The sequence below is a fragment of the Pezoporus occidentalis genome, unplaced genomic scaffold (assembly GCF_034315485.1).
Source record: "Pezoporus occidentalis ecotype Australia unplaced genomic scaffold, CSIRO_AGI_Poc_V1 ctg40, whole genome shotgun sequence".
Lineage (NCBI taxonomy): Eukaryota > Metazoa > Chordata > Aves > Psittaciformes > Psittacidae > Pezoporus > Pezoporus occidentalis.
Window position 1 is genome coordinate 1263429 of NW_026915725.1, and position 1131429 is coordinate 2394857.

At 40.4% G+C, this 1131429-nt stretch overlaps 10 protein-coding genes and 5 long non-coding RNA genes across 59 annotated transcripts; 7 read left to right on the plus strand and 8 right to left on the minus strand.

Moving 5' to 3' along the window:
- Window positions 1-1103: 1103 nt before the first annotated feature.
- GPR158 (G protein-coupled receptor 158) lies at window positions 1104-195551 on the minus strand. 2 transcript variants are annotated; one of them, XM_062633560.1, is made up of 12 exons: window positions 193984-195551; window positions 179429-179534; window positions 107402-107504; window positions 103655-103872; window positions 82756-82824; window positions 53734-53843; window positions 24787-25025; window positions 12273-12411; window positions 7979-8084; window positions 6472-6618; window positions 4878-5700; window positions 1104-4751 (listed from the first exon to the last, which is right to left on the minus strand). In XM_062633560.1, exons 1-12 carry the CDS (start codon window positions 194853-194855, stop codon window positions 4258-4260), a joined length of 3426 nt encoding a protein of 1141 aa, XP_062489544.1. In that variant the 5' UTR covers window positions 194856-195551; the 3' UTR covers window positions 1104-4257. The 2 variants fall into 2 exon arrangements, with proteins under 2 accessions (XP_062489544.1, XP_062489543.1); XM_062633559.1 differs by having other exon boundaries at window positions 1104-5700.
- A 530-nt stretch (window positions 195552-196081) lies between these two features.
- LOC134171424 (uncharacterized) lies at window positions 196082-199203 on the plus strand. Its single transcript, XR_009967626.1, has 2 exons — window positions 196082-197240; window positions 198541-199203. It is a non-coding gene; the product is annotated as an uncharacterized LOC134171424 (long non-coding RNA).
- A 54035-nt stretch (window positions 199204-253238) lies between these two features.
- THNSL1 (threonine synthase like 1) lies at window positions 253239-256877 on the minus strand. 3 transcript variants are annotated; one of them, XM_062633587.1, is made up of 3 exons: window positions 256861-256877; window positions 256241-256344; window positions 253239-255622 (listed from the first exon to the last, which is right to left on the minus strand). In XM_062633587.1, the coding sequence occupies exon 3, from the start codon at window positions 255554-255556 to the stop codon at window positions 253334-253336; it is 2223 nt and encodes a 740-aa protein (XP_062489571.1). In that variant the 5' UTR covers window positions 255557-255622; window positions 256241-256344; window positions 256861-256877; the 3' UTR covers window positions 253239-253333. The 3 variants fall into 3 exon arrangements, with proteins under 3 accessions (XP_062489571.1, XP_062489569.1, XP_062489570.1); XM_062633585.1 differs by lacking the exon at window positions 256861-256877 and having other exon boundaries at window positions 256241-256497; XM_062633586.1 differs by lacking the exon at window positions 256861-256877 and having other exon boundaries at window positions 253239-255625; window positions 256241-256497.
- Window positions 256878-257551: 674 nt separating this feature from the next.
- Window positions 257552-269242, plus strand: ENKUR (enkurin, TRPC channel interacting protein). The gene is made up of 5 exons (XM_062633589.1): window positions 257552-257679; window positions 260801-260946; window positions 263980-264206; window positions 266033-266179; window positions 268841-269242. Exons 1-5 carry the CDS (start codon window positions 257552-257554, stop codon window positions 269012-269014), a joined length of 822 nt encoding a protein of 273 aa, XP_062489573.1. The 3' UTR covers window positions 269015-269242.
- A 10328-nt stretch (window positions 269243-279570) lies between these two features.
- On the plus strand, window positions 279571-325423 carry PRTFDC1 (phosphoribosyl transferase domain containing 1). 3 transcript variants are annotated; one of them, XM_062633590.1, is made up of 9 exons: window positions 279571-279692; window positions 283941-284047; window positions 286348-286531; window positions 306058-306123; window positions 319596-319613; window positions 320996-321078; window positions 321479-321525; window positions 323430-323506; window positions 324132-325423. In XM_062633590.1, the coding sequence occupies exons 1-9, from the start codon at window positions 279633-279635 to the stop codon at window positions 324177-324179; spliced, it is 690 nt and encodes a 229-aa protein (XP_062489574.1). In that variant the 5' UTR covers window positions 279571-279632; the 3' UTR covers window positions 324180-325423. The 3 variants fall into 3 exon arrangements, with proteins under 3 accessions (XP_062489574.1, XP_062489575.1, XP_062489576.1); XM_062633591.1 differs by lacking the exon at window positions 306058-306123; XM_062633592.1 differs by lacking the exons at window positions 323430-323506; window positions 324132-325423 and adding an exon at window positions 322124-322723.
- Window positions 325424-330461: 5038 nt separating this feature from the next.
- LOC134171429 (uncharacterized) lies at window positions 330462-339246 on the plus strand. Of its 2 annotated transcripts, XR_009967628.1 has the most exons (4): window positions 330462-330561; window positions 331096-331197; window positions 333271-333359; window positions 335938-339246. It is a non-coding gene; the product is annotated as an uncharacterized LOC134171429 (long non-coding RNA). The 2 variants fall into 2 exon arrangements; XR_009967627.1 differs by lacking the exon at window positions 335938-339246 and having other exon boundaries at window positions 333271-335861.
- Window positions 339247-352659: 13413 nt separating this feature from the next.
- Window positions 352660-465789, plus strand: ARHGAP21 (Rho GTPase activating protein 21). Of its 6 annotated transcripts, none has more exons than XM_062633595.1 (26): window positions 352660-352759; window positions 354202-354506; window positions 401729-401911; window positions 407259-407283; window positions 418287-418379; window positions 421601-421679; window positions 427735-427789; window positions 435822-435851; window positions 437338-439285; window positions 451464-451622; window positions 451770-451872; window positions 451965-452001; window positions 452470-452595; window positions 453409-453693; window positions 454713-454777; window positions 454860-455008; window positions 456518-456660; window positions 456755-456910; window positions 457013-457091; window positions 457616-457689; window positions 457773-457862; window positions 459838-459963; window positions 460164-460205; window positions 460520-460625; window positions 462413-462444; window positions 463211-465789. In XM_062633595.1, exons 2-26 carry the CDS (start codon window positions 354426-354428, stop codon window positions 464942-464944), a joined length of 6000 nt encoding a protein of 1999 aa, XP_062489579.1. In that variant the 5' UTR covers window positions 352660-352759; window positions 354202-354425; the 3' UTR covers window positions 464945-465789. The 6 variants fall into 6 exon arrangements, with proteins under 6 accessions (XP_062489579.1, XP_062489578.1, XP_062489580.1 ...); XM_062633594.1 differs by lacking the exon at window positions 352660-352759 and adding an exon at window positions 353319-353452; XM_062633596.1 differs by lacking the exon at window positions 352660-352759 and adding an exon at window positions 353863-353999.
- A 5408-nt stretch (window positions 465790-471197) lies between these two features.
- Window positions 471198-844151, minus strand: KIAA1217 (KIAA1217 ortholog). 24 transcript variants are annotated; one of them, XM_062633607.1, is made up of 21 exons: window positions 844048-844151; window positions 816217-816331; window positions 644967-645253; window positions 567462-567657; window positions 552316-552514; window positions 547821-547914; window positions 522322-523154; window positions 514118-514222; window positions 513627-513679; window positions 506137-506297; window positions 499429-499604; window positions 492583-492713; window positions 492196-492343; window positions 490061-490553; window positions 489165-489345; window positions 483731-483885; window positions 482960-483106; window positions 479246-479365; window positions 474157-475845; window positions 473559-473681; window positions 471198-472828 (listed from the first exon to the last, which is right to left on the minus strand). In XM_062633607.1, the coding sequence occupies exons 2-21, from the start codon at window positions 816278-816280 to the stop codon at window positions 472334-472336; spliced, it is 5850 nt and encodes a 1949-aa protein (XP_062489591.1). In that variant the 5' UTR covers window positions 816281-816331; window positions 844048-844151; the 3' UTR covers window positions 471198-472333. The 24 variants fall into 24 exon arrangements, with proteins under 24 accessions (XP_062489591.1, XP_062489589.1, XP_062489593.1 ...); XM_062633605.1 differs by having other exon boundaries at window positions 843894-844148; XM_062633609.1 differs by lacking the exon at window positions 844048-844151 and adding an exon at window positions 843826-843842.
- A 72218-nt stretch (window positions 844152-916369) lies between these two features.
- On the minus strand, window positions 916370-919135 carry OTUD1 (OTU deubiquitinase 1). The gene has a single exon (XM_062633626.1). The coding sequence runs from the start codon at window positions 918901-918903 to the stop codon at window positions 917575-917577; it is 1329 nt and encodes a 442-aa protein (XP_062489610.1). The 5' UTR covers window positions 918904-919135; the 3' UTR covers window positions 916370-917574.
- Window positions 919136-920987: 1852 nt separating this feature from the next.
- LOC134171432 (uncharacterized) lies at window positions 920988-922715 on the minus strand. Its single transcript, XR_009967629.1, has 2 exons — window positions 922438-922715; window positions 920988-921059 (listed from the first exon to the last, which is right to left on the minus strand). It is a non-coding gene; the product is annotated as an uncharacterized LOC134171432 (long non-coding RNA).
- Window positions 922716-930608: 7893 nt separating this feature from the next.
- LOC134171433 (uncharacterized) lies at window positions 930609-931140 on the plus strand. The gene is made up of 2 exons (XR_009967630.1): window positions 930609-930673; window positions 930729-931140. It is a non-coding gene; the product is annotated as an uncharacterized LOC134171433 (long non-coding RNA).
- Window positions 931141-981523: 50383 nt separating this feature from the next.
- PTF1A (pancreas associated transcription factor 1a) lies at window positions 981524-983094 on the minus strand. The gene is made up of 2 exons (XM_062633628.1): window positions 982181-983094; window positions 981524-982059 (listed from the first exon to the last, which is right to left on the minus strand). Exons 1-2 carry the CDS (start codon window positions 982803-982805, stop codon window positions 981857-981859), a joined length of 828 nt encoding a protein of 275 aa, XP_062489612.1. The 5' UTR covers window positions 982806-983094; the 3' UTR covers window positions 981524-981856.
- Window positions 983095-1005460: 22366 nt separating this feature from the next.
- On the minus strand, window positions 1005461-1014476 carry MSRB2 (methionine sulfoxide reductase B2). Its single transcript, XM_062633629.1, has 5 exons — window positions 1014353-1014476; window positions 1012839-1012945; window positions 1011798-1011874; window positions 1008025-1008172; window positions 1005461-1006507 (listed from the first exon to the last, which is right to left on the minus strand). Exons 1-5 carry the CDS (start codon window positions 1014450-1014452, stop codon window positions 1006400-1006402), a joined length of 540 nt encoding a protein of 179 aa, XP_062489613.1. The 5' UTR covers window positions 1014453-1014476; the 3' UTR covers window positions 1005461-1006399.
- Window positions 1014477-1014572: 96 nt separating this feature from the next.
- LOC134171437 (uncharacterized) lies at window positions 1014573-1051503 on the plus strand. Its single transcript, XR_009967631.1, has 3 exons — window positions 1014573-1014600; window positions 1033812-1033892; window positions 1050983-1051503. It is a non-coding gene; the product is annotated as an uncharacterized LOC134171437 (long non-coding RNA).
- ARMC3 (armadillo repeat containing 3) lies at window positions 1027590-1088184 on the minus strand. 11 transcript variants are annotated; one of them, XM_062633638.1, is made up of 19 exons: window positions 1088099-1088184; window positions 1083551-1083594; window positions 1074875-1074923; window positions 1069978-1070095; window positions 1067889-1068014; window positions 1066018-1066086; window positions 1065517-1065692; window positions 1064122-1064199; window positions 1062999-1063182; window positions 1057575-1057727; window positions 1057344-1057449; window positions 1043702-1043951; window positions 1042368-1042504; window positions 1039494-1039662; window positions 1038491-1038600; window positions 1037329-1037421; window positions 1032067-1032264; window positions 1029447-1029648; window positions 1027590-1027952 (listed from the first exon to the last, which is right to left on the minus strand). In XM_062633638.1, exons 3-19 carry the CDS (start codon window positions 1074920-1074922, stop codon window positions 1027743-1027745), a joined length of 2427 nt encoding a protein of 808 aa, XP_062489622.1. In that variant the 5' UTR covers window position 1074923; window positions 1083551-1083594; window positions 1088099-1088184; the 3' UTR covers window positions 1027590-1027742. The 11 variants fall into 11 exon arrangements, with proteins under 11 accessions (XP_062489622.1, XP_062489614.1, XP_062489618.1 ...); XM_062633630.1 differs by having other exon boundaries at window positions 1064005-1064199; window positions 1088099-1088183; XM_062633634.1 differs by having other exon boundaries at window positions 1029447-1029606; window positions 1064005-1064199; window positions 1088099-1088182.
- Window positions 1088185-1131429: the final 43245 nt, after the last annotated feature.

Here is a 1131429-nt window from a genome sequence, read left to right on the forward strand (position 1 = left end):
ATAAATGTGCTTTATTGCAGAGAAGTTACATTATTTACATGCTGCAACACATTACAACATAAATCTATCAAGTATTTCATGGTGGATGCTGTTGGTTGTCAGATAGCATTGCTATAAGAACCACATTATAAAGTGAAGAGACTTACAGCTTTATATAGTCTACAACTTGGAGTAGCTAAAATGTTAAAAGTCAAAAGGCAGTGTTTTCTCAGGCCTGCCTGTTGTCATATGCATGCAAAAGCCTAAGGAGAGCAAATATAAAAGTATTGTCCGGTTTCAGGTCTATGATGCCACCAAAGCTGATGATAGGTGTATACTGATTTATATTTTAAAGCATATAATCTTGCATAAATTATACAAGTCTAATAAGACTGGTAGAAATCTAATTATTTATAAACCATGGCTTAGAAATAAAGGAGAAATGCAGCTTGCACATGCATTTAAAAGGACAACCTAGCAAATGTTTGTGACCTTAGTGTTTATTACCTTTTCTCTTAACAGATCTGCTAGAAAACATCTTAATTCTAGAGTTGCACATCTCTTGGCTGAATAATGACAATGAAACTCCAGAAAAAGACAGCTAAGCAATCTAGCCAATATATGCTGGTGGAGAAAAAACTATGAAATACAGAACATTGTTTATGTCTAACTTAGAATGCCTTCATTAAGCAATGTTTCTAGCAGCATCATAGTGAAATAGAATTGTTGAGTGAAGTTTGGCCCCTCACTTTCTTAAGTGTGAATTAAAATCCCAATTGAATTTGTAGCCCATATAACAGTTGCTAAATAAACTGGGGAAAGCTTTGTTGCTTTCTAAAGGGAAGTTCTCCAACTGCATCAGTCTTAGGAGATGTGACTACAACAAGCCTAAAGAACCATACCAGACATTTCTTAAGAAGTGAGAGAAAGGGTCAGGATGAAGGAAAAGAAAACTAAACAAGAATATACAAGCCAATGTCTTCCCTGGTAAATCAGCCATCATCCTTTTGCTTGCCACACAGCTGGGGTGTTTTACACTAGCCAAGGAATGGACTTTGTTTCTGTGTTTCTAATGAAGTTATCTTTTTTTTTTTCTTAAAAAAAAAAAAAGAAAAAAGAAAAAATAAAAGAAAACGACCAAAGGATTGTAGATGGACAGCAGTGGCACAGGTGCAGTCATGCATGAAGGGCTTGATCCTGCCAGCGATGCCACATACCAGGGGCAGTGGTGCTGTGTGGACACCTTGTTGATGTGGCTCCCCTCACCCCTGGTGCACAATGCACCCCAACACAGCTGCTGCTGAGCAAAGCAGAGGCAGTGTGTCCTCACTCAGCACCAAGGTAAAGGATGGAGGGCAAGATGAGTGCGGGTGCCAGGGCTGGCAACTGCTCTTGTGAGTACGTACAAACATCTCCTTTCCTGACTCTCCTACGGACTCCCACTTTTAACCTCAGCACCTGGCTGTGACAAAGTGCTGACTCAGTTAGTGAGTCAGGGCAACCTGCTATAAGTGGCCCCCCGCTCCCTGTTTACACAAACCACTGCTGAGATAGGCTGCAGAACCTTCCTTGAGGGGTAGCAGAGGTGCAAGGTGGTCACCATACTCAGCAGGTTGAAAGTTGTGCCTCTCTCTGCACACAGGGTCAGTGTGCTCTCCTGGAGGACTCACAGAAAGCTGCATTCCCAGGCTGGAACTTTTCCCTTGCAGCAAAACTTAGGGTTACTTTCTCTCTGAAGCACTGATCAAATCCCACTGAAGTTGATGAAAAGGTTACCAACAAATCCCATGAGTTTCTGGGAGTGGGATGGGAGAATCTGGGCACACCAAGTCTAACCTCAGCTATTTTCCACACTAAGCAGAAAGCTAGATTTGGTCTGCATGTAGGATGCCACTGGCACTGTGTATGGAAAGTGGGTGCACAAACGTCCAAAGCAGACTCGTATGCCTGACACTCTTTTACAGGTGAAGAGGGGTTGAAGGGGTCCCAGTTGGAAGATGTGTATTAAAGGCAAAGACCAGATATTCTAGGCCATAACTACACCCTACAAAAGAGGGGTGGGAGAGTCAGACAGGCCCAGGGTAGCAAAGATCTAAGTTAGCGTGTCCCCATGGTGGAACTGAGCACCATTCAGGCTAACTAGGTTAGTTGGGCAGTTTGGCCACTTTAATCTGAAGCTAATGAGCAGAATTTACGATTGAGGCCAATGTATGTAGACAGCACTGAGACCTGAGCCAATGACCTGAGCCAGCTTGACCACAGCTGGCTCAGGTGTTGGCATGTTCTCAGTTTCAGCTTAGCAGAGGCAGTAGGAAGATCCATCTTGATCTATCAGTGTAGACATACCCATAGACTACTGGTAAGGACAAAGAAAGTCCTACTCATGCCCAGCTTAAGTCCCTGTGCTCATTTCATTTCATCTTAAGCCACTTTTTCTATGATGCCACAAAAATCAGTTTATACTACATACATGTAGGTGCATGAGTGTATTAGATAAGACATTTTATATATATTAAACATATATAAATATCTATTTTATATATATATTATATATATTAAACAACACATTCTATTCAATCATCCTCATTTCATGTTCTTCCAATGAACCCCATCACTTCTCTCAAATTGCACAAGTTCTTTAGGACTGAGCTGTCTTTGTTTTGGAGTACTGTATAGATAGCCAATTCTAGTGAACAGCACTTTACTGGCACTGCATTTAGATAGCTGAGGGTTTTTTAGTATTAGTGATACTCCTCAGATCCTTTACAATACGTCCTCAGGCCCTGATGCTGTACCATCACCAAGTTGTGAATGGGCCATCTGTGAATTAAGCTCATATGCACAATGAGGACTGTAGTTATTACTGAAAATTAGCACTGTATTAAGCACTAAGGTTTACTGCAAAAGTATGCGTAAATAAACAAATAAGTGAATAAATAAATAAAATCAAAGCATTTTGGAGAGTGGGAGAGAGATGCCATCATTTCCCTTCCCACTGTCTCTTACAATTGCATACATGGGGGAAGAGTAATATTTTGGACTTCTCTCCTCACTCCATGGGCCAATTCTTTGAGGTTTGCCAACAGAGATAAACAGTACACTGTTGTTTTATATGAACTAGCTAATATATTTCCCAGGGTTATCTGGTTTTAGTAAAATAGGTAATCATTTCTGGGGTATATTTTCATTGTCATTCTTGCTTATTTTAATAGTGGGATATACTCAGTATCACCACTGATATTTAAGCAAGATTTCTGGTTTGTTAGATGATAGCTTCCAATTAGTAACAAACAACAGATAAGTTGTCCTAAGAATAAGCAGCTAAGACGACTGAATTTCCACTATAAACAAAGTCTATGAGCATTAACAGGGAAATGCATAAACAAGTAACTTACTGTGTATAAAACCCCTGAATAATACTGTATCAAACTATAAATAACAGAGAGTAAACAAAAAAAGACAAAATCACTATATAAATCACAGGAAAGAAAAAAAAATAATCTCCAAAGCCCGATATGAATTATGGCTTCCATAGCCAGTGAAAGATTACTGCAATTCTATATCTAAACAAAAAGTCTACAGCAGGTATTTTAACTTGCAATTAGAAGAAAGTATCTGCAGATTGCATAAATGCGCTGTTGTGTCACATAATATCAAAGTTATTTGCAAAAAATTATACAATCTGGAATGCTTTAATATGAGACACAACAATGTACTTAAACACACAGTAATAAGAAAATGAGAGCAATCATTATATAAAATGTGTTTGGGGATGCATTGAGTTAGCGGTGCTATCTAGATTAAATATGTAAAGTGAAAATTCGCCATTTTAATAAGCTGCTCATTGATACCCCTTTTTGCCATCAGGACATTTTGTGTTCCCTACTTCTGCTGGATCTTTAAAGTCCCAAGGGCAAGTTAAAGCCAGTTCTGGCATTCAGAAATAATTCAGTTGAGATCTGTACTGTGCATTTGTTACCACTGCATGTTTTTCTTTTAAAAGAGAAGTGATTTCACAAAGGCAGGTTTCTTTCATTGACACAGTAAAATCCTTGGAGCAGGGACCATATTCTGGACACTGCTAGTCACATTGTTGGCACTCAAGAACTAAACAATAACAACATTAATGATAATTTACTTTGCTTAACTCCTTTGTAGTGCTGATTCCCTTGATTTAAGTGATGCTCCTTAGGAATTTTCAGATCCTTTTGGCCTAAGTCCCCTCTGTCTTTCCTGTTTTCTTCTTAATGTTGCTACTCTCCTCAGTCCAAAAGCCTCTTATTTTCGAGGTGTTGCTGTTTTATTTGCACTTATAGCAGAGGTGTTCGATAAAGCTACACTTCTTCCTGCATTTGGTAAATCTTGTGTATCATACTCCCAAGGGCAGACTTCAGCTCGAGATGCTAAAGGTTGCTGGAAGTAACTACTTGGCTTAAGGGAGTCAGACGAAAGCACATTTCCCTCGGAAGAGGCATTTTTTTTCTGTTCTGCCAATTTATTGAGGTTTTCTTTTTCTGCTGCTCTCTGGGGTAGCTCTTCCAGCTCCCCAGCACAGGTATTAGGTGTATATCTATTAACATTCTCATGCTTCAGCCCAGGGGAAACTGGAGACTTGGAATTTGACTGGGTTTTGTCATTTTGCTCTTGTGTCTCCTGAGCGGCTTCCTCCACCTTCTCTGAACATATTTGATTTGACTGCTGATACCCCTCAGGTGTCTTCAGCTTACGATGAGTCTTCCCCTTTGGCTGAGAAGGGTGGTTTTTCTCTGGCTCTGAGGAAGCAATAGACACGTGTTTTTGAACTTTAGAGTCAGAAGGCACAGGACCAGGAGTTTGGTCATATATCTCCCAAGGACAGACTTCTCCTATGTCGAAATTGTCCTTGTGTAGAGACTTACCTGGGCCTGTGTCTGGATTTGCAGGCGTCTGACTAACCCTTTGCTGCTTCATAATTGAAGATTTATGGGCTTTCTTTGCTTCCTCAGAGTGGGTAGAGTTCTTCTGGTGGGAATCCTTATGCTCACCTTTATCGGAGACCGAGTGCTTTTTGCCAGCCTCCTTACCCTTTGGCTGAGGTTTATGAGACTTAGTGCTTTCTTCCAGACTTTGTGTTTTACCTGTTAGTCCCAGAGTCTTTTCCTTGGCACTAGCAATAACACTGAGGGATTTTTGTAACACAGATGTTCTTGGATGCAGAGGCTTCTTATCGGCACTTAAATTATGTGCACTTACTGATTTGCACACCAAAGGGACCGATTCAGTGGAGACAGCTTCAACCTTTTCAGGAGCATTTTTGGTTAACTTGTTATCATTCAGTGAGTCCAGTAGTGAATTCTCAGCAGCTATAACTTCAGTGCTTTCTGTAGTTAAGCTATTTGGTTCTTCTGTTTGATCCCTAACATGATCGTAAGTGCTGTGGGACTTTTTTAAGGAAAAGACCCTATTTTTCAAAGTCTCCTCTTTTGGCTTTGCAGAACTTGTGGAGTCTGGTGGGTTTTTCTTCAGCGTAGCCACGTTCTTCACAACACTATGCTCCATCAGGTCCTTCTCATCCCTGGAGCACTGCCTGGTGACCGTCTCAGGGATTTCTGTAATACGTCGCATTATTGAGCGCCCCAACCCCTTTTTAGAGCACCTTTTCTTCTGGAGATGTGGGTTATTAGCAATCATCTTTTTCCTTTTATAGATTTCAAGCTGGGCATATAGTTTCTTCAATTCATCCTGCAAAGCAAAGTGAATGGAAAAACTAGCAAGAACAGAGCAAGTACAGTCAAACAAGCAGCCTGATGAATGCATCGCCTACTGCTCTAAAAATGGCATTGAACTTATTCCTGACTTGTCTAATTCTTGAATACGCCATTTCTCCATCAACTTGAATCCCAATTTTAAGTTCAACCCTTACACACAAATGTGTAACCTTCCACAGCTGTGCATCATAAAGCATGCGCAATTCATATACATTTATGCTGTATGTTTCAGATTTCACAGGGCTGTGTGTATGCTTTCCTGCTGAACTCACAGCTGTTCTTTATTCTGGGAACATCAGCCCTTTTATCATGTAATGTAGGAATAAAGTGTTTTTTTTTTTTTCTGTTAATCATGTGTTTTTTTTAAATTTTATCTATATAGTTATGTATAGTTACAGATATGTTATATACAAATGACTGGTCACACTGACACCACATATTGCTTGTACTTCAAGACAATTCAAAGAGGCTATGTAAACTGATAAACAGCTCTTGCTGCGGACGATTCCTCCTCTTTAGCCTCCAGTATGACTTTTACTACAACTAGTGACGCAGTGTCTCTTCACACTAGTGAATATTTTCCATGAGATTTTACATGACCTGATACCACAGTCACTGAGAGACCTAAGCTGGCCTATTTCAGCTGATACCTGCACAAAAATTCAAATTGATGCAATTCAGAATTTACTCATAGGAAAAAGCGTTGTTCTTGAAAATAAATTCTATTTAAATTAATTGTATCTACCCGAATATCTTCAGGATCCAAACTATGTTCACTCCATGCTGAATTGATACTGCTGTTCAGATAGGATCCAGATCGACCCATGTCAAGCTCATCTTCATAAGCTTCTGTAGCTATATCATCTCTTGGGTTATTGCTTGAATGTGAAAACTGCATAAAAAAGACACTGCCATCAGTTCAAAAGTTTACTTCAGCATTACTGTAGGAGTTCACATCAACAGTTTTTATTGCACAATGATCCTTCTATGGAATTCATAAGAAGTTCTGAACTCAAATCACTAGCTATAGACATCATTGGCATATGTAGTATAGAATATCAGTATTGTATGGAATAAACTCTTATTAATAATTGCTTAACTTGATAAATCTTAGAGATTTTAACAAGAAAACCCTCTCCCTGAGCAGTTAATTTGGTGCTTATTTGAACCTCTTTAAAACTGCATTTAAATCAAGCTGGTATGGAAATAGACTTTCAGCCAGTATTTCCAATTAGGCTACTAAAGCCATTAAGACTAGATTTTATAATCCATACAGTTTTATAATCCTGCAGAAAGCAATTCTCCCATTTTAGATCCTGACCTTGAGAAGGAAGATATGAGGTGGCAAAAATGGAAAGGAAAAAATAAAAAGAGAAAGGAAAAAAAAATAAAAGCAGCAGGAAACAAATAAAAAAAGCAGACAAGGTAATTTCTCTCTTCTAAGTTTTAGCAAATGTGTGGATCAAGAGTGGAGAGAGACAGTCAGCTATTTTTTTTTATTCATAGTGATTCACTCATCTGTAGTTACTATTGTCCACACAGTCATCTGACTTCAGGACTTTATGAATGGAACTAAACCTTGTGAATCTTCTCTTAATTCCCTGCATTAATTGGTGTGCTGGAAAAAAAGTTTGTGCAGTGTTACACAGATAATAAACTAAAAATGGAAATGCTGGATCCTTAGTTATGAGTCAACTTCAGAAAGGTCAACACATTTTTTAGGTTAGTGTATGAAATAAAGTACATGGATGTAAAATAGAAAATAATAAGAACATTCTAAAGACCAGACAAATAATTTAAAATAAGGTTATTCAGTATCAAGGCTCAATCGATGTGTCCTCTTACTATGACTGTTTACTGGATGTACATTTGACAGTTGTCAGCATACCCTATTCTGACACATAGGCAAAAGATGGGAACAGTGGCTTCATTAATCTGAAAATTGTACAAGTTGAACCAAATACCTGAAAATAACCATCATTAGGCAAGGCGGGATTCTTTCCTCCTTGTATTAATCACATCAAAATTTTAAGTACTTTAAACTCCTGGAATTTTGAAAGCTGAAAGTAATAATCTTTGAAAACGTGTAAGAGTTTTTTAAAATAAAATAAAAAAAAAATAGCGTTTTAGGCAATACAGACAAATCTTTTATCTTCCTATTCTATCAGTTGCTATTTTATACAGAATTGCTTCTGAAGAACATCTATCTGCCTCAGTCTTGGGAAAAGAAAAAAAACAGGAGACTCAAATACCTTAGGGATCAGAAGTAGCCCAACAGTGACTGTCACAGTCAAGTGCGTGTGTGCAAAGAACAGCATCAGCATCCAGTCAGACTGAAGTCTCGAAGCAAGAATGAATCTGAAAATAGAATTCAAGGCTGCAATTCACTGCCTTTTCTCCAGTGCATTAGATTTAAAATTTTTAATGTTCCTTAGGTTTCTTTTAATTGAAAGGCCAGACACAACTGGTTTTATTCTGCTTTCATACAGACTAAAAATGACATCCTTATGCTTTACCTATATACCACAATCTGAAAACAACTCAGGAAAAAAAACCTCCAATCAACAAAACAAGCCCAAATAGAGTACAAAAGAAACAACAGACCTTAAATTATATTGTTTATTTCACCTTCTTCACCCTACTTAGCTGACTTTTTCGATGGTCTATACTGTCACAGCTTCTTTGGCCTGAACTGAGTTATGGCAGCTTATATACGTTAAGGTTCTCAACAGGTGATTTTAGGTTAAGTAAGCACATGTACTATGATAAATTACAGTGTACTTCATAAATACAGGATGCTCACAGATTGCAGCTACAGAGTGCGGCTGATAAGCCATCAAAGAGAGAAGCAAACTGAAATGCTTTTTAGCAGGGAGCAAAGAAATGGTCTCGATCGCAGGATCACCCAGCCCAATGCTGCAGGGCCAAGAGCCTTGCAAATGCTAGGAAATGAGTGGCTGAACCTCCCAAACTAAGCAATTCCTTGCTGAGCTTTCTCAAAGAGCAGTAGAACAAGCAGTGCAGTTAAAGCTAGCTGGAACATGCTTGGCTTATCTGCCTTACTGAGTTCCCAAAGATAGAAATGGTAAGCAATGCAATGGATGAGTGGATGTACCACTGGCTTGTAATTTGCAAGTTTACAAAAATCATTCAGACAGAAATGACATTTGCAACTTATCCAAGTCCACAGATGCGTATTTTGCAGAAGCTTTTGTTAACAGAAATAGTCTGGCATGAAACACTTGTTTATATGCCATAATAATACAGTCATCATTTCTTGTTTAATACTTTGTAAATGAAATGCTTCATGAACAGAATAAAATATTGCAATTATTTCTTGCAGAGATGTTGCTATTGAGGGGTGCAGGGATATGAAGATGCTCAGACCTGAGGTTTAGCTAACTGAACACAACATGGGAACTATTGAAGATGACATGAGAAACTGCTGGATGCAGCAAACAACAGAGCGAAAAGTGAACAAAACTTGCAGACAGTCCTGATGGTGGATGCCAAAATTTCATAGGTGGTTAATGAGGAGCCATTTGAAGCAAACTTTACAGGTAACTGAAGGGAGCACGGGGGACTCTTGGGGGAGGAGAACTTGCAAGGTCAGTGATACCGATGGAACCATATCAGTAACAGCATGTAAGGCTGTGATCACCTAGGTAAAGATATCATAAATACCAAATTTGAGTACAGATGTAGCAAAACTGGGACAAATAGTAAAAGTTGTTTATTTGGGAGAATTCAAGGACAGAGACAGAGAGAGTCTAAGGTAGGTGGGGGAAGTACAAGCATGGAAAGAAGTGGGGATAAAAAGGGCTAGTGACATGAAAGCAAGTTGTCACTGACTGAGCCCTGCACCAGATCACTGCACTATCTCCTATCTTCTCATTAAATCCTTCTCCTAATGTCTGTGTGATCTCACTTGCTATGCTGTGCATGTGTGTACGTTCAACTCATGACCAAACTTCAGGCTGGACTAGACAACACACAGGAGACCCACATCGGGTAGATCCAAGGTCTCAGCCCATGACAGGCTACAGGGCCCCAGACCTGAAGATGGATATCAGATTGGCTTAAGAACTGTGCTCATATTTGAAGGAACTGTGAACGTAGTGTGACTGTGAACCTACACAGGTGCGTGGTTCATCAGGGAACGTGATCAGCTGCAGAGGAGGAACAGAAGCAGGATGTACGTGGTCCATGTGGCCAGCCATGCATTGCGCATGACTGCACCAGTGGATGTTCTCCGTCTAGCTAGGAAACAACAGCAGCCAAGTCCATCAGGCAGCGAGACAGAGGGGAGCAAGCTCCCAGGTCCTGATGGCCACCAGATTTGGTTAACCCTTAACATCTCCAATCCTCAAATACTGTGAAGGCTTTTCGCTTGTTCTATGTGTGAAACCTTGACTAAGGCATCCATGCCATACCCCTAAAAAACACCCAGCATTTGTAGTAGCCCTTCAGACCTAGCAGAGATGGGATTTCTATTTAAATGAGATGTTTTCCATACAAATTTTGCTGTCCTCAGTAATACAAGAGAAAGAGTAATGCAGGAATTTACTGCTATGCTGATCTGAAGATAATCAAGAATCCTCTGTTTCTGAAATTGGAATAATACTTTTAAAGGAAAACAAAATGCAAACAGTTCAAGGTTTTATTTAGCGCTTACATGAATCTTATATGAGCTTTGTGAGTTTTCAGACTGGATGGCTGCCTTGTAATATAGTAGGTGTCCTTCAGGGCTCCACTGCTTTCAACTTCACAACAACTCAGATATGTCACATAAATCTGAGTCTTACGTTTCCGCCCTTTCAGTTTACATCCAAAACTTGGTGGGGGAAGACAAAGGCAAAAAAGCAAACAAAAATAAAAAGTGAACTTCAAAGAGACTGGATTAAGACTGGCGTATACAGAAATGGACACAATTTTAGGAGGAATCATGTACTTCCCATGCATTTTATTCATTCCTATCCATAAACAGTATATGATATTTCTTCAACAAACTGCCATGTATCAGACAGAGGGCAAAGAATCAATACAAAATGTACTTTTTTATTTTTTTAAAGAACAAGATCAGCAGACCTTTGGCTGAAGCATTCTTGAGAGGACAAACTGAGAGACCTAATCCTTTTGTGTCTCCTTCATAAGGCATGTATTAAAATGCCACATTTTCCCCTTTTCCCCTCTCTTTAATCCACAATTACTTTCATCTGGTCCTACTGTTAAAAGAAACTTTCAACCCACATAATAGCCCTTTGAATGCACTGAACTGTATCTTCTAACATGTCCCAAAATAAGGTTTAGGAACATTAATTAATGGGTGAAAATTTTGACTGAGAAACTTTCATATCGGCTATCATCAATACAAAAGTGTTGTAACTGAATTTCCTACCTATCTACCAGGAATGAAAAGGAAAATGCTTCTACTGAATACAGATTTTAAACACTATTTTTGAAGATGTTTGTGTTAGTTGTGGAGTGAAGAAGATTTTGAGAGTGTGTGGATGTTGAGATGTGGGGTGAAGAGAAGCTGAAGGAAACAAAAAGTTGCAAGCCTGAAAGGTGCAGTGAACTTCGTAACAATGATAAGGGAAAAGAGCACCTGGAAGGAATAGAGATGAAAAATTTGCTTTGCTGCTGTTTACTCAGAAAAAAAATATGCCTCATGGAAGCAAATATCAAGAAGGCAGAGAAAAATGTGAGTTCCAAGACAGACCAAGGAACAGAGAAGTGTTTGAAGACTGTCAGCGGAGCAATTAATAAAAAAAAACCCAGAAGATCTTAGTAGATAAGGTCTGTCAGGAGGCAAAGGAAAGTGTGAGAATGTCACAGAAATTCAGTAGGATCTCTTACAGGATGAGATGAAATTCATGTTATCTTACTATTTTGAGCATTCTAGGATGAATTCTTTTTTGCAGGGTGCTCTGTAGGAAAGGCATATATAGTAATTTTCATGTAGCTCCGGCAAAGACCCTTATTTGTTTGTTGCTACTGTAATAATTTACAAGTGTGAAATATAGAGCTCATTATAATCTTTACAAGACACGCATGCTTTATATTTGTTATAGAATTGTATGCATACCTATTTTTTATATCGGCATATAAAGCACTATGCTTCATGCACAAACCAATACAATTAAAATACATCTGCACCTTACCAATTTTACACACCAGGAAAAGTTCACATAAACCAACATTCTTACCTGCTGTTCTAGGGATACAAACCAGTGAGCAGTATGTAGGTGACTGAAGACAGACAGCAGTTTTGCTTTATCTAATTTACCATATATGCTGAACTTTGAGACAAGATCATAACAGCTAGTTATACTGAAAAAAAACCTAATTATACAATTAACAGGTTGATTGCACATATTCTTGAATCGTATGGGATCACTTTTAAGTTTAGTCATCACTTAATCTGCAGAATTAAATATTTATAACACCTTCCGTTATGCAACCTAACCCATTCACCCATTTTAAGTTGCACCATATGAAACCTGAAAGATAAATAGTTAATTACTAGATCTACAGATCACTTGCCTAATTGTATGGAATATAGCAGAGATAATGAGCTCATTGTGAACTGCAACAGCCATATAACGTGGCTCATGAAATGCTGATGGGACTGTCCGCACTGCATAGCAGAGATAAACACCCCACAAGAGGAATAAAAATTCAGCTGCGAGAAGAACAAAAAGAAATAATTTACAATTAGTTTTATAGATGAAAAAGGAAGGACATTTGAAGTACTACAGTATCTTCTGTATGTGTGAGTATCTATGTAAAGAAAATACATGCTTATACAAGTACACATGTACACACAGAGGCATTCAGACTCTTTCAGATACTGTCGCTGTACATGATAAATTTGGTTTTAATTTTACACACTTATTTTATTCCAAATCAGAAACCTTTGCATTCATGGTGTTTCAGTTTTTCAATTGACAAACTTTAAGACAATGTCTAATAATGTCTTGCTTGCTTTTCAAATTGATATTACAGAAGTTTGACATTACTTAGAATAACAAGCATTTTATTTGTGGCTCTGGTTCTTGTTATAGAGGCAAATACTGGTGCTACAAGCTTTTTAAGACAACAGTTTCATTTCAAAGGTTTATAACTCAGATATAACAATATATTTTGGGCTTAAAAATAACCTCTGTTCATGATAGTTCATTCTGCTGGTGCCCATAATACGATGAGTCATTTCTGAGGGTCTAATATAATTACAACAAATGACGCATTTCTCTGTTAGGAGAAAAATGAGAAAAGGAAGAGAGGAGTAAGGGGTCAAGATCATCTTAAACTACCTCTTAGAACTAACTCATCTGCACGCAGCATTCCTCTGATTTCAGTTTCCACTGGACAGTTTGCTGTGCTTTGTTGTGGTTATGACAATTGAAGTGATTTTATATCCACCTTAAAAAAACTGCCCTTCCAGAAAAAAAACCCACATCCAGCTATAAGTAGAGCTGGTGCCTTTCCCTCTTGCCTTGCAGTCTGGGTTGATGATGGCTGGAAGTGTTTGAGTGTTAACCAGCAACATGCAGTTCCATATTAGACGCCTGTAATGCCAGCACTGCTCTAGACCAGCTTCAGAAATATTGTGTAATCCCTTTGCTATTCATACACTGCTTTTGCCTTGTTGATTTTTTTCTGTAAAAACTACAGTCAAAGGTAGTATAATAGTAAAGTAGTCCCTTTTCACAGATATTTTTTGCACAGTATTAATATACTGTAACTAGAATGGGTGACTGGTGGCATCACCCTACTGTAGTGATCAGCAAATCATTACTGGTCAGGTTTGGATAAGGACACAAATGCTTGTGAGCCCTGCCATTAGTAACAGATTGAAATAAAACATCTGCACTGGATGTTTCATGAGACAGGTCGTCTGGTTCCTCTACTTTTAATAGTCTATAAATGCTGTAAATTACCTATATTATATTGTTACAGCATTTAGAAACTTCTAATTTTGCTGTGAATCTCAGCTAAAATCCTAAGAGACAAGTCTGGATAGAGTGAAAATTAATTCAGTTACACAGATATCTCTGTGGTCTCACAAGAGTTCAGTTTGAATAACACTTTGCCTGTTTCTTACTTCTATCAAAAATAGATGGCCTAGCTTCAAGACCATTATTTTTACTAGAACATATCCTACATAAACCTGTCAGTTTTCCCAGTTACATAAAACCAAGCATCTGAAGACGCATAATCCATGCATGCTGCTATTTTTGTGTTCTTCCTTACCAAAACCCCAACAATAATAAACCTTTTGACTAAGTAATAGTTTGACTTGGAACCTAAGTTTCAAAATGAAGAAAGCATGGTATGAATCTTCTGAAACTGTGAGTTGCAGCTTTTTCTTTGAGCTCTGCGAAAGCATGTATGCGGGTATGTCTTTCCTATACCCCACACACACTCATTGCTTGGGCAAACTGGCTGCTACTTCCATTTCATTCCTAGTTAATTAGCTATGCTAATAGCGAAGTCTCTTACTCTGGTTTCATAAAAACACCTACGCAGGAATGACCTACCACACCGTCTTGCTCCTGAAGTCTTCTCTGAGCGAGTGAAATACAAATTTTGCTTCAATTAAATAAGATTAAAGGCTCCTTTACAAAAGTTAGCAGTTTTGGCTTTTGTCTCTAAGTATATGTGCCTTGGATATGCAGAATCATGGCACTGACATGTACTGCTCTTCAAAGCACTGTAATTTATTGCTTTAATTGCTCTGTATTGATTTAGAAGAAACTGAAAAGGGGAAAATGGTTAGCATTAGGTCACTAAAGCCAAATCACTGTATTTTACCATCCCAGGTTCTATGGAAACTCTTCTTATTAATACGGTTCAGAAGGTATTCCCCAGAACATGCCAGAGAGCCTACTTCCTCTCATTGTGCCTTTCATCCAAAGTCTACCTGCAGTAAAAGACCCAACATTACCAGCAGAACTGAAGAGATGAGCTTTGAAATAACGGTCATAGTCCACAAAACTGCCCATGGCTCATTCTTCTTGCTTTTCCTCAACTGAAGTGAGAAGAGCCTCAAGTCTCTTACTGATTGAAAAGATCAGTTACAAGTGCTGAGGCTGAGAGCTTGAAAACTTTTGTTTTTTTTTTTTAAAGGGATGAAAATACACATATAAAACTCCATATGCTGAAGGTATTCCTATTTGAACTGAAGAGTGTGGGTCAAATTTTGCTTATTTTCAGAAAAAAAACCAACCAATCATCTCTATGTTTGAAAATTTGGAAGATTTTTTTTAAATTTTTTATTGGTATACAGGTATGTCAGAGAGCAAATGAACATGAAAAAGCTGCACCTCCATAATAAAAACCAATTTCAGTGAGCTGGGCTCATGTGACCTCCAGATCTGATTAATTCTGAAAATTTCCATTTTCAGTTTTCCAATCATAGTTACAAGGAGTCCCCAAGACAACAAGAGGACACTTCAACGTATTGAAGCATAACAGTAGTTTGCACCACTTAATGAACAGTGCTTTTATAAAAGCTTTACATTTAGAACAGAGTTGGCATTCCTGTCTGCAGATAATAATTAGTGTGACATCTAGTACACAACACAAATAGAGAACAGCTTTTAAATCACAAGGTAAAGTAACAGAGTTCCTATGCTTGCCAAGCCATACAATATATATGTTACAATATTTTCATTAGCAATAACAAACAAAACAGACTGATAGAAAAATGATTTATTATCTAAACCACTAATTACAGAGCTAAAATGTAGAAGATGTGCTTGAGAAACGTTATTAAGTTCATATAATTTAACTACAAAATACTAGTGCAATTTATAATAAAAATCTGAAGGTGTGACAAAATTTTGCTGTAGTGTTTTTCTACATGGCCTTTTTGATTTCTAAATATAAGGTGACTTATACTAATAAATACTAATGTATTTATCACACCAATGAAAAACACAGATATAACTAACTTCAAATTGAGGTTGGCCTAGAGGATGTCCAGTGCCCCCTTCCAGCCCATTTTTTGACTGTGTGATTCTGGGATAGATGAGACAGAGGGATAGATAGATAGATGATAGATAGATAGATAGATAGATAGATAGATAGATAGATAGATAGATAGATAGATAGATAGATAGATAATGGAGCAAATTTGGCCATTATGCAGCAAGGTTCTTATGTACCACTCATCTCTAAGGTCTTATTAGTTCTGTCTATGGCCCACTAGTGACTGTTTTCTGCCAAATATCTTAATGATTAAAAGTGGTGAGATATGGTACGAAATTTCTATTTGGCTTGCTGAATAATTTTCCATTAAAAGCCTGGTGTAGAAGAGTGACTTCCTGACCACTAAAGGAGTATCTCAGCATATTGCAAACCTGCCAAGACCAAACTCAAAGCTCAAAACACATGATCTTGTTACTTTAAGTATGATTTATCATAAGGTTTATAAATTAGCCCATTTTACACATTAAGAACAAGAGATACCATCTTTTCCCCTTCTGAAAAATGATGGAAATTCCTAGGAGAGAGAGCTGTCAACAGCTGCCTGGACAGAAAATGTGAAGTAAAAAAAAATGAAGCATAAAAGAGCTCTGAAAAAACTTGCAGTAGCTACTCTGTAACTGCCCAAACCAGGCATTCAGATTCGAGGTGCAAATGTCTGACAGATAAAAGAGTAAGAAAAGGCACAATTGCTTTAAAGGCATAAATGGATGCAGATATGAATGGAAGGTAAAGACGAAAATATAATGTGACCTTAATATGTCATGTGCACAAATGAATTAATCTTTAAATATGTCTCTTCCTAGTCACTACTTATTTCTTACCCACATAACCTTTTACCTGGTCTTTGTACCATTTAATCAACCTGCTTAGTTATATTCGTTAGTGTTTAAACCCCATGATTGTTTCTTTTATTTGCAACACCCATCATGTTTTCAGAAAATGTTTTGGAACACTTAGCTTGTTCACCCAATATACTGGACCAGAATCATGCTTAATGCCACCAGTCTGTTACAACTAAGACTGTGCCATGTCTGCTCACCTGGGATTTGCTTAGGCCCTTGCACATATTCTGCATCTTCTGATAAGGAAGGACAATGATATATGTTCACAGTTTGTGACATGCATCTGCCCCATAGAAAAGGGCAGGCTCCGGGTTGGTATTATTGACTTAAACTTTGTCAGAAGATACAGGTTAATATATTCACTAGCTTTTGCTAAACATGCAGTTGTCTGTGTTGCTAATCATTCTTTCATATTTAAAGCCAGTACAAGGCAAAGCCATGTCAAGACAGTCTCTGTGACCTTTCCTTGCAGTGTCCATTCGCTGAGTTGTGTCATGCCTTGCACAGCACAGTGAATGCAGACTGAACTGTTCCCATCTGTCTACCCCCCCAGCACAAGTAAACTCCCATGTTAATCCATATCCTTCCTCATTGCCTGCTCTGCATATGTCTGTAGTTCACCTGACTGCATAGAACTGCAAAGCGAGATATGATGAACTGAAAGCAGTGATCAAGTCACTTTCCTCTCATTCAAGATCTGGAAGTCACTGGGAACTTCCTTACGCTTGGGCAGGTACAGGAAGAGAACACCCACAGCTGACAACTGGAGTAAAGGCAGCAAGGGCATGACTTCAGGAAAGCTAAGAAAAAGCAGATTCAGAGAATGAAAGATCCTATAAAGGAAACATGAAAAATCAAGAAATGTGAAGCTGGGTTTTTGAAGATGGCTTACACACCAACTCTTCTTAGAGGCCTTAGGAAAGTACTTCATCCTTACTCCTATAGCTTTGCTGTCTCTAAGAACTGGACAGCACTAAAATAAAAATACCACATATGCAGCCTTAACTAATTCTCTTTTACATATATAATCTTCAGTTAACGATACAATTTCTTAAAAGACCAAACTCATCTAATGCATGTGACAGAGCAACTCCAGAGATGAATCAAGGCTGGGTAATGAAGAAAGCTCTGTAATTTGTTGCAAATAGCATTCACATGTCCAGTGAATGAGAAAAGACTGCAGGTGATAAAAAAAGCAGCCCTGTGCACGTGCACAACTGAATTCTAACTTTATATTTACCTCAAGCTCCCATGCATATTAAAGAAACAACTAAAGACAAACTTTGCAAAGATGAACACAGAGAACATTTCTCTTGCTATTTGGATGCCAACACAGGCATTTTTGCTGCAATATGCAGCAGAACTAAGGGCTGTATTTGTAGCCAGTGAGGCCATACACAACATGTTCTATATAGATTTGGCTAAGCTTTGTAACTGAGCCAAAGGCATTATAAAATGGGCAGCCAGATTAAATGGACCATATAAACCTAATCTCAATTGTGTCTCAGCTCTGGCTCTATGAAATGGGGATAATGCCACCCTGTCACTGCAAGATGACTGCAGAAATAAATCTACCCACATTTATGAAGAGCTTAAATCCTAAACTGTGAATTTCCTTCCTGCCATGGTCAGGAAAGGAAAGTGAGTTATTTCAGGTTGTCCTGGTTGCTTCTTAGGCCTCCTACCCTACCAGAAATGTCTTTCTCTTGTGCTTCTTCAGGGTGACCTCTTGGTGGAGATGGCTGTAGGCTAGAATTGCTGCAAGGAACTCACTGGAGCCAGGATACCCATCCCCATGCTCACTTGCACTCTGCTATCCAAAAGCTACCTGAAAAAGGAAGACATCCCTGAAGGGTTAAGGCCCGCTTTCATGACTCTGTATGATGTTCTATGTCTGAGCACAAGCATCTTTGTAGGCCAAGAACAGACCACTGCTCTCCAAAGACAGTGACATGCTCTGTGTCCTTTCCTTATTTAACAAGGGAAAGCCCATTCATTACAGCTGTGGCTTGCCTAAGTTCATTTGGCATTCTGAACTTTGCCCTGTTGGCTAAACAGTACTGTTCAAACAGTTACGCCAATCTTTTTCCTCAGATTTTAGACACAAATTACTGATGACAACTTTACTTACATCCACAACACAGTTACAACAACTCATCTACTTCTCCATCAGGCTTCATTTCATACAGTTTAGATTCCCCCTACTGAAATAAAGTGTGCTATGGATCTGGAAGCATGGCTCTTCCATCTATTCATCCACTCAGGGTGCCAGCTGGAGCTGAGCATGCACCATTTTAAAATAGGAAAAGAATTGTGTCCTCAATTGCTCCTGTGCTGCCAGCCAGCACAGCACAAACTCTTTCTGCCTCACTGTGTCCAACCTCCCACCTGGAGAGGTGCACCATGTCATAGAAGAAGTTCTGTTCTTCAGTTCTTTCAGCTGAAAGGATTTTCATATGTTTCAATGAACTGTGATTACATATGGAAGTCTTCAGTATTAAGTTATTCCTAGCAAATTATAAATTACCAGAGCTTTACCTCTCACAATATCACAGCATTGTTTTCATTAGATAGGCACAGCTAGGCACAGCACAGAGACCTATGTATGGAGGAAGAATTAATGGTGCCAAATCCAGACTTTTTTTCTGTCAGAACTTCCATGGCCTGAGCATAGCTGAGACTGACTGTGACTGGGCAAGGCTGAGAAAGAAGACAAGGGGTCTGTGGGCTGGTGGGGGCCACACCACACAGCCACAAGACTGCCTTGCAGGTCCATCCAAAGCAATGTAAGGGAAATGCTGACCTATGGTTTGTGGGCCCCATGGCTTGAGGGTAACCTAGAGACAGCTTTTGCTGACAATGGAGACATATCCGCTGACTTGACTGTGAGCAACATGCCTAGAAGTCTCACTGCATGAAACCTATGCCAGTACTTACATTTACAATCTCTAGGAACTCCTCTAATTTCTGCATTTCTCTTACTCATGCATTCTTATACTCATGTATTTTTTTCCTTTTTCTACACAGATGTGCTGTTCTGCCTTACTCCTTCCACAGTCCACTGTTATTACTAAGGTCAACTGGCCACTCTTCAGTCTTCATGTGTCCCATTATCCGCTTCACTTACATGTGGATGAAAGAGAGAGAACAGGATCAGAAAGATCTACCACCAGCAGCTGAAAGCAAGCTGAATGTGGGACCTCTTCTCTCACATCTTAAGGAAGATGCAAGCAATGCCAATGGCATTCAAAGTATGTGAAGGGCTGGAAAGACTTGGAGCAGTACAAGAAAGATACTGAGGTGCCGGAGAGGGTCCAGAGAAGGGCAGCAAAGCTGGTGAAGGGTCTGGAGCACAAGTCTGATGAGGAACAACTGAGGGAATTGGGGTTTGTTCATCCTGGAAGGCTCAGGGGTGACCTTATCACTCACTATAACTACCTAGAAATGAGGTTGTAGTGAGGCAGCTATCAGTTCTTTTCTCCCAAGTAACAAGTGTCAGGACAGGAAGGAAGGGCCTCAAGCTGTGCTAGGGGAGGTTTAGACAGGATATTAGGAAAAAATTCTTCACAGAGGGTGATCAGGCATTTGAATGGGCTGCCCAGGGCAGAGCTGGAGTCACCATCCCTGGAAGTGTGCAAAAACCATGCAGATGAGGCCCTCAGTAATATGGTTTACTGATGGTCTTGGCAGACCTGGCGTAATGGTTGGACTTGATGATCTTAAAGGTCTTTTCCAATATAGGTGATTCTATGATTCTAAGAAGTGAATTCCAGAAAGGGTGGTGCGAAAGGCAAGAGGGAGTCAGAGCATCTTCTAGCCTCTCATAAAGCAATCTCTTCCCATGGATGGCTCGCAGAAACATTTGAGGACGACATTTATCAATACATAAACATGCAGCCAAGGCAACCCAAATATGATTTCCTTAGCAGAAGTACTTCGTAGAAATGGTGCCTAAATAAAGGCTATGGGATTTCACCTGAATATAACAGGTACCAAGAAAAAGCAACATCACCACAGGCAGTAATACAACCCAAACTGCCCAAACTGGGGGTTCCAGCATCTTTTTCCCCATATCTTTTCGAGATTCACCATATCCTAGAGATGAGGGACATAAACCACACACAGTGTTGGTTATGTGGACTGTGAAAGAGGTGTACATGGTAGCAGGAGACATGGGTTACAAGTAGGAAAGGGACGGAGCTGAAGGCTCCTTTGTAAAACAGGATTCTTTGCCTATTTCTGCTTCAAACATTTTATACAGCCCTGCTATTACCATTTACAGTAAGCTTTTCACAACTGATCACTTATTTTTACATGACACATTTTCAGAGTATTCAATGTGAGAACTAAAGCCAGATCCTCATCAGTATTTAATTCTAACAAGTGCCTCCTGGTTGGGCTGTCCACACAGAGGAGGCTATAAACAGTACTCTCCATGTCTCTAGCCAGACACTCAAAATGGATAGCTACTGTTGACAATTTTGGTTTTAATCTTTGTACATCGATGCTAAGGAGAACATGGCCTAAAAATGCCCATTTTGGAAAGGAACAGTTCTTTATTCATTGCATGCTCTGAACACCACACCCCGAAGATGGCATAGGGCCACAACAAATAGGGATAACAAAAAGAAATAATAATCATTCACTCACTGAATGCAGCAGAGAGCCTGTAGAAAATTTAATAAAGGGCCTTGTAAGGCTGTATTACAATGCCCTAACTCAGAAGTGTACAGGTGGCCCTAAAACCCAATCTGCCAGAGCCTGTCCTGGCAACTCATGTCCTCTTCAGATGCACAGATTATACATGTTAAATATCAACAAACGAACAGTGGGAGGGTGCTCTTTTGTGAACAGTCTGAAACACTCATTTTGTTCCTTTTCCTGGCTGAGGGCATGCAGTAATCATGGTGCAGCCTCGTGTCTGGAATCCTCTTGGTGCCCAAGCCCTAGAGAATGACCCAGTGATTAGCAGGCTATGGCAGCCACTCCAGCCGGCTGCGTGGAAGCAGCACAGCTCCTGCAGCCAAGAGTCAAACAGGTACTGGGGAAAAATACTCCCTGCACTTGGTTAATACCTGTCATCACTTCTGATTTAAATAAAACATGGAAAACCACACAGAATGCAACACTATAGCTCAAATCCTATCCATGCTGGATAGCTGGCTGAGCTGAAGTCAGGAACATCCACCTGGTAAGATATCACCTCTGCTCTTTATTTGTGTTTGTGCATGCATGTTTACCTCTCTGCCTGTCTTTCTCTCCTGCCTGAGACTTTGTTCATTTAACTGGCTATTTTGCTTTTTTTTTGTTCCAGCTTCTGGGAAGTTCTTTTAAACCCTGTGCTGATATCTGTTTCACTTATAGGATCTTTTCCCTCAGGATACAGAATAATAGTTTGATTGGTGACACTGCAAGCCCTCAGGTACCAAAAGTTCATCGCTTTTTTTTTTCCCCCGAACTTGGAATATTGTCTGTGACAGGTGGAGGTATAGAATATATTCAAGCCGTAGGAATAAGGCTTTGTGGGTGAGGTGAGCATTTTCAAGCAACTCCGGTCTTTCTGTAACATCTCAGACTGTCAACCATGCCATCGCTTGTCAATGAGACCAATGCCCCAACCTTGAAAGTAATGCAGAAACAAACACAAAGGAAATAAAAGCGTCTAGGCAAATAACAAATAAGCTACCCACACATATCCAACCTCAAGGAAAATACGTACTAACTTACATTATGTTTGTAGATAAAATAAGATTCATTGAATGCTAATTTTTCTCATCAGCATATCAGAGAGTACAGAGGCAATGCTAGAAATGGCAACAACCCTTGCGTCTAAGTCTACTTCTCTCACAGAGAGAATGCTCTTAAACTTAATGGAAATGTAAATATAAAACATTCACTCCAATAAAAGTCTCCCGAGATAAAGCCTAAGTATCATGATTAGTATGGAAAATGCTTCATAAATCCTAACTCCAATAATCTGGTAGCATAAAGGATTCATCTCATTATGACTTTCTAACAGAGCCTTGTTAATTCTCACTTCACTAATCTGCGACCTTGAAAATTCCCCCTCCGCATTTCAATAAAGTGTTGACAGCTGATTGGAACAGGGAGGTATTCCAGCAAGGGCTACAGGTGACAGGCTATATTCCAAAATACACACTAGTTTTATATAAAATACTGTGCCTGACTAAATTAAATAACACGACTTTCATAAATTATTGCCCAGCATTTTTATTTTAGCATTTTAAATTAAATATCATAATCCATCTTTTGCAAGGCTGCTCCCACTCAATTAAAGAAATAAAAGGGGTTCTGCACTATGGGTATTTATCCTGACATATTTCTGAGATGAAGTATCTGGTTTTGGAACTAGTTCCCATCAGCTGTAAGCTTCTCAGACTACTAACAAGAAAATCTTGAAGTGCATACACACATGTATATTAAATATATATATATACACACACATTAGTACAGACTTGTAGGTATACATCTCCTGGTGCTACTAATGTGGCTGCATAGTTTACTGAAGATTTACACAAACATAACTCTGTTTATAAAGTAGTTTGCGTAAGAAGGCACAACGACAGAACATAAAAAACTCTGCCTGATTTTGCTCAGGCTTGAGCTGGCTTTGCCTCTACTGCCCTTAAGTGTATTTTGAAAAACATTTAAAACCCCTCTAATTGTAAATATACCTTAAAAAATCATTTTGGAGTTTGTTTTTTTTTTTTTCAATACTAGGGAGACAGCAACTCACGTGATTTCTTACCAAAAAGGGACTATTGATCAGAATTAAGATCTCAGTTGTTAACCACTACACTACCATAGTCATGTATCCAGAGGATAAAAACATTTGGTTACCATTATGCAACAACCACCACTATCAAAGTTTTATTAAACTACAGTGTATTACTGTCTGTGAAATGCAGTAAAATTTTGATGCAAACTGGGTTTGTGCAGATGACATCATCGTGTCCTACATTTAATTCTCTTTTGTTATTAATTTTACATCATATCTAGTGACAGCTCTATTCCATTACTGAAAAGTATAGCTATATTTTATCTGTACACCCCCCCAAAAGGGTTCAAATCAAGATAAATTTCAGAATGTCCTCCTTTATACTCCTCTCTGCATGGTTTACAAGTGAGCATATTGACACATGGGGTACCAGTGTGCCTGACTGCCTCTGAGATCTTACACAAAGGCAAGAAGAGCAGACCACAGGGGCACCTTGGAGCCATGGAAAGTACTTGGCAAACCTGGAAGCAGTGTTCTGCCCTTTAAAACTGCTGGCTTTCTGTGCACCACTCTCAGAGAAAACACTCCTCATACCCCCAGGCTGCTTCTATCCATCTCATCCGCACTTCCATGTGGAGAAGCCACCATTACCTCTCCCTAATCCTCAGCAGCCATGCTCTTGTTAGTGGGGTGTCCATGGGGGAAGCAAGGTAAGGGCAGAAAGGCAAGAATTTATTTCAGCTTTCAAAACAGTGATGTATTTGAGATAACGAGTGGCACTGCTGGCCTGTAGCAGAAGCAAGAGCTTTAGGTGCAGAAGCACTGAAGCTGTCCAGTCAGTGGGAGGAAGCACATTATACTGTATAACTGAACCCTTGCACAGGGAAGCCACTGTTATAAAAGTAAGGAAACAAAACTGAGTCATTTTTCTCCTTGATATGAGTTCTGCAGGGTGTCATGTTTTAGCTCCTGCCTATCCCAAGCACTGAGAGCCCATTTAAAAAATACATTGTTTGGACATTAGATGTGCATTTTCTACTCCCTTTATTTGATACTATTTTTTGTAAGCTATGAACAAGTGGTCTGGCAAATTCTTCCCCTCCTCACACATGAGAGCTCTGCTCAGTTCTGAGGTGCAGAAGCAAAAACCATCCATTAATCCAGCCATTATTTCTCACTTTAATAGCACAGAAGAGCAAAGTACCTTTTGCTTTCAAAGATGAAATTTCTTGAGCACCCATCACAATTTATTACAATCCAAGTTACAAACCTTTGAAAGTCATAAAAGTCTCAATGTACTGTAATTATGGTTTACTTCTCAGCCCATTTAAAAACATATATGCCAGTATTTTATTTCCCTGGAAGCTTTTTACATGATATTAGGCAGTCTGACAAAACTTTCAGATATTCTAAAAGAAGAAAAATGAAAAGGCAACCAAGCTTTATTTTAGAAATTAAAAGATAAGCTAGAAAGTGAACATACCAACAGCCATCATGTAATCCCAGCGGTCTATGAGGCACATATTGAAGATCAGGTAGTCAGATGTTTGCCCTTGGCCAATGAGTGGAATGTTTCTCTCCAAATTTTGGGTTACTGCAGAAGTCCAGCCAACGAGAAACCAAAAGACTATCAGGAGAATAACAGCCAGCATCCTCATCACTCGCCCACCTGTCATGTATGGAATACGCTGAGCAGTTCGGGAAAGGAATACCTTCAAAACCCTGAAAAATTCAGACAGAGAGTTAAGATGAGCACTAGCAGTGTTGCAGGAAATGGATTTTCATTTTCGTTCACTATCAGATTATTAAAAAAAAAAAAAAAAATCAACATTCTTTCCCCTGACAGTGTGTACAAGAGTGAAATGTGAAACATTATTACTTTCATATTCATCGTATTTAAATGGAACTGACTGCTGCCCAGAGAGTGCTAGACAGCAATAATAGAAAGTATTAGCTATGCTTATATTAGAGATGCACATTCACATGCTGTGCTGTCAAGCTGTTTTGTACCTTCCAGCTCCCAGTGGAAGACTTCTGTCTTTGGAAAAGGGAAGGTCATTTCCATAAAACAGCAACCACGTGTGTGAGATTTCATTTTGCGTTGATGCTGTTTGCCTGCTAATCCCCAATCATGCTATTTCCAGAGAAAAAAATTAACACTTCTAGGATATATTTCCCATTGGGTTTGATGCTTCTGAGACAATACTCCTTGTAGAAATGACTGTGGAAGGCATTTTGCTCATTATGTGGTTTCTGACTTGCTTATGGACAAAGCTTGCCAAGCTGGGACAGAACCATCAAAAGAAAAGCCACATCATACATTAGACACACACCACTGAAAAGCCACTGAACACATAACACTCAATTTAAAAATATTTGCACTTACTATTAGAATAGGTTTACTCCCACCAAGAACTGTTCAAGGAAAATCACCTCTATTTTCTACTCATCACCACCTGCTAAAGCAGAAAAACGTCCTGCTCGGAGTATGAGTGCAACCAAAATTTGATGAAACAGCCTCGGGAAGACCAAGTAGTTTGACTCTTCATGTAGCACAGAGTATCTCTTTGTGTTGCCCGCAGCATGGGATTCAGAAGCATCTAACCTACTCCTACTGTTTTCCTATGAGAAAAGGAGGCTGCAGGGGCTGCCACTGCAGTGCTCCTGCCTCGAACTGGCCAAGCTAACAGGGCTGGGCAGTGAGGAAACGCTATCAGAACCAGATGGGCCAATGTTCAAATGCTGAGATTAGAATGAGGAGCCTTTTAAAGTGTAAGAGGCAAGCTGCTTCAGTGATTTTGTCCTCAAAACCATGGTGGCTCCTGACTCTTGAGCATGAGCATGTACAGTGAATACTCTTGATATGCATGAAGCGACATTAATGAGGTTTACAGAACTTGAACTTTTTCAGAAAGCTGGGCTTTTAAATGCCCTTGTCAGCTCCCAAGCCTTTTCAGCATACCAAGCACCAAGCCATCTCCCATGGCCAGGCTTAGCTTTTCAGCAAAAAATTAGTATCACTCCAGATTAATATTTATGCTTATATTTGCCTAAGAGAAGGCAGAAGCAACTGGCGTTGCCTCTCAAACAAATAATAGAACAGTGTCTTTTAAGGCAGAAGCACAAAAGCTTTCCCACATCCATAAAAATGAATCATCGTTTGACTACAAACACAGCCTTCACAGTGTGCATTAGGTGAAGTCAGAGATCTGAATATGTTCAACATTATTCAGCTGTTTCCCTCCCAACAGTTAACCCGCAGGGGGTCACAGTTTTTGATCTTTCCATGTTTGATAGATATTCTGCTCTCCCTTTACAGATGCTAAGTGTTTCATGTTGGAAGCAGCTTCCCAAAGACTTCAGGCAGGATAGACAGAAAACTCCACAGAGGCAAGGCGGGCTACTTCCCTCTACATTGCTTAGTCACAGCACTACAGTTCCACAGCACTGGTAAATCCTCATTTTATTGTTCTAAAAATCAGTAAGTGAGGGCTTTCTTCCTCCCTGTTGTAAATGCCAATCAATATTTAGCTTCTCTGAAGGGAAGAAAAAAATATTCCTTTAGTAGTGAACTGGAAAACACCATCTTTTCACAGCTATAGTTTGCAACTTGAGAAAAATTTCATTGTACATGTTTCTGAAGGTTTAAGAATTAGAGAAATTATAGAAACCAACTCAGAACTACCAGAAACATTTATTTTCTTTGTGTTTTGGCTCTCCAAAGTCAATTCTTGGTGATTCTACTGAAAGCCAAGATGTGAGCCTTTTCTGGACGTAACAAGGCAGGACCCATTACATTTTTTCCAGTACTAGCTCATTAACTGCTAAGTATGAGACAGCTTTCTAAGGGAGATGGGTGGGCTGCTGCTGCATTATTGATCTGAGCAGAGTGAAACAAACAACATCTTGGAGTACAGCAGTCAAACCCCCTCCAATTTAGACCATGTTTCTTTTTTTTTCTCTTCTTTTCACCAAAATAAGCATCCGCCACCATTTCTACCTTGGACATGTAGGCCTACATGTAACCCAACCTTGTTTCCCCCAAATTCTTTTTCTGAGAAGCTGTAAGGAAAGCTGGGTTGGACTGGTAGTGTTGACAATCTCCTTTCCAGAGGCTGTGGTATAAAAGTACTCTACCAGAACACAAGCTCCAGAGTCGCAATTCCCTCATCTTACTGTCATCATCTCAACACTGGCTGATGTGCTCCACCTCCTCTCATGACCTGTGTATTATTGAACACGTATGAAAGCAGAGACAAGTGCTGAGGAGTTTCCCCTCCCAGGAGCAGCCCTAGTTACCAGGCTGGAGTGTCATTTGCCTTCCAACGTCTCTGATTCATATGCTACCAAAGTGCACCATAAAAAAGTTGAATCACTGCAATATTTGATCAAAATGCCTCTGCAAACACGTACTGTCTGATGACTAATACTCTGCATCAGAAAACTGGGGAGTTCTCCATTCGAATAACTGCCCTGACTTCTGGGTAGACAATGCTTAGCCCTCTTTTTCGGCACTGTTTTATATCTATGTATTGGATAGAACTAGCTATTCAACAAATGAGAGAGATTTCTCACAGGGAGGTAAGAAGTGGAGCTAGTGGGATGCATGTACATTAGGAAAATAAATATACCCAGGGTTGTCCCTGGCTTCGATGCCAACCAGCACAGAAGAGCAGCCATCCATACTATTACCCTCCAGCACAAGGCAGCTGCATGCCTATGACAGCTCCTGAACCACACTGGGAAACAGTTTGGAGGCATTCAGCTTACCACAGACCAAGGGCAAGACAGGGACCACTAAAACAATTCAGCAGGACAGAAGATGGAGTTCCAGCACCAACGAATGTTTTCTGATGCTGCTTAATTTATTAATATAGATGTAGCCCTGGATTCAAATCCCTGAGCAAACTAGTGTTTTATTATGTCAATGTCAACCGGAAGGACTCCTCTTCCTGTTCTGTCTATCCCCAAAATGCCTGGTAGTGCCAGGCAATGCTCTGGTAGAAGCTTAGGGCATTGTTTGAGATATAGGGACTCTGATCTAAAGGAGAAGAAGAAAGTCAACCATCTTCTTCAGCATCTTCTAACTCTTCTCCCAGCTAAAACCATTCAGCATATGCAATCCACTCTTATGGGCCACTATTGGAAAACCAGCCATTTTCAGTAGTGTGTCATCATCTCTGTTTACAGGCAGATCAGACACAACACTGCAATGTGCCCTACCTGCTTTGCTGGAAGACACAGCCGCCTTCAAAGCAAAGCTTTGACCTACAGACAGCTACTGGCAGCATTAAAGCTGATAGGCAACAGCCATCCTTTCTACAGAGTAAACAAAAGTCACAGTTCAGGCTGAATGAAGCCATCCTTTCTACAGAGTAAACAAAAGTCACAGTTCAGGCTGAATGAACTGCCTGGAGACCACTGCAGGTAACTCCCAGCTCTGCTGGCTGCATTGCCAAGTCAAGTCTGGGGAGACTAAGCTATTGGGTCTGAAGGTTTATCTGGTATGCCTGGCTCCATATATATGAACAAGGGGTGAGCTTGGTTGCAAGCATAGAGCTGAGACCCAAGTGAAGCCCAGCAGCTGGGGAGAGAATTGATGCTGCGAGTGAACCTGAGGCAGAGGGGCAGAGCATGCTGGTTCACAGGACTGGCTTGGAGCACCCGCTTGGAATCAGCAAGCAAAGCACGTGGCTGCTGCTGTAGAAGTTAAATCCTGAGATACAGTGTGTAATCTTAGAAAATAAATAAAATCATACTAAATTCTCATGTCATATCAATAATCTGCCCTGTGAACAGAAAACATGGCCCCCGAACTATCAGCTGACTGAGTAACTGGCAGGAACAACAGGTGAAGGATCCTGTTTTGACAGCCATGACCTGGCACAATTTGTTTATTTTTTATTTCTAGCAGCTGTCATTTTGTGGCTCTACTGAGTCATCCTGTCAAACTGTTCTGTTCCAGACTGATGATTTTTATTGTGATACGAAAGCTACATCACAAAGATAACAGGTCAAGCTCTTATGAAGGATGTTGCCCTCCTGTGGTGCATGGATTATGTCTTATCTGCTTTTCCTGGACTAACAGTGAACACGCTGCTAGTTACTTCCAGTTTGTAAAATGATGTAAAATTACTAAAAGTGAAAAAGTACTGGTGGCACATGTATGTATGGCACTATGTCAATACAAGAGAGCCTACACTTGATACTTGACACACAAGCACACGCACACACAAATAGCGAGCACAGGTTTTATTTCCACATCAGAAAAGGTGACTGAAGGAAGAACATCAACACTTAAGACCCAAGGCCTTATAAACTATAGTTGGATGCACTCATAACACCAGTTACTGGCTCTCAGCTGGGAAAGATAAAACCCAAACGAGAAAACTGAACAGCTTTCTAAACCACATCCCAGCTGAAAGCCTCCAAATCAGTCATCATCTACTTCCCAAGTGATTTCTCAAGACCTCAGCATAGAACAGACTTGAAGTCTGGCACTGAAGAAGATACTGAAATTGGGGTGATCTTTCACTTTACTGTGTCTGATAACCTCAAACCTGAGCAAACCTGGGCTAAGAGCTGTGCCATGTCAACAGCATGAAAACAGCATGACAAGACCTATATCACATGCATCATGTCCTTCCTGTCCAGCCAGAAAGTACGACTAGAAAAAGAAGTTCTGGCAATTATTTGGGTGTATGAATACCTCTGAGAGTCCCCATCCTCAGTGTTGCCAGGAAACTTGGACACATATCACTGACAGAAATCAAAATATCTCAACTCAACTTGCAATAAATAAAAGTATAGATAATAGACTATCTCCCATATTTTTCATTTCAGGAGATATTTTGTATAGCAAATACACTGTCAAGAAGACCACTGCCATGAAAGGTAACAAATTCTTAGATGCACTGACTAACCCTTCCAAATGCACTCAATTTTGTTATGGGCAACAGAGCACAAACTGACTGAAGGCTAGCCTGAACAGTGAGACTTCATCTTCCTTATATTTCCATAGAGTTTTAAAGTGATTTCCTATTGTAGAAAAAGTATGTAATACAAATTTGTCAGATGTATGACTAGAAAAGCAAGCTGTGAAGAGGAGTTACAAAATGCATTTTACCTCAGTGCCTGGTAAAAACTACCATTAATAAGCAAAGACGTATGGGTTGTGACTTGATGCTAACCTACTTTGTAGTTTCCCAGATTAGTTTTAATGCCACATATATAAGGATAATTCTACAGTGCTTAAATGAAAGTTCCCCTTCTGGATCAATGTATAGGAGATAAACTGTGCTGCTGCAATTTCCAAGAGTCTGAGTAGACTGAGGAAGGTAGGAGGGAAATTATACGCTGTTCAAGGGAAGGCTCTGGGTTTTGGGAGGCAACAGGAATCCAATAGATTTCCCACTGCAATCAGAACCACTCACTCATTCCCATGTGAGCAGCACTGGACTCTCAGCTTCATGCATATTTAATAACATGGAAAGAGCCTAAAAATATGACCTGCTTTGATGAAAGTGTATTGATTTGAAGTAGCTTTTGTCTGTCAATCTGTAGTTAAGCCTGGAACAAGCAAACAAAATTATTTGTTATTTCTTTCAATGCAGCCTAGATTCTAACATTTTTCATGCTATTCTACGCTTTATTTTCTTCTTTCACCTTCAAGACTGAATTTCACTTGAGAAACTCTCAATTTCCCAGTGGACTATAGATCAAAAAGCTTTCTCTGTCTGCAGCCAGTTCCAAGGACCATAGCTGGAATCTTTTGACAGACCAGCTGTGAGGTCTGCTTTTCCCCAGTGTCTCCTCTCTCCCCAGCTCACTGCCTTACTGCCCACATCTGTTCCAGCCGCTTGTTAGCTCCCATTGCAGGAGACACTGAAACTGTGCGTGCTTGCAATGCTTTCGTTCATATTACCGTATCACCTAGGTAAGTCTCATCAGAAATGGCCATTCCTCAACTTGATTTGCCCATCCTGGGTGTGTGCTGAGGGATGTACAGAGCACTGAGCAGCTGAGAGGTAAGAGAAGGCTCAAGAAGGGGACTTGCCATGTCACGTAAGGTTTCAGTGATGCAGACTAAGTATCCTTATTTATGAAATCCTCATCTGCTTTGTGCTAATTATCTCTTCTAATAAACCACTTACTGCACTAATACCCCCATGAATCCTGCTGAGATTAGCAGAACTACAGAGCAGTCAGCGAAACATCTGACCATCGAACCCTGACCAGAAAGAGCTGTCACAGAGCATACCATGACTATATAAACCATTAAATAAAAAGCCCATCAATCTGTCCCCAGACAACTAGCAGTGACATGTCTCCTGTTTGTCAACTATTCAAGGTTAAAGCTACATCACACAGTTACTTTGGTGTCACCAAAATCAAGAGCTCAGAGCCACAGAATCCCAGGTGAGATGCCGAGGATTCTGAAAATCACAGGTCCTTGGGCCAGGACAAAGCCATCTCTTTATGGGTCTGCTACAAAATGGCTAACATAGCCAATTCAGTAATTTCTTCCCGATAGAAGATGTTTAAATAACTACAGCCCTCACTAAAAACGAGGTTAACTCCTCAGACATTTTACTCCATAAGCAAACCAATTTTGTTGAGCTCTTTTCTTCATTCAAATTTGAGGCAGTTTTGTGACAGAAACCTTAATTCATAGATCCTGAAGACTCCTGCCACTAGCAGTGTAGACTGAAGATGGTAAGTCCTTCAGCCGATACAAGCTTTGGCTAAGCTAATTATTTGCTTCTTAAAAATCATCAGGTGGTTACTATCTTTTTGCAAATCTAAAGCCATTCAGTTCTTTATCCTCGTCAAATACTTTGACAACAGGCAATCCAAAGGATCTCAAGGTCATTATTCCTCAGAAGTTTACACTGAGAAAACAGACCCAAGAACTGCCTCTTGGTAATCCCTTCCTACAAAAGGTCAAAAACATTTTCAAGGCATTCATTACAAAATTTGCTTCACAAAGCACTGTGGAGTTGCCCGTAAAAGAACCAACTGTCCTCCTGATCCCAGCTTACAGTTTTTCATTTAACAAAGGCTGATGCATAAAACCGGCTGGGATGACACAAATTCCCCTCACTGTTAGTGCTGCTCCATACAGACACCCTCTCCTGCTGAAAACATCCACTGACAATTTCAACAACCTTTTAAAGGTCAGAGACATTTTCTAGTGATCAGCAATAAGGTAGCCCATCAAAACCATATGTCAAATCTTGTATTTTTGTTCTTAAAATAGTCTCACACTACAGATGGCAAGTATTGCCATGGACAAAGCCCAAATCCAGGCCAAAGTAAATTTGGGAGCGGCTACATATCTTGATACAGAAAGATTTTCTTTCCTTTCTTCTCCTCCTTAGCTCTTTGGCACACATTGTTCTTCTGATCAGAGAATGACAAGCCCCACTTAAAAAGACAGTACCTTTATGGCATTTTTAATGTGGCCAAAAAAAACAAAATATCTCCTTCCTTTTAAGCCAAAGACAGCAAATATTCTGAGCTGTTTGCATGATATGAAGAGTTGCAGCTTTAAGAAAAACAATGCATTTGACATTTTCAACAGGATCATAAGAATTTAGTAATCCATAAAAGCTGTGCTACATGTTTCACCACTTTTATAGATTTATTAGATTAATTTATTTAGGTACTATACAAGAAGAATGCAAAGCTTTTCTCTGGATCAAAAAGCAGTGAACAATAATTTAGTAAGCTTGAGTGAATTACAATTCATTCCGCTAGCAGCTTTTTATTGTGAGGACTGAACTATATATTTATAGCATATTTACAGATCACTATACTTTGCTTTTTGAGAAACACACTAAACAGTAGTCAGCAACTGAAGGAAAACAGCATAATTTCACAGCTAAATGTCTTCAGAATGGATGCTTCATTGGTTTCCCCTTTGTATCCCATTACACATGTGGCTAATACAATACTATATCTTTTAGTTCATATGCGTTACATTACAGATTGAATAAGATAAAAAGATTTCAATAAAGACATCTGATTAATTTACTTTTTTATATCTAATTACATAGCAAGTTCCTATGCTAAAGCAGCATAAAATGAAACGTGCTGTTACCTCTTCTGTCTTACTAGCTGTCCTAACAACACTAAACCCTATTAATTTTGCCCTTACAACACTATCACACAATTCTGCTATGGAGTTTTCTGGAGCAGGATCTGAGATCCTATAGCTTGTAGTCCAGATATAGCTCTTCACCCAGGCTGAGCAGTTACTAGCTAACATCCCTGGGACCCCATTAATGCACAGACCAGTACAGGTGTGTTTGCATGGTCCCAGCAACAAGAAGGTTCCCCATCCCTGCTCTAAAGGAACAAACCTGTTGATTTACAAGACCTAATCTCAGAGTCTGAGTTTGGATTTGTCATCACAGGAGCTTCAGTGACCAAATGATTTCTCTGAATACTCCACTTGTAAGAGATGAAAAGCAGAGCAAAATTCAGTTATCTTAGGAGTCAAACTTACACAGTTTCTCATGCTGGTGAGATTTTCCCAAGGATCTTCAAACTCCATGTGACATCGTGTATTAACTATATTCGTAAGATACTAAAGATAAAATTCTTTAAGAAATGATGGAGTGAGTAGACTTCTTTGACAGAAGTGATATTGCCCTGTCTGTCAGGGACTGCTGAGCAAGCTCAGGAAGAGACAGATCTGGGAGGCAGCAGTGGGTGGCAGTAGGAAACCTGGAGCAGATCAAGGAACCTGGAAACAAAATTCCCAAGAAACAGAGAAGACTGTGGAGAGCTTAAGGCAATTTCAAAATTCATTAAGCTGGATCAAATTAAGACCTGGCCTGCAATGGCATCACACACAAGTGAAAAACTGGGCACAAACACTGCTATTTCTGGACTTTTTTTTTTCCATTAAAAGAATCAGTCACTTTGACCACTCAAACAGATGCCTAATTTTCTGAGTTTTCTCTTTGCCTTTCTGGAGGATGTTCCTGCAGGAGAAAGTGCACACAGCTCAAAGCTGTTGCTGACTATGGGTCTTGCTGCATTGTCAGAGGACACTTGAGAGAAGTGTTTTTCAAAATAAACTGTAAATCTATTGCCTTGAAAAAATTCCAGTAAACAGAAAGAGACCAGGAGAATTTCTGTATCTGTGGAGTGCTCACGAAAGCACTATGCATAAAGTTGGCACAAAAGTATCTCCTCACAAATTGACTTACAAGCACTTGTTTCATTTTCTGCTGTGAAATGATGTTCCTACACAGTACTTTAAAATGAAAATCCATTATTAAAGATTCAGGAAGCAAATATCAGCAATTGGAGGGACAGGAACCTCTCCCATCTTTATAAAATGTAATGCATCACCATTTTTATGCCCTCCTATTTCTTCAATATCTTTTGGAATGTGTTTTTTTAACCTGTCGCTTTTCTTCTGTCAGAATGTTTCAGTGCTGGAAGTTACTGTGAACTGGTTAAGAGAGGTTCATACAGCTGCCTTCATAAATGACCAGAAGCATGTACACTTTACATACTCAAGAAAAACCACATAAATTTTTACATTTTTAAGTTACATATTGCTCCCAATCTTATCACTTCATTGCTAATCATACCCAGATATGGAAAGCTTATTAAAAAAGTAAACCAGAACAAAAATCCTGTATTACAGCTAACATTCATGAAAGTCACATACTGGAATTTTCCAAAATTCTTGCTTTTCCTTCAAATTAATACAGTTAATATCTGGAAAAAATCTCTTCTTCTACTAGTCCATATAAATGAAACATGCAGAGTTCTTACATAACAGCCCTCAAAGTTATCTATCTTGCTCTAACAAAATAAAAGTTAAGTAATCATGGACAAGAACAATCCAAATCTGTATTTCTTCTCAACTATGAGGACACTGAGGAGGAGGATACATTGAAAGGTCCAGTCTTTGATGTGTTCTGCTCTCATTTACATGCATTCATTACCATGCCAGATAATTAAACAGCACAGATGCTATAGAAAGAACTTGTCTTACTATTTTATTTCATTAAGCTATAAGAAAGAGTAATCACACCCACTGGGCGCAATCCTCCTCTCAGATCCATAATGCAGACTCCTGTACTTCAGCAGAGCTCAAGAAGAGGTACTGGGTTGTCAACACCCTTATTGTATGATGCAATGTTGACAGGAGTTAATGAAATATGGTACAAAAAAGCTGTAGAGAGACACAACTGTAATATGTAGTTATAATATTTGTTGAGGGTTTTGTGCCCATTTTAATAAAATAAATGTTAACCACTTTATATGTGATTGACAGGCAGCAGTGTTTTATATCAACCCTTCTGAAGAAGCAGCTCTTTATCAGCATTGTGCTCTCCTTCCACTTGTAGAATGAATATTAACTTTATCTTGTGGTTGTGCATACAGGTATCACGGCTAAGACCTTCATGTGTATTTGAAAGGAAAGTTTATTCTTCAGCTTGTCTGCAAAAGATAAGATTCAAACCACTCTTACAACAGATAAAATCAGGAACATCTCCACGTGTCATGACAATCAGCAGTGTTACCACCAATAGAAATTGAGACCATAAACAATGCCAACTTCTTTGGATAAAAGTTCCGTGTGATAAAATTTTGTTATTATTAAGAATATTCCTTTGCAAACATGCACCTGGAGTAGATTACACTGAAGGGAATTAAAATCCTGGCAACGGTATTAAAGCTCATCGGGCATCTGCAGAGGTTTTGTGTCTCTGGTTGATTCATTCACAGAATGCCAGAATAGCCAAGACTGGAAGGGAGAAACTAAGAAATTGCCTAATCCAACTCTCCTGATCCAAGATGGATCAACAAGAGCAGGTTACTCAGGAGCTTGTATAGCTGGGCTTTGAGTTTTTGGTCTACATTACGCATCTCATACAGTGGGGAAAGGAAGAGGTCAGTTGCTGGCAGGGAGAATAAGGGACCCCCTCATAGAATAAAAAGTCCAATGTGCAAGTTAAACACCAAAGGCTTCCACGGAAGCTTCATGTCTTACAGTGAAACTTCCAGGCTCACAGGAGATACTTATGGTGCAGGAACATCACACATAAATATGCCTCCACAGCATCAATATAGATGTGCAGATGTAGCTACTAAAGGTTGCAGAACTACCCACAGACCTCCCTTGCTATGGTAGTCTTTTTCTTTTAAATTTTAAAATCCTCCATTCTTAAAAGCAACAATGATAAAAAGTTGTCATTGTTCAAGCTGCGTTCATTATTTCAAACCCCTCTTTCCTTCTGAACGCAGATGATGCAGAGAACAAGCAGACATTAGTTGGTAACCAAGCTGCTAGTCACATAAATTCCCTGAGATATTGCCCAACTTATTTATGTTTCCTTCTTAGCGTTCACTAAGAAGTTTAGGGAAAAAAAAAAAAAGAATTCTACAGTAAATGTAAACAGACCAAAATAGAACTTTTAAGGCCCAATCTCATTCATACTCCAGTTTGTCAAACACCTCTCCTGATGGAAGAACAAGTAAAGCAACGACCATGTAAGAAAACGAACATCAATATGCGCACAGCAGCTTGTCAGCTATAAAGCAGAAAACAAACTCGGCCAGAGCAAAGTCAAATACAGAAGAATGAGAAGAATGCATCTCTTCTGTTTATAATACTACAGTAAAGGGACAAATAACTGAAAAATACAGCAACAAAAAAGCCCCAGCTGTATAAAATCAATGTCTGATAAACAGCTGAAGAGGGATGGATTCTTCTGCTCTGATTAGCCTCAGCTTGGCTCGTGCAAACAGCACAGTACCCAGCAGTGCAGATCAGCCCCGTGTTTTTGCATATGCTATTTCTGCATGGATCTGGCATGCTACTGATTACTGTTACTGAAACAGATCAGTTATAATGATGCTCTGGAGGAGATAAATTGCATTCTGTATGTTCTTCTTCCAATGTTTTGCATAAAATACAACATACAATTAAAGGAAGTTTAAAGAAATGTAGTCCAGAATCACTCTATAGTGTCAGCAATATCTGGATAAAAATGAATCCTTTCATAAGCTTCCATGTTCTATTGCCAGGTAAATGCCCATTCAACTCTGTTCACTCGATATGTGTATGCAAGTGTAGCAATCAGAAAAAGCTGCTAATTAGGTTAGTTATGAGCCCTTCTGAGGAAGCTACAGTTTCCTGAAAACTAGTTTCTGAATGTCTGTCTGATTTTAAACTTTGTGAAAATAACTAAAGTTGCATGTTTTGACGAATACTTGCTGTCCCTTCCCTGCACTGCATAACGCCACACTGCTAGGAATCTGCCTCAACAGCTAGGGCTATCCCCCTGAAGCAACAGCACTAATGGTGTCCTTAAAAATCACTGCTGATCACGACTTGAGGGCTCCATGGATGGTACAGGCACTTTGATAAAGACAGAATGGAAGGGTAAGTTGCTCTGTTTGCGAGCAGGCAGCTGGGATGCATGGAGCTCTGCCTTGGGACACCAGCTGAGAACTTATCGTGACGCTGTGATGAGTGTCTGCTACAGCTTGCCTGATCAAGAATACAGACTAGGTCCTGACGTAGGCCTTCTTCAGACAACCGGTGGAATTCTTATGCTTGCAGGTTCTGGTTCTCATGAGGGTCTTCAGCAACCTCAGCAAGTGCTGGAAGTGCAACACAGCAGGTCACATGAGGTCTGGGAAGTTTCTGAAACACACTGATAACTTCTTGATGTGGATACTGAGGAACCAAGGAAAGGAGGCACTCTGCTGGACCACATTCTTACAAAGAAGGAAGAACTGCTGGGGCTGTGAAGGTCAGGGACGAGCCTGGCTGCAGTGACCATGCATGGTGGAGTTCAGGATCCTGGAAGAACGGAAAAATACTTCGAGCTCCTCCAAGCTCAGGAATGGACCTTAGCAATCCGCAGGAAATTAAGCAAAGGTGGCAGGAAGTGCACATGGATGAACAGGGAGCTCCTGATTAAACTCAGACATCAAAAGGAAGCATACAAGAAGTGGAAGAAGGACTCAGGTGACTCAGGAGGAATATAGAGACACTGAGCATACAGCAGTGGATTTAGGGAACCCACCTGGAGTTCATTTTGGTGAGGGTAGATTCAACTGGCAACAAGAAAGGCTTCTACACGTGTAACAGAAGCAAAGAAATAAAAGTTTAGGGAAAATACAGGCCTGCATTCAGCAAGATCACCAGGTCCTTGCTGAATGATGCAAGGACCTGGTGGCAAATGACACAAAAGGACTGAAACACTAAAGCCGTTTTCACCTTAATCTGTACTAGTAGGACTTGTGTTCAGGAATCTCCGGTCCCCAAGACCAGTGGGAAAGTCTAGAGCAAGGAAGATTTAACCTTGATGGAGAAGAATCAGGTCAGGGGACACTTAAGTGAACTCCATATATTTCAGTCCATGAATGAGTCATGACAAAATCTGTCCAATGTCATTGTGAGGCCACGTTCAATACTCGTTGAAAGGTCACAATGATCAGGGGAGGTTACTATTGACCAGAAGAAAGCAAATGTCACTCTGATCTTCGAGAAAGGCAAGAAGGAGGATTCCAGGAACTACAGGTTGGTCAAACTCATCTCAATCCTTGGGAATGTGACAAAAACAAATGTTCCTGGAAACCTTTTCCAAACACATGAAGGACAAGGTAACTGGGAGTAGTCAGTATGGATTTATGAAGATGAAATCATGCCTGACTGACCTGGTCTTCTGCAAAAAGATGACTGGCTTGCCAAGGGAAGAGCAGTGGGTGATGTTTATCCTGACTCAGAAAGACTTTTCACACTGTTTTCTATAAAATCCTCGTAGAAAAGCTGATAAAATAGAGGTGAGATAAAGGACAGTGAGCTGGACTGAAAACTGGCTGAACTGCCTGGCTCAGAGGGCTGTGGATTAGCAGCAAAAAGTTCAATTGGAGGCCAGTCACTAGTTGTGTTCACCAGGAGTCAATACTGGGGTCAACACTGTTTAACCTTTTCACTGACAACCTGGACAACGGAGCAGAGTACACCCTCAAGAAGTTTGGAGATGGTACGAAACTTAGAGGACTGGCTGAGAGACCAGACGGTTTTGCTGCCATTCAGGGGGACCAAAACAGGCTGGAGAAATGAGCAAACAGAAATCTCAAAGTTCAGCAATGGAAAATGCCAAGTCCTGCAGCTGGGCAAGATTAACCCTATGCAGCAGTACATGCTGGGGGCTGACTGGATGGAAAGCGGCTTTGCAGAACACAACTTGGGGATAGTGTTGGACACCAAATTCACCATGAACCAGAAATATACCCTTGTGGTAAAGGTGGCCAGCAGCTTCGTGGCTGAGTATACCTGAGTACTCAGCCTGAGGCAGAGCATATCTAGCAAGTTGAGGGAGGTGGGTCCTATCCCTCTACTCAGCACTGTTGAGGCCACATCTGAAGTGCTGTGTCGCCACATCTGGAGTGCTGTGTTGCCACATCTGGAGTGCTGTGTCAAGTTCTGGGCTCCCTGGTACAAGAGAGACACGGACATACTGGAGCTAAGCCCAGTGAAGGGCCACAAAGATAAGTAAAGGACTTGACCATGTTTCAGAAGGGGAGACGCTTAGAGGGCTGTTCAGCCTGGAGAAAAGAAGGCTCAGAGAGAATCTTTTTGATGTATATAAATATCTGATGGAAGGGAGTAAAGAATATGGAGCCAGACCTTCTCACTGGTGCCCTATGACAAAATAAGAGGCAATGGGTACAAAAAGAAATCCAGGAAATTTCATTTAAACATAAGAAAAACCTTTTTTGCTGTAACTGTGGTCAGACAATAGAATAGGTTGCCAAGAGAGACTGTGGATCTCCATCCCTGGGGAAATTCAGAACCTGACTGTACATGGCTCTGAGCATCCTATCTGGCTAAGCTTGCTCTGAGCAGTTAGGTGTGACTATATGATCTCCAGAGGTCTGTGACAACCTCAACTCTTCTGATTCTGTAATCTTTGTGTAGCCAGTATACATACATATCGATAGATGGGAAAAAAAAGTATTTTCTTAGCATGTTTTCTGCAACAGGCTTTTTATTCAAACCTTAAATCTCGAGATTTAATACTCTGCAGAAGTACATTAGCATCAAAAGTATTGTTACCTCTAGAAACCATTTTGTATAAGTTCTATAAACTTCCTCAGAGCTTTGACTGAATAGTCTATGAAGTACCACAGATTTCTGTTCTCAGGGGCCCACTACAGTACACCTTTTCACTTTTATTTTCCAAATTTATTACTAGACAACACTGTCACCCATTTTAATGAAGAAGGTAATGAAATGCTCATACTCCCCTGCAAGGTGATATATATATCAATGCAACATAAAACTTCAAGAAATAAATGAAATGTTCTGTTCATCTGTCATTCTGTAATAAAATATTAAAAAAAAAAAAGTCAACTGGAAGAAAAATGAACTCTCATCTCCTGTGCTTCCTCTCATATGCACAGGTAGAAACAGGCTTTTCTGATGAGCTGGATTCTGGAAAGTGTTGCTTTGTATGTTCATCATAAAATAATGGGGAAAGAAAAAAAGACAATTTAAATTAAGGTCAAAGGTTCTATTGTCATTGGTTCTAAGCCAACCTGGAAAAACAAGAAAAATGTGTCTATTTAAAGACAAATGGAATTAAAATTATTCTGCTGCTTTGAAGAAGCAGTAAGCAAGCATAAGGGAGAGCTAATCTAAATGCTACAGCTCTCAAGAAGAAAGAGGTTTATTGCTAAGAGATAGATGATATACTCAGAGGGTCTCACTGAAATCAAATGTGAAAGATCTAAAAGATGCAGACCCGGGCAATCTACTCACATACCGCAATGGGACCCTACTGACAACAAAATGGACTGTCCAGAACGAGGGGAAAATGCAATAAGCTTGAAGCTCTGTAAAACCTGCAAGGATGAAGCAAGAGTTCCAGCTCCACTTTGAAGTCACACACACAGTAGAAAAGTGTTGATAGCCATGAATTTTTTGTTTAAAGAGAAATATTCCAATCAGAGAGACATCAAATATTGCTAGAAAAGTCCGGTGGTAATGACCTTCCTTCATAACCCAAAGAAATAAATGGGGGAAAAAGGGAGAATTAGTAAGACTCTTTTGTTATTTATAGTAAGATATTGCCCCAATTCAAACTTGGTGACATCCATGCAACAAGAACTAATCACACAAGAAACAGATTTGGACTTGCAAATCTAGCAAGCAGCTTAAATGTGCTGTTGCATATAGCATGAAGACAAAAATAAACCAAATTAGCCCAGTCTAAGTGAACACAGAGATAAAAGGGAACAGAAAAACATGGTTTGTTTTTACTGAAATAGTCTTGAGATACCTAATTTGCTTTCTGTATTCTATCTGACAACTCTTGCAAATGACATTGATGATGCTGACTTTGCATGCTAATACAGATGCATGATGACAGACCTGAGGCTTTCCAGGGCACAGCATGTGGCCAGCTCTTCATACATCACATCCTGCAAGGGCTGCATCCAGGCTGCAACAAGCTAGGAAAACAGCTAAACTTAAATGCCCATTATCTCTGAGAAGATAGCTACAAAACCCATCTCACTAATTTTGATCTCTGGTATCTTCAAGAATCTCTTGCTGCTCTGACAAATAAGCAAGAGAATAGGTAATTCTAGTTCTCCAGAAGGGAAATGAAGACTAGATAAAGGTATAACCCGGTCCCTGTAAGGCTACAATAAAAGTAACGTGAAAGAAACACATGGATGCCCTAACCAGGGTAAACCTGGAAGGCATGGACCAGACCAAATGCTGAGGCAACTGCGCAATACTCTCACCTTCAGGAGGCATTACAGGACATGCTAATCTAATTCATATCTATCTCTAATACAGACAGATGTTGTATTAGAACAAAGCACAGCAGTATCAGGACTGGAAGCACCATGACTTTGTTAGTGAAGTGTGTACCTCAAGTCTTTGTTAAGAGGTAGGTTTTTTTGCTTAAGTTGGCCTCAAGTTGTTCCAGGGGAGTCTTAGATTGGATTTTAGGAAAAATTTCTTCACTGAAAGGGTTGTCAAGCATTTGAACAGGTTGCCCAGGGAAGTGTCTGAGTCACTATCCCCAGAGGTATTTAAAAGACGTGTAGATGTGGCACTTAGGAAAATGGTTTAGTGGTGAATCAATCTGGCAGTGTTAGGTTTATGGTTGGTCTCAATGGTCTTAAGGGTCTTTTCCAACCTAAATGAATCTATGATTGCCAAACTGTTGCAGGGCTCTACTGCTTTCAGGCATCTGCATGACATTGTACTCTGTGGGGGAAAATCAAGTGTCAAGTACCAAACAAAGCACAAAACCCATTCATCTATCTAAGTGTGATTTTGGTACAGGAAAAACTATAGAGCAGTTATCAAAGGCTCTAGGTATCTTTGATGAGAGCTAGGGGTTCTGGGCAAAGATAAATGAATTCCAGTACCAGAATGCCACATGTTGAAAACAGCAAGCACAGGAACAAAGTTCAAAGAGAAGTATAAACAGACAGTGGCTATCATCATCATGTTTCCTCCAAATAAGAAAAGGATATGAAAACACATAGAATGATCAACAAGGATTTTGTATCTTGACCATATTAGCAATCCAGTGGCTCAGCTGTGCAACAAATGTGAATGCAAATCCTAATGAAGAATGAGAAAAACAGTACAAGTTTGTTCATGGCGCTTCCAAATCTGAGGTTTCATCTTAGGAAGCCAACAAATAGAACTGAGCGCCAGCCAACATTTCTGAGGGACACTGACAAAGGTTTCTTAAAAGAGACTAAGCCACAGACAAAACTGGACATTGCATAATATACGTCCTTGCAAACCCCTACATTCTAGTATGTTCAAATGGCAAAATGGTCAATGTGCCTTTTCCATGGATATAATAGGGTTTTATTCAACGGAGGCCAGTGCTGGCTGACGCTCACCAGAAGCCATCAATTGCTACTTCTAAAAAAGAGTTTGACAGTCACCATCTATAAGGTTTCCAGAGCAATACACAGGTTATTTTCTCAACAAGCAAAGTACGATTTTCAAATTGAATAAAAGCTTGGAAGAGATTGGGTCACTGCAGTCACATTCTCTAAAGCAGCTGAAAAAGTGCAGAGGAGCAAAGTCCAGAGCTGGATTATGTTAATCCGATTTGAAAGAAAAAAAAAGCCTGTCCAGTCTAAGATAGAAGGCAGACTTACTGCTGAGGAAAGATCCCGCATAAAGTAATTAAGGCTGTTACTAAGGGATGGCTAGGACAGTGTAATTCCAGCCCTTTTATCAGTGTCAAGGCTCTCAGCACTATATGGAGACTTGTTCAAAGCCAATGAGAGTGATTTCTGAGGTGCTAGAGAAAAATGCCAGAGGAATAAATGATGGTCATTTCTGCACAGAAGGAAATCATAGAACAGCTAGAAAAAAAATGGTTTAATAAGAAATTATTTCAAATATAATGTTCAATACACAACTCTATAGAACAAAACAAACAGTAGCATAAAAAAAAAGTCCTAAAAGCTTGTCACATGTCAAAACTAGAAAGACGAGCAGAAGAACAGAAGATCTGAAAAAATATACACACAAATTTGATTGCAACATATGGAAATAAAGTTTGTAGATTGATAGCCTTATTTCAGTGAGACAATGGTACCAAACAATTCCACACTTATACATATAAACTCTCTTTCTATGTCTGTCATGTGCCTCTGACATTGGACCTTGTATAGAGGCCATGAATTTATGTAGTTGGAACAGAAGTATGATTTCAGACATGTAATGCCAACTTGCAGTATTCACAACTGAACAGTAGAAAATGATGACAAAGTAATGCTGAAAAACGTACCAGAGAAAGACCCTGCTCCACATATAGCAACAAGGCAGCACCAATGCATCTCTGGTTGCTGCTGTCTGACTTTTATTTTTAGAATACAAAGATGAGAACAAGAACTGAAGCCTGCACTGCTGAAAACTGATGCCAGAGTGAGAGGTGCTTAATGGATATATAAAATGATAGGTAAGGAGAAACAAAAACCTTAGGAAGATTTATGGTCACAAGAGCCACTTCCCCACTAATCTATGCAAGCCAATGCTTGAGGCAGAGGCTGCCCACAGCAGAGGCTTCATCACCAGCAGCCCCATACTCACACAAAGTTGAAGTCTTCCCTAGGCAGACCTAGGAGGAACAGGAAGCATCTCCATGAAATCCCAGCAATAAGGGGAGAGACTGCTTCACTCAAGAAGATTCAGAAAAATAACAGATGTTGCTGTTGCAGAGGCCAAGTGCAGAACATGGCTCCATCAGGACAACTGTGCTGCTATGAACTGCCAGAGCACAACTGGTGGTGATGGCTGCGATGAGACCCAGAGGCTCTTGAGTAACTCAGTGCTGCCAGCTAAGTTAATTCCCACATTAGGAATAGGCACTCAACATTTTACCCCAATTCTTAACCGCTAGTACTTTTAGATTTGCCCAGAAACAGAGGCTCCAGCTTGAACCCTATGCATCTAACTGCAATTATGTACAGAGGTTCACATTTGGACCTGAAAGAGGTAGGATGTATGTCAAGAGAATTAAAACTCAGCTGCATGTAAAATCTGCCAGTGCACTGTACTATAATACCCTGAAACAGCAAAAGAGTTTTAATTCTCAATACAAATATTCTGTGGTAATTTTTAATTGTAAACATTATAGATCAGGTCTAAAAGGAATAGTATGGTACTTGCAGCTGAATCAATACATACTGAAGCTTTCTTCAGGACTTATGGATTCCTGAGCCTCAAGCAGCTAAGGCAACACTGTCTTGGCCTTTCCAGTTCAGATCACAGATCTAATTCATTGCATCTAAAATTCTTAGAGCACCTTGGGCATCTTTCAGAAAAGTGTATATGAGGATAACTCACCAATGTGCAGACTGGTACAATGCTGCCGAACTTCATTCCTGTGTATGTTACGGTATGCCAACACACCATTTTACATCACCAGTGGCTGGTTACCATTGGTCAGATAAAGACTCAAGTTTTCAAGAACATAATGGCAATTTTTGGCCTTCACAATAACCCAGAGAAGAAGAACTAATATCTGATAATGCTTGGCCCAGGCACCAGTTTTCCCAGTACTAAAGATCTGCATTAGGGTAAGTGATGAGGACTAATTTCAAAGTTGCTGGTGCATCCCATTAAACAGTACAACTATAAACACATCATCTCACTGTAAGAATATGCTTAATTTCTCACTAGACCAACACTAACATGAATCCTATAATTTCTATCGTATGCCCATAAAATAAAGGCCAAATATAAGACTAACCACTAAATTATATAGCTTGATCAGTTGAAGATCATGACATTTTTCTATAGGAACCCCTATTTGTAGTAGTATTTAACCATAGAGTATCTCTCAAGAAGGGATTAAGCCTTGATCTGAAAGCAGCACAAAAAAATTCCTCATGTCTCTTGTTAGTTTTTTTCAATAGCTAAGCACCCCTCTGAGAAGAATTTGTGCCAGATTGCTCATTTGAATTCCTTCGCCTTTGGCTTCCAGCTACCAGATATTAAACCTCAGTCCAATAGATTAAAGAGTCTTTTGTGACTAGTTTTCCTCTCTCTGTTTGTTTATACACCATGCAAGAAGTCATTGCTCAGTCTTCTTGCTGATCTAAAAACCAGATTAGGTTTCATAGTGTCAAGCACTTTTCCCAGCCCTCAAATACTTTTTGAACCACATCCATCTATTGCATACCTCCTTTAAGAATGCATCTCAGGAAAAGGGCATAATGCATTTGTATTACTCTCAAAGATGTTACCTCCTGCTGCAAAATCAATCTCTATTGATAACCTTTAAAACTCCTCCTCAATTTTGTGTCTTTAACTAGGCCCTAACTATAATTTGCCTTTTGGCTGTACTCAAGTGTACGTCTTTGGCTAAAACCAAGTTGCCAAGCAATAAAGATTACTTTTCATTACTATCCTTTCTGAAACAAAATTTATCATTTCACCAAGCTTTCCATTATCCACAAATTTTGTGATTTTCTGCTTGGTTCTTCATTGGAACTGAAAATGCTAAATAGGCTTACTCCTCATCCTTCACAATAGCCCACCAGAAGCCTCCCGTCCCATCATGATTTTTCACTGACAATCAGTGTATGTGATCTGCAGGTCTCTGCTTCCAGTTAACTCTGATCAGCCCCTGTGTGAGTCATACACTTAAATCCTGCTTCACTCTCCTCCACAAATAGCCTGTAACTCATGTATTGCAGTGCAATGCCTGGTTTCTCTTTCATGCCACAATCCCACCCAGCTGGGCAGCAGATACTGTGTTCAGCCAACCAATTCTGTCCTTCCAATATAATGAGGACACCACTTGAGGGGGCCCTGGACTTGAACAAGGTCTCTGAGCGGATGGGTTCCAGCTCCAGTTCCAAAGCTCTTCTGCTATCATGTAATCTGATGTGCAAAACCAGCCCCTTCTCCCGTTATATGCCACAGTGCTTTTGCATGCCATCAAAAGACATCTGAAAAGGCTTGTGATTCCTGTAGATCATTGCAGAGAGCCTTCCAACCCACTGCAGTTTTTTCCCTAATCATGATAGCAATATAATTTAATATTAAAGCACCAAATACTTTCTTTACCTTCTCTTTGAACTTTCCTAGCCAAACTCAGTCTACTACGATACAGCAAAATGTGTGTTACATTAAGGTGATTTAAAAAAGCAGCCCTTGGAACTGTATGGCTGTATCTACAATATTTTATATAAATTAAATATTAATAGAAATATGTATGACAATATTTTCAGGTTCACTGTGCTCTAACAATCTTACATACTTTATGCGCTGCTTTTTTTTTGCTTAAAGACGTTTATTAGTCCCAATTCTACACTGTGCTCCATCAAGATTAATTCTGCACTGAGTGTCTTTATAACAGCTGTGCTACATTTTATTAGTTTATACATATGAAAGTAGCTACTTTATTCAGAAATATGAAACAGAACCATTGTGCTGTCTAGTTAAGGCTAGTTATTGCTTGGGAATGGCAGGGATACAAAAGACTAAATATGATTTTAATAATGTAGATTTTAGCAGGAAAAAAAGCCGCAATAAAGCAGAATGTGACTCTTATTTAACCTGGAAGAACTACAAAAATGAGAATTCCATCTTCAATGTGCATCATACAGGAATGCTATATGGAATTTACTAACATCTCTAAGTTGTTATCTAAAGCCCTGGGGTTTTTCATGTGCTACAAAAATAAATAAACAAACTAGCAAAGGGTGGCTGCAGGCAAGAGAAATGAATTACACTCAGGAAATGAATTAATTAGGTTAAAACACACTAACAAGAAAACAGATTTTTCCATGACCAGTCTAATTAGTGAAACTTTGCTCCTTATGAACTCCTACTGTATGTGAACACAACGCTTTCGCAGCAAGTCCAGCTCTCTTCCTCCTAAACTGTATCTCCCAGCCTTTCACTCTGCCCCAAACCCTAAAGCCTCTATTTCTCTGCTGTTTCCCCCAGCAGCCAGGCACGAGGCACAGCATGGGAGCCACCAGCAGCACATGGCCACTGACCAGTCAGGTCACATCAGGTAGAAAGGGACCTCCTGATGCCGTGGGTTTTGGCCTTCTCTCTACAGGAACCTTCGTATGGTCTGTTTTCTGCCCCAACACTTCTCAAAGCTTTATAGGACCTAGCGTGCACAACCTCTTATTCAGTGCTATCATTGAAGTATTTTCATCAGAAACAAGCATCAGCAACACAAACTTCAAATAACGCAAATGACATAAGAATGCATTAATATTTTCCATGTCCTGCTCTCCTTGTTTAAACAAAGATGGGTAAATGTGCTGCACGTGGAAAAAGCAGTGGAAGAGGACAGGGATGCCCTGCTGTCATGTAAGACTTACTTTTTCCTAATTACATTAAATTAATAATAAATACAAAAAGTACCTGATGCCTTTCTTTGTTCACCATGTCTCTCTCAGCCAGCTCTAGGTACCTCCCTCTCATCTGAGTCATGAGTACAAGAAAACGAAGCTGATAATAGTGACGTGACAGTAATGAAGGAAGGCTCTTTTTTAATCTTTAATTTCTGCACTGCTGCTGGCTCTGATATTCAAAGCAGTGTCATGGAGCTCTCACATAAACACAAATTGAAGAGGCACAACAAGGAGCTACAGCTGCAAGAGCATCAGAGACATGGAGCTCCAGCAGCCCACAGCAAAACCTATATGGCTGTGAGCCCTTCTCTGCCAAGCACTGGCAAATTTTGGAACCTTCTTGAGATAATTTTCGTTGCAGAAGAGAAATTGGCAGTACAAAACAAGTATCTTGTCAGGGCAGGATGTTTATTTTCTGAAGTCCAGCTGCCCTTCTTCCTGAAGCCGGAATGGTAACAGGCAGTGCTCTCAACAACGTTCAGCCAAGGCTTCAGATCATGCATCTGACCACATGTCTCTCCCCTCTCCAGAAAAAAGTCTTCATGCCTTCACCTCCCTCTCTGCAGGGGTCTGCACAGACTTGTGTACCAGACGCAGCACTTACTGCTTCTCTGACGGGATCTTAACCTCTGACCACATACCCCTTCCCTTTTCCTGCTTAACACAATGTAGCTATGGGACCAGGGAAACAGCACACCGAACCTCCTGCCATGACACTTGTGTGAAAGATACAGAAACATAGTGTCACTGAGCTTTGTTTATACTGTCAGGAATTAAAGTTTACAAAGAAACTTGAGATTACACATTTGTTACATAACTGCACAAAACTAACATGAGTTTTTCTCTGTATTAACTGTTAATTCAAACCCAATTCCTACAAAAAGCCATCTTGGGGTCAATACTAACTCAAGTTGCAGCCTGCACGCTTTCAGCAGGAGATGGAAAATCATCCAGTTATAGGCAGACCCACAAATCCCTCAGAAGGAGAGTCAGATAAATCACCTGTATCTTCTTCCCTTTCCCTAGCTACAAGAGGAGGTTATGCTATGCCCTCCTCTTTCATGTTCTCACCATCAATGCACACCTCCACCCAAGTGCTTCAAGAAGCAAAACAACATCTTGGATTTCTCTGCTAGCACCAGTCTCCTCTCTGTAAGATACCAAACCATAACATACAGAATCACACTCTTTTGGGTTGGAAAAGACCCTTGAGATCACCAAGTCCAACCTTAAACCTAACACTACCAAGACAACCACTAAATCATGTCCACCACTAAATCATATGTGCACCACTGCACACTACCCACACTGGTCTTATCATCCTTTCTTTATCATCTAAAAAGATCTGTCGAAAGGGCCACTACGTGCTCTGACTGTTCCAAATGGCAAGGCACAGCAATGTAATCTTAGCATAGCATTTAAAAGCAGCGCAGAACTGCCTCACAGTGTTAAGATCTTGTCCTCCCACTAACACACCCATCCCACCACTACTTACAAAAAAGCCATTGTATGTCATTGTCTTGTGTTCCATACCTGGAACATTATGTTCTCCATACCTTCTCATTCTCCTCACTTCCACACTTTCCTCTGTTTCTCCTAGTAATGTAAGAAATGGACACTCCCACAAACTAGTGACCCCGTTCCTGGGTTTCATTCTGCTAAACTGTCTGTAAGCTGCCCTCTGTATGCACACACACATATACATATGTCTGTATGGATAAACCTATGGCTTTCTTCCATTTTCATGCTTTAACCCAGAATTAAGGATTCTGTACTAATCCTGACACCAAGATGGCAGAAGTTCATGAAATACTGAAAATAATGAGATAATCTGTCCATCAAATATAGTGCTCATAAAAGGACACAAAGAGTCTTCAGTCACAGAAATATATTGAAAGATGCAACATCAGCAGCTCTTTTAAAACTAAAAGATTAAATCTGAGACATCATTATTTCTTCAGAGAACGATTTTGAAGAATTCATTATTGAGGAAAGTATTTTTATGTTCACAGCTCTACAGGTACATGTCTTAAATTAAGCTCATTTCCTTACCTCCATTCTTCCACCCCCATAAACATCAGCTCATTATTTCAAAAATGCACAGTGAATAAGAAAGAGGCAATTTAAGAGGAGGCACTGTAGAAACTGACTGTGACAGGTGCTGAAAGAATGAATCAGTACAACTTCCCTGTTCTTTTCCTTAAGCATTTGCTTTTGGCTACTTTTCTGATTTCTCCTTGGTGCTTGACTATAACAAAACCTCAGAGAAGGCTGGGAAGTGGGAAGCTATGAGGGAAAAAAGCCACAAAGAAAACAAGTTTTTTGGTGCCTCCTACCTGACTTTGGGTAACTTTCATGTGCCAGTGCTACTCAAAGCACCTCATTTGTTGGGAAATATGGCCTTATACTTTCTGGTTATCCTTAACAGCTGCTTTTACACAGTACTGGTTTTCCCATTAAGCTTAGAAAAATCACAAGTTCCTTGCTAGCAATCAGTTCTTCCTCCAGACAAGACAGAGGCTACATGCAGCAGGGAACCAGTGCTTGTCATGAGTATTTGTGGTGTCTGCAGTAAGCCATTCTTCAACCCTGCAATGATTGTGCATTAGACTGCCAAAAATTCTACCAAATTTCTATTAGTATTATACTATTCCTAATTAGCATAACTTCTACAAGTGTATATAATAAGGCTTATTATCTAACTTGATTCAGTCTTTTGCAAGGCACTCTCCTGGACTGAAATATTAAGTACGAAAAAGACCACACTATCAAGAATGTAGGATATGAATGGTCGGGACAGGACCATCTGAGGAATATGAAGATAAATTCCTAGAGAATATAATTCTAGATTCATGTATTAAATAGTTAGGTCTTTTTTTTCTCTTCATTTTTCAGAAAGAAATATAGAATTACTCAGGTTGGAATTACCCTACGAGGTCATCCAGTACTCACAGCAAATTTAACGCTGAATTGAGACCAGGATGCTGAGGGCTTTATCCAGTTGGGTCTTAAAAAACCTCCAAGTATGGAAATTCACAACCTCATGGGCAACCAGCTCCACTGCCTAATTACCCTAACAGTGAAAATGTTTTCCTTGACCCTGATGCTAAATCATATTGTAAAAAGTTGAAATCTCCCATTTCAATTTGTCGTCACCTTTTGTTCTCCCAATATACGCTGCTGTAAAGAGCTTGGATCCATCTTTTCAGTAACCTCCTTGTAGGTGTCAGCTTCTGCTAGGTCACTCTAATGCCGCCTCTTCTCCAGGCTGAGCAAACCCTGTTCCCTCAACCTCTCCTTCCAGGGCAAGTGCTCCAACCCCTTGTCGTGGTTTAAACCCAGTCAGGTAATTCGTTCGCTCACTTCCCCCCCCTTTCTTGCCCTCCCCCTGCTCCCGGAGGGACGGAGAGGAGAATCGAAAAGAATGCAACTCCCACGGGTTGAGATAAGAACAGTTTAGTAACTAAGGTATAACACAAATCACTACTGCTACCACCAATGATAATAATGATAAAGGAAATAACAAGGGAAGAGAATACATCATCTCACCACCAGCCGACCGATAACTCGCCCCCCCCAGCCCGACCAGGCTCTGACCGATACCTCCTCCAACCCTGCAGTCTCCCAGCCCTTCTGGCTAACTCCCAGTTACATCCTGGGCATGACGTGCTGTGGTATGGAATACCTCTTTGGTCAGCTTCCCCTCCTCCCTGGCAGAGCATGAGGCTCACAAAGTCCTTGGCCAAACCAAAACATCGCTTGTTATCAGCTCTGTTCCCGAGCTGAAAGTCAAAACATTGCACTGCACCAGCTACCAAGAAGGGGAAAAATGACTGCTACTGCTGAACCCAGGACACCCCTGAACATCTTGATGGCCTTTCAGTGAACTCACTCAAGTTCATTGATGCCTTGGGAGAGTCCAAAACTGGACCCAGAATTGCAGATATGTCAAAGGCTTGCTGAGTAAAGTTGAGTAATCACTTCCCCCAGCCTTCTGGCCGCTGTCCTGTTGATGTAGTCCAGTAGGCTCCTAGCCTTCATTCTTTTGTGCTGATCAAGGATGAGGATGTAGTTCGTTCTTTGTTTCCTATTCAGTCTTTGTCGTGTTTGCTGATCCTGTCAGCAGAGGTGACAAGTAGCACCAAACAGCTGAATAAGTAAAGCAGAAGTGCAAGATTTTCTGCCCAATTTTGCAGCCTGTCCTCACTTCATATAAACTGAAGATCAAGTGCCCTGTCAAAAAATTGCTTCCTCACATCATGTAAAATCATATAAACAACCTTTTAGGGCAGCAGAACTGCAATGGCAATGTGAGTCCTCCATAGTCTTAGGCTGTTTCTTTATATAACTGAGCTACAGATAACAAACAATTCAAGCAAAGTTACCAGTTCTGTTCTCTCTTCTACAGTGCCCTACTTGTTACTCTTTTTGCATCAGAAATTGTTCACCCCAGAAAATACCATGAGGGTGTAGAATTTTCTGTATGGATTTCAATGCAAAGATGTGGCCAGACAGTATTATACAGTCAGAGTTTACCAGCCCAAGTCTACGCTTTTAACCAGGGACACAAATAAAAGAGATCTGCAAGAAGAGGCTCCATTTCAATGGGAAAGCAGGGTTTTTCTCCAAAAATGTGACATGCCATTAGTGCAACATAAACCACAAGATAATCTCAGTCCTTCTTCAGTTTACAAGCATAATATCAAACCTTGTCTTTCTAACATGCCAACACAGTAATGAGGTTAAGATAAAAAGATGAACAAGGCTACTTCCTCCAAGATGTCCAATTACGAATATATACACATGGCAGATTTCTTCGCTCCAATAAACATACTTACAGAATGTATCAGTAATTTTTTGCACTTCAGTTTAAAAAGGAAAAAGCATTAAGATTTTATCCAGCATACCCAGAAAAGGCTTCAATTTTCAACGGGACTGTAGAAGTGGGACTTGAAGTTGGGTCTATGAATCACACATGAATGTACTGCCCACCCTGTGGAACCCAGAACTTCCCACACATTTTTGCTGAGAGGCACTGATGTTTGTAAGCATGTAGTCTGTCTTCTGTGATCACCTGAAGAAAGCAGCCCTTGACTTATGAGCCATAAGAAAATATAGTAAGTATATACACCATACTGCATTGTTTTACCCACCATTGCTGTATCTTAGTTTACACTAAGAAATCATCTATGAACACTTCACAAGGAAACTTCTGAATAGTCTACAAACACCTATTTCCTGTGTTCAAGGAACATATATTCACTTCCTGTGAAAAGGAGCTCTTGTACAATTTCACAGCTGATGTATACATTTTTCATCAAATCCTGTCTGCATTCACAGTTCTCTACTGGGATTAGTCACATACAATTTGAGCAATCATGAGGAGAAATACAGAGTAGTTTTAAAAATCAGAAACGGCGCTTGTTTATGATAATGTTTGCAGCTCTTCCATCTACGTACCCACACAGATTGCACATACTCCCACAGAGATGGAAATTAATATGTGAAATACCTGTGAAGTTTGAGGGTCACAGTTCCATAAACAGTAGCAAAGCCCAGAAGACGAACCCATCTTAGGAGAATACAGCGAAATACACTTGGCTCAAAATACAAAATGACAACCTATAGAACAGAAAGATAGAGAGAGCTTCAGTACTGTTTTAATGTGAAAGTGGCTCTTCATTCAAATGCAGAATAGTTGCAAAACAGGACAGCAGACATATTTCAGCTCATATTGCTGTATATTTAGATTTTCTAGTAAAGTGGAAGGAGGATCAGATCACCAGCTGGCATAGTTCTAGGCACCAACTCCTTTTGAAGGGAGCTGGAAAAAGCCCTATGACAGACTGTGAAGTGACAACACTTTAAAATGCAACTCCACTGACTTTTCTTAACTGAGTGAAAACATGTACCCAGAAAAGAGGATAGAACAGACAAGGACATTTTCCTTAAGCTATTCCAGTAATATGCAGCTGGCTTAATTCTGATTCGATGGACTGTATTTCTAGGTTACACCTCCAAGTCACTACTTCTAATAAACTAGCAAAATGATAGCTGGCCATTTTCCTCTACCAACTATTCTGACACGCTAAAATTGATTGCACTACCCTCTCTCTGTCCCAAACCTCCAAACCTCAACGTCATATTTGACCCTTTCTTGTTCTTTCGCATGTATTTTCCCTAAGCTATACTAAATCTCCCTATGCATCACCACTTGCTTAACGAAAATAACCTGTTTGTTCACTTATGGATTTATCTGATCACAACAACAGAAAGGTCCTACTGGCCTTTTACTCTACCTACCAATTAACCACACATGAGAACAGCACTCAATGAATAGTAACATAAAGCTACTTCTGCAAGCACACAGTGATTATAAAAGCATCATTAGCAAGTAAAATGTCACCCTTATCTAAATCAGGGCTACCCAAGTAGTGGACTTGGTCATGATTTGAACCTGGAGTCCATTTCTTCTCATTCCAACAGATGTTTTCCCAGGTGTCCAGAGGGATGATCCCATGTTTCTTCCCACTGGTTCAGCCCCACCAGGAACCTGCAGTCACAGGGATTTGGCTGTACACTGCCCTTACCCCATGTGAAGACCCGGCTTGGTCCAGCAAAGCCAGATCCAGTGTATCCCACCTATCTGACTAGAATGTAGTAAAATGTCCCAAAACACCACAGTACAAATTAATTGGGTAATCCTGGTCTACAGAAAGAAAGCACTGAAACATTTCAGGCCATCTGCCACAGCTTCATTTAGAGTCAGTACATTCTGGCAGTAGAGGTAGTATTGTGCCTACCGGCTGCCACATGATATTATTTTCCTAAGTAAATGCTTTTCTATGTGGGAATTCAAGCCCAGGATATTGGCCAAAAGCCCAGGACTATGTCCTTTGGGTGACACAGACATATTTAGGAGAGTGGGGGCAAAAATGGCAGACATGTGGGCTGAGATAGAAAAAGCTGTTGTGCTTCATTGGCATGTTTTTTTTTTCACAGCAGAATCAAGCTATTTCTTAAAAAAATATGGTTTGTCGAATCAAACCATGGTGCAAAATTTAATCTTTTTTTCACTGTTATTGGACTGATATGTTTCAAGGCAGACATTTTCTGGGAATCTGACAAATTCTGCATGTAGGGGAAGATAACAGAATACAGCAAAAGGCCCACTTCTCCTTGGAAAATCAGCTGGAAAACCAAAATGCATCCAGACACAAACATGAACATGCTTATGTAAATAGAGCATACAGCAAGAAGTTTCTCAGAAGGACCTGAGTAATAATATTGACCTCTTATGCTAATATTATACACATTAGGATAATTGCAGAACCAGAGCAAAGTCTGTAGCAGTAACCCACCTCCTGAAGTTTGCCAGGGGGTGGAAAACACCATGTTTAATCTTTGATTCTTCCAAACTATAAAAACTGTGTCAAAATAGACTAGCACAAAGAGACTCTGAACACATCAAAGCTGATGTGAAGGTAGAATTTTTCAGATTATTGAAATGGGTAGGTCTGAAAACTCTCCTGGCAAAGAATTTTCTGAACAAGGGCAACAGCTCTCTTTGCCATGCAATCTGACACAGCAATTTTATCTGCAGTTGCTTGATGAAATATTAACTGCTTCTGTCTAGAAAATCTCATTGATTTGCATTGAACCATTTGTATGAGCAGCTGAGGCATTTGGCTGGCTATCAACCAAGAAAATACCACTTCAAATGCAGCATGGTGTGAGTGGGTATGTGGCAGCTCACCATGAAGACTGCAGAGGCAAGGCTCTGTTGGTGAAAACTGTTCTCATTTTTCCAGTTTGAATTGTAGACAAATTTTAACTACTTATTTGCCTAGTGGTCAAGTACATTGGAGAAGTAAAACCTGACCCAAGTTGATCCCCTTTTAGGTCTTCGTTGTGTTTATACAATCGAGAGTATCTACTACAGAACCCAGAATGGTTTGTGTTGGAAGGGACCTTAAAAATCACCTAGTTCCAAACCCCCTGCCATGGGTTACAATCCTCCCCAAGGGCCACTACCCATTTCAACCTACTTTTCTGTAACCTGCACATTATAGTCTGGTCTGGCAGGGACAGTTACAAAATGGTCTGACATGGACCAAAGTTTTGAACAGAAAGAATTGCTGTACTTATGTTTTGCCTGCTTTTTAGGTTTTCCAGAAAGTTATTGTAAGAATACTTTATTCCCATTCCCATCAGGGCTCCATGGGATGTTCAGGTGACCACTCTCTCTATGCTCTTGTCAGCATTAAGGCACAGCTTTCAAATTGAATCATCTTTCATGGATTGGAGTCAAGGGGCTACAGAAACACGGCCCTGGAAGCTCAGCACAGCAAAAGCCATGCTCAAGTTTTTCATCTTGCAGGAATCACATTCTTGTAAAGAAAATGTATTTGCTGAAAAGTACGGCCGTTGCCCTCCATCCCTTACTCCCCTTAGCTAGAAAGCAAACAAAAAAAGAAACATAACACAGAGAATCACATAATGGTTTGGGTTGGAAGGGACCTGAAAGATCATCTAGTTCCAACTCCCCTGACATGGGCAGGGACACCTTCCACTAGACCAGGTTGCTCAATGCCCCATCCAGCCTGGCCTTGAACACTGCCAGGAATGGGGCAGCCTCAGCATCTCTGGGCAACCTGCTCCAGGGCTTCACCACCCTCACAGTGATGTTGTTTTTCCTCATGTCTAATGCAAATCTCCCCTACTTTAGATTAAAGACATCCCCCCTTGTTCTACCTCTGCATGCCCTTGTAAAAAGCCCCTCTCCAGATTTCTTGTAGGCCCCTTTTAGGCACTGGAAACTGCTCTAAGGTCTCTCCAGAGCCTTCTTTTCTCCAGGTTGATCCACTCCAACTCTCTCAGTCTGCCTTCGCAGGAGAGGTGCTCCGGCCTCTGATCATCTCTGTGGCCCTTCTCTGGACTCGCTTCAGATGGCCCACATTCCTCTTGTGTCAGGGGCACCAAAGCTGAATGCAACACTCCAGGTGGGGTGTCCTAGAAGAAGAAGTCTTGGTTTTGTTTTTTATCAGCCTGTTCTACCTTCTGGTTATCAAAACTCCATTCTCTACTGTTATTCTCAGATGAAAGCTTCCCTTAAAGCAACAAACAATATGCAGCAAAGGGTTGCTGAGCTCCAAGCTAGGAGCGTAGGATGAGCACAGGATTCACCCACGTACCCTGGCTGCTCTCAGCAGAACAAGGGAATCCCTCTGCAGTTCTAAAATACTCTGCCCACTAAAAATCTGACAATCATTCTTTTTACCTTTTTGCTTTTATAACGCATTAGACCATGACAGCAGCATAAATCTCATTAAAAATGCTTAGATGGAAGCTTTGCTGATGGAAGTCACAAAACCTATTTACTGTACATAAGGAAATGTGATATCCTCTGTTTCACCAGCTTCTGAAATCCATTTAAATACTAGACATCAGTTTCTGTTTGTTAAACACCAAAGATTTGGGGGAAAAAATGGCTGGAAACCAGCAGAAAAGTCAGTGCCTGTTCATATCCCAGCTACTGCAGCTGTGCATGAGACTTCATGAACAGTGGTTCATCTTTGTCATTTGGACAAATGCATTTAGATGTTTGCTTTTAACATCAATGTGTTTTAAGCTATTGTTACCTTTGCCAAAACACTTTCCCAGCAGTCATGCTACCACTTGTGGAGTCAGAGATGAAAAGACTTTCTAAGGTCACCAGCTAACTGTCAAGTATGTTTAGAGCTGGAGACTTACGGACATGGAAGAGAGACCTAGCTTGCTGACACAGCGATCAGCCAGCTCAGTTATTCAGCTGACACGATGAACAGATGCACATGCTCTCTAAAGACAATGGCTAAAGTCGATGCAGGCACCTTGCCCACTACAGCAAATCTTTGTTAGCACGACAGGTAGGACAGTAAAAGTGCAAAGAGAACTAACATTTAACAATTTAACGTTCAAAAGCATAAAAGACATTGTCCTGACACGAAATGAGCAAATAATGAGTTTTCTAGCCTTAGTGCCACTTCTCCTTGAAAGACATAAAACATTTAGAGAGATACTTTAAAAGAAAAAAAACCCAACACAACTTTATCAAACTTTATCAGTGCTCTGTGATGTTAACAGTGAACAATACTTCCAGGCAATACAAATACTCTTTGTTTTTCTGATTAACTGTACTGTGCACATTATAACACAATTAATTTTGCCCTTCACCTTGGTAACAAGATCCAGGTGAAAACGTTTTATTTAATACTGTGCAGTTGCCCAAGGTGCACTGACTGGGATTCAGTCTGCCTAAATCAGGCATATAATTTCTATCTGCATTGTAGGGGTCTAGTAAATCAGCCATACTAATATGAGTTCCACATATAGGCCATGGATAAAAGCAGGTACCTTGAAGGACCTTGAAGAAGTTTAGGACTTCAGCTACTTGGACAGAATCTTTGCCTAAAGGCTTCATATAACCATCGCCACTGACTAGAAAGCTACTTCAGCACTTATTTTAGGGAAGTCCCTTCACTATATGTCAAATAACAATCTGCATTAGGAAGACTAAGCCAAACCCTCTGTAGCCAGCTTTATCAATTTTGTAATGTATTTAAGACAAATTGCTTGCTACTTTGATTCTTAAGCCATAAAAATCACATGAATAGATCAAAACCTCATTTTCTTTTTCAATCATCAAATTTCTACACTCCATGTTGAGGGGGAATGGGCAATGCTATAATGTCTCAAAAGATCAGTAGTCAGACAACAAATATTTTTAAAAATACATGGAATTGTCATGTAAAGTTGTGAGCAGGAGCTTAACTCACAAAGCTCCAAAGTGTTCACTTTTGAACTGTTCTTATTTTTGTTCTCAGTTGTAGAATCATAGAAAGATGTGGGCTGGAAGGGACCTTTAAAGATCATAAAGTTCCTAACGCTGTGGGCAGGGATGTTATCCATGTTATATACTTGGAAATGATATACAGAGCTTAGACTGTGAGCATCAGAATTATCTGGTTATGGGTCTGAAGTGGAAGTCACCTGCACTGGATAAAAGCGATGCAAAATTATTACTTTTTTTTCTCATTTTCAAATAACCAAATTTCTCTTAAAATTGTGCCCCATTAACCCAAAAAAGCTTTACAGGAAAACTACCTACTTCTTTATTTAATGTAAGAATTTCCTGCAAATACTCAGCATAGTTCAATGAAGGACATGACACAGCCATTTAAGATAATGCCTTTTGGGCTAATTCCATTAACAAGCATCTAGGAGATACTGTGAAGAGATACATCCGATCTGTTCCACTGCTCAACACCATCTGCCCTTGCCTGTCTGCAGGAGCTGTCTTGGGCTGCCTCTAGGCAATTCTGCTATGGAACAAGCCATCAGATGCTGCTTCTTGGTACCGTGCTGTGCTTTGAGATGGGCAGTCGTCCATGTCTCAGTAGTTTCTTTCAACATATAAAACATCCTCTAGGGTAACTTAGTACATCAAGTCATCTATTAACCCTTCAATCTCAATACTGAGAAGGGATTTCCTGCAACAGAGATGCTGTTTGTATTAGATAAGCTTGCCATCCAAACTCATAATAGTCTGGCACTATGCTTTCTAGAAAAGGGACCGATCCACTTGCATGTGGGCACACTGCCATCTTAACAGATGGGCATGAATAAAGGGATTCATGAGCCTGTGTACACCACTGGTACCACACACCACTGTTGGAAACATGATTCACAGCTCAGAGCAGCTGCTTAAATATTAGCGATGCACAACTCATTATCCACTCCTGTACCACCAACAAATATTTCCGGTGCAACTACACAAAACGTTTTAGAGGTATGGTAACAGTTAAATATATACTTAGGCTAATTACATAAGAACACTTCCTTCCATCTTCATCCCATTTTTTTAAACCACATGTGCTTTCTAGGCCATAACATTTTATTCTAATAGACCTGTGGACACACAGTACCACCAAATCCTGTTATCCTTGAAAATCTCACAATTTGGAAGCAGAGCTGTGCTGGCTCATTAGCTCAATGCCTCTGTAGAGGACACAGTTGCTGCAGGAAACCACAGTAACTAGTCAGTAGGTTTTATTCTTGCCTTTGAATTGGAAGTAAATTAGCTCCACAGTACACAGCATTTGAGGCTCTCTGCTGCTGGGGGCAATGTGTTTCAGATGTATGCCAAAGTCAAAATAATTACAGCCATTTAAGATCTTTTGGGTTTCTTCATAAAAGACAAGCTTTTTCCTAGTCACCCACACAAAGTCCATCTTGAAATTCTGAAAACCTTCTTTTCCTCACACTATACTTTCAAATGTAGATAGGTTTTCTCCATTGCCTGTCTGAAAACAAACATTAAGCCTCTGGTGCTTTTCAGCAAAGACATGTCTTGCCTGTAAAGTCTTTCGGGGCACCATGACATAGTATATGTGCATAACCACAAGGAGCAGTGTAAGGCACAAGTAGAGACTTCTGGAGCTGAGTTCATCAGAATGCTTTGCTATCACAAAGTTTTGTTACACTTTGGATTCATCCCCATCAGGCAGTAATAGCAGATCTTTTCAGCTCTTTATGGAACATATTTTTTACAGTGGAGCGCATTTAATCTCCTGAGAGATTTATCTGGCAAGTAAGGAAACAGAACCTTCAACATCATTTTGGTTTGATACAAGACTGCATACTTAGCATCATTTTTTATTGGTATGTCTTCAATTATGATGACACTTGACAGGGCACCTCTGAATAGGTTATTTTGAGGGAAATGAACATCCATGTGACTTCCAAGATGGCATCATGTCTTTCTTCCAATTTGAAGAGAAAAAGTGGTATGTCACAGATCCTACCAGCTTTGAAAATATTCATTTGTAAGTGACCTGAATATGTGGCCTGAAAATTCATTTATTTGCCATAAATTCTAGCCTCTAGTTTGTTACTAATGATTCAGCTTCACCATTCCTATTTACGTTGGCTTAAATAGCATTCTCAAGTAAAGAAATACAAAGCTAACACATAATCCACAATATCTTTAAGAAGACACATGCTTGTACTCGGTAAAGAGATTTGCTCACAATAGATGAAGTGTTAAGCCCAACAAGGCACATGCAATAGAGGAAGGAATTCCAGTTTTTTTTCCTAATAAGGGCTACAATTTCACCAGCAAACACTTCCTTAGCTTACGAGAGACATCAGTTGATGACCTGGCTGCATCAGTTATAAATGCTAAGGGTTGTAGGGTTCCTCAAGGGTGAATTGACAACCAGAGAGAGAAAAGGGATACAAAGAAAGACAACGCACTATGTCTGTATTCTCTCTGGGGAAAGAAAAGTGTTAAGAACTAGTACTACCAAAAGGACTGGACCCTTGCTCCATGCAGCTTCAAGAACCGACTGGGGAGCTGAGGAGAAACAGAAATTACCTTGAAACCAAGCTAAATCAAGAGACACATTATCACATACCTTCTCTGTATCTATCCCCACACACAGAAATTAATGCCTAGCTTTTCACTGTAATAGAATAAACTATTTATCTTTAACTGTAGACTTCTCAAATATATAGAGAGATTTCAATGGTACTGCTCAGGAAATGGTGATCCTAAAACAGTAAAGCATGGTCATTCAGAAAGTATTACGCCTCTCAGCCTAATGGGCTATAGGCATTGAGCTGCTGGAGGTGGCAAATCCAACTTCTTGGGGGCAAATATTCGCCCAGAAAAGGTGCCTTCCTGACCATTTTGAGTTATTGGATGCTTCAACAGTCAGATGAATGTCCTCGTTTACCTACTTCATATGTGAAGAAAAAAAAACACAACAAAACCAAACCAAAATAACCCCTTTCTTATTGGATGCACCTCTATAATCTTTTCCTAACAACGATGTGGTCACCAAATAGGCAAAGAGAAACATTTTTAGGAGCTGAAACATCTCTATCAAAAAAAGATAAGACATTAACTCAACCCAGTCATTTGCCAAATACTTGACGTATTTTAACAACAGGGTTAAGAATGTTAGTTTCATTTTATGAATAAATGCACTATGCAGTACAGTATTTTATTAAAAAAAAAGGAAAATCTAACAATTTATTTTAAGACAATGCCTGTGATTTGAAGAAAAAGGAACCTTTGAAAAACATTATGGTAGTCTATATTAAAATAAATCTTGCAAGAGCTGAAGCTAAATCAAGACATAATAGACTAAATTATTCAGAGCAACTTGTCAAGTATACTTAATGCAAGACACAAGTCATAAAACAGCCTCACAGATGTCTGCATTTCATTACAAAATGGCTGAAATCCCTACGAACACATAGTGCAGAAAGGGATTCCATGGAGTATTTTCAAACAGTGACTTCTACCTGGGAAAAAGAAACCATGCAGCTATTTAGAGTTCCAAAAATACCTGGTCTCCTGGTCTTAATCTAACCAAGCCAGTGAAGTATTTAACACCAAGTTTGTGAGAAAAAAATACCTGATGGTTCCAGGAATACCTCTTTCCTGGCTGCATCCTCTCTCTGAACTACACATTGGGCAGATTCAGGAGTTAAGGTAGGAATTTTATTAACATAAACTTTTAAAATGGTTACTTGGAAAAGATAATAGGGACACCAAGTCTTCAAAGCACCTTGTTAAACCACAGCAAAGAGTAGGACAGAAGTGGTTGTTATCCTCTGCAGGAAAGTTTTTGTCAATATTTATTTTGACAACTACTGATTTACAAAATCTCTTTACACAAAATATCAGCTGAACATCTCAGTCCAGCCAATGCTGATTAGTTTACTGCAGACATCATTGCTGGAACTATTGACTTTTCATCTTCAGCTTATATACCTGTAGCAGCAACAGCAGTGGGGACAAGCCAAGGGCCACAGTGTGACAAACCTCCGGTGGAAGTGGTGGGAACACTCCACCTTTTCATGTTCCTAAGTAAAGAACAGATGCCCGTTTGGGAAATCTGCTTTAGGTAAACTGAAGCTATCAGCTTCAGTAGAGGTAATTGGGTGAATTGTGAAAATGAGCGACATACTCTGATGACATGATCTATAACCCCACTGGTCTTAAATCTACATTAACCATATTAAGCAAACTATGCTATTAACATAATTAATTATTTATAGGTAATCAACAAAGTCCAAAAGAAACCAGCCATAGCTGCTATTCCTAAATTCACTCCATAGTGGAAATTATAGAAATAGGAAAAAAACAATTTCTCTTCCTACTGTTTTTCTTATGTTTCTCACAGCATGAAGATATGAATATCGTTGCCTTCCAAAAAAACTGTGGACAGTTGGCTTGGGTAAGAAGGACAGAGTGCTCATGCTCTTTGGTTCTAGTCAAAAGGAAAAAAAAATTTTTTTATATAAGTCCAGGCAAGAAAAATACTTATGCACTGTTGAACGGGTACTGAGAAATTATTATGACTGAGAAATTAAGACAAACTTAGCAAAACAAATTTCTACATTCAAAACAATCAACTCTTTGGAGACGTTCTCTCAGTCACAGAAGATCTAAAGATGATTTTTAAAGAACACATAAATCAGCTCCACTCCTCTCTGCAGCACTGGAGGAGAGCAGACTGCAGAACCAGCTCTTTTCTGCACGGAACACAGGCACATGTACTATGGATCCACTTCTCTGGAAACAAAACCATAGGCAAGTCACCACTTACCTACAGATGGCTCAGGGATGCTGCAAAGCAGTAGTTAAATAATGGCCCAATAAAGGCAAAGTGGATATGATAAATGTATGAGTGGGATTACTACCATGGTTGACTGGAAGAGCAGGGGACTGATCTCAGTGAAGGAGACCTTCTTCTTATGTGTTCCTAAGGCAACAATTTTCCTCCAGGTTTTTATTAACTTTTTCTTTGCAGAACTTGTATTTTGGGATGTATTTCTGCCATTCTGGTTCTTTGGCATGGACAGAAAAGAAAAAAATCAATCACCTCTATAATTAGAGAACAGGTGAGATTAATGGAAGGACTACAGACAAGCAAACATGCTTCTTATCTCCTGATTTCATTTAGGCTCCAAGGTGCAGGTGAATGAAGACTATGGCACTGTGTCTGTCTTCCGATTTTGACTTTCAGTTGGCCATTGAAAACGTACCAGAAACAAATTCTGCTACTGCAGATCTACAGGTAGGAGCTCCCAGCTCTTGGCATCTCAATTTGAACTCAGACATGGTTGGGCCCTTACATACCTTGCTATGCACATGCAAGATAAAGCCAGATCAATTAATCAATAACATTTTTACTTTTCTAGAGATAGGATTTCCTATCTCTCATGGCATTTAACCAGCATACTTAACCCTTAACTGGGGAAATCTGTCTCACCAGCCTTTCAGGTCCCTGCATTAAGGTGAACAACTAGGTCTCAGGAGACACGAGTCCTACTTCTCCTGTCACAGCACTTCAGAGGATGAAAATATTCTTAGACAAATAAAAGCAATACAGAGTAGATACCTGGGTGGTGCAAAAATGAATGCTTTCAAAAAACTTCAAGATCCTATAGACATACATTGACACTATGGTGCTGCAGAACTTTACTCTCTGTTTATGGGTATACGTGTGCATATGAGAGGATTGTTGTAAATAAAACATTAAGAATTTTTTTTGTATGTAAATTCTACATACACAGACATTTCTTAATCCCTTTTCTAGTTGGCATGTATGCACATGTGTGTACATAAAATGTACAAACTTATTCCCATGCTTGTATGAGTATTTATCTATCTATACATTTATATAGAGAATAGATTTGATGCTTTCCTTGTAATTTTTTTGCCTGCAAAATCATGATTCTCTTTCAAAAGTTAGCTACTTTTCATACTGATTCTACAGCACATCGATTCCAAAATAGCAGCATAATTAAATTCAAGTATATCTGTGCCAATGTTTTCTCCTTAATGAAAAGCAACACAGAACTTTATCAGTATCAGTCTCCCTGAAATACACTTTTAGTGCAGAGAGGTTCACAGGCATCTCCATGAGCCAGAAAACACTCCTTCCCACAGTATATGAGAAAGTCATATTCTCTGTCTTTACTCTCTTCCACCCCATGCAACTAGAGTGATTTGATACTACAATCCCTATATTTCTATAGGGAATATAAATCTGGAGTGAAGTTTCTACACATCTGAGCTAGGCAAGACAAACAAAACAACTAAGTCCAAGACAGTCAGTCTAAGATCCCTCTGTATTCAATGGGGAACATCACAGAGGACAACTCACATCATCCCCCTACAAGCCCTAAGGTGGTTTACTAGTGCTGTCCATCAGAGATGCCTACTTTGCTCCTCAAGGCTACGAAGGGAGCCTAGGGGTAAAATGTGACATTCAGAGGCAAATAGCCACTCCGAAGTTTTACTCATGGTTCCCAGCATTCTCACCACTCTCTCCTTCTGAAACGAATTCACATACAGCTGGTAACCTGGCAGACTATATAAATCACATCCTTCAACTCTGAAATACTACAGAGGGGAACAAGCTGGAAGCAGCTTCAGAACTATTTAGCCTAATTTAATATTTATTACTACTTTAAATTGAGTCTTAAAGGAAGCAAAGAACTTAGGACAATTCAACTGTTTTGGAAAGAAATGGGCCTAGAACACAGGGTATGTTTTGTGGATTTTAAGGTAACTACTAGGGAATGCAGAACACAGAAATAAATAAGATGGCAATGAAAGTAACAAAGACATTAGCTTGTTGAGGGCTATGATCTGAATGCACAGGTGTTAGTACCATTACAGAAGAAAAATGCAGAGGTCTTGTAATGACAAGCAGTGATCTCAGACTAGGCGTATTGAATACAATCTGTCAAGAAGCAACCTCAAGCATGTATCAGCAACATAGCTGGATGATCTCAGAGAAGCCTGAAAAGGATTCTTCTTTACAGACTTCAGGAGGAATACTTATTGAAAGATACTAGAACAACATACTCAACTCTGAAAGATCAGTTCTCAAAGCTTTAACACATGTAGGCGGCAATCAACTAAACAGAGCAACGAGTAAGAACACAAATCTCCCTTTGGAAATGCTGCACAGAAGTGTGAAGTAGGAGGAATGAATCTCAGAGCAGATCTTCAGGAAATTTTATGTTGCCTTGGAAAAGTTTAGTCTGTGGATGTCATTGAGCAGTTGGTGAGAAGTCTGAAGTGGTGCAGGTAAAAGAGGAATCAGGTGAAAAGTGGGGTTGCACAGTGTGAAATCACTGAGTGGGGGAAAGTAAGGGTAATAAATTCTCCACCTCTGGAAAACCAAGTTTCATGACAACTAATGATCCATATTACTGCTCATCACCTGAAAAATCAGCAACAGTAAAATCCCTCAGGGATAATAGGCACATCCCATCTTCCAAGAATCACATTTGCTAACCTCTGCATACATTATGGCTTTCCATAAATTGCATTGGCAAATGCACAAGAAAACATATTGATGAGTTCTTGATTGTCTGACATGGGCAATTTTTTTTCAAAAAGAAACAGATAAACCACAAAAAACATTTGAGGTGTAAGGTTGTACCAGTATCTTTGATCTTTAATGTCTTCTTCAGTTGTCATAAAAAACTTCAGTCCTCTCTCTCACATGAGATGAACTCTTCTCAGGTCCTAAAGATTTGAACTCAAACACTCAGTACAGCATTATGATTTGCAATCAATTTTGCTGAACTGCGCTTTCTCTGTAACTTAGGGTTTGCATTTTTGTGATTAAAACTACCTTTTAGTTCAATCATGTAAAATAACTGCAGAAAAATCAATTGTGCATAAGAAACTCAGAGGAGCCGATTTTTGATTATTTTGAAAATTTAGTGGGATTAGGAAAACAACAGACCTGTCCTCAGTGCAACAATCAGCAGGTTTCTGAGGAAAGTCCTTGAGAGTTGATGCTTTAACCTGGAAAACAACCAACTTCGAGCTATGTTTTTTCCAGTAATAACAGTTGAGGTCCATATGCTACTCACTCCTCATACCTAAAAATACCTTAAGTATTCATTGAGGCAAGTATTAGAAGCCAGGTCTCTGCCTTCTAACCAACAGGTAACCTAACCAATAGGTAAAATACCTTCCCTACTACACTGTAGAATTAGATTAATATTTGTGATAAACCTGTTTAATACTGCCTAACAAAGCAATGGACCATTAGCAGCACAAGAGCCTGAACACTTCTCATGCTACAGCATTTTAGAGCCTAAGTATTAAAATCTTCTTCAAGCTAGTACATGTTTGTATCCTCTGACCCAGAGAGGGGAACTGAACCTGAGTGTAATGTCCAGAATGAAAACAGTATTGAGTGGGATACTGGATAAAAAAAGCTATCTATAGATTGCCATTTTTACCACCTATACTGGTTAAGAAAGTAAGGCTTGCGTGTGCACCTGAAGGGAGAGTTCAAATCTGCAGCTCTTTGTGAAGGAAAGCATTTTCCCATGCACAAAACTAGGCAGATCATAAACCACAAATCCTTCTCTCTTCAGCACATCCAACTCATTAAGCTAGCGAAGCGGGTGTGCTGGCTTCTGTGCCTCTGACAGTGAGCACACAGTTCTCTAGTGTAAAGAGTACCTCACTTGACCTCAAGGCACCAAAATTAGGCACTGCAATCTGGAGTTTCAATGCATAACCCCTATGGCTAGAAGCCGAGTCCTTAAAAGACTTGCCATGATAAAAAATGAACCTATGTTAGCAAACAGGTTCCCTGCTAATGGCTTAACTGGTCAACCATCTTTGGTCTCCTTTCAGACACTCACCAAAATAGCTACAACCATACCTGATGGTTCCCTCCTGTGGCTGTGGCTGTAGAAATACGTATTATTTTACTGATCTTTGAGGGCAAGATCTCTCATTTGCATTCCTAACACATCTAACCTTCACAGTCCACAAAATGCAGTCACTCGCAGACAACAAAACAGCTTTCTTTAATGTGCCATTCCTTTCTGAACACAAGGGGAGTCCTCCAAATATTTCACCAATTTATCAAAGAAAAGGCCCACCCTCTACCAGAAGAGACATATTCTACTGCATCTTGCTGTTAGACAGTCTTCTGCATTTAACACAAATTATTTATTTATATGAACTTCTTTCTCCATTCTCCCTACCAAGCTGCTTGGAGTGTTGGATAAACAACTTTACAACAAAAAACAACATAAAAGCAGGACAAAGTCTTTAAGAGCTAAATAAACAGTTGTCACCAGAACTAAGAATGAGATGGGAAAGCGAAACCAAAATAACCAAACCCCAGGGGGGCAGGGAGAAACACAGCAATTTTTATTTTTTTTTTAAAGAGAAGTCAGGCTGGTACAATAGATAGAAAGGATAGAAAGGTGGATAAAACACCCAAGCAGGGAGACCCCATATCTGAGACTTCAAGACCCACAGTTAGATGATAAACTGGGAATACCAAAAAGGCCATGACCTTGTTTTTCTTCAAGGTTCTTGAACACTTACTATATATATCATAACTGCTTATGACTTCAAACAAACCCATGCAGGCAAATTTTGACAAGATTGCTTGTGACACCTCTCAGAAAAATGCAATACTTCAGACGGTCTGCGAGAATGAACCTAGCAGATTCTGTGTATTGTGCTACAAAATTTCATCTACTTTATGAAAGATACACATGGAGGGGGAAAAAGCCTTTCTTTAAACTTGCTTAGGTAACTGAAAAATCTCAAGAACGTCTGCCATGCTCTCTAGACCAACAGAACACTCAGACAAGATTTAGCTACAGGGACTTCTCTATCCTCTATTTCTTTTCCTCCTTTTCACTCTGAGTGGTTTCAACTTTTTTCTTTTCTCTGTACTCTACTCAAATTTCTTAATCAATTAAGATTAAACATTACTTTAGTTAGATCAAGGTTCCAAACTTTTTATGTTTGTTCGTTAAAAATAGCAGTGACTTTTCCAACTTTCTTTTCAATAATTCATTCTCTGACAACTTGTTTGTTTTATATCTGTGGCCTTGTCATTAATATGAAAACTCCATATGCTAATTATGGTATAAAGTCAGATTAGTTATCTACTATGAAATTAACTTCATGACTACAAGTTCTAGATCACCTCTGATGTCTGCTATACACACTGGAGAAACAGAAACGCATGCATTTTACAGTTGCATCATTTGATATGAAAGGCTTTTGATGCTATCAGGTTAGCCCATTTATAGACACTAGAGGAAATCCTGAGACACTAGAGGTTTCTTTTGCACCTGTTGTAAACACTGGTGGCACTTACCCTAAACAGAGGGGATATCCTCCCTGAGAAAGGGAGTGCTCCTTATTAACTCACAATCAACAGCAGTACCTGTAGCCTAGTAGCCTGGCTTGTCTTTTGGTTCCAGAAAAGTTACATAAAGAGCAGCTAAAAATTAAATTTGGATTTTTTTAAATATTCTTGGTGACATCTGAAATTGGCTGACACCTTGTTGTTATCAATGCTAAATCTATTAATCTTGCTTAAGACTTATACTGTAGGTAGAGTACGTTCCGATTCAGGTATATTCCAAAATTCCTGCGTCTTCACAAAATTGAGCATATAACTGTCTAACAGAGCCTTATGCTGAATTAATGGCTAATACACATACTCCTTAGGGTTTGGAAAGACTTGTTATGTCAGCATTTTGCCTTTTCTTCTTGTAGCAATGACTGGTGATTACTTGAACACAGAGTGCCTGCTACTACAGCAGTAACTTATTTGGATTATGATTTCCAAGACATAAATATGCCTCAAGGCTTGGAATGTAGATACAAGTTTAATAAATACAGAAATGAACCCAGTACACAGACTTTTACAGATGAGTTCTTTACAGATTTCAAGGCAATGCCATTAATAGACAGAAAAAATGATGAGCTGTCTCCATGGGCCTGGAAGCTCTGCCAGAGGCTCAAAACAGTATTTCAATGGTTCCGCATGCTATTGACTTTGGGTTAGGAGTGAGCTGAACATTGAGAACACTTGCTCTGTACCTCAATGCATTCTATATTTGAAAGAATTAGGCAGTTAACAAATTAAGTAAGATTAGTAGATCTAGCAACACACTACTGGAACACATAAAATTATTTTCAACTCTAACTAATGTGACAACTTGAGCACTTTGATTGACACGGGAGAAGAGATCTGAACACTAAACCATAGCTCGAAGGTTTAAAACCAATTGTTATATTATTTCCTATAGAAAAATCCCAAATTCAAAATAAAGATAAAACTCTAAACAAGATACAATACTGGAAAGAAAAGTGGAAAGAACTTCCTTATGTCAATAAAACTTTCTTTACTTTTCTTCCTGAATGTTATTATAGTCTACACAAGTACTGGCATAACAGCATATGCTATACAAAATGCCTGTTGGATACACATGTAACAGGTTGAAACATTCCTCTAACGAAAATGACCAAAAAAGTTTTGATAATACAGGAAAATTAGTATCAACATGCATTTCATCGGCGGAGGAGGAGTTAAACAAAAAACTATGCAGATTTCCCTTTATCAAAATTGTTTCTTCACCAAACTTTGTACACACACCATGAAGCAGAACCAAACCTCTTCGTGTAGTAATATGCTCTCAGCCAGCAGGTGCCCGCAGTGGTGATGTGCTGCTGCCCGAGTGGCAGCCAGCCACAACAGCAGCAGAGAGCAAGTCTTCCTCTGAGAAATTCATAACACAACTTTTCTCTGCCACAAAGCACCAAGATTTCAGCACACCCAAGGGACATGCTCCACCTCTGCAGCAGACCTGCCCATGTGCACCAGGACACACTCAAAATTAATCAGAATTCATTAGTATGTACACTATGACTATGCTTTGCATTTTGCAGTGGATCTGGCCCTTCAGATTACTTTTAAAACCAATGACCCCAACACTAATAAATTTTACAGGTATTCCAATGATTTCTTAGGCTCACTTTTACCTGCTTTTTGGCTTACTGCCTTTCTCACTACCTTTGAGTCAATCTCATACCGGATATATAAAGAAAAGATTTTCTATTGTCTGCAATATATAAGAGGAGAAGACGACAAGTAGTCCTTACTTGCCAAGGGGCCTAAGGCATGTAAATGAAGTTACATTAACTTCAAGACTTACACACTGCTGTTAGTCACAAAAACCTTGCCTAATCTTGCATGCATCTGCACCACCCTCCACCCAGCACTACCACTCCACACAAACAAACAGATCTAACTCATGCCAGTGCTGAACTATGGAACATCTAACTCCCTTCTGAGCCCTTGTTAGCTGTTGGCATGTAAGAGCAAGACGTGCTGGCAAGGCCAGACCAGGGAACTGGGCAACCTCACTCAAGCCATGGAGAAGCAATTTTAAATCCCTGTAAAGACCTGTATCTGTAATAGCATGCCAACTGTGAGGCAGCTGAACGATCTGAAGATGGCCTGTTCTCACCCAACACTAGCAGAACAGACTGTGAATGCAGTCCAAGTGGAATGCTTGACTGCATTCAACGGGACAGTCCGTACCTTACAAGTTCAGGTCAGACCCCTAAAATCAGACAAATCTGAGTTACAAATTCAGGGTTCCCTGACTATTCAGTAGAAGACTGAAGAATTCACTTGAGTAAAATTGGGACCTCTTCTGGTTCATGCTCCTTGACATTGCAAGCATTCCCACTATTCCTTTTGTGATCTTAAATCCTCCAGATTGAAACTTTCTAGTGGAAGTGATGTTTTTATTTACTATTGCCCGCTGCTTTCTTTACTATCTAATGTCTTGTCATGCAAGTGGGGTGCAGCTCCATAGAAATCAGTAGAGTAGTTCTAAAATACAGTCCACATGGGACCGGAATCAGGCTTTTTTCTGTTAGCTTTTTTATGGCTTAATCTTTTCAAGCCCAAATCAAATATTCTCAGGTCATTCTCATAGAATACCTATCATCTCTAGCAGTATAAAAACAGTTGCATGCTACCAACCCTTTGAGAAGATGAAAAATTCACCATCAAATATGTCCTTGCTCACATCTTTAATAAAATATTTTTAAACACTTTCATTGTTATTATTAGTAACAACCATTTGTAATGTGATTCCTACTCATTGATCAGGACCCTGCTGTGCACAGCTCAGCTATGCCAAACATCTCTGTACCAAAGACTTCATAATTAAAATATGAGATGAGAAACCGCACGTCAATACAGAGGAAGCACAAGGAAAGAATAAAAGATTTATCTTCTACAATTATGTAAGTGGTGGTTTAGGAAAGGAGAAGAGAGCTTGCAAGAAGTATTGAGAAATAACTGTATGCAAGCGAAGAACAAGCACCGAATGTACAATCTGTGGTTTTACAGGTGTTTTCTGTAACATGTAATCATGACAATGAGAGGAAAGTCAACACTATATCAAAGTACAAGATGTCACTTGTCTTGTTTTCATTTCTCTACTGTTAGCTGCTCAACTTTGGATTAATTTTCCTGCTGCTATATTTGACTTTAGCAGTGTTTTAATTCTCAGGGCAAAGCTCTCCATTTTGTTTTCTCACTAATATCCTTTCGTTTTTCTCCGCATATTGCTTTTACTAATTAAACAATATACAACAAGGTTTTAGAATCCCATCTTATTTAAAAGATTAACACCAAAGAATAATGAAAATTGTCGATGACTGAAATAATTTAATATAAATTTGAGAAATGATACACTATAAGAGAACTGTATAAACATGTTATTTTCTTCCACTTGCAACTTCTTGTGTGATGAAAAAATGTCTTATTTCATTATTTTCTATGGGGTTTTTGTCCATATAATCTTGGAATTACTTACTTTTTGGGTTTTTTGCTTTGAAATCCACCCACCCATTTCCAGTGAGAGTTTTGATTAAATTGATGTATTTCTCTCTTTACTTTTTTTCTTTTTCCCAAGAAAGTGCAGAACTGACTGAACTATACCATACTGCTACAGGAAATCTACTTTGGACTCATATTTCAAGGCCAGATCAGTACACAGATGCTATACATTGGCTATGTACAGGATAATTTTTAATAGTTTCCTCAAAACTTGTATATATTTGCAGATCTGTATTTAGTCCCACAAAGGCAGGGGATCTAGAAATCTAATAGTCTGTATAAAACTGTTTGCTGGAAATACTATTGCTTTTTCTATGTGGGCCTAATATACAGACTTGCATGCAATCAGGTTTGTATCACACCCGAAAAAGCTATTTGTTTGCTTTAGTGAACATCTTCTATTCCACCTCCAGTACCACTGTTATTTGAAGAACTGCTAAGAAGAAATACAGCATATATTATACACTAGTACTTGTTGATGTGCTTGGATAATTTTATATTGCAACTAATATTTTACGTTGTAAACATGTCTCTGCTTTCATTTGCATTACTCTTCCCAGCTCCTCTCTATAAGTGAAAAGCTAATTTCTTATTTGCATCAGGTAAGAATTGCTTTTGGGGTAAAAGTATTGATTTAAATCCCACTTATCCCAGAGTTTAGAAATGAGAAGTTTAAATGTACTACACAGTAATGAAACCTTTCCACTATCATTATTACAAATCTGTAAGATTTTTCCCGTGCAAAGTTTTCACTAGTTATCATAGCATTTTGCATGTAAACTGAGAACTGCTTAACAAAATCTAGCAGTCGGTATTAAAAGCTATAAAGTTATCATTCCCAGCATCTTCTCAGTTCTCAGAATATAGAACAACTGACTAAGGGCAGTCTGATCTCTGATGGATGAAGTCTCGCTTCTTAAGGATCTCTTCCAAAGCCATCAACTTTTTTCTTTCTCCACTGCAATGCATTGAATTTCTCATCCCTCCTAATCATTAATCATTAATCATCTTCCATGGTGTGACACTTTAAGTAGATGGTTAGGAAATACTAATGCATTCACATACATAAAAGAAGAGGGACTGAGAAGAAAAACTGAGTGCTGAAAAAAGCATGTTTCAACTCCTGTATTATTCACATTGAACAGGCTTTTAGATGGAGATTCTGTCTTTCCCTTTTCCTCTCTGTTGATGTACAGCACTCTGAAAAAATGTCATGGAAGTTGATAGGTAAGATATCCTGTTTTATCACTCAGCTGTACATTTTAAAACAGTCTGTGTCTTACCTTTAATATCTTAGCCTCATATTCCAAGGCATAGTGAGTTATCATACTGCTTGTGTCACTCTGACTGCACTAGCTTACAATTGCATTCAATTTCATATCAGAAACAGCTTGGTAATATCAGATTATCTAAGTCAAGTCTTCCTTAGGCATGAACTGCTCCTGCTTTCATTGTGCTTCAGCTTCTTCTTGATGCAGATAGCAATAACCCTGAACTAAAGAAGCAGGCAACAACTGAGTCAAACAAGTTCAGCAAGGTTTAACAACAAGGTTCAGGCTTTTCACTTGACTACAGTTGTTGCTCTGTGCATCTCAGGTATGAAAGCATGAATAAACAGCGAGAAAGCACATTTGGTGTAGAAAAAATATGAACATACCTTTCGTTTTTACTGAAAGACAACTGGGTAAGTGAAAACAAATGATGGAAATCTATCTCCTATCAACATGTAGTCTCTCAGGTGCTAAACTAACTAGTGAAAGTAAATCATTGATGTCAGGACTATGCTATACTGAGAATATGTCAAATGTTGAATACAACTCTTAATATTTTCCTTTCTGTCACAGGCTCATCTATAGTAGCAAAAACTCTTGTTACACTTTAATAAAAAATGTGGTGTATCGTTTTTCATCATTTTTCCTGTAAAAGTTCTATCACTTTTATATACCTAAGAGAGCTTTCTTCATGTGTTGATTTTTTCACAAACTTAAGTCACTGTCGTAAAATCTGAACATATTCTAAACCACTGTGCACAATGACCCAGTTCACCTGTTCAGTGGTCAATGTGATTATCAACGAATGTTCACTTAAGAAAAACATTTCTATCCTTTCCAGGTTATATGTCACTGAGATGCAACAAGAATTATATAAAATACAGTACATAATCATTCAGTAAGACTTTTTCCCTGTTTTGTTACTCTAATTCAGCAGAAATAATGGAGCCAAGTAAAGACTTTCACTGATCAGATTTTTTTTCTACCAGGGGCTGTTCAGTAATTCCTTGGCTTGCCTATGGCACTGCTGTGGTCTTCCACTCAAGTGCTAGCCAATCCTCTAATGGTTTAGCTTTAGAGAGTAGGACAAAGAGGATTAATTATTATAGCATGGTTCCAGGCATTAGTGAAGAGTATTAGCATGGAGCACTATTTTCCTCCATATGAATGTACCCATATTTCACCTGTTGGTAATTTTTGTGTGTCAATGCTTTCTATGATTAGAAAAGAGTCCCCCACAACTTCTACTTTTCAAATATAGCAGATTTTTAACTTGTGCACGTTATTACTCACACTATATCAAATGAAGTTTAAAAGTCCTGGTTAAATACAGTGCGCTGTTTCTCAGGATTGTGGTCTGGTTTTCTAATACTACTTTGAAAAGAAGATGTTAATTTAGGGTCTTCATCTATAAATTCTTATATATGCAAGGAAGTGTATTCATGTGAGTTACTTTAGTAGAATTGAGTAAAGACCACAAGATCTTGCCCTGCTCCCCTCAGCAGAAAGATTAATTTCATTGAATGAAAGGCTGACAAAACTGTACCACATACATCCCTGCGAGCCAGCAGTGCAAGACAGTCATTTAAAATAAAAAGGTCAGTGAAAACTAGATGTGGCAGTCAGTTCAGGTCACTGACTGTTGTCCTTTTTTCTCCAGCTCTAAGGCCCAGCATGCACACATACACTTGGCTATTCAATGAACCTAGATGCTGATGAATGTGTCCTTCAAACTCAGTTCTCAAAAAATCTTTTGGAGTAGCAAAAATAACACTGCTCTCCTACAGACCTCTACTGCACCTTTGCATCCAGGGATGGAGGAAATCAGGTTTTGTCTCAGTATCACAAGCAGTATCACAAGTATTAGTGTGGGAGTCCAAGAAATGAAAGAATAGTAACATCAGTACCCGTACCTTCACTGACCTATCTACAGCCTGTCATTTAGAAACCTTACTATATGTTCCAACAATATCACATATTTCATCATGGTTTAAAAACTACAACCATGTAACTTTATTTTGTGCCTGCACACTGCCCAGGTTTTTAAGACCCATCTGGATGAAGCCTTTAGTAACTTTGTCTTATGGCTAGTTTTATAATTGACCCTCCTTTGCACTGGAGGCCTCCTGAGGTCCCTTCCAGCTTGAGGCATCCTGTGAATACAGCACACAAACATACACAAACACACAGGACAATCTCCTCACCAAATTCTACCTTTATAAGTTCTTAGAATTTATTATGTCATAACTCTACTGAATTTCCAATAACCCAAACATTTGTCATACACACAGAGATATTGCTTTGAATGCAAACCCGAAACTATTAGTTTACTAGCTGCATGCTAACTTCAAAAAGTATCTTTGTCTGACAATGACACTGACTGAGAGAGACAAATTATTGCATAGTATGACAAGGGGCAATGGCTTTAATCTAATAGAGGGTAGATTTAGACTAGATATTAGGAAGTTCTTCACTATGCAGGTGCTAACACTGGCACATGTTGCCCAGAGAAGCTGTGGTTGCCCCATCCCTGGCAGTGTTCAAGGCCAGTCTGGATGAGGCTTTGAGCAACCTGCTCTAGTAGAAGGTGTCTCTGTCCATGGCCAAAAGGTTGGAACTAGATGACTGTTAAAGGTCCCTTCCAACCCAAATCATTCTATGATTCTATAACCTTCTGCCCAGTTCCCTCAATTCTTTTCCCAAGCAAGATATAAAATCCTGGCAACACAATTATTTATAATCTGCCTTATCCATTGGCTAACCCAAATAAAACAGAAAAACCCTTTTCTAGAGTACTAGGGAAATCTGTAGTGATTATTTCAGAGCAGACAGTTACACTGTGTCCTTGGACTTCAGTACCATGAACAGTACACTGAAGACATGCAGGTTCTTCAGCGACTGTGAAACAAAAACAATAAAATGACCAGTGCTTATTGTAAAAGCTTTAAAACCTATTTTATGAATAAAGAAGATGTAGTTACATACTGAAAAAGAATCAAGCTAAAACTTCTGGGGTATCAGAGCAGGCTTGCAGCACTAAATATTCTGGAAAAAAACAAATTTTTTCAATTGGCCTCAGTGAACATCAACATGTAAGAAATAATCAGTGGCTGAGCTCTTGCAATTCATCTTTTATAGGCACACTTGAGGGACAAATGCATAAAAGTATTATGCACTATTCCATTTTCACATTCATTAATGCCAAACCCAGAGGTTTTCAGTGACCTTCTTGCTTTGTTCAGGGCTGTGACTAATGGAGCTACCACAGCCTAATCCTCCCAATACTCAAGGCTCACTTCTTCCATGCTAATGTATGTACATTATGTACGCATGTAATGTATGATTATTTGAGAGCAAGAAGCCTACACCCACACCTAAGCCCCACTGCTCCCTACTTTCTATTCCTTCTCATATCACAGAAGGGGTAGGTAAGTCATTCTAGCTTGAGTATGAAAACGGGAGTAGCACAGTCCCAGAAACAGATCCTAACACCTATTACATGCAACAAGATGTCTGAGAACAGGGTTTATTCCGGGCTTTCCTACTGAACTGCCTTATGAGCATTAGGAAGTCAATGCACTGCCACTCAGAAGCTCCATTTCTCCGAAGTTATAGCTAGATAGCCACACTATAATTAGAGGTTTGGAAAAAGGGATAACAGTGAAGACAAGGAATTTGGATTCTTAAGCCAAAAAAAAAGAGAAGACTGAAGGGAAAAATCCCAATAGTCTTTAAAAATATACTCTGCTGCCTCTTAAACTAGTTCATCTTATGGTCTAACCTCACTGTTACAAAGATTCTCCTCCCACTTTGCTAATATAACTTTCACTTGCTGGAATTTAAACCCAGTACTTCTTATCTGCTATGTCAAGAACATGGAGAAATTATTCCCTTCCTCTTTGTTTCATGGTACTCACTAACTTTTATAACTGGCTGTGGAAAATATATAATACCACTGCATGAATTTTGGAGTGCATTTTGGAGTTTCAGTTAAAGTTGACTAGCACTGTGGAAAATTTTTAATATATCAGTTGCCTAGGGTGGAACTCATCACCAAACACCCCAGGCTTTCTTTATAGTCAATTAAGCCTTGGACATGATCCAAGTCTAAAACAAGTCATAAAAGACCCAGTTTCTTTTCAGTAGCTACTTGGTGAGCATACAACTGTTTCAGCTATGGATACCTATATAAGAAACACAGACTCACAGAAAAATTGCATTTGAAAGGATGCTCCAGATGTCATCTAGTCCAGCTACCTGCTCAAAGCAGATCAGGTCACTCAGAGCTGCGCCCAGCCAATTCCTGTTACCTCCAAGGATGAATACTCCACAAACTTGGAGAACCTGCTCCAGCATTTTACCACTCTCACAGTAAAAAAAACTGTTTTCTGGTATCTAAGCAGAATTTCCTATTTTCCTACTTGTTACCATTAAAGACATCTAAAATCCGCTGAGATTGGACTCCCAATGCAATTAACAGGCTACTCTTTCATAATATTGTGCTTGTGCTCACTTTATTCAATGGTCTTTGCCGCATGCAAAGAGTTTTCAAATCTGTGTTGTTGCAAGATGTATTTCAAACATTAGTAAGACAGGGAGTTAGGACAGGCTAGGAAAAAAAGGTTAGAAAAAAAACCTCAACAATAGTGAGTATTTCTGGAAAAGGAAAGTAATGAGAATCCTCCGATCACATGCCAAGTATAGAAGTTAAGAGGCTCCTCCGTAGACAGTCAGCTTTTGGCTCTCTGTTCAAAATCTAAGAACAAAGAAATATAAGCAAAATCAATTAGAAAGCCCACTGTTAATTTGGATGAAGTCCACTGATAATTGGAAAGACTAAATAAAGGGAAATCAGAGATGTTACTATGAGAACTAAAAAAAATGTACGAAATGAGTGCCTCAGAAATGACAGCTTCCCAGCAACTCCTGGGTAAAATCTATGCATTTATAATAGACAAAGCTCATCTGCCTGCTTATAATTCAGGAAAGATCCATGTGTTGTTATCAGTACAGCAAAATCTGAATAATAAGTTTTGGTGGAGACCATCATTTGCACTTCCCATTTGGTTACAAGGGCATTGTAACAGATGTTTTTCTCACCAAAAGCAGCTGGCTGGTGATATTATTTTTCAATTAATGATACTACACTATGAATAGATTACTGCATGTAGATATGAAAACAATGACGATTAGTGAAAGAAATTAAGCAATTAACAAAGTAGGTTTTGGTTTCTGTTTAATTGGAGGGTAAGGAAAGTCAAAGATGCAATAAAGCCCTTCTGGACGCACTGAAATTTGTATGCTGAAGGCTCTCAAAACAAACCAAGACAGACTGGATAAATGGCTCTAGAAAAAGCAAGAATTAGGGAAATGCAGAGAGAGAGTAAAGACGCAAAAGACAGCAGTGTTGAGAAAATGTATGGGGATTTTGCTTTTTAAATAAGAATGTAATTTTGCACTAAATCCTTAAAAGAACAGAGATTTGAGTTATTTAGAACTGAAATGCTGTCATTTTATCTCTTTACATTGTACATGCAATTACATGTAAATTACATGTAATTATATTACAGCTGTGTAATTCTGCACTTAGTTGAGTGTTAAAGTAAAGCTTTTTGGTTTTTACCCTTTTGAAGAGAAGACACAAAGAGAAAAACAGCCTTATGTTAAAGAACACTTTACTGTAGTGATGCTCGTACTGTAGTGATGCTCATACTGTAGTAATGCTCGTCTGGATCAAACTGCTGAACACCATTCTGTATTTTAACTTGCATTTCATGCTAGGTGTGGAAAACATAACCTAATGCAGGTTCATAAAAGGTGAGATCTGTATCAATTAGTCTTCAGTCTCTAAGTACTCCTCTATGGGAAAATGAAAACTAAATCAAATAGCTGAAATAACTGTACCTCTGTGCAAGTGTATCAGCAGAGATGCCATCTTTAACTACATCACTGAGTTACAGAATACTGCCAGCTCTTCTCAGAAACAAAAATATCAAATAACAGAAAGAAGTAACAAAAAGAATAAACAATGGATATGACCCAGGAAAAAGATGACCTGTTCTCCATGTATGTGTCTTAATAATCAACATGATAATTGATAATCTGTGCTATGCACCTTGCTATGAAAACCTGAGTGTGAATGTCAGCTGGTACAAATGAGACTCTCCATTTAGAGATCAGGTTTTCTTTCGTTCTTTCTCATGCCATCTTGCTCTGCATTGTGTTCCTTTTCCAGACAATGAGGAGGCAAGCACATTTAGATACTGCCCATGTACAGCAAAATGTCAAGAGTTCACATTCCAAGGACTCACACCTTGCAGAAACACAGGCTCCTCTCTCTTAAAGATTATGTAATAGACCTCTCTGGCTATGCTTTGCATCCTTCACACATTTATTGTTCCACTCCCCTGCCCTGGATCAGAGTTGATGAAATCTTCCTTGCAGTGCATTGAGGAAAGAGATGTTGAAATCCTGATATTTTGTATCAGTCCCAATCTTCTCCATTTTTTTACAAAACCATACTCTTGCAGTTGGTGAAATCAGGATTAATTTCTCTGTCTGAACAATTAAGATGAATTCCCAGTACCACACTCTCTACATCTCTCCCCTAACACCTTGAAAACAGAAACAACTTTTTTTCTGTGTTTCAGCCTGATCAGGAGTCACAGGCTGATCAGTTACTACCTATGTAATAAAGAAAGAGAGCCCCAGCAAAGAGTGTGGAAGCATAAAACTGCTGTAAGAGAGCAGTCAGGTTGTACACTTGCATGTTAGCGTCTAACAGAACGTGTTCTCAGTGGACAGTTTTATATTGTATGAGAATGAAAAGTGCAGAGAAGGATAAGCTCTAGTCAGAAATCCATATGCCAACTTGGAGACACACTAATCAGGAATTTTCAGCAAAAGATGCTCCCTCAGAATACACTAAATTGTCAGTACAAAAAAAGCAGGGGAATGTTTAAACATCAGTGAAAAGCTGAGGGGATGCTTTGGTTATCAAACCCCTCCCTCCCAGCCCCATTTCCTTTCCTCTCTTCTCCCTCTGCATTTAAATGTTGTGTGGAGGGCCATCTCTTGTCACCTGAAGCCTGAAGATAAGACAGCTACCAAAGGATGTCCTTTGTGAGACAGAGGACCAAGACAAAACCCAGGAAAGAAACTGAGGAATCACTGACAGGGGAGCAGACTGCAGACACAGCAAGAGCTATGATGAGGCTTCTGGCATCCTTCAGAATTGAGGAAGCCACTACAATGTCCCAGAGTTCGCTGGGAAAGCCACTACAAGGCCTCAGGGTTTTCTGGGAAAGCACAGAGGAGACAGCCATGAACAGGAAACCCCTCACGTTAACACTTTAAGTTGTGACTTTCTATAAATGTTTCATAGCGTTTCCACAAAGGCCGAGAAAGCAGTGTGCGGGCTTTCTGTTCTGCTCATTGGAAAAGAGTATGAAAGAAGCAATTGTGGAATAATATGGAAAACCCCAAAACTTTTCTTCCTGCCATCTGCAAAGTGAAAGATGAAAAACCACATAAAACTATCCTAGAAGTGCACACACTTTTTCTTCAGAACCTGAAAGGCACACACGATAAAAAAACACCCTGCATAAAAATTCCATTGGGGATTGTGTTTATTATGGTATTCTTCACACCTTGTTCTACCACAGTTTATCTGCTACTTGCTCTGCAACTGCTAAGGAGTTCTGTTTTCCAGCTAATTTCTCACTAACTAAATGATGGTCTGTGCAAGCACAGAGGATTCTGACTACTGAAGAAAACAGAATAGGAAAATAATCCAAAACTCCATTTTTGTTTTCTGTCTCCTGATCTGCATGCTATCAACTTCATTCAATGTACACTTTGGTGTCTTCCTTTATCTAGTCAATATATCGGTTTTATGTGGCAACTAACAAACTCATGTTTTCTGGGATTTTTGAAAAGAGAAAAGAATGATATTTCTATGACTTTTGTGATATATTCCTCACATGACTGTGAAATAATTTTTCTCCTACTTATAGCATAGGGATAACATCATTTTCCCAAATACGTGGTATTGCAGATCTCACATAGCTTCAGAAACACCAAAATCTATGCCAATAATACTCTGAAGTAATTACACTTTATACTACATTTCAGGGAAATACTTGGTATAATCAGTGTCTTCCTTTTACACACCTTACGTATTCTTCCCACAAGACAGTGTAGAGAGGTATCATCTTTCAAAGCAAAAACTCAGCTGAACCCGGAACACCTAAAAACTTCTAGGCAAAAAACACTGGAAAGTTCCTTAAACTAAAAATGGAGAATTATTATAAATATAGGAAAATGTTCCAGCGTTCTTAAGAATACTCACTGAACACAGCCCATTTTACAGTCAGATTAAACTAATCGTTACATAAATAGTTTTGACATTTATACGTTCACCAAGGTGATTCAATGTATTAAGATGTCAGCAAGGATGTAATTTTTCAAAAAAGCTATAGTTTGACTTACCGGGAAGTACAGAAGAAGTGATCCAAAAAGAATGGTTTCCAGCAGCACCAGCCCTGAAGCCCTGATACTCTAGAAGACAAAGAACAATGCAAAACATTAGAAAATTCTCTATGTCACATTTACATGCTGGGTTCTTTGCAGAAGGCACCTTCACTCCTGTCAGCATAACTCTTCCACAGTAATGCTTACTAAAGCACGGTATTTAGCTGTCTGTCATACTGGCATGCTCCATGTTCTTTAATTCACAGGCCCATTACAATGGTTGTGTTTTACAAAATCCAATTTACAAAATCATTCTTCCCTATGTTAGATACTATTCAACACACATTACCTGGATACCTTCTGAAACTGCTAAAATTGCTCTCAAGTGTGAAGAATTATGGATCGTGGGAATTACAGATATGAATTTGACTTCAGAATTTGTTCTGTACTATTTAAATACAAGGTTCCAAAGAACTCCTTTGAACATTTTGACTTATTTAATATTAATGACTAGGCTTCTACAAGAGATATGAATAATCTACAATTTTAATGAATACAGAGTGTGCTCTTAGATTGAAAGCACCCTTTATTCTTCCTGAGATTTTGTACAAAGATGTTGATTCAGACATTAACTTGTCAGGCTTGTAAAATACCATGCCATTTCCTCACTGATTCTAATTCAGTCTCTCCATCATTGTTTTCTTACATTTTAAAATTTCAAAAAGTCAATTCTTTTTCCTAATGCAATATATATTCCAATAAGTTTGATGATTTATGTATAGTGCAACTGCACCTTAAAGACAAAACATCAACACTGCTTCCCATTTCTTTAACCATCTCGTTCCCCTGAGATACTGTTTCATACACTGCTCTGGAAGAACACAGTTCTTTCCTGACTGAAAGCACTGCAGGCAGACAGGACAGCAGAAGCAGCTTTGCCAAGAATCTCTTAAAAAATCCCCTCCTTTTGCCTCACAAATTCCTCTTGTGTGCTGGAATTAATGCTTTGTGGTAATCTCTCTAACAGTTTTAGATGGGAGTAGTTTATCTTTCAGAACTAAGGCAAGCACTAGAAATATATATTGTCTATCAGAATGGATTTGCAGACAAACTTTTGGTGCCTTGGGATCCAGTTTCTGCTTGCTGGTAGAAATTGCTAGATAAAATGCAGTGTTTCAGTGAATCTAGAATCTTACTCCGGTTTCCTATGTCATCACTATTTTGTTTTAACTTGTCACTTTTAAAACATCTAAAGTACTGAACATAGGTTGAAAGACATGAAGAAAATTCTTAGGAAGCCTTTTTAGTATGAGACAGTTATGGAGCTACCTAATTTCCAGTGATGGTGAAATTTGCAGCAATGTTTGTCCAAAGCATGTGTATCAGCAGAGACGTTACCAATATCCTACGCAAGTGTTCACCTCAAAAATTATCATGAGAAGTTACTTCCAATGGGAATTCACATCAAAGCTCCTGCTTTAAGGAAAACACTAAAATAACAGCTCCAGGACCATCTTAGTGCTACTGATGCTGTATTAGTCACAATTCAAGCCTGGAGTGAGGATTACGAATGGTTTTCCACTCATTTTAAGATTATAATGGCACCTTTTCTGTTCAACCACTGCAAGATGTTCCCACAAAAACCTTGGGACCACATCTCGTTTCCTTATTTTTGGGCCAGAATTGTTCATGTATTCGAGAATCATTATTATGGCTCCTCTTTTCTAGACCTTTCCAATTCTTTCACTCTTCCTTGTGGATCTTAACCCTAGACTTTCACATTAAGAGTTTCATATTAAGGATAGCAAAACTGTTCTGCCTCCTCTCTCTAAAACTGAACCCTGAAACGAAGATATACATATTTTTAGCAAAATTTCTATGGAAATTGTATCATTCCATGAAATGTTCCTTACCGAATACTGACCAACGAGTGCAGGTTATGTTTACAATGAGTTCCTACAATGCAAGACATTGGTTTCAAGAACCCAAATTTAAATGGTTTGGGTTTTCTTTTTTTTCTATTATGATGTTGGGTAAAGCATAAACATAATCTCAGCGAAAAGCTGGGAAACTGATAACTGAAATGCCAGTGTCAGATTCTTAGGCTCAAGTGACCGCATTGTTCAATGACATACCAAATTCAACTGAGTCATTACTTTATATAATTTGTTTCTGTCACTTGGATAGACAGGCAGCCTCACCCACTAGTCTGCTAACTAAAAGATGGTCCAGCACTTCTGTACTATATTTCCCCATGCAATAGCCCTGCCTCATTTCATACGTAGAAGGATGCTCCAGAGACACTCACAAAGCATTTATATCAACAGACAAAAAAATGACCAAAATGCATTTATTCTGTATTTGTGAGACAGTCATTTGTTATAAGCATCCCTAAACAATAAACAAAACCCAAAGGGATGATACTATCTTCCATAGCTGCTGTAATAAAAATGTTAATGTACCCATATTTCTGTATTCAGATGCACTCAACTTTTTCAAGTGGCACTTTAAAATCAATACATATAGACAACTGCTCAAAACTGCTTTCTGCAGACACCTCTGACCTAGTTAAAAGCAAAAAGACAGAAGTAAATGTTTAGATGCCAGTTATGAAGTCATTAAATGGAATACTTCCAGGTTACCTTAATTAAGGAGTGACTAGACTCCCAATTATTTTACAGCTTAAATGTTTGAAGTTATGGATCATGGACACTGCTTGGACATGCATAATAGGAAGTGCAAATATTTTTATGAATTATAAATGCAGCATGAGTTGTTTCATGCTTCTAATGAATACATAAATTTAGCCTGAGCAAGATGTAAATTTTGTGTGCAGCACATGAAGAAAAAATCTCGGAAAGCTTAGAAAAAGTTAAAATCTGCCTCTGATAGCACAGATTTCACACTGTGTGATGTCAAATTCCCAGCACTATAGGACCGTGTCCACAAGACTCCTTTAGTGGCCTCAACTCTGCCATAACGAGGACCTCCACACATTTTGAGACGGTTTTTCTTCACAGCATCTTTGTAAGACAATGGCACATTACACCATACACAATACTGGCAGAAGTCATTGAACTCACATCTCCCACAATTGATCAATACCCTAACCACTGAACAATCTTTTTTTTTCTTCTTATTTTGTACAATGCATCTGGAAATGCCAGACTAGCCAAGAAAGTAGCTGAAATGGACATCATAAGGAGAAGATGGAAATGATCTAAAAAAGGTGGTCTTCAATCAGTTTCTGTGTGAACACACTTTTCTAAGCAAGTCCTTCACATCCTGATCAGTCATAGAATCATAGAACAGTTAGGTTTGGAAAGGACCTTAAGATCATCTAGTTCCAACCCCCCTGCCATGGGCAGGGACACCTCACACTAAACCATGTCACCCAAGGCTCTGTCCAACCTGGCCTTGAACACCACCAGGGCTGGAGCATTCACAACTTCCCTGGGCAACCCATGCCAGTGCCTCACCACCCTTACAGTGAAGCACTTCCGTCTTATATCCAATCTAAGTCTTTTATATCAAGCTTTTTTCTGGGCGGTGTAATCATAAAATAACCTGCAGAGGCAAAGAAATTTGGTGTTTCCAGCTCTTCTTCCAAAACAATTACTTAACCTATGATTTTCTTTTTACCTGTGATCCGGTATAAACCAATCTCTACGAATTCTGCCTATGCACTTCAGTTTCCTGCCATAAAAGAAGTGTGGCTTAGAGAGCAACACTAGAAAGCAAAATGAGCTTGGATCCATTTTTCTGACCGTGTCTTTGGTATCTGGAGAATGGGACTTTTAACCCAACATTTACAAATATCACAGCTGCTCTTAAAAGGAATTTCAGCAAATGGAGTAGACATTCTGGCAGAGATGAATGCCATCCACGGCAACGAAGAAAAGCACAAAATTTCAAATAAGAAATAGCACAACCAAAGGACTACTTTTGTGTAAGTGTAGAGAAAAAAATAAGAAGGAAAAAAAAATGGATGGAAACAGAAGTATCATAATTCTCCTAAACTTCATTTTTTGAAACTCTTAACTTTTAACTTTCTCTGCTGCAAAGGTATTTTAATATCAAAAAAAGTAACATGGAATCTTTCGGTTTAGAGAAAATACATATGCCAACTGAAAAAATATATGAGACTTTTTTTCTTCCAACAACCCCCATGATAGCCCAAGAGGTATGGTCCAGGAAGTAAAGTTTTCATCCAGCACTGAAGCTTTAATAACAGGGAAGAGCTAAAGAGGAGAAAAACAAAACTAAAGCAGGATGGTTTTTAACTAATTTATTAAAGATACTCTATATCAGGTTGACAGCATTGCCAGCAGTCTCTGAGCACCAATTTTTCCACCAAAAGCTGAATCCTCCATTGTACAAACTTTGCAAATACAGGCCTCTAAGGCTTTGCTGTGGGCATCACCGCGAATGTTTGATTTTATGGGAAAGTGCAACATATTCAGCAGTGGATATGCCCAGGGGAAAAGCCTTCGCTCTTTTAAGAAAACAAATGTAAGAATGGGAACAAATGATAACCTAAAGCCTCCACCAACTGGTGTCCTCCTATACTGTCTGCATGGTTAAAATACTCCACTAGAATTCACAGAAATCAAGGTATTTTAGGAAATAGCCCTGAAATGCCGTGCAGTGGGGTTTTCTTCCACTTACATGTAACATTTGCTCAATTCCTTTTTCTCTTCCTTAACAGCTGCTTGGGGGTTTTTGCATCTGCCTTGCTTGCTGGCATTTATTTTGGTTTTTGCTAATTTATTTCTGGCTGTTCATCTTGTGTACAGTTTGTTTATTGCCACTTCATCTGTGTGTTCATTTCCTTTTGGGGATTTTATTTCTATGTTTACTTATTTGTGTCAGTAAAACTGTCCTTTCTGGTTTTCCTTGTCTCACTTCATGGTTATATATTGCTGACGCTAAAGTGATACTGCAATTTATTTTGCTTCAAGTTTCATACTAACTTTCATACGTAGCTTAGCTACCTCTACCATGTATTTTCCACATTCTCTAGGTTTGTTTGCTTTGTAATTAACTGAGATCTTGGTTAAAACAACATTATGATGTTGATGATGATGTCCAAGGAGGAAAAGTAAGTATTGGAACTAGGCATTAGTTTCAATCCACCCCTCATCCAGAAACACTGGAATCAAACCAAAAAGAAGAAATTTAAACAGTACGGTATGTATTATATTAAAGATCAAGGCCAGCTACGTACTGGTCTCTACCACTTTCTGAAAGAAGATGAAGTAACACCACACAAAGGAGTAAAATGGTAACTCCTGAGAAATGCAAAACATCAATTAGCTGACTTAAAGCAACACTACTTGTTAAAATGGATTAAAATGATGCCAAGGAGGGTCACCAGAAAAAAAAATATTAGAAGTTTCTTGCTCTAATCGACTTTATCCAGAGGAAGTAGATAAGGAAAGTTCCAAGTCTTGATATACTCCACAATAGCCTAATAAAGGGAATACGAACATTACAAACAACTAGTCATGAGCTGAAAGAAGACTGAGATGCCTTTTTCTTTTCACAGTCCCAGTTATCGAGCATGCTTTGTATCTAACAAATAAACACTCTAATATCCACAATGTGCATAATAAAATCTAACTAGTGTCTCCTGCCCCTTAACTTCTTCTTTGCCATCCTATTGAAGCTTAGCTCCGTCAAGCTTTACCAGTACATTTTATGCTCTAGTCCCCACGAGTAGTCATTCACTGGACCCTCTCTGTTTTTTCCACACTCTTTTTGAACCATGGAGCTCAAATATGGACCCAGTATTTCAGAAGCAGCCACACTAGAACTAAGTAGAGAGGAGTAACAGCTTTCCTCTGTCTGCTGGTCATCCTCCTGTTGCCCAGTATATGGTTTCCTGGATTGTGGCAGAGCTCAGTGTTGACTCATATTAAGCCTGGTTTCACTGAAACTTCTGCAGCCAGGCAACTCAGGACATTTGATTAACAGAAAGATCAGGATAAAATAAAGACTTGGACATACAACATATGAACAGCCTTTGTTAAGATGATAGTATCAAGGCAAGGGGTTTTTCACTAAGCTTTCTCATCCATCTCATTCCAAGGCTGCGTTTCAGCCAGGTTTTTTTATCTATTTGACTATGAGTTCCAGTTTTAGATCTGAGGGAGCACAAAACTGGAATTTCATACTCTATTTGAGGCATTACCTTCAGATACTCCATAAAGAAACTGACCAAAACAAGAGGGCAGCTCCTGGAGAAAAGCAGAAATGGTGACTACAAGAGCTGAGGAGCAAGCACACGTATTCTAACTCTTAGATGTCACTGGAGAAGAACAGGTGAAGACAGATCATGCTCATGTCACAACACTTCAAAAGCAAGATTTCAGTGTTGCTGCACTGTTTGGTTTAGTACTGAGACTTTCTCTATGCTACAAAGGAGCTATTCATCAGCTCCATGCACACGATGGACATACATTGTAGACTGCCTATGAAACTAATGAGTGGGTGGGGAGTTCCTAGGTAGGGCAGGCCAAATATCCCCTACCTTACCTTCTGTTTCCCCTTACCAATTGCCTTGGCAGGGCAATTGACTTGACTAGGCCTGCAAAAAAAAATACTGTTTGCAAAGGGCTGCAAATTTCTGCAAATGACTTGGGATTTGCTCAGTCTTCAGTCTATTCCTATGCACTGTTTTTATAAAGTCCATTCAACTTTTCGCCTGGTCTTGCCCCATATAACTTTTCCCAACTACACATACATTGTTACCTTTTTCAGTGAAGTAGCTGCATGGAAAAACTATAGTGCTAATTTCCAGAAATTTTATTTCACTCTAAGAAATAGTATATAGAGATCCTTCCTTCTGTCCCTGAGCTTGAGCAACAGTGAGCAAGATGTTGGCTACTTGGTTAAGAGACAAAAGCTGGACCTGCCAGTTCCCGGGTTTACTGCTGACATTTAGAGAAGAAAAGAGTGGAACTGCATTTCACTGTTCACACCTGGATGAGAATTGGCACAAAAACAACTGGAAGGAGTCCTCTGAATGGTGCTGTCACAATTTTTTTCTTATTTTCTCGATAATAAATTCAAGCCCTTATTAGGACTCCTATCCAGGAAATGGGAAAATTCAAATGCCATCACAAGGCTGTGCTTTCATTTTATTGTTGTTGGTTGACATACGAAATTCAAGCAACTAATTTCCTCGCTAACTGCAGGAAACACTCTTGACTTCAAGTGAGAAAGGGCTGTACCTCATTTGAAAATTTCTCTGTAAAATAATCAAGATGAAATTCTCTGTCCTGTTCAACCTCTTACCACACTGACAAAAACTTCTAATGATAATTGTTCTATTAGAATAATAGCCTCCTAATAGAATATGGATTGCAAATACAGTAAATTTCATAGCAAAGGCCAATTTTCCAAAGACAGACCTACAGTTATGTGCTGCCACTTACGCCATACTGGCAAACTGACAGAAATTTCTGGCATTTGTAGGTTTTGTGCAGTATTCCTAAACCAAATAAATATAATCCTCTTGGGTTTTCCTCATTTCTCTTTAAAGAATACTAACACAAAGGTCTTTTTTTTATTACTAGTTATAGCAGAATTCAAATAAAATATAATTATTAATTTTACTTTATACTTGAAAAAAAATCAGGAAAAGCAAAGGTCAAGCAGCCATCAATCAGAAATCAATTTCATTCAAAGTGCACAAGATGTCAGGGAACCAAGAAACCCCCAAACACTTAATTTTTCCACTCATGTGGCTCTTGATCCTTTCTATTATACAAGTAATGAAATATCATTATGATACATCATGATGAAGATAAAGTGTTACGCATTTTGAAACATGGGTCCTGCTGCATATAAGTTGCACTACACCACCTACAAGACAGATATTTGAAAAAAGACAGTATTTTTTTATGAACAGCCCTCACAATGAAAATTTTTAATATCCCAGGGACATCTTTTCTTGTAAGGGCAGGAATTTGTTCCCTGGGGACATACTGCTTAGATCAAGACACCTGGTTCTCACCAAACAGTAGTGACAAAGGAAAATCCATAATGAGGCAAATAATGCCTGAGTTCAGTTTCTGTCCGTTCACATCCTTATGGGCTAATTTAAAAGCTGAACACATAAAATGATTATCATCAAAATTCTGGATCTTTTACAGTTCCTGTTTCACTAGGTTATGTATTCAATTAATGCAGAAATTAAATGAAAGGAAGATGCAAAAGCATTATGGTCTTCAAGAACAAAATGCACTTTAGTATTGATAGCTGTTTAATCAGCAAGAGACCAAAAGGAATATACAGAAAATGTGATGGAATATGAAACCAAATTTCCTAAGCAGGAGATAGGGCTCAGTTAGCATGTTCCTCGATTTAGTTTACAAATAGCTTCAGAATACCTGAAGTTCAGCTTTCTTATTCAACATGGTGTCACCTGCCACAGAAGGCAATACCATGGCTCACTAAAACAGTCTCTACAAATTGTAGCTCAACCGTGTAGAAAAAAATAATTTATGGTAAATTATGAAAAGGGAAAAAAAAAACAAAAAACACAAAGAAAAACCCTAAAATAACAACCTGACTGCAAAGCTCAAGATTTGTAGTATCTCAGAAAAAAACAAGCTGAGAATGATGTAAGAAGAGAAGGGTTAGAATAAATCTGATAAAGATAAAATCTCATTATTCACATGACTGAGAAGGCAAATGAACTATAGATGAAGAGCATTATACTAATTTCAAACAAAAGCTCTTAATTCTGAAGATTTTAAATCCAATTCCATTTTAATTTATTCACTTTTACTTTACAGGAGCCAAAAGGCTAAACTAATAGCTTATGATTGGATCTGAGAAATGCTGATCCCCAAAATGTTGAGATTTTTTGGCTCATCAGAATTTATTACTGTAAGTAATAAGTTTGGAGCACAGATTGCATGTTTCACTGAAAATAAAAGCACATTTGCCTTTGAAGGAAATATTGCTAGGTATAACTTAATTATCCTTCCAACCACTGTATTGCTGAAAGCCCCAGCCTCAGGTCAGCCTCAAGTTATCATGGGTCCTGCAGAAAAAGGCTGTAAAATAGACTGTCCTTCCTCCACAAAGATAAGGGACAACATAGGGATAAGGAAAAATGGGAACAAAAATGGAAAGATGAGGCAATATCATTTCTTATAACAAGCAATCAGTAGGCCCAGCCTACCAGCATCCCACCTGTAGTCACATCTTTGTTAGCGCTTGGATCTGAAGACATGATACAGAGAGCAGGGGATGCTCTCAGAAAGCCGCTACCAAGCATAAGGGAAGGATGAAGGGACCAAGGGGTGGTTTTGAAAAATGTAACAAGACGATGATGATGGAGGCTGGTGTTGACACCTATGCATTAAAGAAATGGCATCAGGAGGGAGAGAAAAGTTCATGTGGGAGTTCAAAAACTAAAATGTATAGCTCATATACAATGTCAACAGGGAGGTGCAATAGGGACAACACAAAGTGGCAGGACAGCAAATTGCATCATTGAGGATAGAGGCAGGCCATGATTGCAAGGCCAGCTGAAAGGACACTGCACTAACCAAGACACAAGATAACAAGTTGAAACAATAATTTTAGGTCTGCGAACCAGCAGAAAACATGTATTGAATGGGAACTCAGGAGTTCAGTAAGGCTTAGGCGTTGATGGAGGCTAAGTGAGCTCCAGAGCTCAAAATGATGTTAGATAACAAGCAGGTTGCCACAGTAACTAAGAAAGCAGTAGCTGGAATGTCTTAAAGGGAAGCAGGAGAAGATCAAGGCTTCTTTTCAGCTATATTGATATTGATGAGAAGATGTCAGAGAAAAATGTCAAGATTTTATTCCAGACAGTGGGAGGCATGGCTGGGACAGGGAAGGCAGAAAGCAATCTGACTGTGTTCACAGCACAAAGTCCTAAAGAGAAGCTGACAGCATAAGGCAGCTGCTTGTGAGCCATAAACCTACAACTTTCGGCCAAAGAAATGAAGAAAAGAATGAAGAACAGGCATATGTTTTAGTGTGAAGGATCTGTGCTCAGCTTCCACCACACGATATGGCAAAAAAACCCACCACATAAAAAGCAGTACATACAGTTTCTCTGAGGATGCTACCATTAAAGTTTTACAGTAAAAAAAAAGTAAAAAATTAAAGGCTTTTCCTAGAGTAAGGTTTCCAAAACAGTTTTATTTCTGCTATTTTAAAGTTCTCATGATACGCTTTTTCTGATATTGTTTTCCCAATTTCTTAATTAAAGCTATTCCTTCCTTCTCTTTGAGTGAAACTTAAACAAAAAAAAACCCAACATTTTCTCATATTCAAATGTACTTCTTAGTTATACCAGTTTTCAGTGTCAAAATGTTGTCCAGACACTGGCACACTGGAATGTAAATCCCAGCTGTATCAAACCCCTCATTTCAATCTCCAAACCTTGGCCCTGTCTACTGGCCAAGTGTTTTTCCCAGAGACAAAGAGCTCATCAAGCAAATGATTGTCAGTATGAAATTCTGCAGGCCTTCCTGGTTGAAAAGCCCCTCCACAACAAATTTGACTCACACCTCAAAAAGTTCTTCTTAGACCCTTAAAACAAAAAGAGCAGCTTACTTCAGACAGATGTCTGCTCTTGGAGATGGAAGCATGCCAAAGACCTGGAAGCCACCTGGGACTTTGCTATTGTTATTGACTGTACAAGGAAAGTTCACAGCAGCATACAACTCCAAGACAAATAGCAGGATAAATAAATAATGCTGCTGTTATTCTGCTGACGTGACAGGAAGTCCCATCCCAGCCAATCTGCAAACACCCATTCACAAACCCCAAATGCAACTGTCTTGAAGTTACTGCATCAAAGAATCAGCGGGGAAAGCTTTTTATTATGCAAGGTCTACTCAGCTTCCCTACAAGGGCCATGAACACAAGACTCAGCAAGAATTAAAGTCAGGCAGTAACATACAATCAAAAACCTTACCAGTTTGATCAGTTTACTTTTTAGCTCTGAAACAGCTTTGGAAAAATTAGTCTATGTTGTAAAAGTTGTTCTCATCAGAAAACATATGCTGAAATTCAAGGATTCAATTACCTTTACATAATTCATTTTAAAAGCGAAATTATAGTGTAATACAATTAAACTCACATATGCCTTTAAAGGCTACAACAGCCTTGTCTCTGGTGACAGCTATCTTCCAGGCCAGCACCCTACACTGAAAATGCACTACTATCAGCTCCATTAACTTAAACTTTGGGGCTCTATGTTGCAAAGTTTTGTGGACTATTGGTGGAACAGAAGTTGGCAATGATTCATAGACTGCAAGGTCTTAAACAGCAGGACATTAAGGTTATGAAAGTAAAGACCAAGAATCGCTCTCAATACCAAAGCGCAGCAAACATGTCATAGTCCACGGCTGATTCACATCATTTCAAAGGCAGTGCACTCATCGATAAACTGAGTACTGGTGAAAAGTCATTCTTAAGACCTAACTTGTCTATTAAGGGTCAACTCTGTCTAGACAACACTGTATATAGCCTTTTTGTGCTCACTACTGACCTGCTCTTCTCATTATCTCTTCTTCATAAGACTGAACTGAAATAAACCAATACATTTTATATTTAGATCTTTATTTTCTTCATAATTCAGTTTTATCTTGGGCCTAAAGCATCTATAGTGGCACCATGTTTATTCTTCTATTCATAACTACTTCATTCCTCTAAGCCATGTATTAGAATGCAAATTTATACAGATGTGAAGCCTTTGGGTTTATGCAGTGAGTGCCACAACACCCTGCAAACACAGGGCAACACCTCCATTGCAGCCATGCCTACCAATGCCAGCTGTCTTTGGGAACTCCAGCAGCCATTACATCATCCCTGATTCTCAACTGCTGCTGCAGGCTAACAGCTCCTGCACTTCTTATCTTTTCAGTATGGTACTCTGCAATTATTTATGTGGGAGTTAAAAACATACAGCATCCCTAAAGGCATATCTTAGCTACGCAGAAAAATGGAAAAGGACATTTTATGAGTCTTGTTTTATGAATAAAGGAAATGTGAATTCCACTAAAAACAACAGTTTTGAAAACCACATCACCAATGTTTTTAAAGCTGAAAAGCTCAAGACTACAATAAGCTTGCCTGACAAATCACAAGAAACTAGGTTCTCACCCTAGGATATGATGAAGGAAGGGTTTATAAAGCACTGCACAGAATGTGTATGTGCTGAGTGAACTGTCAGGTATGCCCACCAGCACAGCATGTAAAGGCAGCTGCTCCATCTGCGCAAGATCTCTTCCCTCTATCAAGTTTCCACTTCAGCTGAAATGTCAGAAATTGGCATCTAGGGAGAAAAAAGCAGAATGTGCACCAAAGATGAAAAGCATCCAGACAGAAGCACATCAAGATGCCACTGCAGAGTTAAATAAACCCAACAGGATTGGCTGATTTACATTAGCAAAAAAATGTAGTTTGCAAAGCCAGCATGCTTTAATATTTAAACATGTATCACACATCAATAGTCTGTGATTATCTCACTCTGAATGACTGCATCTACCATGACTGCAGTAAGAGAGAAAAGACATTCTTGATTTATTAGTATTAGAAAGGGGAATTACAGCATTAATTTGCATGTTGCCTTTCCATGTATGCACAGTTTTGTGCAGTATTTAAAATCACATTGTTTAGCGACTATATTCACAGTTTTCTAATCAGATTTAGCAGAACACTTAAAAGTATCTACACGAAATGGAAAAACAGGAAAGTGATGGCACAGAACATCTAGCTACCCTGAACTCTAAACACTAGAAATCTTTATTCAACAGAGTGTAAAAACATGTAAAACCAGTCAGTTGCTGTTATTTGCCACAGTTCCCTCAAGAGAAGTAAAATAATTTATTCTTGTTGATGAGCCATGTGGTCTTCTTAACTGTTTGTTCCTTGATCACTGTTCCAGATACAGATTTTTATCCTCTCATTAAAGTACTTATATTTCTGTATTTCCGACAATTCGTGAGTGTTCATAAATGGGGGTAAAAAAAAAGACTTAAGGTCATTTAGTTATAAATTTCAAATATCTGGGATTGGAAATAGTCTTGAATGAGGCAAAGCTCTTCATTTCAGTGGTCTATATTGCATCCCTTCATCACTGAAAATATCATATGATATCACTGTTCCCAACTGCTGTTTTGAAGACTCTCCTCTAAGGATCTTTTCCATTATTTTTCAGAGGTGAAAACACCCTTTGCCAAATGTGCTCGTTGCTGTCAATTTTACCTTGATGCACTGGATCTACATCCACAGGCACGTCAGGAAGATGAAAAGACCAGATTCCCCCCAGTGTTTTCTCCAACACGCCAATGGTTTCCCTAACCCACTCAGACCCTGGCAGCATCACAGCGCATGACAAAGATGATGGCAAAGTAGCTTGGCTTTAGTGCAACTACTCTGAAGCCTTTAGTGTTGACCTGAATTTAGAACTCACAGCAAAGACCCTTCTGAATAGATCTAGTGTGAGTCAAGATTGGCATCACATTTTCATCTCTTCTTCATCACTGAAGTAGCAATTAGCCTCTTCCACACTATGGCTGAATTCAGCTTCCAGAGAAGCTTCTCCTTGCCACTAATGGTTCTTAGCATTTCTTAAGGGCATTTAGAGTTCCTCACAGCAGTTGTGTTCTACCTGATAGCTCCATGTTTGAATTGGTATGCTACTACACAAATGTCTGTTATTTTCAGCTCTTCTTTCCAATTCATTTGAAAAGGCAGCCTGATAACAGATGAGCTCTTCAGGTTTTTTGCAGGCAATGTCCTTCCACAGTCCAGGACTTTCATAAGAAAGTGTCTCTCAGGGATAGATGTTGTGGCCGGTCTTGTTCAACATCTTTGTCGCTGACATGGACAGTGGGATTGAGTGCGCCCTCAGCAAGTTTGCCGATGACACCAAGCTGTGTGGTTTGGTTGATGTGCTGGAGGGAAGGAATGCCATCCAGAGGGACCTTGACACGCTTGTGAGGTGGGCTGATGCCAACCTCATGAAGTTTAACCATGCCAAGTGCAAGGTCCTGCACCTGGGTCAGAGCAATCCCAGGCACAGCTACAGGTTGGGCAGAGAAGAGATTCAGAGCAGCCCTGCGGAGAAGGACTTGGAGGTTTTGGTTGATGAGAAAATGAACATGAGCCGGCTTCAGTGTGCACTCGCAGCCCAGAAAGCCAACTGTATCCTGGGCTGCATCAAAAGGAGCGTGACCAGCAGGTCGAAGGAGGTGATCCTGCCCCTCCTCTCTGCTCTTGTGAGACCTCACCTGGAGTGTTGTGCGCAGTTCTGGGGTCCTCAACATAAGGAGGACATGGAACTGTTGGAACAAGTCCAGAGGAGGGCCACAAGGATGATCAGGGGACTGGAGCACCTCCTGTATGGGGACAGGCTGAGGAAGCTGGGGCTGTTCAGCCTGGAGAAGAGAAGGCTGCATGGAGACCTCATAGCAGCCTTCCAGTATCTGAAAGGAGCCTATAAGGATGCTGGGAAGGGACTCTTCATTAGGGACTGTACTGACAAGGGGTAATGGGTTAAAACTTAAACAGGGGAAGTTTAGATTGGATATAAGGAGGAAGTTCTTTACTGTAAGGGTGGTGAGGCACTGTTATGGATTACCCAGAGAATTGGTGAATGCTCCATCTCTGGCAGTGTTCAAGGCCAGGTTGAACAGAGCCTTGGGTGATATGGTTTAGTGTGAGGTGTCCCTGCCCATGGCAGGGGGGTTGGAACTAGATGATCTTAATGTCCTTTCCAACCGTAACTATTCTGTTGTTCTAAGAATGTGTTTACAATGCAGCTGGTTTCCTTTCTAAGGTTCTGGTAGATCTTTAGCCCTTGTAATCCTATGCTAATTTTGAAATAATTAAAAAAAAAATATCTGTTTTTTTATTTATATTTATTTAAACGCTCTGTTTCTTGCTGGTACCGTACAGCTTTGCTACCGCAAAGTTTGCACTGCATGTAATCAGTGGTCCAACTTGTCACTCTCTGTTTGAGCTCTCCATTGGTTCATATAACACTACTCACATAGATGAGTTCTATTTTATTGATATTTTTCTTACAAAATCACTATTCATCTTCTTACTTTTAAGAATATTTGTTACAGCATCAGTCATTTCTGTCCTTGCGAGTTCAGCCACCTTTTTTACCTTAGCCTCATACTTTTTGGACACTTTTTTAGTAGTAAATGTTTGCATTTCCCAATCAATAATAATGCCACAGCACGCAAGGATGTTTGCTAATGTTTACCTTGAGCTGATTTGGTTTTTAGCTGTTCAGCTTGGAGAATATTTTGCACCTCTGTATACAGCCTTGAAGACGTGGCTGGAGGACTAAAAGTTCTTCTGCAGTATCCTCTTATAGTCTGTCAAGGCTTTTGAAAACTTAAGTAAGAGAAGCCTATTCCTTTATACACTCCTCTACAACTGTTAGAACACAGACTTAGTCCATTCAAAGTGCTGAGTGCCTCAGTTAAGCCTGTTCCTTGCTTTGCAACGGTGTCCCTTTACCTGCCCTGCACTGCAGAAGCCTCAACGTCTCCCCAGCTGCAGTATTTAGCAAGACCACCCTGTTGGGGCAGTCTCATAAAACTCCATGTTTCCACTATTCAGGAAAAAACCTCTTTTTCCCAGGTTTCATTGCACAGCTCCCCAGTGTCATCAAACTGGTGCTGCCAGGTGGTGTCAGCTTTCTGATGGGATTTCGTCCATTTCCATCTCCCAGTTTTTCAGCCTCTTGCAGTTTGTGTCAATGCCAGGCTCAGGGTTTCCAGTTTTCACTACTGCTTGGCATGAGTGCTGCCTAGAGTAGTTAAAAGATTTCTCTGAAGTGATCTGCACATCTGCTTTCCCTTCTGTATTACCAGTGAATATCTTTTGCTTTTTCTTTATTTGGCACATTTCCTCAATTTACTCTCCTGATGAAATGCTTTGTCTTTTCCCATTACAGCAGTAGCATCTGCTTTATCTGTTACATTTTTCATCTTTTTCTGTCTTTCCCTACAATGCTTTTCACTAGTGGTTTAGCTTCTGCTACTCCTTCTGTTCATTCTTCCTTTTTTTTTATTCTTATCATTTTAGAATTCTCCCTTCTCTCGGCAAAAGGCCACATTTTCTGCCTGTGATTTTCTCCAGTTATGACACTTGCAGTTTAATAACACTGCTGCTGAGCTAATCCTGGGCTGCTGAGTCACTTTCACCTGTGTTTGACAAAGCTTCAAATGAAATCCTCGGCATCGATCTGAGCTTTTCTCACAGGATCTTTCTGCAGTTCTATTTTGCGCTGTTTGCCAAGGCTGACTACTGCTTGAAGTCACTAGTTGGCAGTTTCATTTACAGATTAGCAATGCCAAGACTCTGTTCATTGGTACCAGTGGTACTTTGGAGTAACTGTGTCTTGTCCAATGAGTTGAATTTTGCTTTGTCGCTTATCAAACATGCAAGTTTGCATGAGTAACTACAATGCTGTCCAGAAGAGGAATGAAATCTAAACTCTACCGTCCTACTTCAGGTCACACCCTGTGCTGTATTATTAAAGAAGGAGGATACCAGAGTGTGATTCTTTCTCGTCTGTCCTCCCAGGTTCCAACAATAAAAGTTAAGGACTTCCTGCACCAGATGTTTCACCAAAACCCTGTGTTTCAACAGCCAATAATGGAAATATCTTTCTAAACTCTATTTGAATTGATTTATACTTTGGGATCCATGTTATTTTTGGCCTATGAGTGACATATAGCAACTTCAAGTTCTGTAAAACACCTATTTGATATTTTTTAACCACTTGAGAGATGCTTTGAACACCCTCTAGTGATATCTTAAGAGGAACCATGATATTTGTTCACATGTCAACATGTCTCTGTTTTACATGGTTTTATACCGTATTTCCTCAGTCATCTCTTGGTTACCTACAAGAAGTGTAGCTTGGCCCCTTGAGATCATAATTTTTAAAAGCATTTGGTGTCAAACCTTAGCAGAAGTACTCTCATATCCACATGCTCATAACCCACCTTCACAGAGCCATAAATATATTTGTAGGGTGTCACATTCTCACAAAAGCCCACTTCCCACACTCATCCATGGAACAAGTAGTTCTACTTTTTATTACCATTCCTATGAATTTGCAAGTTGTGTAAGTTGGACCTACTGATCTTTAGTACTTGTCACCATCAAGGGAAGTCTTTGTAAACACAGATGTCACATTTCCTATCTTCCATTCTTCCTCTACTGCTATTAATGTAAGCAGTAGCTCACTCCACAGCAAATACTTCAGTAGTTTTGCAGAGCTCTTTCAGAAGCCTGAAGAGGACTCTTTAGAGGAACCTTCAGAAGTGCTGAAAGAAAAGACCTGAAACTTCAGAGACTTCTAAATGTTCCTCTAAAGAGAACGCTTGCTTTTAGAAGCCAGCCATCTGGCTTGATGTAGGCTTTGCCTATTTATTAGCATTCATTTTGTCAAAATCTTTCACTCATTGAACCACTTTGGTAGCAACTGTTGAAAACATCTCTGTTCCTATTTCTATGTTCTTTGGAAGAGGACCACTAGATCTTTTTTAAGTACTGTTTGGTCATAATATGTGTAACCACTGTGCAACAAATATCTGAAGTATTTCTCCTCTAAAATACTTCAGATGTGCATCTGCTCTTACTGATCTGTTGAATTTTTTGCAACAAAGGTTGTCACTTCCATCATGATCTAAAGGGTCCTTATCATTCTCTGAATTATACTCACAATATCACAGTCAAAATGCCAGGGGTGTTTCTTCCCAAGGTGCTTTCTGTTTGCAGATCGTAACCTCTCAGGACCTTAGTTAACATTTACCAGAAGCCTCTAGAAACTACAAGCACTAAGTAGTGTTTTGCACAGTCACTTTTCTACAGTGGTAGTCTGATCCCATTTGCCTTCTCATTTTACTGAGCCCATTTTACTGATCAATAAATGTACCAAAATGCCACATATCTACTCGTCATTCTTTCCAGCACTGTGGCCTTATACATTATTCTTAACCCACATCCTTTGCTCTTCTAATAGGCTGAAGATAGTTCCTTGATACGGTAGCAGTACGCAGCTCTTTCTGTTAGAAAGCTGCACCAAAAATTACTTTTTGCAACTATTTGAATATTATAGTGCCATATGTAAGACAGAATCCCAAAAATGTTCTTCTCTGACAACCACCCAGCGCAATGGAAATGAGGAGTTTAACAGAGTAACTTTAATCACAGACAGATATACTAACCTAATTAAAATTTGTTTCACTACCAGCTGGAAATTCTCAAAATGAAGATACTTTGAATATATTTCAGTATCTGCTCTTTCATTAGTCTTCCCCCTTGGCGGAGAGTACACAACCAGTTACTTCACTCCAAATTTGTGTCATTATCCAATGTAACTAGAAGTTTTCTCATGCAAATACTCATTGTTCTCAGTGTGTTTGCCCTCCATACAGCTTCTCATTTAATGGTAATCACACAAGATCTTTTTCTCTTTAAAATCATGCTGTACCAACAAGATAAAGAACATAAAAGGAATCCAAGAAAAAAACTCAGCTGAACGACATGAAAAGCAATGGAACATCTATTTATCAGTTTCTATTCCTTGAAAACATTGATCATGCAGGAAAGGACTGTTCATCACCAATTTTTATTTTTTTTTTTTTGTCTCATTTTTCCTCCCCTTTTCCTTGTGGGATATACGGTTAAAGCAAAGCGAACACTCTTCTAAGGTAGCAAAATTATAAATGAATCCATCTCTGTTCAACTGAATGAAATGCAATGTCTCAAAGGCATCACATTCTTTTCTGGAAAAAAAAAGGGTTTGTTTTATGTCCAGCTCTCATTCAGATGTTATAATGTAAGTAATCTAGAAGAAAATAAGCTCAATCTTTTTCATAAAGACTGAAAAGTTCTTTAGAAACAAGGCAAGGTGTGTATGTGCCTCTCTGGTATTGACTTATGGCTTGGCTTCGCGAACGAAGATTCGGGAAAGGCTTTACCCACACTTATGACAAGTGCAATGATGACTAAAAGGGCAACATAGGACAGGCAAATCCGGTTGGAAAAAAAAACTGCTTGGTCATTCAGGATGTTGCCAAATAAGACTGTCATCTCCTGGGTCAATCTTGAGCGACCAATGTCCTGAACAGCCTGCATGCGGGGTTGGGTCTGTGGCTTCCAGTGCACCTTATCACCTGCCATTTCATCCCTCGCCTGTCGCTACAGGGCTCTGCAAGTGCGAGTAAACCCTTTGGGCCTGCGCAGTGGGGTATTACTTAGGTATTAAATATTCAGATCCCATCTGCTTCTTTTCTCATGGCCTACTTTGGAGAAATGGCTAATCATCACAAAAGTAAAAATGCATCTTTCATTACTAGCAGGCTTTGTGAAAGACAAGATTTCTGTAGTATGTTTAATAAAGATGTATCTTTTTCTTACTCTAGTGGATACGTGTATCAGAAGACACAAGTGTGCAAGTGCAAGAGTGTACGCAATTTTACTCATCTGAGATCTCTAACTATGTATCAGAAAGCACAGAAATTTCTTACAAAACGATCAATATTTCAGTGTGAAATAATAATCAAGCCAAACTTGCAATACCTGCATATCAAGTGATCTAAGTGATTTACTCTGTTTCACTTTGCAGGTCTAGAAGGTAAAGTTTTGCAAGAAATGCTTCTTTCAGGATCATGTCTATGACATTAAAATCGAGTTACATTACTATGTGGACTAAAACCTCATAAAACTGGAATGAAGTTCTCCTAAGTTAATGTTAAGCAAATGAACAGATGCCTACAACAGATCTTTCACAATGAAAACTTTATAAATACAATTAAGTCTGTCATTTGAATCATTCTATGCAATATCATTAAATACAAAGACTGTCAGAAACAGAAGAGAATAAAACAAACACTCTTACTGCTCATTCTGTGATTTCCTGCCAGGATATTAAAGTCTTTCAAAATGAACCACGCATTTGTAACACAGACACTGTAGGAGTAGGACTGCAGGACCAAGCATACCAAAAACCCAAAAGGAAATGCTTATCTAGCTATGGAAAGTGAAAGAAGCTATCAGTTTCAACAGCATAGCATACTACTGTGTGCACATCTACATCTCCCAAATACAGGTAGCAAATATGTACCAGCTTCTACTTCTTTTTTTTCTTTTCTTTTTTTTTCCTAATTTGGAAATTTCCGAGAATATTCTGCATTTACTGAGGCAACAGTGAGATTCTATGGCATCTTACATGTTAGAAGGTTCCAAGTGAGGTAAAAGCAAAAAGTTCATTAAGTTAGTATATAAAACATAACCACAGCCTGCAAGAGCAATTTATAAACACTCCTTAGTATATTCACACTTTAGATAAAAAAAAATCTTTGACCATGGAATCGAGATTAAACTCTCTAGGAACCAGAATTATTTGGAAAGATTTCTCTTTGATACAATTATCTTCCAGCTAGTCTCTCGAATTCATTGAAACTAAACATCATTCCCAGCAGCAGTAAACCAGACTTTCAAGATCCCGAGGTTATAAATACCCACGTGCCTCCTTAGATACCCATGTAATTGGCCTGATTTTCCAAAACTACTTTGAACACAGTAGTTTCCTTGATTTTTGCTGATCATCCATAAATGTAAGCAGATTTCAGTGGGAGACATATATTGCTCAGATTCCCAACATACCCCGCAAAAAAAAAAAAAACAAAAAACACATTAACAATTTAGGTACCTCCATGCCTAATGCAAAGCATTTCTGTTTGTAAATCACACCCTGTCCTTCAGTTGAGCTCCTCACTTGAGAAACTGACTGCCTCAGTCAGTTATAACATGAGAAGCTATAACATAAATGAGTCCGTACCACACCATGAGTCGAATATCAAAGTAAAACATGTCTGCTTACCTTTGCCTTGCGAAAATGGTAGACTACCAGCATGCTTATGAAGTCCAGCAGCATACAGAGCGTTTGGAATGAGATGATAGCCAGCCGTAAATACTTGTCCTCCTGTGCATAGCAGGGAGTATCATCTGTACAGTAAGAACACCCTTCCCTGCAGGGCAGGCAGGTATAGACTTCCTCTGACAATTCACCACCGGAAAAGCGATTTTCTGCATCCTTTCCTGAAAGATTCAGGAGAGTAAAGGGGAGACACCTTTAGTTGTACGGGATGGGCAGTTCAGCTATACAGGAGAAGAAGTCCTGTGCTGACTCTCTCTCCCTCCCTGTTGGCCTCTCTGAGTTACAAAATGGCTTGCCTCGACTGCTTTTCTTGTTCACTCTCCTTTTGTCACATTCAGAAAACAGACCGATTTAGACATAAGGGAAAGTGATCTTATTAATTGCCAAACACTTTCCTACTGAATTTAAAGTGGACTAAATCTGCATGGGAATCCTTCAAAGGCGAAAAAATTACATCAAAGACTTGGGAATAAGGAAAGGACTTTACACAGGCACAGGAAGAGCAGACCCATTAACTACTTAACGTTCACAGTACAAGCTCTGATCCTATTTCAGATTGTTCCTCAATTTCATAAATACGCTATCTAGTGAATTAATTGTCTTCAAATTAGATAAAACCCTTCTTAATTAACATTTGTTCATTGTTCTGTTGCATGACTGCACTACTCTGTCTCCAAAGCAAAACCAGTGTGCTTACACTAAGCATAATTCTCCATTATTCATACAGCACACCAGGAAATCTGGAAAACCTATTGGCAAGTTAGTATTTCATCTACAAAAATCAATGATTCTTGGGCTGACATCTTGTCCATCAAAGTGCACACAGCAACAGAGCACAGAGGGGGATTCCTGTTTTTTCTGATCCACAAATACTTGCCCATAACCCCTGTGTAAGACTGCTTACCCTACAGGCAACAAATTGAATAAAAAGGTAAAAGAAAAAGGGGACAAAAAAAAACAACCCAAAAACTATTGTTAAATAAGAAGGAAAACTGAATTTGCTGAGGATGTTTCATGTAAGCAAGACAGCCTTAGGAACTTCCAGAAGCAAGAGAACGTGGCTGAAGCCAAATCAATGGTGTGTTAAAATGTGCGATGACACCCCTATTTTTCACAAGACTTCACCAGTCTAGCTCCACAAAGAGATCTTCTGTCAAAACTGCTTGCAGGATTCATATCTAGAATTCCTGTACTGGTATCAGTTTGAACCTCCAAACACATACTACAGCCGTTCTAAGCATGTCATCTTTTCTTTTATTCTTTTTACAGAATGCAGCTGGGTGACAGGGTTAAGTTTCCTTGAACCACTGTCTTTTCTCCCATTACTTAAGCCATTTCTAGTCTCACAATAGCTGTCTTACTGTTCACTTTTTGAAACCACCTGTAGAGCTTGGCAGATCGAGCTGCATCTGAATGAACTGAAGAGGTTTTTTATTACTAGCTGTATCAAAACTCATGTTTATGTTAGCTCTCATTAACGTATGCTCAAATCAGAGTGACCCCAGATCATGTAATTACACATCATGTAATTACACACCAGATCATGTAATTAAATATCAGCACATGAAAAAACTTTAATGAGACCAATTTCACTTTATGTTAGCTATTCAGAGGCTAAATGTCTAATCTAAGGTAGCTATATAGGCTCCTCCTTCTATACTAAATGGAGAAAATAAAGGTTATTTGCCTGAAGAGTTACTTTTCCCATCTAAAGACAATTTCTGCCTTTCTAAAGCAGCAGAAGTACCCTCCAGGGGAGCCCTGCTCTTGGTGTTGACTGCAGTTGAAACCCAGGGGACTAATACATGCCAAGCATACACATTTTAGACAGCTGATATAAAATAAATCTCATCCTCATCCCTAATGATCAAGGCTGTTATGATCTCTACCCACATTATTTTTGTGTGCTCTGTAGCATTTGGTATGACAAAAAATTCAAGATTTTTTTTTTATATAGTAGTTAAATCCCAACTCCATCATAACTCACTGCAGTGCAGAATCCTTACTCTACCAAAAGATTCAAACAACCAAGAGAAAAAGCACTATCACAAAGCTGCCTTCTGCGAGACTCCACAGTATGAAAAGGGAAACAAATACTCATCAGATAACCTGTTGAACAAACCATGCTATTTATGCTACATATATACAGGACACGATATATATGTCTCTCTCATATATATATGAGATACTGAGTTATCTTGGGCAGTCTATATGCAAACCAGATCAAATAAATAAAAAACAGGCCAACCCATGACATAGGTCAAAAGATTTAGTATCTGGAACTTGGGGCTGTGAACAAATAGAGAATTTTAAAGCTTTCCTAATATCAAAAGTTACTCACCTTTCCTCTATAATCCCCATCACATTTTACATAAGAAAGCAGAGGTCAAGAGTAACTAATACAGGAAGGAACTTGGAAGTTTCATTTGCAGATCTGTAGTATGGGGGCATGATTTTATATGTACCATATCATATAATCCCACACGATTTACCAGTACAAAACTCCTGAATCTGTATCTAGGATCATCACAGGGGTGCACATTAAGTGTGGAACAATATTAAAGGTATTTCTGTAGTGGAACAGGAAAAGCTAGGGTTCACACAAGGCAGGAAATAATACACGCAGTCATGGACCAAGCTTGGTGAAAGCTACTCATCCCCAGGTATTTATACAAACTGCTCCTGCAGCAGAGAACTGATGACATGAACCTTTGGCTAAAGGATCATGTGAAGAAGCTGGGGATGGTATTCACATGAAAGCAGGAGGCAGAGAAGGATGCCTTGTTACACCTACAAGCAACAGCTTTACACCTGTGACTGTAGCATGAGCTCTATTACTGTAACTGCAACAATTTCGGCACAAAATCTGTGCAGCGATTACACTTCGGTCATATGATGAAAATAACAGACATCAGCTTTGGGCATGCAGGTTATGTATCTTCCCTGCTGAGTATCAACAGAGTTCTGTTTCCCTTACTATAAGCAACTCAGTCTAAGTACCACACAATGTGTGTCCTGGGCAAGTGTGGGCTGTATGTCGTTCATATCATAGAGCCAGTCAGACTCTCAGGCCTGACCCATTTCCAGTACCTCATCAGCAATTATTAAAATTTGAATGCTCCTTTGAATTCTCCTTTGCAAATGAAGTAAAATGAAAACGTGTTCAAGGCCAGGTTGGACGGGGCTTTGAGCAACCTGGTCTAGTGGAAGGTGTCCCTGCCTATGGCAGGGGGGGTGGAACCACATGATCCTTAAGGTCCCTACCAACCCCGACCATTCAATGATGATTCTATGAAAACAATTAAAGCCTACACAAAGCCAGAGGCTAGGACATTCTTGTTTGCTCTGGCCAAAGAGAAAACTACTGGAAAATTTCCCCAGTACTTGTGCTTGAGCACAGGTGCCAGAAATCTCTGTTTCTCCATAGCAAGAGTTCTTTTCATGCTTTTAAATTTATTTACAAATCAAATATTCTTCAAGTGAGTATGTTTTACAGGATCCCCAAGAGCATCATGAATGGCAAACCAAAGGGCTAGAACTCCTTAAGTGATTATATAATCTGAGAGTTGCAAACCACTGGGATTTTACTGTATAACCCTGATGAGGACAAAAAGGAGCCCTGCATTATTAATATTAGCTCTGTTTTATTTTTTCTATTTTTAAAAATAAAACTCATGCAAAAGCACTTACTCTGAAAGCTGTTCACTGAGAAGATGTTGGGATCATAGAATCCAGCTTTGCAAATACACTTGTAGGCTCCAAGCACAAATCCAAGGCCTTTAATTGGCATGCACTGTGAGAAAGGGAAGAAGGAAAATCATGTAGATGATTATACAACTGTATACTCAGATGTACATTCAAGCATAAACACATTACAAGATACTGTGAGGAGACTTCTAAGTAAAAATAGGCAGCCCTTCCAGTCTGACAGTATTTTCTTAGTAACTTTTCCCCCAGTCATATACCACTCCAGGTTTTTTTCTTGTTGTTCATCACGACGAAGAGCTGTAATCAAGTCTGTCCCACTGATAAAACTACCAAGTGCCAAATTTGACTCTTGTACTTCGGCTGTAGGTGGGACAGCTGTGTAGATGAGACGGCTGTGCTTTTTCCTGAGGAGTTTCCAGCACTTTTCCCCAGCACATTAGGTAGGTTTCAGATGGCTGGAGCTCACACTACCTGAGGAAGAACACAGACACCTGCAGCCAAGTCACCAACCTTCTGCAAGCAGCATGTGCTGGTACTGGTGCCCCCACCACAACAGCAACCATAGAGGAGTGGAGGCTGACCCAGTCAAAACAAAGCCAACAGCTGGTTAAAGAAAAGTGCTGCAGACCTAAATCCAGCCTACATGAACGACAGCAAACCTACACCAACAGAAGCCTCATGTTTCTGAGCTCTCTTGTCCCTTTTTGAGGAAGTGATGTGAAACAAGTTTTATTTTAACTTCACTTTTGCTTAATTTTGACATCAGGACAACCACAGCAAATTTATTACAGTGACAGAACATCTACTCTCAGACCACTTCGGTACAACAAATAGACCCTGCCTAATACAGAGGAAAGAAACAGTTCATCAACATAAAGGTAGAAACACTGGTAAGATGGTTTTGCCCCAGTACAGCTTATTTCACTTTATCAGATCAAAGTAGTTTACTGTACTAGTTGCCTTTCCCTTCCATATAGGTGTACCTATATCAACTTGCCTCCATGAACAGGAACAAGACGCTAGCAGTTCCTCAGTGAGCAAGTGAATGATTTAACTAAAACACCCTCTGTTCTCTCACTTCCTTACATTTCACTTGTCTGTGACCGTGACTTTAGAATACACTTGAATCTCTTAATGCCTGTGACGGGGAAGAATATGCAGAGGACATGCCTTGTTAAAAAAACACTTCATTACAAAAATCAAAACCACACCAAGACAGGACAAGTCTGCAATGACACTCAAGAAAAACTGAATTTTCTTATCTCAAATTTCAGCTTTCTGCCGTAATTCTGCCTGATGTTAGGAAAGCCACTCTGCTTTTCTTTGCGTCAGTTCCCCAAATGGCATTGTCTTTTCTTTCACCCTTTGCCAATCTGATGCCCATGCACGCACTGCGGGTCTGTAGGTGCTATTGGAAAACAACTAATAAGCAGGAAACTGGAATGCAAGAACAGTGAAAATTCATTCAGCCCTTGTATAAACATGAAAGCAAGAAAAAATGGAAAGAGAAGGCACAAATCATTTTCCTTCACACTTCATCTTCACCCTACAGAAATGTGACTATTGACAGGCTGGAGTACAGGAGAAATCAAAGTGGGATGAGTGTGTGTGAGAGTCCAATAACAGCAAAACTTCCTTAACCAAGCACAAAAATGAAGTTAAAGTAATAAAAAGAATTTTTCTAGGGAAAAATCTGTTCTGGCTTTCTGACATCTTGCTTTGTAACGAGAAGGTACATGCTGTTAGAGAGACTGCATTTTCTTTTTGAAGGCAAGGAAGAAAAGAAGTAGCTTCTACTGTATTCTGAGAACACAGCAGCAGCCTTAATACCAAATCCATAATCCACTTCCACTGAACAAATTCTTCATATAAAATGTATCACAGACGCATGAATCTGTTCTGCCTTAGAATGAATGCCATATTGATGATCCCTTCAAACACATCCAATATCACACCAAAAAAAATGCAGTCTATAAAAATCTGTAACTTTTATTGCTGCTGACCAGTCTGGAACTTTAAATTCAGCAGAATACTACAAAACATTGTCTTTCCTTGGTCTAGAAAATTATCATTGTTTCCAGTCTTTGGCAGCTGTAACGCACACCTTAAAAAAACATTGGTCAAATTCTGTTTCTTGCAGTCTATATAATCCCATGCAAAGGTGTACTAGGGATCAGAAGGTCAGTCTGCTATAAGGAGAGACGAAAAGAAGGAGAGAAAGCAGCCTAGATCCCACTAGATGCAGTTTCAAACTCTGGAATTCCATGTGGCGTAACATTACATGGAAACAGAACAACTTACAGCCTTACTTTTTTTAACAAATTGCAGCAGCTATGCAAGGAACTGCACTAAATATCATGCGGCCAAAAATGCAGAAAACACTTTTCCTGGAAAGAAAAAAATCCCCTTGTTTTTTTGCCAGTGATTTAACGGTTACTTATTATATTAACCAATGGTGGAAATATTATGGTGAAAAAAGTAGTAAGTAAACTAAGAGTTTGCTGGTACAGAAGGAGTTTAGCAAACCAAGCCCAGATTTGTTTAATCAAGGTTCTTTTGTCAGATATAGAGGCTTTTCCTGGCTGTCTGTATGCGACTTCACATAATGCATAGCAGGCACATCCAACCAACTTTTCTCCTTGTCCTGGCAAGAAGCACCCTGGTTTCCAGCGACCCCATGGCAGATCCCAAGACAACCTTGCAAAGGTGTACTAGCTCAGCCATGGCAGCCTACAGCATCAGTTGGGGGCTTCAGACTGTCAGGACCACAGAGACTGAGCAACTCACAACAGACCATGCAGACACAGCCAGTAAAATATTAATCTGCTGTTAAGTTACTTAAGATTTGACCCATAAAGAACTTAGCGCTAAAAAAAGCACATGTGTGAAAAAGATCTGCCTCCACATAAGCAAAAAAAGGAAGCATACAACTGACCTGATTTCAGATTTTGTTATAAATGTGAAAGCAAAGCTCTGGGAATAAAACCAGCATCTTCCTGCGTACATTTTTTCTTCATCAGCAGTCATCAGCCTTTTTAAAATCATGCCTTATTTAATTCATAAGAGCAGCTACCATAGGTTAGATTAAAAGCCTCATTTACTCTTGTATCACATCTCTTATATGCCCAGCAGTCAGCGTCAAGGCAAAAAGTGAAAGATGCAGGGTGGCATCTTTCCCCCCATATACCCTTCAGGACATCATTCTCCTAAATGGAATTTGTATTGCTTTACCTTCCAGCCATTAGTACTTATGAATGGCTTGGTTACATTAAGATCAGCTTTATCATAATCTGTGCTAAAAAGAGAATAATAGGTGGCTGTACCATTCATACAACACACTTATTTCATCTGTCTATTCCCTGGTATTATATTTTCAGCTTTAGAGTATAACATAACAACTCCCAGGCCTAACAGAGTATACTTCAAAAAAAGTCAGCTCAAAAAGAAGATATTCAGTGATTACTTATCTTGAAATTATTTATAAATATATAGCTCCTGAAGCAACACAGACAAAACATCTAAAATTTAAAAATAGTAAAAATAAAAATAGTTGTATTGGTTTAATTTTATGCTGCTTGTTGTAAAGGACAAAGTTAGAAAAATCTAATGCGATAAAGAATAACTCCGTTGGAAAGAAAATAAAAATCCTTCACATAACCTGTGCAATTGCTTTGGAAGTCTGAGACAAATCTTCAACATTTAGACAGGCAAAGCTCTTCATCAGATCTGATAGCCAGAAACTAAGAGACAAAGTATTCAGCACATACAAAAGCAGGTGTCAGATCCACATCAGAAAACAGAAGAGAATGGGCAAAAGAAACTAGCAGTTTAAGAGAAAGTGTGGGGCATCACATCCTATATGTAATTTAGAAAAGGAGATAAAACACTAACACTAAATAAATCCATTGCGTGGCATTCTGGAACAGAGAGGTTAAACCAGAAATTTTAGATTTTATTTTTTTTTTAAGTCAAAAAATAAGCCAGGCTTGACTTGAGTATTTCAATTTTTTCAAAGAGCACCTCTGAAAACCTGTATTTCCACATACAGCAATAAGGACATCTCCCTTTTCTAATGCAAACTCCTTGTTCCAAGGATGGAATACAAGCAAAGTCATGACAGATAAAGCTTTATAGAAATAATGCAAATAAGCCCATATTCTTTGCTCTTGTCAGGAGTAGCATATAGGGATTTTCTAGAAAATGCTACATATGTAATAGTCATTTTGTGCCTGGCATATGATAGCAGTTGGAGCAGACTGGTGTCCTGAGACCTTCTTTCTGATCATATTTACCATGTGGTCAAGCACGCTCACTCATAAAAATAAATGAAAGAAGATAAAAGAGCAAATTCTCTCTGCCAAAGTCAGTGACAGCTCTGTCACTGAAAAGGCTTTACCCACTGCATTGTCGCATTTCATTTACCCTTCAAGAGCAGTTTTGTGTTGCTGTGTGTTTGCAGCCTCAGAAGTGAACAGCGAGCACTTCTGTGCATCCGAGAGCCTTGTGCATCGCCCGGGAGCCCTGTACTTGCTTCCAGCCAGCTCAGGAGGCAGCCAGCCTCCCAGCAACACTAGTCATAAGCTTTTTCTTTTCACATACAAACTTTTGTTTCAAAAGGACAGGACAGTGGTTGCTACTCCATAATTTACACTGCATGGTTGCATGATAGGCCCTATAGCTTTCGTTGTCCCTTCTGAGTGCACTAGTGGAGTTAATTATTTTTTAAATTCAAGTTTAAAAATGTGTTTTCCAACAACAAGGGATTTCCACTGACACTGAGTTGGTTAAGCCCTGAATCAGGCAAATCACGGCGACAGTTGATCTGATTCAGCTTAGAGCAGAGGTAGCCGTCAGGACAATATTTGCCTTGATAGTTTGAGGCTTTGCTAAAAATTCCCCACTGTTTTTTAATGTGACTTTTCACTATTTCAGTTTTGTTAAGCCATGGGACAAGAGTCAATACCAATGGTAAGGAGCCTCAGCCCATTTACACAAATAATTATAAATTACATGTGACTACTGACAAACCACAAACAGAAAAATCACCAGTTGGAGCAGAAGGCATTCACTAAGCATAAGAGACGGCAGCGTCTTTAACTTCTAATTGACATCTTCTGCGATGTGAATCAGTTTGGTGACCAGACTCTATGTTTGGGGACATACAGGATTCCCTTCTGGGTCTCATTTCCTATGATGCCAGCGTTATCAGCCCACTGGTGGACAAACATGACAAAAATGCAAGTGCTTGTGAAAAAAATAAATAATGGTGGAAATGGAGCATTTTGCAAAGAAACAGAAGAGAGATCAGAAATATGCACAAATCACGGCACTTGTGTAGAAGACAGTGAAAGGGGGAAAAGTTTAATTTGGCAGTGTCTGAAAGCAAGTTGCCTGGGGGCCACAGAGGGGCTAAACAGAAAACTCATTATCAACACACCTGGAAAACCCAGGGTCAGCTTATGAACTGTGCTTCCCACAGTCAGGATCCTTTACAGAATGGTGAAAGCACAACAATTACAGCAGTTTTCAGAGGATGGGTAGCTCGGACATTTCAAGGTTCTCAGCAGTGACAGTGTTGCAGACAGATTTTTCACTATTGCTGGAAATACCTGTGCAGGCTACAGTCAGGCTCCTTTAAAAAAATAAATCTTTTAAAAAGTCTCTTCACATGACAGACTGGAACTGTCACTGGTAACCTGAATATCTTTTTAGAACACATTGAACTTTGTTTCCAACTAACATACTAAACAACTAAATTATGATCTCTCCTAGAAAACTGAGCAGCAATTACAGGGGAACCTGTTAACAGACACCAAAGGGACTGAGAATTGTATAGCTATTAAATAATGTAGCACGATTAATTTAAAGGCACATTCTCAGGGCCACATTTCCTCAGCTTTGAGGATAAAGTAAGACTTTTTTCCACTACTAGCACAGGTTAAACTGCATTTAGAGCAAATTCTAATTCAATTCCTTAGCATCTTACATACATTAGAGGGAATTATCTCAATACTGAATCTCTACCCCTTTTTTCCTATCACCAGGATATTTTGAGCTTTAAACACAGGCAATGCTGGAAATACCAAACATTATCTGCAGAATACCTTCCGGATGCTGTTAAGGACTATGCCAAAATACACAGAGGTCCTTTACCTCTGGATATCTGGTTCTGTCAACTATTTCTGCATTCATCTGTACTTGGCAGCAAATGTTGCAGAAGTTTTCACAGTTGGCCTGCCTCTGCCAGTAAATGCAATTATCTGCACTGTGACAATACAAATGACTTTCATTCTGAAATTCATTTTGCACATTTATAAACTTTATTAAAAATATTTATTCCTAACACTAAGAACACCCATTCACATTTTCTTCTAAAGGATGATAAGAAATTCTAGAATAGCCACTCCAAGACAGTAACTCATCAAGAGAATTGTGGACTTTAAGCAAAGAAAACTCATTTAGAACAGGAAAGAGAGTGCATGGGAATTGCCCAGATCATCTCACAGAAGTGCACAGCCAAACATCTTGTAAACTGCACCATTCCTTTAAAACAGTCTGACTGTTAAGAGTACTGCCAGCATGGATAGCCTGATGGCCCTGCTAGTTGGAAAGGGAAAAAAATCCTACAGTTAATCCAAAAGGTAACAAATAGCTACTATAATAAATGGATAATAGAGATGCATAATTCAAAAAGGGGAATTGCTGTAATTTCTGTTGCATTTCCCAGCAACCATTGATGTAATTATTTCTTGACCCTTACACATTATTTTTAGGCTGATTCCATACACTAGGAAGACATATGCGATCACACTGGAATGGTGTGTTAACAGTTTCTGTCTGTTTTCCCAACCCAGTATAACTTTTCAGACCTACTGGCTGGTTCCAGACAGTGCAATCAGGGTGAGAAACTTGCTAAGTTCCTACAAGCTTCATGAAAATAACATCCTGGTAGATAAGAGGAACCTTATCAATGTCCCTGATAAGGGAAAGACTATAACAGAGAATCATAGAATAGTTAGGGTTGGAAAGGACCTTATCAAGTTCCAACCCCCCTGCCATGGGCAGGGACACCTCACACTAAATCATGTCACTCCAGGCTCTGTCCAACCTGGCCATGAACACCGCCAGGAACGGAGCATTCACAACTTCCTTGGGCAACCCATTCCAGTGCCTCACCACCCTTACAGTAAAGAACTTCCTCCTTATATCTAACCTGAACTCCCCCTGTTTAAGTTTTAACCCGTTACCCCTTGCCCTATCACTACAGTCCCTAATGAAGAGTCCCTCCCCAGCATCCTTATAGGCTCCCTTCAGATACTGGAAGGCTGCTATGAGGTCTCCATGCAGCCTTCTCTTCTCCAGGCTGAACAGTCCCAACTTTCTCAGCCTATCTTCAAATGGGAGGTGCTCCAGTCCCCTTGATCACCCCTGTGGCCCTCCTCTGGACTTGCTTCAACAGCTCCATGTCCTTCTTATGTTGATGTTATCACAACGACATACCTTTTACTGGACACTAGAGAATGCTCTCTGAATATCAGTCATAAGAAAAGCTTTAGCACTGGTGCCTTCTTAGATGTTAGCTAACAGCATAAGAAAATGTATTAGGAAAACAAGCTACAATAATCTGATGTTCCTGTTCCTTGGCATTTAGTCCATCTTCAGGACAAGCTGGCCCATTTTTCCAGAGGTTTTTATTACTCAGGACTGCCAGGAGTCTTGATTTGAGTTCAACTATGCGAAGTTCGGTAAATGATGTTCCTAGTCACAAAATCACTTCTTATTGAAGTTCTACTGGAGTATTTTATGTGAAATATTATTGAGAAAACAGCTGCATAAGGGATACAAATTTTATTATCTTTGCTCAATTTTGCAGTATTCTCTCCTTTTATATTAGTGCAAAATTATACAGCAATTGAAGGAAAATACCCACCTCACTGGTACTTGAGTGAAGACACAGCATCTTTTATCACAAAACTGAATCTGACAGGATCAATTAAATGAGCTTTTCTCTTTACTTGGAGGTCATTGGTAAAACACAACTCCCAGCTAGGCTCTGTCCATCAGGAGCACACATTTTGAAAGCATATTTCTTTCATTCAAGAAGGCAGTCAGGTCCTGTAGCAGGGTGACTGCTCCATCCATGACTTGATCAATACCCTTATATTAATTTTGCTTTATTCTGGACTGTAGTCTCTACAGTTTCAAAGTGTGTCAGCTCACCAACAAAGTTAATCTTGCTTACAAGACAGTATCAGAGTGTGAGTTCTTCTGCTTGTCACACATGCCTCCATGTTTCAGCCACAAGTCCCCCATCCCCTGGGTTGGTTGGGATGTCCCCTAGAACCAAAGTTGAGAGCACAATTTGCTAGCTCATGCAGCCTCTTCTTTAGCACTAGGCAAACACAAGGATTTTAAAAAATGCATTTGGGCAAGACATATAGGTATATTTTGGGGTAACGAATCAGAAACAAGAGGTTGTAACTAAAACTAATATGAAACAGCAATACACTGTCTAGTTGCTTACTGCTTCACCCAGGACACCATGGGTACACCATGAAATCCTGTTTTTTTGGCACTGAACACTATTTTTTTTCTTTCAACTGTTACCAGTTTTGAGAAAAAAATGCTCTAATTTTGAGTAGTAACTGTCTTATAGGTAAATCCTCACTTCGAGGTCTAAGGCTAGCCAGAGGACTGGTAATCCAGCTCCCCATATGGAGCCACTATATTCTAGGCACATACATCAAAAAATCTTTCCTCTGTTCTGCTTCCCTTATCTCAAATCTGGACTTCTTATCTAAAGCCACTGTACCCATAGCAACTCGTATCTCACTCCTCCATTGCCTTCTGGAGCTGGAGGGGTTGGCCATAAATATAAATACCATGGAAGGCTCTCTCTAAATGACCACTTTTGACATTTAATGATGCTTCTCTCTGCAAGTCATTATTTTTCCCTCAGGTATGCACTTAATCCAACAAGGCTATTCCTGTGCCCTGATGATTAAAAGCCACTTTTTCCATTCCTGCTCAACTGCCATTTTCTACCCAAGCTGAACTCCTCCTGTATACAAACTACAGCCACTCTCTGTTTAACATGACAAAACCCACCCATTAAAAAGGTATTCTTCTGAAGCTGGTGGTGTGTCCTGGGTTCAGCAGTAGCAGTCATTTTTCTCCTTCTTGGTAGCTGGTGCAGTGCAGTGGTTTGACTTTCAGCTCAGGAACAGAGCTGATAACAAGGATGTTTTGGTTTGGCCAAGGACTTTGTGAGCCTCATGCTCTGCCAGGGAGGAGGGGAAGCCAGGGGGAAGCAGAGACAGGACACCTGACCCAAACTGACCAAAGAGGTATTCCATACCACAGCACGTCATGCCCAGGATGTCACTGGGAGTTAGCCGGAAGGGCTGGGAGTCTGCAGGGGTTGGAGGAGGTATCGGTCGGAGCTTGGCTGGGCCTGGGGGGGCGAGTTATCGGTCGGCTGGTGGTGAGGTGTTGTATTCTCTTCCCTTGTTATTTCCTTTATCATTATTATCACTGGTGGTAGCAGTAGTGATTTGTGCTATACCTTAGTTACTAAACTGTTCTTATCTCAACCCGTGGGAGTTGCATTCTTTTTTCGATTCTCCTCTCCGTCCCTCCGAGAGCAGGGGGAGGGCAAGAAAGAGGGGGAAGTGAGCGAACGAATTACCTGACTGGGTTTAAACCACGACATGGTGTAACACCAGCTTTGATACAGACCTGTAAGAAGCATTCTTATTTTAATAGACTGAGCATAAACTATTGTGTCTACACATGTACATGAAATATTTCTTTGCCCTCTCCAACACAACTCCCTGTCTTATAGAACCCTCTTGTATCTAAAGAAACTTGAGGCAGGTGTCTAACTGGAGCACAATGCTCATAGCTTAATGAGTCCCAGGGCTCTGTTGGGGCTTTGAGTCAGTGAAATGCCATAACATCTCCAGAGAAGGCAGGACTCAAAAGCATTCCAAGGTGGCTTAAAAGCTTGGTAGTAGCCCTCCTCCACTGCGAGATGCTAAGCAGGACAGCTTTATTCTTCTATAAATTCTTTGTCGGTGACATGGACAGTGGGATTGAGTGCACCCCCAGCAAGTTTACTAATGACACCAAGCTTTCAAAGACACAACTCAGAATGGTTACGGGTAGAAAGGATATTTGATTTATTTCTAAATAAAGTGATTTGATTTGATTTGATTTAGTTTAGCTGAGTTAATTTTAGTCTGGTTTAGTTTAGACCCTTCAGTTTAGCTGGAAAAACCCTCCCTTGCAGCCTGAGAAAGGAAAGCCAGGGCAGGAGCAGTGCCATGGTGGTGCGAGAGCAGTGCAAGAAAGAACCCAGCCAGAAAGGGCCAGGGAAGAGCTGACGAGGGCTGGTGCTCAGTACTCCAGAGGACAGCAGCGAGTCCCGGGGCCACGCTGGGGCCACCCTGGGAGTCCAGAAGGCTGCCTCCCCCCGGATGCGGGGCACGAGGGCCACCTGCGTGGAGCACGAGCAGCTGCCTTTGGGACACCATGACCCAAAGGAGCCCCGTGAAGGGGCTGTGCTCGGCTGCAGAGGAAGGCAAAAAACCCCAGGGACGCTTGCTAGTCCAGCCTGGGGGGAAAAAAGCACTTCCCTCCCCCAGCTGCAGGACACGAGGGGCCGCCTTCGCGGAGCATGAGCACCGGGTGATAACGCAGCCAGAATGGACCGAGGAGCCCTGACAAGGGGTCATGCTCAGTGCTCAGAGGAAGGCAAAAAACCCCCGGGGACCGGTGCCAATCTGCCCCAGGGGAAAATTCCTTCCTGACCCCAGTGCTGGCGGTCGGCTACTCCCTGAGCACGTGAGCAAGACCTGCTCCCGCTCCACACGCTGGTTACGCCTCTAAGGGGACAAGGGGACACTGGCACTGCTTTTTCTGCTTCCACCTGAAGTCATCCCAGGGGCTTCCAACAACAACAAAATGCCATTGGCCTGATGAATCCTTGGAGCACGAATCCTTCCTGTTCTTGGCAGTGGGGGAGGGCACAGAGCCGCCTGTGCATCCTTTTTCTTCTGGCTACTTCCACTCTCCCCCCAGGAGGTGAGGACGGCGAGCTCCCTGACAACCAAAGCAGGATCCCTCGATGATGCTTTGAGCGTGGCCCCTCCAGAAGCTGGAACCGCAGCACAGAACCTCCTGCAGCTTCACAGCTTCAAGTGTTCTCTCCTTCAGTCCCCCCCTCACCTAATTCCCTGGTGCTCAGCAGATGAGGATGGCAAGCTCCCCAGTGACTGAAGCAGGATTTCCATCCATCCATAGATCCGATGAGCTTTGAGTGTGGCCCCTCCAGGAGCTGGAACCACAGCACAGAACCTCCTGCAGCTTCGCCGCTTCAAGTGTTCCCTCGCTCGGTCCCCCCCTCACCTAATTCCCTGGTGCCCAGCAGATGAGGACAGCGAGCTCCCCAACGACTGAGGCAGGATTTCCATCCATGCATCCATCCATAGATCCGATGAGCTATGAGCGTGGCCCCTCCAGGAGCTGGAACCGCAGCACAGAACCTCCTGCAGCTTTGTGCAGCTTCAAGGGTTCCCTCCCTTAGTCCCCCCCTCACCTAATTCCCTGGTGCCCAGCAGATGAGGATGACAAGCTCCCCAGTGACTGAGGCAGGATTTCCATCCATCCATCCAACCATCTGATGAGCTTTGAGCGTGGCCCCTCCAGGAGCTGGAACCACAGCACAGAACCTCCTGCAGCTTCACAGCTTCAAGTGTTCCCTCCCTTAGTCTCCCCCTCACCTAATACCCTGGTGCCCAGCAGATGAGGACGGCGAGCTCCCCAACGACTGAGGCAGGATTTCCATCCATCCATCCATCCATAGATCCGATGAGCTATGAGCGTGGCCCCTCCAGGAGCTGGAACCACAGCACAGAACCTCCTGCAGCTTCGTGCAGCTTCAAGGGTTGCCCCCATCAACCCCCTTCCCCCTGCCAGGAATTCCCCCGGTGCCCCAAGGACTGCCTCTCGGATGCCCTCCGCCTGCCAGCTCTGTCCTGGTGGCAGCGCCGGGCACTCTGGCAGTGGGGCAGGGGAGGGCGCTGGACTCATACTGCCCCGGAGCATTGTGATGCTGCGTGGCCGGGTGCCGGCACTATGACACGGGGGTGACGGGGCCCCTGCAGCCCTGCCCACCGCAGCCCTGCTGCTGCTGCTGCCCCTTCACCCAGCATCCCTTGGAGAAAGGCCTTTGTCCTGCTGGCCCTGAGGCAGTGCCTGTGCCCAGGAGGCCCAGGGGATGTCCCTGCCCATGGTGGCCACACACTGGGCATCGCCATGGGGTGTCACAGTATCACAGTATGCTAGAGATTGGAAGGGACCTCAAAAGATCATCTAGTCCAATCCCCCTGCCGGAGCAGGAACACCTAGATAACGTTACACAGGAATGTGTCCAGGCGGGTTTTGAATGTCTCCAGGGAAGGAGACTCCACAACCTCCCTGGGCAGCCTGTTCCAGTGTTCCGTCACCCTCACTGAGAAGAAGTTTCTTCTCAAGTTCAAATGGAACCTCTTGTGTCCCTCTAAATAAATCTGTATGTTCATACTGTATCCGTAAAGGCTTTTATACCACGTGCAGTCACTGGAGTGTGGCGATCCCCAAGGTGAAAGGAAAGGGGTTTGGGTTCCATCTGCATGAACTTGGCAGAAACGTAGAGAGCATGCAGCATTTCCTCACCATTCCTTATCAATGCACCAATTGGCATTTGCTACTACCCTGCCTATGGTGAGGTCTTCTTGGAAAGGAGAATTCAAGAAATCTCTTCCACATTTGTTACACAGGGTAACGTTTGTAGCAGAGGGTGTTTAGATATTTGCTTGTGTTTGTTAACATTCATGTGTCTCATCTGGCGGTTTACCTCTTGTACTACTATTTGAACGCAAAACCTCACTGACTGCTGCCTAATTCCACGCTCTCAAAAGCTCAACAAAGGTTTTTGATCCCAGTTTGGTTTAAACTGTCTGGGCTGAGCAGGTTTTCCCTGCAACACTCATGAAACACAAGTAAGTGACTCAGGTCTGGAGAATAGTATTAAAACCCTCAGTGAAGTATCATGTAAGAAGAACATGGAGCTAGGAGAGGATCTGCTTCGAGACCATCTTAAGAACCTGAACGTGCACAAGTCCATGGGACCTGATGAAATCCATCCATGGGTCCTGAAAAAGCTGGTGAATGAATTTGCTAAGCCACCATCCATCATATTTGAAAAATCATGGCAGTCAGGTGAAGTTCCCAAGGACTAGAAAAAGGGAAAATATAACCCCCATTTTCAAGAAGGGGAAAATGGATGACCCAGGGAACTACAGAGCAGTCAGTCTCTGTGCCTGGCAAAATCTTGGAGCAGATTCTCCTGGAAGGCATGCTAAGGCACATGGAAAACAACAAGGTGCTTGGTGACAGCCAAAACATGGCTACACTAAGGGGAAATCCTGCCTGACCAATTTGGTGGCCTTCTAAGATGGGGCTAGGGAACTGATGGACAGGGGTAGAGCAGCTGATGTCATCTACCTGGACTTGTGTAAAGCGTTCGACACTGTCCCGCATGACATCCTTGTCTCTAAATTGGAGAGACATCAGTTTGATGGATGGACCACTAGGTGGATAAAGAACTGGCTGGATGGCCGCACACAAAGAGTTCTGGTCAACGGCTCAATGTCCGGCTGGACACCAGTAACGAGTGGTGTCCCTCAGGGATTGGTGTTGGGACCGGTCTCGTTCGACATCTTTGTCGCTGACATGGACAGTGGGATTGAGTGCGCCCTCAGCAAGTTTGCCAATGACACCAAGCTGTGTGGTTCGGTTGATACCCTGGAGGGAAGGAATGCCATCCAGAGGGACCTTGACACACTTGTGAGGTGGGCTGATGCCAATCTTATGAAGTTTAACCATGCCAAGTGCAAGGTCCTACACCTGGGTCGGAGCAATCCCAGGTACAGCTACAGGTTGGGCAGAGAAGAGATTCAGAGCAGCCCTGCAGAGAAGGACTTGGAGGTTTTGGTTGATGAGAAAATGAACATGAGCCGGCTTCAGTGTGCGCTCACAGCCCAGAAAGCCACCCATATCCTGGGCTGCATCAGAGGAGCGTGACCAGCAGGTCGAAGGAGGTGATCCTGCTCCTCTACTCTGCTCTCGTGAGACCTCACTTGGAGTGTTGTGTGCAGTTCTGGCGTCCTCAACATAAGGAGGACATGGAACTGTTGGAACAAGTCCAGAGGAGGGCCACGAGGATGATCAGGGGACTGGAGCACCTCCCGTATGAAGACAGGCTGAGGAAGTTGGGGCGGTTGAGCCTGGAGAAGAGAAGGCTGCATGGAGACCTCATAGCAGCCTTCCAGTATCTGAAGGGGGCCTCTAAGGATGCTGGGGAGGGACTCTTCACTAGGGACTGTAGTGATAGGACAGGGGGTAATGGGTTTTAACTGAAACAGGGGACATTCAGGTTAGACATAAAGAAGTTCTTTACTGTAAGGGTGGTGAAGCACTGGAACAGGTTACTCCGGGAAGTTGTGAATGCTCCATCCCTGGCAGTGCTCAAGGCCAGGTTGGACGGAGTCTCGGGCAACATGGTCTAGAGTGAGCCGTCCTTGCCAATGGCAGGGTGTTTGGCACTAGATGTTCTTAAGGTTTTTTCCAACCCAAACCATTCTGTGATTCTGACCCTATTCTATAAAACCGCTATAGAAATAGCACGAAAGCCTTGCCAGACTTAATGTGACACACACATGCACACATGAAAGCCCATCCTCGCTCCACCCATCATTGTCTCACTTTTTAACTCTCACTTGGAAATCAGTTGAAGAGGTTGCAACACAGTTATCACTTCTATCAAGTGGCAAAATCACTGAGATCAGTGTGTCTAAAGCCAGAACACATGAAGGCAGAATCAGGTTGCATATTACATGCATAGATTTTATTTGTTAATATGTAGATATTATAAAGGTGACAAAAGGAAACAACTTTCAGGTTAAGAGAGAAAATGTTTGGCTAGTAAAGTAACTTCATCAACCTGCAGTTAATGGCATCAGTCTTTTCTTTGTATTTAGAAATAAATCTTACCTATCTTCCTTCTGTCAGCTCCACAAGAACAACAATATTATACACAGGCTTCTAAAATTAACTTACTGTTACATTTTATGTTACTGCTCTCCTGTCTCTGTCCTTTCTACTGCAAAACACAACATGTCACTAAGGACATGAGACTTGTGACCCACCTCCCCAGAGGTCTCAAACCTCACCCTCAGGAATGGCACAGACTGCCTCACTCCAACAGGCTCTTATGCCAACATTTATGAGGCAAGTGGCAAATCAGGCACCAGCCCGTTCAGTAATCAAAAAGCCTTCCCTGTTCAAATACACTGACCAGTACTTTTCCAAGTCTAACAGCACAAATAAGACACAGATTGGGACTTACAAATTTCTCTTCCGAGACTTCTAAAATTCTGTGTTGACCACTGACTTCATTTAAACAAACAAAAAAAAAAACCTCCCAAAGGTAAATTGTATTAACATGTTTCTGTATGGTAAGTGAATTACAAACAGCCAAGTTTGAAAACAAGTTTCTATCAAGCTTTCTTGAGCATGAGGCAAAGTCTCCCAAGTACTGCCATTGCTTCATAGATTCCAGGAAGTTTCTGGATCCTATATACAAAAGTTATAATTCTATAATACATTGAATACAAACCTATAATATGATAACTATAACCAAAAATTAAAAACTTAGTTATCATATTATAGGATTGCATTCACTGTATTATAGAATTATAAAGCTTCATGAATTGACCACGGTAGAAGCTTATGGTGAAATCCTGCTCTTGCTCACCTCAGCCTTCCAGAGTCAGCTGCAGAAAATGTAATGAAAACTCTAAATCCCAGAAACAGTGTTTTGAAAGCTCAAAAAAGACAGAAACATCAAGTGAAAAACCAAAGCACTCTATTATCAGCATGAGAGCCCTACCGACCTTCAGAGCCACAGGCTTCCAGCTTCTTGATAAGGTTCAATATACTCAGGTATAGGTTCACAGGCACCTGCATAGTCACTCCAGGACATGTACTTCAGCAGATTGTTAGTGGGACTTACCTACTAGGCATCCTTACCTATCTCTCACCAGGAATATGGTTTCATTTACTTATCTACAGGCTTCTTTTTTGTTTGTGTTGCAAATGATTTATCTTTTTCTTACCTATGGACTTTGGACTTCTCCAGGTGTGGGACTTTTTTTTGAGCCCACTTGCAAATCCTCAAGGCATCTGAAGACTGGGCATTTCATATGGCATTGTACCATGAGAAGTATTTTGGTGAACGAGTATAAATACCGAGACATTTACCCAATATCACACCCATAAGGAAATGTGGGTGGGGGAGAGGGGGGAGAGGGAGGAGAAGGGAGGATCTTTCAAATAAAAAGCAGTAACTTGCTCACTGTAATGTAAATAATTATTAAAGTATTGTGGCATAGAGAAGGTTACCTGACAAGCTAAACTGTACTTGGATTTTTCTATAATGCTTTGCCCTCTTTATTAGCTCATTTGAGACTGGTATGAGGCTCATAATTACCCCAACCTGTAAAAAAAATTAATATTGTCAGTGATGCTGGTACTGGCAGAGCAAGTTACAGACCCTGAAGTTAATTATATTCAAAGTAAAGTAAATTTGGGAAATGTACTGGGATGCACTCAGCATTTGGCTACTTTTCAAATTACAATCTACTGTAAATGCACAATTTCATTTCCCCAATGAACTTTTATAAGCTTGTGTTAGAACAATTAGCAGTTTTGTGAAGGAAAAGTTCCCTGCTTCAGGACCAAATGTAAAGAAGTGAGGGTGAAATGAAACACCTCCACCGACAGAACACATCCTTCCCCCAGAAGCTAGGTATTGCCAGGTGCCCTTTCATCTACCTCCAGCTCGCAGGTGAAAGAGGGGAAGGATGGGCAATTATGTACTGCAGCCATCATGCTTTCTCTCATAGTTTCCACAGCTTCAAGACAGAAACATTACTTTCAACAACACTCTTTAGCGCCTCACAAGATTTTACACCGGCATTCACAGAAACTATTAGTAGCCTGAAAACTGTCTCACTCCCTTAGAGATATGTTACAGGCTCCTCAGCCACATCTCATCACTAACTCCTCTTATAAGACTGAAATAAATACATGGTGGAGGGGAAGGGAAGACATTGCATTCTGCACTCATCTCTTAGTAATAAAAGTGAATACTACTGTTAATTTGAAATAATAATTACATAAATTTACACAAATACCAACCATATAAACTTAATATTAAAAAATACATAATTCATACTTAGCCACCAAAGAAACATGCCTGCATGGAAACCTGCACTGAAAATACCCAACATAATTACTAGAGTGGATTTTTATGATCACCATCAGTTAGCCATAGCTAAAGCAACAGAGAGCACCCTCACGGATTACTTCTTATGCTCAGGTCAGAATCTGGATTAAAGGCTGGTTTGGCAGTAAGAAATTTCTGACTGTAAGAGTGTAATATAGAACAGTATCAAGCAAAATCCCAAGAAAATGCAGAGAGAATTGAATGTAAACATAAATGTTGCAGGGGGAGATGGGCTAGATGATGGGAACAAGCCTGCAGCCAGAAGGCAGCCCGCTGAAGGAGCAGAGAGGTGCTGCAGCCCAGCCATATATTGGGGTTGTCTCCTTGCCTTTCCTCACCTCGTTGAACATAACTGATATGTGCCCTCAAAAAAACCACATCAGTTGAACCAGTATTTTCTATGAAAACCTCTTTCATCAGAAAACTGCAGCTCTTATTTTAAACTCCTCTTATTTTAGTTTTTCTCACTTCAAAATTAACGGGGGGGGGGGGGAGAATTTACGACGTCTTATTATCACAAGGACCCAATCCACCATCATCCTCCCCTTACTTCTTCCCCCACCTTGTAATCATTAAATCTTCCAAACAAAGCCATTTATCCTCACTGGCAATTGTGCTGCTGAATCTCAAACTACAGCTGAGGAAACACATTTGAAAGACAAACCAGCTTCTAGTGGCATAATGTCAAAAGCAGCTGAAAATACACAGTGGTTCATCAAAAAGAACAATTCTTCAGGAAATGATTAGTGGTTATTTTCAGAATCACAATAACATGCTTCTATGATTCTATGCTCAGAGCTGTGCAGAACAAAAGACATATATGGTCTCTGTCACATTAGGTTTATTGTAACAGACACTTGAAAGACAAAATGAGAAGGATCCAATTCTGTTCTCATTTGCTGTCATATTAAATAAAACAGAATTCCAGTGACTCCAATGCTTCCAGTCACCTTACTGAAATTACTAACTAATGATGCCAGAACCAAAGCCACTCCATTTCATTCTGCTTTTATACTTTAATTTATACTCAATTCCTTTAATATAAATTCATTTGTTGAGACTAATAAGAAGTTACAAAACCTAAAGAACAAAGACCACCATCGCCTCAGGTGCCACCCTAAATGCCAGCTTCCAGCAGATTCCAGAAGGACACCAGGTAGGGCAGCTTTGCTGCTATTGTCAATTAGCAAATAACACTCATTAAGCTACATGACCTCCCAGGCCCTCAAAAAATTCCAGCTTTAACAGTGAATACTTTCCTAAAACTGTTTAATCCCCAAATCCTGTTTTTCAATCCACAGTTTCAGCAAGCCCCTCTCCTGCCTGTAAAGTAAACTTGCCTTGAGATGCCAATCAATTGCTAAGTTTTACCACTGAAACAGCTGGATTTCAGTGTTAGCAGGTGGAAAAAATCCCTGAGCTATTCTTGAAGTCAATAAAGTGGACTGTGGGATCTTTGAAGGATGAAGAGAGTTATGTGTGATTGTTAACAGCACTTCAATTACTTTTCTTGAACACCCTACTCACCATAATCAACGCCAGAAAGATTATTGACACAGCCTAAACTTTACTGGTAAGACTAACAAAGATAGGCTCTTTCCAAGAAAAAAAAGAAAGATCCTTTGGAATATCTATTTGTAGCATCACTTGAGATTATGGAAAAAGCTAGCTCAGAACATAACACTGTGTCATGGCCTGATGCACATCTTAATAAGACAACAGAAATAGCTATTAAGTTGCAAAAAGCCTGTCTCAAAAAAGCAGTTCTACTGGCAGAACTTCTGACAGTCCAGAGGCACCTTTTCACTCTCAGTAGATCAGCCAATTTTTATGCAGCAGCAACTCATAGCTGAGCTATGAGAATTTCAGTTTCAATAATCACCTACATCTCTCCATAGACAGCAAACTCTCCCTTTATCATGTATACCCATCATACTTTTCATGTCCTAAATTATCCTTCATGCAAACTGCCCACTAGATTGGAAAGGCCATGTGCCATAACACACATGTTGGGTTTCTCTACCTGCCCAACTTGAAATGGCGTCAGTTACAGTTCTCTCTTCTCTGCCCTGCTTCACATATTATCTTATTTCACTTTTCTTTCTGGTCTAAGACACACTTCTTAATTTATAGCAAAATTGGGGAAAAGTTGCTAAATGTTTTTAGGCCATTATCCTGGCATTCACACTCACTACACACATCTCCTTAACTGAACATTTCAGCAGGTTCTTTGAAATTAAGATCATGCAGATTTCAATCAGGACATTTATTACAAAATTTCATCCTTCAAAATAACAAAATTGCATTAAACTTATTGTCCAAATAAATTACCTCTTTCACAAGAGGTAACAGGCACTCCACAAATGAAGATACTAACTTCTGATACATTTTCTCCCCATTTGCTCTCAGAGAATTAGGCATCATAGATGCATATGTCTTACGGCTACAACAGAAATTCCTTCTTTGCATGGGAGATTATGCCATCTTCTCTATACTGTTTTGATGCTTACTCTGAAACAACTGCTTGGATTTTCATGGTTGCCTTGCTGGAACAAGAAACTACCAAAGTGAGCAAGACAATCAAAACATAGTCCTAAAATAAGGTGCATAACAAAGTTGTTATTCTGTTATCTTTGGAGACGTCTAGCGCTCCTCAGCTTTTGGAAGAATCATTTATATAAATATTTAAGCCCTCAAAGCCAACACATTTACCAATCATTTAGACATAATCATCCTGTCACTTACATACAGCTCAACAAACATGTCATTGGGGAAACCCTACAGTGTAATTAACACTGGGTTGAATGACAGTCGAAGAAAAAAACATTATAAGCATTTTCATTCAAACCTGAAAGGCAATACCTAGCACGTCAACACTCGCTTCACCACGAAGATTGATTTTTCCCCATTATTATTCTTAATTGTACGCATGTAGCTTTCAATTTAATTTCACTGAGTGTTTTAACCATGGCTTGGCTTTAAGGTTTCCTGTGTAGCAGTGCAGTCTACATTTTTATTCTCAGGAACGGAAGAGATCAAGCCACATTGCCTGATGGCACTATTGTCAAGAGATCCAACAGTCAGAGAGAACAGAAAAGAGAAAAACTGACTGCAATTTTTAGGAACCTTCAATTTTGTAGGTAAAATTTTGAAACGAAACAGTGCCAGCTCCACTTCATTAACCGTATTTTCCCAAATATATACTGTCCAGTCTTCTGAAGGAACTGTGGCCTCAAAAGGTCTTTTTTTGCTGCCAGTATTATATTTCACAGTGAAACAACTTGCAGTCATGTTTACCTACGTTATATTTCCTCTACACTGACTGCAGAGATGTAAGCGGAGCTGTCAATGTATCATTTTTAAATACACACACAACTGTTCTCTAAGCAGCACAACAGCCCAGCGCTCCAAGATGCAGCAAAGTCTCACCAGCGCATCTGAATTCTGCATAAAGTACTATTAGTGTCTGATTAAATATTAATTACAAGAATGTAGTTGTACAGCATTTAACTGGGGAAAGGTTATTAGCAAATTGCATTTTTTCTGCCAAAAAACACCTAGCATAGCACAATTTCCTCCTTTCTGCCCTACTTAATATAGATCATAAGGAGGCAGTAAGTGGCCTGAAAGCATCAATCCCACCAAGTGGCAAAGGCTGTGGTCCACTGTCCTCCTCAGTTTTAACCAGATCAAATCCTGGCTAGAACACATGCCTGGGAGACACAAATACTATTTTTGTTTCAACAGAAGCAAGAGGAGAATGCTCAGTTTCAAAGAGAAGCCAAGTCTGTAAGGAGGAAGCCAATCCCACAGCTACTCCTGACCTCCCCTATCCTCCTCCTCCCCTGCTGCCTGATGCACTCACACTCCAGCTCCTAGCCATGCAGGGGGAACCTACTGACCACACATGGACCACAGCCATCCTTCTCCACGAGGGAAGGACCATCTCAGCTACCCACACTTACTATTTGCAGATAAGACCAAGAACGCTTCCCATGCTCCCTGCCTTGCCCAGCTGATGATGAGGGGGGGTGAGCACCAGCTGTGTCAGTAGCTACACAGCAATGACACCGCTTCTTCCCCTAACAAACTTATGTTGTGTGGTGGGTGTATCACAAAGACTCAAGTTCTACCAACAGGAGAGCAGAACTAGTACCTCCAACAAAAAGCTGGGGTTGTTCCTTTTTGCTAATTTGCAGTGATGAGACATGGGCTGAAGAAAAGCTCCAGCACTTCTATGGGGAGGGCTGAGCAAATACTTAACTATTATTAGCAAAATAAGAATAGTTTGGGTAATATTTAAACTGTTTATATCCAAACCAGTAAAAAATATTGGCGAGGAGAGGGAGAGCTTAAATTCTGTATAATTAAAACACTGGTTCAACAATGGCTGCAGGAATGGTAGCCTTCCAACTGGCTACTGACAAACCAGGACTACCCATACCTACCATAGTGCTGTGGGCATCACAGGTCCAGATGTCCCTCGTGCTTAAGGACCCAAGTTTGCATCTTGCATCCCTAGAGATTGTTGTAACACTCAGAATTTTTCCGAGTTTCTCTGAGGCTCCTCTAAGCATTTTATTTCAAGTCTCTGAATATGCCTTAGAAAAGGTATCTCACCTCTCAGATGCACCCTTTAGCTACCAGGCTACTGATCCATTCACACCTCCTCAGCACTTCTATGCCTCATGGCAGCACTTAAATAAAGTGATTTATTAAGTGACACTAGTGGGGTAGAGCTGAAGTGTAAAATTCACTTCCCATTTCCTCACACCAAAATAACACCCTTACTTTTTTTTCCTCACACACTTTCCTCCTGTTCAAGGTGCCCTCTAGGCTTTCACATGTTTGAACTGAGCACTGGAATATTTTATAGCACTCAGGAGAGCAGCGGATGGCGGAGACACACGGTCCGTGTCCAAGGGACTCACAGCCTAAAGAAGCAGGCAAGGGTGATGCAGCAGGATGGAACTGCTTGGTGTCACAATTTCTGGGACACCATCTGGGCATCTCTGGGAGATGCCCTTCCTGGGCTTTCCCATTTAGTGCTGGGTCCTCTCCTGTCTGCCTCCCTTGCCTTTTGGGAGACATCTTTACAGTCCAGAGCTGCACCTGTAGGAATTACTGTGCTCATCTTTTCTTTGTCTTCTTTCCCTGTTTTTAATTTCCTTCAGAGTCTTTTTCTGCTTCTGGTTTTTCCCACATTTTCCATTTCTTTGTTAGATCAGTTTGATATGACTGAAATCAAACCTATTAGCACTTTTGATTAATGAATGAAGGTCAAACTCAATCACAACGTTCTTCCCCGTAAGACAGGACACATGAAACGCTTAGGAATTAAAAGTCACCAAGCAGAGGTTTATATGAGCTAACTATTTTTTCAGAGAAACTTACGCAATCAAAAAAAGGACATGAATTCAGAAGCACCTTTAGCTTGGCTGGAGCAGCTCGGCATCCTCAGTCAGGATGAACCAGCTTCCTACAACCCTGTGCCACTTCTGTCACCTTCCCAAGGCACTTCCTCTCAAGCGATCCGTATACCACATTTTCAGTGTTTTTTGTGTAGTCAGAGAGGTTGCTATTGGAAAGCTGGTAACTTCCAAGAAATGTGGCATGCAACCTGATAGAGCACCATCACATTAAAAGCTCCCAAGGGCTCTGTAGAAGTGTCTGCCCCGCCTGGGGCCCATAAGAAACAGTGCTGCAAATAGCACCATGTGCGGAAGTACGAAACTATGCTTGGGGACAGAATTTGAGAACATTTTTTCATTCCAGTCATTTTTTGCCTGCAGCTTCCTTAAACATGTGTGGAATTGCTCCACATGACCCATCTTCCTCAGTTTCTACACTAAAGTTTTAGAGTTACAGAACAAGCTGAGTCAGAGATGTTTTGCTTTAGTAGTTGCCTCTGCATTACATACGTTATGTTGAATGCTGAGGGAGAATGAAGAAAACAGATTTCTTCTTAAGTGTTATCAGCATAGGATTAGCCTACTAGGAGATGAATGCCAAGGAGCGTCTCACTAGGCAGCCTGGATTCAGGAACTCTGGAGCTGCAAACACCCTGGGAGAGCACAGGCTTTTATTTGCAGATACACTTGATCCTAGCTTACACTTGTAATTATTTGTCACTGCTCATCTCCATAGAAATTAAAGGATTTACATATTTTTCAATAACTGATTTAAAATAATATGTAAGGGTTTGATGAGTTTTCAAACATATCATACAAAGATAATTAAAAGAGCTCAGTCTGCATTACCTAAAAAGCAGCCAACAAAGAGAAGCAAACAAACCACTATTCTTTCCCCTTCTTTTACTAATGCTTTTTTGTGTTCTGCACACCTCAATATTTGGCTATATACTTTTAAAATTGAACATTACAACTAGGATTACCGTGCCATTTCTCAGGAGTCTCAGTTAAGATTTTTAATATGCTTTTCCTTCTGTTTATCTCCTTTGCTATGTTTTTCAACTAATACTGGAGCATTTGAAAACAAAAGTGACCCAGAAAGCCCAGGAATTAATTCCAGAAGCAGTGATTGCAACAAAAACTTGGTATAACAGATTTTAAATAGGCTTGTGCTCTAATGCCCCTGCCTTCCACAGTCAACAGCCATAAATCCTAACTCATTCTTTGAAATTAGAAGCAGGTTGCTGATGCAGACAGCTCCAGTTTCACCTGGGAGGTAATGAGGTGAAGTCATTGCATGGGAGAGAAGAAAAATACAGCCAGATGACTATGCACCATTTAACTCAACAGCTCCTCAGTGGGAAGCACCATCAGCAGGGGTGCAGCTGACAAGTAAAATGCTGCTTTGTGTAACACTTTACTACCCATTTGTGTACTATCGGTATAGCAAATAGTCAAAAGGCCACAGAGGAACAGAGCCCCATCAAAGCAGTCCGCAATCTGCTGAACCCAGGGCATACCCTGAATGGTTAGTAGGCAAGAATTCAGCAAGCTTGTGGGTTAGTACAAGGCTTTGTCCTTTGAATTTTGTTAGAAATTAAGTTCTCTCAAAAATGCCTTCTCAGATAGTGCAGTGCTTGACAGTACTGACAGGATGCAAAGTCTTTGCTTTTAGACCTCAGACTATATAAAGGGTGGGTGACAAAAGGATTTAACATCTCTCTTGCCTCTCTAGATGCCTTTGTTACCACCTAAATAAAAATTCTACAGGCAGTACAATGAAGGAAGTCTGGCTTCTTAACAGATGTACCTCATGTGAGGTTTACTGTGAAGGTCGTGAGGCACTGGGAACAGGCTGCCCAAGGAAGCTGTGAATGCTCCATCCCTGGCGGTGTCCAAGGCCAGGTTGACAGAGCCTTGGGTGACATGGTTTAGTGTGATGTGCCCCTGCCCATGGCAGGAGGGTTGGAATTAGGTGACCTTAAAGTCCTTTCCAACCCAAACCATTATGTGATTCTACCTTTCACTGGGAGCTCTCACGTAGCCGGGACACTTACAACATGCTCTGCACTTGTGCAGCTTCTCCTGTCTGAAGCAGATGAAACCACTCCACACCTTTCACTTCATGGAGAGCTTTCACTCTTCTCCACTCCCTTCTCTTCGCAAAGCGCGTAAGACCATAACGTATTTGTGACATCCATCCCACTGTCATATTGGCAAATTGGCTCAACATTTTCGCTGTGAGACGGCCTGCCAGTCACACAACACAGTCGCGAATGTATCTTTTCCATGGGAAATGAGGCTATAAATGCAATAGAAATATATCCAACACAGCTTCCTCCAACTCCCATCACTCACAAACCCTAGATTCTGTGCTCATTACCCATCAAGCTGCAAGACTGCTCCCAGCTACCCCGGATGACTGACCTCCAAAACACTTTGAAGCAGACTCCCTGTTTAGCACCACTGGGGTATTGCAGTGTGCCCACAAATCTACCAGCATCTGAAATTTTATCTCAGGGCAGGTCTGAACACCATTAGAGAGCATTCAATTTCAGCACTTTTCTGCTGTTAGGCTTTGCACATCTCTGCAATCACAACTTCAAGGGCATGACGTGGATAGAGAGGTGACTGCAGTTACCTGAAACAGAGGAGTGACCAATATATTTGATGCTTTACCAATTTAACGTAGTAATCATCAGAAGGATACCCATTCTTTTTCTTAGGATCATTTATCTCCACCATAGCTTTCATGTCTCTACAAGCACTGCCACAGCTGCAGGTAGGTTAATCTCACTATAGCTATGCTGATCTAAGCATTTCTTGTGTCCAGTTCCACTATTTGAGTCAAGTGCAACAGATAAACATTATGACATTAACATGCTAACAGCCTCTGTAACTATCCAGCAGCAGAAAGAAGGGCTCCTACTGAGGGTATCTTCAGAGGAAAGGGAACAACCCAACACCACATGCTTTCTGAGCAAGGGGACTATACCAGCCAACCAGCGACCCCATGCAGCTGACCATCAGCTGCTCTATTTGATAGCACTCTGAGGCACTCATGCCCACCACTGCTGCCATGACTTCTCCTTCCAAGTATGGCTCCTGCCCTGTTCAAAGCAGCAACTAAGCAAGGACAATGATATAATAAATACTAATTGATTATTAATCAATAATTACTTTGATTATCATCTGCAGAAAACAGCTTCCTGAGCAAAATAAACAAGAGTGTAAGGGCTTCCTCATGGACTTTTCCCAACCAGGGAGTCACTTGTCTGCATCCTAAAAGGATCTGCCCCAAAATCCAAAGGTCCAAAGATGATACAAAAGCTGCATATGCAACTTGGTATGCATCATTGACCTACACCCAGCCAGAAAACACAGTAGCAGTTGAACCATCCCTTGCCACATTTGTAGCATTGATAGCAAGATGAGCAGCCTCAATGGCACCATTTCAATTCACTGGAAATGTCCTCCCATCTGGGGGGCTGCTGCACCTTGTTCAGACAAGCATTGTTAATCAGATGGCCCTCAATCTTAAAGAAGGCTGCAGCTGCAACTTTACAGACAGAATATGAGGATGGACCACAGAGAACTGCTTATGAAAAACAAAATGTACTTTCTAATCTTGTTTTTCCCAATGGATTCAATTCAGAACATTCTGATTTGCTATGTTTCAAAGCAAGCGCACAGTAAGAAACCTATATTCTTTCCCCACATAACAGGAACATGTCTTTGCTGTCCCCTAAGCAATGCAACAGTGGTGTGAAAAGATTTCTAGGAGAAATAGGAGTCAGAGCCTAGAACACAGGCAACAGCTGTTTTCTTTTTCCTCTTAGTAAATCCCCAGAATTTTAATAATTATTACATGCCTTCACTAAGAAAGAGTTTCAGTGTCAGAACAGAAACTCATAAACAGCAAGAAAATGCAGGAAATGAAGTGTCAATTCACTAAGGTAATTTTTTCATTAAAAAAATAAAATCAAGTTCAAGGTTGAATAAACCACTATTGGGTTTTGCCATTATCGTTACTGACAAATAAAAATGTCCTTGATTTGTGTGCTGCTACTCTTTCCAGTGAAGATATGGGTACACATTTGCATTTGTGCTTAGCCTTCTGTCTGAATTTGCTTTCTGGTGCAGTGGGAGATTCTAATAACAGTCTAATAAGATTTGTAATTACCAAATACATATTTACACTTTCAGCCAAATTAAGGATGAGGTTTTCTGTCTGGGAATTACATGATTTCTTATTTCATGTCTCAGTGCCTGTGGACTGAAAGCACACCATGCTGATACTTCTCTCAAAGTGGCTTTCCTTAAAAGGTTTAAATTTTATATACCTTCTTCATTTCAAGTCATTCGGTTCAAAAACACACTTGTCTAGAAACTAATGAAGTGTTTACATTAGGATCATTGTATTGTTTTCATAAATAAAAAATCATGCTTTCCTTAACCAGCTAGCAATATAAATATCTGTCATTCCAAATATGCATTACCTTTATTATTCATAAGAATGGTATTAAACCATTAAATACACATTTTGACATCTTTTCATTGTGTTTTTCACTAGTACTCTAGAATGATTGAAAGTTTCAGTGAATCTTCTCTAATCCAAACTCCCATATATATTCAGCCAAGCAGTTTCCCAACAGAAATAATGGTGCGAACAATGAAAACCGAGTGGCAAATGCCTAATAGCTAGACATTTACAATATAAGTAAGCGTACGGAACATATGCGACAAACATGTTCCAAGAAAACCAGAAGAAGTGGTTTGAATTTGCAATATTAAGTTGTGGAGAAAAGCTAAGGCAAACCAAGAATTAGCCACCAAAATGTTGTGTGAATGTCTCTGCAAAAAAAAAACATACCTAAGAAGTCAATTTTTAAAACCAATCTGTTTTTCAGTTTTCTCAGTTCTAACTAATATACACAAAATAAAAGAAAGAATCAAAAATACCAAAGTTGTGCAATAAAGAATTTAAATCAAATACAGTCAAGATTAGTGGAAAAATTCCTCTTACAGTGTTTAAATCAAGCTTTACATAAATGTCAACATGAAGACACTAAACAGATTTCTGAAGAAATATAGTCCATAGCATTCTAACTGCATTTTCTTTTTGCTTTAGTAGCTAACTCAGTTGCACAGGATCTTTGCTGTCTGTAACTTAACCATAACTCGTTTCATCACTCCCTTTGCTGTTTGTAAGTTAATAGTTCCCCATTTCATCACTCCTTTACATCACAAGGCAAAGGTTACTCAAGCAGTAGTAGCTTCCTTCTTTTATTTTTCATTTTTCTTTTCTTCCTGTGATTAATTGCATATTCATATATTAAAACAAATCTTCCCTAGCTCATATGGGAATGATTTCAATCTGCCCCAGGATCATTTCTCTACTCTGCTCTTGTGAGACCTCACCTGGAGTACTGTGTGCAGTTCTGGCGTCCTCAACATAAGGAGGACATGGAACTGTTGGAACAAGTCCAGAGGAGGGCCACGAGGATGATCAGGGGACTGGAGCACCTCCCGTATGAAGACAGGCTGAGAAAGTTTGGGCTGTTCAGCCTGGAGAAGAGAAGGCTGCAACCTCATAGCAGCCTTCCAGTATCTGAAGGGAGACTATAAGGATGCTGGGGAGGGACTCTTCATTAGGGACTGTAGTGACAAGGAGTAATGGGTTAAAACTTAAACAGGGGAAGTTTAGATTGGATATAAGGAGGAAGTTCTTTACTGTAAGGGTGGTGAGGCACTGGAATGGATTACCCAGAGAAGTGGTGAATGCTCCATCTCTGGCAGTGTTCAAGGCCAGGTTGAACAGAGCCTTGGGTGACATGGTTTAGTGTGAGGTGTCCCTGCCCATGGCAGGGGGTTGGAACTAGATGATCTTAATGTCCTTTCCAACCCTAACAATTCTATGATTTTATGATTCTATTACTGACTATTCATTCCCATTAGCAGCTGTTATCCCATCCTGCTATTCAACATAAAAATGAACTCCTGCATTATCCAATCATTGCATCATAGGACATGAGTCTGTCTCAAATGTGATATATACTTTATATGTTGTATCTCAAAAGGACTACAGCATAAACTGTGACCTGTCTGCTCCAAGTTCTGACCAGCTCTGCTGAAGCTTCTGACTGATGGGAAGAAACAACAGTTCAGAATGTGTTTTCAGCAACAGTCCTACACTGCACCATGGCTCCCAGGAGCCCACTTTCTCAGTCACAGCTCCTTCCTACGGGAGACATCAGTCACAAAGGTTGCTCCCAGTAAAGCTTTGGAGAGCAAACTGCAGCCTTGCTCCCCTCTTGCAGTTCCCTTGGCTTTCTGACTTTCCAACACCATGCCTGACCAATTGACACCATGCCAGCGGGTAGGGCCATTCCTGATCACCACTCCATAACACCACTGGTGATGTTCCAGCCATAATGAACCACATGTACCTCTCTGTTGCAGGCTCCCTGGGCTGTCCTTTCATTGCCATGTCATTAGCTGCATTTCTGAGTGCCCTACACTGGTTTCTTTCTCTATCATTTCCTCAAGCCACGTACCATAAATATTACACATCTACCTGTCTCTGAATTGATGTGACTGATTGTTCCATTTTACAAATCCTGCTCTGTCCTGGTGCCATTTCAGCTAAACCACCTGGGCTTCTTTTCATTTTTTTTGAACATAGCAATAGACTTCCTGGGATGACTTGTCTGCCGTTGTCTTCCACCTCCATCACATGGTCCTGAAATTCATGTTTCTGTGGCCCTTACAGCACTGCTCTATCTGACACCAGAAGCAAGGAGAGGAACCTAGGATGGCCCGCCTAGCAAACACCAAGACAAAGACAAGAATCACAGGATAAAATATATCTGTATAATCCCAGGCTGTCACCCCTTCTTCATTCAAGACACAGGCTAGACCTGAACTTGGGACAAATCCCAGTACTTACTGACAATGCCTGCTGTCTGAGTAACCCTTGCTTCATTTGTTGGGGTAGTCGAGTAGTGCGTTAGAGGACTTGTCAGATGATTTTGGGATTCAGATAAGAATGTACTTCCATGAAGAACCTGTTTCTATTCCTGCCCAGACTGTAAAGGGTATATGTAGTCAATCTGGCAGAACTGAGCTCACCCTGCCTCTTCTACAAGTCAACATGAGGTCACCCTGCCAGTGAGCTGATCCAAGGCCATGTACCTCCACAGCACAACACCCAGGCTTATATGCCCTGTGCAAGAAGTCAGATATTTGGCTGCATGTAAGGTGCCTGGAATCAACAGTCAAGTGTTTACCAAGAATGCTGTCTTCTTTCTTACAGGTCGGTTTGGTTGGACCCCATCACACTTTCATTGCTGCTACAAAAAAGGTATGCTGCTCAAGGCAGTTATCCTGAGTTCTCCTGACAGCTCTCCTATCAAGATAGGAAGCAAAAAAGAGTTTTCTGAGAAGCAGACATCTGCTGAAGCCTGGGCATAGCGAACTTCAGTTAAAACAAAATCAAGAGAAGCAAAGCAGCAGAGATCAGAAGAAAGAAACAGGCACCCAGCAGATGACATTGCACTCACATGTTTTTGCTGCTGCAGAGGGAAGCCAGCTGAAGCAGTCTGATAACCACACACCGTATGATCAGCAACTTCTGTGGCTAGACAGATGGGAGCAGGAAGCAAAAAAAAAAATGGCACAGAAACAACACCCAGGAGTAAATAATGAAAAATAATTCCAGTGAGAGCTGCCTTAACAGCGCCTCTAAAATTTGTGTGTACAGAGTGCCCCAAAGGCCACTGCACAAGGAATCTGAAATAAATAGCAGCATCAGAGTGCTCAGCAACCTGCAGCTATTTACAGGTTAGAAGCACCCTACACACTAAGCACCAGAGTAACAGACTCACTGGGTGCTTGTTCACCCTTCCAGCTGCACAGCAAGAGGCACCAGCAGCAGGAGCAAGCTCTGCTGGCTTCACTGCACACCCCGCACACATCAGTTACATCTTGCCGGGAGGTCAACTCTGCCCCTGGCTGCCACCTCTGCCAATGGATAACAACTGCTGCAGTTCTTCCTATATATTTGCATGCAATAATATGACTCCACGTATTTCTACATGGCCTAGCAAACACAAGGTGTGTTGCTGACTTAGTTTTACTTGCATAATGCTAAATCTAAACTAGTATTCCCAATGGTGTTTTATAGCTGAATTAACCTGTAAATATTCTAGGAGACAAAACACTAAAAGGATGTAGACTGTGCTGTTCTATTTTTAAAGAGGCAACTGTTTTCATTTTAGCAAACACTTCTCTTCATTTTCATTAAAAGGAAAAGCTGTTTTCACAAGGTTTGATAGAAACTGAGTAAAGGATGCTACATGCCTTGTGAATCCCATGTAATTCCCAGCTTTCACAAGTCTTCAGAGTTACCATAAAAATAGGAAACACCCAGCCGGCATTTCCTATAATTTAGCCCCAAAAAATCAGAAACTAGTGTTGGGGGTTAATACGCTCAGAATGACTCCAACAGTAACCTTAGAATAAAGCTCTGAACAGGGTTTGATGATCAGATGGCATGCACCAAAGTGTCAAGAAATAAGTGTACTCGAACACTGTGAGACATTGTTTTCCTCCCCCTTCCTATGATCTCTGACCCTGCTCTGCAGTGATCATATGCCACAGCTTTTCTTTTATCTAAAAAAAATCCCCAGTAAAGTCACAATAGGTGAAGTGATAATACTGTAGACATAGCCTACTTCTCCTTTTGTATGGCAGTTCTCTGAAACACTCATAAAATATGCATGTTTTAAGCTTCTTCATGGCACAGACTATTGTGCTAGTTAGCTTGATGAAAACAGTGCAGCAGCAAATTTAAAGGGACACTGCCAGTTGGTTTGAGGCCTTAATTGTTTCAAAAGACTCAAACTGGACTAAAAATGGACTCTAATTCAGCATCTGCATTTGGAGGTGTTGGGTACTAAACAAACCTAATAAATACAAAAATGCATGTTGCAGCAAATATCTTTAAGAATAATTTGAATTCTTTCAAGTTATATTCCATAAAATTGTGAAGCCCCTTCCAAAACATGACTCTCAAAATAAGAAGAAAGAAGAAAGAACTGTTTGCACCACAAACCTCTGCAACAAAGATCTTTGCCTATTCCACTGACTTGCTATCTTCTGAAAAAAAGTAAAGATAATACTGCAGGGAAGTTCAAACATCTTGGTTAAGTCTGAAAACTTTTCAAGCCTTGGTGACAAAACCTTCAGAGAAGCTAACCCCAGCCTTCAGCTCTGAGTATCCTTTACCTCAGACCACTCTGGAACATACCCAGAAATGGTAGATGGACTTCAGTCTTAATGCTTCTTCCATTACTAGCCTTTTTGACCTACCCATCCATTCCCTGCAGAACAAGTGCAGAACTTGGGTCATGAAGGCCCAAAGCCTGTTGACAGTTTTCCTTAGCAAGAGCTAACCAGGCTTGTAAACTTTCTGAACAGATGCTGACAGCCAAGGAAGGCACTGAATCTAAGTACTCCTGACGTTGCTGCTCCCCCCCATACCTGGCACACAGCCTGGCAGGCACGCAAGTACTGACAAAGCAGGCTCCCTGCAGAAGGCAGCTGCTGCAGTTGCCTGGTTGAGAATCTGCCCTTCTCCCCCATTTTTGTAACAGTTTTTAGGCTAGAGCAGTTGCATAGGACATGGAAAGACATAGGTTTAGGTCCATCTTGTCAGCACCACATTCAGACATTTTTTAAATCCCAACAAAGAGCATTAACTGCCACACTGGACTTTGTGAGTGTGAAAGGAGATGAAGGGCAGGAAGAGATGAGGAGCACTCCTTAGCCGTGTAGCTGAAGCATTATCAAACAGAATTAAAGATTCATCATACAAGACAAAGAAATTACATGGACAGCAGGAAGAATGCAAGTCTCCTCCCTAACTAGGGAGGTCCCTATTTGGCTACAGACCAGCACTTTCCTGAACCCTTTTCTCCTGTGTGATTCGTCTTGAATGCTTGGTTACACAGTAGTATCATGTATACGAGAGGTTAGTGTCCCAGCTAAGAACATCATCAGCCTGGTGGCATACTAATCCTCTGATCTGAGTGGTTTTGTGTTCACTCAGAAAGAAGAATATTGGAATTTGGTCTCCTTCATCCTGGGTGAGAGTTTTAATTACTGAGCCACTGCAGAACGAGGATACCAGTAACAGCTCTTCCTCCAGCTGTGTTTTAAAATTAAAAGAGTGAGGCATTGTGAGTTCTATGGGAAAAAAAATAAGAAAGGCTGACCATAACAAATAGGGAGGCTCAGCAGCATCTAAAGAAACATGCCCTCACTGGCTTGCCAGAAGTCATACAATAGGTCAGCAGCAGAGCAGGGAACTAGATCTAACCTGTCCCCAACCCAGTGCCTCTTCTGCCGTATCTTCTGAGCTCCTAGCATTGAAGTAAAGCTCAGCGACTCAAGATTGCCCAGCTTAACATGAGTTTGCCTCACAGAGTGCTGAAGCCCTTCAGCACATTTCCTCTTGGACAAAGAAGACATACACACACTATTCCTCTCCTGCTGGTTTTATGTCTTGGTGGCATTCCCCTACTTTGAAGAAAAGGTACAAAGATGCAGAAAGACAACCTGCCCAGCCTCTGGGGAGCCTTCTCAGAGTGCATGGCTACAGTGAAATGATCAAAGTGAAACAGTTTGTGCTGCTATCACTCTTCTCTGGGTCCTTTGACGAAAAGAAGTAACAGCTCACAGAAAAAAATTATTGGGTATTTACTCTTGCAGTTTACACAGCACATGATCACTATCCAGCTTCTTTGGCTTTTGCTACAGCTGGTGACACGCTTTCTCCAGCTATTGGAGGGAAGAAAAGCTTATTTTCAGACATCAGCTATTTCAGGCTCTTAAGGGCTATTCACTTTCCTTCTCACAGTTAACTGGCAAATAATCTCTCTAAAGCACTGTCTTACAAATTGCTGCTCATGGAGCTTGGCAGTCAAAGGAATAATATCTGATAATGTCAAAGGAATAATCTATAATTTATCACCATCACCTTCTTTCATCTTCCCCTTCCTGCAAAAGGATAAATCAAACTAACCATTACCTACTTAAAGATTTTCCCTCTCTTTTGGTACCCCTCTCTAATGTCTACTTAAAACTGTGGCTCAGAACATTCTTCGGTGTATGGCAGATAACACACTGATAGACAGTAGGACAGTCTTAAATGCCAGAAAATTTGGAATGACTCATCTTCATGAAAGCAAGCTATGTGAGTCACTGCCATGATGACTCAGAAGCCAGAGGAGAAGGCACCTTTCTGAAAGGAAGAACTGAAATTGTACTACTTTTCCAAATATGTAACTTGGAGAGGAGCTTCCCATAGGGGTAAACCTGGGGGTCAAGGAGTGAGTGGGAATTACATCACCAAAAAGTAAGGGTCAACATGTATATTAGTAGCACAAAAGAAAACCACCGACATCGTGACTCACCATATTTTCATTATCAGACCTCCTATTTAATAAATGGCATCTGTCTTTTCTCGTTATGGCAAATTGTGTTAGGCTTTTTGTTGAAGTGCTTGATTGCCTGACTTCATTGACCATTCAATAAATGACTTCATGAGTGACCACAGGAAAAATAAAACTCAGAAGACCTACAGTTCACTAAAGGTGTCAGCAGAAGTGGATAAATACGACACATTGAATAACAAATTGCAGTGTTTCCAGATGTAAACTTGATACGACATTTATCCATCATGCTTCACTTGATGGCAGCAGCAGTTTCAGATTGGATCATCTAAAACAAATAGTATGACCTTTTAAGTCTACTTGTCATAATTTATATATAAGCCATAAATTATAACTCTGCTTATTAGAAATCGTGCAAAGATCAAGCACCCAAATGTGATGGCAGAAGTCATGCAAACTTCCCTGAGAAAATGTGGTCATCTAGGGACCACATGTGCTCCAGGCTATGTGAATCACAAGGCAAAACAGTCTTTGTAGACCTTACAAGGCTTTTCTTTCAGGGTCTTACACAGAGCTACAAGAGAGTAAATCCATTAAATAGAAAAATTCAGCTACTACAGAGACAGGTAAGCTAGAAAACTCCATCTGATTATCTGGTCTGAGCCATCAAATTTCAGCTAATCTAGCCACCTGGTGCTGAAGCAGGTACCCCAAAATGGTCTCTCATAACCTGGACCTCACTGCCAGCTTGGTGCCAAAGCTGAGGGCACACTGAACAGCATCGCACAGTTCATCATCCATTTTGTTGCCTGATTAATGCACTTCCCTACCTCAGGCTTTCTATCTGTCTTTTTTGTCTGCCTTGTATGTCCTTAAACTCTTTAGGTAGTCTCTTCTGTGATCTCACCTTCCACATTTTCAGTTTCCTTTTCTAAACTCTGTGAAGACAGTTTTGTTTGGTTTTTTTTTTCCAATGATGCCAACAGGATCTGCACTACTGTTGACTAAAATGTCCTTTGAATGCTTCCAGTGTTAAAATCACTTTATTTTTCAAGTTTCACCCCTTGCTGCCAGACTGGCTGTAGAAATCTCATTTTTCTTTCTTCAAGTTGACCATCCTACCCCTGCAGCTGTTCTGGCCACATCCTTTTACACTCTCGCATGGACTAGACTGATCAAGGGCAGTCTCTAAATACCTTCTCTTCAACCTGCTTCACATTCCCTTGAATTGATTTTGATATTTAATTTTAGTTGGGAAGACCAGAAACACGCAAATGAACCCCAGAGGTCCCTTTCAATCTGAGCTGCTCCCTGGGTCTACTGGGTTCATAGCCACTGTGCCTTAAAAGAAAAGCAGCAGTTTCTTCCCAACCAGAACCTAGCTATTTGTCTGAGAAGGCATCACCATTTGAAGACACAGTTTACAGTGCATACCTACCACCTAAGCAGTCACACAAAGAGATGCTTTAAAAGGCTGTGAGTGTTCAGATACTTCATAAGGAGAAGTAGCACATGAGCATGCAAAACAAACAGGTTTTGCAGATGTTCCTGAAGAATTTACCTCTTATTAGTTATTTTGAGTATTTAACCAGCCAGCCAGCATGGCTGGCTCTAGCTGATGAGGATATTGCTGCCCTGGGTGTTTATTCTGCCATAGTCACAGCTGAATTACTCAGTTCTCACTCTGTCCTTACCATCAGCAGCTGGTAAAGGTGGGTTTGCATTAAAGAGCAGGATAGAAAACTGATGTCCATAATCCCTTGTCAGCACCTTGTCACAGAGATGCGGGCCTCCGACAGCAGGGATAGGTAGAGGGCTGGGGCAGCAGTGTTGCAATCTACCACATGTAGGTTTGCCAGCAAGCATCTATTACAGTGTGGAATTTCTCTGGACTTCAATTCAGATAACTGTTTGTTTTCTTATAGGAGACTATGGATGCAGGCAGACCAATGCTTTCCTCCCATGTTTCTATTATTACCTCAAAGGTATGTATAGATCTTGCCAACAGTCCCCCAGCAGCCAGCTCTTGTACATGTTCTGATTTCAGGATGCCTCAGCTCGATTTGCCTGAAAAGGCCTAGTTACCAAACGCACCAAGTGCCAGCTCTCTCCAGAAGCAGGTTGTGTATATTTGAGTAAGTAGACTGATATTGCTAGCACAGTAGAGAGTGACTTTTTACAAGGGCGTCTAGTGACAGGACAAGGGGAAATGGCTTTAAGCTGACAGAGGAGAGATTTAGATTAGATATAACGAAAAAATTCTTCCCTGTGCAGGTTTTGAGGCACTGGCAGAGGCTGCCCAGAGAAGCTGTGGCTGCTCCATCCCTGGTTGTGTTCAAGACCAGGCTGGACAGGGCTTTGAGCAACCTGGTCTAGTGGAAAGAGTCCTTCCCTATGGCAGGGGGTTTGGAACTAGATGATCTTTAAGGTCCCTTCCGCCCCTAATCATAACATGATTCCATGATCCACATTGAGGAGGCTGAGCTCCCTCGTCCCTCTGCACAGCCAGAACACTTGATCTGTCTCCCAGACTCTTCATCAGGCTAGATACATGGCAGGCATGAATCAGCAAAATTCTCACTGGCTAACAGAAATTTTAATACCATCTTCTGACAGGTTTTCTACCTCAGTTGTCATAGACATATTGCCCTTCACTTTTCTATAGCTTTCAGTCACCTCTTAAAAACAAACTTAAGGGCGCAGCACAGAGCGAGTAAAGGCAACTTAGAAAAAAAAGCGTGAAACAGAAGTGAAACCAAGCCAAAATGACTTGCTAATCTCTGTGTATATATGTGATTATATGGTATTGCTACTTTTGGTGAGGCACACTAATAGAGTCAGTGGTTTTGGGGCTGCCTTCAGAAAGAGAAGTAAATAAATTCCTCTGACACAATTGTGTTTGTGTTTATAAAAGTGTGATTTCCCTGAGCACAGAAGTAATCAAACAGCAGGAGGCAGTGGGTGTGCTGGTGCCATAGGACACAGTGCATCTTAGAGAGATACCATCTTCAACCAGGCTGGCCCAAATGGCAGCACACAGCTCCCATTTGGACCAGTACATACATTCAGGTTTGCAGGTTAACTCCTTAACACTTTCAACATCATCTTTCTTTGGTCCCTGGCTCCCTGGCTGTAGCACTAAAAGTGAAGGAAAACGTGATGGGAGCAAGCTGAAGCAAATTGCAGTGGCAGTGTTCTCAGCCCGTGTGCAAGCCCTATGGAGCTGCTCAGAGAGGGTTTGAGTAGTGGCACAGTCAGAGGGCTGCCACCCCCAGTGCTCTTTGCAGGGCAAGCAGCGGTGCACTCAGGACTGAAGCTTAGGATGCTCCAAGAAAGCACTAAAGTTTCCTGAGCCAGAGTGACTATTCCCTAAACTGGGTGATGTTGTATTTAAGCATTTCCCAGTGCCACTGCATGTCTTGCTGCTTTTATTTTTCCTACCCATCCAGAATAAATCATATGAGACTTCAGGAGCTATTGCAAGGTAAGACTGGATGCGGGAACAATGTACTCACTGTACCTTAGAAAACATATTTATACCTTAGTCAAATACATGCATATCCTTAAGGAATACCGATAAAGGGAACTTCAGTGGCTCTAGGAGCTAAAATCTGGATTAGCCTCAGGCTTGTCCACACTCTTGGCTCAGCCTGTGAGCCCCCCTGTCTCCCAGTGCCCAAGCACTTTTGTTCTTTCCATAGCTGCTGTCATTCCCTCTGGAAAAAATCACTCAGAGGTGCTGAATGTACAGCGAGGACATTTATTATGCCCTGCACCACACCCCACCTTTACAAGCTGCTTCTGCAAGCAATTGATAAGATCCTAAATTACATCAACAACAGAAATTAGCATTGCTGCACAGCAGTGTTAATGCCTCTATTAATTCACGACCTCCATGAAACCAAGGCCAAAATTCACAGTCATCACTTACAGGAGATTTCAGGCACAGCCCAAATCAGACAATCAGCAAACTGTATGGCTAATGATAAGATATTGATACTATTTGACATTGAAATTACTTCAGAACTCCACCCCACAAAGGCTATATATTTTAATTATGAAGTTATTTATAGCCTTGATAAGAGGATAAAACTAAGTCCCTTCTGCCTATCCCTAGTTGCTGAGCACAAGGATGTTACAGATCCTTCCTTGCATTCAGTGATCAGGATAACCCATCTTCTCCAAAATAACACTGCTCTCAAAACTCAGTTCACAAGTGTTGACTTTTTTGGTATATATTTATTTATATTCAAACATGATGACATTAGTGACAACTGCCTACACCTTAAGGTACTAGAGCAGCATAACGTTAAATTGTTACTAAAGTAAACTGTTCTGTTTTCATTGGTTAAGAACACAGCTCAGGATACAGCAGTTAATACAACAGCTGTATACATACCATAATTATAAACATCTGTTCCGATTTAAAGAAAATAAAAAGTAATACTTTTCATAAAATGCTGTTTACTACAAAAATAAACATGCAAAAGTAGATTATATTGTGCTTTTTCTTGTGTTTGCAGATAGCTGAAAAATAATGTGGAGTTATAAAGAAGCAACATACATGAATTTACCTCTCGTCATCTTAGACATAGGGCTGCAGTGCAACTGGAAGGACCCATGGAAACCAGCAGTACTTCAAATTCAGAATTATCTCCCCAAAACCACTTGCACAGTTTATCAATTCTGACAGCATTTTGCTGCACTTAAAATGGTCCCACCATTTTTAGTGGCTGGAATTACAGCATGATATTAATCTTTAATCTGTTTTTTTTCAGAAAGGGGGTAAAAGGGGACAGGACATGAGGAAAAACAAAACTCCTCCAAACTACTTTCCATTGCAAAGCATTCTTGAGTTCAGTGTCCAGAAACTGTAAGTGCTTATTTCAGTTACCAAACAGGCAGGTAAGAATTAGGGAGAAAACACAAATTACAAGCCCAGCTGAAGGAGAACAATCCTGCTAGAGCCAGAAGTCAGAGGTGTGCCTTTCAAAATCCAGCCTTGCTAAGCCTTCCTGAATTAGTAAAAAGATAAGTTAGATATCTTCCTATCTTTCCCTTTTCCACAATTCCCAGCTCAAAATATGGGTTGGTTGTGCAATCTTAAATTCCCACTTGCTCTGCGAGAACTAACGCCTTCCTCCCTATCCAAGATTTTTTACAAATAGATCTTCAAGAAATACCCTACACAACAAGCAGAAGTTCCAGAACATTTGGACGGGACTGCTCAAATAAACATTAAGGACATCTGTTCTGAAAACTAAACCGATCTTTGTGGGTTTGTATGAGTAATATGCTAAAAACAGATCATAAGTGGCCAAATTCTGTTCTCAATCAAACTTAACTTAATGATTTGAACACTACCACCCTAATTATCTCAGCTGATATGCACTACTTCTGCCCATTGGCAGATGCTGCAGTGTTCACTATAATTCAGGATGAGGTGCTTTTCACAGCACCTCATCCTGAAATTCTCTCCTTTTATTGTCATCGAGATTCTCTCCTTTCATTGTCTCTCCACTGACAGTTTTATCCTTCCTAGTCTTCAATCTACTATAATTTAGTCATTTCATTTCACTTTGCACTTTTCTTCAAGTTGAGAATTACAGTTTGAAAAAAAAGTGCAAGAGGAGAAAGGCAGAAAGCTAGAAAGGCTAGCATTAGCATACATTTAATCCACTCAAATCACACCTCCGTTCAGTCCAACAGCAGACTATGAGCTAGTAACAGCCATGAGTAACACAGTGGGATAGATTACCAAAGGAACTAAGGAATTTCTCATTGATTAGACTCTTTAATTTCACACTGTAGTTTGTCTCAAAGAAATGCCTGAGATCAGCTACAATTTATCAGACTTGACAGCTTTTACTTACACCCTAGAAAGATGAATTTCCTCCACAGCAGGAATTACTGAGTGACATTTTGTGCTTTGATTTATGCAGGTGATCAGACCAGTTATTGGTATCTTCTCCATATGGCCTTGAAATTGGTGAATCACAGCTGAGCCTATGATACCTGATTTTGAGTCGCCTAGACTTTCCAAATAAGTCTTTTACTTTATAGGCTAGTCTTTGCCTCAAACAATTGTAAGGTGGCACAATTTCTCAAGTAACCAGGTTCTGGCTGATTCCAATTCTTAGTATTCTTGGATAGGAACATGTTTCTTAGCGTCGGTTTAATCCAAGTTCAAAATTAGGAAACTTCATGTATGCACAAACCATAGCCTGGAGGAAAGCAATAATCAGTTTTAAGTTGTAGACAGGAAAGAAAACACAACCCACCAATATTTTATTTCAATACCATCAATACACCAATTCTGATCACTGCTAGCTTTCAGTTATTGTGAGATAGAGGAATACAAAGTGATTTTGTAATCTTCACTGTATTCTTTTTTTCTTTGAAGAATTAAAAGGAAAAAAACCTACTTTAGTGCAAGACTCAGTGAATTCAAATTTCCACAGCTCCCCAAAGAAAATCATTCAAGGCCAGGAAAGTTAATATCTCACAGGCCATCATCAGCAGAACAACTCCTGCACTAATGGAACACAGCAATTCTCAATTATCAAATGGTAGAAAGCATTCTATGCAATTCCTGGCAAAGGGCACAATATCAGACATATTAAATCACATAATTTCATTTTATAACGTTTTTACTTTCCTTCCCCCTCATTTCAATTTGGATGTGATAGTAGCAACCAATAACTCAAGAGCAGCCAGAAATAGAAATCAGATCCTTGTACTATCCAAGAATAGCTTAAAAAAAGGAAAACCATTTCAAAGGGTATGAAGCATTAACCTTCTCCTTTAACTTTTTTTTTTTAAGTATTATATACTGGAGCCTTAAGTCATATGGGAAATGGGAGGAGGCAACGTTAGAAGTAGGTATCAAAAGATTACATCCCACAATTCACAGTAAATAATTACTTTGGCAAAGACAAAAATAATACAAGGTTACATAAGAATTTCAAACATTATTTGTACCCTGTAATCTCTTCCAATAGCAGTACCATAAAGCACCCTGCAACTGGCTGCAATGTATTCCCCTGTCTCATTGCTTTTACACTGCAGTAATCAGTGCAACAGCAACAAAAAAAAAAAATGTAATTATGGATGAATTTGATGAGGGGACATCCACAGGGACCAAAATCAGCCCTCCAGTGAATATCACACTCCAGTGGCAGCAAAAGGGGATAAATATGAGGCCCTGCTTGGGCCTGATGTAGAAGAAATTGAAGTCAGTGGAGTTAAATAAAATTTTCCTACTTTGTCTCACCCTAAGGGATTCTCAAAATTGACAAAAAATAGATTAGAAATTTTTTTAAATTTCATAGAAATGATACAGCAGTTGTAGCAAACTCCCAGTGATAACCTCTACAACACATCTGAAGTCTCTGGTGTTTTTTAAATAAATTTTAAAAGGATGATTTTTCACTTTATGCCTCGACTTTACAGTCTTATTTTGTTCCAGAAGTAATCTAGAATGATATTCTGACTTTTGTAGAGCTACTGTGAGAAACCATGTTCAAGTCTCCTTTCAAAAACAATGCAAACCCAGCATCACAGGAGAACCCAGAGGATCTCTCCATAGCAGGGAAAGGATTTATCACCACTTTTACATTGCTGCAAGGACCAAAGGTCTTCTCTCTTCACCGTTTTCATCAAAAGAAACCACTTAAAATGACTGTGGGATGTGGCCAGCTGAGAATATGTATACCAAGCACTGAGATTTTTAGCTGTGTTATTATGACAGCACAGCAAGGTCTCAGACACCTTGATATTACATGCATTAAAATAACATATAATACACCTGCCAACAGGCAAATTGCTTTACATTGAAAAATGTCTATGCTAACTGCACAAACCTGTAGAGGAGTTAAGCACTAATAACAGTGATCCCAGCAGCATGGACAGCACTGAGTAAGCAGGTGGAACTAACAAAGCTAAGAATAGGACACTTTAAATTGATACATTTATGGGTTTAACTGAAAATAACTATATCTGGAATCATGGTACATATTACTTGCATACCATAATAATTTGAAACAGCTAGAAACTTGCATATTTTAGGTGCACACAAAGGACTGAAAGAGCAAACTTGGCACCTTCTTTCCCTGTGCACAATGAAATGCACGTAGTGTATGAAAACCATTGTTAACAAAAAATAAAGCAACAAATGCATTATATGATATACTGGGATGTTTATTGGGTAAAGGGGGAGCTATAAATCCAGTAAGATAGTTAAACTGAACCAGTGTGGGCTACTTGAGGTGCTGTGAGCGGTAATTCTGCTATTAAATCATGCTCATCGCTTAACAGGGCTGAAACTGTAAAGGCTTGAAGAGTAGAAGCTTACACCTTGCCATGAAAAGCTGTACTGTGCTGAGCTACTGCTCAGCTCCAGAAAGATGCTGCATGTAGCGAGTGCTGCAGACAAGTGAGTAAGCCCCCTTGCTGGCAAAAGTTACCAGCCCAGGACAGCCAGCTCAACAAATATGCAAAGAGTAAACAAGAAACGCCATCCCGCTTGTTCACCCTGAAAAAAACAGGGCTGCATGAAAGATCCTGTATCACCTGCTGCACAACCCCAGACTGAGCATTCAGGAGGGCCAGGCATGTATTAGGAGCCACTCCTTGCTTGAGGGACACGACAAGTTGTCTGTAGCAGAACTCAAGAAGCTATCCACAACCAAAAGATAATCATATGGAAAGATGACTTTATACTAGGAGCTGTAGCACAGATATCCAATTTTAGCACAGGTCTTTATAATTATTCAGCTTCTAGAAGATCACTGCACAGCTGTGTGTGTCCTGTCCAAAATGATGCTTGTAAAAGGATCTCTTGGAAAAAAAAAATAAATCCACAGGTTTATGACTCAGTAATGTACGGTGATAGGCAGAGAGCAAGGGGAGACTTCAGGAAGCTAAGTCAGAGAGAAATCACTACTGGTTTTAACCCTTCCCATTCTCCACTAAGGTGGAAAGCTGCCACTACATGGTGCCAGCAACCACCCCAGCACTTTCTGTTCCATACAGCTAGAGATATTAGCTGGCTTTCCTGTTATGAGCATCCTTTGAAAAAAGCCATCAGGAGCACAGGACAGGACATTATATCAGACCAAAGCTGCAAAGGCACCTAGCATCCTATCCGGTACCTTTCGCTAATAGCAAATGTCCCATAGGGACTGCAATAATAAACAGCAATACTTCTCCACAACACTCTCCCAACTTCCAGCTCAGGAATAAGAAGTAGTACACCACTGGATTTCATAATCCCCATTTGATTTTGCTTCCATGTGTACAGGCATTCTTTGAACATGTGAACTGTTAGCTTCCACAATGTTCTCTGTCAAGGAAATTCAGTGCTGAACTATTCAGCACACAAAGGAATCCTTGCTTCTTTTTGTCACCTGCTTCATCTATTTGGTATCTTTCTTCCCAATATCACTGTTATTGAAAGAGAAAGTATCTCTGGCACCTAAGCCACCACTTGTGGGGAAAAAATAAAAAGAAAATCAGACAGATCTTGGCGTCCTTGTACACAGTAATAAACCAGTGCTGGAAGAGAAGGTTGGTACAGGATGGCATTCTCCAAGCAATGTGAGAAACCAGAGCCACCTTCTCCAGGACAGAGTTGTATCCCAAAGGGCTACAGAGAAAAGACCATTAAAGCTGGAGGTTGTATCTGTAGTCAGTAGCAGAGATTGCAGAGCTCTACCCCGAGCTCTTGTGAGGAAGTCAACTCATTGCCACAAGTATCATAGCCAGTGAGGAACCAGAATTGTTTCTGGGTCTGCCAGCCTGTTTGGGAGGGATGGGAGACAACACTGAATACACTAACAGACTAATCAATAAAATTACTCACATCCAAAGGAGTTACGTGCATGTTCCAGTGTGTATTTATATGCAGCCATTTAAGAAGATTTCTATGCAAATGTTGAAATACTTCTGACTGAAACAGGAATGTGCAACATATTTTCCGCAAAAAGCTCCTTATAACTGCGTTTCTCATCTGAACATGGCAGACAATTAAACATATGAGGGTAAATAAGCATAGACCTCAGAAAGTTATCTAATATAAAGCTATTCCCAAGGAAGGGAGCTAAAAGTAATGAGGAAATAATCACCCTACAACAAGAAGCAAAATTGCAGAGGTTTCATCAGCACAGGCTTCCAATAGTCATATAATGTCATAGAATCCTGGGAGACAGACAGCAGACCTTGCTTAAAAGTAACCCTTGCTATGAATTCATGATAAGCAAAGCTGATCTGTACCAGAGAGCCTACAAAAGGCACAGTCTTGTCTGATGGCACTGGTAACAGATAAGACACTTCAGGCTCAGAGGCAGATGGCAGCCATCACATGCCTTCTGGCTCCCATACCAACACGAGGTACAGTCTGGCTGCACTTCTTAACACACTCATACACTAAATCCCCAGTAGACATCTAGTCTATACTGTACAGAACTATTTTTAAGAACCTCTGAATTTAAGAGATATTCACCTCCCTTAAACAGAAAGCTCCACCTTGATTCTGCTACATATGTTCTAAGTTTCAATGATTTTGCATTTTTCCGGTTCATTATTTGGGAAAAGTAGTAAGTGGCCTTTTCTGTTCACCATTCTTTGAACAACTGTTTCTCCAAAATAAAATGCAAATCCTCAACAGCTATGTTATGTATACATACATACACACACATCCTTTTCACATCCACTATTGATTTAATGAAAAATCAGGCTATTTTCACCAACACAAACAAGAACATGGACATATTTGCTAAGAAATCCAAGATGTCTCCTTTTCTCCTTGCACACCATCTCACTTGACTATTAATTTATTGTGCACATTACACTATGTGCTTCATCAAAATGAAATTCAATTTAATGCTTAAATAAGAAATAAAAATAACCAGACATTTATAACTACAACAACTTGAGGGTTTTCATTATGATTTTTTTCCCCATTTGATTTAGTTCCAATTACTGTTTACTGTTTTAGTAGCTGATTGAATTTGGGAATGATGCTTGCTGACAAATTGTACATTCTGCTTTTCAAACATTATCCAGTGGGTTCTGCTGGTGTTTACCATACCAGACGTGCGTGTTCCAAATTGTGCTTTCATTGACTTCTTTTTAAACTAGAAAGATCATTATCTGAAAAACTTACCCAAAAACAGTGCTAAAGTACTAGCCTTGATATTCTAAGTCCTTTCAAACATTAAAGACAAACAAGGGCTGGGGGGCGGAAAGGCCCTTCCAATTCAAACCATTTAATAACTCTATGATTCCATTCCATATACTCAGTGCAGTTACTGTGCAGTGGACTAGAGTGCAAGGGTCAAAGTGGAATCCAATGCCAACCAGCCACCACCAGCACCTGATGCTACCCACTACTCCGGACAATGCTTTCAAGGAGGCAAGAGGAGGAGGCTACAACTATGATTATAGCTCTCATGCATGACCATGGTCTGCTACTTGAATAAGGATGCTAAGATGTGCCCTAAAATCAGAAACACTTAATAGCTCACATGATATTTTCAAGATTAAAGTGGACTATGGCACAGGTACTTTAAGAGAAAAACAACTGCCATAGAGATAGGCATTGCCTCTCTACACTGCAGTCATTATTCTTACAGCAGAATGCAGTGCACTGACATATAACCCAAATAACACCACAATCAAGGAAACTGCTGCCAATTGCAGCCAAACCTCTACAGTTCCTGGCCTCTATAAACACAGCCAACACCTCATGGAAGCCAAGTGGTCAGCACAGGTTCCTGATGTCTTCTTAGGCAAGAGAAAAACTACCTTTTCCCCTGCGAAATGTGCTATAGTAAGCAGGGGCAGGGAGCTAAGACACTTCACCCCAGTCAAGTCAGCATTTAACCCTCATCAGCCTTGTGGGATTTTGTGTGCATTGGCTCTAATGGAGAAATCAGACATTGATCTTAAATATTAAGTTAGTGGTTTTGTAGTTTTCAAGATACCAGCGTTATCAATTCTAGGAAGACTCCTGCAGAAGATCAGAAACAAAACTTCACAATATTAAAGTGCTTTCAATTGTTCTACAGAATTACCTTTATTCTGTTATGTTAGTGACAGCCTAAGTAGATCATAATTTTGCTTAAGTTTTGAAATATGCCTATCAAAATCCATTACTACAGCAGCAGCCTTTCCTACTCAAAGCCATTAGCCAGCAGGAAATAACAAAACTGTTCAGACACAAGCAAGAAAAAAAAAGAGCAAAAATTAGAAATGTGCTAAGACAAGAACAGGCTAAAAATATCAGTGAGCAAGTATCCAGATATAACTGAAATACAGTTATAGAAAACACATCCAGCTCCCAAGAAATGCTGATGCTTGCTGTACATGGGCAACAGTCACTAACTTGAAGCAAAATTTTACACTATGTAAGAACAGAGTAAACTCTCACAACTTGGTTGAAGAAGCTAAGAATACTTCTGAAGATCACAGATCTACTTTCTCTGTGCTAATAGAATAAGATCTGCTTCTCTCAGGCCATCAGTCACATGAACGTGAAAACCTGTCCTATCTGTGCAGACTGAAAAGGATACACCATTTTTCATGAAGTCTTCACTTAAAAGATTTTACAGGATTTATTTTGACCCACCAAGTCTGCGCTTTGGTAATAGTTAACTATATCACAGAGATGGCAGCATTTTGCTTTTCTGTTTGACAACAGTAGCTCAGGGCTGAAGCAGATCAGCATCTTCAGGGTAACAGAGATCCAGGTACTTTATTTGGAGCATACTGGGCCAAGACACCTAGAAAGTCACTGTAAAAGATGTAGTCCTAACCCCTCTATGAATCATTCCCACTGCTGACCACTTACTATGATCTCCGCACTCCAAAAGACTGACTGAGGAGCAACACAAGCACTGCATAGCAGTGCATATGGGTGTATCTCACAACAAATCAGTGGGTTGCAATAAAGGCTACAAAGCAGACAAAGGACCAAGACAGCTCAGCCTTGCTGTGATGCTGCATCTCTTTAATTGGTCATTCATTTGGATGGACTTTACCAATTTGTAGGCCTTCAGAAGTTAAGTGCTGCCAATTTTAAAAGGTCACAGAACATGTGATAATCACTTTTATCAAAAAAGATTTATAATGAACAGTAATATTTTAGAGAAAATTCAATTAATAACCACAGGAATTTGCAATAGGAATACAAAGTCATTTCTTTTGTTTCAAAAACATATGCTTTTTTTCTGTTTGAGATTTTTGTACTTTTTTTCCCTATATTCTGTATGACTACGTAGCTCATAAGACCTCTTCTCTGACAGGTTCCACAACCCTACAAAGTCATCAGTTTTCACAGTCAAGGCTCAGAAACAGCTCCATTCCTACAGCTGCAGCTAGGGGGTGAGGGGAGTTTGTAGAAAGAAGATCTCATCCTGAGAAAACACCAGGACAAAAACATCCTGATTATTTCCATGAGGATGGCAGTACCAGGACATTCTGTTTTCAGAACTGTCCCAGCCAGACAGGGACGTCTAGACATATTATGTAGCTACTACAAACCAGAAGCTTCATCTATACCCCAGCACCACCCTCCTGCTGACAACCTACTGCTGAAACTACAAAGGAAAAGGGTGTATGTCCAACAGGCACCACTGCTCTTCTGCTACAGAAACATCTGCAAAAAAAGTCTCATTTACATGAGCAGAACAAAATTTCACCCAAAGTAATTATGCAAAATACTTCAGTTCTGGATATCTAAACACACTAACTTCTAGTTGCAAGAAATCAAGGGCAAACAGTCTAGGTAGGGTTAATGGAGTCTTCTGACACTTAAAACTAAAACCAGGCTTGGGCAAGTAACTCCAATAATATGTCAAAGATACCCAATTTCAATTGATAGACTCAGTCATAGAATCATAGAATAGTTAGGGTTGGAAAGGACCTTAAAATCATCTAGTTCCACCCCCCCTGCCATGGGCAGGGACACCTTACGTGAAATCATATCACCCAAGGCCTCGTCCAACCTGGCACGAACACTGCCAGGGATGGAGCATTCACAACCTCCCTGGGCAACCCATTCCAGTGCCTCACCACCCTAACAGGAAAGAATTTCCTCCTTATATCCAACCTAAGCTTCCCCTGTTTAAGTTTTAACCCGTTACCCCTTGTCCTGTCACTACAGTCTCTAATGAAGAGTCCCTCCTCAGCATCCTTAGAGGCCCCCTTCAGATACTGGAAGGCTGCTATGAGGTCGCAGCCTTCTCTTCTCCAGGCTGAACAGCCCCAACTTCCTCAGCCTGTCTTCATATGGGAGGTGCTCCAGTCCCCTGATCATCCTCGTGGCCCTTCTCTGGACTTGTTCCAACAGTTCCATGTCCTTTTTATGTTGAGGACACCAGAACTGCACACAATACTCAAGTGAGGTCTCATGAGAGCAGAGTAGAGGGGCAGGATCACCTCCTTCAACCTGCTGGTCACGCTCCTTTTGATGCAGCCCAGGATATGGGTGGCTTTCTGGGCTGTGAGCGCACACTGAAGCGGGCTCATGTTCATTTTCTCATCAACCAACAGCCCCAAGTCCTTCTCTGCAGGGCTGCTCTGAATCTCTTCTCTGCCCAGCCTGTAGCTGTGCCTGGGATTGCTCCAACCCAGGTGTAGGACCTTGCACTTGGCATGGTTAAACTTCATAAGGTTGGCATCAGCCCACCTCACAAGTGTGTCAAGGTCCCTCTGGATGGCATTCCTTCCCTCCACCATATTAACCGAACCACACAGCTTGGTGTCATCGGCAAACTTGCTGAGGGCGCACTCAATCCCACTGTCCGTGTCAGCGACAAAGATGTCAAGCAAGACCGGTCCCAACACCGATCCCTGAGGGACACCACTCGTTACTGGTCTCCAGCCGGACATTGAGCCACTGACTACAACTCTTTGTGTGCAGCCATCCAGCCAGTTCTTTATCCACCGAGTGGTCCATCCATCAAATTGATGTCTCTCCAATTTAGAGACAAGGATGTCATGTGGGACAGTGTCAAACGCTTTACACAAGTCCAGGTAGATGATATCAACTGCTCTACCCCTGCCCATCAGTTCCCTAGCCCCAACATAGAAGGCCACCAAATTGGTCAGGCAGGATTTCCCCTTAGTGAAGCCATGCTGGCTGTCACCAAGCACCTTGCTGTTCTTCATGTGCCTTAGCATGCCTTCCAGGAGAATCTGCTCCAAGATTTTGCCAGGCACAGAGGTGAGACTGACTGGTCTGTAATTCCCCGGGTCAGCCATTTTCCCCTTCTTGAAAATGGGGATTATATTTCCCTTTTTCCAGTCGTCGGGAACTTCACCTGACTGCCATGATTTCTCAAATACGATGGCCAGCAGCTTCGCAACTTCATTTGCCAGCTCCTTCAGGACCCGCGGATGGATCTCATCAGGACCCATGGACTTCTGCACGTTCATATTTTTAAGATGGTCTCAAACCGGATCCTCTCCTACAGTGGGCTCAAGGTCTTCATTCTCACGGTCACTGCATCTGCCTTCCAAGACTTGGGTGGTGCGGTCAGAGCCTTTGCCAGTGAAGACCGAGGCAGAGAAGTCATTCAGAACCTCAGCCTTCTCCAAATCCCATGTAGCCAGTTCTCCCGAGAGCTTCCTGAGGGGGCCTACATTCTCCCTAGTCTTTTTTATTTGCTATGTACCTGTAGAACCCCTTTCTGTTATCTTTAATACCTCTAGCTAAGTTTAATTCTAACTGAGCCTTAACTTTCCTAACCTGGTCCCTAGCTTCCCGGACAACATCCCTGTACTCTTCCCAGGTCGCCTGTCCTTGCTTCCACTTATTATAAGCCTCTTTTTTCATTTGAATTTTCCTCAGCAGCTCCTTATCCATCCAAGGAGGTCTCCTGGCCCTCCTGCTGCACTTCCTTCTGTTGGGATGCAACACTCCTGAGCTTGTAGCAGGTGATCCTTGAGTCACCTTCACTTAGTATCAAATGCATAAGTAGCTACTATAAAGAAAGTAGACCAGAGAGATTTTGATTCTTTTCATCTTGCAGGAAACTCCTACTGATGTCCTATGAAATAGAGAGCCAAACTTGGAAAACTATGGTTTAAAAGGAAGGCATAATCAAGAACAAATGCTACTAAAATTACATCGGAAAATAGAAATGTCACAGCCAGTTATGAAGGTTCAAAGAACATGAAATTTAACATAGCTGTGCTTGAAACTGTGTAACTAAAGGAGCAAGATGCTAAGGTAGATGATGACAGTGTTAGGGAAAACAGTTACACAGAACACGACTGAAGCTCAGATCTTCATAAAAGAGTCTGATAACCACTGAACTTGAAATCAGGGAAAGGAAACTTATGGACTTCTGAAGGATTAGAAGTTAGTAACTAGTAATTAAAATCCATCACCAATTACTACTGACTGCTAAGACAGCAGAGTTGAACCTGGCATATATAATCAGGAGTGAATGCTGCAAGAGTAAGCAGACAATACTAATATAATATGGCATTCATGAGGCCATAATAAAGACAGTAGCCTGTCATAAAGAAAAGACAGTCTTTACATTCAAATTTCAGAAAAGATATGGAAATTAAATAAATGTCAGGAACAGCTATAGGAATAAGTCAAAGCTCGGAAATACACACAGTGATAATCTAATTCATTAAAAATAATAATAACTTTGTTTCATAAATAGTTCTCTGCCAGACAGACTTCTAGTACCAGTTGCCTCTTTATACAGCAAAATGACCTGGCTCATTCCAATTATTAAAAACTGAAGTTACATAACCTCAAAATAGATTACATGACATCAAGCACTAGCACAGTGACTCCAAGTAACACACCAAAGATTACAGCATCCAGTTCAAACTGAAGTAAGGATGTTTGGAAAGTTTCAAGAAAAACTGATACTTAAGCATGCTATATTGTTAAATATTGTCTCCAAAGGATGTTCATTAATACTATTTGGTATTATGCCATCTACTCTTTCCAGTGGCATGTTTTAAATGCTGCAAGATGTAACAGACGTATTAGCAATAGGCCAACCAAAAAAATAATTATCGTTGGTTCCAGTAACCCACCCACTTAGGGAGGCATCCTAGGTAAATACTGAAGCATCACAGGCCTGCAAGTGCAGTTCACTTCAAATTTCAAATTCTTTTTCTTATCAGTTACATATATAAAAACACTGAAATGTGAAATACATGCATACAAATTTTCAAGATGCCCTGGGTTCAGCAGTAGCAGTCATTTTTCTCCTTCTTAGTAGCTGCTGCAGTGCTGTGGTTTTGACTTTTGGCCTGGGAACAGCACTGATAACACCAATGTTTTTAGTTGCTGCTCAGTAATGTTTACTCTGACCAAGGACTTTGTGAGTCTCATGCTCTGCCAAGGAGGAGGGGAAGCCGGGAGGAAGCAGAGACAGGACACCTGACCCAAACTCTCCAAAGAGGTATTCCATACCACAGCATGTCATGCCCAGGATGTAACTGGGAGTTACCCAGAAGGGCTGGTTATCAACGGGTGGTATTGTATTCTCTTCCCTTGTTATTTCCCTTATCATTATTATTATTGGTGGTAGCAGTAGTGGTTTTGTGTTATATCTTAGTTGCTGGGCTGTTCTTATCTCAGCCTGTGGGAGTTACATTCTTTTGATTCTCCTCCCCATCCCTCTGGGAGCCAGGGGTGGGGGGCACAGAGGAAGGGGGGGGGGGGGGAAATGATCAAGAGGGCTGCATGGCTGACTTATGGCCTAGGCTTAAACCACAAAACAAGCAGAAAGAAAATGAGTAAAAATATCAATATGTACAAAATTCTTGAAAATCACTTCCTATTTCACTAAAAGCTATTTTCAGTTCATGGTTTGAGTAAAGATACCATCCAATTTGTTTTGTTTATTTCCCAAAAAAAAAAGTTTGAGCCACTCAGAAGCAAAGGTAAACATTCCATTCCAGTCACCTAAAAGACTGAAAGAGAATATAATATTTGAATATAATACCAGGAAAAATATGAAATAGTGAAGTCAGGAGATGACACCATCTCTGAATGCAGCAATGGTGAAGCACATTCTGGGATGTGTGCCCATTCCTGGCATGTATGTTTTGTGAAGGACCAGTGGTACACTGGAGTAAATTCAGAAAGAGATCCATAAAAATAAACTGAACACCAGAAAATGGGCCTTACTGGAAGACATCTTCATGATAAAAAGAAAGACTGAGTGGTTCAAATTGAAATACATTTTCACAAAGAAGGGAGATTTTGTTTTGAGTACCAACCAAGTATCTATAGTGGAAGAAGTTAACAGTAAAGGAGATTTTTAGATACAAGGTCTGATGAGGTTGATATTTACATGTTATCTATGAATCTGCATATGACATTTATGATAAAAAACAAACCAAAGTTAGAAAAACACAAATATGGAATAAAAGATAAAATTTATCATGCCACCAAGCAGACTATTGAAATACAAAAAAAAAAAAAAAGAGGGGATCTCCCTCTCCAAGTCATTTCCTTGTGGCCTGCTGATTTCATGGAGGAATTTGTAGGTAACTTGGTAACCTGTGCTGCACAAGGGCTTGGTTTTTTTGATTTCTTCCCTCAGGAAATTACTGCAGAGAATTGTTTCACAAATGATGTAACAAAGAAATTCTGGAATACTCTCTGAGTAATAATGTAAGACAAGAAGGTTTCTAGTCTAGATTTTTAACTCTGTCAGTTAGGGCTACAGCTGGTGCCTTTGATTTTTGATTGCTTGACCTTGAAATAATCACAGTCTTGGCATTCTGTAAAGGTAGAAGACTGGAAGAGCAGCTGCAGTTTATTACAATGATAATACAGTGAAAACAACCACAAAGACTTTCCTGAAAGCAAGAGAAAAACTATCAGAAATAAAAGTGACATCAGACTGATGGAATATGGTTATTCCTTCTGCAAAAAATGGATGACAGAATCCCTTAGCTTTTTCTGAGTTAAAAAACATGACTTTACTTTGAACGCGCATGGTAGGTCTGGGTAGCTGGGACGAGGGTGGCAGCAAGAATCATTTCTCCTAAGAAATAAAAAGATTAGGATTATTCAGCATTGCTATTGATTAAAAATATATTTTAGATGCCAAAAAGACATGCACAAAACTATGTATTTTTCTTGCTCTTATGAAGCCTTTATGAAAAATGTGTCTCCACCCAATGGCAAACCAACTGATCTTAATTAAAACAAGCTGTGGATGCAGAGTGTGATGGCTCTGATCTGTGTTAACCACCCAGTAAACATTTCTCTTTCCCTTCTAAGCAAGGAATCCCTCGCAATCACCTAGTATCAGACCCTGCAAAAATGACTGTCCAGACTGAAATGTTTCTTTATTACAAGGTTCCTGCAGGCTGACTGAAGGTGGAAAGACAAAAGAAAAAATGCCTGAAAATACCCTTTAATAATTTCTGATTAAATAAAAATGGATGTTTTAAAATCACTTTATAGTGATTGACAAAAAAATGAGGATTCCCAAATTCTGTGACTCTTACATTAAATAGCACTTTTTTCTAATATCACTATACCCAGTAGAGCTGTCTATGAACTGAGGTGTAACTGAAGTAGAGCAATAACCATCTTTTTCAGAGAATGCAATAGGAATGGTCCCGTATTGCATTAAATTTATATTCATCATGCCTCTAACAACAGAGATGTGATACAATTTCCACATCATTTCTTCTTTCTATTGACATAAAAAGATTTCCCTATTTCTACTAAACACTGGTAGGGACCTGTACAGTGGTCCACATCAACACAAAAATTCCAGTATTTCTTTCTGGTCTATTAAAACTAATAATCAGTTCTACTGCTGTGTCAGTGCTGACAAGTTAAAAAATGCAAACTCTACTCAGTAGGGAAATTATAGTTTTTGCAAGAGAACTGAGACTAAAGAGATTCTCAGTAGATAAAAAAAAAAAAAAAAAAAGAGATCCACAGGGCTCAACCCATCTGTTTGATTTCCCCAACCTTTGTTGCTTCCCCTCCCCACCATGAAACAAACCCCAAACACATGCGGTTTCCTTTGCCTGGGGAGCCTCACCAAGCTCACTAGGTGATGCATAAGCACTCTTACCATTCTTTGTATGCCTTTCTCAGTCTCCAAATAAAAATGGTTTGCTTTGTGTCTGTCAGACCAGAGAGGATTCTAGTGTTCAATTACTTGGACAAATTCTGACACAACCTTTTGACTACCAGACAAGATTGTGCCATCCATTGTGGCATTTTTCTCAGCTTTTTTTCTCCTTATATAGTTCATACTTTTTTCACATTACTTATGAAGTATGGTGCCCTTTAAGTATTTATGCAACACTTGGGAAATTGTATTTTCAGCATGAAGAGGAAACTACTCAGCTACCTGTACTTAACCAAGCAACATACACACATGTTGGCATAATGTGCCCCAAACTGCATTACCTATCTTTCTTCACTACTGCTGCCTGGGATAGGTAGATGGAAGTTGTCTTACGGACCAACTTTTGTTACTTTTATCCTTATTTAAAACTGAAAATACCTTTGCCAGAAAAGAGTGACACAAGATGGACCTTATCAAACAATCTTTTTCACTATTACAAGCTTCCTCCCAGAAGTGTGTGAAAATAATCACTATAAAGATGGGTAGTCCATACATCAAAAGAGAGTGGTCTTGTACCCTTTTCTGACTGAAGACAAGTTTTACAATGCCCCATTTCTTCAATCATCTCTAAGTCAGACTTCCTATCAGGAATGTAGTTCAGCTTGTGCTGAGAATTAAGGTTGTATTTCAGTACCATTGAGGTTTAAGTCCTATCTTGTTCCTGATGTTTTCCTGCCCCAAAACCTTGAACCAGTACACAAGCAGATTCAAGATCAGTCTTTGAGAGCGAAAGACTTCAGATAGCCAACCTAACTGTTGGCTCCTTCATTGCTGGTTCTCTTCTGTTTGCAGCCTTATTCAGAAATGAGGCTCTCAGGCCTTCCTTCCTAGCATTGTTTTGTTGATTTGTTGTTTTTTTTTTTTTTAACAGGGTCATGAAAGTCTAACCACCCTATAGCCACTAAAGATAACACAGGTGTTATCCTTAAACTCCTGAGAAGCGCAATTCTTCAATTTTCCCAGTACATTCTTAGGGAAAAAAAAAAAAAACAAAAACAAACCACAAAACTTTAGCATGCTCAGAATGTAACAGTCACAAAAGAACAGAACTTTCAAAGTCTCCAAGAACTGAGTTCTGCTTCCAAAACTGGCTTGTGTATTTACCGTCATGCCTTCTGACCTACTTTTCTTATTTTCCAATGGGAACACACAACCTAAAAGCCCTCGAATTTAGTTATAGTAATGGTTCATAAATAAAAATTCCATTTTGGTACAGTCAACCATACAGGGTAAGCCCTGCAAGTCCTTTCACAGTCTACAAGTGCGTACTACTTTGCTTTCCTTTCATTACTGGCATTGCTACCTACTGATTAATTGACAACTCTTGTACACAAAGTGCATACAAATACTTGAAAAAAGGTCAAAGCAACATTAAAGCTGAAACATTAAAACACTGCACTGTTAACTGTTTAGATACATTATTTGCATTTAACACTCAGACACAATACTGAATTGCTCAAGCTATTTGCAAGTTTGGTCCTGCTATAGATCTAGATAGGAAGAAATATAGCACTTTTTTATCCAGGATTTCCCTCCTCCCCTAACTTTACCAGCAATACACACACAGACCTTCAGAGAAAGGTGCTCATCAAGTACCTAAAGACCAACTTACTTAGTTTCAAATGGATAAAAAATTGAATTCTTAGTTCTGAATTCAATCATTGGTATCTAACTGATACACGAATATGATCGAACTTGAACCTGATTTTGTTTTATATAAAGAAGCAAAAGCAAAGAGCATGTTAATTTTGAGATTTCAAGTTGAGGTTTTTACGAGTGAAAAGTTAAAGTGAAAACATCTGTAAAAAATAGTAAATACAGAAATTAGACAGTAGCCACAAACGTAAAACACAAAAGCAGAGAAGGAATAATTAAAAAACCTCAAAGTCATATTCTGTGACTCTTGGGGAACTAACTACCTTTCACATGACAGTTGCTAGAGCAATGCCTCAGGTTGAAATTGCTAAGGAACGCAAGGTTCGGTGATGATTTGACAGCTTAACTCGGAAGCAGTTCCTTGGAGTCTATGCAATCATATTCAAGTAAACCCCGTGTAAGCAGGAGGAAAAAGGAACCCTTTACTAACCTGTCAGTATTACTCTTCAATAACCTTCAAGTATTCTATATCTTCCTGACAGGGCTAGAATGAGACATAAACCAAACAGAAAGATACACACAATATTTCAGTTGGGCTCTTTCTTAAAATACCCAGTTCTCGAATCGGTTTTTCTCATCTCATCCAGACACGCAATTATAAAAGCAAACTCAGTTACTGTAGCAGTAAAACAGCTCTCAAGAGTGATGTCCACTGCTGGAGTTTCTCATTCTAAAACTAGGTCCAGCCTTTTATGTTGGGTAAACTGGACTGGACACCATGACCCTGATCTGGCTTCTTTCAAGCCAGCACCAGCAACAACACTGTTAAATTTAAAAAAAATAAGATCTAATAAAAATGCAGGTACAAGTGGGTCTTAGCTTCTTCATTAAATGGAAGGAAATAGATCATATACAAAATGCATGAACTGGGAGCAAGAGAGATAAATAATGTATCCGCTACTTGTTTGCATAATGGAGTCATTTGATCTGCTTTGACTTTTCAGGCAGAGCAAAAAAGTAATGGCTTTCCCACTTTCTTCCAAGAAAGTCCTGAGCAAGTCATGTCCTCCTAAAGGCCACAAGAATGCTGATAAACTTCCAGCTGCTGTGGGGACACCTGTAAAATAGCACAGCAGATTTTGCCACTTGCACTGGGAAAATACCAACTGGTGGACATCTGCCTCATTTCATGAGAGAAGCTGAAGTACTCAAGCCATCCATTTGTGCTCAGGTGGCAGGAGGACTGCATGGGGAAGTAAAAAACAAAGGCATTTCAGAAAGGTCCTTTTAAATGGAATTAGGGTCCTTTTCCCCACAAACCAACCATACTCTTGTGAACATACATATACAATAGTTTCTCCGCAAATTAGCGTTTTAGAAAGCTCTGAAAACTTCAATAATGCTTTCAAAGGCCTTTAATCAATGCTTTTGAATTCAAAGGCCATATGGTAACACCCAGTCATTTGTAGGGCAAAGCCCTGCAATGGGAAGTTCAGTCCTCAACTGAAGTCAGCTGCAGCACTGTTCAATGAGGAGCAAAGCTGAACATTTCTAAGACCCACACCAGACCAGCTTCTGTTGATGTTACATGTAGTAGCTGTACTTGCGCAGGTACACGCTGCATTGCCAACTCCTATGGTCTTACGGCAACTTTTACACAATTGCAAGCTTCAGGTCTTGGAGTTCCTGCAGTGATCTCTCCAAACACCTTTTCGCTCCAGTATTCAAACCAATAGTATTTGGCCAAAATCAAGTACCGAAGTAAAAAAGGTTTTCAGAGTTTTCCAGTTCAAGGAATTGGAAGACAAAGTATCTTGGCCTCTGAGTGATAAAGCCAGTTTTATGCACTAAGAATTTAGTTGCATTCTTTTAGACTTGCACAGTTAATTCTTTGCTCCTAGCATCTTCTGGCATGAACCCTGAGATTCATAAATGACTCAGCAGTGTGAACTTTTACAGCCAAACATCAGTGAGAGCACAGTAAAACAACAGAACTCTTCAAACATAGCAGAACTTTTTGTCCTCATTTCATCCCAAAATTTAACAGTTGCCAAATTTCTGGGGTCATTCAAATTGTGTTTAAAGTCAGTACCAGACCCTTCAGAAGGTTTGGTCCTGCAGCTGAAGAGGACTGCCTGGCCTGCCCAAATTGTTACTGTGGCTCTCATGTAGGAATTTAGGGTGCAGGCAGATATTGGTGTACTTGAAAACCCTGAGACCACCTAACTATACAGGTGCTCATTAACATCTTTATGGGGATACTTCTTGCTCTGCTCTTTCTAAAAATTTCTTAGGAAGCCATGTCTCCTGTAATGGGAAAATTATACTCCTACTGGGTAAAATTATGTCTTATTACAGAACAGCTTTGCCATTACTTTCATTCTGGATAACCTAAAATTAACATTAAACCCTGGGATTTTCCAATTAAAAAACTGTCTGATAGAAGTCTATATACAAGAGATATCTAAACTTAAGAGTCTAGAATGTAAGTTAGTTCTAACTTGCACTGTAATAGCTTCCTACATAGCACTCTACTGAATAAAACTGGCTCACTTTCCTTAATGAAAACAATTAAATTATAGGACTGCATTTTTCTCAGTGTTTACAATTTTAAATTTAATAAAATAGCTTTTCCCCCCATCTGATTTGTTTAGTTAATATCCTCACTATGCTCTGTCGAATAATTACATCCTCAAGTAAGAGGCTCCTGTTATCTTTCATTACATGCTGGCTTTTTTTTAGCTAAGATGCCTGCTGATCTCTCATCCTCATAGCTTCTCATACTTGAAAGCACCTTTTATTTTATCAATAGAATATTGTTGTAATTTTTAAGTTCTAGGCTGAAAAAAAAAAACAAACAAACAATAGGAAAGGATCTTCTCATTGTGACCTAGAAGATGCTGAGTTGTATTTTACAAAGCAATAGCACACAGCAAGGTACACTGGCAATGCATCAATACCACTTGGCTCCTCTGTCAGAATTCACTTATGTATGCTGACAAACTAGGCATTAATGCTTTAATCACTCCAAATGTGACTGTATACAGCCAAATAGAGCCCCACTTTTAAATTACTGTCCTTATAAAATAACTAACTTAATGGCATCATTTTCATGGACAGAGCTGACAAAGTACTTACCTTTAGTCACTATAAATATTTTCAGTGCAAGCCATAAGAGCAAGCAATTTGTTTCCAAGTTTCCTATCCAGCATGAAGAAATAGATCATCCAAAATTGCCCACCCAGGTCTAGACCCATCCCAGTACTGTTAATTACTGCCCTAAACACTTGCTTTGTTATTGCTAACCAAATTCATTACAAAACGTAAAATACCTGGAAAGGAAAACAGAAAAACCACGGGCCTTTCCCACGAAGTGGCATGTTTTCTCTGTCATCCTATCCTTTTTCCTTGGTTTGAATACAGCCTATTTGATTGCAAACTTTCCAACCTTGATTTACATTTGCTTGTGGAACATTTACTTTCAGGGTAATAAACATGTCTGTATACCTTACATCTGTGATGTAGAACCCATCACACATTTTCCTGGTACAAGCGGGCGTTTTTGGGGAAGAGTTCTTAGCACTGGTCTCCATAAAAAGGAGAGCAACTCTGGCACAAGGCATCATGTTACAGAACACATCCTCATTGTCATCTCTCCTGAACAGGTTATGTGAGGGGCCCTTCCTGTGAAGATTAGATAGTGCCTCAACATTCAGGACCATCAGATCTGAAATGTCTGTTAATGGCATTTTGACAGAGACAAGAGAAAGCAATTCTTTGTGAGAAAGGGGAACAGATAAAAACAACACTGTTTTGAAGGAGTGCTGAAAAAGTACTCATTTTGGAATCTACATTGTAAATATTTTTATATGCTTTGACAACTCATCATTCCAATAGGTAATCTTTACCTTTCAGTCAGAGCACAGTATCTCGGGTCAACTCTCACAAAATCAGTGTTAGCAGTGGTTTACTTTATACAGGTAGGGAGAAAAAGAGAAAAAGACAAAGTTTATTAAGCCTGAAGCCTGCCGTTCTGAACCAGGACTTTTTCCTTACAATGCCTGCCCACAGTGCTTTGAGGTGAATGTGCAAACTGTGCAAGCTGCTTTAAAATAGTTGTGCTCTTTCTTTAAAAACCTGTTTTCTTCTGCATAAAGACTGTCACTATGAGGCTCCACACTTCATGTATCTATCCTGAACAAGATTCACTTAGTTCATACCTGTAGCTTTTCCTCTCCAAAGCCAAACTGGCAGTCTCAGGCAAGCATCCAAAATCTAGTAGTTATTTTCTTTCTTATAGTCTATTTTCAGGGAGAGAGAAATGTGACCAGTCCAGTGGTGCTCCCCACAAGGCTCTCAGGTTGCTATAGCATACCAGTGCATTGCTTCATTTCTCTCAACAAGACACAATGGGGAAAATACGTAAGACTAATTCTGTAACTGAAATGTAGCAGGATATTTAAGAAGGCACAAAGAAAATAGTTAGAGGCTGACTGGACATCTTTCCTTAATTTTCATTACAGAAACAAGCTGAATTTGAATTAGGCTTTTAACTGTCTAACAAGTTACTAAGTCTGAGGAAGATTCATGAAGGAAAAAAGGTTTCTTCTGTTATTCTATTTTTGTTCAGCTGTGCCAAGAGTTTTCATACATATGAGCAGAACTGGTTCAAAATAGAAATGGTGGCTGATTTGGCAAGTCAAATGCTGCCATTTCTGCATTTTCACCACTCATGCTTTCCCAGTACCCACCTGAAGCCACACATCCTGCACCAGCCTTTGCTCTACACTCTAGTAACCAGGAGTTTTAAGCAACCACATTAGCTCCTGTTGTCTTGAAATTCATGACTAGCAGTAACATTTTAAAACTTTACAGAAGTTCTGGGTGGTTTTCCCACACACAGTGTGCTGTTACTGGCAAAAACTTCACAAATATGAGTGGCTGAAGCAAAACAGAAAACAGTTCTAAAGGAAAAGGCTCTCAAAATGGGTTAGACTAAAAATTGTACAGGATTGTTGCTAAATTATCTGGGTTTGAAAGACTCTCCACCAATTTGGTTTAGAAAAAGACATCAAAGGCAGTGAGGCATTTACTGTGTTTCAAAAAACATTCATTAACTGAAAGAATAACAGGACCAAAGGTACATATGATGAAATGATCCAGAGCTCCTATGATTTTATTGACTGTATTTTAAGTCAAAGAGGAGTATTAGACCACAGCGCTCCAAACAAAACACCTCTGCCTGGATCCCAGCAGCTACTAAAGACTGAATAGCTACTAAAGGTCTTCCAGAAATATATATGGTCTGTATTTGAAAACCAGAGAGAGATGTTGGACCATTTGGATTTTCATAATTAACAGTGCAAGTATCACCACTCTACAAAGCATTTGCATTCATTGTCATCAGGGCAATATAACATATACAAATGCCTAATTATACCATCAGCCACCCAGCCTCCTCAATGGCCCTTTATCAGACAGCAGAAGGAATTTCATACAGATAAAGAGGAAGGCCCATGTCCAAGGGAGAGTGCAGCAGTCTTCTTCCCTGCCTGCATAAGCATTTGCACACTTGTACAGTACTCAAGTGTCCGCTGGTTTCAAAAACCACTTCAATCCAATACATTCCACCATATTTGCTAGAAGCACTACATGAGCTGGTAAAAAAAAAACCACAAAAATAATAGGAAGAGAGTAATAGATCAGAAATACAGCTAGAAAGGAAAGCTGAAACTCCAAAGCATTTCACTGAAGAGTCACTTTATAGAGGAGAAAAACCAAAAAGCAGATTTATGGCACAAGCTGGCGCACACAAATAGCTTCATTTACATTTGCATACTTCCCCATACCAAGAATACAATATAAAACTAAGGCTAGGCTAAGCTTTATTTCTTTAAAGTAAGATGCAGAATCAAGAGCACAAATTTATACAGTTTCTGGAATTGCTGGTTTTGGGGTTTGATTTTTATTGGTCCACCTCCTCCCCCAAAAAAAAGCATAACGTGGATTTGGCAGGCGGGGAGAAGGTAAGAGGGAAAGAGTCTGACTGTCCCAATTATGACACTGTATCAAAAGGCAAAAATAATTATGGGTAAAATCCAAGACAGCCAAATAGCCCCAGGGTCCCACTGCACCAGGCACTAAACAGAGTGAGATTTCACCTCCACTCAAAGACATCTCCAGTGAAAGAAAACATTAAAAACACATCACTACAGTGGTGGCTGTTAATACAAAGCTGCTTCTTGAGAGGTAAAATATGACCACTGGGAAGTCTGCAGTCATTCCAAAAAATGAAGGGAAATGCCACTAGTAAGGTAAGTGGTTACTTCATTTCAGGAAATAAAAGGGTTCTTTCAAAAAGAGGAAGCAGAAACTGAAGACATTTTTTTTAACCTGCACAGAGGTGCTCCAGAAATCAGAATGAATGCCTGACAGAAACCAGTCTGACCTCAACAATTTGGACCATGTCCACAGAGCTATACTTAAAGTGAGTATGTTGCTTGTACTGATGGTTAAATTAAACAAGATCAATAGTACCTGAGAAGGTGATGAAGGGAGAATGATCCAATGAATGGTGTGCTGATTAGCCTTTGTTACAAGAGGGAAGAACATATCCCATTTGCTTTCATTCTCCATCCAAGATCTAAAATGCCTCATTACAGAGAATACTCCAAAAAGCTGGTCATAGAACAAAGCACAACAGGGGCTCTGAGGGCCAGCACAACAGGTCAGCAGCTCCACACATCTTTGCAGAGATCACAGATTACTGCTTCTGTTCTTCCGGATCAAACAAGGATTGAAATCACATTAGTGAGAACTGTCTGCATGGTCCAGACTGAAACACCAGTTCTTAATGGAAAGCTATTGCTATGAAACCACACAGCTATGGAACATCTGAATGGATAACTATAAACATACTGACATTTGCATCTCAAAATTATTCATTACTTAATCAAGGCAAGAAATAATATGGGGGGAGGGGAAATACCCAAGGACTGTTCTTTGTAACTGTGTTTATATCTTTGGAGATAACAAACGGAATGGAATAAGAGCACAGAGTCAAATGTTCTGTGTTTGCAATTGACAACCGAGACCCTACTTCACTGTAAATAAAAGTTAATGTTAACAGTGTTATGTAACTCTAAGTAAACTCTTACTAAGGTAAGTATTTAGCTGTTGTACAGAACTTTTCCTTTTCAAGCCCTCCTCCTTCTTCCATGGCTCTTCTCCTGACAGGACACTGAAGCTTGTAGCTGTAGCTTAAACGTAGTAGCCTTTTGCAACCATAGCATCTCCCTGACATACATGGTGCTTCACACTTGTAACAAAATATCCTCTTATAATGTATTATTTTGTTAAGCCATAATAGAAAGCAGCTAGAATAATCCATTGATGCATAATTAAAATCAACTCTCAATCACCTATGGAAATGAAACATAACTGAGATAAGCACTAAATCTATAAAACAATTCTTTAAGTGTCTTAATGAGTAATACTTCATTAAAATTGCTTTTTAGGATTATGCAGAGTATGCAGCAGTAAAGCAATCCCCTTGAAAGCAATAATTATTATGGAGTCCTATCTTGCAAGAAAACTCAACTTTAAAATTAAACTTCATTCCATTATCAAGAAAAAGTTTTTCACAAAACTACTCCAAGAAGAGTCATATCGGGATGATTGGAGCACTTCAGACATTTATTTCAAACGAGCATCCTATTAGTTATCCATATAAAAATTCTGTATAATTGAAATACCAGGAAATGCCTCCTTCAGCTATTGTAATGCAGTATTCACTTTGAAGGGCGCTGGAACAATATGAATTCAGGAGTTTAAGCTCTTCAGGGCAAATGTTTGCCCTCACCTGCTTAAAACCAATTTCTGCCATGTCTTGTACATATTGGAATATAAAGATATTTTATTGTGCCTTGTAAAAGTTTACAAGTTCTGGAGTGCTGCTTTATTTGACTCCCTTTCTTGGATGACAGACAAGCTGTTCTGGCTGAGCTAAAAAAACACAGGGGTATAAGATATGATTAGCGATGGAACTGGGCAAATGATATCAAAAGTTTCTAAACTGCTCAAGAGGGAAAGGGGACATTTTTGGTGTGCCTGTGACTGGTAGAGAGGCTTCTAGAATCGCTCAAATGTTATCACCAAGCCATTTTCCATTATCATAAGACTTTGTCAAAATGTCTTTATCTCATTTTCCCCCCATAAGAAAGCATTAAAATTAATGCACATTTTAAGTATATGTTTTTTTAGTATTTAGAATGATATCATTTCATAGGGCAGCTCTCCAAAATACACACTTACATACTTCCAAATGAACTTTTTAATGTTAGCTCAGGAATATGCGCTGCTGGTGTTGGTTTCACTCCATTTCAGGATGAAAACAAGAACTGAAATGTCAATTTCAAACAAGCCAATAACAGCTTACTGAATAGCCTTAGCAAATCTCTAAGACAGTATCCTATACATTGCAGACCAATTTCCCCTACTTAGAAAACTCACATTTGATAATGCAGGGTATGTTCCCCAAATAAATCCCACTAACACATCTATATTACAGATCTTTACCCCTTTCAAAGCTTTAATCATTAGATACTTAGATAAATAAAGAGATACATACATTTCAACCCTAGCGTAGCAGAGAAAGCCTGATCCTGCTGCAAGAAAAATAGTGCAGTATTACAAATACAAAATTGTTTTTTCTCTACAGTAATATCTACTTTTCCTCATCATCTCTTGCAAATAAAGGAGAAATCAGATAGTAAATATTTATCTTAAGATGTTGAGAAGTATTTTTTCTTCAGTACTTAACTCACTGAAAAAAAGAGTAAAACCTTGAAGGAGCAGAGTAAGAAAGAAAAGCAGTAATACAGTGAAGCTCAATAATGGCTTATAAACTATCCAAAACATAAAGAAAAGAAATAAAGATTAAAAAACAAATGTTCTGCGTTCCCATCTTACTACTGGTGCTTAATATATTCATGACCTAAAACAGCACAGGATGACAAAGCAATGAAGAAACACATTAGATATCAAGTACAATAGGAAAGACTATAGCAAAGAGAAATGCCTAGGAAACCAGCCCCTGCTCCTTGAATGGATGACCCAAGAGTCACCAGTTTATAGTACTGGCAAATGCAAACTAGATGAATAAAATTAATTGCAGGGATTTGAACAAAAGCATTGGTAAACCAAAAGCAATTTTTTTTTCATTGGCAAAAAAAAAAAAACATTCACCGCCTACCAGAAGTCACCAACAAAAATAATGGTATTTGAATGTCTAGTGCTATAAAACTGTGCTCCAAAAATAAAACTAAATGAGCATGTTTCCATTAAGGCTATTACCATGACTCAGTACATAGCTTTGAGTATGAAGATTCAGCAGCTATTCTCTCTAGTTTTTCAGCTCGGGATTTTTAATATGTTTTCAATCTAATTTTAATTTGCTAGAGAAAGAGAGGAACGAACTTTCTTCTCAAGGCTGATTTAAACTTGTCTCTTGTGCAGGTATCACGAAGTACAAAAAAAAAGGCAACATTTGCTACATTTAATAAAAGCTTTTTTAAAATAAAGGCAAACCATTTTTTCCCAAGTGGTTTACTGTTTCTCAAGTCCATGTTTTTCCAACAAAAATTGTTAACTGCAGAATACGTGCATGAGCAGAATTTTCATATTTTATCAGCCAAAAAACCCCTCTGCAGTATGTTGCTTGAGTAAGCAAATAGCTAAATATGCAAGTCAGGAATGGAGTCTGCACAGATCATAGGATGCTGGTGTCCTTTGCAATGACAGCAAGTGCAGCAACAGTGCGTTCAGCTAAAAGGAGATTAGGCGCCTTCATTTTTTACCAGAAAGCTATCACAAATCAATATCATTGAAAATTAAGAAAAATATAATAAACAACACTGTGAAGCTGGCTGGAAATAGGTTTCAAAAATATATCAGGCTGCTTAACTCTTATCTGAAGCATAAGGTGGGTGCATGCTGTAATGCACCCTGAAAACTCATTCTGAAGATGATCCAGCCTGGGCCTGGCTAGAGCACATCAGGACTCCTTTTCAGGTCAAATGTTCAGCGCATCATTCTGCAGAAACCAAACTGTGGAGAGGATAATTTACATGCCTGGAGATACTACCTCAATTTGAGCCAGGTTTAGAGATGATAATTTTACCTCTGTATCGCAGCTGTAATATGGGGGTAACAGTCTTTATATTACTGCACAATATATGGGACTACTTGCATATCTTCTAAGATATCAATTCTTTAGCGTGAGGTGTCCCTGCCCATGACAGGGGGGTTGGAACTAGATGATCTTAAGGTCCTTTCCAACCCTAACTATTCTATGATTCTATAGGATGGACCAGAAGCTTTGACACTGAAATGTAGTATATTTACCCAATTGTGCTTAATGCTACTAGGGACATTCTTCAGACATGGCACAGTCCTCCAAATGTAGCGATGACAAATTAAAGTCCACACCAAAGCTGCACTCTATTTATGCCTAGGTCTGATACAGCGACTGCCACTTCACTCTGAGAAAGGTAACTCACAGCCATGTCCAGCCTGGCTACAGTGCCCAGGCTCCTTGCTGCAAGGTTTTCTGTGGCTTCCAACAGACCCTGATATTCCTTTTCTTGCCCCAGCCTGCCAGTTTCTCAGTCTCTCCCCATGGAAGAGCTTTTTCCCTATGCCCATTCCCCTCTCTGTGACTTCCCCTTTGCTCCCATCAGGTATATTTTGTCCATGTCCCCGTCCGTCCGTGTGTCCCCCCGTTGTCCCCTGTCCCCCCCGTGTCCCTCCCCCCCCCCCCCCCAGCTAACTCAACTTCTTGGGCCTCACCTCTTTCCTTCCCAAACACAATGGGGAGAACCACCAGTTCAGCTAATAGGTGATGCCTAACAGGATGCTCTGTCCAGCAGAGAAATATCTGAAAGATCTGAAAGCTGGTTACTGATGCAATGCTGTCATCGCCTGTCAACTGCAAGAGAAACCAAATACCTTCTTGCTATTTTCATTCTCGTCAAACAGCATCATTCAGCCAATCATCTACTGTTTCTCATTTCTTAACTCTGTGGGAAGGAAAACAGTAGCAAATAGAACTGACCTGGATTAATTGAAATGCTCAAGTTAACACTGCTAACTAGGATGAAAGGAATTGTTGGAAATATTTTCTTTGAGGAAAATACTGATAACCAAAATTAGCTCCTGCAAAACTGAGGCATTTAAAATCTTTGTCTAAAAAGGCAAAGATGCTGTAGCTAAGCAACCTCACTCTTCCCTAAACTGAAAGTTGGTTTTCATAGCACCTTGTTTATCACTGAAAGCTCTGACAAACCACCACCCTGTTTTATGTAATTTTATGTAATGTCTGGGGGAGTGCCAGATTAGATCTGGTATACTGTCAAAGGGACTTTTCCCATGAACGCAGATGATGGCAAGGTTATTTTTAAAATGGCATTCAAAATGTTCTTTTGTCTACTGCATGTTCTTCAAATACACTGAGTTGTGCAAGCAGCCATCAGAGAATAGATATGCCTTTCTACTTTTGGAGTCAAGAATCACGGGCTACATTTTCTTTATCTGTGTACTGAAATAAGATGCTCCCCTTTCTGGTTCAGATTGCTACTTCAGCACAGGATTTGATATAGCATATAGTATTTGTATTCTGCCACTAAAGATCTTGTTCTCTTCTAAGAGAAAATGTATTCTGATGTATGCTCTCTACCTTGGTTTGGGTACTTCTCTTGCCCTACCTTGGATATAATCTGTAACTCTAAGGATGATGATTATTTCCAAGGTAGAAGTTAACTGTATTGTGTAGATCCTGTTCACTCAGTTTAAATCAAACAGCTTTCTTTTAACTTTTTTCTCATTCTGACTGCATTTTTCCTAATGGATAGGACAGAAAAATAAATGCAAGTAATAAGCAAAACTAATGATACTGGATATGACCCACTGGGTTATGACTTGGGATGCTTATCTCTCCTCATGCTTCCCCTCCCAGAGTATGAGTATTAGCAGCCTTTTCACAGTTTGACAAGGGTATTGGAAAGCATCTGTCCAGCCTCTGCCTTCCCCTTTTTTGGTAGTCTGTCTGTAACACTACATACAGTACAATAAAATATGATGGTCCCAAATGTTTTGCTAAACAGAAAAAGAACAGATTTTGGCTGTACTGCTCATCTGTTTTCTTTTCTCAATTGGTTTTGTGTTTGTGCAGAGTACACACACACAGAGTAGGCCTATGCATCTTCCTACACAGATATACACACACTATATACAGAGAGCAATGAAGCTTTTCTGTTTACTCTGCCTCTCTAATTCCCTCTAGATATTTTTGCATACTGTCATTTGTGGAATACTGTTGAAAAGCAAAGGGATGTCAGCTAAACCTGCCTCGCATTGCAAGCTATTGGCAGCCTTACTGAGGATGGGGGAACAGTGTGGAGTCCGCTGCCATTTTTCACAGACTGATGCTGCTGGTTGGAAGCATTTGATTCAGTGGGCTTCAGACTCTCCTCAGCCTTGATTTTATGTTGGTGTCTCAACAAGGACTCCAAAGTTGTTACTAAAAGTGCAAGCAGGTGCTGCCACCATGTATGAGGAAGTAATCTATTTAAAAAAAAAAAAATGTATATTAGAAGGTTTTAAAGAGGGCAAAAACCACACATTTTCTTACAGCATAACCAGCCTTGCCTGTACAATGAAATTAATTTGGATTTGTTATAGGGTAACTATATTTTTTTCAATGTTTGTTAATTTCAAAGTTATCTGCATCATTTTGTTCTCTACCCAATTCATTTTGGTTATCTCTAACTCTGCAGATATTACCCACCTCATCTATTATAGTCCACATCTTTTGCTCATGTATCTTTTCAGGGAAACTGTTGACTATTTGGGTGTCAAATTAGAGAGGGCAAGAAGGAGAATGCAATTCTGTGCTTCACAGGTCAAGAAAAGACAACCTGGCCTCTTTTTGGCTAATATAATTAAAGGGGGTGGGGGGGGGGGTGGGGGGGTGGGAATCAGAACTGAAAGACTTCAGCCACTGCTACAGTATGACTTTCCTGTGTAAAGTCTCACCTAACTTCCTGCCCAAACAGACTGGGCAGTTTCTATTCATCCTGAGTTTGAAGGAGGGCACTCTAGATCTCCCAGTTCATTTAGGCTGCTGTGAAATCAGGGATATATGGTCCTGTGCACAAAACAGAACAAATCTGGAAAAAAAAATATGACTGTATTAGGAATTTAGGTCATTAACTTAAAATGGGGAATCTAAAGTTCCCACTGCTTGCACCTAAATCTAAGGACACACAAAATCTAAGGAAAGAAAGACTATGTCTAAGTATTCTGTGCCTGACCCTAATATTCTTTAATTCCCCAATCACACACTATTTTTCTTTCAAGCAAGGACTAGCACTACAACTATTCCATCTCATAATCAGGTTACTCTTGATGACGATCCAAAACTAAATCTCCATGGCACAGTTAGCATCATCTCCTAATGATTCTGTGCCTCAGCACATGTACTTTCAACAACCACCTCTTTATTTCCTAACAGAAGTTGGGTCCCACCCATTCCTTCCTTTTTTCTGTCTAGCACACTTAGACCACTGGTTTATCACATGTTTACATCCACTGTGACATACCTCCATCTCCCTCCTTTCAACTGATTTTTATTTAGAAGATAAACACTTCAAGACAGCACAGAAAGTAGGAAGATGTCTTGCCATGTGCCTAGTAGATTTTAGCCATTATAAAATTAACTGAAATGTAAGACAAAGCAAGGAAGCATTTTAGTAACCCATAAGTTGTTTTTCCTCCCTCTTGTCCATTCTCTAAGTCACTCCTTTCTCCTTCATCTGTCATTTGCTATATTTTCATAGTGTTAGGGAAGAAGGGAGTTGACTATTTAAAATATGGAGCTTTATGCCTTAGATTTAATGACACTGGCTGCCCAGCCATGTAGTATGGGCTATGCAGTATACAGACTCAGCACCAAATCAGAAGTTCCCTATAGCAAAAGGCTTACAAGTCACTGGAAAGGCTATGCTGCACTAGTCATCTAAAAAACTAAAGAGAGAAAGGAGGATCTAACTTCAGCAGAACTGGAAATCCAGAGATCTCCATTCTCTTCCTTAACCTGCTGGAAAGAGACTTTGCAATCTGGAACAGAGCATTCCAGCATCAGCAGGTATTTCTGTATCTGCCTCTAAGAAGATAAAAGAGAGAATGGGGAATATCATTTCATTAGCATTTACGAGGCAAACTATGTGGAAAGCATTGTCATACAACTACATAATTTACCCTTATTCTACAGGGTAAATTCCAATGAAGCCACATGTGAAAAGCAGCATATGGGTCCTGCTTGTAAAGAAGTCCCTATCAGTCTGAGCTCTCTTAAAGTGGTGACCATAAGGCAAAAAGAAAGCTTCTCTACAGATTGTTCCCAGCAAATCCCCATCCATACAGTCACTGTAATTAAGCAAGGAGTCTCATCCTCTTCAAGTGCAATAAAGAAAGACACTCCCTGCTTGCAACTTCCATTAGGAGGAGATTTGTATTACCTATATATCCTCTTAGCCATGAAAGCATTGGTGATTTAACACTCTAATAAAGTGCCATGGAGAAGGAAGAACAGCTGGTAGGTTTTTGCTCTACATACAAGTTGAAAAGCCAGTCATAAAGTGACATTCATTTCCTTACCTATGTTAACACCTTAAGGTGTAAACATGAGGCAGCTGCATACACAGTATCACTCATTAAAGAACTTCTGCCCTAGGACGCATTTTAATTCCTTTTTGCATGCCAAGAATTCTTAAGGACTACAGCATCACAGTAAGCTTATTTAAACAAATACAGGCAACTGGCCAGTATGAAAAATAAAACCTCCTTTGTAATATCAGCAAACATCGTGCTTCCTATTGCTTCACGAAACAGCATTGCTTGAGCAGAGCCAGCTTTACAACACCACACCCCAGAATCCCAACATGAAAAATTGATCTGTAATTTGAATTCAGAAGTTTAAAAAAAAAACAACAACAAAACATGCCACCACATTTTCAGAAATATTTAAAATTAATCTTGGATAAAGACTACTCAATTCCTCATTTCAAGTTTATTGTAAGGAGAATAAAAAAAAATACCAAAGAGGAGGTTTACAAAATTTTCAAGTTCTTCTTGAGCAAAAATGCAAGTAGGTGAATGCATCAAAACCAACTCTTTTTCCTAAATTTAGATTTGTCTTTGATAAATTGGCACAGGAGTGCATGAGGTACCTTCTCTCACAGAAAATAAATGGGTGTCTTCGAAAAAGACATCATATGCCAGAATAAAAATAAAAACCATTGAATGCATTTTGGTTTAAAGTTACATTGAACAAATACAACTAGCCAGGCTGAATGATCTATGATATGCCGACAGAAGGAGCCAGACACAGACCTTCAAAAGAAAGGGGAAGCAGGAAGGAGCTGAACAGAAACATTTAGTCAGCTCAGTCAAAATGTCGGCATTCCTATTAAGAACTAAATACAGTATCCAAATCTGCCTGTTATTCTGTATCTTTCTACCAAAAGCCCATGTATTTCTGAACAACTATTATTAGCATTTGAGATACTTTTACTGTATTTCACAAGGCAGTCCAGTCAAAAGTGACACTGACATTAAAAGCCTATTTTGATTTTGACTGCAAAATAACTGTTTGACTTGCAAGCAGAACTTCCATCAATCATTCCACTGGTAATATTCTTTTTTCCTCATACCTGTGATTTCTGCACAATAACTTCGCTTCTGTTTTATCAGGAATATGAATGCCAATACTCCTGAAATGCAGGCACTCCTGAAACTCATGCATACCATAATGCATTGCACAGAAAGATCTTTTCAGTCTGCAAACCACAGTTAAAGTCCATAAAACAGATAGCATTTATACTACAGAAAATTATTCATACTGGAGAGACTTGTTCTTGAAGTGTAGCTCAGTCCCTTAGGGACAGACATACCTCAGAATTGTTGAGATGACACCTGTGCGTCCCCGAGAACCACCCCTCACTCGAACACTGGTCAATGTCCACCTTCTGCAGATTGATGTCCACTTTGACAACACCTCTGAAAACACAGAAAAACAGCCTTGAACACAGCAGCTACAGAAACAGGTTTAAATTTTATGATGCTGTAACCTGAAAAGTGGAACTACCCTTTTCTTCAAAATACAGAATTTCATATAATGGTTTGGGTTGGAAGGGACATTAAAGATCATATAGTTCCAACCCCCCTGACATTGGCAGGGAAACCTTCCACTAGACCAGGTTGCTCAAAGCCCCATCCAACCTGGCCTTGAACACTGCCAGGGATGGGCAGCCACAACTTCTCTGGGCAACCTGTGCCAGCATCTCACCACCCTCACAGTAAAGAGCTTCTTCATAATATCTTAACCGAAATCTCCCCTCTTTCAGTTTAAAGCCATTCCCACTTATTCGATCCCTACATGCCCTTGTAAAAAAAAGACCCTCTCCAGCTTTCTTGCAGGGCCCCTTTAGGTCCTGGAAGGCTGCTCTAGGGTCTCCCCTGAGACCTGGTATAACTCCCATCAGAAGGTCAGCACAAGCCAAGAGTAGGCCATTGAGGTCTGTGAAATTCCCCAAAGAAAAAATGTTTCCTAACACACAAGCCCTAAAGGACTGTCTGAACTGTGTTAGCTCTATGCCAAGAACATTCAAGTTTTCATCGTTTCCCTCAAATCTGTTTGAATGAAAAGCTAACAATCTGATTTCAAAGCCAACACTATATAAAAACATCTCAGAAATCACAAGAAAAAAAAGCTGTAAGACTGCAGCTGTATATTTTTAAAAAGCCTTCAAAATTTTCATTATTCTAAAATAACCTCCACAATTACTTTGTATGTAGAATATTCATAGCATCATTTTGTGAGAACACACATTTTGACTGCTTCACTGCTGTCTAGCTTAGCAGAAACATCACTATGCAGCTCCTGGTAGTTAGATCAACACATGGAGTCACTCATAATGAATGCTCTTTACCAATTTCTTAAGTCTAGGTTACCATTCCTTTTAAGCCAACCATTTCAGCCACTCCAGACAAAAGTTTCTATTCCCAGTCTAAACTTCCACAACTACAAACACCCTTTCACACTGTGGACTACCAAAGGCATGACCCAACCTCTATCTCAAGAATACATCATTCGCCTCAAACCATATTTTGTCTTTTAATTAAAGCTCAGTGTATACAGAACAATAATAGTAATGGAACTACAGAGCCATATATCTGAGAGAGACCACTTGTGAACAAAACCAGAACAGGAACAGGAGTGAGCTTGATCAAAACCGAGGACACTATTGCTCCCTCATGCCTGGCCCCAGTACAACCAAGCGCAAAGTGTCCGTAACAACTATATTTAGGCATTCTTTTTCAGACATGCTGTACAGTCATTGGAAAAAAAAAACAAACACACAAGCACATCATTTAAGTGATCTGAAGAAGAATGCATTAGGAAGTTATGTAGGATTACCAGTAGGAAGTTACACAGTATAGGTGCACTTCATGCCAGTCCATCTCCTGCCTAGAATCTAAGTAATCTTATGCTGGGCATACTTAGAAACTATGTGAAATATTTAAGTGCTGGCTCTAGCAAGTTCAGTTTGAAATAGCACACATCATGCTTCTTAGAATATTCAGAAATATTTTTAGTTTACAGCTCTGTGCCTTTCCACTCTTGTTTTGAACAAGAGCTTCTCCAGGGAGTGCCAAAATCACACTTCCCCCCCCCAGTGAAATGTTTTTTGGTTTTTGGTTGTTTTGGTTTTGTTTGGGTTTTTTTTGATGTTTTCTGGGTTTGTTGGGTTTTTGTGGGTTTTTTTGGGGGGGAGGCTGTTGTTTTTTTGGGGGGGGGGTCTTTTGGGGGGAAGGGAGTGTTTGTTTTTTCCCCCCCTTGATGGTTCCAGGTGACCAATGACTTCAGGAGAAAAATCTGCCATAATATACAAGCTTATCTTAATCTGATAACTGGCTATCTGTCTCAGATGCGCTTAGAAACAGAAGCGACTAATTCCTCATCTGGTCACATGCAGACCCCACCAGATAGGGTTTCTAATTTTCTGGACCTTTCTGAGCATAAATATTACTGTGGGGGCTGAGACAAGACCTGTGCTGCAAGTGCATCATAGAATGCTTAGGGTCAGAAGAGAATAATCTCACTGTGGCTGCTTAAAAGCACAAAGCAGGTAGTGGGACCAGGACCAACAGTACTCCTTGCTCTCCTAGTTCATGTTATACACAAAGCAACTTGCCAAGGCGGTCCAAAGCATTAGCACCATTCTGACTGCACTAAAGAAATCAGTTTATACAGGAGGAAAAAGTGATGATTCATCCTGATTAGGACTGCAACAGACTTTCAAGCACCTTAAGGAAATGGGTCTTTATTTTCTTTACAAAGAAAGCTTTTCCCTTGTGTACATTTTAACTGGTAGGACAGGAAACTCCATTTTCCCTCTACAAATATTTCTGCCAAGAGAGGTACAGACTGCAAATCAAGGGTAAACTAATCACTGCTAGCAGAGGAAAAACACCTTAAGACTTTGGTGTGGGGTATCAACAGCAGGCCCTGCAGAAGCACAGTGTTAGTACAAAGGGATATAAAAATTTCCAAAAGAAAACTTACCTAGAGGTCACTTGTAAGAGAGACAACAGATACAAGCCAGAGGAATTACGGACGGTACACACACTGAGCAAGCATTAAGGTATGGTCTTGTACCAGACATGCTGCGGTCTGAGGAATTAGTGGCACGTTCTAGTGGGCAAAAGGCAGAAAGCAGAATAGCATCCTAATGCCCAGAGCCACATACTGGAAAGAAAGGAAAGGTACTTCCAGATTTTTCACATTAGAACTGATTAAATAGCTTGCATCCTTTGAAAACTCTTTGATATGATTATTTTGTTCAAAACATATGTGGAAATCAGATTTATATAGCAGCTGTCACCTCTTGTGATCACCTTGTCCACCCAACCACCTGCCCAAAGCAGGCTCAGTTCAGTTGGGTTTTTTAGTACCTCCAACAATGGAGGCTTCACCACCTCTGGGAAACTTGATCTAGTGTCTGACCACCCTCAGAGCGTCAAAATAAGTTTTCTGATGTCTAAATGCAATTTCTTGTATTTCTTTCTGTACTTTCACCAACTGCCCCTGAAAAGAGACTAGCTCTGTCTACTTTACACTTTTCCCTCAGGTATTTACACACATGTGTAAGAACTCCCTGGAGCCTTATCTTCTCCAGGCTGAACAGTCCCAGCTCACTCGGCCTTCTTGCCTGTCAGCTGCTCCAGTCTTTAACCATCTTTGTCAACTTGCAGTAGGCTAGCTCCAGTACATCCATGTCTCTGGGACTGAGGGGCCCAGAAGTGGACAAGCATCCACCACACCTCCACACCCCCCCTATCAGGCTGGACAAAGAGGAAGGATCACTTCCCTCAACCCATCAGCAATGCTCTTCCTCTCACAGCCCAAGAGACCATCAGTCTTCTTTGATGCAAACACACACTGGTGATTCATGCTAAATTGGTGCCCACCAGGACCACAAAACAAAAATGTTAAACATAACCAGCTCCAGTATCAACCCCTGGGTTGCACCAATAGTAACTGGCCTCCAGCTGGACTCTAGTCATCTATACACAAAAGGCTACTCGGTTAGTTAAACACTATTTCCCCTTCAGAAACCACTGATAAACTCCCAATCATATCCTTCATGTGTTTCAAAGTGGTTTTCAGGAAGGTTTGTTCCATTGCCTTCCTAGGGACTGAAGTGAAGCTGATCAGCCTTGAAGTTCTTGGAAGACATGAAGTACCTTGGCCTTTTCTACATCCTCTGTCAAAGTCCACTGCACCACTCAGCAGCAGACCCACATTCTCCCTAGTTCCCTTGCTGCCCTTCATATCCCTCACCAGATTCAGCCCCATATGGGCTTTGGTTTCCCTAACCACACCCTGACATAGAATCACAGAAACAGAATCATTTAGGTTGGAAAACACCCTTAAGATCATAGAATCCAAGCATTAACCCAGCACTGCCAAGTCCATCATTAAACCATGTCCCTAAACACCACATCTACACCCCTTCTAAATACCTCCAGTGATGGTGACACCACCACTTCCCTCAGCACCCTGTTGCCATATTCAACAACCCTTTTGGTGAAGAAATTTCTCTTAGTATCTGACCTAAACCTCCACTGGTGAAACTTGATGCCATTTCCTATCATCCTATTGCTTATAACTCAGGTGAAGAGACCAACACCCACCTCACTACAACCTCATTTCAGATAGTTGTAGATAGTAATAAAGTCTCCCGCCAGCCTCATCTTCTCCAGGCTGAGTTCCCTCAGCCATTCCTCATCAGACTTGTGCTCTAGACACTTCAGCAGCTTCATTGCCCTTCTCTGGACCCGCTCCAATACCTCAACACCTTCCTTGTAGTGAGGAGCCAAAAACTGAACACAGTATTCAAGGTGCTGCCCCGCCAGTGCTAAGTTCAATTCCCTAGTTCTGCTGGGCACACTACTTCCAATATAAGATGCTCGTGTTCACAGTCATAGTCATGCTCAGACCATGTCTCCTTATTCTTCCTGGATGACCTGACCCCGCTTCCATTTCTTATGCACTTTCATTTTATGCTTGAGTTTTGTCAGGAGTTCCCTGTTAAGCCATGCAGGAGGCCTGAAAAGCATCTAATTTAAAAACACTTTTACACTACTTCCTCCAGAAACAGTACAAAATTATTTCATTTACAACTAAGTGCATTCTACTTTTGCTTCTCTTGTGTTAAGATCTTTCTTACATGAATGTTTGCCTTCCACAAAACCCAGTCTTTATGAGCTCAAGACACAGATTTCTACTTACACTCTCCTGTCTGCACCTCTTCGGTAGCACGACCTCAACTTCTGATATGATTAAAGTTACCCTGTTTTTAACTTTCCTCAGAGCTTTATGAATTTATGGGGTGAAAAACCTACAGGAAAGAAATGCCATATAATCCTGCAGAAGGCATATGAAAACAATCTCTCCTGGCAGTTACAATCTACCATAGGCTTTCCATTTTTCAACCCAATGGTGTGTATTATTTTGTTTTCACTAGACCTCTGCAATTTATGTTCATGCTTCATGGCAATGTCACAGTTCTGCCAAGGTAGTAACAGGGTCTGCAACTACTTGTTGACATAATGCTTTCAAAAGAAAAGTTTCTTTAAGCATACATGTGGCATTTAGAGAACTGCATTCATTTGGGATGCTTTGCCATTTTAAAACACCACCTCAAACTTGTACCACACCGCTATTACACACAGAGTACACCAGCATGCTGATATATTTCTGAAATTCATCTGTGATTAATACAGTAGCTGGCACAGCCTGTTTGGCCACCCACATTTTCAGTTATTTTTTGATTCAGCACTCAGAAAACAGAACATATGGAAGAACACATCCTCCTAGAATATAGATGGACCAACTACCTGCAAGTGTTGCATTTACTGAATTAACTGGGAGTAATTGCAGCTCTGCTATCTTGAGAGAAGAGATCAAGACAAATATCAATGGCTTAAGAGTAGATTCAGCTTGTCTGCATAATACATTAATCCACACTGACAATGCTGTCTGGCTGAACCCAAGTCACGGTGATATGTTAATAACAATATTACTGGTAATTGTGTACCATCTTGCAAGTAAGTATATTGTTATAAGGAGATTAACATTTGTCCTCTGCCACAATTTTACAGTCCTTACACAAAAAGAAAAAAAAACCCAGATGCTTAAGGAGTGCACATTCAAGTCTAACATAGAGTTGGAAGAATTAACTGAATTCTACATAATAGACAATGATTCATGATGGCATCAAGGATTTTCTGTCAGGTCCAAGGTTTGATTTAAGAGGCTTTCACGTCTGTCTTAATTTCCAGTACCACTGTTTGTTGTCATGCTGTTTGCCTTGAAATCTGTGCCAGAAATTGATTTAAGCTTATTTTCCCAACCTACTAGCTATCTTGATAGTTTCAGTACTTATAATATTTCATTGTAACAATGTGTGGTAAAACCTGTATCTACAGAAGAATTTTTTTGCCTATACTGTTACATCATAAAAAAGCAGAAGGAGAATATTCTCTTTCCTCCCAGCCAGCTTAAGCCAGAACTGCACAGAATAGTAGCCTGCTGTCAAAAGTCAAAAACACAGCACTGCACCAGCAACTAAGAAGGAGAAAAACTGACTGCTACTGCTGAACCCAGGACACCTGCCAGCACTTACATGGTGATAAACAGTATCTTTGTCCTCTAGATGTTCAGAAGCTTTTTGGCACAGAGGTCATCACAGCTTAACTAAACAGGCACTCGAAGTTTGTCTTCTAAGTTTGTACACTTATGTTTGTGTTCGTAAGCACTGCACACAGCCATAATTAGGGTATAAGCCATGGCTGAAATTGACACCATCAACCAAATCTAAATGTCTGCCTAGATTCATGCTGCCATGATCACCCAGACCTCCATGCTGTCCTTCATAAGTCCTCCTTACCACAAAACAAGGAGATAAAAACCTAAATACTCTACAGCCATCCCAAATCTGCAAATGCCCACACTTCTAGGTAAACACACGCTGTAATTAGTATAGCAAATGTTTCCAGAGCAAGTATTTTTTTCTGACCGTTCTCATTTTGGAGGCTGATACTTTCAAGAATATTAATTTTCAAACAGTGCATACTACCTGACACCTGAGGCTCCTTTAGTGTATCATCAACTGAGCATCCCAGAATAAACCTGGTGTCAAATGCGCAAGTGACTTTCAGCCTCAAGTCTCACTGGCACAATCGGAAGCTTCTGCAGGTTTCTGCACCACTTAGGCATTTTTGAAACTATTACCTCTGCATATCCAGCCAGATTCACAAAAGGCCACTGGGACATTACATACAATGTGATTTTGACCTGGTCATGCAGTTACCACTAATTTCTTACTAATAGGACAGAGACAGACTTACCTAATTTCTCAGCGATAGCATGACTGCTGCTTTTAAGCACACATTTTCACAGGAGAACCAGCTTTCATTAAAAATAAATTTAACTGAAATGTAAGGTATATCTGTGTGGGCACATGAATTAGGATTCACCTGCAAAAACAAAAAGTCCCTCTAGGCCATTTGGAATAGTACTACAAAGACAGAATACTTAAAGACGTACCCTCTGCCTGAAGAATTATTTCAGATTGAAACCTGCCTTCAGATTTATGGCATGCAGTGCTGCCTCTCTGGGGATTTCCCTGCAGTTTAGTCAGAGAGCTTCCTAGGTAGAGCTTCCTGGCTTCCCCTGCTTTGAGGGACGATTTCTTTTTTTGCTTGACGATATTCAAGTTGCTGCTATCGTCTTAACTCTGCCACAAAGCATCACCTTATATAGGAATGCAAGGTGTCAGTGATGGTGGGGTACCACTTGCTCTAAATTTGCCCTATAAAAACAAAAAGTCTTGCAGCTAAATTCAAGCTATTTAGTAAGAAACGAGCATGGCTTTGTAATGCTGCCATTACTATCCACAGAGTCAAGGAGACAGGTAAAAGAAAGGGACCTCAAGGAACAGCATAGAAAGTGATCTAATAAAAGAGGCTGGGAATAGGAAAAGCTTTTGAATCAGAAGGATCCTACATGGGAGAGATGGCCTCAGCCTAACTATCTAATCTTCTAACAATGAAGACTTAGAGGTAACAAGTTAATTTTAAAAATGAAAAGTGGAAACCAACATTAAAAAACAAAAAAAAATAATAAAGGAAAATGGCGCATCATAAACCTGGGCAAGGAACATACAAATCTACAAGAATGTAAGACAAAACCAAGACATTTTTAGAAGCAGCGTGTTAAAAGCTTAGGCTCTACTACTAAAAGGCTTTTCAATACCTCAGAAGAAGAAAGCCGGAAGTAGAACCTATAAGGCCAACAGACAACCAGGATATAAAAACTGCTTGCAGTAGAGACAGTCTTTTGCAGAAAAGAAATTATTTTCATCACTGCACACTTCAGAGCCAGGAAGGCTCCAACCTTTGCACAGCCTTAGAGTGTATCAATGTAACAAATGTCAGCTTTCACATGCAAGGACGTTAACAAGCTGGGCACCACAACTACCCCTTCTTTGTTCAGTGCATTCACAGATGACCACAAGTGGGTGACCAGTGACTTCATATAATTCTAAATCTGACACAGATAAGATGAACACTTTCCAAAGTATTTTTTTTTAATCACAAGAATCTTCATTAGATTAATGAAGTAAATTTAAAACCAGGAAGCCACTTTTTTTTTTCCAAACACTTATTTATATTATGGAAGCCAATGCCAAACCACATTGCAGAAGACAAAAAGGCTTAAAAGTGAATTAGGATCATAAAGGTCAATTAAAGCCATACTTACCATCAAGACTCAAGTCTGAAAAACTTCCTTTTTTATTGCTTATTTTTCATAAATGGGACAGATCCAAGATAAGAGAACTTGGCACTTCTGCTGCTCTTATGTTTTTCCCTAAGTACCTGGCAGAAGCTGCTTTTGGAGAGAAGGCTAGGTAAGTGCTTCATCTGGCTTAACACAGCAATACTTTTGTTCTTACCTTCAGGAACTTTTAATACTCTAACTCAGCCCACCTTCATGAATAGACAGAACAGGTGACAGTCCTGGAGCAGAATCTCAGATAGTAAGGATTGTCACGTGTCCATTCCTGTCAAAAAGACTTTCATAACCTGCTGCCCTGGAAGCCTTCCCCAAAGGGGGTGATGGCAGAGAACAGGAGTGAAAACAGCAGTTTGATCCAAAAAAAGTAGTTCCTTCTATGGCATCTTACCATGTACTACATAACTGTGGACATAAATGTAGTATGTGTTTCAATCTTCCAGTCATATTTAACTTCTTCTTTCAAAGACAAACTTCTGTTTCTCCAGTACTGAAGATAGCTGAACCATGTTTCTAAAAAAAAAATCCCTATTTAGTGTTCCTTTTGTTACACTGCCATCCAGTTTCCTATCTATCCATACAAAAAAGGCAGAAACATAATAGGTTGCTACAGAATACCTGAAACATGTTGGACATTTCTATATGCAGACAGTAAATATAGGAAGAGGTTTCTTCTCACCTCTTTCCAGGAATATAAAACCAAGACTTTCAGAAGTTCTAGGAAATAAGTTACTTTTATTTTTAAAACCTGTTCAAAATCCACCTACACCTTCAATCATTTTGTATAGGCCATGGCATGTTATAGAGATAAATGCCTCACCATTTAAAAATGTTTTTAGGATTATAAAACTAATGCATCATGTCACAAAAAAAAATAGAGCCTGTTTAAACAGTTAAAAACAATTTTCTTTCTGAGTTCAGTACTGAGACTAAAGGGAGATGGGGTGGGTGGGAAGACTAAAAAAAGAGGGCTAGAGGAAGAAATTAAGCCGTACTTGAAAGAAAAAAAAACAAAATGATTTTTACAAACTTTATGTCCATATTTGTAGTTCTTTCACCAAACAATTTAACAGCTATGAAATATTTAGCAGAAGATGAAATAATGTGTATTCCCTAAGAAATTACTTGTCACATATACTTCTACCTCCACAGTTTAATTTGCCTTCAATAATGTTTCCTTAACTAAGAGCCCCATTCACAACTAAGAGCCCCATTATGGCCTAATGCTGGAGTGGTCAGAGTCATTGTTAATGGTTCAGTGGAAATCACCACATTAGACTGCCTTTAGGGAAGAAACAGCTAAATTTAACTGTGCAATGAAGATTAAACTTTGCACTCCAAAACATTTCTCTAATAATTGAGAGAAGCAGCAAATGTCAGGAAGACAAAAAATATTAAGAGGTAACACTTGGTTCAGCCGTGCTTCAGAATGAAGTTATCAGCAAATGCTCCAGAACACATCATAGTTCAAAATGAAAATAATTTTTAAAAACCTTACCTTGTTTATAGCACACCTTTCTGCCAAAACAGCCATTATTCCATTGTGTTCTCACAAAAATCCTTTAAAGATATTGCAAATATTGCCTTGGATTTGGTGAAAAAAACTACCTGCCCTTGATGGAACATGGTGGAAGGGGAAAAAAAAAGTCCCTAAAAAATCCTAAAGGTATTCTGACCTCCTAGATGAAAAACAGCACAAGAACAATGACCAGTTCCCAAAATGTTGACATATTACAACACAACATTAAGGAAAATGAGAACAGCACACAAGAGAACACTTTGAACTACAAAAGCAGCAATTCATTCATCAGAGTTTTGGGATAATTGATGTCACTGCACAAGGCTGAAACACTGCACACAAACCTGACTAACCACATTCAAGAAATGCTGGAACAAGACTTGAGAAGAGGGACCATGGCAACAGAGAACTTGTAATGGGAGACTAAAGAAAGCTGGTTTGTATAGTCTAGTAAACAAAGATGGAAAAGGGACTATTGCCTATAAATAGGTCAGGGCAACAAACATCAGTGCAGAGTGCTATTTCAGGCAGAAGGCAGCTCTGGAATAGAAATAAATGGATGAAGACTAACTTTAGATCTGAAATCAGAAGCAGCTATGCAACCATTAGGCCCAGCAGTGGACTAGAGAGTCAAGAGGGAAACCCACCTACTTTAAGATGGATATGGGTCAGATGATGACACTAAGAGGGTTTGTGACAGCAGGAGATTGACTCATCCACGCAGGAGGATCTTTTTTAAGAAAACTTGCATGTTCCTATTAGCTGACTACTTGCACATCTTTCTTCCAAACCAAGTGATCCTCCCCACTGGCCTTCTAGCAATGAAGGCCTCACTTCCTCTCCAGGGGACAAGCAAGTACTTTTAGAGAAGGAAATGTGCTCACAACATGCAGCTTCTCACACCCTTCTGCTTCCACAATAGGACTGCAAAGAGACCCCCTAAATCATCCTGGGCCATGAAATATAGTTCAGTCTCGTAATGGGAAGTAGGAGAGGAGGGTCTCCAAAGATCAGTGACAAACTTATGGTGCTTTACCCTCTACAGCAGTAGAGTTGTAGAGTGATTAGGCATACTAGATAGTGAATTCCAGCTGCAAACTGCATCAAGCTTAGACTTTTTAAGAAAGCAGATAGGAATGGTTAACATCAAGTGATGACTCCTAGTCTCTGTGGATCCTCATTTCCAAATGAAAGCCTGAACTGTATTTTGCAAGCAGGTGGTGATGTTCTCTGCCTGCACTTTGAGTGATTCAAAGTCCCATGAATACAAACACCAAAACATTAGCAAGCACTGCTAAGCAGCTGTGGACAGTCAACATGCTGGCTTAGCATCGAACTGGGCTCATGTGGTCCCTTTCACTTGGACAGCTTCTGTTATGTTTGTCAGCACAATCAACTTGTCTTTAGTTTCTCCACTTCATCTCAGTATTAGCCTACAGTGCTAGCCCTGGCAAAGCAAGCATATTCTCTTACCTTTCTTGGCCTTCACTTTGGACTGTTTGGCTCTCATCTCTTGAAAAGGAAAGTGGGAGAGGGTGGGAGGTGAAATTTAAGACGGATAGCAAGCTGTTTGCAAGGAAACCCCCCAGCTGTGACATAAGCAGTATAACCCTTCACAACATGAAAAACAAAGCTTTTTTTTCCCCCTGCCCTTTCAGAATGTCATTGACAATGGCACTATAGGAGTAGCATGTATTGAACACACCAGCAGAAATCATCAGTATTGCCTTCATTAACTCTTTCCATTGCTATACCACATGACATACCAATGAAACAGAAGAGGTGCCAAGAAGCAGAAGCAAGTTTTTCCTGAAAGAATTATTTTCCACTGAGATAATGTGTTCCTAAAGGTCTCTTAACCTAATGTACCATGTCATAAACCTAATGTTAGCAAAGAAGAAGGTACATAAACTGTCAGAAGAAAATTCAAGGCACATGCACTAAGTTACCACCAATGATCTCCATGCCATACTATTAGATGTAAAGAGCATGTAAACTGATCCATTAACATGCTCCTAACAGATGGTTCAGAGATACTTTGCTGGGAGAACCAATGTAGCTTTCTCAAAAGATGGAGGTTAATACATTCCGCTTTTTACCATATGAGCCTTAAACAGGACTTTAAAGTTAAACCACTGTGTCACAGTGAGGGGAAATAAAGCTTATTTCTAGAGGCATCTTATAGTAGTAATGCTAACGTTCCAATAGCTCCATTAGATTTTGCATTTTTGTGTTACATGCTTATGCTTTAAACCATTTTTTCTCTTAAGAACTCATGCTGAAGCTGTGTGTCTACCATGTATAGGAAATATTGTGCAAATACTCAAACATCCCACAAGTCTTGTGAGTACTTTGTTTATAGGATTTCCTATGTATTTGCAATAAGCTTTTATTAGAAGACCACATACCTCAAACCAGGAACAGAGGAACTATCATTTAGCCATGCCAGAATACATGCATACGTGTGTATATATATGTACTTCTTCCACCAGCTTCCTTATACAGTTACCAAAAGCACACTGACCCATTTTCTTAGAAATGCTTACCAGGTCATCTCTGGTTCTGATGCAACAAAACTTTGTTAGTTTTGTCCTAACTATTGCTGCCCTACAACAACACACTTTGACCTTGTAGCAGTATGCCCCATCACAAGATCTCCTAAATTAGAAGAGGTTCTCCAAGCTTACGTGTGCTTAATGGATGCCCTTTGAAGTATCACAGTTACAACAGGTTATTCTATTTTTTCAACTGAAATGACTCTCAAACAGTAAACAGAGGCTGAGAAGATGAGGAAGTGAAGGCAGTGCTTTGTACTGCGCCCAGGAGGACCTCTACTGGTTGCCTTGGTTGGCTAGAGCTACTCCAAAATGGACCTAGTGCATTCTCACACCAGAGCTACCGCAGCAAAAACCAACACCACTGCGATGCTTCCTGGCAACACAGGATCTTGGCACAGAGCTGAGATCGACCCTTTAGACTCTTCTGCTTAAAAGATATGGGTTTGTTTTTTTTCTCTTCACTGAAGTCAAGACAGAAGTTTCTTCGATTTAAATTGATATCAAGATCTAAATTCTCAGACAGCTGGTTAGTAGCTGCCACCCTACCCCAGCCTGGTAGTTCTTCAAGTTATGTGAACCTCTGTCCCCAACAAGAGAATATCAGCCTACCCTAGTTTTCATCTGCATCATGAAGCTATAGAATAGAACACTACATTTCTATGATCTATGAGAAGTGCCATGAACTTTTCTGGACCACCTGCAAGGTCCAGAAGATCCCTGCTACAGAGCTATTCTTGAGTTTTGGCCTAGAGAGGAATTCGGCAACAAGCAGCCTGCAGATGAGCTCATTGTACCTTAACCCTGCCAGCCCTGTAAGTGTGAGAGTTTCAGAGCAAAAGGTGATTCCATAGAGAAATAAGCAGCCACTCTTTAGCCAAGAGATGTTTGGGGGTCGTTTTTTTTTCCAAAAGAAACATTCATACCTGTTGGATACCACCAGATTTCAGAGTAAGCCAAGACAACCAGTGTTCACAAACATTACTGGCTCACCACCTAGGTATGGCAAAATCTCTTCAGCATCTGCTGCATTCTTGGCTACTTTTACCTACTACTGATTTGCAGCATAACACAAGTTCTGTGCTCTTCTCACCCCTGACAAATGTCAGCTGCTTCTGGGCAGTGGGTATTCCACAATGGATAAGGTCATTCATGAGCACCACCACAGAAGTGCTAGTAGGAAAATTTGGCATCTCATACAGCACAGGTTGTTCTCATTCTTTGGACAAATACCCCTTTGCTAGAAAGGCCCAAGAATGGTCCTTTTCATACCCCCCTCTCTGCTAGTCACAGCCCTGAGGTAAAGTCCTGGGGTAACAGGAATAAAAAAGTAAGCAATTCTTTACATATGCCAAGTATCTGCTCCACAGCTATGTAAACCAGGGGCGTCCCTAAAGCAAGCTTTCCAACTGCCAGTTCAGGCTGTAGCCACATGCACTATGACAGAACTGCAGTCACAAATACTTATTCACCTACAAACATATTGACCACTGACCAGGCTTGAGCACCCCACAGTGGATATGCTCTGGAGGCCAGAAACCAGTTTACCAGCATAACAACGTTGATTCCCAGCTAGTTAAAAATCACAGCTGGGGTCAAACTATGCTTAATTACACAGTGTAGCAAGAAATTGACACCTCGGTAAACATCTCCCTCTTGCAGTCAGAAATAACTGTAACTGGCAACTGCTTTTCTCCTCTCCCCACCTGAAGCACACCAGGAGCACAGCCCACATGTACACCTGTTCCAGTGCATGTAAAGCAAACACTGTCTTACAGACGGAGAGAAAAGTGATTCTTCTAGTGAACAACTGCTCTCTAAGGCACACTAAGGTAGTGCTCAACTGGAAGGCCTGAGGTTGCTCTGCGGTGTGACTGAGCAGCCAGTCTGGCAAGCATTGGTCAGGTCACTCCAGAGACACAGCATGCCCTTCCCTAGGAAGAGAGCATAGCCAAAACCCCATTCTACCCCCTTCTCGGTAAAAAGCAAACAGATGAAGATTCCTCCTACCTGAACTCAGGAAGGAGGTTCGGCCGAAGCCCATAGAAAGCCGCTGAGAGAGTCACCAGCCAGCCGGGTTTGTAATTCCCATTCTCACACTCCAGGTAAGGCGAGGACCACCTGATGTGGTTCTTATCGGCAGTGAAGCTCTCCCATCTCTTCCAGCTGTTCTCTAAAGTTCTGGGCCCCGTGTTCAAGACCTTCCTATGCAGATGTGGCCTCCACTTGCGCTTCAGGCTGTGGAACCACTCCGTTTCCACAGAGGCGTTGGCCAGGCGGTGAGCCGAGGAGGATAAGTCCTGCAAGAGGACTTGGCTCTCGTGCCTGCTGGCCTGAAGGAAAACCTGGGGTGTGGAGGAGAAAGGCTCCGTGCTGAAAGTGATAGCTGCCCTGGAGATGTTGGGGTCCCCCTCCAGGAGGCTCCTGATCAAGGCGCGGTACCACTCCAGGTCCTCCTGCAAGTTCTGCTCCCGCGACTTATTGCTCTGGAGGATCGTGTTGAGAAAGTTGGTGGCGTGGGTGAGGGTGTCCAGGGCCCCGTGCAGGGACGGGTGCGAGGTGAAGCGCGACTTGCCGGCCAGGCTGGCCAGCTCATACCGCCCGGAGCAGTTGGCACGCCCCAGCTCCCGGGAGTCACCCGTGTAGAGGAACGAGGCCACGTCCTGGGGTACCTCCTCAGCGAGCCGCTGCGCCAAGATGGTGCTCGCCGTAGAGCGGCTCCGCGGGGCCGGCGGAGGCTCCCGGCTCTTGATGTGGTTGTAAAGAGGCTGTCCCCCTCTAAGCGCCCAATCCTGGCTGCGCACCGCCTGCCCTTCGCCGGCGGCGGCCCCGAGCCCCCGCTGGGCGAGGAGCAAGAGGAGAAGGAGCCGAAGCAAAGCCATGTCCCCCGGCGCTCCTGCAGGCGCGGCGAAGTGGCTGAAGACGGGCTTCGCGCAGGCGGCCGCGGCGCAGGGGGCACGAACGCGCAAGGGCAGCCGAGCGGCAGCGGGGCGAAGATCGGCCCCGGGCCCGCGAGTCACCTGTGGCAGCGCCGCCCGCGCCTTCCCCAGCGCGGGTCGCCGCGCAGCCCCGCCGCCGGCGCGGAGCGGCTCCCAGCCCCTCCAGCGACGGCAGCGGCCGCAGCGAGCCCGTCTGCGCCTCCTCCTGCCGCGGCCACCGCGCTCACTGAGCTGCTGCCCAGCGCAGCGCGCAGGGGCGGCGGCGCCCGCGCCCGGCGCAGCGCAGGGTCCCCCCGCGGCGCCCCGCCGCCGCCCGCGCTCCACCACTCCGCATCCTTCAAGAGCTGCTGCCGAAGAGGGGTGACCGGGACTGCTACTTGCTGCGGGATCAGCGGGCGGGGCTGCTGCCGGGGAGCCTGCGGGCGAATGCCCGCCTCCGCCAGCGCTCGGCTCCCCGAGCAAGGACTCCCACCTAGGTGAGACTGCTCACCCTGCAGCTCCGCCGCGGGCAGCTGGGCTCCTCTTCCCCGCCTGCCCTTATAGGTGTACGCCGGGCAGCTGCCGCCCTGTGTGGCCGCCTCGGCTGTCAGTCAGCCGGCAGCCATTCACGGGCAGGAGGATGGCGCCGTGTGGCGCTGAGGTGGGGGCGGTACTGCCGCCGCGGAGAGACGTCGGGGCACCTCTCTTCACCTGCCGCCGGCTCAGCGCGGGGCAGGGCGGGGTGGGGGGTAGCCTTCCTCCGCAGCGGCAGCCGCTCCGCTTTCCCCCCGGCCGAGACCCGCATACGAGGAGCCTGCCCGGAGCGGGTGCCACAGCGCCGGCTCTGCCGGGGCCGGGGCTCTGCGAGGGGCTTGCCCGGGGAGTGTGGCAGCGACACCTGCTGGCCGGGCGAGGGTCGCGCCGCTGCGCCTCCACGCCGGGGGCGGTAAGGGCCGTGCGGTGACCCCTGGGGCTGTAAGAATTCCCCTGCCGTGGGGCACAGGAGGAGCCCGGCGCTCCGGGGTAGCGCGGGTGCAGCCAGAGCCTCGCAGTGTGGGGTGGTGTTTGTCCTCCCCTATGAGGGAGGCGCGCTCGCTTCAGACAGTGCTGAGGTGGGTGGGAGGGTTGGTGTAAGTCTGAGCTTCGGTTTCCCTCGGGAGGCGTGGGTCGATCGGGGTGCACCGGGAGAGAGGAGGAAGGCGTTTGGCAGAGGGTGTGGCGCTCGGGTGGGAACGGGGAGCTTTGTCTTTTCCCGGCCCATGACCCAGATGCCCCCATCGTGTGCAGGTGCTGCCACGATCCCCAGGCTTCTTGCATGGTCTGTCCCGCGTCACCTCACACATAACCAAGAATGGCCTATACACAGCGTACATCCCACCATAATGGGAACTGAGTCACGTCCCCCTCCCTTCAACCACAGTGGCTGGCTGATTGTATTTCTGTAACCAAAACCTTTCCTCCTTTTTCCCTTTCCTCCTTTTTTAACTCCAAGATGGTAATTCCTACTGCTGTCTTCAAAACTAAGCAAGCCCTTAATCCAGTGGCTTTCAATGCTGACCTGCAGAGCACCTGCGTGGAGTTAAAACAGCACTGGTTGATCACCTAGGTTTGCCACTTGCTCTGCTGAAACCACCCTTGGAAAAGCACAGATGCATTCAAGAGGTTGTTGGGATTTTCCAGATAAGCTGTGAGTCATAGTGCCATCATGATCAGTAATATGGATCTAGTTTGCAGAGCATCTAAACAGATGTTTAACTTTGTGCATCATCATTGGCAGAAGTATTCACCTGCTTGATATCTTACTGTTGGTGAGGGGTTTGTGGCAAGAGGCAGGTAGACAAGGCTGAATTTTTAGAGGAGGAGGCCCGCAGCAAAATCTTCTAATTACAATTAATTCAATTCTGGCTTAATATAAAACTCAATTTTGAAATTCAAAAGTGCAGATGAAAAGAGTTGTTAAAAGAGGATCCTCTTTTTTTTCTTTCTCCCACACACACATGTGCATGCACATCCTATAAGGAGCAGATTTCAGTCATGCAAAATATATGATCTAATTTTAAACCACTGACAAGATGTGCTCCTTAAAGCATACTCTTATTTTAGAATTATTTGAAACTATACTTAAAGGAATGGTCATCCTAATACAGCTAACTATAAATCACATTTGCAATCCATAAATCCTAGTGATGTGAATGCACTTTATCTTTACATAGGGTGACCTTTAATAATTATAGTATCACATGTGGATAAGAGAGAAAGTTATAAATGCGTCTTTTTTTCTTGTTACATGCAGATGATGAGCATATTCACTGCTTAAGAATAATTTACTTGTTCTGAACTTTCTCTCAAGTGACTAGCCTGTGAGATTATTTAGAAAGCACATATACTTAGCAACTCAGAAGCTGATATTTATGGTTTAGCACAGCACAGGGAGTCTGTGTTTCCAAGTCCGCACTGAACAAATACCTAAAGATGCATTATTTGCTGTGGATAAGCGAGAACCAGGGCTTTTGACAGGAGCAGCTGTCAGGACTGAGCTAAACTAACATGGGATCAGTTACATGGGGAGATATCAATGGAAACATAAACAAACAAGCATTTTTTTTTAACGGTGTGCCTGTGCTGATTCTCTTTACTGACTGTCACAGGGTGCTCTAAAGGAAAGGTCAGTTCCCTGATGATAATTCGCTTCCCCTAATGTAGCCTTACTATTAATATCCATCTAAACTGCACTCAGCCTGCTAAATGGCCACATTCACACATTGCTAGGACAATCAAAAATCCTTTAATGTACCTGCATAGGAAGCTCCTTCTATTTTTTGACCTCAGAAAATCATATCATAGAATGGTTTGAGTTGGAAGGGATCTTAAAGACCATCTAGTTCCAAACCCCCTGTCATGGGTAAGGACACCTTCCACTAGACCAAGGTTGCTCAAGGCCCTGTCCAACCTGGCCTTGATCACTGACAGGGATGGGGCAGCCACAGCTTCTCTGGGCAATCTATCTGAAGAGGTAAAAGGCTCTTCTTCCTGTTACCTGTTTCCTCTGTGCTTGTGCTCTCTGTACTACCGAGTCAGAGAGGGAGGAGGAGAGGTTAACTAGAGGACGTTCTTATTAAGGGTGCCAGGTTTATTGCTCAGTCTCATACAGCTGCATCGCAGAGGGTTCAGTGAGCCTTTCTTTATCGTCTCAGGCTCCCTCCTGCAATCAGTTCAGATCTGCTCTCTATCAGCTGTTGTGTACAGCCAGGACCAAAGTAAGGTACAAACAGATTTTAAGCCATTGCAGATGTGCATCTCCTTATGGCTTTGTAAAAACTGTGCTGTGGGACACAAAGCCCACCATTCAGTGCTCAGATCCAGGGCACTGGGAACATGGAAAGATAGTACCCTCTTACATTAAGGAAATCTACCAGGCATTTTATTTACCGGAGTTTACTAAGGATTGGAAGAAACGTAGGAACCTTTGATCATTGTATTTTTTTGTTAATACTGAAATGCAGTGATGATGCTGGTGTGTCATTTATAGTCAGTTGACCATGTCAGGAACCTGTTCAGCTGTGACCAGTAAAATGTGAAAATGGACTTGGGAGTCCCTGAGACACACAATTGCTGTGACTGAATAATGTTTTCTTTGTTTCTGCCTCAGTTCTTCCAGAGCTGCTGCTTCAAGCCATCCACCAGCAAGGAATCGAGGCATCTGGCCACTGTCCTGCGTACTTCTGAGTTTTTACAACTATCACAATTGCTGCATGCAAAGTACCTGTGATTCATTGTATTACCTATCAGGCTAGAAGTCTGCATTTAGATGTGGCCTGAGCTAAATCTGGGGTCTAATTACAGTGTAGAAAAACTAGCGGTGCAAAATGTTACAATTTTTTAACAGCTAGAGTAAGTGTAACCTACTTTCTCCAAATACTGTCTATACAAAAAGATCTTGGTTTATCTGAACTATTTGCAATACTAGAAGCATCAGGATTACTGCACTCTTAAAATCAATTGGAATGAAGGAAAGACTGTTGTAGCTGTGAAATGTATTTAATTTATTAAATATTTATTATTATTTGTCCTAAAGTATTTATTAATATTTGTCCTAAACTAATTAGGTGATACAAAGAGTATACTCACTAAGAGTAAGTGCTAAAATTCTGAGAATGATGTATTTTATTTCTCTCACAAAACAGAAACAGAATGTTTATCAAAATCATTGCTAATGGTATTTAAAAACAGACGAAAAAGAAAGTGATTTTAAAATAAAAGTACTCTTACTTTTAGCTTGATTACCTAAAGAAATAATGTTCTTGCAATCATATTTTTGTCTGTCTGATGAGTCCCTTCTGTCTGCCAATAGCTTCTGATCTCATTAGTTAATTTCAGCTAAGTCTGACAGCATTACAAAGGCCTCAAAGTTTCTATAAGCTTCTACAAATCTTGTGAAACTCACATGTGGATCAAAGAAAGCAATGCACGTTAGGATTTGTGCTGCAGAGTGACTTCAACAGTTACACGGCCTTTTTGTTCTTTCTTCTGGCTGCTCATATTGGCCAACAGCATAAATATACCCCCCAAAAAACAGCTGGAACACATGGACAGCCTCCCCGCTCAATAGACAGGGAACACCTAACAGGGCTGGTGGGGGAGAGCTCAAAAAGACAAGGAGGAGCTGGAGGTACTGTTGATGGTGGGCACAGTGCCATGAGGCTTTAATATATGATGCAAAGAACACATGGGGGCTGGGAGATATGCTGGATTTATTGCAGGAGACGATGACAGAGATAGTGAGCATGAATCCGTTGTAAACCAGGCTTCATTAGTTCTCTTTTTTTTTTCCTCTCACAAATGAGGTAAAACCACCACCTAAACATTAAAATAAGTAAATAAATAAATAAATAAATATGAAATAGCCAAAATGCAGAGTACAAAAGTTCTTTCTTAGAAGCTGATGGAAGAAGATGGAAGAGCTTACATGTAAATCAACTTGTAGTGAGAAATTGAAACCCACTGGATATTTTCTTGGAAACAGTGGGACAGAAGGAACCTCACATTGGTTACCCTGTCAGCACTCCTGCACTGCAGAAGCATTACATGCAACACAGCCGTCTCTGGCAGGAGTTTATCTACCTTCTCTCAGAGAACTTCCAGGCAGGTGGACTTCACAGCCACCCTAGCTACCTTGTTCCAGGTTTCATCCCCTTAGCACCAAGTGTAGGGTGAGGGGGGTCTCTAACATGCTCAGTCTTCTTTATTTTTCTTTGTTTCTTTGCTTTCTTCTCAGAGTACAATCAACGTAAGCCAGTATCTGTCTGCCAAAGACCACTTTGACTTACTCATTTTTTCTTTTTTCTGGGCTAAATTAAGTGAATTTCTATGCTTTCTAAAACTGTTGTGGGCCTTCTGTTCTCTTCTGGACTGTCCATTTTGTTAGCCTGTTTCTCTTCCTGTCCCAGGCAAGGACATAGCAAGCCTGCTATGAATCTTCTGCAGGCTATGTAAAATTCTCTGTTAATACACCCCACATTGAGGATTGCCTGCTTTTTCACCTTCCCCACTGTACCGGCAACTACTCAAGTCTGTAACGCTATGTAATCTTTATAACCTTTCAAAACATATTGCTTCCTAGTTATCCATTTTCTTTTTTTTTTTATTTGAGTATTTGAGCTCTGCTGCTGGGTAGTAATTTGCACCTGTATTTGCTGAATTTTACCTTACTGATTTTTCAAGATTATCTTTAATTCCTGTTCTGTTCTTCAAAATGCTTGTAACCATCTCTTTGTTTGTTGTAGTCATTTGCTTATTTTATGACCTTACCAAATTTGTTCATTGTGGCTGAGATCAGAACCCTTCAGGAACCTGCCTGAAATGTCCTCCTGGTTTGACAAGTGTACAACTGGTACTTACTTTTTGAGAATGACTTCAGAGGCAATTGCTTACCCACTCACGAGCTGCCTACACAGTATTTCCATAGCTTCCTGGTGAGAACCTCATGCTAAGTATGTAATGATTGTTGCTGATGTAGACATATAGCACATCCATTGCTTCATCACTATCCATGAGGTCAGTTATGAGTCAAATAAGAAAATTCGGTTTGTGTCATATGGAGTTTTCTTGACAATCCCATGTTGGCTGATTTTCATCAATTTATTATTTTCTACATGATTGCTACAATGTAGTTTAATAGTTCTTTTCTGAATCTTCTGGTGATATTTATTTCATGGGCTCCTTTATAATCTCTCTGATCTCTTTCTCTGAAAATATGGAGTATGATTTTTTCCAACTTTAGAATCTTCCTCCGAAACACTTGGAATGGCAAGTGGTAGTTTATGTTTGGAAGAATCACGTCTTATCTCCAACAGAAAATGTTATTCTAGATTAGGAGAAAATTGTCTGTTAGACAACATATTGATGGCTTTGACTCCTAATTGTTTATGGAGAACTTGCATCTGATATGCAGATGTATCTAATATGCAGATGCAGGCTCTGCATTTTAAATAAACACTATTCAAAAGCTTTATAAGCTTATCCACAGTTGGGAAAAGATATGGGGATGCTGAAGTAAAGGTTGCAAACACAGTTCAGTCTGCTTGTACTTTACAGACATGATTTGAATGTTGGGAAGCATTGCACACGTAGGCTGAGAGCTGTTAATGCCTTGGGACTGTGGCAAGGACACACAGCATAATACCCTTATGCCAGGGAAAGCAAAACTGCAACTAAGAGCACATACCAAAAGAAGTCAGACCCCTAAGACAGTTTCCATTAATTTCTTTATTTTAAATTAAAGCAAAGGTAAACCATAAACGTCTGTGGCTATAAAGGCAGAGGGCAATAAAAGGAATAAATAACACAGAGTGAATCCAGCTTCCCCATAATTTCCAGTATAAATGGTGTGCCAAATAAGAACATTAAGTGGGCAACACCCCTAATAACGGTAGAATAAGACTCAGTGCTGTATCCAAAAGGAGATAGTAGTGTTTCAAGCCGTACATTACGAAGCCTAAAAGGCAGCCTAAATCCTCAGACTCTGTAGCAGAATGAATAGCTGAGCTCGGCCTCTCAACCATCTCTAGGAGAGCAGTAACAAGCATGGAGGAGCAGGACTACTCACTCCCCTGTTAATATGTTCTGGCTGCAGCAAGAGCAGCATTTGACTGCAGCCTCTCACTCAGATGGTAAAAATACTTCTTGTGCTTAGCCACTGAAATAATGTATTTAGATACAGATTAATAGATGTCTACCTCAGCCAGAGGTTGTGATATTGGTCACCTTCAAATTAATAGCCAGTGCCTAGAACATTTCAGTGGCAAGTAAGAGATGAAGGACCTTCCTAGCAAGAGCTTCACAATCACAGCTTTGAGAAGACAGCCCAACAGCAGACTGCCACCTTCTCAGGGCCAGAACGGAGTGAGCAAGAAATTAGTACCAGATAAATGCACAAAGACAAGATAAAGGAGGAATCATCTGAAGAGTAAAGTTTTAAAAAAAAAAAAAAGCATCAAGAAAATGAAATCTCAACTAGCACATGCTATACTGAGTAGCTAAGTTTCCTATGAGTACCTTGCCTTCAGTAATGAACCCGTTGATTACAATGAGCATCCTAATCAATACTGTGCTTTTGAACAGCTTAATATAATTCCTTCAGAACTATCAGGGAATTGCTGGATAAGAGCACAGACAAGGTGGGTTTCTTTGTTCTTTTATGACAAGAATAACATTCATAGTATTTCCAACAATATCTCAACAAAACTTTTATCAAGCAATAAATCATGAATGCACACTATACTGCCAAAGTCTTATCATCCTATCCTAATCCAGTCTGTACAGCAGTAAAATGCTGTCTGTTGTCTTCTTCCCTGGTTTCTCTCTGCTTGGAATTTAGGATATTGTCAACTTTTTGGAACTTTCAAAGGTGTGACCAAAATACAACCGCATGGTGACTACTTTGGATTTAACTGTATGTCTGGACCCTTGGAATCCAGATTCTTCCTCACAATTATTCTACCAATGCCTTTTTTTTCCCCCAACTACATTCCAAAACTAAAATCATCTTGCCTTTGCTTCCAGTTACATAAAATAAATTGTCATCTGATGTAGATTAGCATATCTTTCCTGAAGCAAATGAAATTACATGAGTTTATATAGATAAGTATTTGCCCACTCGCCTTATATACAGAAGGCAAAATCCAGAATTCCTATTAAAATGTTTCAAAAACCTACATCCTGTTACATTTTGTTCTAAGGATCTGCAGATGTCAGCTAATGAAAATAAACTTCAAAGGGTGGAATTGTTTGAATCAATTGGAAGCTAAATCACAATCTCAAAATAAGTTCTGTTTGTAAATCGTTGTTTTATACTGTGTGGTTGAGTGAGTGTAGCCTTTTAACAGCTCTGCTCTTTGATGCAGAGCTGTCCACTTGAAATGAGAAGAGCAGAAGCTACTGACTGTGGACCTTGAGGTCTGAGGCAGCCCTTCCTCATGCTTCCATGCTGATAAAGTATTCAAACAAAGCACTCAGTTAAGATGATGCTTTTTATTTTTCTTCTTGGAAAAAACAAGATTCCTTCAAGAACACCAGATTACCCTTCTTCTGCTCCTGTCCTTCTGCCCCATGCCACATTCACAGTGAAGCCAAAGACGAGATGTGGTATCTCCTCTGACTCCTATCAACAGTGAATGAGAAGGGAATACTAATGATATCAGAGAGGGAAGGAGAAAGAGGAGCAAGGGAAATTTCAGTTTCTGACTCTTTTTTAATAACTTGTAAGAAGAGAGGCTCTGCTTGACTATATGTCAGCCAGATTACACTCTGGAGGAGAAAGGTGATGTGCTGGAGGCAGCGCAGTGAGGAGCGAGGGGAATAAAAATACAGCCTCTTGTCATATGTACAGGCTCCAAAACATCCATCTTTTTATTTATGTAAACAGTTTTAATGGACAACAGGGCACACGGCTGGAGAACCATAGGGCAAAGTCTTCAACAGTCGTCCAAAATCTATAAAGCAAGGACAGCAGACAAGCAAGATTACACAGCCATTTCCCACTGTAGCATTGGGGTGGGAATTCTGTAGGCTTGATCTAGACTTAGAAATCCTCTGGCACTGCAGAGGGAGGCCTGACATGAAGAAATAAGGCACACAATGGATAGGAATGGGCTGGCAAATAGACTTTCAGGTCTCCACTGAGATTGTCATCACTAGTGTCCTTTATTTGTGACTGTGACATTCATACATCCTCATGTGACCACTTGGACTTGTAATGAGTAATGATGCACAGAACTACATCCTTCATACAGATGGTAAAGAGGTCTTTTGGGGCTAACAGCTTTTGGTCTTTGAACTCTGAAAAACATCCTACAGATAAAGAAATTTCTTCAGCTAATCCAGCATTCCCCTAGAATCCTCTTCAAAATGAACAAACAAAAGCAGAAAGAGAATTTCTGTACATTTCTGTAAAAGTGGAGATGCTCAAACCTATGGTTCAACTGAGCAAGGATGACACTCAGTGTTTTTCACCAACTGATTCTACAAATTGGTGGCTTCCATAAAGGTTGGAAGCTAATGCAAATGACATAGAAGGAGGATTCAACCATTACTGTCAAGAAGGAAGCTAATTTCAGAGGAACATTTCAACTTACCTTCTCTAGAAAGAGTGATGATTTCCTGTGAGAAAAGAAAAAAAAAAGGACTACTCAGAAATAGAAGAGGATAACTGGTTTTCAACACATAACCTCATTCTGTAGCTCCTCTCCCTAAGTCATATTACAGTCAGTGGTTCAGTTTTTACATTATCTCAATCCAATAAACATTCAATAAGTGTTCGCAGCAGCAGTACAATACCGAACTTGATGGTGTGTCTTTTTTGCCAACGTATGCTAAAATACCAACTCTGACAAAATCTGTGGGACTGATGTCCCTTGAAAACATTTAATGAAAGAGAGTGGAAGATACGGATAACGTAGCTCTTGACACTGTAAGTCCTAAGCCCTTCACTCTATCCGCCCTTGGTGCATGTTACATAGATTGAAACAGGAGCTGGATAATACTGCAAAGGCAGCTCAAGTACATCCATCCCATGCTGCTGGGCAGGATTTGTGGAAAGTGGGCACCCTTCACATATAACTATGCTGAGGACAATTCAGGTCAATGTATTTTTCTTACTTACTTGCAAGAGAAGGTCTTCCAGTTTTACCCTGTGTAACCTTCAGCTTTGCTCTGAGCATCAATCATTTACAGCTAATATTTTCAGCAAGTGTAAGCAGCCTATGCAGCACTGAGCCTTTTGAATCATGGTGTTTTAGTTAAAATCATTCTGGAAAGTGAGACTTGGACTCTTCAGACTTGGGCAATTCACAACATTCTACTTTTTTCCTCCACAGATCTCTAAGAGTTACATTAAAAGATATGTAAAGCATCTGTTCTCTTCCACAAACAGGAGAGGCATCTTCTGTTTGATAAGCCAGAGCTTATCACCCATCTTATCTCAGACCTGCTATTTATACTGCCCTTCTGCAAATGTGTTATGCCTGCCCTGCACACTGTTCTAAGGCATTTACCACAGAACCAACAGATTTCCACATCCAAAATGAGCACAGCCCAGATCAAATTTATACAGAGGCTGGAACTCAGTCCTCATTTTGGATGGCTGCACGTGGGAGTGCATGCACGTATGTGTATTTGTGTGGGAGTATCAGCATTCATTTCATAAACTCTGTTCCTGCTGCAGAAATGACTTGTATCGTGGTTTATTTTAATACCAAATTGCAAGGTTAGTTCATTTGCAAGATGGCAATTTAACACACTGAAAGAAGGAGGGAGAACAGATTTCTCCTAAGATCTGCAGTGTCTGTGATGCTCCGCAACAAAGAGAGCAGAACAAAATTCTGGTGACCATTTTGATGAAAAAGTGAATGTGCTCAGTGAGCCAACAAGGAGCAGTCAGGGAAATCAACTGTGAGACTTGGTAATTTTTAACTCTTCCAGCCATTCCATCTGACTTTCTGTAATCTTATTTAAGGCAGAAATATTGTACTTTAGGGGCTTTAATGCTTTTTTTTTAATTAAATATGCTCAATTAGTTTGTGAAGAAATGTTTCCCTATAAAAATCATCTGCGATACTCGATGAGTTCCTTCTTTCCCTAAAGCTAAAATCAGCTTCAATAGCTTCACTCTTAACTTTAGAAAAACATTCTATAACTTGGGCACTTTAATCTCCACAAAAGCCTTATTGAAACAATCACAACAAATGAAGATTGAAGAATAAAAGCAAGCTGGCTTTAGGGCTTCATTACACTAAAAATGGGAAGAGAAAGGAAGTACGCCTTCAGAGCCTACACAGTACTGTAGCATATGCTACACAGAAATGAAGACCTCGGTGGCCTGCAGCTGGCTCGGGTCCCACTGTTGCTGTGATCTAAGGCAGTGTGAGTCTCCCTGATTTCTGCCCATATGAAAACTTTTCACTTGTTATTTTTATGTGCCTACTGGGTAAAATTCACATCCTCTGCTCAAAGCCCGTCACACCTGCACGCTCTCAGCGTCCCAGTGTCAAGGTTACGTTTCAGCCTCCCACAGGCTCAGACAGGAGGGACCCATCCTTTAGGACCATATCTCCCAGCAACCCTACCCTGACTCATGCACTTGTGTATTCTCGGCTGGGGTTCCCCAAGCTCTGCCTGACACCGAGGCACTGCTAGAGGAGGAGGCAACACTATACACTGTAACACAGACATTGGCTTAGGGTCTGGGAGCAGTGCTGCAGGTGGATCTTCTGCTGCCTTTCTCTTTGCAATGAATAACAATGTACTAGTGGAATGCCACAAGCACAGGGTACCTTCATTAAACTATCAAAAGCTACAAAAATAATCCAACACTGAAAAAAAACAAAATCCCTTTTCTTCCCTTATTTTCATATTCTGTTTCACAGCTCTGATCTTGCGATACTCATTAAGTTCTCTGCTTTTGCCTCTTTCATTGCACTCTTAATGTGTTCATCTATGTGCGCACACACATCCATACACCCTCATGCTTTGAGCCCTATGAGACTGACTTAACCATGTTCCTTTTCTACTCCGACCCCTTTATCCCACCTACATTTTTAACCCTGAGAGACTCCCTTGCTCAGCTGAGGCAATATCACAGCAAGCATTTGCAAAGATGAAACGAGCATGGTGCAGCTGGCTCACACAGCTGGGAAGCAGCAGGGGACAAGACTGTTGGAAGAGCTCTCTCAGCATTCCCATTATTCCCAGAATTAGTGCCTGCTGGCTATAACAAAGGCTGCAATGTGAGAGCTAAGGGTTAAGTCAGCTGAGGTCCAGGGCACATCCTCTGACTGAAGTTTGCAGTGCTTTTAGTTTCTCCTTCACCCTGTGAGCTCCCCAGAGGTTTGTAGCTGTTGGCCAGCTCTGCTGTGCTTTCTACCTGTTCTGCTCACTGCGCTGCAGATATTCACCTGTCACTTTGCGGTAGGCCATCAGACTTGATAAATTCCTATAGCAAGCAGAAGATAAGCTCCATGTTTAGCTAAGTGGAATTATACCAAGTCTATTTTAATTTCCGCTACCCAAGGAATATGCATTATGCATATGTTTTACATTTATGCCAATTGACTCAATTCTGCATCTTCCTGTTAGCTGAAATGATTACCTTTGGTTTTTTGCAGTGGTGTGATGATGCTGTATTTGCCTGAACAGGGATTTTAACTCATGACAGCACTCAGTAGCTTCATGTATTCTGCTTCAACGCACCTTATTTTGAATGGGGATGTAGAAATTGACATGGTCTTATCAGTAACAATGGTAGAGCACCCTCCATGGTCCTTCCATCTTTCCCATCTCTTGGAGTTTTGGCCTCTGTGGGGACCACCTGTGACAGGGGAAGCAAGGGCACGGTCCTGAGCAGCAGCATCCAGCCTGCAGAGGTAGATGGCCTTGCCACTACCATTTCTGTTTGGAAACACCACTTCCGTGGAAGTGTTTGGGCATTAATGTCAACCTGGGGCCATTCCCAAGAGGCTTTATGGCCACTCTGTTCAGGGGTCTAAAAGCATTTAGCCCTACAGGTGCAAACTGCAGTGGGCCAGTCAGCTTCTGAGTGGTCCCTGAGCTTTCAGAGTAGGCAAACACAGCCTACAACTCTTGTGTGAGTTTGCTCTCATCTTTCCTATTTTCTCCCCATAGATTCAGCCATTTCAAACTAAGCTGCACCTCTCTAAACAGGCACATTCTGTCTCTCCATCTCTGCATTCTCATTTTCTGCCAGCACTCGGATGTTGCCACTTTGCTCCCTTTCCAGCATTCAGTTTTGCCGGTCCATGAGCTCTTTGTCCACCATCTTCCATTTGTTGTCATCTGAAGACTCTTTCCTTCAAATCTTCTGTAAATTCCTGGTTATCTCCACTTTTGCTATCTCACTTCTTCTCTTTTTGTCCGTTGATTATGGTGGCAGTACCTTGGCAATAGCACTTTTTGCTGGGAAGCAAAGACATATAATAGTAGAGGCTTTAAATCTCATAGTTCTTCCTTTTCTCTCTCAGTTCTTTTCTCTTGGTTATCTTCTCCATTGACTTGCTTTCCATGTCATTTGATATTCATTTCCCACACCTTTTTAGAATTCACCAGCACTCTGCTATTCCCTCTGCTTTGCAAGCTTCTTTTTTCATTTCTTCTCTTTTTTCCCTTTTTCCTTTTTATAGGTGAAGGCCACTCTTGATCTTTGCAGGAACTAAACATCTCTGTGCAGCACCTGACACCTTTCATGCCCCAGCTTCTCATTTTACATTTGGTCTGCATTGCATAGCCTAGTCTTCAGCTGGGTTTCCTGATGCGTTTCATAGCTTTCCCCACATCATTTTAAATCTTTTCTGTACTGCTTCTCCCTTCCTTTTTATGTCAGAGGCAGAAGGGCCCTGATAGTTAGTTCTGTTTCATAGGAAATTCACTTTTAACAGCAGAGAATATCAGACTGCAAAGCACTGTTAAAACTCGCTCGCATCTCTCTAGGTCCTGGTGAGTTACAGTGTTGGAAAAAAGATTTATGCCCCAAGATTTCTTATTCATCCTTGGAGTTGAATCAACTTTGTCTAGCCAATCAATTTTGTCTAGCCCAGAGGTTTTGACACTCAGTTGATCTCATTTTCCATGTCTGTACCTCTGTGTCAGCTTTAAAAATCACTGTTTCACCAAAAACCTTGTCCTGCTGTTCTCAGTCACTCACATTTGCCATTAAATGTATACTTCATGTTCTAGGATAAAATAGTTTCTTAGAATTTCAAATTTGTAGAGCTCCCACAGCCTTCCCAAGCAACACGACCCCTGTCCCACCAGCCTTGCTTATCTTTGTTGCAATGTCAGCCGATTTTTCTTGTGCCACCACAGTGGATGTGGTGAACTATTCACTCCTTCCTCACTGCAGGTACCATTTACATTTTGCACATATCTGCTTTCAGCCTTCCCTTCTTTGGATTGAGCTACCACAGAGATTTCAATCCTTTTTCCTTGGGTCATGTTTTCTAGAGCTCTGAGCATTCCTGTATTCTCTCCTCAGGTCCCTCGGGATCTCTCTCCCTGCCAGGTTACTCATACTAACACACTAACCCTGCTTTACCAACAAGAAGCATTTGCCTCTCTCTTAGTCTCCTCATTCCCCATTAAAGTTAATACTTACATTCTTCTGTATTGGAGAGGAAGTCTCAGTTCTCAGGTCTGTGGTTTATACATGATCTAAATCCAAGTGTGAATGCTTGTTAATGTATGTAGAAGCATTTGAAATAATTGTGATATCGTGTAGAACAACCTTGCTTCACTCTTCTGTCATCCTTATCCCATAGGGTACATTGCTTTTTCCTAATAATACTTCTCTTAATTCCCTTAGTAGTGACTTTGGGCTGAGGGTACCCTTGGTTTCACTGTCAATTACTGTAGTCTGCAAGATTTTACATTGAAGCAGCTCATTTCGTTTTCACTAGCAGCTTTCTTTCTCCCTAAAACAGCAGGAGTTAAATACAGGATTTGTGTTATCCATCAGTATTTAATTCCTAGAATTTCCTGAAGGCATATAAAGGGCCAAACACACAAAGTTCAATGCTGTATTTCTATCTGAAATAACCAAAGGATATAAATCCACCTACAACCAGTGACCTTTCAGGATTTGCAGCATTAGATGACATTGGAAAAACTTTGACAGATGAAAAATATAAGCATTGGGGAAAAGTAATATCTGGGATCCCAGGTGAAATGTCTGGAAGAAAAGATTTTATACCAGTTATTTTACCCCTTGATTTATTCACAACTTTTGCATCTATCCTCAGGCCAAAGTGCTCAAACTCTCCATAAAAATTTCACATTTGGCCAGATTTTTCCTCTAATGAGATGCTGGCTGCCTGTGGTAGTTTTTTTCTGAGAGACCTAAGTTTTTCCTCTGACAAAGGTTGCAGCTAATGTTAAGCCTGTAATTTCCTTACAGCATCTTTGCTGCTCCTGAGAATACCGTAGGAAATGAGCACACCCAAAAGGGCAATGCAGTAAAATGAATGAATTCAAGACCAGGTTGGACGAGGCCTTTGGTGTTATGGTTTAGCGTGAGGTGTCCCTGCCCATGGCAGGGGGGTTGGAACTTGATGATCTTAAGGTCCTTTCCAACCCTAACTATTCTAGGATTCTATGATTCAATAAGAATCTGCTCTGAGTGATAGGTAAGACCTGTCAGAGGTGGGTGCCCATTCACAGACATGCACAGACACACACAGAGTGTATTAAGGTCACAACAAACTTTTGCACTGATGTTTATTTCCTTTTTATGAGGAAACATTTCCTGTTTAGGAGTCCTTTCTACCTTTTAAAACTAGGTTAGACATTAATATGAAAGACCTACAAATGCTGAAATACCATTTCTTATGATAGATAAATCCAAGACAATAAGCAACACCATTTCTTTTACCCAAGATTCCTTCATCTCTAGATTTGCTTCGAGTTTTGCTCTCAAGTCACGCAAACTCAAGGAAGCATTTCTAAAATTTGTCTGGTTCCCTTCTTTCAGTAGTTGGAATAATTTATTAATTAAATAATACTGCTATATATAATAAATAAATATACATAATAATTAATCTATATAATAATTAAATAATACTGCTTGTGGATGTTGTCTACTGAGATTTTAGTAAAGCTTTTGGCACTGTTTCCTACAGCATTTTCCTGGAGAAACTGGCTGTTTATGGCTTGGGTGGGCATACACTTCACTGGGTAAAAACTGTCTAGATGGTCAGACCCAAAGAGTGGTGGTGAATGGAATTAAATCCAGTTTCTTATGGCTCGGTGCTGAGGCCAGTTCTGGTTAATACCTTTATCAATGATCTGAATGACAGGATTGAGAGCAGCTTCACTTGGCTCGGGTGCAGATGACACCGAGTTGGGTGGGACTGTTGATCTGCTGGAGGATAAGAAGGCTCTGCAGAGGGATCTGGATAGGCTGGGTTGATGGGCTGTGGCCAATTGTATGAGGTTCAACAAGGCTCAGGGCTGGGTCCTTCATCTGGGCCACAACAACCCCATGCAATGCTACAGGCTTAAAGAGTGGCTGGAAAGGTGCCCAGAGGAAAAGGACCTGGGGGTGTTGGTCAACAGCTGGCTGAACATGAGCCAACTTTCGCCCAGGTGGCCAAGAAGGCCAAGAGCATCCTGGCCTGTATCAGAAATAGCGTAGCCAGCAGGGCTAGGGCAATGATCATTCCTCTGTACTCAGCACTGGTGAGGCTGCATCTCAGATACCGTGTTCAGTTCAGGGCACCTCACTATAACAAAGACATTGAGGTGCTGGAGTGGGTCCAGAGAAATCTCTGCTATATTTCTCACCACATGACAACATATATCAGCTCAAGCTCTGCCAGTAGGCAGCACAACTCAGATAATTTACCTAATCCAACCACAAGTCTTGCCTAGAATGCTATCCCCTCCAAATCACACTAATTCCTTAAATACTCCTATGCCATATATAGCTTACAGACTTTTGCAGGCTTCTGTGCCTCTGAATGAAAACAGGAATAATCCATACAATAATTCTTACCTGTTGATGTTCCATGAGAGAGTCTTCATCTGTAAAAGCTTGTGCACTTCAGAGTTCTTCATTGGGCTTTAGAGATGAGATGATTGAGCGTGTGTAAAGTAGGGTAGATTTTATTCTCCATAAACAATGTTTTCATTTCTTCTTGTGGAAGCAGGCTTAAAAAGAAAAGAAAACCCAACCAAATGAAAAAACCCACCCAAAGCAAAAAGAGCTTCTCTTTACTACATAAATCCCAGGATCTGCCACAGGAATCTGTGGCTATAATAAAAGCAGCCATCATGCCTGAGATCCTCTAGGCTGATTAAAGAAACATTACATAAAGCTGTGTTCAGGGACTAACAGCAGCTGAATAATTCTACGTTAAACAATACGCTGGGACCTGCAGTGGCAAAAGGCAATCCTCTGACATGTCAGAGTGTTGAATTTGCCTTTAATCCTTAAAGGTAAGATAGAAATTTAGTTTTCACTTTGTTCCTACTTTAGAGTTCTCAACCTGAATAGCTATGAAAAGCTTTTCCTAGGAGGCTTGACAGCAGGAATAGCCATTAAACTCTTACATGGCGCAGTCTTATGAGTGGAACCAGCTATCATCTTTGGGGTGGGCTAAGGAAGGCTCCTGACTCAGATGCAGTACCTCTGTGTGTGAGCAAGTATGCGGGGCACCCACAGCAGCACCCAGAAGGCTGCCCACCCTGGCCTGGTCTCTCCCCTCCCAGCCAGGAGCCGTAGGAACCTGCAGCCCGGGGGATGTATAATATAGAAACAACATTAGGGGGAGCTCCATTACCTAGTCCAGTTTCTAAAGAGGGAGCGTTTGTGTGAGTGACAAAGCAGCGCCTTCAGTTCCCGGGAAATCACTGCTTTCCTGTTCAGGCTCAGGCTGCTGTGCACGGATAACGAGTGCTGGTGAGTAATAAGAGCAGGCTGATTAAAGGCATTTGCTTATTGGAAAAACTGGCGGGCAGCTAATGCCACCCTTCAAGTGGCCAATTGCCAACGGTGGTTTTATGATTTCTGACAGAAAGTCAGAAATGCCACAGAGTTACTTTTAACTATAGATAGTCTTTACATCCACAGACTGATTAGCCAGTGAGATCAATAATTAGCCATGGGAACTTCATGCTCCCAGGTTGTGGTGCCTCTACAGTTAAATGTTTGGGCAGTTTCCCTGCAATTTTTAGGGCTCATGACCCAGGCAGTTTACCACAGTAATTATCCCAGAACATTCGTTCTGTAATGCTGCAATGTGCATAATTTAATTCATAAGCGCTCGAGAAGAAATGGAGAAAAAGTAAAGTTAAAGTTCTGATTCAAAGGGGATGGAATAAATCTGAGTTAGAGAGAATAGATGTGGGCAGATCACAGCAAAGCAGTCATGGGGAAGGGCAAAGGACGGGTACTCTAGGACAGTGGAGTAGAGCAGCCGAGACTGGAAGAGACAGCAAAGTCTATGTAATACTGCCAGAGAGATTATTATTGTCTTTATTTCTTCTAGTGCTGGGACACAAAGATCAACTCTAGGCCAGGAAAAATAAAATGCTTTTTACTAAATGGTCTCTTACCCATCTTAAAGTGCTTCCTACCCTTACAAGTCCTCTGAAAGCTGTGGTAGTGGCCACACAGCAGTCCACAGTTATGCCTTGAAGCACATTTTTAAGCACCTAAGACAAAAGGAGGAGGCTTTGTTTTCAGGTTCTGTGTGCACCATCTGCTGAGAGGAGACACACAGACTTTGAGAAGGCTGCCAGCTGGCTGGCCATTCCTCTCGTTTCAAATAAACATTCAACATGTTTTCAGTAAATTCTGAATGATGGAAGTCTGCTTTTTCCTCTCTGCACTTCTCACTGGAGAGGGTGACAGCTTTTTTTCCCCCCCTTGGCTATTTTTGTATTTCCTTCAAGATGAACTTTCACTTCAGATTGTTATCTCATAAAAATAGCACACACATAGTAATGCTCATTATTAGGGTAATATATTAACTTTGAAACAGTTACTGGCTTTCTAAAGCAGGCTAAAGAATAAGATCACTTAAAGATCCTTTACTGAGCCAATACCTGAACTGTTCCAAGAATGTTCCAATAAATGAAGTTATTTTAAAGAAAGATCTTTCTTCCAAAAGTGTTTCATTTAGAAAAAGTGAGGAATGCAGGCAGCTCTGTCATGAAACACAAACGTTGAACTACTATCATTGCATAGTGATCCAAGATATCAAGTGAATGTCATGCCTATGTACAGGACACTGATAAGTACCATGACTCAATCACTGTATTTAGCAAAGACCCTGCAGCCAGCACTAGTGTCTTTAGGAGTTAAGACCTCAGTTTTATGTCTCCAAGGATGCTCATCATCCATACACGTCCAGATGTTCATGCTTGAAGTGAGCAGGATGGAGCAGTAGCATGGGAGAAGACACTTCTGTAATCTAAAAGCGACACACACCTGGGCCGCACTGTCACCCTCAGTAGGACTGCAATGCTGTAACACCGCTTTCAACTTTTATCTCAACATATTCTAAATAAAATCATAAGGAGTATAAAGGTTGTTGGAGTACCTGACTCTCCCCACCTCTCCTTTTTAATGCCTGTGAGAATATGCAAGGTGTTATTATTAGAGGAAATTCCAGAGCATCAGCTATTGTCTGATAACTGCTCATCTGAATCCTCTTCCTTGCAGGACATGTGAGGTCATTTTCCCCTCTTTCATTCACAGATAAGCAGTCCCAGACCCCTTGATCTGGAGATTTACAAACAGACAAATACCAGGTAGCCCAAACCCTATCTCCCATTTTGTCTGCTCTCCTACGAACGGGTGCCTATGACCATACCAGCACCATTATTCACACAGACATTAACACCCAGTTTCTGTTTCTTAATCTGTCCTGGCACTTTCTTCCATCTGCTGCTTTGCATCTTGCATAAGAGAACATAATATTTGTTCTAATGTTTTTATTTTATGAGCCATGCACTATATAAAAGGTTTCATTGTACGACCTCGAGTGTAAGTACCAGGTTTATGTCACAGGATTCAGAGTATTTTGGGTGGCAAGGCAGGTGGATAGACAGACATAGAGAACACTGTGTACTTTGAGAAACCTGGGTAAAAATACTCTACAGCCTGATCCTTCAAACAAACATTCAGGCCGACAACTTTTCTTGGGCATATTCTCTTATCACCTCGATAAGCTCCTGTAAAATTATTCACATGCATAAGCATTTACATAAGCTTTCCGGGGGTCATTTCACATCACCCAGTATTTTAAGCTCATCTTTTTCTTTGGTGAAACATATTGTTCACACACAAGAAGCTAAATCAAAAGCACAGTGGTATTTTACTGGTTTAAAATCTTTTGGCTCAAACCATAGGACAACTTCCTTCCCAGGAGGATGTGTCATTTAAAACAAGTTCTGACATAGCCTTTCACCCTCCACCCACCCCAAAAATGTAAGACATTTCATATTTGGCTCATTCCCTTCTGGGACAGAGAAATAATGTAAGTGAGAGTACATAGGAGATTTGTGTTCATTAATTTACTGGCAATACTGATAGCCTGTCCAATGAAGTAGGAAGGAAGTATAGTTCATTTTAATGGCGATTCCTGTTGTAAGAAATGTCTCACATGCTGAAATGTTCCATGTGGCCATGAAAATGCATCCTTGTGCTACTAAAAACAGACTAGGAAATTGTTACATACAGAAACATAAACAAAAATTCCCAAAATAGTCTAAAAGAATGAAGAAAACAATGAAGTTAAGGAAATTCCGAATGAAGGTGGTAACTACATTAGGCAGTGGCATAACAAATACAGCGCACATAAATAAACCGAGACATAATAAAAGGTAAATTTACTGAAGTGCATTCCACACAACTCATATCCTGCTGCATTATTTCCTGTCATTAATTACCCCATCTACATCTAAATAGTATCAATCACCCAACTGGAAGCACAAGTTAATGAACAAAATTTCATACTCAGGGGTCAAGTTCCTTTTCCTTCATTTGTCTTCATTAGCAGCACCTCTCAAGGTTTTCCCAAAATAGAAGGCAGTGCATTAGTCAAAGAGATTTTAAAAGTCACACTCAAGCATGCTCAGAAATAAAATAACAGGATTAGCCTCAGAGCTCTTTGAGTGAAATGGAGGTTGTTATTGTTATTAAAGAAGATTACCAAAACTACGTGTGTTGCCTTCCTAATAGTTTTCACCACCTGTACTCTTGACTGGGTGTCACATTTGCCTGGCACCTTGGCACTGAAGGATATATAAATGCTTTACAAATTACTGCCTGATCTGTAAACCATAACGACTTTCCTTCTCTGGTTAATCCAGTACATTGCAGTCAGTGAGTTTCCCTTCATAGAATCATAGAATAGTTAGGGTTGGAAAGGACCTTAAGATCATCTAGTTCCAACCCCCCTGCCATGGGCAGGGACACCTCACACTAAACCATATCACCCAAGGCCTCGTCCAACCTGGTCTTGAGCACTGCCAGGGATGGAGCATTCACAACCTCCCTGGGCAACCCATTCCAGTGCCTCACCACCCTAACAGGAAAGAATTTCCTTCGTAACACACTATCCTTCCTTGCTGTCCAGTTAAACTGGCCTTGTCACTTTTCTTCTCAAGGACAAAGCAGGAAAATCAGCCACCACTGGTACACCATAGCATCTGCACAGAAATAAGGAGACCAACACAGCCATGGGATGGCCACACAGAGATCCTGCTTCTCCACACCCCCTCTTGGGGACTTCCAGTCTGTGCAGAGTCAAACAGGAAATTGGGAAGTTCCTGCATTCATTCTACCACGATACCAGGAAGTACCTGCATACATTCTACCATTCATTCTTCATCTTATGTCCTCTCTGCTTATAAGGTTCCAGAGAAAAGGAGGAGGCAGCATCTCAGGGAACCCTTCTTCACCAGTCAGCTTGAAACCTCTGCCCTTGATATATAAATATAACATAACCTTATAGTCCTAGGAAATATTTTGGTCACCACAGATACACACCAACATGAGGTGAAAATGTGGCAGTTATTGAGCAGCTCCAGCAGTCTGCACTCACATAGTGAGGTGAAGCATCAGCATCATTGTGAGCCCCTGTGGACCAGGGCAAAGGAGGTACTACGGGAGGTCAGTGGCAGGACATGGTTCTTCTGTAGCACTGTGCAGAGCGAGGCGATCCCCATTCAAGGAACAGGAATGATTGAAAAGTTCAAGGTGCCCAGTCCTACTTCCAGCCTGACATGGCTCTGAAGAGAGAAGAAAGGCTTGGTTTGGTCTTTTTTCATTTATAAAAAGCCTCAGTTACGTGTCTGAGTTGGTACAGAATCATAGAATCATAGAATAGTTAGGGTTGGAAAGGACCTTGAGATCACCAAGTTTAACCCCCCTGCCATGGGCAGGAACACCTCCCACGAGACAGGTGGGAGGTCATATTTAATAGATGAATCATACTTAATAGATGAAATAGAAAAAAATATTTACTTAATTTCATCATCATTTTTCTGGAGAAAGCTCAAGAGAGTTTCCATGCCAGACTCTAGATAGAAAATTCGTTCTGCAGGAAAACAGATACCGAGCTGTAAATCTGGGCCCTGGAAGATTAGCCCAGGTCCTCATAGAGCAGTCTGGGTCTTCTTTTGAAGAAATCTTCCAGATGCAGTTTGAACAATTGGCTCATCTCTGCTATTTCTAGATCCATACACAGTTCCTGCGAAAGGAAAAAGAACAGTCCAGCCAAAGTTGTGGCGCTACAAAAAAGCCAGATTAGTGACACTGACAGCTGCTAATAAGACAGCTATTATTGCTATTGATTTTCTTCTACAGAAGTCTGTAGCCAAGCCTGATAAAAGGGATATAAGACTGATTTTTGTACCAACTGTCCATCTTGGTCAGTCATTTCTGCTGGCAGATTGATAGTGAGTGGAATCATGGTTGGTTTTGGAAATCTGTCTATCAGCAATTTATAAATTCGCAGTCAAAAATTCTGTTACAAACTCATAGCATGCGATAGCAACCACACATTAAATTGCAAACTTCAGTTCGTGAGGCTGATCTGACTTTCTTTCCACTTTTTCCCAGGAGCAGATGCCACCACTGATGACAAAAGATAAATGCCAAGATTTGCTGAAGCTTTTGTGCCTCCCACTCAAACAGAAACCTTCCTCAGCAGAGAAGGTGACCAGGTGAAGAAAAGCTTGGGTCTACCCAACAGATCCATTGCTGTGAAGACTTTAAGCATCCGGTGATGTTGATTAAGGGTTAGATGATAGGTGTAAGTGATACCCCAAAGCCCTAAAACTGTGAAGCCTTATGATTGTACCTGTACAAATGAAGTAGTGGTGTACTTGAGTGTGTTACAAGTCAGCCATTAGACATTATGCCTGTCTGTGATCCATCAGAGAGCTCAGAAAAGCTGAGGCAAGAAAACTGTGGTACTGCTTTGAGAGTGACCAGAAAATGGCCCAGAGTGGCATTACAAGACATGCAGCATGAACTGCACACACAGATGTATACATTTATTGAATAATCTTAATTATTAAATATATCTCCATATTCAATATTATTGTGAGTTTTGGTGTAGCAAATAGTGTAAAATAACATAGAAGTTGTTTAAAAAAAAGAGAAGAACGTGACTGAATGTTACCACAAGCCTCAGCCTGACTTCAATCATTCTAATTTAGGTTAATAGGAAATAAAGTAACAGGAAAGCATTAAAGGCAAAGAGTGAAAGATAAGCCTTGACATCCTATCCGCTGGATTTACAGAAAGAAGCTGGACTGCAAAGAGCAAGGAGCTATATCTTCCAGCCTTGAAAAGACAATTTCATATTAGAGATAAGCTATTATAGGAAGAACTCAACCCATATCTGAGCTCATGTTCAAGGAAAGATTCATATCTGCAAATGTCTTGGGAGCTTCCTTAGTGCTCAGGCAAGTTTAGGTAAGATTTCTCTCCTGCCAGAGAAACTGGCTGCCTTATCAGTGAGTGATCTTTAAGTCAAGGATCATGGCTTTCATCTGTAATTCCCACTCCTGTATCTGTTATCACAAATTTAGTACTGTTTATAGTTACTGTTTATTTAGTCCTGTTATAGGAACTCTTATGCTGTAGCAATATTGCATTGTCCTTTTTTTACTCTTTTTATCATGTGTTCAAAACGAAAAGCAAAACTCTTTTGCCATCCACAACAGTGAGCATATTATTTCTGTGGAGTGCATTCCTTGGACTTTCTTCCTTTCAGCTCATGTTTACAGATCAACAGCTGCTAATGACAGGATCCCGCTTAGCGCATGCTTAGTATGTGGGTAATGTAATTAAGCCATTAGAAAAATGCACCATGGCAATAGGAAAACTAACAAAAGAATGTATGCTATGATGCATATGGATGCAACTGAACTGTATAAAGGACGATCACTGGCTGCACCTCTGCACCTCCTGGCTGATCAGCTCTCTGGTCATATCAGGTGAAGAAATCTGCATAACAAATCCAGTGTCAGGCTGAAGTGAAGATGGCAAAGGGAGGAAGAGGTGTCCCAGGAAGAGGTGTCCCAGAAACAGGTATCTTTAAACCGGCTGCAGCACAGCTCCCTGTGCCCATGGGGGAGCAGTGCTAATGGTGACCAGTGCTCTTTGTCACCACCAGCTGATAGGAGTCAGCCCTGGAAGGGACATTCACCACTCAAGAGGATGAAAGAAGGCTCCTTCACTTCCCAGCTGGTACCTGGCAGCCAGGTAGGCGTTTCCATTGGCGCTATGAAGACAAGCTAAACCACCCAAAAGCTGGAGCTCTGGGAAGAGACATGCCATGAAATATGTGAGGTGGAGGGCTTGTTTCCTGCAAACCTGCAGCCAGACCAAGCAGACACCAGGATGGTGCAAGGAAGGCAAATGTCATGAAACACAGCCATCAGGTCAGCATCTGCACAGGGCACTTAAACAGGACCACTTGATGGTGCGCAAACCTCTGGAGTATAGAGGCATTGCTCCAGCATGCCCTGGAAGCATTGCAAAAATCCCTGAACCTATGGAGATCTGAGCAAACATTTCCATCAGCTCAGTGCTGCTACCAGCTTGCACCTTGGTGGCTTGATCCCATTTATGTTGTGCTCCATTTGAAAGGGAGCCAATAAGCCTCTTGGTGGAATTTATTAGCTTGAATGAAACCTGACATCTCTGTTGGGGGGACAGGGAGCAGCTATTGAAGTGCCTATATAAAGGTGCACACGCTTAAATGCTTCTTGTCCCATAACTTCTTTGACCTGTCTGCAGTTGCATGGCACTGCATGGTCACAGCTCACCAGCTGCCACATCTGACCAGCTGCCCTGCCAAGATGCCTGCCCCATCTCTCTGTATCAGTGCCCACAAGTTCATTGAATTTTGAACAGTTGGACAAACACAGACAGCCATGGTCCTTGTAGCCGTGGCCCTTGTCATTGTGGGAGAAAGCTTTAGCATATGAATTGGGTGAATCCACAGCCTGTGAAACAAACAAAAATGAGCACAAACATATTACTTAGAAAATTTTGCAATTTTAAGTCAATCTGTTCCCTGGGGATCATTGCCAGTGTATAAATACAGCTAAATGAAGTTTACCTATCCTGAAGGAGTAAGTTCTTTACTGTGAGGGTGGTGAGGCACTGGAACAGGTTGCGCAAAGAAGTGGTAAATGCCCCATCGAGACCAGGTTGGACAGAGCCTTGGGCGACACGGTCTAGGGTGAGGTGTCCCTGCCCATGGCAGGAGGGTTGGAACTAGATGATCTTAATGTCCTTTCCAACCTGAACCATTCTAGAAACCAGTTTGGTTAGGTTACGTGAAGGGTGCTATACATGGTAGAGCCATGACAGATAAGTCTTCTCTCCTTCTTCTGGAGTCTGCCTACATATGAGGCCAAATATCCAGCTTCCAGGCCCATCGCGCAGCTGGGTGTCCCATCAGCTGCTGACAGTCCTGTTTCCTTCACTTGAAGTGAGGCTAGTTTCTGGCGATGTTGGAGCTGATTGAAACTCTTCACAAGACCAGCTGATGAACCAAGACAACAGAAACATTGATCAGCAGGAAACAGCACATCATGAATATTCAGGAGTAGAATTTCTTTAATAAATGACACCCCCTCTTTCATGATGGCTGGAAGTGTCTCATTTGTGACTACTGAGGGAGTAGCTTTCCCCCAGCCTCCTTGCACAGCAGAGCACTATCGTGCTCAGGAAATATGCTGAAAGTACTCAAAGAGGGTGACAGAGATCTGTCATGCACTAATTAAGTCTCCCAAGAGAAGGCAATAACCTAACCTTGACTGATAGAAGAAAGAAACCTTTTACAGTGAGAACAATCATTCACTGTACAACCTTCCCAAGGATGTGCTGGAGTCCCCATCACTGAAGATTTCCAAATGAGCCAGTCCCAGGGTGCTAGATAATAGGCTCTCTTTCCCACAGAAGGTTGGACCAGATGGTCTTTTGAGGTACCTTCCAACCTGGGCTGCTCTATGATTCTGTAATAGCAGTGAATATGAACTCCTGAAAATACAAAGCAGGTGATCGCACTTTGTGGGTCTCTGTTTCTCTGTTGACTTTGACCAAAAGTACCTCTCGAACCCACTGCAGCCTGGCAAAGCAGGCACAGGAAATGTTGGAATCCCCTCAATCACAGCATCTCTTTCCCAGGCAGCAGCAGCCAGGACTCTGCAGGAGCTGACAGTCCTGCAGCATGCCAGCACCCAGCCCCATGCAGAACAGCTCCAGCAGCAGAGACAGGGGTGACATCTCCAGGGCTGAAGACCTTTTCTCTCCCCTTATTGTGAGGGGTAGATACAGGTAGTTTGGCATATCCCTGTGCACAGGAAGTCTGATTGGATTCATTACATCAGCATTTGCATACATTAGCATCTCCACTGACACAGAGCAGCTATTATTATGTAACTGTCCCCGTTAGGAAGGGGCCGTCAGTCGGACACCTACAGCGCTGGCAGGAGGCAGTTTGTTGGCGGAGAGACTGCTGCAGCCTGCTCTGCATGACATGTGTTTGACAAACAGCACCAGATCTGCCAGGAGACTTCGCGATCTGTCACTGAGATGACACATGTCTGCTCTACCACTGAAAGGGAAATCTCTCTATATTGGTATGTGTGTGAATTAAAGAGGCATTGTTTCAGCAGCTTCTTAACCCAGATAAATTATGAGCAAGGTGAATACAGATTTTCCATTAGACTTTTTTGTCCTGTTTTATAAATCATAACAGAAGATTTGACATCTTTCATATATGACTTTAACCAGAAGCACATGCTGAAGGAAAATTTCTTATCAGTTATTCACAGCTTTTTGTAGTATATGGAAAATGGTAAGCTCTGTAAGCATAATTAATAAGTAGTGGGCGTTTTCTGAATTAGAAGAGTTTTCATAGAATTATAGAATCATTTAGGTTGGAAAAGACCTTTAAGATCATAGAATCCAACCACTGACCCAGCACTTCCAAGCCCAGCACTAAGCCATGTCACTAAGCACCAAATCTACATGTCTTTCAAATACCTCCAGGGATGGTGACTCCACCACTTCCCTGAGCAGCCTGTTCCAATGATGGATAACTCTTGGTGAAGAAGTTTTTCCTAATAACTAATCCAAACCTTCCCTGGCACAACTTGAGGCCGTTACCTCATGCTATTGCTTGTTACTTGAGAGAAGAGACCAACCCCCAGCTCACTCCATCTTCCTTTCAGGTAGTTGTAGAGAGTGATAAGATCTCCCCTGAGCCCCCTTTTCTCCAGGCTGAACAACCCCAGTTCCCTCAGCTGCTCCTCAAAAAACTGGTGCTCCAGGCCCTTCATCAGCTTTGTTGCTCTTCTTCAGACACACTTCAGCACCTCAGTGTATTCCTTGTAACGAGGGGCTTGATGGGATTGGAGTAAATACTCTGATTTCTAAAAGGTTTTGTCTGTTTTCTGTCACTGAAAACAAGCACACCGTATGACACTCTTAGAAACACAATGTTAATCTCAGCTCCTGACAATGACATCATCCGTTCTGTGGGTCCATATGAGGTCAATTCTGCTGATGGAAGAACAGAACATTTCTGAAACAGAAATTGTAATTACTTTTTGATACAGAATCTGCCTCGAACGTTTTGCAAACAAGACAGATACTACATTTAAAATGATTTTTATTTGTACAATACTATGTACTTGGTATGCAAATGCATGTCTCATGAAAATTAAAAAAAACGAAACAAGAACCTTATCAGCCTGGGAGGTGCACTCATTTATCACACAAATGTCCTCACAAACAGGACTGAAGATCACAGATAAGAAGCAAAACCTGAGCCATTAATGGTTGTATGGATAGTGCAGCTAATGCAAACAGCAGAGCAGCTCTTCAACCTGCAGAAGCCAGGGCTTTGCAGTTACATCTTCCTGATGCACTGGAGGACTTTGCTGATGATTAGAGTGCTGTGGACCTAAGAGAGACTGATCTGTGACAGCCACATACACTGGGTGCTGCTGATGGGTCCTTCCAAGAAGCTGGGGGTAATTCTATTTGTGACAATGTCTGTGATAAGTGCAAAGCAGCCCCTATTCTCAGCCTCATTACAGATAAAACTTGTGATGGGGAAATAATGGGAAAGGTGGTGAGATACTGTCAAACACCTGTCAAGGCAAAAGCCAAATGTCATTTCCTATGCAATGCTGCTGTGTCAAACAGGAGCTGTAACAGAGTGCTTTATGCAGAGGAGGACGGAGATGGACAGTCTGGAAGCAACTCAATTACTTTGGAGGGGCAGGTCACTGCCGGTTTTTCTGGAGGAGAAGTATTCAGCTAATTGATAGGAAATGCCAATGAAGGAACCTACAAACCACAGACCAAACTCAAAGCTTTGTTTGATTGAGGAGATCTACCAGTTACACTGAAATACAAGATGACACTATACTTTTTGCTAAGAGAGGTTTGAAGCAAGGCTGGTTTATTCTTTCTGAAGATACATGAGGATTAAAGAGGGAAGACATGATGATGCTGTCACATTCCCATTTCGGGTACCTCTTCTGACAAGACTGTTTTGGTACAGCCCTCACCATTTCCCAACAGTGGATTGCACATCTGATAACATATAACGTGTTTAGTCTGTTCTGTGGACACTTCCTCCTCACCACAGAAAAGGAGCCACAACACAGTCAAATTTGGAAAGAATGTGAGAAACTGTATTAAAACCTGAGAGGAAGTGCTTCAGAGAGAAAAATGCAGCTACCAAAGTGAATTCAACCATGATGTTCTCCAAAATGTGCTCTGGGTTCCGTCATGCCCACAAACAGGAGAACTACACTTTTGCAGAGCAAAAATACCTCCTGCCAGACATTTGGAGTGTGCTGCAAAGCTTTCTCAGATGCAGAGCCAGATCATCCATCAGGAGAAACACTGAGCTCCATCTATTTGCAAAAAAAAAAAAAAAAAGAAAATCAGCATCAGGCATCATTAGAAAAATACAATGGGGGGGGGGGGGGGGAGGAATTAATCACAACTTGATAAAAATATATAGCTTTTAGAAACAGAGCCATGCTTTGGAAAGCAAACAGCTAACACTTTAGAAACAAGCTGTTCTGCCCTTTGCTCTCCTTGAGGGAAGGTAGATGGCAGCTCTCTGCTGCACAGCATCCCCACAGCCCCCTCTCCAGAGGACACAGTGCTGCAGAGATAAAGAAGCTGTTAGAGCAGCAGTCGCTTCCCTCCCAGATAAGGATGACTAATAACTCACTCAGCGGGGCCCTCTATTTTGGAAGTGCCATTCTTAAAGGCTTACAATTAGTCAAGTCTGACTGAGGAAAACAACATTTCCTGGGGAGTGGTAACCAGCTGAGAAAGCTGGTGGCCCCAGATGAATCAATTAATCCTCATCAGCCAGTCCCCAGAGCAGTAGATTGGTGGAGGTCACCCGAGCTCTGCATGAAAGCCCACTGCTACCGAAGCATGAGCCACTGTGCGGTGGTACCCTGGGCACTTTTAGAGGGTGAGCCCCCATCCATCTTTCCACCAGCGTAAAATCCTGTCATGACTTACCTGCCTGCAAGAGAGACCCTCGAGTTTGCTGAGCCCTAATGTGACATTGTCTTGATGGGTGTCCCAACTACATTTTTACTCAGAGCTGAACCTGCCATTCATGGGTATTGACCAGAGGAACGCTGGCTGTCAGCAGCCCAGGCCCATGTGGTCTTGGCAGAAAGGAGGGCAAAAGCATCTTCATGCCAGGGCCTGCTGTCTGGATCCTGGTTCTAAAGAGAGGTAGCATCTCAGCTGCTATCACTAATGGTTCATGAAATCTGTGCTGGCACATCAACATAGCCACACTTTTTAACCCCTTCCTGACTTCAGTTGCTGTTCCCCAGTGCTGCTGCTAAGGCACATGATTGAGGAGGCACGAGCTCCTGGAGAAATCTCAGCAGCAAAGGCTGGGGTTGGTGATGCCTGTCAGGAGCAAAGCAGTGCTTTTCCTGTTGCTGCAGAGAGCTCTTGCTGTCAGCCAATTCCTCAGGGAAGCAATGCCAAAATTTAAAGGCACAAAAGCAAAGAGGATTTGTGTCTGATAAAGAAGGCAGGATGGCACGGCTGCAGCCATGCTACTGAGGGGTCTTGGCTCTCCCACTGCACTGATCCAGGCACAGTGACTGCCGAACAAGAAGAGACAGGAGCAAGCACCCCATTCCCTGTGTGTCAGTAAAGGGAAACAACTGAAGTCTGCAGGATTAAACCCTGCAGAGTTCAGTCAGCACCCACTGCTTACACGGAGGATTTTGGGCTGCAGATAGAGGTGGTGTAGATGTTTACATGCAGCATTTTAAATTTGTTCCTGTGACTCACCATGATACAAGTATTTTCCTCACTGAATGCAGGCATATAAAGATTACCTGTGGAACTGTAGACACACTTAACTACTGCCATGTTGTAAATATCAATAATTAAGTAGTAACCATTCTGAAGATCACAGGAGACAACAGCCTGAACTTATGATGCTGTGAGAAAAGAAGATTTTCCTATAATAGCTCTGAGAATGTCTTAAAAATACATCTTCTGAGACTGCGTGTTTTCCGTGATCTATGTAGCAACTCTTTAGCTTTCAAGTGAGAGCAGTATAAAGGATTAAACCAAATGTAACTAAAAAAAATTAAGAGGAAAACACTCATGAAATGGCACTTTCATTTTACAAGTAGTACACGCTCTCTCCTGCTTTACCCACATTTCCCACCCACAAAAAATGATTTGCCAGCTCTATGAATATAGTACAGGAGTTGTGCAGCAGTGCCTGCCTGCCCTTTGCATCGTTGGGAAAACCAAATGCTGCCTTCTACCTTTCAGATACTGATGTGCAGGTACTGCAGAAAACCAGCCTGGCTTTCCAGCATACAGGTTATGTTTAAGAGGACTGGGATGAAAAAATGTCAATTGTATGCCAAGCAAATAGTCTGTGGTGTTTATTAAAAAGATAATAGGCCACCCCACAATCGATAGCTACAGTTATGGCTCTAATACTGCTTGTTTTACAGGATAGAGGAGGATTGGAAAATGGTCCTGAAACACAAAACCAGGCAGGCAACCTTTTCAAGGCAGATTAGGTAGCTACATTACGATCAGTATGAAATGAGTTGGTAATACCACCCCACTTCTGGAGGCAGTAGATACTCCCATTAGAAAAGTCATCATCAAAGCTATCGTCTTTCTTACTGGAGGCAGGCAATTCAGCTCTGAGCCTCCATCCGTTCCCAGAAATGGTTGGGCAAGGATGCAGATGCTCAGGCTGCACTCCTGGTGCTGCTCAGCAGGCAGGCACAGGTATTTGTCTGCCTGGAGTCTCAGGGCAGCAATTCTACCTAGGCAGCAGCTCTTACAAGTGGAAGAGCTGTACCAGTTCATGCTAGCCTGGCACTGCAAACCATTACAGCCATGTTGGTAAAACTCCCTCAGACATAGTTATATTCAGGATCAAGGTCACTTTTTTTAACTTTAGCACTGTGGACTAGGAATCAGTTTATTCTAGAGGTGGGGTTTCCCCATGGGGATTTATACCTGTTCATCCATATTGGCTTACATGTACTAGAACAAATACATGGTAAATGGTAACTGGTAAATATCCCTAAGTTGCTTGGAAGTATAAAATAGACAAAAAAGGCCTGGGGAAAGGGGGAGAAAGGGAAGAAAGTAGAAGGAGAGGAGGCAAAGGGCTGGGCTGTTTAACTGCTCTCTAAAGTAGGAAACCTTGGAGCTACATCCTTAAAGTGAGGTTTGCAGGGGGTGCAGACATCCCTTTCACATGCACTTTATCAATTCCAGGAAAGCTGATGAGACTCTCTTTCTGAGAAAGCAGGTGGCTCTGCTCCATCCAGCTCTTTGCAATCACCTAATGAGATCATTTCATCCAGGAAGGCTGAACTGAAGAGCCCACGCTGCACAGCAGCGCCGAACAGCAGAGCAATTGGAGAGTGAAGGGCGTTCAAGGTTTCAGAACCACATCCTCCCACATCTCAACATGATCGAATCAGTGATGAGGTGGCGTCTGCAACAGCCCTTGTCAGCGGTGAAGACAGAGTGACCGGTCCATCAGCCAGCAACCAGCAGAGAGCATCCCGGTCCTAGGGAGAAAGTAATGAAGCTTCATTTCCACTGCCGTCTGCTTTGTGACAGATAAAAACTAGATTTTGCTGCTGTGTTTGTCAGGTGATAAATTCAGGCTAGTTTAAGGCAGAAAATCTGGAAAATGCTTATGAATGTTGTCAGCTGTGAGTGCACTGCAAGGGCCCTGGCAATGCCCTTCCCATGTAACAGGAGTGACCTGAGCAATTGCTATGCTGTAGAAGTTTGAAAGCCAAGCAGAGACCTCACATTTAATTATCATAAAGTTCAGGTAATATACAGCCAATGTCATCATCCCTGTAGCATCAGATCTGTTCTTCCAGCCACTGATCTTTTTATGCCCTTAAAGAAACAACCCGTCCATCTCGTCAGTCTGGCAGGATTTCTCCAGTACACCTCCCTGGCTAAGGGGGAGCCAGCTGGAGTTCAAACCCTTTTCCTGGTTCATCACGTCCTCCTGGGAAAGGGAAGAGTGCCACTGGTAAAAAACAAGCTCAAAGTTCAGGTGCTGGATTTACAGCCATTCCTTGGGGTCAGTCTTTGGCTGGGCAGGAGAGCGGGAAATGTCTTCATGCTGTTATTCCTTAGCAGATGACTTATGCCATAAGCAGTCATCTTTGACATAGCCCTCTTTTCTATTCTCAGCTCTACAGCAGGACTTCAGGGTTTGAGAGCTGATTTCTCTCTTCAGCTACTGCTTTTCCTGGCTGCCCATCAGTGATCATGGAGGAGCTCAAGGTGGGAAATGTATTCCTGAGATGCCACTGAGCATCTTCAAAGCATGAGATCTTGGGTTCGATAGAAACAGTTTAATACAGTAGCTGTTTCCCACTGAGCTACAAAGCACGAAGATAAAACAAATGCCAACTGTCTAAGTCAGAGTTTGGGTTGCTGTGCTGCAGTGAAATACTGATTTACCTGGTTTTGATGTGGATAGTGTTTTTTTTTGTATACAGATAGAGTAGGATTTACTCTCACTTGGGGATGAGCAAGTTTGGGAATGCTGAGTATTTGAAAATGCATTACTGGCTGGGGCACAGAGGGAAGCTCTCCTTGAAGGTAGAGAAGAATAGAGGCCTAGGGCAGACAACAAGGTCACTAAAGTCCCATCGCCTGCTTTCACACAGCCCAGATTGTGTCATCCCTCCAGATGCCGGCCACTTTTCTTTGGCAAAACAGCAAAGCATTTGCTCTGTGAGCAGCTTGGAGGGCTTATTGCAAAACCTTGCTTTACAGGGTGGTAGAAACTTTCTGACTTAAATATACTCTCTGTATGTCTTCTCTGTATGCTGGTTTGTGACAGGATACCACCCTCTTCTTTTCCCAGTGTTTCCCCTTCGGTGTATCAGCAGGCAGGGATTTGGTTTGCTGGGCTCATCCTGCAGCCACACAGGACACTGGCAACCCCTAAGCAGGCTGGACACGTCCCTGAGATCACTGACAGAACTCCGCACAGAGCCCATGCAGTCATCCCTCAAACTGCAGAGTAGCCTCGCTCTCCAGTTCACACTGATGGGATAAAGTCTCCTGGGTCTCCCTGATAAAATCACCCCAATGTAAAAGAGATCATGAGCCAGAAGAGGGTCAGGACAGGATGTGTGAGCCTGCAGGGTGGCTGAGGCAGCCTTTCCTCCTGCCCATCACTAAACTTGCTGGTGAAAGTGAGTTTTCTATTGCGATTTCTTCTTGTTGCCGTTATCATCAACAAAAGGAGCTGTGTTTAAAAGAGGTTCATACAAATATTTGGTTAACATGCTTTAAACATCACTGCATATTCTCCCAGTATGAAGAAATATTTCAGGGCTCTGTTTTGATCAGGCTTTTCCCTTGTGAGACATCTTCTACTGTTAATTTGGGTGCTATGTAGTATCCATCCCAATTAAAGCCACACTGCAGAGCTATGTAACTGTTCCTTCCCCTTTAAGGACAACACCTGAGCCACCCTTAAAGGATGCAGTGACTCCACTCCTGTAGTGTGTCCCCATGCCATTGTGCCCAGGAGGAGAACCCTGCTGTGGCAGCAGGCAGGTGCAAACAGGCAGCCTTGCTGGGAAGGCACCAATGTTTGTCACAAGGTTTTGCTGTTCCTGTTCTGCAAAGCTCCTCAAAGGCTCGAGGTCATTCTTTAAACTCCTTTCTCCGTGCCTGTTTTTTGATAGCCCATATATAGCTCCTTTTCAAACACAATGCTGAAAGCCCCAAGTTATGAGCCAAGAGTGAGAATGTTTCAGTATTTAAGCACTTTATTGTATTTGAGGAGGCCAAAAGCTTTAGGGCTTTTTTCAGCTTTTAGTTTTTATCATATTCAAGAAATGCCATCTAGCTCCTGAGATTCTCATAAAACAGGGCTGTTTTCCTTCAGTCATCACAAATGACTGCACAGCACCAAAGGTTGTGAAAATAGCAAGGATGAACTGAGCTGCAGCAGCTCTGTGCTTTCATGAGGTCAGCTTGAAGATCATGGCCAGGGGTTTCACATTCAGATACCTAAATATAGAGCTGTGCATTGCCAGGGGCCTTTATGTTCAGGGCTGGAACTTGGTCAACAACTTCTAAAAAATTCTCTATGTCATCTAATTTTGGGTACCAGAAAGCAAATGTATTTCAGAGCACAAGTTACTTTTGGAAATATTGACATTTATTTTCTTTCATGTGTCATTCATGGGATTATTTTGTTCCATGACTGTGAAGGCAAGACCAGGGAGCAGTGACCTGAGATTTCCTAGTATTAATATAATATTACTTTACAAATATCATACCAGTAATAACCTGGCTATCCCACCCTGTTCCTTCAGCACCTCCTCAGAGCAACATGAAGTCTATTATTTTCTGGCTTTAAGGTAAAGCAGTGCTTCTGGGGAAAGCACTTTCCAAAGGGACAGAAACATGTTTTGCCTCCCTGGAGACTTTTCAGCTGTGCCAGTGTGTGTTGTGTTAACTGCCCCGTTTGTTGCTGGGCTGTGCTTCTACTGTACATCCATGCACAGTTCACTGTTCCTGAACCCTGTGCCACTGATTAGTATTATTAGGAGTAATTTGATGCCATCACATGATAATCCATGGACTATAACAGAGTAAAATATCTATTACCAATTTGGCTCCGGGGTCTAAAAATGCTGACTAGTCTTCTTTATCCTGCCGAATCTGACCCTTCAGTAGCACAATCAACATTTCACACTAAACAGCCCTTGATATCAGGGATGCTTCTTTAGCCCCTAGCCTAGCTTTACTCTGAAGCATGTGTTTACCTTTCCACCTAGGAATATTCCTTTTAAATGATAGGGCCTGTGTGATTAGTTTCAGTGCATGCTGAATTGCTGAAGTAGACAAGGGTCTCCAGGAGAAATATCGTCCCCTTCCCTGCATCACTGCCAAAGACCTCTGCACCCCATTCATCTTGGAGCAGACTAAGAGACTGAAGACATATTGCACTCGTTTCGGTGATAGCTGCTATAAAAAAAAGTGTGCAGCTGGGAATATCCTGCAGGAAGCAGCCATGATATATAAGTCATGATAAAAGTACTAGAAATGCCTCACAGTTTGTCAGCTGATGTATCTTTGCAGAGGAATTAAGCACAAGCAGCAGAAAAGTCATCCCCAGTCCAGTCACTCTCACATAATTTTCTTGCATTGGCAGGAGGTGGTTGAAGGTGTCAGTAGGTCTCGATAGGTCTCATTGTGATCGCTTGGATCCCTGTCCCTGGTCCTAACCTCGGCCATCCACTGAAACACAGCCTGGGAATTTGGAGGTGGGACTCTCCCATCCCCACTTTCCAGAAAAAATTCCATCTGTCTGCCCTGCTCAGGATGCTGCTGTCCCTCCTGCTTCCTGACAGGGAGAGAGTTGTGCCACCCTGAGGTTTCCTCTTCCACTTGCCCTCCAGTGCTGTGAGGTCGATGCATGGAGGACCTTATTCTTCTACTGAACTGCTGCTGCCTCCTGGTTCTCCCCTAATAAAATGACTTGTTGGTTTTAGATGAAGCTGTCTTTCAGGTCCTCTTCCGATCTTAGCAAACGAGAGGACTTGTTTTGCAACTTGATCCATAACTTTGACAGTTTAACCAGTTACTCAATCACATGCAAGACCAAACATTATGACATTTTTCTTCCTTCTACAGAAGGCTGTAAATGCAACTTTTTCCAAATGTCTTCCTACTTTTATCTAACCATTCACTCACACATCATTCATGAAACAAAAATGGGCAGGAACTGTGAAAAACTAAAGATTTAAGACCTTCAGCTGGTACAAATGGCATTTCTCCAGTTGGCCAGTGGAGCACTGCAGCCTGTAGAGCAGCCAAGCAATTAGCCCTTGTGGTCCCTGGACCATGAGGACCTGGCATGGTGTGTATCACACCCCGACAGGAGGGGTAGGCACTGGAGACATCCTCAGCCACAGGAATCAGATTTGAGACAAACCTACACTCACCCCACTTTGGAGGAATGGCAAGAGCTACTCCTAACACAGGAAAAAGGGGTGCACCTTAATGCACTTTGCAACTTTAGGCCCATAAACAAGAGAAAACTGCAGTCCTTTTTATAAGCAAGAGGACAGACAAGCTCCATAAAGGTTACTGGGTGCTTCCCTATTGCTGAACCTATTGACCTTTGGCTACAGTGGTGGGATCTGTCAAGGAGCCCATCACAGTGTCACACATTCCTAAGGAATGCAAACGAGAGTGGTTTTGCTTTACCATGTGTAAATATCTCTGCCTTCTGCTCCCAGACTGTATCTGGTAATACCCAAACCTAAGAGATAAATAAAGATTCAGATTAATTTCATTTATAGGATGACATTAAGGAGTCAGAGGAAAAAATATGTATTTTCCCTTCTTTTGGGATAAAATCTAACATAAAACAGTCTCATCTTCAGAATTCATATTGCTCTAGTACAACAGTCAGAAGTAGATCAGACAAAAAGCCTCAGCTGTACCAGAAGGAGAAAGTGATCCTGGCAACTATTTGACTATCCATTCAGGAAGAGGAATCCCCTCCAGGCCAATGTGGAAATGAAGGGTGAAGAGAGAGTATCTTTGCTGTGGTGATATTAATTGCTCATTTGCAAAGTTTTACCCAAATCTGTTCACTTCAAAAGCTCAGCTTGGGGACTGAGAGAGATATTTTTTCAACAAAGCATTAGTCTCAATTAACTAAATGTAACTAAGGTGAAAAAAATGCAATAAAAAAGGAAGCAGATAAAACTGGTGGGTCCATTAAATCTATAAAGGGAAGATGCTGAAACTTAGAAGGAACCCAAATATAATCCTGCAAGGATTCCAAGGAAGGGTCAGGAAGGGATAACGGGGCCCTCCCAGGCCAGGGATGCTGAGCGGCCAGACGGTATTGACACAGACAGTCAAACAACAGCGCAGCCCACAGCAAACACTGTGCACTAAGGTGGCAAAGAATTTTAATGAGCAATTTCAGTTTCATACGTGCTAGGAAAAAGGACTTGGCATCGTTCCCAATGACAGTGCCCTCCAGATGAGAGACTGAGTCGCAGCATCCCCAAGGGAGGATGAAAAGAGATAGCAGCAGAGTTTCTTTCTTTCTTTCTTCCTTTGATCCTGATACATTAATAATAACGTGTGCATATGAGCTATGCTGGAGCATAAAGAGCAAGCTGAAGAATAAAAAATAAAATAAAGTAGAATAAAGTAAAAAAAACCACCAAACATAAAGTACTATCTAAAATAAAATAAAATCTAAAATAAAAATTAAAATAAATAAAATAAAATAACATAAACCAAAATAACATAAAACAAAACAAAATAATGTCAACTGATTTTTAGGCATTAATCCACAGTTTTATGAACACCTATAGCAGGTCACGCACTCTCAGGTAAACGGTAACTTATTTAACCAATAGTGCCCCTTTAAAAGTCTTTTCTGGCATCTTCAGAAGGACCAACATCCCATTTCTCTCAGACAAGGCAGATGTACAGAAGCGAGCAATACCTTGTCTGATGAGAGGTTCTGCCCTCAAAAACACAGTGGAGGAACCGGTGTGTACAGTGAAGGCAGAAGGAACAAAATGCTCTTCAGGGGGCATCAGAAAGCTCAGCTGCCTCCTGCATAATATCTGCAATACGTTATTAGCCCAGGGTAAATGAGTCACATGCTTCCCCCAGGAGCCACTGCACCCAGGCGGGACAGGGGACTGGCAGATGGCTGCTGGGGATGCCTTTCTGTCCGGAAAACCAGGAATGAACAGAGCGTGCCCCTGAGCACAGCTGATCTCTTAATGACACACTCATGGCAGCTCATCCCCAATCCTAGCATGCCTGGGAGCTCTCCTACCCAGGGCAGTGTCAGCACCAGAGCTGTCTTTGCTCTCCTGAGCAGAACACAGGCTTCCACAGCATCTTTGTGGCCTTTATCCTGCTTTACGCTACAGAAGCAAGATGAAAGTTGGCAAAACTCCTGAAAAAGCCTACTAACTAATACCATTTTAAGGCTGAAAGAGCAACATGAACATCATTTCCCCAGCTCTGCATCACAATGTACCATGTAAGCCCTCTGGGAAAGCAGCATCTTTACATTTTTGTGCAATTTTGCTGCCATGCTACTGTGGGCTCAGCCCCTTGTGAGAGCAATTCCCCATCCAAGCTGCAGAGCCAGGCAAGGCCAGTTTGCTTCATCTGCTACTGCCAGGGCTTGTTAAAAGGACGGACTCCCTCACTGCTATTCCATTCATTTCTATTTGATAATATTCAGTATTTGTAACCAGCTTTTTATAAGTCAGAGTCCTGAAAGAAATCCCCAAATTGAGTGTAACGGAGACCCAGGCACATCCAGTGCTTGCATAGAGATAAAGAAATGCCTGTTAAACTGCAGATGGCTCTGTGTGACACTGAATATACAACCTTGCTGCTATTCACATGGCTTCAAACATAGGTCTTTCAGCAACCCTGACCCAGCTCACACAGCCAGGACCACCATGAGTATCATCTGGGTGTCGCACAGACACACTCATCCTTTCAAATTTTCCTATCAGGAATTGGAACACTTGAAAGCAACTAAAAGTTTGAAAGGAAAGATATGCAAACCATTTGTTCCTCCACCAACTTGTGAGTGGTGACATTTTTCTAGCTGTTTGGAGGGGCTGTCATTATATTTTGAGAAAATAAGGTAAGTCTTTCACAGAAAAGGCTTTAAACTATTCATTTTTTCCCTTTCCTTTTTCCCTAGGTAGAACAAAAAGCCTTCAGTGTTTTCCACATCAGTGGCTTCCCTCAGATTTTTCACTTAAAAAATCAAAAAGGTACAATTTTACCTCAGTAGATTATTTCCTATTATTTATTTGCACATTTTTCTGCAAACAAGATTGACTACTCAATGGAAAGTTATCTCCTGTGTTTCTCAAATAAGAAAGTAGCTGCTGTCCCAGAGGCAGCAATAATTGCTTGAATGGCAGTGAATAATTGCTTGGTAACAGCCAGTGCAGGGCTTTGCTTTTCATCATGAAACTATCCCCTACACAGAGACTAATTAGCTACTGCCAAGAGGAAAAGGGAGACTTGCAGAGCTGCTCGGCCACTCTCATTCCCGGTGATTTGCAAGGTGTTTCCGTACAGCTCCCAGGCTCAGACCAGCCATGGTCTGGCTCCAAACCCTTCCTTAGCATGCTTGGCACCTGCTCTGTACCCTTCCTCTGCGATAAGGTTTACAACCACACTGCATTTTTCCAGTCTCTGGAGCAAAATGGAATCCCCAACCGTCAGACAGCAAGGAGGAGCTCTTCCAGCCAGGCAAGGGGCTTTTGGTTAACCAGTAAGTGGTGGGGCTGTATTGTGAAAGAGGCACTGGACCATCACTTTAATAGAATCCTAGAATGGTTTGAGTTGGAGGGGAGCTTAAAAATCATCTATTTCCAACCTCACTCCATGAGCAGGGGCACCTTCCATGACCAGGTTGCTCAAAGCTCCATCCAGCCTGGCCTTGAACGCTGCCAGGGATGAGACAGAGAAATGTAAGGGAGAAGTGAATGGGACAAACAGACACATGGCTCCTTTCTCTCCTCTGAAGGCTCCCCACGACTACCCTCTGTCATGTCAGATTGACCTAACCCTTGAAACTTTAGGAAACCAAGAGTTTAAATCAAATCTCTCTCTACTGGCTTCTAACACAATGCATTCTGTGAAACATGAAGACCAAGCTTATAGGGCTATACACGTATCCACAGACATAACAGGAAGAAATTTCAGGAGTAAATTATCTGTGATGATATAATTAAATACTATATTCTAAAGAGTATATACAAGGAAACTGAGCTAAGGCTGCCTTGGAAGTTATGACTTGGTTATTTCCTAATAGTGAAATGTATGATCTTGGAACTGTGGCATTTCTTCACCCAAGTTTTCAAGTGTCATATTAGTAGGGAGCTTCAGTAGTCTCAGTCACAGACTTGACAAGTATCTCCAGTGATCAAGTCCCTTGTTGTGTTTCAGCTTCATTACACATGGCAAGCATGAGGGAGATGCAAAGTGTGAATAAGAATTTTAATTGCTTTGGAAAGCATGATGTTCTGTTCATGTTCAAATTTATAGAGAGTCACTTGTTGGGGTAGCTCTTTTAGCCCGTGTAAAACAATAATGAAAAGGTTAAGAGGGAATGTCATGGATAATGATCTTAAAGTTAATAAATGTATAATTCTTTTCCAGTCTGCATTTTGCAATAATCCAGTCTTACTCCCACTGAAATCCAAGGTAGTTTTGTAATTCACTTGAAATGAATTAGGTGGCAGAGCTATCAAAATGTAAAATCCAGCATTTAAATAAAACCTTATTCTGAAATTCCAGGGTCTTCTTCAAAGATGAATAGTACTATTACTCCCATTTATACACATGTAGAAGCTAATGTTACAGTCAGCCAGATGGCCAGGTGATGGACAAGAAAATAATAATTTGTGGCCTGCTTAAACAAATGAGTTTCAGTGAAGCTACAGATTGCGTTTCCCAATGATAACATCATTTTCATCATTTACAGGGGAAGTTCAGCTTCTTCTTGCAATCTATTTTTAAACACTATTTGGAAACTGCATTTTAAATATTTATTAACAATTAAAATATTACCTTATCTTTTAACTGTTATCTGGTATTGCCTCCCTAAATACCCAAATTAGCCCAAGGGCTCTCAGCAGTGCAGGTAAAACCACTCACTGCAGGGAAGAACAGCGGTACCAGGCAGCTGAAGTACCACAGCAAGGGGAGAGGGCAAAGGGGTTGGGATGGAATGGGGCAGCTAGCACTGGCAGTGCAGGGAAGTAGGACCCAGCACCACACTCAGCAGGTGTGATACTCACCTGCTCCCCACGGCAGGGCAGTGAAGTTTCCCAATTCCTGCATTGGCGATGCTCTGGGGACGAAGCAATAGTTCTGCTGCACAACAGTCACTATGGCAGCACACGGCCTCTCTTAAGACCTCAGAGTCAGGCTTGGCATCTGCAGCTTGTGAAAGCCTCTGATGAATCAGGAGCAAATCTTCCTGGTTTTCTCTGCAAGTGCCTGGCAAACACAGCTGCATCTTCCAACACAGCCTCCAAGCTACTATTTGTTGGGTCTTTTTCCCATCAGGCACACATACCAGCGGTCTAGGATCAAGATCCCTGCCAGCCCTCTAACACACACTTATTCCTTTTGGATGGGCTGTGTAAATCAATGGGTATTTGCTTTTCATCATTATCCTTGGTCTTGGTTCCCAGCTGAGCGCTGTTTGGACTTCTTGTGGCATAACAGCACCCGGTCTCCTTCCAAAAGCAAGATGCAGATTTCTGGTAGCTACTCCACAGTAGTGATTGCTGATTTTGTCTCACAGTAATGAGTTAATTCCCCTCTCTCTGATAACTCAAAGTGTTTCAGTTACAAATTATGTATTAAAACTGAAAATTAGCAGTGTTTTTTTTTAATAATGAAAGCAACCAGAATTTCCAAAAATATTCCTCTCATTTACGTATCAGTCACCAGGCAGAAACTGCTCTTGAATTATCACTGCTTGTAGGTAACTGCCTTAACTTTACAGATAGCTGGCCAAAGTGCGTATTTTTGTTATCATGAAAGAAAAACTCGTATGTCCTTCAGCCTGCCTGTATGTCAAAGCCCATCTAAAGCAGAGCAGCAGGTGCAGCAGTTTCTCGTAGTCAGTTGAAAATACTGATGATGAATGGCATATATGCCCTCAGATCTCTGCCCCTCCTCCAAAAGCCAATGTTTCTGACTAGGCTGAATGCAAACTGGGCTGCACAGGACCACCTGCTCTCCTGTGCTACGTAATATGTTTTCCAAGCCCAGATGCGGCTGGAAATTTAGTGAATCCAACTTCAGATGAAGCAGCTATGGACAGTTGGGTATAATGGAGTGGGCTGCAGAAGAGGATCATTTATTTTCCAGCTGTCAGACTGCTGCGAGTCTGGCTCTAACATCTACCTTTTGACTGTTCAGCAAATGCCCAAAAAATAAATGCTATTGTATACTGTGCAGCAACATTTCTGGCTTCAGCTTACATATTGATTTTCTTAGGGAAGCTTGGGCAGCAGCAGCTGCTACAGAGCAAGAGCTCGCAGTGTGACTAGGGAGCCTTCCTTCCTGAGTGCCTTCATCTCTTTCTTCTGTATGAAGTCCTATTTCTCCAGGTTCCTGGGGGATTTAAACAAGTTGGCAGCTTAGTTCATGGGATACATTTTCCCACTTTTTGTCTGTATCTAGTTCACACTTTGTAGCTCTGGAGATCTCTCACCAATACCATGTCTCTTTGCCACTTTGCAGTTAACATTCATGGAGGTTTTGTTTGACTGCAGAGGGAAAATCATCTGAGAACAAAGTTTATAGGCCAAATTGAGGTCACATCTTTCTCTGTAATAAACAGACTTCCAACATGACTGCCTCATTTCTTCCCAGATGAAAAAAGCTCCTTTTTCAGCTACCTTTTGTTTCCTGCTTTTTCCCCAATTATCAGCCTAATGAGCCAACTTTCCACTTATTCCATTACTCTGCATCAGAGACATTGTACTGTGACCTGAAACTTTGCCAAATGCTCTAAAAAGCTATTGCACTCCCCCTGTACACCATGATATTAATATCTTCAAACAATTCTGCTACATTAATGAGTTACGACCTTTCTTCCTAACACTACAATCACTTCCCCATCTTCTGTCCCTACTACTTGGTTGTTTTTCCATCACTTGTTTATTCCTCTCTTTAGTTAAGAATACTCTGAAGGAATTTCTTAACCACTTCAAGTACCAACTCATATCTCTATTTCCCTGATGGTTTCTGTTTTCTAACTTTTGAGATTTTTCTTTAAATATCAGTTGGAAAGTAGTGAGCATCATTCATGCACTTGAAGTTACAGGTGAAATTTACACAATCAAATTATATATTACAGTAAAAAATGTATCAATTAGTCTGATTGAAACTAGTGAATAAAATGTAATTTTCACCATACGCCAGAAAGGATACTCTAGGCAAAATCAGAGTTAAATCCCACTTCTAACCTGGTCCTCAGAACTGCCATTACAGGGGCACTGAATTGCCAACCATTTTGTGTTTGCAACCTTATGAAAAAAAACCAACAACAAATGCAAATAAACCCAAATAAGCAAACATCCCCCCCCCTCCCCCCCGAAGCTAAATGGATGGAACCAATGTATACGGGAAGTCTAGCTTGAACTATCCAAGTGGTCCCTTTTAGTCTAATGCCCTTCTGCTTGCTTATTCACCTCGTTTGAGAAGTGAGATGACGAGATTGGCAACACGAAATATGATGCTGGCAGGAATGAGCCTGCTATGAAGGATATGCAGATACAAGGAAACACAGCATCTCCAGTTAGGTTTAAGGAGCTTCAGAGCATGCGCCAGATGGCACACACATTTCTTCCATGTCTGAACCAAGTGAAAACCAACACAAGTTCAGTGAGGCTTTGCTGCATCTGAACAACATCCAGTTATACACATAATATACCCAAGCATTAAGCCTATAAAGGCAATTAGGCACTCCCAAATGAGATAACTTCTTTAATCAGAAGGATTTGAAGGCAGCTGAGAGTCTACTTCAGCCACATGGTACGCTTCTGGAGACAGCTGCTGCCTTTGGCCATGGCAGCAAGGGGGAACCTGTGCCAGGGCTCAGCAGCCCTGGTGACTGCCATGACTGGAAAACAGAGGAATTTTCATCTGGGTGCTTGTGTAAGCAATAGTGCAATCTCTTTTGTCCTTAGTGCCTATCCCAACCCTGGATATGCACATCAGGGCTGATAATATTGCTCTGGCTCCTCAGCCCTGGTGCCAAGCTGCGCACATGCACAGGTAGCCAGAGGGCTGGCTGGCCACTGCAATGCTCCAGGGCCACCACACCAAGCCCTACAGTGTGGACATTGGGGTCAAGAGCAGTGGGAGTGCAGCACCACGTGCCAAGTGTGTCTTCAGAGTTATATGACTCAAGTGATTTCACCAAGTGACTTGAGAGCAAAGCAGTAAAGGGTGATAAGAGGCACTTTTGACGAAAGGCTGATTGGAGAAGCATCACTCAGGTTAGGATGGAGCTGACAAGACGAGATGAGGATCACTGCAGAAAAGTATATGGGAAAGGAAAAGGGAGAGAGAGAGAGAAGAAAAAAGCATATGAGGTGGTTTCTGCTGCTTTTTATTGGTGTGTCAGATTTTATATTTAGTAAGAGAAGTATTTCAGTCATGCCAAAATACCCCAGTAAATCAGTACAAGTCCTCAGCTGCAGACATGCCACCTTCTCAGTGTTTGCTTTCTCCCTCAGGATTTACAGATCCCATGTCAGTATTTTGTCCCCCAATCCCCAAGACACACTCGGCAGCTTAGCACTTGCAGTTCTGCCTGGTTTTACTTTTCCTATCTTGCATGGTCTCAGTTTACATAGTCTCACAGCTCAGCGACAATCTTCTCAGTGACAGTGAGCCTAGGTCAGGCAATGGTGCTGCACAAACCCAGCCAGGGGTCAAGGCCAGCCACAGCCCTGAGCCATGGACCATGCCACATTCCTGAGCCTGACTGCAGGGCTCAGGAAGGTCATGAGGTCCCTCTGTGACATTTTACATGCATTGTGTAGTGGGGACAACCATATAGGCCAGATCCCACCTGGACCTGCTGGTGCAGTACACTTGTACCTACAGGGACGCACCTCTCTTTCAACACGTGATCTGAGATGCATCAGTCAAGATGTCTTTCACAATGATCCTGGGAGCATGATAATCGGTGCACACAATAAACTGAAACAGACATACAATCTGTGTATCTGTATGTTCCAGTACTGAAAGGGTGGCTACAAAGAAGACAGAGACTCCCTTTTTACAAGGAATCATGGAAAAGATGAGGGGTAATGGGCACAAGTTACTGCTGGGGAGATTCTGACTAGACACAAGAGGAAAGCTTTTCACATTGAGAACAATCAGCCACTGGAAAAATCTCCCCAAGGAAGTGGTGGATTCCCCAAGACTGGACACTTTTAAGATCCAGCTGGACAGCATGCTGAATTTACAGAGATTTTTCAAGAAAACCACAGCTCCATTTTTACAGCAAGATTTTAATGCTAGAGGTGGCCTGGTTTAGTCATGGCCATGTTCAAAGGAATTGTTTAAGGGGTCAGAATTTCAGTCTTGGGCATTAATTCACACACACCTGGCAGAATGGTGTTCAGCTTCTGACTATTCCCTGATTTTATTTTTGCAATTGTTTCTCCCCCCTTCTTACTTTCTACCTATCAAAGTCTAATTTTGAAATAGCTCTTAACTTTTGTGTCACTCATTTATGAACATGGGGAGGAGGAAAGCAGGAAGAAAACCCCAACATCTCCTAATCAGTTCTAACAAAAAGAAATGTTGCAAAAATCACCACTTTCAAGTTTTCTGAGAAAGCTATCAGCTTATCAAATATCAGCACACTCACGAATGTATGCCTCTCCTCCTCTTAGGTCAAGCTACAACAACATAATAATGTCTTCTGGCTTTCCTCTCCACTGAGAATTGTTGTGTGCACACACGTTTCCTTCCGCTCAGAATTCATGGCAATTTGTAAAATCCTGCCATCAGACAGCCATCAAAAGGAGAGTTAACAACAACACAGTTCACACAACTTCAGTGTGAACATTCCAAAGGGTACCTGATTCCTGTGCGGAAATAAACCTCTTGATTTGCAGTTCCAGCATCAGCCCGAAAGGAACTTAATTACATGAACTACAAAATGCTTATTACAAGATTATTCTTTTTTTAAATTTTATGATTCTGGTATTTTGAGTTGTAATATAAAGTTCAATTTACAAAGACTGATTTTAGATTCTTCTGTGAAAAGAATGAGAAAATTAAAAACCAGTTATGCTAAAATGGCTTTATGATAATGGGTGATGGTGAAGAATTTGAGGGCATTACACACACATCTGCTTTTCAAACCAAGAAAGAATTACTGAAGTGGTCTCAATGACACTCCAAATGTGGCTTATTTCTCCTGTCTGGCCTGTAAATTCAGTTCTACAAACTGCATCCCCACTAACAACATCTACTGCAGCTGGCAAAGAAGATAAAAAAGAGAAAAGGCAAAGGAAACACAAAAGCATACAGAAGGGAATTTAGGAACATGAGACTGGGCAACTGTTCCTGAGGAACAAGAACCAACTGCATAATGAAACTACTTTCATAAGTTGATCAAAACCCATCTTAAATTAAAGTGACAGAAAACTCATTGGGGGACAGTTAAGGGACATTGAAGGTTAAAGAGACCAGTTTTTGCCTTTTTTGGTCTTTACCCACACAGCTACATAAGGCACAATAACTAACCAGCTTCTCAGCTGCACAATTACTTTTAGGCTGCTCCATTTATATGTAATTTGATTTATGAAGCACATCATGCAATTAACACAAGGAACAAAACCTCATTGCTAAAGATGATGTTTCTGCTGCCCCGACCTGACCAAAGAGCCACCATGGTGGGAGGTGGGAGCACTGCTCCTCACCCTGTAGGCTTAGCACCACAAGCTAACTGCTCACAGAAGGCACATTTTATTTCGGATGGATTTAAAAAGAAGAGAGATGTAGTTTATATTTCTTCACTTCCCTGCATCAGCTGTCAGCTGTGCCTTGCGGAAATGAGGAACACTTTGGGATATTGGGCACTACAGAAATCTTAGTAGTTTGTGAAGTAGTTTTCATCTAGCTTTTATACCGGCTCTGGCAAGTTCACTTTGCACTCAAATCTTCCTGCTCAGCTTTGCAACTCTGAATTTTGGAAACAGCTTGTCTGTATATGAGGTCTGATTCATCTTCTGTAAAGTAATTCTAGTGCCAAGCAAAAGTAACAGAGTGGACAATTGTGTCTGTTTCATATTCACATGCCATTGAGAAGAAAGGGATCTTGTAACTAACTCTTTTCACAATTATATAAACGAATAAGAAAGTAAAAGCTCTACCTTCAGTGACCCTGGGAGCACAAGGAACAGAGATGCTGGCAATTCAGGTCTTGCACACTTACACACTTCCTGGAATCTGGACTTACAAGCAAGTCTTAACAGTTTGAAAATGTAACACCTTTTCACTTTTTGTAAAGTAGGCAAGGACTTGTTTTCCATTTACAGTAACCATCAGTGTATCTTCAGCATCCAATATAAATTCAGAGAATCCAGCATGTTTTCTTGATACCAGATACAGTAAAAATCTATTGTTTGGAAGTATATTAAACACTTAAGTATCTGATAATTTTCTAAAATGTGTATTTCTGGAGTTCTGAGGCTGAGGAAGAGAAAGGGAAGCAGTGAAAGAGATTCTATGTTACTGACTTGGGTAAGCAATTACTCATGTTGCATAATGACCTCTGTATCCCAGCTATTTAAAAACCTCACAAAAGTGCTTTATAATCTAACTTTTCAATAGGCAAACCTGGTCATCTATTGAAGGCAAACAACTAATTTCCTTTGGAGCACAATTATTCCAGAAAAAAAGTTCATTAAAAATTGTAATCCAGGGTGATAAATCATTTAGAGCAATAAAGTCCCTTGCATGAAAAAACACAGCTTCTGTCAGTAATTGTGCTTGCCTGCACTAGGCATAGGTTTATTCCTTATGGGAAGTGATACTACTTGTGGTTATAGTTCCCAGTATCACATTTTCCTTTCCCTGTTCACACTGATAGCTATGCTTATCCAGCAGCAGTTACATAACATACAATTCCAAACATTTATAATCTACCGCTTGCAAACACTAAACTACACCAAATTAGCCCCTGACGTGCTTTGTACTAGCAAAGCAATTTGCAGATCCATCATGAAGCCTCAGTACTATTATTTGTCAGCAGTCAGTATGGCCATTTTTTTCTGACAATGTTACCTGCAAGGGATTGGTCATATGAATTTATAGTGGCTGTCATGTAACTGACAGACCCTCAGGCAAAAGGACAAAGTCAGTGTCATTTATTTCCCCCATTTATGGGAGCTGGAGTACCCATCTATCTGATTAGACATCATGAGATGTCCCAGAACCAACACCAGCAATGGCTGAGATCACTGATTTCTACTGGTAGGGCTCATCGCACCCTACTCATTATGGCATTTTGGGGAACCCTGAACCCTTGCTGTCACCTTGGCTAACCTGTTTCACTTGTTTGGCTGTGTATATTTCTACTTACAGACTGTCCTTCAGGATAAGCCCCCTCCACAGGACAGCCATCAGCCTCTGAGAGCAGGGCATGTTTCTTTCCTCAGTACATTTGTTTTTCCTTTTTTTAAAATCTCCTCTGTGGGACAGGCTTCTCCTCTTCTCAGTGGAATCCTGTCCCCATCTATTCACCTAGTGCTACACCTAATTACTACCAAAAATATTCAGTGCATAACTTAATTAGAAAGCTAACAGCAATAAATCAAACAACACTGAATAATTATTATGCATAACTTTGTACTGCAATTTCCATATCCTTGAGACAGTAATTTTCACTTTACCACATTTCTTTAAAATTTGCAGCAAGTGGGAGATGTTCAGGCCTTCAAATTTCATTGGTACTCAACAGAAGATACTATTAACTCAATAGGTTTGCCTCTGCAGTCCCTGTGCCAGCAGGCAGGTTCTACCAACCTATCATTCTGAAAGTGCTTTTTTTACCAAGTATTGCTTTCAACAAACAAAAATTCATATTCTGTTTTGCATAGCCACCTTTGAGAGATGATAGAGGTATAATGGCATGTTAAGGTAAAGAACATCTGCTTAATGTAAAGCAGTGCCCGCTCGCTCAGCAGACTGTCATTAGTGTCAGCAGCAGATGAGCCACTACTCTGTCCCCTCAGCAGTGTTAAATGGTAGGAACCAAAAGCAGAGGACTTGGGCATCAGCAGCGGGGCAGCACGTGGAGCAGAAGGAATAGCAGTAAGTGTATACATGCATTAGAAAAAATGCCACAGAAGTTTTGCTACCACAAAAAACAAAGAGAAGAAAATGAGTCTATCATAATCCTTTCTGTTGACTTGAAATAGACTTGAAAAAATTCCACAACTTACATTGTATTTCAGTTTAAGCACAAACTGAAGGTAATGCCTTTTTTCCCCACACCAAAATGCAACTAGGTCACTAGCTAAAATGAAAATGATTACTTAGCTGAGGTCTGATCTTACAGAGTCAGCAAAAATGAGCAAAGTAAGATCAGGACCTTAACCATGGTGGTGAGTGGGGTGGGGAAAGCAAGTATAATATGCATGTCTGTGTTACATAAAAGTTCATGCACTTGCATTGGTTTAGTAGGTTGCACTGTGCTCCCTTCATACTTGTATTTAAGGACAAAGAATAAAAAGGTTTTGAATTTAGCATGCAAAGATTACAAGGAACTGAAAAAGATATAAATCCAGAAAGAAAGCAGGGCTGCCTGTGGACTGTTATCAACCTGGATGACCAGCATTTGAAAATACACCGCTTGGTCATTTTAAGATTAAGCTATAAAAAAACCCTCCCCTGAACAGCAAGACATAATATTTATACTGCTTTTTCCTGTGAACACTGTTATCTGCTCTTCTTTATCCCAAAACTCACAAGTCCTGTATGCTGCACCATATTTGAAACCACAAACACTTGAGTTTAGCATAAAAGACCACGGTTTTATTTCTGCTCTTGTTTAAAATACTGAAGAATTGCTTTTTTTTTTATTATTATTAGATTCTTATATTAAAGCAAAATTGATTCAAGAGTTACAGTTGAAAAGTCTGTAGCAGCATATAATGCCATGAATTAGTCTGGTGTTTCGCCGACCTGGAACCATCACATCTTTCTGGGTACTCCACATATGGAGTATTAATCTAATTATCATTAAGGCTTCTTAGTTAAATTGCTGTTAATTAAATTTTATAAAATGGAAAATACAAAAAAGCTCATATAACATTTACAAATGCTTATGCCAGCCTTTCATTTAGAGCCCTTCAAAACTGCAAGAAATTACCCTTCTAGCAAACTTCTGTTAGGAATGCCATCTTGTGGTTAAAAGCTGTATATAACAACGCTTCGAGGTAATTTAAACTACATTTTTTACTTGCAAAATACTGCTTTTGCAGAAATGAGCTATTCGTGTATAACTTTTCAGAACTGTGGAGTATTCTTTTATTAACTATTCTGGATGAAAACAACCGTGAATATGGCTTTCCTGTCCTCATTTGTGTACAATGCTAATTAATCATGCAGGGAGCACAAGTTTCATTAGGAGAAGGGATGCATTTATTAGCATTTTAAACAGAAGCAGATTGCCACATATACATACTACTCTATTTAAGACGTAATTTAATGAATTATTCTAAAATGTATAGAAAATTTATTTTTCTCAAAATACATTTCTAGAACAGAACCCTATGAGCACACTTTACCTTCTTTATGGAGCTTTACGGAGCACCTTTGGTTGGTATATAAAAGGCCGAGTTTAACTATAGAAAGGAAACATTGAATTTTTCAATCTGTTTCATACAGATCTTATTATGAGCTGAAAATGAACTGAAAATGGCCATCTGATTGCAACTTGCTCATGAAAGCAGACAGAAATGCTAAGTAAACAAGAATGGTAAGAAGAGATCCAGAAGCATCTAATAAACTCCAAAAGATCTCCAACTTTCAAGAGCTTGGAAAAATGAATAATAATTAGCTGTGTTCAATAAAGCTGACATTTGCATAGGCACTTTCCTCCTGTGTGTGTTCGCCTCATTTTCATAACAAAAGCATATATTGCCCAAACAATCACAACACATATTGTATAATGAAATTTAAAACTAATGAGCCATACCCTCATAGCCATGAGTCAAGTCAGGGTGTGCATTAGTAGTCCATTTGAAATTGTCTAGAGACAGAAAGAACAAGGCTAAATACGTCCAGTAGCCTATTTAGTGCACAACTTGTTCTGTATACTGATAACAATGCCACAGCAGAACTGAAATGAGAACTCAATCTCTAGCACTCAAACCTCTGCCAAATACGGCTCATACTTCTGTTTGCATGCAAGTTACTCCTGTGGAAACCAAATGGGACTGCCGGGATTATTTAGTTTGACCTCTTGCATAGCGGATCTGATTTAGTCTTCCTTCTATCAAATCATATCTTTTTAAGAAATTATCTAACACATCCAGACTAGAGCAACCTTTACCATTCTCTTATATGCCTTTATCTCTTCTTGAAACGTGTCCAGCTTTTACTTACAATCTTGGATGATTTTCTCTGCTAGATGGAACAGACCTTTATTATAAAATTTTTGCTCCAAAGATGGTTCTTCTACGCTCTCTACCTTCACTAAACTAAATAGATTCTGCTTATTGAGACTCTCAAGTCATTGATTCTTTTTAATCCTTTTATTGCTCTCATGACTCTCTTCTGTCCAATTTCCCAGCATTACTGGAAATTGTGACTGTTGGAGTTGGGCACAGTCTTCTTCGAAAAGGTTACACCAAAGTTAAATATGACAGCAGTATTACTTCCCTGACAGTATTCCCATTTCTAAACCTGAGGATCTCACTGGTTCTTTCGGCCACAAGTCATGCTGAAAATTCATGTTCAGTTAAGTGTGCACATCTCCAGACACTGGTCAAAGTCAGCATTTCCTACAGCAAATAGTTCTACTTGCTAACTATGTTCTCAATCCTCTGCTCCTAGACACATAGGTCTGCTTTAGGCCACTTTAGGCCACAGTGAAACACAGACTGCTTACAGCTCCCAACCAAGCAATTCACCTTACCCTCTTTAAGTGGCTCCTTAGTATTTAAGTTTTGAGGCACCACAGATGTGTGCAGCCTTTTTTTTAAATTTCCTTTTGTGCTAAACACTCAGTTAAGAACCAATTCATGTGTCAACTCAGGTAACAAAACTGTTCAGTCACAGTTGTCTTTTCAGATATACATTTTGACATACTCAATTAGTGTCATGATGAATTTTAAATCTGGGGGTGATTCACTGCATGTTGCTATAGCAATAACTTATTTAAAAAAAAAACAACTATTTGAGAGTTTAAGGGTATTTCAAGTACCAGTGATGAAAGATCTAAATAAAATCATAGAGCAACAATTCCTGTGTGCTATGTAACCGATTTTATGAAGTTTGAGATACGCTTTTAATGAAAAATGTGTTCTTGTGTTGCACAGGAAAAACAGTGTGATTTCTGTCTGGTTACATGTTCTATGGTATTGTACACAAGCAAGTAAATCAGGCATTTTCTTAATTCTGCTGAACAATTATCGTATTAAATATTTTATTTCCTGTGCTGTTATGAAAGAAGCCAAAGATCAGCTTAAACAGTTACCAGGGAATAAAATGTTATAATGTAAAAGGCACAAACAGTATAGATCTACCTCCATGCCAGAAGTTTTACCTAAATTGGAGAGCAAGCCCAAGACTGATGTCTTTTTAGATTGCTGCATTCTGAATTGTTGAAGCGACAACTTCCCAGTTCCAACAACTGTGCTGAGCATATTTAAGACTACTGTGAAAAATATAGAACATTCAAATTCCCCTCAAGCTGCTCGTACATGTCCAGGATTAACTGTTTGTTCACGTTAATTCACTGAAATGAAGTACTCATTTCTTATTGTTTATTAATTTAAGAAATTAAATAATTAACTTAAATATATTTAAGTCATTCAAAAGTTACTTTGGAAAGTAATTTTTAAACCTATGATCCTGAAATCATATTCCAACTGAAACAAAGTTGCGCTGCAACCAGCTCATCCCTCCACTGAACTAAACATGACTAAGAAAGCTTCCATATTAACTCCCCAGAATACAGACTTTCTGTGCAGCACCAGACAAGTCTGTGCTACAACATAATGCTTAGACATTTGCTATGATTGAAAAGGGTTTATTTTTTTACACATACTTTCCTTCCAGGATGATGTACATGATGTAAACATCTGTCAATCTCAGCAAAGTGAATTACTAGATCATTTACTATACACCTAATTTTCAAGTAAACACAGATCACCTCTTTCAAGATTTACTATCAAAACCTGAAACCACTCCTTTTAGTGGTATCAAATTGATAAGGATTTAGGAACATATTTGCAATGAAAAGTGCTACAGGACGGATCCCACAGTATTTATTTACTAAAAATAATAGTGGATACAAATGACTAATGCATATTTCAGGCATGCCAAACATGATATACTTAATAACAATGTGTTCTTGACGTCCTTGAAGAGCAAGGTTGACCTCCTGAAAAACAAGAATCTTCCCTTTAGAGCTGTTTGCTAAAATATTTCATCATCTCAAAAACAGAAATAACAATTCTAAGTTGCTACATAATAAGAAAAAACAGAATTATCTTCTGCAGTCATCCCTAACTGCTCTATTCCCCCTTAACCTCAAATCAATCTCTGCCACCCTGAGAAGCAGGACTGTGACTAAAGGCAAGTAATGAGCAGCTGGCAAATCTGTAAGCAAAACAAAAATATTTTCCATCTAAATATTCTTATAATAAAAAGTGCAAATATAGACATTTCATTTGTCCTTAAGTTTTATTCATGTAGTATCAGTGTCCAGCAAATATTTATCTATACAGAAGAATAACAGCTTAACTATAGCTATGCTATTACTGCAGGTCAACAAAGCCGGTGGAAATGCGTCCGTATGCATGCCCACACTCTGTGTAAACCTGGCTTATATTGATTTAGACTGCAAAATCCTACCTTCAGACAAATAGGAACAAACTGTGTATACATCAAGCCTGAATGGCATAAAGAATCTTGTTAATAATTCTAATGTAGATTTGCTTTTGTATATCATTAGCACACCGTTTTGCCCTAAGAAGTTAACAGAAAATACTGCATGACAGCATTCATTGTACACAATGTCTGCAAAAGACAAAAAACTGGCACTTGTGTCCAATCTTAATCATTAATGCCCTTTGAATCTTCCATAATAGTGATAGAGTGGGGGAAAAAGTGTAACAGGAATATAGTATTTGTTGACCACAGCATTTTGCTGACTTTCACAAAAACTGAGCTGTGAAGGCAGGACTGCTTCCCTCACTATCCTATGCCCCCAGCAGCCAGCTACACCGAGTATACCTGAAACTCCCTCCTTCCCTTCCATTCCTCCAGGCACAGCAGGACAAGGCAAGCCAGAGAGACTGTACGTTACAGCTACCACAACACAGCAGAAGCACCTGGTCACAAATACTGTGTACATCTAGGATCACGTTCCTGCAGCTTTTATACTGCCCATTACTAGAATCCACAAGCAGATGTGGTGCACAAAAGTAGTTCACTGAAGTCATAAGAAAGTGCAGAAATTAATTAATTATTTTTTAAAATCAGTAGATACTGTATTGTAAAAGCCCTTAGGCATTCTGGGAAATATACTAATACCACAGGTACTCTTTAACCACTACCTTTGTAAACCAAATATACAGTGAAAACTGTAACTAGGAGCAACTTACTTACTCAACTCATATCAACTGCTGTAATGGAAAATAGCACTAGAAATTTTGCTAGTACTTTTTCCTTCAAACCAACCTTGAGTTACTGCCACAGACTTTGAAATATCATTTGAGTCATGGCATAATAAATCCTCTGCTAGTTTAGCTCTGGCTGGTTTATCTAATAATGAGCTAACTCAAGGTAGAATTCTGGCTTCTAGCCTAGCCTTTTAGAATCTCAGTTTTTCTCTTTTAGGTACGTTCTAGGAAAACAAGCTCTTCTTTGTAGATATTTCTATAAAGTATCCTGACAGCATGTGACAAATTGCCCTGTGACATCAAATGGTATTAAGCCCCACTGAACCAGGTACTACAGGATTTCCAGAATCCTCATGATGAAACCAATTTCTGTTGCAGTAATTCTGTCAGGACAGTTGGGTATGTTTGGGGGTTTTTGTTTGTTTTATTTTGTTTTGTTTGCCTGTTTAATATTTATAATTCTGGTTTTGTACTGAGCACATTCAGGGAAATCACACATTTCTCCACTTGGAACTACTGTGAGAATCAGTCTGAAACATAGAAATACAAGGTGGACGTGCACTTACCACCTACACAAGCCATGCTTTTTTTTGGCAATGTGTTTATGCAATTTTTTTTAAAGAACTCAGATTATATTTTGAGGTTTTTTTTTTATTATTACATATTTATGGTCTTTCTCATGCTGTGGTTGGAAAATTACAAAAATTCCTCTGCCCTATGAGGAGAGACTGAGTGAGTTAGGAGGATCAGGGGGCATCTCATCAGAATTTTCCAGTACTTAAATGGGGGCTAGAAAGAGAATGGAGGCTCTCTCTTTGCAAGGAGCCACATGGACACAACAAGGGGAACTGGGTACAAGTTACACCACAAGAAGATTCATCGTAAGACAAACAAGTGAAAGCACTCAGTCACTGGAACAACCTCCCCAGAGATGTGTTAAGAGTCCCCATCACTGGAGGTTTTTAAGACCTGATTGGGCAGGCTACTAGGTAATTTCATCTAGGTTGCCATTCCCATGAAAAGTAGGACCCAGTGATGTTTTGAGGTCCCTTCCAACCTGGGCTGCTCTATGAGTCTGTGAAAACAAAAAACTTATTTTCCAAGGTTACTGCGGAAATAGCAAACAAGGATTGAGCAGAGAAAAGAATTAGAAAGATCCTAAAAAGACATCAAAAAACAGCAGAATCTAGACAGCTACTGTATCACACTTTTGTTATCAGTTACTTTTGATTTTATTGTATAATGTACTCAGTATGGCAAATGCACATCACACTTGGGTCTTCTACCTTACACTACAAGAAATGACAATTCTATAAAAGTTTGCTAGATGGTGTCTTCTTCACCTCTAATGTAGCGAAAAGTACAAGCAGACACACAGAGGAAGCTGGTGGCTATGGCAACAGTTCAAAGCCTCAAGTGAGTCCTGACATCTAGGAGATGTTGCCTCTCAAAAAGGCAAAAGACATTATCAGTTACCACCTCTCTTGGTAATAATCTCCGTGTTTGAATCTTGGTGGGAAATACAGTCCTCACATCTGATGGCTCTTAGCTCTGTACCTGTAACTGCACGTCATTCAAAACTTGCCCACATATCACTTCAACATTTCTCTTAGTGTGAAATCTAGCTATTATTTTATGTCCTTGCCAAATATAATCTACATTTAGCAGAGTACATTTGTCTATTACCACAGGATCACCTAGGACAACTTGCTCTATTTTTCTGTGATGCAAAATAAAACCCCAAAAACCAATAAAGAGCCTGTCATTAGCAAAACCAGATTGCTAACATAGGTTTATTTTAGGTAACACAATTAATACCTCTGATGCTATCATGCTTTCCAGACACTGGAATTCAACTTTCACTTCCCTTGATGAGATGCCAAGCACTTCGGGAAGATTCTTTCTTACACTAATTCATGCTAAGCATGAACATAATAGAATGTCAAGGAAATAAAATTTAAGAGAAAATATAAAAATGGAATTAGAACAAGCAAACTACATGACCTCAAAGATAAACCTTATATTCTAAAAACTCAGAATACAGGAAAGAAATGTAAATAGACAATGAAGTCTGGTTTTTACTTAAGGAAACTGCAGCTACTACCAGAAAATTCTTCTCTAGCATTAACAAAGGACTCTGAAGTTGAAAATTCAAATAGAAAAAGATCTAAGGAAAAGACCACAACGCACTGGAAGAAGAGTTACACCTCAAAGACGACTAAAAATTTTAAATGAAGGATTCTATTTCACACAGGAAAATATCAGGGGGATTTTTTTTTTTTTTTTACATAAACACTGGCCTCACAAGACATAAAAAACATACAAGATAACATACCACCAAACTGAATGGTTCAAGGACTAACAATACAAGTCTACTTCAATCTTTGTAGTGAAATCAACCCTCATTTAATAACGTCGGACATCATTACAGCATCTTATTATGTTTTGGTGCCATAAGTGATGTGAGTTAAAGTGTAACTAATCACCCACTGACCAAATAATTGCATTGCTCTTGCAACAAGAAAGAGTTACTAGGTTTAGAAAGGTCAGACTTCATTATCTTCCTTCCTCCATGGAGGATGCTTCAGGCTTGCAAAGGAGACAGCACTGCCAAGGAAAGCTGGCAGTACTGGTGTCTCTGCTATGTATGATCTGCAAAAAAGTATTCCAGTCTTTTACACTCTCAATTCACAACCTTTCACCACTACACGTGCTACTTAAAAACACTGCTGAAAACTCAACAATAGAGTATAAAACTGCAGGTGGTGTGCTGCGGACTGGACACAGGCCAGGCAAATCATCACTTTGTTAAGACATGCGGCTTGCTAAGTAGGTATCACAACTGACACCATGGACACCTGATCAGTTGCTCAGTGCACTCTCATAAAATGATTCTGAATTAAGGTTTCTATAGTGGACATCAGCATACTCATATCAGCAGCACAGACCTGGTAATCTTCGTTGCCCTTTTTTTTCAGGGTCTCTAACAGGCCCCAGTGGACTGGAGGGAGAGGGCTGTAAGAACTCAGCAAGTGAAGCTGACTTAATGGATTCTGGTTTATTTCTGCAATCTTCAAGGCCCTCAAGATAGCAGGTGCAAACTTAGAATAATGAGCTGTAGATGAAATAATAATTGGGCAGGTTCTGTCTTGTAATCTATCTGCAACTACTTTAGCGATAGCTGTGTGTGTATCCAAAATATACCCTGTAGTACTGTACACAGAGTGAATGGCGGCCAGGCAGTCTTCCTCAGAGCACCATCCAGCCACAAGGTCTTGCTGAAGCTTTTTGAGTAGATCTTCCTGCAGCTGGAAGTGGCCCTGATTTTCCAGCTGGTTATATAATTGTGTCACCAGCTGTCCATCTTCATTAGCAATCAGGTGCAAGTATCGCTCAAGATTGGAGGACTTCAAAATATCTACTGCTGGTGAAAAAGTTGGGATTAGTTTTCTTCCCCTCAAATCATAAACACCTGTCCTTATGAAGTCGGTCAAAACATTATTTTCATTGGACGCACAAATACATTTTCTAATAGGAATTCCCATCATTTTAGCATACAAAGCAGAGAGTATGTTGCCAAAATTTCCTGTAGGAATGCAAACATCTACAGGGCTTCCAAAAGGAATAACATCTTGATGAACAAGATCAAGGTATGCAGAGGCATGATAAACTATCTGAGGAAGCAGTCGTGCCCAGTTTATGGAGTTTGCTGCAGCTAAAGCTGTTCCATATTCTACTGTAAGAAAGCCAGTATAATCAGAATTAGTAAAGATTTGCTTTATAGCCGTCTGGCAAAAATCAAAATCAGATTTGACACCTACTGACAAGGCATTTTCCTTCTGACAGCCAATCATCTGTGATTTTTGAATTGTGCTTACTCCATCCTCAGGAAAAAAAATCATCACAGCAATTCTCTGTCTGTCAGTGTCATGGAGACGACTAAAGCCATCTAGGACAGCACTTCCTGTGTCACCAGAAGTGGCTACCAGAATCAAGTAATTGCAGCTTCTGGGAATGCAGTATGCAAATATATGTGGCACTAGCTGTAATGCAAAATCTTTAAATGATGCTGTTGGCCCATGAAATAACTCAAGGAGAAACTGATTGCCTGTCAGATGCCTGACTGGGGCAATTTTAGAACATGCAAAGTTTTCTCCATAAGCAGTTTCAATAATTTCTGCCAGCTTAGAAGCAGGAATATCAGCAGGATGTATACATCTTTCTAGTATCACCTGGGCTCTTTCAACATAAGTTGCTTCTATTAGGCTCTGCCATTCTCCAGCAGTGAATTTTGGAAGTCCTTTCTCAGGAACAAAAAGTCCTCCATCAGAGGCTAAGCCCTGCGTAACAACATCACTGAAGTATTTATCAGCGTCTTTTTCCATACTCCTTCCAGACCTACTAGACCTAGTTGAAATGAAAGTTTCCAGTTCTGAGTTTTGGTATCTCTTCACAGCATCAAGTACCTTTTCTGCTGCAACCTCTGCTGTAATATCCCCTCCACAAAGAACACGGATGTCACACCACCTCCTGTAGAACTGCTTCCTAAACTGAAGTATGTCCTTGAGAGAAACACTAGGAGACTGGCCCACAATGCGATCCACTTTCATTGACTTCAGCCTGCTCATAATGACTGTGGTGGGTACATCCAGATAAACAACTATTCCATTTTTCTTCACATGCTGCATGCCAGCAGCATGCATTGGATTGGACCCAGTAAGGGAAATGACACTTCCAGATGCTGAGAACTCCAACAGGGCTTTTCCTTCCTCCTCTAAAAATTGCTCATTACCAACATCCTGCAGTTTTTCCGACACACTCATATTCCAGGTTGTTTCAAGGACATCATCATCTATGTCTATGACAGGGCAATCTAGTTTCTGACCTACTATTCTCCCAACAGTTGTCTTCCCAGCACCCGGAGCTCCCATCAGGATAATATTTTTGTTTCCAACAAGAGAATAGCTTGAGAACCGTGACTTCCATATCTGTGCAAAGGCAACAGGTCTTGAAGGCATCAGTTTTAAACACATGCTAGAAAGACTGGTTTGGGTTATTAGTCTTAAAGGCTGATATTGAACAACTTGAAACATCTTCTGCTGGGCTGTGGAGAGTTTTTGCTTTGGCTTTTTTTCAAGCCAACTTGATAATCCACTTAACTGCTTCAAAAAGAAAAAAGACAGCATTAGCCGTTCAGCAAACATCTGGGAAAAAAGCCTAAATGACAGGAAATTCAGAAAAACAAGAATGCAAACATAAATCCAGTTTTGATTTCATCAGTGCCAGGAAGGTATTTTTCATAGTGAGACTCATTCCCCTCTCCTGCATAGCTCACTTCCACTGTCAAATCTAACCTCAAGCAGTCCATGTTCTCAGGGTAAACAAGGACATCCAAACCTAAGATGACACAACTGTTTGCAAATAATAATGTTTAAAGGAATTCAAAACCAATCAGTTTTTCCTTTCATAGACTTACTTTTAAGACTCATAGACTAGTTAGGGTTGGAAAGGACCTTAAGATCATCTAGTTCCAACCCCCCAGCCATAGGCAAGGACACCTTGCACTGTGCCACCCAAGACTCCATCCAACCTGGCCTTGAACACTGCCATGGATGGAGTATTCACAACTTCCTGGGCAACAAACACATTTACAAATAACAAAAATGAACTAAATTACCTTCTCATAAGCAAAATGTTAACAAAATATGCATCTGCCTTCCCAACATACCACTGATTTCTTATACTTGTTTTTAAAAAGAATAAAATGCAAGACTCACTTAAATACACAGAAAAAGCAGAGGCTTGTGCACAGCAAGGCTGGAAAAGTTGCATCCAATTCTCCTCTGGAGGGATGGCAAACCAAGTGATTTGTGAAGAGCTCCTGTAATAGCATTATACTGAGTGTGGTTTGTGTAAAGCAGGAGAGAGAGAGAAAAAACACATCATGAAGACACTCTACCCTTAAAACAAACAAAAAAGGTCACTACAAAAGTTGGATCTCCAACAAAGTTTAAGCAAGCAGCTCTCAATACTGTACTGTTTGCTTAGAGAAATCAATGTGTATCAGCACGAACTGCAACACATGATTGGTGTGTGATGTTTCAGGCAAAATCTCCATGAAAATCAGGAAGAAGAGGGGGGTGAAATAAGCACGAATTTGCACAGAAAACCCTTATTTTTTTTCATTTTAGGCAGGCTATTGGTATAGACACAAAGTTTGCAACAACACAACATGTGATTCGAATTCAGTAACCAAACAAGCCAGTGGCAGTTTGCAGCTGCCAAAGACCTCAAGGTAGGTCAAGGCTGATAATTACCGTAGTTCAAATCTGTTAACACGGGACAACTTCCATCGACTTCTCTCAGAACTTTTATGTAGAGAAAAAAAAAAACACACCTAAATCCCAAAGCAAACCACTCAACTTCACCCATCCCACAGACCAAGCTCCTGCACTGTTCTGAGGCCCCGAAGGCGTCAAAAGTGCGATGGGAGGAAGGGGCCGGGCCGCGCCACGCCGCACGGCAGAAAGGTGGCACCACAGAGCCGAGTCAGTCGTACCCTCCCACCCGGCCAACTCCCACCTCCCGTCGGGAGCAGCAGCCCTGCAGGCTCGGCTCGGCTCGGCCTCGCTCCCGTACCTACCTGCACAGGCAATAACCAGCTGCCACAGGTACCGCGCCTGCCCGCCCCCAGCCTCCCCTTCCCCACTCCCCTCCACGCGCACGCGCAGACATCTGCCGGACCCGCCCCCCCAGCCGCGACCCCGCCCTCAGCCTTGACGCAGGCGCATTCAGGCCGCCCGGCGCCCCTGGATTCTGCGCTGCCGGCCTCACTTCCCGAGTTGCGCCTGCGCGGGGCCGGGCGCTGCTCGGAGCTGGTGCGCCTGCGCTGTTTCACGGGCCCTAGCGCCTGCCGCCGGGGGAGAGGCGGAAGCGTGGTGGCGTAGGTTCCGCCCCCTCATGGCGCTGTTGCCTAGCAGCGGTTTCCCCGGTAACCGCGAGACAACAAGCGTGTCGGCCCGTGCGGAGGAGGGCGAGGAGCGGCGTCCGGGAGCTGCGAACGGCGAGGGGACGCTAGCGGGGTCCCCATGTTCGGGTCCTCCCCGCCAGGCGGGCGCTTCTCTGTGTCCGGCCGCAGGGCGAAGAAGCCGTATGCCGAGGAGAGTATTAGTAACCTCCTGCCCCTCCTGGAGGAGAAGCCTGTCAAACCTCCCAGGTAGGTGGGTACCGCAGTGCCATTTGCACACAGGGTGACTTGTGCTGGGAAGGCAATGCTTCTCACTGGTAACAGGTAGTTTAAGGAAACCAAACTAGTCTTTGCACACTTATTGCTCCTCCCAATGAGTCACTAACAAACATCTGCGGATTTACAGCCTGCTCCGTGAGCTGATGATTCAGTTTGGTGAATGCCATCTTATTCATTGACAAAGAATTTGCAAAGCACTCTGTCCACACAGGGGAATTACATGACATCCTTGTCACTCACACACAATTTTTTCAGTGAGCAGCTGGCAAGTTGGCTTTTTAAATTTTTTTTTTTTTTCAGTGTCACTCTTTCATTCCTTTCATGTGTTAGGTGTCTCTTCTGACATTGCTGCTTTGCTTCTCTTTCTTACCCCTTACAAACATAGAATCAGCATCAAACATAAATCTTTCTTACCTTAGAAATATTTTTAAAAAGCCTTTTGCCCCCTCTAGTATTAATTCTTTTGAGAGCTTTGGTAAAATTCTTATTTGATATTATGGAAACATGTTTTCTCAAGTCCCTATTACATTATATGAAACAAAGGTGTTACAGTTAGCATTTTCAGAGAAAGTTTAAAGTAGGTCATAATAGCTTGAAGATGAGTAGAAATATCAGTGACACTCGTTAGAACAAAGATAATTATCCCCTTTCAAGTAAAAGGGTTCAGACTTGTGAGATTCTCAGTTATGAACCTTTTCCATGTAAAAATAGCTCGTACATCTTTTTTTGTTTCCAATGTAAATGAAAGATGCCTTTGGCAGGCAGAGGAAAGTGAAATGACAGTATGGCAAGGCACACAGCACACTAAATCCACTCCTCTCCTAATCCTATTCAGGGATTTGGAGACTCCATGACCATCAGGTTCAGTTTAGGCAAGAGATTCCTTAGGTTGGGTACAATCTGACTAAATCCCCTTCTGATCTCATTGACTTCTGTTGTCATCCCACTTTTGGCTTTGCTTCACAATGTGCCCAATATCCAGCTGGTAACAACAGTGTTGAACCTGGTTAATAGTGTGATCTGACCAGTTTCAACTAATGCATACAGAATTTAGGGTCTTAAGAAAAATAATAAAAAAAATCATATATGTTTCACTCTGAACTGGCCAGTTTCACGCTACTAATGAAACCACAGCAAACATCCCCATTTCCCCAACTTTGATGTCCCAAGCTGCCACCTAGAAGAGTAAGTCTTTTTTCCCCTTGGCATATAATAAGTGGGTTAAGGTTCTGAAGTCCCCCATGATCATGTTTTTTTCCTGCCAACACTCTCTAACCCTATGATAGTGGTGTATGACAACATTTAGCCACTTTCTTGGCCTAAGAAGTCACTGAGAAGTTACAACTGCTACATCCCTTTGTCCAAAGGAATGCCTGTAGCTGTCTACAAAGACACCTTTACCGTATGCCAATATGTAGTAAACTGAATATCTTCTCATTCACTTTTGCATTCCAAGGCTGTGTGAACCCTGGTAGGTCAAACTCCTCATGAAGTCACTACCTTTCTCTACTGTGTGGCTACAATGCAACCCCTAGCAAATGGTGAGAAGTGTAATGATTTATGAATGTGGGGGGTTTGTGCCTATGTCTATAGCTGTTTACCAGGAACTTAACAGAAAAAAAAAAAAAGCCCAAACAAATAAAATCTCATTCCTTATAATTAGAGGTATTTCTGGAATTATATATATATTATGTACATAATCCTCTTTCTGACTTTGGACACCAAATCTCCATAAGACAACATTACTCCGCATTTTCAGTAAGTCCAATACAAATACATCCATTGGACATTTGCAGCTAACATACGAAACCTTTTATCACTGTTGCTAATATGATTCCCCATTCACTAGCTCATCATTACACTGTTTCTTTCAAACTGTTTCATTACTTGTGTAAGATAGGTTGTACTATGGATTTTTTTTCTTACATGAAAACATGATTTTTTTTTTTCCATAAACACATTTTTTTTTTCTGTGAAAGAAAAGCACAATTGTTCATCAGCTTTTGCCCTCCATAAATTAATCTCACATTTTACCTAAAGATGGGCAGATTTTAAAAGGTACAATGAGGTAGCCTTAGCCTTAGGAGCAGGAAGTTCTGCTCCCTAAGAAAAACATCTGTGACAGCTCAGTCCTTCAGATAGATTCAAGATGCTGTTAGCAAGCTAATGATCAGCATTTGGCTTCTTTTGGGGAACACGTTTGCATGCTTTTGATTAAAGTAGAAGTCACAGTGCCATATGCAACACTAAATGAAAAGAGCAGCGTGTGCTTACTGCATGTGTACATCTTTTCATGTCTGAGGCCTTACCAATTTTCACATTAGCCGTTTCAGTTTGTGCCAAACCCACCGCTGATTACAATAGCTCGGGACCATAGTTTGAATCTATTTAATATAAGAAATACACAGTTTGCTGGGCTATTTTAGAGCAGTCATCCATCTCATCTAGTAACTTACAGTACAGACGGTTCAACAGGAACATTGAGACAATGATACAGTGGACAGTCAGTAATGAGATACTTTTTTCATACTACAAACAAGTACAGAAAATTAGCAAAGTAGGTTCATTATTATTATTTTCCTGTAGATGCACAACAGCTTTATATTTTGGTTGTGGTTTTGGACAGAACAAATACCCACATTAAAAAAAACTTCTCAAAATTGAGTGTATTAGAAAATAAAGACCAAAGTTTGTAATGCACAACATCAAAATTAAGTCATGCAAGCAATAGTCAAAGCAGTTTATTTCCAGAATTTAGGTTTTGTTGAGTTTCAAATGTCTGTTTCGGTACCTATATGAACAGTGCATGCAGGAACCATTCCATAAGTGTGATATTACTGACCCTGGAGACGCGAGAAGGAGGAAGAAGCAAGCTGACTTCAGAATCAAAGAAGCCACTTGTCAGTGCAGTCCTGGGCTTAGCCTTAGTATGAAAGTTGTATGAGTGATGGCCTTTATTTGGGAGAGACTACAAAACAAAATAGCTTACAGCTTTTGGCATGAACTATTGCAAAAATATGCATTCTTTTGAGAGGACTTTTAATAATTTTCTGACCCTTAACTTCTTTATGGCTATTTTTTAATGTTTAAGGTATGTATCCATATATAGACCATCTGTGAAGTGTGAAGCAGAGAAAAACAAAGCTCAGTGGAAAACTATGGGACCAGCAAAAGTTGCAGTGCCATCTCCAAAAAATTTTCTGCAGAAACATTCAAAGGAACTCAAGCTACCAGCAAGTGAGTGTAGACATAAAATACATGGAATGTAATTTTTTATTATTGTTATTTTAAAACTGATAATATAAGTGTTGAAAGTAACAGTTACAGAGAATCTTTTTTTTTATTATTTTTAAAATAATTTTTGTATGCTGGGATAGTTTCTATTGTTTCTTTTATGGTACTTATCAAAAATATTTTTTTATTTTACAAAAATGTTTCTTATTGTGCAAAATACTGAAACAAACAACAAGGAGATTATATATGTGATTAGAAAATACAGTAAGTATTTACTGCCATGCAGTACAAAACCAGCTGAAACAAAGAAAAATTCTCTCTCTCTTGGCTGCAGCTATCCAGATGTTGAAGATGTGTTGTTGGTATGTTCTATCTTGCTGACATTTCAATTTGTAATTATATAGTATAGATTTGCATGACTTTTCTGCAACTGATCATTAATATTAAAGTAAATAATATGAAGGGGAGTATTAAAGTGAAATAATTGTTTTTAATGCTTAAAGAGGTACAGGAAAAAATGTATGCCTTTCTGAATGTTATAAGCTTCATACAGCTTTTACTTTTCAGCACTGTCAGCTCTTAATCTCATAGCATTGAATTGGCTGGCAGTGTTCATAGATTTTTTGGGTGAGCTGCATGTCACAGAAATAAGAAAATTGGAGTATTTAGTTGCAAAATGAATCCTATCTTTGGGCACCAACCATAATTCTGGATATAAGGAGTGGACAGTTCTAATGTTCAGGCGTATGGACAGGTCTGCAAGTGTGGCTTGACCTTCTTAGTACTGCTGGAGTTCTAGGTACATTGCTGTCAGAATTTGTAATTGAGTTATAAAGTTTCAGCTTGAAGTTGGTTTTAGCCTGGAAATATAGAAGATCTTAACATACAGCATATATATATGTATATTTATATATATATTGAAAAATAAAAGCTCTCTAAGAGAATGGAGGAGTCCAGCACTCAAATTTGCATGGCACATGCAAATGGCTTTAGCACTGAAAATACAGGTTGTCCCAGGAGCCTTTGGAGGCTTAATGCCTCAGGCAATACAGATTATTAGAACATGAAGGTAAGCTTTGGTCCCAGAGATCCTGTAGGCATCCTGGGTCAGTTTTAAGTAAAGCCTTCACCTTTTCAGGAAACCTGAACAGCGTTCAGTATACTGGAATGTAATACTTCATGACATCTAACCATGAATGCTTCCAAGCTCAAGACCTTGTTAAATTACCACACTAGCATTTTAGATGGCCATAGGAAAGAAGGTTGATTCACCAACAAATTGGAGCAGTCTGTAAGATCCCTTTTAAGTACTTGTAAGATTAGTGTTGTCTGCTTTAAATTTGCTATAGACAAAGACATACAGCACTCGGTCTCATTTTTCTCAGGCAAGCACCTCACAGTATTTCTATTTCAACTTGTTAATTCAGGGCTTCATAATAGCAATATGTGTTTTGGTGTTTGCATTTGGAGTCAATGTTCCAAAGCCTCAAAATAACTATGACACATCATAGCTTTAATCCAGGCTAGTAATTTCATTGCCAGGATTAGATCCTCACAGATCTTGAGAAGGAACTCTACCTTTAACACCAAGAATTCTTGTACCTTTGTTGGCTGGAATTTCATGCCTGCCCTAGAGAATTTACACTGCTCCATCACCTCCTTTAAAACATGTCACTTTCATCACTTGGAATTTAATCGTCAGTTTTCTAAATGGGATTATAGCACTGTGTTTGTGGTATATGTGCTGCCTTCAAAACTGGGTTAAAAAATACATTGCAGGGACAAAACAAAAAGATTGATTTCCTCCCCCCCAATAATATTGTTTTAGAGTCTGATGACACACCACTTCCTCACAAAAGGTGTGTTTCCTAACTCCAGCTGATTCTTGTACTACTGAACTCTGGCATTTGTTTTAACCAAGCTCAGTTGCTGGTTCCAGAAGTGAGGGTTCTTATCCAAAAGACATCCAAAGAGAAATAAAGATTTAAGTCTGTGTGTTCTACAGTACTAAGTTATAGCAAGCCGTCATGTTGTGAAAACAAAACCCAGGAAAACACTGGTTTGTGGGGTCATCATCAGGAAACCAGCTGTTGTAGGAATGAACTCTGTCACTAGTGACATTACACTTGTTTTCTGCCAAAGAACATGAACTCAGACAACCCAAATCAAATCATTATCTCTGATAATCGCTGTGATTTAAGAGTTATGTCTGGTGGGAAATGAGTTGTCTCTCATCACTCCCCTAAAGTGAGACTACTCAGGAGGCTACTGACCTTCTGTTGATGCCTTGGAGAAATGATAACACTGAAAAGGAAGAGTTTCTGTATTATCAAGACAAAGGATTGTGAGAAGTTGTTTGCAAGTGTGAGGGAGTAGCAAGGGCAGGGCTTTTCCCTACAGGGAGGTGAGCCAGAAACGGTTGCAGGCTGGGCAATGACCTCACCAACAGGGTGCAGTCCACCAAACCAGAGTCAGGCAAGCAGAGCTGGGGTGGTGATGAGATGTGTCCTATCACTGGCCTAGCAGCCATCAGGCTAGATGGGCCAAGGGTTAGGTCCATCCACTGATTCCACATAGCTTTTCAAGAATAGGACTAGGGGCAGGCATGGCTGAGACAGCTCAGCCAGGCACTGACAACACAGAGCTGACCTGAAACAGGGTTTCTGAGCCGTAGGGTGTGGGGTAAATGCCCCAGATGAGACTGGGCAGAGCCATTAATGTCTAAGGGCATTAGTTAACAATGAGCAATTCTGATAAAAGTAGTTTTAATTGAAAAAAAGTCCCATACTACTTCAGTTAAGAGGAAATGAGTGGCGTATTGTAAGGAAAACCCATCTAAAGCAACATAGCATTTCTTAGATTATAAAGTTTCTGTTACGCCAAACAATCATACTCGTTTTTATTATAGTACATTCCTAGCCAGTTCTTAAATTGTTGATACAGTTGATTTCTATTTTGTATGTAATCTTGTACATTTTTCCCTTTTGAAAAATCGTCATGGCTATCGCTGAGAATGTTTACATGCTCAATTCACAGGAAAAAAAGAACAGGATCCTGAGAAATTGCCTGAATTATCAGTGCCACGGAGGACAGATCGCCCAGTTATGGGAATTCAGAGTAAAAAGAATTTTATAAATACAAATGCAGTTGCTGTTATCACAGGGCTGCCTAAAAAGCCTCAACCTATTTATGTTGATAGAAGACAGGGAGATAAATACCTACTTGAAACTTCAGGACTTCTTCCAAAATATGTTAAGAAAAAGGTAAGCTGTATTAAATTATAGTGGAAATACTAGTAGCAATGCCTGTTTTAGTTTTTCTATTGCATTCTCCTATGGAATGTTTATGATTCTTTCTGAGATGTTTAGATACCACTGCTATTTGTGGTAGACACCTGAAATTCATCAAGGAGAAATCACTGGCACTAGAGTTGGGCCTTGCCTTGCTCTTTATTCACTCGCTTATGCTGTCAGCAAAACACTGGCAGAATGGTGCTGCTAAAGCAGTAGCATATGTGTTGCATTGGGAACCCAGGGAGTATCTAATGGGCAGACAAATGGAGTTCTGTGATGAGTGAATACGTGGTCTTTAGGAAAGATGGGCAGGGATGAAGAGGTAGGGTTGCCCTTTGGATAAAGGAGCTGCTCATATATACAGAGGTCTTCTGTGGAACTGGCAACAGGCTGGTTGAGCTTGTGGGTCAGGATCAAAGCAAAGTCCAGTAAGTGTCAAAAGTCTATTTGTTATGGACTACCCAATCAGGTGAACAACTTGAGGAAATATTCAAATCACAGTGCAGCTTCTTGTGGAAGACTTCGTCCTCCTTGGTATCTGCTGAAAGAGCAGCACAATGGGATGAAAGCAATCCAAATGGGCTCCTGAAACATGTCAGCAACAGCTTTTTAACAAAGATGGTGGATGAGCCAACCAGTGGTCATGCTTTTCTGGTTCTACTACTTAAAAATGAGTAAGAACTGGTTAGAGATGTGATAATCAGTATTAGTCTTGGTTGCACAGGCAATAAAGTACTTCAAGATCCCCTCCTCCTCAGGGAGGCAGGAGGTGGTGTACAAATCCTGTACTTCAGGAGAGGTAACATCATTTTATTCAGGAAGCTAGTAGGTAGGACCCCGTAGGAGACAGCTATGGAAAGCAGAGGAGGTTTGGAGAGCTAGGCTGCCTTTAAGGACCAGCTCCTCCAAGCACAAAACCAGTCAATTCCACTACTCAGAAAAACAAGATGTATCAGGAGTTTGGCTAATCTAAATAGATAACTCATGACAGAGCGCTATGCAAAAAGAGACATGACGCATGACGCAACTCATGACAGCGAAGGTAAAAAAAAAGTGAACTGGCAGCCCTTGCAGTACTTTTGCATGGCTAAACATACACATAAACAATGCTAGTCATGGTGCTGCCCAACACTAAAAGATTTGCGATCATTTAGCATTTGGTAGAAAGAAGGTAGACTCCAGTACCTTCTGGCAGAGCTAGGCAGGCTTCATTTTACAAAGGAAAAGGCAAAATAAATGTGTTCCCCCAAATACATCTGGGATATTCAGAAATTATTTTTTCTCCCAGAATCACAATTCTGCTACATCCAGTACGGGATAGTTTGTCATCTGTATCTAGTCCAATTTCCTTTATGTGTTAACACTATTCACTCTCTTCTGCGGCATACAATGTTCAGCAAAAATCAGAACGCAGGAAGGGCTTTCAAAGAAAGTAAGGAATGTGTTTCAGAATGTAGGATCTGGCACCATATAAAAATGTAAAATAGCTTGCTGTCATTAACAGGTTCCAAACTCCACACTCAACCATCAGTTCTTATGAATAGACATTTTGGTTCCTGTGTCCTGTTGTCTTCCAAGGTTGTAAAAAGAAAATGAAGGGAATTGTTTATGCATTTTGCTTGGGCTACAATCTTGTTTGATACTTCAAAGAAAACAACAACGTGAGATTTTATTTCTTTGTCACACAAAATTCCATTTCAAGCTGTCTTTGCAAATGTAATGTACTATGGATGGCAGGTATGTCTTTGTTTCCTTCTTAGAAGCATATATAAGAAAATTCTTCCTTACCATTATAGGATTATGGTGTTATACCAAAATATGTAACACGGAGAAATGAAGAAAGGGAGAGAGCTCAGAAAGAATATGAGACCAGTATCTTGGAGAATCTCAGGAAAAAAGCCATGAAACGGCTAACTGATGAAGAAAGGAAAACTCTCCTGCAGGTGCATATTTTGATTTAGTGTAATTTGTAACATCTATAAAGAGATTAAACAATGTAACGTAAGTCCATATAAATGATAGTATACTAGATTTTAATTAGCTACTTTTTCGCTAGATGGAGCTATAGAATAGTTGTAAACAGAACAGAACAGAGCTGATACAGCTAGTTCTAGTCCAGTTTTACAAGGAGTTCAATTCCAGTAGATAGGAAGGGTGAAGATCAAGATATTTTTATGGGGGGAAAGGCATGGGACAAACTGATGGTCCAACAAGTTAACTATGCAGCAAAAATACATGTGCAAAAAGGCATGTGAGTTCAGCTGCTCACAATTCTGCATTTAGTTTGATTAAAAATATGTTCTATATTTTTAAAATACAGGAGTGCACTGAAATATTTTTTAATTTAAAAGGTTGGGGGTTTTTTTTCATTAACTCAGTATTTTCTTTTAAATTTTTCAAAAATGATTGCTCTTTCATGGGCCAGATTAGTTATACAGTTATATTGTCAGGAGGAATTAGTGCCCCCAGGGTATATGGCTTCTACCCAGTGCTCAGCTGTAGACAGATGGGAATTCCTCTCTTTTAAAATAATTGACATTGTTAGTGAACACATGTGCTCTATCTGATTTGAAAGAATATGTGGCAATAGATGTTTGAGAATAAAATCAAGCTTCATGAACTCATAAAAATAAAGGGGAATAATTTGGGCCAACATCTGTTGAACTCTCCATTACACTTACTTTGGTTGGGAGCATAAAAGAGAATGTTGATAAATGCAGTACATACTTCTCACTGATCCAGCATGTAGAAGAATTCCTTATATAGAGTTAGATATTCAGTTTGTGATCTAGCCCATAGCAATAGTGGTCAGCGTATTACATTGCTGTTAGAGGAGCTCTGAGGGAGATTTTTATAGAGGGAGTTACAATCTGATTTTGATCTCCCCACTCTGTAGGGGCAGAGTAAATTATGATGAGTGCATGCTCCCATGTGTTTAAAAATTCACATTTTTCAGTGATTTCCAAACTAGTTTTACTAATGTACACAAAGACCAATTATTTAAAAGAAGCTATAAATGACTCTTCCATGAAAGTTTTGGAAATACAGTATTTATTTTCATGGCTGTGTATTCATAAACTATACCTGATGCCTTGTAGACTAGGAGATTTACTTTAAGTAATTTACAACATTGTATTGCAGAGACAAGTAGCATTGCAAGGAAGTACATAAATAGCCTTGTTGCTCTAAGTTTCACATGTTGAAGTAGGGTTTTTAAACTTATGTAGATATTTGTACGTGAGTACTGTTGGAATACCTTTATGGACAACACTTAGATGCTTAATACAAATATGCAAAAAACACAAACTGCTGTGCAATAAATACACTGCTTTGAATATTAGTTCATATTTAAAAGTGTTTTTCTTATTATTGACAAGGAGAGGTCTTCTTTTTTTTTCTGTTAAATCAGTTCATACAGTGGACAAAATCAGACAAGTTTTTAAGTGAGTTCTAAATAAAAGCAACAATCTTCAAAGCTAAATAAGTATTAAGAATAATTCCTCTAAATTTAACTTCAGAATGTTAATCAATTAGCCAGTCTGGGAAAAGAGGTGCTTGATGACAATGGAGAAGAAGGATATGAGGTTGGAAATCACAACATGCCATAAAATCAATGTGTCAGCTGAATCTCATTTTAGTTATAGAGGAAAGTTGAAAGCTGCAGTTCCCAGGAGAGTAACTTCAGTTCTCTTGGGGACTGAATGGTTCCTAAGATCTCCACTAAGGAAATAGAACTGACAGCCAAAAATGCTTTGGAAAAATGTTTTTTCATTGCTAGTCATACTGTATTATTTAGCAATTGCTGTATGAGTCCCTTGTAGTAGGTGTGATTGATAAGTTCACCCATAGGTCTCAAAAGGACATTTGATGCACTGAATAAACTCTACTAAATCCTCGTATATGCATGTATAGGATGTGTAGATTTTTAATATCCTTTTGAGGAGATAAAGTAAGAACAATTGTTGCAGTAATTGTGAGGATATAAAGACATGTTTTACATTTAATTTTTCTACCACAGCCTGGTTCCATTCAGCATATGTTGGCAGATAAAAGTTTGTCTCTGCATGATATTTTTTTTAAAGCAGGCCTTTAGTCTTGGGGGTTTATATATGGAAGATACAGTTCACTTTATCTAGTAAGGTGATTCTTTGCATAGCAGCATTCAGGAAAGCTAACAGTTATTGAAATTATTGTTGATAGCATCAGTGACAGTGAGGGGTTTCACTTCAAATGTTAAATAAGCTGCCCATAGATGTTATCATATATGTAGATTAGGAAATGCAATTATTTAGAATTTTTGCAAAGTATTTCATTGAAGTTAAAATATTGTGGGATCAGTTTGGTGTCCATGATCTCAGCAAAGTCTCAGTTATGGAAAATGAAGCTGGTGGTGAGATGAACTGAAACTGCCGTTGAATTTTGGCTGGAGTTCCAAGTATTGGTGCTATTTGTGATTACTTAAAGTAGTTAACACCACTCTGTGTGATGTGGCGATATCTGTGGTAGCCAGGTTGCTGTTTACAGGGAAGTGGTTTCTGTAGTGCAGTTTTTAAGATAATTCTTGTTGCATTTTCATATATTTCCTTTTCATTTAATGGCATTAGGGGCTGAAAAAGAACTGGGAGGAAGTGCATCGTGAATTTCAGAGTCTTCCAGTAGAAATGGACACCATTCCCAAGAAGTTAAATAAAGAAAAGCTGGAAATACAGATGAAACAACTGGAGCATGACATAGATGTAATTGAGAAGCACAAAGTTATCTACATTGCAAATGAGTAAGGACTGTTTTTCAGATATTCTCTCTTTCCTCCTTTTTCTCTATCCATGCATCTCCAAGAAGTGCCCCTAAATTCTCAGAAGAAAGTGATGCTGCCAACTATTCAAAAGAAAACATTCAACTAATATAACTATGTAGCTTCTTATAAAAGTTGTTACATATAGCTCTCATCTGTACAATTCACAAAATGTTTTGAAATAAAATTAAACTCTTAGATTTTGAGTATAAAACTGTGAATTTAATCTATTATTTTTCATAATTTTTATTAACTACTAAGATTTCCGTAAATGTACACAACACATAAAAAAGACTGTTTCATATGTTTGGAGCATTTCTTTTCTTGCATAGCCAAAACAAAGTGAAACAATTGGCTGCTGAAGAGATCTTGGTAAATATAACTTCAGGGTGAAATGGCTTCTGGACTAGTCTCTAAAGAGCTGTTGCACTTTACTTAAAAGCTTGAGTGATAGTATTTCTAAAAAGCTTAACTTCTGCATAACATTTTGTGTAATAATTTTTTGTTACAAAAACTCAGTTTTTATAGTGGAAGCCTGTAATGACATAGACTTCATGCAAGACAGATACCACATGTAGCTTTTCAGTGTGTGTTTACGTATAAATAATTCTGTAATACTATAGTAAATCTACAACTAAAGTAGGAAAGTATGGTTTGATTTCTATTGTGTGTAATGTTACAATGAAAGCAATATTCCAGCAAGTGAGTCAAAACGTAGGCAGAAATTGTATGCGCACACTACAGTGCAATTATTTGCATAAAAAGAGAAATTTTTTTTCTTTCCTACACTTAACCTTAGTTTAAGCAAAAGGTTTTTCTGGATGGTATCAATCATTAGCACCATCAGCTGCTGTGACATCATAGTATCTGACATCAGCAGAGGATGAAGTAAAAAAATTCAAATGAGCTATTAAAAGCCAATTTTTCACGTACATTAAGTTCCTTTCATGAATGTGTCAGGGAATGGCTTTGAAGACTCCACAGTGATTCTAGGCTGTATTTCTTGTGCATCTTAAACTTGTCTATGACATGCACTGTGATAGCATGGGAGAGCAGGAATGTGTATTTTGTTCTCTGTAACTTATTGTTCAGCAATCATGTTTATTTTTGAGAGATACAAGCTGGAAGCAAGCTGTGGTTTTGTAAAGTATGAATTTCATTTACCATTTACTCAACAGAATGACTTATACTGTATATTTTAACAAAACTACACCAATTACTGGCACTTAGTAACATGTCACATTATCTTCTAGTGAAGGACAAGATGCCTTTCTTAAGAAATTCTATATAATCAAACATGGCTCTTTCTTGTGGCTTAAAATAAGATCCTGGATTTGACTCCAGAACAGCATGCATTCCCACTGCCTCACTGTCCTGGGTTCAGCAGTAGCAGTCATTTTTCTCCTCCTTGGTAGCTGGTGCAGTGCAGTGTTTTGACTTTCAGCTTGGGAACAGAGCTGATAGTGATGTTTAGGTTTGGCCAAGGACTTTGTGAGCCTCATGCTCTGCCAGGGAGGAGGGGAAGCCAGGAGGAAGCAGAGACAGGACACCTGACCCAAACTGACCAAAGAAGTATTCCATACCACAGCACGTCATGCCCAGGATGCAACTGGGAGTAGCCGGGAGGGCTGGGAGACTGCGGGGTTGGAGGAGGCATCGGTCAGAGCTTGGTCGGGCTGGGGGGGGCGAGTTATCGGTTGGCTGGTGGTGAGATGATGTATTCTCTTCCCTTGTTATTTCCTTTATCATTATTATCATTGGTGGTAGCAGTAGTGATTTGTGTTATACCTTAGTTACTAAACTGTTCTTATCTCAACCCGTGGGAGTTGCATTCTTTTTGATTCTCCTCTCCGTCTCTCCGAGAGCAGGGGGAGGGCAAGAAAAGGGGGGGAAGTGAGCGAACGAATTACCTGACTGGGTTTAAACCACGACACTCACTCTCAGCTTTTAGTTACTTGTAGACCATTTGGCTGGATTAGGTTAAGGATGTGGGTTGGGTTCTTCCATTTATCATCAGTAAACTTTATGGAAATGCAAAGTAGATGATGGCTTATCCCAAAATTTGTGACAAGTAACTAAGCCACACTTAGAAACATTCATCATCATGACTCTTTTTTTAAAACTGGTAGAAGGATATTAGTAGATTATGGGGAAGTTAGGAAGTGCATGGGAATGGATGCAAAAGTATTCCTGCTTAACAGGAAAGACCAAAGCCAGTACACTTCTGTAGCTGCGTGGGCTATTACTAGTGTGCTTCAACAGTGTTGTGGAATTTTTTTGCATAAAGCTTTAGAGGTAGCTCTGCTGCCATGCAGGATACATGAATCTCTTGGTACATGTGAATAGCTTCTGTCATCCTGTGAGGAGGTTATAACTCCTTCCATCTATTTTGATGTGTATTCCACGTGACCTACTAACACTTCTGATTATGGACCAAATATATTATAATGAAAACCATTGAAAATACACACAGAAGGATATCTTACTTACCCCTTAAATCTCTTTGGGAAGTATGATAAAATAAATTTACAGAATCAAAAAAGAAAGCAATTTATTTATATATTTATGTATTTATATGTTCAGCAAATGCCAATAATTGAAGGTGTAATGTTCATACATTGACTCATAATTACCATCAGTATAACTAAACCAAAAAAGTGAATAAGCCAAATTATTCTGATAGACTTTTTCCTTCATAAAAAATTAAATATTAAAAGAAACAAGTCTATCCACAGGCTAAAAAGTAGCATTGCTAGTTGAAATATTCTCTGAATTCACTAGTCAATTACTGATAATCAATGAAATAATGAGAAAGAAAATAATCAAAATGCTTCTAGTACCTCATAATTACCAAACTGGTATTTTTAAACAGTCCATATTAAATTGGATGACCATCAAAAAACACATGCTAAACAGGGTATGAATTATGTATCAGTCAGTAAGAACTATGTTGTCACAAACAGAAAATATTTCCTGTTGGAAGTTGTGCATGACAAACTGTGTATCTATTTTTTTAAAATAGCAACATGAAATTATGATAAATATCTCACTGGCTGTTCTTCAGAATGAAACTATTTATATCCAGGAAGGAAGGGATCAGATATGGCATCATCACAAATGCAGGGAGTTCCTGATTGTGTGGCTCCGACAGAGCTGCCTCGAGCAAGCATCAGGTCTGACCAGAGCATATGGGCTCCATGTGGCTGGTCTCAAGCACGGTGGTTTCTTGGGTTCTGCATGCACTCCTGGTGACCACGTCTGGGACAGTTCCTCAAGAATCTTCCTTGTAGAGGGGTAACCGCATATCCCCCATGAAACACTAAGGGCAAAATTCTGTGTGAGAAATAATATGGGACAAATTCCTCAGTGATTTCATTTTGCTTAATCTCTGCAGGTGAGTTTTATTTTAGGAGGGCATGTTCTGTCCTGTTGTGTATTTGTGTGAAAAGTCATCATCACAAACTGCTGCTATGATGGCTCTGCCACACAGCTAAGACCTAGTCCTTTCACTGGCATACAATGTATCCAACAACTTCAGCCCTAATGAAGGCAGACATCTTTCAGATAAGAAAATTTCACATATATGCAGATTAATGGCAGTTCTAGATAAATGCTAATCCTAGTCAACACTTTCATCCTCAGCTTTATGATGCTTATAATAATATAATTACAGGAGAGACAGGTGGCAAAGCATATTATTAAGGTTGCCTGACATTTCCCATAGTTTAAGGAAGCCAGTTGCTGAGCCCTCTAGCTGATTGGGGTTGTCCACCTCAGTAACTTAGAGGCATACTGAGCCTGACTAAGCGAAGTATCACTGACCATTTCTCCCCATCAGTACACATTTGAGGCAGTGATGTGTACTTGACTGATTGCAGTTTTGTTTTTATTTTCATCCTGCCTCAGTCTTCCTTCAGCTCCTTTTTGTTATGCAATGTTATGTAAATAAAATGTGAGCAAATTCTGGGTTTTCATCCTCCAGGCTAAGCAGTGGCATTGTGGCAGGAATCCAGGGTGTGCTAAATTTCTTGTTTGTGTTTTTTTTTCTTTACTGTTTAAAGGGTGCTGAAGTAAATGTGGCTTCCATTTCACCAAGTTATAAAAAACATACTTATTTTTTTCCTAAACTGTACCTCCAACAAATGGTTGTAGATGAGCAGGCATAGCCAAATAGTAGACTGCATTCATGTCACCTGGCCTTGTTGACGCTACTGTGAGGATGAACTTCTGTTCAGTCACAGTACAAACCTGTGTTGTTAATCCATTATTCCATGCCTGTCTCCACATTGACTCCACAGCATGGAGAAATTCACACAAACATGCAAACACTGGAGTAACTTTGTCTTCAAATCCTTCCTCAAATATTCCTTGCAGTGGTGCCCACCAAAATTTAACAGCAGCCTAGCTGCTGCTGAGCTGAGATTAGGGTTTATCTCGCTGATCTGTGCAGTTTTCTTGAACTCCCCCGGCACTATAGCCAGTTGTTTCTTGTCTTAGGCTTAGATTGTAAGTTATCTGTCATGGGGATCTTTTTTCTCTCTTTGCTTAGTGTCTGAGACAATAACGTTTTTGTCTGTAAGTAGAGCTCCTACATGCTTACAATAATAATAATAATAAATATGATAATCTGGGGTTGAACTAAGACCATGCAATAAAGGGAACAGATTCAAGTAGTTTACTAAAAGGATGTTTTCCAAGAACCACATATCATTTGTTTCAGCAACTGGAAAGTAGGAGTTGAAGGAAGAGAAATGAGATTTAAAGCACTTAACTTATTCCCTGGAGCAGTATGATTTATTCATGTCTTTGTCATAGAATGTTTTTGAAATGCAATGGTAAATGACCTGTGTTTTTCACTGGTAGGCATTGATACTGCATTTCTCATAGTTGGGGTTCATGACTTCTGCAATTTGGGCCCGTATGTTTTAAATACAGGATCTGTGTGCCTAAAGTTCAAAGCTATGCTTTGAACCAGGACAGTGCTGTATAATAGTTTGAAAGCTATTGTCTCAAACTAGTCACTCGAAATTCATTAAATTAATGACTAAGTTACTCTTCCTAGGTGGAAGCTCCCATATGGAAAATTCAGATGACTCAATACTTTAATTCCCAAAGCTGCTATAAAGGTAGACAAGCAGAACAGTTCCCATAATATTCCAATGGCCATATTAAAGCTGAAGAAGCAGTGTAACAATTCTCTCTTCAGAGGAAAAAAAATCAACAGTATGCAACACGTGGCCCCAATCACTGTACAGTTAAGAAACAATCACGTTTTGCTGTTTGCTGAGGAGGAATGGTCTGTCTTTTACACAAACAATACAATTAGCAAATGGTCTGGATCCAGGATTCTGGCACCCTTATGGAGTGGGTTATTCTGTGCGGAGCTCAGGGTTTGGCCGGCCATGAACATTTCACTTACCTACGCTACAGGAGAACTTGCTGGACCAGATTCTGCTTTCCAATACACTTCTTTCCCTGCACTGTTTATTCTAGGCAAACTGTGAAGTATACAAAATTACATCAAGGTTACTGGGGTATTTGGAAAAAACAGGCTTTAAACTGCTACTTGTTTGCATGTTCAAAACACTCAGAATTCTTTTGTTCTGCAGATTTTTCCAAAGTTGCTGGAGTTTCTTAGAAAACAAAAACAAAACTAAAAAAAAAAAAGGGGGGGGGGGGGGATGAAGCCAAGAGGACAATCTCTTTTAGAAACAATAACAGTTAAATTCATCACACTGGGTGTGACCCACTATATAGTTACAATTCCCTGGCTCGTCTTCATGGCTGTATATGAAGAATTTGTCATAGGATACGATGTGAGCAGCATTTCTTTAAAATAATGCTTTACCACTCAAACATCAATGCACCGCAATAGCTGGCTATGGGAAATATCTGCATAGTATTATGAAAGAAATAAAGCTTATTCTAGTATTAAAGAATAAGAGGAAATTTTTGTTTGCATTTATTTCAGCTATAAAGAACTCTATTAATAAGATGAACCTGAAAAGCAGGAAGAGAATCTTCAGGAGCCAGGAAACTGCAATATGAAGCTCTCGCTGCTCTAGTCTGGCACAGTGAGATTAACAACAAACAAAAATGTAGTTTTGTATTAAAGATATTTATCATAGACCATATTAGTCAAAGCCCAGAATTCTGTCTAGCAGTGACTTTTAAATCATTAAACGATGATTTAAAAGTCACAAAAATTTATAAACCACACGAACATCTTGAATGGCAGCTTTCAGCCATTTTCTTCACGTCAAAGTTACTACAATTAATTTTCACAGCCTGAGTCAGTCTGTAGACTCAGAACAGGTTAACTGTGGTAGCTAAATGGTCCAAGTTTCCCTTGTGGATCTTAGATGCTGCAACTGCTTTAAGGCTGAACTTTCAAATTCCTCCAGGTGCTAGTTATGCTGAAATTGAAGGTAGACAGAACTTAGATTCCAGCCTGTAGTGCCAATCCATCACCTGCTGAATGTAGTACAGTAGTCACAAAGGGAAAGTACAGCATCTATGCTACTGCATATTGTAGGATGCTTCCTAGGCCTGCCTAATTGGATAGCTTTCTGTGAGGTGTCCCTAGGTACTTGCATGTAAGGAAATTATCTGAAACACTGCTTTGTGTTCTCCCAGATGCCTGTAATGCTTTCTGGCAAATATGCTCTGCTGCACTCAGGATCTTCAGCAGCCACCCTTTGGGCTGGGTAACTGCCTCAGGTAATGTAAAAGAACTCAAAATTCTGGAATATATTCAAACTGGATATGAAAGCAATTTAAAATTGTTTTCAACATGCCCTAAAGTACTGTATATGCTAGACTTTATGTTTTAATAGCCTCTTCAGTGATTTTTTTACCCAAAAATGTCTTTCTCTGCAACAACTGGGGAGAGATCCCTTACCTTGTAACCATTGAGAAATGCAGGTTCATGCTTGATAAAACTGTTTACAGTTCTGCTGTTCACATAACAGCTGCAAGGAACAGGCAGAACCAGAATAAGAGCTCTTACTTCATCCCCTAATTGTCAAGCTTCTATCTAGGTAAGCCATACCTCTTGAAATATTCTGGATTTTTGTGCCTTTCTTGGCTATTTTTTGGTGTTTACATATAAAACTGAGTTGTCAAATCTTTGTTATGACTTCTTGGAAGGAGAATACATACTGGAGTTGCAAAGGTGAACAGGTAACTCCATGATAATGTTTGTCTTGGGCTGCTTTCTTCATATATCCCTGCCCCCAAGATTCTATTTTCAACATTTCTTTACATTAGAGTTGTGAAAAGGTAGATACTCCATGTCCTGCTTTTATCAGTAACAGGGTAAGAGAGGAAAAGATGTTTTACTGAAATTATGAAGTTCATTCTGTAAAGGCCCAAGGTACAATAATCACAAGGGATTTGCATATAAGTCCAAACTCTGCTTTGTTTCTCTGTGTCACTTCTTCTATCTGCTCCTTTATGTCTTTTGACTATGTGTCCAGACCTACCGAGACCTACTTGTTAGTATGATCTACCCTATTTTATTTGTTCTTTTCCTCTCTTATAATTTTACGTGGTTGTATATCTAAAAGTGCTTATTCTTTTCCTTCTATTTTTAGTTTATAAACAAACAACTAAACAGAGATAATAGAAATGCTCTACAGAATGCTTACAGTCTTTCTCACAGTTAAGGCCTCAATATCAAGTTTCAGATAATCATCTTTGGCCTTAATAAAAAAAAAAGGCTTTGAAAATCCACAGTAAATTCATACATTCTACACCAGTTCATACTGAAAAAATCAGTGTTACTAATTAGCTAAATCCTTGGCAGCTTCATTTCCATCATGTACAAAGAACCTCATTAATTCTGGTTTCTGTTAATTCTCTTGGTTTACAGAACAAGGGATTTGTCTCATTTGCAAAAGAAAAACTAAAAAAAAAAAAACTAAAATAATTACATTTTATGCCAATGAAAATATCTTACATGGAGAAGAGCAACTCTGTGGGTTGGACCAGTGGCTGCTGATAGTAGCACTACCCTTCAAATGTACCCCAGCTAAATATATCTAGCTTTTAATTTCCATACTCATATTTACTGTTATTAGCAAGACATGGCACTTCATTTTACTTCTTAAATGAGTCTTGGGAAATTGTCGGAAGAGAAGAATACCAAATTTGGTATTGGTTTTGTCATCCAATCTTGATGACAAAATGCAGTCATCCAATCTTGATGGGAAGAATAAGCATTTCCTGCTTACGTTTTTCAGTACAATGCCAGAGGAATTTATTTTTTAGCATCTAATTCATGTTAGTATTTTTTAAATTGTTAAGCTTCTGTCTGTGGTGTAGTTACAACAATCTCCTGTATTGCAGTGGTCTGATAAAGAATGTAGTTAAAAAAAGACAGAAGATTGTAATAGTAACGCAACTAGTCCCAAAGTTAGAAGAAATCAGTACTCATACAGCAGTGGCAAAATTGATCTGAGTTTCTAGCTGTAATCCAAATAGCTTCAGAACTATAGAGCCCAGTTCTGTTTCTGCAACAGCAGTTTTATCTGTAATGTGGTGGTAACCAAGTCAGAATGCATTGGGTCTAGAGTGAATGTGGGCTTTAGGAGGGGTTTTTCCCACCTCCAAGCAAGAAAAATCTTCAAATCTTGAAAACTGGTTGTGGGTACAAATCAGTAGCATTTAATCCCCAATTTTAGATGAAATATTCAACTTTCTTTCTCAATATTTGTATGAAATGTTTACATGCAATTGAAAGGCAAACATCTTTAGGGATTTTGCCCATTATGAAAATCTCCTATATATTTTACAAAAATATTTTTATTTACTTTATGTAGGTTTGTGCAAGTCTGTATATGCTGTTTATCAAATTCACTACTTTTTATTAAGTTTATTTTAAAGCACTATTAAAGGAACTGGTTTTTTTTTCTCCAGTATAACTCAGTCTTCATATAGAGGCATCACTTCTGGGGTAGATATTCTGGAGTCAGCCAGTGCCACTTTGTAAACCTGGTCTTCTTTCAGACATGTCAATTGTAGCAATAGTTCATCTAAAAATAGTTCCTTAATCCACCAAAAAGCAAACAAATCTGGCTTCATATAAGAAACAAAGCATCTACTCCAAGATGATTTTTAATTGCTTTAGTATTTAGCCAGATTTTAATTGGTGTTCATTTATAGAAGTTTTCTTAACACTAGATGCCTAAGCTATTAATTGGCTATCAGCTCTAATGCAAGTGCATTAACAAGATACAACTAAAAGCCAGCCCATGTTGGACAACAAACTCCTGTTGTATACAGACCCATAGTGTCCTCTGGATTCATCTGTTACGACTTCTGACCTACCTGTCTCAATGACTATATTTTAGAAAAGTAGTGTACCAACTTGAAATGTCTGCTTACTTGAACGGTAAAAGCCCCTCAGGTATCAGTAAGCATATTTCGTTATACCCCAGTCTCCCCTAAAAGTAACTTCTTCTTCCTTTAATAATTTTCAGTGCAGGAATGGCAGAATTCTACCAGTTGTATATTTAACAGATAAATACCAGAAATCATAACCAACTTTCACTTTTAAGAAAGTGAAAAGCCATAATTTTCCCTGCAGTGGACTGGGAGGCTGTTAGCATTTTGCCCAGAAGCCATGTTGTGATAGAGCAAGTCCAAATTTGAACTTCTTACATGGGAATGTAAAGGTAGACTATGATCAGAACAACCCAAGACAAGAAAAAAGGTCCCACTCATCTGTGAGGCTGTTAAAGCTAAGTATTACTAATGATGTTAACAGAATTGGAAGGGGGAGGAGGAGAGGGGTAGAAGGCTGTGTGGACCCTGATCAGCTTTCCTTCTGCTGGACCAACAGCATGAGCAACATGGCAATGGGCTGAAGGCTCTGGGAAGACACAGCTTCCTCCAGCACATACACAGGGTTGTGGAGGAAGGAGCATCCGCTCATAAGTCAGCAAGGATGGAAAGCAAGATTAATGAACTACTGGAATTTTGCTTCCTGGCATCCTTTTTTTCTCCATAAAGCATAAGCAAAAACCTGTTAAAATGTCAGTTTAAAGCACATCAGCTTAATCTTCTCGACTAATTTACTCAGCCCAGGCCTACTACCTAGCTGTCCAAACCCTTCCACCACCCTGCCAGCCTGTCACTGCCGCTGGCTTCTCCAAGCCGGTAGCTTCTTCCCCCTCGTACCCACCTCACCAAGGCTACCTGTGCCCTGTGCAGTGCTTTCTCAACACCCATTCCATGACTCCACGTACCCCTCAGTTCACAGGTTACAGCCCGTGTCTCCTCTCCTCTTTAGAGACCTTTACCGATCCAGCCTATCGTGTCACGGCTTAAGAAAAGATGTCGAGCGCCCGCCTGGGGAGCCCCGGCGGCCGGCGGGCACACCGCAGGCTCCGCTCCCCAGGGAGGCGGGGAACCCGACCCCAAACACAAGGCTACAGCCCGGGGCCAGCTCTAATGAGCACCCCCGGCGCGGCGGGTGCCAGCCTCCCCGACACCTCCTGTGCCGCGGCCCAGCCCCAGCCCCAGCCCCAGCCCCAGCCCCAGCCGCTCTCCCCGCCGGCGCCGCCCCGCCCCGCCGCAGCCCCTCGGCAGGGCGCAGGAAGATGGCCGGGGAAGGCGGGAGCGGCGAGGCGGCGCGGAGCGGCGGAGGCCGCGGCGTTGTGGTAAATGCAAAGCGTCGCCCGGCCCGCCCCGGCCGCTCGTCTTCTACAGTTCGCGATCCTCTCCCCGACCGTCCCCCCGCTTCCCTGCCGCTCCTTCCCGCCCTCTGCCGCCATGCGCTGCGCAGACCCCGCTCCCCCATCCCTCAGCGCCGTACCCCACGGATGTGGCTCCCCCCGGCGCTTTGTTCTTGACCCCCCCCCCCGCCCTGCCCCGGCCCGGCCCTTCACTTCCCTGCCGGACTCCGGACCCTCTCCGCTCCTTGCCTTGCCCCTCTGCTTGGCCCCCACCCGAGGCCGCTCCCAGCCACCGCCTGTCCCCTCACGGAGCCTGCTCCGGGTTCCCCCGCCGGCACTCGGGCCGCGGCCCCTCACTGCGCTGCCGCAGGGGACAGCCCGCTGTCCCCATCCCTGCGGGTCTGCCGGGTGGGGACGACACCCGGCGCCGCCGGGCTCCCCGGACTACGGGTGGGCAGGCTGGCCGGCTCCCCAGGCTTCACCGGGCTCCTGGTTTCCGCCATGAAAACGCAGCCCTGAATTACCCCGGGCAGTGGCGGAGGTGGCTGTGCGCTTCACCAGGTTGCTTGAGTAACTGAGGTCAGGATGCCCAGGGGTAGCGCTCACCAAAACGCTTAGAGGCCTTTGGGGCCCCGCGAGCGCTGTAAAAACACGCTGTCCGGCTGCTCCTTATCCTTCTGTGGTGGGAAGAAGCCCGAACTTTGGCAGTGCGCTTTGAGTACCAGTGGGGCTAAATAAATCGTGCAAAAATGTAGGGAAGAAATTCTTTGCTATGGGAGTGGTGAGGCACTGGCACAGGCTGCCCAGAAGCTGTGGCTGCCTTATCCCTGACAGTGTTCAGGGCCAGGTTGGACGGGGCTTTGAGCAACCTGGTCTAGTGGAAGGTGCCCTTGCCCACGGCAGGAGGGTTGGAACTAGATTGTATTTAAGGTCCTTTCCAACCCAAACCGCTCTATGAAATGAATAAATATGCTCCTTATTCTGAGGGACAAACCAGATTCTCCTGTGAAGGAAATTCCATCGCTGTCACCACCTTAGGAATGTTTGTATTTTATTGTGGCATTGGGATTTTAACCAAGTTGTAGAACTGCTACCCGGATCATGGAGCAGAGTTGGGGGCTCTGTGTAGGCAGTGTTGCGTCCTGTCCCTACCAGCCTTCACTCCATCCCCTGCCAAAGAAACCTATTGCTGTGTGTTGGAGCTCTGACTGAAACCACTGCGCATCAACCACCTCTCCTGGCACCTGTGTAATGAATGACTTTTTTTTTTAAGTGGGTGTCTGTGTTTAGCACCAAAGCAACGTGAGGATATTGCAAAGGAGGCTGTGAATTCTCATAACCATGTTCTGCTGTACTGATTTCTTCTGCTTACTATGCATAAATGTGTGCATGTGATCCTCAACCCCTCTCTCCGCCCAACCAAAAGTAAGGCTTTTGCAGCATGATTTAAGTTTACAAAGCTAGATTTTGCTAGATGCTTGCTCCTTTGTTTAATATCAAAGCAGAATCCAGATCCTTGTTGCTTTGAAGTGAGTACTGTGCTGAGACCTCACAACAAAACTAGCAGTGTTCTTCCAAAGGTGTTGAATGTCTCCAGCCTCTCTCTTAATGCCTCAAAGGAGCGCTTTTGGGTATTGCCATGTATTTGTATACCTTTTTGTCTATGTTCACATCAACTTCTGAAAGACCTGCTGGAGAATTTCTGCTGGGCTGCTTGAACATGCCAGGCCTGAACTTTAAAAACAGACCTTTCTTGCACTGTGGGGTTGTTTTTTACACATCTGTATACCGATATATTCAGTATGTATATTTATTTATCCAGTTGAATTCTGTCTTTATATTGAAACAATCACAAATATTTGCTTCACATTTTCAAGGGCTAAAGCCAGAAGTCAAAAGAAGTTGAACTTAAAATTTAATTTGAGGTGGCTATTTTTTGATGCTTGGCTATTAAACTGAGGATAATCACACTTTTTTAATTCACAAGCAGAATACTCAGAAAAATTTAGAGTTACATGAAAATTGTTCCATTGCATAACAGTGTGAATAGCTTTAGGGTAGATGACAATTTCTCCTTAATGTTGGGAAGTGCCTTAAAGAAGAATATGAAATAGGCTTATCGTATTAGAAAGATAATTAATTAGAAAGTATATGTGAATTTAATCTTATTGGTCAAATGCCAGTTAGCACTTGTAACTGAGAACTTCTGTATTATTGCAAAGCGATGCAGTTTATGTTCTTTTATTCAGATAGGATAGATAGGAGAATCAAAATTTCATGCTGATCCTGTTTCCTAAAGGACTTACTGTAACCTAAGTGAAACCTGTTGGTTTGGATGAGTTCTGAAGAAGTTTCCATCCATTTAGTTTAATCTTCTGCATCACACTAAACACGTGGAATTTGACCAGGATGCATCAGTAGCGGTATTGACAAGGGTTCTTAGTGGGTGTTTACAGTCCTTAGGCAATTTAAAACGCTATCTGAAATTGTTTCTTTTTATGTTAAGATACTTTTGAACAAAACCCTGCCAGGCAGCTCATTGCTACAAAATGTTTAAAAAGTTTCAGCCACCCTTATATGCTGAAAATGAAGATGAGAAAATAGGCTTCACAGGCCTTGTGCAGCAGGGTTTCTGGAGCAAGATTTGCCTCTTAATTAAAAACCTTGCCAAGGAGGATATTTATAATCTCATGTTTCTGTGGAAATGAGGAACATAACTAAGTAACTTTTTTCTAGTTTCAAGGCTTGTGTAAGTCCAGTGATCTATGAGCCATGCTTTTTATGGGGGAGTGTTCAGTGGTAGTTACCAATAAAAACCTCTTTTTGGAATAAAGAAGCAGTTGGGCAGAGTTAAGAAAACACAGCAGCTGAGGCATCTGTAGATGTCGGTGAATATGCAAAAAAAAAAAAGCCAAGCAATCGAAAATCCATGAGATGGAACAGTGTTTCTGGACAGCATGAGGCAGGGCTATGGCCGAAGTTCATGAAGACTAGATGTGGAGGAACACCTCAACATCAGATAGCTTGTGTTAGCTTTGAGTTTTTTTGGAGACATGATTTATTGCTATACCACATGAAATTACAAGCAGAGGTTAGTTTCAGTGATGGGCCTTTAAAGGTTATATTTAGCAGACATGCCATTAAGATTTGCACTTTACAAAGACAAGTTTCTCACCATTTATCCCTCTACTCAAGGTTCATGTGGGCAAGCTTTAGAAAGAAGAAAGAATACGTGACTTGAGGAACATGATTGTAAAAAAACCTATTAGATGTTGCTTTTTGTTGTGAACCGATATTGAAGCAAAGCTTTGTAAAGATTCCAACATGCCTTGTGAGCCTGCAGGTCTCATCTTTCATAAGGAATTCTGAAAATTGTTGGTTTACAGTGTGTTTAGTTCTTGTGCTGATGAGTTTGCATCTTCATAGCTTTCTGAAGCCTTTACCTGTCGGCTTATTTTTGATCTACTTAGTCCCTATCGCCACTCAGTGCTCTGGGATCTCCTAATTGTTGTATGCTAGTACTTATAAAACTAAAGTATATTAAATCTGTAAAATATTTTTTTTCTGTAAATGTATGGGCTTATAGAGTAGCTAATCATAAATTGAGAAGTAGATATTTTGTAATCACTCATCTTTGATGACTTATGTAAATTAAGAACCTCATCTTTGGCAAGAAGTACAATCTTCCACTGATTTGTACAGATACCTTCCATGAACCACATAATTTTTTCTCCCTGTCCTACATGCTATTTCATCTATAGAATATTTATTTATGTATGACTTTAAAGTACCTCTAAACCAGAAAAGTATGATTTTAATGTAAGATTTTACAACTTTCAATCCCACTGTCTGAATCTCCCATTGGAGAACCTCTTCTTAGTGGTAATCTCACATTTGCCTTTCGAATTTGAAATTAGTAAGAAACTTAGTCTTGCCACTAGTTTAGTACTAAATACTTATTCTGCCTAGTTGTTTGTAATTTCAGGTGAAATTTCCCACATTCTGTGGGAAAAAAAAAAACTGTAGCATTTGATTTCTGAGGTGTACTGAGAAGCAAAATAATTAATAGGAAAAGTGAAACAGTAAATTATGAGTGGAAGAGAGCATGTCATATGATTAATTCAGCCAATAAACTGTACTAGAACAGCCAAAAGAATGTACTAGAACACTGATTTTAGTTACATATTGTCAAACACCATGAAGTATTCTTAACAACATTATTTGATATTTCAGATTTCAGACAATTGGCCTGGATACAGTCTGGATTTGTTCACTTATCCTCAGCACTACTACGGAGATCTGGAGTATGTGCTCATACCACATGGCATTATTGTTGACAGGTATGTGTTGGTTGAATGTTACTAAATAAATTCTTTGATCAGTAGTATTACTCTGTTTTATAAAGCTTATCATCCACAGACTGTGTATATGATATTTGTCTTAAAATATTGTATTAGCAATTATAAAAATACTTTATTTCATTTTTAAAAGAAAAAAAATACTTGAAAATTAGGAAATACCAGACTTGTAATTTATTGCTTTTACAACTCCCTGTCTAATTTCTTTCACTGAATATCTGATCTGGGCATTAAATCAGACAGGTGCCACAAAAAGGTGAGTGATCATATAGTGAAATTGGCATTGGAATGTAAACTGCAAGGGAGCTCAACTCAAGGTGAAAGAGCAAGTACAAAGGTTTGAATATAGTTATACTTGAAAGCCTCACTTGCACTCCAACCGTCCTGTGTTTTTAATATGAAAAGGAGAAAACCCAACATTGAGTTATGTACAACTTTGACAAGTCCCTAGTACAAGTCGTTAATGCCAATTAACCTAATAGTTCCTGACTGCACTATTGACTTCTGCCATTCAATGCAACCAGAAAGTGTGTCAGGGACTGTTTGGGTCCAGGTGCTAGGTCTGGAAGGTAGCAGTGGGAAAGCTTGACCAGCCCTCATTCCTTACCTTGTAGTAGTCCCCATGTACTCTCCACGTGGGCACCTGGTGGTGCTTTGGTATTTCTGCTGAGTCCAGCTCAGTGTTCATGCTCACTAACAGTTTATGATGTGCTGTTAAAAATCTTATGAAAATGTTACAAAATGGAAATGGTAATTTTCAACAGTGTATTTATTGGGAATATCTGAATAGAATTTCATGGGACATTTTCAGCCTGCAGCTTTCTGTCTACCACATTTAAACAGCCAGTTGCAAGTACTGAATTCACTGGAACTCCTTAAAAGAATATTGTAGACATGCATCATAAGGAAGAGTTATGGCTGCTTTATTTTTAAAACACAAGCTTTCTTTCATTGCATTTTCAGTAACCATTGTGCTGAATTTTTCATCTCTTTTGGTTAGAGTCAACTGACTCTTAATTCCTCCTTTTAAAATAAATATGTTCCAACTGAAGTTCTCATAGGATTCAATATAAATTTGTTTGAAGTAAGTAACTCTCCAGTGGTGTTTTTGTACTCCAGCAGAATAAATGCCACTGGTTTTTTCTTACTCCAGCAGAACAGACTGATACTGTTATAATGGAAAAGGACAAAGAACCGAATATACTGTGATCATGCAAAATTTTCATGTAGGAAGAAGGTTCAGCCCTTGAGAAAATTCTCTAGATTGGTAGCAATTAAATATAAGTTTAAAAAATGGTATGTCTTTTATTTAGAAATTGAAATTAGTACATTTTTGTCTACGCTGGAGTTCCTACTTTTTTAAAATATAAAATGGTCTTTGGCAGTTTTTGAAATTTCAACTCATCAGACAATCTGAGGAAGAGTATATATATAAAAAAATCCCTAGAGAGATGTTTCTTTTTTATGGGAGGTTTTCCCCGTTATTTTCAGACTTGATAAGAGATGATAAAAGACTGGTTTACTAATCTTCAGTAAAGGAAGTGAGAGTCATTTACTAATCTTCATTCTTACATGAGTAAAAGGAATTACGTATAAGAGGTCAAACAAGATGATCTAAAGATACCTTATATTTTTTAAATCTAAAAAATGCTAATTACTGCTTGAGCATTACAATTACAAAAATGTGATAATGAAGTGACAGCTTTTGTTCATAACTAGTGTATTCAATTTAGAGCTTATTCTTCTCTGGTAAATGCACACATGTAGATTTTACTGAAGCTCAATGTATTTATGTAGTGTCAAGTGGCTAGAGAAAAAATAAAACCAAAAAATGGAATCCTGAAAGATGTGGTGTCTATTACAGAATGTGTATCTTTTGGGTTCAGTCATCTGTCATGATGTGTTTGAAATGCAGAATTGTCAAAGAGAAGACAGATATGGGAACCCTGCAGTTCCAGGTTCTTTGGGGCATCACCTTGATTATTCTTGTGTGCCTGACCTCAAACAAGTCACTTAAGCTGTTTGCAGTTTTCTCTTTTGCTGTATGACATAATGATAATGTACACTTTTTATAAAATTTAAGGTTAACCAGTTTGATTCACATGCTTTGCATTTTGCATCCATCACTCTGCCTATTGTGAATTCAATCCAGACCAAGCCATGACACTTAAACATACTGTCATTCAAGCCACATACATACTGTTTCTTTGTAACCACATGGAAACCATACCATGAGTTTAGAGAATCTGCATCTAATGTTATCCTTAATTTTTTTGCCCCAGGACAGAACGATTGGCCAAAGATATTATGCAAGACATTGGAGACAATGATATTGTGGTTCTCTGTGTCCTCAAAGGTGGCTACAAGTTCTGTGCTGACCTTGTGGAGCACATTAAAAATCTCAGCAGAAATTCAGAAAGGTTCATCTCTATGAAAGTCGATTTTGTTAGACTGAAAAGTTACCACGTAAGTCAACAACTCATTTACGTAGCTTTATGTAGATTCTTGTTGTATGTTAATAATAAATAGTGGACTTTTGTAAATGGAAAACCTGTTTTCCCCCCCAAATTATAGAAAAAATGTGAAAAATATTTTTGTTTGAAAAACCTGTAAGGTTTTCTTTCAAAATATTTGTCATGTCCCTTTATGCTTTATGGATGGTATGAATAAGGATACGAAGCATCCTCAAGCTGTATTTTTTTATTTAGTCTGTCTTCACTTTCAGACAGAAAAGTCAGAATTCCATCATGTAAAATGTTGGCATGTTGTTTGTTCTCAAAATCTTCAACAGTTATGTCAAGTTAATTTCATGTTACTTCATTTTCCACCCTCACCCCCACATAGTTTGGCATAACTGTAAGGTAATAAATCTGTGTCTTATTCTAAATGTTTAATGCTAACTAAATGAAATGCTTTCATCTTCATACCATGCAGTTTATATAGTAGCAAAATACACCACCAGATGATGATAGTGTTTTTTAAGAAAATTAAATAAACCATTGAACTAAATCCAGCGTTGAAGTAAGGATCAAGACTTCCTGTTATCTTCAGAGGAAATTATGCAATAGTGATTCATTTGTTTCAGTGAGGCAATGATAGTGCGATTACTGGCCTTTTTTTAGAATGTGTGATTACAATTTCTATTTGCGTAATCTCTACATTTATAGTCTGCCTTGTAGGATAGGGAGGGCACATTTCTAGAAGTTGTCCTAGAAATATCTGAGGAAGTACACTGAAGAAATGGAGCGATAATACAGTTTCTCTCTGAGCACAATGCAACTTGCTGAGTCCAGTTGTACTCACAGTAACTCTATGTCCTTTCCGCAGACAGTTTGTTTGTTTATATGGTTGGTTGGTTGGCATTTTGCTCTGACCCCAGTAACCATAAACTTTTCCTATCTTTCACAAATCCAGTCTGATCTTTTTTCTATCATGGAAAAAAAGAGGCTGAGAAACTATAGCCATTTGATTAGGATTTGGTACTGGGGCCTGTCTTTCAAGAATTAGTCAGGTCTAGGAAGGACATATGCAATACTAATATTATACAATTTCTAGCTATTTGTCAGTGTTAAAGAACTAATAAATAAAATAAAATACAATGTTTGTCTCACATAAAAGCACATGGAAATTATGCAATCTTTTTTCTTTTTCTTTTTTTTTTTTGTGTAACAATGGCAGCATTTCAGTAATGCTGATTGATGAATATTGTAATTACTTAAACGTTTTTTTATACTGTATTTGGCATATAGGTAATACACGTGCTTTTCCTGTTGTGATATCTCTTACCCAGCATGAAGATACCCTGGTTCTAAAATTTCTTTCCTTGGAGACAAGTGAACTCTTATTATCCATACTATCCCATAACCAGTGAGTGGCAGGAGATGTGTACCATAAAAGTTTAGAAACTTTCACATCGTTGCTTAGGAAATCAAATAAAAGCATGCTATATCAAGCTGAAACTGCAATACAAATTTTGTTATGCAAGGATGTCATTATCAAGACTAAATCCTGGATATCATTATCAAGACTAAGTCCTAGATAGCTTCTAGTGGCTGTGCATATTTTGGGTCTTGGCCTCATGTTTTAGTAGGAAGCTAGCACCTTCCCTAGAACTAGTGCTTGCATCTAGTTTTTAGAAAATAAATAATTTTTTTCTTATAAGCACTTCCAAACAGGTCTCATGTGTTTAGAGCCTGAAGCTGTGCTTGATGGAGTGCTTGGAACAGTGCTTGACACCTGCCTGGTCTTGAGAAGCTAAATGACACAGGAGTCAATATAAATTTGAAATGACATTGATACTGGTAGATTCGTTCCATGAGATATGCATAAATGTAATGCCGACTAAAGTACCAGTACCGCTACCTGCCATCCTTTGTATTTTGAGTTATTGTTTTGTCCTAATCAGGTTTTAGACGAAGTACCCTTGTCAACATAGCTGTGGTCAGAACACTTGAGGAACTTGCTGTTGTAGTTTGAGTGACTCTATCCTAACCTTATATGAGACTCCCAAATCCCCCATGTCACTTTATTCTGTAATAACATACCTTTCACATTGTTTTACACTTAATTAGAGGCAAATAACTACAGTCTTAGAGGTAATACTTGCACATGGAGTCTTGGACCATCACCAGTTCCACTTCTTACCTTCTCTTTGCCTTTTCTGTTCCATTTCCTTTTAAGACTTATTAATGCTCTCTCCTTTTATCCTTTTTTAATTTAGTAGACTGCTCTTCTCATATTATTTATCCCACTTACTTTTACTAACTGTTCTCTGTTTCTCTCCTAAAGGGAGTCCTGCTGCTCTCAGTATACTTGCTTCAGATATGTCTCCCTTCCCTCCTCCAGCTGTTTAAATCCAACAACTAATTTGAGCTCAAACTCATGGGATTTTTGAATTGTTTCATTCCAACTTCAATCCTGAAAGGTTAGTTGATTTTTAAAGGTTGTAACTGAAAGTGGGATTTCTTGGTTTAATTGTGTAGCAAAAATGAGTGGTAACTGTGACCCAAAGTCAGATCTTGGCATCAGTAAAAGTATATCTTAACTGCAAAGTATCAGTGGAAAATGTTGTACTTTGATGTCTGGCGTATGGACGTGACTACAGAAAAGGAGATGGCAAATCTGACCAGCTCTACATGACTTTTTGTTTTTCAAACCTGTCATCATATTCCAGAATTTAGAACTGTAATTAGCATGTTAAGATCTGCTTTCATATTATGTAGCTGAAAGTTGGACATGTAAGTAGGTTTTTAGACTTCTTCATAAGAATTAATTTATTAAAAGGAAATCATAATACATATAGATTCTTAGGATACTAATGAGGTGAGTGGTTGCTTGTACTTCTGTAGTCAGGATGGTTTTATCTGGCTTGAGAAGTTTAACATACATGCATAAGCCTGGTCACACTTTCCTGTATTTTATAAGTGCTGTCTTCTTTCATTATCTTAAATTGGCATGTCAGATTGTTGAATGTAGTATACAGGTAATATGGGAAAACACCATTAGCTTATTACTTTTAGAGAAAACAAAGTGGAATCCAACTTAGGAAACCATAGCTTAAAAATAATGTGGTTGTACTGTATATAATGTTTATATTCTGCTATAATGTTTATATTCTACAGATATCAGTATTAGGTGCTAGACCTTCAATAGAATTTCTGCAGCTGCAACTGGAGGTGCAGCCCTGTCTGAAAGCATATTTTTGTTTCCTCTAGAAACTGAACTGTATTTTTCCATTTCTTTAGTTTGGGGTGGGGGTTTTGGTTTTTTTTTGGAATTTGTTTGGTTTGGTGTTTTTTTTCTTTTTTTTCACTAGAATGCTAAAATGAGTCAGTAGAGAAAGTTACGAAGTTTACACATGTGAACAGGAACTTACAGGCCCAGGTGTAGATTGAGAAAAAATTTGGTGTGCTTAATTGTAAACAAAGTTTGTATCAGTAAATTGAGAAATAGACAATTTACAAAGAAACACAGGATAACATTTTGTAACTCAGATTTTTAAGGCTTCTTAATCAGTAAGAATGGTAATAAAAATAACTGTGAAATGGGAAAGAATCATGACTGGAAGAAAGGTGGATACTTTTCCTCCATAAAATATGATTTTCGGAGAATGCTGTTTCTTGTAAACTTACAGGTGATACAGTACACTTGTTCTCATTTTATTTTGAGTATTTACATGAGTTCAAAATAAAGGAGATTGTTTAGGTGGGGATTTGATTAGAGGCTGTATGGTGATTTTACAGGCTTCTAGCACAGCAGGCAAGTTAAAGCACCATCATGAGAGTCAGAATATGTGATTTCAGAAATAAGCATATGGAAGTACCATATAGACTTAAGAGTCAGGAAGTAGATGAAGACAAAAATAAAGTCTAATGATGGAAATTTGAACAAGAAGCTGCAGCTCCGAGTTTTAAGAGGCAGAGAACAGAAAACATACACTTTTCTGAACAAACTCAAGAGTAATGAGGCAGTAAGTATAGTGGGTAGACACGGAAGTACTAGAATAGTCCTCACATGAAATATGATGCAGGTATGGAAAGCTGAATGTCAGGTTTTTGTAGAAGACAATGTATTCTGGAAACACTGACATAACAGCTGATAGAATTTGGCAGTTAGCAACAGTGGAACTGACTGCAGAATTTTGACTTTAAAACTGGATTAATAAAATTTAATATATTCAATTTTCACTATACCAGAATTTTCCTGAGTGATTGCTCCTCCATCAGAGCTCTGATGTTGAAAAGAGTTGAGAGTTTCAGGTTGATAGAAGAATTCAAAATTATTTTCAAAAACATGCTGGGTTGAATTCAAGGATGAAAAATAATGGAGGAAGAAGTTAGGCTTGGGAATGTCATATAAGGAGAATATGACACCAGCAGGAGAGGTAAAAAACAGGGATCCAGAAATTCTTTCATATGTTTGGGATATTGATAACTTTAGCAGATCAAAGAACTAATAAGAATTCAGAAGGAAGTACAACAAAGAAGGCAGGAACGTATTTTACTAGGGTGTTTACAAATTAAGGGGTAGGGCTAGATAAGAAAGAATGTTTGAGGATAAACCTCAAAGAGTGAACAAAAGAATACAAGGACGTTGATATCATGAAGAGAAGGGCTGAATGTGGTGGTTTAGTAAAAAAGCGTAGCATGAGAACCATAGCTGAAGAGTGTTCACAAACAATAATTAAAGTTCCTCTTTGTTCAGTTTTGAAGAGACAATCTAGGACATGCTGATAAAGGTTGAAATAGAGATTGACACAGAAGAGTATGTTCTGGCTCATCAAATCTAATCCCCTAGAAATAGATGCAACAGTATCGCCTAATCCTGTTGCATGGGTGTGACAAATATGATCTTTAAACCAGAGCTCAATTTTGAAATTGAATTGGAAAAATTAAGTAGAGAAAGTATACAGAGTATTGGAAAAGTAGAGGAAGTATGCAGTCTATAGACTTTCTTGACAAGTTCTCAGCAGTGTGTCAGTAGAAGGGAGAGTGAATGTGAATTAAGACTTCTTTAGTGGACAGATAATGGAAGCTAAAAATTGAAATACTCATGCTAAGAGTTGTTGAAACTGGTGGCAGGGGCTGGGGGAGGAAAGGGAAGTAAACCCCTGTGTGCTTTCTACATGCATTGTAGAATCTACTGTTCATGTGAAACATTTAGTATTCCCATATCATTTTCCATAGATGTCTATTTAACTTTCTTAATTACTGTAAGTATGTTAGTGAACCTAATGTTTTGGGGAAAGGCAAGTGAATCTTGGTGACATAGCTTTTTTTTTTTTGCCACTGAAAACCATGGAAAGCTAAACTAGTAGTTAGACTGATACTTTTGCTCGAGACTTCCGTGATTTCTTTGGTTAATCCTGTGTGGACTAAAGTGACAAGACCAGAGTCATCTCTGAAATTTTATTTTGAAATAACACTGTTATAATAAGTGCTGTTATTCTTAGTAGCTTGGAGATACTACCTGGAGTACTGCATCCAACTCTGGAGTCGTCAGCATAGGAAAGACATGGACCTGTTTGAGTCATTCCAGAAGAGGACCACAGAAATGATCAGAGGGTTGGAATACCTCCTGTGGAAAGGCTGAGACAGCTGGGGTTGTTCAACCTAGAGAAGATAAGGCTCCAATGAGACTTTATTGTGGCCTTTCGATACTTAAAAGGGGCTTATAAGATGGGAACAGAGTTTTTACCAGGGCTTGTAGTGATCGGACAAGGAGCAATGGTTTTAAGCTGAAAGAAGGGAAATTTAGAATAGACATAAGGAAGAAATGTTTTACAGTGCGGATGGTGAAACACTGGCACAGGTTGCACGGAAAGGTGGTAGATGCCCTATCCCTAGAAACATTCAAGGTCAGGTTGGAAGGGACTCTGCGCAACCTGATCTAGTTCTGCTCAGTGCAGGGGGGGGGTTGGACTAGATGACCTTTAAAGGTCCCTTCTAACTCAAATTTTATTATGATTCTATCAAATTGTGCAACGCACTTCTGAAAGAGGTTAGTAGATGAATTGCTGGTAATAAGATTATATCATAGTTGTTAATTCCATCTTGATCAGAGACCATTACAGAATATTGATCTGTTTTCCACATAGTATCTGAATTATGGATTCTAGATGTGTATTTTTCATTTTCTGATGTCAAGAAGGCATTGTTGAAAATCATCCTGAAAAAATATGAATGAACTTCAAAGGAATGTTGATTGCTAGTCATTTGGAGGAAACTTCTGGAGAATTATGTGGATTGAGTCAATTAACGTAATTCTTTAAAATTAGTACATTATTTATGGTTTTCAGGACATAACTAATAAAAAAGTGACCTCTGAATTGTAATCCATGCGCAATGATTGCATTGAAGTCTGTTCACAAGCAAATCCATTGATACGATCTGTTTCCTCTTCAGCCTCCAGTTGTTTGAAATATATTTACAACTGTTAGTTATTAATCTTCACATAAACAGGACCATTAGTGCTGCAAAATTCTGAAAACAAGTAACAAAACAAGCATTGTTTAGTAGAAATCTGCATGGTTTTGCTGTATGAAGCCATCTCAGTAAACAGTTTTGCTAATTCTCTCTACTGTAGGAGTAAGGAAACAGAGGGATTTTATAATGAGTAAGTTGAAAGCCAGTTGGTAAATTTAGTAAAATAATTTATTTTTCTGCCATGTAGCTTTATTTCTCATACACCATTACTTTAAGCTTTTTCAGATACATGGTTTGTAGTTAGCATTGTAGACAGTGAACACCTGTACAGAGAATTTTGCAGCATGATATACATTTTGAAGCTAATGTGCCATAAAAATAAAACATTAATTTAGTCACAGAAGCTGCCAGTGTCAAGGATATAGACATTAAAGTGACCTTAGTGCTATTCTGAGAAATATCTTCTAGTGATTGTAGGCAGTGCTGCCAAACAGGTATCTTACGGGCAAGCTAAAGATGTGGGACTAGAAATGTACTCCTAGAATTGCGAAAGGAATTTTATCTCTGTGTACTTTTCCATGACTGTGAGTGGATAAAATGGCATTTGCATCCTGATGTAGTAGTATCTTTCTGAGTGAAAGCTCTGTGAAATGCTCATACCTGCTAAAATGAGTAAAAGGTTCTTTACAGTTGCAAGCCAAAAGTACAAGTCGTAAGCAGGCAAAGATGCTGTCTCTGTATTTCTGATGCTTCAGTTATTTACTGAAGCTTAATAAGGCCTGAGATGATTAAAAAGGTGAGGAGCATTGGAAGCAGATAGTATTTTGTGTGGACAGACTGTTCGGAGATGTTACAATTGTGTGCAAATGTTCATTTTCCAAGTGTTAAGGCTGCTTTAAAAATAGGATATTTTTCATGAAAGAAACAAAAAAAAAAACACTTATACAGGCAGCAGTGTCTTACTGCAAAATGTCAGCCTTAGAGACACTAAAGCTTTTCAGAGAAATAGTTGAAAATGTGTCAGTAGAGGAAGTTGTCCCAAAAGCTTATTCTTGCAACTAGATGATGACTTTTTAAAAGACATTTACAAAATTGTAATGAGAAGAATAGCAGTCTCATTGGTTAAATTGTGGCTGATGTTATTAAATATTAACAGCACCACTCAGGCAACTGTAGAATAAACTCTCCTGCAAGATTCATCTGAACATCAGGTACAGATATTTGGGAATTTGGTCTCTTATTGTATCTGCACTGGCTGAAACAATGACAGCCTCCAATTCATACCGTAGCAACTGCAGTGCCCTCTGGCCAGTCACACTGGCCAGCTCAGCTGTTTCTGAGCATTTCCTAACCTGTCTCAGCCCAGGTGAGACCAGTTAGGAGAGATTTTCTATTTCAATAACTCCAGCCTGCTGTATTCATTTTTAGTGACCCAGATGCACACATGCATCTCAGCTTGCCAGTATCCCCTCCCAGGGCAGTAACTTCTTTAGTTAGCACAGCTCTAGTCCAGAGGTCCTTGTTACCAAGCGTGCAAGCCTCAGACTCCCCACTTCTTTATCTGAGAGACGCTGCTCAGAGATATCAGAGGAAGCATGGATATTTCAAACCTTTATTATTTTTGTAAACCAACCTACTTTTCATAATGTTCTAAGGCAAACTGAAGAAGGCTGTACTAAATGTAATAAAATGTGACCTTAAAATTGTGTTGTGAAACTTCTCAGGTCTTGAGACAGATGCTTTCCTTTCTAGGCATCTACAGCTTCCATTTGATGTGATGGCAGAGTTGTGAGATATGAGAGCTTAAATTCATCACTTGCTCAAGGCTGTCTTGAGTGTAAGAAAGAAGGTGTTTCTAATTTAAGTTGTTTTAATTAAAACGCAGAGTATTTTCCTGTTGGACACTGCTTTGGGGCTTGGAGTGTTACTAATAATACAAGTAGGTGTTAATCTGTGGGCATAGTTCAGGAAAGGTCATAATAAGCTGATCATACAGTCAGTTTATCAAGTTTATCTGTAATGTAAAACTTACTCATGGAGGGATGATCTATGTAACTGTATGCATCAGATAACACACCTACACACCACTTAAATATGTTAGCACCATCTGAATTCTTAGTGATTTTTTGTAAGTATGAGTAAGTGTTTCAGTGACTCACATATAAAAGATTTGGGGGAACCAAACAAAGCTTAGCCGGGGGAGAACTGAGTAGGAAGCGGCCTGATTGCCATGGGGACAGAACAAGAACAGATGTGGCAATGAAGGTAGAGTGGTACTGAACTCTGCTATGGCTCGCCAGCAGTATCAAAATATTGGTTTAAGGCATTTATGGGGCATATTAAAGCAAGTAATTACTTGCCTTACCAAAAATACTTTTCATTTTTATCTGTTGTTCCCTGCTTAGGTATTACCTTCCTTTATACTGATTTATGATTTTTAGCTGTGGAATTCCTTTCTCTAGCAGAAAACATTTTATGGGTTTGCTGTGTTATTGGTTGGTACTCTGTTACTCTGGACTTCAGATCTAATGCAGGCTCCACAAGAGGTATTTTCTAATCTTTCTGGAGAAATTTGTCTCCCCAAGGGTCACATTTTTCTAACAAGCTGTAATGTTTTCTTTTGAAAAATGTTTTCCAATTTGAAATAAATGTTTCAGATTACAGTATGTTGCAGAGGGTACAGCTACTATGGAAAAATGGAGTGTTAGGTCTGAAGTTCATTTTTCTTTTTTTTTTTAATATGGGGGGGTGTTTGTTCGGTTGTTTTGTGTTGTTTGGTTTTTTTTTTTTTCCTTTGTGAGTTTAAATCTTTGTAATTTTCAAGCAATCCAAGTTTCTGGAACATCTTAGCATTTGAGACCATGGATGTTTTTAAAACTGGTCAGTTTCAGAACAGATTCAAAGCATCAAGTGATTTTATTAAAAGCCTCCAAGTGGTCATCTCTTAAAAAAATTCGATTCTTAAGTTCCCCTGGATACCGTGTTTGTTGTTAAGCAGTGGCTTGTTACAAAGTCTAAGAAACAGAAGTTTGGTTTTAGTATTCTGTTTCATATTCCACCAAAAATACAGCAAGCTACTACTAAATTATGACATTTGCAGCAATACTGTATGTCATCATTAGGAGAGACTGTAGTCTGTTTTCAAGTCTGCTTCCCAGAGTTTTACAGTGACTAAGGAGATAGGCTCTTAGGTATCAGAAAGGCCTAGAACATAATGGTTGTTAATCCTGTTGCACAAATAATATCTGATGAGTTTGAAAGTACCATGACATGTTTATGCATTGGAAAAAATATCACCTTGATTACTTATTTGGGTGCTAATTATACCATTTAGCATGTGTTTTTTTTATATTGAGATCTGAAATGGTGCAAAATTAATTAAAATAAGCTGGAGGGCTCTAATTTTCCCAAGGAATTCTATGACTCTCTTTAACTGGCATCTTAACTGCTGTTTCTGAAAACAGATCATAGCATGTGCGATGTTCATGCAGTGCCACACCCCAGGGGTGCTGTAAGGCATAGACCAAAAAGGTTACTTTGAAGGAATACAGCAGTAACAAGAAGTACTCTTATTGCAGGGCTTATCTGTGTGACAAATACAAAATTATTTTCCCTCCTCATTTGCTAGACAGAAGTTAGAATATTTAAATAGAGAAGAATAAAATAACCTTGCAAGAAAACACAGAAGAGTACATGTGTTGTCAAAAGTTTCCTACTTGTCATTAGCCAAGGGACTAATCATAGTAGTATGAAAGAGAGCGCTACTGAGCTGTGAGTCAGCGATAACACTAGAATCCAGATTACTGGAAGGGACTAAGCATTTGAGGTTTATATCAGTCTCATCTTTTGTGAATTTGCTTACACCTATCTATCTGTTTTCTCAGCCTGTGGCTATTTGACAAATTTGAAGATTCTTCTCCTACCTTCCTTTTATCACCAGATCCTGGGAACTGCTGATAGTGAGGGTCAGAAGGTTAGTCCTTTGTGCTTAGTTTAGAGAAAGCTGTTTTCTCTTGTGCTTGCAGAACCCTCGAAGGGGCAGGGTTTTTAATATGGAGCTACAAATTTCACTGTATGATATTTCACAATGTGCATTTACTTTTGTTCGCTACTTTACAATACAATTTAAAAAATGGGGTAAGATGGTACATACAGATCTAGTAGTGTTCCAGCTAACGTGCTGAGACCTTCTGTTGGTGCTGGAAAACACAGCTTCTAGTTCCACTGGTGTAATGTTCGTGTATTTAATTCTAAACAATAATTGAGTAAAAGAAGATAACTCCAGTTAATGTGGACTTGAAAGCAAATTAACCTTTTCCTAGCTGAGTCCAGGAGAACTGGCTACAGCATGCTTGATGTCCTTTATGATTTTTGCATTGCGATAGCACAGAAACAGAAGGAAGATTTTCCCTGCTCTCTTCAGTTTATGGTGGTCTTCTGAGAGCTGAGGAAGAAAAGAAACCCAAGTTTCCTATTCCAAGAGTATGGGCTTATATTACATGACTACCACAAAAGGTGAACACTCATAGTAATGCCTCCTGGCAGTCCAGAATGAGTTACCTGAGTAAGATTATGGCAGTTCTGGAGAGTACACTTGCAAATTTGTTCTTTTGCCCCTAAGTTTTAACTTTTATTTGCCTCCCATTTCTGGAGACAAAGTATGTGGTCTGAACCTCACCTCACGTGAGTGAACAGCGCTACAAAATTGTGAGTACCTTTTCTCATCGTGGAACATATTCAGGTCTTATTACTATGTTTTAAATATTATTTTACAGAATAAAAAAGACGTTAAGAGTACAAGGAAACCTCAGATTACACTCTGTGGAAACTAACCCAAGTTTTGAGGATATATTTTGTTTGTGATTTATATATGATTCAAAACATTCTCTATCACATGTTTTTGATTTCAGTTCTTGCTGATCTTTTTAAGTGTATGGGCACTATTTGTGCCATATGGTTATATGTGGTGCTGCAGTCTTGCTGCCTCATCCTTAAACAAAATAACCCATTGAACCAATACCAAGCAAATGCATAAAACAATTACTAAACCAGAAAGGAAAGAATGGAATAATTTATTGTCTATAATCATTAGCCAACTTAACTGGTCTAAATTCTGCTTCAATTTACAACAGTTTGAGCCTTTTCCTGTAGAGTTACTTCATGTTTCTGCTGATAAAACTGAAATCATTCTCTGTTTAGAGCTTTTAAGGAAAGTTTTACCAGCAGTATAATTCCAGATCATGTAAGCAGTCATGGGTTTAGAAAATTTTCTTTATTTGAAAATATTTGAAATATCTTTATTCTGTGTATCTACAGAACTTATTAATAGGTGGAAAGATACGTACTTCCAGCAAAATAAAAGATTGTAAATCATTTACAGCTTGTAATAGTTGCCCCTCGCAAATATATCCTTAGTTGCAGTTATAATCTATATTAGCTGTCTTAACTGCATTAACACTGCATTGAGTTCACCTTTGTTGATGTTGGAGAGTACACACTAGAGATCAGTTCCAGATACTTTGACTGGGAAGGGAAGAGCTTCAGTGGCAGTTTATACTTCACTAGATACCGGAGGATCTCCATGGAAGCAACTCCTATAGGGGATGAATTTTCTAGCATCTATTTCAAGATACTTTACCTTCTTTGGATTAAGTACAGAGAGGGCATGCAGGAGTCCCAGCACACAAAAAGTTAGTGAATGTGTGAACAGATAATTCTAAACAATTCAATTTATTAAGTTTAATAACTTACTGTTGCCCTGAGAGATAGCTGAATGCTCTGCCTTGCCTTTACAGCAGGGAAGAAACATACACAGGTGTTACCACAGGTCAGCTGATAAGAAGTACCTTGCTGTCAGTAAGTTTGCTGTTTGTCTTTCTCTGTCCAAAGCCAACTTCCTCATTGTAGAACTTTGGCCTTCCCTGGAACTGGATAGACTAGCCTGAATTTGAAGTACTTCCAAACCTGTGTGATGGAGCTTTTAGTTAAGGAATAACAACAAATAAAAAGATTAAAAACTTAAAGATATCTTCAGATGATGTTGTAGTTCTAACCATAGAGAAGTAAAGTATATCTTACACTTGTAGTAACAAGAGCTCTAATAGATATACCTACACCAGTTTAAAATTTACTGTAGCAGGTTATCCTGGCAATAGCAGTAAGGCAGATCTCAGTGCAGCAGTCAGTGGTGAGATTACCAAGCAGCTCAGGAAGGCAGCTTTAAAGCTAACAGAGATTCAGAAAACCATCAGTCCTTCAGTGGAAATGTACCTTTACTTTCCCTGCTTGATAGGTGAAGTTCTGACAGTGGGTGTAGGATGTGTTTTATTTCCAGCTGGTTCATCACTGTTGGCTTGTTTGCAAGGTATTCAAAGCACCTCTTACAAATATATCGGTGACCTGACACAGGATTATTTTGAATATGGGTGTGCCCTGGAGGTTGCAGACTGCCCTTTGGTATACATTTGATTCTGGGAAAGGAAGGCATGCTTTCCAGTCTTCACTGGGAAACAATTCATGTTATTCTCATTCCTTTGCACAAGTCTCCAGCTTAACAGTACTTAACTAGTTGTCCGCTGAATGTTGCTACTTAAGCCTGGAGAGTCCTGGTTGCTTGCCAGCAAAATCACGACAGTCCTTGACACTCTTGAGGTTCTTTGTTCTTACCTGTTGCTCTTTAGAGAAGAAACACAAAATGTTGTCCGTTCAAGTGGATGTTGCTTGTAAGTACAGCATCATATGTATTACCACTCCACCAATGTTCTTATTACTGCTGCTGCTAAACTAGTTTCATAGTCTATACTTTATATATCTATTTGACTTTACCTAGAAGTCAGAATACATTAACAGATGATGTAGATGCCATACGGGCAATTACCCTGACCAACATACTCATATGTTGAGTACTTCTCAGGAGGGAGGGTGCAAAGCAATTAGGTTTCATACCAGGGTGTCAGCATCCAAACTGGAACATCAGAATTTTCATTTTAATTTCTATGTTCCTGACTGAGATGGTAAAGCAGGGTTGTAGAATCATAGAATGGTTTGGGTTGGAAGGCACCTAAAAGATCATCTAGTTCCAACCCCCCCTGCCATGGGCAGGAACACCTTAAACCATCCAACCTGGTCATGTAACAAAAGATATCATAACTATTGAACAGTGTATAATTTCAAAGCAGAAGTCTTTATAATTGCAGATAACATCTATCTGAACTCTGCCAAGACCTGCAGTTAATTCTTGCAATGCTATTTTTTAAGTGTAGAAAGCTTGGTTAAATTACGAATGAGTTTGCTGCATCTGAGTCACATAGAGGTAATAATTTTCTATTTTGAAGTGAGAGATATTGCTTCTGTGGTTTCATTTTTGAAAGATATTACCTGGAAAGTAAATTCTTGCTGTATCTGCTCTGTTTTCATCTGAGCATTATCTTTTTCCTTCACTGAAAAACGTACCTGTAGTTAATTTGTATGCCAGAGTGTACGCTGCTGCTTGGGTTTTCTGCCATTTTCACTTACTGTTGCAGCAGTGTATGGTAGCCATTTCTCTGAAAATACGTATCCGTTTCATAACCATGTGATGGTTCAAAGTCTCAGCTTTTCTTTACTGTATGGAGTACCAAGAATTATGTTCAAATCCTTAGCATTCATTAACATGGTAAATGTCTTCTCCCCTTTGGCTGTAATGCCATCCACCTTGTTCCCTCATTGCCATTCGAAATGTAGCTGTTCAGATCACCTTTAAAGTTACTGTAAGGGTAGCAACTACTCAGTTGGTATCCTTCCTCCAGTATCAAATACAAATTACTGTTTAATTGAGGTTTGTTGAGACTCCATTCTTCATGATCATGAACACCACACCATGAAATCCAATTATTTTCATTGTTCAGTGGGTAAACCCTATAGGTAAATTTATATTTCTGCTCCATGATGGTTAGAGTTTAGAGCCCTATTAATCATCCAGTATAATGTTTTTGTAGAAAATCTGCAAAGACTGGTTTCTATTATTTTACTTATACTTTTTTTTTTTTTCTGACACAAGTTGGAAGAAATATTAGAGTGGTTGTATCTTTTGAAATCTCTCCTCAATTATATTTCACCTAGATTAAAATGAGTCCTGTGGGTAAACATGCAAGCAATTTATCCTGGAGTGGTACCAAAGAGAATTGTGTTAAATGTTTGTGTGAGGCAGAGCCTGAGTGGATAATTCAGGATGTTGCTTCTTGTGTGCCTGTGGTAAATGCAATTGAAAGTAACCTCTTTCTGAGGGCTTAGTGATGTTTTTAGGAAGAAAATATTGATCTCATCTCTTAAGCTGGGATTTATCTCATCTAACTTCAGATTTCTCACAGTTAGATGTGTAGATGTAAGTTATTTGCTGTAGATTTCCGATATGGTGAAGTAGGTGATTTATGTGATCTATCTTGCATTCTCCATTGATTATGAAGGGAGCCCAGGATGCACAGATTTAGATGACTTAACTTTCAGATACCTAAATTAGGATCAGAGTAATCCTGCCTTTAATGAAGCTGTTTCAAAGTCATGGGTCACCCTCTGTGAATAGAAGCAGCAAAGATCATGTGCAGTTAGTGACAGTTTTAATGGAGAATAAAAAGGTGAGGCCAGAATGAATGCGGAGGTTGAACTCTGCTCTGCTTTAGTGGACATGCTGCATCAAACCTATTGGTGAAATTGTATTTGCTGCTTTTCAAACTGCCAATTGTGGGTAGAAGTCAGAAACCTTACAGGCAGTAATCCTGTTCTAACCATTTTGCTTAGCCATTAGGGAAGGATAAGGGAAGCCTTGGAGATGCTCTGTATTCCACAGTTTGAGGTTCTGAGGGGCAACTGAAAGTGATAGTCTGTCAGTCACTTCTTTTTGGTCAAAACCTTCTTAGAAAACTCAGTTATAGGAGATGGGGTGGTGGTGCAAAGTGATAGAGCTGCCCTCACAGGAATCCTCAGGTTGACACACCTGCTGATACAGGGGTAGAAAGCAAAGTAGAAGAGGCCTGAGGATCAAATCCTTCTTTGTTAAGAGTTTCCACAATGAATTTGGGGAGAAAAAGGCAATTATGCTTTTTTCAAAGAAATTCCACATGAACTCTGCAGACTATAATAACTAGATGTGTGATAATGACTTGGTGTTCATATTTCATAATTTAGTTATGCATTCAGTTTGTTGTGTTAGAGCTACTTTTTTTGCCATGATTAAAGAATCTTTGTTTCCCTGAGCCCAGTATTAGTGTAGCCCAGATTCTATTTCTTTAGAAGAGTAACAGATGTTCACAGTTTGGTGCAATTTTCAGATGAGCAGTGCTGTATATAATAAATTTTCCTGAGACCACCCAACTCATTTCACTTATAACTTGAACTATGTCCAAGTGCTGATCTCAGGAGATGTAAGAGATGTAATAATCCTGTGCCCCACCCAGTTAAAAAGACATTACTTAGTATAGATGGAATTTAAATATCTATATTTCCAGTCAACATAGAAAGTAAAAGTTTTATCTTGCATGTCATGAAAAAGGGAGGTTGAAATAGGAACATTCTTGCTTTCATTCATCAAGTATTCATCAGATCTGAAGATGTATATTGACAAGGTCTGAATGAAATAAAATTATAATACTAATGAACAGGTGAAAAAGCATAACAGCAAGTTAAAACAATTGAGATTTATACTGGAAAAATGCAGATTTATTAAACACAGGGGAAAAAACAGTATTAAATATAGCTTGGAATGCAGTGTAGGGATGCAGCACAATGCATCCTGTCTTGTTAGAAACAGCTGCAATAACTTTTGTGCTGCATTAACCAAAACATAGTGTGATTTTGGTATGTCTCTATATGGCACATTATATTTAGTGTCAAGCATTTAAGCACAAAAATTGTATTGATAGGGTTTAAGGATTAGATAGGGTTAGGAAGCAAGTACTGAAGAACTCTGGGTGATAGGAAGTGAACTTTATAGGAGACCCAGTCTTATAAATTTTGTCAAGGTAGGGGACAACACCTAAAGTGAACAAAGAAGCTCTGAATGACTTGAGACCACGAGATGAAACAAAAAGTTCTGAACTGACAGGTACTGAATGGTACTGAATGAAACAGATTTTTTTCTTTTCTAACATTTATCATACTTTATACTTAACATTTAGTGCAGTGTTATCTTGAGATTTATAAACTGAGAACTCAGAAAAAAAGCATTGAGAGGTTCCTATGGCAACCACAGCATGTACATTATCTATATGAACTGTATGGTTACAGTAATGTGACGTCATGGTATTGAATCTTGCTGTTTGCAGGTATGTATTTTATAATATGAGTTAATTCATGAATGAAGAGATAGATAAAAATGTCATTAAAACCAATGATCTGACACCACCCCCCCACACCCCCCCCAAGAGAAGTGCTCTCCTGCATGATGCAAATTATTTCTTTAAATTTCTTGAAAGCACCTTGCCAGGAAGGCTCTGAGCTGCATTTTCCTATGCGTTTTTTAGGCACAGTGAATACTAAGCCCTGTCCTTTGACAGCAATCATTCCTCAGTTAGAACACAAGGATTTTCATAATTGTGAGCAGTGGTGGCACAACAGCCAACGTGTGAATGTGCAATTGACAGGATGCTGTGGTCCCCCAGCTCTCAATGGCTTTTGTGTTTGCTTAACTGCTTGCCAGCAGTGAAGATGCTATTTCAGCATCTTCCTTTCAGCTGGAGCCAGAAATACCAAATGCAAAGGAAACAGTGCTGCTGTGAAGACTGCTGAAAGAGATCTTTTTTTTTTTTTTAAGTTGAAAATAAATTCATTAATCATTGCATCTCGCTGTTACAATTTTTTTTTTTACCCTCTCTTTTTCAGCTAGCAACTAAGGGCAAACTGCCTCTTCAGTAATTCTTGTGTGTTTGCTGTTAATGGAATTCCAGACTTTCTTATTTGGAAATGAAGAAATATTTTGTCAGTGCCTTGGTTACACATGCCATGGTAGACATTAGAAACTATCTGCTTTTTATAGTCTTACAACAGTCTTGGCCTGAATATGTCCCTGACTTTTCAAGAGTGACCCATCTTGCTCTACAACAAAAGGTTTATGCTTTTAAGCCTGAACTTAAAATCCTCTCTATCTCCACTTTTTATTTAGTTTCAAAATAATTTTCTGAGGATGTCTGTTGGTTTCTTTGTTTTTTTATTTATTGTTTGGGATTGTTTTTAATGTTTTTCTTTACAAAAATAAATGTTGAAACTTATATTAGAAAACATATGGGATGTAACCTTCGTTCTTGCTGTAGCTCTGTTTCCCAGAAAACAAATCAGAGCAACACGAAAAGGACGTAAAGCTCCTAGATCCGGTGCAGAAAAGGTGAAGGCAGGTCTAAAAGCCATCTGTTAAGGCAATGATGACTAAGGACCTCTTACAAAGCTGTGGTGGGAGAGTTTATCAGCGAGTGGAGTTTGAAAGGGGAGCCTTTTGGTAGGTCTGCAGTATGCAAACCTGGAGAAATTGTCATCAGGGCAATTCTGCAGCCTTTACTTACAGGTACTCGGGAAGACTGTATTAATTTAGACAATCCATTCCCATGGGGACCATGAATAGTTCCTGGGGTAGTCAGATTGCTTACGTGTGATCTGACACCTTTGCATAGCTGCAAATGTGCCATGGAAGTCCCTGCACTTCCGCCACATGGGCTGTGAGCATGGGCAGATGCAATTCCCATCTGCATGGGCATGCAGGTGTAACTGTGCCACATGGCAGGCATATGTATGCTTCCTCTGCTGGTGATGCTTTGGTGCTTTCTGAGGGAAAAAAGAACTGAAAACCGCTTAGCCCAGTGTATTCTCACCTACTTTGTAAGTCCTGCTGTCCTGTTACTTACTTGAGGAAAAATATTTGACTTCAGAGCACTGGGTTTATGAAGTAGAAAAGTATTCAAGTATTGCATTTTTGCCAGTTGTTTGTAATGATAAAGCTTCCTGATGTTGCTAGTAAACTACAGTGCCATGTTGTGGTACTGCAGCTATTATGAAAATTGGACTAATTTTGTCTTCCTATGAGTAGGGAGATTAGATTAGCACATGCACTAATTTGGCAAAACCCCCACATTAACTGTCTTAAGTTTTCTCTTGCTTTCTCTGGAAAGTTTGTATAGCCTGGCCAGGACTGTATATTTTTAAACTTGCCACCTTCCTTAAGGCGTCTTTTTAATTCCCTTGCAAGTAGGGCTTCCTTATGTCTCCCTTATACAATCTTAAGTTTGCATGCCATTGGTAATGAATTCGAACTTAGAGCGGGTTGAGAATTTTCCATCAGAATGAATTTCAACTGGAAATGTCTGTAAAAAAAAATATTAAAAAAAAAGTCTACTGATTTTGTGGAAAAATACCTTTTCTAATATAAAAATCAAAGGATACCATTCTGTTGTGTTTAGTTTGACCTGATCAACAGTATTTTATTTTATGAAGTTGACCTCAATGATTTTATCTGTGAGTTAGTTGAAAAAGCAAAACCAAAACTCTTGAAATGGTATGGCACACTGAAACTATTCCTGATAACAAGGGATAATGTTTGCAAACTTTTTTCCCTCAAAAAAGTATGGAGTGAATTTCTTCAAAAATAGCTGAGCTCTCTGTGTGAGTGACAGATGTAAGGACATTTTGCCTGTGTTTCTAAAGACTGTTCCAAAAAAAAAGAGTGTGCTTACAGGTGTTTGGTCGAGTGTTGAAATGCTTCTGTCCTCCTTTTGTGAAAGGGACAAGTATGTTACTCAACACTTGTCATATTGAGAAATAGCAAGCAAGGAAACATGATTTATTTTAAAAAGAAAGATGCAACTTTTTCTAGTTCAGAAAAGCCTGGACCTCGATGTCAGCTTAAGTACAACCAGATGAGAGAAGCCATAAGAACAAGTGAGAGTGTGGTTTTGTCATGCACCAGTACTAATGAGCATGAGAAAATGTTGGTAACCAAGACTGTGAAAGATCTAAACCAAGTTAATGTGTTTATATTTGTATTTTATATTGTATATTGTATTTTATATTTATATTGTAATTTCAAAGTTTGGTCTTTCTGTTTTTCAGAATGATCAGTCTATGCAAGATATGCAGATAATGGGAGGAGATGATCTTTCAAAGCTGACTGGGAAGGTTTGTTAATTTTAAATTTAAGAAAGAAAATACATTCACTAAAAACACTTGAGAAAAGCTGTGTAGTTTTGCACATGTCACATACTAACACTGGAATCAAACAATCTGTTAAATTAGAATTATAGAATCATAGAATCATAGAATGGTTAGGGCTGGAAAGGACCTTTAGATCATCTAAAGATCATCCAACCCCCCTGCCGTGGGCAGGGACACCTCACACTAAACCATGCCACCCAAGGCTTCGTCCAGCCTCATCTTGAACACTGCCAGGGATGGAGCATTCACAACCTCCCCTGGCAACCCATTCCAGTGCCTCACCACCCTAACAGGAAAGAATTTCCTCCTTATATCCAACCTAAACTTCCCCTGTTTAAGTTTTAACCCATTACCCCTTGTCCTATCACTACAGTCCCTAATGAAGAGTCCCTCCCCAGCCCTATAGGCCCCCTTCAGATACTGTAGGGCTGCTATGAGGTCTCCACACAGCCTTCTCTTCTCCAGGCTGAACAGCCCCAACTTTCTCAGCCTATCTTCATACGGGATGCTGTAATATGATTGTTTTCAGATTGTAGATGCCTAGAATGTCAGAATGCAGCCCCTCTGTGCTAGTGCAGGCATTTCCCAATGGTTATACATGTACCATCAGTGAGACTGTGGGAATAAATTTGTGCTGGAATGCTTCCCCTGAGCTTGTTTATATTTAAAAGCCTTGGTTTTTCTCCCTTCAGTGGGTACTTGCAGCAAACTGCATGTTGAGTATCCCTGTTGAATTCAGCATATGAGGATAATACTATAGTTTTGCCTACTGTGTGAGATTGAGTTGTGGAACCTTTCACTCAGAACAGCAGTTGGGATTTTTTTCTTCTTTCAACATGAGGCTGGCTGTATGACTGCATTTGCTTTGCACTATGCTTGAACATTCTGATACTGTGAGTGGTTTGAGTCCGTGAAAAAGCTATGAAAAAGCTATCCAGCCATGATAATAGAAAGTAGTACTGTGAAGAGGAAGGAAGTCTAATTTTATTAGGCAAATGGTTTATGATGTGGAAAATGGTCAGAAATGGATTTTTACTTTTGCATTAAGTCAACATAATACTTATCTTGTTATTTGTACTGTACGTGCAGTTACTCCTTTATTAGGTGGCACCAAATAATACCAGTTTCTTCAAAGCACTCAAATGTAGCACCAGCAAACTCATCTGTTCTGTTGTACTATAGCACACAAAGAAAAGATTGAAAAGCTTCACTTTATTTCATAAATATTAAATAGGTTTTGATGCAACTAGAACTTAAATGAAAAAAGTGCTGTTATACTTAGAATATTTTAGTGATATGTATGTTCTCAATTTGCAATTCTAAATACTCCTGCTGGGTGTTTGTTTCCAAATTATCACTAAAGCATTAATCATGTTCTTGGGAAATATTAATTCATTTGCTACTAATATTCAAACACTGGAGCTACCTGTTTTACTATGACAATTTTGCATATGTTTCTGTACCTCACAGGCAGAACCATCAGCATGCCTATTCATTTTACCTAACATTTCTCTTTCCCAGATAATTCAAACACTTTCTAAGCTTCCAGGCCCAGCTCCCTCCCCATCTTTATATCCCAAATTTTCTTGATGAATGGTTTCATTTATTAATATATTTTCCAGGTGTAATCTTTCTAGTATAATTTGAATTCACTGGGGGAAAACATTATTTCCTTTCACAGGACTTCTGTGTATTTGTGTGTGCTTATGTGTTTATAGGAGAGAAGGAAAATTTCACCCCAAGTAGTTCTGTTCTTTCCAAAAATGAAGTAAATTGCTTTCTTTTACTGAAAATCCCTTTTTCTCATTGGCACAGCCCTCCTGTTCCCAGGTATGGAACAGGACATAAAATTTGGCTGTTGGGAGGCTAGGAGATACTTGGGGAGAGGACTTAACAGCAATATATTTTAAGATTGCTGGGTAAGGAAGCTGGGATCTTGGGTAGGTGCAAAGGGCCTGGGTTGGGTATGAAGGTAGCTGCTGAAGAGGAAGGGAGCCCAGTGCTAGAAGCTGGCTGTGGAGAGAGTAAGCAGAGCAGGAAGGGAGGGCTGGGACTGCCAGGGGAACAGACTTGCTGGAAGGGCATATTGGGTGGTTGTTTGAATGTGGGGTTGTGTGTGACACAGCTGATGTATGAATAATTAAGTAGCATTTTCACTGTAACACGTGAGAAGGGGGTTTCCTTAAGACTTACTTTACTGATTGAAGAGCTGGGCCACAAAGCTTGAGCTCAAATCTTCATACTTTACATGTCTAAAGTTGGATATATGAAGGAGTGGCCTTATGTCCACAGATGCCAACTCCTCCATCTGTTGTTGACTTAAGCAATTAGTGCAAGTATTCAGCACATTTTACTAATCAGCCATTTGCAGACTGATTCAGAGCCTCCTACAGTCAGTGTAAATCTTTCCTTGAAGTGTTTTTTAGTACCTTAGTTTAGCTGCTGCCTCATAAAACTGCTAGCTTTAGTAACCATTCAGAGTCACTGAGTGAACTAGTGGAAGATTTAATGATAGAATTCAACTTTCCTGCTTTTGAGTGAGCTACGTGCTTCTTCTGCCTGCTTGGAATACTTACTAAGAAAAGATTGTAGTTAGATTGAAAAATTAATATGCCAGGTTAAGTCCCATTAACTTAATGATTATGGAAGGTGTTTTCAGAAGTGCCAGCATGAGTTTGGAATGGAAAGTTCCATTAATTTTCTGTAAAGTTCAAAAGCATCAATAACATAAACAGTTTTGAAACCTGCAGAAAAAAGATTCTGAGCTTTTGATCTTAAAGTGCTCTTCATTAAGTAATAATCTCTGGAACCTTGGCTAGCCTATCATCTTAGCGAACAACTAAATCTTTTCTGTGTGCTATTTATTACTGGGGAAAAAAAAGATTATTGAGTATATTCATGAATATGCTAATCTAGAACAATGTTTTTTCTGAAGAAGCTTAAATAAAGCAAAAAAAATAAAAACTAATTAAAAAGAGGCTGTTAAGGATAATAGCTCTTCAGAAGGAAAACTATCTCCTCTGTACTTCTCTACAATATGCTTTTGTATATAAAAATATTATAAGCCTGGGAAACATGTATAATGATCCAAACCATGAAAAAAGAGAAATATTTCTGAGAGGAGAGTTAGCATACAGACTCCAACTGTTACCTGAAAAAAATCATCCATGATATGAAATTCTTCTTCTGTGAAGAAGGTCACAGAGGCAAGAAGGAATCACGAATAAAGGTACTTGAAGAATGGGTCCTGATAATGGCTTTGAGACACTAATACTTTGTAACTATTCATTTCTATGCAGAAAAAATATAATTTCAGAATCTCTCCTTTAATGATGTAAGTGATGAACATAAAATTTTTCAGTAGTTGATTTCATAGTTAAGTAGCTGCTTAGTTTTCAATTACTTTAAAGCTGAAATGCTCATTTGGGTTAAAATTATCGTTAATATTTGTACAGAGAAATAAATTTCGAAAAATGGAGAGATAATTAATAACTGTCCAGAAAACCAAGGGCACTGTTTCAGAGTAAGGTGACTGTGGAAATTTATGTAGATGAGGTGAAAGAACAAATAATATAACCCTGTATTAATACTGTAATCACATTGTATAATACTTTAAAAATTCATAACATTTTGAAGTATTTGTGGTATTTAAACAAAGTAAATTTTAAAACATCTAGAAACTTCAGTAGATTCAGCTGCACCAGAGTTACGAGTTATCACTGCCGTTTACCTCTTATACTTGTATGGGTATATATTTTACCCCAAGAGCTTTGGAGCTGGTTATGTAGTCCAGAGTTTCTACCTACAGGAATCACTGTGTATGTCATTCCTTATGTAATATGTCCTGTAACCTTTCAAAAAAGCTCCTGTACCACTTTGACTTGTCTTTTTGCAAATGAGACAAGTTGGACAAAATCATAAACTTAGTCTATATAATTTTGCATTTAATTATTTCAGTGGAGTAATGTATTTGATGTCAAAATTAGATCCATATATTTTTGGCATTATCACTATTTCTGCATAACATAGAATGTAGACAAAATCTTTCTTATTTGATAGGTTAATAAGAACTTCCAGTTAAAACAAAGTAGTTATGTAGTTAGTATGGTAAAATTATGAAGCCAGTGAACTTCTGATATTCGATCTGTCTGTAATATGGATCAGTGATTATTATCTTCTCAATGAATCCCCTTGTTCATATTAAGTAAATCTCATTGACACTCAGTGGTTTTAGCATTTTTAGAGAAGTGTAGCAATAATCAGCATAGTGTAGTAATCAGTAGTGATCAGGAAAGTGAATGTCTTATATTCTCTTTGCACTTCATTGAGTTAGACTGAACACTCAATCAGTATTCTGAAGCTCCACTAAAATGATTGATCAGCTCATATCAAAACCAGGTTTCACTCAGAGGAAGATATCCACCATGCAGTACTCCTCACTTTCTTCTGGCAGGATTTGTGCTATAAAATCTCCAAACTTTCCTTATACATGTCACCTACATCAATTTATCTATTGTCTACCATTTTCTTGCCCCACTTGTCATACAGGAAGATGTTCCAGGAACATACTGCAATCTCATGTTCTTTTCTTATGGTTAAGTTCTCTTATTCTACTGAACCACTTTCTCTGCATGTCCTAGGTTCTCACAACAGTTCTGAGAGCTGTTTCCCTAGCATTCTCCAAAGTGTGTTAGCATTTCAGTATTTAATATGGCAGCTGTGTAACACATATTATCCTCTACTTCACCATTCTGAGTTTGTTTCTCAGAATTCTGTTAGTTTTATACTTATTATTTTTTCTCCATCAGTATTCACTGCCTTGACTAATGTTGTACTTTCTCTCCCTGTATGCATTCCTCTCTGGAATAATGCCCAGAAATTTGCAGAAAAAAAAAACAATTAATTCACTTTTGAACATTATGTACATAAGAGACTATATAACAGTGGAGGGATACAAAATCCACTATATGCTTCTGCAATAGTCATGTCCTCCACTCATCTCTGCATCTTACTGTATTTCTATCAGATGTGCAACCTTGCTTTTTCATCTTTTCAAAGGTTAGTTTTATGTGCCTTGAAACATTCCACATCTTCAGTACCTCTACTTAACTGCCATCTTTTATCACTTTTGTTGTTCTGCTTTTTTTCTTAATTAAATTTTATACTGCCTGCTCTTCTGACAGTTGCCATCCTTACGTGCTTTTTCCACAGTAAAAGACACTGGTTTTTTTCCTTCCCCAAAGTCAATCACCTTTCTTTGCACTTCTTTCTTAGGTAATCTGGTCTACTGCTTGTCATTATTTACTTATTTCGGTGTTTTGGAGGAAGGAAAGTACAAAGAAAACTTTCCAGTATTGCTATCCCATTTTTCACATGGGCTCTGCTCACTCACTGTTTACCTGCTTCTACGTCATACGTGTTCATAATTCTATTGATTTAATCTGTGTCCAGAAAATCCTCTTCCAATTCCAGATGATCAGAAAAATACACTTTTCCCCTCAAATAAGAAGATGGAGACAGTGATTCATTCCTGCATTACCTTTAGATAGTTTATGGTAATTTGCTCTACTTCTGGTGCACAACAGAAGCATGATGTAAATATGGCTGTAAGCAGAGCATGTGTGTGTACAGCATTCAACACAATGCTCTCTACGAGCAAAGCATCATGAGAGCGTATCATCATGCTCCATTATGTCCCTTACTCTGTTAACTCTTGGAGGAACTGAACTAGTTTTACAGACTTACAGAAGCTGGAGTCTGTGTGCATATACTCTTAACACACTGACCAAATTGCTTCCATCAGCAGCTGACACTGATCAAACTGAGTCTCTAAAAAAAAAATAACGGTTTTGAGATATGGTATCTGTCCTTTCAGGAATGCCCTAAGATGTGGATAAGTCCAGCAGAAAAGATTAAACTCAGACATTCATGACCTTTCCTAGTACCCTGTAGAAAGCTCCTACTTATTTGTTCAGTTTCTCAAAAGTATTTTATATTATTTTCTAATGTCCTGATGAAGTGTTAGGATGCATGGATTTTGCTCCTGTGCATACCATAAAATGATTTCATTTCTAACAGCAGTCCATGTAGCTTTCTTTGGACCTCTTCACTGAAACTCGATACATAATTGTTTAACCTTTGTTTGCTTTGTTGCTATGTATTTTCTACCCTTGTAAGACCACCATTACAACCATACTAAATAGGATGAAAGGTCTGTCTAGACTTGTATCACGTCTAGGGAAAAGATACAAGACACACAGCAAGAACAGAGACTTCCAAAATCCAGTTATATGTGGACTATCATTTATAATACATGCTGTGCTAGAATTGTTATCCATGTCTGTGTCATCTCTTTGTAACTCCAGTTATGCCTTTAGTCCCACGGATTCTATGGCAAGGAGTTTCATATTTAAGTAACCTGAAAAAGTTCTTGTTCTTTCTTTTAATCTTGCTACCTGCTCACTTTCAATGAGCTTTGCAAGACTGGTGTAAATGTGCCTTTTTGAATTGCTTCCTTAAAAAATTCTGAAAATCTTGCCACATTAAGGTAAATTTCCTTTTATTTTCTTCTTTTTTTTCCATTAATTTGTTCTGATCACAAACAGAGCTTTGTTTAAAGATCCCTTTGTTTTAAGGTCCACAAGTGCCATTATATTATGTCTGAACTTCTATGCAATTAGATTGAAGGGACCCAAATGATAATTTCATCACTGTGCCTACAGTTTCTCTTTTGAGCTACCAACTAATTTGATTTCAAGACTTGATGGAGAAGCCTCCATACTTCAGGCATGTTTTACCAACAGTAAACTGTCATCATTGCTAAAATGGTGAGCCTAGTTTTCTCTTCTGAATTTGGATAGCTTTTTGCCTTTCATTGTTGCCTTTTTTAATACCTTTGCTATTAGATTGAGCAGCTTGCTGTTATCAAATTTACATTGCCATATGGTTGCATATTTGCCTATCATCCAGTCATTACTTAAGTTCTTTTAGATAAACTAATACATTGGGAGGCTGCTGTAAAGTACTGGCATACTGTAGGATGTAAATGAGAGAAGGTTTGAAGGAAGAATTAATAATAGGAAATTAATTCTAGGCAATTGAATTAGTTGGAAGAAAGAAAATCTCAAGCATGCAGATCCTTCTGTTGGTCTTAACAGAATCAGCACACTTCAAGCTAAGTTACATATTGGGAGAAACTCCTCATTATAACCTATTATGATTATTTAACCTATATAAAATTATATAACCTATAATCAGACAATTTGGGAGAAAAAAGTGATTGCCCTACATGATCACCTGCCTTATGAGCAGAGGGACAGATAAAAATGTTAAGAATTCCTCTGAGCTAAAATAAGAGAGCAAATTATCAGCTGTGGAACAGTGATAAATGAGGTGGAGGTCAGCTGCAGTGGAAGATCAGAATGCGCTGTAAAGCCAGTGTTATATCGAGTCATGATTTCTGGTGCATACAGCAGTTCTGGATGTTTGTTCCCAGGCTCAGCTGTTGCAGGTATTTTGTGGTCTCTCTGAGGTTGTGGGCTGAAAGGTCAAAGTTCTTTTATGAAAAATGTTCTCCCACTGGGAAGTGGGCTGTTAATAAAATAAGAGCTATTACTTCCTGCTACAAACCTGACTTCACTGTAAGCTGGTTTTTTTCCAGGTCTCAAATCCTTCTTCTTTTCTCAGTCTTAAGTTCTCTCTGGTTTGGTTTTGGACTTTTTTAACAGCTTTAAAAAAAAAAAAAGAAAACGAAAATGTGTATGCTGATTTATTCTGCTGATTTATGCTGAAACATTTAAGGAGAAAGTACCCTCTTTGTGTACCTACCTGAGTTTTGTGCTGTACATGCAAGGGCTGTGTTTGTCCTCTTAGCTGTAGTATTGCAGTAAGTAAGGTTGTTTATTTGATTACTTAAGTAGGGTTTCTGCTTTCCAGGAAATACTCCCCCCTTCTAAATATGCAACTTAGCATTTTATCTTGTTAAAATCTTACATTTTCTGTGAATTCAAAGACAGCCTTCCCCTCAAACTTTTAAGCAGTGCTAATTTCAAAGCACTGCTATTGCACAGCAATTTCTCCTTTGAAGTCTTCTGAATGGAACATAAAACCAAAATCCAGAAAAAAAAAAGTTATCCTTTTCCAGGAAGGTGAAAAATAGTTTCCATAGTACTAAACACTGTCAGGCAGGAGGCTTACATGATCTCATTACTCTGCTTGGTCTTGTTAGCTGACATTGTTCCATTTATGACTGACCTGTAGGAAGGTAAACAATGGAAATGTATTGACTCAGTGCTGGAGTATTTTTCAGCTTATTACAAGTTAGGTTTTTTCTTACGTGTTTTATAATAACAGTCTACTTTCTTGCCATGTGTACGCTCCTGTGGCTTTGAAAACCAGTAAATTAATAGATTTTCAATGTTTCCAGACTTCCAGTCCATTATTAAAAATTTTTAAACTCACAGATATATTGACATTTATTATAAAAGTGAAACTGTGTCTCTTTAACATGTGAGACAAATTCACATGGAGTGCAGGGATTAGAAATTATTTCTTCTTCATTTTATATAGTACTAATACTGTCAAAAAACTCCTGCTTTTTCCAGATGTCCCTAGACATGCTGCTATGAACTGTTCTAATACTGTCTGAAAAGGGATATGCACAGAAAAAAGGGACCGCACAAATTTTATTGTTGTGTAGCTGCAGCTCACACCACAAATACTATTTCTGCTCAGTACAAATGGCCATGTGCAGAGTCACAAGTTGTGTGCACCCTTATCACTCAAAACTGGAGAATGTTAAAATTCACAGCACCCCTTTGCACTTGACACCACAGAGTACAATTTTAGGACTGCTTTTACGGGTCCTTTCCAACTTCAGATATTCTATGATTCCATGATTCTACTTTGCACCAGCATACTTCCTGCCAGATATGTGGTAGAAGCATCTGTAAACACAGGATGAATCACAGTCATCCTTATCATCAGCTCCCAACCATTCCTCTGATCCATCACCAGCAATGAAAGTTCCTGATTCTCTTGCAACGATTCAGTAGAAAGGTGTTTCAGTCTCTGAGAGTTGAGCCATAGCCCTTTCTTTATTTGGACTCCATAAGAAATCTTTCCAGGACATATTTTAAAAACCTGACTGTTCTCTGTTTCTCACTGTAAGATATATTAGTACCATTATTAGATTTCTGGACATACTTCACGACTGAAGCAATTGTATTGGTGAAGATGGCTCTACTTGGAAATTAAGCCATCTTAAGTCTAGTCAACATGTCAGTAAATATTCCTATTTCCTGTTCTTCAAGCTCCAAAAATGGACAGAAAATACCAAGTGCATGCCAGAAGGCTGGATTGTTTTTCTTTTCATGTGGTTTCCTGTTCTGAAATTGCCTCAGATATGTCTGAAAGGACAAAACAGTCTTGATCTATGTGGTAAAGGAGCTTCAAACACACTTGAAAAAAAATCTTTAGCATCCTTTAGCTTCCTATTGTTTGCCCAGCTGTTAGTTACTGCTGTAGCACCCCAAGCTTATGAGTTTCACTAGTCTCCTGCCCACCAGGTCACAGGTGGATTTCATGATGAAGCTAAGTAGCGTCCTTCATGTAGCTATGACCTTTCACAAATGTGCTGGATGCAGCCAGCTGTGCATTTAAGATGGTGGTGACATTGCATTCTTCTTATATCTTTTTCTATCCGTCTGCTCAAGGATAAGTTAATCTATTTCAACCCGTTTTAGTTACACACCACCACTCTCTAGCCTTGGATACTGTATATCAAAATATTTCTTGGCAGTTTGCTCCTCTACTAGTCTGCTATGCCATCCCTTTTCTGGAACCCTTCCATCAGTAGCCTGCTTCAACAGGAAGGGGAAGGGAATAGGCAGCAATAAAGTCAGTTTCCCAGCACATCATGTTGTTTTGTAGGAGATGGTTCCTGGTACAAGAGGATGGCAAAACAGTTTGCATTCTTTCAGTCATAAGCAACACTTAAATATGATGACTTTAGTCACAGTAACCCTGCCTAATCAAAACAGGGATTAATGTATCACTCTCAACAATCACAATGCCTGCTTATTTATATATACAAAATGTTTTCATATCTAAATATTTTGTGTGGCTTTTCCACTACCCACCTGCTTACATACAGGATTTCTCCATAGCATAGAAGATCCTCCTCAGTGTTTTGAAAATCATATGTATGATCAAAACGGAGTCTGTGTTTCCTGACCTAGGCAGCTGCCTGATTCAGGGGACTTTCAAAGGACCAAATCTCCCAGTGTATATCATTTGCAACTGTTGGACTCCTTGACTCTGAGGAGAAGAGGCAATTAACAACAGAATGCTGTTCAGACAATTCTAGGGTCTGCCAATATCCTTCTTTCTCAAGTTAGTCAATAAATATGAGATCTTACACTTCAGCTGAAGTCATGCGCAGGTGACTATCACTCTTGTGGCCAGACAAGCCCTTCAGGCATGTCTGGATCCATGTTAGTCTTCTTTCCTTCACTTGAGTCATTTGTGATCAGGAAATGTAGACAAGATTAAATTTCTATTAGACAGACGTATAACTGGTTGGAAAGCTGTTCTCAAGAAACAGTTAATTATGCTTCACTGTCAGACTGGATGTGTTAAAGCATGTTCTCCAGGGACTATACAGTATTTAATTCACGATTGAAAAGATGGAATTAGCATTTACTGCTAGTGATACTACCTGGAAAATACTACAAGATGATCTGAAGAAATTATTTTAAGAATTTGGTTCAAAGAATGACATGTAATGACAATGAAGATGAATAGTAACTTCTGTGTTTATATAGAAGTAATCTTTTGCATAAACGCAGGTGAAGAAGGATTGACAAAGCAACAGGTCTGAACTGGAGATGATAGGTGGATCATAAGTTGCACATGAGACAACATCATACCTTCATAAAAGACGTACTAGAATATATAGAAAGCAGTATTATTTGTAAAGCATATAAAGAGGTTCTTTTATTCTTCTCAACCCTGGAAAAGGCTTCTCCCTGGTTTTGGGCACCACAACTGGAGAAGGATTCTGAGCAACTGGACAGGTTCCAGAGGAGAACAAAAGAATGATCAGAAAGCTAGGAAATCTGATTTGTGAGAAAATACTGAATAAATAAGGCTTGTTTAATCTGAAGAAGAGGAAACTGAGGCAATACATCTTCATTCAGGCAGCAACCAGCCTTTGCTGCACCTTGACATAGCCTGCTAATGCAGGGCTTGGCAGCCCTCTGCCGTGTCAGTTTTGGTATGTCCCATCTCATGCCATAGCTGCTGGAGAGGACTTGTCACTAGAAGATCTGTGCTTTTCCTTTGGGAGGAAACTCCTTGTTAACAGTATGAAGAGCAGCAAGAGATGCACAAGCCTGGCAGAATAGGTCGTGATGCTAAGCTGATGTCAGTTCAACTTCTCTTACCAGGTGTCGCTCACAGTCATCTTGGACTGCTTGCTGATACTACAGGATTTCATTTCCGTCTTCAGTTCTAGTGACATTCTTTCCTTGTCAACTCTTCTGCTCTCTCCCTGTATCATATATATGTGTGTATATACACACACATAAATATTTACATGTATTACCAGCTGTTCAAGTTCCCTAGGGATGGTTAAACCATTACTCCTGCACTTAATCTTCAGGTGTCCACTGACTGCATCAAGTGATTTGCTTATGCCTCAGACCCAGGTGTCCTGGGCTACTCTTTGGAAGTGTTTTTCCTAGTTATGACTTCATCCAGGAAGCCAAATGAGAACCAAACCCTTACTGGCTCCAAACGGCTTCCTTCAAGAAAATGTGCACACCTGTCATAACCATCTCCTGAACACGGTTTTGGTCTCTTCATCTTACTTAGAGGACTGACATACTGCCATTCTTTCTTGAGGGAAGAAACCTCTAGAGGCAGGGCATCTTTGGACTTGTTGTTAAGAGGCCTTTGATTTTTTACCTCCACAGGACTAGGTCTTTCAGATCCAGAGCTGTTTGTGTCAGCAGCTGAGAGGTTGAAAGTCAGGAGTGCTGAGCAGGATAACCACCAGTGAAACCTGTTATGAAAACACCAAAATGGAGCCACCCTCCAAGATTAATACACATTCCACCAGAGCTCAGTCTAAATTAGTGGCTTTCTTGAGCGATATCTCCACTGCTGACACCTGCTGAACTACTACTGGGAGTTCCCTCCACACCTTTACCAAGTGTTTTTCCATTTAAGAAACGTCCAGGTATAACACAGTGTGTGGTAACATGTTTCTGCAGTGGTTGATGCATGAAGCATGCTATGTCTTCCTACCAAGCACTGTGATTGTTAGGAGGAACTGCAAGTATGAATATAAATATGGATAATCTAGATTAATAATTTCTGTTTTGAAGATTAAAAAAAGATGTACAATGTACCTATCCGTTAAGGAAAGTGTCTAAGGTGTGCTGTTAATGAGCACACTCCCTTCACACACTTGTTTTCCATGGTGTTTGAGTCATTCTCAGAACTCAGCCTTGGGATTCTGTGACTCAAAAGGACGTTAGACCGTCTCCATGTTATGTACATAACAATGCCAACAAACCTGAGAGAAAAGAATTGGATTGTAAGCTAGTCTGGTGAATACTGCATGGATATGAAACTGTCATAGTTTTATGGGATGTACAATGTGTGCATGCATGCAAGATGTATACATACATACATAGATATAGGTATTTGTGAAATTACTTTCCTCTTGCTATTGCAGGTTTCACCTCAGAAAGTAGATCATAAAAGACCACTCTTTTGAACATGCACATGATAATGCTCATTAACAAATAGATTTTTATTTCTCCTAATAAGGACATGATTTATTACTGCTTTTGATAGAACAGAAGTCATTGTGATTCCTGAAACCATTTCAGCAAAAAGATCAGCCAGTGTGATCATGCTGTCTTCACATCACTGCTCTTGACTGGACCACTCGCCTTCTCTTCAAATAGTACTATTGATTTCAGCAGCAGTATTTGAAGAGAAAGAGCGTGAAGGGAGAAAGAGAATGTGTGGCACAACTTAGCCTGTAATCCTTTACTGTGAGGTTTGTGGGAGGTGGGGGAAGGGAGGAAGAGCATTTATTTCTGAGTAAGAATATTATTGCTGTTGTCTCATTAAAATTGGAAATAGTATTTTAGCGAACTATTTGGTACACTCTAGTACACAGACAGGTGTACTGGAATGAAGATCATCCCATTTGGGATGCACAGATAGGGTAATCTAGATAGAGCTGAATAAAGTGGTAGCCCCTGACTGCAGAGATTAATCTTATTAGCGCACAAAAATGAAACAGGAAACTTCTTGTGTCCTGCCGTGTTGCATTATCTTCATTTCACTTTTCCAAGCATTTGTTTCTTTTAGTTTCTGAATAGTGTGTAATTGTGTTCCTTTTTGTTTGTTTCTTTCAGAATGTCCTCATTGTGGAGGTAAGTTGGGTGCTTATGTCATATTGTACTTGGATAAAGTTACATAGTCAAGTCGTCATTGTGTGTTCAGTATCTAAAACCGTCTGTGTTTATAGTTCTTCAGCTGGGAGGTGGTGAAGAGGGAGAGGGGTTGATTTGCTTAATGACATCTCAGTCTTCTTGCAACTGCATAACACTGCATTGCTGCCTCTCTAATTGGTACTCTGCCTTGTGATACCAGGGAGTCTTTGTTTCTACGTCATTTGACTTGTTCTTCCCATGGTTTCACCAACTCCTGTTCTGCAAGTTGTTCTGTTCCTTGGAGGACAATGAATCAACTGCTGTGATGCCCTGCACTTCGCAGCTGCATAACTTTGAAGCAGTAGCATAGCCCTGCATGTGCTTTTACAACTGCAGGGCTGTTCACACACTGGTTGGGAATGTCAGTCATTCTCTCAAGTCCCACTCCTTAGCACTGCATCCCGCAGTGTCTCCTGGGGAAGGCCCATCACAGGTACATTGCTGGTGTAAAGCAACAGATTTTCAGTTCTAGAGAAAAAGAATGTATCACCTCACCAGTGCTGCAAATTCTCTCTTAATTAATGTAGGTGATTCTCTTTCAAATTGTTGGAGAAGCAACTGGGATGGTTAGAGAGCACATCAGGCCCGATGTGCTTGTGTGGGAAGTAAGCTGGACAGCATAATGAAATGTCTTTTTTAGCAAAGGTGGGGAAAAAGGTCATCAGCCACAGAGATGGCTGATTACCTGCATAGCTGCTAGGAGCTCCATGTTTGATAATGCTTACTGAAATGAAAAACGTCCACAGCAAATTTTGTTAATGGTATTAGACAGCTGGGGTGCAGTGGTCAAAGTGAAAAATCCACACCCAGAGAGTTCAGGACCAGCAGCTGCTCTCTGTGTCATGGTCAATTTTGTAGTCAGGTATCTACTGATCTCATTCAGATCAGGTTGGGTACAGCAGCTCTGGAGAACACTCATATGTGCTGGACTGATAAAACAGCAAATAGGACAGATATAGCTCTGACATGGAGAGATGTTGACATATTGTAATCTTGAGCATAGTATGAGAAGTCTGATCCCTGCAGCCTTGCAGTGCCCAGTAAAGTCATCTCCAGTTCCATATTACATCTCAAGTACTAGAAACATAGCTGTTTTCTAGAGGAAGCGGGCAGTCCTTTAACTGGTTATGTTGTGAGTAGAAAGTGCTTGCTTCAAAGAGTGTGAGCTCAGTTATAGCCTTTTTTGGAGCGGCTTGCAATGTACTGGGAAAAATACATCATTTCCACAGAATAAGAAGGTGGAACTGCTCAGTCATTGTCCAGATTTCCTCTTTTCGGTTTTCCTTTGTTTTTTACTTGTTCTGTTTTTCATGTTTTGTAAGGATATTGTTGGAACTGGAAGGACTATGAAGGTTCTGCTTAATACTATAGAAAAATACAAGCCAAAAATGATTAAAGTGGCAAGGTGAGTAAATCACAAAACTTAGTAATTAATTAGTCGCCCATATTTCGCAGTGGAGGTTCCCATTCTGAGATCTTGCTTTAATTTGATGCTGTGATTGCATGGGGAGCTCTGGAGTGGAGCTTCCTGAGTCACTAAGAGGAGGGTGGAGGAAGGGAGAGGAAATGCTCTTGTATTGTTCTGCAGTGGCAATGACCCTTCAGCCATTTAAGGCTGGCACTGATGGACTTTGAAGGGGAGCACACCCATTATTTCCCTGCCATCAGGACATTGTTGGGAGAAGCAGAACAAGAACAGTGATTCACATGGCTCAGAAGTTTATTGGTAAAAGGAATAGGTTTTATGCTTGTTATTCAGGTAGATACCTAGTTTTACATGGGGTTTCTTTTGTTTTTAATTACAGTTTGTTGGTGAAAAGAACATCTCGGCCTGATGGGTACAGACCAGACTGTAAGTATCTTTGTGAAAATCTGTACATGACAGTACAAAAAGTTAGCACTTTTTCTACCACTGCCTTTAATAACACTCTCTGGACTGCTGGAAGCATTTTAAAGTATCAGTTGTCAATGGGACCATGGGATGCAATGGAAGGATTTGTATAATTGTGGTTTGGAAAGCCTAGCCTCCTTATAGTCTGATGTTTTCTGCGGAGTACTAACTTTATAGGGAAGTTATGAAAGCATTTAATTTTGTCCGTAGAAGGTGAGTGCTTTATCTTCTGTGTCTGAAAACTATATGGAAAAGAAAGTCCACTTCTTCCTTTTCTTCCTCACTGCATCTCATTGGAGGAGCTGCAGGATTGATTCCATCTGAACATGAGAGGTGTTTGATAATATCAGTGATATTACTATAATTAGATCCCACTCTCCAAAAAGCAAAAGATAGACTGGGCTTTTTAAACTTCTTCCTGCTGCTCTGTTTGTGTCACACCAGCACCAGTTATCTCAGAATTATTGGTACTTGTACTGTGCTATGATGAAGCCATAAGTGGAGCTATACCAAAGCTATTGTAATTTTAGATTTACTAGAATGAATGATTTAATAACAGGTATGTGGCTAAATACTGAAAATAATAGATCCATCTAGAAGAGATCAACCAGTATTTGCTACTGAAGAAGGCTGTGGTCAACTGAGCTGGGGAGGAGGGTGGAAGGAGAGTAGGCAGGTGAGTACCAGGAAGCAGCCTGAAGGGCTTTGATTTGGATTGTGGGAGGAAGGGAATCTTTATGAAACAAAAGTTACTTAATGTTGGGCATGGCACTGTGGTTGTAGCCCAGTAATCTGAACTGTGACCTAAACATTTGTTGTACAACTTTTATACAGTGGTATTTTTAACATTTAGAATTTAATCCAGTTAATTTAAGTGTACATTTACCTGGATTCGCGAATGTTAAACACATTAAAAATGCAATTAAATTACTTCATGAAGAGTAGTTTAATATTTTTATGTAGTAACTTGTAAAGTGAAACAGGTTTTATCCTTTTTTATTCATACGGTGATGAATTTTATAAAGCATCAAAGATCTCCCTTGTAAATCACTGACAGTGGTGTGTCAGTTCCTCACCCAAGTTTATGATTCCAAAGTGTCTATTACCCACAATTTTTAACAATGGAACAAATTCCTTACTTGAGTATGTGTAAAATCTTATGCTGACCTGCTTTTGTGTCCATAAGGCTGTGTTTTGCTCTAGTTACTTAGTGAACCATTTGGAGAGTCTTGTTTTGTATAATGCTGATGCTGCACAGACTTTCACCACAAAAAGACACATGCCTGTGCTTAGCTTCAAGTGTGTGAATTGTATGATTCAGCTACGCTGCACGCATTTACTTTTTCAAGCATATGCATGAGTCTTCAAAGGTTGGGCTTTCAGAAGCATTTCACATGTTTTGGTAGCATAATAGGCAAAATTGGTTTTGCTGATCTCAGAAGAAAATGTATAAATCTCTGAAAGTTACTTCTGAATTAAAATTGTACATTGTTTTCATCATTAGCGTGATACTGGACAGTTGTCACCACACTCATAAACTAATGGAGCTTCCAAATGTAGGCAGAGTTTTTCAGCTCTGATTTTTGGCTTCCTTCCACAATGTGTCTGTTGTGCCAGTGACAATTGTACACAAGTCTCCTACTCTCCACTGCCTATTCAAATCCTTGTCACTGATGGGAACTGTGAGTTGAAAACTGATTATAGGGCTACTGCTGACCTTGATGTATCAGAGTCAAAAGCAATATAACCTCAACTGACTGCATAAATCTATAGTTTGCTTGTCAGAGAACCAACACATGACTTTAAAGGCTATATAATTGCCACTGATCCTGTATTGATGGTGTTTGTTATTTGTCTCAATACAGATTACGGATTTGAAATTCCAGATTTATTTGTGGTAGGTTACGCCTTAGACTACAACGAGCATTTCCGAGATCTAAACGTAAGTTTCTTTAAAAAAAAATAAATTTTAAAAATCATTGGTTTACTTTTTCAGGGTGTCTTAAATACTCTGTAATTCACCTCATCCCTCGAGCCTTAATGTCATGGCTCAGGGAGTGTAGAACTTCCTGAAAAACCTCGAATAATCCAAAGGAGTGACTGCTTAGCACTGTGAATGCTTTCTTGCCATCTTTTCCCCCTAAAAGCAGAAGTCATACCTCCGCTACACGTCTGTCTTCTGCGAGCCTAGGGCTTCACTGGTCCACCATTCCAAGTGTTGTCCAGAAAGAGTAGTAAAAAGTGAAACATGGCTACAGTTCAAACAGGTTTGGACTTTTACTGCTATGTGGCCTGCCCCTTTTCTCAGTGGGATGATGACAGAAAAATGTGCAAGCCTTGCCTTTGCTTCCTGTGGTACTCCCAGGAGTGGACCTCAAAGCTGGGAACTGCAAGTGGGAAAACTTGCAGTAGCTAGAAGGAGAAACCAAAATTCAATTTGAGGTCTGTGGAAAGGAAGAGGTAATTACAAGATCATTAGATTGGTCAAGCAAAAGTATTTCTGAACAAATCATTAATTAATAATGTCATCAACTATGCTGTTGCAATCAGTGTTATATTTTTTTCAGCACATATGTGTTATCAATGATCATGGCAAAGCAAAATACAGAGTCTGAAGCAGTAACGTCCTCGCCTGACGATTTGTAAGGTCAGTGAAGCAGAAATTTGACTACACTCCCTCAAGCATCTCCCAGAAGAACACTTCAACTGGCTTGTGTTTCTTTCAACTCAATATAAGGGGTTTACTCTAGAGATACTGATTAATATTTACAGAAGTGAGAGTTTTTATCTAAAATGGGGAGTAGAGGGCTTTTAAAGCTATACCTTTTTAAAGTATTAAAATCACCACGTAAGTTGCCTTTTGACTCATAATTTGTCTGTTTCAAGTCTCACTGTGAAAGCATCTTTTCTTTGCTCAGTCCATCATTCTATCATTGCAATTCATGTACTTCACCGTGTTGCATAAGATAATTCAAAAGTACCATTCTGCATTAAGATTATTTTACAGAGTTTTATTGACTTCAGCATCCCTTTAGTCTTAGTCAGATATGCTGCTGCCAAATTGAAAGCATTATTTTGATTTAATTCCACAATTCAAAAGTTTCAGCTGACACTGTATGTTACATGGTCCATTTATGTATGAGCTGGTCCATGTCTAGCAGCTCATTACTGCCCCTTCCTAACCGAAGTTTTAACTCTCAGAATGTGCTAAATTAGAGTGCTGGTACAAAATGAACCTCTGCAAGACACTGTTGAGGTGAAACTGGAAGATGCCATTGTGTTGGTGTATTGCATAGCCGTGGATGTAACCTGCTGAATTTGTTGAATTTTAATCAAGACAAAACAATGCCAGGCATTGTTTCTGCATGGTATCCTCTTACTTCTGTAGGACACAAACAAATGAAAACATTAACGTAGTGTTCTCCTGTGAGTATATTCTTAATTAAACCTCATTAAGCACAAAGGTTTAATGCCAGTCAGATAATGACTCACTTATGATTTGATTTTTGTAGCATGTCTAAGTTGAGATTTTTTTGTAACCAGATTTCACAGTGTTGGAGAAGACAAAAAAGAAAAAAATGTGTAGGAAAACATAGAAAACCAGTTAATGCGGGAATACTGTAGACTCTAGAGGTTATTTCCTTCCCTTATACATGGTGTTTGAAGAACTTTGTTAATCTACATGCTGTATTAAGGGTGAAAAGATTAATTCTGTACTGTATGTAGTTGTTCTCAACAACTTCCCAAGGGAAGCCAATGCAAAGTAAGTAGGTGTACATCAGTGGCTCTGAACTATAAGATGCCAATTGTTGTAAGAGGCTTCAGGTTCCTTTAAACTAATAAAATAACATTAAGAACACTTATTACATTGCACAGTTGTTTATCTTCCTGCTTCAGCGTATTTCACATGTCCTGTAAAAGCTCCTCAAAAATATGCACTTAACTGGTAATCTAAACATCCCTTGTGTATGCATCCTGGGGCTCACAAGCTATTGTTATTTGGATAAAATCCATGATGTTAATGCAGTGAAGAAGATAAAAGAGTTATTGTGATTGCTAGAGAAATCTTTATTCTTTTCACCTAGATTATAAAAGAGTTCTGTGGAGAAGGTTTCCTTCATAGAGCAACTTCCTTCTGTTTTAGAGGAGAAAGCCCACCCATAGCACATGGGAGAAGATGGTGAAAAGTTTCATCTCTTTTTCTTCTATGAGAGTGTTAAAAGTTTTTCTTAACACTTCTGATTTCTATGGATTTAGTAGTATTGGCACATTGCATAGGCAGGTAGGCTTAGGCTTAGCCTAAGTCCAGGAGATCCATTAGGTTATTTCCCTTTTTCCCTTTCTTCTTAAAAAGTCACAATCCAATTCCTCTTACTGCAATGGTCAACAACAACAACAAAGTGTAACACATGAATTAGTGTGAAATGAGTGTGAAAATATGAAGTACTGTAGATGAGCATAATTCAGACTGTGTTAAAGTTCTTTCGTTAAAAGATTCAAATTATTAACATCTACATTCTTAATAGAAAAGACCAGATTTATAGAAAAGATAAAAACTGAAATGTTTCTTCGAATTAGTTATACTTCCTCCTGCTATCATATTTTTAACATTGTGCAAAAGCACCAAACAGATTTCACTAGTGAATTTGCATGTGCAATTATACTGTGAATGAGAGGTATTCTTCTCTTCTAATGTCATATTTGAATTTTGTACCTTTATATCTCTGAGCATATGCAGATGTCTCAGTTGCCATCCATGTTACTCTTTGCTTGAAGCGCTTTCATCTGAAAAATTAGTTTTCAATTACTTTAGTAATCAGATTCCAAAATACCATTAGTGTAACTGAGGAAATAGGTAATTATGCATGTAAGCCTGATTACTATGGGGTCTAGGTTTTTCAGTGTGCTCAGAGAGTTTAAAAAAAGACTATCATTTTTTCTGTAGCTGTCTCCTGGTTCAATAAGAGCCTTGATTCCATTCCTTTAACTAAAAAGGCCACTAAACATGTTTTCAGTTGTGGTTGAACCCTATGACCCATACAGCTATGTATTGCTTTTAGATCAGTTCAGCAACATCTGTTACTGAAGAAGAGAGGATGTTCTTTACAATCCACTCGTTTTCTGGACATCATGTTTATGCATTTGGTAGGCATCCATTTTTATCTCAGTTTTTCTTCTCATGCATTCTTAACACAAGCATCCTTTCCCTACCTGTTGTTAGTACAAGCTAACATGGGCAGTAATTTGGTTTAAAATTACATAAACATTTAGCAGCTATCAGGTTTCAGACTTTATCCTGTTCATTCATGCTTATATATGGTCCAATTCCAAACTAGCTGAAAGTGATTTTCTGGAGAGAAAGCCAAAGTAGGAACAATAATTCCTGCAACACTGTTAACTGAATATCATTTAGGATTCCATGTTGCAAGCTGTATGTACAGTCTGAATATCAGGTAGTTTCTGGTTAAAATATAGCACTTAAACAGTCTAAAAGGTCTGTAATTGAAATATTTCTTTCAATTCAATTAGCTGCTGCATTCTTGTACTTACAGTTGAGCAAAGTAGAAAATAGTATTTGGGTTTTGACTGCTTACTATTAGTGTTATATTTCCTGACCTTATTATGCTAATCCTCAGTTTTATTAATAAATTCTACAATGTCAAATGCATTTTCCCCCAAAATACAATATTAACTGTATGTGATATCAGGCAGCAGAACAGTTTCTGATCTGTGAAAGAGTCAAATCATCGCAATTTATACACAGTAAAGCACTTGGAGATGTACTTATGCCATGAGATATCGTTACTGCTTTGTGGTAAGAATAATCTTTATTTCAGTAAAAATACTGGAGTTTTAAATTTTAACATTTCTTTATACTGAAGAAGAGAAAGGCCAAAACAGTTTTGCTGCGTATGTTTGCACTTTAATTTTTTCAGATAAAATAGCAACTAAAACCCCTGTTTTAGTCGGACTTGTTACACATTCATGTAATTGATTCTAGCTACTTTGGAAACTTCAGTTTTCAGTTGCAGTTAAAAAAGAGAATCTCAAAAGAAAAACATTGCAGGGTGGTATAGCAAGAGGTAGAGGCTGATCCTTGCCCTTCTGTCAAACCATCACATTTGGGAAGGTTTTTCTCTTCTTTTATCTTTTTAAACATTTTCCAAAGCCTCTTGTAGTCTACATATAAAGATCTGAGATGAATGCAGCATCTAAGTGTACCGTGAAGGGTATCTTACGTACTTTTTCTCCTTAGATTGGAGGGAGGAATTTACACATAGAAGTTAATGTGGGTGTATGTTACCTCAATTCAGTCTTCCAAAAGTTAGCTGTGGTTGCACTCCCCAGAGCTCACAAAGTAACTAAGGAGGATGAGTCATTGTCTTCCTTTGCTTTTTCCAGTGGTCACCTTTGAAACCTCATAGGTGAGAGAAGCAGTGCCAGGTACTTTACTCATCCTCAAAAGAGAAAAAAAATGGAGGGAAAATAAAAGATTTAATCCTAATCTCATACACCTTTCACAGTTACCCATTTAGTGCTATATGCGTTCCTCTGGGCAGCCAACCACATACAGCTATCCCAGTAGCTGAACAGTGTGTGCCAGTAGGGACTGCTGTGTATGCCAGGGATGTTCCGAGCAGTGAGAACACTGCAACAGCACAGTGCTAGCTAGAAAAGATTGATCACAAGCCATAAACTATACTGTGGGATCATTTTGTGGTGTTAAAAGGGTAATCTTTTGTTAAGAAAGAGCAATATTCCTCACTTAATATAAATTATGAGTGGGGAAAGATAACCAAAATGGAACAGGGAGTGCTAGCATACTGAAGAAAGGTTGTAATTTATTTTGCAGAAAGCACAGAGAATAGCCAATACATTATAGAAGGGAAAAAGGAGACATCAGTTCTGAGTGAGCCTCTGTAGGCTCCTTGAAGGATGTCAGCTGTAGTTTGGATACTAACTTGTGCTGCTGTGATGTACTGGCTGACACGACCTCCCTTTCTGTCGATAAACTAGTGCTCGGTTTCTTTGTACCTTCACATGAACACATGTATCCGCAGCTGAACTTTTCACTGTTACCAGCAGTCATTTTGGAACACAAAGGGAGTTCCAAATCTGCAGAAATTTTAGAGTCAATTAATTAAATACTTGCTGTCATGCCTTGTTCCTTCTGCTGCTGCATGGAGCAATGAACTACTGACAAACTACTGGACTTTGCAGTACAGCAATTTGTTTGTAATACTAAGAAAGAAAAAGGTTTGGATACTACTCAAAGGATGACCTTTAGTTTCTTTCAGGAGTGGCATGAAAGATTTCCCCTTTTTTCCATAGCAGAAAAAGATAAGAATGACTTGTATTATGATCTGGCAGTCTCTCTTATGCCTGCACGATTGGGCATCTGATTATGGTAAGAAAATCTCATTTCTAATCATCTCATTACATTAAATCATTACTACACATGTTCCAAACTCCATTGGTCCTACTGTTAGGAAAGCTTTGTACATTTGTCAGCACTATTAAGTCATGAGGTTATACAAGGGACAACTCTATTGCTGGAAGATATATGCTATGCCTTCATAGCTATTGAATTTGCATAGAAAAACATTGGAATTTAGCTAAGATCTTTTGGAAACAGTTCCAGAAAACAGAGTTATCTTAAAGTGCTTTTTTTTTTTTTTTCCCCAGTAATTTTCCTAAACAATCAGAAGTTTTAATGTCTTTTCTTCAGATTGCTTTTCTCCAATTACACCCAATTTTTATGTTGTGTTCTATCCTGGTGTCTTTTAAGCACATTCTTGCCAGTCTTGTAGGTTTTAATGACACTCACAAATGTATGTTGGTTTCCAGGAAAGGTAAGCCCTTGTTCTGAGACATTCAAGGGCAAATTTTCAAAGGTGCTTAAGCATCAAAGGAAATTTGATGGGACTTCACGTGCTTGGGTGGGTGCCCCGCTTCATCCTCAGTCATTTTGTGTCTTTGAAAACAGTTTCTTGCCTAATCTGGATAGACTGGGAAAACATGCATTAATATATCTTGGAGGGAAAACAGGAGGATATCAGAATAAAAAGGAGAGGCGAGTACTACTGTGTCACTCTTTGATGTGGGCATGAATATCTCTGTTTTTCTGAATCACGCTAGTGTTGTTTAATTGATTTATTTGTTTGGGTTTTCATGAGAATTATTGTCATAGTGTTTCTGGCTTTTCTTGGGAACTTTGGAATGAGGTGAGAGTGTTCAAAATTTAGCTTTTGGAAATAATAGCTCAGCATAAACACTAGCACAGAGAGACAAAAAGCAGACAAGATACAAAGGAATTTTCAGCAGTAGCATGAGCAGTGGAAAAGGCAAGGTGGGTAAGAAATGGAGTGCCATTAAAAACTTTAACTATAGAGTGTTGATTGGAATGGGTCCACCAGTGAGTGTACAGGAAGTATATTAAGATGGTTAAATATGACCTGCTGAATGAGTGCAGGGATGGAAGGCTTTCTGCTGAGAGGCAGTTTGGTCCTGGGCCCATTTGTGAGAGAATGGGAGAGAAAACCATAATAAACTGAAATTGTTTATCTTCCTCCAGAAGGCATTCCACATAATTACATGATGCTATTAACTGCATTCGAGCTTTTAATTACAAACACCCAATCTACATTTCCAGTACTATTTTGCCTAAATAGTATCTGAGGCAGTCTCAGCTCTTAGGTCAGTCTGAATCCCTCTGTGTCTTGAATTTAATCAGCCACATCAGATGCCTATGTTACTTCATCTGAACAGATCTCAGTGTTGTTTCTAACATGTTGTTTCTAAGCCTCTCCATCTTATTTTCGGAGGTTTTTAGGTCTTCCCATCTCAGGCTTTACTCTTTTCCTTAGATTTTTATTTCCATTCCTTAGATCTTTATTTCCATTCCTCTTAGTCTGTGTTGGGCAGAAACCATTTTCCAAGCTCAGGAGGTGCTGGGAGCGAGGTGAAGGATGACTTGGAGAACCAGCACAAACACCGGTGAGTTCACACCCCCCCCCCTTAGAGAAAACAAACCCATGAACTGACAAGACAGTTGACTGGGTGGTACTTACTGGTCTTTCATGGGGGATTTTAAGAAAAGCAGCAAATACTTAATTTAAAGACAAAAAAAAACCCCTGGTTTGTGTCCAAAAGTATCAGAGTGCAGAAGCTAACCTGCTTGTGAGGAATGGAGACAGGACTTCATGTGCCACCACCATCAGTCAGCGTGGATTCCTTTGCTCCTGGAGCTTAGGCAGCAGCTGTGGCTAGAGGAAGAATCCGCCACTGAGACACAAATCAGCACAGCAAACTGCTTTGCTGCAGTATTTCTAGCTCCAGTACTCAGAAAAGCACACAGGAGGGTTTATCCAGATTAGGTCTGGCACACAGTTGATTCCGTCAGGCTTCAGCCATATCTTGTGGCAGCTTAGCCAAAATATGCCTCAAAATATTTGGTATTTTCCCCACATGGGTCACAAGCTGGCGCCCAAAGCTAGAGAGTGTTTTCCTGATTGTGTTCCATTCATTTAGAAAAAGAGTCAAGTATAAAAACGTATTTCCTGTGCAGAAGGGAAGAAGGAAGTCAAGGCACATCATGGCACTGCCCCAGGCTGATCTGAAATCTTTGGCCAGGTACAGATTTACTGCAGTTATTTTCTGTCCCTCAAACTGTGTGTAGACAGTCTCAACTTCAGCAGCCTCTGAGACATGTAAAATATTATATGCAGGGCAACAGCATTTTGTTAAGTCAAAATAGGTTGTGAAAACTGCATATAAAGCTGTGCATATAAAGGGAGCTCATGTTCTCTGTATTTGAATAACAAGCTAATGCCATAGTGTCCATATGGGCCCCTTTTCTATGGAGAAATACAGACCAACTGAACACAACTGCTCACAAGCCCTGATTTAAGCCCCCACCAAGTCTTAGCAAGATTGGAGCCAGTTTTTAGTTTGTATAGGTGTATGCATGAAAATCACATCATTTTCAGTGTGACTGTTATACCAAATAGTCCTTTAGCCTCCTTTAGTATAGAAAAAGAAAATATGATTCTTTATACTATTGTTACCTACGAAAATTTAAGTTATTGGTACAACATTTAATACATTCCTAAATAGTACCGAAATGCGGTCGTGCAGCTCATGGTAAGCTCACCAAATGTTCATTTACCAGTGTCCTATGGGAGTCACAGCTCTTGAGGTAAATCTTCATTACCTGAGTGTCAGCATTATTCTCACCCTAAATCAAAACCTGTACCAGCTACTAGGAAGAAAATTAACTATCCCAGCCAAAACCAGGACACCGAGGAGCGAAAGATGTGTCATCACTGTTCTCAGTCACCATTAAGCAGACATTCCAAAGGTCATACTAAAACCTTAAAAGTCCCATTTCTAGTAAGAAAAAAAAAGAGTAGAATATAAAGTCTTGGTTATGAATCATAACAATCAGCATGGAGCACAGCTGCTTTTCTCTGCTCTGTATTTCACCTGCTCATAAATGCCAGAGATTTCTTCCTGGAGGTTCCTGAAGGCCAAACCCAGCCTGCCTAAAGCCATAGTTCCATCCATGCCATAACAGCCATTATCCTGACAGAGCAGGGAGAACCTCTCCTTCTTCCACCTTAATTTGCTAAGGGAAACCCTTCCCCAGCCGAAGCACTAAACTGTGTAAGATTATTTTAAGTTATATACTGCAGGAGTGGCCACCAAGTACTAGGTATCAGCCAAGCCTACGGGGTAACAGACTTAGGTTGAATCAGGATGGGGTTTTACCTTGCCATTTTTGGAAGGGTTGGGTTGGGAGAATGACTCTTGGTAGCTTCTGGCTTACACAGCAGCTCAAATGCCATGCCAGAAGCACAGTGCTCCCTCAGGACTCAGAGGCTGTCATGGCAGAGGAGAGATGGCGATGCAGCTACCAGTGTCAGCTCCAGCACCCTGCCAAGGTTTCCTGGTATTTTCCAAGCTCAACCCTCAATGTTAGAGCAGATGGGATCACAGCTTAAAGCTGTAAAGATGTAGGAGTCAGCTCTTCACCGAGAACAAGCTCTAAATAAAACTGCCATGAGTTAACTTCTTTAAACATCCTTGCCCTTCTCCTGAGGGTTTAGCTGCCCTCCCTGACTGCCAGTGCCACCTTCATTCAGCTTCTTTCCAGAACCAGCTTTTCTCACCCTCTGCAATCTCTTGCTCTTGCCCTCAGACTGCTTTATAAACATGTATTTAACAGTCCAAAAATACCACTCCTGACTTACCATTCCCTTGTTGCCAGCCCATGGCTCCAGCTGAAATAACTGAGTGGGTTGGAAGTTATTTTGAAAACCAAGGAAGTAGGTGATTTCCATGTTTAGGTTTAATCAAAATTATAGTACCAAGATACGTGAAACACTAAGGCAACAAGGCCTGGCTAATGTCCTCTGCTGCTGCTGAAAAGAGCTGCTGCTTTCACTCTTTCAGATGGTTTTGATATATAGGGAAATGTAGTGCCCCAGTAGACAGGACTGTATTTATCCAGTAGCTAACACATAAAGAGCTGCAAACTTACAAACAATTATTTAAGAACTTAGGGTTTGGAGACATTTTGGCTTTTTTTATGTTATCCCCTGCCCTGACACACTTTGCAAAGCCCTTTGCCAGCGTGTTTCCAAAAGTCTCCCAATTAGTCATTCCAGGAAAACAAGCATTTATGATTTGATCTTTTGTCTATAGGTTCATCTAAGGTGAAAAATCCTGGGAAGCTGCCATCACTCTGCTGAGCTAATTCAACCCAAAGTCATCAAACCAACATGGCTTTAAAAGTTAAACTATGCAATCAAGCATTCATGTGTCACCGTCTGCATTAATGGCTTTCTGAAAGACAAAAATTAGTTCTTATTTAGGTATAATATTCCTATAATAATAGTTGTTAGGAGAAATGTGGACATGAAAAAACAGCCAAGAATAAAAATCAGGAGGTTTGTCTCAGCTAAAAGGTATTTTTCTATTTTTGATATTCTCAGTTATTTTCCAGAGCTTCTGTGATCAACATTTTAAGTCAGTCACAGGATTCCTGCTTGATTGCCCACTGAGTGTACTTCATTAGCTCTACTTTATTGACCTTAGAAATTGCCGTTAAGGGAGCCCTCACATGTCTGGTTTTAACTAGGATGCTCCCTTGCCTTACTTCCAACCAGTATATTTCAAACGTGGCACCCAGATCGCTCATCCAACTTAAATGTCTTTTTGTTCTTCTCATGCTTTCCACAGCAGGTCCACTCGCCCCATTTCTTCTGATACATCTTGTGGGTGTTGATAGTGCATCGCAGTGCCCCCTTTTAAATGCTGAATTATTTCAGCAACTAGGAAGTTGTTTTCTCTTGCTCCAGTGATATTTTATGGCACAGTAAGGTAGCCTTAAAGTGAGAACTACTGGCTTTAGAGGACTGTCCTTCATCATTTGAGCCCTTCTGGCCATAACAATAGCATAAAATATACACTGGGCCTCATCTTAGTTCCTGGCCCAGATTTCTGTGGCAATGCCAGAGCTTGCTGATCTGCTTTTCTCAGTGCATTCAATTGAGAGTTACCTCAGCAACCCCGGGTTTGCTCTCCCTAACTCTGCAGGCTCCTGCACAAGCCTTGCATGGTGCCAAGATGCTGTAATAACCCCCACTTCGCTCCCACCCTCGGGACTTGTGTCACACACAGCCTGATGCCTCATACTTCTACTACTACTAATTCTTAGCAACACCTGGAGAAAGAAGACTAAAGAAGCAGACTTCTGGGTCTAGAAGACTGAAGTTCTGCTTCTGGTTGTAGCCTTCTTCCCCTCCACACCAGCTCGCTCCTCTTTGTCTCTGAAGGTCTGTCAGTCTTTTCAAAAACAAGAACTTTTTTCCCTGACAAAGCCAGATTCTTGGCACATTCTTCCAGCATTCCTTTGAACATCCAGTCAGCAAACAACAGCGCAAACACTCGCCTGCCCTCTCATTGTTTTCTGACCCTGATTTACAAGAGGTCAGCATGATAGATGTTTAAACTAACCACAGGCTTGGTTTGTGCCAGGCCATTCCATCTGAGCCTTCATGTCATATTAATTGTGATTCCCTTAAAATCTATTGCAATTAAAATCAAAAGCAACAGTTGTGTGCTTTCAGCACTTCCCACCCAAATACTACATATTACTTGAGGCCAGATCCTACCCCTCTCTTTCTTTCTGGATATCATCTTCCCTTCTATTATTCATATTTTCAAATAGCTCTTGAAAACCATGGAAGTTCATCTAATCGAGTGGACAGCCAAGTGTAGTGACATCCAAGAGCAAAGTGATACTTCAGATAAGCATGTTACAAGCTGGCCCTTTGCAGACATTTCTATGCTGGCTTTCACAACATAAATATGTGATGTGGGCAAGCAGACAGTCTTAGATTTTCTGTTTTGAAAACCAAGAAGTTACAGCCCTGATTTTAGAGATACATCTCAGATCTACTTTCAGCCTAGTAGGGAGTGTGCCACAACAAATGAAAAACAGGGTACTGTAGGGGCTGCAGTTTGAATGCTTTTTCATATCCAGCACTGGCACTGCACATGGCAAAGGGTCCTACCTAGCAGCAGCATCTTGAGAAGATGCCCTCGTTGCAGCATCAGCCAGTTGTGCTGGGATTGAGCTATGTAGCTCCTTGCCTGGTAGGGCAACTGCTAGCTCAAACTCTGATCCTGCTCCTTGGCCTCTTCCTAATATCACCCGCTTTTTCCCTCACTGTGTTTCTTTCACTGTCTTCCTTCATTGTTTGCTGTATGTTTAATTCTGCTTTGTCTTGATTTCACTGGAACTAGCAGCCTTCTGCTGGGCTCAGACCTTGAAGGATCTGCTGTACTTCCTCTCTGGTCTTGCAGGGCTGCTGCTGAAGCTTCTGGCAGAGTTTCTTTCTTGTAGCCTTTTTTCTCCCAGACTCCACTGAAATAGCTGTTTGACTTTCCAACAAGAGATGCTGCCTTACTACCAGGAGCAGGTGGTTCTCATTGCAGAAATTTCAGTGAAGAAACCAAAGCATGTGACATTTTGTGAATCACAGATTCTTGCTTTCTGTCCTGACATTTCTCTTATCTTTCTGAGTGGAAGGCTGATCCTTAAAATGGATAACTAAGTGAGACTGCATACACACCACTGCAGCCCAGCCAAATAACATCCAGACAAATGGCTTAGGTGGAGTCACTGTAACATGCAGAATTAAAAAAGATCGCTGGATTTTGGCCTGTACAGTATTTTTCTGTTTGTTCTACTGCTTTCCAGATGAAATAAAAATGACACAGCCTGACAACTCCTAAGTCAATGTTTAAAACCTCCCCATTTCTTATCTGTTACCATAACCCCATATTTGTTTTCTTTTTCAAAAGGTTGAACCTGAGACCCTATTTGCCATTTTGCAGCATTTCTTCATTCCTGCCTGAGAACTGGAGTGCTGGCAACCGCAGCCAGCCACCAGCTGTTTCAGCTTGTTCCACGCTGTAGGAAGTCAAACTGAACATGCAGCACCTTGTAAACCTTATAATATAACCTGTCCAATGGGGAAAAAATGCATAAAGAAAAAAGGCAAGAGATCATAGAGAAAATCGGGTTTTTTAAACACACATTAGAGAGGTTACCTGCAGCAAGAGAGGATATTGAGTTTAAATATCTAACATTCAAAATCTGAATGTCTTATTTTAATAAAGATCTCCAGGCTTGGATGACTTTGGCTTGGGTCTATCTCTCAGTTTGGTGTTATCTGGATTGAGCTAGTTGAAAGGAGCTTCTTCTGTGTCTCCAGACAAGTTCATCCAGTTTCTATCACTAGCCCATCCCATAACAACAATAACTTTACACTTAGCTCATGAAGACATGCCAGAGAATCTTCTGCACCTCGCTGCAGTCCAGGCAGGCTGGAAGGCAAAGCAGTGTCCTGGGAGTAGCTGTGCCTGAGCCCATAACAACCGGTTTTTTTTTTGTCCTACTCAGTATCGGAATGTTCTTTCTGATTTCAGTTGTGTGAAAGGACAACAGCTTGGAGCTCGTGCATGTGCTATCTGAGTGGCCCTGATAATGTCAGTGTCACAGTTACAGTCATTATCCTTGATAACAGTAATGTTCTCCTGCTGCCTCCTGAGTGGATTCACTGTGAAAGAGGACATAGCCCATCTGCAGGTGCAAGGAGCAATGCTTCCCAAGGCTACTTTAGCCTTTCCCACCTTAAGAAGCCTGTCCTTGACTCCAATTGTTCTCCCCTCCTTGCTGTGGGTCTGCTCCTTGGGCAGCACATCTACAATCACTGCTCAGTTTTCTTCTTCAGTTCTAGCCTAGATCTTCCCTGATTTGGCTTCTGCTTCCTGTGCTCCACTGAATCAGTGTACTTAGCTCATGACTTCCATAAAGTTCAGAAATGGTGGTAAGACGAGTCTTTCATTCTGATTTTAAACTGTCACTTTAAAAACATTTTAAACTGTTACTTGTAAAAATCGGTATTTTAGAGACAGGAGCTGCTGGGGGAAGGAGAAGGAATAGTGCATCCCTCTCAGCAGCTTCCTTACGATGAAGGCAACAAGGAACAGACTGTTCTATTGATGCTGCATTTCAGCCCAAGCTTCTGGAAAAGCCAGTTGTCTCTTAAGGGTCCCACAAAAGCCTCTATTAATTTATTTCTAGCTAACGCTACTGCTCCCTCCTCTGAGCTGTCTCCTGCTTTCAAGAGATTTGCTCAGGTTACTCTTCATACTTTCATTTGGCTTCCACAATTCTGTTTCGGCTTCCACATCTTTAATCTTTCTTACAACGCCTTCAGGGGTCCTCATTCTCTCCTCAGCATTTTCTGCACATTCAAGAAATAGCTGCACTCAGTCACCTTTTCTTCCCTCTCTGTACTTTGCCTCCAAAGGATCTCAGCACAAATATAATTTCAGCAGCTTGCTCCATGCTTATGATTCACCAGCCTTTCTACTTCGGATCTGTCATGTTCTTTCCAAGTGAAAATTTTGACTTGTCTCTCTGGCATTAATTGCCACGCTACTGTCTGGTATTTCCTAAGCTGAGCAAGTGCAGCACCCACATTGAGGTATTTTGAGTAATCTTCTTTAATGCCACTCCACTAAACACATTTTCTAACAACTCTTTAGCTTCTGTGTCCTCTTAATATAGAAACCTGATTTTGGCTTCCCACATCCTTTACTCCCACCTTGTATAACTTGTGTTCCCATAGTTCTGATACATGTAGGAAAGAGGTGACAGGTTTGCATGGGGTCACCAGTCACTGTATCCTAAAACACATGTGGAGGTCTCAGTAGATTTGGTGAATGAAAGTAGATTAAGTCTGAAAACATCCTTTGAGACTAACCCAGACCACCCTTTGCTCATTTTTTTTGGTCTTATCTCTGCATTTGAGAAGGTGAATAATAATCAAGCCTACCAGAGTTTTCTAAAGGCAACTGTATCCAACTGTGAAGGTGTAAACACAAAAAAGAGGGGCTGAGCCCTTAGCACTGACCAACGGGGAATAACTGGGAGTAATGAGATTAAACTGAACAAAGGAAAACCACTGAAGGTTGAACATCAAGAAAATATCCTGGCGGTGTCTATCAGACCATGGACTAATTTCCCACGGGAAGCGTTGGAAACTCCATCTCTTGAGTCTTTAAAATTAGACAAGATAAATCACTAAAAAACAGAGGGCTGGGGACAACCCAGCTGGAATTGGAAAGGGATGAGCTAGACTGTTTCAAAAGATGGTTTTAGTCTCTGTTTCTCTTATCCTGAAATTAAATAACATGACTTGCATAGAGTCTGCTCAGGCAGGACTGACAGGCCTGCAGCTGCACTGTGTTCTCCTCATTATGGTCAGGTTGAAATGCTAATGTGACTCTCGCTGATCATTTTTCTGTGTTGTGGTAATGTTACAGCTCAGGCCTGCTAGGGTAACCGGAGGAGTCCCCCATGGGCCCTCCTCCTCCCCGCATCGCAGACCTGGTTGGGGAACATCAGAGGATTTTTCTGCCAAAATGCTTCTTTGTTTTGGACTGAATCCTCATTATTTCCTCGACCATGTACCCTGTTGGGCTGAGCTCCCCTAGATGGCAGAGCTGAAGCGATTTGAAATGCAAAATGCTGTATGCAGCCTTGCTGTAATAGGGACTGCCATAGACAGCTCTTGTTAGAAACAGCTTCTGTTGTTGCATTTCACTCTTTGCCGCATGTCAGAGATTGTCCAACTCCTCTAACAGTTACTGCAGTTAGAATCCGGACCCAAAAAGCCATTGATTCCCATGAACGATTCAAGTTTCCAGTTCTCAGAAAGATCAAGCCAAGAAAATGGTTCATTTATGGTTGTGTCTTTAGCAAACCCCCTTGGTCCAGCTGCATGGACTTTTTGAGAAGAAAAATCAGCTTTGATACAGTTATGCAAATGCTTGCTAAAAGAAATGAATGTGAGAGGCAAATTCAGAGAAGTTACAACTGACCTTCTTGTCCACTTGCACTTTTCAAGCCTTCTGTTACGTAAAACTATGGGTTACCTCATGAGCAGCGTTAGTCTGCACAGTTTCTCTTTCTGTCCTCACACAGATGTTTTTCCAACTAATTAAATTCTACTGCAATGCATTTTTTTGTGTTGAAGTGCTGAAGAAAGCTGAACCCAAACCGAGTCACATTTTGAGGATTTCTTCTGAAATTGCACACATCTTTTTTTAAGCTTAAGGATCTGATAAAAATTATTTGACTTCTGTTATCTCCAGAACTGTCTTCGTTTTCTGCAGTTCACAGAAAAGGACAATAGGTCAGGGCTTTTTTTGTATGCCATTTCTTTCTCAGCTGAGCAGCTCCATGTGGTGTGTTGCATTTCTTCACTGGCAAAAGACTTCATTTTTCTGTTTGAAATATTGTTGGATTAGCACAAGGTGCCTGGGAGTTCCCCATCTCACAGTCAGAGACAAGGTAAATAAACTGATAAGGGCTGTGGTAGATATATATAGAGAAAAAGGAAATTACTTGGGAAGCAAGATTGTTCTGAATGACTTCAAGAGTCTCCTTTTCTTACATATCTGAGCACATAAGTTTAGGTAAGTAATGCAACCCAAATCGAGAGCTGTAAGTAGAGCATAGCAAACCAAATAGATTATTTTACCTGTGTTGTTAAGTCACCAGTTCAGAATCGGGCTTCTTAGCTCTGAATTTGTCTAGCTTTACAGTTTATTCCTGAAGATTTTTTCTTCTTATATAATGGTTACTCTGCTTGCACCCAGTTTTTTACTGATCATTTCCTTATTACTCCTTCCATCTATTTCTCTTTATTTTCATCTCTTTTTTACAAAGAGTTTTACCTTTTCTCATTTCTTACTCATCTTTGATTGTCTCCAGCTCATTTCACATTTACTTCTCCTATTTTGTCAGCTTTTGTTTCCTCCCTTTATCTGTCTTATAATTACTGTATATCTTTTTTGATTTTCCACAGCACAGTTTCACAGTATCAAATACTCATATTGCAAAATTTCCCCTCAAAAAAAGATCAACAATAAGTTAGCTGGAAGTCATCCGTATTTCATTATATTTGGCACTGAGAAGTGCAGCTTTTAAAGAGCCTCCACCCTACAGCTGCATCTCATCATTGATCCATTTAAATGCACTAATCTAGCCAAAAAGCAAATGTTTCCCATTACAACCTGTCTCTAAGTGACATCTATGTGCTAGTTTAGGAATAGATCTTCATAATAGAACTACTTTGGAGGTAAAATAGGAAAAGATATTCTTCTGGTTCAGTGCTAAACACCTGCATGCTTTTAGCCTGAAATAAGCATGGAGACATGTATATAGTGGAGCCAGTTATATAGTGGGTAAAATAAACATCATGAGTGTTGCTTACTGAACACAAATCCTGTCATTACAGGTTATGTGTGTGACCAGTTAGGTGACTAGAAATTGGCTCCTACATTTGTAGGAGTTTCTCCACTGAAAAAGAAAATGATGAAAAAAACCCCTCTGAAGTTCATAGTGAACACAGGGTAAGATATCTAACATGCTACTAATATCCCAAAGGCCCTCCAGTCTTTATAACTGTTATTATACTGCTATAGCTTCATGAAAGGAGTAATGAGGCCTGATCTGCCCACAGGCTAATACAAGAGTGTGTGAGATGGCTTTTGTGCTTGTTTGACTTCACTGACATAGTTTTACTACTGGGAATTCTTCTAATCAAGATGAAGTGTCTTTAAAAAAAGTGGGGTTTGCAGGTCCTGTAACTCAGGAGCATTTTCATGTCAACCTCAAGAAAGCTGAAAAAGGTGTTTCTTATAATTAAGAAGGACAATACACAGTATAATCAATACTACAGTCATTATTTCATATATGCATATGCTGTAATAATAATCAGATCCTCAGCAGCCTGAGGATCTTTCAGTCCTCAGGCTGCCTTCATACTTCTTGGCTGCCAGTGGGCTGCAGGACTCTCCCCCAGCACTGTTCCATTCCAATGGCTGTCACAGGAGAACCAGAGGGTTTTGTAACAAGAGAGTGGGTAGCTGTAATTTTGGTACTCAGGAACTTGTGGGAGTCTGTTTCTTGACACCAAAGGCAAGCAGATAAATGAGAAGGTACCGTGATGGATGCACAGGCTTTGGAGCACTTTGCAGGAGCTGCTACCAAGAGATCCACAGAGGCTGTACCCAGCTACTTACGTGTTCTGGCACCTTTTGAATACTATGGTTTCCACTGAAGGCCTTTCTCACTGCCAAATGCTTTTTGCATGTGCTAGATGCCTCCCTGAATCATAGTTTCTACAGTGCTAATGCTCACAAAACTAAATCTATTTTTGATCACATTGGCATCTCCTTTTGAAAACTTTACTGATCCGCAACTGTAGTCAACAGCACCTTTGACCTCTGACGTGCCTTCCCATACACTCAACCTTAAAACAGACATACTTTTAAAACCCTGAGTTATATTTGCTTTTGGAATTAACATCCCAGCTGTGATAAATGCTCTTGCATAAGCAGTTCTTGGATAACAAAGTTATTGTTTCAATGCTGTTTGCTGGCAGTATCAGGAAAATAACTGCTGTCGTCTCAGTTCAAGTCACACACACCAAAGGCTACAAAGACAGGAAAATAACCTGCTGTCAGGAGGCTTTTGTTCTCAGTCCCGGTTACATGAAAAGGACACATCTCCAACTACTATCTTGTCCAGCAATGAACAAGATAAGGATTTAGTCACTCCTTGCTACAGAATAGTTTAGAGAAGATCTGTACTGAAAATCTTCCAATAATGCTGACATATAGAAGAGCTCTCCAATGAACAAAAAAACCCCAACCCTTGTAGGAGTGTACTGTGAAAAGACAAGATTTGAATTCAGTTTTAATGCATTTGGCACATAGTAGATGATGCTTAACTCTTCACCTCAAGAGAGGTCAATCGTATCATGTCTCAGTATTTTACTTTACTCTGGCCTTACACACAAGTCAGTTGTGAAACAGATCTTATAATAATTTCTTATGGAACTGGACACCACTACTCAATTCTTCATTACTATTAAATGAACTCAATTTCTATGTCAATAAAAATGACATATACTAGGCATATTGTTCCCAGGGTCACAACCATTCCTGGTATAGTCTGCCACAGACTGCTAAGTTTTGTAACATGATGAATGAAACTAAACTGAAAATCAATATTTTCTTTTACAGAAGCTTTCAAAATACAAGTCCTGGTGCCTTGCTCAGAGTAAAGCATCCTTTCTTATTAAAGGCAAACCTCCAGTAATACAGATCCTGAATCACAGTCACACTGTTGCTCTCACCCCACAAACAGCATGACAATTTATAAAGTGATAAGACAAAGAATTAGGAAATAACTAATTAACATAATTGAAATGTCTCAGTTAATACACTTGATGAACAGCAATGCTACCAGGAGAAAATTCCCCCTACACACTTGGATGAAAGCCTCACTGGCAACTCATGTCAACCTTATTTCTTAATATAGAAATAATTAATTCTTGTATATGTGCAGTTATATAGAGCAGAATTGCACAGCTGTTCTCTGCTAGTCATCAAAGGGGTGCTAGATTATATACAGGAATAACATGCTACTTTCATTGTAATTCTCTCAATACAATGGTGGACAAAAAGGAAATAGGCTACTAATATACCATTACAGTTACAGTAGTCTGGGCTCTCCCAGAAGTCAGTGGAGAGAAACAAGATCCCTAAGAACTTGATGCAAACCATGTCAACTTGTGTGTGTCTTCATTGACTATTGAGAGAGCCTAGCTGATTAGCTCAGATCAAATGAATAATTTACAGATGGGTAAATCAGGCATCATGAATACCATCCTCGGTGTCTAGTGCACTTGGGATGCCTCAGGATGAGCTATTAGGCTCCCTCTTTGCCCAGAAAGAATCCTATTGCAGCCAGATTTGTAAGGATTTGTTTACATCTGGAGATAGCAACAGTGGCTATAGCTCCATGTGGAACATCTTTATCCACAGCAAAAGCCTCTCGTTCTTGCCTTCAAAGTAAGCTAGGTGAATAAGACATTCATATTTTTCAAACGGAGTACCCAGCATACTTTGCTAATCCATTAATTTTTTCAATATTTCAGCAGTGCTTCTGCTCTGAATTGGAACCAAAAGCAAGTCTTTTCATTATAAGCCAGAAGGAGAGAGGGAGAATGAGAGCCATTTAATTAAAACGTTTCCAGCCAATACGCAAAGGAATGTTTAGATTCTGCACGTATCTTATGCATAGTCAATGGAAATTGCATGAGCAGAGGCTAAAAAGGCTTGGAGGAAGCCAATGTAAAATGAGCAAAGACTATAATAGTCTAGACCATAGATTGCAAGAATAAGGCTCTGGCATTTACCAGAGAAGAACCAAAACATTTAGCTACTAAATGGACCTGCTGTCTGTTGAGGGGTGGCAAGTGAGCCCTGCCACAGTTGAGAACAGCCTGCCAGGCTGCTCTGTGCTGAGTGACACCCTTTCCAGTAATAAGATGTTCCAGCCACGCTCCTGCAAAGGATGCTGCAAGAAGCAGTATCACGGACAAGCAGTGACAGTCTCCCTATAGATGGTATATCCTCTGGCTGGGTGAGTTTTTCCTAGACCCTCTTTCAATGCAAAGTAGCATAAATGGTGGAGCACTATTTCATTAGTCCAGCAGTCTGTGAAATAACCATTTAGCTCTAAGCATAGCTAAAGTAGGCAGCTGTTTGAGGTAGCTGTCTTTAGGAGACACTAACATGGACCATCCTTTCCCAGTGATCCAAGCAGCATGCCTTGCCCTCTGCCCTCATCTTTGTTCTTGTAAGAATAATATTGTCATGATCAAGAAGAACGTAATCCCCTAAACTGGAGTTAGAAAACATCTTGCAGGAGGAAAGGCCAAAAGATGACTGCTGCAGTGTTTCCACTCAGTTCATCCCCTTTGCTGTAGCAGCTAGCTATTGGAAAGGGACCTGAGCTCTGCACAGCTGTTATTTACTTCTGTTTTGAAATGCAGAAAGTTGCAGTAATCTGTTTATTTTTCTTTAACTCTTTTGTGCTTTGGAAGTATCACACAGTTCAAAAGGCAATATGACTAAATTTTAAGACAATTATTGTGCTGGCAATGTTTTAACAACTGTTTCTTTGCAAAAGAAAAACAACACAGGAAAGCAGATTAAATAAACATAGAAGCTATCAACAGCATAAAAAGAAGTCTCACTGAATACAAAAGTTTGACAAATGGCAACTAGTGCAAATCTCTGCTTTTTCTCTGGCTTTCAGCAAGATTTTCCTAAACTTCAGGATTTTTCCAAAAGAGGAGCTTGACACATCACAAATGGAACAGAACCTGTGGCTCCTGCAGCTGGTCCTACAGGTCTGGAAGTGAGAAGAGTGAACAGGAATACAGCATATCAAGGAGGAGGGTTTCCCCTCTAGATTTCTTTTTATATTAATCAGATGCAGTCATTAAGACTAATTACCTTTACAGAAGTTGAAGAATGTTTGTGGCCCTCACCTCAGGCAGTTGTATAGTCCTGAAATCTAATAGTCTGTCCCCACCAGATCAAAAGGAAAGACCACTCTTACTGTACCAAGAAGATGAAGCCCTGTCCTTAGACTCTGCAGCAAAATGCTTTGCATTGCTGTGCTCAGAGTTTGTTTTGTATTTTGCTCAGGGCTTAAGGACCGCCTTGAGAATTAAATTAACTTGGACTGTTTCCCCTGGCCTCCCTTGTAACGCTTTGGTCTAATGCTGCACATGACCTTTGTGTGGACATATTTTGCATCCACATGGAGACATTTGGAGTCTGGTGCATGTGAAACAGCACAGTACTGCAGTGAAGAGTTCAAGTATATCTAATGAGTTAAAATATTTGGCTGCTGCTTTCTTATGGGAAAGCAGTACTGAAATGAACATCTGAGGGTGTCTCAGCAAAAGACTGGGCTGAAAATATTCTGTAAACGTGGCTTTGTTCCTTAGCTCATTACTTTCATTTTGACTTCTCCCAGCATTATGTTATTGCCGATCACATTTCTGGATTGATTTTTGTCTAGATTTGCAACTTTAAGTCCATTGCCAAAGAAGGACAAACTGGTGGAGGGTGCTAATAATTAATTTAGTCACACTAGAAACATGTTATATTCAATGCTTTCTTCAGTCAATTCAGAAGCATGTTTCTTCTTTACATACTACAGTTTGCATAAGCAGTCAGCATAGCCTATTTACAGAAAATTAAGGAGTGTTTCTGTTCATTAGTTGCAGCAATTTACACGTCTGAGTTTTTTTCTGTACTGGCACATGAACTACTCGGAAGCTGAACCCAACCCCAGGTATCCCTATTCTCACGCTTGTCTCTCTTGGTCCCCAAAAATAGTGCAGAACCACTCATTACCTCTAACTCTGATCAGCCAGCATCTTCTGCAGCATTTGACATTTGTTCAACACTGAAAGAGAATGAATCCAATACGTTCTTCTCCTTGAAAGCAACATCCATAGGCAATCCTTTCACTGGAAGTAGGATGTAGCTTGCTGGGGAATTTATACTACTTCCAAGAAGTGAAGTAACAGTTTAGCTCTGTCAAAATACTAAACATATTCCTAATCCAGCCTCTCCTGGAAAATTCATACCATACAGACATAAATACAATCCAGGTTGCTTCACAGATTATTCTTGCGGGGGAGGGGGGGGGGGGGGTGTCATGCTTTCCTGGTACTGTCTCCCCATTTTTATTTCACTTTTTAAAAGACAGAGCAGGAAAACAGGTGGTGGGAAAGGAGTGGGGAAAAAAACAAACATTGTAATATCACTTTCAGAGCCTACTCCCCATAAATAGTAATCAGCTTACAGGTTTAAAGACCTTCTGGCCTTTAGATGGCTCCTTCTGTCCCAGAGAACATCTCTTGTGTCTCTCTTCATTGAAAAGAGAGCTGAGCAGTGGTCAGTCTGAGTAAGTAGCAGCATGTGGAGTCAAGTTTAGAAGCCAGTAAGAGCTGAGTATGCGGTTTCTACAGGATATATGGGAGCAAGGTTTTGAGGAGCTCCAAGTGAAGCAAAAGCTCTTCACACAGAGTAGGCCAAATAAGAAAGCAGTAATTGATACACTGTCCTTGGGTGGAGCATGTCATTGTTGGAAGGAGGTGGGGTTCTGATGAAATCAATATACATGATACAAACGTAACATTTTTACTCCTGAGCTTTTTTTCAATGCCTGAAAGCTATCTTGATCCAGCCCCAGCTATAGAGAAAGTTCTGTTAAATGGCAGGGCCCGGGAGAAAGCTCTCACACTTTGTCCATATACAGGGAAGCTGTTGATAGTCAGTAAAAATACAACCTGGATGTAACCTGGATTTTGGAGACGGCTGTTAGCACCACTGTGCTACTAAAAAAAGATTTCACTAATCAGCGGATCAAGCTGCTGACTACGTGATAAAGCAAGGAGACAGTGATAAAACTGTTGTCAATTCATTACCGGCTACTTCCACCTAAATTGTCAGTTCAGTAGTTAAACTAAACATTTTACAAAGCAGGGCTGATTTACCACCTCCCAGCTGATAGCACAGAAGAAAACATAGAACTGTTATTTCAGTAGAGGAGCTAAGGTAACCCCAATTGTCATTTCACTTTTCTCTGTCATTGAGCACTTAAACCTTTTCTGTCACAGCCAGTTTTAAATAGATTGTATATTTATTGTGCTGAACTCTTTCAAACTGTGCGTGTGTGGGAGGGGAGGGTTTCTGAGGGAAAATGCTGCATAGTCCCTGCTGGCTTTCTAAAACAAGTTAACATTGTTTGACCTAAAGTGAATAAACCCGCAGCAGAGATGAGGCTGATGACTTTATCTGTTAGACTCTGACTCTGCTAATTTGAAACAAATGAAAGAATGTAGATAGTTTAAGTGAATGCAGAAGAGATGGGAGTGATATTTTTCTTCCCCTAGACCTTTACAGAATTAGGAAATCTTGCTGTAAACAGGCATGGCATTTTCAGAAACAAGTTGTTATTCCACAGCAACAGTTTCCAACAGCAAAACGTGAAAAACAGGAGTTTTGCTTTGCTTATGGTTTCAGAGTGTTTCAGGAGATTTTCATTGCTAAGAACCCAAGTTAAAGTAAAGTGAGTTCTGCTGGGCTCCTCCTAGCCATAATCATACTTGCTCAAATTTTACACTGCAACTCATTCCCCTGGGCTCACTGAATTATACTTGAAATTGCTTTTGTCTCTGGCTGGATGATGGTAAATTCCTGCAGGCTTGAACAATTTCGTATTTCTTTACAGAGTAACAAGTTTGCTGTTGGAACTGACATACTAATGCCCCAAACCCACCAAAACGTACCAAACTCTAGACAGAACAGCAGGGGTGATTGGTGTGAACAAGAGGCTTATTGCTGGAGGAGTCATGCATCAGCCTGCCTTGATGCCTCAGGCAAACACCTCCAGTTCTAGTTCAAGGTATATGCAGGCACACAAGGGAGTATTAACAAGTACCAAGTTAGGCTGTGAATTCAGGAAACATCAGAAACTTTCTACCATCTCTGATTTGGATACATCTTTCATGGAAGAATAACCCACCTCACTACTTGGTCATCCTTGCTCTGAGGTGAAATGAAGAACCACGAGCCTCTTACCAGAACTCAGCTTCCTTCTGTTGGTGGTGGATCAGTGATGTTAGCCAGGAGGAGCAGGCACCTTGCTGAGGTGTCCTCAAAGCAGTGTGTGGGGGAGTTGTCTTGGCACAGGATAGGAAATAAGCCGTGGTAGCTTCTGCATGGAAGGGGCAGTCATCTTCCCTTGTATATCTCTTACCCAATGGACACACTCTCATGACACGGGTCCGGGGAGCTGCTCCTCACAGCTTCACTGAGCATGCCCAGTAGTGATCTTTCCCTCATGGTCCTGGACTTACCATGCATTAATGCAAAGGCACGCTCAAGCTGCCTCATTGCCTCAAGTCATTTACAGCTATGGCAAGAAGGAGCATCACAAGGGAAGGCAATAGGCTGCACTGCACATCAGACTGGCTAGCTAAGTGCTGGAGGATATTCTGAGGACACACAAGTCAGCAGTGACACACTTCTGGTCTTACAAATAATTGCTTTCTCTCCCCCTCACCTGTATTCAGCAAGTCTAGTGATACTGGCTCTGGTCTGCTTCAGTGGCCAGGCATTCACAGGAGACTAGTTCCCACAGGCTTGCCCTGTACCTGCTCTACACATGTCATTATTCATGGGTGCTGCTGGCAAACAACCTCATCTCTCAGACTGGAGCCCCTGCTATACATTTTCCCCGTGCCTTCAATATATTCTTCTTTTTGTAGTATTTCCATTTTATTTTAAGTTTATCCATCTGAATTTTGCTCCAAAATGTTAATCCTTCTCTGGATGTCTGACCCAAGTATAGTCCTCTTATGTCGTATCTCATTTCTTGTGCCTTGATGGTCACCTCCTGCAAACAGAGCTACCTCTCTGTTCATAAGATTTTTGGATGCCTCTGATCAGTGGTCTTAAGCTGACCACTGTTAAAGCTCATAGATGACACCTTAGCACTCTTAAGATGTACAGCTCACCACATAGCTTAAGCATCCTCCTTGGCTTTCCAGTAGGCAAATGCCTCATTTTCACCATAACTTTGGACAGGAGGAGATCTTTCCTAAAGGTTAAGCCCCACAGAATATTGTATGCCCTTAAAATGGTGTTCCTTCCACGGGATATTGCCCAGCACCCTGTGACTGGTGGAGACAGCATGACTGAAGCTTCAGGATGCCAAAATCCTCTCTTACTAATGGACCCAGAGGTAGGTCTGCCTACAGTTCTCTTTGACAGTGCTCAGGAGCACTTGAAAAGCATCAGCATCAGGGGCCAAATGAGGTAGGTGTGATCTCTTTTAAAAAGAAGATTGAAATAAAAGAAAGGAGACACTTTGGGCATAGTTCACTGCGTACATGGGAACCAAGATGTAGGCATGGCAGTGATTACATTTATTTCTGTTGCCAGAGTGTAGGTGATAAGAACACCTGTAGAATGAAAGGGGATATTGTGGTACAGTTATCGAGAAAACAGCCATCACTAGTGATGTTGAAGATGATAATGTAGTAGTGCTGGAAAGGAAACAGATGCTTGTGTCATGACTGAATCACAGGAATCACAGTGCAGAAGTCTGTAAAGCAAATACAATTGCAAAAAATGGTCATATTACATCACATCTCTAGTCAAGATTTTATGTCTTTTACATGTCTAGGAAGGGACTACTAGCTGTAGTATCTTGCAAATATCGATTAATGAAAAATGTATCTGTCATCCACTTCTCAACTGCCCATTTTGGGGAGAATCTAATGAGTCATCCTCACTCAGGGCACCTGTCAACATCCTTGGGAGTGGGGAGTTGTTAGGCTGATGCCAATCAGTGTTTTGGCCATGTTCTGAAGTGTCTGTAGCCAGGGTGCTCACAGCAGTGCTTGCAAACACTTTCAGGGAGGTAGCAGCATTCATTACCTCCAAAACAGAAGATATTGCAGACGTGTCCATGTTCAGCCTGAACCTCTCAAAAAAGGCCCTAACTGTGAGATTTAAGCAGCTGGGATCCATGGTGAAAAGTGTTATCAGAATGATCATTGCCCCAGCAGCTCCAAGTGACAATTTCTGAGAGCAAACATCAGTGCAAACGTCTACTTCCTTAGAGACGTATCTCCACTCACTCTTCCTTTCGTTCCCAAATTCAGGCTCTGTTAAGCTCAGACCTTTTCCTACATAACTTTTCAGACTTTCTACTCTTCTCCTTATCACAGCATGAAATACCCAAGATTTACTGCTATCTTCCACTACTGCCTATCTAATCTTCTCTACCCAGGTACTCCAAAATAATCTAATCTAAAAAGACCTGTAAGAAACCTGCTTTCACTTTAACTCCTGTTTCTCTCTACTCGTGTTGTTCTCTGTCCGAAACAGGGCAGCTGGGACTCGCTATGGCCAAGCCTCCTCACTGCTCATGGCACCTCAGGTCTGATGTACCATGGTGTGCTGCAAATGGTGAGAAAAAGAGAGGGCCTTCAAGATAGCAAGAACAATGTAACTGCTTGGGAAGTGAGTTGCCTCACAGTGGGCTAGATGCAGGTTAGATGTCTAAACACGTCGTACATGTGAGAGAAAGGCATGGCCCTGGGACCCGCTAGAGGCAGATATTAAGGACCACATGGGAAGGAGACAGGTCCTTAAAACATATTTAGTGTAATGAACTTCAGTCCTCCAGACTACCTTGCCACGTGACTTTCGATGTCCACAATTTAGCCTCTTGAATTTCTATGTTCTCAAGATGTTCATTCAGCAATTGCCAATTTAAGAAGATAGACCCCCATTATCATGCCACCACTGACCCAGGGAACAGGAAGAACAGAATGACTGAGCACACCTCAGGCCCTGGACAGCAGTGCAGGCTCAGCTCTGCCTACTGCAGCAATTTAAATTCAGCTGCTAGACTTTGCACTGAGGCGGCTGAGATGCGCTCAAAGATGTCTGCACTAACTCTCCTGGGGGGATGGTACTCTTTAGCAAGGAGTGATAATAAACAGTAGGATGGTGCTAACGCTTTAAGCTGCTGCAGCTGTCTGCTAAGTGAGTATGTGTCAACACCTTCAGACTGGAAGGTGAGAAAGTGAAATTACAGCGCTGTTACCCTAATTCTGCTTTTGCAATCTCTTTTATTAAACCACTTTCAAGGGTGGTTAAGGGACTCCGAGGTTCTGCTTGTGTGTTAAGAATCCAAGATAATAGGCATATTCCTGAAAGGTTGCTTGCTTCTCTAAGTTATTCTGTTCTAACTATGGCACCATAGTTAGAATGAAAAATTACAGCACCATAGCCTTATACGTGAATGTCATAAGTACATCCCAGCACCTCAGACAAAAGCATCTGTCACAGAAAAATAGAACACTCTGATTAAGAGGAAGAAAATGAAATACACAGTTCAATAAAGATTTGCTAGTGTAAATACTTTTGATAATTACACAAATATAACCTTTTCAGTGTTAATAAGAAGATCTATTTCCTCAGCCTAGCTATGAAGTAATTTATGATTCTAGGATCACATTTTCCTCTGTGATATTTTCATCTCCCTGTTATAGTTTGAAAGCTAAAGCTAGAGAAACTGACTGGCAATGTAAGAAAAGTAAAAATGGAAGATTTGTCACTGTACTGATGTAGCTGTGCTGATATAAATAGAGACTTGATAGATACTAAATGATCACTCACAGTCTACTTCTGGTTTAATCTCTTTGAGATATTTTGTGAATCTGACGACTTTCTGCGTGGATATTAGTGACAGTGCTAATGCAGATTTGGAGTCAGCACTGTGGTTCCTACAGAAAAAAAGTAATTATTCTGAATACACAGAGCTGGTTTTAGATATATCATGGGTTTTTGATGATGTTCTGTGGATTGACAAGATGACTACAGTGCAGAGAGCAGTATGCAGCCAAGCACACAGCTACACTTTGTTCTGTTTGCTAACAGCTTCTAAACAGGAAAAGTGCTCCCACTGTTTCCCTTCTCCACCCTTCAAAAATCTCAAGTGATTTTAATTCTGGTCTTTTCAACTTCTTGACAGCCATGGACTGGACTATATTACAAGAGTTTGCTCAGGGCCAGGACAGCAGTGAGAAACAATTAGAGAGCTGGACAGAACCATCTGTGGATTGCCAGCTGGACAGCAGGATGCTTATTTAAAATACGTATATATAATATCCGGCCCAGGTCAGGTTCATCCACAAAGTAGCCATTAACATCAGAAATTTATGAGAAACTCAAACTCTTCAGAAACCACTACAGGTTCTTAACTGCATATACACTTGATGAAATACATGGCAGCACCTAGATGTAGATAAGCACCTGAGAAAGTGCAACGGGCCTCGAGTTGTAACACCCTTTTAAACATGGCAAATGTTACCTTAGTTGTCAAGAACCAGCACATGGACTGACTTTTTCTCCAGCTACTGGATGTAAGCTCCTCACCCAGATCTTTGGATACCAATATTCATACCTGCTGCCAATGTGAGGGATAACCAGGCCAGTCACCTCTTTTCAGAGATTACTTAAGAGTAGCATAGTAAAAAAAAACACCCAACCCAAAACATCACTGTTTTGAGCCCACAAACCAGACACGACCTTTCATTTCCCAGAAGACCTTTACCATTTATTACAAATGCCTTGCTCTTCTTTTCCTTTCACAGAGACCTCACTTATCCAGCCTCTATGCTGAAAATAATCATTTAAGGAAACAAAAAGTAAAAATCACACTGACAACAGATGAAGTATAGAAATGGTTTTATTTAACACCTTCAAGGAGACAACGAAACCAAGCTCCCCACACACTGAACAGCGGTCTCAGGACTTCGGCATGGCCCCATCCCGCAGACACAGCCGTCTCCACCGCCAGCCGGGCCCTCCCGAAGCCAGGTGCCGGTCAGAGCTGGCGAGACAAGCGCTGAATTCTGCCTTAGGGCGGAACACCAGATTACTCCTATGTGACCCACCCCCCGAAAGCGCGGGTAGGGCGAGGGGGGGGCAGAAGACGCCGACGCCTCCGCCTCAGGCGTCCTGGCGGGCAGCGGACGGAGGCCGGTGGCGGGGTGCGGGCCCGGCGGGGCTCTGCGCTCCCGGGCCGAAGGGGGGTGCCCTGGAAGGCAGCCGGGAGCCAGTTCCTGTCCTTGCGGTGTCGTCTGAGGAGGTGGGTGGATTTTTGGAGGGAACAGCAACCGCCAGCTTGGAGGCGGGGGAACGGGACGGGGACGGGCTCCCCACCCGCAGAGGCAGCGGGAACCGATAGAGCCGGGGAACACTTCATCGCCGCCGTGAGGCTGAGGTGCCGGAGACCCCCAGGCTGCCGAGTAAGACTGGGGCAGCTTGAGGGCCGGTGAGCCACTGCCGCCCGCCGCGGGGTCGCGCTGCCGGCCTGGGCTTAGCGAGCTGAGGGGAGGGAGAGGGGCTACCGCCCCTGGCTCCTGTCAGGGCGGGGACCACCGCGAGGCGCTGGGTCAGGCACGGGGCCTTCCCCTGGCGGTGGTGTGACGGGACGGGGGAAGACGCGACCCGTGTTCGGGTGCTGGGGCCGCGGACGACAAGAGGTGCCGCGCTGGCCCGGCGAGAGATCGCGGCCAGTAACGCGGAGGAGGTTCCGCGGGGCGAATCCCCGCGCCTTCAGCTGGGAGCTGGCTGTAGCTCCTCAGCGCGGCCACTGCTCCCCCTCACGTCGAGCCCGGAACGGGGCTGGAGTACAGCGAGCTGCCGCCGCCTGCGGCGGTGGGCGAGACCGGTGCGCAGGTAGCCGGGGGAGCGCGGCGGGCGCAGCTGGCTCTGCGCGATGGCCCCCAGCGCCGAGACGCCCTAATTGGCGGCGGCGGAGCTGGCAGTGGGGGGCAGGGTAGGGCTGGCCCTGAGCGGCCGCCTGCTGCCACGGCCGGGTCCAAACGGCGCGTCTGTGCCGAGAGAGGCGGGAGGCCCGAGGGAGGGGTGGCGGGCGGGGCGTGGGGCGCGGTGGTCTGATCGCGAACGGCTCCGGCTACGTAGATGGGGGGAGGGAGCTGCCTGTGAGCGGTCTAGGCGCGTGTGAGAGACAAAAGCCCAGCTCTGCCGAGTGAGGATCTCGGCCGCAGTGCTCCCGGGAGGGCTCTTTTGTTGCCGTTTTCCAATCGGCGTTTGTGAGTTCCCGCCGCCCCCCGCCCGGTCACACCAGTGGTTACGGCCGGGACGAGGACCGTGAACGGGCGGCAGCTTCCCGCCGGCCCGGCGAAAGAGCGGCCCCTTGGCTGCCTGCTCCGTATTCCACCAGTTGATCAAAGTTCGGCTGGGCCAAGGCGAGGAGAGACCGGCCTGCTGTCCTCGGTAGCCACGGCTCCTCTCCTCTTCCTCTGCGGCCGGGGGCAGCGCTCCCCCGTCGCCGCTCCCTCCGGCGGCACGAAAGCCTATGTGTAGCGAGGTAGGAGGGAGCGGGCGCCTCCCGTTTCTCCCCGCCTGCCCTCTCCTCCCCGCGGCTGGGTCTCTGGATAGGAGGAGCCGGAGGAAGAGGAAGATGACGAGCGGGTGCAATTAGCCTAACAAGGGACTGGTGCCGGAGGAGGCGGCAGCGTCCCCGCGCCGAGGACTGACACATCTGCTCTCTCTCTTCTCCAGCCATGAAGGCAGAAGCTGGGGAGCGCAGCTGAAGCCCAGGGTCGTCCCGGCGCGCTTCCCTATGGCAGCTGCGTGAAGGGGCTGAGCCCCCCTCCCCCGGCGGCGGGGCTGGCCTTGTCGCCTCGGGTGTGCGCGAGCGGCTCTGGTTCTTCCCTCCTCTCCCTTCCCTTCCCCGATGTGGGCTCCAGAGGATTTGCTTCTCCTTTGTAACCGGGAATGAAATAATGGCGACCCGGTGGGCAGCGGGGCCACCCGGAGGAGATGGAGACAACGAGCCCCCCCCGGGCGGCGGCAGCGGCGGCCAGGTAAGAGCGACGGGGGCGGGAGGGGCGCGGGTTGCGCGTACGCGGCGGGCAGGGCAGGGCCGGGCTGGGCGGCCGCCTCCCGCCGCGGGGAACGGCTTGGCTGGAGCGGGCTTAATGGCCGCCCCCTCTCTCCCTCCCTTTCTCCCTCCCGCTCTCTTCCTGCCCGCCCGCCTTAGAATTGCTGGGAGTTGGACGCTGGGAGCGGTGCGGGCGTGCGGCTCCCCGGCAGAGGGGGGCCGGCTGCTGCCCCGGCTGAGGGCTCCCCTCGCAGTCGGGGCGTCGGAAGTGTGTGTGTGGGGACGCCTCCGCTGCCTTACGGCCGGGCGGCGGCTTCGCTTCCCGCCCTGCGGAACGGCCGGCGTCCTCGCCCTTGGGGCGGCGGTTTCCGTGGGGTGAGCCCCCAGTCCCGCGGTCAGATCGCGGAGTGTCGCCCCACGCTCAGCCCCCCTGCGCCCTCCCTGCGCCTGTCCGCCCCGTCCCAGTCCTGTTCCCGGGGGACGGTGCTGGGGTACGGCTTCGTCGTCCCCGTCCTGCACCGCCTCGTCCCACTCAAACTATGCTGCTTTTTAGTAGAAATACGGGCTTGGCCTCTGCCTCCTTGTAGGTAGTACTTGTCACCTTCCTATCTGTATGTAGCGCTTGTATTAAACTTATTTCTGTTAACAGCATTTGTTGCTGGAACAGTCGTCTGTGTGCTTAGTTTGAAAACTTCATAATATGCCCTATGGTGGCACCACTGCATGTTTGGACTCGCCACACAGAGTTTTTAACACAGAGCTGTGCCTGATGCTTCCTTCTGTGCTCTATTAATAGTAATAAATGTCTGCGAAACAACTATAATTTCAGATCCAACAAAATATGTGTAACAGTTTTAGTGGCCTTCTTCTAAGATCTGTCCTAAACTTTATTTACAAAGACAAACTTGCTTTTGTATTTATCACAGTTAAGGCATGTTTTGTCAAAGACAAAACTGCTCTAGGTCTTTGTAGGGCTGTGAAATGGATGCCTTTTATATGGATGCCCTGCTTTTGTTTGCTTAAACTGATATATAGTAGAATGATTTTTAAATCTACAGAACTGAAAAAAAAAGTGTGGATTGGTTTTGGTTTGTTGTGGGGTTGGTTTGTTTTTTTTTTGTTTTGTTTTTTAAGGACATCAGGTTTTAGTTTAGTGCTGTCCTCAATTCACCCTTTTGCCTTGGTTTGCAAGTGGCACATATGGATTTGTGAGATACAGTCTCTTAAAGCAGGTAGGTTAGGTGAGGACAACATATGAATGTTAATATCATCTGCTTTCTTATTTAACCTTTAAGACCGTGGTCAATTATGAGTCTTAATTTGTATGTAGATTTAAGCATGCATTATTCTTGTTGATGTCCTTTTTAAAAATGTGACTGAAAGCAAGGCCATTTTGGGAGAACCTGCCTTTTAATACTGTTCATATAATGTGGGAAGAGGGGGGAAACCACATGTCTAAGTGTAAAAATTAAAACCTGATTTTTAATTCTGTCATATTGCGACTGCTGGTCTTTTGGCACTGGCACTTGTCATAATCCACGTATCCCTACTGTGGTAAACCCTAACACGGCCTGTGGCGCTTTTGGAGATCGTTATGTTAAAGCTGTCTAATTGGGGACTACTAATAGGTGTGGAATTGCAAAATGGACTGCTCTGCCTGTTGTTTTGCCTGATACTTACATGTTGCAGTTACATTTTAACTGCTAGAAAACATGCGCTTACACTGATGATTACCTTAATCACAGCAGGCCTGATGTAATCTTTGCTTGAACGTAGATACCCCTCATGAATGCCTAATCAAGGTTGCAGTGCTGTCACAGTAACTTTAGTATGCATATTGCTGCATAGCTTAAAGTTCAGAGTACTTTCTTATAACTTTTTTCATAGATTGGTGTACAGTGCCAAGAGAGTGAGAGTTTGTGATGTGGGATCTGCTGCCTCAGTTCAGTTGGTGGGACAGTTACTGTGTACAGTGTCTGTGCTATATGTGTGAACAAATCCCTTTAACTGAAGTCGTATTGAGCAGTAAGAACTGCTTTTCTCTTGGGGAAAACAAAAAAAAAAACAGAAAACATCTTTAATGAGACACAATTACTGTATAAAAGGAATTTGAAGTTTGCAAGAAGTCACTGGAGTTGCAGGCTTTTATAGTGTGCTCATACTGACATGCAAGGTATTAGCAGTTTTGGGAAATGATACAAGTTTTTGGGATGCTGTATCCAATATGGTGCTTGTTTCATAATGCAGTATGAACATCTACATTTAGTGTTTAGCTGTAGACCTGTATGCACAGCAGATTGTTGTCACAAGGGAAGCTCCAGGCATCGCTGGTGCTCATCACTGGCAAGGGAGTTGCAACAGAAATTAGGATTTTCAGCCAGTTAAAGGTTTTGGAAATGTACAGCTATAATCAAGATTAGATCAAATACTGAAAAACCTGCCCTCTGGCTTTAAGATCAGTGGTCAGTCAAAGGGAATTTCTGACTGAGAAGTTATGCTTCTGTGTGTCTGTGCATGCAGAGGTAGGAGAACCGAGGACAGGAGATTTAACTCCCTTAGGTCACACCCGTGGTGGTTGATAATAGTTTGGTGTGTTTTGTTCTTTTTTTTGAATGCCTATCTGCTCTGATATTATGTTCTATTTGGTCATGCCTTGCCATGATTTCTGTTTTTATTTTCAGTTCACTTTTTCTGTTCTCCCTTTGACACTGTACCTGGTGGTCTTTCTCACTTCAGAACCCCTTCACTGAAATAAGCATTGAGAACAAAGATTGTGCATTCAGGCTTGCAGGCTCCCGTCTGAACATACAGCGCCTGTTCAAAGGGACGGATCACGTATTCTGAGCTCCTGGGGGAGCTGGCAGAGAGGGCCAAAGATTCTTAGGGCTGTTTGCCATTCTGTTTGAAATCTGACACACATTTGCAAATGGGTGCAAGAATTACTGAGCTTATGCTCATAAGGACAGATAAGTGAGAGCGTGTTCTTTCTGGCTTTTAGATTAATGGGCATATGCTATCTCTGTTTCGTCAGGTTGTAGCAGTGTTTTGCTGGAATGATTAAGACCTGCTGAGGTACAGGCAGTACTGCTTCAGTCACAACGTCCCATCTACAGGCTTGTCCAGATTTGAGGCTGGAACTGGCTTAGTCTTTAGTGCACTTTTAATCTCCCTTCCTCTGCCTAGAAAGGCAAAACAAAAAGTGCTTTTGTTTGTTTTTCTATTCCCACTATTTTGTGTTTACTTTAAAAGAATTGCTAAGTTTGTGGTATAGTTTACTGTTAATCTGTATTAAAATTGCATACAAAATGTTAACTGTAGGATGAAAAAATATTAACCACAGCATGTGTGGTTTTAGAAGTAAAATTTTTACTGTAAGCAGTAGTTTCCTTAGTGTATGAATACTAGAAGTATTTTATAAAATAATTTTAAGTGTTTGATATTTTTCTGTTGGATCTCCTCAGAACACACATGTGTTTAGGTGTTTGTTGCAGGTTTCTAGTACCTTACTGCAAATTTGCATTAAGAGTGGGGGCTCTGGGGTTTTGTTTTTGTGGGATTTTTTTTTTTTTTTTTTTTTTTTTGTTTAACAGCTGAGTTGTTAGAAACAGTTGACCGTCTTTAGAGATTCTTGAGAGGGTCTGTATTTGGCAGTAATTAGGAAATACATTTCCAAAGATTTCTGTAAAAGAAAAATCGGAGGTTATTTTGTATTTGCATAGTAACCACAAATACTTGATTTCAGAAGAGGGGAGAAAAAAGGATTCTTGCACATACACCTTATCAGAGAGAGCACAACTGCATAAACTGAAGAGAAGCTTGTGCTGGAAGGGTCAGGAACCAGAGAAGGGCAGTGATGACACTAAAAATAGAAAATGATCGGTGCTCCTGCTAACAATAATTAATAGATCGTGCACTATTTTAACAACCCAGTTGGGTTGACATTGGTAAACTTGAAGTGAGGACTCCCAGGTGCTGTGTCTCTCTACTGCAGGACCCAGGCACTGAAGGACTGTATTTTGATCCTTTATTTAAATATCATCTTTATGTAAATATGCCTGTAAACATGTAAACTGTTGTGGAACTCTGTGGTTGGATATCAATACTTTTCTTATGCCTAATGCTTAAAGGCAGTACACTTTAACCATAATGTTAAATCCAAGTTGGGGAAATGCATTTGTAAGATTCTATGTCAAACAATACACAATACCAGAAGTAGTCATTAGAAGTGTATATTCCTTATGGTGATGATGAACTCTATACAAACCTTTTGTCAAGGGAGAATAAAATTCACTATAAATACCAACATTACCAGGAGTTGTGGTTATAGCTGTTTAAAATGCTTGGGTCAAATCCTGCTTAATTATGTGAGCATAATACTGACTTCTGCTCTCATTTATGTTGTGGTAAGCCTAAGATAATTTGAAACAACATGGACCTCTTCCAAGGGGTAATGCTAAGTATTTAAGTGACAATATAAAGCAGCAAATAATTCCTTCAAGAAAAGTAAGGGATCTGCCTTCAAATGTAGCTGCACATGGTGGGTTTTAAAGTGACTTTTTGCTTCCCAAAAATACACCTGTGTTGATGGTACCACTTTCCTAATTGTCGGGGCGGGGGAGAAACCCCAAACCAAAAAAAAACCCTAAACCAGACCGTCAGTTTTTGCAAGAGAATCGTGATGGACAGAGGAATATCTTGAACTGGGTCAGTACAAAATAATTCCAGTTACTGCATGCAATATATGCATTATAAGAGTGAACTTTTTTTTAAACAGGTTTAACAAGCATAGAATCATAGAATAGTTTGAATTGCACTGGGTTAACTTTTCCTTGTGTAAGCTATTTTTAATAGTTTTCATTCTGATACTTCAGATGTATTATTTCTAGTCTATTTACTTGCTTACAGAAGAAAACCCAATTGAGAGAAGAGTTGAAGGAGGGAAAGTATTTAATCTTGTGCACTGTATTTGTGATCTTGTCTCTCGTGATCTTGTCCCTCTTGAATGTATGAAAACATCTTTTGTGTAGATGGATGACCAAATCGTAGCTCAGCAGAACAGTATGGGCTCTGAAAAGAGTAGATGCTGGTCTTTTATTTTTAATAATAATCTTGGGAATACATACATCTGTTGCTGTGTAGATGGTGATTAGAATATAAATGTGTGCAACCTGTGAGCCTTATTAAAATGAAAATCTTTCTGTATCTCTTCCTAAGGAATTGAGTGTAGCAGTGTTAGACTAACGTGTCAGGAATATATACTGATGCTTTGCAACTGGCATGTGTTTTTTTTTTTTTCTTTTAATCTGACAACAACTGGAAGAAAAACAAATGTTTTCTAGTATTGGGGTGCGTGTTACTCTTCCTTGCAGTTGTTTGTGTATTAAATTGCATAGGATAGGAAGCAGATATAAAAAAGTTAGGAAATGATGTTAAATGAAAGCAGATTTATTTCCTGTTGTTAACAGGGGTCATGGTTTTTAAAAAGCCTGAGTTAGCCCTAGTATAAATGGGGAGGCTTTTAAATTGGTGTTGAAACAGTCTGAATTGACAGCAGTCCAGAAGTCAGTCTGATGAGCTGTTTGGTATAACTCCGTGGTTGTAGAAGGCGTCAGAGCCTATGATCTCATCAGATCCTTGAATTTAGGGCCTTGCTACAGGGGAAGTGATTGTCTGCCTCCCATAGTAGATAATATATGTATATGTACTAAATAATATGTTGTGCTGAGCATAGGAGGTAAACAGTGGATGAGAATTATGCTGTTGGGTCAGATTGGTGGATGAAAAGGGATGATCACATCAGCTTTGCCTGTTTATTATACAGAGTGTAGATTAATGTAAATGCTGTACCTTTCTTCTGTCCAAGTCCTTCTTAAGTCTTGTCATTTTTAATATTTTCCTGAAGACGCTTCCATGGTACTTTTTTCCCCATCACCTAGTAGTAGGTACATACCGTAGAACTGATGGGTGGACACAGTGATGGCAAACATGCTGTGACTGTGTTCATATCAGAGGCTCAGTGCATCTTGTAAACCTGAAAGTGCCTAGTCTTACAGTTGCAAAGTGGGATAAGCTGTTTCATGTATACAGTTCTTAAATACGTAAAGATTATTTAGTAGGAAGGCTTCCTCTATTGTGTTTTCTTTTCTGTTCCCTTTCTAAGAGGTTGAAATACGTTCTTTTTTTTTTTTTTTCCAGTTATGTGGGAATTCTGGCTACTCCCTGAATTGTTGTTTACTGTCTTTTGTTAGTAATGGTGAAACAAGTTTCTGAATTTTCTTAATGTTCTATTGTTGCTGTTAGATTTGAAGAGAATCTTCATGGAGGTGGTGCTAGAGTTTAGAGCTTGGATCATTTGGTAAAAGGAAAGTAAAAACTAGGCACAGCTGCATGCTTTGTTCTCTGAATCTCTCTATATGGGGGGCTAGAACTACTGCATCTTTCTGAATTGGTGTATCCTGTTACCGTTTTGTATTTTGCCAATGAATTGTGTTCAGCAGGAAATGTTGCTGCTTTATATTTTCTATTCTTGATTTTTTGCATTGAAAAGTTTAGTAAGTATTTATGAGTAGAGAAGCACTAGGAGCTGTTGCTGCAAACTCTGAACAGCATGATGCTTGAGAGAGCCTGATACAAATCATGTTAATAAATATTTGGCATTGGGCATGAGAGGTTCTGTGTGGGCATTCTGGAAAACAAAAAATAATCCGCCTAGATTTTGACTCTGGCTTGGGCATACACCTTTAGGAGTTTAGGTAGTAGGCTTATTTTTGTTCTAAATTTCTTTATTTCCATTTGCCAGCAGCTGCTGCTTTGCTGAGAGTGAATGAGGTGCCTCCTTAGAGGACATGGCTAATTACAGATTGGCTGTTGGTGGAGGGGTGCACTTTGAGATAGACACTTTCTTTTATGTGTGTGTCATTTGCATAATGTGTTAGGACACACAGTATGGACTGCATTAAGCACTAGCAAATACTCTGTAGGGAATAATCTTGCCCTGGTATCGCTGAGCTGGCTGGATGAAATAATCTCCCTTATTTGAAATTTTGAGGTTTATTCTTTTTTGTTTAGTTGGTTTTCTTGGAGGCACAGGGAGAAGAAATCAAATAGAAAGCTATAAATTTTATTGAGGAGGGGGGTTTTAGACACTTCTGAGTAGCTGTTACAGTTTGTACAAAGCAGTTGAAAAGAGAAACCTGAGCCTGTTTCTGAACTGATTTTTTTTCTTTTATTAACTAATAGAAAGGGTACTGTGGCATTCTATTTATATCTATGTATATTTCTTTGTATACTTTAATGGAGTCCTCTTTCTTACAGGAACTGAATTACAAATGACTGACCTGTTAAAAGGCTGTATTTTATTCTATTTTAATTTTTCATCTAAGTATATGGGGGTTTTATGTTAAAAAGTTGATAAAAACATAAAGAATGAATGCTTCTATAATAAAAACCCTACAGAAAAATCAAAGCTTTATAAACTCCTTTAATGTTAGTGTTGAACACATAGGTCTTCTCTACTTATTCTCTTTTTTTATTCTAAGTGTGAGGGCAGAAAAGGCTAAAATAAAAATATGTTCTTGTGCTGCCATTTAACACTGAGGTGAATAGTTGTCTTGGGTAGGACCTGCTCTGACCATGGGATGAACTAAAAAAGAATCTAAGTTCTCAGAAATCCCTTTGTGATCATTTGGCTTGTGACAAATAGATGTAGCCTACCCAGTGGTATGTTCGTGGTATTAAGATGAACTTCTCAATTTTGGGAACTAAAGCTGAGCTCAGTCTACAACTTGTTGCATTTTTGTATTGGAAAATTTTATAGGGAGAGACTGTTCAAATGCTATTTTATGGAGCTGAAGTCATGTGGGTTTTAAAGATGGTTCCAGTTATTTTTGAGGAAAACAACATTTTAACTTGTCCAAGGTCTGCCCTGTTGTAATGGAACATGGAAGTGGTTGATTTCCTAAGAAACTTGACTGATACTTAAATATAATTATTTAAAGTCTGTTAAACACTTTAGATGTGTTTAAAGTCATATGTCCTGAGTTTTATCATGTTTTAAAGGGCTAGAGTTCAGCCACTGCTGGCAGGGGTATGCAAAACTGCAGGAATTGAGAACAGAATGTTTTGTTGTTGTTTTGTCCAGCAAAAGAAGCAGCAGATAAAGTAGGTGCACCTCAAGCAGGTGGCTCTTACTACCTGTAGGTTCTGACCTGTTTTTGGAAGATAAAAATCTGGTTAAGTTTATCTCTGAAAGGAATGCTGCAGTTTTTGTGTAACAAGCTGCCCCATTGCAGCTCATGTTTGTTATTGTTGCTGTGCTTCTCAGCTCTCCAGTTTTGATGCAACTTGAATAGGGAGCCTGTGACTCTGGCAAAAAGTATTCCCATGTGTAGCCACAAACATTTCTTATTCATCAATGGCTGTAAAACCTGACTTGTTCTTTCTTGCATGCATTTTAAAATTTTATTATCCTCAATCACCATGGTAAAAGGTGAGTAAGTAAACTTTGCCCGGAGTAATCAATTTTCATGGCAATTCTACAGGCCTTCTGCTGCATTCTGTGTACTTACACCATTTTCATATGGGTCTGTTTGAATACAGTCTCCCATTTTCTAGTCAGTTATTTATTTTTTTTCCTAAATTATGTGGGAGAAATTGTTTTGGAGCTGTTCCTTAAGGAAGAAGAAATGGCTTGTGTATTGCTCTTACAGTATTAAAGTAAGCCATCTTGCCAGCTTAGCATTAATATGAATGTTCAAAGAGTGAAACAAGTTTATATGAGTAGTCTTCAATGTTTATTGCAGTCTGTGCATCTGAATCAAGATGCAGGAGTAATTGAGTAGCCGTGAATGGTTTGGCAAGCTGGTGTACTGATGCTCATGTCATGGAGGTAATTTTACAAGCTTGTTAACTGCATCTCTTATTAGAATTTTTCTTTTTTCTTATTAAGAGTAGTATTACTGCTTTTGAAAAATACTGCATACCTGACCAGAATGGGCCTTGTAGCCCTGTTTGTGGAACAAAGGATTTTTCTGTATGCAAGATTTGCAAAACATGACGTTGTATAATGGATGCAGGCCAATACTGATAGCATTTCATAGTCCATACACTTTAGGTGTTGTTTTTGTAGATGTTTTTGAGTAATTTTCTCTGTTTGCACTGTGACTGCAAATATGATTCAACTCTGTATCTAAATAGGTCTCATAGCTTTCTGCTGTTTTCATGAGTTAAATGGCAGTGGACAGGTAACATGCTTATTTTTCTGTCTTTGTACAGAATTCTTGCTTGCCTATTCAGGCTATGTGAAGATGAATTGTCTATGAAGAAATGCAGAAGGACCTTGTGATGTTCAGTGCTAGTTGATAAAATAAAATCAAACTTAGTGTGCATAAATGTCACATGCAAAATACTGAAAGCTAATGATTAATTAGGAGCTCATGGGTGAGGTCTTAAGAGTTGTGATAAGTAAGTCTAAGAATTAAACAGCAGCTTAATGCTCAGTGTTGGTCAAAAAAGCAAATTGTCATTCATTTCCTAATAATTTTGAGCAGTTAATGTTCTCTGTCATGCCTCGGTGTATAAATCTGTAGTGCACTTGGAGCTGATGTGTCTAGGTCTAATTCTGTCCATTCATTTTTTCCTTATCTCAGAAACAGTAAAGTAGAGTCTGAAAAGTCTCAGAAAAGGTGACAGTGGTAATTCAGTATATGGTGTTGTTTCTGTACCAAAACTGAGTAAGGAATCTAGGAATTGACAATTTGGGAAAGAGGAGACTGTGCAGATGGAGAGATGATTTGGAGATGGGGTACCTTTCTCCATCTCTCTAACTTCTGCAGGTAGCTTTTTACTATCTACCCTAAGAACTAGGGGGTATCAGATGGGCATGGTGGATTGAGAAAAGACAAAGGCGATAGCCCTTTGCATGAAAGTTATTTAAGCTTGTTATTCTGCACCATAGTACTTTGGAAGCTAAAAGTGTGTATGTAAGCTGAAGGATAACCTAGATTTATTTTTTGAGGAGGAATACAGGTTAAATACCCTTGTAGTGGCATGAATTTGTGAATAATTGAAGCTGAGAGGATGTTCTAGTAATGCTTGCTTTTGTGTTCTTTCCTAAGTATCTGCAGCTATGCATGATGTCCCTGTTAAAGATGAGCTAGGTAGACGTTTGGTCTGATCTACAGGTGTTTGTATGTGTTGTAGTACCGGTTCCATGATAGTTCATCAGGATTCCTCCGTCTTTCAGGAAGTTTTGTATTAGACCTGCTGAAAGAAGACAGCTGTTTGTGATCAGGAACAGGAAGTGCAGTTTTTCAAATGTTCAGGACTTGGACCTATTTTTGCTTCAAAAGTTTCAGGCTAGATATCAAACTTAGGCTTTGGGTTTGCTTACCTTTGTAGAAGTTGCTATTCTGGCTGTATCACACAGGTCTCATGTTCTTCAGTTTTGGTAAGTTAAAATGAAATGCACAGTTACCTGCTTTTGCATTCATCTTAGCCCCTCCTCCATCCCGCCTTACCAGTTGAAGGAGAAGGCAAGGTGATTGTGTGGCTTGAGCACAGAACTTACATAGGCTATTGTAGTTCTCATTTCCTTTCTACTTATTTGCAATTAGGCAAGTACTTTTTTTTTGTCTGTCGAGTTGTTTTCTGCATTACTTCTTTTGGTGGACTGGATTATATTGCAGGACTTTAATTCCAAGTCTAGCAAATACAGCAGCAGCAAACATCAATTTGATGGATGGACCACTCGGTGGATAAAGAACTGGCTGGATGGCTGCACACAAAGAGATGTGGTCAGTGGCTCAATGTCTGGCTGAAGACCAGTAACGAGTGGTATCCCTCAGGGATCGGTGTTGGGACCGGTTTTGTTCAACATCTTTGGTGGTGACATGGACAGTGGGATTGAGTGCGCCCTCAGCAAGTTTGCCAATGACACCAAGCTGTGTGGTTCGGTTGATATGCGGGAGGGAAGGAATGCCATCCAGAGGGACCTTGATACGCTTGAGAGTTGGGCTGATGCCAACCTCATGAAGTTTAACCATGCCAAGTGCAAGGTCCTACACCTGGGTCGGAGCAATCCCAGGCACAGCTACAGGTTGGGCAGAGAAGAGATTCAGAGCAGCCCTGCGGAGAAGGACTTGGGGGTGCTGGTTGATGAGAAAATGAACATGGGCCAGCAGTGTGCACTTGCAGCCCAGAAAGCTGACCGTATCCTGGGCTGCATTAAAAGGAGCATGACCAGCAGGTTGAAGGGGGTGATCCTGCCCCTCTACTCTGCTCTTGTGAGACCTCGCCTGGAGTATTGTGTGCAGTTCTGGTGTCCTCAACATAAGGAGGACATGGAACTGTTGGAACAAGTCCAGAGAAGGGCCACGAGGACGATCAGGGGACTGGAGCACCTCCTGTACAAAGATAGGCTGAGGAAGTTGGGGTGTTCAGCCTGGAGAAGAGAAGGCTGCGTGGAGACCTCATAGAAGCCTTCCAGTATCTGAAGGGGGCCTACAGGGATGCTGGGGAGGGACTCTTCATTAGAGACTGTAGTGATAGAACAAGGGGTAATGGGTTAAAACTTACACATGGGAATTTTAGATTGGATATAAGGAGGAAATTCTTTCCTGTTAGGGTGGTGAGGCACTGGAATAGGTTGCCCAGGGAGGTTGTGAATGCTTCATCCCTGGCAGTGCTCAAGACCAGGTTGGACAAAGCCTTGGGTGATATGGTTTAGTGTGAGGTGTCCCTGCCCACAGCAGGGGGCTTGGGACTTGATGATCTTAAGGTCCTTTCTAACCCTAACTATTCTATGATTCTTTTCTATGATTCTAAACCCAGTGAATCCCTAAGAAGTAGTGGAAAATTTATTTCTCCTGTGGTGAATGATACTACTGGGTATTTTATTAGCTCTAAAATACTTGCTCCTTTTCCACTCCAGTTCTGTGGTAGCAGTTTAAGAAAAGGAAGGAGCTATATTGCAAGTTAGGTAGCTTCAAAGACTGCTGAATGGGATTGAGTGGTGTACAGATAGGGAAAGCACTGGAGGGAAAAGCTCTACCTGGCAAAAAGGAACTTCTTTCTTCCCTTTGCCAATCCCAAAATCAGTTATCAAGATGGTTAAACAAAACACAACAAAACAGGTAAACTTTTATCTAAAGAACTGTGAAATGAGGTGGCCACAAAATAATTTTGCTGAGTTTGTGTTTTTTGTCTGTTGTGAGTGGGCAGACCAGCAACCCACACCCCCAAAACCTATTTTTAAAACTAGATCTAAAACACTAAAAGGCATCTGTGGCTAAGATGGTCTGCTCTTGTAATCAGTGATTCATGACTGAGAAACTAAATTCTTTGAGGTGAGTAGATGCATTGGTAATATTAGACAGCTACTCAGCAAGGCGTGTTCAGAGTAAACAGTTCTCACTGGTGAGTTTGTATGTAGAGAATCATTTTTTCCTCATTTCATTTAAACTTGGGAGTTGTACAGACCCATGGAAAAATCTTGCATTCTGTTTAAGGCTTACTGTGTAGAATTCAATGATGCCTGTTTTTAACACTGCGTGGTGTGAGTTTGTTTGGAAAAAGATCCCCCCCCCAAGTCTGTCAGCATGTTGACCTTTATCCATTCCATGGCCAGTTGTCAGTATTAAATTATGGATGATGCAGCATTAGTCAGTGATGTAATGGTTGTCTCTAGGCTTCCTTGCAGCTCGCAATGGGAACCTGAAGTTTGGAAATAGAGTTTTATCTGTGTGTTATGTTTTGTGTCTGCTTTTAGGGAGGTGAAGCAAACACCACAATCATCTCTGTCTCATTTTGGATAGTGCCAGAAGGGTGAATCATGTTTTAGTGGGGAGGGGATTGATTCTAGGCTTGGGTTAGTTGGGGATTGATTCTAGGCTTGGGTTGTTTTTTCTGGGTTTTGTGCGTGTGGTGGTTTATTTATTTATTTGTTTCCTCCCAGGCCATTAATGACAGCAGATGAATTGAGGGGAAGGCATTTTGTGTGAGATTAAGAACAGGATTTGTGGGAGTGACTTGACCTGAAGTTCAGTTAGTACTGTGGTCACTTCCCTCACTTAGATAATCTGCCCTTGCAGATTTCTCTCTCTTAGGAGTCAAGATACCATGAGCTGTCCTTCTTGGAAGGTGCTTGGAGTCTACTTTCTCACTTACAATAGAAGGGAAGCCTTTTCAACCCATGAGGAGAAGTGGTGGGTCTTCCTCAGTTTTCTTTATCCCATGGTGCAGTTGTTTTATGGGGAACTTGGTTTCTTTCTTGTAGAGGCTCTTGCTTGGGAAAGGAGCAGAACTAGTTGCATTTTAGAATGACTCACTTCAGAAGGACTTTCCAGTTAATTGTTAGCCCTTAAGAAAGCCTTTCTCCATAGTTGTATTTTCTTTCACAAGCCTGTTTTTTCACTGTTACTTTATTTTACAGATTGCTGCTACAAAAATGGTACTGTTTCATTACACTGTTTTGTACTTTGAATTCAGTCCAGTTGGTCCCCAGAACTTTTATCGTACCATGTATTGTTTAAAATGATTGTACTCTATTTTTTCCTTTAACTGTTAAGTGCAGATTTAAATGATTTTGGAAATTACATGTGTGTAGGAACACATTTTGTGATGACTTGTGTTAATAAAAGTTTTTTTTTTTTTATAATTGGGAGGAAAAATAGTATTCACAGTCTAATTTAAAATACTGAAATAGGTAGTTATGTAGAGGGAATGGCTGTAAACTGTCAGAGGGTAGATTTGAATTAGATGTTATGAAGAAGCTCTTCCCTGTGAGGGTGGTGAGACACTGGCACAGGTTGTCCAGAGAAGCTGTGGCTGCCCCATCTCTGGCAGTGTTCAGGGCCAGGTTGGACAGGGCTTGGAACAACCTGGTCTAGTGGAAGGTGTCGCTGCCCGTGGCAGGGAGGCTGGAACTAGATGAGCTTTAACGTCAACCCAAACCAGCCTGTGATTCTGTGAAATGGTGGGAAAATGACATCATTTCTGTTTCATAAAGTAACCTGCATTAAGTTGTTTCAGCTGAAGATTCTCATGTATTTCAGCATGCTTTGTATCATCAGTTCTAATAAATGAGATTTTGAAAGTGTACCAGTTGTGCATATTCTGTTCTTGTTCTTTAACACTCACCACTTTTATATTCTGTGCTAGAATATAAGTAAAGAATTTGCATCACATCATATACTTCCTGCGAACCTTTTGAAAGAATCGGTGCCAGGTTTAATCACAGATACCCCAAGCAACTAAAATTTTTTTCAAGTATTAGAGTAAAATCCTACCAATGCAAGTTCTATTTCTTTTTATAATGCAAAACTATAGATAATGTCTAAAACATGACATGGTGTTACATATGAAGTCAAAGAAAATGAAATTATGACGAATGCTGTAAAAAATAGCAGTATTTTGAAGTTAATTAAACACACAGTGGAAGTAGATGTGTTTGTTTCTGGAAGAAAAAGTTGATCCTTCTCTATCTCGGTCAAATTTGGAGGGGAGGGGAAATCTTGCTTCTTTAAAGGAATTCTGGGAAGAATAAGGACTGCTTTTTTGAATCCCTGCAGCTTGAAAGAGTTGTAGATGCTTTTCTAAAACCAGGCAAAAAAAGACTTCTTGCTGTAAACATATAGTACAGATTGTGAATTTTTAAACTGTAGATTTAATCTAAAATTAAATATCTTAAGCATCTTTCCACAGCATGTCATGGACTGAAGTATAATTATACTTCATCTAGTGTCTCTTTCCAGCATTAACAAAGTCTGCATATTATAAGAGAATTACCACTTCCTGGCTTTTGTTTGTTTCCTTGTTTTGGGGGTTTTTTGGTTGTTTTTTTTTTTCTTTTTCAGCTTCATAAAACTAAGATTCTAATCTTGGTGAAGTAAAGCTTAGAGAAGTCTTGTGTGTGAAGGGCATAGGTATCTCACCTGGAAATAACAGAGTGGTTAACTGCCTAAGCACTAGGCTGGGAAAGTAGTAAGAACATACTAAAGCTTTGCTAAGAAACTGCCTTAAGGGGTTTGCGTTGCAGTTGAATTTTATCTGTCTTTCCACTATGTGATCCTTTTGCAGCTTTTTGTGGGCAGCTGTGAATATTAGAAGCATTTTTTTTTTTCCTGATTCCTTTTGGGCTTTGAGTAATGAGGTAGATTAATGTGAAAAGTCACCTTATTAAAGAGCATACTTACACATTTGGTAAGTAGATTTTTGAATATCCTGAACTTGAAAGTAGGAGGTAGTCAGAAGACTGCCCACAATGGCAAAATACAGGGATCAGCTGATATGTTACATGATAACTGGTTGTGGTACGTAGAAAAGGCTTTTCTGTAGTATTCATAGGATTTCATGTGGAGCCTAGAAAACACTGCTACCTGCTGCAGTTAGTCTTTGGTATTAGCTCTTTCTATGACTCAAGAGTTTCTGGCTTTCTGATGTCAGTATCAGAGTGAATTTGTTCTGTTTCTTCCTTTATTCCCTAAACACATGTCATTATGTGTTGTCACTGTAGGTCCTAAAAGTGGTTGCTGAAGCCAGAAGTTTGAGAAAAGGATGATAGTTGCATGAATAACGTAGTTTCCATAAAGTTAGATGGATATGACAGAGAAGGAACTGATGCACCTTTACACTTATCTTAAAGGCTTACACATGTTAGCCAGACTGTATTAAATATGAACAGTTAGGGAATGTTAGGGATTTGAGCTAGAGTGTAGTGCAGCCTGAGCCAAATTTGTCTGCAGCAACTGTTTGTGTAGCCGCTGTATAATGCATTCTCACCATTGAAAATAACGCATGGAGTTAAAAGCAGTTTTCAAGAATCAGTGAATCACTGAGGTTGGGTGGTGCTTCTAGAGATCATTTAGTTGAACCACCTGGAGCAGGCCACCCAGGACTGTCTAGGCTGGTTTTGATTCTGAGTATGAAGACTCAGCAGCTTCTCTGAGCAACCTGTTCAGTGTTTGATCATGCTTACAATAAAAGGGTTTTCTTATGTTTAAATGGGAGTTCCTCTGTTTCAGTTTGTGTCCACTGGCTCTGGTAATCACATTTTTGGCAAAGTTGAGTTTGGCGCTGCTTCTCCTGCTTCTCCCATCAGGTATTTGTACACATGGATAAGTTTCTGCCCTGCCCCCAAGCTAAAATGTTCCCAGCTCCCTCAGCCTTTCCTCGTGTGACATGTGCTCCAGTCCTTTAATCATCTTTGTGGCCCCCCGCTCGACTTGCTTTAGTATCTACATATCTGTCCTCCAGTGGAGACCAAAGAACTGGACGTACCACTCCAGATGTGATCTCACCAGTGCTGAGTAGAAGGGAAGGGTCCCCTCCCTCAACCTGCTGGCTGTGCTTTGCTTTATAGAGTCCAGCAGCTTGCTCATGATACAAAACTGGAAACTTGCTGAGGGTATACTCTGCCCAATTATCCAAGTCATCAGTGAAGAGGTGAATTTTGGTTCCAGTATTGACCTCTGGGGGTATACCACCAGTGGCTGGCCTCTATCTGGAGCTCTTGTTGGTTATAACCCTTTCAGCCAGGCAGTTTAACCAGTCTGCAGTAGAGTTCACTGTCCATTTATCTAGCCCATACTGTGTAAGCTTGCCTATAAGGGTCTGTCTTTTCCCGGACAGAAATCCAGGTAGGTGCTGGTTGTCCTAAACCCATCGCTGCATGCTCAGGCAGGGTTTCTGTTCCTCCTGGATCCATCTGGGTCTTGCTTGCAATGCTTGTATGCTTCCTTTTTATGTGTGTATTCAGTCAGAAGCTTCTTGCAGGTCTCCTGACAACTTTGCTTGATTTTCTGCAGACTGGTATGAGCCGTTCATGTGTTAGGAGAAGGAAGTACACTAAAATCAACCAGGTCTCCTGGACCCCTCTGCTCTCCAGGAGTCTTCTGTGGGATTCTTTCAAGCTGATCCCTGAACAGTCTTGGTTCTTCTTAAGTCTAGGGCTGTGATGCTGCTGTTTGGTTTTGTTCCCTTCTCTCAGGATACTGAACTCCACTGTTCATGGTCACCATAGCTAAGATTGCCCCTGAACTTTACACTCTCAACAATTCTTTGTTGTCTGTAAATATGAAGTCCAGCAGATTGCCTCTTCCTTTTTGGAACTTAAGTCGTCTGTGTCAGGAAGTAACTGTCAGTACATTCCAGAAACCTACTGGATTGCCTGTGACCTTCTGTGATGTTAATAAAATTATGATATTAAATACATTGTTTGTGGATACTTTCTTAATTGTTTTTGTACAAGGTGTAAAATGGGAACTGCCCTCACAGGCTCTTGGCCAGGAACTTGTACAGGAGAAATAAACGCAGAGATGAGGAAGCTTCATTAGGGGATTAACCTGTTTCATCATACACTAAAATTTAAATGCCAGCATATAAAATTGGTTACCAGAAAAAAAAAAAGTGAAGAGGTTTGGTAAAGGGCTATTCAATAAAACTGAACCAAAAGCTTACATTCCTACTTTTAAGTGTTTTTTGATGGATAGGCCACTTAGTGGGTAGGGAATTGACTGAATGGTCTCACTCAGGGGGTTGTGGTCAATGGCTTGATGTCCAAGCGGAGACCAGTGACAATTGGTGGTTCTCTGGGGTTGGTAGTGGGACTAGTGCTGTTTAACATCTTTGGTGGAGGTATGGACAGTGGGATTGAGTGCTCCCTCAGCAAGCTTGCTGATGGCAAGCTGTGTGATGTGGTCAACATGCTGGAGGGAAGGCATGCCATCCAGAGGAACCTAGGCAGACTCAAGAGGTAGGGCGAAGCCAACCACATGAAGTTCAGCAAGGCCATGTGCAATGTCCTGCACCTGGGCTGAGGAAATCGAAGTACATAAAAAGGCTGGGTGGAGAATGGACTGAGAGCAGTCCTGAGGAAAAAGACTTGGGACTGTTGGCTGGTAAGAAGCTCAAGATGAGCCCAGAAAGCCAACCGTATGCTGGGCCTCATCAAAAGAAGTATGACCAGCAGGTTGAGGGAAGTGATTCTTCCCCTCTGCTTTCGTGATAACCCACCTGTGGTCCTCTGTTCAGCTCTGGGCCCCCACCACAAGAAGGACATGGACCTGCTTGAGTGAGTCCAGAGGAGGCCATGAACATGAGGCTGGAGCTCCTCTGCTGTAAAGACAGGCCGAGAGAGTTGGGCTTGTTGAGGCTGGAGAACAGAAGGCTCCAGGGAGGCCTTAGGGCAGCTTCCAGTCCCTAAAGGGGCTATAAGAAATCTGGAGAGAGACTTTTTACATGTGTATTTAGTGATAAGAAAAGGGGGAATGGCTTTAAACTGACAAGAGGGAAGATTTAGGTTAGCTACTAGGAAGTAATTCTTTACTGTAAGGATGGTGAGGCACTTAACAGGTTGCCCAGAGAAGCTGTGGCTGCCCCATCCCTGGAAGTGTTCAAGGCCAGGTTGGATGGGGCTTTGTGCAACCTGTTCTAGTGGAAGGTGTCCCTGCCCATGGCAGGAGGGTTGGAACGGGATGATTCTTTTTGTTACTGGTTTATGTCTGTTGCATACTCAAAATCTGGTTGAAAGTTTTTGCCATCTTCATGTCTTGCTGCATGTTAGTGGTGTGCTTTATTGTATCATTGTTTGACATGCAGTAGTTACTTTGTGCAAACGCCTCTTCCTTCTTTTTGATCTTGGAATTTCTGCCATTTGGTCTGAAGTAGCAATGTGGTGATTTATTGAAGTAATTTCTCACTGGAAAGTTTAGAAAAGTTAGGAAATGCATTGTTCTTTTACAGACATGGTAAAAGAAAGAAAACAAGACCCTCCAGGAGAGAGCCACTTCTTTAGTACCAGCTATTTTTGTGCAGTCCTATTACGGTCACTTATGTAATGAAGAGCTTGGCATGTGCGTAGTAGAGTTTGTGATTGATAGGTCACTGTGTGTGTACTCACGGTGGGACAAGACTGGTAAAAGACGTTACTAACATATACTCTGAACGTAACATGACACTAAGTGATTCTTTTATTTATTTTTTTTTTTTTGTAAAGGATTAGGACCTGCTGTTGACTGAAAGAAGGTTGCAGCGATATAAGGCAGACTTTCTGCTCAAACATAAGCAATTCTGAATTCGTTTCCCTGTACTTACTGTTTGTTCTATAGTCAAGCTGCAGTCTTCTACTAATAAGCCTCACTTATTTCTTGGTTTCTGCTGCTGTGTTTGGTTTTGTTTTTTCCCTGTGTTCAACACTTTCAGCTATGCATGTTTTTTGTTGTTTTTTTTTTTAATTTCTTTTGAATGTTGGAGTATTTAATAACTTGTTTTGTAGGAATTTTTGGCTGTAATATTAATACTTCCCTGAGCACCGACAGAAATCTGATATCAGATACATCATGATTGATTTAGGATTTGCTTGTTAAATCGGTATGTTTTTCTTGAAACTGTAATTTCATTAGGTTTCATTGACACATTAATTTCAGGCCTTGAATATAGCTCTTATAGACTGACTAGAACTTTCTGATAGCATTTTGCCTGGTGTGTTCTTTCCCATACAGAAAATGTATTGGTGAGTTAATAGCTTTTTAGTCTGTTGAAGTATACTGGTTCAGGTAGTTTTATGTGCTCTTTGCTTGGATTGTGTACCTGGATTTCTGGGTTTGGTTGTTTGATTCAGTCTTTAATCATTAGGAGGTTTTTTGAGATTTTAAGTGCTTGTGTATTTATTTCATAACTGCTAGGAGCATTTAAGTGTGGGATTTTTAAGCTTTTTTCATTTGTTTTGCATTGTAGCCCTGAACTTTTCACTTAAAAAATAAAATATAGAAGATCTTTAACCCTTAACTCTCTCCATCTTTCTCAGAAAGGGAACCTGTTAGCCTAAAACTGAGGACATCGTTATGTCCTCACTCACCTTACACATCCTGTCCTTTTCCTAATGAACCAAACTTCCTTCATTGTTGGGTTTTTTTTCCATTACTTATTGTGTGGCAAAGACTTTTAATGGGTATATTTTAAGGATGAAGGTGTTTCAGGGATATGAAACAAAAAAAAGGATGATTCATCTTGATCTTAAGCCTGGCTGAAGAATTTCAATGTGATGACTGAAGAGAGATGGCTTTTCATCATCCATCATTATTTGTGACTAGGGTGATGCTTAGGTCAAACTTGCAGTTCCTCTTTATCACTTCACTTTAGAGGATGAAGTTTTGATAAGGAAAATGAGAAGAAAATCAGAATTAGGTTAACTTCATTAGGAGCTGCCTTGCCTGTGTGACTTCTGTATTAATTAATTTTTTGCAGAAACAGTGCTCAAGTAAAGTGAAGGTACATGTCTGGTTTCTAGAGGTTTCTTTCTTGTCTTATCCTTATGTTGGGGAATTCCAGAAATGTATTTTAAAATAAGATCTTGGAATCCCTTTATGTTTTTTTTCATCATACTTTAACTTCATACTGTAAATTGTTGAGATCTTGGGAATAAGGAGTAGGAAAAATGGTTGTGAGATGAACGTGCGTCTCAGATTGGTAAATCTTGATGATGATGATGAAGTTATGATTTTGGCCATCGGACAACAGATGCAATGCCATTCTTGTTCTTCATTTATTAGTGAGGTTACTTCCATGAATACTGTTAATGGTTTCAAAATGTTAAAGCTGTGTGCATATTTGTGTACAATATTTTTAAGCTAAGAAAAGTGGTATTTTGTGCAATCTTCTCCTGTTTAGAAAGTTGACAGGAAAGCAGTCATTCAGTTGAGTTAGTCCTTGCTTCTAGAATTAATTTCGGATTAGGCTTTTTATTTATTTTTAGGAATTGAACGAAGATCAGTAATGCTCAGAAAGCAGTTTCCTCTACTCCCTAGGGACTTCTCAGCTCCTCTGAGGCTTGGCTCATTCTGGTGATGATCAAATCAGTCCCTTGCTGAAGTGGTTCCCTGAAAGGTCAAACAGTTGGCTGTTAGGTTGGCCAAGCCCGCTTGTTTATCGTTAGATTTTTCTTTTTGTGCTGATGAGTGTTAACATGCTAATACGAGCAAGCTTCTCTTTTTTTAAGATGATGCCTGCTTTTGACACTTCCTACATAGAGGGGAAACTATAGCATTCTGTTTGTCTTACCTTTCAGAGGATGCACTAGCTTTTTTTCTTTTACGAGTTTCGGAAGGATGAATTGTGCCACCAGCATAGCGAGGTTTAAAAGTATAATTCTAAGTGACACGTTATTACTAAGATATACTTAGATACCATCTCTGCGGAGCTACATGTGTTGAGCCTGTGGTTTTTTGCAATCAGTGTATTTCCCTTTAGTGGTAACCACTGAAAATTACCCTGGGTTCACAGCATAATTGAAATTTTGAGGCCAGAGGGTGAAGCCATCGACTTCCTCCATAAATGTAAGAGGGCAGTGCTTCTAGTTGAGAAAAAGCAGGTCTTTACCAGTGCTGCACTGGTATTTTGCATACTGTTTGTTTTTGTCATAAAAAGTTTCTTTTATCCTGTGGTTAAGAAATTAAAAGATTTTAAATTCCAGTGTAAGAAAGCATTAAGTATCATGTCAAGTCTCTTTCATGCCACAAGTAGTTGCCTGTTACATACAAATTCAGACACCTGGCTTCTGTGCTTTTGATCGTTTAGGCACACATTACAGCAGTGCTTTAATTTTACACAGTTCTTTTCACATTCTACCTAAAAATAGGTTCAGTTGTCTGAACTCTAGAAGTAAGTGGGATTTTGGATGTACTCCTTTCTTGAGCATAATACGTTTCTGCTTTTAGCATCTGCCTGGGCCATACTTCGCTATTTTGAATTTCCTTACTAGATGCTTATCTGAGCACTTAGATGCTGAGATAGGAACCTGAGCTCCTCACATCCTAAGTGCCCCTCCTAGAGCTACGCCCCGTAAAGTGAAGTGCAGCACCACCTTTGCTGTGCCTGTGTTTTTCGAATTTGAGCATTTGTTTTCTAGAAAAGCATGCTTTCTTCAGCTCTTTTGTTGGTTTTCCTTACAGACATACAGAAAATGAGGAGAGCAGAATTTAACCTATTGGAAAACAAAAATTGATCAGAAAAAAATAGCTTATTTTTCTGCCTGTACTCATAATTTTTTTGACAAGAATATGGCTGTAGGCCTTTTCTGACTTAATCATTTTCAGTTTCTATCTTTTGGGTTTTTTTCCCCTAAGGAATTTACATGAGGATTATAGGCTTGAAACATATTAAAAGCACTACCCTAGAGTTCTGAAGTTTCTTTTATACTTCTGATGAGAAGATCATGATCTCTCCATTTCTGTAGGACAATTTCAGAGTAATAATCCTATAGGATTATGGAGAAAGTTTGAATGAAGTAGAGAATTGGTTTATTATTAAAAAAAAAAGGATATGGAATGTAGCTCATGCAATAACAACCGCATGATAAAGAAGCGTAAGCCCATACAGTTGAAAATGCAGGGCCAGTGTTCTTTAGGCAAAAGACATGGTGGGAAGCAAGTGATCTAATGGAGTGCAGAATTCTTGAAGCTGATCTCTGCCATCAGTCTGCCCATCTGTTAGCTCTTCTGCAGTTGCTGCAAGCTCATGGACTGATTTTGGTCAAATTTCAAGGCAGGAAAAAGGTCTCACAAATAATGAAGTGCCTGGAAGTTTGCAGCCACTCAGTAGCTAGGTGCAGGAGCAGCCCATGTTAACGCTTCGCACTGAAGATGAGATGGGGAGCTCTGGTGGCTAGTCAGCACATGCATGGCTGCTGTGTGGCCAAAAAACCTTATTCTTTCCATGATGGGGGATCTGATGGGAGGAAAGGCTATGAGAGGGAGATACGACACGTATGAGACCAAAGTCAGTTCTACTACTCATGTAGCAACTTGATATGTTTGTTTCTAAAATTAACCTTAAGCCTTCTTAGAATTCCAAAGCTTGCTGGAAAATATGTTAACTTTTTAAGTCGGTTTTCTTCCAAGTCAATCCACCTTTGGATCAACTAAAGTTTCAGTAAAAGGCGGAAACTTGCACAGCAGTGTGGAAGAACTTTGATCAAATGCACATATTTTCTACAACAAAAGATACTGTAAGTGATTAAAGTTAGCCTCAGAACATGTCAGATTACTGTTCTGATAAAATGGTGCAAAGCTGGGTTTGGTCTACATGAAAAAAAAAAAGATGGAGAAATTGAAGGAAAATTTGGATTTTTTAATTTCTTCCAATTGCCTAAATTGCCTGGAGAGATTCCTAGATAGGTAGAGTTTACAGAATTTAACCTTTGAGTTGTTTTTTTAAAAGTAAAGACTAGAGTTTGAAAACTGTATGCTCTGAAAACACAGCATATATAGAAGTAAGGTTATAGGGGCTAAACTAAAATGTTATTTGTAAACTTGACATGCAGGGGTGTTTGATTTTTCTGTTTGTTTATCTGAGGTATCTCAGCTTCATCTAAAGGGTTTTATGATGATAAGGTCCATCAAAATTTGTGCCTCTGGCACTTCACAACTTATTCTAATTGAGGCAGTCAAAAGAGAAAGCTAGACATAACAGTCACCAAGCTGTATTAGTTAACAAGCTGTTTTTATTTAACTTCTTCACTTAGGAGTGACAAGTGGTGATACTCGTTTCTCTGCTGCGTTCTGTAGCTAGAGTGTGATAGGAGTTCTCTGTGCTGCGTTCTGTTGACTGTAATCAATACAACAAATTGTCTGACAGCTTTGAAAATCTAACCTGTAGTAGCTTTATTTGGTAGCATATGTTAGCTACTATATTTACACTTTTATCTCCCTACAAAAGAAAAGTGGAAGTGCAGATGTGAAGAATATTGCTCATTAGTAGTCTAATATCTTTGAATCTGTCTCCTGTCCATCGATCTATAGGACAAACATGCTAACAAATGACTCTTGTTTCTTCCTTGACAAGCTGTAGGTTTCAAGTCAATGGTGTTCACTTAAGGACCCTTTTCTTATATATTCCCTATATATAGGGAGTGGTAATTTTTAAATATCATGTTTTTAAAATTTGCTTGGAAGTGGGAGTGCTGCTGTAATATTTCAGAAGGGTTTGGCTTCAAACTGCAGTAAATGATTCAGTGTTAATGCTTCCAAGTGGCGCCTTTCTCTGTAGCATTTGTATAACATTAAAGATGTGTGAGTTCTACTCAAGCTTTAAATTTCTGAGACCACAGGTGGGAAAAGGGGAATGGCATTTGGAAAGGTTCCTGTGAAGAGTACTTTGAGGTCTCTCTTGGTGTGGTGGTGAAGCGGTCAAGGAGAGTGTTCAGCGTGCATGGGCCTTGCCCGCTGGAGTGTAGCTGCCTTCAAGGAGTTTGCTGTAAGAGCTTGGAGCTCCTGCTGCTATGGAAACCTCTAGCGAGGTATTAAGAAATGTGTCCACTAACTGCATGTAAAGTTCACATGCAACATTTTTTTTCTAGGATTTTTAGGACATAAGTACCATGACTCTGACCATTACATAAATTTCGAGAGCTATTCTAAAACAAATTTAATGTTTTCATTCTGAAATCAAACACTTTGAAGAACTAGAGCTCAGTGTGAAATTGTGTACCTGTGTTTGAGTCTTTCTGACCTATGGGTTCTTATTTGTTGGAATTGAAGTAGAATGGGCATGTAAGGTCTTTTCCTTCCTTCTTGATGTGAAAATTGTGTATAAATCATTATAGCTCTAAAATTCCAGTCTCTTATGCCTTTTTCATGTTTGTTTTTTTTCATATGGTTATGTTTGTACCACTGAAGGAATTTAAAATGACAGGATTCTATAAAGATATAGGGAAAGGTAAGACTGTAGATAAATAGTGCAAAAATACCTTGTGAACTAAGATAACATCATTAAAACCAGTGTTCTGATAGTGCAAGTGTCAAAGCTCAGAATTATGGAGATTGACCACCTGCAAGGGTAAGTTATCATATAACATAAACATGGTTTTGTTACTCCAGTGCCACTGTGTACAGTATGTCTTCTAGGGATTTACATGTAATCTAGACACAATTAGTGATGTAGTTTATAGCTGTTGTTTTTCTGAGGACAAATACAGTGATGGGGGTATACAAAGGTAGCAATAAGCTTTGCAGTATTTTTTTTCCCTGTTTTGATTGGACTTGGAAAAATTACTGTGGAAAGTTCAAATTAAGTTTCGTTGCATTTCCTTTATGAGTGGAGTTGCTGTGAAATAACCAGGTGGATAGCACTGATGTGACTTAAAAGGCATTCAAGAAATACACTTGTTTAGAGTTTTTCTTGGGTTTTTCATTCTCTGTTGACATATAAAACTGAGGATAATGAGAATAAGTAGACACCGAAACAAAACTGATAGAGTTGTGTGGACACTGGGTTAGACAAATTTTCAAGGGAGCATAGTGTCTGTTTTCTGTCACCCCAGAATTTTCAGGTGGAAAGTAAGTGATCTGCTCTTGTGAGATGTTGAGCTGTAGGTAGTAGTGAGGAAGGCTTGAGAGAACTTCCTTATTCGCATGAGTTTGAATTCATTAACACAGTAAATGTTACAGAAATCCTTAATAGTATCACAGAAGCGTACTTTGCATAGCAGAATGTATAGCTTGTATTTCTTACTCATTCCCCACTGGATTTGGATGTGCATTTTTTAAATGGAACTGTGGTTTGCTTCCAGTTTCTAAAGATTGACAGCTGCCTTACTAGAGTTCAGTTTAGAGACTCATATCCTTTTTTTTTTCCCCAGTATATTAATTTTTGTGGAATATCATACAAAATTGCCATTTCCTGTAGCTGAAGTTAGTAAAAAGTTAATTCTTATTTGGGTATCTGATTATCCTTTGAAACAAAGGAAGGGATCTGAAACTGAATAGGTCAGATAAGGGGGAAGAGAAAATGCATCTTGTATGACATTCTGAACAGAAGCTGGTTAGAACAGGGAAACACTGGATTAGTCCCCTGAAAATGGCTGAGGCTAAAATCCAAGCAAATGGGGAGTACTTCAGTTTAACTGGTGGAGATGGCTCAAGAGAAAAGGAGTTTTCTTTGTCATGACTCAAACTAACTCTTGATGATCAATATTGCTATCCCATGTCCTTGAAGCAGACAGGATGATGATGAAGTTGTCTGAGAGTAGTTGCAAGAGGATTTTTGAAGAGTTAGGGAACCAAACTATTGAGTGCCTCACTCTGTGTGAGTCTTTAAATTGCTACTAAACTCCTTTTACATGACTTAAATATTGTGAAGTTGTTTGCAGGAGACGGGAGGGTGGGGTGTTTACAAAATTAATCACAAAAATACCTTGTTTGATTAATGAGCTTACATGTTTAATAAAAATGAAGAAAAATGTCAGTTAATGCTAATCTTGGTTATTTTCTTTTCCCTTTTCCCCTAAGTTTTTGATGGAAGTGTCGTAAGTCTTGCGTGCTTCCTTGTTTTTCTGGTACTTGGGCTGCTAGGAGGGTTATAGGACACTGGCATGAATATATTAAACAGCCTGAAATGATGCTGTGCCAGTGTTCTGCGGTTGTATTTTTTCTTCCCTAAGGATATCTGTTGAGTTTCTACTTCTGTGAACTGTGTTACATCTTAAAAGGAAGTTGATCTAGGGGGAAGGAAACACTCCAGATTTTTTTTTAATATGAAGAGATATTTTTTGTATTTACTGTTTTTTCCTTTTTTTAATGTTCATAGCTTTTTGTAACAATTTCAATGATAGGAAAGAGTTCAGAATGGAAATCGTATTTCAGCCTTTTCCTGCTCTTGACTTAGTCTGTAGGAACTTTTCTTATTGTAGTCCTGTGAGGTGAGCAATGTGTTTTTTCAGACATGCTTTTCCTATTTGTTCTCGCACGATTCTTAATTTCATATACTAAAACAAGCCAGATTTTCTCTGGAGTTTCATCATCATCATCAGTCTACATCTTCTTGGTAACTTCTGAAATAAATTTCAGTTGTTTTAGAAATTCTTAACTGCTGTGTACAGCTGTGGTTAGTGGTAGCAAAGAGGATTGAGAGGTATTATAAAAGGCTTCTACCTCTTACATATTTGGGACAACAGGGGTGAATAGAATCTCTTTCCTAGGACCTTGTAACTTCTGATGCTAAAGAATTGCTTTCCAGATTTGAAAAACGTCTGATATGGAAGAAGGGAGGAACAAACGAAGATGCTGATTGCTGTTTGTGTGTGTGCATGTTTTTGTTCTATTTTTGAAGCCTTTAAAATGTACAAGGAAGAAAACATTAGTTGCTTGGTGCAGGGTACAGCAAAGCATTTGGTATTATATTGGACAGAAGTGCCACTGAAATGACTGTCACTGGCTCCAACTGTGCTGAGTTCTTAACCGGATCGATGATGTAATAACTTGGTTTGCCTGTAATGAGACTTTCTCAGTTCAGTTGTGTTCTCAATCCAGTCCTCGTTTACTGAAGTACATTTTTCGTGCTTGACTCTTGAAAGACAACCTTAGAGAGTCATTGTTGTGCATTAGCATATATAAAGATTCACAGTGCCTTCTTACACAGGCGTATTTTCTAATGGTAGCTTAAATAGAATTTGCTTAAGGGAGGAAAAAAGGGTTTCTTTAGTAAAGGATATCCCCTGTCAAAGAATTTCATACTGCAAGTTCTGAATGGCATGTTTTTGGGACCTGCTTCAGTGTGTGCTGACAGTGTGGTTGACCCTTGTAGTACGGGTTACATATTTGCTCATGTACAGAAAGGATCTGGAGTCGTTAGGAAATAGAAGCCCTTCCTTTCTGTGAGCAGGAGCTGTGTTTTCTATTTTGGAAAAGCTGACTGCTGTTTTTAGATGTAAGCCTAGATAATAGGGGCAGAATTTGAGGAAAATCTTGCCTCTTCTCTACGATTTAACCTGCAAGAGTTTGCATACAAGACTGACAGATTATGAGAACTAATGAGTTGAGGAAGTTACGTTTCTGACTTTTTTTTAGCTTAGTTACCTCAAAATACTGAGATCTTAAACCTGCAGTTTTTAATCTCAGGAGGAAAAACCTTAGTCTTTATGACAGGCAGTGTTTGAGAGGACATGATGGCTTTGATAGGCTCTTATTTTTTAGTTAATAAATTGCATAATTAAGCTTCAACTTGATTGTGTTACTGGACTTTTAAGTGGTCTCCTCATTATTTTAGGGGGGAAGAAGATTAACCAGTGGAGCTTCAAAACCTGGATGTCACCATCTTTTTTGGTCAGTCAAAGCTTACTGTGTGACAAGGAGCTCTTTGGGCAGTTGGACATCGACACCTTTGGAGCCTGCTAATGTTGCTGTGTGTGCTCTGTCATTCTTTAGTTGTGCAATGAGTGCGTCTTTAAATGCTCTGTTGACCTTTTTAGACTCCAAATTGGAAATTCAGTGTGGAAGCCTTGCTTTTAAATTTGGGGCAAACTTCAGGAAATTTTAAAAAGTTTAAAATGTTTACAGCACAAATTGTTTTGGTTTTGGTGTTGCATTAAACTTCTTGAAGGAAGGCATTATGAAATTCAGTGTTGAAGGCAAAAAGGGAAGCCCTTTGTTTATTATATGCGTATTTAAGGAGGTTCTGTCAACCTTAAGGAGGTTCCATCTTGTGCACATGCACAAGACTTTTCTAAGCAGGATCTCCTAAGCATAGTACCTATGCTCAGGAGAAATAAATACGGTCTTCCAAAAAACATGTTAACAGTAAAGGAAGTAGGGATAGAACAGAGGGAGCACTAAGCTTCTGGCATTTGGTTTAACCTTGTACCCAAAGGAGATTGTCTCTTGCAAATGAGAGAGCAATTATCAGGCTAACTGAAGATTGTCAGGAATGGCTTTCAGTAATGGCAGATCAAATTTGTAAATATACAGGCTGACCTGGAGGAAATTTTTGAGAGTCAAATTTTAAGCAATAATTGCAACTTACTGTTGAAGATGCTGCTCTTGCAGCAGTTCCTGAGCTTCTTTTATCTAAGGGACTTCAGTCAAGAACAAAACTTGCAAAGACTTTGGTCCTCACCTCATTTTAAGTCCCTTGAAATATGGAAGCATTTTGATACTGATTTTTGGTGACAGCTGTTAGGCCAGTACTGATTGTTTCTGAAAATGTTGTGCTACTGCTCTGTATTGTTAGTTATGTCTTTATCTGCATGAATTGTGGTGGTGTGTAAGCATTGGCCAGATTGGAGGGGGAAAAAATCCCACCTTTATCTCGGAGTTTCCTTAAAACAGATTTGAAAAAAAATGCCAAGAAGCAACAGGTTAATACTGGCTGCTGAATGTATTGGAAGAGTTGCACAAATTAGATTCTGAGGTTTAACTGACTTTTTTATATATCCCACTGTACTTTTAATATACTATGTTGAATGCTATGAGTTTGACGACATCATAGGGAATTCTGAGTACTACTTCATGGATCTTAAAGTAGATACTTGATAATAGAAACAATCACTGCAGAATTGTACTAAAATGCTATTTAAGAAGAAACTGGTTGACGTTTACAGTGGAACAGCAGTTTTTTAATTTTCATCTCCTTTCCCTTTTTCCCTCTGCCTTACTTAGTTGATGACAGCATTTTTCCAGAGGGCAAGTAATGTGCAGCAGGCTGGTTATCTAGCTGTGTGTAGGCTGACCCACATGTTTTGCCAGTATCCCTGCTGCTGGTCCTGCAGGGTGCCAGGTCCTTCTTCATTCCAGCATTGCTGTCCTGGAGACTTCTCTGCCTCATTCTGCTCCAGCATCTCTGCAGTAACCCCCTGCTCTGTAAGACCTTCCCAGACATCCTCTGTTTCCAAGATTTCTTAGTCTTGCATAGTTATGATGTCTGTTGTGAGGAAGTTTATCTGTTCCACCTAGTAATAGTTGCTAAGCAGGACATTTCTTCTAGCCCCTCGTCAGCACTGGCTGCTTCAGTGCAGACCATTTAACTTGTACAAAGAGATTTTATTGTTTTAATATCTCAAGGTCTTTAATCCCCTTCTTTAAGTGCTTTTTCTGAGGCTGCATCCATTTTGTGCTGTGTTGTACTGATAATGCTGTTCTCCCTTTTTCGTAATTAGGTGTTGTAAGGATAATGGAGAATCTCTGCCATGTACATCTTAAAATGAACCAGAATAGATTTGTTGCACACAACTGTTGAGGAAGTTTGCAGGCTGCTTACGTTGGTGAGAAGGGAAGGGGTTGCCTTGGTCTGGCATTTATTCCCAGAGCCCTTGGGATGAGAAACTGGGACAAGATTTTTTGTTTGGTTTGGTTAAAACAAACGAAGCCTTATCTGTATAACTGTTTCAAAGTTACAAGCTGCTGTTTGGCCATCCCATTTATTTGACCCTTGTGTACAAATTTGTTTCATTTCCAGTCTGCTTTTATAGCACAGATTTTCCTTTAACATTTGAAGTTCTCTTCAGTCTGTTGGTTATTACTGAACCCAAGAGTGAATTGGCCCCCTGTTCGTGTAGCTGTTCCTCTGTCCTTTCTCAAGATAGAAAAGTTATCTTTGCTGGTGCAAACAGAAAGCTGTCTTTCTCATACATGTCTCATCTCCTGTGTTACCGTTATTCTGGTGTTACTGAAGGAGCAGCTGAGCCTAGGAATGAGGGGACCCTGATGCCCGTTTTCTGCAGGACTGTCTCTGCTTGTTCGTTGGCTTCAGGTGAGAAGGTTTGGGTTCCTTCTCTCAGAGAAATGCTTGGTATCTCAAACACATTTTCAACAAATAACATGTTTTAGTTTTCATAGAATCACAGGATAGTTTGGGTTGAAAAGGGCCTTGAACACTTCCAGGGGTGGGCCATCCACAAGTCCTCTGGACAGCCTGTTCCAGTAACTCACCATGCTCACAGTAAAGAACTTCTGCTAATATCTAACCTAAATTTACCCTCTTTCAGTTTAAAGCCATTATCTCTTTTAAATTATTTTGAATTATACCTGTTAGATAAAGCCTTGTGTCTCTCTTTCTGAAGCATTTATTAGTTAATTGTGTTTAAACTGCAAATTATTGTGACTACTCTAATAGTTCATTTAATCATCAGATAAACCATGTATGTTTCTGTGGAGACAAATTTCCTGTATTTCTGAATCTCACCTTTGAAGGGGAAGGGGGAATACAAGGTAGGCAGTCAAGCTGCAGAATATGAGCGCATGCTGAAATAGGGTGGTTGTTTGCAGATGCAATAAAAGAAATATGTAAAGGAAGAAAGAAGCTCTTCCAGTATTTCTGCAGATTTTCAGGATCCCTCTGGTGTTGCAGAGTTCCATTTCTCTATCAGTAGGGCTGTTGTCCTTTATTACAAAAGGCAGCATTTCTGTGCAGTGCTCTAACAGTACTCTGCCATTTAAGAACCTGAAGAAGATGAACCCATACAATTTTTGTGAAAACTATGAAGTTCTCCTGAGTTTTGAAAAGTTGCTCATGTTTAAACATGCTCATGCTGGGTTTAAAATAGAAACCCTAAGCTTCTAAATCTCATGAAAACACAGAAGCCATCATCACAACTGTGCCTAAGCAAGGTTAAGAGTCATATGATATAAATTATTGCACTAAATTGTGGATATTTGAACTGGTTGCAGCAGCTGCAGAAATGAAGTGGAGGGAAGCAGTTTGAGAGTGCCTTTCTGTGTTTGCTTTAGTGAGATTTCTTAGGATGTTCTTACTTCCCATTTCTTTTTCCTAAGAGTACATAATTTGGCAGCTTCGGAAGTATTATTTTGAAGAATGTTATGCAGTTCTGTCAGTTTATCTTTTTGAGTTGACACATAGTTGGGGTGGGAAAGGAGCCTGAACAGGAAGGAAGGTCCTTGTTCCTGAATGTCATTACTGCATAGCTCTCATATCCTCGAGGATCACTGGGACAAAAGCTGAGTCAGAGTACAGCAGCAGTCTGCGCTATAGCAAGACATGGCCCAGTTTAAGATTTTGGACTGCATGATCAATCACAAATGGAGTTTCATATGTAACCTGTATTGTGCATGGAGTGATCAGGTTTGTTGTTTGCTTATTCTTGCATATTTTAATACGATGACATAATTTACTACTGGGGGGGGGGGGGGAAGGCTCTGGTCAGTCTCTTCTCCCTACCCTCAATCTTATTGAGGATGCAACATTAGAAATGTTCCCATTTACTAAGGAGGTTTTTTGAGTTGTTAAGTATACAAAGCATGCTTTAACTATATAATTGCTTTTTTAACACTTTGAGTACTTTAGGTTGCTTTCTTAGAGTCTTGAACTTTGTGGGCTTTTTATGAATTGCACAAAAAGATAAAAATTAATAGAGAGGAAGGGGGTGATATGCCAGGGTAAACTGCATTGTTAACAAATACAAAGCTGATATGTTTTCCTGCCTTAAAAAGCCTTAAAGCAGTATTTTGAAATACTTCAAAATACTTTATCATATATGATTAAAAAAAATAGTATAAGGGGAGGTTGTTGCTGTTTTTTTAAATGTGCAGGGTAAAATGAATTTTGACAGGATGTTAATTCAGTTCTTAATGTGGACTGGGTTAAGTCTAATTGACTGACTGCAGACCTTAGGAGAGGGGGGATGACAATGGCCACATGACACCAAGCCCAAAAACCTGCCTGGATTTTGAATGGAAATGTTTTAAAATGGAATCCACTTACTAAAGGATTTGAAGTAATGTATGCAATTGTAATATTACTTTAAAAGTATTATAGGTACTATCTGTGTCTCTTGTGTAACATTCAGACAGTCTTCTATGGTGAAAAGGGAAGGTAAGCACTTCTTGCAAAGTTGCCCTTTTAATGCTGTAACTAGAAGCAAGTGATTCAGAAGTATTCCCACCATACACAGAAGTCCTTTTTGAAACAGTATGCCATTTAAAATACAAGCAAACCCTACTAAAAGTTTGTAATCAGGAAAATACATTGTTGTGGGGTGGTGGTGTTCTTGTAATTTTCGGTGTTTTGTTTGGGTTTTTTTAATGATGCAAAAAGTGATTCACAGCGTCGGGAGGTTTTGAGTCATCTCCTTAACCTTACAGGTTGAAAAAGTCTCCTGTTAGATTTGAGAAAACTTGAGGAATTCTCCTAAAGTCTTAATTTTTGCAGGCGCATAACTGTTTCACGAAGTTTAATGCATTTTGCTTACCCATATATCAGAATTCACCTGTATAGGCAAATTCAATGTGACAATTGCTTACCATAATACAGAGAAATCAAGAAGAAATAAGAAAAGGCTTTGCTTATTATGTGGGTCAGTCTGTAAAGTCTTGAAATAAGTTTGATTATAACTAGAGGGAAGGGAAAGGGGGATTGAAGTGAACGGCTTAAAAAACCCCAAGCAACAAAACCAACCCACAACACAACACCCACCCACCCCTAGCCCCCAAACCAACAAAACCCACTCAGAGAGGGTTCACATAGCCTAAACCCTGTTTCTTACCAAGCTGGAAAGAAACACCAAGCCATAGATAGTATACTTCAAATTACTTGCATGCTTGAGTTGCTGCTGGTATTTTTGTTTTAAATGAAGCTGAAAGTTTGTTCATGGGATATTACAGTGCAGCTACTCTCTTCCTTCTGCAGCTGAAATGCCATGGCCAAAGTGGAAGCTGTCAAGCTGGTGAGAGATGCACGCTGCTTTGTATAGCAGTGTTGCTGTTTGACGTTCTCCACTTAACAGCATCCAAGCTGGTAAGAAAGCAGATGGGTGACCTGTGAAGCCTGAGACTAACAGCTCTCAGGTGTAACCTCAAAGCACAACTCTGCTTTGGCTCATGGTATCTTTGAATTAGCAGAAGTTACAGAGGTTTCTTGGCAATTTCCGTTCATCCTGACCCCAGTAAAACATCAGGGGATGAATTACTGCTTGTGATCTGAGAGGTGAATTAAAGATTTGCCTTATAGGAAAACAAATTTTCTTCTAAGGAGTCATCAAAAATACATGTTAAATAAGAAAATACAAACTTGTGTTACTGAGTAAAAGTCTTATTTGGCACTTCCATGCATTTGTTGAATAATTACTCTGACTTGGATCACAGCTAGTATGCTAAGTTATGTTTCTGAGACAACTTGTACTAGATGCAGAAGGAGCTACCCCTTCTGTCCTTGTAATGGTATCCTTTATCAGCCTTCAGCATGCAGGTGAACTCTCGAGGTTAGTATGTCTTTCCACCTTGTGGCCATGGTGGGGTATCTTAGAGCAAATATGTCTAAAATAATACCACTCCTTCAGATGGTTGAAAAAATTACTGGTAGGTAATATAAAGTAGACAATACAGCAGTTTTGGGTTTTGATCGTTGCATCACAAATACCTTGCTTTCAAGTGTTAAGATAGGGCACAGTAGAACATAAGTTGAATGTAGGTTGCCTTCTTACCAGCAAAGAGCATACATAGGTTGTCACTGCGCTTTAAGTGGGCTTTTATTTGTTTGAGGTGGGCCGATCTTCTCATGTGCTGATCTCATTGGTTCTTCACTGATCAAGAGCTGGCTTCTGTTTTTTATCTTATCTCTGCATCTTAACCTCTAAAAATAACAGTAATTTTTTTGAGCCCTGTAAATACTTAAATCTTGGTTTTCTCAGCCAGAGACAAGTATTCTGCAAAGTTCTGTAAACTTAACAGTTGGTCAAATTTCACTGCACAGGGTGGGCCTGACCATTGAAGTTGTTAGGCTTGGAGGCACCTTCTCATGAAAGACTGTATTGATGTACTTGAAAATACACTAGTATGTTGTGACAGTATAGCAGCCAAGATCTCTTATTTCTATATTTTTGAGCTTGAGTTCATTATTGCAGTCTCTGATTTTTGTGAGGCTGTATGTGGAAATGGGATGTTGCAGCACAAGCCTGGCTCTCACATTGCCTTCAAGCCCCAGGACGCAGCAGTACTGCAGCAGCTGCTGCACTGCAGCTATTTCTCTCCCTTCAGAGAATCTGACAACACTAAAACAATCTTTCAGTCTTCCAGGTTTGTCACTTGGAGGATGAAATAACAAAGGTGGCTGCATTCCTTCTGAGATATCTGCAGCGGATAATGGTTTTGAAATGTGATACTATGCTGTTAGCATGCTCGCTCTTCTGTTCATCTGCTGCCTCGGGGAGGGAGGGAATACGATAAAAATCTTGTCTCTTCATCACACAGTGCAGGGTGTGATGTTTTCAATTTTATTGAGTAGAAAATGAGTATATGTAAAATCATTGCAGGAAATAGCTGGTGGCTTTACTCGTTGTGGGAATTTACACTGCTGGAGAAACATTTTGTAATGTTCAGAGGTACAGGGAAGTAACTCGGGAACAGTGAGCAATTCAAGCCATAGTAGTAGACATGTGAAAATGAGTAGTTATTAAATAAGGAAATAGATTTATATTAAAATAGATTTCTTCTCTCTTCCTACCCCAGCCTCCCGACAGGGATGCAAATGTAGATGCAGTCAATCTATATGAATCATTCCTACTGACATATTCAGTGCAGACTGTGAGGAAATACACAGGTCATGTATAACAACATTGTAAGTCAACACTGAAAAGCTTCTGGATGTGCAGCTAAACTGAAAATCCTGTGGACAACTTTCTCCTCTCTATCCTCTTAGTGATATTTAATCTCTGGGCATAAAGATTTAAGATTCTTTTTTTTTTTTTTTTTTTTTTCAGGTTAATGGCGTAACAGTCCTTTTTAAAGCACCTTTCTTTGCATTGTAACTTTGTAAATGAAGTGTCCTTCAGTGAAAAAGTTTTGTTTTTTTTCCCCTCTGTTGCATATACACAATGGATTACAAATGTAAGGGTTTGATATACTTTTAACTTGGGTATTTGGATTTGTGGCTTTGCATTTATGTATGCTATTTTTTTATTTGTACAGACCTCAAGCCTTTTCAGTTCTGAGTTTAAGGCTTTTAAAACTTCCAGTGCGTTGATTTACATGTTATATAGTCTGTTCAAATTAAATATCTTGAAACACAGGGCTAGGATTATATAGAAGTGGTGATTTTGTCTGCAGGAGTTTATTAATAGTCTCTGTATTAGAAAGCTTTAACGCTGAGAAGCTCAAATTGTATATTTAGAAGTTAGTTTTGAGGTGGGAAGCTGTCTATGTGATGTAAAGAATCTTGACACATTTGTTTTCCAGGTTTTGGTGTGTTTTGTATTAAACTTCTGAAGAAGTTTAGGTTTGATATGAATAGTTCCTCTCTTGAGTCAGTTCTTAAAATTCTCCCTGTGTGTCTAGGTAAATCTTCTGTAAACAGAGGCAGACTCTGGAATACTAACTCACAAAAACCATATTTTTAGGGTGACAGGTTGGATTTTAACATTGAGGGTCAATTCCCTGATGTTCCAGATGTTTCTGTTTGGCTTTGGGCAGGTCAGAGACATTTCTGTTGAACATGGACAAAAAATCTTAAGCTTTAATATTGCAGAATTGAATGATCTTAACAGCTTGAATTACCAGCAGGTATGGTGATGTGTTTACGCAAATGAGGTGGTGTGGATAGTCTCTAAATGGTCTCATTTTCTTGGGTTTGTTTTAGAACAGGAATGAGCATATTCTGCTTATGTTGAAAAGTTCAGTAGCTTCAGTACAAGAAGATCAACCTCATACTTACATTTGATAGAGAGCAGGTATAAGGCATTGCTGAGCCTATAGAGTAAACCTCTTACTCAGTGTTGTAGTTGCATCATGGTGTAGCCTAATCCAAGTACAGAAGTTTGCAGAGGGGACAGAGTGGCTGTGGAAAAGCGGATGTTCTCTTGGGTGGTTTGGTCAGCTTCGATTCTACAAGTGACATAGTTGATAGTTTTTTAAATCAAGAATATAGCTTCTGGCTACAGTGGGGAGAAACTGTATAACAGAGGGAAATGTGTAGGTAGTTTCAGAGCTAACATGAGTTTAAAGCTGTGGTTTGTCTGGTTACTGAAACGGGGTCCGTGCAGGTCAGGTTTTACACTGTGCAGTGATTTTGGTTTTCGTAATGGATTCTGCAAAGCTATTTCACATGTTAATAGGTATGTTATAATAGTCTGGTGAAAGTGTAGTGGAAGCTATCTGGAAGGTTGTGTGTTTGATAATGTCCACGTACCTCTGGAAAGCAAAAGAGCGCAAACTTTGTTGAAAGTTGTTCCTATTCTTGCAGTAGTGTACTTAGCTGGGGGCACTGGCAGTGTTTCTTACTGTTTGCTCCCTATTTGTAGGGAGGAGAATGGGTCATTGGGCAGGCAGCTTGTATTCTTGAGTCTATCAGAAAGTTCTCATAGGCTGAAAGAAGCAGTGTAAGGCAGTTCTTGACAGCCCGGTGAGTGTGCAAACCACTCTTTATCACTTCTGTCACACTACTGAGAAGGTTATTTTATCATGCATGGAATAACCTCTAACATTAAATAAGGGCAGAAGCATGTTTTTTTTGTCTCCTGTTTCTGATATTTCAGATTAAACTGTAAGGTGAGGACAAAGCATTTCTTATTCTTAACAAGCAACGACCGAACAAGCAGAGAAGGAAAAGCTTCAATTTAGCTAAATTAAGATCACATGACATTTTGCTGTTATGCTACCAGCCCTGCAGATGTTTCCTTTCTTTCCAGTTTAAGGATGTATGTGTTAAGAGGGGAGGCTTTTGCTAATGAGTCTGTAAGAAAACAAGGAAGCTCTCAGTTTCTTTTTGTTTTTCATGTTTTTTCTGACTAAATTTTAATACTATGAACTCCATGTTTATTATTGTAAATACTGCATTTAAGATAAAAACACATTGTGAAAATAGTTTGCGTCTCTGCTGTGAAGTCTATGCTTTTTACTCTGTTTCTTGGTGATGTTGCTTGAAATCGGCATTCAGTCTGTGGAGTATAATGCATGATGTAAACTGAGGCGTACTGAACTGGCTTTGAAAAGGATCTTGGTAAAGTAGTATAGTTTTTGGATGTGGACAAGCTACTACAAAGATATGTGTGTATATATATGTGCACATAAAAATACAGTATACTTTTTGTGTACGTATTTGTATACCATAGATGTTTATCTGGTAGATTAGGATCATTTTAATGAGTTAAAGTATGCTAAACTTGCTAGTATCTAGTGTTTAAAGGGAGATCTGATAAGTTAGTTTATGTATACATCTGCATAATTTGAGGATTAGGTGTTAAGTCTGGAAAAGTCCCATTTGAGTGCACTAGTCATGCTGCCAGACCTAATCTTGCTCTTTGTGAAGGTAAGAGCGTACTGCAAAATGTGCAGATATCAGAACTACAGTGTAAGAAAACCAAAGCTTCCTCTGTGTAAAAAAGCTATTTCAAGTCTAGCCGGACTTAATAGGTTGGGATTCTCCCTGCTTCAAAGTAGAAAAACTCTTTCTGGATCCCCTCTGGCCTGGGAAGTTACATGTTCCCTTCATTCAAGCAAGCATGTCCAGCAGGGCTTAGTTTACAGAGCTAATTGGCATCACTGTGTTTAATCCAGAACTAGGTAAACTGAATGATAATAGACACATTGAAGCAACACCTTTGTGATCACCCATTTTTGGACTGTCATGTGTCTCTAAATCCTTGAGTAATTTGCCATTGTAAAGCCTAATTACTCATGATGGTGGGATTTGATTTCACATAAAGAAGATTAGGTTTTTCAGGTATAAGCGTCCTCTAACTCTTGGCTTTCTCTATTTGAGTTCAGGGAAAGTGCAGTATAAATGTGTGAGCATTCAAGGTGAGGGAGGAAAGTAAAGGTTGCTGTAGATAGCCATCAGCTTTGCTTTTCAGGACTTACGGAGTAGTGATGAGACTGACATGAGAACCAACTGGAATGCGTTACAGAGCAGCCTGTCGTGAACAGCACGAACACAGTAAGGAAAGTTTAAGCTGGGTAATAAACTGCACAAATAAAAGCCTGTGGAGGCTTTTATTGTGTGTTTTCTCTGTGTGCCTTGACCTGATTGAGAACTGAAATACTTTATCTTGAAAATACTGTTTCTCCTTTGGATGGTTGTGTTTACTACACCATAGTTATGAAAGCACATGGAAACGTGTCCCTCTGTCCTCCTTCCACCTCCAAGCCAGCTTTGTGGCCTGCGTGGTGCACAGTAGTAATGCATTTCTCTCTCCGCGTGCCTCCCAGCCATCTGCTGTGCTGGCACAGAGACTTTGTTTTTGAAAGGTTGCAGACTTCCCACTTACTTTCATACATTTGGAGTAGTCATGTGTTGCTTTCTTGAGCCTTTCTCCTTGCCTGGGCTTGGTTTGCGGACATTATTTATGTATTTTATTGACATAGGTTATTCATTTCTTAGGTGCTTTTCAGTATCTGTGTTGGTGTCCTCACCAGTTTCTGCTGCAGGCAGGCAGCAACTGCCTTTGTTATTGAACTAAAAGAATATTCAAGGCTTGTATTCCATCTGGGTAGGGTTCACACTCCTAAAAGAAAGTGGTAGGTTTGCTGCCAGAACCACCACCCAATAAACACCTGAATTAATTTTGGTTAGTCTCCCAAAAATGACCTGTTGCCGTGCCCACCTGGGCTTAGTTTAGTGCCATAATGGTGCATTAAAATGATGAAAAGCAGGCTTCCGTGAGGGAAACACCTAGAACTGTGGTCAGTCTGTCAAGTGATGTTCAAATCTTTATTGCCTTGCCCTTGTTTTGAAATGCCTTGTTACGGCTATTAGCAAGACCCATTGGGGCTGAGTGAGGGTGAGCTGCTCAAAGAGACATTCTCTGCTGCGGCTGGCGGCTCATGGCCCACCTCGTGTGCTACTCAACCGAGGTGAGTAGCGCATGAGAAATAGCATTGCCTATCCTTGCTCTTAGTTTTATGGCAATCACTAATAACTTATTTCTGCTTTCTGGTTGTTTGATATTGAAACTATTAATTGCAGTAACTTTCTGTCCATATGGAGTCATAAAGGATTTTGTTCTGTATAAAGGATCATATTTGTCATTTTGCTCATATTATCATTTTGTTCATAAAGGATCTTGTTCTGCATCACCCTCAGCTGCAGCTCGGGAAGTGTTTGATAGTCTTAGGGAATCTTAGCAAATGCACTACATATACGTAACAACAGCCACTCTGTAAGAGGTGAATGGTGTCCCCTGGTGACTGTTGGAGTTGATGCTTTGCTGAGTTTCACAGTTGGGGAAGTCTTCCTGTGGAGACTGATTTTTCTCTCTTCTCTCTGCCCCTTACGGTCATAAAGAACTGCTGCATTAGAAAAGACCTATGCCCCCCCACCCCCCAGCCCCAAAATCAGACTGTGACTGTTTTCTGCTGTTAACAGTGGCCTCAGAGAGAAGGCCCTAACTGAACCAGTTCTGTCTGTCTTTCTGAATGCTATCTACTAATGGTTGTATGGGTGAGGGCTCAGGCTCCCTTTACACCTCAGCTTTCTCTTGTGGTGAGAGTGGCTCTGTAGCTGTTTGATCTTTTGAGCTTTGAGGGCTTGTTTACATCTTCATTTCCAGTTTCAGGTGCTTTGTGGCAGGGCAGCCTCCTCCTGATAACTACTGAAAACAGGCTCAGCAGTTACTAGCATTGGGCAGCCAAATCATTCTTGCAGCTTTCTTATATAGCACTGAACCAGGCAAGATGGAGACAAATAGCTTCTGTCTCTTGCTCCATGGGCTTGCTACTAGTGAGTAGGTCCAGCATGATCTGTTGGGTGGGATCCATTTCCCTGTGGGCTGTTCCGCAAAAGAATGGAGCAACACTTAGGGATATTCTGGGGTAGGAAACAGTTTCCTCTCCTGGGCTTCAGTATGTCTCTGTGCTTCAAACTGCCTGACTCTTCAGAATGTGCTCTTACAGTGTCATTTGGTACATAGAAGCCTGTTCATCCTGAGTAACTTTCAATACAGTCTGGTATGTTGTGGTCATGTGTAGTTTTAGTGAAGTGCTGTTAATAAAAAGTCCATGTCAGCACATAATAAATGTCAGGAGTTACATAAATATACTATATATTCTGTTGTGTTATTGTGGAAGGGGTATTTTGAGAGCTCAACTCATTGGATAGAGGGAAGCTGTTTTAACATTATAGTGATTTATTTTCTGCTTAACAAAGTTCAGTTTGACATACAAACAGGAGGTGATTACACTTAGCCATGCCCAGGTCATGGTCTTATTTTTAAAAGGTAGACAAGAAAAAAGATGTCCTTTCTGATTAAATTAGAACTCACAGACATGCTTAATGGCAACGTTTGGACATGGTAAGAATTTAGTTTTAGAAGGGAGTATGTACACAAGAGTCAGAGATTACACAGGCAGACTCTCAAAGCAGAACTATTTATTGAAAAAATATTTAAGGTGGAGGCTTTGCATACAGACTTCTTTACAGCATCAAGGGTGTTTAACATCTTGGTATGTGGCAGGAGAAGGAGTCCGAGAGAAGAAAGTCCTATGGAGTTGATAGAGCATGTAGGTAGATGGCAGCTAATTCATGTTTACTATGTATTTGCCTAAGCATAAATCTAGATGTAAATTAAGCAGTAATTAGTAATTACATTTCCTTAACCTTGTTGCTTGTTTAGTGTGAACGGGGTGCCTTGGGGTAGCATGCAGAAATGAGTGCTCTAGTTTGGTGCTCAAAATACTGGAATGTGTGGGCTGGTTTGTCAATAAGCCATACAGGCTATTTGTGGTGTTAGTAAAGGGGCAGGTTTTTCGGTATTATGCGTGTATTGCTGCAGGCACCTTTGGAGTTTAGCTGAAGTTTCTAACAAAGCCTAGTGCATACAGCAGTTAAAAATTTAATTGATGTCTTTTTTTGTCCTTTTTTTTTTTTTTTTTGCTTCTCTTCCCTCTCACAAATTCTAGATGCGTTTATTTTTTTTATGGTGTCAGCTAGCATCCAAGATTATATATCTAGGACTTCTAAAGGTTTTCTTTTATCCCACCAATTTGCAGACTGATTTTTGAACATCGGCATGGAGTTGGAGATGCTGCTGATTATACCTTGTAGCTGCTTGGCAAGGACAGAAGATGAGGGAAGAACACTGTCAGTACATACACTGCCAGGTTACACTTCTTGCCTGAATTTCTGTCCTTGCCAACATCCTGCCTACCTGTTTAGGGGAAGACTTAAGATTTTGTTGAGCGTGGAAGTCAGTCAGAAGTTTTAACAAGTAGATATTTGACATGGAGGCCTAATACTGCTATGTAGGTTTTGGAGTTTCTCCATTCCATTTTATTTTTTTATATTATTTTTATTTTTTTCCCCTCTTCATAAGGTATTTGCTGAGGCTGAAAGTTACAAAACTCATTTGTTTTGAGGGGAAGACTGTCCTGGATACCTGGAGAAAAGATTTAGTTAAGGTGTCACCTTTGTGTCAGTCATAACTTTTCTTCAACTGGGAATGACCTACATCTGTAGAAGATGTTTGTACATTCCAGTTTGATTTAAAGATGTGAGAAATGTTATATCTCACTATGGCTTGAGACTGTTTCAGCATGTGATCATAGTGTTTGTCTTTATAAGTGTGACCCATCTGCCTTGAAATCCTTGATTTATAAGCTTGAGAACCGAAAGGAAAAGATTTGTTTTGCACCTTGTGTGAATGATCCTGCTTTTGAGGTGCTGCTAAGATAAGACATCAGCTGGCTTTCTCTGGGTGCTGGATATGCCTCCCTGTACTGCAAATGAGGATGGGGAGATAATGCATCTCAAACAAAATTTGCATAACCTCTTTTTTGGCTGTCTTAAATGTCTGTTTTGGACATTTCTGAAAGGAAACGTTACAAGCTTTAGGAGCACAGGAGCTGTGTGCTTTGGAGGGTTTGTGGTGCTTTTCTGTTATGTCGGAGAACCAGGGAACCATGTGTTCTCCAATGGATTAAATTTTTACTCTGCGATTTTTATATGCAGGAGTCCAGGTCTGTAACCACAGGAGAAAATGGTAAGGGTCAAAGGGACATGGTGTCCTCTAGCTATTCATTTGCTTCTTCATCTTCTGAACTAAAAGGATACTAAAAGAGTCAGTAGCTTGTTAATAACTTTATTTAGAAATCATCAGTGGAAGAACCTGGTTATTACAGAAACAAAGACTGTTCTGTGGGTAACTTTTCCTTGCCATATAAGCAGGATTTTTTTCTTCCATTCTGTAACTTCAGCCAAAAAAGACTTTTTTTTCCTTCTCTTTTACTCTTTAAAGGACCTTATGCTTTGCCCCATTTAAATAAGATCAGACTGTTCTAGAAAAACCTTTTCTGTTCAGCATTTATCTGTCTAGCCAAACTGCTATTTCAGGTATCACATTTCTTGGTAGATAGCTACAAAATGAACACTTCTAAATGCAGCTTAAGCAGGCCCTGCTACCCACAGGCTGTCTGCAAGCTCTTGTTGAGGTATTAATAGGTATGTCCCCTGGTTGGTCTGGTGGGGTTTTCTTCTTTTTATTTTTAATAGAGGTTTAGGCTCCAGAAAACAGTGTTTGGCTAACCCTTACATTTTCAATGAGATTTACATAATTTACTTGTGAAGTGTTACATGTGGTAAAAAAAAAATGCTAAGTGTTCAAAGATCAGTGTAGAGTAAATCTGGATGCTAGTACTAAGAGTTTTTAGAAATAATTTTGAACCTGTGCACTGAACACAAAGATGAAGATGAAAATTGATTATTCACACCAACTTTAAAATGGCTTGAATGATTTATCAGGAAGAAATAGTGCAATATATCAGTGATTTATTGTGCTTAGTGTTACTCATCTATGAAGACAGTCTTTGGAACTCTGAGAATACTTGTTTATCTGTCTAGATAGTCAGGAATACAATTCTTTATTGATAGCTTGTATTGTAAGTGCTTATGACTGTCTTTTAAAGATTTTTAGTATGCTCAGTATAGGTCTGTCTGTAAAATGATCAGAAGATTAAAAATCAAATGTGATTTGGACAGCATGCAAATTGGATGTGTTCAGCTTTTTAAATTTTTTAGACTGATATAACGGGATGTTATTGATTGTAGATTTGCTTTTAATTGGAAATAATATCATTTACAAACATCAGTGCTGTTTACTGAATTTACATGATTCTTATATTGTGTGTTAAGCTCCCAGTGATTCATGTAGTTCTTTAAGGTGCCATCTGATATTTTTTTCATGGATGTTTTCATTGTTCAGGAAAAAAGGGTTAAATACAATATTAAAAACAAAGTATGCATTTTACAATGCAGTTAAGCATCTGTTGTATGTCCTTGAAATTGCATATAACAGGAAATGATGCTTTGAGATACTTTGCACAGAAACCTTGTATGAAGAACTCCTCAGGGAAATGATGCTTGAATCATTTTTAGTACCCTGGGATTTTTCAGTCCTTGAACTTGATTGTATGTATTCTGACTTCAATTTTGAGCATTGAATCTGTGGTGAAAAAAACATGCAGAACTTCAGTAAGGAAATGGCAAAATAATCTCTGGTTTGCTCAATTTTATATAAAATGAGAATAAAATAAAGCATTCATTTTTCATTCTCTTGAAATGCAAATGAGTCTACCCAAAAGACAAATCACCTTAAGGATATGAGATGTATGTATTCGGAGCTTGATTGCTGTCATTTTTGGCTCTAAAGGAAAACCATGTAGGAACTCTGCCTTCAGTAACGCATTCTTGTCAATGCTAAACATCATCTGTTTCTTGCTCGCTGTCTTGAATCCTTGTTTTGTATTCTGTATTTGAAAACTTTCCTTGTTCCTTTCTAAAGCTTCTCTGGCAAGGGATGTTCTGGTGGGTGTGCTGTGCTTGGACATGTCACAGGGTTACTCAACAGATGTTGACTCTTTACTTCATAATTCAGATTCTTTCTTGTCCATAGTGGTGGTTGAGAGTTGCTGTTACTGAACATGTCTCACATTTATTATTAATATTGGCTTCTTTTGTTGCCCTGTTGGCAGACCTTGCAGGGGATCCGAGGTTGGCATGAAGATAACTTTTCCCTTCTGACATGCTTTTTCAGAAATAATGATTTGACTGGGGAATACTGTTGTTTATGGATATCTGTTAGTTCAGCAGCTTCTGTGAATGCTGAACATTTGCATGAAATGACACGGAAATGAGAGGTTATCTTTTTTTCACCACAATCAAATGCTGCATCTCCCATTTCTCACACCTATTGAAGTTCTATGTATGACTGTATTTTGAACTCAGGTTACAGTATTTCTGTATGTAAACATCAGTGAACAGTTATACATATTAAAATTACCTTTTAGCCTAACTAGGGAGGGTTTTGTCAGAAAAAAAGATGCAAGTATATTGCAGACATATTTTGTCAGTGCTAAGTATATTGCTGTTCACATATTCATAACAATAGCTATTTGCTTATTAACATTTTTTGCTGTTGTGTGATACCTGTGGTTGCTCATGATTGTTCAAAACTCTTGCATCAAGCGTTGCTTATAAATATTTGAGAGGATGAATAAAAGATTGCAAGGGAATGTTAAATAGATGGGCTGCTGCCTGTTGCTTCATGGAGGAAATCACTGTCATATTTTAGAGGCCAATGATATTTTTTTATTCAGAGCTATTTCTTTTGCCAGTTTATTGGAATCAAAATGTTCTTACTGGCTCCAGTTTCCGCTCATGTAATGAGATTGAAAGACTGAGAAGGGCCGTTTATTTGTGCAGAACTGAAAAAATGCTGTTATGTTTAGAAGCTGAACATATTGCTGGGGATCAACTCAATAACAAACTCCATCCTTAGGCTGAAGGATTATGTGGCTTTCACCTTAATCTTTGCATTGATTGAACTTTAAATTAAAGCACTTATCTTGGCAGTTCCATGGTTCTTGCTCGTTTTTTGTTAGTCATATAATTGCAGTCTTTTCAGTTTCTCACTAATGCTCTAAAACATGAATGAAGATGATAGATGAGGGCAGACTAGGCTGAGACTGAGTCCTGTTTATTGCTGCTCTTCCCAAAACCTGCTGATAATCCTTCCAGACTCTTCAGAGGAGCAGAGTCTTGTCAGGATGCTTTGGATTCTCTGCATTTTCTGCTTCCAGAAGTAGCACCAAGACCCTTCTCCATTTGTTTGTTTTCCTTGCTGAAGAGCAGGGTTGTTGGAGCCTGGTCTTTGAAGCATTGGCTAGTATTTCCTTGTCTTCCCCGTTGGACATACCAAGATGTGGGTTTTCAAGGACAAACCATAGCAACTGTAGAAATGTGTCATTTTTATGTACCTGAATGTAGAGTATTATTCTGATGGGTTAACTATCTCACCAAGCAACTTCAACATATTGCTTATTGTAATATGTGTTACTATCATTGTGCTTAGAGTAGAAATGCTTTGTCCTCTCTGTAGATGTTGATTGGAGTTGGCTGGACCCACCTTCCCAGTAAGCATTGCAGTTTGAGATCCCAGATGTAAGACTAAAGCAAAAAGGATTATTTGGAGCAGCCAAGGGAGAAAACCAAGCAGTAAATTCTGACACGTATCAGCTAGTTCCTAAGCCACAGCAGCAGAGCTATAGGAGGACAAGAAGACTATTATTTCTGTTTGAATACCCTTTGAATAGGCTATAGGCTGTGGTATCTAAATTTGTTTCATGCATCGTTGAACTGGAATATTTAGAGGAAGGTCATAGGCTTTTGTATGCTTTCTTTGTACGTCTTCTGCCTTTGATTTGAAATGTTGTGTGTGATGTGGTACTCACTTTTAAAATCGAAAAGGAAGATTTTATATAAAGTTGAAAAGATTATTTTTTTTAAAATATAATAGTATGTTTCTTGAGTCGTAGGTATATAAAATTTCCCTTAAGAAAATAAAACCCACAAGATGTCTCATAAGACAAGGGATTGCAGTAGGACTGTAAAAAGAAACACAGAAGTAAAAAAGTCTAGTTTAGAATTCTCATATTGAAATGTTCATGGAAAGTAGCTAAAGGTGGAGGAAGCAAAGTCAGAGATATGACTGGAGAAAAAGTATGTCTTGCTGAGGAAGCCTAACCACTTGACTGTGTTCTTCAGTTCTGTTTTACTTGTTCTAAGTGAGGACATACCAGTCAAGAAAACTGTGCTTGCACTGTAAGTGAGGAAAAGAGTTGTTTTGTATGTGTGTGTGAGCTATGTGCACTCAGAAATGGGGTCCCAAAAGACACGTTTGTATCTAAAGTAGAAAGCAAATAAAACATGCAAGCTGTACACGTTTCTTGCAGTTCGTTTTGAGCCTTTCACTGTTGTACTTTGACTTCCTTAATATCTAACTTCATTTAAAATTAAAGGTTAATTCTGTATGTAATATGACCAGAGGTGTAATGCTGTAAGGGGAGCTGCTTTACGTTATACATTTCTTTTGATAAGTGATCATCAAGGTATGTTGGTTATGGGGGAAAAATAGTAATTTCAAGTGCACATGAATATTTTGGGGGGAGAGGGGTTTGTTTGTTTTAAATTACCCAAATTACGATTCTTTGTGTGCCTCTCTTATTTTAGGCGTCAAAAAACAAAGATGGAAAAGAGCAGAGTGAAGCTGTGTCACCATCGGAGGAAGAAGAAACTTTCTCATGGCCTGGTCCCAAAACTGTCGTGCTTAGGAGGACATCTCAGGGTTTTGGCTTCACCTTAAGACACTTCATAGTTTACCCTCCAGAATCTGCAGTGCAGTTTTCTTTCAAAGTAAGTGAAATTAATGCAGAAGCACTTCTATATAGCTTTATTACACTTTAAAAAAATCCAGCATGCTTGAAAGTAAACACATGTATAGATGTGCTTTCACATCTATATCCTGTGTGTGTAAGGTGGCCGTGCCACTTCATTGTGTGATAGATGTGCACTGATCTGGTCCAGGAAAATGCAGTTGACTGAGTACAAGTTCACCCGAGTTAAAATATTTGTTACCATGGCTAAGACCAGTGATTATTGCAGAATATGGAACTATTTCTCTGTACAATTTATTATTTCTTTTTTTACCCAAAGCCAGTGTCATTATTTCCTTTAATAGTGATAGAATTTTAAATATTGAGAAAGGGTTTTCTAGTGAGTTCAAATAAGACTTGATCATTTCAGAGTCATAAAGTATCAAGTTCTCATCATCCATGCTACCTCTCTCAGTTTTGCTTTTGCTTTTCCGCTTAGGTGGAAGAATAGATTCTTGCCAAGATGGGGAATGGGTATCGGAGCTTCACGCTCTTTCCAGATAGCTAATTGACTTGTGTCTTTGCAGGAGCCTTTCATTAAAGTTGCCCTTTTTGCCTATTCTCTGTGGCTATAAGATTTCTTTTGAAGTAGAAAAAGCTTTGCAGGACAAAGTTGGCATATTTTTCTAGTTAACTTCATCTCTTCAGTCTGCACTTGAAAGCCTGGATTCTTTGCCCTTGACAAGGAGTCACTGAAGCTAACTGGAAGTGAGACTATTAGCAGTATCAGGTGATCCAAGTATTTCTGTCTTTCAACACAGGTTATAGAGAGTCAGCCAAGAGCAATCTCTGGTTGAATTCCAATGAGAAACAGAGGAAGGAGGGTGGAGAAGCCTTAGCTGAGCAGAATTAATTATGTGCACTTGTTAGGATCTCCCAACAACCCTATTCATGCTGAAGGTGAAGATAAACAGCATGAGCAGGATTAATCTCCTTAATTAAGAAGTGACTGGATAGGTTTCTTCCTTGAATGTATCACTAGATCTCTCTGAGGAGGTCGATATCTTTTTCACATGCAGAAGGAGATAGGCGGAAGGAAGGGCAAGTAATAGAAAAGAGAAAAGATAATGTCAGCCCCTCACTTCCATTTCACACCTGATGGTGTCTGAGAGAGACCTAAACGGTATGTAGTGAGCCTGATACCTGTAAATCCTGAGATGTCTTGGAAGTTCTGTCTCCCTCTTTTTCTGCAAGAGAGCTCTTAGCGCCTTTTCTCTTGTTTCTTCTCCAGTATGCCAGAATTAATTCATTCTGGTTAATTCATTCCTATTTCTGTCTAGTTTTATTTGAAAATGAAAATAATGAGATTATTTTAATATCTGTAATACCTTTATTAGGGATTCAGATACATCTAAAGATGCTAAGATTCATTTGCACAGAGTGAAATTCACCTCTTGTCAGCCTCATCCTGACATGCGGCAAATCGTGATTTCTCTGCCCTTCGGCCCCCTACTAGTTTCTCAGAGCCACAGTACTTTCATTATTCCAGGCATCAACCTGATGATGGCACTTTCCCTATAGATCAGTGCAGAGGTCTTTTTTTACTACAGAGAAGTCTTTGCGTTCTAGCTCCTTTCCTTAGAATTCTTGCAAGGCAAGCTGTTTTGTTAATACCCACTCTTGGTTCCAATTCAGAAACACCTAGTGAAAATTTCTGCTTTGAAAGTTTGGCTCCTGTTGCTTGCAGTTTGTGTGCCTTTGAGAAAGCTGTTGACAGGTCAAGTGGAATCCTTTGGGGAGAAGAGGACAAGACTCGTCACATGGGGAGAACAGTGGGTATCTGTAGGACAGAGAGCATATAATGCTTCTAGACTGCAGCGTGTGGTAAAGCTCACACTACAGCTGGATATTCTGTGGGGAAGAAAAGCTTCCTACACACTAGAGAAGGATGCAGCTTGGAAAGCCGCTGAGGTGAATTTTCTTGGAAGTAAAGAATCCTACCCCGAAGTATGTATTGAGTAGAGAAGAGAGGATGTTATTTTATACACGTCTTTAATTATGCATATATTTAATAATCTGTTCTCTGTGTGGGTGTATTTGAGGTCTTGGGGTTTTATTTACTTCTTAATAAGTTCAGTGTTCTGGTTGTTAATCTAATAAAACCTTTGTTCAGTTGAAAAGTCTTTTGGTTTTAGTTTTCTGAGAAGCTCACTGAAAGTAAGAGGACTAGGTTGAGAGTTCCAAAATACACTTGTCTTAATATATTAACACCTGCCTTGAGTTATTTTCAGTACTTCAGGTGACTCTTCAGTTCTGCAGGGAAGGTGAACCTTCCCTTAATATTTCCCAGACTGGTGGCACAACTTTCCCTTGGTATTTGGTAGGGAGATTGCTGTGAGGCTTTCTCCTCCTGATACGCAGAAGTACAGAGCACCAGATTAGCAGAATGAGGGTCACTTTTGTGCAGAAGCAAAGTCCAGCTTACTGTCAAACAGCTGAAATTCTACTTAACCTAGTCCATCTCATGGATGTTTCTAAATGTTGCAGAACTTCAGCAAGGATTTCGTTTCAGTGCTGATCAGAAAGACAGTGCTGAACTTTATTATTCATGATGCTACTGATTTTTTTTTTCTAAAAAGAACTGTTCAAAACCTGAGTAAAACAGGTGGAATCATGTTAACCAAGAGACTTAGGGTTTGGTGAGGGTAAAATCTAGTTGCAGATATTTCTAGCCTTATAGACATCTGCCTTTCTTAGACTTCCACTGCTATCAATGTGAAACTACAGTTCCTGGTAAAGTAACTGTACCAATGCTCTAACTGGTGCTATGGGCTACCTCAGTTAGATGTGAAACACAATTGTGCAACACATGAATAAGCATGGTGAGTTTCAAGAATAAAACTAGATAACTTAGTGACAAGGGAACAGTGACCTGCACAACTGCATATGAAGGGCATTCATAAAGCTTTGTTTTCTCCATTTACATCTGAATGGAAAACAGGCCATACTTGGTGTCATCGAAATGATTGAACATGATTGGTCATAATCAATTCAGAGAAGTATCTCTACATATTTTAATCCTAAATATCAGTATGCTAGATTTAATTTACACTATTTGTATTTTTATTACATATATTCTATTTTTATACTAGATTTACTTTCATCTAACATTCAACATGTACATAGTACTGCAGGTCAAGGTCAAATTCAGGGTACTGTGTTAAGTTCTAGTATCTGGTTCCTGCACAAGACAGCTCATTAACTACAAATCAAGGGTGTCTTTGTAATTTTTATTAATTAAGTAATTTAAAAACATTGTGATGGAGAACACTTTTGGAAGGAAGTGTTGTCTGGTAGGTTTGTTGGGAGGGACAGCCCTGTGTGAAAGACAGTGTGAAAGATGGTCTTGGAAACTGCAGCTTAACACATTTCATTTTGGCAGAAGTGCTTGGCTGTGCTTGTGTGGGGCCACACACCAAACTGGGAATAGCTGCACATTCAGGAATAATCCATTATGTATTCTCCTTGCTTCGCATGCCTCCTTTCCCTTAAGAAAGTGAATAGGGAGTGCGTGAAAGTTTTCTTAAGCTAGTGTTGCAAAAAGCTGACATGAAATTATGCTGTTAATAACAGATGTTTATTAGGATTTGTTAGCAATGTGAGGATTTTTTTGCATATGAAGTCTGCTCTCCAAGTTCAGTCAGAGAAGCAAGAAGATGATAAAAGAAAACCTTCTCTTTAGGTATGGAAGCAGCATATACTAACATTGTGCAGTGTGTAAGAGGTAAATACAGGAGGGAAAGCTAATTCCAAAACATCTGCGTTATAAAGCATTCTGGTTTTAAATGCCTGAGTTCACTGGCTTGATACCATGAAAAAATGGTGTTTTGCAGCTGTCTTTTATTACAGAGCTTTGCATACCCAGTGACAAACTGAGAAACCCACTGCAGCATTTCATAAATGATGGCATCTCTGTATTAGATAACTTTTCAATTCCATCATTATTTCTGTTTGTTTTATAGCATCAAAACAGGTAGCCTTCCCTATGCATGACCCCTGTTTTCCAGACTATCAGCTCTAATATTTAAAGTCCTAAAGTTGTTTTTTCACTTGACAGATTGGGTGGAAACTAGAGACATGCAGATGTTAGCCTTTTTGAACAACTGTTTGCTGCTGATCAGAGTTCAAAACCAGGTGGCTGTTACAGGGCTTCAAGAGATACAGTGATAAATTTTAACAGTATTCGTCTACTAGTGCGGTACTTCTACCAAAGTACAGAGCAGGCAGGACAAGCTTGAGGTTATATTGTTTGCTGCTGTTAGAGTTTGGGTGATAGTGACAATAACAGTGGCTTTTTAAAAGTATAATGAGTACCAATTCTTTAACTTGGTGTTTTGGGGTATTCCTGTGTTGTCTTTTTTTGTTTCTTAAAGTTAGCTTTCCATGGTATCTTATAAAAACGTCCAGCAGAACTTCTGTACATCCTGCAGGAAATGTATTGTGCCTAGGAGAGACTTGTCTCATGCTCATCATTAGTGTTCATATCGAGGTCTTAACTCTCTTCAAGTCTTTTGAATGGCTTGCTCAGATCAGCTTACAGTTGCTTCAAAAATATTTAATATGAAAAAGATAGTGATTTGTCTTTGAATACAAAGAACTAGAAGTTTGGAATTAACCCATTTAAAGGTAGGAGAAAATATATAGATGAAAATAACTTCTGCGATCATCTCCTTGCTCCTCTTTAGTTCAGGATGAAGCTGTTTCAATTAGCTGAGGTGAACTGCTAGAAATACTTGCCAAATAATACATGCATATTAGTCTAAGAAATTGTATTTAAATTGAAATTTTACTATGCTGTGAAAGAGTTGAGAAAGAAAAGACATCTTTGCATCCTTAAACAATATGGGTAGTAGTAGCAAAAGCAAAACAAACTTCATATTGCAAATTTCAGGAAGCGTACTCCAAGCTTGCAGAATACTTTATGTCTCTTGCATATTGTTTAGCTTTGAGTCCTTAGATGATAAAAGTATAACCTTTCCTGCCTGGCTTCGAGAGTGGAAACATGCTTGCAGCAACACAGTGCAGTGTTAGGCTTCATGGCGATGTTTCGAGGGTTTTGGTATGGTACATTTGTTTTCAGGTAATGCTGTCCATGTTTTGTGGGAAGTTTTCATAAAGCTGTTTAGTTGTTTTAAGACGGGTATAACTCCGCATTGTCAGAATGAAAACCTTAATTCTATAAAGCTGAGTATTTGTAAAAGTGCAAGGTAGGAGAATGCAGGCTTAATCTTACAAGTTCTCTGCAAGTCTTCATAGCTGATAGATGCCTGTGCATTTTTTTTCCATTTATTGATTTTTTTAACATGAACTCTTTTCTTTTTTCTTAGGATGAAGAGAATGGGAATAGACAAGGTATGTCTTAGTTTCATTCTTTCGCAGATCCAGTATGTTGAGCATTTCAGCTGTGTAATACATTTCAATAGCTATCTAAGAATTTGAAACGTATGATCACTTCAGTGTGACCATCAAGCTGATTGAATTCCATGGCATTGGAGCAAAAGAAAGAAAATACCTGTCTTTTATCTTCACCTATTTAGTGTAGGTGTTTGTTGGACACTATTAATTAAAATGTTCTGTATCACTTCTGTGCTGTGTAGATATCGCCTTGTCATGTATATGACAAGACGACAAGAAACCTTTTTAGTACTAAACTTTCACACTCCTAATTTGATCTGCATGTAAGATTCAGAGTTATCTGTGAGAAGTACTATTGTAAAGGGTTTGAGTCTCATGGATATATTTATATACATGCATTTTAGAGTGCTTGAGAGCAGTCAGTGTGAAATTTTAATTTTGCTGCAGCTTTAATAAAAGCAACACGTTAAGTATATGAAACCTCATGTAGGTTGTGATGGTAAAAATGATCCACAGAAGTGGTACATAACTGTTCTAAAAACAGAAGATAAAAAAATGTTACCTCATTAGCTTCATGATGCTTTCTTCAGTATTTAATAGCACTGATCTAACTTATTTCATCAGGTTTGATACTCTTATGTACATTTTAAGAGATCTGTGAAACATGCTTCAGTGATGTCAGATAAGATGTGTGAATAAAATTCTTGTACTTAATTTAGGAGGGATGGAAAAATCACTTATTTCAAGGTTTAGGTTGTGCCTGTCAGTTGTGTGTCCCATCCTGTTGCCCCCCCCCGATTTTCTCCACTCACATTGCCTGTGTCTGCTCTTTCTTAATTCAGGAGTTTTATTAATTTGTGCTACATCTCAGTCCCACTTAACTTAAATTTCTGTTTGTTATTTAGCTACATTTTCATCCAGAGTCCCTTTTGCTGATGTCTTACTTTTTCCTTTAAAAAGTGAAAAATGTGTTGATTTAAGTAAGGTTTTCAGGTTGAGAGCCCTGTCCCACTTTCTGTTCTTCCCAGTCTCTCATGATAGTAAGGCACACAGCAGAGGTGGGATTAGCTGCATATGCAAGTGTAATGTGCTTCAATTTGTGATTCATTGGGCAGTGCTGTGCAATTCACTGAGGACAGGCCTGTTCAAAGGTGGGACCTTTGCTCAGGCAGTATAGGGCAAATGATTGTTTCACTGGTGGGTTATGATTTTCCTTAAACTGTAGCAGAGAATGGTACCTGGTTTCAGTGTACTTTTAAAAATCTGGTTTGTTTGGAAGACAGAGAACGTGTCTCAACTTTTGTTTCAGGTTTTGAGGGCTCTTTTTTTGTGTAACTGATCTATTAGAAGCGTTCTGGGAAATATGAATTTGCTTGAACTTTCTTACTTTTCTTATGGAAGCAGGTGAGTTCATACATTTCATCCTCTTTTTACTCAGCTGTCATCATCTGCTTGTTAAAACAGTGAAAAGTCAGTGTTTTCCTGTTCCTTATCACCCTTTATTCACTCCCCAAACTTGTAACCTCCTTTGTGCCTTTTGGCATATAAAAATAAAAAGCATAATCTTTTAGGAAGAGAAAGGAGTCAATCCTCTGTGCCAAACCAGCATGGAAGATACCACTTGTGGTCTGGAGAAAAGGTTCTGCAGTATACTTCTCACATGGAGAACTGGGTCAGATAAAGATAAACAGAGCCACATTTGTATCTAAAATGTTACCCGAGATTTGTTTTTCATTAGAGGAACAGCCGTAAACAAACATACTCGATTTGCTATGAGAGCGGTGCAGGTGGGAGCAAGATTACTTTCTGGAAATTTTTGTGTAGCTACTTAAACTATGAATCATAGCTCAACTATGGCTTATTTATAGCAACGTAGTACGTTGTATGCCTTGAAATACAGATTAGAGGGCACAAAGTGCTCTGGGAAGATAACATTCTCATTAGCAGGAGAGGAGGTTGGACTTGTGCTCCTTCTGGAAAGGGAAGATACGGCTTTGAGATGGAGTATGTAGGTGTCAGTAGAACTTAACCTGCCAGTTCTGTGTGTTACACCTTTAAACATAACAAAATGGGACAAAGTCTGTAAGATTTTTCTCCAGCATTCAGCCTGATCTTGGGGGCTGGGAGTGAATGGAATGATGTCTGTTTACATTGCTGTAAGTTGTTCGTCTTCCCAAATGAGGTGTGTAGGTAGACTGTGAGGAGAAAATCAGAAGCGTATCTTGCTTTTCATGTTCACAAACATCATGTTAATTTAGCAAAAGTGGATACGCCAGAAATTCTGTGACGGATTATCACAAGGGTTCTTAAAATAATTAACACTGGAAGATCAGATCGAGCTACTTTGGAGCAGCAGGAAGCTGTTTGTTTGGCTGCTGGCTGTGGCTGGAGGGGGTCCCTTGGTGCTGAAGCACCAGTTGCTTCCACAGCTTGAGGAAGAAGAGCATACTGCTGGGCAGGGTGCAGTGCATATGTCGTGCAGAAGAGCCATCTAGTGGCAAATTTCATGTATTTTCTTTCAAATTTGGTGGGAAAACTTGCCTGTGTGAAGCTCTGTCTTAATTAACAATGAAAGTATCTTAATGATAATTTTTCTTTTGAAGTTTGTAGATGATAATTCGCTTAATTCACTTGAGCTTTCCTTATGAAGCTAAGAGGATTCGAGCTTTCCATTTTTGTGAAGCAGTGTGCGCCAGTGCAAAATTGTCTTTTTTCTCTGTCAGTTTTGAGTGAGGATTTCTAATTACTTGCATTTTCTTCTTTGCCCTTCTCACAGGTTAAGCTTACCTTTAGAAGTTGAGATTTTTATCAGGTTCAGCGTTTTCAGGTTTGAGTAGGTGAGTGTGGAGAAGAGCATCTCTGTTGCTATTGCCTTTTATGAAAGCACTCGAATACTTTTTTCAAAGGAGCTGAGTACCTAATTAGGCCTAGAGGGCAGAAGATAAAAGGGTGTACTAGGTTTGATGTATTCTAGCAGTGAAATAAATATTTTTATCTGGCTTTATGTTCTGGTATAGAATTTTAGGGCAACTTTCTTAGTATATCTTTAGATTGTGCTCCTGGCTTGCATTAATCTTGCTTTTGGTAAGCAGTAAGATTTCACAGCATTTAGAATAAAAGGTAATGCAAATTTGTTCAGCTGAGCTCTAAACTGGGAGTGAGACAGGAAAGAAATGATGGCCAAAAGCAAGTAAGGAAGTGGTGGATCAGGTTGTCAGGCAAAGAAGAAGTTAGGATGCTGTGGACAGGAGACACTTCACGGTCAACAGTTGGGGCAGAAGGGGACCACCTCAAGTGTATGCACGTAAAAGAATGCTGACAGGACAATATGATGGTGAGAGCTCCCATGTGTTTTTTGAGGGCCTTTCTGAATCCCTTGTGCACTCAAATAAGCAGCATGGGGAGCAAGCAGGAGAAATTGAAGGTCTTCATGCAGTTGCAGGTGGGATAGCTTGCAGGAGCTGGCTAGAGTGCTGCAGTGGATGAGGACATGCTCTTTGGGAAGGACAGGTTGGGAGAGCACAGAGGCCAAGTTGCCTTTGTTCTCAGCTTGTATAAGTATGTAGAGCTCTGGCTTGGGATGGATGCCAGCTTAGAGCTTATGGTCATGATTTGCAGGCAGACCCACGTGGGCAACATTTTGATGGGTATCTGCTACAGATCACCTGATCAGGGAAGAAGTAGATGAGGCTTTCTTAAGACAAGCAGTGGAAGCTTGACGTATGCAGATCCTGCTCCTTATGGGGGACTTCAGCCTACTGTTACCTCCTGGAAGGGCATCATTGCAGATTTACCCTAAAAATTTTGTAGTTATTTGAAAGGTTGCTATTCTTTTATACTTCTACTGTCCAGGTTGATGACCTTAAGCAAAGCTATTAAAATGATTTTCTAACAGGTTAAAGATGCAGATCTTTGTTTATGGATTCCATTCTCACTGCATGGAGACTTTAATCAGCTTCTACTGTTTTCTTGAGAAATTCTGTTATACTGACCGGCTTGTATTAACTTGGAGTTGCTCTATTTCAAAATTCTGTTTAAAAGATCTCACAGATGGAAGTCTCCCAGGAAAGCAATGTAGGACTATTTGGAGACAAGCTGAAAAATACCTATACCTGTTAAAAATATTAATATTTCATATTAAAAACTTGTACTGTCAACATGTGATAAGAGGTACTGGAGAAAGCAATCTCCATTGCCATGCTGCCTCCATGCCATTTCATTGTGTACTTAATACGGTGGATGTAGTGTTGTCCTTTAAAGACTTCCTGAAGCAAAATACACATTTAGTACATGTTAAACGGGTTGGTCATTTCTCGTATCGTGTCCTAAACCATGTTGTTCTTCAGAAATGTGTGGCTTGTGGATCATGATTAAATACATTGCAAGAAGCATATAGAAATAGCCTGAAAAGAATTTCATCTTTCATATGAGAACTATTTTATGTTTAATACAGTGCCTGGGAATCTAGTATAATTATAGTTCAGTATCTTTTTTTCTTTTTTAATATGGTATTCTTGCTATTCTTCTATTTCTGTGTAGAAGTATCTATAGCAACTAGCTGCTTATCTTCCCCCCCAAAAAAAAATAATGAAAGGCATCTTAGGTGTATTGCTTGGTGTCCTCTTCTGTAGAGCCTGAGCATGTGCTTCCTAATGACACTTCAGACATCTGTTTTCACTGAGGTTTCTGGATTGTTAATTTTTGATCAACAGGCTATTTTTTGAAATGTTTTTATGGATTACAGTTTCTACCCTTCAGTAGTCTAAGCTAAATAGTTCCAATATATGACCTGAGCTCCTTCAGCTCTGTGCAAGTCTGGTTTGATGTTATAGAACTGAGTGGAAAAAAAAGGAGGAAGAGTTTTTTTTAATTCCTTGCTGCAGCTTACATAATGCCTCAAGTATTTTATGTTTCATTTCTTTCAGCAGACTGATTCCTGTGATGTAGTTTGTGCTCTCCCAGGAGTTAATTTAATCCCACGTTTTTTAACATTATCGTCTGTCAGCTCAGTCTGTTACAAAATAAACTAATTGTGCCGGTGGTAATGGAGCAAGGGAATGAATGTGAAAGCATCTTTTTGGCAAAATCATAGGTTGCTGGGATGATACGGTCCTAGGGTGTATTATAGTGGAATTAGGAGTAAGGGACAAGAGGTACGTAACACTAATGCTTTAGGATAGTGCCACAGTAAATTGTCCTTTTTAACGGATTTTTAATCCACCTTCATTTTTTAACACTAAATAGTGAGAGTGTTGGAAGAGGGCTCATTTAAATTTTCCACTGAGGCCAAAACCTGAGGATTTCTTTTTCCCTTAAAATACATCCAGAATGTCCAGCAAAGTGGCCTTCCAAGTTGTCACATAACGTAACATCTCTGAGTAACTACTGTTGAGTTTACCTCATCTTTGATTTTTAATAAAAATGCAGTGCTGTGTAAGTAGAATTTCTGTGGATTTATGGGAGAGTCTGTAGGTTCACTAGAACGGATATAAATTGAATGGCTATGCGTTTATCTCAAAACTACAGTAAATCCTCTAGACTGTTAAATCATAGGTCAAGTTTTAAACTTGAAAAGGTTTTCTTTCAGGTTTGAGAGAATTGAAAAAACTTTTAATAATATTGGCAAATAATGCAAAGGGGAATCATGGTTTTGAAGAGTTTGTAGTTAAGTTGAAACTGTGTTACATGTTTTCCATAACAGTGCCAGATTGTTTTTCTTTTCTCCCCACCCTGCCATGAAGATAGAATTGAGGTTCTATTAGTCAAATGGTTTAAGAGAAGAGTGAGTAAAACAAGAAATATCTTCGAGTTGCCTAATCAAAATGTCAGAGGTGCTTTGAGTAATAACAGAGGGTATGTTTCCTCTGTCACAGAGTTGAATGCCAGGTGTTTCTCTGCTAAATGACTCAGCAGTGCTATTTGACTTACTATCATCCTCTTTTAGAGGCTCATCCCTGGCACTGTATTTTGACAGTGAGTGCAATAAACTGTAAGGGCTGGGCTGTGACCTTTGGGCTCATTCTCTGCAATGGATTGCTAGTGGAGAAATGCTTACTGTGTGTGAAATTCAGTTTGCAGATTATAAAATCCAGGATTGTCTTTAGTTGGACTCTCTCTGTTAAATGTAATCCTGCCAGTTTTGTGATTTTATGTTTAATTAAATGAAATATCAATAAATCTAAGTACTGCTGTATTGTCAGCCATCTATTTTTGAGTAGCTTGGGAAATGATTAGCATATTTTTGATTCAGGGTTCATATAGATCTCACTTTATCTGTATGTATTGTCCTCCTTTGCCTAAAAGGTGTCCCAAGAATCAGTGCCACTCAGCACTGTTGCATCAGTGGAGTTCAAATGCCATGGCTGTCCGAAAGCATACTTGTAGATCTTCATGTTGAAGAGGAATGTTTCTCCCTCTTGAGTCAAAGATGTACATAAGAGCCTGTCCTGATTTACTAATTTGAGGGTTTTTATGGCATTGGTAATTCTTTAATATAAAAATTACAATCACCCTTTTGCTGTCTGCTGAGCATAGGGCCAGGAGTAAAAATACTCTGCGTAAGGCTAACAAAACTGTAGCCTTCCTACAAAGCTGTAGCATTCCTATGTGATGAGGATTTCTAAGCACAGATCAGCTGTCCTGGGCAAAAGATTTTTTTCTTTTTCCTCTAGGAAGAGAAGAAATGGCATGTTTTTAAGCAGAGGATTCTTAAGAGAGTCTGTATAAGGAAGTATGTATTGCCCTGTCCCCTGCAACACTTGCAGGTTTGTGCTCTTCAGGTCATAAAGACAGCACTTTGGTATGGGGGTTGGTTGGTTTCTTTTGTGGGTTTTTTCCCCTCTTCAAAATGTAAAGTTTTCTTTGTCAGAGAGTTGTCCTTTGTGTAGTTTTTATGATTTGGATCTTTTTATCTGACTGTATTATATCAGAAGGTTAATAACTAAAGAGAAGTGATGTGTGTGTTGCTATTTTGTAGCGTTTAGGCAGATTTGGTAATATAACTTCTGCCATGTCATTTGGTTTTCCAGAGTGCTCCATCCCTGGCAGTGTTCAGGGCCAGGTTGGAGAGGGCCCTGGGCAACATGGTCTAATGTGAGGGGTCCCTGCCTGTGGCAGGCTGGCTGGAACTAGATCATTGTAAGGTCTTTTCCAACCCTAAGCATTCTGTGAATTGTGGAGCAGTATATTAATACTGTCTGATCTGCAGAGAGTAGCTGAAAAACTAACTCAAGGTTACTACATTTGGTAGTAGTACTTATGTTCCCTATGCAGCAGCTGTATTCCAAACTAGCATTTTAGGGGATTGATTTAGAATTGGCACCTAGATAAAACTGATTTATTTGTGAAGTAAGGGGAATTAGAAGTTTTGCTGTATATGACCCCCATCTAAGTAAATTATGAATGTTATCAACTCTCATTTTTACAGTTCTGTTTAAGGGTAGTGATTTTTTTAATATTCCCTTTTATTAAAGGGAAAGAGAATTTTATTATTAAACATGAATCTTATTTTATTTGACGTGAAAATGTTTGTATTGGCTAGGAAAAATATTGTTGCAGTAAACTGCTTTTCAATGTATGTCTTGCATTTGATTTAGAAGTTCATGCTTCTTCAGATTACTTTTCTTAATTTCAGTTGCATAGACTAAAGACTGTATTTGATTTCTTACTACCCTTGTTTAAGCCAATGAATTTTTGCCTTGAGCCTTCTGTATACTTGGTGATTCATTTTTATTTACTTACTTCTGATGGTGTTCAAATAACAGTTGCCTGCTCTTGAGGTTTGTTTTTGTTTGAATAGCATCACTTAAGCTAGTAGTTGTACTGCACAGAATATTCTAGTTGTTCTGTCAATAAAACTACATTACTGCCTGCACAGTAACTTGAGTTTTAATTTTTCCTGACTGGTGACCATTTGCTCATACTTGAGATCTTTCCGTGCTAACAAGACTGATAAAGGAAAAGACATCTTGATCTTTATGGACTGTTTTCAGTTTCTGGTCTGCTAGCTTGTGTACTTAGCAACTTTATATATTTGTTTCTTTTACTGCTCTTATGGAAGACTGCACCTTTGCTTATAGCTGCACTAATGGAGAAATGAAGTAAACATGAAATTCTTTTTCACAGAAATTGTGGTTTTCATCTCTGCTGTCTCCTTGTGTATGTGAGTGTTCCTGGCATCCTGTGCTTTCCCGTTTTTTGTGTGTGTGATGTCTTGTTTTTCACTTGCAGTTGAAGATTTGGGAGAAACTGTCTTATTTCATGCTAGCCTGCCGTGTAATGTTCAGTTGTAAAGTTGTTTACAAAAGTAGGGAGGAGGTAAAGTAATATACAGTAATGAGCACAGGAAAAGCACTGGCAAATAAGACTACATGTCTAACAGACTAGTAGTATGAGCTGCTTTACTGCTAATTGTTGTATCACCTTGTAAGGAATTGCTGGTGTGTTCCAAAAAATTAGGCCTGTCAGTACTAGAAAGGAAAATTGTGAATGTGATCTGGTACTATGTAGTGCAAAGCCAGAGAACTTAGTGTAAAAGTTTCACTGTTATAATCTGCTCTAGATGATGGACTTTGGAAGGTGGGGAAGTTTAGGCTCGCATTCTGAACAGTATCTTGCTTTTGCCGGACGATTGGGTGCAAAAAGGAGCCAGTGGAGATTTAGGCACAGTTAAACTGAAGTGTAGCAATTGTTAGATTTTGAGACATTAGGCAAGTTACCACATTGTTCATTTTACTTGGAATTTATTTCTGTAATGACTGAGTGCACATCCACAAGGTTTATACCCACTCAGTTGGTCTGAAGAAAGTGTTGTTGGCTTCCACTCTCAAAAAATACTGTTTAACTTCATTTGCATTTCAAACTCAAAAATGTATAAAACATACACGTTGAAGCTATGTATTCAAGAAAGTTTATTTTTATGTTACTGATGGGAAAAAGTTTTGGCTTGTGTCCAAATATGTGAAAGACCAAGGAGAAATGACGAACATGTATTAATCTGCTAAAGCCTGGGAGTCCTAGCTTTTCTTTTTGTCTTGTATTTGGATGTTACTGAGCTGTAAAATGAACCTGACAATGTAAATAACACTTTAAACCTTTCATGCCAATTTTTTGCTTCTACATTGATCTTTAGGGTGGGGGTTCACCTTCTGGGGAAGAAGAATGACTGTTTAATATAGTGTCCTTCTGCATTTAGGACAAAGAACCAAGTTTAATGCCTAATTAGCTTTCAGAGTCTGTCTATCAGATAGCTGTGAAAACCTGAAACAAGAGCCTATGGTGCTGAAGAACCTCTTGGTGTAGCTAGCAGGTTTGTCAGAAATCGGATGCTTAGGGAAGCCTTCAGTCTTTGGTCTTCATAAATTGATACAGTTGTCCCCTCTTACGTCAGAAGTGGGAAGTGTATGAAAGGTATTCTGTGTTGGATGTTGAACAGGAGTAACCTTATCTGCATGACCTCTTGCTTTGCATGTTAAAGTATGGACAAGGCATGAAGTAGCAGTTGAGTGTTAAGCAAACTGGCAGTAGGCCACTAAATTATTATTTTTTTTTTTTGATGAGCATTTGTAAAGGAAACTGAGGTAGCCCCTTGGTCTTTGAGTTATGAGATATTAAGTGTTATAAATGAAATGTGCCATGGGAGCTGCATTAGTTTTATTTTTCTTGATATTTTTGGGATCGTGTATCTCTTCACTAAAAGGTTGAGTGGCAATACTGGGAGGATGTTTGGTGGTCCTATGTAAGGTCATATATCTTGTAAGCCATTGAAGCAACCTTTTGTTCATGGCATCTGGGTAAGTTATACTTGACTAACCTTGTTGAAACATGACTGCCTCTCACAGGATGAGACGCTCTCACGTGTTCAGTGTCTACTTAATTCATCAGATTAAAGATGACAGATATTAGCTTTGGCTCACAAAGAGCATTTTGTACGTCTTGTAGCTGTGTCCTGCTAATAAAATTTTGAAGTATTTGGGAACTGAGCTGCCAGCTGGAGTTTCTTGATTTATAATTCAGTTGCTTTGGATTTAGCAATTACCTGATTTTATCCAATCAACTTTGTGATTGTTCTCTACCAATCTGGAGTTATTTTGAGAAGGTCATTTAGAGCCATATGAGTAAGCCATCTTGTTCCACTGTTTTGTGGTAAAATGGCAGGACACTGAGGGTCTGCAGAATGAAGGCAATAGGCTAAAATGTATATTTGAAAAATGTGAATCAGAGTCAGAGGGAGGTCTGGTTTTGGGCAATTTATTAAAACTCTTCAAATGATGAGCTTTTTTCCACATAGAAGTTGAATCAAAAATACACTGTAAAAGTATACTGGGAAGGCAAGAATACAGAGGTGTTACGTTTTTTAACTACTGTAGACTAACTTCTGCGTTGTGTATATATGGATACTACATATACTACAGTACATGCAGACATTATAATTTGCTTTGAATTCTACATTACTTTTTGATTTTTGATAAATCTTCAAGAAAATGTTAGACTTTATCTTGGAGCATCTGAAAAACAGTGTTAGAAGATCGGTTTCAGTTCCATGTGGGCTATAAGCCAATGTTATGGGTTTTTTTCCCGTCTAAGGAAAGATGCAAAAATTTTATTTTCCAGTTTGCACTGCGAGTTCTTACTCAGCTTGTCTGGGTTTATATCTTATGTCAGATAGCAGTCTAGAAGAGGAATTCTTACTGAATAGTGTAAACATCAGCATGAGGATGACATGAACCTGAAAAATACTACTTACTGGAACATATTCACAAGTTTAAGTTTGAGATACACCTCCCCCCCCCCCTTTCCTTTTTCCTCAGACACATAAAAGATGTTCAGTGTAGTTGCATTTAAAACTCCTGGTCTCTCTTCCTTCCCTCACCCACATTGATCCTGAGTCTTCAATATAATGACGAACATGGCAGGGTTGCGTTTCATAACAATTCTTAAAGTGAAAACATTTGTAATGCAATCTAATGGAATGCTATTAACAGCTATACTTTCTTCCCCAGGGAAACAGAGAAACAGACTGGAGCCAATGGATACCATATTTGTTAAACAAGTTAAAGAAGGTGGACCTGCTTTTGAAGCTGGACTGTGCACAGGTACTGCTTTTCTGTAACACTGATGACATGCTTGTGTATGTGATGTAAACTATATAATATGGTTTAAGCTTCAACACACAGTTCTGTCTTCCTTTTAAACGTAGTTCTTTCCTTTATAAGTATGAAACTTCTCTTAAATTGTTCTCCAGTGTTTCTTAATCTCACAAGCGCCATTGTGTTCTCTCAGGAAGTGTTGTATAAAATACATTAAGACATTAAAGCCTTAGTCTTTTTGGCTTATTATCTTTTAAAAAAGTAATAAGTAGTACAAGATAAAATATGTGAGGAGGAAGTGAAAGGGGAAGAAAACAGCACTTTTCAGCTCCTGTCTTTTGCTCTGTGACAAATGAATAACCTCAAAGCATTCATGTTTTTGTCCTTTAAATTATTCCACCTCCTTAAATCAAATGGAAACAATCCATGTTTATATCTCACAAAATTTTGTTCGGTTGTTCAATTTAATCAAACTGGAGAGGAGAAAACTTATTTTTTCATGAAGTGCCAGGTACTTTGTCACACCTTTACTTAAATGTTGAAGGGAAAAAAAGCTAGGTTAGAGTGGGAGGTCTTACAAATGTTAGTAAGTTACGTAGATGGATGCCCCCACAACACAGGTTTCTGTTCTTAAAAATATGGCAAAAGATAGGTTCTGTGAAAGGATTGTGGTTGTGTTGACAATGAGATGTTATTTTCTTTTTTAAAAACAGTTATTTACATGCATTTGACTGGAATAGGATAATTTTTGTACGTTTCTTCCTAAGGAAATACAAAGGTTCTAGAATGATCAGGAATTTAAAAACAGTGCTGGATCTTCCTTGTACAGAATAAGGCATTTTTCTTTTTTAACTCCTCCTTAAGTAGTTATTCAGGAAGGGGCTTCTTTGGCATTCTTTTAATGCTGTTACATAAAGAAATGTTTTGGCTTGATAAAGTGCAGCATATGTTGAAGTTGTACTGAGGAGCCATGTTAATTTTCACTCTGTTCAGTGTTTGCCAAATTGAAAGAGATGAAATCTGTACAGAATACTTTATTTTTAGACATAGAAGAGATTTTTAGGAGCCAAGGATAAAGAACAGAAAATAAATTTTTAAATTACCAGAATATTCTTCTTAAACACGTTGCTGGGAGCAGTTATATCCAATTAGGTCATGCCACTGTTTCTTGTTGGAAACTTCAGGGTGAAATATATTGCTATATCTGTATCTTGAAATCATATTATAAAACACTCAGGGAATAATCATCCAGTTGGATTGCTTGGCCTCTGATACAGACCCTGTATACATTTCTTATTTTGTAGAATCATCTTTGTGGTTTTCTTTTTTGTTTTGTTTTTTTTTTTTTAATTTCAACTTGGTTTTGTTTCATGGTCACACTAATGGAAAAAAAAAAGTCAAAAATATCATATTAAAATACAGCCAGCCAGATTTCCCATGTTTTGATCTTCATGCTGCTTTTTATGTCTTTTAAGAAATCTGGAGAGGGACTTTTTACCAGGGCATGTAGTGACAGGACCAGAGGGAATGTTTTAATACTGAAAAAGGATAGATTTAGATTAGATATTAGAAAGAAGCTCTTCAGTATAAGGGTGTTGAGGCACTGGAACAGGTTGCCCAGAGAAATTGTGGCTGCCCCACCCCTGGCCATGTTCAAGGCCAGGTTGGATGGGACTTCGAGCAACCTAGTCTAGTGAAGGGTGTCCCTGCCCATAGGAGGGGTTTGAAACTAGATGAGCTTTAAGGTCCCTTCAGCCCAAACCATTCCATGGTTCTGTCTATATGCAAGAATATAAAGAACTAAAATGTTTGTGGAAAGGGAGGTGGTGTGTGTTCATACTAATTTCTAGTTTGATCAGAGGTATCTAATGGAACATCAGATTGATAGACAGCTGTTAGAAAAAGCTTTCATGCTTAAGTATCCTTTTTTGACCTACAGGAACTGGCTTTCCCCTTTATGTACTCCTGAAACTGAGCAAAGTTGTATTTTTCAGAATTGCCTGTTCCCACTTCTTTCATGTAACCAGTTCTGCACTGTCCTACACACAAGATTTTTGACAGGATCATTGGATGTGTACTTCAAGTAGGCTTGTTCCACTGCTGTGTGTAACCTAGTTTGTTTCTTTGAAAAAACCCCAAACCTGCACAAGAATGGGTAAGATCACATGGCCTGCTTTACAGATGTTCCTAATTGCAGCTTTTAGTGGAAATACTGAATAAAGATCTACATCCACAGGCAAGTTCTGGAACAGCCTGGAAAAGAGCCAGTTTTCAGTTCCAGAGAAAGATCTGGTGTTTTCTGAGGCAGTCTTGCTACAGAACCTAGCAGGACATGGTTCAGAGCTTGTAAATAAGAGTATTTTTTGGCACAAACTAAAGCATTTATTTTCTTGCAACTTTTTGAAAGGATTTACTTTGGTGTTGTACTGAGCATTTAAAAATTAACTTTGTATTCATTAAAGTCCAGTTTCTCATACCTAATTGCATAAGGTATGTGTGTGGGAGGGATGGAGTTTGCCATCCATCACAGGTGCCTGGCAGTCATGTGGATTGCTGGCAAGCATTGAATGTTGCCACCAGCCTTTCTTTCGTTGCTTAAGAAGTTAGACACAAATCTCTTTCAGAGTTCTTTCAGGTGAAGAAGAGGGTGGTAACAAGCTGGTAGAAGTGCATACGTAAACTGAAGCCTTTCAAAATATCCATCCTTTATTTCTCAGTAGTACAGAACTGCAGTATTTGCTGCTATTAAAGGACATGTATAGAGCTACACCTGGCAGTGTTCTGATGTAAAGTTTGGGTTTATTTTGAGGTTAAGTGCTGGAATGAAATGTCTACTTACAGTTCATTTAAGAATTAGGCAGGGTTGTCAGTATATGTTGCCATACATCAAAAACTTTATTTTGAAGCCTTTACTTTGAGCCTTTCTGTAGCTTACACCTGCTTGTGGTTTTCTTTCTGTGAGTTTCTAAGTAATTCATTTGGAAGGGTAGAATGAAATACCATACCTGAAAATGTTCTGAGAAACGAGTAGAAACTTGGCATCCTGTATAAGGTCACGTTGTTGTATTGTGCATCTTTTGTTTTCTTCTTTTTTTATTTTGAATGATGACTAACCTTAGTTAAATGTATTGGTGATCTTGAATATCATGAGGTATGGGCATACAAAATGAAAATGATCAAAAAAATGTGTAGACAAATTAATTGAAGATAAAACTTTTCCTTTTCAGGTGACAGAATTATAAAAGTCAATGGAGAAAGTGTTATTGGGAAGACATATTCTCAAGTCATTGCTTTAATACAGAACAGGTAAGATAATATATTTAATTATGTGCCACATTTTTTTGTATATTAAGCAGGAAACGACCACATGATGGTTCTGAAAAAGTCACTGTATTTTTAAATTTTCCTTAATACACACTGTTTTACTATTACTATAGTAAATAGTAATACTATAGTAATTTACTATTACTATTTACTATTATTAATTACTACATTACTATTACTATTCTGTTTTCATGTATTTATTGAATGCTGAGAAAGGTTTGAGTATGGATGTGCTGAATTGGGCACACAGTCTTTTCATTTCAGTATTTGTCCCTTGTTAGCAAATCACACTTAAGGGTTACAGAGGAAGCTAGTTTGAAGTTAAAAGAGGAGGATTAGGTAGATGCATACCACATCTGTCAATTTAAAAACAACAACAGAAAAATCTATCTTGCTTATGAGATCTGTTAACTAGAAATCAGTGTATCTGGTAAAGGCAAAATGTTATGCTAGTGCACACCTGCAAAACATCTGCAGTACATCTTGGCTTTCCTCTGTTTTGCAGTAAGTGATGAGCCTTGCAGAGTTGAGGAAATGCTGATACTTACTTGCTCCTGCAACTCACAAGGGCTTGTTAAATCATGTCCATACACGAATCTAAATACTCCTTTTCATGCCTCATATCTGCCTCCCATTTTTACAGTTTTCTCAGTGCCAGTTTCTCTTCTATAGCAACAAGTTTCCAGTATAATAATATGTTATCTAGAAAGGTGTATTATGATTAGCATGCAGAAATGTTCTCTAAATGCATCTCATATCACGTTATATTTTTAGTAAATCTTCACACATTAAGACTCAGGTATGCTTACAGTTAAAGTATGAAAATGAAGTTCCTGATATTACAATTACAGTGGAATCTTTATTCAAGATTTCATTCAAAATAAATAGATCCCTGCCTTTTATTTTTTCTCTCCCCCCCTTTTTTTTTTTTTTTTTACCTGTTCAAAGTTATGACAGCAAGGTATAGTGAAATGCTTTTTGTGTCATTAGTACTTTCTATACAAGAGCTGGAAAGATGGGGTCTGTCTTTTTTTAATAACCTTTCCTGGAGGTAACACTAGCCATGTATTGTTTTTTCATTTCGTATTTGTACAGACAGAACTATTGTACCGTAGTGTATCCCAAGATACGGGATTTTATTTTACATGCCCAACAGGTACATCAGTCAGTTAAATCAGAGATTGGGTTGGAAGGGACCTTAAAGATTATCTAGTTCCAACCCCCCTGCCATGGTTGCCCCATCTTTAATGGCCTGTGTGGCCAGAGATTCTTAACTGTAGGTCTCCTTGTGTATAAAGTTTCATTTTCAACCCTGTGACTGTACATGGCAGACTGTTCCAGCAGAATGCAACCCCTGCCCACTGTGGATAAACCAGGGACACCTGAACAAGGCCTTATCAGCGGTTATCTAGTGCAGCCAGGAATGGCATAGTGCACTGCTGCATCTGTCCCTCTGATTTCCATGAGTGCAGAGAAGATGAAGGGATGCCATTGTTAGTTAGAAGAACAATTTGTTGCCTTGAGCCAGATGTGTACATCACAGAAGATGGTAACAAAAGTTCATGTGTATCTTTGAGTGTTTTATGCAGAACATATAACCATCCGGAAGTCTTGCAGCTGGACCTCTTAAGATAAATATTAATCCTGATCCATAGGGAGAGCTAAAACTCCAGATCAGGTGTATCTTCCTTGTAGGCAATACTCATGTGACTAAAGAATAATCTCTCTAATTCTTGAAAATGGTATTTTTATGCTCAGAGCAGTTTGTTCTGCACATGTGCTGCCATTTCCTGGCAAGTAAAATTATATCATGGTGTATATGTGTCGTTTTAGCATGTTGTTCTTGCATCAGCATAGCTATTCTCGGTCAGACTAATGATCTGTTTACGTCAATATCCTCTTCGATAATATCCAGAAATGGATTCTTAAGACTGTGAAAACACTGAAACTGTTATAGAGTGATATTTGGTCAGGTAATACTAGCCCACTTCTCAGAAATCCTTGGTTTAGGAACTTGCTGAAGCAAAGGTCTTATCTCCATCACTTGATTTAATAGTTCTTGATAGGTTTATCTTGCACAACTTCAGTTCTGAGTGAACTCTTCGTACTGAAAAATACCCACTGACACAGTTCTTGCTGGTTTGTGTCTCAGCTGATCTTCCATCAAGCACACCTTAGTTTATTCAGTAGGCTTTGTGCAAGCAACTTGATGAAAGGCCTTTTGAAAGGCTGAGTTGTCCATTGAAATATCCTTTATTCATGACTAAAGACAGTTTCATACAGAGTCTCAGTATGTTCTGTGATGCTTTTCTAGACATTTTAATTACAGAATTTGTAATTCTCGTTTTCAGTTGCCCTTTCAAACTTATTGCTGACTGTAGGTGCTTATTCTTTTGTTGTTTTTGTGATCATCTTCAGAGCAGTTTTTAAGGATATGACATATTTTATCATCTCTTATCTCTGAGGAGGGAGATCGCCCCCACACTAACTGTTCAGCTGTTTTGAAGTGAAACTCAGTCTGGACTTAGTGATTTTTGGATTTTATCACTCAATTTCCATAGCTGCTGACTGTTTTTCTAGAAAAGTTGTTCAACTGTAGCTGTTTGTCCTCATTATATAATGCTGCAGACATCAGAACTTAGCTACCTTAAATGAATGAATCCCATAAATTCTGGTGGGGCTTATGATGAAGTATGATTCAGCCATGTTTTGTATTCTCATAAAAGTTTCAAGCTGTGTCTAGAATGTTACCTATTTTGCTCTGGTTCCATAGCAAAGCAATACTTAGACTGCTTCCTCTGGAAGGTGGAGGGCACACCTCAAAAAAGTTGCTGGAAATAACTGTGTCCTGTAAGATTAATTATGAAATCACTGTTAAGTCAGGGTTTCCTACTGTACTTTACCAATAGCTGTTAAGTTTGGTCCATGAAGAATTTATTCTCATCTGTTCACATAATCAGCATGGAGTTACATTGATTATTAATGTAAACTCTGTTAATTATTTATAGTTCTAAATAAAACAAGAAACAGATTCTGATTCCCAGCTTTTTTTTTCTTATTTTTTTGAACTGTGGGGAATTTGGATTATTAGGTCTATTCTGCTTGTTTCTCCTTGCAAATTCTTGAAATTGTTTGGTTTACTTACAAATGTACAGAGTTCAGCTCTTGAATCTGTTTCATTAATCCAAAATAACACATCAAAAGATAGTCTTTGTGATTAATGCTTTAGTTTCGTGACTCTGAGACAATAAATTTAAAAACTCTCAAAATGTGTAATGAAAGTCGTTACATCTCTGAGAATTCACAATACTGTTTCTAATATTTTAGTGTAAACAGCCATTTTGTGTGGTGGTTTTTAATAACACTTTATAATACAGAATTTGCATGTAGTATATACACCAAAAGCATTCTGTAATACTTTTTGTTTCTGATCTAAGAATTGAAAAAACACTGAGAGCATGTCATAAAATGTAAAGCAGGAAGATCCAAATACTCTCCAGAAAATTCTGCAGACAAACTGAAATAAAATACTTATGTATCATTCAAATAACTATCTACTTAAAATATTGTTCCTGAGTGGAATCCTTTCCTCTTTTGGGCAGCTACTAAGAAAGTGTTAGACCGTGTAAATCGATTTCGACACTTTTTTAGAAAAGCCGCAAAGTATTTATATAAGAGTTCTGTGTCAAGTTCTATTCCTTTTTATAAAAAGTACTTGAAGAGGAGCAATGTATTTGTCATATTTTTGACTTCCAAAGTTGACACTACTTTTGAAGAATCATTTTAAGTAGCTTTTGCTGTTTGTGCATTAAGTCAAAGTGGGAAATACTATTGTAAACACACATTAAAAAGTCAATACTTTTGTGTTTCTTAAAATTCAGTATTCTGAAAAAAAAAAAATTTAAAGGCTTTTGAAAACTTACTTTTTCCTAGCAGTGCATAGGCTTAAAAAGAAAAACTTAAGTCTATCACTGCTGATCTTTGGTCTTTAAACTAATTTATGCTGCTTGGAGATTTATTTCTTTTTTCCTACTCCCAAATGAATTGTGGTTTAAGAAGATTGTGAAACCAAATACCTTTACTCTGCTATTTTGGAATGCAGCCTTATGTCTGCAGTTGCTAACAAATGGAAAAGGAACCACATTATAAACACATTTTTCATATAAGAAAGCATAATAATCCCATGTTACACTTGTGAGAAGATGGCTTTCTGCAGAAGTCAGAAACTGAGGTCCTTCTCAATGCTTTCACAAACTGTTCTGTGCACCCTGAAGTCAGTGGCCAGTGTCTGTGCTGGTTTTGTCTTTTCTCAGCCTTGTACCCTGGAGATGACAGTTTCGTTCAGAGTGCGTGGGTGAAGGTCTTCCCGAATCTTTGTTAGCGAAGACAGGCCTTCCTCAAAGGAGAAGGAAAACTCCTATCTTCAAACCCGGGCTGATGGCACTTGTCTAGCCCTGTATGGTCTTCCATCAAAGAGAAGGACACTGTTACAAAACCTACAACCTGTGGACTTTGCTGTCCACACTTAGCTAGCTAGGCCATGGCAGTTAAACCTCAGGTGGCAAGGGTGGGGCCAGTCATGCATGCGCAAGCCGTGCTTCACCTAGGAGATCCACTGCACAGGCTGGAAGGGCCTGCTCTCCCTTGTCTGGAGAGGCGAGGGTCTAAACGGTAGGTGACAAGGTGCATGGGTAGCTGCAGATCCAGCCTTGCATGCGGGCGGACCAGCACGTGGGTAGCTCGAAATTGCTCAGGAGATGACAGTCCTGGTTGGACACTTCCTGATTTTCTAAGGTGCCTTTCTTTGATTTGCATATCCCACTTGCCCTTGGCCATCGTGCTTGTAGTAAGCGTGGTTAAAGCCCTTCCCAAATCTTCGCTTGCGAAGCCAAGCCATCACTGACCAGTACAGATTAGGTGATTTCTAGTCTGATATATCAGGTTACGTTGTATGCACTTTTTCTTGTGCTGGTATTGATCATCTTGTCCAAATACTCTTTTCTTCTTGTGACGTGTTCTGTGAGATTTCTAAATAAAAGTCATAATCTCTCCATTTTCTATTTCATTAAAGCTAGTTAAGTCTGTACAAGCTGTCTCTCTTGTAGCCCTTCTCTGTACTGTTCCAGTTTACATTTAATGGCTGTGAACAGAGTATTCCTCTGTCTCAGATGAGGTAATGAATTCAGGTGTTCTGTATCCAGTGTTACAAGCATATACTTCTTTCTTGCTTGTGAAAATGCTTTTTTCTGGTAGATACTAGCTGCAGGTTCACTATTTTACAATATTTGACTCTGGATAACTGAGTAACATTGTACATTCAGTGTCCAGATTTTGCCTGTATTTAAATTGCATTGATTGAACTGTCTGGATTTCTGTATCTTCATGCCGCTCCTGCTTTTGGTTTCAGCAATTCAGACTGACAGGCTCAGCACTTAAAAATAGCAAATGTTTTTCATCCATATTTCAGATGTCATCTGACCGACTAAATATGTTTAAGTTGATTCTGTTAGGAGGTGATTGGAGTGGAAAGGTGTAAGTCAGTGCTTGCCTTGCTGTTGCTTCACTTTTCACATGATGTGGCAGTTACAACATTTCCCCAGCAATTTTAGAGTGCTAGCAGACTTTAGTTTTAAATGGAATAAAGAGAGAACTTTTAACTTGTGTTCGCAGATTTGACACCCTGTTTTGTCTGAAAAGCTCCAAATGTCTAATGAACCTTAGGGCTGGAGGAAATAAAAACACCGCAAAACAAATAAAATCAAAACTGACAAAGCGTATTGGCTTAATAAACTGACTTTGCTGAGTACACAGATGTAGTCTTCAGTCAGGTTCCTGCTCTACTCATATTTGCAAAGGTTCTAGTGGAAATCAGTGGGTTTCTGTTGTGTTAAGTAATTTGATATTGTAACTTCGTGTGGGAGTTCCTGAACGGGTTTACTCCATGGAATTTAATGGATCACCTTTGTAACAATAACTGAAAAGCTTTTCCGAAAGTTCATGTCTTATGGTTGGGTTTTTTTTTTCCTATTTCTTTCAGTGACAGCATATTGGAACTTAGTGTTATGCCAAAAGACGAGGACATTCTTCAGTTGGTATGTTTATGAAGCTTATATTCAGACAGTATATTGACTAAAGAAAAATGTCTTGCTGTTGGTTACAAAGTCTTCAAACTGTGCTACCAGCAAATAATTAAAGAGCTAAGATCTGTCATTCCTTAGATACTGTACTTGCTTGACATCCCTTGACGTTTCAGAGGAACCTAAATATAGGGGAGAATACCTTTTGCATGTGATATTTCTAGCTTCTTGTAAAAAAAAAATCTTGTTAATAATGTTTGTATTTTTATTACATTTTTGATTAGTTTCCTTATGTTAGAAATTATAAATTGGGTTGCTTTAACTAGGTTGTCTAATTCTCAGTGAGTTGGGAATCATTACTAAATCTGAATTAAATAATAACATATGGTGCTTAGAATTAGCTTTTGATAATAACTCTCAAACTGTGCATTTCCAGGAAGGAAGCAGGGGGAATGTGCTGATGGTCGTTCACAGAATTTTTAATTGGAATTGCTGTAAATATTTTGTTACGCTGGTGCCTATATGCCCCTCATTTGAGCTGAGGTCCTGCATATATACTGAGTTAGTTCCTCTCCTGTTTAATGTCTCTAAGTCCAAAAGATCTGTGGATAAGATATGATGTGTGTCTTGTGAAAAATCAGAAAAATACCTATTGTATTGATATGCTCTAGTTTATTTGTAATTGGAAGTATAGGAAAGGGGTACACTTCCTGGTTAGTGGTTGGAAAATTGTATTTTGTAATCCACACAGTGTCGTAAGAGTTGACTTTAACATTTAAGAAAAATCTGCGGGTTTCAGTAGCTGTTTTCCAGTATTAAAGGACAAATTAATGGGTAAAGAAAAAAACCCAAGAATCTCTGTTTTGAGTTGAAGGTGAAGATAGAGTCTAGTGTAGGAACTCAGCCAGTTAGGCCAGCAAGCCAAGATATTAGAATAGAAGTGATATTTTGAGAATATTTGATAAAGAAATACTTCAGTAATCCAGGACAGGGAATGTTGGGGGCAGCGGATGGTTTTGGTTGCATGAATAAATGGGAATGAAAAGCTGTTTGGCAGTGGTGGTTAGGGTGTTGGTTTTGGTTTTGGTTTTGTTTTTTTTGTTGGTGTTTTTTTTTTTTCCTCTGTAATTGAACTATGAATAAATAAAAATGTAGGAATAGCTCTAACTTTTAAATTATTTAACTGGCTGTTTGCATCCAGTGCAGTCTTGTAGCCATAACAGTCCAAGGATCTTGGCAAGGCAGGATTCGTATTTGTATTTGACCGGGCAAGGATTCGTATTTGTATTTGACCAGGCAAGAAGCTCTCAGGCACATCTTCCTTCTGCTGTTGAAACAAGAAGTGCAAGCTTCAGGTGAAGTATATATTTAAAATGATTGGAATTTAAATTGTTTTATCAACGAGTGAAATAATGGTGGCAGAGGAAGATAGTCAGTTGTTGCCTTTGGGCTATAGAAGGTTATGAGTAAAAAGAAAATACGATCATTCTCTTGGAGGAGATTGAGTGGTACAGGAAAGAGAAAAAATATCTGTGGGAGTTCTGGGAAAAGAATTAAGACACGTGTAATTTCCAGGTGTCATTTAAAAAAAAAACCTTTCTTTTGCATTGTAAGATGTGGTAGAGTTGTGAATTCTGTTTGTGGTGCTCCTCTTTTGAAGATAGGAAGAGGATTAGCTGTGAGTGGCGGGTCTTCATTTTGCAAAAGATGCTTTGCATTGCCTCTATAGCTTTGTATGAGTTCCTACTAAGAATTGTTTGCTGTTGGGTTGGGTTGGTATGTGATTATGATACCACATGAAGGAGATTATGCTCCTGTTTGCTATGAAGTGTGTTTATAGGTATAAGTGGGTTTGTCTTGAAGACTGTCAGTTCCACATGGCGTCTGGTAGAGGAAAGCCATGAAGAGACATGTTTTCTGCAGTCCACAAGACTACGCATTGCATGTACTCAGACCTGTTGGAAGGGCTTCTGATGGCTGAAGTTTTCAGTCTGAACTTCAGTATATATGTTTTCAAGTGTCAGTCTGATGGCAGAGTTGCAACATGTCAATATACAGGTCATAAAGATAAATTGTATCCTATAATAGAAGCTGGCAGTTAATGGCCTGCAGCTTTTCTTTTAGACCGCCACAAAGGAGGAAAAAACTTGTAAAACAGCAGTTAGCAGTATTTTGAGACACAGTGCACCACTGTAAATGAAAAATTTATGCAGTTCTTCTGAAGATGGTAATTATTCATCTTAAGCCTTCAGATGTTAGAATCTACTGTTCTCATTACAAGATCTGGTGAAGAACTTTGCTCTACTCAAAGCTGAACAGTCATTTTGAACAGCATAGACTGTTACTCCTTTCACTCAGCGTGAAAAGATGGTAACTTTCTGTTTTCAGCTGAGAGACTGCATGCTGGTTTGGTTTTGTTTTTCACTTTTTGTCTTTGTCATTAATGCTGTATTAGCTTTCGTGGAAGTCTCTAAATAAATTATAAACCTCAGAGCAAATTCTTATTCCTGAATGAAGTACAACTCCTACAAGTGATAATAATCTCTGTAGTGGTAGGGTCAGTGTAAGTCCAAAGTGACCGAAAATGGGAAGGTGCATTATGCCCTTCTTAGCTGAGAGAAAACTTACACTTCTGTCACTGAAATTATGTAAGTTGCTGTCACTCATTGTAAACTGTTGATGTTAAATACAGGTATGTTGTAAAAATAGAAGAACTCAAAGCACTACTGCATATTGTAGTAGGAGTTAATGAAAGGTTTATCTAGTGCAACAAGCATGAAATAGTTCCATTATATTCAGGAACAATGCTGGTTGTGGTAACTTTTACAGTACTTGGCAGTCTGCTCCATATGGTGATGACTGATTGCTAGGTTAACTACATAAAGACCACAGTTGCTTGTTTCTGTCCTTAGTCTGCTATTTATAAACCTTGAGTTCAGTCTGCAGAAATATCCATATATATCTGTGAACCTCTGGGTATATTGAATTTCCTGAAAACGGGGTTAAACCCATTCATCAATAGTAACAATGAAGTGGTCCAATCCACAGGTCGTCGCCCTCTGTGGCATGTGCACAGTGCTTACTTTGAAGGCAATTACATGTGAAAGCCTACTGTTAGTGTAATCAGTATCAGTCGCTCATTGGCTGGTGTGATCTTGGAAATGTCACTTTTGGGATGGGGGAGAGGATATTTAAAACATCTCTGCCCATGACAAAAACATGAATTCTTGGCAGCTATGATTGTGTTGTGTTTTTTCATGCTTCTTGTAGGTTTTAGTACCACTGACTTCATACAAATGGAAAGACACATTTAGGTTGACTACAAATAGCTCTTAAGTGTGTTTAATGGAATTGTTGCTGGTTTGTAATCTTTGCATAACAAATTTAATACTAAGAAGTTGTTCAAACTGTGACACTTTCCAGTCATCCAAAAGCATTTTGTGCTGCACAGAACGTACTGAATGTAAAGGTGCTCCCGTAAGAGAGAAAATTGAAATTCCTAAGTCCACTTACAGGTCAGCCGTGTTATGATTCTTGTCAGTAGTGTTTTTAGTTTCTAATGTGTACATGTTAGGGTGTTCTTCATATGCAGTATTATTTCATGTGGGAATTTGCTTGTTTGCTAATCATTCCTTGTGTATGTGAAGAAGAATATAGCTTCCAGGTCACTGAATTTTGAAGTATCAGGCACTTGAAAATATCACTCTTAAAAATTGCATCTTTGATATGGTCTACCCTAGAGCTGTTCATCTAGAAGGTTATTTGTTATGTAGCATATTAATGATTATATATCAGGTCTGCTATATGTAAATATATGTAGATATTTATTTGTAAATATGTATATCTGCTTTGTGTGTGTGTGTATATAAACACACATGCTACAGGCAAGTTATCCTGACTTTCATCTTTTGTTTTCTGTCACTTCCCAGACTACTAACTCAGAAAATCAGCTTTCCTAACTTTTATCTTACCTCCAACAGTTTTCCTTTGAATAAGTTTTAAGAATTCATTTCTTCATACGAATTGCCCTAAAAGGTAGGAGGTTTACTTCTAGTCCTAGGTGGTGTCATCATCCATTTTAGTAGCATGTGAATGTGTTGAAACACGCCTTAGCATTCCAGAGGGATCTCTGTAGTTTCATTTACAAAAAGATTTTACTGGGCATTCTGTGAATTATGGGAAATGTGGAAATAAAAAGGGGGCTGTTTATATATTTTTTATATGTTTAGTTCCCTCTTGCATATCTTTTATTTTACATATTTCTGTAAAATTACAGGCCACTGAAACTGTCTGCTGCTAACTGAAAGTTGACCATGTTTGAATGGAAATGTTTCTCTTGTCATAGGTAGTAGGGGAACAAAAAAATCCTAGATGGGAGTGATCAGGAAAGCAAGTGAAAGTCAATTGAAGCATCTCTTTTTTTTCCCTTTTTTCTGATGAGGTGATGTGGACGTTTTCAGTATGTTGGGTAGTTGGGCAGAAGAGTTGCTGCTTTGCCATTTCTGATACTTACAATATCTATGGAATTTTGCAGCTCTCAAGGCTTTGTGGTACCCTGAAATTGCCAGGGATGCACCCGTATTAAAAAATGAAACTAACTTGCATAAGGGAGTTTATTCTAGAGTTTCATATGCCACAGTAACCTCATGTCTCTGACTACAGGTCTGCTCATAGTCAACTTGAACAGTATTGTCTTCTTTTTTCCTGAGACTGTCCAGTTGCATCAGGCCCAATGGAGCAACATGGCTGTTTCATTGGCAAACTGTAAAATATTTTCATTTGCCTTACTTTAATAAACAGATATGTTTTAATACATAGCTGTGTTTAGACCTGAGTCTTGGACCATTTGTTTACTTCCAGATTTTGAACTGACACAGTTACTTATGTACTCAGAGGTTAATATTAAAGCTCTGACAGCAAGTACAATGGAAGAAGGGGTGTGGCGTGAAGGCGTAGTGACCTAGGAGACTTAAACATCTTTATCTAACATTTCCTATGTTAGAAAATACCATTTGCGTCAACCCTCCTCATCTCAATACAGACTAATACTCACAAGGAAGTCTTTCACACCTCTTGTATTTGGAAATTAAATTTCTTGGGCTTAAGGCATTAAATTTGATACACTAAAATTTCACTGCTATTGAGAAGGTGTGTATGGGTTTTTTTGGTCATTTTTTTTAGATAACATTATTTGACTGTAGTGATTGCTAGGTGTCTCTGAGTGAAATGAAACTTCTTGAGCTGCATTACTGGCATTCTTGCCAGAGCAAATTGTAATTGGAAAGTGTTTCCTTTAAGACAGCTGACAACCTTTTAAGATGTTCAGTTCCCGTACTCATGTTAAATGTGAGAATAGGTTAGGGCTGGGGAAGAGAAACATGATCAGAAGTCAAAGTGATTGGAGAAAGAAGGAAGAATGCCTCAAGTTTAGTCTTGCAAGGTGCTGGGCATGTTAGCTTAATTCACCAAAACGCTTATCTCCAATTTTTTAAGTAGTTCAGTTGAAATCAGTGTTATTATTTATCCTCTAGTGAAGCGTAGTGAAGCATGCTTATCCTCAGTGAAGCATATGCCTATGTGCTTTTATGGGTTTGGACTAAGGGGTATAGGACATGGTTGGTTAAAGTTCTTGAAAGTGTGGGGTTTCACTGTGATTCTTACTAAGACATATCCTTGTACGTTAGCTGTCATTATTCTCACATAAATGGCATAAAACCAAGTGAGGCAAAAATGCAAGCAAAACTCTTAGCTGAATTTTAGAGGGTTAATAAAATGCCCTGTAAAAATACTTTATATAATGTTCTATTGGCTTAAAATTCATTTTGTATATCATACACGAATGTATTACCTTAACAGTTAAACCCTTAATGTGCTAACGGTTATACAGATTCACAATAAGAAATTAATTCTTTGCCACAGATGTTTGCAAACTTGGTGCAAACAAAACCAAATTGCAAGGTGGGGAAGAAATTGTACACAGTAACTGGAAACACACTGAGTTCTTTCCATAAGCGCAGCAGTTTTCTTCTAGTAATTGTTGCAAAGCTGTTATCCATCACAGCTCTTTATGTCACTCTGAATTGGTGTATTTGTATGGTAAGCTTTCCATAACTGCTGTTGTTTTGAGAAGGTGGGAAATGCTCATAAAACACCATGTTTTCAGTTGTGTTGGACCTTCTGAGTAACTGCCGAGTACCTGGCTCCTGTCGGAGTTTGAGTGGCTTGGCTGGTGTCTGAATCAGGAGCGTTAATGATCTGGATATTAAATTTTTATTTTTAAGTTGGAAGGCTTTTTTTCATTTAATTTATAAGGCTCTTTAAAGACTTAAGTTTAAGCCCTACCCTAATGGCTTTTTGATGAGTATATCCTCTGTTGCAGTCACTTAGAGATTAAGGTAGTATTTCCACATAGCTATATCATTTGAGGAACTAAAGGGAGAGGAGAGTAGTATTTAAACTGTGGTTTATATATAGTTGCAAAACATTAAAGTGTCAAAATAGTGTATGAAAACTAATAAATACGTTGGCATGCTTCATATTTTTTAGTCTCCAAAGCCTCTTCTTAAAATTTAACTTTACTTTCTAGTTAAAGCAATTAAAATAGCTCATAGTAAAAAAGTGGATGGTGCAGCATTTAGTGTGACATTATTCAGAACAGATCAGTGCATTTCTTTGCAAGTTGCAGTATTCGTTTTTAGGCCCTTGATTGGAATTATGAAGCAAAGAGAATTAATATTCTTTGTTACAATGTCACAGCTCCCGTTTATAAACTTTATCTTGCTTGGAAGAAAGTTTAGCTTTGTTTCAGTGATTTCTTGGGAAGTGGGTGGAATGAGCTTGAAAGAATGACACTTCCCTCATCATAACCTTTCTTCCAGTAACTGTCTCATTCAGAACTGGCAGTCTGTCTGGATACACCTGCATCATGGAAACGTACTCTTTACTGGAGGGAGAAGAAAGCCTGGCTGATCTAATTTTGAGCCCTGTGAGAATGCTGGCTTCTGAAGAGATGTATCTGTGATACATTTTGTCAAGAGTTCAGACCTGATTTTTAAACTCATTTGTAGTCTTCAGCTATGATCAGATCACGCTGGTTTTGGAATTCAGCCTTTCTGCTGTCAAAGTCAATGAAGCATTGTTTGTGAGGGGCATGTTTTACAAACACATAAACGCAGTGCATTTTATATTGGTGTAATGTGTGTGTATCAAGGTTTTGAACTGTTTTATGAGCTGTATAAATTAATAATTGTTTTCTGATTGAGGTGGTGATTATTTTTGTTTCCTTTGCATGACAGTTGTCTCTTGCTCTATATGTTTTCTGGGTTTTCAGCATCTTTTCCATTTACAGATACATATATATATATTTAATTCTTACAGCCTGTCAAGTTCCTAAATAGTCATTTATTTAAAGACTTAGAAATATTTATCTATGTTCTTCCCCTCCATTAAATGTGCCAGTGGAAACCTGGCTTGATTTTTTACTATGAGTGGAGGAGGAAAAAAATACAAATCACATGAGTAGAGTGTTTCTGCAGCATCATTCCTCTAATTTCAGATACAGAGCATGAAAGCAGCTGCAGTCAGCTGACAGCTTGTGGTCATGTTCATATATATGTGGGGAAGGGGTGTGCTGTTATAAATGCATAATAAAGCCGTTGTTTCGTCACCAGGAAGGCAGGGATGGTAGCAGCCCAGGGGAAATGAGAGACAGTAGCGTTGCTGTAGTGGAAGGGAAGTCTTGCTGCATAGAGCCAGAGCTCTCTGCAGGCAGCTGTAGGGATGCACCAAGGCAAAATGGCACAAATGTATTTCGCTTTCTGTAAAGGTAGAGGATAAACGCAAGGAGCAGATGAAAGCCTGAGATGGATGTGCTCACAAGGAGGGTGAAGTTATTTTTTGTGCTCTACTGCCCTTTACCTCTCTTGGTACCTTCCAGTGAAATCAGTGTAGTTGTATTTTTAGCTTTCTGTATTCAACATCAGTATGACAAGATAATTCTGTCTTTACATCTGTAAGCAGCTTTTACTGTTTTCCTGTTTTCTGCCAGCTGCAGTTTACAAAGGATGTCACAGCACTGGTAAGGAATGTACAGTAGCCATTTCTCTGATGGTTTTATAAGGCATGTTTTTCTTAAGAATATGAAACAGCAAGTTTGCTGGAAATGAGATAGATAGTCTGAGCTGAATTTTCTTCATAATGCTAATCTCCTAATTTGCGGTTTGTGCCTGTGTTACTTGGTTGGTTTTCTCTCAGTATGCTTTAATATTTTGCACTTCACTAATGCTCGGTGTAACATTGCAGCACTGTTGTAAATGCCTCGCCCTCCTCTGTACTTTGCTCTGTATTAATTTTATGGCTGCACTTGGGCTTTTATAACCTGTCTACTGTTAAGACAGAGCACATTGATATTCTGGAATTGAGCATGTTATGATTTGGACAGGAAATGCTGTGATATGATACCACGCCTAAGTGTGTAAAAGCCCTGAGAAATCATTTTAATCTTCCGTTGCATTGGCAGGCTGTGCGTTGGCTCTTTATCTCATTATGTTTAAACTGAACAAAGTCATGCTAAAGTTTTTCAATAATAAGATACTGTTTAAATATGCTGTGTGCTTCTCATTGATTTATTATTTTGAACGTTCTGTTAATTTCACAATGATACATACTGCTTTTTTAAAAAGTAAAATAAGTGTAATAGAACCGTTTTTTTTTCCTCAGGAGTCAGGCTTTTAATCATAAAGGTGCAAGTAAATGCACCAAGGAAATTAATTGGAGATTTTAATACTGTGTGGACAGTAGTGGATAAGCATGAATTTTCATACTGCTTGTACCTTAAAGTTAAAAATGTTAAATATTAGTAATATTTTTGCAGCAACATTTGTGTGCCATATGGTGGCTGTCTCCTGTAAAATGTAAGATGACTTATAGGGTGTTGGCTCACAACAAAGATATTACTGCTTCAACTTACTTGTTTTATGTTTAGGAACAGTAGCTTTTATGTACAAGACAGGGGTGTGTGTATGTATTTTCATGTGTAGTTTTCATATGTACTACATTAAGTGAACATGGGTCTTTTGTACACTAAATGAAGAGAGAATTTTCTAGTGCTAGTTGAATTTATTATGCAGCATTTTAACCTGTCAGTTGCTGTGAAATTTTGCTTTCCAGCAAAGTGAAGCTTAAATGGGAAGAATGTGTGAAGCATCATGGTAGAAAGCAAAATTAAGGGAGAGAAAAATACTGTGTTGTGTGCTCATGGATTTTGGGAAACTTGCCTCAGTGCCATGCCTGCAGTATTTCCTAGAATTGGTCTTCAGTTTTTTTTTTTTTTTTTTTTTTTGGGGGGTGGGGGGGTGGAATTAGGGGGGAATGTGTGTAATGATCTTGCTTGTTTTGTTTCTAAGGGACTAAGGGGGTGGAACACTATTTTTATCTTTTTTAACTAACATCTAAGATTATGTGAATTCTGTACTTGTGTTTCCCCTCTTGAAGCTTGGTGGTGCAAATGGAGAGCTTTTCCATTTCCCTCACTACTGAATACTCACTTAATCTTCTCTCCACAGGCGTATTCCCAAGATGCCTACCTGAAAGGCAACGAAGCCTACAGTGGTAATGCCCACAACATACCTGAACCACCGCCAATATGTTATCCACGCCTGACATCCGCACCTTCTGTGATGGCACAAGCTGGTGACAAGCTATCTTCTGACTTCTCACTAGGGAAACAGCAAGTCAGTAGACCAGTACGGGCAGTGACACAGCCAGAAAGGGCCTACAGAATGGAAATACAAGTGCCTCCATCACCAACAGACATTGCAAAATCAAATACAGCCGTGTGTGTTTGCAATGAAACCATAAGGACTGTTATTGTGCCTTCTGAGAAGGCTGTAGATTTGCCATCCTGTAGAAATAATCATGCTGGTCCATCACACAGGACAGAGGAAGTAAGATATGGCTTGAAAGATCAAACCAGTCTAAAAGCACGGACAACGTCACCACCTTCTTCAGTGTCCACTGCCATTGTACTTCCCCAGACTCAAATAACGAGGCCAGCTGATCCATCTGGAGCACTAAGTAAAGCTTCAAACTATGTAGTATGTCCAGAAGCAATCCCAAGCACTAGACCTGCTGCTCAAGTCACAGACTCATCCTCAGTCTCTACTAATCATTACAGTTCTCCAACCTCCCACCAGCATATAGACTGGAAGACCTACAAAACTTACAAAGAGTACATTGATAATAGGCGCATGCACATGTATGGCTCCCGAACAATACAGGAAAGGTTGGATAGCTTAAGAGCAGCTTCTCAGAATACAACTGATTATAATCAAGTGGTGCCAAATCGCACTGCTTCTCAGGTACGGCGCAGGAGCACCTCTCACGACAGGGTTCCACAGTCTGTTCAGATCCGGCAGAGAAGCGTATCCCAGGAAAGACTTGAAGATCCTGTGTTGATGAAAGAGTGGCCACGAAGTGCTTCACAAGATACTCTAACTTCACCTTCAGTTAATGCTAGGAACCACAGGGCTCGGTCATGGGATTATCTCAGCAAACAGGGTGAAGTGCTAGAAAATTTCCACTCTGAGAATCTGATTGCAGATACAAATGGAGATAGGAGAAAGACTTACAAGTGGACAGGGTTTACTGAACAAGATGATCGGCGGGGTATTTATGAGAGATCTAGACAGCATGCGTTTCATATGTCCCTTAGAGGGCAAAATTTTCCTGTGGCTCCTAGTGCTTATATTTCAGACAACAGGAGAACAGGGAGTAGAGCTTCTCTGCCTGGTTCTCATTTTCAGAAAGTTGCACCAGATATAAAAATGTTACAGCCTTCTCGAGATTTGCAAACTCCTGGGGGAGTTTCAAAATCTACAACTGTTTCACAGGAGAGATTGTCTCTCACGCCAGCCAGAAGTTCTAAAAGTAGTTCTTTGAAGAACTCCGCTCCCTATGCAGCAAAACCATCATTTCCCCTTAACCAGGGCCTGGATGCTGTTGCCAGCAAAGACCAAAGAACAGTGAATCACTTGCATCAGAGTGGTCTGTTAAACCAACAGTCAAGGATCCGAGCAGAAGGTGCCCCAGATCACAAAACAGAAACTGGCAAAACCATCCCACCCTCCTCTCTGTCTCCAGCTTCCGCCAAACTTGTCCAGCCAAGTGAGAGTTCAACTACCTCTGACAAAATAGATGGTTCCATGAGACAAAAAATTCATGGTTTCGAAAGGGAAGATGTCCATGAGCCTGAAACTCTGCAAACAGATGTTCAGGAAAATGACAAAGACACGGTGGTCATGCGGGACAAATCACCTTCTGGCCACCAGACTCCACAGCCTTTGAGGCATCAGTCCTACATTCTTGCTGTAAATGACCAAGAGGCAGCCTCAGACACTACCTGTTGGTTACCTAATGATGCTCGGAGAGAAGTCCACATAAAAAGAATAGAAGAAAGGAAAGCATCAGGTTCCAGCCCACCTGGTGACTCGCTGGCTTCTATTCCATTTATTGGTGAGTTCAGCCATTGGAGTGTACATAAAATGCTTTTCGTTGCTAAAGATGATGGAGAGCACCATGCCAGGTAGTGTACTGCTGTTCCTGTAAACCCTGAGGTCAAGGGGCATGGAGGTTCTTTTCTCATCTAGAGCAATACTATTTTGGTAAAACTAAAAGCACTCTTCAGTGGAGAGGAAAAAAAAATGTTCTGCTTTGGAGTCCTGAATGATCAGTGTAAAAGAGATACTCTTCCAGAGCTTTCCTTAACTCCCTGGAGAAGCCTGCATTATATAACTGTGTCTGGTTAACACTCCACATAACGCTCTGATGTTTCGGATGTGGACAGCTAGCATTTGCAGCACCTTTAAAAATACTTCTCTAGTATAAAATGTATTTAGAACCCAGTAAAAGAGAGAATATGCATGTGAATCTGTAGAAGGGTGATTTGTAAAAAAAAAAAAGTCAGCTGAATGGGTAGGGTGAAAGCTTTCTGAGACAGATGTGGGATACAGGAACGGTGTTTCAGGTGAAAGGATAGCAGGAAAATGAAGTGAATTTGCAAGTGACAATGCTAATGTGGGTATGAATTGAAGACTTTGTGGAAGCAGAATGTGAGAAGCTACAAAGTTTTGCTGGTGGGCTGTGACACAAACAGGGTTGGAATTACAGGGAGATCATAGGAAGGGGGCTGAGAGCACTTGTGAGATCATTTAGAAGCAAAGAGGAAATGGGAGAATTGTAAGTAATGGGGGAAAAATAATCCAGTTTTGGATATGTGAAGAACTGGAGTCATCTGCTGAAGAGAATTTCAGTGGCAGAGCGCTTCTGTTCTACTCAAGTAGTGAATACAGAACGTTGTCTTTGCTCTTGTTGTTGAGTTGAATTTTCTTTTGTTGTGGCTGGTTTATCCTTTGGAGTCTAGGTATCCATGGACCATTTTTCACAGGGCTTGATTTATATATTTTTATGTGTTCTTGAATTTAATATAAGTAGTATTTGGAAAATACTAAATTTTGATTCTCTAATTCATGTATATGAAAACCAGCTCTTTTTTTTTTCTTCATATTAAGGGAGTTACATTGTCTTAGCACAATTGTCTTCTGTTGTGGATCTGCAGCAGTGATGTTTTTCCCCATAGAATTATCTGTATCATAGAATCATAGAATGGTTAGGGTTGGAAAGGACCTTAAGATCATCACGTTCCAACCCTCCTGCATGGGCAGGGACACCTCACATTAAACCATATCACCCAAGGCTTCGTCCAACCTGGTCCTGAACACTGCCAGGGGTGGCATTCACAGCCTCCCTAGGCAACCTATTCCAGTGCCTCACCACCCTAACAGGAAAGAATTTCCTCCTTATATCCAATCTAAACTTCCCTGTTTAAGCTTTAACCCATTACCCCTTGTCCTATCCCTGCAGTCCCTAATGAAGAGTCCCTCCCCAGCCCTATAGGCCCCCTTCAGATACTGTAAGGCTGCTGTGAGGTCTCCACGCAGCCTTCTCTTCTCCAGGCTGAACAGACCCAGCTTTCTTACGTGATACTGCTTTAAAGTAAATATCCAGAATTAGTGCAGAAGGTTTGTGTACATGGAAGAATGGAAATCATGCAAGAAATAAAATGACAATTTTGTTAAGATGTAACAGAAACAGTTTCTTAGCTAGCAGGTGGGTTTTATACCGGGTTTTCTTTTTGGAATGGGATTTGAATGTATTTTTTTATCTATTTTTTTTATTATTACTGGATGTATCAGTATCCAGTAGAATTTTGGATTCTTCCTTAGACTCTGTCAGTCTTTAAGGATTAGTACAGGTTTGTAAGGCATGTAACCTGTCTTTGTGTAGGGTTTTTTAATACAGTGCCAGAAGTCCATGTTTGGCATTTGATTGAAGGTATGTGCAGTATTTGTGCTCAATCAGAAGTGCATGCTGCAAGTTTTCTGATTTCATACAACTTAAATGTCGTGAAAATCTGATCAAGATTGTCAAATCAAACCCAACCTTTTCTACACAATCTCCCGTATTGATTTTGACAAAGATTGGCCATGAGCTCTTACTGATGTGGCTTGCTTCCAGAGTTTTAGAGAAATGTGATGATTAAAATTCAAAGAAGCCTTAAACATGGCAATTGTACTGCATTCTGGTAGCAGCTGAGCAGTTCAGAAGAAACAATTGCAGCCTTGGGTGTAGCACCACATGGGATTGTGTGAATTCTTATGAGCTTCCATAGCCTCTTTGACTGTAACCTCCGGAATACTCTAGACTTACTAAAAGGTGGTGCTGCGAGAGTGTGGTCATGGCCTGAGCCGACACAGTACTTGTGGCTGAATTCCTAGCAAGAAATTCTTGTGCTGGTACAGGTGCTGTGGAAAATTTCCACCACAGCTCCACCACTTTGAAGATGAAATAACCCTCTATGAAAAGAAGGAGCATCAAATGTCATTAAGAGTGGGCATCTTCTAAAGTTAGAATTAATATGTATGATTCCAACTTTGCTTGTTCCACTATCATTATTCCTAATTACAGCCTCATTTGTTAAAAGGCTTACTAAATCAGGCAGATAAAACCCTACATCTACTTTGAACCTCAGTTAAAGGCTTCTGAAGGAAAATCACTTGGATTTTTCTGTTTTGTGTTTTGGTTTGGTTTTCCTCCTGTCTGATGATTGAAAAGGATGTTACTGTGAGTTAAGACATACCTTGCTGTTGGCGACCCGTCAGCTTCCATTGTTTACATCAACATAATTGGTTTTTGCAGTATTAGGTTTTATTAGGTATGGTTCATTTCATAAATGCACTTCCTGAAGTTATTTGTATGCTAGATCTTTGGGGTAGTGTAAAAAATGTCAATTTGGGGGCAATAAATATCTTCCAAGGTTACATATTATTACCTTTTAAAATACTTTGTGGTGTATTTATTTTTGTTATCATTTTCTGCGCATTACAAGTAGTAGATAGGGCCAGACTATATTTTGATAGAAATTCAGCCAGGAACAACTGGCTTTTGCAGCAGTATTTTGTGACTTATGCTCTTGAGAACAACACAACATCAGGATGATTTTAGCTATTTATAAGTATCATGGTGACCTGTACCACAAAGAGAAATCCAAGCAGAGTTTCCATCAAGCTTGCTTATGGCAGATTCTATAGGGATTGCAGTGGGTTGCTGCAGAATGATTTTGCACATTAATCCTGTCACAAAAGGCTGTTTCAAGCAGAGAGATCAAATTTTTGTTCGTATTTGCTTACAGAAATGAGAGATCTGATCTGTTCAAAGCAAACCTAGTAGGTAGGTGTAATACATTTTATAGGAAAAATAGATTTATTTGAAAAAAATAGGCAAAATACTGTGTGCTCAATCTCTTTTTCAGGTAAGCACATGTTCTTGGGGGATGAGGAACCTGATGGTTTTACATGTACACATACCCTGGTACTGCAGGCTTCAGTGCTTCCCATGTAGCTACTAAATGCGGTGTGTTGTTAGCTTGGAGCTGGTGTTTCTATTTCAGGTTCTCTCTGTTGTTCCAAGCTATACCAGATAGCCTAATGAAAGGCTATTCCTTTTACCCTGAAACAGTCTCACCTGTTCTCTAGACTAGTAAAAATGCCATTATCTCTGTCATTGGCTGTATTCGCAATTGTGGTGTTTAATGTATGGTTTTTTCAGACTTGTAATTTGTACACAATTTCTGCGTTAGAGAACAGCAGATGATAAATTTCTGACCTACAGGGTGATTTTGTACATGTTAACCTGCACTGGGATGGAAGCTAGGAAGCTACTTAACATTTAAATAACTGTCGAGAAAAGGTTGATTCAGAATATAGTTATTTTAATACATTTCTTGGATATCTAGTGTGCATGTCAGAGCTCTGCAGCTAGCTTGAAACTTTTTTTTTTCCTTCTTAACACCATTTATTGTAGAGCAGAAAGCAGTTTCTTAGAAAAGGATAATCCAGCTCCCAGATTTAGTTGAATGAACTACCTCTATGAGTGAAATGGAGAAACTGCTTCAATACTTAATTGCAGTGTGCCTAGCTGACAGTGCAGTTTAATGCTTTGGCCTTTACTACTGAGCGGATGTTCTTTCTAACCTTGCCAGCTTCAGGTTTTCATATGAAAATTAATTTTATATGAATATGTTTTAAAATAATTGTAAATAAATATAATCTTGAAATATTTCTTTTTTTAATCAAACAAGTTTACAGTTATCCTATTAGACCTTTAGGCATGCAGTAGTATCTGGTAAGTATGAAGACTTTCCCTCAGAGTGTGATCCCACTTTTGAAAATATCTAGTACATCCTTACCCTAGAAAAATTTTAGGTCACTTCATTGTACTGTTAATTTGTGAATAACTGAGAGAAAATTAGCCAGATAAAAATATTTGACCAGACTTCGATAACACCAGAGTGTTGCAAAAATTAGATGAGTGTCCTCTTTCTGGCTGAAACTGATACTTACGGAAAGGTGTAAGAGCAGGACAAGGATATGTGATACTTAATGCTGGTACTTTCTGTTCTCCAACCATTTGCACTTTACAACATCCCTGAAACAAATGTGATTTTAAGTGCTCTGTAAACTTATCAGTTCTCTTTCATACGACAGTAAAATTTTGCTATCCGATCCCTGTATTGAATTAAGTAAAGATTTGCCAGGGGTTTAACCACGTGGTATTCATTCCCTTTTGTTGGGGAGGAGGAAAAGTGTCTGTTTAAGACCCAAATTTCTGATGCAAATGTTGTATGAGTGACCAGCAGACCATTCACCCTTTCCATGCCACTCATGGTTTTATTGTTTTATTGCTTCTACCTGTGGCACTGGCAGACAACCATAGCAATTTCTGTGCTAGTGATCAGGCAGATTCTGATTTTCATCTTGCTTCAGGAGCTGATCTTCATGATAGTATTCAAAAACAATTTTTTTTTTTTTTTGTGTTTCCATATCTATTTTTCTACAAACTTCTGTAATAATAAAAGTATTTGGGTACTTGTTAACAAATAGGATAAATTTAGCTGGCTTCTAGTGAATCCTGCTTTATTTTTTTTTACCCAAATACTTTAAATAAATTAACTAGGAAATCAGGAGGTGAAACATTCTAAACTACCCAGTGTTAGTTAAGCTCTTCAGGTATCTTTATTGTACATATGATGGCATTCTTTTTCTCTAGTGGTGGAAGTAGAGGCATATTAAGGGTTCACCTTCCCAGTACCTACCCTTAAATGGTAAGTGTGTGCACAATTCCAAGAACCGTTTTTGAAAGTATAATGAGTTTACTCCCTTTTAGTGAAATATGTGCCATACCTTTCCATTCCTCCCCATACATCTTTTTGTCTCTCTGAAGGATGCTTAGTCTCTGGTGAAGAGTATGACAATGTCAATGCATACATACTGAATGCAATTGTATTCTTGAAACTAGAAAATGATTCACCTCACAGCGCACTATAAGGGTTATGATGGTAGGAATAGAGAAAGGTTAGGGGAAACAACCAGGGACTTCTCACATGCAGTAAAGAAACAATTGAAAGAATGTGCTCATTCCATTTTCTCCATGTGAGAAGAGGTAAGCTTCAGGTAGAGAAAAATCCAAAACCTCAAATTTCTGCAGCAGAGATTGTGGCTCATCAGCCCAAAATATGTGGTTACCTTAAGGGCAAATGGTGTCTGAATGAATACACATGGCTGATACAGGATGTTTTAGGGAAACTTTAATTTTAGTGAAAACTGATAGCAGTCAAGTTGAATATGAAAATGTAATTTTTTATTATTTTTTTTACAAGTTACTGCCTAGCTATTACAAACCATGAAAACATAAATGTAACCGCAGTAGAAATTAGAGCTGACAGATGTTCGTTTTTGAGGGGCTGTTGCTTCCATTATTTTAGCGGTAGCATTGGCACAGCTTTTAACATGTCATCAGTGTTTCTAAGATAAGCATCAGTCTTCTGTTTTATTTTTTTTTCAGGGTTTAACAGTGTGGCCTGCCAAATCATTGTTGCTTCAGGCTTGTTTTCTTAGCCAAAGAACAATTTTCAAATCATTGTGGTATTCTGAAGCATAGCAGCCAAAACACAAAATTACAAATTAGCATTTAAAATACCGTTGAAATGCTTTGGGAACTCAAAAATCCTTTTTCTAATTAAAACTTAAAATTTTAAGGCAGTAACTCGTAACTTCTAGAAGGCTTCTGATTCAGTAGAAGCATCAGATTTGTTTGCTAATTTGTAATATTTTCAAAGCATACATCAATCCTTAGTATATCATTCTAACTTAAACTAACAATTACAGGTAATAAAGGATTACTAACAGTGTTCTTCACCAAAAAAAATCCCTAGTATACTGGGAATTGTGCTTTTATTATGTTGCAGGGTAATACTGTGAACGGGAACCTTTAGAATTGCTTTGTATTACTTCACATAGAAAGATAGTTATGTATTTGTTTAACACTGCAATAAGTAAATTGCTGCCATAGATAAGGTTTTCAGAAAAGTTTCACGTTGAGAATAACCTTGGGAAGCCTTTTTCTGTTTGGGCGAAACTCAGTATACTAAACGTATGATTTATAGGTGCGCATTAGCAGAGGACTGGATTTGATGATTCAGGGGGCTTGTTCCAGTGCTGTGTTTGTGGCTTACAGAAATGAATGCATGCTCAGCATGCAGACATGTTTCCATTATTTTCTTTTGGCCCCATGAGGCAAATTACGTAAAGTAGACATATGAAGTTCTTCGTCCAGACAAGCAGTTCTGTCAGTACTTAAAAACTAACACGCAAACAAACAAAAAACTTTTTAAAGGTTCTTCTTGAAAAACAGGGTAGCAAGTCAAGATGAACCCAGCAGTAGTGTATCCTCTTTCCAAGTCACTTGGTTTAGCCTTGGAAGTATTCAGTTACTGGAGCTTTCACCTTTGCAGTCTGAGTAATAAGATGCAACAGCTTGTACTTCAAGATCTGCAACAAACTCACTGCTTTGGGGTATTTATTAGTCCTTTATGCTGTCCTGTATGATATCAGGGTTAGCTCCATGTAGTTTATTTTTGACTGAAAAATTAATCTTTGGTTTATTGATTGTTTCTATCCTTCTCACTATGCATAGGTGAAATTGTATACATGTCTTTTTATTTGATTGCCTTCCTGACAGGCTTTTAAGAAAAATGGCCTATGTCTGTGCTTGCCTTAAATTTAGCGCCTTTTGAGGTTTATTGGAAATGAGGACCTCAGAGATAGACTTTTTTTTAGCTCTGTGTAGATGAAGATCCTCTTTGTACCTCTAGTATCCTGTCCAACCTCACTCCTTTCTTACTGAATTCCTCTCACTGTTGCTTCTTCCTTGCAGCCTTTCTCTCCCTGCTCTGGTTTCCCTTGCTGTGCCTGTGCTTCAGCAGTGTTTGCTTGACCCTTCATGTCCTGCCTGCTGCCAAGGTCAAGGCAGGGAGATGTGGTCCGCATGGCTGCACTATATAGGAAGTGCTGCTTTATAGCTAGCTGAAACACACCTAAACTGAGAGACACAGAGGAAGTATTAGACATGGGACAAGATTTTAAAGCTTTCAAATACTGTGTTTAAGAAGAACACTTTAGCAAGGTAGTGTATGTTGTGGTGATGGAGAGCCTTTTGCATGCAAAATGGGTGTTGACAAAGGGCTCGAAATAAGGGAGTGCCTCTGAAGACTGGCTTGCTGCAGGATCTGTTTGTGTCATTGGCATGTCCTGTTGTCAGTAAAGATTTTTTGGTGTTATGATAAGTGCTTGATAGTTTTGTGCCTTCTTGTCTTAATATTAAAGTATAGTTACCCTCTCCAGTGTATGCCACTTGGGAAATTGTATGTTGAGTAGTGGGGGGGGGCGTATGTCGTATGTCTGGAGGTCCATGCTGTCTCAACATTCTTCTCATGAAAAGCAATTTAAAGCTGTTTTAAGTATGTGTTTAGTTAATAAAACCATTTCCTTGAAATGAAAAAATCCACAAAACCAAACCCATAATCATAACCAACTTGGATAAACAGGGGACTCTTAAGACCACTCCAGTGCAGCTCAACCCGTACATGTCTGTCCAGTACAATGAAATTCATCTGAAGGTGCTAAGAGAGTTGGCTGGTGTCATTGTAGAAATACTGTTTATTAGTTATTATGCACCTGTCTTGAAGAAGAACAACCCAGTCAATCAGCCTTATCTGAGACCTTGGGGAAATCATGCAGTTAGTTCTCTTCGAGCTTATTTCTGAGCACATGATGGAGATGTTTGGAATAGCTAGCGTAGATTTACCAAGGGTAAATAGTGCTTCACCAATGTGATTGCTTTTGTAATGAGATTACTAGATCTGCGAATGAGAGGAGAACACAAGAGGATCAGCAACCTTGACTTCAGCAAGGCTTTTGACCTTTTCTGCGATACCATCCTTGTGCCATAGTCTGGGTTGGATGCATTGCAGATACGGAGGAAAACTAGGCCATCAGGCATAAAGGGTAATGGCTAAGGATTAATATTCTACGTGAACATTGATTACAAGTGGCATTCTTCAAGGTCCATCTTGTTTTAATATCTTTATCTGTGACCTAGACAGGAGATGAATATTCTCATCAAGTTTGCAGACAGCACCAAGTTAGGGGGTGCAGCCACCCTCCATAGGTGGCATATTCAGAAGGACACAGCCTAGAGGGGTGATCTGATAGGAACCTTTTGAAATTGAAGGACAAATGCTAAGTCCTGTTACTGGAATAGGCTATTCTCCTGCAGTAGTACTGGCACCTTGATGGTGCTGAAGGCTAACACCATACTGGTCTGCACCAGTGAGCACACAGCCAGCATACTGACGGAAGAGATCATTCCCTTCTGTTTGGCACTTGCTGGACAGAAGTCCTGAGCATTGTGATCTGAGTTCAGCACTAAACCTGCTTGGAGAAGGAAGAGGTTGGCCTAGGGGACCTTCTGAGGTTCACATCCACCTCAATAATTCCGTGATTCATTTATATTATATTTAATGTTTTCAAAATGTGCTCCTTTTTGTGCTCAGGTGATCGGGTTGTTATTTTCAAACTTTCATATGTAATCTGGGAGGACTGTTCAGGTATCAACATTAAACAAAGGCATTAAATATTAATCATTGTAAAACTGTATTGTAGAGCATAGTAGGGTATGATACAGATCTGTGCTTTTCTTTCACTGATTTTGGTGTTCATTCCTTTGAATCTTCAGAAAACTGATCAGTACTTCTTCCTCAGTTTTTCATCCACAGAGTGGGGTAGTATGTCCTCTTTGTCATGCTTTCTCACCTATGTTTTGAAATGTTTCTCGGCTCAGTTTTGAAATCTCTAGTTCTGCCTCTTAGCCCATTCAGGGTAAATTTGTTTCTTTGCAGAGTCAGAAAGTTAGTATTTGTCCAGATCACATGGTGTATGGATGCTCCCTCTCTTTGAAGGTCCCTGATCTCCAGCTGCACTGCAATACAATGTGTATTGCAATACAAATGTGTATTGCAATACAAATGCAATACAAACTTTTTGCTAGCTAAAGCAAAGAGAAATTTGTGTACCGAAGTGTACACAAATCTCTCTTTGCTTTAGCTAGCAAATAAGTTAATGCAGGTTGGAGCTGTGATGCCTGTTTATTGCAAGTTTGCAAGTGTCTTACCCCGTGTTTTTGCATTGAAAGGCTTTTCCTGACAGTCACTATGTGTGACTGTTGACCAGTTGCATGCTCATGTTCATGCAGGTGACAAGCAGCATCTTCCACTTTGCCAGAGATGATCTGTTACCATGCTGGTTCATTGTCTGATGTCTGGTCTCTTGGGTTGCTTCATAGACAGCAATGCACAACAAATAGTACTTGTATCCTTTTCTCAGAACTTTAAATAATCCTGGAGTCTTTGACCTTTTTGTTACAAATACTGAAAGGGACACCAGTAAACTGTGAGATAACACACTGGAAGACATTTTGTGTGGCTTCTCCTCTGGCTTGTTTGTTCTGTACACTTCACCATGTTTCAGACACAGGCATTTTCATTGATTGGGCTGAACACATCCTTTTACATGCTGTGTGAGGAGTTTTGAGGTGCAAATATACTAATTAATCAAGGAAACGGTAAAGGGAGACAAATACTGCAAGCACTAAAAATACAAGGGATACATGTAGTTGTTTGGGGTTTGTTTCTTGCTGGACAGCAGCAGTGGAGTTTGCCAGTGCGTTAAATTAGTAGGCAGTAACTCATACAGAGTATGTCATAGCTTGCTTTGTAATCACTTCATGTTATGTAAAAGCTTGCCATTAGCTAGCCTTCAACCTCTTTAGGGATTGAACAGTTATTTCCTTCCTGTACCAATGTCATTTGCAGTTTTTCTAAAGCTTGACTATTTCTAAAACTACTTTAATTTCGATACATCTGGGGATTAGATTCACTGTGAAGTAATGATTTGAATAATTATGGTTGCTTTCAAGGACTTAGAAACTGTTTTCCTCAGCTGAATTCTTGGATTTAAGTGTTGTGGGAAATGGTGTTGCCTTTAGTGTTGCCTAACATTGTTGTGTTCAGTGATTGCACAGATTTCTTTCAAGTGCTAACATTTTTGTAGCTTGAGTTGCAGACTATGACATGTTGAGATAAGTCTGTGATATAAATAACCTAAAGCTGAGCGCTTCCAGTTTGAGTGCTACAGACTAATTAATCGTACAGTGAGTGGCTATGTTCCTTAGTCAACGTTAGCGTAGTTCTTAGGGTTTGCTCAAGAAAGCTGAGCAAATGAAAAAGGGATAAGACAGTGAGCTGTTGTAGTCTTGAAATGGAAATGTAACTGAGGTATTTCCTATTTCCTGGTTGCTGTAGGGAACAGATCTATAAATGTTTCTAATTTATCACTGAGGATATTTTTTTTTTAATTACAGTATCACAGGTTTGCTGCGAGTTCTTTTGCTTTCCCTTTTATTAATATTTATAGCTTGAATGCTTTTTAGGGGTATGTTTGAGTTTTTTTTAAATGTAAAACTTTAAAACTCCAAAAAGTACTGTAATTTCCACACCATACAATTTAGAGGGGTGCTGTTACTAAACCTTTCTGTACTTTGTTTACTGCCTTGTTTGAAATTTACATTGCCGAATTTTGATGGTACAAGTGCTGCCTTAACAGAACTCTTAGTGACTGCTGGAAAAGCACAATGCAGCACACGCAGTTGTGTTTGCACAAAGCAAAGAATAAACCTCTGTCTGTTGAGTGTTCATTGATTTCAATAGGCTTTTCAGTAGCTCTGCATATTACAATTCTTAGCACCTAGAACACATTCATATTCATTATGGCAGTGCATTTCAGCCGCTGTTTGTGACTTGATCCCCCTGCTCCATTCCCTCTTCGCCTGGAGCATGAAGTAGAATTATTTTCCTAGCACTAGTAATGTGTTCTAGAAGATGTTACGGCTCTTTTCTCAGAGTGATTGGAAATGCATCTTTCAGCTTCCTCCATCCTGTAAGAAATACGTTAAATACTAGAAAGACTTAAAGCTTTTTGAAATCTTTCATGATGACCCTTGTGGCTGTTGAGACTGTGAGGTGTTGGGCATGTACCGCATGCAGTCGTTTATATGAACAATTAGTGGAAGAGCTAATTGGTATGTAGTGGTACCATCTTTTAACAATATGAATACTTGCTGCTTTATTTCAGTGTACAGGGGGGTTGGGGGATTGGTTCTTTGAATTCTAGATAGCTGTTTGAAATGCTTTTTTTATTTGCTTGTAACCTGTCTTTATTATTTGAATGCTTATTTAAATCAAATGGTTTTCAGTCGTCTGCCCATATTTTACTGTGAGAAATTGATTTTCTGTCTCTTGAGTTTAGACTTATTGATGTATTAATTGTCTTTTTTCACTTATGCACATAAACAAAAGTAGTCTACTTGAAAATAATATTACAATGGTTTAGAAAATAATTCCTGTTCTGTTCTCTCATGGCAGAATCTGTAATCAGGTATGCTTTCCTTTGCTCTTATCTCTATGCGCAAGTAATATCTCTACAAAATGAAACAGGCCCCTCTTTAGGAGAAAAAAAGAAGAGTACATTTGATAGTGTGGATTAATTGGACCCTTACATTTGTTTGAAAGACTTCATGTTTAAGATAACTGATACCCCAGTAATGAGAAGTTCAGACACTTTAGTTTGAGCATTTGATTAATGCATTTAATATGTTAATATATTACATATTACCTTTGTAGATGAACCAACTAGTCCTAGTATTGACCATGATATTGCACACATTCCTGCTTCTGCTGTCATTTCTGCATCTGCTTCTCAAGCACCAGCTATAACAACTGTTCCTCCCAGTCCCGCATCTCCAATCCCTTTAATTCGGCGACAGCTTTCACATGATCATGGTGAGCGTTGATTTAATTTTCTTTCTCATGCAACTTTTTCCTTTTATTCTCTGGAGAAATGAAAACTATGTATTATTTATTGCTTGAAAAATATTGCAAATACGTGATTCAGGTTCCTACATATGCCAAAATTTCAATTTGTTTTAGAATCTATCCGGCCTAGTGCCCTGGATAGCCAGCCTGCCGCAAAAACAGAGAGATCAAAGTCATACGATGAAGGACTGGATGACTACAGAGAAGAGGGAAAATCGTAAGTTGATGAAAAGATAGCAGTTAATTTGGAGATCTTGTTTTTAAAGTGTACAAAATCTCATTTTTAACATCTGTTTTTTCTCCCAACAGAACCATTAAGCATGTATCTAGTTTAAAGGGGATTAAGGTAGGTAAACATATATATAACAACTCCTAAGAATTACGCATAGTGCTCTGACAAGTTGTATGAATTATACACCACCGTTATACAAAGTGATGTGTTAAACACAGGCATGAAGTTTATTGGAATTGCCACTCATCAAATTGTTCATGCTGTGTGCGTAGCGTATTTAAACATGGTCTTTTTTTTCCTAGGCTCACCACATGGTCCTTGATTTCATTTTCCTCAGCTTCTGTAAACAAAGCGTACCTGTGTCGTGCTTTTGTAAAAACACTAATGAGAATCTCAGACTCCTTCTCAAAGTGTTCTTGGGACGTGTAAGGCCCCTGTTGTTGTACGGGACACTTCAGAGATTGTATTTTTCCCAGGAGAACATTCCTAGGGGCATTTTTAAAATGAGAAACATCTTGAATGTAAGGAATGTAGAGAAATGTGTTCAGAAGTGCACTGTGGGGTTCTTTCTGTGGTGTTTAGGTCCCAGACAGCCAGAAATCTTCAGAAGACTCTGGTTCCCGCAAAGATTCTTCTTCAGAGGTCTTTGGTGATGCTTCCAAGGAAGGATGGCTCCATTTTCGTCAGCTTGTTACAGACAAAGGGAAGGTACCTGTCATGTTTGGGTTTTTTTAACCTACCACAAATACTAAGGTGGTGAAACACTAAGATCACAGTATCACAGTATGCTAGAGATTGGAAGGGACCTCAATAAGAGATAAGAAACTTCAAGCCTTCCTGTTGTGCTTTTTTAATAAATTTTTTTGTGATGTGAGCCTCAGTAAGACTGGCAAAATTTTAGACCTGTTAGAACATTGACTTCAGTGAATTCCTTAGCTTCTTTTACAGACTGCTTTCTACATTGTCTTAAATTCTACATTTCAAAGCATCTGTGAAGTAATCTAATTTCTAATAACTAATTAAGTATTAAGAATCAGTCTCTTGATGATTATAATTTCTGGTCTTTTTTCCCTCTCTGCTAATTATGAAAAAAGCTATAATTTTTTAGGATGTTTTGGAGTTGAGTTCAAATTAACCTTCTGCACAAGTTTAGGCTAACAAAGAACATTGGGAGTCAGGAATTGCAGTGGTGTGTAGGAGTGAGTCTAAATTAGGCAAGAGTCCACTGAATGTTTTTTCCTGTATTTGTATTAATGCCTCTGTGGAATTCTAGTCACATTCTGTTTCTTACTACTGTCATACATGAACACATTCTTAATGGGCTATCAGGGATTGCAGGGTAATTCGCTCCTCTAATGGAGAGTAATTAGTGAATCCCACTTTGTGTAGTCTCTCTGCAGGCCATTCTGACCGCCTACCATAAGGGTAGGCGGTCAGTCTGTATTTTTAAAATACAAGTAATTTTTGTAACCATTAGTTCTAACAAATAAGCAAACTAATATATTGGTTGATGTTTTTCAGCGAGTCGGTGGAAGCATTCGGCCATGGAAGCAATTGTATGTTGTTCTTCGAGGTCATTCACTTTATTTGTACAAGGATAAAAAGGAGCAAGTGACGCTGTCTGAAGAAGAACAACCTATAAGCATCAATGCTTGTTTGATAGACATCTCATACTGTGAAACCAAGAGGAAAAATGTATTTAGACTCACCACATCAGACTGCGAGTATCTGTTTCAAGCTGAGGACAGAGATAATATGTTAGCATGGATTAAAGCAATACAAGACAACAGCAACTTAAATGATGAGGTAATCATAATGTATAATGCAAAGGCAATAGTTCTTGTCTTTTAATTAAAAATTTATTGTATTTTCTTGTAATTAGTACTTCAACAAAAGAAATAATTTTCAATTAAGTAATAAAGACAAAGATGTGTACAGCAACGTAGAAGAAAATGAGGTGAAAGGCAAGGTAACTGAGTGTAAAAAAGCCTTACGTACTCAAAATCAGTGAACAGGCTTTTGAAATAAATGGATTGATGTTGCTGTTTTGACTAAAGATACACTTCATCTTACACTGATCTGTCAAAAATCTCTAATCTTTTTAGAAGATAATTGCAGGGTTAGAACAAGTGTGTTCTGTCTTCAGAACATTGCAAAGTGGTGTGTGCAGTGGCGCAGTATGACAAGTTTCTTAGTAGTTAAAAAAGTGAAACTTTGAAGGAAGCCTGTGTCTGTGATTAAATGTTGATACTTCTGTGAATTAAATGTTAATGCTAATTACAAAAGGCAAACATACACTGTTGTACATAGCATATCGATACCTGTCCTAGTGTTGTCAGTGCATTTTCATTTCAGTGATGAGCCACAGAGAAGTATTTTCATATCTGTGGTCATGCACATTGCTCAGATGCGAAATAATTATCCGAAGGATAATGGATTAATAAACACGATTAGACAGATGGATAAAAGCACATTTTAATCCATGGTCATTTCACCTCTGTGTGTAGCAGTAATTGGTCATAGAAGTACTGTGTGCACATACAGCTGTATTTTTCAGAGTATTAGGGTGTGTTGACTTTCAGTTTAATCAGGATTTAATCATGTTGTATTGCTGTGAAACAAGTCTCTAGCAGCATTTAATTTGTAATCACTCACTTCAGTTTTCCTCATTTTTTTTAAACGTTCTCAAAACTGTTAGATTTTTTTTTGACTGTACTGAGATATTAATGCGGTCTGGTGACAAGAAGAGTTAATTGTATCCTGAAGATAAAAAATATCTGTTGCCTTTTACAAGATTGTAAAGTAGATCTCAATTTGCTTTATAGGACACTGGTGTCACTAGTAGAGATCTAATTAGTCGAAGGATTAAAGAATACAATACGATGATGAGGTAGGTGAATTATATGCCGCTAGTAATTTTTGTAGGCTTCTTGCCTAGCATTTTTTTGCTGAAGTAATATATCTTGTTCCAGTTCTTCAAGCAGCAAAACAGAGCCATCTCCCAAAACACCTCGCCAGAGTCTAAGTATCAGACAGACTCTGCTTGGAACTAAAGCAGAACAGAGGACCCAGAGTCCACATTCTCCTAAGGATGAGTCTGAAAGGAAGCTCCTCACTAAAGGTCTGTATTTTTGTGTATTTCTTTAGTTAATTATAGCCCCAGTGCAAGGTCACTGAGGTGTCTTTCTCGGTTTTTCAGACTCATGAATATACAGATGCAAGCCAGTCATTAACCAGGTTTTTTTTTAAGCTGCAGCTATAACAATTCGTTTCTTGTAGCTGCTTCATTTCGATATAATCTCAGATATACTTCAGGTCTTCTCAGATCCCTGAAGCTTGCTATTTCAGTCCTCTCCCAAGAGGGTCCTGGATTTTTTTCCTATAGCTATATGCACTGTTAGCAGTACATTACAGACATAATGCTTCTTGTGACCAAAACTTCACCAAGCTTTGGAAATAATTTTGTGTGTAATTCATACTTTTGCCTCCACCTCACTTGGAAGTGAGGACAAGGTAAATTCATATTTCAGATATGCTGTTAAGAAACCAATTTCTACTGAAGTTTTTCAGGAGTAGAGAAGAACATATTTTTTGCTCCTAGTCTTTAAAATACAGATTTGAAACTATATTATTTTCTTCCAGAACAAAATTAATAACCTGCTAGATTCTAAAACCTAAGTTCTGATAAGCTGGCACTGCAAACTTAAATCAGTAACTGAACTCCATCAAATAATTTCACAAGCTACCTTTTTTGTCTTTCTCCAAATGTATAAATGTATTGTGTTTCTGATAGACTGTTCTTGTAAGGATGCGTATAAATTCGTGCAACTGGCTGAGCAGTCACTTTTGATGAAGCACTTTTAAACAATTCATTCTTGAATTTAAGCTGTGAGTGAATTCTGGTTTATGTTACCAGCAAATGTCCCTTTGCTCCTGCAGTGCTGCAGATTATGTATCTAAATTGCAGATGTCAAGTAAAAGTCAAATCTTCTGAAAGAATATTTCCAGAAATAGTAAGGAGGAAGTACTGCTGTATAGGTGACTTGTAGTATGGGATAAATGGGAGAGGTAAACAGAGCGACTGAACTTTTTATCTGACTTTTGGATACATAGTACTTTTAAGTGTCTGGGTCCTGCTTGGAATGATTTAGGAGTGACTATAGTCTGGTAATTTTTGAGAGTGGTCTGCACTGTGACCATAAACATGGCTGCATGGGCATACGCTCACAGCCATGAGCATGTATAGTCATAGGTATCTTGTGTGGAGCAGTGATTAGTAGAGACTGGCTTTACTAAATGTTGATTTTAATATTTTTAATTGAATTTATTTACCTTTAGTCTTTAAATGATGAAATTCCACAGTTCTGTCAGGCTACTTGGTTTTCTAAATCTGGGATGTATGTTCAAATGTATCCCTTGAATCACAGAAGAGTAAAAAAGGTGTGTTTAAGGCAGATGAATGTTTAGTTATCTGTTGCAGGAAGCCAGGCAAGGAAAGAGGTCAAAATGCAGTAGGTGTCGCTTGATCTTTGAAAATCTGTTAACCTGTATTCACAGTGGGTTTTGTGACTTAATGTTCTTGTTTTCTTTTTTTATATTTCTGTGTTTGCATTATACTAACAACAAAAAGATGAGACAAGCCCACCAAAGGACAAGGGAACATGGAGAAAAGGCATTCCAAGCATTATGAGGAAGACATTTGAAAAGAAGCCATCTGCTGTAGGAACATTTGGTGTTAGACTAGATGACTGCCCCCCAGCTCATACCAACAAAGTATGGAAGGATAATTTTGCTTTCCATTGTGATTTAAAAATACTTTTTGTATGAATTATTTTAAAATGTATATATAACTTTGCTTTTTCTTCAGTATATTCCACTGATTGTTGATATATGCTGCAAACTGGTTGAAGAAAGAGGTCTTGAATACACAGGTATTTACAGAGTTCCTGGAAATAATGCTGCCATCTCAAGTATGCAAGAAGAGCTCAACAAAGGAATGACTGACATTGATGTTCATGATGATGTAAGTCTTAGATCACACTATTTCCAGGTTGAACTGCCAAAAACTTCTGATTCTGTTGTGATTATACAAATATAAAGCATGTCTGTCCTTCTAAATGTGTAGAAATGGCGAGACTTGAATGTGATAAGCAGTTTGCTGAAGTCGTTCTTCAGAAAGCTCCCAGAACCCCTTTTTACCAATGGTAAGTTATTTACGTTATGTTGTTTACATTGGTGATTGTGTTTAGGTGTTATCATTGATCAGGGTGTCTTACAACTTCCAGATGGTTTGAGGGAATATCCAGTGAAATCCTCCAGTAAAGGCCCCTTTCCTCCTTAAAGAGCAGGGAGTCATGGTGATTATAGAGCTTAAAAATGAGAGCTGTAGATATTATTTCTCTGATGGTGAAAGAATTATGAATTTGGAAAAAAAAGCCTGAGTAAAATTTGCAATTTTATTGTTGCAATATTCTATGAAAGCTGGTTTTTTTTACCATTGTCATCATATATTTTATACAGTCTAATAGGCCAATTCATGACTCACAAAGGCCATTCACAAATATGTCTCTGTGCATTACCTGTATTTTGGGAAACGGGGCTGGGTGGTGGTGGTGATATATATGCATATATATATGCATATATATATATGCATGCATATATATACATATATATACACACATATATATATCTAAGCTCACATATGGTTAATTTCTGCTTTAATTAACAGACAAATACGCAGATTTTATAGATGCCAATAGGAAAGAAGATCCTGTTGAGCGTCTGAAAACACTAAAGAGACTGGTAAGCTGAAGTTGTGTGTTGTAGGTGCACTACAAAATTAGCACTAAATGTTTAATGTTCTGAATAGCAATTGTTTGTTTCAGATTCATGATTTACCTGAACATCATTATGAGACTCTCAAGTTCCTTTCTGCACACCTGAAGACAGTAGCAGAGAACTCAGAAAAGAACAAGGTATCCAGAAGCAGTATAGTGTTTATTTCATTTATTAAGCATGAGAATTATGCAGAATTACCACTATTAAGTGGTAATGTATTACTGTAGGCAAGATTAAGATCTTTGCTATGTTGAGGAGATTTTTGGGTTAGACTAAGGACTCCTGAAAAATATGCACCTGTTCAGTGTGAATTAAGTTTATTCAGGCTGGTATTAATTCTTGTGTGAATAACTGCCTATATCCTAAATTTATCCCCAAATCTGTAAATTTCATATAATCCCATCTAGACATCAGTAAGAGTGTGCTTGGGCAGGACACATGTGAATGTCTGTGACATGAATGAACCTGCCATGAATGAGGCTGTCACACCAGCTTTGTGTGAAGTCTGGGTTCTGGGACACTTGAGTAATTTTTGAGACTAGGACTTGCTGTAATTACTCAAATATTTGATAATGCTGTAGATTGTGGTTTGGCTGGTTTTATGAAAGAAAATTCACTATATAAAAGGTGGTAGTTCACCCCTATAGGGTCTTAGTCAACTACTAAGAATAGCTTTTTGTCATTTGTGTGGGGTGGGGAAGAGTTTACGTTAAGTGCTTCTGTGCATGCTATAACCCTGCAGTAAATGCAAATAATAGTATCCCCTTTTTTTAGCTCTTAGGGAGGAGTAGCTTAGTGCAAAGCTGTGCACAATATGAATGTGCTTATGGATGCTTACCTAAGGGCAGGTAACATGGTGTCTTGTTACTTGGCTACCAGTGTGCAAGATACAGAAAAAAATTTGATGTGATTGATACAATATAGAGGAACCTATGTTCAGTCTTAAATCATCAAAAGATCAGAAAATGCCTCAGTTCAGATGAATATGGTAGGTTCCAACATTAGTTCTGCAAATAATACCTTCTGGCTAAATACGAAATAAAAAATTATTTGTGTGTATATAAAAAAATATTTAATAAATTATAACCTGTAGTGGAATTATAGCTGCCATTGTAAGGAAATGTTGGTAAATGTCATTTTTAAGTGTAATGCCTAAAGCAGACATTTTATTTATCATTTTAATGGTTTTGGTGGGCTGTATTAATGTTTAAATAATGTTAAGATTGCGGAGTATATAAGGCTAGATAGGTGAGGTGATACTATAATTGTATGAATTGTCAAAGGCCATAATTCAAGTCAAAGTGAGCATTAGAGGCTTGTGTCATGTTTGTGGCTTCCTTCTGGTAAGCACAAGGACCTTGCCTCCTGTATATCATTGGTCTGTCCTATGTCACAACAATAAACTATGTCGGAGTAAGCAAAAACAGAAGGTAAGTATTCCTTTGATGCTTTCTTGGAATTATTTGTCAGAGATGTAACATTAAAAGTGAACTAAGTGGATGATTAACGTTGTGACACGATCGCATAGCTCTTGAGTCTGTATCATGAATGGGTGAGTTGGGTGTATGATGTTGGTTGCTGCCACCTCTTCCAGACTGGATGAGAATTGAATGAGCTCTTTGTCAGTAAACACAACGCAGCATTTGATTACCAGGTCAGTTTTCTTGTGTGCCATGTAAACATTTTCGGGGAGGAAAAAAAAAAAGAAGTACCAATGCCTTTTTATATGAAAAGGTAATAATTTTAGAACATCAGTGTTTCTAAGCAAAACAAATAGTCTTTATGGGGAAAAAAAACAAAGACCTGCTGCAAGTGTGAAGAATATTTCAGAGTTCTTGATTTTTCTGTGCTTGTTGGACCTGTTTACTTGCAGTGAGTTAAGGTTGAATTCTGAATTGCAGAAATGTTGGAAGCATGGATTGCAGCTGTGTGAAGAGATTTAGTGTAATGTAACATGATACCTGAGTCAGTAATGTGTTTTTAAAAACCTTTTCTTTATCCTTACTTAAAATACCATTCAGATATGTTAATAGTGTTATATTACTATACTTTGGCCATATTATTGTATTTTCTCATTATAAATGTATGATGTGGAAATATTTCATTTCTTAGATGGAGCCAAGAAACCTGGCAATAGTGTTTGGTCCAACACTTGTGAGGACATCTGATGATAACATGACACACATGGTTACGCACATGCCAGACCAATATAAAATTGTAGAAACACTCATTCAAAAAGTAAGTGGATGCATTTCATTATTTACAAAATAAGTTCGTACACAGATCGACCGGCTTTTCTCTCATTGGGCCAGTTTGGATCTGGTAGTTATCCGCCCAACTCCAGGATTATCATTTTTAGTAATGTCCATGTCTGATTGTTCCACATTTGGGTTTTGTGTTTCTTGTGGGGTTTTCACCTTTTTTATTTTAAATCGTAGCATGACTGGTTTTTCACAGAAGATGATGCTGAAGAACCTCTTGTAAGTATTGTCTCATAAATACTTGTGCTCTAATGATCTTAGTTTAGAATCTGCTTCTGCTGCTTCTAGAATGTTTTTATATTTCTTACTACATCACTGTATGGTTTTCTCTTCAGAAGCAGTCCTTGCAGTGATGACTTTTTTTTTTAAATGCAATCATTCATTTGTTTTAAAAACATAAAGCAAAATGGGAAAATAAGAACACATGAGGAAAGCGTGTCCTTAGGTGAATAATGCAGTTTTCTAAATGCTATTGAATGGTAATGAACTATTTGTGAAACGATGATGAAGAGATCTTTGTTTATTAACTATAGACAGCAGTTCATGAGGAAAACACTGTAGAATCTCAGCCAGTGCCAAACATAGATCATTTACTCACCAACATTGGAAGAACGGGAGTATCTCCTGGAGACGTATCAGGTAACTCTGCCTGGACAGTGTTAGTCCATAGGCTAGAATAACTTACCCTGTTACCTCACTGTAACTCTCTCTTCCTATTTTCTTTCACTAATAAACTGTTTTTCTCTTTTTTTTTTCAAAAGATCATTAACACTTCTTAAAGACTTGAATTGATGATTTATCATGCATGAAATAATTTGGAAAACTTTGTCTAACAGGAATATAATCATTAAAAGATGAGGCTTGCACATACTGTTTTATTTATTCACAGTAACCCATGCAGTCATCATCGTGAGGTGAAGCAGATATGCTGCTGTAAAGTGGTTTGTTGTGATGGCAGAAAGACTGATCTTCAGTGGTATTCTAATATTGCTCCTTCCCAACGTTAGGAATGCAAAAAAATTGAGTTATGTTTTCTTGTCAAGTGATGGACACTTTAATAAGTATGTTAAAGTATGTCTCTATACTAAAGCTGATTTCCTTCTGTTTATAAATGCCAACCTCTTTTGTGGCTAAGGACAAGCATTGCAGGCTCTTTTTTGGTGACTTTTTCCCTTCTTCCCTTCACTATACTGTTGCACTAACCCAGCATGTTGAATCCCACAAATGTTACCCCTTCGTCTCTAGCTTTTGTTTCAGTTTTCAAAGGGTTGTCCAGCACTTACTGAAACAGTCACTTTATACTGATGTTGTAACAGGCGAAGTGGGAGGAGTCTATCACACGGTGATGTCATTAGTGGACTCTGTGATGTCACTGATGGACAGCTGGAACTGTAGGAAGAAGGAGGACTGTTGCCCACACTGTAGCTGCCTTGTCTGCAGAAACCCCCGTTTCTTGTAAATGGAAATTTAAAAAAAAAAAAAGGTTGATCTGTGCTGTAAATTTTCTTTCAAGAGTATTTTAAACAGATCAATGCTACTTTTTAAAAGTTTTTCTGCTGTTCTTGTTATCTCTGAAGCAGACCCTGAGGAGAAATAGCATGGTATGGTCTACCAGTCTTTCTAGTCATAAAGCATTAGCCATGTGTCAAAAAGGGGTGTGGCAGGGGGCTCAGCTCTTTCTTCCTAGGGAAAAAGTTCCTAAAGGTGGAACACATCCAAGTTTATACTTTTTAGTCATTGCGCTAGCCCCTTCCTACCCCCTTTGTAATTGTATAATCTTGGGTTTTGCGAGACAGTGAAACTATGGTGTCCATTTTTCATTTCATATTAGCGCTTGTTACAGAAAAGTACAAAACTGGTAGCTGCTGAAATCTAGCCAACTTAAAAATGCAATTTTGCCCATTCATAGTCAGAGGTGGAGAGAGATGTGTGATTTGGGTCTTACACACAAAATATGACCTAATTCCCTTAAAAACTCACAAAAAGAATATGACTACATGAATCATGATTTGTACCTAGGGCAGCCAACAGTGCGTTCAATTTTGCTTTGTGTATCCTGAATCTCAGGAGGGTACACAGTATGATCTTGAAAAGGTCTCTCAGCTGCGGTTTTGCAGAGGCTATACACTTAAAATATTGAATAAACATTAGTATTTCTGGTTTTTTATTTAGAAGAACAGGGCTCCTTTGCCATTCCTATCATTGAGCTGGTTCTGCCTACAATTCACAGCATCCTTTCATGGCGGTGGCTTTCTGTGGTGCAGCTTGCATCTTTGTGAGCTCTGACTATTCACTCTGTTCTGGTTTTATTTGCTTCACATTTTGTTCTGTGCTTGTCTTTTTCCATAAGTCCAGCATTGTCTGTAGCAACAGCAAAAAAATTTGCACAGAACTGAGCAGAATTGTCTTTTTCAATTTTTCCACAGATTCAGCTACTAGTGACTCAGCAAAATCTAAGGTAAGTAATTTTGTGAAATGATGTAGTTACAAGCTTCTGAAATCTGTTAGATATTTGCTTCCTTTACTGTATCACTTAGGTATGCAGTACAGAGCTTACGTGGGTTTGTTGTTTTTTTTTTATAAGTGGTAATACTTTTTCTCGTCAAATTTTGAGTGTTACATTGGAAAAGTATCACTTGTTTGCAGTTAGCTGCATCTGCCAGAGCAGTCAGCTGCACACATAAACAGCTTTGTTCCATACTGTTGCAACTGGGAGCTCTTACCTCCTTTCTGCACCTCATTCAGTAGAGATAAATGTGTATAGTATGTTCCCTGTCATTGTTGGCATACTGTTTACTCCCAGACAGTATTTGGTTTTCACTAGTTCACTGAGAAAAGTATATGTAGAATTTAGCCTTTCCTGCGTCAGAAAGTAGTAGCTCCTCCTCTTATAAGAAGCAGTTTTTGTTGCAAACAAGTCATGCAAAGGTTGTCTTCCTGTAATGGAGCCTGCTCCATTAGTCTGTCAGAAACTGCATAGCTCTGTATACACAAACCAGACTTCATTAAGTTGAAGAGATTCAGGTAAAAAGTGGAATTCTCAGGAAGCAAATTTACTTCTTGGGCAATGTCATGTAGACTATTGAAAGAGCATGGAAATATTTCCTGAATATTTCCTGAACAAGACTATCCGCTGTGAAACTCAGGATGTGTTTTTACTAAGCTCAGGCTAACAAATGTTTCTTTGTGATTTCTGATCATGCTCTCTCACTTTCCTTTAACAGGGTTCTTGGGGTTCTGGAAAGGATCAGTATAGCAAGGAACTGCTTGTGTCCTCCATATTTGCAGCAGCTAGTCGCAAGCGGAAAAAAACAAAAGAGAAACCGCAACCAAGCAGTTCGGAGGATGAGTTGGATAATGTGTTTTTCAAGAAGGAACTTGCAGAACAATCTCGTGGTGAGATGACAAAAGAGGACTTAGCTAAAGGGGAATATGAAAGAGAGCGAGACACAGGGAGAAAACAGAGGATGTTTGTCCTGAAGGAAAAAGAGAACAGCAGTAAAAAAGATGTGAATGTTGTAAAGGATGAAAAGAAGTCATTAAAAAAAGAAAGTATCCTGTCGGAGGAACCTTCACTGCCTTACCATGAAAAATGTACAAAATCACCGAATCTCAGCTGTCTGCAAACCACGCAGAAGAATAACCTAAAAATGCCTATTTCGCAATCTTCTTCCCAGGTTGAGGAGACAGTGTCTGACTCTGGCACTATGCTAAGCACTTCCTCCCAGGCTTCCCAGCACAAATACTCATGCAAAAAAGTAGCCAGCCCTGAAGTTAAACACAAAGAGTTTTTAGCAGCTGATGTCAGTTCCATCACCTCAGATTATTCAACTACTTCATCTACTATGTGTCTGACTGGTTTGGATGCCAGTATGCTGAGCCCTGAGGTACAGTCAGTGACAGAAAGCAAGGGAGAAGATGCTGATGATGAAAGAAGTGAATTGATCAGCGAAGGGCGCCCTATGGAGACGGACAGTGAAAGTGACTTCCCTGTCTTCGCCACCAGTGCTGCTGCTGAAAGGCTGTCCAAGGGGAAAGTTGCAGAAGTGGTAAAGACCAGTCGGAGGAACTCTGAAGAAAGCGAAGTAAGTTGTACTGAGGGAAGTTCAACACCAAAGTTAGAGAGTCGCAGACTTTTTAGCTCACACAAACTTATTGAATGTGATACACTGTCTAGGAGAAAGTCTGCACGGCACAAAACGGACAGCGAGTGTTCAGGAGATGCGAAGAGTGAGAAGGACTTGCCTACTGTGACCAAAATGTTTGACATAATGAAAAAAGGAAGGTCAACAAGCAGTTTAGCTACATCAGCCAGAAGTGAAGCTGACAAACAAGAACCTACCTGGAGACTTAAAATTACAGATAGGTTAAAGCTGCGACTCAAGTCATCTGCAGATGACATGTTTGGAGTTGGGAATCAAAAAGCTAACTCTGCAGAGACCGCAAAGAGAAAAAACATCAGGCGAAGGCATACGCTTGGAGGACAGAGGGATTTCGCTGAAATAAGTGTCCTGAATGTTTGGAAAGCTCAAGAGCCAAGTCAGAGTAGAGAGAGAGAATCTGAGCTTTCAGCTGTGAATCGGTTGAAGCCCAAATGTCCAGCGCAGGACCTCTCGATCTCAGACTGGCTTGCACGAGAACGTTTACGCACTAGCACAACTGACCTTAATACGGGTGAAACTGGAAAGCCCAGACTTGAGAACACTAGCTTAGCAGATGCATCAAATGTAGATCTGCCTTTATCTGCAGAGATGCAGGCAGATGAAGGCAGTTCTTCCAGCAGCTTGACTTTAATTAACAGAACACCACCTTCGGGACCATTTCCACCACCAGACCAGGTAAATGGTGAAAATTACCAGAACGTGAACAAAAACAACTTTAGCCCAGCAGTTGATGCCCATCCTCATAAACTGTCTGGGGCCCAAGTGGTAAGATCTCGATTCTACCAGTATCTTTGAAATGGGGAGATATGTCCACTACAGCAATTCATTAACTTACTGTTACACTTCCCAGTAACTCTCTGTGTGTGTGTGTGTGTGTGTGTGTGTGTGTACATATATATATATATTTTCCTGTACTGTTGTTGTTATGCAGCCTTCATTTGGGCTGGTTTCATCAATATGCTCTGTGGAACGTCTTCACAGTGCATTACCACAGCCAGAAGAACACTAAAGTATATATATATATATATATTTTAAGAAAAAGTATATTTGATGGCTGCATACAAATGTTGAACAAAGCATCTGATGCAACATGCTGTGTAGTGTATACATGGTTTTCTGACTGAGAGTTGGCCTGGCATTAGTATGCAGAAAAATCGTTCTTTTGGTTTAGTCACTAACAAGTGCCTCATCATAAATTCATTTGGTTTGTTAGGGTGCCATATTGTTAAATTAGAGAAACTTACTACAAACAAATGAATGCATTTTACGGTTAACAAGTTTCATGACATTTTACAAATGTTAACACAGGTGGCTACAGAGCTTCCATTCCTTAGGCATTCCAGTAAATATTGGAGTTTTATATTTCCAATTTTAATACAGATTTTGAGTTTTATGTGACTTGAATTTTTAATCTTTCTGTAAAATAAGTAACTTAAATGTACATATTACATGTGTATCTTTTCTTCAGATACCAGATTTGATATAAATGTTGTAACATAGGCGTGTAGATAGTGGATACTGGATGGAACTGGTTTCTTTTATTGAGAATATAATTCTGCATGAAGACCTAATGAATCCAAACCTGTATCATGCCTGTGTGCATACCCACTTAAACACTGGAAATAAAATTGTTTTGGTGACTCTTTGCATGATGTGAATTCATTCTAACAAATGCTTACAAGTTGTAGTCGGCAGCTGCTCTTGGGATCACAAAACTGGCTGTTACTCCTGGGTGAAGGGTGCTTCTCTTTAAAGCCTTTTGTTTGTGGGACAGCGTTGTGGAGGTTGGCATGGGAGACACACTCATTTGGATAAGTATTTTCATCTTGATATATAATCTGATTCTAAGGTATGTAGCAAATTGGTTTATGGTTAGTATGTGGGGTTTGTCCATAAACATGTCTGTGTTTGTCACCAGATCATAACAAGGGGGTACCAGTATCTGCCAGTCAAAAGAACACTGTATGATGGGTATTGGACTTTTTATAGTTTTAGCTATGAAGGTGAGTTTCTGGCCTAAAACCCTTCTCTGTGTGAACTCTCTACCAGTTATATGTCTTCCTTATATTTTCTGGCACACCTATTTGAAAACAAAGCAGCTGTTCATCACTTTGGGTATTCCCATGTCTTGCACTGTCACTTGGTAGAGGATTAAACCCATATCAATAATACGTAAGCAGTGAACATTTTGAGCATAGAAAAAATCCATGCATGTGTTCGTTAACTGCAAAGAGAAGGAATTAGAGGAACCAGGATGCGTAGGATGACTCCATTTTAAGCAGACTTTGTTTCTTTCCATAGTGACTGTAACAGTCACATGCTTTCATCTGCTGTGGCTTTGATCCTTGTGGGAAACCATTATAAAAATGGGCTGTGAAGAAAAGCGTCAGATACAACAACTGAGATCTGTGGAAGTTCTTACCATAAAAATGGGTTATGTTGTTGTGGTCTTTTTGCAAACTAAATGTCTTCTTCCCCACCTCCTCCCCTCCCCAGGTGAACAGGAAGCTGGTGCATTAGCAATATTTCTGTATGCAGTGCGAGGAAGGATGGGTATGATTCATGAAACACAGACTAATTGATGATGATTTTTGCTGCAGTCCTGATAGTAAAGTGTATTTGAACAAGGGATTTCAAACTGTGGCGTTGCAGTGCCTCAGTACTGCTATTCATCAGCACATCGTATTTACTAGAGGCATTATTTTTTGCCATCAGTAGTCTTAAAAGCTTGTCTGTGTGTGCTGAGCATCTACAGCAAGTCGCTGGGGTTTTCTCAGTGAAGCAGTACACTGAACAGAGGTATGTACAGGGTCCTGGGGGTCTGTATTCTGATCTGGCAGCCAATTTGATGATTAATCAAATTGTTAATTTTCACTCTGTTGTGTCTATAGATAACAAATTATTTTAACTCCTGAATCTAGATGCATTGTGGCCAACTCTTAGGCTTGAGAACTTAAACTTCTATCCTATTCACTGGAATAGGGCACATGATCTTTGGAAAAAGTAGGAAACATCCACAAGACAGGAATTGTACTGGCTGACAGTGCTACAGGGACAAATTCCAGGCCATGCCAGCCTCCATGGTTTTGTCTGCTGCTGCACTGGCGGGATTGAAGCTGCAGAGCAGTTGCAGGAACTGTGAGAGATGCCAGGGACATCCGAGGGGGTGTAAGAAAAGGGATCGTGGCAGTTGGAACCATCGCTGCCTTGCCTTTGCTATGTACATCAGGTCATGGGGGAGATAACGGGGCAGACAGAGTGGGAGGGAAAGAAGCTCTGAGGAAGCGCTTGACTTGAAGGGGAGATGCACAGAGCAATCTGTGTCAGGAGCATGAGAGAGGAGATGACCAGGCTCCACCTGAAGAAAGTGGCATGTGGCAATGCATCTGAGGCTGGGAAAACTGATGCACGTTCTGCTCTTTGGAGGCTGCCAAGATTTGGAGCCACATTGAAGTCTGGCAGTTGAGGTGACAGACATTTTTAGGAGCTGTTGCTATGCTCTGATCTTAGAAGCTATTTCAGACCCTTACCTATGGGGCTTTTTACTCTGTGTATTGGGGGGGGTTGGGATTTTTTTGCTGGAGGTGACGGCATGGGGGAGTGTGGGCTTGGTTTTTGTTTGTTCTTCCCCTCCTCTGGAAGAGAAGGGGGATAGTCTGATAGACACGGGAAAGGAAATGTGTGTGCACAATAGCCTGCCCTGACATGAATACTGTCAGTACCAGGATTTCCTCTGGAAGCTGGATCCAGTGGGATGGGCAGCTCCATAGGGTCACAGAGCAGTTGAGGTGGGCAGCGACCTTGGGATCTCCTTGTCCTGCCCCGGCCCAGGCTGATGCAGCCAAAGGAGGTTGCTAATGGTTGGGGCTGGTGGGTTTTGAGTGTCTCCAAGGGTGTTGGGTCCACCACCTCTGTCACTGGTCTGATCACACAGTAAAAAGGAGCTTTTTTTAAATGTTTAAACAGGATGTCTTAAAACTTCCATTTATGGCCATGGGTTGGTTTTTGGTTTTATACTCGTCATCGGGATTCCGATTGGTTTGGAAAGTACTTCTGGTTGGAGGACTGTTTGGAGCCGTGTAGCTCCAAGTTTGTAGAAACAGGTCTAAGCTGAGAGCTGATGGGGGAATAATGAAAGGATGAACTGTGGGGGGAGCGATAGTATTTGGATTTTTAAAATGGTTCTAAATGGCAATTCCTGTTTCTGTGGGGATCGGTGGTGGTAATTTGAAATCCCTGTTCTGGGATCTGGTAGCCGGCATGTGCTGTACAACTGCTTTTTAAGACTCTAAAGGGCTTGTTATGGTCCCTGCTAGTATGGCTCAGAGCACTGATAATGTGGAATTAACACATGGCCACAGTCCAGACAGCTTCCTAATTTCTTTTGCTCTGCTGCAGAGCCGAAGGAAGATCCTTTTCTGAAGTTCACCTAAGTGTTTCATCCTGTCCACAGCATCTGGGAAAGCCTCTCTCCACTTTGTCCAGGCAGGACAAAAAGAGTTTGAAATGTGGCTTCCTCTGCTACAAAAAGCCAGGTCATTGCACCATCCTCATGTAGATGGTAATCGAGCAATTGATCGTGCCAGCCTGAGCAAAGAAGGGTGTAGGCTGTTGTGTGTCTGGGAGGGGGAATGACTTGGAACAGACCTGCCACCACTAAAGCGGTGTGTGTACCTGCACCTCACAGTCATGAGACCATGAGTCTGCCTTCATCATGTGTTAGCAAGCCTGTGAGTGTTCAAGCATGCAGGAAGAGCCGCCTCAGTGCAGATCAGTTGGATTTTGGCCCTGTACATTTATAGGCAGAAATGTCTTGCACATCCTTCCTCTTCCCTGCTCTATGTATCCTCTTCTGCTCTGCCTTCCCATCTCTGTAGCCTGCCCAACACAGGGGCTTGGGGCTGTGTTTTGCTGCAGTCCCAGTCAGTCCTTGCCATCCCAGCCAGCTCGCACCCAGTGATGGCACTTACTCTGCTGTAAAGTCGTGGGCTGGTTTGGACTACAACAGGCAGCAGGATGGTCCCACTCACTTCCAACTCTCCCACCTTGAAAGGGAGCAGTGAGCTGCTTCGCTACTGATTCTTCAGAGCAGTGAAGTCCCACCCTAAGTGAATCTTCTTTAAGTTGCCCAAGAGCTGGTAAAGCTTGATCTTAAGTTGCCTGTGCTGGAGTGCCCTGGTGACAGCAAAGATGGTTTGAAGCATGGCTCCTTTTTGAAGACAGCTGGCTGTGGGGGACACAGTTGGCCTCTTGCCCGCTATGCGGTAGCTGCAATTGCCCAGTAGCTTTGTCCCTAACTTGGGTTGCAGTACCCTCCACCAAAGCTGCCTCTGCATTAACTGGCTTACAGTGAGAACTTGTCTCTAATCAGTGGCCTGAACTGTTCCCTTCTGCATTCAAGGGATTTACTTAGACTTGATGATTTTCCTAAATACTCTGCCCAGTGTTCAGAAGCATCCTGGTGCTGAGCTACAGCCTGTGCACAGCCCTCCACTGCCCGTGGAAGGGAAAGCCCCTCATTTCATTGCCGTACAAGCGGGATGGGGAGGGAATGGATACGGCCTGAGTGCCAGCAGTCCCTGCAGCGGTGCCTCCGCAATGGGTTAAGCGCTGTCTGAGCTGTGGTTGATTTCCTGGCTGGTGAGACACGGACGGACGTCACAACACAGGGTGGCTGCTGTAAGACGTGCAGGATGCAGTGTAGCTGAGGCCAGGAGTGGGTGTTTTTATGCTCACTCCCTGATGCAGATCATCACCACCACAAGCAGCAATTACCTGTTGGGCACAGTGCTGCCTTGCTGCCTGCTGCACGCCCAGTGACTGGGCAGGTTATTTATACAACTCCTGTCTGCCTCCGAGTTCCAGCAGATAATGAGGATGTGCTGTGGAGGCCGAGAGAAGCAGCAGCAGGAAGCAGTGCCAGAGCAGCTCCCATAGGTGTGTGCTGCAGGGCAGAGCAAGGCCATGGCCAAGGGCTGCTGTCAGGGACCCTGCCCAAGTGCACAATGGCTGCTGGGGGAGCAGCTTTTGCAGAGCTGCAGAGATCAGGTATTAGCAAGTTCCTGGTTTTCATTAAGTGTTGGATCCCTGGGCGATCTCAGACTGACAGTTTAAGATACAAGGTACAAGATACAAGATGCAGGTTGAATTGTGCATTTGGCTGCGCACTGTGAAGGAGATGCCTCCTGGTGCTCTCTGGATTTACTCTCTGTTGTATGGGGACATGCAATAGCCCTACCTGGTAACAAGATACGGCACTGGATCGGGCCGGTTCCTTTCAGAGCACGGGAGTGATGTACTCGACACTTCAGAAAGTAGAATACACACTTGGAAAGTGGGGGGCGTGCAATGTGGCAGAAGCTTTGGGAGGTTCTTCCCACCTAACTCAGCTGCTCGCACACCGGGCTTCAGAGCCACCGCTTTCCTGCAGCTGGAAGGGTCTGAGAAGTTCCCTTCAGCTGGATAGGGAACTGTTGTCACTCAGTGGTCCAGTGTGAGCGCTCTGCGCTGTGCCTTATGCATTGCTCCATCTTTGGAGCCACCCAGCTTGTCCCAGGCTTGGCTCAAAGTCTGGCACTGGCTCTGCATGTACCTGGGGCCGTCACTGGCATGGCAGGGCCCTGGTGGAATGAGGGTGTGTGTTGTGCTTATGAGGGGTGAGTTCATGTTTATGTCCTTTAGTTACTCCTGGGATGCTCCATCTGAGGGGATCAGCCCTGAAATGACACTTCTAAGACGCTTCCCATTTCACAAGGAGGAATAAAGCAAATACTTGGAGGTGGATGAGGTGGTGGCTCAGACAACCAAAGATTTGAGTGCTTCTGGGTTTGTTTTTTTTTACTAGTTTTCTAACACGGAGTTCCAGCAATTGGCTTTTGTCCAAGTAAATCTGAAAGACCCCATTGTAAAATTAATACTTATGGATGGCTTTAATCTAGGGAAAATAAAGTCATTTTCTCTCCTGCTGGTTTAGTGCTCTCAGGCAAACCAACAGCTCAACAGCTAATCGAGACCATTATAAAAGTTACTAGTGACAAAATACAAAATATATAAGCATGCAGCCCTTTATTTTTGTAAAGATCTTTGCTCATCATAGTTCTGTATATTACATTATGGTGTTATACAAATAAATTTATTTACAAAACCAGGAGCTATGCAAGCTTCTTGCTTTGTTTTTTTTCCTATTTGATTGATACCCATCTTTTTCAACCCTTCCCCATATATATTTTTAAGCATGCATAAAAATTAACTTTGGTGTGGTAAAACTACTCTATGTGCCCAGCCACATACAGTATTTATAGATATTTATAGATATGTACAAAAGTTTGCCAGTATACAGAACAGTACTGAAGTGTACATTGTAAAATCCACAATGCGGTACATTAATGGGCTACCAGGTCTCAGTAAAAGAAACCGGAAGGAAAAGGGTGGATTTAGCTAAGGAAAAAGAAAAGAGTAATCAGCAACTACCTCTATGTGTGAAACAATTTATTATTATTATTATTTTTTTCCTGGCTGGCAAATTCTTAAATATAATCTGAATGGCAGTGCAATAGGTTGAGTTGCCTCATACACACTCAGACCAGTCCGGTCCTGTGTCTTGTGTAGAGGTTTACTGTCCAGCATACTCCTTTCAAATGTACATTACAATAGTATCAAAATGTTTTGGCAAAAAGATCTCGAAAGGAACCATGACATTTGTTGACAAAAATAGAAATCTGTAACAAAGCTAAATAACACCAAAATAAAAGAAAAATAGTTTAGTTTCAGTTTTACAGTTGTGTATAATCACACTTTAGTATATCTCTGTTCACTTCTAGTCCCCATAATGAAAAATAGCTTTATACAAAACAACTTACTATATTTTTTTACCCACACATTTCCCCATGCTCGGTACACCGCCGTGCACACGCAGTCAAGCTCACTCACACACCTTCACACGTCACTGTAAGAGGTGCTGCCTATAGGAAGGAAACGCTCTTTTATCATTACAACGGTAAGAGAGTTTTCCAAAAAGCTCCACTCTATCCTAGTGTAGTAACTCAGTGTTTAGCACGTGATTAGTATTAAGCCTCCAGCAATACAGCAAAACGGTTACATTCTCTGGTTAATAATATTGGCTGCGGGTTCTTTGAAACTGAACAAAAAGCCTTGGTGAGCTCGCAGGCGGGCTGTGCTCAGCCTTTAGGATGGCTCCTTGGCCGTGGATGGGGTGGACTTGCCGGCATTTCCGTTCTGTGCCTTGTAGCTGGTGAAGCTAGGTGTGTGGATTGTCCTGATGCTCTTCATACCTTGGCTGAGGGAAGTGAGAGAGGTAGAGGAGGGGGGGGAGGCAGAGGAGGAAGGAGGGGGAGCCCGGCCGTTCTGAGTCTGTAGTGAGAACGAGGGATGGTGACCTTTCCCTGGGTAAGTGGGGCTCTGGAACTTGGAGGAGCCGTTAGAGACGGAGGGGATGAGGGAGGTAGAGTAGGTTATGCGACCTGTCTGAGGACCGAGAAGGTTAGAGGAAGGAATGGAGGTTTTAGTGGGTGGGTTAAGAGGGTTAGAGCTGTCACCGCTAGAAGCAGGTGCTGAGCTGCTTTTCCCAGAAGTGGGAGAAAAGGCTGGGATCTTAGAAGCAGGTAAGGTAGGGGAAGTAGCCTTATAGTCCCCACCAGCTTTCTTAGCACTTCCATTAGCCTGCAAATAAAGACGGCAGGAGACAGTTTGTCAGAAAGCCAGTAACATGATAAACCAACAGGACCTGGGAAAATAGCCCTACAGAGAGTAAGAATTAACAGTTCAAGGCCTGAGCTAAGTCTTGCTGCCATGGACTGGACCTGGTAGAAAACCCAAAGTGCCCAACAAGGAGTGCATAGAAAGAGATAAAGAGACAACAAAGCGTTTGTGAGAAGGTGCAACCTAGGGGTTATAGACCGCTCACTACATCGGCCATGCTTCTGGGTTATTAACGTGTGAAGAGACATGTCCGGCCGCAGGGTTAATGTGCATCTACTGCCACCTATTACGCCAGTGGGTTAGTGTCCAGGGGCTCCTGTAAAGACTCTCTGAACAGAAGCATTCCCAGCTCTCCTAAGGAACCGCCGCATTGACCAAAGGGATAGTAAACACGTAGTTGACATCTTAAAATTACAGATGAATACCACAGTTTAAAAACAAACCAAAACAGAAACAAACCAAAAAAGAGAAAACAAAAGAGCAGCAGGTGTTTTATTGCAGACATGCATGCACAAGCATGGTGAAAAGATCAGTAGATACTGTCATGCCCCCAGGATCCAGGACGTCCAGTTAGACCTCACTCAAAAGTCAGGCTTCCGATATTTGGTATAATCTCAGTCAATTACTGGAGGTTTTAAATAAACAAACAACACCAAATGTCCATCCAAACATGGGTTTAGGGTAAAACTACCTGTCTGTATTGGCGTGGGTCCTGCAGCTTGTGCTGTTTGCCTGCTTTCTCCATGCTTCCTTGCCTGCTTTTTGAAGCCATAGGGACCGGCATCCGGCTTGTCTGGGAGGCAGCGCTGGAGCCCTGTGGAAACGAGTGGAGGGGCAGAGAGGGGAGACAAAGGAGGAGGAGTGATCAGAACCTGTGTGCTTGAGGAGGAGACTGCACACCATGCGCCAAAAACAAAGCCACAGTACTACATGCAGGGAAAGTTCAGGAGCTTCACACCGCAGGTGTTAATTCCCAGAATCAAATGGAGAAAACGGCTCAGCTACTGATCAGCCTGGATTTCATGTCAGTGACGCTTGTCATTTCACACAGCGGATTATTTGGCCCAGCTCCCCGGCATTTGCCCATCACCAATCAGCAGCAAAGATTAAAAACAACAAAATAAAACCAAACGACCAAACCGATGGTCTATTAGCTGTTAGACACCTCGTGGGGAGCCCAAACAAGCCACCTGAAAGGAAGCAAACCAATCACAAGACCCTTGTGTTTAATGGTGATTATTGCAGATTTTAGAAAGCAGCTGGAGGTTTGATTTCTCGGACTTAGGTACCTTACGTGCAGTGGCTGGGATTGACGGAGGGGGCTCTACGCCAGCAAGGCTCTCATCCAGCACTACAAGCTCTCGGAGTGGGGTCTCTGGTACTATCTGGGCAGAGAAGGGGACAGTGCTTCCCTCTGAGCTGAATGTGCTTTCAGGGACAGATTTTGGACTCATTTCACTGATGGTGTTTTCCAGCTGCTTTATGGTCTGCTCAAGGCTGTCTAGTGTTCGGTATGTGCTCTGGCGAATTTCATCCGTCCTAGACAGGGACACCGCAGCTCCCGGGGCTCCCTCGTGCTTCCCAGAAGGACTTTTGTCACTGTCCTCGCCCTGAGACCTGGTGATTTCAAATCTCTTTGCTTCCTTGTGCTGCTTTAGGGTCCCATCTTCCTCCTCCTCTTCATAGACCACAACCTGCAAGGTCTTCTTCCCAGTCTTGGTTCCTGTCCGTATTGCTTGCGTTAGAGCAGCCAGCTGCTTTTTAGGGAATTTGAACTTAAACTTTTTCTTGGAATCCTGCCTGCTTCCAAACTGGTCAGCAGAGTCCGAGCTGGCTTCTGTGCTTAGCCCATAGATCTGGCGGTACTTGTTGAAATTTGTCTTTGTGCCTTCCTCCTCTCCAGGCGGTTTGGTTTCCGTGGAGTCGGAGGAAGACTGAAGGTTAAACACGTACTGCTCATTGAGACAAGGAGCTGCTGAGTACTCTGTGATGGCTTTTCTGTCATTAACTACTGGTGGCTCTTCCTTCTGGCTCTCAGAGATTTCATGTGCTTCATTTTCTTCCTCCTCTTCCTCTTCTATCTTTTCATCTGTCATCATTTTCTCCAGCTCCTCATCGCACTCCTCAAAGATTGTAGAAAGCCTCTTGTACGCTGACCTAATATCCATTGGTTCATCAAAAATGATGATGACGGGTTTTTTGTCCAAACACACCACTGGCTCTTCACTGTCCGTGCTTTCCAGGGTACCCTTCTCCGACACCGCGTCCTTCCTTGCATCAATGTTCACTGTCTGCACATCTCCCCCTTTCCGGCTGACTATGTCGTGAACTTCCCCGCTCGACAGGACCTGGACGGCTGTTTTGGTAATCATGAAGGCGATGTTTTCTGTGGGTGGGTTGTCTTCACTTGGAGAGCTGGCCGGAGGAGAGTCTGCCTCTTCAGTGCTGCTCACGCTGTTACTCCTGCACACTTTGGGTCTTAGCACAACCTGATTGTAGTTGACTGCAGAAGCTTCTTGCTCCTGCGAGGAAGGTTGAGGCCCCGGAGCTTCCTGTGTGTGCCTCATGAGAGGGGCAACGCTGCTGATGGGGATATACTTGCCCGTGCTCTGCAAGGCTTCATCCTGCGGCAGGTCCTGGTGAGCGTCTTGTGAGAGTCTGTAGCTTGGCTTTTGTTTTCCAGTTTCAACAGCTGGGAAATGGGAGCCTAAAATATCTTGAGCCCCTCTCCGTTTGTTATCCTCTGGCAAACTGACGCCAGACAGGCTTGCGTTCATGTTCTGAAGGCTTTTCTTAGAATAGTCTCTACTGTCTACAAACAAACCCTTGCTAAATGTAGGACTGTCATTCATTGAAAAGCCAATTTTACTGTCATCTGTGCTGGATGAATCAGAACCCAATCCTTCTTCAGTTTTCCCTTCCCTCTTCTCTTTAGGATGGTCACTATCTGTGGGAGATCCTGTTGTAGCCCCATACACCTAAGGGGGAAAGTCGGATTACTCAGTTATTCAGGGCTGTCACCTTTACAGGACTTTTTTCTTTTCCCCCAAAATCAATCACCATATTCTCAGGGGAAGCGCAGACCTCATGAACTCACCACTCTGTGTACTGCTGCAGAGGCAGGGCTGAAGTTGGCATCCGATTCCTGCCTGTCTTTGCGCCAAAATTCCAGATTCTGGCAGAGCAGCTTGCAAAGTTACTGCTCTGTGCCCTATGCGTGTGGCCAGCACGGGTTGTCACCTAGGGCTTCTGTTTTAAGCAAGGCCTCCAGAATATGCGAAGGCACCCTCATTACCTTATTTCCAGCACAGAGCTACCTCGACCTGTTCACTTTCCAGCTAAAACCCCCCATATCCCTACTTTGTGTAAGACTGAAGTTGGAAAGATTCACAGCATCTGATTGAGTTCTGCTGGGACACATCAAAGGGAGGCTGATGTGGAAGGGCTGACAGCAGGGCCCTGCAGCTGGCTAGCTCAGCAGAGAGCCAAATGCAAGAGTCTGGCTGGCCTTGAAAGAAAGTTGTGTACTGGCACAAGCTGATTGTCAAGCTCAACACTTTGCTGCTTCTAATGTTGCTCACACCTGAGCAGCAGTGCTCCGTCACAGTTAACAAATAGCATCACAGTCTGTGCGTTGTTTGCAAATCCTTCCTGCAGCTTTAAAGTACTCCTTCAAAATTATTAGTGGCACCCTCCAGCACCCATGGAAGTGCAGAATGAAACATTGAGCTACATTCATTTATAGAAGCAACTCCAAACATCACACAGAGCAGTCATCCACTAGCTCAAAAGTAGCATATTCCCAAAATGATGTCCCCTGGAGATGATGTTTCATAATACCAGGCTTTTCTTTGGGCCTTGGCTTGTTAAGTCATCATCAGGATGAGGGAATGACCTGAAGAGACACCATGCCTACGTATGTATAAGCAAGACAGAAAACTACAGCCAAAAGATGGCTCTCCGAGAAGGAAATGAATCCAGCCTGGAGTGCACGAAGGCATAAGCCAAAAGTATTACTGCTGACATTGCTTGAGACTAGAGGCTGACTTCTAACACACAAATTGTACTTATGTGAGCAGTGAGACATGCAGAAGATCAGTCAGGAGAGTGGCTCTCCCAGCTGAGATGAATGAGTGATGGTACGGAAATCCACAGGTTGGCTGGTGCATGCACTCCCCACGCATACAAAGGTTCACAAAGCAGAGTTTCTACACCTCGTGTGGTATTTTCTTATACGATGTCTGAGGATTTTACAGAGGAAAACTTTACACACAATCAAAATGCAGGAGTGAGAAAGTCAGCAATAGACCAGAGTCACGCTTCATCTCTACAAAGGCTTACACTACCAGTAACATGGCTGTGCAGCTGCTCCAGATACCTTGACATCCCTCGTATTTCTAACTAAGGAGGAGCCATCGCACAAACCGGCCACAAGCAGTGAGGCATCAGTGGGCAGGCAGCCGCTCTCTGCACTTCATGCTGAGAGCTGGGATCAGAGCAAAACACCAGGGCTTGTGATCACCTCAGGCCCAGACTTGCTAAGTGGTAAACAAACAACTCCCAGTCCTGCTACATGTCCAAGCGCCCAGAATTAGTCCAGGACATTTAATGACACCTGCTGCCTGTGGATATGCTCGCTCAGTGACTGAGTTCCCATTGCTCTGTATCTTTATTAGCCAGTTTTCTGTCCAAGCACCAGTGCCCCATCACGTAGGATCATGGCTTATTTTAGCAACTGCTGCCATTCTACTAAAAAAATAAAAACACAACAAAATCCATTTCCTGTATGAGTTTATCATGACCATAAGGCTCCATATTTAAAGGCAACAAACACTCCGTCACATCAGATGACAAAAACATATCCCATCATTAATCTTAGTTTCCTGTACTCCGTGTTATTCACAGAAATAGCAGTTTATAGCAATTACTTGGCAGCACCTTTCGAAGAAACATTTGTGCTGCAGGATGTGTAGTGTCCTGAGCAGTGACCCAGGTTTTGGTGAAACAGTCTGATCTTCTCATTCTGACACCAGTGGTAACGAGGATGAATAGGGGTAGGTATTCACACTTCTTTTCCCCTCCATAACGCTGTTTGTTAAACACTCCACAACAAAGCAATTTTTTCCCTTTTACTCATACCCTTGAACTTGCACCCTCTCCCAGCCAGGTGTTTACAGCTTTAGACCAAAGCTGCTGCTTGGGCAGCTCCAAGCCAAGTCCCTGTGTGCAATGCCCTGTCCTGGCAGCAGTACCTTCTGGCAGAGATACAGATTTGGATGCTAAAAACAGACCAGACACCACCATCTAGGTGTCACCTTGTGCTTTATAGCTGCAGTGCCCCGTGCAGATGCAGCTCACTGTGGTTAGGGCAGCTGAGGTTTTCTCTGCCTTGGAGACCTGGCAAAGCCATTTTCTCTCTCCCTGCCTCACCTTCTCTCCTCTCCCTGCCTCACCTTCTCTTAAATGAAATTAAAGTGCAATGTCTCGTATAAAATTCTTGGGAAGCTACTCATGATGCTACATCAGAGAAGGTGTTGCTGCTATTTCTGACCTGCAAACACACACAAAATGCCTAAAAAATTAAAATGCTGTGCCTGCATGACCGCCTAAACCCAGCAATGATTCAATTCATTATTCTTAAACTTTAAAAAAGAGGTGTGTAAAGGCAGAAACATCTGTCATTTTCTTCATCCTGCACACTGGCTGCCCACTAAGACCAATCAATCAACTCAATTGGCAACTCCAGTCCAGACACAGCTGTGAAATTCACCCCAACTTGGCTCTAGCCCCAGACATGTGGCAACTCTTTTAAGTGTCATGACTGAAGAGTGAATATTGGGCATTAACCTTCAGAGTGAGGACAAATTCAGCCCATTCACCTTGACTCTGTCTTCCAATAAACTGAACGTGACTTCTCAATATCTAGTAACTATTTATGGGACCAAAAAATTAAACAAAATAAAGCAGAAATTCTCTAAAGTGGCTCTTGAGACCGAGAGGAACCAGTAGTTCTCCGCAAGACAAGAACATGCCTTAGGAGAGATGCTTCATCATCCATTGTCAGAACAGCACTGGAAGAATGTTCTCAGGAGTATGAGCATCTCTTTGGCAGAAACTGATGGATCCTCTTTTAATTGTGATTTCACAGCATCATATAACTTCATGCAACCATTGTTCAACTGCTGATGAGACACATAATGCAGACCGATATAATGTTCCTTATGGGCATTTCTGAGCCATACTGAGATAAAAGGAAGAAAACCACTGGGCAGTGGTGGGTGGGGTTAGAGAGAACAGGACACGAGATATAAGATTAGTTTTGAAGAAAAGAAGGTTATGCCAAGACTGGGTGGCATGTTTACAAATGCCACTTGTTACCTTCTTTTCCTTGTGATGCATTAAAGTCCCAGGCCTTATGTCTTTAACATGTGTATCATTTCTGGACTGTTCAGCATGACTGTTTGAGTTTACATCCATAAAAGAGCACTTCTGGAAAGCCTAGGAAATAAATACTGCAGGTTATCAGGAGACCAAGAGCTTTTACACAGGAATCTCTGGAGATGACCAACTACAAAGAGAGCATTTATTTTTAACATTCACAGCTCAATAATACTATCTACAAGCTCATGAAATAATAGAGATTTTAGAGTATCAGACTAAGAGAAACAGGGCATCCCTGCCAGTCTGCCAAGGTTGCACTTTAACTCATCACATTGACCTCAACACTCCCTGAAGGGAGATGAGCTTGATTTCTACTTTTACAGATGAGGAGATGAAGGCATACAGAGGTGATACAAACTTATCCAAACTCCGGACTTGTGACAATACCTACTGCCTAGTAGCTGATAATCATGGAAGAGCTACATTAACTCCACTTATCCTCACACAAACCGCCTTTGACTTGGACACGTGTCTTTGCCACAGTCTTCTGTAACACGTCAGATGCTGACAGTCCCAGCATATGGGCTTGTGGACCACGGTACCCCAGGGCACAGCCTGGACTTTTCATCCCTTCATCTTGCTATCTTCTTTCCATTTCTTTTGGGTTTATCTATCCAACTGGCTCCCACATCCAGAGGAGAAGAACTATGAGTGCCACCAGTGTGTAGTGCTGGCTGCAAGTGTGCATCACTGGCATTTCTGCAGGCCTGTACTGGCATGGTCTGCCTTTGGTGAGATGTACAGGCAGGACACATCTGCCAGCCAGAGGAATGAGGGAGGAGCGCTTACAGGAGTCACACTGTGACATGCAAGATGATTATATTCTTATATCAGGTATTAGGGAAATGATTTAATTCCTGGCAACTCTCATTAAATTAATAGCCCTGATTACAAGTTAGAATCAGGCCTGTTCTTTAACTATTATACTCATATATATTGCATTTTTATGCAAAACCAGAAAAGCAACAATCATGAAAAAAATCCTGTGCAAAAAATGAGGGTGTAGTTCCTTCTGCTTTTCCATTACATCCTATTTGTATACACTTACAGACCAGAGTACCTAAGATGACAGGGAACTATTAGAAAAAGTACTCTAGCTCCTCATAATACAAGATCATAGAATCATAGACTGGCTTGGGTTGGAAAGTACCTTAAGATCACCTAGTTCCAACCCCCCCGCCATAGGCAGAAACACCTCACCCTAGACCATGTCTCTGAAGGCTCTGTCAACCTGGCCTTGAACACTGCCAAGGATGAGCATTTATCACTTCTTTGTGCAACCTGCTCCAGTGCCTCACCACCCTCATAGTAAGGTACAGACTTTCTGCAGCTTAGCCATGTATGAGACCAGTGATGTGTTTCTGAGTTACACATGCCAAAGGCATCCTTAAAGTCCTTTAGACTTTAAGTGACAAAGAATACACTATTTCCCTTGGTAATTTGTTTATTTATCACCTTTGCTCAGCAATATCTATGACAGTGTCCAAATACAGTTTACACTACAGCAGCTGATTACTGATTATTATTATTATTAAGCCCTTTTCTGCTAGATTAAAAAGGTACTTCCCGTGAAGGTACCTCCATATTTTATTCAAGCGTCTTCTGAACTTTCACATTCTTAACAGCCTTTTCAAATGGGACATGCATGCACACTTAGTCATGGATGCAGCAGCCCAGTGCTGATCTCACTGATCCTGTACTCAGAGATAAAAACACTCCCTCTTCTCACATCTAACCCAAAGCAGACGCTAACTTGTTACTGCAACTCCTATTTCTTTCCAAGACACGCAGTTGTGGTCTGGCCTATATTTTGTTGTTCTGCATGTGGACTTTGTATTTCAGTGAATGTATTACTACCATTAAGTGATTGCTATCATCTCCCTGCTCTCATACTTTACTAGTTTAAATTAAACTGATATAAACAGTAAGGATTTGAAACTTATTTCCAGGCTGTTGATGAAAATACAGTGACACTGGGCCTGTAGCTGATTCCTATGGGACCTGACTAAATACCTGCACCAAGAGCAGCATTTTCAGAGTCAGACAGCTCTCAATTGTCCTATGATAGGTTTTGGGTTATTTATACTCTGTGATGCCAGATTTTTATCAGAATGTTGTATAATATTTGATTAAATGAACGACTTCCTTACAAAAATGTTTATAGGGATACAATTCACTTTAAGCAGTCAAACCTGTTGCCTGATCAGAGAGTGTTTGCTTTGACAGATCTGTGTTCCATTACATTGTGTTTACGAGAATAACTATTCACACCTGTCCTTCAGTTCTTCACTGATGGAATCCCATAAGTGATTTTCCATTATCCTGCCTGTGACTGGTATCAGACTAATGAGCCTCTTGCTCCTGGATCAAGTAGCTTGCCCTTTCTAAAACATGGTACTCCGTCAACCTTCTAAAGTATACCTGCTATTTTGGTATTGGTTTAAAAAGAGCATTGCTTGTGTCCAAAAGTAGTGTAGCTCATTCCTTACTGAGCTACCTTAGCTCCACTCAGCCCCTCGTTTCCAGACCTTAACCTCCGCTTCACTGTCACCAGTTGCAATGCAACCAGGTTGCTTTCTGAGAGACAGGAGAGGATGAGACAGTTTCACTGTCCCCAGCTCTCCTGTTGCTCTAGCTATTAACATACAAATGGGGGGATAAGGGTCAAGTGCTGCTCTCGCTCCCTGCAAACCAGCTACTTGAAGGACCGATGGTTGAGAGCTGAGCAAAGGGGCACCCACCACATGTAACAGTTACTAGTGCTTAATATCCATGTCTCCTGTGCTGCACACGCTCCCTAGGCAGCATCAAGCTCTCCTTTTGGCAGCTGGACAGCAGGAATCATCTCGTATCATGTCAATGCTCTGAAACACCCCAGCATCAGAAATTATAGCCAGTTAAGCTGATCCACATCTGATTTCCTCATATGGGCAAGGAAGAGGGCAGAAGGTGCCCCTGGGAAGCTGGAGCTCTCTAATGGTAGGTAAAATAGTTGGCTTTTACTGCAGCATCGCCATCACTGAACTAAATCAGCTTATGCACTATCAAGTGAAGGACCAGCAAGAAAACACTACTTTTATGCCACTGGCAGAATAATGTACCAGTTACACAACAGCGAACAGCAAATGATTCATGTTCAAACACTTTGAGAAACATTGGACCCTAGCACAGAACAAGTGAGCACAGCCCTCCAGGAGAAGACCCCATATTCTCTGTTCCCACCAATGTTAACACAAATGATGGGCTCTCAACACCTGGCATGAAGCAAGAAATGCTAGGCCAGGGACAGCCACACCAGATGATAGATGCACACCAGTATTTTAATGTCCCACCTATGTGTGTAAGATCCTGCAGTGACGGCCACTGCATTCTTGGTCACTCTCTCAGCTCCAGACCTCTTGAACAAAATCTGGGGGGTGCTTACAGAATGTGCACCTCCCAGTGCAATGAAGTGGGATCATGTGAAACTGGCAGATCTAGTTTCCTTCATGCTCTGAGCTAGAAATTGTGCTGAGGCCTTGAAGTGATATTAGGTACAAATGATTTCATGTCTTCCTGCCTCCATCGCGGGAGCACTGGAAATACATGATCCTTAATGTCCTTTCCAACCCAAACCACTCTATGATTCTCTGTGCAGCCCAGAAGGCATACCTGTAATTCTGCCATTATTTTATCTCCTTCTTCTTCCTCTTCATCTTTTGCAGCTGATGCTACAGCATGCCCTGTGCTCCGAGACAATGCCTGATCCTCTTTGGGAGCTTTGGGTTGTGCTATTTGCCCAATGTCTTCACTGCATTCCTACAAGGGGATGAGAAAGCACAGACAGACAACAGGCTTGAGCCCTCCTGACGCAAGCGAATGCAGGAAAATTCAACACTACTGCAATTCACCCATTGCAATGTCCCTCTTCCTTTTTAAGAAGACTGCTACTTCATCAGTTTAAAACCAACCAGTATTGCTGATGGGATAGGATGTTCACAGATTAAAAGGCTTCCTATCCTGGACTTCCCTCTGCTTGGTTCAGAGAACAGAACAGATGGGGAAAGGAAGCCCACAGAAACTAATTCGCAGCATTTCTGTTAAAACGCTCTCAAATCTGAGCTGATTATCCCCATCTGTATAAGGCATGCTTTTTTTGTTTTTAATCTTCTTACCACTCCAAATGAAAGCAGCCTGTGGCTTGCCTTCTACACTGCTAGGAGATATGAGCAGCAAGACTCCTGTAAACAGAACTAATAAAACCTCACTTGCTCATTTGGCCTAACAGCAGTTTTTCCTGGTAAGCAGTTTCAGTATCTCTCCAGGATGTAAGCTCTGTCTCAACTTATTTTGTGGTTTGCAGACACAGCCCAAGCCTGGGAATGTGTCTCTGTGCCAGCCACTCATCAACAGTGTGATTGCCTAGAGTCTGAATCATCAAACCTTGCCAGCAGCAGCTTCTTTTCTGGGTGCATAGATGACATCTCCTGATCTCGTTGTGGTTAGTCCTGACCCTGGCAGGTAACTGCGCCGTGGAGGTGGAGGAGGTGGAGACTTGGTCAGCCTGTCATTATCCTGCTCTCCATCAGGAACTTCTTCTGCAAGTAAACAGAGCAGCACAAAGTGAGCACAGGTGAAGGAGGGGGGTAAGTATTTGCATCCCTGCCTCAACTGTAAAGGAGAAAAATGTCTTAAAGGGTCCAGATTCTGAATATATATGAATAGAAACACATTTTGGCTTCAAGTGGAACTGCCTCAAGTGAAAGTGAACAGTGCTGCACTTGTACAAAGGAACTGGGGTCACTTCACCCAGAAAACTTCAGCAAAACTGTCTTCCATACCCCCGTGACTTGGTTTCAGCCCTTGGTGTTAAAGTGTGATAGCTGAGCGCACATTTGTAAATCAATCCCTTGCAAAGAAGTATGTAAAGTACAGGTCCAGCTGGGTACTTGGTTACAAACAGTACTCCACAGTCTCCTTTGAAAGCGTGGCAACAAACCTAGGCACCAAATGCGGAGGCCGCCCATTGCTGTCAGCAATTCTGAAGCACCCAGCACACACTGCTCTGCCTGGGAGGTGCTGCCAGCAAATTGCTAAGAAAGGAGCTGAGGAGTTTTGTCCATCCTATAGCTGGACAAAACTAGCTAAATTCACATAAAGGCTGAAAGGGAAAATGTGAACACTGCTATAGAGATGCCACCTCTGAAGTTCATAGTCCTCTTGCCCCAGAGCAGGGCAGGGGAACACCAGGGGCAACTGCACTTTCTCCTCTCCTAAGACAGCATTTATTTTCACTTTACTTACTACTAACTATTCCAGGAATGCACAGTTTTGCCTTTGAATTGCAATATAAGAGGCCTACATATATTTTGCTAGCCTGTGAAGATTCAAATACCAAATACAGCAGCTGAGCAGAACCAGCCCTTGCTTTCTGAGGAGACTCTTCCCAGGGAATACCAGTTTCTCAAACTGTCACCTCCCTGCACACACACGACGCTTCCCATACAGCTGCCACTTTCTCTTCCCAGTGTCACTGGATGGCATTTTTACCAGAAGCAGCATTACCCTGCTCATGACCTGTCCTTTTGTACTTCTGGTCACAGGCCAAGCATCACACATGGCAACAGCCACCATTTTCACACTGCTGTTTCCAATGTTTGTTTTCAAGAGCAAGAGAACGACCTTTCTGCAGCTACTCAGTGTTACATAAACAGCTGGAACAAATATAATCCAGAACGATAAAACCTCCTGCTTTTGTGATTACCCAGCTGTTTAGGGCTAAGTGCTCCCTCTAGGCAAGTTATTGCATAACTATCCACTCCTGGGGCTGTGTCAGGTTTCTTCAGTATGCTGCCTGACCCCTGGGGCTGGATGGAGCCCTTGTCTGACCCAGCTTCATCTTTGCTCCCTTCTTAGATCAAATGTTCCTTGAAGCCGCTTAAGCTTAAAGAAATGCTCTGTTGTATTATCTCCTTCTCTGGTTATCTGGCACTCACTTGATGATTGCAAGATGAGTGAAATTCCAGGTGCACTTTACATTAAGCCACTTTGGTCAATTCACACCACTCCATTTTTTGTAGCATCAGATACACTTCTACCAGCCCAAGGCAGTATCTGCTGCTGTAAAATCAGACTAATTCTCTAAGATGGTGTTTAGCAGACTATGATGTAGGGCTTGTGCGAATTCCTACTCATTTGAATGGGCTCAACTCATTTAGTTTTTCTCACACTTACTAAGCACAAGTCTGTATGAGAGACATGAGGGCCACAAAGAGAGACTGATTCCTGACATCTCTTTAACATCTGTGAGACATTCATCCATGTCCATCTTCAAAAGGGGAAACAAAAGGGAGAAATACGGGCAACAGAAATTTTCAGTGAGTGTGGCAGGAACACAGGGCTAATCCCCCTCACATCCTTTAGCTGGAGTCATTAAGGAGAGGTTGTGATGGGGTTTGCTCACAGACAACACAATGACACTGGGCAAGGCAAAACTTCAAAGCTGGATTTCTGTTTTCTTTACTAAATGATTAGATTTCCCCAATCTAAATGGGAAGGAAACAAAAGCTGAAACAAAAGCAAAAAAACTTGGGAGAAAAAAACTTTAGGAAAAACCTGATTCAAATGCATTTTTTCTTATGGTTGGGGACTTGTAGCATATTTAAAGAGGGAGGAGTAAATGGACATGTACAACTTGCTGAGTCCAAGACTACCCAAGAACAAAAAAGTTACTTCATGGAACCTTCTTTGGTGCCAAAGGGCTAAGCACTTCTGTTAACAAAATGGGAGTTGTTCATTGCCAGCTGTTCCACTGAACCAAAACATTCTTCAACACCGAGCTGAAGCATTCTTCAACAGGCACAGACAGACTGGAATTAATTTCTCCCACTGTACAAATTTCTACTTGCACCAAAAGAATCTATCACGTCTTAAAAAGATCTCAAAATAGTAACGCCTGCCTTGAGGCAGCCTTTGTAGTCAGAGAAGCAAACTGTCTTTAATGGAAGTTACCGATCACTCAGCACGTGCAAAATCAGAGCATTCTCACATATGAAGGCACAAAGACAGATGAAGGAGCCCAGTTTCTAACGTGCATGCTAGAGAGAGTCCCCATATTTTTCATTGAATAACCCTGATAAAAAAAGGTGAGTTGAAGTAAAGACATTAAATAAGTATTTACAGAATCATCTGCAAAGTTGCACAAAGTGTGTAATTTTACATTGTTTTGTTCTTTTGCAGGGTTAAAAACCAAAGTTTCTTAACTGGGTTCTGTTTCGAGAATGGCTGAGACAACATATTCTGGCAATGCGATCTACCTGGGTTCTGCAGTGAAGGCAACAGAGGACTTCCTTTGCTAATTTATGGCCAAAATATCTTATGCACTGTGTGCGTACATAGGTGGTCTCTCTTTCCTTATGTTGCTCAGCCTTCTAGTCTACAGCACACTAATACTGCAAACATATCTTGAACCGTAGAAGAGTTGGGTGGCATGTGAGAAATTTAGTTAGATATTAAAGAAAAGTTTTGCTGTTCCCTTATTTATGTTACTATTACAGGGTTCATTATGCACAACAGAAGGCAAATGTCTCAATCTCATCAGATTTCTCCTTAAATCTGCTGGCTACACACTGTGCAACATTGCATTCTAGAAGTGGATTAGTTAACTACACCAGTTAGTTAGCAAACTTCTCTGTTACTGTGCTCTGCACTTTTTAAGATGTCACAGCTCACTGCACCCATGTGGTATGCATTTTCAGTCACTTTTATGCCACACACACATTATAGAAGACAACCGTGTTGATCAATAGGCAGTAACCTGACTGAATACTCCCAGAACTCTAAAATTATTTCATGAGGTTCAACAGAGATTTATTTTTTCATATGTTTGTTGTGAAACATCCAAGGGCCACAACTTGCCAATGTCAAAGATGCGCCCGGACCAAAATGCTGGATCTGGAAAAAGCCCTATGAATCCTACATGAATTTCTGTACACAAACCCCAGGGCATTGCTTTTCAGCTATTTACAACTTTGGCATGCCAATGCCTTGGCTGCAGCATGCAGCCATGGTCTCCACAGCTCCAGAAGGACACAGGGGAGTTAGAGAAGGGCAACTGAAACTAGCCAAGGGAGGAAGCAGCTGGCATAGATGTAGGGACCAGAAAGGCTGCAAATTGGAAGCCTGGAGCCTGTGGGGCAGGCTGACACCTCCAGGATATGATCAAGGTTATTCACTGCCTTCATGATTTTATAAAGGGAATGCAAAGCTGTTGTTTGCCAAATTGCAGAGTATTAGAACTCTGGGGATCTCAATGAAGCTGGTATGAGATCAGTTTAAAATAGATGAAAGAAAGCTCCTACACAAGATGGGAAGCTTGTTGCCACAGCAGTGGGGATGCAAATGGTATAAGCAGGTATAGAGGAATAAAGGAATAAAAGGTCCATAACAGATATGAAAAGGAGGAGGTTGGGATATTCCCCTTAATACCAACTGGGAATGCTGGGGAAGTACCCGCAGACTGCTGAAGGTGGCCTTCCTGGTTGAAATTGCTAACTTCAATTGCTGTTCTACCCACACAATGCAAGTTAGTCTTTCCTTTTGAAGGAGATTCTTATGTATTCAAAGATAGATACCTTTTTAATTTCTCAGCCTTTACTTCCTCATGCTAAACAAAACTAGTTCTTTCTTTTTTGTTCCCCAGAGATGATGCTTTTTTTAGAGCTCTGGTGATCATCGCTGTCCTCTTGACTCCCTCCTATTTGTTCAGTCTTCCTTGAAGTCCAAACCATTGAGTCTGGGAATTTCTATGGAAGAGCTCACCACTTCTGAGCAGATCCATGTGTCTTGTAGATATTCCTGTTCATTTCATTATGTTTGCTTGGGTTTTGCTACAGGGTCACAGCCTGACTCACATTCAACTTGAAACTCTGTATCTGTAAAGAGCCAGAATGCTTACTGTGAATGTTGCTCTCGTTCATTCCTACGTATCTATCCACTTCCTGAAGAGAACTTTGCTATGTAGCATCACAGGTCATTTTCAGACCTCTGAGGAACTCATTCAAAACATTGGCTGTATTTATAGTTTAAGACTATGAAGTTAGCAAGGATCATTAAGTTCAAATAGTCCCATTTTCCACTTAGGTTCAATGACTTCTATAAGCAGGTCTTGATTCATGCACACAGCTTGTGCCTGAGCAGCCCTTCAGAAAGAAACACAGTATTGCTTGAAGATCTGAAGTGGCAGAGAATCCCATATGTTCATAATTAAACTTTAGTGATAAGTTACTCTGAATGTTGAAATTTGACAGCTAACTTTTAATGTGGCTTTTTCTAGCTTCAGCTTTCAGTTGCTGGAACTTGGAACATTTTCTGCAAAGTTAAAAGGCCTCCTTACCCTCAGAAACCTCAGGCGTGTCTTGATCTTCTTTTGGTAACAAATCTGTCTACAAAAGAGTTTTTTATGTTTCTGATGGTACAATCATCTGCGTTCAATCTTTTTGTGGTTCTTTCCAGAGCTCTCTGTAATGCTAAACTATTAAGTGCATAACTGAACACAGTACATTAGATATAGATATAGTATCTCTGTCAAAAGCAAAGTGTACTCTTACTCTCCTGCTAATGCAGAGTCTTTATATCCAGAGGACAAATTCTCTCAGTTGCAATATGGAGAAATCTGTCTTCAGCTGGTTACCCACACTGGCACTGGAAAAATCACTGCATCCTGTGCATAGGACTGCATTATTCCTCAGAAACATACTCACAGCTACGATTAAGAACACAGAAATCTGCAAACTGAAACCATTCTAGAAGGTAGGAAAAATATAACATCTTTCCAGATATGCAGTTCTTTAGCATCATTTATTCTAGCAAACCTTACCTGAGACATCTAGCTTTTCCAATGCATCCCCTTTTGGCAGGGCTGCTGGCTGTGGAGGCATCTCCAAGTTAGGAATTGACTTCATTATATTGGCTTGGGCCTCTTCCAAGAGCTTTTCAAATTCCTTTCCATTATAGTGATCGAGGTTTTGTCTTTTCTCTTCCCATTTCTTTTCAGCTTTCTAGACAAAAAATAGTAAAACATCTCTTTATTTCTCTGATTCCTGTTGTGATCACTTATTTTAAAAAGAAATAAAAAATCCATATGGAAACATTCTAGGTAAATACGGATAGATTCTTACAGCTATAATCAGCAACTAGAGGAGTTAACACTAATTGTACACTGGTTCTGACTTCTGTTGTGCTAGAGATGGCACAAATACATGACTGACAGTGGCCACTGCTCACTAAAGGAACAAAGGCAAAATTTAAATCTGGGTCACTCTTTTACTGTATCACACTGGTGATTAAAGTGCATGTCTGTAATAAGACATGAGAGTTCATTTGTGGATTTTCTCAATACCTCTGTGTGTGAAACCACTGGAACTTTACACTCTTTCATTTTTACCTCTCGATAATGAGGGATATGAAGATTTAAAGAATGAATGAAATCCACGGATGCAAGTGTTGCCAGAAATAAGGTATTCTAAAAAAGATTTTTACTTTCTAATTTTTTTATAAAGGTCAGTTAAAAAACACCGTTACGCATTTTGATTGCATGTTATTATCCTGTTGCATTTAAGATCAGAGGGTATCTTCAAGAATGCATGGTGTAGTCAGGGGTTAAGCATTTAGGTCCCCAGAAAGCATTTTAAAAATCCCACCTGCAGTCTCACAAATGAGACTGGGAGCTCAGACCCAAAGAGAGGACAACTGTTTGAGTGGAATACGCCGTACCTCAATTGACACAGCTCGGTTTCTGGTACTTGCATTGTGAATTTCCTCAATGAAAAGACTTTGCATGGTGGTGCCATTGACAGAGACCTGTGGTGCTGGTGTGGTTGGTGTGGGCTGGGATCCTGTTGCAGGCTCTTGCAGGGGAGCTGCTGGGGTGGCTGAGGGGTGGCCATCTGCTGGCACACCTTCACTGTGGCTGGCTGCAGTGGGTGAACCCTGGGCATGGTTGACCAGTGCTGAGGAGTGCTGAGACTGATGGATGACAACAGGCGAGCTCTGCACATGATGGACTGTCATTGCAGAGAAGGGGATGACTTCTGACTTGACCGATGACACCTGGGACTCTGATGTGAGGTTTTGCTGTGCATGTCCCTGGGCATGCTTGAACTCCTCCTGGTTTTTCAGAGTCTCAGCTGCAGTGGTCTTTTCCATAGTGGAGTATTGCACGGCTTGGGATGGATCCACACCCCGCAGCAGTCCTTCTGTAACATGTCTGCCCAGCCAAATTGAACACAACAGCATGACACATGGTTAGCAAACAGGCAAGTCATGAGCAATAATTAACAATGAACTTTTGCAAGGGAAAAACCTGTATCAAAAATATCCAAATGGTGGGTTTTCTTCCTGATCCTCTCAGTTGTGTGATTTTACAGATTTCTCTCAGTCAAGGACTCAGAGTTTTAAAGAGGCCACTCTAATTAGGATGTTTATGCCTTTTGAAATGTTTACAGGCCTTCATGGATGTACTAGCACGTTTTGACCAAACCATGAGTTACAGTGGGTTATTTTAGAGAGATAATGGAAATCAGGTGACTTAAAGTTTATATGCTGCATGTAGCTAACAACATGCTCCTGGACTATTAGCACAGAAAGTAGGATATGAGGCAGCAGTCTGCCAAATGCCAAAACAAAGCCTTCAAATGATACTTCATGAAGGTCTTGTCTGTGAAGAGTTTGCAGTAGGATGAGCTGAGGATGTAGTCAACTATTTCTGGTAGCTAGCTGTGAAATGACTGAGCTTCAGATTGTAGCTAGCCAACAGATGCCATCAGTTTTTCCATTACTGAAACAGAGTTTATGAGGCTTGCTTAATACATAATTTCACTACAAAAAAGCTTTTGGTAAAGCTTTTGCATACATAACTTATTGCATTGTTTTCTTTTTTTCCAAACAGGGTGAGACAGGAAATAACTGCAGTAATTTTTAAGAAAAGGAGACTAATATGAAAGGATATAGATGTTTATCTACATGGAAAAATAAATGATTGCTCTTGTAAGACCTGTTACACAAACCATTTTATCCATCTGCCCGTACTGGCAAATCCATTTTACATATGCTCCAGGATATATGGAAACAATAAGAATCCTACATTCCTTAGAATAATGCTTATGAGTTACATTTTCTTGTAATTGAAGTAAAATTGCAACCACCACCACTGACAGTTTGGCCTGATCCACTGGTTTTGAGTATAAAATTAATCCAATGCCTACTGCTTCATATAAATCAGCAGTCATTTGTTGCTCATATATTCTGACAAACATAGCTAAAACTGGCTTTAGTGGACACAAATGTTATCTAATATTTCAAATCTGATGCATACCTTGCAGAGAACAGAATAAAGAATTTGCATGAATTCAAAGGCATATTGAAAAATATTTATTTCTTTCAGAAGGTTTAGGGTACCTTTATCCCCTTAGAATCTTTTCTGGTTTTGTTTCTTACTGTTACATTTTTGGGGATGCATGTTTCAGTCTCAGGGAATATTTCTGTTAGTTTTGATTGCAGTGATGGCCTACAGTTAATTAGCTCACACATGGGACTGATGCCACTCTGCAAGCTTTCCCATCCAGGTACTTCGCAAATCTGGAAGTCTTGAGTTCAGAGGGAGCTAGTTGACTGAAAATCATAAGATCTTGATGACTGGGCCTCTTGGTCAGAACAGAACCACTGCACGGAGCACAGGAAAGACTAGTTTGATTTCCCTTGAGGGGGCTCTAGAAAGAGTCTATAAAATGCTACAAGGAAATTGCCTGATAAGAGGGGGAGAACCCAAGCCCAGAAGCTGTTTTAGCACTGCTTGAGGAAATGCTTTAGCCTTGAGGAAGGAAAAAGACAAAACAAAAATCCCATCTCACCTCCTGAGCATGGTGAGGATATCGGTCATGCTGCGCACACGTTTCAGCAAGCTGTCAAGCTTGTGTGGCTCTTCCTTTAGGAACCTCACGGCTTCTACCTCAATCCGGAGAATTGCACGCATTTTATTCTGCAATGTTGGGAACTCTCCTGCAAAGATAACACCTGTGAAGCTCAAGAGGAAATGATAAAAGCCCTGGGACAAATGCATGATGGGGTAAATGTCAAATAGTTGAATGCCTTCCTCTCTACAGGGGCCATGCAACAAGCTCCTTAATTCCCACTTTGTATCTTTTTGGAAGTGAGTTAATGCTCCCAGATTGAAGGCAAAAAACTGTTCTCAGCCACCGTGGTTAAAAGAACCAAAAGTGCAAAGGAGAAGTACATACCTTTCAGGGTGGCAACAGCTTCTCCCACTTGACGCAAAAGAAAGGCTCCATCTTCAACATCTTTCAGTGTAACTGCCTTGCTGGAAGCACTGGAGTCCTTCTTCAGGTCCTCAACAAATGCCTCCAGCTCACTGGCAAAACAAAAAAAGTGGCCATGAAATGTAAGCAGGGCTTTCACATTACAGTCAAATACATGTAAATGAATGGACTAAACTAATCCAGAAACCTCAACTATGGCGTCTTTAAATCTGACACCACAGGCTGAAAACAGCAGGGTACCACAAGGGGAAATGAGGATGCTGGAAACTCACAGCATAGGAACAAGCTGACTGATTGATTTCTCTGATAGGCTGAAGATGTGCAGTGCATACTGACCTTCAGGCAGCTGTGCTATAAAGGGCAGGGGGTGTGGTGAAACACATCTAAGAGCCAGACCTCTGGGGATGCAAATCCTGGGAGGGTACAGACACACTCTACCACTACCATCCAGTACTGGTTTGCACCTGGGATTTTCTCATTGCTGTTGACATGCAAGGGAATTCCCAACAGTGAAGTAAGAACCCAAAACCTGGCATTAATGGTCCCTTGACGCAACCTTATTTATCTGCAGGGTCCTCTTAGACAGGATACAGGGTCCTGTTACCAAGAACAGACAGACTGAAACAGCAAGTGTACATTGTGTGCAGTTCTCACTCAGCATTTGGATTTAAGAATTAATTACTTCAAATGTCTTTTTCCAACCAGTGCTGTCCCATCCTTCCTCCAACTCCATCTGGTGATTCCTCATCACCTTTCCCAATATTTTTTCCATGCTTCCATATTTATGCAAATTTTCACAATCCTTCAGACATATACACTTTATTTTTGTTTAGGGGAGCCACGTTTTTTTTCCATTTAAAGTTGAGACCACATTGCTTTAGCTGGAGTTTCCACACAGAAGCTTAAAAATTTCTAAAGAAACCCTGAAATGCATTATGTGCAACTATATAAACATCCATGCAAATACCTTAAAAGGATCATAGATTCATAGAATGGTTTGGGTTGGAAGGGACCTTCACTCAGTTCCAACCCCCCTGCCATGGGCAACGACACCTTCCACTAGACCAGGTTGTTCCAAGCCCCATCCAACCTGGCCTTGAATACTTTCAGGGATGGGGCAGCCACAGCTTCTCTGGGCAACCTGTGCCAGTGCCTCACCAGCCTCAGTGAGGATTTTTTTCTAGTATCTAACCTAAATCACCCCTCTTTCAGTTTAAAGCCATTCCCCCTTGTCCTTTCACTACATACCCTTGTAAAAAGTCTCTCTCCAGATTTCTTGTCATCTCTTGAATATATATTCTAAGAGAAATTCACCTCTATTAAAATATCAAATTTCCTGACAGGAATATTCTGAGAAGCCTGATTAATTGCATGGTAGAAAATAATGCAAAGCAAACTCTGAATTGACAAATTGGCTACTCATTTTAACCTATTTGCCTCATTTCTTGCATCCACTTAGGTAGCAGTTTTGCCATTGCTGTAAGAGAACCAAACTATGGGCTGATTGCCTGAAAAGGGGTAGGGGAAGACTGACTTCTGCACCAACTTCAGGCCTTGAATTTCTTTATACTTCCCTTGTACCAGCACTGCCACAAAGATCCAGCAGGAAATTACTTATTTTCAGCCAGGTCACTTCCTAGATCTGTCTCAGTGCACAGGTGACACGGGGGAAAAGAGAGGAGTAGGTGGACAGTAACAGGATAAAAAGGAGAAAATCCCTTGCAGCACAACTCCACACTTACGTCAATTTAAAGTGGAAGCAGAGTTACACAGAACAATAGCAACACAATAGTACTTCTGATATACAGAAAACCAAAACCAATATTAGGATCCGGACACCAAGTGCACACAGCAAAGAGTTCATTTCAATCCAAAGACTAAGAACTTTAGAAACTATAACAAAAATTTTGAATTAAGAATCAGAAGTTTCTTCTGAACAGATCACAGAGAAGTGGAGGTAAATGATCCTGTTCCCATTTTAAGCCCACTTCTAAGACTCTGCCTTGAGAAAACTGAGGGAGTCAGTATTTCCACTAGCACAAGCATACTTGCAGGAAACAATCCAATGGACCACACGATGGCAGCAAGGGAACGTTTCTCGGGGTATTTTTCTAGGGGAAGAAGCTGCGATAATGCAGATTGCTGTCTCTGTGCTTGCCTTTGCTAGCTATAAAGGCAACCAAAAAGATAAGGGCAGAAGCTTAAATTTGTTCACAGATGGAAGGAAGAAAAAGGAGCACAGACAGAACAATGTTACGATGTTTTAGTAGGTTTCTGATTGTCGGACATATAAAGGGAAGACTTTCAGGTAGCTGACAGGGGCGTTCTTTCCCCTTTGTTATTTGAACAGAAAGGTCATCATAAAGCCCCTTGAATTCCATTCAGTGATACTATCAAACAAGTCAACTGACCCTGAAATTACTCAGGGGATAACATATTACACTGCCTCCTGTGGTAAACTGCAAGGGAAAAGAAACTTCAGCCTTCAGAAGCTGAAGCAGCAGCCTCCAGCATTTCTTTTCCATCACTGAGGAAGCAATTTGGCTTTATAGATTGGACTAAGCAAACCCAATTAACAAGAAACTCACATTAATGCAGTTTCAGAAGGCTAATACAAGATGAATGATTTTTCTGCATCTGTGTTATACCCAGCAGAGCCAAGGCAAACTCTTATGCTGAGATCTTTCTTTAGGCAAAAAAGCATCAGAGGATCTGTCTCAGATTGCAGTATCAGTAGAACAGGTTATAAAACAAACTGACAAAATTAATAGTAACAAATCACCCAGGCCAGATGGTATGTGCCCTGAAGTTCAATAGTAGCATGAGGGTGAAACAGTTGAACTATTAATATTAAGCATCTAAATTCTTGATTAAAATTGCTTTGGCACCGGCATAGTGGAAAGTGTCAGGGATGATACAAAAACATGTTTAAAAGGGGATGGGACTATCCAGGGAACTGTACCCTGTTGAGACTGACATCTAGGCTGGTGTAATTGATAGATACCAAAATGAAGAGTACACAGTAAAGAATTAGTGGACCAATGGATAAATATGTTGTGCTCTGGAGTAATTAATGTGATTTGTGTAAAGCAAAAGTAAGTCTCACAAATCCACAAGGAAACAACAACAGCATAGGGACAAGCTATAGCCCCAAAGGCTTTCAGCAAGGTACCTCAGCAAAAGCTTTCAAGAAAACAAAGTTGCCATGTGACAAGATAAAAATTCTCTCATGGATAAAGTACTGGAAGTAAAGGGAAGGGATCAGTGAACTGCTTACTCAGTGAACGTAGTTTGCTGGTGAGTTCCATAGGGATTGGTGCTAGGGCTGGTGCTTTTCAACATATTGTAAATTATTTAGAAAAAAGGATGAATAGTATAGTAAAAAAATCTCAAAAGAATATTACATTATTCAGGAGAATAAAAATGCAAGGTGACTGCAGAAGGCTGCAGATGGACCATCTGATACTAATTGACCAGGAAAAAGCCAAAGATTAAATTAACTCTTAATAAAAGTAAAGTAATGCTCATGAGGAGAAAGAAAACCAAACCCAACCCCACCTAAAACCAACAAGCTCCCCAAACCCTAAGTTATTATACACAGTAATGAACTTTGAACTGATAATCACCCTTTGTGAGCGAGATGTTGGATTTGTAATGGAAAGCTTATGTGGAACAGGACAGGGAGGCCATTGCATGAAGTCATGGTGTGTCCATGTCTGATATAGCTGTTGCAGGCTCTGCTCTCCCTATCCCCATCTCACAGACGTGCCCTAGAGTTAGAAAGGGCATAGAGAAAGGCAACAGGATGACAAAATTTATAGAAAGGCTTCTACAAAAGGGAGTAACTAAGCAGACTATGACTTTTTAGTCTGAAAAAGGCATAAGTGGGGGAGCTTCTACAACATCATGACCAGCACGGTGAGAGTGAATATTCTGCTGCGCATGATTTAAGAGTTTGGGGATTGATTGACAGATGAAAGATTCAAAAACAAACAAAAAGAGACTCTTTCAACCCAAGAAAAGGATTACTCTATAGAATTCATTGAGCCTAGACGCTGTAGACAACAAAGTTTACATACATTTTTAAAAATGCATAAGTTCATGAAAAGTAAACAATCCATGTAGAGGTTTTGCATATGAAGATATCATCTCTGATTTGGAAAATCCCTGAGCTGCAAGCAGATGCACTCTGAGCCACGTTCTTGTATCTTTCCCCAGGTATCTGCTACTAGTGGCTCTCTAACACACTAAGGAGGGTTTTGTTTTTACTGAGTTACCCTTTTACAGTTACTCTTATAAAAAAGCCTGATACTTTTCCTAACAAACTATAAATTGTAACTTCGTATGGATCATATCCAATTAGACAGATTGGCTGTGGCTATAATTTAAATTGCTGTGCTTATAAACCCCCCCTCTATTAAAGTGCTTACAATAATCTACAATCTACAATATAGTAGTCATACCTGCTCCTCACAACATAAATACTTCATTAGCCAATGTGTTGTATCATCATCTGTCCTTGGTCAGGTAGATTTTAAGGCTAGCATCTACGACACCAAAAGCATTATAGGACATCTCTAATGCTGAATCAAACGACTAGATGGAGAAAAGCTCTACCCGGTTAATTCTGAGTGTTTATTTCACGGCTACAAGTGTGCATAAACACTATGTGTAACTGTGTTACCTAGATTTCATTAGGTATCTCTGAACTGTAATCCTGCTACAGCTGTGACACACATGGGCACACTCCTGTAGACAACATCACAAATGGTGCTCCACAGAAAACTTGCTTTGAAACGTACACCGACACTTCTGCTGTTTACAACATGAAACCACCAATTTTCTTATTTCTTTATTTCCCAGACATAATCTTCAGAATAGCAGAAAGGAGAACTTTTAAAGCTGAGATTTATCACTTCAGAGCAGTAAACACACTTTAGTAAGTACTGCAGAAATCCTTAGGCTGTCCTGTCTTGCATGAGGCCAGTCTACTGATTCAGTTGCATGATTTAGAAAAGGTCAAGAGGACAACAGTTGAAATTCTAAGCAATGGTCCATTTTTTGCCCTGTTGTTTTGCATTTGTTTATATATCTGCACTGGGATCAGCTTAAATGAAAAGTGCCTATATAGAATGTTAATCTTTCTCAGCGACATTTGATGTTTAATTTTGTGGTATATGCTGTTCATTATTAACAGCCATCAGCAGCTGAACTGATACTGTCAGTTGTTGTCAGATGTGACACTGGGCTCTGATCCTGAAAACGTGCGAATATATGACAAAGAAATCTTGTTGGACACCACTGATGATTTTTTTTTGTGTGTGTGTGATTTTATGTTTACTTCTAGCATGTCTCCAAAAGGGTTGAACTAACATTTACAGCCTATGAATGATCTAAGCAAGATGTTTTCCTGTAACATTAACAAATGAAGCTGCACAGAAGCAGCAGAAACTCTGCAAACAGAAAAAATTCCAAACACTGATAAACCAGAACCATATTGCAGTCAAAGTCATATCCTAAATGAACAGCTGTAACAGCTATTGCCATGTGCACTTGACCTCACTCAGTATCCATTTTATGAGGGCAATGCTATAAACACTCATCACACAAATTGTTCTTTCCACAGAGAACAAACAATCTAGAAGCTAAGCAACGAGGTACACAGGAATAACATGATGAACAGGAGGGTAATTACTTAAGACTATAACACAATGTTATTTAAGACTTCAAATTAGATGAGAGGATTATATACACTAGCACGGACTGTTACTGCACATTCAACTTCTCTTCACAGAAAACAGACTCCCTTAGTAACAGTCTACTTTGTCTTTACAGATGCATCATTTTTATTACAAATCTTGTTAATCTGACAACACATTGATCAACAGGAAAGATTTACACTCCTTAGCTGTCAAGAGCTGTACCCTTATGACTCTTCCATCATCTTTTCCAGTAAGAAACTGACTAGAAAGTTTCTCTGTATTATGGAGGAATTCTTCAGATGTGAACTACATTCAGTAATGAGAAATAATTAGTTATATAGCATCTTCCAAATGTGAATGTTAGAACTAGTTAAACTGCTTATTGATTTCAGCTTTGTCTTGCCTCCTGCTGACTCTGAACATAGACTACAACAAACAACTGGATCCCATCAGTCTTGGCAGACCAAAGTTTTTTGGGAAAAGGTCTTACAAATGACATACACAGGAATAAAGAGCCTTTACAAAACAACAAATAAAAAGAAAAGTATTTTTATCTAAAATTAAGTGTATGGAAATCCCAGTAAGTAAATTTTAGATGGAGACTAGCACTGTTGACTGCAACTAAATTAAATCCCCTATTTATGAGCTTCCCCTACCTCTTCTTTGTAACAGCCAAAGTACTTACTAATGAAATCTGATTTTCATACTTAAAGCCAAACTCATTACCTTCTTTTGCAGCCATTTGTTCTTGAGGAAATTCCTCCCGCCTTCCCTAAAGCATAATATACATAAAGCTGAAGGTGAGAGCTAGAGTAGGGGCTTTCAGAAGACAGAGGTGGTCATGGTCCTTATACCCCCTTTACAGGAGACTTCTGAGGAGGTTTCAAGAGGTAGGACTTACCTAGTGGCTGTGCTAAGGAGGACTCCCAGGCAGGACCAGTGATTGTACAACACAAAGTTTTACAGTCAACATGAGCGCAAGCAAACACATCTAAAAACAGCATATGTGGGTGCAGTTTCACTGAAGACAGTGGTGAAAGTTACTACTTTATGGAAAAACAGAGCCAGGCAAAAGCAACAAATTGCAAGAGTTTTCTCAACCCACCATAACTTCTTTACTATCTTTTCTTCCTCGTTGAGGTATTTCTGTCTTTCTTGTTCCACCAGGTTGCGCTGTCGCTGCACAGGATCTTCAAGCCTCTTCACAGTTTCAATCATTTTGCCATTGATTTCCATCTCTGCTTTCTTCACCATTGCTCTCAGCATCTCCTGGTTCTGCAGCTGTTGCACAAAAGAAATCAACTTCAGTTTTTCCTGCTTGACTGACATCCCTGGCAACAGAATACATTGTAGATACGGAAATAGTTTGGGATAAACACAGCCCTACTGTGTGAGAGAGAGCTTTTACCTTCTCATTTCCCTCTTTACCTACAAACATTATTCCGTGGGGCAGTGTTGGAGGTGAGAAAAGCCTAAATCTGATTAACTTCTAATGTATATGTCTACCTTCTAATGTATATATCTAACTTCAAGTTGCAAACTGATCAACAAAAGATGCTTGGATCAGTACACCACCTTAGGTACGTAACTTCTGCAAGGTTTGTGGGCCTTTAGTCTGCTCGGTCCAGCAAGAATCAAGAATTAATCATGACTTAGGAGAATGCCGGAAACCTGACTTCCACTCTGTGTGTATCTCGCAAGCCTATGCATCGCACTGCCCATACGTGCCTAGTGGATAATCCCACACATTAATGTCAAGGCTGGAACACACTGCTGTTGTCAGAATGGAATTTTTCAGTCTCTCAAGTGGCAGAGGAAGGATTGTGCCATCCGGTGTAATTTAGTACAGACATACACCTCATCTGCAATACATAAAACCTCCTGTACCCACCAAAAATCCCTCTTCATAATACGGTCATTTTCCTGAGAACTGTAAAAGTCACACCTTCTTCCTTAACTTAGCCTTATATTAAGTACCTAAAGCATTGATTTTCTTACTGATATTGTTTGCAGAACAAAACACAGCTAAGAAAACGAACCAGACTGTATGCTTTTGTGGGAAGCCCTAGAGAAGCTATGCCCCCCACTCACACAAACCAAAGTGTGATAAACAGGGCTCCATCTAGTCACAGCTTTAGGATACAGGCAACACAACTCTGTCAGCCCAGCAGCCATCTCATGCTGTAAGTTTTTTAAAACACCTGTGTCAACTGGGAGATGAAGTTCCAGTTTTAAAACTAGCAATTGAACTGTCAGCTGTCTTCTGAACATCCAGGCTTAACAGCCAAACCACATGTAACAAGCAAAGTAAAACCACTGCCTAACAGGAAGAATCACAAAAATGGGTTACCTACAAGACAGTATAATGCAAAGTGACTTCTTTTTAAGTTGATTTAAGAGAATTCATGGGATTCAGAGAAAAAAAAAAAAAAGGAAAAAAGCCTTTGTCCAGGCCATTCTCTCCAATCAGTGTGGGAATTGGAGGAACAAGCTCAACTCTCCCCTCCCAACTGTTCAGTCCTTGTGTCTGACTCTGCCTTCTCCAGTGACACACGTGCAATGAGAGGGAGGGTGACACTTCACTGAAGTGTAGGAGTGGGGCTGAGCTGCAACAAGCAGAAAGTGTTAGCTCAAAACTCTGCTGAAGATAAGCATTAGCTGTTAGGGAAAAAAAATAAGATGGAAAACATTTGAAACAGCACAGATTTATAAACACTGTCAGCTGCTTTATACCAGACTGGATTCTTTTGAAGACAGTGCATATGTGTATTTTTCCCCGCTACGGGATTAATGTTTCGATTTGATAAATTAAAACCTCTTACAGCAGGGCCAGCACAGCTGAGACATGCATCTCTTTCACTACACCATATTTTCAGGAAGGAATTCATAAATGAATGAATGAACGAGTGAATGAGCATGTAACACTTCAGTCATACAGTTAATTCACAGCTCTTTAAAAAGTGGGAAATTTGACACAGGGAAGTGACTTGGGATATGTGAAACAACTGATCTGAGGTCAGTGAGAAGGTCAGTGAGAAGGAGCCAGACTTAAGTCTCAGATGTCCAGAATGTAAGTCTTTATGTTCCTCAGCTAGTAACAGTGACACCCAGTAATACCAAAATTAAGTATACGTGAGTATCTGAGGTTAGGCAATTGCAAGTACAATTCTTTTCACCCTATTATGAAGGTATATAGGGGATCTGTATTTATTGTAGTGACATCTACAGCTAAGGGGCTTGTCACTTCCATTTATGCAGTGCTTGAACAGTATTAGAACGTTCCAGTCACAAAAGTTCATCCATTTCTGATTACAAGGTTAGGGAATAAAAATAAAGCTCTGCAATATTTCAGAAAGCTTGTATGATGAGGACTCCCAAACCTCAATGTCTGGAGTGAGCTCCTGAAGTCTGGGAAATGACTCATCTTGGAATCAAAGAGATGTTTTTGCCATTTCTATGAAAATTCATGCAACACTTGGCTAATTCTGGAAAACCTGGTTTTGTTCATGCTTGGGGAACAGGGACAGAAGAAGATGAGAAGGAAGAGGTACAGATGGTTACAGAGAGAGAAGAGAAGGAACCAGAGGAGTAATTGTGGGTTTAAGCAGGGCAGAATCACCAGCCAAAGGACAACATAAGGCAGGGCAAACATAAGGCAGGAGCAGAGGGGAAGAGCTGGCTGAGGAACAGGAGGCAGTCTCTGGCAGCTATAGCACATTAACCTCCACATTCTGTAATTGAACCTGATTCTTACCTTTCTTCTGCCAGCAGTACCAGATCTCACACCCCCTGGAAAAGGGCATACCCCATTTGGCCTTCAGACCACCTCTACCACTTATTCTAGCACCACAAGTGGAAGAACTTTTATGGACCTGCCAAAGTTATTCTGGTTCCACAGAGTAGAACTTTTTGTACTGTAACTTTGCTTAAAAACAAGCCAAATAAACAATCTTAGACCCTCATACTTAAAAAGAAACTTCATTGAAACAGTCAAGTTCCAAAATCAAGCGCCCAAAAGTAAGGAAAAGCAATGCAGGCTTTCCTGTTACCACCAAATGTCAATTTCTGCTAATTAGAATTAACTTGACTTGTAACTGCTAGCAGCAATCAAACAGAAATATCACATGCTTTTTTAGATTTCTAGCATCCTCCTCTACATTCATAACCCTTGGCTCTCACTCCCAGCCTCACCAATTCCTCCAGATACCTACCTTGTCCCTCTTCTTCGTCTACTGCTTTGGCCATTAGCTATTACTGCTCTCTCACAAGTACCCCAGCACTGCCTCTGGCACCCACTTCAAGAATAATCTGAACCAGTTTAGATGACTTTGAACCAGTTATTATTCATGAGACCTGAAACTGGGAAATCAAATATTAGTTCACAGTCTCGCTTCTCATTAGGAAACAAGTATGACCTGTCCAGTGGGAGCAGGACCTGTCCTGCTGGGAGAGGCTTCTGGGCCACCCACCTCCCCACACACTACAGCACACAGCCACAAACAGGGACTGACTGCCTGCAGCTCAGGATGTCTGTAGAATCTGTTTATCTAATTCCTAAATTTGTTACCATACACAGATTAAATGAAGTCTCACCAATTCTATAATACAGCTCAAAACACATTTGAATTTCTAATTCAAAGTTACACCTGGGAGACCGAATATCATATACCATTCATGACAGTATTGTTATTATATTTTCCATCCTTTTCATAGCACTCATTTCCCTGCAAATAATACATTAAGTGAAGAAAAAGCATGCACATATACACATTCCAAATGCTGAACCTTAATCACGTCTAACTGCTTTCCCTTAAAATGTGTTCAATTAAGGAAAGGAAGGAATAAACAAAAATAGCATCCAACATACATATAAGCTAATGATCTATACCATAAACATGAGCTCTAAGCTTTGGTTCAAACCTGCCACTAAGAGTTCTCATTGTCTGGGAGTGCAGAATGAACAACCCCACTGAACTCATCATGGACTCCTGTCTTACCAACAACAAATGCAGTCAGAACATAGGCTGGGTGATAGCTTATCTCTGGCAATGAGAAAAACTCCATGGCACCATGAAACTATTCTTTCTTGAGTATCTCTGAAAATGCAAGTACTTAAGGAAGATGCTAGTGAAGTAGCTAGAAGCATATCTAACCTCTAACAACAGCCACAATGCAAACATCTTTAAGAATCCCTGGTGAAAATCCAACCACAGAATAAAACAGTCTTAACTGTTTGGTTGCATCTGGTAACATACACATTCAACTGGTATGTGAATCAATACATCTGGATCAATTGCTGCTGCATATGGTTCAAAGCCAGGTTTTGCTAGAACAGACAAAGGCTATAGGAATGAACGGGTGTTTTCCACCATGTGTTTCTCTGATTCTATTAAGCAAATGAGTAAGAACTTAAAGTGGTAACATCAAGTGAAAATTGAACCACAGAAAGTGTTAAATATATAGTTTTATGCCCTGTTCTTGTTTCTTACTTATCTTGCAAACTTTTTGCCTGTGCAATCATCTCTGAGTTCTTCGAAAGTGTTTCTTTTAGTCTGTCAGTGTATGAAAAATTCACACAAACAGGAACAAACTGACTGCCAACCCAGTAGAAACAGTGAAAAATATGAAGTAGTCACACATAGTATGCAAACAACCCAGAAAAACAGAAAAATACTTTTCTCTTTTACTTCAAATTATTTTCCAAAAAGACAGCACAAAATCTTTTCATTAGACGTGTGATATCTCCTCACTCTTCAGTTTAAAATACCAGCTGTTTCACTTACTGCACTACAAACTGGGAGCTCTTTTCAAAATAATTCCACCATTTCAGGAAAGCCATGACAAAAACTCACTCTCAGGAATGTAATTTATATGTAATATACTAAGGTTTCCCTTGAGCTACAGGTTCTTCCATCCGATTATCACAAATCTGCCCGCTTCCTACTGCCACATTGCACTAAATTCGCCATCATTTCTGAAATAAGGGAAGCCAGCCAGAGTTAATTAACACACTCGGGATACATCCTTTTTTCCTTCTCAATACTTCCTTGGCAGCATTGATTTACATAGATGGTACAAGTTTTTTCACTCCTGTGTGCTATAATGCTGTATCTGATCAAAAGCAAGGTCACCATCCCAGGCAGGGCCTGGAGCCAACTTGCAGCTGGGGAAATGTCACCTCCCTGGTGAGCGGGCCCTGTGAGAACGATGTGCACTGCCTCCAGCCCAGCACTGTGACCTCCATCCCACTTTAGGAAGCCACATGCTGTGGAAGCACAGCTGGTGGCCAGGTGTCTGAGATACCTCTGCATTTGGCACACGGGGTTACAGAAGGACAGAGGGGCTGCAGTGGTTTGCAGCACAAATGCGTAAGAATATGCACTTACACATAAAGTGCCAGGGCAGAGATCCCAAACCAGAGTCTTGCAATTAGATGGGGACCATGATGGCCGGCACGTAGGCAGCACTGCAGAGAACAGCTTTTAAAAGATGCATTTGCTATAGCAACATACTCATTATAAGCTGAAAATGTAAACACATGGGTGTTGTATCACAGGCATAGGTCACCTCGCTGACACAACTGTTTGCTCTAAATGCCTTTAGACACCTCTTCATTGCCAGAAAACTGAGAGCAGGACCTTGTCATAGCATCTTCAGTCTTGGCCACGTTTTCTTTACTCTGATGTTTACCTCACCCTTCTGCTCCCTTGCCCTGTAAGTGGCTCATAGTTTGATTTCCTTTAGTTAAAGAAGCAATGGCAAAATGTGCTCTGAATTCTGATGTGTATTATCATTATTCTGTTAGAAAACTAATCAGCAAATCAAAGGAGATTCACGCAGTACCACTCCCATCTTCAAAACCACCTGGTTTTGTAGCTGCAGCCCTACAATACCAAACATGTGATGTCACTTTCCAGGCAAGAAGTACTGGCAGAGTATTAAAGTTTCCCCTGCTGTCCACTTTGTCTTACAAGAAATTGCTTTACCTCCTTCTGCATCTTCTGAGCTATTCAATTTCCAATTAAGTGAAGGGCTGAAGACCTGTACAGCTGCATATGCTTATTTTCACAGTGTCTAACATGAACAGCATATATTTACATTTGCAGCATGATGGTATGTGTCAGCAGAACATTTTGGTTAACTCACCATTGCTCTTATTGTTTCTTGCAGATTTTGAAAGGTTGATGTGTATTAGGAAGATACTGGTAAAATCTGAATACAAGTAAGGCACAACCTTACTTATATTCAAATATATAAAACCTTGGCAGCAACTTTTGAAATATCTTTTTTCCTTGCTGCTTAAGTTGGCTATTCTTCTGGATTCTGTAAATACAGGGCTCAAGCTCTGCCTTAATGCATATCTACTGATCCTTAGCTACATTTGGGTTTCCTGACATCAAAGCTGTTTATTCAGGAACTTTAAAACTGTCTCAATAGTAAACAGTATGGAGCAGAACATGGCTCTTCCAACATGTTTATACAGCACATAACATTGCAGTGTCCAAACTGTAATCACAGACTTGCTATTATTGTAATATAAATACTGTTTAATGTCTAGAGTCATCAAGCAAAGCCAGAAAGTAAGATTTTTTTTATCAATATCAGTAGTTAAACTGAACTAATTCTCATCCTTTTAGGACTATGTAAGTGGTGTATGCTATAGCAGAATACACTTTTGTGTCTGTAATATGCGGGTCTTCTCTTTGCTTAGAATTCTGCTATTAAGAATCACTCGTACATATGGGGGAGCAGAGGAGAGGGAGAGAGAAGGGAGGAAAAGGGCATTTGCTGACAATTACCCTGATAAGCATACCTGTAGCTGCTTCATCTGATGTAGCTGCAGCCGCAGATCTGACACGTTGCGTTTCATCCCATGAAGGCTGACTTGCATTGATGGGGCTCCAGCAGAGTGATGGATGACAGCAGATTCCAGAGTTGCCAATGCATTCTTCCCACCAGATATGTTAGCAGCACCTACAATAAGCAGCAGCACAAGTTGAGCTCACCAGCAGAGAAGGTGCAAACATGATCTGTCCTCTGCCTATTGAACTCACATGTATTTCACGTAGATGGGCGAGAAAAGTAAATTATAGTTGCCAATGTTCAGTACTAAAAGGGGACTGGCACCTCCTTATCCATTATGTTTTGAGGGAAGACTCTAAAATGTCAGAGTGAGTCTGTGCTGGAGCCTCAGCCATACCTGAGTACTGCATTACCACAGGACTGCTTCCTAACACATGTAGTGGAGATGGGATAATAAACTATAACTGCAGATTACAGAAAACAGCAGCAAATCAAATTGGTGCTGAAAGTAGCTTCAAGGTTGTCTTCTCAGGAGGCATCCAAGACCTAGTTGATGCACATTCCCAGGAGTCCTGAACTGTGTATTTGTTGATTAATTATCACTGAAGAGATATTCAGTCAATTGCCAAGTGTGGGGGAAAGTTTTCTATAGAGAATCTTGCTTTGCTGCTTGAATTACAATTGTGTGACTTCTATCAGGCGTCTCCAACTGCTACTGTGTAAAACCAGAAGAGAAAAGTAACAATGGTGTGGCAGAGAACTGCTCTCCAGCCGTGTTTCCTCCACCTATTCCCTTTAGCCTGACATTTATTCAAGACTGTGTTCACAAAGGAATACAGCATAACACAAGGAAGTGAGCTCAGCCATACTCTGAGAGTAACCATCAGTATGCTCACAAGACTTTCTTCATTAAATAATTCTGTTCCCCTCATCAATGTCAAGGTTGTTCTTTTCAGTCTCAACTAACTGGGAAGAAGCTTTATTCACAGAGTACAAGCAAATTCCAGCTAATCAGTTGACAGTCATGTTACAGCTTCTTCTAGCAATTTGCACTTACACACCTGTATGTGTTCCTTCCCTTTCCTACCACCAACAGGGAAAATGACAGACTGTTGGTAGGACACACTTCATTTTCTAGGTCCAGGACTATGTTGATCACAGTACCAGATCCATCTTGTCCCTTGGGTTCAGACAGCTGCCACTCCATGAACTACTGCATTATCAGCCCCTCATTGCAAGAAAGACCTTGACGTGCTGGAGCATGTCCAAAGAAGAGCAACAAAGCTGATGAAGAGTCTGGAGCGCAAGTCTTATGAGAAGTGGCTGAGAGAAGTGGGGTTGTGTAGTCTGGAGAACAGGAGGCTCAAGGGAGACCTTATTGCTCTCCACAACTACCTAAAAGGGGAGGTAGTGAGGAGAGTGTCAGTCTCTTCTCCCAAGTAACAAGTGATAGGACAAGAGGAAATGGTCTCCAGTTGTGCCAGGGAAGGTTTAGACTGGATATTAGGAAAAATTTCTTCCTCAAAAGGGTTATCTGGCATTGGAACAGGCTGCTCACGGAATCGGTTTAGTCACCATCCCTGGAGGTATTTAAAAGATGTGTAGATGTGGTACTTAAGGCCATGGTTTATTGGTGGACTTGGTAGTGTTATGTTTATGGTTGGACTTCATGATCTTAAAGGTCTTTTCAAGCCTACATGATTCTATGATTCTGTTCTATGCTTATGTCATTCACACTTCATTTCCTTCCTGCTCTATGAATAAAACAAAAAATCTGAGGAAACAGAATATAAGTCATCGGGGGATCTCCACAGGAATCTTGGTTATCGTTTGTTCTCACAAGCGCTCATTCTATCAAGTTCAACAAAATCAAACAGAAACTAGTGTTGCGAGCTTGCCTTTGCCTGCTGAAGGCAAATTTTCAGTGCTCCAAAGGGCATGACACATTTTTCTGGCTGGAATGAATATGAACCCATGAGGGGTAAGTTTTATCCCTGCCCTCTCATCACTAGTTGTCTTTTTAACCAGCAAAACCTCCACATATGCCCATAAATACAGCTCAGCATAAAAACACATTGTTATTCCTTTGCCATTAGGTGTGGATGCCTCAAATATAGCCTTTGCAAAATTCATCTGGGGGAAGCATTTTCAAAGGATGGAAGTTACACCTGACTGTTTTTATTTAAAAATGGGCCAAGAGGTTTCTGAAGAATCATGTTTCTTGCTTTACCTACGTTTGTAACTGCTGTCAGTAAAAGCACAGGCTCCTCTGGCTGCACCCATTCTATATATGGGGTGCCATGCCATAGGCTTCCAGGGACTCGCTCAAACAAAAAGCTGTTCTAAAGCTGGTGCTGGCTGTTGTAATGCTATACCTTACCCAAACTTGCTCCAGCTAGATCTACTCGGTGCTTCAACAACGGCACTTTTCATTTGAGTGCTGAGCAAGCTGCTGCACATTTTTGCTATACTCCAGTGTGATTCAATGCTCTCTTGACTTTCAAAGAGCTGCCTAACAGAAAGCAACGCTCAAGAAATAAACAGTCCTTGTTCACTGCCATTCTGTACCCACTCCATGCTTCAGTCTAATATATGCTAATACTTGTCTGTCTACATGTACAATGCAGTTTTTCCTACAGTCAAGCATCTATTTCCCTCCCACGTGCACTATTTTTTTCATTTTTTTTTTAAGAAAAGGATATTTAGTTCATAAACCCTACAGACAGAAACCCCCAGATAGTCTGAAAAATGTGGATAAGCCTCCAAGAGTTCTGATCTCCAGCCACAAATCTAGACTATTTTTGAAAGCACATCTACCTTTCTGCTATTTTTTGCCTCAAGCAAAAGCTCCAAAACCTCAGCCCCCGACCCTGTGATGATGCAGCCAAGGCATGAATCAGACCCTGACATTCTCTTCCCCCATGCTGGACCCCAGTCAATTCACATATTTTCTCAGGAAGGGGTGCCTGCTTTCCTCTTAGTGTAGATAGACTGTGATCTGCTTCTGTAAGCAATAAATGTCTCTGACTCCTTACAAAGCAGCTTTCCTCCTCTTCTGCTGCCTTGGCCACCTCTTCTCACCATTACGTACTCTCTGCTGCCACAGAGTCCCTGCTGCAGAGTGTGCTCAGAGCCTGTGAAGCATGACATGGGACTCTTAAGGGTGTGAAACACCACCACAGTTACCGAGTGAGCATGGGAGCGCAGTAAGGATCAGCAGCTGATTTCTCAGATACATATTTTCATCAAAAAGGAATAAAAGGGCAGCTGAATGAGGGGTTGTTTCATCTAGGGAGTATTGCTCGCTTTTGGAAATAGTCACAGACTGTAGCTTTGTGAGTAGATGTACGGCCAGATGGACTGAAGAAACAGTACTGGCTCTCAGGTTTTTAAATAAACCCTTGCTGGAGCTAGGTATGGTGGCTTGAATGCAGAAACCCTCCATAACTCCCTAATACTCTGGACAAAAAACAAATGTTAACTTTTCTTTTTCCTTTTACAAAGGCTAATGAACTAAACTGACATTTCTAAAGCACAAATAGAACTGATGTGCAAAAAGGGAAATGGTTTACTATTTGTCCAGGCTCAGGAAGGTATGCAACACAACTTTCACTCCCTGACACTTGACCTTTGCTATGGTTGCAAAGACTGCTCTCCTTCTATTTTCCACGTTTTATTTTTCTTTCTAAAATGTTGAGGTTTTATTTTGAGCAGGCTAGAAAAAAGGCCATCTAAAGATACCCAGCAATGTTTCTTCACAAATTACTCATATCTTCATCAAAGAACAACATTTTCAAGCATCATTTGGGTAAAACACCTGACAGTTATTTAGTTCTCTTTCCTTCCAGTTAGAATTCACTAAACAAACAGGTAAATGCAATGTTAATGTTGCAATTCCATCATTAACAATCTGTGATGGCCAGGCACTAAAGCACCCTTAAAAGACTAAAATATTACACATATATATTACTGTGGAACTTCAGCTCATTGATTCAGAATGGAATCAGGATCATGTTTTACCTGCAAACACTGGCAGAGTTCAAAGACTGGCGTGATCTGTCTTTGAATCTGAGATAAGCAAGTAGGCATGGACAATGTTTTTAATTTACAGATCATCACAGCAAGAGTCATGCATGTGAAAAAAGCACACAGGTATACAGAGATGGCAAGACACCTCGTAACGACCAAGGAATCAAATCTGGGCCCTACATGTGTAATACTTCTCCCAGCTACCATCTCTCTCTCTGGGTTTGTACTTATGGTGTGACTGCAGAAAGACATACTCCTTGATGCCTTTTCAGGAAGTACTGAAATTCCCTTCTTCCTCTTCCAACCAGGCATCACCTAGCAAAGAACTATTGCTCTTTTTTTTTTTTTTTGGTAATCCATGATACAACAGATCTTATTTTAATCAATGAATCCAGGATTAATCTATCAATCTCACCACTTGATGAACAAATATATGACAGAAAAGAGACTGAGCATTTCCCAGCATATTTGTTAGTAATCTCAAGGAGACTCTTTCTAGAACGGTTTGGGTTTAGAGTCACATGCCATCCTTATGTGAAGAGTCCCTTGTGTGAAAAGCCATTCACTTTTGATGAACTGAAGAAGGTTATAAGGATTCAGTCATGGGATTTATCCTAACATTAGTAGAAGAGACACAGCCAGTCTTTGAAAGCTTACTGCTCTTTGAACCTACCCCCCATGAAAGAACTGAGCCTAAAGCAATAAAACATAAGAAATGCAGACAAGCACTATTGTTAAAGGCTCTTTTTCTGCAGTGAAAAAGCATTTTTATTTAGGCTCTTTAATATCTGAGGCTGAAGAATCCACGACAGACTAGCAAAGCAAAAACATGTTAAATACAACAATTCGGTTTATATGAAAACCAGAGTATTCACAATCTAGCTATATAAAGTTATCTAGGATGTAGAAATGTTGGTTTCTTTCCCTTCCAAAGTGAGCTAGTTCCCTATTTTTTGTCTCCTATCATTGGAACACATACTATAAAATACAATGTTGGTTCAACATCGATGAGCCAATTTTATCCTGCACAGATGTTTTATTGTTCAGGATGGGAAGCTATTCACGTTTCTGCTTACCAGTGCTCTAGAAAGGACTGCTCAATCAACATTTTGTACTACTTTTTCTTTCAAATAGACTTTGAAATTGCTAAAACTGGTATCTCAGTTGTAAGTGCACAGTTGTCAAGTGCAATTGTGTACTACAAGAGTCAACAGTCTAAATAGCTATACTTAATAAGGATTGGGGTGAACTGAAGAACAAAACAGCAGTCGGCAGGAGCGTTTTTAGATGCTGCTGACACGTTTAAAGCAGAAACATTATGTAGTATATTCTGGCAGATTGCCTAATTTTCAAGTAATCAGGGACTGCATCGACTTATTAAATTCAAAAGCAAGTGCAAAAGCAAAATATTCTATTTATACAGGGCTATTCTATTATGCAGCAGTCCTTGGTAATAGCCAATGTGCGTTACAATGCTGTAGTGTATTAGGGTCAGCATCACACCTTGTTTCCCTTTAACTTAATTTAAAGGCAGTTTAATCTGGTGGCTGAGTCATGCTGGGAAGACTGGATTTAGGGTTACAGATGCAGGAGTTACAAGTATACTTCCTAGCACTGATAGGTATCCTTGCAGATGAGTGGCTGTATTGCTTGCCCCCACTGCCCTACCCTCATCACCCAAGTGATCAGAAAGGCATCTGTTGCATAACCTGAATGCTGGTATCCTTACTCACATGCTGGATATGGGCATGGTCATGTGACAAAGTAAATGTCTCTGTCAGTACGTGACAGATGCTGATCTGCTGTCTGACAGTAAATTACATGCCCCACTCTCCACCCCCCATGCTTGGACATGCAGCTGTTAGCTGTAATTTTGCCATTTCGGGGACGTGTGTTCAGTCATACGGTAAGGTAGTGAGTGAGGAATCTTTAACAACAGTGGCAAGAAATGGTTGCTGGTCAGATGAACCAGCATTCTGTGCTGATGGGCTGGGCATGACTTCCACACCGTGGAATTCCCACCTTTGCTTTGTGCAGGCAAATCACTGGATAACTCAGGTTGAAAGAGACAGCTGGAAGTCATCTGGTCCAAACTCACAGCAGGGCACTCTTAGATCAGAACCTTCAACTCAGTGTTCCCCACAAAGTATATATCTGAATTAGTACAAACACAATGCAAACAGAAAGGCCAAACAGCAATACAGTACAAAGAGGAACACAAGGCATTGTGTGTGCAGGTTTTGATGGTTTGATAGGTGCCTTGTATAAGACCCACGTGAGTAGGGAATACCATAAATTCTTAGTGTATAATGACACTGAAATAGGGGAAGTCTAAGAGCATTTTGCAGCTGTTTTGAAAAATGATGGACTTCTCAGTAAGTTGTCAGAAACTGATGAATTACAACTTCTTTCTTCACAGCCTTAAATATTGCTCTCTCCATCCAGGGGCCAGCAGGAAGGGAAGAGCTGGAACAGGACCAGAGAGTGGCTTGGGAGAAAAGTTCCAGTACCAGGATTTTAGCGCTTTCTCTCTTGTATATGCTTGATAGTTTCCAGGTCTGGTTTGATTTCTGTCGGTTAGGAGGACATACTGCAATTCCAGATAAACAGGAATCCCGAACGTGAACTAACAGCTCCAACCGAAAAGCTAGTTAAGAGCATAATAGGTTTGCTAACAAATGCGTGTGATTTACTACCTGCCAGCGCACAGACCTCCCTGTGGGAACAGCATTGCCAGGAAGTAGGGAACTGCCTTTATTTGCATACAGTGCATGGCAAAGGGTGAAAAGAAGGCATACAAACATACACACACCCTGCAGACATCTCCAGCAGCAGCCCATACACAAAGAGCTCCAATCACATGGAGATCTTTTTTCACAACAGCCTTAACTCCATCTTTTAAACACTTAACAGCTCTCCAAGAGGGAATCTAAAATAAGACCAACTCATATTGGCTTCATAATTGATGCTTGCTCAAAAAAGTTTAGGCACAGGCTAACAATTAGCAACAGATCAATACGGCTTAATTAGAGAAAGTGCTATCTTGCTGACTGCTAAATTACTTAATGTCATTACATCCGTAGCACCCTACTGACAGAACTTCTTAGAAAAGTTCAGATGACCAGAATAGGAATGAAATATTTAGCTGTCCACAGCAATCTGGATACATCTGCTTATGTTAATGACAGATACACACTATAGATGGGATGAGTCACTGGAAAATTCACTATATGCAGAGACTCTGTACCTCATTTAAACCATCCAGTGCAGGTGTGAAATTCATTCCACAGACCACCTCAACCTGTCAGAAATTCCTCTCTTAACAAAGATGTGATCAACTCCCATATCCTGAACTTCAGCTTCAGTTCTGACACTAGAGCAATGGGAATTTAAGTAAATTTCACATTTCTATAAGGGATGCTAGTAATGTTAGAGAGGCAGAATTTGTAAGTTAGAAGTGAATTATCTTACCTGCAGTGTCAGTGCTGCTCTTGCTGGACACAATTTTCATCATAATCTTCTCACTAAGTAATAAAAAGAAAAATGATAATTTTAACATACTAACAATAAAACCGTATTGAAGTTTATAATCAGCAAATTAAATGGCCTTGTCTAGCATATATATTTTTGATTTAAATCACCAGTAGCTTGTCAGTTGCTTTTTTTTTTTTTTTTTTTACAATCAGCTTTTAATACAAGTTAAGCAAGGAATGCAGTATAAGCAGTAGAAAGCACAGAGATGTAGCTACATTGATTCGTTTTAACACAAACAAGAGTAATGCAGTTAATCTCCATCTATCATTTGGCATATTCTTCCTCTCTGCCTAGCATTCTCATGGGGATGATGAAGATATTTAAAAATGAGCATTAAGGATTTTTTTACTATTACAGTCAAATATTATTTTGTTGATTGATTACTAAAATAATTACAGAGAAACAGATTTAATGAATTCTTTTTTTACCTAGAAGCATCTTTGCTATTACTTGTATTTGGCCCTTTAAAAAGCGCAGACTGAACAAGACCAGTTAAACTGGCAATCTGTTTCTCCATGGCTTGTATCCTCTCTCTGTAAGACAAGAGAATCGTTTGTTAAAGCCAGGTATATTTGCTTTCAGACTTGTTTTTCTAGGTGAACGATTACCACAGGATTGGAAAGACACTACAGAGTTTGTGCAAAGGCCCACGGGTACCAGTTTGCATATACCTTGTTGCAGCAGCTTACCGCATCTTAGTTTGGACAGCTTTTGCATGGTAACAGACAACAAAAAAAGACATCTGCTTCGTTAAAAAAGAACAAAACAAACAACCACCCAAGTAATAAACTTCTAACGATCTCACAAGACAGGCATCTAAAACAATGAGTTAACGCCTCTTGGAACTAGTGAAAATAATCTTTTTCTGCATTGCATGTATTTTCGCTTTTGCATACACCAGGAAAATAATTCTGCCTGTATATAAGGTTTCAGGATTAAAGACTTTAACACTTCTTCTTGTTACTATTTTTACTTTCCCCAAACCCAGGATTTTTGTCTGCAAAGCATTTAATCTGCCCATGCTGACTACTTCTGAGGCCAAATCCTTTGCACCTGACATCACAACTGTCTGCCTTGGAAAGGACAGCAATGTGACAGACAGGCACAGGACACCAAATGCAGACTGTACAGCAACATTATCATAAAACAGATTGCTTTCATGCACATATCCTGAAAAATTCATAAAAGGGAGAGAATGAAGAACTGTAATAGGTATGGTCAGTGTTTTCCATAGGTGCCAAAGGTCACGAAAACAACAAGGTCTATTTTGGATATGAAGGCTAACATTTGTGTGTTTATCTGTTTACATAAATGCATATATTAGTCAAGTACCACGTGACTTCCTCAATGGCCTCCAAAATAGCCTTAAGCTCACACAATGACACACAGCCACACATCAATATGGGAGATCAGACAGGACCTTCTGAAAATACACCCCTATATGCCAGCGGTTAAGTGACTGGGGAGACATACAAAAGCAAATCCTAACAGTGGGCTGTGAATTTGGAAGATGACTCAGAACAAAACTTCTCAAAAAGCAAGTGACTAAGACCAGCAGCAATGATGCATGGAAGAAGATGGGACAGACACATGCAGCCCCAGACTCAGCCTGCTGCAGGAGCCATCCATCACCACTGCAGCATCCTGGGCACATGGTAGCAGCTGAACTCTGGCTACCCATCTCCAGTTGAATGCCAATCAGTAAGGGCCATGTAAACTCAACAGTAGGTACCAATACCAGGCAAAAGCAAGCTGACATGGTACAAAGAGAGTAACCAGCCCATCTTGCAGTCAACCAGATTACCAAGGCTAATTATTTCATTCACATGAGATTGAAACAGAGCTTTGCTGGGATAGTGCAGAGACACCATAGCCAGGAGAGACACCAAGACACTCTGGCATTGTGAAAACAGGGCAGCAAAACAAGTAATGAGATGCTAACAGACACAAGGAGGGAAGAAATGAGTGCTCAGTCAGTTCCCAGCCAGCAGACATGCTCTTACTGCAATTTGATACAGCGGGAGCATCTCACTTTTCTGTCTTCATGTTGAAAGGTATTTTGAACGGTGGTGAGAAGACTAGTGAATCTGACCTAATTCATTTCAAACCAAGAAATACGTTACAGAATTTCCACTGTCATAAGCTTTAAAATAAGAAACTGGTTCAGGCTACAGTAAGCTTTGGAACAAAACAGGTACTAAAAGCCTGGGATAAATATATTCTAACAAACTCTAATGCAGCATTTTTGACACTTAATAATGAAACTTTTTTTTTTTTCCCAGATAATCACCACAAAACCTTCCTGGAAATAATCTCAATTGGAAGTCTATCTGTTTTACTAATTCATAAATATGATGTTTTTTCCATCCCACATTCGATAATCTGGAAACAATTTTCTGCTTCAAAAGAGATTATGGTAACACAAAGCTGATCTTGTCCTTTGCCATGAAATCTAGGAAAATATGTTGTTAAGAGGGAGAGGGATGTTCCAGAGATAGGAGATGATGAAAAACGAATGAAATACTGGAATCAATTGCACAGAGCACATTATTTTTCATGTGGTAAAAGCATTAAGAATGTGAAGAATCTGCATGTGCTCTGGAGTTACTCTGTTAAAAGACAAGGCAGGATTTTCCTGCAGTCATTTCACTGTAATACCCAGGCTCGTTATGGCCATCAGCACCAAACATCTCAAAAACAGGTGTCTGAAAAGGAGGTGCCTTTTAGGCATTAAATCAAATGACCTGATTTTGGAAGACCTGGTAGTCTGACTGATGGCGGTGGGAGGCAGCGTGCTCCAGCACTGGCAGGCAGGGACACAGCCAGCCTGGCAGCAGGGCTGTGCTTGGGGCTGATGTGTCTGAAGGGCTAGGGGCTCAGTCCTGCCACCCATCACACGGGGTATGGACGCTGACTCCTTCCACTTTGGCTTCCCTGTGAAAGGCTGGAGCAACCTCTGCTCCAGAGAGAGACAACGAACACTTTCTTCATCTTGTGCCAGGCTGGGGTCCATCAGGGATGCCGACACTGTCATGACAGTTGTACGTTTTTTGGTTCTCAACACTGTATTCTCTACTTCTCATTGTGCTCCTAATGGAAGGAAGGCGGAACAGCCTGCCCCACCATCCCTTCCTGTAACGGGCAGCATGGGGCAGACCAGCACTCCAGTGGCATGGAGCAGAGCAGGGTTCCCAGGGCACAGGCCAGGTTGGCACTCTAGTGACATAGGGCAGGCTGGGACATGGAGCACCAGGAGGGAGGGTCAGGCAGAACAAAATGCAGGGTAGCATGTGAAGGCCAAACTCCGTTTCCAGATTGATTTCCCAGATAACCTGCATCTCTCCACCACCCAGGAAGAGCAGGGAGGGTCTGCTGTACAACAGTTGGGAAAGAAATGGCTATTTTATCAGCCTGAACACAGACAGGCATTGTTTTACATTGTTTTCCTGTGAATACTGGGAGAGTCAGAGGTAGTAGCATGGTAGGGGAGGTAAAGAAGGTGCAAGGTCAGAAGCAACTCCCAGCCCTAGCAGGCCCCTCTGTCAGCCTTGGCTTCAGCTTGGGACAGGCCTTGACCAGCAAAGGAGGCAAACACCAGCCTGCTCTCCCTAGCAGCCTGGTCCACAGCTCCAGGTCTGGGTACATCCAGGGCCCTGTGCTAGCATCTCACTCCCCAGATTCAGCAGAAGCAAAGCAATCCCTTTGTTTCTCCAGGGACTGTGCACTGAGGCATCAAATTTCATCACCAGCTTTCTTCCTTACAGCTTCACTGAGGTTTCATGTCATTCCCTCTACTGCAATTAACTGGAAGTAATCCCAAGCAGGATACATCATATTGATGAACTGGTACCCACTTCTCACAGCAATGCTATTAAAGAATGACTTGCATGTGTCTTCCCTTTCCTAGGGATACCTTTAATATTCACATCACTGAAAAGATACTTCATACAGACACAAACTAGAACCTGGCTGTGTAACCGTTTGTGTTCTTGTCTGACCCTAGGCTGTGCCACAGAAGACTGGCACTATGAACTAACTGGCACACTATTCTGGAGAAAGATTTTCAGTGACTTCGTATTTTATAGTCAAACCCTGCGTGAAGCCTGTACAGTAATCAAAAAGAGGGTCAGAGACAGGGGAAAAAAAAAACATTTATTTCTACATTACCCTATGAGAGAAACATTTCATTAGAAATTTTTCTATCTCACTGGGAAAAGAAAGCAAACAGGAGTTTCCCAATGGCTTCCCTAGAATCAAGTGAAAGTATCACTGCCAGACTTTACCTCAAAGTCCACCCAAAACAGCAGAGTATATATCCTGGAAGGGCATGATGCAAAAACCAGCAGAACTCTTCTGTACTCTGCTCTCCTCCCAGGTGGAAGATACACACCAGTGAATACTTCCATCTTCCAAAGATAAGGTTAACTCAAATTTTCTACAGCTTGAAGCTAAAGGAAAAAGGAAAGCTCTGAAGCACTGCCAGCTGTGATACTGCTTGACAACTATTATCCAGGAGCCTGCATCTCATTTTCTACAAACAGTTCCTCCAACAGAAGCCAAAGTACAGTTTACCTTTCCTCCACCCTATACTGGTCATTTGCATTCATCTTTTTCTGCCTCTTCAGAACATTCAACATCTTTAACAAAGGAAAATGCAACTTTGGCCTTATACATCTGCAAAGTCCACTTTTCTTATACAATTCTCAGTGCATTCTGATGAAGTCTCCCACTGTCCATGACTTTACAGAGCATGACCATTTTTTCCTAATGCACAGGGAGTCCATCCATACTTCAACATATCAAACAGTAAAGTGGTTTTCTGATGGGAACAATACCAAATAACCTACATGTTGCCATTACACCTGAGTCTTGAACTGCAAGCCACAAGCTGTAAGTGTGATCCCATTTTCTGATCAGTTCTGCTATCACCTTTTCTCACTAATGTGGCTTTATGCCACATTAGAAGAAGAGGAAAAAGTTGTGTTCAGGCAGAAGAGAATCACAGTACACTCCTGAAATGCTTTTGGAGAAAAAACATCCTGTAGAGCTATCTTGCTATTCTAACGACTGAATTTTAGTAAGTAGCAGCATTTACTATACACATATTCAGCACTATCAAATAACCTAGACTTTTTAACACAACACGTGTTTTAAATGCAAAGGATGTAAGTTAAATGGCATTTAATTTAATGCACTTTTGGATAAACAGCTTCTTTTCCAGTTTATCAACATTTAAACATCTACTTTGCCTGTAGCAACTGCCAGAATGGTCTACTATAAGATATAAATGGGCCATCAAAAAATATGATAGTAAATTCCTGTTTAAACAACTCATGCTCACTCACAAGAATTTACTCATTCTCCCTGCAAACCTCTGTTTTAAGGGTTAATGACTCCTCGAAGATGAACAACTTCTAATATTTTTGCGCCTATGAATAGTAACATACTTTATTTTTTTAAATCTCCCTGAACTGGTATCTTCTCACTGTTCTAAAAGAGCTTTATATGGAACTCTTCTGGTAAATGAATTACTGTAAGAATTTATTCAATGCTTTATATGGCAGAAATAGCTACCTTGAAATTACCTGAGGTAAAACAGATACAAGAATGAATTACATGAAGCAATTAAAACCTTCTCAAATCTGGCTTAAATAACAGGCTTCCTCAATATAAAATTAAAATGGGAACCTCCAAAAGAAGAGATTGGAAATACCGGGTTTTATCTTTTGTTCACCCAAATCTGCCATAATTAACATGCCAAAGGAAATGGACCCATTTTCTTCCACAAAATCAGGATACGGTCAAAGAGAGGTCTGGTCTGCTGTAAGTATTTGACATATTCTGATAAAATACACATATATCCCTCTTCGGTCCCAGACTGGAAAAACTGAAGGAGAATGAACAGGGAAAGAGAGATTCAGTTTAACTTCTGGTATTGTGACTGTCCGTTTTAATCTTTTCTATGATCTATACTTAAACTATGCATTGTCCTGAGGTTGTGCCAGTGCTACTTCAAGGTAATTTCCATTAAGTGATGGCACAAGAGATGTTTTCAGTGTTCTCAACACACTCCACTAGGGACTGAAGGAACAGCAGTTCTGAGATGACGGGTTTGGTGCTTGCAGGGTCCTCAACCCACTCCTGAGTGAGTGGTCTCGGTTAGCAAGTGCACAAATGCAAAAGACCTCCCTCTTCAGTATTCCCAAGCCTATGAGATACTCAACATTGCCTTTTGCTGATGCCCCACACCTGACAGTCTCTGCATGCAGGCTGACTGAACGCACCAGTCACTTTCTGTGGCCTGATGTTTAGGCTCTTTGCACAGTTATCAGCAACTGGAAAATGTGCATGACAGAGCAGCATATGCCTCATTTTAGCATGCCTTAAAGAGGATGAATTCAGGCCCATCTCTTCAGTCCCAAAATATTCTTACAGAAGCAAACCTAGCTGTACTGCTTATAGGTGTAAACTGTAACCCATTCACAACAAGTATAGGATGCCTTTCTGCCATTATATATGTCACTTTTCAAGTGTTCATAACAACCCTTTCCTGCTGAAGCAGGAAAAGAGTACTTCAGCCTGGATACCCTTAGTATTCCTTGTTTAGTTAAGATACAATCTCAACAGTATTTGCTTTCAAAGTTTATGAATTTATTACAAAGCTAAAATAAGGCTTAGAGCATTTTGTGTCTACAGAACTCAAACCCAAGTCCCAGTATTGCAGCGGTTAGAAAGCATACCAATTTGCATGAACTGCTTTGGTATTTACAACTATTTTTTAAAAGTCACACCTTCTCAAAGTTAAAAAAGTTACAACCTCTAAGGGCAGCTTCCAAGAATGATTTTTTTCAGTGACATGTGGCAAATGCACACCATGCTGAATATTAAGGTCATGTATTTATTTGGAAATGTAATTATGCAAATGCTATTTTCATCACTGTAAATATATTCTGGGTCCAGGACTAAAACACCTGGTGCAGAGCTCCTCTTAAGGAGCTACAGAACTATCTGTACAGTTGCTCTTTATATATTCACAAACACAAAGCCTCATACATATCTGAGTGAACAGATGAGATGCCCAGAGGGGAGAAAGAAAGACACAGATTGGAAAGTTATTGGTGTCCTCCCTCATTTTCAACCCCCTAACAAGAAATTTGTAAAATTTTTGATCTGAAGCTCTCTCTTGGATTAGAATTGGCAAATCATAGAATCACCTGGTTTGGAAAAGACCTTTAAGATCATCAAGTCCAACTGTTGTCCCAGGACTGCCAAGTCCACCACTAAACCATAGCACTAAGGGCCTCATGTACAGGCCCCTACAGGTTTAGTGGCGGATATATACTACAAATATAGTACAGATTATTTAAATATAGTTCAAATTATTTCCTATTTGTAATAATGAAAGCTTGAAATGAAATTCCAGACACCTACACCTATTTTTTTGAAATAAATACATACAAATCAGGTCTCACTGACCCTAGATTGCAGTATGCCCTAACTCATGCTCTTGTGTCAACATAACCAGCAAGCTCTAAGTCTGTGATTTTTGTGGATGTCTGATTTTGTTCTGTCCTCCATTTTTTTCCAACCAATGGATCTCTCAACACATTCATTTTTCTGGCCAAGTGTGGTCAGAGGTGGTTGATTCTTGAGCAAGTTGCTCAGGTGGAAGGGAAGTTTGGAGGCTATATGAAGCTCTGTATCTCCACAGTGGTTAAGGAAGGCACCAGTTACCTTTGGCCTCTGTGAGCTCAGTTTTTTCCAGCTATTCATCTTCGCTTCCCTAAAGAGCTCTATAAAAGTTAACAGCACAAACAATACGCTAGAGATTAGTGCAACTCATACAAATACACAGCAACTGACTGGCAGCGTAACGATTTTTCTCTCCTAGGGCTGGGTCTATGGCAGGAGAAGCCTTCACAGACCTTTGAGTAAATCTGGTCCTTAAAGAGACAGGAGAGATCATTGTCATCATTGTCAGTGCATAAAAGTTAACAACAGTCAGGTCACCAACTATTTGTGATGCTGGAAAAATCACTTGGAACAGCATTCATGTTTCAATTTCTTCCCTGGCACAGAGTCACTCTTCTCAGCAGTTTCCCCTCAAGGAATATTATTGTAAACAACTGTCCTATTTTTATGCAAATTCATGTTTTACAGGAGATAAGACACTAATGATAAATTCTTTCCATTTCCTAACAGTAGATGAGAAAAACTCCACTCCATAAAGAACCAAAATTGTAATATCAGAGTGTCATTCTTAACGGGGGTGAAATATATTCCCTTATTAGCAGGAACAGAACATCATTTGTTCTTGTAACATGATCTGGTTGTCTGGAAAGAAAACCCCTACTTAATCATTTTATTTTATTATATTTTTTCCAATGACTGAAATTTACACAAATGAAAATAACTAGGGATTCATCATGGGTTGACAATACTTTCAGATTAATATCGGGCGGTGTTGCATCTCCTCTAAATTACTAACTACCTTGTCAGATGGCTAATAAACGCTGCAGCCCAGTGCAGCAGCCTCCTACACATTACACTGTCCCCTGGGTGCTAAACGACAGAAGATGTGTGGTTTAGGAACATTTCTCGTTGCATAAATTACGCCCCAGCTCTGCCTTACCTTGTCTCCTTGTCCTTGGGCATCGCAGGTGACCCATAGCCAAAAGGCTGCTTGTCAACTGGAGAGGGCACCACCTCAGCCATGCCTGGGTGGCCAAGGGTACTCCGTGCTTTCGCATCCACAAACACAGGTGGTCCTGGCTCCTTTTTGAAGGACTGGCGGCTGGGGGAAGACCTGTCAGGTTGGATAGTGTGGGGGGGAATGTGAGCGCTATGGTGAGGATGAATATCAATCATTCTCATGTCAGCCATCCTGTGGGGTGAGGCAGGAGGTGTTTTGGAGCCAAGAGTGGGCAAATGGCTCTCTGGGTACTTCCGTGACTTTTGTCTGTACAAGGACTGCTCCAGCATTTCAGGCTGCATAGAGGGGCTGCAGTAAGTGCTTGATGACCTCATGGCACTTCGATGGTAGGCTACAATGTGATCGGGGACATCGAGGGGGTGTCCGGTGTGGGGTGCAGCCAAACTCATCCTCCCCTCGTGAAACAAGTAGGGGTCACCGTACAGACCTTCATTTCGGATCAGGGCAAGGTTTTTGTTACTCATGTCCTCATCTGGCTTCACATCCCGTCTCTCCAAAATGGCGCTTGGGCTGGGAGATATCGAGCGTGAGGCTGGCACACTGGAGAGCCGGTCCCTGGGGATGGTGGCGTTGCCTGGCACACCCACGGGTCGGCCCCCGCCATAGGGAATCCTGGATGGAGAGGGAGGCATGGAGTGGGGTACCGGGGTGGAGGGTGGAGAGCTGCGCATCGTGTGTGGAGGGTGCGTGGCAGATCCAGGGCGAGAAGTATTTGGGCCATCTCGGCCCATATAAGCAATTTCCCTCTGCATCTAGAAAGAAAAGGAAAAAGGTATGAGATATAATATTACTGAATGTGTAAAACATGATGTGGGTTGTGACAACCTTGACATCTACAAAAAAAAACAATGGAAAGAAAACAAACCCTCAAGACCAAATGATTTTCCATCTGCATAAGTAAAATACTTTGGGACCTCAGTGCCAAAGAAAAAGAATAGCAACTATAAATAGCAGTAAAATGGGCTGCATGTTAAAGGAATACAAGTTTTAAAAATGCTTTTATTTACACAAATACCATTTTATCTCAATCTGATATTCATAGCTACCGAAGCTGAAGTCATGGGCTTCAGTGCGAAGGTGTTCTAAGTACATGTAGCCAGTGACAAATTGAAGCAGTTTATTGATCAAACACACAGGCTAGAGTTCAGTGATCCCAAACCAGGAAGAAAATGCCAATGCTCTGGCATCACAAACACACTTGAAATCCTTAGACAAGAAAAATAAATATTACAACTAATAAGCCATTTGCTTCAGAACAGGATGTAGCCTTTTGCTAATAACTTGATGCAGTCTTTGTTACACAAAGCACAGGAGAACAATACACAAACCTTTATTGACTGCAACACAGTCAGGTTGCATGAAAATGGTTTGACCCTATACTACATGTGCTATGGGTTTCCTTCATTGCAAAGATAACAGTACTTCAAAGAGTTTCCAAAGCACACACTCAGAAAGTTACTGAACATTTTATCATAGTATTCTAAGCAGCAGCGGTAACTGCCAGCAGTAAAGAATGAGCAAACAAGGAAAAGAAAGGGAAATCTTCCATACCAACATTAGTGCTTTGTTAACAGAGGCCTTGGCAAAACTCTGCAATAGATACATGTGCTTCTGAGACTGTAGCATCTCACCCTGCTCAGCAACGACCTCTCTAGATGGCTGAACACTGATGGGTGCCCATGAGGAAGACAGGAGAAATTCTCCCTCTAGCAAGCATCGTGCCTGCTCTGGTGCCATTAGGATAAGGTGGATAAACAGGGAGATGGAAAAAGTCAGCTGGGTTCCATCAACTACATATGAAAAGAAAAAAAAGAATAAAATCACAGCTTCTAAAACTTGTGTTGGCAATTTCAGCTTCCCTCTCCATCACTGCCAGGGGATTGTAGAAAACTGAGCATCACCAAGCCCTACTACACGTTCTTAAAGTTACAGAATACACACTAATGTGCAAGTGGAAGCTGCTGCTCTAAGTCTTCACCATTTTTCTCTCCTCTCGCTCCACACTTTGACTGGAGCTTGTGACTGGGTTCACTGCAGTTACAGTGATCCATGGCTGATGAAGCAAGAAATTATGCTCTATTCCTGCCTCACCACAGGTTTTTTCACTGCTAAGGGAATTGCGATGGGGGTGTATAAACAATAGCTGCTCTGATCACAGCAGTCTCCACACTTGGGAATTAAAAATGACATTCCCCAGGGCAAGAGATCAACAATCTGGAGTATCAGGTATCAGAAAGAAGAAAGGAGATAACCTGATTATGGCAGCAGCAATAATAAGAAAGTGTAACAGAACAAAGGAGCACACTGGGATGGATCACAAATGAGGCAGACAAAAGTCATTGAGCCAAAGGGGAACGTGGGATTATTTATTTTTTTTTCATTTGCACAGAGAATCACTGTAGTTTAAAATAAAATATAACTAGACAGTATTAATAAAATTATCAGTGGGTATTGAACATAGTTTTCTATGGGCTTGAAGAAACACTGCAATATACTGAGCTGCATTGTACATTCAGACTCTGCACCTGGGCCAGCAGAACAGGAAGACTCCTACTGACTTGAGCAGCTTTGGGACCGTGACTCTGTGGATAGGTAGTGGCAGATGTTTTGCACAGAGAGAAGAGCCCAAAGAAAGAAAATCTTCCCTGGTTTCTGCTGGACAAGCTATTCCATGCCCTGTTCAGTTGCTTCAGCTGAAGCTATAACAGATGCAGAAGTACCTGGGACAGAAATCATAGACATATGGGATATGCTGGGTTGTAGTGAGAGGAAAATTCCAATGTTACCTTGTAGAGAGGAGAATATTTCCATGGAAGCTTTGAAAGCAACAGGTTTAACTTCCCCTAATGTCTGGACTTCATATTCCCATATATGCTCATACATTTCTCGTAAATCAAAGAAATCTGTCAAAAGAAAATTCCTATTTTCCACCTTAAGGTATTGCTATACGTTGAGATGGAAATGAGGAATTCAAGTATAGGTCTGGGCTATTGCTCAAAGTTCTGTGTCTGAGTACTGCTGTGTATGTAATACTTTTGCTTTAAAATAGCACTTGGAGTACAGCACCTGAATCAAGACCCCACTGGGCTGGGCAGGGTGCAAACGCCTGGGCAGACAACCCTTTCCTGAACAGTTCACTTTCTATTTTAAGCCATGACTCAGCCCTTGGGTGTAGGGTGCAGAAGGGGGGGAGCAGTCGAAGCCATACAGTCTAGGGTGCTCAGGGCAGGTGCAGGGACTTGGGCTGGTGACTGGGAGTCAGGCAGCCTTACTGCTGCATTACAGTGTCTTTTGCCACCTTGTTATTTTCTCTCTTCTCCAAAATCTCCAGATTCTTCACTGATGGCAACTTTAAAAATGTGAATGATGTCTTTTCTTGCCTCTCATCTATAAATCTTCTGTGTGATATTCCTGGCACACTGTTCTGTCTCATATGTACCCCACTTTCTGTGCTGATTTTCTTCTCCAGAACTCCACTACAAAACCCCCACATCGCTCAATGAAAACAAGCACTCACATATGCAGAATGTCTTCGGCCACATGTTCCTGGACTTCCACTGCATGACTCAGGAACTGAGAAAGAGAATATTTGGCTTGTCTGAGCCTCTAAATACGAGGTGATATCACAGCCAATTGCTTTGAGGGCAAAAGGAAGAAGATTTTTTAGTGCAGTCATAGGATCACCTGCTTTTTGCCTGCAGCCATGTAATACATTTGCCTGAAGGTGTGTTCTTCTTTAGCACACAGTTCTTCATTGTTCTTACTACCTATAGGCTTTACATCCTTGAAGTGGAAACGTGGCGTCTTAGTCCTTAGATTAAAATATGGTAAATGGCTAGCAATAATTTCTGTATAAAACATTTGAAGTAAAAAGACATCACTCAGACTCTTTTGTTTTCTTTTTTAAACAGAGCAACAGAGACACTAAAGAGTGTCTAGAGTGAACATCATATAAAACCAACTGTGTTCTTTATTTCAAAAAGTAGTTGGCATACCCAGTAACTTGCTATATTTTTAATGTGATTATGTGCAGAAAGGTAGCAAACCAGCTACCCATCCACCCAAATGGATGACCTTACAAAGAGTCTTTCTCCTGGTAGCTCATATAAAGGGTAAGCAGACCCAGTTGCTGAGCATAGAGCAGAATACAAAGCTCGTGGCAGCTTCTGGCCTCTTGAATAGCACTTTTACCCTGAAAGAAGGAGAGAGCTGAGGTTTCACAAGCCTTATAGATACCAAATAGCAAACTGCTGTATACTGGTTCATCAGCTGTTAATTTCTGCGGTTCAACCCAGTCTTCCATCCATCATCAGGACTAATACAACACTATGCTGGTCTTTATTCTAAATTTGTTACAGCTCATGGCTTGCCCCAACACGGGCATCTCACAATGAAAAAAACATCCTTACTTCTATTTCTCCAGCTGCCTTCAGCACATCATTCGCACCTGTGGCACACGAGGCGGGGCACGCGTTGTGCCTGCACGCACATCAGGGCAAGGCCAGCACTAAGCCTACACTGATTCAGTGGCACACACCAACACTTCATCTCACCATGCAGCTGGATACCTGAAGTACAGCCTGACTTGTGCCATTATCCGCTAACATCTCACAGCAAAACAGGTGAAGGGAAAAGTAGGCCAGAGTTTTTGACCTGGCAGTCATTCCCATCGCTCTCCCAGGCCTCCTTGACATCAGTAGAGAACACAGCAACTGGCTTTGACCCAAGGATTTTAGCCTGCCAAAATACCTACAAGGAGCATGTTCCCAAGATAGAACTTATCCAGGCATCCTCTTGGAGACACCCTGGAGTTCCCAGCAGACTCCCTTAATCACCTCTCAGGCATGCGAAGCTATTACTTTTCTTACTTTCCCATTGACACCCTGAATTTCCCTGAGGAAACTGCTCCTATGCTCCTCAAGCTGGCTCACCCAACAGTAAACAGAGGACAGCTGTAAAGAATTTTATTGAGAGCTTGCAAAGTCTTTGATCTAAAAGCTAGAGAAACACTAAGTACTGATGCAGTAGTGATAAATTCAAGTATCTGTAAAGTGGCCTTTTATGAAAATTGCTCACCAGAAGAAAATCCTCTAAGAAAGGAGGCAATCCTTCACTTTTCTAATCAGTAAAGACGTCATTAAAGAGCCCCAAATCCAATAACAATACAATCCATTAGTGTGTTCTTTCATCATAAAAATATAAATTGACAGCTTCAATATACTAGTTGTCCAAAAACCTCAGTTTAATCAGTAGTTGCACTGCGTGATATAACTTCTTTCATGCCTGATCTTTCATTAAGGTTGGGTTTGGACAGCTGAAAGCACAAACCATTTTTTGCAAAACCTCAGTCAAATGCAGCTTGAATATTTCTGAAATAATATAATTTGCAATAATAAATAGTGCATTTGGAAGTTATAGAATAACTAAACAGTCTGAAAAGAAATTTTTTAAGTATCTGTACCATGACTATATGTCTGAAGCCAAATCCTTATGCTATCAGACATCACTGAGAGGTTCCTCCAGCTTCCCATACTTGAAAACTACAAACACATTAGCATAATCTTTAGCTTTTTCTGGTCAGGAACTTTCCAATGAAGAATTATTTCAGCAGACAACATTGATCCAAAAGTTCTAAAACATTTGGTAAAAAAATCAGTAAAGACAAAGGTTGAAAAAAAAACCCCTCAATCCACCCAACAGATTTCAGTCAAATACCGACATTATTTCTTATCTGACATCCTTGAAGTGCTGTAGAGTTTTGGCTTTCCAGATTCATAGACCTGGGACAACTCAGATTCTGCCCTTGAGTAGGGACCCCAGTTCTTCCATGGTCTCTTCAGCAGAGCCAGTACTTGGTAATTTTGGGTTGATCTTCTAGACCAAATAGTAAGACATGCTAGCGGTTTCAATGTCCATCTCTCCTCAGTAGTGGACTAGAAATGTATTCGGCAATTTTGGCTAAGAATGTGTCTTCTGATGTTCAAAAGAGAGAGTTGAGACCATGACAGCTAACCTAGGCTGAGATGGAGACCTGGCCTCAGCTGACTCTGGCCCTGCAGTAAAAGGCTCTAAGTGCTGCCAGGGTTCACAATTGTTTTGCATTACGGGAACCACATGCTGGTAAAATAAAACTTATTTCAAATGTTCAAACTTCCCATGAACGGGAACTCTAAGACCCAGCTAGCTGTTCTTAAGATGTCCCAAATATTTCCATTGTTTTTTCCTGCATAATTTTCCAGACAAGGATTTGTAGAACTCCCCGAGAAATCTCTACACTTATTACAAGAATGGGAAGTTAATTAGCAGGCATCTAGGTTTCAGTTCTTTAGCTCCTTTTGCACAGTTTTGGTATATGCCCAGCTGTAAAATCTCTGTATTGTGGTGAAAGAAGAGTTGAACTAAAAACTCAGAACACCCATGAAACTGTAATTTTCTGGTTCTAGTGACTGATTACACCAGAACAGAATACCTAACTGCACATATATGGATATGGCAAGAGAATCATCGGAGTTTTCCTCTTCCATTTATGCGCAATTCTATGTTTGTTTCTCTTCCCTTGATCAACAACGCTGCCATCAAACAACATAAGATGTTGTTTTAGGATGAACCTGCGATGATCAATGGTGGTGAATCCACGCAGTCTCTCCAATTTCTATGTTCATAGTCTTTTCTTTTTTTTTTTTTGCCAGGCTCAGCTGCCTAGAAGCTCGCATGGACAAAACAGGAGAACCAGAAGATGATGTTCACTGTTCCAGGAGGTGGAATTCAGAATTCAGAGCACATAAACATGACCCTCCAGGAAGAAGGCATCCTGAGTGAACCATATTCAGGTGTCATTTCCATGCTACTCAACATCACTGTGACATCCACTCTCCATGCATTTCTGCCAGTTGTGCAGGTGTACACAAAGGCTATGGCATAAGCATGATTTCATCTTCAACAGCAGATTTTTTAGGATACCATACTGTAACTGCCACAGAGCATCAAACACATTCTTAACATTACTGTCCCTTATTTTATATCTATATCTTTAATGCACACTTGTGCATGAACCCAGTCCCTACAGCAATACAAATGTTTTACCTCAAGGTATTTTACATGTCTCAGTATGTCCTTTTATATCCCTGACTACATATAAACTTAATTCATACCATATCCTAAAGCTCCCATGGGGAAAACAAAGAATACCTAGTTCACTTTTTACGGAATGTAAAACAGATCCGTAAAATACTAAGTAACCACAAAACAAATTTAATGGTAATATCAAAAATAATGTTTGATTGCTTCACCTTGCCTTTAAGTCAATGTGCACACTGAAGATGGATCGTACAAACAAGCAGAAGGGAGAGTTTCAAACCAAATCATACATAGCCTGCTTTTTCAGGCATAATTTCTTCATCTGTCCTGATGCTACTCTGAGTACTCGTTTTTACAGTTAAAAACACCAACAGTCTTATTACGCTCTTAGACAACATTGTTACCTATGGACAAATAAAGCAATCTTTGATAAGGTTTTTTTGCTCTGAAACAATTAAAGGCACTTACTGTTACTTAAGGAAATCACTTGTATAGCTACAGCAGTGAGATGAACATTTAGTTCCACTTCTTCTAATAAAGCACTTTCTGTTTTCAGCCTTGAATTTAAATCCTCAGTCTACGGTATAATATTTTGTATATCCATGCCTTCTGGGAAAAGGTTTTTGAAAGAGTGAAAATGTTCCTTGTTCCCTCTGCTCACAACAGGGGCAGGCCATCTTGCTTTAACCGGTCATCTAAGTAACGCTGCTTCAATAGACTGAAGTACTTTTCCACATGACAAGCCTGCAATTTCTCCTCCCCTTCAAAATTAGTCACTAAATAACCTCCTTGGCATGTCACCCAGTCACAAACTGTGCAACACTATGTGATTCAATCGCTCAACCATTTTTTAATGTGTGCCCATAAGATGTATAGAAAGAGACTCACATCACAGAATAAAGTACAAGAGAGACTCACAAAGGGGAAAGCCATAAATAAAATAGCAAGTAACCTCTGTTTAGGTAAGAGAGTGCATTTCAAAGGCAACAACATGAAACACATACACATTAATTCCCCAACAGGTGAATAACTCCAATTATTTAGAAAATGCAGTACTTACAATTCTAGGAGAAAAAAAAAAGAATAAAAATACAGCACTTATAAACTTAGAAGCTTTTTTCTTATTCAGATTTGGCAGAAGGAAGTGCAAGCCCCTCCCGTGGAGGAGGCTGTCTATTCATTAACAAAGCACCTGAGCTGCTTGGCTAACCTGAACTTTGGGGCCCCTATAAATCAATTTCATAGTTATCTTTGCAGCACACCACAGTAGACGTGATGATTTTATTTTGTTTTAAAAGGTTACAATAGAGAAGGCAAATGTAAAAAAAAAAAAAAAAATTTGAACAGAAAGCATGCTTCCCTCTCATCCCCTCACCTCAACATACCACAGTATACAGAAAATGTCTTCTTAAAAATACAGTACTCACAGTCTAAAAGAGATGGTACTTCAACATCATAGGGAAAAGTCTCATGATATGAACAATCCAGTAGTTACCTTCTGGTTGTGGGGTGGAGGGGTAGGGTTTTTTGCTGTTGTTTTTTTTTTTGGGGGGGGGGGGGGGTTAACTTGTTTTTGATTTTATGTGAGCAAAAAAAATGCCTATATCATAATGACTGGCATTCAGAAGAAATGAAACATGATTTAAGCACATGACCATGAGCTAATACTGCTGTAAAGAACCAGTTGTAATGGGACCTTACTGAAGTAACATTTCTGTATCACAGTACTGCTTTCAGTCCCTCAGCCATTAGTGAGGGAGGCATCATTCACTTCCGCTACAGAAGGGCAACCTGACACAAAGGGTGTAGGTAATAGGACAAAGATCAGGGCAGATCCGGTAGCCAAAACTAAAAATCTAGGTGTTCCACCCCTTACTGTACCCAGCCCAACAGCAGAGAAGTCCTCCAGCTTTGCAGACAGCTGCTGTGCATTCTCATTCGTAATGTACATTGTAAATTTATATGCTATTATTGGTCTTGACCAGAAATTCATGAAATTATATGTAGTGTAATATAAACAGTCTTTTCAGAAATGTGAAAAGTACTCATTTTGTCTTAAATGTTTAGTTTTCAGTAAAATATTTTTAAATATTATTTTTATTAAATATTTGCACTAGAACTATAATAAAGTGGTATTACAGCACAGAAACAATGTTAAACCTATTTATTTTTATTTCAAATATAATCAGTCAAGGCTTGTTTCTTGCTGTATAGGAGTAAAGCAGTATTTACCATTGAAGCATCTGGTTTATATTTGGCAGGTTTAACTAACCAGTCAAGCATCCTCTTTTAATGAATGGATGTATATACTTGACCTAGTTAAAAGCTGCTTAGGTATGCTGACCAGCCAGACTCAAAAACACCAAGAGTAAGAAATACGAGCAAATTATCCTAGTACACTTTTATGCCACACATGCTTTTCAACAGTTTCAGAGAGTATGTTCTTCCATCTATGTTCTTCCTCACAAGCTAACAAACCTTCAGTGAGAAATCACATTATTATGCTAATATGCAGGATATAAAAGACCACTTTGTTTCATTGCAGTTTCTCTGCAATGAATTGCAAGCTGGTAGGATGCACATTTTCAGTAATTGGACTCTAGCATGATAAAGTATATCCCAGAACATCAGACATACTATAACTAGTTCTCCATACATCTGGCACTATATGCAAGAGTCTTCAAGTACGTCTGATGCATATGAAAAGTTTTTCATTAGTGGAATGAATCTTCTTTTAATTTTAAAATACATCAGGCACAACATCATAAATATTACACAGATATATCATTACCAAGGGTGTAATTTAACTTGTAGGTTCTAACAATGCATACAAACCATTCAAGCATCACTTTCCATTTCAATTACTTTATCAGAGCCCTCAAGCGCAGCCTAACTTGCCATGTATTATCCCATGTTTAATTACTAGCCATATATTTGTTTATAACATACTGTACAGAACAAGAGTTCCTGTTCAGTTTAACCCCCTGTAGAAGCAAAGGGCATGCCCCTAAGAGGCACAGCACCCTATGCTTCCATGAGATCAAGCCTGGAAGTTTAGGTTAGCTTATTACTTTAAAATAATGTCTATGTTAATGACAGACCCAAGTTACCACTGAGCTAAATCGCCACTCACCCTACTTTCTTCTCTGTTATTAACAATCTTGATCTGTTGGACCTTTCCACCAGTTTGCCCAACACATTAATTCTTTGGGTTTTTTTTTTTCATTTTTTGTTTGCTTCTTTAATTTTTAAGCAGAAAAAATGTTAGAGACACAACATCAGTAAACCACACAACTATAAAGACAGGGAATATTTACTGTGGGGTATACACATGTGGCACAGATGTAACTTACTGCTTGACTGCTGATCAAAATTCTTTGTCCCTGATAACAGCTCTTTTGGTTCCTATTCCCTTAATAATATTTTCATGCATGGAAATAATTAAGCAGTTAATGTCTTGTACTGCTGTAAACAACCATTTCCTTGACAGAAAACAGGGAAGCACTTACAGGCTGGATTGCTAGTCACCACCTCAGGACTTGGTTTTATTCTCAGCACTATGGAGCAAAGCTTGTGATGGAGGCAATGGGGTTTTGCTTAAATGCAACAAGTTAGTGCAGTCCAGCAGAATCCAAATTGAAAGTTTTTTATATTTATATTTATTTATTTATTATTTATATTTATATTATAAAAATACTTTTACAGCTGTATTACAAAAGAAGCATTTCTCCTGTTGTATTTTAGGTTGGGTTTTGGTTTTTTGGGTGTGTTTTATTTTTTCTTTTTTTTTTGCCAAGAAAGTTTTCATGCCACCCCACCAGTTCTATAGCCTATTCAGCTTCTAATTCTGATCCAAGAAACTAACAGTTTAGGAGGACAAACACCTATGTACGGACCTGTATGCACAATCATCTCCCAAATCTGCAGTCTCTGATACACAAGACGCTTGAAGGTACCTGGAGAACCACCATCAGCATCTTTCTTCCATCTGCTTAGGCAGGCACCATGACAGAAACCTCTCAGTGTGGCTATCTACTTTCTGCAGTGAAAGGAGAGATATCAACCCTTAGCTTTGCCTTCAGACATTCAGCAGAGGAAGAAAAAAGTGGTCATATCCAATCCTGATCCCTGAGCTTCAGAACAGAGACCCCTGAGTTGCTGTCCTTCACAAAGGCACCACGGTGACATACACACTAGCACCCAGCCAGGCTGCGCCGGTGCCACGCTGCACTCCACACTGTTCTCCACAACCATGAATAACTCTTCCAAATTGGCCTCAACTTTCCCACATCAGCTCCCCAGCCCACTGCCCATATTTATTATACCTACAAGATGTGTGTGGTGTTTCTCTGAAGACTGAAAATCCTACAGAAGCTCTTTGAATTTGAGAGGCCAAGCTAAACAAACAGGGAGGGAACAGAACAGTTCTGGCTGCCTGACATATGGGATTTGAGATTATGTACAGACTACACTATCTTCTCCTAAACATACACATTGTTTGTTATTCCCTCTGTTTACTGATTCCAAAAGCATGCAGTAAAACCAATATGCCTTGGTGTACACATAAGCACCATAAAGTTCTCTTATACTCATTCCAAGCTCCCTAGTTCTTAAAAAAAAAAAAAAAGCACACAAACAAAAAGCCCTCGCACACCTCAAAGCACATAAGTACTAGCTAGACTGAACCACTATAAAGGGGACAGGCAGCTCTATGGCTTCACTGCTGGCAAAGCAGCATATTCAGAAGAACAGCTGGAGCTGGTAGTGTGAAGCAATCTACATGCGAAGCCTTTGAACCAGCCCACAGGTGAGCATCTAAGCTCCAAGAGAACAGTGCTTCATTGTGATATGTAGATTACATTATGTATACATGCATACATACATGTTTTCCACACCAGCAGTACATTTTTGGTCTATACTTTGGTGACGGCAGACCAACATAATCAGGAATTTTAGATTTTTAGGGATTTCAAAAATTAAAGGCAAGCAAATAAAAGTGGGAAATCCTGTGCTGGAAACTCCATAAGCCTCTCAAAATTTATTTTAAGTTTACAAGAGCAAATATAGCCAACTCTCACTGGAGTTGCATGAGGAAGGTTCTGCAAAACTGAGCTATTACGTCAGGTCTGCAGTCTGTCTCTCTACCCTGTAATTTAAACCTCATGCTTCCCCCTCATTTCTGTACTGATTTAAACAAAGATTTTCCTAGCTATAGGAAAGTATCACAGTATGTGTCACAGGCATATATGCATTAAGCACCTCTCAAAAGCTAAGACAGCACTATTAGTTGTGAGAATTTGTCTCATCTAATATTGCATTAAAAGACAATCAGCCAGGCACCCTCCAGAGTCAGCTCACACCCTCTACAGCCAGCTAGGGCAAGATGCTCTTTGGCTTTCCCAGCCTCCAGCCACTGGCTCCAGTGGGCAGCAATTTCTACCCTAAGCTTATAAAGATCAGACTTTGTTCTGAATTGTCTCTGGTGATCTTACTTGTTTGTCTTTTCATTTAGCTCACTTTCTGCTCTGTTCTTCATCCCGGTTTTTCCCTTTCTTTTCTTCTTTGTAAGTGAAGCTGAGATACTGTAACTAGAGGGGATAATGGCAGCTTGGTGGATCCAGCCTGGCCTGGGGTTTCTGTTTGACTGAGCTAAGAATTAAGGGTCTCTATCCTGAAGCTGGTAATAAATATTATTCTTCAACAGACCAATATAGAAGCTCTCCTCTTCCTACCATTAGCACTTCTACTTCTGCCAAAATTTTTTAAAGCCTAAATGTAGAGGACTGAGTACGTAGCACGAACTTCTTCCTGCTTCGTCCAGATGTAATGCAGAAATATTAATAAAAAATAGCAGGAGTCATATGCTGCAAACATTAACTAATACACAACTCACGACTTGGACTTAGTGATCTTGAAGGTCTTTTCTACCCTAAATGATTCTATGATTCTATGACACTGGGAAGAGATGGCTATGTAAAGAAGAATTACATGAGACGGTAATAGGGAATTCTGAGTGTAAGACTACACAAGAAAGAGGAAAAAAAGACAAAACAAAAAGGGAATGAGACAAGGTGAAGGACAGTAATAAGAGTTTGTGAAACAGTCTAGAGATGAAAGAGAGATGAGAGATGGAGTGCTGAGAACTAAATAGGGAAATAAGAAAGGGATAATAAATAATAAAGAAAAAAAACCTCAACTAAAATAGAAGACCTAAACTAGGAGGTGAGGCACTGGTGGGAAAAAAAGGGGGATTAAAGAGACTGTAGCATATGAAGAAATATTCAACAAAAACAAAAAAATCAATGAAAGAATGAGCAAACAATGAGAATGGGAAAACATGAACTAATGCAAATTTTCTTTAAGACTAAACAATTTTGCAATAGTTCTTCTTATTACAATGCTGTAGTCTATCACAGCAAGCGTGGGAGAGTGACAGAGGAAGAAGGGAAGGAGAAGAGGAAAGAACAAAATACATCCAACATAAACTTCTTTAGTTTGTTTTAACATTCCAAGGCTTTGTGGGGGTTTTGGCAAGGGTGGTCAGAACATGAGGATGATGAGGATGGTTTTTAGGAAAGAAGTGAGCAGATCATTACCGGTAAATGCCAGTTGAAGTGACTTGTGAATGCTTGAGGGGAAAGAAGCTATGACCATCACTTGCCTTTGTAATCCACTCTCATATTCAAAACAAAGATATTTGAGATGCACTTTAAAGTGACAAATGCCTTTTGAAACCTACCACTTAGTTCAGCCTTTTCCGCTGAAGATGTAATTAAGGTTCAAAACAGCTACATACCCTTCAGACAGTGCTGAAAATAACAGCTTTTTACAAGTCAGGCTTTAGTGCACCATCTCTGAGACTCAACATGCGGTGGGACTGAGTGCTGAGAGAGAATGCTGAGGTGGCTCTTACGCTCTGTACATGTCAGTCATTAGTGTGGGACAACAAAAATTCTGGTTTGATGAAATCACCCCCAACCTCTGACAAGTGATGAGACTTGTCACCTGTATGTGTGTGCATGCATATGTGCACACAGCTTTTACTTCTCAGTAAACTTTTTCCTGTATCAATTCTATCATGTTATCAATGCCCTGACCACAGACTTATGACCCCAAGCGCATCTGTGCAGCAAGGGCTCTTTGGCCATCATAATGTCCAACTGCTCTTGCCATTCTTAGTCCAAGACCACCTTTTTTCAGGTGTAAACCAAGAATTCAACAGAAAGATAAGGGGAAAGCAATGTTACACTTCTTGCCTTAAAACGTTGAGCTTGTAACATGCACCAGCTTAAATCTAGCTAGAGGAGCAGGCTTTATATTTGGGCTAGCCTGGTTACACCTGTACTAAACCTGTTGACACTCCCTAGGTGACACTGTCACAGATTAGTGGTCAATGAGACAACTTCAGTGACATGCCTGGTGAACTCTGCTTGGAAGGGAAGGGAGCATAAAGCCATGTAGAGCCTGATGCAGAGAAGTCCCATGAGAGCTTCCAGCCTAGCCACACTTTAGGCAACCTGAGCAAAAGGATGCATGAGATGCAGCACATTTTGCATTGGCCTGACTGAAATCGCAGTGCCTCTGTGTGGTTTACTCCTCCAGCAACATTTCATTGTTTGAGCTATCAGCCTGCTACCACTCTGCATTACTTCATTCCTGGTTGGAAATACAGGAAACATCTAGATCAGTGAACAGGCACTCATTTCTGCATATTTACAAGTGTATTTCATTTCTTACAAACAAATGGAATTTGAGAGTAAAAAAAAAAAAGTTAAAATTATCCAATTAAGCAGAGAGAAGTTAACAAATCTCTCATGTTTGATTCTGCTATGCTTCTTTAGCGTACTCTCCAGACAGAATAGCGTGGTGAGTACACTAAGAAACCTCTTGGCATTTCAGCCAAGATTTTTCAGGGTGTTATCACAAATTACAAAAATATAAACACACTGAAACATAACACATTTCAATCCTAAAAAGGTTGGATTTACATAATTACATCATTGGTTTGCCAACATCCACATTTATCTCATCAGTATAGTATGGCCCACCCATCCCATAAGCTATTAGACTGTTTAGACTGAACATATAAAAGCTGTTACTGGGGTTTTTTTTAAAGTTAAATGATGACACCCCTCATAACTAGTGCGGCATTCTAACCAACTCTTTCTTTTGCTTTCAAACTGTTTATTTCTTTTGTGTTTCCACAGATGCTTTTTAGGTAAAATTTCCTGAGAACAAACAGGAGTTGTGTAATTCATGAAGATGTGGCAAGCATTTCTTCTCCTCTCCCCATTCTCCTTGAAGAGATCAAGCACATCACATACATAACAGACAGCCACCACCAAAGCAGGAAGCCAAACCCTTCAAACTAGTCTCGGTTTCAACACTTCCTCAGGGCACCACTGAACTGATGGGGTCATCCCTGTTGTTTTTTTTCCAAAAAAGGAATAGTTTCAAACACGTACAGTTCTGGTACAGATCAGCATATTTATTTGGTTTAAATGTGCTCTATATCAGATTTATGCTCTTTAAAAAAAGAGACACTCTTAGAAATACTGTCATAAATCAAAATAAATGCATGGCTTTATGGCTAACTACTTGGCCCTTATTTTTGTTCCATACTCTTCACACTGCGCTGAAGCCAAATAAAACTGAATAAATTGATATGGTTAAATGAACACAAAGGAAAGCATAGCTCTTCGTTTCATCTGGCATTACCAAGCAACTAAGTCAAAATACAATTTCTGCTACAGATATATAGAATAGGTTAGGATATAAACAATATAAAAATGCTATAAAACAGAGCTGACAGTTAAGACCTAAGAAGTGTGTTTACACCTGGTGCCTGCGGTATTCTGTTTCTTCCAATGAGGACATAGCAAATCAGAGGAAGTAAGTTGCTGTGCTGAGTTTAGGAGTCAGCAGTATCAGCAGGAGAAATGGTCATGAAAGCCTTATATACAGCTGAATTTTGCAACGTAAATATCCAAGCTGCACAGCATCTCACAGTTGTAAGGCCCAGCAGTAATTACAGTTTTAAGTACATCTTTTGCAAGGTTATAAGTGCTATCAGTGCCTCAATTAAGAGTTGTCTTAGATAACAAACTTCTTTCTACACTGCTTGAGCCCTATGTTTTCATTTAACTTCTTTCTATCAAAACCAAAAAAATATGCAAATTGGTCAGTGGGGCTGAAGTGAACAATCTATTTTACCAGGGTCAAGATATCTATAGTAAATATTGAGAAACAGTGGGACTAACCCTTTACCCAGCACACCCTGTGGGTCTTTGGACTTAGTCACAAGGAAATCTAATTTGCAATGATGTAAGAAAGACATATATTCACACAAAAAATAATTTCAGCATCACATCATTTCTCATGGATTCCTCTTGCCTGCTGATATTTGCAACTGTCTTGCTTTTGCCAGCTGAGGCTTTTTTTAACCCTAGATCTTAACATGCATCCAAGAAAAGATATTTTTACTGCTCATATTTTCAGAAGTCTGATTAGTTTTCCAGAGCCCTTATTAGAAAAAGTACAATCCAAAATGGAGAAGAATCAAGGTCCTCAGATATGTAGCTGTGTTCTCCCAGACATCAGGTACTGGTTTAACTCGTCTTTGTTAAAAGGCAGATAGGGACAGAATTAATTTTCTTTAGCATTCATTAGTCTTATCTAGAGGCAAGTAACTAATAATGTACTTAAGTGAAGATTCAGTGGAAAGCAGAGGATTTGGGTCATGATTTTACATTTTGGATATGCAAAAAATTTCTTGGGAAAGCTAAGGTCCTGAATGACAAACAGATGGCAGGTTTGAAGCAAAGAAAATCAAAACTATGTCTTCTAGCCTTGCTTGGGTTCTAGGAAACATGGTACCAAAACATCTACCTGCACAAAGTGATTTTTAACTCCTGTTTGAGTAACAGCTCATTTGGAATACTTACTGGAAGTCATAAAGCTTGGTTGGACTTTGGCTTACAGGACTCCAGCAGTTCAGATAAGCTACCTGGTTTACAAAGGAGGTAATGGAGGACATCCCCTCCTAATAAGGGAGGTCACAGCCATGAGCATTTTTATCATCTGTCAGCATGTTTAGGGAGGTCTGGCAACATCTGACTCTGTCAGCTACTTAAGAATTTCAAGTAAACAGCCAAATTAGTGCAAATTGTTCTACTAAAAGAAAGGGCAGGGAAGAAAAAAAAGGAGCAAAACTTCTAAAGAATTGGAACAAGGAAACATTATGTAAAAAGAGATGAAGCAAGAATAAAACCAGAAAATAGCAGACAATAAAAATGGACTCGAATCCAATCCTTACATTGTTATTCAGGGCAAGCTACCACTGAAGGCAGTGAAAGCTTTGCCTGAGAACCTCAGACTTACGTGAGAGATAAGAATTCTAATTTTAATGAAGGGCAGAAAAGACCTTCACACAAGACAGATCATGTGTTGTTATTAAGTAACTTCATCAGCTCCAGGGCAAGCTCTAAGCAAACCTCAACATGAGAGGCAGGTTAGCTTGAATACAGGCCTGTTACTGGGAAATAAAGAACTCGCTCCCTAAAAATTCCACTGAAACAACTGCACTGTGGTTGCAAGTTGATCTGTTTCCACAGACGAAACTCTGGGAGTTTCCAGGTTTGTGCTATCTACCAAATGACACTCCTCTTATACTAACTGTAAGATTACTGCATGGGTGAGGCAAGCTCATGTTCCTTGGATGGTTCAGTATCAAGAACATGACACTTTTTTTCAACGGCCAGCTTAGTATAAACTTAAAATCCATCCTCATTATTTGAATATTTTGTAAAAGATATGTTTTAAAATGTTGGTATAGTAATAGGATCTATCTAGTTAAATTCCTAACACATGATGTTTGTGAAATAAATATAATACACCAAAGAACATAGCCATCATATTAAAAAAGCCACAACCAGTATCCATCCAAGTGTAACACAGGATCTGCATCTTTAAACAGACTGAGTTTTTGCCAGAAAATATTTGAGATTTATATATCGGTTTATGTGTAGCTAAAATAAAAAAAAAAGATATTTTCCCTTATAACTCTATCCACTTTCCCAGTAAATTTACACAGGAATAGGTATTGTATATCAAAGGACATATGAATAAAAGAGAACAGGTACATTTACAGTCTTTCATCACAGTCTGATTTGATGCAGCTACTTCTCAGTGTCTGCAGCTCTGTAGCTGCATAAATAATTGGCAACTACTGACAACCCCTTCAAAGCAAAAGTAGTAAAAATCAGTAAAAAAAAAAAAAAAAGAAATCCACAACATCAGAAACTTCTTTTATATATTTTGTTCAAATCTCAGCAAGATTTGTAATGGCAAGTTGGAAAATAACTGTTTAATACATAAACTAGACATAAAATCTGAGAGTAGAGTTTGGTGATTTAGAGAGCAATTAAACATTTATTTTCTCATATGGCTCAAGGAAGAAGAAACAGTTTTCATTGTTCTGATTTAAATTCCCAGTTTATATGAAAATATCTTTTCATTTGGGAGAAAAGAAAAACCCACAAAAGAAAAAAGAAAAGGAATTAGATATTTTTCATTATTTATAAGCATCATCTTACCTTACATGTCTTGCTAAGTTCCGTTTCTAAATGGCTTTGGCAGGTATTTTAATTCAGAATTCATTTCAGCAATACATGCCATTACATCTTCTCTTTAAAATAAACTGCTTTTTCTCTTTTCCCCAGACAAAGTATGTGGGCTAAATGAGCTGCAGCGTCTCTGTTCAAGAGATTTCATGGACACTCAGAGGCTTGCTTTCTACTGTATGAAAGTTAAATCTGAGTAAGGAAGGCATTTTTCCTGTCCCGGAAATCAGTATAACCAAAACCAATGCTGAGCTAATGAGAAATGTTTCTTCCATGTGTTCTGTTTGGCAGACACTGCAAGTCATATCAAGGAAACACGTGATGTTTATAAATACAATATGGCTCATGTTGTCATAACCTCTCAATGACAAAAAGAGCATTAGAAAAAGCAGACAGCAAAACAGCAGGAAAGATGAGATTTGTATCATTTGGAAGGTCTCTATCAGATAATAGAGGTATTAGTGTTTGCTTTTTCTTTTTTCTTTTCCTTCCCAAAAGAAAACAAAGTTTTATAGTAATAGGATCAGTAAGGCAAACACATGGCAACTTATATAAATGCTTTCCTATAGGCAATCCTAGCACTAAAATGCATTTACTCAATTTATTGCTTGAATTCTTTTCCAATAAATACTTTTGTTCTAAATACCTCTATGTAGTTCAAGGAGCTGTTATATTTTTCTAGCTGTAGTATGCAATGAACAAATGTAATTCTGGCAGCATTTGCAGCTTTGTGTTTATTGATGTTAAGATCACAATCCCATGAAAAGAAGTTAGTTAAACACCTCAAAGAAGCTGGATGTACGTTTACAGCTACCTTAAGAACACAGAAGGATGATCCTACTCGTATTATCTCTATCTTTCCTGCAAGCCAGCTTGAATTTCAGGGTCCTTGAATGCTTTAAATACTTGGGGAGCTGTTTGAGGGGTTTTAGCACTTGTAGGGATTTTTTAAGTTCACAAATTTCATCTAACTCTAGAGTGTTAAAATATTAGCAACCTGCTAGCCAGGCACTTTCAGGGGCAAAATGAAAAGATGCTGTTGTTCAATTTCATTAATAAAAGCTATTCAGCACAACAGCTACCAAACTTATCAAATGTTTGTCTTATTTTATTGTATAACTAATCTTAACTCATCCCCTCTCACTTTGGCAGCCCAAACCCCTATTGCTGCCAGCAACATCATTGCCTTTTTGCCATTCTAACTCCTAGATGTTGTTTCCAGGTACCCCCACCCCTCCAACTCAGCTCTGACTCAACTTGCCCTAATGTTTTTACTAGAGAAACAGTCTCTAGAAAAAGTCCAAATCACCCCAAAGTGTACCCTGATACAACAGCAGCCACAACAAGCATTCTTTGGATATTCTGGCCTTGCCCACCAGCAAAGGCCTGGGACAAAGCACTGACCTGGTAAGGTCTTGTGCAAGTCAGGGAATCGAGCAAAACCATGGTGGGTCTAGGACACTTTAAAACAAAGTGTAACCCACAGACTTGAGGGCAGGTGGCTGGGAGGAGAAAGACTGCCAAGCAAAACAGCCACTGGTTTGTTATAAAGTAAAAATTCCCTCACAATTCTCAAAACTGGCAGACAGATGAAGCCCAAAAACTACTGCATAAACCAACATTATTAGTATCCAACTGTGACACCAGGAATGCAGACAAGCTGCAATGACAGAAGGTGGAGATTGTAACTTAGGATTCTTCCCATTTTAGCCACTCCATAAAAGGAAGGTCTAGGGAATGAGGATAGAATATAGGCTATGCACATTTGGTGGGGGAATCACTTCCACTTGGAGTCACCAGGGGCTCACAGCAACAGCCCAGGATAAAAGGAGCTGTGACACTTTCAAAGGAATTCAATTCATTCAGCAACATACAAAATCCACTGTCAGTTCTTTAGTGTCATCTACTGATTTCAATCCATACACCTTCCTGAATATGAGAAGACAGGCAACCTGGACCCTACACCTAGTTAAGTCTCAAAAACCCTCTTCCCCTTCAAGTCTACGTAAACCACAAATCACATTAATTCTAACGGCATAGACCAGCATGGCTGTGTACATGCATTTACACTGGAATTCAAAACAATGCCAGAGAGAATAAAAAGTTCATCTAAACATTTGGATACAAGACAGTATTTTGTCAGAAGAAAGTATTGTTGTACAGAGAGCTAAAAAGTGCTGTAAATGTTACAAGCTCAGGGAAAGGATAAATGAAATGCAGCACCATGAAGATACATTTTTCAAAAGAAAACTGCTACAGATTTTCAGCATACATTTTGGGAAAGGAGTAACAAAAATCAGAAGAGCACAAACACAAATATTCAGGGAGATGGCACTATGTGGATACTACCTCTTGCTTGACCACCATTCAGCATGGCTGACTTGTCAACCAAACCATGCTCTTCCAAGATGTAAATGGCCATGGCACAGTTATCAGTAGGCAAGTAAGGAACTCCGAAGAATCCTATCTGAAGAGAAACTGTCCTTAAGAGCTTGCTTAGACTGAGCAAAATCCCTTTTTTCAAACACAACCGATTCAGAAAAACACATGAAACAGAAGACCACAAAATCAGAATTAATGGACATGAAAGCTGAGCGGTTTGATAGGAGATCTGAATCTGACAGATCCCATATTCCTCTTGCACATTCTGAGTCTTCTTGTCCATATGGATAATACTTAATACTTCAAGTGTTACTGCCAATTCTTATACAGGTCTCACATCTGTTTGGTAGTTAAAACAGGTGTCCAAGCTGGCAGCTAACATTATTTTCTGAGATTATTTTGGGTCTGTTACATGGAAATGATTATAAATCACATGGATAGAAGCCTGAACATCATCAAACCCAGGGATAAAGGTTCCAAAGGGACAAGAAGGCAAACAGTAGAAAAATCTGCAAAGACAAAACTTTTCCAAACCTCAAAAAACTGAAGCTGTAACTCACATATGGCAGGAGATACAACCACACTCACAGCATCACCATGGAAAAATGTACTTACAACAGTTAACTCATCATATTCTAAATAGTGTTCTTTCAACCAGTCTGACAATAAATTGCTTTCCTGTAGGTTTTTTTGAAACAGTTAACCATGATGCAGTTATTCCTTACTTCCCACTGTAGTGAATTTAGCACTCATATCACATGAAAGAAAAGAACATCAACTTACCTAATGCTAAGATGCATAAACACAAAAGGAGGGATGAGAAGCAAAGGATTTTCCACAATATTTTGGGCACCATGCAATACCAATACATAAAATGCACGTTTCTTACTGCCCCCACATTTCCATCCCCTTTAATCTGATTTGCTAAGGAAAGAGTTATAGATAATCCATCTGCTTATTGGTGGGTGCCCCCCCCCCCAACCTACTAAACTGTGAATCTGCAGGCAAATTTGAACCAGATTTAATCAAAGTGCCGAAACCATTAGACTATTACGTCCCTACCAAGAGATTTGTGAGAACACCCTACAGTACTTCTACCGAACAGAAGAAAAGTTGCAGTGTGTACTCCACCTTTTTAGACACTGGAGGATGAGCATCAGAGAGAGCACTATTACAACTCTCTACTTTGAAAGAGCCTCGGTTAGGATCCAAGTGTTGCTGCAAAGGAAGAACCTAACCAGAAGACACACATCCTTAGACAAACAGGTTTCATTATTTCCAGAGCTCAAGAAATCACTTGTTTCCACGCTCATAACTTTGAAGTGCAGAAGTTCACACAGATCAAAGGGAAGATTTTTTGCATGTTTCTCCACAAAGTCCCTATGAACATCCTGGCTTCGATTTCAACTCTCAGACCAGAAAGACTAGAAATTTGCCAATGCAAAGGAAAGGCCATATAAGAAAATAACTGTTTTGTTGGAGGCACAAAAATTCAAAATGGCACCTTTGGCATTTCAGCAGGGAAAAATACAATATTTTACCATGTAACCACCACTTCTGCCAAGGTAATCACTGTGTCACCATTATTTCTGAGTTATGACCAAAGGAAGATAACTCAGCCATAATCAGGAGATGTCAAGTGTGTATGTTTGTCGTACAACATATATTTTAAAATGAGAAATAGATATTATTACAGTTTTTGCACAGAAGCAGCACCTGTGTTTAAAACAACTCTGTTAGGCAGTAAATGCCTGGCAGAGGGCCAAAGAAGTAATCTTTACTTTTGAATGTATGTAGCTAAAACAGTAATTAACCATATCTGAAAACAGGTCTAGAGAGCACAAATAAAGCCTCAGTAACTATATTCAGCATCCACTGTGCATGGAAAAAGAATAGTATAGCATAAATTTATAAAGCCACAGTGAAATAGTTTCATGAGTTAATGTCATAATGGACAATGATATTATGCCACGCCTTCAAATATGAAAGAGATGCATTGACTACACCCTGTTATTGCTACAGGAATATAACCATAATTGAATAATGTCAGGACCTTAAAGAAGACACTAAAAGCTATCATAGAATCATAGAATAGTTTGAGTTGGAAAGGACCTTAAAGATCATCTAGCTCCAGCCCCCTTGCCACAGGCAGGGACACCTTCCACTAGACCGGCTTTCTCAAAGTCCCATTTAACCTGGCCTTGAACACTGCCCAGGGATGGGGCAGCCACATTTTCTCTGGGCAACCTGTGCCAGCGCCTCACCACCTTCACAGTAAAGAACTTCTTCCTATTATCTAATTGAAATCTACTCTCTTACAGTTTAAAGCCATTACCTATTCTACCTAGACCTATCACTACATGCCCTGGTAAAAAGCCCCATCTACAGCTGTCTTGTAGGCCCCTTAAGGCACTGGAAGGCTGCTATAAGGTCATCTTGAAGCCCTGTCTTCTCCAGGCTGAACAACCCCAGCTCTCTCAGCCTTTCTTCATACCAGAGGTGCTCCAGCTCTCTGATCAGATTTGTGGCCCTCCTCTGGACTTGCTCTAACAGGTCCAGGACCTTCTTAGGTTGAGGGCCCCAGAGCTGAACACACTAATCTAGGTGGGATCTCACAAGAGTGGAATAGGTGGGAAGAATGAGCTCCCTTGGCCATGCTCCTTTTGATGCTGCCCAGGTATGGTTGGCTTTCTGGGCTGCAAGCACAAACTTTTGGCTTATGTTGAGCTTTTTGTCAACCAACACCCCCAAGTCCTTCCCATCAGGGATGCTCTCAATCCAGTTTCTGGTCAGCCTTTTTATGTGCTTGTGATTGCCCTGACCCAGGTGCAGGACATTCATTGCACTTGGCTTTGTTGAATTTCATGAGGTTAGCACTGTCCCACCTCTTGAGGCTGTCAAGGTCCCTCTGAATGACAGCCCTCCAGTGTGCTGACTGCATCACAAACTTGCTGAAGGTGCACTTGATCCCACTGTCCATGTCACTGACAAAGATGTTAAACAGCACTGGTCCCAGTACTGACCCCTGAGGAACACCACTTGTCATTGATCTCCATTTGGACATCGAGCCAATGACCACAACTGTTTGAGTGTGACCAACCAGCCAATTCCTTATCCACCTATCACATCAGCCATTTGAAGCATGTCTATTTGCTCTCCACTGTTGTGTGTGCAACAGTACGGATGATCAAGTAATTAGATTTCTGACCTATCAGAAGGACATTTCATAATTGAAGTACATAAATGAAAGGTGGTTGAGAATAGTGCCTGTAAATAAACTATTGCAATCTTTCTAAAATAATGAGGACCTAACTGTTGAGGCAGCAGAAGTGCTTACATGAAATATTAATAATAAAGCAGTGAGACATGCTCAGAATTGATAACGGAACCAAGAAGCAAATCAACAATTAAGCAAATTACTTCACAGGAAATTTTCTGCTCAGTTGAATCAGCTCTGGAGCACACATAAAAGCCACAAAGCAGGAAGGACAGTAGTGGTATTCCCTTCTGGCCCCATCAAGCTGATTTGGTTGTACCATTTCCTGGGTACAGACCTAGGATGGGTGCGGAGAAGATGAGGTTGTTTAATCTCAACACCAGCCCGTGCTGCAACATTAGCTGTGGATAACACACTGGAAGAGGTCTTGCACAGCTGCACCTCCTGCCTTCTTGGCATCAAGGTGGGAGATAACAGTCCAGTGAAAGACTGGGACAGTGACAGAGAGAAATTGAATATGCTTCAAATGCTTTCTGCATAGTCTCCCAGTACAAAATGTTTACTTGAAAAAGCAAATATACCAGTCTTTGCTCAGTATAGGTAGAAAATTTTAGAAAAAGACAAAACCATTTACAGCACAATGGATATTTTTCAGAATTTCCTATTTGAAACCATCATTTACAATATGTTTCAACAGACTCCAAGGAAAGTACATCTATCTGCTCAGCCACTGCAAACCAGTTCATGCTGAAGCCTTGCTGGAGGGAACTAACACCATGCCATACTTCACCATAAAAGGTTTGAAAACATGAAATAAGAAGTTGTATAAACTCCGAGCACTGTCTGTATCTGAAATAAGTAATTAAAAACTATGTTTTGGTTTACATGCTTTAATCATTGTAAAAGAGAACAAAAAAAGTTAATGCTCAGGGCAAGTAATTGGAAAAAGCAAAGCAGTTAAGAAATACTACAGTAAGCATTATCAATTCTCTCTTTTGTGTATGTATCATATATATATCCTTGATTTTATGATTTGTTTTCTACATACTACAGTTAAGAATTTAATAATTTAGCATAAAAGCTAGAGGAAAGAGGAGTACAAATACAGGACTAGTACTTACTCTTATATCTCCATTTACAGCTCTGGAAGTGTGATTAAATGCGTGTGCAGGATCTTTGTTGTAAACTTTAAGGAAAGATCGGTCTTGAATATTCCTGGAATCAAAAGAATCAGCAATGATAACAGATGAAAGTAGTTTTTTTATTAACTTTGTTGCCCAAAAGATTCAGGCAACAAAGAAAGAGTAGGTCTGCAGTGGACCTATAAGAAAAACCTAAATGCCATAACTTAGACACACACAAACAAACAAAAGCCTACTTTGATTCTCTTTCCCATGGGAAGTATCATTCTTATGCTACAACTCCACACCCATAAAAATTAGATACTGTTAAGTTTCTTTCAAGATCCTGCCATAGAGTGAAACACTTTGAAGACAACAGAGCTTCAACATTTACACAGCGCTCAAAAGGATTCAGTTAATATTTACATGTTTTATTGTGCACTCAGCCCACGTGAATTTTTGCTATTCTGAGAAGCAAAATATCAAAAGAAAAGCAGTCTTTCTAACTGCAGTTATTCTTGAGGCAATTCTAATTATCAGCTTGTTCACAAACCTGAAAAAAATGCACAAAAGCTAAAAATTCAGTAGCAAATAAATCCTTCCTCTAAACTTTATCTTTAATAAAGACAGGTCTTAAGGAAAAAAAAAAAGGAATTACAAAAACAAATAAACAAGCAAAAGTTTTAATGAAAGCTACCTCACAAATGGTTTAGATGGAAAGCCAGGAAATAGTATTTTTGTTTTATTAGGATCTAACACTTTGTCATTGATTAGCAAATTTTTCAGCTACTAGGAAATGGTTAGATGACAGTAGTTTTCTGGTTTGTTTCAAAACCTACCTTCCAATAATTTTACAGTTTAGACACTCGCACTGAGTCCTGCTGATTTCTTGTTCACATTTAATCAGTAGCAAATCCAATCTACACTCACTCACATCCTTTCAAAGCTATGATGCCTTTCATTTCCCAGTAGTGATCTCTAGAGAATTTACTTACACATGTGACTGAATTCCTTTCCTCCAGGTGCAGATACAAGTCTAGTGAACTGATCTTAATCACTGGGATTATCATTTAAAAATGAAGGAAAAGATTCTTGGGCAGGTCTAATTTCTTTCTTACAATGTCATATTACAATCAGTGATTGCTTTGAATGAGTAGCTAGTCAGAACTTGTGCTGCTGTGTAGATGTCAAGTAGTTATTAAATAAACCCCACAGCATAAGAGACAGATCAGTGCCTTCTGTTTAAGAACTGTAGGGCTGATGAGAAGTTTAGCATTTATGAGTGTTTTCTTGTAGACTGCATAGGAAAATAGCTACCTTGCGGCAAGTTCAAGTTCTTCAATTATTTATGGTAACACAAACTGTTTTCCATCTTGCAAACGTGACCCTTTCGCATTGAGACTTGCACTGGGATTCTCAGTTACCATTTTCTGTCTCAGACTTGGAAATACATTTCTTTCAATACAAAGCAAGCTCTCTCATCTTCAGTTCAAGAAGCAGTACATTATTCATTTAAATAAATTGTATCTGCTGTCTTTTCTGTCTGACAGCTATGAGATGGTACCCTCAACTAACTGAAGTTTGTTTTAAAAGCATTCTCCATAAATATTTCTTGTAGAAACATGACACTTTAAAGTAAAACATTGCTGCAAGGCAAAGCACCAAAATACCAGGCATTTGATCTCTGAGGTGAATTCTATTTCACCTCATGTTGCTATTCTAAGATAAACATTGCTGATAACAGGTATATATTACGGTACTTTTATTATTTCTATTATTTGCGTTACTGTAGCTCCCAGATATCCTTGGCATGTTCAAAAGCCTCATTGATCTGTGTGTGCTGCATAAACACGCCAGGAATACCACCTCTTCACCAGCTTACAAGGTGAATAGAAGACAAAAGAGACAACAGGATAGCTGCAGAAAGATAAGGGAACAAAAAGAAACGAGAAGCCCATAGTGTTTACAGCCAGAAGAGCAATAAACAGACTGTGGGACCACAGGCATGCTCTGAGTAGGCAGTGTAACACAGGGAGAGGGAAGGAGACCAATGTAGTGGCTTTGCAGATGTCTGTGGAGGACACCTTCCAAGTGTATTAGAGGGCTGCCCAAGAGAGAGCTTGAAGGCACTTGTTAGAAAATTAAAGACATCTACAATAAAAGTTGGCATTATTTGCCAAGTGGAAGCAGATGCTACTTGGTACTAAACAAGAAATGAAAAATGGTGTTGAAGAGGGCTTGGAGGAGCCTTCATAATGAAGACAAGTAGTTTATATTTAATGAGATGGAAAAGATACAGCCAGAGGACAAATGAAAAGAAAAAGCATGTGAAACAGTCTGCTTATGAAACTAGGAGAATCATCTTTGTTGCTTCATTTGAATGGGTGAGAGTGAACAAGATTACCTGTGTCAACTGCTCGGAAAAGACCATTATAGCAGTTGCTATTAAAAAGCTGATGAAGTTGCTGAGTGTTTTCTTCAGTATGTGGAAAGGAAAGGCTACACCATAGGGATGTTACAGAGAAAAAATCAGAAATCTACACTGGATGTAAAGACTTGAACCACTGTAAGAAAAGGACCGGGTTATGGGCTTAAGTAAAAAGATAGTGCTTTGTCCCCCGGGATTCAAAATATAAAAAAATAAAAGGAAAAGGACTGTGATGGCCTAATGAAGGAGAACATAAGCTAGGCTGAAACTAATCATCCATGAGACTATATTAAAGAGAAGACTAAGATATTAGTTTGGACAGAAGAGGTAGGATTCATGTCATCCAACTACAGACATTCACAGTTGCTGGGATTTCCCTAGTGAGAAGGGTAGCAGAACTGAAGAAGGGAATTTTGTTATGGAGGAAGTCAGCTGGGTCATGGGATTTCCTCTAGAAATGCTCTACAATACAGGCATAGGAACAGAGGAAGCAGATGTTGAGACTGAGCCAGGTCTGAGGTTGGCAGAGTGACGCCTGCAATGAGAGCAAGAGAAAAAAAGGTGGAGTGGTATTAAGATAATCAACAATCATATTCTTGGGGGCAGGGAGGAGATGAAGTCATAAACTGTTAGTCTGAAACTCAAGGGAAGATGGAAGGATAAAGTGAGACACAAGGAGCTGATGAGCCAGATGATGGTTGGCAACAATGCAATCTGGCAACAGAGAAATAGTAACCCTCATCTTGATTCAATCATTTGATCAGATCTTGTGAATAGACTGATGTATAAGAAACTTGAGTACCTGATGAATGATGATGATACAAAAGAATCAGATGGGTCTTAACATAGGTATTACAGTGGACAAACAGAGGTGTGGGGGTCTGCAAAGCAAGGAAGATAAAAACCAAAAACTGAAACAGGCTGGCTAATGACAAGACACTGGATAGGCAGCCTGAGGAGAGCAAGGCAGAGGTGAGAAAATGGAGTGCAGTACTGTTCAAAGACTGAGGAATGGGAGAATTGGAAGTGTCAAGGCTAGAAAAGCTCCAGCTTGCTCTTTTAACTACAAGAAATGGAGAAGCACCTCAGCCATAGGACCTCCAAGAGCAAACAAGGCAGCAGTGGACAGTACACTTCTCTTACTTTCACATCATTTTTTTGCACTAGTGGAAGATTGGGAGAGATGAAACACCTTTTCTGCTTTTTCCTTCATCTTATGCTCCTCTGTTCAATTCTTTTTAACATGTAACTTCTTATGAAAAGGATGGCACAAAGGACTAGCATATTTTCTTGTACAGATTTATAGAGTGCAACGTGTCTGAGGTGTGCCTGAGAGCTTTGCTGCTGCATAACTTAGGACTTTCTAGGGACTCTGAGAACTTGGTCCTTCTGCTCATAGAGCACAGACATCAGGACTGACAGAACCTGGCTAAATAAGCTGCTGCACTCACACAGAATAAAGGATAGAAATTTGCTCCCAGATGTTAGTCAGATGATTTACTGACCAAGCTCTAAATTCGTGAAGGGAAGTGACTGCATTACTTGCTGCATCCTGACATAAAACAGGAAGGTGGTGGGGCTGCTGCAGCAGGGGTCACCAGTGCCACACACCTTTGGCAGTGCTAGATGATGCATAGTTGGCACTCTTGTGAGGATATTGGTGACATTCATGTTTGCAGCTTCAGGCTCACAAGGATCAGGCTTTGCACTACCAGTAAAGAAAAAGAACAGGTTTTCTGTAATTGCTTATTTTTTGTTCCATATTTTAAATATTTATGTCTCAGTTAGAATTCAATAAAATATTAAATATGTGAACCTGTTTATACTATAAGAATATTTGAACAAGGTACTCCATTTATCAATGTCTTGTGCAACAGATACTGCACCTACAGCTGACGGCAGTGTCAGACCAGACCTCCCGTATTACTCAGATACCACTGAACATGCCTTTATGTGTCAGGCCACTCTCTGTCAGATACTTATCAACTCCACTCCTTTTTATTCTGTTAAGTGCACTACAGAAAAACCCACCCCAACCCCAACAGCTGTAATTCTTTGTCTACTTACCTCACATCACACAGTTCATAGTATATGTTTCTGCTCTCATCCTTGATGTAAATGGCCACACTGGGTGATTCCAGCATTTTCATCGATAGCTGCTGGGGGAAGGCACTTACAAAAAGGGCACGAATTGTATCTGTGCTTGTGATCTCATTCGGCATCCTTAACTGCTTTGTTTCATCTCCATACTGAAGATATAAAACACCTACAAGCAAAATATGATAGCACGTTACATATTCTTAAGTGCACAGTAATGATCTGGGTTTCAAAGTCCATGTGAAACACTGACCAATCTCATGAGAAGAGAAAAATCAGCTCACATTCTTTACTCATAAATCACATACAACATTTTCCTTTTCAATACACTATTGGCATAGAGCACAGAACAGTGATATGGCTGTACCTTGATAAATATGCTTGCCCAGTACTGCACTTTGCTGAGAAGCCTGTTCTTCAGTTAGATAAATCTGAAGTTTACCCTAATAAGACTAAGGGAGAATCCCAAATACACCAAGTCTGCTCTGCAGTAGAAAGTGTTAGTAAATCACAAGGTACTTTTTTTTAAAGCAGCTGAGGAAGAATTTTATTCTCTTATAGCAACCAGTTTTGTTTAAACATGAATTGTATATTTTAGCCTAACACCCAACAACACCCCCACTATAGCATGAGGAATTTTATATTCACAATTCAATATGCATTATCTCTGAAAGCACATTGTGCTCTTTCTGGGCCATCTCAGGTGTCTCTGTACCGCACTGCATTGTGCCAGGAAGAAAGGCCTTCACTCTCTTGCCATCCATAAGAGTTGCAGCAGGTATAGCTTCTACAGTGGTGTAAAAAAACAATGAAATGGCAGATCACAGAATCACAGGGTGGCTGAGGGTGGAAGGTAGCTCTGGAGGTCATCTGGTCCAAGCTTCCCACTCCAGCAGGGCCACTGACAGCCACTTGCCCAGGACTGTATCCAGACAGTTTCTGAGTACCTCCAAGGAAGGATACCCCACAACCTCTCTGGGAAACCTGTGCTAGTGCTTGGTCATTCTCACAGTGAAGAAGTGTTTCTGAATGCTGAGAGGAAACCTCACATATTCCAGCTGGCTCTCACTGCCTTTGGTCCTGTCTCAGGGCACCACTGAAAAGAGCCAGTCTTCTTTGCACCCTCCCTTCAGATGCTTTCATACATTGATTGAGCCTTCCCCTGAGCCTTCTTTTCTTTAGGTTGAACCATCCCTGCTCTCTCAGCTTCTCCTCTTAGCTGTGATATTTCAACCAAGTTAATCATCCTTGTGGCCCTTCAGTGGACTCTCTTGTATGTCCATGTCTCTCTTTTACCAAGAAGCCCAGAACTGGACACGGCACTCCAAGTGTGGCCTCACCAGTGCTGAGTAGAGGGGAAGGATCACCTCCCTCAACCTGCTGGCAAAACTTTGTCTAATGTAGCCAAGGATACCACTGGCCTTTGCTGAAATGGCGCACCAGGATCCCTAAATTCCTTTCTGCCAAGCTGCTTTCCAAATTCATTGCCCTCAGTATACGTTGGTGCACCCACTTTGCAGACATTTAGCAGCCCAGAATGAGATGGAAGAGAAAATATGTAGAAAAGACAGTAAAAATACTACTGAAGTTTGTATTTCCACCAGCTGTCTGAGAGGTACAACCAGAGACAAATGGCTCAAGAGCTATCTAGCCATTGGAAAGCATTTGGAAAAGGAAAACAATATCAGAATTAGTTATTACAGAAACATCTACACTGAATTCTGGCAGTTTTATCCCACCCTGAACTGGATGTTGAATGTGGCTAGTCACACAATGGTAGAAGGACAGCACTCAGGCTAAACTGCTGAAGCCTTTATTACATTTTCAGGCGCTGCCATGCCTTTGCATCTACCAATAACCAACAATGGTAAGCTAAAATTAGGCACAATATTTTACGTATGCACCATATGTTCCCTAAGGGTCAGGGAGCCCTAACCCTCCCTTCCAATACAAACAGGAGGTTTGAGAACAAAAGGGTCATCACCAAATCTCAATAAATCACAAAACTTTGATGGTAAGTCAGTGATTCTTGCTTGAAAGTCATCAGCAATGGCATGGGCAGTTCACGCTGCTGAGATACAAACACTGAGCAAAAGCGACAGGAAAAGCTAAGGTCCTAGAATATAAAGGCATTTAATGAAAATAAGGCATTTTAATCTAAAATGAGCCCTCTTTCTCCTTAGACACAAGTATTTTTGCCCCTGTGTTATCCATAATTGCTGGAGAGGAATGAGCCCTACGTCGTCAGATGTTCCTACAATCAGTGGGTAGATAATTGTGCTTGTGTTTAGGGAAGGAAGATGTTAATTTTTCTGAATAGTAAACAGACGACTTAACATTACCTAACTATTATTTGTTATTAGGCTGCTTTTATAAAATGGAGCTGTCAACATCATTTCTCTACTATTATCAAGAGCTGAGAGCTCTTCTTTTGTTAAGACTGCAATCAGACCTTTAATGAATTCTACTCCAAACTCCCATTTTATTTTGGCTGGAAAAATTGTTTCAGACCAAAAAGTAACCAGTTTTCTTTCAGAGACTGAGGAGAATTTTCCTACAAATTTTATTTTTAATGCCATTATTTAATGAGTTCCAACTATTTTCCTTTTTTAAAAAAAAAATTGACATCCTTTATTTCTTCTGGGTAAAATTGGCTTTTCAGTGCTCATTCAAATATTCTATGCAGCTGAATATTCATTAGAATTCAGAAACTAACTACATTCGTAAAAAAAACCTAAGCAAGCATAGATTATGGGACATGTACCTGCCCATGACAGGTGAGTTGGAACTAGATGATCTTAAGGTCCTTTCGAACCCTGATTATTCTATGATTCTATGTTTTTAAATGATTGCACTTATTTCACTGTTCCAAGATGTGCAAAACCATGTTCATTTTTTACGATAGCTTTCAGTTCCTAGGAAGAACATATGGAACCTTCCATATATTGGCATTTGAAACTTTTTGGGGTTAAATGGCAAAAAATGATTTTTTGGCTAAAATTACAGACTTTGAATATCAGCTTTACAGTTGTGCATGACTCTTTTCTGCCCAGTTTAAAAATTAGTGCAGAATGCAGAAAATGCACTTTTTGCATTTCAGGCCACTAAAACCATGCTGAATATTGAGCTACTGAAACCATTAATAAAAAGGAAATAGTAGAGTTGAAAAATGTTCCTTATACAGAAGTCTAAATCTTTTCAGGACAGTTTTGACTCTGCCTGTCCTCCAGTACTTCCACAAAATATTGATCCAAAACAAAATTACAGTTGTCTTTAGGTATTGAATTTTTGAAGCAAATATTCATGTTATCCAAAAAGATCATGCCTTAAAATAGACAGCTTTAACATAGAACTCAGAGAAATATTTTGGCCACAGTCTCACTGTAGAGGAAAAAGACATTTTCAAAGACATAATAAATTCTTTTTTCCTTACACTCCCTTAAATCACATGCCCTTAAAAAATACTACTGCCTTTTCTCTTGAGTTGTTTGATCTGTATCATGATATAGCAATGCTTCAGGGCATTTCCTATTTGACAAAACTAACTGCTCTCTTCTAAAAATCCTGTTTCAGCATGACAGAATAAAGAGACTCAAAATCCATTATTTTAAGTCATTGACATTATTTTTCTCCCACACACTGCCTGGTTGAAACTCTGAACACCAGCAATACCCACAGGCCCAGCTTCATGGAAGCTGCTGAAGCTCTGAGGTTTGTTTTACCTTCAGCTGAAAAATTACTCCCATGGAGAATTAAAGCAAGAAGAAATAGAATATAACTCAGGCATAGCTTTTGTAAGGGCACAGTATATATTCCAGCAATGCTGCTGGAAAGAAAGTTATGCACAATGGATGTTAGTATCTCCAAGCACCCTGAAGTCCCTCTTTCACTTATGCTTCTGTTACAATGGATTTACCTGAAACACGAAGATTTTCCCAAGTTTTATAAACCAAAAAGCACATACGCCTGCAAAATGCCCTGCTGCCCTTGGAGGACAGATACAAAGATCAGTGTGAACAGGGAAACTACACCATGTGAATGTTTTGAAAGCACAAGTCAGACAACACTGTGGCCACCACTTCTAGCTGCTCCTAGGTAATCCCAGCCCTGGCCTTTCTGACAGCTACAAGGCAAACTGCAGTGTTAAAAGACTTCCCCTTCATCATAGTGGTGTAACTTAGCTTCAGAAATAGCTCTGGAATTTCTGATTATTCTTCACCCATTGGCAACAGGTCATGGTATTAAATACAGGCCACAGCAGAAAACACTTACATATAAGCCAGGCCTTAGAAAATTAAACCTCTTTACAAATTGCTTCACAGCATTCCTGTCAGCAGAAAGGTTTGTTTTATAGTAGGGGAAATTAAACACCCGAGAGGTGAAAGGACATGTTCAAAGAAAGGTTTACAAGCATAAACCCCAGATCTGATGATGGTCATACGAACACACCACATGATCACACTTTTCTTCCCTGCATATAAAGCTCTTTCAAACCCAAAAGGCTTTCTGCTCCCCTTTTACCAAGGGCCAGTGACAGAAGGACTTAGAAAATATTTTGTCATTTCTCTCAGGGATGGTCTACGTGAAATGAAATGCAGTGCAATGAAAGATGCACCGTTAACCTGACTTACATAGGCGATGCCTCCTGCACAAGCTGAACACACCAGTGCTAGGTTTAGAGGGTGCCCAGAGCAGCCATCCTGCACTTTTAGTCCAGCCAACACAGCTTTGAGGACTGCCTATGCTGCTACTGCAGCTCACACAGATGCATCAGATGCATCGCAAGCTGCTCAGCTCAGATACTGCCACTGGGCTGTAAAACATACTTAGCAGTCAAGGATGTGCCCAAATGGTGTAACAGTGAACCATATGTGAACTCACGGGGTCAAGGCTGGCTTTAAAGCAAGGAGCTACAGAGCCAAAATGGCTCAGCACTGTACCCATACAGGTAAGATCATAACTCTTTAATCACAACTGGTAAACGTTTTTTCCTTATAGCAAAAGCTAATGTTACACAGGTGGCATGACACCACCCAGCTCGTATCTCTCAGCACCTCTGTCTAATACATGGTACTGACCTAACCCTGACTAAGCACTGTGTTATCATGGTTATATTGCTAACAATGACCTCAGTGCTGGGGAGCTTAGATGCTTAGAAGAGCTTTAATCACAACTTGCTTTTATGTACAGAACATGAATTACCCTGGTTGTTTAAGAGAGAAAAATATGGAGCACACAACAGTAAAGAAAAGCTAAATATGTGATAAATCAATAATAAGTTAACAAACATGACTTAGTCACCTCCTGTGACCTTTACAAACATCAGTCAATCCTCTCACACAATGAAGTTCAAAAGGAAAAATACTGGTACTCACAAATTCTCTCATAATTTTTTTCTCAAGAATGAAGAAGAGAAAACTGAGGCAGAGGAGTTAAATAACTCCTCAATATTATAAAATAAAATACAGTCCAAGCTTAAACTGGAGTTCATGATTTTCTTTCCTGTGAAGCTACAGGACACTCCCTGCACAGGCAAGACATCTTACAAATTTTTGAACTGACAAACCTTATTAAGATTTGACAACACTTTCATCCATGGGCTCCTATCTGAAGAAAAGTATTAACCTATGATAATATCTGTATTTGGCTGATGTTGGATGCTTGAGTGCTGCAGCACTGAAACCTTCCCATAGAACCAGAAATCACTGGTGTCATCAAGGCACTGCTACTCTCTTCCAACATAGCTACTCTATGTACCCTCTGGAAATTTCATGTCCAATTTGAAAATTTCAGGTAATTAATAAAGCTGGTTGAACTACAGCAACCAAAACCTGGATGCATTGGAAGCTCTGGAATTTCTTTAAATCAAAGGTGGAAAGCTAGGTATAGCTAAAATGGGGTGGGGAGAGAGGAATATGTACAGGAGACCTTCAGATCATGTTGGGTTAACATAAAAAAAAGTATACTAGGAATTAGTACAGGATATATAAGGGATGGAAAATTAGATAAACTAGCAAAGAAAGCTGTTATCTTAAGGTGAAGAAATACAGAGTACCTGGTGAGGAAACGAAGTCAGAGCTGCCTAAAATCAAGTTGATCTACGTTTTGTAAATTAGATAATACAACATTGAGTCAGAGGTTGCCAAAATTGTCATTAGACTTGTTTCACTCTTTACCTAACCATCAGTTAACTGTATCTTTTGGAGATGATGGACAATATTTGTCTTTTCATGCTGGTTTAGCTTGATCTTCTACTATATGTCCATTGAGCAACCAGCTCTATCTGCATTTTCCCTCACACTGAGGTCAGCAGCAATGCTAGCAAGCAAAAGTGAAAAAATGCCCCCTTGTTTCTTCCTCATATTTACATTGAATCATTAGTTGAGACTTGCATCAGTTTCAAAAACTAAGGATAATTTTTAAAATCTTGATAGCTATTTTGTTGGAATATTTAAGGGTAATCCAGAGGAGATCACAATAAAAACTGCCAAGAATTTCCACAAAATCCTGTTTACAAATTTACTTTAAAAAACCAAAACAAACAACAAACTATTTGACAAAAGTGTAATATATTAAATTGTAAGGATGGCATAGGGTCATATTGTTCCTCCCCCCAGCCATCAGATAAAGGGATAACACATAGGTGATATCCTTATCACCAAATCCTGCAAAAGTTATGCAGACATAAGTTTATTACAGTGACAGCTCTTGCAGTGTGGAAGAAATTCCTCAATATGAATTTCTTACTTTACACATGCTCAAGACTTGACTCTCCTATTTCACCACATGCATTTTCAACTAGTCTGAGGTCATTGTCATGATCCTTGTGGTATTTCTAGCCTGAAGCTCTCATACTAGCTTCCATTAGCTACTCCTTGCTGATAATCTGTCCTCCACATTCAGAAAATGTCTATAAATATCCTTAGCTATCTTAAAGCACCAAGAGAATAAAAAAGTAGATCTTGTAATGAAATAAAAACAATTACTTATTTTATATATCCAGAATAGCCTGAAGAATTTTACTCAAGGTATTGTTTGAGAACAATTTCAGTAAGAGCAGGAACTGTTTCATTTAGTCCAGTACTATTTCTTACTGCTATTTTGTCCTTTTCTGCTATTTATAGCAACTTGCTAATTCTGCAACAGATTTATTACCTAATGAGAAAAAACACATGAAAAATTCAGTAATCACATAAAATTTCTACAAAAGCATATAAGAAATAAAGATTTTTAACCGCCACTCAAATGCCAGCACTTTTTTTACAAACTTACACATTCAAATGGCTAAGAAGAAAAATCAAAACCAAAAGCAGAATTGATAATTGACAAAGAAAAACTGGTATTTGTCCTATTTGATTGCAGATAAAGCCTGTGAAATAACCTATTGCTAAACCCCAGCTTTGTCCATACACCTAAGTCAGCAAGTCCATCACATGTAGACAGTTACTTCCATCATCTGAGTCTGAGGGAACATTTCAGTTTAACCTAGTTCCCCAGATGGAAAACAGTGTTCTGGCAGGGTGGCTGTTGGACAGTAATTGCATAAAAACCCTTGGTCTTGCCAGAGTAGCCCAACTGACCAGCAAGATGACTTTTTCATATCCCTAACTGACAAAACAATGTCAGTAAATGTGGAAGAACACAAAAATCCTATGATACTCTATGACAAAATATAAAAAAGACAACTGAACTGTTCAGTGAGATGAACTAGAAATTTCATGAGCCAGAGCTGCTTTTCAGACAGAGGCCCCACAGGCTCTGCCATGATGCATTTACTCTGGTTTGCATTCACCAATTTACCTTGTTGTCAGACCCTAAGTCTTCAAAGCTGCTCCAAAGCCAGTCTGTCCATGCTGAAGGCCTGCATTTGCCTCTGTGGAGCTTCATGAAGTTCCCACTAACCCATTCATTCCCCTGGCTCACTGGGGTCCCAGTGAATGGCCATCTGACCCTCCAGCGTATTGAAAGCTCTCCCAGTCTAGCATCAGACTTGCCTCTGCTGACGGTTCATTCAATCCCAACAGCCATGTTGCTGATGCCAAAAATTACTGGCCCCTAAGGAAGAAAAACAGCTGAAAAGCAGCTGCCAGTTAGACTTCAAAGCATTAAGCCCTACTCACCTTGAAGGCTACTGGTATCAACCCTACGTGGCTACAAGGAGACTATGAGAGACATGCGGAATTGCCCTTATACCCACAGGTGGGCTATTCATCACAGAAGGTAACTGGGTAGAAGCAATGCTACAGAGTACCTGCCTTTTATGAAACACTTGAGTAGTTAAAAAACTATTCAGAAGGGCTTCCATCTTGAGAGTTGCTCAGACCATTGCCCCATTGTCTCAAGAGAGTACCCTAATCAGTCCGCTATCAACAAGTCTCTTGAGGCAAAGATTAATCTCTAACCCTGTTTAAATAGGGCAACTTCATAGCCAAAAATGCAAAAGAGAGAGAGAGAGAGAATGAAAACAAAAACAAGAGATGGCCTTAGTATTTTCCTCTGAGAACAGAAACCTGAACTCAGGCCCAGCATAGTAAGTATGCATTAGGATCACTACCTAAATATATAAACAATATTGGAAGCAATAACTACATCCAAGAGCTGTCCTCAGAGACTTGCTGTCAGCACTGGCAGCAAATCCTAAACTGTACTGAGGGACAGGCTAGTACTATGCTTAGCCAAAATCTTGCACTTCTTGCAATGCATGGAATTGTAATACACTTTTTAATTTGCATGCCCATGTGTAAATGGAAGGGTCTGGTGTTTGTGTGACTTACTATATGAGAGGTAGACTTAGAAATTTTACCTAACGTGAAAATTAGATCAAATTTGTCCAAGTGATGGCTCCTGTGCCAGATATGACCCATGAGACAACTCCATCTGGCCTCCTACCTTTCCTCTGAAGGGTAGTTTGGCCTGCATAAGCTATTTCAGCTGCCAAATCCCTCTTCCAGCTGACAACAAATGCTGAAAACCCAAATTGCTGCTGCTAAATCAGGGTAAGTGGTGATAGAGCAGGACAGTGACATTGCACCTTCTATGTGGGCATGATTTGGGGTAGAGGAAAGCCATTGCCACCCTGGTGTAGCTTTATTCAGTTTATCAGTTTGGACCCTAATTACTCTACCTCTCCCTTTATCTTCACCACTTTTACTTCTGGTTTGTCCATGTCACAAGGCCATTCAATATGAGTATTTTCTTAGGAGTGTATTACCCAATACAGTGAGGTCCTGGTTTTAGCGGAGGTCCTTTAGTATTACTGCAGTGCAAATAAATAGAAAGACTGCACTCAAAAACCATTTAACAGATATAGCAGTGACAGATACAGACTTGCATAGCTAATGGTTTTATTTAGTACACTGCACATCTACTCCAGTATCATTGCAATAGACTCACTGGATCCATGCTGATATGGCCTATTGCAGTGGAGTCAAATTCAGCATCATACACTGCTTACCGGCTTCTTTGTGGCAGACTGAATGTGCTTCTGCTGAGACAGTATGTACTAAATAAGACCTTGCTTCCTGGAAGCATTTTTTTTTTCAGGTACACATAAGACATTCTCTTACAGGAGGAAGAATCTGTTAAGTAAACAATAACCGAGTGCATGAGTGCTAGCCTGGGAAGGGCTGTCTTTCCCTCTTCCTGTCTTTCACAAACCCTGTAGGGACAATAAATGAAACAGAAAAAGACTCTCAGTGGTACGATATGTCAATATGATTGTTTACCTTCTTTTGCTTGTCTGATGAAAAATATTTCAGGTAAGAGTTGTGTGTTTTTTTTTCTTTCCAAGTCTAGAAAATTCAGCTATAATTTAAAAAGAATTCCTGGACAGGAAAATTCCTGGTACCTTAGTATATTATAATTTCCCAGGGTTTGTGTTTCAATTCAGTAATTGAAAATAGTTGTTTCAGGCTGTTTTTCCTATAGACCTGCCAGCCAATGTGAATGTATCTAACCATGACAGCAAATATTTACGTGACGGTTTTGCAAGTTGGCTGCTTTGCATACACTGTAAAAAGACAAGATAGGGAAAATTTCTTTAAGATGACTGAATACATTAAAGCTTTACTCAGTCTTACTTGAAATGCAGTTCCCAGGGAGTTCCTCTCCCATGAATTAAACTGAAGATCCTGCTGACTTCATTAGGCTTGAATCATGCCCTAAGGAACCAGAGAGGGCAGTGCCACTGCTAAGAAATCACAGGCTTCTCTTTTAAGTCTACGGCCATTTACACATCTGCCCGGTTTAACATGCATATTTTAATTTCCAGCTCATAAATAGTAAATAACAATTAATTACCACCAATATAACATATAAGCCTACCTTTAGCATTTCTATTTTTCTGTGTAAGTCTTACAGTACATTGCATACATATGCATTGAGAGTTATTTCTACCACTGGGTGACTGCAACCAAGACACCATCCCCCTCTGCAGTTTTTCCTATGTGTAAAATTGTAACTACAGCCTGACTTTCTTTTTAACCTGCAAGAAATGCTACAGAAGTTCCAGGTGTTACTACTATATTCAGTAACAGCATTTCCATGGAAGGTGGCAACAAACTAATTTATCAGACACTAAAATCTGTGCCTGCTAAAACTTGGGGTTGGGGCGCTAACAAATAATACTCAGAATACTCCGTGATTGTTTAAGACTCTCCTCATGCCAATCCTTACGCATTTGTGCAATTTTACTTGTGCAAGTAAACCCTCCAAAGGCAAATCAAAGGCAAATGCTGGCAGGAGCAGACATCTCTGCAGAGGCCTTTCCATATCACTTAATTTGAGGCACAGGTTTACCAGCAAGGAGTGTTGTCATTTTCTGCTCCTTATCCATCTGGACTGGAGTGGCTGGGCATCCTGGCTGTGACACCCCAAGAAGGTGCTTGCTCCACTCAAGCCATAAAGCTCCACCCTCCTCAATAACTTCTCAAACCCAAATCCTTCTGCATTTATGGAAATCCCTCCTTGTACCATATTCTACCTTAATCAAACCCTACATTAGGTACAGCCCGATCCTGCAGGAGCCCCTACAGCTGTTACTGCAATCAGAGGTTGCAATCGTACCCTGCCCTTCAGGGCTGTGGCTGATCACATCAACCGCCCTACCACAGAGGATGCCAGCCCCTGCTCTTAGAAAGGATCAGGCCCATCATTTGTACAGATGTGCCACATGAGAGACTACAAGTGAAAACATCTGCCAGTCTTCATTTTCTTGTAGAGGTACCAGGGCAGTGACAGTAGCAAGCTGCAATGCAGGCACAGGTTGGCTGCCTCGCTGGGTGCTTGTCAGGTTCTGCTTCCTCCAGGCAAATTGCAAGTGAAGTTTGTCGAAAGCTTTTGAGCACTTTCCAGATTTCAGCTGATTCTCACTCTGACAGTTTTGGTAGATAATTTTTTTCCCACAGTTATCATGCTGGAAAACCTCCCAGCTTTCAAATAGATATTCTAAAATACATTTCATTTTCTCTTGCACAGTGAATTAATTTACTTTAATATCCTGCTTTGTCTACAGGCTGCAGATTGATGAGACAAGTGCTTATTTCTGATGGACCTCTTAGCCAGAAAAGACCTTCATTTTGAAAGCTGCAGCTGAAATTTTTAATGGGCCCACAACTGGAATTCTGTTTTCTGGGTAGACTCCACATGAATACTTTGTCCCATTAGATTAGTCAGAATACCATGTCGTATAAGATTAGTCCTGACTGACAAACTGTGATGTTGGGGTAGCCAAAATGCATTACCACTATTCCTTTTCAGATTCCATGTTAAGTCAGACCACAATTTAAAACCAGACTGACTCATATATAGTTAGTAAAATAGGAACCTACAGAAGAAATAGAATTTAAAAAAGAAAACATCAGGTTTCTAAAACAATGACCTTGAGATATTAAGTGTAGGATTAATAAAAACGTACAAAAGTCAGTCATTTTCCTCACTGAAAATATGTTGGCTGAGAATCAAAACATAATTTGTATTTAAATTAGATTAAATTAAAAAATTAATAGAGCTGGAAAGGAAGGTGATTATATGCAGCTTGTTTATAACCATGTGAACACAAATATTTTCATGATGCTTTAAAAATTGAAGTTATAAACAGTCTCCTGTTTCTTAAAAATAAACACTCCCCTTGCATTGCTGGAAGTAAAAATTCCAACAGGGCCACAGTCTACAAAAAGTCTCAAAAGTAAAATTTCAAGACATTGCTCACGGTCGTGTTAGAACACACTGGCAGAACAGAATGAAAAGGACATTATTGTAGAAGAAATTCTTTGAAGATAATCGTTTAAAACAGAACTATTTTCAAATAATTTTTAGACTATATTCTAAAACAAACTATTTGCTATTAATAGTTCCTGGAACAACTTGAAAATGATAGACTGCAGGTGGTGACAACATGTTACCTCCTTTTTGGCTAGTATGATGATCCCTTAAGCCACAGACATAGCTGTGACCCCTCTTGCAATACAGGATAGAAAAGACTTATTTTGCTCCAGTTTTGAATCTAAAAATGCTCAACTGAAGTGCTTCATGTTACACAGTTTCCTTTTTTTTTTTCTTTCCCCACTGCATTTTGCCTGTCCATGCTGGGCTAAGCCAGGGTCTTGTCTCTAGTCTATGAAAGACAGGCTGAGATAAGGTGCCTTGGAGGGTCTTGAAATCCTGGCCATTAAATAAAATGGTACACCTTCATGCGACCATCCTCCATTAAGAGCTGGACAACACATTTCAGTATATGCAACAGATGTTTAAAAAAAGGGATTTAAAAGTGGACCACTTATCAGTAAGCTTCTGATCCTCCCCCTCATTTCAGCAAAGATACTGAAAAAAACTGGGAAAAGTGCAAAGAAGGGCAACAATGATAATCAAATGTCCAGGATCTGTTCTAGACAAGGAGCAAATGATTACAGCAGCACTTCTCAGCCTGGAGAAGAGATGACCTGAGGGAAATGACAGCCCTACAAAATCAGATATGGGCCAGGGGTAGCAGATAGTGATCAAATGTTTGCTGTCACGTCCAACACAATGACAAGGGGGCATAACTCAGAGCAGATAAGCCAATACAAAACAAAGCAAGAGGAAAGTGATGGTTGAGCAATAAACCAACTGAAACTTGCTGTCCAAGTCACAGATGCACTGTTGCGGATGCATAAAATTTACATGGGTTCAAAAGGAAACTGAAAAAATACCTGGAGGAGGTATCTCTTAATACTTATTATACAGGAAGAAACCATAACCAGAAAATCCCTAAGCTGAAGATAGCCTGAAGCTGGGGGAGTACCTGGGGAAAGGATCATAAGTACATACCAAATTTACCTTGTTCTTACTCTTGCCCAGACTAGCTGCTTATGGTTTCTCTTGGAGACAAAGTACGGGACTAGGTGGCCTCTTGGTCTAATCTAGTATGGCCCTTCCTACGTTCCTGTTACCAGGTTTATTCCCAGCGATGAGCACTTAAGTATTTTTCAGAAACAGGGCTGTTACATTCGTTTCAGCTGTACATGCTGACAGTGAGAAAGCTGCTTCCAGTTCAGCTTTCGGGAGAGAAAACACTGCACAAAGCACTGGTGCACAGCAGGTCACCCCCTCTTGATGCCAACAAAAAGCTTCCTGAAAGCTGTTTATCAATTCTCAGCTCACATCCTAAGCAGAAGTTCAGAGCTGAGATACCCTACCTGGCCTGGGGTAAACCCTGGATGCCAGCTGAAACCCACATGGTGAGGCTGCACTGTGAACTGCACAAGGACCTGCAAAGGCCCAATCCACCTAACATCACAGTGAAGCAAATTCATTTTTTCCAGGATGTTTCAGGTGAAGTAAGCCACTTTGAGGACACCCTAGCATACAGGCAGAGATGAATCCTCTCTGTGTATAGTAAACATATATGTGCTAGCTGCTTGTTCTTAAAAACACCTCTGAAACAGAGAGTCTTGTCCAGGTTGGAGTCTTCAAAATTTCTCCCCAAAAAGCCTGATGGCCCACCAGGCTTCAGGAAGGCAGCAGTGCTACTCCATGAGCTGACACAGGCAGGAATCTGCCCCTTGTCCCCAGCCCCACTGTGAGGGCAGCAGGGACCCCTTCCAGCCCTGTTTTCTTCTCATTTGTTGTGTTTGTCAGATATCATAATACTTTTGACAGAAACTGTCTTAGATTGTTGAGGAACGAGTAAACCGCTGTGACAAGCTTACAAGCATGGTATGATTTACATCTCAGCCTTCAGTTTATGTCACTCTGTATGTTAGAAGATGAGTCTACAGGAAAGCAGTATTTCACTTTATTACCTCCAAGCAAAAACCTGCCTTCCTCAGCAATCCGCATGCAACTTCTGGTATCTTCTCACAGCAGTTTAACTGCTCTCCGGTGTCATTCCTCAAGAAAACAGACTTTACTTGTACCATCCATCAGCTGAGAGCAGAGTCTCCAGGACAAAATCCACCATCATAAAAGGAGCTCCGGTTCACAGCCGGGCTTAATTCAACCCTGAGATATGGGAAGAACGCAGGAAGCAGAGCCATCCACCTGCACTGACATATCACTCGTGTCACCATGCAGATGGAAGGGCCTTGCCCTGAGTAAAGGGCAACCCTGTCAGCATACCTATTCAAATCCTCTGCCTGGAAAGCTACTGCCATGTAAATATCAAACCTTTTTGCTAAGTGCTGGATCTGTCAGGTACAATGTCTAGGTTTCTTCCAACTAGGTCTGGCTTTGAAGAGATGATAAAGTCAAAAAGCCTGTGTCTCCTGTCTGAAAATGAGTCTGAAATGTGCAATCTTGTATTTAGTTCATAGCCACATAGCATGCAGGCTCAGCAAAAAGTACTTGCAATATTGGGTGTTAACTATTAGTCAGCATTTCATATCAGAGTCTGCATCTTCCTCCTTGTCTACCATGTTCCCAGCACACTTTCGCATCTTAAGAAAATAATTTCGCCATTCCCCCAAGTTACCCAGCAGCCCATACTGATCTCATTTCCAAACAATAACCTGACATTAGAAATAATGTCCTACCAAAGTCTTTACTTTTTTAACTGCAAACTATTTTAAACCTATTTTAAATGTACAAATGGAAAACATGGGCTAAGAGCAGAGAGGAAAAGGACTGAAGTAGGGCCTTACCCAGTGATCTTTCCTTGGTTTGGTTTGCCGACCGCACTACAGGAAGACTTGCTCGTGTGCGGCTGCCCCTTGAAAAGGGGGTTGGCGAATCACCTTCAGACATGGCCTCTAAGGAATCAACAGATGCTTCAGAGAGGTGCTCTGTCTGGTCACCCAAATTGGGCTGTGGGCTCTGGGATGGTTTGGGGCTTCTTGTCTGCAAAATAGAGTATTTCATTATTAGTCTACTGAAATCATAATATGGGGAGAGCGGAGAACAAAAAGGAAGAAGTCCAAGCTTCTTAAAAACTGGGTAAGCTGAAGGTCACTTCTGTGTAGGTTATTTAGGAAAACAGTGTTCTTGGGTATTCTGCTACAGTTTTTATGGTTGCACATCCACATTGCAAATCCTGTTGCTAACAAGACCCTGAGGATAAGGCATATGCTGAGGAGATATATGGTAATCTCATTCTTTGCTGCTCAGGCAACCATTACAGCGTAAGCATGTCCACACACACACACTTTTCTGTTGACAAGTCTACTAAGAAAAATCCTCTGAAGAGACATGGTGGTGTAGTTGTGAGCTATCAATCTCTCTACATTCCACTGCTGCACCTATGAAAGGTACAGGTCATGCAGCAAAGCCAAAACAGGCATCCAACATTTACAGCTGAAATCACAAACAGTTATTTTACTTTTTGTTTCACCAGCATAAATCAGAAACATCTGCCATTCACTGACCAAGTTAACTGTGAGTTTTACTGGGTAGTCATACTAGTAAATTGCTAAACACAGTATCCGGAAAAAAACTGTCTCAGGAAGGAAGATAAATGGTTTCATTCATGCACTTCTAGTGACTCTCTATTGTAATAGAGACTCTTTATTGTAATAAAAACACACTCAACAGGAGATACAATGTTCTGAACATTTTTCTTATTAGCTGTAAGTGGCATTCTAAGTGCTTTCTACAAAGATGGGTTGCTTTAAGAAGTATACTCAATACTGTTTAGTGAAACTCCCCAAACCACATCTTACTGTTAGTTTGGAAGAATAACTTTCCAGTCTCTCAAGGAAACTCTGTATCACAACAAACTGGGACAGACACGGTCCAAGTAGAAATTCAAAGCAAAACAAGTTTGCTGTGTCGCAAAACCAATATGTGAATGTTATAAGGGCCTATAATCAGCATCAGGCACAAGATATCATAAGACCTATATACTTTCCTCTTCCCTATCATTTAAGGTCAGATGCTAGTGTGTTAAAAATCCCCTGTATTGAAATAAACTTCAAGCTCTAGGTTTGAAGATGCTGTCAAGATCCAGAAAAGATTAAGCTTCTTTCTGGAAAGCCAAGATGACTTATCTTGCTGACGTCTGGTAGCTTCAGTGGTTTTTCAAGTGAAATGAGATGAGCTCATTTCAGCAATAGCATTCACTACATAATATTCCCTATGTGACCTTGACTGTATGAAGAACTTTAACTCTATTAGATTTTAATTAGCTGGCTGTAGAGGCCTCTTGTTGCCAAGTTGTGCTGTTGCGCACAAACTACAATAGATCAGAAATACCTCACAAGAAAACTAAATCCCCCAGAACTTTTCACTTTTGAAATGCTAATTTTAAAATATTAGGTATTATCCAATGTCCCACAGTGAAATTGTTCAAGAGCACTGAATTTTTGCAGGACTTAAAGCTAGGAACATTTATTCTCAGTAAACTAAAGTATGCTTTGAAGTGCCTTTGACATGGTCAGCACTTGTCTGCAGGTTGTAAATACAGGGACTTGTGCCTGAAAACTTACAGAGGTGGCAAGTGACCTGCACACACAGAGAAAGAATTTGATTAGTCAGTACTTCTTGATGCAACTTCTCAAAATGGTGTGGGAAACATCAGTGCTGAAGTATTTTATTTACACAGGCTTATAATGGAAGTATTACCAAGCCATTACAGCTTTGTATTTCTTTGTACTGATTAATAACTTACCTGTATGTATCCATTAATAGGGAGCTAGATGGCACACAATTCTCACTTTGTAGAAAACCATAACTGAACCCAAAAGAAAATGCAAAAAAAGCAACAACATCAACCCTCAAAAGGTCTTTAACTTCAGACAGGGGCACATCATGGATTCTGTTTAGACATGAACACCAGTCGTCCTCTTGCCATACACCAGTGCAAATCCATAGTGGTTTCACTCTAGTAAGTGGAGTAATACACATGTAAAACCAATACAAGCTATTAATGAGGTCCATCACATATATACACAATGTTTATGAAAGGCTTCAAGTTATTTGTCATGCTCAACTCCTCTAAACATTACATTTCAGGAGTATTTGGAACAGATTCTAAAAAAATCCTCAAACACAGCATCAGTGGCTATTTGAGCAACTGAAATATATGAACACATTTTGATAGGAAAGAATTTTTATTATAGGCAGTGAGCAGAAGGCTTGATGCTACTTAATAATCAGGTGGATTCCTAGGCAGGACTTCTTGTGAAAACCAGCTCATGAAGGGAAGACACGCGACATTTGTGGAGCTATAACCTACAAGGACTTGTAAAGATAACTGACAAAACCAGGGCCAAAACAAAGTAAAAATTCACCATATAGCCCATGTTTCACCACCCATCAGAACCCAATGAGAGTTACAGTATAAACTGCGGCTACAACAGTCAGGATTGCATAAATCAAAGGAAAGCAATGAACAGGACATGACTGTGCCTGGGTGACTGCCTTTTTAATGAATCTGCTAGCAAAGGGCAAAAGCCATAATACCTAGCAGGGAAGAAACCTCAAGACATGCCCACTAAGGAGTATCACTATCCAAAATTAAAACATTCATAAATAGATACGTGACACAGGCACACAAAGCCAAGGAAATACCAGCACTTTCCAAGCCACACCTCTGGGATAAATGCCAGTAAACAGAAGAAGGTTCAGAACTAGGCAGCAGGACTCTCTTTTCCCTTGTGCCAGTACTAGTCAACTTCCAACAGCACAATTTCCTCAGTCAGCCATGGACTTTTCCCCTCCCATAGGCTAGGAGACATCCCCTTGCATGTTTTCCTTGTGCAATAGGCTTATTTTTCAGCCAGCTGAGTAGATCTTAACTCCTTTAAGGACTTCTCTGATAAAAGATCTTGCCTATGGGTAAGTAGCTAAGCAGAAAGGAAAGGCCAAAATAAAGATGATCAATTCTGGTGAAAACTTACATATAAGTACATAGTGTTTTGACATTACTATTTTATTTAAGATATACTATATTTACAAGGATATCGATTCTTGTAATTTTTTCAGGGTATATAATTAAATATAAGGTACCGATTACAGAAGATCCAGAGTTTCCCAACAACTCTTGGGATCTGAACAAGAATCAAAACTGTGGTTAATCATGCCTCATGACTGATGTCTGTCTGTCAGTCTGTCAAAGTATGCATTTTTAATATATCTACTTTATTCCTTTTACTGAATCATTAAAAAACAATTAATGAGGTTTGCGCTGGCTCACATCTCAAGGTCCCTCTGGCTGACATCCCTTCCCTCCAGTGCACTGACCACACAACACAGCTCAGTGTCATCAGCAAACTTGCTGAGGGTGCACTCAATCCCACTGTGCATGTCACCAACAAAGATGTTAAATGGTACCAGCCCCAGCACTGACCGCTAAGGAACACCACTCGTCCCTCATCTCCACTTACATATTGGGCTGTTGACCACAACTGTTTGAGTGTGACCATCCAGCCAATTCCTTATGCCCCAAGTGGTCCATCCATCAAATCCCCACTAATCTTCTCTCTCTTTTGCTCTACCCGGTTTCATAGCTCCGCTCTTCATAACATCCTTCTATGCTCATTTCCAATTATTTTCCATACTAATCTACATAACTGAAACTTTTTTTTCCTTCTTTTCCTGTTTAAAAATCTCTCCTGCTAATTTGCTTCACACATTTTCATAGACAAAAAAGAGCTAGAAAACAATCCCATGACCTGAAGAAGGATTTAATTTCATCTCTTAATCAATTCACATTTTTTATTCCCTGTCTGCAGGAACTGCCTTTGCCTTTATCTTGACAGAAGCTTATCTCTTCAGGAGTAGAATCTTATCATACATCTTCGAAGTTGCTAGCGCTGCTGGCAGTGTACAATTGGTAAACAAGACCATCAGAAAATAACAGTGCCAGTAAAATAACCCTTTCCAATCATGTGCTCTGAATAATATGTTTAGCATAGGAGAAAAAAAAAAAACAAACAAACCACCTTTTGAGAGTCTTCTTGACATCTCAAATATAGAAGAAAATTTTAAAGAAAAGTGGAAACCTGATTTTCTTGGCCTTCAAAGTAAATTATCTGTCCTGTGAGTTGTGCTGAAGACAGCTACAGGATACGTGACAGACTGCAAATATGCACATGAACAGGCTGGTTTTAATGTATAATGAGTTTATTAATTCTGATACTTTGTCACACACGAGCTCTTATTACTGCAACAGCAATGGTGCTTCCTCACATTTGTGTCAGATCCAAATTCTGGTTCTTTGAAGGAAGGATCTGCTTTTCCACAGGTTTTCCAAAGAGTCTTTGGGGTCCCATATTAACACAGCTACAGGGTTTTACTTGTCTGGACATGCTATTAGTGACATATTGCTGCCACATTTTCTTACCTTTAAGCATTTATTGTAACAATGTTTTATTGTAACAAGCATTTTCTCAGAAAAGAGAAATATGCCTAAATAAAATAAAGTTCATATTACATCTGTGCAATGGATGCCTTTGGATACTCTGTCTCACTGGGGGAACTGGGGGTGGGAAGATGATTCAGCAGCTGAATGCAACATAAAACCACCTTTCACAAGCTCACTTTTGTCTTTGTGTTATTTCACCACTAGGAGAGGCAAAAATCTATGGCATCTTTCTTTCAGACACCATCAGTTGGAAATGGTACCATGCCAGGAGCAGGCACGTGCCAGCTTCTGTACTCTCAAGAGCTGAAGAGAGCAACTGCCTACTCGGCAATGTGCAGACTCTGTAGGAGTTAGTTACATAGGAGTTAGTTATACTGTTCCTGGTGTGGGCTCATGGGCTAGCGATGTCTGGCTTTTTTTCCTGTATTTCAAACATATTTCACTGTTTTCTGTTGAATCAATGACAACACATTACAAAGCTAGTCCTTGCTCACAAGTATGCTCAGTTTGGTGGCAATATTAATTTCTACAGTATGAATGGGCAGAAGTCTTTCTTGATAATGAGAGACACAGTGCCTGAGCCACAGCTGTCCACCATCCCTCGCGCTTGGTGGGCAGCCAAGGTACCCCACTCGCCTGCAGCCTTTCTGACTTTGTGGCACATTCTGCATTGGATGCTGCTCAAGCTCTCCCTTGGCTGTGGCGCTACCAGCCTCCTCCTGCCACTGGTGTACCTGAGGAAAGCCTGAGCTCACCATACTCACCACAGGAGTAATGCAAGCAGAGCACAGATCCCAGAGCCCTCCCCAGGCCACCTGCAGCACAGTAATTAAGCAAAGCATTGAAGTCAGTGTACGTGAACCTGAAGTACAGCCCCAGAGCAGGTCTTTTCTTGCTCTGAGGAAGGAAGGAAACATACCCTGAAGAATTTTACCAAGGAAGGTAAAAGAAAGCCTTCCCCTTCTCTCTCAGTGTGAACGAGAAGCAGAGGAAGATAACTCAGCCAGTGGCACCAGCTGCCACAGGAAGGTGCTACATTAAAACCTGGTAGGGCTCAGGCACAGCCATGCATTACCAGAGCCCATTGCTATGGCGGCGTTAAGATGCAACACTGAGTGTTTTACTCAATTCTGTGAATTTATCTGAAAGCAAAACTCCTCTCTGCTTATGACAGGATCTTTATCACTACCCTTCATATTTGCTGATGCTGATCCCAGTTTCTTTCACCTAGTGGAAAAAAACATGTCTAATGATGTGTCAGAATTTATCTGCCGTATTTTTAGGTTGGAATGATAGCCAAATCATCCTAAAAATCTGCAAGTTTTCCCAGGAGCCTTGCTAGCTCCTGTTGGTGGCCAACTGCAAGCTCCCAGCTGTGGCAAGCTGCCAAAATCCATGTCTTTTAATCCTGAGTGCTGTGAATCACCAAGCAGGACATCCACAGGCTGCCAACTCCTGCTCACCCTTCACAGGACTCAATCTTCAGCAGAATGATCCCCAGTTAGCGGAAAAAGTTTTTCATGGATCTCTGTTATAAATGACTGACATGAAGCAACATTTTCAAACTGGTTTCTAACTGCAAGCACCTAGATAAATTGTTTTTCAGGAAAGCTGTGTGTTTACAGGAAAGATATTCATTAGAAGCAATAAAAGCTGTAGGTGCTCAGCAGTTATACTGCTGGACCTCTTATTCAGACGTTAAATTGCAGGAACTTGCATTTGAAAATGTTGCCCTAAGGAACTCAGCAGCCCGTCTAAGAGCCGCTTAATTGGTCCAGACAAGTCCAGACTGAAATATGCAACATGCTGTGGCATCTCTTTGGAATACGTGAAGTATCAGAAAAACCCAAGCCATCCAAGTTAAAGTATAAAAATATTTCTCAGCATGTTTCTGTCCAAACCCAAGGCTTTCTCTTTCTGAAAATGTCAGCCTTGGATTTTAGAGTAGAAACCGAAGTAAAACAACAGACAAAACTAACAGTCACCACTGGTAAAAAGCAAAAATCACACTTGAATGAAGGAAACCTTTAATTTTAAAATAAAAGCATACAACTGTCTGCTTCATTCTAATGCTTTGTGATACAAAGTATTTATTTGAACGTGACAGCCAAATTTAAAAAATGACTGATCACCTCCCTATGTTTGCACACAAATGCTTCTATGGCTCCATCAATTTTGATCACAGCAAAATTTGTTCTTTCACAGTCTCTGTCATATCCTTGCATCATAGGTTCGGTTTATTATTACTTTGGTTAAATAAGTTATCCATAAATTCCAGCCTGGACATCAACATTTGTCTTAATTAAAATCTTGCGACAGTTTCAGTTGGAAGCTATTTCTGTTTTTACTCCTAAAAATCCTACTGTGAAGCATACATGAGCCAGCATGACCCCTTGTTCCATCCGGGAGATGGCTGTGTTTCATCAGCAGCGGGTGAGGTAACTCCTACCTACAACAATCCCCCAAACCATCATGAGAACTCTGAAGATTAAAAGGGATGATTTAAACAAAAACCGTCATTATGCTGATTAAAGGGGAAAGATCTTTACATGCTTAAAACCACATGCAAAAAAAAGAGGGGGAGGGGGAAATAAATATAAGTATATATATACCAGATGCCTAAGTGTACCTAGGGAATAGTGTGGTCAGATTCGAAAAAACAATTCTTTACCCATCCCTGTTCTCCCTCACATGTCCCTAAGGAAAACAGGAGTCTGTTTTTGTGGTGTCGGTTTCCCAAAGCGAAGGAAGGCAATGCAGCAGTCCTGGAAAAACCTGTTTTTCTGTTTCTACAAGCTAAGAAGGAGCTTACATACTAGAAGGAGTTAACATACTACTTTAAAAATAACCGAAAGAAACCAAATTGCCATCAACACGGAGAAGGCTGGTGAGTGGGAGTGGGGACTGCAGGGCAGGGTGTGCGCTGCCCTCGTTGCGGGCCAGCCCTGGCAGCCCCCAGCAAGAGCAATCGCCCGGGAAAAGCAAGCGGGAGGCAGAGCTGCCGCCGGCAGCAGCACACCCACACCGGTGACTTATTTTTAGCTTCTACTCATGGAAGTAAACGTGTGATGAACCACTTATCGGAGCTTTTTGCTCTGGCACCCAGGGAGAGTTTGGGGGCTGCTGCATGAGAAGTGCTGCGGAAGAGAGGAGCTTCCTCTGCTCTTCTCTTCCAACTCATCACCATGGCCTTTTCACTTCTTTTTCCCTCCCTCTAGGCCATCTCCCTGGCAAAGGAGGGAAAAGCTCCTTTGCTTTTCCCTTGCTGCTCTCCACACCTCTGCCTCTCCCTGTGGTCGGCATGTTTATTGGCCTACTTAAATCCTGTAAGTGGAAACAAAACAAGTTGGGAAGGGACAAATCAGGTGCAAATAAGCCACTGTGCACTCTCCAAGCCCTCATTCAGTGCTCACAGCACATGTTACCTGAGTGCTTTTTGTGATTGTGCTTTTGACTGCAGTAGAAACCATGAAGAGGCACCTTTTAAGTATGTATCTAAAAGGCATGTGCACATGCACTGTCTGAGAGGGCAAAAAAAGTAGCTGGACATCCATTCTATATGGTGTTACACAAATGGAAGAGGAGCTCAATAGGAAGAAATGTGACATACAGGTGCAGAGTGTATATATATAATTTTGCAAGTTGCAGAACTAAGCTTTTATAATATGCCAAATTAAAAAAAAGTATTTACTGATGTGCCCACGGAGCTGTCCTTAACTTTGCAGCAAGACTCGTACCCCTTAAACCAGTTTCAAGAATGCATAAATGCATAAATAAAGTTAGACTTGAGACAACTGGTAGGGATCATATATTTATCTAGGCCCTCCCGCTGAATTTTACTGGATTTCAAATCATTTAAGACAAGAGTGTGAACCTGACATCTGTCATGCCATTAAGGAAAAGTCAGAATTAAAAAAAACGTCAAAGGATGCACATGCATCACACTCCCATATACAATTAATCTGTATCAGTGACACTTTGCTGCTGTGAAATACACAGTGAAATTCAAGCATGCAGATCCATATTTATTTGAGAATGCTAGTGTGAAGCAAGACACACACAACTAAAGGGTAACAAACTCAATCCACAGCAGAGTGCAGAAAAAAGAAAGTACAGTACTAACTCTCTGAGAGGACTCAATTTTCATCAAGTACCTTTGAATGTCAAGTTCTGAATGAAGGGAGACCAACAAGCATTGCAAAACCTGTGGATCAAAGAGAGAAAAGAAGGGAAGGGGGAAGAGATAATTAACAGGAAAAGAAAAAAGGAGAACAATAGAAATACTGAAACAATAGAAATACTGAAAGTATACAGATAGAGAGGGAGAGGAGATGGGGAGAAGAGGGAGAGGAAAGGCACTGAAAAATGATGAAGGAAAGGCATATTGCCACGGAACAATATGCTCTATCAATACTTAATATGCAATATTCTCAGGACTCAGTTCAGATGTACTTCATCTGGTGGTGTGTCAAAGAAATTAAGAATGTTCTTGTGAGATAAGAGTTAATGGCAGAGAGTTAAGCCACACAGATTCAAATATGTATCTAGCAACCATATCTGACAATAAATGGCAAAATATGCATTCTTCCTAAGAAATGATACAACTTTTAGCTGGAGTTAGCAGCAGTCATTACACTTCTGTGTTGGTTTCACACTTACTACAGTGACATGGAATCCTTCAAGCAGAACTTGGAAATACTGCATTACTCTTGATTAATCACAACTTTAAAAAGAATAAAAGATAAACTATGGTATGATTAAAAGGTAGACTCCAATCACATCTCTCTCTACTATTCTACATCTGATCTTAAAGCATACAGAATGTATGCCAAAAGGAGTTCAAGGGCCAAAAAAACCCAGCTAGCTTTTCACCCCAACACATAAGTGAAATGCAAATTGGAGGGGAAATCGCCTACTGCTCCTTGAGTCCTCGTAGATAGAGGTCCTATATTTTCCTTAATCTTCATTTGCCTGTGGGGTAGAGGTAGGGGTAAAAGAGTTTTTGTATAGTGCTCTAAACCTTCTCTGAGCAATCAGTTCCTCCTTCAGCCAGTCAGACTTCCACAACAACTGTTGCTGCCCCGTTCAGAGCATGCAGCTATTCATACCAGGCAAAGAAATCCAACTGCTTTGATAACAAGGACAACATTGTTTAAAAATCTTATTTAGCCAGTCATTATAATGCCAACATCATAATTAAGAGAATAATTCAAAGAATCTTTTGAATTTTACAAACTCAGAGGATATGAGCATATGAGAGCTGATTCTGGGGACAAGATAAGCAACATATAAGTATGCTGTGATTTTTCATGTTTTTGCCAATTGGATACTTTCGAAGGGCAGTACCATTTTATTTAAAGAGAACAATAGATCATTTTTCTCCCTATGATAAATGCATCATTTAGAATTGTTCAAGTTAAATGCGATTTTTACAAATAAGCTATTTATGCAAACACAGTACAAATTAAATGTAGCCTTCCGGCAACAACTGGATGAATTCCAATTCCAAGCCACAAAGACAAAACAGTCTGTTGCTAATGTCTCAGTAATATTGAAACTGTATTAGGGTTTTTCATGTTTTTATAATGTCACCACCTCACACATTCAAACCTGAGAAGTTCTATTTGCCTTTAATTAAACTATTCTCCTGATTAAGAAGAAAAAAGTTATGAATTCTCTAAGGACTAAATCCCACCTCAATGCCAAATACATGAAACTTCCAAAGGAAAAAAATCATACTGCATGTTTGCTTGACATTCTGGCATCATTACACATCAAGACCATGCTTTGGAAGGGACATTAGTGAATTGCAAGGAAAACCAATCATAAATGGGGGTTCTTCCAGGAAAGTTGCTGCTCCAGTCTCCAGTGGGCAGTTCCCCAGAATGGAAGGGCTGATCTTACTCCTGATCCTATGGAAAGGAATTCTAATCCATTTTTACAAGAAGTAAGCAGAGAATCCTATGACCAGGACTAGTGGGGTCCTGGCTCCAGCTACACAGAGGAGAGGGATAACTGGGTGTACAGGACTATGTGGATAAGGGCCTGGCATATCAGTCCCACAGGACTATAATAAGGCTCTAGTAGACACTGGTTCACAGTGTATCCTAATGCCATCAAGTGACAGAGCCCATTTGTATTTCTGGACTAACAGGGGAATCCCAACAACTAATGGTATTGGAGGCTGAAATCAGCCTGAATGGGAAGGAGTGGCAGAAGCACCCTACTTTGACTGGCCCACAGGCTCCATGTGTCCTTGGCACAGACTAACTCAGGAAAGGGTATTTCAGGGGCCCAAAAGGGTACTGGTGGGCTTTCTTTATAACTGCTTTCTTTATAACTGATGGAGAAAATTAAGCAGCTGTCTATCTCACCTGGTCTCTCAGAGGACCTTTCTATTATGGGGCTGCTGAAGGTCAATGAACAAGTGTCAGTCACTACCACAACAGTGCACTGGCATCGGTATTCCCTAAAGGCATTGCCTAGGACCAACTTGAGCTAGTTTACTCAAACTTGGTCACCACATGGGGAATTAAAACTGCGTCACTTTCTTCTGGATTTTTCTACTCCTAAAGGAAGTGAATTATCAATTCTTACCTAAGGCTGGGTAAGGAAATGAGGATGCTTGACAAAACCAGAAATACTTGCCACCCTCAATCCAGGGAAGATGTTGCCTGCATTCTTACCTTTCCCCCTCCTCTTATCATAACATTGTATTTAGTTTAATTTTAAAGCAAGTAGATACATGAGGATTTGCAGTTAAAATATATAAAAATAGCCCACCTAGATCCAGAAGACTCACACTCCTCTTACAGGAGTTGATCTGAAATTACATGGATGTGATGCAGAATTAAGAATTCACATTCTCTGAATAAACACTGTCTTGTAGGGAAAAACAAACCATACAAATGCAGAACCATAAGAGCAGCGCAGTAGCAGGCTTCACAGATTCCTGCATAAAGTAGCACAAGGAGGCAAACAAGGCCTCCACAGTATTACATAACAAACTTTGGATTACCTAAAGAAGAGCCAGACATGCCAATGTGGGGGAAATATAATCAAGACCATTATTGCAGACCATGTAAAGACCTTATTATGAATGAAATTTGAAGACATTTCGGTCTGAATCCAACTCTGCTTCCTTTGGAACTTTCCAAAATATTTCTAAACTTTTTCCAAAATATTTTCTAAACTAAATATTCCTTTCCAAACTCAACACCACACTGATACCTTCATCAGCACTCTGATGACCTCAAGGGTATGTAAAGAGGGAAAACAACAATGATCTATTTCTTCTTTTCCTCCTAGATTGAGAGGAATATCATTTTCTTTCCATCTGTGGGCATGCATGTGGATATATATAGTCCACAATGATGGGAAATGAATTCAAGGAGAGCTTTGCCATTTCCAAATGCGGCAAGGTCTGCAATCTCACCCACCCCAGGGACAGATTCCTGGGACAACCCCCAGTCTCCTGCTTCCCTCGCCAACTCCATAATTGTTCCAGAAAGGTGAAGCATTGGAACAAATACCAGCATGAGGGGAGAAACAGGATGTTGGAACAAATCCCACAGATTAAAAAAACCCAGACTTCAGTTACTGAGAAATAAAGAGCTGTAGAGTGCAGAAGACTCAGATAACGTGCTCTGAGCAACCTCTGCTGGCCAGCAGATAGGATCCCATGCCTCCTCCTAAATGGAGTTGTACAGAGCCTGCAATTTCATTCCCATATATGAGCGTGCAGCTCCTTAGATGAATGAACATTACTTGACTTGCTTGAACAGCATGAAGACAACCTATAAAAGGTGGGCCTGTCCCAGTGAGCTGGAAGAATGACAGCAATTTCTGCAGTCTGTTACCAAACACCCTTAGAGCAGAGAGGCTCGTTGAAACTAGCGTTAAGACTTCCTGAGTTGTGAAAGCATGTAGCCAGAAGACAAGAGGTACCAACGCTTGTCCATGTTTGATTTGCATGCCAGGAAACAGATTAATGCAGGCAGGTAGACATTTAAAGGTAACATGGAGAAAATCAACAAAACACCAGAAGTTATTTCCTTCAGAAAAAAAGTGGAAAAAGTTAGAGGCCAAGGAAGAGAGTGGAAATGAGGGCTGGGAAATGGAATGGTTGCAGAGCCTTGCTAATGTCAAGTATGAGCAGGATGGGGTGTTACAGGAAATAAAACTAATTTCAGGAGCCAGTCTTTATTGTAGGGAGAAGGGTACTAGAGACAAAGGGAAAACTTGCCAAACATGTTGCTTTTGAACTTTAAGCCTAAACAGAGCAAATGGTGGCCCTGGAAAAAAAAAGTGGAGAAAGCTAACTGTCATAGGAGGAAAGTAAAGTTGCCAGGAATGTCCTGAATGTCAGTCATAAGAATAGTCTGGTGAATACCACTTGCAAGGTAGTACCCAAATGATTAGCATGAAGTAATTTAGGGAGGACAAGGATTAATATCTCGGGGCTGACTGACTCATTATCCCAGGGTCTTCAAAACAAGGGTGAATGAACTGTGAGTCTGCCTTGTGGGATCTGCTTGCTAAGCAGATCAAAGGAAAGTATTCACCATTTTAAACAGGATTGGGCCTGTTGAACACTAAAATTCTAATTCTCTAAAGGAAAAGGCAGATGCTTGAGACAGTTGTGTTGATGATTCAGTAGGAAACATCTGTCCCCCTGAGTTAGCCTGAAATAATGTCACAGAAGGTTGTTAGGAGCGCAATGTGCTCCCACTGCAGGAACTGCTACTCTTGCTGGCAGTGACAATACAAGCCGAAGTGCCTTTTCAGTGAGGTACTGGCATGCTGAGAAAGTGGAGAAATAGAGGAGCACGTTAAGCTTTCCTCTTTCTTTCCATCTGTGTAATATGTGCTAGATTTATGCTTCTGATGGATTTGAAAAGGAAAGTCCTTATGAAGTCAGAATACGTTAAACACATTACATTTATCATGTGTCACCCAGGAAGATGACACAGCCACTAAGAAAAGAAGTGGCTAAAATCAGAGAAATGCATACATATAGTATGAAGCAAAGCCAGGTTAGCCAGGACATTATGATGCCAATTAGCGTTCCCTAGGTTTACAGTCTCTGGGTGAGATCCTGCAGAGACATGCAATCAGCTGGAGGGAAATGATAATGAAAACACAAAGGGCTAGCGATAAGTATGCAGATGATGATATACAACTAAAGGAGATGCTGATTCATAATTCCTCTTAAACAGCTTGAAACTGAAGGAAGGAAATGAGGATCAACTGCCTATTTCCTGTGCACAATGGTTTTGGGGGGAGGATGTGAAAAAGTGATGTTACTCAACAATGCTGGGATGGGAAAAAGACAGGATGGTAACTCAGTTGGGTTCAGGCCAAAGAGGTTCTTCCAACAGAAATTTTAAGTACACAAGTATTTGCCAAAGAAGGGAAAGGGTCAAGTCTTTTATCACATGAAAAGACAGTCAATGTACAGGATCAACTGCAAGCAATCTGCAAGGCAGCATTTAAGTAACTGGGGAAAAAAGATGGCCAATGACAAGAGGAAGCATGGAAACAAAAAAAGACCAGTGAAATGTAAACCAGGAATGCAGTCAGAGAGATGAGAACAAAGGAAGAGCTCTGCACAAAACATTAGGTCTTCTTATGTTTAAGGATTTACGTTTTCCAGCACACTATACATCTACAGCATCCCTCACACTGTATGTTCTTTGGCTCCAACTCACTGAACATTGCAGCTGAAAATGACACATGTTAACTTGGCCAAATTTTTTTTTAAATTTCCAAACAACAGAAAATTGTAGAAGAGCCTCCTCCTCATTAGTGTTTGGTTTTAACCAGTTTTTGTCAAAAACTCCTAAAAACTTGTGCTTCATTTAATTTTAGTGATGATTAAAGCCAATATTTTATATAATTTCATATAGTATTTAATAAACAATAAAATCAAACAACTAGAATGAGACGATTTTTAAAACATTTCTCAAATAGAGCTCATACTCCAAATCACACACTTTTAGAGATATAAAATAGTTACACCTTTAAAGTTAAAAAGTGTCTTGCATTCAAGAGGTTCAGAAGTTCCCCAGGGTCACATAGCCTTTCCCCATTTGCTGTCTCTCCACCCATCTAGAGATGCTATGTTGAAGCTCCATATTTTTGCACTGTCTCAATAGAAATACAATATTAAATCCATACTCCACGTGTAATATAAAGGAAAAACACAACTTCTTGTTCAACTTAGATGACTTGTGAGTTTAGGGGGTTTTAAACAAGATCCTGCAGGGTATTGTGTATTTCAGTCCTGAATCCATCATAGAATTATGCTTAAAAGTATATAATTAGGCACATAATTAAGAATAATAATATAAGAAGTCCATGAGACTATTTTTATTAAGAAAGTTAGGCATGAACTGATCATTTGGTTGTTCTTACGCTGTAACACCTGCAGTGGTGAGAGTTTATCAGACTCTTTGCTTTCCACATTTCACATAAAAGTAACCACAAAAATAAATAAATTGTTGATGAGAAAATGAACATGAGCTGGCAGTGTGCGCTTGCAGCCCAGAAAGCCAACCGTATCCTGGGCTGCATCCAAAGGAGTGTGACCAGCAGGTTGAAGGAGGTGATCCTGCCCCTCTACTCTGCTCTTGTGAGACCTCACCTGGAGTGTTGTGTGCAGTTCTGGTGTCCTCAACATAAAAAGGACATGGAACTGTTGGAACAAGTCCAGAGAAGGGCCACGAGGATGATCAGGGGACTGGAGCACCTCCCGTATGAAGACAGGCTGAGGAAGTTGGGGCTGTTCAGCCTGGAGAAGAGAAGGCTGCGTGGAGACCTCATAGCAGCCTTCCAGTATCTGAAGGGGGCCTATAGGGATGCTGGGGAGGGACTCTTCATTAGGGACTGTAGTGACAGGACAAGGGGTAACGGGTTAAAACTTAAACAGGGGAAGTTTAGGTTGGATATAAGAAGGAAATTCTTTCCTGTTAGGGTGGTGAGGCACTGGAATAGGTTGCCCAAGGAACTTGTGAATGCTCCACCCCTGGCAGTGTTCAAGACCAGGTTGGACGAGGCCTTGGGTGATATGATTTCGCGTAAGGTGTCCCTGCCCACGGCAGGGGGGTTGGAACTAGATGATCTTAAGGTCCTTTCCAACCCTAACAATTCTATGATTCTATGATTCTTGTTTTTTATGATTTGTCTGCCCCCTGCTACAGTATTTAAGTATCACTGTGCAATCCAACATGCAAACTCAGACTGGTTGGTGCAGGATGGAGAAAAAATGATGGTTGGATTTAGTTTCTCTAAGGTAATCTGAACCTGATTTGAACCTGTGAATCTGAACCTGTACCACTCTTCCATGATGCAAAATTCTGGATGCGAAAAGCCTACAGGCATGGAAAACTGAAAAAACATTGGCTGAGGATCTCAAAGTTGGTTGCCTAATGAGGCGTACAAGTTTACAAGGAGGTACCTCACTGCATCACCTACTAATTCTGGCCAGATTCATAGGGAACAGAGCAATTTTGAATTAGTGGTTCAATTAGGACTTTTCAGTCACTGATATGTAATACCTGAGATACCTCTCAGTTTAAATATGGAGTCAGACACTAAGTTTTATTAAGTGGCAAGAATATTGTCTACCATTTTTTCTGTATCTGTCCCGCAGGTAGAAACAGGGACAACTGGACAAACACAGTATGTTTCCAATATTCTGTCTCTCCTATTATTCATTCCCTTCCTCCTGTTGTTATAATCCTTTCTTGGAATCACAATATATGGCTGAAGATAAACAAAAAAAAATTTTATCAATCTTCATAAATGAATAAAAGAGCAATGATGACCTAAGAAGGAAAAGATTTTCTTGAGCTGTCTCCAGTATTTTGAAAAGTAAGAAAGAATAATAGACAAAATATGATGTTTAAAGAACATAGCCGTTCCTCTCTCTCATTTTTCTGTATTTTACCCTCAATTTTATTTAAACAACTGCCTGACCTGGTTATTCATACAGTAACCATCACTGAAAAGCACAGTATGGTGTATATAATGACAACTGATAGTGCACTGAGAACAACAGCCTCTGAAGTGCAGAAAAATGCACGGCCTTGTTATCTTCCATCACTCAGATTTAATTGTAATACTGCTTTTATAAGTTTTTTCTTTTAGATATCATTTGATCTTTGCTACTGATCAAATTTACCTTATTTTCTAGGCTGTGATTAGCTCATCCAATTACACCTTAGAAAAGCTACTCAAAGTGATCAAAATTTGAATGAATTCCTATTCAAAATGATAAGGTTACAGAAGTTGCTACAACACGATGAAAAAGAAAAAAGAATAACATTATGTGGTAATTACTCAGAAGACAGCATAAGCAGAAGTGTGGCTGTATGTTCATTTTGTTCCACCTTTCTGCTGTGTTTCTCCATAAGACAAAACAATGTCCATGGACAGGCCTTCTAGCAACTCAAACTCCAAAATTCCAAATGTTGGAAACTGCAGGTCTCTGCCAAGAATCATCATTTTAACTACTTCCCTAGACATCTTTAGCAAAGCAGTTGTGCATTATAGTACCTGTCTATGTCAGCATGCTAGGGGACTGCACCCAGTAGCCTGCTTTTGCACTCTGCAATTATGGAAAGCTGTAAAGTACTTAATTTAGGTGCTTCAATGGGCCTTCTCTCTTTGGGGAAAAAAAAAAAAAAGATTATAGAGCAGAAAATGTAGAGAACACCCATCAAGGTGTAATCTGGGCAAGACAAATCAATGCAGAACTGTAGTGGCAACCCTATTCCTTGGTGAGTGTTCTCTTACCAATTATTACTTCTTGGTATACTAAAGCATTCTTAGAAAACTTCCATTAATCAGAATTCCTTTGACCATAGAGAAATGGGTGAATAAATTTGGTTATGTTCACTTTATATAGAGTAGTAATCTTCTGAAGGTGCTCTAATGCCCCCCAATCCAGTATCTTGAGAAAAAAAACCATAAATTTAAAAATCCTGAAGTCTTGTTTAAGTGGGCCTGCAAAGATGTCCAATATAGCTTTCTATATTCTGAGAGTTATCAGGGTTTGGTTCCTGTTTCAGTCCTTACAAAATCACATCTCCTGTTGCCCTGGGACACCATATACAACAGAATTTACGGTACCTGTCTGCCTTACAAGGTTTCTGCAATAATTAACTCATGAACAGTTTCCGGCACACTTCAGGGAAAACTGCCATAGAAAAGTATTGCATCTATACACCACATTAAGTTTGCTCTTAACCTCTTGTAAGGATCAGAGTTTCAGTGCAGTAGTGAGGTTTTTGTTAACCACAGTCTCCTAGATTTTCTCTTAGAACACCTAAAACTTTGAACTACAACATCAAACATAAAAGGTCTACCTCTCTCATTATTAACTGAATTTATTACCTTCCACCCTTTCTTAAACACATACCTGTCATCTACACAATTACAAGAGAGATATGAGCTCAGAAATGCCTTTGTGCAGCTTATACCAGCTTACACTTGAATAGTCATAGAGTAATTAGAGTGGAATTCAGCTGAGTAAGTCAGTCATTATCTCATAATATCATTTATCTCATATTAGTGACATAGAGAAATATAGTAAATATAATGCTATACACAGTGAGATTCTGCAAGGTCCTGAGTGAATCCTGGTTTTGACACAATCAGATAAAACTGCTGTTTTTCTAGGGGCTAATTAATGCCAGCCGACATTAGATTATGAAAAATTATCTTGACACCACTGTTTCAAAATAACACTGTAAGTTTTCATTGATGACGAAATATTAACATTTATTTCAATTTCAGATTTATACACAGAGATATTAAAATCTCACATATCATTCAAATATCCTTATTGCAATGTGTTTTATTGCATACTGTAAAACCTACTTCTTAAAATTATCTACTCACATTTAAGGAGTACAATGTAAAACCAATAATAAACAAACCATAATGTCAGCTCATTAATCAGAAATGTCAGTTCAAATATATCCCATTTGGAAACAATAGATGGATGCTACTGGCTTTATAAGCCTTACAGAGCAGAAATAGAGCTAGAGTTGGATTTCAAGAGCTGATGTCATCATTGTTCACATGCCAGCACAGGGCTTTAAAACCGAAAAGAATCTACAGCACATAAAATGTTTTCCAACTTGTAAGGGGTCCAGGCCCCAAGCCAGTGGATAATAACTTGCAATATAGTTCAGGGTTTTTCAGAGGAGAAACTGGGGGACAAGACATAATACATTCATGCAGAAAGGAATGTGCAATTCCATATTCTTATGTGGTACAAAGACAGATGTCTTTCTAAAATCTTGTTTTCTTGTATTGAACATATCCTCTTTTCAAATCCTTAAATATTTTCCAAGTTGGGATATTTACTTTTAAACATCTTTGTTCATCAAAAATCTTTCTTTATAGTTACAGTGCTAGCACCACTCATAAATGACAAAGTATCAAAAATCAAGAGAAAACAAGCCTAATATAAGCCAATAGATATATTTTCTGGTATCGGAGGGAGATGCAGTGAAAAGAGTACGTACATTTGTATTTCTCTTCGCTGATTTACTTTCCTTTTACCACATACATATTAGTATTCTTAGAACTGTTGAAAATTTATCAAATCAAAGGTTAAAAACTTTGAAATGAAGTAACCTTCAGTAGACAAAACCGGATGCGCAGTACAGTTTCTTCTGCTCATGCATGAACATTCAATGACCTCATATTCCTCTGTGCCCTTCCCTCCCCTAAATACAGCAAAAGACAATATTATCTCTTCAAACAAAGATACACACAAATATTTGAAAAAGCTGTGTCTCAGTCTTTCCTAACTACATGTCACAGTCTTTACTGGCCAATAAATACTGTAGCAAGAACATGATGTAGGTACGTACTTGGGCATTATCTATGTGCCTAGTCACTGAAAGTATTGTGAGCATATACATCTCATGATTTACAGGTATGCACACAAAAGGAATCCTGCCTTCACAGAAGCCCATGGAATGTATTTTGCTACAGGCATTAAAAGGGGGCCAGGATTTAATCCCTGCAGTGTTACCCTCTTTTAATGCCTCTAAGCCTTAAAAATGGATTTGAAAGATTTGAAGTGAAGAAAGAATAGGTTCTAACACATAGTTCCTTCAAGAATTTTCTGAGAATAATTAACTTTCCAACAGTCGATTCTGTAGGAAATGACTTAGAAAGCAAAACATACTGGCAGTGGTCCTTTTTATATGTACCTGAACATGCGTGAAGGTGCCTAAACTCGTGAAAATAAATGTTAACAGATTGCAGACATTTCATGGTAGTTTTTGCCTGCTCTGTCCTGTTGTTATCTTGGAAACTAGAAAATAATTCCTGGTTTGGCCAGGGGGGTCTTTGTTCCTCACCATTCAGTTGCCTGTTTTTATTGGATAGAAACACATCCTTATTCTCCGAACAGGAGTGAAATGCATGTTCTTTATTTCCAAATATCAAGACCTCCTATTCTTTGATGTAACTGCTAGTAAGGAAAATTCTGCGCATGGTAGGTTACAGCATCTAAGCATGTATTGTAGGGGTACTTTTTTCCTTTCAGTATCCTTAAAAGATTACTGTGCATCTTGCATCAATTCTGATTGAGAGAGATGATGACCCTGAGATATACTCAGCAATGCTATACACTCAACATGCTGTTCACAACATAAACTGATAACACAGGTGTAGTTGGTCTCATGAATAATCTGCAGGTTGTCTAGAAAACACAGCTTTTATTCCCATCCACACAGAAAGGAGATGCAAAATGGTTTATGTCACAGATAATAGGTGTGCGGCTGTTCCATATTACAGATTCTTCCAGCAGGTTGCTGCAGAAGAGAGACTGAGGAATTTTTAAAATTCTTTTTAAATATTGAAGGTTCTGGGCAAAAGAAGTTCAAAACTGAAGAGATACTTTGGTCTGAGTAACTCAAGTTGGAATACTAAGGTCTTACGAAGACATGAAAATATTCCAGACTCCTATTTACACTAACTACGTTACCCCAATATCCTTTTAGCTCTCTTAAATGAGTTCCTATCATCAGTCATTTTCTCTAGTTACTGAAATTCCCAGAAGCATCATTATTTCTCTGTTTCCAAAAATCAAACAGAAAACCCAATCTGACAATGAAGGTGGGTTAAGGAGAACTCTGTGAAAGCAGATGTTAAAGGGAGTTCACTGAAGGTTAGGTAGTGTAAGAAAGCCAAGTGGAAAAAAAAAATCTAGCAGATGATCATATTGGCTCTGGCATGCATTGACTGAGCTTTCAGTTCTGTTTATCTCAGAAACTGAATAAATGGCTAGTAATTTTGATAGTATCCAATAAGGCAAGGGAGTAAGTTGTACAACACGGCTGAAAGAAATAAATATGTTTCATTTTTCTGAAGGAACACTGAAGTCTAAAAAGAAATAATCATTTGATTATTTCAGAAGCTATCAATAAATAATATCATGTCATACATCTTCGTGCCAGAGCTCTAACAGGAAAAAGCAGGGCATAGCAAAAGGACCTAGCAGCAATACCTAGATGCCTCTTCTGATTCACTGATGTAATTCAAGAAAGTTTTGGTTTCACAGTCTGCTTTGGGATGTGAACTGAGGAACTGTTTGTTGATTTTATAATTAACTGCTTTGATTCCTTTGTAATATCTATTACTTCATCAGTTTCATTTAAATCTGCCTCTCCAGAAAACTGAAAGCTTTTAAGAAAATTCTTAGGGAGAATTTTAGGTTCTAAATGGTACTAATTGTAAGGACAGCATTTGCTGAATTTCAGAACTCAAAGGTGTGAATTTTAAATGCATGTGGTCACTTGCTTGGAGGACACAGAGCTGATTCAGTATCAGATTATACGATTTATAAATGAAGGGTTTAAAATGCTACAAAAAATAGCTTTTCATTAAAAAGAGAGCCTTCTCTAGGAAAGGTTTGACAGACAAGGGCAGAGCTCCCCAGCAGTATCGCTTATATTGAAGATTGCAAATATAACTTCTGTGTAGAAGGAAGACTGAAGTTTTTCTACCAACAGAAATGAGAGAAAGGCAGGCAGTTGAATAACACAGGTTAAAAAAACATAAGTGAAGAATGCTAATTTGGAAAGACACTATCCCATCATGAAGCCTTTCAATCCAGTTAATACACTCCTGTTTACATGAAATACTTAATGGAAAGTTGAAACAAAAACAATTCTGAGAGCGGGCAACTCTATGCCTTAGTAAATACTAGACAAATTATGATAATGTATGGCCTAGAATTAATTCATACTAGATAGCATTTAAAAGGGGAGGTGGGGGAAGAGAGAAACACAAAATAGTACTTACCCTTTGAAAACTTTTCTCTGAGGAACTACGATAGATACCAGCTGATTAAAGTCTGCAACACCAGCTACACTATTTATTGTTCAAGGACTGAGAAAACTGTATTAACAACATGGTCCAAGTAACACCTAAAACATTTTGCAAACTCCTGTTACTTTGTCAAATGTATACCCCAAGCCAGCAAGCAAAGGAACAAACAAAAAAGCCCCTACTTAATGTTAACCTTCACAAGAAGAACCCCTTCTCAGATAAGCTCTCAAACTCCAGACCACATATTAATAGGTGGGATACGCCTGATTTTGGCTCCAGGGATGATGAAGGCAAGTAGCTATCAGCTACTTTGAACATCCTCAGCTCCTTGAAGTGGAAGCCATAAAAGCCATGTTATGGCTCAGATAAGTTAGGGTGGCTACAGAACTCTCCTAAATTGCCCCACACGGGGAAGTTTGAAGGAAGCTACAAGTAGTGGGAAAACACAGCTCCAGCCATACACTATTTACCTGCCTGGTGCTGCCTATAGAGCTGCATATGTTTAAAACTACAGGCAAAATTCCAAGCAGTAGTTTTTGCTAGCTCTCAAGATACTCAATTCATGTTAGTGCAGGGCAGATCACAAAGCAATACAAGGACCACAGCACAGCACAGCAGCTCATCCCATCCAGTCATGGCCCCTGTGATGACATCTCCTCAATTGCACTTGCATGTATTGCTTGCATCAAATGCTGCAATTACTTATATGGGAAAATACTGTATGAAATAGATTTACCTTCATTTAATTAACATGCAAGAAAAAAAGTCAAGTCTCATGTGAAGCTCCAGGTCTCTCTTTCTCCACACTGCCACAAACCATTCACAGGCCACAGCTAAGAACATCTGACAAACCATACCTAGCCTTCACATATGCATTATCAACTACCTGCTATTTACTGAGTGGTTTTAATATTTGCCTTTTTTGGATAACACACTTAAAAAGTGCAATCACAACATATTACAATGTTTGAGAGATTCTTCTAAGTATCTGTTGTCTTCTATAGTCAAAACCATTGGCAACACAATAAAGGGAAAACCAGTAACTGCAAACTTAAAAGTCTTTATGGTGGGTATGCATAGTGGGATCAGGGAGGGCAACTCTTCCTTTGGGTGGCATAATTTGCAAAGACTATTTTCTTTGCCAAAAGGGGGTCTTTTACTTCTTTATCATGGGAAATGAAATAGCAAAAAAAGTTAACTGATGACGACTTGCAGAAAATGCTATGCAAATTGCTGCAAGCACAGTCACAACCTACCACCTCAATGTGCTGTATTCCTAATGCCTAAATCTGCTATTTCACAACATCCTGTATTCACAGTAAAACACATTTCCAAATTGTAGCTCTCCATTTTCTGTGAATTCTTTCCAGACCAGGCTTAACTCATTAGAACTAAGAAAATGCCCAGAGGCAATTTAGATTTCCTCTGTCTACTGAAAAAATAGAAGCCTCACAAAAAACTTTGTATCAGTGTGCTATTGGGAAAAAAAAAAATGCTAGGAGGCAGCAATGGGATAAAGTCCTTCTAGATGTCCTTGGAGTTGGAAACTGGGTAATTCAAAGAATAATTTCTAAAGCAACAGAACATGCTTCATCTCTTTTCCAATTACTCTTTTCTGGTTAATAAATATGGCCCCCTAGCAAGTACTATAGCTTTCTAAAGGCACTGTAGATTCAAAAAAAAAAAGATATTTTAGTAAACTTACTGGTAAAGAAACACATTTCAGTACAAAGCATAAAATGTTTGCGAAGTATGTTTCAGGCTACTGTTCCTTTTCTTGAATCTCTTATGTTAACTGGAGTGGTTCAGAAAAGCACACAAAAATGCTTGTTGTGAAGTTTACGTTTTGCTGGAAGGAAGAAGTCAGCTATTCATATATTTGAATTTGCTGGTACAGAGCTAATATAAAATTGAAAGCACTAATGCTGTATTTCTATAAACTGTAAACAAAAGCTTGAAGCTCTGCAAATAAGTAGCTTTAACAGTCTGGCTTTTAAAACAAGAGTCACCAAATCGGTGTTAGCTATCAATTATTAGTTTGATGCCCCAGGGAATAAAAGAAATTATGTGGACTGTTACCTGCCTTGACTTTGAATTTTCAACGGCTGTTTTGTACTGACAAAGAGCTCTTACACTAATATACCTTAATCTACTTTCTAAATAAAGCATGCAGATCCCATCATACTATTTACACTTCAGCTGTAACTGCTTGCCTTATCCAGGACCAAACACGACAGGCCCAATCTGGCAATAAATATTCAGATCTTAGAGAAGAGAAAACCAACTGCTTACTATTTTCTAAATCAGATATTAGGTAGTAGCAACTATGTACAAAAAAACCCAGAGACATGTTTTGGTTCTCAAATACTGTCAAGCTGTCAAATTCTGCTGGCCTAACTCATGTTGAGCAGTGATTAATCCCACAGTAAATCTCTCTGAATTTCTCGCACTGAAAACAAACAAACAAAAAGTCCGGGTGCTCACAAGAGGTGATCCAACTACTTTCAAGTAGGTGGAGGCACATCTGGTGGTGTCAGATGTTTTAGAGGATTTCTGCATATCTTGTCTTCACAAGTTTTATATCTATATTTTCATCATTCATTACTACTTTCATACCTCTCCCTGGTAGTTCTTAGGGCCATGTCTTATCCCTGCAATACTGTGAAGACATGCAAAGTCAAAATGTCGCACGCATTCACTGGCTGTCCATTCTCATAGACCACTGTGACAAGGGGAGAGGTTTGCCACATAAAGTAGCTCAGTGGCAACCAGCATGTAAAAAGTACCCTAATTTTCACAGCAAATTGTTATTTTCTCTAAGGATTTGGCTTTGCTGGTAAATAATGCCCCCATACCAGCTTTCACACTGAAATATACTGGATATATTTCAACATCCAATGTTAAAACACTTAGCAATACTCAATTACCACTCTGATGGCATGTGGTATATCATACGAGCATGGTGTCCAGGGAAGGGGATGCCCTTAAAAACTTTACACCTGTTGCTGAATGTACATGGGGTCACACATAGCAGTTATACAGGGCGTGATCTCAGCTAGTTCTGCCTGGCAAGCTCTACCAGATGTGGTTGTGAGGAGGCCCCCTGATTTGTAAAACTTTCAAAAGATGAAACAGATACAGAACACTGTTAATAGTATTGCTGAAATACTTCAGATCTTTAGCACGGCTGAATTATTCGGCACTGTGTCCCTCAAACGGTCTGAAAGCTTCCATGTTTATACAAAACCAGATACCCCTTTAGGCAAAGAGCGCTCCACATTTCAAAGCAAAGTCAAATACCAAAAAATTATTCATTTGGAACCACAGCGAAAGTTCAGGCGTGTTACTGAGCAGACTTCACTGAAGGCTTTAATGATCTAATCAGGATGACTTAATTGCATTTGGCTTTGAAGCCAAAGCACTGCACCCAAAAAGAATGAAAAGAGAGGGTTGTCCTGCAGTACAGTAGCAGCTCCCAGCCGTAAGAGGAACTATGCGAAAAAGGATCCACACAGCCCACAGATAACTCCAGCAGAGACTCAGTTGCCATAACAAGATCATATGGAATTGCAAGCACAAACAACGTGCCTATTTTTGGAAGCAGGCTTGATCTATTGCACATGTGGGGATCTGAACACCTTCTGAGAGAGAGAAAATGATGAGGTTATGAGCATTTGCACAGCAATTTGTATAAAAGCTCAGAAAACTCATGAATAATAATCTGGTCTAACCTTTCAGTAATCACTTTCTTCCTGCTGTATAAAAATATATTATTTGAAAACCATCATCACTGCTATCTTTTTTTCCATGCTCCCTCTTCTCCAATATGTATCTGACAATTACACTGCTACTGCACTCTGAAGGAAGACCCGAAGACAACTTTTGAAAATTCTCTTTGTAAATCTGTAAACAAAAAAGAAATATAAAAACCCTGCAGCCCAAATAGCCCCTTCTATTGATTAGAGTGGAAAGTAACACTGCCTTTATTTTAACTCAAAGGGTTGAATAGTTCTTTGTTCACAAGACTATTTCTCCAGTCTGCTGCGCTATTATCGGAAAGTTTTCATCTCCAAGTATGGCAGAAAAGCAGAAAAGCGAGTATCCCACAAACTGTTGTTATAAATTTTCTAATTATTTAAATAGGTGAAAATTAGAAATGCTTGCATTCCTCCTGAAAATTAAAACACACAAATCAAGATTAAGAGAACCCACTAGTCTGGACCCAGGCAATGGGGCTAATCCAAATTCATTTCTGTTAGAATAAAGCGCATTTTACAAAAAACCCAACCAACTGACCAAAATTCACCTTGATTTAAAAAATAAAAAAAAAAAAAAAAAAGAGAGAGAGAAAGAAAGAGAAAAAGAAAGAAGTCAGTGCTAGAGAACTCCTCACACCCCTTAGCTAGCTATTCCAGTGGATAGTTTTCCTCATGTAAAAACAGAGACTCCAAACAGCATGCATCTTTGTATTGACTTCCAGCTGTTTGGATCATGACTAAAGGTGGGAACTCCTGCTTACTGTGATGAGTAATCTCCTCAGGCTATTAACTAGAAGGCTTTTCTGGGTCTCCACCTTTCAAAACTATTTCTGAATTGGGGAATAATTCCTTCAATTCCAGTCAGGTAAATAATCTTCCTAGCATTACTCAAGAGTTCCCTGCTCCTACTCCCTGTTCCAGGGCCATGAAGGCTGTCTTACTTCAAGTCATATAGGGAGGTCACAGCTGGTTGAATATATAATGATAGCTCCCAATTTCTTCTGAAGTCAACGCTTTGCAGGCCTGAGTCTTCAGTATCTTGCATTGCCCATGTTCTATGCTCCCGGGTATACATCTTGACCCTTGGCTGCACTGAAAATTGCATTATTGTTTTGAGTTGAGACAATCAGTTGATGGTGATAATTTTGTAACAAGAACCTTCTCCTTGCTGACTATTTCCCCATCTTGTACTGCCTGTAAATTTTCCCCACTAGCTGATTTTACTGTTTTCCTCCAGCGGAAACCCCAGTAGGTATCACAGGCTATCGTGAGCAAAACTTCCTGTAACTACTGGAAATTAGTGTGACCAGTCTGGAAAACTAAGCAGAGTTTATCACATCTTCTCCATTGTGTGCAAATTTTCTGGAATCCTGGGTGTTTCAATCAATACTGAAACAGTCCCTTTATTCTCAGTGGTCAGCTAATAGTATTATGTAAAAAACATTACGTCTCTATCATGAAAACCCCCTAAACACATAGGCTGTAAGAAGAAAACTCCCTAACCTGAACAGTAGTGTGTGTAAGTAAAATACTCAGACTAGATACAATGAGTACAAGACCAACTCAGAGAATGGAACATAATTCTGTCCCTTAAAAATAGAAAAAAGTTTAAAAAAAAAAAAAAAGGAAGTAAAGAAAACAGTTTAGGTCTGGGAATACTGCTAAAATAAAATAAGTCTGTAAGTGCATATGCACACATATTCAGATAATAGATTCAGTACCTGCTTGTTGGCCCATTAAAGACAGAGGTTTTACTGGCAGAATACAAAACCACCGACAAAACATAAACATATAAACCCTCAGTCCCAAAGCTGGACTGGCTGCTTTTGACACCCTAAATGCCAAACGCTTTGAATTCACATGCATGCAGAGTATGGTGAGAGACATGAGACCTTCCTGTGGAAATTTTATACATAGACATGATCCTCACAGATCTATCCATTCAGCATATTGCTATATTTATACATAGAAGTCTGTACTAATCAATCAGTGTACATAATGATGTGTGACTGCATTAATACCTACCCTCCATTTTTTCACAGTTTTCACTTGTGTATCATCTCCGACAGGCACCTCACTTTGAGCTTTATACCTTAGTTCCTTTGCCACAACCATCAACAAGAAAATGTCTCCCTGCTGAACTAGAAAAATATTAACGGACAAAGTTTCTTGACCAAAGAAAGTTTAGCCTCTTGAGAGATATTCAGTCTGTCTGCTGTTGAACTCAGCCACATAAGAAGATGGATCATTAAGCATCAATCCATATCTGAGTTTATAATGATCTCTCTTCTACCTCGATGCAGAGCAGGTCAAGTACTATCCTTTTTAACCTATTCCAGGAAAAATAATGAATGAGGAAGATAAAAGAACTGCTGAAAGTTTCTGAATAGAACTTTCTGGTTCAGATCAACATTTGAAAATCATTCCCAGCTGTTAAATCTGAATTCTTAATTGTACACAAGAGGTTGGGGAGAAAATAATCAGCAGATGCAGCTACAGTTTGTTATATCTGTGATTATCTATTCTATACATGATTTACGGTTTTCAACCATTTTTGGACAGACAGGCACCAAATTTATTCTTCCAATACTGCTATCTGTGCACAAGTGTTTAATTATAGGCTCCCTCGCATTTTCTATGGAATAATTCTTGAGTGCAGAATGCTGTATTTCAATTCCTGGAGCTTATACTCTCAGAGAACAGGGAAAAAAAGTAAGTATCAGGAATTTGTGGTGGCAATTCCAAGACGCTAAAAGCTCAGACCTATTCCCTGTGCTCTTCTGTCCCCTAACACCTGCTTTCCCCAGAACTCAAGCAAACCTAGCAACAATAAAAAAAAATCATTTAAAAAAGGAAAGAAAGAAAGAAATGCCTGGGGACGAGAGGATGGGATGGGGGTTGTTTCTTCTTTTTTCCATCACCTCACATATTCCATCTGCATACCCCAGGTCTCATACAGATCTGTAAAATTACACTCTACATGTGCTCCAACATGTTGGTTGAGGGCAGCAAGTTTACAAAGAATTCAAGCCTGAACACTTCTTCATTTGCAGCCTTTAATCATAATGTCTTCCAAGCACATTAACCTGAACAGTAGGAATAGCATGATGCTTCCAGGTGTGCTGAAGTGCACCAGGGTCTCCTCATGTCTGGTGGAGCCTGCATGCAGACATGGGGGTGACAGTATGGACTTTCAAGCTCACAAATATGTTAACAATTTATTGTATAGGTCTATCACACTTTCATGTCAGAGGCAAGAAAAATGGATACTTAACCCAGTAAATTGTGTTGCTCCGCAACACAGAAGCCATTACAATATGGATGAGATCTGGAATCTATTAAAAGACATAATGGAAAATAAAAGCTAAACACATAAATAACTCATCCACTTGGAATTTCTTTTAAAAATATTGAAAGGCATTAGATGCAACCAAGATTAAGTGTCTGTAAAATATATTTTTTAAAGACACATTTTTTTTTTCACCAGGGCATATGAGAACAAAGCAGCATCTAAAACCTCAACAAAGAGAAGCTTTATTACTTTTGCCTAGAAATTTTAGGCTCCAGCCTTAATTCAGTTTGTTCCTCATGGCTGTGGTTGGAAACTCTAGCCAGTTTACTTGGCATGCACTTTATCTATTCTGGCAAAACATTCATTTAGGGCTAAAGATGCCCAGAGACTGCAACAGTGAACCTTTCAAACCCAAGGACTGAATACTTCAAAGATACACTGAGTACGTGTTAGATCATGGGAGTTCCTCCTCAATGACTAAATATCATGTATTATTCATAGAATCATAGAATCATAGAATAGTTAGGGTTGGAAAGGACCTTAAGATCATCTAGTTCCAACCCCCCTGCCATGGGCAGGGACACCTCACACTAAACCATTCAAGACAAGGTCTCTTTAAAACAAATGGGTCAGTGGTATAGAAATATTTCTGCATACACTAAAACCTTCTGACCATTAACCATAAACATGCAATGAAAATTAGTTCCAGCATGCTATATTTTATGTAAGAGAACTTACGTCTCATAAAACACTTAAAAATACTTTCCTTGTTAAATTATTCTAATGGTCACTTAGCTATCTTTTGGAAGCTATCAGAATGAAAAATGTAAATATACATGAATTATGTATTTATACTATGGCACTGATTCAATTAAACCTTTAGCAATGTACTTTAGATGAAATAGCTACATATGGAGAGCAGATGAAGCAAGCTGAGATTAGTTTAATTTAAAATCCTAATTAAAAAAGCATATATTCAGTAGAAATACATCTTTTGGTAAATACACCTTTGTTCTTCAGTGAACTGTGGAGTATTTCTCTGATCACATACACATTCTAGGAGCACTACCCTAAGGCAGGAATCTATCGGACTACTTAAATAACCACAATATATAAGCTCCCCCAAAGGCACTTTGTTTGTAATAATTTATAGTTTTAACATTTCCAGACTACACAGAGGTGGTGGGTTAACATACCAACATAGCTCTGGACTTCAGACATTTAAAATAAACACTGGGTAACGACACTGTGGCATGGCAGTGACTACAAGCATGGAAAAGGCCACACAGCAAGCGGCATTCCCTGCCACAAATGCTCGGGCACTGCTTGAAGAGAACATGCCTCAGAACAACTCTGTTAATTACACTTAAAAACTACAAAAAATTAGGAAACTTATGGTGGTGGATGTACAGTAGGGGGGCACAGTAAACAGAAAGTCCCTAGCCAAAATGCATATTACTGTCTTCATATCAAGTTTCCTGTAGCCATGGCTCACCGGCTCTCTGAACAGCAGAAGGCAGGATGTCAACCTGGCACCCAACAGGGGGGCTGCACCTAACGCCAGACCTGCCGAGCCATGGGACTCACTGCTGGGTGAGGACATGGGCTCAGTCAGGGCTGTAATTTCAGATGTTAGATAGGACCCTGGTTTCTAGACCTCTAGAGTTTGATGCATGTTCTGAAGGAAAAAAAAAAAACAACAAAAACCACCAAAAAACAAAACCCCCACAAAAACCCAGCCCCAAAATAATAATTAAAAAAGTTTCTCCCCTTCTCTAAACAAATGGGAAATTGGAAAATGCAGCCTGGGGGCAATACCAGGTGACTGGGAAAGGTAAAAGCACATCTGCAGGTACAAAAGGGAACAAAACACACACACAGTAAATGGGACAACCTGCTCCCCTGGAGATGCACAGTATCTGGCCCAACAAAAGTCCCCAAAGTTCCTAAAATAATCATTTTTTTGACATAACAACTTGGTGAGCTTTTCCTACTAGCACAAAAGTTTCCATGATGCAGGTCCCATGCTGAAATTTTACCTGAGCCCTACATCTTTATAGCAGAGAGAAAAAGAAGCTGCAAGACTGAGCAAGACCTGTGAAGTACTTAGCGTCTGTTCATCATAAAAGATGCTTTAGTAAACTTGACAGGACTTCTAAGGTTTGGAGAGCATCTATCTACCGGGGTCTGACAATTCTCAGATGCATTCCCAGTGAGGACATGGAGGTGTTGTAGGAGCTCAGGCACTGGAGCACAGCAGGCTCTACTGATCGGGGAATGCTAAGTTAAAGGAGTGCCAGGACTGAACCACAGGAGACAAAACAGTCACTGAGAACAAACTTTTAAGTGCACACTTGGAAGTCTTCATCTTCTGCTGTTTGATCTTATTTTTCAAAAAGGAAAAAAAAAATTATAGTTTCACAGCCCTAACAGTTGCTCTATAAATAATGAGATAAAAGGAGAATTTGTAACAATAAGCACTTAAACATTTGCCTCACAAGTTATTACTAAGGAAACACAGAACTATGAGAGCAGTAGGTCTGGACACCAGCACTAGTATCCTGCTCCGTGTATCATGTAATGCAGATCTATTGCACAATTCAATTCATACTGCCATGGCATATTTCATGTGCTGGTAAGAGACCATCAACTGACAAAGGACTGTCCTAAACCCATGTATGACCCCTATACATAAGGAAGCATGTTCAGAACAACATTACGATGGAGCAATGTTAAGGATAAAACATTTATTCTCCTGAGCAGCCCAAGAAGAATGAATGAATAGATGGTAGACTCAGTAAAACTGGTTTCAGTACAGGTACAGCAACATCCTGACTGCTGACAAATTCGTGCTTCATTTTTTCCAGTTCAAAATGAAACAGTACCTCCTCACTCTTTAGAGATATTGTAGAACTTCAATTCTTTATTGGCTGTGACAACAGTCAAAAACCTTAGGGAAATCATAAATTACATTACTGATTATATGACTGTTGATATGCCTTGACATCAGTTAAATATTTTTGCTTAGTAATGTAGACAGATTTAGCAATGTAAAGAGCTAATTAAAAAGCTAAATAAAGACTAGATAAGTTACATTTTTTTCCCCCTTCCATAATTAAGTTCAGGAAATTTGGGAGGCCTTTGCCGGTTCTGCCACTTAAAAATGACAGTCTTTAAGATAATGGGTTAAAAAGGCAAACCAACAACAGACCAGAGACTCCCAATGCTATGCTGCAATAAATGAATACAATATATGAAGAGAATTCAAAGTAGGAATGTAGGAAAGCAGCATTACTCCTCTACATGGCTCTAACAGGACCATTAAAAAAAAAATATCAAAGTTCTGGTGTGTATATCTCAAAAGTAATGTTGAAAAGCTTCAGCACATTCAGAAAAAAGCAAAAAAAAAATCTGAATTATGGAAGATGCCAGAGATGTTATCCCTGCAGGCTTTATCCAAACGAATATAAAAAAGTGACTTTATCGTGTAATATTCATACGTGCACTTTAATTCAGAAGACAAAAGCACATGAGACAGGAAAACTAAGTTATTACAGCAATCAGATTGGCCCTAAAATGTACAGATGTACTTTTTTTAATATTAGATTATATTTCTGGAGGTGAAACTGATTTTAGCCAATGGAAAGAGCTGGGACATCAGCAGGTCAAAATTCAGAGGAGCAAGATTAGCTTTCATTCATATTATTAAAGAGAGCTTTAAGAACTGAAATTTGCTCATTATACTTCACTTTGTTACTTATTACTAGTTCTGGTTGCCATAGTATGAAACAAAAAAGACAATCATAACAGAAAAGGCACAGGATATAGTGGTTTGCAACAATTTAAGGTGTTTAGTAAGAAATGGATGGAGGTCAAAGTTATTTGTGTTTTTCAAGTACATTGTTTAATGGAAATTAAAGGTATTGAATAACAGCTTTTAGTAATATGAAAGTATTCCTTCTGACTGTGTTCACATTCCACTGAACACAGTCAGAAGAAAATATATCATAAAGAATGATGCTAAGCCAGCTGCCTGTTGGTCAGGATTTGGGTTTTGTCATGATTATGATTTGACATGCACGACTGTATCAACCTACTCAACTGGTATCAGGGCACCACCTTTCTGGCTGAGTTTGGTTTCAGCAAGAACTAGTGACACATGGAAAAAACGTATTCAATGAAAGCTCCAAATTTGTGCATTTTCTCTTCAATTCACAGTCACTAAGAACCCTCCTCACCAGTAAGTCTCAGCAGCTTTCTACTGTAAAACAAGGCCCTCCATAGGTTTGAATTGGGTTTTGTGATGCAAGATTACACTGAGTCTCATGTTAATGGAAATGTCAAAGTGAAGCTGAACCAGTATTTCCTTTGCATCTGCATCATGCAAGCAAGCCTCTCCACAAACAGAACAAAAGAACTAAAGACTGGTTATATTAGAAATCAGTCAGGCACTGATGAGACAGAGAAATCTGTTTTGAATGTAGATGTCTAAAGGTATCTGTGTTCTAAGAGCTTTGTGGCTGCAAATTGCATTATCTTGTTGCTGTTGCAGTGGCTGCATCATTAACAGAAAAAATCCTTAGACCTAGTCCTGTCTCCTGGCAAAAAAGACAGTGCCATCTGCAAATACGTAATTAAAGCAAATGCCACTCAACAGTAATCATCCACCCAAACTCCACTTCAGTAAGGAAACTGAAGGGAAGAAAAGATACTTGCTGGGAAAACCACATTTTCATCTTTTTAGATGATCTACATAGTGAGAACCACAGGAAGCAAAATTTGGCTTGCTCTGTTCCCTACATCACTCCAGTAAAACTGAGTTGGTTTAAATCAGTAAGACTGCAGAAGTCTGACCAGAGTCAGTGACTGTATGAAGTCATGTCTGACAGCATTTTCCTCTAGCAGACTATTCTGCATGAAAAAGTGATGGGGAACCAGCAGAGTTCATGCTGAAAGGTCAAAAATAATGATTACTCTGTAAGCAGTATCGCTCACAAATATTTGTATCCATCATACACACTGTGTTTAATTGGTCTGTTGATATGCCTTGCCTTCAGTTTTATAAGCTTTCAGTCTTGCTCTGCAACAGCCGCAATGAGAACATTAAATCTCCAAGCAACCCAGCTCTTGTAATCCTGCCAACAACCGTACCGCTTAGCTCCAGATACATCAATGTCTAATTGCCACAAACATATATTTGTTTTTATCATCGCTGGCAGTCCACAGTTCTATCACCGTCTATGTAACAGGCAGCTAAAACAGACAGCCATGAGAAACCCTGGAGCTGACTCAGCTGTTCTAAGGAACTCAACACAGAAATTTCCAAATCATTGTACATCCTTCATGCTGGGCTCCTACAGAGAGGATAAAGGGAGTGAAAATGTTAGAGAGCTCCATGTTTTAGCTCACCCATTGCTAACAACCCCAAACCACATTATTTGAGTTTCAAAACTAACTTGAATTTCTTTTTACAGTCCCCTAAAAACATTCCAATGGCAGTTCATGTACAGCAAATTGAAACTTCACAATAGTCTTCTCTCTCATGGAACTTTGACACCCAAAGGAGTGGGGTCCATGGCTCTCCTCGCTCTGCTGGGATACTGGAATCTTGACCACAGAGGATTAAGTGTGACATCTGGCCATGACCACAATCTTTGGATGCCCTTTGGAAACTTCATTTAGTGAAATTTGTAGATTGAGTCCTGGTTCCTGTTCCAATGCTAGAGGTGGTTCCAGAAATCAGGGGGAAGGAAGCCGGCTGCAAAAACCAGCTTGCAGAGGAGAAGCCACAAGAGGTGAGACAGGAGGTGTCTCTGCACACCCAGAACGATTCTGAGAAGTGAGGAGGAAAGTGCAACACACAGGATGTGCAGTACTCCAGTGAATTTAAGATAGCCACACTCAAGCACTTTAAAAAAGATACAAGTTTAAAAATATCCCTGGAACTGCCAATATGAGCAGCAGAGACCACATGCAAATCATGCTGTTCAAAGCCCTTGGAGGCAACAGCTACTGAATTTAGCAAGAAAGAAGCTGCAAACAACTGATGTTGCTCATCTTGCTGTATTAAAATACATAGAACACATTACTGGTTAGAGACCCAATAATAGTATCTTCCTGATAGAGCACATTTTAACAGATTTTTCAAAACTGAAGAGGCAAACCAATATGTGAGCAGAGTTGCTTCAGAAATATGTAAGCTGCTTACGGTTAAATATTTCCCCAGTAATTGAACAGCACAAAGAAAAAGGTAAGACTGTAGATGATCAGAAGCACCCCTTCCTCTTTATTTAAAGCTGTGCAGTTTAACAAGTACTACTCTCTGAATGAGGAAAGAAGAGTACTATTTAGGTCCTGCCTTCAATCAACATGCTTAGTCTGCCTGCCTTAGACCCTGCACAGGGTCCTTCTGAGGCAGCAATGGGTGCTCGGCAGAGCTGGCCAGAGAAGCAGAAGAGCAGTACAAGAGCATTTCGCTTAGAAATGGGAACCAGGGTTAGGACCATCCAGAATAAGTTCCATTAAAACTTCTTTTCTTCTAAACCTACTTAACCACTATCACACAACACAGTATTTGGAAAATAGCTTTTTTAGAGCACCTGGTCTACCACACTATCTCTCCATGTACTCCCCATCTCCCAAATTATTTTTATTCAGAAGTCAGCATTTTTCTTACTCCAGGCTCCCACATGCCAGTGTGGTATGAAAGGAAAGATACTTTGTTTCTGTAACATCACTAGGCTTACCATTTTCAGCACTGACAAAGTGTTTGTCTTAAAAGAAGCTTCTGTGCCTCACCTTTTTTTTATATTCAAGAAAGTTCTACTGTCGCTATTAGCAAACTGTGATACATAGACTCTAAAGAGTCTAACAGTAGAATCCAATTTTTTTAACTGCAATTTATGAATTAAATAACAAAATATTCTGTTACTTTACTTTTCCAGACTCTCATGATTCCTGCTTCCTGCTTCAACTATCCTACCTGGGCATCCTGCACAGTATGAACTAAAAACACAGACCCCTTTGAAGTCAAAAGCACGGGATAGTTAACAAAATGTTGCAAGTATGGCTAGTAGCTATGCAGACTCGTAACTAAGAAATACATCGAACCAAAAATTTTAAGTGAACCATTCTGAGACAAATTACTGGGAAAAATAAACAGTACCAGTAAGCAGAAAATATCAGACTCTTTCTGCAGCACTGACACCACTGTCACTGCTCAGGTTATCAACAGCAGGTAATGCTCAAATCCTCCTAATGCCAGAAGCCACCTCTTCCCTTCCCAGTGCACTGAAGCCCTGGGTAGCTGCTGGGAGGGAAGTGGAGAGATTTTGACTGGCTACAAAGTAATTAAAAGCCCAAACTCAAAATCATAAACCTCATACACAGCACTAAACAGCAGACATCATAAGAGCACGAAGGGAGAAGGAACAACTGCCTTGGCTAAAATGCAAGTTAATAGCCACTGAAATCAGTGACCTGCCTAGGTCACTGGGACATTTCATGGCTCACAGGTTGGCTCACAGGGCTGAGCTGTCCCCTGCCTCAGTGAGGCCAGAATTTCACCTCATCGCGACTCTTGCTTATCTGGTAATCATCTCTCTTACTTTTGGAAATAAATGAGACATGCTGAGAAAAGTAGCATAACGAAGTGATGACTCCGTATCTTTTCCAGCATCAGCATTTTATTAGAGTGGGTTTGTTTGCCAGCTTATTTTTACAGGAGCTCAAGAGGCCTGACTGCGTATTTGAGAGCCTGTGCTCTGCTCCAGTTTTTGATGACAAAATGCCAAAGTTGAACATGCAATGCCAAACATTCCAGAAACCTTCAGCACAATAGCTGCTTTAAATGATGTCTTACTTTTCCTGCTCTGTGAGGCACAGAGAGTAGCAAAAATGTTCTTTAATGCAATAAGACACGGTAATGGTAGAGAGTTACCATTTCAACATGGGAAAGTAAATAAGCTGACTAGCCCAGCTCTTCAATTCCGTGTTTTGCAAAGCTAAATCAATTCACACATCTCACCTTTCAAGTAGATTAGCACATACTGTGTATAGAGAGTGTCACAAATCGACCCCCTAATCCATATATATACAGGGATTTGTTTCCTATGCTATGTCGTGAATTATTTGTAAAACACTGCATTGTCTCCCCCAAATGAATTGCCTAAAATAGACAGAAAATCACTGTAAAATTAGTATGTCAACAAAACCTCTTTTGAATGAGGCCAAAATAAGACCAAAAATATTGAAATACAATGTATTTGTCCTGCACTGTTAGGGGTGGTCCCCAGTTGGGGATTGGGTCTCATTGCTCAGGGTGCTGTACACAGATGTTGCACAGCTTGAAGAAGGCTGCAAAATCCACTCCAGAGCTACAAAAATAAAAATGTATGGTCAAAGAGAAAATGTGAATATAGAAAAAGGTTGCAAAAACAAAAATATACCTACCACTATGGACAGTTCAGTAAAGCAGCAATTAACATACTGGCTGCACAGTCATTTGTGAGCACTGTACAGGCAACATGATAGACCTGAGTTACCAAGAACAATTGGAAAGAGGGTGTGTAACCAACTTTGAGGATATCCTAATAAAAAATGGGAAGAAGTATGTGGGAGTTTGAAAATGTTGATGGAGCCTAGGGACTGTCAGCACATCTCTCCCACAACTGTCAGTACAAATGGTTTAATGAAGCACAATGATTCACAGCAAAACAATGTAAATGCTTTTGAATGTGAAATGCAGTGGACCAAACCCAACTAAATGAAGGTAATTATGGAACGGCCCACAACGCTGTGCCCCACTAAACCTTCCTGTGCTGAGAAATTCACTGAAAGACTAACTCATTGGAAGACACTCACCGAAATCCACTGCATGTCTTTCTAATGGCTGCACTGTATTAAGTCACCCACTTAAAAGAAGTTTTAATGGGCCACTTCATTCCTCCAAACTAATGTATTTACATTTTTTTAAGTTATCAAAATTGCTACCAAATCAGAATGTAGATTTTGTGCTTAAGTGCAACTGGGAAAAATATGGATGCAAGTGGAGTCATCAGTTAGAGATGCCAAACGGGGTAATGAACAAACTTGAGTCTGTTTGGACAGAGGAATATCTGGGTGATAAAATACATGAAAATATTGTAGCTCATGCAATAGTTTTCACTTAAATGATGTTTTTTCCTTTTAAAAATATAGAAAAAAGAAAAAAGCAAGTAAAGAAACAGAAGTAACTCCTATTGTTTCACATTCTGTATATTGCAAATGAGAATACCTACACCTCTCTAATCCCTCTTGCTCACAAATCTGCATCCCCACATATTAGAAATTTACCATCTTCTCAATTTTTAGCCAGACAAGGCAAAAGCTGTTTTTCTCCAAAATCTACAGCTTGTTCACTTCAGTGACTGAAAGATGCACCACCTTCCAGATTCCTAAATTGAGAACTAACAAATGGTACCTAGCAGGACATGGAACTGTTGGAACAAGTCCAGAGAAGGGCCACGAGGATGATCAGGGGACTGGAGCACCTCCCGTATGAAGACAGGCTGAGGAAGTTGGGGCTGTTCAGCCTGAAGAAGAGAAGGCTGCATGGAGACCTCATAGCAGCATTCCAGTATCTGAAGGGGGCCTATAAGGATGCTGGAGAGGGACTCTTCATTAGGGACTGTAGTGATAGGGCAAGGGGTAATGGGTTAAAACTTAAACAGGGGAAGTTTAGATTGGGTAAAAGGAGGAAGTTCTTTACTGTAAGGGTGGTGAGGCACTGGAATGGGTTGCCCAGGGAAGTTGTGAATGCTCCATTCCTGGAAGTGTTCAAGTCCAGGTTGGACAGAGCCTCGGGTGACATGGTTTAGTGGGAGGTGTTCCTGCCCATGCAGGGGGGTTGGAACTAGATGATGTTATGGTCCTTTCCAACCCTAACTATTCTATGACTGCCTGAAGGCTGAACAAGGTGTTTGTTACTACTTGATACCCTTACATAAGCACCTTCAAAGAATACTCACAGTCCCAGGGCAAAAGGAAGGCAAGTTCTGATACATATTGATGTGTGTAAAAAACTAATTTATAAATGAACATAAGCATATATATGAAGCATATGAGCTGCAGTTACGCTGTGTTCCAAAGACCTATAAAGAGTAATTTCTTAAGGCAGGTACAAAATACAAAGAACATGTTGCAATCAATTTTATGTTATTCATTTTGGTTTATGGGACAGTCTGACATGTTCAATTAGTTCATTTCAGTATGGAACTCAAAGAAGGCACAAAATCAGTACAAAGAGCTCACTATTGCAGTATGATTGAGTTAGGCAGTCCTAAAGCAGACTATCTGATTATGAATCACTCAGCAGAAAAATCCACATAGATGATGAGCTATTCTAGGCAAGTAAGTTGTATGTATTTTTTTAATCAAATAGATTTAAACTATTTTACAATAGCCTCTTTTTCCTTCTATATCCCCCCCCCCCCCCCCAAACAGGAACAGATTATGATGATTATATCCAAGATTTGTTATTCAAGTTCTAATTCGTTGATGATAACATACAAAATCCTTCCTAAATTATGGCCAAGAAAAACAGCCTTGCCCACTTAACAATGCAAAGCATTACTTCACACGTCTGGAAGATTCACAGAGCTTCTGCTTCTGTAGTTCTTTCAGTTCCTTTATGGTAGCATATCCAGCTATGCAGTATCTTGTCTATTTTTATAAAGCTTTTGTAAAGCTTTTCAAAGTTATTTGCACTCCTTTCTTGTCAATTTTTAAGTGCCTTTGTTCCCGATGCTCAAACAATTACTAAAATCTGTTTTCCAATTAGCTTTAGAACCCAAATCTGTTACTTTGCTAGGCTTAAAAGTGGCACAAACTTCTTAGGAATTTGTCTTTTTTGTCTGCATAAATTTTCAAACAATCCCGTATCAGAGATCAAGAAGTTTCCTATTTTCAATTAGGTTCTTCTTGCTTTTTGTAAAGTCTATTGGGCATACTGAGATGCTTAAAACAAGTCCTGTAGTACATAAAAGCTTTATTCATGGCATCCACAAGCATCTGAGAGCACCTATATATTAAAAGTAGACAGGGACAAAGATATTTAAATAGGTTATGCCACCTTATCCATGTTGTTAACTAAGTTTAAACTAAAATTCACCATATGCAGTTCTGGAAAGCTTATATGTTATTTATACACTGTGATTATTTTTGCAGTATGCTGACACTACAAAGTAGTAGTGTAACAGTACTTACTAGTGTAACCCTACACTGAAAGTGTACCCTATAAGACAGTTTCACACTGCAAAGGCTCCACTTGGTTTACTCCACAGTTTCACTTGATAAAAATGTAGTTTCATGCTGGAAACTCAACAAAAAGGTTGCAAGAGTCTTCAGATAGATGGCTCTGTGCTTGTGCTAGTGACTCTGGAACACAACACTACTGCAAAGGTCCCTACACAGCTGGCTGCTTTCAGTGAAAACTCACTGACTAATGTACAAAACATGATTACAGGGTTTTACATGAAAACAAGATTAATGCAGAAGTCACAGGGAATAGTGATTTACAAATTCCCTCTTCAGTCATTATTGTATAAAATTTAAGTATATAGTCAATTTTGCAATTACTTGTATCTACATTAGCTTCTGCCTATGGTCAGTCTACTCCAACTATAGCATGAGGGACATCAGGCCATGAACAGGGATATACTTTAAAACAAACCTACCTCCGGGACATAGTGGATGCTAAATAGTGTTTTTCACTTCCAGGCTTACCAGCTTCTACAGAAGAACTGCTGCAGTTCATTGCCAAAGAATTCCTGCCTTACAGGTAATATCTATATTGGTCACAGAACACCCAAGTCCAACTTTTTTCTTTTTTTTTTCCTACACTGTTTGATTAATTGCAAATAAGATAACTTTACTGGAGATAACAAATGCAGAACTGACTGCCATCACCAGCAGCTGAAACCAATGAGGAGCTGAAGGTTGATTAACAGAACTGTAGAACGGTTTAGGTTGAAGGAACCTTGAAGATAACCTAGTTCCAACCCCTCCTGCTATGGGCAGGGACACCCTCCACTAGGTTGCTCAAGCCCTGTCTACCCTGGCCTTGAACACTGCCAGGGTGGCAGATCTCAGCATCTCTGGGCAACCTGTTCCAGTGCCTTACCAGCCTCACAGTAAAAAGCTTCTTGCTAATATCTAATCTAAATCTCCCCTCTTTCAGTTTAAAGCCATTCCCCGTTGCCCTGTCACTACATGATCTTGTAAAAAGTCCCTCTCAAGATTTCTTGTAGGTCCCTTTAGGTACTGGAAGGCTGTTACAAGGTCTCCCCAGAGACTTCTCCAAGCTGAAGAACACCCCTCTCAGCCAGTTTTCATAGGAAAGATGCTCCAGCCCTCTGATTATCACTTAGACAAACCTCAGACATGACAAGAGCCGCAACCACGTGCAGCTTCCAGGAAGACAACTGGTGAGCCAGGTTCAACTAGGTCATCTTTCTTTCACAGACAATAACAATGTTTTATTCTTCCCAGAAATCTGACAAGAGTAAACTTGAATGGTTTTCCTTCCAAGGCAAACAAGAGACATGCCTCTTCTCTAACACACATTAGTATAAAAAGAAAATACTCTTGATAATAGCCATGTGGTGATAAGTCACCTCATTATTACCAGGGCTTTGTCATTTCAAGACTTCCCATTTCCTTAGAATATCAAAGCAGGTAAAATATAAAAGGTCCATTTGTGTAGCACAGCAGTGGTTAATGTTCACTATGGAAGTTGGAAGTAATCCCTCTTTTGCTGTAGTCTACACGCTGCTGCAGTAATTGGCTAAAAGGCTCCTGGCTACTCTTCCTGTGGAAAATAAATTATTCCCCTCATATCTGCAGGGCAGAAACAGTTAATGTGGAGAACAGTGCCCATTTCTCTTTGGGTTTGGGTTTTTTTTTTGTGTGCGTGCCTAAAATAAAATAGGTATTAAATAATGAACAGAAAGGAAGACCTTCAAGGCAGTAGCTTGTCTCTAGAGGAGGCACCATATAAGCGCTAAATTACTCTGTCTACTTCACTCAGGAACCCTTATGTAGGACCCTTCTGACACAGACAGATTGGAGCAGTGGGCAGTGTAAGCAAACCAGCTACCCATCAAACCAAAAAGAAAGACTCTTTTATAGAAGAGAAATAAATAATAAGGGAGTAAACACTACAACTGAATTCTCCTTTTAATCGGAAACATATGACTATAATTTCTGATTACACCCAGTACATCCTTTTTTTCCTACCTAATTTCAGGCACAAAAGAACCACAAGCTTGGTTTACAAGATCGAAGAACTATGAATTTTCTCCTTACTCCTTTAATCTGCTGGTCAGCCAGCTGTCTGCTTGCCACTGCTCTGCCCTCAGTACTGTGATATATAAGAATAAATGTATTTATGCCCTGATCTAGCAGGCAAAAGGTGCTCATAGATCAGTCCCCAGTGCATTTGCTGTCCATGAAACCTGTCTACAAACTTCCAAGGAAGATTTCACTTTTAACCTGTACTGAAAAGGAAGGTATTTGTTACTCAGATGTCAGCTCAGTGTCTCCCTGTTTCTCCTTGCACCTTACAGAAACACATATATGCTTAATTTCAAGAAACCTGCCTAACTTCCATAGTACTATAATACTGGTGCCTTTAAAGATAAACACATGTACAGGAGCTGCAAAATGAGTTCTTAGGTAAGACCAGGTGAAAAAAAACAGAATGAAATAAAGGAGTTGCTAAAAACTTCACAACAAGAGGGAGTAATCAGTAGATTAGCAGCCAGTCATATGCCTCTTGAACACCCACAAATACTTTGAAGGCAATGAATATGGGTACACATATTACAATATATGGGAATATAGGGAATAAAAGAAGGTACAGACAGAACATACACCTTATTTTTTTTCCAGCTCATACTCCCTGGCTTTAAGCTACAGCTGAACCAATGGAACACTAGATATTTCACATCAGTCAAATAGCAATAATTGAGCACAAAATATGTAAAATGTATATATTTGGAGTATTTATGCAGGTTTCCATATTGTTTTATATCTCCAAGGATAGTAAACGGATTACCATTTGTATATGGTAATATAGTATACATTAATAGAAATTAATTTTCTTCAAGAAATAAGTCTTCTAAGTTTTACTGCTATAGACTAATAATTATTACTTGTGAACTATTTTGCCTTTTCTTGCTTCCATCAGCTGAAGTGCAAATGAAACTCAGATACCTTTTGCAAAGCACAGAAAAAATTGCAAATAAGCTGTTATTGATTTGCCACCAATAGACAGACACCTCTTAAATAAATGTAATCAGCCACCTTGGTAAAGATCATGTTGCCACCATTCAGTGGAAAGAGATGAAGTCACATCAGCTGTTGGAGGAAGGAGGGAAGAGTACTGCAAAGCACACAATTCTGAAGCATGTTTTGCATTTGTGTCCTTTGTCCCCTAACCCCTCCTCACTTACCCACCACAACAGTGTGAAACCCAGGCATGTTCCTATTGAGGAAGGAAAGACCCCTGTTTTGGTCAGTCTGGAGTAACGTATGTGCTGCATGCAGTCAGCTGCTGGTAATGCTGCCGCCTGCTTCCTTCCCAAGGTGGGTCCGGAGCAGCATAGGGTGCTCACTTGGGGTTGCCTTCTCTGCCCAGGGACCTTTAGGATAGCTGTTCTCCCTTCAGACTTTAATAACATTGTCCAAATTGGTTTTGCAGACAAAAAGAAACTTAATTAAGTTTGTTCCTCCTATGATATGAGCCTACAAGCCAAATAAGCCAGTGCACCTGATGAGGCTGTGTACTGTAGACAAGCCAGCAAGAAACAGAGAAGTGGCTTCAGGAGGTACATGAAAAAAAGAGGTGGCTGATGCTGAGAGAGAAATCTAGCTGAGCGTGTTTAGTATTGTCCCAGGAGCTGATCATATCACCCATGGCAGGGGAGGGGAGAAAACAGGAAATCCCAAATTACTTACTTTGCTAGTAAACTAAGACTCTAAGCACATTACCAAAGAAATCCTGGATCTATTGAAGTCAAGTGGTACTATGACATTAATGTCAATGCACTTACAATTTCACCATCATCTGCATTATGATAACAGCATGACATTTACTATTACAGCCTGGATTATAGGGTTTTATTGGGTGTATTGGCTTTCACTTAATTTTTAAAGTCTGATTTAAATATAACAAATAAATTGTGACTGTGTATTAAGTTTCCATGAATTTTAGTTCATGGCGTAGCATTTTGGCACAGGACTGTGGATTTAACTCACTCTAATTAGGTGCACAGAACTCTCATTTACTTAAATGGGATTTACCCAGCATCTCTGGAGAGACAAGTGAAACAAATGTTATCTTGTATCTGAATAAATATTTCTGCTATTAGTAGAAGAGCTTCAGCAGTGACTCCTGCAAGAGAGGCAGGGCAAAGATGAAGGATTACATCCTGAAATAATCTAAGGCTGAAGACGTATTTATGGCTCAGCTGATCTAACAGCTCTGTGCAGCTGGAAGGTGGGGGGGGACTCGTCAGTTCTCCTGCCCTCATCCCAACCACATCTCACCCTCTCCTTCCCTATGCAAAGGTGGAACCATTTGCTTCTCCTCTCATTCCCCAGCACCAAGGTTAATTTTCTGCTGTTGCAGGGAGTCTTTAACCAGCATGTGGGAAACGAGGGAAAGAAGGATAGCGGGTTGTTAGATTGGTATAGACATAACACGCAATTTTACTGTTAGCCTTGCTGCAATAAAAGTTAATATAAACAGCTGGTTTATACTTATCGGACAAATGGCTGGTCCAAGGTCACAAAAGAAGAAGCCAGTGGCCCTGGATACCCTCATCTCTCAACTGGCACTTAAATGCTTCATTCAAGCCTGTGCCTTTCTCCTTCAACAGACACATTTCCACAGCCATTTGCCTTTAAGAAAGTAAAATCCAGAGAGATCTCATTTCCTCAGCTAGATGCCATTACCACCGGCATTCATGGTATTCCTTATATCAAGCACAGACAGAGCCACTGGGAGCCACATCCCACCTCTTGGCTCTTCCAGCTGCCATCTCCGCTTGCCCTGTCCCCACCCACCAACCTCTACCCTGGTCTTGGTGGGAACCTCCACCTCTACTCCCCATCTGGGGGCTGCACAGCACCCTGCAGACCAAGGCGCATTATCCAGGCACATGCACAAAGGCGACAGATGCAAGCGATAAAGCCAAAAGGAATCCAATATCTCATGCTTTGCAGCAAAAGTTAATAACTGAGAAAAGAATATAATGATATGGTACAGGCACATAAACTTGATGGAAAATTCACCTAAAACCACCTGTAAAACTGTTTTGTTAGTGATTTTCCCTATCGGCATTATCTGCACAGATTTATGGGCTGAAGCATTTCCAACAGCAAATACAAACGCTGAGGGAAAACACTGTGTCTAAGCTTTTATGCCAAATCCAGCCTATAATTAAGTACGCATAGTTTTGACAGCTGAACTACAAGATTCTGTAAATTCTCCAGATCATATTTCAGATTGGGACTGATCAAAAACATGAACTGTACTCATGGAGGTATGTGAACTCCTGCCCTGCTCAGGCAGCTGAGCCCCATGCCAACACCAGCACTTTGGTGGTGGCACTGGCTGGTCGGGCAACATGGCCCTGTGAAACTTGCTTGAGGAAAATTGAGTTTTGAGGCAGAAGGTTTCCCAAAGTGGCCTCTTGAAAACTGTGATGGCTTTTTCATCATCCAGCCCTATCCTCTCAGTAATCCAGTCACGTATTTACTAAGGAGGATGGCACCAGGACGGCTCAGCTGTAACGGCCGTAGGAGCACAGAGGCATGACTTTTGCTGGATTGTCACGTCCATTCCTTGCAGGCAATCAGGCATAGGAGGTGACTGATTTTTGGAAGCAACCTCTTTGCTCGCACTGCTCCAGAACAGCATTCCAGCCACCCTAACAGTAAGAGCCTCTTGCCTAAATTCACCCAAGCAAACACGTACCAGCTGGCCTTATACCAACACGATCCTCTAAAAAGGCTCGCTGCGCCCCTCTTTTTCATCCATCTAATAAATTTACAATCAAATGCCTCCTGTATCAAGAAGGAATACCATTTGCTCAAGATACGCTGCTTGTTCCCCCTCAGCCCATGAGTTACCCATGAGTTACCAGGATGGCCTGTGTGCCCTTCTCACTTTGGGGTAATCTCTCTCATTAAAGTGGATAGCTAAGTTAGGAAACGGGACCCATCACCATGAGCAACAGAAGCCCCTTACCAAAGGCAGGCAGGAGTGCAGATGTCAGCAGGGCCCCAGCCTGGACCAGACTGAAAGTAGCATAGCTGCTTGTCCCAGCTGCTATGCAGAAAGGATAATGCTGATGTTCTCCCTGATGTTTACTTAGTGTCTATTCCTGACTCATAGATATTAATCACAGGTGAAGGACTTTCCCTATCTAACTATCACTTTGAGGCCAACATGAAAAAATATCTCGTTTTCTCTTCTTCCCATGTTATGGCTTGTAGCTACCACAGGTTCATTTACCCTTCAGGATATATCTTCCCCAGCCTTCAGGTCTAGCACTACCATGAAACTCAAATTATTTGTTGGTAGCTGCTTGGGAAAGCTCTGGGCCACACCACTCTTCAGACTGAATTTGAATTGTGTTCTTCTGTTTCAATAGATGGATAAAATTATGAGTATGGTCTAAATCCAACATTGGTCTTCCCATTAAATTAATGAACTCTGGACCAGCATTATGTTAAATTCCAGTGTGAAAGGTATTTTCTGTTTCAGTTTCAGCATTTGATTAAAGGCTGATTAGACATTAACATAAGAGATGCTGACATTTAAAAAAATGCCATTGTAATTGCATCAATTTACATTCTAAATACAATTATCCAAATGAGCAAACTGTAGTGTTAAACTGTTAGCTGCTACTACTAACCAGCAACTGTAATCTGACCTATTAATCAATTACCTAGACAAAGGTAAAATAGTCTCAAGTTTCAATTATACACAAGAAAGTTCCATTTCAAACAATCGATTTATATGCAAGTCAAAGTTGCACTGTAGGCATGAAAGAGTATAATATTTTGGATAATTGGTTTTAGGAAAAAATACAAATTACAAAAATATCTCCAAAAGAAAGTGTCTTTAATTGCATATAAAGTAGTTTATGATTATTTCCTGTAATTAAAGCCATGATACGCTGGGACTAAGCCCTTCTGCAGATGAGTAAGGTATTTTTGACTCACAGAGTCCTCACTAAACCAGAAAAGCAGTGTAGTTGCTCTATTTAAATGCACAATCATAGACTTGGCTTTTCATGCATTATTTAAATCCAACCCAAATGAAATTACAAGCTTTTGTGTAAGATCTGAAAGGACCGTGACAAGGCTGACCAGCTGGTTTCTTCCTTGCCACACCACTGGCCCTGATCAGAAACCCCAGGTTTAGCCTGGGTCTCCCTCCAATACTGTGTGGTCCCTCCAGCAAGATGGACACAGCAGCAGGAGATGGAAAGGACTCTCCATACCCCTGGAGGTGATGACCTCATGGAGTTAGCTCTGCTGATGTCACGGTGCTCCCTTGAGTTGCAGAGCAGCCCCAGCTCCTGCCTTCACTGCCACTCCTTCAGAGTCCTTGGGCAAGTCCACAAACTGCCTAGTCTTTGTCTACATTTTTAACAGTCATTACAGGCCACCCACCTTCCTCCTGGGATTCTCTCAAGGTGAGTTAGCTTCTTAAATTTGGTTATAGAGGATACTTTGTGGAGATCTGAAGGAAATGGCACCGGAGGAAATAAGCGAGATGTATTTTTTGCTAGTGCGGAGCAGTCTAAGACAGTGGGCAAGCTTCTCTGTGGCCACCAGATACTAATATGTTTGAGGACTTGCCTAGTTTGAAGGCAGAACCCTCTCCTCCATTCTGCCTGCTTCCAAGACCATAAGTAATTAACTGCCTGGGTTTTATTCTTAACACAGATTTACTTGTTAGACTTAAGCTAGGATCTTAAACTTTAAGTTGTACTTCAATCTCTAAAGAACACTGTGAATAAGAACCATCTACTTCTCTCCACCTAATGCTGTCAGTGTTCTGGTATGCCTCTCCATTTCCACATGGTCCATGACAGGCTAAAGCACATTTAAGCCAACCCTGTGATCTTTTAGTGAACAAGAATCCCAAAAGAGGAGGAAGCAACCTTGCTGTGTTCTCTGCCTAGCATCCTCCCAAACCTCATGTCACTATACCAGGGACATAGCGCACTTGCCCACCATGCAGATCCACTGTCTCAAGCACAGCTGCACAAGAGTAGATCTTAAAATTTAAACACAGGGGCAGGACAGCATATCTTGAACCGTATCTATGAGAGAGAGAGATCCACTTCCACATCCTTCCAGTCACCTTTGTAGCAAGTGACAGCGCCTTCCCTCAGGTCTGCATCAGCATTGTAGCATCTCCACAAAACTGGAAACCAAGATGCTTGATTCCAACTCAGCAATACTGTCCTTCTTTACACTTACGAACAATCACCAAATTTGCTCTTTAAAAGACCAATATTTTTCCAGAGTAAGAAATATCCATGCCAGGATGAGATACATGGACAAACTGGGCAGCACCAGTAAATGCAGCCACTTCCACCAGATCTGAGTGTCAAAAAAGTGAAATGCTAAGTTCCCTGCCATGGGCCTGAGTGATAGAGTTTGCTCGCCTGCTGTATTAATTATCCCCATTTGTGCTTCTTGCTGCACATATCGTCACTTCAGTGTCTGTGCCCTTCCTCAGATGAAGGCACGCTCTGGAAAAGCTCCTGGCAATAGCTGCAGAAGAGTGGAAATGGGGGTGCTCACCAGGGTAGGGAGGCACTGATCTGTCACTCTGGCATGCAGGCTTGCTAATCAGATGTGACATGAATAAATTCAGGGCACAGTTTCATAACCACTGCTCAGCACTACACCGAAGGCAGCCAGCGAGACAATACGTTATGTATAACTCAGTTTCTGACTCGCCTTTTATTTCCACCCTGCAGTTACAGACTGTTTCCAACTTTAGCAGATAACGAAGAAGTTTACTCTTCTTATATACAGCTGTGCTTGCTGTGGATCACAGCAACACACATAAGCATGTCCAAGCCTCTCTTTGATCAAATCATCCCACTTCATATTTACACCTTGCGAACTGCAAAGCTAGTGAAGCCACAGGACATGAGGTGATTTCACCTTGCAAATGCTCAGAGGCACAAGGACAAAGACAGAACGCCTTTGGGAGCTACCTGAGGAGCTAGACATTGATACACGCAGTGCAGCCAAGCTGTGTTTTTCTGCTGCTAGGAAAGGATTAAACGTAATTTGTTTTAACCACAGATTCTATTTGAAGGCTCATGTTTTTCCTGAAAAGTCTGGGGTTTTATTTGCTGTGTACAATGGTTACACTTCACAGGGAATGCATTTATGGCATTTCCTACTGCACAGAGGAGGAATTTCCCTTTGTGCAGTGAAGTATCCCAGTCTAAGCTGCATCCTCTATTTTATTACAAAGGCTTTTCCATGAATAAAGTCTGCTACAAAAATAGGTAAAAAACTGTCAGAACCCTCTTTCTATACAATTAAAGGTATCAATTACTGTACTTCTTTCTTGTGTCATTTTTCCCCCAAGACTTGTTCCCCAGAGACCTGCTCCTCCAGAAATGCTATATGGCCAAGGGACTGGTCTGAGCTTTACTCTCTTACTGAAGAGCCAGGAATTAAGTAAGGCAGCCTGTCCCTGTCCTCTACTCCTCTCTATCTCCCAGAGGTACTATGTTCAGTATGACTGAACCACAAAGAGCAGGTCACAGGGCACCTTTGTTCTCAGGTCTGGAGGAAAAAAGCAGCTTTAAACCTGGGTGTCTTTTTGTTCATGCCCTCTGAGCCCACCTTTCTGTTCAAAACACTCCTCACTCTGTGCCACTGAATTTGTTAAATTTTATCTGTCTTAGCCCTTCCTTCTATGATGAGCTTTATGGTTTATACAGTGGGAGAGGTGTGTTGACGTAAGTGACAGCCAGGCAGCCAGGCTACACAGTTAAAGGCTGCAGCTGCTGCTGAAGAGGAAGCTGCAGGTCCACACAGCTCCAAAAGGTCTTGCAAAAAGACAAGTAGAAGAGGTACCACCTTCTTCATGCTCTTCTAGAAACTGGAAATACCCCTGCCTCACTGGAGACATGAGGAGCAAGTCTTTCTTCTTTCTGTTAATCTAATAAAAGCGAGCCAGAAGAATACTGCTTTTCCCAGGGGTGAGATTGGTGCATTAGTGTTGGTGATAAGTGCTGGAAATAACAGTAAGCATGCATGAACAGTGCACTTAAATAGCAACATTCACAAGAGCTCGGACAAGATTTCCAAGACCCAGAATAGGAATGGGTTATTTTCATTTTTAAAAACTAATGAATTTCTTTCTTTCACTCTCACATCTTACTGCATCTCCTCTATAAATCTCACCAAAGCCTTCTTTGGTTGAGATTTCTTCTGAGGCAATCTCAGGAAAAAGCAGCTCAGGAGTTAGAAAGCATCAGCTCAAGAGCCTCATGGTGGCAAGAGAGGGACAGTAAATGTGTTCAACAACAGACTCTGTTTTCAAGCTTGAATTCAAAGAAACCACATGAGGCTCACATCAAGAACCAAGTTTGCATGCAGCTTATTACATCCAAGTAGCAAGCAACAATTTAAACACCGCTGAAAACTGTCCACCTCTGCATGTAATTACATGCACTCAAAACAAGCCAGAATTATGATCTAACTAAACTAAGCTATATACCAACTACAGTCAATTTTACATAGTTTCATATTTTTTGAAGGTTTGACACAATGTTCTTGTTCACTAAGACAAAAACCCCTACTTATTCCCTGCTGGTCACAAAACCTCCAGGAAAGAAAACCAGAAAGGCACTTCGCCATAAAACCTCAAAAGCAGCTCAGACACACTTCTCTTCCTCACTCTGCAGGCTTAAAAATCAGCTATCTCAGGCAAAGTTTTACAACACAGGCCATGAAACATGAATTTATTCCATCTGCTCTTTAGCTAGAATAATTTCTCAGTATTTAAAGTCCACATGCTGCTCTTATCAACCACTATCAAAGGCAGATTTAGTTCAGCAATAAGTCCATAGAAAGAAAGAGATCATTGGTTACAACCAAATTCTTTGCTGAGTTCATTTGAATTTTGATGACCTCCTCAATTTGATTTCAACCAAAGAAACATACAGTGACAAAGTGCTGAAAAGCAGGACAGAGGCACTAAGGGAGTGTCCTAGCAAAAAAGATAAACAAGCATCCAAATGTATACATAGCTTGCATGTGGGTAACAGCATTACGGAACAGTCAGAGTATTTTGACAAACTATGCTACAAAGTAAGTTTTCTATTGCGTATGTATGCACTTTTAGTGGAGAAACAGAATTCAGACAATTGAATCCTTTTAGCATGAAAAATACACATTAGGTAATGTTAACTTACTCTAAATCGAATTTGTAATTACTTCTGTAAGTATAGTTCCTTTTCTAGAACTGCACCAAGACACCTCCTCTTTCAAAAGAAGTCAACAAAGGAAAATTGATTTACAGCTACTGGGTTACTTATTACTGCTGTAGATTTACAGTTATGTTTTCTTCTGAAAACAAAAACAAAACAAAATCCAACAAATCAAACAAGAGATGAAGTATTGATGAAATATACAACAAATACCAGAAATAGGATAAATAAACTGAAATAAAAAGGAAATTTTTCTCTAAGCTTGCCATCTAAGGATTTCATTTACCACTTGCACAATCTTTACAAGACAAAATGTTAATTATTAGTCAACAGTGTTTCTCTAAAGGCAACAGCAGCTATGTATAGTAAATCGTAAGTTTAATAGTAGGGCTAACTTATGTTCTTCTGCTGCTCTGACCTGCTCTAGCCTTCCAATATTTACAATTCACAAGTTCAAGCTCGACTTAGAAGGACAAAGTCAAAGGTCATATGTAAAATGATATAAACTGCATGCCACTAAGTAGGCAAGAGTGTGACATAAGGATGGATGGGACCGGAAAAATTTTAGCAATACCTTCTTGCCTCCCACTTCTCTGACTTTCATACTGGAACACTGCAAAGTGGCTGAATGCAAACAGGTTTTGATTTGTATCACAGATCAGCTACTGAAAAAAAAAGAAAAACTGCTTCTCTGGTTGCCCAGAAAGGTGGTAGATGTCCCATCCCTTGAGACATTTGAAGCCAGGCTGGAGGAGGTTCTGGAAAACTTGATCTAGTTCAAGATGTCCCTTGTCATTGCAAGGGGAGGTTGGACTAGATGACCTTTGGAGGTCCCTTCCAACCCCGCCTATTCTATGATTCTTTACTGCTTGTATATGCAAGTATTTTACTTCACGATGTTCTCAAGCACCTACATCATGGGGAGAACTCAATAAATGTTTGCAATAATTTTTACTTTTATATACAGACACATATAACAGATAATATAGAGCATAATTACATATATTATATGCATATATAAAGCTTTTATATGAGCATGTATATTTAGTACACCTTAATGAGTTATTTTAGTTTAAGGATTTCTATAGGTCAAAAGGTCTATGTATAATCATGGTTGTTATCTGGTCTTTACATAGCTTTTCAGTGAGTTTTCTGCACAGTTTAAGAATACTTACATATTCTTATCTGGATTATATTAGAATAAACAGAAGTGCAACCAGTCCCTGGTCAACAAACACATCTAGCAGAAACCACTATGACTATAAAATAATCATCTTTCATTGCAAGCAGCTGTTTACTAATAAACAACTACATGAGAGGCTCTTGAAGGAAAAGCCATAGGAATGAAAAAAAAAAAGGTAGTTTAATTGAAACAAAAACCAAGCAAACATAAAGACATGTAACTAAAAGCACTTCTGAACTGAAACCATAAGTCTTTCTGGCATCCTTCCCAGCTACTATTTGATTCTGTGCCCTGTGTGACATTTTATATATCCTCATGTTTGAACTACCCAACCATATTTTGTTTCTTCCTTCTACTGGTTTTTGAACTGCAGCCATAATAGTGTCACTATATAAAGGAAATGTACCATTCCACAGCACTTTTTTCTTTCTATTTGTAACCTGATTGATGCAGCTGTTTAAAAACTGTAATTTATCTAAAAGAATCTCAGGTATCTCAATATTTTTCATGAAACAGGACAGGATCCTGCAGTAAGAATTCTGAATTTTGAACTGAGTTTTGCAGCCCTTACGTTGCCCTGTAGCACCTGTAGTCTTGTCAGCCTTGGCCCCAAGTTCTGAAAATTGTTATTACCCTAATTAAGTAACATTATGACAGTACCCACTATACATTAAGTGCTGGGCAAATATGAAGTCAGGCACCTTCCCCGGAGAGCTCAAACTTTAAGAAAAATAAGGACAGCAATGCATTAACTCCGCTAATTATCATTTTTTAGCAAACAAAACTATTCAAACACTGATCTTCCCTAATACTAACCCAGGACACCTAAGTTGTAGATTCCCACGGTTGAGCTTGTCACTCTGAGTTCCCTTAAAAAACAATGGGCACTTTTAAAACACGTCATCTGATCCATTTTACATAGCTCCTAGAATTGTAGATGCTACTCCCTAAGGGGAGCCTCTACTAATTAGTGAGATTGCTCGTGCTATGTGTTAGTCCACTAAGATGCCATGGTACGCACTGATCTCACAGAGGAATGTGCCAGTCGGCAAGAAGGATTTGAAGGCAGAAAATCTGAAGGGACAAACTTATTCAAGCAGCTTGTTCAGGGCTTAACGGGTGCATAAAAGAAAGTGGAAGAAGCAAACAGAGAAACGTGTTGCAAAACAAAGGAAAAAGTATAATGAAGTCAGTAATAGTAAATGATCTCTCACAATTAGTTTACTGGAAATAATACTTGGAAACGGAACTGAGAATTTCAGAGAAATGCCTAGTGCTACGCCCTGTCCACAAAGAGAAGACAAAATCCAGCAGGAAACAGTTCATATTTTACTAAGCCATCCCTGTAAAGGCAGGGAAAAAAAAAAGCCAAACCAAATGTTCACAAATATCTAAATTACCCCAACATACTCAGCTTAAGCAAGACATCAATGCTGTGAACTTACTGTGTGCTGCCCTGCTGTCTGGGGGTCATTCACATCCTGTAAGTCCTGAAGAAGTGTTTAACTCCAAACTTCTCATCTTGTAAAAAAATATATCAGTGTCACCCTTCTTTTGATTGTCCCTCCTGAGCGCACGTACACAACTGTCCAAACGGATCAAGTTTCATTTTGCTAAGCCGTTTCAGTTGTGATGGACCCCATACTGCAGTCTATAAACAGCCTTAGGTACATCTTTACTTACGAACTGGTTTATTTCCTAACCAACATCATTAAAATACAAGGCAGTTCACTGAACTTGGAAAATACTAAGAAATGCTCTAGAGTGTAACATCTGGTATAAAGGAGGAGAAAAACACTGTTTTCAAGTGCAAGACATGTAAGAACTGGAGGCTAAAACAAAACCTATTAATCTATCTCCACCCCCATGTTCAAAATGAAAAACAGAAAAAATACCCTTTGGTGCTTCACATTAGGACGACACAAATCTGAGATGTCTCCCATCTGGTTTGCTTGCTGTTTTTTAATAAAAAAGCAAAATCACCCCATCCTTTTTCCCTGCTTTCAGTAGCTTTCAGATCTGTTAGTTTCCAAGATGTTTATACTGTTCTCATCCCATTTTATTTGTGTGCCTGTCAAATTTAACTACTCTGCTTCAGTGAAGCAGTACCTGAGATTTTCAGGTTATCATGACCAAACTTACACAAATCACAGATCTGGCTAAATACAGGGAGCTGAGTGGGGAGGTAACTACCTCTGTGCTCCTGTAATAAACTCTTGACCTCCCTGGTGAAACTGTGAGTAGGCCACAGGCTTTCTAAGCTCCTACTGTCCCCGGGAAGCTGCTGGCAGCCATGGACGACCAGACACTGACAGCTCTGGCCATGACTCCTCCACCTCATCCTGCAGTACAGCCACAAGAGAATTGGGTAGAGTTGGATATATTGGCTTTAAATCACCTGGTGATTTCCTTCCACGCGAGAAATTCCTGCCATCCAGTCAGAGCTTATGGCTTATGTGCCTGGTCAGAGGCATGACTTGCCATGCTGCACAGAGGCATGCTGGGAAGGCTCCTTGGACAGTACCCTTAACCCTCACTGCTCAAACACTGCTGTACACACTATCAAAACTTACCTACTGATGTTGGACGAACAGCTAAGACAAAAGTTGTCCTTCCTGGGGACAGGAAGTGTTTGAAGATGGCTGGTGGACACCTTTCTGTCTAAATGCGTCTCTGTTGTGCTCACAGCCCTGAATGTTGACCTTTGGCTCAGCTCTGTCTGGATGAGATTTTGTTCTATTTCTCCTTTTGTTTTGCAGAGAAAGCCTCCACGCTAGGGCCCATCAGCTGAAAGAGTACTAGCTCACTTCACAAGGCTTAAAATAGCACCTGTAATAGGTGCTACTGTTCCTACATATTTAAATCAAATATAATGCTGGTCACAACTCTTAAACATAAAAATGCTATTAAAATCTTTGTGTGACAATGTCAAATTCTCTGTGATTCATATGACTTAAAGCTCTAAATTTTGGATGTGCATAGACTATAAACCAAGGCTGAAAATGGATTTTAATATTTGGTTTTGTTTTTCTAACATGATGATTGCCATATAAACAAACACAACATATTATAATACAGATCTCTAAAATTCTCCACCAGTTGTAGGTCTGGTGGAACATGTCTTGGCTTTTTTTTTAAGATACCAATTGACATTTTGATGTTCATTTTAATTCAGGACTATGAGTTTCCTCAAATTTCAGTGAAAAAAAACAGTTAAAAGTAGACGCATTCTAAAATTTGCTTCCCACAGTTGAGATTTCTTTCTGCACAGTTGAGTAAATAATGTCTCTCCATTCAGGTAAAATACAATGACATAAGTTAACTTCAATAGTAAAACTCTGTAACTGTTCTTCAGCCTCTTGCCAACTTTCCAGGCAAGCGGCTGGAAAGTTATTTCAATCTTATTAGAAAGAGGACTATATTTTTAAGGTCTCAAGTAAAATGTTTCACTCTTGCGACACAACAGCACACAGACATTCCTTCACATAACATTTCCAGTACTTGAAAGAACTACTTTATGAACTTTAAAAGTGGTATGAACTCTGATTTCCTCATCTTGGAGTCTTATTATCCAGAAAGCATTATGCTATGCAAAATGCTTCACTGGCAGCAACCATCAGTATGTTCTGTTAGCATAAACAGAGGGTAAAAACCCCCTCCTCTCCAAGCCTGAACACAAGAGACTTCCACAAATACGCCGTGGGAGAAAGCTTTCCCCTGGGAAAGGTCACACGGTGATACCACTGACCCTGGCTACTGACATGGGATAGCTGAGGGACGCCAAAGGTCACTGCTGCCCGGCTGCACTTGGCTCATAGCACACAGGTCCACACGCTGCCCCCACCACTTTGTCAGGCTTATCCGTGCTCTCACAGCCATCCCTCCTCTTCCCAGGCTCTCTACCCTCATCACAGCAAGGGGAGGCAGCAATCCTTTGAAATGTTATGAAGGAAATAGCTTAAAAGTACTATTTTTATGTGGAAAAGATACTGCATTAATTCAAATATACAATGTGCTTGCATTTCAGAGAAAAATTTGGTAGCACGCATTCGATCATTGTCCTCACTGCCGTGCTCTGTGGCAGGAGAGAGCCATGCAAGTCAAGCACACGTCCTGGAGGGAAAAGGGGTACTACACTCAACACTAATACCTTCAGACCATGGAGAAATGGCCAGAAGCCTCCAGAGGTGATGAAACTGAGGCTTCACCAAGCGGTGGAAACAAAGCACAGGGTGGGTATTTGTGGAGAGGATGATTAGTGAGATTGTGCTTGGTCTGTAACAGGAACAGAGTAAAGGGGATGGAGGAAAAAACAATTTGAGCACCAGCATGCTTTTCAAGGAGCTTTATAACCTCAGTCCCACTGCCTCATGCTGGTTAACATGTAATCTTAAAGGTCTCCCATAAGCTTAGTGTTATTCACAGTACTTTCATGGCACCAATAATCCACAGCCTGAGAATAGCAGGCAGAAATGATGACAACTCAGGTCAAGCAGCATAAAGCAATGGAAGCACATTTCTCACCAGTCACAAAGAATGACAGAGTGCATTTTGGTGTGGGTTTTATCCTTTTAGTAAGTAATTTGTTGGCTCCATCACCCACAATTTACAGGTGTATTGCAGTTGTTAGCAAAGCTCAAAAAGCCTGTGCCAAACAATATTCAGCCCCATCGAGAACACTGATAAAAAGCCAATGACTCATTAGCACTCTATCTGGACACTTTGTTTTCCTTTAAATTATTTCTTTCATGCTAGATGGAGAATTAAAACACTTCTAATAAAAACTGACATGTACATTAGACTTCTGTTTTACATAATAGAACATTCATTCCTTTTAAAAGGGATGAATTATTGCTTGAGATTAACATTACAGGGAATTGGACATGCTTATATATGAAGAAATGTTTAAAATCAGAATTATCTGCAAAACTTTCATCTTTAGAAAACTTCAATTCAAAGGTGCTTCTTTTTATGGCAGCCTAAGGAATGACACTCTGGTAGCAGAACTGAAGAGACTTAGTTTAACAAAGTATTTACCACGTTTGTGAATGAACTTCTGTATTCTTAGTTCTTGACTAATCTTTTTAGATGTGGCAAATTTTTCACCTGAAACTGACCCAAATTTACATAGTTTATATATTAAAGTAGATACTCCTCATGAAAAGATGCACTTTCAAAGCATTCCAGTATTCCTGCTTTTCTCTGAGAAAAAAATTCCTTCACAGCAATTCATATTTCAGAAATTCTGTTTCCAAATCCAGGAAGTACCATTAAAACAAAGACCCAAACCATCCCACCTCTCCTATTTCAACACCAGCAAAAGAGCCTAGACATGAACTCCTCTGATTATTTTGCAGGGCCAACGCAGCAGACAGTGAGACTGCAAATCTCTGTGGGAGCACGCATACAAACTTTGAAGGTCCACCACTGGGGCACTGGGAAAATTTAGTTGTTCTGCTTATTACTGTCAAGCTTGCACAGTTTAATGCAATAAGAGGATATTTATGAATGCAGACTGTCTAAGCTACACCAAGTATAAACTGAATTGAGACAAGGGTTTTTTTCTTAGGTTATGTTTTGTTACAAATTTGGGTTTGCTCAGAACAGAAGCAAGATCTGAGAAGGAAAGGAAGGCATTACAGAAAGAAAGCAGGGCTGGACAGCAACTTTACAACTGACAATACCACCAATTTATCCCTCACTTGATTGGAAAATACAAATATAAAAAATCTTTACATTTTTTGGATGGTTTCAATAAAGTTTTAAAATAAAATAATATATTCACACGTAAATGTATTTTAAAGTAGATACAGTTCAGATGATCTCTGGAACCATTAGTCCAAACCCCACCCTATCCATGCAGTGGAGTGGCAGTCCCCACACCTGCCTCCAGTTGGGCTACACACAACCAAATCAGAGACTCATTTCCCATAACATACAAACCTCCTGTACATCATTCAGTGCATCCATCTCAAGCTACTAGAACCAAGCTCCTCAGCACGAGTAGCTTTGTGCAGCACTCCCTTAGTCACTGGGTTCACAAGGCTCCTCTCCTGCTACAGTCAGCTCAGCAGCACAGCAGGAGTTCCCTTAGCCCCTTCTAAACTTGTACATGCTTTTCAGCAAGATCCACACTATACCTCAAGCATATCACACTACAGAAGCAATACAATGCTTCCCGTCCTTTTTTTACATACTGCTATAAGAGCATATCAAGAATGATTTTCTGCTTACATATTTACCATATTACTTTAGCAAGCACAGCATTTTCCCTTTTCTCGTCCTAACAGAAGCTCCTCATTATCAGACTACGCCACTTTGTTTTCATTCTCCCTCAGAAAACTCATTCTGATTTCTGTCACCTTCCATCAGACTGCCATATCTCATTCTGCTGTGCCAACAAATAACTGTCAATTTGTTGCCATGTCCCATTTTCAGGTACACATCTGTGCACTGTTGAACATTGCTCCAGTGAAGGGGTTTCTTTGTCTCTTCCTTATCCCACCATGCCCCAGAATAATTTGGCTGTGGGTTATTTCTTGTTTGCTTTAGGGTGTATTGCAGTTTTTTCCATGGTCAGAAAAATTCACTGTAATCAGATCCATTACTTACAAGCGATGGTACATGAAGCAATGGGGGACTTCAGTGGTACCTTAGAAAGTAACAATTTCAGGGTGGACAGAGATCTCTTAACATTGCCAAAGCTTTTACTGATGTAAGAAAGAATTCGCCCAAGAAATATCTGAGTAGAAATTGATCAAAGAAGAAAATTCATCTGAATTAAGGGCATCTTAAGTCCAGGAAAATTCTGACGCAGCGACCATTCAGGCCCTTTTTGTGCTTGCTTATGATAGCTATATATTGGTACCCTGACTGGGATGTATCATTATTCTAACTATAAATGGTAAATTCTATTTACCCTAACTCTACCCTAATTCTATTCACTCTGATTCTTTTTCTTATAGCATTTCACTTACAAATTTTATCTGTATCTTGAATTTTCAAGTAAGCTAAATTTCTAAATACTAAAGCCATTTTTTTTTCTATTTCTGAAACAGCTCATTCTTGTTACAGTGCTATATTCAAAAGCAGCTGGGTCAAATTCAGTTCCTTATGAACAGCCCTTGAAACATTAAAATTGCATGAATAGCCAAGAGCCTCAGTTGCATAACCAAGGCCAAGGAGGAGCCAATAAATCTCTGCCAGTTAGCCCTATTCATGAGTAACTTTTGTTTGACTAAAGCATATCAGCTAGAAAAGCAACCTGTCATAGTTCGAAGATTTAGAGAGATGAAGAACCTCTTGCTTCCCTTGATAATTTGTCAGAATAATGACTCATTTCTACTGTGAAAAATGTTGTGCACTACTCCTGATCTGAATCTGCCCAACTCTCTAGCTATAACCTTTAGTTTGTATTATGATTTTTACTGCTGTTCTAAAGAACCAATATAAAACCGGTATATTTTTTCCTGCTTTAAGAGACTTACATTTTTAAATCAAGGAGGCTCTTTATTTTGATAGGGTCAACAGATTAAAAGGAAAAACAAAAATCATGGTTCTCAGAAAGAAATAGCTTCATCAGATCTCAAACCATTCTGGCTTTCTTCTGCAGTGGTTCAACATCCCTTCAATAAATTAAGCCTGAAACTACAGCAAGCATTCTTGTCACAGTGCGGATCCAAAGATAAGGCTATTGTTGAGTCCTAACCACTACCTTCCTGGAAGATATCTCCCTCTCCTTTCATGAGTGTGTTGCACTAAGAACTTGCAGTTCAAAAGACCCCTCCATCCTTTCCAGACTTACCTCTTTCCAGGGTACAGCTGACCCTGTTCCTGGAAATTCTGTCTGGAGAAGTGGTGGAATCTCCTTCACAAGGAATACTCAAGACAGCTGATGGGGTGTGGATAACCTAATCTAAGACTTTTTCTACAGTTTTTCAGATGCTGTCCAGAGGCCCTTCCCACCTTAGGCTGTGCTATGTATGACACATGACCACACACTTGATCAAATGTAGTTCATTCATTCTCCATTAAAATTTTCCAGAGCTAAGGCAAAAGTTTACAAAGCCATTTGGTCTTGTAGGTTTGTAATGCCACTGCTAGTTCTCTCAATTCCAACTTGGTATCTTCTTTTAAGCTCTAATGTGTGAAAATTTTGACTCATGTAATATTGCAGTATATATTGAACAATTACCATAGATACATCACATATTTACACTTTGTCATAATCATTAACTGACTCTACTCTTCACCACCAGAAAGTGACTCTGCAGGCAGGTGTGTGCTCCTATAGCACCAGCAGTAGATTCAGCCATGCAGGAACTGTGTGCAGGTCATACCTTTTCCTGCACACAAACATGCGCACACTGTTCCTAAGATGGTTACTTGGGTTTAACAGTTACCTCTGGCTTCATCTCTCAGCCCAAAGGTTATATTTACACATCTGACTAAAATCTTTTGTCTGTTGTATTTGTAATTTTCTTTGTAAAATCACTATTCTAGCACTTGTCTCTCTTCACATCTTTAAAGAATTGCTTGCCAAGCTTTTTTATGTATTTTAATGATGAAGTACTCAGGAAACAAAAGATAATCTCATATTAAAATACAACGTCACAAGTCTCTGAGGTTGTGATAGTCTCTGATTTTGTAACAAGATACTGTGTACCCAATAGAACAATATGTCAAATTTCTATGGCAAACGACTGTAATGCAACTGTTGGCAGCTAATCACAATGAATTTCTTCACCAAAGTCCAGATCCCAGTAAAAGCTACATTTCTATAAAAGCTGCCTTTTAACATATTCCCAACAACTCTTTCGAGAGGTGACCACATTTAACATTCTTCTAAATAAGAAAATTTTAGCTTCTAGCTATAATTACCTCCTCCCAACTGATTTCACTACAAATTCACAAAAAATATAAAATAAGGCTGACCACCCAAATTCAAAGTTTTGGTAAACTCAAGTGCGCAAACCAGGACCTCTGGAGCAATCCACAAATTTTTTCAAATGTTACATGTCATCTACTTTTCCCACTGCTAGTACCAAGGGGCAGAAGTCTCAAGGCACCCTGATCATTTTCCTTAAAACTTCTGCAGGGAAACATCCAAATAATGGCCTTTCCCTGCCTGCATCTGCAAGTAAATCAGTTCTTTCAGTTTTCCAGGAGGAGGTGTAGAAACTATGCTGGTATCACTGAGCAGCTATTTCCCAGAAGTGAACCAATGCCAGATGACCTGTTCCAATGGTCGAGCCATGCTGGATGCTAACACACCTATAGCTCCCCTACAAGGGGTTGAGGTTGGAAGAAATGTGTATCTTTTTGCTATTTCATTCTTTAGATAATTTCCTGGATGTTATAATAATCTTCTCTCTTCAGCTATCAAGACACTGATCAGTAAGAACTTGCTACTGCTACTCTTTATGTAAAGGTCACTGCACTCTACAAACGATTTGTGGCAGCCTGTAACACAGCAGGGAAGACAAAAAAAAAATACCCTGCAAAAGACAGAAAAAGCAAAACAATTGCATCATGGTTTGCTTTCATTTTGTTTACCTAACACTGTGGCTGAACAAAACTGAGACGTTTCTTGGCCTGTGAAATAGTATGTGCAAGCTGTTAGACAATGAGCTTGTTCTTAATGGTTGGATTAATTCAAACTGTACAAAACTGCTTAGATTAAGACTGCATTGCTTTCATGTGAAGTAGCACAGCAATGTGCAGAGAGGCAAATACAGGTTTTGTCCTGTTGACTCTCAGCCTGCTAATTATGAAAAAGGGGGAGAAAGGCCCTGTTACGTGGCCTGTGATCTTATCCCTTTATCCTTTCTGACCAGCGCAATCTGGCAGGAAAGAAATAGCTCTACTGATAAGAAGGAATATCTCCCTCTCTTTTAAGTGAAGGTATAGTAGCTGTTCTCCTTTAAGTCAAACAGAGCATGTACTACAGTACTTATTTAAGAAATTTACCAGTATGATGAATTTTTAGCTTGTTTTGATTGTGCCTGTTTGGATTTCTGAGGAAAACTGCAACTCCAACAATGCCTCCATATCTCGGCATCCCTTACTTTTAAGCAGCACACTTTCGACTCACAGAAGCAAGTTACAGTCATATTATCAGTCAAAAAACACTGTTGAAAGGCAGCATATTTATTAAAAATTTAATCAGATGCTTCTGAAATCATCTACAATGAACAGCAGTTAACCCAAACACCCACCTGGGATGGTGAAGTCAGTTTGACGTTTGTATATTCCTACTTACTGAAACCTTCGAAGAGGAAGAGCTTAGTTATTACACACCATCTGCCTTCATCACATATCTACACGAGCATTTAGGAAAGACAGTGGGTAGAAAACTGCCTTTATTGCACTATTACTGCTGACAACCAACTTCACTTCCATGGGGGATATTTGAGCATCATGCCTAATGGATGTCTGAAGCAAGGGCTTAGATGAGAAGCAACTGGTTAATCCTCCTCTTAGATGAGAACAAAGTGAGAGGAGAGATAAGAGAAATCACACAGGCTGTGGGGCTGGCAGATTTGTTCTTTGCCATGCTTCTTGGTGCCTGAACTTCTAATGATCAAATAGCAGAGCTACGGTTATGACTGCTTACCTGTCTGTTAGCAACAAAAAAATTGGAAATTCTCCCTTTCTTTGTGAACCCAGGCAGTCTAGTCATGTAAAAGACAAACCATGTGTTTTTATTAAGCACAACATCACAATATACTGTTAACCCTGCAGTCTGTGTTGGTCATTAGTTTTCAAAAGGATTTTAATGGTTCCGCTCTTAAGTGCAACACCCAACACACCCAGAATTGACTCAAGCCAAAACATTTTCTGTAGCTAACCAAGGCCTTTCTTCCCCATAGAACTCTTATTCAACTATCCCTCTCTCCAAGACTTCAGATAAAATAACTTAATTCTGCCTATTGCAACAGGATGCTGCCAGACTCAGCTACTTGACTGAATTTGGGTAAACAAATGCAGGTGATTTTGTGGGTTGGCAAAGATATCAATATGAAATCAGGCTGGCTGTTCTAGTTAAATGAGCAGTCATCAGTATGTAAGTTTATGTTTCCAAACACAGGTCCTTGCCATATATTGAGGTAAGTAAAACCAGATCATCACCCTCGTCTCCACTGAAACTATTTGAAGGCAGAGTTAACATTTTGAAATGATGACTGCATTTTTAAAGACCTCTGAAAGATCACAGAACCCAGACATTCAAGAAAGTTTTCAAACCACAGGGAAGATAAGCTAGAAACAAAGCAGCAGTGGCTAGACAAACCTTACTTAAAAGGCTTGATAACTTTTGTCTGACTGCTTTTTTCAGAGGATGTTGTAAGTTAGAAAAGCTATTCCACCCTCAAAATCCTAAAATTAAAGAGAGAAAGACAATGAGAAAAGCATAGACTTTTTGGCAGTATCCAGGGAAGTTTGACAAGCAGCAGCAGAAAGCACAGATCAAAAGAACAAATAAGTTCTTTCATTGTAGAAAATACCTAGAATTCCATGTTTATCTTACCACAATAAGCTACTAAATGGTTATCTAAGCTGCCCTTGTTTTGCCAGGCGACTCAATACATCTGTGGGTTTTACCCTGCATTAGTTTTAGTCTGGTGTGTTTAAAATGCTACACAGCAAGTAAATCTAATCTAAAAGGTTATACATCTCCTCGGGAAAAAGAGCCTTCACAGAGAGCGATCACCTTCAACAGAAAAACTTTTTGGTATAAACTCAGAATTATTGGCCCCATTTTCTACATTGCAAGCCCCATAGCTGTGATACATCACAAAAAGTTCAGCTCCTTCTTCCTCTAGTAACATATTGCTAGCAATTGTGAGAAATCCACAGAAGTACAGTAAAAAAAAAAAAAAACAACCCAGCATGAGAACCATCTCACAAGTACCTAAGTACTTGTGAACTTTTTAAAGATTCATTTCCTTAGTCCTTGTTTTAGAAACTATTAAGAGTTTCCGTAAATTCCAAGCTGGCTTTTCCTGTATATCACAGTCACAAAGAAATCTGTCTAACATATTATAAGTGGAAGTATTCTGGGCAAAATAACATCTCTGAGACAGGTTTAAGGCATGCAGAAACAAGACTGAACTTGTGAGTTCACAGTTTCTTTAAAACAAAACAATACCTGCTGTCACAGCATGAGGAAAAAAAAATATCTCAAACCCAAAACATGACAGCAGAAGCAAGAAAAATCATGCGGGAAAAAGTAGCTCACTCATCTTCACTGTCCAAATACCTTCAGAGTAGAAGTCTACTGTTCTCTAACCCTTCAATTCAGAAGAGGCCCACAAAGTAGCAGTTACTCCAGACTCCTGGAAGACTTCCAGTAAATAGATTAAACCTTACATATAAACACCCTCTATAATTAGAGAAGAAAGCATCTCGGGTTTTGGAAAGCATATGACAAATTTCGAAACCATGAGATGAAATCAAATTGTATTTTAACATGGTTCAGAGGAAACCTTTCTTCTGTAGACTGTCAGTCTCTCTCTCAAGAAGTTCGATAACTACTGTAGTAACCTGAAGTTTTTTGCACCTTTCAAAACTAACCTAGAAACATGGATAGACAGACAACAAGATGATGCTAATGAACACTTCAGGAAATTCCTTCTTAAAGGGAGCAGTCTTTTGGGGTTAAAGAAAGAGATCCATCTAAAAGATTCCACCAACTTACACAAGCACCGTAAAGGAAAGACCTGACTTTTCCTCAGAGCTGTACCTGGCTTGCAGAAGAGGCGCCAGAGGAGCAGCAAAGAGCTGAGAGGCTCCTCTTGCTTCTTGGTGGTGCCATGGGAGCACGAGTGGTTACCTCCTTCTCAAAATCCATCCCCTTAGTAGCAGACTGCCACCAGCATGGATTGACAGAACCAGGAACAGCATGAATCCCTCTTCTTTCCAGAGCAGATTTTCTATAGGTGTGCATATGCAGTGGAGCCTCATCTGATGGGAAATTCTGTAATGCATCCGGGTGTACGAATGATTCATATACACAAGAATACTGGTTTCTCATGGTTGCATGCTTGCATACGGGTGGGGATTGAACAAATACACATTTGCACATTGGCTAGAACTACCTTTTTGTGATAGGATTAATACCCAAGGTGATGATTTAGCAATGAAGAAAGAGGGTAAAACATGCACAATAAAACCACATATACAAGAAGCCCAAAGTAATACAAATAGTTACTGCCATGGTGAAATCTGTTGTGGAATTAAGCTACAGCAACAACCAAGTATCATACGTGACCTCCTCAATGGTCCTGCATTATTGAAAGCTATTCACTGGCCTCAGGAAGAAACTTGACTCCCACTTGCAGCAGGGTCCCAGGCTTGGTAGGGGATTAACCCAGTTGTTCAGGATGGGATTAGAACGCTGTGTCCAGGAGCCCTGCCTGTGCAGCAGTGACCATCAGCTGCCGCGTGCCAGGGAGCTGTGCGTGCCCGGCGTGCCAGGGAGCAGCAGCAGCAGGTGCCTGCAGGACCTGCCCATGCGGGAAGTGCCGGCAGCAACGTCCGGTGCGGAAAACACTTGGTAAAAATAAAGCAGGAGGGAAGTACACATGAGCCAGGAATGAAATACTTGCATCTGATACCAGAGGAAGAGCACATCAGCCAGACAACCTGCGCGGGGTTCGAGCCAACTGCACTCCGGTCAGCAGAAACAGCTCCACTGACATCAATACACATGCTATGGGGGCCAAGACAAACACTGTGATCTGCACCTCCTCGCTCCATCCCACCCCACCCTCTTGCAATGTTCAGAAGGGGTAGGTTCTCCACTGATTCCCAGACAGCTTCTGATGCTGTTTCTATCATACGTTTTCATTTAAATTATCCAGCGACAGACACCATACTAATTGCCTGTGGCAAAACAGAGAGTAGTCCCCAGGTTGCACAGCACAGGAACGTTCCTCAGCCCCCCTCACCCACACAGGAGCATGCAGAAGATACCATCCTGCCTGTATCCCCAGTGCTGGTTTTAGTATTAGCCAAAAAAGATGTCAGCTTGGTTTAGCAGCTGAAAAACAACAGAAACAATAGTGATTCTCAGTAAAAAAAAACAATACTGACAACCATCACTGACAATCAGGGTGCTTGAGATACCACAGTGATTCCAGTCTAAAAACATGAATACTGAGGTTCTCCATATCCATAGGTAGTAGATGCTTACAGAAGGTTGTCTTTTTAATGCAAAGCTATTAAGCAATTTTGATAAAATAGCATTTTTAAAAATAGAGAATGCATGATATGCATAATGAAAAAGTTAAATTAGCACACATCTGTGAAGGTTTGGAGCGGTTTGGGTCTTTTTTCTTTTTTAAAAGACTTGTAGGGAAAATATAACCTAGATCAAGAAATTACTGAAATTATAATTTCCCAGGAAAAAAAAACAAAAAAAAAACAAAACAACAGAAAAGAAAATAGCTTTTTAAGGTCTATAAGATATTTTATAGATGTCCTAGCTCCCTAGCTTTTCACGTACACATTTTTAATGGAAGTGTTTATGTTACATGTATATTTTTTAATTATCTTTTTACTTTATGCTAAATAATTCTTCCTTCCAAACAATATTTACTGTTATTTAAACCAACCAACCAATGTCATGCCATTATTTATTTATTGAGCCAATGGAAAAAAAAAGTGACATTTCTTCTTTCTTACTCTAATCAAAGTCAAATATTTGTTCCTTCTGTGAGTAATTTATTACTAATTACAACAGTCTGATGTGTGGTATTTTGTGTTACTAAAAATAAGGCTACGAATGAATAAATGCAGCCAAAATTATGCTTTCGAAGCACAGTGCACGAAAGCCCAAAGCTCATACATAGACGTTGACAGCAGGTCTGTTTCCAGACTTTGGACACCCACATACCCACAAAATAGGTTCAAATTGGGAAAGCCTCTATTTATTCATCTAGCAGTAAATGTATCTGCAAGTGAATATATCATGTAAAATTTTAAATCAGGTTCAACTTATCTCAAACACAAACCATGTTTTAACTCCTGTTTTTCACTCTTTACTTCTTCTTGCTGCCTTTCTCCTTCTTTGGAAGACTGATATCTTCCTCCAGAATGAAAAAAATCTTAGCTTCAACTGAAATGGAATCACAATTAGTTTTTCTATTTTGAATGAAATCAATGCAAGAGCATGGAAACAGTCTATTAAATGTATATGTAAGAGATGTAAACTCCTTAGAGGCTGAAATATTCTTAAAACCTAGTTGAGCCCTGGAATTTACAGTCACGAGACATCAACACAGTCAAGAATTTAGCAATCCAAAACAGAACAGGACATTCACGCAGGTATCAAGCAGATCCAGTCTTACAACTAATAAGAACACATTTTTGGAAGATAAAATGGGTCTCAAAATGCGGGACAGAATAACCTGTGCCTATGAAAGATCAGCAGATACATGATGTACATGGCCAATTATCCAACATCCACTTCCTGAGAGGTTGTTAGAACATCCTTAAGAACCCATGGCAGAAGCCATGGTGAAGAATATATTATTGGACTTTCTGGATTTCAGACAGAATCTATTAAAACAGCTTCTCTATTCATTTCTTTAACAACTAATTTTGATTTTTAGCTTACTTTTTTTTTTTTAGTGAAACGCACCTATGGCAGTGTATTAAACAGCAAGTCAAAACCTTTCCTAAACTTAAACAAAAGGCAAAGCTCAGTGTTTACTAAGGCAGCAATCTCCTGGTGAGTGAATGGAATCACTATAACCCACAATACAAGAGACCACACAAAATGAAGCAGTACAAAAGGTACTAATGACAAAACCCTCACAAAACCAAAAAAAGACACCTCAAAACAATCTCAACCAACCAGAAGGCCTGTGTTGGCTTGATGTGTCAAGATGTAAAACTTAATACCATCAGGTTCTGAATTTACTGAACTGGTACAATTACCATGATTGGGTGAATGTTGAAAATGCACATTTCAGCAGCCGCTATCGGAGTCACAGGTGTTGGCTGCAATTTTAACAATACCACTGTTTCTCCTGGTGCACTCAACTCATTTGAAGAGAAAGGAAATTGGAATATAGGTTTATAAGCAATTTGCTTGTCTTATTTACTCTTATTCTCTCATTTGAGCCCAGAAAGACAGACTTAAATCCCAGGGATTATGGTTAAACCAAGGCAGTTAATCAGGTGACTTTGGTGTAATCTGCCTTTATTAGAGAATCAACCGAAAAATGCTGTCATGCAGCAGCAATGGTCCAGAGGTGCATTTACTTTGCTAATGATTGACATAAATATGTGCTCCCCTCTCAAGTGACAATGTGCAAAAAACACAAAAATGTTCCCAGTGGGAAGCTAACAGGACTGTTCAGATGAAAAGAGAACAACCCAAGCACATTCACAACCATTTGCATGGAAATGACCTTGAGACAGCAAACATTCATCACTGTTGAGGCTAATTACATTATTATTGAGGCTACAGAAGGAACCCCTGACCAACAACCAGAGAAACTATACCATAACCTCAGCTATACTACCAGCAGGACTGTTGCCCTCACCCAAGCCCTCTGTGATGTCCATCTGCCAAACAAGTGATCCTCACACCTTCTGCGACACACCTCCACAACTACAGACAAGAGTGAACATCAGCTCAAAACCAATATGGCCAAAGATGACTGTAGACCATGACTTCATTTTCACTTCTGTCACAAACTCCTTGTGTGCTTCTAAGCGAATAAGAGGCTTGAAATGAACTCTGAGGTCACTGACAAGCCCCATCTAATATGGTGCTCTGAGGATGTCTCCCAGGCTGTTCACCCCTGAGCTGGGCATGAAGCATAACAGCAACTTGAGGTGCTTTGGTTTAAAAGTAGAGTTGGAAGAGGAAGAAGTGGCAAAGCACCCTCCATACAACAATCTACTTCTGCGGGATATGCAAAGGAGGGGAAGATTCAGCTTTCTGGTTACTTAAGCCTAAAGCAAGTTCTCTGTCTCTGGGCAGAGGATCTTGATAACCAGGCTAAAACAATACCAAAGGCCAAGGTTCTCTCAATCACTGACTCCTGAAATATTGCTGCACAAGGTCCTCATGGTCAGGGAGAGCATGTAGAAAGGAGCTCAATTTTGCAGCCCTGTTATGAAGTTCATTTCACAGCTGACTTCAGGGGCTAACCACAAGGCTACACAGACAGAATTCTGTAACACGTCATTGCCCAGTGGCTTGACTTTAAAGGGGAAAATGCAGTATTTGCCTATCCCATCAGGTATTGGGCACAGGTTCCGGGGAGGCAGGAGGTGGCTCTGCCACAGCGGTGGTCACTGCCAAGCCACTGCATAGGATGTGGGCATTCCACCACCCCTGAAGGACCTAGTCCTGCACTGAACCCATCCACCAAATAAGACCCTGATGTCTGCTTTGATGCAGTTTTTGGTGGTCTTATACAGAGGCAACTAAACCAAGTATGAGCAAAAACACGTGTGTAAATGCCTTGGGATATTTTTGGATAGAAAAGCTAAAGTTTCTGAAACCTAAAGACTCTCAAGGGTCTACAATAACTGGGAGAGGTTTCTACACACAACTCTTGAGTGCAGCTGGCTGAACTGTGCTTTAAAGGATACCAAAGTCCTAGATTCTTTATTGGATCTAACCATAAGTACTAAAACAAGATTGCTGCAGGCATTTATTCAATCAATTGAAACACAGGATTCAAAAAATTAAGGTAGAAAAATATATGTGCAAAATTCATATGAACAAAGGTAAGCATGTAACAACTACCTGGGTCTTCTGAGTTACAAACAATACATGCTATTTAAAATGCAGAGGCGTTGCCACAGAAGAAAACTTACTAATCCTGTCGGGGCAAAGTAACTGTGCTGGTGTGTGGTTTGCATGGGGGGAGGGAAGGAAAAAGAAAAGGAATTGCTTTATTAGCCTTTTTGCAGCTTTGTTTTGTTTGCTTTTTCAAAATAAGAGCTTTTTTTATTACTTTTAAATGATAGATACAAATGAAGAAACTTACATTTAGCAAAGCAAGTATCACCGCTCCACTTAAACTCCCCTTACTCCCAGAGATACATATTAAACTACTAGCCCTAAGCTATCTGAATGCTTTGCCTTACTTTTTTGAACTAAAGAGTAATATTGAAAGAGTTTCCACATTCTACCAGGAATATTCTTCTTCCTCAATATTTTCACTTCTAACGAATACAAAGTAAATCAACTTTACTTTGCTAATGAACTAGCTCTTTGTTCATTTATCTATCGAGCTATTTATAAATATCTCGCAATCACAGCATTATCTGGGGGCTAAAGAGCATGTTTCAACCCAAAACAAATGGACATGTCATCTCACGTCCTTCCATAAACAAAAGCCAAAGGTTTGGAATCCAGCAAAGATTTAAGCTTGCAATCAAGTTTCGTATGTTCATTTTCATAGCTTTTCTTAGGTGCTTTTTACACCGTAAAATAACAACAGTTGCCCTTAACACACAGCGGCACTGGAAAGCAATAAATTGCTGGACCAGATGGTACATGAGACAGAGGACACGTGTAGATGCTGGGAGGAGAGAGGGGCATTCCCCCTTTCCTGAATGTGCAACATGTTGCTCTCTTGGGCTTACAAAGATTAAGGGGGCATCCTCCATCTCATTTGGGCAGGGAGGTAGTACCCATCAGTGGAGAGGAGGCAGAAACTCACAAAAATATCTTTAAACAACTTCTGAAACTTATTTTCTCTCTCTGAACAAATACCTACAGCCTGTACTGACACAATAGCAAGTTCTAACTGTATGACACTGATCTCTGAGATAAAAACAGGCATTTTTTGATGACACATTATATACAGCAGTATGTGAACCAAGTACTAATTCAACAAAATGGATTTTCTAAACCAGAAAAATCTGCAGCAACATATACCCAGATTAAAATCATGTTCTTCACAGAAACTGTGTACATTTTAAAATCAAATGTAATTTTTTAACTCCGTTTTTTAACTGGTACAGACCACAAAAGTATTTGCATAATATTAACACTAAATCAATTTCTCCCTCTATGGCATCAACCAGCAACAGTGTAATGCGCACAAAATACTCTAGTTCATTTGACACTGTCATTTATACATATTCTAACTAATTCTAAATAATTAATGATCATACTTTGGGAGAAAGTTTAAATTAAAATGAATTCTAAAATATTCCCATGACTGCCTTAGTTTCAAGATACAACTAGGAGTAAAAGCAAAAGAGCTGCAACCAAAGAATATTAGTCACCGATTTCTTCCCTTAATACTCCTTTCAATCCCTTCACTTTACTAATCAATACATGTTCCAAAAAAGGTTTATTTAACCAATTGTCCAATCAAGCAATGCAGAATATCAGAAAACCTTTAAACCCTGGGTTTTTAACTGGAATTAAATAATGTGCTTACCATATTCCGCAGCCTCCTCATTCCCTAAATCCTACTGAGGATTTACACTGAGCTGACGTTTCTCTCAAGTTTACATTTCTCAGGTGGCTTTAGGCAGAACCTAAGATTTTTCTCTTTTTGCATTTTTAAGCTCAGACATTAACTACTGTAAGTACCCACTCCTTCCTACTACATCTAACCCTTTTCATACTGAGTGACTTAAGCCAAATAAACTTTGTAGCCCTAAACCTGCATCCCGTTATCCTATCACAGCAGTGCCAGTGGGGGGGCTATCCTTTACCTACTGATGTTAACTTGGTCTGTTGTGATTGATGTAAGCATGAAAGTGGCTGCAGCTAAGAACCCAGGGATTTTACTCTCTCTCCAGGGGGACTGAAAATATCCCCCTTTGTTTATAGTTAAAAAAACCCTTACAAGTCTCAGTAGCCTTTCTGCTGCTGGACTCTTGCCTCCAAATGTGTTTACCCTTTACTAATGTACTTTTACCCAAGAAAAAAATCTATTAAGAAATGCGCCAGCATTGCCCTATGATATCAAAGCACATACAGTCATTTTAACCGACTGATACTATGATCCATTAAAAAAGCCTTGGCATTTTTGCAGATATCAAATCCTGGAATGAATGCTGTTGTAATTTTAGGGTTCTATTTGAACAGTTGAAGGAGAGACATCTGGCAATAATCTACCAATAAATACAGTGTCTCCATTCTTAGTTTCTCCTCCAAAACACTACCTAGGCCATTTTTGCAGCATGATTCATATAATCAACATAATACATTACAATGTCTTTCAAATAATTCCGAATTCTCAGTTCATTCAATAAAGAACTCATTTTCGAAAGAGAAAAGGGAACATGCCATGCAGAAACCTCGCTTTATTGACTCAGCCCTGCTGCCAAAGGAACAACGTGGTGAAGCAAACTCCACAATTTCAAAAGCATTTTTTTACATCAGGGGGAGAGAGAGAAAGAGGCTTATTTACCGAAATGTGAGATTCCACAGGTGAGGCCAGAGACGTCTGAAATCTTCTTCCTTTAGTTCCAAAAGTTTTACTTTATGGTGAAGCCTGTAATAATCCTTTCAAGCTGCCAGGTAAAACACACGCCATATCTCAGCCGTATTTTCTTTCACCCTTTTGCAGAGCACCTTTGTTATTTGCATAAAGCTTAGTTCTGGCCTATGGGACTTTCTGAACATCTACATGTTAGATTAGCTGTCTTGACACGCTTTATCAAGCATGACATCATGGATCTCCATGGTAACCTTAACCACACCTGCCCAGATGCCAGAGTTACCTGTCATGTTTAGACCTAACTGAACAAAACAAGAAACCCTCAACCACCATTTTCTAGGCACTCAGCCTTGCACAGGCACCGGAAGGGTGGCTGTTTTCATAAACTGATGGAAATCGGATTTCATTTGCCAACAAATTTGTTCTTCACAGAGCACTGGCTGAATCGCTAGAGCTGTTCCTGACCCTTCCACATCTCCCAGTGCATTTCCTACTCAAACAACAACAACAGCAAGCTGTGGCAAACACCTTCCAGCTCATTTTCTAAAAGGCATGTTCATAAGCTCCGGCTCTGAAAAACTTCTACACACTCATTTTTGCTCTCTGCCCCTCAGAAAGCTGCTTTTTTTTTCAGCGAGGTGACTTGTAAAACAGGTTCATGGCAGGGACTACCCCCCTCCCATGGCCCGGTTAGTACTTTAACCTCTTAATTGCTAACTCTTTTTCATCCTTGCTTTTGCACTTGTTCCTGCTTTTTCCCTCTCTGCTGATGGGAGTCAAACCCCCTAAGCAGGTGACAATGTCCTGCCATGAGCTCAGCAGCAGATGATCACCCCATCTCAAACTTCAGCAGACTGTTTTCCTCCTTCCTTTCTCTTTTTTCTAGCTTTCCTGGGGATTACATTAGTGCTCTGCTTTCATTAATGCAGGCAAGACAGCCTTGGCAGAGGCAAGGCATCCAAAGCTCCTGCCGAAACTTGCATTACCTATAAAGGATTTAGTTCCTTGGCTTTCTGCCTATCTGCAGGGCTGTTTTGCAGGGGGGAAACCCCGCAGTGTGAGGCTGTGAGTCACAGAGCTGTGGCCATGGGGTGCTGCATTCCCCTGTGGGTGTTTAGGGGTTCACAAGGCATGGCACGCCTGCACCTCCCTGGCTGCTGCAAATTCACACCCCAGTTTACCACACAGACCAGCTCAGCTGCAGGTTATTTGCCTTGTGGCAGTATCCCAAGGACCTCGTGCAAATAAAGACAGCCCCCGTCCCTGTGAGCTTTCCTTTACAAAGTAAGATATCACAAACAGGGCAACAAAGCTGCAGGGTGGAGGAGGGATGATCTGTGTGCACAGCTGGGAGGTTTCAGGTCACCAGTTAGTTAGCCATCAGTAATCCCTACTGGCATTTTACCTGGCCATGATTGTACTTCTGATTTGTGGCAGGCTATCAAGAGTAGAAATGGGTCCTCAGGAGGCATATTCAGAGAGGGATTTATCTGAATAAATGAAGCCTGGAGGAAACCATTAATACATAGTGCAAGATACGGACAGCATTCAGTGCAGACCTTGCTGGTGGAGGCTGATACAGCATGATCTGACAACACCAAGTATTTTCTCTGGATGTTTATTTCCTGCAAACCAGGGGTCAGTTTGCCATACTCAGATACTGATGGTTAAAACAGACGAGAGAAAAAAGTCCAAAAAAAAAGACAATTACCAACCAATCTTGATTTTCTGGCTCATTTTTGTGGTTTACGGACCAGACAGGGTTTAAAGCAACCTGGAAGACAAATTATATGATAACCAAGGGGCTACCTCCTGACTGTAAATACCAGGATGTTTTATGTTTGAGGTGTACCATTTGACACAGAGATTAGGAAATGGTGTTGCACTAGTTACTTTCCTTGATAGATCGCCCACAGTGGGGAAATTCCCACCATGGATAATGTTGCCACTTCCCAGATACTGGAGCAGCTGGAGAAATAAGAAGGGAGAAAAAGAACCCGGAAAATAAATCATGACATTTTAATTCATGTCTTCCCATACATCTTAAGGATTTTGTATGTGATATATATGTCACATACTCTACATACCTACTCTATACTACTGTTACACATACATATATGTATGTATGCTAAACAAACATACACCCTCCAAAGCAAAATTATATTATGGCCTTATTCATGGAGCAGCTAAGTTAACATGCATTATACATACACATAAATACGTACGCACACATATAGCTGTGTATATATATATACACAATATCTTTGTGTATCTATACACAGAGATAGATATGTATAAACACAAACACACTCACAAAATAGAGATACGTGTGTGTGAACGCGTAGACACAATTGGCAAGAAGATCCCCTTCTGAACTGTAATGCCATGACCATAATAATTTTACTACATCTGATGAGCCAGACTGTTGATGCATTACATTTCAACTGAGAGAATTTCTTACAAGCAACTGGTATAACTTATTTCTGCATGTTTTTGACGAGGCTTCTATTCAGTTTATCTCTTTTTTTTTTTTCTTTTTTAAGATATGTGGAATGGATGGAGCCTCCAGTTTTTTCCATTCCCAAGAAAGGTAGCTTGATGCTCTAGCAGTAATTTTAAAGTTGTTTTTTTTTCTTAAATTATAAAAACCCCTCATTATATACAGTATACATGTCTAATCATCAAAAAATAGAAGCAGGAGACATTCGCATGAATTTTACCCTCAATAAATTAGCGAGGATGACACATTTTAAACAAATAGCAGGAACAGTTACTGCATTCCTTCTGTAATTTATTGCCTTCAGAAAAGGTTCAAATTACAAAATGGGTAGGGTGTAATGCTGTAGGCTGTTCAAACTGGGTTTGCAGTGTCTGCAACACTGGAACTAAATATTTACATGACTCTAAAAGATCTAATCTCTGGATTTCACCCCCCTCCCACCCCCTTTATTTAATTTGTATGCTATCTTTATCCACCACCCAGCACATTCCACACAGTCACTAAAGTTCATGAAAGAGATAAGTGGGGAGAAAAAAAAAACTGTTACAAAAAAAAAATCAGACTTTCAAAGGAAAGGAGGAAAGCTGGTTAAGGAATAGATCATCCTCATTAGAGCTGAAGTCTTGCAGCAACTTTAGTTGGATACATATGGATTCTAGCTGTTGTGTTCAGAGGCAGTGATAGCACCTGGGATCACTACAGACCCTGTCAAAGAGAAGTTGTAGTGGGGGAATCACCAAATGACAATCTTTCGAAACCTGCAAAGGTTTGGAAAGCTTTAAAAGAGGCTAGAAATTCAGTAAGAACTCCCATAACACAATGCAATATTTTTCCAACTTGTTTTCATTCCCTGCTTACAATTAATTTGTTGTTAGTGTTGAAATAACTATAAAGCACTAAGGAAAAAGAAATTGTAACACGTTTGCTGTCAATCATTTGTTAAATAGGGAATAACGGGCACAAGATTTTTCGAGCCTGAACTCTGAATTCGGCTGGTTAATTGAAAAAAAATAAATTATGGAGTAGAAGGTAGATTGTCTGTAAAGCTAAACAGATTAAACTCTAACACTGACCCAAAACCAGAGCATGGAGTTAGGTGGTGAAGAGACCCTTGTATGGCATTCCCTGAATTCAGAAGGTCAACGTGATGGCAGCCTTCACCTGCTCTGAGAAATATATCAGTGTGTCAGTGCTGCTGAAAAGCAATTGCAGGCAGGCAAGAAACCACCTTAAGGTACGCTGCTGACAGACCAATGTAGATGTCAAAACAGCTTGGAGGAGGCAGCTACCTGTGGACAAGTCTGTTCTGTTTGTATTAAAAGACTCAAAGATAGAAAAGAAAGCAAATGAAAGGGTAACAGAGCCAGCTAAAGCACACAGACACACTCCACAGATATTTTCTTTTCTCCTGGGCAGTAGTGCCAATACTTAAAGTGTAACAGAAGTTAACAGCTGTTCCATATTTTCCCTTCAGCTGTGAAAAGTAGATGGAGACCCATACACTAAGATCAAGAGTCTCACCTTCACCCTTTTCTCTGTGTATTCTCTAAAAGAAATTAAAAAATCTCTTCAAAAAATGTCAGTTTCAACAAACAACTCCAAGGCAATATTGAATAGTTTCATTTTTATTATTGTTTCTTCGAATTTCAGGGGAGCAACTGAGTCTTTGGCAACACAAAAAAAACATCTGTTTAATGCTTTGCTACATTCTCACCTTTTGTAATGAGGTAACACTTGATTTTGCAGGAGTTATAAGGACTGTTTAACAAAAACCAAGATATGAATTTGACTTTCATACCTGATCTCTCAGTCTCTCCTGGTGTCCCATTATTGCTGTAGCATGGTGGGGATATTTCTGTTTCAGATGCTCAAGAAAAGCCTCTCTCTTCCTGTCCATTTCCGAGGTTTGCATTCCCAGTATTTCTTTGGAACTGCGAGGGCCACCTACTGTATGTCTTCGAGGGATGTTGCGGGTGGACTTTGAATTAGAGGAAGTGTGACTGTTTGGGGTCGAAAGGAGCTCTTTAGATCGAAGACATTCTGCATCGTCTAGTGATGTTACATGCAAATTGGTTTTTGCCTGGTCTGAAACAAACAAACCGAACAGTGTATTATAAAAACTCAATCTCAGCATTCATATTCATAAAAAATTAAAATTGTTGATGTAAAAGGTAGGTTCTTTTAAAAGTCTAGTAGCATTCAATGGCATGTTCTGCATCATTAAGCATATACGTGTTGTAAGAAGTGGCCCGGAAATAATTGCTTATATAAGCTATGCACAGTACTTACACACTTTTGACACACAACCACAGTACTGCCTTACAGAAAAGTGAGCATCATTACAGTAGATGCTCCTTTTATATCATCTTTACCACTATGTGACTTGAAAAGAAGATCTGACAGGGCCCTTATTCACTCATCTTTAAAATCTACAGGATGCTTTCTAGGAGAAGAAACAGGTTTGTTCAATAGGCTCCAGGACACTTAATGGCCCTGTAACTACTATCCTTAAGGATATGAACCGATAAAATTACTTTGACAAAGCAGATTTGTAATCCTTAATCTTTTTTTAGTGTGTTTTCAACATGCTCGGAAACACCTATGAAATAATAAGAGGGTTTTCCAGGCCTTTTTTCCTGATTTCTGACTGTGGTCTGGTTTTAAATTTCACGAATCTCCCTTGGATTTTATACGTCTCAGGACAGCAGGCTGGAAAATACTACATCACTTTTTCAATACACCATTTCTTAAGAAACGGAATAAGAACAAGTTTTGTGTGATATAAAAAGAAAAGGGGGGGGGGGGGAGGGAGAAAGAAAGAAACCCAGATAAATTTTACAACTTTAAAATTTACTTTAAGACCAAAGACCATGATGACATTTGTGAAGAGACAGGCAGACGGGGAGGGTATGTAAGTACTGGCTTATCTTCAGGTAACTGTGTAACAGGAACCCTCTGGTGCATGAAAAAGTGTAGTCTGGAGCCTTGTTACCCAATACCTTTGAAAAAATCCCTCACTTCTTTGTCAGGAAAGGAAAAAAAAGAAAGAAGCATTGAAAAGGCCTCTCCAATTCTGATGTGGCTGATGTGGCCTTCCCCATCTTTCCCAAGCAGCCTCACGTGTCCCTGGGAGTGTTAACCCTTTACAGCACCTCCCCAGGAGCAGGAAGCTCCTTCCTTTATCTGTTTTTAATGCATCTCTATTTCTCTCCATCTGACACTTTTTTGCCTCGGAGCCCTTTATCCTCCCACCGACTCCCCCGCGTGCTGCCATTTATACGGCACTGCTGTTTGGAAACAGGCACCTACTCACTTCTTTTTATGGTTCAGTCAGTCAGTTTGACACCCTGCCTACCACTTGCCTCAGGATTTTATGCTGAGGATTTTTCAGCTTTCTGGTGTGCATTGTCAATTGCCTGCCAAGTCCCACGTAACATCAAGCCCTGGTAATAAAGTAAAGCCTCTATCAGTGAAGCTGCTGCTGGTGAGATGTCCCACCAACTCACACAGAGAACCAGTTCTCTTGGATTTCACAGGACGGGGCCCTAAAAGGTCCTCCAAAGCCTCTGCATCTTTCTGTAAACTCCCTGTAATGCTCAAGGACTTCAAAATACCAATAACACTCCCTTGTCCACAATCGTGGAAACCTATCCTGAACACAGAACGAGACACAAGAACCCAGACTGCAGGTGGTACCACCCTTCGATGAGCACCGATCTAGGCACAACTTTGGAAACGGGTTTGGTTCAAGGGGAAATATTACTCTCATGCAGACACAAAATGCCATCTGTGATCTCTGCAGCTCCTTCTAAGACCTTCTTAGAAGCACAATCCTGCCTGGTTAAACCTTAAGAGCAGCAGCCTCACATGTATGCATACACACACATACACACTCACACACTCAACTTTTCCAAGCACAACCCAATTAAGAAGCACCGAACCTCACTGATTCCTGAAAATTCAGAGCACCGACTGCTAGGTACACTCAGATTGTTTGAGAAAAGTGGCAAAAAGGAGAGTTTTGCTTGTAAGCAGTCAAACTGATTTCTGAAAGCTGCACAGTCCTCTCAAAGGAAGTTACAGAGGAGGAAAAAGAGATGGGATGGGGCTGGCTGGAATATACCATCTTTAATTTGTTACATCAAGAGCCCAGAGGTTATATCCCTGAGGCAGCTGGAACAAAGGCAGCAGACATAAATAAGGGATTTCCTTGGAGCTGGAGGTAGCCAGCGTGAGCGTGGGTGACTGACTGCAGCAATTTGGTATAAACCCTTAAAGTATGGTCACAGAGGCAGTTTCAATCACTGAATTGGTGGCAGGTAGTTCCTCAAGAAGGCAGGTAAACCTACACTGGCAAACACAACCGAGAGCTCATGAATGTGTATTTCAGGTCCTAAATCTCTCTCATGTAAAGCCTTTCCCTACTCTGCACTTCAGTCATTTCAACAGTTTAAGAAAGCTAATTTTTTGGAACATAAAGAGACATATCAAGTGTTTTACCACTATTTGTTATTGGGTGAAACCTTGAGAAGGAATCAAAAATAATGTACTTTTCTTGCACTATATTAGAAAGATCAACAAACTCTCTTATTTTTCTTTCATGTATTTGGAAAATACTGTATAAATAGCAATGAAAAGAAAGGAATGTAAACTATGCAAACTAATTGCTAGTCTTGCCAGTGTGCTGACCTGGGCATTCAGCAGGATCCGGCCGCATTACAGCACACAGCAGCACATGACTTTCTTTGCAAACCAAACTCTGTGTTTGAAGGTCTTTCCCCTTGTAATTGCTGAAAAAAAGTCTTCCTTGGCCACCTCCTAGAAAGGAGCAAGTGACTTTGATGAGGAGGTTGAAAGCTGGGATGGTGAAACCCCCGCTGAGTAGCTTGGGGCATATAAGCTCTACAGCTGCTGTGTGTGCCACAGTGCTAAAGGGAGGAGAAACTTGAGAGAAGTTTCTTGGATCCTGGAGTTGCTTAATAACAGTGTGGGCAAACTTTCCATATCTTCCAAGTGAAGATAGTAGGCCTAGAAAATCAATCCTCACAGATAACTGTGAAATGTGTGAAGGATCATGTGATGGGTCCCAGAAGAGGGCTAAGAGATGCAAAAGGATAAATTATGCAAGTACCCTCCTTGGAAAAGGAGTAAAGAGAAGCCATTGGAAAACACAGAGGTGTGAGAGTTTGTCTCCTTCTTTCTCTCCCTCATATTCAGAAGCTAAAAGCTGAAGGTCTTTCTGTTCAATAAAGTAGCAAGTCTACAGGAGAACAAAAAGCATGACATGCTGACTGACAGGGGAGGACTTCGGTTATCCCAGGCTTGAGTAACCCTTACACTTGAGCTGCTTCTCTGATCTGAAAACAAATTTCAGGATTTCTTAACATCACCAATTACTACGGCGGACATAGGTACAGGAAAGGCCAAGGTCTGCAGAGGTGAAGTGGTATGTCTGGGATTATCAGGAAGATTATAATGAAGGATTAATTGCTGTGAGCTAGAAATGCAAAGAAAAAAAAATAAAAAAAAAAAGAAAGAAAGTCCTCCAACATGTCCTGGTATGCAATTCTTCTAAGTCACACCCTCCATGAAGCCTACAGAGGTCAGGAAAGCCATTTTGCTTCATTATTTTAAATGTTGTGAAGATTTTAGTAGCCCTGTTTTGCAATCCAGGTGACACGAGAGAACATTGTCAGAATAATTTCAGAAAGGAACAAGTATGGACTTGGCCCATACTGATACTATGAAACTGAGCCCTGAAGCAAACCACATGCAATACTTAAAGTTTAACGAAAGAATATAATTTTAACAGCATGCATCAAACCCATCTCTGTTATATTTATGCTAGCAGTAAATTTGAGATTATTTGGAATCTTTCTAATTTACTCCACTGTCTTTACAACTGGCTCTTTTTCTAAGGAACTCTCAAATGTAAATTCTGGATATGGGCCAAAACTACTATGTTTGATTATGAGCTTTCAGCATTCAAACTTCAATCATAGGATTGGTCTGGTCAGACCTCTGTTGTTCCAGCTCCACAAGTATCTCAGGCATCTTCATACAGCCTATACAGAAGAAATGTTACTGAAGGCTTTTTTTCTCCTGCCTATTCAGACACATGAAGATTTCCATCCCACTAAACATAAACATATACAGACACAGATGCACGTGACTCACATTGCCCAGGATTTTAACTTGTAGAAAATGATTCAATAGAGCATCAAGCAATTAATGAACCCCCAAGTTAAAAGGGGGTATTTTTTTCTCCTAAATTCTCTATGCACTATTTTCTGGTATTACACACTTGTAAACTTGTGTGATTTCTTTTAAAACTGCATGTACCCAACCATGCACTATTCGTTTCAAAGCAGCACAGTCACAACTGTCTCAAGTGCCTGTAAGGAATACAATGCACACGAACAGAGAATGTCCACAGGTGCTCCACAGCTACTGTAACAGATACAGATTAGATCAGGCGTTTAGTCAAGCTACCTGAACGTCGTGCTCCACGTGGAATAGCCCACGTAGAATTCACCAGGAAATAGTTTCTATTCACTTTTAGACAAAACACATAGTGCAACAGTGACTGTACAACCGCCCCACAGCTGACCCGCCGTGAAAACCAGCTCATCACGGCTTGGCTTGGCTTCAAACCAAACCCAACGGGTTTCACACGGAGTACACTAACCCTGTGACAATCTGCCGCCAATCTCCCTCTTTCGAAAGTCACCCCGAGGAAAAGATGAGCTCAAACCCACTTTTGTGAAAGAGGAGCTGTTTCTCTACCATAGATGAAGCCGGCAGCGCATTTAAAGGGGACGAGACTTTATTTCTTCCCCCATCCCCGCGGGAGCAGCACCCTGCGCCGCGGGCAGGGTCCTGCCTCTGTGACAGCGGTGTAGCGTGCTCCCGGCTTTAGATGTTAGACACAAATCTCTATAAAGACAAAGTTAAACTCTCAAAGTCGGAGTACTAGGGCAATCTGCAGAGCCATAAGCACAAGAAAGACATGCTTTTTTTCAGTCCTTTTCCACGCATTCTGCCTCCAGTTATAACAAGCAGCAACGAGGGGTCCGTCTAAGCGCAACTCCATCTTTGCCTGATTCTCTTACTTACCCTTCATCTGCCTGCTGTCTGCTGAGCAAGCCCGGCACAGCTCAAGTTTCTGGCTTTCCTTTTCCTCCATTGTCCCTGCCTACCGCCCGGGCTCCCCTCTCCAACTTGGAAGGCGCAGCGCCGGGGCTGTCAGCGCCGGTCCCGGGGAGGAGAAGCGGAGCCCTGCCTTCCCCGGCGCCCCGCCGCACGCCGCGGAGCGGGACCGGGCTCCGGGGCAGTGTGAACGGCGGCGGCGGCGGGCAGGCAGTGAGCCCCCCCCGGGCCGGGGCCCCAGCAGGTGATGGGCTTTCCTGCCGGCTCGCCCCTAGCCGGCTCGCTTCCCGCGGCAGCCGCCGAGCCTTATGAAAGGCAACATTTCAAACGTGATTACAGGCCTGAGTCTCTGCTGGAATCCGAATCCATAGCCTTTTAAATCTCTGTCATGGGACAAAAGGCTTTCCACCGAGTATTTTTTTAAGCTCGTAACCACCAAGCCCACAAACATTCCTGATAAACGCTCCTCTGTCTGTTTTAGAGTCTAGTTTAAAAGTAATTCATTATATAAGCGCTTTGAGGTTTTGTTTTCTGTTGAATTCTTTCAGGCTGCTCAGAGAATGAATTAGGGTGGAAAAAAAATCAAGATACAGGAATTTAACTTTAGTGAAGCCAATAAAAATGAATGGTAGCAAGATGTAAGAAGGGACTTGGGTTAAGAGGGATTTTGAAGCCTCAGTAGCAAAGCATATAGAAACATATAACTAATTCTCTTTTGGCAGATCAGAGGCCAGAAGCCTGCACAAGTTCCAATAGATCCACCAGGCTGCAAGGCAGAAAAATAATATGGCTGAGAAGAATGAGATCAAATCCCACAGATTCCACCAGATGCCACATGTGTTGATTTAGTGGAGAATATATTAGACCTAATTAGTCTATCAAAATCATAACTCGGAGCCAGAGATGGTGGAACAAACTGAGGTGTTGAGTTACAGCACCAAGACCAGAAAGTTTATCCGCAGACAACTTCTGAATTAGGTTAAGAACAAAGCATAACTGGGATATTAATGAAAATATGCAATTTCTCATTTAAATCAACCCTGTACTGCAACACCAGATAACAGTTAGTATCTTGGATGTCTTTTAAACAGACCTAGCATAATCTGATCCTCCAAGCTGTCTTTAACTCTGACTTCAATATAACATCAGCTAAATTGCTTGCAATGACCTCTCAACTATCCAGTCCAGACAGGCTAGGAAAATTCCCCTACATTTCCTTCTACATTTCTATCTGGCAGAAATGTCATCCCGTCTACTTAGATTATTGAATGCAGAAATGTTTTGTGTGTATATAAATTCAATACAGAAGCTCAAGAAGAATCCTCCTGCCCCAATCCTCCCCCTTCCAGACAGAAAACCCATTTGAGTAAATTACAACTAACAATTGATAAACAAACAGAACTATTGTTCATGATATCATACATATTTATTCTCTAACACTTAATAGATATTTATTTTCATTTTTAGCAATTAATTCTATATGGTCTTGGAGCCTGGCAAAGGTCCCAGAAACCTGGCACGGAAAACACAGAAAAGATGAAAATACAATCTAAGCATTAGCACTGCTATTTAAGGTCTTCAGTACAGTGCTCCCAACAAAATACTCCTATATTTGTCCTGCAATATAAAAAAAAAAGAACCAGTGTGATACACATTGTAGTTAGAATAGTGTTTTTACTGGCCTTGGGTTACTGCTCATTCTGATTGTGGACTATTTTAGGAGGAGAATTGATGGCCAGCCATCCCACTAATCTGATGTTGCTTTTTGTGATATGGAGGAATGTGCCTTTAACACTGAGGTTTTCCAGAGTCTGGACAAGCATGATGGGCCTCTTGCAACTTACATTCACAGCCAGCTGGAAGGAGGAGAGGGCTCTTACAGGAACAGTGATCACTGAACACGAATGACTTCAAGAAATGTAAAATAACTCAGAAACCCCTGATGGGAAAAGAAAGCCAGTGCAGTTGCCTAGAGTAGCAACATGAAAGCTGCACCAAAACATCACCTGTAGGGCTCAGAAACTGAGTTAGGAAACTAAGGGCATTTAAAAATACCTTATCCTGAAATAACACAATGAAAAGCACAAACCATACTTGCCTACAAATGCCTAAAAGGAAGGTGTTTTTTAGCCTTGTGCAATACCAGAGTTCGTTCTGGAGACCAGTACAGTTTGTATGCAGATCAAAATCAGTGTACTCTAGCCCCTTAGGAGGCTTTACCTCCATCCACGGTGGGGAACAACAAAACAAAACAACAAAAACTTAGAAAATTAGTTAAAAAAAAAAAATTGTTAACATTAAAATGCCTACTTTTAGCCAGCACCATTAGTTTCCACAGCCAAGAGCACAAGACAGAGAGTTGGTCTCTTGACTCCCCCATGGACATGTCCTAGTGAGCAGTCACATGCCCCTTGTGGTAGTGCCAGTCAGGTCTGAAACTGCTGCTTTCATGGAAACAAGATGCTCTCACTGCTGAGACTAACACTAAATGGCCTTGCTGATGCTGCTAAAGGGCCTCAGCAACATGGACCCCCCAAAATGCAGAGATGAGATTGACACCCAGTTAGAACATCTGCAGCTACAGAAGTAGTTTCTTGAACAGGATTAAAGAGCATTGGCAAAGGGTGAGGCTAAACATGGCATGCTTCAGTATCACCAAAATCATACAAAACAAAAGAGCTCACCCAGCCTCAGAGGAACCATAATCACCTCTGTGGCTGCTCAGGACAGGGGACAGTTGGGATGGCAAGGTCTCAAAAGCATGTCCTCACTTTAAGGGAAAAGTCCTTGGTCCCAAATGGGATTTAATTAATACATGTAACAATGCTATTCTTAAGAGGTTACCTAAGTCTGTTTAAAAGAATTGGTGAAATTCCTTTAGCAGCTGAGAAACTGGAGACAGCCAGAATCTTATACTGTTAGGATCAAATAAGGAGCTCCCCAGCACAGACATTGGGATGAATCACTAACGACAAGTTAAATAAACTTGAGTAACAAGTTCACTGAATGCAATCAGCATTTGTTTATCTGCAGAATCAACAATAACAGTGGTTCCTTTTAATTAGTCTGCTCAGATCTGGACCCATCAATATCAAAACAATGCATGAAGAATAATTGCTAACAGGTTATGCTGTTTTAATTGTGTTTAAAATTAATGTCCCAGAGCAACTTAAACACTTCTGGGTTTAGTGTGTATGTAAAAGGAACGATTAACAAATACTGGCTGCACTCAATTAGTCAAACTTACACGACAATGACTTCATGGTTCTAGCAATTATTCATAAGGAAAAACCTGGGAAGTTAATTATTAATAGTTAAATCAGAAGAAGCATCCTGTATATATTCAATATCCATGTGAAATCATGTAGCCACTGAGAAAAACGCCATGAATGCTCTGTGCAGGAACCAAACTGTCTACCCTACTGTAGTCCAGAAACAAATATTAGACCTGGTGTGGTGATGCAGAAGCCTGGGAGGAATTCCAAGCACTCAAGCAGGTCACACTGTGGCACTGCCATTATGCAGCTAGAGCCTGCTTGGGCCTGCCCTGTAGGAGGGCAGCACCAAGAGGATGTTACATCGGGTCAGGAAAGGTCCCTCCACACTAGGAAGTCACAGGTGGCCATTCACTACCAACAGATTAGATCTTAAATGGAGAAAGTAACTTCAGTTATAGAGAAACAGCACTTAGGGTGGCAAAACTCTGATTTCCACCTCCGCCAGCAGAGAGCAGCTTCAGTGTTGCAATTCACTGAGCACATCTCTGTTCTCAGTGAGTTCACTGCTGTCCTTGGAGCGGTCTCTCAATGCTTAAAACTAAAATAGACTCACTCCTAAAAGAACAGGACCATGTTCAGATAGTATATTATCAAAGATTATACAATACTAGCCACTAGCTTGTACAAGCAAAATGAAAAAAACCTCTCCCTGCAGGTAGATCTGTGGGGAAAGAGGTTTATACTGTTTTAAAATTAATTGTGTCCTGATTTGATCTTGTACAACAAGGAATCAGAGGGTTTTATTTAATAAGTGGAAGGGGGCTTTATAATCATTTGGTCTTATTAGTTTAGTAAGGGATTTCAGTAAACTGGGTTCTATTTCTAATGCAAGGACAGTGGTTAAACTAACCCATGGTTAAAGGAAAACATCTGAATTTTATTTTAAAATTTATGATGACAAACAATCTAATACAACCTCTGGGATTATTTATCATTAAATTACCTTTGCTGCTATGAAGTCTGTGGAGAGTTCCATTATTTATGTTCCATGCATTCCAGTTCAGTTAAGAACTCTCATACACGAGAGGAAAAAATTGCCCAAGGAATGAAATGGCAACACTGCAGCTGAAGCAAGAAATAAAATTGAGTATGAGGTTCTCTACACGTCTCCATGACAGAACTTCAGTGTGTCTTGTTAGACCTAGAGATTTTAGCTCTTCAGAGAAGTTCAGAGACTGAGTGGTGCCAAGAGCCACCACCAGTTTTAATCGCTAAAACAGCTATTAAAAAGAGTCACTAAGAGGTTGAACACAGATATTCAGGCAGTAGATACATTCAACTTTCTAATTCCATTTCAAATGGAGCTCTGGAATATAGGTGTAATCACCTGCCGCTTGTCATCACTGAGCTGTCACGTACAAAGAAGTGTCCCAGCTCACCTCCTGCCAGCAAGCACTGTGCTGTTAAGTGCCTTACACATCTCCAAGTAACAGAGATTCATTCACTCCACAAGACATTTTACTCAAGCTCACAACTCTCACATCTGGACATCTACATTATGTTTCTGTTTTCCAAGTTTTATTCTTGTTTCCTTCCTCCCCCTCCCAAGTTTTTGAACAAGTGAAAAGGTCTGAATGCAGTAAACACCTGTGCATGTCCTAAATCAAACTGAGAAAAAAGACTTTTTGCTGCAAAGAAGCTCTAACATTCAAGTGGGGAGGAAAAAAAGAAAGACAATTTTTCTCTTCCATAACTTTATCTCCCTCTCTGATTTGGGGCAATCCCAACAAAGCTAACTCTAGATACACTTTAACATGACTTCCCTATCTAACGTTAATATTAGCATATTGCCACCAACACAGCCAACTTAGACCTTGGCATGCTACAGCTCTTCCTTATGCTTGCCAGCCTGGCCAGTCCTCCACACATAAAACTTCCCATGCAGGATCACCTATGGTAAGCAACGAGATCTGCATGCAAACAGAAATAGAAAATATGAACATCTGTTTTTGTAAGGTACCAAAGAAATCAATGTGAAAGGAAAATGTGCTTTACATCACAGAAATTTTAATCACTAGAGTTTAATTAAATAAAAAGCAATATGTGGGTGGGAAGGAACAGTAGGGAATTGCTTCTGGGGGAGGTGGAAGAAAGGGAGTGGAGGTCACTTTTAAGTCCATCTGCTCTACATTCAAAGTCTATTTCTCCCCAGTGTAAAGCATTTTGGTTTGGTAAGTTCCCTTTTGGATGAATTCCCTCAAACAGAGCTCTGGTGAGGGTTTGAATTCAAACTGGTCCAACCTTTTAGCGGTACCAGAACAACAGACTTAATGCCTGACACATTGACTATTGCTGGTTTCACAGATGTCTGCAGGATCTGGTTGTAAATGTACAAGACGGCATGCTTTAGTGATCAAAGGTATCAAGGATTTCTCTCTGCAAAGTACAATTATACTTTAAAAGAATCACAAGAGATCCTTTATTTCAGCTTGGTTACCAAGTATACACAGAGTTTATAAGATTGTCAGGTAACCGCTTGAATTAATGTGAAATACAGAGTGTACTTTGATGGAGCCTGGGTCCAGAAATAATACAATAGTTTAAGTTATGTTGTGATCACTGTAACTACTTACTTACCAACAGTCAATTCTGATAAACATTCTACCACAAAATAATAGTTTAAATAAAGTAATTAGTAAATAATTATTAGAAATTAACACAATGGTACCGGTATTGTCAACTCACAGCATTCAGACAATTCATGTTGATGGTCTTTCTTAAAAGTTACTTTTGGGGAATATTATTCATTTTATTCACCTCTGGGCTGTACACAATCATATATTTGACTTTTCTCCACAATGTCACTGGCAAGAACTATGTTTTTTTCTGAGCCTCGGACTAAAATCACAGGAGAGGTCAGCACCAGTATGACTTCATATATTGAACATTTTTAATTGTTCTTACTACAGCTTGTCTCCTGCCACAAAAGCGGTACTACACAGCAAATGACAATCTAAATGTCTGAAAAGAGATAAAGATAAGCAGAATAAATTCTTACAGCTTTGTTTCCATGTGGAGCTGATTTCTAACCCAGCATGGATAGTCACAGGTCGCAGCTTGTAAAGCTTTTGTTTCTACTCCTTGTAGAGCACCAACTCCTGAAGGCATATGTAAGAGCACAAGGATAGTGTAGAACTTCCTCTCCAACACTTTATATATCCCCTTCCTTCAAAAGTGCCTCTCTGACCTTCCCAGGCCACACTGATGCTACCATTAAGACAGCTGATTAGTAAGAAAGCAATCAGAGCTGACAGCAGTGGCACTCCTGTTCTTTCTCAGGCCTACCCAATCTGTTCTGCCAGGGTGCACACTTATTAATTCACTCTTCGGTATCGAGGATTTCATAGCTTTAGGGCAACAGGGACCATTTGATTATCTTGTCTGACTTCCCATCTAACACAAACCATTAAATTTGATGTGGGGTCCTCACATGAAAGCCAAACACTTAAATGAGGTGGAGATGACATTACTGATCTCAAGAGACCAGTGTTGCATCTGCACTAGCATTTGTTTCAAACACCACCACATGTGCAGAGATCTACCCAGATGATCAGCATAAGAAAGGGAAGAACATCAAGCTCCCAACTAACTTAACCCAGAGAAAAGTTCTTTGCCTTTAATTTGCCAGGTGAGACATCCACTTTAAAAAAAAACCCCAAACTATCCTAACCTCAAAGCTGCTGTGTGGTGCACACATCCAGTCACTGTCTCCAGCACAGTTAGTCTCTTATGCATGAAAAAGAACTGAAAGGAGGAAGAAAAGCACCCTGAAACATACTTAGCACAGTGTACATGAAGGGGAGCAAATCCACCTGAATGCTGCAGATTACCAGCTAAAAGCTGATTATAATCATTGTCTTTAACACAGAGCTGCCAGTGCTACAAGCATATTATTTGAGGGCATTTTAGCACGGAGGCCCACAAAGGTGGCTGATGGAGCTGACAGCACAGGTATACCACATCCAGCAGCAGCAGGACTGCCACGACCCTCCACCCTGCAACAACCACCGCCATAAATACAGGCTTTCTTCCTGCACCTGGCCCAACACGGCTTTGCAAATATACTCATTTCACAGCTATGTTATAGTTAATTGACTGATGTTTAGTTACCCGCAGTGCTAAGAAATTGCTTCCTATTTCTTCAGGGTAAAGTTGACTTAACTTCTATTTCCAGCAATCAGAGTAATTCCTCCTTTGCCAGCCATACACATCAGTGCTGTAGGACCTGCACTCGGCAAGAAAGCCACTTCACAACCTCCTCTTCAATCATTCGCATCAGCTGGGCTCCTGAAGTCTTGGTTTTCATCTTGGTAAACATCTTCATTTTCTTTCTAGTATGCCAGTCGTCTGCTAGCAGGATTATCAGAGCCTATTCTTCTGAACTTAATATGCTAACAGTAATAAAAGGGTGTGTGATCTAACTTTACCTCTGAGAATACCAGTGCAGCTGGATGCTGCACAACAGCAGGGAGCCCCCAGGGAAAGGGGTGTAGGGCTGGAGCACTCCTCCCAGCTGGGACAGGGAGCCTGTGGCCACAGCTACCTCCTCACAAAAGAGGGACAGGGTGCTTTGGTTTGGCAAGGGCAAAATGTCCCAAGCACTGAGCGAGCTGCAATGTCATGACTCTGGTGTCATATCCTATTTCTCCTACAAGGGGAAGTCTGCTCCGTCTGTACAACACTACTGGAGAAGATAAAAAGGGAGAGAAAGTAACAATGATCTGTCTCATCAGGCTCCAAGAAGCACACAGAATTGCCTGAGGTGAAGGCAAGAATAAGCAACGTCAGCACAGAAAGGTGTTATAGAAGGTTTAAGCTTATTCAGAAGTAGAGCCTCTGTCTCTCTAATGAATAAATACATGACCCAAGACAATTTAATTCCAACTGGTTTGTATTTCCTACAAAAACTTCTCAAACAATGTGGTGACTCACAGGTGAGCTCTCCGCTGACAGCGTACAATGACATCCTATTAGTTATCTCCCTTTACAAACTGTAAGTCTGCACTGGGATAGACGAATATGTCTCATAATATAGCACATGCCTTTACATGAAGTGTAGCTGAGGAGAGGGGACAGGCAGTAAGTAGCAACAATGACAGGTTCTCTTCACTCCAAAGGAAAAGGTTGTTAAACACTAATTGGTAACATATGTTTACTGAATACACATGTATCCCAATAATCTGATTTCCAAGACTGATCTGCAGAAGTATAACTTTGTAATTTATTCAATTTTATTTATGATTTTCATGCTATTGCCTTACTCTTTCATAATTAACACAACAAGGTCCAATGATAAATTCATACTTTTCCCCCCTGTTTTTGCTTTTTGCTGCCATTAAAAGATGCTACTTCAAGACTGCAGCTGAATGGAACCTAAACCCTTTTACCAGCTGGAGAAAATTCTGGGCAGCTGGAAGGAAAGAAGTATCAAAATCTCTTTGACACAAGATGACAATATTACTTATATGCCCCCATTTATTTTTATAAGCTCATATAAATCCTCTCTCACAGCAGAGAGTAATGCAGGAGTGCCCTTGGAAGAGGGCATTGGGTAAGCAAAATATGAGTTTGAAGCCCATGAGTAGTATTCATTCTATGCTTTTAGTCTGCTTTTTTTGCAAGGAGTCTTGATGTAATAGTGCAAATGAAGAATAGCTGGATCCTGCTAGAGAAGCTCTAGCCAGAGCTTTCCTCTATCCAGGACTATGGGAGGAAACCTAAGTGCAGAAGATGGTCTGAGGAATGGAAATTAGGACAGAGGGCTTTACAGGTCTGACATCACTTGAAACATCTATGTCAAATCTGAACAGTTTTCAAAAGAAGTGCCTAAATGCAATCAGAAAATACAGGTTGAATACCGCAATTAGGGGGTAAAATGCTACAGGCAGTAATTATCTACCACTTTCTTTCCTCAGCCATCAAAGAAGATAATTTGTTTGTTTTCCCTGCCCTGCAAGGAAAAGACTGGGTGGTCTTCTGACTTTAAGAGCCTGAGAAATATTCCTCTCTAGGCCAAGGCCACACCGAACCTCCAGGGCATCATGAGGTCCTTTTCAACACTGTCTTACACTGTACTTGATTTTAGTCACAGACATTAAGACTGTGGCAGTGCTTTGCAAATCATCACTAAATACCTTTTCTTCATAGCTCCATGCAAATCTCAGGAGTGTTTCCAAGACACGAATAAAGCCTCGGTTGTTGAAAAGTAGCGTGTTTTCAGTTCCTCAGCTGTCTTCATCAGCATGGGACTGCCATGATGCAGGGATTCTTTATTTTTTTAAAGACTAATTCCTCTTCATCTTGTGGTTGTCACCAGTTGTAAGAATATAGCAGCTTTATTCTATATATGATAAGTAACTATGAATTTTGATGAGGTGACATCTCAATAAAATACAAACATAAAATCTTGGCCCCTTGCAGACAGCTTTAAATCATCCACCTTCAATTTTTTAAATAAAGCAGCTAATATATTGCTACACATTCAGGCTTTAAAAAATTAACTAAAAAATTTTGTATCTTCAGCCCCGTCTCAAATAACATACATCTGATAATACCTATGCTCAAAGCCAGGCCATTTAAAGACTAAGTTGTCTGCGTACCAAAAATCCTAAGTCATAGAGTGTTCAGTGTTGCAATTCAGCTTTCCTTTTGCAGCAAGAGGAAGCTAGGAGAAAATGGGGCAGGAACCAGGCTGAAAAGCTTTCTGAAAGCTGCAGCTGCAGCCAACAGCTGAAATTTAAAATCAGACATTATTTTCTCTCGTCATCTTGTGGGCTCTGCCACAGTATTCAATAAACCACAAATTCAGCCACAGAGGCACTATCACTTGTAATTTTCTTTTGCTGATGGAGCTAAAATAAGAACCAGAAATACTTCCCCCTGACTTCAGAAACCAGTGTATGTCACTCCGCAATAGACTCTTGACACGTTCCATGTGGACAATGTGTTAGGCAAGTAGCAAACCCCAAATGTGGTCCTGTGAAAATAATAATTTCATGTTGCAGAGAGAACCTCAAACACAAGATCATATGGGCTGGGGAAAGCAGAAGCAAGAACTGCATTTCCATTTCCCAAACCAGTGAGCTAGCATGTGATAGCCAGCAGATACCCTTGGATTTCCACAGGGCATGTGGCAACATCCCTTGGTAAAGAAAGAAACAAAGAGAGGAGATACTCCTATTGATAAAAAAATTGAATAAAGATATTAAAGATGCTATAGGAACAACAGCCAAATTCCCCAGGGGATGGAGATTACCAATGACATCACAGAGAAAGCATTGGTCCAGGCAGCCCTCAGCATTAGCGAGATGGAAAAGAGGGCCTAAGTGAGGTGGCAGAGCTTCCTGAGAACATTACAATATTCAGTGAAGTAAAGACAAGGGCTGATTATGAAGAAGAGACTTCACAAGATTCACTGACTAGCTGGTAAAGTGACAGATGAAATCTCATGTAGATAAATGTAAAGTGATGTACATTAACTTTGAACAGACTATTACCACGCAGAAAGAGAGTTTGAAGTTATAACCATTTAATGAAAATTTAAGCTCAGTGCTCATTAGTGATTAAAAAAACAAACATATTAGAAAATGCTAGGAAAAGAATAGTGAACAAGACAGATAATATCATTACGCTACTGTACAAATCCACAACCTACCCACATTTTGAATATTGCATGCAGTTCTAATTCACTCCAGGTCAAAAAAGATAGAGCAGAAGAAGAAATGTTAAGAAAAAGGCAGCATGGATGATCAAAGTTATGGAACAGTTTCTGTACAAGGAACAACTAAATTATGTAGGAGTCTCCATTCTGAAAACAGATGACTCAAACATCTGTTTGAGGTCTATAAAAATGAGAGACAGAGAGAAGCTGAATAGGAAAAGACTGTTCATTGTCTCTCTCAATACAGACTGTAAGGTCATCAAATGAAACAGGTAGGCTAATGACTCAAAAGTACATAGATGTGAATATAATTTTACAGATCACTATGGAACTGATGGTAAGCTGGGGAACTTCTTGATGAGACACTGCAGTTGCTGAGTTTAAAAAATAAAATAACAAGTTAATGGAAAAAAAATCCATTAAGCACTGTTTAAAAAAGGGATATAATCCTTGTTTTATTTAATGTAATCTCCTAATCATATATTGCTGGGATCTGGGAGGATATTCCAGAAGTATCACTATGTACTCTCACTGATCTTGTATTCTTCCCTAGGTAACCATCATTTAGAGACAGGTTGTTGGGCTGCACCTCTGGTCTGACCTCCTACAACTGCTCTTACACTTGACAAAGTATGAGAAGCCCTAGTGCTGACAGTAGCACTTTGTCATACGTGATAAACATAAAGAAATAGAAGCACTTACAACAGAAAAATAACAAGCCCAGATGTAATCAAAACACTGCTGTGTAGTGCGAATCATACAGAAATCTCTTCCTGGGGTGAGGATATGGGAGAGAATGAATGGCATACAATACGTTAAGTCATATCATCTCATCTATTGTATAAATGGCCTTAAACATTTGTCTACACAGGGAAGTTAGTGTAGTGAAACCTAAAGAATGAATTTGCAGTGCTTCAGCTATTCCACAGAGGTGGCAGACAATGCAGGGTAAATCTTACACGGCATCAGCATCTAAAGCTCTGGCTACCACCAAGTGTCAGAATGCTATTAAACCTTTTGTGCCAGGGATCTGCACAGCTTTGGGGGCTGAGATCATCTTTTCTCCCTTATTAATCCCCCATTATCGAGATGCCACGCTGGAGGACTTTAGGTGCCATGACTCAGGCTGAAGCAGAGAGCTTCCCTCACCCTTCCCCATCCTCTGTAATACAGGATAGAGAGTAAGGGCAGGTAAGGCTGTGCAGATCAGTGCATGGTACTCCACAGTGTAGTACAGGGATCAGTAGGATCTTTCACAATTTGCTTATTTAGAAACAGGAAATCTGAGTATCTGCCCACACTACCACACACAACCTCCCCATGAAGGCATCATGATGTCACATGATTTGTCCTTGTAGTTCTTTGGAATTTGCCTTTACTATTTCCTTCCCTTGCTGTGGGTGTTTAACCACTTCCCTGTTTTCCTACTCCAAGAAAACAGGAGAACTGCTTTTTTTTTTTTTTTCAGTCGAGAGATTTTTGAAGGGCAAAGAATAATACACCTTTTATTAAGCAGCTATGCACAGTAAGAAACTTTTTACTAGCAATTTCTCAAGGAATGTTATGACTGGCTGACTTGAAAGAGGCCTATCCAGAATCTCATTAGAGTTTCAAGTACTTTAGAAAGCAGTTCTTACTGAATTAACAAACTTTCAGAAAAGTAACAGCAGTTTCATTCCTGAGATTATGTACTTCTGTGCTAACTGCAGAAACATATTGGACTAGTGATGAGTGTCGTGCGCTTGGAGGTACCACAGTAACAGGGAGCTGCTGGGATATGTTGGAGAAGACTCTCCATAAACATTTTATTTGCATGATTAAATACTGTTTTTCAAAGCGATGCACATATGACATGATATACAGTGATGTATCTCAGTAACTCTTGATCCAGAAAATCTGATGTGGTTGAAAGAACAGACCAAACACAAAAGCTTCATGGGTGTGGAGTACATACAGTTCACAACACCTTGCATAAGCAATCTTTGCATACTGGTGTTTAGACAGAGCAGCCAAATCTGTCCTCTGTTGGCGACAAAGGCCCCTGCATACAAACTTGGAAAGGTGGCTGCAGGCTGGCAGAAGCACTGCTTGTTCTAGAGTTGGTTTATCTGCAACATTGACACTGCAAGCAATTGAAAATCAGAGTGCTACTTTCTAGCTGACGGGACTTAGATACCACCAAAGAATCCCAGAGCTTCCTTCTTCTGAAGGGAAGGCAGCCTGCCACACCTCATCAAGTCTCAGCTATAGAAGTACAAAAATAACATCAAACTAGTGTCAGCTATGTACCTAGGTGAAACAGGAACCTGCTGCAGGTTACTCATCCCACTCATTCTAGACACCTATTATAGGATGGGGTGAATTAGTCTCCTGAGATGCCTCTCCATAACTGGAAAGCAGCATACACATTATTCTAAATGACCAGCACTTGCAAGGCCAGTGTTACAGGAGATGACTCTTACACACAGGCAGAGCAGAACACAGGTTGTTCAGAGGACAGCTCTCCATTGCAGGCAGTGGTGGTCTCTTGAAAACATCTGCACAAACGTTTTTTGGATGGTATCACATTTCCTTAAATAGTTCTGAGAATAAAATATTTTTTGGTTTTATTTGGAAAAACATGTACTGTCTATACATGGAAATATCTTCTAATACCCTTCAGCATTTCCACAATGTTTTAGACAGTGGGTGATTCCCATGTAGACTGTTTTCCTCAAGAGCCAAGCATATATTTAATCCTAAATTTTAGACTTGTGTTCCACATTCTCATATGAAGACTTTCCTATTTCTATTTTTGCCCAGCACTTTTTGTCATACTGTTTTTCTGCCAGCAGACTAGACAATCAGTTTCTTGAACACATCTCCCTTGAAACAAAACTATTCAGCTCCGATTGTATTCTAAGGAGACTCTCACCATCATAAAATGCTGTTTTACAAGGCTAAGGACTGTCTGTCTTTCCTTTGCACTACATTTCTGTTTGCAATTCCATACCAGATGGAGTTGTTGCATGACTCCTGGCCAGCCTTTGAAAACCAAAGCATGAATCCTGCTCTTAAACTTCTGTCCGTAACACTTCACGAGTGGTTGCTGTGGCTGTGCCAAAAGAGTTGCAAACCGCACTTCCTTCTACACTTTGACCCCAATCCATGTAGACACATCGTGGCATCCACACCGGGCTCTGCTGAGCAGTGCCAGGATCTCAGGTCTATGCAACATACGGCACCACACAGAGAAGGTAACACTCCTTCCTCTCACGTAAACACACACACACAGGCTGTGACTGCCTGCTTAGCTCTTTCTTCTCTAATCTTTTGGCTTGTCTTCTTCAACATATTTTGCTGACAACTTATCTTACTTTGCTCCATATAGCCCTTTTTATTCCCCCACAAAACACAGGAATAAAAACTATGCCAGTATGTAAAAGGTTGACGTTTCAAAGCTGTTAGTAGCTGGACAGGAATGGATAGTTGGCCTGTTGAGAGGCAGCGAGTTGGGCTGGGGGTTTACAACAGCCAGAGGCTGTTCAGCATCAGTGTGACTACCTACAGGGAAAGCGAGCAGCCACCTCCTGCGGGCATTGAAGCTGCTATCCCTTAAAGCACACAGCCCAGCAGGACGAGAGGGAAATCACTTCCTGTCTTGCTATTCTGTCTTAAGACTTGTCCCAGGTTTTCACTTTGTGGTCATCTGACGGCTATGCTCAATGTCCTGCCAATGAAATACATGCAATTTTTGCAAAACTAAACAAACAGTTTCTTACCATGGAAAGTCCCAAAGCACTGAGAAAATAGGTTGATCTCCACCCATTGTCTGTTTCAAAACTTCCTTTGCAGCTTCAAGTTACAGCCCTCTAATGAAAGTGTGGGGAAAACAGATGAACAGAGAAACCAGACTTTGCCAATAGAGATATTAACAACATGCAAACCACTTTTTTTTTAAGATTTTTTTTCTTTTTTAAGATGTTTTTAAAATAATTTGCCTCTCCTCCTCAGTGAAACAAAATGAGCTCCAAAAGAAGAATATGCAGAAGCATGTCCTGTGTACTCCCTGTGTCTGGTGATGGTGGGAGCTGTGCCATAGGCAGTGGGCAGACTTCTCCTCCCAGGTAATTAAGGAAAGTGCTGTGCACAAACCCAAGACTGAAGTCCCATCATAGCAGATTGCTAACGGAAGATCCCCATCTGAGAGAAAAGTCCAAAAGCTTTATCAGGCCTGGATAAGAAAAGTTAAAGTTATCTTAGATGCTGTTTGGGAAACCTCAAACTGTGATCTTCTAGTTCTCTATAAGGAAGGCATGAAACGATTTAAAATATCTGGTGCTGCCTCTAAGACCTTATTTGTTCTCAGAGGGAAGCCTCAGACGTCTGGCTTTCACCACAGCCCCAAAACTGGCTACACCACAAGAGGATCTGCAGCAAGCCAATATAATTAGACTGATTAACCACTAAAACTCTACTTAAGATCTCAAAATAGGTCTTATGTGGAAGATGGTACATTTTAACTCTGTAAAAACTCATGGCACTTGTTTTTGCAGTTACACTGATGATGCATGGAGGCATGCATGCTTGGCACTTTGCTCACTCACTACAATGTCATCAGTATGAACTGCTAAGTTCTGAAGAAAAACTAAACTTTTATAACTGTATTTTAGTTGCTGGGTTTGATGCCTGGTTGGTGATAAAAACAAAACAAAACATAAAACCACCAAATACCAGCTGTGATGCTGGAAGAATTTTGAATTGCTCATATAAAGTACCTGCACATGGGACATTCTGCTTTACTTCTTAACATTACTGCATTTTTTTTTTTTCCCAGGGATGGGGCTGGATTTAGACCCCAAGAAAATATTAGCATTGCCTATGGAAAGAAAAATACCAATTAATATATAGCTGATACATGTATATTAAAAAAAAAAAAAAAGAAAAAGAAAAAAAAAATTAAACTTGGCAAAGCCTTTATACATATTAGATAAAAGTCTTAGAAAACAGATGCTCCTTCTTACCAGCAGCCAAGATCTTCTAATAGCCCTACAACTTGTTAATCAACTAACATATGGTACCGCTTTAGGAAAACACACCATTCTGATTTTGCATTTACATGGTCTGTTTCCTACAGAACTATTGTCAAGATTCAGCCATTATACTACAACCTAGTAATCTTATACCTTAAATTAATCAATAAGCACAGAAATAAGGAGAGAATTGATTTAAATCTAAACAGTAAGCAAAACTAATTTTCACATGGTTTCCAATGATGGATGAATTTCCTCATATAATGATGAACCTCACCAGTCTGTAAAAAAATCACAATTCGCTGCAAAACTACAACCTAAACAGTCTGATGACTTTGACTTAAAGCCCCTGAAAACCTCATACATTAAGTGCAAAACTAAACTGTCAAGGCAAAGGTTAATGTGGCTTTGTAATACCTGCAAAAGGTGGTTCCCACATATGCATAACTTTATTAATGTGTTTTAACTTCTTACTTCCTTACTGTCTCCTAAAAAGACACTATAATTCACTTACAGACAATGTACTTCTAAGCACATACTAGGTTAAAAAAGAAAGTAATTAAGGTTTCTTTTTTAATGGACTCTGTGCACTTATGTAAGTTTTAAACCAGTATTGCTTTGCTTCCATACTCTTTCTCAGCCTGCCACTGCCTTCATTTACCAATACTACCAATACTATTAAGCCCAATGGTTTTGCACTGCAGACAGGTATGGTTTGGCTGCTGTGGTTCTTTCTGCAGTGCCACTGCAGCTCTGCAGCCCAGAGTGTGCAAGCCCTGGCAAGGGTCCATTAAAGCTGTGGGGTACCAGATGCTGTGGGCTTTGCAGCAAGTGGCACGAGTATTTTGGTGTGTCACCCCATAGACACGGTGACATCCAAATAGCTGCAGTCGCAGTGTGGAAGGGAACAACTGTCTCTGCCCAGACATGGAAACTGTAAGCAAGAACAATGAGATTTGGTAAAGAAAGTCTATAAAGCAGTAAAGCTTGTGGAGAAAGCTTGGGGGGGGGGGGGGGGGGGGGGGGGCATTTCTGGTTTATGTTTGCTATTTTAATTAAAGATAGGCAGTTTTGAATATATACGGCCTATACAGATTCTGCCCTTTTTTGAGGCCTTTAGGAGGGCTTGGGTTTTGGCTGGTTTTTAATGCTTTTAACAACAGACGCAGATGTAGCACAGTTCAAAAAGCACTTTCAAAGTACTGTCATATAGAAGCTTGTTTAGAAGTACAAAAAGAATTGCCTTACTATGCCACTTCTCAACACTTGGAATGACAGTGGGTGCAGTTCTATATAAAAGAAGAGATAACTGGAAAATTTCTAAATACCTGAAACATACTAAAAGCGCCCAACATTTACAGACAAATTACCGATTTTCTGTCAGGATTTCCAAAGGCAGGATAGAAATGAAAGTAAAGCACGTCAATTCCTGAAACTTCCTAAGTTACAATTTAAAAGTTGAAATCTGAGCTTTCACTTCCAAGAAATACAAAGGCCCAAAGTTAAAGCACAAGAAAGTGATGCAAGAAAATCAAAATAGAGAACATGCAGCAACCTTTAGTTATTCGACAGGTTTCAAAATTTTATAGATTTGTATAGATAGGCTGGAAACAATCTGACATTCTCAAGTTATTCATGATCAAACTTTGAGCTATCCCATACATACACCTGTATGCACAAACACATAGAGCTACACCTTTGTGTTTCACAGTATATCTCTCTTTCTCTATATTGCTCACCATCAACTAAATTATAAACTGTACCAAAAGGTCCAAGACTTTCTTGTACAGCGTGTGTTATAACAACAGTCCACTGAATTCTGGTATGGGTTTCAGGCTACTACTCATAATAAAATAAATGATACTTTAAAATTGATTGCAGAAATCCTCTCTCAGTTAAATATTTAATTTTCATTTAAAAGTAGCAATAATCTTCTTGAATTGATGCATGAATGAAATGAAATTGATAGCTTCACATCTTGGTGTGCACATCTCACAGACATCTGTAAGAAATCCAGAGCAGGTGATACCACCTGTGGAAGATAAAAGGGAAACAAAGTCTCCTCCTGGGCAAATCCCAAAGCAGAACATAGGATGGGACAAGACACTCAATGCTGGAATGTGCCTCCCCTTGAAAGCTAGCACCTATGTGAGAGGGACAGTGTGTGAGGGTGGCACACCTGGGTGTGCAAGCAGCTTCATGAGCAAACTAATTTCACACCAGCAACATTTTTGGCCAGAAAAGGGTTGCAAAGAATAAAAAAGAATACCTTAAAGAATACCTTGATAGATTATCTGGTGGAAGATGTTTCTTCCGTCTCCAGGTTCTGGTTTTTTTTTTTGTTGTTGTTTTTGGTTTTGTTTGGGTTTTTTTAAGGAATTCTTTTCCTTTTAATTTTGCTGCCCGAAAGTTTAAGAAAGTCCCTCATTTGCTTAACAACCCCCAGCTCCTAGGGGCAGAAAAAAGAGAACAAATGTGGATTTTCAACCGTTTAAGACTTACGGGCTGCAGAGCCCCTTTGGCGTTTATCTACCAGCTCCTACAAGACCCAAAAGCAGCAGTGGGATTTCCAGTCACCGGAATAAAGATAAGTTCCCGAGGAGCAGTCAGGGAGGTATGGACCCTGCCTGACATGGCTGAGAGCCTGTGCTTTGCCTCACTTTACCCAAGCTGCCTCCTCACCGAGCCAGCTCCGTGGGGATGAGCAGGGGCAAGGGGACTTGAGGAGCACAAAGGCTCTCATCTCCCCTCCATACCCAGGTCTCCTGCCCACAGCCTGCAGTGCCGCCTGCTTTCAGCATGACAGCACGGGCTTCGGGGTAGAAGTAAAGAATTAGGTATTCCTTCAACACCTCTCTACTTTCGATTAAAGCGAAGAAGAAATGCATCTAGACAAACACTCTCATTCTAATATGCTCACCCAGGATATCTAGCTCTGCCTTGAGGGAGATCTGGATTGCCTTGCTATTGATATTTAAACAGAGCCCTTGATTCTAAATTGTTGATGGAAGTACCCTAGAGCAACGTGAAGCATCTGAAAAGATAAGAACATTACAGATGCATGGATGGGCAACGTTACGTCTCTCTCTTAATCCAAGCTCCTGGATAATGAAATGCGCTGCTAATGTCTCTCTCAGAGGTACTTCATCAGTTTAGGCTGACGCTTTGTCATACAAAGAATAGCTGATCTGCTATTGTTTTATTTTCTAACTGAACATTTCACACTTGCTATATCACCAAACTAGTATCTGCAGAGTTCAAAACAATACACAATACCCACATTTCCCCCCACCTCTTAACAAAGAAGATAAATCATACTATGCAATACAGACAATGAAATTTGGAGATAATAACAAGATGCATGAAATCAAAACTTCAGATAAATTTTTAACTTACTGAACTATTCTCCTCCTCCAGCAAAGCGTTCTGCACCAGCTACTAGCAACAAGAAGGGGATTTCCTCCTCCTCAAACTATTCTTGAAATAGATTGCAGTAAATCTTTCTTTCCAGCCTCAGCCTTCAACAGCAAAAGGAAGCAACTCTCAATCTACAAGCAGGAACAACCTCAGGAACTGAAAAAAAAAAAATCCCAAACAACCAACCCCCTCCCCAAATTTTAGCTATCACTTTATTAAAGGTCAACACCACCATTTAAGAAAGAAGATCTCTGTGAACCGTTTTTAAAGACTTCTTAATGCAGAAAACTAAATCACAGCTTAATGCTCACTTGCCTTGCCTTTCAAGTCCGGAAAGCTCTTTGTTAAGATCACTTACAGCAAGGAAACAAGTTTTCACTCTCTCTGCATGTGTATTTTTATATGCCCATTTTGTAAATAAACCAGTGACACTTTATGGAGGTCAGTAGTGGACAGATTGCTTTTGGTGTGAATGTTAAACGAAATTTTCCACATCAGCCCCACACAGCCTGGCAAGATCTGGGAATTCACACCATATGACAGGGCAAACAGGAGAAACCACCACCAACAAAAAGCTCAGGTAGTAACGGCCTCCTGACAACTTTACTCCAAGCAGCTACCATTAATAGGAAAGGAAAAGGCAAAATATTTACTGAGTGGCTGTATAAATGTGCACTGCACGGCACGCAACACTGTGTTTTGAAGACCTCAATTGAATGGAAGCCAAATCAATAGCTAAACCATATGCTAGATCTTGAGATCAGCATCATCTACAGCAATGATAAAAGGTGGCATTAGCCCGCTTATCAGACTTCTGAGTTCAGTGACTGAGAAAATAGAGGGGTCCTCCATTTGGGGCTTGTTTGGGGTTTGTTTGGATTTTTATTTGTTTTGGTTTTTAGACAGTGTTCTCTGTATCTTGTTCATTTCCTCATCCTGGACCAGACCTCTTCACCTCTTCAAGGTTGAGGAAGGGGCTTTGTACAACAGCTCATGAGACTCCCTCTTAGAGTTCCCTCTGTATCAAGGGATTTTGTCAAAGAGAGGTTGGTGGTCTGGTCCTAGCTAAAGCAGCCTCAGCATCACTTACAATCTGAAGAAGGGTGGATGGCCAGAATAGTCCCTGTGTAGTCCATGCTTTTGCCCTGGGATTTGATAATGGAGCTTGAAAGCTCTGCTGCGCTATGAGCACTTCAAGCCTTGACACAGCCTTCCCAGGAGTCTTCTGTGGAGACTGTTGACAAAAAAGTTCTCCACCAGAGTTTCAGTAGCACTGGATGGGTAATCACGTGTATCCTCAATATGTCATACCACTCTTAGATTTGCCATCTTAGCATGGTTTGGGTTGGAAGGGACCTTAAAGATCATCAACCTCCAGCCCCCTTTCCATGGGCAGGGACACCTTCCACTAGACCATGTTACTCTTTTTTCAACCTTGCTATAGACTTGAGAAACAGAAAAAACATGATCTAGCCAGAAGAATTGTAACAGCATGACAGAATCATTTCCTTCCATAAAAAGCAAGAGTTAAAGAAAGTACTTCCTGAGGACATACCTTACCCTGCCCCAAATCAATTTAGGACAATCTGACCCACGATCAGGAAGACCAAAGTGCTCTGGACTTCTCTATGGAGGTTTTATTGCCTGCATTCAGGAGCCCAGGCTGGTCATGCAGGCATTGAAGTTAGATGATCAAAAGTCATCTTTTAGAATAACAGACTGAACTATAATTAATCCCTGACTCAAAGCCTCAGTGAAACAAAATGGCTTTTCACAATAGAGAAATGCAAATTATGGGCAGATGCTCCATCAGTGCAAAAGAATGATCACAAACTGAAAACAGAAACTTGGAAAAACAAAGCATGCAGGAAATCCAGACGGAACAGCTTTTGGGTCAACATGACAAAGGAAAATAGCTGAAATTGAAAGATACTCTCTATTGGGAAAAGTATGAAGAAACACAGGAAAAATATTTCCACAAGTTATTTGGCAAAGAAATCCCCCATTAGGAAGCAGGGAAATAAAATTAAGCATGCTTCTGGGAGAAACGCAGAGGGAGGCATTAGATGGCTCATGGCTACCTGCCATTGATTAGCAGTGAGTGCTCCTACCATATAGGCAGAATATACTGAATATACTGAAATCCTGTTCTGGGAAAGCATGTGACAATACTTTAATTAACACTGGCAATGCTCGCACCTCCCAGAACGTCAGTAACATTTGTTACAGACCTATTCAGTTGATGGTAATTTTTATTTCATATGAGACAATGGAGTGCTGTCTCAGACTAATTATGTTTCCATACCAAAATCGAGGTTCATCTAACTGCCAGACTAAGTGCGAACAGATGCTATCTTGATTTCACATTTAAAATCCAAGACCGTGGTTTCCAACATAAGGTCCCTAGCTCCATAGGGTCTGTTGCAGGTTACTCAGGACTCTGCAAAATTTCAATCTTATTTTACAAAGCCCAGGAAGTATCTTTTGGGAATAAAGAGAGTGCAGTTACCCTTCCTAACCCATGGACTTTGCCCATGATGGGAAGAGAGATGGAAGGAGAGTAATGGCAGGACCTAGTAATGGGCTGCATCCACAGTTTGCATGAAATTGCTCTTTAGTGGTGAATGCAGTTTCCGCAAAGCTCTTTATCATATCCTCATTTTATTCATCATGTTATCTCTGATTATGAAGTTACAGAAGGTTTGTTTGCTGCTGCTAATGCTTTATTCTGTTTTAATTAAAACCATTACTGACTGTAGCCACTCCTGTCAGAGTCACCCTGGAGACAGCTAGGATGTAGGTGGGGAGAAGCAGCCATTGCCAGCCCCATACACCGCAGATGAAATGGAGACTCAGAATTTCATCCCAGTTCTTCCAGAAACTTGGTGTGTCCCTGTTTTGCCTTAATTAATTTCTAAAAAGTACTGCTGTAACCTCTGACAAACTGCTAGGGCCGCGCCTGCATGTTTTGCCAAGGCTGCTACAGAAGTATCCTTTCATAACCTTGCACATCTCAAGAACAGTCCCTTGAACAACCCACTGTGATGCATTTCATAAGGGTCCTCTGCAAGGGTAACATGCCAGTATCACTGGGGAGACTTTTTTCAATGACACAGCTAATGCCTTTACCTCAGTTACACCATTAGTTTATCAGTTTATTAGTTATGCTAATATTAATGCTTATAACTAATGCTTATATTTCTGGGTTTGACAGTCCTTAGGACACAGAGAGCAGATAACCTGCCTATGATGGACTGTCTGGCATCACAAGGGGCAGGTCAGTAGATCTGATGCTGAAGACGTTAAAGACTCATTATAACAAAGGCTTCTGAGGGTCAGTGACAACATTCACTCCTGTGTCCTCAAAAGGAGGTTTCTAAGATTAGAAGTTTTTTAGAGTCATTTGACTTAAATTCTTGCTCTCAGCTGGCTGTCCCTGCAACAAAGGACAAAGTACAGCCACTATTAACTGACACAGGAGCTGCACAGTACTTGGAATACTTCTGAGAAAGAAAGGAAAGAAAAAACTTGTAACTTAAGAGCCAGCCAGAACAGAATAACAAGAACTCCACCAGTGGGTTCAAGAGCAAGCAAAAGCCAAATGCTGCTTTAGACTGGTGATAGCTGAAGTAGAACAAAGCATCAGAGAGACAGGAGACAGGGAAGCTGGTTCATTAAAACACAATAAAATGAAAATTCATTACAGTGAAAAAGAAGAGCGTCCCTCTAAAGTCTACAAGACTATTAGGAGGATATTTCTGAAATACAATTGTTTTACTGTGTTAATATACCTTATTAAAAATAAGGAACATTGACTACCATCGGGATTAAGCTCAGTAGTAAATGTATGACCCTATAATACAAATTACAGATAATCAAGTGACTATTGAAACTTCTGAAAAATGCATTTGTGCTTTCTCTCAGAGGAGGCACTCAGAGCTAGGGAGAGTTTTCAAATGTGAGGGACAAGTTGAATGCATAGGACACCAGACTATCCTACCTAGCCAGCTGCAAAAGCAGATCTCGGTTGATATATTAGTATTATTACATGGAAGTCTGCAGTGCTGTTACACACATGCTAAGAGTGTTGCAAGTGTTTAATGCTCAAAGCCATGAATTTACCAAAAATACAATTGGAAAATGCATGGCTCCATTTATGCTGTCTTCTTTTGCCTCTACTACAAATTTGAGAAAAAATAAAAAATTGCTCTAATCAGAAATACATTATCAGAGTTTGGAAGCAGACCTCAGAGAAAGCAACTCGCATCTTGAAGGGAGCAAAATCCAACTAGTAAGAAGTGAAGGAAGAAGCAGCCACAAACATCTAAAAATAGAAAGTCCAGTAGGAAGTTCCCCTACAGAGATTTAATCTGCTATTGTACTCAGATCCTGGCATTGCAAGTTCACATCTACAAGAAGCTATCATCTTTAATACATCATCTCCTTCCTACTGTTCTTTAAGGCAAAGAAGCTGATTAAACATCCTGCCACACTCCAGTAACCTTAATGGTACATTTCTTCATTTTGCACTGTAGAAGGTCAGTCACATGTTAAATTGCTCTTCTTAGTGTGAATTTACACTCAGCACAGGAGTAAGTCAGTAAGAGTTGTACTTCAGTCTTTCCGACAAACCAAGCACTAACAAGTAGTAGATTTGGCATCTCATTTCAGAGAGATGTTAAAAATTCAACTATTTCTCACTCTTTTGAAAAGTCTGACTTTTACATTTGCTTAGTGAAGCTCCAGATTAACTAGTGTGGGAAGTATTTTGCTAGCATATGAGTATCTCTCAAAGCACTAGAAAAGCAAACACCATTACCCTTCTTTTGCAAAGCAAGTAAGAATCTTTAAGGTTACGGCTTTATAGTTCCTTAAAATGTAAGTTTAAAATCCAGAAAAAAGTTTTAAAGCTTTTAATGAAAAGAAGAAAACCAACAATACAAATTTAAAAATATTAAACATTTAGCATATATTACCATTTATTTTCTTTAAGACCTGATATTCCTCCATACACACCTCTATGAACAGCTGAACTACTGACTGGAAGAAGGTAATTTCTATGCAACTGCCAAAATCCTGTTTCAAAAAAATGTAAGACTTGTTTTTTTTATTTTATGGGAAATACAGCTGTGGGGTCTGTGAAGAGCAGTTTTTGAGATCCTTGCTGCTGCCTGACAGCTTTTGTGCTTTTGGGTACCCGTTGAAGTTGGTGGGAAAATATGTTTGTCTTTTAGAAGCACAAGTCTGGAGCTTTTGCTGGATGTTACTTTCCATGTGGGATATCAAGGGATGTCTCTTTTAACCACCATCCTTTTAAACACTTCCCTCTCATCCTCATGAAAATAAAAACACACAAGTCATTTCTCCAGACTGTCATGACAGCACATGGAGCCAAGAAAACAGAGGGGAATGGGGGAGGATATTTCCAAATAGTTCCCTACACAGATAAACAGGCTGGCCATAACCATTTCCACCCTTTCAGTACAGGAGATGTTTCAAGTGGTAAAGGTAAATGCTCTTTGCACAGTGGGAATGCTACTATTCTGGCTAAGGAAAGGAGCGACAGACCAAACAGTTTTCCAATATGCCCCTTAAGAATGAAAACCAATCTGTTTTTTGAGTCAGAGACCGGCAAATCTGTGAGTTTGATTGCACACTGCTGCTGTCTGGGACAACAAGGGGTTGGACTGGACACAGGAGTCCTCCCTCTAGCTGTGGACTCCTAAATAAAAGCAAGATGCCAGCACTTCAGAGCAGCCCTAAGGTCAGGCACATGGACTGAGGAGCTCCAGCAGCCCCTGGCATCATCCCTACCTCCCAGCCCAGGGGGGCTGCAGCTGCTTAACTCTCTACAGGGCTGTGAGGCATTCTGCACTGCTATATGTCAGGTGTTCTGTAGATTAAAACCATGGCATATTTGGCAACATCGCCAGGGTCACCAAATACAGCCTGCAGTGTAATAGTGATTAGTGGACATCCATGCTCTGAGTTTCACAGAATCTGTCAAATGAAAACGAAAGGCTGACCTTCCCAGCAACTCCCTTGGTTTTATGTACTTAACGTACAGTGACCTAGATGAGTAAATGGATGGTCTCCGTACCACACTGGAGTACATTAGCTGTGCTCTCCTACCTGCATTGCAAGTTTATCCAAAACCTTTAAACTACCCTCCCCCTTCCCTTCTCATTAGGCTTTAAAACAATATTAGGTACCATGCTTTGGTGCACAGTTGGGTTGTCCCCTTGGTATATGTGACAATAAGAAAAGGACAGGCAATTATTTACAGCTATCCACAGTTAAGTGCACACAGAACTCCTGATTACAGAGCAAGCGTAAACCCCATCCTCACAGGATGAAAAGGCAATATATCACCATCCGAATACACAATGTACTTACTGCTTTTGGTATTTGCATTTGCTAAACTTTGACTCTAATAATACAACATTAATATTCTATTAATACAATGCTTATATAGAATTTCCGTTCTTTTTCTTTAGTACACAAAGAAAACAATTCTGTATTGTGAAAGAGCTGGCCAAGATACTGCTGGAGCATCAAATCCCTTATTGTTTCTCAGAACGATGCACAGAACTCCTAGTGTACTCCATCACTACATTTCATGCTGTGCAACACACACACCCACTGCCCAAAGAAAGTGGGCACACTCATACCAAGCACAGAGGTGATGGTGCAGATTGACAGCACCCCTGGTAACTCCCCCACAGGATGAGAACGGAGAGGGTCTACAAGAGCCCATCAAAGGGCAACCACCTTTCCAGAGGTAAGAAATGAAGCAAACTAACCGTCTAAGAGAGGAGCAGCTTTGCAGGAGTCACCTGCAGGAGTAGGGCCAACCTAACCTATGCAGCTTGTCCCCACCCAACACCACAGTGGTTTTCTGCAATGGAGGAGCCTCAACATGGAAGAGAAATTAGATTACTATTTTTTTAAATTCTGGGCTCCCAAGACACAAGCCATGGTTTAATGAACTTTAACCTGGCATAAGGTGGCAATGCCACTGCGAGAAGACATCTCTTCTTCCCTCAACCGCTCAATTCCTGTCCCTGTCCCCAGAAACTTCTGCACAGCCACACACAGAACTGTGACAGCTCAGGGACGTGGCCCTGCTGAAATTATCCTTCTTTTTTAAAGGTTAATAAAAAAAAAACAACAAAAAACCTCCCCCCAAAAAAAAACTCAAAAAACAAACCAAAACCAAGGCAACAGCAACAACAAAACTCAACAACTCATCTCTTTTTCTGTTGGTTTTTTGGGGTTAGCGGTTTCACTGAAAAACATAACTCACACTGAGACTCTATTAGAAAGAAGGAAATGATTAATTGCAAATTGGGTTAAATACTAAAATAGTGAATTGCTAAAAATATTATCCCCTATACTTTGTTGGAAAGCTAACCACAATTTTCTCCACCAGTTCCACTGGCAGTGTGAATAATTTTTAATGCTTTTAAGTTAATTTAAATTTTCTTTGATATTGCACCTGTTGGAACACTTAGTAGGTGTGCTGAACGTAAGGCACAGAAGATAATTACTTTGCTCTACTTGGCAGATGTAGCCTATAGGTATGCTGGTCTCCCCACATCCAATCTCATCTACTCTCAAAAGCAAAGTGGTCCTGAATGCGCTCAAGTCTGAGTTACAGCTTCTACTCCCCACAGAAATGCAACCACTTCTGGTGCACCATATGGCAGCAATCCTGTGTCAGCAACACTGTACAATAGTTTTTCAGAAGAAGAATGAAGAACAAGTTCTCTGCTTGAAACCAAAGAGAGTTTTATCCTACAAAAGTATGCAACACATTATTATCCATACTGGAACGAAGGCAGGACATCAGCACTCAAGTGTTATGGGAACTTCAGTGGTGAGGAATCAGGGATTCGATCTGATGTCCAAGCAAAATGCCAATTATAGTATGCACAATGCCATCAGACAGACAATACAGTTTTGCTGAGAAACAATCTAATGTTATGGAAGCAAAATGTTCAGCTACGAGATTCCATTATACTTGGAGCCTTTGACCCTGGTTTATCCTGGAGTTCAAGCCCTGATAATCTATGTGCTTGAATCTCATCTTGGTGGATAATGGAAAATTCTGCTCCATTTCCTTTGGGACTTCATGCTCATTAGTCACAGCATACCAATTAAAAGCTTTGTTAGAAAACCAGAGGAATGTGACACAGCACATGTACAAACCAGGAAGCTTCATTCACGTATAACATGGATGAATGGCTCTCTATGGAAAGCCAAGCATCGCATTAGCAGGTCGTGTGCATCAGCATGCAAGATCAACAAAAGACGTGCAAGAATTTTTAAGTCAGCGCTCTCAGTAAGCAGCGGATTTTCACTTTGAACAATGAGAGTTACAGTATTTTGCACAGCCCTCACCTTCTTTCTCATCAAAGGTAATATAAAATGTTTTAAAGTTGTGTTTTCTTGCATTGTTACTTTGACAATCATCTAGTAGGAAATTGCTAAACATCACTACCATCAGATTCTTTTCCTAACCAGCAGAGGTGAAGCTGGGGTTAGTGCCCTGGCAAGCTACTCATGAACTAGAATAACAGCCATTTTCAAAAGGGATTATTGCCACTATGAACCACTGTCAAGTATCTGTAACAGCAATTCTCAATTAAGGAAAGAATAGGACTCAGCGTCTGCACTCTGATCATGCAGTTAATAACTGACTCCGCCTCAATCAAATCTAAAGTGGGATTTAGCATGCGGATTTATTTTTGCAACAGTTCTTGTAACCATTCTATGTTAAATCACTTGTTATAGAACTTGAAAAATAATGGTCAGCTATAGCTGTAAAAAAGTCGATTTGTTACATTTTATTAACCCTTAGTTCTATTCCAGCATTTTCCCAGTGAGCGAGCTGCTCCCAGGAGGTTTTAGGGTTAACAACTCCCATCAACAGCATGCCATAAACCCAGCAGAGGCAATAGCTCTACCTTTCAACTTATATTTTCATTTCTACATTTCAAATGCAGCATAATGGCGATGTTTAGCATATTTCTTATATTATAGACAGACTACTTTGTAAAATAGTCCATCTGTGACAGGAATGATGACATTATGAAAACTGCAGCATGAGCAATGCATCACAGAGGAGAAAACATTTTTGAAGGATAAAAGGGTCTTATAGCCACTTGGAAAAACCTTTAGGGAGGGATTTGGGACACACTGCAGCAAAGTCCTTGTCAAGGGCAGCAGACCCTCTTTGCCTCCACCATCCCTGCATCCCCTCATGCCCCAGTGAAGCCCTTGCACTTCATCTGCCCCTGTCTGGCACCTCCCTGCTCCCACCCATCTCTGTTGCTCAGAAAACTGTCTCAAGGAATCCATCCAGTGGAAAACTAACTAGTAATACAAACCCAGAAATAAATCCTTGGGTGACTAACTCTCAGCTGTACCTTATTAATGTGAAGTCACTGACTAGATGACAACAGTCCCCACTTAACCAGTTCCAATAGCAACATCTGGACTGTGGTCCCATTTGCACACACACAGCTATGGCAACTCCCGTGCCGTGATGGGGACCACAGCTCTTCACTGCACAGAATCTAGCTGAAAACTCAAAGTTTTCCTGCCCTTTTTCTTGCCAGCACATGGCTACATCCTTTACCCTCAGTGATGGCAACCCACCTAACAGTGCTGTGAGCCAAGGTGGTGGCCACATCCCCAGCACTGTTGCAGCCCCCAGTCTGTCCTAGGGATGCAACAAAGCCAATGACAATTCAAAGGGAAGCTAAGCAAAGTAAAATACGTTAACAAGACGGGTCCTTCTTCTCTAGACCCGCCTAGCCACAACTGACACGTTCTCTTAGAAAGGCTGTGGTTTTCCTTACACTTAGGTCCAGTATGAAGCTGCTCAATGGTGTATTTAGTGAAGGTAGAAAGACAACATGAACAATGAAATGGCAAATAGCTAGCTTCTTTGCTTGAATTCAAACAAATGGATTAAAGCTGCTCAGATCTCCTATTTTTTCTGTCAGTTTTCACAGAGCTTTTATTACAGATCCACATCCACCTTGGGACATGTGGAGAGGAAACAGCAGAAGCTCCTGAAAATACACTGTGGTATTTTGAACCTAAAGAGCTAAAAGGTTCTTGAATTAAGCACATTCCTGCTCCCTTCCCCAGTGAAATCCAAAATAAATTTTGGATTCTTCATTAGCTTTTTGGATTTTGAGCATTTCAGTTATAGGAAGGTAATATTTCCAAAATTATGTAACTCTAATGATTCTTGTTTCCTGAAATCAGAGGTTTAAATCCACTTTTAGGATTCCAGGAGCCCAGGAGCTGGAACACCAAGAAAATCAGAAGCTGGAAAAAGACATGAGATTGTTTTTCTGTCAACACTGAAGATGTCTTACTTAAAGCGATACATTTATGGGTTCACAGTCATACTAAAGTAAATTAATAAAAAAAGTAATAAAAAAATATTTCCTTGCCCAAATATCTGTTACTTTGAATCAGTCTGATGGCTGCTAATACACCATGCTAATGTTAAGTAGATGCAGGAAGGCAATTTTCTCTTAATGTTCATCAGGGCACGTCACACACAGTAACTCTCTAAAGCAAAGTATCTGCGCTTTTATGGCTCTATTGTTTCAAGTTACCTTTCTACTTCGTGTTTGATGGATATAGCTGCAAGTAAAAATAAGGCCATTATCTTGAGATAGCTGTAGTCTCATTCAATGACACATTAAACAGATTCTCATTTAAAATGGAATTTTATATTAGTGTAAGCCAAAATAACAAAAAACTTACTAGTAGTATGTGCCCATCCCTCTAATCATCTGCTTAATAAAAAAGTGGAAAGAAATTACTCACAAATAAGTGGAACAGAACTTCAGGATAAAACACTCTGATTCAGATGCCTGCTTACAGCCCATACAAAAACTTTTACTAATAAAAAATAAGAATACGTGTATCTAGATAGACAGGTTGAACTAAGCCATTGTCATCATCAGAAAGGTGGAAACAAGTTTCAGTACACAAAACATAAGTTAAACTAATGAATTGGTAAAATAATTCTTCCTGTACAGGGAAAGTATTTTACATTTTATTTACAGTAACAAAAGCGAAAAGAAAAAGTACTTACTTGCAATTTTCTTGTTAAAATAATCCAGAACTTCCAGTTAGTAAACAAATACAAAGCACCTGAGAGTTACTTTGAGACTTTTTTTCCTTAGGGGGTAGTGAAATCTTTTGAACTTTTTCACATTACATTTCTCATCATATCCCATTCTAGCTTAAAAAAGTATTTTTTAAAAAAGCTTTTATTTAAAATATATATCTTTTTAAAGGATAAAAAAAATTAACCCATCAGAATCTCCCTGAGCCTTTGAACGGTTCCCTTGTACTCCTAGTGACATTTATCGTCACCTAGCTCATGGTATGTTACAGCAGGGTGAGGTCATCTGAAGAAAATGAACCAGGCTCTGAAGTTGTGTGTGCTAAAGGATTTCCTGCTGCAGCCTCCCTGCTGAGGCACAGATTCAAAGGGTGAAGAATTGACTTGCTCAGGATGTCCGTTTGCAGGCATCCAGAGCATGAGCGCAGCAATGAAAGGGTACTACTGCTGTCTTGGTGTGCCATCCCCTTGTCCTATGCAATGCTCATCCCTAATGCTAAAGGAACATTTTCCACCTTCTAATGTTTTTAACATTTGGTAATTTGTCATTTTTCTGCTCACATTTCAGTTTATAAAAACCACATAAATATATTTGTGTTGCACCTAGAGTCTGTGCTTCGCTGTTTGTTTCTCTTTTTCCTGTCCACAGACATCTGTCCTTCCCCTCTATCCTTATCTAAGATAAGCAGCTTCAGTTTACACATACAAACCTTGCAAAAGCATGGTCTGGAAAATTAATTCTTGAAAGGATTAATATTTTTTTCCCTTCCATCACAAATATGTTTCTCCTCCTGGTGACAACATGTTTCACTTCACAAACAGAAGGGGCACTGCCTGCTCTGGCATACAGGAGCATTTCTCTTCCGTGCAAAGAAAGCTGCACACAGCTCAGCACAGGAATAACTCTAATCGCCACACTAACATGATCTGTCATATTGATGGGGCTGAAAGTAAACAAAACAATTCCTCTTACAAAAAAAAAGAAAAGGCTTCTGCAGGCACTGTCATACTTTCAGGGAGAGCTATTTCTGTTCTGTAGTCATTGCAATACCAGCCTGGCCATTGGAAAAATGAAGGAAATTTCTACCGCTCACTTTGACTTGCTTTTAAATGCTTTTCCTTTATGTTTTGCACAGCACTGAAATTACATGCAAAGGCTTGTCCTCCAAATACCTTATGCAAACCATGGGGAAAAACCTCTCCTTGCCTGCCTTTCAATTCTCGATGCAGTGCAATGGAAACCCTTTCAAGGAGGCCTCCCATGCTTCTGTCCTGCAGGGATTCATTCTGCTATCCCATACCAGCATCCTACTATGTGCAAGAATCAGCAATTTTCCTTTTGAGGACTCAGATAAATCCCTCAAGCTAGTTTTTTTCAAAGGTTTCTTTCCTACCACCAGGCTCCCATGTCACACACATGCTCCTCTGCTTCTAGGGCCACAGACAAAATCCATCCAGACATTTGGATCACTCTCAAGAACAACCAACATTATATTATGCAATTGCAGGTAAAAAAATGGGCAAACCTCCCCACCCCTTGTTTTAAGAAAGATGTGGTCTTCTGCCCTCCACAGCCCTGAGCCTGACTGCATTGTTTTTATAGCTACCAACTTGGCCATCAAACTTTTCACTGCCAGGACCATGTTCACTCATTCTCAGCGCATCCAAACACAGTGAGTGGTCCATACTACAAAGCAATACAGGGTAAACATTAATGACAGAAAGAAAAACATGCAAAGAGAACAAGAGAAACAGCAAAAACTGAAGCCAGACACTGTTCTGCAGCAAGGGGAAATAAAAACCTTTTACAATGGGGAGAATAAAAGGTGAGAAAGCTGAGGGAGGACAGAAGCAAGGGAAGAGAGTAACATGAACTAAAACTAAGAAAAAGAAACACATGACAACAGTGAATAGAAATAAGAATTTTTAATCTTGAGTACAACACAAACTTTGACAGCCTGTGATATGTGCAACCACAAATTTTATTATACAAACCTATTTTCACAGAGTGATGCTGAACTGGATACTCCACTGATACTGTATTCTTCTCTTGAGGCTCAGTTGTTCAGGGTCTAAGACTATGTAAGACATAAATAGCAAGTAGGCAAAATGGGTAAGCTGTAAATCCAGATATAAAAGACAGGAACTGTCTTTGGTTATGTTGACAAGTGTACTACCTAAAGAAAAGTTATATAACTTCATCAGTGCTAAAATAAAAAAGCAAATAGCAAAGCTGGCTGTTACAGTTTGCTAAGGCAGGATCCTCGTCTCTATTTATAAATTCCAAAAAGGAAATAGAAATCTTTAGATGTCATTTCTCCATTGCTTTAGGGGGCTTTTAAAACAAAAAATGAAACATGCAACTTGAACTGTCCCACTTTCAAAGTTGAAGCTATGTGGTACATCTCCCCATACTGACTACTCTCTCAAGTAAAAATTTGCAGTCTCTCTCAGTAATTGAAGCAAAGGGAAGAAGATTTAAGCTTTGATAATGATTGGCGAATTTCAAATAGTTTGGATAAGCAACCCCCCAAAGTTCAAAATGAATATTCAGATTTTGTTGTGCAGCATGGTCTGCAAATTGAGGATAGAAATCTCTGATGATAACTATCTTAGATCTCCTACAAGATCCTCCACATGCCCTAGTTATGTCTAAGTAGGAAATAACCCCAAACCAGCAACATATTTAGTTATAAAATGCACGGATGTCTGAATTTTCAAAATGAAAATATTGAGGAAATAGAGTCACTTAAAAATCCGAAACTTCCAAATAGTTCAGCTTCATACTGGGCCCATTCCCACACCACCTAGATCTCTTAACTAGTTTATCATTTGTAACTCTTGAAATAGGCAGTCTCCCACCTGCAGCGGTTTTCACAGGTGACTCATCATTGCCTGCCAGAGAAAATCCCCATGCTCGCACCCCCTGGTGACCTTGCAGAAAGACTGAGCACAGTGTGAATCAAGAACAATGGTAGACGAAGTTCTGCATCTCTCCAGCGGCTGAGTGCTTGACTGGGGCCCTACACCAGATTCCCATCTTAGCTATACCATCATAACTGAGCTGAAAGCAACGCAACAGCATTGACATAGCCAAAACCCAAAAGGTAACTATGTGTGAAGCAGGACTACCCATCTGCAGAGAAAATGCCAGGATAGAAGGAGCACAGAAGGGTGAGGAGCTTATGGCTGGCTTTTGCCCAGTGGCAGCCATCACAAACACCACCCTCCAGGAGGAATAATCTTGTTTCTCTGAAAACACTCACTCTTCTAAAGAAGACTATGGGCAACAGCCTAACATTTTCCTGGGATTCATTTATTCACCCGACTCACTAAGTCTGTGTAAATTATCATCATTTACTTGAAAAGAATTGGGAAAGAACCCCAAACAAGCAAAACACTTAACCCAAAATACTCTAGTTCCAGGAAAACATCACTGTATTCTTATCTTTACCCTTACAAGGCTTCCACCATATATCACCTCCAAGGATAAGCATTTGGCAGTGGGAGAAATCACACAGCATGCCATTGAAGTTAAAAGATTTGGTTTTGCTCTCATAGTTGCGACTTACACATTTCACAAAATCAACAAACAATTTATGCTATTTCAGATATGGGTCTTTTCCATCTCAATGGGACTTAATTCCTCCAAGCTGAAAAAGGAAGCCCAAAAAAACCTGAATAAGTAAAGTGACATTATACAAAACATACCCTAAGGCTGCCAATATTTTTCTGTGCAATGAAGCAAAGACTGCATTATCGAGCTAGACCAAACGCCATTTCCAGCAGAAACCTTTCCTTCTTTGCTGCCGTGAGAAGGATTACATTACACAGCACTGCACTAAGCCCATTTATTCCATTCTATTTTTTTAATCAGGCTATAAAAATAATCAGCTCAACTACTCATACTAATCATAGAAATATTAATACAAGACATTAACTACTCTTCTGCTGTGATATTTTCTTCTCTATGCTAAATATGAGGGCTATAAAGTTTATGCTTCCCATAAGTTGCAAGAAATTGTGTTTTACTGCAGAAAGCTAACATCAAAAATAATTACAGTTATAAACATACAGCAAAATACAGTCACACTTGGCACCTATCAAGGTTTTATGTGAAAGATATAGCACAATGCCAGCTGCAGTACGGTTTTGCTTTTTTCAGATGTATAGTGTAAAAATCACTTTTCCAAATTACAGAAGAAAATAATAACAATAATAAAAAAAAAGAACAAAACAAACAAACAAAAAAACCCTTAGAAACATCAACACCCTTTAACAAAACTCTCCACATAGTAAAAATGGGCCAAATTAGACTCCCCAGACAAACAAAACTGTTTAAAAAATGATTTTGATATTCTTTTGATATTGATGTTCTTGGAGACATCAGAAATACATGGAGTTTTTCTCCCTTCTGAATCCAAAGCACATGAATTTCTTAGTTTACAAGAGTATCACCATGCTACCTTTACCAGTATTATTTTAAACAATCTTCCCTCCCCATCTTCCCAGGGCCTCTTTTTATTGGGAAGAGAAACCCTGTTTATTACCATATCCGCTCCTGTAGGCACTACATCATCTACAATTTTTTAATGAATCAACACAGCTTCTTTTAAAAATTAGTCAGGTGCCTTGTCCCACCATGCTTCATAATTGGAAGCTGCCTGTATTTCCACCCCATGGATTCTCAAGATCAGTTTGTAATTACTTCTTTTTTGTGCTACTATTATCTTTTATGTACAAATCCTCCTCTGTGTGAGACAGCAATTGTATTTCCTCACAATTTTCTGTTCTACAGAGTCAGACAAAGCGAAGATTTTAATCTTGCCTCATGAAACAGTCTCTCAGTTCCACAAGGCATTTTAGAAACCTGCCTTGGCAACTAATCCAATTTGAATTTACTTTTTTTAAGTACATATGATGACATTTTTCCATGTAACACCTTACACATACCTTATTCAAAACAGCATTAAGGCTTCCTTGCATTGGAAACATTGTTCCTAACACTGAGATGCGAGATGGTCCATACTACAATCCAATCTGCCCATTTTCCACAAATGTATCACTGATAGCCTAATTGTTTTGGGATTAGCACTCCAGTGTCTGTCCAGTCTCTCCCCACAACCCTGGTGTAAGTCCTCAAGTGCATGACCCTCTGCTTCTGACAGCAGCCTCTCATCCCACATGCACTGTTTTTCTAATTTATGTATTCATCCCATTTCTTGTACATAAAACTCCAGTCTTCATCATAATCCTTCTGATAACTTGTATCGTCAAGATTTTTTTTTTCCCCAGTATCATTGCTTTAGTCGTACAACCAGTAATGGAAACATTATGTTAGACTGATCCCATAGTCAGTCTTCAGCAGCTCCTTTGGTGACCTCCAACCCATTCTCCAGCTCCGATTTTGCCTCTAGGTAATTTTTTTATCCTCTTTTCTTTCCTACAACTCATTCTTAATTCCTATGTTAGCAAATCTCTACACAGCAGATGACAAACAAAGTATTTTGTTCAAGTCCATATGGATTTGATATATGATTACTTCTTTTGCTTAGAGAATTAGCTTAGCTATCTTTTCAATTAAGGATATCTGCTTAGTCAGGCATGACCTTCTTGTGGAGAATCTACACTGTATTTTAACTCATTTATCTTGTTTTCTGTCATTTGCTTATTCTTTCCATAAAACTTTTTTTGTAAGAGATTTGTATACAATTGAGATCATACTAATGTTCTTTAACTGAGCCATTTTTTTTTTCCCCGATTTAAGTACTAGTTTTTATTCCCCCAGGTCATACCAATTCCTGATGTGATATATTTATTAAAAGTACTTGCTGTTGGAATTGCAATTATATTATGAAAGTTCTTGGATGTGGATAATATGGTCTCTTCTGATTTAAACAATTACATAATTTAAGTTATGCTTCCCCCTGGAGGTGAGAATTTCCATTTCTGCATAATCATTCCTATTAGCTGCCCTGCATATGTCCCAGGTTCAATAGCATTATTAAAATATGAGGAATGCTACCTATTAAATCTAAAAACTATCCATACATCACTGCTAAGGTCAAAACTTTCATCTTTTTACACTGACTGTACTTCCATTTTTATATTTTATAATTTTTATTATAACAAACCAAACTTGCATCTCAGGTGAATTCTTGGAAATTTACAATTCATTTCCATTTTTTCTGATTTTTAAGGTACGGTTCTCTGTACTGGTCAATCTCCTTTCCATTCCTAGCATACTCCTTGCTTACCCTTAATATTATTTTTAGGGTGATCATTTAGCCAGTGTAATATGGGGAATATTTTTACAATGTAGATTAATCATACATTTATATTAATTCCCGCAGTTTTTTGAACCTTTGAGTAAAGGTGACATTCAGGCGTGCTTTATATAGTAGTCCTTGCACTTTTTATTCCAGATCATTTAACTACTGTCTGCAAATTCTCAAATATTTGTCCTTTGGAAGCCTTACAAACCTATGGCTGTTTCTCAGTCATTCTCTACCTTACTAAGGATGTCTTTATTCCCATCCACCTTTGGCTCCCTGTAACACTACTTCAGTACAGCTTTTATCTTAGTTTTTCTTCCAGATGTTTTTTTTTAATTATTATTATTATTCCAGGAGGATCTATTTCATCCCATCTTCCCTTTCTCAAAGCTTTATGCCTTTTGTGTGCACAGACACCCAACTGAATCCGCTTGCCAGTACAAGCCTTCCTGCACATATTTCCATGTTTCGGATAACACCTTTTTTCCCTTTGGCACAGATGGCCCTCAGGTTTCCATGCACCTTCCTCGATCCTTAAATTAATCCACCAACACTTCCACGATTCACAGTGACCTCACCCAAACTCCCAGACAGTTGAGGTGGGATCCTTTCACTAACTGTATCTTTACATCACAATTTTTACCAGCAGTGGGACTTGGTTGTGGTTTTTTTTCTTGCTAGCTATCTCCTAATAACATTGTTCCTTTATCCATGTCTGTAGTCTCATTTATCCAATTTTAATTTCTCTGTGCCCTCAAGGCTTGCATAGGCATCACTTGGGTTTCTCACTTTCTCCTATATCCCATTTCATCAGTTTAAAACTATTCTCATCAATCCCATAAAATGAGGAAGCTGCATATTGTGCACCCACTGACAATAACTTTATTTTGTTACTAACATATAACACTGAAACAGCACAAAACTTTATTGCACAGTTCATTTCACAAGCTTCTCATGTCTTTGTACTCTTTCTCTAGAGGCCAACAGATCTACTAGAGATTATCTCAGCTTTCACTTGTACCATCCCCCATCTTTTTACTGTCACTCTCGATCTACTCCAACATGAGCCTCACAATATCACTCCTCACTCAAAATAGTGTTTGTAAGAACTTTTCCCACTCCCTTCTGGTTTCTCTTCAGATTCAGGTATCTTACACCCTTGTAAGCAGATTTTCTTTTTGCTATCTGGATCCCCTTTAATGTTTCCATCTGTGCTCTGCAAGTAATCTGTAATGATCACAGTCTAAACCCAACATGCGCCAACGTGCATTTTTTAATGCCTCACATTCCAGGTTCCTCAAACTGGGGCTAAAAAAGAAAATGTATACTGCCTGATTCCAGGTATCATTTCAGCTTTTCTGAGGCAGTCACATTTTCTGCTATTTACTGTCCAAAGTAAAACTCTTTTCAAGATTTCCAAGCCATTTTGATAAACTGAACTAAAAATACAAATTCTTGCATCCATCTGGGTTCGTATGTCCTAAGAGCAATGGCTGCAGCATGAACTCAATTATATTCAAATATGTTCTATATTTAAATACGCTGACAAAATCTACATTACACCAATGAAATCAAACATAACAGTACAAAAAAAAAAAAAAGTACTGGAATTTTTTAATGGGAAATTTCTTCTTGCTAATTGCACAGTCAAGTACACCATCATAGTGAATGTAACCATGTGTTTTCCAGTTTTGCTTTGATACCGTGTTAAGAACTTCCTGTGATTCTTCCTGAGCCTTAAAGTGTCTGGCCATTTTTTTTCAAGCTTAAACATATAAGGTGTGCAATTTTACTAGATACCAGCTTCCTTTCAATATTACTATTTAACCTTTTTTTCACTGTCTCTAAAATAAGCTTCTGGATATCATGTATGAAGCACATGTATGGTATTCTCAAGTAGAAATACCAAAACCTCAAAAGCAGAGAACAAATAATGAAGAACCCCATATGTACACATTTAAAAAACATAATAATTCTTAGTTTAATAATTCTGGTGTCTGTTTTGAATAGATTTTGCATGTTTTATGTCAGCAGCTCTCACTGCTAGGACCACTGAATTTTCCGGTGAAATATGTCTTAATAGTTCACCGTTTCATACATTTAGCTAGCATGAGTTTAAGCTGAACTTAACCCCACACTGATTCAATTCCCAGACATTTATACCTTTACTAAAGATGATTCATTTTACATTGAACACCAGGCTTTGGGCAGACCTTTAAAGCCCTGCAAGAGTCAGAAGAAAAACAACTCCAATTGCATAGATGAGGAATTAAGTTTGGATATACCAAAAATTGCTCAACTGGGATGCACAATGAGGGCTGCCATTCAACTGACCTTTTAAAAAGGATTCCTTATTCCTTTAAACATTTTTTTTTTCTGTATTCTTCTAAACACAAGCAACCAAAATGTAATATTGCTTTGATTCTTGGGAGGTTTAAAGCTGCATATGGATATAAGAAACACTGAAGTGCTGTGAGGGCCTACACCAGTACCACAGGTGCCTATATAGGTTCAGAACATCCACTTTAATGAAAACAGTGCAGCTCATCAGCTCCTCTTCCAGACACCCTGACACCTCACATCCCAGCTTCATGTCAACCTGCTCCATATACATACTAAGACCAACCACAAATATTATTTCAGCAAATCCCCGTAGCTCCTACTTCTGATCTTTATTTGAGCTTTGAAGAAGACAGGATAAACTTAACCCATCCAAGAAGGAAGCAGTCTTCAGAGCATATGTTTCTCTAATGCTCTGTTCCAGTCCAAGGAGCAGCTCTCAAAGTATTGCTCTCCTTGATGGCCCTGGGAGAAGCATTTTATCTTTGGATGAAAGTGCAACAGAGAGCCCACAAGATATATGACACACAACCAATGTATTTATGAGGCCTACATGACTTTCTCATAGAAGTGAAATTGTACTTTAGCTTATAATTAAATTGCCCATCACCTTGCAAGGCAAAACTCTATTCTCAAGATGCTCATCATGAAGTCCTATATCTACGATGACCTTCCACAGGCATTAAACAAAAGTTAAGTTTCATTTAATGAGCTACAAATTTTGGTTTGCTACTTTGCTATTATCAGATTGTGGGGGGGGACACACACAGGGAAATACCCTCTGAAATGACTTTTCAGGGAGTAGATATTTACAATGAGAAGACTTTCAAGAAACCAAAAGATTGTCTTTAGATGCATTATTCTGAATTGCCCAGACACAACATTTGTAAGGCATCTTTCACCATACTATAAATATGAGAACACAGCATAGTAGGGAGGAACACGCTCCTTCCAAATATCTATTTATTTTAAAGTCAGCATTATAACATTTGTTAAGTGAACTCAGGGAGACTGAATACCCATGTTATTTAGCTGGAGCAGTTTTTAAAAGATGAAAGGAACATTCTTCAGGATGCCTCACAGGATGCAATTCCTTTAACAAATGGCATGTCTGGCTTTAATAAGTGCACACATTTCTTTATAAACTGCAGAAACAGTCAAAAAGGTTTTCTTTGGAGTCAAACGTATTGGAAAGAGGGTGAAAGAAAAAACACAACCTTTAAAAGGTTCTCAAAAGCACTCAATTTGCTATATTAATAGGAAATCTTTCATAATAGACAGCCATACTTTTAGATTAACCAAGCTGCAATTTTAAAAACTAATGTTAGAGACAGTAAATACACCCTAAGCCAGACTGTGTTCTATTATTGTGATGCTTCGAGCATGCTGATACGTTGCTGGTCAATGTTATTTACTATCATTATGTACACACCTGCTGGACAGCCACATCCAACACAGCATTAGTGCTCTCATCATAGCTCAGTCTTGCAGCTCATCAATTGCCCAGATGAGACCGTGGCAAGATGGACAGGCTGCAAACATAACTCACTGCTTCCCACGGGACACAATGCAGAAATGAGCCCTTGCATTCTTCATCTTCTGAAATGGGTGCATGCATCCATCAGAAGGTACCTGGGTCAGAAAACATCTCCCCAGCTCCCAGCATCACAGGGGGGCTGAAACGGTGCTAATTACACACAAAAACTGGTGCTCAGGCTGCCAGCTAATGACAAATGAAGGGTACCCTAATTCATGGATAGGCGAAGCTGAGAGCAAAAACAGATGAATAAGGAATTGCATTACTTCTGTGTTGTAGAACCATTTTTTTTTAAGGCTAGGAGAAATCATAATTCTTGTTTGCTGTCAAGCAAAGCCTAAGGACTCAGTGTTGCCTGTATACTGAGTCAAAAAATTATCCTGGCTAGTGGATAGCTGGGTAAACATTTGAATTACCTGCTGCAAGTCATTCTTCACACATCAAGATACATTAAAAAATGAAATCCATTTATCTGTTAACTATGAACACTTATAGAACTGCTGAATACACATCACTTTGTTTTAGTAAAATTGTCTGACAATTAACAATTTTCATGACAATGTTTAGTACCGATGCAATTCATATTTCATTACCCAAAACCAATATTTTATTTGGTTGTTTGGTTGAGGTTTTTTTCTCTTTTTTGAAACTGAAAAGAGCTCTGAAACTTTCATAGCACTCCCCTTTTGAAAAAGGTATAAATATCTTGGTTACCTTTCCCTAGCTACCAGGATCCCAAGGAGCTTAAACGCACCACTGATTTTACAACATTTGCCCAAGCTAAGATTTCCTAATACAATAAATGTTTGGGGTGCTTTCTTTGTTTATGTCAAGTCTATTTTAAGTCCAGTTGCAGTGAGGTGAGAAAGTAAAAGAGAAAAGCCCAGGGCTCAGGCATACTTCCTTCAATCCTTGGAAAAAGCGAACATTCAATTTTTCTCAAAATTCAGAAAATTAAAGCTGAAGTATTTAGAAGCAGTTTTGATGTTGCTGAATGTATTCTTTAGAAAATCACTGAAGACTAAAAAGGCATTTGTCTCAATTTCTGGAGGAATAATTTTGTGGAAATTTAAGAGATCTTATACAGTATTTTTACCACATTCAACACAAGTGTTATCAGACATTTATTAATTTTTTCCATGGAAAGTATTAGTAATGTTGTCTGCCTGTATGTCAGCTTTCATTTAAAAGTTCCAGAATTCTTTACATAGGCTTTAAGTACTTTTAACCATATATCAACATGGTGAAAAGAAGGTACAGATTTTGCCACCAATTCTGACTCAGTCAGCTGCTGAAGACTTTCCTAAAACACACCTCACCCCCTTCCTTTACAGTGTGTTTCACTTACCACCCAAACCTTGCTATTGCTGAAGTCCTGTTCTGTCTAAAGGCACCCTGGTACCCTGGTACATGGCTAAGGTGAGGGAGTCCTCACAGCTCCATCCACAGCAGGCTGTGCCTGTATTTTCACATACTGAAGCACACATTTTTCAATGTGTGCTTTTGACCAGGGATTCTCAGACCTCACAATGTGCGGATGGCAATTCCACATTGACACTGTCTGCAGGTCAGCCGCTTCTACCGTCATCACATACCTTCATGACATCTACAGCAAACATATGCATGGAAGGTGATTTAAACTGTAAGTGGATCTGTACTTACTTTTAATGTCCTTTAAGCAAGCATACAGATGAAAACGAGAAATGAACTTACTCAAAACCTTTTTAGAGGGTTAAGAAACTCTCTTTAAATAGTCCTGTCACAATCTACGGGATCTTTCATCTCATATATTAGCTTTTTTAATGATGCAAGAATATCTAGTCCCATCAGCTGGTTGCATTTCCTTACTGCTCTGAGATATGATGTGCCTCCTGAACAGATAAGGACACTTGGGCAAACTTCCTCTCGTATCTCTCCAGAACACTGTCTGAGAAACTACTGAACACATAAGCTCATAGGCCACACATGCTATCAGCACCATTTTAAAATGATCAGTAAATGTTGGGTTTGGCTTTCAAATATGCAGCATGACAAGGCTTCTGCTTGAAAGATGACATTTAATCAGAATTATTATATGTAATAAATATGTAGATTATATAGGACATAAAGATATGAGCTGTTACATGCCATGGAGCAGCACAGAAGAACTCCCAACTGTTGTGGATATAGCTTAAGTGAACATATTGACAAGCATTACACAACTTCTTGAGGAAGATAAAAGACCAACTGGTGTTAGGAATGCATATTTAAACACACAGTGATGAGGAGCAAAAATTAAGGCTGCGCCTGCTTATGTTCTACCAATATTTTCACAGAGGGCTTGGAAAAATCTTCACCCTGTCATCTGCAGTACAACTTGTGTTTATGGACAGAAAAGAGACTAAAGAAATCCAAACTGGTGCTTCTAGTTGTAACATACCATGTGAAATTTAACTCCTGTGTTGCTACTGAGAGCAAAATACAGAAATCATCATTAAACTACAACTGCAGTTCACCTATGAGGATCTTTGTGGGCCAGCTGTGATGGAGTGATGTTCTGTACCATGCATCAGGGAAGTAGCCTGGAACTTCCCACATTTTCTTCTCTGAAGGTTTGGGCTTTGCACTGGTAGAAACTTCCCTCTTTTCACAAAGGATGATTTTCTGCATTTTCAGTGACTATTTGACTAAAAAAAATGCAGTCCATTCTGACTTCTTGAAAAATTACAGTTTTCAGGCAAGGCTGAAAGGGAATTACTAAATAAAGATGATGATTACGGACCACCATTTTATCTGTGGATGCATAGTACAGATTTAGCATGAGTAAAAGGAGAGATCAAGGCTATTGCCACTGTTCCCCAATCCTTGAAAAACAGGAGGATATTACTGAATGAAGCTCCTAGATGATTTCAGGGGAGTAGCTCCCTAACATACCAGATGAGATAGCAGCCCCTAATACCCTCAGAACAAGCAGGAAGATCAGCATTATGTTCAAGGAGGTTGTGTCAGTAAGGCACCCAAGGGGATTTTGTGCATCTAGGAATACCACTAAAATCTTTAATTTACACTGCTTTAAAATAACTTGCCAGGCAAACAGGAAGGAATTGTGTTGTCCTCTACGAACTATACAGCTAACTAGCAGCAGCTGCCCTGATGCCAAGTATGACTATTCCCTAATTTTGCCAGTTTTGAAGAGAGGCACAGCAGTGGGTTATTTACAATCACTCTCCAGAACTGTGTCAGAATTTTCTAGCAAAGACTAGTTTACTTGTAAGAGTGTGGAAAACAAGCCAAAGATATTTAGGTAAGTTAAACTTCTCTTTGCTATGCTTTTAATTATATTAGGATGTAGCAGCACTTGAACAGAGATATCTTTCATGGAGAAATACCTGTATGACTGATAAGCCTCTGAACTCCTCTAAAAATACAAAACTAGCTTACTTAGCACCAGTATTGTTTCCACTTCTATTTACATGCAGTGATACAATATCAGATTGATGGTATTAAAAAAACCAAACAACCAAACAACACATTCCAAAGAGAATAAGGTTCATTTAAATACATGTCCTCAGGCAATGAGAAAACATTATTTTATATTTCAGGTGAAAAAAGTCATTGTTTTAACTTTATCTTTACATTATGAAAACCTGTTAATAGGATTTCTTGATTAAGTATGCAACCATTCTGCAAACTTCCAAGAAGAAAATAGTGACCTTTCTGTATTTATCTTTTAGATCGAAAGCTCGAGATTATAAAGAAAACAATATTTTCAATATCTAAGATGCTGTTCCAGAGCTATTTCAGTGCCCTCCATTTACCTATTACTTCAACTGTGTCATAAAGGGGATCAACTTAGCAGAAGCTTTCCAGGGCAGCATAAAAAGGAAGAGTGCCAACTCACTTTACCCTGTGAACCTTTGACTTTGTGGCTATTATACTCAAGAACCAAGCTGAGCTGTGTCTTATAACTCATGTAGCTTGCACATAAGATAATAAGCCTCTTAGTTTGGGATAATCTGCATTCAGTGGATATACAAAATCAATTCTGTTTACACATCACAAGTGCTCAGGAAGATGGTTTCCTCTCTGCTTTATTAAGCAGTGCATGGAGCATCCACTTGCTTTGTCAGCTATGTATTTTACAGCTATGTATTTTGCGCTTAGTCATCTGCAAGTAAGTTCTAGTTATCCTGTTTTTTCTACTTAAAACCGTCTCCTGACCAGCTAACTCCAATCTGATATTTACATTGCTCTTACTACTGTGCCCCCCAGAAACTTTCATGGGAACTGCATGTGTTTACCTCATCTGTAGGTGGATATCTTGTGTAGAGGTACACTCTGCATCATGCATAAGTGTTACACTGGGAAATAAAGAAAGTTTTTGGTGCCATAATGATCTATTTTAACCATAATACAAGGCAGCACAATCTAAACCATTTTCTTAACCCTGAAGGGCTTCTGAGGTTTTGCAGATATATCTTTTCATGTCAGTAGTCTGATTTGCTCAAAAGCTGCAGTCCTCCCCATATCAAACCTCTTGTCCAACCATGGACAATGCAAAACACTGCAGAGCTCAAGGCGTGAGCTACAGAGCTCTGCAAAGGAAGAGTTCAGTGAGTGTCAATGAGGTCACGCTGGCATTCAAAGTGCCTCAACTATTCAAGCTTGAAGAAAAGGAAGTGTAATTACTTGAACTGTGATCAAATGGTAGTATAAAAGGTAAATCAGCAGCGCAGAGGTAAACTCGATCATGTAAGTATGTACACTATAACAATGGGAAATACAGGAAGATGGTAGATGAGCCTCAGTTAATTACAAATGGTGTGCACATGATCAGTACAAAAAGCAAATGGCAGAGTTAGAGGCTGGAAAATATCTAAGTGTAACAGGGGAGTTTATATGGCTAGTGCATGAACCAAATGCATGATTTTAACACTGTCTAGAACAGCCAGCATGTGGATGAGGTCACATATCATGCCCTCATGGCTTCATTGAGAAATCTGTGTCACTAAATAATAACTGATAGAGCAGCATAGGGCTTGTTGTGTTGGAAACATCTTTAGGAGAGGTAGACTTTGGTCTCAAACTGCTGGATTAATTTTAACCCCTTTAGGTGCTGTTTGATCACCCACACCAGTGCAATGCTTGGTATTTATCCTCTAACCTAATGAAATTGAGATTTGAAAGAGAGACAGGTCCTAATCACTGGACACAGGCAACCATATGTAATGGGACAGAGGGAGCATCTCGAGCTAGGCAGAACACAATATCCAAAAGAGAAATCTGCAGTGTCAAAAGGAGGCAATGCATGTTTCATGTCCTAACTGCCAGCTCAGGGTCTGTAGGGTTATGGCCAAGATGCAGCCAGGGAGGACAGCTCTTTCTGAAGCTTGCATGTTAGCCAGGCAGTGCCTGCACCTCACACAGCAAGGGCTGCAGCTACCTCTTCTCTGGCTAAACCCACTTTCCTGTGTCTTCCAACAAAAGGTGCAAAAACGTTTGACATCAAACAACTGAATTGAATCTATCGCACATCTCAATACTTCAGATGAATCTGAATTTTGGAAGTCAGAAGGCTGAGGATGTCTTTCTCCAAGGTTTTCACTCCCCAGGAAGCCCCTCATATGTCCAAACTGCAGCAAAGACATTGTCCTGTTCACAAACTCAAAGTATCAGGCTCAAGATAGATGCTATCTAAACCAGGGCAGAAGCACAGCCTATGTCAGCAGGAGGTGGCTATCATAAAACACATGCTCCTCACTAATAGTACAACTTTGCCTGTACTTAGATATCTCTGTATTAATACCCTGTGCATTCCAGATGTTTTGATTTTTCATGTATTTGCAGCTTTGCCTTTTTTCTTTTTTTTTTCCTTTTTTTTAAGCAGCATTAATAACTGCTCCATTTTTTTTTTCAGAGAGAGAAAATAATGTGAAATCATGACTGCTCCCTAACTCTTCTCCCTTTGCTTAAAATGAGCACCAGGCCTGGGTGACTTCCTTATTGCATAAATGCCTTAGTAGTCAGGGGAAAAGCAAAGAAAAGATGGATCCATTACTCAATAGCAAAAGATAGTTTTTAACAAATGGCATGGGGGAAGCAGAATTTTGAATGTCTTTCTCATATCAGACAGACTTCACTAATAGGATCAGCTGTGACCATGCATCTTTTGTAATTAATGACAGCAACAAAATCTAAATAGAGAAAGAATGAAATGAGACAAGGTGCTGGATCTCATGAATCTTTTCCTAGGGCACTCCAAGAGCTAACTGATGAAAATATCTGTGTTCTTAGTATTTATCTGAATTCACTCATAATGGGTGAAATACCGGAAGATTTGAAAAGGGCCAATGTTGTGTCTGCCCTTCAAATACATGAGGGGATTTAGGAATTAAGATCAGCTAGGATGATCATCTTTCAAGGGCAGGGAGAAACCCTCTAAATGCCTAGAAGACTTAAAAGATGATTACCAGCAAAAATGGCTCTAGGAGTTAATCAGAAGCTTAAAACATTACCATGCCATGGTGCAAAACAACGTACTTTCACTAGGATTTACAAATATTTGTCTGCAAGAAATTTAATATAAACCTTTCACTGCACTCAGCCCTGGAATACCATCTGAAAATCCTGTTTCAGAAGAGACATGAGCTAACCTGAGAGACTCCAGAGGGCAACAGGAGTGGACTCTTCAGGAGCTCAGTGTATTGACGCTTCCATCAGCATCACTGTTTGTGTACGGATATCGAGGCCTGCTTTCACCAAGACTTCTGAGTCCACTAAGATTCCTCAGAATCCAAATTCTGGGAAAGATCATACAAAGAAAACTGTTTCAAACAATGCTTTGACTGAAAGACAATTCGTGCCTCCCAGAGAAGCTGAGCTGAAAAGTTCTGACCCTGCCTGATACCAGTTTCTAACAGCCATCCACTGCTGTGGAGCTGCTTGGGTAATCCCACCATACCATAAGCACCCTAAACCAAAGACTCTTTTCAAAACCATGCAAAAGGACTTCAAATAATGCTGGAAATTTGGATTAAATAAAGTTCTTTTGGTCTCATCACTTAACCAGTGGGCAAGAGTAACAACAGAAGATAGGAGCTGACTTTCAGACTAGAATACTACAGTTCATCTACCAAAAAAGAAGAAATACAGAAGCATATCAGATACAAGCGATAATAAATACATAGCCATTGCTATTTCTTTTTACCAAATTTGCATGATGTTCTTTCCACTTCCATACAATAATGTCTTAACTGTAGAACAATTCCTGTATTGTTATCATACAAATAAACTTAGTAAAATTGAATTTATGAAGTATCATTTTACTCTACTAGAATATCCACAACATTAAATAAAGGCATAAATCTGAAAAATTCAACTCCAAACTCTAGCTCCTCTTTTGATAACAGGACACTCAAAAGTTATACACGTCATATTTACAGGGTCAGTTTTGGACAGAAAAGAATTGTTTTGCAGAAACAACTGGACTTGATGGGGTTGTTACAGTAGGACTAATATTTCTGAGCTTTCTCATCCAAATTTTGCAAAGTTAGTCCAGATTTACACGGTACTGTTTGACTGGCATCTGCTGAAACCTCTAACACCAAAATACTATGGTTCCAATTCATATGAGGCACTTAGGTATTGCACTATACTGTCAAACCACTATAATTTTGCATATACATAAAAAGTTACATACTCTATATGAAATACATTCTTACATTCTACGTATGACAAAGTGACATTGGTAAGTTATGTTATAGAACAAGGATTTATTAATGAGGAATATTTAAGTGTCAGCTGTTCATTTCCTTAATTTATTCTAAACTTGAAAACCTCTGACTGATTTCAGGGAGACATAATATAAAGAAAAAATCAGTCTTCAAAAAAATTATACCTAATTTCCCCCAAAATAGTGGCCTTTTCAAAATCCCCTCATCTAGATGATTTAAGCTTTTTTGAGTTGGGGAGGAAGAACTGGTGGAGGTTTTTTCCCCTCCCTATTATTAGACCTTATAGTATAAGAAATGGAAGAGCCTGAGCTTCCCAAGGCAATGCATAGTTCTTTCTTTCCAATCCTGCCAGGTCCCAAAGGAAGAGACTTCAAAGTGGGTATACTTTTCCAATTGAAAAATAGTTCTGCAAGCAGTGCAACTACTGTAACTTGGTTTCCAATACATCTTTTTTTTTCCTGTGATTGACTGCTGACTTTGTAAACTGAATTATACTTTGGGTGCAGCATGCATTCAGTGTGAAAAAGTTCCCATCAGAATTCACGCAATCTCTTCCACACTTTGAATTTGCCTCTCTGGTGAATTGTCTGAGCTGTGAACTACAACCCGAGCTTGTCCCTGGGGTATGGCTTTCATGAGGTCTTACCCACACGTGAACCCTCTGATGTTTAAGAAGAGTTGAGCACACACTGCAGCTTTTCACTGAATATGATATTAATCAGGTCTTCCTTCTCCATCCAGCCAGCAATTTTCCACAAAATTATAGAAAAATATAGGCATGTACCATTTGACAGGTACAGAACAGAGTATCCTATACAGCATACAGTGCATACTGTATATCATAGAAATGCAGTATTTTTGAGACGCTTACCTCTCCATCGTAATTGCACAAATTCAGATAATGGGTAAAAAGGTTACTGATGAAAGACAGCCTGCCAGGGTGTTTTGACATGACCAATTTTTGCAGGAAATCATGCTTAAAAAAAGCTAATGTATACTTCATGCTTGGGTCTGAGTCATGATCTCACAGCAAATAAGAACAGAAGTTGGCCTACCATTCCTTACCTAAACAAATGTCCAGACATTCAGTTTTCAATAACCATAACTCCAGTTTATATACTGCATAATCTTAATTGGAAGGAAGCATGTTCGGTTACCCTATTCATCCTCCAGGTGAGGTCATACATCAACCGCTACAGGAATAAACGCACACAGGCAATGAAAGAATGTCTATTGTCTCATCCCTGTTTCCACACTGCAACTATAAATTCCAAGTTATTTTAATAATGTTCTTTTCCATCTTGAAAAGTTTTTCTATAGATCTCTTTTGCATTTTGATGTCTAATGGTCCATGTTATTTCTTCATTTCTAATACTAATATACTAAAATGAAATCATACATTCCTTACTGATTTGCAAATTTATGTCTCAAGCTTAAAATTTTGAAGAGTTAACCATATTAGGACGAACATATTTGTTACCAACCTTAGTTTCATTATAGTTTTTCAGACTATTCCACAAGACAGCAGAAATTGACAATTTTTATTTATTTATCTTTTTTTTTATTTTGCAGTCACAGTAAAAACTCAGCATTTTAAAAGCAAAACCAATAAAAATATATACTGGCAGTAAAGAAGACAACTAGCATTAAATTTGTGAGATAATGAACACTTACATATACAAGTACTTGTAAGATCCATGTTCTGTGTCTTGATGAATATTAAACAGTTTCGGAGGAAACAAAAATACCGTAGGCTAAATACGAATATTCTTTGCTTTGCTGTTCTTTTAATAATGGACTTCCTTGGAAGACTAACCAGTAATCTTACATGTGTTCTGTATTTGTAGGTATATCTCTGTCAGGAAATGCTGTGAAATTGAAGTTCCTGACAGATGAAGTTCTTGGCCTTAAACATTCCATAGCTATTATTTGAATGCCAAAAAGAATAGTTTCCAAACTTTGCCCATGATTCAATAGCTCTTTATTTAAAAACCATAACAAGCTTGGAGATAATTAGTAATACACTGATGGATTATAGTCATTGTTAAGCTGGAGTTTGTCATAAAAATAAAATGGGGGAAATATAATTAATTCCACTTTCTGTGGTGCTTTTATTGCTTGTTTTGCATGAAAAGGCCATAGATATGAATCCCACTATATCCCTAAAGTCCTTTGGCCCCTATCTAATAACGAGGGATGGGAGAAACAGGTTTTGTCTAGTTTTGGATCCAACTGAACATGAGACCAAGAATTTAGTACAAAGGTATTGGCCTTGCATTCCAATTACCATAGTCTGCAAAGTAAAGTGCAGAGGAGAAACCAGCGAGGAAAATCTAATGGAAAAAAACAGAGTGAAAAATAAAACAAAGTGAAACGATGTGAAGCCAAATAAAGCAAATATCAAAACTCAATAAAATGGGACAGAGAAAGGAAATTGAAAAGGCAGTCATTAGTATATTCTCTGCTTTTCTTGGAGGAAAGTATGGGTGACAGAAATTCATAAAGTTCTTCTATCAGTAACACATCCCAGAGGTAAAAAAATCATATTTTAAGTGATTCAGTCTTGAAAGAGAGAATGAAAATGAAAGGTTTACCTATCTCCATTTTTTTCAAACCAGCAAATCCAGAAATGATGTTGACTTTGCAAAGATAGCCACTTTGCAGATGGTAAATGCCAAAACTGAGACTGTCTCACCCCACGTGCACATGCGCTGAGTCTTTCCCTACCTGCGCATCCCCCATCCTTGATGAAGGTCATTCCCTTGTTCTCTGCACAAAATGAAGAGGGCTCTTTTCACACACATGGAGCCAAACGCTTCATCTTAACTATTCTGGATGTGGACATAGGGTTTACATACCACATGCATGTCAGGCCTTGGTCTGAAGACCAAGCAACAAATTTTGCAGCCTGTGCCTCAGTAGTCCTCATTACTGTATTAAAGTAGGTAAATATTTGTGAAATGCCGTTCTCACACCAGTCCCTATAAACTAAGAATCTTATTCTACCCCTTCTACCCGTTTTAGCAAAATGAGAAGCTAGCATCCAGAGAAATTATGGTCATTAAATTCAGGTGAAGGGTAACAGTTAAATACAAGATGACCTTCTTGAGTCCTTTATATTATATTATAGAGTACTTCATGCAATAAAACCGTAGCTGACATTGATTGCAGTTACTCTTCTGTGTGTACAGCACTGCAAATCAGAACCCATTGTCTCAGACTTACGCATCCAAAAACTAAACGAAAAAGCACATCCACACAGCCAGTACTCCCCTGCAAAAGTTCATAGAATCATAGAATGTCAAATACCTGTGGCCTTTAATGGCTTTACCTATAAATACTAGTTTTCTCTCTGCCACAAGCTGCCCCCCTGCTCATACAATCCAACTTATCAGTTAAGCACAACTCATCCATGCGCAACGCAGGGCAGGAATCCTGTAGAAAAAAAAACAACCCAACACAGAATAGTAATTAAAATGAGTCATCATGCTTTACAGTCCCATTAAAACTGTAACTGCAATTTTGGATTCCCTATCTGTTAAGCACTGAGCTTTGCAGGATTACTGTCTGTTGACATCATTCATGCATGTAATATCTTTGGTTTTAATTTAAAATAATTTGAAAGAAACCAGAAATGCCATCATGTTGTTCATGAAGACATGTAAAGCTCACTAATAGGAACTAGTCCAGCAGTCATAGGTTGATCTCTTGTGCACACAGCAGGATTTTAACACAGACACACAGGGCTATGGGGTTTCAGTGATACTGCATGACAATAGATGAAGGCTGGTCAAACAGATCTTCCCTTCCACATCAAGCTGTTCAGGACCCTGCTTCCCACCTGACAGAGCCTCATGCTCCCACTTCCCCATTCAAGTCCCTCTAACACACTTGCTCCTAAAATCCATTCCTCCTTTGCCATTTTTAGCTCCTCCAGTCCCCAGGCCTCTTCCATGGGAGCTCTCAGCCTCCCCTCACTATGCTCCCTGTTTCAGCTATCACATTCAGCTGGTACCTGCCCTCTGGCACCTCTCCTGCTTTCCCTTTTTCCCTTTTCTCCTTTTCAAGACCGAATGAGCACCTTCAGCTGCTGCTCACATTTAACCTCAGCCCCTGGGCACTGCTCTGCAGCTCCTGTACCCTTCACTGCTTCTTTTGCCTTCTGCCATATCTGCTGCCCTTTCACAATCCAACTCTTCAACTGCTTCTCACAAAGCATCTTCCAAATCACTTTGGCCAGCACTTGGACTCCACTGGGGGCCATCCATCTGGTCCCATTTTCAGAGAAAAGCCACACATTCTGCATTTCCATCACCCTCACATATCCCTTCAAAAATACTAACATTTTGTCTTCAACATGCCTTGCAAAAAAAACTCACAGTAACATCCTGCCTAAGGTACACAAATCATCCCAATGCAGAAAGCCAGCACATAACAGGTATTAATTCATGCTCCAGAAAACAGTAAGTGTAATGCTATAAATACTAAAAGCACATGCCAGGTTGCAGCTCTACTGACAGCCACTAGGTTTTTCTTTTAGAGAAATCTCACCTAAAACACTAAGTGGTGAGTGCAACCCTTGCATTTAGTTGCAAAGCATTGTATAGCCCAAAAACATTTAAATAAAACGAGTAAAAGCAGGCCCCGGTGAGATGCATAAAGATCACATCCCTTAAAAGGACACACTTGCTATTCTGTAAATCCTACATAACTTCTTTTACTCAAGGCACCAAATAAATGAAAGAACACAAAGAATATGAACTACTGCTTCAAAACCCTTAACTTGGTGAAAAAAACAGTTACAAGGCTTTCTGAGAATGTTTTCAAATGTTAAGAACTTGACTGGGAAACATCATTTACTATGGCATCAATAAATACTTGGTTACCAGAGTAGAAAAATTGTAAATCTGTGGGGTTTTTTTGGGTGAGAATAAAGGTTTTAATTTCTTGTGTATTTCACAAGATCAAAAATGAGTTTCCACATTACGTCCCTAAATACATTCAGTGAGTGAGCTGAGAAGTTTAAGCCCTCCCACATCCAGTTTTTCTATTTGCTCTCTTCTGCCTTTAATAAAGTGCTTCAGACCCAGTTTCCTTTGTAGAAACAAACAGATCATCCATCTCCCTGAGTAAGATTAGGTGTCATCACTTCTCCCTTCTTTGTGAAATAATAAAAGTCATACTGCAGAGAAAAAAAAAAATCTTTTAAACCTTATTCAGGCAGGAATAAAAACTGTGACCTTGGATGCCATGTGTGTGAAATGAAAATACACAGTTTCAAGTTACAAAGATCTACAATTTACACGTCTTTTTCCTATGGATTTAGGACAGAGGGGTAGCAATTTCTATCTGAGATTGAAAGGATTCTGCTTCTCATTCATGTTTAAATATAAAACCTATTAAAAGTTCAATTAGAATACTACTACTTTTATTTCCAAATAGAATGGCAACTTATCCTCATTTTTCACCATGCAGATCAAGTGGCTACTTTTAAATGCAGTTGTAAGGACTACTGTAACAAAAACTAAGTTAAAAAGAGGCAATGGTAATGTTCCTGCAGCCCATTGCTCAACAGATCAGTGAAAGTAGATCATAATCTTATATTATCCTCCACATTTGTTTGCATTCTGAAAGCTTATAAGCCTTTCCAAATACACTTGATCTGTTTAGTTTTTATACAAGAAATCAACTCACAGCTGCCTTTTAAGGACCCATGAACAGGAGTTTTACTTGCAAGGTTGAATGAGGTTCTGTGCCTGCACTGATACCTATTTTCTCACGTCATTTAATCTTTCTCATGCTTGCTAATAATTTCAAATTATCATTTCAAATAAAGCTTCACTATACAGGGTCACATATAGACTGTAAAAGACTGTGATTTACCACTTTGACAGCTCAACATTTTTAGCCTGTATACAGCAATCAGCCACAAATGAACAACAAAAATGTTTTGAGTCTTTCTATTTTCAAAACAAATGCTTTATGTACCAGAATCTGTCATTTAGAAACAATACACACACACATATACACACATACATACACACCCCCTATTCTACAACAATTGATGTTTGGGGTTTATTAAAAAGACAGTTATTGCAAATGCATTTGATTATTCCTTTTGCAGCATGAAATAACTGGTTACCTTTCAGGAAAGGAGCCCTCCGTGGCACAAGCCCTTCTGTGATTTCCACCTGCTCTTGCTGATGCTGTTTAACCAGGTTTCCTTCGCTGCCAGCTCTCAAAATCTTTTCACCTAGCCTAATTTTTCGTGATCGGCTGTTAAAATCTTCTTTCCTAGACAAAGGCGATTTAGGAGCTGTGTTAGCTGACACAGGTCGAGCCAAGCGAGAGGGTTTGGACATTCTGCCTATGCAGGAATATACCTGCTCCAAAAGCAATGTCTAAAAAAATCCTTCCCAGCTCACTTTCCAGCACAGAGGCTGGGGAGTTTGTGTGTGCAGCGCAGCTGGATGTGAAGTGCTGTACTGCCAGTCCGATCAGTTTTAAACACCAGGCGTTGGATGGCCACGCAGACAGTTTCCTGGACCTGTGGAATGTAAATGTGTGCTGGGATAAAACAGATGACTCTGCTCTGGTGCTGAGCCCCAACTGTGTTGTGGGGGGCAGATGCTCTCCCAGAGACTGTCTCAAGCTCCTGGCATGCACTGACAAGGCACTCAGCAGCACCGGAGCAGAAGGGGAATGCCCCACCTACGCAGGTACAACATGAAAAACCACCCAGGAGGGGTTATCTCCGCATGTGGGACCTTCCCACGTTCCTCTCCCAGCCCTCTCTCTCAAACAAACACCTTCTTGTTTTAGCAAATTTCTTCACTGTCCACCAAACCTGCACCGCTTCGGTACTATACAGTAAATGCCAGATGTCAAGAATACATTCATCTTTCAGTTAAGCATGGTGCGAGCTCAATTGGAATTAAATGATGCATATTCTCCTACCATTGTGTTTTCTAATTCACCAAAATAAATGATGGTTTGACAGTGAATATCATCTCTTTTTTGAAAAACAGCCCAAATCCTTTATTATTAACTTGCATTGCTTAGGAAATGACACTGTAAAGAACATTGCTCATTACACTTTCCCCTTTCGCTGGCACATATGCACCTAAAAAAACCTGGCTTCTTGCCCACTGCAGATAAGCATATTCCTTACTGACTTTCCAAAGAAAAAATTCCTGACCTCAGGCCACATTATTTCAAACTTCTGTTCCTGGGTGCTTTTCTTTGAAAATGCTTAGGCAAAGGCTGCCTACTTTGCACTTGTGAGTGCTGCCAACTTTGCACTTGTGAGTGCTGCCAAGATGCAGTTTGGTCACATGAAAAGAAAATTCCATTCACCATAATTTTGCAAACAACTCCTAAGGAAACAAATAAACACGGTGTAAACCAGAGAAAACATCACAGCTACAGTTACAGGAAAATCTTCGTGCTGAATTTTAAAATGTATTCCTCAATATCCCAGGCAACCACTGTGCTATATCAATAACAGAATATGAATAACCTTTTTATTTCAGAGCTAGAACAAACATAAGCAAATCAATATTACCAGAGCTAAAGTACTAATAGTTATTTAGGAGAAATGCTTAACAAGCAAAAAGACAGGAAAACATGTCTAAATTATTACAGACATCACTCATTTTCTGAAATGGCAATTGTGCAATGCAGTAAAGTATTTTTGCATGCTATTTCCATATTTTTTTCAAGAGTCCCATTAAAGAGGTAATTGTTTATGCTTCCTCGATAAAGCATATTGCCTATTGCTTTGTTGCCCCACCGAGAATGGAACAGATTTAGTGAAGTACAGCAAGCTTTGCCATGATAGTGATAATATTGTGCATATTATTTTATCAACACAGCATGAACTCTTAAGTGAGTGAGAAGACTTCAGCTCTCAAGGAGGGACTTTGATGGACAGGAGAGTAACCCTGGGCTGATTAGCAGTGCTCAGGTACAGCAGGTCATGCAGAAGAAGATGGAGAATAGAAACAAGAATGAAACAAGAAGATGAATGGAGAGTTAACCACGTAACTGGGGTGAGGAATGACTGAAGAAGGAAGAGAGAAAGTGAAAGCTAATAGGTATGTGACAGCTCAGTTGTACTGAGCCTGAGAAGTATACTGTCATTCCCTCTAAAGATCTCAGGCTGTTTTGCAAACAATTAGTTTGAAGATCTTCCACTGTGATTTCTTTAGCAAACACAAATACTCTGTGCTTAAGAAGAGTTTTTAAGCAGAGACAATAATGCCTCCGATGCTACAAAGACCTATACTAATTTTTCCAAACGCAGGATAATTGTGATATAAAACTCAGCTCTGACTGACAACATAAATAATGGTGTTTCAGTTTCAACTCAATACTGCTAAAGAGAAACCCTACTGAGTTTACTGCACATTGCACGTTCACCCAGACTGAGCACCCTTAGCACAGGGTGCTCTTGGAAAGAGCAGCCCAAGCTGTGAAGCAGGAATCTAACCAGGCAGAACCATTACCCATAAACTTAAAATAATTTAATTTCTAAGCAAAGTAAGGACATCATGGATTCAAGTTTTTCCTAAGGCTCTCTCTTATAGCAACACAGCAACAAGAGATGGCGAAAAGAGAGACGTTATCCATCTGCTTCTGACAAGAAAGGCGTGGGCCCTAAGTCTTGTCTCTTTGGGTATCAGTGCGATACTTCTGTACTGTGAGGCAGCAACAACATCCTGATCAACATTCATTTTTGACAAGAAAGAAGCTCTTTATCTTGCAACAGAGACACAACCATGCAAACATGGGGTGAGTCAAACATGTTCCTCAAACATGGGAAATTCCCAGAATACTCCAAAGATAACCACTTTCAATAGTATCTCGGTGCCTGGATAGCAACCAGGTACCTAAAGGCATCATGTCATGTGAGTAGAGGCTGAGAGTGCTGAGGGGAGAGAAGACTCAGGGGCATCTTATCCATGTGCATAAATATCTGATGTGGGGATATAGATATACAGGTATAGAGCCAGGTTCTTCTCAGTGATGCCCAGCAACAGGACAAGAGGCAATGGGCACAAATTGAAATACAGGAAACATAGAGAACATAAGTAAAATTTGTTACATGTTGAAGGTGGTCAGACACTGGCATAGGTTGACCAGAGGGGTCATGAAGTTTCCATCCTTGGAGATAATCAATACCCAACCAGGCATGACCCGACCAGCCTGTTGTAGCTGAGCCTGCATGAGCTGGGGGTTGGACAAAGTGGTCTCCAGAAGCACCTTCCCACCCCATCTTTTCTGTGGTTCTGTATTATCAAATATACTCAGAGCGTATTTATAATCTGGAAGCTTAACTATCTTTAACTCTGTCCAACAGCAGATGCCCAACCTTTTTTCTCCAAAGTCCCAGCAATTAAACTATCCCATGCCTGATTGCTGTTTCTGGGAGGATTTGCTTCCTTTCTGGTCACTACTCCCTTTTAGCCTCTTGTATTCTGTGGCACAGTGTTCCCCAAAATGTCATCTTTGTTTATGTTAAAGGCTCTGAGATGTGAAGCTGGTGATTCCCGCTATGAGCACTGAACCTCTCAAAAGAACCCCAAAAAACCCCACCCAGGTTGCTTAGCCGATTGTGTTTCTGACTGGATGTAGATAGAGTAGATGACTCATGGGATGAAACAGCATGAGAGCACGCTGCCCAGGGTTGCTGTCAGCTCCCCATCTCCTGCACCCCAACTGCAGGGGTCCTCTCCCCACCCCAACTCCCCAGAAGCCCTGGGCTCTCCTTGCCCAGCTGCAGAGCAGGTCCCTCCCTGCCAACCCGCCACCTCCACCACAGGTTCCTAATGAAGCTCCGCAGGCAGCAAGTCTTTCATCAGCTTTCAGGCTTTCTGAAGCCCCAAGGTACTCTTCTGAAATGCTGAAAATAAACCCATAAAACAAAATAACAACAAACCAAAAGCCCAAAACAAACACAACCCCTTTTCCCTTAGATTCCAGATAGCCAGCTTCAGCTAGGTAGAGATATCATATTGATGTAACATACCATTAAGAAAAAAGCAGTTCTGTTTGTCAGGTTTTGTGAAGTGCTGTGGGAAGTTTTCTAGTGCTTTGGGTCAGTGAATAAACTCTGTCACTGCCTCACACAGCAGAAGTTAATACTAAGAGACCAACAGTGCAGTCTATGCTTTTGAAGAATCACATATATGTAAACAAGTAATATTTTTAGAATGCCATACACTTTCCACTGTTTAAATCAATGTTCTATTAGTTTCAAAACTAGACTCCTCTTTCCTGCCTAGAAAATGAGTTACTGCTGAAATATGACAACAAGAATTTGTTTAGATTTAGCTAACAGAAGGCATTTTTACCACCGCATATTAGATAGGTTATTATACCACTATTAAGTAACATTTGTGCCCCCTGGGATAAAAGAAACATGACTGGAGATGTTATTAATCCAAACAAAGCATTTGCAAAGCTTGAAATTTCCTTTTTTGGGCACCCATGAAGTTCTAGTTTACATTTACACATAAAGAGCTGGGCAGGGTAGAGGATCCTTCACATGCGAGACGGGAAAAATTGGTAGCTGATGCCATATGGTTTAGGATGGGGTGTTTTCTCAGACTCACCAAACCCTCCCCCACATTTTGGCTTGCAACTATCTAAAGAGAGAAAGGCACGTATATACAAATATTTCAACTACAGCAAACTGTTTCTAAACTATTGAGAGGCAAAAACAATTACACCAGTAAATGGAAGTTACAGGTGCAGGACTTAAAATCGTAAATTAATGAAGTCTTCTCTTTACAAAATTAAGCACATAACCAGATGGCATAACATTTTCAGCATGAAATGAAAAATGAATGTATAGGCACCAAAAGAACAAGATCAGTGATGAAACAATTTCAGATGCAAGTCATAGATAGGTATGTAATGGGATAAAAAAAAAGTTTAGTGCTTCAGAGAGGTAGATTTTCTCATAACTGAAGCATGCAAAATTAGTGACAAGTTAATTTTGCAGATGCTAAAGCTTTCTTAGAACAATGTGCCAGTGTTTTATTTTTCCATATATGATTTCTGAAATAGCTGCATAATAACGAAGGTGCTTCATGTTTGATGTATTGAGATCCATTTTAAAACATTTCACACGAACCTAAAAACATTCTTCCTGGAAAATAGACCACGCAAAAGGAAACTAGTCAGTCATTCAATGACAGGTAAAACCCCCAACAGAAAGCAAGCTGTAATTATGGCAAGTCCTGTTAGTCTTTAATAAGGTCTTAAAAAGAAAAGTCTGTTAAGGGTCCTGCTGTAATATAATAGCTGCCTAGCAGATGCTATAATTAAAGCAGAGTTGTCTCTGCTTTAGGAAACCCTGTTCCAGAGATTTACTACTCAGCCATAAAAATTTAATCTCAGCTCCAAGACTAAAAAAAAAGACAAAATCAGAAAAAAACCCTTCAGGTCTAGTTTAATTCCTTTTCTTCAAGTTTTAGAAAATTAAACCATAGCAAAACCTTTCTTAAAGATAGAAGACTTTACAGCGGTGGAATCTGAACACTTTATTCTGCCCCAAAACCAGAAATACCATCAATAAGGGCAGAATGAATTTTCTTTATTATCCTTTCATTTCTGCATCTTATATTTGGCTTTGATTCAAGACCTTCGAAGTCTGGAATTTGCCTGAGACCACAGGTCCGTGGCCTACTTAATAAGGTGTTTACCCACATTGAACTATACCATGGTTACGGTTTTTCTGAAGCGGTATAGTTATAGCACTACTGTCCTTCATCTGGTGGTGCTCTGTCCTCAGGGGTTTTTTTTTGATGACTGCACTTGGTTCCCTTCCCCACCTGAAGAATTATAGGATCCTAAATATACCTTCACACATGCAACTACATCTATCCATGGAGGGATGGTGTAGAAGAACAAAGGAATGGAACATTGCATGCAAACACAGCCAGTAACACTGAACTGTTTGCTGAGATTGTTGCTGAGATTTCCAACTGGTGCCAACTGTAAAGGCATGCTCAGTACATCATCCTGATGAGATGATGTTAATCGCTAAGCAATTCCAGAAGGAGAAATCAGCTGTGAACAGCTGCCCATGCAACTCATACTGCAAAAAAATGCATTTTTTACATTACATTTTTCTGTAAATCAACCATTCATGGAAGAATACAAAATACAATGATTTGTTCCATATGTAAATTATTACTAAACACTACCACTGTTCTGTGATTTGGATATTCTTAGTGCTATACTGGTTGGCTGTAATGACTAAAAGAGGTAGAATTTATACAGTCTTGGTACAAAGTCGTTCAGAATTTATACAGTCTTGGTTCAAGGTTGTTCTACTTCTGCCGGTGTTTTAATCAAACCCAATGAGAATTTAGGATTAATACGTTCTTAAAGGAATTCCCCTTAGCGGTAAAATACAGCAGATCATTTCTCTTATTATTTCTTTGTTATATAATATATGAAAACTGCCTTTCACATCTGCAGCTATTTCACATTAGATTCGTAAACATTTTAAAAATGGACCCCAAAATATATTTTTTAAAATTTGCAGCATCTGTAGCTTTTTGATGAAAAAGTGTCCAAGTTTCAAAATTCCTTCTGAAATTATTGAAGTGAAACTATGTCTGGCTTAGTCTTTAATGCCACTATGAAAAGGAGAGGGAGAGAAACAACACGAAACACTACACTGACATTTTACTCTGGAGAAAATGTTGGTTGCTAAATTGTTTTAGCATCACTGCAGCCTTCTCTAGGTTTTTACATCATCTTTTTCAAATGACCAGCTCTTAATAGAAGAATAACCTTTTAAAGAGCTCTAACAATCTAACTGTATACAACATGGAGAGCTTAAAGTTTTACAGAAGATAAAATATACATTACAGAAAATCAGCTCATACAATGGTTTGAGTGAAATCTTGGAATGAAGAGGAAATAGGCAGGAAGCAAGAATAGACTGGATATACCAGGAGACAAATGCGGTCCTTGACTGACAGAATCCTGCCCATATGGGCAATGGGCAGACAAGCCAATTTCAATGATTCAATATTCCTCTTTTATCCTGGAGTTCTACATCAGGATAGTCCTACATCATGAAGTCCTACATCTGGGTTGGAGCAACCCCAGGCAGAGAAAAGATTCAGAGCAGCCCTGCAGAGAAGGACTTGGGGGTGTTGGTCAATGAGAAAATGAACATGAGCCGGCTTCAGTGTGTGCTTGCAGCCCAGAAAGGCAACCGTGTCCTGGGCTGCATCAAAAGGAGCGTGACCAGCAGGTCGAAGGAGGTGATCCTGCCCCTCTACTCTGCTCTCGCGAGACCTCACTTGTGTACAGTTCTGGTGTCCTCAACATAAAAAGGACATGGAAGTGCTGGAGCAAATCCAGAGGAGAGCCATGAGGATGATCAGGGGACTGGAGCACCTCCCATATGAAGATAGGCTGAGAAGGTTGGGGCTGTTCAGCCTGGAGAAGAGAAGGCTGTGTGGAGACCTCATAGCAGCCTTCCAGTATCTGAAGGGGGCCTATAGGGATGCTGGGGAGGGACTTTTCGTTAGGGACTGTAGTGACAGGACAAGGGGTAACAGGTTAAAACTTAGGGCAAGTTTAGGTTGGATATAAGGAAGAAGTTCTTTACTGTAAGGGTGGTGAGGCACTGGAATGGATTGCCCAGGGAAGTTGTGAATGCTCCATCCCTGGCAGGGGTCAAGGCCAGGTTGGACAGAGCCTTGAGTGACATGGTTTAGTGGGAGGTGTCCCTGGGGGGTTGAAACTAGATGATCTTAAGGTCCTTTCCAACCCTAACTATTCTATGATTCTATGATCACATGAAAAAAAAAAAGTAAATAAAAGAAGTAACTGAAAGGAGGGCAACCTTTGGGTGTGAAGGAAATCCACTCATATCCCACATGAAGAATTTTAACCATTTCTCATCCAGTGAAGTCCCATCAATAACGCTGCTGAATGGGTGCTGCAGTTGATGCTTTCCTACTGAGGAGCCAAATTGCAAAGAAAAGAGAGAACAATGGGAAGATAAAGGTTGTTCTCTGAAGACGGTGGTGAGAAGGAATAGCTGTCTGGGGCAGCCATAGCTCTGGCACTCTTTGCTAGACTATCACAGTTTTTTCCGCCACAGATCTTGAATGTAAAGAAAATACTCCAGAACTCCATGGAAATAGGATGGCAAATAAGGAGATACAAAACACTCTTTATAATCAGATACTACAATAACAACTCAGACTAGAATTCATTTTGAGGCTTTTTTGTTAAAACAAAAAAAAAAAGGCAAAAATAAGTAGCCAGAGTCACTACCTAAACTGAGAACAAGCACAGAAAGAGTGTAGTACCAGTCCAGTGTCTTTTTCTTGGGCAGCTCTGAAAGTGATGATTTAGCCAACAGCAGAACAAAAATGTGTTTGTCTATTTGTGAGATGCAATTTTTTTCAGAAACACATTAATGACTATTTCAAGAAATTATTCTGATTGGTTTTCTGTGATTTTTGTGCTTTTTCAGTGTTTGGGGAGAGACAAAGCAAGAAAATGTGACAGCTGTATTTTTGCATGTATTTTTGACCGCCACAGAAAAAAGTCTTTTTTCTGTAAGTCCCATTAAGATGTGTATCATCATGCAAGCTTCACTTTTGCACAGTGTTACTTAAGTCAGTATAACATACATGATGCACAAGGTTCTCTGTCAAAATTGGAAGTGAGTGATGTTGAATCCAGTCCCTTCTGTCGCTTCCTGTCCTTACAGCACCATAACAAGTGCCCCATAATGCTGACTGCATAGATTTGAGCCAATTGTCTACAGTCAGCTGCTGTCTGAGCAACTCTGGAGAGATTAACATGTTTGTTACAACAACAATAAAGAATTCTGCAACTCAATTTATTTGTGTTTATATAGCTATATATGACAGCTCAGGTAATTTGAGTTTACCATTACTCCCTTAAAAAGCCCATGCAGTGCATCCTCACGTGCTCAAGCCATCTGGAAAGACATTTCTTGGTTTCAATCTACCCATACTTGTAGAGACTAAATGTTCTGAAATCTGGAGATTTTATGCAGATGACTTAATATTCTGCTTTTCATATTTGATGATTCATTACCTTATTTACATAAGTGCCAACAAATGGTCCCAATTACTAGCACTAAAGTCTGAAAAGGCTGCGGCACAGAGCATGCTTTAGGAATGCAGCAACTGCTGTTTTCTTTATTTCTGGCATATACTTGGGGTGGTGTCCAGGTTACCCTAATGGCTGCTCCAGCCTCCATCATTAAGTATTGCTCTTCAGGAACATAAAGGGAAAATCCAATACAGTCATCAAACCACAGACAACAGTGGATGACAATGAAGCAAAGAAAACTGAAACAGTAGTCTTTCCAGGCAAGAAAAACCTTGACGAACCAATAATACTACCACTAAAACATAAGGGCCTATGAAGTACGTTATTACAACCTCAAACTATTTTCTGAATAGAAAACTAAACTAGTGACCATGCCAAGTATAATATATAAACATAAAATCTCCTTTGAAAAAAAGCTCAGTGGCCATTTGTGAAGACAGGTTAACATAAGTTAAAATAAAGAGGACACTGCACAACTAGCATTTCTGCCTAGGACCATGAAGGAAATTGGTAAATGATGCTCTGAGTGCATACTTTATATCCCCCAAAAGCAGATTATTTACTACACTCTACCAAAAAGTGTTTTGTGATCTGGCTCTTCTTGGTGCTGTATCAGTTGGCTGTAATGACTAAAAGAGCTTAAAATGTACAGTCTCAGTGCAAAGTTATTTTATTTGTACTGATGTGTTAATGATAGAAAATAAAAATTTAACTTTGATACATTCTTGATTGATCTTAACGTGTCAAAATAAAAATGATGCTATAAGGACTACTATATAAAGAGCAGACAGACACATGTACTCAAAAAACACATATAAAACAAGAGAAACAGAAAGAAAATAGGCAGAAAGAATAGGAAGGAGGATGGTAACTCCCCTCCAGTAAGCCCTACTGAGCTGTTAGGCACCAGTCTGTTATCAGGGAGGCTTCAGCAAGTCTGACCTGAATTCCCTGCACTGAAATACAACCACCAAGTCTACCATGTTATTATATGAACCATAAACAGAATAATTCAGAAGTTATTAAAAATTAATGTTATAAATTCTGACAGCAACCCTTCATGACGTCCCTCATTTTAATAGTCTTTAAAATGCCTTTCAGTGAAATGGTCTGTATTGGGGAAAGTCTGGAATAACTTGGGTCAAGAAAATCAGTTTTTTCAGCTCAAGACTCCTTCAAAAGAGAAGGATCTGAGTAACTTCCATATTTAACATTCGAATTAAATTGATCTTTTTCCATCTCTACTGGCCTTTAAAGACCAGTTTGTAAATTATTTACTCCCACATCAAGTTTTGCAACTGGGAATTAAAATAGTTTCCAGATAAAGCACAAAACTAAAGAAAACTATTGCCTTCTACTTTACATATAACAACTCTACAATGCCAACAGACACTGAACACAGTAAAAATGGAGGCAATGACCACAAAGCTAGCTTCAAGTAAATAATCCTTCCAGGCCTAAAGATTAGACCTGAATATACTTTCACATATGGTGATGTCTTCAACTGAATAAAATAATCCATTCTCAATCACTTGCCAAGGTTGTATGACACACATCTTAATAATTTTGAAGATCAATATTATAAAATGACAGAAAAAAATATTTTTTAACTGACAATGGTTTGGAACATTTTCTGCCTAAACTTTTCCTTTCAAGCTTCCCAGCAAGTTTCTACAGCACAAGCAAATTAGCCATCTTTTTCCACTAGCAGCAACTACCTCTGTTCTTTAGCTAATAAGATCACAGTCACTTAGCCTTTAGAAACACCAATATCATTCTAGTGATTAAATCCATCCATTTAGGGTTCTACACTCAAACATAACTGTACAGGTAATTTTATTTTGGTATAGCCTAACCACATAACAAGAGTCTGGTCCAGATTCAGGTTTTAATCCTACACTTTCCAAGTACATTATGGCATACTTAAATTATCTTACAGTCGCTGTCATACTACACATCAGCCTTGGTTCTATCTCAGCCATCAGATTCTGCAGTTGGAGTTGCTCCTTTGATTGTTCTTTCCATTTATTTGACTGGGCATCAAGTTTTACTGTGCTAAATACACTACAAAGCCCATCAAAAGGAAGCCTTGCACTTTGCAGGGTGATGTCACCCACCAGGCGCACGTGAAATGCGATGGTAAGGAAGCCTTGTGAGTATCTGTGCAGAGCAGTCCCTGGGACAGTCTGGGAAGCTTCTGGTGACAAAGAGGCAATCTGGGCAGAGAAAAGGGTAAAGAAGCAAAGAAGGCAAAAGTGAGAATAAAAAAAAGGGGGGAAATTCTGCCAGTTATCATGGCTGTACAACATTAGGCGTATTTTTAAGTAGGAGAGAATACACGATGTTGCTACAGAAAAGGACTCTGGAAATTCAAGAGAGATGTCCATTAGCCCACTCTCATGATTGCAAGGAGTTGTCCTGGGCATTTTGCTGTGGAGCAGCTTAAAACTTTTCTCCTTTGCAAACGCCTGACGGTGTTAAGGAAGAGGACCCCTTCACCACTCTATCCCTGATAGACTGCAGCCCTGAACAACCCTCAGGACCAGTCCAGGTCAGCACAAAATTCACTTAAAACTATGCTCAGTCAACCCACAAATGTTATCCCCAAAGCCTCCTTGACCACAGTTGTGATTATCATCCATTATTTCCAGAAAGTTTATAATTTCATAATCTATTTATTTTGGTTACTGTAAAAAAAAAAAAAAGGTCAAATTTCAGCATGGTTCTAATAGACACCGAAAATCTGCAAACCACAAATCTCAGCCTGGCTCTGTGAGAGATGAAAGAAAAAAAAAACAAACAACCAACAATCTGAAACCTTATTTAAGACATTTTTCTTTACAGCTAATATTATTGATGAATCAAAGTGTGTTATTTTACCCGTGGTCCATAAAACCCTATTAAAATCATAAATATACCAGTTAGACTTCAGGGAACAGCATCGTTTTACCCATTTCTAGAAAATATACACTATTGATGAGGAAAGGCTTTCCTAGCAATACCATGACAGAGTGGCAGGCTGGAGTGATGGTGTACTTCAGGGTGATTTGTTCAGCAAAAACAACAGGTGCAGCTGGCTTTTTCCAGCCATAAGTTCTTCCATTTGCAAGCTAATAGTAGGTTGCTAAGTCAATGTATGCCTCTGTAGTTTGTATTACACAGAAAGCATTTTTTTAAAGTTGCGTAATTGTCACAGAAGTTTAATTTTAGCCAAATGAACAATTCAAAGAACAGTTAATTAAACTCTCAAAAGATAGCTTTTATTAATTTAGGGGAAAAAATGCCCACTCCATTCACAGAATAGCAATTAGGAGAAAAGATAAATCAATACATTTGCATTTATCAATTACTGTTATTCACCAAGCAGAATCTGGGAACTTTGATAAAGAATCTTCAATCCCGTCAGTACTTAATTACAACTCATTAACTTTTCATTAACTTCAAGCTTAGCAAAAAGCAACAGCAAGTCTTTGATGGTACCAGGGTTGGCAATGTCCCATGTTAGATATATTCTTTGTTTTGGGGAAGTTATTCGTGTTTAGCCAGTTTTGCCATTGCTGTATAACAGCAACACATCAATCAGTGCTAAGAAAATACCCCAGGACTCTTCCTTTAAATTGACTCTACATACACCTTAAAGCTTTGAAGTAACTTTTAAGATAACACATGACACCACTTGGACTCTTACAAAAAGGATCGTGAACTGTGAAAGATACGTGGAGATTATTCAGGAATGCTTGCACTGGAAACATGCAGCCAACCTCTCCCCATCCCAGCTGCAAAGGTTTTGGGACATGGGTGGCAGTTGTGCAGGAGAACTTGCAAGAACCTGGGATGCTAAAGACACAGAGGAAAAGAAATGAACACCCACTGAAGAGCAGAGCACTGACTAGAGTTACAGGAAATCCTTCACCTAGAAAAACCTCCTGCTGAGAGCAGGGAAGCTGTGAAGTCTGACCAGCTTGCTCAGGCCTTGGAAACCTCCACAGATGAAGCACGCACAAGCTCCCAGGGAAACCTCTGCGGCTGCTTCAGCCTCCTCAAAGTGAACAAGGTTTTCCTTCTATCCACTCAGAACCACCCTCGTTTCAGTTGCTGTCTGTTGTCTCTTGGTTGCTCACCACCTACTGCTGCAAGCAGCAGTAACCTCCTCACTGTGACCTGAAAGGCTGCTGCAAGGTACCCCTGGTCTGCCCGTCCTCTTGCTAAGCCAGACCCACTTCTGCACCCTTTCCACCCAGGGCAACTGTTCTAGCCCCCACCATCTCGGTGGCCCTCTGGTTTATGGGTGTTTGCTGTGCTGGAGGGCCCAAAACTGTATAGTGTCGACGAGGTTTAATAAGCGCTAAGTAGAAGGCACTGATTCCCCCCTCTCAGCCATGGGATTGTGCCCTTTCCATGGGACCTACAGTGCTGCTGTCCCTTGCTGTCATCATGACCTCAGGTTCTGGGGGGGCAGCGGGGGTGTCACCCCTTCCAGGGGCAGGACTTGGTGGCTATCACTGCCGAATCTCATGAGGCTCCTCTTGGCCGCATCCCTCTGGCCTGTTTAGTCCCTCTGGATGGCAGCTCTGCCCCTAAGCTTCTCCCATCTAGGTGTCCTTTCCAAACTCAATGAGGGTGTTCTCTGTCACCTCCTCTAGGTACCTGGTGGACCGGTAAAACACAAGTCCCACCTGGACCCCAGTGGAACCATCCTGCCACTAGCCTCCAGGAAGAGTGCAGCGTTAACCACCACCCACTGTTGTTTTGCCCACTCAGACTATGGCCCAGCCTGAGCACAAAAATACTGTGGGGAGAGAGTGTAGGAAGCCTAGCTAAAGCCATGATAAATGGTGTTCACAGTTACGCCCTCCTCAGAGCAGTTGTTCTGCTGCGGAAGACAGTGGGGTTGGTCAGGCATAAATACCTGCCTTTGTACTGGGTACAGACGTCAACAAAATGAGCAAAAACCTATCTCCTATGGTAATGACAGGTAGATATGAAAAATGGGGGAAACAATGAAAAATCAGGCCAAGCAAAGATCTTTTTTGTTATTTTTTCTTTTCCAAAAGCGTGTGCACATTCTTACTATTGATTTTGGTAGGACAAAAATTCCACCTGAACAAAAAGTTCTGAAATGGACAAGTACAAGCATATAGAGAAACCGCTTTTTCATTTAGACATCTGACTCAGTTATAATTATGAAACTTTTTCATTTAAACTAAAGGTGACACTAGAAATCAGTCTTAAATGCAGCTTTCACAATAATCAGCACAAAAGCTGTAGGAGATGGAGAGAGAGGATGAAGGAATAAGCGCTACCCAGAACCAGCTTTTCACACAGTGTTACATATTTTCAGAGGCATTTCAAGGCTAGAGTGTAAACTTAAATAGACAAAAGAGGAAGTTAATTTTAAGCACTAAGAAAAAGCTCAAATCATCTTAATACGAGCATAAACTATTTTAGCTATATTAATTTGAGATTTTTTTTTCCTTCTTTGGTGCTGCACCTGATGTAACTCCTGTCTGTGTTAAATGAGAGTCTTATGCACTCCAACTGAGTAGCTCACAGTTTAAAAAAAAGCAGAAAAATTTTGTAAACCATATAAAAAATAAGGCTGTACTTAAACTAATCTGACATGGCAGTAATCTTATTTTTCTGACGTCAGGTTTTCCATTATTATGGACATATTTAAATGCATTGCATTTCAAAAATATTTAAAAATGAGACCTTTACTATTAGAGGAAAGAATACTTTTACTTCTCCTAGACCAGGATCAGATACCAGATGACAACAGTTTTGTGCATTTGTGGCTTTGGCATTATTGGAGGGTAAGCTAGGTTTTTAAGCTGATGATGTGACCTGGGCTGTTCCAGTTTCCTTGTTATACGCATGAGTGTGAGAAAAAAATAAATGCTATTAAAAAGAAAACAGCTATCACCCAGAACCCATAAAATGTGTGGATTTAAAATTGAACTTAAACATACTAAATTAGCCACAGTTTCTGTACTTTGTGGAATATTTTTTCCACAAAACCACAAGAATCTTTTTTAAAAATAGTGTTCTCTCTAGAATTTATTCAAGAGCTATGCTTATTTTGCCAGCGGCATGGAAGCACAAGTGCTTTGAACAATTTTATGTTCAGTGGTTAGACTGTCCACATTTTACAAATGCCCTGTTGAACTATGTATAAGATGATTTCAAAGCATACATATCTTTTACTAATGTCAGATACACACCTATATAATGTGGTAAGATATGATTACCATTAAATCTTTACCAAAAAAGAAGAAAATAATCATGAGCAAGTGGAGCTTATTTATTTATTTCTCAAATTAAACTGCAAGCCTGACATGTATTGTCAAATTCCCTGCCTCGGATCTGACCACAACCATCAGACGTGGCTGAACAACTGTGCTCCAGACCTGAGGTCCATTGGAGCAGGAAGGAGGGTTATAGTCCTCTCACTCAGAGGGTAAGATCTGTATGCTAAATCAGTACATATGCATGTTTTTTCTTTGTAAACATGAAGTTTTACATTACACATACTTCACAGTGTAAATGCTGACTGCTGAAAAGCAAGATCTATTCTTCTTCCTCCAAGCCAGACCCAAGACCTTGCCTCTGACCTTGAAAGCAAGCCACAAAACATTCAATCCCTCTCTGAGTGGCCATGGTCCCACCAGCCTGGCTGGTTTAACTGATTCACCCTGAACCCCCATGTGCACTAGATACAACGCAAGGGAAGCTGAAGGACTACTCAGTTAAGGGCAATAGGACCCCTGTTTTCTCCATGGCCTGTAGTTTCATCAATTAGACACAATGTCAGTTTGTTCCCTAAGTCAACCTTAAACAATCATTAAATGCTTTACACCATTATTTTAAACTTCTCACAAACCATACACCTTTCCCTGCATAGGAATGTCCTATGAGGAGCAGCTAAGGATTTTGGGCTTGTCCAGTTTGGAGAAAGGAGGCTGAGGGGTGACCTCATTGCTCTCTACAGCTTCCAGAGGAGGGGAAGTAGAGAGGGGAGTGCTGATTTCTTCTCCCAGCAATCAGATGTATGGGAATGGTCTAAAGCTGTGCCAGGGGAGGTTTAGACTGAACATTAGGAACCATTTCTTTGCCAAGAGGGTGGTCAGACACTGGAACAGGCCTCCTAGAGAGGAGGCTAATGCCTCCTGCCTTTCAGTGTTTGAGAAGCATTTGGACAAGGCTTGTAACAACATGCTTTAACTTTTGATGATCCCTGAAGTGTTCAGGCAGTTGGACTAGATCATCACTGTAGGTGCCCTCCAACTGAAAATATTCTATGCTGTCCCACACAGACACCAGTCTTTCTTCAAACTTTTAAAACTGTGCAGCAAATTTAAGATCATTCAAGACTATAAGGAAGACATACAGTAAAGGTAACAAATATATTATTATGAACACTGTATTAATTCAGTCTCATTTATTCCTATGCAACAACACACATTTGCACAAATACGGAGTGCCACAGAATTTGGATCTTGTTTGTGGCATTATACACAGAACTTTGCACAAAACCTCTGTGCCTGTGAGGTTCTTATTCTGTTATTCAGATGTCAGCAAATAATACACAGACAGAAGCAAACTGCTGGATGTTTGCATGAAATACATATTTACCAGTCACCCCAATAGAATATACAATGCTGTAATTGTAACTAAATCTATGAGCCAGATTTGTACTTTGGGGGATGAGCTGAAGTACATGTCTTCCTCTGACATGAGGCACCTTCTTCAGATTTTTACTTCCCCTGCTATTCACAAGTCCAAGACAGACAGAAGAGCATTAGGCTCCTGCCACAAGTTTGCAGACTGTTTTCCGTGCCATCAGGGCAGCAGCGGACCAGCAACATCTGGTGCATCCAACCACTTATTGTGCACCCTTTACTTTTTTACCAGGTCACTAGGAGTAGCATTGACAAAAACACTCCACAACTTTAGCATCACAGCTTTTGGCAAGAATATTGTCACTGTTTCATAATGAACAGCCATAAAGGCCACGCTGACAAACTGGAGCAAGACTCGGCTCCAATGAGCTGTCCCCAGGATTAAGTTTCCCCAATACAGCTGTCTCCAATCACAAAGACTGCACTTCCTTTTTCGGCATTATTAATCTTATGAAAAATGGTAATTTTCCTTGTGGTTTGACATATTCCACGTGGCTATTCAGCAACATCTTACATAGATGGCCTTTTAAACCTTTTTTCATAATAAATGCCATATGGGAAGGATGGAGATACAGGTGATGTTCAGTTTGAGTCAAACTAATGCTACTTTAATTCCAGCCCTCTAATGAAAACGGGACTGAACATACCCTATCAGCTTATCATTCTCACCGACTACACTGCTCATGTGGAGGTCTGGTCTGCAGTACTGTGGCGGAGGATGGGTAAGTCCCGACACAGCATCACTACTAAAAACATGTGGCCAGATACATTCAAGTAATAGCCTGTCAACTTCCAGGATAGGCAAGAATTTTCAAGCAAGTGAAAGTGAGCTAGTATAAGCAGAAGAAAGAACTAAATTTTTTGAGGTGTTTCAAAAGAAAGGAGAAGTAAAGGCTGTCAAGGAAAGGAGAGGAATACCTCCCCAGGACAGCACTTACTGCGTTAACATAGACTCAAATTTTGCAGTATCAGCAAATGCACTGTTTACTTCAAGGCTGCTTGCTTGACACCTGTCATTTCTAGACAGCACCATATTTGTTTTATTTCAGAAATTCCAGAAGTCAAAATGCAATTCATGTATTATACAAAAATAAAAGGAAAACAATTTACATCTAAATACAATACAATGTTTTTTGTTTACTAAACAATTTAAAAAAAGACTCCAGAGATTGAAGCTTCCTAAAAGGTAACACCAGGTAAAACTGGAAGATTTTTTGCTACAGCAGAGGCAGAATGCAAAGGAGAACAAGGAAGCAGAAGTAATGTGAAACATTTCAAAACATGAAGGAAACATGAACTGCAAGTTAGATGTAAGGGTTAGAACTCCAGGAGGCTGTCAAAGAACACCAATTGATTTAATTTTCCTCATGGGTAAATAATGAAAAAGTAAAATTTCCAGAGAAAGTAAAGCAAATGTACCATTGTATATACAGAGTGAAATGGGCATAACAAGGACTGCGTTTTTACTACTTGATGCAATCAGCTCAAATAGCTTGTCTGTCACATCTTCTGATTGCTCAGAAAGTTTCTTTTAAAAAAATCAGGACATCACCTGCTATTTCTTACCTATGCCTATGAACTGCACAGAAATCGAAGATAATGACAAAGAAGCCATAAATCAGGTGAAGGTGTCAGCATGGTCCATTATTTTCTCCAGGAATTTCACACAATGTTCTGTTAATTAACAAAAATTACAACTCATCTTTAGTCCAAGATTCTCATCTGACTGATCAGTCATGACCCTGAAGTCAAATAAAGGATTTCTTCCCAAGCTTCACAGACTTTAAAGTGACTTATCTCAAGAATGATCAAAGTTGTTATCCTGAGTATCACGGGTATGTTCATGACACACTGCTTAGGACATCCTACTCAACAAGGGTTCAGATATGCACTGTATATTGACAGGTCTTTGCTTTCATACCATGTAAGTAATTGGCTGGGATACCTTCTCCATTTGCTTGACTGGTTTTTAAGGAATAAGGATGAAAACCTGATACAAGTCAAGACATCATGACTTTGCAAATTCTTGACATTTTCTAAAGTAACTGAACAGGAACTGAAACACAATCAAGAAAACAGATGGAGATGTTCTGCCCCTCAGCACAGTGCTTCACATTGGGCAGATCACAAAGGTGCCAAGAAAACAGTCAAAAGCTATGGTGCTCTGTGAGGTGTTGAGACAGTCTCAGCTCTTCCTCAGATGGCTGCTAGCATGAACTGAGACTCCCTGAGCTCCTGATTTGAACAATTAGATCTTGAATACAATCTGATTCAAAGCCCATATTGAAACCTTCTGACTTATTCCCACTAGGGTTGACTCAGGTCAGTCTTCATCAACTTAAAATCTAGCTTAAATCACAAGCGAAAAATGCCTCATGTTTTGTCTACTGAAAAAAATGGTATCTGATTTTCAGGACCCTCAAATCTGATTAAGAGTAGATTCTTGTAAAATGACATTAGGAATCCAAAATACAAATCCTAGAAAATAATTTTAAGAACAACTGAAATTAAAATATTTATTAGCAAAGCAAAACATAACTTACTTTAAAAAAATATAAGGCTCCTTATTTTCCTCCTTCTTATTCTTTTTACAAATCAGCAGCTCTCACCAATAATATTGTCACTGCTGAGTTATTGCTGGAAGTCACACCTTGAGGGTGAAATCTGCTTATATTAACCACGCTCAAATATTACAATATTTGTAATAGCACAGGTACCCCACAAAGGGGTTTGCCTGTTTCTATGGTTTATTTTGCAGATAAGAAACTTTCTACATATTGCATTGGGTTCAAACAGATGATAAGGAGCCCACTTTGGCACTGGTTTGCAGCCTCTTTGACTTAAAGTCAGTTAAAAAACTCAGGGAAAAACAGCAGGGGGTTATGGTAGGATTTCAAGTCTCCTCTGAGCACATGCAGCTGATCTTGCAGTAGCCAAATCACAAAGAAAGCAGACGAATAAAATACTGGCCTAACGGCCAACGTGATGCAGCGCAATACATTATTGCAGATACTATGCCCCTTCTTACTGTAACAGAGTAATGCCCATGTAAAATACCAAGTTAAATAATGAGATCTGCCAAATGTGGGCACCCCTGTCCCTTAGTTTCCTTGATCTCAGGCCTCCTTAGGAATAGCTGGGCTCCTTCCAGCCTCATTTTACTCTCTTCTCCTCTGTTTCACTTGACAGAGACTGGAGAGAGTCACAGACACCCACAGATCCTACCCAATACCCCTGCAGATCCTCAGATAAGAATAAGCTGTGGGGCCCCTCCATGGAGGTTTGGTTAATTAACCCTTTCCTTACGGCACCAGCCCCAAGGCTCATGCACTCTGTCACAGACACTCAAGGTAGATTTAAAAGGTCATTTCACACTCAGCTCCCAGTGACCTCAAAGGAATCTTCAAATACTTATTGTTTCTGACAGGTCATGTATTTAGATTGATAAACACAGCCCTGTCAGATGAAAAAGAAGGAGTTTCTATTTTCATTTCAATTAGAAAGAATGAAAAGCATTCAGCATTTCTTGGTGCCAAGTTTAGGCACTCTAATTCTAAATTCTAGCTAAAATGCTCATTAAAGTGATCTATGTCACCTTATCTTTTCCACCCAGACAGCTCCTTTGGTATCTGTCTTTAGATCTTTACATTCTTAACAAGTGTTTGTATTCAGGCTAATTTTGTATTCAGTATCTCCTCTCCATCAGGTGACTTACTCAGTTTAGTTTCATCCTACCTATATAAGAGACAATTTTTCAGATACAATGACCGTATATGATCTGTTGCTGAAGAAATGACTAAAGACCAACATGAAAAAAATGCTTAATCTGAAAAATAATATTTAACTAAATGAAACAACCTGAAATAGACAAAACAAATTCTGTTTTTACAGAAAACACCTTTCTATTGCAATGTCATGCACAGATAATTTTTTGCCATTTAATTATTTATTTTTTTTTAACGATGTGAAATAATTTGCTTTATGTGGGGGGGTTGCAGATATGCTTAGCTAAAGTAATTGCCAGAACCAGACTGGCATTCAGAGTGTGAGTGCTCCAATAAGTCTGTACACAGTGGGATAAATTAGCTGTAAACTAATGACTAAAAAATTAAACAAACCAATTAATTCAGATGATGATGATTACATTTATTAAGAGCCTGTGAGTAGCTCTGCAAAATCCATTGCACTGCACTGACACTACCTAAAGCCTGCGTGATGTTCTGCAGTCATCTGCAGTCACAGTATGGTGTCCCAAAGTCATCTCGGAGGTACAGGAAAATAAAAAGTTACACAGTAATGTCCTTCTCTCTATCAGGACACTAATGGAGTGTGAACTATATCAAATGAGCACAAGGAAGAACATTTGCTGCAAATTTTACTCAACAGCAGTTCAAGCTATCATACATCAGGAAATGAAAATAAGAGGTGAAGAGTACATACTTTATTATTTCAACAACCTACTGTACTAATGGAATAAAACCTTTCCTCATAAAAAGACATTAGTCTATGCTGACCGTACACTTTCTCTCTCCCCAGGAATGAACTGATACACAGCTGAGTCTACTTCAGTACCTACAAAATGAATTGTCAGTTGGAAACAACTAATATTCTTCTACTATATTTCACAGACTTGTTTTACAGCTCCTATTTTATGACCTGCAGGTTAAAACCAAGTTCCTACAGTATGTGAGAATTTTTTGTTCTATGACCTTGAACACTACAGAAGTTATCAGACATTTTTTGTCAAACTTTCATAACATCTGCAGCTACAATATATGTCTATCCTATCTTTCAGGAATACAGATTGATGCTATTGAGCTGCTTAACATACCAGCTTAAAGGCAGCAAAGTAAATACTCTTCAGAAAGAAAAAATAAAGGTAGTAATAAGGAACGGGTGTTCAGATTTATCAACTCACAATGCAACATGTGTTACGTGTATGGGCTTGGGGGTAAGATCATTGGACTTTCACTTACATCATCTTAAATTCGTTGTTCAAAAGGCTGATGGAAATATTTCTGGATTACAAGCAGTTGCTGAAATTTTCAAGTGAAGTAAAACTCCTACAGCTGTATAAATATTATGGAAGTATCTATGTTACTCACAGACTTTTTTCTTTTTCTCATGGGGACTTTCAGACCACCAGAGGACTCCGAGTTTCTACAACTCTAGAGTCAGACCAACAGCATTGCATGCAGGGATGAGAATTCAAGTTTAAGGATCCCTTTGCTAATCTGGGCCATGCAAATAGTTCTTGTTCCTCCCTTCATGACAAATATAAATAAGGTTGTGTGCAGACATACTATGGAAAGCTCATATTAGGGACAACCACTATGAAGGAGCATTGAAGTTTTATCAGTGGTTCTGTATCAGGAGAATTGCTCCCATATAGCATCCATCCACACTGTAATAGACATAGTGTTTTATCAACTTTTCCCTTTTCCAAACCCCCTTTTGATTTCTCTTCTTTCCATCTTTCTGTCCTTCACCACAAGCACTAAAGTACCCTGAATTTTTCTAAATAACTTGAACCTGGTATTCTCTACTGCTTCTTCCTCCTATCCACCTGCTTTGCACGGTGTATTCCCATTCCCCTCAGCAAGCCCAGGTTTTCCTCTCCACCTGCAGTGGCTGCTGTTCAACGTGGCACTGAAGAAAATGCCTGTCCCCACGTGTGCAGTCTGTCCCTGTTTTCATTTTTAGAGAGGAATTACATAAAAACAGGGAAGTTAGCTAAAAGAAAACCTAGGAGAGTGATTAAAAGATTAAAATAATTGCATGTGCCAGGACACTCTATGAAGATACCATACAAGAAAGGCACAGCTATAAGCAGAGCATGAGAGTAAAAAAAAAGCAAACCCAAACCCAAACAAAAGCAGTCTAATAAATCTTCCCAGTCCTCCATTTCCAAAAGATATTACGAGGAAAAGAGCAAAAAAAGCTATCAAACATGAAAAACATTCTAAAAACATACCTTGTCAAAAAGGAAAACAGAACTCATGAGCGGGAAAGGAAAAGATTATATGAGTCTCAGCAGACAAATATGGGGAGTAAGTAAAGCAAAGTCATTATACTTAATGGACATTTTTAAAAGACACAAAGTATTATGAAACAAATGAGGAAACAATAGAAAGCTTCACTCTATAATAAAGCGATGACAAGTATCAAAAGCCATTGCATCAAAACAACCAAAACAAACAGAAAAATCCCAAGCTATTTAGATTTTTAAAAGAGTCATTAAGAAAAATAATTTGCAGTCTGTTCCACAAGCAACAAAATGATATTAAGATACAAAGAATGTGAACTAAAAAATGACGCATTGAACAAAGGAGCAAACATTGAAAGCAAGCGTTTAGTAACCTCTCCTAATCAGGCTTTAAGAGCTCTGGTATTTTGTGAAATGTTTGAAATACGCACTGACCTACTTAGGATGTTCACAACCAATTTAAAAGAAAAAAAATCCTGAAGTCTAGGAGCTGCTCAGTAAAGCCAGTGATTCCCCCTCCATTTAGTGCTGTGATAACTTTGAAAAGTACTGCTTTCCCTGCAAACGCTATCTTACTGACACATTACTAATAATGATTTGGGTTCCAAATTAATCTTAAATATCCTTCTTCTGCCAAAATGTAATCACCTTCAAGCCACAGAGTGCTGCACTGCTAAAAGCTTACATCAGCATCAGGCACTTCAGGGCACGCGTCAGTCTGTCCTGGCACCTCTCCCTGGGGCACCCAGCAAATAGGAGCAGCCAGTGGTGCTCGGGAAGTGTCAGCAGAGCAAAGTGGTACCCCAAAATCTGAAGGCTGTCCACATACCTCCAAAGGTTAGGCCATCCTGGCCTAAGTTATCAGCTAGACAAGCAGCCAACCCACGAATTCAAGGTGCGGGCTCCATGCTCATGAGCAAGCTTGCACTTCATGCTGTCCTTTTGTGCCCCTCCCTGTGACGCTGTTCTGACCCCTCAAGCAGCTGCTCACAGGGTAGCAAGGAGTCAGTCAGACCTGGTGCTCCGGCCCCCTGCAGACCAGTGTAATGCAAGGATTGTGGCACCAGCAGACAACTCACAAAAGCAGCAAAGTCAATTTTGAGCTCTACTGATTTCTATATTTTGCCTTTAGGTCAGGTCTGCATCTCTAAAAATAAGTTCCTAACCTCTATCAGGTGAAGGTTTCTAACAGCAGCACCAAAAAGAACCACCACTGAATGTGTGTTACCTAAACTGATGGAAATGAACTCAAAACCTTTCCAGTAATGTCAAAGAGAAAGTTTAGAGGACAACTGAAGGAAGAAATAGCCTGACATTCTGCAGGGCAGAAACCCACTGGGGATTCTGAAATTAGTCAGGTAACACACACCATCTTCTGCAGTTAAAAATTGAGAATAACATCTTCAAAACTAAGATATTGAAAGAAGCAGTTATCAGAGTAAATATTTGGTTCTACAAAAAAAGAAATACTATTTTGATACCAAGGAAAATTACTACAGCTCTAACAAGGAAGTAAACACTCCTGCTGTCTTCCTGGGTAGATGATGCTGAAGCAGTGGATTAAATCATACGAAAAGTTATCTACTATGTGGGGTTTTTTTCTGGGAAAATACAAGCACAGGGATTCATCTCTGTGTCTTCAGCACAAGAGGACAGAAGCTGGCTTCACTGAGCTAGGTGCCTACAGATGCATGGGCTACAGGCCTGCTGAGGATGCAATCAAATTACAGGAGGAGATCATTCCCCAAAATACCAGTATAACACAGAAGTGACAGATGGAAACACATTATGCTACTAGGTTGTTATATAGGATGAGAATCCAACATTTTGATTATCCATGCTGAAAAAAAAAACCCAAAACACCCCAACAAACATACCAGAAGTGGCCTGGCCTAATTTGAGGACCATTTCTCTTCTGACTCACTACACAGCATGCATTTGTCTGAAGCACTGACAAGTGTCCTCAGGACAAAGCCTGAAGCAACTAAGGCCAGAGTAGAAGCAGGTACTGGCAGCCAAAACATCTCATCCAACATGTGTGCAAACCTCAATTTATCCTCTCCAAGCATATTTTAAACATCAACTTTTAAATAATGGACTTGCTTTACTGCAATGAACCCCATTAAAATCTGAGATACAGGTTTCATCCATACGACTATGTAATGCTTATCCAGGTGTCACCATACGCAATAGCACAGAGACTGATGTACCACCAGCAGCATGACAATGCAATGTTTTCTACTCTTCCACTTAACTTTGCTTCATGCTGGGGAATGACCAAAGATAGCAAAATCCTAAATAGGCACAAAATATTTTTTGATCACCAGCTCTAGAAGGTGGGACTGTCACTCACTGCTTGTCTGCACACGTTGTACCCAGCTCCCAGGTTAATACCATTATGCACCAGGGTCCAGTACAATGCAGACTCATGCAGTAGGGTTTGGCTTATGCTCAGTACTTGAAAAATGAAGAAGAGAAATTCCCAAGTCAGCTGTCCCCCATTTCCCCAGAGGCCTCTTGTGGCCTTTTTAGAGCTGCACATGGCCTTGCACTGAAGCAGAACTGGGAAAAGCTCCTGCAAAGGGGACAGCAGGAGGCTGCAGCCCCAGGGAGTTCCTATAAGGGACAATTGAGTAAAACCACCCGATCAAGTCAAGGACACTTTTATTGTAACGTCATTAAAATCCCTGGGCTATGGTATGGGCTGCTTCTCTATATGGGCACAGAATGCAGTAAAGAGGAACGTTAATTAATTATTTGAAACGTGAGTGATTGTGCTGCCAGACACTGCAGCCTTTAAAGCTTACCTACAACAATCCTGTAACTCCCAAGAGCAAGTTTTATGAAGACATTTCCTCTCTTAAGCCTGAAATCAGCTTCAGAAACTACTTTAGGGTTAATAATAATGTAGGTTTTTTGTATGGCAGTGAAGTTACAGTCAAGACTGGGATGGTTCTTTATTGGACATGCTTTGAATACTGAAGATAGACTGTTTGCTCTGAAGATGTTGTCCTTTGTACTAGACTGTAAATTACAGGGAAAAGAACAGGAGCAAGGGACTGTCAGGATCTTACAGTGAGTCAGGAGCAGTACCAAAAGCAGATCTTGTATCTTTTACCCCCTGACCAAAGCTTGATTCATTAAAAACACTGACTATTTAAATATGTGAATGTAATGAATACCTTATAGCTGCAAATACTTTTGCCCATATTCAGACAGTTTTCATTTACTATGACTTTCAATGGTTGAATAGGCAAGATGTCATATTGGGCATAAAAATAATAAAATTATGTGTAATGTTTTTCAGCCGCTATAAAAATAAACTCCCCTGACTCTACCTAATGTTCCTACAATTTTCCCCCCTCTCAAAATCCACATAGCAAAATAAGTATAAATTTGTGCAATACCAAGTTTGATTTTGTGAGACACTGAGCTTTAGAGAGTAAGATAAAACCCAGCATTTTAAGTTGATCATGGAAATGAAAGCACTAGGGGAGCAAAAAAACCTACAGCTTTTTCACTTACAGCCAAATACTTACCTTTCCTAATTTTAAGCAAACCTTAATTGAATAGACTTAAGCAAAGTATCAATAAAATAAAGTAACTACCTTATGACCAAGGGAAGTACAAAATGAAATACACTCTTTTGTACATAAATAAATTTAGTTCTGCTTTGTAGCTAAGCAATGTTGACCTTGATGGCAAGTAATAATAGCAAGAAGGAAACATTTTGGGTAAATGTTGCACAATGACCTGTTAGAACTGGACTAGTGGTGGGCAGCGTGACAACGGGATTTTCCAGTCCTAAAGTTCAGCCAAAGAGCAAAGTGACGAAGAAGAAGATGATGAAGAAACGACCACCAGGGGTCCCAAAGACCACTAGCATGTTGTGCTCATGCGAAAATAGGAGTAAACCTATGTAAAGTAGTTCTGGGAAATGTTATATGTACATAATTTAATGGAAATAAAATGAATATGTACATTAAACAAGAATATCATCACAGCCTGATTGATGCTGGGATGAGACACGTTAGGAGGAGATATCCTCTGTCTCTCCCAGCACTGCAATAAAGAATACGTGCTTGCAAACAAACTGTGTTGGCAAGTTCTTGACAAGTTCTTTGAATCAATGGTTTTGAACCTTTAAACAAAGAAGATAAAAATCTCTATGTGGAAATATTGTGATATGTTTAATTGAATTCAAACCTGTTTCTCTTTTCACTAACACAGGCAACACGCCTTATTCTGGCAGCTGTGGCCTGCCTCCCATTGCATGAATGAAATTTTGAATTTAGTGCAGATGAAGGGGCAAGGGAGAATCCCTGGGAAAAAGATGGAAACAAATAACTGATACCAGAATAAATAATCTTGGCTGCAGTGCATTTCATGCCCACTGAGGCCAGGGCAGAGGGCTGTGCTGGGGGCTGAGAACTGTTCTGGCAGCCCATGCACAGCGCAGGAGCCCAGCCTCAAGCACCAGAGACCAGGGCAGCCCAAACCTAGGTCTGCTGCCAACCCACCACATCAGCTCAGGCACTTTAAATTACAGGGTTTGTCCTCTGGAAAAGGAGAGCATAGCCATAGGAGAGCATAGCGTTTGCATTTGATAGCAAACACCTATCAAAGCAAGCAAGGGGTTTGGCTTATTTTATAATTAGCAGCTCTTTGAAGACTTTCTGAGATCTGGAATGTGAAAAATAAGCCTAGTGGCCTGAACAGCACAACTGAAGTTGCCAAAACCATACAAATATATATACTTTGTGCTATTTATCACACTGGCTGCCATGCACATTATACATTTAGAAAATATACTTTATACACACACACACACACAGACCATGTCAAAAGCAACTCAGTCCTCAAATAACTTATTTACAGCCACATGTCAAACTGAATTACCAAGTAACATAATGTTTAAAAAACGTAAATGCATGTCTTCCACATTAGGAGGGATATTTTGAAACAACAGTTCTGTCCCAGTCACTCTTCTCTACATTCAATCAGCAAACATTTGTATGTGCTACACGAATATTCTGTAATGCAAAATTAAGTATTTTTCTTGTTGAGTTGGATGAAAAATATAAAGCACTAAAAAAGGCCAAATGATACACAATAACTGCTGAGTTTTGACATCAGGCGGGAAATATAAATAAGGAAAGATGGCATAATTGTTGTTTCACAGCTGCCAATAATTCGTAGACATTAACAGTCTGAAATAGAACAACATTTGGTGGAAACTCATTTTATGAGGTCTGTAGTGACCCATGAAAATTCTTATTTTTACTGTATTGCAAAGAGTTTCAAATCCTGCTTTCCAAGGAAAACTTCACAACTCTCAGCAGAACCCATATTGCCTCCTAGTATTTCTGTCAGAATATTTATTAATCATGATAGCATTCATAATACACGAAAGCCTACTACTTTTAACTTCCAGTATTCCAGTGCATTTAGTTTGGCTTTCTCCAATGATCCTGTTTCTCTAGTTTCACTTATTTTTTTCTTGTCCCAACACCATAAAGTGCTTACTTTTCATAAATGTTAAATCCAATGCTCATGTATGTTTATTATGAATGACATCCTAGACATTTGTTTGCCTGACTGCTAGTCTTTTTTTAAGTGGACACTTTACAGACAAGTAAACATGACATACAGATTCAGCAAGTTTTCCAGTCACTTTCACTCTTTATTTTAAATCATATCCCAGTTTTTTGTACCAGGTTCCTATTTTCTGAAATGTGTTGAATTAGATACCACAATTGCAAGTGGCCCATAAAATTACATAGATAACAGTAAATACCTTTACAGCTAGCAGTAATTCTTTCGTTAGGAGACTGAATGAAGAAATGAATTCACATTAAGCTTTCAAGAAAGAAGAGAGATTGGTATTGCAACATCCAGATTCTGCCTCAGCATGAAGGAGCCAGTCAGAAACAAGCCTGATAGAAGGGAAAACAAAACCCAGGTGCAGAGGCAGGGATAAGAATATATTTTTTGAAGAACTGTGTTTACTCACTGACCAGCTCCAGGGGGGCAGACTGGAGAGGATGTAAGCATCGAGACACAAATTTCTCTCACTATTCTAATAATTGTAATTTTTTTTTATTTCTTTAACAAATAATTCCTAATTTCATTTTAAGCCACAGGCAGGAAAGAACCACTAAAACAAGCACTTTTAAATACTGCTGCTGACAGCAGCTGTGTCCTAGGAGAATTTGGCACCTTTAGCTCTCCAGACAAGTTTACATTTTTTTTCTGACTTATCAAGGTCATCTTAACAGCATTCAGTTTTGTAAGCACTTGATCTTGTCATCAAGGAAAGGTATATCACAAAGTGAACACTGTGTGGACCCTTCAGCTGTGCTGCTGTTCTACCCTGCAACACAGTGGACCTAATAATCCAGGAAATTTCCCATCTATCCTATGGTACTTGTCCAGCAGCACCCAAGTATTGTAACTGCAAAAATAGCAGTGTACTAACATAAATGTCAAATTACTCCATTTATTTTTTGAAAGCCAAAGCTGAGATAGGAATCACAGAGACCCTGTCAGTGTATCTTTACGAAATACGCGCAATAATTATATTACAGTCTCACTGATTTCTGAATCATTTATTCTGTAAATCTGAATAAGCACGGTTTCTGGACACAAAGGTTAAGCATAATGACTGTGTTTTCCTGACAAATACTAAAATTGATACACCACAATAACATTCTTTAAAGAGTAACATCACCACTGAAATTTGTAGAGCAATACACAGCTGTACAGCATTTAGGAGCTTATTTGTATCTTTTCCAGGCTAACGTGCAAGTTTAATGTTACTGGAATTGCATTACATTTCTTTGATTTAAAATTCATAAAACAAAAACAAAACAAATTAAGGCTCAAAAATAAAAAAAAACTTTTTACCAGCATTTCTGTTATTAGTCCATAGTATTTGCAAGATGCAAATTGATCCTTTTTCAGCTATCTATCATAGAGCCAGCTACAGCACTGGTATTCAACCACAGCACTAAGAAAGACAGAGGGATTGAATCTGCCAGCAATATCAATGCCACCCTTCATTTCACAATCTAAAAATAGGAACACCAAGCAATAATTAGAATTCACCAACATGTATACATATATATGGTGCTGGAAGGAACCTGAACATTGTTTCCCTAGGAAGTTCCATTTCCCAAACCAAAGACTCAAACAATTTGCTTGCTTAAAATAAAATCAGTCTCTCACCAGTTACTGTGAAGCAGCATTGCCAGAAATTGGGAAATTGGCTCATTTATGGGTTCACGCAAAAGGATTCAAGAGAGTGAGCTACTAGGACCTGCCCCTAAGCATGAAGCTGTGCATTTCCTAAACCCCTGCAGCATCCAACTTTTGCTACCTTAATTCAGATGAGAAGAACTGCTTCACTCTTTGTTAAGCCACTGCCACATTTCTCAGAAATGCCCCCTTGGTGGTACAATGGCTGTACATGCTCTACAACTCAGTATCCAAGTGAGGGGGAGCTCTTTTTAACCAGTAAGCTAATATGTATGCTCCTGCACAGCAATGCTCCACCCCCAGATGAACACACTGTGTCCTAACAAAAAACAGAACAAAACAAAACCAAACAAATTGCAGTGGCAGGATTTTTTGCTCTTCATATTGCCTGTTTTGAGAATTTCTCCATGGTAACTTGCTCTTCCTTTCTCGGTCAATATGATACATCATGTTTCAAATCACCAGATGTTTCTTCTTATTCCTTTCTTCAAGATTCATTATTTATTCTACATTAATGTGTACTGCATTGCATCTGCCATCTGTTAACCTAGGCATATAAAATATCAAAATCCTTTTTATACTTATCTGCAACATCCCTCAGAACTGACTGCTTCTTCTACCTCATCTGCCTTCTAGGGATAAAGCCTGGAACCGCTGCCCAGGCTGGGGAGGCCCTATCCATGCAAGCAATCAGATATGCTCACACCAGCCCCAAGGACATCTTGTCATTACTAAGAGTTCCAAACCTGCCCGCTAAGGACAGCATTACTTTCATGCTTACCTTCATTATTTCTTAGCCAAAATGAAATGGAGAAGCACAGCTGTGAGAAACACTCATATATGTCAGAACTGCCAATACAATAGGAATACAAATGGCATTAATGTCTAGATTGATGGCGTACCTGAACATTTCTAGCTTATTTTAAAAACCTCTCACGTTGTGGCTTGTCTGGATTCTAAGTTTCATGATAAAGGAATGGATTTGTACTCTGATAATTATTAAACGTAAAATACAGAAGCATTCCTGGCAGCAGAGAATGGCACAGAACTAGTCTTCCACTAATCACTTAAGTCCTAAAGCATTTCATTGAGAGGAGGTGGGTTGAAATTCTGTCAGAAAAAGAAAAGCATTTCACCAAAATCTAACTTCCAGTGCAAGCACTTTAATCACTGTGTTCATGAAGTGACAGTTAAGATATTTCATCTTTCTGGACATTTGGGGTGGTGGGAAAGGGTAACAGTGGGGTGGTTGGCAATACTCATGACATCTCCATGCTATGTTTGTCCCAAGTGTCAGCTAGGAAGACAACCACACTGATGGTGGGCTTCCAGAAACCTGACACTCACCTTCCAACTCATCAACTTTATTAATGACCTTGCTCTGCAGCTCTTCAGCTTGTAAGGTCTAACTCTGAATGCAGGAGATCTTCAAAGGCTGAACAGCAGCCTCTCGTTAGGAAAGAGAGCCTCACAACTACCTGCTACTTCTTCCCAGACCTGCAGAGGGTCTCTGGTCTTTGTGTGGCACTGAACATGAACACACTCCATAGCTTCATGAAGACAAACATAATGAGAAAGAGGTTACCACCTCCTGCTACTATAATTAGAGCCACTTAATGCTTCTCCCAAGAAGATCCAGCACCAGGGAACAGTCAGTGAGTTCACTGGCTGAGGAAACACATGCAATGCAGGGAAAGCCAGCAAGTTTCCTGCCATCATGGTGGCATCACCAGGACCAGCAATGGGACAAACTGCAGTCTTCAAGTAGACCTGGGAGATCTGGTCACTCACAGCCCCTCAGGAACATAACTCCATCTTCGGCTTGAAACCATGACCATGCATCACTTGGTAACAGTGAGAAACTCCAGAGAAGAGTTTCTCCACAGCAATCCCACACAGTAGAATCCCCACTGATTCTGGTAAAATATTAGGTTTGAGCTTGCTGCATTTTGGTGAGTGAAAACAAAATCTGTGCATTAGGATAAGATCTCAAAGCAAATTCCAAATGTTACGCTGCTGCTTTTCATGAGACTCTCTGTTATATACATGATTAATCAGAACATAGATTCACAACACAAAAAACAGGGAAAAGAAATGACACTAAATACATCTTAGTATAGGAGGAAGAGTGTTGACACTAAAGACCAGAACTGACATAAGTGGTGAAATATATCTATTCTTTGAAGACATAAGGTTTATCTCCTAAGCAATCAGGCTTAAAAGTCTGCATAAAGACATGTAACAGACAGATATAATAATCTGTAGAAGTTTCTATCATCAACCACAGCACTTTGTCTTTTTCCAAACAGAACCTGGGAAAAAGTCTGATTCTATCTATCAACCTTCCAGAATAATCTATTAACCAATGAGATGAAGACAAGCACCCATATTTCTTCTCGCCCTATTCACTGAAAGCTCCATTTCAATTGAAGACACCTTGGATAAAATAGAAGTTTGAAGTTTGTCACTGAAATTAAAGTACATTTCAACTATCGGCCACAAAGAACGAATGATTAAATTAGTACTTCATTTCAAGCCATGCTATAAACCTCTTCACATTATCAGAAAATGAGCATACTGTAGAAAAAGCCTCTTTTCACTAAGTAATATTATATGCAATTTTCTAAAAATTGAGTCTCTAGAGAAGTTAAGCTTTTCCTCCCTATTTCTCCACTAAATGAAAATTAAGCCTGCAATTTCACCTAGGTATCTGAATTTGTTTAGCTGCAATTTTGTACCATTCTGGTAAAAATAATCATTAATAAAAAAAATACAGACACAACTTGTTTGTCCCAAGAGAGAAGCCACCCAATTGTCCCCAGCTGCCAGCCACATGCCCCTGTGCTGTCCTCCTACCCTGCGTAGCTGGGGGGAGAGGGGCAGAACATGGTTAGTGTTCAGGTTCAAAGTAACTTTGAAGGGAAGAAAAAAAAGGATTGGAGCAGGATTGCCTCTCTCAACATCTAAGAGTGTTTGTTTAGAGCTGTCTAGTCCAAAACAACACAACACTTTCTTTATCAAAGACGTATAACCAGTTTTAACATACCTACCAACCCAATGTTTTATCTCAGCAGACATCTTTCTGGCATATAACCTTTAAGCCTCTCAGTCTCTCCAAAAGCAACCCTCCTGCAAAATTACATTTACAGAGACATGAGATATATTTTGGGGGTGCAATACCTGAGTAGAAAAAGAAACATGTACAGACTACTTCTGAAAAACTTCAGATAGAAGCAACTATAGATAGAAGCTCTTTCCAACCTGGAAAGCAAAGCCAGAGGCAGGCATAGGTTCTCCTTCTACCTTCTACCTTTTGTTAGCACAAAAAGGGAGGCAATTGCAAAGGTTAAAAGTCTAGGTCCCTAAAATGAGGAAGGGCCCCTCAGTTACAGTGCAAATGTTGAGGGAATCTATCATTAGATTAATATAGAGTGTAACCTTTCAAATGGGGCAGTCAGGAGAAGAGTACTGCAGCATCATCAGTAACTGTGGAGTAGTAATGGTTGAACACTGTTATGAGATAACCCCTTATTATTTACAAAAAACAATTCTCTTCTGCCTGGAAAGCAGCAGTTGCTTTCTTTTGCGTTAGAAGAAGCAGAACATTAGACAAGCTAAAACTGTGTTAATGCGTTCATGGTTTAATTGCTATGCTAAGAAACATAAAAGATGGTTGCTAAAGCAGCTTTTATCTCTGCTGTGGTCTTGTATAATTTTACACCTCTGCTTTCCCTGTTGTGTGTAACCTGACGGAGGATAGGTTAGGTCGGGCTGCTATTTGTACTACTGGATGCATGTAGGGCCGTGAAACAGACACACAGAGAACCCGAACCAAATTTGCCATGGGACATGACTTTAATATTTCTTGAATTGTTATGATTTTTAACCGTTTAACCTTAAAGTTGCATGAGTGCAATTTTCTGCATTGAAATATGCAGTCATTTAACACAACTTAACACATCTTCTTCTAAACATCATCACTTTTATCATTCCTCAGGCAACCCATCCCTCTCAACCTTCAAGCATCAACATCTAACAATGAGCATTGGTTTTGACTTGTTCCTTGTTTTGCTTTCTTCCATGTTCAGATTCATCATTACACGAGCATTTAGCCCCAGGACACCATCTCAGCCCCATATCCATTTAGTTATGGTCTACAAGGACTTGTAAAGCTTTGCCTAGCATGCAAGGGAACGTAGCAATTGTCCTACGTAAGTTCAAGGAAGAAAAAGAGAATTCTCTCATTTCTTTCATTTCTTCAGTCGTGATCTACAACTTGCATCAAACATTTAAAATAAGCTAAGACAAGAGTCATTATAAAAAATGTCATAAATTTAAAAGGGTTGTATCATATTTATGATCATAGATTATAATCTATTACTATAATTGCACATGATAAAAAAAATGGATTTCTAATACAAGTTTCTTAACATGTTGGACAACACCAACAGTAACACCTGGGCATCACAAAATTGCACTTACAAATGTACTTGAGGTTTTTCAGAAGATGAAGCTTATAAATAAAGGTCTTTGTTCCTTTCATTGTCTCATTTCATTCACCTTTTGGAAACTTATATTCCTCATCTTGAGTAGAACAGACCCACTGAAACACAGATGAATGCAGACTGAGGCCATAACACATGATGTTTATGAGGCGTTTTCTTTAGTGTTTATACATAATTTGAGAGCGGGGGGGGTGGGGGGAAGGAATGAAAGAGCAGGGAATAACCCAGCCATAACACACCTGAGCTTGGAAGAGTAATGGGTAAAGATGTTGTAATTTTGTCACCAAAGCTTTCAGCGGAAGATACCACATTGACAATCTTCTAGCACCATGAAACTGCCCTTTAAATTGGCATGATTTATCAGGAGAAGTAGGGAATTATGTACAAGATGGGGTAGCAAGGACAGAGTTGCCACTTTTCACAGGTCCACAGGCGTTTCATACATTTTCTCATCTCCTTGCTGTCTGTCAGTTCACAGGACATTGTCATGACCTGCTAAGGAAAAGCACAGCAGTCCTAGAGATGTACCTCAGTTCATCACATATGCATTGCCACAAAAGGCACAGCATGCTATGCAAAACCATTAACAGTAGCTCTTGTCCAGTTAGATTGAGTCCAGAAGTTACTTCAGAGTGAGTTCAAGTTTACGGTACAGTATGTGTATATATACACACATGTCAGTTTACATGGTGCCTTTTTCACAGCACACTTCATAGAGCAGTAATATCTATTTATTGTTGGAAAAATCACTGGATTTGAAAGCAGTGACATACAAACAGGCCAAGAGAATAGTATTTTTACAAGAAAACGACATCTTTCCAAAACCATTGCCTTTTGGGTGTAAATCACATTTTCAGAAGGAGAACAGGGACACTGCAAAAGCTCTCTCAAATGAGATTTAATGGGATGGTGCCATCTATCATGAGGAACACAAAAAAGCACAATGGGGCAAAGACAGACCTTTGGAAGCAACATTAAATAGTTTAGCCAGCTGATTTATAAATACTGACACAATCTAATAATCCTTTTCCATGTACACTTCATACACGCTTTACCCCACATTATTGCAGCCTTCATGTTCCCAGTCCCCTCTGCTCACCCGCTTCAGAAATACTTCATCAAGAAAAAACCCTGCAGTTCATTTTCTCCCATCTCTTGGGCCAAACCACTGCCATCTTCAAACATTTTGACTTGCCTCATTATCCTCATCAAGATAAAGTTGCTACTTCTCAGCGATGGAGGCGCAAGTGAGAAATCAAGGCAAGCATGCCTGCCCCATCTCCCAGCCCTGTGAGCTGGCTGCCTCTGGACTCTTACCTTAGTGGTCAGCTTGGTCCCACCCTGTGCCACGATTAACACAGTTAAGACATGTGACATGGCTGGGTACCCCTGGGAGGTGAGGGAAGATGCTGCTGGAGTGATGAACAATAGCTTTGTTTTTTGCAGCAGAAGCTCTGGAGACCACCTCAAAGTAAATCAGAGGCACCAACTGGATCTAGACTGACTGGTTTTCCTCCAAGTTTTGTAACTTGTTTAGCTTGTCTTATCCACATGCAATCATTAATTATTTATTATATAGAGACTGTCAAATATGGGGCCTTTGTGGATAAAAAAGGGGTTGTAGTGCTGACTGACCTACATTCCCGTGAATAAAGTTTCTCTTCCTTTCAAGTTGGTTGTGGTTGGAGGAAATATCTACAAAGTGTACTGTGTTTGGGGAAATAAATTGAACTGATTCTCTATTCCAATACAGCTGGCAATCTTTTCTGAGGTTGTTTTTACACGGGTGTTTTATTAAATTTTCAATTTAGTTCAAAAGTGGAGGCCATTATTTGCTGAGGAATTCCCTTCATAATTTGAATTCAAATAATCTAATAGAGCTGAAGAATAAAAAATGGTGACTACAAATTAAGGCACCTAAAGAAAAAAGCATACAGCAGGACCAGCAAAGCAGGATGTCAGTAAAGAACCAAGAGAGTGGAGCTTGAGCAGCCCCAGAAAGCTGCCCATGCTACTGCTGTGCTGCTCGAACAGGAACTGTCTCTCCATCCATAAACACAGTGCTCCGATACTGCCAGGGCATCTTTTGTAGCCTGTCAACACAGCTAGCAGTTCCTGGCCTGTGAAGTTAAAAATATCCTTGTCCTGAAACAAATGACTTAATTCTGTGGCTTTTTGAAATGCAGAAGCGGGAGGTTTGCTCTTAATAAGCAATCTTCAGTACCAAGAGAGTTGGTCCAAAGAGTGACTCACTATATGCTACTTTTGAAAGCATCAAGATAGAACTTCAGAATATTAACTTAATAACCTTGTTTACTGAACTCTGGGATAAGGTTTGTGAAGTGGATTTTTTTTTTGTTTGTTTTCTGGTTTACTAATGTTTTATATTTTGAAATACTAGAATATTTGTTAAACTTAATTCATTTGTACCCTGTTCTACTACTAATCAACCCTATCTACATCATATTGTTTACACCTCATGCAAAAATGCACATCCTAAGAGAGATCTGATCATTGGGATCCACTATTTCAACTCATACATTTTCAATTTAGGTGACTCTTTGGGCACAACATCCAAGTATCATTCCAAAATCTGATGTCTTGGACTATTACATTTACTAATATGTATATTTCAGTATGTTATAAATGTTTCACAATTGAAAAAGTAATTTTACAGCAAGTAATGGTAACCTCAACTGAAAAATTGTTTTTTATTTGAGTGAATCACAAGATAAGTAACTTTGAATGGTTGTACTACACTCACCATTAGCTGTTGAACAAGCATGGAGGCACACACACTTCATTTGTTTCTCTCTTTGATGTTGGTTTTAATGTCTGTGGGCATCAGTGCAGGAAAATGAAAAGCATCCGCAAAGCAGGAACAGCCACTCTCTGCTGCTGCTTCTCTTCTCGACTTCTTCTAATTTAAAAGAAATGTGCTAACTCTCCTCACTCCTTTACTTGTCATGACCTGGGTAAGGAAGTCCTGGTAAGACTGCCCTCATATGACAGCGACATAGTTAATAATGGGAAATGCAATTAATTTTCCTGGATACTGTCCACATACACTGCTGAGAACCAGAGACAAAACAGGCTGTGTACAATTAAAGTCATATCCATTCATGAGAGCTGGCATTCATTCGACAGAAAACCCCTTTTCCCCATCCTGCCATTTTCCCCTTTAGCTTCTTTACCACACATACATATGATAACATGCTCAAGGCCAAGAAAAAAAGATATAACCAACCCCTTCCTTGATAGACATCAAGAGAAGCTAGGAGTATCAACTCTGAAATGTCTCCAAGATGTGTTTCACTTGGCTATCCCCTGCATTTAAAAAGAATGAAAAATCCTATTTAAGAAAACTCTATAGATAGCACCAGTTGAAACACTCAGTTATTTCAGCTTTCAATGAGAAGAGGTGTGAGTGATGACCAGTAACTTGATGATGAGAAAGGGGAAGCCACAAAGTCACCACATGCTAAGAGCTCTCCTGGGAACCTGGAGGTAGAAGAAAGACAATGTGCCAAGGAAATAAAATATAGAGGTGAAATTTTAAACCTACTTAAGTTGTAGGACAGACATAATTCACTCATTATCCAAAACTACCTAATCTTCTAGGCACTAAAACTCAATAGGTGACTCCTTACTTATGTTTCTAGAAATTCTCTATGCATTAACCTTAATTACCCACACATATGCTTATGGTAGATAGGCATCTGCTGATCAGCTGTGCTCCAAGACGTGCAGACTCCAGCAAACAGCTTAAGTCATTTAAAAACACTGAAAAATGAGATGTGGGCAAGGCTGCAGTAGTGGCACATGTAAGTATTTTACACTTTCAATCATTTGATAAGCATTTTTAAAAACAAGAACTGTCTTGGAAACAGGGACCAGATGGGTAAACACTTCAATTCCTACCTTGGAGCCCCTGGTTCTACCTTCATTTCCTCCATGACTGTTGGAGCTCATGGCTGCAGAGTAAAACCAACTCAAGAGCAGACAATGCTTACAACTTCACCCTCCTTTGGCTGAGATGCTTGCACAAGACATGGCAGGCAGGCATCTGTGTAAGTTAAACTGTATGGATCACTCCCCTGAGGTATCTGTGCTCCTTATACAGCTGACATATCATGGTGAACACCTAAGGCAAGAAGGCAAGATTGCCCACTGCATGTCTCCAGAGATGAAGGTCTCCGACAACTGCCCAGGGAATGCAAGTAGTTATGCTTGCCTGGATAGGAGTGGATAATCCTACTGGAAAGGCATCTAAAATTTTGGTGAGGCAATTTATAGATAAGACATCTAAATAAGAGACTAGATACCATCCCACAGGATGCCCACACATCCCAGGAGAACCAAGTCACAACAGTTGTGCCTCACACATATTTTAACTTGTAGCTAGTTTAACATCTGGAACAGATGTTAGAGTTATTTATCCCTGCTCACACAAAATAAATGTATGCTATACCATAACTGTCTTGTGGGGAAATAAATTTATGTTAATATATATTATTAAATGTAGAATAAAGATGAGGTTTCTGAACTACTTCAGCCACAAACACTGACTGCTTGCATTCTTTTCTAGGCCACTGAGACTATTAATTAAGGATCCCATAAACACAAACCATTGATTTTTTGATTTTTTTATTTTTGCTGCAGATTTTGGACTGAGTTTTCAGAGCAAAATTATACAATTATTTAATTCAACCAAGATTTTTTCATTCCTACTGAAAATGAGATATATAACTACAAAATTCTGTGAAAAGAAGAAAGTAAAATTGTTTAGTTTTTTATCCTCCCTCCCTCCATCCCACCAGAAAAAAGAAAACAAACAACTTAGTTTTACTAGTGGACATAATCTGTAAGAGGACTAGTGAGGCAATGTAGACATATCAAAGTAACAGCTCATGCCTTCATACCTGAATTTCAATTTTTGTGTTGAATGTGTAGTTTATAGATGTTGATCTTAAAATCCAACAAACAAAATGCACCCACCTAAATAAGGCAAAAACCTCAAGAAAACACTTTCCAAAATACTCATTTTTCACTTTGTGTCCGTATGCCTAAGTGTGTAACTAAGTCAGTTTTAATCACTACCTGAACTAGCTCATCACATACCTAATTAACACATAGTACAGAAAGTGGCTTATTAACAACACTTTTCACATGGCAGCCAGCCACAAACCCTTCATCATATGTAACTCAGCTGCTGACTAATAGTTTTCTTAAATAAAGAGCTAACATGAAAGTCTAAAGCATCAAAACAACTTACAAAATGATTAGCTATTATAAAAGCTAATTTATTATCAGTAAATAGTAGGTTGTTTGGTTGAGGTTTTTAAAAATCCCACCATTCAACTCAGTATGTAGAAGGCATTCCCACCTGCTTCTTCAGGTGGAAGTCCAGATCTGCTCATTCATTTGCTGGGAAAACCACAATTGCATAGTGCCTGTTAGGCCAATGTTTAGCTTCAAAGAAGGATGTGATTGATTCTAATGCTGGGCATTTTTGCATCTGGCTTCTCCATACCTAGTGAAGATGCCTATGGTCACTTTACAGCAAGGGAGAAAACTCAACATGTGAAGAGCAGAATGTGCAGATACCAGCATGTTCAGTGGGGACAAGTTTAAGCTTGCAGATGGGAAACAAGAGGAGAAAGGAGGAGCTTACACCAGCCTTTTCTCTTGTGCACATCTGCTATTTCATCTGTGACAATACCCTTCCACTGCCACAAAGCCCCAGAGCACAACTGGTGGAGGCAGGTTCAAATATCCTCCGTCAGGTCCAGCCTGAACCCAAAGCCCAAACCAACCAGACCAAGGCTTCACCAACACTCTGTGAGAAATGCTGACAAGGTCTCTTTGTGAACTAGTTACACTCTGCACCAAATAATTAAATACTTCCCGAGAGATGGAGAGAGAAGAGTGATGCTGCAAACCTAGCAGTTTCCAACACCTACCCAAGAAGAAAGAGGTCTTGCTTTCAATTTCCGTTAACATTTGTTTTATAAAACACCTTAAAAACCCCTCATCCCACAAATTTGTAAGTGAACAGTCCTGCTAAATTTGCATAAATTGGGAATGTGAATGAAGACTGAAGGACAATAAAAAAAAAATCAAGGAAGCATTTCTACCATGGAATGGTATGCATTAAGTTATTTGCCAACAACTTTATCTGCAGCATATTGAGAGCAAACCATAGGGAAAGACAGATGAAGATGTTTTGTCCTAAGTACAGATAAACCCCGGCTTTTGCTAAAAAAAAAAAAAAAAAGAAGAAAAAAGAAGTTGCTATAAAATAAAATGAGTTATAGCTTCATCACCTGTTTAATCTCCTTTACTCTGCTGGTGGACTTTCTATATCCCTAATGCAAGTGAGGAATCACTGCAGGTCCACTGTGCCTCAGGAAATGCATTGATGAAGCATGAGCTCACTACAGGACACTAATATATTTTACTTATTTTTTATTTATCTTATACCGCAATCTTTTATGCCTCATTACATTTCTTTACAAATGTTTTCCAAATATGAAGATTAATAAATTACAAATATTTGTATCCTTATATTAAATACATACTTAAACACCACAAAGAAGAACCCTAGCACTGGAAAATGCAGGCAGAATCAGTTACAATAATTAAAGTACAATCTCAGCAGCAATGGAAAATACTATTAATGCACTTCAGTGAGCTGCAGCTCTATTTGATATGTTAAAAGACAGATAAACATACAGGACCAATCTTCAAAAGATGTTAAATGGCTCAGCTCCATTATATGTCACCTGTCAGACCCAGAGGCTGGCCTAGGCAATTTGACTCATAAAAATTAAAATATGTAAAATATTTGGACAGACAGATGCAAGGTGTAATTTTATCCACTAAATGGCATTTATCTCCTAGTGTTCTCAATCAAAATGAGGTGGGTGTTTGTGTGTGCGTGTGTTACAATCCAAAGTTAAAAGGGTAAAAATCCTCCTTTCTTCTGACAGCAGAGTAAATCCTGCTTGTTAACAGATATAACGTTGGGGTCTCTTCCAAGGAACCAGCCATGTTTTTGCAACTCTGCTTTCCCGAGATGCTCAGCATCAAGCAGCTTCGCCACAGGACATCAGGGATAAAAATTCCCTAAGAATCATTGATAAAATTCTCACCAGCCCCAGGCATTCACGATGAGAATTTAACTCAATTCAAAGAGGCCTTAAGAACTCAGATTTGGAGAGATTTCAACCACTTGGTCCCTGATGCACCAAATTATTTGATTCTTTTATAGTTTAAGTATGCTTTTACTTCACATAGGTGAACACTTCATATGACTTCAACTTCTGCTACATGATTTTCACCTGCTGGCAAGCTAGCATTGGGTAAGACATGATCAATTGTGAAACGTTATTTTTGCATTGATTAAAATAATTTCACACTACTTTCTGAGAAAAAGTAACAGAATAGTTGCTAATTCTTGCAATTCACAGAAATAAGTAACATTTGGTATACAAGATGAGCACTAAACTCTAGATGTCTAACTTTGAAAGAAAAACATATCCAAGATCGTGATCCAGTGAGCTGTTTCAAATTGTCTTAGCTTTAGAGAAAAGTGGTGGAAGAGAATAAAATTTATGTTCTCAAACACTTGCTAAACTGGGTTTACCTGATAAAATTTACTATCTTTATTATCAGAACTGTTACGGGTATCAGTAGCAGCAGAACTGAGAACTCAAACTACCACCTTCAGCTAATTGTGCCAAAACAGACAACTGTTGATCCATTTACAGTATTTCAGAATTGCATCTAATAAAGCTGCACTATTGCTAGGGAACATTTTTACATAAAGATGTAGGGGAATCATGAAACCTATGCCATCTTTTTACATCCATTATCCAAAGCCATTTTTCCCTTTCCTGGGAATTAGATAAGCAGCAGCCTATGTGGAGAGGGCTGTTGGCATAGACTACAAGAAGTTGCACATGACTGACGCATATGATTGAACTGATGCTGCTATTCCTCCTCTCATCCCTCCCTTTTTTAAGGGACTTTTTTTCTGAAACTGTTTTGCAAAACCAAGTCAGGAAGTTGTAAACGTGAATAGCTGGTACCTATATTCCAGCTGATTCATTAATAACATGAACGAAGTATCAACCCAGTCATGAAGTACTTTCTGAAACTTTAGAGCACTTCAAGAGTAGACTAGAGAAAAACCATTGATCTTTGCAGAGTATGTCTCCACACACTATGTTCTTCTACGGCTGCAGCAGGAATTTTAACTGAATTCTGCTGTTGTACTGATATTAATCATATTTTTAAAAAATACATAAATAATATAGTCACAGATACAGACACAGACAGATATATAGCCCCAGCGTGCCAAGCAGTCATCACATGAGATTACCAAACCTGGTCAAATACTTCCAAAGAAGTACGAAGCACTTTAATTTCAAATCTAGTGCTTTCTTGAAAGACTTATTCTGAATTATCAACTAATCAGAGGTTTTCACCTTCAAAAAGTAAAACAGCAGCTGTCCACCACTGTCTGAACTTTTTGAACTGCTTCTCATACTCACATATGTAACAGATACAAATATTTGCTTCCTATAAGCCTAGGAAATACTGAGTTGTACTTAAAAGAAAGTAAGAAGTCTTTATTTGCAAATGAGCTTTTATCCTTTGCATTAGAAACAAAAATGGCATGGAAATAATTATAAACAATGTTCAATAAGAATGGTCAGGTCCTAAGAACAAAAATGTAAGAATGCCTAAAGCCTAAAAAAACAAAGGGTGAATTAGATTTGCTCAGTAATGCAAGGGTTTCTTGAAGGTACAGAGCACTAACAACAATGAACAGTGTCTATAGTATTTTGTTGGTCCCCCAACGTCTGAGCAAACAAAATCGCATGCAAGAAAAAACACAACAGGTTGGATCCCTCTCTATTTCTTCTCTCCCAAAACACCATATGCACCCTCACTCACTGATTGGTTTCTAATCTCCTCCTGCAGAGGAAAACCTGCAGATGGGAAGTTCACTGCAGCCACGTTAAGCACAGGGGCTCAGAGCTGGCTGAAGGTTTTTTTTTTATCTGAGGAAATTCTCTTCCAGTTCCTCTCCCCACCTCCTTTTTATTGCCCGCAACCTCTTTCAAGTCCCTGTTTGGATACTTCTCCTCAATGTTTTCCTTATGCCCTCCAGACTGTGATCAAAGGCCCTGCTGTATCCCCTTTGTAGGCAGGAGCCATTGCTCCTCTCTGCTGCTGCTGACAGCAGTGACTAGGGATGCCTCTGCAGTGCTGAGGAGGCAGCAGAAAAGCTGAGGAGAGAGGAGACGATGCACTGTTATTAAAAAACCACTGAAAAATAGTGCAGGTTTTAGATGCCGCTACTGTTTTTCCCCTAGCCTCACTGTGTATATTCATAAAAGTCAACAACACTGTCATCAGGTAGTCCCTGGAAACGGTCTACAGAGCAAGATCTTCTGCTAAAGCCAAGGACAGTTTAAATAATAACTATAAAGAAGTGTTTTGCTGCTTCTCTGGATGCAGTCTATCTGTCGGCACATTCAAATAGCAGATTGTTAAACGCAGCCTTAAAAGTTCATTTTGGCTCCTGCTGCTTGCTGTGCCTTTGCCTGCTGGCATACAGCAGCTCCCTAATCTTACATTTGAAGCTGGTCTGTGGTACTAGAGCTTAGCTCAAGAGGAGATGTCTTGGCAAGCAGTCTGCCTTGCTGCCGAAACTGGGGTAGCTCCCTAGCGAGAAGAGAGAAGAACAAAGGAGCCTGTAATGCTACAAGAGGACTACCAGGAAACACAGGAAGGAGCTCATTCTTGTTTGGAATCAAAAAGATCTAATCAAAACACTGAATTACCATTATTAATCAGTTTCTTTGCTGCAGCTCAGCAGTCAGATCAGCAACAGAAACAGACCCCAAGAGATGCATCTTGCATAAAACCCCGTATACATAGAATTTACCAGCGCTACTTTGTGCTTCCTTTGGAAACAGAAAAATAACAACTACCACTTAGACTTTCAAAAGAGCATAAATAACTCATGTGTCCAAACTCCACAAAGTTTCAATGAAGTTAACTGCCTTACTTCTCTTGAGGCTTCTCCAGCCTACACAGTTACTCAAACACTTACTGGAGGTTAGACAAATCATTAAGATAAATGAGGTCCAGATTCAGAAGTACTCAGAAAAAAATAAAATCATTAATATATTTAGCTCTGCCTAAAGAGACCAAAACCAAATTACTGCTGAAATTCGGAGCTGATGTGGAAGCTCCACATATTTTGTACTCACATGTCGAGGGTTTCACAGGCAGAAGGTGCACCACAAAGTTGCTGCTGCCCACATCACCTATTAACCAACCAGATTCATACGAGAATGACAAACCATCCAGCGAGATGCAAAGTTCCTGAGGCTGCATTTTGTCTTTTTCCTCAGCAAAAGAGGATGAATAACTCTGTAAAAACCTGTTTCCCCCCTGCTGTTTCTACCACCACCATTAGGACTTTGCAAATGAAGTCTCAGTGTGTTTAGATTTAATCTCCACTGGACATTTGCTTTATTCCCCTGACTGTACTTACAAAGCAGACATAGTGAAAGTGACTGCTGACTCCTCTGTCTGGGCATTAGCACCCAGGCACCAGCAACCAGGTCAACAGACACAAGTTATGCACCAACAAACTATTGTGCCACTTCCAGCATGAGGCCACTTAAACTGCATCTGCTAATCCCACGGTTTTGCATGCCCAACCGAGACAAAGCAGGCAAGGCTGCCTCTAAATACCCCCTTTCCCTTTAGATATAAAGGGGACTTTCCTGATGTAACCCCAGGGATTGGAGTCCGTTGTGCAGCTTCATTTGACACTGTCTTGTTTATCCTACTGAGAAAATCACTGCTTACAATGTACCAAATATACTTCCCCCGTGCATAAGTACAAGGGAGACTAAAAAAACTAAAAGGGTCAAAATATTCTCTCATCCCCATTGAATAAGGGCTTCCAGTGCTGCACAGAAGGAACTGCTGGTGAGGATGACTTCCCATGCACTCCCTTCCCTGGACATTCCTGACAGCTAGGACATATTAAACATTTTAAATTATTAAAACCTCCAGGCACCCTGCAGACAATCCATGCTGCCTCCATACCTCACAGGTCATACCCTTTAAATCCGTAACAAAGGCCAGTAATTTCTCAATGAAGATATTCCAAATATCCAATAAAAATGAAAGATTGTGGAATGGCATCCAGAATGCTCATTGTCCTCTGGGAGGCAAGGTCAGCACAGGCCTTCCCTCAATAAACAGTGCTTTCATAACTCTCATTTATGTCGTCTATATGAAATCAGCTGCTTACTAGATTTAAACTCCACATTTCTTCTTAACCAAAAACATAAGTGGGGGTGAGACAGCAAATGCCAAGGCATTCATGGATCACAACATATGCAGGTTTTATTATTAGAATGCTCAAAGATAAAGAATTGAAATAACCTGTTACACTATTGACATCAATTAAGTGTCCAAACTCAGTTTCTAGATGCTACATGGAATCACACACTCACCAAGTACACTGTCCTAGTTTCCCTTACATGCCTATATTCAGGGGATATCTATATTCACATATAAAGCAATGCAATGGGACTCTTTTAAAGTGCAGGGCTTTGGATGATTTTTAGTAAGATTACTCAGTCACACTGTAATAAGGCATCAAAATAATGGGAACTTGCAGCAGGCTGGAGCAGGGGCATGCTCTTCAGGCATGAGGCTGTACACACATAGCCATGAACACATCTGTGAATTAAATCTAATTTATACAAGAGACTGCTCACACAAAGTAAATACTTAAAATCCTCTAAAAATAGTTTGCTGTAGTGGACGATGTTGAGAAAGGTAAAGAGGCCTGTTCAGCTAAAGTTCTCTTTTCCTCTTCCTTACAAACTAATACAACTTGTACCTTGCCATGGAGGAAGTTTACAGAAGACAAGCTCGAAGGGTAACAAAAAGATAGAGGGAGTGAAGGGGCACCCTTACCCAGCTAGTGCCTCACACTGGCACAAAGTCAGCAGCAGGAGCCAGGCACCCTCGTGAGAGGATTAATCCTGGCTATAGCCCTTCACCATCCTCCCCCTCTGAAGTGCATGGCCATGCACACAGGATAATCACAGGAGCAGGCATCAAAATAATTAACAAACGGCATCAGTTCCATCGCTGTATCACAGAGGAGTGATATCATCATGCAAGTTTGTCAGACTTAGTGTATCTCAGATGAACTAGTACAGAGAAAGGGAGACGTGGTGTTTATATGTCAGCTGCACACTAGGGAGAGGGGAAGGCAAAGGTATTTCTAAAGAACAAGCCAGCAACAATTAGTTAACATACATTTGCAGCATCAGGAACTAGAAGGTGGAAATAACAGTGATGTACAGTTTGGCACTAAGCAAAAAATTAGTTGAATGGTTCATGGAAATAACGTGCACACCTACACACTTGCCAGTTGCATCCAAGTGTGGTTTTGCAGGATCATCCCACTTTCAAAGCATTTCGGTCTTTACTGAAACTTTTCCATATTCTAGGCTATCCTTACATAAACTGTAAATCTGTAGATGGCTTTGCGTATTCCAAGCTATTGTTTTCACTCACTTCTTGAATAATAAGTCAATGCTTGCAGAAATTTATCATTTAACAAGCTGTTTATTAGCAAGAGGTCATCAAGGTTGATTAATTTTAAGAAATTCCCAGTCCAGTTTAATTACACCAAGCAGAGGAACGGAAGTGGCCTCAATACATGTAAAATACTCTGGGGGCTCATAAATATAGCGTAAGAATATTAATAAAATTCTTTAAAATTGGTACGCATATGCCATGCACACTCCATCACACTACTATTACTTATGATTCGATAGGATCAATAAAATGATTGGTATTTTCTAAATATAAATAGACAACCACACCCTCATAAAAAGCATACGTGCACTGACGCCCTCCCAAAAAAGGAAACAGAAGGAAAAAACAGATGAGATAAATAACCAGGTATGATAAGAAATCATTACATTTCTACTTCATCACTCTTACATACTTCAATACTGCATAAATGCTATTTAAAACGTACAGTAGACTGGTCCATGTATCTACATGAGCTGCTTCTTGATTACAAAGGGGAGGCCCCTTTTTCCCATACTAAGACAACATCTGTTGGAAACAGCTGGAGAAAAACAGTCAGATTCACCAGGGTCTAACACTAGGGAAAGTGGGATCCCAAACTATAGGAGCAGTGCAGTTTAAAGCATCAGTGTCCAATAGTACTAATGTCATCTAGGTGATATTATCAAGGCATGCATAACACTGGCAAAGTATTCTTCACCCTCTTCTGGTGAGGAAACAGATACACACTTCCATGTAGGAAAACTGCTTGAGAAGCCAAAGAAATGGAGATTTCTTCAGCCTACTTGAAGAGTTTAAGGATCCAGATGACAGGTCTCAAAACACAGCAGCTTGGTGATTTTTAGCAAATTCTTGGCAAAAAGCACAGGGTGAAGGGATGAAAAAAAAGACCATAAAACAAAACCAGAGGCAGGAAGAAATATTTCAAACACAGAGTCCCCAGATACCAACATGGTTGAGATATCAGAGTTCTGGGTCTGGAAAAGACTGGTGCTCAAGTTGTTTTGTGGTATGGATAGAGAGGTTTTCTACACGCATGCATTGTACAACCACTAACAGTATCCTGGACAAATACGAACTTCAAACTAGTTATTTTTAACTGGAATACTACACATGACTGCAGAGACAGTGACTAGGAAAGTCTTAAGCCTACCCAACACACAGTGATCACTCACTACATGAGTGCTTGTTACCTATACATCACTGCTGCTTATATTCCCCACATTTCCTGACATACTTTTTGAACAAGCATGCTAATAGAAAATATTATGCTCCTCTCACCCTCAGTGAAGACAAGCAAGCATATTGTCAGTAGGCTCCTGTACATTTTCTATACAGGAATCTGCAGACTGGAAGGAGGAGGAGCTGAAAACCACAGACTTAAAGCAATGGGGAAAAAGCAGATGTAAGCCTCTTGTGAAGAAGGAAAGGGTAGTAAGAAGTTGCTTAAGATGGCACTAAGACTCAGGACTGCTATTCAAATCTCAGTTTCCTGAGCAGCATTACAGTAAAGATAAATATCTAGTGGCATATGTATAATGACTGTCATGATTGTGTAGAAATTTGTTTTTAAAAGTTGTCTTAAAAAAGTAATAAAAAATGCATAAGAAACTCATTGAAGACTGACAATATAACTGGTTTTGCAGCTAATTCCAATCTAGATTTCAGGTAGATGAGATATTATCTGGCTTTTGCTTGTCTGATGGCTCCCTGTCACTGGAGCACATCAAAACCAATTGCATTATTTACACTCAGCAGTAAAAATCAGAGTCTGAAATGTCTTCTATAACAGAGATAAAAGAACAGAGCACAGACATAATCCATCACACAAGTGAAACACAATAAAGCTCCAACCCTAGGCAGGACATCTGTCTGCTGTGCTGCAGCATGAAGCTTCCAAAGACTCCAAAGTCTTTGAAGACTGATGTGGTAATTCAGTTTGATGAGAAGTACCATATTTAATTTCTTATACAGCACACAAAGTAAGTTTATATTTCAGTTTTGGTTTCTAAACGTTTAATCATGAAACATCTGAATCAGCAAAACACGGAGGACTGTTAGCTACATCAACATGTTTTCTGTTTTCATAATATTTAATAAGGAGCACATTTATGAATCCCCTTTGTGGACTTCAGTCTCTTTGTGGAACTCAGACCAGAAGCGAGGACACTGAGAAAAGTTTTAAGGCAAAGGGATGAGCTATTCAAAGGATTCCAAAATCTTCCCTACAGAAAACACTTGATGGACAGAATATCAAGCTGGGCAACACCCAAGAAGACCCCAGACTCCCCATCTGCAATGCAAGGCTGGCACAAAGGCACATACAAAAGCTTCAAAGGTTGCAAGGGGCAAGCGCACATTAGGGGACATCTCATCTTTGCATGTTTGTAGGGACAGGAAGGGGAAAGAGAGGTTGGCAACACAGATTTTCAGTCCATACTCCTCTTTTACAAGCACAATGTAAACAGAGTACAAGAGGGTTCCTTTGGATCTTAAGTGCTATTCATGAAATGAGCAATACTTCAACTGGTTTCACTTGTGAAATAGTTCCACTATTTAATGAAAGGTCCCTTTTTATTACAGTATGCCAAATAGATCACACACAGCAGAGAAGGGCAAAAAAGTTTAAACCGGTTTTTCCTGATCCAGCTTTCTATATCACAGGCAAGCAAAGACAAACCACAATATGAACTATTTTTAGGGGAAAAAAAGGGAATGATTTCTAACATAGTAAGAACATCAGCCTCAGTCAGTTGAGTATTATCTTTAACAACACCTCATAAAACTGTGTATCTTTAAACTATTTCTTAAATATCAGAGAGCAGACACAACAATAAATACTGATGGCAGGGGTGTGTTGCTATAGGGAAACATTTTTGGCTTTTCAATTAATACCATAATAATAGACAGCAACACTTCAACACAGCTTTCTGAGACTCTTCTCTTTATACTCCTTTGGAGATCTGTACCCAGAAAGGGTACAGATAACTCATACAGAAATCTGCTGAATTTTCAGGCAGCGATAGTAGACAGCCACAAGGTCTCCATTACTGGTGTACAATACAATGGTTTGTTTTGTCAAATACTTAATGTGGTGGCAGCAGGGAATTTTGGACTGCAGGTGCTTACATCAGTGGAATGTATACAAATACACCCTAGAAGAGCAGTAACTTCCTAAAATCAAGGTATCATTTTAAAATTATCTGCCTACATAAATTTGACAGTGTCCCCTATGGGACAATGTAGTCCTCCTGAAAACGTGCTTCCTGAAACGTGTGCATCTTGGAAAAGCATATACTTAACAAGCTTAAAAAAACCCCAAACAATTATTAACAATGCAAAAACCAGGAATGATTTAGAAATGTATTAAGTATGCTTTTAAGTTTTACGCTGTTGGTTTACACTTACAGCACAGAACGTACCCTTTCTGCTCTGCAGAGGAGCCTGAAGGGCACCAGATTTGTCTATCACAGAAGCTAGCAAGTGAACTTATTTCCACTGAGCACAAGCTGTGCTGATACTCTCGCTTGCTCTCTCTGCTACCCTCTAGTGAGCAAGCAAAAGTAAACGATGGGATTCAAGTGCCTTTGCATAAAGACAATGTTAATTCAGTTTTCCAGTTTCAGCGTGAAGTACAGACCTCTGCAAATACCACTTTTGGCAATTACTTTTCCTGACTTTTTCACTCCATAATTTGAGAAGTATAAGCCTGCAAAATGCATTTTAAAACTCATTTTTATTGAGAGGTAATTGGACTAGTTGACCTTAAGGTATTTCTCTAAATTCCAGACCTTTTTCCTCCCAGTGATAAGCATTGTTTAGTGATCTACAGCATTTATTTTTTTTAAATTGTAACTTGCTTTGCACTATTATGTTTTGCTCATAATGGGGAACTACTTGTCTTCCTTTTACAGGGAATACTCGGGATGGGGGATGCCAGAGGAACTGAACACTGGAGAAAGAATTCTCAGTATTTTGGTAGTCACCATGAGATACAAGAAATGGGCATTTCATTCTAACTACTTAAGAAAAGCAACATTCAGGACATATTGTGAAGGTTACTACACTATTACTGTTTGCTGTTCCTCTACACCATTTCTAGCTCCTTTCCTGCCCTTTTCTGAGGATTAAACAGATGGTAAACAGAAGCTAATGCCAGTGTAACTTACCATCTGGCTAATAGATGCATTTTTGCATAGGCTCATTAGCATGCTTGTTCCATCCCAAATCCTCCATAACAGTTTCGTCTCCGTCTGTATCATCTTCATAACATAGCTAATAAATGCAAAATGCATACACGAAGTTGCAGTCCATGTGGAACATAATCACAGCTTTTAACTAACCAAAACATCAGAAGTGGGACTAGACCAAACCCTCCTCAGCATCAGCTGTATTTGCTGCCTACTCCACTTTTTGATTATTATTATTTTATTCTGCTTGAATGTTTGCCTTTAATTTACAGCTGGTTCTTTGTTTACCTGAGACACACTCTGTAACAAAAAGCAACCGTTGTCTTAATCTTTATTATCTTTGTTTTACTTAGAGGGAAAGGCAAATCATCAAAAAAAAAAAAAAAAGGCATTAAAACCTCAGCTTATTTGAGGTATACCTTGGCTGGCCTTGTCCATTATAATTACCTTCAGATGCCTAAAAGCAAGAAGAATGACAATGCTCATTTTAGTCTATTCAGTAGCATTAGGGTAATTCATCAAGCACAGGGCTTTTTTTCTCCTTGACCAATCCTGTCACCCTGTAATAACACTGGTCAGAAAGTTCAAAACTTGTGTTATTTAAGTGCACTGAATTACTGCTCAGATTCAACAGTGTCACAACAGGCTAATGGACAGAAAAACACAATGACAAATAAAAATACACACAGGCTAGACTGAAAATGGGATTATCAACAGTCAAGTGGAAGTCAAGAACACCAGCACTGTGCATTGTGCTAATTCAGGGTACACTAGTGTCTCTCCTCAGGTATTTGTGAATCATCAACTTTAAATGAAAATGGTAAATATTCAGAGGAAAGAAAAGGCTACTAATGTTTACTAAGTTATCTATCAGCATTTAAATTAATTAGAGCAAGTATTTGGGAGCATGAACTCTTTGGTTAAGTCCAGGGGGAAAGGCAGTAAAACCCGCCTGCACAGGAGGAGGATCCCTCAGCAACACAAGCACTGCCTGCTGTACTCCCAGTCACTGCCCCACACGGCAGCTGTGGTTCACACATACGGCTTTTCAGCCACTGCAGACCTAGGATTAGCCTAAATTGCTACTCAGGTTTGAAAGAAAATAAGCAACCAGCAGGAGACAGACAAGATTATCACTGAACTGAAATGAAACATTAGATTTTTGTTGGTTTAGGCAGCCACATAACTTGGAACTAATGGAAAGAGAATCAAAGAGCAGAAAGAAAATCAATGTGCAAGCAGTAACAAAGAAGAAGAAAGAGAAAGCAAGAAAGAAGAGAAAAACAATAATGAATGGAAATTAGTAGAGAGAGGGGAGAACCTAGAGGGGCACAGAAGAAAATGCTGGTTGCACTAGCCAACAAGAATAAGGTTGGAAGTCTAAATATGGCCAGTAATTTTCAAGGGATTGCATTTGAAATACACCAAGGATACTCTGCAAACAACTTCTTTATCCAGATTCATGCAGACGCAAATACAGCCTACAAACAGTTTTCAGAGAGCCAAACTTACTTAGAAATTTTTCTTTGGTAAAACTGCTGATATGGACAGCAAAACAACCTATGAACAGAACTCCTACCCACCCACCAGTGAGTTTACCACTTCAGTAGCAGCCTGGCAGACTTTGCCTCATTTTATTTGGCAACACTATCATTACTCTTTTATACTTGCGCACTGACTTGAAAGCGTAATAGTTTGGTTTAAGACTAATGAGTTACTAGCATGAATTTAAGAGCGCTTTTTAAAAAAGAGAAGTATATGGAGATTTACGCTGACTCTGAAGAGAAGTGGCCAATTCACATTGCTTTCCGCAAGATGTTGAAGACCCTCAGTTTCAAGAGACAGTATTTTTGTCATAGGTGCTTAGCACCACACAGGCTTTTTGACCTTAGTCATCTAAGTTTCAGAATTCCCATCTGATCCACCAGCAAAATGCTTCAGCTTTTAAAATGCTGCTCTCAAGGCAACAATACATTGCTTAATCCCACACTGGACAAATTCCACACTTCAGCAGCAAGCTTGGATCCAAGCAGAATTTCAATTGTCAGCCCCCATTTAAAAAGAAAAAAGGGTATTTCTGGCCTCTTTTGTAATACCAACAATTTATGTTCCCACAGCTCTTCTCCAGCCCTTTGTGATTTTACATCTTATTTGTGCCTTATGGCTATTGGCCTTACACAGTTCTTCAGAAGAAAATGACAGACAGCAGCATGAAAGGGATGGCTGAGTCCAAAGATCTATTTTTTTCAACTCCAGACTGCAATTGTTTCACCAAGCTCCCATCCATAAACATTGTCCCACACCTAACATGGCAGTGTTCATGCATAAGGCCCACTTCTGTGCCAGTGTCTAAGGATGATGAAGAGAAACCTCCCAAAGACCCAAACCCCAAACCCCAAGAATTCTGCATACAGGACCATTAACTGCAGAAGAGCTAAGCTATCCAAAGTAACTACAGTTTGGGCTTGCTGTCACAAATATAGTGTACCTCTCTGAGCATTACTAATCTGGACCTATTAAAGGTATTCATCAAATAAAGTACTGTGACAGGGGCAGCGCCTACAAAACAAGCCTACTGAGAATAAATCCTTCCAATAGCTGATGATGTGTAGCTGATACTGGGATCATGCACAATTCCAAGGTCTTCACTAGGGACCAAGAACTTTTAGGTCAGTGAGTTTAATTAATTGGCACATGTCCACAAGATAAAATTCAAGAAGGATACATATATATATATATATATTATAGTCACATGGAACATTTTGACATGTCCATCCCAGGTGGGGATTAGAACAAAGGGGATAATTATTACCTTATTAGAGTATAATGTTATGATATTATAGTCTGCAGTTGGCCTGATAATACTAAAGACATAAACCAACCATCCACTTAATTATTTCAACACTTACAGGATACAGAGAAGATGAAAGATTTAAAGATTTTCTAGAACCAAGATTCACCTCAGTGGAAAATTCCAGGTTGTTTTTTTTTTTTAGCAGCATTCCAAACCAGGATTGACAAAAGAGGGGTTTTCTGGGGCAAAAATTAGAGCAATTAAATGGGATTTCAGATAAATTAAAGTACTGTGTGCAGTAAAACTGAAGTTTTTCTTTCAGGTGGTTTCAGCTTCAAGGTGCATACACTCAAAATAAAAAAGTCAATACAAATACAGAAAAATGCAACCTTGCAACTGGTGGTTTCTGTGTAACAGGGCACTGCTGCTGTCTCCCTCCTAACTTCTCCCCCAGCAACCAAAAAAAATCCAAAGCATCACTGATTTTTCCAGGAGGGAAGCATAATTTTGACTGAATGGTATTATCCAGAACAGTGGCACAAAAACCAAAATATCTAAGCATCACTTTCTCCAAACCTATTCCTGTGGCAACGCCAAGAAGCATGCCATGCTGTTTTGTCAGACAACTCTATTACAACCTTTGACTCCCTCCTTTATGCTTCAACAGCATCCTCTGTTAGAGCAAACAGAAAGCATGCTGTCTACCTTTTCCTTAGTTTATTCCCAGCCTGCTGCTTCCATCAAGGGCAAAATTATCTAAAACATCTGGAAAGATTAAGATTATCCATTTGCAAAGGGAGGTCTGGCAGTCCTTTCCATCTAACTCCTTCAAAACAGTATATGAACCCTTCCTTAACTGTTTCTCTTTTCAAGGATTCCAGATTTTTTGTTTTACAATAAGCCAAATTCAGAACCACTCCAGACAGAAGAATTGCCAAAAGTAACATCCACAGACTGACTGAAAAACATTCACCACCCACCAGGACCGGTGCATTGTCTGCCCAGAGCCGGCCCCAGATACTGCCATCCAAAACCAGTCTGACAGGCCTGGTGTTAACCCAACTTCTGTCACTCAAAACCCTAACCTCTCCTAGATCAAAATCCTGAGCTAGCTCAATACCTCAAAAGTTACCAGCTACTGCAGAAGAAATCATGGAATGGTTTGGTTGGAATGGAAATTAAGGATCATCTAGTTCCAAACCCCCTGCCAGGCAGGGACACCTTCCACTAGACCAGGTTGCTCAAAGCCCCATCCAACCTGGCCTTAAACACTTCCAGGGATGGGGCAGCCACAGCTTCTCTGGGCAACCTGTGCCAGTGCCTTACCACCCTCACAGTGAAGAACTTCTTCCTAATGGCTCATCTAAACCTCTTCTCTTTCAGTTTAAAGCCATTCCCCCTTGTCCTGTCACTATAAGCCTTTGTAAAAAGTCCCTCTCCAGATTTCTTGTAGACCCCTTTAGGTACTGGAAAGCTGTTCTAAGGTCTTCCTTGGAACCTTCTCCTCTCCAGGCTGAACAAGCCCAGCTCTCTCAGCCTGAATTCATAGGAGAGGTGCTCCAGCCCTCTGGTTATCTTAGAGGCCCTGCTCTGGACTTGCCTGAGTAGGTCCATGTCCCTCCTGTGTGTTGGGGTCTCAGAGCTGAATGCAGTACTGCAGGTGGGATCTGACAAGAGCAGATTAGAGGGGGAGAATCACCTCCCTCAGCCTGGCTGCTTGGACAATTTCTCTGTATTCCTCCCAGGCTATCTGTCCTTGCTTCCATGCTCTGTATCCTTCCTTTTTGTGTTTGACTTTGTCAGGAGCTCCTTGTTCATCTACGCTGGCCTCCAGTGTTTTTGTTTGACTTCCTCTTCATCACAATTCATCAATCCTGAGTTCGGAGGTGGTGATCCTTGAATATTAACCGGATTTCTTGGGTCCCTCTTCACTACAGGGCTTTGTCCCATGGTATTCTACCAAGCAGATCTCTCAAGAGGCCAAAGTCTGCTCTCCCAAGGTCCATGTTAGCGAGCTTGCTGTGTGCTCTCCTTGCCACCCTAAGGATCTCAGACTCCACCATTTTGTGATCACTGTAGCCAAGCCTTAAGCTTCGCATTCCCCAGCAGCCCCGCTGTGTTGGTGAGAAGAAGGTCCAGCATAACACCTCATTGGCTCCTCTATCACTTGGAGAAAGCCATTATCATCACTGCATTCCAGGGATCTCCCTGATTGCTTATGCCCTGCTGTGTTGTCCCTTCAACAGGTATCAGGGTGGTGGAAGCCCTGCCACAAGGACCGGGGCTTGTGAACATGAGGCTGCTCCTATCTGTCTGTAGAGGGCCTCATCTGCTCGGTCTTCCTGTTCGGGTGGCCTGTAGCAGACATTCACTATAATGTCACTTGTACCTGCCCACCCTTTAATCATGGCCTGTAAACTCTTGATTGGCTCCTCATCCATTCCCAGGCAGAGGTCCATACACTCCAGCTTATCACTGACATAGAAGGTGACACTCCCTTCCTTGTCTCCCCTGCCTATCCTTCCTGGAGAGCCTGCATCCTTCCATTCCAACACTCTGGTCATAGGAGCCGTTCCACCACCATTTGCACAGAGGCATTTAAGCTGGGTCCCCAGTGAAGCTGACTTACTGGGTGGAGTGTCTGGGAATCCAATGTGCTGTCCTTTAGGTGCTCTCCTGCTGACCTGTGATCCCTCTCCAGGCTCAGGGTATCCATTGCTATCACTGCCGTCAAACTGGTAGGACTGGGATGAATTGAGGTTCCCACATCTCCCAGCAACTTTACTTTAAAGCCCTCTTCACCAACTTGGCAAACCTATGACCAAATACTGCAATTCCTTCTCTCTGCAAAGCCATTACTATTCAGGTACTTACACTGTAGCATCAACAGCTTATCTGGTGCAGATAAATCTCTGTATCTCTTCTGATTTAAAAAGGACAGTCAAATGGATTTTGTCATACAGCTCCTCCCTTATTTTAAGCAAGCCCAGAAAAATCTTCTGTTCTCAGACTAGTGGGTACTGGTATAAAACTGCATCTTTCCCTGGTAATATAAGCCTCCAACCCTGCACACTGCTATTACCTATAGCCTTGTAGGAAATAAGAGGAGTTATGAGTAGTTTTTTTGCCTATCAACAGTTTAAAGTGTTAGCAAACATCTTCGTTCCACTACCTTTGCCTACATTTATTGAGAAGAGTATCCAATTGTCCCAGATTGCTACCAACCACCACCAGCATTTCAGAAGATAAAACTAACCTTAACCATGACTATGCTCAAATATGCCATTCACTTACCGTCACTTCCCAAATGTTACTCTCGGAGATATCCTAGGAGAAGTTTCACAGCTCTTATCAGCCAGAATTTAAAGGAGGGAGAGAACAACAGCATGAAGCATGCACAGGCACGTTATGGGAGAAAGCAAAGACACTCCTTCTTGCCTCACCAGGATGTAGCAACTTCCAGTGACTGCAGCCGAGCCCCTTCACCAAACTGGTTTGTGCATTGAAGGGTACGTCAGGAAATTAGAGACACATCATATGCTTCTGTTGTGGCTACGTGCTTACATGTATTTTTTTGCTAATACATATGATCAGAAAATACACACTACATGTTTTTTTTGTTACACAGGTGTAAATAAAACATCATGAATATATAACTAAGTAACCTTTTTCCCCAGGCGCTCAGCCTTTTGCAGGCTGAAAATATATGCTGTTAATGCATGGCTCCTCTACAACAGTATTTACCCTGAAAAAATCCTTAGAACAATATATGTTCAAACCCCTTGGTAAAGGAAAATTTAAGCTTAAATTAGGAGCAGAAAAATGTAAAGGTAGTTTATATGGAGTTACAGAAAATTCTTTGTAATGAATCCACAGACACAACTCCTTCAATAATGATTATTAAAAAAATCCTATCTCTTGATCTTCATTGTTTATAATGAAGTTTGGTTATTACGCAGATTTTAATTAGTACAAGTCAGGATAAGACAACTGTGAAGACAACTTTTTAGCTCAACAATGCTATCCCCTGAATCACTAATTCAGTTTCAAAAACTAAGGAGTTTTTGAACTCAGTTCCTACCTTACCAAGTACAGCAAAATGTGGAAACTTCTCCTGACCTCTACCACGCCAGGATGCTACCCTGATGTCCTGCGCCACAGCTGCACTGACCGAAATCCTCATCCTTGCTCTTTTCTTTGCACACAGACTGAAAACAGAGGAATTGAAAACACAACCATCCAGGAAGAACGTCTGCAGTGACTGCTGGGATACTGCACTTTGCAGTGTAGTGACTGATTGGGATGACAGAAGTTTGCTGTCTCCAGCAGTGATTTCCAAGTGTGCTGCTGTATGTAGGACACTTGCAGTATTCAGATAATACTGAAAACCTACACAGGTTATACTGGCACCACCAGATAGCTACAATAGCCCTCTCTCCCCTGGTCTGTGACTCCTGCCTTATAATATATCACCTCACTTCTAGGGTGATGTAACACCCCAGTTACACCCACTTCTGGGGTGATGGGAGGGTAACAGGAAAGCCTCCAAGTGACAGAGCCCCACGCACCAATCTGTGCTTCTGTATGTATTTTTGTCCTCCTTAAGTTCTATACAGCTCTAACCAGGTACTCTTCTATGTAGAGATCAGCACCCTTTCCTTAAGATTGCTTCCAAGTATGCAACAGACTCAGCCCAAAATCCAGAGCTGGCAAAATCCATCATCTGTGCAATTCCACTCGGAGCAGGGTCCTGCAAGCATCCTCTATCACTTATTCTGGCTGACACTGTACATCTCTGTTCCTTCCCTCCTAGATATGAAAGGAATTAAGCCTTTGGAAAATAGCAAGTGATTTACATGCATTATTAATACCTCTTGGTATAACAGTATTCAGTATGTCACTTTTTGTTGCTTCACATCAATCACAGTCTCTTAGATTTCAGAGGAATATTCGCCCACTCACTGGGTAAAGCCAAATGTTACAAAAGGAAATTCTGCTCATTCCTTGACTGAAATTAATTATGCTTTTATAAATATATAGTCTGGTAGATCACAGGTATTTTGGAATAAATTAAGTATAAAAAAATCATTATAGGCTACATTTTTTATACAGCACTGGCATTTTACACACAATTTCTATCATCAATGATAAGGATTAATCAAAATTATTCTAATCATAAAAAAAAACCAAAAACCTCAAAACCCTTTCACAGTATTTCTCATAAATGCAGTCAGGTTACTTATAATGTTATATATCATAGAATGATTTGGGTTGGAAGGGACCTTATATATCATTCAGTTCCAACCCCCTGACATGGGCAGGGATACCTTCCACTAGACCAGGTTGCTCAATGCCCCATCCAGCCTGGCCTTGAACACTGCCAGGGATGGGGCAGCCACAGCTTCTCTGGGAAACCTGTGCCAGTGCCTCACCACCCTCATAGTGGAGAACTTTTTCCTAATAGCTAACCAAAATCTCCCCTCTGTCAGCTTAAAGCCATTCCCCTTGTCCTATCACTACATGCCCTTGTAAAAAGTCCCTCTCCACATTTCTTGTAGGCCCCTTTATGTACTGGAAGACTGTTATATGGTCCCCCATCCCTTGAGATTTCTTCAGGCTGAATAAGCCCAGCTCTCTCAGCCTGTCTTCATACAAGAGGTGCTCCACCCCTCTGATCACCTTTGTGGCCTCCTCTGGACTCGCTCCAACAGGTCCTCATCCCTCTTGTGTTGGGGTCTCAGAGCTGAGTGCAAGACTCCAAGTGAGGTCTCACAAGAGCAGAGTAGAGGGGCAGGATCACCTCCTTCAACTTGCTGGTCACGCTCCTTTTGTTGCAGCCCAGGGTATGGCTAGCTTTCTGGGATGTGAGTGCACACTGTCGGCTCATGTTGAGCTTCTCATCAACCAACACTCCCAAGTCCTGACTAGCACCCTTCTCAAAAATTTGCCCAATTTTTTTTTTACATTTTTAGGGTACTTCCTTCAAAACCTGTAATTGAAAATCGTTTGGCATTTTCTCCATCCTTTCAAAACTCAAACATACCAGCTTCTAACTCCATGAAGTCCAAACCTAGTATCAATGCATGGTTTATTTTAGCTCTGTGTGCCCCACTTTCAAACAAAAAGCCTCTAATGAGATTAAAAGGAAAAAAAAAAAAAAATCAACCAAATAGAGCAACTCACTTGGGCATCTTAGAAGATCATTTCATATCCACGAAAAAGCTTGCCTGGGACTTACAGCTCTAATACTGAGGAAATACCATATTGGCCACAAGAGCCTGTGGTTTACTTTAGCTATGGGATAATGGAAAAAACAGAACAATAAATAAATGATCATTTGTCTCCACTTTCACCAGAGTTGTATAGCATGTTAGAACAATGTAAGACTCAACTGTGTAAACCTTCATCCCTCAAAAATTATGAGCAGCTTCTCTGTGCTGGAATGTTTCACTAATCCCTGCTAAGTGATTTGCAAGGCTGAGTAGAAAAGCAGAAATGCCTTCTCTGTTCCACATCTAAGGATCATCACCCTTTTCAGTTACCTTAGGAACCAGCTATGTATGAGAGAGGATCAGAATGGGCAGTGGCCCCTGCAAGGCTTATTAAGACTTGGGCTACACTGGTTTAGTTCTATTACCAGAAAACAAAATTAAAACAACAACAACAACAAAAAAAAAAAAAAAAAAAACACACCCACATTTGTCCCAGGGACTACACATACCTAAAAGCAATGTGATCAGTCTTTGCTGTGAAAATGTCACAGTCACTCAACTCTGTCCAAATGACAAAACCAGAAATAACTATTAGAAATAAGTGGACTTGAAATGATTTCTAAGAACATCTGTATTTAAACTCCAGAATAGCTAAACCACAAAACGTGTTTAATACTAGTAAGCTCTGCAATTAAATGACATTTAATTCCTTAGACATAGACCTACTTACCACCTAACAAGCCTTTAGTGCTAATACATTAAAATCTAACTTACATTCTCAAAAGCCAATACAAGGAAATGTGAAAGGAAATACAAGGAAATGCTTACAGGATATAAGGCAACTTTAACCCACGTATCAAGATTACACTTCAGGAATGCTACTCAAGACAAACACCCATTTCTGGTTTGGGGCTAACACATTCCCAAACCTTGAGTGGTTGAAGGCACACCAGATGACTGCCTACCAGTACCACTGGGTGCTGCTGTGGAAGTCTCATCTGTCCCACCATTCCTCCTGAGATACGCTGACCTTCTTGGCTGTAAGTCTCAAGGCAGACACAAAAATTGCTCTGTGTGACTATCTTAAACGTTTCACCTCAGATGATGCTAATCATGTCATGGCAGACACGAAGGGGAAGAAAATGAGTGTGAGGATTTGTCTGAGCGCAGTAAATGTTCTTCCTTCTGCTCTCCCCAACTCCTGCACATGCAAATTACTCCCACTTACAGCCTTCCCGTTTCAGTGGAAATCAGAGGTGACACCTGAATTAATCTGCTTTCTGTCAACCTCTACTTAACCTACTCACACCCAGTCAGCTGCACAGCATCTAAGGCAGCCTGTATTGACAACTAACTCCTGAGCAGGCTTAGCAAAGTTTTTTCTTCCCATACAATCATTCCCAAGATAAATGTTAGGTGAGCAGGTGTTGAATGTAGCCTTCAAGTGTTTCCAACTTAAAAACCTGCATGGGAGGGGAGCATCTTTTTAATAACACAGAATCTAAAATTTAGAGAGTAATAACCATTCAGACAAGATCTTTATCTTCTGTAATGATTCAATAGCTCCTTGCTGCAACTGACTGGAAGTTAACCATCAAATGAATTCAATGTTTAATGTCACAGTACATATTTTTTTCATTGTTCCAGGACATCAGTTCACCATCATACTGAAAAAAAATAAGAATGCAATTTATAACTAGGGAATTGATTAAGACACCTTCATATGACCTCACCACTCACATCACTTATCAGTAAAGCCAGAGTACCAATTCACATATTGTTTTTTTACCTAAAATTCTGCGTACACAAATATTTTAACCTTTCCCTAAGGACCCGGTCTCTCTGCTGCCTGCAGTAGGGCTTCGAAATTCAGTCATAACAAAGCCTTGACCTTAGATGTACGCCTTCTGTCATGTTGTGACATTTCCATCTAGGTTCTGGGAACCGAAAACCTTTACAAACCTTCACTTGCCTTCTCAAAATGAAACACTAGAAGCATTTTTGGCATGACTGAACACAAATCCCTTCCCTCAGTTATGCCTTGCCACCTCCCCTCTCCAGGGAGATCCAGTCCAAACCCACGCTGGCAGCTGATCCCGCTTTCTGAAGGATAAAAGTGGCCAACAAATGGGATGCTCCTACAAAACTTTAACTCAAACAGCCCATGCCAGTATTGAAGAAGCAGCTTCTTACCAAAGGAGGGCAGAGGAAGGAGCAGAATGAATATAGGTCAGAAAACTTCCATCTCCCCCATCATCTTCACTGGGTGCTACCACACACTTTTCCCTAGCTGCAAGCTCCAAAGTGCTGTCACCAAAACATTGGGGCTGAAGTTCCAGAACTTCATGCCTCATAATGGCTCCCAGCTCAAGCAGAGACAGGATTGTCACAGCCCTTGTTCTTACCTCCACCCACATTTTAAAGTGCAGCTTTTCCTGATTGGAAGTTAATACCTGATTCAGAAAGTCCAATTCTTTCAAAAGTGCCAGAAAGTTCATTTATATCTAGTTACAGTTTTATGAACTCTTTAAAATGCAAAAGTTGGAGCTAACTTCAACATTAATTGCCTGAATATTCAGCCAAATTGCTTCCCTGCTCCCAAGTCAGAGGGTAAAAAACCAGGCTGATGCATCTCAAGGTTTGCAAATATAATTGCTTTGGCATCCATAGCTGTGAAGTACTGACAGCTCTTCATAATATCCAGTCTGCTTGAATATTCAAAAGTTAGACTTCAGGGATCACTTGAATTGATGTAGTTTTCCTCTTTTTCTTTATTTTTATTTTTGTTATGGGTTTGGCTCTTTTATACAGTAAACTGGACTTTATGCATGCTTTCCTCTACTAACAGTGATATATTATGATACGGAAAAAGTATACACGAACACACAGCTATCTATCTCATCAAAAAAACATTATCACAAACTCAAAATAGGCAACAAAACTCAGATACAGGAAGAGAGTTTTTAGTTTTAGCTGTTTTTCTAAAAACAATTACCTTTAGGTTCAGTGCCATCCCTTAAATATCATTTCTCTGCTTTCCAAAACAGCTACCAGTGGTGCTCTCCCCTTCTTCAACTAGCAGTTAGCCATGAACTGTGAGAACACAAAATGCGCTCAGCATAATTTGATTAGGATTCTAATTTATATTTGTTAGCAAATATTCCTACATTAAAAATTTATTAAACCATCATTCATCCATTTGTAAGTAATTTCAGTCAATCATGAACACAACATCTCTTTTTCAGCAGCAAAAGCTGCAGTGGTTGACAAGCACATAAAAATGGACTTTTTGTACACACCTACTCTAAGTTTCTGCTTCAGGGAAGGAAGAGTGAACAGTTTTCCTCTGCCCAGATACATACTGTGAACAGTGCAACTGTCTGACAATTTATCAAGTATGATTTGCTAAGAAAAGTAAAAGTCAACTGGAATATCTTAAAAGAAATCACAGGGTTGTTTCTGAAGAAAACCTCCCAGTATTCTATAGGAAATACTCATGGCAGCCCCTGAAGTATTTATTTCTTTTTTAATTCAAGTTCTAAACAATTAGCATCTCCTCTTCCACCTCCTTGCCCCTGACTGGATGAAACACCACTTCTTTTCCTTAGCCTACGCTACACCCACTTAACAAAACTGTGGGTGCCTAAGTGTTGAAGCACTTGACATGTTAAAATCGTTTTTAACAGCTTCATTTACAACTGAATGCCTGTAATTTCCTAACATGTCCTGAGGCAGTTTCCTAAACTGTATCATTATCCCGACAAGTGATCAGGGATAGGGCTAAGCAAGGTTTAAAATCTTATCTACAGCGCTCCTTCGGGGCTCTTGAAGAGTCTTCCTAGTTATGTGGGTTCTTAATACGAATGGGGCTAAAATGTTTTTCTATTCTTTCTTTGGCATTACCTTTCCACCGTATATTTTCCACAACTAACAAAGTCACTGCCCGTTTTAATATGTACACATATTAATTTACAATTAATATGTAAAAATTTTAATATGTACAAATATTTTTATTGCCTCTTTTGAATCTTTTCAAAATGTTCTATCATTAATTTCATAACACCTTCTTCCAAAAGGCTCTTCTCCCTTTTTGTATGCTTAATCTTTCTAACACTCTACCTCCACTAAATTTTACAAGATTATTGTAAAACATTTCAGAAATGGAAAAAAAAAAAAAAAAAGACATTTTGTCACATTAAGTACATGTCTCACTGTTTCAGTAAGGGGAAGTAATCTGCAACCACAAAAAAGCTATACACTGGGGGGTTTTTTCCTCCCCTCCTTGAAAATGCAGTGCAGAATTACTTTGAACATCTGGGCAGCAAAGGGAACTGGATGTTTTCATGTAGTGCAAGTAGCTCAGCAGGGTTATTTTGCCTTCTTTTTTATCTTCTTCACAAACTGATAAAAATGGGGATTGCTTCTTTAACTTATCGTACTGAACACAAAAAAAAAAAAAAAAAGAAAAGAAAACTGGATCCTGCTTCTGCTTTTGACTGAATTTGTGTATTTATTTGAAAATAACAGGATGAACCACAGCTGTTGGACAGACTCACTGTACCTGGGAGAGACTCTGGCCATTCAACACAAAGATCTGTAAAACTACTGAAAATTACAATCAAGAGATAATTTGGGGTTAAAATGCTCATAGAAATAAAAATACTGCTTTGAAAGACATCTCCAGTTACAGGTGTTCTTGTCTATTTGTTGGTTACATCAGTGTGATCATGCAGCACCCACCCTCATCCACACTTTTGGCTATTTATGCTTTCAAGACAGTGCACAACCATCAAATACTTGAACTTTCTCTACTGATGTATAGCCTGAATATGCCATAGGATGACTATGCCAACAGCTGTCAATCAAGGTAACAAAAGAAATACATTCAAGGGCATATTGCATTTCATATGGAGCCTGATTTGAAAGACTTGCTCTAGCTCCCAGAAGAGCATTCTCTTCAGACAAGTGTTAGTACTGATTTTTCTGAGTGGGTTCTGACTTTGTGTGAAGCCAGCTCCCAGGGATGCCTCTGGGTGACTGGTATGGAGGTCTTCTGGTCCTCTTCACAGCAAGCAGGGGCTGGTGATGTCCTGGAAAAACTGCTCAGAGCTGGAGCCAAACAGATGACCTACGCTATGGGGTTTCTACATAGTGGTGCCGTGAAGTCCATAAACACAGAAATCCTGCATGAGTAATATCTGCTCTTCTCCAAAAGATGTCACCAAGCACGTGACAACCTCTCATGCAAGAAATCTGTTTCCTGCGTTTATTGGCTAACTTTGATGAAAAAGAAGCTTCTATAACTTTGCAACATGTCAAAACAGAAGACTGAGCTGGATTCCAGTCAGTCACAAACCAAATTAACATCCAAGATCTAGCTCTAAAAAGCATCAGTGTAATTTTAATTTATAAGTTCCATGGCCATGTTTGATTTGCAAAGTTGAAACACATCCTTCGCCACACTTCTAAACCTATTGATGTCAATAAAATCTAAGATTAAGTGAGAATTAACATTAGTTCTCTAGGTGCAGTGCAGAATCCCATTTTAAATTCTCTTTTCTGATTGTAAGAAACATAAATAACAAAACATAGTAAAGAAAATGGAAAATGAAATAGGGAATCTAGCCCTAGACAGCCACATTTTTTTCCTCACATAATGTTACTTCTGGCACATTTAACTTAAGAAAACAGAGGTAAACAGGAATAGGAATAAAAGAAATACTATTGCTATAAATTTAGTGATAATGCATCATATTTAGTAGAAGACAGGTTGAGTAATAGAGACACCTGGTAGTAAGACAAATTAGGCATTTCTACACTTCATGCTTTGACATTTTTTTTGCTTAAAACACGTTACTCTTCTTGACTACATGTCAAAACTAGCTATAGCTAACATCATTCAAGAGTTAACTGTTTGGTTCTGAAAATTAAATTATGAAATTTAGGGTTTTTTTTGTTTGTGTTGTAGAATGATTTTTCCATTAAAACACATTGTTAATTCAAAGTGGACATTGATTAAATATTAATGCGGTTCTGTAATGCCATTAAAAAAGTACAAACCTAGAAACAAAATATTAATGCTTACAAAATAGACTAAAATATCCCCTTGAGACAGAAATCCACAATTATTTGCATTATAACTACCAGAATAGTATTACTTCTTTTCATAAAATTACAGATTAAATTAAATTTGTCCAAACTGGATTTTTACATCCAATTGTTTTTCTTAACCATCTGTATAGTAGAAGATTCTAATGTTACTTATTCTTCACCATTTTCATATTCAATTCTATTTAGAAGGTAACAGATAGCTTAATGCACTACAGGAGGATTTTTTTGACCTAATTAAGATGACTAGAGTAAGCTTTAACATTTTTCTCCCCAGTTATTTGTTTCACAGCAGGAGCTCAATCAATTTCTTTCCCGTTGGTAGAGGGATCTATATTTCTATCTTCCATGTAAAAATTCTTAAATATTAACGATGATCTAGCAGTTGATTAACTGTATTTATTTACGTATTTATTAGCTTGAACTACTAAATGAATGGAAAGAAGAAAAAATAAACAAACTATAACTGTTAAAGGTTGCTGGAAAGTACTCAGTGAGGAAAGCATTGACAACCACTGACATGAAGCTCCAGCACAAAAACAATTAACACTGGCCAGCAATGAAAGCCATAGGTAAATAATTACTGACAAGCAGAGAAATTAGTAAGAGAAATAAGGCCCCTTGCCATTTAGCTCAAGCACCAGAACAGCTTCCCAGCTGCAGAGCTGCTCAGAGCCCTCTCTCCTGAGCACTAGAGAAATTCCCAAATGGAGACTTGTTCCATAATCTTCCCTGCAGAGTCCAACGCAGGAGGCATTGTCCAGCCCATTCACTGGAGAAATCATTCAAGGCAGGGTGAGAGGAAGAGCACAACAATTAAATAGTCTTTACAAAAAAGGATTCATTTTCAGATATCCATGCAATATATTAACTCAGAAATCTTTTCTTCTGTGCCTCTCCTGCAGATGAAGCATGTGAAAATAAAAATAGGAGAAATGATCCTGCAAAGAATACATGTAGAGCCCCCAGCTATTACAGGCAATGGAGTCACCAGGCACAACCTAAGCTGCCACGTGGAGACAACAGACAGCATAAATCACCTTCACTCCCCACTTACAGTAAATCACTTTTCACCCATCTTGACCTCCCACAAATTTGCTTTGCAAAACCAGAGCTATCCAACAAGTAATCTAATCTGAGCAAGCTGAGGAACAGGAATACCTGCATGTATAAATAGCTCTCTCCAGAAAAGCAATCCAACTTATACTTTTTGCTCATTAGTGGTCTTGCACAAACTGATCAGCTCCCAGACAATTACCGAACCTGGTAAAAAAGCCCAGAAAGTTAAAATAATGGTAAAGTTACTTATGCCCATTGTTGAGGTCAAAAATAGTTCTGTGTGTCACAGAACTACTGACTGATGCCAACACAACTTGTAGCTAACCATCCTTGAAACATTCACTGGGCTAAACTTTCAGCATAATGATTTTATATATGCATTAAACAAGATGTTGTAACAGTTCATCACAAGTTTCTTTCTGCTTCATAAAAGAATGTGAAACACAGGAAATGAGAAGTCAATTGCTTTTCTCTCCCTAGATGAATGTCTGAGACACCAAGGTTGTATAACAAATGCACAAGATTCATTCCCTATAAATCAGTATCTACAGATTCACAATTTGTGTATTCCCTGAAGTGGCAGAAAGGCGTGATATGTTTCGAGGTAACATATATTGAATTTGGAAATCAGTCTAAAATGTGCTATTAACAGGGACATCCAGATACTTACCTTCAGAAGGACTTCATGCTTCTGAATTTCTTCCTCAAACTCTCTCCTCTTTCATCATTAAACACTGACGTTTTAACTCCAAAAGCACCTATTGAACAAAACAACTCTTCCATGAATATCCTTATTGAAAACAAATCTCACTTTGTTAGAACATGCAGGTCTCACAAGGCTTTGCCAGTTTGAAGACAACCAAACAGAACCTTTCAAAGTTCTCTAGGCCAGTAGAAGTCCCTAAGGTACTGGGAACCCCCCACTTGGATGTTTCAGAAGATCCTGCAGCCAGGGGAATCACAGGCCAGTGGCCAGAGCTCTGCTAGAAATTAGCATCGCCACATGAAAGCACCACTCTCGGTTTCAAATTCAGGGGGCAATTTTAGAAATTAAGTCATTCTAAACCTCTAGCAAGAGGTGCCCAATAAAAGCTAAGCATGAGCTTATTATTACATGCTCAGAAGGGACTAATAAATGCTGAAGAATGTAACTTTTAAACAGGAACCTTCCAACACCAGATTAAAATTCCCAGAGCACAGCCCAATTTACTGCCTGCGGTCTGGGACACAAAGCCACAGCCAACCTTGACGAACGCATTACCAGAATGTGCTGGAAACAGAAAGCTCTGAGCCTTTCGAGACCAAACTGCTCTATATTTTGATAGACCTTTTCCATCCTGCAGATGCTCACAACAGACTCCAAGACATCACGATATGCAAAACAGATATTAATTTAGCCTTCAGTGGGGAATGGCAGGTGGTTGCATCAGGCAGGAAAAGCCATGTTTTTATGAGCACTGCTACAAGCTGCTTGTAAATATAAAAGTGTTTACATTTGGGTTTGTGCAACAGTGATTTGAGAGAGGCAGAAGCAAGTCTCTCAGTTTGCTGAGATTTTGATGCAAGTCAGAAAAAAGCTCCATTTACTGATACTATCAAGTTCTTCAAAAAAGAAACAGATCTTCATCTCTGTTTTGTGACAGAAGAAATAGGTAGTACACAGCAAAAGGCAGCTTAGCTTAGCTTTACAAATACTAAATTGCAGGTCTGTTGTTGACAATACCAGAGGAAAAATAAGCCACGCTTAGAAAATCCATGGGATAAACACTATTATTTTGTAAGAAATTAGATTAATAATTCTCAGGAACTAAGCTCTGTTTCTAACAGAAATAAACATGAAAAAGAACCCCACTAAGTCCTAGACTCTCCAGAAGGTGACAATTCCACCAAGAGTACAATTCCACCAACCACCACTCCAAGAGTACAAGTTCAGGTATGTAAATCAATGTACAAGGAGCTTCATATCCACCAAGTTGCTGCATTTTGATGCCTCTGGTTAGCACATTTGCCTGAACACTGATTTTCTTCAGAAGCCTCTGTGCAGAAAATGCATGGCAAAACAGAAAACTCTCTTGGAAGTACAACTCTTTAGCTGAAGAATGAAAATGTAGCCCACAGAAATGCTGCAAGGTAAATTTTTATATATACACACATATATATAAATTGTGTGTGTGCATATATATTTTATTTATTTATTTATTTATTTTTAAGCAAAAATGTTTGAAACCTACAGTCAGGGTTTTTTGTTCTCCTGGTTACAGGACTCAAAATCCTATAGTTTAGAGAGAAAAGAAAAGGAGTGAAACTATTTTTTCCATTTCGGAAATCAGAAGGATGTCACAGTATAAGTGCAAGTTTCTATCCCCTTGTTGTCCCCACATCCCTCAATCCTAACATCTGTTTTCATCACAGTGTCCTGCAGATTTTCTGCTGCAGCCAGTCTGGACAAGATTCCTCCCTCGTCTAAAACTCTTTCTTTTCTTCAAGCTATTCTCTATACACAGACTCTGGGTTACAGCTGGGTTTGTTTTCTACAAATGAATGCTGCTACTGTTAAGGGAACAGACAACAGTTGTTATTTGAAGAAAAAACAACTTGTAATTATGACTTTATTTTTCATATTTTGTCCTTCCATTCTCAGCTCAAGCTGTTCAGAGTAAAAAAGGACTCTTCTTCAAAACAAAATCCAAATTTGAGGATGGATACAAATTACTATAACGTCTACACATGTGGGAGTCCTCACCATTATTTCTCTACCAGTAGTGCACACCACTTGGAAACACATCTCTGGGTATGTCCAGTAGATTATTCTTACTGCAGCTTCCATCACTTCAGGCAGGTCTCAATTCTAGCAATTACTTTCTAGCCACTGCCATTCCTGCAAGCCAGTGTCTTCTCCCCCAGTATCAGAAAGTTGCGCCCTCTAATATATGCTGGCAGACACCAATATGCAGACCCCACAAGCCAGTACCCCTTGGCCATCAGACATATTCTTGTCTTAGAGTTTATTAAAACAGCCTTTTAAACCCAAAGACAGTATAAAACCCCTTCTCAGTAAATTATATTTCATGGTTTGGAAATAGTTAGCTCCTTTGATCTTGAATTAACGGTTTTCTTCTCTTGGTTTTCTCTACATGGGTCACCTTCATACTAGCCATATAAAAAAGCTTAATATAGAGCTATATAAAGGTAGGTTCATCTTTCTCTGAACTACACACACAGGTAGATAAAGTTCAGACTTAACAACAAAGCCACTCTGTAGTGTGGAGTCTAATATGACTATACCCTGACATTAAAAGAGACTATTAGGTCCATCCCAAGCAGCCCACAGGTCCAGCCAAAAGAAGGTCACAAACCATCTACTTACACATTGAACTCTAAGCACATGCACAATCCCAAACACTCTATGCCAAACCCAGGATCTACAAAATGCTACAACAGTCAGGAAGAAGAACCAAACGCATCACTAGTGAAGAACATTACCAGTAGTGGGAATTTCTTAAGTTAAAATGCTCAGGAGATGTTAAATGATAAACCATAATCCACATTCCAAAGCAGTACTAAGTAAATTTGAAAAAAAAAAAGAGTAATTCCTAGATTATAACATCTAGTCTTAAACTCAGTCTAAATTCCACTGCTCCTTGCTTTTTCCCCGCATAAAGCCATCAGCTGTCATTACTACCTTTGGAATTGCTGCTAAGTACCACTGTCTGTGTAAGTTTGCAACCATTACATCCAAGAAGACGACAAAAATGATCATTTAAAAAGAGATAACCTCCTAAAGCCAGATGTGAATGGTTCCCACTGCTGCTGGCCAGAGGCTCTATGCTTGAATCAGAGACTGGCCAAAAAAACCCCAAACAATTAACCCAGCCCAGAAGTCCTGTCCTAAGAACACATGTCCCACATGCAAGCAAAGATCTGGGAAGTATAAGCACAAATACACAGGTATTTCAATGCACATGTACATGCAGCCAGAAGGCAGGACTGCACACGAATGTTGGATATGAAGGTCGGGCTTGACAAACCTGTTGTGATAGGGGGCACCTGTCTGGGGACAGGACAGGAGAGTGATTTGACACAAAACCCCAAAATGCCTCAAGGGGCTACATGTCTTCTCAAGCTAGAACACTGAGATCATTGCATTGTGTGTCTCCAGCAGGGTCCTGTTTTGGCATGGGGCAAGAGAGAAAATGCTGCAGCTACACACTGTGTGCAAGCAGGACAATTCCTTCATTTCAGCTTGGTCAGCTCTTTTTGTATTTCTGGCATTTGTCAGGGACCAGAGATATTGATCTATATCCTTTTTATTTGGTAAAAATTCACTTGTGGTCATACAGAACATTCTTGCTTAATGCTTAGCTAATAAAATGCACATATACTGTCATCAAAAGGAACAAAGCTGTATGTCAAATCAGCAACAGATACCTAAGCTATTTTTCAGACCACAGGCAACTCTATACACTTACTTTAATACTTCTGGAGGAATAAACTGTACATTAATGGAAAAGCTGAACATACATGAAGAGAAACTATAGTGCTAAGAGAACAGCATGAATAAGGCTATCAGTGATCTTCAAACATCAAGTGCCCATCCTGCTTCTCCTGTAACGCACAAAGTAGAGCAGCCCAGATTCAGTCACTCCCCTTTCTTCCACAAGTTGAATACATTACATTTCTTGTCTCCACACACTGCTTATGAGAAAATTAAATTTTCAGAAAAATATTTGAAGTCAAGCTATGCTTCAACTTTTGCCCCAAATTTCAGGAGGATGGGGAGGGAACAAAGTGTTTTCAGGCTTTACAGTAAGCAGCCCATCTTACAAATTCCAACAGCAAAAGAGACTGAAAAAAACCCACCTTTACAGGTGAAAAGTGTATCAGAAATGCTTCACAAAATTCAGAATGTTAATTCCTTTATTTTAGTTAACAAACAAAAATTCCATTATTACATAAGAAAATGTGAATTTCTTTCTAATCATATCATTATAGCTATCCCTGTGGCAGGATAACCTACTAAATGATGTAATGAAACAATCCTCAATTTGTGCTCTCTGCCTATGGAGTAAACAATATGACTCCTCACATAAAATCCACATCTGGTTAAAAGGCCTACATACTGAAAAGTACTTAGCTATCATTTCGAGCTAGAAACCCAGCGACAGTTTCATTAAAATCACCTGATTTAATACTCCCGATGAAATAAGATTCCCCTAAGTATTTCTGTGAGAAAACAACACGCCGCGCATTGCCAGCTGTCCTGAGTTATTACACTTGAGCCTTAGCCACAGATTGCCACACAGCAGTAAGCCAATCTACACAACTACTGCTGTATACACATGTCAGCATTCCTCTGGTGTGATAAAAACTACTTGAATACTTTGTAGGAATTAGCATAGGATACCAGAAGATACAGCATGGCCAACACCCACCCAAAATTCACAGGGGTTTAAAGACCACAGGCTTTAACCTTCTGCCTGGCCCCTCTCCAAGTCCCTATCTTTTCAACTTTATATTTGTCCATGAGGGCTTCAACAAGGTTCTGTCTAATGTTAATGGTAAATATTCATCAGTAGGTTCCCTATTCTGGAGTTATGAGCCATCATAAGTGTTTTTTAAGGAGGTGGAATAAAATTCCATCATTAATCTGTGTGGCATTTTATATATAGCAGCTGAGGGAAAGCAGATTCACAATCTCCACAGACTCATACTCTCAAATCTCTGGATTCCTTCAGGTCTTTGACCTAACACTGCCAATGCAAAAAGTTTCCACTAGATGGTGTGGGATATGTAGGACATGTAACTATTTAAATTATTAATAAATATACATTCTGTAAATGGCACTTCCCCGAGTTTCTGTTGCATTTCTCTTCCCTTCCAATAGAGAGAATCAGCTTATAGGAAAACCAAAACACATACCTTACAAAGCATTAATTCAACCTAGGATGTATGCACACTAGTTTTTCTGGGTGAGGAGAAGCAGCAGCTCTGGAATCCTATTATTCAGTGAATTACCTTAAAAATTAAGAATACTACTTTATTACTGCAACTAGAAAAGAAAAAAAAAAAAAAAATCAGTCTTCCCAGAAAAAAATGAGAGGAAAAAAAAAAGTGGAAAGCCTCTCTTTTATTTTCTCTGTCTTTTAAAGAGAGAAAAAACTAGGAAGCCCAAGTGAATGCAAAAAGCCCCTAGGGTTTGGTCAGCCCCTTTTCAGCCCACATCTGAAGTGCTATTCTGTTTTGAAACTGTGACAATGAAAAGACAGCTTCTTATTCAGGAATCTTCTACTGGGGACCTGATGTGACAAATTCAGCTTTCTCTGGCTATCAGCTGTGTCAGCATGGCACAGCACAGTGCTTCATCCCTGTCCTCAGAGCCCTGACAGCATAAGCTGGGGAAGGGGTGAGGAAATTAATTATCAGAACTGCTAGATATACTTCACCACTTATTCTTTTGTACAAATTAGTCTCAGACGATCTACACAGTTACCACTGGGGACCTGACAAGACTCAGGTACGATACAATTGCTAATTAAAACATAATTCCTTCAGAAAAGTTTGTGTTATTGAGTGAGAAAGAATGAACTCTTCTTGACTCCTGGATCACTAAATGAATTTGCACTGTGTGGAATAAATAGTAATAATTAAAAAGAGAAAAATCATAATCCACACTTATTTTTAACCTAGGCACATAGTAAAATAGAAGCCATTAAGACACAACAGCCATTAAATCCTACTGACATTTTTAGGCAATTTTCAATGCCAAATAGCATGTTAAGCCTATACATTTCTGAAAAAAAATTGAAGCAAGCACACATGATCTAACACAGAAACAGATTTATTCCCTACTGACTAATAATCAGAAACAACTGAATAAATTCAAAGTGGTGCAAAATACCACACCACAAAATACTACTGAGCATGTTCAACAACACAGGGAGAAACTGAAAAGTCCACGTGGGCCATGGCTGAAACATGAATTCTGGGGCAAGAGGGAAGGGAGCAGGCAGGACCAGTGGACCAGAAGGGACTTGGGCTCCTTCTGGCATGGCCCACAGAAAGCTCTCCAGACAAACAGACAAAGTAAAACAGGTATAGCTGTGAATGATCAGTGGATTTTTATGGGTTTTAAATTTGGGTTCACCTCTTATGGCCAGCTTCTGAATGGCAGGCAGTTACAAGGACAGCCCATTCTGAAAGGCATTGCTACAGAAAGCTCCCATTCAACTAGACTGACCTGCTGCCTCCAGATTCCCTTCCTGCCCATGGATGGGTAACAAAGCATTTATTTTTCCATGAAAAGTGAAGTGCATAGACATACTGTGCTTCCATTCTCCAATAAGAGACTAGCCCACAACTTCACAGACATCTTGCCATTCAAGAAACCCACTTTCTCAATTCTTTCAGAAAGCAAGTAATTTAATACCTCCTATACTCCAGATATAAAAAAGAAATTCACAAGGAAATGGAAAAAGAACAAGTAATCATGGGAATGAAAAGGCAGCCAGAAGATAGGACTGCTTTTGAGACAGCCAGCAATCACCAACTAAAAGGACCAGGAAAGAAAGAAAAAAAATAAAGGAAGGAGGCAGAACTCTATCAAACAAGAAAAAAAAATGAAAGCAAATGGAAAAATAGGAGAGAGTGTGCTGTGAGAAGGACATACATACTTTGAAATTTTACGCTTGGCAACTAGGATATTCATTACCATTTAAGATTAAAAAAAAGAATAATTATCTCATAAAGAATGCAACAAAGTTTAAAGAAAATCTGGTGAATTCAAGTGACTTGTGTAACACAAGTAAAAATACACCACTCACTGTGAGCGAGTGAACAAGCTGTCTGGCTAGGTTTAAACCACAACAAAAACTACTGTTGGAACAAGCACACTTATTTAAAAACTACTTCTTCCCCACTCCACAAACAAAAATTATGGTTATGTAAGGAAAAAAAGGGCAAAAAAGGTCAGAAGTAGAAAAAGAAAATAGTTCAAGTAAATAAAGCTTAAATGTGATGAAAGAAAATACAATTTAAAAAAAATCAAGGACTGAATATTCTTACTTTACCCCATTGAAAATGTGAAACGAACTTAGGGTGATTGATTACTATATAAGACTGATAATGCATTATATTACTTCCAAAGAGTAACAAAATGCAGTTATTCCTTCCAAACTTGAAAGCACAGAAAGCACTGAATTCAGTGTAAGTATGAATTATGTAAGCATTTGGCTATTTGCTATTATAAAACCACATGAAAATATCATTACTATATACTCGTGATGCGAATAGAGCAGCCTTTCCAACTTTTTTATGATTGTTAGCAAATACTTCCTTGCAATTAAACTAATTCACCTCTTCTTTCTATGGAAGAGTGGTTAAGAAAGTAATTTTCACAGTATTCCTCTCCTGTTACTGCTCTTGTTCTTTGGTTTTATTTCTTTTTGGGTGCAGCTCTTCCTTTTCCCGTTCTTATTTCCTTTGGTTTCTCAACTCTCTTGCTCGAGTGCCCTGAGCTCTGTTTTCTCCCTCCTCAGATGGTTATTTTTCCCCTTGCAGTTTCTCCAGTGAGGTGTCCAGCCTTTACAAGCACTTCTTTGGGAATCTGGTAACAGCTTCATATTTTAGAATTACTTGGGAGCTATATTTGAGGGTATTTCATTATTACTTTATAGCTCAACACCAAGCAAGTCAGTTACAGACTCAAATGAAGAGGTCATTCAGCTGTATTTTTAAACATTCATTTGCAAGACAGTGATACTTATAAAGCCAGGTTATCTGGCAGCAAATCCACAGAATTACTTTATCAGGAGTTCTCAAAAACTGTCTAGAGTTGGTGATATTCATAGAATAGAATCACAGAATCATAGAATCACAGAATAGTTAGGGTTGGAAAGGGCCTTAAGATCATCTAGTTCCAACACCCCTGCCATGGGCAGGGACACCTCACACTAAACCATGTCACCCAAGGCTCTGTCCAACCTGGCCTTGAACACCACCAGGGATGGAGCATTCACAACTTCCCTGGGCAATCCATTCCAGTGCCTCACCACACTTACAGTAAAGAATTTCTTCCTTATATCCAATCTAAACATCCCCTGTTTAAGTTTTAACCCGTTACCCCTTGTCTTATCACTACAGTCCCTAATGAAGAGTCCATCCCTAGCATCTCTATAGCCGCCTTCAGATACTGGAAGGCTGCTATGCGGTCTCCCTGCAGCCTTTTCTTCTCCAGGCTGAACAGCCCCAACTTCCTCAGCCTGTCTTCATACAGGAGGTGCTCCAGTCCCCTGATCATCCTCGTGGGCCTTCTCTGGACTTGCTCCAGCAGCTCCATGTCCTTTTTATGCTGAGGACACCAGAACTGCACACAACACTCCAAGTGAGGTCTCACAAGAACAAAGGGGCAGGATCACCTCCTTCGACCTGCTGGTCACGCTCCTTTGGATGCAGCCCAGGACACGGTTGCCTTTCTGGGCTGTGAGCGCACACTGAAGCCGGCTCATGTTCAGTTTCGCATCGACCAACACCCCCAAGTCCTTCTCCTCAGGGCTGCTCTGAATCTCTTCTCTGCCCACCCTGTAGCTGTGCCTGGGATTGCTCTGACCCAGGTGTAGGACCTTGCACTTGGCATGGTTAAACTTCATAAGATTGGCATCAGCCCACCTCACAAGCATGTCAAGGTCCCTCTGGATGCCATTCCTTCCCTCCAGCATATCAACCGAACCACACAGCTTGGTGTCATCGGCAAACTTGCTGAGGGCTCACTCAATCCCACTGTCCGTGTCAGCGACAAAGATGTTGAACAAGACCGGTCCCAACACCGATCCCTGAGGGACACCATTCGTTACTGGTCTCCAGCCGGACATTGGGCCATTGACTACAACTGTTTGCGTGCGGCCATCCAGCCAGTTCTTTATCCACCGAGTGGTCCATCCATCAAATTGATGTCTCTCCAATTTAGAGGGAAGGATGTCGTGTGGGACAGTGTTGAACGCTTTGCACAAGTCCAGGTAGATGACATCAACTGCTCTACCCTGTCCATCAGTTCCCTAGCCCCATCATAGAAGGCCACCAAATTGGTCAGGCAGGATTTCCCCTTAGTGAAGCCATGCTGGCTGTCACCAAGCACCTTGTTGATTTTCATGTGCCTTAGCATGCCATCCAGGAGAATCTGCTCCAAGATTTTGCCAGGCACAGAGGTGAGACTGACTGCTCTGTAGGTCCCTGGGTCATCCATTTTCCCCTTCTTGAAAATGGGGGTTATATTTTCCCTTTTTCCAGTCGTCGGGAACTTCACCTGACTGCCATGAATTTTCAAATATGATGGACGGTGGCTTATCAACTACGTTTGCCAGCTAAATTTTTAGAAATTTTAATACATTTTTAGAATTAACTATTGTAAAACAGGTAGCTAAGAAAAAAAAAAAGTTACTTGCTTCTCCCACTTCAACAGAAGCCCTGTGGGAAGAGTTTGCATAGTGCTCTCATAAATCACTATTAACTTTCACAAGTAACTTTCAAAGAAGGGGGAAGAAAAGAGAGGGAGAGGAAAAAATACATTTCAGAATAAACTGGGTTTGCATTCCTACAGGCATCATCCATATCTTCCTCAGGAGGGCCTGATGTAATACAGTCATCCCTGAGAGCCAGTGACAGTACCAAAACCACCTGTCTCCTGCTGCACAGGACTGTGGCTCACAGCTGTTAGGCACTGGCTACAAGAGGAGCATCCTAAAAAGCCACCCGCAAGTGGCTTTACAGCTGCCACTTCTGTTATAAAGTGTGCTAATAGGGCAATTCAGGAACAGCAACTACTATTTTTACCCTCCTCTGTGGCATTCTATACCATATATCAAGTTTAACTTATCCTTGCTTCTATCAAAGCCAATATACAGCCCTCTAAAGGGATTCTCCTATGTCCCTGTGTCCCTGACGCTTCCTGCCCTTCGTAGGGACATCAATTACAGCAAACTTCTCACTACAGGGTCAATTCTGCCTGGACCTTTAGCTTCAGTTAATCACAGTTATCCCTAAAAATACACAGTGGTTTGCCTGTAAAAAACAGAAGTAGATGCATTTCTATTTTTAAAAAAGTCATGTATTAAAAAAATGAGAAGTAAGATGACACACAGGGTAACCTATGACCTGCTTTTAGTGGAAACTGCATCTTTTAGGGCCAGACTCTGGCACCAGAGCTGCAGCAAAAGCAGAGGACAACCTCCAACCCAGAACAAACACTGAACTGGCACATACGCAGCATTAGAGAGCAGGGGACTCCTGGGTGAATTGATTTTTAGATAAGAATTAAAGGACACTGAGAACAAGAGAGATTATTGCAGTGATTACATGATACATTGGAGATTCACAACAGCCAAGAGATGTAATACAGCTTGGTACAACATGGGGAAGAGAAGTGTAAGAGACTAGGGAGCAGAATAAATAGAGCTGTACACACAAGTATTAAAAATCAGGAGGGGTTTAAATCTTATGTATAAATCTATAAAGGATTTAATTACCTGAAAATATTATGCTACAGACTTCTCGCAATATGTTATGAGAAATAAACACCTAAAATCAATTAATGTTAACAAAATCAACTCAATTCTTGGTACATCAAAAGAAAACATATCCAGAGGAATACAGCTGACACAGAAAGGAAAAAACAGCAGACTTGTTCAACATTATTCTGGAGCATTTAAGTGCATCATGCCAGCCTGTGGAGAAGGGCAGCAGTTCTGCACTAAGTCCTTTCTCTCTGGACTAGTTTGGGGCAGGACCCACCTGTCTGAAGCCAGTGGAGCCTTGCACCCACAGGTCTAGCACCTCTATCTCCCAAACAGGGTGACCTCTTGGTGACTTAGTGAGGCACAGGGGCCAGTGCTGGTGGTTCCAGGCCATACTGAGCCCTAACCAACTGCTGGTGCTCACACATATGCCCTGGTCCTGCTTACTAGTCCAGGTGTAGCCTACAGGACCAGTTTCTAGTCTGAGTTAACACTAAGCTGTATCTCACAATGTGATTTGTCTTGCTGATGCCCGGATAAGCCTTGAGGGTGCCACAGCACCGAGACAATTACGACAACTGGATAAAGAACAACACACTAAGCAAGTATAGTACCCTGTTTATCTCCAGCACCATATTTAGCTCCTTTTTAATTTACTTGCCAAGTTCCATATTACAAGCACTTGCAGTTTTTGCCCTTGGCACTCTCACTACAAAGCTACCCCCCAATATTATTTTTTTAGAGTTGCTGTTTTCCATTTCTACTTTAAAATGTCACTCAAATACAATGCTTTGTCCTCCAAAATGTCTCATTTGGCTTCAGATATGCATTCCAGATATGTACTATATCTAAGTAGGGGTATGGGGGAAGGACACAGACACACATGACAGACGAGACTTCTATATTCAAGCAGCACAGCATAACAAACTTAGATAAACTAAGGAATCTGATTAATGTAGTGTGTTCTTTCCAAAACCAAAACCTTACTTACATGCATGTTTGTACTTATCTTTCCATTCATTTTAACTTGTGAGAACTCAATCCAAGCCTATTTACTAGAGCCAGCTGTTTTAATGGCCTCATTACTTACCCAAACCCACATCTCAATAAGCTTGGGGAAGCTGCCAGAGGATTTGGCTGAACCTCTTAAAAGGCCCCAGGACAAATGGTAGCTATCATTTTATTTTCTGTCTCAGTGATATCAAAGTCTGGTTGGATTCTCCAATTCTGGATGATTAAAGAATAGCAACAAGTTACAGCTTTCCACCCATCATTAACAAGAAGACAGTAATTGCTTGTACCCACAGGCATTACTGGTACAATATGAACCCTGGCACCTCCAAGCTCAAACCCTGGAATTCACGGCAAATAAAGAAAAACCACAGGGATATATTCAAATACCAGGGCACTTGCTGCCTGTTACCTTCCTGAAACAAAGAGTTCCAATCTATTAACTTTGCAACCATCTAGGATACTGGTGGTTTTCCACCACAGCAGCTAAGTGGAGGCATTTAGTCCAGCTCACCACAGTACAGAAGAGTGTCTATGAAGGCCAGAGAGCCCTAGAATGAGCTCCCTCAGAGTTTGAGCTCATTTTCCTGACAACTGGAGTTGACTGATGTAGTTTCAGAGAAAACTGCAAAAAATCAGGCTTTTGAGCAGACAGATGGGAATGGCAGAATTTCTGCAGGAAACCCAGGATGGGATCCTTCTGAGGTAAATGATCTTCTTTGGTACCTGCTTTCATTAGACAGATGTTTTGCAGTTACTATTACTGTATTTCAGCAGAGAATGAGCCCCATCCTGAACTTAAACAGAGACAGACTGTCTCAGTTATTTACTCAAGGCATAAAAAAAATATTTTAGGAGACAGAAGAATATGAGAATAAGGAAATTTGAATTGTTTGACAGTATCAATTTGCTCCAGTTCTGCTTTTAGAAAATAGTAATCTTCACTTAATCACACTAAAAAGGAGTCCAACCTAGGAGAAGCTTTACTCTGGGACTTGTCTAAAAGAAAGCCTGATCTGCATTGCATGCCTCCTGGCAGCCTCCTCTTTCCCAGTCCTTTTGTTTTATTTCTATCACTTCTGATGTGTTAGTTAACAAAGCACTACAATAATAATAAGCAAAACACAATGTGGGATGGGAGAGCACAACAACCAGAGTCAATAAAAAAGCCATGCATAAGGCAGGGTGTAGCTGAAAGAGAGCAGGAAATAAGAAACTAATAATCCAAGACACACAGACTGGTGATTCCCCTCAGATGATTTTTACAACCAAATTTCTCCTTCACCTCTGAGCAGTATTTCATCTGATAGCCTTCAAACTGCTTGAGACTGCAAACTTTTCCTGTTACCTGAGAAAAAATACATTTCTGTGGTCCTATACATGATCTTCTACAACATTACTATGATGCAAGATGCTTATTTCTAGAAGACCAAGAAAGAGATTCTGTTAAACATTAAACCAATCAAATGGTCTAAAAAAATCTTCCATGCATCATATGGGTAGGAGTTTCTCTTACTCTGAGTTGTACTCACCATAACAAAGAAACACAGCTCTAAACAACAGTGGCTACAAGTTGAGGGGAGCCCCAGCTCTCCTCCACCAGCCAAGGAGCCAGAAACGGGCTCCCAGCAGGAACAAGCCTGAGTGAAATGAAAAGTCCACTGGTTCCTCCCTGATTTCCTATGACACCCCAGCAAGACATCCTGGAAGTCGCACTACTGACTACAAGTGATAGAGGTCTCTTGCAGTTACTCTTCAGGAGCATGGAAAGCACTCCATCACCAGGATGCATCAAGACTATGTAGAGCCAGCTGAGAGCAGAGGTGGCACCTCTGGAGTTCCAGTTCTCACATGCATGCAATGGAACATGCCACAAAAGTAAATACAAATGGAGTTTACAGCATTAGGGAAAGAGAGGATAAACTAACTCTCTGTGCAGAGACAACTATTTAAAGAGCTGCAGTTCTACAAGAGGTCTCCTTTTTCCAGTGGAACACGTTGAAGGTGGCTCTCCTTCCTCACCAAATAGTAAAAGGCTGCCCAGGATTTACTACCCCAGTCTTTATTACAGGGAAAATCAAATTCATCCTTCTTAACACAGATCAACAGCTAAAGATATTACCCAACAATATTCTCAAATTCCCACCAGTTTCCAGCTCAGGTTTTATGACCCGTTACACAGGCATCTCACCAACTATGTCACAGGTCTCTTGCATATTTATCAACTATTCACATTCCAAGTAATGTTAACATTCAAAAAAAGAAAATTACTAATATTTACACTTTTTGTTCCCAGGGTGCTTTCAGCCATTTGGCTAGAATTCAGATTTTGAATTTACTGCTCTTACTTGCAGGGTGTTTTCCTATCATGCTTCCATATTAGACTGCTGGCGCCTACCAACTCATAAATTTCTCTCTACCTTTTTTAGTATTTTTTGCACATCTTGTCTTAGCAAAGGTTCAAAAGTTTGTTATCAAAATGCTACTTATCTTTCTGCTCACTGAAAAGCCTTATGACAGATAATGTCAAGAAATTTAACACAATTATGACAACTAAATTACACAGCAGTGCATAGATCTTCTAAGTTTGCAGAAAACATTAGGAGTAATTAACTGTTCTTAACAGGTTTACACTGACTCAACAACACATGCTTAGCCCCAAAACTGAACTGCTAATAAGCATGTCAGTAATTTTTGCAGGGACTCAGACTGAATTACTTCATGGCAGGATGTTACTCAGTTTGCTTATCGTTTTCCTAATAGATTACAGTTGATTCTCTGCTCACCCTGAAGGACCTTGTAGAAGCCTTCTGCATAGTGCTAGAAGCCTACCTTTCCCTCTCTGCCCCATTGAAGTCCAGCAGCAAAGTTATAGAGCCACTCTTCCAAAATAACTTTTCTTGGAAAAGATCCAAATGCGGCGGGGAGCAAGCACAAGCTTAGAACCTGTACCTGGAAGAAGTTGTTTTGTTGTAATCGAGGGTGGAACGTGCCATGTGGAACAAAGGTATTCCCAATGCACATAGAAAAGCATATAATGCATGAGAAAACAGGATGGAAGAAAACCTCGCACTATTTAATGGACAGCAATTTACCTGCACAGACATTGTAAAATGTCCTTAATTTCCAAAAATGAATATGTGAATAAATTTTCAAAAATGAATAGGTGAATAAAATTTACTCCTAAAAACAGACTGGCTGTCTCCACTGGACTTCCTTCAGTAAATGCAGGATATTCCATGCAGAACTGAATCCTAATCAACATTGCTTTTACTTGCTAGTCCTTGCAAGGGATCTGTGCAAGGACACTGAACAAACAAAACCACCAAAAAAAATCCTAATTTAAACAGTGAACATGTTCAAGTGCCCCTGTTGGTAATCCCCTATGACTAAATTCTCCTTTTTACACTGGGCGAAAAGACAAACACTTCAGTTGACACAGAATATTTATTTTCAAATGAAGTTCCAAGCTAATCTGTACCCTCCTGGTGCTTGTATCTCCGAAACTCTGTGAGTGACATGCCAGACAGACTTATGCTGGTAACAGCTGAGTGGTTTCCAATTTACACACCTTCAGAAATTACCATCAGCATGTACAAATGTCCTGGTGCTTGCTGGTGATGTAACTTCATAAATAGGAACCTTTAGTACAGGTCAAATAATGACAATTTTTTGTTTGTTTGTTTTAAAAAGAACTAATCAATCAACTCTCCTAGGATATATATAAAAAAATGTTATATATTGTCTCTCATTAATCAAGCTGTCACAGTTCTGTGTTTTTAAAGTGTATTGGCTTTGCATGGCAAAGTTTTGGGGAGAGGGAGGGCAACAGGGCTGGCTTCTGTGAGAAGCTGCTAGAAGCTTCCCCCATGTCTGACAGACAAACGGCTCCAACGTGCACATGCTGCTGGCCAAGGCTGATCCCATCAGTGATGGTGGTCGTGCCTCTGGGATAACATAGTTAAGAATGTGGAAAAAGAAAATTCACAGCTGCAGCCAGAGAGGAGTGAGAACATGGGAGAGGAACAGCTCTGCAGGCACCAAGGTCAGTGCAGAAGGAGGGGAGGAGGTGCTCCAGGTGCTGGAGCAGAGTCCCCTGCAGTGCGGGACGCAGACCATGGTGAGGCAGGCTGTGCCCCTGCAGCCCATGGAGACCCATGGTGGAGCACATCTCCACCTGCAGCCCAGGGAGGACTCCACGCTGGAGCAGGTAGATGCCCAAAAGAGGTTTTGACCCTGCAGGAAGCCCATGCTGGAGCAGGCTCCTGGCAGGACCTGTGGAGTGAGAGGAGCCCACCCTGGAGCAGGTTTGTTGCAGGACTTGTGACCTCACAGGGGTCTCACACTGGAGCAGTCTGTTCCTGAGGGACTGCACCTATGGAAGGGACCGATGCTGGAGCAGTTCATGAAGAACTGCAGCCTGTGGGAAGGATTCAGGTTGGAGAAATTCATGGAAAACTGTCTCTCATGGAAGGGACCCTATGCTGGAGCAGGAGAAGAGAGTGAGGAGTCCTCCTCTGTGGAGGAGAGAGTGGCAGAGATGTGTGATGAACTGATCACAGCCCCATTCCCTGTGCCCCTGTGCTGCTGTGGGGGAGGAGGCAGAGAATACAGGACTTAAGTTGAACCCAGTAAGAAGGGAGGGGTGGGGAGAAGGTGTATTTAAGATCACTTCTCATTACTCCACTCTGATCAGTAATAAATTAAATTGTACTTTTACCACAGGTCTGTTTTGCCCATGACAGTAATCACTGAGTGATCTCTCCCTGTCCTTATTTCAACCCATGTGCCTTTCATGCTATTATCTCTCACCTGTCCAGCTGAGGAAGGGCAGCCATAGAGCAGCTTTGGTGGGTACCTGGCATCCAGCCAGAGTCAACCACCTACATAAAGCCCAGACATTTCACGGGAAGAATGCTGTGACAGGGTGTTTGCCCCAACACTGAAGTTACCCAGAAATCTGAAGGAAAAGGGAACAAAAAACCTCACAGAAATGTTCCAAGTAACTTTAAATTTATTATATTCCTTCCTAGAATAACAACTATTATAATCATGGTTCAGGTATGTGGAAGGACAGGGCAGTAACCAGTCTTACACATATTCTCAACAACAAGATGGAAAACCACTGTCACAAATGTGCTTTCCCATTCACACAAAAAAAAAACCTGTGGATAATCATGAGGTAAAAAGCCTTTTCAGCAGTGTAAATACAAATGGTAAAGTTTTAAATGACTTCATACGATTCTGTGATTAGAGCAACAGTTTCAAGAAAGGTAAATATGACCTTGGGTGAGTTAAAATACATTTTATCTCATCAAGCTACTACTGAGGAAAGCAACGTTCATTAAAATAATGCATTCATCTTAAAGAAGAACATGCACGTGCATACTTGCAACAGTGACAGAAGTGCTCCTAGTTTGACTGAAATAAGGAAACACAATGACTGAGTACTCAGTACTTTCCCAGTAAAACTACTACCACAGCAAAAACTGCTGAATGTCAGAAAAAGATCAAGTGCTAAAGCCATGTGCTTACATACAGCTCTGAAGGGAGTACTTAAAATAGTACTCAAAAAATCTGGAAATAGAAAAAATTAAAAAAGCACTCAGCGCATGTAACACAGACCATTAAAAAAGACAGCATGGACACTAGGATGAACTAAAATGTCTCTAAATGGGAAATCTGATGATTTTCAAGTCAGAGGCAAACAACATCCCGAAGGAAAGCAATTGTTCTGTGTGGAAAGTAATGGAAACAATTATCAGTGGTAGAGCCTTGGCCCTCCAGTGTAGGATGTGTTCTGCTCTTGTTCTCGGCAGTCGACTCAGCTACTCAAAGGATTAAAGAAACAGGAAAAGACAATACTCCAGCACCAGGCAGACATTTCTGGGTTAGTAAATGGAATAATTCGTTCTGTGATCACAATGGCAGCCAGTGTCAGCAGAAACCCAGTTTCATACTAGATACAGCAGCTGGCCCTTCATCTGCAAATTAAGCAGTCTGAAAGACATTACTTAGTGCTAAATCTCATTAGAAATGGCTCATCCTTTACCTTTCCCCATGGAAATACTATACAATTGAAGGCACAAGGCTTCTCAGGACATTACTGGGTGTGGATATAACCACCTCCGTTTACCCTGACACGAACAGCTGCTCTAGAGCTGCCTACAGATACTGCCCTGGTATTCTGCCGCCCTGGCCCATGACCATCAGCAGTTCCTCCAAACACAGCCCTGAGCTCCATCTCCACCATCAATATCCCGCTATAAAAACAAAACACAAACGAAAAAGCCACCCACAGGACCTCCTTTCCTCCAAAACTGTTCAAGGACCTCTGCTTTAGAATATTAAAGAATACAGGGTCTTTTTTTCTCCAGAAAGTTGTGCATGCCCTATCCCTGGAAGTGTTCAAGTCCAGGTTGGATGGGGCTTTGATCAACCTGGTCTAGTGGAAGGTGTTGGAATTAGGTGATCTTCAAGATCCTTTCCAACCCAAGCCATTCTATGATTCTATGAAAATCTTTCCAACCCATCTTTAAACAGAACCAAACACTGCATTCACATATCAATATACATATTTTCACTGGCTTTGAATTAGAGTATTGATATCAGAAAACTAAGCATAAACACGCCAACTGATGAGTGTCTTTCCAAATTCAGGCTTGTTCTTTTTATGCTTTGAAAAGTTAAATCCTTTGTTTGGGATGGAAAGGTTGCTTGACCCTATGGCACCTCATGCTTGGCCTAACTATGCTTCCACAAGATCCATCTTCATAAGCTTTTCCTGACTTTTTTTTTCAAAGCATGTGAAACATGCTGAAAGTTTCAGATGCTCTCAGGTTGTGTGATATGGTTAGGGTTCACCAAATTCCAACTTGAAGTATAAAAGAAGGAAGTCTCACAGAGCGCTCCAGAGGTGCGCAATGATGGAAGTTTTTGATCAACCTAAGGAGCTAGCAAGCAGTTTCATTCAAGTCATTAGCATATCCTGGATCACACACACCATCTCCCTCTGCCATTCTTGTACGCCTTCCTGCCCTCACAGTGCCCTTAAATAATACAGATGTTCCTATGAATCCCACAAGAAGTTTGTTAGATACAGTTAATTATTTGCAACATCTGGTAACACAATACTCATTTGAACTCAGCCACTGACAGCCAAGGTCAGAGCAATGACAAAGCCATCAGCCTCTGCACCACATTAGCTGCTTCTACCCCACTTCTTCAGTGGGTGGATGAGTCTTGCTTATGTTCACACAATAGCTTTGTTCTGATGTTATCTACAGAAAGAGGAATTCACTTTGAAACAGAGACATCAGTTTTACTCTGGACAACTGAGTCATTTTACCAACAATATTCCTTCCCCCTCCTTTTCCTTTTTTCTTTCTTTTTTTTTCATTTTCTGGCTTGAAAACCAGGATGAGCAGGCAGAAAATCTGCCCAAAATCAGCATCTGTGCAGTCACACTTGGGGAGAGAGCAAGCACTATGCCAAGCAGAAAACAGCTGAAGTGAGGAAGTTAGAGGAAGTTAAGCAGAGTATGCCAGCCAGGGCGATCCAGCTGAAGCACTACTTTGCAGCCAACTGTGATCAGAAGGAAAGCTATAGCAAGGAGCTATAGCGGCATAACCTAGAGCCAAAGGATGAAGAACATCATGCTGAAGGACAGGATTAGAAGAAATACAAACATCACAAGATTAGGTGTGCAGCCTCTAAATGTCAGCACATTCAGACCAAAGAACAGCAGCATGCCTGGATCCACAAGGGCCCATCCACCCTCCTCACCACCATCTCCTCCTGTTGGCGCCTACTTTTCCCAGTACCTCCCCAAGAGCAGGAAGCTCCTTCCTCTATATTTTTTTAATATATCTCTGTTTATCACCATATGCCAATTTTTCCACTCACAGCCCTTTATCCTCTCAGTGACTGACTCCCCCGCATGCTGCCATTTTTACAGCACTGCTGTTTGGAAACAGGCACCTACTCATTTCCTTTCATCAGTCAGTCAGTTTGACACCCTGCCTATTGCTTGCCTCAGGATTTTATACTGATGATTTTTCAGCTTTCTGGTGTGCGCTGTCAATTGCCTGCCAAGTCCCACGTAACATCAAACCCCAATAAAAAAGCCACGGCTGGTGTGAAGTCCCACCAATTCACACAGGGAAGCCCTTTTCTGGGGTTTCACAACAGGACTGGGTCCTGGAAGGTCATCAAAGACTTTGCTTCTTTCTGTAAGCTCCTTATAATGCTCAAGGACTCCAAAATGTCAACACCCCCTTCTCATTCACATTCATGTAAACCTATATTAGAAGCAGATCTAAACACAGGAGCCCACACTGCAGGTGTCACCATGCTCTGATGAGCACAGATCCAGGCGCAACTTTGGAAACAAGTTTGGTTCATGGAGAAAATTTGCTCTCATGCAGATCCAAAATGTTATCTCTGATCTCTGCAACATTGGAGAAAGAGCACAACCCAGCTGTTGAAGGGCAGTATGGATAAAGATCAGCATGGAGTAGCCTCACACGCTACTTTATCTGCTTTTGCACCCCTGAGGAACTGGCAGAACAAAATGTAGAACCCTGTAGACTTCAAAGTGAGGTTTCTTTTCTCAATCTTCCTTCTTTCTGTGGTCCTTTAGAGAAGGGCAAGACCGAAAACCACATACAGCATAGAGCTGAAAACATCCACCTCATTTGGAGGAAGATGTTCTTAGAAGCACAATCCTAGCTAAACCTTCACAGTAACAGCCTCACATGTACATATATATATACACACAAACCCCACAGCTGCAGTTGCTGAATTGGTGGAAGGCACTTCTTCAAGAAGGCAGATAGACCTATGCTGAGAAACACAGCTGAGAGCTCATGAGTGTTTATTTTTGGTCCAAAACCTCTCTCATGAAAAGCCTGTCCATATTTCAATAGTTCAAGAAATATCTAATGAAATGAAGCATCAAAGGATGTATCAAGTTAAGAATATTTCAGAATGTTTTAACGCCTTCATCAGTGTGTTTTGTACAGGCTGCTTCATATGCATGAAAGTAAAATCCTTCTCCCTTGTTACCTACACTCGCAATAGAAATACAATATACAAAAACATCCTTCTGCTTTTACAGTGTGGGGCCCTAAAATACTGGCCATACCTCAAACGGCGCTCAAACGGCGCTAGGCTCTATGAAGTCACTGATGGCCACTAATCTACACAGAAGTGGTCACTAGTCGCAAAACTCTTGCATTAGTTCACTTGACCCCTGTTCCATTTTTTAAGGGGGTTCATACCATTCACGTGAAGTCATATAGCTCCAAACACTTCAAAGGGCTAACTACTAATAAAGATTGTACACAAAGAAAAAACCTTATTTTATCTTCTGAGCTTTCTGAGAGTAGGACTTCATTTATATGAATCTTGTATGTAACCAAACAGATTAAATGTACTTTTTATCGGATATATGTGCATTTAATGTAGAATCCCTGGAAAACATAAGCACATATTTCAAAGCAAAAGAGATAGTCTTTCTTTTCTATGAGAATCATATGGAAACTCAAGCAAAATGAAAAAAATTACCACTTTTACCCTATTTTTTTAGAATGTATCAAATAAAAAAGGAAAACATTATTTCTATGCTTAAGCTCACAAATAGGCTTAATGCACTAAGAAGCGGAGAGAAGCTTGGTTTGTTTGGGTTTTAGCAGTAGCTCATTCCAGTGAAAATATCTTCCTTTCACTCTGTAAACTCAGAAACCTAGGTTTACATATTTAAGTACTAATACCATATGCGAAAGCCACCTACAGATACATTGATGCATAACTGAATTCTCCTTCCAAGTAACGGAATTTAAGTTAACTTTTAGGTAAGTAAAGTTGAGCTATGTATAAAAAGTTTATAAACGTATATACATACATATAGGCATGAGATCAACCCTGGTATACACTGGACAAAAAAGAACTCTAGCTGCTACAAAATTGATTGAAAGAGGCAAAAATGAATAAAACCTAAAAATGTTACCTTAAAATAACTTCATTCAAAAATTAATTCAAAGTTAAGGCACTTTATGCAAACACAACTGAAGTACAGTAGCAGCCAAAACCCAAAGTGTTTTATGAATCTCTGCAAGTTTTTGCATACATTCCTAACTTTTTATTGTAAAGGTCAAGAAGCACTAGCAAATTTCTTCAGCCAAGGTTAAAAAAGTAATTTGTGCACCACCTTACCTGCTTTACATAAAAGATACTGTACTTGCATAGAGAATATGCAGTTTATTTTTTGATCTAGTTTACTTAGAAGTCAGGCCCAAAGTTGCCTAAATTAAGTACTTAAAACTGTATTTAGGAATCTATCTGAACATGACTAGATTTCCAGATAGTGTGGGCCATGCAGAATTCCCACTAAAGCCAAAGAAGCTGCAGAGCCTAATACATTTTGAACAAAACCACAGACACATAACAAGATATACTCATGTAGTCCTGAAATAAAAGGAAAACTGAAACAGATCCCAAGATTTAAAAGCAGATCACAATTAACCATTTTGTCGTAGGTACAAGTGTCACTAAGGTAATAGAAATTCCAAAATCTCTTGGATTAAACTCAAATTTCCTCCTTCAAGAAAAAGCACACATGCTTTGTATGGGAGATAATTTCCAACATTTTATAGAATTTTTTTGGGCATCGCTTCCCTCTTAAACAAAAAAATCACTGCTGAAAGCTGCCTTTTCTAACATTTAATAGACAAAAGCATATTTAAAACTATGCACCATTAAAAGTTTTACAGTCAGAAGAAAAAAAAAAACAAAGCCAAACACATTAGAAGCCCTGGGAAAAAAATAAGGTACTTAAGAATACATGGTAAATTGTTTAGGTTCCAGGCACCATTAAATATGAGTAAGTTCACAATCATTTATGTATTTTAGAACAGGCTATTGCAGAATTCCTTGTGGAAACAGGAAAACTATAGACACCACCTGCTTCCACTCACAATCCATCCCTCCCAGACCCATGTTCTCTCTCAGGCACTGGCAGAAATAGCCATTTAATCTGTGCCTGCATGATTTTAAAGATGTGAGAAAAAAATCAAATATTCAGGGGAAAGAGGATTTTTAAGTGTTGTTGGACGCTAACAAGGTGAAAAGGAAAAGGAGCTAGCTTTTAAAATAACAGCAATTTATTGATAGAAAAATGAGCATTTCAGATAGCTGTTAATTCTAAATCCACCAATTTTAAAAATAATTGTTAAATGTGTGCAAACACATTGTTTGTGCAGTACCTAGAGAAAATAAAGAAAATTCATGAGACTGTATTCAAGGTGGTACAGTCTGTAAACTATTTTGGATCTGCTGCTATGTTCCCAGACTTTAGTAAGGATTGTTACTCTTCATATTTGCATATGAGCAGGCAGAAATCTCCAAACTTCTATACACGCTGGCAGAGTGTTCAGATAATACAGATGAGCTCAGAAGCGGTGACTAGTTTCCTACCAAACACTCCAAATTACACAAGAATTAGTCTCATAACAAGTGTCCAGTGGATTTTCTTTCTTTTGTTTACTTTGCTAATATCAGTGACCTCACTAATAAACAATTTTACTCCCTCCTGCTACTACTTTAACCATCAAGTGGCATAGGCATAATTTCTCAGCTTTAGGAAAAAGCAACAGAAGTAGAACAGTTAAATCTTATAAAAGACTTAGCAAAAAAAAAAACCTTCTTAAGAAAAGGTCATTTTTAAAAAAAGTCTTTTAAAAATCTTTTAAAAGATCTTGGTAAAATCTTTTTTTATCCAGAAATGGCTACAATTTTCAAGAGTCTCAAAGATGCAAAGATGCATTTTTACAGAAGGAAAAAGCTTAAGATGTCTTGTAAAGCTGTCATTTATTTAATTCAGGTATGTCCCGAGGTCTCCAATATTAAAGCAATGATCTGGAGTCAATGACAGAATACTTCCTTAGGTGATTATTTAAAAATCAGTAGGTCTTATGTCCAGACCTCTCTCTTGTTATAAATGTTCTTACGGACCTCATTATCAACCTTACTTCAGGCAGTTAAGAAAACGAAGAGTCAGCACTGGCACTGAGAGCGAGCTGTATGTGGTAAAGGACATCCTGGAGACCCTTCACACTTCTCAATTGTATTTGATTTACACCAGAGATCATCTACTACACACACTTCCTTCAAAGCACACTAAACACTAGTAAGTTAAGGTAAAACTAGACATTTGCAAGAAGTCTAGCAACTAGTCCTACAACTGTCATATGCTGCTAGCTGCCAGATTTTATGCTTTTTGCTCACAGTTCTTTTACCACAGAGATCCCTTAGCCCAGCTACAGCATGCACTCAAGGCAATACTGAGCACCTGATGAGCTGTTCTGACAAGAGCCTGCTAAATTTTGAGCAATAAACAGCTAATGTCAGAACAGCACTACCAAATCACATTTAAGGCACTCTAAATCATTGTCATGGGGTTCCAGCAGCTTTACTCCTCTGATTCTTCTGAGGCTCTCCTCGTTTTAAGACCAACTATTTCCAGGTGTGCCAGGTGAGAACAACAGAGACCTCCTGATTGTGAAAACTGAAACGACAGAGATTGCAGAATTCTGGAGAACTCTTACCTTTTCAAGGGGAACTCACATTTGATTCTGAGAAAATTAAAGTAATTTAGAAACGTCTCAGAAGATTAAAAAAGGAATAGAAAGCATTTTTACTCAAAACACTTACAGTTAGCACAAAATGCAAAGAAAATATCAGGATCCTATGAAATTTAAATAATGTCCTTTCAAGTTTGCCACACAGCTGTAGAGAAAAATCATTAGCTAGGAAGAGCTGCAACTCCTCTTTTGGCAGTAAGACTAGAGCAGGGAGTCCTCTGCGATGAGCCAGAAGCACTAAAGCAGGGAGCTCTGTGGCTGCCTCCACAGCTACTTGTATTGCTTTACCTTTTGAACACACCAACACCACTGCCAATCACAGGAATAGTTTCTGAAACGTGAATATGGGTGCTCTGAAAACTGGGCTGAGACCAGTAACTCATTTTGCAGACCTCTAGCTAGTTATTCAAATGTTAATGGTCTTTAGCCACTACAGCCAAGACTGAATTTAAACAAATGTCCTATGAGAGAATAATACCATTTCCTTACTACCTAGCTCATCAACCATCTAATGCTTCCCAAAGTACTAAACATTTTCAAGTGCAAATATTGCTATACCTTTGACTGTTGCTACGCAACACTAGGTCTTATATTTCCTAGAAAGATGTGAAGGAAATTGGACTCCTGATCCTTAGCTTAACTACTATTACTCACCGCCGTACCTGCTATACACAATTTGGATTAATACTCACTGAGGAAACCAGGTTATAGTCTTCAACAATTTACTTTTAGAAACTGGGCTCTGCTCCAGTGTATTTTCCCCCCTCATTTGATATTTAATTCTTTTTTGAACATGACCTGCCCTGCAATTTTCAGAGAAACCATCCAAGTTCTTCATCTAGCTATATTACAGTCATTTTGCTTCAGAATTGCTCCCACAGCGGTATCAGGAATGTCTTAAGGATAATTATGTTTTATGGTTATAAAAGTTAGTATTGCTGGAATGCAAGAGGACTAAAAGTACAGAGCACACACAAGGGTCATAACGCAGCCCTTCTCATACCTATAGAAGAAGGCATACCACCCCATAAACAACCTCCCTCCCCCCACCCAACTCCCCATCTTCAGGCATTCTGGGACAACAAATCACCATATCAATCAGCATAACTTTCAGAAATAACAGCAGGAATTTTTTTTTTCTTGCTAAGACCAATTATTTGCTCCTCTGTAGACATGCAGACATTTTTAGTAACACTTCTGGATAATCAGCTTTATCAGCCAGATGGTACATTTTTTGGAACAAGAGACATGGGCTGTTTGTTTCACCACAAACTGGTGAAATCCATTTTGATAAGAATTTAATTCACAGTTAATATTCATTTTTGGCATCTGGTTTTATATGAATTGATTGCACAGAGAAATCAGGTCAAGATCAGTTCCGAGTAAGAAGACCAACAGATCTAGCGGTGAACTCCTGTCACTGCATGTCAGTGTGGAATTCGGCTAACCAGAAGTTGTCTGTGCCCCGTCAAGACAGAGCATGTTATATGTGCCCCCCACCAATGCATTTAAAAAAGGGAGGAACGGGACAACACTGATAAATTCTCTCCCATTTCACTTGGTAAAACACATTGACAGCAGTCCTTCACGCTGTGACATCAGCTATCTTAATACATGGGCTTTGCATGAAAAGAAAAGATGAGTAACAAGAAGCAATTCTAAGACTGATACAGTTTCACATAAAAGTACACTTTTTTTTTAATTAAAAGTTTTAGTGTAGTAGCTTCTTCTTTTTCAAAAAATAATCTGCTGACCAGGATCACTGAAAGTCCCAAGAATTGCACAACTTTTACATCGTATTTACAGTAACTTCCAGAGTAATATTCAGCAAATCAGTTCACCTTGTTTCTCTCCAAACTCACACTAGGCCTTTTTTTATCATATTAGAATGCTTATAAGTGAAACTGTCTTTGGGAAAACATCATTTCAGAATACATACTTAAGAGTTCAAACTGCAGATAGATTTTGAGAACATGATCATGATTCTATGATTCTATGACCAGATCTCAAAATATTAACTTTGAGATTTAGCATGTGTAGGGTGCAAGACTACAAAACTGAGTATGTCACAGAAGATTATTTTATCCTTTCAATAATAATACATTTGATACATGTTCTACTTTCTATTTACCTTATTTTATAGTACCTGAAATAGGTAATTTAAAAGCAGTTATGAATCTAATACAAACCAGATATTTTCCTGCATATCTCAACTATTTTCTAAGAGAGCTTCTGCTGAAGTCACAACTACAATGAGAAGGAACAAAAATTGTTTCCCATCAAGTGGGAAAAAACAGTTCCTGTTATGTAGTTTCATCATACAAAGCTTTTTCTTCACTGAAAATTAGTCAGGTTCCCAAGTTACAAAATAAGCAGACAAAACAGTATGCTTATGTTGTTTACTGAATTTGAACAGCATTGGAAAAAATGCATTGGAAAAACAGCATGACCCAAGAAAAAGATGACTCATGGTTATTAGAGAAGGAAATTCAGAAGGGTTTTTATTTGATCATGGAGATTTTACCCTTCACAGTGCATACCCTCATGTTTTTCTGCAATAATAACAAAGGCAAAGGATTACTGGCATTTGAAGAACTAAGGCTGCATCTCCCACAGTCTTGAGATTTGGAGATAGGTTTGTAGATAACAACACAAGACAACCAGATAAAATCTCAACAGCTATGAAAAATCAAACAAAACATTTCACAATTTGTGGGAATGGCCCCACACAGCCATTCCCAGTATCCACCCGAAGATGATACCACACTCTTTTGTGACCACAGAATCCGTTACCAATTCATGTAGTGGTAAGTGGACTTCACCACCACCTCTTCCTCTGTGGGTCCCATGCAACAAGCCAGCTCTCTTTTCAAGTTTCCATTAACCAACAGAAAAGCAGGAAGGCACAAATCCTTTCTGTTGCATCTGGGAACAGCAGAGGAGATTGGAAAGAAAAGGAAAAATAGAAAGAAAAAAAAAGAACAAAGCCAGGAAAACAGGAGGCGTGAAAAATTTGCCATCGACTTCATTCAAGCAATGCAAGATGCAGAACATTGGAAGGTCAAAAAAAAACCCAACCAAACCCAAAACTCCTGAAGACTGAATCCGAGTCTTCAGTTCCACTAAGAACTAGTTTTGGCTGACACCTCTATTTCAGCAGACTTACATCAGGATAAAAAGAGCCTAGAAAGTTCAGTGCTTCTGTCTAGTGATCTGCACTTTCTCCTTTCTTTCTTTTTTTTTCAAATGCAGAAGTAGAATTTTTTTTATAGTTTAAGATGTAACTTTCACTGCATAGAGAGCACCATTTTTTTTAATGAAGCATGAATACAAACTTTTGAAAGAAAATCAGCAAAAAATAGAAATGGCACTGCAAAATTGCATTTAGAACATCACTGAGAGAAAAAGTCTCTTAAACCACAGTTAATTACCAAACTTAAGTACTCTATGACAGTAGGTGACATAACCTAAACCTGAATTTTTGTACCTGCATTCCAACTGGTGAAGCAGTGCTGGTTTTACATGGGAACTATTAGGATAGGAGTCTGGAGCTCTCACCAGGCACCCAGGACACAGCGTACATCATCACCCATTACATTAGAAGGAGGGCAGAAAGGTTCCTCTTAAACTCGGTCTCACTTCGTATTGCCTTTGCTTTGAAGGAAGCTAGTCTGTACCACACTTTGAAGGACATTGCAATGAATGTGCACTTCATTGCCAATGTGAAATTTAGCCAGCCAATGTGAAATTTCAGACATTAAATTTATTACTTCCTGCATTTGTTAGTTTTACAGTAAAATAGCAGCAAGTCATCATTAATAACTCCTGGCATCTGATGAAAGTACAACAGTTTGGAACTCTCCAAAATCTTTTAAAATATATTAATATATTGTAAGAGCAGAAAATAATCTCATAAAAAATGAAAAGCAATGTACAGTTCTGACAACATAAATCTACACCTTAAAACTGCAGAAGAGATGGATGGGGGCATTACGTTTTGTTTCAGGAAGCCTCCTGGCAATCTTTCAGCAGCTACAGAAGGACAAGGTCCATTTTATTCCATCTATTTTAGCATTCTCTGAATATCATAGAAAGCCTCTAATAATTTGTGCAACTGGCAATTATTCCATCTTTCTGTTAGCCTGCAAAATGCCTCCAAAGCATGCCATATCCTTCTGTGGGGCTCAGCGGTAATTTAGTCCTCAAAGTCAAGCCCTCAGCAAAACAGATCAACTGCTTCACAGACATTAAGGCCAGAAGGGACTATTCAATCACCTAGTCCCATTACCTGCATTTCATTTCTCCCTCAGTTCCACTTCAAGCCCAGTGACTCTCCAAGATGCTTCAGAAAATGTTTGTCCTACAGGTTAAACGCCTGTATTGCAGACAACACTGATGCTGTAACGTGATAGAGGACTGACAGGCTATGACCAGAGTGGCATGTGGCAGACACCAGCATACCCAATTTGGAGGACCAAAGCAAATTGCCTATGAAATTCAAATCGCATGACCACATCAGTGAAAAATACCACATCTTCCCAAAAAAAAGCACTCCTTGTGCAACTTCCAAGCTTTGACTGCCTCTTGGAACACCTCTTTTGCTGCCAAGGAGAACTGTAGATTCTGAAATGGGCAAAAAAAAATCCCAGATAGAAACCCAGCCCAAATATATTTGGCCAATGGCATGTCAGCTGTATTAAATCCCATCTTGGGCAGCTCAACCCACACAGTAAGATTCACTCATGAGGCACGGAGTGCAGAGCTGAGAGGGATATAAGAACATTTGTGGAAACACAAGCAGTTCTGCTCTCTCCATAGCCACCAGAGAACAGGAGGATGCTCAGAGGCTCAGATCACAGCCCTCAGAGCAACTCACTGCTCATGAAAGGAGAGCCACAGCTACTGAGCTCACAGCACCACGCTTTGCAGTGATTGCAAGAAAATAACTAAATAAGAAAATCAGGGATATCTATGAAAGTACTTTTATGGACTCACCTAAGGATTCATTGTGATTTAAACCAGATAAAATCTAAAAAGTTAAACAACTCTAAAGAGCATGCTTACTCAAGGATTATAAAACAATTATTATTTCCTGGCATTTAATGTACTCCTCAAAAAAAGTCATTAAAAAAAGAAGAAAAAAGAAAAACTACAAAGTAAATAAGTAGTGCATGCAGCTCTGCTTCAAAAAGCTGAATGGCAATCAGTTCACTGATTTTTCTTAATCAGAATAAACATGCTCTTTCCATCAGACTGCTCTCTCTTTTATCCCACTCTTCACACGGTACTACTGCGACTATCACTTCTGCTGGATAAAAAAGCAATCCAGGATATTATCCCTGGGAGAGTAAAAGATAAAAAAATAAAATAAACCCTCAGTCTCTAAACATCTATGTTTTTTTGCTGCTTTAGGTGCTGCTCAAATGCCCCCAGACATCCTACCTTCTCCATTTGCTTTCCTTCAGTTGACAAGGCAATTTAGCCCAATTTGACTAACAGTCTATACAGGATCTGCTTTCACTATCTATTCCTTTTCCTCATTTACTGGGGCTCTTGGACAGAAACCAAACATGCCACATACTGTTTTCTCTTAATACTGTTTCTTCTCTCAGTCTTTGCCAGTTCTCCCAGCATAGTGAGCATGTAGTGTTATGGCTGCAGAGCACTTTATTATTTGCTGTATAATAGCAAAGAATAATACCATGAAACATTCTTTCTCACATCCGTATTCACAACTCCCATGCCTATGTACCTCCCTCATTCTTCTTTCCAAATTGCAGCTGGAGGAAGGCAGAAAGGTAACAGCTTTGTATTTCAAAGAGAAATGAGCATACACAGCACACTGCTAGGATCAACATCATAAATTGGTTGGGAAAGGACAGGCAGATGCTAGAACAAACCTGCACTTCTTGTGTGTCCTTAGTTTGGGGTAAACAGAAGCAGCCTGTTTCATGCGAGGCTGTGCATATACTGTAACAGGAGCAGCAACTACATCTCCTTTCTCCATTCCTGCCTCCCTGGGCAGTATTAGATGTGCCTTGTAGCTCCTGACCATGAAAACATGTGAGGTTCAGAGGCAGCTGCCATGCCTGCCCTGCAGCCTAAGGCTGAGTATGGTCAAAGTCTGATGGGTAACTACGATCACTCCTGGTAGCACCTGCTGGGTGGTACCACACCAATGCTACTGCCACACATCAGGGACCAACGCATAGCAGCAGATGCCACATGGGTAATCTCCATGTCAGGGAAAACCCAGCATCTCTATGCACCATTCAAGGTGGTGTAGCAGTGCCTTAACTCCCACCTTCTACAGGAGGGCTTCATTGTCCTACATACCTTCACACAGGACACACACACACATTCACTCCCCTCCCCATTTCTGTATATTGATACCTTATATCCCCATCTGTGGGCTTGAACAGCTCTAACAGTTAAAGAAATATTTTAATGCAGATGGGGAAAGAGAAGGGTAGAAAATTAAAAAAAAAAAAACAAAACCCAACACACACTGCCTGTTGAGAAAGAACAGAAGACATCCCAACCATCTGAGGGAGCTTTTGGAGGCCAGATGCTTTTTGGATAGAAGGTACTTCTGATTTTGCAAGGTCTGAGAAAGGAAAATTAAATATTTACTATAATGTTTTAAAAAAAATTTCAGCAATACAAAAGATTTTCATCTTGTAATCCAGAACTTTTTCCTGCACTTTTCAATTAATATAAATAAAATTGCTTTGAATTTTATATTGTAGCTAATTGACATTAACAAAAATTCCCTTTTGCTGCCAATGTACAAAAGAAGTCTAAATGCCTGTTCTCACACCAAAAATGGTACAAGTTAAGTATGCAAGAACTAGATTATAAAAAAAAAAAAAATCAACAAAACCCACTATACACAGTCACCCTGTCATTCTCAACGAGTGCAGCCAATTTGTGGCAATTAGCACATTGTGCATAGCACAATTCATCTGGCTGTTTGCTGGGCTGCCAAAGAAATTCTGGGTGGTGGTTTGCCTTAGAGCTTATCAGCAGTGCTGACAAGGGATGCTGGTGCATCAGCAAACACCTTCTAAAACATGCAGCAGCTTGGCTGCTGTTTCTACCTGTCAGCCACTTTTCAGTGAGCTGTTATCAGGAGGGAGAACACTTAATCACAGCTTTCCAACAGCTAATATTAAAGGGGAGTGCAGGATGACTTCTGACACATTAAAGTCGGCTGAAGTTATCACCCTTTCCCTCATGGCCACACAGTTCCCAGACCAGCATGGGATAATTTTCATCCATTGCTGTAAGACAACCAGGTTTTGTTCCCCCCCATTTCAATTGCCTTTTGCAAGAAAGGCTGGGGCTTAGCCAAGAATGAACTTGAAGATTTTGGCTTGCTAATGCAGGATTTGATTCCCCAATCCATAATTTAACTTACACTGAATACTTACCACATGGGTATCGTTATAAAACACATTAGAGATGTAAAATTTCTAAGTACCACCATTCTGAAAAATATTCAGGATATTATTTACTTAGTAGCTAAAAATTGCTCTTGGATACAAAGACCCCTTAACACAGAAAGATCTTAAATATAATGTGTGTTATGGAGAAATTAAAATGGAAGATGTGGTCCTTCAGTGGCTGTGGTCCTCAAATGCCTTTTTACTGATTTTTTAAAATATTTCAATTTGCTCCTTTTAAAAAAGAAAACACCCACCCTCCAAACATGACCTAGAATTCCTTTTCCTTCAAAAACTTCACAGAAATTTATGACAGAAAAACGCCTGTGAATTTCTACCCTTTTCCTTGCTTCACGACTCCTATGTCAAGACTAAACCTGATCTTCCCTTCAAACACTATTTTTCCACTAATATGTTCAAGAAATTACTGCCTCAACAGCCTGACAAAGGCACCCTTGAGAGGTGTGAATGACTACAGATGGGGAGCTGGGTTCAAACTCTTTGATAAATCTGTCTGAGCAACAAGACCCAAAGAGATGCACAGAATTGTGAAATTCATTTTCTTCTTGAATCCATTAGCAGATCTGAATAAATTAGTTTTGACAAAACCAGCACATTTTTGCTGACCACAAAAAAGGAAAAAAAAACAAAACACAAAAAACCAACAACATCGAAACATGATCTAAAGGCATTCCTGGAGCTCTATGGAAATAAAATAACTTCTTACAGCAGTGTTTACACCAGCAGACTGGATTGGCAGAAAACTAGAGGTACATTTTCAAATCGCAGCACCCACACTCTCTGAATTCAGTAGCTTCACTACTCAGCCTAAACACTGTCAACAGCATGCCAAGGAGGTGACTAAAGGATGAGGGTCCATGTCTGGCAAGTGGGGCCATGCCAGCATTACAGCTGCTGCCTGGGGTTGGTCTCTGCATTCTGCAGCAGCATTGTGAGGCTCAGCTGCCTTTATACCCTACAGTCCTCCCACAGCCAAATCGCTTTGATTTGTTAGCAGTGAAGCCAAAGGAGATGGAGGAAGCTATTCTATCCTGGTGGAAGCCAAGCCATTCCAATTGTTGTGTCCTCAACAAAACCCAACATGCATTTGTTACACAACTGACCATGGATAGCACTACAGCAGTGATGACTAACCTGGACAGCTGTGACTCTTCCGCTTACTATGTAGAACCAAAGAAATGTTATGAGAAACAGCACAGCAGCTCAACATGTACAACCATCCCAAAGAGGAGCAAGATTAATTTTAAATAAGACTAAATATTTAAACAAATGTAATATTGAAACAATGAAACAGATAATAAGGAAAACTGAATATATGCTAACATATACACGCATAAACTCATGCCACACTGTGCCTCAACGTTGCACCCAGAGCTCTTCAATTTTTATTGATTTTATTTGGTAGCTATGTCACACAGAAAGCAACACACACAAACTCAGGAACCCTCCAAGATGGCATTTCATCAAAATAAAAAGAATACATTAAGTTTAACCACAGCTAGGGTGTTCCCTTTGATACAGAAAAAAGGTATGTTGCTGTGGGACAGACCACAGCAGGCATTGGCACACGGTTCAGTTGGAAGATGAAGACATGGAAACTCAGGTCTGTGCACCCAGGTCCTGACACAAAGGAGAGGGAGCAGCTGGGCAGCACTCCAGCCAGGGCAGGGGGCTGAGCTCCAGACCACTGCACACACCATGACATTTCACTTGTGTGCAAGCCCATAGCTTACAGGAGCAAGAGGAAAAGTAGGTACTGACTTGTTCTTTTAGCTGCCAAACATAAGAGCTGTGCAGTGTGAATATTCACATGCACACAATTCCTTCCCATCATTGGGGGATCCTGAGCACATAACACCTGTCCTACATAACACCTGTCCTTGCAGAGTGCGCTACAGGGTTCCGAGTGTCCAGGATACAGACTCCCCTTTCCTCAGGGCACTGCATTAGCACATATGTACCCCACTAGTACAAGGGATGGGACAGGGAGGCCTCTTGTTCCAGGTACTGCCCACTGATCACAGCCCAGCTCCTGGAACAGAGCAGTTACTGATGCTAAAGGATGCACCATCAAGTGAGACCCTCTAGCCCAGCTCTACACAAACTTTCCCAAGGTGAGAAACCACAGTTCAAGCTCTTCTGTGACCAGGACAGAGAATGGAATTGAAATTGGATCTCTTCCTTCTAATATTTTACAAACCAAGCTGAGGACATTTTCTGTCTTCAGGCCAGTGAAATGTAATGACATGCAGTAAAAGGAATTATTTTTAAAGCACATAAATACAATAGCTGTGGAACAGTATCACCAATGCTTCAGAAAAACAGCCCACACCAATATTCACATCTTTTATTCATATATTTTAGTGAGACTAAAAGCTCTCATACTTTAAGATTCACATAAGATACAATGTTGGATATGCATGAGATGAAGACTGCAAGGGTTCTTATTGTTCTCAGGTTCCTGGATATAATGAAAAAGACTGATGGGCTCTGGGAGAAGCTTCCCTACGCACGCAGTGCTATTTCAAGGTTTTTCACATCTTCTTCTGGTCTAGATCGTTTGACTAAAGAGACAGAAGAGAGAGTTACTAGAGTGGGCAGTTTTAAAGCTGTTTGCTGTGACTATAAAATTCTTTTTCTTCATTTTGCATCCATGTGGGAGACACTAAAAAAAGTACTAACACAATGGTAGTGGTGAAGTAGCATGGCTCACTTAAACCAAACTACATATTCACCAATCAGGCAAAAGATTTTTGTTTGTCTTTTCTTGTATTTGCATAGCAAGTGCTGCCTCTTTGGGCATAAAACTCATCCCAAGACACTGCACATAGCATGCCCCTGCTTTCTGCCTCAGATGGCAGTACAAACCAGCACTGCACAGCAGAAAGGAGGCTCCCAGCTCCAAGGCTCCATGTGATGCTAATGACCTTCCTGTCCACGATCATCTTCCTGCTTTTTGGATCATAAGGAGGTAGCAATTGTTTAGTTATCAAAATAGTTCTTCAGATTTCTAATCTGTTTTTAAACATGGGATGGACTTAAGACAGGACCTGAAGTACTTCATGATTTTGCAGCTATACACTGGGATGGTCTGAGCTAGATACAATATTTTTCAGCTGTATTTGAGTTTCTTACTACATACCATTGAAAAAGGTGCTAGCTGTAGATGAAGTTGCTCGAATAACCCCAGAGAGAATTTCTGCTGTCTGAAAGAAGGCTCAATGTGATTCTGAGTGAACAAACATTATAAAAAATTTTTAAATAGTGTGCTGGGCTACTCGGGTCCAAGCTGCATGCATGAGGTACCACAACCCCTAAGAATTTCAGTTATCAGCCATAGATTACTGTATCTGTACCAAGCATGTAAGCAGCACTGAGTTTTACATATCCACTGCAGCTAATTAATTCCATGAAGCTGATTCAATGACTCTGGGATTCTGAGAGAATGAGTCCTGAATAAAGTCAGACAGTTACAAATTCACCTAGGTAAAACACACAGAAGAGTAATAGACAGAAAGAGGCTTATAGCAAGTTTGGTTGTGGGTTTTTTGATATCACCTGAGGTACCATTAAACGATGGAGAGCTGGCATCATTTATTAATAGGGTTGTTAATTTAAGAGTCTTGCTAGACTGCATGCATAACAGAAAACACTTGTGCATAAACATAGCACTGTAAATACAGTTTTATTTTGAATGAGATGATTTCCACTTTAGTATTCAATCCTTTCTATATAGAACCCCTTGCTGTTAACACTCACAAGCTGCACCTAAGATGCGCATAAATACTTATTAGGACATGACACCTTGTAGAAAAAGCACATAAAAGCCTTGCTTCAGAAATGATACTAATTTCTTGTGAGTCTGCAGATAGAATTTAAGCTACTGATTTTGACCTCTGATGACCAGTATTTTGCGCAACAGCATTAGCAGACGTATTCACGCTAGAGCACTCCACCAAGACGAACGGTTCCCAGTGCAGGGTCTCCCCTGTTCTCACAGCGCACATTTCTCACCCTGTCTGCCAGAATCCAGATTTGTTTTAGTTACAAGACCATCTGCTTTTTGAAAGACTTTTGTTTTTTTGATGACAGATGGACGAGGTTCAAATTCTTGTTGTAACCAGCAATGAATTTTTACAATTCATTGTCTATGCTGGTTACCGTCCGTCTTGCTTTAATTACTTGAAAGAAAGAAGTCTTATGGGGGAGAGTTTTCCAAATGCATAAAATTTTAAAACCAAAATAAGCTATAAAATACGTTTCTGATGCCTTAACTACAAATAGTCCAGCTCCAGGTTTGTAACCTACTTCTGTAATCCTGTATTAGCTCAGGTTTCTCTTTCATGTCCCAGAATAAAGGGATGTGGAAGCAGAGGGAGTACTTTAATGGACTATCTACAGAGTTATAAGCATCATATACTTCCCCCCACCCAGAGTCTCACAATAACATCTGGCTCAAAAGAGTCTTAGTTCTCTAAGACTGGTGTTTGCAGAAGAGCTATGCTTACTTTTAAAAAGCTCACAAAAAAAACCCTCAAGACTTCTTAATATTTAAGGACTAAAAACTTTAAAGGTTGGTAGACAGATTTATGGGTTTTTGCTTAAATTATTTCATATTTTAAAAGCCTCTTCATTTTTATTTCATATTTAATACCCTTTTCGAAGTGAAAAGCTTGGAATAGCAAACAAGCCTCCATGATACCACTAAAATATAGTAAAGGGGTCCCCACTAATACCATGCTGCCAAGTTGGCAAGCCTTGATCAGCAAGCCATAAGTTATACATCCACTAGCCATGAGCACTCTGCTACATACTTCAGGAGGAGGGAGGCATTGGGAAGTGTGGCACTGAGAATAGTGGGATTTGGAAGCCTCATCCCTGACCATGGCTGTACCAGGTTTGCACCCTGGCTCCAAACCAACATTACATTGCTCTCAGCCTCAGCACTTTACTTACTTGTCAGGGACTGTGATTAACCACCAACCCCTGCCCCACCACAGCTCCCCTGCCAGGCATGCACAGAGACCCAAAATGGGATGCACACATGAGTTAGCGAAAGCTTCAGGCATTTGAAGAGCCCCACGCTGCCCCATCCACTATAACAGGAGACCTAAGCTGTGTGTGAAAGGGGGATGAAAGGAAGAAGAGGCAAAAAACAAATAATTGAGCAAAATGCTAAACAGCCCTCTAGTTTACATCCCTAGGTTATGCCGCAGACTCATTCCATCTGTGCACATATTTCAGTGAACTACATGTCATGTTTATATAAATTTCTTAACAGCAAATAAGAGCTGCCTGTTCAGCTGCAGGCACCGGCCTCACCACGCGCCTCCCATGCCCCGCAGCTGGCATGCCAGCCTCAAAAACATGCGCTGCCAAGAAGGGTCACGTCCATATCTCAAACCAGGCACAGACGCTACAGAAAAATCAAGACCGGATTAACAACATTTGGAATCTCTGTCCTTTATTGTTTGTTCACTATGGAGTCTTTGTAGGCTTCAGTCTTGGTTTCAATGAAACGACTGTTTCAAGGAGACAAAAAAAAAGACAGAGGATAGGAGAAACTCCATGGAGTAAGGGAAAGCCTGACAGCAGATACAGAAGTTTGATCCAAGCAAAACCCCAAAATCTAACAGGTTTTTTGTTCCAGTTGCTTCTTGATTTCCAAAAAAAAAAAAACAAAAGCAGATGCTTTAGTTTACTGTTCCCATAGTACACTTTAGCATGCCTTCATCTACTTCCTGATGTTATTCCCATTTTCCCTTCTCATTTACTAATAAAAGCAATCAAAGATCACAGATATTATAGGCAGGGAAAAGTGGCAGAAGCCAAGGCATTTTTTATCATGTTAAAAATAATTTTCAAGACAAAGTCCCTACTAACCATGATCTCCTCTGAGAATAAATATAAGAACCTATTCCTCAAAATCAGTACAATCTAGATGCTGCCTGTTTAGGGTTGAGGTTTTGGTTGTTTTTTCAATAAGACCACCCAAAACCCAGAACATCCTAAACCCAAGAAAATACGTTTTATTTACACAAGTATTTTCTATCACAGCCATGCTGGTTGTTCCACATTCACATGAACTTCATTGTACTCTGGAGCTATGACCATATTTCATACATTCTTTTTAAACCTTGATTAATTTAACAGAAAAAGAGTAGGCCAGAAGGAAGCTCTCTATTGAAGACATTTCTCCTCAAGTCACATCCAAAGTAGCCATGATTCTATATCACAGGAGCAATTTATTTAGAATTAAGACAGCAATAAAAGTGGTATAGAGAAAAGTATTTGAACAGCACTGACAAACTTCACTGCTGTAACACTTTTCCCATGCTATAAGGCTCATATCCAAAATTCCAACACTGAAGCTTTTTTTCTCTTTTGAACACTGGGATATTCCGGAAGTTAATTTTAGAAGAAATCAGTCAGTAACCTCTGTGGGTGTTAACTTGCTGCATTTTACAACACAGTGTCTGCCTGTGCATTACTTTGCTCCACCACATGCTTTCCTGTACCTAAGTGGCACTGATAGGCTTCCATTCCACTACTTGCACCCCACCAGCCATTATAAAGAAAAAAGTCAATAAATAATATCTCCTCCTGCAAAATTAAAAGGCCAAATAGATGCTTCAGCAGGTGCCTCAGCAATGGCCCAGTTCATGGCAAAAACTGAGACTCCCAACCATCAGCAGCAGTTAAGTGATGGACCATTACCAACCTGTGGCCAGCAAAGAGGAACCCATCAGCAGCTTCACGGCAGGTCCCCAGGCCCTCCTGAATTCTAGAAAGCTGTAGGAGTAACTCAGGTCCAGAGGTAGGTGAAAAGCTTAGGAGCAGAAAAAAACAACCAAATAAAACCCAGAGATAAGCTGGTGTGCTTAAAAACTTCGAGGGAGCTTTGAGGGAGAATAAGAAGATTCATTTATTGTGTTAATGTTGCTCAAGTCATGCTCACAGCAAGTGCTGAGCCCAGCCTCTCAGGATAACATGATGGTAGATAGTCTCTTTATTGGGATTTCATAGGAAGACAAAGCACTTCCACCGCCTTGGGAGGAGTGGGCGGACCTATCGTCTCAGAGAGCTGATAAATTTAAATCTCCAATTAAAATAGATATCCTTGTGTTCTTACCAAAAAGGTACTAGAGCAGTGCTGAGGGTTACAGAACCAAGTCTACAGTGCTACATGAATCTGCTCCAGCATGGAAAAGAAAAAGGGCCGATGTTCCTCCTTATATCACAGCTATGTCCAACGTATCAGGATCCAGGAATCTTAACAGCTACATCTTGGAGCACAAAACAAAGTAAGAAGGATCTTGCTGTACTTATTTTTCAGAGACCATCTGTTTCTTTTAAGACTTTGCAGTCTTCAGAAGAATCATTTTGCAGATTTATAAAATAGATATACATACAAAAATAAAAATGGCTGCAGAGATAGGGAAATGCTCTCAATGTCAAGTCTCTTGACTTGCCAGGTCTGAGAAAGAATCCACACAAACTGACCAAGTAAATATGTTAGTCCATATATATGCTTTTCTTTTTTTTTTTCCCCCAGTAGGGTAGAGCTTAAAAGATTTACAAATTGAGCACTTGCCGAGGATGAATTTCCTTCCATACAACGCAGTCACTTCATGAGAATATCTGCAATACGAGTATCCTATCTCAGGATGGGCAAAATTTACAGTCACCCCAAAAAGGAAGGAAGGAAATTAATAAAAAGAGGAAAGGGCTGATAGAGAAATGCCATATGACTAGTATATTCCCCCTTGAATGTTAATCAAAGAAAGGTGAAAGCAGAGAAGAAATGCAGAAACCACCCCCCTTCCCCTAAACTCACACAAAGTATCAAGGGGATAAAACAGTCCTGAGAGCAGCATACCGGCAAAGGCAAAAATCTATAATGTAAAAGAATTCTGATTCAATTCAAATAACTGAAAGCGAAAATCCTATATCAGGTACAACTGTTTTGCTTATGCACACAGGCACAGGAAAAGCAGGGTGCAAGTGCATTATGCATAAAGTCAATGAAAGCCAATTTCCAAGTTGGGCACTTGCAATACAAACACCCAATATGAATACATAGACAGAGATAAGGACTCGGAAAGAAAACCTGAAGTGAAAATACCATGTGACCCAGGAATACGTGCACACACAACTCCTCACCGCCCCCAGGAAAAAGAGCAGGGAAAACAAAAGTGCCTTCTGAATGTGCAAATGCAGTAAGTGATGAGCATTTAATGCAACTAGCCAAATACATGTACTGAATATCCATAGAATCACAGAATGGTTTGGGTTGGAAAGGACCCTAACATCATCTAGTTCCAATCCCCCTGCCATGGGCAGGGATGCCTCACACTACACCATGTTGTCCAAGGCTCAGGTAAGAGCAATAAATAACAATAAATAATCACAAGATTCTCTTTAACCTCCTCTTTTTTAGATGATTCTCCAAGTGTAAGTCTGGGAGCAATGGAGTGTACCATAGTGACAGGCTGATGAAGGTTGAGCTGCTCAACAGCCTTCACCCCGATACCCAGCTATCACAGTGGCTTCTTCTCAGCTCCTAAAAATCACTGTACTGGGCTGGAGCAAAACTCCAGCTCAGCACTGGGAATCCACACAGGTCTGGTCAAGGCTCTAGAACAGCCCTGTGCTACAGCCCTGGCCCACCACATAACTGTTTCCATTTTGAGATAGGTTGCCTAAAATAGACCTATTTCATTTGGTATAACCAAGTTGTTAAAAAGAGTTATTTGCATAACAAGAATCAACCTGCAGTGAATGCCAGTTACTGTATGTGAATCAACCAACCCTCAAAAAAAATCCACTGTTGGAAAGTGTTCATACATAAAAGCACCATTAAAAACAACTATAAAGTATATTTCTAACCTATATTTCTAACACAACCTATTCCAAATTAAGCAAATTATCAACTATGGAAAGAGTTTAAAAAAAAAATAATCTGAAAAATATGTACTTAAAGCAGATACTAAAGGTTGGAGTGGCACTAAGCAGATTTACAGAGGAAGATTGAGACACCACCTTCCCAACCCCACTTCGAAGTTTTCCTGTCTCCCAGCTTGAGTTAATGTCATGATCCCAAAGGGGACATCACTTGCAAGTACTAAACCTACTTAAAAAAAGTAGTACTTCAGAGTCACAGAAGGTGCCAAGGTGCCTTGCAGAGGCTCAGAGGCTGGCCCTCAGAATTGAAACTCAGTCTACCTGAAGGCAACCAATAATGAATGCAAAGCACGAACAGAAACAACTTCAAACATTTGAGCTAACAGTGGTGGTTCAGTCTCATGAAACCTGGTGGCAAGGTAAGTCCACTAATCAGATCTCAAGAAGAGCAAGGGTTGCTGCCACCACCTACCCAAGAGGCAAGTTAGAGCTCAAGCCCTCCAAGGACAGAGAGCAACCACGGTCCTCATGTTTGTTCCCTGAACAGAACATGGTCAGAAGTTAAAGTGACTGTTACAAGCACGTTGGTGGTGCTCTGCTAACACTGCTTTCACAAGCAGCTTCACATCAACATGGGTGACAACAATTCACATTGCTTCACAGCAACAGCAATCACCCATCACTGCAGCAAGTCTTCCCAAAGCAGCTGCCCCAATGCACCACTCCTCAGGCAGCAGAACAACAGGCCATGGTCAGTGCTATCAATATCTACCAAAGTGATCCGTATTAGCTCTGGTCATGCACACAGACCTATCACCTATGAAGTCTCCATTCCAGGGGAAGGCAGGACAGCAGACTCAACAGACTGTCCTCCAAATTAATGGGTCTCTAGACAGAAAAGCCTCTCCCTCTCAATCATCTTCTGAACACGACAGTGGGACAAGGTGAGATATAATTGATTAACAGCATGACTTTGAAAGATGATTTCCTGAGGTTCTGACCAATTTTCAAAATCAGCAGCATCTTCCCCCAGTAATTCAGACACTGACAATGGATGTCAGTCACTGCATAAATGAGCTGGCACTTACTAAAACAACTACAGCAGTAGACTAAAAATGCAGTATTTGGCCTTAGGGAATTCAGAGAATCAAAAATGCATTCTTGTCAGAGTCTAAATTAAATTCAAAGGGCATCAGTCCATCAGTAATATACAAGTTTGCTAAATCAAAGGTCTGAGGAACTGCCCCAGCATTAGTCTGCATTATCTACATAAAACAGGATAATTTATTCTCAGCTCTGCCTCGTGCATTCAGTCCCCAGACTGTCCAAGAGGATTCAGCTAGACTGCTCTTCATTGTACAAAACCAAGAGACAGTATTACTTTATTTCAGATACATCTCTCTGCCTGCACATACAGTTAGAGCAAATTATCAGATACCAACCAGTACTTCAGCTGTCCTCTCTCTTGGACATCCAGCCCAGTTGGATTAATTCCTAGAGATTCCCCTTAGACCCATGTACCTTCTTGCCAGGGCTGTTCGGATAAGGATCCAAGTCCAGAAGTCCACAATCCTGTCTACAGCTGATAACCCTTAACCATAAGCCCATAATCACTGACACACAAATATCTAGATTTATTCCTGAAGATGGTCATAAGCAGCATTAGCTCAGCAAGACTCCCTAGCAGTCATACTGATCTATACACTGATAAAATCAAAGAACGGACCAATTCCAATATAGGCACTGAAAACAGCCAAATGCCTTTCTTAGAGGATCATAAAGGAAGTTCCAGCTATCCACCACACCTCAGTTTTGCAAGAGGGAAATAATTCAACTGGTATACCACATAGATAGCAATTATTTCGTAACAGGTAACATCACCTAACAAATTTTAGCAACATAAGGAAGATGTTATGGAGCTTATAGTGTGTGAAGGAAATCAACACTGTTTATGGCAGAAAAAAAAAACCAATATCATCCCAGGAACTTATCTTTAAAAGAGGGGAGCAAGAAAATGTTTCAGATGCACCTTCTATAACCTACCTTACCCACACCAATGCTTACCGTTTGTATAAAAAAAGGGACAATGAAGAGACAACTCATATCTTAGTGAGCATCTCTAAGGACTACTAACTCTGCCTCTCTATCCTCCCCATCCATCCAACACATAACCACCTCTCCTGAGGAAACTGTCTTCCAAGCACACCAGAAAGAAAAGAAAATACCCATGCACCCATCACCACCCAGCAGACCTTATTCCAACGTACACAAAGCCAGGAGAGCATGATAAGGCATGCAAGAAAGGGCTGATGACAGCATCCCATGTCACCGGGTTTTTCACAGCTACCACTGTGTCTGAACACAGGAGCAATGTGGGCAGGCAGTGTTTTACACACTGAGGACAAGGTTTCACTTACCCAGCTCCCTACAGGGGAGCGCCACGCTCCAGCGGGGCGGCCGGGTACCTCTGCCATGGGGCATGCCGGGGCATCACAGCACGGCGGCTGCCGGCAAGCTGCGGCTTCAGGAAACCTAAAACAGGAGAGATGCGAGTCAAGAGTGAATGTGCCAAAGCCCCTTTCAAAAGCGGCACTGACAGCCTCCCACAGACATCTGCGGCATTGCCACAGCTGAAAACCCTGCAAGCAACACATCATCAAGGTTGACTAACCAAAACACTGTTTGTTAGAATGCAATTAAAAGTGGAAGTATGAGCAATTTAACAGCTATACACACCAGAAAATATTGCATTGATCTCAAACCCAAACATTTTTAGCCCAGTAGTGATGCCCTGCAGCAGCTGTTAGCAACCTGATGATCTGGCTTTTAAAATATCAGCTGCCCTTCAGTGTTTCGTCACATGGGAGAGTTGCCATATTCCTGAAAAAAAATGTGAGCTCCCAGCCTTTGGAATACTTTCGGCTTTATTTCACCAATACCTATTTGCAAGCTTCATCCATTTGCAAGTTACTTTTAGACATTACAAATAAAACATTATCTCTAGAAGCAAAAAAGCTAAAAGAACAATAACATTATTTCCAGTCATTCAAGAATAACAGTGTGAGTTTGAAGATTAACTACGCTATTAATGAGATGTGGGTTCAAGGTCATTGAAATAATGAGCATTATCAAAATTACACCAAACAATCTGTGAATCTACTGGAAGGCTGAGATATAATTAAGCAATTTGCCCTTTAACTTGCACCTGACAGTAGTTTAAGTGACATTTCCCAAACCTAAGGCCAACAGTCCATATTGCCAAAGTCTTGCAGGATGATAATCACAGCCTATGCTCTCTCAAAACTCCAAAACAAAAAGTAGCGTTAAGAGCACTGCTGAACAGCAAGGAACCACTGGTCACAACTGAAAACTTTTGGCTGCATCAGTGAGTCTCAAGCTACCCAAAAAGCAGATGGCAGAATCCAAGAGCCTCTGCCTCTCCTTGCTCCAGTTTCCCAGCAAAAGAGCATGGCACTGGAAAGATTCTTTGATATTGCCTCCAACATCCACATGCAGATGCACAAGAGGCATTTTTCAGAATTAACCCACAGAATCCATTAATAAGAACAACAGATTCACATTTAGGATTAAAAGGGTTGATGTACTTGAACATGTACAGGTAAGTGAGCCAGGAGAAGGAAGAGGAGCCAGAGAGGTTTGCTGGGTTTATGTTTTCTGAATTGAGAATGGCAACACCGCCTATTTAAATCTGACTGCAGTCTACAAAACTGCAACTGGCATAATCAAAATACTTTGTACAGGATATACTTGATTAAATCAGCTTAATTTTCACCATAAAGTTGGAACATAATTACTGGTTAAAAAAAAAATAATCGTATAAAATATCCTTTATCCAAAGATTGCTGTAGTTTCAGGAGAACACAGTTGATTCTTCATACAAAACCAGAAGTGGCTAAATTGCTTGAACACAAAAGATAACTCAAATTCAACTACCAAGTTGTGCCCAGCAACTCTCTAATAATTGCATACAGAACACAAACATGTTTTGTTGAGAACTCATAATATCTAATCAGCTATAATTGTAAATTTTATTTTCCATTTGTAAATTACCAAGGGAGATAACTAGAGAACAGGGGATGTAAAATAATATTCTAGCTGGGGATATTTTGTTAGCACATAAGCCTCTACCCACCCCTTCCCTAATGCCTGCAAAGCTCTTCTGCTTCTGAACTTATTTTAATTGTTAGCTTCTCTTTGAAGGTATTTCAACTATAACGCAAGCAATGCTCTAATGAATTCTCAGCTCTGTGATATTTTTCCCAAAGAGTTCTTTTATATAAAAAATTGGATGCTGAGATGTAGTTTCCCATGATTGTGCATCTCTGTTTCTGAGGAATGTCAATATTCTCATCAAGTGAGATGTTTCAGAGTTCCTAAACTTAAAAACAAACAAACAAAAAAAAAAAAAAAAAAACAAAAAAAAAATACGCCTTCTGTGGGTTTGTTGTTTTCTCACATGAACCTGTTTCAGCACTTAACTCATTGCTCCCTTCTCCCCCTGCCTACTTACTGACTGGTCCTGCTAAGCTGTGCAGCTCCACCAGCAAGCACAGCTCTCTGGAGCCAGGGGAGGATGCTTGCAGGGTCCAGCTGGTAGCACAGCCCAGCCTGCACCACAGCAATGTACTTCACACCTCTCCCTTAGAAAGTGCACCCTTTGGGCAAGCAGATTTGGTAGTTGGCATCTTTTCCAAACTTGCCTCTGCCAACACTTATTTTTCAGATGCACAAGTAGTTACTGCCATCCTGAACTCCCAAAACACCACCAAGAGCTGCACTAAAGACACGACACACTGAGTACCTCAGCAGAAAGCAGACGGCAGTTGCCTCATGCTTAGAGCATCCAAACACCACAGCTCCTTCTGCTTAAGGGACACTTCTGACATTGTCCCAGGTCATGCCTTCCCTATGACAGCATCTGACTACATTTTGCCACCAACTACAGTCCCACTGTGACAAGGACCCTTCCATAAGGGCACAGACAGTGGGGCAGTACAACTTATGCCTTTGTCTCTTACCCCAGCAATGACAGGCAGACCTTTCAGTAAAGGAAAACTACTGTCAGCTACATCTGTAAGCTGAACTATCCAAAACTAAATATAATTTAAAAGGGGAGTAATATAAAAAGAACCACCAAAGGATTTCAGCCTGCCTTATGAACAGATATGTTTTTTAAATAAGCTTAAATGTGCTTCTTCAAAGCCAGCAGTCAATGGAACCAATATTCCACTTTTACCAGCCCTGCTGCAAAAGCCACACCAAGCTCACTGAAAATGCAAAGACAAACAAAAAGACAGAAATTCCCTGCATTCTGCAGCACTCTGACAAATAATATATAGATGGGTGGAAGAATGCAGCCGTAATTAGCAACCTTGTTGACCCAGGCAGTCATGTTGTGTTTTTTAAAATAAAAAAGCTAGCATTTCCAGGTTGTAAAAAAGCAGTAACAAAAGGTCATTCCTCTGAAAACAGCAGCTGACAACTTTATACAATAAATAATACTATTTTATAGTACAACATCCACAACATGGTAAGCTTAACATATTAACGCTGACAGAAATTATCTCTGTTCTCTATTAATCTGCATTCTTTACAGATGGTTATTCACAAAAATTAAGCATGAAGCTGAAAGGTTATCTATGGCCATATTAGCAAACATCTGCTTGCAATTCTGATTTCATGTTTGCATGCTATTCTTGGAAAAGCAACCATATTTGAGAAGTACCAGATGTGACCAAGTGTTCTTAATCATAAAATATTCTTTTTAGCAAGATAAAAGTTCAGTGAAAAAGCCAGGCCAGGAAAGAAATCATACTCTCTGAACACAGCAACTGCCTTATGCCACTGCTGCTGAATACTCCAGGGGAAGAGTGCTTCCGAAGAGGAAAAATAGCGTTTTATTTGGTGTGCCACTACAGATAATCACTCTTCATTTTTAAATATGAAACATTCAAAGGAATAAACATGAACTCGGTTTCAACTTTAAAGCAGAGAAGTTATGCATTACATGAACTGAACCACCTATTTACTCTCTGGCAGGGGGACTGACATGGTACCTTTCAACCCCCAGTGGCAGGAGCTCAAGCAGCCTCCCACAGATTGACTTGAGGGATCTTGACTTGCTCCCCAAATGACCTCACCAGGATCTCTCACTGTCCACAAGAAGGAAGAAGCAGTTAACTGTGGGCTGGGAAGGTGTTGCAGACAGCAGGCCTGTCTAGCCATACAAGGGAATTAATTTTGGACCAAGGAGAGAAGGGTTAATTCTTTCACAGAGTCTTGCTACACTTAACCTAGTCCCTAAAAATTATATATAAAAAAAACAACCCAATGTTTCTGCACCATCAAAATATTTGTTCATTGTGTTTGATAGCTACACTTTTTGAATGAATAGGACTGCTAATCCAAAATAAACTCTGCAGATAAAGTATCAATATATTTCTATTACAACACAAGATTAAATATGTACTCATGTAGCTTTTTTAATATACATATACACACACAAGTTTAGAAGTATATGTGTATTCTGTTTATAAACTATCATGGACTCCTGTCTTTGCAGAGACAATGCTTCTGAAATTAAAGAAAAAAAGAGAAATGTAAGAATGAAATACTGGAGTGAAGGATTACAAGCCCAGCCACCAACACTTAGTCTGATTCAGGGACATCTTCAAAAGAGGCTCATTTTAAATAAGGCAACCTGCATAAGGAAAGAAAATAAAAACTAAAATCAAAACCCACCCACATGTCCATCCCCTCTTTTCCTCTCCAACAGTTCTACTGGGTTCAAGAATTATTCTTCTGATGAGCCCTTGTGCAAAATGCTGAGCAATGCGCTTGATTTACATCCCTAATAATTGTTCAGAGGAACACAATACCATGTAAAGGTTCAACTTTGGGAAAGTTCAGCTTCCCCCAATACTATAAGACAAGAAACTGTTGCACTCCCAAGCCTATCTTCAGTCTGCATTTATTCTAGTTTTTTGTTGTTTTGTTTTCTGGGGGGGCTTAGGGATTTGTTTGTTTGTTTCGTCTGTGGGGTTTTGTTGTGTTTTTTTTTGTGGGGGTGGTTTGGGTTTCTGGGGGAGTTTTGGTTGGGCTTTTTTGTTTGTTTGTTTTGGTGTGGTTTTTTTTTTGAACTGGCTCATGGATTCAATTTAATCCCAGGCTGATTAAATGACAAAGCCCATAACATTTAAAGTAAAACTAGAGGTGGCAAAGACCTGCATTGTTAGTTGATGCTGCTCATACATTCTTTTATTGAGGAACACTGATCACCACAAATCCCAAATATTAAAAAGGCATAAATTATCTCTTTACCTACAGAAAAAGGAGTTTGATCTGGAAGACTACTGTTTCTTAAAGTATCATCTTAGATCCTTTTCATGTTCTAACAGCTTGGGACATTCACTGAATACATGATTCATATTTTGAAAGTATCTCCATGACATGGCTCCTTGAGCTGAAGGTTCAAGACTACAAGTTATAAGCCTCACAATGAAACTGGGTGAAATTCTGTATTCTGAAGCTCTACTTTTCACTCTCCTGCCCCATCAGTTCACATAGTTCTTTTAAAACTTAGATTAAGAATCCCAGAAGGGAGCATGCAGTGCTTCACACAAAGCTCTGGAAGGTGCAAGGGTTTGACCATGGTGACTGGCAGATCCCCACAAGGTGGCAGGCCCCCAAGTGTCCCAGCCATCACCTCCCAGCCTGCTTTTCCCAGCACTGGAGCAGGAGTGAAGTCTGAGCCTGCAGCAGACTTCTGTTTCGCTATGCCAGACCTGCAGAATATTCCTCACCACCACCACAACAGTCAAGGGAAAAGAAAATAAGATCAAAATTATACGTGTACTTTCCCCTCTTTGCTTCCTGTTCCCTCAAGCACAGGAATTCACACAAGTGGCAAATGATGCAAGAACCTGCCACTGCACATACAAGAGGTCTGAGAGCTGCCCTGAGAGCAGGAAGCTCTGCTGAAGGGAGAGTTGTGTCACATTAAGCCATACAAAATTTGAGTAATTGAATTGCATAGCACAATGTAAATTGGGAATAGCCTGTTTCCCCTCCCATGCATGGGCCAAGCTGAGGTGATGCCTGCAGCCACAAAACAAAATGCAGAGCACACCTTGAGCTACCTCTGGAGGAAGGCATGAGGACTTTTCCTGGGACAAACAAAGGCAATGTGATTATGAAATGCAGAAATAGGCACAGGAGCAATGGAGCAAAGACAGAGGAATAGGAATACCAGGAATCATCCATTTAATGCAAAAGCACAAGCTGAAATTTTTCCAAGTCTCTTCAGCAATGATGCATGATTCTATAAACAAAAGTAGTTCTTAACATACTTTCCACTTGAAATGAATTCCTCCAAATGGAAGAGCAAAGCAGAAAAGCTTCTGTTTTGGACAGATGAAAGCATCCAAAGGCTGTTCCTTACACACCTATACACCCCTGACATCATTTCAGGTGTAAACCAAGGGGTCTAACACCCCAGGAAAATGAGCAAATCACAAACACACTCCTACAAGCAGTGTGTATGTAGCTTCTGTGCACAAGAACATGTGCATTTAGCTATGGTGCCTTGAAATCAGAAATCTAATCAAGAAAAAAACTGTTTTCAGCCATCAGATAAGCTATAAAACTATTATCAATTCATATTGTAAACCTAACACTGCCAAGTACCACTATACCATAAGAATACTTGTTGCATAACTGCATGGCAAAAGCCAAAGAAAAAGCTTCACTTAGTGAAGCTGAGCAAAAGAACAGGACACCATACGCTTGTTGCTGACACCTTAAAACACTTCACAAAGCTGTCAGATGGATCACTCCTACTTTTGCAAATGCAGAAACTGAGTCATAGGAAGAACATAACTCACAAAGCTCTCCAGCCAGCAGCAGGGGACAGTCAAATTTCTTTTACCCAGTGTTCAATCTACTAGGTAACACTTACTAAATCAAAGCTTTTATTTCATGTCTTCCAGTATGCCTCAGAATAATTTGATTAGACATTGGACTCAGGTCAAATTGACAGTGTAACCTAAATTATATAAAGACTACTTTCTTCTGTTCCTGTGGACATTAACATATTCTGAATAAATTCCCCAACGTTACCTGGACCACTATTTTTCACACAGCTCTCAAATGAAGGTATGCCAGAAGACACTTGGAATGATTCCTGACATTGTACTGATGCTTTCATTTCGGCAGCACCTCTAAAGACAGGACAATGGAAACGAACTACAGACTACCATTCCCTCCCCTCTTTATCTGCCATGCTATATTTAGGATATATGTAGATGTAAAGCAGTAAAAGACTGGAAGCAAGTCTTCCCGCCAGTGCTCCTGTTATTGTCAGTACTGGCAGAGCTATACGGCTGCTGAAGTCAACAGCAGCAGGTTTCCAAAGAAACGGAAGTGTATACAAGGATGTTTTACACAGCCAAACAGAAAATCTCCCTTCTAGTTCCCTCCGGCTTCAGGCAAAACCAGCAAATCCTAAATCAACACAATTCATGAGCACATAGGGACAGGCAGAGGCAGATGCCATGGTTTTGCCTGCAGTTGAAAATTTTATGATTAAAAGGTTTATGTTGGTATAGCTCCACTGTGAAGAATCACCAGAGGATCTGAGCACTCCGTGTTGATGATGTAGCATGGGACACTGAAAAATTCAAATCTTACCTGCAAATGCTGCTGCTCCAACACTGAAATGCACATAACAGTACGTTACTGAAGAAGAGAGAACAGCTTGCTGAAAGACAGCCACTTCTATTTTATAAAAAGACGACAAGTAATATATTATTAAACAAAGTCATAAAAATTTTAATCACAACTGTAATATCATTTCTTGTAATTAAAAATAAAAAAAAAAGAAAGCTAATAGTTCTTTCTTGATTTAAAAAAAAAAAATCACAAGTATTAGTACTAAAAATGTTAGTAGTAAAAAGGAAATGTTGAAAGCAATTCATAACTGAATAAAAATCAGTTACTGCTCTATTCCAGTAACCTACAGGAAAGCTGTTAATCTCAATATTCAGGATTCTGCACAGCAGGGTTGGGTTGTGAAATAATCCTTTTAAAGTTGAGTTTCAGCAACTGACAAAGGCAAGTGTTAGCTGAATTCTATTTATGGCATTCATCCAAATATCAAATAAAGTTTTCCTGGCTATGTTTCAGTCATCCCTATTCACAGCTCAGAGTGCTTTTATAAAATGTAGGCAGGCGGTATAAAACCTGTGTCTTGTTTGTATCCAATTTTATACATCCCAAAGAGGGAACAGCATTATTCAGTAATTATCACCTCAAGAAATGGGCCAGTAATGACTTACTGAACAGTCTATCCTGTGCAGTTATAAATTCCAGACAAAAAAACGAGAACTCGCAAGACACCCCTCAACCACCACAGTGAGCAAGGCAGAGCAACTAAGGACAGACAGGACTGCATGTACATGAACATAACAGGGTACCACTCCACTAAATGGCTAACCACTTCAAGCAGCATATTTGAAAGGCTTTACCACATATAAGCAGTAGTATTTAGAGAGGCACATTCCTCTCATAAACAACCCAAAATGGGAGAAGGGTTGCAAAAAAGTAAATAAAAATCCATCTGTTCACAATACCTTAAGAATGACAAAAGAAATAAATCCAATGTTGCCATGTTTTAATCTTCCAGCATGCAGGAAGCCAAGCTAAGCTTATGTTTGGAAAGAATCCAAATATGATAGGTATGAAAAATTCCATTAAGGAATTCAAACAACCTCATTTTGCCATACAACACTGTGATATAACAACGTTGTTATAACAATGGCGTTTCTTTATTTCTGTTCCTACACTAAACTGAATTTTAAGGTTTTCTCCCCCTCTTCATATACTGTCACTGCGAAGACTTCATTTCTCAAATGCTCAAAGAAACCCCAACACAGGATGATCAGAAAATATCAGTAATAGCTGTTTATCAATCCCTTAAAATATTGCTAGTGTTTCAGAACCAAAGTTCATCAGAAGCATAGAAGCAATCAGACCCTCCAGCCAGTTATGCTGGTTCCTGATTTGCAATGCACCATCCCAGTTCAGAGGCACACAGAAACCCACCTGACCCTCAGTTTATTACTGTCTGAGAACAGCATTTCTCATTCTTCTCAGCTATGCACACATTTTTTCCAATTGAGTTATTTTTGCCACCTCTTCCATTTGCCGTAGAACAAGAAATGCAACGCGTGCAATGAAAAAGTGTATGCACTTTTCCTGTCAAGGCTGTACCGCGATATTTGACATGAAGAACAAAAGCGTACAGGTATTCAGACACACTTTCAACACATTGCAGCCCCTCTTGGATTCAGTATTTTTTTAATAAACCTGGATGTCGAGGGTCTGTGCAGGAGACTGGACAGGTCCTAGTAACTCCTAGCATGATGTCTAGCATCAAGCTTACAAACCATCATCATGCTTGTCTCCTTATTCATTTTTATAAGATACTGACATTAAAAGGTATTTTCTTTCATCATTCCCCAAACTGAGATTTATGCTTCCTGCCATCATTTGAATTTCTCATTATAATTCAACTATGTTTGATGATGAACATAACTTTTAAAAGCAAACATGAAGTAAATTTTGACAAACAATATACCTTGGCAGAGTTGAAAGAAAGCTTTGCTAAAACCCTGGCATCTGTAATGTCACTTCTAATAAACTGACTGATCACGTACATGAAAGATACGTTGTGTGAAAGTGATGGAGTCTGAGACTCTTGGATCACACAGTTTGTCTCTCTGGTATTGCAAGATCCCAGAATAGGGGTAGAACTTCATCCATGTTAGAAAGCACTGAAAGTAACCAGAGACAGCCTGGATGCTTGACACACATTTCATACAGTCACAAGGCATCTTGGAGCACTGAACATGAGTCCCAGATTGCCTGCTCAGGTTTCTGTCACATTTAGCACTAACAGCAGCTACTCTGAGCACATCATGCCAGAAATCGGAAAAAAAGAAAAGGGGGGGGGGGAGGAAAAGGAAAAAGAAGATTATAAATAATATCCTTTTTAGCGACCCTGAATGATATAACAGAGTCATGTATGGTTCCACCTTAGGCTCTAAAAGATCTCCATTCTAACAAGCAGTGCTGGTGATACATACCAAGCCTCCATTAAACTGCAGATAAAGATACATGCAACTAATGAAGTACATTCTCAACCACATGCAAACCTGAATGATAAATACTGCACCTGGAAGGAATTCCTCATAGAAATAAAAGATGAAAATTGTATGTAAAAACAGGTTTCAAAACTATTAAGCAAGTTCCTCTCCAAACACTGTCACAAATGGCTCTTGGGAGAGAAGTGGGAACCTCAGCCAATTAATTAAAGGCAAAACACAGATAAAAGATTCCTTTCTGTGGCACAGAGCTAAAACTCCAGTAGGATTGGAGGGAGACAGCAATGAAAGAATAAGTAGTGTAACTGCTCTGGAACTGCCAAGTTATGTGAAACTTAAGGATAGTCATAACAAATGAAGCTAAATATTCAGTTAGCCCACATCTTTTCTCTGATAGCAGCAAACTACAGGGAAAGGCTTACAAGAACCAGAAAGTTAAAAAAAGTATTTCTATTATAACACCTTCTGAAGTCTGACTATCAGCTATAGACTAACTCCTTAGCATACAGGCTTCCCTAAATAGGTATATCCTCTGCAAATCTAACAGCTTCTTGAACTGTTTATCCTTTCACCACCCAAAACATCTGTCAATCGTTTCCACAATTAAATGGTGTATAGAAGAACAAAACAAAACAAAAACAAAACAAAAAAAAAAAGCTAAAATCTGTCCCTCATTTTAAATTGCTGCCTAATCATTGCATTGGGTGTCTCTTCTCTCTGAAATCATGGAAATAAATAAGCACAGCCTATTTATCTGTGCTATATACCATTCATGATTTTCCTCCTCTCCCATTCATACAAATTCTTCAGTTTGGTATCTACAGTTAAACTATGCAACATTTTGTATACGCTAAAGCTTGACACTGATTCAAGGAAAGACAACATAATAAAAGGTAAGTCTACTGAGGGTTAGAGTTTGTGGAGATAATTGGCAAGAATGCAAAGATTATAGCTGGATGGATATAGTGTACCTATCAAAAGCTTTTGAGGATTCCAACATCCTTTGTCTAGGTCTATCCCACCCCACTTCCCAGTAAATTGAGCTATTAGAGTTTGCTATGACCAGCTTCTTGAAAGTCATATGCAGCTATACTTACAGATCCCTTCAGCTCCATTAAGTTGTCTTTACTTCTAAGGGAAAAAAAACCACCCTCGTATTCAGTTTCTTCAACAGGTAACTAGTAACCCACTATATAAACTGTTTGTTTCAAATGCCCATAGTACTTCAGCTGTCCTTCCTCTATGTCCAAAAGGTGAATTCAGCAAAAATAAAGCCTGTTGATTCCTTGACTCAGGGGCAGAAAGGTAGCAATCTTCCTAAATTAATTCTTTTGCTATTGTATTAATGTATTTAAATACCTGTATAGCAAGGAGTACTTACATTTATTCTAGACAATATAATCCCCTCATATTATTTCCCCATCGTATTAAAGAGCAACTCCATTCCAGTACAGTTCAAGTTTCAAGGTGAGGAGGAAGGTGCTGTCTAGAATTCAGATATGAAATTGATATAAGATTTACTCCCAGATGAAATCAACACACAGGCTAAGGAAAGCCACTGATCACACTCACACAAACATACTTACAAGCAAGAGATGATGGAAGTTCTTCATCACTAACAAATGCAAAGAGGAGTTTAAAACTGCTGAATATGCTGAGTGTGCCTGGAGCACAGACCTCCAGGAAGGCCCAGAAAGTCACTCTCAAAGGAACACACTCTTGATGAACAAGTGTAACTCTCTTTCTTAAAGGAGCAACGTGGCAGTCACATCACCCAATAGGTTCTGAACCTGGTAGATAGCCTCAGCAAAACTGGTAATAGGATACAAAATCTCAGTGTACAAGAAAATGAACCACTGTATTTCAGAAGAAAAAACTGACTTAGTGCCCCATAAGAAGATGACTGCAAAGTAACACTAAACATAAGAAATTCTGATGTGGGAACTCACAGATTTCCTAACAACAGTAAAAGCCGTTCAGAGCTCACAAACTGACATGCATTTATGGCCATGAAGATGAAGGGCCTGAAGCATCTTTCACACAAGGAGAGGCTGAGAGAGCTGGGGTTGTTCAGCCTGAAATAGAGGAGGTCTCAGGGAGATCTTATCCATGCACAGAAAATACCCGATGGGAGGGAACGAGGGGCTCTTCTCAGAGGTGCCCAGTAACAGAACAAGAGGCAATGGGCACCAATTACAACACAGTAAATCCCACCTTAATTATTTTAACCATGAAGGCAGCCAAACACCAGCACAGGTTGCCCAGAAAGGTTGTGGAACCTCCATCCACAAAGATAGTCAAAACCCAGCTGGATGTGGTCCCAGGCAAACTGCTCTAGCTGGCACAGTTTGGCAGGGTGGGAGGAAGAGGGAGGCTGGATTAGATGACCTCAGGAGGTCCCTGCCAATCTCAATGACTGTGTGACTGAAAGCTGACACTTTCTCTAGAAGCACTCACCCTGCTCATCTCCCACACCCTGTGCAACTGGGGACATCTCATTGTTTTCAGAACTTTAACCTAAATCAGATGATTCCTGGGGTCTGTAGCATTCAGTTACAAGATATAACCAAGACTATTAGCAACTGTAATTGTTGTAAGCTCCTCAGTAAACCTGCTTTAACGGGAATATATTTTCCAAGCTAAGCCATCTTCCCCGTGCACAAGAAACGAAAACATAGTCAAATATTCTAAATTAAGAGACCTTCTCATTCCTAATACTAACCTGAAGAGAAAGTAAACTTTAAGGAATATTTCTTCACCAAGCATACAATTGGATTGTGGAATTTCTTGCCGAATTCAAAAACTAATCAAAACTCAAGAGAACTAATTCTACGTACTCCTATTATACTACAAATAGTTGAGCATATACATACATACATACATACAAAGGAACTTCACTGAAAAGGTAGACATATCCATACTGTGACACATTAATAGTGGTACTCATGCTGTTCAAATGCATAGATGCATAGTACTGTTTGGCATGAGCTCTGCTACAGGCTACAGCTCAGGAGCCACTGCTGCCATCAACACTCCCCAAGGACAAGCACTAAGGGAAGTGGAATGTAATTTTAACAGAAGCAGATTGTCACTTACAACTCATATATTCCTGCTCCACTTTAAAAAGCAGTTTGCATGACCACTATCAGTTAATAGTCACATTTGTAGGTCATGTTTTCCTATGCACAAGAGAACAGAAACTGTCATAGTTAATAGAAGCTACTGAATTCTTCAGGTTATTATTCTCCAGTCACTTTGTAGTGCTACTATCAAAACTTACAGATGTTTCTGCTGGGTGAATCCATTAAAAAAGAAAAATAATCAGGCCTTTAGTCAGCAAGAGACCTGGTTTGTAATGTCACTTTTTCTGAATGGGATTGCAACTCCAACCCTGAAAACTTCTTATTACTGTCTTTAAATCTCTCTTTCCTATATGCTTCATCTTATCTGGGCATTAATAGGAGCTGATATCCATCTTCCCTTTGTTTGCCAAACACTATGAGCTTCAGTGCAACTCAAATCTGCTTTTAGTATCAAAACTTTGCATTACTTCAGCATATTGCATTAGTTTTATAAACTTTGTAAGGTGAGCTGAAATTCTTTCTAATTATTTACAAAGCAACTATAAAGCTTTCTCACCTGCTGAAGGGACAAGTAATCAGAGGAACTGGAGAAGGATTCTTCAGAGCATATTTATGTAAGCAGTGAAAAAATTCCTTTGAGTCTGGTGTGGTGATATTCACCATACAGATCATTCAGAACTATATGACTTAATAACATAACTGATGTTGAGCATTTACATTTCAAGCACTGCATGCTTTTGGAAATAGCAGTTACTTAAGATTCTACTATGTGCCCACCAAAATATGCTACTACAACCCCCTTAAATTAGATCTGAGAATTCAATTCAGTCAGTTCCTAAAATAATTGCTGTACTTGCTAATGAGAAAACCAAAACTTGCCTGCATATTCAACCTCATCAGTTTGCTCTTTACATAAACACAGAGAAGGTAACAAACATGATGAACTGCAGAGACACAATCACACAGCTTCCTTCACCTGTGCTTTGGACACTCATCAATTCCTGCTAGGGTTTATCAGCATATCTAAACTTCCAATCAATTCAGGCCATTGCCTTCTTGTACAAAAGTAAGCATTACTTCCCTTTCATTTTCTCCAACTCAAAAGAAATGCATTTCTACATAAAACTAAGTAAGCTGTGTAATAGTGCAAAAAAAAGATAAAGGCTCCAGGCGGACAATAATTTTTAGTCAACAGGCACCAAAAATTAACTACGCTGCTGAAAACTCACAAATAAAGATCAGATACTTCACAAAAATTCTAAAATCTTAACCTACAACCTGAGAAAACACATGGTAAAAAAATAATAAATCTACTTCTTGACTATATTACATGGCAGTATCCTAAGATTTCCCTTATAAACAGCTGTAACAGGTTTCAAATACGCAGACCCTGAACTGAAGAAACAAGTACTCTTGACTCCTAATATTTTTATATTCTAAGCATTCTCAGATCTCTATTAGAGCAAGTATCAAAACTGCACAAAGAACTTTCCAGAACAAAACAAAAGTGCTCCTGAGTAGCGTAACCTTGCATCAGAGAAGAATGTGGTAAGCCAAAACCAGAAAGACTAAGGTGGGTGTCGGCTACTCTGACACTTCCCATGCTCATGCTGAGATCTCACTTAAGTCAAATTCAGGCTCTTCATTGCGATATTCAAATCCATCCATGGGATTCAAATACATTCTCTCCAATTACGGGTTCTTCGAATATCTAAATTTAAATGGGACAAGAGAATTGGGCAATGCATGAAGATTCTCTAATAGATAAAAAACAAACAAACAAACAGAAACAAAAAAACCTACAACTTTCATAGAACTACATAAAGTACCAAAACAAGTAAAACTGACAATGAAAGAATCCAACTAGATTTAGAATTAAAGAAAAGGCTTACTTAATTCCTCTTAATTTCCCCTCCTCTTTGATCCGCACCACACATTTACACCTAGATACAAACAGACAAGCATTATGAGAACAAGTTATTCCTGGGGAGATTCTGGTTGAACATTAGACAAAAACTTTTCACACTGAGAACAATCAGCCATTGGAATAATCTCCACAGGAAAGTGGACTCCCCAGCACTGGACACTTTTAGGACTCATCTGGACACGGTTCTGGGACAACTAATCTGAGTCATAACACAAAAAGACCAGATGATCCTTGAGGTCTTTTCCAACCTGGTATTCTATAATTAAACATCAGAGAACCTAAGGCAGGAACATAGTCTGACAGTCTTCCATCCACAGCTGCAGCAGGAGAGGTGCTGCAGCGTTCTGCCCAGCTTCCCAAGCTCCAAAAACGGATTCCCTCAACAAGCCCCAAGAAACCAGCCCCTGCAGGAAGCCTGGCTTTCCTGGTCTCAGCACAAGCACAGGCACAGCAAATGCAACAGAAGGCACAACATGAGGATCATGTATGTCCGTGACAGAGGCAGTTTAGTAGTTCTAGCTCATCCACTACCTCTTCCACCATTTAATCCCAGTCCTTTACACACTCTTCATGGACTTGACACTATTACTTGTGCAGCTGCACAGTAAACTAGACCTAGGAGCAGAACAATGTCAGAAAATCATATTAAAAAAAAAGATTGGTTTCCCAATCCATTCAACTCGCAAACACAAAAAACAATTGTACTGGGACAATTCAGAGAACAGTATATGGGTGAGAACAGATGTCAGGGAAATAAGTCTATTTAAACAGCTCTGTCCCTGGAATATTCAAATTACAGTGCGAAAAGCTGTGAATTCAGAATCTTCCCTCCAGCAGCACACATAATGATCACGCAGCAATGTATTCCATAGTTTTGTTTTTAAAGCTAATAAACTTACAGGATTCAAAGTAGAAACAGACATTTACAAAGCTGACAAAGAATTTAAGGAGCTTTGGTAGAATCCACTTCAGTCGACTCAACCCAGAAAGTTCTGGAGGCAGCTGGAAGAGCTGCACACAGTCCGCTCCTCATGTAATGCTCAGCAATGCCTGTATAATGTGGCACATTCTATGGGCTACAAAAAGAGTCTAAGTATTATTACAAAGAGAAGCTAAGTATTACTTCTATTCCTAAAAAGTGCTAGTACTGTTCAAACCCAAAAGCAGGCTCTTAGTAGTTTTTAAAAAGTATCTGTTCCATATCTTTGGTAACACAGTTACTGTCTTACTGAAGTTATCCCTTGGATCATAGAAAGAAAAAAAGATCTCGTATGGGAAGGAAAAAAAGAAATCACCAAAACCCATGTGTTGTACGAACAATCCTCAGTAAACACAAGTAGATTAACATCATTTAGCATTTAAGCATGGAGAAAAATTGAGATCTGACTATATGACATTTTTATGGCAAAAGAGGTATTTAAGAGACTACTAACTTTTTTCTTGTTGCTACTGAATTCCATAAAGTCTCACAGTTTCATAGTTACTCAGATGTGTAAAGCAAAATCAGGGGGAGAAGGGAAGCATTAATAAAAAGTTCCAATTGGATTTGCTACAGAGCAAAAATGCAGCGTTATTAGTACATACCTGCTCATAGAATCACAGAAATAAATATCTTGCGATTGTTCAAAATGGATGTATTAGCTAAATTAATCACACAATCAGTTCAGATTTAGTACCCAACTGCTAAAATCACAGGTTTTCACTTCTGTCTACAATGAACAGCTACCTTTGCTACACTTGAGTACCGCATATGATGTTCAACCACAGAACAACTAGCTGCAAGGTTTTAGATTTTATACACCAGTGATTTTTCTAATATGTTACTAATTTGTACACACATTTGGGTTGAAAAAGGGCAGCATGTTTAATGTCAGTTTCTTACTAAGTTGAGTAAAGGAAGAGAGGGATGAAGAGTTTGTGGGCTCAAGATGGTAGACATCAAGCTAGGAGTTACTAGGACCTGTCCAGTCTCCTGCACAGACCCTCGACATCCAGGTTTATTAAAAAAATACTGAATCCAAGAGGGGCTGCAATGTGTTGAAAGTGTGTCTGAATACCTGTACGCTTTTGTTCTTCATGTCAAATATCGCGGTACAGCCTTGACAGGAAAAGCGCGTACACTTTTTCATTGCACGCGTTGCATTTCTTGTTCTACGGCAAATGGAAGAGGTGGCAAAAATAACTCAATTGGAAAAATGTGTGCATAGCTGAGAAGGCTGAGAAATGCTGTTCTCAGACAGTAATAAACTGAGGGTCAGGTGGGCTTCTGTGCGCCTCTGAACTGGGATGGTGCATTGCAAATCAGGAACCAGCATAACTGGCTGGAGGGTCTGATTGCTTCTACGCTTCTGATGAACTTTGGTTCTGAAACACTAGCAATATTTTAAGGGATTGATAAACAGCTATTACTGATATTTTCTGATCATCCTGTGTTGGGGTTTCTTTGAGCATTTGAGAAATGAAGTCTTCACAGTGACAGTATATGAAGAGGGGGAGAAAACCTTAAAATTCAGTTTAGTGTAGGAGCAGAAATAAAGAAACGCCATTGTTATAACAACGTTGTTATATCACAGTGTTGTATGGCAAAATGAGGTTGTTTGAATTCCTTAATGGAATTTTTCATACCTATCATATTTGGATTCTTTCCAAACATAAGCTTAGCTTGGCTTCCTGCATGCTGGAAGATTAAAACATGGCAACATTGGATTTATTTCTTTTGTCATTCTTAAGGTATTGTGAACAGATCAATTCCTCCCTCCTCCCATTTTGGGTTGTTTATGAGAGGAATGTGCCTCTCTAAATACTACTGCTTATATGTGGTAAAGCCTTTCAAATATGCTACTTGAAGTGGTTAGCCATTTAGTGGAGTGGTACCCTGTTATGTTCATGTACATGCAGTCCTGCCTGTCCTTAGTTGCTCTGCCTTGCTCACTGTGGTGGTTGAGAAGTGTCTTGCAAGTTCTTAGGTTTTTGTCTGGAGTTTACAACTGCACAGGATAGACTGTTCAGTAAGCCATTACTGGCCCATTTCTTGAGGTGATAATTACTGAATAATGCTGTTCCCTCTTTCTGAAAAACCTTTGCCAAATTCTGCTTGCATTAGAGAACAAGACAAGAAGTTGAACATGTGCAAAAAAGGGGGTTCACTTCTGGGGGATGGGCAACAGAACCCCATTCAAGATAGTCTCCAAGTAGCACAGTCCACCAAAGAAGGGAAAGAGTAAACAAGATTTGTGCTTTAAATATTTACATCACTGTAGCTCATATCTCTCAATCTTAATTTTCAGCTTACTTGGTGCCCTTTACAGATACTTGTTCAGAATTGGTTAAATGTCAGCCACAAAAATAAAGCTCAGAAGAAAAAGTAAAACTTGATCATTCTTTAAAAGTTCCCATCAACTCCAGAAGCCCACTGCGTGCCAGCAGCCTGCATAAGAAAGAGACTCTTGTTCCTGCCCCGCACACAACGTCCCACATAACCTTTAAAACTCTGTTGGATACATAAAATAGCATTGATCCCAACGCGCCAGGAAACAAGGCCCTGCGAATAAGAGATCTCAGCACAGATGCCCCGCTGAGGACAAATCCCGCCTTGTCCTCTCTGCCACAGGCAGTGCCGGGGGGCGCTCCCTCCTGCGGTCCAGGCAGCCTCCAGCAGCAGCCCAGCCTGCTCCAAGTGCTCTTTTGCCTTGGCACAAAAATCCCGACTTTAAGAAGGGGCTGAGGGTGCTGAACTCCTCCCTTTGCCACAGAACTCATGCCCCAACTTCCTTGTAGCCTAACCCTCCCCACAGAGGTCTTCCATTTCTCATCTCAATCCTACTGAAAACATGAGCAGGGTTTGCTCTTTCATAGGCAAAAAACTTAATTGCTGTGCCAGATGGTAGGCCGGGTCAGACGGGGCTTTGAGCAAACTGGTCTAGTGGACAGTGATCCTGCCCATGCCAAGGGGTTGGAACTAGATGATCTTTAAGGTCCCTTCCACCCCTAATGATTCTATGAATGGTCCAAGTTATTATGAATGATATAAAGCACACGGAGGTCTGGTCTTTAGTGAGCAATTCAGAGACCAAGCTCTGTGCCAGAGACCATTAAAAGAATCCCATAAAAGAATTAGTTACAAGACTCACGTTACGAAATTACAAAAGTACAGTAATAGGATCTTAATACCTACCCATGGAGACACTTGCTTTAAAAAGAAAATTTGTAACATTTAGCATCAATGAGACAGCACCTTGAAACCAGTAAAAAATAAAGTGCACCTACCAGTAAACCTGCACTTACAAGTAACAAAGGAAGGCACAGCGACCTTTGTCAGGGAGACACAGAAGAGGCATTTCTCATGTTAGGGATACGCTTTCTACTTAAACAGAATTACCATGCTCACTCCATCATTTGGAAACTTTTAGATGTCATATTGCCATTTCAATAATAACATCAGAAACTAATAAACGGTCATGGGTTGTTAGACACTGAAACAATACTCCAGTCAAACATTCCAGTGCACGCTGGTGCTCTGTTAACATTAAAGCAAACATCAAAAGGAAGAATCTCTCACACGTAGACTCCCTCCGAGTTTTTGTCCTCCAGTTTTCCCTCGGTGAGCTCCATCCATTAGAGCTAAAAGAGGATCTCAGGCACAAGGCTGCATGCAATCTCTTCCTTTTCAACAGCTGTGTCATTTAGCTGCTTTGAGGATAGTTAATGACGCTTATTAGCATGCTGACAGCTGATGTATCCATCATTAATACCGTTAGTGAATAGAGCAGCAGTTAAAAACCAACAGTAACACAGAATAAGCAGAGACTGCATCTGCAGACAGTGAAATCCATTGAGCTCAATGGCATTAGCACTCATCGATCCATTTTCCTCATCATTGCCATCACATTAAAAAAAAATAAATAAAAAAAAATAGCTTTATGCTTTCCTGCCCCCATGAATGTTGAAGTTTGTTCATCCAACTGCAGACTTTCAACAGGAGACACATAAAAAGCCCTTCACGACTGAAGATACTAGGATGCGGGAGATGTGGGTTTAAACCCACATCTAAGCTGAGGAATTGCTGAATGTCTTTTCCATTTTCATGCCAAGTGAAGTGCTAACAAAGGGCTGAAGAGTAGCAACTCCTTAAATCACCACTCACATGACTCCTTCTATGGAAGAACTGCTAGTTTAAAAGCAGCAACATACAAGCTAACTTGAACACTACTGAAAGGACTTCCAGCTAACCTGTTTGTCTTTGGCCTAAGATGACCTGAACTATACATAACCAGGTCCCAAGTTTCCAAGGAGCAGAGGTAGATCAACAAACTAAATGTTGGCTTTTCTAGCTACACAAGATAGAGCAACAAAGCTTCAGGAACTATGTCCTGATCTCAGCCTCACATACTGCTTTGCAAATCCTAGACTTTGGATTTCTTGCACAGCCAATAGCTGGCATTTCCTTAGATGCCTAAGCGCCACACATGGCAATTCCTCACTCTGCACCTCCTGCCCCAGGAAATGAGTTTCATCTTGGATTCCAAGGCACCCACTTCTCTGCATGCAAAAGAAACAGCCCAAGCATACAGGTAGAACACCTAAGCCTGACACTCTTTCATCTAAAATTAAACTGCAAATCTTCCTGTTAAGCAACAAAAACAATGAAGGAAAGATCTAACACAGAAGCACACACCAGGCATACAGGTTGGAGAATTCCATAACCCATAAAACTGCTTTCACTGTAAGGACAGTCAAGTAGCATCACAGGTTGCCCTGAGAGGTTGTGCAGCCTCCATCCTTGGACTTTTTCAAGATATGGCTGGATCAAGCCCTGAGCAACTTGATTTGATACCCCTTCTGTGAGCAGGGGGCTGCTCTAGAGATCTTCTGAAGTTCCTTCCAGCCTGATCTATCCCATGAGTCCTTATAATACATGCCACAACATGTCATGCAATTGGACCTTGATGTTAGTCTAGCCTCTGGAAGGTACTATCATGAAGTTAAACACAATTTAAGAAAAACTGATTGCACGAATGAGACTTTGTATTTCATCACTTTTAAAGTTCCAATCTGGCATCAACTAGTCTTTGTTATTGAGAGGAGGCAATGCAAATAATATTGAAAATACTATCAGCTAGATACTTCTGTTCTCCAATACGATTTCTGAGGCAAGATGCTTGAAAAACTATTTATGTATAGAATGTACTGCCTTCATTAGAATTTTGTCTAACCCCAAAATAAAATAATGAACTGTTCCTACTGGAAAACAACCAGATAGTAGACCACAACTCTTTTCTTTTTAAGAACATAAAGAGATTATCGTTTGCAGAGTCATGAAACCATGAGCTAGATTTTATGATAAACATTAACTTTGCTAAATAAAATAATAATAAGAAAGAAAAAATACTGCATTCATTTAAAGTCCCATATTAGGGAAACAATGCTGTCTTTTTATGGCTATCTATTACATATAGCTGAATCTCAATAATCAATTGTAATTCAGCACCATATCATCTATTTATATCCACTGTTCTCAGCCAACTGCAGATTACTGCACTCTCTTGAAAAGTTTGGCCAGGATTTCAGCATAGCTGGCAAATGCAAACTGGCAAATGCAAGCTGGCAAGCTTTTAGCCAATTAAAGTCTTTAAAATGACTACACCACCACATGCAAGACTGCTAGAAATGGGACTGGACAAAGTACAAATATGATGCAGTCATGCTTATAATACTATATAATAATATTTAAGCATGACTCCTTTGCACTTCAATTTTGTTTTGCTGATATTTCAGTAGTGTACTACAGTTATCCCATCATTCCTTAAACTTGAGACATTTAAATATTAGCTCCATGTTCCAATTACATTAGAAGAGGATTATCCATATGAAAATAGGGTTTATTAGAATAAGTGACAATGGAAAGTTTTTCTTCACTAAATGCATAATACATGTTCAGCCAAAGTACTAATTGCATACTCCATGACTAAGTAACAAATACGTATAATCCATCCTTATGGATTTCAAAATAAAGGCAAAAGAAATCTGCAGAAGTTTTTCCAGCAAACATTTCCAAGTAACCTCCATACAAAGTCATAGCAATAAAGAACAAAGTATTTCCTAACCACAGAATTTAGACTCTTGCCAGACAGAATGCAGTTTCCAAGGTAGGACTCATTGTTACTAAAGCAATACTCAGTCTTGACTACCTTCACAGTCCATATTCCGGGTATGTGATCTCAAAAGAACCCTGTAGCTTTTCCCCATAGGCATCCTAATATACAACAACATAATGCTGAACTCTGACATGTTTGTAAAGAGTCTTCTATCATCCTATTTTATGCAATACTGTAAGAAAAAGTTGGTTTAAAAAGGAAACAGTAAGGCAAAGATGAGAAAAAGTTAATACGCTACATTTCACTTTTGAGAACCCTCCTAAGATGAAAAGCTATACAGTTTCTAAAATAATTAACAAATGCCTGATTATAAGCAGTCTTGCATATTATGGTGACATTATACCCAAGTTATGCAACAAGACTGGATTAGTGCAATACACTTTCAATGAATTCTAAGGAGAGGACAGAATAAGATAGCAACACTAACTATGCAGTAACATTTCACAGCCTGTAACATTTTTTAAAATTCTAAGAACAAATCACAAACTGTCAATAATAAATACATTTTTTGTTTGTTTCCCAGAAAGTCTCTTGGGACTCCAGCTAAAGAGAAGTCTATTTGAATTGCATATCCAGATGTGGGAACAGAGATGACCAGCATCAGCTGGGTCAGCCCTAACATCACACCAGGAGAGAAAAAGAACAGGAGAGATGCATGCATGTTAGGATCCATGTTGTCCAGAACTCTTAAATCTGACAAGACTAAGTTGCATTCTACCAGAATTAAGGGGTCCTTTAGCCAGTACTGTAAGCAGGGTTTCCGGCTCCATCCTTGTAAAGGAATCTTGCATGAGCACAACACTGGAATCCTGTTTTGGGGTACAGGCCAGAGGAAAAATTAATGAAAGAGAAGCACCAGGCAGGCAGCTGAGGGGTAAAGCGCCAACTTTTGTGAGTTTGAGCAGCACAGAGACGTATATGGCATCTTAGCAATAAGCAAACCCCCGAAGTTTTGGTGGTGGTGGGTTTTGTTTGTTTTAAGTTGAATCCTTCATTAAATACTCAGCCCCAGTGACAAAGCCTGTAAGGACTCCTTCAAAATTCCACCTCAAGGAATCAGACATCTTTTCTAGCAATACTGACTGAGCACTGGCACAGAGGGCCCAGAGAGGCTTTAGAGTCTCCACCCTTGGAGATGCTCAAGAGCCACCTGGACAACCAGGTCTAGGTAAGTCTGCTTGAACAAGGAGGCTGAACAAGATGACCCTCCAGAGGTTCCCTGCCAATCTCAACTGTCCTGCGGTGCACTCAACCAAACTCCTACCAACTTCCTCAAAGGCACCATTTCAGGTCTCACCATACTCAAAGAAGGGACACAGAAGAGTAACAGCTTCCCCTGCATCTCATAAGATCTACAAACTGATTTAGTCTGTCATGTATAACAAGAAAAAAAAAAAAAAAAAAAAAATCACACACATACAAATTTAACTTTAGAGAGGGGCAGTTTGGACCCCAAGGCCCGAAGATGCGGGATAGTACAGGAGGAAGGAAGAGATACAAGGAATATTTGTATAGTAACAAACACAAAAGCTACACTGTATTAAAACAAACCACCCATGGACAAGATTTTACAGACTTACCATTAAATTGCATGAACTCAAATACAGTATCAAGTGATTTGGAGATACTCCAATGATTCAGTGAAGGGTTTCCTGAGACATTTTCAATGGGGAGTTCAAGGAAGATTTCCTCCCCTTCCCCTACCCAAGAAAATTGGAGCAAAAGGTATAACAACCAATCATTTTAATATCCCGTTAAGAAAAAATAAACACACACACACCATTACCATCATGGGATATTTCTGGTGGGACCACTGCACTGTCCCAACCCATTCTGTCCCTGCCTGCCACAGAACCTGTTTCTTTTCCCGGCATGGCCCACCTCCTTGGCACAAAGAATATTATTACCCCAAGATCTGGCCCATGTATCTCGGTGTTTTCCTTGATTTTTGTATACATGTTTAAAGTTATTTTATTTCATGCTGGCTTGGAAAACTACAGTTCCATTACTTAATTAATTCTGAGGCATCCAAGAATATAGCCAATTCCAGCTTATGTTACACGAAAAATGGAATAAACACTATTATTCAACTATGTCAAGGAAAAAAATAAAAAATAGGAGCAGTCTTGCATATTTAAACTATGTATACAAGTTCCCAGACATCTTTAGTGAATCCAAATCTACAAACAGAAATCTAGGGAGACTTACAGATAAACTTAATGTCAAGTATCGCATGGAAGTCTTCACTGGATCAAGACCTCACCTTTCTCAGTCAGAAGGATTTAGATGTTTGCTATGACAGAAGAATATCCCTTTATAACACAATATATTCAAGGAAAGGCAATTTAATTTTTGCAGAATTAAAGAGTCGGTGATGCCTAGCTGGAAAGCACTCTTTTGGAAGAGGCAAAGGCTCAAGTAATTGCAATGGACTGGAAGGCCTTCACCCCCAGGTCAGGAATCTACATTCCAGTCAGGCTGTTTATGGGGGACAGCAGTTACTACCAACTGCCCTTCGAACGCACAAGTCCCCAGTTTGTGTACCAACACGTTTGGGCACAAACAAGTACACATAGCATGACAAACCAGTCCCATGAACTGCTTCAGCACACGAGCCCCGGACTGAGGTAGTGTACAAAATCAATCAGTTACCAGAAGTGGACCAAGACAAATAAGTTGGGTCTGCAATACAATTCCTCTCCACAGGCTTGAGCTTCTGTCCACCACAACAATGTCAAATGCAGAATCAGCATAAGTAATGGCAAGTAAAAATAACCTTTCATCCTCCAGCAGATTGTTAACTCATTACAATTTGATATAAGCAATGGTTTGAATAGAAAAAGAAAGTCCACATTTTTCCTCTTTCCCTGCCAGCTAACATTAGTTCCACCCCACTTTCCCAGTTATTTTTTTCAGTTCCCTCCCTCTCAGCTTGCTCTGTGTCCTCTGCTTCTTGCTTCAGTGCTTCGTCCTTTTTCTTAGTCCTAGATTCGCCACCCATAGTCTTTCTCCTCATTGCTTTCTTCACTGCTTCTAATTTAACTTTTAATAGTCCTCTGTAAACACTAACTGATTAATCAAGATAATTACAAAAATAAGCAAGTCTTATCTTTAAGACCTCTGCATCTATAAAACAACCTTTAAGTACATAAGTTCTCAGTATATGCATAAATTTTTTTCATATGTGTGTAAGAATACCAAGTGCAATAATGATGTAATAGTGAAATAAGTGAAAATTTAATCATGGCTGAGAGTCAGAACAGGAGCTAGAATTAAACATCCTCATTTTCAACTCTGAGTGAAAGACAAGCTTCAAAATCATTAACTGTCTCCCTTTGCTTACAGCAAGAGGTCACAGCAAATGTCAAACACAAGAGAGCTGTTCAATTAAGGTCAACCTTACAAAATCCAAACTATTACCAACAGCAGCCTAGACGTCATCCTTGCCCCAACAAAACCACTGCCCAGGCAGCAGCTATTACACAAGACTCCACAATAAAAAGCTGCCAAGCTTTAACCTTCAGTGAAGAGAAACAAATTTATTCTCTCAAGAAACAATTCTGCCATACCAGAGTATTGACTTCCTGGGAAATAAGTCAGAAAAAAAGCAAGCTAACTTTTCCCACCTCTTCCTATAGCCTAAACTAAAAGCTACATATATGGAGTAATAGCACAGTAATTTAACAGAAAGCAATAAACAGGAGATTGCTGTTGCAAATAGAGAAAGTAGGTAGAGAGTAAGTTAGAAGTTCTGAATAGCTATATGGTTTGAAAAAACAACCACAAACCCCACGATGCATAGGAATACAAAGGCAAATTGGGGAGGGGGGAGAGAGGATACAACATGGGACATATTCCAGAAAAAAAAAAAAAAAAAGTAAGTAAATGTAGCGGTTTTCTTTAAATGGCAGCTTTATCATTGTACATTGAATGCTTTAGAAAAGACAGCCAGTCCAAACTACATCAAATTGTCAAAACAGTTTTAGAATAATTCCTCTGCCATACAGGAAAAAAACCAATGTATAGTTCCAGGCAGAGAAGCATTGAAAATACTCAGTACTAAACCCCCTCGTCTAATTTTGCAGTGATCTGTGGATAAAGGTTCTCCACAGCCAATAAGTCTGAACTAACACATTATATAATTTATAACTCTGGGCCTGTGGACATCAGTCAGAGGTCCAGGTACGCACAGCATGAAGTCACTTTGAGCCGCAGAGAGTTCTGCCCTATTAACGCTGCACCCTGGACACTGCACACACAACAAGACCAGCTGTGTGCATAGAACTTCCTGCATGCATTAGCTCAGGTATTTTCAAAGGAATTTAAGATTAGGTCATATTTCTTGGTAAACATACAGTTAAGGCAAAAAAAAAGTTGTTATATATAGTCACAGTTCTAGCTTGGTCACTGTACATAAATGTCATTCTTGGAGAGCTAGATGATACAGACTTCTACACACTGCATGCTCACTGCACTTGGCTCCACGCAGTTCACAAGGTCAGAAGAAATAAATAAATAAATATGGCTTTGATTTTCATCTCTAACTTGCAGAAAGTCAGCTTACTAAAACTCTGCAAGATGACGTCTTAATGTTTGATATTATGCAATACTTGGTTTAATAGCCTAGTTATGCTTTCACATTAAGAAAAAGCTACTGTCCACACAGCCATTTAAGCAACCCGAGCTATGCAAACGATGAGCTGGTGATGTCCCTGGGTAGTACACAATGCTCATCTGCAGAGCTCCAAACAAGTATCTTGAAGGTATCAGAACAGAGAAAGAACAAGAAATGAAAGCGAATCAAGAATGACTCATTTTAAACAGCAGCACAAAAATAAAGCACTAAAGATGACATTTAATATTCTGAAAAACTTGCACCACCATGCTGACCAATGCTGCATGCAGAGGCTGAGCTCTGCCAAACACAGACAAGCCAAATTCTGCTATTCTTGAAGTTAACAATAGTTTTGCTTTGAACTCCAGAAGAAGCAGAAAAAGTTGGCCCTCAGCTGACAGCAGATCATATCTCAGAGCACACACATGGGCAAAGAGACCCGCAAACCATCCCACCGAGCCTCCCCCACCCTCCCGCGGTCCCTGCGAGAGGGGCAGCGAGCTGGGGCTGGGGTCCAGCACCCGGTGCACCCGGACAAAGAGCGGTCTCTCCCTTAAGGCTCAAGGGAAAAGCTTCCAACACAAACGTTCATAAAAGCCTGGGGGTTTTGTTGATTGGTTTTTTTTTTCCTCCAAAGACCACATTAATTCTGTTGTGGAAACCTTCTGACTACAGTGAGCACACACACACACTCTCTTCCCCCACACAGACATTTTTTTTTGGGGGGGGGAAACTCATCTTTTGTGGTACTCCATGCTTACAAATAAGTAACTTCTAAGTCTGACATATTCGCAAGTTTACTTACAAGCAGAAGACACTCAGAGGTCCGCGCAGGGACGGCCAGGGCAGCCGAAGGATGCTGCACTGCCGAACACCCCAACCCGTCCGCCGGAGCACCCCCCGGGCCAAGCCGCCCGGCTCTCTCCCGGCGGCGGCTGCCGGTGCCACCCCTCGCCCGGGCACCCCTCCCACCCCCCGCGTTTGCTGCCGGTGCCGGACGGCGAGGGCAGCGCGTCGAGAGCGGGGCGCACCCCCAACGCAGACCCCCGCCCCGCTCAGCCCCACCTGCCCGCGGCGCGGCCGCCCCAAGGTCACCCGGTCCCCCGGGAAGGCAAACTTTGGGTTCCACTCACTTCCGCGGAGCGCAGCGCAGCGCCGGCACGCAGCGGCCGCGGAGATCCGCGGGGGCGGCGCGGAGTCTCCACCGGCTGCACCGCGCAAGGCGGGCTGCGCGCTTCCTCCTTCTCCGCCTCCTTCTCCCTCTCTCCCCGACGACTTTCACTTCACCTGCAGGCAGCCTGGCTGCGGCGGGGTGGGTGACTCCGCAGCTCTCCGCGGAACTGCAGTCCCTGCCGCAGCGCCCTCCCCTCCCCACGAGGGAAGCCGGACTGGCCGGAGGGGCGGGCCGCCCCGCGAAGACCAGCCCAGCGGCCGCTCGTCCCGCCGGGGGACAGGGTGAGCCCCTGACTGGAACGTAGCCGCAGCCCCTGGGGGAGAACACAGGGAGGACCTTTGGGGTAGCGAGGCCTGCCCCAAGCTCCACCGCGAGCGCGGAGGCCGGGCGGACTCGCTCCGCGCACCCCTCGAGATCCTTTCCCCGAGGCGGCTGCTTGCCTGCAGCTACTGGGTAGGGATTGCCCCCGTGCTGTCAATCACCTCCCCGGTGAGGGGGTATAAATATTTATTAGGCATCCTAATAGCTGCATCAAGCTAAGCAGAGCATTTTGTGCGTGTGGCTCTTGTGACTCAGACCTCCAAAACCACCCCTACGCTTGCTTCATTTAAAGTTGTTCCCGCACTGCTCCGGCTTGCTCCGCATCGGGGAAGGACTCTCCTGCCCCAGCCAGGTGCAGAGGTTTGGTAGCAGAGCATCAGCAAGTGCCCAAGCACCTGAAACCTTCCTTCCTCCTTTTAAAGGGTAGCTGAATGTTTACCGGCTTGAGTGGTTTCCATCAGAGTATATCCATCATCAGAGAGATTGACCAAATTCCGCTGTGGGAACATCGCATGAGTAGACTTGTTTGGACAAACTGGGTTTTTATGCTCTATAATCAAGCTATGAAAAATGTCTTAAGCAAAGTCTGAATGCACAGAGAGCCCTGAAATAAGAAGCTAATCTTGGATGCTATTAACTGTGTCTAGAAAATTATGGTAAGAAATGATAAACTTTCTACAACTGCATAAATGTTCAAAAAACACCAACTGGGTCTCTCACTAAAAAAAGGTGTATGGATGAAAAATCCTAAATTAATCTCTTTCTGTTTGTTTTCCTCCTTACAAAAATGACCCTTGATGCTTGGTGGCATACAACCACACTGATAGGAGCTCCCCAAGCTTTCAATACCTCCTGCAACAGCTGCCATCTTTGTAAATTCTGCAGATAAGCAAAATTTTGGAGTTAAGAGCAGGAAAGATCAAGACAAGCAACATCAAAAGCCCTGATTACAAAGGCAAAATCTTTCCTTGGTTTGTTTCAATGGAGGATGGTGGGTTTATTTTGCAGGTGATTGTTAACATGGAATCAGCTAGTAACACAGTTTTGGTTTCTGGTTTTCTTCACCTCCTGTTCCCAACCAGCTGACGCTTCTGTCAGGAATCTGAACAGGCTGAGCTTGACGGCAGAGTCAAGGTCTCCTGTGGTCTCTCAGGATGCTCCCACACCTTCCCAAATGGGCGTAATGAAGGTCCCACTCCCACACAGTGATAGGTCCAGGGAAAATTACTTCATCTTATAGGAAATTCCCAGTGATGTTCATCAGATTTAGTACAGGACAAAGTCCCTCTGTGTGTTGGCCTAACAAGAAAGTTACAGCCCAAAGCCTTGTTAACATGTATGGGCAACAACTAATTTATACCAGTGGAAGCTGAATGAAAGAAATCGTTGTCTGGTGTTAATTAAAACCCATTTTTAATCAATTTCAGATGACCCTAAGAAAGTATATGCCTGGTCTTCCCTAATTCTTGTGAATTAATACCTAATATTAAAATACTGCATTTCCATCTGCAGACAGGTACTAATTTTTCATGTACTCCTATTGAGGTAAATAGTAATTTTTCCTGCAGGCAGAATAAGGGTCTTAGAGATGCTAAAAATACCATCTTCCCCATTCAGTGCAATTTTTCTAAAGGAATGCTTTGTCAATTTTTCTTTTATGCAAGTTATCATTTGATAACCATTGGCTGTTATGTACAGGTTCTGTAATGGTTACAAACAGCAAGGTGCTGGTTGGTATGCAGCTGTATTGAGTCTAGCTGAGATAAGAGTTAAATTTTCCCCATAGCAGCCCTCATAGTGTGGTGCTAGAAAGGTGTTGATGACACACCAGTGTTTTGGCTGAGCACAGCTGAGCAGTGCTGGCTGTTTCTCCAACGTCCCCCCCCAACAGTAGGGTGGAGATGTCCCTCTTGGGATGGGACATAGCCTGGATAGCTGACCCAAGGTGACTAAAGGGATATTCCATACCATATAATGTCTGCTCAGCAATAAAAGCTAAGAGAAAGGAGGAGGGAGGGTGGGAATTTGTTAATTACGTTTGTCTTCCAAAGCAAGTGTCACATGTGCTGAAGCCCTGCTTCCCAGGAAGTGGCTGGACACGGCCTGCTGATGGGAAGTAGAGAATAATTTAGTTTTATTTTTTTTTCTTTGCTTCCATGTACAGTTTTTGCTTTTGCTTTATTAAAGTGTCTTTATCTTGATCCGTAAGGGTTTTTTCCATCTTATATTCTCCCCTTGCTGTCCTGCTGAGGAGGGGAATGGGAGAGTGGCTTGGTGGGCACCTGGCATCAGCCAAGGTCCATCCACTACTGCAACTATTCAAAAGTGGAAAGCAGTAAGCAAAATGTTGAGTTGGCTGAAGATATTCCATTCTAAGAAGAAGATTTACTTTTTTAACCATTCTAAGAAGAAGATTTACTTTTTAAAAAGTATTTGGTAGGGGTCTTGTGAGGGTGTGTTGTGCTTCACTAAGTATCCCATTTACAAGAAAGTTCTTATTCCCAATTGCACCGTGAGAAATGAAGGGAATTTCTGTAGATGTGATATCCATAGAACTTTTGCATTCACATATTTTATTGCTCTATTGTATTTCTGAGACAAACATGATCTTGCTTTAAGTTAGCATTACATCTAAAACTGTTCAGCCTGAGTACAACATACCAAAATAATCCCTTTTGTTTTCCAAGAGTCAAGTAAAGATAGATACCATTAAAAACCAGCCAAACACAAAAAAATAAAACCTTCCTCAAAGTTTTATCACATTAGAGAAAGGAAGAAAACTCTCACACAATATTTTCATTCCTTCTTTCATCCGTGCCTTACCTTCTGTTCTTCTATAAAGGAATATCTATCTAAAGTGTGTGAATGGGGACCAAGCACATTTGCTTGGTCTCTGGGTCTGCGCAGTGATGTTCATGCTGGGCAATGAAGTATTTCAGGATACCTGAATTGATTAAATATAGGATTGCGCTGCTGCAGAATTACTTGGGAAGGTGCAGTTCCCTGAAAGCGCTGTTCACAGCGACACAGAGCCACTGCAACAGAACCAAACCTCCAGGGAGGCTGCGAACTTGCAGTTCAGCTTCTAAGCCAAATTCATCCCCTTTGCAGCACAACCTGGCATCCACATCAATGAAGAATTCATTTAGACTTTTACATTTTCCATGGCTATAGCAATCACTTGTTTTCATTTCTTTCTTATGGAATGATCTTTAGAATTTTTATATATTTCCCTGGATTTAATTCAGATCTCCGGGCAGGCAGCTCTGCAGAAAAAAAACATCCTTCAGAACTTCCTGCATTTGAAAAGAATACTGCAGGACATGGTCTTATTCTGGCAACACTCTCCCCTGTCTTGGAGCACACAATCCTCCTTGGAACTACAAGTAGCAGGGGAAAAAGAGGTTTTTAGAGAAATGAAGAAAATAGACACAAAATATTTATGTTTATCAAAGAGTATCACAGGCTTTTGTAATAGTATATAGCAAAGCGCTCAGCCCATTTCAACGTTTTAAAGCAAGAGAGAGGTCTCAAAACTTCTCAAAATATCTCAAAAATAATTAAATTCCTATGAAAATCAACTGCTTGACTGATCACACCCAGGTCAAGACAGGCAGGACCCAAATAATTCCTCTCCAGTGCAGCAGCTTTTTCCATGGTGGCTTCTCCCTGAGCTATGAGTTATTCTGGAGCACTGGCACTTTGCAGAGCAGCTCTGTGACCTGCTGGAAAATGCAAGGTCAAGTCTGTGGCAAGTGCCTGGATCTGGGGTCCTGCATGTCAGCTGAATGGACAGAGGTAGAGTCCAGGCTGGGGAATCAGAGGAGAATCTCCAGCTCTAGTGCCATTCTGATCAATATCTCTTGCATGGGTGTTTGCCACAGACTCCTCCTGGTTCTCCCCTAATTCCAAATCTGCATTTTTCTCTGCTTCTGCTGGTGAAAACTCCTAACCAAATATTGAATTTCAACACCAAATGGCCTTTCTGGATCCCTCAAAAAGATTAAACTCTTCTTTGCCTTCCCCCACCCCAAGTATTCCCTTGGTTTTGCTTGAGCCAAAAGAGAACTGATTGACTTCTCTGCCCATTTTGGTGCTGGCTGAAGTGGAGCAAGGCCATTTTCTGTCCTTCCCAGCAATCCAATTTCACTCACTGTTTACAATTTAATTTATTTGCAGGTTTTCTATGAGTTGCTGAAGAAGACTATGTTTTTTTGCTACTATGTAACCTTGGAATCATCTAGTTTTGAATAAAATATATTGAAGATATATTAGAAAATAAAAGCACACACAAAAAAGAAGCTTTAGGTTTGAACTCTGTGCTGGACTATGCCCACTGAAATAACATTAAAATGCTGGAAGTTCTAACAGTTCAGTAAAATGGAAATGAACAATGACACATCAATGTTAACAGGAAGGCAATCCATATATTCTTAATTCTTTTTCCAACTAAGTCAAATATTCTGCTGCTGGCTTCAGTAGAATTTCACATGTAACTGAGAGGAGAAGAGTAATAAGAGGAATATGTTGGACAATGAACCAAAATTTCTTGTAGGACATTGAAAGCTCCTATATACAGCAAATGCTGCATCCTTGTCTCCACTAGCAATTCCTGGCACGTAGCCCAGTTAGACGCTGCTGAAGCATTACTGTCCACAGTCTTGCAGCAGCAATGGACCAGGAACTGTTCTGCAGTGTAGGCAAGATACTGGAGTGAACGGAAAGTGTGTATGTGTACATGTTTAGTTTATGTTTGTCATTTATATGTCTGTTGCCAAGGAAGGAAGGGCAGCTAAACACTCAATATAAAACAAGGTTCTGAAGAGCAGTTTAAAAAAAGGAAGCTCACTCTCTCCTTACCTCCACAACAGGAACTAAGAAAATTTCCAGAGCTACCTAACATGTGACTCCATACTTACGCTGTCAGATTCCCTCCTGGCAAAAGAACCATATATTTTAGCCATGGGGTTTTAACCATGGGCAACTTTTGGTAGGAAGCTAATATCACTTCTAATCACTAAATCACTATTTTATTTTCAGTTGTTTGATTTGACAGGGCTGAGTAAAGCTGTAGATAATTCTTAACATGTTCTGAAGATTACTAGAGCCTGAGTTGTAATAGTGACCCTACAAGAGTCTCATAGGGATCTCACAGGGGTAGAAAAACTCCTGACTGGGGATAGAACAATTTCCTTGCAAAGAGAAACTAAGATGACCAGAAGCCTCCAGTTTGGAGAAGGTATAAGCAAGTTATTAAAATCATGGTCAATATGGAGACAGAAAATAAGAACTCATTATTTGCTTTCCCTCATAATTCAAGGTCTATAGGTAACCAGTTGAAATTATCCAACTTCAAGTTTAAAATAACGAAATGGAAGCCCTCAGTAAGACAATGTCTGACTCAGCCTGAAATACAAATGTTTTAAAAACTCAAATAGTTTTTTACAACCAACATCCAAGCAGGTCTGTTTAATAGACTGCTGTGGATGCAATGTTTGGCATACAAGTCCCTGAACTGACAGAAATCGGTTACATTTTTGCATACACTTATTTACTTTCTTCATAGTGACCTGCCACTGGTAACCATTAGAGACAGTATACTGAGTGAGATGGACCTTTGTTCTTATCCAATGTGATTGCACCTACTTTATGATTAAGCAGTTTCCTTCAAAACGAAAGCACCTGTGATAAAACTGGGGCTGCCTTTTTTTGTCATAGAGAAACCCATGCTAGACACATTAGGTATAAAATGATGGGCTTATATATTTATTTCTAGATTTATAGAGTGTTCTGTTTTATATTTCAAGTAACTGAGCTAATGGTCTGCCGCAAACACCTGAAGATCGAGAGCCATCGTGAAAACATGAAATCAATGCTTAGACCTTCCAAAAGATAAACTCCTGTAAAACTGATTAATGGTACAAGCTTCATTTTATATATTCAGTGATGAGCTACTGATCAACATATCAGAGTAGTTTATGAATACTGACAATACCTGCTTGGTTTATAGGGATCATTATTTCCAAAAGGCTAAAGAGAACATGAAATATGTCAAGACTGCATATATATGATTACTACAGGAAATAAAGTACTAAAGCTATGTTTCTACATAGTTCACACTCAAAGCCAAGACAACATGCTGTCTTTTGAATGCTGACAGTGATGATGTGATTCAAAGCTAAATAAATGTAGATTACACATCCATAACAAATAGTAACATGTTGAAGTATCTCAGAAGATTCTGAGCAGAGAATGTCTCTTAAATTGTATTTGTGCCTGGAGCTGAAGGGGAAACACTACATAGGCAGGGCTTAAGCTCGATAACTATACTGTATTGTATTGGTTTGCAATTTATACTGGATCTTAGATTTCTTTGGTCCACAGAAATCAGTAAATGCAGTAAATGCAGTATTTAGTGATTCCTGGAGAACTGCATGGGCATGCTTGGTTAACATCCCTGCCTAACAACACACTATTTGAAACCAAAAGGCAGCTAACAAACCATCTGTAAACTTGCAAAAAAGGCCATGTTTTGCACCACTTAGAATATCCACTCTAAAACTTACTACAGGATAAAAATTTGTCAGGATCCAAATGAGACGCTTTCTCCAGCTGAAAGCTGCAGCAGCATGCTGTGGGAGAGGAAACAGAAGGAAACCTTTCCAACTATCAGGAACTCTAGCAGTTTCACATACCCAACTCTTTTGCCAAGGCTTCCAGATCACCTGGCAAGCCAAATCGTTTTGCCAAGACCAGAAAAGTTTTTGCCATCTGGGATAGCTCCCTGTGCACGCAAGGTTTCATGGAAACACTGTGTACAGCAATGTTCTTTTCAAACAGTAGAGGTTACTAGGTTTCTCAAAGCAAACTGCTGACACACAAGCTGCTTTTTTGTTGTCTTTTAAGCCTCACCTTACTTGTTTTGCCCTACAACAATTGCTACGGATAAATAAATAATATTGTGACCTAGACAGGTATCCTTTAAGCACCAATGATCTCAACCCTCCTGAAATCACAATGATGTACTTGAGTGCTGGCATTATTGAGATGCTGTGCAGGCTTCCAGAGGCAGCTAATGCAGACTCAAGTTTTGGCCACACCACATCATTGTATTCATTTATTTACACATGAGAGCAGGCTAAAATGGAAAATCTAAGAGGAAGATAAAGCCATTTGGAAAAAAGCAAACGGTGTTTTTAGTAAACAGGAAAGTGCTGTAACTCAGTGGTTTTAAGATGGCTGACTTGTAATTTCAATATTCCACTAGCAAGAAGTTTTTAGAGACATGTTTTTCCTCTTAGATCTGTAGAGTTATTAGAACATACCAGAACTGTATGAAACAATGCTGCACACAAGGAAATAAGAATAGCTAATGTGAAATATTGAATTAATCTTTTATTGCAGCAAATGAGACATTTTTTTAAATTATGCCATCCAGACAAGCACCCTTCTCAGTCTAAGAATGTGAGTTGTCTTTCATATACCTGTTGAAGGTGTATGAAAGCTGTATAATCTGGTTTTAGATTGCAACATGTTGACTGCCTAAAGAAGAAAACAAACTAATCTGAGGTCAAATAAGAAATCACAGAAGAAAGGATTTGTGAAAACATTTCCTAAATTCCTTTATTTCAAGATTACAGACAGGCTGAACTATTTTGATTATGCTCAAGGACTTGGAAAGCATGAAGCAAGGAGTATGGCGTGCTGTGTAAAATGAAGAGCAGAGGCACAGCAATTGCTCATGTCCTCTGGGTGCAGGATAAAATTCACTGTTACATGCATCAATCATCCTTTGCTAGAGGGCCTTCCGAAAGGTATTACATAGCTTAATACAAAGGAGAGAGACATAACTATTTTTCTACTTGTTTATGTTCTGTAGGCTTATGGAGCGTCTTGCAAAGGATAAAATTCACTGCACTGTCCTACTGTTTTGATTGCAAACTCACCTTGCTGTTGTCTATGGTAGCACTCTGCTATTTGAAGTCCTCTCCAGACAGATTGATATTCATTGCTATACCATGCATTGCAAATTCAGTCTAACGTTCTTTTGAGACTAATAAAAATCATGCAAATGGTTCATTTCTTTAGAATTTTGGAACCTGCTAAATTATTTGGATGCCATCACAGTGACATTTCCCCTAAAAATATTTATTATACTATTGAAAGGAAGAAAAAACATAACACAACCAGATGTGATGTTCTTACAGAAAACCCTAAAAAAATCCCAATCTGTCCAAATTCTGTTGCTTATCCACTACTTAGTCTGAAAAGACCTGCTAGCAAGGCAAACATTTGTTCCAAGCACAGAGTCCCTGTAAACTGAGGTCTGAGGTCCTTACTCATGTCATGGCTAAGAAGGACTTTCTCAGCAGGAACTTTCATAAATACACACAGATTTTGTTCAAGGTCTGAGGCAGGTAAAAAACAGGAAAGCAGCTGCTACAGGGGTTATAGGAGGTAACTGCTATTAAAATGATCTGTGCCTGATAGATATCACTGGTGTAAAAGCTCCAATACCAAAGCTGTAATTGCTGTCATCGATACGATACCTTCAGTTCTTCATTGCTGTCATCACACATTTTGGTGGAAACTTAAGCCCTGGCCATCCTTGTATCATCACTGGGGAGCAGTGGGTCCAGGAAGGTTGTTTCTAATTCTATGGGACACATAACAGTGAAATCCAGTTTGGCATGTGATTCTCTCACAGCTGCAAGGATGCCAAATGGCCTGCAGGAAGGCCTATAACTGAATATTCAATTTCAAATGATATGGCTTCCTTTCTCTGTACAATAGCAGCAAACCAACAATAAACAATTGAAAAGTTGTACCATTAATGCACTTACCTCTGAAAATCAAAACCCATTTTTAGGTCACTTTCTTCCCAACATTAAGCACAGAAAATTACAAATTCTTTACACTTATAGAATATTTTGGGAAATTATATACAGGTGAAAGCTTTGCTTTCATTTTAACTCAAAGACACAAGTTGCTGTATTTTGCCAGTTTATGCTCCTTTTACTCACCTATTCTCTGTCCTAACTTGGTAATTTGTTTAACTTTTATTACTATAGCATGGGCTTAGCTTTTTTGTGGCTTCATATGCCAGAATAACCAGGTGAAATAAATATGTCTTTACTCTAAAATTCATGTCTTTTCAGCTTTCCTTATTAAGCCTCCATCTAGTTTCTCCATTTATTATACCAACAGATTCATACATACTTTAAAATATAGAATTTAAAGCTAGTATAGAAATTGTTTAGGCAGAGTTCATTTCAGGATAATATCCAGTGATATTTGAAGATGTTGGAAATGGAACTTGAGTCTATAACATTAAAATAAGGAATATTTATTACAACCTAGAATTCATTAAAAATGCACAAGTTTTTGCTGAGCATAATTCTATTTGTGGTATAAATCAACAAAACAAGTAGTTACTGCAGTCTATACAGGTATCCAAGTGTTGATTGTTCAGTTAGGGTAGGGAGGCTAATCATCATTTGACACCGTATCTTCTAGGCTCCTGTAAGTACTTGAAACCCCGTTTGTTATCTAACTGCCTCTGGTTTAAATCCTGACAATTTTATCATGTTACCAGCCAACATTATGCATGTTGGTATTTTTCCTGTGGTGGGCAATGTCCCTAACATGACGGATGAGCACTTTATTTCACAGGCTTTGCAAAGCAACATTCAGGCAGTAAAGCTTCACTGACCCTACTGACTTGGAATGTATTTGAGCCAATTATGTAAAAGCTGAATGTCTTTGCCAACTCCGTTACCCATCCAGCTCTTTCTGTAATCAGATTATACAATTTTATATGGTTTCTGCACTGGCCACTTTTGGATTTGAGCTCACAGAGTGAAATTCAGGGGTTTTTCTTTTTCTTTCCAGCCGTATAAAAATGTTAATATCTTGAGAATGTACCATAAAGAGTAAGAAGATTCACCTGAGGACAGTGCTAAGATGAATACCACCCCTGAGATGTGCCACTGTTTATTCATATTAGGCTAGTTTCAAGCACTGAATATATTTTCTGGTGACATAAAGTGCCTTAGCAGAAGGTTGCTGCTATGCAGAGCAACCTATGCCTGGCAGCCTATCATCAGAGATGGTGGAAAAATGGATCGGTCTGGTTAGATGTGGCACCTCTTCACAACCATCAGGAGACACATTATTATAGTGTTTCCAAATTTTTTGCAGATTCTGTTAGTTTAGTCCAATATTTTCAATGTGGATTATCAATTTAACTGATTTTTTAGATAATGAAGCCTAATCTTTTGAAGGGCTAGGTACCCAAAACATTACTTGAAATCAATGGGTTATGGGAGTATGCTTAGTACCTCTGAAAATTAAGTCCAAAATTAAATGCAGACGTAAAACCAGTGGCACATAATTAGTTTGAGAGTGCTTCCAAAGAAGCCAATGACTGTAGTTTTACTAATGCTGATGGGTATTAATCAAGCTCCCTATCAGATGTAGATCCATTCATAAAACAATGAGCAGTTCCCATCTCATTTAAGGCTACTCTGTAACACATTCCTACACCTTACCGTGTACTGCCTCCATTGAGGAGACTTTCTGAAATTTTCTACATTAAGACTTGTTCCTACCAAGCTGTTCCTGCTTACTTTTGCAAATAGATAACTAAGCTATACCTTTTTTTAATAAGCAACTGCTGAATATGCTTAGCATGCAGTGTTGTTGCTTAGAGATCCACTCTGGTTATACTGAAAAATAGGAGGACTATGTTATCAAGGTAAATTGCAAAGTCTTCAAGAACTATCAAAATTTCTGGCCAGAGGTAAATGTAAGATACATTGGCAACATCTTATATGAAATGTACCACAAGACATGAGCATATTTCCATCTGGTGCTTTAGCCCTTGCTCACCAGCCTGCACCAGCCCCAGCAGGAAAAGATGATACACATTTCAAAGGGGTTTTCTTACATTCCTCCTAAGTCACATGCTTTAGGAGCAAAGCATGGAATTTAACCCTTGGATTTGGAAAGGACATATTTCTATTAGTGTCCTAGAAGTTCACATTCACATAGAAAAAGTATTTTAGGGTCCAGTTGAGTTGTGATAATGAAAATGTTTGAAATTTATGTTTCATATATTCAGAAATTCGAACTACACCAAGGAATAACAGCAATTACTTTGGGCTGTAAAATAATCATACCAAATCTTTAATTCCATGTTACAGAGAAGCAGTCTGACCTTTATGTCTGAGCAGAGTTGGACAGGTGCTATGATTGTTCAGGAGAAACTTGGGGTCTCGGATGCAGGAGCAAATAGCTCCATTTTCAGAGGATTGCTGAAGCTCCTGTTAGACTCACTTATCCAGCCCTCCTGGAAAAACAACCAATGGGAAACTACTAGTGAGGGATTGTGCTCCTGCATTTTGTCATGTCCTGAGCAAAAGCGAATTTATCCTGGTCCTTGACGCGCCTATTGCAGGACATCACAGCAGTGTAAGAATCTTATCTATGGCTTGGGACTGGTCTGAACAAGGAGAAAAATGGTAGCAGTTTTCCTCAGCTTCAAGGTGTGGTGCTGTTAAGTCTGAGAAAGCATTACACGTTCACAGCTTGACTACTGGGTAGTATCCACAGGAAGCTCACACACAATGCTTCAGCATGGAAAGAAGCTGGATAGGTTATCATCTATTTGTATGACCCAGCACACACTTTTTGCAGCCCACTTTTCTGATGCCATGCTGCCCTGGCTAGGCATGCCCAAAGTCTCCAGCTCTGCCTCAGAGGACCACAGAAACCTCCAACAGCAGCTATTGTGCCTGAACCTGCAACACATCTTTTTGTCCCTTCTCAGGACCCTGCGAGCTGTTTCTTCTGCTTTTTGCCTTTCCACCAAATCACCACTCACATCCTAAAAAAAAACAAATAAACAAAAAACCCCAATGCTCCTCAAAAAAACAGCTCCCCTCCAGAAAAACAACAAACACCCCCTCAACCCCACCAAAGCCTTCACCCGCCAAAAAAAAAGAAGCCCCAAAATTCACATGCACACATAACCCAAAAATCCAATACCCCCCCCAAAAAAAAATAAAAAAACAAAAAAAAAAACCACCCATCCCCAAAACATATATTTGCAGCAGCAGCAAATGCATTCTCTCACTCATCTACCACCACTGGTCTCAGGGGAGCCCCTTCCTCTGGTTAATGCTGAGACCTCATCACACAGCCCAGTGCTCTTATCAGGAAGGTATCTTAGTTACAGCAAACACATCATTTGATTGATAAGCCATCCCCATTCTCATTTTCAGTTTTCTTTCTTTTTTCTTCTTTTCACCATTTAATTTTTATTTTTTTTTACTCTTCTAGGTTATCTTTAATCAAGTTAATTCAAGAACCTAAATGACTTCAGATCTTACAGTCCAATAGCTTTGCTCGTTTCAAAGAATAAATTTAGGAGAGAGAAAAATCAGACAATGAGGCATGTGTGAATGCTCCTTTTTACAGAGAAAATAAACGCATCTTCTTAGGGATCTATGCATTAAGACAGAGTCATTTTAAAATATCTCCTTAGACTGTACAAATATTTTATGCAAGGTAATTCAAACATCTTTATGTAATGCAAGAATCTGGTTAACATTAACATTCATGCGTTGATGACAGAAATACTCTCTGTGTTACGATTTTTTAAACACCTGATCTGTAAATATTCATACTCTTTGGGTTGGAAGAATATTACTACCTGTATTTAAAGGACTTGATCTTTCACTTATCTTCAGTTTGGAGAAAAGGGAAAAGGAAAGTCATTGCTAACTTCCCAGTTTCAAGAGAGATGAATCAGACATTGTCCTAGCACTTTCCCAGGTGGCCACCAAAAAAGAAGCACAGGCATAGAGGAGAAGCAGGTATCACCTTTCTTCTGTTGGCAGCTGAAAGCTTCATTTCTGAATACCATGAGGGGGGAAAAATCCCTGTCTTAAGTGATATTCAGCTGCAACTTTGTTGTATCGATTAGTCATACAAAACACATACGGCAAAAAAAAAGCATTGGTGCACTGGGAAAACTGAATTTCTGTTAAAAGAAAACTGAGGTTATAGTTCACAATGTACAGCGGTTTCAGGGGAGACTGAACAGAGCTGGAATCTGAGAAACAACTGGAGTGTAAGGTGCATTTTAGAAATATCTATCCTGACATTGCTGGAGTAAGACGATCAGCAGCCCTGTTTCTGGCAAATTCTCTTTGCAGGGTTTCAACAAGAATAACCATGCAAGTCCATGTCTTTTTGTTCAGAAGACAGCATATCTATTTACAGCAGCTGAAAACTCCGACTTAGAGGCATATTGCCTTTCCGCCCACTGGGTTTTGTTACTGATACCTCAGTGCTCATTCACACATAGTCTTGCATCACCATTTGCTGGCTTAATACCCAGCATTGCAAAACAGACAACCCCCTGCCCCAAAATTATGCCACAGATTATGCCTCAAGATTAAAGAGCTCTAGCTCTAAAAGTTGTATTTCCCAGCTTTTCTAGCTCATGATACAAAATCAGATCTTTAGAAGAGCTCCCTGTCTACAGCGCCTTTCTTCTCCATTCAATCCCTGCCCATCTCCCCAGACTCTTACATGTTTATGTAAGAAAGGCCATGAAACAATTAACAGTAGTTAACAATTTGATGGATGACTTCACCCTACTTCAGGTAAAACTAACTAAATCCCTTTATGAGACTGATTTACCTGAAACCAATACAGGAAGAATATTAAATGCTAAAAACCCCAGTGCTCTCCAAACAAGATTAAGTAACGCAGCTCTGCTTTCAGCGGTCACCCTTTGTAGTTTGTTTACAGAGAAACTTGTTGGTTATATAATCTGTCAATGAGATGTTTTCTTTTTCCCATAAATTTCATTAGGCTTTGATAGATTCATCAGTTTTCATCTAAATTATTTTTGGTGAATTCTAATTGGTTCCTGCTGTGTCTTGGCAGCCACATAACTGATCATATGCCTATTTAATCCACTCATGGGATATTTAACAAATTGTTAGCTATTTTACTGTGCACTGAAGTGTAGCTTTACCAATCCTTTTTTCCTGTCATGCCACTGGGGCTATTATGACAGTCCATTATGTGATTTATTTTCTGAAATAAATGTGAAGTGTTGTAAAACCAACAATACATCATAATCTTCACCCAAAATACAGTAAGGTCAAGTGACATCTGTAAGCTTGTACATGCAAAACACCAATACCTTTCTTTCCAATCTGTGGACAGTAGTTTGCCTTTTCTGACACTAATGTACTAAGTAAGACATATTGCAGTGAAATAGTTACATGATAATTCATTTTATCCTTCTAAAATAAGTACTTAATTGGTGAAGAGAAAAAGTAATAGGCCTATTTATCAGATGTTTAGGCTTGTCTACCTGGCGAAATAGCCTGGAATACTTATTGCATACTAACTCTTCAGGTGGACGTTCTCAGTCCATAATGAAGATATCTCTGTGTGTTTAGCTTAATCCACACTTTGGAATGAGCACAGACTGTATTTTGCACTTTAAATTCATCCCCTAAGTTTATTCTGCAATAACTCCCCCACATAGACAAATTCTTAATGAAAGTTAGTTAAAGAGTTCAGCAAAATAGCTGTAAAGCTTGGCTCTTCTTTTATGCAGTAAAATGCTTGCTCTCCTTCCCATGATGCAGCTTGTTGGGTAGAACTAGAGGAGATACCTCAGAATGTGGAAAGAAGTTTCCAATAAGAGTATCTGAAGTACAGACACTACAGATACTTTGGGCAGTTATTTCCCCTAACTGCCCAAATCATTTAGCTTACGTGGTGTTTTCTGTGTTTGTTTGGTTGGTTTTGGGGCTTTGATTTTTTTCATGGGACATAGAAAGAGTACACATTATGCTCTGGAATTTATGGTACTTCTATTTTTCATAGTGCAAGGTGAGATGCTTGGGTGCTTGGTCTGCAGAACAGTCCTGCAATACTTCAGCTTTCTACTGGAGATGTGGCACTCACTCTTCCTTCTCTTGGCACAGAGAGGCTGAACTGATGAAGACAATGATTTCTGGTCAGACCTGTCGGTGTGAAACATTTCTCTCTCTCTAAACTGAATATCAGGGTAATGATGCCTATAAAGTGGTGTGAAATTTTGAAAGACAAACATGATAGATGTGAAAATATAATAAATCACCTCTCAGCAGAAACACCAAGTTTTCTTAAAACCTGAAAACTTCAGTGTGCCACAATTCACATACCAGGCTTTAAAAATCCATAACTCAGATATCAGAAAACAAGATGAAGCAGACCTGCCAATATGCTAGTCCAGAAACTACCAAAAGTATTATTATTAAACTTTGTTAGAATTCACGCGTCATAGGAGACAGCTTCTGCATATCCACATTTTCTTAACAGGCTGTAGCAGGTGAATATACAGCAAGCGCAGTAAAGTACTGCCAAACCAAACCATTAGGGATGACAGACCCCAGCAGATTAAGTCATGATGGCAAGGTCAGTGGGATGTGAAACATGGCTAATGATGTCATGCCCTTGTCAGCTTGCATTGGCTAAACACGTTGAGGTTTACCAGCAAGCCCTATGGCTTAGTGCGTGCTACTAAGAGAATTTCAACCTGAAATAGGTCAACATGAGCAGAATACAAATGTTTGCACCTCAAAGACTGTTGGTGAAAGTCTGGCACTGCTGAAGCCAATGGGAGCTTGGCCAATGACCTCAGTGAGGCCAGGATTTTGCCCTTTGGCTTTTACAGGTATGACATTCAATTAAATCCTTTTTCTTATATTCTGCAGATTGATTTTCATCGTATGTCATAAGACATTTGTAGATTGTAAACTGGGTAGCAGGGAACAGCATCTCATTAAAGAGCTGTTCAGATCCCAGGTTAATGGGACCTTGGCCCTTCAGGGTCCACATCACACACACTAAAGAGCAAAGCAATGAAAGAAATCTCACCCACAGTGCAAGAATGATCGTGCTGTATGAATTAGCTAATTTAGCCGTCTGAAAATGACTGCACAGGGTGCTGTATGCAGACAAGCAGAGTGGCATGGTAAGTCTGTAGGGAGCCACCACCACCTTCCCCCTGTCAGAAAGCATTACGATGAGCAGGGGCTTAGCAGGAGATATCTCCCAGCCGAGACAGAGCCACTCTGACAGTTAGCACTCCAGGAGTCAGCCAAGGATTTCCAGAGGGGAAAGGGGCGTTAAGAGAGGGGCTGGACAGCAAGCCAAGGTGAAAGTGGGCAGCATCTCTTTGGGAGACAGAGATCAGAGGTGTGTCTTATGCTTCAAATCAGTGACTGACCTTGAAACTCAGTCTGCCTCACAGAGGTGGATTGTGTTTCATACCAGTTTGGTTTACTTTTGAATCAACAGTCAACAGTAAGCACTAAAGCTACTTTCTTCAAACAGGTTTTGTTTGTTGTGTTTTTTTTTTATTGCTAGGCACAGGCATTGCTAGGCTTACTGGTTGAACAAAGCAAAAATATCCCCCCACAGCCAGAGTTACAAAGGCAAAGGAGGAAACATGCTCACCCCTAAAAGGTGATCAGCAGAGATTCTCAAAACATACAGAACAATGTCTGAAATGTTGTAAGGGCAGTATCTCACCCCCACCCATCATTTCATAGAAACACAGGTCTCCCAAGCTCTGCCTAGCACCTCTGAGGGCAGTAAAAGGGAAAGAGTAAAGACAGTATATTTAACCATTCTTCAGTGTGTTCTGTTGTCACACATTTCAAAGCACACTCCCAAGCATCTCCAAATTTATCTTTAGAAGTATTTTAGCTTAAAATCCTTGAAGTTCAACAGAACACCAATGACCAGTGGCTATGAAAAAGTCAGAAATCCCACTCTGACACTCAGATCCATGCTTAGCTTCCCATGCAGTTATTTTGGGGTTTTTAATTGCAGATACACACTGTTTAATTGCAACATGGATAAGTATTTAATCTACACTTAATTATTTACATTACATGTATTTGCTTAATAAAAAAAATGGTTTATTGTTTTCTCCTCCTAATGAAGTAAATAAAACCAGATGGGAGGAGATGCAATTTATCATTCAAAAAATGCAGGGGCCAAAGTCTTAGATACATTTAGGCAACTAAAACTAAAGAATCATAATGAATTTTTTAGAAGTGCCCAGAAGGCTAGATGCCTTACTTCTGCTAATGTCAATGATGGTTTTACTGTCAAACTGCCAAAAGAATGGCAATCTGAAAGATAAGAGTATTATTAGTGTCAATGCCAGAAAATGTTAATGCAGGTGATATTATGGCAAATGAAATCAGACACAGACAAGCAGGTTTTAGAGAAGGATAATCATATATTGAACAAGAATTTGTGTTCTTAAGAATTCTAGAAGTGCACAATATCTCTAATAGTTGTTTAAGAGACACTTCATGAAATACAGTGACCTCAAAAGATAGTAAGAATTAGGTAGGAGTAATAATCCTCTAGTTAGGAGGCAGATGATGTCAATCAAAAAAAATGAACAGCAAAAAAGGAGTGTAATAAGAGTGCAAAGTAACAAGTTTGTGTGCTATTGCCACAGCTTTTGTGGCTATTCGTGGATAGACCCATGAGACAGCCCTGGGCAAAGGACACTGAAGTTCCTAGTGCTGAGATACAAAGACCTGTATTTTGCTACTGACTTAACCTTCCTCCCACTTTCTGTGCACATACAGATCAACCTCCAAAGCCAGGAGTAAGAAGGAAGATGACGTGTTTCAACAAAAAGACCAACTTTGGCAAAATTCAAGTTATTGTGAGTAGCCAAAAGCAAATAGGAAGTTCTGGTTAATTTACTTTCATTGTGAGCAATAAGAAAGACACAGAAATAAAGGTATGGACAGGGAAATTTTCTGGGAACATGAAAATTTCAGGTAACATGGAAAGCACCATAGAAACCTTCTGTCAACATGAACAAAGATGAAGCAATATGACAACAGAGGATTATTGACATCAGCAGGCAGAACAAAGTGTGACCAGCTACAACATGGTCTTAATACAGAACGAAAACAAAGAAATCGTTTTAATTCACAATGTTCTGTATATCAAAAGTTGATCAGAGTGTCAAAGTTACACACATAGATACACATGAACGAACAATGGAGGTACCAATGACCAGAAATAGTCATACTGGCCAGGAACTGGGCAAGTAGCAAACCATAAGTATGTGAGGTTCAACAGCAAATATCAGCCAGAAGCCAATACAGGGGTGAAAAAGGGTGTGTAGAAGAACAACAAAGCAACAAACTGGCATATGCATAAAGTGAGTTGCAAACCAGTCAGGCACAAGCAGATGAATGAAAAGACATCCACACAGTTTTATTCAGCTAAAGAAAGAGAATTCAAAAATGCTGCTTTTGTGCTTTTTATATGGAAATCCACTTTCCATCCAGAAGCACAATCCTTGGCACAATTACAAGGAAAAAGGTATCTAGTTATTTAGCACATACTAATGTGTTACAGAAAATGTAAAAATGTTACAGAAAAAAGCAGGTTATGGAATGCAACTGCTAAAATAAATATGCATGTAGGGCCAAGAACGTAACAAATTTGGCATAAAAGTATATTCGGTTGCAAATCCATATGTGTGCATGATTATGAAAATCAATAAGAATTTTCCTTTCTTTATTGAAGTATAAATACAAAAAAAAAGATCAAAATGAATGCCTTCAGCTAAGTTCCCTTGTTCCTGGTTTCAGGACAGTAAAAGAGAGTTTGAAGAACAGTTTTCAGAGGGCATAAAAACCAAATAATTAATCATTTCTTCAAACACATCAGGAGCAGGAAGCTATAGAGTTTGTAGACCCGTTAACTGATCAAAGTACAAAAGGAGCTCTCAGAGAAGATAAAGCAGAGAAGGAAAATTAAATTATTTTTGTGCAGCCTTGAAGGAGTTTAGGGAAATTTCTGGGCTGGAACCTTTCTTCGTACATCAGAGGGGATGTGTCAGAGGAACTAGTTCAGAGGTAGTTCATTAGAAGAATCTATAGAAGAAATAGTCAAAATTAAGGTAACAAATTGTCAGGCCCAGATGATTTAAAAGCTGACCTACAAAAGGAAGCTACAAGGCATTTAGAGCAGCCATTGCACTGCAGGAATGGAGAGCGGTGACAAATGTTTAGCAGTTGCAAGGTGTATCTGGACAGCTACAATCTAGGAGCTGTAGCACCTACTAGTCTGACAACAGTGTCAGGAGCACTGATAGGAATTAAAGCAACAAATATTGGGAAGTATAGTACCCTGGAGAAGTAGCTTTCAAAAAGGGAAGCCATGCTTTGTAAACCAGGCAGAGTTTCTTGAAGGAAGAAGAGACCTAGTTAAGAACATTGGCACAAAACCACAAAAGAATGGCGGTACTGAGTTTGCTAAGAATCCTGTCTCCAAAGTGAATGTCTGGGAAAAAGAAGACAACCAGGGCAGAAATACGTGATGTCCCTGATGAGTACTTTTAGGACTTTCAATTGTTTTGACTGTCATGAACTCCTCAACCAACCTTTATTTCTATGTGTTTAGCAACCTCAATGGATTTGTCACCTGTGAACAAGCCCAGTCTGCCCCTTGAATCCACAAATACTACCCACATTATGTGCAGCAATGAATTTTGAAACTTAACTACACATTGCATGAAGAATCACCTGACATTTTTTGTTCTAAGTGTGTCTTCTAGTAGCATCCTCCAGTTCTTGTACAAGAAGAGACAGTGAATGAACAATTCCCACCCCATTCTGCACATAATAATTGAGATTTAATCTCTTGGGATCCCTGAAAAGCATTTGACAACAACCTTCACCAAAAACTGTGCAAAAACCTGTGCTACAACAGGATGGGAAAGGAACTCTTTTTGGGGGTAAATTAAGAGTTAAGGTTCAACAAATGAGGGGTAGGAATAAACAACCAGTTTTCTCAATACAGTGAAGGTACCAGTAGAGCCTTACTGAGGCATGTGTGATAGGTCTGCTGTGTTCAACATACTTCTAAATTATCTGGGAAAAGAGGTGAATAGTAAGATGCCAATGTTTTCTGTTGATAAGAATTCATTCAGTGTTATCATTAAAAAAAAAAATAGAATTGCAGAAAGCAGACTGACTGGATGATTAAGTGGCAGATGAAATTCAAAGTAGATAAATGTAAAGTAGCATGCATGAGAAAAACAATCCTAACTTTACATACAGAGTGACAGTCTTTGAATTAGTGCTATCATTCAGAAATAAGATCTTGGAAATCTAATAGGCAGTCTATGAAATTGTCAGATCAATGCTCAGGAGTAATTAAAAAAGCAAATTGAATGCTAAGAATTATTAGGAAATGAAAAGAGAAGGGAGAATGTCATCCCACACTGCATAGATGTGGGACACCCACACACTGAATACTGTGGGCAGTTCTGGCCCACCCATCTCCAAACTGTGTAGCAGGCCTGAAAAAAGGGTTCAGAGATGGAGTTTCAGGATGAGCAAAGTATCAAATGGCTTCTGCATCAGAAGTGATTAAATAGATCAGGCTTTTTCAGTCTGAAAAGAAATGACAGAACAAGGCTACAAGAAAGGTCTATGAAACCACAAGTGTATAGGGAACATAAATAAGGGCCCTGTGTTCATTGTGTTTTCTAATGCAAAAACCAGAAAGTATCAAAGAAGACTGGAAGATGGCAAATTCAAAACAAATGGAAGAAAAAAAAGTCATCTGTGTTTTCCCATAAGCTTTCACCAGAGTTTCCCTGGCTTTAGAGAGTGATTAGTCAAACCAGGGTAAGAAAAAAAAAGAATCCCTCCAGCTCTATGAAATACGAAGATAAAATATGCAGCCCCGGTCACCAGAAGCTCAGATATTATGGCTTCCCTGGCTTTGTACACATCCCAGTGAATCACCAGTTTGTTGCCATAAGAGATTATTGTTGCTACTAAGATAATGGATTGAATGAATATTCTGGCTGCACAGGCTTAGACTTTCTCATGTGCTTAATCAATACACCCCAGCTTCTAAGATTGACAGCTAATAACATACTTGAATTTTTGTTCAAATAAGATAAATCTATTTGGTATGGGACACACTGTCAGACAGTGACACTTGACTATGAAAGGGATTATATTTTTTCCAGTGGCACTTTAAAGTTTCACATCTGAAAGCTGTAAGATCTGCTGTGAAAGAAATAGGTGAACAAATTGATACAGGAGCAGTGCTTCAACAGGACGTCTAACCATAGCATGTCTTCAAGTCTTCACGGCAGCTGAAGATGGCCAATTGTGTTGACTCCAGCATACTGATTTAGGTACAAATGAAGTTCATTTCACCACAAAACTCCTCAGTTTCAACTATATCGAATACTGAGATGGTATCTTGCTAGCTTAAATCTTGATTTACCACTTTGCAGAAACCTCAGACTGCCAGTTACAGAGCTCAGAGTTTGAAGCTTGCTTTGCATCTACTGAGTTCCGTAATAATGGGTAGCACTATTTAGTGCTATTGATGCCAGTGAATCCTGGGCCTTTTCTGAAGCCCCAGCTGTGAGAAACAAAGTGTTAGTGAATGGGCACATCAGTGGCAGAGGTACAGCGAGCCTGAGGACAAGCCTGAGATTTTGTAGTGGTTTCATAGTAATGGGCAAGACTGAGACACATTTCACCACCAGCCTCTGTTATGTTCAGCTGCAGAAAGAAGTTCTCAGCTCTTTGAAAGATGATAGAGTTTTGAAGCCTTGCTGTTAAATAGACCAGGCTACATTGGAACTTGGCAAAACACTCTATAAAAAAAAAAAAAAAAACCAAGATGTCTTCCTACAGAAGAAATGAAGAGTTAAAAAATGTCCCTGGCTTTGCTCTGCTTCTGTTCCTTCCTGCATGGTGTGTGATGGAGCAGGCACTGATCTCCACAGGAGTGGGCAGGTAGGAACTGGCTTGGAGGTACCCAGTGTCACAAGATCAGGACTCTTGCACATACAGAAGACTGGCACAAGCATGCATGTGCATGCACACACCCATCCCCAAGCAAGGAAGGAATAATCAACCAGGCTGCTACCCATCTGCTCCTGGAGGGGCAGAGGGCACCTCCCCACCGCCTCACCTCCCTGCTGGGAAACTGCTCAGGGTGGGCAGAACTTCTGTATCCGTTCACTGGATATCTAGAGAACCTACTTAACCCTAACTGCATGGGGGAGGTGTGCAGCCCACGAAATTGTCATCAGCCAGATTCCAGGCAGAATTTAAAGCACAGACCTGCTCTAAGCAGTATGTGCCAAGTCATCCTACCTCACTTCTCCAGGCAGGTTTGACAAACCAAGGACCATACTCATCACAAAGACAGTATTGTTTTGAGTTTTCAGGGATGCAGTGCTCCAGCAGTTCGAATTACCTTCAGCTACAATTATCAGTGTTAAGTAGTCTGAAAATGAGAGCCTTGAGGGCTTGATTTTGGTTAGTTGAAAGCAGCTAAAAACGCTCAGCCCATTTATACCATCAGTGGGAAAAGAGACTGGAGTGGTTACAAAATGAAAGGAAATTTTGCTAGAGCTTTCTGCTAGCATTTTCGCAAACTTCCCAAGCAGGAATTTCAGAATTCAAACAACAAGTTGTTCAGAACTGGCAGTACAGAAAGTCTCACAGAAAAACAAGATAAGAAATCTCAACGTGTCCTTTGCCAGATAATTGAAAAATATCCTGCAACTTTTTCTGACATGTTTTTGAACTTGCATTTTACTCTATGAATTGATGTTAAACTGTGACCCTTTGCTGGGCCATTTGCAAACAGGAAGATTGTCACATCAAATCATTATAAAATATAGCCACATTTACATTCCAATTTTAGTCTGCATTTCTCTGGTGAGGCAGACAAAATAAGAGGTTTTTTAATTGAAGTGACTCCCAGAATGCTAATGAATACTTGATTAGGCTGGGACATTTTCATAATTCTGATGTTCATATTTTGCCGACAAAATGCCAAGGAGACAGCTGACCTCCTCCAATATCATCCTGTTCAATGAAGGAAGCACACAGGGAATTGTATTCTTTTTTAAAACTACAAAGATGTTTCGCTGTCCAGAGACTGACAAAAGGTGGCAGGACAAAATAGAAGTGAGAGAAGTTAACACATTTTATGCTCACGTTTTTACTTACCGGTAGAGTATTATTGTGAGAGCACAGGATGTGTTGGACTTAGAAAGCAGAAACATGTAGTTTGCTCATTTCTGCAGTGGCATAAAGTCAGCATTCTTTTCTTTATGGGACAGACTTCACAATAAACAGAAAATGTGAAGTTTTTTTCAGTGTAGTGTTTTGCCTTTACCACTTGACAGATTTTTTTCAGCAGAAACACAGTCATTAGGCCGAATGCTCCCTCTTGCATTCTGCACAGTAATGTACACTCATGCAGAGCAGGACACAGTACAGCAGGAGAATGAGGGCTTGTGGTCTAGCTTTGCAGAGGTGCAAGTGATTACCCACCCAGAGCAGTAGATGAGAACTCTTCTAGTGCGCTTTGCCTTCTAAATGGCGCAGCTGGTTCAATCTGAACTGCTCCTTCTGCCAGGTCTCTCATTTCTCCACAGTGGCACTGCTGCATAAACTCCTTTCTCCAGAACCCAAGGTGTATAACCAAAGATACAATATTAGCATTCAATGCAAATATGCATTAAAGAATCCCTAAGAGTGATGAAATGCAAATAATATGCAAGTAACTTATTCTCTGAAATTTGTCAAGACAACAGCCATGTCCACAGCAGATGGCATCCAGAGACGAAACAGAATAAAATCAGGCACCCAACAGAGGGAAGCAAGTTGATGACACCAGAGCCATCTTGAGCAATGTGGGCTTGTGAGCATCAGGACAGGACACCTCCAATACAGGGACAACCTCCTGCAGTCCCAGTCTGATCTCTCTTTCAGTCTTTGAACAAAACAAGCAGCCACATTATCAGCCTCTTTAGGGAGAGAATGATCCTTAAACTCTGTTTCAGAAATTTTGAAATAGAGCATTGGCATGAAAAACATTTTTCTTTGTTTCAGCATTTTCAAATCAAACTTCGGGAGTTTAATAATTTTAAAGATGAAATGGCAAACAAAAGCAGAATGTTTTCTGCCAATATTTCAAATGTTGATTGGAAAGTAACATGGAAATGGGCATGGAGGAGGAATACCAGTTGTGAGGACAGCATAAGCACGTCTGAATAAACAAGATCTGACACAAAATCTTCACTCAATTTTGTAACCAAAGTGTTACAGATTCAGAAAGCTGAGACCTTTCTCTCTTTTTCATGTCCTGGAAGTGGAAGTCATAAAAGTCCCCAGACAGATGCTATTTCACTTTCCCACAACTAAAGGACAAATGAATCTTTGAGGAAAGGCCTGCCTCTCAAACTGCCAGCTACCGATGTGACAGGCAGAGAAGTTCCCCTGAGATTTAAATGCATAACCAACAAAATTCTGTAATCTGTGCCAACACAGCATTTAGGTGGCTGCTGATATTATACATAGGTTTTCAGCTATCAGCTAACAGCGTCAGCTACAAAAGGGAAAAAAAATCTTTTCCAGGATTAGCCTTTTATTTAGTCTTCAAGATACGTCAATGTGGAAAATGCAAAATACTTTGCTTCCTTACTTAACAAGTCATCATTTGCATTTAAACAAGAAGAGTACTTAACATTTTACCAACAGAGAAGCATTCTGGAACAAGGTATTCCAATAGCAAACCATTCTCAGCAGAGGAAGGACTTTGTGGCATCAGCAGGTTCAGCTGTTGGCTACCCAGAGACCTTACCAAATATTTGCAGTGTATTATAGGTAATTAAATGTTGAGGGGCTCATTTTGGAGAGCAAAGCCTGCTTGTTCTGTTCCTTGAAAATATGCTCATAACAATGACAGGGCTTTTTTTAGTTCCAGCTTCATGTTATCATTAAATGCAAGGTTATATCACACTTCAATTGATTAAGTGCAGATTGCCCCAGTAGACAGATTTGATTACGTTGCAAGGATGAGCTTGGGGAGAGTAATTAGTAGTTTCACCCTCATTCTGCATCTCCAGTTCCACATTTGGATTATGAGCAGAGCCTTTCAGGTTCCTTAATTTATTTTTACAAGATATCGCAGATCCACAGCTGTTTGGCAGCAAACACAGAAGAAAGTGCATTTGTGAAACATATTAAGCCGTTAATAATTAAGGCATTTCTTGTTTTGGTGACATCCATCCTTGTTCAACTTACCTGCAGTCACAGTCAGAAATAGCTGTGGAAGAAAGGGAGCAAAGACAGCTAAACTGTTTAGGCAGCAGCATTAATGACAACTGATTGCTTTCTTCACCTGTTCACTGTTTTCTATTCAAAATTGTCAGGTGGCTGGCAAAGCACTCAGGAAACTGTACATTTCTTCAGTCATGATTTTCACAACACAGGTTTTTTGTTCTTGACTTTTATTCTGTTGTCTTGCAGGGGCATAGGCACAAAATCAGATTCTGAACTGTATGCTAACATGAAGTTAACAAAAGATAAGAATAGACACTAACATCCCAAATAGCTCTATAAAGATTTTGGTGCCTAATACCCAGTAATGCACAGTATAGATGCAATTTAAAGTGTTGAAAAGGAAAAAAAGCATTTAAATACTTTTACAAGAGAAACATGACCATAAGTAGCCCCCCAAAAGGACCAAAGATTTGGTAGGGAGAATTGCTGACCAAACTACAATATGTGTAATTATTAAGTAGCTTACTAACCTCAGTAAATATACTTAAATGCCACAGGTGGAGTGGCTAAGTGAAATATATTTAATGTGGTACTACAATAGCATGTCACCATCTGCCAGTATTTTCTTCCAACATGTTTTGGGGCTTGGAGTGCAGAACTTTGGGTCGCCAGTCTTAGGCATTTGAAACTCTACATTCATAGCAAAACCTCTCTCTAATGATTGCTTAAAATACAGAAGCACCTATTTGTTTTGGAAATCTCTTTCCTGAAGGTGGTTTGTCTTTACGGAAAACATCAGATGGAAATCACAAAACAGGTCTGGATATTTTTTAAAAGCATTCTTGTTTAAAAAGATATGTCGGCAATGTGCCACAATCCTAATTACTGCAGAGAAATTAGCAAATAATTATACACAAATAAATGAAGCTAATCAAGGTTATTAGCACATTTGGTAGTCAGACATTTCATTTGCTTTAGGCTATGTTACAGCATTGGTAGGGGAGAAACTGCTAAAGGAAATAAAACAAGAGAACTTTATTATGTGAGTATCCAACATTTCTATAAACATTTCAAATGTAGTGTTGAATCAGCTAAACTACTCAATATCACACTGGATTGGCTCTGGAAATGCATATTACCTATATTATGGGAATAGTTTTATATGGAAGGTAGGGTTGACAGTCCAATATATGCTATTTTCCAGTTTCTTCTGGAAGTGTGTCTACACAGTTAAAGGACATTTCTATGCCAGGCTTTTGCTTCAGGCTGTATTTGTTACTGGGGCTGTCTGTTTTGAGTCCTGCTGCTTAAATGCTTATGTCATTTCAGGGAGCAAGACTTGGAGAAATCTGTTGGTTTCCCAGTGTTAAAAAATCTGATGGCAGAAGAGACAAATCTGGCACTACCATGTTTTGACACAATGGCTGATTCCTGCTTCTAAGCCACACTTTTTCTCTGGTGTTGCTCAAGCTGCTCCAGCAACTGGGAGGGCACTGTCCCCTTGATGTGACTCATAGCCTCCAGGACATACGGCCAAGGCAGATTTGTCTTTCATGGGTGTTTTGGGCTCTGCTGCTTCTCAGTGCTGTAGCGGAGATGACTCAAAGGCCAGAAGAATGAGAAAGAGAGGAATGAAGATCCCGGGAAGGCTGAGGTTCAGCAGTGGAAGAGAAAAGTATACTGGCTGCCCAAATGTATTGTGGCTGAACCAGATGGAAAAGCAACGCACTGCCCAGAAAAGCCCCAGGAGCACAGGGAACGTGGCAGCAGCAGCAGGTGGGGTAAGCCAAGGGGCAGGTGGCATGCATGTCTCTCTCAATGAAGCTGTCTACATTTTGCTGGTTCACTATTGGAGTCTTGTCCCTGGGGACAAGGTGTGCTAGTAAGATTAAGATTGGACTTTAATCAGTGCCAGTGTGCTGGCATGATGAACAGAGGTGTCCAGATATTAATCCTGATGATACTTGCTGCTTTGTTTACCACAAATACAAGCTCACTTAATTGCCTTCAAAAGATTCACTCTCCCCATCTGTAGGACCAGGTTCTAGGTGACTGTGGTTCAAGAGAATGACAGCAGGATTTATACATGCATACTCAGAAGCACAATAAAAATGTTAGACTTCAAGACTTTATTACAATTCTCATACACACGCTTACTCAGCTCTTATTTTAGAACCGTCTCTCTCGTTATATCAATACTAGTAAGTTAAACAGTTCAAGGGAGCATTCCCAGGCACTGGAGCTGTCAGAGCTGCCTCCAGCTAAAGGTCAGCCTGTGCCAGCACTGGCTCTCAAACTACCCCTAGAAACATATTGAGAGTTAGCACAGTCTGGGTTCTTTCCTATCAGACAGGTCAGATGTGACCCCTTACCCCAAGGCATGGGGCAGTTTAGCAGAGACATGGGCCATTTCACAGCAGCTAGTTGATGAGTTCAGACATAGTTTTTATATGATGCTGCAGTCAACTTCCTGTTCCCTGTTCGTCATGCTTAGTGGGGATTTTTTTTTTTAAATTATGGCTTATTTTTAATGTACAATAAGTTTTAGAAGAGAAACAATTCCACTGGTTAATTTTTATCAGATTTGCCCAGCTCTGCTTAACTGCCTGGAAGCTAGCTCGGACTGAGCATCTTCAAAAACTTCTCACAGGTATTAGCATGCAAGAACATGCTATATTAGTAGTATATCATACAGTTCTATAATGGTGTCGTCCTCATAGTAGTAAATGTATTATTTGTTATATTGTCTTTATCATGTTTGATGTCATTATCATAATTGTAAATAATTGTGATGCTCACTTTTACCTTTGTAGGTTGAGTCCTTCTAGCCGTGACTCAGGTCCACACTCAGAAGATCCTCATTCGTTTTTGAGAATTCTGAATTCATTCATCATTCATTCATTCATTCATTCATTCATTCATTCATTCATTCATTCATTCAGACATGTTCTCATGAGCTCAGCCCTTGTTATGTTGCTCCACTTTTTTTCAGTGGGGTACAACTTCAGGTATTGAAATACTGAAATATTGAATATTACTCCTCACCTGGGAAATGAGAAAGACTTCATTGTATAGTTTATGGATTATAAATGGAGGAGGAGCCACTGTTTTCATAGTCTGCAGTCGCCAGAGGAATGTTTCTAATTATGTTGCAGGTACAGAATGGCAAGATGAGACCTCATTTGGAGTATTGCGTACAGTTCTGGTGTCCTCAACATCAAAAGGACATGGAACTGTTGGAACAAGTCCAGAGGAGGGCCACGAGGATGATCAGGGGACTGGAGCACCTCCCGTATGAAGACAGGCTGAGAAAGCTGGGGCTGTTCAGCCTGGAGAAGAGAAGGCTGCGTGGAGGCCTCATAGCAGCCTTCCAGTATCTGAAGGGGGCCTATAGGGATGCTGGAGAGGGACTCTTCATTAGAGACTGTAGTGATAGGACAAGGGGTAACGGGTTAAAACTCAAACAGGGGAAGTTTAGATTGGGTATAAGGAGGAAGTTCTTTACTGTAAGGGTGGTGAGGCACTGGAATGGATTGCCTGGGCAGATCCCTGGGTGGCATGGTTTAGTGTGAGGTGTCCCTGTCCATGACAGGGGGTTTGAAACTAGATAACCTTAAGGTCCTTTCCAAACCTAACTATTCTATGATTCTATTCTATGATTCTTCCAGATATTAAAGCATTTCCTCCCTGTAACTTTTTAAATTTTTTTTACCTCATTAGTTTATTCATTAAATTTTCGGTTGTTGCTGGATTTAAAAGACTGATGATGTGTGTCAACATTACCATTCAATGATATTTTCTTTTTTCATTCATCAGATTTTTAAGAAAAATCTTTTTCTATATTTATCTCTACTTGTCAGTTTGAAGAACCCTGAATGTTTGATTTTATGTATATTTCCAGCATAAATCACAAGTTAAAAACATACTGCCAAATACAAGAAGAACAGGATATCTTGTGCTTACTACATAAGACAGGACCGCAATTTTATGTTGCTCCTTATTTTTTCTATTTCTCCTCTTTCTAGCCACAGTTAATAATTTATATAAAATTAAACACATTTATATAGCAGATTAATTAGGCGTGCTTAAATTCCAAATAGTTGCCTTGTACAACTAGAAAAATGCTACAGTAAGAACAAAGTAGAGTAACTACTCAGAGCATCTTCAAATCCTTGAAAAGGAGTATTATTTACAGCAATTGCCAGATTAAAGTAATTACTGTAACACTCCACCACTCCTATATATGTCAAAAGAATGTGTATTTTTAAATCAAGCCAAATGGCTGTACAGGCTATTAGGACTATTTTATGAAGCTGCTATAGTTGAGACAACATCTCACAACTTAGATTTATATGTCTAATAATGATCTGCTTTGTTTAATATATATTTTCAGTAATTTTGTGTGGCCTTCCTATTTTCTAGTTTAAATCAGTGGCAATGTGCTTGTTTTAGCAGAGAGGCTCTGCTCCATAGCATTATTTGTGCAGCCTGTGCAACGTTACCCACTAAGTGTTTACTATATGGGGCACTAAAACTCAGATTTATGCTGCATCCTTAGAGGTGGTAGTCAGCTGCAGTTGCTATTACAACAATTCAATTTTTGTATAATACACAGTAAGCCTCCGTTGAGAATGGTTTTATACTCTTTTAATGCACTCCATATGCTGAAAGAAATAGTTCGAGATTAAGGAAGGTTTATAGTAGACGTTTGCTAAACTTCTTGTTTTCATTCAGAAACCCCAGAGGCCTGTTAATAGCCCGGTGTCAGCATCATACCCCAGCTTCTGGGGCTGGCTGCCATCTCTGTTCTCCATCACATACAGATCTGCACAGGGGTTGTACAGGCCAAAAGAGATGAGAAGTCACCATCCAGTCTTATCTGGACCACTGTTTCTCAAATCTCTGCCTCTCCCACCTGCCGTCCTAGCCATCTCATGTGTTTCTCATGTTATTTTCTCTCCTGGCCTCAGTTTTGGACTATTTAATATTAAAAACCGCAATGGAGAAACTTCTGCTCTGATACTCCTGCTCTTTCTTTTATACTGGCATCTTTTTTTTATGTATTACATGCAAATACGGCTCTACGCCATCTTTCTTGCCCACAGACCCCCAACTTCTGTCTCATTTTTTCTGTAACAATAATATGTTTGGCAGAAAAAGAATATAGATTATCTGTGAAATTCTTAAAGGAGAGAAGCCAAACAAAATCATAGTTATAGACAGACTCAGTATCTCAATGACTGACTTCAGAAAATCAAAAGAGAGTCAACATTTAGGGACCTTGTCACGCTTGTGGGGTGGGCTGATGCCAACCTTATGAAGTTTAACCATGACAAGTGCAAGGTCCTACACCTGGGTTGGAGCAATCCCAGGCACAGCTACAGGTTGGGCAGAGAAGAGATTCAGAGCAGCCCTGCATAGAAGGACTTGGGGCTGTTGGTCAATGAGAAAATGAACATGAGCCGGCTTCAGTGTGCACTTGCAGCCCAGAAAGGCAACCGTATCCTGGGCTGCATCAAAAGGAGCGTGACCAGCAGGTCGAAGGGGGTGATCCTGCCCCTCTGCTCTTGTGAGACCTCACTTGGAGTGTTGTGTGCAGTTCTGGTGTCCTCAATATAAAAAGGACATGGAACTGTTGGAACAAGTCCAGAGGAGGGCCACGAGGATGATCAGGGGACTGGAGCACCTCCCATATGAAGACAGGCTGAGAAAGTTGGGGCTGTTCAGCCTGGAGAAGAGAAGGCTGTGTGGAGACCTCATAGCAGCCTTCCAGTATCTGGAGGGGGCCTATAGGGATGCTGGAGAGGGACTCTTCATTAGAGACTGTAGTGAAAGGACAAGGGGTAGCAGGTTAAAACTTCAACAGGGGAAGTTTAGATTGGATATAAGGAGGAAATTTTTTACTGTAAGGGTGGTGAGGCACTGGAATGGGCTGCCCAGGGAAGTTGTGAATGCTCCATCCCTGGAGGTGTTCAAGGCCAGGTTGGGCAGATCCCTGGGTGACATGGTTTAGTGTGAGGTGTCACTGGCTATGGCAGGGGTTTGGAACTACATAATCTTAAGGTCCTTTCCAAACCTAACTATTCTATGATTCTGTGATTCTATGTCCTTGTACAGAGGAAGACAAATGCATTCTTATGCTGGGCAGATACATATAGAACTGTGTATCCAACTTATAAAATTACGCAGTTCCTCATGTGCGTGACCATGTATAATTTACAGGCAGGGACAGCAGCAAAGAGGTTTGTGAGGCAGGTTTTGTTCCCAGAAGAAGGGAATTGTGTGTGCTGATGGAGCAGCTTGGCTAAGAGCAACTTCAGCTAGGACAGACCACAAGAAGAAGAGAATATAAAGTCCTCCAAACCAAGAAAGAACAGTATCACCTCTAACCGTGCAGCATAAATCCAGCTTTTAGTTTCCAATACCATAAACAATTGATGGCTAATGTTGCACAGGCCACACCACTGTGCTCTGGAGCAGGGCCTGTCTATGATAACAAGCATAGACACTAATCTATAGCAGAAAATATGAAGGTCACACAAAATTACCTCATATTATATATTAAGCAAAATAATGCACTGACAGCCACTGACAATACTGGAAGCAGCCTTGTTCAAGAGGAGTCCGGCTGCAGCATCCCAGAAACCTCAGAGCTTAGACACCAAAGATTTAGGAGAACCAGAAACGAGAATTGCAGTAGACAAGTCACATAGTGATTTGGACGTGATTAAAGATTTCAGAATAGCGGCTGGTGCAGATCTGGGTAGAGCAACTCACAGCCCATCAGACAATGCTGAGAGAAAGGCAGGCAGCGTCAAAGCTGACTCCAGGTATCTGCCTGGAGAATGAAGTAGAAGGCTGATTTAAGGGAAATGAGAGTCTCGTTGAGAATGAAAAACCATCACAAAAGTGTTTAAATTAGGAGGAAGATCCTTCAGACAGTGAGCAAGGTTTTCTTGTAAGCTGGTGAGGGAGGCAGTGAAGAGCAGAGGGAGGGCTTGGTTGAAGACAGGCACAACCGTGCTGTTCAAGACAGTTGGAGTGGTACGTTTGGAGACTGCTCTGAGCAACATTAAATTGAATGACATTCCCCATAGACAATGAACTTCAGTGAAAAAAGCCTGGATGTAGCTCACTTGGAAAAATAGTGTGCCAATAAATAAATGTTCCAGGAAGAAACTACATTACTACCAGAATTAACTTATGTGAAATTTGTCAAGTTAAAGGCCTCAGTGTTACTGGTCTCACCATATGTTTGTAATTTTTTTCCTTCAGAGCATCTGGTATTTTCCTAGGATGTTCAGGTCATGCCCCTCTTGTCTAACTATGACTAGCAACATTAAAACATTTCCCAACCCAATAAAGTCTGAAAGCTATTTCTTAACTAGCTGCACATTATTTCATTTCTCTCCCTTTGTTGTTCTAGTGCTGCTCAGAAAAGTGTGCACTCCCTTTATGAAATCAACCCCTCTTTAAACAATTTGTCTTCCTTTTTATTTTTTTTTTTAAGCTTAATCACTTTGCTGGGAATGAAACTGTGAGTTGAAGCGTTACTACCAATGTCTTGAAGAGAAAGTAAACTACGTGAGAAGAAAAGGGTTACAGTGGGTGTTGCTGCTGAAACAGCACTGGGAAGGCCAGGCAGCCCCTCTACAGCTGTGCGGGCTTTTGGCTGCTGCAGTTAATAAACAAGGATCTGACAGGCTGGCATGACTGCTCCCTCCCTCTTGTCAAGAAGCTGCTGCACACTATCATCTGTGACTGGGAAGAAAATGTGAAGTTTATCCTGCAGCTGAGGGAAATCACTGAGCAGTAAAAATGGGGACAGGTCAGTAATGCAGAGTGAGAGAGGTGGATCAATTTGTAAAGCAGGTGGTGTCAGGCTGTGCACATTCTGAATATGTCCAAAGCAAAATTATACATCTGGAAAGAAAAAAGGCATCTTGTAGTATGCATTAATATTCTCTGGAAAATAATTGCCCTGCAGGGGACATTGTGTATAATCGACTGAACATCAGGTCCCAGTGACACAGTGTCATCTGAAGTGTCACTGTGATTTTGGATTGATAAATACATACATACATACCTGTGAGTCTGTGCAAGTCTTTGATGGGAATATGAACTTTATTCCTTGTCTAGACAAGGGTCTGTACAGCTCTCTCCCCAACCAAATGGAAGTTATGTAGTGGATACAGTCCAGAAGTTGTGCTGCATCTAAAAGGTTTGAGCATGTCCATGACATGTCTCATGACCCCCCAAGCTGGAAATTACTTTCCTATGCCCTGTAAATGCATACGGGATTGAGAGACACCTGAAATGGCAAACCTGACAAAGCCTGATGTGGTGCAGTTTACCCGACTGTTGTGCTAAGTGGAACCACCACTGCCATTACCCTGCTGCAAGACTTGGAATTGTTGTAACTCCGAAACCTCCCTTCCAGGGAAGCAGCGGTGTTTCCATCCCACTGCCTGCCCCTGGGGCGTGTTGTGGAATTCTCATCTCCCCTGAGCCAACAAACCCTGGCAAGTGACAAAGTCGGGTTTTAAAGAACTGACGCCTTGTCTTACAGAAAATCGATGGAGCTTGTCCTCCTCAGTCACTTAGATAACCTGCTTATTCTTGGGATTTTTGTCTGAATGACACTCCTAAATCCCTCACTGGAACTAGCTGCCACTGATTGGGGGGGTTGCTATTTCACACTCAGCATTCCCCTACAGACTGGAAGACAGGCTGGTCCCCATCTCCTCCCCCCTCTCCTTCATCCTCCCTGCAAAGCCAGCCAGAAAGTTTCTGGGAGTGGCAGAGGTCAGGACAAAACACTCCCTCGGTGTTCCTCACGGAAGTATGCTGTGGAGCCGCAGCCCCCAGGCAGCTCCGGGCTTCCCTCCCGTCAGTGCTCGGAGCAGTGCCGAGGGGGGCACACCACACGAGAGCGGGTGGCACTGCCAGCAGTGGTCTCCAGCACTCCCTTCATCTCTCCCTGCTGGCTGTGCGGGCAGCTGGAGCCCAGCTGTCCCATTCCGACCTTGAAAACAGGCAGCACAGCAAGAGCTGAGCTTCGATTCAGACCACACAGGCGGTAATCTGGAAATGACACAGCTCTTTCTGGATCCAGCCCTTCAGCAGGAGAGAAAAAAAAAAAAACCTCTCTTTGGCCAGACTCAGCCTTAACTTGGTGTTTGGCTTCATTGCATTCAACATGATAGCAAACATCCGACTGAATTCCTCTTCCCATCTGGGCTGTTCCTGTGGTTTCCCTGTCCCAGCTGACATTTCCTTCCTCTTCTACTTTACAAAGAATTCTTATAATCCTTTCTGCATGTTTTTCAGAATTAACAAGAATTAACAAGCACCTGTCTCTGAACTCTGTCTGTAACTATCTTTCAGCTTAATAAACCCAGTGTTTCCGGCACCTAATTTAAGGGAAAGTTAAATAGAAACATGATGTACCAGAAGCTTAAGGTATTACACAGGAATTACAAATGCTAAATGGGTAGCTAAGTCTGTAATTGAAGGCAGGGCATATTCTCTTTGCTAATGCTCTTGGGATTATTTGAACATCTCAACTGTCAGGAAACACTAAAGACATAATACCCAAAGTTTTTTCTCCTCTCTAGAGAAGAGCTCTGCTTTTCTAGACTATGCTAAAAGCATACGTAGAATGAGGATGAACTACTTTTTAAGATTGCTCTGAAAACATATTTTGGTAATCCATCTGAGAATCTAGGATTTATATCTTGCGGGGGGAGAGTGGTTTGGAATGCTGCATAGTCTGAGCATCTGGAAGTTATATTTAGGGAGCTAATAGATATATGAACATACAGAAAACGTGTGCAACATGGCATCAGGGAATGGCCAATGACTAGAAAGGCTTCAGGAATTCATCACAGAAAAGAAAGGTGGCTGTGGTTTCTAACCTGCAAGATCAGCAATAAGGATTTGGTGATCTGGATGTTCTTGAAACCATTATATGAGAAAACAGACAAAATGAAAGATGATTTGATCTACAGTTCCCATTTAGAAAACCCTAAAATTAGCTACAGCATATCTCAGATGCTGAGTGTATCTTATAGATGACTGAGCAGGTCTGTAATTAACTTCAGTTCTTTGAGTGCAGAAGGACACGTGGTTGCTTATCATCCAGACAACAGGCCCAGAAAATGCAGCATTGTCATGGATATATGGGTGTATAGTGCTCCCTACTAATTCTAGTTCAGTTATATAATGGAATATTTGGATAAATTTCTCAATCTTGGAAAAGACTATATTTAAGACCAGATTGTAATATTAGAATACACTGGATAAAAGTGTTCTATGGAACAAAAGCTAGCAGCAAGTGCTGAAGACACAGACCAAAGCCCAGTATCAGAGCCAGGAGCTCCCATTCATGATCCTGTCCCAAACACAAGAATATTTTGGGGAATCTTCTCAAACCATCTCTGCCTAATGGCCACAAAGTGATACCAGGCACACCCTGCTACCATATCTGCCAAGCACCATTCAATGGATGAGTCAGACAGTCCCTAAAAAGGTTCCCAGCAGGAAAAGTGGCTTGAAACAGCCTCAGCAGAGTCCTGGAGCAGCCCTCTGACAAGAGCAGTCTGAGGGAAGGATTTAACTCCTTCTTGTTAGGTAACACTGACATGTTTACTATATTTTTTACCAAAAATAAAATAATACTTCTTTAGCAAAAGAGACAAACCACTGAGGTTTCAATTCACTTTGCTCAGCTTAGTCCCGTGAAATCGTACATAGTCGCTAAGAAAGGTTCACAGCTCAAGCACAGAAATCGTACGTTGTTTATATTACCACTAGGTGGCCCAAAAATCAAAGAGAAAATACACCCCTGCTCAACCTGTGATTAGAATAAACACGCATCATATAAAGACTACTACGTGCTGTCTCAGAATTCCAAAGTTTCAGTAAGCTGTCAAGCTTCTCTAGGTTAGTGGTAAATACTCCTCTAAGAGAGCAGAGCTGTCATAGCCTCAGATACATTACAGCTCTTAAAGACAGACGTTGCTTGTGAATCTGTGGGAGAGCAACATCCAAATGAATAATTTGTATTTTTATCCTTAAGATCAATTACTACTGAGTGAAGTCAGCTGACAAAGAGCAATGGAGGATGTTCAAAAGCCTCTAAAAGCAGCCTTAGCACCACATTATATTTTAATCTATTTTAACAAATCATCTGAACAAGTAACTTGTTTTGTTTCATAGTGATTACCTTTATTTATAACTGTTAGCAGCTTATGACTTGTGTCTAACCTTCTATTACACATTGCTTTAGATTAAGGACAAACCTTGCAAATTAAACTCATCCTTACTTGAAAGTAACTTACCGATAGGCAAGACCCCTGGGTATAGGTATATCTGCAATCAATCAAACCTGCTGGCTTAACAGCATCTGCTCTTTCCAGGTCAAGTAAAATAAATAGAAAGGACAGTTTCTGTAGAACTTCAAGAAGCAGATTATGTTATCTGCTACCTTACAGTCAGCCATTATCCTACCACTGACTTATGAATTGCCTCCCATTGAAGATGATGGGACTTGTTGAACAGGAGGGTGTCAGAGAGAGAAACAAGGAGAGACATAGAAAGGATTTCTATTTTCTCATTATTCAAATGCCTCAAGTGTTGTATGCAAATCTCCCATTTCTTACATGAAGCAAGACGGGGTATGAACCACAATGAATACCTAGTCACAGTGATCCTTGCATTTCCCACACAAATAAAACACTTTCATAGAAGCTGTAGTCTGGGCAGTTAAAATACACCTGGACAATAAGCATGCTTTCATGTGGTCGCTCACTGACAAAGATTTTGGTATCCATATGTGCTCATCATAGCCATAACTGAGAATTACTGATAGAGTCTCCCCGGGAACAGTATGAAGGCTGATACCAGATTTCCACCTACACAGTCTTCTGTGGCACCTCTAAAAAAAATACAGCATGTGCTTGTTTTGTCTGCCTTTCCTGTTTGACCAGGCATGCTCAAACCTAGGGCTCACGATCACACCTTGGGCTTTGAAAAGAGAAAGATACAGGTTCTCATACAAAAGTGATGGAAGGAGCTTTCCTTTTCCTTCCTACAGAGAAAGGCCTTCGGAAAGCAGCAATGCTGACATAAAGGAAACATCCAGAAAAGCACCCCTCCCTTACAGTTGGAGGCATTGGTCTGTTAAATCAGATACATCTTTAAAATCTTCACAAGTGCCTTGCAAGTTGCCCTATGGGGACAACACCCTGCTTTCTAACCAAGTTGTCATCATGATGCACACCAGCTTCACCCCCCAGGTTCAGAGGCATGACATGCTCACATACTCTGGGTCCTAGAACAAAGCTTCTGCCAAAAAAAACATCCCAGATGGCTCTGAATACAGTACCCTGCTTAGCAGCAGAAATTACAAGCAAGAAGGTAGGAATGGCTCTTACTTCAGGGGCGCTGAGCTGTCACCACAAATGCCAAAATCTTTCTTTGGCATTTTTCCTTAAGAATGAACTGCATCACTGCCAAAACACAACGGAACTTAAACTCCATGGTACAACAAGCCCTGTACCAACCTCATGAGAGGCAATTGCAGACCTTGTGCAAACCTGTTACAACAGGGAATAAGCCGCAAGATGTAGCAACTTACTACAAGTAAAAAAAGCCCATAGGTGCTTATTTTTACTAGTGTTTTAATGCCCTTTGCAACAGTTCTTGGTGTGGATGTCCCTGGCTGAACCCAGGTCCACAGAAACAGGCATGGGGCATTCTGATTGGGCTAAAAACAAAAAGGTCATGCAGGAGAATTATACATCCTCCACACAAGGGCTCTATTTTTTTTTGTTTCCAGCATATCCATCTAAAAACTCTAACCTCTTCAGCAGTATCTTGATAACAAATAACATATGCTGTTCTTGTTTTGTAACATATTGTTGTCTTGAACTTCCATCGTGTTAGATGCATGTGCACACACACATTTGCTATTCATTTTGGTTGTCCATCAGCTGTTGGGAGGTGCTGGTGCTTGATAGTCTATCTTGTTTCAATACATTGCATACTGGTGCACTGCTCTGCACCATGCGCCTGGTGCAGAGTCCACTTTAAGGTCCCTTCCCTGATTTTCAAAGCCCTCCATGTCTGCTTCTGCCTACAGTCACAAATGATTTGTTCCCTTTATGGGGGGGAAAAAAACCCATCACATTATTTTGTTGCTCAGCAGGAGCAAAGTTGTGACCAGAAAAGGCTGAACCTTCAGAGAAGCCAAAACAAGTCCAAAACAAAGTAAAAATAGCCACCACCTTCACCAAATCCAATCCAAATGAAATACAAACTGCACTCACTACTGGAGCTGACTCCCAGTCACACTGCCACTTCCTAACACAGGTGTCTGTACACAGTTTCTTGAAGGGCAAAGGGGGTGCTCTTGGAAAGCACCACCTATGGCACAGTAGGAACGAAAGGGCAAAGATAAGGCTGGAGGATTAGTTTAGGCAAAGATAGTTTGAAGGCTTGGCTGGAATTAAGAGTTGCAGGGGTAACCCCCAGAATTTTGTGTAATGACTGGTTGATTTAGATCTGTTTCTGATAAGCCTCTTTGTGCCCTCCTCATGAGCACTAGAGGTAGATGCATGGAAAGGAAATATCCTGCCATAGGCCTGACTCATCTGGGAAAGCTGATGGCTCCTCAGCCTGGTATCTAGGTGGTGGTAGTTTCCCACATTCAGCTGCCTCTCCTACCCGCGGTGCCGGCAGCCTGCACACTGCGGGGTGTACAGGAGCACGTCTGTCCTGCAGGAAGGGGCAGAGTGCCTTGATACAATCATCACTGCCATCCCACTCTGAGGAAGGGGAGTGCATGTATATTCAGCAGGAAAGAGTGAGAAAAAGGTATGGGAAAATACAGTTTGTATCTTGACAATCAGGGTTGTTTTTTCTTGTTTCAAAGAGAAAGAGCAAGCAGGCATTTATGGTCTTCATTTTCTAAAGAGGGGAATGTCTGTTCCTACAGTGCCACCTTCAGTACTTTCTTGCTTATTGTCTCAATTTTACCTAATCTCTCATTTGCTAACACCTACTACTATTTCTGTTAGTGAAAGACTAGCCAAAAGCATTTGTGTGCATTTCTCTTTGTTAGTAATTTGTATCACTAAAACACAACACTCTTCAGATCCAGAAGGTAGCTCTTGAACATTTCTCAACAGTGTTAATTGTCTCTCTTGCACATTCTGGACTTACGAGGCAATCAGATGTTTGCTGAGAAGGTAATGGGCGAGTAGGAGTAGGGAGGGGTACATCTTGCTGGTGTGTTGCTAAGAAGGCAGGTTTTTTCCCAAACAAATCTGGTAGTTTGGTGTATGCTGTACATAAGATATGGATCTGAATGTCTATTGGGATAAGAACAAGCATAAGCAATAACAAATACAGGTTCTTCTGCCAGAGAATCAAACAACAGAGTTACAAAACAATACGACAAACATAAAATCATGTTGGTTACACTGGCAAAGTCATCTGCAGCTTGACCACTCACTGAACGAACTTATCCTCTGTAATAATAAATTTTATACCCAGATAATTCAATGCAAGTATAGTATTGTTTTGTCAACAAAAGCAGAAATAGAATCTACAAGGAATATCAAATGCATATTATTCATTTCTGTAATCCAAGCTTTTTTTATATGGGGATATCTAAGCAATAACCAATAGCTATTTTAAGTCAAAGAAGGACCACATTAACCTCTCCAGGATATAAATCTGTTGTCACACTCTTCTCCACGTCACATGCTACAAAGAGGATCTGCAATAACTTCTCAGAAGACAGGTTTTTTTCATTAGTTCATTAAAGTACCACAGGCACGTTTACATCAGCACCCGTACTGCGCTCACAGGGTCTTGTCCCCAGGTGTTGAAGTTGATACTGCATGGTCACTGGCACCACCACTAATTAGAAGACTAATTTCAGTATCCCAGGATGAGTCCTGCGCAAAGTGTTTATCACTTGGCAATACACGTTCCATGACTCAGTTCCATGAGGAAGCTGTAAAGATCCAGTTCCAGAACGGATAAAGGAACTTTTTCCAGCACTTTCCCCATCTCCCGAGGCGTGTGTGCTGCCAAGTGTGGGTGCTGAGTGCCTCTGCTGTACCTAAAGTCCAGGGAGAGCCTGAGCCTGAGATGAGCACAGCAAGAGGGAAAGTACTGGTTGCTGCCTGTCCTGGCCCCGGGGAACCCAGTGGGGGTTTAGCCAGTGGGGCTTTGCTTGCTTCAAACTTAGGCAAGCTCTGGTGAAGCACTGAGACTATCTAGGAATACAGGGTTCCAGGCAAGAGAAAGAAAGACTCTTTCCCTGCTTTTGCTGCTGGCAATCATGAAAAGAGAGAAGCAGGGCCACTTAGGTAAAGTTACATGGTAGGACACATAGAAAGCATTTCCCTTGCTGGTAGTGCCAAAAGTACTGTAGGATAGGAGATCCTAAGGACACTTTGTGCTGCTTTGTATTAAAACATCTGGGGTATTTGCTTTGTATTAAAACATCTGAGGTAAAACATCTATGGTAAAGGCCTGAAATGTGCATCTGAACTCGAGCTTGGAATGCCTTCCTGGATCTGTCCCTGGGAACAATCACAGAATCATAGAATGGTTTGGGTTGGAAGGGACCCTAAGATCATGTAGTTCCAAACCCCCTGCCATGGGGCAGGAACACCTTCCACTAGACCAGGTTGCTCAAAGCACTGTCCAGCCTGGCCTTGAGCACATCCAGGGGTTGGGCAATCTGATAAAGCAGTACACATATGGCCAGTGAGACCATGATTTCAAACTTCATGTAGGTGGTTTTTTCCTAGCTAATAAATTAATGTCTTAGTTGTCTCCTGCCTTGAAGCTAGCATAGTTATGTGTGCATGTACAAAATGAAGGTGACACACTGCAGTGTCTGTTTACTAGCATTTTATGCCTGCACTACCCAGCATAAGCGGTTGAAAAAGTTTTCTGTTGCTGTTAGTTCAGACCTTAATGCAAATGCATCAAAGCCAGCTTCTTCTAATGGACTGAAACACTGAAGTATTTATTTTAACTCAAAACATTTAGAAGCTAAATGAAGAAATGGAGCACTTCCCCTCAATGTGACACATACTACCAGAAGAGCTGCTGATATTCAGTTGTTTCCTTCCAGCAGCAAGAGCCAAGGCACCAGGTGAGACAGCCCCAACACACATCTGTAATCCCTGTATTTCAATCTCTGTCATGGTTTCTCAAGTGCACTGTTATATCCCACTGTGCTGAAAGGAAATTACTTCACATGGATTCTACTGATGATTGCATGAAAAAGCAATGATTTTTTGCCTGCCAATAAAACAGGACTCTCCCATGACTGCTACCAATATGTTCCACACTCAGGGTGTGGCTCCTAAAAAGTGCTTCTACCACCAGCTTCCGGAGGAGTGACCTTTCTCTTCATTTGCCTCCCTACATCATAAAATAGAACAGACTTTTTGTTTGTTTCCATCTCCAAAGTATGTCATCAAAATAGCCACATATTTGCTATGGAAGTGAAGATCTGTTCTAATATTTTTATCTAAAACATCAGATTAACAAAGCGTCACTCATAGATGGCATTGGATGCAAACTATTTTAAGGCCATATTTAGAAAAGGGACTAAAGTGTCTGCACCAGATGCTTTAAGGCTCTCTCATTGGTAATTTCTCTTTGCACTTCTTCTGCCAAGTACATTCTGAACTCTGCAGTACAAACCCCCTGTCTGCTAACTGACACGGCATTTGTGCTTCAGATTAAGATCCTCCCAGTTGTCTTTCTGACAATATATTAATGAGCCAACCAGAACAGCTTTGCCTGGGAGGAAATTAATAAAACATGAATTGGAGAGCCAGTCTATAAAGAGAAATTGCTCAGACTGTATAGCTAGTCTGTCACAGTATTGATGAAGTGCATCCATTTCCTGCTGGAGACATTCATCCACCTTCAACACAGCCCACTCGCATCTTGGAACAGTGACTCTGTCTCTCAGTAATACCTTATAGGTTTTCACGTTTTCTGTGATTTTAACACCTTCTGAGATTATATATTTCAATACTATATCATGCTGACAAAGCTAGAAGGAAAAATCTATCTACACTACTTTGGGAAAGCTGGAAATGCCATATTTGTGGGTTAAAAACCGTATCAGACACATATGGTGGATCTGACCCACTGCAGCACCCATGTGTCACACGGATGGCCCGACCATGAACTGTGAGCCCTACATGTGCCTAGTCTCCCAGTCGACACACACTACTGACAGGCAGCCCCTGCCTGTGAACATGTATGGGTAGATTAAACTAGGGCTACTGCACCTCCACACACCAGCTGCCTGCGAGAGGATCCACCACCACTCCCAGCTTTTACATTAATGTTGGAAGAGCTTCGGAAAGGGTTGCATCAGTGAAGAGGTACAGGCTTGCTGCTACCGGCTGAAGTACTGTGGCCTCTGGCATAATGCTACAGCAGTTCTGACCCACTGTTCAAAAAGGCCCTTTCTGAACTCAAACTCTTCTCAATAGAGTAACTGAGTTAATCATTACATAGTGTCTGTCTGACAACATACCTGATGTGATCTGCTCATAGTTCTTTTTCAGATGTACAGCTTCTGTCCCCATTTCAATATTTGCTATCAAAAAAGGAATGTCTGCTGTTAGTTCCAAAGAACTAAACTGATCATCTGAGGCAGGTTGGTTGCTTGGGATTTTTTTCTTCTCTTGAGGGGGTGGGAGGGTTAGGACATGGTGGGAGAGCAGAAGCCAAACGTGATTTTGTTAATTCCCCAGTGAAAAGCAAAGTGGGCAAAGTGAGCACAGGCAAATCCATTTCAGCACAAAGGCAAGGCATCCTAGCAGAGCACGAACCAGAGCTTATGTAAGAGACATTACACACCTCATTACGGAATTCAAAATATTTGACAAGGCAAAGCCTGTTGAGAGCTGTAAATAAAGCATGAAGGTAGGTGCTCCAGGGCAAAAATGAGAACAAGCAGATACCAGAAGATAAAAAGGTGAGTTTAAGCTCCTCCATCTAAAGTCTTTTAAAACATTCTAAAGGTTGGAGGTTTTTCAGTGACATCCTGTTCATTCAGCAGAGCAAGTGACAAGCACAGGGCAAACCTGATTGCTCAGTGTAGAAAACACACTGCAGTAGAACAATTACCTTGGTATGCTAAGTGTCATTGTGGAACATAAAGCTATCTGGCTGGTGCTTAAATGAGTGCAAGAAGAATTTATTAGCATTTTTATGGAGATTAAACCTGTTCTTGTTTTATAATTTAGCAGCAAGGTGATATTGATACACAAGGATCTGAGGATGGAAGTATCTCATCACTGAATCTCGTTTGTGCAAGGCTGCTAAATCAGGCTGTTCAGTCCTTACTCCTGTGAGCAGGTCTGCTCACTTTAGTGGGATAGAAAAGGTCTGCATCCCTTCAGCTTTTATACAAATTCAAAGCCCACAAAACACAGCTACCTCAGTGAGGAGACAGCAGCACACTCAAGAATAGCACACCAACACCCTTGCTACAGGATGGAGTTGCCAATCTGAAAGACATCATGAACTGTTCCTAATCTCAGAAAATGTAATTGAAGCTGGGTTTCAGCAGAGATTAGCTGAAAACTCAGCTCAAGGGCACTTTTTGAAGATGAAGGGCTCAACAAAATCCCCTGGCTTGCAAAATTCAAACCTGCTGCAATGTAACATGAGTAACAATTTTAAAGTACTGACAAGGAAAAAATAACTGATGAAACTGCCTGTTTCATTATTGGTAGAGAAAATAGTCCATATCTTTCCTTTTAGCACAGCTTTTGCTTTTCATTTTTAAAATGCACGTGTTTGTCCAGCAGAACACAATTTAGCATTCGATTTCTATACCAATCACAGTATCAGACAACAGATCACTAGTGGTAAAACAGGACAGCGTAAGATACCACACAGATTTGCCTTATTGCAGCAATTTTACATTACATTCACCTAGCTAATCCATTTGGAGTATCAGCAATCTAGTGTTTCTCTCATTTTGCTGAGGACTGTAATCCTTACAGGAGAATGAAATGAGTGCATACTGCAGAGATTGCTTTGTCCTCCTCTCAAGGCAAAAGAATCATCATAAAAAGTCTCATCCCGTGATGGGGTCAGAAGGCCACATAGCAAGGGGAGAAGGTTTCCCCAAAAAGACATTTTCTTAGGTCTCAGCAGCAATTGCATGTAAAAGGCTTGACTATGGTTTAGGCATGTAACAGCTGGCAGTTTAGAAGGGGGGACTATCTCTTTATTCCCTGCTATACCACCACTTACAGTTAAGCTTGCCATGAGACTCTGCATACAGTATTTCTCTTGGGGCAGAGCATCACACATATCAGCTCCACAAATTATAACAATGTTAGAAATCAGCCACATATGCAGTATTTGTGTAAGAGCCCAAAGACACAAAGCTGAATCTGCAAGTCATTCCCTATGGGCAGCCAGGCACCCTTCTCCTGGTTCAGCATTATCCCTCCTCAGGTTTTGAAGACCAGAGCTCCCAGTCCCAGGACTTCATCTGCAGCATTCAAGTGCCGATACATTACATCTTTGCACCGTGGCATAATCATCTGCTCTCATTTGTTATGAGTTCCTTTCCTAAACATTTTTCTGATTCAATTTGCCTTTGACTCTTGACAGCTATTGAACTGATGCCTTCAGAAAACTACCTACAATAACTCATATGCCTCTTTCTGAGTGGTACTAGGGAATTAAATCCCTTACTGACTATGCTTATACTTAGAGGTATGGTTTTATTCTTGTATGCGTTACCTTATAATTATTGACATTGAATTTCATGTGTTGTTTCATTAATCAGTCAGCTCTGCAAATCTGCTCATCTAATTCAAGATCAGACTATTCTAAGAAAATATTCTGGTTTATCATCTGCATTACTGTCACTCATTTCATTATTCATGTCTTCTTACCATATCCTTTATGTCTCAAATGGCATAATCGTAAGCCCAAATCCAGGTGATAAGCCACAAATAACCTCCTGTTTGCTCCAACATACAGTCATGAAAAACCTAAACATGAAGCAGGTTCTGTCGGAGTCTTCCTCTAAAAGCCCTATGTCCTAAATACTCCCCCACCTTACGCAATATACCTGCCCTTCATGATGTGCCTTCTTGCCGGCTGTGAAACTGTCCTCTCCTGGGTGTGGTGTGGTGTAAAATGGGGGAGGACAGTGGGTTGAGCTGAGGACCAGAGCTCTCATCAACATGCATTAAAACTACACCCCTGAAACTTCCTACCAGCAGCATCTGAGACAGCGGCAAACCTGGCCCAGGACAGATGCATAGCACCTGTCAAAGAGAGGGGGGTGTGAAAGAGAGGGAAGTACATCACTCTGGCTGTCTCTGTGTCTCTTTGCTTAGGGATCTCTTTGGTATCAGGTCTTTGTTTTGTTGTCTTCACCTGTTGGTGAAAACAAGGATCCATGGCAAGAGCCTCCTTATGAATGGAAAGTTGCTACTTCAATCTCCCACTGTCTTTTCAATTGCTTCTACCAATGCCCTTGGCATGGACATCAGACTTCTTAGTCTGTAATTTTCAGATATTCCTCAAACCCTATTTAAAAACTGGTGAGCCATTTGCATCCTATTTTTTTCATCATTAAGTGCTTTAAGGAGTAACTCAAATAGGACAGTTATGGTTCCATAGTTCCATACCAGAATACTTCTTCTGCATGAATTTGTTCTGGTCCTGAGAACTGGTGCGGTTCAGTTTACTGGTTTATTCCAATCAGAGTTTCTCACACTCATCTCTTGCGAAAAATGACCCCAGTGGGAGCCTCACTGACCTCTCCTGTAACCAGCACTATCAGAAACACATCATTTACCTGTGCTGCATGGTCCTGTCTTCACAGAGTGCCTTTTCTACACCTTCATCATGTGTTGGCCTCGTTGACTTTCTGGTCAGCTTCCTCCTCTTATGTTTTGGAAAATATTTTATAGCAGCTTTCACACCCTTATTAGGTTGCCCCTCTAAACCCTCTCTGGTAGTGTGACACTCGCTACAGTTTATGTTCTTTTCTATTTTCGTTGTTCACATAAAATTTCCACTTTTAAAAGATGCCTTTGGTATCATTTAGTGGTTCCCACTGCCTTGATGTTTGACCATGCCAACATTTTGTTTTCCTTTCAGTCCTTTAAAAAATCTTCTCTAGTAGGTGGTATATATTTTCTCCATGCTCCTAAAATAGTGTTCTGAAGCAGTGTCCATGCTGCCAACACACATTCTCCTGGTTTATTTAATCTTCTGTTTTTCTACATCCTATCTCACTGATTTATTGCAGCTCTGCTTTCCAAAAATCCTAAGTCAGCTGCACATATCATCTCAGATTTTTGTTGTTCAAGAATAGAAAAGCTACATTCACTTGAAACACCATCTTCTCGTGGGAATGACCCCAGCGACATGGGCGCCTGTGAGAGGATTATTGTGAAGTCAATGGACTAGCATGAGAAAGGGCTTTGAGGAGCAGAATCCTGTAAACTTTAAGCCAAATAGGAAAATAAGATTTTTTTTTTATATTGCTCTTTTGTGCCCTTGTTGCCTGCCTACCTTCTGCTTGATTTTGGGTATTTACACACCAGAATAATCATTTGCATCTAAATGGCATAAATTAGGCATAGCCTTGTTATCCAACCTTATGGAATATTCATTCTTCAAGGAATTGCAATTAAAAAATTGGTATATAAAAGAAAGAAATTTGTAATTAAGAATGAAATTTAACCTCCTTTTAAAGAGTAAATCTGCTTTCCATATACTTACGAAAGTTGTGTCTACTACCCGCACCCTGAATTGCTTCTCTCAAATAGCTATTTAAATAGCTTCATTAATTATCATCTCCTCAGGATTCAAAACTTGCTGTGGACTGGAAGAGAAGGTTTAATCAGGCCACTCTTTCACTCCCGTGACTCTTTTGCTAACCTGCATGAAGGCAGCTGCTATCTGAGCTGATGTACAAATAGAGGGTAGCAACATCCTACAGAAGAATATGAGTCTTAGAAGTGTTCATTTTTGCCTGTTGGGTGCTGACTGTAGGAACCATGCTTGTCAAAGGTAAAGCACAACTTTTATCTCCTAAGTCTGAAGGAGTGAGTGGCTGAGGATATATATATGTGAAGCCCCATGCCCTGGTGTCCCAGGTGACTGTAGTGGGAAGGAGGTGAGGTGCAGCTCAGGTCCCTTTTGGCCAGTGGTTTTTGTCACCTTCCCGTGGAAATCCAGACTTTGCCGAGGGACACTTCACACTTGGATCTCCATTCATTGGGATGTTGGGACATGCTGGGGCACACAGATAGTCCCAGGAGATACAAGACCTTCTCAGGTACCAGGCTTTTGACCTAAACTGAGCCCAGAATCAAAGATAGGTTGTGGTTGCTCTACTTCATTTCACACTGCTACAGCACAGACTGGGAACATCACCCACCCAGGGACAGCAAAACGAGCCCAACATTCTGATCCACCATCTTGCACCCAGCATGGGGTACATGTCTCTGTGGGGAGATCAGAGGTCACGCCAGCAGCTAGAGAACACCCAGAGAGCCTTTGTGTCCTGAGGAACACTGCCTCCTCCAGGTCAATAAATCCTGCGTATGTGAACCCGTGCAAACTCCTGGTTTTCTTCTTACTTTGGTGTAATTATAAAGTAATTGTCTGAAATCAGAGAAAGCAGAAACAGATAAGCCAGAAGAACTGAAAAAGGACTTTGCCTTTATAAACCTTAACTGACCTTTCCTCCATGCAGCTAATGGCTCCCGTGGGTTTTGTGGTGGTGTTGGTTTTGGGGTTTTTGTGAGCTGGCCTTCATGGTGGTCTTCTTCACTTATGGTTTCCACAGAAGCAAAGCCAAATCATGTATGCTGGCTCCTGTTTTCCTTCAGCAAACAAAATCTGAAATAGCAGCTAATGCCTCACTGACCATGTACAGCAACCAGCAAATTCATCCTCTTATTTCAACATTAACGTGTTCAAACCAGAGCAACCACCACAAAAGCAAGTACATAGGTCTAACTGTATACAAGAGGACTGTTTCTTTTTTCCTATATGTGTTACCGTGGCTCACGTTAACCAGGTGTATGGCTCCCATCAGCTGCAAAATGACTGATTCGCAGGTGTCCGAGTCAGGCTCCCAAGTGTCCCCATGATTCTGGACTTCAGTTTGCAATGACACCTGCAATTTGAAAAGGAAGTGGTTTTAGCTGCTCACAAGATAATATCAAGAGCATGCCAAAGGACATTACAGAAAACATCGCTGCAATCCTGCAACTCCTTCAGGTCCCTCTCGCAACGGTTTTAGGTTTTTTCTTTTGAAATTTATCTCAGACTTCTGCAGAGATAAAAATGGGAGACGACATTACCAGGAGCTGGTGATTTTGTTCAGTTTAAGATCTAAGCAGACAGGAAAATAAAAGCTTATGATTTAAGTGTCAGCTCAACCTTTACCACTAAGAGCACTAAAATGACTCTATTGCGGAAGAAAAAAAACCAACTATCACAGAACTGAAGAGGTTTGATCTCTTCCAATGTACAAGTGACAGAAGTATAATCCTGGATGTATTTCAAACAAGAATGAAGAGCAGAAATTGCCCAACAAAGCTCATAAAACAAAGTTGAGTAAGAAGCCTAGCAACCATGAGCTGTTTTAACATGTTTATCCTGAAAATTGCCTCAGCAACTGTATTCACCCCACTAATAAAGGCTACATTAGGTATGCCCTGAGAAGAGACTTTTAGTTTTAATCACATTTTCATGGACATGCTGTGGGTAGACTGTCAGGTGGTTTTAAGGTTAAGCTGGTTTTGCACTTCAGATCTATACGACTATGGGAATGACAAACAGTACAATTACAACACTGTGGCCCTACCTTTTCCAGAACCAAATCAGTTGCACAACAGGTCATATGTTCAAAGACTGTAAATATGAATCTCAGTAAGCAATTCACACAATTCAAAATTCAATGGAAAAGAATTACCTTCTGCTCAAAACTTAAAGGCATGTCCCAACAAGTTAAAATGTAATATTTCTGTTTAGAAATTACAATCAACTTTTGCTTTCTATGGACATTCTGGCAGGAGTTTTGAATACAAAATATTAGTAACAAATTATAACAGAAAACCCAGCAGAGGAAAAAGCAAATCAGTCTGTACAACGTATTTCTTCACTATCTAGAATAGCAAAAGCAGCCCTTTAAAACCCCATCTATTTATCTGACCATGATGTTGTATAGAACTGGTCTGTGAAAATAAATATCCAGTATTTATGTTTCTTTGCAGTTTGGCATTTTTGGGGATATTTGCAGAACTTCTGGAGAATAAGAAAATTTATTCCACATATGTATTTGTGATTATATTATTTTGAAACTTTATACAGTTATCCTACACTTGCCTTTCCTTTCTCATCCAGCTTACTCGTCACTAAATGAATGAGGGAAGAGAAATATACCCACGGAGTTTTATTCTAAAGACATCTTCACAAAGGAGATCTTGCATATGTTTCTTCGTCTAGCTGAGTACAGCTCTTTCTGCTGATGAAAAATCCCTTAATTGACTTCATTCAAATCACCCCAGGTGGGTGATTAAAAGATTGATTAAGGATTTGTCCCCTGCCTGTCAAGTCTGACTGCAGCTCACTTAGATTAATAGTGTATCTATCTCTCCCTGAGCTTGAAATGATAATGCACTGCTTGATTGACTGAAGTGTCCCTGGGTCAAATCAAATAGGACAAATGGATGCTACAGAACATCTCCCCGGTTGACATACAACATTAGCTAATTTTCAATGCACAGTATATTTATCTTACCTCTACTGCCCTACAGCATTCCATGACCACTGAATCAGAGAAAGAAAATCTCTTTAGAAGTGGGGAAATGAGAAGGGAGGAAAGAAAGTAATCCACAAAAAAAAATGAGTTTATTAACACCTGCTTACCCCCCAAAAACCAATTTTCCTCTGGAAAGATTTTTCTCTAAACACCCACTAGGTTTCTGCTCTTCCCATGCAAGCTTGGCATCTTTAACTAGCAGTTTCTGTCAGGACCTCATGCAAGGTCACAACCTTGCACACGCTTGTGTTCATCTAAACCTTTCTGGGAATAATACATTTGAAACTAATGTTGTTCCTTTATTGCCTAGAATCCAAAACAGGATATTGCAACAGCAGGGAAGGTGGGAAGTTGGTGGGATTAATCTGAGCAGAATGTTTCAAAGGACTTCTCCCAGGAGGAGATTCACAGCTATCTGATACCTACCTTCTGGGGTGAGGCAACGTGATGCCTGCTCCCCAAATGGAAAACTAGTAAATGCTGGGAAAAATGCCTCTGTTAAGTGAAGGCAATCAGAAAGTGGAATAAAAAGACTCCTCAACAGGATACATCTCTCAAATTATTTCAGTTGGTGAGAAAGGCTTGGTGTCAGAAAGGATGCTGCAGTGGTCTTTACGTATAGTACCATGGCCTTCAGTATCAAAGACGACTGTAGAGATTTCCAGGTTCCAGTGAAACAAAAGTCCCCAAAAGTTGAAAAGGTGAATTGAGTGGAGGGTGTTTGTTTGGAGGAGAAACAATATAAACAGCACCACAGCAAATTCAGAGAGAACTGTAACCAAATCAAAGCTGAGGGCACTGAGTCTGCTGGTGGCCAACAGATGAAGCAGATCTGGATGCATTTCTTACAGAGACAGAGGTGTGGATGTGAGGCACCAGTGCCGCAGCTGGCTCTCAAGAGTAGCTGAAGAATGGTGAGCGTTAGAGAAAATCCATTGCTGAACCCCAGACTCTGGTAAATGATCTTTTTTCCTCCACAGAAAGCAGGCCTGGCTGACTGATCTACTGAAAGCCACAGCTCCTTTTTGGAGAAATCACTGTTACAATCTGAGCCATCTTGATCCCCTGTTCAGCTGAACTGACCTCTCTTGTGCTTGGATCATTGCTCATCTGCAGCTCTGTCGAGAGACAAGCTGAAGTCCTTTCTCATAGGAATTTGAAATACAGCCAGCCATCACTGACCTTTCTATTAAAAACATTAAACTTGATTCTCAGGCTAAATACTTCTTGAGAAAGATATGCAAACTGCACATTTCTCAGGGAAGTGGCCTCAAATAAAAACATGTATTTTAACATCTGTCACTTGAGGATCCATCTCCTGGAATGGAAAGGTGCTCAAACCAATGTCTTGATGCCTAAATACTCAGGTGGTGATTATTGTACAAGTTTTCTGGTATTGTCTCATTACTGAAAATGAAACGAGGCAAAATAAGTGACTGCCATGACAAATAATGTGACAGCCTGCACAGAACATCTAGCGGGACATCACAAGTTGCCCTCTCACAACTGCCATCAGAGGGAGCAGGACAAGTAGCATCCAGCTCTCCAGGATGAGAAAGTCCACTCCAACACTCACCCCATCCCACCCCTCATAATAGAGCACACAGCATTCTTGGGGAATACCAGTAAGTAGGCAGGCTGCCAAATCAAGGCATTCTAAAGAACAAATAATCATTGAAAACAAGAAGAGATTTCTATCCCATCATTCGTTTTCTACTGAATGGTTTGCTCTGCTTTCTACAGCAGCCATTCTCTGCCCATAGGGTGACAGAGCACAGCTCCACTGCTGGGAGAGGCAATAAAAGACAGGACAATGGTTGGGGGTGGGATTTCTATCCCTGTGGTAGTATTTATATCACTACTTTGGTGTGAACACAAGAATATACACAGTAGTGCTTGCAATATCAGGAGTTGTGTTGCAACTCCTGAACCTCTCTGTGTTACAATCTCCATTTTTTGTGCCATCTGTTATGAGCTGAAGCCACTACAACAGCCTGGGAATCCTGAAGCATTTCAGCAGTTGAGGAAATACAGTGAAGCTGCTTTTCTTTACAAGGAGGGTAACTGATCAAGTTTTATAAACATTATAGTGTTTTTGCTTTTAATGCTAACTTCTTTGTTTAAAGCAAGCTGGCATTAAATGCAGTGCAAATAGTTCACACACAACAACTCCTGATCAGCTGAAAATCTTAAGAATATTAGCTTTAGAAGGGTCTTCTTAACACAAACTGTCTTAATGCCCTTAAATTCACAAAAGTCCACGTAAAATGCCTCTCTTTCAACATGATTTTATGGCTTTCTCTGTTCTAATTAAAACATACTTAGTGTCCAGTACATTCTGCTAGTACTTTAGTAAAGGCAGATATGAAAAGTAAAATGATTAACGACTAATGATTGACATTTCCCCCTTTCCACCCAATTAACGAAATTTCCAGTCATTTGCTCTATTTAGCCTAATGGTAGCCAGACCTAAGACCATTAAGTAATACAGGTAAAACAGGGAGGCACAATGTGCTGCAGCTTATTAAAGAGCATTTTACATTATCCTAAAAGCTCTTAACCTTAATAGACCTTGAATGTTCCATTAAAAAATTAACTAAATAGTATTTTTTTTAATTCTGTGGATTTTATATACAATGCTTAATGATTTATTCAGCATTCAAGAATGTCCAGAAATAAAGTCTCTGCAGTATCTGAATGATTCTAGAAGCAGGCTTCTTAAGCATGATGATAATGCAGTGATAAATAGCTAATAATGCTGGCAATGTAACAATTTACCTTCTTGTGCAGATGGAATCACTACTTTGTGGAACAAAAATGCTTCCTCCTAGATCTTCCTAAATTTGAGTTCCCTATTTACTGATTTATTTGAATTCTCTTTCTTATTGCATGCTTATGTTTAAGGGGGAAGTGACTGCCTGAATCTGAGAGACAGACCTTAGTTTTCTTAACATTAATTCATTATGCAGCACTTCTGTGTGTCTGCAGTGGCCTTTTGTTTAAACAGCTAAGTTAGAGAGACCTTTAATGTTAATACCAATTTATTTGTGTCGGCTTTATAGTGTCTTAAATTATAACACTGTTACATTAAAAATGACATTTTATAAAGAATTTCTATCCTATTTCAAATTTATTTCTCTTTTATCCAACATTCCCTGCAGGCTGAGAGAGACCTTCAAGATAAAGGTTAATGCTGACATTTATGGTTCAAATGTTTTGTTTGTATTTGCCTATAACCACATAAAAGCAAATTAATCTCATTTCCATATATACTTGGTAGCAACAACAGTTTTCACCAGCATTTTGTACATAGAAGACAAATGTTTTCTTGTTATTACTCAAAAAATTGTGAAGATAATGAGTTGAGCAACCTTTTGAGCAGAGGCAGATTTCAGAGCTCTCACTGCATTATGCAAACTTTGAAAATGTAATTGGGTTACCAAAAATCACATTAAGAAGTTGTCATACGTATTACTTGCCTCTCACATTATTGCTGATTATTGAAGTATTTTGCATGGATGCAATTTTTTATGATGCACTTTTTAAATTCCCTTATAAACTCATTGACTTTAAACTCCAAATCATAATTTTGGTTGTTAGTGATGCAACAAAACACTTGGCCACATCAAAGAGAACAGCCCAAAACCATTCACCATCAAGATTCATACACAATATGCTTTGTTTATTTTCTGCTTCCTGTTCAAAATCCAGTAAATACAAAAAAAAAAAAAAAATATTTATTTTAAATCATACGTTACCTTTAACACCTTTATTTTCTGTAATCAGACCTTTATGATGACTCTCATGTACACATTAGAATAAGAAGCTTTATTATCAGGTTAGTGTTTCATCCTTGCTCAATCTGCAAATACACACAAGCTTCAGTTCAGAGTCCTCTAAATTGATCAGCCATGCCAAAACCTCACTTACCCCACCAGGATTAGCCTCCCTTGATATGTAAGCACAATTAAAAACATTAATGAATCAATTATTTTTTTTTATGGTTAGCTTAGGTCCAACTTTGTTTTGGCAGTAAATGCGATCATTAGATCACTTCTGGCAACTTTAAGAAAAACTTGATAAGAAGCAAATTTAATTCACAAAGCAGTCATTATTATACTTTCATTGAACAGTGTCCAGCATGTGTTTGACCTGCTCAGTCCAACACATGACTGGCTTCAGCCAGTCACGGCTTTCCCAGCAGCGACATCAATCACCAGCAGAAGAGAGCAGCAGAAGAGAAGGCTGTATCATTTCCCCTGGGTTTGCTTCTACTCTCTTTTCTTTTGGTCACCTCAGTTATAGTGCTTGGATTGACTGTTTGTCTGCTGTGACAAGGGCAGCCATGCAGGGGAATACTGTCCCCAGCTACTCCTCCCAACTGCTCTGCACTGCCCACAGTCCCCCAGCTCAACCTACAATAGGATTTGGATCGCTACACTGTGCACTGGACCTGGAGAATCCTGTTTCCCCTTCCCACTACCCCACCTGGACCCACTGTGGTTGCTCTTCTGCAGATGATCCCGGCACCACACTCACAGTGTTTGTGGTCCACCTGCCTTTTGCCAGCCACAGTACAAGAACCCTTCCCAGAGCTGGGAATCTGGGTGGTCAGTGAGCAGGCTCCAAAGGGCCCTGACAGCTCATCTGTTCCTAGGGCCTGGGGACATTAGCCCCAGGGAGCTCAGGAACCCCACCACCTCAAGCAGCCAAGCAGATACAGTACAGCCAGGAGCACTACAGTGAGCACCATCTCCAGCACAGAGGGCAGAGCCACTCTCCAAGTCACCTCACCATGGGCATGGCTACTCTGGCCAGCAATAGGATGGGCTACACTGGGCTGGGATGCAGCAGATGAAGCAAGACAGAACACAGAAAACAAAACAGCAAAGAAGAGGAGGAAAAGCCTTCACAGCAGTACAATACAAGAGTATTGTACACAGATTTGTCTGTCCACAGGGTTTATCTAAACCTTTTCCTACTGTTTGGGTTTCAGCCAACATTGCTTTTCTGTTCAAGCTATTGTCCAACCACCCCTGCAGTACAGCCACTGCCACCACTGCCCTTGCAGTACTGCTGCCACCATGGTATCACTTTGCTTTCAGGATTGTTTCCTTCCCTTCTCTCTCTTTGCCAGTTCTTGTATGAGACTTCCCTTTACGCTGCACATTTTCTCCATTATTAAATCTTCACATTATTCCACATTAAGCTTTAGTTGCATGAAGAATTTACACATTACTTTCATAACAGCATAGAAAGTATGCTCAGTCTATCCCTCACAAAGACAGATCTCATGCCATTGATGCAGTTTATCCTGGAAATCCTGAGCTGTTCTCTTTTGACAGGGAGACACTGGCTTTTTCCTTTGGAAATGGCATTAAAACTATTAGGTCACTGCTACACCAGTAAATATAAGAGTTCAAGGCTTATCCTCTGGCCTTGAGATTGACGGACATGGCCCTGATCGTATGTTTTACAGGAAAGCAGAGCGGTCCTTCCTTTGGGGAACAGTCCCCAGGCTGTCCTCTGGACAGGATCCAAGAACTGGGGGAAAAGTTCTAGTGGGCACAGGCCAAAACTGTGCCAGGAACTGACCTAACAGCATGATTATTAGCCCAGGCTTAGATCCTGGCATTAATTAGATTACTACTGCAGCTGCAGCCTGAAAGACTTACAGAATCTACTCAATGCAGTAAAGGCAGCTAAATTTTTTAACTATTTTGTAACATATTATATTGACCAAAAATTGAAAAAGAATTATCTTCCAGCCATTCTCATCAGATGTATGTAACATGTATTTCATTATGCATTCTCTACTTTTTTTCTTTAAAAAGAAGAAAAAACTTCCAGTTAAAAAAAAAAGTTTTTTCTCAACACGTTCCCTAAAAAATGCTTTTTTCTCAAAGTTCTAAATGGGAGCTTAAAAAAGAAACTTTCAGCAGAGAAGCCAAAGGCCCCAACCCCAGCTTTTGAAGTACAGACAGCACAGATAAGGAAGCCCCAATACACTTTTTGGATGCACAATTTGAGTTCATGTTGCAAACTTACAAGCCCCGCTGGAAACCCACCAGCCTCTTGATGAAGCTCAGAGGTTAGCTGGCTAAAACACAGTTTACTGCTGAATCCTTTGTACTCGATAAGGTATGAGAAATTCAGGTGAATCATTACTTACTAGTCATGCAGGATACATTTTGATTCATGACAAAGCAGCGGACAGGAAGGAATTTTAAGATTAACCTTGAGAAAAATGTCAGATCTTGCAAAAGTAAAGATCATATGAAGCTTGTATTTCATTTTGTTTATGGCTGTATTAAGTTAACGAAATGTAACACTATTTCTGAACCTGTAATTGCTATTAGCAATGTATTTTGACCTATGATAAGCACCTGACTGTTTGTGCATGTGTCTATATCTGTGTGTATGCATGGATACATTTGGATTTGGATTGTCATAGGTTATCGTTATCATTTACCCAGGATTATCAGCCTGGACAAATGTCTTATGATACATATTACTTATAGGCTTAGTTTTCAAAAAGGTAGATGATACAACATCAACTGTGAAGTATATTCCCAAGCAGCAAGCTGGTATTTTGACTGAGCTCTTCATTTCAGTACTCATAACATCATCTGGCTTCATCCATATTCAAAACAACTTACTTTGCATTTGTGCAAGATCTCTGAAGTACAGACTGACTTTGTTATCTGTTTATGCAGTGCTTAACACAACTTTTGTCAGGAGCTCCTGTATGTTATTACTCTACATAGTATGTATAGGCATGTAAAACACCAATTTATTTGAGGTTGTGTTTAGGCATACATCTACACTTTCCCCGTAGCTCTTGATGAACTCTGACTGTTGCTAAACTCAAGTTATGGAAAACTGTTCCCATGTGACATCTAGCATTCAGCTCAGGCCTACACCTACTCTGGGAGGTCCAATATTCCTGCAGAGTTTGTATTTGTCTTCACAAAGAGAAAGACACACTTGCAAAATAAAAGGTATTCAGGAAGACCAGTGGTTTGAATATTTTTTTCTTGGAAATACCCCTCTGAGAACTGGATGGATCCTGCAGTTCCTGTAGCATATGCAGTTTTGGTTTCCAGGTTGAAGCCCAGCAACTTTCATGGTTCAAAGAAACCCCAGTGGATGTTAATGAGATCAGGTGTTGAAATGCAACCTTCCATAACTACATAGTTTTGGAGATGGCAAATCAAACGTAAGAGAGGCCCTGTGAAATCCAAGTAATGCAGTAGGAAGACGGGGGAGTTACCCTGCCCCATCAGAAGGTCACAAAGAACTGCAAAGCCTGTGCTGTTCAGTTTCTGAAAGCTTCAACACACCCTGAGCATCTATAAAGTGAGATATTCTTGTGCAGTAAGGAACAGAAAGAAGTATTTTAAACTACCAGGATTAAGAATATGCTAGGAAGAAAGTGGACTTTTCCAAGCCTTGACTATGACTATATCACAAGGGACCAAAGTGATAAGCATGAGGAATTCAAGCTCTGTGTCACTATTTTGCCACTGATGCTTTTGCTTTCACCAAATGGATTTTCTCAGTTCTTATTCCAGCCTGCCGGCAAACTGCAAACTTTAAATTTAGACCTGCCTCTGAAGCTGATTGGAGGGGTTTTGGGAAAAAAAAAAAAATTGTGCACTTCTGCAAACTCAGGAGATGCTGAGGAACATGTTACTGTAATATTCTCTCCTCTGGTCCTCTCTTCTCTGCTGCAAGTAAACTGTTGTTAGAGCACATTCAGAAAGACACATCTGTAGTAACATACTCAACATTTACTGTTTTCCTTATCTTTTAATAAAATTTTACAGTATAATCCTTGCCTAGTGTCTTCTACTAACACGGATGAAAACAAAAGCTGGCATGTGTTGTTCACCATGCTACAAGACTATCATTCAAGCTGTAAGTTCTTCAGACAGGAATCCCTGGGACAAGGATATAGCCTTGATTTATGACTTTAATTTCCAGCATAATGTAGATAGAGAAAGAAAACATCAGCAAGAGCAAGAAAGCAGACTATGCAGCTGTGGTGTGTCATCTGAAGGTTCCCTTTGGCACTTCCACTGGGAAACTTCATGGCAAAGTTGTATCCTTTGTGCTGTTGTCATTTCTCTTTCAACCCACCAGTGTCTGTGGTTCTTTGCACTTACATGCCCCTCTAGGCAACAGTGACACAGAATAACATCTTTCACTTTGAGACAAACTACAGGAAAGATCCAGAAGAATTATTAGCTCACGAATGAGCTGACTTGCATCTTACTTGGAAGCAGATAGTCTGTTCCACCTATGCTGGCCTAGACCCAGAGTCACCCAGACTTCAATACTAAGAGGAGCTGGACTGAAAAGCTCAGGTGTAAGAGATATAAACCCTAAAAACAGTAGAAGACAAGACATTGGAAGAAATCTAAGAAATACATTTCACCTGGAATTTCATATCTCCAGTGCTGAGCACAGTCTGTGTGCAGATATTAATCACAGATGCACCAAACTGCTAACCATGTGCTTTTCTTTAACATCCCTTTTAGTTGTCAGCTGCAGGATGTTTCACTTGAATGCGTTGCTGGTTAAACCTTTCTTACCTTTCCATTTGTATTAATTTCTGGTTTGGATTTTCAGTGCTCATTAATGCCCATCTACTGCATCACTCAATGTAAAATATTCCACTTTACTAAAACTAGTTACATTATCCTTTTTACATCAAACAACAATTATCCCTCCCTACCACTGTCATTTAATTTTAACTTCAATGACTACAACAGTGTTTAACAGGTTATTGCTGCTTTTTGTAACTAGTACTAAGAAAATGATCACTGACAAAATCTAGAACAGAGAACTCAAGTAGGATAACTTTGGCCATTTATTGCTTCTACTAATTATCCTAACCTTCTTATCATAATTACTTATTGGCCTACTTACCCAGTTATCCTAACCTCACAGCCTTGACTTCCGCTACACTCAGGATTTAGTGCTAGTAAAGTTTAAGTCTTTGTTACTGACACTAAATACAACATAAACATGAAACAAAAGTGAGGAGCAATTAAAACAATACCATTCTTTTGGTAGCCATTTCCTTGGCAGTAGTTGTTACCACCATGAATGTTCAAGGGCATGAAAAAGGGAGAGGCTGTGGAAGAGGAAAATCTTCCATAGACCAACAGACAGAGGGGGGGGAAAGCTTTCAGGTGTGCAAGCCTTTCTTCAAAGAGCACAGTGATATTCAAAGCTAAATACAAGCTGAAGAAGTTCCTCTGAGTTTAGTTAGGTATGATAATCATCTGAGAGAAAAGGTCTGGAGTCTCCAGGGCAGTGTTAGCGAGGCTAGGTGGTGAAATGTTTATCTCCTGCAGGGAAATGGGAGCAACAGCTCATTTATTGCCTGTGGAACTTGAGGGAAAGCCTTTTTCTCTATTTACATTTATAGTTGTAGTTCATCATGTGAAGGTTTAGCTTCATCCTTTTAACGGGTTTTCTTGCTCAGGCCTGAGAGGTCCGAGTTGGCAGTGTCTGAAGGTGTGAAATGCTAGTAATGGGCACCTGAGAGTTGCTATCCCCTACAGCACCGCCTGTTCTGAGCACAGGTGTTGTGCAACTTCACCCATGCAGTTTTCCCAGAGGATATGTGGTGTATGGGGTGAGATACAAGATATTCAAAGGGTGCCACACATGGCCAAATGAAGGTACAAGGGAACTCATGGGATACTGCCCACTGCTTGGGGCATGCTTTGCAAGAGAAGGGGTTACCAAATAGACCAACCCAACAGACAGTCTTCTTAGCTGTGAGTAGTCAGGTATGCTTAGCCTGGTTTTGGTCTTCCTTACAGATGTCAGTTTATAGCTACTATAGCAAAGAGAATACCAGCCACTGCTAACCCATCACTCAGAATCAGTGCAGCTAGTCCTGTATTATTATTCTGAAAAATGGGGATGTAGGTTCCCAGTTGTCACAGCCATGGAGGTGTGCTACTGGTGGGGTTTTTTCCTGAGGCACAGTCTGGATTATTCATGCAGATACTGCTTTTTTCCTAATGGCGAGTTAAGTGACACAGGAGTGTTTGAAGCTGAAAGGGCTATTCTTAGAAAGACTGGAAAAAATCCTGGAAAAGATTTTTATATATATTTAGGTTATAAACCTTAAATTATTTTCTGAATAGGTTCCAAGCTACCAAGAATGTGCAATTGTTTTCTACTGAAACCATAGCTCTGAAAAATGCAGTGATTCAGAGGAGTATTGTTACAGGGCAAAACATTTTTTAAATTGTGGAACTGAATACTGAAAATGTTGAGCTTAGATACCACTCGCTTGGGTTCAAGAGCTCAGCTGCGCTCTTCAAACCAGTTAATTTTCTTCAAAGTAATGGCTGTTGCAATAACTATTTTGATGCACTGCCATAATGACTGCATTATCCATACACATACATCCATCATGAGAGAAATGGAGTTGCTTGGTCTCAACTACAAAAGGAGAAGTTTAAAAATCTTACAATGTAATTTTTACATTACAAACAGTACAAAAAGCATGATTTCATGCAGCTTTTAGCAATTCATGACCTTTAAGAATAATGTCATATGTATGGCATTAAAAGCACCCTATTCAGTAAAAGTTTCTTTAATTAATGTACATTGAAAATAACTTCAAAAACGTTTTCTGTGTAGGTTCCAATTTTTGTTGAAATAAACCTTGTACTTAAAAATAGCTTAGCATATCATTGGGTTTTTTCAATGTGTTGTAAACCCAAACTTTGATTTCCCCCCTCTCTAGCAGGAACAGTAGGTGCTCTCAGTGTGTTTATAATAGGTGTTCTGGGTGTGTTTAGGAATTCTGGCATCAATAATGCTTTCCACATCAGCCAAAACCACATCTACTCATGAAGTTAGAAAGAGCACACCCACATACGTATATCTTTGCAAATCAGGCAATGTAACACTTTAGATTGCTAGTGCTTTAAAACTTAGTCATTAAGAGAGGTTTCTAATCCTGTAGTAATGCTCCCTTCAAACTGTAATGTTAATCTCTTTAAGAAGCTACGGAATTCCTCCATCATAAGCATATGTTTGTAGTGACATATGTAACAAATTAAGATTGTGTCTCTTTTCAAGACTAGGGAACTTTTCTGGCATACTAACTGAAAGCAACGAAAAAAGAAGGTAATGAATTTAGCCAAAAGCACACTTAGCTCACACAGGCTGTTACAACTGAGGTAGACTTCTGCTTGACTAAAACCTGTGAGGAACTGCAAAGAATAATGAAACACGAATCACATCACGACCAACATAACTATTATTCTCATTCCCATTATTCAGGTGTCTGATTCATTTATTTACAGGCTCAGCACTGTAAGGAACAAAAGTTCTGAACACTGGAGAAGTAAGCACGAATTATTATTATTACAGTGGTACACAATCATGTGTGTGACACTTATTTACAGGGGACCAATTTTTCTGCAAGGTTGAAACAGCACAGTATCACAGTATTTCAATATATATCTGTGCCAGTAGAACTGGTACAGTCAATGGTACGCAGTACAACTCACTTTTCTCATTCTATTTTTAAATGCATTTCTGTTGAAGATTATTTATTCACCTACTGCTTGAGAGAAGAACATATGATGGTAATGCTTTTTTTGTACAAAACTGTTTATCCAGTTATGTAAGACAAAAAAGACTTAATCTCATCTGTCAGTGGAATGTAACATACTGAAGGTTTTAATCATGTTTTTTGAAGGCATTGAAAGGATGATGCTGCAATAAACAACACAAGTTTGGGGACAGAAAGCTTTGTGAACATGTATAGAGGTAGAGATAAAATCTTTCATACATCAAATTAAAACAAATTAGTGATATGAAATAGCCTGAGAGGAGGGAATTTATTTTGCAAATTATTATTAATCAAGAGCTGGCATGGTGTTCTGCCTTGGCCGAAGTACAAACAGTATTACTGGTCCTACCAGGGCTGTATGCACAGAGAACCAGATGGTGAGTCTCTGCCTTTTTGAAGTTGTGAACTTCACTGAAACAAATGTAGCTCTAATGGTAACTATATGAAATTTATACATTTTTTTTTAATGGAAATTGTGTCAGGGATATCATCTTGCTCAAATGCAAAACTAGCTTTACAATGTTATGCTCATTAAAGGATTTTCATTGTTATGTATTTCAACATCAGGTACTTCTTTTGGCTTTTATAAAGACTGATTTTAGCAGAACAGTTAATAACTAGATCTATTGTGTAAGGTTTCTGTTTAATCCGCAAATACTTATAGATGCATAAGTAAACAAATGTTATATTTTAGCATACAAATAGACATATGCCCACATACCTACTGAAAAACAAATGCAAAGCAAATTTGCCAGAAAAAGGTTACAGCCTAAAGGAAAACACTGGAAGGAGCTTAACAGAATGGAAAACTGGAAATGTCAAATGTTTCAGCCATGTCTATCATGAATTAGCAATTTACAAGCCAAGAAAAACAAGGAAAAATAAAGTGCGTGTATCAAATCTATCATGACTCATAGCAGCTCTATTGTACTTTCTGTTGTTTATAAAGCCTGTTAGTTCTAGCTCCTGGCAAGCTGTGAGAAAGTTGTTCCTTGCATCTCTGATATGCAAAAATTAAGCAAGAGCAACTGCATGACTGCTGGAGACCAGGGCCACCAATGAAGCTGTGGATAAAGCGGTGCTCTCAGTCAGAGTGACAGTTTTGCAGGGTGACATATGAAATGCAAGCCTCCTCATCCCTGCATCAGGAGAGAGCTGAGTTTCACCAGGGCCTATGCAAAACCCTGGTCCTAGCAGCTCTTCTGCTCTGCCTTGTCCTGCTCCCTGGCCTCCACAGCCTCTCTGTCGACAGCTCCAGGATTACAGCACATTGTAAATGAGGTCCAATAAGGGGTGCAAGGTGGCAATTGAGACCTTTGAGTCCCAAGGATTGGTAAATCAGCTAACTCCTATCAGCTTGGGGTTGGAAATGAGCTGTTGCCATGTAATTTCCTCTGCTCTCCACCAGAATTGCTGAGAAGTGGTTTATGTTACTTATAACTGCTATTCCATTTTCCTGCTTGCAGTTACCATGGCTTCCTATTAAATGGCAATTTAGCTGTATATGGAATTTTTATATGTTTGTAATATAGTATCTTTAACTCTCTCCTGGGGCTACATACTGCTCATACAATTACTGCAGCTTGGTATTGCAAGACTGTTGCCTGGCACAAAATAAGAATACCTTGAAATCTAGTCCATAGAGTTAAACCCCTGAAGGCTTATCTGTGCCCCAGAGTGTTGATGCCAAACCTCACCAGAGTGCCCAGAACCTTGCATGTTCTGGGCCAGGGGAGGCAGCAAAACAATCCCGTGGCTCAGAATCCTACTAAACTCCTTCAGGGACCTGCTTTTTCCTTCTGCCTAATGAGCACTGTGCTGCCATTGCACTGCTGCCCTTGCTGAGCTCGGCAGGGTGTCTCCACACAGCACTGTCTTTTGCAGTGCAGACATACCCCAGAAGACTATCAGAGTAATTTTCTTTCTTCATCTCACTGAGCAGCATAGGAGGAAGAAAATCCAGGAAATGGCATTTCAAATACTGTGCAGGTGATGATGCTGACCTTATGTACACCTATGGCTATTATATTCTCTCCTTCAAGGATCTCCTTTCAAGAACCTGTGTAAACAGACTCTGCACTCAGTTCCCCATCTGCAATAACTAGAGGCGAAGGCAGCTGTCTCAGGGAAGTGACAGGTACAGGATTTTGTTGGGATGAGCTGGCCCATCCACACAGCAGCAAAGAGCCTAAATAAGCTCCAGTTTCATTCTTTTCCCCCCCTAAGAAATTAAATTTGTAAATTTAGAATAAAGTACATAAGAATGAGAAATGTCAGATTTTTATAACATCCCATTCATGTAGTATTTCCCATTCAGAATTCCCTTACTATTCATCAAATTTAACACAGCTGTAAGCACTTACTTAAAAAGCCTATAAACATGGAATTAATACTTCTTTGCAAATTTATTTTTCAGAGCTATGTGCTTGAATTACACCGTAAAGTTTGTGAAATTGAAAACACCACATAAATCTTGTCAGACGTAAAATTCCTAAAATATATTCTGGACTTGACTCTCAAGAGCCAAAACCTCTATTCATATTTAATCTCTGGGTGGGAAAAGGTAACATTTTGCAAAAATGTGAAAAGCTTTTTTTTTTTTTTTGCCAAGAAAATAAATGCAAATTTATAAGTGAGATGCAAAACCCACAGGTCAGACCACTGAAAAGCAAGGCTTCCCTGCACGCTGCACTTTAATCTCAGATAGATACATCACTTTGATTTTTGTTGGCACAGTCCTGATCCTCTCTCAGAGCCTTTGGCAACTGCATGAGTATGTACTCAATATAGGGAATATTAGCAAGAATAAGGCTCTCTAAAGAAGGCTTTTAGTCTGGAATTATTCTCTCCTCTCCTTTCTGGCCTTAATAGTATTCATTATCCCTGGAAACAATCCCCAACATGCCCTCCCTATGCGAAGGGAATAAACACTTAGAGTTTATGAGGGGATTAAAAACATAATAGCGGTAGTAAACAGAAACAAATACCCAAACAGCAGATTAACCTGGATCCAGGGTGGAATTTGGTAGAAAACCTGATTGCATCCCACTGAAGATCTCCATTTGACCAAGTGTCTGTAGCGTTTCTAGAGCTGTAAAATGCCTCCATGGCTAGCTATAAACTCCTAGTAATAGATTTACAAATTGGGGGGGGGGGGGGGAAGTGAGGGAAGAGGGGGAAGAGGGGGAGGGAAATAAATATATCTGGCTTGGCGCAGATGGGAAGATTTTTATCTGAGAGATTTTAAGTGAGTAGTGGGAGAGAACTGATTCCGTGTTCCAGTGATGTATAATTTCTTTTTCCTGACACTTTATGCTAGACAGGAGTGATATATGACACCGTTAGGACAACCAACGAGGTATGCTGGAGCACAAGTTTCCCTACACACTGACAGTATCTGCTTCTTGTCTACCTTTCGATCAATATCAAGTGACTGAAAGAGATTTGATACAGCTGCTGGCTTGTTAGAGCTTAATCCAGAGAGCACTGAGATAAAGCTCAGAGGCTTGAGGAAGCACCAGAAGTCTTAGCAGAGATTAACTCAATCCGTTGACTGAAGTAGAGCAACTACTATTACCTACTTGGTCTCAAGGCTAGAAGCCTAGCTGGCAAAGTGATTTCCACAGATGTTAAGGCTGAGGCCACTGCCAAGGCTTGTGTTGTACAATCTGTCTCTGGGGCAATGGATGCCATGGTTCCTTTCAAATAGTGCCTACCTGGAGCAGTATTTTTGTCACCTGAGAACAGGTCTAGTGCAATACTTCATGTGTGCTTTTAGGTAACTACAACAACAAACTTTTCTGTGGTATCTACTCTATTGCTATTTACTCACCAACTAATATGGCAGAAATTCAAAGGGGAATCCAAGAAGCTGCATTGTCCCACCAAGCTCAGGGCTCACTGGCTCCACTCCTTCGAGCTGTCCTGTCCCAGCCACTGAGCCAGCAGATGCTGGGCTGGGATGCCAGCTCTTGAGGGGCACGTGCCTGAGTGCTTCCAGTGATGGACAGCATAGCCAGAAAGAATCTGGGTCAAACCAGCCCAAAGAAATCTGAGGTTTCCCAGGACACACAGCTGCCCAGATAAATGCTGTAACTGCCTGGTGATTCTTACATGCAATCAAAGTGTGTTTCAAGTACCTATTGCAACTTTAAGTGTGAGCATAGAACTAATAATGTGGTATACAACCTACATCGGTTAGGTGGTGCTCTAGTCCAGTCATGCATCTCTGCCAAGTTTCTTAATTGAAATTATGTGATAAGAATATAAGTGTCACTCAGCTTTTGGACACTGGTTAATGCAGGAGATGGTGGTGGTGTTAGCCAGAGAAAGTTAATGTATGAGCATGCAAGCTCTAGTCAGTTCAAGAATCACATTTTTCTCTCACTCCCACACACCAAGCCTGCCAAGGTTAAAGAAAAATGTTATCCTATGTGTTAATTATCACTTAACTGATAATTTGAAGGACTCCTAGGAGTAAATACAGCAGGAAATTTGTTGTGACAACACCATGCGGGATAGAACGGTTTGAGAATTACTGCAATTCCGTGAGTCATTTTAGGCAGTATTTTGTTTTGAAAGATTATGTACTTTTGGGGTACTATGCTGATGTCAGTGTGACTATAAAATGTCCCAGCAGCCCCCTTTGCAATAATACATTTGGCGAAGCTTTCCACAATAATTATTTCTTATTAAAAGATTCTTCAACTTACCCAGCAGAGCCCGGATTTGTCCTGTTTGTCCATTTTGCAACATGTTTGTCTCTGGCCAGAGCTATATAAAACCCTTCTACAAGGAGAAGAAACTGGCTACACAGATGCTATCAGCTCCATAACCAAATAACTGATTTTTTTAATTAGTGTTATTTGATAGAATTTCTGGCCACTTCAGATGTTACAGAGCCTCTTCAGAGCTACTGCTGTAAAATACTAGATGAAAAATTGAAATCTACTAGGAATCACGTTCAAGCAAATGTTTTACATGAATTATTGTGAGTATATACAAAAGGACAGCTACCTAATTGAGAAAACATCCATAAATATTTACTTCCTGATAAGTAAGATAAGGCACATGCCAACAAGAAAATGAAATGGAGAATAAGTTTTCAGATACCTGCCAAGGGTGTGCTGTTAGTAATACTGCTTCTCATCAAGGTCCCAGTGGGATTGCAGCTTTGTTGTACTAAATGCTCTACAGTATAAAAGACAGTTGTTTAACCAAGGAAATTTCTTATTCACCATTTAGTTATGGGTATAAATCTGAATTAAGGATCTTATTCTACACATATTCAACCTACGAGTTCAGGAAGGATGCAGGCCACATAAACAAACATTCCTTAACTAAAGCCAAAGATTTCTTTCACTGGATAATAGACATGGTGGGAAATACATGACAAAAAACGCAATTATTTCCTGGCTCCTAATAGCAGAACATTATTTTATTTTTTAATCTACCAGTGTTAGTGGTCTCTTGTGTCTCCATTCTCAGTTTAGCAAAAAATGTAACGTGAGATGACATTTTTTATTAAGAAATAATAAACACAACTACATTAAAGCTTTTAGATCAGTGGTTACAATGCTGATCTATAAACTGACATAACCATCTTTTAGAGCAAAACAAGTCCTTTCACAACTGCTTCATTTTGGGCAACACCTCTCCCTCCCTTATACATAAACAACAAAAGAACTGTCAACTCCTGAACTCATTCAAATGTCTCATTAATTAGGTTTTGGTTTACAGCATAACTACTTTCAAAGGTTAAACTTGAATGGGCAAATAACTGACAAAAATGAAAATGGAAAGAAATTAAAAGATTGTAGGTATGGTTTGCAGGAGTTGGGTTGGTACTTAATGAGACAATACTTTTGTCATCACTCCTACCTTAAACTCCAATAGTCAGTCCCTGTGAGTAATCCACTAATCCAGTGGAGCTGAAGTTTGGTAGGAAAGCAAACAACTCATATAAACATGCCAGCTAATTGCTTAATTGCTTATTCAAAGCTCAATCTTTAAGTCACATGTAAGACAGGCAATTTAGATATAAAATATACTGTATGATTTCTTTACCAAAGGGGTACATTTTGACCACTGGCCCTCTCTCAAAAAAATATCAAAACAAGTTTAGGTGGAGTTCCAAAGATCATACGGTTTCTGAAAGCAGTCATCTAAACATGAGTACGGCATCAGCGATGGGAAGAAGTATTACTCTTAGCCATATTAGGTTAAATTGACAGAACTTACAAGGTTCCGAATCCCACACAGAGATCCAAAACCATGGATTTTCTTGCCCAGAAACACTGGTGAGTTGGAATAGCTGAAAAATGGAATTTTACACTTAGCAAAAAATAGTTTTGTGCAGGAAAAATGCTGGATCCTTGTACCCGTGAAAATAATATGGTCTAAATAATGAAATTATGGATTAATTAAAAAAAAAAATGTTTGTCAAGCTTTCTTAGAGTCTCAAAAAGTTGCTATCAAGTGCTTTATCTGATCTTTAAAACTATGTTTTGTGACCATTTTGGTATTCAGTCATGCTGTAGCTCATTGATACTTAGGAACACAAGGCAAGAAAAAAGCCGCATCTTTGTCTGTGAAATTCTTTTCATTTTTGTCTGAGACAATGTTGCATCCCTTCTTCCATTTGCAGCCTCCCAAAAACTCGGCAGGATAATAACTTTGCAGCTAAACATCAATGAGCAATAACAGTGAACCTGATGCACACTGTCACCCGAACAGCAGCAGACTCACTGCCCACCACAGTGAGTCCCGATCTCCCCTGCCTGGGATGTGGGTGAACACAGGAGACAAAAGGATAGAAGACAACCTGAGCTCCTTCACAACCATCTCCCAGCTTCAGCTTTCCCCGCAGCTACCCTCCCCTCCTGCAATAGTCTTCTTCACTGCAGATGCCATTCTTTATGCAACTTAACTGTGCTATAGTGCTGAAGGTTCACACTCCTAACCATGCCTTGTAGTAAGGATACAAGAGTTTTGTTTTCTACAACTTCCAGTAAAAAACAATGGGAAATAAAATACACATTAAAAGCATAATGGTTTAAAAACGCACACTAAAAATGCAGGAAATGCCAAATTTAAGATCACACAGGAAAGATTAGGTCTATGTGTGTATGTGCATCGTGCTGCTACAATTGCACACTCACAGTTTCTCCAAAGAAACCTGATCTTACTCAGTAATTAGGAGAAATGTATGAGGATACAGAACAATAACCACTCATGCAACAGAAACCTGGAACTTGCCAGTGGTTTATTTCTATCAGTTTGAAGTCCAAATACCAGGAATGGGTTTTCTTGTGTAAAAACAAAGATTTTAAATACTAACACCAGGAAAAAAATGACTGAAGTACAGTGTATTACTGCATTGCTGTACCTTTCTATCCATTTATACTATAAACTTACTTTAAAAAAAGACAGACTAAATTAAAACTTAACAGGAAATAAGACCTTCAACATTTTTCAACTAAAATGCACATATACATGTTACAAATCAGCCTGTACACTAGTAAAAAGTTCAAAGTTTAAATTCTTCTGCTTCTTTAAAAGAAGTCCTGATGGCTACAGAATCGCATTTGCCAGACCAAACGGTTGCCCACAACCTTTCTGAATGCTGCATACTTTCATGTAACTGTGCCCTTCAGTAAAAGGGACAATCTTTTCAACACCAAAGCTGAGGCGTTTTTCATTCGGCACCATTTTTCAGCACGTCCCAGTAACACTTATCAATGTGTATCAATGAACTGTTAAATACATATGAAAGAGTATAAACAAAAAACGGTCAACGCCAGGTACTTGTCCCTGTTGTGAGACATCTGTCATCATGTTCTGCATAGATTCAGAAGCTTTGTATGTGCATGCTGACAAACCACTAAACCAAAATTGTAATTTTAACCTCGAAAATCCTATCAATTAATCCTGACATAATAAAAGCAAAATCAGAAGAAATATTTGGGTGCACATGGTTTTCTGCATGCATAAGGAGTCCTGAAATACACCTTTATTTACAAGTGACATCAATGTAACAGATTTATCTTGTGCACATGTAATGTACCAGCCAGGTACAACAGGAAATATAAACCAAATAGCTGGCACTAGGCAACTTTTATGCATCCTAAATAAATCACTAAGCACAGAGTCACCCACTGAACTTTCTGAAAGAAAACCATTGACTGAGATGAAGAATGACACTTATACAAATCTCCCCTTTCCCACTTGCCCACCTTATTTTGGGATGCATTCATTGTACATACAAACCAATTCAGTTCTTGCAAACCTTACATTGTGCAACAGAGTCTGTTCAATACACACAAAAATTCTAACATATCCATTGCACGTTTAGTGACAGAATGCCATAGTCTTGGCAACCTAAGAAACTTCTGAAATGAAGCATCAACTAATTCACGATTGTATTATAAAACACAAGCAAAGATGCTCAGTTCAGAATTAAAGCATTTTCTACTTGACTTAAAGGACCATACAACCAAATATTGAAAATCTAGCTCTCCTTTTCACTTATTGTTAATAATAAAGAGCCTGTTGACCAAAGTCCCCAGACAGGTCTAAGGATTAGCTGTGTTATGCAAGTGATTAGCCAAGGTTAAAATAATCAGGTACTGAAATTATGAGCAAGAATGACATTTGTCATCTCCTTGTTACTGGAATTGTTGAGGACAGTCAAGGAAAACTTATACTTGGGCCAAGTGACAACATTACAACCAGTTCTGTAAGTTTTGTCCACATTAGGATCACTGCCTCTCTAGATGAACTATTCCATGGAACTGACGCTATTGCTACTCAGGCAAGACGCTGGCTTGCATCTAGACTCAAATTTCTCAGCTAAATTTCAAACACCACAGCTATAAAAAGAAGTTTTCACTTTCCATGTGCCTGAAACATCTGACATGCCATTTTTGTCATTTCCTGTCAGAAAAGACAAAGTATGTAATGTAAGCTGCAAAAACAAGTGTGCCGATAGATGCTTCAGCAATATATCCTCACTGTTTTCACAAACTAGTTCAACAAGTAGCCTAGTTTCTTTAAATTTCTTAAAGTTATCCACATGTCCCTGTGACTTCATGCAGTAGCATCAAAATTGTTAATGAACCCTATGGGAACTTATCCCACAGTTCTGCACTGCTCATTTTTAACATTATTGTTGATATTTTAGTGTAAAATATATCTCTCAGAGTGAACACTATGCAGTATCAATCCTTCCTTGCTTTGCTTACTCTATGAGGGTTTCTAAGGTTTGTGTGGCAAAACACAATCAAAATTTGTAAATAAAAGTCATGTAGGCGAAAATTGTAATTTTAAAAGACCTGAAAGTTTAAAACAAACTTTTTCAAAACAAAGTTTGGGATATCCACAACTTCGAATGAAATCATCATCTCCAACCCAAAAGGTAAGCAATTGGATACAAAATTTTTAATCAGTCAAGCACATCACTGATATTTAGTGATGCTGTATTATTTTTGTGCTTATAGCCACCTAAGTAACTGTTTTTCTCAACTATCTCTGTCCTTATGAACACCCATATCTACATCTTCACCTTGCTCTCACCTCGGAACTCAGCTTTTCAGAGATTCAGTAAAGTTAAGCAATAGTGGACTAGCAAGACTGGGACTTACCACCTTTGAGCTTTAAGGAAGCAACATGATTGTGTGTGAAGAAAATGGGGGAAAATACAATCTGTATTAACCAATATTTTGGAACACAATAAACTTAAGTCTGCCCTTTGCATCACAGCACCAAAATAAACACAATCCTGCAGCTCTGTAGCATGACTGTGCTCGATGAAGACTGCTGCATTTCAGCTATTTAGTTCATTTATAATCCTAATTTTAACCCTGTACCCTTCTATCATTTAAGGGTGGCCTTGTAGGATTTTGAGATCAGGGGTAGGTTTGTAACTGCATGCATGCACACCAAGTAAGGTCTAACAACTTTCACTCCCCTTACAAAATGGAAATGCTCTATTCAAGTAATGTGAGAAGGGCTGAGAGGTGTAAGTCGTGACAAGGGAAATCTGAAATTTGGAGCTGCAGAATGGACGTTCGCAATTACCGCAATCCAAGCCCAAGTGCACGCAGACCCCCAGAGAGCTGGTCCAGCACAACCACTGGTATGACCAGTGCAGGTACCACACTTGAGAACTCCCCTCCTAAGGCAAATTAATATACAAAAAATATTTCTTATGTGCAGAGATATGCCAAGATTTGTAATCTTACAGATATTCAACTGGTTTTAAATGCTTGCATTTCTTTCACATATTCACAGACACCAGAATTATCAGTGGTTCACATCTGTGTAGTACCATGCCCTTCTTCCCACCTCTTAACTGGGGAAACTATGGGAGAGAAACTAAATAACAGGTCTTGGAAACACAACTGCAGTTCTTCACTAGGAATAGAAAGAGTGGAAAGAAAGATCACAAGTAAAATTACATTCTTTATTCATTCCACTTTAGCTGTGAATATTCCTATTATACAAATACAGTATAAATTCCAAAATCACAATATATTACAAAATAAAAAAGTACAAACTGCATTACTTAATAAATATATCTAACAAGTTAATCAGAAAGTAGAAGACAGAGTTAAGATTGGAAACATCCAAATGTTTGACCCAGCAAACCATACAAACCTTGATTTAAATACTTTTCCTCCTTTTAAACCATAATGTAGAACAAACACCATTCCTGATTTATTAGAAAATAACGCCAAGTGAATAAAATGTTGTGATCAGATAATGAGTTGTTGGTGCAATACCAGTGCCAGAAAAGCAGCAGGGCTTATACAAAAGACATCATAACCCCAGAAACAAGAACACAAACACCGAGGTGCAGCCAAGGCAATTACTGCCAAAGTGGGAGACTATTATCTAGTCACAACATTCTATTTCAAGTTAAATGTTCTGTTATTACAGATAACTAATATAAATGTAGCAGAGGGTAAGCCAACCAGGCAACAAGAGGCCAGTTTACTCAAAACAGTAATTAAAGAGTCAACTGCTCCCTGTACTGCTCACGTGTAGCTGCATTCCAACTGGCTCAAAGGACCTGTTCTGTGCTCCAGGCAGAGAAAGCAACTGCTCTGAAAAGCAATCTGTTCATACTTTGCTGCACTTTAACAAAAAACATTGGTTTAGTTTTGCAAGAAAATATCCATGATGCTTTCATCATTAGGGAGGGTTAGTCTGACATCAGCTTCATTTGGTAAAAATATAAGGTTTATGGGTAAAAAACACAGCAAAAAATAGCTGTTACATCATAAGCCTTATTTACAAAAACAGTTTACAAACGTTTTGGCTGTACAGCTGAAAGCCAGATACTAATGTCAGGTGTAGAAGATGGAGGTAACAGTTTAAAAATATTGTGCAAAAAAATACATTCTGATAGAAAATAGACAGTGGGGAGACACAAACATATGTGGAAAATCTGCTTGCAAATAATCCGAGGCTGTGTTTTTACAATAGACTGTTACAACACATTTGCATTTATCCCCCCACAATCTACAGTCCTTCTCAGTCTGGGGTGCTGCTGCTGCTTCATTAAGGATTAAGGCATCACCATCACAGCCAGCACACTTTCCATCTGTCTCAGTCCCTGCAGCAAAGCTCCCAGCCTGCAATCCAGGGGGTCTCAAGAGCAGGCATTCTGCTCAATGTACATCTTGGACAAGGACACCGCCATGGACTTGGCCAGCTCCTCATCCCGCCTGCGCTGTACCTGAGTCTGTCTGCACCAGGCCTCGTACTCTGGGTTGGGGCACATGCGGTCCAGCACAGCATCATAGTGCCCATTGCTAAGCCAGCTCAGCCAGATACTGGGCCGTGTTGGGTCCTCGGGCCCCAGGTAGTGAACCATGGTGGAAACAGTGGGGCTCTCGGGCCGGCCACCTGTGGTGAGGTGGATGTTCACGTTCAGCATCTGCCCCATGGCCAACAGCTCCGGGTAGCCAGCCCAGGCCCCGTCCTGAGCGGCGGCGATGAGGAACTCTCCCACGTCGCCCTCGATGATAGGGGTGAAGTGGTCCAGGTGGTCGGCGATGTAGTGCACGGTCTGCTCGCGGAGCTCGCTGTGCAGCCGCTGGTCCCCGTACATCGCCTTGCAAACGGCGCGGTACAGGCAGTTCCCGTCGGGGATGATGTGGAAACGGAACCGGCCCTTCTGTCGCAGGTATTTGTCTTGCTTCTCCACCTCGGCCAGGTACAGAGCCAGCTTCTCGCTGCGTTCCGGCCTAGCTCCCGGCACCCTGCGCACACCGAGATCCGCTCGGTCCTCCTCCTCCTCCTCCTCCCGGGCCGTGGGGCCGGCGACAGGCCGCGCGGGGCTGCGGCTCCGCTCTGCAGGGACACAACCAGGTGTCAGCCCGGGCTGGGCGCCGGCGGCCACCGCCTGCAGCGCCTGACAGTGCTCGCTGAAGCGCAGGCTGCGGTTGCTGGGCTCCTCGGCGGGCGGCGGCAGCGCGGCGGCCTCGCCGTCCCCCCCGGCCTGCCGCATGCTCTCCAGAATGCCCTCCAGCCAAGCCCGGCTGCGTGGCGAGGCCGGGACCAGCTCGCCGGGGGACTCGACTCGCTGCACGATGCGTATGGGCACGATGCGCTCCAGCGGCCGCCGGCGGCTGACAGTGACCTGCGCGCAGGTGCTGTATTGCGGGCCGCCCGCCGGCCGGCTGCCCGGGCCCGCCGCAGGGCCGCTCGGCATCACCTCCAGGCAGGAGGAGAACGCGGGCATGGCGGCGGCGCTGCTGCTGCTGGTGCTGCTTCCCCCACAGGGAACGAAGGCGTCCTTAGCGGAGCTCTCAGCGGCCGGATTCGGACCCGCGGCGGCTGCGCTTGGTGCCTCCGCGGAGGGGTGTCCCGGCGATAAGGAGACCTTGAAGACACCGGTGCTCGGCGAGGCGGCAGCTGCTGCGGTGGCTGTTGCGCCCGCCGGGTAATGGGTGATCACCGAGCTGTAGAGCTGCATCCTCTGTTCCCCGCGGGCGGCGCTTTATAGGCGGCGCCGTCGGGGCCGGGGCGGGGATCGACGGCGGGGGCTGCGCTGGGGCTGCCGGAGAGGATGAGCTGCCCGGGTAAAAATAAACAAGGGCATCACCCCCACCAATCCCCCCGCCCCTGCGCGCCCAGCGGCCGGCTGCGCCCCGCGGACACGGCAACTCGACTGCGCCACCACCTCCGCCACTGCCGACCGGCCCGGCCCGGCCCGGCCCCCTCCGCACAGCTCGGGCGCTTCTGGAAGCTGCTGGAGGCCGGGCCGGGGGCGGGGCCGCGCCGTGTTTACCTCAGGGACAAGGCACGTTGGAATGCGCGGGGGGTGGAGTTGAGCGATGTGGCGTCATCGAGTCCGGTCTGCTGCCGGAAGGGGACGCGGTACGGGCGGGGCGGTTCTTCCGTCAGTGGCGCCGGGCGTGAGGGGTCCGGCCGTCAGTGGGGCCTAGACCGCAGTGGGTCCCTCCGCTGCCCTCGGGGAGGGGCGAGAAGTGTGTAGTAGACATGGCGTTTTTCAGCGTGGTCTGGGTTGGGCTCTTGGTGTAGGGCCGGCTTCCCCTCTCTGCTTCAGCCCCGTGTCGGGGAAGCGGTGCTCAGCGGCTGTGGCGGCGCGGGCCGGCCGGTGAGGGTGGGTGCTTCTGTCTCAGAACTGTTCGGGGGAAAATGCCTGCAGTCCCCTGTGGGGATTCGGTGTGTCACTGCTGCTGTGCAGGGCTGGGCACTGGCTGTGACATCGTTTGGTAACGGGAAGTGTTGAGGAGACTTCAAAGAGGGAACACTGCGCCGGGTGTGCTTGGGGGCCGAGCTGGGAAATGCCACAGGAGGCAGTGAAAGCAGCTTCTCATGAAACAGTTTGTCAGACAAGCAGTTTGGGCTTTAGACTCGCAGCTTGATATTTAGACTCGACTATCAAGTATAAGTTGTTGGAGATGTTCTACCTATGTTTATGATGCTGTGTTGTATCCATGTTACTGCTGAATGATGCTTCTGCCAACATGTAATCAGTGTCATGATTCATAATTTGCAGTTAGGGTAAGAATAATACTCATCAGTTTTCTGACACAAGCTGCTATTTGTCCACCTGCAGCCCTACTTCAGAAAATAGTGCATGCATACATAGAGTATGATGTAAATTGTCACATAATAACAGGAGACACCAAATTTAAAATATAGGTCTCATAAAGATTATTGATAATTGGTTTGTTAATATGTGTAGTGTCTTCAAATTAAGCTATGTCTTTTAGCCTTAGCTGTGATATAAAGTAATATCAGACCCTTTGTCCATGAACAATGACATCATATGTACACACTGGATTTGATGATGTTCTGGCAGGCATGATGTTTCTTGCTGACCAAGGAACACCAGTTTATACTATGATCAAATGCTAACACAGGCATTTATTACTACCAGAATGGAAATACAGTGTATTGATGCATGTAATTTCAAAGTGATAGTTAAAAATAATTAAGTAATTCTGGATTTCATTCCACAGTCTTAAATATCTTTGAAAAAGCTTTAGTAATCCAAACAGCAGAATTTAAAAAAAAAAAAAAAAAAAATTCACCTCTAAATGGATATTCTGAAAAAAAATATTTTCCTTATTCCATTTATGTTAATTGAAAAGATGTAACTAAGAAGATCACTTGCAAAAGGCTGCAGAGTCAAAAGCCGTTGTTTCTTTGGAGTCTTGGCTGTCCTTTGGATCCATGTCCAGGGATGTATTTCCCATCTTCAATTTCTGCAGCTCATTCAAGGGCTACGAGGAACACAATATAGAATTCCATTCTCTTTACACAGAAAACATGTTCTGATCCCTTCTGCTAACTTGCATGTTGAAGGAAAAATGCTGAAATCCTTCATGCTAAAAACTCTGGATATTTATGGGAACAGTCTTCACATCCACCTGTTTTATTCTGGATAAAACACAGCAGCTAATTCCATGCATTATTGGGAACTTCTTGATAAAAAATTACAAGGTCACTATATGTCCAAAATCATTGCCTTCAGAGTTGAAATGCAAGAGGGGCATCAGACATGAATCAAAGCCCAGAAGTCCTTACCTGCTACAGCCAGAAAGTTGGTATCTTCAGAACAAATGGTGATGGGCATTAGGCAGGAGCATTTCTGGCAGCCTGTTACAAGGGGATAAGAGGTTACAACTGCTCTGAAATTACAGAGTGACTCTTGCATTTCAGAATGTTCAGAACTTTGTTATAAATATAGCTTGCAAGATCAGAGAGTATTTCTGGACTAATTGCTGCATGGAGAGGAGTATATATTGATCAGAGAGTGGTAAACTGAAAACTTCTTAAAATGAAGGCTTGGAGCAAAGGAAAGATGCTTGTCTAGTTTTGCTTCTTAGTCAAGACCTGATAAGGTATTCCCAAGTTAAAATGTCTAGTGTATTGATATGTAATTTAATGTAAAATCACTGGAAGTTACTCCCTCCTAGAGAGTTTTCAATGTGCCAGTAGCTGTTCATTGTGAGTTTGTTCATTGTTATAATAAAGATGTACACTACTCCATGCCCACCAGCCTTTCTGCCTTCATTTCCTAGTTACAAAAGGTATCTCTGTGGTTTTATTTAGTGAATTGCTCTGTCTGCTAGTAAATGTCAGAGCTGAGTGCAGGGTGATTGGGTTCAAAATCTTAGTCTAATAACAGAGAGGGGGGGGAGAAGCAAATCTAGCACTCTTTCTGTTAGAGAACAGTAAATGGAGCCAGCAGAGTAAGTGTGCTTCTGTCTTAAATGAGTGCTGTGTTTTGAATATTCAGTACCAGAGTTTTCTTTCTTCCAGGATATTGCAGAAACTCCCACTAATGACTGTTCTGCCTCTCCAAAACCACAGGTTATTTGGAACAGTGGTACATTAACAACTGGGCAGCTGGTTAGTTCTGATTGATGGTTACAATGAAGTACAATGCTTGTGGTGCTTTGTTTGAGGAAAGAAACAGATTTCTTATGTACACCCAAATTACCATCATGTTAGTATTCTGTTGCTCCCTGAGCAAAAAGCCAAGGAGTATCTTGAAATACATGCTATATACACAGGCAGTTTTTAGTAATGGTAGCAGATAGATTGTTCTTTTGTTCTCTTTTCATTTATAAACAGATATTTTTCAGTTAAAATGCACATGGTAAGCTTGCTAATAAGGTTAAAACGATCAAAATCTGTTACTAGGTAACTGACAGACACAACAAACATTTGTATCACTGTCTTAGTAGTATATGACTTTGGGCATGCTTATTACCTCCCTTGTGAAGTAAATGGAAAGAAAAGCTCACAGTGGTGTGGTTTACCTGTGTTGTTATTAAATACTGACAGTGTACTGCAACCACTATTTTCCATAACTGAGCACCTAGAGTTAGTCACATGTACTTGGCCCGGGGGGCCAATGCAGTCTCTCTGGGTGATCAATGACAAAAACTCCATTGAACCGCTGCAATACAAGCATCTCATGGTTGGTTTTCAGCTTTCATATTAGGAGGTACCAGAAATCAGCACTTACCTAAAAGGTAGTTTTCTTACATCTGGTTTTAACAATCATGTCCTAAACTGTGGTCTGCTCCAGAGAGGAATGATCAATACAGTTCTGGTGTAAAAGAAATTGCAAGGCAGAATTTGAATGTCTTCAATGAAAGAGTATCTAAAAAGTCAGGGGGCATGTGGATGTGCCTTAGTGCCTTTTCCTACCAGAAGATGGAGGTTTGCTGCTTCTGTGAGCTGCATAGAAAGCTGCAGCTAATTCCAGGGGGAAAAACAAACAAACAAATAAAAAAAAACAAAAAACAAACCCAAACAAACAAAAACCAACCAAAAAAAAACAGCTTTGCTTTAGTGTGGCCTGGATCAAACATCACGCACAGATTGATTACTTGCAGAATATTCCTGCATGTGCCACTTCTGTCACTGTGGCCTGCATGTTGTGGCCTCACAGGCACTAGAGGGGTATGGAAAGTGAGAACACAGTACAGAGATGCCTTTTCACCGTCTTCCTGGGTGTAACAATCCTGGGCTTCTGGTTCACTCATTATAGGGTAATGTACAGTCCTTTGCTAATACAGAATAGATCTTGAAACAGTCTTTGTAGTAATAAACATCTCCTGTAGTTAAAGTTTCTCCTGACGAGAGTGTTATCGCTGGTTACGCTGCACATTCCAGGAATTGTCTGGATTGTTTAGAAGGCAACCCATGATCACAAGAACAGCTGTGGAACAACAGTGGTATTCACTGACGTAAAACTACATGCCTGAGAGTGGAACTACTTTTAATTTTAATGTGTAGTAGATACATGACTGACATAGAAGGAACAAATTAATTACATCACCAGGAACATTTGTTAGTGAAGAAGGGAGGAGAAGTTAGCTTTAATGATGTATTGAATGACACCGAATAAGCGTTTCCAGTGTCTTTTTTTTTATGCCAGCATAACAGCCCTTCAGCCAAAGATATTTCTGGATGAAGTATTTAATGAATTAATAGCTCTCTGCATGTACTTGGAAAATGCAATATTTAAGTTTTATTAATAGTTTTGAAGCGATTTATCAAGGAAGAAAAAATAAAAATTAATAGAAAATAGAAATATCTATCAAGCATCTTCCAATACAGGGAAGAAATATATACAAGCTGGAACTTATATGTAGAAGGAGCCCTGAATTACCAGTTTTATCCTCTGATACCTGCAGGTGATCATATCAATCATATCATTGTATCATATATCATATATCACATCCTTTCATAAAATACCAAGTTGCAGGTAGCTTACTGAGGGTATAGTTAATGAACGTGTAAAGATGTGACAAGCCAAGAGCACTAGCAAAAGAACCAGTTCTGCTCTTTCCCCCTCCTACTCTTTTTTTCCTTCTCAAGATACTAGCTACTTTGTGATGGCTTAAGTGTTGGTATTAACTAGACTACCTACTTTGTTCAACCCTAAATATACCACTAACGTGAAAAGTGAAAGCGTATCCACTGTTACTTCTGAGGTGTCAATAAGCTGTGTAAAGCAAGGGCTGTATCTCAGAGAGCCTTGCCTCACAATTTGTTGTTCAGCTTCTGATACACTCTTATGTTAAAATCTTATTAAAATCTTATTCACTGTATGGGTGCACTAGTCATTAGAGAGGTAACCCATGCGATGACATCATATGGCAAGAGTTTGTGGAAAAAGGGCTGTTGGTGATAAATATAGACATTTGCTCATATCTCAATGTCTCGGGTGGTATCCCACTTGGTAAGTGAGTCTCTAAATGTGAGTGATGACGCAGGTCACGTCTCTCATTTCTACTCAGAAGTGTGGATGGCATTTGGGGTGGTCATTGTGATTAGAGCCTTAAGATGCTATCAGGGAAAAAAAAAAAAGGGGGGGATCTACAATGCTGTTTCCCCTGGAAAAAAAAGAAAAACAGTAGTAACAATGTGATGTAAACAAGCTTTATAATGTGCATGACATTTAGAAAGGGTCATCTTCTCTATTTTAATAAATGTTGTAAGTATTTGCAATGTCTGTATTTTGTTATCAGTTACAGGAAATCAAATTGTCATCTTCTCTCCCTTTCATGTTGGTTAATGGCAAGCTTAGGGTTGCAGAAAGTACATATTTTAGCTAATGCCAAGAGCAGAACAGATTCTGACAAGGACAGACTGTGAAGGAGGTAGGAGAAGCGGGTAATACAGAAATACCAGAAGCAGGAAACCACCACTCACAATTACAGGAAATATTATTAATAGATTAATCCTGATAAAAAGTGTAAGCATAAAGTAGCTGCGGTAGAAAAGAAGGTACAATGCTCCCTACTCTTGAAGTGAAAAAATACTCCGTTGAGGTAGCAAGTAGCCAGCACTTCCATGTGTGGCCTTGCAACAGAAAGATTTTGGAAACACACCAATTCAATGTAAGTATCATCCCCTCTATCCTCCACAACCTTGCAATGCACACCTTTCCCAACCTTTCTGCCACCAGTAAGCAGCAAAAGGAGGAACCATCACTTCACACAGAGAGCTGAGCAATGCAGAAAACCACATTTCATCATTCATGCTTTGAGAGTCATGGAATAGCATGTAATTACATTAACTAACTTTGTTGTTCCACTGCCGAGTCCTTCCTGTGGGAAAGGGCTGTGGTTACGTGCTACATAACCAGCTCAGCAAGTTGATGAAATGTAGACAGAGGACTTACCTCATCACAATTAAAAACCTGCTCTGTTTCCATCTGTGCAGCACAGAACTAACTGTTACAGCAAGGTCAGACCACAGCTGCTTAGCTCCACCATCTAACAATAAAAATTAATACAGGTAGAGACATTAGAGAGGAGGCATGACATCCTGACTGATGTCCTACTCCGTGTAAATAATTAAGCATTTCCTAACCTAATTTACCATGCCTAAATGTACAATATGGAATTATTATTATGATTTGACATTTCCAAAGTTCTAAAGTGGCAAGAGATGATTTAAAAGAGCATTTATAACAATGACCCCGAATCTAAAGTAATTTTCACTGGAAGAATTCAGAAACAGCTACAGTCCAGTTAGTGGATTTATACTGGTAACTCCAATCAGAATGGAATCTTAACTCAGTTTAGTTATCCTGAAATACAAAGTAGTGTTCCTGATGCTTTGAGTATCTATGGAAATTTTAAAATAGTATTTTAACAACTTTCAGTTCTTCATAATTTTCTCTCTTGAAGTACTTCAGAGAGTTTCAGTACTTACTCAAGCACAACTGAAACTTTAAAATTGTTATAAAGAAGCACTAGTTGTAAGAGTTATATTATCCATGCATGAAAAACATAAAGTCTTCAAGTTTTTATATGCAACCACAATTTTATGAAAATTAAGCTTTAATCAATTAGTAATTCAGAGTAGGAAACCCAAATATAACCAGTTTACTGTCAGACCTGGGCCCTTCAACTGAAGAGAGGTTTTTGTGCACGTCTGTCTGAATTTGATATAAAGTTACTATAGGGAATTAGCATATCTTATCTTGCTAAGGGAGAGATCACCAAACACAATTTAGAGGAATTGTTAACACTGAAAGGAACTAGTGTAGTTCTCAAAGATCCATCTTGGGGCTGACTTTAGTATTTTCATTAATTACACTGGCACTAGTGTGCTACTGACTTTTGTTAACGACTCTGAGCTGAGCAGCATTTTTACAATAAAGATTTTTGAAATATGGGTAACTTCTGAAGACTAGAAACAGCCTTGCTTACATGACTAGATGAAATTCAACAGTGGAAAAATGAAAGAGCATGCACTTGGTGGCAGGCCAATATTGCTGTTATTAGCAGAATCTCATCTGCAGGAAACCATCAGGACAGGTGAAAGAACCACACATTCTATTCAGCTGCAGAATCACTGTAGTTTCTGATGTGACAAACCTTTCAAAAGCACAAACAGAATCATAGAACACAGCAGGTGAGAATGTATCCAAAGTAAGTATTTGTTATAGAAAGGACTTGTAAGAAATAAGTATTTTTTGTAGAGAAGACTTGTAAGACTTCATCTGGAATATCATATGCATTTCTGGTCAACATCACTTAAGGATGTTGAATTTTGACGGGAATGTGAGCAAAGGGGAATTGATCTGGGCACTGGTGACTGTCTAACAAGAGGAGACTAACTGTTCTTGGCTTGCGTTATCTAATGAAGGTTGAGCAGGGATGTCTATAAATACATCACAGATGAGATATAGGGAGTGAGAAGGGCTCATTAAATTAAAGGACAGTGTTGGCTAAAAAAGAAACTGTCAGTGAATAAATTTAGTGTTGACTCAGAGCCTTGGCTTTCAGATATGACATAATTGCAAATGATTTTGTGAAAGGATCCCGGTAACAATATACTAGCAGCAGCATAGTGAAATCAGGATGGCCTATGAATGTGAAGACCATTACGGTTTAATGATAACAGCAGGGCAATAGCATAGTTAAGACTTTGATCTTAACGTGGAATCATATCGTGTCCACTTCTTTGTTCCATTTATCTCTATTCCTGGGGGGTTATGATTTGTCATTCTCTCCCTGCAAATACAACTCTCCTCTGAAAATTCTGCTACACTTTTTTCTTCCAAATTGTCCAAGGAATTAGTCTAATTAGTTTAAACAAAGCGCATCTCTCTCTTACGAAGTTTGCTGCTGCTATACCAGACTTGCAGAAGGATCTGAAGATGCCTGAAGATCTGTTCATTTTTTCCAACAAAGCCAGTGAGAATAAAATAGATAAACTGTATTTCTTAGGTCAACAAACATGGCTCAGATAATAAGGAAAAATAGAAAATGTGTATGGTTTTAATTGTCATACTTGCATGGGACCCACTCTAACTTAGAAAATTGTTTTTCTCTGTAATACAGGACTAAGAGATTTGGAGTTGTTAGAAAAATATCAATAACTGTTAGCACATGAACCTGGTTACCTTGGAGACTTGGTTAGAAATTAATGAACCAACATTAACTCTGGAAGGAAGCAGAACATTAACAACTGGAAGGAGACAATGTGTAAAATGATCACATAATTAGAATCTGAAGCAAAACCCTGAGGTAGCTGGAAGGGAAGAAGAGGAGCCTTATTGGGTGTTGCCAGTTCCATCCTGTCACTGAAACTTAACATTTACAGGCCAAATAGATCAACAGATTCATCACAAGGAACCACAGAAGCTTTGTTCCATTCTAACACGATGTACCCTAAATACTGTATCTTCTTTTAAAAAGATGGCATGTGCAACTGTAAAGATCAGAGGTCAAGTTCATCTAAACTGAGTAGGAAGCCATAGTTACAAAAGAGCAGTGCTGATGCAGAAGCCCAGTTTCTCACTTGTGGTGCCACAGCATTCCCTGCACAGAAAGCAGAAGGCCCAGCCACTGATACAGCAACACTCCTGGAGAGAGAAGACACAAACCAGAGGCACATAGGATCTCATTTTCAAAGATTATAACTAAACTAATTTTGCAAAGTCAAAACCAGTATTTTATTACACCATAAATACTATTCCGTAAGATTTGTCACTAGTACCATTCCAAATCCATTTTCATCAGTACCTAGCTGGTTAAAATATCATAAAGTCCATTTCAAGGAATTTGGGAATTTGGTGAATGAAGACTATAAACAAATAACCTTTGATTGTTATCTCAAATGAGATAACAATAGCCATCAATAGCCATCCTTCCCAGGCTAGACAGCAAAGACGTTTCTAAATAAACAAGATTGTTATAACTAGAGTAGGTCATCAGGGTGTGAGGCATGGAGCTACTTAACATAAAGACAGTAGTTAGAATAGTTACAACCTGACTGTAATCAAAAGTAAGAAAACAACCAACACGGGATGAAATATATCATAAACAGAAATGTTTAATTTTTCAATGTTTTTCAGTGCTCAGAAATAAATGTGAATCTTCTGGTCAGTTCCTCTACTGGATACAACTTGTTCCTTTCATATGTATCAAAGCAATATATGGGATTAAGAAAGCAAGTTTTCTTAACCTGTAATTTGATTCCTACACATCATAAAAGCTTTGATGTAATTCTGTGGCAGTTTTTGCCATGTTTTCCATGTTTCCAGTGGCAAATTGGACTTTTTCCCAAACCAAAATACACTCTTCTCTGCATCATTACTGTTGGAGTGTGACCTAAAATATAGGGTTTACAAATGGTCTTTTTAAGCCAATTAACAATTTCTGCATTTCACTCAATTATCTTTACCATTTTTCTAACTGAAAGATAACACCTGAGAAGAATAGCTGAGTTCACAGTATCACAGTACTCAACATGTGACTTTTTGTATTGCTAACATTTGTGATTTATAAAGACCTCAGAAAAAGATAAAAAAATTATTTTTATCCTTGAAAATAAAGGCACTTTTTCCTATAAGCCACATGAATCCCTGATTCTGTAGATTCACAGAAGTTGAAGTGGTTTTCTCAATGCTAATCACTCCAAATACTGCAAATGGTGATTTATTCTTTTGAGTAAAGGAAAGCAAGTCTGTAACCTGGTCCATAAAAATTACATATCACTGAGAAGAAGTTCCTTAGCAAAGTTTAACTGGAACAGTCACCTGTGTTCCAGCTTTAGTAGATCATTATTTTGTCCTATCATTGTTTGCCACATTGATGTGATTTTTGATATTAAATGCTTGCTATCTCTGCAGTTGTAACTTGAGCTTAAGCAAAGTTGAACGATTTTTAGTGTAAATGCTAGTAACTATTGAGGTCAAAGAGCACAACATATCAAATACAGAATCATAGAATCATAGGTTAGGGTTGGAAAGGGCTTTAAGATCATCTAGTTCCAACCCCCCTGCCATGCGCAGGGATACCTCACACTAAACCATGTCACCCAAGGCTCTGTTCAACCTGGCCTTGAACACCGCCAGGAATGGAGCATTCTCAACTTCCCTGGGCAACCCATTCCAGTGCCTCACCACCCTTACAGTAAAGAACTTCCTCCTTATATCCGGTCTAAACTTTCCCCCGTTTAAGTTTTAACCTGTTACCCCTTGTCCTATCACTACAGTCCCTAATGAAGAGTCCCTCCCCAGCATCCTTATAGGCCCCCTTCAGATCCTGAAAGGCTCAAAGCCTAATTAATAACTTTATAGCTCTTCCAGCTATCCCATAGCTGGGAATCCATCCTACCCTCTGATGGACTTCTGTTAAGGAAGAGTTATGAGAAAATCTTGCATAGCTTTTGGTCATCACACTATTGTCTCCCAGTGTAAAAACTAGAATGTCAAAGCCAAGGTTTGTTATTACAATGAAAGCAAACAGGCCACTCATAATGGCTTATGTTTGACATCATCTTCTTCTAGCCTGCAGTCATAAACTGCTCAAGATTTCTTCTCTTCTTCTACCTCCAGCACCTCAGCCACTATTTCCTCCACATTTTCTGCTCATTCTTACGTAGCTTAAAAAACCCATCCAAATATTTCATCTCGGTTTTCAGACTGGAGGAGGGAGAGGTGGATGAAGTTCAGGGATGTGTGATGGGAATCACTGCATTAGGGTGCCGTGTTATATGAAGCACTCTCTTAGAACTTTATGTGAGGAAAATGTTTCTTAACCCTGTAATACTTGAGTCCATGATCCTCCTCAGGTAACTGCTCTCCAGTGAGGCTCTGACCATTTGTATTTTCAACTTGACAGCACTTTCAGCTTCAATAGGAAGCCTGCTGCTTGTGAGGTTGGGTGAAAGTGGGGAAGGTTCCTGCAGCAGACTACCGCGCGCTGAGGAAGTGAAACATCTAAGAGGGTCTGAGCTCGCAACAGCTGAGTGGCGACAAAGGGGATAAATGCAAGAAAAGCCTTCTGCCTCCCGGGAGATGGGACGCTCCAGTTGGAGGAACTCGCTCGCAGAGGGGAGGTTTCCGAGGCCAGCCAGACGGTGCGGGTTGCTCCCGCGGGCCGCCGAAGGCAGCAACGCCCATGGGGGCCATGACGGAGCCGCTGCCTGAGACCCCCGGGGAACATCCGGCACGCTCACAACGGAGCCGCCAACTGAACGCGCCCCGACGCCGCACGGCCCTGCGCCATACGTCACTTCCTGCCGCCCGCGCGCGGAAGTGTCGCCGTGCCTCGGGCCGGCGCGGCATGTGGAGCTTGCCGGTTTCCATAGCAGCGGCTGCGGGGGACGGCCCGGGCGGCTGTGAGCGTCCCGTCGGGGTAAGGAGGGGAGCGGGCCGCGGTCCTGGGCCCTCCGCCCGGCCCCGCAGGCGCTGCCGTGCTGCTGGGGTAGCCGGAGCCCGAGCACCCGTGAGGAGCGGTGGCGGTGCGCCGAGGCCTGAGCAGGCTTCCCTCTGCGCCGAAGGCTGCCCACGGCGGCGGCGGGCTGCTGTATGAAGCCTGGCTTGGATGGGGACAGTTCCGTTCCGTGGAGATCCCGCCTGGTTTTACAGCTGCAGGGGCCGAGGGCGGTTCCCGGTCGGTCTGGAGTGACACCAGGTGTTGTTAAGGGGGCTCCGATTCACGATGCTTTGAACGCGAAACCAGACATGTCCTGAATTTTACTCTTGTTAATGCTCTTGGGGCGGTTACACACTGAGGTTTCACCTAAATAGCTGATTTACCTATTTGAGAACGTTCCCTGTGTTTTGCTGCTGTTCTAGGGACCGACAAGGATAAGACGGTATCTTGTATACACTTCTGCTTTGGAAGAATCTGCTTGTGCTGTGATTGAAAGTAATCTCTTTGTGCACTAAATTAAGTGTAGCCCACGGTAATTCAGACTTTTTGGCTGAGCTGTGCATCTTACAGGGAAGCCTTACAGCTGGGTGCACAGCTTCTTCAGTGAGGAGTTTCACATAGAATCATAGAATGGTTTGGGTTGGAAGGGATCTTAAAGATCATCCACTTCCACACCCCCACTGTCGTGGGCAGGGACACCTTCCACTAGACAAGGTTGCTCAAAGCCCCAACCGACCTGGGTCTGAATATTTCCAGGGATTGGGTATCTACACTCTTGGTAACCTATTTCAGCATCTCACCACCAAGTAAAAAATTTCTTCTTTATATATAGTTTAAATCTACCGTCTTACAGTTTAAGTCATTACCTCTTGTCCTGTCACAACCAGACATATTAAAAGGTCTGTCCTAATCTTTCTTACAAGTCCCCTTAAGATACTGGAAGGCTGCTGTGAAGTCTTCCCGGAGTCTTCTCTTCTCCAGGCTGAACAGCCCCAGCTTTCTCAGCCTGTCTTCATACGGGAGGTGCTCCAGTCCCCTGATCATCCTTGTGGCTTCCTCTGGACTTGCTCTAACAGCTTGATGTCCTTTGTATGTTGAGGACACCAGAACTGCACACAATACTCCATGTCTCACAAGAGCAGAGTAGAGGTGCAGGATCACCTCCTTTGACCTGCTGGTCATGCTCCTTTTGATGCAGCCCAAGATACGGTTGGATTTCTGAGCTGCAAGTACTTGGAATACATCTAAAAGTTTGCAAAATAAAGAGGTCTTCAGAACACCTCTGACTGAATGGTATTTGCCCAGTTGCAATGACCTATTAATTAGATAGAGCTGGGCAAGAATTTTCTGGCACCGTCTGTTTCTAGCAGAAAGGAATTTCAACAGAGTCAAATGTTAAGTTTTTAATAATCCAATGTTGCGACGTTTTCTTTAAAATGCAACAATATTAACTGTCTTTTAGACTGTGTATAGTATCAAAATAATCAAATCTACCAGTGAGAAAGAAAATCTAGCTCCTAACCAAATCTACAGGCCAGGATTTCTGGACTGACATATTTTTCTACAGAACACTGAAAATAGCCTATTTACTGCAGAAACACTCTTTTCTTTAGCATTTTCTTTTATGTTCCTTAACGTAATGTTTAGTGTTGGTTAACTTATTTGTTATTTGAATAAAAAAAGTCTTCATGAAACAAGCATTGAAAAGAACTGATGTGTTTTATTACACTCTTTTAAATTCCTCTCTGTCTTAAAAAAGTCAGACAAGTGAAATGATAAAAAGTATAAGCACTTTGCCTCTGAATTTCTATTTTTAACAGAAGACTTAGCTTAATGCAAGTAATGTAATATTGCAAGTAATTTTTGTTTCAATTCTGTCTGGTTTTCCAGGCCTTGCATTTCAAATTGCATTAAAAACCAGGATATTACAGCACTGATCATGCTAAGCAAACAGGTATCAAAGAAATACTAGAATTAAAGGAGCTAGCAATTGCTATGCAGGATAAATTAGGAAAGTATCATAACAGAGCCCTCCTTGTGCTATAGAACGTGTACTTTTGTCACTGACATCTTTGCTTTGTGTAATTCTTGAGGAATCTGTTTTGGCTTTTCAGCTGTCTTCATATACCTGTTTCAGCTAAATTATATAAATTTCTGTTTTCAAAACAGAATAATATGCAAGCATTGGTAGATGAATTAGAGACTGGATTACTTGGTTATCTGAATCAGAAAAATATGTAGGGATTAACACTGCTTAATGTACAAAAAAAGATAAGGCACGATGCAGTCTGCTTAACATAAATACCGTAGCAATTTGTGATGGAAGACAGGTTCCTCTAGAGACCTGCAGAGGGAGATCTGTCCCATCAAAGTGAGGGGGTTTTTATCTATCCCTTTGCTGTGTAAGAAATTATAAAGGAAGGTGATTTGGAGTATAAAATAACGTGGGAAAAGGTTGATTTCCTATGGGGAAAAGAAAACAAATCCCAAACCAACAAAAAAAAAGGACAACCTCACTTTTGTTTTTAGTTCTTGGATGGCATATAAAGAGAGAAGAACTAACATGAAATGAAATGCTTTTGATACTAATTTTAGAAGCAATATCTCATTCTACCTCACATCTCTGAAAGACTTCAGAGTATTTTGCTCATCTGAGCCACTGTCAAGCAGAATGCATTTCCTTTAGCACTTCCTCTGTCACTTCTTCTAAAATGCACGTTTTTTTATTCTTTTTAGCATGAAATACTTTAAGAATGTTGAATTAGGGTTTATAAATAATTTTTTATCATTCCCGGGTGTACATTTTGATATCTGTATTGATACATATGTGTGGGTCTCCTTTGCAGAATCTGACTAGTTACCATCTGGCAGATACTTGAGTGTTCTTAAGTTAGTTAATTTTTTAAGAAAGCTAAATATCTTTCCTGCATAAATATTCTCTGGCTGTCAAATACTGAATCCAGATATCTTTAAAGTATGCAATACTGAGGTTTGGAGGAGGAGGGTTTAGTTTCACAGAGAACACTGTAATCTGGAAACAAGGTATATTTAAATGAAGGGTCAGTTCTCATTATGCTTTCCTTGCCTGTGACTAGTGAAATATATGCTTAATATTGTATATTCAGATCTTCTATTTCATGAGTAATAGTTTTCTTAATGTCAGTTTGCAATTTTTATCATCCACAGGAGTGATACAGTGGAGTGGTGCTTACAACGAATATTGCAAAGATGTCATTGATACTTCTGACATGGCAATATATGTTCGTTTTGGCACCTTTGTATAATTTATTCTTTGCTCTGTAAAAGTAATTATAGTTTTCTTCATATAATTACTTAATTTCATCAGACAACATTATAGTTCAGTGTTTCTTATTTTCATTATAGAAGGCTCCCCAAGACATTATTTAACAGTCAAATTTGTTATTTGGGGTGCGAATCAGCTCACAGATTAAGAAACCGACATTTAGGTGTCTCATGGGGGTATTTTTGCCTGAGCAGGGCATCTGAACTTCCCATATCATGGGTGCAGATCTGTCTTTGTAGTCAGTGGAGCATGCCTAAAAACATGCAACTTGGCCTCTGTCTCTTTTTTCAGAAAGGGACAGGTTTCCCTTAGCACTCCATCATGTCTGTCAGCCGTTCATAAGAGGTCTTTCATACCTCATCTGACAGTAAACCATGTGTGCATGAACAACTGAGTCAAGTTCCATTGACTTCATTGCCTGTAACAGAAACTTACTCACCTGGTTCTTATGTAGATGCCTAAATATAGGTGGTTTACTTTGCAGATAGAAACTCCCACTGACAGCCTAAGATATCTAAGGCATTGATATGAAGCTGTGAGCTCTGACACATGTAGAGACCCATACCAAAGTGACTGTTGTAGACCAAAGAAAGAGGATACCATAGGGTGTAAAAATGCATTAGATGCTCATTATGGTGAGTGAATCTAGCCATCAGCATATCAGAGTACTGGAGTATTTGTACTTTTCTTTTGACTAGCTTACTTTATATATGAAAATAACACTAAGATTTTAATTTTTAGCTTGTTCACTACAGCAAGACTTGCTCTTCTACAAAAGTACCATTCAAGCACAATATTGAAGAGCAGGCTTCAAATATTTGTAAATACATAAATGATTGACTAACAGATGCTGAGTTTTTACAATACATGCTCCATTTGCATGTGGCGGAAGAAAGATGACATTTAGATTCCATACTTTCTAATTTGAATTATTTTTACTATACCAGTTACATCCTGAACTCGTTAATAAGAAAGTTTGTGACATAGTTTATGCAGTTTTGCATACTCAAGTATAGTTTTAGACGAGTAACATTATAGTTAGTACAACATAAATATGCTTATAGATACCAGTGGAAGAAAGCAAAAATTGCAGAGTTTTTAATTTCTTGACAAGTGAAAAACAATTGACCATAAAATACTTAAGTAGTGTAGGATTAGACCCAAATATGCACTCAGTACTTACTTTTCCATGTTATGGTGGGTAGTCAATCAAATGAACTTGCTAATTCACAGCAAATAAAGAGAACTTGCTTTAATTGACAATCTATGATTGGGTCTGCTAGGAGGCAGAAACATAGTAAATAATTCACATAAAATGCTGTTTGGTTGGTTCAATAAAAAATGAAAATGTCTTGAAAATTCGGTAATTGAGCTCTTAGGCTACTGGATAGAGAATGATGACCAGTTCTGGGCACTGCAGGTGGCTTTTTACTGCCCTCTAGGGACTATGCCACAAACTTTCTTCTTAGCGAGTTCAGGCTGTAACTGGTACAGTAAAAATTACCCAAATTAGAAAATATGGAACCTAGATTTCATCTTTCTTCCCCACATTCAAATGGAACATGCAAGTTTTTACTTCTTGACAAAACAAAGCCAGTATTGAAATAGAAAGAAAAATATTAAATTACTTTACTTGGATAGTTAGGAAAGTTATTGAGTAAAAATATTTAGCTATCATTATTTTATTACTGGGTTTACATAGCAAAGTCAAATAGAGAGATGTAGTGGAAATTGTGTACAGCATTTTAACAGTGTCTACTGTATAATACAGTATATAGAAAATCATAGAGAATCCTGAAAGGAGAAAGGAATGTGTTTTTTACAGAATGAATGATCTCCTGGACATCTGAAGGGACAGAAGAACAGGTGCACTTGTGAATGAGTTCAGACCAGCATTAATCATGTGGATGTTTCAAAGAATAGGATAGAGAAATGTGAAGCAAAGAAGAAAAGTCCACAGAAAAGATATGTGGAGCTGTGAAGCTGAGGAATTTTAATAAGATGTGAGAGGAGATCAGAATGCTGGAAACACTGAGCAAGTGACAGAAGATGATATGCATTTCAAGAATTTTGCATAGCTTGAAGCGGGTGGTTGGAAGGCAAAAGTGAGGCTTTAACATTAAAGGAAAGGACAGCTGCTGTAAAGAGAGAAACTACAGGATTTATTAAGAAGACAACACTGAGAGTAAAGGTTTTAAGTTTTTACTTTTGTTCTTCTTCATTCCTGGATAATAATATGTAGCGCCATCACTTGAAGCTCCAAAACCAAGTGTAAAACTGGGGGGGGGGGAGGTGTTCATAAGAATTGTGGAATCTTCCTAGCAATCACTGTAATGTTTTAAGCAGAGTTGTTGTTAATCTTTTAAGCAGAGTTAAAAGTGTGCTGTAGACTGTATAGACTATTTGAAAAAAAATACATGTTCCTTTTCAAAAATGCATCGTGAAACACTCCTGTTGGGAAATAGTCACTACAGAGAAAAATTGAGTAACATCTATCTCCTGTAACACTTCATCAGTAATGTAGACATGTTTATGATGCAGCTGTGCTGACCTTGCCTTCTTGATAGTCAAGGCAGAGATCATAAACTAGTTATCCAGATTTGGAAATCTTTGAACACATTCAACAAAGTGTATTTCTAATGTGATTAATTTTATAGGAACATAAGGTTGGGAAGGTACTAGAATGCTATTTGGGATTATCCTATGCTATTGTAAGTATTTTGACTCAAATAATTTGTAGTACACTATTAACGTGACACAAATTTTTATCATTGATGGTCTGACCATGACTTAGTAGTTGTATTCCCCACCCAAATACAGTCACAAATAGCTAATTATAATGGGTAGGAACAGGCTTTATTTCTTCAGTCTGTTGTCTTCAAATGGGAAGCGTAATTGTCTCATATGTCCACACATCATCTTAGTATCCTTCTGTAAAAGAAACACCTCAGTCTCCTTTTCTCTAAACTAGACAAACCCAAAGTCCTCAGCCGCTCCTCACAGGACATTTCTTCCAGCCCTGTCATCAGCTTTGTTGCCCTCCTCAGGTTGCTTTTGAGTACCTTCACGTCCTTCTTGAATTGTGGGACCTGGAACAACGTACAGTACTCAAGGTGAGGCCAAGGTGAATGATAAGTTAATAACTTACGCCATAAGTATATTAATACATTTATGTATGCAAGCAGGGGAGAGTTTATGAACATATAAGAAATATTTCAAAAGCTTGATTTAAACTGGTGAGGAAACTCATTGAGACTTAAAATCTAAACACAATAATATGAACAAAAAAGCTGAAGTCTCCAAGAAAAAAAGTGTTACGTGACCATGAGTCTTATAGTCAAGGAAGGGAACAGCTTTTACTAAAGTCCTGTTTTAGTTTCATGGCAAGGTGACATTAGTAAATTATAGAAATTAAAGCAACATATAGCAAATGTGGGAAAAAATACAGCAGTTAATATAATTAGAAGGTTTTGAAAGATGTAAAATGGACAATGTATCAAATAAAGAACTATAAATAGGGTTTGATCTTCCATTAAGGGGTCGGAAGCTCATAAAAGGCTTTAGTTTGAGACCTCAGGTTGAGGTAGGCCCTTTTGCCTAAAGAGCAAAACCAGGAAGCAGAGAAGTTTTCTCTTCAGTTCACGAACTTCAGTCAAAGTTACATTAATTACATAGATTGTGGAGCTTGTAGAGTAAATATCTACCATTGCCATTTGTCCTTTTAACTCCAGTAGGGTGGGATGCTGTCCAGGTCTTGCACTTTGCATAATTTATGAACCAGACAAAGACATTTTCCTTTGGCAAAGCTCCTGTTCAACAATGAAAGATTTCAAAAGCTACCTGTAAATGGGGAATCAACATTGTATAGGTCTTGTTTGTTTGCTTGTTTGTTTAATAAAGTTTGTTTAATAATAAAGTTTGTTTAATAAAGGTTCCACATCATTCATCAGTGACCTGGGATTAAATTAAAACTTGTAGGCAATACAGAGTGCTAGGTAAGTAACAGCAGCACGTGGCAGTTGCAGCAACCTGTTGTACACTGGGTCCACTGAAAATTGTGTTATACCTCTAGAAGCAAGGAATGTAGCCCATACCTATAGAGCTATCATCAGGAGTACACTTGTCAAGTGAACACATAGTTCACAACAAATTTTGAAAGAGATGATGTAATTCTTCAGTCATTAGGTAAGTGTCTCTGGAAGCTTGTGAGTACTAGTCCTAGTTAGGGACTAGCACGGTCAGGGAACTGAACAAGAAAAATAAGAACATTTTTAAGATCTGAAGGGCATGCCCTAAATTGAAAAGCTCAGCTTAAATCTTAATTACAGAATCTGAATACCTTGCTAAGAAGAGGACTTAGGGGTATTTGACCAAGGTTTGGGGTTTATACAGCATTCTCTTAAGAGGTGCTGTATATGACAACTTCAGTCTCTCTCCAGGTCACAAGAAGCATTCCAACAACAGTTAACAAAAAATCTCTGATTGTCTATTTCTGAGCAGATGAAAAAAGGGACAGTAGAGAAGGCTGGTTGCAATATACAATATCAAATTGGCTGGCTAACCCTTCATCCTTAGGCTCCATTTCAAGGACTGCTTCAGAACCTGTGCAATGTTTAGCTGATCCATACAGCAAAAAATTACCATCACCACCTTCTTCTCCAAGAGGTCTGCATTTAAACAAAACAGAGACATTTGCTGTTCTGTCAAGGAGTTTGCAATGAAATAACTGTTTTCTCTCCAAAGCTGTGCTGTCTTTAATCTTTTTTCCAGCTCCTTGAAAAGGTAAATGGAGCTAAATGATTTGTCAGGCCCTCCTGGGCCATTGCCCACATTCTGTTACATTTTAAAGACCTCCATAGATGACAAAATCAAACACAGCAGCTACAAGATGAAACCTCTATGAGAATGCTTGCTGATAGAGCATATTGTCAAAGGAATAATGGCATGTGGATCTCCTGAAATCGTCAAGACTGGAAGCTCTTACAGAAAATATGCCTTAGCTCAACTGAAGATGCCGGTGTAATAACAGGTGACTGAGAAGTAAAGACTTGTATTTGACCGGTAGCCACACTAGGGGTTCCCTTGTTCAACCATAAACTGCATTTATTTGAAATGTACATTAAAATTATGTAGATACCAGTGTAACACACTATGGATAATAACAATAAACGTAAATAAATATCAAACTGGTCATTTCCCTTGCAGCTCAAAACTGGTGGATTTGTAAATGGCTGTTTTTCATGACAGCTTGTACAATTGCACCCTCTCGTGGTGTGCGTAACGCAGACTTTAAATGCCAAAAGTGCAGCTTAGAAATGGAAAGGTATGTAGTAATTTGGATGACAGATTTTCAATAATGGATTTGTTTTCAAGGCAAATTCCCGATAAATCAACAACAGTAACAACTTCAGTTTATAATTTTGACTAGAATAGGCTCAAATATTTTCTTTCTTCATGTCACAGGAGAACATTAGTAATTTGCATCATATTTCTTTGCAATAAGAGTGCAAAAAGCATAACTGTTATACAGAAGGCCATTTGATTATTTTGAGTGTATGTTAAATACTGCAAGGTATCAAACAGAAATGTCTATTTCTCAGCTGCATAATAAATAGCTATATTTTCTCACCTTTACCTGTTTGGCTAGAATACTATGAGTGGATGAATCTCGTTGAAGTTTGTTACATTCCAAATTATGTATGCATCTCTGTCTAGTATTACTAGAAAAGTGATCCTAAGAGTCTACAATACAGAACCTCAGCAAATAGATAGTAGAATTTATTACAGCTAAAATATTCATATTTTCACTTAAATTAATAAAACTGTTAGAATGAAGGCAATAAAACAGGCAAAGTGAGAAATGTTGAAGCCTCCTACAAAAGCCGTGTTAAAATTGCCTTCCAATCTCGAGCCCTTTTTTCTTGCAACTTAGAAGTTCCCCAGTTTAAGCAAGCCAAACGCTACCGCTGTGGGCAGATGGTAGAGAGAACATTGCTACAAAACCTGCCACTCAAAGTGTAACAGATGACTGTAGCTACAGAAAACTGTCCCTTTGTTCATTTTGCTAATGAGTGTCCTCATTGCAGCAGGAGACTGAATAGTTAATTACTTGCAGTTCTTGGGTTCAGCAGATGGTGGAGCTAGAGCTAAAGGTTATCTGAGTAATGGGCAAAGCACAAGTTTGTGAAGAAAATGGCTTTTGTGGGTTTTCCATCCTTTCCTTAAAACAGTAACAGATTATGGGTACACTTATAGCTGGGGTACCGTTTAAAACATAGCCACAGGGGTAATTAAAACCTTTTTGTTTATGGAAAGGTTCTTCTTTGAGCATCAGCTGTTGATGCTCAAATGCAGCCAGAGCAAAGGAGCAAATGCTTAAGCCTATTAAGAGCTGTAACAGTTATTTAAAAGGTCTTTTGAAATTCTGAGTTGGTTTTGCAGTGGTTTAGAGTTGAGCACCGCCAGAGCAGAGTGTTAGCTAATTACTTAAATATTGCGTGTGCTGTTGCCTTAGCACTGCTGTTTTCCCCAGAGTGTGCTCAGCTGTCTGCAGGGTTTGGTAAAAGTTTTCAATAAAAGCACGCACTCATCAGTAATTGCCTCAGAGGATTAATTTCAAATCTGTTGCTGCATAAAGACTGTCTAGAATTCAATGCTCTTGAAGTATTTCATTAGAATTTATTAAAAAATTACATTATTAAAAGTAACGTTTTTGTTACTCATACTTGGTCTTTATGTAAACTGCTACTCTTTCTTTAGTAAAGGAAGGGGAACCACAACCTAGTATGAATTACTTTCCAAAGCACTTGCATTTAACTTACAGGATTTTTTATACAACCAGTGAAAACTCTGTGGCTAAAACTTTATGTGCATTGATAATTTGCTCTGGTAAATTGGAAATCAAAAATGTCTTTTTTGAGAAAAAACAACTAGTTATGGACTAAATTTTATTCACCAATACATTGCAGTTTAAGTTTAGATGACACTTGAAAACCTCAGAATTTTGCTTTTGAAGACCTTTAACATTTTTATTTTGAAGTAATTTTTAAAAAAGAGTTCATATTTTTATCAAGCAAAGCAAATAATATCCTAAATTTTCCTTAGCAAGCAAAGCAACTGCTGCCTGACTCTTGTCTTTTGTGTTAATATTTTAAATGGTTTTGGGAGTTAGTTAATATTCTGGTATTACTATAAAGATCTGTGCCAGCTCTGAAAGCTTTTCTATAATTTTAAAAGAAATATGTGGCAGTAAAATCTAGACAGCCATAAGACAATATATTCAAATGTTTTCAATAGCTTTGAGACCAACAAGAAAAAAAGAGTAGCTGTCCCAATAAGCTTCAGTTGCATAAGAAGTCTTTTCCATAATGGATGTGGCAAGATTTAAACAAAGGACACGCATAATAAAAATGTAAATGAGTTTGCTTTACTAAAACTATAACTTTAAAGTCTTTTGTTGCATGTTATCCTGGAACCTTCTTACAAGGTAATCACTGTTTGCATAGAGATTTAAACCGTAGTCTTCAATAGCATTAAACCCCTGCACGGTCTATGTGTGACAGGCATGCAAAGCCATGTTAATGTTCAGAATATGAATTGCCTCTGGGTGGCTCCGACACCAAGTAGAAAACCAACTGTGTTGATATCAGAAGGCCTGATGGACTCCATGCGGCTCCCAGCCTGAAAACTTCACCGCTTTGACATGTGATGTGCTCCTCATGACACTGGCAGCACTGTCACTGAGAAATGGCACAAAGGCAACAAGCCCCCCTCCTTAGCCATGCACTTTGCAACCCCCTGGTGTTGCCTGTCCACAGTCTCTCCTGCCTGCCTAGTTACGGACAGCACTTCATAAACACGGGGGGAAGTGTGGGTGGATAGGCCCCAGCTGCCTTCCTGGACACAGCCTCCATAATAAATTGACCTGAATGATGAGGGCACACAAACAGTATGATATGCATTATTCCTGTCAATAAAACGTCCCCATGTGTTATGGTCTTTGTATATAATGTACTGCAGCCTTTCTTCTAGTGGGGACCTATTTAGAGTCTTGACTTTTTTCTATTCATAATATGACTCTGTAATAGAATTCAGAAATTATATGATACTGTGTTGTATAATATTATACCAGTGCAGCATATGTAAATCCCTGATTCCTTACTTACAAATTCAAGGCATCGCAATCTTTCAGGTTGTCTTTGAAGATGATGACCATGGAAAAAAATAACGCTTGAAAAAGAGAATGAGGATTTCAAATAAGAGGTTTTTAAACTGCACAATGAGATTTCTCATCTCAAAAATGCTCTGAAATGCTCAGAAAAGGAAAAATTCCTATTAGGTAAAACTTTAAGCCGATGTTAGAGCAAGATGATTACTTTACATGCAGCATGGAAGAAGTGTCACTAAAGTCAGAATTGTTAACACACTTCAGAAGGATGGTGACTTATATCTGGCCTGTGGTTTTTTTCTGGTATTGAATGCTAATTTTCTATGTATTTGTGGAGAAATTCATACATATTTATTCTAATTTTAATGCATATATTTACATATTTTTAATTTATGACAAAGGAATATTTGCTGAGGCTTTTGGGACTTCTAATACTGCCTAGCAAAGTGGCTAGAGTTCATATTTTGTGACAGATACATGCTGTAAACTTACTGAAATACAAAAGTGTCTTATGTAAATAGTTATATTTTTAATTGATGTTCTACTATTTTATCTTAAGGGAGCTGTGTTAAAAGCAGCTCTCTCTCTAGAGCAGTGTTCAAGCTTCCACATAGTGTCTGAATGTGCATTTCTTCATATATTTAATTTTGTGTTTCTGTGAAAGTTTCTAACACAATCAGTTTCTCTCCAATAAGATGTTACTACTTTTCATACCTCTGCTATATTACAGCTCTTTAAAGGAATTTTTTTCCTGTTAAGTAACAATGTACAGTCTTTACCTGCAGGTTACATCTCATAGTCTCATATTCTCATTTCACTCATTGCCAGAGTAAAATATTTAATGGGGGACTGGAAACTACAGCAATAGAGTAGAATCTGGCTGTTTAGCTTTGTTGTGTTCACATAGATTAGACCTGGTATCACCTTTAGCAGTAAGCAAGATGAATTTGACTCAGGCGATATTCCCGATTCCTGTTTACCATCCGATTCAATACTGCTTCTTATCTTTTGGTAGTTTTGTATGAGCAATAAAGAACCACCTGCTAAACCACTTTGTATTGGCTGTGACTAACAGCAAGGATGTCTAGAGTAAGTATTAATGAAAAGCTGTGGGTACTCAGTCACACTTGGCTCTTGAACTTACTTCATCTCTATCTGACCAGCCAGCTGAACAGCAGGAAGAAGGCTGTGAATGTCAAGGGCAGTGGCGAAGGTCATAGTTCTGCAGGACTCTCATCCCTGGTGCATTCCGCTGTGTTTAGAGACTGACCTGAAGGAAACACTTCGAATACATTAATGTAGGCATGTAATTTAATGGGTTTTCTCTTTTCCCTCCTGTTTCCAGATAAGCAAGTTCAAAGAATGTGATCAAAAATGGAAACAGATGAGCAAATTCCTCAAAGGGTACTGTATTTTTTACTTTTATAATCTATGCTCTTGGCAGAACAGTAACGAGCTTGGGCTGTTGGTATAGTCCCAGTAATGGCTGACTGTAACTTGAATTATGTTACATTTTGCTTTATGGTAGTATAACTCACTGTAGAGGAATAATGAATTGGTATTCCTTTAATGAGTATCATGATTGTGATTTTCTCATCCTGCCATATTTCATAATGTTGTTAAGACAGTGAAAATTCTGAACCTCAATAAACTACAGTAAAATGATTGAATACTTTTATAAAAAAAGTAACACATTTACTTCAAAAAAGGTAAGCTTTTGAAGGCAGGGAAAGATTTGTGTAGGTGAATACCCAGTAACTTCAAAAAAGAAAATGGCTATTTTTTTGTAACTTATGACTTGTTAAATATTCCACTAGTTCTGGATAGAGCTGTTAGTATTCATGAATTATTATTTATATGCTATCTGAGCAAAACAATAACTGACCAAGATATGAAAGTCAATGTTTTAAAAAGCTTGCCAGTACCAATGTTTGTTAATTACTAAATGATGTCAGCAAAAGATTGACAGCTCTCAGTGTTTTCCCAGTATAACATCTAGATACCTTTCCAGTGGGCTTCCTACCTTGTGATAGTTCTTGAAGGACTTTTTTCTACAGTGCATATATAGTTCTCATCCTGAACAGTAAGAAATAGACACAGAACCTCTGCCTATAAAAAATATCCCTTCTGTAAAACATTTCGAAAATGTATTGTAGATAACTCACTTCTTTGCGGTGAAATACAAGGGAAATAGTGGTACTTCTATATGCTGATTCCATGACCACTAAATTCTCATGTAAATTCATATTTAAAAAAAAAAAAATTGTGGGGACTGAGGCATTGGATTTCTAAAATCATTCCTTTCATTGCCTTTACTTGTGACCTCAGGTGTATCTCTTTTCTATGACCAAGTTTCACACTCTGAAAATAGTGATAACTACTCATCTTTACAGGCGCATTGAAAGGGTGAGTTAAGAAATCCAAAATCAGAAGTGGCATATTAATTGATCTGTTGAATGCACTAGCCTATCAAAGAAGGGATGTGTCTTCTGTTAGTTTTTCTCTTTTTCTGTCTAGGCCTGACAGTGCTCAGGAATCCCACTTAGGTTTCCAGTCTCTTTATGCTGGAAAGAAAGGGCCAGTCATCTGTTCCTGTACTGAACGTTTCTTCTTAGTTCATTTGCAAAGTCCAAAGAATATTTTTAGTAGTACTTTTTTTCATCCTGTCACACACAGGAATTTTTTTCTGAAAAGTTACTCTGTATTTTCCTTTCTTTCCCTTCATCTCCACACAATGGAAGATGTTACATCTAGTATCTTCCCACAGATATGACCTTGGTCTGTGGATCTCAGCAGCAGCATAGGAACTCTTTTCTGTATGCCTCTCACGTGACTGGGAAGCACTACGTTTGTGTAAATTTGGGTCACACACCTTCCTCCCAGTCCACCTCCAGTACAGCTACCCATACAGGTAGCCCTTCACGGTCACTGCACCATGTGTCAAGTGAGCTAAACTGTAAGTACTGCAGTGCTGTGAGAAATCTTCGGTGCAGTCCTTCCTTTCTCACTATAATTCTGATAATGAAACTAATTAGATTTCCATTCCCATAAGAAAAACTACAATTCTGGAAAATTAACTACATTGATTCAAGTTTCTGACTATCTCCCTCTCCCCCACCTCTTTGCTGAAGTATCTTTGAAAGATATTCTCTTGATAGCCAGGATGTGCAGAAAATCTCCTCTGGTTAAAAAGCTTTGATCTTTAAAAAGAGGAGCCGAGCATGAAGGCACACACTGCTGTAGTGCCCAGCAGTTTGACATTTCACTCCAGAAAGGGAGCTCACAAAGCTGGTACAGTATCCAATGAACAGTGCTTATGGAAAAGTCAACACTTAAAACCAGGATTCAAAGCAAACACAATCAGTACTGAGTAATGATGAAACATGTTGGAAGCGCTGTCTCTTAACTGGCCTAACCGTAAGTTATCAGATGATTTCTTGTAGCTGGGACTCAGAGCCTGGGTCTTCCTCTTGTGCCCAGGCAGCCAAGCTGTACACTAGCTGTGGGCAATTGCCTCTCTAATTTCTCTTAAAGCACCATAAGAGATGACAAGGACTGATGTTTTCTTAAGTACTGGAGCACTTGCCCAGGGTTCTCATCACGGAACCTGAGGACCTTTGAACCCATAGCTCCGTATACCAATGACTTAACTGCTAGATTGTACTGTGTTCTGGTGGGAAAATATTCTCTTTAAAGCTGGATACGGGGAGAGCAAGTACAGAAGAGCCATAATCCCTGCGCTACATGTTAGGATACTCAGCATAGAGGAAGGGACTTTTCTATAGGTTTGCTCTTTCTTTCTTCACATTTCTTCTGTGTATTTTTGCTTAGGTTTTAGGGGGAGGGTATTTTGTGTATTGTTTTCTTGTAATTCATAGGCTAATGTAAAATGCATAAATGATGTAGCAAGTCAAAACACAATGTTGTCCCTTTCTCATGCAGTCACAGCTTTGGTATGTCATCAAGCTCATGCATGAGTATTTTGTATCTAGTCTCATGAATTTCATATTCTTTGTGTCCAATGGCACAGCTTGATCAGAGCTGGTGGCTTATTCTCATCATAGAGGGGTAGTTAGGCTACTTTTCCATGACTTGAGATATTGTAATCAAGCCCCATAAAACTCCCAGCGGCATACAATGTCAGCTGCCCTGATTTGTGGCTGAGCATTCTAGCATCTAGGTTATTATGCTGAAGGGGAGCATTTCTCCATTTTTATGAAAGAAAAAGAATGTCAGTCTTGCACTCAACATTGTCTGCCTTTAAATATGTTCAAAATGCAAATTTGGTGAGTAGCAAACTCTGCTCCTGGTGACACTGAGAAATATAGATGTTTAACTTACAAGTCCCAAGTGACAGTACCTCTGACAGAAGTGCCAGACAGCTCAACCCCAGCAGAACCAAGGAAGCTTTGCCATGCAATGTAACTGTTTCAGAGAGTTTGATTCTGGAACTTCTAAGACTTCTTAAAGAATTCTGCTTTTAGGCACAACCCTTTGTCCTTGGTGAGACAAGATGTGTAATTTGCCTGACAATGTTTGTCTCATGCGGATGATATAGATGTCTCCTGATCTTTCTACAGATTTACAACACAACAGTGCAGTTGCTGTTCCAAACTGCCACTGCTGTTTGACTGTAACAGCTTTCCACAAATATTCACGTTTCTGAGAGTTTAAGTCATTAAGTCTCTGTTTCTAATGTTTTCGTCATCTTCCCACCTCCTGTGACATCACACTCTACTTTGCTTATGTCTAAAGAACTTCATATGGGTGACTTTTGTGACATTATTAAACTCCACATAAAAGCATCTATCATCTCTAAGTGAACACATCTATCTGTTACCAATCATAATACAAAAATGTGTATGTTCACATGTAGTTTCTTGATCAGAGAGACTGTACTTAGAAAATCCTTTCTGCTTGTAATACAAAATCACCATCAATTCTCATATTTATATTTTAGTCGATTGAAATTCATGAACAAATGAAGGCAGAACTTCAAACTGAAACACCTGTACTTAAAAATCTGGTCAGATTCGTGTACATTGTTTTATGTAAACCACCACTTATTGCAAATGTAATAAAATACACAAAACCTTTTAAATATAACATAGGTGGAATAAACTTGGGGTTTAAGTAGGAAGTTGCTTTACATGTAAAAAAAAGATAGCAAAAATGCTTTACAGTCGTACTTTGTTCTTACAGGATATTTTACAGATGTCAACAATGCCACTAGAAAGATTTGATTTTAAAACTTTTTTTTTTTTAGAAGGGCTTGTTAAATATTTAATAAATGCAACATTATCTGAAAGGATTTGCTGCTGCTGTTTACAAATGTCATAGTCAAGGATGCAGAGTTTTGTCTTAAAATATTTTTGTATTCTGCATTAGTCTCATAAGAACACTGCCTTTTATTTTCTTTTTACATGATCCAGGAACTTTCCAGACGGCTGGTCCTTTATTTTACCGTTTGACTTTTTTTTTTACTCCAAGCCTGATTTCGTACTGGCTTTCACACTGATCACCACTAGTATGTCTTTGTTACAGTAAACTGACTGGGTTTATTATAATAAAAAATAAAACACAGCTTGACTTGCAATCTAAATGTGCTGGAAAAGAATATGATACTGTTTCGAAGAGAAAAGGTTGTGAATAGAAAATCAGTACCACTTCAGTTATTTAAACATTTGCTTTTCTGCAGCTTGTCAAACTTTGTGCCAAGTCATAGCTGCTTTACTTTGTTTTGTTAATCTCAGCACCATGTGTCTTGGGCTTTTTTAATAGGGGGCCAGTCCTGCAGCCCTTACTCAGTTTTCAGTTTCAGTGAGGCTGGGTAAATACTGTAGGACTGCATCTTTTGAAAATCAGAGGGGGGGGAAAAAAAACAAACCCAAAACCAAAATATAGTGTTATAAAGTAGGTCTTTGAAATCAGTTTGTGAAAACTAAAAATCTACAAAATGTTGCCTACTAAATACATTTTAATCAGCACCTTCAAAATGAAAATGGTTTCTAATTTGCATCACATTTTAGGAAAATTTCTTTAACATGAAGATGTAAGCAGGACTGGTTTGGAATTAGGAAACTGTAAATAAAGGATTTTAAAATTTGATTGTCTAAATTTAGGCCAGAGTCTAGACTTTGCTCTGTCAAGGAAAATCTCTGGGGACAAAATGTGCCAGCAGAGAATCCTTAAATACTTAATACTTAAGCTAATACTTAAACTTCCGCTCTGATTTGTGTATTTACCAAAAGCATTTGAAGGCATTATGATAAGATGATATAACTGAGGGTTGATTTGGCTTCATGGTCTGTTTCTGAACTGATGCATAGCATGAAGACAACTCAGGCAGACTTCTGGATCATAGCTGAAGCACCTAGAATTATTTTAAGTCACAATTTGAATTGTGATAGTTCTAGAAATCCCAGAGGGATCTTTAACATCAAAGCTTAAGTAGTCAGGTTTGTGATATCCTTAATGTATGCAAACAAATCTATGTATTAGAAAGCTTTTATTAATTCAGGAGAAAAATAAGTTTTCGATTATTTTTTTTTAATAAATACTGATTATCAGAAATGTTTACTTCTTTTTATTATTATTCCAGAATTTATTCCAATTTTTACCTAGAAATGCTTCATCTGAGGAGAACTTCTTGGATGAACTGGGTAACCTTTCTTTGCGCAGATGTAGTTAACAGTCTGAATTTTGTGGCTTTAACTTTTCACTGCATATTATCAAACAAACGAAAGAAATACAGCAGTAATGAAGGTAAGGTAAGTCAGAGCAGTAATGTGCACACTGAATAACATTGAAAGTGGAATGCTTATCTAGTACATAGCAAAGAAGGAGTAGACTTGGTGACAGCTCAGATGCTTTGCTCGTTGAGACTTCTTACTGGTACTCTGAGTGCATACAAATGTGGAAATGAAAGATGGACAAGCAAGAGAATAAAAACACCCTAAGTACACAGTGCTGAAGAGAAAGAGGAATTTTTGCACTGAATGTAAAAAGTAATTTATAAGTAAGATTGAACCTAAAAATATAAATCCGGTGACATACGATTGGAATAAAACATCTGTGCTCTCACAAGATCTTCTTGAAGTTTTAACAAGTTTTAAAGCAACTACATGAAGACTGTTACATAAATGTAATAGCTGCAATTTTCATACAATTCTACGAACTTTTATTTTCTGACAATAAATAAGAATGCTACTGGTATAAAATGACATTTCCTAATGGTTTAAGTTTTGGGAAATGTACCAATGTTAGATGAAAATAAACAATTACAAAACAGAATCAATAGCAAAGTAGCCAAAGTTGAATCAATAATAAAAACCTGGAATAAATATTAGGGGGGAAAACATTGATTGATTAAATGTTCTCCTTTTGTCATCTTTAATGATTTCATGAATATTCAGTTTCATCTCATTGTCTAAACAACATTGTTGCTTTTCCATCATTCCAGTAGTACAGATTTCTGAGCAATGATGGGCAGTAACAGAGAAGCAACAGGCTTTGTTAAAACTCAGTACAAGCCAAGGACTTGCTGTCACTTTCTAATGTTGTTGACAGTCCCAGCTTATTTCAATAGAGTTTTCAAAGAAGAAGTGTAAGTATTTTTCTCTCTAGTTATTATGTCCCCAGATGGTGAACTGAAAGACAGTTTTTCACGGCCATAGGTCAAAGTGTGAATACAATTAGCTTCAAATCTGCAAAAAGTCATATGCCTTTTGAAAATAATACCATTATAGATTATCTCTTAGTTTCTCATTTTTATACAATTTTTCAATAAACGATAATGCTGGTTAATATTAGACTTTTCCTAAATTTTAGGCCTATCGTTTTGTTCATATTTCTTGGTGGTTGCTTTCAGCAGCAGAAGATGAAGAGAGAAGCTGCCAAGTCAAAAATGTGAAGTGTCCTGGGTGTGGTACAGGAAAAGTATGCAATTTACTTTGTTTCTGAAGTAAAATATAGATTTATTAGCTAATATTACAAAGTTCTGTGCTCATGTTATACCTCTATTTTATATTTTTTTAGTCTTGTTTATCACATTCCACTTGTTTCTCTTAAACTTACGTTTGTGTTTTAACAGTATTTTAAACTTTGATGTTTATTCTAACAGTAACAAAACACTTTGCTTACACTGTACTAGTAACAGGCTACTTTCACTGCAGCTATACTTTTTTAAACAGCGCTTTTTCCCCATTTAACCTAACTGGAGTTCAGTAACATCACTACTAGACTAGACCCTTATCTTCTACTCACCACCCCTTTGAACTGAAAAGTGTACTCCGTGTTCCCTGCCCTTTAATCTAGAGAGAATGAGCATGGCCTATCGAAGGACATGATGTTTAACAGCTGTAATTATTAGGTAAGCCTAAATCTGGGTTTGTTCAGCTGAAATCAATTCAACTGACAAGGTAGGAGTCTGATGGAAGAAATCCCTTTATTACTATTGTACCTCATAAATTGCTAAAAAAACAAGAAAAGCCCACAAAAACATTTAAACAATAGACACTCAATACTAAATTTGTCCACAGGCAGCAATGCTTTACCAAAAAAATACAATTTATATCAATCACAGAGACATAATACCAAGATGCTTGTGGTTTGACATAATACCTACATATCTCAAGACTAAAAGCAGCACAAATTCTACTTCAAGCATATGTCATAGTGTAGCCAGAGACCAACAGCTTACTGTGCTACAACAGTGTCTTCGCACAGCAAGTTTAAAGGTAGTCCAGGTATTTAATAGACTTATTTCCAAAGCTTAAACTGAGAATCATGTTTATCCACATGGGAAAAATATTTCCTGTGCTTCATCACGATTAACTAAGTCGGATGTGATCCTCAAGGAACTGTGGAAATAGAACTTAAATTCTGTTAGGGCATTTGGGTAAAGCTGGCATCTGAGTTAGTAACTGTCAGGAAAATCCTGTGTGGGTCCTAAGTGACACTAGGAGGCTCTTGAGAAATTACTAAGATACTTGACATGCAGGTCCTCTGGTTCCTCTGTGGTTCTATACTTGATATGAGGCATGGTTGGTTATTCTTGCAAACATATGCACTTAAGTGGTCCCAGCCTTCAAGGAACAATATGTGCATTATAATTACATACAGCTGAAGGAAATCTGACAGACAGCTAAATATATATAAAGAGATATTACTGCATTGTAGCTGTCAGTACTTAGGATATTATGAAATCATTGAATTCTCCTGAAAATAAGGATTGTTGCAAAACAAGAAATGTTACTGGAATATAGAAGAGTCTGCAAATAAAGTATACGTGAATACATAAATAAATTTTAAAATGGTTTTGACACTTACTGTAATTTTCAAAAGCCCATAGTGATCTATCTCCCAAACACTTCAAAATATGCCCAGGATCAAGTAAATGTACTAACTCCACAAAGCAGTGAAAAATTCAAGGAATTAATTTGTCCTTCATGAAACTCTAGTTTCATTTAAAATACCATGGGAGGGGGTTCCAGTGGCAGTGTCCTAACTAATTTTATAAGAAAATTATATGTCCTTTTGTTATTCTTGATGTTTAGGGGATAACTCTCCATTTATGCTTTTCTTTTTTCATGCTGAATGATCAAAACCACTTCTTTGATTTATGGAGAGAAAGTGTGGTCTGCTTTACATAAGTCATCCTCTCTTTCCAAAAACGTACTCTTGTAATTCCTTCTATACACTTGCCAACTTTAGAATCCTTTAGATAAAGAACAGATGAGACTAATAAGGAAAAATCTTAACATTTTAATAACATTTGAAGGTTTTCCTTTGAAATTTGTGCTTTCTTCCTTCGTAAGAATGATTATCACTTAGGAGTCTGTAACCAGTTTCCATTAGATATTTGAACTATCTAAAAACTCACTGTACCAGGAGGTTCCAAATGTGACCATAATCAAATAAAAACGTAATTTTTCAACTGTACCGACTACTACAGCCTGTCATTTACCAGAGGTGTGGGGACAGTTAAACTGTGGATTTCTCTTCTGCTATTAATTATATTTTAATCATTTCAGAAAATAATTGCCTGTAAAATGTGTATTTATGTTTGTTGACATTCTTTAACTTTTGCAGAATATTTTTATAATATCAAAATAAATGTAGTGAACCATTATAAGAAGAAAGGATTTTTTTTTGTTTGTTTGTTTTATTATCTTTGGGGTTAGATAGAATTTAGGTTTTACAACGATTTATTTGAGTAAAGGGTTGATGATATCCCTGATCTTTCAAAACTTCAAATAATAGGAAAAAAGAAGTCAGTGCTTAGAAGTTAATATCTAAATCAATGTATTAATCAGTCTTACTTTTTGAAGCTGGATTTCCTTCAACAGTTATTTGACATATCCTATTAATCACAGTTAGATTTGGAAATCTATGGCATGTGGTGAGAACAAGCCATATGCTGAGATAAACTGAACTGAAGCACATCTAGGTTAGCTGAAATATGTATGATGTTTGAAAGTGGCATTTGATTGTATTAAGACAAAAAATTTGTATACTGTTAGTAATTACATTGCTTTGGCACTTACCCAAATCTCTACTTGCCCTAATGCTTTAATAATTACATTATTAATATTAATAATACAGTAAAATCTCAGAGACAACAACATAAAATTTCAATCTCAGTATCAACAATGAAAAACTTCAACAGAAATTCAGCCCCTATACTACCTTCAAAACCTTTTCTTTCCCTTTAAGGACAGATCTTTTTATCTCTTTCATTCTATTATAACTTGATAAAATAAAAAATTCAGTTTTCCACTATTCCATTAGGTATAATTTTTGTGGGTTTTTTCCCCCCCTTGCTTTTTTAAGTATTTTGTGAATTTTCCTGTTATAATTATGTCAAAAATCCACTCTGCATTGACCAAGTCTGTACGTGTCTGAATATAGCTGAGGAGCTCCAACCTGGACTAGTGGGAGGTGTTCCTGCCCATGGTAGGGGGTTTGGAACTGTATGATCTTTAAGGTACTTTCTAACCCAAACAACACTATGATTCTATGAAGAGAAGGAGCCCTTTCATTTATAGTTCCACCTTTAAAATGACCTGGCCTAGTTCTTCTCGTATTAGAAATATTTTGAGGAGTTTGAAGCACGGGTTTGGTTTTCCTGTGTTCCTTTAATACCTGATTCTCCCATCTATCATTATCCTTCACTGTATACTATTTTTGACCAATTTGCTGCTGCTATTTCCCAATCTTTTTTCTTTCTATTAGCTGAATTTCTGGGAATATCCCATCAGTAACACCCCGAGTTCTGTTACGTTACTAGTGCTCATACTATTGTTCTTTCTAATGCCTACAACCCTTCATAATTCCTATTATCAAAGATAATAGGATTTTGACCTTGTGAATTCAAAATTAATTTATTGGAGCTGTGTGGTTTTGTATTGATACTGGTCAATACTGTATTGATCCTGCAAGAGAGTGCATGAATCCTTCTCCTCCTTAATGCACCCTTCTAAAAAGAGCAAAGAATATTTATTCCTTTCAGTCTTTTAAACAAGAAGATAAATGCACAGACTTGACCACCCCTCATTGGCCTCCACACAGGGCACATGAGGATGTCCAGGCCTAACCTGACATCCTTCCCATAGCTCTACAGCCCTGGGAGGACGGCTCTTCTCAGAAACCACATAGACTCTGGCACAGCCTGAGGTGCTTTCAAGATACAATCTGCTGTTAATGAGTAAAACACTAAGTGATACTGTAAGGTTCTGCTGTACAGCCTTTCTAATTTTGAATGTGGGTTTGAAGAAGCACACAATAGCACATTCAATAAAGCTCAACTGCTTTTCAATTACTATCCAATTACTATTAAGTACACATATGGTGCTAGCTGATATTTTACTCGGTGTTTGTACTGTAGCAGATTTGGTTGTGTAATTTTGTTTTGTAGATCGAGCACCAGACACTTGCATTCACCTCTAGAAATTTTTATGTATCTAGATAGGGTTTATATTTACACTGGGAAGTCCATTTTGTTATAAATCAAGATTTTGTAAATAACAGGATATCCATTTATTCTCTGTTTCAGCGGTACCTGGTGACTGCATACAGCACTGTAGATAAAATTGGAGATACATGCAATAAGAAATTTATTATTCTGTGTTTATTACAGAAACAGGAGGCTAGAGGTGGGAAAGTATCTTAGATCATTCTAACTAGTCCCATCAATGGGGAAGATTTTTCATATTGAGTGCTTTTCCTTCTTTTCTTCATTTAAAGCAAATATCCAATGTCATGACGGAAAGGGTATAACTGAGCAGAAATAATGTTACAGGTAATAAAATTGTCACAGTTCCCCTGACATCTATTTCACAGTCTCATGTCACCCAATTTCATTCTGTTTTCTAACTACCTTAAATTCATCCCTTAACTCCTAATAATCGGTACACATTGAATGGTTTTATTCCTCAGTGTTCTTGAAATTCCCCAACATGGAAGATTCCCAGTCAGGTCACAGTATCTGATATTTATGACACTCTTCTATATTAGATGTAAAATGAAAACCTATCAAGCCCTCTGAGCAAGTCTATAAAGCCATTGTAACTTCATTCATCCCCAGGCCTTCATGGCTGTTCAGCAAGCAGTGTTTAATTTTAGAACCTTTGGGGCAATTAGGAGTCTTTTTGAGGGTGAAATCTAATCATATTTCAAAATACAATAGTAATATTTTCAGTAGTATGAGTCACTTTATGTACTGAGTAGGATACACTGTATTTCAAACTTGCATCTTTTAAGATGAAAATGGGATTGGGAGAAGGGGTAGATGTTACCAAAAGACTAGTTGCAGGATGCTTTTTCCTACTGAGTAAATTAGAGTTCTAATGTCTGAAAGCTAAGTGTGTTTCAACAGCGGATGAAAAGCTTAGTGAACATGAAGAACTGTGGTTATTGGATTCTGGCCACGCTTAATTTGCTAAAATTTAAGTATGTTTTTTATTACATATCTGAAATACCTGCAAGGTCTTCCCTGAAATGCAATCCTTATAATCACCATGCTAATATGTAACATCCCAAGTTCCGCTACAGTGGAGCTCGACTTCCTTACCAAAGTTAAATTTGGGAATCCTGTTCAGTAGGATTCTTATTTTTATTTCCAGACTTTATTTGCAAAGCATAGATCAAGGTTCAGTTCTTTTACATTGCCTGAGGTACTGAGGTGTTGTAACCATGCTGAAACACTAGCTAAGCAATTACTTCCTCTGCCAAATAATGTGGTTAGAATTCACCTGTACTAAGAGGTGTATCAAGAAAACTTATGTAATGAAATCTGGTATTTTTGCAAAGTGTTCATTTGCAAATAACATGCTCTTGTAATTCCTGTTACATAAAAGCTTATATAAGGAGATAAATATATAGTTATGTGCTGGGAACACTTCATTAATGACACAGGGAAAGGATTTCCTGTAGAACAGATGGCCTTCGTAGTGTTAACCAAACTGTTCATCTAAACCAGCATTGTCTGGAACCTAATGCCCTCAGGCAAGGATCCGACCCAGTTGTGGAGAGGCACCATGCAATCACAACAGATGGTCATGTGTTGAGGCAGTCCAAAGACCATGCATGTGTACCAAGGGTGCTTGTTGAGAGCTGAAACTCACGGTGGAGAATAGTCAGTAGGCTTATGGCTATGGGCTGTCCTAATCTGAACATCAGTGTAAAAAAATGAAGGCACATGAGAATTTAAACTGAGTGGAAGGAATACAGTGATAGTTTCTTAGCCCTTCACCTGAGTTTCATTGGTTAGATCAATAGGAGGCAGAAACTTGTTTCATTAGCTTCAGCTTAAAGAGGGTATAAAGTTTAGTCCGTCATTCTGCAGTGAGTTGAATGAGTGACAGTAATAAATACATTTCCAGCTTTTGAAAAACAAAAATTTAAATGCACTCCTGGTTGTTGCATTTGTGGTTAGTGTTTCTTATCACTTTTGTATATAAAACTCAAATGAGGCCTGGCTGAGGTTTTAAAGCTGAAAGATATGAAATACAGTTTAAATAGCAAGGGCTTTTCTGATCAAGAGATTGAACAAGATCCCTGTATTGAAATTATGCTTCTATCAGCTGGAGATGCTCTTGAAAAGGGGCAATAATCTCAATTATCTTCAAAAGTTGAATTCTAAACCAGCTTATGATTGCTTTCCACATTTGCAAGGAGATTTGCTCTTCTTTTCAGCTTGGAAATTGTTACCATTATGCTAACATAATGGTAGCAATAGACATTTATGGGGCAGCTTTATCCCAGGACCTTACAGATTTTTTCATGACATTTCCATAAGAGAAACAGAAATCAGTTTTGAAGAAGGAAGAATGAAGATCCAGTCATGCAAGCTGTGTCTAATCCATATTGCATGGGTGTTCCATGAACACCTGCAAGGGTACTTCCATCCAATCATGAGTCATAGAGACTGGAAATGTGCCACAGCTCCCTTCTAGTCTGTGTATCTGGATTTTCCTCTTGCATTTGACATGGGACTGATTTGAGTAAGGGCATCTGCACAAAAGCAAAGATTCGGAAGCGTTCCTGGATCTCAGTATGGACAATCATGAAAATCAGAGTTAGGTCTGAGTCAGGAGTTCTATTCATTGCTCTAATCACTTGACCATATACTTTTCACACACTACTGGTTTTGCCACAGGGAATTTGTGGTGATTGGCCTTGACTTCTCGTCCATTTAATGCAATGGCAATTTTACCATTGCTATCAGTAAGATGAGGTTCAGACAACTCTACGTAGGACAAGATTGCATTTAATTATCCACAGTGCTGGTTTTATTATAGTTGCCAGAACTTTGCCTGTCACAATCCTTAGAAACAAAACCAAAAATATGAGCTGACTTTGACCTACTGACTTAGGCTATAAAACCTTTCCATTTTAAACAGGATGCTGAAACTATCCAAAGGCCCAATCATGAAAACTCATCCCAAGAGTAGCTCTGTGTATGAGCAAAACATCATGTTTGGTTTTGCATAGCTGGAAAAAAATAATGAATGTTTTACTTACTTTCATATAACATATGTAGTACCTGAGCAGCAAGCTGCTGACAGATCCCTGACTGCTGGAAAAGGTCGGGAAAGGCAAACCACAGAATAGTAGTGGCCAAAATTGTGAAGATGTGCTTTGGAGAGATTTAAGAAACCTCTATTTCTTAAATAAATTTAACTACTTCTCTTGACACTTTTTTTTCTACCTTAGAAAGGAAGCTGAGCAAAGTAAAGAGAAATCACAGATTCTACAGATCAGGGTTAGTGTTATTGAATCAATTGCAGTGATAAAATACTGCAGGCCCATAGATTTTGCAAATTGTGTTATACGGTTATATACATTATTCAGTTATGTAGTTGTTAGCATTTGTAATAGCTAGGTTTAGAAGGTTGGAATTAAATATTAATGGACTGAATAACATATTGTTAACCTAATAATGATAAACACTTCAGACAATTAATTTTGTACAGTTGTGTACAAATAGTGCTCAGTTCTTAAAAACAAAACTTGTTTTGTGTGCTGTTAGACTACATTTTCTGTAATGTCTTTCTTATGGCAGTCTTGAATGAGATTTTAAGCTGTTAATACTCTTTTTTAGCCTGTTTGCTTCTTTTGTCTTCTTTCCTAATGCCCCTCTTTCCCAGAATTGTTTTTCATCTCCTATTTCATACTTTACCATTTTCTGTCACTACACTTTCTCTATCCCAGAATCACAGTCATTGCTTTCTTCTGTTTTTCATGTGATGGCAGTTCTTTGTGCAGTTTTCTCCTCTGCTCTATCCATCCTCTCCAGAATCTTAACTTTCCTTCTCTATATACTGAAACATTTTAGCTAAAAAATGCTGATTGTCCAAACGCACAAATTCACTTGAACCATTGAATTTAATGAACTAGCAAAAGAACATGGAGGCTCCCACGGAGCTCTGCTCAGTCACAGAGACTGGCTGAGAACTGCAGCGCTTCTATGTCACACAGCTCCAGCACAACTACTTCAGGGGACAGCTTTCTGATTTGCCATGAATCTGTGGCTGGGATTGAAGACCTTGTGAAGCTATGAATTCCCTTGCTCTAAACCGGGTTCTAGTCTTGCTCATTGAAAAAGCCTTATGTTGTTTCTTGGGCAAGTAGCATTTGGACAGCCAGATGTGCTAGGACTACATCTATACTGACAAATGATTTTTAATATTATAGATACATTTGTCCTTGAGTCTTGGTTCTCTAGCAGCCTCTCTGTGTCTATTGCTTCACTCATGGTCTTTTTTTGGATAGAACAAGCAACCCCTCAGGACAAAACCTTAGAGCAGTTCTGGTGCGGGTTTGTTCCCTATAGGCAGTGCAGATGAGATAGCATGCCCACATAACTCCAGGCCATATCTTAGAACATGCAACGTATGTGTTTGGCACCATGCTATAAAAACAGCTCTCTCATAGGCCATGACATAGCCCAAAGCTATTTTAGGTAGAAAACTACAAAGATTATCTCAAATCCACATATGTGCCCCATGGGAGCCAACCTGGCAAACAATGAATGCAACCAGTGCACTCTGGAGGTCACTAGTACTGAGCAGTGAGGACAAGTTGTGCAGCGTGTCTTATGCCTATGAATTTCTCCCTGCAGCAAAATACTTCAGTAGTGCATATCTTACATAGTGCACTCAGACTGAATTCCACAGCAGGCAAATAAGGTACAAAACTTTGGTAGCCTCCGTTCTAACGAGGGTTATCAGAGCTTCCAGAGTGCCTACTGTGAAATCAGGAACTACAGTCTGAAGGCTCTGGGACAAGATATGGAAGCTGTAGGGGTTGCAGCCACATATAGTTTGCATGTGAGTGTTGTCTGGAATGACAGAATAGTAGAGTCCTAGCAGATGTTAAATGAATTTAATATGTTCTTGGTGGTATCTTTTCCTAATGCTGTAGGGATAAATCAGACAAACTTTAAATTTAGAGAGTCCTGAAGGAATCAATTTAATCATGTAAACATTGTCTTTCATTCTTTCCAGGATTTTTTTCCCCAGAAATTTCAACTTTATTGCAGATTCATCTGGACTGAAAGCAAGTTTTAAAGAACAAAATTTCCCACCAACAGCACATTCTGCTGTACTTCAAACAGCTCTTTTCCTTATATTTTTATCTCCACAACACCAATCAAAGGTGTGGAAATTCAGTAGTTCACATCCTACAAATAGTGAACTGCAATGAAGGCACACCCATCACACAGGATACTCGCTGTATTGTACATTATGCTTGTTTAATTTGATACAATATCTCTAAGGTCAATGGATAGTTGCTCACTAAGTTCAGCATTCATTGAAAAAGGCCCCAACTTATCTTCTCATCTGAAAATGGTGACAATAGACTGTGCTGATAATATAATGGCAGTGTTATCAGTGTTTTCAGTCATAATGCAAGTCTCCATCGAAAAATAAAATTCTATTATTCTTACTAGGTCTACTTTAATGGGTATACACTGTGTTACCTGAATAGGTGGGTACTGGAGGACATTTTAACAGAGACCATTAAAATTATTTGTTTAAATAAGAGATTGATTTGTCATTTTAGATATAGCTAATTGTTACATCATCATAGAAACAGAGACATTTTGATGAAAAGCCAATTAATGGTGAGATATGAATAGACTATATGAACACAGAATCATAGAATGGTTTGTGTTGGAAAGGACCATAAGATCATCTAGTTCCAACCCCTCTGCCATTGGCAGAACACCTCACACTAGACCATGATGCCCAAGGCTCTGTCCACCCTGGCCTTGAACTTTTGATTCATTTCATTCTGACAGTTTATTAAGAACCACACCAATTATTTTCTCATGACAGCATTACTCTCTGGGCAGCAGACATTTGCCTTGAATGTAGCCTGAATCTTGTTATAATTTTATTACACTCATATTTAATATATATATATATAAAATATGTGAGCCCTCTTGTGGCCAAAATATCTTATGAAATCATCAAAGATTGTGTGGGCTGGTGAATGAAGTGCCTGAAAAATATCCAGTGAACATGAAGCATATATTTGTCTAGTTAGCACTTCTGATGTCAGTTCTTTATCATTTTTCATAACAACCGAATTAAGTTTGCCTTGGCATCTTAATTTACTGTTTGTAGCTAAAATGCCTATGAAGTTCTGGTTTTGGAACCAGACACAAACAGGACACAGAACTCCAAAATGTCTAATAACTTCGTCCATGCTGCTGTAATTGCTGTGAAAGGTTCTAGTTAATGTAAAATGGGTTTTGTGGAGATCTTCATTATGATACAGGGTTTTTACTTTAAAACCTTTATATAAAGCAATGATTTGAGTCATATAGGACCAAACATGACAGACAGCCAGAGGTGCCTTTCAGGTGTTACTGAGCTGAAACTAAGCTCTGTGGTGATTTTGAGGAAGAAGAGACATTTCATTGTGAGTTATCACTCATTCGTCACAAATTCAAGGGAAAATGACCCAAACCATCCAAACTACATATTCTTATTTAAGAAAAGCTTTTATCACCTGAGACAATAATTTTCATCCTCTGTGACTTTTTTTTTTTTTTTTGCTTCCCTCCATTAAAAAGGTCTGTTGCTGCATTGTAATACCTTTCTTTGAAAAGAAAGAGGAAAAATTTTACAGCTGTGCAAATTACCTCATGAACTGGGCCTTGAGAAATTAGGCAGTGATATTCATTGATTAGATAAAATAGCAGAACTCTGTGGTTGAAGTGATGGTAAATTTACAGGTAGGAAAATGATGGTATTTTAAACTCAAAATGCGTATTCTGCTCTTCACAGGTTTTCCCACTGCATAAAGTGTGTTACTTTACTCATACATCTAACATAATGGCATTTAAATGTATATATGTCCCTTGTATTGCTGAACGCTTACTGGTTATTTGTTCTAATTTTGCTGATTGATAGTATTTGCTTAATTATTTCCCCTGAGGCCTGAGAAAAATACAAAAATGTACACTTTTTTTTTATTAACTGGCTATTTTACGCTGTGCTGGAGAGTATTGGCTGCAATATCTTAACCTTATTCAGTATCACAGTATTTGCGACACTTGCGTAAAGTTATCTATTTATGACTCAGCTATATATATTTATGTTGAAAAAATGCAAACTATCAACACTTCTGTTAATATTTTCCTGGTTTAATTTGGTCTTATATTTTTGTTTTCTGCTAATTTTATGTCTGTTTATCACCATCTTTTCAGTAGTATGGAAGCAGATTAAAACTGGAGTGTATTTGTTAATTCTTGCTCTATTACGCTGTATCTGTTTTTCTCCTCAAAAACGTAACATACATTCATACCTCAAAAGAAATGCCATATTTACAAATGTACTTGATGTTCATTGTTGGAGTGCATTTTATCATTGCATCCTTGATACAGACTCTCAAGGGAGTCTTTGCAAAGAGTCACTGTAGAATGAACAGAATTAAAGACTTCCAGCACCTATAGAAATTACCCTATAAGAATTACATGCACAGGAACCACACAGGAGTTTGCAGGAAACATGTCAGAGAAGAGGCAAAAATTAGTGCATTTACTGAGGAGAGAAAAAGCCAAACCTCACGTTCATTACTGGTGAGATCACGCAAGTTTCTCATTTTCAAAATATAAATGAATGCAAATATTAACTGGGCAGAGCAACGGGTAATAATCCATAGATACTGATTGATTTCTTTAAATGAGAGGAATTCAGCTGCAGTGTTTTTTGCTCAGCCTTCAATGTTATTTTAAACGGAAGCATCTTAAGATTAAGAGAAGATTAACCACTGATGGTGAAAGTGCTCTGAATTTGAATTCACCTGATTGATTAACAATCATATGAGAGAGGTTGAGGCTACACAGAACTAATATGCTCCACCTATATTTAAGAGTCTTTTATATTTACAACTCTCAAGTGAGTATCAATCATATGTCTGCTTCATCATAGTTATTTTGATATTTTGGAAAGTCAGTTTCAGTTTGATTTTGATTATGTATTGTAAGAATGACAACAGGCTAATGTAGGTTAATTTAATGTGAAAATCTTTTCAGTCTGCATGCGATTAAGGATGAGATGTTTTTTAGAAAAAACCTGTAACGCCAGTTACTAGCACTAAAATAGGAGATCTGTTAGTAAAGAAAAGGTGACTGGTTTATTTTATTTAATGCTTTATTTCTATCAAAAGAAAGCTTTCTAATACAACAAGACACAGAAGCCAGCTCCTGCCATACAACAGCAAAACTATGAAATGGGAAATCCAAGAGGGGCAGATTGTCAAAGCTGGATATGCTCAGCCGCATGCAGCACAATATTGTGTACATAATTTGTGTCTACAAATAGCACGTAAATTGTGCCTTTGCTAGGTAAACATAGCATCCATCTGCAGTATATGAATAAGCCCTAATGATAACATTTTCAATCAATTTGTGAGTTCAGACTCAGACTGTAGGTTGCCTCTTGTAGCCACATGATAGAAGGTAGAGAGACCAGGGACTATGAGGTTGGGCATATTACTCTCTCTGTGGCTTACATTTGTAAGTCCTAACTCATCAAGGACAGCCACCCCTAAAGAGCCATTGGTTCTTCTCTTATGCAAGCGGGTGCAGCAGGCCAGAGTGAAATTAGGGTCTTTCCTTTTTTCCAGGGAAGTTAAACAGGGGAAGATGTATTCTAGTCTAAGTGTAGGACTAGCACAGTCTGCTTACTCCCTGGATCAGGGGAGAGGGCTTTATAAAAACTCTGAGTCCTTTGGGATTTAATTTAAATGTTCTAGATGTCAGAAAGGTCTTCAGTCAATCCTTTGGATAGGCATGGGTTAGCACAACATCACATTGTCTCTGCCTCTGTTCAGTTAGACATTCACTACACTGTGCTTGGAAGAATTTAAGGAAATTGTTTTTGCAAAGCAGAATTGGGAGACAAATGTTTGGAATTCATTTATTGCATGGCAGTTGCCTTAAACAGAAGAATTACTTTAATTCCCTTCATACATGGTTGTATTTTTTGTCCTCTTTTTTGCTGTTCTGACAGCATAGAAAGAATTGCAGGGAGAATGAACAAGAATGGAGCTTGTCAGATTGAAATAATTTTGAGTTTACTATCACTAGCATAATTAATGTTCAAACACAAGTACTTTCCATGGATTTATTTCCCTGATTAAAGTCATATATGCAACTGAGTTCTACATATGCTCAACTCTCAAAGTAAAAGGTGTACAATTCAGGTACAGTCAAGTTAAAATATATTCCCCTAATTTAAGAATGATTATACATTCATGGCAATTCCACATTCAATTAGAGTTAACAAAATGTTACATCCTTTTTAACATCTTTTATTAATGTTGATTTCATCAAACCGTAGAATCATAGAATGTTTTGGGTTGGAGAGAACCTTAAGGATCATCTAGTTCCAACCCCCCTCAGCCATGGGCAGAGACACCTTCTGCTAGAACAGGTTGCTCAGCCTGGCCTTGCAACTTCAGGGATGGGGCAGACACACTTCTCTGGCCAACCTGTGCTACTGTCTCACCACACTCACAATAAATAAATTCTTCCTAGTAGCCCACCTAAATCTCTCATCTGTCAGTTTAAAGCCATTCCCCCTTGCCCTGTTGCTACCTGCCCTTCTCAAAAGCCAGCTTTTTTGTAGCCCCTTTAGGCACTGGAAGCTGCTCTAAGGTCTCCCTGGAGCCTTTTCCTCTCCAGGCTGAAAAAGCCCAACTCTCTCAGCCTGTCTTCATAGCAGAGGTGTTGCAGTACTCTCATTATCCTTGTGAGCCTCCTCTGAACACGCTTCAACAGGCCCTTGTCCCTCTTGTGTTGGCGGCCCCAGAGCTGAATGCAGTAAGGTTTCTCACTTATTATTTTATATGTCTTAAGCTACACTTTCTTGAAATATTTTTAGTATATGATTAGCATGCTACTTACAGGTGGCTTGTCCTGTTTGTGGTGAAAATGATACAAGCAATATGCAGGGATTCAGAGCTAGGTTATATTTGCATTCAAATTTGCTCTGTAACTTCTTTGGGGGTTTTGTTGGTTTTTTTTCCTAAACATAAATATTTACATATTTATCATTAATAATAATGATAATATTTTTGCCAATTTTGTGAAGCATAGGATAAGACTTTCATATATCCAAGAGTCAACATTTATCATTTGCATAATGGAAGATTATTTCAATTGGAGAGTTTCTTAATGTCAGATAATGACTTGCTGTAAACATATACTGAATTTCACATTTCTCTACAGTATGAATTATGATTGTTTACATAAATTTTATATTATTGTTAATTATTTAAATATTTAACATGTCCAAATTTTACATAGCTTTTTTGTTTTCAAAACAATAGCAAGTATTGTTTGAAACATGCAAAAACAAGTATTTGTGAGAAGCATGGCAGCTTCAGTTTTAAAGCCAGCTGCAATATTAAAATAATAATAATAATTAGGTGGCTGCAATTGTAACCATCCGCATAGGAACTGATGTAGCATTGTCCCAGTGGTTAGAAAGGCCAGTGTAAGCCTGATTCATCCAGTCCTAAAATAAATGGGAAGACCAAGATGGTTTAAATAAGAAATGAGTGGGTTTCTAAGGTTATGAACACCACCAGTTGCCTAGCTTGTAAGAGTTTAGTTTGTCTTGCTCCCTTTTAGGCCTAATAGCTCAACCTCAGTGGGTAGATCTTCAGATTACTCCAGGGGATGGAAAATTCTATACACAGTTTTTGAGCACATATGGAATCTTTATGAGAAATGTATGTCACACAACTGGGATTATGGTTTGAAATTTCATTATGTAATGTAATGTAAACAAAGAAGCATATATGATACAATTATTTTTATGACAAAAAATGACAGGGATCCAGGGGCTAACATAGCACCAGAAGTGTCATTACCTCTTCCCAACTAATTTTATTTTATAACCTGGTGTTTGCTGAATCTTAATCCCCTAAAGATAAACCAGTTTAAGGTCTTTAAAAGTACAAACTTAATGACACACCTTGATTGTCTGCTTTGTGGAGAAATTTGAATATTGATTATCTTTAGTAAGCCCATTATTCTGGCTATGGACAAGGGCATCATTGAAATGAAATGAAACAATATGCTGTGTGGTAAGAGCTTGTTATAACTTAGGTATCTATCTTGTGAAAATAATTGCATCAAAAAATCACTAAGGTTCACATGCTTATAGAAACAAGAAGATATAAATTTTATTGGCATACTGCATGGGAGTGTACAGATAGAATAGAAAAGGTAGCTAATTTTGCTTTATGGATTACACAAATCTTTGACTTGGGGCATGAATCAGTCACTACACGTACAAATGCAACCTGAGACAAACAGACTTGCTGCAGAGATAAGTTCAGTCAAAAATGCTTGCCAGCAGGTAAACACCAAAAGCAAAATGACAGGTGGGGGAAAAAAAATACATTTAAGTAAAGGCTAGTGAAGAATAAGGTATTGTTCAGGTTGCTATAGGTAATTACAGAAAAGATACCAAGGTTACAAAGATAATGAGCTTTCTATTTTAACCATCAATTGACATAAAGTTAATAAAGAACAATTTTCAGTCAAAAGCATCCTGAAGTATCTTTTTTCAACTCTCTAAACAAGTCTCTGCTCATCCTGTTCTGATGATGCTTAATGTTTATATTGTATGAGGTTATTTATATCATCCATAGATAGCTTATAAATTCCTGCTCTAAGCTATTTTAAAGCTCATATGTACCAAGGTTCAAAGTTATGGGCATAGGTTACTTCTGTCACCTGTTACAGTACACAAGGTGACCAACTAGGGTAGAGGATGAACTGATCCCACTATTCATAGGAGCCGCTTCTGCCATTATAGCAGTCTAGAACATAGGATGTTAGTATGCCTTGCTCTGATTTTTTGTTTAAAGCAGCAAACTATTTTTCCACCCAGTAGTAATGGGAAATGTTCCTGTAACCTGAATTCTTTCACTGGAAAATGCTTCTATGGTCTGAGAAATTTCGAGTTTCTACAAACCCAAGGACTGCTTTTCTTTGATGTTGTACTGTGGTTTGTTTTCAGCATTTTGAAAGAAAGAGAAAAAAAGGCATTAGCTAGCCAAACAAGAATATTCACCTCAACATCAATTTTACTGAAAGGAAAATATTCCTTGAACTAAAGAAAATTACTAGAAACAAAGTTCTTGATTAATTTCCTTTAAAGCAACCTAACCCTATATTGAAAACTGTGACTCACAGGAGACTCCTCCAGCCTATAGTGATGTTTTGTCTTCTGCATTGATCTTGATATCTTTCTCATTAATAGTTCATTAGAGTGTAGAGTGTAATGTCTACATGCATAATTGAAGCTATACAGAAATAATTGTCCTAATTACCAGTGCTATATAATATCATTCCAGTTACAGACCCGTACCACTGGGTGATATCTGCCCTAGAGGTTCTCCTCAGAAAGGATATGTGATATTCTGAAGGAATCCTTGATATTTTCAATGACTCTTCTGACCTGAAAAGTATCTTCTTGATAACCGATAGGTTCAGTGTAGAATATTCTATAGAAACCAACCTCGTGTGTGCTTCCATACCCAGTGAATTATTAGAAGGTATCCAGTCTATTTGGCCTTATGGATTTTCTGTTTTGTACCCCTGCACCCTCTTTTGTCATGGGCACTGTGGTGGAATGAACAAGACAAGAAGAACTAAAAAAAACGAGCAATTTGCTCAATCTTGCCTCTTCCCAATTTTAAGTATTGACCTACCTAGCTTTGATTGCAAGACACACTTGCAAAATGCTTTACCTTTCCTCTGTCATGGTATTATTGCCACAGGATTTCTGTGAAGATTTTGAACATGCAGCTGTCATAGCATGTACAGATAGAACTTAAGTGGTGTAAGAGGCTTCTTTGCAACATGACTGATTTCCATCTATGTTATTGATGAGGTAGTGATCCATGATGCTGCTAATGGGAGGGCAATCCAAGAGTCTTTATTTGGTATTGGCTGCATGGGTGTATGGACTTTTAGGATGTGCACTGCCTGAAGTCACAACCCATATGAATCTATATATGTAAATAAGCACATACCAAAAGAATGAAGTTATCAGTAACTGTCTTCAGATTAATTCTTTCATGTGTGTATGCAGGTTCCTGTGGTCCAACCTGCCCTCCTACCTCACCTTCTCAGTCCTCTGAAGACTTTAAAACAAACCAAAACAAAAATTACAAGCAGAATGTTTTTCCCAGATCTTAGGATAAGCATGAGCTGAGGATGAGGAAAGAAAAGCCTTCCCTACATTCCCCGTCTTGAGTTCCTAGGTTTGTATGTCTTCAGTAATGGGGAGAGAGCCAATCTTAACCAACAACAGCAATAAATAAGTACCAATCAGAACACACAGGTTATTGAAATAAGATTTTCAAACTGTTAAACACAGTAGATAGTCTGTCCAAACCTGGGCAAGCATTTACTCTTCCCAGAATAGAAGGAATTTCCTTGATTTGCTTCAAATCATCTGCTCAGATGTTCAGGGTGAAAAACTCCGGTAAATTCTAAACTGAAAATACTTCTGAGGAAACATGGTTGGAATACTGCTACTGCAGTGCAAGAAGGAATTGTCTATATGGTAAAAATGTAATTGATCTTAAAATTATCAGGTTTATGTCAAGAATAACAAGCTAGAATTTCTTTTTCAAGACACTGAAGCCCTATAACTTGTGCAAACAGAAAGAAATGCTTCAGGTAAGTGATTCCTATTTAAAATATCCTTGAATTATTCTATTGCAAGATATGAACTTATGGAAAGATTACTAACGTCAGTTCATAAATTTTCACTTAGTGAAATGAATGTGAATTACTTTCATAAAATGGTGCAATGTATCCTTTTGAGGACACTGGCAAACTGTATGGGAGTGAGAACCATGCTGTTGCTCCACATCAAAGCACCCCTGAAATCATCTCTTGGTCACATCCACGGTCCCACGGACAAGTCCAGTGAACTGCATATACTGAGGCAGAATAAATTGAGTAAATCTCAGGTGAGTTCATGGTTTGGAACTTTTTCAGCTTGGGAAATTGTTCTTAAAACAAGATGACACAATATTTTAATGCATAGTTTTTTCTGTTAATAAGTGTGCTGGCATTTAATGAGATAAACAATTATATAAGCAAAGACATGAAAAAACAGGGGCATAGGAATGTATGATAATATAAATCAAGGAAATTTTAGGAAGTGAACTGTTTCTTTTTTCTATTCTTCAAGTTCCTGAATTTGGGATTCAAGTGTTGCATCACTTCCTCCAGCTGTCTGCCTCCGCACAGAAGCTTAATAATACAATAGAATTTATAGTAAAAATATTTTTTCACTTTATTATTTTCAATACAGATTCTGATTTCCACACAAATAGATGTTTATTTAAAATTTATGACGTCTAATGTTAAGCCTTTTTAGAGGTAAATGAGAAAATCATGTTCTAGTTTAATGTCACATGAAACAAAATATTTTATAAGTGCTTAGCAGACCTATTAAACTTCTTTGTCCTAGACAGGTTCCAGCTCATGCATCTGCCCCCACAGTACTTACAGCCTTTTCTTTATCAGATAGAACTTTTTGATTTCTTTGAACCTTTGTAAAGTAGTTTCGAGTATAAGCAGTAAGTCCAGCCCTGCTGGTCACACATCCCCGTGTGTAAGGCTCTGCTGCAGAGGAGCTGGCTCCGGTTTCCGGGAAGTGATCGCTTGGTATTGTGCACGAAGAGGAAAAGCACTGTGTACCTGAACGGATAATGCATACAGTAATACACAGCATAGTCAGGGAGAATTCAGTCAGCATAATAAAGTGAGGTGCCACCTGTAAAGTACCAGGCATTTGCACACTGTCCCTATGCAGTTACCTCCCTCGTCTTCAGAAGTGAAGCGGCGTGTCAGGGAAGATGCCACGTCTACCCTGCTGCATGATTTACCTCCCTGAAACTCCATTCTCTTCTAACGTGAGCAATGAACGGTAAAGGACTGTCGAGTTACTGTGAATGTACAACCCACATACACGAGTCATTAAAAGCAGGAGCTGCAGGAGTCACAGGGGCTACAGCCGCCCGGCGCCTCCTCTGAAGGCAGTCGTTGAAGACACGTTAGTGGGCTCCGGCTTTCCGCGGGGAAGAGACCCCTGCGGACTCGGCAGGTCCCCGCTTCGGGCCGCTGCCCTCCGCGCCGCTGCTCAGCTCCCTGGATACGCCCGGCGCCCCGATTCGCCCGGCCCCATCAGCGCGACCCGAGAGGCGCCGTCCCAGTGCCGCAGAGCCAGGACAGGGAGCGAGCTCTGACCATCGACGTGCCCGGGCTCCTGAGGAGGCTGCCCGACTAGCTGGCAGCGGGACAGTAGCTCACGGCTTCGGCAACCCTTCCCCTTCCAGCTCTCTCGATGGACAGCCGTACTGCGGGCATGTAATGGCACCCGCTGAATGCTCTTTCCAAGCCCGCACCTTGTTTCTCTCTGGCCTCGCTCCTCCGGTGGGAGCGAGGAGTCATCCTCACAGCCGCCCCTCAGGGTAACCCCCCACCGCTTCAGCTCGCTCACGACAAAAAAGCCTTTTCATGTGGATTGGGCTGAAGCTGAGTGGGTTGGGTTGGTTTTTTTCTGGTGTTTTTCTTCATTTCTGTCTCAGTTTAACGTGCGAGCACAGAGGAATACGGGGAATGTATCAACTGAATCCTTTAAAAAAATATAGGCATATAATAACTTGGACACGTTAGGGCAGGAAATAGTGAAAACCTGCTCCTTGAGGCATTTCCCAAGCTGGGGGAACCTGCCCAGGGCCCAGGATCCTTCGGGCGCTTAATGAAGTGCCAGAACTCCACTGGGATCAGTCATCCCTTTCCAGGATAACCCATAAAAGTAGCTGTAACGCCATCCCCTCAGGGCCAGCCGGATAATTACCCATTAGTTACGGTTAGAAAACTCGAAACATTCGTAAAACAGATTTCACTGAAACTTAGAACTGCCATTAAGGAAGGATGATCCCCTTTGGGAATGGCAGAAGGAAGTGTGCGACACCGGGGGATGAAGTTTTGCCACAATATTTACTCTCTTGCTTGTTTCAAGCTGATAAAACCGAACACCTACAAACATCTATGCTTGCCATTGTACAGCATCCACCGCTGCTGGTTCTTATGTACTCAGGGAGAGTTTTCTCACAGTCCGGTGTTTGCATCTATTGACTTTGCAATCTGTAGACATACTCTTAATGAGCAGAAAAGACAAGGATCTCTGAGATAAACCCTTGGAATAACAGTGAGCCTTTATAGCTTGTCAGTAAGAGAAAGCTCAAACACAAATATCTGATTTACAGAAGTAACACAACTTATTTGGGTAGATTACATTGTTTCTGTTTCAAATTACTCTGTCAATCGAGAAAGAAGAGGTTAAGAGGTCATATTGTTTTAAAAAAAATGCTTGAAAGGGCTCTTTCAAGGGATTTTTCATAAACTTCAACCCCATACGTAATTACTTATTTGTGATGCTGCATGCTCTTTACTTTGCCTTGTCAAATGTGGTGGGTTTATGAAACGTTGTTTCACAACCCCCCTCAAGCAGTCAGGAACAGGATCACCCCCTACACGCGGACTGGAGCGCAGTGATTTGCCCCACACGGCAGCTGCTGACAGGTCTCCATCACATCTTCATTTCAAGTTTGCGCTTTTTTTTCCCCCTGTTGGGTGAGGCTTTGTTGTTGCTTTGAACCGTTTTACTAGGGAGGACGCAGAAAACGCCACACGGGCTTTTTAAGGAGGAGCGAGGTCAAGGTTGAGAGTCGTGTGCATTGAAAACTTTCAAACCAGTGACTGCCCAGCAAAGACATGGGGAGGAGAGGGGTTAGGGATTAAAACATCGAGGCAAAAGTCCCCTTGGCCACAGTGGTGCTGGACTCTTAAGTTTGGAGATTGGAGAGGACACCCGCTCCCCGGGGGAGCCGGCGAGAGGCACTGGGTTCCCGCCGTGGGGTTGCGAGGACCCTCGTCACCCACCCCCCCGGCCCCCACCCCCGGCTCCCCACGCGTGCTCTGCCCGCCCAGGCACCGCGGCCCTCGGGTGAGACCCCAAGGCGGACACGCGTGTCCAACACCTCAGGCAAAGGCCCGGGGAGGCGGTGCTGGGGCCCGTGCTCCCGGGAGAAGCGACTCTGCGGCGTGTGGCAGGGGAAGCGTCCCCATCACGAGTGGACCGTCCGGGCACGCCGGAGACCCGGTCGGTTGCTCTCTCCTCTGCCCGCTGAGCCCCTGCTTCCTCGAGGCGCTGCGCTCCCCGGCAGCCAGCAAGGGGAATAAATTACAAACCCGCGTTTAATGTTAGTGACTCTTTAAATGGAATTTTTCATTCAAAGTTTGTCATTAAAATAGAAAGGCCTTTTGGTTGTGACCATACAAGCATACTAAATTGTATATGTTTGCGATACTGAATGAATCTTGCCCATATGCTGCACTGCAAGGCTACATGAATGAAGCATTTACCAAATCAGGCCCACCACATTAAACAGAAAAACAATCTTTATTCATGGTAACTTATCAGTTTCAATTAATCAACCTCAACAATAGAAATTCTGATGTGTTCAAGCAACTTGAAAGCAATAGGTCATCTCCAGGGCAGCCATGTTGTGTCTTTGTGCCGATGGTTTCACACAAAGCAACATCCCCAATAAATGTACATCCCCACACACAGATGTGTGCCTGTATGTGCACAAACACCCGAGGGCCGCCGTGTACACGGACGGCTCCGCGTCGGAGTGTTTCTCTTTTTGTCATACAAAAAGGAATTGTTTTCCAGTATTTTACTTTTTTTTTTAAAAAAAAAAAAAGCTCTGCAAGTTTAAACAAAAGAAAAGAAATTTCCATTGGATGACCATCCTTTCAGTTTCTCTGCTGCTATGTGAATAGCATTGTGCAAACCATTCCAATGGTATTGAAAAGGGGTAACCATTGGTTTGATTTGGTTACACGGTTTCGTAAAGAGCTCCCTCCCACTGCCTTAGGGTCTGTGAAAGGTCCGTGACCTGTTTAGAACTGCCGAGTGAAATGTCATGTCGCCCCTCCCAAATGGGAGTATCTGCATTCATTTGATCAGTATAAAAAATGATTGGGGATGGCGAGATCAGGGCTTTTGAATTGCAATTTATAGCAGTTTACAAAAATGCACATTGTTGGAAAAGAAAACATGGAAGTGTTTCTTTCGAAATTGCATTACCTGTGAAATGTCATTAGTCTTTTTAGGATAGTGCATCCTATTTTTTATGATCTCAGAGTTAAGCAGATGTAAAGCGAAGAAGTTGAGTGTTTGCTTGAGGCCGGGGGTGCAGGTTTGCCCTCGGCTGTTGGAGGAAACGCTTCCCCGTTTCCCCCCAGGCCGCGTTTCTGTCATCATTCGGCGGTACCGGGTATTTCACGGGGTCTCGCCGGTTTAGCGAAACGACACGAGGCTGTGGCTTCCCGGGAGGGTGGTTTGTTCATGTCCGGGTCTCAGCATCCTCCTACCTCCCGCCGAGAGCTTTGACCACCTCCGCCTTGTCCGGAGACGGATGCACTGAACGCTTAATTTGTTACTCGTGCAATTGTCCGCCGTCGCCGCAGCGCACCCGAAAAAAAAGCGGGAGAAGAAATCCCGAAGCAAGAGGGAACGGTTATACTTACGTTAAACTATCCGCCCTTGTATTTGTTCCCTCTCACCCCTTTTCCCCGGGGAGCTGCGCCCGTTACTGGCTAAGCCCGGCCCCTGGGTGCGCACCGGGACCTCTTCGCCCGGTGCCTGCCGGCTGCCCGACGGGACAACGTGTGGGGCAACTCTGGGAGAGGTGCGGGACGGAGAAAAACTCTGGGGAGGGAAGAGCGGCGGGGAAAGTTCTGGGCAGACGTGTGAGAGACAAAAGCCAGGGATGAAGGTGCCTCGGGTCTGCCCGGGACGGCGGAAACCCTTGGCTGGGCTCAGGCCCCGAGGGAGAGCAGGGCGGCTGCCGGCGGGGCAGGCAAACGGGGCGGGCTGCCCTGGGCTGCTCCTCTTTTTCTGCAGGTGCCGGGACAGAGGGCGAAGATGACCCCCATCGCCTCCCCCCTCACCAAGCAGGTACCCCGATGCCAGCAGCCAAAGAGATGGGGTCTGGGTCTGCAAGAGCACTCTGCCCTGTGAGCCAGGCCCCCTGCAGCCTCGTCCAGGGTACGGGTCTCCCTGGGACTATCCTCCCTAGCCTGAACTGTGTGTTGAGGAGCTGAACGCCAGAGACGAAACCCCAATAAACTATGCCTACGCCTCATCGGGAACCTCCGGAGCGGCCCTGCCTCGGGGACCCCGGGCCGGTCCCGCAGGCATGGGGGGCTGGGAGAACCACGCGTGTCCCTGAGTCCTCCCGGGATGATCCGGACCACAGGGAGAGGGGAGCTGAGATGCCGTCGCCAACAGCCTGGCAAAAGCCTGACGCTATTTCTCGGCCCGCGCTCGCTGGGTGCCGCGGAGATGCGCTTTGTAGCTGTCGACAGAGGCTGAAACGTTTAAACGGGGCAGATAAATTATTAGGAGTAAAAGCCTTGAGCGGCTTAATTGGGAAAAGCAGCCCGGTTCCAACCAATGTCCGTACAATTGCACACTGCAGTCCACCATTATTCGAGCTTCATCTACTATGCACTATATACCACCGTCTCCAAAGGATTGTTGCCCTAGAAACTTGTTTTAAATCTCCAGCTATATATCAACACCTTGTTTTAGCAGTCCTTGGCTGAATTACAGTTACACAGTTTGGCGCTTCTTTCAAATTTCCTCCCATCAGTTTGGCCAAAGAAAGGAATTTTTCTCCTTTAGAAATGAATTGGCTTAATTAGTAAGTAGATTAATGGCAATTGCTGGTGAGTTGGTTTCCAGCAGAGTTTCACCAGAGAGGGTTAATCGGAGTCAGGTCTGGAATCTTTCCCAGAACTGGCTGCCAGCCATTTCCGTCAACCAATCAACCCCGTAAACAAACGCGCCATCCGCCCAAACAGGGCTAACTCCGGGGCTCGTCCTGCGCTGAGCCCCGGCCCCGCTGTCCCGAGTGAACCCGGCGCCGCCGGGCCCAGCCGCTGCCCCAAGAGCTTGGAAGCGTCTCCCCGGCACGAAGAGATTTGTTGGGCTCTTCGGCGCTCAGTAAACACGGAACCTGACGGTTTTCTCCCCTAGATAGCTGATAAGTAGAAACAAAGCCAATTGACGTGACAGGACGAGCCCAAACTCTTTTCCAAAGCCACTGGGCAAAGAAGAAAACCCTCGCCATTGACTTTGACATTTTTTTCAGCCTTGCCACTTTTTTCTTCCCCTACGCCGATAAACCGCATTCATACTTGGGCTCGCAGCTGCATTAGCCTTGCCAAAAAAAAAAAAAAAAAAAGGGGGAAAAAAAAAAAAGGAAAAAAGGGGAAAAAAAATCCCTGCTGAGAAATGCATATAATAGGAAAAACAGATCGGCTGGACAGCAGCGTAATTAATGCCAGCGAGGGCTGGGGCCGGTTCCATAGTTTGTCTTTTGAGGATATCAAGACGAGACCTGGTGAAAAATGACGCATGCTTTAGCATCTCAGAGAGCCGGCGGCCAGCGGCGCTCCCCCCGCCGCCCCTCCGCCTCTTTTAACTCCGTGCCTCGGAACAAAGGGGTCGGCAGAACTAGCTAGGGTGTAATGAGTCCTGTGTCCCTAGCACATTAAGTGCATCATGGAAACATATTGTATCGAAATAGTTTGGAGGAGAATACTGGGGATGAAAGAGAAAGGGTGCTTTGATCAGCTCCCTGGGGTCCTGAGTGCGCGCAGACCGACTTGCAAGGACTTATTCAGCTCCAGCGAGACACACTTACAACGCCATTCAAAGAAATTTGCATATCTGTAATTTATCACATTTGTCCCCAACATTTTTGCAAGGTAAATAAAAGTTGTCTGAATGAAAAATATCAATCATCACACAGCGAGGGCGAGCGGGAGAAGGGCGAAGCGTTTCTTTCACCAGGCTCCGTTTGCAAAACTTTTGGCCGACGCGGGGTAAAACCCACCCCAGAGCATTTTTACAGTTGCTTTCAAGCCGGCCACAGCGCGTGTGCCCGCGGCCGGAGATCCGCGCCCCGGTGCGGCCCGGTAGGGCCCCTCAAGGACCTAGCTCCGGCACTCCGCGCCCTCCCGCTCAGCACCGCGCAGAGCCCCGTCCTTTCGGGCCGCTCTTCGGACCCCGCAAGCCCCGGCAGAAGCGCCGGTCAAAGCCCAAAGGGGAAATGGGGAAAGGGGGAGGTAAAAGTGTAACGTCGGGGAGGGACCCCGGCCGGGCCCTGTGCGGCTTCTACTGGAGGCGGCCGCACTACCATCGGCATCTTCAACTTGACCTTGGAGAGGGCTCCGCACCTTCGCCTCATCTGTCACCCGCGCCCGGTGACAGTGATGCATTTCGAGGCATTGTCGGGGCAGGGCACGGGGAGAGCCGTCGGGACGGGAGGGGACAGAACGGGACGGGACGGGCTGGGGTGGCAGCAGAGCGGACGCAGTGCCTCCGGGCAGTGGCGGGGAACCAAAGTGATAGAGAAGCATGTGAGGATAATTCTGTGACAGGCGGGTCCCGGTCCCCCCCCCGCGAGAAGGTCATGGCTGCGGGCTGCGCTCCGCCAAGGGAGCCTCAGCGCTCCGCGCATCCTCGGCACCACGGACCGCACCGTCGGGGCGCGCCCTCCTCTCCGCAAGCCGGCAGGCACGACTGGTGCTGAGACGTCCCGAGGGTTCCGTGCTATACCCCTCTTCCCAAAACTCTGCCAGCCCGAAGCCACCGGTGGACGGGCACCGGCAGGGCTGTCCAAGCCACGCTGAGACTCCTCCGGAGCTCTCCCTTCCAACCGCATGTCGCCCCAAGTTACTTCTCCCTTCTGCATCAGGGATCAGCTCCCTGTGGCCTCCCCCGGATGGGGACCGGCGCCGTTTTGCCCCGGGGGCGTCGCCCCCCGCCATCCACGGAGGAGCCGTCCGCTGCGGGGTAGGATAGAGGTTCTTGCCAGGGACATCGCTTTCCCGAGGCCAGAGCGCGAGGTGCCAGGGCGGTAAGCGGCCGCACTGAAAAGGCCCGGGTCCCCGGGGCACGCCGGGGTAAGGGTAGCCGTCGGGGCGCCCAGTGGGGACATTTCCCACAACAAGGAGACACCGACACCCGCCCAGCTGGTGTGGAGTTCTGCCGTCCACGCCTGCCCTTCGCCTGGCCTTCTTACCGCGCCCCGCGGCGCAGGAGCCCTCGAGGCCCAGTCGAAGTGCGGGACGGCAGCATTCGCCTGCCCATGCGACCCGTCCGTCCTGACTCTCCTTGCGGGACGGGGGCAGCCTCCACCCAGCGGAGCCGCGGCTCGGGCTGAGGCGCTCCAAGCAAGGATTCCGGGAAGGCGGGGGTCGGGAAAGACCAGGGCAGCAGCGAACCGTCCGGGTGGGTCAGGGCATGACCGGGCAGGGCGGCCGGAGCCTCTCGCTGCCCCGGCGCTGCCCCGCGGGGAGCAGAGAGCAGGGGGGGATCGGCGGGGCCGTGCCTCCTCTGCCCTCTCCAAGCTGCTCGGCGTTACAGGTTGCGCAGAGCAGGTGCACAGAGAGAGCGGGGGGCCGCCAGTGGCTTTGGCTGCTGGCGGAAGCTGGGGAAGCGGGGGCCGTGGAGAGGAGGGGGGGGCGGTCGTTCCAGGGGGGGGGCCTCGGGGGCCGGCTCTACGCCGTCCGGGAGGGCTCCGCGACCGCGACCGGAGAGCCGAGCGCTGCCTCCAACACTGCGCTTCCGCTCCAGGGGCCTTCCGGGAGGGAGCCCTGCTCTTCTCGGCGGGGCCGTCGCCAGACGGGGCCCCGCGACGCGGCGCGGAGGCTCCTAGCGGGGCACACCCCGGGGCCTCCCACTGCGCGGCCGCCGCGCAGGGGCGGCATCGCCCTCGTCCCCGGGGGCGCCCGGTAGTCGGGTCCCCTCTTGGAGACCTCCATGCGTAACGCGGGCTGCCGGGACGGGAGAGCCCCGCCGCCGTCGCCCACTGCCCCTCGCCGGAGCCCCGACGGCAGCGAGTCGGCGGCGGGATCGACGGCCGGGAGCCTCCCCCGGCTCGGGGCTGCCCCGCCCGACTCCTCCCGGCCGCTGCGGCGGCGCGGGGAGCGGCGGGGAGCGGCGGAGCGCACGCGCGCCCGCGCGGGGTCCGTCCCCGCGGCGAGGCGCGCGGCGTCGAGGACCCCGGGAGCGGCGCGGGGCCGAGGCGCGGGCGGGCCCGGAGCCGCCCGAGCGGGGGGTGAGCGGCTGCGGCGGGGGGGGGTCGGAAGCCCCTCAGTGCCTGCCGGGGCTGCCCTCGGGAGCTGCGGCGGCGGCGGAGGCGCGCTCGTCCCCGCCGGGCGGTCTCCGGCGAGGGCAGCGGCGTCCGGGCGCGCCTGGTCTGCAGCCGGAGCCATTCATCCGCTGCCCCTTTGTTCGCCCTGAGAGTAACGCTGTGAATTAAAAGAAATGACAATATTTCGTATCTGCTCGGCCGGGCAGGAGAAGGGCCCTTGAGCCTGGCAAAAATCAGGCGGATCATTCATCGTGCCACCCCGCACCTGTGGGCTTGGCATTGAAAACCCTGCGGACCTCTTCCTATTCAACTTAATTATTCCCCCAAGGCGCACAATGGTTGAAATGGAGCAGGTTGGAGTCTGTTTATTGGTCGTAAATGTTTTTCTGAAGATCTTCTGAATCTCATTGTTAGCTCGTTGTTTGAGGCTGCCCTCTTTCTTTCAGACGAGAGTAGCCTTGGACTTTTCAATTTTCAATCGTAACATCTGCTTAATCGTACGGATCAAAATATGGAGACACAAAACATATGTAATGGTTGATTTGTTAAATCCTGGTAATGAGTTATTAACAAGGGAAAACAATGGGGCAGGATGGTGAGAGCCTTATGGTAACAGAGTCACTTTATGTAACGCCTGACGTTTCCCTTCTTGATAAATGGAACTAAGGTCTGAGCGCCAGGTGATAGCAAGAAAATCAATGTCTTTAGGGGCCGGCCCCGAGACTTTTTTTCTATGTGAAAAATTAGGAGACATAAAATTTAATTGGCTGATCAGGGGAAAGCAGTGGTCTTAAGTTTAATTGCCAGTAGGCTTAGCGAGGGAGACAAAACAAGATTTGGGCCTGTTTGTTTGCTTGCATCCCAGCGCCGCGTCCAAGTGTATCGTTGAAAATGTGTTTTATTATAACACATGTCATGCTTTACAGTTCCCATATTGTGTAAAGACAATAGTTAATGGTACATTAAAGACAAGCAAACCATGCCAACACGTCTTGGACACATTGTAAGGGCCTCTCTCTTTGCTCGCTTTAGGCAGCTGCAGTCCAGGACCCAGAAGCACAAAAAGAACAAGTTTGAAATACCAGGTGCATCCGAGAGAACCACGACAGGGATTGATATGTTATAGCCCAGGACATGAACCTAGCAATAAAGATATCATTGCGATTGTTTGCGGCTTCCACGCCATGTAAAGCCGGAGGCGCCGGGGCAGGCTGCTTGCTGGCGGCGGAGGCTCGGCCGCCCCGGGCTCCCCCGGCGCCCTCCGCCAAACCCGAGCACCTGTTGCCCAGACCCCGGCCCCGCCGTGGGAACCGCCTCCCGCCCGGGCTTCCAGGTCCCTGCACCGCGGCTCTCTGCGGAGTTATTTAGGGCCGTTCCCACCGGCTGCGGGATGCTGTGGAAAGCGGGAGGGAGCTTTACCGGGGGACACTCAACTGGTGTTTGTTCGACCTCGCAGCTGGCACTCGGTGCCAGTGAGGGGTGCGTGAATGAAGGAGGGGGTGAGAGCCCGGGATAGGGCAGCCTCTCTCCCCGCGCCCGGCCGCCGGCAGATGAGCGGCCCTGGGAACGGCGGCGGGACCGGTTCACAGCGCCGGGCAGCCCCCACCTGCGTCCGGCTTTGCGAGGGGCCCCGCCCGCATTCCCGGGCCCGTGGGCCGACTAAGCGGTCCTCCCGGTTCGGCCGGGGGGTGCGGTGAGGGCCACCTTGTTGTATTTCTTTATATATGTTTTTTTTATTTTTTTAATGGGGGCTTGCCTGTTCTGCACAATAAAGATGTCTTTTCACCTGGTGCCTCACGGGTGATGCCACTGGAGCACAGCATCACCCCGCACGACCAGAGCCCGCACCACCCTCCCGGCAGCCAGCAGGAACCAGGACGCCTGCTAGCGCCTCCAACATCCCCTGCACCACACGGGGCTGGGGATTCCCTCTCCCACTTTTGTTCTGTCCAGCCCCACTTTGCAGCCCCCGGGGTGATGCGGGGCGGGGGGGGTTAGGGGCAGAGGCCTGGGCCCGAGCGGGCCACCCCCGTCCCCTCGGGGCACCGTCGGGGCAGCGGGGAGGCCCCTGCGGGAGCCGGTGTGTAGTTTCAGGCGGGAGGCCGGGGCTTCGGGAGCGGGGCAGGGGCCCGGGGGTTGGCGGGGAGCGGCTGCCCGAGGCGCGCCGGGGGGAACAGCGCTGGAAGGTGCAGCCATCCCTGCCATCGCCCCGGTGACGGCCGCGGGGAGCAGCGAGAAGAGGCGGCGGGCCCCGGGGCTGCGTGGCTGTCGGTCATGCCTGCGCCACGCTGGTCCTCAATGGACCCAGACGTGCTCTCCCCCAGAAAGCTACCGCGGAAGCCCCGAGCTGGACTTGCGGGAGTGGCCGGTCCCGCTGCATCCCTTGGGCCAGGACCTGCGCAGGCGCCTCCTCCTGCCCCGTGCGGCGGGATCTCGTCGGAGGAGCGCGGAGCTGGGGTGAATGGATGATGAGTCGGTCAAAAGGAGCTGTCAGTCTCTTTGAAGACTGCGTTTAAAGGGACTTGCCAAGTCAAGACGGGAGAGTGACAAGATAGACACCCTGGTGTTTTACATGCGAAGGCCGGCTCTTCCGCTTCATCTGCACCATACTAAAGGATGTGTTGAAGCTTTGAATCACAAAAAAGTGGCACGCCGAAGAAAAGGTGCCACATAACAATGATTGTAGTGTTTAAATTGTGGGAGACCGCATCACCCGAGCCAATTGAGACGGACGGGGCTATACACAGAAGGAAACGGTACAACACTTCCATAACTTATAATTAAGCCGAAGTCCGCCTAACATTTGACTTTCTAATGAGTGTAATGAGATTACATGCCTGATGGAAGCATTTGTGCAAAAGCGACTTTCTGTGTTTAATGAGGTCCTAATACAGGACAAGATCGAATTATAGGTCGGCTCTTTTTCCAGTTCAAAGAGCTCCGTTTAAGTTCAACGACTCCGGTGCCGCCCGCCTCCCGTCCGCTGCAGGACGGGGCGAGGCTTCAGCCGGGTTCGCACGGAAAATGGGCAAAGAAATAAGCAAAGCTCCCCCTCAGCCCCGTCCCCAGCCGAGCCTCGGTCTGTTTTTGTGGGTAAGTAGCTCCTCTAATTGCTATTGGAATAGATCCATGCCATCCGCGCTAGGGAACTAAATGTGTCTAACTAGGTTAATGCAATTAGCATGCATGCAACATATTGCTCCCACTTTGCGGCAGCTTTGAAAAAAAACGAGAGGGAGAGATGTACAGTATATGATGGGTAATAATTATGCCTTGGCTCACCCGGGCCGTTCCCACCCGCCCGGGCACGCCGCGGGGACAGCTCTGCTCCGGCCGGCGGCCGGGCCGGGCATCTGCGGCTCTCCCGGGGGCCGAGCCGTCGGGGCTGAGCCGCGGGTGCCACGGGAAAATCAGCACCTGCGGCACCGGGTCGAGTCCAAAGCCCAGCCCCGGGCCGCCCCCCCGCCCCGCCGGTAGCACTTGCATGCCCTGGTCCCCACCGCCCCCTCCCCTTGCCGCCGGGCAGGTGCAGCCCCCCCCAACACATACACACACCCAGCAGCGGGGTACGCGGGGCTGTGGCTACAGGAGCAACTCTGCCACCAGTTGCCGGGGACAGCCTGGCCCCGCACGCGCAGAAACCAAGCCTGCCCCCCCTCTTTACCCCTTCCGCCCCGGCACTTTTGGGAAGAGCTTTGTCCGGCGGCGTTTGCGCGCCCATCCCCGTGACGGCGGGCCGGGGTACAAAACAGCAGCGGGGGGAAGAGGAGTGTCACACCCTCGCAAGGTTGGTGTTTGAGGACTCGGGTCTTTCAGCTGGAAGCTACAAGCAGAGAGCAGAAGCACTGAAAGGAGGGGACCTCCTAGAGATAGACAAAGACATCAGTTGGAAGCACTTCAGGAGAGGACGTCAAAAGGGGTGGAGAGAGGGGGTAGGTCTCCCCCGCCCGTCCCCGTCCCTCCCAGCTGTATAAGAGCAGCCCGAGCGGGAGATGGGGCAGAGCGGGGCCGGCTGGGGCGGCCTCCAGGCCCCGCATAGCCCGGGCTCACCCCACCCATCTGGAGATCGGGACGGGTGCTTATGGACGGGCTTCCCCGGGATGCGGCGGGACTCCCGGCAGCCGCTTCCCGCAAACACACTGCTCCACAAGGTACAGTCTGGTTTATTATTAACAAACACAGGAACAGTCCACGTGCGGCAATAAATTATTCTCACAAGTTCTGGCAATTTTTTTGTTTTCCCCAAAAAAAAAAAAAAAGTGCTGGTGGAATAAACCTATTGCATATCTTAAAAAAAAATCAGTATAAATTATATAAATTATATATTCAAAACAGACGATTCTATATCATTATCACTACTCCGTAATAAATAGATAAATAAAGTTGATTGCCCTTAGAGTCTGAATCTTAAATTACATTTACAATAAAAGTCTTTACACACAGCATGTACAAGGCTGGCGGGGGCCACCCGCTTGGTGCCTCACGCCACGAAGTCAAAGGGAGGCTCGTTCTCGATATCGTTGAGGGAGGGTTTGCTGTTCACCTTCCGCGGGTCCTCGGGGGTCCACACTTTGGCTGTCCGGATGATGTTTTGTTCCTTGAGTTGCTTTTCATCAGTCCACGACAGCGAGTGACCGGCCAGAGGGGGGAGTCCGTAGTCGGGGTCGCTAGGGGAGGGAGATCCTGGGGGACAGAGGGAGAAAGGCAGGGGGTTATTGCTGGGGACGGCATTCCTGCGGAGAGCCAAGCCGGGCTGAGCCGGGCCGGGCTGTGCCGTACGGGGCCGTGCCAGGCCGCCACTTACTTGTGCCGCGGTGGCAGATGATGATTTTCTTGGGCTGGCTGGGGCTCTCACTGCTGGCGCTGCGCAGCGGCAGGTCGGACTGCACCAGTTCGCTGAGGAAGTTGATGTAGCCGATGGCCAGGCGGAGCGTGTCCACCTTGGAGAGCCGCTTCTCGTAGGGGAGGGTGGGGATGTGCGAGCGCAGCCCCTCGAAGGCGTCGTTGATGGACTGCATCCGCCGCCGCTCCCGCACGTTGGCGGCCTGCCGGAGCTGCTGCAGCTCCGCCTCGGAGCGCACCCGCCGCCGCCTCTTGGCTGAGCCCAGCGCCTGAAGCCGCCCCCCAGGGGACAGCAGCGCTGCGCCCGCCGCCCCGCAGCACTCGTAGGCGAAGCCGGGCGAGGCGGGCGACGGCGGGAAGGTGGCGGCCTGCGGCGGGCATCGATAGCCGCCCTCGAGGTCGCCGCCGTCGCGATAGTACTCCTGCAGCTGCCGGCTGAGGAAGTCCACGTCCGGCTCCAGCAGACCGTCGGCTGCCAGCGCGTCCCGCGAGGGCGGCTCGGAAAAGAAGTCCTCCTCGTCGAAATACGGGGGCGAGGAGAAGGAGTCCAGCCCTCCGGCGAAGTGCTCCAACAGCACAGTCTCCATGCTACCCCCGGCCTCGGCAGGGACGAGCCGCGACGGGGCGGGCGGCCAGCCCCACCGGGACGCGCCTGCAGCCGCTCCCGCCGGCCCGCTCGCCGAGCCGCCCCGGGGGCGGCGGAGCCCCCGCCCCTGCCCGTGCCCGTGGCCTGCCCTCCCCGCCCCTGGGTGGCCGGGAGGCCGGGCCGCTGCCGCCGCTCTCCAGGGAGGAGGCCGGAGCCGGCTGGCGCGGCGGGCCGGCACGCGAGGAGTCTTATAACGACATCCCCGGGCGCGTGCCGCTGACCGCCGCCCACAGCCAATCAGCGCCCGCCGAGGGGGTGGACGGCCCCCCCCGTCGGGGCGACACCTGCAGCGCTCCCGCCGGCCGAGGGGCGGCGCCGCGGCGGAGACTGGGGGGGGTGGTGGAAGGCGGGCCCTGATGGTGACCCCCGATGGTGCCCCCCGCCCTGTCCTGCCCGGCCCCGCGGCCCGGGTACTCTCCTGGAGCCCGCGAAGCAGTTCAGGCTGGTGCTCCCCACACGTCGAGGCTCGCAGCCCATATCCGTCCAACAGCCTTCCCACAAGCCACAGGCTGACAGCGCGAGTTGGCATCGGGAGGATTAGTACCCTGGCGCTAGAAGGGGTCACCACCGCGGATCGTCCCCTTCCCCCGGGACAGCCAGCCCCTGCCGTCAGCAGAGCCGCTGTAGGAGAGAGCATCGGGTGGATGGATGGCGCAGGGTTTAAAAGGCGGGCAGATCTGTCATAACATCGAGCAAGAGCCGAGCGTGCGGCGACGTTGACCTGCCGCGTTTTAGCTTTTCCTACTCCCACAGCACTCTCGGGACAAGCACGTTTGGCGGAGGCTCTGTTAATAATTCCCCAACTGACTCTCACTGATTAAAGCCCTAAAAATTCTCACTGGGGTGAAATGGATTACCCGGCAGATTAGGGAAGGATTATCTGTCATTAGCGCTGCAGTAGCTTGTCCGGCAGAGGCTGTCCGGGTTTATCGAAAGTGACTTTTCAGTGTGGCACCAGTAACACCGAGATCAAACCCCGAGTGGAAACGCTCCGCGCCCTATCAGCAGAGAAGGACAGGGCCAGCTCCGGGAAAGTAATAAATGACTCGACTTCAAAGCCGCTGACAACGCCGTGATAACGGCGGGGAAACGCGTGAGTCACGGGAGGGAACAAAGAGCTTTGCAAGAACCAAATCTTGGGAAGTCCTGCCTGCAGACGGACCAAGCGAAAAAACGAGAAGGGAAGGACGAAACCTTCGCCTGACGACAGGACGCTTTGCGGGGGGACCTCTGCCACCGTTCCGGGACGGCGGAAATGAGGAAGTCCCCCATCGAGGGGCGGTGAGACAGCGAAGTGGCTCCCCGTTCACGTCCAGGGAGCGGGACTGAGGACCCGGGGTGGGGGATGAGGGGAAGAGGCGGAGGCTGCCGGTCCGGGAAACACCAGCTGCAGCTGCCTGCTGCGGGCATCACCGCCCGGTACCCTCTGCGGAGCTGGCAGAGTCCGGCACAGTTGCCCGCGGTCGAACAGCCTCTCTCCTACTCTGAGGGAACGGCTCCGCTGCCTACCCGTGCCGAGAGTCCCGCTGGGCTGCACACTCCCCTCGAGTGGGAACCCAGGCAGTTAGAGAACCTAAGAGGGGTCCAGGGCTACATCCTGCTCCCAACCGGGGCAGCTGCGAGGCCGGACCAGACTTTATCCTGTCTTATCCTGAAAACGTCAGGAGCCTTGCACAAGTTCCCAGGGCAACCTGTGCGGCTGTTTCACCTTCCTCGGTGTTAAAGGAACTGGTGTTGCCCCATGTATGTAGATTTCGAACCTCTCCCTTTTCTCACGGTTTTCCGTGCGCGTGGACTCCTGTTTCCGTTCACGCCCGCTGTCACCTCGCACCATGCACCGCTAGCAAAAGCCCGGCTTCTGCATGCTCCACACCCCTCCCGCCACTGTGCTGCGGCTGCCCCCGTGGCCGCCTCTGCCTCACAGTCTCATGAGTGCCATAGAACACGGGGAATAATCCCTTCCCTCGGTCCTCTGGGCTGTGATCCTGTTTCCGCAGGCAAAGAGATGCCGCCAGCATCCCGGGTGGCCAGGGCATACGGCTGGCTCTCGCCCAGCCCGCTGCTCACCGCCACTCCCAGCACTTCCAGTGGCGCTCCCTATGGACAGCTCCGAGCGGCACGAAGCCCTCGTAGCTTGGCAGAGTCACCGCTGCGGGCGGCCCCAGAGTCCGGTGAGTCCCGGAGTCCCCGGGAGCCGTCAGCCTAGCCCGTCTGTCCCACAGCCGCGCTGCGCAGCCCCTAATCCGTGCCACCCGCCGGCAGCCTGTCCCCCTCTGTCTTGTGCAGAGCCCGGGACGCGGGGACAGGAGCCCTACCTGCGTCCCTCCCGTCCCCGCTGGCTCAGCTGTGGCACACCCGCATGACGGCCCGGCCCTTCCCCAGCGCTTCCCGCGCACCGTGGCCGGGAGGAGCGGGCACGCCGAGGCACGCGTGCAGCTGGAGAGCCTCCTTTTCCCAAAAGAAAAGTGCCAGATCCTTCCCTCCCCACGTGGCACGGCCCTACCCGGGCCAAGCGCAGCCAGTGGATGAACGCTATGGCATCCTAGAGAGGATCACAGGCATAAACCTAGCACGAGATCCTCCCGGATCCATGTAATTCCTAACCCAAAACACACGGAAAAGAAGAAAGCAAAACCTGAAATCCTAACGCTGTGATTTTTTTTTTGACGCATTTCCTGGCCACAGAGCTGTTACTGTTCTCTCTCCTGCATGCCCAAGGAGTCATCAATGGGATTGTGAGTCCTTGCTCATGCCACACTACGGCTGGAGCAGGGGAATTCAAAGCCGATAAGCAAACCACTTCGAGTGGCCCCAGTCACCGTCACATCCACTCGAGATCCACATGCACACACTACGCTGACTCACAGCTTGCCTTGAAGCACTTCCCCTGGGGCAGACAGGCCAAGCACCATCAGATCCAGCGGTGAGCACCCCCTGAAACAGGCTTTTCTCCCCCATGGCCTCTGCTACCAGCCTTTTCCCTAGCGCAGCTTCTTGACCCTGGTCTGTCCTTGTCCACAAGAGTGAGGGAGGTGTCAGGGCCTCTCTCTTTAATATGGTGGTGAGGCATCTTCCCGGTGGCCGTCTGAAGGCTTTAGATTCATAGAATCATAGAACAGTTCAGTTGGAAGGGACCTTATCATATAGTTCCAACCCCCCTGCCATGGACAGGGACACCTTCTGCTAGACCAGGTTGCTCAAAGCTCCATCCAGCCTGGCCTTGAACTCTGCCAGGAATGGGGCAGACACAGCTTCTCTGGGCAACCTGTGCCAGTGCCTTATCACCCTCACAGTAAAAAAGTTCTTCCTCATATCTAATCTAAATCTCCCCTCTGTCAGCTTCAAGCCATTCCCCCTTGTCCTGTCACTACACCCCCTTGTAAAAAGTCCCTATCCAGATTTCTTGTAGTCCCTTTAGGTACTGGAAGGCTTCTCTAAGGTCTCTTCGGAGCCGTCTCCAGGCTGAACAAGCCCACATCTCTCAGCCTGTCTTCATAGCAAAGATGCTCCAGCCCTCCTGATCCTGTTCGTGGCCTCCTCTGAACTCTGATCCTGTTCATGGCCTCCTCTGGACTTGCTTGAGCAGGTCCACATCTCTGTTGTGCTGGGGCCCCAGAGCTGGACACAGTATTCTAGAGGAGGTCTCATGAAGAGTAGAGGAGCAGAACCACCTACCTCGACCTGCTGGCCACGCTCTTTTTGATGCTCCCCAGTATACGGCTGGTTTTATGGCCTGCAAGCAAGGGGTGATGACGAAGGAGAAGCAGGCTCTCTGCTGTTGATCTAAGGACAACAGGTTCCCAGAGACGCTGGGGGGGCCCAGCACATTTTCATCGCCCGAAGCCTGTCTCACTTCCCCAGGGCTGGTGGTCCTGCTTTGCTCTGGCGCACAGCTGGGATGAGCCCCGCAGCGCTAGGCAGTGAATGTCACACTATGGAGGTGGCACGACCGACAACAGCGGCCCACAAAACAAAGGCAGGTGACCTGGGCAGCTGGTCTGTGCGGTCTGTCCATCCCTGCGAGGCAGCTCCCACAGGACGGACAGACATTTCGCAGCGCCGTTGCGGTAGCAGGGGAAACCTGCTGCCCGGCAGCTCCAAATGATGGGAGCTCACTGCTTGGAGGAAGCTGAGGAGTACTTTAGCAACCTACTATGTCCAAACAGTTGGAGACGGAACCTGTCTTGAAACCGTTCAGACCTAGCAGATCTTTGGTGACTCGGCGAGCAGCGCCCCGGGGGAGGTGACCGATGCATGGAGCTGCTCTCGGACAGCTCCTCTCCCCCTCGCAGTGCGCGCTGGCGCTTCTCGTGTGCGCAGGGCTGCGAAGGCAATGAATGGAATATGGCTGCGCGGCTCCCCCGCGCAGTGCCCGCTGCGACGCTCGGCTCTGGAGCAGAAGAGGCGTTTCCCTCACTGTGCCCACCTCAGCCCTCGCCCCTGCGACAATGACGGGGTTTAAAGACGAACAGTTCCAGTTTTGTACATCGGTCTGTGAGCAATGAGCAATGACCGTCCCCGAAGGAACTGTCCGAGGAGTGGAAAGGCTCCTCCCGCGTTGCCTAAGAGGTTACGAAAAAGACACGCGAAAACCAAGAGCCGGTACCTGTGCAGCCCGCGCCACGGCAACAAACTTGGACCAGCACCACCTGTGTCGCAAACGTCCTTTTTTCAATATTTGTCCTGTCCCTCTTTTGTCTACCTGTGTGCTCACAGGAACGGCCCCTCCCTGAGCCACTTTCCAGCAAAGAAAATGCGTAACCAGCGCCTGACACCTCGTTATTTTCATTCCCCGAGGGCAGGAACCAGTAGGGGAGACGCCAAGGGGCACACCGCCTTCCTCCACAGCCAGTGACCACACAAAAGTTCCGCTGGCAGCCAATTCCACGGGGAATCGCTGAAGGTCCATAGATGGGGAGGGGCATGGGGACGGGGAGAGAGGGCGCGTACCGAAATTTAGTGGCCCACCGAGTGGACCCAGAGCACCCGGGCTTGCCAGGCTCTCTAGCCCTCCCTCAGCCGGGATGCTCAGCGCTGTACGCGTCTGGCCCGAGACGAGTAAGGGCTAGAGCCCCACCCTGGCTCGGGAAGGCGGCAAAGATCTCCCTGGGCGAGGGATTCCGCAGTACATCTGGGAAGCCACAGCGGCCCTGCTGTTCTAGGGCAAGAAGAACGTCCGTCCGGCAGATGCCCATCCCTTCCCTCTGACAGGTTTCTTCTCGGGGTCTTCCAGTGCCGGAGCGGAGCCGGGCAGCAGGAGCAGTCCCTCGCCCCGGCGGGACTGCAAAGCGCGCACGACTCCCGGCGATGCTCTGTGTGGGTCGTGGAAGAATGCTGTCTCTGAACTCCCAACACTCGCGGGGCTGAGCGCGGAGGCCCATACTCGAGGGATCGGGTCCCGGAGGCTTCGCAGCCCCTTGGGTCTGCCCCGATTCCCACAAATCCCTTTTTTTTACCCGCACACCCATGGCATGCCGGATGTCTTAGCGGCGGGCGGGGGGTGGAGCGGCTCCCTCCGGGCACCCCGCGGGAACAAGCGACAGAGCACTGCTCCCCAGCCCCTCCGCCGGGGTACAAGCCCCGCGGTGAGAAGCAGCAGCGCTCGTCCTCGGTGCCTTTCCGCTACCGCGGAGCCCCTGGGGCTGCTGCATGGGGAGCGCGGCCCTGCGCTGGTCCCTAGCGGGACGAGGCAGTGGGTCCCTCCGACGCCCCTGAGCTCCCACCCCCGCCGCCTTCCGGCCCCGGCTTCCACTTTCGACTACGTTTTGCCCTGAACAGAGACGGGAACCAGGTAAAAGGTAGAGTTAAGTAAGCAACAGCGAGGTCCGAGGTGGAGAGGAGCCACAGGCCCCCACCCTGCTAGCCGCCTTTCAGTACAGGACCTCGAGAATCCTGTGATAATCCAGAATAATGAAACCTGCTAGCTACACCTAAGGTAACACCCCGGATCCCATAAGGTCCCCAGGTGTGTTGGGTTTCCTCTCCAGGCCTAAAATCCAGCTCTCACTCTTATACCAGCATATATTTCCTAGGTCCTGTTGATCCAATGCCATGAAGCCACAGGAATGGAAATACAAGCTGGGAGAGACCCCCCCTTCCTCCATGGACCTAATATTCTTCTCAAATCATCTGTCAGCGTTCGATGAAAGAGAACTCAGGTCCATAAAGCCACAGTGGGACGAATATCGAGTATGGCTAATATTTTTCCTCAAGATTATAAAACAGCTCACCTATAAGAATTCCTCGGTGTATTGCACTTGCTCAGAGATGTAATGTTTGATAAAGGAAGCAGGAGGCTTTTGAAAGACTACCACTGAAAGTATAATTTAACCTAAGCTTTGCCTCACGGCAACCTTGGGAGGACTGTGTGTTTCCTGATAAACTTTCGACAACCTCCTGTTCTGCAGGTGAAGGAGGAGACCCTCAACACCTCACTGGAGTGAGGGTGTCCCACTGCATACTTGACAGAGGGCAAGTCTGTGCTGTGCCAAATCCTGCAGGATGGAAACCGCTGTGCAGAGACGTCTGCAGGAGCTCTTCTGCTCCCCGAGGGCTACCAAAGCCCCACCAACTCTCACCGCCTGTGTCCCGCAGCACCCCCCGGTCCCCAGAGGCTGGTGCCCTGGACCCGTGCAGAAGTCCCGGAGCAGGGCCTATCCCAGGGGTGCGGAGGGAACGGGACCAGTCTCCGAGGCCGGGCCGCAGCGACCCCACCCCTTCCCCAACCACCACGTGAGGTCCATAAATACGGCGGGGAGAAAGGCTTCTCCCCCCCAGCACTGCTACCGGAGTGAGCGCGGCCCGGCAGGGAGGCAGTTCCACAAAGACGGTGTGGCGGCCTTGGACCCTCACACGCCCGGCCGACGAGGAGGCACCTGCAGCCGGGGTCGGTCCGGCTGCGCGCCCTTCCTTCCGCGCTGGTACCTGGGCGTTGGGCTGGTAATGCACCATAAAAAAACCTCCTTTCAGGCTCTTTCAAGCCGAGATCGCGGAGGTCACCATGTCTACAAACCCCCCTCTGTCGGCCGCTCGGGCCGGGGTGCCAGCGCGGCAAGCTGGAAAGCCCATGGGAATCCCAACACTTGTGCCGCCGGCTCCCCCGGCCAGCCCTTCCCCCCCTTCGCCGCCCCGAGGAGCCGCTGAATGTAACAAATGAGCTGCAATCGATCTGCGGGCACGGGGAAAATCAAATTATATGGTGCGGCTGGGCGGCCGCGGTCGGCAAAAGGTGCAGAGAGCGGCAGGCGAGCTGCCGGCTTCCCTCCGCCGCAGCCCTCGGCGCGGAATGGACAGGCTGACAGCCCAGCCTAGCCCCAGCTTCGCTTCTGTCCAACCCGGGTCTGCTCGGCTTCTCCCCGGCTCCGTGGCAGAGATGGGAAGTCTCTGGCTCGGCCCGGTCTCGCTGAACACGGCTCTGCCAGCCGGTCCCTCCATCCCCCGAGGCACCCTACGACCTTCGGGTCTCGCAGTCGACCTGCGCGCAGGTTGCGGGGCGTACGGAAGTGCTACTAGCTATGGCAAAGCACCTGGGGGGACTTCAGCAAAGATCAAAGATCTTTCCTCCCCTTCTGGTGCCGCTTTCAGGTCTCCTCCCCGAGCTCCTTTCCCGGGCCTGGGGCTGAAGAGGGGAAGCAACCCCGTGACGGCATTGGTGCCGGCGGGCTTGCCCCGCACATGCAGAACCCCGGGCTCGCTCAGGCAGCCGGCAGCCCGGGCTGGCAGCACCTGCCACAGCCGCAGGCAGTGTGCGAGCAGGGGTCTTGTACCTGAGCCCTTTCTCTGTGTCCCAGCCGTGCGCGGGGCACGGCTCCTCTTGGGAACCCCTGCGCAAGGCCGGCGGTTGCCTGCGGTCCATGGGAATCTGGCCACTTGCGCCGGGCGCAGCCGGGAGGGGGCTGTGCTTCCTTTACAAAAAGAGACACAATTAAGCAAAATGCTCAATGAACATTATAAATGATGTGCAATCGCCTCGCAGATTGTCTAGCAAATCAAATTATATGGTTGCTCACGGATGATTTCCATGTGCTTTAAAACGCAAACAGGTACTTTCTGATTTGAGGGGGGGGGGTGTTGGTGGGTTTTTTTTCCCAAACAAGAAGAAAAAGAAAGCGCAACGCTTTAAACATTGCGGAGCAATGCCACACGCTGAAAGGCGGCTGTGTGAATATTCACGTTCTCCTTTGTTCGTCCCTGAATTTCACAATAGCCCGGGGAGGGCACGTCCACTGCAGTCTTGTAAATTTACCAATCCTTGACTAAAACCGCCGGGCACCTGCTTGGCAAAGCACAAAGCTGCCTACGTTTCCACGAAGAATTTACTGTTTCATCAGCTTCTAAATTGCTCCACAACAGAACGGCTCGAAGCTAGTATCATTGAAATCAACAGAGATGACCGGGTTTGTGGCTCCGCAGACTGCGGAAGCGGCAGGGCTGCGGCTGCCGCCCGTCTTCTCTGGCGGAAGCGGTTCAGGTGCGAGCGGAGGGGTCGTGCCGTGCCTGCTGGGCTAGCAGGGCCTGCCCGGCCCTGCCAGGTCCGGGCTGGGGAGCTCGGAGGAAAAGGCAGCCACAGTGCTGGGTGGGGGATGAAGGGCAAGTGCTGGTTGTCCTGGACGGGGAGGACACAGGAGCTCCTATAGGGCATCGCAGCGGAATAAACTGGCAACAAACCTGACCGGCCCCAATCGGGAATAGTCTCCTAAACGGGCAGCCACCACCCTAGAAGGTGCGGGCTGCCCGGATCCCTCGGTGGCATCCCGGGCGAGCCCTGCCCTGGGCCGCCCTCCCGTCCACCGCAGCACCGGCTGCGGCGTGTTCCTGCGCGCTCTCCCCTGGGGGACTGGTAAGCCAGGCCACTGGAGGGGAGCCGTGTGGAAAGCGCGTTTGGTAAGGAGTCCCTTACTTTCCAATGTATGAAACCATTCATGGGGAGCGGGAATCGTTTCTTGAGAGCAGGTCCTGATCCAGAGCATCGCTCACTTGAAAACACGCACCAGACGGTCACGGTAACCGCGGGAGGGCTGGCTGGAACAAGGCAAAGCAGATGACTGCTCATGAGGCTCTACCCACACGCCGGACAGTTTAAGAAGGGCCACAAGTCTCCTTAGCATCAGCGGGCAGAAGGCACTGCCACTCGGTTTGAATGGTTTTTACTCCGGACAACTTCCTGTGATTAAGAGGCCCATCTCAATGGATAACAGGGCACTTTTTTATTTCAGTAAGCAACCGCGTTACATCATCTCTTACATAAATATATACAGCTCTAGATTAAATAGAAATACGTTTTTTCTAGTCATTGCTCTTTTTGGGGGTGGGGTGGTTAGAGGCTCCTTCTGTTTTGTCTCCTCCCTTGATTCTTCCTCCCTGGTTTATGTCGGTTTGCTCTTGTGAGTGCAGGCTCCCACAAAAGGTGTCAGTCTCCACAGGATTTTCCCTTAGGCTTACATACATAGTCATCCAGGAGATGGATGACTGTGGAAAATGGCTTTCCTTGGAGAATGCCATCGATATTTGCCTTTCTGCCAAAACTCCTCATGTTGTACTTCATGGGTTGTATTTGCCTTTTTCATGGCCATGTTCCTTCCGTGGCTCATGACCACTTTGTCATTAACTACCGCCCCAAGGTCTTTTTCCTCCTTTACCTGGCAAGGACTTCCAAGGCCACAGCACATGTTCTTACGATGTGTCCCAAATATATGACCTCCTATTGCTGGATTTCATTCCTTGCTTACCACTGTGGCACTCGCAGTCCTAAGCCTCCTCCTGATGACTTTTCAAGCCTTCTCCATGCTGGGATGTCTACCCTCCTTCATGACTGTGTCAGATGTTGTTAGCAGAGTCCTTTTATTCTAAAACTGTCAATTAAAATTTTCCATTGAGTCTGTAAGAGCAAAGAGATTACTATCCTGGGCCATGGCATAAATTCATCCAATTTCTTCATCCACACGTGCCAGTGGTAAGAGCTTGAGATTGCTTCTGTGTATCTAAAAGCTCTTGATGCATTTCTCTCTTTCATGAATTTGCCTAATGGCTTTTAGAACTAAAGCAGCAAGTTGATGTATTAAAACTATTAGATACTATTTAGTAGAGCTGACTTTTAAATTAATGATTGTTGTCTTGGAAGAAATTGCAAGATTTAGAGATGCAGGTAAAACCAGAGGCTTAAAAGCCTGCGAGGGGTCCACATTCCTCAAGAATCATTCCTCAGCTACCATGTAACTCCACAAACGTCTCTCCTGTAGACACCCTACATTGTTGGTGTTTTGTTGAATAGTCTTAGCTGTAATACAATGTGAAAACTCAATGATTTTTAACTAGGAAGAGCTGACCTGCCATAGTTGTTCAGTTATTCCAGTGGAGATCCCTCAACCCCACTTCTAAGTGCCATTAGGTTTTTCTCCAGCCCAGAGTTAGACATCTTACATGTTTTGGCTCCTTGCTGAGCCCTCTGGCTCACTCTTGTGTTCTTTGTTGATCACCCACCTCTTACCGTACCAGGAGCCTTGGGGCTGGGTGCCCAGCACCTACAATTTAGGCATTGCAAAACCACATCTCTCCATCCATTTAGCCCTGAGGCTTTTATCTTTGTGGCAAATTATTAACCAAGTCAGGGACATGAAAAACATCTACACAAGGAGATGCTGCATGTTCTTTGGAAGTTGTCCACACATGGAAAGTACTGTTTTACCTAGCCTGATAGATCTTCTCCTAATCTCACCTTAAATAGGCATGGGAGAACACTCTTCATTCCACTGCATGAGAATGTTTCTCACAGTGAGGATTGTTTTCATGCCTCCTCTCAATGAGTTCTTCCTGAGATGAAGAAATTCCATGTCCTTTTAGTGTGTCCTTTTTAAATATAACATTTTTTGTTGTTTGCTGCTAAATTCCCTGTAGCTTTTCTTCTAGTGTACTGTTCAAAACTGGACTTTGTGTTTAGGCTAAGCCTCACCAGTGCCAAGAAGAGCAGAATAATTACCTCAGAGTTGTACCCAAGACACTGGTGCTAATATACCCCCAAATTACATTTGTTTTCTTCTGCATAGGTTTTATCCCACTTTACCTAGTTCATAGTTCACAACAGTCAGTTGATCCATTCCTGCACTATTGCTGCCATATCAGCTATTCCTCACTTCACAAACCACATATTTGATCTGTCTTTTGTCCAAAACTGTATTTTGTACTTGTCTTTATTACAGTGCAGCTTATTGATTTCAGGCAGGCTCTCCAATCTGTGAAGATCAATGTGAGTCCTGATCTTGTTCTCCAAATCAACCTCTCCCAGCCAGCACTCTCTGGAGTTGAATTAAGTACTCTCTTTTCCAGCAGGCTATTTATTGTTGAAAACGTTGGGGCCACAACAGATGCCTCCAAGACCCCACTTGGCACACCCAGCTTTGACAGTGAACAGCAGATGAGTGCTTTAGTATGATTCAAACATTATGTGCTCAGTCTAATCCTGATTTCATTTAGATCTCATCACACAGTTTGGTTTATAAGAAGAGTAAGGCTTTTGATACTAACAAAGTTGAGATATATCACATCTATCTCTTTATACACTTACCTAGTTAGTCCTTCAAATAAGGACATGGAATTAATTTGAAGTGATATGTTCTACTGCTTTCTTATCGCTTATGTGCTTACAAATTGATTAATAATTGACTCTCATTATCATGGTTACGCTGATGGATTTATACTTCCCAGGATCCTCTTCTTTGCTCTTTTTTTTTTTGGGGGGGGGGGGCTTGTAAACACATGCCTCTGGGATCAATGCCCTCAAGCGAGTCACAAGTGAGTTGTCATTGCTTCTAACTTTAGCCAGTTAAAAGCTGCACATTAACTTGAAGGGCATTCAGTTGCTTACACACAGGAGTATGACACACAGTTTAGTATCACGCTAAGTCCTATATAGTATCATATATATTTCTTGGGACTTGCAGATATGAGGCAGGACCCACAGGAGTCCTCCATGTTTCTGGAAGCTCAGCTGGAGCTTCCTTGTAGGCTATTCATGTGGGATACCTGAGAGGATCTAAAAAGGGATAAATCTATGTTAAAGTAACTACATCCCTAAGTATAAGGTGTTAATTAATAGTTAAGGAAAAAAAGATAGGTGTACCAGCTTGGGTGGTTTTGTTGATTGAGAGGAATCCAGGGTTTTATAGCTCAGCCGTATCTATTAAGTGCAGAATTCAGCCTTTCTCTCACTTGCAGGTGTTGTGAGGATAATCACATGGAAGCTTGCAGGGCACTCTGATCTGTGATAACAGAGCTGCATGTACCCAAGGCAGAAAGTTTGGATGCATTATGTAGTGCAGATGGCAATATTGGAAGTTTACCTGAGCTGCCCACATCCCTGGGCTGTATTAAGACCTTCCTCCAGATCTACAGACAGAACACTCATGGCAAGGCACATCTAGAACAGCAAAAAAATGCAGTAAATAAAGAAAATATCAAAGATCACATCCAATGAAAGTTGCTTCTGTTTTGTTACTGAAATATTCAAGACCTCTTCTGACATAGCAGTCCCAAAGGTACATGAAGTAAATCCACCGCACACATATACTCATGTTCTTCTGATGTACAAGATCTTGATGAATTGTAGGTGAACAAATGAATGACGTAAGGTACTGGTGGGGAAGGGGTACCTTGAGAAAGCAGCTTCTCCTTCATCTGTGCCTTGATTTGCAAGCTGTCAGAAATATGTAGAAACCATTCCACTGCCAGTAGCTTACAGGCTGTTTGATTTAATCCATGCACCCATCGGCCTCCCCGTCAACAGAGCCCACAAGGAGTTACCATATAAGAGTTCACATCCAAATGAGTGCCACAGTTTCCCAGCATGAGGACTGAACCTGAATCACCATAGGCCACCTGTCCCTGCTCACCACTGCAATGTGCAGTAGAGGGATTTAGCCCTTATTTGTAGCCTTTTGTCTGCTGCCTTGTTGTTTGGGTGGGGCTGCACCTGTTCATGGCGAGTGGGAACCCCTTAATTGCGGCTGCGGGGCTGGGCAGCTAGGGCTGGCCCTGCACACTGGCACACAAAGGCTTAGGGGAACACATGTGAATGTGGTGCCCTCTTTATGCCATGCCAGTGTTCACTGCAAATCCTCCACAGGTCTTCACGGCTCAGTTCCTGCATTCCCAGGGCTTCTGCCTGGTATCTCACACACCAGATTGTCCTTTTGTTGCAGGGCAGAGGTGCTGTCTCCCTGTATTTTGGATTATTGGGGCCTGCAGTTGTTTAGGAATAGCACTTGAGGGACAATAATACATTTTAAGGTGTACTTCTGGTTACAGAATCATCAGTTCTTTCCTGTTATCAAATGCAAACAGAGTTTACTTGGTGAACATACCCCTATTGATTTGAAGTGTCATGTTAGTAACGATAGCTTGAGCCATGGGTTATACAACGCACTCCACTGAATCCTCCGAGCTGAAGAGACCCCAGTCTCTTCCCTTCTTGCAGAAGTCCATTCCATTCAGCAAGTGCCTCATTCCCTCACTCCCCTACCCTAGACCCTCCTCTGCCCTTGACACCACATTTCCTGGATGTCATCATCTCTTGATCCCTCTTCTCCCTACCCAAGCTTTGCCTATCTTAATTCCCAGTCAAGTGTCACTGTCCCCCACCAAAATGCCATCAGAGGAGACACAGATAACACAGATGGCCTACACCTTTTAACTTGAGAGGCCAATGCCACAGAGACCTCTTAAGACCACAGACAAATTTGTGCCTACACCTCGCACGCCCAGGCTGAAGTGTGGTTTGTTCATGAGGAAACTACAGAATCATAGAATAGTTTAGGTTGGAAGAGACCTTTAAAGATCATCTAGTCCACCCCCCCCCGCAATGAGACATCTTCAATTAGATCTGGTTGCTATGGTGTACCTGGATGCCAAAATTGACCAGGCTTCTGTAAGCGTGAGGACAGACGTCCCCCAAACCCACACCACCACAATTTGTTCCATCTTTTCCCAGGCCAGCTCCCAACAGTTTTGGTGATTCCTCCCGGGAAAAGCCAGCCGTCCGCGTGAGCCGTTAGGGCCCGGCCTCGGGGCTCTGCTGCCATCTTGTGGCGCCGCGAGGAACGGCACTGACAGGGACCGGCCCTGAGGCCCCGAAGGGACCTGCGTGTCCAGCAGCCTGCCCCCGAGGCCGGTCGGGCAGCAGCCGGGCCGTTTGGTGAGCCCCCATCGGTGCTGACCGCCTCTTTCCACAGCGCACCAATCCGGGTTAAACTAACCCCTCCAAAAACCAGGCTCGCCAAGGCGCAGCAATGCCTGAAACGTTGCAGTATGACTAAAACAGCCCTGAAAATGGCAGAAAAGTGCTTTCTTGCTTATCCTCGTTCATAACAGTGCATCCCATTTGCCGTGCTGCTGCCTTGGTGGCTTGCGGGTTTTTGGCTGTGAACCACCATGGTGGGTGTTCCGCAGCCCACCTTGACTCAGTGTGAAGGCTGAAGTGGGTACCAGATAATGAATGCTGAGTCCCCTCCATGAATAGCTCCTGCAAAGAGAATGAAAAGGGGGCTAAGCTGCTGCTGCCTTCATCTCGCTGCTGCAGAGTGCAGCACTGGTACACCCCTCTCCTCCCCTTGGTCCTTGGCAGCATGCAGAAGAGGACCCTGCATCCCCACACCTTCTTTGAACCTGTTGTAATGGCTGTGAGGATAACCAGGGTTGAGAGCCAGCTGTTGTTGAGTTTATGTGACAAATGAAAGGTTCAGATGTAGGATTGATAGCAATTAGATTGCCACCTGCTATCGCTTTAATCCGTATCCCAGATTTTTAATTGTTAAGGGGGAGTAGGGGGGCTGTTGGCACATGAATACGTAAGGATTATCTTAAAAGACACAAAGCATTAGGATTGCCTCCCAGTCATTGTGAGTAGGGGTGCCCATTTTTTAGTTTTAGCCTCTACTGTGAATTTTGGTCTCATTTTTGAACAGTTTAGTCCTGAGCTTTCTAGGACTTCTGTACTCTAAATTTCCATCCATCATTTTAGTCATAATTTTATTTGTTTGTTTATTTTAGCAAATTCAGACAATTTCATTTTAGGCTTAGCCAGCTCTTTCCAGTTTGGCTTCCTGACAACCTTCTGCTGTCAAGTGCCTTGCATTCATTTGCATTGTTTCTGATTTTTAGCAGGTCCCTATCTGAGGCCTGTTCCTCCTGGCTGTTACCCAGGTGAGCATTCCTGCTGCAGTCAGAGTGATAATAGCTGTCAGTAATCGGTACTTCCACAGGTTTGCAGGGCCAGGGCTTGGTTCTTCCCCCCTTTGGATAGCGCTAATCTGCTTTCAATTCACACATCTTCAGAAAAAGAGAACACCAAGAAATTTGAAAGGTTTTCCATCAGGTTCCACAGAGGAATATGCTTGAGAGAAACATGTTGATTTTGTTAGAGAGACAGACAAAATAGACTGTGATTTGCATAAGGAGCTACTGAGAGAGGGAAATTGAATGAGAGGTCAAGGGAAGGGTTTTGATTGACTTCAAAGGGTATTGGATCAGATCCATGTGGAGCATCTGCAACTTCCTTTGATGCATCAGCAAAGTGGAGATAACAAGGCTCTCTTCTCCATACATTTCCTACCTAAGGCATTGTGTGGAAAAAGACTTTGAGACTGGCAATGGCACAAGCCAGCCTTAGAAGAGAAAGTAGGACCGTGTAATCTGTTTTGGAGAAGCAGTTTTTTGTAGGTGATTTAAGGTTGCAACAGGGTTGAAAGCAAACGTACCCTAGAGGTCACTGCAGAGCAGCCAGTTGAGGGGCTCTGTGTTCTGGGGGAATTGTCAAATTATTCTGGAAAATTAAATTTTTTAAAAACGTATTTTGAGGTGGCTCTGAGTAGTCACTCAGCAGTGTGACTCTACTACTAGTAGTGATACTACTACTCTGAGTGGTCCATCCCTCTCCAAAACCACCCAACCATATGCCATACCTCCACAGAACAGGATCCCAAAACTGTACACAGCCACTGCTGTGTTTTCCGTAGGCTGGGAAGTCATTACAAGTACAGCTGAAAACCTCTGCTCACTGTAGTTATCTGTGGAGAGGTGCTTAGTGGGCTTAGTTGAAGACTCGACGTGGGCAGAGTGGAGGAGATTTACTGTGTCTCTTGGAGCAGTTCATCAGTTTTAGGCTTTCTTTTTTATTTGCAATTTCTGCCTATTCTTGAGGCAGGTGTAGAGTAAGAAGGTGAAATCTTACAGAAAAGGTAATTGGCACAGGGGTAATAGAAATAAGAATAGCAACAGGCCCAAAAGAATAAGCCATTGCAAGGATTTCTGCAGCCCTTTTCATCTGCGGATGTCGAACAATTTGCAAGAGCTAAAAAAGTTCTCTCAGCAGTGCTCATACATCAGAAATACGCAGTTTCTTTCACCTATTGCTTAACTGCTGTCACCCCTGAATTAGGACAGAGAAGCTGTTCATTGCTCAAGGCAACAACGCCTTGCAATTTAGGGTGTGAGAGGCTAACTCAAATGGTAAGACAAGGCAGCATTTAGAGTCTAGAGTTGGCCAGACCACTGCCTTACAAAAAGAGCCATGGATCTTTAACACCAAGTGGTCAGGCCCTCAGTTTGATGTCTCAGCTGATAAAACAGGAAAGGTGAAAGCAGGGGCAGAACCAATCTTTTAACAGCTGGCTATAGGAGAAGACAAATTTGTAAACTGAAGGAGGGACAAAGGAAAAACATTTACCCCCTGCTTTTAATAGAGATTCATTCATAAAAGTAAAGAGAAGGCTACAAGGTCATAGAAAGTTACATGTGATCCGGTTTTGGAAAATGCCCTTCTTACAGAGCAAGCGCAGAGGCAGAGACTACTGGGGCTATTGCCAAGGAGAAGTGTCTTGGAGGCCCTTTTTTTTCCTTCTCTGGGGGCCTAAGGAAACTCCAGCTAGACATAGTGTACATGACAAGGTTTAATGACCTTTGTTCATAATGGGCCCAAGCGTGAATACCCAAGTGCACTGGGGAGAGGCCCAGGACTAAGAGGTAATGGAAAGGCTGAAATAGGGAGGGAACATTTTCTGGATTGGGAATAGGGTCATTCCTGGGGCAGTGAATGTGTGAGGGCTCATTTTGCACCTGGTATTCTGATTAACAGTGAGGTCAATCTCCTAAACTTCCCAAACATAAACACCTGCTTCTAGCTCTGCTCAGATCCTAGCCCTTCACAGGGCTTTTTCCTTCAGTAATCCAAGAAAACGCATAGGCATCCCATGGCTCTGTTAGAACTGTCCCCAAGAGACTGTCACACCAGGGAGGATTGATCTCAGCTCCCTCATCCCTGAGAGTTCACAGTCAGCTCTTTTGCTACTGTCCTCTTCATGCTTTCAGTCCTACATGCTTCTGTGTCCCCATCCTTTGGTGCTGGAAAGGAACCTTCCAGCACCTTCTGCAAAGGAAAACACAAACTCTTCGTTGTCCATCTTTGACTCCAGCACCGCCTTCCAGCACCTTGTGTTGCCTTTGCCTCTTTCCTAACAGTTGTGCAAAATACTTTGCTATTCTTTCCTGTTCCTTCCTCCTATCACAAAATGTCCGGATCCATCTTCCGATCTTCCAGAAATGACACCTGAGCAAAGACGACCTGGCTGTGGTCCACATTTCTACATCCCGTATGCCCTGCCACATCCGAAATGCAGAAGGGCATCACAGTCTTTGTTTCCAGAACCAAGCAGGTTACTTGAGTATCCTGATGACTTTTCTATTTTCTTTTTCCTGATTTCTGTGGCAGCTTCTCTGTCCCTGATAGGTTCTTCTGGAAGTCACTTTTTAAATGATGTCAAACCATGTACACAAAGGAGATGAGCTGGATGAGCACAGCTGATGCCTGCTCTGCCAGCCCCTCCAGACCCTGCAGGGCAGATCCTCACAGCCACCTCCAGCATGTGCAGGTAGCTGCTGACACAGATGTGGGCACAGGACTGTGTGTTTGATCATCTCTCTGGCACAGAGAAGTGCCCTGGGTGTGTGAAATTATGAGAGTTCAGGCACAAGGTAAGGGAGAATGCAATACGTAAAGCTAGAGCCTGGGGGATATTACAAAGGGATTTCTGAAGAGGAGTGGGAAGGGATACCACAGAGCAAAGAAAAAAAAAAACCAGAAAAACAGCAAAAGAGAAGACAGTAAAAGGGAGTGCAATAATGGGCATGAATTTCTCTTTCTTCTGCCCCATGGCAAGCTGCCAATCCCTTCCACACACATTCCTCAGCGCTGCTAAAACCAGTCCCCATGGACACACCTGCCTTGAGACAAATTCTTTTAGTCTTGAAAAAATCTGGGCACTTCTTCAATAAAGAGCTTTGCTTTTAAACTACTCTGCCTTTGTGAATTTTGGCAGCAGCTCGAACTTGGAGAGCTTTTGAGAACGCTTTTCTGTAATCAGATTCCCCTGCCCCAGGGGACTGTGGGCGAGTCACTTCCCACAGCTGTCCCTCAGCTTCCTATTCTGTGACATGTGGCTCACCACTACGTCAAAGGGCTGGGGTTAGGCATCACTTATGTGTAAAGAGCTGTGAAATCCATGAGGTTGATGGGGTGCTGAGCATTACGCCACACACTGTGAGGGTAGTGTTACCACAGCTCATCACTTGTATATAGCAGGAGGTCGGACAGGCACAGGAGTATGGTTTAAAGCATTTCACTGCCAAGAGCGAAAAGTCATTAAGTGAATGCAATAGGAGGCAGCCCTATAGTGACAGAGGCCATTTCTTCTACACAGTAGGTCTGAGGTTGAACACTAGAAAATACAAACATGCTTAGGAGTACTAGCCAAGTCCTCACCATCTTGTTCAAAACCAGAAAGAAAGCAAAACCCAAACAAAGACTTTTTCAGTTCCTTCTCATACAGGCTGCCTCCTGAGCCACCTCATACTGGAGATGTTCTGGGCTGGCAAAATCTCATTTTTGGTCTGAGAAACTTCTCTGTTCTTCTCTTGTTCTGACCAGAATCAGACTGTCAACAGACTTACAAGAGAATCCAAATGATTTGCAACATGGTGCAACAGAAAAGGGTATCACTACAGTTCTGTGGATGTGTGGCTAAAATAATGGGCATCACGGTCTCTGGTGAAAGGAACATGAAGCTGCTAGTAAGGTAAGAGTAACCTGCTCCTTCTTCCCTATCTTCTCTCTGTGCTCCCAAAAAAACCCCATGGTGTCTTCCAGGAGAAGAAGTTACTGTTAGCAAGCTGCCTTGCATCACTTCTACATGAAGCTGTGTTGGAACGTGAAGAACATAGGCTCACTTTAGGCTGCATGGCAACATGCAACACAGCCGGAGAATACTGTGGCCTAATTCCCAACCAAGCCCGTACCGTCTTTGCTCTGAGAAAGAGGTCAAGTATTGCTCTTTATGTGCCAAAGTTGCCCTAGTTGGCTTAGCTTTGGTTTTAATACCATAGCTGGAAAAAACATATGCTAATTTTACCTCCTCTGTTTCGATAATTCACCCCCGTACCAAGCAACCAAGTACCAAAACAAGTTTTAGAAAAGCCAGAGTGTGAAGATAGGAACTGTTAGGAGCCATGCAGAGTCTAATTCTGGCTTGGCTGCAAATTTAATTTGTGGTCTTGAGCAAGTCGATTAAATTCTTTTCATCAAATCTTCCCTCAGTAAAATCCAGAATAATTACTTGTCTTGTAGAGATGATGCGGAAACTAAGAAAGTCTTTAAATAATTTATTTAAGATGTTAAAGCCTCTTAAGAATTACGTAGAAACCTCAAATAAGATTTCTAAAAAGGTTATTTAAAACCACAATGGGATAAAAAAGTATCATCAGTGGAGCTAATTAATGAAATAAGAGTGTTGAAAAACTTCTATGATGTGAACAATAGAACATAAATCTGCAGTTGCCTGGCAGACTACAGTCAGCTCAGAGAAGCAACTGCTCTTCTGAGCATTTGCTATGGTGGAACAAAGTCAGTGCAGGTACATGTGGAAAGTCTTCTAGCCTATGATACTCTTTAGTAGTGTCTTCCATTATTATTGGTCTTTATTATTCTTTGTAACACTTTGGGCCTTTAGCTGGGGTCTGTCCTGGTGTGGTTGGTACCACAGACACAGAAGATAATGAAATTCCCTGCCCCAAAGAGCTTACCAGAGGTCCTGGATGTCTAGCAGTTTAAATCACACAAGGATGAAACCATGAATGTGAGCAACTCTGTTTATAGATGTAAAACTAGCGTCCATAAATGAATCGTCATGGGAGACAAGCTTAAATACATGATGAGAAATGTCATGGGGATTCCCCTGGCATGAAGCACAAGGTAACAGTGGCATCATTAAGGCTGGTGTAACTGTCAGAGTACACCAGATGTGCTCTATGTGCATACTGAGAGATGCAAATTTCAGGGAGGAGGCCAGGAAGAGGCAGGGTAACTAACTGGCCTTGCACAGTCTTAGATGAATCTCCTCTTTGGTTTTGGTAGGCCTAGATGAAGTACAAATGTATTTGATGAAAACTTGACCTTAATTTTACAAAGGCAGAGATTACTGGCAGAGCACAGGCCAGTACCATCAGCATATCTGAGACAAAACACAAGGTGGGACCAAGCTGTGATGTATCTTACAAGTGAAATATAGAAGTTCAAACAGATATATAGAGAATAAAAAGCCAGCAGAGGGAATAAAACCAAAGACATGGACATCCTGCAGTTTTATACATGCAGATCTTGGCGCATCCTCAGAATTACTTGCTAGTCTAAGAATAGTAATGCTCAGCTCGAGAGATGATTAACCTGAACTCAAACAAGGATGGCACTTCCCCCCCATCTTGCACTGTGAGACAAACAATAGAAAACAAGGCTGTCAAAGATGCCATTTTATAAAGGACTGATGAGGAGTAACCCATTTGATCCATGTAATTTTCCACAACTGATAATGTAATAATAAGATGGATCTGTTAAGAAACCTCAGCCTTATCCCCACCGCAGTACTCAAGATTGCTGTGAAAACAGTTCCAGGCACTGTCTGATACAGCAGAGAATGTGAGAGTCAGACATTGAAAAAAAGACATCGCAAGAGCTAATTCAAGGTCATACCATTTCTTTCACACGTTCTTCCCTTACCTACCCACCCCCTCCCTTTTCCTCTGCTGAGTCCTGCATCATTCGTGTGGCTGTGTTTGCATGGAAGAGGTGCAAGCTGCCTGTAATGGAGAGGGCTGGGAGTGGTAAGAGAGCTTCTGTTGATTTTGGCTTTTATTCCAAATTGATTACTGGCCATGCTTGCAAAGGAAATTATTTCCCCTGTTCCTCTACCAATATATATGCATGGGTATGTACAGACACCTAAACACTTTTAGATTTACAGTGAGGTGTAAGGGGCAGGATATTCAAATGCCTCTCAGTATAGCTACTCCAAACTGTGGGATACACCACCACACTGAAAGGTGATGTGCCACTACTCTGATTTTAAGACGCGGTGAAAGCCAAACCCTCCTCTTGCCCCCGTTTTCTTTTGAATAAGCAGAACAAGGTTGCTTAGCTCAGTGTCTGGTTTCTGTGGGGCAGTGGAGTTGTGCTTTATGCTGTTTCCTTGGTGATGGATCAGTGTAGTGCAGTTCAGGTGCTATCCCTGAAGATACGAGTCTGTTCATACAATTACGTATCTGTAATTAACAGTGCACAAGCCAAACTGGGACCTTAACAGGACTATTTCCTCACGTCATCTTCCTGTATGAAGAGGCATTATCTGCTGCTTAGACCAAACATCTCCAGTTGCATAAAGTGATGTTTAAAGGCATAAATATGTTCTCTGCTCAGGCAAGCTTCCTCTGTCAGTAATAGTAACTTGCCAGTTCACTAAGAGCTGGTTTCACCAATCGCATACATCCAAGGTACTAAACCGAGTGTGGTTTGCACACATCTGTGTGTGGATACTTGTTTTGTCAGTGCATGAAGGTACGTCAGGATATGGGGGATATGTGAATTCAGAGCATGTGAGAACAGCAATTTCTGTACAGCCTGTGAAGACTCTTGGGTGCAGAGACCTGAACAGGTTGGGCACATACATCCTGGTCAGAACAGGCAGGCGATAGCAATAGGTGATGCAAGGGCATCTCTGCATAGCAGAGCACGATGCAGCGCAGGCACAGCAGGCAGCATGTGGGTGCCATTAACAGACACCTCTGATGACAGTGTGACCATCACCATTTATGACACTACATAAAACCAGTAGCAGCTGTTCTGGTTTAGGTTGGCTATAGGGATCATTGCCCTCATCTGTTGTTTTTAGAAGCTGAAATTGTAGAGATCTCCTGTAGAAAGTACAGGAGAATGAAAAGCTACAGAGCTCCAAAACACAAGGAGCAAAGGTAAATTCAGTGGAATAGAGGTCCATTTTCTGAAGACATTTAAATGGTTTTAAGACCACGCTAGTAAATGAACACACCCTTTTTATTACTGAGGCAACCAAAGTGGGGAGAATGGAAACAGCCTGTTATAGGTAAAGCCAAATGAGATGTTGCCTAGTAACTCTCAGCAGGGAAGCATTTAAATCCAGCCAGTTTAGTGAAGCTGATGTTCTGACTCAGAGATTACTTTCTCTGGAAAAAACCTGAAAGCGGGAAAGCTCAATAACAAACATACAATTTATTTTCCTGTTACAGCAAACCATGGTAACAATGCTTGGGAGAATACAGAATTATTTACAGACTTGCACAAATAAGAGCAGACAAGGTATGTTTTCAACAAAAGCATCACTTTACTGAACATGTTTTTTTGATGCCGATTCCTGCCCCCCCTCCCCGTACAGTCAATTTCACATTCATTTTTATTTTGGGATTCTGAAATACACAAGTGATAACAGAAGTGTGGATATATTACACAGATTGTTACATTATTATCATATTACTTCTGTAAGAGGAACTTCCTGGAGCAAACCCTACTTCAGCTATTGGACACAGAATCAAAGCCATTGATTTTAAAGAAGAAAGACTCTGTATCCTCACTGGTTCCGTTGCCTGGAATAGTTTTAATTAGGCCCTCCTTCTGCTTTTATGTGTGCACGGAGAAGTCACTTGGCTTGGTTAAAGACCTCTCACATCAGGGAAAAAACACCCACCTCAAACCTTGTTTGGAGATTCATGTTATTTTTTCTTCCCTTTAGAAGGATATGATAATTTTACAGAAGTAAAAGCTTTGGCTTTTGTACATCTGTATTCCTGGGTGCCACAACTACTGTTCAGCATCAGCAAAGTCAGGTTCAGGGAGAGTACTTCATTTCAGCAGCCTCAGTGCAGTTCATATCGATAATTATGAATGTGAACTATTGCATAGATATTATTAATTTTAAAAAATACAATAAACAGATCAACATTTACCTCATACTAATCATTAAAAAACAGACTGCGAAAGGTTTAATACAAAAATATGTATTTTATCAACACTCAGCCAGAAAGCAAAGCTGCAGTGGCATAAAAATTTGAGTTCTATATTAAAAGCATGAGTTTTTCACAAGCCTGTTGTATAAGCAGTAAAAGGATGTTCTATAAGCCACAGAGATCCACTTCTCATTGACCAGAGCCTGGTCTGAAGTTTAAGGAAACACTGTTGATACAGAACCTCTGCCCAGAAGGTGGGGGACCATCATCAAATACATGGCCTAGATGGGCTTCACACTGCAACAGAAATTATGTACCATTATTACCACTGCAATTATGGATCAACTTGGTACTAACTTAAGAAACTTGTATGATGAATTCACTGTTATGTTGGTGGGGCAGTCTTGGGGAGAGATTAGAAATACATCCTGGAGTAATCACCTCTTGTCAGTGGGCGAATATCTGCCCCCAAACAAGCAGAGTGCAGAAGAGGAAACTGAAAGGTACTAATGAGAGAAAGTATAGGAAATAAATGGGAGGATTCAGACATCTAAATATATAACGAAAATGTCAAGTTAATTGAGGCAGTCACTGTAGGGACTTCTCATAGGACAGCTAGGATTTCCTCCCAAAAATTACTGATGGGAAGAAATAGGACCCAGAATAGCTATAAGCGGCTCATTATATAATTGAAAGGCTATCTTCAGCTGGGGTTCTTGAAAGGTGATTGCTGGATATTCCTGCAAACATGAACTCTGCAGTAGATTCTTGTTACATCTGCAGATAATACCTAATCCTGTTAGAATGGGCTGCAAGCGCACTGGAGGGCAGTGTTAGCAATATTAACAGTTTGGAAAAACAAGCAAAAAAACCTCCAAACCCAAAAGCCTAAGACTAAATTCATTCGACTCAATTGCATACTTTTATACCCTAACAAAAGTAATAAATAGCAGAGGTTTAGGGTTGGAAATAAATAGTCATGGGTGGCAGTTCTTTGGAAGACAACCTGGGTATTACAGCAAGTCCTAAAAGAAATATGGGTCATGGGCCGTGGAAAAGTAAAGGTGTAAGATCAGGACCACTACCTATAACACACCTACACAGCCTCTGATGGAGGCTAGGCACACCTGCAGTGCTATGTCCAGGTCTGCACTGTACTCAAGAAGGAAAAGAATCAATTGGAAGGAGTGCAAAATACAGCAACAAGATGACTAACACTAAAAAACACTGCATAAAAAGAACCAGGCCTTTCTAGTCTTGAAAAGAAACGATTCAGAGAGTCAAAATAGCTACTCAAAATAGAAGGGTGGTTTCTGTGGAATAAGAGAAACCATACAAGATAGCTGTGAAGATGTAGAGCACAACCACTGCTGTGCAGGGCAAACAGTAGAAAGTTTCAACGGCTGTGGTGTCTCCATCACTGCATATTTTAAGAAGAGCTTCAGCATTTAGGAGGACTGAATTATGAAGAACTGCCCTGTGATGGAGCAAAAGGGGCTAAATTTCACAGTCCCTTCCACCGTGTGTTTTTCTGTCCTGCAGTTCACCTCTGGTTTTCTGAATATGTTTTCTAAACTCCAGCCCTTGGCTATACTTAAACAACTGTTCTCCCTAGTCACATCATTTCTTCAACCCAAACCAACTGCTTATACTTGATACTTCAAACTACTCATGTGTTTGAACAGTTGCAGTGGTAATTACTATAACTAATAGTAATTCTCACTATTGTATTTAGGTAGATTCATTCATGGGCACAAAGAAAATGTATTTGTTAAGATGTGGGTCTTTGGGTATCACCTCCAAAATAAACATACCTGTTTGCAGACAACTTCGGTTCTAGTTGATCCCAGTGAGTTATCCAGTCGTCTCATAATATTAGCATTGCTTTCATCTCTGCCACAGGTACCATAAGCCTCAGAAAATGATGGCCATCCAGTCCCAGAATTGAACTTCTTTTCTGAGCTATAGGAGAAATCAGATCTTCTTCTTAATAAATAACAGACATGTTACAAAAAAACCTGATTTTCATAAGAACATTGGATTTTTTCCCTCATCCCTGTCTTGTACTGCTATTAATAATATTTGGCACAGTATAAATTTTCTCACTGGCATCAAACTGTGCTGGAAGCTCTTTTCCAAAGGGAATTCTCAATCAGTCCACAACATGGGCTTTTGCTTCACTGTCTCTGTTTCACTGACAGACTGGCATTCTAGAAAGCTTGAAAAAAGCTTTTTCCAACAACTGAGGCACTTGTGCATGCCTCCTGTTAACATCCAGGATTACCAAACCTGTTTAGTTGCATATTAAAACCTAGAGTATGTTGAAAAAATATGATTAGAAAATATTTTTGGGATCTAGCATACAGAAATGAGATAATCCATCCAGTTTAAAGTTGTGCAAGCTTCGCCCGCAATAAGTACTTTCTCCTAGCGAGGAGGGACCTAGTGTGAGAAATGAAAACAGACACACATACTCCCGGGGTAAGTGGTCTGGAGACCCAGCACGACCGTTTCCTCCCCATTTTCCATGGTTTATCCCATTTCACAAACCCAATGCTCTTACTGGCATCTAGTGGTGGAGGGAGACACCAACACCAGCAGCAGCTTTTCTGTGATCGGGTGAGTCCATTAGTTAACACAGAATTTAAAGCAAAATATCTAGTACAGATCATGTATATTTTGGTGGGATGTTAATACATTGCAGAAAAATCTTACTTGCAGTGCCTTTTAAAAAGAAAAGACAAACAAGCTGGGCAAAAAGCTTAAAAAAATCCAACCCAAAGAACAGGGCATGCTTGAGCATATGTTTTATAATTAACTCTGCAAGGCTGTCTTTGAGCAATGCAACTGTGGAAATAAAGCAGAATTTGCAAATACTGAACAGAAGGCTAATTTTTGTGGGGGCTGTTGCTCAGTTCTTTACATAACTCCATAAAGACCTATGAGAAATGCTCTTCTATCGCCTCCCTTCCTTAAAACTGGGGAGAAATAGGACACAGCACAGAAACAGGCAGCACTGGAGAAAACACAGTTTGCAGACTGTGTTTGTGTGAGAAGGTATTTAGGGCTCCAGGCCCATTTCGTTCTAGCCAAAAAAGGCTCCCTGCTTCTCCTTGCTACAAAACCACACCAACACTTTGCCTGCTAGCCAGAGTCCCAAAAAATAACCTGGGGGAACACAAATGTCTGCACATGGCTCCTGAGTTTCCTGGGCATGTACCTGCACTGGTTCTTTCTTATTTTCAAAACATTTCAATCAACTCTTTTGACACAGGGACCCTTCTGCTTATTCATATACAGGTACAAGGATCCTCTCTGAAACCCTGTAGAGCCAAGGAAAGTCTTTAATGCTATGTGGGCTTTGCATCTGACCCTGACTGATTCTGTCCCTTACATGCCACTCACAATGCTTCAGTTTATTGTAGATGTTTCCACTGCTAAAGGATCAATCTTGTGAACTGTTAAACTAGCTCTCAACAGAAATGGTCTCTGTGTGGTTTTACTAACAGTAATATCACTTAGATTCCCTAATAGAATCATTTTAGTTCCCCAAAATATTGCTGTTTGAGATCATATTTGCCCTTTGAAGTATTTCACCACTTAATTTATGGATAAATGGACTTTCCCTAAACATATGCATTAGATTACCCTTCGACACACCATTCCTCCAGCACATGTCATTTACTTTGATCCCTATTTTAGTCGTCCTGGATGGAATCCAGATAATTCTAAAAAGTGCCTTTTGCTGTATGAATCTCAGCTGTAGGTTTATGGTTTGCTGAAGGTTTGAGTTTTCATTAAAGCACCACAATTTGCTATCTATAAAGGTCAGGGGTTTGTTCCATGTATTTCCAACTCTTTCAAATGAGTATTTGGTAGCAGAAGGTAATAAATCCTGGTATAAACGCATACACACACATGTATACTTTGAAAGAAAGGAGGAAATGCTTCATGTTTACCTGTAGCTAATGATCTGATGCATTTGGAAAAGAAAGGGCATTTTTTAAATGCACTAGGAAATAAACATAATGAATGAATCTCTTATCAAATACCATTTCCCCCCTCATATTTAGTGTCCTCCACAACATAATGCACTCATGGAAAATATATTTTCAGACCATTTTGAATATTTAGTAATTTTCAATTTTCTTAACAATTTTTTTTATTATTTATTTTTCTGTAAGTTTGTGGGAGGTTTAATTTTTCTGTGTCACTATGCAAGGCTCAGCATTATTTTATGCTTTAAACAGAAGTGCCTATATTCTTCGAGACTGGATTCTGCAAAAAGCAGCATGACTGGTGATATTGTTGTTTTGTTATTAGTTTAGCAGCAGCAGCAATTCCCTCCAGTGCTCATCTCTTCATGTTGGCCTGTCAATATCTATTGTCTAATATAAAGGAAACCTAAATTGAAGGAATAGTTGAGGGAACTGAAGGAACTCTTGCACAGCTTAATAATTTAAAATTTCTCTCATTTACCTGAATTTTTCAGAGGTATTTTTAGATTTTGCATTTGTCTTCAGAATACTCTGCAATGTGTTCTAGGTTCTGAAGTAAATGTACTTAAAAGTGTTTATTATCAAACCTCTAAAGAAAAAGATATATTTAAGCAAATGTTCATTTGCATAACAACAGCTTTCTGTACTTGGCCAAAGGATAACTAACAGTTCACAATTATCAGCCTCCAATTTTACCATTTAATTGCTTGGTTTAGGTTTATTTTTAATACAGCCATTACCTTTCCCCCCCCTTCTTACTGTCCAGATCTCTTGTTCCTCAGCTTCCCGTTGAAGTTCTGATCTGTGATGCATCCTTTAAAGTCTTCATAAAAATGGGCATATCAGCCATATTCCACGGAACTCTCAGCTGGGGATAAATAAAGGCTATTTTCTAGATCAAAAATATGAGGAACTGTCTTTTCTGGTTCAGTTACAGAGAACAGAACACCTTCTGAATATCCTACTCTGAGGCATTCTGTTTCCTTTTACTTAGACTTTAATGAAGTTGCAAAATATATTGTATTGTAAAGAGCACAGAGGTTAACAGCACGGTCGTTTACAGACAGGTTTTAAAAAGCAAATGTAATCAAAAGGGCAAAAATAGTGGAATTTAATTTAGGGAGCAAGAAGGGGGTGGAGGTGAAGATCTCAGATCCAGTACAAGGGACCCAGCAGTAAGAACATAACATCTAGACCAAAGCAGACCAAAAGTCTGTTAGCCCAGCAGCATAAGTGGCAGAAGACAGCCGTGGAAGAGCACGAGAACAGAGCAAACATACTGTGATATTCACACATAAATACGTGTATTTTGTGGCAGCTTATGGCTTAGGGACCTCTTAAACAGAGAATTATAATCAATCAAGAAGGACAGTGTGCGTGGCAGGAATCAAAGGCAGACCTTAAAGTACCAGCTATTGCCTGCTGCCCACTGGAGACCTCATATGCTCAAGAAAAGGGCCTATCTTGTGCCTGTATCACCACAGGTATCCTGGAAATCCTGTACATAGCACTCTGGCAGCTTCCTATTCCTCTTATTCCTCCTCCTGTCATAGTTCGGTCATTTTAAGGATGCTGTGAAAAGGTGTTACCTGAACAGTGGGGCATTGCAGCACACGCAGCAGTATATTCCCGATTCTGTGTAATTCAGATAGATCCCACTAAATGGCTTTAAAAAAAGGAAGAAAAAAAAGGGAAGTTAATAATGTAGGTCTTTTAAGCTCACCATCTGGAACGAGCATGTAGGAATCAGATTCAAAACAGGAGAAAAACTATAAAAAGAAGGCTTCGCAGGGGGGCTTTGAAGAACAAACATTAGCAACCTAAAGAAATGAAGGGCAGGATGCCTTTGGATTAACAGTGAAGACTACCCCCTGCCCCCAGAAACTTCGAGAGCAGTCAGATGCATAAATCATCCAGGTACCAGGGCTGGAGTCATGACCTCCGAGGAACTTGTGAAATGTGCAGCATCCCAAAGACCAGGGCTCTGCTGTGGAGTGCCACGACTTCAAAGTGGCTCTACAAAGGGACTCTCTTCTCCCTGAATGGTCTGGAATTGGGATCCTTATTTTATAGATAAAGAATTTGGCACGGCTCACATGGTTTAATCTCATGGTACATGCTCCATGCACGCAGAAGCCCTGGCTTTGGGCTGGGGACACCCACAATTCTACTTGGCCTCCATCACAGAAAGAAGCAAGGCACAGGGACAAGGTGGGTGGTGACATGGCACATGAGGGATAACCCAGCTCCTGAATGGAGTGCTATGTATAAGATTTCTATGGCTAATCTACATATGGTCTAAAAAAGACTATAGGACCAAAGTGTGATCTTCTCCCTCCCCTTTGGGGAGGTCTCCACTACTGCCACACAGATGGCTGAGCTGGCAGTAGAGTATCCCAGAGGAAAAAAAATCACCAAAATATGAAAAGAACGTACAATTTTTTTTTTTATCCTCAAACCAGTCTGGATCAGAACAGAATCCACCCAATTCAGTATGCTGAGTCTACCTTCCATCCACAGGAAGGCGGAGGAAGCAACTGAGTTGTGACAGCTCCCTGCAGCAGGTTTTTCTCTGCCCAGTAGGCAGAGGAGGTGGCTTAACCTTGGACAGCATTAATGCTTTTGCTTACCGGTTCAGTTCCTTTTTGTCTTGTAACATAGAATTGCTCTGGAGTCAATTTCTTTTTCCAGTCTGCAGCAGCAGTTGCTTCAGCTTGTTTAGTCAGAGAGCCTGAGCCTTCAGTTAGATACAGAAAGACAATTCACAATAATTTTAAAACCATTTCAGCTTAGACTCTGTTCATGCTTTCTATCATCACCTCAATTCTCCCAAAGTTTCTATGGGTACAGGCAGATCACAGGAAGGCAGTTTAGAGGCATAAGAGCAGGGGTGAGCACAGGACTTTGCATCTGCTTTCCATTCTGTGTGCAACATAGGGAGAGCAGCTCCAGCACACTACCTAAGAAGGCTCTGATTGGAAGTGGGCACCTACCACCCAAGTTACCATCCACCTGGGCAGTGCAGCCCTCTGCGCTGGCTTAGAACAACTGCTGGTGTGCTGGTGCTCCTTCCTCCTCCCTGGGTACCACTGAAAGCTTTGGCAGTCTGCCTCTTGGAAACCCTCAGACACCGCAACTAATGCTCACTGATGGGCTGTCAAAGGCTAGCAACTTCCACAGGCCTCTGTGAAGTGGTGATAAGAAGCACTGAAAGAAAGAAACACCTACAGCCCAAAAGAAATAGGGCCATAGTTCTGAGGGACACAGAAATGGAGAGCATAATCCCATAATGGTGCAAAACGTCCAGCAATACCTCCTGTGAATCATATAATCATAGAATGTTTATGGTTAGAAAGTACCATAAGATCATCTAGTTCCAAACCCCCTGCAGTGGGCAGGGACGACTCACCCTAGCCCAGGTTGCCCAAGGCTCTGTTCAACCTGGCCTTGAACACTTCCAGGGATGGAGCATTCACAGCTTCTTTGGGCAACCCATTCCAGTGCCTCACCACCCTTACAGTAAAGGACTTCGTCCTTATATTCAATCTAAACTTCCTCGGTTTAAGTTTAAACCTATTACCCCTTGTCCTGTCGCTAGTCCCTGATGAAGAATCCCTCTCTGGCATCCTTGTAGGCCCCCTTCAGATACTGGAAGGCTCCTACGAGGTCTCCACACAGCCTTCTCTTCTTCAGGCTGAAGAGTGTGTGAGTCTGTACACACCATACAGAACATTTATGGTGGTATGGGATTAGAAAAGAATGAATAGATTGTCTGAAAAACAATGAATAGAACAGTTTCATGCCTTCCTAATCGGAAGTGTGAGGTAGGGAACTATCTCCACACTTACTGCTCATCAGCACAGGATCCTTGGAAAAAAAAAATCAGCCCGAGTGATAAATGCTTGCCTGGACTCACCTTTGGCAATGCAGAGGTGATACGGGGAAGGGGGGAAATAAAACTTGCAATCACAGTTTAACTGTAAACACCTATAATTTAGCCTGCCAGTTCAAGAGAAATACCTACAAGAAGCTGATATAGCCCTTTCCGAGCAGCTAGAGGACACCAGGGTCGGGGATACCCTCCCATCGCAGGGCAGGGGGCTGCCCTTTCCCCCCATCTCCCCATGGTCCGGGCAGAGCGTACCTGTGCCACCGCGGGTGGTGCTGCTGCTAGAGCTTCCTCTATGGAGGAGGAAGAGGAGGCGGCAACTCCCGAGCATCCTCCGGAGCACAGGAGACGCCATAGCGGTGGGGCGGGACCGGGAGAGACGCCGCGTCCGGCGTCTCTCCCGGTCCCGCCCCACCGTGTTCTATGTCTCGACCATGCGTTGAGCCTGAGTAAGTGCGCCTTATGAGTAGAGCAGCCCTTAAACACCAATGCAGCACTTGCAAGTAAAGGTTTCGATCGCTTCTTTAAGAGCTCAGCTTAAAATGCAGCATTATCCTGTCGAGGCTTTTGCTTGCAGCTGTTCTCAGTTGTATTTAAGGAGAACAAGCCTGGTGTTTACACGCGAAAGTGCTCTTAAAACGCATCTTGGAGGCGTTGCTCTTTGTTGTATTGATTGAGAACATGGTGTGATTTGCAGTCACAGCTGCTTTGGCTTGTTCTATAAATATAGCTGTAATAGGACACGTGGTTTGGTGCAGGCTTCTGGCCTTAAAAGGTAGACCTAAACACAAGGTAGTTTTCCAGGTTAAGCCTTAATGCTGTTGTCTGGGTTTTTTTCCCTTACAGCTCCATTTCTGATTTGGAATTAGGTCATCACTGAACAGTGTGGAAGGTACTGTTTTGGTTGCACTGGATAACAAATGGTGTTTTAAAACAAAGTTACTTTCTTTTTAGTCTAATTCTTCTAGCCTGATTTTAAAATCAAAGCAAAAAAATAGTGGTGTGTGATCAGTCCTGTGTATACACACCCTTACTGAACCATCCTCATACCTAAGACTGTGAGTTCAATGGCAGCTGAGGACATCCAGCACACCATATACAGTACCATGGCTGTAATCAAATTCTCATGCACCAGAAGACAGATAGCAGCAAAGCTTGTAGGTGATTGCATTCGCTGCCTGCAGTGGCAGGGGAGAGAGGGACATACAGCTGATTAATGGCTTTGTCCTACACAAATAGGCACGGTGGAGTGAAGAGTACCTTGATAAAAACCCTGGGGATGTGATGGTGCCTGTGAGTCCTCAGGACCATGGTTCAGGGTGGTAGGAGAGCAGCACTGCTGGGCAGGAAGGAGACAGCTTTGCCTGAGCTCACAGTGCTGGCAGAGGGCTTCTATCAGTCATTTAGCCATGGTTTAGGAGGGAACTGGAACATTTTAGGGAGCCTGTTTTGAGGACAGACCCAATCTGACACTCCCCGGTTCTGGCAAATGGCTTAGGCCTGGAAAGTGCTGGCAGGGGATGGCGTCACTCCCAGTGCTCACTGCTACTGTCTCTGGTTCAGCTGTGGGAGGGTGGCATTTCCCTCCTGTTCCTCCTGGCCTTGATCTCAGGCAGTGGTTGCTGCTGAGGAGAGCAGGTAATCAATGGAGTTCTCCCTGAAGTATCTGGGAAATGAAGGCGGGTGAGAGAAAGTGATTAGTCCTGAAACTTGCATGTTTTAATGTAATTGACATTGATTTAACGGGCGCTTTTTTGAAGACAAAATCCAATGACGAATGAACCATCAATATCTTCCTTGTAGCTAGCTCCCTGTTACTGCCGTGTCCCAAAATGCAGTGGTTTTGAGGCAGTGGGAGCTGAACTCAGGTCTGCTGTTGTGCCATCTTCTTTGGGCTCTGAAGGAGGGGGCTGGTGCCTGGACTGTGCACGCAGGGGAGCAGCAGGCACAGAAGGAGCAGGAGGCATTAGGCTGGTGGTCCTCTCTGTTACCCAGTTTACTGCAAGGCACTCCTCGGTTAAAATGAGCACAGTGGTGGAAGAGGCAGATCCTGTTCACCCCAGCAGCTGTGATCCACATTGGAGGTGGTGCGCCAGCAGAGCGCGTCCTCCATTCTTCCCTCCAACAGGAGCCTGACCTGCAGTCCTCTGAACCTGCATGACAGGTCTTCCTCAAGCAGAAAACAACTCCTGGCTGGATGTATTTCATTTTTCACATCTTCAGTGCTGAAAAACCAAATCATTGTCCTGTCATGCCTCTAATGTTGCTTCCCATGGTTACAGCACATATCAAGCCTCGTAGCTAGGCAGAGAACTGTCCTGCATCTCTCCCCATAGACTGTTATAAAAGCCAATTAGGCTGTTACTTAATTTTCCTCCTTTTTCCTTCCCTCATGCACAAGGGGAAGCAGTTCAAAAGTCTCCCCTAGCTACATTATGTAAATTTCCAAGTAGATTCTCCCTGAATAGTAATTCAGCGGGTTTACTGTTAAAAACATCACCTGGCTCCATCCAGCACAGGCACAAGCTGCATCCAGGGAAGGGTCACTCATCAAAAGCACAGTGTCGTATTAGAGGTGTGTAGATGGGGAAGAAGCTCCCCAATTCCTCTTGTAGCATTACTTTGTTCCGAGGCAGCAGCAGCATCATGTGCGTTGGTGTGTGAAGGTGACAAGAGGAGGGGAGCGGTCACGGTCCAGGCTATCCTGCTAATATTTATTTGGGATCCAACCATTTCCCAGCCCAGGCTCTGTGCTGACTGACAGCTTTGGGGACAAGCAGAGCATCACATAATGCCTACGCTGGCAGATACTGAGCAGTCAGCCAGGAAGCAGTGAGGAGCAGAAATCAAATGAACCCTTGTTCAAATGCAGACCTCTGCTTAAGCAGCCTTTGTTAATAAAGCCCCTCGACCTTACTACGTGCAGAAGAAACACAGAAATAGTGGTGTTTGTATTTTGTATGTGCTTATATGCAATCAGGTTTCCTGCTCATTTTGTCATATGTAATGTATGTCCCCTCCTATGGAATGTTCCACTGAAACATTCAATGTACAAGAATTTAGCTCAGACCTGTCCTGTGTAGCGGCACTGTGTGCCCAAGTCCCTGGAGAATGAAGGAAAGGGGACCAGCATGAGCACGTACTTCAGTGGGTAGGCTGTATCTGTGGCAGGCTCTATTTTCCCCACACAAATCTTCACTGCTTATGTAGGAGATGATGACAGGAGCTCCACATCCTTCCACAGCAGAGTCTTTCTTCTCCTCTATGATACAACTCCACAGCTAGTTTCTAGCTGCTCAGATGTTATGAAACTCTGAGTATGGAGATACTGTTTCCATATGGCAGTGCTATCCAAAGATACGTGGTAATGCTCCAGTGCTGAATTCCAGTAGTGGGAAGGGATTTCAGCAAAAATGATTGATAGCAGAGTCTTGGAAAAGGATACTGCTGGTTTCCAGAGGTGCAGAGAGCCTTAACACAGATCTGAACCTCCATGAAGCTGACCCATGGGTTCTGCTGAGATTCATTTGCAGAGTAGCTTGATGTGATTCAGGTCAAAGACGCCATGAGAAACAGTGAACACACAATTTCTTGCCTTGTTTGCTTTATGATTTAAGATCTCTTTTTGCTAATCATAAGCCTTAGGATACCTAATTGCCTGACCTCTGTTTTGGGCAAAAAATATAGGTCATAGTTGAGGACTAGCTTAAGCAGGAACCTTCTGCTGGAGCCTAAGGTTAGGATTTGAATATAATATGGTAGGAAAAGAGATGGAGAGAAGAGGGGAGGGGAGAGGAGAGGAGAGAAATTAGTTCCAGTTGGAAGGGACCTACAGGTTTGGTCCATTGTGACAAATGCTTTGAGTTTGATTGACCAAATGCTGTCCATAGGTCCTGTCCAGCATAAACTATTCTAGGATTCTCATGCTTTGAGAAATTTATTGCAAAATGGGTGAAGACATGAATTCAAAATCAAATGCATATTTTGCAATCACTCCTTGATAGAGAACTCTGTTCTGCAACCAGGCTGCCTGTTCAGCTAAATTTCATCCACTTGGAAAAGCAGACACACGCTCTGGGATAGAGTGAGTGTATCTGCAGGGGCAGCTGTTGGGAAGCAGCATCTCCAGGCTTCTCCCCTGGATTGCCTCATGCATTCTCTGTATCATACCACAAAGTTTCTTGAGCCACATAGACAGAAATAATGCATTCCTGTCGTGGTTTAAACCCAGTCAGGTAACTCGTTCACTCACTCCCCCCCTTCTTGCCCTCCCCCTACTCCTGGAGGGACAGAGAGGAGAATCGAAAAGAATGCAACTCTCACGGGTTGAGATCAGAACAGTTTAGTAACTAAGGTATAACACAAATCACTACTGCTACCACCAATGATAACAATGATAAAGGAAATAACAAGGGAAGAGAATACATCACCTCACCACCAGCCGACCGATAACTTGGCCCCCCCAGCCCGACCAAGCTCTGACTGATACCTCCTCCAGCCCCGCAGTCCCAGCCCTTCCGGCTAACTCCCAGTTACATCCTGGGCATGACGTGCTGTGGTATGGAATACCTCTTCGGTCAGTTTGGGTCAGGTGTCCTGTCTCTGCTTCCTCTCGGCTTCCCCTCCTCCCTGGCAGAGCATGAGGCTCACAAAGTCCTTGGCCAGACCAAAACATCATTGTTATCAGCTCTGTTCCCAGGCCGAAAGTCAAAACACAGCACTGCGCCAGCTACCAAGAAGGAGAAAAATGACTGCTACTGCTGAACCCAGGACAATTCCCCAAACTTGTGTGTGATTTTTATCCCTTGTACCTCAAGGTAGTGAAGAACTGGGCTGGTTCTTCTTCCACCCAGTACCCAGAGCGTGAACAAAGCTTTGAATGAACAGTTATTTGGCAGCAACCGCAGTAGCAGCAGCTTTCTGTAGGTTATCTTAATGGATTTATCGCCCTGAACTAAGCCCTGACCATCTGTTCTAGCCTCTAATTACAAATGCAGAAAAAGCTAATTCACGATTGCATCATAAAAAAGTAAAATACAAATGATTTAAGAGTGGTGTATGTCATGCTTCACTCTGACTGGGGGAAATTGCTCTCCCTTCAGCAGACTTCCCTGATAACAGTTTGCCTCCTTCCCAGCAAATGGCGGTTCCTGAGGAGCAGGGCTCACCAGAACAGGTTTTATTCCCTCTCATTCATCTGAGATGTATTTTTAAATTTGGGATTCACATAAATGTGGTTATGAACCTTCTTGCCTTCTCTCATAGATGGCCCTCCAAAGATTTATTTTTAATGCATTTTCTAATCAGGAAAAGCACAAAATTATACTCCTTAAAAATCCCCCCAAATTCTGCGTTCCCTCTGTACTATTGCTGTGATACAGGCATGATGGCAGTCACCCACTGGTTTCCTGCTGGTAACTCATCTTCACTGTGGTGCTCTTGGTTTAGAAGAGAGGAGAAAAGTATGGGGCTGAGTGCATGCCCTGCTTCTTATGAATGACCTGCCTCATGGCTGGGACAGGGAGGCTGGATTTGCCTCTTGATTTCACTTGGGTAAGCATTATGGAGGAATGAACAGGACTGTTGGTGAAGTAGATGGATAGGGGAGGGATGGGGGAATGTCTCAAAATGCATTTGGCATCTGGGTTTCTGGAGACTTTTTAGTGTTTCAGCCACAACCTAAAACCAGACTGATTTTCTCAAATGCATATATTATTTGAAAACTAGGAAACATGTAGTAAAGTAGAAGCAGTACAAAAGACTACTCAAAAAGCTGCCCAAGGGATTTGCATGTGAACAGTGTGCAGTTCTGCTTTGTCTAGTGAGATTTGCCTGCCTCTAACTCATTCTTTTAGCGCACTTCAGGATTTGGTTATAATCCTTGGTCTCCAGCATGCTCACCAGGTGTCTGTGGGAGAAACTGGCATGCTGCTTTCAGGGCATGAGCTGGTTTTCCATTTCATGACGATGGAGTGCCTGGTGGTACCCTGGCCCAGCAATCCCCACTCCTGCAGCAATGGGAGATGGGGTTTTCTTTTCAGGGGCCATCGGAGCAACTCTGGGTGAGTAAAAACTCCTACTCCAGCTTCATGTCATGTAAGGACTGGCCAGATCTGCAGGGACAGATACCTCTGTGGCAGCTCTAGGTTCAGGAGCCCTTTACAAGACAGAGCGTACCAAGTTGAAGCTGCTGCTGTAAGTGTTCTGGTCCCTATTTGCTATGTAGGAAGAGTGTAGAAAAGATCAGAGCAAGCTCTGTGTTTTGCACAGACCTCTTGTTTCCTCACCATACTGACATTCATCTAGCAGAGAGAAACAACAGTAGATCAGGTATTGCTAGCTTGTTTGTTAGCATGTGCTGCTTTAATTCTGTAGTGGCAAGCAAAGACACCTTCCCAATACCTAATGTTCAGTGGCATTTCAGTACGAAAACTGAGCGCAGACCTGACTGAAGTTTGCGCTCCTGTTTGCTCCTGGATTTCTGTGGTCAGCAAATACACTTGCAAGCAGCGACAACACACTGAACTGGTGGTGGTCCCTTTCTTATCCTTCTCCTATTCCATCCTAGCAAAAGTGACAGACTAATCCTTGTGGAAATCACTGCACATTTCTGGCCAGAGGTTTTGCCCCAGAGGAGGCTCCCTGACCATCAGAGCAGTGTCCTTGGCACATATTAACACCGCATCCTGAACTGCCCCTGCATTTCGTGTTGTGTGTACTTTAGAAGCATACCACTTGCTACACAGTGCTTGGCTTGTGGAAACTGCCATTTCCAATGTAACATGTGGCCCAGTGCTGCAAAGCCCTTGTTCCTCTTAATTCCTGACACTAGGCTATCTGGTCATTGGGAATTCCTGAAGCTATTTAGTACCTGAACAGCTCTAAGCTCATGCAGTGTTTGGTCTTAAGGCCCCTGGCTTTTTTTTTCTTTTCATGTATTTATACATACCTAAGGACCAGCCCTTGATTATTTAGCTCTCTTTTTGGTAGTGTAGCTCCTGTTAGTACCAGGTGGAGCTAGGGTTAAACTCAGCCACAGTAGGCCTTTTCTGCTCCTCACACCACCCCACTGGCAAGGAGGTTGGGGGTTCACAGGAAGCTGGGAGGGGACATGGTCAGGATGGCTGACCCCAGCTGACCACAGGAATATTCCATACTATATGGCATCAGGCTTACTACATGAGGCTGGGGGAAGAAGGAGGAGGAAGTGGGGCTGTTTGAAGTGATGGTGTTTGTCTTCCCAAATAACCATTATGTGCTTTCCTGGAGATGGCTGAACACCTGCCTGCCCATGGGAAGTGGTGAATGGATTCCTTGTTTTGCTTTACTTGTGCATGTGGCTTTTGCTTTGCCTGTTAAACTGTCCTTATCTCTGCCCACGAGTTTGCTCACTTTTCTGATTCTCTTCCCCCATCCCACAGGGAGGGAGTGAGCGAGCGGCTGCATGGTGCTTATCTGCCGACTGGGGTTAAACCACCACAGGATATAGGTTAGAAAACACAAGAGATTAGTATCAGCAACAGTAAGACAATGTAGGGACATCTCCTGGAAACAGCAAGAGAGCATAATAATGAATAAACAAGGAACACTGCAGCTGTGAGCTGTTATTTACATGTGGGACCAGCGTGCACTGAGGTATCTGGTGGGGTAGTCAACCTGCCTTGTGACAGAAGGGTGAACTGGCTTTGGAGCAGTTTCTGTTCCACAAGAACTTAGCACCATGTTTTAAAGCAAACTTGCACAATGCTGGCACCACAAAAGGGAAAGATGTTACACACTATAGAGTCCACAGAGGAGCCTGTTACTTTCGGCAGTTTTATGCAGCATGGATGAGGGAGTGAGGAACAGCAGTGGACAGCTCTAAAGCTTTAGGTGGACTGGAAAAGGTTTGTTCACAGGTAGACAGCATGCGAAACCTAATGTCACTGTACTTACTAGAGGAGTCCTTTGTTGAAGAGCCTTTTTTGTCTCTATTCTAAAATAGGCAAGGCAATCTCGCATACACCAAGTGTTAGGACTGCTGGAAGACAGGGTCAAAGAAACCCTCTGCTGTGTTTGCAAGGTCAGGATAGAACAAGGAGAGCTGGTCGTAAACAGTGTTTGAGAAGGTGGGTATAGCCTGGGCAAAGGGCTGCATGAACAACAGAATCTGCTGCCTACTTTTGTATGATTGCTTTTCTCATCTTGCTATATTTTCCCCAACATTTATCAACCCCAAGCAAGAACTGGCTTCAATTATGCTTTGCACATGATTTCCGTAGATGGCATCGCAGCGTGTCAGTGAAACATCAATGAGCTGGAAGAACTAGCTGGTTCATTAGCATGCAAATAAGCTCACTCTTTAATGAGAGAAAAGCTTTTACTACCTCATTGTGTCTCCAGTACACTAATACCTTCTGTGTCCTACAAATAACATTTTTATAGGTCAAAGACATGTATGTGTGTGTGTCTCCCTCTGTGTTTCTGTCATTTCTACACGTACTCTACCTGTACCTGAACTGTGAATTGTGTGATAGTGGGCAAGGAAGGCCAGATCAGGTTATCCCAATATCTCAAGTATCTTTCAGTGTCAGAGTGTTTTTATATTAGAAAAAGAAATAGATCATTAAGAGGGCTAAAGAGCTGTTAATTTATCTGCTGTAATAGCTTTGTTGGTAAAGAGTGTGAAAAAAATCATGCCCCCCCATCCACACAGCTGTATTGCAAAGCAAACATGAGACAAAAAAACGCGTCCCTTGGTTACTCCCCTCACCTTTTGGGAGATGTTCAGCTGCCTGGGAGGAGACACCTTGGCAGAGCTGCAGTGCGAGAAGGTTGGCTTTCTGGATGTGCCAGGAGGTGGCTGTACATGTCTGTCTGTGCTGTGTTATGTGTTCTCAATGCTGCATGGTGCATCACTGTGGTTTGGATGTGTTGATCAGCAGTTTATGCGCTTTAGCAGACCTCCGATTCCCACCCCTGCTCAGTCCTGCCTCGCAGAGCTCACTGCATGGCCAGCCCCACTTCTCAGGGTTTGCGTGGCATCCCTTTGGCTTTTAGGGCTGCAAATACCCAGTGCCACACATGACAATGTATGTCATTCAAGGGCTCTTTTTTAGCTTCTGCAGTTCAGGGAAATAGATTGTACTGGTCAAAAAGAGGTCTTTCGTCAAGGTTTCGCCAAGGTGAGAGTTTTTCACTTTTTGTCTAGGTGAGGGTTTGCCATTGTTGCACTATCAGCAAAGATGCTGAGGAGAGACTGGTTGGGGATATTTCTGTGCAAAGCAATGCCTGTGGTCCCTAACTACCCCAGCCCACAGACAGACATGTTTATCAGTGCGCTTTCCTCCCTGTGGTGGAAAGATGAAACCACCTTGTAACCGACTTTGTTTTGCTCCAATGCAGCTGAATACCAGCAGTGGCAGTGCTGATGCTTTCCCTGTGCAGCAGCCCCAAGGCCTCCCCTGCCCCCACAGCAGTGGGCCTGGGCAGCAGGAGGTAGGTCTGAACTCAGCATTGCTGCCTTGAGGAATGCCCGCGTGCCCCTCACACTATCCCAGTGCTGGTGGTGGGTCACCTATCACACTACTCTTGAAATGTATAAATGTGTTTGTGCTGTGTTCTTAACCTTTTCTATACTGACCACTGCTGGAGTTGGACAGACTCTTGGCTTGAGCCTCTGTGTCTATTCCTGTGCTGCCCTCTACTTTGCTGCTATGGCATATGCTGTCTTCAGGCTTTGAATTAATTTTTTGTTTTTGCTTATTTTCGTTGTTCTGAAGGGAACAGGTACTGCAGATAAGTTGTGGAGAAGACTCTTGTATGAACCAGCAAGAGAGCTATAACAATGTATTAATGCACTTTCTATCTTAACTAAATTGACATGCTAGTCAGTATTGCCTCTGCACAGTCTCCATTTTGATGCTGTGCATTGAGCTGGATTCTGGATTTATCACGTAGTAGAAGAGGTGCAGATTCATCCATGGATGAAATAATTTGTCACCATTCGAAACCCGTATTTAGTAATAAAAAACTTTTTTGCTTTTCTCCAAAGCCATCTTTAATGACAAAATAACAACAAAAGTTCTTCTTGGATCTGGAAAGAAACACCTGTTTTGCTCTAAGAGTCTTGGATTCTTCTCAGGATGCAGAGCTAATCAACAATGGATATTTACTGGAGGAAGAGTTCATTTCAATTTCTACCATGCACAGTTTGAGGCAGTGACATTCTGCCATTGCTGTAGTTTAGCGGTGGGTAATCAGAAACTGTTTGAAATATGTTAATTCTATAAATTACACAGCAGTTGCTCCCAGCTAAAGATAAAACAAGTGTAAGTTAACCTCAGTGCTCCTACTGCTCAGGGATCAAGAGCAAGAGAAAGCAAGCATGGAAGCGCTGGTATTGCTGTTGCCAGAAATCTGTTACTGCCTCTGCATCTGCTTGGGGAAAAACAGGAGCAGCCACTTTGGCAGCGAGGTGTTTACGAGAAGCACCCCTCTGAAACAGGTCTCAGCCAAAAACTGGTCTGGAGAGCCTGGAATTACCCACCTAGAATACCCTTAGCCACAATGGTCCTGGCACAAACAGAAAAAGGCAGAGAAATGTGCAGGATCAAAACATTAGACTTTCTCATAGCAAAACTGCTGCTGCAACTTGAGATCTCATTGACACCACCAGCAGTTTTGGTTTGCTGCTTTGCTGGTCCACTTTCATTAGAAAGCTAGAAATCGTGCCTGACCTTTTGTCAGCACAGCCAGTTCTGTATATCTTTGATATGCAGATTGCTGTGTATTAAGCATTGTGCTTCTCAATGCCAAATCAAAACTAAGATTCTTTTTTATGAAAATGAACGGCAGGGTGTGTGCAGGTGCGGTGTGTCAGTTCCAGGTGCCTTGGAACAGACCCTGCAGTAAGCAGCAGAGTAGGTTCAGCACAGTGAGTATGAAGTTGGGTAGTTCCAGGGAACAGGAGGAGCAGTGTTTTCATGCTGTCTTCTCTCAGAAGCACAGACATCACAGTAAGGATGATTTAGAGGTGCCCCTTCCAAATCAGGAGCTACAGTCCACATCACTGTCCTGAGATAATCACCTACATACCCTCTCTTTCAAGAAGCTGAGCATGTCTCATTAAGTTTTCATCCTGCACAGCTGCTGGCCATAATGCCTGCTTTTGTGTAGCTGCCCAGTGGTTACAGCTATGGAAGAATGAACCTTTTTTCAATTCCTATCTTGGCCTAAGACAGCTTTTCATCTAGAAGGAGAGCACCTGACTAGGAGGGTATTATTTTAGGCAGGGTACAGGTTCTACATCTTACAGTAGACACAGGAAACTGTAAGAATATTTCTTATATTCTTGGGCACTGGAGACCCAGACTCTTTTCTGCGCGACAGCAGAGCTTCAAACAGAGGGCTGTAGTTGTCAGAGGCTAGAATATATCATGGCAATTGGGTAGCTGCAGACTGTTTTGTTCATGCTTAGGAAGGCATCAAGGCCTGACTCCTATGCCCTGAGTGACTGATCTGCTCACTGAACTATTATGTAAAAGGAAATATGAGACCCTTCCCCATCTGCTCCTTAGAAGATGGTAGGCGATCACTCAGGCGTGGCCCAAGCCAAACAAACAGTGTATGTTGGGCATGTCCCAGGAATATTCACCCAGCTGAGCCCTGCAGAAACATTTTGTTTTCTGGTTCAGGTGGGGAATGAGTGTGAGCTGGGCAGCTCTTATGAAGGCTGGGGGAGTTCAGCAGGGCATGGGCCCAGCTACAGGTCCATGGGAAGCATCAAGTAAAAACGTGTGGCATCTCTTGACTCGCTTGACAACTAAACTACAGTTTTCAAAGTAACAATTCTGGATGTAAGTGTTTATGTTCTACCTAGTTCTTATGTTTGACACCCAAGTGCATTACAATTTTGAAGTGACGGAATTCAGGTAATACAAAGCTAAAAATTGTGAAAGACATAAACCAACCATCATCCAACATTTTTGGATCATCAAATTTTGCATTATACAAGGTTGTGTAGTATTTTTTTGTTTTATTTGCTTAGGTTATCATTTTATGTAAAGCCATTTTATATGTCTAGAACAAAAGTTTTTATTAGAAACAACAGAAAATTGCTTTGTTTTTCAAGACCTCCTCAAATGAATAAGTCACCCGTTAACATTATGATTCCAATACAAAATAATGAAATTCCAATGTAGGAAAACCATACAAAATGATAGCTAGTAGGAAATTAATTCTTATTTTACTTGCACTTACTGCACTTTCAAAGTTGCAGGTTTCTATACCAAATCATGCCTGTCAGTGAGAGTGTATGACTTTTCATCAGGCCTCTACTTGCTACATAGCACTGATAAGAAACACATCCTCACCTTCCACTTGCTTCTGCTAGCATATCATGTATTTTGTTTCCAGAGTTCTTTTTTCATTCTGATGGCTGGAGCACTGCTGAACATAAGGTAAAAAATGAACATGAGGGCATATAAGTGAATTTACAACAGAAAGATAGACTATTCCCCAGAGGGCTACCAGAAAATCATGCTGCATGTCAGAGGAGGAAGGAGGGGGAGTGGTGGGATCATGCTCATAAGCAGTACTGAATACAACAGATATAACCTCTTCAAGCCAGAGCAGACTATACAAGTGACTGTGCTTGCACAAACATTAAAAACTAAAAGAACACAGACCCCAGACTTTTTTATCACGTTTTTGGTGGGCAGGAAGTAAATGCTTTATTGGTGGTGTTCTGGTCTTCTGAAATGCAGATTTGCAACGTGACAATGTGCAGTGGCCCAACTTACGTACAGGTCTTTTTCTGTCCCACAGTAAACTCACTGAAATACTCCAGTACCTTTCTTCCACTTTCACCAGAAAGTGTTTACCAGAGTGCTGTAGCCAGTGTTTCACCTCTTAGATGCACCACCACACTGTAGCCACATCACATTACCCAAGGCTGCAAGAAATATAAACTCCCTGTCTAAAACAGCTGCCTTCTCAGAGTCCATTTTATCTTCAAGTGAAAGATAAAAAATTCAAATGGAGATTGCAAGCAGTAGCTTATCAATCATCTGTCTTCCCTGTGCCAGGACAAACAGTATTTATCCAGAGTATGCTATTATCTATAATTATTAACTCTGCCAAGTTCCAAGCAATATGAATGGGATGTCTTCTACAAAGCTGAAAGTACGCCGTTATCTTAGTTCTTCTAATTCTCAGTTCTTGGGTTATTTCACACAAAAAATTGTCCAGTTGTTTTTAGGTGACTTGTTACTTCACCAGCCCTCAGATTTTCTTGCTTCATGGACATATAACTCCTGTAAATGTGCATGGGCTTTGAAGGAACATAAGAGAAAAAGAATATGCTGTATTTTGGAATAATTTAAACCTATTGAATAAGCATTATAATGTTAGCACATACCAAATATTCTTGAGCTACCAAATTTTAATCTGTATTTTTAGTTTGGACTTAAAATAGTACCAGAAAAATTAATAAAATTTCTAAGCATTGAAGTTGGATACCTAAAATACGTTTAACTCAACATTTAGGACAACATACCAGTTATGCTTCTTTTTGATAGCTGGACCTGAAACCCCTCATGTTTCATAAATATTAGCACTGCAAACATCTTTAAAATAGCTACTTTGGTGACATTTGTCGAAATGATTAAATATGTTTGTACTGATCTGCCTCTACGCTGCCCTCTTTTATCAAACGGCCTGGCTCAAACATTAGATCTACAATATACTCGCGAGGGGGAAGCAGAAGCCCAGTTATTCCTTGAGGAGAGTCATCAACCAATTTAACTTCATTCCAAGCTCTGTTGTACTTGCCACGAACTAAACTACAGCCAATGCCAATTCTGTCTGCTATCGCCTAAAAAGGAAAGAAAAAGGAGTTAATCACAGTTAATACACGTAGCTTCTGTGATACAAAGCAATGCCAAGAGATGCTTAAAAAGAAAACAAATACCTGAGAGGCCAAGCGCTTTCTTGAAACACACTTCGTAAATCTCTGAAGTGTTCCAAACTGTGAATCCTTATTGTTAGTTCTGCTTAGAAAGTGTGGCCTTTAAAAATGTTGTTTGTACCATATTGTATGCACAACATGAAAAATACTAACTTTAACTCTTCATTTGAGATCTAAAGGACTGGATGATAAACAAGTGCAATAGCCACAGTGCCTAGGAATGTTCTTTTTTTAGTTGGAAGACTTACTTCTGAATAACATTTTAAAGAACTGGCTATTCAGGCGATGAGGTGTAGGTATTGCACACATACAGCTACTATGAAATATTAGGTGTAAAAATGCAACATTTCTATCAGTGTAAGTTTAGGACTGCTGCCTCACTCCAGAGCACACTCCTTGCTTTTCAGCCCTGCAAGTATGGGAAGCAATGAAATGCGAGGCAAGCATCTGCTAGATGAAACACCTGCCTTTCCTCTGTGCTGTGCTATCACTGACAGACCTATAATGGTTTCCAGCTGAAAAACTGCTTTCTCAGAATGCATCTCCTGTGAGGGAATGAGATCCTGGAAGATTTTTAACTTGTTATGAATGGGCAAGGCTAACCAATGCTTAGACTGCTGTGGCTTTAAGAGAGATGATCTGTCCCTGCAAAGGTTTCTTAGGACAGTGCAGGATAAGCGAACATCAGTGCTGCTTCAGCACAATTAATTCGTGTCCTCAGACCTCCATAAAATATGTCAGGAACTTTCTCTCCCCATGGATACCATAAATTTAGGACTGAGCTTTTTCTCCTGTGTACTGTTTCCTGGGTCCTTCACACTTAATGTGCTAGGCTCTTGCTTCTCTTGTCTTTTCCATCCAAGAAGAAAAGTCCAGCTACCCAACAGCCAAGGAAAAAGGATAGAAAAATTATGCAGGCTGCATCAGCACATCTTCACATGAGGACAGAAGAAATTAATCTTTCCAATTTCAGAAACTAGAACATAAAAGCTGTTATATACTATTATAGAATACTGGATAGATACCAAATAAAAATTGTCCCAGCAAGTTTATATTTGCAGCATAGAAAAAAAAGGGAAGCTGCATAATTCAGTATTTTACAGTTTACAGAAAATGTAAAATGTTTTGACTCCCAATCAAATATTCTGGCTTTTTGCCATTTATCAAGTATTCTGCAGATATCACTTAAGACAATTTAATGACAACAAGAATGTTTACAGAAAGAAGCGATGCTGGCTTTCATTCACTGGGAAATCAACTTTGCCAGTGAAAAATGACTTAAGTGTATACAAAAGATTTTACATGAATATAAATATTATATTGTACTGATGCAAGTATGCTTTAGTTTATAATATCTATTTAACATCAATATGTTATGTTGTAAAATAAATGTTAATGTACCTTGAAAAGTAAAGCCCTGTGGTAGAATGTCCCTTTTTTTACTTTCCCGATAGGCACAACGTTGCATTTCAGTTCAAATTCTATTTCGCTTATGTGAAGTTCCCAGCTGAAGTTAAGTTTGTCTCTTTCAATCGGGCCACCCATCTTGTCTGCAACAAACCTGTTCCAGTGTATACCAGAATCAGTTGCATCTATAATTCCTCTAGTATTTACCACAGAAATGTAGCAAATGAAATGTATACAAGCAATAAGTGAATGACATATAAGACTTTAATACTTCTGCTATACTTGCTGTATTAATTCAGTAACTTGTATTTTATATATGTTAACTGTTAAATACAAATAACCATAACTCAGGTTGTTCTCATTTGTCACAGACCTAAACCAAGGTGCAACTTCTGTCAGCAGAGATTCTGGAGGGCTCTGGTATAGGCACAAAGTCCTCAGAGAAAAGCACCAGTAACCGTGTCATTACCGAGGACGTAGCTCAGAAGCTAGTGTTCACCTTTACAGCTAACAGATTATGTGAGCTACATATTACAATCTGCAGCCCTACCATTTGTTTGAAATAGTCATTAAGGCATGTGAGTATACAGGGTAAAATTTAAGCCACAGATAATGATCCCAACATAGGAAAGCAACTATATCCATAAAAGATACTTCAGCTTTTATGCGTGCTTTCTTAATATTGAAGCCAGTATTTGGGTGGTGAGAGGTGTGTATTTACCCATGAAAAAGAATTGGCTTAGTCACAGAAACAGGTCAAAACTCACAATCTGTGCAGACACTGCCAAAAGCGTGTCTTTGGGCGACTGTGCACACATAGGACCAGGCCCCATTTATAAGTCTGTAAGACACCTTCACCTTTCTATGCATGGTTCCTATATGTAAAGACCTTTGTTCCTCTCAGAGTCCTCAGCCAGAGCTACAAGTGTTATTGAGGGCCCTCACTCTGGGCAAGGTGATGCAGAGCTGTCGTGGGTTTAAATCACAAGCCACTACTTCAGACAGTGAACTAAGATCTGCATTACCCTCCTTTGCAGTAACTCTGTAGGTTCTGTCCACATAGTATGTGCAAGGCAACCCTGGAGGCCTTATTTCTCAAACCCTAGGGCCTGAGGTGATACTGGTTGCAACAGCATGGGCACAGGGAATTATCACCAAGCTGGCTAGACATGGTATCTTGAAGTTGGGAATTACTGGGTGAACGTGAAGAAGTGGGGGCTCCAGGTGGTCGCTCGTGCTGCTTGTGCCTACAGCCAGCCCTCAGTAAAGAGAGCAAAGCTTCTTGATCCTGCAGGCACGCTGCTCCCACGTGTGCACAAAGATGTGCTCTGTCTGTTTAAAAGGAGACAGCCAGCACTACTGCATGTTCCTTCATCTACCCCGGCTCCCTCCCTGGTGAGCACAGCAGGAACCCCGCTCAAGCTGCCAGGCTGCCGAGGGCTGCTGCAGCTGCCTCTTCCTCCTCTTCCTATTCAACACACGCTATTCAGGCAGCCGCTTAAGATGGAACATGCACATAAAAATCCCCACAGAAAACATTCTACTTAAATTTCCCATGATTGTTTTCCTGGGTTGTGTGTCTGCAAGAATTTCATTGGTGTGTTTGAAGAGCAGATTTGAAAGAGCATTTTATGGATTCCACCTTGAGGATGGCAGCATGATTTATACACAGCTGGATAGCAAAGGATGAGTATCTGTACTGTCACATTTTGCAACCAACAGAAAAGTCATTCTTCCTATCACATTAGACCACTTCATTAAAAATGAGAGTTAGTAGAAGAAACAGATTTTGTGAGACTCAGTGGGATCTGATGCCAAACTCTACAGATTCAGGAGGTGGCCAGGAAACTGCTAAGATAGCAAAGGTTAAACTAAGGAGAAGGTGAAAGCAGACACTGCTTGGAGATGACAGTGATTGGTGCTAAGGCCGAGTAGTCAGTGTAACTAATGAATCACGCATTGATAACAACAGTCTGTACATGCACCATTGCAATATTCTGGCACTATTAAATCATCAGGATATTAATTACAGTAGTACCTAAAAACTACATTAGAAAAATGTCTCATGCTTTTGGCTCTATAGGAAAACAAAATATGAGACAGATCCTGTCCTGAGGGGTTTTCAAACCAAGCAGGCAAAAAAAGATCATAAAAGAAGGAATAGACATGATACGTGCAAGTTACAACAGTCTCAACTATTAAGTTAGGAGTTTAGGTTGTGGATTTAGTCACTGCAGCTCCTAGGTCTCTCTGGCTCCTTAATGATACCATATGCAGCTGAGGTGTTCATTAGAAAGGATCAATACAGATACATTAATGGGGGGGAAGGAAAAGGAAATTTTCATATGAATATTTTCAAAATGGGAAATTTATACCCTTTTGTGGCAAGTGATTTTATCTTCCACACAAACCCAATCCAACTATTTACAACAAAATTAGGAACAAGAAGCTTAAAATCTAAAATTATGTTAGAATTCTAGACCAGACCTGATTTGGATTCCAGTTAGGATGGGAAAAATAACAAACTTGGAAAAGTTGTCCTCAGATGAGAGAACAGTTATTTTACCAATTGAACTTATTTCTATTATTTATGGAAATGTGATTTGATACTCACTGTGCAAGAGCCACAACCTGTTCCCTTGTAGTAGTTAGTGGTAAAATTGTTTTGGAAGCATCATTAATGTAATCAAGTAAAATGAGGTCAGGTGGTGGTAGCCACTGTGTATTTTGTAGATTTATTTCATCCTGGACTGCAGACAGAATCTGAATAACTTCTTTTGATTTTTCCTCTTCTTTTTTCCCCTTCCCTTTTCTTACATAGGAAACAATGTACAGTTATTTAGAATGCTGTAATCGCGAAAGTCCAAATTCAAATAACAGCAGTTCTCCAACAGAACATTTTAGACAAATAGATTGCAGGGGGAGTTAGGAAAAATCTTTTCTCTTGATAATGAATACTCAAAAAGCTACAAAGTTGTAGAGAACACTTGTGGAACATGCCCTCAGGAGATATTTATGAACCAAGTGTCACTAGCGTCATATTAATATTGCTGTAAATTCTCATTTTATTTTTGTCTATAGCTCTGATATGCCTTTCACATATATCTAGAGGAGAAGAGACATACATCCATATAAGAAACACTTTTAGACAGTTACAGTTTGGTTCCATATGGACACGAACTAAAAATCATGCACTCCAATGAGGCTTTACTTGATAGAAATTGGATTTCAAATAAAGGAACGAGTGGTATCAAAGGCATGGCCAAAATTTTTGACAGGACATACCAGGCAGCAGTGTCTGTAGTTGTAAGTCCACGTACTTCAAGCATTATACAAACTACAACACTGCTGGTCAGATGAAGATTTTATAAGAAGTCTGTGGTTTTGCTGTCTCTTTTTTCACTGTACATGCTACATATATCGCTAATGCTCAGGACTGGAAAAATGACTGTGATCCTGAACAGGCATCATAAGCACCTAGCAGAAGTAAAAATGAAATGCTTGTTCTGCTTAGATTGAATACTGACTGTGCATTTCACAAGTTACGTAGCAACTACAAAACCAAGATCCTAACAGAGATATCATTAAGATCTATACAATCAGTTTAGGATATTTCATTTGTGGGAACATGTGGAACTTGCGTTTCATAAGCATTATATCTTTTTTCAGCATAGGTGTTGAATAATTCTACTGTGAAACATGACAGAATTTCTTTCCTTTGTTTAACAATTCTGGCTAATTTGTTGAAATCCATAATACCGCTGGCATTCTTGGAAGGAAAAAGGGGGGAAAAAAAGAAAGGATGGATCACTGGAGTATATGGCTCCAGGGCACACTATCATTATCTTGTGCTCTTCAAATTAATTCTTGAAATTTTGACAATGGACAGCTCTCTTAAGAAGGAAGGCAATGGACAAAGCAGAAGGGCACACACCATTATCAGGTGTCTAATTCAAGCCATTTGTCTTCAGAATACTTTGCAAACTTTTCTTTTACCTACTGAGATTTACTATATTCACAAAATGGCCTTTTCATAGGTTTCCTAAAGCACATTATTTTAGCAGGATAACCAATTAAGATTTAATCTTAGAATTATAGAAAATTCACCACCCTTTTAAGTAAACCGTTCTGGTTATTAATTGCACCTATACTTGAAAAAAGCAGACAAACAGTTTTCTTTGTCTAATTTGACTCTATCTAACTATAGCCAGGGAACCTTATAATGGTAGATTAAACAGCTACCTACTTCTCCATTTATGCACTTAGACATAATGTTTAAGAATAATTTATTTAAAGAAAACTGTTTCCTATTCCTATCTACTCAGATGACTCTTGAATCACTCTTACTCTCCTTTCCAGTTTTCAGGAAGAAAACACCTGAGAAGGATGGGTTTGAGCAGTGATTTGTTTGGGGTTTTTGTTGCTGCCTATTTCTCTCAGGTATGACTATGGTTCCTTGGTGGAATGGCTGCTTTAAAGTTGTCCTCCACACCTGTCTCTACCTTACTCCTCAACTCTTCAGTTCATCATGTCTAATACTTACCTCCTAAGGAACTGTGGAGGTGCTGTCTCATAGCACAGTGCCATAAAATAACCAGTAACCATTACACTAGACTTCTACTATCTTTTTTGTGTCCTCTTTTATTATTCCTATTTTATTTACCAGTGGGAATTATGACATCTGAAAAAAAAAAAAATCACTCTCCTTTCCCAAAGCTGTCTTACTACTCATGACGCATACTTGCCATGAATGTAGGCGAATATACAAAGAAGAACTCATGGCAGTTAACAGTGTCCAAGATGTTTCTGATTTCTGCTGCAAAAAAAGTCCAATGGGTAGCCAATAAAATATCCTACCACTAAAAGAAAGCCATTACACCTATTTTCTTTCCTTTTTCACATAGCTTAATCCTTTGGCTGTCTTTAGAAAAGGAGTAAATGGACACTGGAAAGCACCTCCTTAAATGATGTACTGGAACATAGCATAGAATAAATGTAAATTTGTCAGTCTACATTAAACATCGTATTTTAGCCCAGTGAATGTGTATATCAGATATGCAACCGTTTGATTAAAAAGGTTGCTATCTGTCCATGAAAATATATGTCAACCTATCTACTATGCACTTCCTCTACATCTAATTCAAACACTTCCAGCAGACAATTACAACTGCTCTTTCTTTTAGCTTTCAAGTGTGGTTTATACAAAGTAGATTTACTTTTTCAAAACAACATCTTTAAGCTGTGTTCAGTAGTACTTTGCAAAATATTGATGAACAGAAATGTATGATCAAAGGAAAAAAATATGTCGGAAAAGGTCTGAGTATGTTTGAGACTTGGAGTTGGCTACTGACCTTCAAGTAACTCCCATATATCTCACAAATTAATAATAATAATGATGTATGAATTATGGATTCAAAATGAATGACAATGGGGTTATAAATCATACAACTTGATCATGACATTCAAAAGCAATTATTTCATACTTGAAGAAAGAAGTCTTTGTATCCCTGCAAGTTTGCTATGGGAAATCGAGACAGGTATTTGGGATCCTTCTCGTAAAGAATTTTTTTTGCTTTCAAAAGAGTTATTGTTGCTAACCCAGCAGTCATTTACTGTGTAACTGACATAAAATAGATTAAAAAGCAATTATCCAAGGGTGTCCTCATCTCACATTGTAATAAACAAACATCTTGTCAGAACAGATCTCTAAGCTTTGCGCAGCTGCTTGAGACTATGCAAAATGGTCCACGACTCTAGAGCATCTTCTGAGATGAAGGAATCCCCCACAACTGCAGGGCACCAGGGGGCTCAACATCTCCCATTGCCTTCTGCTCCTTTTGAGTAAACTGACATTGCATAGTGGGTCATGACCAGAGTGTGTTGGGCTTCAGGAGGACCTGCTAAATGAGCAGAAGCTAGAACATGCCTGGTAAGACACTCAAGATGCAATATTGAAAACTCTTTTGCATCCTGAAATGGGAACCTTCCACAATGCAACTGATATGATCCATTTCAGTTACCTACTATGAAATTATTTAAACTGAATTCCAAAAGTGCTTGCAGTCCAAATAACTAGTCAAATGTAAATGTCTGCCTTGTAAGTCAATAGATAGATCCACAAGTCAAGTGGATAGACCTACCTCACAATTCACGTCCTGATTTAAGTCAGAACCTCAACCCTTCACAGTCAGTAGCTATTATCTGTCAACAATTTGCATGTCAGTTCTAAAGAAGCTGATAAGACATATAATTCAAAGAATAATACATCAAGCCTTTTTCTCTAATGCTGGTTTTGCTGACTGAACACAATTGTCCAGATAATTCTCTCTTTTCCTCCACTGGAGATACAATTGAACTATTGAGATCACAAAGCAGGTTTGAATTTTCTCTTTACTTTCCTACTGCAGATTTCATGTCTCCAGCACAGATACATACATACATACATACACAGAAATATAGAAGCAGTCTGAGAAATCCACAATATCACTAAAATGCCTGTACAGACATATCACAGTTCATGGGTGAGCTCCAAGCTAAACATTGCAAATGTAGCACTTCAGTTCCCACAACAGGCATGCCATCTCTCCTGTGGGCTTTTTTTTATGATGCTGTAGCACTTAGGATTTTGTAATGCCCACCACTGACATCACATTCACAGCCCTGAAGCAGAGCCAAGGCTCCCTATACCATAAACTAAGAAATATTAGGAAGACAGGACTGAGACCCACAGAAACTAGCATGATAAATGGTCATCTCATTAAGTTAGCTAACAGAAAAACCAAGGAGAGTTGTAGGTTATATCACATTCCTATCAAGGACTAGATATCACCCCATCAATGTCAAGGAAGCTCTATGTGGACCAGTTTGGAAATCCTGAAAATTTCTTTAGGATTAGGCATTTACACCTGCCTTTTCTGAAGGACACTGTTGTGGTCATGATTGTGCTGCTGTTTTATATAAAGCACAGCTGGGGGATCATGGTTCAATTTTCTTTAGCGGGAACAAACTAAGGGTTAAGTACCTTATATTAAAAGTCATCAAGACAATGACCAGTCATTGGTCTCTACTCTCTCAGTTAAGTACCCTAACAGCTGAAGTAGACAGCTCTGTTCATTCCACCTCATTGTTAGTGAATAGCTACAACAAACCAGAAAGAGACTGCTAAACCCCAAATATCTTGTGGTCATCTACCTCCAGGTGGGAAGGACAGGATCAAACTCTCTTTCTGTAAAGGAAAGAAATTAATTTCCTACCACAAGGCTAGAGGCTCTGACCTATTTGTTATGAGCAGACATGCCTACCACATCAGTTCTACAGAGAGGAGTGCAGGATTGTACCTAGTGTATTGTATGGGTCAGTGGGAGCCCTGCAAAAGCGAGGCAGTTTTAGGCTTGTTGCTGTCAAAACGGAGACAGTTTTGAGAACACCCTTCTCAGCTTTTAGTCATGTATAAAATTTCACTGGAAGAAATCTAATCTAGAAACAAAGATGCATGCATGCAGTGTAGGAACTTTTTGTGTGTCTAGGTTCTAAATTGAGAAGGAACTTCTACCCTAGTTTCCCTGTGTCTTGGTTGTTAAGCTGTAAAATAACATAATTTCACTGCCTCTAAGGGATATTGAAAGGAAAACCAGCCAAATAAACAGGAGATGTTCTAAGAAAGCATGGGGATGGAGGACAAATCATTACTAAGATAGAAAAGGAAGACTACAGCAATTAGGAGGTAAAAGAAAGACTCCAAAAACATATATAACATTGTATTTGAGCATTTTGTACTCCATTTGAAAACTGTCTATCACTATTTTCAATCAGAATTTTATTTCTAATGTTAGAGCAATAACAGAATATTGAAAAATAGTAAATTTTAAAACCATACCTTGTTTTCTCTCTACTGCTTTTTCTTGAAATAGAAGGTGATAAGATAGTTTGTTCATGAGATGAATCGTGTGCCTTCTCCTCTCCTGGAGGACTGAAATGGAACAAGATATTTTTGCATGTCAATTAGTGTTTGCATATTAAACTGTGAAAATGAAGTTCTGATTTTAAAGGCCACTAAATATATTCATAGGAAAATATAAGTGGAAGAAATAACATAACCAGTAAGAAACCAGATACTGATTCAGGAATCAAAAATGAAATACCAAATACCAAACGATGGACACAAAAGTAACTGGAAGGTAAGACCGCTGCCAAAGGCAAGAAGCTGTATCAAAGTCAAAGAAAGAAAACCTGATAGTTAAAGACAACTCTAGGGATCAACAAAGAGCATGAAAGTTTGTTATAGATATTCTCAGACATCTTTATGGTGTCATATACAAGCTTAAAAGGAAGCTAATGATACTGTTAACCAAATATGTGATGTGTTGACAGAGAAGAAGGTTTTGGACTTGCAAAATATTGGTAGAGCATTCTTTGATCTGTGAGACTGTTTACAGGAAGTGACTCCCAGTTAAACAAGCCAAATACCAACTTCCTGCATTTGAATCTAGGAAGATTTGTTAGGCTGGCTTCAACTTAAACAGAGAAGGAACAGGCATGGGTTCTATATCAAGTATGAAAGCACGATGCCTGGCTTTGTCCTGCCACTTGGGATGTTGTGCTTAAAATTCCATGCATTTGTCTGTACAAGAAGATCATCAAATCATAGGTTCCATTGCTGCATATTGACATTCAGCTTAGATGACATAATTATAATGGCAGATGACAAGCTTTGTAATAGCTAATACAACACTGGGTATGCCAGCATCAGGAATCAAAGGGTGTTAAATGAATAAGTCTTAATGGCTAAGTGAAAAAAAGCAGCTCAACTGAATAAATCTTTCCTGTCTAGAGGGAAAAAAATGTTATTTTCTAAATTCCTATTTTCCAAAATAGAAATATCTTGCCTTCTAGGACATGAAGCTAGGGATTAAATATTAGGGATACTAGGGATAATCTATTTTATATATGTGTATACATATATAGACTATGTAGTTTGTACTGGAATCAATGGAAATGACAGAAAAGATGAGCTACCACAATAACTTCGTAGATCAAACCTGGCTTGCTCTTCTTGTGGTTTAGCATTAATGAAGATTATGGCCCGACGGTCAGTAAGAGCTTGCATACTCAATTCCTCCAGAGATGAAAATTTCATTCCACGTTTTATCTACAAGAAAATTAACATAGAAGAAAAGGTGTTCAGTTAAAGATGAAGAGAAAATAATGTATTTAGAAGATCTTTATAGAGTAATTTAAAATTCATAATCTTGAACAGAAGGCTTACATGAGACTTTATAAAGTCATTCAAAATAAGTAAAATTGTTTTGTTCTTCATTTGCATTTTCTTAGTCAATTTTCTTAGAAAAGATTGCCTGTAAATAATTTAACTTGTAGTTATTGTTACTATTGCTACTTTTCAAATAGTTCTAGGATGTTGAAAAGTTCCTGCCTCTGAAAGCTTTACAATATAGGACAGATTTTTCAAATGCAACCAAGTGCTTTAGGAGCAGTTATTTCACTGATTTTCAGTCAGACTGGTATTTCTAATTAATTTGGGCATTTTGAAAAGTCCTTGGATTTAAACTGAACACAGCACTAACAAGTGATACTGGAGTCATTCTTTATATATAAACACTGCTTTGTGAGAGAAAGGGTCATGACCAAGGTGAAAATATGAACTCTTTACTTCTTTATGTAAAAATAAACAAAAAGTCCATAGGTCATTCAGTGTAAGGTCAGTATTTAGAAAAGAGATATTAGGGAAAGGGACCAGAAGAACTGAAGTCTGAGAAAGGATCTGGAAAGGAACTATGTCTGCACAGCTTACATAGGGTTGGGAAGAAGATCACAACTGGGGCGTAACATGAAGATGATAAGATTTCATCCATGAAGAAAGATAATCAAAAGAAATTTGTATAAAAGCTGGGAAGCTTCAGGACAAGAAAAGAAGGTATTTTACATAGCTAGATTTTGGCTTTTGCTGTAGTACTCTTACTTTTTCCAAATCAATAAGAAAATTTCATCCTTTCTAAGAAGGGTAATTTATTTAAAGTAGCTTACCTGACCACAATCATAGAATCCATCAGTAATGATATTATTTGATGATAAATATCCCATCTGGCTGTACTTTTGGGAAAGGTTGTTATCAAGTAGCTTTTCCAGAGCAGCTTTACTAAAGTTATTTTTGCGGCTTATTGATAGATTAATTTCTTCAAGGATATCTAAAGCACTGTTAAACAAAATACAAAGGCTGATTCATCATTAAATACCAATTAATTGTTATTATACAGTCCAGAGTTTGTTTTCAGCATTACCAACGCCAAGACAGATTCATTTCCAAGTGGTAGCCTTGTGCCACCCAGCAAGGAGGTGGCTGTGCTGCACAGAATTCTTTCTTTAGGGAAGAAAAATTTAGGCAGTTAAACTTACATAAAGAAACATGGACAGGATGCCACAGCCTTATACCAGAAGGATGTTAAGCACCACAGAGAACCTGAGAAAAAGAAGGATGTAAAAGTACAGTAGAAGGAATAATGTTCAGAGCTGATGATAAGATACAAATCAGGGAATGTCTCTCCCTCCAACTTGCAATGTTGCAATGCAGTTTGCAGATTCCAGCTGTGCAATACTCAATGTGTGAATCCTTCTGGTTTAGGACTATTACTGTGTTCGGGGAGGCACAGTTGGCAGAGATTTGATAAACGCGGTTGAGCATGGAAACAAGCAGTTGTGTCAGTACCGTCAGGATGGCAGGATTTTTGCAGGATGAAGGTAGAAACAAATAGTTATGTGAGGACACCAGAGTACAGGAATTCATTTATTCAGCTGTTTTGGGTGCTGAAACCCACATACTGATAACTTCTGACCTGAAAAGCTGAGACAAAGCTCATTAAGAAGATAAAGGAAGCTCAGTGAGGAGAACATAGCACACTGCAGTTTTGAAACTGTTTAGGAATGAAAAAAAACAGGAAGAAATAGGGAAATATATTTATATATGTGTGTATGTATTCAGTTGATATCTCTGTGTGTATATACACACACGCAGAAATTCTTCACATCCTGAGGAGTCAATTTAATATATATATATGTATATATAAATATAATGAACTCCACGTTTAGATTGCTCTGTGAACTACACAGGGAGCCTCAGCTGTGGACATTTGCCACGTAGACTTCTGAAGGTATGGCAGATGAATTTCAGAGAATAAATTTTTCAGGCAAGGCAAATAACAACCCTCTCTTTTAGAAGAGAACAACGGGAGAAAATAGTGGAAGAGCAGTACAGGCTATTTGTCATACAGCATACTGCAACAAAGTCAGGTAACCAGCAAGTGATGCAGAGAATTTTAAAGGGGAAAAATGAATATGGAAAAGCTAGTGTGTACAGCAGTGTCTAAAACAGATGACATTACAGGAACAATGGCACATTACCCTCATATGGAGGAAAGACATAAATGGCCAAATAAAGCTGCACCAAAAATTCTGTGAAGACCTGAAAACAAAAAAGAAAGACTTATACAGAAACGGAAACACTGACACTTTTGAAAAGAAAAAGTTAGGGATAAACCCAAAAGACCCACAGGCAAAGTGAGACACAACTAGTCAGGGACTGAAACAAAAATAAACATTTCATATGCTGCAAGTCAGAGAGGAAAACGTAGACCTATTACTCAATGTGGGAAGAAAACTCGTAACAGATGGCACAGAAAAGACTGGAGTGTCTGATGCCTTTTTTGCTTCAGTTTTCATAAAAGAAGGTTGCAAGCAGATGCCTGGTAGTAATATTAACAAAGAAGGTAGAAACAGTAGGCTTAGTATGTCTAGAAAAAGTTTGAGGTGGCAAAGTTAGCAGCCCCTGAGGATATCTACCTCACACTGCTCTATGAATTGGCAAAAGCAACTTCTGAACTGTTTGTAATTGTATTGGAAAATTTAGTGAGGACAGGCTAGGTGCCAGGGGAGTGGAGAAGGGCAAAGATTGTATCTACATTTGAAAAATGAAGAACAAGGAAGTTACAATGGAGATAATTCAGCCAAATTTCAGTGTCCAAGGAGCACCATATCAAATTATTAAACAATCACTTTGCAAGCAACAAGAGATAAGAAATAGCTATTTTGCGTTTGTCAAGAATAAATCATGTAAAGCCAATCTAATCCTTTCTGTGATACGGTAACTGACTTAACATACAGACAGAAGTAGAAGACATGAGAGATGAGTTGACTTAGAGATATGTTTTGACTTTAATAAGTCTTTTTGCACATTCCTACTTTGATACTCATAAGCAAGTCAGGGAAATATGATCTACATGAAAATAACATGAAGTAGTGCCTGATGGGTTGAAAAACTATGCTTAATGTATTATTATCAATAATATGCTGTCAGACTAGAAGGACATAAATTAGAGTCCTACTCTGATAACTTAAACCAGCTTTTGTAATTCAGATATTAATATATGGAACCTGGACTTTCTAAGAAGGAATAAAACAGAGGCTTTTTTATGTGATACTTTAGCACACCTGCAGTTAACCAGAGCTTTAAATCAAATTTAGCCTGTGCATATTAAATAAAATTTACTGTATACTGAACTTAGCCCAAAACTTTAATTTCAGTTTCATATGTATGAGGCACTGCAGTCCCTAATTTTGAGTGATGCAAGCACACCTTCAATGTAAAGCCCAACTCAGTCACAAAAACAATAAACATTTTTATAACTCCAGACAAAGTCTCTTTTCAGGTTTACGTTTTTTCTTAAGCCTTCTGTTACTTAAAATCAATACTATGTAATCTATAACATCAGTAGTGCGTTAAGTAGCTTCTGCTTACCAAAACATATAGCTTAACTTTGTTATTCTGCTATAAACGTGTAAAGATCAACTTAATAGAATTACTGCATCAAAATCTTCCCTCTGCCCCTCGATACTATTTCTACTCACCCTAGCCTGCATAGTTCAACAGCAGTTAGTTCATCACTTGCACAGATCATAACAGCCCAACAGGCATTTCTTCTGACTTCTTCATTTTTAGAATGCAGCAGTTCAACGAGTGGTCCCAGTCCACCTGCTTTTCTTAACTGCAAAAAAAAAAAAAAAAGAGATGATGTTGCCTCTTACATATTTCATTTATCTCAGCAAGAACTGCCTGTGAAATTCACCTTCCGAAACATTCGAGCCATGTAGACAAGCTATGCTGGGCTGCTAGAAAGATCATTTATGGGGATTCTGTGCTTCTGTGAACTTGGCATAGGCTAGAGCTGAAGCAAGATTCAGGAGCAGAACAAGGCACACATCCGTTCTGGCTCTGCCTTGATTTTCAGTTATTAGATTGTGGTATGGAAACTGAAGAGACTGTGCAACTCCAGACTGCCACAGAGAATTACACAGCTTTTTCTGTGTTCTGTTGCCTCCTAGCAACTTACTTACGTAACAATTTATTTGAATTTGTATTGTATTGTATGTATGACAATCTTATTAACGTCCTATTCTCTTGTGTACTACAGTATCTTTCCTATACATGCTGGAGGAAATATTGCTCATTTGGATTTTTGAAGAGAAAGACATTTTAAGGACACTGAAAGAGGTAGATTAATTATCTATGCCCCTTATTCATGTCCTAATTAAAAGTCTTGACCCATGAGAAAACCCCAGCTTAAGATCTATGAATGCACATAGGATCATCCTTATTTATGAAAAGAAAATAGCGTGACCATTGATAAACAGTGAGAAGTTCAACTTGCTGGATGCCACTGATCAAGTGATTAATTATATTTTGAGTTTTGCCTGAATTACATTTACTCCATGTACATGCAGTATCTTATCAAACAAGGTCAGGCACTGCCGTTCCGGCCTTGAAAATGGGCAATAGAACAATGCTGAGGGAGAGTAAAGAGGGCAGAGCTTCTCATCTTCAAAGTTCAGATGACAGTTGCAGCTGAAAAGCCATAATGTTTAATGCTCATAAACATGAGAATTAAGATATAGCCCTTGTGCAAGCTCATCAAAGCCAGTGAAAAGCTGTAAAACATTAATATGGTGCAAGCAAATGCAACAGTAAACATAGAAATTAAAGAAAACCCTTTCCAAGTTCTCATGACAAACTGAGCTAAATTCAGCTGAACGAAGCTATGATAAAAGTGAAAAATTAGCTACTATCTAGAAAGCCTGGGACTTTTAGGACAGACACAAAATACAAAGATTCTAGGTAAGAATAACAGCAACCTCAGGATCTAGAAATGTCATAAAATAACCACAGCCCAGAAGAGCAGCTTTACCTCAGTCCTTGCATCAGCATCACAACCAAACACAGTCACAGCAAATGCTGCTTTGCTTTGCACTTGGTTGTTGGTCGAGCGCAGCGGTTCTGCAAGCACACTCATAATACCGTGGCTCTGGATATTTACACGTAATGGCTCTTGCATGGCCAGATTTGTTAGAACTGTAGCAGCATTAGCAATGGCTCCATCTCGCTGAGCATACAAGGTATTTAATAATGGCTCAATTCCTTCAGCCTCAGCAACAGCACTAGCAAAATGAAGGAGAAGAAAAAATCTTTGTTATTTTAGGACCATTTTTTTCTTCTTAGTGTTCTATATGTCTCAACTAAATTAGTATTACATTTCAGTATTTTTATATATATGCATGTGTGTGTATGTAATGCGTGTAATTTATATATGACTCATGGTGTGAAGTTCAAGAGGCACAATCTAAGCAGACAAAGTCACAAACTTCTGGATTCTTTGACTTATTAGCACATGGATTCTTTCTGAGGTTCTGAACAAGTGAAGTAAATCTTGCATCTTTTCAAAGGTGCAAAATTTCTGTATCTCTAGTTGCAGGCAAATGCCTCTGCAGACTTACCACCTCTCCCCATAACCATTCTAGCACAACTTCTAATAAGGATTACAGTGCAGGGAATTTCATGCCATTGTTCTTTGTGCTGTCTCTATAAATTTCTGTGATCAGATATCTAGGTGGCATGAATAAGTACACCAAGTTTCTGCCATTCTTAAAGAGTAGGTGCACATAATGGAGTTCAGTGCAACATAGAAGATATTGAGCTGGCTTTATACAAGCTGATTTAGACAGCAGGAGTACAATGGACACATCAGCACAGAGTTCATGCCTGGCTATGACTATGGCTCCGCATTAAGATGTCTGTCAGAAGCAGATCCAGTTTAAATATTCCCTCTGCTCCCAGTTGATACTGCAGCCGTAGCTGAAGGGTGCTGCCCCTCAAAAGTGCTGGGAAAAATGCTGGTGTGGCCAAGTTCTAAGCTAGATGTGCAACAAGCTGCTTGCAAATAAAATTGGGGAAGATTGATGCGTTTTTTTTAAGGATCATTTCACAGATTTAGGTTAGAGAGCAGCCAAGGAAAAAAAAAAACAGTTTATGAAGCACTACTAAGGAAATAGTAACTTCAGGCAGGAGACAGCAGACAGTGCAGGCAGCTACGCTATTAGAGGACACATTTGCAAATTACTTAAATCTGATGTGTTGCAGAACTAATAATCATGTGGGCCTACAGCTCAGTCACAGCAGAAGGAGCTGGCCTATGAGCCCTTCATCTCAATGCTGCTGTTCTGCTGCTGGTACTCACTGGGATAGTGCCTCTTAAAGGAAAAATAACAAAGTCAACTTCAGGTATATATTTCTGGGTTACCACCTCATTATGTATTCTTTGGTTTCTTTGCCATAGGCAAAAGAAACTACTGAAACCAATGCAGTTTACATTCTTTGAATGCCATAAAATATTCCATAACTTGAGATTTTTGTTCACCTTCTTGCCAAAATTTACTTCTTTGCCTATACCATCTTACATTCACTTCAGGGGTGCTTTTCCCAATGTCATTAGAAACCAGCACACTGTAAAAACTGAATTGTCTTTGTGCTAAGCTCGCACATAAAATTTGATCAAATGATTTGAGGCATATGTCAAATTTAATATCTGCATGTAGCAGTTATACATTAGGCTCATCTGTTTGTTAAACAAAGGTTGGCATTATTGTTAGCAATGGAAATGCACAGATACCAATTTGAATTTTCTTTGCAACTGCTTTTTATACCTTCTTTTATATATTGTATATATCAAAACCATAATAAACTCTGCCACCTCTATACAAGCATAGCTAAGCACTTGAACAAGAGAAGAGTGTACATTTTTTATAAGTTTTGCTAAATTTCTGTCAACACCTTAATAAGAGAAATCTGGATGTAAAAAATCTTACTTTTACTGTAACAGTGTTTTACCAAAATCTAACTGGCTTTTGGTAACTTTCACAGTTGCAAAAATAAACACAAGCTTACAAGTATTACATATACAAGAAAGAGTTAAGCTATCAAAGACTGGCAAGGCATTGATAAAAACAAAAAACCTCAGGAAAGCCACAGTCACGCTCTTACGCAAGCAGGATAGAAAGCAGAATACGTGCTAATGCATGCCATATAATCCCATTTCATGAGCAACACAATGTCGATCTCACTGTGAACTCAGCACAAGTATCTCCAGACCAGATTTTTTTACTTCTGAGGCTACCTGCAACGAATCAGCAGAGGCTAACGGGGTTTGTTAGTCTGATCTTTGCCTCAGCAACAAGGCAATGGCAGCTGTAGCACTGGAGCATGGGTATAAGGAAGTCTGGCAGCCAGGCAGCAGTTTAATACAAGCACTTCAGTCTCTGTTCAGAAGTGAATCCCATGTTTTCAGATGTCCTGCACTACACTCCTCAGACTGTCTTCCATTAGCCCTTTACCTGGGTGACCAGATAAAGAAGAGCTGAAAACATTTGGTTTGGCTTGGTTGGTGATTTTTTTTATTTTACTTAGGTAAGGCCACTGAACTTCTTTGGTTAATAATTGTCTTCTCTTCCCCATAAAAATTTTATCCAGACTTCCAGCTTCAGGAGTGCTGTAGCTTTATCCAGGCTGCTGTATATGAAGAAATCCTGGACATGTCAATTGCACATGTTAAGGATCAGCTATACACCACATGTATCACAGGTTTACCAGAAAGCAACACATGCATAGCACATGTAACATGACATGATGTCATGATGTACCTGCTGGCAAAATGTGGGGAGAGACTTACCATACATGCACATTAAGGCATATCCATAAGCTTTTTCCCCCCCAGATTATATCATTATACAGTATACACACAAATACCTTATCCAGGGACAAAAATAAAAAAAAAAAAGAAGGAAAAAAAAAATCAAAGCTTTTCCTGTACATTGGATACATCAAAATTCCAGGATTTACAGGACAGATAGATACACTACATGAGATGCATGGCTGCATCTCACAGGTGTAATATATCCAATATTTCTGCAGTAAGTACGGGACTTACTCTTCCTATACTACACCTAATAACACATGATTTCTCCCATAGGAAATCCTAATAAACATATAGTCCCTAACAGACTGATTTCAGGATGACACATGGAACTGAATGATGTAGCCAATCACATTAGAAGCAGATTCACTGTAATTTCCATGAAGCCAGCAAGTACACAAGTACTTAAAAAAAGAGCAAGGTGACAGCTTCTGGTGTGTTCAGAGTTGACCTCAGCGAGGTACAGAGCACAGCCAATTTTCTCAAGTGCCACTCAACTTCAAAAAGGTTGAGAACCACTGATTTAGAAGTTCATACATATTTATTTGAATCCTGCCTTCTACTTCTGCCCAGATTCATTTTGAAGCACAGTTTAGTGATGGTTTAGTTTAATCAAGAGCACAATTACAAAGCAAAAAGAATTCATGTTAGAAGTGATGAAAGCGGGTAGTAAGAGCTGAAGGTAACCAGTACCTTTGAGAATAAGATTTTAAGGGGCATAAACACCTGAGAGCAATGCTGTGTCCTGGTGACAGAGATACATACAGAAGAGGTTATGAGGGAAGAATGGAGAATCCATAGATAAACACACTGCTACTCCTTAGCCCTCCAGAGAAGGCCTCCATAGCACTGTCACCCTGGGCCACAGAGCTCCAGCTGCTAAAGAAACAGCAGTACCCGACATCAGAATGGAGCTGAAAGAATCAATATGCTTAAGCTTTTAAGGTGCTGAAATACCACAACATTAAGATCTCATCATGAAGATCCTCATACCCTTCCATCTTGGGCAGAGATACACATTGTGTAGATTCTTATTACAAAGAAATAAAAGCCAGAGGAAGAAGCTTTTATCATCACTGTCTTTGCCTAATGTAAATGAGCACTTGCCTCTCCCTGCCTGCAGAACACATCCTACTGAGACTGAGCACTTTGTCAGTGCACCCACTACAGGACTACATCGGATTAGCTGAAAAAAAATTACACTATTTGATGTGAAAAAGGAATAAATTATATAAATACACAGTTTTTTTCCTCCATGTTGTGTAAAGATTCAAAATACATCAAGTACCCTAATGGAAAGAAAAGATCAGGGAAAAGGAAAAAAGATAATGACAAAGGAATAAAAAAAAAAAAAAAAAAAGAAAAAAGATCCATTTGCAGTATCACCATGTTTTTTTGAAAATTGGAAGCCATTTGAATTACAAACAAGCAAACAAGAAAAACCAGATGAGATAGGTGTAGAAATTGCGGAGCTCAAATTAAAGTTAAAATAATTCAAATGTTATGACTAATAAGCACATGGTTATGATTGTGAGAGTGCCTAATCTAATAGGGTTAGCCATTTACCTTAGCCAGGGTATATATGGTTCAGGTACCCTAATGATCTTAACCATGCTCTGTAGTGAAAGAGTAAAATTCTGATTACACCTGAATTCAAATTACTATGTACAGGAACAGCTAAATTATTTTTCTCAAGTGCCATTGAAAAGACAAATATTAAAAGACAAATATTTAATTGAAATTATTAATTTTAAGTATACATTGTAACAAGCTAAGAGATTTTCTTGAAAGTTCACTAAAGATCACTCGACTCAACGAATGCTGAGAGTTTGAGACAAATGCTTTCTTCATTGGTTTCACTACAAAAAGAAATTAAAAGTTGACAATAAAATAATTACCAAAAGTTTCACAGTGCAGATATTTTTAAACAGTTACTTTGGAGATGCATCTGAATTTCACTGAATTGAATATGTTATTTGTTTAGTTGTCTGGGATGCAATAGGAAAGCTCAGACAGTGGCAGAGCATTGTGAGAACAATCATCGGTAAAAATTGATCCAAAACTCCATGGGTTTTTATTTTATTTTTAGGACTGTAGGCTTTCTGGCACAAGAACCACCTCTTTGTTGGCATCACATTAAGCATAATAGTTCTATCACCAACCAACCCTCCCAGCCATGGCAAGAAAGATAACGGATTACTTACTTAGTGCATAGAGAATGGACCAGCTAGCTTTTCCTCCTGAAGAGAAGGTCTAGCCTAATGGAGCAAGCAGTTATCCCTGTCCAAAACACTGACAGAAACCACCGAGACCACCCCCAAGCCCTTAATGTAAGCTACGTCCCCCTTCTGACTGAGGATTTAACACAATTTCTGCTCAGAAAAAATTCAGATTTCTCCTCCTCACAAAGACTGTTGGACTCCTCGTGGACTTCATTTTCCAAATGTATTTGCAACCACATGCTTAATTTCTGTGCAAAATTACTGTGATTGTGTGTGAGTGCTTAGCTAGCCATTTATGCCTGTGCATATCTCATTTTCATACATAATTGCATGTAAATTATGCATAGGAATTATGCATCTAATTACACACACATTTTTTTTAAAGTCAACTCTGTTAAATCGCATGACTTCTTTTCCACACAAGGCATTTTTGATCCAACTCTATTATGTAATTTCTGACTGAGAAAGAATATCATAACCAGAAGTTTGAAAAAAAATCAAGAAATATCTTCCTTTTTATTCCTTAGATGTATTAATATTCTTCACTTGCCTTGTTATGCCATTAGAATAATCACATCCAACAAATCTCTTCTGCATTTACCAAAAATTTCACTTTGTGATTTAATTATTTCAAAAGGAATTGACTGTTTATACTGTATGCAGTCCCTTGTATTTTATTTAAAGATTAATATTACTTTTGTTTTCTTCACTATACCAAGGAAATTAATGTCAGTACGTTTATTCTGAGTAAGGGAATCTAGCACAGAAGACTCTGATCTACAATTTAGGGCCCCTTTGTGCTACAATAAAAATAGTGATGATATCAGCAAACCATATTAATTTTTAATTTCAGGAACTGACCCCTCTATTCCTATTTTTTAATGAGAAGTATCTTGTTAAAACATCAACAAACCCCAAGCTCAATAAACTCCACAGTCTGGAAGCAATAAAACCTTAAACTATCTGGATTAGCAGAGCCTGTAACACCTGACTCTCATTTAGCACTACAGAGATCTTCTGTCACTGAACCCATCTGACAAAGTAACACAGAATTCAATTCTAAAAGTGGAGTATGCTTAATTTAAAATATTACAGTGGCATTGGTAATGAACTATCTATTTGTGATATCGGAGCCTTTAAATTATAATATTATTTGCAACATTTATTAAGAATCTTTGACACGTCTGCTATAATGAGAAAGGCTTGAAATTCAGCAACAGAAACTCTTTTTTTCCCTTTAAAGATCCCACATAGCTTCTGCCAGGATAAGCTCATGAAAAAGATACCATCCCCCTCTCTCTTTTTTCCAATTCAAGAAGCAGTGTATGAAAAAAACAGTAACTCAGCACAAATGTTGAGAGTCTGTAACCCACATTGTGACAAAAGCAAAATAATAGGGAACATTCAGGAGCTGCCAGAGCAGCCTTCATGGAGGTGTAAGGGAAGGAAAGAAAAAGCTGAAGCAGGATCCTCACAACTCATTTGGACACACGGACTGAGGAGACAGTGGCTCCTCTTCATTTTTGGAAGTACAAAAGAGCTGTGCCAAGTCAGTCTCTCTAAACATAGCACTCAGACTGTGAAACTTGACTCTATCTTTCACTTCTGGATAAGTCTTTTCTGGACAACTGTGAACTTCAGTGGCAGCAATCTGCTTTGCTTTGCTAAAGGCTCAACAAGGATTCAGGTGGAGAAACTTATGCTTTTAGTTTTCTCTCTCAAAAGTAAATCTCTAACATGGTATACATATACTACTAAGTTAAGGTAAAATTACTGAGGTTGCAAGTCAAAAGGGTTAAAGTTACTTGTGAAAGTTTATTTTTACCCCCTTGTGTGTATAACAGTCCAATTAGACAGCATGCTACAGTCAGTGCACAGGTTAAATTCACAGCAGGACACAATTAAGTTTGCATGATCAGCTATAACCCTGCAATTCCCTTATATAGACTTAAATAACTTCACACTACACTTAAGTAAGTTAAAGCATATACTTAAATAATTTACATGTAATTTAGAAATATGTTACAAAGAAAATATGCGTGTAAAAGCACCAATAGATTTGCCTGAAATTTACTCAAATGTAAAATAATCCTTGCTACTTTTAATTCAGAAGAAGTATAATTAATCTCAGTGCATATAACCGAATGTCACTGTAGGGATACACACTCAAAAGAAATCATTGTACTTGTGCCACTCCTTTAAACACACTTTTCTCCACCAGGCTTAGGAATTCTCCATCCAGGAAGAGAGAAGTTTCACCTCATCCCACAGAAATCTACCATGGGAAGTTACAGGTGACAACACACATGCACCAAGTGAAAGTCCAGCCTTCCACAGCTAAGATAAATAGTGACCATACTGCAAGGCTTTGAAGGTAGGAGAGTGCAAACAGCCTGAAAGAGTTTGCTGTATCAGTAAAGGGTAGAACTTCTTAGGTTCTCATGGACTTAGGATGCTGTGAAATGAGATTTGTGTTAGCTAGAGCTGAATGTTCTAAGCTGGTCTGTGCCTTCAAGATAAAACAGGAAAATGCATAACTTTTTTTTGTTTGTTTGTTTTTTTGTGAGAGAAGGGTTGTAATGGGAGCAAAATGCAGTTACAGTGAGTCCACAGCAGGACTTTTCTATATAGCCACACTGTCACAAACCCAAGAGAGAAAACCAACAGTTGGCTGAGTGGAACATTTCGCAGCTGCCAGCAAGGCATGATTTTGGATACTGTCCGTGGGTTGCGCATCAGTCATCTGATGTGATGTTAATGTCACAGTGGGAACCCATTTCTGAATGACATCCCAGCAGCAGGCCTTGATTCAGCTTTTCTGCCAAGGGAGAAATTTACCATAAACCAGTTTTCAATGGAAGTCAATATGTAATTTGTAAGGAAAAGCTTGTGAGCTCTTGGGTAATGACTGCATTAGCTTTTCTTCTTTGGAAAGCACCCATTGCACTGTGGATATACAGTAAGAGACAGTCAAAGGAGGAATCTGTTCATGGCATGCATTAAATGTATTTGCGAAGAGCTCAACAGAATGGGTGCTAATGTAAAAAATAACAACACAAACCACAAAAGCCACAAAATCCCTTTACCTTGCAGCACAGTGGCTCAAAAATATGATTCTGTCACTAGGGGTCAGTATTAAAGCATATTACCTTTACACAATGCAGCTAGCGGCATTCTATTGTTGATTCCCTCCTTCAGAAACACAAACTTACGTTATAAAGAACAACTATTAAACTGTAAAAAGGACAAAACCCATACAATGGATTATTTCCTATTTCTGTTCTTAAATGTAGCTTTCATGTACTAGAAATTTTGGTTCCTGTTCTCATAATTTAACACATATATTCACGCAAATGTATTATCTTATGTAATACCGACGCTTCAATATTGACCCATTTATGTGAATTAGGTTCCATCTACAGTCTCGAAAGAAAAAAGCTGTGATTAAGTTTCCCATTTTCTAATAGGGAAGATTACTACCTAGTGATATTATTACCTAATGGTAACAATCATTACTTCCTAACGACAATAACAAAATTTGAAATGTAAGAAAACTGGACGTTCTTTAAATTTATTCCTTGACAGCTACACCTGTCTTAAAAAGAATACAAATCTGCCGTGGATACTGAAAAACTCCATTTAAGAAGGTGAAAGACTCTCACTACACATGAGCATTATCCACATGGAATAGACTGAGGATGTGCTATGTTGAGTCATTAGATCAGTATCTGAATTTCAGTTTGGAATAGATGCAACACCCACTGAAGTCAAGGGACTGACTCACTTTCTTATTACTGGGCACTGCTCATAACCAGTGAGTTCACAACCTATCTCCCCATGCCCAGCCTACTCCCAGATCTTGGAAATCTTGATACATGTAAGAAAGCAGGTATTCTGATGCTGCAATAATGCCTGTAACTGCCTATATAGACATACTTTTGCTTACTTAAATAGGTCCACTGAGTCTTGGAAAGAAGAATTAGAAAATTAAATAACTATTTAAATATATAATATTTAATGTACAAATAAATCAAGCCTGCCTTGACTTTGCAATTTTTGGGATGATACTTTACTATCTCGAATCCAGATAGAATATTTATAAATAGGTAATGTGACACTAATGATAAACCCCAGGAGAAATATTCTGACAGATCATAAGTCTGTCATGCACCACAATTTCCTGCAGCCCTTAATGCAGCTGAACCAAAAAACATCCCTTTCCTTCTTCCCCCAGACCAAACTCTAACTGAATGCTATAAATTTTGCGCTTAAAGTAAACAATTTAAGACAAATATTATTGAAACTGTTGATTAGTTTTCATGTCCAGTACAAAGCTCTAAATTTCAGAGCATATGTTTTTCTTTAGTGGTAAGTCCATTAGGTGCCTAGAATTCAGACATTGCCAGATTTATGAAGACAGCTATTAGAAATGGCATTTGTGCTATGACAATACTGAAGAAAAGAGCTAGTCAAATTAATGTCTAACTGGTACACTTAAGAGCTTATTTCTATGTGTTGCTTCTAACTAATATAATATTTATATTTAACATGATTAGCTTATCCTAAATACAGGAAAAGCAAAAATAATTGATTATACTTTAAATGGGAAAAAATATGCAGAGTGTGAAGTAAAACGTTTGCTCTGTAGTGAGTTGTGTAGCACAGAAGGATTTGTTTTCCTGACCAATAGATGGCACTGCTGTTTCTTTCTTTGCGTGTAATTTTTCAATTCGTGCATAATGTACGTTATTGAAGTGACTATGCCTACATTTCCCGGTGCTTGGACACATCAAAACCAGACAGATTTCAGAGATTCTTTAAAATGGCATTCTGCTGTCCAAATAACTGTATACAGTTTTCAATAAAGCAAGTTAGTGTTCTGGATTAAAAAATGGGAAATAGATGCAAAACCCTAGCTGAACATAATTCTCTTCTTCTCAGGAGCAGACCACAGAAACAAATTCTGACATATATCAAGGGTGGTGTTGGAGTTATACAAGAGTAACATAGCAAAATGATTTCTTTGTTGTATGTTAGAATAAGTACATGGGGTTTTAAACTGCAATATGCTCCGCAATTTTATTTTTATTTAGCCTAATTATTAACAAGCTTATGAAGAATTTATCATTAAAAAAATTCTGTCATTACTTTCAGATAAAATCCTGATAAAAGCATCATCTGTGGTGTCAGTCTGTAAACTAATGAGGCTTTTGACTACCATACTTTCTTCTGTGTGCTACTGAAGCATGACACACCACCAGCTCTGCAGCAAAAATTTGAATGTTGAAATATTTTAGAAGTTATCCATAGTAATTGTATGTGTTCCAGTAGATATCATATTGAAAATCCGTGTTTTCCAGTAAACCTGAAAACTCAAACAGTTTGCATAGGACCCATGTTCTCTTCTGCTCTAGATCTTTGGCTAAAATACCATGGGGGTCAGAGTCATTCATGAATTTATTTATTTTTGCCAAACTGTGGTTGCTTGGGGACTTGTTTGAAATGACAAGCTGGTCTCCGTCCCGTTTGTCGTGAACAGGTGTTCTAATTACAAAACCTCCACCATATTTGACACCTTTATTAGCTGTCTCAGTTGAGAAACAAAGGATTGATTGGGTAGAGGTATAGAACTAGCCTTTCATTGCTGTGGGGAAGCACCTAAAGGTCAAGGTTAATATACATTAGTGGGGGGTAGTATTGCCCATTGCCTATGCTGTTCTTGTGTTATTTATCAATGGAAGACTTTATCCTTAGGAGCTAGCTATTGTGGGAGCCTTACTGACACAGCGTGGTTAAACTTTTTTTTTTCCCTTTTTTTTTTCCATATTACAGGAAAAACAGATGCTTCTTGACCAAATATTCCTAACAAGAACAACAAATCTCCAGCAAAAATAGCAATGTTTTGTACTCTCCTTACATTCTGTTATATATACTGTACAAAATAAAAGGGCAAGGTACACATTCTTCAATTGATATAATACATGCAAAAATGCTCATGAAATATGGCAGAAGATATGTAGATGAGTTCAACAAGATTGATTTCTTGGGTGGTAAAAAGTAAAAACATTTATAGTAAATAGTCTTCCTCTTTACTGTAGTCATTTTGTTCTTGCCACGTAAGGTCTACCTGCTACTACTAGCTTTATGATTTAATATTCTTGGAAGGTTTATAACCAGAATCTAATATATAACCAATACAAGGACACTAGTCTCATTAGTCTCATTTGGGACTAGAGTACTGTCAACATAATTACACAGCAAAGTCACGTTATTATAAAAGCATATCAGCATCTTCATTATATATACACTTATTTTCAGTGGTTTACAAGACACTCAGAGAAAATATTCCAGGATGAAATATGATTATGGTAACTCAATCTGGAATCCATTTTCTCCAAACTATTTTTTTTCCCTATTACGAGAATGTAAAATAAATATGGGCCAGATAGTCAGTGAGCTGGAACTATACCAATTTGTATCAGCCGAGGGTTCAACTCTATATATTCATTCATAGATCCTAGTCACACTTGGACCCTTCTATGACTTATTAATGGTTTTGATTAGAAATGAAGCTTTGAATTATATAGTCGCATGGCATTCATCCAATATACATATTTATGTAAATTATTGCTTCCTGATTTTCACAGAAGACCTGTGATTAGATTATCTGGTTCTTCCATATTGTACTTGGAGCTGGGTTGCAAAGAGAGAGCGGTATGTGTAAGCCACCTTTACAATTTCTTGACTCTGCCCAGCAAGAAACAAATACGGACTTCATTATAATGCAGAGGAACAGAGACAGCTATTTCCCTGCCTGAGGTCTCAGAGAATTGTTCTAGCAGTTGAGCTAAACAATGTCCTGACTATCTCCTTGGCAAAAGAAACTGAACGAGTTGGCATAAGCTGCTATACCAACTCAAAACTCTCCAGAGATTTCCTTTTCACAATGTGAAGCCTCAAAGGGCTGCTCTATGAAAAACAGCTGTAGCAGAGCTGAAAGTTTGACCCCTAAACTCCAGTACTGTGCTCTTTTTATATGTGTATGACTCCCACTGACATCAACTGAAGAGTCATGCGCATGAGAAGAGCAGAAAATCTACTATGTGAATCCGAGAACAGAGTTTTATTCTCTTGTGTCAAATTATGGCTCCATCTGGTAACATTAAGTGAATACTGGTGACTGTAAGAGCTGAATCAATAAATTGAAACAAATAATTTATTTGGTGAGTTATTTTACTTTTTCACTTCAAAGAATGCCTGTGAATGGATCACAACTTCCTTAAGTATATTCCAGGAAACTTTTAAGTAATTTTATTTTATGGTCTGTTAGTTACATGTGATTACTCATACACGTCAGACTGCTCCACTTCTTTTCTCTAAACAGAACTTTTAATAGAGTTTGGGTAACAGAACCTTGCAACTGACAATAGAATTTAGCTGATACAATTATTTTGGAACATATAGTCAGCTAACCATCCTTTGTTAGTTATCTTGGATACTGAAGTTATACTTTTCGTTTACAGCATGCACTAAGAGCATTCTCTATTACTTGGGAAACAGTAAAAAAAGGAAGAGAAAGACAATGTCAATATTCAGAATATCTGAGTGCTATCTCACCAAAGACTGGGTTTAAATTAGTCAAAAAAGCTGCATGAACCATCAAATTTTAAAGGATACCTTACTGTCCTGGGTTCAGCAGTAGCAGTCATTTTTCTCCTCCTTGGTAGCTGGTGCAGTGCAGTGTTCTGACTTTCGGCTTGGGAACAGAGCTGATAACAACGATGTTTTGGTTTGGCGCCTCATGCTCTGCCAGGAGGAGGGGAAGCCGGGAGGAAGCAGAGACAGGACACCTGACCCAAACTGACCAAAGAGGTATTCCATACCACAGCACGTCATGCCCAGGATGTAACTGAGAGTTACCTGGAAGGGCTGGGAGACTGTGGGGTTGGAGGAGGTATGGGTCGGTGCTTGGTTGGGCTTGGGGGGCGAGTTATCGGTCGGCTGGTGGTGAGATGATGTATTCTCTTCCCTTGTTATTTCCTTTATCATTATTATTATTGGTGGTAGCAGCAGTGATTTGTGTTATACCTTAGTTACTAAACTGTTCTTATCTCAGCCCGGGGGAGTTGCATTTTTTTTGACTCTCCTCTCCATCCCTCTGGGAGTAGGGGGAGGGCAAGAAGGGGGGGGGGAAGTGAGTGAATGAGCTGTCTGGTTTGGTTTAAACCATGACACTGATTTTGAATTTTCAAAAAATATCCCACATCAAATGCCTTAGACTACAAGGCATATTTTCCTCATATGTTCCCTTAAAAACATGATGTATATCTCTGCTTTTATTGCATCTGCCTCACACCTTTCCTTGATAAAGCAAACATTAGTGGAGATTGCGTAAGTCTTGTAACACTGATGAGAAACAACCTATTCCAGATGACACATAAGCACCAAGAAGTGCCTTATAGTCAAATTCAAACAGACCCGCCTTGTAGGGTAAGGACTAGGTAAAGCATTCTTTAAAAATCAAAACATCACTTGCGTTCAGGTCAGTGTTCTAAATAATAATTTAATTATTGCAGACTTACCTTGCATTACTAGGACTGGCTGCTGTCAAATTAACTAATACTGTCACTGCAGCTTCTTTTACCTCTTCATTGTCACTGCTTAGCAACTGTACTAGCTGGGGAATCCCTTTGAAAGAAATAATTGTATACATGAACCTTTAAATAAACCATGGCAGTCTGTGAAATTATAATATGCTCCTTATAAAAGGAAAAAGCACAGATTCTCAGTTCATTCCTTCCCACCTTACTTACCCTGGAGTCCAAATGCACGTTTGCTAGCTGAATTCGCACACATGGCAGAAATTGCTTGGGAAGCAGCAACTTTAACTCCATCATTATCAGTTTCCAAAAGGTTTATGAGACACTTTTCAACCTCTTCCTCATTTAAGATATTTCTATTTTCCGCTTTAAATGAAAAAGAACAATAGCATTAACCTGTGTTAATTTTCCAGATCATCAAAAGGACATGATTTTGATTTCGTATAGTTGTTTCCAACATAACACTTGCTTTTGATCCCATGGAAATCAAAACATATTAGTAACAGAGGCACCAGCAATTAAGAAATGTACACAAAGGCCTGATCCAAAACCCATTAGACTTTCAGTGAACTCTGAATCAAGCCCAGAAGATGACTATTAAATACAGCTTTAAAAACATATAGCCCAACAGAATGCGAAATTTGTTCTCTATAAGACTTAAAACCACAGAATGCATACAGGCTTGATGAAAACAGCTTTTCCAATTCAACAGATCATACTTACTCAGCATCATGCTTAACTTTGGTTTATGCTAACAAAGCCAAATGCATAAAATTGAAGAACATAGCAGTAAATGTACAATTGAACTTGGTGGAGTACCAGTTAACATACTACAATAGCAAAAAAAAACACAAACCCCAAAATGCAAGGGGTGTTAAAGCTGAATTTTAAATTCTGCACAGCTTGCAGTTCTTGATTAATGCACACTTTGCAGAGAATCTCAATTTTGTATTTTAGCCTCGTGACACAGGGTTCACTGCTGACCTACACTGCAATGATTGGCAGCAGCTAATGAAGGACATAGATGTTCCCTTCCTCTACACAAGTAAAAACATACAGTGTCTACAAAGTATCTACAGACATCTGATAATTACACTAATGAACTCACTCATCCCAAAATGGGTGAGATCATAAGTGCAGGTGTTTGTTAGAAAGAGCCCTGAGGGTAACCTTCTTAGCCAGAAAGGCACAGGATGGCATAGAAGCCCTACAGTTATGAGGGTCAATAAGCATTTAACCATATGCATAATTTAAAGTGGATTAATTACATGCCAGAAGTTATATCTACATGGCAAAATTTTCAAGTGTATCAAAGAAATTCAGCATCTGAGACGTCAGTAGGAGTTTGGTACATTTGGAAATTTTACCAGTGCTTACTAATGCTTTGAGAGAACACTCATTTCTTTGAACTGTTGGTTTAGGATTAAAAAGTTTAAAAAGGAAAGAAGAACAACATAAGCATTCTTTTAAATAAAACTGAATATGTAGAGAATAAAAGTAAACAGACAAGTCCACAAAGCCAAAAAAAAGAAGTTTGATTGAAAACCTGGTTACAGCAGAAAGGTGTCAATGCACATACATGAGACAGTTAGCTGCTTTCTCCTACCCAGCTCCATTTTAAATATTTCTAGAATCATCAGAGATACACAACTGAAATCACAAAGCAAAAGATGCAATAAATGAAAGAGAAAAGATTTTTAGCGTCAGCAGAACCTTGGCCACAGCCTTGATGAGTATCAGCCAGCTCTCAAGAGAAGGCCATAACTGGGATTACAGACCATTTTGACAGTTTCTCAAGTATGCCGCTGGCCTGTTGCTTTCCAAAGTAGTCCATAATCCCTAATAATGATCTCTAGATCATTAGATCTCTAGATCTCTTTATGCCTCAGTAATTTGGTTCTTGTACAGCAAGTTACTTATTACTATACAGATTTTCTCAAAAATTATTCTTGCTTCTAAAGGCAATTATGGTGATGGGCAAGCATTTCATTTTAAAGATAATTTATGCCTATATGAAATACCAGTATGAGTAATTTATTTGAATTAGTGAAAATATCTATTTAAAATATTTTACACAGAATAAAATTTTTTCAACAATGTGAAGAGATTTTGGTTTTCAATTTATGGCAAAGAGAATGTATCTATATTTAGCTAGCTAGACAGATGAAAATTAATATTTTAAGATCCAGGTCCCTATTCTATTTAAAGGATGTATATTTTCTGCTAATCCTCTCTCTGTTTGTGTGAGTTGTTTCCTTTACTATAGAAAAGAAAGAATGTGCAATTGAAAAGCACCCTTTGTACTTAAGCCCTTCCGATGTCAGTGCCAACACTGTATTTACAGTGATGAATTTTCTGACCCCTAAGTAATTTGAATACTCTGATTTAACACAAAGTGAAATACTCAGGCACATCCTACTAAAAGAGTCTGGAGTACTAACACTTCCGTCCATTTTTTCATGCACTGATCCCATCATGAGCCAACCTATGTTTTTCAATGTATTTTCCTATTACCCCTTCTTATTCCAGAGGTTCTACTGGTTACTTATTCATCTCATTGTCACCACCCTATGGAATTATTTATACCAATTTCAAATGAAAAAGTTAATGTTAAATAATATCATGACCTCTCACTGATCTTGAGTTGAGATAACCCGGATAAATAAACCCCTGTATTATGAAAAAGCATGTGTTAATCAGGCTACAGAGCATGGCTAGTATGCCCCCCTTTGAAAGGATTTGCATTTAAATACATGTAAAGAACAGGCAGAGCTTCAAACCAGGTTTAGCAGAGTGAGGCCAAACTCAAGTGAGCATGATCATCATTTTCTTCGTACACACTCCATATCATTTTGTTGTTGCTGGTGTGTCTGGAGCTGTCAGGGGAAACTTAGGTCCTCTTTAATCAAGAGTCCAGATAATCCATCATAGATATTCAATTTATAGTATTAAATTATATTTTGAATTCCTATATGACTGCATTATTTACTGGGCAAGGAGGGAATCACAGTAAAATTCACCACTGTAATTCTAAGCATACAAAATAAAACCATTAATAAGTTAATATATTAATTAATAATGAATTCAAAATCATGTTACAGAACAAAACAAATTTTCAGGGGCAATCAGATGATTGTACATAGAAATATGATCATTTTTACTTTATTTAAACAGAACAGCATCCTAAAGATGCTGTTTAAAATGGAATATAGTGATAGTACCATGTAATTTATACTGATACTGAGAATAGCTCTTAAGGGATACATAACAGCAACAACAACAAAGTTACAGGAGTCCCTTTCCAAAGGGCTGAAAGGGATATAAACCAAAACTGTTTGCTATAATCATGTCTATCAGGAAAAAAAAACCCAAAACTAAATCCCATCTGTCAATAATAATGGTTTCAAAACCAGACATTGCTGTGTACTCAGCTGCCACAATTAAAAAAACAGCTACATTTATGTTCCATCACAGCAGAAGAAAGTTTTAAATTTCTTTATTTTTCTCCCGAGTATGCAGGAAATGTTGGTAAATTGCAACCACAATTATCAAACCTGAGGAATGTGGGCTACTGTATGGCTATTGTAAATTTAGTGAAAAAGTCATGAAAGAACTTAAAGCTGCACTGTATTATACTGGATTTACATCAAGGCAAGTATTAGTATAGTATACATTAGTGTTACAGTTTGGATAGGCTGTTTAGTATATTTACAACCAGAAACCAACCAAACAAAAATGAACTGCAAACATTTCTCTTTTCTTTTTGCACTTGGACTGTTTCTTATAATGGCCCCAATGACACTTTTCCTTCCACTGGAAGGTTGACTTTAGAGCAGTAGCTGTATGTATCTGCAATAAATTCAGTACTACTGGGGGCAGAAGCAAGTTGAACATGTTCAGCAGCAAGTTGACTGGACTGGGTTTTCCACTGACCGGTACAACATATTGCCCTTTGTCTAACTGGTTGTCCCTAAAATTCTACAGCTGGAAGCAAATATTTTACATCTTTTTGGATCTACTTTCTCATCTTGCTGCATTCATGCTAACTGTCATAGGCTGAAGAAGAGAGCAAACCTTTATAATGAAACTACATTGACTCCATTTGTAAAGAAGTATGACAAGAAGATGCATCTTCACTGACAGTAACATCCTATGATATAAGATCATAGCTAGCACTGTAATATATTATGTGTAGCTCTTGCCACCATGCTTTTAAAATGTTGTGTTCAGATATCCTTCTACTAACAGCTGCTAAAATATTAGACCACAAAAACTGAAAAACATGTGAAAGAGGAAAAGAAGGCTATGCTTATTTGAAAATAAATATGAAAAAGAGTAAGATGCAGTAGAAAGTAGCAGGAGCAAATATAAATCTGCTTAGCATACTGCTTACAAGCCTGTCACAGGACTATAAAAATGATACTGACAGTCCTAAGTAGTATAATAAAATGACAATACAGAAAAATACACAAAGAAAATACTGGCATAATAAAGTCCCATCCTATCTTTGATACCTAAACATTAATGAAAATAACTTTCAATGACTTACAAAGCTTCCAATAGATAAAAGCACACAGAAACCCACAGAATACTAAGAAATACTAGAAATACTCTTTTCATGTAACATTTGCAATCCAAATAATTACAAATATTCAGGATGTCAAACTAAGCAAGGCGAGAAAAGAACTGGAAAGACAGGATGGGGAAAGAAGAAAGGAGGTCTGAATACTGTAGAAAGGAGAGATTATTTTAGCCATGTATTAAATTAGAGAACATGTTTGTAAAATACACATAAATTAAAGCCATGATTCAATTATGAGATGATAGAAATTTGAATGAAATATTTAAGCTCTACTGTTAAATTCATCAAAATCCCTTGACTGTATTAAAATCTTCTATAGACAGAAGTATATTATTTCTTACATTGCATTTTGTTACACGGCACTACTAGGCATATGTTGTAACTCAGAAGCCGATACATGGAAGGAATTTCAAATGTAGATTTATTTAAAGAGTATCCTTGTGGGCAAAATGATGAGCATGTTCTGCCTAATTCAGAATGCCTTGGTGAATTAAAGAAAAGTGGATAAAGAAAGACTATAGGATGAATAATTATAAAAAGATGACAATGAAGCTATTTAACTCCACTAGGAATATTAATCTGCAATGCATTTGAAAGGCTTGTTTTTCATGTCCCGGTTAAAGGAATCTGTATTTGAAATTGCCTGACATTTAGAGGGGCAGTTGTGTGCAGAAGGAAGTAAGCTTGCTATTAAGTCTTAACTGACAGGGATGAGAAATAGTGCCAGCAAAGGTGGCTTAAGATGGCAGTTACCTGGCATCATTGGACAAAAGGTAAAGAGTGCTGTATTTTCCTTTCTGAGGACATTTTGAAAGAATATATTACATTTAAAAATAAATTGAGGCAAAATCTTAAGATTTTCATATGTATCTATACATACATATCCTAGCATCCAATTGCTGCTCTGATTGGTAAAATTCATCACTGTAATTTATTGTTGCCAGTGTTTTCATCAGCACAAGTACTACCCTCAACCAGGTAAGATGGAATCATTCTAGATAAAAATTTACTTCATAAACAAATCCATGTGAGTAGGTTTTTAAAAAGTCACATACAGTCATAAGCTGCTTTGGTAATTGCCTTTGCTGCATTCTTCTGAATATCGGGAATGGTAGAGTCTCCTACAAATGAAAGTAGCTTTCTAAGGCCTCCTGACTGCTGAATCAGTTGCAGAGTATGCACATCTTCGAGACAATTTCCCAACACAGCAAGAGCTTCCACATGTAGATCACTGAATTCCTAGTAAAGAAAAATCCCCAAACAAATAACCTTCAAAACAGGACTAAAATATCTTAATCATTTAACATTGTAGTATAATTGTCATAACTGTCTTTTGGACAGTCTATTCATACTGCAAAGTACATTATTTTCATACTCTTTTTTTTTTTTTGTATAATTTCTGTGATGTGCCTTGGGATGCAACACAATTTGTCAAAATCAGTAAAACCCCCAGAATTTTCTCATTTACATCAAAGTGGGGTAGGCAGGTAGGATCAGAAAGGATCTGTCATCTGAGAATTTCAAATACTTCACAAATTTCTCTATGCATTGCATTTCCCATGGTGACAGCTGAACTCAAGAAGCACTAAAATGAGTTTCATAATAGCATAAACAATAGAATTTCTAATGCAGGAAATTATATTTCAGGCCATTGATATCAATGTATATTCAGGGGAAAAAAGAGCAATGTTCAAACTAGGAGCCAGCACCAGGGTTCAGCATATAATCAAAAATTCAGAGAAAACATCATATAAATTCAGAGAAAACATCATATAAAAAGCTATATGGTGGATTTTTCTGATATGTGCAATAGTTTGAGAAATGGATAGTAAATACAAAATAGTATTACTAATTGCAAAAAAGCAAGAAAACAAATACGAACTGCGGTGAACCCTTTTGCTCCCTTTCTTAATCCTAGTTTATCCTATAACAGTTCCAAGTAAGGAGCTCTTTCTTCTTTTATCCTATTCATGTTATTCCCATAACAGGGATAATATTTCTCATTAGTCATACAAACATTAGCAGCAAGAACAAAAAACTTTTAAGGCAAGTGAACTGTACATCAGTTTCCAGTATCGTCAGAAGACAATCTAATCCTCTATTTTCTCCCAGCATTATCCTGGTTTCTCCATCTTTGCTAATTACTTCTAAGGTTTTAAGGGCTAGCAACTGAATAACTGGGTATTCAGATTTCAGTAGTTCCAGCAAGGGTGGAATTATGTTCAGTTCACGAACTGCAGCACGGCTTTGAAAATCCTGCAGTAAAATATTCAACAAAGAATGTTAATGATAGAGAATATAGCAGTACATCAATTCCTGACTTTACAGAAAGAACATAAAAAATCTGCTTTCAAACACACAAAAAAGTCAATATTCCAGAATTTCCAGTTCTGAATATTTCTTTCTTTTCAGCTAAGAATCAAACTGAATATAATCAAGCCCAACCAATCTTAAATTCCAATTTTTTTTGCATGACTGAAGTACACAGAAGCTACAGAATCTTGTCCTAAGGAAGCCTATTTACTCTTGGTTTTGCCATGTTTGTCTCAACACACGTTTCTTTGAGAAAGTTTTTTAAATTTAGTTTTATCATTTTGATTTACCTTAGTGGGGGGAAAGCAGTTTTTGCACTTTACTGTGGTTGCTTGGTTATAACTTCCTTTGTTTTAGTAATTACAAAATGACAATTTAAAATTTCAACTTTAAACAGTGTATATGCAGCTTAATAAAAAGACAGTAGTAGATGTATTAAAATAGAAAAAAAATAAATAAATTACAATTTGCTTTTAAATAGCTTATTGCACATGTGCAGCATGCAATTATCCTTATCAATATAAGCAAGCACCAGGTGCAGTTATCCAGATATACCCTGCAACAAAGACAGCGAGATAGTAAAAAAGGAGAAAGAGTAAAATGTGATTCTGAATAGACATGCTCTGATGCCCCAAAAGAGATAGAGTTATAAACTGAATTCATTATTGAATTGATTCGCTTAAGCCATGGAAAAGAACTGCCATACAAATGCACCATTCTTTTGCTAAGCAGCATATGGATGACATTAGTGCTGAGTGTGAAAGTAGCCAATAACAAATCTGTTCCTCCCAGTATGGAAAGTAGCTGTTGACAGCATTCACCTCTGATTAAAACGATGTTCAAAACTGGGACTATGGACTTGCTGGCCAAAACAAGGCACAATGCAATTGTTAGTTCTTTAATTTATAGCATTATTCCAACCTTTGGATAGACAGGTTATAACTCTAATTACCAAGATTAACATTTTCCAACTAAGAAAACAAATTCATATTTAATTAAAGAAATCTGAATCTGATTCTGATCTCACTTACTTTGCTGTAGAGAATGGATAATTGCATTAAGTTCAACAAAATGAGTCAAATCAGCTATATTTATAACTGATGTAACAATCAGGGACTTGGACGTAATGTTTTCAAATACATTGATGAACACTGGGGAGTAGAGGAACCAAATATTTAAAACTTATTTACCCTGTAGAGGGTGGCCAAGGGGGATAAGTGCTTATCTGACTCTCCCATTTAAAACAACAACAAACTTTACCTGCACCAGGAGGTAGATACATTCAACTGAATTCTTCTGAACATCAGGATCAGGGCTACCTAGCAGCCTGATAAGTGGTTCTAATCCACCTTGCTCAAATATTTGTACTTTAGTAGTATATTCAACAGCCATATATGCAAGACAGAGAGTAGCAAATTCATGAATAACTACATCTTCTATGGGGAAAAAAAAAAATTGATCAAGTTTAATTCAGCACAGCATATGTTCACTAATCCTATGGTTTAAAATATTATTTGAAGCCCATAAACAATAGCTGTTAACCATACCTGACATCTCCATAAACATGTTGATACATCTGTACAATGAAAACCACTACTCAGTGAATAACAGAACTACTTCTATAAAAGCAATTACCTATTTAACATATAGTATGACAAATAAAAAATCGCAAGGAAGATTTTATAAAATTGTATAATCAAATGGCAATCATAAATTATTTCTGAGTGTATTTTTACCCAAGGAATGAATACTGCAAGCTACCTTCTGGCACCAGGTGTGATATAAGTGAATTTGTGACATCCAGTTCCCTCAGTAACTTCTTGACATCATCTACAATAAAATAAATACAAATATGAAGTCTTTCATTTGACAATCTTGGCTTGTAAATCCTTATTTCAATCTTGAGAAAAAAAACAGATTCTGCTCAAGGAAAATGTACTTATGGTTACTCCCTGAGTGACAAAAAGATCTGACTAGGAATGACATGCAACTGAAAATATATCAAGATCATAATGAGCCTAGAAAATATTAAGGAAGTACCAGATGACTGTCATTGACATTTGATATATATGAAGTTCCTCAATACTTCATTGAAACTTGATTCAAAATATATGCATTTAGCAGGCTCTGATCAAATATTGCACAGTTTTAGTTGTCAAAGGAGTCATAACCCAATTAGTTAAAATTATTTGTGGTTAAGATTATCAAATTAAAATCAATCTTTCTGTTATTTAATTTTCAAGCCATCACTTCCTTATTTTATGCTAACACAACCCACACTGCAAATTGAAAATATGAGTTATATAGGGTTTATTAAAATTATAGTAAAGACTTTCAGAATGCATTTTTACTGTTGTCAATGGCAAACTAGTAAAACCACAATCACTGGATAGAATAACAAAAAACATTCTTTGGGACAGGCTTTATGTGATCTTACAGTGCCAAGTTGTCACTATCAATATATTACAGTATTGAAATAAAAGAAAAAAGTTGTTAAATTGAATTTACTTTTTTAAAAAAAAAAAACAATTAACCTATGAATATAATGGAAGATCTTCAGTCATTCCTATCCATGTTGGTGCAACAGCATTGAAAGCTAAGTTCTGAAGGGAATGATGGTATGCAACTGCCAAGTTGAAAGGAAGGTAAAGAGCACAAGGTCCAGTGCAACATGAAAAGCAAGTAGCAGTTGATGAGAAGACTTGAATACACCATGGAACTGGGTATGTTCTACCAACTGGGTAGAACATCTACCAAAATAAGACCTGATTAATTATATTCATTAGATGTAGGCTTATAAAGCAAAGTAAAAATAATAGCCACTAAAACTCAACCTTACATCACTTATTGTTTCATCTTCAGGTATGTCTACCTACCACTCACTACAGCCTGATTATTTGGCACTCAGCCACCCAGCATGGATGCAATACATCCATTCTTACTTTATAAAAAGGTACAAGAAAATTTGCATATAGAGTGTTTAAATCATTTAATAATGGTATGGTTACAGTAGGTATACCACCTTGACGTGAATGTCAATGTCATATTGTCTTAATGTGAAAGATTCAAGACTACTTGAATTTCACTAGTTCAGATACAGAACAAAACATTTGCAACAGCACTGACCTGCTAGAGAAGCTGGGTAAATATGCATGCCAATGCTTGATAGCTCAGGCTTTTTTTTTTTTTCCTCAATACTTGAGTTAGCTACTTTAAATTTAACACATTTTCTCCCTTATCACTGTAGTTACACTAATGCCCCAAGTAACAACTGATATTTAATCAGAGCATTTCATGTAGATGATAAATACTACTTTATCCTTCTCCTCCAACTTTTGTAAAAGAATGTATCACGTCCACATTGGTGGGCGTCTCATGCAGCCAGACTTTCCTTGACAGACATAGCTCCAGTAATAGACTCTTTCAATTTGGCCACATCATAACAAAAATAAGGGTTGGAGGAAAATTAACTTCTCTTGTGATTTTCTTTTCAAAATCAGTGGAGTTCATTCTAGCTCAATTTGTTCCTTTGTTCTGGGCCACTATATAGTTTTTTTTTCACATGGGCCACGTATTGCTTTGATGACCACACTCATACACAGCAGAAAATATTAAAAAATGGAGAATCTTACAATTAGAAGCCATGATGCCAAATACCATGATGGCATTTCTACGTACAGTTGGATCTTCATGTGAGATGAGTTTATACAGCTGTTCCACAGCACCAAGACCAAGAAGCGTTGCTTTGTTTTCATCACCTGAAGAGTAATTAGGTTAAAAGTTCTATAAAAATGAAAAATGCTCACAGTTATAATGTCACAAAGTAAAGCAGCTACCAATCTTCTATTGGACAAATAACAAAGGCCTGGACAGGATCCTGGGAGTTGGTCTAATCTATACCCCAAATAACATATGCATCTGTCAAATAGTATCAAGGATTAATAATGTCTAGGATTAATTCACATTTGTAAAGCAAAGGATGCTTTTGTTTATTGGACACCCAACTCATTTGTTGGAGACTGAAGTGGTAGTACAAAAGACAGCTTTCTATTTAGTGAAGTACAGGTGAATGGTATCATTAAGAACCTAATTTTATTTTCTTCTTTTCTTGCCTCCCAATTTTATTTTCCTCAAAATAACAGTTAATTCATTCTGAGAACCCCTCAACTGAAGCAGCTACCAGGATTTGGATCATTAAATGCCACCTGAGATTTCTACCACCTGAGAATGGAGCTCTTTGTAGCTGAATAAGCTCTGGCCACGCAAAGAACAGAAGTGTTTTGTATGATTACAGCCTTCTTTCTGCTCCTGCTTACTCAAAAAACCCACACAAAACTCAAGAAATAAAATCTGAAAACTACTTCTATTCTCAGTTCCCACAACATAATTATAATTCATTTTCTAATAAGCCATGCCTTTCTTTTCCAGCTGCAAGTGAGAAATGTGAGGAGAAACAGAAGAATTGTGCTCACTCTCGGGCCAAAACACAATTAAAATACAAGAACTATTTTTTTACTGAGGGATGGGACTTAATTTACTAGCAACATTCAAGAAATTAATTAACTGTAAAGAGAAAACAACAACTTCTCTTATGCCACACAGCAAAGTATGGTCTCATCTTCCAGAAGACTGCAGCAATATCTACATGAACAACTTACAGGATTGTTTATTAAGTAGAAACAGAAAAATTAAATATCTGCCCTCCTGCAGTGTGCCACATCTTCCTGTGGACAGCAGGGAAGAAGCCAAAAAGAGTTTATAGTGTGTGATTCATAACTGTTTCCCAACAGTACAAATTCTCCCTTCACATATTCAAAATCTGGTTGGATGCCCTCAGCCTAAATTGCCGTATTAAGCTGAACCTAAAGATCTTTCTGAGTCCTATGATCCCTAGCCCGCTGTCAAAGGCTTTAGCTCTCCTCTCACTCAGCAGTGTTGGTAATTGTCATCAGTACAACAATCAGCAAATAACCTCATAATTTTTAAAGAAAATATAAAATAAATGGAAATTTATGTTAGAACAGTTTAATTATACCAAGAATGCTACCAGTGTATACCAATTTGAGTGGCTGGTATGGAATAAATAGGATGAAACTTAGGTAATTATGTGCTACGTAATTTTGAGCCTTTTTTACACAGTTGTCTTCTGGGTGCCTGGAACATGACACTTAGATATAGATAATACAGGGACCTTTGTAAGGTTTGGAATCCTGGGGACTTGCTATATTCCCAATGCATACAGAAATCAGCTTGATATATTGGAGACTGCTCAGCCTCCTTTATCATCTGTAACAAAAGTACTGACACAAGAGCTATATGCAAAAATAACAGAAACAGGCTAAAAAGTAATTTTTACTGAAAAACTGAACTCTGAAATAACTATAGTGGTACAGAAGTTTCAAACTGTAACATAAAAAAAGAGAATTCTTTCCTAGATGCAGGTCTGCTGCTCATAACAAAACAAATCTAGGTCATATTTAAAACAAGTTCGATTAAACAGGGAATATAAAATTCTACAACAAAATGATAAAAATTTTCTTCACACAAACGACAGGATTTATTACTGCAAATTCAGGTTTGACAGATATTTCAGAAACCCACCAAAACCTTGACAGACACCTTTGAGATGAAACGAAAGTTTCAGTGCTAGGAAAATAAAAAATCATGAATTACTATCAAAATCCAAACAACACAAAGGAAAGCTCATTGCAAAAAACTAACCTTTTGATGCAAATTTATAGAGAGAATCACATGCTTTGGCCAAAACTTCCTCTTCAGGAGAACTAAGCATTAACACAACTGTTGCTGCTGTTTTGCTTTCAATCAATAAAGGATCAAGCTACAAATAAAAACAAAAAGGAGAGAGTAGTTTGATTTATATCAAACTATTGCTTATAAACATTCCTGTGTGCTGCAGCAGACTCACATTTCCCTAAAAATAATTAAATCTAGTTTGATATCTACACTGGATTAGAAATATGAACATGAGTAGCTATCTACCTGGAGAAATTATTTTCTCAATAACAATTGGAAACACTGTTGAAAAATGAAAAAGAATTATTGACTTTCAGATATAATCATGATTTCATCACATATGAAAATTTTGGGGAAATCATGACACTTCACTGTACATCTAGGAAGTCTTGAGGACAACAAACTATGTAATTCTCTTACACACATAAGAGCCTCCTGAGCTTTGGAAATGAACATGAGAAGTTTATTTTGAGCAGCTGTGCACAGGGCCTATGAACTTAGGCATGGTATGAGGAAGAGGATTTGGTTACTCTGTGGCATTAACACTTCGTTGTTGCTTTTAAAAAAGTAAAAAGGACCCTTCCTGTGCTTTTGTCAACTCAGTTCAGTAGCTCACCATGATCTTGATTAGCTGAAGTATTTCCATTATATAATCCCTGCTCATCCATCTAGAAATGATACATAGTGTTAATTTCCATTTCTGACCTCTTGTACAGAAAGAAATCTCCCAAGAAGTCTGGCAGTTTTCACCCTCTTAATAGATTCTTTAGGACTAACACCAATTAAGCAAGGGAATCTTCTAAAAAAGTGTTTTCTTCTTTAACAAGACTCAAGGATTTCTGAAAATTTCACCTATTGAAATGTTTTAAGTTTGTTTGGATTTAAAATACATTTTTTAACATGGAAATACTGTCTTCCCTCCTCACACTTTAGGCCTAGAGAATATCTGTGTTACATACATAAACTACTAGATACTGGAGTAATGCAGTCTCTCAGTACCAATGTATTAACCTTGAAAATCAAAATTATTTTAAAATATTACTACAATGTATATTTATTTATACCATATGTATTTTAAAATGTCTATTATTTCTTTTACTTCACTCTCTATGAGCTACCTCAGAATCACATGTTGCTGAACAATACAAGTCAGCTGTCAAGCAGAAGATACATACAAGTCAGTTGTCAAGCAAGGAAATTATTTAGAGCAAATCTTCAACCAAGTTATGAGTGTGCGAGAAGGAAAAAAACAAAGAGGAGGCTTTTTTCCTTCTCCCTCCTCTGACTTGCTAAAAAATAAAGCAAAATATGATACTAGCACCCAAATTTCTAAATTCTTATTTTGTTAGGTTTTTAAAGGAAATCATTTCATCACCTTCCATAAGGCATATCACACAGCTTAACAGCCTGCAAGATCAAGATCCAAGCTACATAAACAGTTAAAAGGTTGCCTGGCTGATATGCTTGGTCTTACTATCTTCAAGCATGTCTGAAAACCTGAAACCACTGTCCAACTCCATGCTTGCTGTGACAAGCTAGAGGCATGGGATGAGTCATGGAACAAAGCTCCTTTTTAAAGAAAATGTAATCAGCTTACTGTACCATAAGTCGTTTAGTTTAATAATAACTCAGCAACAAGAACTTCATCAGTTCGTCTATGATGATGTTATGGGAGACAGTTTTGAAAACATTACTAAAGTCAAATTAATATTTAGGCATTAATTGCTCAAAGAAGTTGTTTCTGTGGAGATTGAATTTCAGGAGTTGACAGTGCCACTCCATATATTCCGCCTTTTTAACATCAGTGTTATGACTGAAGCCATTTTCAAAAATACTAGGGTATCTGTGACTTTCTTTCAGTGATAATGTCTCTGTGTTTTCTCTAGTGCTAATGCTAGGCTTCCCTTTTAAAGTCTATGCCCTAGCTGATGATCAAATAGTAATGTTATCAACACTAAATTTAATGAAGATACCATGTGAAAAGATCCTATCAGTCTACGTCAAAGCTAGCATATTTTACTGGCTAAGGTTATCCGTATATAGAGAGAGGCTGAAAGCAGTATTTTTCCTCGAGAAGCCCAATTCTCATAACAGATAATAGCAAAAGACAAATTATGAAAGGCAGGGAAAACAGAGTCCTCAGGAACACCTTCTGAAACATAAGCAGTGGTTAAGCTAAGAGATGTGTTTCCCACCTGTTCCTAGAAATCTATAAAAATTAGTGGTCAACTGCAATACCATATATTCTCAGAGCATTCCACATGCACAAAGGCCCTCTTTTATAAACCTGTCCACATTATCTCAAGGCTTCTTTTCTTGGACTTGACATTTTCATAAGCAGATTATCAATCACAAGATAATAGCTAGTGTATCTTTTATTTTGCCTGCATCTCATTTCCTGCCATCTGAAACATCCAGGTGAAATTTAAAGTTTTGAGATTTGATTTTACATGATGCTATAAACAATATTCTCATAGCTAGAAGACTTTCTTGGTTGATAGTTACAACTAATCAATGATTTATTTTCATGTTTAATACTGTTTTGCTATGCAAAATTCAGGTTTTTTCCTCTTGATATGACCGCTAGAACTGATGCTAGCCCAAAGTACAATAAAGGTAAAAGCTAAGCCAAAAAATTCAGATGCCATCTGAACTTCACTCTTTCCAATTCTTCCCTTTTTAATAGTTTTACTGACCTTTTCTGTGAGCTTAGTTTTTTCAGTTGTTGAATATGTTTTCTAATATATTGACTTTTATGTTGACATCTAACATTATTGATGTTTTATTGCTATAGTTAGTAGGCTGTACCATACATTCCTCCAGAAACTTTAATGTTGTCTTTTGGATATGGAAATTGTGTTGCTGCTTCTACTGACTTTCTAGGTATTTAACTGGAAAGTTCACTTTTATTACTTGGGAGGGGGATGGCTCATTTGTATGCCTTAAATCTACTTCTTATGCCTTCTTTTTTTTTTTCTTAGACTGCAAAGATACTTAGTTTTAATTTTTCACACCTATTTTAATTAGTCCCATCCACCTACACCTTCTATACAGAAATGGCATTAGATGTATTTATCCTGTCATGCTGAAGTCAAGTTTTGCTTTGTAAGGACTTATTATTGATTGAAGCTTATGAATTATGTTTGTAATTCTTCTTTCCACAGAACAGTTGGGAAAAACCTGGTATCAATTGCTATGCTTCAGTGACATCATGGCTATCGGATATTACATAGTCAAAACTATTTATGCTTACTTAATATTGAAATTGTGACATAGGTTTTGCTGGTCAACTTTTCTATGACCTTTGAAAAAGCTCTTGCAGTACCATCACTCTTTACAGACAAACCGACTGGGTTTTTTTAAATAATGCACTGAACTTTGTATTTAGCTTCATGCTCCTCTATGGGACTTGTTGAGATCCTGATTGGCATTAACTTAGTTATCTGGCACAGAATTTGTATTATACTCTTCTCAATGTTTCTGTCTTATTTCCTCTACTTCTTTCTAAACTAAACTTTAAAAATACCTACATTTTGAACCTCTATCTTTTTGGGAGTGTCTTTGTAGCTTGTGAATTTTTAGAAACTCTTGAAAAGCATGCTAGTCTTAGACCCTTAAATCTCACATTGCCACCTGTCCTGGTTTTGGCTGGGATAGAGTTAATTTTCTTCCTAGTAGCTGGTGCAGTGCTGTGTTTTGGATTTAGTCTGAGAACAATGCTGATAACACACTGATGGTTTAGTTCTGCCAAGTAGCCCTTACACTGATCAAGGACTTTTCAGTCTCATGCTCTGCCAGTGAGGAGGGGCACAAGAAGCTGGGAGGAAGCAAAGACAGGACACCTGACCCAAACTAGCCAAAGGGGTATTCCATACCACAGCATGTCATACCCAGTATATAAACTGGAAGTAGTTACCTGGAACTGGTAGTTTACCTGGAAGGGCAGATTGCTGCTTGGATCGGGCTGGATATTGGTCAGCAGGTCTTCTGTTTATTGTTTTGGGTTTATTTTGGTTTGTTTTGTTTTGTTTTTTTTTCTTTCCCCTTTGAGTTTTTATCTCTCCTGTTTTTATCTCTCATTATTTCCCATTTATTATTATTATTATTATACTGTACTATAGTTATCTTTAGTTATTAAACTTATCTCAACATGTGGGTTTTACATTCTTCCGATTCTCCTCCCCATCCCACCTGGGGAGGGGGAAAGCGTGGGGTGAGTGAGCAGCTGTGGGGGAAAGCGTGGGGTGAGTGAGCAGCTGTGGGGTACTGCATTACCAGCTGGGTTTAAACCATTACACCACCATTATTCTTTATTTGGCTTCAGCTCTTGTACTACTCACTGTGGCACTTCCAATTATACCAGAAAAACCTGAACTGCTTCTAAAGACTCTATCATCTTTGCAAAAGAGCCAGAATATGTAGTACTGTCACTCAAAATGTAAAATTTTGTATTCAGTAAAAAACTCTGCAGATCCTTCTAGGCTCTTAACTCTTTCATTCTTAAAGAAAGGGAATGTCTCCACAGTTGAAAAGACAGGCAGATGCCAGGTTGCTCTCCTTTCTCCTTTGATTTTTACAAATGGAAAGCTAATACTGTTCTTCAAATAAAAAGAAGCCTGGATTGTTTCATACATTACTATTTGCAAAGCCTGCCAAAGACAACAATCTCCACAAAGAACTACACATGCCCAGTCACTCTGGTTTGTATGCCGTCCAAGAAAAGCATAAACAGAGTCATATTTAAAAGCCATTTTTAGAATAATGTGGGTAAGCTAGGAGAGTAAGGAACTATGTAAGGATGGTAGAACTGGGCCTATAGTTGTGTAATGTTTATTTTATAGAACATACCAGTTTATAAACTTACCACATCCTTGGGTGGAGACTCTCCTTCCTTCTTTACTTTTTTACCCATTCTAAAAAAAAAAACAAAATAAAACTAACAAACCTAAAAAAGCAGCAGACAAACGAACTCTCTTCTGTGTTTTAGGAATTAGGTTGCCAGTGATTTATTTAGTAAAGTATGTAAAGCTTGACTTTCTCATTCATTTGACCGACCTAATCAGTTTGAAGATTTCTCTGACATAGTAATTTCTATACAGAAACAAACTTAATGCTTACACACATTTGATGAAGTACATCTGCCAACAAAATACATAACTAAAAAGAAAAATCTGAGACATCACAGGCTCAAGTTTTAATGTGATAAAAATACCATGCATTTCTGTAAGTTATTTTAATCTGCATCTATAAATCATATATGAACTTAAAAGTCTTATTAGAATATTTCCCCATATCTATACTTTCTATGTTGGCACACATTCTATACAACTGCAGAATGTACAAATAAGTTCTACCTTGAAAATGTGGTTCAAGTTTGATTTGAATTCTCTGTTCATATTTCACAGGAGACAAAAAATCAGGTCTGCAGGTACTAAGAAACAGTTCTGCACAGTACAAATTTCACTGATTTAAAAAAGTTACACCAATTTACACAAAGTCCACCTTCTGTCTTCTGCCTTTTTTATATTAGCACATATTCATGTGAACCAGGAAGACCTTTCAGCTGCACCTAATAGTGCATATGGAAGCATATGGATGTAATATCTCGTGTATCTAATTTCATGTGGCTTGCAAAACTTCAACAGAGCCTTCTAGCTAAGCTGCAGGCAAAAGAAAAGAGCAACCTGACCCATTAGCAATAGCTGTGCATACAACATAACCCAAATTATGCCAAACTTCGGTTTGTTTTATACTGTGTAAAAACAAAATACACACTGTTAGTATGCCTTGCTAACTCCTTGGTTAGTTCTCAAAGGGAAACATATCCAACCTCAGCCAGGACTACTCTGACAGTCTCCCTATGATGTAAGAGATTATTTTCTAGTGCAACATGAGCTGTAGCCTGGCTGGTAAAGTCAAGGCCATTGTTTGTTGTGTTCAACAAAATTCTGGAGCTCTTCTTGAATCCTCTGAAATTTTTCAGGTATTATTCCTCTACCAACTTCTCAAAGAAACTATAACATGGCAGTACTGAAACCAGTTGAATAAGCACATCCTAAAAATGGATCTGAAACTTAAAACTTCATAATCAGGTCACTAATTACAGTTTTTGAGGAAGACCCATACAAAGATTCTTCAGCTCCAATCTGCTTTACCCTAGTGCTTATGTTCAGCCTTGAGAAGAGAAGGTGGCTCAGCGAAGACCTTATAACTGTCTTCCAATACCTAAGGGGGGCCTACAAGAAATCTGGAGAGGGACTTTTTACAAGGTCATGTAGGTATAGCACAAGGGGGAATGCTGACAAAGGAGAGATTTAGTTTAGATATTAGGAAAAAATTCTTCACTATGAGAAACAGGTTTCCCAGAGAAGCTGTGGCTGCCTCATCCCTGGCAGTGTTCAAGGCCAGGCTGGATGGGGCTTTGGACAGCCTGCTGTAGTGCAAGGTGTCCCTGCCTATGGAACTGAATGATCTTTAAGGTCCCTTCCAGTCCAAACCATTCTATGATTCTATGCTATATACATATGCACATACAGATGAACACATATACAGACACTAGAATTCAGTGTTTCAGAAAGTGAAGGTTTGGATAGAGGCAAATTAACATGTAAGAAAAAGCGTATGGACAAATTACTGAGAAAAAAAAAATGATGCACATACTACCTTCTGGTTTATGCAGTCACTACAGAAAGTAAGCACCATACACACATTTAAGAATCAGATTTATAAAGACATTCAGGAAATCTGGGTTATTTAAACTGTGTTAAATCTTGGAATACAGATATGGGCACAATGAAAATTATTCAGATCAGCTCAAATAATTTCAGACATAAATCAAGCTAAAGTTCTAAAAAGCAATTTTAAATCTCAATGAGTTTAATTCGGTTTAAATCAAACAATTAAAATAAGTTAATTCATGTAAAAGCATTTATAATATTGTACCATTAATGTTCACAGATTAAATAATTGTACATATTACAAGACTGTAAATAACTGAAGCCTTAAATTGTAAATATTTACTCATTCTATATAAATACATCCAACTTCTGAGAATGCTTTCAAGAAAATTATACATTTTTCTATATGTTCAGGAATACTTGGTTCCTTAGTAATATTAAAAAAGCAACAGGTACAGAGAACATGACAATTACTTTATTGTGGATTATGCCCCTCAGTCTGTTTCTTTGCTGCAGTTACTCTTCTGGATTTCAGTGTATTCTGCCATCAACTGTTGTTGTTAGTTTTGTTCCCATAAAGCTGTCTGTATTCAGTGGTCATTACAGTATCACAGTATCACAGTATGCTAGAGATTGGAAGGGACCTCAAAAGATCATCTAGTCCAATCCCCCTGCCGGAGCAGGAACACCTAGATAATGTTACACAGGAATGTGTCCAGGCGGGTTTTGAATGTCTCCAGGGAAGGAGACTCCACAACCTCCCTGGGCAGCCTGTTCTAGTGTTCCGTCACCCTCACTGAGAAGAAGTTCCTTCTCAAGATTAAGTGGAACCTCTTGTGTTCCAGTTTGCACCCATTACCCCTTGTCCTATCATTGTTTGCCACTGAGTAGAGCCTGGCTCCATCCTCGTGACACTCCCCCTTTATATATTTATAGACACTAATAAGGTCACCCCTCAGTCTCCTCTTCTCCAAACTATAGAGACCCAGCTCCCTTAGTCTTTCCTCATAAGGGAGATGCTCCACTCCCTTAATCATCTTAGTTGCCCTGCGCTGGACTCTCTCCAGCAGCTCCCTGTCCTTCTTGAACTGAGGGGCCCAGAACTGGACACAATATTCCAGATGGGGTCTCACCAGGGCAGAGTAGAGGGGAAGGAGGACCTCTCTCGACCTACTAACCACCACCCTTCTAATACACCCCAGGATGCCATTGGCCTTCTTAGCCACAAGGGCACAGTGTTGGCTCATGGTCATCCTGTCGTCCACTAGGACCCCCAGGTCCCTCTCCCCTACACTGCTCTCTAACAGGTCGTTCCCCAACCTATACTGGAACCTGGGGTTGTTCCTGCCCGGATGCTGGACTCTACACTTTCCCTTGTTATATTTCATCAAGTTATTCCCTGCCCAACTCTCCAGCCTGTCCAGGTCTCGCTGGATGGCAGCACAGCCTTCTGGCGTGCCAGCCACTCCTCCCAGCTTAGTGTCATCAGCAAACTTGCTGATGGTACACTCAATTCCCTCATCTAAATCGTTGATGAATATATTAAATAATACCGGTCCCAGTACTGACCCTTGAGGCACTCCACTAGTTACAGGCCTCCAACTAGACTCTGCCCCATAGACTACAACTCTCTGGCTTCTCTCCTTCAGCCAGTTCGCAGTCCACCTCACTACCTGATCATCCAGTCCACACTTCCTCAATTTAGCCGTGAGGATGCTGTGGGAGACTGTGTCAAATGCTTTGCTGAAGTCAAGGTAGACCACATCCACCGCTCTGCCATCATCCATCCACCATGTTATTTCCTCATAAAAGGCTAAGAGATTGGTCAAACATGATTTCCCCCTGGTGAAGCCATGTTGACTGCCCCTCATAACCCTCTTATCCTTGATATGCCTTAAGATGGCACCAAGGACAAGCTGTTCCATCACTTTCCCAGGGATGGAGGTGAGGCTGACCGGTCTATAGTTACCCAGGTCCTCCTTCTTGCCCTTTTTGAAGACTGGAGTGACATTTGCCTTCCTCCAGTCCTCAGGCACCTCTCCCGTTTCCCAAGACTTGGTAAAGATGATGGCGAGTGGTCTAGCAATGACTTCCGCCAGTTCCCTCAGCACCCGCGGGTGCATCCCATCTGGACCCATGGATTTATGGATGTCCAGATTGCTCAACTGATCTCTAACCCATTCCTCATCGACTAAGGCAAACCGCCCCGTGGACCTGACTTCATCTAAGGTCTCAGGGGTACAGGGCTCTTCAGGACTGCCTGCAGCAGAGTAGACAGAGACAAAGAAGGCATTCAGTAACTCTGCCATCTCTGCATCTTCTGTCACCAGGGCACCCATCCCGTTCATCAGTGGGCCTACATTGCCTCTGGTGTTAGTTTTGTCTGCCATGTATTTGAAAAAGCTCTTTTTGCTGTCGTTGACCCTTCTTGCCAGGTTTAATTCTAAGGATGCCTTAGTCCTCCTAGATGCCTTCCTACATCCCCTAGCAGCAGCCTTATATTCCTCCCAAGTGGCCAGCCCCTCCTTCCATGACCTGTAAACTCTCCTCTTCCACTTGAGCATACCCAGCAATTCCCTATTTAGCCACGCAGGTCTCTTGGCCCTTTTCCTTGACTTCCTACGTGTCGGGATGCTCCGATCTTGAGCACGGAAAAAGCAGTCCTTGAATATCAACCAACTATCTTGGGCCCCTTTACCTTCAAGCAGCCTTGCCCATGGGATTTCCCCTAGCAATTGCTTGAAAAGGCCAAAGTCTGCCCTGCTAAAGTCCAGGGTTGCAATTCTACTTGGTATTCTACTAGTCCTACCACACAAGATCCTGAACTTCACCATCTCGTGGTCGCTGCAACCAAGGCAGCCCTCAACCCTTACTGCTTCAACCAGACCCTCCTTGTTAGTGAGGATGAGATCCAGCAGAGCTCCTCTCCTGGTTGGCTCATCCACCATTTGCAGGAGGAAGTTATCATCCACACACTGGAGGAACCTCCTGGACTGTGGCTGGGTTGCGGAGTGGTCCTTCCAGCAAACATCAGGGAAGTTAAAATCCCCCACGACGACCACGGCCTGTGACTGTGAGGCCGCTCTCAGCTGCCTGTAGAAGGCCTCGTCAACTTCCTCACCCTGATCTGGTGGTCTGTAACAGACACCTACAACAGTATCCCCCCTGCCTGCCATTCTGTGACTTGAGGCAATGAGGAACGTGTAATTCTTTGGCTTGCTGACAAAAATGTGTCTTCTGCATTGAATTTTAATTATTGCAGACAATCGATATGTACAGGTATTGAAAGATTACTGACCATAAAAGAACTCCTTACCCAAATCCCTTTCTCACCATAACTGCGTGTTGTCTTTTTTTCAGTAGGTTTACAGTACACATATCTTTGACTATCAGTTTACTATTCAGAATATTTAGAAGTCAGAAAAAAATTGTAGCAGAATTTAGATTTTAAAATGTGAATAAGTGCTGAGTCTAAGTTAACAGTAAACTTATTTTGAAAATTAAAATTCTATTCACTTGTAATTAAGCGTAGTTAATGAATTAATTCCCAGAGAAACTGGCTAATTACAGTGTGGCATCACTGGGTAAAAAATTGGCAGGATGTCTGATCCCAAAGAATGGTGATGACTGGAGTTAAATCCAGCTGGTGGCCAGTCACAAGGGGTGTTCCCCAGGGCTCAGTACTGGGGCCAGTTCTGTTTAATATCTTTTACCAATGATCTGAAAGAGGGGATTGAGGGCATGCTCAATAAATTTGCAAACTACACTAATCTGAGTGAGAGTGTTGATCTACTTGAGGGCAGGAAGGGTCTGCAGAGGAATCTGGACAGGCTGGATCCATGAGTCAGGGCCAAGGCCAACTATAGGAGCTTCAACAAGGCTCCGTGCTACGTCCTGCTCTTCAGTCACAACACCCCCATGAAACACTACAGGCATGGAGAAAAGCGGCTAGAAAGCTGCTCCATGGAAAAGGACTTGGGGGTGCTGTTTGATGGCTGAACATGAGCCAGCTTGTGCCTAGGTGGCCAAGAAGGCAAATGGCGTCCTGGCTTGTGTATAGTGTAACCAGCAGGGCCAGGAGAGTGATCATCCCCCTGTACTCAGACTGCTGAGGCTGCATCTCAAATTCTGTGTTCAGTTCTGGGCCCCTCACTACAAGAAAGACATTGAAGTGCTGGAGCAGGTCCAAAGGGCAACGAAGCTGGTGAAGGGTGTGGAGCACAAGTCTGGTGAGGAAATTGGGGTTGTGCAGCCTGGAGAAAAGAAGGCTCAGAGGAGATCTTATCACTCTCTAGAACTACACAAAATGAGAGTGTAGTGACGCAGGTGTCAGTCACTTCAAAGCAACAAGCGACAGAACAAGAGGAAATGGCATCCTGTTGCACCAGGGCAGGTTTGGATTGGATATTAAGAAAAATTTCTTCACTGAAAGGGTTGTCAAGCACTGGGACAGGCTGCCCAGGGCAGTGGTGGAATCACCATCCCTAGAGGTACTTAGAAGACATGTAAATGTGATGCTTAGGGACATGGTGTAGTGGGACTTGGTAGTGTTAGGTTAACAGTTGGACACATTGACCTTAAAGGTCTTTTCCAACCTAAATGATTCTATGATTCTAAATCTTAAAGACAAAATAAATTCTCATTTGAGTAATACTCTTTACTTCATGTTCTGTAGGTTTCTAGAATCATAGAAGCATATCTTTTCCACATATGTTTTTTGAGATTAAAGGGCTGATTGTTTTAAATCATGCAGAGATAGTGTAATGAAGGACTTAGCAGATGTAGCCAATGTGTAGTTAAGCAATCTATGAAGTTATCATTCTATGCTACTTCCTGTCCTTCACCTGGAATTTATTGCTTTCAGTGGTAGACAAATTAGCCTGCTTTGCTTTGCTTCCACCCAGTTTCAGTGCAGTGGTCTAATCAGGTGTTGCCTCTCAGCCAGGACAGTCATTACATCTAACTAAATCCTCATTCCAAAATTACAATCCCCATCACTCTCACTCAGCTCTGGCTGTTTCTGGTGCCTAAGCTCAGCAGGCACTTCCCTATTTTACTCTGAACTTCACTAGGACCTCCAGCTTTCCCAGAGGACCAGAACTACCCCAGTATCAGTATCTGAAGTTGAACAAGTATCCAGAAACTGTGAGTAGTGTCTCCTAAACTAAATTAGGCATCAGTAATTAAGTTAATCACCCTCCTTGATAACTGATGGAGATCAAGTCAACATATTCAATAGCCCCTAAGGCATTCATCCTAAAGTAGGTAGCTAAAACTGAACTGCACATTAAAAATAGCTTTTTCCTCAGATCAAAAGCAGAGTCTAGAATTGTTACCTTGTGTATTGACACATTAACATCTAAAGTTAGCCAGATGTACTTATTACCCTGATTCTCCACATGAATCCACATGACAGGCTAGGTCTGGCAGATACTATCACAGTAGACTGAATGTTAGCAGAACTCAGCATATGACAAAACACAGCCATCTTGTCTTTTTAGAAGTGGCTGAGGGAATAGGCCTATCTCCCGTAACATCTCTGTGACTAGAATGTTTTGCTCATAAAGGGAAAATGATTTTAAGAAAGGTCACAAATGTGGACTTTTTAGTTCAAAATTGGAACCCTCTAACCTCTTGGCTATTATATCATGAACTGTCATCTCTGCCATGTCAAATAAAGCATGCAAAATTTATTTCGTTTTTGAAAGAGCTGGTGCAGATGCCTGCCCAGAGGAGCAGATTCCAAATACTAGATCACAAGATAATGATGGACACATTCCCTGTTATTACTCCATTTTATTTTCTTGCACTAGGAACCTCTCTCAGTGTGAATAATTTCTGGGATTGCAAATCTGAGATACCCATTTATTTCTAGTCACTATACATTTTTATTTTTTTTTTAAATGCAAGATGATGGCTAGCAAGTGAATGTTACCCCCCCCCCCAAAAAAAAAAAAAAAATCTATAAATTATACTTTTGTCCTGGGTTCAGCAGTAGCAGCCATTTTTCTCTTTCTTGGTAGCTGGTGCAGTGCTGTGTTTTGACTTTCGGCCTGGGAACAGAGCTAATAACAATGATGTTTTGTTCTGGCTAAGGACTTTGTGAGCCTCATGCTCTGCCAGGGAGGAGGGGAAGCCGGGAGGAAGCAGAGACAGGACACCTGACCCAAACTGACCAAAGAGGTATTCCATACCACAGCACGTCATGCCCAGGATGTAACTGGGAGTTACTCGGAAGGGCTGGGACTGCAGGGTTGAAGGAAGTATCAGTCGGTGCTTGGTCGGGCTTGGGGGGTGAGTTATCGGTCGGCTGGTGGTGAGGTGTTGTGTTCTCTTGTTATTTCCTTTATCATTATTATTATTGGTGGTAGCAGCAGTGATTTGTGTTATATCTTAGTTACTAAACTGTTCTTATCTCAACCTGTGGGAGAGCCCGGGGGGTGGGGTGGGGGGGGTGGGGTGGGGGGTGCAGGTGGGCCTCGATTGCTCTCAGCCCGGCACCACTCACTGGGAGTGAGTGAACAAGCTGTCTGGCTAGGGTTTAAACCACGACAACTTTGAAGTTTGAGGAAAGTCTTATTGCAGTTTTTCCATTCAAATCTCATAAACACTTCCTTTACAGTACGGAATATATACCTATAGTTTCAGAGTCCTGTTGCATACATTTAAAGACCATAATATTTCATGGCTTTAAGTCAGACAATGCATTTAGAAAACACTACTTGTTCCATCTGCATCTTATGTTTTCCAAAACCTTGAATAACTGACACAACAACCTAAGATCCTGCATGTACTGAATATTAGCAAGACATGAGACAAAGAGCAGGTATAAGTCAAAGACACAGGCCAGCTGTGGAACTTACCTCTTAGTCAAGGAATTAAAGGTCTCTTCTGAGAGAAATTACTCCTATGGAAAAGCAATGCAAAGATAAGTATGTAAGAATAGCTTCCAACCAGTTATTCACGACATGATCCGCTTGGCAAATTGACTGTCCCATGCTTTAAGTCAGCCTGAAGCTGTGTTACTACACCCTAGTCATGATTTTCAGTTTCCTCACAAAAGGGATGCACAAGTGAGATTCTTTTTGCCTTGCAAATGATGATCATGTAATCCCAATTTAGTTCAGCTAGTTTCAGTGAAGTTTTGCTATTTCTTCTTATCTCACAAATTAAAATATTTTTTTTCTGTTATAATAGTGAAAATTTCTTATAAATTCATCATATTAATTGATTATTTCAATTGATCTCTGTAGGGACACTAGTTCTGCTGCCTTCCAATGCAATCAGAAGGAAGATACTAAAATTCTAATAAAAGCATTAGATGACAATCTCACTCTAGCTTTCTTGAGTCTGTAAACTAGTCTGTACTTTGTATGCCAGCTCAAACATCTTCCTCATCATTCTCTGGTAACCTTGTAATGATTAAGAAAATAATGTGGAATAATCTTGAAACTTCCTTCTTTCTTTCTCCTAAATTCTTCCTCTGGCTTTCTTCTGTCCTACTCGTTATATATGGATTTGCCCAGTGCTGTAACGTCAATGCAAGCATTAATACACTATAAAAACCTGGGTTCATGCAAGAAGAGAGTTAAAAAGAGATACCAGGTCCAATTTAATATCCAGTTTCTGAAGCTATGTGCTGTATGAAATTAATACATTATATGAGACACCAATTAAGTCAAGACCTTTGAATCTGCTCACTCTTTTTTCTGTGCCCATATGTATATTATGTAAAAAATTATCAAGTTAAGTCAAGAATTAGCTACCATACAGATGTTAGCTAACTAAACAAGAATCTGCTTCTAGATACAAGACAAAAACCAAAAAGACTAAATATATTTTTATCATTCTGAGAGTTCATTTAAATAGTTGTTTTTAAAAAAATTATGCATTTATTAATTATATACACACAAAACAAAATAATTCTATTTAAAAAAAAGGAAGAAAAAGAGACATGCAGAGTGGAGTACTCTGCAGACAAACCGTTAAAACCAAGATGAGTTTTTAGTTAAATGCCAGGTTGAGGAAATAGCTATAAGAGAGAAAAGGTGGGGATTTTAGGTGAGCCAAAAAAATAATATAATAATTTATTTAAAATCTCAGAAGTTTTAAGATACACTGAATACATTGCTAGTTTTTATTCACATTCTGATATCACATTAACATTCAGCTGAGTGTTACTTTCAAAAGCCCAAGGGTAGAGGTTTAGATTTAAGAAAAGCCAAGATTTTCAGGTATTTGATCCCACAGTCTGATGCCGTGAAAATATGCAAGATGTGCAATAAAATTTTGACTTGTGTGCAGGCTCTGATTGATAGTAGCACCTTTTTCATACTGCCCAAGGATGATACTTCATTGTTTTCTGAAGCTGAAGAGCTTGGTACACCTAGTAAGAAGTATACAATGTCAGGAGCATTTCAGTCATTTTGAGACCTTAAGATGCAGAGGCAGAATGCATTTTCCAATTAGTGCAGTGTAAAAGATGATGTACGAATGTTAATAAAAAGAAGTAACAGGAATTAAAGAACATGGTAGCAGTCTTTTCAAATCATAGAATGACTAAGATATCTCAGCGTAAGAAACCTCCTTCAGTGAATAAGAACAGTCTTCATGGCAGATCACTATTCTGCCTCCAGAATGGTAAGAGCCAAATGCTTCTAATAAGTACATGAAGCCAATCCCAAGTCAGATTTCCGCCATCTGTTACAGGGTTTTTATTTCCCTAAAGTACAAAGGTTTAGATCTCCTGAATTTTTTCATGTTCTTCCTAACAATAGTAGCTATTTTTACTGTCCACATAAATGCTTAATCCTTTTACTCTTCATTCTTAGTCTGACATGCTACAGCACAGGTCCAGTTGTCAAGTGTACTGTATAAGGAACTACTCCTTAGATTTAAAAAATGTGTAAACAGTTTAAATGTGTTATTTAATTCAACACATTTCCTCATTCTTGTGTTACAACTTCAGTTAAAAGATGCCGACTTGATCTTTTCTACTTTCTTTTATAACTCCCAGTACATTCTGATTTACCACTTTTCTAAGCTGCCTTAATTATTTTTTCCATATAGCTTTTCCAGACATATATATTTCTTGTCTCAGAGTCCCTCTGTGACCATTAAATCTTTCTCAGATATGATGAACCTAACCTGGAGTACCATAATCAATTCTAGAACACTACTGATTTATTCCAGTAATGTTATAACTTTCTGAGTATTAATTTTTACTCAATTTCCTCAGTGAAGATTTTCACTAAGCTATATATAGGTCATTTTCCCAGTTGATCACAATTAATTTAGGTTCACTACTGAAGAGTATATTGTTCCAAAGTGTAAATTATACTGCTTTCATCAACAATGAGTTTTATCTGTCATAGTGTGACCAGTTCACCTAACTGCAGAAGAACCCTCAGAAGTTTCTAGCAGTCTTTGTTAGTCATAATGTAAGTTATTTTATCTCACCAGAAAATTTTGATTTCTCTATGTTATTGTTCATTTCCAAATTATAGTGAACATAATAAATAGGATCAGACCTAGGTTATACCGTTGGAGAATCTAAGATGAGACAGCCTGAAAGAAGGAGGTTTTTGGAAATCATGTGTGTGATTTTAAATGACTCACTAAGAAGCATAATGGAATCCCTCATCCCATGAGAAAGAGACTAAAGAAAAATTTACTTAATCTAAAACAAATGAGAGAGAGCAGTTACACAACCACTGCCTGAGCAATAGTAGGGAACACTTTTCATACAGAAGTCAAAGACGGTCTGCCTTAGGAAAAAAGGTGCTTTAAAGATTAGTAAAAAATAAAGACACTCCTGAATTTTTAGCCAGCTGTGCCAATCTATGTCTTAAAATGGATGCTCCTTCTGTCAGTTTTACAGGGACACCAAGTGAAAGGGATTGTGAATGATCAGATTCATTCCCCTCCCCTGTCACAGCCACTGCACCATGTTAATCCCACCAGATACCTATTCTTATGTGTCTTAAAAAACACTAGGTATTTTGCTCCCAGTTCTCTCTTTAAAAAGCTGTTCCACTGGCCATTTGTTCAGCAGCCAGGGACCTTTTTCAATTTTTATTCTACATTTATTCACGACCAGTTTTACTGCCATTATTCATGACTATATTTGCGTCATAGTCAAACATTTGTCAATTACTTTCTTTGCTGGCATGTTATCAAAATCTATTATTTATACCAAATATTTATACTACGAATTATGTATAGGTTAAGGTAATACAATATTGGATTATTTTATATATAGATGATAATTTGAGATTACCAAGAAGATTATAAAAGGTTCTGTTCTACAGATTATGCTCCTCTGCCAGCAAATCCATACTTTGTTTTGAAATTCCTGTCTGCAGATGCCCCAAAACCTTTGAAATATCAATAAATCAGGTGAGATTCCTCCCTAACAGCCTAATTCCCTGATAGAGTTCTTTAGGATCAAACTTCTGTTTTAAAAAAGTTTTTTTTTTTTTCTTCTTTTTATCTATTATCCATACAATGTTAGGTTTCGTACTTTTCATGTTACAGTCACACAGAAATTCTACATACCTTAGCTGTAGTGCAGTTCTTTCTTTATTCATATTCCCTAATTTTTTTAATACAATTCTTTTTCTCTACTATATAAGCTTCCTTAAGGCACTTCCACTGAATTTTCTTTCTTCCTAGCTCACATCTACAAACACTGATCACAGTCATCCTCTGCTGAACTAGCCCATCCCATGCCTTTCCCTACGTTTGCTGACACCAATCCCTAGGCTCCCAGTTTCTCATAGGGAATATTGTCAGGATGCTTAAGTGCAGGATTTGTTCTGCCTGGTTTAAAAATGCCATTTTTCTCCATTCTGATAAACTTCAGGTGTTCTTAAATCTTATAGGTTTTTTTTAATAAATCTTGGAATTGTCACTGCTGTTCAAAAGGTGTAGATACCGCTGCCAAAAGGACAGTAAGTTTTTAGTTTTTTTTCTGGTTGTGGCTGGAGGAAACTTCAATGTACACTTTTAAAATATCGATTATAAAAGGTAATGATTCTGCTTTAACTTTGGGTCATTAATTTTGAACGTCTACAGGCACGGGGACCCCAGTTCTCTGAGCGCTAAGAAGCCAAACCCGCCGGAGGCGAGGCACGAAGAGCTGACCCCCTGCCTAACGCTGCACCGGCACCGCCGGCACCCCGCCAACGCGTTCGTACGTTGGGGCTCTAACCGGCGACACCAGATTATTTCTGCTTACTTGGAGCTGGCAGCCACCAGTCCCTCGCGGCACCTGGCCCCTTCGGACACCGCTGCTGCTCTCCGCCACAGGCTTGCCGCAGAGATTCCCCCAGACCCAAGGCCTTTTTCCTCTCGCCCGCTCCGGCACTGTCCGGACCCGGGCAGCAGGGCCGGGAGCGGCCCCCACTCACCCGCCGCGGTCGGGCCGGGCACGACGTGCCACCCGGGGGCGATCACGCAGCAGCGTCTAGCGCCGTTGTTTCGGCGGTTGCTAGGAGACGCCTGTGGCGCATGCGCGGGGGGCGCCGGGCCCGCCTGAGGGGAGCCGTGCGGGAGGTTGATCCCGCCGCTGGCGCTCTTTCTCTTTCTTCCCCTTCCCCGTTTGTCCCAGGGCAGCGGCTTCAAGCTAGTTCGTTCGGCATGAATTTCCACAGTCCTTCTGGAGTGATTTCACGATGACACCTGCATTAATCCATTTCTTCGCAAGTGGAGCACTTTCCACATGAAGACAGGCTGAGAAAGCTGGGTCTGTTCAGCCTGGAGAAGAGAAGGCTGTGTGGAGACCTCATAGCAGCCTTCCAGTATCTGAAGGGGGCCTACAGGGATGCTGGGGATGGACTCTTCATTAGGGACTATAGTGACATCACAAGGGGTAATGGGTTAAAGCTTAAACAGGGGAAGTTTAGATTGGATATAAGGAGGAAGTTCTTTACTGTAAGGGTGGTGAGGCACTGGAATGGGATGCCCAGGGAGGTTGTGAATGCTCCATCCCTGGCGGTGTTCAAGGTTAGGTTGGACAGAGCCTTGGGTGGCATGGTTTAGTGTAAGGTGTCCCTGTCCTTGGCAGAGGGGGTGGAACTAGATGATCTGAAGGTCCCTTCCAACCCTAACTATTCTATGATTCTATGATTCTGGGCTGTGAGCACACACTGCCAGATCATGTTCAGTTTGTAGACCAGAACTAATAAACATAGAATCATAGAATGGTTTGGGTTGGAAAGGGCCTTAAAGATACTCTAGTTCAAGCCCCCCTTCTACTAAAACAGGTTGCTCAAAGCTCTGTCCAACCCGGCCTTGAACAGTCTGGATGTCTGTCTAAAAGTTTCCATGTTCACACCTTCCTCTTTTGTTTGTTTGTTTTTTTTTTTTCCCTCATTCCTGTTTCACTATCTATCTTTGGTGCATTCATTGGCAAAAAGAAAAAAAAAAAAGAAAAAAATGTTGAAAAAGCCATCTGCTTTTGGAAGAAACAGATAAAACAGTTATATGACTTAGAGCAAGGTGCAGGCAAATCTGTCAGAGCATCACTGGCTGTGGCCCTGCTGTAAGACACCAGCACAGAGCTTTGTCAGAAGGCCAAAAGACTTGTCTCCTTTCTATTATCAGCTCTGGGTTGATGGAGAAAGCCATGCTGTACAAATAATTGTGCTATTTTCAGAGTAATAATTCATTGTAGTATTCTCTTTTGCCAGCCAGGGCTATTTTGGAAGAAATACTAAGCCAAATTCTGAAATTAAATAACATTTTCTATCTTGAAATGCAGCTTAATTGCTATCAGCAGCTGCAGATGTAACAGGAAACAGACAAATATAATAATTTTGTGGCCTCAAAGTCAGGTAATAATAGGTAAAGAAATTACAGCTGCTCTCAGCTCTCTCCTGTGATTCCTTTTAGTCACAAATCTCATTGCTTTCTCCCCAGATTTCTTATAATGTTGCACAGCAAGTATAAATTTAGTTCTATTTTTATAAGCCATATCAATCTGCTGAGATCATAGCACAAACAGATACTGGCCTTACAGTATGACAAATGTGTACTGTCGTAACAGAAGACTTGGTGGGTCATTTTTAGGCACAAGCAAACCCCAAGAAGGTGTCTCATTTCACTTTTAACATCACCCCTCCACAGAAAATTTATAGATTTATAATCACCTTGGAAGGGACCTTAAAGATCTTCTAGTTCAACGCCCCCTGTCACTGGAAAGCAACTGCGGTGACAAGTCAAGAACCATTTATACTGACCAGTGTATCAGCAGGCAGGAGAAATAACACCAAACTTTGAAGGTCAGTTTATAACTGACTGACATTCCATGAAGTCTGGCTGATAGATCTGTCATGATTACAATGGTTAGTAGAGGTGACTACTAACATTGGCAGGGAAGAAAGGGAAAAATTTTGCAGTAGGTTGGTAGAGGCAAGTCACCTGCTTCACAAACAACTTCACAGATCTTTATTTCTCTAAACTGCAGTGGTGGGCAGGTGATAGAAATGTAAGAGATAAATTTAAATAGTGAAGGCGGTGCTGGGTCTGATATGGATGGAGTAAGTTTTCTTTGTAGCAGCTTATGCGTTGCTGTGTTGTAGATGTTGCTTGATGTTATCAAAACAGTGTTGATAACGCATCAATGTTTTAGCTGTTGTTAAATGGGTTGTGCAGTGTCAAGACTTTTCTGTTTCTCACCCTGCCCTGCCAGGGAGTAGCCTGGGGGTGGGCAAGTGTCTGAGCCCAGCTGATCAAAGGGCTATTTTATGCCATATAACATCAGTCTCAGCAATAAAGCTGGGGGGGTGGTCCTCCCAAGGTAGCTATTCCATGATTCTATGATTCTATGATTTATTTCATATGAATTGTCACATGGAAGACCTATGACAATGCAGAATCTATATGAAACAAGAGGGACATGGTAACTAGGTGCATGATCACCATGTTTCAATACACTCCTGGAGCAATGGGGTCAGTTATCCTTGAAGACTAAAGTGTCTTGCGCAGATGGGAAATGAGAGGGTAGTCTCAAATTCACAGCCAGTACCTTCTCACAAATTCTGTGAAGAGTATGCACCTGTATCGTGAAGCAGGCAGGCAGACAGAAGGGAAGAAGGACAACAGCAGATGACCAGGAGAAAGATGAGCATACTCTTCCCTTCCCAGCACTGTTACTCGTGCCAAGCTTTCATCTCTAACCTTTGGGACCCAGAAGAAACTCCAGGTGTGTGCTTTTGTGGCATTTTGACTCCACAACAGGTGAGATTTGTGCACATCCCTTTGTTCTTTAGTCCAGTATTATCTTCTGTTCAGTCATGTGCCTGAGAGTTAAGGAACATGAGCACACTGTGGGCACCTACTTCATCCATAGTCTAAATAAATGTGGTCTTATCCTTCTGTGGAAACGCATTCTGCAGAGATTATCCTTTCTGTCTTCATTTATCTGTGTTTGCCATGAGTAGAGGCAATCAAGCACTGTGTGACAGCCATATAATTGCAGTATTTTTGTTATGTTTTGGCACAATCATGCAAATATATCAAGAAAAAAAATATTTAATTTTGTGAAAATACTCTGAGGGTGTCATTAAGCAGCAACATACTAATAAGGAAGCAAAGGAAGAGGCAATGAGGAGCACAGTTACAAAATGTCATGAGAATTCACAACTGACAAATAGTCACAAATGACAGAAATATTTTATTGAAATATAATTTTTTCTAACAGTAAAAATACAGCATAATACAAATTGTATTAAAGATAGAAGATTATGAAATTAAAGAGTTTTCTAGAGACTAAATACCTAATAAAGTGAATAAGAACTTTATTAACTACAGATTTTAATGAAATTTCATTACTTAGCTTTTGATAAAGCCACTACAGAATTTATCTATTTTCCTATGAAGGAGCAAGGCCAAATATCCCATCAATTTAATTAAATTAAGGCTTTTGCAAAAAAAAAAATCAAGCATGGCTTAAAAACATATTTGTGAGAATATTGCAAAACAACATTTTAAATATTTAATTCCAAAAGGGATTTAAATGCATATGCTACTGCTAAATCAAAGTACTTGTTGAATTTAAGTATTGGAAATTTGCATGTTGAGGTGTTTGAAATTATCTTTCTAGTGATTCTGAAAGTACCACTGGGGGAGTCATATCTCATTTCCTGAAACATCAGAAGTGGAATTACTATTTGCTGGATTGCTTGTCTGAAATAATTCTTTTTTCCATTAAAAAAAAAATAAAACCAGTCATAATTTATGCTTTATGAAATACCTGATGACGTACAGTACAAACAGTCTTGTCATATAACTTGTTTTATATCAGTCTCAAAAGACACTTGAAAGGAACTTTCCTTTTCTGACAAGAAGCATCTGGCTTAGGGAGTGATTAATTTACAACATAGCATCTTGGCATTTCAGTTTGCTACATTACTTCACACATTAAAGTCCTCAATATCAATGTAAATGGACCTCTTTCTCTAGGAAAAAAAAAAAAGCCAAACCAAAGAACCCAGCAAAATGGGAACCAACAAAGAACAAGCCTTTCATTCTTTTGGCTTGCAAGTGAGATTTGTAAGTCTTTATTTTTCACAGGCACCCTGCCTGCACCAAGTGTACAGTGTGGGAGTATGCCCTCCCAGTGTAGTTGTATTCTGTAGTCAGTTTTTCTTCTAGACAACATTAAAACTAAACTAATATATGATCATTTTTAGCAAATGTATTAATCATACTTTGCAAATGGCAAATCATATAGCACTATCATTTAGAAACTGACGACTTGCAGCCACACCTTATACCTAGATCTACAGCCTAGATCTCTGACTGCTGGTAGTGGTATAAAACATCAGTGCAGGTGTGCATATTTCTTCATAATTTCTTCAGAAACGCTCAGAAGAAGACAGGTGGTTCAGCAGTGAAAGTTTTAAGCCAGCAGTTGAGACCAAAGACTTCCTCTATAATCCCGAATAAACTGCATGAAATGAAACCAATCTGATTGTTTAAGTGGAATGACCAAATACCTTAGTATTTATATACTTGAATTTTTGCCTATGAAACTTCTGAAGTCCTCATCAGACACAGTGTTTTGAGCTGAAGTTCATTAAGGTCCTCAAATGTTGTTGCTGGAGCATGTAAGCATAACAAAAGGAGGAAGGGTATGCTTAAGTGGTAGTTGGTAAATCAATAGGTGGCACACTTGTTTCTTAGGGCATATGTATCCCAAGAAAATGAGACTGTGTTTTAAGTCACCATGACTATCACATTTTTTTGTTTTTAAAAACCAGTAAGCTATGAGTGACCACAGTCAGCTAACAAAAACAAACATATACAAGCATGGTTGTTATCTGAAGTGGTATTTGAAAATTGTAGATGTAGATCAGGGGTATTACGGGATGTCTGTAAGGAAGGGATAACTAAGAAACCACCTTTTTCACCTTGCAGCTAACACAGGTCACATCATTCTGCCTAAATATTTTCCCAGTTTCTTATCAAATGTATTTTAAAACATCACTTGTTTTCCCAAGACATAGATCCTTTTCAAGGTTAAACTGAATTAATTCTCTGGGATACCTTTAAGTTGCATCCCAGAAATGCTAAATTTGGTATTGGGTGTTCTCAGGGGCCATAATCTCTGGTGCTGGTGAAGGAATACATAGATTGTGTTTCAAAACCCTAAGATTTTTCTTGCCCCAATTTCAATTTACAACTTCTGTCTTCAAAGATGAAACACTCTGTTTCGTGTCATCAGGACAAATTGTGCTGTAGTGTTTCCATTCCTATAATCAACCTTCCGAAGCCTTGCCAAAGGCTGTGTTTCAGCAAGGAATGACAACACTGTGCTTATCTTGGATTTCAAGGCTAATGTCACAAAATATAGAGGATAGTTTAATGAATATTTTTAAGTTGCTTCAATACTGTAACATTCAAAATGGAAATTTTTCTCAGTCAAAGTTTTTACTCTTTAATGATAGATTTAGATTTCTCAGAATTTCAAGTTTCAGTCCCTTTCTTTTCTTCTTTCTGCTTCTTTCTGATTCAGAGGGGAAATTGAGCAATTTTTTCACTTTTCTTCAGTTCCTCCTCATTCACTTACTTTGTAATTTACACAACTCTCTCAACTCAGACAACAATAGAGAGTACAGAATTACAGTTTCATTTTCCTTTTGCTTACTGTGTAACTATTAAAAACTTGAGGCAAAATAGGTCTGCAGCTGAGAGAGAAAGAAGAAATCCTCCATGTAGAAATATTTTTACATTTTTAGTTTGGGAATTAGAAAAAAAACAAACATTTTAAAGCTTGAAGTTACGCACTCAAGGCATGCAAATAAATTTTCCTGAGAAGCATACTGTTTGGATGAAAGTCCCTTTCTTGCTGTGATTTCTTTTTAACTGAAAACACCCTTTTATGTCTAGAAAATAAGTTCAGAGATCATAAATTGTATTTAAAATTTATTAAAAATACCAGTCTATATATTGCTTTTAAATACTATTTATCACGTTCCTTAACTTAGTTGGGCTACCTCTGCCTTGTGCTTTGTTAAGCTGTGAGAGTATGTTAACTGGAATACTTTGAAGTAAGATATGTGTATTTAGGGATACCTGAGTATCTTCAAACTGTTTTCTTCTCTTTCCCTCTTTCCCCTCATAGTCAGGGGGATTTTTGTAAAACTCAGAGCACCTGTTTGTTCCCATCCCCTACTAATTTTTAAGGAAACACTTGTTTTAGGGTGCTTTTGCCAGACTCAGGCTAGATATGAGAATCCAGCATCTCGCTGGCCAACCGCTTAATGAGCATGTGGGTAACTTGAAAAATGCCAGTGCTGCTGCCTCTGAAGCCTGTTTGTGGTGCCAGGCCTTACTGTGTAATTCACAGCTTGAATTAGAGCTAGATATAGATGTAGATCTATCAGACAAGCTCTTCTTATATTTTTGTTCCTATAAAAGCTAGGAAAGAGGAGCACAAAAGGTGAGATGAGCTGTGCTTTAGGTCAGTGACCTTGAAATCCGACGTCAATGAATGAAGCTCTTGTTTTACCTTGAAATTATTTTGAATTTCACACGTTTCCTAGCTTGGTCATTATCCAGTTCTTGTTTGGCATTATTTGTGTTGAAAATTACTGTGGCATATTGTCAACCTACCAAACTGGTACCTATTTCTGAATATTAAGAAACTGGTCATCAGCCCAGTCATTTTGGGTGTTTGGCAGAGTGCCTTCAGGAGTGATTGGTAGGGCATCTGCACAAAGCTGTGTTTAGCTTAGGATGCTAAACAACATGCTAACTAACATGTTATGCAACACAGCCTTCGTCTTCTGCTTTTCCTATGGTCCTCTAATGGATGGCAGAAAATGTGTTGTGGGACACCACACAGTATCACAGCATTGAATCTGAACCTGTAAAGTCTTGCAAGTCATCTGATATGAACTAAAAAGATAAATGCAGCAACTGTATATTTCCATAGTGTGCACCTCACGTCTTCATTATCCAGTCCAGGAAGCCATCAGAAAATTAAAAATTCTGTACCGAAAAGCTATTTTTAGGCCACTGCTCTCCTTTTCCCCTGTGGTTAGCTGAAGTAAGAGGTGCCATCACATCTACATCTAGCTGATGCAGAATTACTAGCCAGTGTCTAAATACCCTTGGTCTGTATATTGTTTATATATTTTCTATATTGTCTTCCCTGTGACATGTGCAATTGGTTAACATTCAGGTTCTATATGCAGACACATACTTGGAAAATCTGTGTTTGAAGACATTTCCTCTTTCCACAACAGCAGAAGTTTCTTTGCTGGTAGTTCCAAGCCTCCACCCAGACAGCTCTCTCCAAAAAAACCTTTCATCCCTGGGCTACATTACTATTTACATTACTATTTGCTATTTAACATGTTGTTTTATCTGCTGCTTTCTGTGCCTGCTTTGGATCCTCAATCCATATCCTTAGCATGACAATACCTAGTATCGGCACCTACTTCTGGGTCCCAGAGCCTGGTAGACACATAGTTCAGTTGTAAGATCCAGCTGTGCCTTAAATGGTAAGTCTTAATGTTTCTTGTTTTTGGAGAGTCTCTTGCTCAAAAAGAAGGAGTTGGTGGCTTTTTGCATTTGTGCTGAATTTATGGCATCTGTTATGCCCATGCATGACTGAATTTTAACAAGCTCTCCTTATGTGTCAGCTTCTTTAGTGATATATAGGTTATTTTTTTAACAATGTAACTGCAAGATAATAAGAGCTAAAGGTAATGCTTGGGGACTTAGAACAGCTCAAACAAAAGGGCGGAAAGTATGGGATATGCAACAACAATAATAAATAATAGTAGTAAGATAAGCATAGTGAGTAAATAGCACTGGAGTTAGCAAGGGGACTAAGTGGAGTTTGCCCACCCGTAGCACCCATGATGCAGCATGCTGTGCTGCTTGTGATACACGTGTTTAATTGCACCAATCTATCTCTCTACAGACTTTACCTGCATCAGCCTCGATAATATGGAGTCCTAAATACTGGGATTTGCTTGATGCTCTGCACAGCAGTTCTGTGTGGCACCGGCATTCCATTGCAGCTGTGAACTGCTGCAAGCCCTAGTAAAACAGGAGCACATGAGGCACCCGACAGAGAAGTAGGATAAGTTGGGGTTTTACAGTAGTTATTTGTAGGTTCTCCTAGCTTAGCTGAGTGAAGGAGCCAGCACCGATTCTGAAATACATATTTGTGTTTATGATTGCAATTATTTTAAGTCTTTCCCTAAATTACATTCTTTCATTTTTAATGTGCACTGCTATCTCAGAAAGCTTTGCTTGCATATGGTATTACTGTTGATAATCAGGCTGGTGTGATCTGTGTAACAGATACGTATCTTAACAGCTCTATTTGATTTGCTTTTACAGGAAGTAAATAGGGTAATTGCTTGGGTTTGGTTTTTTTTTTAGCATTCTGTGCCAGGAATGAAGACGTAGTAGATAGACCTACACTTTATTCTGAGCTCTTTTTATAAAGATGCCTGATTGAAGGTGTGCTGGATTTGTGGTTATTTGCTTTCTAAACAATTAAAGCCATACACTTGTTCTGCTTTTTCTTGCTTGCTGGTTGATTGCTGTTGTGTGTTAAACCTTGTAGAACTTCCAGCATATTTTAATTTTTACTTTCATCAAATTCTCTTGGACATCTTCTAGTCTACTAATATCAAAATGTGTATTTAATGGCTTCGTATACAAAATTAGGCAAAGATGACTGTGGTCACTTTTCTTCTGGCTCAGCTCAAGTTTTGAGACATGTATTTCAGTTGCAATAGCTAGTCATGCAGCCTATGCAGTTAAGCAATGGGTTAACTTCCTTCTCTCCTTGTGACAGTTTCTCTGTTGCTATAGATTAGCAGAGCTGACTTCAGCAGAACCAGATCTATTTCCAGCAGCTCAGGATATGGTCTCTTGAGCTATATTAGAATTAAACAAACTTGTTCAATTAGCAACAATTACTTTTGACAGTGAAAGGATAATAGAGGATTTTGCTCACAGGTGTCTGTCTTTGATCTTAGTCCACTGAACCATTTAATGATTCTATTTGGTTTGGTGCTGCAAGCCATCAACTAGACAAAAACAAATTAAAAAAAAATTAGCTGTATAATTTTCAGAGGCCTGTGCCTGAGATGCGAGGTGCAGGAGGGAGCCTGAAATGGATTGCTTGATGACAAAGCTGAACCATGGGCAGCCGGAGAAATAAATCAAAGGATGGTATTGCTTATTCTGTTGGATTTTCCTATGTTTGTGTGGGAGGCAAGGACATACGCTTAGGATTAAAGCTAATGTGCCTTTCAAACAAAATGTCATTCTCTGGGGTTTATGTTTTCTGTTCTCAGAACTCTTGAATTCAACATTGAAGTCACTAGCAATTACATGGAGATAGATAAGTCTCCCTTCAGGTCTTCCCGACTGGACCTAAAGAATCTGGATGCAACATTTCCCCAAATGACAGCTTGATACCACTTCTTATCTCTAGCTAGCTCGACTCTACTGCAGTGTTACAATAGAGTTGCTCTATTTTCTTCTGTAAATATATACTAAAAAAAAGGGCTCAGAGTAACACGGGTACTGAAGAGCAACACAGGCATACTGACATTCTTTGTAACAAGTATTATTTCATACTTGACAACCATATTGGTAACTAAAACTCTTTTTATTCATTTTCAAGAATACTCCTTGCCAGTGTCTGTTTGCTTACTTCACTGACGTGATCAGTAAATCTGTGCACAGTAAGTCATAATGAATCGTGCTTATTAGCAATTAATATCTGATAAGATTTCAAGATTATTAGAGAATAGAAACCACTGGTAAGGATTTATATATTCATATAAATTACATTTAGAGTGTTATTCATAATATTCACTTCTATCTTTATCAGAATAATGTGGAAGGACTGTCACAAATATTAACTGTGTATTTCTGTTATGATTCTGGCAGGTTTATCAGAACAGCATATTTCAGATTTCTGTAAATTATAACAAGATATGACAGGCAGGCTAGATAAGAAAGGATAAACATCATGAGGAAAAATTGGAATAATTATATATTGTACTTGGTTAAGACAGGGATTTTGATGGAAAGAACAATGAGGAAAGACACTCTAACAGTTTCAAGATCATAGACAGTTTTAACCGAAGATTCTACTTATTTTTCACTCAGCAACCATTATATTAGTTGTGGCAAAGAGAGATCAAATGGAAATAGAAAACAGTAAGCTCTTTCACTTTGCAGGAGACTGTAATGGCTATTGTAAACAAAACATACCCATTTTTATTTGTCCCTTTCATTGCGCAATGAGACTCTTGCTTATAAAGGATTTCACTTGGCTATTGAGCTTTCTGCCTGTTTAGAAATTGGCTGGAACTATATAGTTGTATTGTATGTTTTAGCACCTGTTGTTATGGTCATTACTCAGGGATAGTGACAATTGCCCTTTGGTCTTTTGTACATGTTGTTCTTTCCGACTTCTCTATGGCTTATTGTCTTTTGTGCTCTGAACCTGTCATCTTCCCAGCCTGAATTATTTTCTCATTGTAGGACTGCCTCATCTGTATTTCTCCTCTATGGAAGTGATATCTTCAAAGCTGTGAGGTTTTACAAAACTATCAAGATCACTTTCCTGAATGACACAAATGATACCATTACTAAATATAATATAGAAGGATTTATTGCACTGCCTGCTTTATAATAAATTGCAAGTTCTGTGCATTGTATGGTATCAGATATCAGTGCTCTCAGGTTCCATTTATTTCAGTACCTGTGAGAATGTTGTGCTAGGCCAGAGGACACACTGAGTGATGGGCTAACATGAAGCTGGGGAACTGGGCTGCATCCAGAGAGCATATCCCCTAGCAGGACCTCTGTGAGCAGGCATCTCCATTAGGATGGCGTGAACTTGCAACAGCTTCATTCCTGCTCTATGACCTCATGCACCAAATGAAAGGATCTGTGTAAATGATGAATAAATGCATGTGTTGGATCCCCAGCTGCAAGAGAATTCCAGGCAGGAACCAACTTCATGAGCCCTGCAAGCAGTGTGAAATGCTTGGCAGGTTGGAAGTCTAAATTCAATGACACAGTGGATGTGATTGCCACAGACTAGCATCTTGCACAATCACTCACATCTTTTGGATGGAAGAGATAGAAGGCTGTAACCACATTGTGCTTGCTATGGCAGAAGCAACATACAGCAAGAAAATTACCTGAACACCATTGTATATTTTCAAATTCTCTACTAAGGGAGGACAGAAAATAGTAATAATAGCAAAAAAAAACCAAAAAAAAAAAAAAAAAACCAACGAACCAACCAAACAAAAAACACCTGATAGACTGCTGTAATAAGTCATCTAAAAGCAAGAAAGAATCCTTTAATGTAAGTGCAATCACAGGTTAAGCTTTATGTCAGAGTGCTTTTAAGAAGCTGTTCATAGCTGTCAAGTTCAACCTGTAATTAATATACTGTGCTGAATAACGATCATGTGGATGCATTTGGGGGTATTCTGGTGAGTTCAGTACACAAATGTTTTGACTGATACAGACAGTATTATTACCTCATAGTCATCTGGTGGGCAAGGCTTTATATAAATTTTATCAACACTATATTCGTTTTTTTTTTTCCATGCACTAAGTTTGTATTCATATTCCTCACCTCCTTCCAGTAAAGAGTTTCAAGCACAAAAAAAAGTGACAGAAGATATAGGAAGTGACCAGTGCTCACTTCCTTTGAAATGAGAATCAAATCCACATCTCAGTTCCAGTCAACGGCTTTGTGTTCTGTTGACTGTGCAGTTTGATGCCACCCACAAACTCCTCATTATGCAGAGAGTGCAGTACAAAGCTAATTTATTACCTATATTGCTAATCTTCCCTTATTGGAGCTACTGTTTGTCAGACCACTTTGAAAATGAAGATTTTTTTCCTGTTTATGTAGCGATCCTAAATTGCTTTCTTACTTGGGATAAGATAAACCAAATCTCAGGGTTTAGACAGCTGATTGTCAGTTCAAAATGGACAGAGGCAGTACCAAAGGAGATGTCATTATTTGTAGTTTTTATTCTGAAGACATGAAAAATAGAGTTGTTGTCTAACAAGTGCTTTCGCTTCCTCTAACGAAGTCACAGACAGATAGCCGAAGACAAGTATCCCAGCACTTGCAGCTTGATATCCAGCTTGATTGATATAATTCTTTAGAATCATGTTTTAAACATGCTCTAAAAGAATGGAAGCGCATAAGAGACAATCAAAATATAGCTCTTTCCAGTGAAATACATCCCATATGTCTATCACATCTATGGGCTGTAACCGATAAACACATTTGGTTGCTAGTTGGAAGAGCAGTAGGTGATGTGCTCAAGGGCAAAACTTGTGTTTTTGGAGAGGATTATAGCTTCTTGTGCCAATGATGGCAGGGACTAGGCTCACTTAACACTGGAAGCTCTTTCCACTCCGGTGTGCCAAGTACTGATTCAATACTGAACCATGTCTTTAAGCACCAAATCTACATGTCTTTTAAATATCTTCAGGGATGGTGACTCAACCACTTCCTTGGGCAGCCTGTTCCAATGCTGGATAACCCTTTTGGGGAAGATTTTTTTCCTAGCATCCAAGCTAAACATACCCCGGTGCTACCTGGGGCCATTTACTCTTGTCCTGTTGCTTGTTACCTGGGAGAAGAGACTGAGTCCCAGTTCACCATAAACCCCTTTTAGGTAGCTGTAAAGAGTGATAAGGTCTCCCCTCAGCCTCCTGTGGCTAAACAACCACAGCTGTCTTAGTTGCTCCTCATAAGACTTGGACTCTGGACCCTTCCCCCTGTATGTCCTGTAGTATGTGTGGGAACCTATGTATTTTGAATAACTGCTGTAAATATATAATTGAAGGTAAGCAATTTCTGAGCAAAGCTCAGATTGGAATTATTAGGGAATATGTAGAATATCAAATCATTTTAAAGAAAGGGCCTGACAACCGCTGTGACCATTCTATTTATGCATCATCTGGCTGCTGCTTGAAAAACACCCCAACAGAATAATTGAACTCTGTGTGGGAAAATGTGGGAGGCTGGAAGGTGTTTATGCACCAGTTCAGAAGGTCTGGTCACGGTCTATGATTTGCCATGCGGATCTGCCAGCACAGGCAGATCCTGGTGGCAGAATCCGACAAATGGGCAAGCAAATCCGCTGTGCTGTGGGGGTAAGATAAGCAATGCTGTGATGGGACACAAAAAGGCAGTAATGTCAGAATTGTGGTCAGGGAATATCATAGCCACTTGTATTTTGTATATGCTCAATTGGGGGGGGGGTGGGGGAATGTGTGTAACAGATGGCCTGAAAACAGCAGTTTTGAATTAATCAGTACACAAGATTATGAGGATATAGATGACTGATTTAGTGTATAGATGCAGAAAAGCTAGATATGAGAAGCATTACAGTAGTAGGAGTAGCAGCCCATGCACATAGGCTTAGAATTTAGTTAGGATTTCTGCAGGTCATCAAATCCAGCCTCTGGCTCAAAGCAGGACCAACTTTCAAGCTGCAGTGGGCAGTCCAGTTGAATTCTGAGTACCTCTAAGGATGGATTCCTACACTTTCTGGGCAACCTGTTCTTTTTAAGTACCCTCACTGAGTTTTTTTCTGCATCTACTCAGGATTTATTTTGTTACAACCTTAATGTTGTCTTTCCCCTGTGCAGCTCTGAGGACAGTCTGGCTTCACCCTTTCTGTAAGCACAGTTAGGCAGTTCAAAGCAGCCACTGGATTCCCACTTAGCCCTCTCTTCTCCAAGCTGAAAAAACCCAGATCATAGAATGCCAGGTTGGAAGGGACCTCAGGGATCATTTGGTCCAACCTTTCTAGGCAAAGCGTGACCTAGACTAGATGTCCCAGCAATTTCTTCAGCCCAATCTTAAAAATATCCATTGTTGGAGAATCCACCACTTCCCTGGGGAGATTATTCCAGGGGCTGATTTTTCTCAATATGTTCTCAAAAAATTTTCGTGTCCAGTTGGAATCTCCCCAGGAGTAACTTGTGTTTATTACCCCTCATCTTTTCCATGTGACTCCTTGTAAAAAGAGAGTCTCTGTCTTCTCTATACCCACCCCTTAAATACCAGAACATGGTGATCAGGTCTCCCTGATCCTCCTCTAAGCTGAACCAGCCCGGTTCTCTCAGCCTTTCCTTATACAGTAGGCTTCCCAGTCCCTTCTCTGGACCATCTCCAGCCTGTCCACATCTTTTTTTTGTATGGCAGGGACTGAAACTGAACACAGTGTTCCAGGTGTGGCCAAATAGCTCAAATAGCTCAGTATTTTATGTTTCTGGTCCCTTAAACATCCTGGTGACTGTCAGCAGGACTCAGACTTGGTCCAGTATGCCCATGTCTGTCTTGTACTGGGGTTGCCAAAACTGGACATGAATGTCAAATAGAGTGGACCACTCACTTTTGTTAGCCAGCTGGCTATGCTGCTGCTAGTGCAGCCTGGTATAGCATTAGCATTGCTGCTGCATACATATTCAGAGCCAGAGAACATGGAATCTGCAGGGAAGTGGTCTTTGTAACTCTAGTTGCTAAGAACCATTAAAAAATTCCCAGATCCCATTAGGGCTGGTTTATATCTATCATGCTGTTGGATAACTCATTTGAACAGACAACTTAAGAGTTCTCCTAGCTTGGTTGAGTACCCTAAATTGTATAAAGCAAATGTAACTTGAGCACTGTAACTGCAGTTTTCAAGGATAATTCATCAGGTGTTGGGTGGTTTTTTGCTAACAAAACCCCACAATAATGAGTTCTGAAGCATACAATGCAAGGACATTTTATGCTTCAGGACATTATACAGCCTCAACGAAAAAACATGCATGAATTTCATATACAGTGCATAAACAAAAAGCTGTATGTATTTAAATCCAGTTTATCTGAAGTCTAGTATATGAAAATTCAGTGGGTCCATCCATGACTAGAAAGAAACAAATACTTTGTTTTCATAAAAGTTCTCCATATAGATGTATAACAGAAATTTATCAGTGAATATTATGACTGAAGTTGATCTTTTGTAACTTACAGGATACACATGTAAAATATGTGAGCAGCACAGTATAAGTAAAGCTGATTATATTTACAAGATGCAGGAAGAATCATATATTAGGCTTGTTTTTCATTTACAGTGCTATCATGAAATTGTTGAATGTCTCTTGAAAGATGTTAAGGACCATCAGTTTCCACTGTAGAACTTTGTCTTTAATTCTAGTATGTATTTTAAAGGAGTAAATGGGCTCTTAAGATTCTTGAAATATTGTAATAAATGTGCTTTAAAACATTTTTTTTTTTCAATACAAAACAGATGGTAGATCCATGACATATACAGAGAACTTAATCTAAAGCAGCCTTGATCTGTGCCTGTAGTCCAGCCACAATTTATTTTCTTTTGTAGGTTAATTCTATTGCAGACTGAAATCACAAGGCAGAAGTCAGAGATATGTGGAAACCTTCCTTTCCGCTTTTTAAATTCTGACCAATAGATACATTTTGTTGCATCTTTCATGTTCCCTTTTGAAAAGGATCATGGAGGATGTGTCCTGGACTTTGCATCAGATTAATTTTAGGCTCTATAGTGATTTCCTCTTTACTTAGCATTTACAATCTCCAACAGCAGAAGTTGCCATGCTGTTAGAGGATGACCTGATGCTAGCTACTAAGTGCACTAGTACACACATTCTGGAAGTATATGGCTCTGATTTTTTACAGTTGTTTTAGTTCTGATTAATGTAAGCATGAAATCGGAATCAGACCACCAGAATTATGGTAGATTTGAGTTCACTTACATATTTATTTATATTTCAATGACTCTACTTTTAATACTAGGTGATATACAGAGAGAAAAAAAAATAGAAAAAATTTAATCGGATCTAGAGCACATTAATAAAATAAAACTGCAATTGCAGGATTTAAATAACCCATCAGTAAAAGCTGTGTGATGGAATTTAAGTCTTAACTGAGCAGAGCTATGAAAACTGGCAGCCCTTCTTAGGCCATTTCAGGGTCTCCATAGTGGCATGTCTCCCACCTCTCCCTGCTTGCAGCCTCACTGTCAGTAATGCTAAAGAGTTAAAGCAACAGAGAGATGAATGTGTTACAGTGTAGAAAAGGGGATAACACTGCATATATTTTTTAAAAGGCTAAAGTATCTATCCTCTGGTTAGCATGACTAAGCATCAGAGGTCACTGTCTAATTGCAAAGAGCACTCTGCTGTGTCCACACTAGGAAGTGATTTGGTTCAATAAAAGGAACAGTTAATGAAGTAAACAGCTCTGAGGCCTGTACATCTACATTATATGTGACTCAGGGGTTTTACTTCGGAGCAGTTTTAATTTTGTCCCCTGAAATACCATAGTCACCATCATCACACATATGGTCTGAAGCTATCTGAGGCTGTATTTAAGTTAGCAAGTAGGGTGCTACAAGAAAAGCAGGCCTGCAGAGCAAAGCAGCTGGTGCTGAGGACCACATGATAAGTGTTTCAGAGGGTTTGCTTCAGATTATATTTCAAATGGTCTTATGTACTGAATGTGCATTAGTTCCTGCAGCACATTAGGAAAAGCTCTTGTAGTTTCACCTACAAGGAATCCAGTTTAGGCTCTCTGAGACCCCTCTGCAGTGTGAATTAAAGAGTAAGTGGGACAGTGAGGACAACAGCTTCAAATGCACACTTGTGATCTGAACTGATCAGTGATGTAGATATGCCCTGAAGAAGCAAGCACTGTTACAGTCTCCTGTGTCCCCATTAGGGACTGAAGTGCCATTGGTGGCCATACGGAGCACAGCCACAAGGTTAGATTTCTCTGGAAGGGAATTTCTCTGAAAGTTAGTATAAATCCTGTTCTGTAGACTGCAGCGATGAGGACTGTCAGGATTTGCATTGCCTCAAAACACAACACTAATATAGATGCAGTTGTAGCCTTGATTTTGTGGCAGAACATTCAGTTCTTCTTGGCATCCAAAATGGAGCTGGTGCAGACCACGCCTCTGCTCTGGGACTTGGGAGGCGAAGAAAAGAATGACAGGAATTTCTGGAGATGAGTTTGAAAATTAATCAGTGTGCAGTCATGACAATCCAGTACTCTTACAGAGCCCTAGGCATTCAATGAGATGATACACCAAGCAAATTTGCGCTCTGTAGAATACCATGGTGGAGGAATTTCCCTGGGCTTCTGAGCCAGTGTTCCCCCTTCCAGCCTAGAAGATCAGGGGCAATGCCCCCTGGAAGGAAGGCAGTGTTTCATTCCAGTGTTCTGCGATTAGTTGTGTTGGGGGGGTTGTTTGATTGTTTGATTGTTTGGTTGGCTGGTTGATGGTGGCTTTTGGTTTGGTTTGGCTTGACTCCACAGTTCCCATTAGGTATAGAGTAATTTCCAAAGATCTTCAGCAGCTCATGGGGGAAGGTCACAGGTGTTTAATAGCCTAGAGCTGTAGTTTAAACATGTGGGTTTGAGTTTAAGAAAGGCTATTATAGCTGTCATTGAGAAGACAAAAGACTTTCATTATAAATTCTGTTTCTTAGATACCCTTATAAAATCTTATTATAATATAATTTCAGCTATTTTTCAAATATTTTTCTATCATTCTTTACACATTATAGTTTGCTCCAACAAAATGTAAATGACCCCAAGAACAAATAGAAATAAATAAAAGTATTCACCTCACAAGCAAGACAAATAATTTTTCTGTATCAAGCCCAAAAATTAAAATTTAACTCATTATACCTTTTAGCTAAGGAATGCCATAGGTAAATTGGAATGTTCTAGGCCTTGTAAGAGACACTAGAGCTATACAACAGAAAACTGTATAATTATGAAAAGTAATGGACAGAGAAAACCATTGTGGTATCAGTAATGATGAATAAGTCTTTTTAATTTTACCTAACTGCATTTTCTTTAATTCCAGATTGTTTTTTGAAGCTTCAGACTTCAAGTACTGCCAATAAAGTCCTTCCTCAGATTGTATTCCCAGTGATGCCACTGAAAGCATTTCAGACAGGCTGTTTATTAAACTTCAGAAAATTCTGAAGGCTAATTCTGCACTGAAATCAAAGTCATTAAGAACTATTAAAAAAATACTTTGATTTTTGATCCATGCTGTTATTTAGAAACTATTTTTTCAAACTTGTGCAAGAGAACTAAAGAAAAATTTTTAGCAATGAAAATGTTGTATCTCAATATTTTTTGAATAGTTAATGCTACCTCTTGAAGCATTTTGTTTTGTTTTGTATAAATCTGCATTTCTGCCCTAATATTCTCTGTGCAATAATTCTGTTTTCTTTAGTAGTATAGATCTGCCCCATTAAACTAAAATCATGAGATCTCATTCACTCTGTTTGAAAAGGAGCAAATAATTTGTGTACAAGTAGTGACAAAAACTAAGCAGAGAAATGCTAAAGCCAGAAACTAAAGTTGCTGGAAAACCATAATCTTATAGAGACCTGTTTTGCTCACATACAGGGCTCTATAAAATGATTTTCATAGAGATCCTGGTGTTTTTCCTGTGGAAATTAGCAGCAATATGTCTGTTGGTTTACAAGAACTCAGGATTAGATCTAAGTACTAAGGTAATTATAACAAAGACAGGTAGGCTTTAAGTAGAACAAAGAATAAACTAATCTGTTGATTGATACAGTATGGCAGTGTTTAACCAGCTCGCTTATTAATGGGTGTCAGCTAATAAACACCACTTTAATTAGTTGAATCAAATACTTTATTTAGAGTGGTGATAGGTGAAATTATAAATGTGCTGTGCAACATGAGTATGCTCGTGCTTTCCTAGACTCCCAGAGCGTGAGTGAGGTCAGGCCAAACAAATCTCAGAACTATGAGGTATTTGCTTTATTGTTACACCCACCCCCATCCTCTCAGAGTTCAACCTTGCACAATTTATTTATGAACTTGCCCAGTAACTTCTTCAACAGAAAACATCCTACATCCTATACTTCACATACCATGAGTGCTAGGGAACAATCAGCTTTTGTAGTTATTACAGTGAAAAAGTGATTACATGCATACAAAGCAGTATACAGTACGTAGGTAGGGCAGATATTTTCAGGAGGCCTGCAGGACTGATGTGAGTGCATGCGCTGCACATGCTGGCCTAAAGGTGCAGCAAGCAAGGAAGGAGGGATAATCTCCATTTAAAACAATGTGACAGAGACAAAAGAGAACAACATTGGGGATCACCAGCATAGGAGGAATTTCAGAAGCTTTTATCTTTGATGAAATGTTGCTTTAATTGTTTCTCTTTGAAATGCGTCTCATTTCCAATGGCTGTTTGTGTGGAGAAGGAACAATGTTCAGCACTTAATGCATTGGATGGAGAGATATGGGATTTATCTGTCTCTGATTCCCTGGGTGACCTCCAGCTAATCATTTCCTTTGCCTGTCTCAGTTTCCTTATCTATATAGTGGAGTTAATAATCCTTTCTATCTCCCAGTGTGTAGTGAAGTTAGACAATTCAATTAATAGTTGTAAAACTAATTTAGCTTCTGGGGCAGAAAGTGATAAAAAACTGTAAAGAATAATTCATAAATGTAGTAAGCCATCACTGTCCAAAGCTGAAGAATAAATGTTCTGCTTCTTATTTTTCCTTACTTCTGGTAACTTGCTTGCTTGCTCTGTCTCTTTTCATGCAGCATATTTGTATTAATGTAAGTGATATCTTTTCATATGGAATATTAGCTAACTGCTAATATCAAACAAAATTAAAGGTGTGGGACATATTCTTCCTTGATAGAACACTGCTGATTATAAGTCTGAGGTTGAGACCCACTGAGCTATTGGGTGAATTTGGCTCAGTCTTTGCTGTATTTCTATTTTTTTTAAACCAAAGGAAATATTATCAGGCCATGGACTGCAAACAGTGTTTCATACTGGTAGTAATTTAATATATTTTGATTTCCCATTGTAATAAACATACATCCTCAAGACTGCTGGAGTGATTAATTTAAACAAGTCATACATAGTTTAAAGCTTTCGGTTTACTAGCTAGCTGTACGAGCTTCTGTACAAGTACACAAAAATCCATTGTGTCCTTAAATTACTGCTTCTCCACACACAATTGTGTGTACGGAAGAAGGGCTAAAAGCAAGCACAGCATTCTGTTAGCTGCATGGCTTTGATATGCAGGTTGCAATAAACAGTAATTCGGGGCACACTCATGGAAACAGACTTTACTTGAAATTATATAAGGCTTTACGAAAAAGATTAATTGAGCTATTGCAGGGATATGAGGGATGAAAACATGTTAGAAAAAACTCTTCAGAAAGCTGGGAGAACAGTTTTGCAAAATTTGTGATGAAAATAATTACTGAAACTCTCCCCCTCCCTCCTGAAAATGTACCAGTTGTTAGCTGTGATATTTTTTTCAGGATAAATGTATTATGCTTCTTCACAACATCAGCATAATCCCTAGCACTCCATGTCTGTGTCTTCATTTCTTATAAATGGTCTAGACTGTCAGTACATTAAGTCTGCTGATGCAGAGCAGGACAACAGTAATGAGGGTTGCTGGATCTGCTGAAGCTCCTTGGTTTCAAGCTTGATTCCGTATTAGCCCCAGCCTCAGAAGATGATGTTTTGTAGGAACACAGGGTTAAGTGTAGCCTCCTATCTATGAAACACCAACTGAAGTGGCCAGAATGCAAAAACTGCTATGACCAGTTCTAAGATTCAAGTGGCCTCCTATATCACAATCTGAAGGATGGACCTTGGTGACAAAGCCTTAAATCCCCCCAAGGGACTTGCATCATTCCTCAGCTTTGAGGCACTAGAGCAGAAAGAAGAGAGATCACGGGGTGGCAGGAGAAAGTCAAGCAGTTGCATGCATCCAACACTCACTCATACGTCAAGAGAAGGAAGTAATCTGCATTCCTACCATGGTGGTTGGTTTTGTCTATAGCAAAAGGTATACAACATTTCAAATACCTGGTTTGATGAGAACACAGAGGTAGCAATTCATTGTGCTACAAGTGTGCCCTATAGGCCAGCAGATGTTTGTGAGGCCAGGCAGAGAGTAGCACAGTTACGAGAGTCAGATGATACTTTCCATTATAGATTTCTTTTTTTCCAGTTACTTGTAGCTTTGCACATCTCCAGCAGTTTGGGCTGAAATTGTCTATCTTGCATGGAAAAAAAGATTCAGACAGTCCATTTTTTCCTTCTTGTAAGACTTGTAAATTCTTATAAAATCCCAGATTACTCATGTTCAGTAGAGAACTTTGCATTTTGAAACTAAAAACTGTGAGGAATCTACTTTCTCCTGCGTGCTCATGTCTGACAGCTCCCAGGATTGCCAAGACTCCACAAGACCTACCTCCACAAAATCAGTGAGCATCTTCTTGCCAACCTGAGGACACAAGGACAAAGCTGAACTTTCTTTATGATGATCTATACTTCAGAAGAGATGAGGTTGATCTTGAAGCTGATCCTGTCCTATGTGAAATCCATTGATTCCCAATAAGACACATGGAATTCTAGGCTGAGAAGTACTGAGAATATTTTACTGGGAAATTTGTGGGTTGACTGCAGTCTTGCTCAGTGCTTATATGGTTTCTCAGGCATCTATCCCATCAGTGGACAAACATAATGAACCAGAAAGCACAGTGGAATTGGAAAGCATGGAAGAAAAAGACAACCCAGTGGGCAAATGGGAGACAGGCAGTTTAAATCAATGATGGAGATTTACTGGGGTCAGAGTCTCAGAAGCCTGTAGAGCAGTGATCTGTAGAGGAGTATGAGGTGGTGATGGGCAATGAGAAGTGGAGAAGAGGACTGCGTAAAAAAGAGACTGAAGGGACTGCCAAAGAGTTCAGGAACCAATAGGAAAAAGGAGCCATTGCAGTTAAATGGCACTTCCTTTTCAGAGACTGAAAAAGAATATGAGATTTTTAACTCTTCTTTAGTCACTGCCAAAACCATAAATAATATCCATGCAAAGGTGTATGTCCCATCCTATTCCATTCTGTTGTCAGTCCATGTAGAGACAAAAAAATTATGACTGCAAATTACTAACTTAAATGGCAAGCGTCTTTGGAGTAGATCTAAATTTAATCACCCTCTACTGGTCTGTTGCAGGTCTCAGTAAGAAACTGGTGAGTTTTCTGACTTTTCAGATTACTTTTCCAAACTTGTCTCATTAAAAATTTACAATTGAAATCCTTTGTAATTTATCTTTCAAATCTTCAAAGCTAGGATTAAACTGAATTTACCCTACCCTCTTCTTCCTCTCTACATATAGATATGTACATATATACACCTTGTCATCATCTATATTTTTCATGAAACAATTTTATTTATCTGGTCCCAGGATGGATAGTATTCAACTAATGAGCAGCCTTTCAGTCTTCTTCTCGTTCCTCTGTTTACTTCATCTGTTGGAGCAGTTCCACCTTGTGTAAGTGAAATATTCATTGGGTCAGACTGGCTAAGTACCCTGATTGCTCCGGTGTTCACATGAGATGTAGGAGTCAAGGCTCAAGTCTCTATTTCAAAGACTGATTAACTATTTATATAAAATGGAATAGGTATAACTGGAGGGAATGAGAGACCCTTTCCTCAATATCCATTAGACCAGATGACAGGGCAATTGCAGAAGAGGTGTGACTCCAACACAGGTGTTGGTCAGCAGTGGGCAGAGTGCAGATTTGGACTTCAGTTTTCTCCATCACACCACAGAGCTGTGACTACTAGGCTGTTGAATCCTTGGGAGAAGGCCAGGTGGTTTCGGTCAAGCATTTCATTCTTGTCCAAAGTGACACAGATATTCCTGCAAAAACAACTTTCTTTTTTTGACTAATAAATATTTTATCATAGACCAGTATATTCAGAAAATCTCCAGTCAACCCTATAAATAACATTCCAAGTCATGGGTATATCTGGTTGGTTGAGGCAGCTACTGCACCTCTGGGACAAACTTAGGTACAAAAAGAATGAGGGGGGTTACAATAAAGCAGCTGTATTCCAGTATAATCATCCAAATTGGGTTGAGGGAATCCCCTAAAAATTCTGTCCCAATATAGACTATTCTATAAACTGACAATATGACTCAAAATACTAACTTAACTTTAACTATACCAAAATACTGTGACATTTGGGGGGTTCCCCCCCCCCCCCCCTTGATAAAAGTGCTCTAAATAACACTCTGGTTGCCAGTACAGATAGGTGTATGATCACTCACTGTAGTATAAAAATGAAGCACATATTTTCAAAGTCATAAAATGAAAGCATTTGAAACAGAAGTAATTAAAAAGAGATCCAGTACACTTCCTGTAAGGAAATCTATTTCTCTTGGTTGTAGCTTTGTCCTGTTCTTACTGTTCCCTGTAATAGGAACCAAATGCCAGATGCCTGATAGCATTACTGTTTCTAGGTTGCCTCATCAGAAACAAATCTCCTCATGTGTTTTGGTTTTTAGGGTTTTTTTGAAGCAGGCTGATCTTTCTTCATATCCAGAGCTGACAGTTTCCTGTGGCTCTTCTATAGTTTATCTACAAATAGAGGCTCTGGGAGGGCTTCATCTCCCCTAGTTTTGGATGGCAACAGCAACATGTCTCTGCTAGACCAACTCATCCTAATCTCCTTTAATATTCACCTGAGAGGAAACACACTTTCAAGGCATGGTCTGCCTGTCCTGCCATAGGATGTGATGACTGGATCTTCAGTTCTTAGAAGGGAGTCCAGATGACTTGTTCAAATGAAGAAGACAACTATTCTGAGTTAAACAAGCAAGCAAACAAACCTCTTTAGTGATTCAAATCTCCCTATTCTTTGCTTTTCTACACATTTTAGAATCAATGTGCTTCAAAGGTAGAACAGTGAAACTTCTAGAGAATTACAGGCTCCCAAATTTAAAGGCAAGAGGCAAAAGGGGAAAGAAAAAGAGCTTGAGGGAACTGTTGAAGAGACATCGAGGTTCTTTGAATTATTAAAAACAACTGCATTTCTTTAGATTATAATATTGATATATTTAGTTTCCAACACTTCCAAAGGAAAAAAGAAAATAGGTCTATTTGAATAAACAGATTCAAGAGCATAGATACAATATATTGCGATGTTGGTTTTAGCCATGCTATACCAAGAGAAAGAATGAGTGACAGCAACTCACTGCAGTGACTTGTTTTGATTTTGCAAATCAGGACATCCTTTAAATGATACTTGCAGAGTATGTACTATATGAACTCAGAACATTAACAGAAAATATCAATGAAATTATATATTTCCGCGTATGAAGTCTGAACTACGATATGCTTCCCAGAGCATTTATTTTCTATATCCAGTAAAAGGAAAGAATGCAGAATAATTGGCATCATTTTATGAATACAATGGGAAGATTTGAAACTGCATCAAAAATTCCTGGAATAAGAGCTTAAGTAATTGGTTTGACAAGTCAAAGAAAAAAATTAAACTTTCTTTTCTGGTATTTTTCTTTGATACTATTTCATAATAGTTTTCCATTTCAACCAAACTCTTGAAAATGGCAATTCACTGAATTAATCCAATCTCAAGAAAGCACAATTTAATCTGGGAGCAGAAAAACTATTGAGCTTTATTGTAAGCTATTAAAAAAATGCCCATGGTGAAGAACAAGATGCCCCCAGTCTGTACGGAGTGAATGGCGAGCCCAGGTGCACAAATCCTACAACTATTTGATATGAATTTTCCTTTCTAATTTTTGCTTTTGTAATATCCGTTACCCAGCCAGGTTTTAAACAGACCAGAAAACTATTCAGAATCATCAAACTTTTATAGGAATTTGTGACATAAATGTAAGTTGAAGATACGATTCAGATAATTGGGTTTGATCTCAGCTATCATTATTAGTTCATTATCAAGTTCATTAGTCAATCAAACTACAGAAATGCGACTGAAGTCACCTTATAAATGTCAAGGTGAATGTTAGACAGCTGAAATGGTGACATTATTAAAATGCTTTATATGAGGGCACTTTTTGTCACAATGTTTTCTGTCCACTGAGACAGTTGTGACTCAATGGTATCTAATTTTACATGTAAAGAAGAACAGAAATGATGTCTTCTGCTTTCAAAGGCTGCAGAAGAAACTGAATCTCAGTATGAAGATCTTATGTAGAACCTCTTCAATATTTCAAGTTGCACACTTACGAGTAATTACTTCATATATAACTTGATACTATGTTCATGACTTTCGATGAAATTAGGTTAATATGTTTATGTTTCAAACTCAGTGTTTATTTTCATATATTAGTAGAACCCCCCAATTTGGGGATGAGGGAGTTAATTCCACCTTCATTATCTCATTTTCTACCCATGCTGAAACAAGCAGAGCAGCAGCTCTGCTCTTGACTGTAAAGTGCTAGAGTTTTTGATTCTGCTGGCACATTTGGAAAGCTTTTGGACCATTTTGCAAATTACAGTATAATGCAATACCCTAGAAGAAATAATTATACCCAGCCACTGTAAGCCAGGAATTGCACTCAAAAAACTTGGGCCTTTTAATTTGGTCACATATAATGTATGAACCGCAGTTCTTCCAAAGCTAATGTAACCAGAGGGAGCATTATGATTATGACTCTCTTAATATATTTTTCCATTTAAAAACCGGGGTCAGACTTGAACAGAGCAAAAGGATGAAGTATGATTTAAGTGCTACAGACCAGTGTACAGGATAATATGAAATGAAAAACACAGTTAGCATATGAATAACGTCTCAGTGCCACTGCTTGCCTGAGTATCTGCTCCTTAAGCTGCTGTTTCAATAGCAGTTGCAGGTATAGCAGGTAATACTGACTCATTCCTTGCTTTTTTGCAAAACTTTCAGAAAGAGTAAAACATCATATTATTGGTGGTGGTGATCTTTACCATTTTTATAAAATAAAACATGAAAAAGCTACTTTGTTTTGTTGTGTTTAAGGGCAATTCTGATCAGTTATGTACCACTACAGTTCTCAGATTTTTTAAGCATCTTTTCTTTTGACACCTTTGTAGCCAGCACTGTAGCAGGTTCCTGTATTTCAAGAGGCAAAGGATATATTCTCATTTGTTTAGTAATATTGAGTTGTACCTTCTTTAGCCATTAGCACTTTTTGAATTTAATAGCAATATTTGGAGAACAAGGTGTTTCAGTTTGGCCCTTTGCAAGAGAAGGAAGCATTCAAGCCTCTGAAAGTCAAAAGACCCAGCAATGTTTCAAAGAGTACAAACAGGACATGGAGGCAGCACGACACACTGCCTCTGAAACTAAACCTGTGGTATTATCACAGCATGTGTGTGTCCTGGGTTCAGCAGTAGCAGTCATTTTTCTCCTTAGTAGCTGGTGCAGTGCTGTGTTTTTGACTTTCGGCCTGGGAACAGAGCTGGTAACACCAATGTTTTTAGTTACTGCTCAGTAATGTTTACTCTGACCAAGGACTTTGTGAGCCTCATGCTCTGCCAGGGAGGAGGGGAAGCCAGGAGGAAGCAGAGACAGGACACCTGACCCAAACTAGCCAAAGAGGTATTCCATACCACAGCACGTCATGCCCACTATATAAATTGGGGGCAGTTACCCGGAAGGTCTAGATCACTGCTGGAGCTGGGCTGGGTATCAGTTGGTGGGTGGTGAGTGGTTGTATTCAACTTCCCTTGTTATTTCCCTAATCATTATTATTATTGGTGGTAGCAGCAGTGGTTTGTGTTATACCTTAGTTACTGGGCTGTTCTTATCTCAGCCCGTGGGAGTTACATTATTTCGATTCTCCTTCCCATTCCTCCAGGAGTGGGGGGAGGAAGGGGGGGAGGGAGCAAGTGGGCTGCGTGGCTGACTGAGTTTAAACCACCACAGTGTAATACATTTAAGATGCCATTAATCCCAAAAGGAAGCTGAAATTTCCACACAGAAGGAACATTTTTATGATATGTGATTCTCAAAATCAGTGAAATTACAGTGAAATATGTCCAAATTTCAATTCCTAAGGCAAAAGAGGGGAAGAAACAGGACTCTGCAGTTCACAGGAGGGGCAGACTCAGGCAAGTATCAGGTTATTTAATTTAATTCTCACAGATGCTGAGCAATTAATCCATACCTTTAATCATAGCATAATGAGAGAGATCATGAGATAGAGAAATACGGTGTTCGAAGAGAAACAGAGGGCTCTTCAAATTCTTATTGACATTTCTGCATATCCAATAGCAACCAGGAAACCTCCAAATTGAATACAGGTTTACTGAAAGGGAACCCACTCCTAGAGATGGCATTTTAGAGGCATACTGCTGATGAGTTGTCCTGCCTACTATAGCCAAAAGAAACCTCAGAGCATGCCCAAGGCTGTGATACCTGAATAAATTATCCTTGCCTGCCTCCTCTTCTCTCTCCTATGCTGGTGTTGTTGCTCATCTGATCCACAGAGTACCTTTTCATGGACAAGCAGAAAACAAGCAGAAAAAAATGTTATTTTCTTGAACTGGATCACCCCAGGTTGAGACATGCACCAGTGGTAGCACAAGGGAAAGAAAGGGGAACAGGCAGGTAGGGGGGAAGGGTGAATTGTAGCTAAGTTGTGATGAAATTGCAGCATAAGTGAAAGTTAAGACAGAAGATTGGTTGTAAAATATTTTATACTTGCAATTATGGAATCACAGAATGGTTGAGGTTGGGAGGGACCTCTGGAGGTCATCTGATCCAGCCTCTCTGATCAAGCAGGGACACCTACAGCCAATTGCCCAGGAAAGTGTCCAGATGGCTTCTGAATATTTCCAAGGAGGCTTTTCTTCCGTACTTACATCAAGAATAAAATTGTAATTTTCATATTAAGTTTTCTAGAGGTCAAGTGAACTCATGTGAAGCTGACAAACATCATATTGCTTCCCTGACAGGAACAAGTATGGCTAAGTGGGTTTAAAAGAAACGCTTTGAATGCCTCCAAAGACAGTGCAGAAGTTGGATCTCCCCTTACATGGAAAAGTACTGACAGCTGAGAACTCCAGTTCAGGAAAACTGTTTCCAGGGATCTAGATTTTAATTCAGACAATCTAGATTTTAATCCAGGAATCTTAAATCAAGTCCTCTACCACTAGCAGTTAACCCTGTAGATAGAATTAGATCCACTGCTGGTTGAGCAAAATTCAAGCGCAAAGGGCTGACCTTGCAAAACACCATCCCTCCTGCCAGATAGGGTAAGTGTTGGTGTTGGCATCTAACAGATGTCAGTGAAGCAAATGTCTTCTACAGAGAAGGGGATTGCATCGGAGAGTTTTTTTTTTAACTGTCTTTAAAAAGAGGTTATGTATCATCCAGACAGACATGCAAAATAGATTGTTTGATTCCAGCCTGAAAGGGGAAGACCTGACAGTTTTTAACAAAGTGATGGCAGACCAAGTCATAGATTATGAACTGTTTAAGATGGCTGTATTGAACAGTCATCCATCATGGCTAAAATGCCTTGGCTGAAACTCAGATGTCCCCAAAAACTAATAATTTCAATCATGTAAATCATCTCATAAATTAGATGACTCTTTAGAAAATGGCTCAGACGGTTGAGGATGAAAATGCATTAGTAAACCTAATTGCTGTGGATCAGGTCTGCAAGGCTTTTGACAGTGATGTGAAGAAAGAAGCTTGAACTTTAGGCTTGAAAAGTCAACAGATAAGGCTTTTTATCATGTGAAAAACAGTCCTTCACTGAGTAAAGAGGGCTGGGGTAGGGCAGTGACTACGGCCAGACCATTCCACATGCCAGGAAGAGGGCCCTCCTAGCAGGCATGATGCAGTACCTCTCAGCAGGAGGCAAGCATGGGGAGAGTGAGCACATGATACCAGATAAGCCCATATTGTCACAGAGGCACAGCTGGCAAAGGCTTGTGCCCTGTTTGCCAGAAGATACTGATTCATGTTCCTGACTGCCATTAACTTGCACGGCCAATTTATTCTAATGACCCAATGTCTGGTTTCCCCATCTGCTGAAAAGCAGTTAATTAACAAGTCAACTATAATCTGTTCCATGCTATAAAAAGCTAATACAATACATAAATGTCAAATAATACTAGCAATGTCTTTTGGGATACTTCATAGAACTTTTCCTAAAATAACAATAGGTTCTGCCTAGCAAAGGACGAATGTGTTCTGTCAGCTAAAATACCAATTTCTTTCAGCAGAACAAAGCCCAGCAGGCAAAATGTCTATTTTGGAAAGGGCCAAAATACTGGAAATTTCTCCCTAGCAGGAAGATACAAATGCCCAAACCAGCCATTTCTAGCCTTAGAGGTGGGAGGTGCATGGTTTTATTTCATCACAGACATTCAGGCTGCCTGTGCCTTGCTCCCTCTCTTCCCTTTTCCCATTGCAGCAGTGTCCCATGGCATGGTCACCTGCCATGCACTGAGATGTGGCTGTATGTGACTCCATACCAGTTCCAGTGCTCCTTTCCTTTTGGGCCTTTCCTTTAAACCATTCATTTTCATTTCCAAGGCAAACATGTTTATACCAAGGCCAGTGTAAGCAGATCCCAAGTCACCCAAAGGTGCTTCTCTGGGCAAAATTCTCCTCAATTAGATTTGTTCTCCTGAGTGCAAATCAGAAGAACCACCCCTAAGATGTCATTCTTCACACTTTCTTCTCTCTAGGTACCAGCTTGAAGTAGTTTAACTGTAGGATATCTATTTTTCAGGTATCTCAATTTTTATCTCAATGTTTTTTGAAGTGCACTTTTACTCTAATAGTAAGTATATAATCAATTACATTTTCCTACTCCTCAGTTCCCTCCTGTGCATACATTTGGTGCGATGTCTCTGTACTGAAGGGGTTCAAATATTGTTACAGTGCTTCACTAACAGCTGCAGTGCGGATCCAATCTTTCTGAAAGGACTCTGTGTGTGACCAGCACTCCTTACTGAGGTCTAACCCAGTGAGTTTACCAGGTGAAGCCAATGTGGATGTCATTTATGCTGCTGAACTTTTAATACCAAAGAAAGCAAATAGATCATTACTTTTAATCTTGACAATTTTCACCTGGAAATCATGGAAAATAAGTCTCCATACTTATGGATCATTTTCAGGATGAGATTGTAAAAACTAGAATTTTCCACTCCTGTGGAAATCGATTATGAAACTCTCATGGGCAGTGGTGGAGCTTTTATAAACTAAAGCTTTTAACTAGTTCAGTCATCAACCTTAATCCCCTATGTTCATGTTATTTACAGGGCTGTAAATTTTCACCTCTATCCTATATTCATCTTATATTTAATGTATCTATCCACTTTGTTAGACTGTTGCTTAAAACTGTTAAAGCACAATTCTTAAACCACTTAAATGTGAGAATAATCTCAGGGCTGCAGTTGCTTAGTGTCTCCTATAAATTGCTAGCTGGTTTTGTAATGATTTTTTCTCTTCTAAAATTTATTATTACTATTTTCATAATTGCTTTTTAAGTATTACAATTATTACCTAACAAGTGGTGTAGTAGTTGGAAGAACATGAAGAATTTAGTATATCATTTCCTTGTGTACCAGCTGGGATATGCTAAAGCTAGACAGCAGGTACTGTCAAGGAGTGGTGCCTTGGGGATGGCGTTTGTGATACTCCTAAAAAGTAATGAAGAGCTGACCAGTGTAGCTTTCCATGCATGGAAGACAGCGGATTGCATTTCCCTCTCCAGTTTATAGGGGCTAACCATAGCACAGACCATTAATTCACCATACTCTATGTTCTTTTACATGCAAATACTATTTTCTTCATAGAAACCAAATTAACACATAAAAGATTAGATGTATTTTTAAATACTTGCTCATGCAAAAGATGCTCAGACTTGGCTTTTTCCTACTTTTCCTTAGGGACTGATGGAAGTAACAATATTTCAGACTTATTGAAATGCCTAGAGAAATATATCTTTCTCCTTGAGAGATCTGTTTCAAGCTAATGCTGCTTTCTGCAAGTGAACATGACGAAGGACAGAGTCAAGAGGAATCTGGTAACTGATAGAAAATATCCCAGTAATGGATGAGAAAGCAGATTAATAAAACCCTGATGTGATAAGTCATACAAATTGTTTCTCTGCTCTGAGCAAAAGGGGAAACATGGGTTGCTGTCTGACAGAGTAGGTCACTTTGATGGCATACTTCATGAGACCTGCTGTCCCCAGCAGAAGCTATTTGATTTCATTTATAAGGTAATGCTTGTTTCAAAAGATCAGTCTATTCACGCTTTCTCTACTACTCCTTTTTAAATATCTAATCTAATGCCTAAACCGCCAAAGTAATTTTCTTGTCACAAAGAGCATGCAGAAGAGGGATGAAAACACCCACTGCTTCCTCCCTCCCTCTTCATTATATTATTTACTTGTCTCTCCTTCATTTCCCTTTTTTGTCAGCTCTTTTATGCAACAGTCCTTCTTCTTTCTGGCTGGTGTATTTGTGTATGTGTGTCTGCATAGTTGTCCAAGCTATAAATGACAAGGAATAATATTTTCTTGTAATTTTTTAATGGTGTCTTCATACTATTCTTTGGTAGATAGGTAACGATTCTGAAAAATAGATTCTGCCTGCCAGTTACTGAAAAGAGCTGACCTCTTTGCCACATACAAGAATGGCTAAAGCCTCTCCTCTGCAATATTTAGCAGCCAAAATAATAGAGAAAAGGACAGGCAAATATGAGGTTACGTGGTTACATTTACTGGAGGTTTCTCTGCTTTGGAAATAGAAGAGACCCCACAATCTGCCACAGGTTTTCTTTCCTCCTCCTTTCCCTGCAGGAACCTGAACAGAAACCATGTGTTCTGCAAACTGTGATCAGGATGAAAAGGGTTTCCTTTCCCACCACCAATATTTAAACATGTATGATTTTTACTTTTGTTTTGACAATTTTCTGTTAGCAAATATTGGTTCTAAACAGAAAAGCAGGGTCTGCAGCAGTAAGTATGGTGTTGGTCCAGTGTCACTAATACTCTGACAGCATTCAGCACAGTCTTCAGGTCTCAGAACCCCTTGCCTTGCTGTGGGGTAGTAATTTAAGACATTTCTTAACCCTGAGCTTACACCACAATAAGGAACTGAAAAGCACACTGGAACACATGCATATTTAATTTGTAGAGAGTCTTTATCTTTGTTTCAAAGCATCTTGCCTTCCTTGCGTTCTCCAACATAGGATGGGAACTCTGCCTTAATTTCTGCAGGAGTGTGCAGTACATAACATCAAAGAGCTGCCATTTATATCAGTATGAAAACTCCTGCAGCGCTGAACTTCATCTGCAGTTTGAAAGCTTCTCAGCTGCCCTTTCTGCCTGCCTTGCAGAGGAAACGTGGCTGCAACTTCATCTGCATATTTAAAAACAGCATAAAATGGCATAAGAAAGTTGAGGGCTGAATTAGCTGTGGTTTGTGGTCTGTCCTCTTTTGCTTCCATTTTCTGCCACTCTAATCCTACCCACCTTGCATGTGTAAAATTGTATACTTCAGAGAGCTTTAGGCACATAGAGGTTGTTCACCTGTGATTTCAGTCTTTTCCCCCTACTAATGAATTCATCACCAAGCCTACTTTAATGACAGACAAGATTCCTTGGTTTTAAAAAGAACGATGCCTTTTTATGTGAGAAAAAGAAGTAACTGGGGCTGCAATGTGTTTAGTGCATAGAAAAGGCATTCCTTTTTGCCTGTAATAACTCAAATGGGTAATTCTATACCTGCCTTCCTCTGTGTTACATCAACTGAACATCCAGTCTCTGCTGGATCTTGCTCTCATGGAAAATAAATACAAACTAGGAATGAAAACAGGTAAGAATAAATAGGTAAAACCAATATAGAATACACTAATAACCAATTATAAGCTATTATAAATCATATACCTATACTGGGTCACTTTGATTTTAAAATAAAGCACGGCTCATATTATTTCACCATGTTTTTGCCACCAACCTAACATGGAGGAAGTCTACTTTCATTCAGTTGTCAGAACAACATCTGCAATGTAAATGGTGCTGGTCTTAGCCCTGGCCGTTTCTGCCTTCCCAAGTCCTCCACTACATATTGAATAGTTTTTGCTAGTGATTTAGCACAATCAATTTTGAGCAAACAAACTGATGAGCATCCTGCCTAGAATGGCTGTTTTTCTGTTGTGTGACCACTGGCCTTTTCCAAAGCTGAATTGCTTAGAATTAACATGTTTCACTAGCAAAACTGAGAGAGTCTGAAGCTGGTTAGCTCTGGTAACAAGCCTGGGAGATGTGCTGCTGAAGACTGCTGTGAAGTTTTCTATGATACTTTATAAAGATCAAAGCTTTGTCTGCACACAGGTCACATAGTTTGAACAACACTGATAATCCCTGCTAATTAATCTCATACCAGCACTCTGGTTACTGACACCAAGCCACATGTGCAGGCGGAGCAGTATCTTATCATCCCCATGATCATCAGCAGTGCTACCTCAACTTACTAAAGCTTACCACGGAAGAAACCTTGGGCAAAGAAGCACCTTGCCAGCTCTATAATGGCTGCAATTATTTTGTTTAACCTACTTTTAAAAACCAGAACAGGCAAAGCATTGCAGTGTCTTAGGGTATAGGATGTCACATGTGTAAAAAGGTGGTTTTATGGTGTAGGAGCTCCTCCTAAGAACAGGAAATAACCTACCTTTGCTAGTAAAATTGTTTAATATAAGCAGCTGCAGAAACCTCTGCACCTGTAGAACCATTTACATTAGAAGTTTCACTGCTTTTTTAATTACAAAACATTAACAAAATAGAATTAACAGAAAGAAAAGGCCCCACAACATGTATTTTCAAACAGGGACAAGAGGGAAGAGTTTTAATAAACTTAACTCAACCTTTACCACTGCCTCACATAAAACAGTGGTGGTCTGGTGGCATGCAGCTGCTTAATCGTATCACAGATGAGGGCAATCACAGGTCTGCAACACATTACCATACACTCAAAACCCTTTCTCTTTATTCAGTTCTACAGCATTTTATACAATTTCTTGGAGATGTCACTAGAATCTCTTTCAGTCTTTTGCCTAAGCAGCTCTTACACCATTCTTTCTTCTGCTCTCATGAGAAGTGAGTTTCATTTTCTCTGAAGTCCTTTGAGTTTTATGCAGTAATTACAAGGTAGTAAATATGGGCAAGTCTTTCTTCACATCATTTGTTTTTATTCCTTTCTTATTCTGATGCTTATCAAACTGATTATTTACTTTCATTTTATCTATGATAATATTTTAAATACCTATTGCCATCAGGAAATCTTTTAGTAAATAAAATAGATTGGAGGCAGTCACTATTTCCAATTTCCATTTTCTTACAGAATATTTCTTGGAAAACATGTACTTGCTACGTAAATCAAAAGAATTGGAGACAAGTTTGCTATGTAGGGTAAAAATTTCTCTAGCAGAACCAAATCACAATTTACTGAAACCTACCTATTGCGAGTTTTCTACATTAAAATATAAAATTTCCTTAAAAGAAGAGGCCTGGTAGATTCTAACCCTTTAAGAGCATATTACGGTCAGTTGTAATTTTTTTTTATTGACAGAAATAATAATATATTACAAAAGAGTCATAAAGAAGAAAGAATGCAAACTGACATCCATCTTGGAGAAGGACAAGAAGGAGAATCTGAAGAAGTACAGGCCACTCAGCTAAACTGCCCTTCCCAGGATTGTTACAGATTGAATGCTCCTGCAAGCTGTTTCTAAGCGCGTGAAAGATAAGAAGAAGGTGATTGGTAACAGCCAGCACAGAATTATCAAGCGCAAATTATGCCTGAACAACCTGATTGCCTTCTGTGATGAGATGACTTGCTCTGTGCTGAAAGGTGGAGCACTGAATGTTGTGTCCTTTGATTCTAGCAAGGTCTTTGATACGGTCTTCCATTATTTCCTTACAGCCAAATTAGTGAGGTATGGACTCGGTAAGTGGGTAGAAAATCAGCTGGGCCACTGTGCTCAAAGAGTTGTAATCAACAATATGAAGCAGAACTGGTGACTGGATGTACAAGTGGCATCCCTAAAGGCTGGGGGTGCCTGGGCATTGACATACTGGAGCAAGCCCAGTGGAGGACCACCAGGATGGGGCTGCACGACATGCTATGTGAGAACAAGCCGAGATGGGTGCTTGTTCAGCGGTGAGAAGCAAAGGCAAAGGGAAGGTCTTATGGATGACCCCAAATACCTAATGGGAGAGAAGCACAGAAAGACAGAATCAGCCTCTTCACAGAGGTGCCCAGTGACAGGACAAGCTGCAACTGACACAAGTTGGAGCAGGGGGGATTCTTGTTAGATACATGGAAAAATGTTTCCCCTGTGTGTGTGGCTGAATACTGGAAAGGTTGAAGGATTTCCTTCTTTGCAGATTTCAGAACTGGAAGGGATGAAGTCTGGAGCAAACTCCGGTGCAGTGAAGTGCTGACCATGTGAATTCTTTAACTGCAGGTAGGGCCAGATGTTTGAAATGTTATTTGTTTAGATACCACACAGATGCATGTGAGACCTGGTTCTCACAATGCCTGTGCTCCTAGAGCTTCGAGATTGCGCTATTGTTGCCAGTGCTCAGGGTCTCGGTATCTGGTGTTTATGGTGTTTTCTGTCCAAAATGAAGGCATCCAAAAGAAATGGTGTTTTTGTAAGCTGAGTTTTGAAAACTTTGTATCTTATTTTTCCACAACTTTTGTGAGACTTTTACAGAGCTCACTATTAGGCATTAGTGTAGCTTTTCAATGTCTCCAGCAGAAAAGTGCTACAAGTCCTACAGCAACATTGAAAGAGTGCACAAACATACCCTCCTCTTAAACCCCTCCGTAACAGTGGCAGTCATCTAAATTAGAACATGTGGGAACGCCTGTAGGTCTTTAACAGTTCTTCAGCTATTGTAGTTCCTGTGACTTAACCACAGCAAGCAAGAAACACTAAACTGGCATATGCTAAGGAAGCTGTACTTGTGGGCTACAAACTGAAAAGGCTGCTGAAGTGCTGCAGCAGGAAGTAAAATTCTTCTGAAATTTTAAAAATGGTAAAAATAACAGCGAGAGGAAGATGGAGCTTACGGTGTTTTTCACAAAGCAAGCTCTGCTTTTTTGTTAAAGAATGTGCAATTGCAGAAATTAAATACTGCTTTTTATTTCTTAACCTATTATTAAAATCCATCTTTTTGTGTGTTGAATGTTAATAAAAACAGATACAGGAAGCTTAAAACATTTTCAATAGGAAAAAAGTGCATCAGCTTTTAGACGGGCATGAGTGCAATTAACAGATTATTCAAAGTGCCCTGATGTTGAGCAAAATACCTTTGAAGAATAAACAAGATATATATACAGAATGTCCTTATTAAGCTTACAGGTATTTGATACCTGATCCATGAAACATCACAATTTCAATAGTGAAATCTATTAATTTTGATCCATTTGCTGGGAAAAAAAGCGTTAATTGTTTTACATACTGCCCTCTAACCCCCAGGTGTAGCAACAGGTCTGCAATTCCCTATCTGAGTACAGCTGATAAACTAGAGTTTGGATCAACAGAGAGACACCAGAAAATTCCAGTGACTCCTGAAAGCTGCACACAAACAACTCCCAAGTTCAAGCTGTAGTCACAACAAACCTTGAAGGGTTAAGAGCCTTAGCTAAAGAAAAAGGAAGAGGTTAGCCCTTAAAGACCATATAAGCTGCAAAACCTGGTGGTTGTGGCTTGTTAAACAGCTGTGCTGCCAAAGTGGGGGAAGTCATAAAAGGGAAGCTGAGGGCCCCAGAGGGAGTGGGGTGATTGGGCTCCAGCATTTCTCTGCCTAGGGAAAATTGACTTTATCTGAACTAAAATGGGCCTTGCCACTGCTGGATGTTGATCGTGGGGAGACAGTTGGCTTGTTTATAAGAGTCAAGGTGAAAAGAAGCTGTTCCGCCCTTCAATGTCTTTAGGATGGTGATTAAAGGAGCTATGCCTGGCTGTACCAATTTCCCAAGCCCAGACTGGAGTGCACTGTCTATATTTTTGCTTCCAAAAAAGCCCAAACAAACAAAAAATTAAGGCATCACTTAGGTTAGATGCCTGATCTCTAAGTCTCTTTGCAGGCCTTGGTTATGTACTGTGCTTCCTGTTGAGGAACCAAAGAACATTGGTAGTGCTGAAAATGAAATGTCAGAATCCTTTCTGCTTAAGAAATCATCACATTGATCTTTGTAAATTAATTTTAATAATTTTAATTTGGTATTTGGAATATTCTTCCATAGACTGGACTTTTCTATAAAGATGTGAAATTCAGTGAATCCTGTAGCTCTTCATGGCACATCTGAAAACTGGCAGGTGATGCTTTCTGCCTGTAGACACATGTAGACAGTAATCATTCCCACATAGAGATTATATTTGTTCTTCTGAATGCAGAATGATTAAGGAGTCTGCATTTTAATAGGTTAGAGATACTGGTTTTCTATTTCTCCTTTTCTATTTTACAAATGAAGGAAAGGCTTTTTCTTCAAACCGTTTGGTCGGTGGTCTGGTCTTTATGTATTTCCAACAAATGGTTAATAATTTGAAATCCTTGTAGTCTCCATGCTCTTGTAGAATATTAACTCACTTCAGATATTATTTATTTTCATCATGTCAGTACTTCAGAACTACAGGCTAGATTCAAAGTAACCTAGCTTGGCTTGAAGTGACATGTGCCTGGACCAATTTATAGAGTAATGGAACAATTTATGAGTCTGCCTTAGCTGAGATTAGTTTCTATGGCAGTTGGCCCAGGGAAACTCTGTGGGCCTTCTGTTCTTTGCAGCTGCAGAAAATAATTGTAAAGGGAAATATTACCTTCCAGTAGCTAGGCAAAGCCTCACTTACAAACTACGTGATATTCCTTCCTTAAAACCAGAGGCCCTAACTCACCAGCAGAATTGCTTTTGATGACCAGTGAAACAGAAAGCAAACGATTTGTACACGTTTTTCATACTGGAATAAGTAATGAATTACAAAGTGTTATGTTTAAACAATAATGCTAAACAAAACTTTGCAGCAGACATCAAAAACAGAGAAGAGATTTTAGAAGTGAGTTTGCCAGTCATGGTTAAAATCTCAGGCTTTTATTAAAATGCAAGGTGAGAGTTCACACTCTTGTTCTAATTTATTCTAACTATTGATGGAGTCAGTCATAGCCATTCATTAGCACAGTCTTGCTAGATCACTCTCTCTTCCTGCTCCTGAAGCGGGACAAAGCAGAAAGTTCAGTACCAATGGCAGAAAAAACCTTAAATGGACAGGACAAAACAAAATAAATGATTTATCCCAAACCTTTCTTGCAACTTGTTACAAGCCCAGCGGATCTTCCTTTTGGTCACCACTGAAGCTTCCAAATACACTCTGTTCTATTAAGGATAGTAAACTGCTTCATCAGAGGCAGAGCACGGTCTGTGCTTGCAAGATCAGCTTAGTCCACTAGTGATATTGCACCTATTTTATAGTTTCCAAGCAGTGTGAATTGACCCTGACTGTGCCCCCCTATCCAGTGCTGGTGGAGTGCAAAAGCTTTACATTAAGTTATCAAAACCCTCTGGGCACACTGAAGGAGTCTCAAACACTTGTATACCTGTGGGGGGTGGATTTCTTTAAAGTCGAATAGGAAGTGCCAGTCAGGATTTGAAATGCGCCGTAACTCAGAAAATTAATCTCCTCTTCTATATTCATTAGTGTCCTTGCCAGCACTGGAACCTACAGGTCCTGAGTAGAATTCCAAGAGTCAGCTAAGGACCCACTGTGACCTCAGAAGAGATTGTACTGCAATACAAGCCTCCTGTCAGTGCCTTGACCATCACTGCAGTGTCTAAGTTAGTTTGCTCACAGGTTATCGTGAAGCAGTTTTGCCTGCAATTCAGTATGCATACAGTTGTGGAGATACATTGCCCAAGAGATCTTTCTGCAGGCATTACAGGCAACACTGTACCAGGTCTGGTCTTAGCTCTGAAGCTTTTTCATACTGTCCCAATGCTGTATGTGCACCATGAATGCTGACTGCATCATATACTCACAGTGTCATTCTATAAAAAACTGTTACTGGATTGAAATACAACTTTCATGTTATGCTAGGCTGTATAAGTAAAAACTCCCTCATGCATACACAAAAATGTCCATAAGGTGTAAAGGAACCAAGAGAAGACCCAGGCTTTAAGCTCTCCCTCTGAAGACAGCCTATGTCCAAGGCTCAGCCTCCAGTAAGGATTAGGGCTACAGGTAGGATTAGGGTTGAGGAAAGGACAGCCTGCTGCTTGCAGCTGGAATGGGGTTACAAAAGGAGATTCAGAGAAAAACAGGGGGGTGCAGACAGAACTTGGGAGGGGAAATGATTTGGTGTTAGACCAAACCTGGTCTAAAGAGCACTACTGAGGTGTCCTGGTCTAAGGCTCACCCTGTGGTCATGATTAGGGCTGAGAAAAAGAGAAAGCCAAGGAAAGGGCTAGAGCTGCAGTTGGAGGGCACTAGAAGAGGGCTAATAAAGTAAAGAGTGGGCTGCAAAGAGAAACTGGCTTCAAGAACTTTTTGCTGTGGGCACTGACTGACAGCCACATCTGAGTCTCAGCTTCTGGTTGCACTTAAAATCAGGGTTAGGCTTGAGAGAGATAACCAAGACCTTCAGCTGCAGTGGGGCTGGGAAGCAATGGATAACTGGAAGTGTAGGCTGCAAGGAGAATTTGGTTGCCAGAAGTTTTGGGGTTGGCCTAGTGAGCTTCAGTCCAAGGCTCAACATTCCTCTCAGGCTCAACTTTACTCCTAAATTCTCTACCTCCTCTACCCCCAGGCAGCACAGGGGGATGGAGAACGTTGTGATGTGGTCAGTTCACCACACTTTGTTTCTGTCACTCCTTCCTCCTCAGGGGAGAAAGGAGTCAAGGTTAGAGTTAGGGCTGAGACAAGGAGAGAGCCTAGCATTCCAGCAGGAGTTAGAAAGGGGCTCTGAAGGACAGTGTAAGCTCAAGGAGAACTTGGCAGGGCTGCCTGGTCTGAGGCTCAGCCTACCATTATGGCTGGAGTTACAGCTGGGGTTAAATTTGACAACAAAAGCCTAATGCTGCAATTAGAATGGACCTAGAAAGCGTGGGGTGCAGGAAGAACTTGGTTGCAAGAAGTTTTTGCTGTGGATGCTGCTTGGCAGTCCTTTCCTGAGACTCGGCGTACAGCTACTGTGAGGGTTAGGATTAGTGCTGGGAGAAGAAGAGAGCCTAGAGCTCCAGCTGGAGGGGGGCCTGAAAGCAGCTGCTAGTGGAAAGGCTGGGCGACGGACAGAATTTGGCTGCAAAGCCTTCTAGGTGGAGGCACTGGCTGAGGGGCCTAGTCTAAGGGTCAACATAGCTGTCAGGTTCAGGGTGAGGCTTGAGGTTATGGTTGCCAGAAAGAGGGAGACAAGAGCTGCAGCTGGCTTAGGGCTAGAAAATGACTGTCCCAGGGAAGTGTAGGCTGCAAGCAGGACTTGGATGCAAGAACTTCCTGGTGTGGGCACTGGCTGGAGGCCACATCCAAAGCCAGTATATTGTTTCTGTGAGGTTTAAGGGAAAGAGAGGGCCTGGATCTGCAGCTGGAGTGGACCTAGGAAGAAACTTTGAAAATAAAGGGTGTGGGATACAGAGAATGTTTTATTGAGGGCACTGACTGGGGTCCTGGTCTAAGGATCTGTGTTAGGTTTTGTCTTTTCAAGTGACCCCTGTGTTCAGCTGCATGTATATCACGGCATCGGTGAGAAACCTACAGGACACACAGGTACGGGCAATCGTCCTGTTCTTTGTGCTTAAAATCGGAGTAGACAAATCTCTGCCCCAGATCCTGTCATGAAGATAGCCCAGGGCTTTGACTGATTTTAATTCTGCTGTAAAGGTTATGCTCAACATCTTTTGCTCCTCTGATAAAACAACCCTCCTTGACAAGGATTCATATTTGCAGGGAAGAGCTCTTTAGAATCTAGGCCAACGCCACAAGACAGTCTCCTGGAAAAAAAGAACAACTGCCTTCCTCAGCCTTGCCTTTCCTATAGGAAACATAACGAGATGTTTGTTATGTTTTACTCATTTATAAAACAAAATGCTTCACTATATGGTTTCACTCTGGAAAACAGATGAAAGATGTATGTGACAGATGTTGGTCATGTTGATGTGTTCAGCATTGTAAGATGCTCAGATGTTATGTTCTAAGCATAATGTAACAAATAAAATGGGTACCAAACTCTTGTGACAGTCTGACTTCAAATCTATATTTAGGCATCTGAGTGACCTGCTTTTATACAAAGGTGCTGACTATTCAGCTGCTTCCATTGACTGCAGTAGAAATACTAAGGATTTTTGTTGTTGCCAAATCTATTTTCAAGAACAAAAAATTTCCAGTTTAGCCTCTTTCTGACTCCTAAGTAACAGCTTGCTCTAAAAGAAAGCATGACAGCAAATGAAATAGAGCATCTCTGCTCTCTCCCACTCTCCATAAGATGCAGAAAAGGGACCATATAATAAATCCTGGTAGATGATTTTATGCAGGATTGAGATTAAACACACTTCTGGGCATGATAGGTAACTTTGCTATTGAGATCACACAGGAAAAAAAGAAATTGAGAACTTGACATGCCTCAACAACTGTGTTTGGTGCAACAAGTTTTTAAATTCATGAGTGGCTCTATAAGTGTGTGCCAGGACCCTGAGCTCACCTATTGGCCTTAGTTGTCCTGAACAGACTCACCTGGGAGCACCTTCTGCCCAGGACCTCCATTTAAGCTCATGGAGGGCTTGGTTTAAGTCTCTGCCTGAGCTATGTTGCAGGTACACTGGTCTCCAGCACTGTATTCTGGCTTGCCTCCAGTCCTGTTTCTGGCCATGTCTCCTAGATGGACCCTGTGCCTACACTGTACCTTCCTGGATGGACCTGGTTCATCACCTCAGCTTCCCTGGGACTGCTGATGTGTGCTGCTGCCAGACCTGCCCACTGTGATTGGGCCCTGCTGGACTGGGTCCTGTTGCTGAGGGCACTGCTTGGACTGGAGTGACCCTTGGCCACTCCATGGAGTAGCCCTGTGCTTGCTTCTACGGATCTGGTCACCTTGCTGAATGATCAGCTGATGCACAAAGCAACACCTACAGCAGGCAGGTCAGTCTGTCTGATTCAGAAATTGATGGATGACTTACTATAAATGCACAGAAGATGTATGGACTGCATTATCTGCGTGTACTGACCCTGAACAGGGACTACTGTTGTCATTAGGGTTCACTGTTATACAGCTGAGCAAAGCCTGTGTTTTTATGTTGGATACCCCAGAGCTGAACACAGTGTTACAATGGGGAGTGTCTGAGTTGGGCAGATGTGCCTTTGCAGGATGTCATCTGTAACTGACCACATCCTCTGTGGCCATAGAGACAGTTAAGAAACACTTTTCTTTTTTTTTTTGCTGTGGGTATGAATAGCAGCAGAGTATAGTTTATAGGGGTGCAGTACTTCTGCAGAAGGCAGTTTTTGGTATCGGTTGTATGGCTCCTGAAGGGAATTGCTCTGGTTGCACATGGGAGTTAGGTCAGGAGTTGTCGAAGTCCTGCCTCAGAGAGTCCTTCTCACACAGTTCTCTTTACAGAGTGGGGAACTGGGAACTTGAGTAAATACTACAAAACCTGCACAAAGTAATGAGGTGTATGATTAGATAATGATTATGATGATGGTGGGGTTTGCTTCCCAGAGGACTTGTGGGAGCTGCACCTGTTTAGAGAAGACTGAGAGGGGATCTCATTAATGCATGTGAGTATCTCAAAGTCTGGTGCCACTCTTTACCGTGGTGCCCAGCAACAGGACGAGGAGCAATGGCCATAAACTAAAACACAAGAAGTTTCACCTCAACATGAGGAAGAACTTCTTTACGTGGAGGGTGGCAGAGCCCTGGCACAGGCTGCCCAGGGGAGCCGCAGGGTCTCCTGCCTGGACACGTTCCTGTGTAACCTGCTCCCGGTGGCCCTGCCCCGGCAGGGGGTTGGACTGAACGTCCTCCAGAGCTCCCTTCCGACCACAGCGATTCTGTGAGCGGGGAGTCCTCCGCAGCGTGCAGGCTGGGACTCGGGGCAGTGCGCAGGAACGAGAACCACCTCCGTCCCCGGGCGGGCGCTGGCGGTGCGTTCGTCTTCCACGACCCCTCTCCCCTCAAGCGCGAGGAGCGCCAGGTAACCGCCCCTCCGCGCCCCCACCTCCCGCTTCCAACCCCAGCCCCCTTCGCCAGCCGCTCGCGCCTGCCGTGACAACCCCGGCTTTCCCTCAGCGGCCGCGCAGGCGCGCTCCCGCGCGGC

What these genes read in the sequence shown, in the direction of transcription:
- KIAA1217 (XM_062633600.1), bottom strand. Translation starts at nt 705,068, where the DNA reads ATGTCCAAACCCTCTCGCTTGGCTCGACCTGTGTCAGCTAACACAGCT. An exon ending in GAGGGCTCCTTTCCTGAAAG is followed by an intron (nt 645,254 to 704,848) that starts GTAACCAGTTAT and finishes TGTTTGTTTCAG; the next exon opens with ACCAGGCAAAAACCAATTTG. An exon ending in AAGAAGCTGCTGCTGGCAAG is followed by an intron (nt 483,107 to 483,730) that starts GTTTGATGATTC and finishes ATCCCCTTGTAG; the next exon opens with GAATGCAGTGAAGACATTGG.
- ARMC3 (XM_062633630.1), bottom strand. Translation starts at nt 1,074,922, where the DNA reads ATGGGTAAAAAAGTAAAGAAGGAAGGAGAGTCTCCACCCAAGGATGTG. An exon ending in ATCACACCTGGTGCCAGAAG is followed by an intron (nt 1,065,693 to 1,066,017) that starts GTAGCTTGCAGT and finishes TTTTCCCCATAG; the next exon opens with AAGATGTAGTTATTCATGAA. An exon ending in TACCAAAGCAGCTTATGACT is followed by an intron (nt 1,057,728 to 1,062,998) that starts GTATGTGACTTT and finishes TTTCATTTAAAG; the next exon opens with CGGAAAATAGAAATATCTTA.
- THNSL1 (XM_062633587.1), bottom strand. Translation starts at nt 255,556, where the DNA reads ATGTTTCAAGTTGTTCAATATCAGCCTTTAAGACTAATAACCCAAACC.
- ARHGAP21 (XM_062633595.1), top strand. Translation starts at nt 354,426, where the DNA reads ATGGCGACCCGGTGGGCAGCGGGGCCACCCGGAGGAGATGGAGACAAC. An exon ending in TGAAGCTGGACTGTGCACAG is followed by an intron (nt 418,380 to 421,600) that starts GTACTGCTTTTC and finishes TTTCCTTTTCAG; the next exon opens with GTGACAGAATTATAAAAGTC. An exon ending in ATCTCCTGGAGACGTATCAG is followed by an intron (nt 460,626 to 462,412) that starts GTAACTCTGCCT and finishes ATTTTTCCACAG; the next exon opens with ATTCAGCTACTAGTGACTCA.
- MSRB2 (XM_062633629.1), bottom strand. Translation starts at nt 1,014,452, where the DNA reads ATGGCGTCTCCTGTGCTCCGGAGGATGCTCGGGAGTTGCCGCCTCCTC. An exon ending in CACCACCCGCGGTGGCACAG is followed by an intron (nt 1,012,946 to 1,014,352) that starts GTACGCTCTGCC and finishes ATCTAACTGAAG; the next exon opens with GCTCAGGCTCTCTGACTAAA. An exon ending in CCGAAGTTGTCTGCAAACAG is followed by an intron (nt 1,006,508 to 1,008,024) that starts GTATGTTTATTT and finishes TTTCTGTTGCAG; the next exon opens with TGTGAAGCCCATCTAGGCCA.
- PTF1A (XM_062633628.1), bottom strand. Translation starts at nt 982,805, where the DNA reads ATGGAGACTGTGCTGTTGGAGCACTTCGCCGGAGGGCTGGACTCCTTC. An exon ending in CATCTGCCACCGCGGCACAA is followed by an intron (nt 982,060 to 982,180) that starts GTAAGTGGCGGC and finishes TCTGTCCCCCAG; the next exon opens with GATCTCCCTCCCCTAGCGAC.
- ENKUR (XM_062633589.1), top strand. Translation starts at nt 257,552, where the DNA reads ATGTTCGGGTCCTCCCCGCCAGGCGGGCGCTTCTCTGTGTCCGGCCGC. An exon ending in AAGCCTGTCAAACCTCCCAG is followed by an intron (nt 257,680 to 260,800) that starts GTAGGTGGGTAC and finishes TTAATGTTTAAG; the next exon opens with GTATGTATCCATATATAGAC. An exon ending in GGAACTCAAGCTACCAGCAA is followed by an intron (nt 260,947 to 263,979) that starts GTGAGTGTAGAC and finishes CTCAATTCACAG; the next exon opens with GAAAAAAAGAACAGGATCCT.
- OTUD1 (XM_062633626.1), bottom strand. Translation starts at nt 918,903, where the DNA reads ATGCAGCTCTACAGCTCGGTGATCACCCATTACCCGGCGGGCGCAACA.
- GPR158 (XM_062633559.1), bottom strand. Translation starts at nt 194,855, where the DNA reads ATGGCTTTGCTTCGGCTCCTTCTCCTCTTGCTCCTCGCCCAGCGGGGG. An exon ending in GTCATCTCAACAATTCTGAG is followed by an intron (nt 107,505 to 179,428) that starts GTATGTCTGTCC and finishes CCTTTCTCACAG; the next exon opens with TGCATGCCAATTAAAGGCCT. An exon ending in CTCAGTGAACAGCTTTCAGA is followed by an intron (nt 103,873 to 107,401) that starts GTAAGTGCTTTT and finishes TGAATCTTTCAG; the next exon opens with GAAAGGATGCAGAAAATCGC.
- PRTFDC1 (XM_062633590.1), top strand. Translation starts at nt 279,633, where the DNA reads ATGGCCGGGGAAGGCGGGAGCGGCGAGGCGGCGCGGAGCGGCGGAGGC. An exon ending in TTAGACTGAAAAGTTACCAC is followed by an intron (nt 286,532 to 306,057) that starts GTAAGTCAACAA and finishes TCTGTTTTTCAG; the next exon opens with AATGATCAGTCTATGCAAGA. An exon ending in AAAATGATTAAAGTGGCAAG is followed by an intron (nt 321,079 to 321,478) that starts GTGAGTAAATCA and finishes TTTTAATTACAG; the next exon opens with TTTGTTGGTGAAAAGAACAT.